Source organism: Zalophus californianus, chromosome 8 (assembly GCF_009762305.2).
Source record: "Zalophus californianus isolate mZalCal1 chromosome 8, mZalCal1.pri.v2, whole genome shotgun sequence".
NCBI classification, from domain to species: Eukaryota; Metazoa; Chordata; class Mammalia; order Carnivora; family Otariidae; genus Zalophus; species Zalophus californianus.
The window spans coordinates 46,647,494-47,800,926 of record NC_045602.1 but is presented as its reverse complement, the minus strand read 5'-3'; the positions used below and the strand labels follow the sequence as shown (position 1 = coordinate 47,800,926).

The 1,153,433-nt window shown below is 35.6% G+C and overlaps 1 protein-coding gene and 2 pseudogenes across 3 annotated transcripts; 1 reads left to right on the top strand and 2 right to left on the bottom strand.

Annotated features, from left to right (window-relative positions):
• Window positions 1–229,924: 229,924 nt before the first annotated feature.
• On the bottom strand, window positions 229,925–963,070 carry LRRTM4 (leucine rich repeat transmembrane neuronal 4). Of its 3 annotated transcripts, none has more exons than XM_027623668.2 (3): window positions 962,394–963,070; window positions 959,020–960,566; window positions 229,925–230,500 (listed from the first exon to the last, which is right to left on the bottom strand). In XM_027623668.2, the coding sequence occupies exons 1-3, from the start codon at window positions 962,395–962,397 to the stop codon at window positions 230,279–230,281; spliced, it is 1,773 nt and encodes a 590-aa protein (XP_027479469.1). In that variant the 5' UTR covers window positions 962,398–963,070; the 3' UTR covers window positions 229,925–230,278. The 3 variants fall into 3 exon arrangements, with proteins under 3 accessions (XP_027479469.1, XP_027479468.1, XP_027479470.1); XM_027623667.1 differs by having other exon boundaries at window positions 962,824–963,070; XM_027623669.1 differs by lacking the exon at window positions 962,394–963,070 and having other exon boundaries at window positions 230,388–230,500; window positions 958,971–960,597.
• LOC113937423 lies at window positions 358,309–377,111 on the bottom strand (annotated as a pseudogene).
• Window positions 683,734–684,869, top strand: LOC113937422 (annotated as a pseudogene).
• Window positions 963,071–1,153,433: the final 190,363 nt, after the last annotated feature.

Genomic DNA, 1,153,433 nt, shown 5'->3' with positions numbered 1-1,153,433 from the left:
AAGAACAGGATTGGTCATCTACAGAATGCCCTTACACTTTACCTACACCTTAGTTACAGAATACTCTTATATTATAAATATAATATAAACATTATAAATGTTTATAATGAAACTATAGGTCACCCTGGGGCAGAGGTTGAAGAGAAGAGCCCATGTTCTGCTCCTATGGCTCTCAGTTTGTCAGCTCTGGGGTGTTGGAAGCCATAAGGCCAAGATGTTAAAGGTCACAAAGTCAGAATGTTGTTCCTCAGTTTCTAATGTGTCACCTATTTATCACCTCCTTTGCCTCCAGTTCATGTCTAACTAACTGTCTATTCTATCAGTCCCAAACATACCAGGTTTGGTTACTTGCTGTTGACAAAATCCAAAGGCAGAGAGACTAGTGGTGGTGAAACTAGAAAGTTATTTATTTCAGTAAGGCCAACATCAGGAAGACAGTGGACTAATGTCTCAAAGATTAGCTCCAAAGTGCTGAAAATACTTAGTTTTATTTTTTTAAAGATTTTTTATTTATTTGAAAGAGAAAGCACAAGCAGCGGGGGTGAGAGGGAGAAGCAGGCTCCCTGCTGATGTGGGGCTCTATTCCAAGACCCTGGGATCATGACCTGAGCCAAAGGCAGACGTTTAACTGACTGAGCCACCCAGGCACCCCAACACTTCTAGTTTTATATAAGGAAAATGTGGGACAAAGGTCAGTGGGTACATGCAGGTGGGCAGTAAAGGTCAGGTTGATCACTGTCTTGGGGTCAGTCACTTAGAGTCTTGCTGGTGTGAAGGGAGTCCTTATTGCTAGAGGATGTAGTTCCATCATGGGATGTTTTGTCTGGTAGGTCTTTTGCCTGAGTTAAGAGATAAGCTGGAAAGAACTTAATCCAAAAGTACAGACTGAGATCAAAATGGACGTAGTTGAAGTCCTCTTTTGTCTCCAATTAGTGTCAACATTGAGTTGAATGGTAGGACACCCAGTAGACATCAGAGAATTGCTTGACTGTATGGAGAAATCCCCCTGCCCCTCCAGCACATCAGAATTGGTGACAGAATCATTAAACAATAAGAGAACAAAGAAGAACTCTTAGAAATTAAAAATGATTATAAAATAAATATTCAGATAAGAAGATAAAGTTGAAGAAATTTTTTCATACAATACAGCAAAAAAAGAGGGGGAAGGAAATATGAGAGACAAAGCGATGAACTTGAGATCAAGCCACAAGCTCTAACTTTACACTAAAGAGTTGCAGAAAGAATTGAATAGAGGTAACACTGAGGAGGGAAATTATAAAAACTAAAATACAAGAAATTTCTTAGAGTTGAAGGACATAGTTCTAAGATTCAAAAGAGGCCACTGAGTATTTAGCCTAATAAATGAAAAAGACAAACAACTGGACACATCACTGTGAGTATTAGAGACAGAAAAGACAAATCTAAAAGAGAAAATAATTTTGAAAAAAGTGAGGCAAAAACCAAACACTTTGCCACAAGAGACTAAAATTATACAGGGATTGTTATTTTTCTTACCAAGAGTGCGATGTACACTAGTGGAATTGGAATCAAACCTTCAAGTCTTAAGAGAAAGTTATTTCAAAATACCAGGCCAATGCATTTTAAAAATATTCAGGAAGGCAAGAATTGAGGAAAAATACCTTCTAAGTACTTCATAGGAAGTTTCTTAAGCATGTGCTTTAGTGAAACGAAGGAGAAAAATAAGAAAGAGGATAGATGTGATTCAAGAAATATGGCGCCCATCTTGGAGCACAAAGGACAGTCAACCTGGAGAATGTTCCACCCACATTAGGGTGTGCAACATTCTCTTTGTGTTTAGACTGTCAGGTAGAATTCAAGCAGGGAGAGATTTGTGTTTAGACTCAACTCTTTGTGTTTAGACTCTGTCAGGTAGAATTCAAGCAGGGAGAGATTTGTCTGGTACTACCAAACCACATTCCATGTAGGAAAGATGATAGATATCTTTCTTTTGTTGCTTTTATTGTGCCAAGTTCTATATACAATCGAGAGCCCTGTCTGTCTCATATCCAACCACCTCACTGCCTCCATATCCTGCCCTTTCCCATAAGCCTGAAGGATGTCTTGCTGGGGATTCTGCCCACTAATTTCCCAGAAAATCTTTTGGTTTCTTTACTCCTGTAGTCTTTCCTTTCCTCAATCTGGTCTCATGAAGTTTCTTACAGAAAACCCTCAGCTTGGCGATGCCAGCTTTTCCTGATTTCCAGTGTTGTTATAGACATTTTTCTCACCCATTTCCTTAGTAAATTTAATGAAAAATGGAGAGGAAGGGCATTTAAACAAATGAACTCAAATCATCAACTTAAATGAAGAAATTAGTGTTGGGGAAACATTTAAAGTGACGAAGTTAATTTATAAACGTGTGCTTTGGTTGTTAGTTAATTTTCTTGAGCTCTTTTACTCATGGATTAGTTGTCTTCTCATAACAATAAATAGATGACAGAGAAAAAAGATTCATCTGTTTTATGGTGACCTCAGTACTTTGAATAGAATATGTGAACTGATAACTTTACACAGTGGTGCTGAAAAATACCATCAGTTCATTCTTACTCAGAGAAGATGCTGGTGTATCATGTATATGTCATTTTCATTTAAAATTTGTTCTCTTTGTTTGGGCCAAGTTCTTCATTCTTAGTTTCCATTGGTTATTATAATTCTTATTTTGTTACAGTCAGACATGTAAAATACAATTCTTCTTTTTTTTTTAAAGATTTTTTTTTTTAAGGCAGACGCTTACCTGACTGAGCCACCCAGGCACCCCTCCATTCATATGTATATATATATTTTTTAAAGATTTTACTTATTTATTTGACAGAGAGAGACACAGCAAGAGAGGGAACACAAGCGGGGGAGTGAGAAAAGGAGAAGCAGGCTTCTCGCTGAGCAGGGAGCCCGGTGTGGGGCTCGATCCCAGGACCCTGGGACCACAACCTGAGCCGAAGGCAGACGCTTAAAGACTAAGCCACCCAGGCACCCCTACAATTCTTATTTTTAAAGGGAAAGCATATAAGCCCAGATGGCAAGGACCAAAATCTAAGGGAAAAACTAGTTTGAATTAAGCACACATTCCAGTATAATGAACCATATAATTAATCTAAGAACAAAGTGATAAAGTCCCTAATCATACATATATTCAACTGGTTCCTTGTCGATTTGGTTACTAACTCAACTGTTTCATTTAATACTCTGAGTTAATGAGGGATCTCATATTCTAACAAGATGAACATTATAGGATTTTTGCCTTAAGTCCAAGGTTCTCATAAGCCTCGAGGGAGAGTACAAGTAGTGATGAGAGAAATTATGTGTGTTTGTGTGTGTCATGAGATGTGTGTGCATATATGTTTATGTATACATACACATATGTACACGTATACAATGGCCATTTGTACATTTATATAAAAGTCTACTACATAAAGATTATAAAAATACTATTAAGGGCAAAAATTGACATGCTAATTCTGTCCTCAGAGTGACAAAAAACAACTTACATAATTGAGTAAAATACAAAACAGCTAAGATAAGTGCGGGAGTGCAATAAAACCATTAGAGAAATATTGAAAGATTGCTTAAGGAAGGGGTCTTATAAGTAGGGTTTTCAGAGGTAAAGGTTATGGTTAGAATATTCTTTATAGAAGGTATGGCAAAAAAGCAAAGGTATAATGATACCATCAGAGGATAATGCATGATAGTGAATGTAACAGCTTGCCTAGGTTTATGGAATAGTGAGATATAAAGCACAAATTTAAATGTAAACCAGGGTCATAGTTTTATTCATTCTAAATCTGAAATGATGAGGCAGTCATCTGAGAGTCACTGAAAGATTTTTAGCAGAGGAAGGTCGCAATCAAGGCAGTACTTGAGGTCTCAGGGTGCCAGATAGAGCGGGCAAGAGACTGGTGATAGGGAAGTCATTGGCAATATTACAATAGTCTAGCTAGTCACAAATGAGAGCTTAAATTTGAAATATGTTGGCAGCTAGGAATATGGAGCAAGGATGTTTGTGGGAGATTGAAAAAGAAAAACTGACAAAAATTGATGATATGTTTGTCATGGGACATGAAGAAGAAATAGGATCAGTGATATTACTAGGCTTCAACACTGGGTGAAGGGGAGAGTGGCAGATTATTAAGAAAATATAGAAACCAGAAATAGCAGCTGGATTTGTTCAGGATGGAAAAGGGAAAAGAAAGAGAGGAATGATGAATTGGAAAACTAAATTATTATGTCATAATTTCAGGGAGATTTTATTCAAAATTATTCACTTTCCTGCACTTATTTCTTGAATCCAGAAGTTGTACAAAATTACTCTACCATTGTTTCCAATACCTAAATATCAAGGAAAATGCTTATAAGTAAGGAATGAATCGGAGTGGAATGATATTGACAGCTGTCTCTGTAGCTGTAGCCTGTTATTATTTGACAATGTTCTACAATTTCATTAGTTCAATTGAGTAGATATTTGGAAATGAAGTGATTTAATGGTTCAGCTGAATATATAGCAATACATTTGCATAAATTATGCAAAATCCATTTATGTAACAGAGTACTGGAAATGGTATAATAGTGTCACTGTTAATTTATCTGTATGAGTACGAACAAATTGTATTCTTGTGTCATGAATCATGAAAGGAATCAGTTTGAAAATAGTGTGGTTTATTTTATTATTTTATTTTCTCTTTGGGATACACTTCATTCCTAAGTATCTTCTGACACACCCAGAAGACAACAAGGGGCGTTCTGAATTGGTTTCAGAGGGGAGAATCTGGTCTGCAACATCACATAAGTAGATTGCTTTTCCACTTTGTAAAGGGGACAGCTATGGCACATAGATAGGTGTATCACCGCCGTCCATCTTTGTCACCTCCATGGTGACAACAAGAAATCAATAAGCACAAGAACAAAATGGTGGGAAATGCTTTCCCTCTTAGAAAGCAATATTATTGGGATGATGTCCTATAATTTGTGCTAATATATTTATATAATATTATAAGTATGTATATGATAGAGACCACTCTGATTTTGCCTAGTGTATTCCTGTAGCAAATGGAAAGCATTATTTTTTATTATTTGTCTTGTATTTTATTTTCTAAAACATCAAACTAAATCAATGAGTTTGACATGTTTAAATCATGCCCCATTTATGAAATAACTCATTTGCATATCATTTGGAATTTCAGTTTAAATTCATATTATGGGAAGATCGTCAGGCTCATTATATATGCATAAATAGCAGTGTAAGCTAATATATTTTATTATGGAAGAAAAAAAGACAAATGACTAATATTCTTTTGTTTCCTTAAAACTACAAGTGACACACAAAACTATCATTTATAAACTATTCAGGAAAAAAAATAACAGTTTGAAACAGCCATTCTTTTCCTTAGAATCACCTATATGTTAGGTGGGAAATGTCCCTGTAGAGTTCCTTTAAACTATTCTCTATATGGCTATTAATATAGCTCAGAAGATACTTTTAATTCCTACAACTGAATTATATTTATACTTAATGTGTTGCTTCAGAAATTCCCAAAAAAGTACAGAAAATAAAGGGGAATTAAGTTTTCTTGAACACATGCAATGAAGTGTGCTGACTAATTTAAACAAGAAAGTTCATCTAATCCTCCCCAAATCTGGGAGCTATTTTTTTTTTTTTTTTCATTATCATCTAGTTGGTGAGAGAAACATAAATAACTATGAGGACCAGAACTGAGATTCAACTGCAGGTAAACTACGTTGTAATGAGAGTAGCATTTGCTCAACATGTTGAGCCCCGTATATAAACTTAACTCTTATCTTCTCCCACTCTTGATGATCACGACATGGTGAAGAAACGTAACTCTCCAGTACCTGTGGGCAATGGCACCAAAATTCCCTTTCTCTCTATTCATATGAAAGTGTGTATCTTAACTAGATTGTTCTTTTTCAAATACTGCTTTCTCCAAAGATTATTTATTAGGACATTGGATTCATTTTTCATCACCCATCTGTTTCACACTGTAGTAACTGGGCCCAGTGTCCACAAAAGTGACCAGGCACATGATATATATAGGACTCTAACTCATTTAACAAAAAGGATTCCGTGGTATCTCAGAAATGAGGGACATGCATAAATCTGTTTCTTGGTTTTTACAGTGACAAGTTCTCATTGTCCTTAGAAATTAAATAAAACAATATCGCTGAAGAGAAAATCCTATTGATTTACTACACAAAACATAACATGTACAATATTTAAGAGATATTTCTTTCTAACAGAGTATTTATTTAGAAAAGCACATATGAGCAGAGGACCAATACTATATTTTTAGGTAGGTTAAGAGGAAATATTTAAGAGGAATTTTGTCTCTTTTATTGCATCCTGAATGCCTTCTGGCTGGTTGGAGAGAGATAAAAAAAAAAAAAAAATTCAACAGCTTTCCAGGCAATGACTGTTATCATTAACACATATCAGGAATAGCTCATAAGAAGAAAGTTAGGAGATAATATAATACATGCAGTATTATTAATATTAATCTATGCTTTAGTCAGCATCTCGCCAAGGAAATGCTCAATAATCATGGAATTTATAAGAGAGGCCGTGATTAGACATACACATTTGTAGGCATCCACATGTAGTTAATCATGAAAGAATCAGAGAATATAAGGTGAGAGAGAGGAGAAAACCTGGAGTAAAATTCCTAATCTGATCATTTCAACTCCAGTTGCATTTAAAATAAAGGTTAATGTCCAAACCTCTTTGCATGATAGGGAGGGTCTCTCATATCTGCTTGTCTTCATCTTAATCTGTTGTTGCTCTTCCCCTCCTTAAAAAATTTACATTCTAGTCAGAGAATTGTTCCTTGTTCCCTAAGGAGGTATATCTTTGCATATGATACTCCCTTTACCTTTAGAAGCTATTTATTTATTTATATTTGCAATTGCTTCTCTTTCAAAATGCAAATCAAGCAACATCCTTCCTGAAAATTCTTCCTTGACTCATTAGTTAGAAGTCATCTTTTCTACCTTTTGTCTTAATGTCTTATTTCTAACACTTTCATAGAAAAGATACTGTATTGTAAATACTTAACATTTACACAATATTTTATGCAATTAAAACACGAACCTCCTCAGGATTAATATTGTTCAAGGGCTTTATAACTAAAATGAGAGATGGCAATTAATGGAATATTAATCTATCCAATAGACGAGAACAATTTCCTTAGTTTATGTCACCTTTGAACTATGACCTAGCTTCCTGGGTTTGGGCAAGTCACTTCACCTCTTTGGTTTGCAGTTAATCCAATTCTGAAATAAAAGGATTGGGACAAATGTTACTTAATGTTCTTTAATATTAAAAATTCCAAAATTCCAGTGATGGTTTTTCTCTTGGGTAATGTCTGGTCCACAGACAGACAACAGTCATTTCATAACCAGAAGCAATAGAAAAGGCAAGGAATTGTTAGAATTCTTTCTTTTGTAAGATAGGATCTTGGAAAATTTGACCTATGTTGTTGAAAACATAGTTTATAATAAAAGTATCAAAATGAGATAAACATGTCTAGCACATCTTAGAAGTCCAGCTAGGCAGAAATTGTCATCTTGTCAAACATAGAGTTGGCATTGTAAAAGAGAAATTACATGAAGCAATAGTCTCATAATTTTGCCCTAAACAAAAGGAATGTGTACTGAATCTTATAAATCTAGAGAAATGTCATAAAAATCACTTTTTTATCTCCTCTCCGCAACTGAGGGCTAATATTAATGTTTACTCTTCTAGGTCTAAACACAGGCCTTGAAAAAGGCAAGGAAAGGATTGAAGCAGAGGGGGAAATTCTGACTAGACTAAAGCAGAAAATGATCTCTGATAAATACTGGAATGATAAAATTTTCAGTCTGATTCTCTCCCTAAAGAAGTGTATATATAAGAAAAAAATATCAATGGAAGTTTAATATGAACAGGAAGTCAATCACTTGTGTTTTCATCAATTACAGTGTTAGAGGGGATGAAAATGCTTTGACGATTTTTTAGAAGTATTATGTTGAAGAAAAACTTGTTTACCTTCACCCTAAAAAAAATAAAAATAAAAACCAAAACCACTGGAATATCTTTTTTTAAAATTTTATTATATTATGTTAATCACCATACATTACATCATCAGTCTTTGATGTAGTGTTCCATGATTCATTGTTTGCGCATAACACCCAGTGCTCCATTCAATACATGCCCTCTTTAATACCCATCACCAGGCTAACACATCCCCCCACCCCCCTCCCCTCTAGAACCCTCAGTTTGTTTCTCAGAGTCCATAGTCTCTCATGGCTCATCTCCCCCTCTGATTCCCCCCCTTCATTTTTCCCTTCCTACTATCTTCTTCTTTTTTTTTAAACATACAATGTATTATTTGTTTCAGAGGTACAGGTCTATGATTCAACAGTCTTACACAATTCACAGCACTCACCATAGCACATACCTTCCCCAGTGTCTATCACCCAGCCACCCCATGCTTCCCACCCCCACCACTCCAGCAACCCTCAGATTGTTTCCTGAGATTAAGAATTCCTCATATGAGTGAGATCATATGATACATGTCTTTCTCTGATTGACTTATTTTGCTCAGCGTAATACCCTCCGGTTCCATCCATGTCATTGCAAATGGCAAGATTTCATTCCTTTTGATGGCTGCATAATATTCCTGTGTGTGTGTGTGTGTGTGTGTGTGTGTGTGTGTGTGTGTGTGTGTGTACACACACATATATACAGCACATCTTCTTTATCCATTCATCTGTCGATGGACATCTTGGCTCTTTCCATAGTTTGCCTATTGTGGACATAGCTGCTATAAACATCAGGGTGCACATACCCCTTCGGATCACTACATTTGTATCTTTGGGGTAAATACCCAGTGGTGCAATTGCTGGGTCATATGGTAGCTCTATTTTCAACTTTTTGAGGAACCTCCATACTGTTTTCCAGAGTGGCTGCACCAGCTTGCATTCCCACCAACAATAACTGGAGTATCTTGGTGGGGAAACAGTTTTCTGGAAGATCATAATATTGTTTTCAACACATTTCTCTACAGTCTCTATAATTACATTTATTATTTGAAGTTTTACACAAAAAAGCACACATATAGAGACCTGATTTTGATAGTAATAGTTTTGAGACCCTCGAAATTTCTATTATTTTATGTTCATAAAAAATTATCAATTAATAAATTTTAAAATATTAACCTTTAAACATATTTCCTGATTATTTAAAAAATTAATACATTTCACAATTTTAGTCATATTCAAAACAATCCTCTTCTGTCATGACTAAAAAGGTGTAATGTGTTGGATTTGAATCAGGTGAATTGATCACTAGTCAGTGGATATAAACAATATTCCTGACACACTTTCTTTCAAAGCCTCCTCTTCTTTATTGGAAGGGCCCCTGAGGGGAGGGAGGACTTCCAATCAGTAAGAAAATAGCAGAAATTTCACAGCATAATTTTCAGTGTTCCATATAGGCTTAGTTGGCTTCCCACCACATTTGAATAAAGTGATTCTGTTCTCTGGAGTTTCCTCAGTTAGAAAAGAAAAGGAGGGAAGCAATAACTGACATAAGTCAGTTAATTAATACAAAAATTAATGTAAATCTCTTAGCACAATAACTAGCAATAGTAAGCCCTTGATACATTATAATGATTATTACTGTCATTACACAACCCAAGCATGAGTTTAGTCATTGTCATTTACTCAGTGCTAAAGGTAAGCTTACCTAGTTTTTCTAAACTCAGGTATTTTGATCTGTCAAGTGGAGGTGACAATTTTTGCCATATCTACTTCACAAAATTGTTGTCATCAACTGAGAAAATTTAGAAGCCACTTAGAAGCCGTTATGAAACTGAGGCAGAATTAAGGTAATGTGGACAGCTCTAAGATTTTAGACATTCTAAAATAGTGACACCAAAAAATCTTCCTGAAACTCCTAAAGATAATCTGTCCCATTCTATTGAATCAGAATCAGAGTTGTCCAAGGTTAAAAGGCGGGCATGTAAAATTTGGAAAATCTCCACAGGTATTTCTGAAGCCCATGAAAGGTGCAGGACTGATGCTTTTGTGCAGCGATTCTGAACAGTGGCCGCTCATTGGAATCACCTGGGGAGCTTTACAAACTATGGATGCCTAGAATCTAGCTCAGAGCAGTTTAATAAAAATCTTTGGCAGCAGAGCTGAGAGAATCAGTAGTTATAAAAGTTCACTAGGTGGCATGTTCAAGGAGAGAGAGTTAATACACAGTAAAGCAGTCATTTCCCTCTCAGCTCCAAAGCCCATACTTTGTCACATTGTTTCTCCATGGGCTCTGAAGTGCCTGTCTAGCATTTGTAAAGGGCATATAGTTTAAAAAGGTAAAATAACAGTTGCTCTTGAAATACATGCTTACTTTACATTTGTTGTCCCTAGTATTTTTAAGAACTAAATGGAAATGGTTTTAGGGTTTAAAACTAATCTGTAATCATAAAAAACTCAAGCCCATTCCGATACAGTTGCTATCCCTGTATTCGAAAGAGAAACACAAGTTTTGAAGAAGCCACTAAAGAAAAGTCTTCAAAACTTAAGCCCTTTAGGAATTTTGAGAACTAACAGCTTTGAAATCAGTAGATTCTCATCAGATATTTGACAATGCACATAAAATGGTTACTTCTCGGGAACCAGATTAAGGAATTTAGAAAGTGAATGATAAACCACTGTATTACCTTAGGGAAAAGAAAGTAAATTTTTTGACTTAATGGTTTTCCAAAGGGAACTCTGTATCTGATGATATTTCAAAAGGCACCACTACTTGAATGTCTTAAAAAAGTAAAAGAAATTCTTATAAATGTTTAACAATAGATTCCTGCAATTTTTAAAACATGAATAAAAATACCCAGTGGGAATGAGGGTGGGGTAGAAGAGGAAGTCAGTTCTGAAAACCTGAGTAAAAGTTCACACTGTGAGGAGTTACAGAAAGTTTCACATACATTTTGCCTTCTTTTTTTTTTTTAAACCAGGGGGTTCAAACTTCACATTAACACAGCTGCAATACTAACGGCATGTCTATTAATACTGTCTGCTGACCTCAAAGACTGCAGTTGCCAGCTTGAGCTGATACCTATAATGCAGGAAAATTGAAATCATAGAATTCACACATTAAATTTCTGGGAAGGCAGTTTCCTAAGCAAAGTGTTGGAGGTCAGCGTCATTTCAACTCTCTCCATATGTGGATAACTACTTGGTGGTGTAGGCCAGGAGATATTTTCTGACTCATGGTCAGAACATTTAATGAAAAACATATCTCTTTCAGAAAAAAAAAAAGATTGAAGGGAGAGTAACATGGAAAAATTTCAAACTATTGGCCTATATTTGAGATACAATTAGAAATAAAATATCATAGAGCTTATTTATAAAAAGCAATGAGGTGTAGCTTAGTCTATGATTCCAGTATTGACCATTAACATATCAATGCTTAGAATAATGCTTGCCAATTGTTATTTTATCGTGGTAAATATTGCTAACATATCCATTTAGTTCATAAGGAAATTAAGAATGAATGTGTTATATATAATTATTTTGTCATGTGTGGCTGCCATGATGATTTTTAGTTTTATTTTATTTTGTGTCCAGTAAGAAGATTTATTGAAAATTTCATATGAGCAAGGATATGATGCAAATCAATGGATCTCCTAAGCGAAATAAGTCAGTCAGAGAAAGACATGTATCATATGTTCTCACTGATATGAGGAATTCTAACCTCAGGAAACAAACTGAGGGTTGCTGGAGTGTTGGAGGGTGGGAGGGATGGGGTGGCTGGGTGATAGACATTGGGGAGGGTGTGTGCTGTGGTGAGCACTGTGAATTGTGTAAGACTGTTGAATCACAGACCTGTACCTCTGAAACAAATAATACATTATATGTTAAAAAAAAAAAAAGAAGATAGTAGGAAGGGTAAAGTGAAGGGGGGGTTATCGGAGAGGGAGACGAACCATGAGAGACTATGGACTCGGAGAAACAAAGAGGGTTCTAAAGGGGAGGGGGTGGGGGTTGGGTTAGCCTGGTGATGGGTATTAAAAAGGGCACGTACTGAATGGAGCACTGGGTGTTATGCACAAACAATGAATCATGGAACACTGCATCAAAAACTAATGATGTAATGCATGGTGATTAACATAACATAACATAATAAAAAAAACCCAATGATGTAATGTATGGTGATTAACATAACATAATAAAATTTAAAAAAATCAATGGATCTCAAACTTGGGCATGCATCAGAAATATTTAGAAAGCTTCTTTTAAGCCATGGATGGCTGGGCTCTACCTCTATAATTTCTAATTCAGTAAGTCCAGGTGGGGACCAGAGAATGCACATTCCTAACAAACTCCCAGTTGCTGCTAGTATTGTTGGTCCAGGGTCCACACTTTGAATAGCATTGCTGTAAATAAAGGGGCATTTGAAGGAAAACAAATAACACTGGTAAAAATAATAGCTCTCACTTGTTGGACACTTATGCATCTGGCCTGGATCTCATTTAAACTTCACAGCTGAGGAAACTGAAACCCAGAAGGATTAAAAGACTTTTTCTAAGTGAGATCAATAATAGAAGGTCAAGACAGGATTTGAATCCAGTTTGTCCAATTGTAAAACCTTGGAATTTAGCAGAAGACCTATAACAGTTATTGTTCTATGCTCTGCACTAGCTTATTAGTACAGATTTCTTTTCCTTTTCAAAAGCAGATTTGCTAACCACTGAAAGTACCTAACATCACATGTGTATAACATATCAAACACTATTTCATTGTGTATTTAATATTAATCAGTTCTCAGAACTATAGAGTGCTGGCTCAAAATCACATACAGTAAATAGACTTTAATGTGATTTCACTCATATTCTTGCTACAACACCAAAAGAGGTTATGGAGGAAATAGGAAGTGAAGAAACCTAACACTAAAAGCAAGTCTCATAAACTAAGTCTGATTAATGATTCAATAATGATATCTGCATGGAAGTGATATGAATAAGGTAGAGCTGGATAAGAAATAATAAGTGGAGTAATCTGGGTTCCGGTCATATCATAGTCCAGGCTAACTTCAAGAAATAGGGGACTGGAAAGAGGAAGGTAGCAAGTTCCTTTATAATTCCCCTACGTTCTTTCCCTTGACTCATGGACACAGGAAGACTAACTTGAAAACTGCTCATTCTTCAGCCTCTTAGTACCATCCGTGAAGGAAACAGGTTTTATTTTGTTTGGTTTGGTTTTTTCCTTGACACTTTCCAGGACAATCTTGAGGACAACACACCCTAGATGTTTTAGTTTTCCTAAAATACATGTGCTTCAAGCATCAGAAGATCAGTAAATTAGGATGAAGGCTTTTAGATCCTGAAATTTTGGGTGGGTATTGTGCACATTTATTTGCTGGATATCTGAGAAAATTACCCAGTTGCCACAGAGGTAGAAAGTGATCCACACCAAAGACTCCCTCATCTCCCATACCTGTTAAAAAAAATTTTGAGCATGCCCACATGTTGCCTCATTCTAGGGTGAGGAAAGATATGCACACACACATACAAGATACAACTGAAATGGAATGGAAAAGAATAAGTGCCAACTCCCCCCATATTTATGTTTACAATATGCTTGGCAGTTGAAATCAATATGTAAAATCTGTCATTTCATAAATAGTTTGGGGACCATTTGGCTAAAAATTTGGAAAAAAATTAAGGCAAATCCTTGCTCATATGTCTACTAAGTTAGATTGTAGATTAATTAGATTCTAGAATATTGATAAATAAAAAATACTATAAGAAAATAAAAGTGGCTACTTATATAATTTGGTGATAGACACACTTTAAAACATGATACTAATGGAGATAAAATATAGGAACAATATGAGAGATTTTGTTTCTCTACAACATAACTTTTAGATCAATAAATCAACAAAGCCAACAAAAATATTAAAAATAAATTTGGAAAAATATTAAAAAAAACAAAAAAATAAAGTTTGATACCTTCCCTGTGTTTGAAATCAATTAGAAATATGAGAAAAAGTCAATAGAAATATGGACAAAGAGTGTGGACAGATAATTCAAGTTCAACAAAAGTGACAAATGATTAATAAAAATATAAAATTAACTTCAATCTGTGCAGTCATTAAAGATATGCAAATTAAACAATGATAAACTCTATTTAATTACTATCTATTGGCCCATCTTGAAAATAATAAAACCCAGAGAATGTATTCACCACTCCTACTAGTCTTTAGGAATGCCGAGCAGAATGTTCTAACCTCCACAATTCACACTAAAGCAAAGACCTTCAGGCATCAAGTCTTTCTAAAGTACTGCCTTGGTCACTTGTCTAACCTCTCATTCTTAGATGCAAATGGACAAACTAGTAAGAAACAATAAGAAAAAAAGAAATAATTAGACATTTGAGAAAAGCTTAGAATGTGAAAAAGAAAAAAAAGCCACAACAAGATGAGGAAATTAAAAGTAGATTCTTGAGTATGTAAGAAAATTCAGACAACAGAAGAAAACTTTTAAAACTTCTAGTCAGTATTTTCAGAAAAAATTCAAGAAGATATTTCACCCATCTAACAGTATCAAGATGAATTAAAAAGGAACAACATAGGAAAAAAAAAGATCTCTAAGATATCTATGCATATGTAGCTAGCTATCTACATCCTAGAGATCATTATTTTATTAAATTATATATGTAATTCTTTTATTAAATTATGTATAAATTATGTAATTAAATGATCTCATATATGTTACATGTATTTTAATATATATTACATATTTACATTTACAATTTAATATACTAAATTTTACATATAAATATTTATAATTTGATATATATCATATACATGTATAATTTATTTATTTATTTTTAAAAGATTTTATTTATTTATTTGACAGAGAGAGAGAGACACAGCGAGAGAAGGAACACAAGCAGGGAGAGTGGGAGAGGGAGAAGCAGGCTTCCCGCGGAGCAGGGAGCCGGGCGGGGCTTGGTTCCAGGACCCCGGGATCATGACTTGAGCCGAAGGCAGACGGTTAATGGCTGAGCCACCCAGGTGCCCCTACATGTATAATTTAAAGGGAAAACAAAAGAAAACATTGTTTGGATTTGGTTTTCACAAACACAGTCCCAAGGCTAATAAGAATCTCTCACAGCTGTCATAGAAGTATTTGGTTCTCTCTGTGACTCCTCAGGTCAAAACTGGAGGCCCTGAGCTGATCAATTTTAACACCAAGTCTCCGATATAATCAAAAGTTGCCAGCCCAATCCATAGTCCATGTACTTTGTATTTTTATTCTGTAACAGCTAGAAAGTCTTGTAAAGATTTGCCTTTTACACTTGATTTGATATAGAGAAAGGGGGGATTTAAATTATAGGGAACAAAAGTGTAGTCATTAAAATGACTTTTTCTGCAGTGAATAATAATTATAGAGTATGGTGGCACTGTTGATTGATTACTGAAATCTATTCTCCCTTCTTCCATAGTAATAGAGTTGTGACTGAATACAGGACTGCTCTGACTGGTTCAAAAATATATTTCCCAGCTTTCCCTGCAACTAAGTATAGCCACATGCCTCAGTTCTCACTAATGGACTGAGAGGAAGTGTTGTCATTTCAGACCTGGGCCTTAAGTCACTGGATGAACACCTCTCCGGATCCCCTGCTAGAGTTTGTTGTTAATGGTTGAATTTTTTTTCTCCTGGTTGAATTTTTCTCTCTCCTATAAAATTCTTTTGAATTTTATAGAATGCCCTTATGTTTTCTGGCACAAAGATGGAAACTATCACCAGCTTTCTGTGATAATATAGGTTTTTCTCCATTATCCTTGACTATTTCAATAGGAAAATAGAGGAGAGAATTCTTGAAAAGCATGGACTTAATATATTTTAATTACAGTTTATTTTTAGGGCTGTATCTCAAGGACCAAATGGGAGATATGGCCCATATAAATTGAAAATATACTAAGAGTTCAATTATAAGAGCTATTTATACATGTGTATCACATGATTTATTAAATTAATTTAAATTATGTTAGAAATGATACACAGTGTTGTATATGTATATGTTATACATATACATGTATGTGATATGTACATGTGTATACATAACTGAAGGAAAGAACATAAAATTCATAATACATAAAAACAATTATAGGTAATTTTTATTTCTTTTGTATGCTTATATCCATTTTCCAAGGTGTTTTCAATTAATTTGTATTTATGTGAACTAAAAAAAAATTTTAAGTAATTTAGACTTTATTAGGCTACCTGTGGCAGTTGACAATGTTTTTTGGTGAGGCATCAATATCCATAGATTTGCTTTTCATTCAAAGAATCTAGTTTTAGCAAAGGATAAAATAAAAACCAATTTAAATTAATTAACTCAGACTAACAGTTTGATTAACCTCTTTTTGAAAATTAAAACTCTTCTTAAATAAAGGCATTTTTATGGGTAAAACAAAAACAAATAAAAAAAACTCAGAGGGAGGGGTAAAACAATGTTTTGCAAAGCCACAGTTGGAACACTATCCATTTTATTGGACTTAAACTCATAAATTACTAGTTATTATTTGAATTATGTCTAGATTCTTTTTATTCATTAGTCTCCAGACTCTTACAGACATTATTAATTTGCTTTTCTTCTTTAACAGTTCATATTTGGGAAGTGTAGTCTTGTCTGTTTTAGGTAAACTTGGCCAACCAAGCAAAGTCACTAAACCCTGAAGAGCAAATTACAATCAACAATGCAGTAGTCGGGAGTAATGATTGAGTCACACACCTTGCGCTGTGAAAGGAGTCAATTAAAATATCTAAATATAGCAACCAGAATATAAAAGCCAGATGCAAGTAGCCCATGTAATGACGGACACATGACCTAAAAAAAGATGAAGATGCTCAGGAAGAAAACAGGAAACAACTTCGGAAAGCTATATTATTCAACCAATATTTATTTGGAGCTTTTTAAAATACACAACTTCTGTGTATTTCGAAAATGCAAACATATTTGTTTCTTATAACAATTCCATGTGATACCATGTAAGTTTTCTGGCAAAATTCCCTAATACACATTAGAAAGGTAAGGAATGTGTTCCTTAGTGTAGTCCTATCACCTCTTTAAACCTTACCTCAGCCCAAAAGTCCCCTTTGCCCACAGACAACCTCACTTCTCTTCACTGTCCTGTTCTGGATCCACATTTATAGCCAGGCTGAAATATTAGCAGCTGCCCTTCTCACAAATATCTGAGCTGGAAACCAGCTTATTCATAATTGCCTTGGTCTGATATTTGACTATGAATTCATGGAACATGATATGAGTTTAGCAATAGTGTAATTTGCCTCCTATCTACATTCTTTCATACATGGCCAATAGGTTTAGCTAGCCATGCTGAACAGGTGCATAAAAGATGAATAAAGGTGGATAAAGACATGAGACTTCTTCACTTATTCCCTATCAGATCCTATTTCCATGGGCTCTATCTGTCACCTAAGCTCATGGACCTGTCCTAAATACATGATGGAATATCTAAAAGCCCATCCTCGGGTAAGTGTTTATTTTAACGCTTCAGTTTTTAGCTAGCTAGTACTTTTGGTTTATTTTTTCTAGATTTTCTGAATATATGTAATTTGGATATCACACATGCCTTTGTTTTGTGACCGTCCACCTTCTGATGATGAACCACCTATAAATACTGAACAATTTTCACTTGGCCTCTCATCCATGCTTTGAAAATTACTTTCAAGACAATCTCATGTGATTTTTCTGTTTTAAATACTGTCCCCAAGTAGTGGTGGTAATTCAAATTCCAAGTTTTTTGACTCTTCTGAGATTCACAGAGTAATGAGATCTTTGTCTTCATATACTCTTAAATCCCATCTCCCTTTTCAACTCTTCTGTATGTAAGATAAGCTCTTTTTGACTTCTAGCCAAAATCTGCCTTCATTTTACCTAAATATGAGAGATGAAGAAACAGTGTTTTGAGTTGGGAAGGACATGTAATTGTTTTAAGGCATGATGAGAACTATATCTCCTCCCTTGAATGGACTTTGACAGCTTCAAACAATAGATTATGCAGAAATGATACTCTGTGACTTCCAATGCTGATCATAAAAGTCCATGAAGTTTCTGCCCTATTCATTGGGGCATTTACTGTTGGAGCCCAGAGCTGCCATGTTAGAAGTTAGACTGTCCTCGGGTCACTAAGATGGAGAGGCCCCATAGCTGCCATGGTTGATAGCACAGCTGTCTGTCTTTCTGCCATCCTAGCCTAGGCTCCAGACTTATTAGTAAATAAACTTTCTTGGTAGTGACTCCTCTGGCTTACCAGTATTCTATTTTTTTTAAGATTTTATTTATTAATTCATGAGAGACTGAGGGGGAGAGAGAGAGAGAGAGAAGCAGAGGGAGAAGGCTCCCAAGGAGCAGGGAGCCCAATGCGGGACTCGATCCCAGGACCTGGGATCATGACCCGAGCTGAAGGCAGACGCTTAACCATCTGAGCCACCCAGGCACCCCTGGCTTACCAGTATTCTAACAGTCAAGCACTTGAGGCATGCAAAGCTATGTCTAGTCATCTTTGGGGGGTAATTTAGTCAGGAGAGTGGAACCCTCACAAATGGGATTAGTGTATCCTCATAAGACGCCAGAGAGCTGGTTCTGCTTTTGGCCATGGAAGATACAAGAAGTCAGATGTCCACAACCCCAAAAGAGAGTTCTCACAAGAACTCAACCAGTCACCCCGATTTCAGACTTCCAGCCTCCAGAGCTGTGAGAAATGAATTTCTGTTGTTGATAAGCCACCCAGTCTATGGCATTTTGTTACAACAGCTTGGACAAAAACTAAGACGTCATTTCAGCTGACATTATGGAGAAGAGAAGGGTATTCCTGCTGTGCTTTTTCTAAAGCTTGACCTACAGAATCCAAGAGCATAATTAAATGTTTGTTGTCAGACACAACTAAGTTTGGGGTGACTTGTTATGCTACAATAGGTAACTGGAACAGGAGAGTGAAGCATATCTTATTCCTCCATCTCATTTTACTGACGATAAAATTAATATCTGTCTTAAGCTTCCACAATTCTTTGACTATCTCTTCTATGATATTTCATTACCAAACCAGTCTTTGTACAAATTCTCCTTCTTCCTCTACATGGATGATCTCTGATGACTGACAAATACACTGGTGGACTGTTACCTTTTTTGCTCTGGACCCTTCACCCCCATTGATGCAGATTAGAATTGAATTTCCTTTATAAGCAGTTATATTGTTATTCAGTGAGCTGAGGAGTCAACTAAAAGTCCCTAGACCTCTTATAAGACCTGTCAGCTCTACTTTTTACCCTATTAAATTATTTCCAAATCACTATTTAAGTTTGTTGAAATATTTTTGAATTCTATAGAGTTCTAAATATATATATATATATATAGAGAGAGAGAGAGAGAGACAGAGTGTGTATTCATTCCATAATCTATAAACTTAGTGTTACCTCCACATTAAAAAATAATATCATGAGGTTTTCCATCTCTTCATTTTAGTGGCTGTCTATATGCTCTTCACAGTTAGTCTTGAATTTTACATCTTATTTATATAAGAAAAAAATCTTTGAGCACAAGCATAAGCACCAACTGAACGGGCATATAATTGGACACATCTGTATTTGAAACTTCCTCCTACATTATTTCCTTTCGTCTTTACAGCAGCATGATGAGTATTATTAAAGGTATTACAGATAGAGAAATTGAAGCTCATGGAGATTAAGTAAATGTGACAAGGTTGGGATTTAAACACAGTCGTGTCTCCCTGCCATATTTCTGCCCTCTCCTCTGTACCACAACTCTAGAAAAAAAGGACACTCAGAAGATAGCAGTGATGACTTACGCACAGCACCTCAGTCACCAAATCAAGACCCACCAAAGGTAATTGACTGGTACGCTCTCTGGAATTTGGTTGCACATTTTCTCAGGGAAATTGCTAAGAAGGTTGAGAACAAGTTATTTCTGTCATGGCAACGAAGTTAAACACATTTTACATAAATAACTCAGAAGGACTTGCTCCAGGAAAATATATTTGGCAAGGAAAATAACTCAACCTAAAAGAATAACGTACTACTTAGTTAATTATGAAAGAATGACTTTGAAAAGAGGTAAGGATAAGAAGTTAATGCAAAAACTACTTAAGTCCTGTTGGTGATATGCTGTAGTGTGTGGAGAAGCAGAATTGTTACTCAACCCATGAATACTAGCATAGTTCTAGAAATAAGACATAAAACCATTAAGTGTTAAAAGTCATTATCCCTGTTCTCCAAACTTGCTTCTTTCTTTGCATTCCTGATACTGATTAATTACTTCTCTACTCACAATCACCTGGAAAGAAACATAGGCATATACATCAATCTCTCCCTCTCCTGTCTTTACTTTTTTAACTAGTTACCAGACAATTTTAATTCTTTTTTTTTTTTTTTTTTTTTTTTTTTAAGATTTTTTATTTATTTATTCATGAGAGACAGAAGGGGGAGAGAGAGAGAGAGAGAGAGAGAGAGAGAAGCAGAGGGAGAAGCAGGCTCCCAAGGAGCAGGGAGCCCGATGTGGGACTCGATCCCAGGACCCCAGGACCATGACCTGAGCCGAAGGCAGACGCTTAACCATCTGAGCCACCCAGGCGCCCGACAATTTTAATTCTATTTCCCCTCCTCAACAGTAATAATCCCAGTCATTCTTCCTCTTCCAATATCTGCCCTCTTCAGTCCAGGTTCCATGATAATGGCAAAACCCCAATCATTCATTCTAACATTTATTAAGACTTCATAGTGTGGCTTGTACCATGCCATGTGCTGATATAAAAGTGGACAAGACCTAGTTCCCACCCTCAAAAAGCTAACAGTCTAGGGCTATTCAGAGGAGTATGGCCTTGCAACATAAAAGTTAATAATGGAGAGACAAGTATCAGATAACCTGAAAGCACATCAGAGTAAAATAGGATATACTCTTGGGAGAGTTTCTCTTGTTTAAGTTCTAAATGATGCCCTTACACCAACTTTCACCTACAGAATACAGTCCAGATTCCTTAACAGCATTTGCATTTATTTTCTTAGGTAAGTTATAGCCTGTCAAAGCTGTTTTGAGATCTAGTTCAAGTCAATAAAAAAAGTGCTTTTTTTTTTCTGTATTTTCTGTATATTCTGTATATTCTGTATATTATTTCTGTATATTCTTCCACCGGCAGTGATTTAAAAACTAATGGCATCAATTCCACTAGAAGCAACATCAGACTATTTCATTTAATTTTTTAACTTCTCAATTCTGATTGCTAGAGGTGAAGTCTTACGTTGGTCCCACAGTTTTTTGAAAGTGACAGCTTAGAGTTTGCACATTGCTTGACTCATTCTCCCAAGGTGAATAATCTGAGTGTGGTTCAATTTATTGTAGGTGGCATTTCTAGACAAGACCTTAAATGTCCCCAAGACAAGGAAGTGCCTCTATTTGTAAAGGTTCTATGCCATTCCTTTTCATTCTGAATTTTCCCATAGGTCTTCTTTAATCCATTTCCACATTAGCATTGTCCTTCTGCTCCTTTTGACAATTTTCTCATAAAGGACATCTCTTCTCTTATTTAAAAAAAACAAAAACATCATAGAAGAGGTCTTTGGGAAGAAAGATTGTTTCTAGTCCATCCCCAACTCAACTAATGAACATAGTATCAGTGCAAAATACACATGGACTGTTGATGTAGAAAGGTTCCTTGCCTCTATTTGCTAGCCTGGCAAGCACCATGCTTTCTACTTGTCTTAAACTTCTGTTTCCTCATCTGGAAAATGGGAATAATAATGTAGATTGGCCCTGACAGTCATGGAGTTAAAGCACAGATGCTCTAGAACATAGGTTCTCCAACATAAAGTGGTATAAAACATAAAAAAAAACACACATAAAAGAACTACCTCCTTATCACATATATCCTTTCCCATATATGTTTCTATACATAAGGGCCCAATTTTTGGTCCCTATTTAATTTTTGTTAAAGCCACTTTCAAACGGAAGTAATGTTTGTTTTGTTTCCTTCAAATTGGGTTTGTTACCACTTGATATGAGCTCAAACGAAGAAGAGAGGAGAATAATAGTGAGGGTAAAATGCCAATCAGCTGAAGAAATCCTTGTATTATGGATACTGACCTCAAGGCATACTTGAATCAGAATATGTCATAGCAAAATTAAGCATTTTTGTAACTCTTGGGGATTTCTTGAAGATGGTTACATCTTCTAAGAAGTAGACTAGTTAATGATAAGGGACTGAAGCTGTATCTGATAGGATGGTTGTAAAAATTGAGGAAGACCCCAAATGTGAACCTTCTAATATAGCATCTTGCCCGAGATAGGCATCCAATGAAGGTTTGCTTTTGCAAAAAAAAAAAAAAAATAAAAAAAAATGGTATTTGTCTTTTTATCAATAACTTTGTCCCATGCCAATATAGACTGTTTCAGACACCATTAGAATCTATTTGGAGTTCAAAGGTATATTCACATATGCAATACTTACACAACTTACTTCAGTTTTATAAAAACAAACTTGCTCATATTTTCCTCATATGTTTGGTGTGTGTGTATGCATGCGTGTGTGATTGTTTTGCCTCAGGCTGGCCCTGGGCTTCTGTCCAACATAGATTTAATTCCCACATGGCCATTATATACATAGCTTCAGCATTTTGCTAAAATGTGAATAGCTGTTCTTCCACAAACACAGCATGCAGTATGCTAGAGTGTTCTATTAACAGGATTATACAGATAACATAGTCTTGGTTTACATAGTAGGTCCACAGATGTTTGCTGAATAAATGCTGGAACGAATGAATTAAATAACAAATACTGAAATTTTCATATATGTGTAAATAAATGGAGATAGAGAGAGGAGGCTGATATTGTGGTTGTCAGTCTGTGCCTCTTCAAGTTGCCCATAGTGAAGAACTTCTTTAGATTAAACCTTTAATAGACCAATGAGAGTAAAAGATGGAGGCACACAACGCTCATGGTCAATGCGCATCAGGGCTGCTTACATGCCGAGGCCACACCTGGGAGTGCCCAGGCAGCAGAATCCCCTACAATCCTTCTCTATAACATTCCATTAGACCCAACTCATCCTTCTGTCTGTTCTCCCTCTAGTTTTCATTTGGGATTATATATATAATCCCAGTCATTATACTGGAAGAATGGTCTCTTGTCTAGATCTTTCGGCTCTATTTCCTGCTTTATCAGTCCCTGACTGGTTACTAGACATCTTTTGACATCTTCCTTTCTTGTTTGTTTTAATACCCTACTCCCTCAAATTAGGCCTGATCCCTTTGTTTCACACTGCACATTAGTGTGGATTCAATCTAGGTTTCTGACCTTAGTTTCCATGTTTCTGATTTTAGCTTCATTGTCTTGATCAATTTTTCCTAGGTCTATCCTGCTTACTCTAAATTTGTTCTCATCTCACTAGTGGGAGCCCCAAGTGCTCTGTGAAGCACAGTTGCCCCAGTTCTGGCAGTTTTGGATTATTCTTATATCAAGATATTCTATGAAAAATCAGAATGGTGAAGCAATCCAAAAATATTGGCAAATTGTGCATATAGCAATCTAGCTGATAAATTATGTCCAATTATGCTTGTTTTAAATACAAATATGAATGCTCATATTTGTTGTCCATCTACTTGACAATTATGCACCATCATTTCAGGAAAATTTTGATGTTGTTGTCTCTTATTGTTTGAAATTTGTATCCTTGCTTGCATTTATGTCCACCAAGTAATCTGTCCAACACTCAACATTCAAACATTATTGGCTGTCTACAATGTGCCTAGCATTGTTCTTTGTACTATTCTTTGAGGCTCATGGCCCAAAGAATAAGTTCTGTGGATTTTATTTCTATTTTATTTTTATTTATTTGCTTATTAGATTGTCTTCTCTCACTACTTATTTAAGGGCAACAATCTTGCTTGTATTATTCACTGAAATATCCTCAAGTCCTAGAACAGTGGCATGAATATAATAGGTGTTCACAAAAATACTACTATTTGGTGAATGAGTATGTTATATAGACTGAACATGGAGTTCAGAGAAAGGAGGGGAGTCACCAGCTGTAAGTTAATTAAAATCTACATCTAAGTAATTTGATCCCATATCTAAAAACTTCCAAATGGTTTAGTGAAAGGTCTAAAATTTCAGACGCACTAAAGGGCTTGGAAGGAAGGTTTTCCAGATCTGCCTCCAGACATTCTCAGTAATACTGCATTGAGGGCATCTTTATGAGGTTCAGGAAGGATACTGGGATTCTGTGGGTTCAAGAGAGGAGGAAATCATAAAAACTAAGCCTATTCTCATGGAGACTGGGAAGCCAGTTAAGCTCCCAGTTAAAACTGCTTAGTCTATGAGGGAAGATACAAATCTTCCTTGTAGACTCACAAATAATATATGGAGGTACCACCTCTACCAACAACCTTCTTGAGTGTGGGATACACTTAGTAACTCACTTCCAAAGAGTAGAGTAAAGAAAGAGAAAAATAACAATGTACAGTGGAGAAGTCTGGAAATCATTACTTTAACCAAGTGCTTGACTTTGATATCATGTACCCTTTGATATAATGTGATGAGAAGAAGGTTACTTCATGTCCTTTGTATTCTTCCCCAAATTTTAAAACTTAATTCTAATCATGATGGAAAAATCAGACAAACTGAAGCTGGGGAACATTCTGCAAAATACTAGCCAGTACTCCTTAAAATTATGAAGGTCATGAAAAATAAGGAAAATCTAAGACATTGTCAGAATTTTTTATTTTTTCATTTCATAGCTATGGACTACTAATTTAAAATATTTTCATTATTGAGTACTTCCAATATGCTGAACAGAAACTTCAAATGCATGAGTTGTTTCTCTAATAGTCTGGTGGGGTAAAGATGAATATAATAGCCCCAGTGGCATATTTTCTGCCAGGAAGACCTGTGAGTTGGCAACTCTTAAAGGCTGTTGAATTTAATACAATTACATGAAATTGAGAGATAGCCATCTTTCCTTCTATTCAATGAAGACTTTCTTAGGAATATTAAAAAGAATAAGAAATTTCTTAGGAACTTTACAGTAACCCCTTTCCACTAAATATTTGAATTCATTATAATTTTAAAAAGTGGGGATCAAAAAAAATCTTTATTTTTGTCCTAGATTGTTTCAAAAGGTTTTATATAATATTTTCCCTCAAACTTACAGAGTTCCACATCCCTTGTGCACAAAAATAGTTTAGGGCATACTTGAGAGTGAAAAGTCTATTTTCTGTGTGCCCTAAAGAAATGAGCCTGCTGGGGAGGAAAAACAGCAGCTATATGGTGAAGTGTTAAGCAGACTTTCTTCCACCTTGTTAAGAGCAGTGGAAGGTTACCATTGCCATGGCTTCATTAGTGAGCAAACTCACCTTGTTGACTGTGTATTATCTTTTGATTCCCTCTGTGTATCCTTTCTACACTTTATTTTCTTCCATATGACATCTGCTGTTGAAGCTAAGAGAGAACAAAAAAGATGAGGGTTTAGCTCTTTGGGTTTATCTATCTGCTGCTTAGTGACATGATACCATAAAGCTCAGCCCAACATGCAACTAGCTTAGACTCCCAAGAGCCAAAACAAGTGCAGAGAAATATTCCTCCATAATGCAACAAAAAGTGGTGCTAGTGAAATGTAAGCAAAATATGACCTTTTATATTACCTTTTATTATCTCTTTCAGTGTAAAAGCTGGTCCTTCAGATGGCCTCTGGCTCCCTAATGCCTCTGTGAACTCTGCTCCTTCTACTCTCTCCCATCCTTATTTTACTCCCACCGTATTGACCTCCTTGTGCTTTGAATTCATCAGGAAAACATCTGCCTTAGATCTTTGCCTTTGGTGTTCCTTCCTCCTGGAATATACTCACCCAATATCCAACTGGTTTATGGTCTTACCTTATTGAGGTCTCTGCCCTGGTGTCATCTCCATGAAGACTTCAGTGACTACATGCTTGAAATTCACCTCCTCTGGGACACACTAACTCTCCTTCCCCGCTTCATTTTTCAGCCCAACCAAGAGGATGTGGGGCAGGGCATAAGAAGTGACTAGCACAGTCTCTCACCTCATCTTCAACCATGATCTAACAGTGATTTTTAGTATTCTCTAGATGTGTCAAGCTTATCCATGCCTCCAAGCCTCTGCGTTTGCTCTTCTTCGTGCTTCACCTCCTTTTCCACTGCCCTTCATTGGTCAGTTCTTTGCTCAAATGTTCCTCCCTCAGAGATATATATATTTTTTTTCTATCTGAATAAGGCCACTTTATCTAGCATTGCTCCACCATCATTCCTGGCCATTGTACCCTTGTCTATTACCTTCACAGTTCTTAACATGACTTGAAATTACATGATCATTTTTTCACTTCTCTATGGTCCTTCTCTTCTCTTAGAAAGTAAGCTCTATGATGTCTTGTTCAAAATTGTATCCCCATCATAGGACAGTGCCTGACATATAATAGATGTTTAAAATATATTTGTTTTATGTTTTCCTGAATGAATATTTATAGAAAGAAACAAGGGAAAAAACAATGAAAAGAATTATGGTAATATAATTTCCCTGAGATTAAAAAGACTTGCATTTTAGCTGTAAGCAAAATAGACCCAACTCTAGTCATTTAAAACAGTGAGAGGTTTATTTTCTACTGTGACAGGAAGTCCAGAAGCAGACAACCACAAGTTGATGTAGCTTGTTCCAAGATAGCTTTTACACCACCATATATTATGTCTGTATTCCAGGCAGGAAGAATGAGGAGCCCCAGAGTGAAGAGCATATGCAAGATGATTCTTTTCTTGGAAGAAAACAATATTCCTGTAAGTCCTACTCAGTACACATTTGTTAATCTCTTATTTGTCATAACTCTATCACTCTGTTACAGGGTCACCACTATTTTCAAGAGAACTTTTGAAATTGCCTTTTTAACTTGGGTTTATCATGGCCTCAAATAAAATCTGGGTTCTATTAGTAGTAAAGAAGAGGAGGTTGGATATTGGGTAGATGGCTAGCAGTGTTTAGTAAGTTAGGACTTACTCTATTTCAAAATAACCCCAAGTTTCAGGATGAAGGTAATGCCAGAGGTTCCATTAAATGAAGACATAAGTGAGTATATTTTAAAGTCTAAGGTTCAAGGAATCTGACTTCTGATCTAAATTCTAGCAATCATTTGCTCTGAGAGCAATCACCTAACATTTCTGAGTCTCGACAGTTTTATCTGCCAAATGGTGATGATATATTTTTTACGCCTTACTGAGTTTACAGATTTGTTTTGAAAATCAACTGATTTACTAAGTACAAAGGCACTTTGAAATTGTATTAGGTAAATCATAACTGTAACACATTTTATTTTCTCTTCTCATTTGGAATGAATACAATTTTTTTCCAGGTGTTACACTGTCAATGGGGCAAGTGCCAGAATTATTATATAAGTGAAAGTTGGCTATAAACTGTCCTTTTTACTTTAATAATGACCTCTTTGGGGATCCAAAAATGCTCTAACTTTATATTAAATCCCATTCAATATAGCAGGGCATTTCAGTCTAACTAGCATATATCAAATAAGCTAGCATCTTAAAACTCTTAGCTTATACTCTAATGATCCTCAGTTTTATATATGTCAAACAAAATTCCTAATTATGTAGCAGAATGAGGCAAAAGATCTTCATCAGCTGCTATGCAGTGATTGACTGTATTCTGGTATCATCAGTGGTAGGATTAATGTATTTTGCCTAATTAAGATAAGAATGTGGCTTCATTGCAGATTTTACTAATAGAAGACTCACTGATGCTGCATCAGAAATCTATGTCATCCAGCCTGTGCCAAAACTTGAAAGGCTCATAAATAAAAACAGATCTGTGAGCTCTGACTTTGTGCTCAAATAATAGTGCTTTGTCCCCCAAAAGCAGAATATCCTTCAGGTTATGCTTCTTACAATAAAATAATTGCTCCCTGACTGCATTTGTGCTTATGTTTCAGTGATAATTCTTCTTAAAATCATTCCAAATGTGTTTTCTTCATCACATTAAGGTTCTTTTACGGAAGAGCTCACTCTCCATAGGATATTACTTAGCATTTGAAATTGTACAATTTTTATTACTCTAAGTTTTCTTTTGATTTAGTCATATCTCCACAGCCGTTTTCTGTGCATCCTAAGAGAAGAGACTGCCAGTCTGTGATTGATATTTATTCTCAGTATAAGTTTTGGCATGAATTTATATATCTCTTCCCCATCATAAAGCATGCACTGCCCGCGCATGCGTAGGCATCATAAAGTATATGTTTGTTCATAGGACTGTAAAAAGTGCTTCATGACTATTTTTTTTTACTTTCTACATGATTTTTTTTTTTCTGGCAAGTCCTACAAGTGGGTACAAGATGTCAGTTTGACTGTTTTAACAGAGATCGGATAACAGTAGCCTAAACAAGATAAAGTATTTATTTAGGATTTACATATCTGTAACTAAAAGGCTAAGCACCTTCATTTTTCAGTCTAGAGTCTTCTCAATTAGGACATTGGGGCATCCAGATTCCCTCTCTCTTACTGCTCTGCCATTTCTGAGGGTATTCTCCTTGCCTGTATGGAAGAATCTGGCAGCCTAGCATCCCAGTCTGTGATGAGAAAGAGTAAAAATGAAAGGCAAACTATTTCCCTTTAAGGATGTGGTCTAGAAGTTGCACACATCATTTCATGTCTTTGGCCCAAACTTGGTGACAACACCATACTTTACCACAAGGGAGGCTGATAAATATTATCCATATGTGAAAAGCCACAGATCCAGCTAAACTTGGAGGTCCTGTTACCAGAAGGACATAGGGGACATAGTTATTAGGGGATGGTTAGTGGTCTCAGCCACAGCAGGATTGCTCACAACTCAGAATCAGCACTTTGACTATAAACGTTAGTTTGATTTCAGGTACCTCTATTTAAAAAGGCTCTTTCTTTTGAAGGCTTTATAAAGGTCAGAAAATGATGAATTGAAAGTAAAGTAACACCATATAATCAACTATACCATTTATAAAAACAACCCTAGGAAAAGTTTACCACAGTTTACTGATAACATATGGGTCTAATTATTGTGTAGTCCAGATGTTAACTATCAATTTCTCCCCACAATCTTCTCATTTAGACAGGAAAGGGTAAGAGAAATCTATCTGTCCTTGTTTCTCGATCATCAAGCTTTCTTAGCTCGTGCATCCTCGAGTTCCAGCGATGTGGCTACTTCCCTAGCTCATGGTGGTATATATGTTACTACTTCAAATCAGACTTCTACTTCCTTAAATCAGGGGTCGATATATCATCAAAAAGCATTTCACTCATTCTGTCTTTATTACTGAAAGCCCATTTTTGGAATACAGAATGTTTGTTAAATGCAGTTTTACATTTACCGTTACTTTTCTCCAAATAGTTAACAGAGATACGCATCCAAAGTCAAGGACTTCCAGAAATATAGTTTTCTATTACTGCATACTACAATGGGTTGCTTCAGAAAATTCCCTTCTGTCTGTGCTTTTTCAGGCAAATACATTTTTGACAAATTTGGAAGGATGAAACAACGTTGGGCCTGGGAGATATTTGGTAATTTGTCTCTGTTACATTGAGATCCTTTCATTTGATATTTCTTGTATCTTGCAGCAGGGTGGAAAATATTTATTTCATACTTAACATGCTTATAATGACTAATGTGTGTTATATTCTGAAAGAATTCATTGCAGAAGTGTGATGATTTTAGATAAAAGTGAAACACACATACATTATACATCACAGCATTGCCACAGCTTAAAGAAGAAGAAATGATGTGCATACAATATTTAGAAAATCTGAGATGAAATAAAATGTATTCCCTGTTTTCTAAGTTTCTGTGAAGATTTTAGAAAATTGGAAGTATTTTGAGAATTCCTTCATTATAAAGAACTATTCAGTAAGGTATATATACAAGGGCTAGCCCCTGGGAAAGTTTTCAGTAATTGTCTTCCATCTTTTCAGACACTGTATTGGATACCTCTCAGCACTTTAGATCATTCCTGGAAAATACAAAATCCCCCACCTAAAGAAAATAGCAATTAAGAGATGGAGCCTACAAAGAAGGTAGCACTGTTGGTCACATTGTTAAAATTCAAAAGGAGCTTTAACTCTTTAATGTAAAGATTTTTTTTTTTTTATTTTATTTGACAGAGACACAGCAAGAGAGGGAACAGGAACAGGGGGAGTGGGAGAGGGAGGAGCAGGCTTCCCACTGAGTGGGGAACCCGATACGGGGCTTGATCCCAGGACCCTGAGATCATGACCTGAGCCGAAGGCAGATGCTTAACGACTGAGCCACCCAGTCTTTAATGTAGTAGAAACAATGGCAAGAACATAAGTAGAACTCCTAGCAGACCTATAGGGTGTCCATGGAAATACTGTGTAGCATAGCAGAGTTTGTATCAAATTCCTCACAAGGCCACTATGCTCAAACAATTAGCAAGTATGAGTTTCAGAAATGCGCTCATTTGAAACATTATTTGGGTTACATCTCATCAGGTCATCGTGGGTTATACCCTCTCAAAAGTCAGCATGTTCGGGCAGAACAGGTTATGGTATCTCGGAGAACAGCACTCTCACATTTAATCCATTTTCTATTTACTATAGCCACTGATTATCTTCTCTAGATCTAGAAAAACAGCTGTGAGACTTTTCTTGACAAACAAGATTAAAATTCCCTGAGGTCTTTACCATTTCGATTGACTTCTGTTCTTTCAAATTGGCTTATTTGTCACATCAACTGAAACTCCCTGCCATTTGTGAAACTTTGAGTTACTATTTCATTGTTCCAATTATTTTTAAATGAAAATGTTCTCACTTCCTACAGATTATACACTCCCATGCTTCATATTCATTGCAGCACATTTCTTTATAAAGTTGATAAACAGTTTTGAACTCCAAATTATGCCTTGCATGTCACAAAGCTGCAGCTTACAGCTGCAGCATTAAAATATGAGCTGAGAGTCTTCATCAGAACAAACAAGGTCATCATCGAATAACTGCTAAGATTAGGTTCATTTTTATCACTTGCTAATTGCTATATCTGTTGGGTGAAGGGAAAATCCAAGGAGCCATTTTTAGAGAGATTCACAGCCAATGCAGTATTATAGCTAGTGGGTCTCTACTGCTTTCTATAGGAAATGAAGGCAGATTTATCTATTCATTCTATGTGTGTTAAGCCCCTATGACTTATATGCTAGACATTGTTCTATGCCTTAGGAATATAGACAAGAATAAACCAACAATCTCTGCTTGCAAAGGTTTTACAGTTCACTTGGGGAAATAGACAAGTAATATACAAGTGTTTGAGTGAATGAAAGTGCGTTTGTAAATATCAAGTCTTACAAAGGGAAGGAAATATGTAATCATTTTTGGTTGTTATTGTTTATCTATAATATTAAGAAATCTTCCAAAGACATCACCAAAGAAGACTGCATTGTATGTTAATCTGTAATACTGACTAAGGAGTTAGGAAGCAAAAAAGAATAAAATGTTTGTTGCAAGAAAAATTTTAAATGTGCATATTGGACACTTGACTTCCACCATTAGGATGAATTTCCTAATTAATTGAAATGAATTTCCTTCCCCTTTCCCTTAATAGATTTTATAGAATCTTTCTGAGTCCTGACATTCACTGAGAAGCTAGGAAAAAAGAGAGAAAATGTTTTTCACAGACTCTGTAATATGTGTATATAAAGCATGTGAGAACCTCAGTTACCTCCAGAGTTTCCTTTCTCCTCCCATTATAGCTACTTTTACAAAAGCTTTGATTTACATAATAAAGCAATAGAAATCAGACTGCATTAAAACTGACACATATAATGTGTCACATATAATGAACTTAGTGACACTTAAGTCAAACAATACTTGATTCAACAAATTTTCATTTGGAAAGTCTTCTGGTGTCCATATAATGGGATTTTTGAATTATAAATGAGAAATATCATTTAATTATTCTTTCACTTCTGATTTCCCTTTAGGTCTTTTCTTAATGTGGATAATATACTACATTGTTCTCTGTCGATATTTCTGGGCAAATACTTTGGTAAAGTAGCAAAATACTTTTTGTTGGAGTGTGGGGAGGTAATATGATCCCCCTTATTAAATGTCCAATGGGAAACTCTAGTAGGTCTCAACTGACCAGCACTGTTCACCAGAAGGCTTGGTGTTGGCCAACATAGCCGGAGAAATAGAGCTTTGACTGCTGAACTCTGTGTTATCTTCCATATGAAAGTTGTGATAAAGGAGAAGGCAATTCCATTGAAGATAGTTCTTCACTAAGAATGGCAACTTGCTAGTGTTGCTGTATTGATCACTTAACTGCAAATGCATAAAATGACATTTAACCAAAAGGATTCTGATAATTTTTTTTACTTAAATGAAATTAAGTGCCTACTCTAAATCATTATTATCCAATGGACTGGTTTCTAAATGATATGCATGAATACTTAGAATATAAGTCAAATGTGTTAATATTCCAAGTATGTAGCATAATACTCTGCTCATCAGCCAATTTTTAGTATTTTAAGGCTATGACACTGGATCTCACACATTATTTAACTCATTTGCTTAATCACAACTACATGTATGTTCTGTTTGTTTATCCATAATCTTAAATTCAGTAAAATAATTTGATCCCTGTTTCAAGTACCAAGGGGATAAGAATGCTTTCCAGTTTTTCCTATTGTCTCTGGAGATGGTGGAGTTTCTAAGGAAGAAGAAACCAGATGAAAAAGGCTATAATTTCACATAGTCTTCCCTCTGTCATGTAATTATTATTATAGTAATTATCAAGGAAGACTACATTGGCCTTGGGGTGGGGGGGTCATTTTAAGAGAAGGGAGAGAGATCTTCACCTCCACGGAACTAACTACAGCCAATCACCTAGTCCTGCATATTTTTCTCCTCCTATATTTCTTGACTCCATCCCTCTTCCATTCCCACCTTCTTTCAGGCTGCAAGATTAAATTCTTCATCAGAGTAACTAAGCCTAAAACTCACCTTTTTCTCATCTCCATTTAATCCTTCTCCCTTCTCCCAAATATTTTTCTTTTAAAGATTTTATTTATTTATTTGACTGAGAGACACAGCCAGAGAGCGAACACAAGCAGGGGGAGTGGGAGAGGCAGAAGCAGGCTTCCTGCTGAGCAGGGAGCCCGATGGAGGGCTCCATCCCAGGACCCTGGGATCGTGACCTGAGGCAAAGGCAGACACTTAATGACTGAGTCACCCAGGTGCCCCGCAAATATTTCTTTTCCAACTTAATTTAATTTTGCTAGATTCCTATTATTATCAATTTTAGTAAAAATCTCTTCCAGTGGCTTTGAGGACCTTCACAAAATGCTTGAGCAAACCCTATCACTCATTAGATCTTATGGACTCCCAAACTAGAAACACAGACTGGTTCCCAGATACCAGATTATTTGCCCATGATTGTGGCTCATTTCTTTTCTTTCCACCCCCTCAAATACCAGCATAAAATGCCCATTGCACCTCTTAAAAATCTCAACTACCTCTTTTTGTATTTTCTGATTGTCCTTGACTAACTCGATGCTATCTTTCACTTATCTAAACCTTTCTAGCAATTTCTACTGCTTTCATGATTATGAGCTTTAGCTTGTACCAACAGCTTTATACTCTTTACTTTTGTTTTACCATGAAAATGTATACTATTTGCTCAATAAATTATTACTGTTTTATGGAGGAGATAATCTCATTATTAGAATATGAAAAGATAGGCTATTTTTGTTACTTTCATATTTTTTGAGTATAAAATCAGTCTGTTTTCTGTTCATAGGCTAAGGAAAAATGAAAGCGTGTCATGGGCTTGCTACATGTAAGCACAATGCTGAAGGTAGAAAGGGGAGGTATGAAAGCATATGAAGAATACACTACTCTCTAGAAAAGAACACTTTTGTTGTACAGTACATGTTTTGTTCAGAGCAAATTATGCTCAGAGACTGAGATTATCTTTGCTGATAATTTATTTAGCAAAGGAATTAAATCTATAACAGTTATTATAATAGACCAATAGCATACAGAATAATATCTCCTAATAAGGCAAAATAGAAATGACATACACCAAACTATGGATAGATTAAAGGTTATAGTTAATATTGTTGTAGGAAAATGGGAGATGAAAGAAACAAAGTCAAAATTTAGTTGAGGTGTGTCTTTCTGTGGGTTGGTTATTGTTATTGGGTTTGAAATCATAACAAGTCAGTACACGACAATACAACACCACTTTATTATGCTATATGCTTCAAGAGGGCAGAAAATCATGCTGGTAGCTGCTTCACTAGCACCTACCACAGCGCCAAGCACAATGGCTTTGTTTTGAGCATTGCTGTTGAATTAATGAATTATTCATCCCTTACATATAGTAATTATGACACTCTCATTACTAAAAAATAAACATCAGGTGTGTATGTAAGAGGTGAATTAATTCAGTTGGAAAAGAAAAGGTATCATAAGGCAATCTAGAATTCAAGTACACAATCAAATAGTCATCAAATCATTGTTTTGGTTTTTTTGCTAACATCAGATTTTCTGAAGTTATTGCTGTGGTAATGAGACAAGGAATTCCCTAGCAATACATGAAATATGTCTGTGACTAGAAGCAATTATTCAGTGAATTTTAATTTTAATAATCGCATTTATAATATGGTGGGTATCTATTTTCAATTTATTGAACCATTAGAACTGTGGCGGCACTCTTCATTTATTTAACCTCTGGCCATGAGGTACCAGACAGATGCCATGTATCAGACAGGCAAAATCAGGAAGCTATAGGTATTGGGGGTGGTCACTGAGAGGACGTGACCATAGGTTGACTTGAAAGCTAAATCCAGGCAATCAGAGGCTCCCCCACCTCCCCTCCCCTGTCCTTGGAATGTCCGTCCCACCCACCACTACCACACTAGGAGCTGTTTTAAGAAAATAGCCTTGAAAGAGTAAGGTGTTGTTGAGACCATCTGGACTGAACACATGACTGAACCCAGTTAAGTCCTCTATATAAACATTTCTGATTCCGATGGGTTTGTGTGGAGATCTACTTGTCTTGCAGCCTCCCAAGACAAGCCTTGTATGTAAGTTCTCTTGCTCATTAAACCTGCGACCTACCAACCTAGAGTGGCCAACTCTTTCTTCAGTCTCTCCGTGCTCTTTGTGTGTGGGGAATGGGGCGGGGTGTCAGTTTCAGATTTCACCTGGGGAAGCTCCCAAGGTTTTAAATCAATAATTGGTGAGCCAGCCAGGAGACCAAAGAAATAGGTCTTGGGAAAGGGCAGTCCCTAATTGGCCACTGATCTCTGTGTGGGGAGGGGGTGGCTTATACTTTAGAAACTTGTGAACTGCTGCATGAGTATGGGGACACCCTGAAAACGCCCACTGGCTTAATCAGTTTGTTTAAGGAATTTCACAGAGTACATTGTGGCAGAGGGGAGAAACAAACAGTTATCATGGTGGGCTAGCCTCTCTTGTGGACAGCACAGCTGGTGACCCATGCCCAACTAGAGGCTGAAGTTCAAGTTAGAGAGTTGGAAGAAAAGCTGAGGTTAGAGAAGGATATACATTGTCCACTCCTCTGCTAGCTTCAGGGCTGGCAGACAGGTGGGAGAGCAGGATAAGTTGAAGAATTTAGCATGCCATTTTGCAAAGCCAGGAGGGTATAGGCTACCTTGGATTAAGGCCCAAACACTGTAACAAAGCCTGATTGGAACACCAAGAGGTGAAATCCCTGGGAATGTGAGGACAGTGAAGGGAAGGATGTTGTGTTGATTGACAGCAAAACAGATGAAATGCTCCATGCTGTCCACCCCTAATACAAGGGAAGGCAAAGGCTCAGCAACAGCAGCCCCAGCCAGTGGGACAGCCCCCAATCTAGGAAATGTTTATGATAAAAGAATATACTCTCGGTGAGCCTACTGATATAGCTGCCAAGTTCCAGCAAAATGCCAGGGAAAGTATCCAGGAATGGCATTTCTCTGGCTGGGCAGGAGGCAGAGAAAATGAACATCACCATGCTTGTGTCTTCCAGCAGCCCCTGCATGATGTTTGGGGGATCAAAGTACTCACTCCCTTATAAATTGGATTATTCTAACCTGCAAGGAGACTTAGGCCAATGAGGGGGACCTCCCTGGAGACATGGACCCTGTCAGTGAGAGGAGGTACAATAAATTCTTAGGGAGTTGGAATTAGACAATCCACTCCCTTATCTCTGAAGGTCCTAATTGGGTCACATTCACTGCAAGAATGAAAGCAGACTCCAGTCTGCCCCCAGCATCTGGTATGGGACACTGATACACATGTTGAACCAAGGTGTGGGACAAGACACTTATGATGTTGGGCAATCCATTGCTGATCTGGGGGAAATTGACTAATCGTAGGAGCAGGCGTGGGCTGTGGTAAAGACTCAAGATAAAGAGGAAGCTCCAAAAGATTATCCCAGTCAGCTATAAAGGGTCCAGTACAAGTTATCTGGAAGCACATGTGGTTTGACCTTATCGATGTTGGACCCCACCTGAAAAGATAGACCAGCAACCCAACACTGTATTGCTCAGATCTGCTTCTTTCTTTGATATCTCCTTGCCTTCTCTGTATGGGGGCCAGTTTCAGATTTCACCCAGGAAGCTCCAAGTTTTTGAATCAACAATGGGCAAGTCTTGTGAATCTATCTAGACAAATAATAATGCTAAGAGAGTTCAGCTAAAGCAGGCTCCATATTTTTGGGCCAGCTGGCTGGTTCAGGGTCCATTGTCCTGTGATGGCAGATCAAGAATAACATGGTGTGAGCAGAACTTCTTGGAATTCAGGCTTGGGGACTAGGGGCAGGGTAAGGAAACAGGTCTGGGCAACGAGAAGCAGAATCAACCCAGGCTCTGAACAAGGATAAAGTTCCAAGAGCAGTTATGGAATTTGAGAGAAGAGATTTTTATTTCATTCTCCGTTGCACTGCTGAATAATCTAAACTCCCAGAGCCTTTGACTACTGATGGGGTGGGGAAGTCGGGCAGTAGCCGACTCTCCTACACAAGGGCAGCCCTTCAAAGTCCTCTGTGACTTCTGAGATCCAGGACTAGGAAGACTACTGAGTCACCAGTTTCATTCTCCATACCAAGATTTTTTTTTTTTTAATTTTGATAATCTCTGCCTTCATCTTTGGTTTGTATTTCCATAACTGGATTTGTATTCCAAAACTTTCCTGATCATATTTCTTTCAGTTTCCCTTTAAATTCAGACTTACTCTTTGCTTTTAGGCACAAAGGTCTAAAAAATATCCAATTAGCATTTGAGTGGCAGGTACCTCTGGGAAAAGATCTAGTCTGACTCACAGCTGGTGGCCCAGCGTGCACTTGGCTGAGATGATGAAGAGAGATCACGTATGACTGTACCTTCCCTCCACGTAAGGTAGCAGGTGTCTATCCAAAAGGAAGGCTGACTGCTGAGACCTGAAACACAAGCCATACATGTGGAACTAACAAAACAACATTTCATCAAGAAACACCTGTGTCTTCTACTCTTTGGATCATGCCAAGGAGATTATTTTCTTTCTCTAAAGCCAAAACATGCCCAACAAAGTAAAAAGAAACAATGTGGTCTGGTCTTGTTCTTTTCAGAAATAGCATGTACATTAAATTCAGCCTAATACACCATCATGATAATGATATCAAAACAGCTCAAAGCAGGTAGGTCATAAAGACCAGTGGTCACAGGCATAGAAGCAAAGTGTAGTGATGGATGAGTAAAAACTTTATACTCAGTATGCCACTTTCACAATGCATAGACTAAGGAGGATTGATCAATAAATTTATAGTTTTCTGTGGAAGAAAGTATATATGGCATAGTCATATGAAACCATACATTATTGACAATGTGAATATTTCATAATGTCATCATTATCTGTAACTATAGTTAATCTGTGTGGACAATGATCTATTTTATGCACACAATATTCACTAAAAAAATATCTAATATTGGGATGCCTGGGTGGCTCAGTCAGTTAAGCGTCTGCCTTTGGCTCAGGTCATGATCCCAGAGTCCCCAGATCCAGCCCTGAATTGGGCTTCCCCTGCTCATGCTCTCTCTCTTTCACTCTCTCTCTCAAATAAATAAATAAAATCTTTAAAAAATCTAATATTAAAAGTAGCATTAGGCAAGGAGAGAAAAAAAACACATAACAGCCACCAATACATACAGATTATATCCATTGTATTGGTAATTTTTTGAGTGACTTATAACCTGTGTTCCAAAAATCCCCTTAAAGTAAAGAAAAATTTAATATTACTTTGGAACCTAACCATTATAAATGTTTCTGTTTTTTTTTTTTTTTTTTTTAGATTTTATTTATTTATTTGAGAGACAGAATGAGAGATAGAGAGCACGAGAGGGAAGAGGGTCAGAGGGAGAAGCAGACTCCCTGCTGAGCAGGGAGCCCGATATGGGACTTGATCCCGGGACCCCAGGATCATGACCTGAGCCGAAGGCAGCTGCTTAACCAACTGAGCCACCCAGGTGCCCATATAAATGTTTCTGTTTTAAGAGTCTACACATTTCTGCTCTAGTGAATGGGTCAATTAATTGAAGCCTTGCTTTCTTGTGCTAAAGTTTAAAAAAATTATCCCCTTCATGTGTAGATTTCTTAACATTGCTTCACCTATGTATCAAATAGTAGACATTACTTGTGCAACTTTATAGGATAAACCTGATGCTTTTGAAATATATTCATGGGGATTTTCATTTCTTTGAGTATAATCCATAGGCCACCATTTTCATTTATTTAAGCATGCGTATCGCACATAATTCATCTTTTATTAGCATAATAATTTCTCATGCATAAGCCCCTTTGTCCCTCATCACATAATTAAATTTTGCAATAGTTGTTGAATATATACGATATTTACTCATCAGTAGGAGAGAGAAGGCCGAGCTATAGAGGTAATTACATGTAATCTCATTCTCCTGAGTCATCAATGGATAGCGCTCAAGTACAAAATGTGCTTTAACTTTCTGTAGTGAAGTCTGAGACTATAGCTGAATGTATCTGCCCAACAGATGCTAAACTATTGGGTTACAAAACACAGAAATCTGCATACCCATATGTGAAAACTAAAACAATATATTTATAATGCATATTTAAGCATTAAGTTTTTTAATTTTTGACAAGACTTTATTTTCAAAATTATTACTTCTAATATATCAGATATGGCGTTCTTTTTTATTGAGGTATAATTAGCATATGAGGTTATATAAATATTTTTAAACTCGTGTTTTTTAACCTGTATATTATAATTAAGTCAGCCTCCTAAGGATTGTTGATCTTTGTGAAGAACAATGAAGGGTCTGAGATTTTACCCCATTTTCAAGCTAACAAGTTGGGCTGTCACAGTTTCTGCTGGCAGAAATCACAAGACTCCTGGGTCAGAGAATAAGAACTTTAATACATATGGCACAGCAGGCAGCAGGAGCTTCCTGTTTGCATCAGTGTTCTGTGCTCCCCTAGTCCCGTGGCAATCCTGCAGTAGAGTGGTCTAGGTGGAATTATTCAGTGGATATGTACTGCAGTGGGGACCCTCAGACTGGGAAACCCTGATCTTTTTTAATGGGCTGTAAGGGAACCTGCCAGGTCTTTGTCCTAAAGGGACGCATTATCTTTAATACCCTGATAAAGAAACAAATCTGCTTTCTACCTGGGAGGAGACACTATCTCTGTCTTCCAAGGTTATTTGCTGTACAAACATCCTTATAAAAATACTGGGGAACAAAAGCTAATATTAACATGTGTAGAAGTGGCAGAGACCCATGGAAAATTGCTTACAACAGTATATTTTGTGTTAAAATTTTGCTCTGAAAACCCTGGAAGATACATATACAACCTTTAAATGTAAAGGAGAGTTTATACTATAATACTGGAGTAACAAAAGGTGTAACTGTGAAGGTAGAACCTAAAAGAAAAGAGGTAAAGTAATCAGGTAGTTTTGTTGGAAGAGCTGAAGCTACGAAGCTGCTCATAAACAACGTTCCCACCATTCCTGCACACAGACTCATGCCATCCATCCATCCATATCAATGTTTGCTTATGATGTTTTCACAAATATACATAAGAGATTTAGTTTTATAATTTTGGAAGGAGATTAAGATGTCATGGGGAGGTTAGGAAAGGGGACGAGAGAATAAGAGATGGATGATGGGGTGATAAACTAATTCCCAAGCCCCCTGAATTCAGATTAAAGTCTGTTCATAGTCAGAGATGCTTCAGGGTTGAAGTGGCAAAGATAGGACTGAACAGGGGTGGAGGATGTTCTCCCACTGCACAGAACCCAACTCTGCTCTGGCAGCCCATCGATTGGAACCCATGGGTTCACTGGCAGGCAGCATCATCGGGTGAATATCATTTCCCATAATGAACATTCAAGTGGTAAGTCTTCTTCACCTCACTTCACAGTAGCAACCAGAACAGAAGACAGAAGAGCAAAAAGAAGACAGACGCTGCATGTTTTGTTGTGTGTGTATGTGGTATGTGTGTACCTGTGCAGACATGCACACATGCATGTGTGTGTGTGTGTATGTGAAACAGAGAGAGATTTAATAACTAAAATGGACTGAATGCTTTCTTTGTGCCGGCACTGTTCTAATCAATTCACATGTCATATTTTAGCCATTATCTAGGAAGTCAGTATTATTACCCGTACTTTACAGATAGGGAAAAGTAGGCAGAGCAAGGTTAAACGGGTAGTCTCAGGCTCATAATTTTGAGAAGTAAAATACTTGTGTTACAATGGAGAGAAGGGGCTAAGGGCTATTGGGTTAGCAGACAATTGAGTTAGAGAAATATAAATGAGTGATCTAAGGCACCATAGTTCAGAAAATGGTTAGATGATCCAAGAGATAGTGGTCACTGAAGACTGATTAAATAGGCATTTTACAAACAAATTGTAAAATGATGGAAGGAATGGTCTGAGCAAAGGCACAAAGGTGAAAAAGTTCATGGCTTCTGTGGAGAGAACAGTGACCAGGTTAATGTGACTACGGTGGAGGGTTCATGCATTTATTCAACTATTTTTGGTTATTGTGAGGCAGCTATTATGTGTAAACAACTAAGAAATAAAATGATACTGAATGGGCAGGTCGGGGTCAGATCAAGGAAACCTTCCTGATGTAAAACAAGCCATGTCATATTATGTTTATTAATACTTTTATTATGCTTGTTTTTTTTCCAAGAACTTTTCAAGGCTATTTTTATCTCTCACTTCTAACATTTGTAATGCTAGTACTTTGCCTTAAAAATTAAAGCTTTTTCAAAATCCTGATTAAAAAAAGATAATAAGGCCAGGAAAATATTTTCTCTCCTCAATAACTACAAATCATATTTTGTGTCATAACATCTTTCTTGCAACTGTTATATCTAAAAGAGGTGACTTTTTAAGGTACTTGGACTTCACATACTGTTTCTATGTCCTCTTATACTAAATTTCTTTGTTTGAGAGAGAAAGAGAGTATGCACGAGTGGGAGAGGCAGAGGGAGAGATGGAGGGAGAGAATCCTTTTTTTTTTAAAGACATTTTATTTATTTATTTGACAGAGAGAGAGAGAGAGAGCACAAGCAGGGGGAGTAGGGGAGGGAGAAGCAGGTTCCCTGCTGAGTAGGGAGCCCAATGCAGGGCTCGATCTGATCCCAGGACTTTGGGATCATGACCTGAGCTGAAGCAGAGGCTTAACCAACTGAGCCACCCAGGCGCCCCAGAGGGAGAGAATCATTAAGCAGACTCCATGCTGAGCTGGGAGCCGGTCATGGGGCTCGATCTCACAACCCTGAGATCAGGATCTGAGGCAAAACCAAGAGTCAGACGTTTAAGGACTGCGCCACCCGGGTTCCCCCTAAATTTTAATTTCAAAAAAATATTGCAATTTTGATTTGAAATTATTAAATACTTAGGTTGTGCTCATAATACACTTTATGTTGAAGTCTCTGTTTTCCATTTTCTTGGTCCCGCAGCCAGAGATGTAGCTAGAAGAGGCCAAGTCCTTTGGGGGAAAGTTTCTGAAGACCTCTGATGCTCCTGTAAGGGCAAGACAGCCTCACCTTTCAACCTGCCCACTTTGAGCCTGTCAGGCAAGGCTATCTGGCATTTGCTCATGACCCTCTGGAGGCTGGGTGCAACTTAAACCATTCCCATTCTAGACCTTTCCCACTCTGTCTCCAAGTACCCCCAGTCCCTGTTACCCAAGTTCTCAACTCTGTAGACTCTGAGGCAGCTCAGGTGAGGCCAGACCCCACTGGTGGAATATCCCTATGGTGGTTCGTGGATTTGGTTCTCATCTATCCAGAAGCCCAAAGCTTTATCTTCTCACGAACACTCTGGGTTTTCTTTCTGAAGCCAATTGGAAATAAATATTAATTACTCCTTCTTCCATATTCATGAAGGAAGAAAATACCGGAAAGACTATCACCTTTAAATTAATAACATTAGATGCCTGCAGGAGGAGTTTAAATGACCTAAAAACAAAATACTGAGTTTTTTTGTTTTGTTTTATGTAACACATTCTAAAAGTTTTCTTTCAGTAGATTTAGTAAAAATTGAATTGGAAAGGAGAGAACTGGCAACCCTTTGGAAAGCTTGGGAAGTGGGCTGGTTGTATCGGTGGGGACAATTTTTTTAAAACGGGGAAGACTCAAGAGACAATAGTGCAAAGAATCACTTGGACTTGGAAACAGATTGCTTGCGACACCTGAGTGGCTCAGTTGGTTAAGCGACTGCCTTCACCTCAGGTGATGATCCTGGAGTCCGGGATCCAGTCCAGCGTCAGGCTCCCTGCTCAACAGGGAGTCTGCTTCTCCCGCTGACCCTCCCCCCTCTCATGCTTTCTCTCTCTGTCAAATAAATAAATAAAATCTTTTTTAAAAAAAAATGATGGCTTAAGGGATAGGAGGCAGAGGAAGAAAGAGGAAGGGGAGAAGTTTTGTCTTTAAAATTTTCAGACACAAAACAGTAAAACTGAGTGTTCTAGGATTTTGATGGGCAGCCAGGAGAGGACTGACAAACCAACTCTTTGCCTGCAAGTTTGGAACACATGATTTCTTGATAGAAGCTGCTAATTGTGTTACTGAACTTGGCTCTTGTACTGAATTACTGGTAGAGAATATACATTAAGATACTCTTTCTTATCTCACATTGGATTTAAATAAAGCTTATCTTAAGGGACAAAAGGCTCACAGTACATTGCTTTGGGATTGAAATAATTATAATTAATTATCTGGACTTTGTGCCAACTTAAACAATTTTCCTCTGCAAAACCCCATTAGAGATATAGAAAATTGCAGAACTGTGCACATATTTGCAAATATATCGATAATTAAATCATCTTTAAATGCATTTTATTGTATAATAACTGAATATATTTCAATATGCTTCAAGTTTAAATGATCCAATATGTTCCCAATAGAACAGCGTCTATTTTTCCTTTTGCTGCTTTGGTAAAACAATCACATTCTTAGATCTATTGGACAGAAACACATTTTTAGTTAAATAGTTGTAGCTATAAATGCTAATTGTATTCATATGCATGGGTTACAAAAAGATGGACATGGCTTTGCAGTTGTAAGGAGCTGAGTGTAAAACTGGGTGGTAGTTAAAAGTATCAATATAAAAACTGGGTTAGACATTCACACGTGGGTGAAGAAACAAGTCCTAAAAGAGTGAAGCAAATTTGTTAAAATTATATGGTTATATTTTTGCGTGTACTAGGATGAAAGCTCCCTTATAATGGGGCCTATGTGTTTGTTTCCTCAGTGCCTAGAGCAGAGACTGACAAAAAATTATCAGGAGGATATGTAATTTAAATATATATATATATTATACATATGTATGTGTGTGTGTGTATCCTCAAGCATAGATCAATAATAAGCATATATATATATATACATACATACACACACGTGCTCACAGAAAAATAACTTACAAGTGTTTATCATTGGATTTAAGATTATGGATGATTGAAATTTTTATATACTTTTCTCAAGTTTCCAAATTTTCTACAATAAGCAATTATTAATTTTGAATTGGATAAAAATAGCAATGCTATTAAGAAAAATATATACATTAGGAAAGTCATATGCATAATCAAAAATGAAAAATGTCATGTTTTCTTCAACATCTATAAAATACTTCAATCATTTAGAAAATATCTATAATTAAAATTCATTGGTATTCTTTTCTGGGTGATGTGAAAACTGCATGGACCATTATCTAGTTTAATAGCCATTTCATAATTTCTCCAAGATTTTCCAGGGGGGATTAATTTATGAATAACTGCTTAAAGGCTATTTTGTTGCCCATTTTCCTATGTCTGGTGTCATTTGAGAGCTAGTGAGCTTTTAGATTGGCAATAAGGTCCTAATTTTTGATTGAGACAATCAGTGATCTTGTGACCTCTACAGCCATTATAAACTAGAGAAAGAACGACCTAGAAAAGTCACATTACAGACAGAAACCTCATTACCTTTTTTTAGAAAAAATTCAAAAGGAATGAGGAGTCAATCCACAGTTGTTTTGCTTTTAACCTATCTAATAATAGCTAAAATCTACTTAGTACTTGTGGTATATCAGGCATTGTTCTAAGCACATTAAATGTAAAAATTTCACTTAATTCTCACAGTTTCCAAAGAAGTGTGAATTATTTTACAAATTAGAAAAATGGGGTACGGATGCATGAGATATGTTACCTGCTATTACCTAGCTGGTGAATGTTCAAATTGGGATTCCAAACCAGGCAACTTGACTCCTGAGTTCACATCGGTCTTGACCAAAATGATGAACTGCCTGCCAAACCTTCAAATCGGGAGATTCACCATGGTCTAGTAGAATGAGGACTGCTCAGGGAAACAAGATGGCAGAGTTATAAATTTCTGTTTATATTCACCTCCATAACCTTTGGCAAAAACTCTTCATCTTCGATCATTGATGAGTTTATGTGCAAAATGTGGAAAAATTTTATTTGTCTTTCCTGGAAGCATCATGGTGTCCTTTGTGATCTTGGGTAGGCCCTTCTAGTCTACAATTATGTGAGCACTCTATTATCCAATATATTGGAAAATCTTGAGAGTGTGAAATACCAGAAGAGTACATTTGCTAAAATAATTTTATTAATGTTTAAAAAGCCTGGTGAGGCCTTTATATCAAAAATAAATAAATAAATAAATAAATAAATAAATAAATAAATAAATAAATTAAGAATGAGGTTTGAACAAAAATACTGCTAAAAACTATGCTAGCTTGTTAGTGGACATATGACCACAACCACACAAATGTTCCAAAAGAGGACTGCTAAACCAAGCCCTTCTCAAATTCTAGATGTGACTCCAAAATTGTAGTTAAAATGTTCAATATAAGTGGCTAAGTCTTGGGTTAATTTGTTATGCACAATAATAATTGGAGGGTTTTTTTAAAGATTTTATTTATTTATTTGAGAGAGAGAGAGAGAGAGCAGGAGTGGGGAGAGGGGCACAGAGAGAGGGAGAAGGAGAGGCAGACTCCCTGCTGAACAGGGAGCCCCAGGGCAGGGCTCCATCCCAGGACCCTGGGATCCTGACCTGAGCTGAAGCAGACACTTAACCGACTGAGCCACCCAGGCTCCCTGGAGCAGTTGTTTTTGATAAAGAATATAAGGATAGCATAATAACCTTTGAATATTTTCTATGCCTCTTGGTGCCCTGAAATTTTTACTTCATTGCTTTATTCTAAAATAACAACAGATTAACCTTAGCTTAAGAGACTCTAGATTTTTTTTTTGCTAAACATCTAAAATGATTGATTTTAAAATTTAACATGTTGTTGCACATAATAACATATCTCTTAAAATTTTCTATCTTCATATCTGTAGTTTAATCACATTTTCTCATATCTGCTATGTGTTTATCATTCTCATCCTTTATACTTGATTAGATAGTCTAGTGGTTCTCTTTTTTGTGAATTTTTCAAAGATAAAGTACTTGGATTTATTACGAACTAAATTATTTCATTTCTGGCTCACTACATTTTGCTTTCATAACATTAACATAATTTACATATATTAATATACGTATTCTGCTTTGTTTTGCTTTGTTGTCATTTATGTATCTTTTTCAGTAGAATGCATAAACAATTACTTATTTTTTAATAAGAGCAATGTCTATGAATTTGCCTATTAATGGATAAAGTTTAAGTTCATTTTTAAAAAGATTTATTTATTTATTTGAGAGAGAGAAAGAGAAGGCGAGCAGGGGGAGAGGCAGAGAAAGAGGGAGAGAGGAAGCCAACTCCCCACTGAGCATGGAGCCGGACTCCATCTCACCACCCTGAATCATGATCTTAGCGGAAATCAAGAGTTGGAAGCTTAACTGACTGAGCCACCTGTGTGCCCCAATAAAGGTTAAGCTCTACTAAAAATGGTAATTATAAATTTGCTTCTTTCTTGACTCCAAGAAAATTATTGTTGTTGTTTTTCTGATACAACATTATTTTTTCAAAAATTAGTATTTATTTTTTAGAATGGCTTAAGGTTTACAGAAATATGGAGCAGACAGTAGAGAGTTCCTTTTTCCTCATAATAATTAGCATCTTGTATTAGTATTATAAGTTTGTTACAATTGATTTTAATCTACTATTGAATTTAATTAGCTAATATTCTGTTGAGGATTTTTGCATCTATGTTTAGGGATCATCAGGGATATTGGCCTGTAATTTTCTTTGCTTGTAGTGTCTGGCTTTGGTATCAGAATAATGCTGGCCTCATAAATGAGTTTGGGAGTGTTCTTTTCCAGGGAGAAACTGGAAGATGAGTGTCTTTGCCTGTTCCCTTTGCAATGAACCCAGGGGGCATAGCTACAGAAGTGGTGTGCGCCTGTTTGAAAACTTTTTATTTAATATGGTCCTGTAAACTCATGAAGTCCAAGTCTGTTTGCTTTAAGAGCTGGGTGATTTGAGAGTCCGTCCCTTAGATGGTACCCACAAAAGTGGAGATGCTAAATGTATGGATAAGCTCTTTCCAAGGAGCAGCTGGACACCTGGTTTTACTCTTGGAGCTGGACAGATGGAGAATTCGAGGGAAGTGCCTACCAGCTCTTTAGGGCTTGCAGTAGGATCTCAAGTCACCACCTATATGCAGGCTGATGAGAAGCCAGACCCTCAGATAGAAGTTGGGAAAGTATGTAGTCAAACCCCTTCCAGGGAGAAACTGGGAAATGAGTGTTTTTTCCTGCTCCCTCTGCACTGAGCCTGGGAATATGTCCATGGAGAGTGCTCAGGTACCTGTTGAAAAGTTGCTACTTTGTTCACAATAGTCCTTTGAGACTCATAAATACAAGCCCTATTGACTATGAGAGCTGGGTGATTTGGGGGCTGTCTCTCGTATAACAACCATGAAAGTTGGGTTGCTAGTCATATGAACAAGCTCCTTCCAGAGAGATGCTGGGAACTTGGCTTTATTGTTGGAACAAACTGGAGGGAGAAGGCTGAGAATTATCCACTGGCTCTTCTGGGCTGCAGAAGAGATCCCAGTCAATCAGATGCAGACTGTTTTACTGTGAATGGTATAAAAGTATTTTGAGATCTTGCATATCTGAAAATGACTTGATTCTACATTCACATGTAATTGTCATTTTAGTTCATGCAGACAGCTAGATTGGGTATGATTTTCCCTTGGTACTGTCGGTTTTCCCACTTCAAAAACTTCTAGTTAACTCTATTTTTGGTATTTTGAAATTTTCACTATTACATTCTTCAGGTAGGGTCTTTTTTTTTTTTTTTATTCAGTGTGTAGGTCACAGGTGAACCCTTCAGTTTAGAAACTTGTGTTCTTACATTTCTAGCAAAATTTCTAGCAGTGTTTTTTTTGATAATTTCTTCCCTCCATCTTCTCTGTTCTCTCTTGGAACAACAACTAATCAAATATTGATCATCCAGGATTGTCATCTGACTTTCTTATGTTATGTTTCTTTGTCCTTTGTCCTTCTTTATGAAAGAGTTATTGGTTTGTGGAGTTTTCTTCAGTCATCATATCTCTTTCCCCCTGTTTTAACTGGATATGCTGAGTCCTTGTTTTGTTTTAATTTTTATTTATTTTGTTGTAATTTTTCATTTGTATGTTTTGGGGAATTTTAATCCATTTCACTTATTGTGATAATTAGAATAATATTTAAAATACTTAACAATCAGTACAAGAAAGACATCAACACCTTAGAATGGACCTTGGGGTTTATTGTACCATGAATACTGGCTAAATATCAGTTATGGGATTTTATGTTATCTTATTGGTACCTAGCTTTATGTTTCTTACTCTTTTTTTTCTACCTTTGAAAACGTACACTTGCCAATTATTATTTTTATTTTAATTGTGATGGTTATAAGCTTCTACATTTAAAATTAATTGAAGTTACATTTTTGAAGTTATTAATGTCCATATAAAATAGTATTTATTGACTTGCCTTTATTTAATGTAAAGGAATGAGCTCGATTTAAATTTTCCAATGCCTTTTTTAGACTTCTGAGTTTTGTTGGTATGATACTGTATAAAAAGGGTGATTTTGTTTTCCAGTTTTTATGTGATTAATTTAAAGAATCTTTAATATTTCAAAAAATTAAGTAGGTACATTGATGTATACACATATTTTCAATAATTTTTTAGGCTTCGTTTTAATTTCTGTGTGGAATTAAAGTGAATAGAATCTGAAATATGTTTGTTCCTGCAATAATTTGTTTTCAAAATTGTGTTCTTCTTCTACCTCATAAGAATTATATTTATTTATCTTTATGTCATAAATCTTGCTTATGTGTATTTTTCCCTTCTTGGAACTATCAGAGTCTTTTCTACACTCTTCATTTATTTCCAAAATTTAGATATTACATTGCGTAGGTGACTCCACTTTGATGTTATTAAAACCATTGAATCTTAAGATGTATAGTTGATAGAGGCTCAGTGACCCAGATGTCTAAAGTAATTGATGAGCAAAGTGTCCAGGAAGACTTAAACAAGTCAGTTTTGATATCATTCTCTGTATGGTTCCTTTTCTATTCTTGATGATACCATCTTTCTTTACACAACTGTGTGCTGAGCAAAAATAAGTGTAACAATTTATCTAACTTCCCATTTTTTGGAGAGTATCCTTCCTTAGTAATTGTGCACTCCAGGTCACATTTTCTGTGTATAAAGAAAGTCATTAACAAATAAGCACAGAATCCAGAGAGTCTTTATTTTAAAGACAAAATAATCACATTTCTATTTTTTCTCTCATAAAGTTATATTGCTAAATTAAAAGATCCTATTACTTACTCAGAGCACCAAAGATTATAGAACATGTCTAACTGGCCACTTAATGGTAAGCTCACTTTGAAGATGAGCAAGGGGAAACCATGAAAAGAAACTCCCAGCAGGAGTACTTAACTTTAGGCTAAGATTCAAGTTGCTTTAATAAAATTAAAGTTTAGTGGGAAATTCACCAAAGTATATTTGAGACTATCATTTCTTTTAAAATTACTATTAATTAGTTAACTTAATAAGATAATTATGTGCTTTCTAAGAGGAAAACAAGATACAAATCTAAATAATTTGTTTCATTAAAAAATGCTAGGTTATTTTTTAAAAAGGTTATAAATATTTTTAATAAACTTGTAAAAAAGTGTTTATTTCCATCTTAAATTACCTATGATTGAAGCTTTACTGTTCAGACTATGGCTGTGTCCACTGCTATAATGTAGAGGCAGCATGCATAAATGGTTGCTAATCATTTGTGTTTTGTTATTTGATAGATAGAAGCACAACTTTTGGTAAATTGGAACAAGAGATCCAAGTCAATGAAAAGAGGGCAATATTAAAAAAAACAAAAACAAAAACAAAAAAGCAAACAACTAACCAGTCATTTCCAGGGGCAGTCCTGGAAGTCTATGTAAATTTTCAAATTTCAGCATGTGCACCCATATTTCACAATGCCACCCGAAGTAGCTGGGAAGAACCACTGGATCCTATCTGAAAAGTTGTTGATATTTCTGTCCCAGTGAATTTGCAGAATTATTTAGAGTTTTAGTAGACTCCATTAGATTCCAGATCAAGCATGCATAGATGATAGATGCCATAGTTAATATCTTAAATTTACTGCATAGAAACATTAATCTAGTATAGACATTATTCTAATATATAGGTTAATATAAATTATTTTAACAGAATTTAAGAACATGGGATTTATAATCAGGTAGATGTGGGGGTGTTTTTAAAGCCTAGCAATTTATCCTCAATTATATTCTAATTTTAATAGAGGTTCCACTTCATTCAACCTCACTTTCCTTATCAATAAAACTAAGATAATACAGATTTACAGATTGATATAGATTTAAATGTCACACACATACACAAATATAAATATTTCTCTTTCAATATCTACATCTTTACTAAATGTATATTATAGCTACAGCTATTTCTTATTACTCCATCTCTTGTTCTTTTTCTCTATGTCTGAGTCAAGTACTCTGTCACATAGGAAAGGGGTGGTATCTCAAAAGGAATATGACTGTAGAAGGCAGAAAAGAGAGGAGTCTGTTTCTACTTTTTGTGTTTCAGAGGACTAAACAGAGTGGAGTAGAGAGAACTCATGGCAGACTACATTGGGGATGAGGGAAGCAAAAATGCCATCACCGACTACCTTTGACCACCCTCAAAATAGAAGATGATTCTCAAGGCTGTGGAGAGAAACAACATCAGAGATGTGAGGAGAGTTTGGGTCCTTCAAAGGCATCCTTTAACCCTGCCTCCTTGGGCAAGCCCTGTGGAGATGGCAGAGATAAGTTTGTGAAAATGAAACACAGTGGGAATCTGGGCTTCTATCTCAGGTTGATGACCAAAAAGTGTCCTAGTCAGTTTGGGCTGCCTAAGAAAACACTATAGACTGACTGGCTTAAACAAAAGATGTCTATTTCCTTATAGTCTGAACACTGGAAATCGGGCTGCCTGATGGTTGGCTTTTTGATAAGAGCTTTCTTCCTTGCTCAAAGATGGTTGCCTCAACTGAGGTCCTCAACTGATGGACAGAGAGCAAACTCTCTGGGGTCTCTTTTTATAAGGGCATGGATCCCATCATGAGGGCCCTACCTTCATGACTCCATCTAAACCTATTTCCTACCAAAGCCCCCATCTCTAAATAATCACATTAGGAGTTAGAGCTTCAATATATGAATGGGGGGGCACAAGTAAATCTATAGCAGAATAAAGTTCCCAGAAAATACATTATTGAATCAGGTATTTCGAGAAGAAGGGGTCTTAGAGAGATTCACAAGTTTCCTTTAACACTACATCATGCAGGAGCAGCAGAATGATTGTGTCTAATAGCAGTACAGGATTTACAATCACTGTAATCACTGTACCTGAAGTGGTACTGGAGACTAGAATATGGAAAATCCATGTTTGACCTATGTGTATGTGTATGTTGTATGGGGGGGGGAGGGCAGCAGATATGACATATCAACAGATGCCACATGGAAAGTGACATCAATAATCAGATGTCCCCATCCTCGCTAGCTTGACCTTACCCCAGAACATCAATTCATGGACATTATATAAGTTCTCCTAGAAATTTGACATAATGTGCTGGGCACACAGGAACCCCTTCTTACACATAAAGGGGCATACAGGAACGCGTTCAATCAAACTTGATAAAGTCTTTGTCATCACTTAAGAATGAATACTTGAAATTAGGTTCAATTTTCAATAAATGAGCAAACAAAAATAAAATAAAAATCCCTGCATATCTAGGTTTGTAACTGCTTTAATTAAAAGTTTCTTTAAGGGTTGCTCATAAGATGCTGTGTTGAACCAGTCCTGATTGTCATCACTTTCAATACCTTTGGCCTCTCTTTTTTAGTATTTTTTTCACTGCATTCTCCCATCAATCCCTTTACCAGTTACAAACAAAAAGGAAAGCATGCCACATTTTATAATCACTATATTTTTAAACTACCTTCAAAAAAGGAGTGGTTATATATGCTTCAAAGGCAGCTTTCCTCCCTCTTTTTTATTATATCAGTATCATTTTTTTTATTGACCATTTCATAGAGGAGTCCTATTGTAGCAGACACTCCTACTTGTCAGTTAGCACTATCAGAGGAGTTGTAGGAGGAGGGTAATTACCAAATAGTTCTAACCTGGTGGAGTGGGTAATGAGAAGTGCAGTGAACATGGGTTTCAAGTGTGTGTGCATGTGCATGCTTGTGTGTTTGTGGATCAACATTTCAATTCTTTTGTCATTTCTATGCTTCACAAATGAGCTTATGCTTTTTAACAGTAGTGCAGAGAAAAGCTCTGACTTTAACTAAGTAGGGAGGGAGTTCCTGCCTGAACTTAAGAATGTGAGCGCCTCTCAAAATAAGTCCAAGGCAGACACTGAGTCACGTAGTTGTTAAATAGTTTTTAAAAATCAGTTTTGCCAAGCACCCACCAGATAGTCAGTGTTTTTACACATGGTAAAGGCATTGGATTTCAATTGTTTGCATCCCAACAGTGAGTTCAAATTCTATAAGAAGTACCTGATCCTATATTCTACTCACTTATTTGAGTAGAACAACTTCCTTTTGTCTGTTATCAATTCACACCTTTCAGCCAAAGAAATAAAGGGAAAAAAACATGGAATATTGGTAAACTGAATGACATCAATAACATGTGTTACCTTGTCTTCTTTGGATTCTTTACAAGTTCTAAGAGTTTCACAAAATTGAAAGCTGAAATATTTCCAAAGGATTTGAGTGACCCTCTTCATACTATTCTGCCTTATTGATAATGGTCTCTAAACGCTTAGCTTATTTCCAATAATTAAGCTTTATTACACATAGGAAGGTGAAATTATTGAAGAGTTTACCCGATCAGTGGCCTATGCCTCCCCTTCTCAATTCTCAATTCTGAGTTAGAAATCATATTTGACAGAAAACTAAAATGCTGGTCAGTGTTACTTAGGAGAAGCAGGAGTGAGTAGAATGCTCTTCCCACCACACACCCAGGTGTGCGTTTTTCCAAGATGGGAAATATGTGTCCAGGGTGCCTCTAGTCACGTTGGCTTGATACCTGCTGGTAAAGATCACATCTCTTAAGCAACATCCCTTGGTGGCTGAGCTTCTCATGCCCGATGTCTTTTTATACAGTCTAGACACACGTCTCCAATCTGGTGATTGGAAGCCTTTACAAATCACAGCAGGATGTTCACAATATTGATGTCAGTAACTAGCAATACTGCCAACATGCTTTGCTAATTTTCTTTTAGATCTATTAACTATTATCTAAGAAGTTTGGAATTGTATTTTACTATCAAATTTAAGGATTTCAAATAACTCCTCTTCAGTGTACATTATGTTGATAAATTTTATGTACACATATTTCTTGTGGGTGTAAGTACAGAGAGAGGGTAAAGGGAAATTTGATGAAGCCAAATAGATAATAAAGTAAAAGAACTATACCAGAAGAAGGAGGAAATGATCAGCAGTGGCAAAGCAGCAGAAAAGACCAACGATATTTTGCAAAAATAAGTTAATTAAGGGTCCCCCAAAGAGATCTAAATCCCAGAGTTCACTTGAATTTCTCCAGGGAGATAGAACCTGTGATGGACCCTTGAACTGTAATTAAATCACAATAAAACATAATGAACTAAATAGTAAATTGAGGTAGCACAAGCTACAACCAAGACTTTAGAATAAACATGATTAAGAATGAGTTAATACCTTGTGCTGAACATAATTCCAAGGTCTTCATGTGGATCAACTCAAAAAAACCTTACACCAACCTTCAGACGGTTGCCTCAAGATCTTTATTTCACAGATGATGTAACCAAGTCAGAGAAAGGTTGTCCAAAGTTACATAACAAGTAAGGGGTGAAGAAGGGATCTGAATCCAGGCAATCTATTCCCAGAGCCTACCAGCTCCACCCCAGACAGAGTAAAAGTTGTAACGTCTGTGTGACTGTAACCTGGTAAGATACCAGGTAAACCCTGTACTTTGAGCTGACAGGTGAACCCCATACTTTGAGCTGACAGGTGAACCACAGTCTCAGAGTTGAATGTGATTTGGTACTTGTCCACTGGGGACTTTGTAGAGGACACAAATCACCAACCCCGGCTGAAAATCAGGAGCAAGTCAACAGACATCCTGTATTCAGTAGGAAACCAAACTCAAAAAGAACTATATAAATAGTGAACATCTTAGACAATCTCTATTTTAAGAATGGAGGAAGATGATGGTTACATTTTCAATTACTGTGTTTTATAAGGGGGGAAATGATAAAAAAAAATTAGCCTAAAAGATGAGCATATTGATTTATATGAGCCCCATGAGTACTTGTGATTCTGCATCTCCACTTTCCAATCCAGGTGCTCATCATGAGGTAGCCCTTCAGCTGGCTACTGTTCTTTACCCACTAAAAAGACTCTAGTGGACATTATTTTGACGTTATATATTTCAGGATTTTTTCCTCCATCTGGGAACCTATCCTATTTATTCCCCCAGGACACTCTCTTGTTAGAATCAGCATGGGCTCATTCAAGAGAATGCACGCACACATACACACACACAGTAGAGGGATAGGAATGGGAATGTTTTTCTGCTTAGTTTCCAACATACTGGAAATTGAAGCAAGGACTACTGCCCAATGCTCCAGTTATCAGAGGTCTTATAACACTAGATAGTCTGACAATTTTGGTTCTTCATATTTTTTGAGTGTTTGTCTGTTTATGGATTAGACTGATTTAAAGCAATTTATCAGACTCAAGTTTGAGCCAGAATATCACTTTGTCTTCACAATCTCTCTACCCCTTTAACTTCTCAGAGGCCAAAATAAAGAAAAAAGAAAAAAAGATTTACCCTCAAGTTAATGAAGCTTAAGCCTCAAGTTCCTCACTTGCATGGGCTCCTTCCAGAGTCCTTGCTGGCAAGCCTAAAATTTGTTCACTTGGTCATTTCAAAATAAGGTATTTTAACTGTAATTCAACTAAGACCGCTGTCCCTTTTCTCCCTTTTTCTACATAACACCCCCTCTCCTATCATATAGTATGGAATGGCTGTATGCAATTTTGGGATCTTCTTAATAGAAAGTTCGCCTGAGATACGTGTCTAATGGGGAAGTTTACAATGGGTTTATTGGGACACATTTTTATGGTTTGCACATACATTATGTGCATATTATGTTATCGCTATCGCTAACAATTATGTTATCGCTCACTGTCTTGGTGCAAGAATGGCTTGCAGGAATATTCCTACCAGCTTCAGGACCATTTGTTCCCCAATGTATGATGTGAGGACAGCAGTGACAAATTGGTAATGAGTGTAATCACTTCAAAGAGTGTTTAGGTTGACTCACTGCCCAAGAAACCTCTGAAACCTCTTAGAGCTCACACATAAAAGAACCCTGATAGAAGTTTTTCTAAATTTGACAGCAATTCTAAAAATTTACATTATGTTAACATAATGAGAGTGAGGTTGAAATAAACATTTTTATGCTATTGGGTTTTGATCAATCATGTTAGAGGAAAGACTAATTTATCTTTCTGTTGTCTTCATTAAAAATGTAAAGTGGACCTGGGTGGCTCAGTCATTTGATTTCGGCTCAGGTCATGATCTCAGGGTCATGAGATTGAGCCCCTCATCAGGCTCTGCGCTGGGCATGGAGCCTCTTAAGATTCTCTCTAGCTCTGCTCCTCTCTTCCCCTCCCCCTGTGCTTGCTGGCTCTCTCTCCTTATCTCTCTCAAAACAAACAAAGGAAAAACAATGTAAAACCATCATCGTATGAACAGGCAAGTGATCATAGACTAAGCAGCCAAAAATGTAGGCAAAATTATTATAAAGATGAAATAATCTTAATTTTTCCTGGATTTGGTGAAAATGGTTGAGTTTGTCACCTTTTTACAAATTTGTCATGTTTCTTTTTTCCCTATTCCACATAAGTAGCCACATAAGCACATAATATTGTGTCCATATACTTATATATAGCATGTTTGTTTTTTTCCTTAAAAGATTTGCCCCCAACCCCCACCCCCCACCTCCCACACACACAAATTGAAAAAGTTCTGGCCATACAAAGCCTGGAAACATTCCTGCACCATTCAGCATATGTCCAAAGCAAATTCAGAAAAAAATAAAATAATAAAATTAACAATACATCAAGATATTAAAAAAATGCACCCAAACTTCAAAGCTGTGCTTTGTCAAATGATAATGGAATACAAGGCAAATATGAGTAGTCTTATTTCTATATTGATTTATTCTAAGCTAAAATGAATCGTACTTTTATTTATCATCATTTCTGTTGGTTTTATCTTTCCTTCTCACTGCAAAATCTGAATGTCAATAATTTAATTGAAATAATCAGCTGTAGGTATCCCACTGCTTGGAAAACAGATGCAATGTTATCCAGAACTAAGAGTCGACCATTCTCTAACACCATACACAAAGATAAACTCAAAATGGATGAAAAACCTCAATGTGAGACAGGAATCCATCAAAATCCTAGAGGAGAACATAGGCAATAACCTCTTTGACATCGGCCACAGCAACTTCTTTCAAGATACATCTCCAAAAGCTAGTGAAACAAAAGCAAAAATGAACTTTTGGGACTTCATCAAGATAAAAAGCTTCTGCACAGCAAAGGAAACAATCAACAAAACAAAGAGGCAACCCACAGAATGGGAGAAAATATTTGCAAATGACACTACCGATAAAGGGCTGGTATCCAAGATCTATAAAGAACTTCTCAAACTCAACACCCAAAAAACAAATAATCAAGTCAAAAAATGGGCAGAAGACGTGAACAGACACTTCTCTGAAGATGAGATACAAATGGCTAACAAACACATGAAAAAATGCTCATCATCATTAACCATCAGGGAAATTCAAATCAAAACCACATTGAGATACCACCTTATACCAGTTAGAATGGCAAAAATGGACAGGGCAAGAAACAGCAAATGTTGGAGAGGTTGTGGAGAAAGGGGAACCCTCTTACACTGTTGGTGGGAATGCAAGTTGGTACAGCCACTTTGGAAAACAGTGTGGAGGTGCCTCAAAAAATTAAAAATAGAGCTTCCCTATGACCCAGCAATTACACTCCTGGGTATTTACCCCAAAGACACAGATGTAGTGAAAAGAAGGGCCATATGCACCCCGATGTTCATAGCAGCAATGTCTGCAATAGCCAAACTGTGGAAAGAGCCAAGATGCCCTTCAACAGATGAATGGATAAAGAAGATGTGGTCCATATCTACAATGGAATATTACTCAGCCATCAGAAAGGATGAATACCCAACTTTTGCATCAACATGGATGGGACTGGAGGAAATTATGCTAAGTGAAATAAGTCAAGCAGAGAAAGCCAATTATCATATGGTTTCACTTACTTGTGGAACATAAGGAACAGCCTGGAGGACACTAGGAGAAGGAAGGGAAAAATGAAGGGGGGGAAATCGGAGGGAGAGATGAACCATGAGAGACTACGGACTCTGAGAAACAAACTGAGGGTTTTGGGAGGGTGGGGGGATGGGTTAGCCTGGTGATGGGTATTAAGGAGGGCACGTACTGCATGGAGCACTGGGTGTTACACCAAAACAATGAATCGTGGATCACCACATCAAAAACGAATGATGTATTGTATGGTGACTAACGTAACATAATAAAATTAAATTAAAAAAAAAAGAACTAAAAGAGTGTATTAAACACAAAAGGAATTTATCAGATTAGGTTTCCAGGCAAGGTAAAATAAGGTGTCTTGCTTCAAGTAAAAAAGATAATTTTGTCTCCTCTTGTCCTATTTTTAAACAGCACTGTTTTATGTGGTGAATCAGATAATGTTGTACCTATTATAGCTTTTATTTTTATCAGGTCATTAGAATAAAACAAAAGCCTCAAGCAGCAAAGATTCTATTTTCATGCAAATCTTCTTAGTAATAAAAGATGAGCAAAGAGAAATTAATGAAAATATCTGTGAGGAGTGGCCTCCAAATTAAATAGCATTTAAACAATTCTCATCAACTCTGAAGTCTCTTTTGCATTTGTTCTTAATTGTTCAAAACAAGAAATTTTCTGAAATATATGTGGGTGCTCTTTCTTTCAGCTGTTTTCTCTTTTTGGGTCTTATTTCATATTTGAAGTCAAAGAATATATTAAAATTGCGAACAAAGTTGGTTTTTAATTAGAATGTTGGCAATTAGCTCACTCATTTATATCTCATTTCTTATCTTCACTGGGTTTAAGCTGTGTATGTCTGCAAATGACCTTTTTAAGCAAAAAATTGCATCCGTTCCTACTCCCTTATACTATTGTCTCTCACGTAATTATGTTAGTACAGTGGAATAATTTTCATTATAATTTAAAAGAAATCTTAGTCATATGCCAGAAGGAGAATTCAATTTTTAGTTGTGAAGATCACTGAATAAACCATCACCAATGACTGATTTATGTGCTTGATTGGCAAAAATTAATATTTACTTCTGGTCTTATTTGTCAACGTAGTAGAACTTCTTATGGGTTGCCTGAACCTCCTTTTGTAAGAAAAGTAGGAGAGAGTAACTTGATGATCTAAAAAGAAAGATAAAAATTATAGAATACAGAAAGTAAAATTATACTCCTGAAAAGAAACATCTTTTCTAGTTCTTTCACCAAGCAGCCCAGCAATAGCCCACCTGTAGCAGCATGTCATGTGCTCACTGGGAGCTCTGGTAGCTCTCCTGGGCCCTGGCTGCTGGCCTCTGAAATAGTCTCCCCATGGAGAGTAGCTGACTTCATGTCCTTCCACTGGAGAGCATAAGACTGGACTTGGACTCTCCTGATGATGTCAGAAATAAGAATGAGTGCAAGATTTGAGGGGGTGGGAGGTGGGCAATGCTAAAGAACAAAGGATCAGCGTGGGAGCAGCCCCATGGCCATGTGTTGATAATTTTAGCAACGGATTAGTCTTGAAAATGGGAGCGAATAATTTAAGTCTCTGAAAGGCTTTAATGATACTCCAAAAAGAAGAGTTAAAATGAAGTACGCAAAATAATAAGTTATATTTCTGGGGCATTCCCCACCCACGCTCTCATCAAGTATTCCTTCTAAACATGTACAATGTTCAACCACAAAGGTGTCTGTTTTAGGTTTTGTTTTTTCCTCCTGATCACATTTCCAATGATATTTTGGTTCCTTGGACACATTTCAACATGTCTTATAGAAAGGCTGCCCAGACAACTGTCTTGCTGGCTCTCTCTTGCATTGTGCTCTGCTTCTCAAATCATATCTTACATTAAATAAATATTATTAAATGAAACTTATATTGAGCCATCACCATAAGACTTGCACCTTAAGCTTACACGTAATAACCGTGAGTTGCTACCCACATCATCACATGGGGTAGAACACAAAAATGCCCCTTGACTTCATCATTTCCATAACATAGTTTACAAAACACTTCTATTCTATATGCATTATAGGATCTGACTTCGCAACAATCTGGAAAAGGGGTTGGAAATGATAGTCTAATTATACCTATATATAGCTAAGTTAAAAAAGAATCAAAAGAGTTTAAACACTAAATCTTGGGATGTTATAGAACTAAGGAATGTTAGATTAGAGATTTAAATTCAGGTATGTTGGTGCCAGAACACTGTTTCCACTACACAAATGCAAAATACTAAGTGATTTTCCAACAAATACTTTTTTTTTTTTTTTTTTTGAGTCAGTGAGGGGTCTGGGGTAAAAAAAATAAATTAAAAAATTAAAAAAATTAGATTCCTCAATCCTGAAGAAATTGCCAGCATGTTTCCCTAAATACCAACCTGGTGCCAAATTACTGAGAGACCTTGAGTGAATCCATTTACCTCTCTGTGTTTGCCTCTCCTGGCCTATCACACGAGTGCACCTGATCACATGAATGTGAATATTTCATTCAGCTCTAAAACAAAAGCTATCTTTTGGAGTAGTTTGTACACCAGGCCAGTGGTTCTCAATGTCATTCATTCTCTGATGCCTTCTAGAGCAATGCTGAGATCAGCTAGGGAAATGGAACAAGGAAGTCCATAAAATGAGGGCAGTTGTGGATTTGCAGATATTTCAATAGGCCCTAAATATAAGCAAGCGGATCTTAACAAGGACTCCCTGCTTCCTCTCACCTCTGTGGTCTACTACCACATAACCATTATCTCTAAGCTAATCCCTGCCCTATATCTGGAACTAATATTTGTCATCAGGGATTTAAGGAGCCTTAAGTTAACACTGTGGAATTTTGTATTTAAATTTAAGTCCTATTTTATAATCATGCAGATATAGGACTCTTATTCCGGGCTTGAATTCTATCAACCTGGCTCTGCTTTTAGCCACAGCTGAGTGGACACAACCACATGGGTTTCCACTCTCTGATGACCTCCTATTGACGTCTTCTGGTCTCTCTTTTTCCCCTGACTTTTCCAGTGTACAGAAATTGGCCAGAGAGTTACTGTTAAGCAAACATGCAAACCTAGAATGTGGAGATCTTGAAGCTGATTGGCATGGTAGGGGAAGCAATTCTAAAATAAGAAATGGATCCAAGGTAGAAAATACTTTTCCTGGTCCATCCTTGGAGAAATAATTCTGAGAGACTCACTGTATGCTCTTCAAAAAGGGGTTATGCCCCAATTGCCTTGTACTTCTAAAAATGTACCTTATATTGGCTTTTCTCCTTTTCATAATTTCACATGTCCTATGCTCCTTTTCCTTTGAACTGTTCTCAATTAAATTGCCTTCTTGCATATCCTGGACTCAGACTCTCATTTTGGAGATACCTTGGGCTAAGTCACTCTGGCCTTGACTTTGTAGACTAGCTGTGAAAACTTGGACTTTGATCCTGTTGGTAAGACCACGGTTAGTATAACATTATGAAATAGAAGTCCTCATCTTACTCCCTATAACCAATCTCCTATGAATCGGCAAACTCTTTATATTCCAGTCTCCCTAGGGTTGGTTTTGCTCTAATTATCCATCTTCCAAAGCATAGATGCTTTACTGTAAACTCTAGCTTTTTGACTGCAGTCCTGCTGGCTACTGCCTTTAGGTCATTGTTGTTTTTGGAATTTAGTCTACTTCTGGATTTCCTGTCACTGTGGCCATTTGGGGCATATCTACCCTTTCAGATTAGGCTGTTTGTCTCCGACTGCTGTTTAGGTCAAATTACTGCTGTAGGTCAAATGGCCGCCCAACTTGAAGTTTCTCTGCGTACCTTTAACCGAGTTTCTTGGGCCTTCTCTGACATAGAATGTATGTGTAGTTCCAAGTTCTGGTCTCTCCTTATACATCCCATCACAGTGGAGCTACAGGGAAAATACAGCCCCACCTGGTTGGATCCCACGTTTGGATATATTAGAGATGAATAATTCCCAAGACAGCTGTAAAAATGCTACCTCAGAATCCATCCTTTAGGGAGAGGACATTTTTTGAACTTCTTTAGACAGGTAAGTACAGGATATGTGTTCTGTAGTATTGGAAAATCCTTTTGGGAGCATGGCTTTTATTGACTTATCAGACTATTGGCATCCTGCCCAGTATTGTACCTTCACTGGACAAATTATGTTTCAAGTCCTTTAAAAAGGCCTGTAATTTCTTAGATTAGGGGTCATTTCTGATGTTGGGGCTAGAACATAAATAGATAATATCAAAGTCTGCTCCATTTCTTTATCCAGAAGGCTAAATAAGGTACCATTTTAAAGCATGGAAATGAATATTTCCTACTGTACTGACCAAAGGACATATGGCCACCAATGATCTCAGATTATATTCCCTACCCTACCTGCTTCTGAAGAATAATAACTTCTCCTTCTCTTAGGAATGCCTGTCCTCACAAGGATTACCCAAACCTGGAACCACAAGGTTAACAGGCTTCTAGGATATGTAGTATTAGACTTCTACCCTGTGATTTAGAAGAAAATGAAAGTGAGGGACAGGAGCAATACTGAGTTGAAAACAAACAATCTTGCATACATGGATTTTTGGAGGCATCTAGAAATTTTCTTTTAGGCCTACCTGAATCAGTCCCATCTTCCCTCCTCCGAAATTTGATCTTCCCTTACTAATTTGGTCATGGTTGTGATTTCATTTTTCTTTTTTTCTGGTGGGCTTGGCTGCAAATACTATATAAGGCTTTGCTCCTATAAAAAAAAAAATCTGATGACACGGGGAGTTGTAGGAATCTTCTCTGACATTGTAGGGACGCAGAAGCCATATTGTTCATCTTTAATACATCACTCTTTTTCCCTTATTTATCAGAAAGGACACTTCCACTCTCTTTTAGTTGTCTAACTGCTTCTTGGCTCTCTGATTTGCTCTATAGTGTATAAAACAGACTTGTACGTTTAATAAGACATGATCATATAAAACACATTGCAGTAATACTTTCACAAAATAAAAGCTCTTCAAACCTATTTTGAACATATATCACCAACTTTATGAGAAATACTCTAATCCAAAATTATTCATTCTCTGATGAATCCAGTTAAAAGAGGATTCCTGTAGAATTAAATTCTTTACAGAAGGAATAGTTAAGAATTCAATGGATATGTGGCCCATATTTATACAGTTTCTTTGTGTGTGTAATGAGAGTGAGGAATTAAATAACACCCAAGGAAACTGTCTACAATTCAAAGCCTTATGAGTCCAATAAACACAACACTATATTCTTGTTTCTTACGTTAAAATAAAAATAAAGGATATTGGCACATGTCCACATCCCATTTATTAAGTACTTACTCTTTGCTAGCACTGAGCTATTTTCCTCACACCCTGACAGTTATATATTATATCCATTTTATACTTGAGGTGTCTAAGGCTAAGGGAACCTAAGGAAATCACTCTGGGTCCACAGTTAGCAAACTGCTAATAAACTCAAACCTGGGTCTGAGTCTATATCCATGCTTTCTGCTACACTAATTTTTGCCTGCAGGGGGAGTCAAAGCATTCTTTCATCTCCCCTATTCACCTTCATTTTGCTGGGATAGAGCCAGTTCAAAGGTAAGTAATGGACATTTATGATTTCCTTTTCATTGTGCGCCTGCAAAGGTGCTATGGCACGGATGGATGGAGGGACCCCATCTGCTTGGGCACCACTTTTCCATGGGAAGACTAAGTGGGTGCTTCAGTCCACCTGTGCTCTGAGCTTTGCGAGGGATTTTCTTTTTACTTGTTGCTTCTAGATTTACCTTTTCTTAATGTCAGTGACAACAGCCGGAACTGTGTTGCCCAATACAGTAGCCACTAGCCACATGTGGCTACTAAGCACTTTTAGTGTGGCTACTCCAAACTGATATGTCCTTTAACTGTAAAATGCACACCAGATTGTAACGATTTAGAAAAGAAGAAAAAAAATACACAAGAGTTTAAGGTATCTTCTTAATTGTCTATGAAATATATTGGATGTATTGGGTTATACAAAATATAATTTCACCTATTACTTTTTGCTTCTTTAGTGTGACTGTAAGGAAATTTTAAATTATATATGAGATTAGCATTATATTTCTATCATACAGATCTAACCTAGAGGCCTGATATTAGGGTACCATCCTCAGAGAAAAGAGACAGGGTGCTGTTAAAACTGCTATTATTTTTGGCAGTAGTTCCACTAGTGGCCTATAAAATGAATCAACATTCTATAGCATACCAGCTTATCTAAACAGAAGACTAACTTAGGGTTGTGGAATCAAATCTTAGGACAATAAAAGACTACACGGTCTTGGTGAACCCCCTCAATAAGCAATAGAAAATCTAAACAGATTCTATAACTTTTTCAGGAAGGTAAAGTCCTGTGTAGATTGTAAGAAGCCTCGGGTACTTCCTTCTTAAACTTCTGATCTAATAAAATGTATTTTATAGAAAGAATATTAGAAACAAATATTGGAAAAGATAGAGGTTCATTTCAGTAACTTGGGACACTTCATAGGAAACCACAAACTGCTGGTGGGGCAGCAGATTTTCACAGGCAGTCTGAAGAGCTGAAGAACTCTTCTCCAGATTAGCACCTTGGGAAGGGTGTCCATCAGGTCTGGCAGAGTGCCAATGTGTTGGGTATTTTGGCTCTTGGTATAAATTCTTTTTCTCTTTATCCTGCATTGTATATAAGGCTGTAAGATTGGCAAAGGTCCGCATATTTATAATAGCCATGAATTTGGAAAATGTAGAACATTGTTTTAACTAAAGTGAGTTTGTGAACAGAAAGGTAAAAAGGAACAAGACCACTTCTTTCTTGTAATGGGAGTTAAGGAAGTAGGTAAGAGGTGTGTTCTCTTCTTGGATTGCTTAGGAAAGAGATCTCCCTGGAAGTGCAGCAATCAAAGACTAAGAAAGAAACTTTTGAACATTTGGAAATGTCAGGTTTTAGAAATTGTGGACAGTGTGGGTAAGAAACAGAGAAACAATTACAATGAAAGAAGTTAAAAGGGCTTCACAAATAGGCATGTTATTACAATTTTTCCTTTGGCTTTGAACATCAGAAACTCAAAGATAAGTAGGGTTGGATGAAAATGGATTCTTTCTTTTCTTTTTAAGATTTTATTTATTTATTTGAGAAAGAGAGAGAACACAGAGGGAGAGTGAGAGGGAGAAGCAGATTCCCCGTTGAGCAGAGATCCCAATGCAGGGCTCGATCCCAGGACCCTAGATAATAACCTGAGCTGAACCACCTGAGCAGCCAGGTGCCCCTGAAAATGGATTCTGATGCTGAAATTCAAACAAGATTTATGAGAAATAGAAAGGGAAAGAGAGGAAACAATTAGATTGAGCAAAGTGAATACCTACATATGGTAGAAAAGGAATGGGATCAATTTGAAGTAGCTTGAAAGGAATTAGGAGGCATTAAAGAGAAATGGAAATGGGCCTCAGAGAAATGAGAGACAGAAAGAGGGGGACGTTTATGGCCTCAGGAATTTAAAAAGTTGTCAAAAGATGCAGTTTGGGAAAAGAGCACATGGTACCTGCTGCAGCACTTCTTAATAGCCCCTCAAGGATGGCACCTCCAGTCGTACCAACAGTTCCTGGCTGGTTATCTATTGAGAGAAATTTTCTAACAGGATAACTGAGAGACCAGGGCAACAATCTGCCCAGAAGCAGGATGCTCAGGCTGAAGGAATACAAAAGAAGAAAGCAGAAACAGTAGCCTTCCAGGCAGAAACATGGTAGCACAGAGCTCAGAAAGCCTTAGGATATTTCCAGGGATCGAAAACATCCAGATGAGGGCAGAAGACAGAGACAGTGGAACATTTACTATCATGACACGTTCTTGGAGAACTGCCTGGGACTAGCATGGGGAACCCCGTATGTATAGAGATTGGATATTGTCTCTCTGGTCAAGGCTCATTATTAATCATTCAGTTATAAAGAAACACAGGGATCAACTGAAACTTTAAAAGGAAATGGAAGTTTTAAATGTTTGGTACACACACTGAAAGGAAGGAGGTAATGTCCATAAAGGTTGAGAGGATGGGCAATAAAGCCATTTTAATTTCTAAATTTTACAATTTTTTAAAAGCAGGTGTGTTTGCGGTGCCTCGGTGGCTCAGGTAGTTAAGCATCTGACTTTTGATTTCAGCTCAGGTCATGATCTCAGGGTCCTGGGACAGAGCCCCGCAATAGGCTCTGTGTTCAGCCGGGAGTCTGCTTGAGATTCTCTCTCCCTCTGCCTCTGCCCCTCCCTCCACTCATGCTCTCTCTCTCTCTCTCTCAAATAAATAAATAAATAAATCTTTTTTTTTAAAAAAGCAAATGTGCTTGATATGCTCTCTTAAAGAGAAAAGATATTTTATTTTTTATTTTTATTTTTTAAAGATTTTATTTATTTATTTGAGAGAGAGATTGAGAGAGAGAGAGCGCATGAGAGGGGATAGGGTCAGAGGGAGAAGCAGACTCCTCGCCAAGCAGGGAGCCCGATGCGGGACTCGATCCTGGGACTCCAGGATCATGACCTGAGCCAAAGGCAGTCGCTTAACCAACTGAGCCACCCAGGCACCCGGGAAAAAAGATATTTTAAGTAGTGGATTTTTCCCCCTTAGGATTTTGGAAGCAGAGTGTCAAATTGTCTTTTGATAGAAGACTTCTCCCAATTGAGTATAAAGATCACAAGTATCAATTTCTGGCTAAACCAGCATGGATTTATTTACCACTGGTGAAGATAAAATTTTTTTTTAAAAGGCTTTTTTTCTTCATGTTTTCTCTGTATACCATTTTTGTCCCAAATAACGCTATCTGCTCTAATCTGGTAATATGAGTGTACCTCCAGGTCCCATGGGATTGGATGTTGGGAGCATAAACGTGTCAAGGGAAATGGTGTTTAAGACCTGGATGTTTGGAATGTTTCCTGTTATTACTCTGGAATTATAGAAAACTGGAGTGCTTCTTAAAGGCATACATTAGTTGCTGAAGAAGGCATCCCTGGAGAGCAATTCACATCCTCTCTGTGATTCGTGTGAGATCTCTTTAAGTGGGACTAAGTCTAATTAGAAAATGATGAAGGAGATGGCATGCTTTGTCAATACTGTGTTCCTAAATTTACCTCTGGGGAGAAAGGAAAGTAATTAATTTTGTTTTAGATTTAATGCAACTGCAGGAACTGAGTGGATTTGCTGATGGGGGAACTGACATATCAGAACTTTATAGGGTGCAGGGAAATTAGAGGCATTGTATACTTTCAGCACATTAGTTATGATCAAGATCTTCACTCTCATCTGGTGCACTTGACTGGACGTCAGGACTGTCATAATCTAGACAGGGGATCTCTCTACGGAGTAGACTATGTGCTTTGAGATACACTTAATAACCCATCTGGAGACATATAGATAGATTTGGGTGTAAAAGAAGAAAGATCTTCATGCTTGAAGGATTTGAGGGTTTGTACCCCTTTTCCTGGGTTCTCAGAGCAACTGAGAGTGGGCACAAAGATTTAACAGAACTTTTCTTATCCTTGGCCAGTGTTCTCCCTTGATGGGAAGATTCACACCACTGAGTGACCAATAGAGTCTATACTTCTGCTTCTTTGTTTTCAAGGGGAGTTCAATGGTTCCTTTCCTCATCCATCATTCTTACAAGTGTGTCTGGGTAGAGGATGAGTATGTGTATTTGGCCAAAATGCTGGAGAGTGATTTTTTGGGATTCATTTCCTTTTTGTTTATTTCCTCCTCTTCTTCTTGGCAGTTCATTTCCTTATATGTGTTCATACTTCCTTCTTACTTAGGAGGCAAGGCCTACAATGAATAACCTCACTTGGCTTTGCCCTATGGATTTGATAGACTTAACTAATAAAAATACAGGACATAGATGGAGTGGGTATACTTTTCCTTGTTCCTCCACTAAGGGTAACTAAAAATCCTGGGAAATATGTATTAAACAAACAAGAATATTCTGAAAGGTGAAGAGATGAAGCAATTTTGGGAACCAAGGAATGGAGTGGTGTTGAATTCCCTGATTTTTTTTTTTTTTTTTGCTTGTTTCATATATCTCAGACTTAGAACTGAAGAAGTTAGCAAACTAGAAATGCCAATGAGTGCAAAACACACACACACACACACACACACACACACACACACCCACACACACCCCAACCCCAACAAAGCCTGTTATCTGTAGCTGAAAGACCAGGAAAAAGACAACTAGTAAAATAGGAAACTTAGATTATAATCATTCTACTCCAGTCAAACACCACAGCAAAAACTGTGCCTCACACCAGCAAAGACTGAGTGGAGAACCTAGACTTCCATCCTCATGCGATTGCAACAAAACACCCTGATATTTCTGCTAGGGTAGTGTAGAGAAGGCCAAGTAAGGAGTCAGGATTTAAGGAAGCTCTCCAATCTTGTGGTTTCGGTGAAGATCACATGGGGACCCTAGACTTCAATCCTCACATCATGGTAACAAGGTGTCTCATTTTCTCTGTTAGTGTGGATCATATGGCAGCTTTATTTCTTAATTTTTGAGGAACCTCCATTCTCTTTTCCATAGTGGTTGCACCAGTTTCCCACCAATAGTGCACAAAGGTTCCCTTTTCTCCACATCTTCACCAGTATTTATTATCTCTTGTCTTTTTGATAATACACATCTTAGCAGGTATGAGGTGATATCCCATTGTGGTTTTGATTTGCATATCCCTGATGATAAATGATGTTGAGCATCTTTTCATATACCTATTGGACATTTGAATATCGTCTTGGGAAAAAAAATGTCTATTCAAGTCCTTTGCCCATTTTTAAATTAGATTGTTTTAGTTGTTTTTTTTTATACTATTTCTATCAAGTTGTATAAGTTCTTTATATACTAGTGTGTTAATCTCTTATCAGATATATGATTTGCAATTATTTTCTCCCATTCCATAGGTTGATTTCACATTTTGTTGATAGTTTCTTTTGCTGTGCAGAAGCTTTTATCATATGATCCATAAGTTCCACTTCTGGGCATATATATGAAGGAAATAACATTACTATGTTGAAGAGATATCTGCACTCCCATGTTCACTTTGGCTTTACTTACAGTAGTCAAGACAAGAAAACAACCTAGGTGTCCATCAACAGATGAATAGATAAATAAAATGTGATACACACACACACACACACACACACACACACCATGGAATACTATTCAGTCATAAAAAGGAAGGGAATCCTGCTATTTACAACAACATGGATGGACCTTGAGAGCATTATGCTAAGTGAAATCAGCAGACAGAGAAAGACAAATATTTTATGATCCCACTTCCAGGTAGAATTTTTTAAAAGAACAAACTCATAGAAAACTATGGCTACCAGAGGTGGAGGCTGGGGGCTGGGGACTGGGGGAAGTGAATGAAGGTGGTCAAAAGCTATAAACTTCTAGTTATAAATAAGTACTGGAGATGTAATGTACAACATCATGACTACAATTAACACTGCTGTATGGTATATTTGAAAGTTGCAATGAGAGTAAATCCTGAAAGTACTCATCACAAGAAAAAAAAACATTTTTTGGTATCTATATGAGATGATGGGCATTAACTAAACTTGTAATTATTTCACATTATATGTATGTCATCATTATGCCATACACCTGAAACTTGTACAGTTCTATCTGTCAATTATATCCCAATAATACCCCCCATAATGGGAAAAATTACAAACATTCAAAAAAAAAAAAAAAAGAAATACTTAGATGTGAGTCCATCAAAATATTTATAGGGTTTTTATATTGAAAACTATAAAATGTTGATGAAAGAGTTTAAAAATCTAGATAAATGGAGAAATGTATTTTATTCATGTGTCAGATGACCTAACATAGTAAAGATACCAATTCTTCCACGGTTACTATCCATGTTCAATGCAACTCATAATCTCATAACCTGCCAAGCAAACATTTTTTACAGATATAAATAAAATTATTCTAAAATTTATATGTAAGTATAAATAAACTGCAATAGGAAGAGAGATAGACTCATCAATGGAATGGAATAGATAACCCATAAAAAGACCAACACAAATAAGCCCAAGTACTTTTTTGACCAGAAATTCAATGGAAGAAAGATAGTTTGTCAACAACAATTGGTGCTTGAATAATTGAACATCTATAGGCAAAAAAGAAAAAAAAAAGACAGAAAAAAAGAAAGGAAAAGAAAAAAGAACCTCAACCTAAGTCTCACAAGTTACATAAAAATTATTTCAAAATGGATCATGAACTTAAATGTAAAATGCTAACTTCTAAAATTTTTAGAAAGAAATAGAATTTCCAGGACTGGGAAAAGATTCTTTACAACTGACGTGAAAGGCATAGCCCTAAAAGGAAAACTGATAATTTGGCCTTTTCAAAGTTAAAACCTTTTGCACTGTGTATGATCCTGTTAAAACAATGAAAAGATAATGAGTGGAAGAACTATCAAAATTCAGCAGTAAAAATTTCAGTTGAAACATGGACAAAAGAAATTAAGAGATATATTCACTGTCCTAATTATTATTATATTTTTTTAGTTGTGGAGTTCTTATTCTAAAAGTTTTATAATTTTTTTTCTTGTTTGGCCCTAGTATGTTTCATGGATGGAACACATTCCCAAAATAGAAGTGATTACTCAGGATTTTTTTTTGTTTTTCTAACTCTGGAGTGTGAGGCATCATCCTTTGTTACTGATTATAAAAATCTATTTGTATATGTGTTTGTGTGTGTGTTGGAGCTTGTGGAGTGCTCAGTGTATATGTATGCATGTGTCTGTATTGTGTGGGTTGACTCCAAGATTCTAATTACCCTGGGAAATGTATCACATTTTGAATTTGAGAAAAACTAATCTGGAAGGAAATATTTACAGGGCAGCCTTTAATAAAGGAGTCAAGCAGACCTCTCTCTCCCTGGTTTTATTCTAGGTCTTTATGGTCTAGTGTAGATAACCAGAAAACTATTTTGTGGCTATAGCATACATCCTCAGTGGCTAGAGCATACATTCTCATTCTCCATACATCACTCAGTGGGAGTGATATCACCTCCAAGGAAGCAAAACTTGGTTTTTTAGGGTAAAAAAAATTCGTATCTCTTTTATGTATAAAGTAGAGTTATATATTCAGTACATAAGAAGATATTCAATATATCTGTGGTAAAAAATGTAATGGGGATGACATTGGGAGGAAAAAGCTTCTTGAGGTGTATGATAAAAAGTTTGAGAACACCGTTCTGTAGTAATAAACAAAAGGAATTGATTCCTTTACGGATCTTCCTTTGAATCTGTTTTGGCAATAGGTGGTTGCTTAAGGATTTGTGAATGTAATATGCAAACCTAATAAAATTTCATGTAATCTTAGCTCCAACTGGCCTAATATTTGAAAATCGTACGGTGAATGATGACTAACATAAGACCAAATAACTTTTACAAAATCCATGATAATCGTGATTAACCTCATGATTAAAATGGGAGGTCTTATGTTTTAAATGAGAAGTGGGAAGGGAAGGAGGGAGAAAGATAATGAGAGAAAGGGGGACATGGAGGAAAGAAGGGGGTGGGATGGGGAGGGAGGGAGAGAAGAGGAAAAATCTGTATTGTTTTTCTGGATTTAGAAATTTAGTATTTAGAGAGATAACAAAACTATAAAGGAAACCCTTGGTGTTTAACAACACCTAATCAATCATCAAAAAGACTATCCTACTACTCTTTTTAAAGCGTATATACAGGAACTGGAAGCCAAAGATCTTTGTGACTGGAGTGTAGAAAGGCAGACAACCAGTGCAACAAATTATTTGGGGGTGAGCTGAGGGAGGAAATGATAGCATGTAATTTTCGTTAATGTTCTATTTTTTCCCTCCACCACACGTTTGATCATGGTCCTTTCCCAGAAAGCGCTGCTGTTTTTGTTTGCTTTCCTTGTTCTTATTCTGTTACTGCAATTCTCTCTTAATGGAGAATTCCAGTCTGATAAGAGGAGTGTGAGATAATAATTCTGTGGCAAGCTCAGCAGAATGGCACAGTCTTTAATGACAGGAACAAGCTAACAATATTGAGTAGATGCGAGCACTGTGCTTTATACAGGTAAGGTATCTGGCTCAGAGTGGACATCCTTCCCTAATGACTGATGTTATGGGATCCTGCTACTTTTTGCTTCTTGGCAAGCCCATAAGGAATACTATGTGTAACTCATTAACTTAGAATAATGACTTCACAGAATTTAATTACTTTAAATACTCATAAAAAAGAAGGTGAAAGAGGGCTAGTCTCAATACAATTGGGCATTAATGTTCTAGAATGCAAATGATTGCCTTCTCACGTAAGTAACACTAGGTATGCCATCTAAGTGATCTGTAACTCATTGCAAATGGCAGCATATTTCACACAGAAGGTATTTATACACCAGGCTAATAGGCAATCAAGACTTTGAGAAAAATAGGTATCAATGTGTGGTGGGACAAATTCAAGGAACCCTAATTACATTTACATTAAACAATCAAGTAAAACAAATCCCAGCAGAGATGCAAAAACACAGGGACAGCCTTACATGCAGACTAGATGAACACTAAAATTATTTCAAAATTTAAGGAAGATTCTTCTCCAAAATAATCTCTGATGGTGTTTATGATATTATAATTTATAATAAGAAGTATATATTTGTCTTTGTCCCCTTCCTGGCACAGAACTCCTAAAACGGTTGGAATTTCCTAAATAATGAAACCAATAAAGGTGTCATTTGTTGTTCATTATAAGCCTTTTCAACCATACCTGAGTTTATGTTAATGGAGTGATTTTTAGAAAGCTCCTATATAGCCTCAGGATGGGGGCTGGTTGTAGGGACCAAAGATGTAATTAGAATGTTAGTACTTTCAGCTCCAACTTTCAGGGGTGGAGGTTGACTTAATCACCAATAGCCAATGATTTAATCAATTATGCCTACATAATGAAGTTCCATAAAAATCCCTAAAGCACAAGGTTTGGAGAGCTTCCTGGTAGGTCAACATGTGGAGGTGCTGGGAGGGTGGCACACCCAGAGGGGGCATGGGGCTCCACACCCCTTCCTCCAGACCTTGTGCTATGCAACTCTTCCTTCTGGCTGTTTCTGAGTTAATAGCCTTATATAATAAATCAGTATTCTAGTAAGTAAACTTGGCCTGAGTTTTGTGAGCCATTCTAGCAAATGATGGAACCCAAAGAGGAGATCACAGGGACCTTGGACTTATAGCCAATCGATCAGAAGTCCAGGTGAGAATGTCAGAGAATTGCTTGATGTGGAAAATTCTTCCACAGACCTGGTATCAAAAGTGAAGAATTAAGAGTAGAACAGTTTTTCCTTTCAATGTTGAATTTTATTATTTTTTTAAAAGATTTTATGTATTTATTTGTCAGAGAGAAAGATAGTGAGAGCAGGAACACAAGCAGGGGGAGTGGGAGAGGGAGAAGCAGGCTTCCCGCGGAGCAGGGAACCTGATGCCAGGCTCGACCCCGACCTGAGCTGAGGGCAGATGCTTAATGACTGAGCCACCCAGGCGCCGCTCAATGTTGAATTTTAAATGCAAATTGAGGGCACCTGGGTGGCTCAGATGGTTAAGAGTCTGCCTTCAGCTCAGGTCATGATCCCAGGGTCCTGGGATCGAGTCCCGCATCGGGCTCCCTGCTCCTTGGGAGCCTGCTTCTCTCTCTCTCTCTCCCTCTCTCTCTCATGAATAAATAAATAAAATCTTTAAAAAAAAGACTGCAAATTGTGCAGCCTTTTTAGAAGGCAATATGCAGATAACAAAACATGGTATATTAGTCATTGGGGAATAGTCATAATCTAGCTTTCAGAAGTGGAATGGAAAGGTCACTAGATCAGCAGGAAAGACACTGTGATGTAAAAATCACTGAATGTTCAACCAGAGTTTAGTTTAACAAACTTTTGTGGTCGCTAGAATCTAGGAACTTATTCTATAAACAGTAAAAAAAAAAAAAATTGAAACATACACATAATGCCAATGTAATAAGAGAAGAGGTAAGAAAGAAAGTTTGGGTTAATGATCAAGGACTTGCGCCTTATAGTCAAAATGACCTGTGAAAGTCCAGCGTGATTTCTTACAAGCTTTGTGGTCTAAGGTAGGGTAAGCAAATTTTTACTGTAATGGACCAGAAAGTAAATATTTCAGGCTTTGTGGATCACATATGGTCTCTGATACAAACTCTTTGTGTCTGTGTGTGTGTTCACTACCTTTTAAATTCACTAACTGCATAAAAATAGGGTGTATGGCATATTGGGTCTGTGGGTCATCGTTTGCCAATTCCTGGTCAAGGACAAGTTACTTAGTGTGCCTCAGTTGCCTTGCCTTATAATGGGTATAATAATTCTCTTGCAAAGCTGCATTAAATATTAAATAAGGTAATGCTTGCAAAGCATTTAAAATATGGTATCTGTTCAATAAATGGTAGTAGCTGGAGTCATTATGGTAGTTGTCATAGGTGAGTAGTTTAGTATTTACATAATTAGTGTTATAAAATCACTATCACTTTTATTTTATTTTATTAAAACATTTATTATAAAATTGCTATCATTTTATTCCCCAGTGTTGTGGTTGTTCCACTGAATAAAACTATGTCCATTTTGAGGGAGAAGAAAAGGGGTCCGCTATGTCTAGTAGGTGTAGTAAATAGATACACAAAGAGTAGAAAATGGACGAGGATGAGAAAAAGTATCAGGCAATTTTTTTAAAGATTTTATTCATTTATTTATTTGAGAGAGCGAGAATGAGATAGAGAGAGCATGAGAGGGGGGAGGGTCAGAGGGAGAAGCAGACTCCCTGCTGAGCAGGGAGCCCGATGCGGGACTCGATCCCGAGACTCCAGGATCATGACCTGAGCCGAAGGCAGTCGCTTAACCAGCTGAGCCACCCAGGTGCCCCGTATCAGGCAATTTAATTGAGAGCTGAGCATGGCACTTCTAGCATATACATTCAGTGTGGGATTATATCTAATGTGGCATTTTAAGTCATACATTCAGAGTCTTTCTTGATCAAACTTTCGTCAGGCTCCTCTCAATTCTCTTCCCAACTAGGCCTTGCTTTTTGTACTTCCATGTCCTAAACTTTAAATTGCCTAATTTTAGCAAGAATCCTGCTAAGTTGGTGTAGGCAGAATTCCCCACCCTCCATATCTGATCATCCTCAATGATACCTAATCAGGTTCCCCATCCTCCACCATCCCTCAGGTGATGTCTTATCACCTTGGTCTACCTTCAGCAAGAATCCTATTAGGTTAGTTTAGCCAGAATCCCTCCTTAGCCCAAAGTTTCTTCTTAGTAATTTTCCATCCACTGAGCCCCCAACCCCCCATCCCACAGGCTGCTTCTTAGCTATAAATTCCGACTTTTCCTTGTTGTATTCAGAGTTGAGCTTAATCTCCCTCCCCTACTGCAAAACCCCATTCTAGCTGTCCTCCTGAGTAAAGTCTGCCGTTCTGTGATATAACTAGTGTCATGAATACTTTTTTCTTTAGTGTCATATGTAGGGTGAGGTAGGGCTAGATCACAGAGCACTTCTTCAACAGTAGAGCAGTGAGTGTTTTCCTCTAGGAAAGGATTAAATAACATTGGACAAGGGATTTGAAGTATGGAAGTCAGAAGGGCCTGACCATTCTGATATTAGGCAAATAATGGACAGATCACTTGATCAAGAGAAAAAGGTCACTCTGGCTGGAAAGCAGAGAATGGGTTAAACATGGAGGAGATAGCATCGTGGGCACAATCTTAAAATAATTTCAAGAAATAGTGCTGGATTTTTATCTAGTGCATGCTAGAGAGATATGCAGGAAGGGTCCAGAGTTTCTGACGCAGGTGGTACTTGGATATAAGCACATTGATAGGGATTATGAAGACAGGAGCAGTGACATATTGGGCTGAGAAGATGCACTCAGTTTTGGACATGTTGAGTTTGATGTCTACCATGGTCATTTAACTATACATATCTAGCAGGTGATTGCATATTCAGGTCGCATATATTCAGTCCTGAATATTGCAACTGAATATGTTAATATATATATATATATATATATAGTCATTTTACCTAAGTAGAAGTGGGTGAATTTGACCGGGAAATAGGTAGAACAAAAAGAAATATGGGCAGAAAAATATGCCCTACCCCCTGATAAAGTTTTCTGTTAAAACCTAAAGGAAGGACTAGTTTTGCAGTTGTGGTTAACAGAAATCATGCTAGGAGGAAAAGAATGATGCAGCGATAAGGAATCATGCAGAAATTGGCAGATTAACCTGTCCCTGAAAATATTGCAAATCTTAAGAATCAGTATATGTTGGCTAACTAAACTTAAAAAAAAAGAATCAGTATATTGCAGAATTTCCCAAAATGCAATTTCAACATGCACTAAAGTTAATTCAGTACAAGTCTTGCAATTATAACCCAAATCAAAACATGACCCAAGAAGAAATTAGGCAGGTGGATATGGCAGGTGCAATTTCTATTCTATGAAGAGTTAAGTGAGGCTATCCTTTCTTTATCTACTTACTATCCCACATTGTTTAAAAACAATTAGGCAAATTAAATTCAGACCTTTCTGCTAAAGCAAACAAGAAAAAAAAAAGTACTGTCTTTTTTACTGACACCTGATTTTATTGGTCTTTAAACTGGCATGGGAAAAAAGAGGCAGTTGGTTATGTTTGCCAAGATCAACATCAATTACGTCAAAATCAAAAGGATTGTATTTGCCATCAGAAATTGTTCCTTCTTAAATAATTCTCCATAGCAGGACAATACACTCAGCAATGATGATATCCTATAAAATAGAGGCAGATTTTCAATATATTCAGCAGGCTGCTGGAATCTTTCCTAAATATTTTGCAGACCAAAAACACTCATATGGCACAAACACTTGGGGTCACATGTGATAAATATTGAGAACAAGCTGGCAAAGATAATATGCCTCTTTTTTGTCTCAAATGTTCTAAGTTACAGTAGTCAGACAATACTAGGTGGGATGCCAGCTACTTCAAAATAGTACCTGCATACCTTCTCTGATGCTTGGTGACTTTCATTCCATTTGGTATAAGTGATCCTGGCTAAGAAAAGCATCATCTTCATTACTACAAGCACATATAAAAATTTAGTTATGGCAAATAGTTTTCTCCAATCTTCACAAGAATTTACTCGTTTAATTCTCACAACAGCCTTACAGTTTAGATGAGATTATTATCACCCTTTCTGAAGATAAGCATCTATAGAAAGTATAATTTGCCCAAGTATTTGTCTAATATTGAATAGCTAGTAAATAGCAAAGGAGAGTTTTATACATAAAGTGGCTTGTTTCCACAGTCTCAGCCTTTAACCACTGGATCTCACCTCACTGTAAAGATTTCCTAAAGAAATAAAGTCAGGGACATGGTACACCAGAATTCAGATATGCCAGAGGCAGAACTATTTGTTAGATCAGTGAGGATTAGGTTAGAACATTACAAGATTTTTATCTACTTGAGGAAAGGAATTAGCTTCTTCCTTTTTGGGAGCATCCATTATCATGAAAATGGAGACAGTTCATTTAATGAGGAGAGTCTTTAATGAAGAGGCAAAATTCAGTGGAATAATGGCATTTCAACCATGGCCACTTCAAAAGTCTGTGAATAATGCTAATGGACACTGGGGCAATGTGAGCTTAGCAATTAGATATCTCAGAGCCATAAGTAAGAGCATGTAGTCTTCAAGTAATGATACTTCCGGTTTTCCATGACTTTTTCTAGGCTAGAAACAAGTATTATAACTCTCCAATTTATCTACAGACAAGGAATATAGGGATTATTTATGCAGAGGTGGAAATAAATGAAATCCACCTAAAAGAGTACCATCAGAGGCTATTCAGGGTTTTCTATAACAAGGGAGTTAGCCACCATCACTTGCATTTGGCAGAGATTCAGAGGCAGACTGAGGAGTGGGGAAGCTTCGGAGTGAAAAGAGGGGAAGCCATCATGTGTTATGGTTATGCTCTATTGGACATTGTTGGCATGGGGAAATTGGCATCAGGCTAACTAAAAGTAGTGTTTCATATGATTCATTCTTTCTCTGGTTGGTCTTGAGTTGGGAACAGTGGTGAAAAATGAGGAAGCTGGCAGTCTTAGCTAAGTTCTGAATGTTCTGGGCTGACTGCTTCAGAGGTTGTAGGTCAGAGTTCTACTAATATATTTGATCTGGCCATGGTTTCTTTATATATTCAGGCTCAGATAAATTTTAAGTAGAGAATAAGACAGTCTTCAGATCTGTGTAGAAAAATTCTTCAGCAGTAAGAATGGCTACAATGAAGGTGTAACAAGGAAAAGGCCAAGAGCTAATTATTTAGGAGCACACAGCTAGAGGTCACAAGGTCTGTTCTAACTCTTTGGGCATGTTTTTCTGCGTGGAGGTCAGACCCTGCTTGGAGCTGCTGTGTCAGCGGCTGCCACCAAATCTCCCATCATGGGACAGTGATAGTGTAGCCCCAGGTGCTGATTGTTCTCTGGGGGACTACTTTCTCCCCTTTCCATGTGAGGTGAGTCCTGGATATGAGTGTATTCTGGGAAAGACATCAAGGATAAGAGAGTGGTTCTTAACAAGAATTTCCATGAAACCAAAGAGTACATAGAGGCTGACAAAGTTGAAGGCACACTGATTAGTATGAGAGAAGGATGTTAAGCAAACAAAAGTGGAGTTGGGTAAGTTTGTGGGGGATGGTAGTGTGCTCAAGAGTTAGGGTGTCAGAGAGCTAAGATGAGCTAAGTAGATAGATGGTGGATAGTAAAAACATCTGAAGGAACTGGCTAGAGCTCCCATTAGATCTTTAAGAACCCAGAGATTCCTCTTGCATATAAATGAAGACGGCACTTAAGGGTGGGAAAACAGCATAAACAGCCATATTTGGCAGCACAGCGCATGTTGAAAAGTTCAAAGGTGTTGTTGCAATTGTTTTCGATAGACATTTATTAAATACCCAGGCAGAGAGCCATATAGATACTATCTCTCTCTCCTGAGAAGCTGGGGAGCTGTACACCAGCACTTAAGGAATGTACAAATCAGTAACAGGAACACTGATCATTCACTCAGTCATTTGCTACTCATCTGCAAAGCAGGATACTAATAATTCCTACCTCATAGTGTTGTTGTTACCATTCAATGAATTAATAATGCAAATTTCTGAGAATAGTGCCTAACACAGAGAAAATGTTATAAATGCACCAGCTATTATTATTATTATTACTATTACTGTTTAATAAGTTTTGAGAACTGTACGAAAGACCAAAGATACAAAGACAAATAAGACATAGGCTTAACCAAAGAAGTTCATGTTTGAGAAAGGAAATAAGGGTGTGATCAAATCATTATAGTACAATTTAAGTGCCGTGATTAGGGTTATACACATGCGCCATGGGAACATAGAGGAGAAAGTCACAACTGGAATACTAACCCTGGACTGGGATACCCTATTGGTGCAATTCCATTATCATAAAAATCACAAGGTTGCTTTCTGTTATAGACATCCCAGATGGCCACTGATTAAACTTGACCGGAGTGAACTTTCAAAAGGATTAATTCTGATATAAGAGATGAGTGAAGAGTTTGCTTTTTAAATTTCTAATTTAGAAGCTCTTTAATTTCACACTAATTTAAGTCAAACTACTTTAAATTGAGACATGTCTCAGTAGGGCTGGTTTGTACTAATTGAGTATTTGCATATGCAATTCCTATTTGCTGCCAAGATTTTAAAGTTATTTATCTCAGTTATTGCTCTTGGAGATGAAGTTAAGGAAAGACAAAAGGTTAATACTGTTTATGAAACACAAATATATCATTTTATCGTCAAAATATTTTATCATAAAGGTATAGCTAAGTCCATTTAATAAAAGAAGAAGTTTTATATAAAGAGGTTGAGTAACTTCCCCAAAATATTTGTCAGTAATTCATTTAAACCTGGGTATATCTAACTCCGAAGATGAAACTGTAGCACTGTTTTTTTAAATCCATGCTACTTCTGATAACATAATCATCAATAATTATTGTCTAAATTAATACAACTAAATAATGAAATAATAATAGGGCTCCTACATGCAGTATGTAATCATAGTATTATGATACAGATATATATATAAAATACCCAAGCTAACAAAAATTAAAAAAAATTGTTTTTGTCAAAATCATAATCAACAATATTAAATTATTGGTCTGGAATAAAAAAAACATTATGTGGCCTTAAATGGATTAAAGCTACTTGTTTGGGGGCACCTGGGTGGCTCAGTTGGTTAAGCGACTGCCTTGGGTCATGATCCTGGAGTCCCGGGATCGAGTCCCGCATCTGGCTCCCTGCTCAGCGAGGAGTCTGCTTCTCCCTCTGACCTTCCCCCCTCTCATGTGCTCTCTCTCTCTCAAATAAATAAAATCTTTAAAAAAATAAAAATAAATAAATAAAAATAAAGTTACTTGTTTGCAAGCATCTTTGAAGTTTTTTTTTTTTTTTTTTTCCTATTTAAATGGCTAAAATGTATCATCTCATGGTTCTGGAGGCTAAAAGTTTGAGGTCAAGGTGTCAGGACCCTCCACCTGAGGGCCCTGAGGGAAGGAACTCTTTCAAGCCCCTCTTCTTGGCTTAAGATGGCCTTCTTTTCCCTGTGTCTTCACATTATCTTCCCTATGTACCTATCTGTGTCCAAATTTCCTGTCCTTGGTTTTTTTTTTTCCCCACATTTAAAAACGTGTCATGTTTAAAGAGATGGGAAGTGGAGCATTAATGAGAGGCAGATACATGTGTATCAAATTGAAAAAGGTAAAATCATTTCCCATGTGCTTGCCAACATTGAGAATTATTTTTCTTTTTCACCTTTGACACATTGATATACAAAAACTAGTCCTTAGGAATTGCTTTAACTTATATTTTCTTGGTTATTAGTGAAAATGAAACTGTTTTTCATGTTTATTAGCTGCTGTTCTTTACTCTGCTATGAATTATTCATTCATGCCCCTTATCCATTTTTCTACTGATTTTTTTCTCATTGATCATAAAAGATACATCTCTTCTCTGACTTTTTTTTAAACAAAGTATTGGCAAAGCAAATATACTATTGGATTAAAAATACAATATATCATGACTACATTGAGTGAATGCAAGGGAGGGGAGTGATATCAGAAATCCACATATCAAAGAAGAAAAGCAAAATCAATCATCTTAATGATGTAAAAAAATGCTTCTTCATAAAACAAAATATCAATTCTTGATAAAAAAATGTAAGTACCTAGGGAAAGAACAGAACTTCCTTTGCCTGATATAATATATTTACCAAAATCTATAGCAAAAATATATTTAATAAAAATATTAGAAGCATTTTTTTTATAATAAAAAAAGAAGACCAGAAGACTAAGTACTATCATCATTGTGTCTAACAAACATTTACCTGGAGATCCAGAAGTTAACCTACTCCTTACTGTGACAAAATTAAAAAAAAAAAAAATTAAACCATGGTAAGGAATAAGATGTCACCTCTATTGTAATTGTATTGGCTTTCCTCAAATTAAAATATTAAGTCAATGCAATTCCTTCAAAATTCCAACAAAATTTTTCATGGAACTTGACAAGCTAGTTCTCAATTAATGTTTATAGACAAGGGGTGCCTGGGTGGCTCAGTCCTTTAAGCATCTGCCTTTGACTCAGGTCATGTTCCCAGGGTCCTGGGATCGAGCCCCACATTAGGTTCTCTGCTCAGCTGGGAGTCTGCTTCTCCCTCTCCATCTGCCCCTCCCCTCCTGTTCCTGTTCCTCTCTCTTTCTCTTTCTCTTAAAATAAATAAATAAAATCTTAAAAAAAATTGGATGGACAAAACTAATACGAATTTTGATGGAGGAAATATAGACCTCCACAGACTAGAGGAACAGAATCAAGAGCCCAGAAACTTATCTATGTGTGTTTGAAAGCATGATATGTAATAGAAGTAGTGATCTATGACACTGGAAAAGATATTTAGAATGATCCCTCACATAAAATATAATAATTCCAGATAGAACTGAGAAAATATTTTTAAAAAGGAAAATCTTACAAATTTTAAATGAGACATAAAAAGCACAAATCTTAAAGGAAAAGGAGCTAATTTCAGAACCAAAATTTTCTTAAATGTCAAAAAATACCTTAAAAATTTGAAAATATAAATCTCAATCTAGGGCAAGAAAGATGAGACCCATATAACTGAAGAATTAATATCCATAGTGTGTATGTGTATGTATACATATAAAAAGCCATTTTCTTTAAAAAGGTATACACATATATACATATATGTATATGTACAATATGTATATGTACATATATATACACATATATATGTATACCTGTAATTTTAAAAAATTTTTCTTAAAAAAAGAGAAAAGCAATGAACAAAGGAAATGAAATGAAAATGAGCAAAAGACAGCAATAGACCTTTCACAGATGAAGACATAGGCCAATAACAATGAAACTACATGAGACATTAATGTTCAGGAAATCCATACTAAGCCATACTGAGATCCCATTTAATGGAAACCAGACTGGGAAAAATTAGAAGGTCATCAAGTTGTATAGAGGGCATAGATTAGGAATGAGAATTCCTGTCTCCTGTCAGAGGATGTATAAGGTTTTATAACACCTTTGGAAAACAGGCATTAGTTAGTAAAGATGAAGTTGTGAATGTCTTAAACTCCCAACATTGCCCTTCTAAGAATGTAGCCCAGAGGGTCTGTCATATGGACACTAGGAAGCATACATATGAGTGAAAACTGAAGCAAGGCTCAAGTAGCTAAACACTGGAAACAAGACAAATATATATCAACCAGGAGAATGGATAAGCAATTGTATTTTTCAATAGAATACTGTGCAATGAAATAACACCACATTCATAAACTTTAATGAACCTCAGTAATATGATGGCATGTAAAAGAAGGAAGTCACAGAAGAATATGTATGTTATAATTTCATTTATATAAAGTCAAAACATCAATGTAGTTTTAAGAATGATACATACATATTGATGCAAAAAAGCCAGGAAATATAAACATAAACTTCAGGGGAGTCTGGTTCCCCTTCTGGAGGAGAGGGGTATGCATCATGAAATATGGAACCAGAGAGGGAGACTCAGGATTTCAATTACTGATAGTATTCAATTTCTTATGCTGTGTGGTAGGTCTTAGGTATTCCTTTTATTAAGCTTTGTACTTTATATATGTCATATTGTTTTTCTTTTTAGGTATTAAATATTTTATAATAAATGAAGAAACTTTTCAAGTATTTATAAGAAATAAGAAATAATGTCTGAGATATATTGTTAAATGCAAAAATAAGAAGACCAAAAAAAAAAAAAAAAACAAAAAGGACAAGTTCAGGCCTGGGTATATAAAATGCTACCATTTTTATAACATGTGGAAAAATACTATAGAGCATATTTCCTCACATATTCAAATAAATTACCTCTAGAAGTAATAGGCCAAAATGTATTCCTATGTCTCTTGAGATCAGCCAGCAGATGAATGAGAGATTTAGAAACAGAAAGGTTAAAATAAAAACAAAAAACTTTCTCAAAGTCACAAAATAGGGGCACCTGGGTGGCTCAGTCAAACATCTGACTGAGTTTCAGCTTGGGTCATAATGTCAGGGTCATGGGATCGAGGTCTGTGTCAGGCTCCACACTCAGCACAGAGTCAGCTTGAGATTCTCTCTCTCCCTTTCCCTCTGCCCCTCACCCTACTCTCTCTCTCTCAAATAAATAAATAAATAAATAAATAAATAAATAAATAAATCTTTTTAAAACGTCACAAAATAGTGGCACAGCCAGACCCAAATTCAGTTTTTTTTTTTTTTTTAGATTTTATTTATTTATTTGACAGAGAGAGACACAGCGAGAGAGGGAACACAAGCAGGGGGAGTGGGAGAGGGAGAAGCAGGCTTCCTGCTGAGCAGGCAGCTCGACGCGGGGCTCGATCCCAGGACCCTGGGATCACCACCTGAGCTGAAAGCAGACGCTTAACGACTGAGCCACCCATGCACCCCCAAGTTCACTTTTTCCTTTAGCAAATATTTGTTGAACACCAGCCATGTGACAAGAACTGGTCAGGCATTTTGGATGTGTCAGAGAAAAAAATGAAGAACACTGCCCTCATATAATTAAATTCTCTCTGGAGGAAATGGGAATAAAAAATAAACATGATAATATGTCATGTTAAAATGTGATAAATGCCCAGGATATGACGACGGGATAGAACAGGGTTAGGGAGGTATGAGGCTTGAGATGGGGGGAGGACTAGGGTGCAGTTTTGTTCCATAGAGCAGTCAGCAGGCCTCATTAAGAGGGTGGGGGTTGAGAAAAGGCTTGAAGAAGGTGAGTGAACTGACTAGGTATCTAGAGAAAGAACATTCTAGGCAACTACAGCAGGCCCTAAGGAGCGGGCACAGCATCCAGGCTGGCAAAGTAAAATCTGCTGATTTGAAGTTTCATTACTGCCATTATTATGCTCCACTGATTACCCTGAGGGTTTTGCTATTTCTCACCCTGGCAGGAATTGTTAGGCCAAACTGTGTGAATACAAATTTTTCCTTCAAGAAATATCAGCTAATTTGTAATTTAATATTTTGTATCAGTTGAATTGGGTCCTAAAATGGGAATATATTGGGAACCCCAGAAATATCATGCAAGACATGAGCAATTATGATGTGCAGAGGCTTGAAGACTTTCTCATCTTTCCTATCATCCACATCTTGAATGTGGCCTAAGTTCATGGGGCACATGTGAGACTCCCTTGCTTTTAAAGATTGAATGCATTTGTTTCAGAATAAGGAAAATAGAAAAAGCAATAAAGCCTAAGCCCAGCACACTTTTCCCCTAGCATATTTTTAAAACAATGGTGGGAGGCTTTCTCTAAAACCCTCTCTTTCAAAAAAAGTTGCTCAAAGAAAAGTGTGTTTTCTGGTTAAAAAAAAAGTATCAGGGTGGCTCACTGGCTCAATTAGTAGAGCATGTGACTCTTGATCTTGGGGTTGTAAGTTCGAGCCCCACGTTGGGTATAGATATTACTTAAAAATAAAAATCTTTTTTTTAAAAAGTATCAGCATATAAAGAAGAAATAAAACAGTCGATATTAAAGATATAAGTTGGTGTTAAAGGAGAAGAAAAATCTGTCCACATTCTACCTGGGGGATTTGCAGAGGAAAAAGGAAAGAGAACAAGAGTTGCAACTTTTATCCTCGCAAAATATGCTGCTGTAAGGACTTAAGTTGTTTTAATCTTCTCTCTACATACCACTGGTTTTCTTGACCTTGAAAAAGTCATTTGGTATCTGTTCATATATCTGTGAAAACAAGGGCAATGATCTCTTCTCTCTGTGGATCCTTTGGGATAATTTAGTAACTTTAATATCTTATACCAATGACTATTCTGTCCATTGCCTTTGTTCTCAAAACTCACACGACTGACCTAATAATGGACAAAACGACAGCCATGTCTATAGCCACTTGCAACAAAAGACTCTCCATAGCCTCATATTGCAGTATAATAAAGAGAAATTATAAGTGGGTAGAGAGCAGCTACCCAGAGAGAATCTGAGGATGGAATGAAAGGAACAGTCTCAATGATGTCCTTATAAATGTGCCACCAGCCTAACAGGAGAGAAAGCATGCTTCCTAGTTAATTTTCCATATTAGTGTAATGAGAAGAAATAGACAAACTGCCGGCGGGTTCATTTGGCTAATGTTTCAGCCAGCAGACACGGCACAGCTCCCACTAAAAGGGGTTAAAGGTGGACAAAAATATATATTATTCTAAGCTGCTTCTTTTGGCCTTAAAAATAATAGGGTAGAGCCGCTATGGAGAGTGGTTTGGGGATGCCACCAATCATTAAAGTTCATTTCTCCTACCAGATTCTGACTTTTTGCAAAATATTTCATTTTAATAAACCTCGGCTGGCTGAATTATACCTAGCGCATCAAGCGTACCTTATACTTTCCATTGCTATGAATAGCCCCCCGAGACATCAAATAAATATCATTTTTGTGGATGCTTATTCTGCCCGTGTTCAAAATGTAATAGTGAGTACTCATTATTCAAACTAAATAGCAGCTATTCAACCTAAAGCCCAACTTCTCAGAATTTTGACAAGGAACAAATGAACATAATAAAAATATGTAGTAAATACTTGTCTTTGCATATAGACTGGAAAAACCACTGACTTCTAGCAAAAATGCCCCATATTGTAGCCATAGAATGACTGGTTAAAGGATTGTACTTATTAGGTCTCAACATTACAGAGCCATTGGGAATAGAAGATTGGCCATAAAGTATTTATATGGCATATTTTTCTAAAATGCTCTATAATCATTAGTTACTCCTGACAACAGCTCTATGAGAATCATAGGTGGGTTACTATCTGATCAGTGCTACTTTGAGGAGTCAGGTATGGATAATCTCTGCCTGAAAATTATCCAGGGTGATACCAACTCATGGCAAGAGTTGGGCTGAGATAAAGATACACTGTTACTAGAGCCACAATCAACTCATTGACCAAGTTCCTCTTGGTCATTTATTGTTCCTTGCTCATTTTGTTTCTTTAAACAACTGAAATCCCAAGATTGTTTCAGGAAACTCTCTTTTCATAATAATTATAAGAATTTAAAGATATTGATGATCTATAAATAGATTACCTTTTACTGATTATCCACCATGACCATGAGCAATCAGCCTGGCACAATGGAAAGAAGACATGACTTGGAATCAAGTCTGGCTCTGTCATTAATAAGGAAGTAACTTCATTTCTTTTTGTTCATCTGAAAGAAAAGAGATTTTGAACAACTGATTTCTAAGGTTCTTTCTGGCATTAAAAGCCAGTAATTTTATATCCTTCATGTTCATATAATGGTAAAGTCAACAATTACATCATTTTCCCCTTGATTATCTTCTGGAAAAAAAATCTGAGACTACCTAATACTTAGACCTATATTTCACTGACTGCTTTTTGGCAAATGATGGTGTGGGCTGACAAAGTCCCTGGTGTTAATTGACACTGGGTTAATGTGACAAACTCTATCAATTGGAGAGAATGTGGTGGAGATACAGGTAGTTGACAAGGAACTGGGTATAAATACATGATCCATTGTGCATGTTAATGAAACCTATCAAATTTATCCTCAGTGGAAGATAACTGGAGAAATACTTGTGTGCTAATTATATTTCAAAATTATTTGTAAATAGCCCAAAATTGTTTGTAGCTCCCTTCATTTAGCATAAACAATTGGAATGTGGTCATACTTAAACATCACATTTCCTTAAATGTCCAACAACCCTGAAGCCATTCACACTAATTTGATGCTGTGGGCTGTTGCTAAGATTTCAGATATGTTGGGTAAAATGCTGACATCTTTGAGCGAAGTATTAGAAGTTTTAAATTGGTCATTAACACTTGAGTAAGAGTTCATTTCTGTGGTTTACTAATCTTAATGTAAAGAAATGGGACATAAACATGTGACAGTGTGGTGGACAATACAGTAAGAGGTTTACAACTAAGAGTCTCATTTAAGGAGAGCAAGTATTGTTAACAAGCAAGAGTGGGTGTTGTTGCTGGAGAAGTGGTTCCAAATCCTAGGATTGATGCCAACAGAATAAAGGAGCATAGAACGATAGAAAAACTTTCAATGAGTGTTGTGTATTTTTCCACATTACCTCTAGTTGATCTTGGCTTCATCAGACCTGTGAGAAATTTAATTACCGTACCAATTCTTTACCCTCCTGCTTGAAAATTCAGCATCCACACCCTTGCCACATCATCATGGTGAAATTTCACATACTTTTACTTTGGGCTTGGCTATGTGACTTGCTTTGGTCAATGGGATGTTAGTGGATGTGATGCTAACAGGGGCTTAAATTATAGTTGCTCATTTTGACTTGCATTTAACACTTGACAATTTGTCATAAGAAAAATATGCACCAGATAGCCATTGACCAAAGGAGAATTAGAGGCATATAGACCAAGGCTGTAGCTTGCAGTCAAGGCCGGTTGACCTGTAGCCTGAAGCAGTGCCATCAAACTGCACAACTGAACCCAGGCTTCTTCTTTTTTTTTTTTTTAATTTTTTATTGTTATGTTAATCACCATACATTACATCATTAGTTTTTGATGTGGTGTTCCATGACTCGTTGTTTGTGTATAACACCCACTGCTCCATGCAGTACGTGCCTTCTTTAATACCCATCACCAGGCTAACCCATTCTCCACCCTCTCCCCTCTAGAACCCTCAGTTTGTTTTTCAGAGTCCATTGTCTCTCATGTGAACCCAGGCTTTTATCAGCAGTTGGCCTGCAAACCCACAGGAAGAAAATGCTAACGGTTGCAAAACACTGAATTTGGAGGTCTTTTGTTACATAGCCTTACGATATTGAACAACAGTAGTAAACAATGTAGTGCCTTCTCACATTTTCAGAGAAGTTTTTTTGGCTTGATTTTTGAGCAGCAAAATAATACATATTTATTGAAAAAAATTTAGAAGGTAATTTTGTATATTCTGTTTTACTGAGTCTATGTACATATTTAAGCTTATAGCTATTTTAGCTTGAATGTCTACAGAGAGCAAAGGAAATGGACATTTATGTCTATAAAAGTAGTCCATATTAAATAATTTTACTTTCAGGAATAATTACATTTGAATTGTAGAGATGCGCAGAGAGATACCAGAGTTGAAGTCAGGCTTGAGCAGGAAGAAGAATTCCTTGAATGTGGATTAATTTCAAACAAGTTGTGTTCTGAACTTATTTGTTGTAGAGTTTTTAATTAAAGTAAATAATCAGGTTGCTTAAGGAAGGTTGAGCTAAATACTACATGAATCTATGTATATCTGGAAATAGAAGCCTGTGGAAAACTTCTGGCAGATAGATTTGTTAAACTCCCTCAAAAGTAGACCCAATAGTTATACATAATTTTCTTAGTAATTGTGTTTAAAATTGTAATTCGTATTGAATGGAGCACTGGGTGTTATATGCAAACAATGAATCATGGAACACTACGTCAAAAACTAATGATGTAATGCACGGTGATTAACATAACATAATAAAATAAAATTTTAAAAAATAAAATAAAATAAAATTGTAATTCCAATTAATTCTTTACTCCATTTTAATTTTGCTTAGATACAAGGAGACCTTATTTTAAATTTATAAATTTAATCTGAGCTATTATTTGTAGTATATTTGTGTTGATTTTTTTCCACTCTTTGAGTTTGCCAAGCCATATAAAATCAAACCATCTCACATCAGGTGGTCAGTGAATGAAGTGTGAAGAATATGCCATACAATATCTAGAAACAAAATTACATGCTTCAAAACCTCCAACTTATACACTAATGGAAATCACCTTAATTATAAAAAGCACCATTTGTTGAAGTGTTGTTTCTATGCCAAGCTCTGTGATAAGCATTCTACCTGGATTATTTTGTTTAATTATTATAGCAACACTTTGAACAGGCCCTAGTAATATTCTCACTTTATAGCTGAAGACATTAAGGAAATTAATTCTCCCATTTTTCTTAAATTCGTAAGTCCATATTGAAGCAAAAAGGTTCTGGTGTCTGCTATCAACATAAGGAAAATCCAACTTTTGAAAACAACTGATTTATGTAAATGACTGCTGCTTCATATTAGAACAGCATGGAATAGTGTAGGGATTTGGTGTGACCCCATCTCCCACTCCTGCCACCATTGACGTTACGTCAAAGATTTTCCAAATATCTGCCAACCCATCTAATAAGGAGAGACTCAGCCACATTTTTCCTTGTTTGTTAATGATTGATGGTGTTAAATGGAACAGCATTGAAAATCTTGTTAACATCAAGATGTATTTAATCTGTTACTTCTTCTTGATCTCCTAAGTCACTCTGACATATAAGGAAATTAGATTAATCTGACATGATTCATTCTTTATACAGCCTTGTTTATTACTCCCCAGTATGAGGTAGCTGGTGTTCATCTAGCTGTTGCCAATTGATTTTTGATGATAAATTCTTTTTTTTTTTTTTGCATTGAAATTTAGCTAAAATGTATCATTACTTTGTGACCCCTATTGCGAGTTGGGAAAAGGATATAAATATATTTAATTGTATTGGTCTGTTTTAGTAAGAATTCCTCAAATTTAATGTCTAGGTTCTCTTAGCTTAGAAATTTCTTTAATTTGGAAATATAAGTTTAGAAATACATATCAGAACTCAATTAATGGCTTCATTATCAGAGGTTGTTGGACACTAGGAAAAAAAGATGGATCACATAAGATTCAGTTGTAATTTTTTTTTAAAGATTTTATTTATTTATTTGAGAGAGAGAGAGAGAATGAGAGATAGAGAGCATGAGAGGGAAGAAGGTCAGAGGGAGAAGCAGACTCCCCGCTAAGCAGGGAGCCTGATGCGAGACTCGATCCCGGGACTCCAGGATCATGACCTGAGCCGAAGGCAGTCGCTTAACCAACTGAGCCACCCAGGCGCCCTCAGTTGTATTTTTTAACACACTTAAATTTACTTCTTCCCACTCTGGCTCAAGTATAGCTTTGCTTTTCTTCTTTCCTTTTTTTCTTTTTTTTTTTTTTTTTTCAGATTACCATAGTGGACTTTTAAAATAAAATTGAAGACAAAAATAATACTAAAAGCTTTGCTGTTTGAATGTTCTGTGTGTGGATCCTTCAAATGTGATAATTTAGCCAAACGACTATTTAAGAATTATCTTTGAGAATCCACCGCACTGATTCTTTGCCCTATAGGCATTGTGATAAAAAACAAGAAGATGTAACTGCATTTTCTCTGTTGGTAGAGAGCTTACAAAATTATTAGCCAAAATAGGTCTGAAAACCTTGATGGAAAGCTCAGTCCCCTTGGTGCCCCACACTCTTGTTTTCTTATCTGATAGAGAAGGGATACACATTGTTCTAGGGAGAAATGGAATAGCTGTTGCATTCTTACCATCATTTTAAGTCTTGCTCACTCAAAAAACCCAAATAAAACAAAGAATGTTGTTTCTCAGGGTAAGGGCCCAGCCCTGGCCCTATAATCCATTAATGGACCAGATTTTTGGCCACTTGGTCAACAACGTACGTCACCCTTTCCATGAAGCCACTCTCTGGATATCACTTATATTTGATGGAAGAAGTCTCCTAGCTAGCCCTTTGGGATGCCAAAAGATCAAAGGTCAGCACTACTGGAAAGAAGAAAAATTATCTAAGATAATAGTAAATAATGCTTAGATATTCAAAAACAAGAAAGCAGAATGGAGGAGGGCGATTGTGTAGTGAGTACAGGTGTGGGGACAAGGTTATGAGGATGAACAAAGAACTCTGTAAAGTTTCCGCCCTCATTCTTGCTCCCTTCCAGAAACATGCACGTGGGATCTTGTTTTAATCTTCTCTGGCAGCTTCATCTTGTCTGTCAGTACTCTCAGTTAAACTTCTCCCAATGTGGGAGCACATTAAAAAATGTATTAAATCAAATTAAATAATGTAAGCTGAAAGTGTTTGGCACAGCATTTGTAGAAGGTAAATATAGTATTCTTTATTATATTTCTAAAAATTCTCTTTTTCCTTGTTTATCATTTCTGATTGTATCCTAATGTAGGATTTTTTTCACTGTTCTTTCATCTTTTTAGGAAAAAGACCTTTTGTGTCTGTTTGGTTTTATACTTCCTACCTTTCCTTCCTAGCTTGGTGTAAGGGCTGGAATGTTTTCTCATCCAGCTATCAAAAGTTTTTAAATGCTTGTCCCAGAATCTTTTGATACTTCTACTACATTTGCATGGGTCATCTCCTGCGATGCTCATTGAGGCCTGTGAAATTCACTTTCTACCACAGCATACTGAACATTTCTAATAGTCTGAAAAGTGCACAGAATGACATCAACGTGAAGCAGCGGAGAGAGGAGCACGACAACAAAAAATCCAGCTCGGAGAGTTCAAAGCCCCTTTATGCATTCAGCTGACTATTCATAGAGATCCTTTCTTCTACTAGGGGTTGGAAGCAGCTTCTGAAGACTGTGCAGAGGTAGTCTCATTATATCTAGCAGAAGGAGCTAGGCATATTGAAAACACACACACACAAGTGGTTTTATCAATACATGTTACATTTTGTGTCCAGTATTAACCATGGAAGAAAACATATCACTTTATCAAACTCTTTGAGGTCAGTGAAATCTTGGTGGTTAAAGATGTGAGATAAATAAAACTAGACATGTTTCTTGAATATTATCTTTTCATTGTCACTCTAAAGGTAGCTTAGAAATATTAGATTTATTTTCTAACACTGAAAAATGGGGGCATTTCAAAAAAATACCACTGATATGGACACTGTTTAAGAAAGAAGAGAGAAAATGGTCATTTTTATCCTATTCTTTTTTCTAGATCTTACCACTATAATTATTTGCTATTTAAACTTGTTTCTGATACCTTTTGTAATGTTCCTCAGTTTATTAATTTATACTTCCTCTTTGTTGGAATGATTACAGTTTTAACCAATTTTGTTTTATTTTCCTGGATTCCTTAGTAATAAATGAGGAATTGAACTTGCTTGAAATATCAAGTTGGAGCCCAGTAAGATCTAACAAACCTATTACTAAATTTTATCACATCTTGTCTTAACCATTTAATGTTTTTAAGCATGGTATTCAAATAAGATATAAATGTGGCAAAAATAATAATAGAAATAAATAAGGCTATGGTTTCACAGTTGGCAGATTTAAGAATGGTCAAAAATATGAAGGGTAACTATAAACCATAAATAGGAATTATTAACATTTGTTTAACAGCATTCCAGATATTTCTATTAATAGACAGTAAGACGGGGAACCTGGGTGATGCAGTTGAGCACTGGACTCTTGGTTTCGCTCGGGTCATGATCTCAGGGTCATGAGATCGAGCCCCATGACAGGCTCCATGCTCAGCACAGAGTCTGCTTGAGACTCTCTCTTCCTCTGCTCCTCCCCACCACTCCTGTCCCCGCTCTCTTTCTGTAAAATAAATAAATAAGTTTAAAAAAAAAAAAGACAGTAAGACTGTTGACATATGGGTGGATGGATAAAACATTTGCTGCCATTTTTGGTATTTTTAGTTAAATGCATTAACTTTTACAGGATACAAGAAGAGATAACGGATGTGAAATGAAAAGGGAAATATTGTGGAACTTTAAGGCCACAAGGTTTTTCCCAGATACTAGTTGCTTAAAAATAATCCCTCTGAAGCAAATGGGGGCAAAGGAGTCCTGAAACACCTCAAAGATTAGAGTCCCCGTAGTTTGCCTTTTAACCAAACATGCTCAACATTTCCAACATTTCCAATATTTTAATATTTTCAATATTAACTTCCTGCCACAGAAGAACAAAAACTGGTGTGTCGGTACTTTGACTTCCCTTTTTTCAAAACTATAATTTTATCTGTGTATTATTCTTTACACGTTTAAGTTTCTTGAATCATAACTTCCACAGTTCTAGGGTTTTCCTTGGTCATTTAAGTAATTCATTTTCATGCCCTCTTTCTTCCACTGCAGCCTTCATAATTTTGACATTTGTGAATCTGTCACACACAAAATTGCTCCAGAAGTACTTCTTTTCCCTTTACCTTCCCACCAGCAATATAAAGTGATTTGCTCCATTACAGATCAGCTTTCTTTCCCTGTTTTGTTGTTGTTGTTGTTTGTTTGTTTGTTTTGTTTTTGTTTTTTTATTTTAAGCTAACCTTTATTCTTCCAGTGATTTCTCAGAGTCTATAGATTAGAAAGACTGTTGTAGGCATTTGTATCTATCCGAATATATTGTGGTAAATTGTTAGAATTCTTTCTTCTCTGTGTCATGTATAAGATTTGCATACACAACAAAAGCACAAATCATTACTATTTATTTGTTGCTCATATAAAATGCATTCCAAAGGGAGGGGGGAGAAAATCTAAATTGAGATGATTTAAAAGAGAGTTCACTTCCCAGGCAACATACCAAGAAGATTATTTCTCTGTAGCATAAAAATGACTGATGACCTTACAGGAATATATGCTCTAAACTATTTTCATCTTTGCAAGGTCCATATTAATATGATTAGTAAACATTTGGAATTTATATTATGCTTAATAAACTAAAGCATCATAAAAATAAAGCACATAGCTGATCTTCATTTTAGAAATGAATAAAAGTAATAAAATAATGAAATATAGAGGCTTCTAGATGACATATTTTTACATAGTTTGGAATAATTTTATTTTAGAGCAATACTTTTGCAGGAGGAATTTCATCTTCACTGAAGTGACACCTTTTTTGATAATTATTATGCCTCTCAGCTATAATTTTGGTAACATTGATAACAGGAAAGGCTAGCAACATATATTTCTATTGTTTCTATCTTCCAGAAGTGCACAGACTTTTAATAATTGTGATTTTACCCAGTGTGGTGTTTTCATCTTTGCAGTAACCACGCAAAGCAAATAAGTAGTAGGAGTTAAAATCAAAATGAGCACAGTTTAAAAATTTTTAAAAGGCCAAATAAGAAGTTCCAGAATCATTTGTGACATAAGCTAAGATTTTTATTTCCAAGTTAGAGATGCAGAAGTCTAGGGAAGAAACAAGGTAGAAACAAAATCCATAGAAAAAGGGAAGATACACACACATGCACATTCAAGGACAGTTTTAGGTTTTCATCTAGAACTAAAAAATATAATTTATATATTTTTCTAGCATTTATTATGTTAAACATCTCCAATATGATAATATTTGTAACAAATCAAGTAAATCACTATGCATTTTACATGTTTATCAAAGAGTCTTAGACCTATAGACACCATTATAATAGCATTACTCATAAAATTTCTTAAGTGCTCATTCTTGGAAAATTTTAGTTACATTTGATGCTTATTCCTATGAATGTCTTTTTCTGAAACCTTCCTTTGTGAGATTTACACTATTTTACCTAGTCACACACCACCATTTGTTTTATTAAATAACTTACATTTATTGTACATTTGTGAAATGAAAAAGTCATCATATACATTTCAGAAATAATTTATAGCTAAATATTAATCCCTATCAGATAAGTCAATGAAAAATATTTTTAAAATTCTGATTATCATTCTCTTTCTTTGCGTTGAAAATCTGAAAGCCTTTATTCTGGATATTTTTTAAAACAAATATGACTTTCTGCCTTTTAAAATCAAATAATATAATGACATGTTTGTGGTTCACATGTTAAACCAGTGTAAAATATAATCTTTAAGAAAATTTTGTGCTGGTGAGCTGAATCTTAATATTGAAATCTTTGAATTTCTCATATGGCCAAAACTTGCCTCCCTAAATTTAAGTCATTGAGCCAAGCCCCTCTCTACTCTGCCTGGATATAGAAGGAAATAAGTTATCAAAGAAAAGAACTCCACTTTTAATGTGAAGGCCCTGAGTCAAAACCACGTAGAGAGCTGGCCCTGCTCTGAAGGACAACAGTGTTGGGAGTCTGGTGAAGCCACTCTCCATCCGTCAAGGGCTGGTGTTGCTGCAGAGCACTCCGCCCTCTGTCCAAGACGGTATGTGAGCCATCAAGAATCCCTGTCATTTTCCCCATAAAAATAAGCCAAGTAACAAACAATGGAAGCCCAGCATAGCCAAGGCCCATGGAGGTGTCACTAATATTTGTGACTGAGAAGAAAACACCCCGTCTATGAGACTCTTCTATTGTGGGATTTTGTGTGAGGATTACAAGAAATAGTACTTGGTGCCATTTCTATTATTTCATTTTCCCCTTATTTCATTTTATTCTCACCTTCAAATTTTATTGTTTTAGCTCATAATTTGTTCAGATTAAGGGAATAACCCAAATGAATTGATCTCAGAGATTACAGTCTGTTAGCTTGTCTTCTGTTTTAAATCAGCCTCCGCAGCTGTTTACTGCTTCAACAAGACAGTATAACTAAGGTGATCCCTTACTGTTTTACACCTTGCAAGTGAAAGCTGGGAACGACCACCAAAGCTTTAAAAAGCGAAGCATGTCCTTCAAGGCAAAACCTGGGTCTAATTGTGAGATCCTTCCGATGTGCGCACAACACTGCAGCAAGACGAGGTTCGGTTGGTGCTACGACGCCCTGCAGGGGAGGGGCAGAAAGTAGGAGCGGGAGGGTGCGCGGAAGCAGATAGAGGCATTTGCGAGCGGTCAGGTAAGCCGCCTCACTGTCTCTACAGGCCTATTTGTTTGTAAGTTTGGAATGCATCCACAGTGTAAACTGCTTGGTGTTTTAAAAATAATGGTAAGCAGATTGGACTATGGGGTGAATGTTTATAAATTAAACTCTAGAAACCATTCTGGAATCGAGATCATATATAGGATTCATCACTGCAAATAACATGTATCATTTTGACTGGGCAGCAGTCCTTCCTGGGAAACATAAAATGTGTGAAATGCAAATGCACCCGAAAAACTCCAAAAGCACTTTTATCAACCAAGGCGTTTGTAAGTGCCGACAACAAAGTTAGTCTTGATATTACAGTTATAAGCAGTTTGACATTACTTGCTGCAAATATAAACTTATTTTTTATCTCTGGCCATCAAATACAGACTTAATAAAGGGCCTCGAAGTGTTTACCTGTTGAGAAAGATCTCGAGGACAGTTTTTCTTATTTCATACCCTTTTACTTATCCCAACGCTCCTGATTTTGCTACATTTTAACCTACAGCGAGCTAATCTGACAGGTAGAAAAACCTGGTGAGACTCATGGGGTTTCCGTCTCTATCCCCATGTTTCCACAGCATTTTATCAAACACTATGCCTTTCATTTCTCAGAGTCTTTCCATTTACTCTAACGCCCAATTTGACATCCTTGGCGCAGTTCCTGGAGGTCCAGTTTTCTTTATTTGTTTTTTCTTATTCATTGTCAGATGAATCCCAGAAGCTGGCTCAGTACATAGCTAACACTGTCTCCCAAACATATTTGAAGAATAGATACATTAATTAGTCTAGCAAGATCCTGAAATATCTAACTCATACTCAAGGCACGTACGTTCTCAGCACGTTAGGCTGACAAGCAGAGAAACTTACGGAATTAATTAAGGAGGTATGGGGCATAGGCCTAATTTATGTACCTCCAGTGATTTTCTTCAGCAATAGTTACAAAAATCATTTTCTGTGTCATTTTGCTGAGATTCCATCAAATATAAATCTCTAAAATAGAAGAATAGGAGTAAAGATGAAGCAGCCAGATGAACATTTGTTAGAACCGCAAACTAGTAAACATGTCCGCTGGTAAGTAATGCATCCACTTTACATTTCCTCTCAGTGGCCTCTCCAAAACCCTCACCTCCAAGTTTTGTTTTGCCTCTTTATGAGTATCTTCTAAAGGGAGAGGATCCTATCTTATGTTTGCACTTTTTCTCTTAACGTAATAAAGTTCCATCTTAGTATGGACATTTCATTTTCCTCAGGGTGAATGAAAATGGTAAAAGCAGGCAGGATCAGGAAGCAGGTGCATTTCTTACAGTGTTCCGCACTGTTCTGTCCATCAGTCCGAGTTTTTGAGTTCAAACTGATGGGAATTAAATATGCTTTATTTCCTGTGAGGAATAAAGTTCTCCTGACAATCACTTCTGAGCAGAGGAGGGAACACACTGTGAGAACGAAAGTCAGGATTTTTTTACTTTGCTTCCCCTGGAAAGCTTGTCTCCCCAAGGGCAAAAACCTATTTCTGAGGAAACATGAAGAAAAATGATGTTTTACTTGGTGCCACGAACTCTAAGTAGATGGATGTTGATCTTCAGTATTTGTTTACACAAATTGTCTTTAAATAGAATCAGAAGTATAAAGTCTCTCTATTCTAAAATATGTCACTGCATGCCAAGAGGAAATTTACTCAGATTTATTGCTGCAGAAAGAAAGTTGAATATTTTCAAGAGGTTGTTATTTTGATTTGGCATCTGACTTTTTCTGTCTGTGAAATGGGTAGATAATACCTTCTTTATAAAATGTTTGTAATGACTTCATGAGGAAGTAAATATCCGTTGAATGTGAAGTGTAGATTAAAAGTGCCTAGATGCTCTTCCAAATGAGAAATTGCCCCACAAATATGAATCTCATTATTCTAGCTTTTTCATTTTTAATTTATTCATTTTCATTTTTTTAAAGATTTTATTTATTTGACAGAGAGCACACGAGAACACAAGCAGGGGGAGTGGCAGGCAGACAGAGAGGTAGGCAGAAGGAGAAAGAGAGGGAGAAGCAGACTCCCCACTGGGCGGGGAGCCCAATGCGGGGCTCAATCTCAGGACCCTGAGATCATGATCTGAGCCGAAGGCAGATGCTAAACCTCTTAACTGACCGAGTCAGCCAGGGGCCTCTCATTTTCATTTTTGATTTCTATTTCATTTTTAACTTTTTGTTTTTTCCTCTATTCCTTGGGAAACCGAAAAAAAATTAGAGATGGTGCTCAACTGTAAATCTGAAAGTTGGAGAAAAGAACCCCTTATCAATGTTGAGCTGCCAGGAGAGGAGGTGGTCGGTTAGGACAATGAGCCAAACTGACCATAACAATCAAGCCTTTCTTCACTTATTGTGATAGGCAAAAATAGGCACCAGCTCCCTTGTGTTTCCTTTTCCTGATGGAACCACACTTGTCAAGGTGACATACAGTATAGGCAGAGGAAATGATCCCATGGCCCAGATGCACTAAAGAAAAGCCTCCGGTTTTGTGTTTTGTAGACCCAGGGCAAGAGTCGGTGGAAGGAGAAGAAGGGGAGTGGGGTGGGAGTGGGAAAGGAGTCAGAGTGGACTGTGGGGGCTGGGTACTGAGTTCTTAACTGAGTCCAGAAGATGTTAATACACTGGCTCTGTCCCAAGTTCGGTGTGGGGAGAGCAGGTTTCCGCAGTGAGATCCGCCAGGCAAAACCTTATCATTGCCTGTGGTCAGGCCTGAAGAATCACACAAGAGATTTTTGCCTGAAGGCAGACTCCTCAGTTACCTTTGTGAATGTAAAATCGGAAGACAACTCACCTGTATTAGAGAGAAAATTATGTACTAGAGAAAAGTTCTTTGCAATCCTAAATCACAAAGTAGACACATAACCTCAGGGCAAAATGAATGTCCAGTATTGGGGCAATAGCCAAGTAGACTGTGGTACATCTGCATGATGATATATTAAGTAGCAGCAATCAATGGGGTTTTCAAGAAATATGTCGTGGTGTGAGAAAATATTTGCAGTATAATAAGAAGTAAAGAATGTAGAGTACCGCATTTAATATAGAGCGAGATACTCCAATTTGTCAATATATCTGTGTGTGTGCATGTGCCTGTGTGTGTGTGTAACCTTGAGAAAGCATATGTAATGTTAAGAATAGTATTTCTAGGCAACTTGATTATGAAAAGAGAAACCTCTGTAACTTAATGGGATTGGACGAATTCTCAATAGTGAGCATGTATAACGTTTATGATTATTAAATATATAATTATGCAGACAAGAAAAAAATACTTGAAAGATTTGGTGTCTGAGCAAAAAGAAACATTGCTGTGAGGAGTCTCCCTCAGGAGCACTGGTCACTACCCTCAGCAAAGGTGACAGTGTGGGTGAAAAGAAAAGCCATCCACAGGTGGAAAGGAGAAGTCATTGGAACCTGCCTCCCTGAGAAACTTAAACTTGCTTCTTTGTTAGGCTTTTAGTTTGCCCCCCTTTTTTTCCCCTGTGAAAATACTATGCATGCAAATAATACTTGAGTAAATCTAATGTTAATTAATTGATGCCAAATGAGCAGTGATGTTTGTAAGGACATCACTGGGGGTGGGGGGAGACACCTTTTGAGCTAAGAAGTGGGATTATAACCAGTAGTGATGAACCAGGCACTTCTTTACTCCCTGCTCATTTTCTGCTGGGTCTTTCCACCGCCTTCATCTTTTGTCACGTGTGCCCAGCTGAGTAGCCTCCTAAGAGACTTGCCCACAATGTCTCCCTGCAAATGTCACCTCTGTCATTTCAGTTGTGATACATGCTATTGACAAGCAAGGGGATTGGAGAACATCGCTACACTTTTTCTATTTTACATCATCTTGACAACTTAAAACCTCCCCAAACAGCACAATCCTTTCAGGATTCTATGTTACTTTTTGATTTTATAAGGATTTGTTTTAGAGGATTAAGGATGCTTCACCTTGGCCTCATCTCTTCCTAATCACTGGTCTTGATCCTGACATTCAAACTTTATTTTCCTCAAGAAATTCAAAGGCTGAATTACTGCCATTTAGCGAAGCAAGAGGAGCAGATCCTAAAATAATGGAGGAGGACAAAGCAGATTTTTCCTGAAATATTGATGTAGTACTGCTGCCATCAATTCTTGTGTTTCTTTCCAGAATGATTCTTTGTTTACAGGCTGTTTCCTTCCTACTCAAAATAATCCAAAGCAGAACCAAGTAAGTTTGGGATTTACTGGAAAGCTCAGCTTGTAATTACTGAGCAAGTTAATCAACAGAGCACTTTTATAACAATATGAATATAAACTTTTAACAAATTCTATGTGTAATGAGTATAGACAACAAGGTGCTCATTGACAAAGGCCAGAAAGTTGGATAGTTCCTTTTCTTTTTTTAAAAAAAAATTGCCTTTAATCTTACTAGCCACTGTTTTTTCATCCTGATCAATACACAATAATGGAACTTTTAATATTTTAATAGCTTTGATTACATATCACATTTCGATCAACCAGCGGGAGAAACTGGTGCCCACCTCCAAGGTATTTTAAAGGAGCAGCCCATCTCATAGATAGAAAGATAAAATGGAGTCCCAGGCTATAAAAATAAGTGGGGTATCATATTTTCAGTAAAAGAAATAAAGGACTTATATATCCGGACATGAAGCAAGCAGCCTGTATTCTTTGGTTTCTCTCTTTGATTTATCTAAAATCCCATTATCTCCTGTGGACTCTGGTAGGTCATATTTGGAGCAACCCTCTACTATGGTTGAGGCATCTCTGCTTTTGGAAAATCACACAGGACCAAGCAAGGCTGGAGACTGACAGAGATAAGAATCTTCCTGCCCATCGGTCCTGACTCCGCTCTATGCAGAGGGAAGACTACTTCTTAGATCCTTTGGTGTGTCACCAAGCCAGTTTTCTTAAAGAGAAGATGAGCACTAGAATTTAGAAGGCAAAGGCCACCTATCTATTGATCAATTTATTATCTCTCTAATTTATTTTACCTGGAAGATGAGTGAGTTCAAATTCTGACTCTGCCCCTTGTTAGTAATGTGATATGGGCAAGCTTTTAACAATTCTGTTCATTGAGCGGTTCATCTATAAAATGAGCTACTCCTTAATACTTCCCACATGCCGTTGTTGAGATATTAGATGGGCCCACCCATGCAAAGCAGACCACCGATACATACTGAGCCCTGGATATGTGTTTCTCTTCTATCACTCCTTTGGCCTCTTTAGCGTATTGAATAATCTGGGTCCTGACCATTTCTTGACTTGGAGAAACAATTAACAATTTTAAAATGTCAAGCAAATTGTCTCATCTAAGTCACTGCTATTTTACATTGAACTTGGATCTAGTCTTTAGCTAATAGAAACAACATGGTCCCACGGACATACTATGGATTTATCAAAATTCAGAGCAATTGGTTCTCTGAGCTCCCACAGACCAAATTTAAAACAATTAAGTGAGCATTACAGAAGATTGGCTGGTTTGAAAAATTTTATTATTCGAGTTTTCATCCCATTAGTGTTACTTTTATTATTTTTAATAACGTTATTGTTTTGTCATCGTTTATCTCAGACACACAGTTGCTTAGTTCAAACGGTGCGCTGGTAGCCTTGGTCTGCATAGGACTTACCCCTCATTTTATTATTATTTCAGCCTCCATTTCCTAGCTCCTTTGTTTCCCTCTTCTGTAAAGGCCCTAGATGAGTCTCAGATCCAGTGCCCTTCCCCTCCCTGGTCTGCTTTCTAACACGAGGAACTCACCCCATGTGAAATACATGTCCAGGCTCCCTTACCAGCTCATGTCCGGTGAGGCTGGGTCCATGAGAAGCACTGAGGGAAGAACACCAGAAAGGAGGGGAGGGAAGAGCAGGGTGATTGTACTCCTGTCTCTCTGCTCTCGGCAATGTTGGCTGTGACCCCAGTTTTTGCTGGGCAGCGGCCCTTGCCTGATTTTAGTTCCCACCATGTTCCCTGCCTCCCCAGACGTCCAGCTGGGGCCAGTTTTATGGGCCTTGCACACGGAAGGACCCCACACCTGGTTTAATGCTCTGCTGCCACGATCTTGGAATTCTTATATCTTAAGAATTCTTAATAATATTAATAATAAAAATAAAAAATAAAAATAATAAAAATAATAATAATTATTATTATTATTTTAAACGTGAGGTCACGCATTTCCATTTTGCACTAAGCCCTGCAAATTACAGAGCTGATCTGTTCTGGCACCGCTGGGGGAACCCCCTTCACATTTCCAGTTGCCATCTCCACAGGCTCCATGAGAATACCTCTGAGTGCCTTTTCTTCTAAGGTTCCAGCTGCCCTATGTGGCCTGGCTCTTTGCCTCTGCACCTCCATCCTAATGTGCAGTAGTTTCTGCAATTATTGCATTTTCTCCAGTTTTCAGTGCTTGCCTCTGACAATTACGCTACCAGTTCTCTGAGTTGTATTTCCTATGTTAAACTACCTGACATGGATTCCATTTGCTTGACTGGACTCTGGCTCTATAGTCAACAAACCTACTGTAGTGATGCATGCATTTTTGAAAAGGATATTCTTATATTTGTGGGTTTTCCAAATTCATATTTAGTAGTGTTGTGCTGTAGGTCTTTGTCAGTTGCTGACTTTAAACTTGCTACTCTTCTTCACTTTTGACTTGCTTTCTAGTATTCCATCTTTTCCCAAGACAAAATTTCTATTATCCTTTTCCCCCTAATAAGCAACATCTAAGCTTTCTTCAGCTCCCAACTACACATCGTGAATGCAGGGAATTCCCTATTTCTCATCCTAAGGTAATGCATCAGAAGTTTTGCTACTGTCAGTCAGGGTTAGGCTTTTGCTTTTTCAAAATAGGCATGCTCCCTTTTACTCCTTATTTTTTTGGTGTTTTATATCAGAGATTAGGATAGAACCTTATCAAGTACTTTTACTGTGTCAATTAAAATGATCATGCCATTCTTCTCCTTTAGCCCATTAACAGGATGATTTACATAGATGGATTTTCTATTCATAGATAAAACCTACACAATGATGTAATATGTCTTAAACTTTGTGTCTTATTAGGTACTTTTACAGTTGATTAATGAAAGTTCTCCCTACTGGGCAAATCTGTTCTGCTCCGGACTTTAGATAGCAAAGATTCCAAGTGAATCTTGATTTCTACTCTTACCCTTATTGGTCATTCTTTATTATTTCTAACCTCCTTGTTTCTTGGCATTTACTTTGTTGCTCTGCTCATAGCTTCTTAAATTGCACAGATATTTTCCTCAAAGCCTTAGCTGTAGGCCACGATGGTTACTTTAAATTACTTCATTTATTCATTATTTCAATAAGTATTTCTTCTTCAGTGAAGAATTATTTAACAGAATTTTTTAATGTGTGAAATTTTGTAGCTGTAATATATTTCCTTTACATTTGTTGATTTCTAATATTATTGCACTATAGTAATGTGTGTGTGTGTGTGTGTATGTAAACTATATGTGGTATATTTTGTGACCCTGAGCAGATTCAGTTTTTGAAAATGTTCCCTCTTGCTTTTGTATCTTATACAGTTTGCTCAATTTTTATATTTTTGGTATATTAGCTTCCAAGTACTGAGAGAATATTAAAATCTCTTAATTCTAACAGATTGATTTATTTATAATTTTATTGCTAGGTTTACATACATTCAGATTTTTTTGATAACCTCTTTCTTGTTATTCCTTTAACTAGTATAGCACTCCCTGTATTTTCTCTTTTTATGTTTATTACTTAAAATTATATTTTTCCTAATATTGAAAATGCTGTCTTGGCTGACCTGTGTATGGTTTATATAATCAGAGAGGCTTTATCTTCTTATTTTGTAGTCTAGCCCTTTTACATTTATTATAATGACTATGACAGTAGGACTTGCTTCTGCTTTTGTATATCAAGTTTTCTCTATCACGTATATATTTTGGACTCTCTAGTTACTATGTGTTCATTCTTCTTTCCAAACTGCATTAAATAATTCAAATTTTCTTTCTCTGGTTTGAAAGTTTGTTCATTTGATTTTTCTCTTGGTGACTCACACACATGTATAGCTTTTGCATACATATGTGTATTTCTTCCCATCTTTTTCTTAAGGACGTCAATATCCATTTTCTTCTTCTCTCTGCTTTCTATCTGCTAAACCCCCAACCTTACCAACTCTCTTTTCTGCTCTTTTCTTAATTTGGGGACACTGTTTATTTAGACCACTACAAAGCTTTGTTGACCTACTTATTCAATGTTATCTCCTAAATCTTATTTCTTCCTGAATCCATTTATATTCATTTGAATACTTCCTCTAAGAGTGTTTTCAGAGAAAATTTTGTGTAGTAAATTTTATGAAGTCTTATATGCCTGAGAATAATATTTTGCCCTCACACTTAAATTATAGCTTTACTGGATAAAAATGTATGTTCAAATTTCTTTTCCATCAACACATAAATATTATTCCATTACCATCTGGCATGCAGCGTAGCCATTGAGAAATCTGATTTTAATCTGATGCTTGTACTTTTGTAAGCTATCTGCATTTTTCTCTCTAGAAGCTTTTAAAATGTCTTCTGTACTAGATTATCTCAATTATTATAACAATAGATACAAGTGTGGGCTTTTACCTTTCTGTTTAATACTATATATGTATTTTTCATCTTTTAAACTGAAGACTTTTTAAACCATTCTTTCAAATATTTATTTCTTCCTATTTACTTTTTTCTGTTCTGGTATATATATATCCTATGGCTAATGACACTTCAATTTTTATAATCCTTATCTCTAGGCTTATCCCTTATTTTGCCATTCTTTCTATCTTTATGTATGCCTTTTTTAAAGTATTTCTTGACTTTATCCTCCAGTTACTAATTTTTTTTCTTTATTCTAGCCTAATTTCTCTATGTCATATTTTATGTTACTTATACCAGTATCTCCAAACAGTTCTTCTTATTATACAGCTTATGTGTCTGCTACGTGATTTTATGCCTTATCTGTAAAAATATATATTCTGTGCTTAGTTTAAGTTCAAAATTTTCATGATTCATTATTACTTACTTTCTCTCTTTTTTTTCTTTTAAAGACTTATTTATTTATTTGGGGGTTGGGCAGAGGGAGAGAGAAACTCAAGCAGACTCTGTCCGTGCTGAGCACAGAGCCAGATTCAGGCTTGATTTTATGCCCTGAGATCACAACCTGAGCAGAAACCAAGAGTCAGTCACTTAACCTACTGGGCCACCCAGCTGCCCCCCTTTTTCTTTTTTTGATAAAGTCTTCCCTAGATCTTGAGCTCACAAATATCTTGTCATTTTCCCCTGTGATTTATTATTCTCTTGGGATGTCAGCCCTCTTGGCTTTATTTCTGGAGAAACAGTGGAAGCTACAGTCCTACACTACGCCTGTCAAAGTGAGTTTAAAAGCATCTTTGGGACAAGAATTCAGGTCCAAGAACTGGTACTTCCATTGGGTCTCAACTCCACTTCTGACAGGTGGCCTTGCCCATCAGAGAACCAGCAGTACCCACGCTCCAATTTTCCAAATGCTCCTTCCCTAGGTTGACAGTATGTGGTTCCTGGGGTTGGGCTTGGGGGAGGCAGGACCAAGCTGGCCACCTGTTCTTTCTCCCTAGCTGGACTGCATTTGTGGATGCTGCCATCTCCTCTTTATGTTCACTTGCCCTCGATGCCTTCCAGGAAAGCAAAGATCCACCCCACTTGCATAAAGAGAGAGTTGAACACACCAGAAAGCTCTTCCACAGCCTAGTCTCTCATTTGGCTCTTGGCCCCCCTCCACCTTGGGTCCCCATTTTCTTCCTTCACAACGACCTGACCAGCTTCCAATTCCCCAAAGGTCTTTCACAATTTTGTCTTCAGTTCTGGGTTCCCCCCAGCTCTTTCTAACTTCTGCTGTGGGCTTACGGTTAGATTCATTAGCAGCTTAAACAAAGCCATGATCTTGTTTCCTATTTTATTTATTTATTTATTTATTTATTTATTTAAAGATTTTATTTATTTATTTGAGAGAGCGAGAATGAGAGAGAGAGAGAGCACATGAGAGGGGGGAGGGTCAGAGGGCGAAGCAGACTCCCTGCTGAGCAGGGAGCCCGATGTGGGACTCGATCCCGGGACTCCAGGATCATGACCTGAGTCAAAAGCAATCGCTTAACCAACTGAGCCACCCAGGCGCCCCTCCTATTTTATTTAAAAGTCAAGAAATTGTGTCTCTGATATATATTGATAATATCTGGAATTGTGCCACGTTCATTCCCTAGCAAGCTGGACATTAATGCAGACCAGAGCCCTGAAATTGAAGTGATTCATTTTTATATGAGGTACAGATTTATATCTCAAGTTGAATGATTCTGTGATATCATTCAATATTTTCATTTTCTCCCTTTTTTTACGTTCTTAGTGTTTTATAATTTGGAAGTTATTCAGGTGAAACTTCAGAGCTGTGTTGAAGTGTTGTTGGTAATTTATTGATAATAACTCAGTGGCTGTGCCTGGTAGCAGAGGAGAGTATACTAAGATATGCTGACATTCTAAAAATAACTAATATTTGTTTAGCATTTTGCAAAGCATAATCTTAGTGACTGATAAAACAAAACTGTAAAACAAGCTTTATTGTAATTCGCACTTTATGGAAGACTCTTTGACTTTTTCAGTATCACTCAGCCAAGAATGAAAATCAGGTAATTGGCATAAAGAAAATCACAGAACTTGGGATGCCCCAAATGCAGAAATAAGTAGGAACAAATACCAAACAAATATGCCTGCAATAAGCCCCACCACCAAAAGGGGGCAAATGCGAGGAAAAGATACCTGCTTATGGATGCAAAACCTGAAAGAACTAGGGTGGTCTGGCTGCTAGGTTAGTCCTCTCTATACCTCTGTTAAATAAAAGAAAAAGAACTAGAAAATGTAAGACAAAGAACATATGTCTAGTTTAAAATTGTCTTAGCAGGGGGGAAGCAGTGGGTGGGAGGGTGGGGGCAGTGAGAGAGGGGAGCAACTCAGGTGCTTTCTTTACAAATTTCTAGAGAGGAAAATATTTTGGTTACTCTACTTATTTAAAAATTATATCAAACTAAGGGCAGTTCCCATCTGTCCACACTAGCCTGGAGCCTGTTTCTCTGTCTCTCTCTTTTCTTGACTGTTTCTTTCTCTGTCATTTCTTCCCTTCTACTTCCCCACTTCTCTATCCCAGAAATTTCTATGGAGAGTTGTCTCTCCTTTTGCCTCTACTTGTCTCTCATCATTTTCTACCCGCCCCCCACCCCCATTCTCCCTCTCTTTTTCTCCCTAATACTGTATCTCAATCATAATTATTACACAATGATATATCAGGATCACCAACACTGTGACATTCATTTCTAAAAAAAGGGAAGCTTCTCAGTGTTTGGATATTTTAGTTGATTTGATATTTTTGTGTTTGTCTTTCCTGTCTTTAGATATTTTATTACTTTCCAAACATGATTGCATTATCTGAGAGGTTCTGAATGAAAGTCATATAGAGACATCTTTATCTCCCCCCTCAGTTTAAAGATTTATTTATTTATTTGAGAGAGCGAGAATGAGAGAGAGAGAGAGTACATGAGAGGGGGGAGGGTTAGAGGGAGAAGCAGGCTCCTCGCTGAGCAGGGAGCCCGATATGGGACTTGATCCCGGGACTCCAGGATCATGACCTGAGCCGAAGGCAGTCGCTTAACCAACTGAGCCACCCAGGCGCCCTCCCCCCTCAGTTTAACAAAAATGGCATATATTGGTTGTTCTGGGTTTGTTATAAATATCTAAGGCTTAGAAATAGCCCTCCTATCCTTAGCTTAATAAGTCTTTTGAATTTTATTTAACTTTTAAGTCAGAAACAGGCGTTTTTAAAATTCTTTATCTTCTACTAAGATAATCATATTTTTAAAAGATTTAATCTTGAGCATAGGAACTCATGTAAATGTTTCATTCTTGAGAAAAAGCCTCCTGGTTAAAAGTTCAGGTTCTAGGTTTATAATTTTGATTGATCTATGGATTTTCCTTTCTGTGAGCTATTCATTTGGATTTGATTTCAAGTTTGCTTTAGCATTATGGAATGAGTTGAGTATTTTTTTTTAATTTCTGTTTTTCCAACATTTCTAACATTGAGACTATCTGTTTGTTGACGTTTTGGTAAAACTCATTTACAAACTGTCTAAAACTGATATCCATGTTAGAGGTAAGTTGTTTTGTTGAACTTTTTTTCAAATTCTATGATGATTTGTTTATTTAGGTATATTAATTCTCATTGCATTTAATAAGTCCTGGTTAATGTATTTTGTATCAAAAATATTAATTTAATTGAAATTTAGTGACACAAATTTGCCTGTAGCATTTTCTTGTTTTTTATAACTATTCTGTATTTGTATTTATGTCTGTTTCCTCATTTCCAGTTTGTTGTTTGTTTGTTTGCTTTGGTCTTCCATTTTTCTTTGTCAGATTTCCTCATAGCTTGTCCATTTTATTAATCTTATAAAATAAGCTTGTTTAGATTAACCAAGTCTACATTTTTTCTATATTATTTCACATATTTGTAATTATTATGTTATTTCTATTTTATTTTATTTTTATTTTTTTAAAGAGTTTATTTATTTGCCAGAGAGAGAGAGAGAGAGAGAGAGAGAGCACAAGCAGGGGGAGCAGCACGCAGAGGGAGAAGCAGACTCCCCGCTGAGCAAGGAGCCCCATGTGAGACTTGATCCCAGGACCCTGGGATCATAACCTGGGCCGAAGGCAGACACTTAACTGACTGAGCACCCAGGCATCCCTGTTATTTCTATTTTAAAGTTTATTTTGTTTTTTTCTAACTTCTTAAATTGAAATCTTAGTTGTTATATTTTCAGTCTTTCTTATTTTCTATTACATACATTGAAGGCTGTACATTTCCTCTGAATGCCATCCTGGACACTGATGGTTTAAATATATAGTGATCTCATTGCCATCACTTTAAAACACTTTCTGATTTTCATTTCATTTCTTCTTTAGCCCAAGAAAAATTTAGTAGCATGTTTCTTATTTTCCAGATACATAAAATTGGAGGGAGGGGCAGGGAAGAAATACTACTCTTTTGGTGCAAATTTCCAATTTTTCTCATAATGTTCAGAAAAATGGCCTACGTGTTTTCTGCTTTGAGAAAATTGTTGAGTTTCTTTAATGCCCAATATGTGATCTGCTTTATTGAATGGCCTAAATTTACTTGAATACAAATTTATTTCTAGCATTCTGAAATGAATGGTCTTCTTGCATTTTTCTTTATCAGATTTCCTCATAGCTTGTCCATTTTATTAATCTTATAAAATAAGATTGTTTATATTAACCAAGTCTACATTTTTTCTATATTATTTCATATATTTGTAATTATGTTATTTCTATTTCATTTTATTTTTTATTTTTATTTTTTTTAAGATTTTATTTATTTGCCAGAGAGAGAGAGAGAGAGAGAGCATTTCATTCTGAAATACACAATTATATTTATCTATGACCCTAAGCTGGTTAATTGCTTTATTACAATCCACTCTATAATTTTTTAAAAATGTATTTTCTCTGTTTCAGGGGGAGATGAATTAAAAGGACCTCATTATCATAATGGATTTGTCAATTAATTTTTATAACTATCAAAAAACTTTTAATGTATTGCAACAATATTTTGTTAGGCCCACAGAGCATTTATCATTACTATGTGTCTTAATAAATTAAACCTTTGATGCCCCCTGAATAATATCTAACATTTACTGAGCTCCCTAAACAACAGGCAGTGTTTAAGTACTTTTTAACTCTAGTAGATCAATAGTATTATGTGTCATTATTATTCCAGTTTTATGGAGGAGATACCTGATATAAAGAGTGAATATCTGGGGGTGCCTGGGTGGCTCAGTGGCTCATTGGGTTAAGCGTCTGCCTTCAGCTCAGGTCATGATCCCAAGGTCCTGGGATAGAGTCCCACATCGGGCTCCCTGCTCAGCCAAGAGGTGGGTTCTCCCTCTGCCTCTGTAGATCCCCTGCTTGGTGCTCTCTCGCTCTCCTTCTGTCAAATAAATAAATAAAATCTTAAAAAAAAAAAAGCGAATATCCAGTTACTCTTAGCTTGCAAGCAAAGAGCCACCCTGGACCCAAACCCACACAGGCTGGTTCCAGAATGATGCTCATTAACTACCATACCATGTAACTCATCCTCAACACCATTCACAATTTTGTTTTCTCCTTGAATTCCATTTTCTTTCCTTTATGTAGTGTTTGTCTGGCCTTTATTTTCACGTTCTTTTGTTTTCAACCACTCAGCCCATGTGTTTTTAGGTCCAATACTTGTTAACATCATACAGCTGGATTTGTAAAACCTTCTTTTAAGAAACAATGTAATTCCCCCCTCACCCACACATACACACACATTTTAATTATGACTGTTTATATTTATATTTACATTATTTTCTTATTTATCATATTCTTACTAATTCTTTAATTTATCTTTTTTTCTCCAAGTTTTCTTTACTAATTCTCTATTATTCCTTCACTTATCTTAATATTCTTCATGCTTCTATTTTCTTTTTTTTTTAAGATTATTTATTTATTTATTCATGAGAGACAGAGAGAGAGAGAGAGAGAGAGAGAGAGAGGCAGAGGGAGAAGCAGGCTCCCAAGGAGCAGGGAGCCCAATGCGGGACTTGATCCCAGGACCCTGGGATCATGACCTGAGCCAAAGGCAGATGCTTAACCATCTGAGCCACCCAGGCGCCCCATGCTTCTATTTTCTTGGGAGTCATGCACTCTCTTCCCAGTTGTCTAATGGCTAACTTTAACGTTTTATCATGTGTTTCTCTGAAAAGCCTAAGAGAAAATGAGCTTTCGTTTCTTCCTCTAGAATATAAGACAAGAAATTTAAAATGTCTATCCCTACTATCAGACACTAAGGGAATTTCATGCCAGAGTTATAACTTTTTTAAAAAAATTGAATATTGTCAATAATTTCTACATCTTTTAAAATATTACTTTCTTCTCACCAAGATTTCTTGTATGTCAATTTTATTTTTTTAGTTTTGTTTCTGTGGTACTAATTTAAAAATGTGAGCAATTTCTGTGCGGCAGAATTTCTCACCTTTTAACTATGAAGTTCGCTTATTTTGCTGACTATAATTGTTAGATAATATTTTTACATAAAGTTTTAAACTTTCACAAGCTTATGTTACTATATCTCTCTGATAATTCGATATAAGACTAGAATGTTCAAGGATAATAAACAAAATAGATTTTTTTGTCATTTCTTTGATTACTCCTTCTCTTCTGTCTGCCGTGTTCTAGTCTGGGATTTCTATTATATAATACCAAATTTGTTATATTTGTTCTTCAACTCTGTCATATTAAGGGCAGCATTTTCTTATCTTTATTACGTTCTTTTTAATTTCAGGGAAAGAATACTGAACTGATCATATAATATCTACATTTCCAAATTGTTGCTCAGTTTCTCCATGGAATTTTAAATTTTTGTCTTTAATCTCCAAGCAATTCTGTTGTTCCTCCATGACTTCTGACTCTAGGTCATAAATAAATCTTTTTTATGTTAGAGACTTTCCAAATTTTATTTATTCCTTTGAGTAAGTCTTATTTGTAAGGGAATCATTCTTCCAATTGACCTCTCTGACTTAGCATATCTTTTTGTATGTCCAGTGTTACTTTTGTGTGATTTCTTTCATTTTATATAATATATGCATAATATGTATATATGATTTCACTGTCATGAAGACTGAGCTGACTCTTTGCCTAGATAATGTGAGCCTTTGGTTCTTTCATGTCCAGATCACACACACGTTCTGAAAAAGTGAGATCCTTTGTTGATGACTCAGGATGTGAATGAGAGAATGTGAGAGAGAGAAGCAGGAAAGAGGTCTGAAGTCCTCTGCATGTAATGAGGAGGGACTATTTTGCATCTCCGGGGAATTATGGTAATGTTTAGGGACATTTTGCTTGTCACAACTGTAGGGAGCTACTAGTATCTAGTGGACAGAGGCCAGGATGCTGTTAAGCCACCTACAATCCACTCAACAGTTCTCCATGACAAAGATTTAACCAGTCGAAGATGTCAGTGGTGTGGAACGTGGGAAACTCTGGTTCTAGAAATGCAAAGGAACTCATGGTTTAGGAAAATCAAGCAACAAAGTGGTCAAAGAAGGGTCAGTAGGAAAGAACAGAGATAAGACCATTGTCACAGGAAGACTAAGTGTTGGAACTGACATGTACAGGCAATTTTAAAGTTCTCCAATACAGTGAAATATGATCCTCTTTTTCAATTCCCCAAGAACATTTAGCAAAAATCTATATTGCTCAACTTATTTAAGTATTGCACTTCTGATATTTGTCTATTTGACTTTTCAACAAAATGCTAAGAATGGCTCCTCAGCAGGTGAAGCAGAAACTACCAAGGAGTCCCTGTAACGTTGTTACATCTAGAATTGTTGTCTTACTCAGCCATATCACGAGTTTCCTTGTCTGTGAGAAACAGCTGGAAAGCAACACCTAGATGATATGGCAAATAAACTACATTTCCATGTCTCAATGCAAAAATGAATGAATTTCTACTTAGAACTAGTCAGGTGTTACTGGTCAACAAGAGGCTTTCCTTCCATGACAATTTAAAGACTTGGGATCAATTTATTTTTGGATGGACCATAACAGAGTCTTCTGCATCTAGCCAGCAGATAAAAGAGTAAAGAGTAAAGAAGGAACATATCCTTTTTAAATACCTACACCCAGTGTTGAGATATCTTACATTTTTCCACATTTCACTGGAGAGCACCAGTCACATGACCTAGATACAATAAAAAGTGTGGGGAATATAATTCTTGGCTGGGCAGCCACTTACCAGCAATAACTCTATATTGCTATATATTAAACAAGAAGCATGCATTTTGGGGAACAGTTTGCTGTCTTTGATACACATCACAAGACGATTTTTCATGTCTTTGAATTTATTTTTTTATATTAGCTGATAGCTGGACACTTAAGTAGGAAAATTTGTTATTCTCTTATGGACATACTTCTGGCCTTGTTAGGAGCAAAGCATGTCAATATTTTTTCTTTACTTAACATGCTCTGTTCCTGTCAATAACAGCATGGTCTACCTAGATACTGAAAAGGACTGTCTCCTTTATGAAGCCTGTGTTGCCAAATTCCCATTCAAGTGGAGGATGTATAAGAATTTCTACTTCCAGAGTTTTTTTTCTAATTCATTATGCAAGTATGCAATACATTTATGTGTATGAGTTGTGAGATTTTTGATCCTGGCCTCGATCTTATCTTGCTTACATTATAATCTGCAGAAACTCAAACATATTTGGAATATATTCATTGTAGCTTTCCCTAGTTTCTATGAAATATAAACTTAAAAAAATTCTTATATTATTTCAATAACATTTTAGAAGAAAATGGCATAAATGAATGTACCCAAAGAATGTACTGATCACTGAAAGCACTGCTTCCTCCAATATCTGGCTTTTATTAGCCCCAAGTATGAAATCAAAGTGTCAGCCATTATTGTATGTGTAATATAGGGATTCTGAAATAAACCCAGGAAAGTTGCTGATCACATTAAGATATTTGTTGATTTCCTCAGTGTCTGCTGGAAGTGAAGTGAATTTAGTTATAATATTTATGAAAGGACACATTCTAGTTGTGAGCATCATTTTTAAGTTGTGAGAAGACCAGCAGCAGTGGTTTGTAATGAGCAAGATATTTAATGTAGTCTGATGTTTTTTTTTTTTTGGTAATTTCTCTTGTATGCATTCCAAAAGTATTTTGAATAGAAAGTGTATGGAAAAAATAAGCATGTACCTGACACTCTCACAAAGAGGAAATATCTGAAGCAAATAGCTATTGCCTACCTTTTTAGACATGCAGAATATTCCTTTGAATTAAAAGCACATTACTTAAGGATCATTAAATCATACAAAAAAGAGTATAAGAAAAGTACTTCAAGTTTCCTCAACTGAAGACACAGAGTATTTGCACATCAAACTCATGAGGTACAAAGGGCATAGGGCTGGCCAGGCCTAGAAGTCCAGCTAAGCACAGTTCTGGGACTTTACTGGTCTTAACAAATACAGGTTAGGTTTAGGGTAAGTAAGAGAAACAAAGGAATAGGCAGAAGTATAATCTTAGAGAGAAGGTTATAGGGCAGGTCTTAGAGATCACAAAATTAGAAAATGGCTTTATCAAGCAGAGTTGATCCATTTTAATAGAGTGAGGTTTCCTCTGGGTTATATTCTCTTTGGCATTGACTTCTTTGTGCTTGGAGTTAATAATTGCAACCAAACAGAATTTAGGGTACTCCTATTCAAGATTGAATAAGGGAAAGAAAGATATGCCAATTTGATTTCACATGAATGAATCTTAATGAGGCCCTAAGATTTACTGACAAACTTTAGATCTCAATTCTATGCCTGGAAAATACATTTATTCAGCACCTATTATGGTCAAGACTGTGGAAAGGAAACAACAATCTGCAAGCATATGCAAACTTCCAGAAACTTCCAAACTAGAGCAGAATAGATACGGGATCTATACCAATAACTACACTCTAAGGTAGAAAGTAACAACTGCCGTAAGATATGTGAAGATGAAATTATTTCAGAAACTCAGAAGACAGGGATGCCACTTGCATATGGTGGAAGCATCAAAAGCATCATGGAAAAGGGTGTGTTTGTAGAGAGTTTAAGACAACAGTAGGATTTGGACATGTAATGGTTATATAAGAACATTTTAGGTTTTCTTTTTTTTTGGATATGACAATTGGAAAGTATATGGATCTACTTGTTTATGGCAGAAGTGAAGGAGAAACAAGTTTGGGAACTGTATTCAGGTGTGTTAGCAGAGACTCTCAGACGTTGGGTTAAAGAGCTGAGGCTCTGTGTAGTGCCCGGCTGATACCTGTTCCCGATCTGAGAAGAGGGAGAAGGGTGGCCTGTTTGCGGGAGGTGCACTTAGCAACACTGTACTTGTCATTAGAGGAAGGGAGGAGATGTACTAACAGAAGGCTGTTAGTAAGTTATTGGGGGATGATGGTGGTGAATGTCTGGCTACAGTGGCTGCAGTAGAATGGTAAAGAAAAGTGAGCAGCATGGATGTAATGGGGACACTCTGCTGGAGGGGATCATCACTGTGGGTGAACATCAGAGAATGGTCCCACGGATGATTCAAATCTGGATATCTAGGAGGACAGGAATATTCTTAGTTTGAATAAGGAATATACAAAGAAAATACAGTTAGGAGTAGAAGTAAGTTTAAATACTAAATTAGCACTGTAGATATTAAGCAGTTACTTTGATATTTTAATATATAAAAAAATAAATGTGTAACACCCCTTTCTAAAGATTAAAATAATATAGCAATGACCAAAGGCATATCTTAGAGGAAAGTGAAGACTAATTGATAAAACTTCCAATTCCATCCATTATGTCTTTCAGCACCTGATAATGTTTGAATTAATCATCTCATTGCTGTATTCTGCCTTTTACTTGATTGAGAAGGTTTATCCTTAGGAAGGCCAAAGGACTCTAGTTATGTGAATATTAATGGCCAAGTTGGCTTGTTAAGTTATTTTTGTGAAGTCACCTTTGGCTTTTAATAACCATTAACAGTAAAAACAATGATCATGCACTTTGCAGATATATAGTGTTTTCTGTGACCTTCTCCTGGGGAATAAGAATAAAACAGACGGAGGGGAAACAAGCATACCTGATTAGAACTTTGGAGTGCAAAGGAAAACAATCATGCTGTCTACATAAGTTTGAGAACCCAAACTTTTCAGACAAAGAATCCTCAATAACAGAGAAGTGTTAAACAGACTGGAGGAACTAGAAATTGGGAGCTAATAGGGAACTGTTGCAAGAAATACAGAGACCCTGGAGTGAATTTTCTTGTCAAAGTAATACAGAGACTCTGAAGTGAATTTTCAAAATATGAAAAGCACACACGCACAAATAATCTCTCCACAATTAGCATTTCAGTGCACATCATTCCAATCTTTTCTAAGTACATATACTCAGATATTTAAGTCATTCATACATTATAAAGATCTAACTGTTCAGTTTACTAATCAAGATCAGTGGGCTGTCAAATAGAGGCAATTTTGCCCCCCAGAGGACATTTGGCGTCATCTGGAACTATTTTTGATTGTCATAGTTTAGGGTAGAAATGCTATTGCCATCTAGTCAGTAAGAGGCCAGGGATGCTGCTGAACATCCTATAATACAGAACAGCTTCCCACATCAAAGAATTATTGAGCCCCAAATTTCAGTAGTGCTGAGGATGAAAAACTCGAATCTTGATTCTAGGGATTCGGTTGTTTATAAAACGAAACCCTCACTTTCATGGACAAATAAATGCATAAGATGTAAACAAAATAACTCATGAAAGGTATTAGAGAGTGATGGTAAGGGGTTATCATTTTTTTAGAGTGGTCATGGAAATTTCCCTAAAATAGGTTGTCATCTGAGCAGACATATGTGATGTGAGGGAGCTAATCATATGGGTATCTTGGCAGAGTCCACTGGGCAGAGGGTCAGTAGGCACAAATATCCTGAGAAGGAAATAGGTCTAGAAGTCCAAATCAGCAGAGTTCAAGGTTGCCAGGATGGGAGCAAAAATTTTGCAAGTGTGTTACTGAGTACATTAGTGGAAGGAGCCATGCCATTCTATGACCCATTTATTCCTGGATTCATGTATTCTGGCTATATAAGGGAAAGTGCTATATAATGTATCTGATTCAAATCATATACATTCCACTGTGTAAGCCCATCTTTTCAGCATGTTTTCTCCCGTCTGGAACCGTAACTGAATCATTGGTAAGCTATTCCACCTTTCATTAGTCTAGCTGCTTCCTGGTGGTAGGGAAGGTGGCAATCCAGTTAATTCTATGGCTATGAACCCAGTGTTGTACTTCCTTTGTCGTAAGATGAGTTCTTGTTAGAAGCGCCGTGATGGGGAATGTTCTTCGAGTCCACGGATGGTGGTGCTGGCAGGAGCATGGGAGCAGTGAAGGCAAATCTCTTTCCAGAATCTATTCTGGAAAGTCTATTCCAGTGAGGTTTCCTCTCTACTTCTACTTAGAAGTGTGACAGCCAGGTCATCCTTGGTGAGGAGAAGACCATGTTGTTGAACCCAATGCATAGGTTCTAACCTTGTCACCATGGCCACAAGGTGTGTGTGTGTGTGTGTGTGTGTGTGTGTGTGTATAAAATGTCATTTTGTCCACTTGATTAGTAAGAGTCTCCCATGTAGTGGATGCCCTTTGAGGACACAAATATCTTCACAGTTGTGCCCATTCTAAGTGGTCCACCCACATACTTCTTCACCAGATTTCACTGGAACACAGTGGCATTTGAGGCCTTTTGGTGGGTATGAGCATCAAATCAGAATCAGTAATCTCTGAAAAGTCTGGATATTTCTTTTTCTCCAATGTATAGTCATTCTAGTAAATGGGCTTCTTGGAAAAAGGCTTGGAGGAAGATTTATTATGGTGGGTACTTTTGGCAATAGTGCAAGTACCTTCCTCAGAGACTCAGTCTTCAATATAGGGTCTGTGAATTGACTTAGGACAGGAAACTGGATGAGAGGCTGTCACTCTCCATGGTGATTATTCAAGTCAGATTTTTGGCTACCAGACTTAGGGTTTCCTGTTACATTGATCAAACAATACTCCAGTGGGTTGCCCAACTATTATATTATTAGAGACTTCATGATCAAATATCCATTGCCAAATAACTCTGTAGGCCAAGGCTTTCTGATTATTTGTGTGCCCTGGCTGCCTTTGTCAGTAGATGTGTTCTTCCTGTCTTTGGTTCAGCACCACCAGTGGCTTCAGCTACTCCCAGATTTCATCATCCTCTTTGAAATGAGGAAGCCCATCTCAATGGTGGGACCTATGATCATAACCTGATCTGCTGGAAATCCACACTTTGAGGTGCCCATTGGCCACTGGGCGCTGCTAGCTACAGTGTATTGCAAGAGCCTGTCCAGAGAAGTAAACTAGAACCAGAAATCTTCTTCCTCATCTGGGGGCCTCTATTGACTAAATTAACCTTGTGTTGACTGACAAAGAAGAAATATTTACAAGGTCCAAATCCATTATCATAGAAGGGTGATTTGAATCTGAGGGTCAGTCCATTGATAACCAACACAATCTCTATTGTAAAAGTCCATGCATACAAATCTGGGGGCTTATCTGAAAGCTCCACAGCAGTGGGGAACCAGAATCCATCTACCTTTTTGCTCTGCCCTTCACTTGGTTTAAGATGTTTTAAGACCACATCCAAATGCTAAGAAGCAAAATGGAAGAAGAAAGAGAAACGTGCCATCTTCCTTCAGAGCAGTGACTTGGAATTTGTGCATATCACATCCACATGCACACCATATGTCACAGGGATACACCTAATTACAAGGGAAGCTGGATTATGCCATCTTTAGCTGGTAAACCTGTGACCAGCTAAAATTTAGAAGTTCAATCCCTGTAGGCAAAAAAGGAGAATGGATATTGGGTCTCAGTTCATTTACTGCCTCAGTTACATCAAATTTGGAATGGCTATTAGATATTCAAATATCTGTCTCATGTACCATCCCTGAACTGAAATGACACAATACCTGTTTCATAATCTAATTTTTCCACTTAAAATGTATGATTCTATTTCCATAGTGATAAGCACATCTTACTGCAATCTGAGATTTACTGTTGCATCATGCTTTGTGTTATTAAAAATCCTGTAATGTATTTGATCTGTCCCTTATTCCCAGACATTTTTGCTGTTTTGAATTCCCAGTAGTAAAAATAAAGCTTCATGAAGATATGACTGCACACATGCTTGATTTTTTTTACATTCTAAAAAACTGTATTATCCAGTCAATCAGTACATGATGTTTTTAATTTTATGTGTTGACAAATTACTCTTTAGAATGATATAAACAATCTAAAATAGGGTGTGAGGGTATCCATTTCATCACACCCTCACCACACAATTTTTACTTTGTGTTTATTCCATCCATTTGTTTCAATGATTTGCAATTTTTCTTGCCTATATCTTCTTAAAGTACTTAATAAAATGTATTGTAATTATCTTGATCAGAGATTTAGACATATAAGTATGGTATGTCTCCATTATATTTTTGAATGGGACATGCTTGTTATATGGGAAATATTGATTTTTATGTATTCACTTATTTTTTTCTGGACAAATTACTCTCCCCTTTATGATTCTCCTTGGTTAAAACTCATATCATCTAAAAATAATAATCAGACTGCCATCACTGTAATACTTTAAATTTCTTTTTCTCTTCTATTTCCTCAGCTAAAACTTCTAAAACACTATTAAATAAAAGGGGTGATTCCAGTTGGCCTTGTCTGGTTTCCCAATATAATTAGAATGTCCATACTATTTCACCACTAAAGATGATAATGTTATCGATTAAACTATTACTGTTTCATAGTCATTGAGAAACATCTTTCAATTACCAGCCTGTCATGATTCCACTGGCCAAATTCTCATGTAGTTTCCCCTAATCAGAGCAGCATTCCAGCTAAGATCAGGCTGTGTACAGAGTACTTTATAAAGTTGTGGTGATGGTGGGGTGGGTTAGCAAAGCTTACTGGGGCGTGGAGGAATTATAGATAACTCATACTGGTTATTTGGGCTTTTAAATTTGGAAGCACTGACTTGACACAGGCATACCTAAACTGATAGGGGCTTTGAGGAGAATGAAGGTCAAGTCAAGTCAAAAGAAAGCCAATCTCAACCACATGAACAATTCAAGAAACTACTTTCCATTACCCTTATATATGTCTTATACATCTTTTCTTAAGTCTAATATCTAAGTGAGAGTTTGCACATAATAGGCACGCAATACACATAGCTGATTGAATGTGGAGATTATATTTTTAGGAATGTTCTATAATGTACAGCACAAAATTCATTTGTAATATTTATTAGGGAGAGAGTTGAGGGAAAGGGTTGTTGTTAGATTAAGCATGGTCAGAAAAGAAGATTAGGTTTTCCTGTCTTCAGAGCTAACACAGAATAGAAGGAAACAGTAAAATACTCAAGAAGACTCAAGGGAACACTCTAGAGCCCATACATTTCTTTTTCTGTACACAGAGGCAGGCCATGTTCCAAATATGGCTTATGACATGGTTGTTTGACCCTTTAATTAATATTTGTGTGATGACTAAATCTTTTTTGAATGCTCTTTTATGCCCTAATTTCATGTTTTAACATATTAGAGTGTATTCTCTTCAGCAGTTTTGGAGAAAGTAAAATTCATAACTCTTTATAAATGTCTCTGAAACATGAGTGCTGTTTTCTATTTCAAAGCCTTAAGTGCTCACACATACAACTAAGTGACCTGTTCCACTTCAGGGCAGTAATTCAGATATAATGTCAAAGAAATATATTGTCCACCTTGAAGCTTTCAGCAGTCACCCTGCCTGCCAAAGCAAGGCTCCTTTGAGAGACAGCCTTTTTGAGCATAGAGTCAAAAAGTTCTACACATCACAAGCATTTTGCTATCCCCACCATCTGTGACTAGAGATAAAGTCCATGCCCTTTCCCCTAATAATCTTCTGACACTGATAACTATAGCTAAAGAGAAATGACTTCACATGTAATCCACATCTTAATAGAGCTTAAATTAGCTGAACTAAATTTAGACACTTTAACATATACCTGATGGTCAGAGTAAGAGATAATAAGTGGCTTCTGTGGTGCTAGTTGGGTAGATAAACCTTGATGTCTGAACTACACTTGTATAAGTTCCAGATACTATAAAAGTGTAAATGATTTCAACTGTGATCACGGTCCAGGCCACAGCATGGGAGCAATCCAGAGGACATTAGCACTGATATAAATATAATATTCAGCAAGAGACCCATTTCTGGCATATTTGTGAACTATTTCTTTTATAAAAATATGTATATAAAATGTTGTTATATTACTACTAGTCTCAAATTAAAATATGTATAATTATATTTTACTTGAATAGTGAGTTTCAATATGAATGGTAAAAGAAAGAAATAATAAGTCAGGAAAAAATGATTAACAATATTTGTGGAAGATAGTGAATTAATATTCTTGCTATATAGTATAGATTTTCAAATCAAAAACTTAAAAATGAACATGCCAATAGAAAAATAATATAAGGCCTTTTTTAACACACAAAAAAGGAATAGTAGAAGAAATAGAAGACAAACATTTTTTTAAATACCATTTTTCTCAACTTTTATAATAGCAGAGCTTTAAAAAATAACCATTTTCAATGAGCTGAGAACTCTCATACAATGCAGATAACTGGAATAACATTATGGAAGGCAATTACAAAATATCTCAATTAATATGTATTTTGCATAGTAATTTCATTTCTAAAATTAACAATAAGTTATTAGTATTGATTTATATAAAACTAGAGAGATAATAGAAGTTTTGAATCATCCTTAAATTGAAAATAATTTCAATGTGCAATAATAGGGAAATAGTTCATCCATTCACTTGCTAGACATTTGACAATATGTCCGGACATGTATTAAAGGTTCCAAGAAGGAATAATTTTTTAGTTATTACTTTACATCATATGTGCTACAAGAGTTATATATATGTTTATATTTTTCTTTTCTTCCTTAATTCTCATGGATGATATGTGTTAGCTACTACTGTTTCAATTTTACTTATGAGAAAAAACTGAGATATAAGAATTTAAGTAATTTGACCAAAAATTTATAGCAAGTATATGAAGAATCTGAAAGTGAGTCTAAAAGCTCAAGTCTATGTATTTAAGCAACAAACTTTCATAATTATAACAAAGTTACTACACACTGGCTATATGCCAACATTGTTCTGAGGTCTTCACATATATCATTTCATTTATGGTGATAGCTCCATAAGATAGGTACTAGTATATGTTAGTTTCTCAAGTAAGGAAATCATGGTGCAGAATGATAAAATAATTCACCCAACTTCTTCATCTAGAAAGTGCAATCTGGGATTAAAAATAGGCAGTCTGATTCTGAAGAATAAACTCTTGACTTTTAAGTACAGGGCAAACACTTAATTAAAATCCCATTATTGATGTGCCTGGCTGGCTCAGTCAGTGGAGCATTCAACTCTTGATCTTGGGATTGTGAGTTCGATCCCCATATTGGGTGTAGAGATTACTTAAAAATAAAATCTTAAAAAAAATCTCATTATTGAAAATGATTTAAGATTTTATTCAATTATTTCTCATTGATGAATTGTATTACTCAAAGTATAAAATTGATAATATAATATAGCTCTTTTTTTCATCAAAATACAGACCACCAAATCATTACACAAACTATTATAAAAATACAGAAATTTATAAAACTGAAATCCAGCAAATACAAAAAGAAATAATAAAATAAATCTATTAGAAGAAAACTTTCTTGGACAGATGAGTGTTTTCAACTTAAAATTGCTCCTCAAATACCTAATGAAATGAATTAAAAGACACACTGACCTACATGAAATATAATTTTATTTCTAAATTTCAGAAATAAAGACAAGGATATTTTAATTTGTTCAGATAGAAAAACATAGGTGAAATGCAAATGCAAAATGACATACAAATAGAAAATGTGCATTTAATTAAGTCTAACTTTCCCAAATATTAAATGCTGAAAGACAATGGAACAATATCTTAAAATTTAGTATAAATTTATACTCAGCCAAACTATAGTGCATTTGTGAACTTTACAGAAAGATAGTATGGGCTAACTGTTGAATCAAACAGTTGACCACAAAACATACTACCTTTTCTGGAAATGAATAGTTTTGATGAATACTTTTCTGGAAAGTACATTTTTGACAAAGTACTGCACCCAATTAAGAAATTAAAACACACATGCACAAATCAAAAGGAAAAAAAGACATGATATAAAATTAAAAGCTGAGACTAGTGAAAATAATAAAATGAACATTTACATATAAAGAATTACTGATGGTGTTTTATTAAACAATGAAATATACAATGAAATTTTTGAAAGAAAATACATCATGCTGTATAAAACAATTAATTAAAAGTTGGGTCTAAAATCACAAAGTATTTCAATAGGTTTGGAGCTCAGGATTGTTGAAGGCTTGCTAAATTTCTTAACCTACTCAGATCTTTTAGAACCTTTATATATTTCATATTAATGGAGAAATGACTTACAACCAATAGAAAAAAGTAAAATAAATTCATAAAGATAAAAAAGCAGAAATATTTTAAAAGAAAGCAGCAAGAACTTGTAAGAGAAATTAAAAACAAATGAATAGGGAGACACATTGCACATATAAACAATAGGAAATGAGGGAGTGAAGATAATGTTAGACAAAATGTACTTTAAAACAAAGAATATGTAATTAAGAATAAAAGTCTTTATATTTCATGTATATGTTATATAAGTTACATATGTTATACAACATGTTTATATGTCATATTTATATTTATTGTCATATATTTTATGTATTCACATATTTATAAATATATAAATATAAATATATTTATAAATATATTTTATATTAAATATATAATGTTTATAGATAAGTATATTTATATCACAAAATATAAAATTCAGAAGTTATAAAACTTCTGGATATATATACATGCACACAGAAGAGCATTAAAATAAAACAAAACGGCTACAATGCAAAAGATCATTTGACATACAATAACATCAGTGGTGGACATGAACATAGTGAAGCCTTTGACCACCCATGCAAATACACACACACACACACACACACACACACACACACACACAGATTCAGAGTGATTAGACAGATAAATAATCGACTGATGGAAAATTCGTTTCAGATAACCAAAAGATTTAATGACATTCACATATAATATACAATTATATATACCTATATCACAAAAAAGCCTACTTATAGCCAACATTTCCCCTATAAATAATGAATATACTTTTGCTTTACATATATTCTTGAAGAAGATAAACTTTGATAATGTACTAGGCACTAAAAAAATTGCAGGATATTCTCAATTTAAAAATTCTATCAACCGTATTCTTCAACTTCAATCAGTAGAAGTATACCTTCACTGTGACCATTATTTGTTGAGCATATATTATCTTCAAAGCAATGCAATTACTCAGAAACCAGTAGACTTTTTGAATAAACAATAATGAAGAGAATCTAACCACTTTGAAGTTAATAAAATATGTCTCCTTGAATTAATGAATTAATCAAAACTGCAAATTGCATTTCAAAGAAATTACAAGTTATTATCAATGAGGATGACATTTACAAAACTAACAAGAAATTGGCAAAGCTGTACTGACAAGAATATCTAATAGGCTTTTTTAACATTTTTAAACAACCAAAAATAAGCAAGTAAGATAAGTGGAATAAATGTAGTAAAAAGTAATTAATAACGATGGTAAAGATAAAATCAGCATGTAGTTTATTAAATAACATAAAAAAAGAATTGACAAAATGAAGACCTAATTTTGTTAAATAATATCAGTAAAATAGACAAACTTGGATAAGATCACCATGACACAGAATGAGGGCAAAATCTCAATATAATTGTGGGTGTGAGAAAAGGAATATATCAACATTGATATGGCAGTGATTTTTAAAATATAATTCTAAAATGCTAATTTGAAAATTACTACAATGACGCAGACTTCTTTGAAGAAATTTATAATTTTAAAATATTGTTCAAGAACGGGTAGAATACTTTAATAACTAATAATAATTGCTGATAATAATGTACGAAACTGAAATAGTTGTCAAAGAACTAAAGAAGAAAAGTGCTATCTCATGCAAATAGTTTTAATGCTCAATTTCATGAAGATTCATTTATATTCTAACTGCTCAGGGCATTTAAACAAACTTATGAAAAAGAACAAACATTCACAAAAAGAAATTATGGACGATGTCAGTTATGCATATGGATTTAAAAATCTTAAATATATTATCAAACAAAACAAACTATATAATCATGTGAGATGTATTCTGGGGATGGAAAGAGGGTTGAATATTAGGAAATATGTTAATAGAAATTCTTCTATAAATTAGATTGTATAGGAGAAGAGAGACCTTGTTTGTTTTTGTAATCTGCTTTATCCCCAATGACTATAACGATAACTATTTTATATTAATTGCTCAATAAATATTATCTGAATGACTCCTTATCATCAATAAACAAAGGAAAATACAAACGTATGCTAACACTAGCTAGTATTTTATTGATTGCTTTTTTTTTAAAAGATTTTATTTATTTATTTGACAGAGAGAGACACAGCGAGAGAGGGAACACAAGCAGGGGGAGTGGGAGAGGGAGAAGCAGGCTCCCCACTGAGCAGGGAGCCCGATGCGGGACTCGATCCCAGGATCCTGAGATCATGACCTGAGCGGAAGGCAGACGCTTAACGACTGAGCCACCCAGGCGCCCCTGATTGCTTATTTTTTACCAGGTGCTGTTCTAAGTGTTTTGTCTACTTTACCTTGTTAAATTCCACACCTACGTGCGAAGTGGGTGCAAAAAATACATGAGCAGAGGGAGGTATAGAACAAGTAAGTTACAAAGTCTACTGGGGGAGCTGGGATTCAAAGAAGATAGTCTGGCTCTAGGGTCCCAGAAACTATACTGTATGGCTTATATGGTTAACATACCAGAAGGGCTTTTGATGGAATTCAATATTCACTATCGTTTAAAAACAAAAATCTTTAAAAACCTATTGGTTTGTATAATACTGTAAGAAGGATTTTTCTTAAGAAAAAAATAGATTATAGATAGATGATGATAGATAGATAGATAGATAGATAGATAGATGATAGATAGATAGAACAGCATTATACCAAACCCTCACACTGACCATGAAACATCAGAAGCATCCTTTTTAAAATTAGGAAATAATACAAAATTAACTGCAACATTACTTAGAACTATATTGTAGTTTTCAATGTATCAATAATTAAGAAATCAAACATTATAAAGCTAGTCGGTATTCTTGCTATTTGCAAATAATCTTATTTGGTTTTTATTTTAAAATTTTATTTACAAAATATACAAAACATACAGATAAGAGTATGATATCATCATATCCACTACCAAAATAAAATAGATGTGAAAATTTTGCAAGCTATTTATTTGATCTCTTTCCTGTTAAAAAAAAATTGAATGGAATATTACAAATAAAACTAAGGCTCTACTTCTGAAATACACTAGACACTGCCCCTGCCCCATTTCCAAGTCTGTAGTACCATCTTGAAACTGAACATGAACATTTCCCACACATGCTTTTAGTATTTTCCTATGTAAATTTGTATCTTATCAATAATGCATAATATGATTTACATGTGTTATAACTTACATAGGTGAATGTGTTGTTTTCTTATGTAAAGTCTCTTTCATAGCAATATATTTTGGAGAATTTAGGGTCTTAATTCATTCATTTTAAATGTTAAAACTGTATTTTCCCATGTGATTACATCGCAAATGATTTACGATTTTATTACAAAGGGACATGGAAGTTAATCGTAGTTGCATGGGTCTCCTTGTGCACATACTCAAGAATTTCTCTAGAGTTTCCACTTGAAAGTGAAATGTCAGACTTTGATAATATGTACAACTAGAGCAAGTTTCATAGAGTGTGAGATGAAGCAACGTGGATTGGCTAGGGGGTGGGGGATTTCCTCATAATGCTAGAGGGTCGTCTTTTCTAGGGTAAGGTAAGCTAGCTAAGCTGAACTGCAGGATTGTGATTGGTGTTTAAGGGTCCTTGACAGGTGTTTGTCCTAAACACAGGCTGACTTGGGTTTAGGTTTGTGATGTGGGCTGGGCCACTGGGGCAATGTCCATTTCTGGGTCCCCATAGATGAATTAACTTTATTACATCTCAATTGTCTTCTTTAATCATTTTTAACAGCTGGTATAATTCACAGACAGCAAAATGTATTCATTTTGAACATACCATTTAATGATTTTTGACAATCAAGGTACACAAATGTCCATCATGCCATAAAGTTTCCTGTTATCCCTTTCCACTGCATCTCTCCCTTTTCCTCAACTCCAGGCTTTCTGTCTCTATAGATTAGATTTGTAGCCAACCAACGATTTTTTGGTCTTTGTAGGTAATTCCTTTTTTCTCTACTTGCCTTTACAATTGTGCTTGCTTCTGTAGGTTCACTGTTATGTATCTAAGTTTGGATATATTTTAAATTATTCTGCTTACAAATTATTCTTCTTAAAACTTTCACCATCTTGGAGAATTCTCAGCCATCATCAATTGTATTGTTTTCTTTTCCCCAATTTCTTTATTATTTTTTTCTCTAAATCCTAATACTCACATGTAGTATTTTCTCACTTTATCCTTAAATCTCATGTTTTATTGTATTTTTGTTGCTTTATTCTTCATAATCTCCTCAGCTCTAACTGGAAATTGATGAGTTCTGTCCCTAGACTTGTCCAACCTATTGTACAAGCCATGCCCAGCGTTTTAAAATTCATTTATGTATTTAAATTTTTTAGACATTTTGTTTAGCTCTTTTTCAAATCCAACTATCTCTTTTTTAGCTGTGATTCAATAATTTCTGTCCTTATTCACTGTAAAAAAAATCCATATTCTGTTTGTGATATTTTTCTCATTATCTGAAATTCATGTTTTCTATTATTGCTATTATTTCTTATCATTGTTAATGTTTATTGTGTTTATTCTTGCCCTGTGTATTTTGTAATTTCCGATGGTTAGTTCACATTTGCCTTCTATTTCTTTCTTTCTGAATTCCTTTTGCCAAAGAGTCTTTCCAGGGTGATTTTGATTGGCTTCTGCCAGGAACAAAATGCACAAAACGCACAAAATGTTCAATGTCACTATCCATATTAATTTCTCAGGTTGAAAATTCCAGGATCACTCAATAGCATATACTGAAGGACAAAGACTAAATTTCCAGTAAATTGTATACTACTGGCTTTAAATCCTCAGGGCACACTTTTCCATACTCAGAGTTCAAGCAAAGAGACACACATTTTAGTCATCTCTGATATTTTTAATGTTTATTAATTTGTTTATAAAAGTGAATGGAGGGGCACCTGGGTGGCTCAGCTGGTTAAGCGTCTGCTTTGGCTCAGGTCATGATCTCAGGGTCCTGGGATCAAGCCCTGCCTTGGGTTCCTTGCTCAGCGGAGAGTCCGCTTCTCCCTCTCCCTCTGCTCCTCCCTCCTGCTTGTGCTCTCCTCTCTCTCTCCCTCAAATAAATAAATAAAATCTTTGAAAAAAAAAGTGAATGGAATTTCTGGATCGAAGCAGATTATCATTATTACACATGACAACATCAGCTCTGTTTTTCTCCAATTCTTCCCTCTTCTGATGTTATGCAAATAGAATCAGGAACTTGAAGTAGGAATTTTATAGACAGCCCCTAACAGGACACTCCTCCTCTCCAGGAAAGGGAAAGAAAACTTTGTGTTCAGTGTCAACAGTGTCAACAAATCCTTTGTAATGTTAATGATAGCTCCAGGCAAAATCTCCTTTTGAAATGTAAACAAGTACTTTCTAGGGAGGTAAATCTCTGCTCCATAGAGATCTAAGTCATATTTTTAATTTCTGTCTTTTAATCCAGATTTCAAATTTCTTTGTTTAGAAACCCCTACCATGCAGAAACATCAAAATATTTTCTCAACAGTCCCACAGTTTCCCACTGTGGATAAGTGAATTTTTTGAATATTTTCTTTTCATGAAGGCTGTATGCAGGCTTTTGAATAGTCCCAACCAAGTACCAGGCCTTCTTTCCAAGCCCACAACTCACTCAGTATGAGGCATCATTTGTTTGACCTACACTGGTATTAAAACTCAGGCCTTATTACATTGCCGGAGTGAATACTAGGCTAATGTAATTCTGCTTTAATGCAATTACAGTAATTTTCAGTTCTTTTTTTTTCTGGCCCCTGCGGATTTTCCTTTGTTTTTCTTCAGTTCTTCCATGCATGATTTATTGATTTATTTATTCATTTTGAAGACTCTCAGTCAGTACTTTTAAGTGTTTGTATCCGAAAGACATCCAGGTCCTGTGTGTCACATTGTTGGAAACAAGCAACCGATGGTTGGATTTTGCCATTGTAGTAACAGGTCAGTCAGGTGCCCGTATAAAACATAAATTCAGCGGAAGTTCTATATGCTAGGGATAATCAGAGAAACAATAGTGATGGAATCTCATTCAGAATCATAGCAAACATGCACTCAAGTTTATTCAGTGTTTTATAGAAAAAAGTAGGGAAATAGGCATTTCTGACTGGAGAGCAAATTTGGTACTGCTATGTAGCAATTTGCTGATGGTCCTTAAATAGCCTGGCAATATTTATACTTTCTGCCTTACTAATGCATACTCTAGAAATGTATTCAAAGAAAGTTATGAAGGATGTGTGTGAAGGTGTTTCTAAAAAGATGTTCCTAAAAGTGTTTTATAGAGATAAGTAGATATGATTGATAAAATGGAAAAAATTTAAAATGCTCAACAATAGAGTATCAGGGAAATTTTGGTATGCAGAGTTAAATAGCATGCAGAATTTAAAATTACATTGCAAAAGAATATTAATATGAGAAATACTCATAACAATTCATGAAAAAGCCAGGCACTGAAGTGTATATAGACTTCAGCATGATTTTTGACAAAATTTATGAGAACGCTTAGCAAATTTACTGAAAAGATATACAAAAACTTGAAACAGTATTTCTCTTTGAGTGATGGTTATCTACTGAACATTTTACATGTATAAATATTCTTGTTTCTTTTGTTCACTATCAGTGGTAGGTGATTTTTATAGTTAAAATTTTATTTTACTGGAGTGCCTGGGTGGCTCAGTCCATTAAGCATCTGACTCTAGATTTCTGCTCAGGTCTTGATCTCATGGGGCCTGAGATGAAGCCCTGGTGGGCCCGTGCTCAGTCTGCTTCTCTTCCTCTCCCTCTGCCCCTCCCCTACCCCACACATACATGCTCTCTCTCTCCCTCTCTCTCAAATAAATAAATAAATCTTTAAATAAATAATAAAATATTTCTTTTACTGGCCTAATAGTTCCACTTTAAAGAATACATCCAAACATACTTGTAATAGTGAGTCATCAGCAAATACCTAAATGTCCAGCTTTATCATATGATTAAATGAATTATCTCTCCATGTAAAGAAATAATATGCAACCAAAACCTTTTTAAAGAATATGTAAGGGCTGAGAAAAATCAAACAGTGTAAGCTTACATTAAAAAAATACACAGTTGAAGACCATAATATAATCTTAATTTGTGTCCATTTTCTTAGATAAAACTTCGTAACTGTTCTTCAAGATATAAATAATAGCTTGGGTTATTGTGAAATATGCTCTTTTTTGTATAACTTATCTATGTTCTGTGAGATGTCATAGGACTCTAATATCGATAGAAGCAGTCAGTGTGCTTTTAGTTCTTTAGAAGATATTTTGTCTGCTTGATAGAACATACCCTTGTAAGTCTTTGAAATTTAATCACTTAGTCAACCTCATAGCTTGTGCTGTGCCATATTGTTGCCACTAGCCACATATGGCTATTTAAGTTTAAATTAATAAAATTAAATAAAATTAAAACTTATGTTCCTTAGTCACACTAACCACATTTCAAGTGGTCAATAGCCACATGTGACGGGTGGTTACCATAACAGCAGTTTGCATAATAGCATATATGACGTTTAGAATATTTCTATTACCATGGAAAGATTGACTGGAGAGTGCTACATAGACTTTTCAAAATAATTCTCCAATTTCTGAGGAAATATAAAATTAAAGAGAAAACAATTAGTGCTTCACACTTAAGACAACAAAATTGTATTTTTTTTCTACAATACTGGTTATATGCTGACTCGGAAGTTAGTAAGGAAAACACAAACCACCCTACATATTTTAACAAGAAGAGATTTTATACAGGAAATTAGCACATAGATGTTAAAAGTTTGAATGAACACTACCCTATGATCCCACAATTGCACTAATGGGCATTCACCCAAAGAATACAAAAACACTAATTTTGAAGGGATCTATTCACCTCTATGTTTATTGCAGCATTATTTACAATAGCCAAACTATGGAAGCAGCCTAAGTATCCATCAATAGATGAATGGATAAGGAAGAGATGTCATTTACATACAATGGAATATTATTCAGCCATAAAAAAGAATGAAATATTGCCATTTGCAACAACAAGGATGGATCTAGAAAGTATAATGCCAAGCAAAATCAGTCAGAGAAAGACTGGGGCCAGAAATACCAAAAGAACAGAGAGGATAGCATTGCTACTGTCATCTAAAAGCCAAAGCGATATTAACATGAACTGTAAACTGAAGAGCATGTCTGCTCTCTGCTCATCCTTTCCTGTCTTTCTGTAATAGAGCTAAAAAGACATCAGCTGGTAAAAGGATCGGAAAATTATAGTCTGCAGATCTCTGTGAGCATCCCAGAGCCAAGTATAGAGGAGAGGATTTGGAGCTAAGAGATAATAGGTGAATTGCCTGTACAGACTTACACAAAAAGAAAAAAAAATCCTAAAATCATCTCATTAGGCATGGTCCTCCAGAGGGAATAACCACGTTTAAATAAAACATAGATATCTACATGTATTGATCTATAAAATATATATAAATATCTATACACAGGCATATATATATACTATTTTAATTAAAGCATATTTCATGTAGTAGCTTTTTTATAATTTCTATTGATAATGTTTATGATTTTGTATTTAATATTGATGTTAAACATTAATTATTTATTAATTATTAATAGCACTACCTATGTGTCAGGTACTTTTCACATGTATTGTCTTATTTACTTATAACAAAATCCTATAAAGTATTATTTTACCCATTTAATACATGTGAGAACTAGAGATTGGGAACATACCCAAGGATGTACACTCCAGGAAGAAGGTTGATAGAAGAATTGAGAAATTAGCCTCCATGGCCACCTGGCCATAAGGGAATAATCTGTGGCTGTATGTTCCTGTCACTCTTTTAATATGTGATATTTTGACTAATTATTACTTAAGAAATGAGACAAAAATCATAATGATAAAGTAGTAACACAGTAGTAGGTCCTTAACAAAGATTCATGTAACTGCATACTAATTTTGATTTTTCTGAAAGCCTTGGAACATTTTAGGGCACTCTGCAGTCAATCTATGAATATTGCATTTAAAGCAGTTTTCCCTGTCATTTTTACTTCCTATAACTTATCCATTTACCTATGATATTAGAATCATTCTCCCATAAACCATCCAGGTAAATCATCATTTTGGAAATCATTACAGCTGATTTTTATTATTATTTTTATTCTGGCTAGAGATTATGCATGTGTCAACAAGGACAAAGGCAAATCTATTGAAAGGTAAAAACAAGTTCCCAAGTACCAAACTATTGCACCTAGAAACACACATATTTTTAGGACCATGAGTTTTTGTATAGAACTGAGGTTGAGAATCTGGAAGAGAGAAGAAGAGGAAAATGAAAGGGAATTACATTTTACTGCATTGCTGTTTACCAGCAGGTGTTCTGAATATGTGTTTTCAGTTAATCACCAAAGTAAGCCTTTGAGGAAAACATTATTTTGCCTTTGACAGGTGAGAAAACTAAGGCTCAGAGGGTGGAGTGGGTCCTTCTGGCAAAGCCAGAACTAGGAATTCAGGCCAGCTTGACCTCATGAGCAGTATGCTCTCCTTAAAATAGGTAGGATTCTGGCTACTCATTTGGTTCGGGGTTCAGTCCCCGTTTACTGATTGAACTCAATTTTAAGAACCTAATATATTGCTAGGCACTCTCTTGGTAACTAGAAATGCTGAAGGCAATAAGACAATGTCACCACCACCAACAACAAAAAAGCTCTGAGCCAATAGGCAGAGACTGGACATGTAATCAGACAATTGCATTTACGTGAGATCATTACTGCTGAGGATGTTTCAAAGTCCTGAAGAGCAGATAGAGGAAGCCCACCTTTGCTTTGCATTTGGGAAAGCATTCTTAAGGAGGTGGGTAGAAATTTAAAGCATAGCAGAGAGTTGTCTATTAATAAATGTGGAAGGCTTCCTGCCTAGGAGGCTCCTAATGGTAGTCGCAAGTTCTGACTACACTCCTCTGCACCAGGCCCTTTTTAAAGCATGCAGGAATTCCCACATGGGGATAATGCAAATTTAAAGTAATGTATGTATTTGACTTTCAGAATATCATATTTCCCTTGGAGATTTCACAATTACCATTATCCCTGGCAATATCAAAGATTTAAAGAAATATAAAATACATCTTATGTTTCCTCTCCCACTCCTGATCTGATACAAAACCCTATTAATAAAACTCCCTTTTCGCCCTGATTCTTCTTTTCAACACTCAAAAAATTAAAACCTAGATAAGCCCTGATATAAAAATATATATAACACCGTTTCCAATTAGATGAAGAAGTAAAGAGAAAATCTCACAAATGTCCTTTTATTTTTTTTTTTACATTATTTATTTATTTATTTTTACAAATGTCTTTTTAGACGTTATCCCAGGATAAGCTAGTTTATAGCATAGTCAACTATATGTTAGTTAACCTCAAATCTGTTTCCCAATAAGACCTATCTTTTTACATCCAAATTTACACGTGAACAAAACCAAATTCCACATCATGTCTCCTTTTGTACTTCAAAACCTGGCTTTTTGCAGCAGTGGTTGCTGAAGACAAAAGAATGGAGGAATGCTAGACACCTTCTTTAGCTGTACTCAATGGATCACCTTGTCCAATCAATTGTATTTCTTTCTCTGCATTTCCATAACAAATTACCATCTTGTGAGTCCTCATCATTTATTTTATATCTGCTCACTAATGGGTCAATAAGATAGATTAATCCTACCTATCAGTACTTTAGCTCTAATCCTCATCATTTCCCAACTGAATTTTTATAATCACTCCTTAATTAGACTCCATGTTTAAGACTCCACCTTGTTACCAATGCAAATCTAGTCTTGTGATTTATCTACTAAAACAGTCCTATATATAGCTCTTATTTATGAAATTAGTTTTATGTGACTTAATCTCTCCCATTTGTAGTCTTTCCCATTACATTTGCCACTTATGAACATCACCCTCATGCTTCCAAACTCCAACCCATATTGAAATTTCTGCATTTTGGAATGAGCCCTCCCCTCTTGGGTCTCTACAGCTTTTCCTTTTTGTACCAACTCTCTCTCTGCTTTTTTTTTTTTTTTTTTCTCTTCCCATTTCTCAGCTCTTTAGCACTTCAGATGTTACCTTCAGTGATTTCTTCTCTGGTGAAGCCCTTCTAATTCCCCAGGTAAAGTCGGGTATTTCTTGTTCTTTGTGTGAGGTTTTGGGCTGTATTTGTTTGCAGGGGTCCTGCTTAATTTTTTTCCCAACAGCTCAGCATTTTAAACAAGGCCACACTAACAACACCTACTAACTTTCTTTTTTTATTTTCAACTTCTGTTTTAGGAACTCCATCTTATTGCTGACCTTTCATTACTCTGCTTGTCCTCGGTTATATCACATCTGCCTTGACAAATAAGACTGTTCAGCTAAAATGTAGTTAAAAATTACAAACTCCTATGACCTGTGTGATTTATTGAGGTTGATAGCACAGGCAAAACTATTGTCAGTCCTCCTTCTACTTTTACACAGCTGGTCCTGCTGTTTTTCACTTCAGCTTAGTACCCCTCAGGTTCCAAGCAAATCTTTACTCAAGTGGCCAGCATAAAACACATGCAAGAGAGCTCAAAAAAAAAGCTCTCCAACCAGATGGGGATTTGGTTTCCTAGCATGAATGTCAAGCTTGTGCATTGTTCCCAAGAGTTTCTTTGCTTTATAGTTAAACTTTGGATGCTGTGTACCCAGGAAAATCTTTATGCCCATGCTCATTAAACAACATCCGTGCACACCAACTGTGTGTCCACAAGTTGTAGGTCTCCTTTTCCTGATTTCAATTTTTATATACACAGAGAAGCCAGATAACTGTTAAAAGACAAATTATGGATATATCAGTCTGGTCGGAGTGAGCAGTGTATTTTACATCAGTAAGATTAGCGTCACTTTTCTGATTTCTCATCCAGGGCCGACTTGGCTGATTCCCAGTTTTGATCTTCCCCTTGTCTCCTGTCGCCAGTTCTCTCTATACCCACATTTATGTCATCTCCCATTAACTTCAGGATAATCCAACAAAACTCTTCAACTCTCCGGTTTTGGAAACTGCTAGATGTTATCAAAGTCAATGGTGACAAAACCCCCAATGTATCATAAAAAATTAACTTTTAGTTTGTTTTTATTAGTTTTTTTAGTTTATATTACAAAACTAACTTTTACATATTCATTTCATTTAAAAAAAATCCTTTGGTGCCCCATATAATTAAGAACTCTGTAAGTCTAAACACAGTTTAGAAAGTATCTCTCTACTTCTTCCTGTAGAGTCAGAGGTTTGGCTGTAATGAGGTAAGATTGGGACAGATGATCTATAAGCTGTCTATTGTTTTACAATGTCAAACATGTCTGCCACTAATAATAGTCTACTTAGGACTTCCTTTGCAGCATTTTCCTGTCTCTAAGTTTCTTGTAATTTGGAACATAGACAGAAGGCTGAGAGTGAAAATTGAAGGAAGATCATTAAGGTCAGTATCAGCTAACAATGAGATGATGATGGGTTCAGTCTGATGAGAGAAATAGAGGTTGAATGGTCCCCGAAGTTGGATTATCCTGAAGTTAATGGGAGATGCCATGAATTTAGGTGTAGTATTTATATATATTACCATATATAATGTTTCATGTTTGCAGTCACGATAATTAACCCTAGATCCAAAATATATATGGAGCTTGAACTCTACATGCAGAGAAATCTCTTAAATTTGATCACCCATCATTACTCCCAGATCGTTTCTCTTCTAAGCCTTCAAGTTGACCTTCAGATCCTAGGGATATCTCCAGTGGCCTCAGGAGAATTTGAAATACTACTGAACACACTAGCCTATCTTTTGGAACAGCATGGGTTGAGCTGTTTTCTTTCCTTTAGAAGAGCTCTAGATATAAATTGCCAGCAAAAGGCAAACCATTTGTCCTAATACTAAATATTCCCTTTAGCACAGGTTTCTTTCTTTCTTGAACCAGTCTCCAGAAAGAGATTTTTACTTTAACAGTGAACTACAGCATCTAAAGCAGAGCCAGAAAAAATGTTTCACATAGTTATTGCTTTTGCTACTTGGCTCTCTTGTCAGCTACTCATTTTAAAGTATGGGGATTTTATTAGCCAACTTCCCAGTCTTTATCTATTTATCAAGTTGTGCTTGGTAAGATGTGGGAGAAGTTGCCAGTTGATAGGATTTCCATGATGCATTCCATGCCTAATAGTTACATTAAATTAAAAATAACTATTGGATAGCTTAAGAAACATCTGATAAAGTACAAATAGGTTACTTTGATTTTACTAACATGTGATCTTTAATCCAGTTTCTGAGGTTACTTATGTAATAACACTTATTTTAGATTTTCTAGAGATCTGCAAAATTCATGTCAATTTTTGACTCTGGGGCATCAAACCAAAGCTATTTGGATTTTCACACTATGTTACATTTTATAGGACAAAGAAACATGATCATATCAAAAGGTTATGATTTAATTGTTTCTCAGACCCAATAAAGGCTCAAATATTGCCTTTCAAAGTGTTAGTAGAGCAGAGAATGCAGAAAAGGGTATCTTCATTTGCTTATTTTTCCCTTTACTTCCAGGTGGAAACTTGTCACATGCAGGCACACTAATCAGTCAGCTAATTACTTATTTGGGGCTTATTTCAAAATTATTGCTCAAAATTGTTGATTGAGAGAAAGTATAACACATGTTCTCAATGAGCTCAAAATCTAAACAGAGATAGAAACCAGGTCTTGAAAAATTAATAAATAGTAGAATCAAAGGACTAAATTAGGTGCAAAGATGTTGGTGAGCAAAAATTATAGGAGATTGGAGAAAGGTAATAGATCAAGTAAAGTGTTCTTGAAAAAGAGAGCTATGAAGCCCAAATGAAAAGGAGATCCCATTCAATGGCAGCAGAGTAGGTGATTTCTATTCTCAAAGTCAAAGGCCCTTAGAACCTCTCAAGACCTTGTGAAATTATTATGTCAGTCCAATGCACTGTGCTAGATACTCAGCTAAGAGAGAACTGAACTCTTATTATTGCTTGAATATATACTTTTAATAGTTTTAATAATGTAAATGAAAGAATTTGTTTTTGTTTTTATACATTTCTTTCTATCACACACACACACACACACACACACACATTTAGTTTTTAAAAATACATACACTTTTTTAAAATAACATCTTTTGAAAAAGTGTGTGTGTGAGGGGTGCTTCTGGCTCCTGGCTGGCTCAGTTGGTGGGTCAGTGGAGTGGGCAACTCTTGATCTTGGGGTTGTGGTTTCAAGCCCAACACTGGGTATAGAGATTACTTAAAAATAGAGTCTTTATACACACACACACACACACACACACACACACACACACACACTTTTTTCCCCTTTGTTTTCTGTCATTTGCTATTCAGCTTTCATTTCTTTTGTTATTCTCTCAAGTTATTTGATTAGGGAGACCCCGGGAGTGATCTGGTTACAGAAGTGTTTTCTTGGTCCATTGATGTTTTTAGATACTGGATTTAATCCCTTTATAGAGAACATCCACTCTCCAGCTATAGAAGTCCCCAGCAGATCCTATTGTTTTCCCGCAGCCACTCTGTCTGCTGAAGGAAGCTTTATTCTCCTGCTATATGTGTCTTTGAATTCTAATGGGAGTTAATTTTAAGAGTCTGAAAATATTATGAGTCATATATTTTCCTAATTTTAAAATTAAAGATGAAATATCATTTAGCAAATAACTCCTCCGATAAACGACTAAACGAAATTTCTTCATTTCATTACCCCAATCTCTACCTGTAGCCTGTTTTATTTTTAAATAACCTGGGATTTTTGGCCTAATTTGTTATTTTCTGACATAAAGATATTGTCATGCAAAAATTACTTATGCATTCTTTTATAGCCATATTTGGAAATGTTTTAGTGTATACTATGTAATTTAGTGCCTGATGTTTCCATTAATGTGTCATTTATTTTTATTTATCCATCAGTCCATGGATAGTACTTATTTAAGCATGTGTACAGTTGTTTGCTTCTGTTCCTGTTGCCCTTGTCTCTTCTCAAGAATCGCCATCATCAATCTATTTGATGTCCATTGTCTGCCACCCTTGTCTATTGTATTTTGATGGTCTTTTTCCCTTTTTCTTATTTTCCTCTATTCTCTCCCAGAATGTCTATAATTTGTTCTCCCTGTTCTTGATTCCATTCTTTTCTTTGTTCATTACTATTTGCTACTTCAAATAAAATGTTTGCTTTTGTTAGCTTCAGTTCACTTGAAATCTTTCTTTACTCCATACAGCTCTTTCCTCTAATTATTTTTCATAATTCTATACAGTTTTCTTGGTTAGGGATTTGTAAGTCAACCTTCATATTTCTTCATTATCACTACACTAGATCTCATCAAAACTACTCTGTTTTGAGCCATTCAATTGTTATTACCCTTTCTGAGTTTTCATTGCTTAAGAAGCCCATACTATCAACACAGACTATATCTATCTATCTATATATGGACTTTTATGAGCACATATAGATACACATATACACACATATACATATATAGGTACACACACATATGTCTACATACTTCCATGAATTTCAGTTGTGTGACGGAAAGTAGGATTTATGTCAGGGTAAACACCTGTGCTCAAGTTAGCATCTTTTCTAGGTAATGTCAAGTCTTTTCCACCGCATTAAGTAGCTGACTGGGAGTTTCCAGAGTACCTTGAGAAGAGTCGTCATACAGAAGAGGAACTCCTAATATGGCAGCATTTACCAGAGGACAGCCTAGTCCCATTAGGTCATGACTTTGGGAAAACCATGGAGTGATGCACATTTTGAGTCGTGACACCTTTGCCAAGATATAGGACAAAGTACCGTCAAGCAGATTTACTCCTTGAGTCATCTAAGGGCACTCATGCACAGCCAACATGGCACGCCTATTTGGTAAAAATTGTGATAAATGCTGGCATGGAAGAGGGGTTTTTTAGGTGAGTTGTGTTTTTTTTCACTGATAGGGAGGAAGTATTGCACAGAGTCAAGTAGATTTAAATAATAATTTTGCATACAAAACAAGAAAAGATTTGCCTGGGATGTGGTGGTAACCAGTATGTTCAAACCAAAGCATAAAGGAAGAATCACACAGACTCTGGAGGTAAGCCTGCAAATGCATTTATTACCATACTCTCCCAAGAGGATCAAAACTAACATAACAGGTTGCAAACAGATTCTTGTCATCTGGTGTGAACACAGGCCATAATCATAAATGGTGTAACATGTTTTCAAACAGGTTGGAGTAATACTTAACAGACATTCGTTAGCAGCTCAAGTTCCTAAACACTGAAAAAAGAGAATTATGGGCAAAGACTGGCAGTTGAACACTTGAGTCCATGTTATGATATTTACTGGGCTGCTCTTGAAGGTGTTAGCTGTGCACATTTGGTTGATTACATAAATAGTTGCTGCTATTCTGACTCTAACCAGACTTGATGTTTATAAGGCTTTATTAAATATGATAGTCATCTGGTCTGGCTGAGCAATAGGTGGTAGCTATGGTTCCAGTGCTTACTGGCCCACCAGAATGAAAGAAGGTTAGGTTTTACAATGAAATAGATATTCTTACTAATTTTTTGAATCAAGTAATTAAGACAAGGAATTTGCTAGAAATAGAAAATACATTAGTCCGAGAGAGAAGTTCTAAACTCCACTTCTACCTCTACCTAAGAGACTCTTGTTCCCATTCATAAGTAAGAAGTTGCACTATATAACCTGTTAAAAACATTTTAATCTTGATATCTCATCAAAAATTTTTGGCAAGCTTTTCATAAAACTAGGGATACTTAGTTCCCATCTAGACCAATGGGTACAGACTGTTCAGCCAGGAATTGATCCGCTCATGTACATATTGCTTTGGGTTTTTTTCTCATTGACTTTCATTCTTTTTCCTTTTGTTATTCTGTTATTCTGCCTAACCAACATTGAGAACCCCGTCTAAAAACATCTTCTAAGTCCTAAATGGATTGTGACCAGCAAGGCATTAGTATCCACCAGAGTTTCCTAGCCATATGGTACACCTCAGGAGAATAAGGACTAAGCCTACATAGAATTTAAAGCAACTACTCAGGGCAAAGATGATGACAAAGAGCAACAGTGAAAGCCTAAGTAGGAAAAAGGGTATGAAAAATTTAAGGCAATTTTAAATGCACAAAAGTGGTTTTGATTGGAGAAACCAGGATTGGGGTGTATTTTAGAGTATGGAAATTAGGAGTCTTCAAGGTATGATGCAGTCCAGGGGATTAGTCAAGATCATCAATTTATATAAGGGAAGTCAATGGAAAGTGTACAACCCTGGGATAGGGCTGGAAAGTCCTAAAACAATAGGACAGGTGTTAATTAGGTGGCTGGTGGACCCGACTTGACATCCCTGGAGGGTAGGTAGTAAGTCTCCATTAGAGTTTCCCCACGTTGAAACCACTGTAGTCAGGAAGCTGTGGGGGTGAGGAGGAGGAGGAAGTGTTAGATATAGGAAAACATTTTCTAAATTAGTTCTAAAGTGCCAGAGGGAGGACCTTAATTAGGTTTTGGTGTTATAGCCCTAGAGCAAGAAAGTTTCTAAACTCTATTATTTAACACAACAACAATTTATTTCTTTCCAACCTCTCACATCGTGAAATCTAGTTAAATATTTTTCAATTATCTCCCCTCATCTAAATCCTCACTTGCTTGCCCTAGTTCAGAGCCTTATTATTTCTAACATGAATTAGTGCCCCAGCTTTCTCATTGGGTCTGCTCTGTTCACTCTCTCCCTCTTGCAGCCCAATTCATCCTCCATATTCAATAGGGCATTTTTTAATGCAAATATGAGATGTGGCTTAAAACTTTCAGTTGCTGCCTGTCACTGACAAGACAAATACTCTTTGCAGTATGTGGCTGGTCCTTTACCATCTGCCTCCTTCTCAGGACTTTTTGCCTGCACCCTCTATAAGTGCTCAATTCCAATCAGGCACATTCACTTGACTATTTCCTCTTAGTAATCCATGTTGACATGGCGAGTGGAGGCTGAGAATGATGATCCCCATAACTGGAATGGGAAAACCAAGGCTTTTAGGGATTAAGAATAGGGACGCCAGATGTAACTGAGTCATCCCTTTCCTTCTATCACAGCAGAAGGCCCTCCCCAGTCATCTACAAGCCCCTTATGGCCGGGGAGGCCGAGTGCCCTTCAGACCCCTGTGAGGCTGGGTTTTAGTGACTAAGTTACAGTACTTCTGACTCAGTCTGTCTCTTTTACAGGATAAGAAGAGGGGGTATTGTTGAGTTCCCCAAGTCTAGTAGGGATGAGCCTACCTGCAATCCAGGACAGATTCCCAAGTTCTCTCCTAAAGAGAAAATTCTTTTTCCAAACTTCCACTTCATAAAAGATTATCTGCATTGAATCAATAGGAAAGATAGGATTCTCTGAATTACTGAAGAGGTCAATCTCTATTGATACTAACTCATAAAGAGAACACAAAGAATTTTACTTCCTTACAGGAGGAGGCATTAAGTGTCAGCCATACTGCCTCAGGACAAAGTGATGATTTGAGATGCAGAGACATGGAGTTGTAGAGAGATGTGGGAAAATAGGCAATGAAAAAATTTTATATTAATGCCCACTTAACTTTATGCGTGTGGTTTTCTTTTTCTTTGTGGTCTTATTGGGCAAATAGAAATTGACAAATATGTCAATCACCTTCTTTTTCCTTCAGTGTACTGCTCTATAATATTTGTATCACCATCTATTTGACCCCATTCAATAGTTCTTATTGAATCAAAACTTAGAAGTGGGGACAAAATTACAATTTATTGGTTTTCCAAATTCAGACATCTGAGGAAAACTTATAAAACATATCAGAGGGGTGCTTGGGTGGCTCAGTCAGTTAAGCCTCTGACTCTTTTTTTTTTTTTTTTTCTTAAGACAGAGAGAGAGAGAGAGAGGCAGAGGGAGAAGCAGGCTCCCAAGGAGCAGGGAGCCCGATGCGGGACTCGATCCCAGGACCCCGGGATCATGACCTGAGCCGAAGGCAGACGCTTAACCATCTGAGCCACCCAGGCGCCCAAGCCTCTGACTCTTGATTTCGGCTCAGGTCATGTTCTCAGGGTCCTGGGATTGAGCCCTGCCTCAAGCCCCACATCAAGCTCCCCCATCAAGCCCCATGTGCATTGAGCCTCCCCCCATTAAGCCCCCCATGGAGTGCCCTCCCCCCGTGGAGCCCTCTCCATCTCCCTCTCCCCCTGCTTGTGTTCTCTTTCTCGCTCTCTCTCTCTCTCTAAAATAAATAAGTAAAATCTTTAAAGTGTATCAGAATTTGTACATTTATAATATATTTTGTTTCTAAATAGAAAAAGAACACTTCCTTCTGATTATGTCACCTTTCCTTTCACCCTGACTGGGAGACTCTTTATGTATTATTCAATAGTTTCAGTAGGAAATTAAACTGGCACTCTGGTTGCACACATTATTTTATGTGTTAATCTGGTTATACCCCAACCTCTACTGTGACCATCTTTCAGACTGCCCCTCAGATTGACTTATATTTTGAATAGTTTTAAGAGAATATAATAGTAATAAAGATGAAAACTAAATTCACATGCATTATTCACTCTAAGAGATACACTGCTTAAGTGCTATACTCCTCCTATTATTTAGATAAGAAAGTTTTACTTTCCAATGATAATTGTTTATATATGTGTAGCACTCCTGCATGGATTCCTAATTTTGATGCTCAAAAAGATGTTATGAAAGTAGCAAAGCAGATGTCAGTTCCATTTTACAGGCAAGCAAACTAAGACATAGATGGGTTTGAAGATTTGCCTAAAGTCACTGTAAATAGCAAAAGCCAGTGAAAACCCAGTCTTACAAGGCCAAGGTTAAACCATCAGAGTACGTGGGTGTATTAGTTAGGACTTTTGGTTTGCAAGTTCTTAAGAGGGTTTTCTGGGCAGTCGACATGACTTAGACATTTACTATGAATGAGCTGGGGAACTATCATGGGTCTCTGATGGGAGAACTTACAGGAATTTTGCATTTTGAAAGGATCCTTCTGGCTGTTTTCATGAGAATAGCCTGTAGAGAGTGAATGATGGAAGCAAGGAGATCTGCTGGACAGAAAACGGGAGCTTGGATCAGGGAAGTAAGCAGTAAAGATGGTGGGAAGTGATCTGACTGAATGAATTTTAAAAAGTCAGTAGGATTTGCTGATAATCGCAGAACATGAGATAAAAGAGGAGCAAAAGATAATTCAGTTTTTGTGTGTGAGATGCACAAAGCATGTAGTTACATTAAGTGAAATGGGATAATGCAGGTGGAGAAAACTTGAAAGGAAAGATTAGCATTTCAGGCTTAGAAATGTTATGTTAGAAACATTTTTGGATCTCTTAAGTCAGGATGTTAGGTAGACAGCTGTCTGTGTAATCCTGGAGTTCAAGGGAGAGGTCCAAGTGGAAATATAAGTTTAGGAGTCACATCTGCTGTGTTCTTCTCTCTCTACAAAACTTTCTGTGCTCTTCAGTTCACAGAAGGAACCATGTACTTTTTTCATTTATTAGGCAGCATAGACAAAGTAAAATTATTTGGTGCCAGTTCCAACTTATTGAAGAGAAAACCTGATTGGCTCAACAATATTCAGGGGTCTATACCTTGACAAATTAGCTCTAACCAGGAAGAGGGATTGTGAGGCAGACACATGGTCTAACCCTATAGGAGTGGTGAGTGGTTCCTGGACGAGTTAAAAAGACCACAGTACACAATACACAACTAAGAGCTTTTTGTTTGTTTGTTTTGAGAGAGAGAGCAAGCAGTGGGCAGGGGCAGAGAGAGAATCTTAAGCAAGGGGGCTCATCTCACGAACTTGAAATCATGACCTGAGCTGAAACCAAGAGTCAGAGAGTTAGATGCTTGACTGACTGAGCTACCCAGGTGTCCACTAAGAACTTTTAATAGGTGAGAGAACTTAACATATTTCTGAGGTATAAGAAAACTGAATGCAACCAACTTTGATAGGATAGAGAGAAATATCTGTTAAAGGACTGTAACAGAGTATAAACATGTATATTAACTCTTGATTTGAAACAAATCAAGTAATTCAAGAAAAATTGCAGAGACAAAAATCCAATCAACTGTCACTAATATCAAAACAGGCAAAACAGTATTCTGATTGAGAAGATGCTCAATCAGATATTGATTATATTCAAATTTGATAGCTAAACTCAAATTCACATTTGATCTGGTAATAATACTGAGACTCATTAATGGCTGCTATATTCAAATTTGATATTTATTTATTTATTTATAAAGATTTTATTTATTTGACAGAGAAAGAGAGCACAGAGAGAGAGGGAGAAAGAGACTCTCAACTCAGCAGAGAGCCCTACACGGGGCTCAATCCCAGGACCCGGAGATCATGACCTTAGCCAAAGGCAGACGCTTAACCTTTCTGAGCCACCCAGGTGCTCCCCACCCCCAATTTGATATTTAAATACTAAATCTCAATATTTCACCATATCACTAAATTTTCACTACATTTTACTTAAAATCAACTTCAGGGATACTTATTATAATAAATTATAAAATTTCTTTCTTTTTTCTCCTATACCTCTTTTTTTCTTGATTTTATTTGTGATTTATGTAAAAGATGCATTTAATATTTATAAAAAATAAAATGATAAATTATTGTATATAGAGAATTAATGATTAAAATTTCTCATTTCATTGTGTTAAGGGCCTAAATACTTAATTATTCCATATTAATATTGGATGACCAAAGCTGATTTTTATCCCTGACAAGAACCCAAAAACTATTTTGTAGGGCAAATGATCAGAGAGGTGGTACCATAATTGATTAATAAAACCACCTGATGGTGTTGGTAATCATCAGAGATCTATGGGGATAATGATAAGATTTGTGTTAAAGTTGCTATAAAAAAAAGAGAGTGCGCTTTATTAGAACAAACATTGTCTTGTTAATACCCTCTGTCCCTTCCCAAAGATAAACATAAAGATTTTATTTTTTTAAGATCTTATTTATTTATTTATCTGAGAGAGAGTCAAGGGAGGACCAGAGCAGGGAGGGAGAAGGAGGGGCAAAGAGTCTCAAGTAGACTCCACGCTGAGTAGGGAGCCAGATGCAGGTCTCCATCTTATGACCCTAAGATCATGACCTGAGCTGACACCAGAGTCAGATGCCCAGCCAGCTGAGCCACCCAGGCACCCAGAAAGGTTTCTTTATAACATCTCTTCTCATAGTGTGGACCTGATAATGCACTTGTGCTCAAAGTGCACAGATCTCTGATGTGAGACCTAGTGGGAAATTTGTTTTTAACAAGCTCCCCAAGGTAACTCTTCCATGTACTATAGTTTAAAAAAACATTTGCTGAGGGTCAATAGCACTGAATTTATTTATATATTTCATATAAGCAACAACAACAACAACAAAACAGCTAAACAGGGAATCCTATGACAGGTTGTTTCATAACCTTAAATTTTATGAAAAACAAACTGAGGGTTCTAGAGGGGAGGAGGGAAGGGGGATGGGTTAGCCTGGTGATGGATATTAAAGAGGGCACATTCTGCATGGAGCACTGGATGTTATGCACAAACAATGAATCATGGAACACTACATCAAAAACTAATGATGTAATATATGGTGATTGACATAACAATAAAAAAATTAAAAAAAAGTTAACCATTGAGCAAATGCATGAAAAAAAATTTTTAGTAGGGAAAGAAGGGCATGCATTCTGATTGGAGTGGGCAAAAAGCCAAGATCATTAAAATTCTGACTGGATCCCTGCCTGATTTCTCAGTGACCTGGTCATATTTTAAGTAGTTCATCAATCAAGAATAAATATTTAGTGAGAATGTATGACATGCTTAAGGTGTGGTGTGATTTCTTCTGGTCTCTGGACATATGGACATATGTTATATTTGCATGATTGATTGTGCATGGTGTCTCAATATTTCTCCCCCACATTGGCAGAATATAACCACTACTATATCCAAATTGCCCTCAACAGGCTACTTACGCAGGAGAGGAAAAAAAAAAAACCCAAACTAAATAAAAGAGTCAGGTGTAGATATTAGGCAAATCCAGTAGGACCATGCTGACTGCGGCTGAGGTTTCAAATCAGTTCTGTGATGAATACAGATAGCCTGAGCTTTGACAGCATTCTCTGAGGTTTTATCACAGTGATTAAACCATCTATTTTAAATTATACTGATTTTTAAAAACATTTACTGTATAGACTAATTGACGTTTAAAAAGCAAGGGATTTGGAATCCAATAAGTTCAAGTTCGACTGAGCTTCTCTTACATGTCACATTTAAAATGTGGATAATTATGGGTTCCTTAGAGGACTGCCTGGACAATGAGAAGAAAATGCATTATTATGTCAAGTGGTGAGAGGATCTTGATGCTGTGAAGGGCTATACAAATATTATTTAAAACAATCAACTACTCATTTCGGGTAGACCCATGACAAGACTAAAGTTTAAAACTTGTCCCTTACACTAAGATTTTGATAACACATCTTGTAAACACCATAGGAAGTCAGAAATTGGCAGGATTTTTGGCTCAACATGTAGGGGTTTTCTGAGGAGAGGCACAGGGCTAAGATCCAATTAGGGTTGAAAATACTCAGCAAAAAACAGGCGAGTGTGAAGCTAGAAATATCTTGTGGTGTTTCACCACCCTAAGCTACAATATGTCTATGGTCATTAATTATAGTGATTTCATCCATCATTCTTGGTGTATTCTCTTGAATTCTCTATATTTATCCTATTTAGTTGCTACTAGGTACTGTTTTGAGAAATTCCCCTGCATTAGCTTATTTAGTCTTCACAGCATCAATCTGAGAAACACATTACACTGGCCCCATTTTATGAAGAAAGTAAACTCCAAAACAAGAAGAAACTTGTCCATGGTTTTACAGAAAGGAAAAGATGGAATCTGAATTTAAAACAAGACCATCTTTACTCCAGAACTCTCACTGTGAAGTGCCTCATTATAATTCCTCCTGGGGTTTTTAATTATTTTGAGTGACATATTAAAAGACATGTTAATTATGTTCTTTGTTTTCATTTTCATAAGTTTTATGTATTTTAACATTTTCTATTGAAATATTTTTAACAATTCTAATTGGATTCCTTATACATTGGGTTCTAAGCTCTAGAATTGGTTCTCAGAAATAATTCATCCTGCCTTTAATATAGAAGAAATGCATGATACATTTTACATTTTACAATGTATTTTTTAACACTTAAAACATTTTTCAATAATATGTCTGCATCTGCTTTCAGGGTTAAAGATGCCAGAGATTAACCCTCCCTGTGAGCCTTAATCCTATCCCCCAAAATAGCTATATAGGGCATAGGGAATATAATCAATGGTATTTTAATAATGTTGTATGGTGACAGATTGTAGCTACACTTGTGGTGAGCATAGCATTAACATTTAGAGAAGTTGAATCACTACATTGTAGACCTGAAACTAAGGTAACATTGCATGGCAACTACATTGAAATTAAAAAAATATTAGAAAAAAGGCCATATAGAAAGGGAAAAAATTGTGAGACATTTGCTTATCTGACAGGTCAAGAGAAATCAGTGATCCAAGATGGGGTAAAGGCCAGGCAAAGAAGAACAAGGAAACCAATGGGGGTGAGCTCCGCTTGTCATAACATTATAGACTCCAAGGATTAGTACCCCGGAGGTAGCCCAGCCTCTTGAAATTAAATATGCATGTCTAGCCTATAGAGTCTCAGTCACTCCCTTACAGCCAGTGGGTAGGATGGATAAATAGGCTCCAGTGTGCTGGGAAGAAAATGAGGTAATTGTCTAAATACATCACAGAATATATTCTAACTATTCTTTTTACAATATGACTATTAACTTGAGTCCTGGTTCTGACATTTACTTGGTGAATGATCTTAAAAAAAGATATTTATTGTCTATACCTAAGTTTCCTCATGAGTAAAAGGGGGCTTATAATAATATGTACTTCTTTAGGTTATTGAGACGGGCAAATGAGTTAGTGCATGCCAAAATAAATATATGTAAATAAAGAGAAAGATGCCTGCCCCATTATAAGCACTCAGTAATTGCTAGCTATTGTATTTATCACCTATTTTTGTCTATTCTAGGTCAGACCATACTGCATGGAAAGATAAACCTAACATGATACTTGGCACAGATGGTGCTCAGTAAATATCATTGAATTAAATAACACATTTAAACTTTCCTCCATGAAATTACTTAACTACTCATAAAATAGTAAATTCTCTCTATCTACAATAGAATTGTAAGATACCCCATGCAGTTAAAAAGAATTCATATATAATCCTATTCTTATGTTGGAAATATTTCCTTTGTTAAAGTCAAAGCTAACACTGACTATTATATATTTTCAGGAAAATACCACATCTGATGGTCTTCCAAGATATATGAATCTTTAGGTTTCTAATAAAAGAGCTCTGATCAGAAGTAGAGATTTGGCTCTGGGCTGCTCTCTTCTGAAGGAATTCTGAGCTACTTGCTTGACAAATCATTACTAACGGAAGTGCTTGGTTAAGACATGATTTGTTGTCAGTAATAGGACAGTCTTTCAAAGCAGGTCTCATAGATTTTTAAGCCACCAAATCATGCTCAAGAAAAACTGTGTTTAATTGCATTCTCCCCACCTTCCCCAAACCCCACTCTCTCTCTCATAAATTGTATCCTACATTGCTATACTAGAGGGATTCAAAATAAAATCTCTAAGAACTAAGAGTACATGCAAGCTTGGTCTCATAATATCCAATCCAATTTTCCAGAAGTTTAGGCAAAAATGATACATTTGGAGTCATCTGTACCTCATACTCCAAATCTTGAGAAATGCACCCAGCACTTCTCTTTGTTATGTAAATATCATCCCCCTCTACCTGAAAGAGACAGCTTGAGTTTACTTGAATTCACCAGCTCTCCTCTAAGTGATAAGGAACAGTGCAAGGCTTGCATATGCTCAGTACCATTCCCTGGAGCTGCGAACGCTGACAGGCTCCTAGCCCCCTCCCTGCCCCTGGTTGCCAGCAGAGTTGCTACTGCCAGTGTGTGTTGCTGTTTCACAAGCCTTCCTTCTGTTCCTTCTTTTTCCAGAAAGGCATTGTATTCTGTGAAAGAAGCCTGGTCTGGCAGCCAGGGACAAGAAAGGAGAAGGAGAACATAACAGTGTTCCAGCTTATTAGAAATAAACTAATAAGAACAGAGTTGCACTCGTGGTAGTGGAAAGCATCCTCTAGCCCAGGACTGAGCTATGCAACTTCCGCTGCTATCAGAGTTACAGTGCCTCGTGCCAAGCCAAGACCTCGTCTATTAAGATATTAGATTACGTGAATCCTTAAGTCTTTTCTCATTGAAAAATAACACTAATATGGAAATTAAATCAAACATTAGAGTTTTCGGGGAGAAAAGGAGTTTGCTGTGTCCAGAGTGCTATGTGGAATTTAGAAGATAGACCAACATATGAAAAATTTAGTTAAAATAACTTCATTTTATAAAGAATAAAACTCAAATCCAGAAGGTTAAGTGGGATAGATTAAGGATTTGAACTAAGAGTAGCTAACTTCCAATCTCATGTTCTTTCGATAAAACCTCATCAAAACTTCCAGTGGAATATTTCCAGGCATCATCTAGTAGCTTGTGGAAGGAGTAATTTAAGAATTAAAAATAAATAAATAAATAAAAGAGAGAGAGAGAGAGAGAGATTTTTCAGAAGTCACAGAAATCAGCTTGCATTGTTTGTGTAACTCATCCTGTATTCAGGTCTTAAAACGTCCAAACCAGTAAGTGTAGGCTTTTGTAGGGCTGGTTTATTTCACTCTAAATGGGAATGCTTATAAGGGAGGGGCTATAGGGGCGCTGGGGTGGCTCAGTCGGTTAAGCTTCTGCTTTAGCTCAGGTCATGATCCTGGAGTCCTGGGATCAAGACCCATGTAGGGCTCCGTGCTCAATGGGGAGGCTGCTTTTCCCTCTGCCCCTCCCCCCACTTGTGCTTGCTCTCTTTCTCTCTCTCAATAAATAAATAAATAAAATCTTAAAAAAAAGAGAGGGGATAGAGTAGATATGTCCAATCCAACAGGTTATAAGTATAATATATGCCTCTTAAGATAAAGTCTGGATAAATTTTACCCCTGGATAGTATTTTAAGTAAAGCCGATGATTACATTTTGAAACAGATTTCCTGTTCTTTGCCTCCAAATTTTAAGAATTTATTTGAGACAGTCATTCTACATGATTTTATCCCACAGTTTATTCACTTTAACATTTTAACTCTCAGAGGTTTTTTTCCTAGTGCTTCAAATTTAGGAAATCTAGAATGACACTTTCCTACCAAACTTCTATCTTAGGCATCGGCATAGAACTAAAATCCCCAGTTTAAATGGAACCACTGGAGATAATAACTGTGTCCTTCCATGGAGGTCAAGATATCCTTCTCCAAGCTTCCCTATGTGTAGGTCATGAAGTCCAGACAAGAAGCCAGTATTTATGAATTGCACCCAGTTTAGAGCTGTAGATCATTAATAGGTAGGTTACTTTATCTTTAGCTGTACATATATAATGAATGTGGCATAAACACATAATTGAAATGGACCTGGTCAAGAGTAATGAGGTATCAGGAAAAAGGAGACAAGGCCAAATAAATGAAGAAATTATCAAATAAAGGGTAATACTCAAACTTATTTTTATTCTCTCAGCATGGGGTAAACCATTTCCTGGTAGATGAACTATATCTGTCAGTTTAGGCTCTGCTGTAGCAGACAACGCTAAAATCTCAGTGACTCACAACAAAGTTGTATTTCTCTCTGAAGTTATATGTCTATCATAAATTGTCTCTGACTCTGTTTCATGTTGTCTTACTCCAGTATTCAGGTTTACAGAGGAGCCCAATTTAGAACATTACCAATCTCATGTAGAAAATGTAAGTCGGATTAATACAGAAAGAATTTGTGGAAAATGAGTGTCAATATTTTCTCTTAAACCTCACTAATAATTGATTGGCCAAAATAAGTTATGTGTTCAGGCTTGAGACCAAGAGAAATGAGATTATACTCCAAAGAGAGGACCACTACAAAGAACAATGCTCACAAAGGGGCAACGAGTATGTTGAACCATGATGAAACTCACTACATTGTCCTATATGCCAGAGAAGTGGTGACTTGGAGTTGAATATAACATGCAGCCTCATATCACTTCCCAATAAAAATAATTATGAAAGTACATACCTCTCCTCAAGAAAAACAAAAAAAAGAAAAAAATTGAGAGTGACTGCCAACCAAATGCCAGACTCTTGATTGATGGAGCTATACTGAGGAGTAAACCAAGGAGATAACCAAGTGTATGTAGTGTGACCATCTGTTGCAGTTTTCCAGAGACAATATCCTTTTAGTTTCAAAAGTGTCCTGAGGTGGTATGTTTAAACATTTTTATAATGAAATATTAAAAGTCTCTCAGATTGATGTTCAGCTATGTTGTCATTCATAAGGATATGTGATACCTCTCTCTACATGTTTATGTCTCAGAGATACAGGTCCTAAAACTATCAGGCAATAGAAAACCACCTGTTTATTCTGAGATGATGTGCATAACAGTCTGGAAAAGCTCTTTACCCACGCATCCATGCTTCAGTAACTTTCTGCATTTGGGTAGAAACAACTAAACAAAATTGAATTGTCACTATTAAACCAAGCAGAAGTAAGGAGAAGTGGTCTAAAATGGCATGTAAGTCCAAGTGAAAAAAGAAGGAATCTGTGGAAATTGCCATTTGTTATGACCTTCCTCTAGTGTGAGTACAACAGAGCCAGGTGGTAGGCTGGTAAAAGAGCGAAAAATAAGACCTTTTCACAAAAGATGAGTAAAGTGGCACAACTTCTTTTAAAGCACAATTTGTTGATATTAATTCAAATGCTAAACAATGTACATGTTACTTATTTCAGCAGTTTTTCTTCTAGAAACTCATGCTAAGAAATAATCATAGCTATAAGCAAAGAAGTATTGAGGCAATTATTTTCTATACCATTTTTAGAACACTTACAATGCACTAAGCACAGAACTAAGCGCTTTGCATGCATTTTTTATTTAATACTGACAAAAATGGAAAGAAGTCTGAATGATCATCCCCTTTCTCCAGGAAATAGAACTGTGATCTAAAGATTTTTAAAGAAACTTATCCCATAAGCAGAAGTGGAAGAATAAACATTTGAATCCAGTTATGTCAATTTGGATAGGTTAGAAGAGCTTCCCATGCTTTTCTCAAAAAATTAGAAACTATTTAAATAAGGAGAAATTAACCACCTGTTACTTAAATTGTAGTTCAGATATTCATTGAAGAGATAATTGCAGTTATCAAAAAGAATATTTTGGATTAGGACATCAGCAAAACTGGCACAGTGGGTAAGCTCCAAAGGTCCAACCATCCATAGGAACATTGAAAAATCAAGCAAAAACTGTCACAATCAACTGTGTCAGAACTGCGGAAAATAGTCAAGGGCTTACAGCAATCGAGTCAACACTGACTCAAGAAAAGTTAAACTTAGAAACAGTAAGAAGTTGTGCTGTTTTTGCTTACATTTATGCCATCCCCTCCTTGGGGGTAGCAGTCTTGAAGATGGCAGCCTACTCTCCAGCATGGAATCCTTGTCTGTGGTTCCACAGTGGGCAGACGTACCTTATTCTCAAAGAATTGTGTTTACGTGTTCTAACGTGTCTGGGGGCTACCTGAAGACTGACATAAAGTGCATGACTTTATTTTGCCTAACGTAGAGCTCACACAATGTGGGAAAGTGGTAGACATTCCACAAAAACATTGTAATGCAAATGAACAACTTGCTGTGGCCTGTGGCTAAAGATTATAGTTACGGTAAATAATAAAACATCTAAATCCCGGGAGTAAAAGCTGGGGAGAGAGGTTTTATTTTGTTTTGTTTTTAAATTCCAAAGTACCCATGTATACTAGAGAATTTTAAAAGCATGTATATTCTAGGGCAAAACACATGCTCTTAAAATACCTGAGAAGACCCTAACCTTTCACTACAAAACATTGCTGAAAGAAATTAAAGAAGACATAAATAAATAGGAACATATCTCATGTTCATGGATTAGAAGATTAATATTGTTAAAATGTTGATACTAGGGGCAGCTGGGTGGCTCAGTGGGTTAAGCGTCTCCCTTTTGCTCAGGTCTTGATTCCAGGGCCCTGGGATTGAGCCCCGAGAGGGGCTCCCTTGCCCAGAGGGGTTCTGCTTTGCCCTCACCCTCTCTCTCTGCCCCTCCTCACCTCTCATGCTCACTCCCTCTCTCTAAAATAAATAAATAAAATCTTTTTTAAAAATGTTGATAGTACACAAAGAGATTTACAGAATCAGTGCAATCCCTATCTAAATCCAATGATCTATTTTTTTTTTTTTTTTTGGCAGAAATAGAAAAACCCACCCTAAAATTTATATGAAACCTCAATGGACCTTGAATAGCCAAAATAATCTTGAAAGGGAAGACCAAAGTTGGAAGACTCATATTTCCTGATTTTAACACTTACTACAAAGCCACAGTAATAAAAACAATATGGTACTGGCATAAAGACAAACATACAGAAAAACAATAGAGTAGGAAGCCTAGAAATAAATTCTTGCATATATGGTCAAATGGTATATTTGACAAGGGCATGAAGACCATTCAGTGGGAAAAAGGACAGTTTCTTTAACAAATGGTAGTATGAAAACTGGATATCCATAAGCAAAAGAATGAAGTTGGAACCTCTCCCAACATCATATACAAAAATTAATTTAAAATGAATCAAAGGTCTAAATCCAAGAACTAAAACTATAAAATATTTAGAAGAAAACTAGGGCAAAAAGCTTCATAATACTGGATTTAGCAATAATATTTGGATATGGCACCAAAGGCACAGGCAACAAAAAAGAAAAATTGACAAATTGGGAATTCATGGAAATTTAAAAATTTTTAAAAATTTGTTATTGTTATGTTAATCACTATACATTACATCATTAGTTTTTGATGTAGTGTTCCATCATTCATTGTTTGTGCATAACACCCAGTGCTCCATGCAGAATGTGCCCTTTAATACCCATCACCAGGCTAACCCATCCTCCCACCCCCTCCCATCTAGAACCCTCAGTTTGGTTTTCAGACTCCATCATCTCTCATGGTTTGTCTCCCCCTACGATTTCCCCCCTGCTTCACTCTTGCCCTCCTGCTACATTCTTCTTTTTTCCTAACATATATTGCATTATTTGTTTCAGAGGTACAGATCTGTGATTCAACAGTCTTGCACAATTAACAACGCTCACCATAGCACATACCCTCCTCATGGTCTATCACCCAGCCACCCCATCCCACCCACCCGCCCCCCCCCAATTCCAGCAACCCTCAGTTTGTTCCCTGAGATTAAGAATTCCTCATATCACTGAGGTCATATGATCCATGTCTTTCTCTGATTGACTTATTTCGCTCAGCATAACACCTTCCAGTTCCATCCACGCCATTGCAAATGGCAAGATCTCATTCCTTTTGATGGCTCCATAATATTCCATTGTATGTATATACCAAATCTTCTTTATCCATTCATCTGTCGTTGGACATCTTGGCTCTTTCCACAGTTTGGCTATTGTGGACATTGCTGCTATAAACATTGGGGTGCATGTACCCCTTCGGATCCCTACATTTGTATCTTTGGGGTAAATACCCAGTAGTGCAATTGCTGGATCGTATGGTAGCTCTATTTTCACCTTTTTGAGGAACCTCCATACTGTTTTCCAGAGTGGTTGCACCAGCTTGCATTCCCACCAACAGTGTAGGAGGGTTCCCCTTTCTCCGCATCCCCGCCAACATCTGTCGTTACCCGACTTGTTAATTTTAGCCATTCTGACTGGTGTGAGGTGGTATCTCATTGAGGTTTTGATCTGGATTTCCTTAATGCTAAGTGATGTTGAGCACTTTTTCATGTGTCTGTTAACCAGTTGGATGTCATCTTTGAAAAAATGTCTGTTCATGTCTTCTGCCCATTTCTTGATTAGATTATTTGTTCTTTGGGTGTTGAGTTTAAGAAGTTCTTTATAGATTTTGGATACTAGCCCTTTATCTGATATGTCATTTGCAAATATCTTCTCCCATTCTGTCGGTTGTCTTTTGGTTTTGTTGACTATTTCTTTTACTGTGCAAAAACTTTTTATCTTGATGAAGTCCCAATAGTTCCTTTTTGCCCTTGCTTCCCTTGTCTTTGGCGATGTTTCTAGGAAGAAGTTGCTGCGGCTGAGGTCGAAGAGGTTGCTGCCTGTGTTCTCCTTTAGGATGTTGATGGATTCCTGTCTCACATTAAGGTCTTTCAACCATTTTGAATCTATTTTTGTGTATGGAGTAAGGAAATGGTCCAGTTTCATTCTTCTGCATGTGGCTGTCCAATTTTCCCAACACCATTTGTTGAAGAGACTATCTTTTTCCATTGGACATTCTTTCCCGCTTTGTCAAAGATTAGTTGACCATAGAATTGAGGGTCCATTTCTGGGCTCTCTGTTCTGTTCCATTGATCTATGTGTCTGTTTTTATGCCAGTACCATACTGTCTTGATGATGACAGCTTTGTAATAGAGCTGGAAGTCCAGAATTGTGATGCCGCCAGCTTTGCTTTTCTTTTTCAACATTCTTCTGGCTATTCGGGGTCTTTTCTGGTTCCATACAAATTTTAGGATTATTTGTTCCATGTCTTTGAAAAAAGTGGATGGTATTTTGATGGGGCTTTCATTGAATGTGTAGATTGCTCTAGGTAGCATTGACATCTTCACAATGTTTGTTCTTCCAATCCATGAGCATGGAACGTTTTTCCATTTCTTTGTGTCTTCGTCAATTTCTTTCATGAGTATTTTATAGTTTTCTGAGTACAGATTCTTTGCCTCTTTGATTAGATTTATTCCTAGGTATCATATGGTTTTGGGTGCAGTTGTAAATGGCATTGCCTCCTTAATTTCTCTTTCTTCTGTCTTGTTGGTGTATAGGAATGCCACTGATTTCTGTGCATTGATTTTATATCCTGCCACTTGACTGAATTCCTGTATGAGTTCTAGCAGTTTTGGGGTGGAGTCTTTTGGACTTTCCACATAAAGTATCATATCATCTGCAAAGAGTGAGAGTTTGACTTCTTCTTTGCTGATTTGGATGCCTTTTATTTCTTTTTGTTCTCTGATTGCTGTGGCTAGGACTTCTAATACTATGTTGAATTTCCAGTGGTGATAGTGGATATCCCTGCCACGTTCCTGACCTTAGGGGGAAAGCTTTCAGTTTTTCCCCATTGAGAATGATATTTGCTCTAGGTTTTTCATAGATGGCTCTTATGATATTGAGGTATGTACCCTCTATCCCTATACTCTGAAGAGTTGTGATCAAGAAAGGATGCTGTACTTTGTCAAATGCTTTTTCTGCATCTATTGAGAGGATCATATGGTTCTTGTTCTTTCTTTTATTAAGGTATTATATCACATTGATTGATAGGCAGATGTTGAACCAACCTTGCAGCCCAGGGATGAATCCCATTTGGTCGTGGTGAATAATCCTTTTAATGTACTGTTGGATCCTATTGGCTAGTATTTTGGTGAGAATTTTTGCATCCATGTTCATCAAAGATATTGGTCTGTAATTCTCTTTCCTGAGGGGTCTTTGTCTGGTTTGGGGATCAAGGTAATGGTGGCCTCATAAACTGAGTTTGGAAGTTTTCCTTCCATTTCTATTTTTTGGAACGGTCGCAGAAGAATAGGTATTAATTCTTCTTTAAATGTCTGATAGAATTCCCCTGGGAAGCCATCTGGCCCTGGGCTTTTGTTTGTTGGGAGATTTTTGATGACTGCTTCAATTTCCTTAGTTGTTATAGGTCTGTTCAGGTTTTCTATTTCTTCCTGGTTCAGTTTTGGTAGTTGATACATCTCTAGGAATGCATCCATTTCTTCCAGGTTATCTCATTTGCTGGCATAGAGTTGCTCCTAATATGTTCTTATAATTGTTTGTATTTCTTTGGTGTTGGTTGTGATCTCTCCTCTTTCATTCACGATTTTGTTGATTTGGGTCATTTCTATCTCTTTTTTTTTTTTTTTTTTGATAAGTCTGGCCAGGGGTTTATCAATCTTGTTAATTCTTTCAAAGAACCAGCTCCTAGTTTTGTTGATCTGTTCTACTGTTATTTTGGTTTCTATTTCTTGATTTCTGCTCTGATATTTATTATTTCTCTTCTCCTGCTGGGTTTAGGCTTTATTTGCTGTTTTTTGTCTAGCTCCTTTAGGTGTAGGGTTAGGTTGTGTATTTGAGACCTTTCTTGTTTCTTGAGAAAGGCTTGTATTGCTATATACTTTCCTCTTAGGACTGCCTTTGCTGCATCCCAAAGATTTTGGACAGTTGTGTTTTCATTTTCACTGGTTTCTATGAATTTTTTTAATTCTTCTTTAATTTCCTGGTTGACCCATTCATTCTTTAGTAGGATGCTCTTTAGCCTCCATGTATTTGAGTTCTTTCTGACTTTCCTCTTGTGACTGAGTTCTAGTTTCAAAGCATTGTGGTCTGAAAATATGCAGGGAATAATCCCAGTCTTTTGGTACTGGTTGAAACCTGATTAGTGACCTAGGATGTGATCTATTCTGGAGAATGTTCCATGGGCACTAGAGAAGAATGTGTATTCCGTTGCATTGGGATGGAATGTTCTGAATATGTCTGTGAAGTACATTTGGTCCAGTGTGTCATTTAAAGTCTTTATTTCCTTGTTGATCTTTTGCTTAGATGATCTGTCCATTTCAGTCAGGGGGGTGTTAAAGTCCCCCACTATTATTGTATTGTTGTAGATGTGTTTCTTTGCTTTTGTTATTAATTGCCTTATATAATTGGCTGCTCCCATGTTAGGGGCATAGATATTTACAATTGTTAGATCTTCTTGTTGGTTAGACCCTTTAAGTAGGATATAGTATCCTTCCTCATCTCTTATTACAGTCTTTGTCTTAAAATCTAATTTGTCTGATATAAGGATTGCCACCCCAGCTTTCTTTTGGTGTCCATTAGCATGGTAAATGGTTTTCCACTCCCTCACTTTCAATCTGGGGGTGTCTTTGGATCTAAAATGAGTCTCTTGCAGACCACATATCGATGGGTCTTGTTTTTTTATCCAATCTGATAGCCTGTGTCTTTTGATTGGAGCATTGAGCCCATTTACATTCAGGGTAACTATTGAAAGATATGAATTTAGTGCCATGGTATTGCCTGTAAGGTGACTGTTACTGTATATTGTCTGTGTTCCTTTCTGGTCTATGTTGCTTTTAGGCTCTCTCTTTGCTTACAGGACCCCTTTCAATATTTCTTGTAGGGCTGGTTTCGTGTTTGCAAATTTCTTTAGTTTCTGTTTGTCCTGGAAGCTTTTTATCTCTCCTTCTATTTTCAATGACAGCCTAGCCGATATAGTATTCTTGGCTGCATATTTTTCTCATTTAGTGCTCTGAAGATATCATGCCAGTCCTTTCTGGCCTGTCGATAAGTGTTGCCAATCTAATGTTTCTACCATTGTAGGTTACATATCTCTTCTCCCAAGCTGCTTTCAGGATTTTCTCTTTGTCTCTGAGACTTGTAAGTTTTACTATTAGATGTTGGGGTGTTGACCTATTTTTATTGATTTTAAGATGGGTTCTCTGTGCCTCCTGGATTTTGATGCCTGTTTCCTTCCCCAGATTAGGGAAGTTCTCTGCTATAATTTGCTCCAATAGGGGCTTCTGCCCCTCTCTCTCTTTCTTCTTCTTCTGGGATCCCTATTATTCTAATGTTGCTTCATCTTATCATATTGCTTATCCCTCGAATTCTGCCCTCATGATCCAGTAGTTGTTTATCTCTGTTTTTCTCAGCTTCTTTATTTTCCATCCTTTGGTCTTATATGTCACTCATTCTCTCTTCTGCCTCATTTATCCTAGCAGTTAGTGCCCCTATTTTTGATTGCACCTCATTAATAGCCTTTTTGATTTCGACTTGGTGAGATTTTAGTTCTTTTATCTCTCCAGAAAGGGTTTCCCTAATAACTTCCATGCTTTTTTCAAGCCCAGTCAGTATATTTAAAATCATGATTCTGAACTCTAGGTCTGAAATCGTACTAATGTCCATATTGAGTAGGTCCCTGGCAGTCGGTACTACCTCTTGTTCTTTTTACTGAGGTGATTTTTTTCGTCTTGTCATTTTGTCCAGAGGAGAATAGATGAATGAGAGAACAAAATGCTAACAGGGTAACAACATCCCCAGAAAATATACTTTAAACAAATCACAAAAGTCCTGAAACAGGGGGAAAAGAAAGGGAAAGAAAGAAAAGAGAAAAAGAAAAGAAAAAGAAAAAAAAACAAACAAAAACAGAACAAACCAAAAAAAACAGAATATGATCAAATATGATCAGGCTGGTGCATAGATCAGTGCCACCCACTAGATTTTGGGTGTATTTTGGTGTGTTAGAAGAAAGTGCCTCCCAAATTTTAAAGAAAGAAAAACTTATTTATGTACAAAAATAAGGGTTGATATGATGAAGGGATAGAATATGACTGTAAGGATGAAAATTATAAAAAATTTTATAAAAGGAATTGATAAGAAGTTGTTTGAAAAAAGAAAGAAGAGGATTAATAAAAAAAGAAAAAAAAGGGAGAGAATGTGATCAGGCAGGAGACTAGAACAAAGCCATACACTAGAGATTTAGGGTATATTTTGATCTGTTAGAAGAAACTGTATCTCAAAATTTTAAAGAGAGAACAACTTATATATATATATATATATGTATATATATATATACCAAAAATAAGGGTAACTACTATGAAGGGATAGAATATGACTCTAAAAATAAAAAATAAAAATGTTTTTTATAAAAGGGATTAATAAGATGTTGGTTGAAAAAGGGAAAAGAAAAATTCAAAAAAAAAAGCCATTAAAATAATTAACTTTGAAAGACTAAAGAATCATGGTAAAAAAGCCATGGTTTCTATGTTCAGCATTCCCCTAGCTCTGGAGTTCTGCCGTTCTCATTGAATGGTAAACTTGGTCTTGGCTGGCTGTTCTTGCTGATCTTCTGGGGGAGGGGCCTCTTGCAGTGGTTCCCAATTGTCTTTGCGGGAGGTGGAATTGCCCCGCCCTTGCCGGTCCGGGCTAAGTAATCTGCTCGGGTTTGCTCTCCGGAGCTTTTGTTTCCTGTGAGCTTTCCGTACAGCTTTGGAGGATGAGAGTGAAAATGGCGGCCTCCCAATCTCCACCCTAGAGGAGCCGAGAACCTGGGGCCCCACTCCTCAGTGCGCTCCCAGAGAAAAGCAGTCAGTCACTCCCGTCTCCCCGATCTCCAGCCACACTCCATGCTCACCCAGCCTCTGACTGAGCATTTCTATCTCTGGCACCCGACTCGGTGTGGAGTCTCCAAACCCAGCAGATCCCTGCGGTGCACTCCCACGCCGCTTCTCCCAGGGGAGGAAGGGGAGTCTCCCCGGTTCTGCTGCTTGTTGGGTCCCTGCTGGAAGAACAGTGGCCCGACTGTGCCGCGGATCACGGTTTATGGCAACACTGAGCTGAAAGCCTGCTCCTCAGCTCCGTCTCTGTAGCCGGCTTCCCCAGTCCCATACCTGGGAGCTCTGCCGCACTCAGGCACCCCCGGTCTTCCTGTGACCTCGGGGGTCCTGAGACCACACTGTCCCGTGAGGGTTCCACCCCCCACTTAGCCATTCGAGCCACACCCCTCAGCGGAGCAGACTTCTAAAAGTTCTGATTTTGTGTTCCGCGGCTCTATCGCTTGCCAGAAGCGGCCGATGGAGGCCCCCTCCCCCGCCCTCTTTCCTCCTGAATATCACCTTGGATTCACTTCTCTACACATCCTACCTTCCAGAAAGTGGTCGCTTTTCTGTTCAGAGAGTTGTTGATATTCTTTTCTTCGATCTCTTGTTGAGTTCGTAGGTGTTCAGAATGGTTTGATCCCTATCCAGCTGAATTCCTGAGACCAGACAAAATCCAGGTCTCCTACTCCTCAGCCATCTTGCTCGGCCCCCAAAATTTTTTGCATCAAAAGACTATATCAAAGAGTTAAAAGGCAACCCCAAGAATGTGAGAAAATATCTGCAAATTATATATCTGATAAGGGATTAATACCCATAATATAGTGAGAACTCCTAAAACTCAACAATAAAACCACCCAATTAAAAAATGAGCAAAGAAGATAGACAAAAGTCCAATAAGCACATGAAAAGATGCTCAACATCACTAATTATTAGAGAAATGCAAATCAAAGGGAAATGCAAACTGAAACTACAATGAAATACTACTTCATGCCCATTGTGAAGACTACTATCAAAAAAAGTGATAAAATAAAATGACAAGTGTTGGCAAGGATATGGAGAAATTGGAATCCTTGGTACAGTTGGCAGGAATGTAAAGTGACATAGCCACTGTAGAAAACAGTATGACAGTTTCTTCAAAAATTAAAAATAGAATTAACATATGATATAGCAATTACATTCTGGGTATATACCCAAAAGAATTAAAAGCAGGGTCTTGAGTAGATATTTGTACACACATGTTTACAACGTGGAGGCAAATCAAACATCCATTGATGGGTGAATGGATAAGCAAAATGTGGTATATACATACAATATGATATTATTTGGCCTGGGAAAGGAAGAAAACGCTGACATGATACACCATGGATGAACCTTGAGGACATTATGCTAAGTGAAATAAGCTAATCACAAAAAGACAAACACCATATGATTCCACTTATACTTAGAGTACCCATAATCATAGACAACTAATGGAATGGTGGTTGAGAGCGGCTATGAGAAGATCATGGGGAGTTATTTTTTAAAGGGTATAGAGTTTCAGTTCAATAAGATAGATGGGTGTTGGTGATTATTGTACAACATGAATGTGCTTAATACCACTGAACTCTACACTTAAAAATGGTTAAGATGGTAAATTTTATGTTATATGTATTTTACTATTATAAAACATTGTTTAAAAAAGAACCACACAGAAATTCTGAAACTAAAAGCTACAGTAACTGAAATGAAAAACTCACTATGTGGTTTTAATAGCAATTAATTGAGCAAATAAAAGAAAGAGTCAACAAACCTGAAGGTAGGTCAATTGAAAAGATCTAGTCTGAGGAGCAGGAAAAAAAAAAAAAAGAATAAAGAAAAATGAACAGAGCCTAAGGAGACCTTTGGAACATAATTAGTCATTTATATATGTAATGTAGTCCCAGAAAGAGAGGGGGGGGAGAGAAAGGTCAGAGAGAATATATGAAGAAATAATGGCTAAAAACTCTCTATATTTGGTAAACCTCACATCAAAGAAGCTCAACAAATTCCAAAAAGAATAAACTAAAAAAGATCTACACCAAAACACATCAAAATCAGATTGTCAAAAACCAAAGATAAAATGAGAATCCTGAAAACAGCAGGAGAGGAGTGACTCATCATGTACAAGTGGTCCTCAATAAGATTAACAGAAGAAAGTGAGAAGGCAGTTTTAAATTGCTGAAAGAATAAACTGTCAGCCAAGATTTCTATATCCAGCAAAATTCCCCTTCAAAAAAATGAAGAGGAGAGTAAGACTTTACAAGATCAGTAAGAATGAAGTTGGATTCCTACTTTATATCCTATACAAAAAATTCTCTCAAAATGAGTCAAATACCCAAATATAAGAAATAAAACTATAAAACTCTTAGAAGAGAACAGAGGGGTAAATCTTCATGTCCTTAGATTTGGCAATGGATTCTTAGATATGACACCAAAGACTGGGCAATAAAAGAAAAAAATAAATTGGACTTTATCAAAATTAAAAATTTTTATGCATCAAATGACATCATCAAGAAAGTGGAAAAACAACCTACAGAATGGGAGGAAAAATTTGCAAAGCACATATCTGATAAAGGTCTAGTATCTAGAATACAAAATGAACCCTTATAACTCAATAACAGAAGAGACAACTCAGAGAATGGGCAAAAGACTTAAATAGACATTTCTCCAAAGAAGATCTACAATAGCCCATAGCACATGAAAACATGTTCAGTATTAGCAGTCAATAGGGGAATGCAAATCAAATCACAATGAGATATCACTTCACACTCACGAGGATAACTACAGTTTTTTAAAATTGAGACTAACAAGTATTCACAAGGTTATAGAGAGATCAAAACGTTTGAACATTGCTGGTGGGTGTATAAAATAGTGCAGCCACCAGCAAAACAGTTTGGTAGTTCCCCAAAAAGTTAAATATAGAATTACTATATGACCCAGCAATTCTAATCCTAGATATATGTCTCTAAAAATAAGTACTCATTTACTTGCACACAAATATTCATAGCAGCATTATTTGCAGTAACTAAAAAGTGGGAACAACCCAAAAGTTCATTACCTATTGAATAGATGAACAAAGTGTGATATATACATACAATGGAATGTTTTCAGCACAAAAAAATGAAGTAATGTTACGTGTTAATACATGGATATACCTCAAAAGCATTATGCTAGTTGGAAGAAAAAGAAGTCAGACACAAAAGTAACATACTGTGTAATTACATCATATGAAATATTAAGAATATTCAGAAATATCAAGACCAAAAACAGCTAAGTGTTTTCCAGGGGGGAAGGGGTGGGGAATAGGAAGTGACTGCTTGATTGATAGGAGGTTCTCCTTTTGAGGTGATAAAAATATTTTGGACAAGACAGAGGTGGTGGTTGCACAGTATTGTGAATGTATCAAGTGCCACTGAATTGTATGCTCTTAAAAGGTTGATTTTTCAGTTACATATATTTCACTTTAATTTTAGAAACACATTTTAAATATTTTATGACATAAAAATTCTGAACATGCATTTTGTTAACAGAATATGTATTAGGATGTTGTGTGTGTATGAGTGTGTGTGTGTGTGTGTATTTGTGTATGTTTCTCAAATAGATTCTATATCCTATTAAGGACAGAGTTTTTTAAAAATCTGTTTTATTCACTACTGTATTGCCAGGACTTGAACCTAGCATTAGTATGCACTCAAAAAACATTTGTTGAATGAATGAATAAGTCTATGATTAGGTAAAGGGTAGAGAGAGAACAAAATGTTACTTCTCACTATCACTCACGGAATTGTGGATGATTTTTATTTTCTTCAATTTGCTTCTTTGCATTTTTCTAAGATTTAGTTCTTTTAAATAAATATGTGTAATTTTGTAACAAAAACTAACAACAACAACAAAAGTCTTTTAAAAAAATGGGATGATTTTTAAATTAGATTATCCTCAGAATTGACCCCCTTCCTATTCCAGTTTAAAAAAAACAGACTTATTCTAGGTAAATATTTCATCAGAGCATGATACAAGCCAGCCACTAAATCCTCAGGAAAAGACATTGAAAATAGTTTTCTTAGGACACTACAAAAAATGTCTTAGTGCTCCAAATAAGAAGCCAACATTTCTTTTTAGAAAAATGGAAAAAAAAATCTAGTGATGAATAACAAATATTTTTCCAGTAAAGAGATCTCTGATATTAAGAAAACAATAACAGAATTTGATGACCGTGTCATCATTGTGGGTGCAAATTGCTGAAAATATACACAGGAAAAGCAAGGTCAACAGATATTAACATACAATTTTTCAGAGCCCCAAGCAAGCAGATTAATGTGCTACTTAATAAAGTGCAAGCTTTTCAGAGGTGACTGTTTAATGAACAATTATAGCACCCCAGATGTTAGAGAAAGAATTGAAGACAGCATAGCATTTTGGAACTCATAATGAGTCTGGATATAATGAAATCTACTTCAGTAATGAGATGACAATAGACCTAAAACATGGATCCCTGAAGCAGTGATGAGTTAACCTTTAAAAATCATTGTGAAATCTAGTTAAGAGAAAGAGGTGAAAGCTCAGATTCTTTAATCTCATTAATTGGAAACTTCCACTGCACACACTAAAAAATCAGTTTCATTATAACTGAAAGCCTCAACTATATAAGAAGAAAAATTGTTTTCACCAGGATATTATTTGAAACTAAACTAGGGAATTTAAATTAAGAGGGAAAGAGCCTTAAATATTTATGGTCACTGGGAAAAAACAGAATAAAGCAACAGTCTGGACTGGTTTCATCTTATCAGAATTGACTTTTCAATTTGAGCTAGAGACTGTCATATTTCTAAGAGAATTCATTAATGATGTATTTGGAATTCCAATAAAAATTCAAAGTGAGAAAATAACAGGAGCTCCCTGTCCATGATGAAAATCAGAGCCAATGTGTTTTAATATGACATCATCTTGCCACATCTATACTAAAATGACCAACTACAATAGGAAAATCCAACATATCATCCAGAGTTTTTAATTGAAGGCAATAGAAAAAAAACTGGAATTTAATGAAAGGATATTAAGTCACCCACAGAATGACCAAGCATCCTTGAGATCACACTTGGGAAGCAGTTGGAATCAAGGGCGACTATATACCATGAGGTCTACCCACCGCCATTATCAAGGAATGCTGGATGTTCTAGTTTGCTCCGTTGATACCGATGTACAGAATATAGGATACCACCATGTGCACCTGTTGCATCTGGAAAACTGATATTGCTGCCAACACCACCTTCACCAAAACGGAGTCTAGAGTGTTTCCATTTCTATGAATTGCAAACTCCCATTTCAAGGTCTGCGTGTCTGGGCTCAAACGTTAGGGCTTACATCCTTTATCTGCCCTTTTGCTGCAAGGGAAGCTGACTTCTCACTTTCTATAGGAAACAGAGGATTCTGGTTCCTCTCAAGACAAACACAAAGGAAGTTCCCAAACATGTGATGGTATTCCAATAATGGATTCGTAAAAATAATTAATATTACCTACGATCTCAAAATTTGGTTCAATATTAATATATATGTTTCTTGCATTTCAAAACAAAGGTCTTGCCTACCATAATACAACTATCATGTATTGCAAGCAAAACATCTCACTTCATAACCTTGTAAGGAGACATCCAAAGTTGTGATGTACCACGTCACATGATCTACTGATAATCGTGTTTTCTTACTTCTGCCTGAATACCATCTGTATACAGGCAGACTATTAAGTCATAGTGGTAGCCAAACCCATTGTATACAACAGTGGGTAAAATGAGGGAAACTGAAATATTTTCTCTGTCTCTCAACACAGACACATACACACATCCGTACACATACGTGGGTAGCCAGAGAACACATACATATGGTACACTAATTCTGTGACTTAATTCTGAACCTAGCTATGAAATGGATGTATTATTTCCCTTCTCTAGTAGCAGCTGAAGGTTACTTTTATTCTCACCCAGCACCTCATGTGGTCAGCAATCTGCCTACAGTGGGATGGCACACAACCCAGCTCTACCAGATCTGAACCTCAGTTCCAACAGGTTCTGCCTGTGCAGGGTTGCAGTGGTCTTATGTTACTCATTACTCTTGAACCTAGCAGTAAAAACATGTACCTTAGGGAATCCCCAGGGTGTCATTGGTACTCCTCCTTGACCGCAGCATAACAGCATAACAGCCACTCAATTATCCCTTGATATTTAAGATCTATTACCTGGACAACATCATAACACTTTTTTTAAAATATATTTATTAACTGACATGAAAAGAACAAAAATGGCCTGGTAATAGTCTTACTCAGCTTTTAATTCAGGGGAAATATTGTCGTGTCCTTAGTAGAAATATTTCTCCAGTAAACATTAAAATCTCTAAATAGAGCTCAGAATGGAAGCAAATATTTTACCAATAGACCTTCTGGGCTAACCATGAAATGTTTTACCCTATAGGTATCAGCCTTCCCCAGAAAGTCCTTCCCACATCCAGTAGATTTCAGGCTGGTGGACTATTTTGATTCTTCCTTTTCTCTCAGATGAAAAAGGATATATGCATGCACCACAGGTACCCACATAATTTCTAATACTAGAGAAACGCAAAACCATGGTTGATAATGCAAGTGTTCAGATCAAACAGTCCTGGGTTAATTTTAGCCAAGCCAGTACTGGCAATGTGTTCTCGGGCAAGTCACTTAATATCTTTTAAGTTTCAGTTTTTCCATCTGTAAAATGGGGATAACACCAACTACACAGGGATGTTGTTTTTTTTTTTCTTACCATAAGATAATATATGGTTAAAGTGCTTAGCACATTGCCTACTAATGCGAGTGAGTGTTTGATGCAGGGGCATATTTATATAAGTATTTCATAATCAGCACATCATAGCCACCAGTCATTCAGAACAGATTCAGACTTTGAGGCTAGAGCAGGATCTTGGGGGCCTGGCACTGGCCTTCATGAAGGTGGATACTGAGGAAGGTCAGCAGAGGGGTTGGGGCATCGGGAGCCATGTGGGGAGCTCCAGGGAAGCTGCGTGTTAGCAAACGATGCAGGAGCATTTCAGCAGTATGACTACTGGTACAGCCAGTGTGTGGGCCTGCCCCAGAAATGAATAGTAGTCATGGAGGTGGTGAGGGCAATGGTGGTAGTTGTGATGAAACATTCCCTTAGTAAGCGTAAGTGCTCAGGTCATGATCCCGGGGTCCTGGGATGGAGCCCCTCATCGGGCTCCCTGCTTAGCGGGGAGCCTGCTTCTCCCTCTCTCTCTGCCGCTCCCTCTGCTCATGCTCTCTCTCACTCTCTCTCTCAAATAATTAAAATCTTTAAAAAAGAGAGAGATAAATTATCTAACACATAAAAAGACTCAGATTATGAGAAGAAAAAAAAAAAACAAAAAAACCCAAAAAACCACACCCCATCTGTAATGGGAGTATGGTAAAAAAGAGCAAAGTCATAAATTGAATGCAAATGATGTTCTTGAAATTTCAAAACACTACAGTTGTTCAGTAGCTTTTAAGAGAATAAAAATGTGACTCATTATTCTTGGAAATAAGAACACTCTGTAATGTTTAGGTTTTTCTTTATGAAACAATTAATTTTTAAAGGAAATTTAATTTTGTCAGGATTTTCTCCTAGCCAAATGGAAAACCCTTATCGAGAGTTTATTCTATTTCATTTTCTAGAATTTGTGGGAAAAGAAAAGAGGAAAAAAATCAGCTTCTGAGACATATATTTTCCTGTACAGGAGAAAACAACACTCATAAGTGACTTTCAGTTTTACTTTTCTGCGTTTATATTTTAAAACAATAGCTATAATTAAAGGTATAGTCTCCTTTTGAGAAACTGTATTATTTCAAGTCACAACTTACTGAGCATCTACCATTTACTAGGTAGGCAACAGGATACTGTGATTGATAGAGCATGATCTTTGTGAGGGAAACCAATATTTAAGTTCAATGCCATCCTACACAATAGACAAGGCTCCAGGCTAGCTCTGTGATCTCCTGTCAATTTCCTCCCATTCCCGGTGCTCCAGAAAGACAAGTTTCTTTTCCAGTCCCTAGAGGAGGCCAAGCTTAGTTCTGCCTTCAGTTCTCTGCATTTCCTCTCTCCTCTCTCTGTCCACCTTTTCAGAGAGGCCTCATATGACAATATTAGGTAAAGTAGCAACACCCCATGGATCACTCTCTAACCTCATTGCCCTGTTTTATTATTTTTGAGATACTTATTATCCAAAATAGGTGTTTATGTACTTAATATCTACCCTCCAAATATAAATGCAACTAGGCCAATATTTTGGTGCAGTCACCACAGTAGCTTTAGTAATATCAACAATTTGTGGAATGTAAACAGGACCCAAAAACAATTATTTAAGAAAAGTAATAGTATAAAATAAAATCAAATCACTTGATTTTCAAAAAGTAGGAATACAAAGCAAAATTGAGTCACTTGATTTTCAACTATACAGATTTTGGAATTGCTAGAACTTTACACTACCTTTGAAAAAGGCTGTCATACACTATGTACTTGAGGAAATAAACATAAAGCTATTTGGGGATGGTATATAAGCCTATTCCATGTGGGTTTTTGGCTATACTACTCTATCTTAGTAATAGATGAAGCTGGAGCTTGTATTAAAACAATTAAATTTAAGCCTGAAATAATGTATCTTAAAATGTTCAACATTTTGTAGACCTGTTCTTAAGGCCCTGAACTAATTTGCACTCATCTATTAAATATGGTGCCTCTTATCCAGTCCCACACTGTGAGGTTGTGCTAATAATGGTTTATCTAATTTTTAAATCCAATGTTCAAAGGGAAACAGATTTTTTTCTCTGGCTCCTTGTAGAAAGATAAAATGGCTTTAGGAATGAAAGAACATTGGATCAAATATGAAACCACACATCTAAAGCCAGAGGAAAAGAGCAGAAAAGGAGATGGCCAGATACCAATTTTTAAGGGAAAAGATGTTTATATTGGAGAAAGATAAAAGAAAGAGAAGGAGGAGAAAGGGTCTTACTATATGAACTTTCCCACAGCTCAGAAAAACATGAAAAGTTCCTCATTTCAATGTTTACCAGGCATATCATTATCATTTAACTGCTGACAAATAATTTTAAAAGATCGTGCACCCAATAACAACAGATATTTACACAATAGATACCTGATAGAAAATAAATATTCCAAACACAATTACAAGAAATGTAAAATACATAAGAAAATCACAATAAATGTATGAGATATATATATATAGAAAGAATTACAATACTTCACTGATTTCAATAAATAGGGATATTATATGTATCCTTAAGGATACCCAATTTTGTATGAACTTAGTGCTGAATAGAAATATTGAGTAATACAAATATGAAATACAAAATAATTCCTAAATTAGTTGAGTTTAACTTAATTCAAGTCAAAGTCCTAATTATGCATTTTTTATAAACTTTTACAAAATTATTCTAAAATTCCTCCAGATTCAATGTAAAAAATATGATAATTCTCTCTCAAATAATATTATATAATTTATTCATTTCAGGGAAAAATATTCATGTTTGAATTTGAAAAAAATAATGGAAAGGAAATGTAAAGATTACATGAGGCTAATATTAAAGAATATAAAATTATCTCTACTTTCAAAGTAATTTAAATAATATGATACTCGCCACTGATTGGACAAGCAGATAAGTATACCAAACAGGAAACCTAGAAATAAACCAGATCCTGTAACTAGTTTATAAATGGGGTGGTGTTTTAAGTTAGCTTTAAATATTCAAATTTCTCCATAAATGGTGTTGAAACCAAAAATATAAATAGAATACAATTATTAATACAGTATTTTTTCTGGAGAAGGTCTTTCTATACATGACATCAAAGGTAAAATTTATAAAGGATAATTTGGTCAATTAAAATCTTCCATCATCAAAAACGCAACTAAAAGACAAAAAACAAAAACATTAGGAAAAAAAATATTCAGTTCAAAATTACCTAACATTTATTCCTTTGTAGAACTCAAAAGGCTTACAGTAAAATATTAACACTTAAGCAAAGTACAAAGAGCAAAAGAAAAATGACTCCTAAGCTCTTCTGCATAGATTACTACATAACTAGCATTTTAGTGAATTTCCTTCCAAATATGATTTTCTCTGCATTGATACACATAAAATTGCAAGAATATGTTTTTACGTTTTATATATGTTGCTCTGATAACCTGCTTTTCTCCAAACAATATGTTCTGGAAATATAGGTATATGTCATCATATTAAATAACTATCTATTATTCCATTACTTATACTAAAATTCAATTACTTTGTCTCTTTTTTCCTTTCATTATTGATATAAGAATATGTGTAGTTATTTATTAACATTTCTTCTCCCTTGCAACATAAGGAGTGCCCTGACAGTGGAGATGTTCTCCGCCATTTTTCCTGCTGTAGTCCCAGGGCCCAGCATGGGATCCAGCTAATGTTAGGTTCTCTAAAAGTAGGTCTTGGGTAAATGATAGAGGTGTACTAGATCCTTAAGTATACCCAATTTTGAAAACAAAATGTATATGGTCTGTGGGGGCCAGCAGCAGGATTTGAAACCCAAATTTGTTAAGAATTTGAGTGGTAAAGATAATGGGTGATACAGAAATTATGGGACCCGATTCTCATTAAACCATGTGACCATGACCCTGACATCATTTTATCTTGATGAAACTAAGGGTCAAAGATGTGAATTAATTTATATCTATTATTAATAAGAGAAATTACGTATTGTTTCTTCAGCTGGGGTCAACCACATAGGTAAGGGAGCTTATACACAAGAACTCCACAGTTTCTACAAAATCATCTCCTGCTTTGAGTTCCCCCAGAATGGACCTAAGTAAGAAGTGGCTCACACTGGAGTCCCTGACCGACCCATTAACATCTCTCTACAGAAATTTCAAGGTACCCAAACATTAATGTACAAAGTTTGTAGAACAGAGTTACAATAGAAAAATGATGGATAAAGCCTACATGAACAACAATAAAGGAATGGTTAAATCAAGTCTGTCATTAGCAATGTCCAGTTATGAGAAGGTGAGGAAGTGGTGACCAGTAGTCCATCTCTAGGGCAGGCGCTCTTCAAATGATCTGTGGTGTAGAGATTTTGTTTTTCAATCTCCAATCTATTTCAGCCTGACATTTTACAAAATACAATAGAAAATTTTCAGCAATATCAAATTGCTGTAAATTTTCTCAGCACTTCCCCTAATTCTCCGTACTTATCTGTCTGTGGACCAATTAAAAACCGTTCAGAAACTGGCATCAGCCCATGGACCATACTTTGTGTAGCAGAGTTTTACACAACTTTGGTAAACATGCTCATTAATTCAAAATTGAAATTTTTTTTTAATTTGAATCCCAAATATGCTAAATATATAAATGGGCTTACTTGGAATGTTTTCCACTCGGGTATTATTCATCTCAAAGTAAAATATCCATGTGTACTACTGACTACACTTCAGAATATGTGAATTATTTGTCACCAACTGGTTTTGTGCCACGAATATCGAAGCTGGGGACTCTTGTTATTCTAGCTTTTGTACAGCAAACATTAAGCTGATATTTAGACTATTTGATAATATACTGACTCCTCTACTATAAACAAAATCCCTTGATCTTTACCTTTATCTGTCTATTTTCCCTCTATAAATAAGATTATCATTCAAGTCCGTTCTTAGGAAAATATTAGCTAACGTCCATGAACATCAGGAAACAAATAACTAAAATAATCCTGGCCAGGAATCTTTCCAAAGAGCTAATTAACTTCAAGTATTTGAAGCCAACAGGATTGCCCACCCTCACCCCAAGAGAGGGCAAATAGGCCTTATTTCCCTGTAATATACTCACAGGCTCTGTTAATAGTTCAAGTCCGGCAGTCAAAACCCAGAGGTTGAGTTCTTAGTGCTGTTCGCTTATCCCAGAGCAGCATCAGTTTCTGGCAGCGATAATGCATGCAATGGCTTTCCGGCAGGACGCGGCCACAGGGTTCCTGGCAAAGCCACTGAGCAAGGCTTTTGTAAGCAGATCCGTATCATTTTTGACAGGACTAACATATGGCTTCGAGTTTCTGGCCAAAGCCTCCTTCATGGTTCCTATCAGAAGAGACCCTCCATGCTCTCTGGCAACACTGCCATGCGATGTAAAGGATTTAATTCCTGGAAGTATATTGCTACAGTGATTTGCTACAGAACAAATTTCAAAGTTGGTTTCCTGCCAACACAAAATTCTATAGGTCATGTCAAGGCCAACACAACAGGGAGTTTTCAGCAAGAAGATATCGGGCTGATCTTTTAATAGCCCTCATACTCACACTTTGCTGTATTCTTAAATGTTTCCCTGTATACTGAGCTTAAATGAAATATTTGCTACATGAAAGCATATTGCAGTCATGTAATGTGTTTTGTGCATGTGCATCTATGAGCGTTCTCCAGCACCTCTCACTTGTCCATCTCATGGAGTGAATTGCAGTTATTTTGAAATTTCACTCTAACTTACTAAAGCCAATGCATGTTCCTGCTAACGGGGAGGATGGAAAGAACAATAATGTCCCACAGTGCAAAGTATAATTCAATTCTTTCATCCTTTCATTCTTACCACAGACTAATTCAGCAGCTTAATTGACTGCAAATATCTGAAGGTAAGAAGCCCTGGCCTTTGAAAGGTGATTAAAGTTCAAGATATAGGACAGAAAGTAGCAATATAGCCTTCAATGGGTATGATGCATTATTATATTTTCCTAAAATAGTATGACACACAATGCATGTATTTAAAATGCTCTTCTAGGGCGCCTGGGTGGCTCAGTTCGTTAAGCGTTAAGCCTTCAGCTCAAGTCATGATCCTGGAGTCCCTGGATCGAGTTCCACATCGGGCTCCCTGCTCGACAGGGAGTCTGTTTCTCCCTCTGACCCTCCCCCGCCATGCTCTCTCTATCTCATTCTCTCTCAAATAAATAAATAAAATCTTAAAAAATAAAATAAAATAAAATGCTCTTCTAATCCTGCTCTCATGACACTGAAATTGACAGTGTCATATCACATTTTCCTAATACTTTCAGCACAACTGAGCATTACAACTGCTCATGGTTAAACTCAGTAAGTACAGATTCAGGTAAGAACTTTCTCAAAGAAAAGGTTATGGAATCACTATGTTTTAGTTGGTTTATATAAAACGTTAAACACATTGACAAGAGAAAAGCGAGGCTTCCACAGCTTAAAATAAAACAAAATGCTTTTTAAAAGTGGTTATTATTCAACAAAAGCAAACAAATTTTTCTAGGTCACTTCCTTTATGTTTTATGTTGCCTCTGGGGTCTTAATGATAACAATTAAGTCAGTGTAGTTCTTAAAATTGGTTTATTTTCATCCTTAGAAAAACACTGTCCCAAACCAAGCTTATTCACACTTGAGTCACCATTATGATACAAGCAGATGAACTCTAAACCGATGTGGGGGAGAATGTCTAGGTGAAGCACGAAGGTACAAAACTTATTGGCAAGTGTAGATTGTATATGTGAGACTTGTTTCTCCATTGTTCATTTTGGTATGCCTAAGAGATAGAAAGCAAAGTAAAAGTTAGAAAAAATCAGGAAGAACATTTTCTGAGTGCCCTTTGGGACCAGAGCACTGTATTGATGGATGTGCTATAGTTGTAATTCCAAATCAGGTCTTGTCCCTTCACCAAAGCCTGAACAAGAGCCCTGAAGTTGACTTCTGTCCTTTCTCTTTCACAGGGGCAAAGGCATCCTCAAGTAGGTGGAACTCTGGTTGTTCTTCCATAATCATTCTAATACTTTTGGAACTGTCTTACTATATCTGATGCAAAGTGTAGAACATGATCGTCACAGATGTTCAATATTTCATTCATTTACTTGTTCAGTCAGTAAATAGTAATTGAGTAGAAAATATGTGCCAGGTACTTAGATGCAGTCTTTGGATGTGGAGTGTCCTTATGGGGTTCAAAACTCTGAACCTCATCCTTGAACCATAATAAGGGAAGCCTTGTCGATTATAATTAATATTTGCCTTGCCACAAGAAATAGGTCAAAGGAGAGGGATGGAGAGAAGACTTACAGTGCCATGAAGTTAAGACCTCAAAATTTTCCAGTGAACCATGGTTGAATTTGGAAAACAGCATGTCATACTACTCTACTAAGTACAAGTATAACATAATTTAGTGCAAAGAAGATTTAGGAATGTGGCACCAGGAAAAAACAATAACATAAATATGACTAAGCAACAGTTTGTTTTGCAATGGTGTGTTAATGCAGGACCATTTCACACTAACTCACTAAGTGCCGATGTTTCCAGCCAAAGAGTTTAAAGATCATTGACTTGTCTGGTTTAGATAACCAATGGCTCAAACCCAAGAGACAGCTGAAACACAGAGGAGAAAAAAAATCTGGCTTGAAGAATCACCGAGAATGACATTAACTCTCAGATGATAGGAAAAGGCTTAGTCTTTGGCCTTTCTTTGACTTTCTCTGTTGTGACTTGGGAGGCGTGGGTTTCTTGGTTGGTAATTACAGCCGAAGTAGGTCAATATGGTGCAGGTTTCTACTGAGATATCAACAGAGGAGTCAGACTCTGTCCCAACAGGAAGGAATCACCAGGTAAATTGATCCCAGTTAGGTGAACTTCTCCAAAAGCAATGGGTATGTTTGTAAGCAAGAATAATGACAGAACTTTTGGGGTCTCACATGGAGATATGCCCCCTTTTCCCCTGAGAAAGGGCAGTTACTACAATTTCCAGAGTACTTACTAGGCACTAAAGACAGTTTTCGGATAATATTGTTATACTATTTTAAGGATGAGGAAAGGATCCTTCGGAGTTAAATAAATAACACAAGAATGAAGAGCCAGCACCTGGCAGAGGCAAAGCTGGAGTGCAGGCTGACATCCCTTCCAGTCAACTGCCTACCCCTCACCCCTAGGATACTCTCCCTGAGCCTATAGTTCCTTCTTACCAGTGGGAGGGGGGGAGGGGAATGACAAAGGCATCATTTTTCCAGTTATTTTAGAGCACAGATTTTGCTAACTACATTTCTCATTTCTATCTTCACAAAACACCCATGGTGCCTTTAGATGGGATCAGGAATGTTAGATTTCTATATGAAATTCTAAATTCTTAAACCCATGATGTTTTTTCTCCCTTTTTTCATTATTAAAAAAAAAAGTCAAAAATAGTGACAAAGTCACTAATTAGGACATTTTTTTCTCCCAAGGAAAACAATTTTAGATCAACTGTTCAGCCTTCATTAAAGCCATTACCACTCTATGGAACAGAAAATATGTTAGAGCTTCCTACTGCTGTGTGTACAGATGGATTGTCTTCTATTCCACATTTTATCAAACTGTGGTATAATCAAGGTACAGGTTAAGGTAACACATTATTAGGCTTCCCAAGAGAAGTGTAAATGAACTCTGACTTGTATATTGGCTAATTATTTTGTGTGCTGTATCATTAGCTATAGAGTCTTTACACTTAGATATATTAATGACAGGAAAATTCGAGTCTATCATTTTTAAAGGGCACAATAGCATTATCCAAGGACATGTTATAGCTGAGCCATGAAAGAGGGATTTCTTCAATTCTCCTCATTTTATAACCATTTCCTGACTGTAAATGTTACAATTGTTTGTTGTAGAAAATGTAGGAAGATACTGAAAATCACAAAGAAAAATATAAAAGTTGCTTGAATCTCACAACCCAGAGATAACTAACATTAACTTATTCAGTCTCTAAATATATATAAAATATGCAAATATACTTATAAGTTCACAAAATTGGGACAGTGGTATATTACTTGTTTATAAATTAATATTTTTCATTTAATAAAACAGGAACACATCTCTAGTTATTAAAATATTTTATATAAGGTTATATTTATGGATATAAAATTCATATGTCAACGTTTACTTATTCAATACTCTATTATCATTTATTTTGTTTGTTTCAAGTTTTTAAACTATTATTAACAATCCCAGCAGGAATATACTTAGAGGAAAAAAATGGTATCAATCCCTATAATGGTTTCCTAAGAATAAATTAATGGAGTCAAAGAATATGTATTATTAAATTCTTTTTTCTAAAATGTTATACCAATTTAATGCCTAGCAGCAGTGAGAAAACATTGTTTATGACTCCATAATTGCTGAGAGTGGCTATTATCAAGACTTTCAAACACTTATCAATTAATAGATTAAAGATTTTATCTCATTTTTATTTAACAGAAGGTCTTTTTGATCATTACTGCTTATTAAAGCGAAAATTTTTTCAATATAGTTATTGGTCATTTGTAATCAATTATATTTTACTTTTTATTGTATTCATTTCATTCGTTCATTCATTCATTTGTTCGTTCATTCACCAATGTGTATCCGTTCATTTGGTAAGTGCCTAGTGTGCTGTAGGCAGCATCATTCCAGCCACTGCAAACACGGTGGTGGACATGACAAACTCCTGCTCTCACAAGTACACATGCTCCTGAAGGGAGACAGATAAACAGAACTTCAAAAATAAACAAATTAACTTCAGCCCATGTGTAATAGTTTCCTAGGGCTGCTGTAACAAATTACCACAAACTGGGCAGCTCAAAGAACAGAAATTTATTCCCGGTTCTGAAGCCTAACCATTTGAAATCAAGGTGTCAGCAGGGCTTTGCTTCCTCTGCGGCTCTAGGGGAGTCAACTTCCTTGCCTTCTTCCAGTGCCTAGTGGCCCCGGGCGTTTCTTGATTTGTGTCCTCAACATGCCAATCTCTGCCTCCATCTTTCCTCTGTTTCCTCTATGTCTCTCTCTCCAATATTTCTCTCCTTTCTCTTAGAAAGACATCTGCCATTGCAATGAGAGCCCACCCTAAACAGTATGACCTCATCTGAACTTAATGATATCTGCAAAGACTGTGTTTCCAAACAAGGTTACATTCACAAGTGTTGGGGTTTAGGACTTGAACATAGCTTCGAGAGGGTCACAGTTCAACCCGCCACACTGTGCCAAATACAAGAAGGTGCAAAGACAGTGTGAATTTCAATTTCCAAGATAGAGAGTGGTCAGGGATGGGTTGGGAGGCCTCCTTTAGGTGCAGTGGCCAGAGAAGACCTCTCTGGGAAAGGCACCACTGAGCTCAGACCTGGATGATGAACAGGAGCCAGCCATACAGAGATCTCCAAGCAGCAAACAATAGCTCGTGCAGCGTACGCAAGGGCTGGTGAGATAGGAAGGGGCTGGATCATATTAAGACTTTATGGACCATGGTAAAGAGATTATAATTAATCAGGATATAAAATAATCTTTTAAAATAACTATTACTGGTTACTATGTGCCAGACAATACTGAAACTAGTTTTATATACCTTAACTTGCCTCATACATACAGAAAAAATAGTTTTATCACCTTCTTCTAAAAATAAGAAAATAAAGGCTTTGAAATTCTAAATTATTTTTTATGGTTATAAAGATAATTAGGAGCATTTCTAGTTGTTTTATAGGTGCTTCTTATATTAAGTATGTTAACCTATAATTTTTCCAGTTTGTACTTTCTTTTTAAACTAGTCTCTGGGCTTCTTAACCAATAGGTACTACCTATTAATTAAGTGTAGTTAATTATCTATTTATCTATGTACCTATGTATCTATATTTTATTTTATGGATTCCATCTTGCCTGGTGTGATTAGAAAAAACAAGAAAAGAAAAAGAAACTTCATAATCAGGGATTACAATAAATGGTGGCCTCTATTTTGTTCTAATAGTCTTATGCTTTCTTTTCTTTCCTGATCTCTGTGTGTGTGTGTGTGTGTGTGTGTGTGTGTGTTCATTTATTTTACGTGTACTTTTATCATCCATCTGGAGGATGTTTTTGTACTAGAACTCAGAACTTTGGTTCTTCTGACCATTACAACAGAAAAAAACTGGTGTCAACGATGAAGGTCTTCACTCTGGTACAACATTTGCCCTAAGCCCCTATACACAACTACAACCCCAAACCTAAATCCATCGTGGCAAAAATCATTTTCTGTGCCAGGACATGGTATGATCTTGTCTTCATCTGTTCAGGCTGCTAGTACAAAAATACCATAAATTGGGTGGCTTAAACAAACATTACTCACAATTCTAGACGTTGGGATATCCTAGTTAAGGTGCCAGGACAGCTGGTGTGTGTTGATAGTCCTTTTCCTGGTTTGAAGGTAGCTATCTCCTCTCTGTCCCCTCATATCGCAGAAACTAGAGAGGGGACCTCTGGTGTTTCTTCTCCTTTTTTATAAAAGCACAGATTCCATCATGAGGGCTTCACCCTCCTGACCTCATCTAAAACTAATTATTTCCTAAAGGCTCTCTCCCTAAATGTCATCAAATGAGGAATGAGGGTTTCAACATAGGAATGGTGGGAGCGGGGGGAGGGGACACATTCAGTCCATCACGGATCTCTAACTCGACTTTTCAAATTACAGAGCATTGATGTGGCTTTGTAATAATCTTTTCTACTGGCTTCTTGCAATGGCACATTTCCCTCAGAGAGGGAAAGTTGTTGTGAGTCTGTGTTTGGTATTCTCTTTTGTTTGTTTTTATTCCGTCCCCAGGCTATCCTCTATATCAGATTTACTCAAAAAATATTTACCTTTTACCTGGATTCCAAAAGTGATTCAGCAGCCCCCCCTTTTCCTTTGGCCATTTCAAAAAGGTTCAAGGAAAGGATGGGGGAAGTGGTGTCCTTCTGCTGATTTTATTAGATGCTTAAAATTAGAACTATTTCTATATTCAGACATATATAAAAACATAGTTACTAATGAATTTCTGACTTCTCATCAAAATGAATTTTTCCATCAGTATCACTCAATTTCCAGAGTTAAACTTTCATCATGGATGCCACTGGCTTCAGTGAAGTGTCTGTTGTTTTCCAAGTCAATCATAGACTACATTTCCAAGAATGTCAGATCTCCTAGTTGTTGGTTCTTGGTCAGATTGCTAGGCTAACAGAGTCTAATATCACATAATATCAGGAAGAAGGGCCAGTGGTATTGAAGTAGCTTAATTGGTTTAGTGACTGAGTTGGCAAAAAAATGTGAAAAATTGGAATGCTATAAATTATCTAAAAATATCTGACGATATGTAAACTGTTCACATAAAGTAGTTAAATATATGAGAGTGGGTCAATAAGAACATCAAGAAGCACAGATCTTTAAAACCAAAAACGGCATGTTCTCAGATAACTGATTCTCATGCACTTCTACGTGACAAAGAAGCCATATCTCAGTTTGGTAGATTTCAAGCACTCTATCAACTCCAGCCCCAAAAGAAAAAAGGGTGATTATTGGTATGAAACTCAAAACAGAAATCATACAGAGAAACAAGAAACTCCTACCAATTTTCTCACATAGAAGTAACTCTGTTTAGGCAGATACATCAGATCCATTTATATAATTGTAAAATATAGATGGTTCACTTTAAGTTAGAGATTCTGAAAACCGTGCTAAGAATTTTATGGGAGCTCAATTATTTATTTATTCTGCTTTCATTCTATTTTCCCCTTAAATAGTGACTATACACACAAATTCCTCAAAACATGATAAATAAAATTAAAATCACCCTATTATATCCACCAACGAAAACAAGGAGGTTAAATGATTTATTTTTGTATGGGTTATCCTTATTCTTTTTCCTGATTAGAACAGTTTAGGAGATGGAACCTTTTTTTTTTTTTTTTCCCTTTCCCCCCTTCTTTTTCTCTGCCATCTGGGTAGGCAAACCCAATTAGCACATGTTGAAAGCTAGCAACACCTTTTCCAACATTTCAAAGTTTTGGCAAGCTTTAAAAGTTACTGTGTCACATAAAAGCTCATTTGGCACACTACAGGGTTTGCAGTATGAATTTATCATATGGAATGATCATTTTCCAAGTGCATCGAGAACATACAGCACAATTGGATTTGGAAAGATCAGTTGAAATAAACTTCATCATTGTGGTTCTAGGATCAATCCACTCAATCTCTTTAATGGAGTTCTTCACCTTCTTTCCTTATACAAAAGAGAAAAGAGTTATGGTCCAGAAAAGCCCTGGCCTTGGTCTGAGACAGCCTCAGTTCTGGCACTCTATCAATTCACTAAGGGAATCTTGGAAAGGATGGAGATGAAGCCTCCAAGTTTACACCACGGGTTTTATAAAATTCTCCAATTCTTATGTCTTTTTCATTATGCTAATGGTTTCCAAGGCTGCTCAGAGCTCAGCAATCATTGCTCTCCTCAATGATTATATACCTGGAGCCGGCTGCCAATTGCCCACCAGTTTCTCCCTTCTACTTCGGTAACACGCGTTAGAGGAGTTCTCTGGGGCATTATGCTTGTCTGTTGTGGTGGATATGCTATACTGCCTTGTTTGCCATCTGTTCCAAACTCCTTTAAGGGTGCCTTCCTTTACTGAAGAGGCTGTACTACAAAATATTACATTTCCCAGACTCCCTTGCACCCAGAGTTCCAGATGTTATTTAGGACCCACATTTAGATACACTTGCCTGAGCGTTGAATCTGTAATTAAGTTAAGTAGGGAGACAGGCAATAACCCTTGAAACATCCATTTCGCTGTTTCATATCAAGCAGCCATAACAGGGCTTGGGGGTCAACAGTTCTGACGGTAGCTCCCTATCCCTGGATCAGTACTCAAACAGCTGAGTCAGCAGCTACCCCATTTTTTTTTTTTTTTTTTTCAAGATTCTGGATTGTGGGCGAATTGGTACTTCTTTTGGTAGGCCAGTTCTATGGATTTTCTGTGCTGGGTCCTTCTGTGAGTTTCAGCCCAGACCCTGCTCTGCCAACCTTTCCAACAATAAGTGTGAGCCTCTTCTTCCCAGGATTACATAGCTTCAGGTTTAAAAATCCAGTTTTCATTTGTACTGAATTCTGACTCATACCGCTGTATTGTACTACAATGGGATTACTATGTCCTTGATCTCAAACTACACTTATGAAATGATTTAAGCTGTACTACATGTTGTCTTTTATCTCCTTCTTGCTCACACAGAGAGGAGAACATGAAGAATTATTTTGGAATTAAAAATATCTCAGTAGTTCAAGAAGACAGTTTATTCTAAAACCCTTGGCATCAGAGCCGATCAATCTACAACTGTTTTTTTGTGTGTTCCTATCCGTATAAAGAACTATACTGAAAGTATGCATCACATACCTCCATACATCATACCCACATTTTAATTGCCCAATGCATACATCTGTTTGGATGCTCCATTGTAAACCAGGCTCCTCCCCTTAACCTAAATCCAAAAGCATGCTAAAAACAAGAGCAAAACTGACACTGGAACTAATACTGCCATTTCTCTCTTTATGGTTATATGTTATTCTTACTTTTAAATCACCCCTAATATCTAAACAGACTCTGTCTTATTAATCCTTCTATCTCAACCATACTTAATCAAGGGAAACAAGATAGAGGGGGCCAAATAGGTCCACTCTGCTACATTCTAGCTCACTGTGAGTAACATCCTCTCATTGTCCTTGGTCTGAACAATGAGCACAGTAATTCTAAGCTATAATGTTGGGAGGCAGCTAAATGAGAACATTCATGCATCAGTGGTGACTGGCCTAGTACCTGCTCAATAAAGAGTTGCTTCCTGCCTGCTGTCATCATTCTCATTCCAGTCATATCATACCTGTGGTTTTAATAACCTCTGAATATTTCTGGCTGGGGCAGAAAGTATTTAGATGGAGAGATCATTATATAAGAGGCCTTTAAGGGGGTGCCTGGGTGGCCCAGTTATTTGAGGGTTGGACTCTTGGTTTTGGCTCAGGTCATAATCTCAGGGTTGTGAGATCGAGCCCTGCCTCAGGCTCCACACTCAGCACAGAGTCCGCTTGTCCCTCTTCCTTCCTCCCGCTCTGCCCCTCCCCTGACTTGTGCTCTCTCTCTCTCTCTCTCAAATGGATAAATAAGTAAAATCTTTAAAATAAAAAAGAGGCCTTTAGGTAAAAAGAGCAAGGGACCTTATGCATGTAATGTTAGGTTTTCACCACAAATTCCTCCTATAATGCCATCGAATCAGTTTTAAGCCTTTACTGATAATGCAGAGGTTAATCAGTAACATTTCAATGTTTGTAATCTTTAACTCTTAGGTAAATTTCTACAGTTTTTACATATTTGTTTTCCTACTTACATTATAAACTGAACTCAGGACTTATGCTTCATCCCTTGCTGCATACCCACTATAGGTTTCTTAAAAGGTTTGATTGACCTGACCTGACATGTAGTTTTAGAATAAGCCATATTCTTGAATCACTGTAATATTTTAAAATTCCAAAATAATTCCTCATGCCCATATCTTTGTCTCTCTTTTATTTATTTTCCTTTTTGGTGTACTCCTAAAACACAACTTTAATTTTTTATTTTTTAAAATTTTACTAATAGGTAACTTGTTAGAACTTTTGCGACAAGAATTAAAATCTGTCCAGTCTTACAATGATAGCTATTTCTGAAATTATACTCAATCCCCCAAATTCTGATGTACTTGTGCTAAAAAGCCACTCTTTGAATTATCATCTTGTCACTGGTGACTAAAGGAAATACTGAATGGGATCAGCTTATTATGATCATACATCAGACTACCCTAAAGTGATCTTTTAGTGGCTGACACATCTCAAGTGTCTTAATTTAAAAAAAAAAATTAAATAAATGAGATGAAGATCCTTAAAAGCACAGTGCTTGCAATAGAAAAAATTTTGTATTGTTCTTTAAAAACAGATTAGAATCAATGATGGTTCAACATGTTTTTTAAGATTCTATTTATTTATTTGAGAAAGAGGGAGTGAGTGGGGGGGAGGGGAGGAGCAGAGGGAGAGGGACAAGCCGACTCCACACTGAGTTCAGAGACGCTACGCTCATGAGGCTCAATCCCAGAACCCCAAGACCATAACCTGAGCTGAAATCAAGAATCGGACACTCAACCGCCTCAGCCACCCAGGCACCCTGATGGTTCAATATTTTTTAAGCAAATATCATTTCTCATAATGTTTAGTGTATTGTTTTATAAGGTTATTTATAAATATTATTTACTATTAGAGCTTAACAAAATACTTCAGTGTCTACATTGCTTTGAAGAGGCACATATGTAGACAACTTTGCTATGTAACAGTAGCCTAAATGTTTGGCTGGAATTAGGCAGTTGTTGGACGAAATGATGATTTACCAATTCCATCAGTGGCTTCAGTGGTTAAACGTGTCAACACGCCTATTGCCTTGCAAAGAGTCCCTGTTTTCTTACACATCTTGAAAATACTTATGTAATGTGGAGCCTGTTCAAAAGGCTCATTCCTACAAGGAAAAGAAGAAAGCCAAAATCTGAGTTCCCAAAATGAATGAAAATGTGTTCATTCCTCCCACTTCAGGAAGGTGTCAAAAAAGACTGTCAGTTTCATAATTATGCCTCTTGAGCAGATGGGCGGTAAGACATTCTATGACATTTGAGAAGAAAATAATTTTAAAACCCTAAAAATAATAATAAAGGAACTTCTAAATAAAGTGCAGGCTCCAACACAGAAGTAAAATATCTTAAAGTAGAAATGGGTTTTTTAGAACAACTAGAGACCCATTTGTTAGCTAGACCTTTCTATGTTTACAGTACACACACCATCAGGTTTTACAGCAGGTCATAACAAAAGACAACCCTGCAGAATGTTCTGGAATAGCTACATAAGTTTGGAGCCGATGAATTTATGTAGTATGAATCTACAGTTTGCTCCAGCTTTGAATCAACCACAGGAAATAGCTGATGCAGAGAACAAGGTTAAAATTACAATATGAAGTAGGGGTTGGGAGAAGGGTGGTTAATTTTCAGCTTTTGTTTCATTCACTCAAAAAGAACAAGGAAAACGTAATACAAGGAGGAAACACACAGCTCAAATTTCTATCACAACCTGAAGGCTACCTAGCTCTCTGAACTGCCAAATCTACTGATAGACGGTAAAGATTTCCATTCCCTAAATCATCACACCCTTTCCGAACCCTGTATTTTCCTGTCAGTGTTTCTTTGGGTCCACTGGGTAGATAAACACTGCAGCTTTAGGTGTGAAGTCTATGTGAAGAGGCATAAAAAAGGATATTGACAAGTCATTTGTTCCTTCTGTCTTTTGTGTCAGATTCAGAAAACCAAGGGGAGAGCAAAAGAAAAACCAAAAAGATTTCAAAGCCTACATCAAATTTTGGTTGATTTAGCAACCTGACTCCTGCAACTACCAGGACTGTTCTAATAAACAGATGGCCCTCACTTTTCAAATATAATATGTGTTTAAATTACACAAGTAATATATGCCTATTATAGAACAAGACAGAAAATAAAGATAAGTAAAAAAAAAAAGAAGAAGAAAGAAAGAAAGAAAGAAAGAAAGAAAGAAAGAAAGAAAGAAAGAAAGAAGAAAGAAAGAAAGAAAGAAAGAAAATAAATAAATACTGTCCACAATTCCACCACCTAGTGATCAGGACTATAAACATTTGGTGCTAGTTCTTCCTGGCGTTTTTCTATATACAAGTGACTGTATTTGCAAAAATAAGATCATTTTATACTTACGCTTTTGTGGGCTACGGTTCCATGTACACTTTTTTTTCAAGATTTCTTTTAATTTATTTGAGAGAGAGAGCACGAGCGGGGAGGAGTGGAAGAAGCGGGTTCCCCACTCAGGGCTCGATCCCAGGACCCTGGGATCATGACCTGAGCCAAAGGCAGATGCTTAACCGACTGAGCCCACCCAGGTGCCCCTCCATGTACATTTCTTGACATCTTTCATTGTCATTAGATTCTTACCATTTTTAATGACTGTATACTGTTTATATGCACATATAGTATAGAGTAATATAATATAGGTATAGATATATAGTTCCTACTACATTATATATGCTGTTGAGAGATAAACTGAGGCACATTATAAAGTTTAAGAGTTTATTTGAGCATTTATCTATTTGAATAGGGCAAACTGGAAGTGGTTAGCAATACTCCGCTGCCAGGAGCTGGGGGAAAGACTTACACAGAGAAGTGTGGACACAAAGAAAGGAAACTATCTGACTGTCTATAGCTTAAAGCCTAGTTGGTTGTTTGAGATTGGTTGTCCTTAGTGTTTTGATTCTGTAACATTCATGGTTTTACAGGCTTTGATTTTGGTTTGCTTGCATAGGCCACCATGGCATTACAGCCACCCCAACCTAATGGCCTCCTTGTTTAATTGAATTAACGATGCGAACAATGTATGTGCTACTATGTTCCGGACAGTGTTAATATTTCGCTTGGGCTATTTCTAATGTTTTGATTTAAATACTGCTGTGATGAATTTTCTCATATATACAATGTTTCAAGTACATTTTCTAAATAATTGAAATAGTTTCCTTAAAATCCTTGTAAGTAGAGTTGCTTGGTTGAAGAGAATGTAGATGCACACTTTTAAAATTTTTTATTCCCAAGTTTTCTTCCAGAAAAGTTTCCTCTAATTTATGCTATTTGGTTACTAGTGAAGCCGAACAACTATTAATAATTTTGTTGGCAATTTTTATTTTTTATTCCGTGAATCCTTATTTGTGGCTATCTTAGGATTTAGCTGCACATAACACACACCACTACAACTCTTTCAAGTAAGTGGAATATAATACAGGGAATTATATGCTCATAAAATAATTGGAAGACCTGGAAACACAAATGGTAGGCTGAACAGGCACAATAGAGTAGGTGCTGCTCGAGACCCACCAGATTCCCCTCAGCAGTCAAGGCACCATGCCCCAGCTTCTCTGAGAATTGGTCACAGCTCTCCACTCCTCCGCAGAATTTTCTCTGGCTGAATGGGAATTGTCTCTCCCTGGAGGTTAGGTCACTCTCCTCCCCAGAAGAAGCCAGCAGCCAATAACTGATTGACATGAGGTATAAAAGGCCAGATCCCTTGCCTTAAGGTGGTACAGTTGATGCCCCAAAGTTCCCTTCAAAGCTACAGCTCCCCACAGGTACTGGCTACTTAGTCTGTCCATTCTCCTTCCCTAACTCCCCTTTCCCTAAGAGCATTCCATCCATTCTCCTTCCCTAACTCCCCTTTCCCTAAGAGCATTCCATCAACAAATCACTCACCGAAAAATCCGCATTTTGGCTCTGCTTCTAAGGATCCTGACTGAACATAATAACCATGAGGATAATATCGCAAAGCTGGCCAGCCGTGAAGGCTGGTGGGCCCACTGAAAAGCTTCGGAGTCAGGAAGGCTGCTTTCCCAGTGCTGCTCAAGTTCCAATCTATATATGAGCAAAGCAGACACACCCTGGATGTTGTATGTTGGTATCTATAGAGCTATGGAGTGTCCGCTGGTGCCATGACTATTGTTGCTGTCACAAAACTAATCACCTGCCAAATGAAATTGCCTGCAGAAGCAGCAAGACAGCAAAAGCATGCCTTCCATCTCACAGGTCTCTTTTACATTTTTGTACTATGTACAAAAAGAAGTACTCTGTACTTCTTCTTTGCAGAAGCTTGGACCCCAAGCCCTATAGAAGTCTGATGAACATTGTCTTCAGCTTTCTAGCCCCCCACCAAGCTTTTAAGATTTTAAGGTTAGTTGCAGGGTTTGGAAAGGATTTGAGTGGTCACTGTGCCATATTTACCACTAGGACTTTTACTCATTTTCTATGATGGATTCCTTCCCCTCCCTCCCCCATCCTATGATTCTCAGCTCATCATTTTTGTCTTAATATTATTTATGAAGATTTTTGACCTTCAGAATACATTTTTTAAAAATCTGCCCTTTTCCTTATAGTTTCTCTTTGCTGTCACCCTTAGAATGGCTTGCCCTATGAAGGTTAAAAACAAAAATATTTCCTATGTTCTATTCTAGTCCTTTCATGGTTCTATGATATACATTTCACTGTTTTAAATTAGATTGGCATATGCAGCGAGGTAAAGACTCTAATATTTTTTCCAAGGTAAGCAGCTAAATATATAAGCAAAGATTATTGAATAATTAATTCTTTAGAGTCAAACTTGAATGTAATTCTTTTTGATATTTTAAGATTTGTACTCACCTTCATTGCTCACCTGTCTGACATGAGCTGCTATTTTACATATTGCAATAGCGGGCAGAAGAAAGCAAACTCTGTCACTCTTTTTTAAAGTTTACTACAGTATTTCTCAAGAATCACTTTGTCAAGTCCTAGAACAAATCATTTGAGCATTGTAAGTGCAATTGCATTAAATTTACAAATTAAAAAAAAGTAGTACTTATGATGTTGGATCATATTATTCAAGATGATTGGAATTTTTTTTTTTTTTTAGTATGGTGGTTAACTTTTAACATTTTCTTCGCATAGGTGTCACAACTCTTGTTATAAATTTTATATGAATAAATTACTTTTCTGTGATTCTTTAGGCTGGAATATTTATTTCTCCATTTATTTTAGTAAATGGATATTCTAAGAATAGAGAAGAGCTTTCAATGTTTACATAACCGTACCTTTATCATGTTTTTCATCCTGTCAAGGATATAGAGAGCTCTGTTTAGGTCTTCTACTTTCTGTCCATTTTTTCCTATGTGGTTATTGAAGGCAAGTTTTTTTCTTTTTAAATAAACTTAATGACAGTTCTAGCTGTAAATCTCATAAAACAATTTGGGTTTTATATTTCAAATATTGATTTTAAATTTAAATTCTATTTTTTTTTTTAATATTGTGCCTTCTGCTTTGACTTTGCTTACACATGTCTTTTGTATTTTACTTGGGACTTTTCTTTTTTAAAATCATTTTATTTAGCGGCACTAGGTGGCTCAGTTGGTTAAATGCCTGACTTCAGCCTCAGATCATGATCTCAGAGTCCTGGGATTAAGCCTTACCTCGCATCAGGCTCCCCATTCAGCAGGGAGTTTGCCTCTCCCTCTCCCTCTGCCCCTCACCCTGCTTGTGCTCTCTTGCTCTCTCTCTCAAATAAATAAATAAAATCTTTTTAAAAATAAAATAAAACCATTTTATTTAAGTATGATTGACATACAAAAAGTTGTATAAACTTAATGTGTACAACTTGATGTGTTCGCAGATAAATTGATATCCATGAAATCATCACGATGATCTGTGCCATAAATATATTCATCACCTCTAAAAGTTCTGTATTTTTGTACAAACTTTCATTTCTTGATTTTTTAATGTTGGTCTGTTAGTTTATTTAAAATGGTAGTGTATAGTGAGGATTTTTTTTTTTTTAATAGTGTGTAGATGTGTAGAAAAAAGCTAACATACTCACATAACCTGAACAAACCAAAAAGGAGGGAGGAAAATGGAGGTACCAGTTTGACAGCTGGGGGTGGGGTTGGGGGTAAAATCATTTTCCACAGGAGGAAGCCCGTGACGGATCATGAAAAAAGTTAGAACATCAAGCAACAACAGCTTGGAATCACATTATCTAGAAATTCAGGAATAGATTGCCAGAAACTCTGGATAAAATATTGTAAAGATTTTAAAGTGAGCAGTTCTGAGGACAAGAAAGGTAGCATACTGCTGTTTTTTATTTTAAGCCTTGTAAGTAATTTGACTTAAAATATGTAAATGCTTACTTTGATAAAATAAATTTAAAATAGACAAAAGAAAAATAAATTGATTGATACAAGGAAAATAAAAATATCACATCATTTAAGATAATGGTAACCTCTTGAAGACTGAAGGACAAAATCTTGTAACAGTGTTAGCCTCTGAGGAAAGGCAATAGGAGAGGGGTAGAAAAATGTATATTTTACAACTCCCTGTAATATTTGATTTCTTTACACCATGCACGTGCCTTTCTCCCATACTAAAGATGTTATATATTTTTAATTTTTAAAAAAGGAAATATAGGAAATTGTTTTAAATAGAAACAAAGGAATTTTGTTGAACTAGAGCAAATACACTAAGTAGAGAGTTGTACCTCATTTTACGTTGCAGACATATGACAGAAATTTGTGTATGAGTTGAATTACTTTAAACAAATTAAGGGATCTGAGTACTTATATATATAAGAAAAAACCTCCTGTGGTAAAACCAAACAAGAAATACATATCTCCCTATTTGTGTGTTACACTGCAACTAAAAATTATAAATAACGGGTGCATTAGCTTCATATACACACACACCAGATAATATACTTATCTTTATAATATATACATACATAATACTTAACTTAGTGTAAATAGATCTAAATCTTACCTTAATTCTAATTGGAATACTATTTCTCTATCCTTGGGATCTTGGGATTTTCTTCTATAGTGATGTCTAGTTTAGCTATTATGCTTCTTCAAATAATGTAGGAAAAAGGTCACATAGTGGAAAATTTCTGATGGTGATCATATTTGAAAAGGGTTTTGTTACCTTTCTATTCATGTAAAATCTTGGGCTTCAGAAACTGTCCCCTCAGCACTCTCCGGAGAGGAAGGGAAGTGAAGATGGGACTGGTTTCTAGTTGCCAGATCTGTTCGCCCTTTGGGAATGATGGGGAGTGGAGAAGGTCATCTCAACAAGCCCACCTCATTGCTGGGAGATTTAGTTTCTGTATTTACAACAATCATTGTGAGTGCCATCTTTTCTGGTGTTAAAACAGACCTACATTCTCAGGAAGCACCTCTGTGGTTCCCACCTCCCACCCATTTCTTTAGCCATAAATATAAGAATTGGAAGGTTCCAGCTGCCTCAACTTCCTCAAGCCCAGTGGGCAAAGGTAGGTTTCCCTTAACATAGGTCACACTTCTTGTCTGCAGTCTTTGATTGTCTAAGCGAGGAGAAAAAAAATCAACCCCCTCCATTTTCTGTTGAATTCTGCTACATCGTGATTCATTTTGGCAATGGCAATAGTTCACGTTCACTGAGAGTTCTCTTCATAAGCTGTCCCATCTCTACTACATTTGGCAGAAATTGTTAGTGTTAGGCATGTACATAAAACTAATTCAAACACCAATGCAAAGCTTTGACTCTCTCTTTTTTTTAATGATTTATGTTAGAATTAATAGGATTAGATCTTTCCAGAAATGCCCTAGAAATATTTAAGAGCTACATTTGACACATCTGTGAGGGAATTTCTTCTGCAATCTCGTAAGTTAGAAGGAAATTTATTATATTTCACTGATTAGCTAGGAAAGCAGTCTTTTTCATTTGTTAGTTATCAGATGATTTTACTGTCGTATGGAAGGTTTTGTTTTGTTTTTTTTTTAATATAAGGACAAAACTTCCATACAGGAAGTGTAGATGAGCTTATGAGGTCATTGCAAAAGGACTCCTGGATGTGCTCATTGTGCATCTGAATATATGTTACCTAAATAATTGTCTAGAACATTGTATTAGCTGTTAAGCTATAATAAATTACCACAGATATAACATCTTAAATGACACAAACTTAATATCTTACAATTCTGTAGGTCAGAGGTCCACCACAGGTCTTACTGGATTAAAATCAAGGTGCTGTCAAGGTTAGGTTCCTTTTTGGAGACTCTATGCAAGATTATACTTCCTTGCCTTTTCCAGTTTCTAGAGGCTGCCTCCATTCCCTGGCTCATGGCCCCTTCCTCCAGCCTCAAAGCCAGCAGCAGTAGCCCCTCTCTGGTCCTGCCTTCATCCTTGCATCAACATCTCTGAGCACAGCTGGGAAGGATTCTTTAATTTTGAGGACCAACATGGAGAATTGTTTATGAAATGTTCTGGTCTCCTCAGTAGGAGAAGGCGGGGCCTTTGGTCACAGATAACATCTTGCCCAGGAAACCCATAGTAGTATTCTAGGGTCATTTTGTACATAACCCTGCTTCTTGACAGGGCCTCCCAAATTTGTTGATATTTAAAATGGTGCATTGTTCAATAGGAGAATCACTGGTGTTTAAAACCCCATATAAATATTTGTCTACCAGGCAACATAAGACCTCAGCCATGTTGTGTGGACTCTGATGGGGTTGAGCATCGACCTTCAGACAGACTTACTCCCTTAGGAAAACGAGGTCTTAGGAGCTTCTCCAGCTCTCCTGTTGGATGCAGTGGTTTCTAGACATATAATGATCAATGATCAACAGACTGTAGTCCACCTCCTGTTTTATTTGTTGTGCTTACATTTTCTACACAGGCACCTTTCTGGTAGCCAGATTAGGAGGAGTGTCGCCCTATCTCAAAGCCTCCCTGAATGATTAACCCTTCTTCAGTGCCTCTCTCCAAAGCTCAGGGGAAACCTGAAGGACACAGGTGCCTTCCAAGCCCTTTCTTACTATGCCGTGTCTTGCTATGCTGCTCTCTTCCCACATCCTCACTGCACGTGCCCAACGTCAGGCAGATGCATGTTTTCTGCCTCCTGCTTATTTTCTCGAAGTGGTTTGCACAGCAGATGTTCCAGTAAATGTTTCCTCCTTCATCTCTTCACAATTTTGCTACAAAATAGGAACTGTATACGTGCTATTGCCCCTCAGATTTTTAAAGAGAAGACTCTTCACAGCTCCCTTTCCACCTCATTGGAAACTGCCCTCCCTTTCCTCCTGGGCACAGGTGTAACCTATTAGAAGAGTGTGTCCCATTATGCTTCTTTCATCAGCTCCTTTCTCCACTGCTAGGTACGTTTCTCTACAGCCTGATTGTTGTATAATTCTTTTCTAATTTCAGATTTTTCTGTTTCTTATGACCCAGCAGCATGGCCAGCAGAACAGTTTGCATACTTGTCTTTTTTCATCCCAGAACTATTCTTAGTCCTGAAACTTTATCACCCAGCTTTGGAAAATGGCATTACAAGGTCAGGTATCATCAAAAAAGAAAAGCTCATTACATTAAGTGAGCATCTCTATTAATTTTATTATAATAATATCTGTAATAATGATTATCTGATCATATATATGCATTTTATAAATCTAATATTTTAATAATGTCAAATCCATTAAGTGTTAAGTTATTGAAATGCATTTACTTGTTCATTCTACCAATATTTCTTGGGCACCTAGTACATGCTGACTTTGTGCTAGGCCCAGAGGGCAGAGACCACCAAGTCATATTCATCTTGTGTTCACAGAGCCTAATGCCCTGCTCAGCATACAAACAACATCCATTAAATGTGTGGAATATCCTTAGAGCACCAAAGCAGCAGCTAAATAAAATAGCTCTTCCTTTGTCATCGAAGGACAATATACTACCACAGTGTACATTACCACTCAGATTCAGACAAACCCAAGACCACATTCAGCCTCTGACGTGCAATGGCTGCATGCCCATGAAGGAAATGATCATTTCTAAATCTCAGGTTTTTCACCTATTAGTTTTTTTGTAAGATCAAATGAGGCAAGTCTGCAAAATCATTCCACCCGTGCTGGGCATAGAGTGTGTGCGGTGCACATTCTAGTTCTTGAGCTCCCAGTTTTGTTATCACTCCTATGGCAGGCGCGAGGTTAGAGCACCGAGGGTGGGCGGAGGAGCAGAGAGGGAATAATTCCCACAAGCTTCCCAAAGTGAAGATTCAGAAAATGATCCCCTGAAAATTCAGAAAACATCCTTCCTTATGAAGAGTGGGTGAAGTTATAAAGTTAAAGAGCTGAAGAAGTTTGAGGGTGTAATGTTCATGCCCAGTATGGCTCCCGTGAGACAGAGAAGTGTTAGGTAAGACACGGAGGGTAAACCAACCAGTTAGTTAAACGGAGCCTTTGCTCATGCAGCTGTTCTGGGCAGTGCAACCTGGCCTTTGCTGAGATGGTTTATGGAAAGAAGCCTCTGTGACTGCAGCTGGGTCATCTTGTTCAGGGTCAGGGCCAGCATGGATACTGGGTTTCAAATGCACTTTAATTAAATGACTCATCAAGTATTAAGCAGAGAAAATCAGTAACTGCTTTTACCCTAATGCTGATGGCAGCTCCTTTACTCAATGGACACATCAGATCCTCTTCCAAAAATGTTCTGTTTTCATACATGAGGGTGGGATTGTCTGATAAAATTTAAGATTCCCAGGTAAATTTGAATTTCATCTAAACAATGAAAAATATTTTAGTAGTCTCAAATTTATCTCAACTATTGCACCGGAGATACTTATTTATTCTTTCTCTGAAGTTTAAATTTAACTGGGCATCCAATTTTTTTGTTTTTGCTCTGTTTTTTGCTACATCTGGCAACCTAAATGAGGTAGATTCTCCTTAGGCCATTCGCTTCTTACCATTACAATGGTATTAATGAAACCCCTTTCAAAAAAAGAAACCACACTCACTAACAGAAAACAAGGATCCATGTGGCCTTAAAAATGCCTCATGAAAACCGTTTAGTTCATCAGCAAGTTTTTTTTTCCATCAGCAAATTTTAAAAAAGAAAGTTCCAGAAGTGATTCTTGTGCACAAAAACTTTGGAAAACTCTCTAGCATGTGATTAAATGAGTTAATATTTTAAGGCATATTATTTCCAATAACTTTTATAAAAACCCTATATGATCACTACAATTGTTATTCTCACTTTACAGATCAGAACACTGAGGCACCAATACTTTAAATCCGTTGATTTCCCTGGAGTTGGGATTCAAGCCTAGGTTTTAACAATTGGAGTGTGTACTCATAAACACCATGCTATTCTGTCTTCAATTAATGTAACTTAAGACATAATATCCCAAATTATATGCAAAGATAAGAAATCACACCACTTTCTGCCATCTCAAAAAATGCTGGGCTAAATTATGTAAGCTTATCAACCAATAAAAGTCAGATGACATGATGTCCCAAATATTATAATAAATACACTAGAAAATATGCTCCAAATTGGCTCCTACTTTATCAAGCAAATCTTTTGTTTCCACAAGTAAACTAAACTGTAATAATGTCCAAATTAAGCCTCTACTCTTGGGTGCCTGGGTGGCTCAGTTGGTTAAGCGACTGCCTTCAGCTCAGGTCATGATCCTGGAGTCCCAGGATCGAGTCCCACATCGGGCTCCCTGCTCGGCGGGGAGTCTGCTTCTCCCTCTGACCCTCTTCCCTCTCGTGCTCTCTATCTCTCATTCTCTCTCTCTCAAATAAATAAATAAAATCTTTAAAAAAAAAAAAACAAATTAAGCCTCTACTCTCAATTGTTTTTACATTATCAATTCCCCTGCCTATGCTCAATCTTTTTTGGGCCCTGCTCAGTGGAACCAGTAATGAGTGATCATTCTAACACCAAATTACTCATGTCTTCCACATTGCTGGTGTTCCAGTGAATCAGCATGACACATATCATATACAAATATCAACGCATCAGCCCGGTGCTCACCAGAATTCTAAAATATGATCAAATCTCAGACTAGTTTCCTAACAGCTCTCTTGAGGATATATCATTCATTATTCTGTTCATCTCTCTTATTTAAAGGCTTTTATTTCCCCTTTGGCTTCTGTCTTTCCGGCATTTCAGTGCTAGATTGATGTGGACTCCGTATAAAGGAAACCATCTTAATTCTTTTATTGTCAGAGATCCCCAGAATTTGAATAGGCAACCTCCCTGCTCCAATATTCTTGAGAACTTGGAAAAGTCCCCAGACTTTTGTATCCTAGGGCTGTTTCTGATGGTTCTTCCTCAAGCTGAGACCTTTCATCAAGTGCTCTTCTGAAAACCAGGCCTATCCTTGACTTTGGAAATTTGCTACTATGAAGACAGTAGGACATATTATTCCAATCTCATTTTTCTCCTGTAGCATACCCTTCTATTTTTTCTTAGTTACCATGTCAGACACTCATCCCAAGAGGAAAAGAAAACTTTGAATTCTCACACAATGCTGCCCACTGCTTGGGCCCACTAAGCTAGATTGTTCCACTGAAGTTCTGGGGGTCAGCTTCCCTGTTCCTGGAAATAAAGCTGTAGCTCTATCAAGGCTTTCTCTCCATGTAGGACTGGGCCTGAATAGGTTCAGCTGCCTTGCAATCTGAGTCTGCCCCAAATCCCAAAATGAAATCTTCCTGCCCAGACAAGATTCTAGCTTCGAATTTTTTCCACTCCACGGAAGATGATGTCTGCAAGAAATGCAGTTAGTTGAAATGGCAGTTTGAATTCTAGGAGAAATTTTCCAGCCTCAAAGCCAGTATCTCATCCTCATCAAAGCAAGATCCTTTTAGAGACATGTAGGATACAACTCAAGGAAAAATGTTATGTCAGCTGATCGAAATGTTATTATCCGTTATTCAGGTGGGATTTAACCCTCCGAGGTCCCAGTTCATTGCATATTTTCTTAATCTGCTGAGCCAGGCAAGACCGTGTTTGGTTGGGGAGATAATTGTATTACAACTCAAGCTGAAAATAATATTATGGCCTATTATATTTAACACTATTAGTATTCCATTATGGAATTGGAGCTTTATGAAAATTATTTCAGAATTACAAAAAAAATCACTGATACTTGTTCGTAAAAATGATAGATGAAACACTCATGTTGACTTTGAATCCCTTCTGAATCCCCATAGATATCAATAAAGGATGTTTAAGGCATAATCTCGTAAAGGAAAAGGAAAGGAATTAACAACAATATTTTAGAAGCTAACCATGGAAGGATGAGTGGTACCTGACTTGTCATAAGAACCAAAGTTCAGAAAGCTAGAAATCACCAAAAAGCCTCAGAAATTGTTAGCAATGGGTCCTCTGGAAGTCAGAGTGAAGATGAGACTAAAAACAGAAGGATCCCAATCTGGAGCAAAACTGCAAGTAAGAGAAGATATGATGGCAGGTAATGGAAGTTCGCTACTGTAAATAGGGGCTACTCTAAATAAAAGATAAATAAGATTGCCAGCCCAACTCTGTGAGGCTGCCGGACTGCCCCTCTCTCGTCCTGGCAGAAGAGGGGAAACTGAGCACCAGTATACAAGGCCCAGTTGGCAGTAGGCATATGTACACAACAAAAGAAAGGAATTATGTGAATATACATCAAATGATGAGCCGAGCAATCCTCTCCCTGCTCTCATATCCCTGGTATTCTCCTATTCTCCACCAGGTCAGCGCCCTCCCAGCAGGATATTAGGTCCTCCTGAGGAATTTGACTAGCCCCAGAAGAAAGAACTAAGGATCCTGCTCGCAGATAGGCTTCAACAAAACAGCCCAGAGAGATGATCTTTCAGAGAAACTCCTATCTCAGTCCATACTTACTCAGTGAGCTTTCTAGATAGAAACAAAACAACCAAGGATCATCCGAGGAAATAGCATACGAGGAAAACTTCTAACACGAAATTTGGAGGTTCAAAGAGGAAACAGAAAATTGGAGGAAACGATGAAGGGAGAAAATTTTCAAAATGTATTCTAGGGGCGCCTGGGTGGCTCAGTTGGTTAAGCGACTGCCTTCGGCTCAGGTCATGATCCTGGAGTCCCGGGATCGAGTCCCGCATCGGGCTCCCCGCTCGGCGGGGAGTCTGCTTCTCCCTCTGACCCTCCCCCCTCTCATGCTCTCTCTCAAATAAATAAATAAAATCTTTAAAAAAATTTATTCTAATATAAATATAATATATATTTTATATCAATATAAATATATTTATAATATATCGCTATGCCTATATATTTTATCTAGCATAAATCTATAAAACTAAGCATACAGAATGTTTTTATAAAAGAAAAAAAAGACTGACAGATGGAAAATCATCATGCAAAATGGGCGTAGGGCACTCAATTTCAGAGCTAAAGAGTGTTACCTGGCCTTTGAGCAACCATGCACTTCAACTGCCTCCTTCCCTTAATCATTGTTTGAGATTGGGAGAGTTCATTTCTTCCTTTGGGTCCCTCCTTTGTAACATAGGGGTAATGGACTTCACCTCTTATCATTGTTCTGTGGATTAAACCAGAAATGAATATAAAAGTCTGGGGAAAGTGCTAACAGATAAGGTCACATATGAAATACCAGTTTTTAATAGCTATTCTTATCATTACTACTAGTTTGTTATGCACAACAAAAGCAAAATTAATCAACCTATCATTACCGGTGTAAAAATCTCTGCTGTCTCCACATATGAGTGCATCTCTGACCACAGATGAGAAATGATAGACTCCCCTAGAAGAAGGGGGGTGCGTGCATTCTGAGACCAGGAGAGGTCCTACTCACTGCCATCCTCACCCTCAGTGAGTGGTGGTGCACCGAGTTCACAAGTACTTGCCAGAGCAGGCAAGACTGGAGAACATAGAGAATATACGGACAAGTTCTAAAGCACAGATAGAGACTGTAGGAGAACCCCATTCACTGCAGAGAGCTTCGGTTTGTCCTCACTGACCCCGCTTTGGCTCTACACTCAGCTTCAGAGCGTCGTGCAAGTGTGTGTTCACAGGACATTCAGCTCCTCACGGGAGTCTTCTCTTCCACCAGTCCCTCCTCAGCTGCTCAGCCGCACAGTCGTAGGTAAACGGAATGAGATGATCAGAGGAAGCACAACAGAGCTGATTAGTATAGTATTTAGGATCAAAACAAAACACACCAAAAAACAAAACTCAAAGGAAATGTCCCAGTGCAGCAGAATCTGAAATTCCTACAGCCGCAGCTACAGCCAAATGAATTCTCCTTGACTGGAGGTGATTTTTTTCCCCCTGCTGGCCCTGTTACTGGGTTTGGCTGACCCTGCGCTTATCCCACGCTGTTTTGGTGCATTAGCCCGCTGCTCTGGCTCCTACACACCAGAGGTGGCAGCCTTGGAGAAGTAAAACTACTTGACGCAATTTGATAAAACAAAGCACACTGTTCCCTTTCTCAACGTTTCAGGACGTGAAACCAGGCAGGTTTAAACAGGCTGAGCTGTTCTCCTATGTGTTCTTTTTCCTACTCTTCCTGTTCATAGTGTAAAAGATTGATGTATATATTACTCATAAACATCTCTGTAAGTATATTCTTATCAATAACATATATATATTTATGTCCATTCAAACACAAGAAAGCATCTCTGTTACAGAATACAGTTGAAATAGCTGCAAATTCTGTGGCAAAGAAACAGAATTAGTATGTGGGTGCTTAACATTTCAAAGAGGTTCCCTCCAACCTCAGTAGATATATCCACACTAAGACTTGCTATTTTTGTTAAATAATAAGCTTTTCACCACTACAGGTAAAGACAGTGATATTATGGGGGGAAATGGTGCCTTAGAAGAGCGTTTAGACCTTATATATGTTTTTCCGTTCTAAGAGTTCCCTGTTGTGTCAGACACCAGTTTGAGAAATAAAAGGTACGTTGTAATTTCAAATGTGATTGATACTCAAGTAAGGACACCATCCTCAGTACTTTATTATTTGTTTTCAAGGTGAATTATATTTTAAGCTTATACAGTTCCATTTCCCACTGCTTTGTATAACAAATGTAATGTTATATTTCCTGAATTCCAAAAAAGGAAAAAAACCCTCTATTCCCTCTAGATTGCCAGCTCATTCTTCCCAAGGCCCTGATTTAATCCTTTTACTTCCCCAAATTAAAGCAATAATCCCAAACCCCTTAGCCACAGGGACTTCTCACCACCTAATTGTATCTTCTTATCCAACCACACACGCCCATCACCCCCCACTCCCCCTCCATGGTCCTCTACCCTGTTTGGCCTCTGTGTGTTTTTACTACTGAGCTAGGTATTTTATATAGATTATCACAATACAAAGTCTTCAAAGTACACATTTTAGTCTTAAATTTCAAGTCCCATTTCTCCAAAGTTTTGTCTGTACTATACTATAGTCTCTCTCATTCTTCTTATAAGGTATCCTGGGAATTTTAGATTTTTTCACTTTTATGTTGTTAGCACATAGGGTGGGGATATTAAAAGTAAAGGAAGCATTATTATAGAAAATCACAATTATTGTAGTTATTGGCAAACATTTAATATAATCGATGTTCATTCAGAAATGAAGAAGAGAAGCCACAGAACATTTTAAGGGCTATTAGTAATCTGGTCCCAAATGACATCACCTGCAGCCACATGGCAGCACCTAATGATAAAAACTTTTAAAAGCTCTCTGGTAGACATTTACGTGTAGCACAACAACCCAGAACCAAGACAGTCAAGGTTTTATATTAACGGACAAGTGCAATTCAGCGTTAAGATAAAAGTTCAAACCGTTGAGGCTAATGGAGTATTTTCAGGAATAAAACTGCAAAAGCCTGGGTCGTACATCTTCGCATTGCTCCAGGGTCCACACAGAGAGATAGAAAAACAAGCAGGCCCCAGGCCCAGACGCATTTTACAGTCGTGCCCATTAACTCTTGGAGAGAATGCAGACACACCACCTAATGACAGCAATTTCCAGTCAATCTAGCAAAAGACATGACCTGTTCTGGGTTTCCTGGAGGTTATAAGGACACTGCCTAATTTATTGAGCCAATATAATAAGATAACCAGATGGAGAAGCTAATGGGCTGAGACACCGACAGTTAAGCATTATTTGCTAACTCTGGTAGAGTGGAGACTAGAGTATTTTATAGGCCAGTACTTACCTTTTAATTAAAATAATACTGTTTTCAGCATTATTTTAACATAGCAGTTAGGCAACATGGATTCAGACTACCAGCCTTCTTACTTTTTAAAACTTTTTCCTCTTAGCTTCTTTGGGGAGGACTGCTCGAGCCAAGTCCGATAACCCAAATAGTACAGTATTTTGATCCAGCTGTTTAAAACCTATTTAATTGCTTGCTATGTAATTGCTTGTTTGACCCTCCCAAGTTAATATTTAAAAGACAGAGAAGCAGTATCGCAATAGGCACAAAAATAAGAAAACTTAGAACTGAAAATAAAATCTTTAAAGATTATTCGCTACAACCTCAACATCCCATCTCTGATACCTTCTAACAGTTATTCTGTAAATCATGGAAATTTAAAATATCACCCTTCAGGTTTCTGTTTTTAAGTACTCCTCAGTTGTTTATATAAGGAGACATGAAGATCTTGCCTTAAGCACATTCATTTCAGCAGCCCAATACCCTTCTACACCCCGTTGTGTGATGAATATTACAAACAATCTTGAAAAAGCGTTCTTATCATCTTACACCCAGAGTCCCACCACTGACCACACGTGTCTTTGGGATTCTCTTGTACATCAAAGCCTTGAAGGTATCCTCTTATCTCCCTCCCTCTGTAGAGTTTTTCTCTCTTCTTTATCTATGATTTTGTTTGAAACTTTTAATTTGGACAAATGAAACACATGTTATCCCAATTTCCCCTTTGTCAACTTACTCCATCCACCATTATTTCTCCTCTGGGGGCTCCATTCACAACTATTTTTAACTCATTCTGTCTCTCTGCCCCTACTTTCACTGCTCTCCCCTTCCCTGCCCCTCAGTGATCTCTTCATTTCTTTCTTGTCCCATCTTTCTCTCTTCTTTTCATCTTTATTTTCTTCCTTCAGTCTTTTGAATTTACTGTTCGGTCACTCTTATTTCAATACATTTACATGTTTGGAGTCATGTGTTGATTTCAATTCCATTTTTCTGGCTTTAAACTTCAGAAGACATACACGCACTAGTAAAATCAGTGACAGCATATACCCATGTCCACACATACACACAAATAAAAAACCTTTATTCCTTCCTCTTTCCCTCCTTCTTCACAGAAATAGAAAGTTGGGAATAGCCAGTCTGATTTAACTAAAAGTTTGGTCCACTAAATATTATTTGTAAGAATAAAATTGTATTTGGAGAAAAGTACTTTTAGAGACTTTTTTTATTTTTATTTTTATTTTTTATTTTATTTTAATTTTATTTTATTTATTTATTCATGAGAGAGAGAGAGAGAGAGAGAGGCAGAGGGAGAAGCAGGCTCCCAAGGAGCAGGGAGCCCGATGTGGGCCTCGATCCCAGGACCCTGGGATCATGACCCAAGCCGAAGGCAGACGCTTAACCATCTGAGCCACCCAGGCGCCCTAGAGACTTTTTTTTAAATGGACTATTTTCTTTGTTAACCTATTCAGTGTGGGAGATAATATTCCACGACAGGTACTTTAAATAACAAAACCATATTACCTCTTGGGTGTGGTCTAGGCTGCCACTACTGTACTGTTTTGCCCTGCACAAATTCTCTGTAAGGAATCTGTAAAATACGTTCTTCTGAAGGTTCTGGACCATTAACTCTCCTTAAGGAAACTGTAATCTACCAACCTCCAAGTCATTTTGCACCCACTAAAAATTTTTAAGCCTGACATGAAGTCTTCATTTCCACGCTCAGTTCCACTGGCCATTTGTTAACTCCAACATAGGAGAAGATGCTAATCCTCTCTACGACTCAGTTTGTTCATGGGAAAATGGAGGAAAAAAAAGAGTACTTACTTCAGAATCTTATTGAATAAGATAATGGCAGAATAGGTAATTTGGACCAAAATTTCTGATGAGGACGACTATAAAGGCTATACAAAATATTTTTTAAAATGTACATGAGGGCATCAAAAAACGAACAAATTGGGGAATTGTTGAAACAAGATCTAGTAGTGGTAGACAGAGGCTTAGGGAATTGATCCTGTTAGGGCAGCTCTTCACTTTGGAGACATTTGCTGATATCAGGGGAAATGGTTGAGAGTTGGCAGCTTATAAACACTTTTGAGAACGTCATGTGGCAAGGGAGGAATTGGAATTTTGAGTTCACCTATATGGGAATGTGGTCCTGGAGAATGCCCCTCTATTTAGGTTGAGGATTTGCAGGGGCTCACACCAGGTGTAAGGATGAACTAGAAATTAAAATTCCATGCAGGGTACTCCAGTTCAAAATTGTCTGTCTCAATACATGAAATTGGGTTAAGGTGATCACATAGTGATAATGCCCCCAGGTGTTCGGCAGAAGATCATCAGACATAGACAGACACATAGGTTTAGGTCATAGACATGATCTCAAAGATTTCAAATGTGGGATTTTACAGGTAATAGCTGCCAGGATAATAACTAAATGGTCTCAAAAGAAGATTAGGTTATTTTCCCTCTTTCCTTCTTTTCCTTTTCTTCTTTTTAAAATGGGAGATTAGGGGAGTCTGGGTGGCTCAGTCAGTTAAATGTCTGCCTTTGGCTCAGGTCATGGTCCTGGGGTTGTGGGATCGAGCCCCACATCGGGCTCCCTGCTCAGTGGGGAGCCTGCTTCTCCCTCTCCTCCCCACTCGTGCTCTCTGTCTCTATCTCTGTCTCTCTCAAATAAATAAATAAAATCTTTAAAATAAAATAAAGTGGAAGGTTATAAAACAATTGTGAAGGAGCTGCAGAGAGAGGATGAGCATGTGCTTTCTCCTTTCCCATGTCCCTGAGCTAGAGGGAAAAAAGACAGTTTAGCTAGAGAAGTTAGTGAGACCATCCCAACCAAATTCCATTGACAGAAAGTTCAGGAATAATCTCAGGTGAAAGAAATGTCTGCCCACCTGCTCATCATGACCAGTACCTTGTTAATTTTAGAATGTATTATCTGCCACAGATGAATAGGTTGTTTTCTCTAGCCCAGCATTTGGCTCAGAGTCAGATTTCAGGGAATGTTTTTGAATATAATGCTGATTTGTAGATATTTCATTTGTGTAATGAGGAACCTATTCGCACAGTAAAGGAGATATCTATAAACGCATCAGCACAGCGGTCAATCCTGAGGATACCTGTGGTAATTTAGACAAAATTTGGAGTTGAATGCCACTGTGCTTCCCATTTTCAAAATGTTGTTACTGAATCTTGATAGACTTTGTTTTCCAAATCAAAAATCAAGTTAATTTTATTAATATTTGACTTAACTACCTTATCATCACAGCCATGTTTTATATGGAACTTATTAAAATAGTTTCCAGATTTGTCTTGTCTATTAATTGGCATAATGTTTGAACATAGGAAGTGTCAAGGTTAAGTATCTTACCTAGATATAGAAATAGAATGACAAAGTGTGACAGCGGGAATTGTATATGATATGCCCTCCTACTCAATCATGTGTAGCATGTCACTTCTCGTCCAACTTATCATGAAAGCCATTGAATGTATCTGACAGGACATATATTTGACTCCTGGAATGATGGACGTCTCTGAATGTGTAGACCTGGTTTGATGGGAGAAGATTATGAATGTGTGGCATTGAGGGCAGGTTCCCAGCAGTGAAAACGGAATTTCTACCTGATGCCGCACCAGGGTTCCGGGATATTTGCCCTGTCTGATGGCTGACAGTTTGCATGTGTTTTAACTCTGGCAATCAGTCAACCTGCTCTTGATAGGTAATTGCCAGTGGGGACCTAATTTTTCCACATCAATTGTCACACATGTCTCTAATATTTTTATTCACCATTAACTAGATTGACGATGTTGTTTCAAACAATAGGAAAAGGAAGGAAAGGTTTCACTTTCTTCCTCAAAAGACACAGCATTTCGGCTAAATTATGTAAGTAAAAAGCTAACAAATCTTTGGAGCAGATACTTGAGATGAAACTAAATGACAATGTCCAATGTCACATTCATGCATTGATCAGTATGATATTGCTAATAATATATTATGTTGATGTATGTGAAGCAAGTTATTTTAACTCCTGGAAGCAGGGAGCCATGAATGCATTTTAAAAGTAGGAGCTTTTGGGGGGGCGCCTGGGTGGCTCAGTCGTTAAGTGTCTGCCTTCAGTTCAGGTCATGATCCTGGGGTACCGGGATCAAGTCCCGCATTGGGGTCCCTGCTCAGCGGGAAGCCTGCCTCTCCCTCTCCCACTCCCCCTGCCTGTGTTCCCTCCCTCACTGGGTCTCTGTCAAATAAATAAATAAAATCCTAAAAAAGAAAAAAGTAGGAGCTTTTAGTAACCACTTGATGTGGCTATTTGTCTTTTTAGTCTCCTTATGGTATATATTTTAAGCTAAAATAAATTACTTATTTTTCCAATTACAAAAATAATACATATGTTATTTATGTAAGACAGTCTGGAAACAAGATGATTGATATAATGAAGAAATATAAATTACTAATAATTCTATCATCAAATAAGTTTTGATATATGTATTTTCAGATATATAGAAACACACACACATACATACTATTACACATAATCACTCTAATGGCTATTTAGTATTCATTTCACCAATTCTGTATTAATGTACTTTTGGGTTTTTTGTAGTTTCAAACTTATAAATTACACTTTAAATTATAACTTTGAGATTACATGTATGAAGATACCTTTATTATTTTGTTATGAAAAATGACAAAAAAGGAATTACTGGAATGAGGGATATATAATTTTAGACTTTTTTGTATTTAATGTTTAACTTCTCAGAATTTAGACTTCTAAGAGTAAGAATTTCCACTCTCTCACCCCAAAGAGTATTTTTTTCTTTGACAACGTAATAAATTAAGAAAAAACAAGATTACCTTTGCTGTTTGCTTTAGACTTGATTTGGTTACTGATGGATAAAACATGTGTTTATTGGGCGTTTTTATTTCGTGTGTGTGTACTTACATGTGAATGTGCGTGTGAAATGGTTGTTTAAAAAAGCGTGATCATTGTTCTTATATTTTTCTATGTATTCACTTTTTTTATTTTCAAAAGATTTTATTTATTTGACAGAGAGAGACAGAGCGAGAGAGGGAACACGCGAGAAGGAACACAAGCGGGGGGGGGGGGGTGGGAGAGAGAGAAGCAGGGAGCCTGCAGGGGAGCTAGATCCCAGGACGCTGGGATCATGACTTGAGACGAAGGCAGATGCTTAACGACTGAGCCACCCAGGCGCCCCTCTCTGTATTTACTTTTTAAAGTTTTTATTTTGAGGTAATTATAGATTCATGAGAAGTTGCAAAAATAACAAGAGTTCTTATGTAAACTTCACTATGTTTTCCAAATATTTACATCGTACATAACAATAACCAGTATCAAAACCAGGAAATTGACATTGGTACAATGTGTGTTTATAGTTATGGGGCACTTTTAACATTCTGTGTACCCACTGTTACAATCAGGGTACAGAACCATTTTATCACCACAAGGATTTCTCTCATGCCATCCCTTTGTTATCACACCCACCCCTCTCTCCTCAACATCCCTTTCCCCTAAATACCACTAATCTGTGCTCCGTCTCTATAATTTTGCCATCTCAATAATGTTACATAAATAAAATCACTAACTTATCCTTTTAGGACTCTTTGTATATTAAAGTTATACACTTGCAATTATTTCTTTATGTTGCACGTTCTTTTAAAGGACTGTTTTAAATTTTGAGATAGTCCTTTTACAGTGTTGTATTTATTAAACAGATCATTTTATGGTGCCTGACTTCAGAGTTTCGTAATATCAATCGTTTATATGATTCTTGTGCACTTAATGTATATATTTTTACATTTGTTAAATCATTTAAAATTTCACATTTAAATATCTTCACTTTGGTTTTATTTTGATGCATGTTGTAAAGGAGAAACTCTAACTTTATTTTGTTGTTATTGATGTAATTTTCCCCATATAAGTAGTTGAATGTCCCAGATACTTCTCCAATTTGAAAAAGACAACTTTATAGAATATTGAATTATACATACCCATGCATATACATATATACATTTGCATAATGACTTATACACACTTACAGTATTCTGTCAGGTCTGTTTCCGGGATTTTCAAGTTTTGGTAACCGCCAATGCTTCTCTTTTTATTGGAGTCTCCTGTACTGCAAGATATGTGTAGACCAGCGTTCATGCGAGGCTCACATCATTTATCATGAGGTAAATTCCTAGGTATTTTTTAAGTGGCATCCTCTCATCTAGCTCTGATAGTCTCCTGCCAGTTAGTACCTTTGGAAGGACCCCTAATCGCTTGCACCAAATCAAATCTGAGGCGAAGCAGTGTTTCCTACTTACCCTGGTGGGCACCAAACAGCCTTCCACAGACAATAGGTATTAGAGGAATTCAGCAGACTTGTCGTCTGCCTCCCCAGAGTTCTTGCCTGAGCGGGGGAAGGGGGGGAAAGTTTACCACTTAGCAGGCACAGATGGCCTTACAGCAAAGACAATGGCCCAGTGGGGAGTCTGGCTGGCACACAGCACAGGCTTGCTGTCTTCTGCTTCTCTTGTCACCACCCAGCAATTGGGTGGTGTTTCTCTAGAGAGCCCTCCATCCAAACTAAACTCTTCACAGTAGCTACTTACAACCTCCACCTTTATTCTCAAACTTCCCATTCTGGATTTCTCTCACTCTCAGCAGATGACCTGTTAACCTTCTTCACAAAGGAAAGATAAGCTCTCTTAACTCTTAATTCCCTTAACTTCTTACCATGTCACCTATCAAATTACCTGCATCTGCAACCACCTACCTTTCATTTATAATAAAAGAAAAGAAACCACCTTTTCTTTCATTTATAATAAAAGAGTTGTCCCTCCTTTTTATAGCTTATTTCTCAGCCTATGCTCTTGTTTTCTTGGAGACCTTGCCCGGTTGATTTCCCCTCTTGTATTTCTTTAATAAACTTCTGTCCTTTGCTTCTTTCCCTCAAAATTTTTTCCAGCTTCTCCTGTCTTAAAAAAAAAATCTGATTCTCACACGTCATGTCAACTTGCTGTTCTCTGCGGTTATATAACATTTCTAATTATTCATCCTGTTTATTGGTGTTTTCTGACTAGCCCTGTCAGAATACTCTCCATTATATTGATCATTTCAAATAACCAGTGCCAGAATTTCTTCGACTCTTAAATTTTTGTTTTCCAATGTATTCATTGTATTATTATTACTCTTTCTATTTTTAAAGATTTTTCCTCTATATTTTTAGTTATAGTCTTTTGGAATCTAGATCTTGTTTTTCTTCTTATTTATTTAATTAAATGCGGAATTTATTAGTGCTTCTTGTTTCATAATGAAAGTATTTGTTGCTACTATTTTTCATCTGATTTTACCCTGAGTTGCATCTCATGTGGTTTGATATATGGTCTTGTCATCTTCCTTTTTTCTTTAAAGCCTGTAATTGGAGTTTTGATTTTTCTTTGAATCAGAAGTTATTAAGAATAATGCTTTTGATTTCCAAGTAGTTTGATAATTTCAGTTTATTTCATTATTACTTTCTGGAATCATCTAGTGAAAGTCAGACAATGTGATCTCCGTAAGATATTCTTTGTTACCTCACTATTTAAAAACATTCATGGGCATTTAAAAACAGTATATATTCTCTGTAGGACATAGCATTTGATATGAAACTCTTAAAACAGCATTTACATTAAAGATAATATTCCATCCTTGGTTTTTCAAATTTTCTTTTTCTATTTTGAATTTGTCAAGTCTAATAGAGCTAAGTTAAAGTTTTCCACTAAAATTAGTGTTTGGGCAATAACTTCTTGCTTTTGAATGCTATATATCTAATTGTATAAATGCCTATGACAAAACATCTTCACTCTGGAGTGAAATTTTAATCAAAATAATATAATCCTCTTTATCTAATTTCTTCACCTGGTTTACTAACTTGCCCATTAATATTGATTTGGTAATATGGTTTGCCTGATATGGTTTTCCTAATCCATTAATAGTTATTTTTGGTTGGATTGTCTCATAATTACCATATAGATTCATTTTGTGTTTTGACCCCTTTTTTCAGAATTATATTTTAATAAAAATTTACTTACACATATATTTATTAAATAGCTAACCCTTCTGGAATATTGTGAAATTCAAAAGGTACACATTGGTGAAAAACTAAATAAATCTGTGTCTCTCTCCTATCTCCCGGGTACCCATTTACTACTCTCAGAGGTGACATTATTACTTCATAATCATAACAAACTTACATACATTTGTACATGGTTTTTTGTCAAACAAATTATAGCATATTTTTCAGCTTTTTTGCCCCTGTTGTATTTTACTTAGCCTAATGACTATACATAATATCTATCTATTCATATACAACTATGCTATGCTTTTCAGTGACTACAGAATATGTCATTGTTTTCCTGTATCATAATTTCTGCCAACCTTCTTTCTTTCTTTCAATTCACATGTCTAGCTTTCGCCAAGATTTTTCTTTTTTACTGTATATGAATTCTGGTATAATTGATAAATCTGGAAATAATAATTAACATTAGTTAAAACTAACACATGCACAGGAATAGTCCAAATCCATTTTTAAATTGACACTGTTGTACTGAGCTACATAATTGTATAATCAAATTACTCTTATATTATACCCATTGACTGTATTGACTTATTGATCAATGGGCATAGAGATTTCTCACAGCAACAGTTATTTCTTCAGGCTCTTTTGCTACATTGGTGGAACCCTAGCCTTTGCCAGGTCAAGATGCATGAGAGAGAGAATCTAACACCATTTGCATATAAACATTTGCATCTCCACACTCACTATTTGTGTTATTGCTACAGAATTGTGCCCTATAGATAAAAATAATTGCAATCAATTTTATTTGGTTAATTCCCATACAAAAGAAATAGAAGTATATCTCTAATTATAGATAATGCATTTTCAGACAGAATCAAAATTCTGTTTAAATTAGGCTCCATGAGACCTCAATTCTGAGCAACACAGTTTTACAAATCTGATGATTAGAAGAATTTGCACAGATTAGCATCTGCCTCCAGATCAACTATCCACACATTTCTAAGGCCAAGTGCTATAAGATATGTTCACTCTGTGATTTGATTGCTGGCCCTATACCTTCATCTATAAGTCAGCAGAATGGGTAGCAGGAGTATTCTTGGAAGCCATTCCTACTCTTGGGCAGAGAGCTATAACTTATGTGACTGTGAAACACACAACTATATCCATCTCAACACAAACTATGTATATTCACTACAAAATTTCCTCTTTGCCTAAGTACTCTTAATCTTTTTGGTACCATAGACCTCTTTGGCAATCTGAAGCCTATGGACTTTTCAGAATAAGTGCATAAAATAATATAATATTACAAAGTAAATCAGGTATATTGAAATGCATATATAAAATAATAAAATAGAAATATATTGATATATTGTGTCTTCATTATTATGTTAATAAGACCTACCCCTGTGGTTTCAAATAGTGATAAACAATTGATATGCTGAGTTAGCTATTACAACTCTATGGTGATATAAAATATATGTAATGTCAGGGAAAAATAATCACAGATATTGCCAATTTACTGTGGTTTAATGCTTCAATTAATAAGTAAGGGAAATGCTAAGTCAGTGAACATAAAAATGTACTTTTCCACCCCAATTCACTTGTACATCCTGAGTTCAACTTACTTATCTGTATGTTAAGACCTCATGACAGATCCAAATCATCCATGGCCACTCCAGAGGCACTAAAAGGAGAGGAAGGATAATGGACAGGAAGTTGTAATGGAACAATATAGTGATTTAATCAATTACAGTTAAAATATCTTTCTTTTGTAAATGTTACAGAATGCAATGGCCATGTGGGCACACTGTTAGAAGTCCTCTCTAGAAAAGATCCGTGAAAATGTGGAACCTTGAATCTTAAGGTCGAGTTCACTTCTTGGTAAATGTATTTCCGTCTGTGCATTATATGTATATTTGATTTCCAGAGACTTTTCTCTCTTACCTTTCAACTTCGTACTTTCACATTTCATAGTGGGAAATGGCCTTAATTCCTTAAATTCTTCCATTTATTTGAACCTAATGGCATTTTATGTTTGTTCATTCTCACTGAGGTGTGTATATGCCTGTCCTATAGGAAGCTGAAGTAAACCAAAAGATGTGTTAGTTAAATTTTGTCCCCTTTATTACTGAATAAGGAACATGAGAATGGTACAGAATCTTTGCAATTTTATTTCACCAATGAAAAGTTAGCAGTGTGTGCAAACTTAATGGGAACTCCAGGCAAAAATTGTCGAGGGAAGGAGTATACTTTTTCCATTAACTAAAAGCTTACCCATATTTGTTGGGTTAGCCACAATGAGATAGGGCTAAGCATCCTTTACTAACTCATACAATTGACAACATAAATGGCCCCTTGTGATAAACTGAATTACTGCTCATCCATAATTGGTGCCTCTCAATGCAATGCCTTTCCTAAGGGGAAGATTATACATCCTCATACTGTTGAATCAGGTCTTACCATGTGACTTGCATTAGGCCAGTGGTCCTCAAATAGGAGCAATTTTGCCACCAATGGACATTTATCAGTAGCCGGAGACATTTTTGGTTGTCACAACTAGGGGAAGGATTGTTATTGGTATTGAGTGGATAGAGGCCAGGAATACTATTAATACATTCTATGATGCACAGCACTACTCTCCACAACAGAGAATTATCTAGCTCAAAATGTCAATAGTGTCAATGTCAAGAAACCCTGCTTTATGCAATAAAATGTGAAAATGAATGATGTTTTTCCTTCTAGGCAGAAGACTTAAGAGTAATTTCATTAGTTATTATGTTCTCTGATAATATTCCAGAGGGAGGTTGCCCCATCAACCTGTTCTAGAGTAAAATAACATGGAACAATAAACATTTGTGAAGCATCTGAGATCTTACCCTCCTTGCAAGCTAACAATCCTAGCCTCCCACTGTTTTAGAATGGAAGGCACAAAACTCTTGAGTCGGAGAAAAAAAAAAATCATTACTCACACCACAGGCAAGCAGCATGAACATCATGTTTCATGTCGGTTCATCTTGTCTCCCAATTACCATGGGAGTGACATGGAGGCGGTCAGGTCCAAGAGCACATGGAAGGGAACACTGAGCTAGGGAACTCAAAGCTTTTATAATGGATTGAAACAAACCTGCATGACCTTTGCCCCGGAGGGAAAAGTTAACTTTATTAAACTGGACAGTAGACAAGTACTCCCTTTCCTTCAGAGGGAGACACTATCTCTATCTTTCAAGGCTGGTCACTCACTATACAAACTACTCAGAAAAGATAATCCAGAGCCAAGTCCAGCAGTGCCTCTGCTCATAAGAAATGCATAAATGTGAGAGAACCATGGGATTATCTACCCAAAGGAAGAAAATGCCAGCAAAGCTACACTGAACCTATAGCATGGGTTAAAAATAAATTTGTGAGGGCGCCTGGGTGGCTCAGTTTGTTAAAGCTTTGACTCTTGATTTTGGTTCAGGTCATGATCTCAGGGTTGTGAAATCAAGCTCCATGTCAGGCTCCTCGCTCAGTGGGGAATCTGCTTAAGATTCTCTCCCTCTCCCTCTGCCCCTCCCCTCACTCACAATCTCCCACCCCTCGCTAAAATAAATAAATTTTAAAATAAATACATAAATAAATTTGTGATATAAACCACTGTGATTTGGCCACTCACTCCCTTTATTGGAAATCATCTGACTTCCCACTCTTGGCCCATTTACCAAATGGTGACCAGCTAACTAATTCCCACAAATTAATGATCCTTTTATAGCCAGAATTTATAATAATTGTGCTCAGTCTGCAACATGAAAATGAAGGAAGAAGATCCACAAAGGGTTTCCCCTAATACTCTCTTCAGGTGTATTTGTATGGAGCCATAAAGCCTCATCTGCCTGGCTAACAACTAATTTGTAAATCACTTACCAATTACTTGAAGTAATGAATAGACTAATATTAGTGCAACTGATACACTGTAAATATTTTACAAGGAATTTATTTGTTACCCATCATAATTTTATGTATTCTGTTACACGATAAATCATTTCAAAAGGTTAGTGTGCCTTCTGAATAGTTTATAAATATTTGCAAACAATTTATCTCATATAATGGCCCATAAATAATTTGTGATTTATACATTACCATATACTTATGAACTTTTGTTTACCATAAATATTTGAATTCTTGGAAATTCACTTAAAGCTACTGAGTCCCAAAGTGATCTACTGTGGTTTTCAGTGGCTGGGAAGAACAGCAATAGGGCTTTGTGGAATTTTCTTTGTTTGTTTTCATTTTAGTAATTCCACATATATTTATTCCTCTATGTATTTAGATGATGTGATCATCAATGGTGAGATTGCTATGTTTTAACAATAATGAATAATTTATAAAATTAAATGAATATCAATTTTCCAAAGTAAGTACATAATCAAGAAATGTCCCTGTTTCAAAATTCACTTCTGGAACCTTCTTTTGGAGTTGTCTTCTTCATAAACTTGAATTTATTCTGGATTTAGTTTATAAACCTACAGAGTTCTTTTAAAACCCAGATTCTTTTAAAACTCCCAGATTTCTCTAGTTTTCCCCTCCATGTGCTGTCTCCTTCACTTTCAAACAACTTACTTTCCTTTTACAACATTCACTCTTGAACCCACTAAGACCCGTGTTCCTCATCAGTCTTCCATAAGAAACAGCTTTCTTAAATGATAGCAAGATTTATCATGTGTATGTAAGTGTGTGTGTGTTTTTTCTGATTAGAAGAATAACACAAATCATTATAGAACTTTTGAGCAGTGTGGAAAAATAGATGTTGCAATCAGAAACATGTACCTTTGTTATTTGGATGGATATCTCACATTCTTGTAGTCTTTCTGTTTTTTCTAAGTATAAATATATATTCTTACACAAATTTGCTGATGGCACCAAATTTAATTTTACTTGCAGGCTATGAAGACTAGGTCTTTGAGGACAAGTATTAAATCATAAGCCAGGATTGCTGAGGAAACTGGCAAATCCCAAATAGTGTTTTTTGAGCTTTTTTAGCTTTGATCCATATTAAGAAATATATTTTCCATTGTGGTCAATTTTACACACGAATTTTTTTAAAAATCTCATAAAACATTTCCCTTCATAATGACATCACTTTTAATATCTTCTACTCTTTTTTCCTCTTCTGTTTCATTTTTTTAAATGTGGCAAGTGGTTTCATTAGTGGTCATAGACAATGAATCAAAGGCTGAAATTTGGAAAACAATGATCTATGAGTGCCTTTATTGCCAGATCTGAGAGCAGACCCCTAAGCACTAATTCACTTATCTCTGGGAACTCATGGCTTCCTTTAGCTTATTTGCTATAGGAGTTGCCAGACCTCTGTGGCCACCTGGAGTGAATTACTACTGATTCAATCTCTGTCCCAGAGCAGAGCTTCCCAGTATTGGTTTCAGTTCTAATTCGTTTCTATATTGACCTCACTAATCCATAGGTGTTTGATCAAATCAGAGCACCATCTATCAAAGTTTCTCAACAGTGGCACCACTGACATTTTGGGCTGAATAATTCTTTGTTATGAAGGGCTGTCTAGTTTATAAAATGTTTAGCAGCATCATTGACCTCTACCCACCAGATGCCAGCAATAACCTTCCACATACATCATTTATGACAATCAAAAATGTCCACAGACATTATCAAATATTTCCTGGTGGGGTGGGGGGCAAAATCATTTCAAGTTGACAACCATGACTCTATATGATTGGGTATATAATCAGTAAGAACTCATAGGGAGACAAAAAATGAAATTCCAAGTGAGTCCCAAAGTAATTCATTCTGTCATCATCCCACCCACTATAACCTCATTCCCCTACCAACTTTTGCTCAGTTCACCAATGCCAGGAAACGATGTGTTCACCATGGGTCTATACCATGTAATTCTGGTGTGGAAGACAATAATATTAATAATAAGCAGTTATTATGTAGTAGGTACTGTTCTAAGTGCTTTAGATAACACCACCACCCATGGCTTTGAAAGGCTGAGGGCATTTAAATGTCCGGCTTGGTAAAGCCGAAAGGCCTGTTAAGGGATGGAGTCAAGATCTGAACCCAGATAGTGTGGCTGCAGAGTTCACACATTTATCCACTCTACCACAGTTGATCTCAATAACTATAAATTGGTTTATAACAGATTGGTTTCCAGACATCTGTGCTCTCAAAGCCTTAATAGCTACAGAAGAGGATTCCTGCAAAAGGGAGACACAATTCTTCCACTCTCATCTGGCTAAACATCAGATTGTCCCTTCAGCACAATTCTTAATTAAGACCATAGGGAGTAATTAATTCAGTGCACTCTGCTTATATTTTACTAAGGCTTTGCCTTCAGCGGGTCTGGTGTCTAAAGAATATGTACAATATTAAATAAGCTCCAGGGGTGGTGGAATCCACTGTGTTTGTCAGCCTCATTCAGCCAGCCCTTCACCCCAGCATGTATAACCTCATAGTTCACACACAAACCACTGATTGTCATCTTAAGAGAAATGTCAGATGGATTCTTCACTAATAAGTAGACTTGTTGATCTTGGGGGTGGAGGATGGAATGGTGTAAAAGAATTCAAACAAACTGTGAGGCATCCTCTCCATTGTCTCTAAGTAGGGCAATTATATTGAAAGAACTGGAGTTGGTCAGAAAACTGATTGTCAGGGGTGCCTGGGGGGCTCAGTTGGTTAAGTGTCTTCTTTTTGCTCAGGTCATGATCCCAGGGTCTTGGGATCGAGCCCCGCATTGGGCTCCCTGCTCAGTGGGGAGTCTGCTTCTCCCTCTGCCCCTCACCCTGCTAGTGCTCTCTCTCTCTCTCTCACTCTCTCGCTCTCAAATAAATAAATAAAATCTTCAAAAAAAAACCAAAAACCAATGATTTTCATGTGCAATTCAGACATCTATGCCTTTGCCCGAGTATCTGCATCTCTAGGTTTCCTTCTGAATTACATTAAGATCCAGTGTCTTGGATCTAACATAATTTTTATAGTCTTGGAGAAAACCATAGTTTGTCTAGAAGGCAAGAATCATGTTTGAGCATCCATGCTGTGATCCATTTCCTAACACTAGACCATGTTCACCTTTATAGGTGTATGTCTTACCTACTGGACTGAATCTTTTTTCCCAAGTAGGATGAGTATACAATTATATTTTAGAGTCTTCTGTTTTATGAGTCTTCCTATCTTAACACAGTCTCTGAAATGCCATTTTTCCTTAATATTTTATCCAGACAAGAGACCCAAAAGATAATTGCACATGATATTTGGTAAATTTGGACCAGAAACATAGTGGAATATTTGGAATATTTGTGAGTGTATGTGTGTGTGTGTGTGTATATTTGGATTTCTTAATCACTAGCAGAAAGTATCAGATAATGTTCAAAGTGTTATATATAATACGACATACTTTTATTATGGATCAGTGGGTTCTACATCATATTAGAAGCTGATGCCAAATGGATCTGAGGCTGCTAAAGATTCAATGGATGGCCAGATCTTGGCCATTTTATCTATATTGGCAGGGATGATCTAAAGCCCACTAGTAACTAATTCTTATAGTAGCATGTCTACAAATGTACATGCTGCAAAATTGAAAGTTTGGCTAAATGTGAATTTCAGCACCAAAAGCAGTAAATTTGCCATAATACTTCTTTTTAAGAGTCATGATGCTACTCTGATGAATCTGTGATAAACAAGCCTTGGAAGCATAATACTATATTGGGTTTTTGCAGACAATTATACATGTCTAACAGAAGGTTGCTTTGAACAATACTCCAAGTAGAAAGGCAAGCACATTATTTTCCCTCAGAGCTCTACCCACATGTAGAGTTGCTGCTTCGTATTTATGACTTTCTTGATTTCCTTCTCTTCTAGGGAGTTACTGAGGTTTTGGGGTTTTAGCTCTGCAAAACAACCAGAGATGGTGGCTGATCCATCATTCTGGATCTCTTAGTACCTAATTATTAGCAAACCCTTCTGCCAGCCCTCAGTGACCATGTAACATGAACAAGAAAAAAACTGTGCTCTATTAAGCCACTGAGATTTGAGGATTTTTTGGTAATGCAACATAACCTAGTCTCTCCTAAGAATATACAAAGTAGTTTTATCATTAACATGAAGGTGAATGAATAAACAAGTAGAAAATAGCCAAAATAAGCAGAAAAATAGACTAGAACAGTGATTCTCATACTTAAAAGTGCATCAGGATCACCTGGAAGACTTGTCAAAACACAGGTTGCTAGGCTTCATTCCCAGAATTTCTATTTCAGCAGGTTTGGTAGGTGGGACCCAAGAATTTGCATTTCCAACACATTTCCAGGTGATGCTGATGCTGCTGATATGGGAACTACACTTTGAGACCCTCTGGCCTGAAATGTATTTCAAAAAAATATTAATGATGATGAGAATGCACACATATATCTTACAATAAAGCTACAATGATTCAAATGGGCTGGTTTTTCGATACCAATGAAGACATAACTTAATGAAATTGACTAGAAAGTCCAGGACCAAATATAATAATATATGTGTATGTTTTATCTTTGTGGTTTAAACATGAAATGATTTTATTTTCCCAACCTGCTAACAATTGAAAGCACTTTTCCTCTTGAGCAATTGACCCTGTTAGTGATATTTTGGCCCAATTGCATAATTATACCTATGGTTGTTAAAAGAAAGCCCAGTCCATTAAAAATTCAATTGCACATATAATTAAAAGTTTAACCTCCTCCCCCAACACACACTATTTTCTCATCCCAAATTTTAGGCTGACTGTGTAGAGGGGAAACCAGGGAGTTGTGTGTCATCTCCACATTGGTAGTCACCAACCTGCTTCTTGGTGTCTGCTTCTTGCTTGTTTGTAATTGTTGTGATGTGAATAATCCCACATGAATGGTGGCGGTGAACCTGATCAAGATGGTTATCTGTAAGGCATTACGTTTTGAGTATTGGTGGAGTCCTCATGAGAGGTCATTATTGATGGAACTTAATTCCCTGTTGCTCAACTGGTATTTGCGGCCCTCCGTAGGACTCAGCCATTTCTACATATTTTTACTATACACAGCCACAGTTAAAATCTAAGTGTTTGGTTAAAGATAAATTTCTAGTCATTTCTAGAGAGGAAAAAAGAAAGATCTTAGTAAGCAAAAAACAGGATTTTAAAGTCTTCTCTGTTACTTAGAAGGCAATCAATAAAGTTTATTTCAATCTCAAAAATAAAAATTTGTGAGGCTGTCCTTTCTAAATGCTAATCAGCCAGTCAATTACTATGAACTTTGTAGCAGGGAAAGCACAACTTTGTCACATTACCATGGAAAATTATCTTTCTCTCATTAAGACATTTGTCATTTCACCAGCCAACTGAGAGCTGATAGACCATTGCAGGTTACTGAATCCCCCTGTTATTAGACTCTGTGAAGCAAACAATGTGAGATGAGATAACCTGCTGCCCACTGTGGCCAGGTCTCCTGGATTAATTCCTATCTCTTAGCCATTTTGGCCTCCTTCTTCACTGACAAAAATTTTTATAACCCACTCAATGACTTGATGCTTAAATGTTTAGATATTCTTTGTATCATTAAAACAAGGAATAGCTGTAATTGCTGCCACCATTGCTTGCCTTGGTCCAACAAATTCTAATATTTTAGCTAACATTCTTGACATTACAACCTAATCATGATCATTATGTACATGGGCTTGTGGGTATGTACATTCTGGGTTCTCCATACATTCTGGGTGCAAGAATCTATATATAGGCTTATAGAACTATATAAAAAAGGGGGTGGGTTACTAGTTATATATTTCATGAAACAGTTTTTAGGGACATTTTGCTATATAACAGGTTTTATATGGTATAAAGATCCTGTTCTCTAAGAGTTTAAACTTTAGGTAGAGAATCAAGAGTAACGAATAATACTGCATAAAAATATAGAATTAATACAAATCTAAGACAGTAATAAAAGAGGTCTATAAACTGGTATCTGATTAAGTACCAAATAATACAAACAAATAGCAGGTAGAGGAATAAAAGAGAGCATTCAATGGGAATCTATTTTAGCAGAATCTCAATTTAAATAAAGTATAACCCTGATCAACAGAAAGACTATCACTGATTTGCGATTCAATCTAAAAAGGTATAGAAGTCATATCTTTAAAAATTGCTTCCACATTTGCAATACCCAAATGTATGTGTCTCAACAAACACCACAATTTACAAAGCATCCGTAATTCTAGCTTTGGAAAGCAACTCTTTAGAACCAAATTAAAGACGATTTAAGTAGTTGCCATATAACTAAGCAGAGCATTATATTTTATTATTTGCTTTTCCACACCTTTAAGAAATCACATTAATATTTGGGCTGATGTTTCAAATTTTTATGTATTTGTACTGCTCTCTGTTAAAAAGGGATTGAAATTGAAGGGTTATACAAGCTGGACAATATATTTTCACAAAAAACATACACTTGAAAAGGAAGATTACTTCATCCATGCAGTAGCTAGTCAATAATTCCCAAATTTCTGCATAGAGAGTAAGACAAAGCCACACTTAGCCAGTAAGAGTACTTCAAATCCTGAGGGATCCAGCAACACTGATTGTAAAGAAGTTATGATTTCAAATAGCTAGTTCATTAGCATACATGCAGGCAATTTACCTTGCTCTTTGAAATAAGTAATAAGATCTTGAAAATAGGCACATACAAATTAAAGACATACTCCAGGCAAAGTAATTTATCTTACTTTCAAGGATACATTATTAAACAAGTTCTGTGATTGCTCTGGGGACAATTTCTAATGCCACGGCAAGGGTACCTATGTCCTGCTTCCTTTGATGTACTCATATTAGGAAGGTAGATTCTAAAAGGCAAGGTATTCTTTGAAAAGGTAACATGGAAGATAGATTTAAAAAGACAAAGAGCTTAAAAAAAAAAAAACCTGGAAAATTGAGGAAAAAAGTATGACCACAGGATGCGTAAGAGATTTTCTACCCTCAAAATCAAGAGGTTTTTGAGGGTAGAAAAAAAAAAGAATTGTTATAAAAAAGAACATTTAAAAATACTACATTGGTGGATGCAAATATTTAGGATTTGTCTCATTTGATACTAAAGTAATCTGTTAAAGACATTTCAGGGTCATAGAGAGCTCCTTGTATTTACCTGATAAAGTAATTATTGTTTATGGACATTCAGGTACTGGTATTAGCCATAGTAAGCTAAGCTTTGTAGTAGTCACAGAATCTTGACATTTCAGTGGCTTTGCACAAGATTCGAGTTACCAGCATTGTTGGGTGTGTTCTGCAGGCTCTATTTGGAACCTTTGCCTTAATGGTAACTCAGCAAGTCAGGATCTTTCCACCAGTTATATGGACAGGAAAGAAAGAAAATGAAGAATTCCCACCTTTTCTTAACTGCCTTAGGCTCCAAGTAACAGATCACTTCCACACACTTTTATACTGACAAGAACCCAATCATTGTATCAGATCTAACCACAGTAGTCTTTCAGTGCTCTACAAGAGAGGAAAATTATATGGTGAACACATAGCATCATCTCTACCACAGTACTCTGGGGAACATATGAGAGGTAGGTGAGTCATCAAGGACTATAAAAAATATATACTTGAAAAGGAAAATTACTTTATCCATAAAGCAGCTAGTCAACATTTGCTATATTTCTATACAGAGAGTAGAATATTTTGTTTGGTTAGTTGATAGATTGTTGCAAATTTGCAAAGGCAAGCTTCCCTGGTCCATGTATATGTCCATTCATTTGTTTACCTGCCAAGAAAAGGAAGATTTAAATATATTAGTTCAGACATATAAGTTTACCAATGAGGAATAAAGGAGGGAGACAGATGAGAATCATCCTTATGAAGGGAGAAAAATATTGATTATGTAATATACTGTATAAAAAAGCATGACCATTACTAAGTGCTGTTGTTATAGGAATTTGTATTAAATATTAGTCAGATAATTTCTGGGTCCTAGGAAGGGTCCAGAAGTCTTCATAACCTACAGACAACGCTCATTCTGTTTCGGTTTTTGCTTCAGTTTGGATGTTAAAACTGATGGTACCTCACAGGCACCAAGAGGGTAGAAAAGGTTCGTTACTCATGTATATGAGGGTCCAAAGGGCAGGCTCCCAGATTCAAAATGGTCTTGAGAGGGGCACCTGTATGGCTCAGTCGGTTAAGGGTCTACCTTTCGCTCAGGTCATGATCCCAGGGTCCTGGGATGGAGCCCCGTGTTGGGCTCCCTGCTCAGCCGGGAGTCTGCTTCTCCCTCTGCCCTCTGTCCCTCCCCCTGCTTCTGCTCTCTAGCTTTCTCTCAAATAAATAAAAATCTTTTTAAAAAAAAATGGTCTTGAGAGAGCAGGGAAAGGAGACTAGCTTGGGATTTATGGTAGCTAGAGGGTGGGGCTGGGTGTGAGTTTCTGTGTATAGGCTGGGGCTTGCATAGTTTGAACTTCTCATTGACTCCAAGGAAGGAAGTGCTCAGGCTTTCTTACCAGCTTGCCCTGGTGCGGGGCAGAAGGGAAAAGGGGAGGCTGGAACTTCAAAGCTATTAGCATTTAAATATCAAAATGGAGTTCATCTTTCTGATAGTTTTTCTGGACCTAATCTAGTTTGTTTCACCCTTGTTATATAAACAACACAGCTCATCTTAACTCTTTATCAACATTTTAAAGTGTGTGTGGGGGGCGGGTTGTGAATATTAATGACAAATTGGACACTTTAATTTTTTTGACCTAAGAAGATTCTTTTAGAACTCGTTACACACATAAATATCTCTTAAAAGGTAGAAATCACGAGGCTACTCAATCATTCTCTTTCTGTTAGGCAAAGTCTTGGATTGTCCTTGGATTGTTCTTGGAGTAAAAACTTTCCATGGAATAAATATTGGAATGTATTCTGCAGCTAGAAAATTAGTAAGATGTATATTCAGAAATAGTATCTTCACACTAATTTCAAACATGAGAATTATATCATGGATTTATTTTATTTATTTATTTGAGAGAGAGAGGGAGAGTGAGTGCTTGTCTGTGCATGATGGGCAGAGGGGATGAGGGAGACAGAATCTCCAGCAGACTTTCTGCTGAGTGCAGAGCCATGCTCCTGCTCACTCCATCCCAGGACCCTGAGATCATGACCTGAGCCAAAACCAAGAATCAGATGCTTAACCAACTGAGCCACCCAGGCGCCCCTTACTCATTCATTTTCTAAGAAACATTTGTTGGTTGCCTACTATATATAAGGCTCCAGAATCTTGGAGAGTTTGAAAACACTTGAGTAGTTCATTGGCAATTAGAAATTAGTACAATAGAAATTCCCTAGTTCAATATTTTAATTTAGAGACTGGGAAGTTTGACAAATAATATGTGTTTTATTATATCTACCCTTTCTACCATAACTGCATACCAAATTAGAGATTGGTAGAAATTGAAACTGAAAAGACGAACTAAAGATATATTTTTCATCTCAAGTTTTGAAAGTCATCACACAGTTTGGGGTTCTGGGAATTTATATCATTTTACCTCTAATGGAAAATGGACAGAATCATAAGATCTTAGAGGTAGAAGGAATCAAGGTGTTATCCAGTCCGCACTCCTAACTGACAGAAACCATTTTGTACACTAATTCTGCAGTTGGACATCAGGCATCCATGCTGATACTTCTGGTAACAAGTTTTCACTACTTGCCAAGACAGGCTTTTTGGTTATTTGCCAACATTGGAAAATTCTCTCTTTCCTTGGCTTAAATAAAATCTATAATTCCTCTTACCTGGATATTTTTCTGGATAATCTTTTTGATTCTCCTTTCATGGTCTCTGGCTACCTCTCCAATTCGCTGTGTACTACTTCTTTCCTTGCTCACTGTAATCCGGTTTCATTCATATCCTTCTCACTTTGGGTTGACTGTTGAGCTCCTTGGAATATTCTTCCCATCTTACCAACATTTGATGTGGTATTATGTCCCTCTAGGATGGGTTTCAATTATACCTAGTTCTTCATTATTATAGCATTTTTGTCATAGAATATAATAGCTAATTTTCTTGTCTGTAAAATATCCTTAGAGATACTATAATCTCTAATAGCACAAGAGGAGTGGCTGGTATATAATAATGCTGGCATATTATAAATACTTATTGAATGAATGCATGCATTTAAATAAAAGCTGCCATCCTATACTATCCATCCTGATTTTTTAGCATCTGAAAAAAAAAGCAAGCACACTCCCAATTATGCTCCAATCATCTCAATCAGTGAAGACAGGAAAGTTTTGTCCTACCTGAATCTCTTCTTTATTCTAAAGTTCTCTGGTTTATTCCACCATTCTGTTATGATTTCCAAGATCTCAATACTCTATAGACTCATCATACTTTAGGTGAATTTCAAAATGTAAGCAAACACAAACACAGTATCTCAGTTTTGTTCAAACTATGATAAAATATTGAGAACTAAGATACTCTGCTTATGTACAGATTGGCGCTCTATGAATTGTTTTGCATAATATACTCTGATCAGAAGTTCTAAATATTTATTTTTGATGAAAAATTAAATACTTCTTTCTTAGAGTGGAAGATATTCCAGAAAGTTACATTTGTAGGTATTAGAAATCCCTACTGACACTGAATGTTCCTATTTCTCCTCCCTAGGTGAACTCTACATCAGATAGCCCTTCATTAAACATACAATGTGTTCCTAAATGTATTCTACAGAAAACCAGCCCTATAGGTTCTCAATAGCTGGTATTTCAGTGGAGACTACTCCACAATCCAATAATATTGGGAAATGCTGAATTCAAATAGCTTCTTTACTACAGGAATTCTGAAAGCTTTTAATATATTAATGAGCACTGAGACTATCTGAGAGGTTGGGTTAAAAAAATGCCCATTTCCTTTAGGGTTACTTGACCTTGGAACCCTTTTATGCAAAGCACATCATGGGACTAGCATAAAACCAGTTTGGTAAATGTTTTCTTCTAAGTAATAGATCTCCTTAAAAACACTAAAATTCTGTATAAAACTTAGTTAATTAACTTCCTTGATGACCTTATTAAGAGAGATTTTAATTCTCCATGTGACTCAAAGAAAGTAAACCATATAATCTCTCCTTATAAATATATTTAGAGTTCAGGCCCATTCAGAATCCCAACTAACCTGCCTTTCCCTCAAGCATTCTCCTGCTAGAATAAACTGGCTCTTTATATATTTTTTTTTTCTATATAAATTCATTTGGATTATTCTAGTAAGCATCCTGCAGCTGGTTTTGTTTGTTTGTTTGGTTTGTTGGTTGGTTTCCTGTCTGCTATGAACTGAATTGTGCTCCCCCAAATTCACATGCTGAACCCTTAACCCATAATGCAATGGTATTTGAGATAGGGGCTAGAAGGAGGTAATTAAGGCTAAATGAGGTCATAAATGTGGGGCCCTGATCTAATAGGATTAGTGTCTTTACAAGAGGAGACAATAGTGTACACTTTCTCTTCCTGCTGTGTGACGATACTGTGAGAAGGCGGCCATCTACAAACCAGGAAGAGAGGTCTCATGAGAAACCAAACTGTTGGAATCTTGATCTTGGACTTTCCAGTCTCCAGAACTGTGAGAAAATAAGTTTCTCATTTTGTTATGGCAGCCTGAGCAGAATAACAGTTTCCTGACAAAGTACCACCTCAGTCATGGTCCATCCGATTCCCTCCATTCTCTGAAATCAAGTGGAAGTCTCCCTAAAATGGTACAATCAAGCTCAAGAATTTGAATAATATGAATATTTTTGATTCCAGGGAAGTCAGTATATAATTCATCCATTATTTCTATTAGGGTAGGTCTCTTAATGCATACAAAATCTGAGCTCATGTCTGACCTTATTTTTATGCATTTTTATTCTTACATCATTTTGAAAAACAAACAATAATGCATATTGGAAGTCTAAAATCCATTTTAACACATTTTAATCAATTGCCTGGCTCTTGTAAGGAAATGACTTGGAGAGGATGACCCAAAGTCTATGTTTGGTTCTCTCATCTCTCCTTCCTACCTGCATTCTCACTCCCTGTCTGAGGGGAGCCTCTGGCCAAAGCACAGATGAACGAATGACATCACCTGAGGCCTGTGACTGATCAGACACTTGTCAGCTCGGATAATAAAGACTACCCACATTGCTGTGCACTCTTTGGTGATTTATTATGATTTTACAATGTCACATACAGCAGAAACAATGGGCCTAATCTCCGAGGGAAGAGGAATGTCATATATGAAGAGATCTATTTTCTATTCATGATGCCAGGTTCTTATCATTTTAATTACTCACATTTAATTCAGTTGATTTGACATTTGCTTTCTCGGAGAGATTTAAATATATTAGGTCCTTGATTAAAACAAAAGTCACTGTGCATCTCAGAAGCAAGGGTACATTATGTCATTTGTAAACATAGAGATAGATAGCTATTTGCTCAGGTACATGCTTTTGTTGATGGACAAAGGAAGAGCATTCTTTAAATCAACATTTCTCAAGTCAGTTCCTAGAGAATATTAGTTCTGCAGAATTTTGTTATTAGAAAATTGAAGAAGGGTATTGTGTTTGAATATGTTTAGAAAACCCAGGGTTAAACAAAGTGGATTTCTTGACTACAGTATTTCTGATATCCTTTACATGTTAAAAGGCCTTGTGAATTTCCAAAGGAAGCCTTTGTCATATGTAACATCTTTTGATTTTGATCATGGAAACCTCTTTTCTTGTTGTGGTTGTTGCTGCTGTTCATTTTTTGCTTCTTTGCTTTCACAGATCTTCTGTTAGTGTTACACAGCCCATTTTAGAAAATGCTCTTCACAAAAAGTCCTGGGCTTCTCATATTGTGTGCTTGTATAATGCCTCAACTTGTTTTTAATCAATTCTACAGTCTGGGTCATCAACCTATAGAGATGTAAATCTCTCTGCTTTACGGCAATGGTTGCCAAAATGTGGTCCACAGAGCAGCAACATCACCATGACCTGGAGACTTAATAGAAGGGAAATTCTCAGACCCAGAACCTGAGAACCACTGATCTTGCATATTAGAATCAGAATGGAGACTCAGATCTCAATCAAGTAGAATGGACACTTTTTTTTGGAAACTGGATTGTACCCCTGGAGTAGTGCAAGCTCCACAACAGAGGAGGGGAAGTTGAGTAGTTAGCAGGCAGAGTAACATACCAAGAGGATAGAGAACCCTACCAGGAGGGACTACAAGTAGAAACCAAGGCTGGCCTAGCAGGTACATTGGGTGTTTGAGTGATAGAGGTCCTTTAGAGGTCTGCAAAGCAGGCTTCGGAACAAATGACTGGGATTCAGAGGCAGAAATCAGGTGCCTAGTAATAGAGGCAAGAGAAACACAGTGCTCAGCCTCAAAGGACCGGGATCCTAGAGATGTATCAGGGCAGGAGGAACTCTGAATTCCAGGGAACAAACTAGGAGGCAGTAACGGAATTGTGTTACATAACAATGCTGAGGCCATGTCAGTACAGGTTTGTACTTGGACTGAATGAAACTAAAACTTAGACTCACTGCTAGATAACCGAGTTTCTGAACTTGGACTGGTTATGAACTTCTGAATTAAAAGCAGTTAAAGGGGGGGCACCTGGGTGGCTCAGTCCTTGGGCGTCTGCCTTTGGCTTAAGTCATGATCCCAGGGTCCTGAGATTGAGCCCTGCATCGGGCTCCCTGCTCAGCAGGAAGCCTGCTTCTCCCTCTCCCACCCCCCCTGCTTGTATTCCCTTCTTGCTGTGTCTCTCTCTGTCAAATAAATAAATAAAATCTTTTAAAAAAATAAAAATAAAAGCAATTAAAGGTTATATAACATGGGGGGCATGGCAAATATGCCTGCATGAGAGTCCATGTGGCTTCAGAGATAAGGAAGGTGCAGAGGTGGAGACAAGGACCCAGACAAGTTATTGCCACAAGAGTCTTAGATTCCTCAGTTAAAAAAATCGATTACCAGCAATACTGTGTGGCTGTCATTGGGCCTGTAGAGCAGAGTGGATCTGCTTCTCTTTGCTTCTCCTTACTGCTTGATGATCTGTAATGCTTTATTACCTTTACTAAATGAATGGTCCTGCTTTCAATTCTTCATATGCTATGGATTGCATAACTTTAACTTTAAATATCCTGGTTGCTACACTTGTAGGTGTCCCCTTGAAGATGTGACATTGATACTAAATTCCAGGTGTGGTTTGACCAGTTGAGCTTAGATTTCAAACAATAACATTCCTTATTTGGGACATTTCTATGATGTGTTTTTCTTTGGCAGTCTCATTACACGGAGTAATGTTAAACTATGTGTTGACCAAAATTCCCAAATTTAACCCACATGCACTGATTACTCATAAAATGTAAAGGTTTACAGTTGGGATACTACACTTTCTCCCCTTTCTCAGTTTCATGGCATGGATCACTTTGTAGTGTAGATCTGCCATATCTGATAAAAGTATAGCAGGCAGGCCAGTGAAAATTTAATGTATACGTATAAGGTACACATACATATATCAGTCAAGCTTCTGAGTCTAGGCATTTCCCTATTGCATGATACAATAAGTAAAAGCAAACTCAGCATTACTAAAAATGTTTATGAAAAAAAGTTAATCAGAATTTTTGAATAAATGATTCTTCTAATCTGCATGTGTCACATTCCCCATTCTTTTTAGACACTGTTTTAATGTCCTTCCTCTATAAATACTCCATGATACTCCTCAACCTGCAAATTTTTTGGAGGTTCAATAAAAATTATAGTCTAAAATCAAATTAATAATTAGGCCAGTCTTGAAATAAAGCATAACTTTCTTTGAGAGATGTCTTTAATATTTCAACATGAAAAATGAGTAGAGTCAAAATAATTCCTGACTTTTAGAAGACAGTGAAAAATCTTAGTATTAGTTAGACCCAGATTAACCAGAATTTCAAAAGGCCTGTAGATGTGTGATATATTTCTTCCCCTGCACATTAGGAGGATACCATGTGTGCTATTGGACTCACTGGGTGGTACCTTCTAATAAGGTCACAATTTAAACTCTTCAATGTTGAGGGAGAAGGGGGATTCTTTGCATAGCAAAGCACTTGAATAAACCAGAAATGATGATAGAAGTGACCTGCATAGACAAATTTGCAGCCTCTGGTTAAGGGGCCCAGATAATAACCTGAATTGTGACTAGCTTAAGCTTTGTATCCTCTTTGGTTATAACAGATTTTCAGCACAGACATGATTGACTTTTGCATTCTAAGGCTTAATAATCTAATATTTGATTCTAAGCCCTCTCTGGAAATATCACTATGTTTTTTTCAATGTTGTTTTCTCTGAAAACTGAGGCGACCCCTCATATAATATAAAGCCTGAATTTTCTTTTTTCTTTCTTTTTTTTGGCTTTTTTTTATTATTTTATGTTAATTACCATACATCATTAGTTTTTGATGTAGTGTTCCATGATTCATTAGTTGCGTATAACATCCAGTGCTCCACGCAGAACGTGCCCTCTTTAATACCCATCACCAGGCTAACCCATCCCCCCAACCCCCTCCCCTCTAGAACCCTCAGTTTGTTTCTCAGAGTCCATCGTCTCTCATGGTTCATCTCACCCTCCGATTTGCCCCCCTTCATTCTTCCCCTCCTGCTATCTTCTTCTTCTTCTTCTTTTTTAACATATAATGTATTATTTGTTTCAGAGGTACAGATCTGTGATTCAACAGTCTTACACAATTCACAGCACTCACCATAGCACATACCCAACCCAATGTCTATCACCCAGCCGCCCCATCCCTCCCACCCCCCACCACTCCACCAACCTTCAGTTTGTTTCCTGAGATTAAGAATTCCTCATATCAGTGAGGTCATATGATACATGTCTTTCTCTGATTGACTTATTTCGCTCAGCATAACACTCTCCAGTTCCATCCACATCATTGCAAATGGCAAGATTTCATTCCTTTTGATGGTTGCATAATATTCCATTGAATATATATATCACATCTTCTTTACCCATTCATCTGTCGATGGACATCTTAAGCCTGAATTTTCAGCTAGTGACTTTTCTAAGCCTACTCAAGCTTTTTTTGTTTGTTTTCATTTGTTTGTTTTGTTTTTGCCCATCATCAAAAGATTTCCAAAGCTCCATGTAAACTTTTTCTAGCATATGTAAGTGAAAGTTTTCACATTCAGAGGGTGTAGCATCTTCTTAATGCTACCTGTTTCATTAGCAGTTCACTTACCTAATTCATGTGAGACTTGATGCAACTGTTGGCCAAATATGACAGTTTTACATAACATGAAGACGGATATACATTTAGGACATTTTTTGGGGGGGGCTATAAGAAACAGAAGCAAACAGAAAACAGTTGATTTAAGCCAACTTTGACAAAAATTTTTCAGGTATGACCTTCAGTAAATCACCTAAGATGGGGTGGGGTGGTAGATGGGATACATGACTGACGTTAGATACATGGAGAAGGTAAGAGAGGTTAGAGAATCCTCATAATTTGGGCAGACACTCCAAACTGTTCTGCTACAATCTGTTAAATAATTCTGAAGAGAAAAATCACAATGCCAAAGAATTATCTTTAACTTTGAAACTTGTAGTCAATTCATTCTACTTGAATGGTTCAGGAACATATCTAGATATAATCCAGATTATAAGTGTTAACAGGGAAGTTACCAGAATCTGACAGCAAAAGTCCTGAGTTCCAATATGGAAAAACTTCCTTTGGTTGAATTTTCTTTAATATGACAATTATTTTTATCAATTAAGATAGAATTTAACTTCAAGCATAATTTAAAATGGTACTAAAACAGAATTACTTTGAGAAGATACTCCATGCTAGTTTTTCTTTGATATAGAAGTATTCACAGGGCTCTTTAATTATTACTTTAGTAGAATTTATAATTAAATGAATGGTGGTTATCAACTTAGTTCTTCTGAAATCCCACTAGTACCACTGTATATTAGCACTTTTCAGAATGCAAAACCTGACCTAATAAAGATGACAAAAATTTTGTAATTTCATTTTAAGTATAGGACTAGGCAAATCAGACCTCTAGCTAGGTTGGGATAATGTCCATTGTGAATCAGAAAAAGTTGCTGACATATAGCATCACAGCACTAAGGAAGTCAAGTGAAAATCGTTCAACTGATATTTGCATAGTTATCACCTTTGTTTAAAAAGTGGGTGATCATTATGCTTCTTTCAGATTGCAATAATTTCCACACAGTTCTTTTTCTCCTAAAAGATCATATAACCTCTAACCATTCCATGGATTCTTATTTTTTTCCTCATGTTGTTATATAATTTTTGAGTTATATCATGTTTCCAAAAAAATGTGTGTAACGAGTTAGTGCATATGTCACCTCCCATTCTTCTTTTCTACACCTTGAAGGGTTTCCCCACCTAATCACAGAACACACAGAAGGCATTTGGTAGATACCAACTGACACAGGCTAGAAGGATTTCACAATAAAGAGATAAAGTACTCAATAGCAAGTGGGCTGTGGTATACCAACCACAAAATAATATATTTATTTTTCCAACATTTTCCTTTATTGATAAAAACTACACAAAAGCTAATTGATAATTTAAAAAGCAATGTTACACATTATCTTGTACTTAGAAATTTGTCAGCTTGGCAGTTTCATTCATTGACCACATGACCATTGTTCTTCATATGCCTGTGTCCAGATGAGAAGATTTCTGCTGGTCTTTCCAACTGGAGGTCTGTACAGATCCCATTCAGAATTCTTACACAGTGAAAACTCACGTGAGGACTGCCAGTAGGAAAAAAAAGTCAAAACTCTTCATACTGTGTACATCGTGTGTCTTGAAGGACCATTCACCCAGATTTTACTGGATTTTCATTCCAATAGTTTTGCCAAACTTTGTGGTCAGCTTTGTTTCTCTGTGGTCTGTAGTAAAGCAAATTTTCTTTTGGTACACCATAAGCTTTAATGCCCATGTTTAGAATTGGAAACAGAATCACTGACCAGGAAAAAAAAAAAAGAAAAGAAAACAAACCAAATAGGAACAAACAGCATTTTAGAGGGAAAATTAAATAAAGCAATTGAAATCAAGTCTGCGAGAGTTACACACCTAACAAGGAAAACTGTCTTGTTTCCCCAACTCCCCACCCCACCACCCCAGGTCCCCCCCAACCCCCTGTGGTTCTCCAGCCCAGGAACCATGCAGTGTAGAAAAAGCAAATATACAAACAAACCTATATGTAGCTAGGGTGAAATCTATTTTTATAAGAACTCGACACTTTCACTATTTACATCCAGGACCATTTTTGTTTTATGTTTTGAAGCAAAGAAAGTTCTATAGTTCTCCTGGTTTATGCGGCAGGTGCATCCGCTGCCCTCTCTCAGCAGTTTCGTTTTTCCTTTCCTCTACGTCCTAAGTGTTTTAGCAGGAACGACCAGCCAGCTTGCTTGCACAACTGTGGACACCCATTCTCCTTTAAGATGAAGCCCTCCCTCCCCACCCCGTCGAGGTTCCCCACGAGGAGTTGGCTTTCCCATTAGTTTGTTATTCTCTCCAGATAAATGGCCGGCGCCGCCGACCTGGCGATGGTGGCGATGAAGCTGTGGTCACGCCCGAGCTCCAGGCTGGGGGTTTCGTCCTGCTCCGGAGACACTGCCTCATAGCCCTTGTGGACGCGGAGTGGCTGGTGAGCCTGGCAGTAGCCAATCACAGGCGGCTCGTAGCTGTAATAGGGCAAGGACTTCACGTGGTGCGGGATCTGGTGTGAGAAAGAGAAAGACTGATCACGAAAATGCGGCGCTGGAAGGGTAACAAAAGGACACTCCTAGGATTGTACTTTGAACTCGTTCATGCTGTTTTAAGGCATCAACTGCTCTTAATAAACAAAACAAAATAAGGATTGCTAGTATTTAACTCGATATTGTTTTGTCCAGATAGATAAACCTTATATATGATTTTATGTACAAAGTGTGTGTTTATATACCTTGTATATGCATCTTATATATAGTTGTGTGTGTATATATATATACACACTTTATAAAAAAGTGTGTATATACTTTTTTTACATATACTTTTATATAAAGTGTGTGTGTATATATGTATATACACACATATATACACATATACACATACATTCATTCATACACACTTTGTATATAAAATCATAAAGATTTTTCTAGGCTCAGTCCAGTCATCTATCTATCTATTGCCATTGAGAGTTAAAAACAACCTAAATTCCCATCAACAGGGAATTTTAAAATGTATTAAGTAAATTCACACACTTGTAGACAGATAATACAAAGATTTGGGAGGGCCCATCTGTTATAGTATGGCAAGATAGGATATTAAGAGAAAATTAATGTGAAAAGAATATACAGTGTGATCTGTTTTGTGTAAATACAAATGTAAACATATGTAGAGTTTTTACTTTTAAAATATCTTTATATATAATTGAAATCTTTATTGTGGGCATGTTTTACTTAAAATTTAAAAAAAAATCACAATGTCCTATAGATTATTTCTAACAATTCTATAAATTCTGAACAAAAGAACTCTAGAATCATGAAAGTGGACACATCCTTGTGTTCATAATATATAATGCTATTGATTTCAAGCTAACAAGCCAGATATGTGTCTAATGTTAGAATAATATACCTAAATAATAATCTATAGAAATCCCTTTAATAGGAAAAGCTAAAAATATTTAAATTAGAGTTTTGGGGTTTTTTGGTTTTGGGTTTTTTTTTTTGTTTGTTTTTTTTTTGGTAGAGAGAGTGAGAGTGAGGGAGGAGGGGCAGAGGGAGAGAGAGAATCTTAAGCAGGCTCCAAGCCCAGCATGGAGCCCAACATGGGCTCGATTATGACCTGAGCCAAAATCAAGAGTCAAATGCTTAACCAACTGAGTCACCCAGGTGCCCCAAATTACAGTACTTTTGATGCTGTGCAGCTTTTTATTAAACGACAAATTTCCGATAAAGCAAAATGTGTCATAAGCTTAGAGAAAGGAAAATGAGGATTGCTTAATTCTTTATATCACGCTAGAGCATTTCTCATAACCCACTAGATCTGATCTGACACTCTTGTTCAACAGTCCACAGATGATAAAATTGCAAACACTTCACTCTCCTGTCAGGCAAGAATCGGAGCAATTTTAAACTTTTGTCTCTCTGCTCCAAAGCACTGCTGTACTTGGCTTTATGACACCAGGCTAGGGCTCTGCAGACCACATTGCCACTTGACCTGCTGCTCCCTGTTAGACTTGAACAGTGGGCCCACTGGAAGGAGATGGCAAGACTAGAGGAGATGGAGGGAACTGCTCTGTGGTGGGCTTCCTCTCTGATTCTTCCTGCTCCAGGGAGCTACCCCAACGAGGCCCCATCATACAGGCTGTGGCAGCGTCTTCCCACAGTAGCCGGCCATCCCCATCAGACAGGCTGTGGCAGTGCCTTCCCACAGTAGCCGGCCACTTCCCTCAACATGTCCCCTCCAAGTCTCCAGCACCAAAGAAATGTGAGGTGTGTCTCCACAAAGCTCCTCCTCCAAGCTTGTAATTTTCCAATTCCAGACCTCTCTGTTTAGTCCTTTAGTCCCACAGGGGGTAGGGGTGGCAGTTACTACCTGAAGTTGCTGTCTCTGTTACAATATGGCACTTTTAGCTTTTGCATGAACTTAGCTAATAACTCTGCATCATTTTTTTTTTTAAGATTTTATTTATTGAGAGAGAGAGAGAGTGTGCCGTGCATGTGCAAGAGGGGAAAAGGGGTAGAGTAAAGGGGCAGAGACAGAGGGAGAGGGAATCTCAAGCAGACTCCCCACTGAGCGGGTAGCCTACCTGGGGGCTCGATCCCAGGACCCTGAGATCATGCCCAGAGTGGACATTAAGAGTTGGATGCTCAACTGACTGAGCCACCCAGGTGCCCCAATAACTCTGTATTTAATTAGCAATTCACGTAACATGCTTTGTTAAAATAACTGATAGGTTGCCGGTCTCCTGACTAGACTATATAAGACTCTTTCTCTAGGTTAAACCGCAGAAATTATTGTTATAATTTTATAATTTCGTAGTGAAATTAACCCCCAAAGGTCTTATGGGTTAATTGTTCTGTAGGAAGTTAACCAATCTTATGTCTAACTTGGCCACCTTACTTTAAGAATCCATTCCTCCTATAAAACTGTATAAATCCCTCAAATGTTCTTCAAACTAGGTCTTATGTTTTCTTCCTGGTATCCCCATTAGTGTGTTAAGCAAAATTTTGACACAAATTCATTATCTGTTTACATGAGAATTGTGTTTTAAACACCTCTATGCTTATTAAGATAAAAGTCACCGCCTCACATTTTTAAAAATATAGATTAAAGCAATGTTTTTTTTGTGGAAGATCACAACTCATTAGTAGGTTATAAAATCAATTTAATGAATCCAGATAAACATTTTAAAAATGGAATTAACTAGAACAGAAAGTATTAGAGTGTATCATGAGCAAGGGTAAGTTGCTTCATAACAGTTTTGTTTCAAATTTGTGTGTGTTCATGAGTGTGTGTCTACCGAGTCACCCTGTGATTTTTTTTTAAAACTGGGAATCACAATAAAAGATGCTTCTAAAAATACTCAAAGCACATAGTCAGATTGCAGTTTATTTTAATGTGATCAGCAAAAGCTGGATAAATTCCCATCCTTCATTTACTATTCTCTTTTTTTTCTAACTCACATAATGCAGTTTTTCTCAGTGAGTGAGAAAATTAAGCAAATATATATTTCTTATTTTCTGGATGAGACACCTTGATTTCTAATGGAAGGCAAACACTATTTTCAGCAAGTGTTAAGAAATAGTAGAGGAAAGATCATTTCTCATCAAACAAGATGTTGATATAATCTGGAATATATAATTCTGCCCTCAAAAAATCTGAACAAAAATACATGGTAGGTCAAATCAGTGATTGATATAGAGATGTTTTAGACATTGCACATTAACTTCTGTGCTGGCAGTGAGAACAAGGAACAAATTATAGGGCAATATGGTTGGATTACTAGATAATAAAGTTAGATCTCTGAATTTTTTTTTTCTTTTTTTCTCACTCATATAGACTTCTCCCTATAAATCAGTTCAGGTCCAGACATGAAATGTTTGTCAGCAAGTTCTATTTTAGGTCACCTCATAGGATTTTGCCGTGTGTCAGATAGGTAGAGATATCTGTGATTAGTGTCAAGGGTCACCAAAACTCTGAAAAAGCATAGAAATGAAGCCACTTTGTTGTGACATTTCAGCAGAAATAATTTTATGAAGACCTTAGGAGTTACATAGTCCATTCTTGCTTTTATATTGTTAATAGGTGGAATAATTCAACTCTAAACCATTAAAAAAACAAATCAAATTATTTCCAATGGCAGTAACATTCATTGGGCATAGAATCTTTGTTGCACACTTTCATTTGAAGGAAGGACTCGTCTCCAAATTAGCCAAATTGCCTAAAACACATCAAAATAAAGATTATGCATGGATTCTGGTTTTGTCTGCTCCTCTGGTCACTGCAATAAGAAGATGGTTGAACTACAAACACAGATGACCCATAAATGCAAAGTGAGACAGGGTCCCACAGACCCTACTAAAACCAAATTAATCTACAGATGGAAACCATTAGCTTTTATGTGAACATTGTTGAATTTTCAGTGTGAAGTCCCAAAAGTTGAACTGAAGTGGGAAAGAAGAATTTTTATCTAAGAAACTATGGCATTTATCTTCAAATAAAGTTGATTCAAACGTCAAGGGACCTGTTATTAACAGCAGCACATCCAGTTTATATATTCCATCATCTGTGAACTCAGAAAATTTGTTTTGCTATGACAGTTGGACCAGTTTATTTTTTGCTTCAATGAACAAGGGCTCCTGCCATTTTCTCTATTGTATTTGAGACAGGCCTAGAACCTCCAGCAGGATAAAAAAACATTATAAAGCGCCCTCCTGCACAACAGCCCAATAGCACAAATTCAAAAGCCATGTGAATTGGCAAGCTCTAAAAGGATATCTGAGATGTTTGCTCATTTACTCTTAAAGTCTATTCTGCGGGGCACTATGTAATCAACTGATTTTGTGGTTTCTGAGGAGCTGAGAGACTGAGGTCTTGTACTTCATAGTAATAATGTACAGTACATTAACCACCTGGGTCCCTGTGTGTATCACTGTTTCCTTTCCAGCAGTCAAAACAAAGTATCCTTAAGTTCCCCTTAATGTGTATTTGATATTTTTGTAAATGTGTTCTTAGAGCTTTTCCAAATGGTCCCTGTGTTCTGTCAGCTCTCTGACGGACCTCATTCTGGGGCACAGCACAACAACACTACTTAAAGATGGCCTCATTCGTATGCTTGACTGCTCATTGATTGCTTTGGAAGCTGCACTTTATTTACAGATAATAGGTGTGGTACATGGAATGAAGGAGTCTCATCGGGGAAATATACTACACTGAAATTCTGTCATTTGCTTCTCTCAAGAATATGAACACTTGAACTCAAATTGAATTTAAACTTTTATAGGGGCACATAAACTTCCATAGAGGCATTTTTCATAACTAAATCTGAGGTAGGTTACAAAAGGAAAAAAATCATTATTATCACTAATTATAAGTCACTTTAATCCCACTGAGTTTCCAGCAAATCCTCTGAAAGTGGGGATAATAATGACATCTCATTTACCTCTATAAATCTCAGATAACTCTGAAAGTACTCCCTGTTTTTCAAGAAAGAAGGAATACCCTAAAAAGACATATCCCACTCTAGTTTTACTCAACACTGACAGTGTCTTTCCTGGAAATGTTCCCTGTCTTTTGTCTTAGAGTTTCCATTTGAGAGATGCAAGGACACAAAGGGTCACAGAGTGGCTCATTAACCGAGGCTCTCAGTGCTAATTTGTGCACTCAGAAGCTTAGACACCTCAGCGGATGTTCTGGTTTTCTGGCAATGTTCTTTACCCTTTGCCTAGAATATGGTTTTCTTCCAATGTGCTGGGGAGAGTATAAAAGGACATACTCCTCTCAATTACAGTGGCTCACAGAGTGAATGATTCAAAGAGGGAAGTGAAGGAAAGAGAATGTTTAAATCTTGGGAGGAAGGGCAAAAGTATAGTGGGATAGGCAGAGCTTCAAAAGTCTATAAATTGATTCAGATCCCATAATTTTATATCCATAATAATTATATTTAAAATGAGAAATGAATGTGTCTGTGTAGTTAATGTGAGAGTAATGTGAAACGGACTCTTGATATATGTGATCATGAAAGTCTTTTGAAGTTCAGTTTTGTTATAAGCATGAAATTCCAATATCGTTACCCTCTTTTCTCAAAGGTATTAGCACTAGTTATAAGTAGTTTAATAGCCTGATCATTTTAAAATTACCATGCACTATCGTTAGTCTTATTTATTAACTTTTCATGAACATTGTTCACATTTCAGTATGAGTTCTTTCAATTGAAGTCATAAAAAGTTGATTTTCAATTTCCTAAATGACATTTGGTCTCTAATTTTCGGAATTAAAGGGTAGTGCCCGACTACTCAGACCATTTAAAAAGTACCATCCTACAAATCCAGATGAGGAATTCAATATAGTTCAATTGCTTAATGGAGATGGACACTTGGTTTATTGGAAATAAAATAGATTAAAAATGAAGGGCAATAGCTAAATGAGTATATAACTTAGCCTTTATTCTACTCGCTATATTAGTCTGTGACAAGAATTGACAGGGACCAAGAAAATGTAAACAAATTTGGCTAGAGTTTTTTTCAGGAATTTTGATCAAAGCTGACAGAACCTCATCCCATTTAAGTTGGTTGGGTAAAAGGGAGACTTAATTGACTCATGACACAAGAAAGGATCTAGCAGCTAAGCAGAAGAGCAAGGGTACCACTGGGTCTCAAGAACAACTGACACCAAGAACACAGATATCACCAGGAACCTCTCAGTCAATCCTGCCGGATGATCTCTACACGTTATCTTCACATCCTGATTGCCAAATGGCTTCCTTCATCTGATTGAACATGTGGCAGCAACAGCTCTAGAAGTCTGCACGTATCCAGCGATAGCAGATTGCACAAATGATCATAGTTCTTCCAGCTCCTCTCATCAAAATGTAGTATCTATTTCTCCTTGCCTTAAACACTGTCTGGTCTTGTGATTTTCTTTGCCCAGTAGAACACAGCAGCAGTAATGCTGCTTGCGTCCCAAGGTTCCTATGATCCTGGCCAGGTTAGCCACCACCATGTGAACAAGCCCAGGCCAGACCACTGGAGAATGGAAGGCCCTGTGGAGCCACAGAGTCATCTTAGACTAGCCAGTGTCCCTTGAGGTCCACAGAAGTTCATCACAGGCACATAAGCCCAGGAGCAAAAACCCCCAGCTGGCCCAGAGGAGCAGAATTGCTCAGCCACTTCCCCTCATTCCGGAAAAGCATCCGAGAAATTGTACTGAGCTGTGACGTTGACTGTTCCTACAAACCTGATTTCATCCCTCACTTCTCGATTGAGAGACTTAAAATAACAATCGCCCTTTCATAAATTTTGCCTCTTTAGGTTTTGAATATCTGAAGGTACTTATAACATAAAAAGGAGACACAAGAAAAGTAATGAGTCTGAAGCAATTCATCAAATTACATTATTTAATCCTCTTCTGCAATGAGACATGCTCGTTCATTGTTTTTATTTTATTTTTTTTTTCAAAGATTTTATTTGCTTTTTTAAAAGATTTTATTTATTTATTTGAGAGAGAGCACGAGGACAAGTGGGGTGAGGGGCAGAGGGAGAAGCAGACTCCCCACTGAGCAGGGAGCCCCATGTAGGGCTCAATCCCAGGACCCTGGGATCATGACCTAAGCAGATGCTTAACTGACTGAGCCACCCTGGCGCCCCATTTATTCACTTGAAAGAGAGAGAGAATGAGAGAGAGAGAGAGAGCCTTCAGAAGCCCATGAGCAGAGAGAGAGGCAGAGGGGAAGGGATAGGGAAAGGAAGAGAATCCCAGGCAGACTCTGTGCTGACCCCAGGCTGGATCCCACAATCCTGAGATCCTGACCTGAGCCAAAGCCAAGAGTCAGAAGCTCAACTGACTGAGCCACCCGGCACCCCTCTTATTGTTTTTAAATGCAGGCTTGCTTCGTAATTAGAAAATACCAATTATCTAAGTATTAGTTTCTATTCATCAAAAAGTAAAACTGTCAACATCACCTGACATTACTTATAAAACATTTGCTAAAAAGCTTATTTTAAAGCACAATTTTGAAAAATATCTTGAACTCAAAGTCAAGATGGAAATTTGAGCCTTGATTGCTATCTTTCCAAGTTAGCACTCAAATGGACAAAGTTTTTTATTTAACAGATGTTTGTTCATTTGTTTTTCCATCATGAAATCAAAAACTCCTAGAAATTCCTATAACATAGACGAGAGAGGAGAATGAATTAAAATAAAAATTTACTGGGGCGCCTGGGTGGCTCAGTCGTTAAGCGTCTGCCTTCGGCTCAGGTCATGGTCCCAGGGTCCTGGGATCGAGCCCCGCATCGGGCTCCCTGCTCAGAGGGAAGCCTGCTTCTCCCTCTCCCACTCCCCCTGCTTGTGTTCCCTCTCTCGCTGTCTCTCTGTCAAATAAATAAATAAAATCTTAAAAAAAAAAATTTACTAGCATATAGTTCAATGCAACTGGAGGAAAAGCTGGTTTAGACTGGGGGAAAGGTCCTTTGCAGAACTATGATATACTCACCAGCTTTGAGTGTCCAGGATTGGTGAGGTAGGAAGAAAAGGCAAGGTTCTGGGCAATCCCTGGTCGTAAGTAAAAGCTGGAGAACATCAGAGGTTGAAAAGGGGGATAATGAGCCTTACTTTCAGGATCCCATACTGTGGAACACTAAGTAAATAAGGGGATGCCTGTACCAAAAATCTCACCTTCTATTTAAGGAAATGGTGAGTTCTTCAACTGACAAAAGTAAAACAGAACTTCTCTGTCTGCTATTTTATTTCTTGTTGTTCAGCTGCCTTCACCAGCAGCCACTCTCTCTCCCACCACCCCCACCTTCAACTGGTACACTAATTAAACAAAGCCTATCTCCTTTAAAAGGAGGCCCATGCAATCTCTGACATCCTAACACTATATACACACAAAGACTTTTCTCCCTAAGTAGTAACTATAATAGAGAACAATCTCCAGAAGTAAGATTCAAGAATTCAAGAGGAGATGATAAATGGAAGTGACGAGTGAAAAAGTCAAGATTTCCTAAAAATGAATGAAACTAGAAACAGTTGAAAATGCATTCTCATTGAACTTCATCATCTTGACGACATTGCTTGGTTGCATAATAGATATTCACGTTATTTGTTTAATGAAAGAACAATAACAGTCTTATCTTTCTCACATTTTGTTTTGAAGATCAAATAAGTAATACATGTGACAAAATCTAAAATAATCTGTCACACTCATTACATTTATTGATCTTTGTTTTTGAAAATCTCTAAAGAGAAACAAGAAGATAATGGTACAAATTGCTAACTGTCCTACTTCCATTTTGTTTATGGGCTGAAGTGTGTACCAAGTTGCTCTGGCGCAAAATACACGAAACTAAACACACTGTATTTGGCTTTTTATCTTGACGGGACTCTTCAGACCATTTTAAACTTAAGTTCTGACAAAAGTTGTACACGAGCATTTCCTTTATTGTTCTGTTCGTATTTAAAGACAGGAATGTGTACTATTTGTGCACTCATGGTTGTCCAAATTTTAACTTTTAAGTCAGTCATGGGATAACGGAACAGAACATCCACTTACATCTTTATTGCTCTCCTACCAGGCTGCCTTGTCTGTAAGGTGTCCAGAGAGTTGATTAAGTTAATGAATGAGGTACTAGCTGTTCTTTGAAGTTAGCTTTGACTCCATTAACTGGAAAGCTTATTACATTACCAGCACTCTCAGTGTTCAGTGAGGTTTTGGGCTAATGAGCTGGATTAATTAGCTAGTATTAACTTCTAAAGGCTTTCCTTCTGTTGCTCTGGCCTCTGAATTCAAAAGAGTAAGGACTCCCTAATAGTGCAGGACAAGCAAACATCTTATTGAAGTGAAATCTACATCAATACTTCGATAAAAAATAGAGACAACAAAATTTTAAAACCCACATCTTTCCCCTCTGGGAAAAAACAAAACAAAACTGCGCAAGTGTCAGTGATATACAATGATGCACAGAAGACAAGTCTTGCCTAAAACAGAAGAAGACAGTGATCACTACTTGAGCCCAAATCTACTGCTGGAAACTTAAAAACGAAACCAAACAAAAGAAAACAAACAAAAACAAAACTTATCAGAAAATGTAACAAACAGATTCAATGTAAGATTTACTTTGCAATCCCTCCTCAGAAATTTGGAAAGGGAAATAAACCAAAAGCCAACACCAGGGAAGGTGCAAGCAAGCAAGCATTAGAGACGTTTTCCTTCTAGGTTCAGTTTCAGCTTCTCCACAATGTTCAGAGTAGCTTATTTCTAGTTTCCGTATGAGTTTTTGTAGTATTCTGTACAGTTTTGTGTTAAATTCTTAATTGTGTCCTTAACTTGTTTTATGCAAGAGCATGTATCCTGTCTAATCCAAATGTGACTGATTTGTTCAGCTTTTGAAGATATACTACCTTTGTGATCTTCCCCAGACATGCAATTTGATAGTGTGGCGGGTATTCAGTAAAAGCTAGAAATGTTTTAAAAATGTAAAAATAAAATGAAATGAAAATCTTGTATAAGGAAGGAGACTGACTTTCTTGCATTTGTGCATCTTTTCATCCCACGGTAAAAGTTTAAAACCAAATGACAATTACAGAAGGAAGAAAACCCCAGAAGGACATACACCTTGATTGGATGAGTAACCCGATTCTAATAGAGTTTAAATAGAACTTCTTGGGGGACTGACTGATCCTAATGAAAAGAGGCATGGTAATGTATATTTAATTACAAAAATAGGAGAAGCCCATTTGGAAAATGCAATTAAAGTTGTTACTCTGATTGAATATATTTTAGAACAGCATGGCAGAGTGATGCATAAATAATATCGGTCTCATATTTTTAATAAAATGTGTTAGGCTCTAGGTTACTGCCTGGATCTCTGCCATGGAGTATATACTATTAAGGAGTAATTATATAAAGTGAATTTGCCATAATAGTATACTTATTTATGTATCCATTCATTCACACAGCAAATATTTATCACTAAGATTGGCTAACTTTTTCTGGAAAGGGCCAGTAGTAAATATTTTAGGCTTGCAACCCATACAATCTCTGTCACAACTAGGAAACAACTCTACTGTTGTAGCAGGAGAGTAGCCTTAGACAAAACGTAAACAAGTGAGTGTGGCTCTGTTTCAGTAACAATTGATTTATGAACACAGCAATTTGAATTTCATGTAATTTTCAGGTGCCAGAAAACATCTTCTTTTGATTTTTTTTTCAACCATTAAAAAAATAAAAACTATTCAGCGTGGGGCTAACTTACTAAGCTAGGCATTGTGGTAGGTGCCGGGGGTAGGAAGAAGAATAAAATAAAGGTGCTACTGAAAGAACCTCTTCAGAACTGATAGAAGAAGATCCACCTGATTCTAATGCCCTTCGTTTGAAACTGCATCATCCAAATCAGTGAAGAGAGGGAGAAAAGCACTCCCCTCCAGTGGGCACAGCGGGTTTTCTTGTGAAGATCCAGGTCTTCCACTCTGGAATAAAGCTCTCTGTGGATCCCAGACAAAGAGCTGGACCCACACAACCTTGGTACTTAGAAGTCCGACTTGAACCTCCAGGTGGGAGTTCTGAAGTCACCATTTAGATCATTTAGATCAAACATGCTCAGGCAGAATAAACGCCCAGTGACCTTTCAGCGAAGATCTTAAGCAACCCTCAAGCCCATGAACCTGCCCCTGGGTATATGACAGCTTATAAGGCGGGGCCTGAGGGAATTTGCGTGCTTTTGACAAAGAGGGTAAGTTCACGGGTCATAGAACCATAAACAGGTTTTGTTTTGTGGAGAAGGTTAAAAAGACTTCTATTTCTCAATCTCAACAAGCCTTTTCCCATCTCTGGGCCTTGTACTCGCCCTTCATTTTGTCTGGGATATTCTTCTTCCAACTCTTTTCGTAGGATTATGCTGATCTTTTGAGTCCCTGCTTGAATGTCACGTTTCTAGAAGGACCTTCCCTCACCACCTTGTCTTAAAATGCCACTCTGTCCCTACTCACACATAGAAGCCAGCCCCTGACTCAGTTCCCTGTTTATTTTCTTCACAGCATTTATCAAAATGTTAAATATCTGTGACCGTGTATATCTCTGCTCTTTTACTGACTGTTTCCTCCCAGTGTAAGCTCCATGCTGTCACAGAATGCTTCTGGTTGGTTTGGTACTACTGCCTGGCTAGAATATTTCAATAAATGTGTGCTCAAAGAATTATGAATTTATTAGAGAGATTTGTTAGGGAATTTGGTTTTATTTGGAAGAAATTTGCCTCCAAAACTGTGAACTTCCTTTCCTTTGTCTTTTTCCACTGTCCTTTACCTATTCTCTGCTTTGCATTTAAACAGGGACCTTGGATGACACACAAATACTTTCTATCTACACATCTCTGCATACCTGGCCCTGTGTTGAGAGCTAAAGGTATTAGGATGATGAAAGTGTCCATGACCTTAAGGAACCCATAACCTAATGTGGAAGACAAAAGAGAGCAGAATTTTACAATGTGACCTCATTTATGGTCCAAAGCAATAGTAGAGGCATACGAAAAATGACAAGGGAGGAAAGAAGAGGGAGTAAGATGCTTATCAGGTGGTTGCTGATCCAAAGAATGGATGCTTATGAAGTCACCAGTAGACAGCCCGGTGCCGCGTGTGGCTTCTATATACGGTCAGCATATCTGCTACTATTACTATGGCACGTGGTTTCCTGTGTGCCACGGGGAGCCCACTGCCCAGGCTAGCCTGTTTTAAATCTTAACAGTCTACCCGACTTACCCACAACTTGCCCTCGTAGGGAATGGATTCCACATCCTCAGTCTCTTCTGCCACTATTTCTACCTCTCAGCCCAACACCACCTTAGTCTCTTACAGCTGAAGCATCCCTAAATTGTGATGAGCAGCTGAGACTGACCATAGCTTTGGGGCAGGACATGGAGACAAAGCAATCAACCCTTGCCACTCTTAATAAAAGCCGAGAAATGGAGATCCTCACCTTCCTTTCCACGTGCCATTTGGGATTTCATCAACCATACAAACTGCCCTTAAAACAGTGGTTCTCAGGGCTGGCTGCAGCTTTGACACCTCTGTGGTGACTGTAAAAATGCTTAAGTTTGGTCCTTATCCCAGATCAATTAAATCAGAATTTCTGGGGTATGGCTCGGGCCACCCTATTTTTAAAAAGCACCCACTCAAATGTGGAACCAAGGTTGAAAACACTACTTCTTGTTAAATTTAGATTGCTTTCCTTTAAAGATGTAGGCCCAGCAAGGAGTACACAGTATGATTTACCTAATTCCCCACACCTGCCTGGAGATTTCCACAGCAGATTACTTCCCAATCTGAAGTCACCAAACATGGCATACATATGTGTGCTTTTTACTCTCCAATTAAATTTTCTTTTTCTTAAGTTCAATTCATTACTGCTAATTATTCTGTCTCACCCATTGAGTTTCTTCACTTGGCCCTATTCATATTCTTGTAGGTGATTATTCTGCGGGGCTTTTAGTTATTATCAATTTGGTTATGTATATATCCTACTTGTTTGTCTAAAGTTAGGTGTAATTCAGTTGGGTAAGTGTAACAACTACCATTATACACGTGTTTTTTAAATAGCTACGTGTAGGTGAATTTACCTTGCCTTGATGGCAAAGTGCCCATCAATGTTCAGTCAGCTGGAGAATTCCTTTGGCTAAACATTTTCACAATCTATTTCTTTTATTTTTTTTTTAAGTAATTTAATTTACTGGGATGGTAGTAATAGCCCATTCCACTTTGCACTATGGGGAAGAAAGGATATTTTTATCTACTTAAAAGCTAATGAAGACTCCCACTGTTGAAAAATATTCAAACCCCCCAATTATTTCCATCACGCCATAAATTTAAAAGAAAAGAAAAAGAATTAAAACCCAAAAGTGGTAGCAAGTAAGCAATAATGACTAGGAGAAACTTAGGGAAGGATCATTAAATTCATCTTTGCTTTAAAGCAACCTGATACTCATATGCAGAGGTGCCTATAGAAGGGTGTCTTCTGCCACTAGAAATAATGAGTTGACATATAACTGATGAAATTCACCATCCATGGTAGTAAATCATAGAAGGAAATGATCTATCTGTATGTGTGAGGCCACAGAGAATATAGCTTGAAGGAGCTGTTCTCCAACTCTCCACCCACCACCCCAACTCCAGCTGCTGCCCACCCAAAGATCACAGGACCTATTTATCTGCCTGCTAGTATCATGCTTCCCCATGAATCACCATAGTCATATGCTTATAGTTCTCCAGCGTTACAGGGTATTAATTTTGCAGACTACCTCCATGGGTCCCTTTTGCAGAATGAAGTTGTAGCTGAATTTTTCGACATACTCCAGAGGAGTTGGGTAAATCCATTATGTTGCACTTCTTTGTTTTCCTTGGCCAACCCCAAAGTGGTATCTATTTCCCCTCTATACCATTCCTATAATTCACTTTTCTTCCCTGCCCAAATTTCTTTTCTCTTTTTCCTACCAAACCATTTCAATGAATGCAGGTAAACCATAGCCTTTTATCAAGAAGGCTCACACTCACAGCTCAAGGAATAACTCATTTTTATAGTGCCACTGAATTGTGGTTTTCTGGTTTATTATTCAATAATAGCACACATTTATTATAAATAATTTTATTTATACATTAATATTATAAGTTATTAAAAATAAATGATTATTTCATCACAAACTTAGACCCTCAGGGAAGTCCTACATTCTCAGAACCAAGTTTAGCATTGAGAGTTTGATAGAAAAAGAGCTCACAATATTCTTAGACAGATTTAACTTTATGTGGATTCTATATGGCAACCCAAAGCACCATTTTCCAGGATAGCAAATAATTTCTATTTATCTAAGGGAAAACATGGAAAGGCCCCATTATCTTTTTAGCTAAACATGTAATAAAACTTCATTGATTCAGTCTAAGAGATGATCACTCAGGGAGAATTATAAGTCATATAGCATTTTAGAAAGTTGTAGTTTACTTCATTGGGTTTAAACTAAGGTCAACAAGCTACTAGTGTGTGTAGATAATACACTTTTCCACTTCTAGCTCCTTGATGGGTAGGGCATTTATGTCATACGGACTGGTGGTAGACAGACAACTTGTACAAGTGGGCACTGGGAAGATGGGGGAGAATGAAAGAGATTATGGAACAATGTCCCCAACCTGATCAGCAGGTTGATGAGAAGGTCCATGAAGGATTTTGTGACACACGGAGTACTAAAGGTGGCATACACTTGTAAAAGATCCCTTTCTCTATGGAAGAACAGCACTCTTGCATCTCTTGTCTCATCAGTGTTCTCATAGTGGGGTCCTGTGATTGAAGCCCTAACCCCCAGTGTAGCTGCATTTGGAGATGGGGCCTCTAAGGCCGTAATTAAGATTAAATGGGGTTATAAAGGTGAGATCTTGACTCCACAGGATTAGTGTCTTTATAAGAAGAGACCAGAGAGTTTGTTCTTTCCATGTGCATATAAAGGTCATGTGAGCGCACTGTATTCTATTGGCCAAGAAAAGGGATCTCAGAATGAAACCCACCTCACCAGCACTTTGATATTAGACTTCCCAGCCTCTAGAACTGTTTTAAACAAATCATCCAGCCTATGACGTTTTGTTATGGCAGCCTGAGCTGACTAATACAGAGACCATCACCATGAAGTGGTGAGGCTTTGCATAAAGATGGGTGGATGTTGTCACAGTGATGGAAGGAATATGGCTAAAGCTGATGAACCATTTTGTGAGAAAGCATTGTGACTTCTTCTGCATACCTCCAGAAATGATTTCTTGAGAGAGATGAGTGAAATCCTACAATATAATATCAGAGTATATGGGCTTCAGTGGTATTTATCTGATTTATCGATGCTGAATCACAAAGATGAATATATAGGCTGTCACAAGATGCTGAGATTTCCCCCCTGGGAAAATATCTCTTAGTTTAGGGCAGAGGTAACAGGAGCATGATGATTTACATTCTTCTTTTTGAACATCTTCCCCATCCTCCAGTATATGATGTTTATCTTTATCCTATTTAAATTAGGCTGGATCTGAGAGGTGGTTAGGCATGAGGGGATTCTTTCCTTCCTTGTACCTTATTTTTAATGCTCACTTGGAATTCAAGCTTGAGGCATTTATATTCTTCTAGGCTGTCATTCTCATAGTGTCCAGCTGGGGACCAGGACACCCACACATTTTCCTAAGATCCTACAAGCTGTGGTGCTCCTTGTCTTCTTACATAAGTAGTCTAACTCATGCCTACTGAAAAGGGATCAAGGTAACTCTAAAGTACTGCATATCTTAAGCCTGCATTTTGGTTATTCTCCTCTTATCCCCACACTTTCCCCCTTCCAGCCTTGCCTTGTGCCTAAGGAGGCTCATCCTATGACCCAAAGTGCCTTGTTACCTGGTTTTGATTAGTCTCGGTGAGGAGAAGCATCCAATGGTAGTAGGAAAAGGGAGGTCAGAGCATTTATTCTTTGCCACTCATTCTGGCCATGCTACTGTTCTGGAGTAGCTGGTTTCTTCTACAGCAGCCGTTCATAAGCTAGAGTGATCTCACTTCCCCAGATTTGGCAAAATCTGGAGGTATTTCTATTGTCAAGGTTAAGGTTGTCAAGACAAGAAGTTGTCAAAACTGAGGTATTACTGGCAGCTGGTGAGTAGAAGCCAGGCTGCTACTAAACATCTTACGATGCACAAGATAAAAACATACCTGCCAACAACAATAACAACAAAGAATTACCTGATCTAAATGTCAAAGTGCCACTGTCAAGCTACCTTTTTACTATAGTCCCAGATCCTTTTAGGTGGACCCTCAAGATGACACAGCTTTCACTTGGATCCGATAACAAAGTATCTTCCCTTTGCCCCATCTGGCCAACCAGCGGGAATGGGTAGCAGCTTCCTGCTGTTTCTATTAGAATTTTTCTCCATGCTCTGTTGATCTCCCTTTAACACTGCTCTACTTTTTTCATAAAATTCTCTTCATTAAACTCTCTTTTTTAAAGTTTATTTATTTATTCTCTATGCCCAATATGCGGCTAGAACTCAGGACCCTGAGATCAAGGGTTGCATGCTCTTCCGACTAAGCCAGGCAGGTGCCCTTTGCCCTTAAACTCTCTTTGGTTAAAACTTGAGTGCGCAGTGTTTCTTTGTGGCGTGGAGTTTTAGGCTTACATGCATGAGCATTTAACATCATGTTTTATTTTTCTTAAATTCGAGGTGGAATGGCAAATTTTCACCAGTACTAGTTGCAAACATTTATTGAGTGATGTCTCTGTGCAAGATTCCTGGTAAAATTATAGAACGTGGGTGAAATGACTTGCCCAAGGTCACATACCGAAAATGGCTCTTGAGCCTGGGTGCTTAATACTACCTCAAGGAGGCATTTTGTCTTCAGAAATAAACTGTTCTATAATATCTGCAACACAGAAAGCCATAGTTGGCTCTAGTGAATCATTTAGATGTGAATCACAAAGACATTTTCAGAGTGGCATCCAAGGCAACTCTTGATGGCATTCTATCCTTTCTCTTTCTTTTACTTCTCTGTCCTTACCTTCTTCTTGCCTCTTCTAGTTCCTCTCTTTTTCCTTTTGTTTCTCTTTCCCCTTTATTCTTGCATGCCTCTTTGCTTCCACTCTTTCCCCTCTTTGCCTTGCCTATTTTTGCAAAACTTCGGCCTGTCTATGGCACCTAAATGTTTAAATTGAACTAGGTTTAATTTTTAGTCATGATGGCATTCAAACCATCAGGAACAGAAAGAATGTATAAAATATTTAAAAAAGCCTATTGCCAGGATTTAATGAAATGTAAGCATAAAATCACTTAAACGTTAGTTTTCTAAGTGCCAGGGTCTTAAAACAATATAGTCAATTTCATAAAAAATTGTGATGTATACTCAGTTGAATCTTGAAGCCTATATTCAAGGAACACAGAAAAAGCAGGTTTTAATTTATATTCATACTATATAGAGATATGAAATTGTGTAAAAAGACAAAGTTTATTTATGTAAGCGCTTGGGTTTGGAAATATGAAATGGTGATATTTGAAAGTAATAGCTTCTCTGAAAATACCTTTCAAAAGTCGGCAAATTGATTCATTCTCTAAGGAATTATGACAGTAAGCATAAAAGTATAGCTGCCGCTTTGCGTGCAACAATACTAAGGATAGTAACCTATTCCACCCATTTTTCACTACAAATATGTACAGCACTTAATATCAAAAGCTGAGTTATCCTGACACTTTGATAAATGGATGCATTGGTGGATGAGTGAAATAAGATTTTGTCTTAGAGGAAATATTGGCTTTTCATTAGGTCAACTAAGAATTTATAGCATACAAAAGAAGTAGGAACTTATGGTTTCTTTAGAGAGGTTTAAATACTCTTTCTAAAGATATACAAGTTATCTTTTTCTAGGGAAAAATTATTTCCAATTTCTATGACTAATTGAGAACAATACACAACATATTTGTCCTAAACTTGTATATGGGAAGAGTGACGACTGAAAGTTTATGCTGGCCAATTCAAAATGTTCTGCTTTGTCCTCTTCTGGGCAAAATAAGTCTTCAAAAAAACAAACATTTCTATGGACAATTTTCTCTGTAAATATCCCCTCTCACAGGGCAAAAACAAAGGCATTCTCTTGGCATTTCAGAAATTTTACTGAAATCAGGATTATTCCTCCTGCCTAAAACCATTCAGGATAACTGAAGGATTGGGAAAGATTAAATTGCCTTGTTCATTCTTTATAAGGAGTGGAATGTGTTGGGGACACCTACCATATTGAAATTCACATGAAACTGACACACAGAAATGTCTTCTTTTGATGTGTACATCACTCTACTTAGTGTTATGAAGAGGTCTGAACAAAGATATCGAATGAAGCATCTTGTGACACTGCCTAAGAAATGATTCATATTTCTTTGAGGGCCTGCTCATCGTCACCAACTAGTTTCAGGAATATTGGGTCTATAAAATATGTATTTCATTTCATGGCCATAAAAAGAGGCAGGTGAAGATCGTTAACATCTCCATAGGACTAGAAGGATCATTTTGCTACCTTGGTTTCATAAAATGGCTGCTGCCACTTAAGGAAGTCCTCTTTTAATAATTTAAGATTTTATTTGTTTATTTGAGAGAGAGAAAGCACGCATGAGCAAGGGGAGGGGCAGAGAGAGAAGCAGACTCCCCGCTGAGCAGGGAGCTCAGGCAGGGCTTGATCCCAGGACCCTGAGATCAGGACTTGAGCTGAAGGTAGACACTTAACCAACTGAGCCACCCAGGCACCCCCGGAACTCCTCTTAATTTAGACTAAATCTTCTCTAAAAAACACAAAAGGAGAGGTCTCAAATGATTACACCATGTTCTTATTTCTAATCAGATGTGGGGCCAGAAAAATGTCCTGATAAGTAAAACGAAAGGATTAATTTGGAAGATATTTAAGGTCCCCTTTGCCTTATCCTGTGTATTCTGTGAATACAAAACAGTCTTTTCTGTTGGGAATAGTTGACAGTGATAATGTAACCGAAGCTGTAAGAGTAATTAGATGAATTTGGGATGTGAGATGTCCCTAAAAAGAAGTTCATTTGCAAGCAAAAAACACCATTATGGTTGTTACAGTGCTGCCTCCAAAGTCCTTTAGTGAGTGGCTCCCCCTGTGGTAGTCCACACTACTTAAGGGCTGGTTAGAAAGGCAAAATCTCAGCTCTCACCTCAGACCTACTGAATCTGAATCAGCATTTTAACAAGGCCTCTGGATGATTCATACGCATATTAGTTTGTGATGCACAGTTTTATAAGAGATCAATTGTTTCAGAGGTATCATCTACCAGAATGGCAATGGTGCAGCTCTGTATTTCCAACGTGCCCAGATCAAAAATGCATTAAAATAAAAAATAATAATACTCGTAGAACTCAGAGAAGTGGTCTTCCAGACCAGCGGTAGCAGCATGACCTTGTTAGAAATGTAAATCATCACACTCCACTGCGGACCTACGGAATCAAACCTCTGGGTTTAGGGCCCAGGCACCTATGTTTGAGCAGCCCTACAGGTGATTCTGATGCTAACTGGGACTCGTAGAGTAGGAAATGAAGAGTCGCCAGATTTAGAGAATGAGGGTGAAAGGCAATTGACTAGAGTTAGAAAATGAAAGTCCCCAAAAGGGGCTTGCAGGGAAAATGGACACATTTCCATAAATGGTGCTGTGTTTTAAAGGATTAGTAATGTATGTGGAATAATCATGCTTGTTATTTTTTCTCCAACTCCATAAATCACCCTTCACAATTCATATAAAATACCAGCTCCTTCAGGGAACCTATTTCTTTCAAAAAAGTAACTTTTTGCTGTTCTAAACTCCCATCCCCATTATCTATATTCACCATGTGGTGGTTGTCACTTCCCAGTAATTGTCACCAGGAGACCACTAGGGAACTACATTATGTATAAAGTTTCCAGAGGGCAGAGATTCTGTCTTGTATCTGTGTAGACCCCAGGCATTTAGCACTATATCTGGGATACAGTTGAGGTCTAATATGTTTCCTATTTGTTTGTTAGTTCTTTGGTTTGGGGAAGAAAGGGCCTATTTATTTTCCTGTAGGTCATTTTTTTAAAAGGATGAACAACTACCTGCAAAATATGTTGAGTTTCTCTGATTAAAAGTAAGCTATGTTAAGAATATCTCGTTTTATACATTAAGCATTAAAAAAATCTACCAGCAAAGTCACAGAAGGTCTTTACCCCCCAGTAGTACAATTGAAACATTTGACGTAACATAAAATATGTCTCCATTTTCATGCATTTAAATTTCTAATTGTTTCTCGGTTCCCTTGGAGAGTTTTCTAGGTCAAGGAAGTACTCACACTGTGCTACACATTCCAAGAGTCCAAGTTAGTCTCATCTCTTATCCTCAAAAATAGAATGCTAGCAAATGCTCCTCATTTATACAATAGTTAGAGGAGATCAAAAGAAAAATTTGACTCTGTCAAATGCAAGTTCTTGCAGCTTTTAGATTTCTGGTTAACAATGTTATTCCTAGCTCCTCACTATCCCCCGCCCCCCTTCTTTCAGGTTAGCTTCTAACCAGGCTTAATCCTGAAAAACAAAACAAAACCACCACCACCCAAAAAAAACCCAACAACACCAAAAACAATAACAGAAAAACCAAGTGACAAAGAATTGTTGAAAATACAGTGATGTGATCACAGATTCCTAACCCTCATCTCATTTTGTTTGACTCAAGAAATGAGTAAAAGACAAAAATGACGGTGTGTGTGTGGAGCGCAAGTGGTGGGGGCACACAGGGCTTGGAACTGCTGAATCAGCTATTTGGAAACAGTATAAAGTACCATCCATTTGCCATGACCTTAGAGGATCTATGTGGGATTTAATGCAGCAGGAACCAGACAGAGGAAAGAAAATAATGGCTGACTCAGAACTACTCAATCTGATTTAGATGAGATTCAGGCAAAATCCCACTAAAGTGACCTTATTTGTAGGAATGAGAAATGGAGGTGAGATGGGGCCACAGCAACGGCTCCATTGTGGAATGTCTTTAACCACTGCGCTTTCACAGGATTAACTCATGGGAGATCTGAGGTCCAGCACTGTGACTTCAAATGGCTTTGGCTAGCACCAATTCCCTGAAGCATCATGAAGGTTCTGTGTTGTCCCTCAAATCATTGTCAGGTGAACTGAAAAGCAGTTTGGTTTAAGATCGACCTTCAGTACACTTCATGACCAAAGCAGAGGGGAGCCCAAACCAGCACAGAGAGGATTTTTCTCTTGACAGACCCCAGGGACTGATTTCTACCTTTGCTCTAATGCTGTAGAATCTTGAATTCTGAGTCTGTTTTCATTAACAGCCTCTTTGACCTGGTATCCAGGAGGACTCCAATGCTCTCCATTTGAGCAATGAGGAATCCAGGAAAAACCCACCCAGGGGATTTTGAGGGAAGTTACAGGCCAGGATTTCCCTCATCTCCTCAAAGAAAGAGAAGAAATAACAAAATCAACATCAACACTTAGGGGCCAGGTGTGAGACAAATGCAAAATTTTGCAGGAAATGATTTAAAGGCAAGAAGGAGTTGTGGGCAAAGACAACAGGAAACTTAGCAATGTCTAAACAAATGTTGAAGGTAAATATTAAAATAACGGGAGAAAGTTATCAAAAGAGACAAATACGTGAAGGAAATAATAAACTAGCGATAAAACTGACCAAGATAGCCTTTGCCTTCCCCTTAGTTGGACTAAACTTTAGACAAGTTTCTCTGTGACCATAAACCTCTGACTTCCCTTCATGTAGAGAATCTACTTTAGAAAACTTGGAATTGTAAATCCTTCTCTGACCTGTGAGTCAGAAGGTCTTCTCCCAGCCTCCGGACAGCCTACAATTCAGGAATGCCTTTCTCAAAGACCTGGGGGCCATCGCTGTGAAAGGTAAGCATCAAAACAGAGAACAGCCCTACCTGTTAGTCTCTGTGGGATGGTAGGAGCCAACTTCAGTAAGTAGGAAATTAGCAAACACATATTGCCTAATCATACTGATCAACTGCCCCCCCCCCCCCCCGCCCCAGAGTCCTCCAGGTCACTCTCCACTAGCTAACCTGAGGTTCTAAAAACTGCCCAGCCCTTTGCTTCAGCCAATTCAGTTCAATCTCTCTGTTACTGCAACAGCCTTGGAGGAAGTCTTTCTTGCCTATTTAACTGTGTTCAGTGCAACTTTGCTTTGACAAAATCTACATCGCAGCAATAAAAACTGGTATATAGTATAAAATATATGTGGGCTAGGTAAAATGATAAATTTCTCATCATTTCATACAGGTACGTAAATGCATTCTGGAAGATCAATTGAAAGAAAAAATTGTTAATTCCAGACAAAATAGTCGAAGCAAAGAAACAACTAAAAATAAAAGAAAGATAAAACTTTAAATTAAATTAAATTTATATTCCCAAAGATGTGACCTTTATACAGAATAACACATCAAAGTAATATATAAAACCGAAACTATTTTAGGGGAAAAAACCCTTCAAAAACCCACAGATGAATTAAGCAATTTTCTTTCAGTTGTTGACAGACAATGTGGACAGAATTAATAAATAAGGATACAGGAAGTTTAATCTTGGAATCAATGGGGTTTTTTTTATTAGGTATAATGTATTTTCAGAATTCTTAAATTCCATTAATGCCAAATCTATCTAAAATTTGAGTTAATTATAACTATCTGTAAGAAAAAAATTAGCAATATAATAAATACAACTATATTACATTGATTTTAAATTACTTACTGTTTTCAGAAACTTTGTTGCTGGAGAAACAATTTAAATTGTGAGGGGAGTGTGTCTTAGAATTAAGGATATACCAAATACATGGCAATTGCTTAAGGCTTAGTCAAAGAGTATAGATTCCTTTAAAATGCCCTTTAACCCTATTCTTTCTTATTCTTAAAAAAAATAAATAAAATAATATATATATACACACACCTTAGAGTATGTAGATCTATATATAGAAATATATATAATCTGATCTCCATTTCTCATTTGACCATATATAGACCAGATATACAGTATATAGATCAGAATATATATATCATATATATACCTATATATATATAGGTATATATCAGAAATAGGTATATATACCTTATATGTATCTTTTATATATATATATATATATATATATATATATATATATATATACACATACATACATACACACACACACCTTAGAGATATGCATGTTTAGGTGCAGGAAGTTACACATACAAGAATGATCTGAGAAGCACTATTTACAAAATGGCCAGTGTTAATTACTATTGGGACCAATTCAAATCCCAGCAACATAGAAATAATAAATACATTGCATTATTTTCATTTGGATGAAAATGTAGAATTTTTTTGTATATATAAAAAGAATGCAAGTAAGTGAAGCAAACATTTGCTTCAAGAAACTAAAACAAATCTAAAAAGACAATGAAATAAAGCTGTAGGGAGAAGGATGTCTCAAGAAGGGATTTAACAAATTATTGAATAAAATAAAAGGAAAAAAAATCAGTCATATTTTAAATCACTTAAACTTTTCTCTCAAAATAGCTATAAAATATGCCAAATAGGCTTTCCTTCTGTTAAGTCATATATTTTATTTTTTTTTCCTTTAGGGACCACGTATTACTTAACAAATATTTAATTGTACCTGCCACTAAGTCAGGCCCTGGAGGATAAATACACAGTAGACCAAATGGACAGGGTCCCTGTCTTAGGTAGCTCATGGTCTGTTAGAGAAAAGAAACAAAACAATACTAAGGTAGGGAGTCATAGAGGTGTGGAAGGCAGACAGAATACTCCTTAATCTAGAACTGTGATGTTACATGCCTACAGGATAAGGTTCAGTTGGGAAGATGACATTTCTGGCAGAGCAAAAAACGGGTGCAAAGGTGTGAGGCAAGAGAACAGAACAGCATTTTTAAAAGAAATCCAAGGTGACAGGGTGTGTGTGTGTGTGTGTGTGTGTGTGTGTGTGTGTGTGTGTGTGTGTGTGTATTTTAACTGCAATGTTCAATTATGAGCATTTGAGAATGAGATAGGAAAAGGGTGTGTGTGAGCTTACACTATGAAGGACTCATAACAAAAATGCTTAGGAATATCTAAATTATTCATTAGGAAAAATGCAGAACTAGAGGGCTAACCAAATGAATTTTAAACAGAGTTTTTTCTTGTAGTTCCTTTATTTTATTGTGAAAGTCAGAAAATGTAAATAATTATCTTTGAAATTAATCCCAAATAAACTTCTATATTTGGAGTTAAAATAGCCCCAAAGTTCATGATGCATTTGCATTTATCTGACTTAATATTCAGTCCTGGCTATATATGTATTGCACCCCCCCAAAAAAAGATGCATTTGTACACTAGATTAATGTTTTTGAAAAAGAATTCCAGTTTCTTCAGTTAAATACTTTATTCAGATAAAAACATACTACATTAATTCTTGCATTATAAACCTATGCAGATTTTGAAAATTATTACGGAAAACATTTTTAATGTCATTTAAAAACTTCCATATATATGATCAAATGAGAAATGTAGATCAGAAATTTTTGTGCTTCCATTAAAATAAATCTAACATATGCATATGCATAGATATATGAGTGCTGTGTTTTTCACTGGGTGATAAAATTAAGCTGATTTTTGTGTTCTTTTATAGTCACATAATATGAATAAATGCTGTATTTTCAAAATTAGGTATTCTATGTAATTTCATTCATTCAAGTTGTATCATTATTGGGCATCACTGATTTTGAAATGATGAATGTAATGTTCTCTTTATTTCATGCATGGATAGCTTTCTATGATCTTATTAATATCGTTATTCCACATCTGAACAGCTTTTTAAAATACCAGTAGTTGTGATGGCCAGTAATTTTGTCAAGACTGGATTTCTTTCTGTTTGATTTTTTTTATTCACTTATTTTTACAAAAATGAAATACTAAGACAGATAAGTAAATACGCCTTAAAGACAACTGCTTGTTCAGCCCAGCATGTAGGGAAATGCTTTAATTGTGAAATCAATTATTTTGCACAAAACTAATTCAATTCAAATGGAGATTTACAATAACTGAGTGGCAGATTGCACTCTAGGATGCACTGCAGCAATTTGGGACTCTTCATTTTATTCTATACTATCCTGATTCCCTATAGGCAATGTTCCCTAGTTGTTATTCCTATAATATGGTTTTAACAACATTCAATTTATTCTTCAGTAGGAAATAAACTATTTAGATGTCAGTCCTCCAAAGATATCCGGCTACATGCATTCTCAAAGAAGGAAGTATAAACAACTAATTGAAAATTCTGATCTTGTGTTTACATTGGCATCTGCATTTTTGAATAGTCTGCATAAAATTTATAATGAGAACTTCTTTAATAATTGATTTGCAGTATTGGTAATGAGAGGAATCTTTTCTCAAATATGAGGCTACAATTTTCTGTCTGATGTTAAGCATGGAGAACAAGTAATCTGATAAAATTAATAATTAGAAGGATAAAGCAAAATAGGGCATCAATTTATAATGATGTGCTTTATAATATCAATAGTATATTTATTGGAGTGGCTCAGGAGAACTTCCAATAAAGGCATATTTCCTGAGAGTGAATTTTGGTTGGGAAACCAATAGTTCATATCATATTTTAGAGGCAGATCGTCACTAATCACCTTTTGCATGAATCTGGGAAGGATCTTCTTCTATTAAATTTAGAATTTGTTTCTAGTGTTTACATTTTCTACCAATAACTTAATTTGAACATATATTAGTAATAGCCTTCTTCGTAAGAGACCTTAAGTAGAGTAAATGGTTATGTGGTATATGTTGAGATATGAAAGTAAAAAATATTATTTTACCCTTCTCATATTTATAGAACTGAAATGTTGCAAATATCTGGTGGAAATAAAACTGATTTTGATGTACAAGAAGCTTAACAGATCCATATTTAAACTGAGAGCATGGCTTGAATCCATCATGTTCTTGAATTAACTTATAATGATGCGTTTTAAAAGACAAAGGCCAGCCAGATAGAATCTACAGAGTCACCTGAGGAAGAAAAAGCCTTGCCTGGGGGTCAACTAAAAACAAAATGAACCATGAGTAGAAATGTTTGCAGCAAAAGTTAATCAGTGATAGTGCACTTGACTGATTTCTGAACAATATGCACTTTAGCTGAATGATACCTCGTTGCTCCTATCTTTTTAATAGTTTGTGAGGTCAGAAAACATAAGCTATATGAGTATCTTGGCAAGCTACATCTTCAACCCTCACCTTAAATTCAACTTCATCTGGGAAACCTGCCATAATTGATTGGAAAAGAAGTACAAATTCTTTCCTATTCATAAAGCAATAAAGAAAGTTTCTAGCCTCTCTTCCCAAATGAACCAGGAACCATTAGAAATAAGCCACACTTAAAACAATCTTTTCCAACTGATCAATTTTTCTTAGATTATGAGTTTGAAAATGGCAGAGATCGTACTGAACGAGAATATTGACAATGTATGAAAAAAAGTCAAGAAAATACAAATGATAAATACATAAATAGATTGGTTCGTCAACATTTCTAACTCTTGTTTAGTGGTATTTGTATAATATTTTCAATTCTGCCATGGCTTTCATTGTCATAATATTCTAAAAAGTAATTATTCGGTTTTATGAAAACTTTGAATATTTGTCACGCAGCTCTTTTAATCCTAAAGGGAGTTGTCTGATTGAATTTTCCTTTACCTTTCTCCACTTTAACCTTCAGAGGAGCAAAATAATAAGGGAGATAAATGCAGGGAGGTAATTTGGATTTAAAAATATCTGAGGGAGGTGCCGATGTTTTCAGACAGTTTCCCCCCCTTCTTTGATTCCTGCTAAGTGGCCCCTCTTTCAATTTCTTTATCTTGTGTCAACAGGCTATAAGATTTTTGCCAAGGAATACATCATTTTCTTGGTTGACAAACTAAAAATAGTTGACTTAAAAAATGCAGAAGGAACAAAATTTTCCTATTACTCCCCTACCTGTTTCTTTTCTTCATGCTGATAGCATCAAAGCCAAAGCCATTCCAGTCAGCAAGCTCCTGACACCCTGATTGGCTGAACACAATGAACACTTGCTGGAGGGCAATTTTAACTGTCCCAGTTTTTCTGTTTCCATCCATAACGAGGTAACAGGTGGCGGGGTGGCGGGGGGGGGGGGGGGACCCAAAGGTATCTAAGGAAAGTACAAAGGGAGCACTCTGGGGAAAATTCACACCTCATAAGACGCAGCTGGAGAAAGACAATATGTGGCAAGGGACGCGGGAGGGCATGATCCATGCTTTCAAGGCAGCAAGTTATCTGTCAGACAGCAAAAGAGATCGCTAATAGAAAAGAGAGAGGGATGTGGAAAAGAAAAAAAAAAATGATTTGGGAGACATTGCCTGGGTGGCAGAAGATGACTCGAGAGATAAAGAGTCCATAATTGGCATGAGGAGATTCGAATCTGCACTGGAAATAGATAGCTTGCCATTATCAGCAACTTTAAGTCCATAGTGAGCTCTTCTCTTCTTTTTTCCTGCCTGTTCTACATAATCTTACATATTATGTTCCATCCTTTTATACATTTCCAGAGTTCAAGATTAACAGGTAAGAAGCCCATTGTCTACTGAGTCAATGCAAAATATTTAATGGTTAGATATTGAACTAAAATGGGGAGTGGGGGGTAGAACAGGAAAAAGGCATCAAATATGTAGTTAACAGTGCAATTTAGTGCTTTGGTTAAATTTAATGAATATTGCCTATTTTGTGAGGATTAAGAGTTAGAGGGAAAACTGTGCTTCTGAAAACTGAAAAACTATACATTTCTTAGAGTATATTTTTCCAGATTATCTGATTCTGATTCATGGGAGTTATTTTATATCTGTGTAAAATATTTCTTATCTATAGACAACAAATACATTCTGTTAGATGGAGGTTCAGTGGGTTGCCCTTCCTGGCCATGCGGAAAAAAGTTTCTATCTGTAACTTCATTTCACCATTTCTTTATGTAAATTTGTGCTTCTTCGACTTCTTCTTTGAATGAGTTCCAACATCTATCTGGTGACTTCATTATGAGTTAAGTAAAATCTTTAATATGTTCATTTATATTTGGATGGGAGTCATGATTTTACCTTTAAAAATATTCTTTAACAAAATTCATACGTGTGAAACAATTAAAACCTGGCATAAGGACAGATGAATAAAAGTCGTAGTTGCTATTTTTGTTATGAGCCTGCATTCATGCTTCTTACATGCTGGGACACAGTCATGATTGAAACTGAAGAAGGTCAGAGTGTAGTGGGAAAATCAAGTAAATAGATAGTTCCAGTATAATGTGTTAAGAAATGTAATTCAGGTAAGTACAAGGTCCTATAGTAATGTGGATAGAACAGCAATTGACTCTGCCTCAGGGTCAAGAGAAAAATGGTCAAGAGAAAAAAGTGTGTGTGTGTGTGTGTGTGTGTGTGTGTGTGTGTGTGTGTGTGTGTGTGTGGTGGGGGACAGCATTTAAGAGTTAGATTAGAAAACGGAGTTAGCCAATCACACTATTGTCCCTAGCTATCACTGATGAGTAACTATAATCAGGCATTGTAATATTAAACACAGAACCAGGACAAAGGCAATGAGTGAATAAGCTCTCTTTTACTCAATCAGAACTAAAATGAGCTTGAACACAAGGTCCCATTTACTAATACTAGGAAATCAGCAAAGATACAAAGTGTAATGTTCTCTATTTAACCTGTGTAGACTTGGCAGGGGCTGAGATTAATGATAGCTAAGGAAAAATAAAAGATATAATTTCAAAATAAGTACAAGAAAGCTTATAAAGCAAGATTAAGTTTAAATAAAAATTTAATGCCAAACTTTTTTTTTAAGGTAATCACTTAAGAGGGAAATCACATAAGAAGGAAAAGTAAAAGTACAAACTCGAAGCACTGGGTCTCTCTGTTCAATGTCCTTTTATACCTATTGTATCATTGTAACCCCAGGCAAGAGTCCCTGTGAATTCAACTGAGGAAGGGAATTCTAACGCCGTTTTATAGTTAAGGACTCTTAAACACAGAGAGGTTTTTATATTAAGATCTGTGATAATAATGATAAATGCTCTTATGTCTATGGAGTTTATAGTTTCAAAAATAACTTCTATCTACAGTATTTCCTTTAATTCTCTAACCACTAGGGAAAAGGGCGTTTTATTTTTCATATTTTACAAATGAGAAAGCTGAGTCTTAGAGAAATAAATTTTCTTATGCCAAGTTAAACAGCTGATATGTGGCTCCCTGCTTTTCTGGTCCTGCATTCTGTGCTTTTTCTACTATAAGTCGCTTCTCAACAAAAATGGAACTTTATGCTTTGGAGATACTAGGGGTCACAGAGTTTGAGGTTGAGGACCCATTAGGGCTAGTGATAGAGTTTGAGATTAGAGTCAGGTGCTAGCGCTTTGTCTCTCATCCCCAGTTTCTTTAAATGCTAAAAGAATGGGAGGGGGAGGGGGAGGGAGGTGGCAGAGGAGCCAGATAGGCCATCCTTCCTTCCTGTCCTACCCTCATACCATGATACCTGGACAGAATAAAGAAGAATTACCTGCTATCATAGATTATCCATTACATCTGAAAGAAATGCATTTTGCTTCTTAAAAAAAAAGAAAACAAACACAGGATTTTTATTTAGTTTACAGAAAGCATGTACAGATCAAGGAAAGTTCTTACAACCCCCATACAACCATATTAGTTTCAATAATATTAAAGGAAGAAAACCATGTAGGATAAGCATAGATCTTTCTTGTTTATCTTCATTGCATAGGACCTAGAATTCCAATTTGTTCTTGAGTTCAGTTTGGGCCATTGTTAAATGCTGCATACCCAGGGGATTGACTAGTTTATTAATAACCTGCAGAACAGCTACCTAGGGGTTTTTAGGTTTTGCCCTTCAGAGGTTGCCCAGCCAAACCAATGAGCCCATGTTCCACCACACGCCCTTCCTCAAGGGGAGGACATGAGGTTGGACTGCAATCACCTGGAGGGGGTACACACACACACACACACTCTCTCTCTCCCTCTCTCTCTTTTTTAAATTATACCAAGTCACTGTATATGCTAACAGAGGCAGTGAGGCAAGGGAATACAAACAGCAGGGAGGACACTGGAAGAAAGTGGTCAAGCAGGTGAGGTTCTTTTAGAAACCCCCATTTCTGATTTCTATCCCCCTTCTGTTGTCTCAGCAACCTCTTGTCCTCATTACTTACCTCCATTCCAGTGCCCTCTCCCTCTTCCAAGAAAATTCATCTTCAAGGGGTAACTCGAATAGCATGAGTCATATAATGGGCCTTCTTCAGGAGACCTTCTGCCTTGCAAAATGGATTATGAAAAGAACATGAAAAAAAGAGTTGCCTGGTTGGCAGTTAACTGGGACTCTTTTGCTTTAGAATAAGCCCAAACTGTCTTCTTTTTATCTCTAGCTTTCCATCCATTTCACTTACAGATGGTTTGGTTCTTCCTTGTGGCCACCAGGACCAAAGGCTGCTTCCTTGGATGAGTAGCCTGAGGTATGTGACCTACGACAGCTCAGCTGGGAAGAACTGTATAAATGCTCTCTCTTGTTTATTCATTCTTATAGACTGCCTTCATCTTATCATCCTGCATGAGATCTGTCCCTGCATCAGACACCCTGGTTTACTCTTAGAAGCACCAAGGTAGTTATTCCAAAACAATAGTGATTTTGCTTCCTTCAGATATAAACCCAGAACTGGAATTGCTGGATCATATGGTAACTCTGTTTTTAATTTTTTGAGAAATCTGCATACTGTTTTCCGTAGTAGTTTTACCAATTTACCGTTCAACCGTGCATAAGTGTGCTCTTTTCTCCATATCCTCCAAGCACTTGTTTTGTTTTTTTGATGATGGCCATTCTAACAGATGTGAATGATATCTCATTGTGCTTTTAATTTGCATTTCCCTAATTATCAGTGATGGTGAACACCTCTTCATGTACTTGTTTCCCATTTTTAAATTGGATTAGGTGTTGTTTCACTATTGAGTTGTATGAATTCTTTACATATTTTGGGTATTAAACCCTATATGTGTGTTTTGCAAATATTTTCTCCCACTCTGTAGTTTGCCTTTCCACTTTGTTGATCATTCGTTTTCTGTGTGCAAGTTTTTAGTTTGATATAGTCCAATTTGTTTATTTTTTATTTTGTTGTTTGTACCTTAGGTGTCATATTCAAAAAGTCATCACTATTCTAAAGAGATAATCTGCACACCCATATTCATTGCAGCAGCATTATTTACAATAGACAAGCCATGAAAACAATCTCAATGCCCACCGATGGATGAGTGGATAAAGAAAATATGGTGTATATATATATATATATATATATATATATATATATATATATATATGATACACGCACACACATACACTCTCTCACAATGGAATACTATTCAGCCATTTAAAAGAAGGAAATCTTGTCATTTGTGATAGCAGGATGGACATTATGCTAACTGAACTAGGTCAGACAGAGAAACACAAATACTGTATGATCTCACTTGCATAGAGAATCTCAGACTAAACAAACTTATAGAAACAGAGATCAGATTGGTGGTTGCCAGGGGCAGGGGGTGGGTGGGGGAGGAATTGGGTGAAGGTGATCAGATGGTACAACTTCCGGCAACAGGATAAAAATATTCTGGGGCTGTTAGGTGCAGCCTGGTGACTATGGTTAACAATACTGTATTGTATATTTGACAGTTGCTAAGAAAGCAGATCTTAAAAGGTCATATCACAAGGAAAAAAACTGTAACTATGTGAGGTGATAGATGTTAACTAAACTTATTGTGGTGATCATTTCACAATGTATACATGCATCAAATCATGAAGTTGTACCCCCCTAAACTTATGCAGTGTTATTTGCTGATTATATCTCAAGAAGATTGGAAAGAAATAAAGTGCAAACTAATAATAAGGCAGTCATTGGCCCTGCTTTGGCAGTCACTGTGTCGTTTACATTCCTCCTCTGCAGGGAGATGATGTTGCAAGACTTTCTAGGATGCATATTTTTTTATTCTGAACAAAGAAACATATTAGGAGTTATCCCTTCAGTAGACAGATCCTGATTAAGAGATGCTTCCCTGGACTCCTATTGTCTGGGTTCAAATCTCAGCTTTACACCTTGCTAGCCATATAATCTTGAGAGCCAGCCTCCATTTCTTCCTATTTACAATGAGGAAAGTGAACACTATTTCATATGTACTATGGAGTTTAAATAAAATACATGTAAGACCTAACATAGTGCCTGACAAACAGTAACACACCCAATAAGCGTTAGCTATTAATAAAATAATTCTCATTACCAATTCTCATGAACAGAATTAGACCTTCTGAATTTAGGGAACAATATATTTAAGAGTTGATTGATTGGATAGACTCCCTGTCCCCTGCAAAATCTAATAGGCAAGATGTCAGTATCTTCTTGTTGATATAAATATACTCTGGTACAACTGGATATGATTCTACTGTTGCTGCCATAGATACAGTCTAATGTTAGACTTAATGTGCTTCACTACTCGGACACCTGTTTCAGGCAATCATGCTGTCTGATTGGACCCTGAGAGGGTTGTATTAATCAATAAATACTGAGCTGCTACAGTGGCAGGTCATGTTTCTCTATTTTACTCTAAATATGGAATAACACACTCCACGAGTCTTTTCTCAGCTGCTTGATAAGCCAGTTTGATGTTACAATGACAAAGAGATAATTTACTGAGGACATAACCTATTGGCTGTTACTCTGATGGCCTCAGAGGATCCCGAATCGATATTCTCTTGCATCCTCCAGGTTCCCTGACATGATGCAGGCTACTTCTTCTCAAGTCAAAATTGGAATTAGAGAATGATAGAAACAGAGTCTGGGAGCTGCAAATGATCTAGGGAATATCTTGCCAAAACTCTGACACCACTAAGAGATGTGGAGAGGGCTTCACAGAACCCTTTGTAACCTCTACTGTGATCATTTCCACAGTTCTGGAGCCAATGCTGGGAGGCATCATCTATTTGAAGAAACAAAGTCTCCTGCCCAAGTCTACCTACTTACGTTCATTAGTGGGTTTGAAACTCAACAGAAGCCATTTGACTACAAAATTGGAATGTGAGTCTCATAGCTAGTTATCACATGATTTATCCGACAATAGAGAAAAAAGTAAACGAGAATATCATAAGGACACCGAGATAGCATAAGGAAGACAGAGGGCTCAGGAACTGAGGGTCTCTACTTCAGCATGAATATTCATAGAGCAGGAAATCCTATCCTGCCAGCTACATAGGAAAACACAACAGAACAAGAGAACAACACAGTGGATGCTTCTGGATTGTATACAAAACTTCCTTAAGCTGTGAGAATCTGCTAAAGACACAATTTCAGTGCCTATTATGTTCTCATATGGAGAAATGTCATAATGCAAATGGGTGAAAGAATCCACTATGTGGAGCTGCACATTCCAGATATACAGCAGCAGATAGGCACTACGGGTTTCAGAGCTATATATATTTATTTTGCCAACAATATTTGTCATAGGAAATCAAGTCAAAACATTGTAATAAGCTAGTTTCCAATATGAAATAGACTTTCAAACCCCAGAGAATTCTTGGGGAAAAGCAAAAAACAAAACCAAAGAAAAATTCTTAACTAGCTTAGCCTATCACCCACTCATGTTTCTGTATCAGATCTGGGTCATAAATTTCATTACATTTCAGTTTTCTCCACTATATTGTTCTATTTCAGAAAGAGAGTCAGCTTTTGTTTATCTAAGCACACAAACCTGGAGGCAGGCAGAATACTTAAAATACAAATGCCCATATTTAGAGAAATTGAATTTTTCTAGTAAAAAAAAGGAGCGTACAGAGTAAGGAAAGAAGATCATATCCATGGCTTTTGGTATCATACTCCACCTAGAGTATCACTATGTTCCAGCATCTTAAAAAATGTATATGAAATCAGCTTAGAACAAATAATCATAATAACAACACCCTCTCATTGTACAAGAAAGAAGTCAGGGACAGTCACTTTACATACTAAAATAAATACTAACCCCCCAAAAATCAAGAGTATATAGAAATTGGGACAAATGGTTATGGAATGCTAACGTCCAACTCCAGGAAACATTTGTTTGGCATATACTCTGCAAAACATTCTGGTAGGAACCTTGGATGATCCAAGGGTAGAATGACATACATCCATTCTTTTTAAGAGCTTACAGCATACTAGGAAAGACGTGTGTGTGTATTCAATCATATACCTGTGTCACAAGCTAAGCTATGCTATGTTTCCTAGTAGCTATCAGAGAGCACAACATTCATTGCAGGCAAGAGAAACTGCTGTATGAGTAGTCATGTTGCTACAGCTAATGATTACTCCCTTGCTGAATTCTTGATGGGTCCCTCTGCAGACTTCCAGGATTCTCTCTTTGTGCAACTCTCCCCTCTTTAGTACCTTTTCGGTTAAAATGCTAGCTAAGGACTCTCAGCTCGGCTCCTCAACTCATGGAGTCAGCTGGGGTCTGCCTGGGTTCCCGCTCCCAGCCTCCCTCCTGAAAACACATTCAAGTCAGTAAGCTGGAGGAAGCATAGGGTTCACCTTATTTGTTTTCTGTCCCTTACGGATCACTGTCCTGCATTGTTTGATGTCCAGTGTCTCAAATACATTGTCTTGTATATTTTGTTTGGGTCTTTGTTTGTTATGTGTGGGAGGGTGAGACCTATCTCTGCAAACTCCCATCTTGATAGAACAGAAAAGTCTTCATTGATTCTTTACTACTCTTAGAAGAAATTACCCATTCGCCAGTGAAGAAACCAAGGCTTTAGTGGTATTAAATAACTTCTTGAATTTCACATAGACCCTGGAAGTATGAGTTAGTATTCATACCCATGCTTTTAGGCAAGTAGGGTCTAGTGACTCCTGGAATGAGGTGAATGGCTTATACCATTTATTCTAGGTTTCAGGGACATCACTTGCTTATCTTGCCTTGACCCTTCCCATCATCAGAGTCTTTGGGTACAAATAGTATGTTTTCTCCTGACCACCTGCTTTCTTTCTGGAGTCTGGAGTTTCGGTATGTGTTAGGCAAAAGCACCTACCTACATGACCGGTCCCCAGTAAAAAGCCTAAGTATTGAGTTTCATTAGCTTTCCTCCTAGACAACATTTCACACATTTGTCCCAATTCATTGCTTGAGGAATTAAGCAAGCCCTGCCTTACTCCACTGGGAGAAGATTCTTGGAAGTTTGCACTTTGTTTCCTTGGACATTGCTTCCTGGGTCTTTCCCTTTCCTGATCTTACTTTGTATCATTTGTTGTAATAAATTAGAGTTGGGAGTAAAACTACATGCTGAGTCCCCCCAGTGAACCTGGAGGTGTTCTTGAGCATTCCTGATACAGGGTGATAATACCTTTTGTTGATGATATTATGAAGAGCTAGGCACCCTGTTTTGAGAGTTTGAATTGCTTCATTATTTCTGGAGAATCATTTGGAAATATGTACCAAAATCTATTATGTGTATACCCTTTGATTTAGTGTTTGCATTATTTGAAATTTTACTTAAGAAAAAAAAAAGGAAAGAAAAAGAACAGAACATACACACACACTCATCACCTTTATAACTTTTCAATATTTTTCATAAATTTGAAAACCTGGAGAGAGTATTTATGAATATAGAACTAGTTAATTAAGTTATGACATGACTCTCTTCTAATATATAAGGAACCTATTCTGATTGGTCAGTGCCCTTTTTGATGCCTTGTTAAAATATTTGATTGTTTCCACTGGATATATTTATACAAAACACTATGAATACTATGCCATACTGCAATGAAAAATTTTTAGATAAGCACTTCCCAGATTGCTTGTAATTTGGTGAGTTAGAACAGATTTTTAAGTTGTCATCAGATAATCTAAGCAAATACATCATTAAGGAGAACCTTAATAGTTTCCTAAATATTTGAATGACCTGTCATTTAGGCAAACAAAAGTGAATAGGCTGCTATCGTCATAGGGAAAGGGCTTACCATGATCATTTTTTGGCCTGAAGAAGGCTATCCTTCTTAAAACCTCTCAAAAGAGCTAGGTAAAATTTTAAAGACGATAAGGAATTAAAGCCCCAATCCCTTCCTTCTCCCACTCCCCCTGCTTATGTTCCCTCTCTCGCTGTGTCTCTCTGTCAAATAAATAAAATATTTTTTTAAAAAAGTCAATGGTTTTGTTCCATTATCTTTTGTTCTTCCTGGTTGTGGCAGAGAAATTAAAGCCACCACAATTTTGGTCCATCATAATTAAATTTGTCTTCACCCTATTCCTCTTCCTCTGGATGTTTGCAGGCATTTTTCATTATATTTGCAGCTCAAAAACTGATTTCAGGATCTAAACAAAGGAAGATTATATCTATCAATTTTACATAAAGTATAATGAGCTCTATCAAAGTTAGCATGCAGGTCTTTTTCAATTCAGGAATGTTTCCTACTATTATATTTTGAATACATGTCCTATTTCTTTATTCTGGTTCTTACTTCAGTTATGTTGATGATCCATATGGATATTCCCAGTTCTCTACATCTATCATTGTTTTCGTGTATTCATAGTTCACCATCTACAACACTGAGTTTATTTCTATAGTGTCAATTTTTTATTGCCTCCAAATAAATTAATTTTGGGAAATAGAAACTTGGTTAGTAAAAATCTCAAAATTCAAACTAGCTACTTCTGTGGTTACAGCGTTCTTCCTTTCTGCTAGTTTCCAAAGTAAAAACAACAAAACAAAACAACAACAACAAAAACTTGTCTAAACCAAAAGTGACTCTTTGACCTGTTTCTATGTGTAATATCAATAGAAATTATTTAAAAATATTGGAATAAATTCAGCAAGTAACTATCACCCAAACCTATGAGAAAAGAAAAGTGCAATTTCAACCGAGTACTTGAAATAACACTTGTATAAAATGGAAATTCCCGAACAGGAAAACATATTTTAATATTCCCATGATCCCCATTAATTAATAGAGTAGTCCAAATATTTATACAGCTTATGAAAAATACTAGGAGCACCTTTTGTTAGAATATGATAAATTATTACCAGCCTTTTCTAGAAAAATATATCAATCAGTGTTGGCCATAGAATTGACCTTCAACAGTTATAGAATGAGTAAGAATGGTTATGAAAATTTAGCAAAACATGTCCCAAATGAGTCTTGGATTGTTGGAAAATAAGTTTTATAAAAATGCTTTACTGTTAGTTTCCTGTGTCTACCGTAACAAGTTACCAAAGATTTGGCTTAACGCAACAGAAATGTATCTTTTCACAGTTCTGGAGGCCAGAAGCTCAAAATCAGCCTCAGTGGGCTCAGATCAAGGTGTTCCCAGGACCATGCTCTTCTGGACACTCTAAGGGACAATGTGCTCTTCGCTTCCTTCAGCTTTTGATGGCTGCCAGCATTTCTTGCTTTATAGCCATGTAGCTCCAGTTGCCTAGGCCAGCATCTTCAAATCTCTCTCTGCTCTGCCTTCACATGACCTGCTCTATCTCTGTTGATGAATCTTCCTTTGCTTCTCTCATAGGGACACTTGTGGCCGCATATTAAGTTCCACCCAGAAAATCCAGGATGATCTCTTCATCTCAATACCCTTAATCACATACGCAAGGGCTATTTTTCCATATAAGATAACACCTACAGGTTCCAAGGACTGGGACCTGATATCTCTGGGAGCCATTTTTCAGCCTACTACGGCAAAAAATAAACAAAGCTGAGATGCTGGTACAGGACAAGGGAGACTACTAGAGGCAGGATACAAAGTCTAGAAATAAGTTTAAGCACATCTAAGCATCTAGCATTCAATGTTGATATTTTGAGTGAGTGGGAAAAGTCATCATTTGACCACTGGTTGGGCATGTGGAGACAAAGAAAAGTAGAAATTACCTTAAATCATAAAAGACAAAGACCTCACGTTAAGTTTCTTGAGTTAAATGCATATGTGAAAAAGAAAACCATATTAGAAAACATGATTGAATATTCACATAAACTTAGTGTTAAGAGGAACTTCCTGAAGTGACTGACAGAATTAGAAAGAAAATAGAATATGTGAATAAAACTTAATATCTAAACTTCTGGATGATGATAAAATACTATAACAATTCAAAGGAAGGGAATTACTTATCAACCTATCAACATACTTCTGTTATTATGACACATAACATATTGGTATCTCTAATACATAATGGTTTTAGGAAAGATAAACATTTCAATAGATAAATGGGCAAAGAAACGAATAATGGATGTCATAAATTAAGAAATACAAACGGCTTATATCCATGAGACCATACACATTCACTAGTAAACACAAAAATGTAAAGTTAAAAATATACTGAGACTTCAAAAAACTATTGATGGAGAAAAATTTAGAGCATGGTAATAAAATGCACTGTAGGTGCATATATATGGGCAAATGGATTGCTTCCACACTCATAGTGTGTAAATTATAAACCCTGCAGTAAGAAACCAAAGATTCTTTCTACTTAGGTCATTTAGCAGCTCCACTTCAAAGAACTGACCCAAAGGAAATAATCAGCACTCTTGGCTATGGAAATGCTCACCAAAATGCTCTTTATTACAATGAACAACAAATTTTCAACTATAAGGACAAGTTAAATGAGCTACTGTATACCTTCCTTGGTTAACACTGTGCAAACACTGAACATTTTAGAGTTAAGGAATAGATAATTATGGGTAAATATGTTCCCAGGATATGTGTTATGAACCTTCAGAGAGGCCTATATATGCAAAACTCTATAATAAAATCTTGATCATGGTGGATTTCTTCTATGTGTCATAATCTTCGTTTTCCATTTGTATTTTTATGGTTTCTTACTGATTCCTGTATTTTCTTCTATCTTTACTTTTCTGAATTTTCAATGATGCTCATTTATTGCTTTTTCATAATAAAATATTTTATGACTATATAAATAATATATGTACATTATTGAAATATTGAAAAATTATTTACATTGTTTATGAATACATAAACTCGTAGAGAGAAGAATCACCTAAAATCCAATCACCCTAAAACAAACACCATCACCATACTGGGGGTTGTCTTTTCCTTTACCTCTTGATGCATACTTGTACTTTATGCTATTTTCTTTTTTTTTTTTAAGATTTTATTTATTTATTAGAGAGAGAATGAGAGATAGCACGAGAGGGAAGAGGGTCAGAGGGAGAAGCAGACTCCCTGCTGAGCAGGGAGCCCGATGTGGGACTCGATCCCGGGACTCCAGGATCATGACCCGAGCCGAAGGCAGTCGCCCAACCAACTGAGCCACCTATGCTATTTTCCAACTTGCAAAACTAGATGACATTATTTTTCATTTTCCTGAAAGTAAAAACTGGTATTCTGAAGGCCACCTCCAAGTTCCTAGAATTGGTACAGAATGATCTGGGAATATGCCATTATGGGCCCCAGTGGTGTAGAAAGTTGCATGGCCAGTGCCCTTTCCTGCAACACATTTAGTCAGAAAACTCAAAAACGCTATGGATTGCTTAGAATTATCTGCTGGGATTTTTTTTTTTTTTTTTTTTTTTTAGTTCACGTAGGAAATAGATGGCAATCTTCTTATTTTAAAAGAATGTTTTCCTCCATTTCTTTCCCATTTTAGCAAAGACAGTAAAGAACTCAAATTATATAATATCTCTGTCTTCCATACCAGCTGTGTTTTGTGTTGTCAGATGCTTGCCATGATTTTCAAGCAGCTGGGCTTTCTCAACCATATTTTACCCCAATTATCTTTCTCCATGATCTTCAAAGCTATTTCCAATGATACTCCTCCCCTGATTCAATACACATGTTTACAGTAAAAAAAAATTGGAAAATAGAGAATGAAATGATGGAGAAAATCAGTCAGCTATAACCGTGCTAACCAGCAATAAATAATGGTAACTTTTTTTATCACTAGTCATTTTTCTATCCGTACCCATATATGATCCTATTGTACTTACACTTTTGTACCCTTTATACCTCATAGCTTTAATACTTACTATGTTATTGATTCCTCTTCTAATGTATGAACATTAATGTTTGCAATTCACTGCTACTATCTCACCACCACCTGCCTCTCGGTGTCCCCCTATCAACTCTACCAACTCCATTGCTCAATTACTCAGGCCTAAACCATGGATTCTTCCATGACTCTTTTCTTTCCCAACCCACATCCTGTCATCAACTAATTCTAGTAAACTTACCAAAAAAAAAAAAAAGAAAAGGAAAAAAAAATCCATAATCTACAGACTGCCCACCCTTCCACAGCTAACCCCTCAGCCAGGCAATCATTATTTCTTTTCTCATCTACAACAGAAGCTTCCCTTCTTCCACTCTGCTACCCTACCCCTGCAATTAATTAAATATAAGTCAGACCATGTACTCCTCTGCTTAGAATCCACCCACGCCCTCCCACCACACTGAAAATAAAAACCTAACTATGTGCCTTGGCCTAGAAGAACCTGGACTCCTGGCCTGTAGCCGCTTCTTTGATCTGTTCCTTCTCCTTCTTCTCCTCTCTCCCACTTGGCTCCAGCCACGGTTTTTCTTCTCTCATGATCCCTGAACAGGCCAAACTTGCTTCTGAGGGTCTTTGCACTCTGTGTGCTCTGGCTGTAAGACCTCTCCCCAGACACTGTCATGGTTCCTCCTCTCACTTCATGTAGTTCCTATTCAAATGTCACCACCTCAGAGACTTCTGCTCTGACCAACCTATCAAAAATATCATCACCAATGACTTGCTCTTCTACATTTTGCCTTGTATTTCTTCATCGCAATTATCCCCAGCTCATATTATGTTATATGTGTATGTATTCATAGTACTTATTTTCTATCTCCCCCACTAGAATGAAAGCTGAACAAAGATCAGGACATCGTCAGTTTTTGTTAATCCTTATATTCCCAACACCTTCAGAGTGAGTGACGCACAACAGTCACTCATTAATTAATTTGACCACTTTTTCTTTACACAGCTTCTATTTTCTCTTATAAACAATAATTGTCATCCTTAATTATCACATAAGGGTAATTTCTGAAAGTAAATTATATAATTTAAAAGGTGTGAACATTCTGCAAAATGATTCTCAATAACAAGTTTTCTTAATTTATGCTTCCACTAATAGGGTACCCAAATACCTATTTTTGTATACTCTTATGAACACTGAGTTTTGCCATTTTTTTCTCTTTAAATTTTCCATTTACTTATGAGGTAAGATGCTTCTTTTCACAGTTTCGATGTTACTAATAAAATTGTTTTGAGATCACTTATGTAAGCGGCCTGTTACATAGTGAGCTATCAATACAGGTTAGTGATTTTTAAAAAATTGTTAATGTGTTGTTTTTCTAAGAAGTCTTAAAATCTATAGAAATTGTATTCCAAATACAAAAGAGTGGTTTTCAGCCTGTTGTAACAACTTGATTACCAGTTTCTCATTTTTTTCCATTAAAATATTAAAGTCCCTGCTTCGGTAGGATTATTGACCCCTTAATGAAAATAGTGCTTTGAGATCAATGGGTAAACCACATTATAAAAGCATGTTGATTAGATGTGAATGTGTTTTCTCAAGGAAAATTCAGGAGGTTTTATTCTAGTTATTATTAATATTACAAACTCCCTCTTACCATTCTCATGTACTTTGGGTTATTTTGATAATTTAATATTTAAATAATAGTGTGGTAATATTGTAATCATTGCTCAAAACTATAGATCCACTGAAAAAGAATCAGGACATATTTAGAGGTAACTCAAAAGAAGTAAATATGGAAAGTCCTCCTTATTTGGACTAAGTCCTCCAACCACCCCATCCCCACCTTAGCCCCAACCTTCCCTTGATGTACCCGCCATAGGCCTTGAGAGTTTCACCATTAGAGGCATTTCTTTCTGTTAAGGCTCTGATCCAGAAGGCTATTGTCAATATGTAAACTACAGAGTTCCTAACACTTTGTACTCACCTCCCCATTTTGGGGGTGGGGATATTCATGTTAAAGTTACCAAAGAAAGATAAACATTAGCACCTTACCGCCCCTTAGCCTATGCATTTTATCAAATTTTTTAGTTGTTAGAAAGCAGCTCACAGAAGCTTGAAAGCCTAATGACATTCTGAAGCATGAAAGGCAGGCAAGGACAAAACAAGGTTGTGGGCTCTTGGGCATCCGCAAGGCAGCAAATGAACACTGTCTGGTTGAAGGGGGGTGGGCAGCAGGCCCCCTGATTGCTGAGGGAGCAGCCACACCATCAACTCTCTCTTACATTGTGAGTTTACCTCAGGCCTTCCAGCTGAAGGGAAAACCTGCTCTTATTTGGCTATCATTTTAATTAGTCACCTGCCTTTGTTTCTGCAATGTTTCTCTCCAGTAGATGAATGTGTTTACTGTGTGTGTTTATGCAAGAGGGAACTGGAGAAAACGGAGTTCTGACACAGCTGACTTCATTCATGTCTGACCTGGGCTCTCTGCCCTTAGAAGGACCCCACACTTGCCCTTCTAAATAATCTCTGAACAAAGCCCTCACATTTTCAGTGTAATAATTCTCAACACCGCAGAGGTAGTCGATTAGAATCCGATTTCTCAGTGGTTGAAAGTAAGCCTTCATCTGATTTGGGAGGTAGGAAGTTGCAGAAATACAGAATGGGAAGAACTTATAAAACCACATGTCTTTCTTTCTTGGTCTCATTCATTGTTTTTATTCTACAATAAGTTTACTCATTTACTTTTCTTATGTTAATCCCCCATTTCCTTACTCCCCTTATACTAAATATGTTTCATAAGAATTATATTTCAAACACCAAGCTTTTTTTCCTCCCTGTAGCAATAAAACATGAACATAACTTATACTCCTTTTGATGAATGGAGTTATTTGAACTTCATAAAGCACTGAGAAAAAATTTATAGTGTAACTGAATAATAAACACAGCTAGTGGAAGTCTTTGAGGTCTGGAAGGAGGAATGAAACAATGTATGCTTCCTCCCAACTCATATATCTGATCCAATTTCCAGATCTCGGATCCATTCTAGTCACTTACACACCACATAAACTTCCCTGACATTTAATTATATTATGTATATGCTGGAGACTATAGAAGGACCAACAGCATGAAAACTTCATTGAGTGTTTTCCTGGCTGCTAACCAATGAAATGTTCTGTGAGAAGGGACTGTGGTTAACAAATGTTTGGCCAGGCAATAAATTCTCCAGTCCTATGAGACTGTTAGACAGGCCTGAGAGTGGAAGCTTGCTAAACTGGGGTTTGAACTGACTGGGGATACTTGTTAGCATTGAAATGGGTTTTAATCGGCTCAGCAGGAGCTTGATAAGAGCCTGTATCACCAAGAGACTTAATTCAGCGTAATTATTGGCTTTCAGTGATAGATGGGTGGCCTTGGCCCCAATGCATGCTTGTGAAGGAGACTTAGGGAGAGGCTGTTTTGCAGGAAGGCAGCCTTTTTGTGCCTAGGCTGAAGATGAGATAAATATCTAATCTGAACTAGTGCCCTCACTGAATTTCTGCATTAAAATAGGCTTTTTACAAGTTCAGGTTTAGAGAAAGTTTCCATGTTCCTGCTAAAAAAAAAAAGTTCCTAGACCCACTAAAGGAAGAATATATTTCCATATTTCATCTGGAAAGGTGTGCACAGGAAATATCCCCACTGGGGAATTGTTTATAGGGACTATTTTTCTTTACTTAAATCATCATGAGTGGTATAATCTTGCTTCTGTCAGACAAGGACCATCTCTCATCAGATGTTTAATCAGATGTCTTTCATCAACCCTGGGCTTTGCTTGGCTTCGCCTTGTGTCAGAGAAATAGCAAAGCTCTGGCTCTTCACCATCTCCAGACATGAAATCCCCAAGCCACAGACTATGAAATATCTATTGCTACTTTGTTCTTTATAATTTCTCACATTTTTTCCATTTTTAAACTATATATAGTTCAGGTATTCTTTTTAAATTTTTTATTATTTATTTTTTAAAGATTTTTATTTATTTGTCAGAGAGACAGAGACAGAGGCAGGCAGAGGGAGAAGCAGGCTCCCCACTGAGCAAGGAGCCCAATGTGGGACTCAATCCCAGGACCCTGGGATCATGACCTGAGCCTAAGGCAGCAGGTGTCCCTAATTCATGTATTTTAGATGGAAGCTACTCACTGATGTGAGTGGTAAAAGAAATAATCCCAGGCAGCAAAAAATAATTAAGTAGTCCGGGTCAACTTTTGGTACATTTCTCCCCTTTTGAATTTCAGATTAAGGCTGTTGGACAGGCTTTTGGTTTTATTACCTCTGCAGCAGTGGGATGGGGCAGATGCGGAAGACAGAGGGGGTGCTGTTTTTTTTTTTTTTAACTTTTTTGAAGAATAGTTTTCGATTTACAAAAAATTTTAGAAGAGTTTTTACCAAAAAGATAGTACAGGGTGTTCCCATATACTGCCCCCTCAGTTTCCCATCTTCTCAACATCGTACATAAGTAGTGCATTGGGATTCCATTGTCACCATCAATGCAACACATGGGCGCACCGTTAACCAAAGTCTGTTCAGATTGCCTTAGTCCTTACCTAATGGCCTTTTCCTGCTCCAAGATCCTAATTACATTTAGTCTTCATCTCCTTTGCCTCCTCTGGGCTGAAACAATGTCTCAGTGTTTCCTTATTTTTGATGACCTTGATTGAAGGTCAGTTGTTGAAGAGTACTGGTCAGGTAAATTTGTAGCATGCCCTAAACTGGAATTTGTCTGATGTTTTTGTAGTGATTAGGATGGGATTATGGGCTTTGGGGAGGAAGATTACAGAGGGAAAATGCCATTGTCATCAAATTTATCAAGGGTACACACTATCAGCTAACTTATCACATTTGTATGAGGAGATTCCTTTGAGGATCACAAAAAGTTGAGAATCCATGGTGGGATTGGGCAAAATCATAGACTGCTTGTTGAGGCAAGCATTAGGAGTTGCAGGGAAAACTGATTTTGCAGATAGCCATAAAGTAACTGTATCAGTGATGAATGGAATGAAATAGAATGATGTGTAATAGAACAGAATAGAATATTAATAGAGAGGCATGAACTCCCATGTTTCAGATCTTTTACTAACAACCGGTAGAGCTGGTCTGCAAACTATTACATTCCTTCCACTATTTTTCTACTCTACTTTGTCCACTAATTTATTTTTCAGGGTTATTTGGCTTCTTTATTATGATAATCATTATTTTTTTTATGAATTTTGAGATGAGGGGGTTAGAATTCCTTAGACCTGTCTCTGTTTAATCCTCCCAGAATAATAGATACAACATAAAGCTCAAGGTCACAAATCTGCACTGTTTCCTCCCTGCTTTCCTCTGTCTGGAGAAGGTAACCTTGCTGGTCTCAGATAGAATCTGATACAAAATAGATTGTTTCGTATTCAAAGAAGTTAATGGAAAAGACGTGGTGACCCGAGCTGCTGTAGCATGGATCATTAGCAGGACTTCTCCCACTGGGTGCAGAGTGCTTTCAGAACTACAGTCACCAAGTTTGTACTGGCTGCTTTGATTATGGATCCCACAGGGATTAGCAGTGCCATGACTGACTGCTCTCCAGAACACAATGTTCTCAAGCTGGCTGCTCATCAAAAGTATCCAAGGATTGTCAAAGAAAACAAATACATAGGTCTGTCTTGATGAACCCTCATCTGCAGGAGGGGAACCCAATAATCTGTATTTTTAAAAAGATTCCAATGTAATTTTAATGATCAGCCATAGTTGTATACTTTCCTAATTAGCTCCTGGCTAGCTTCATGTTTCATAACCTAGACCAACACTCTTGAGTCTCCTAAATTTTAGCTGGTGACACACGTCAGAAAGATCTCTAAATCCCCCTTTTTAACTTCCTTTCCTATGCCTTTCTTGTGACTTGCCTCAGATCTGTCAATGGATTATCTGAATACCACTTGCTTTTACTTGAGGTACAGTTAGCTGGTGCTTGAAGACATTAATGCTTTTTCTTACAGAAGCCAAATAAGAAATAGAAATGGCTTTCTATATTTGGGAAAAGTACACCCACAGGAAACTGTAGTCCAGAGAAGCAAAGACACAGTTGGGTAATTTCCTTGTGTGCTCAGTTTAAACTAGATTGTTCCCCTAAATCCTGAATTTGTGATGTTAACAATAGATGCATTTATAGGGGTCAGAGGAAATCTTAAGAATGACGTGGGCCTTGCTCTCTGATGAATGCATGAATTCAAACTCACAGAGAAGAGAAAGGAAGAGAATTGGGAGAGAGCAAACAGTCTGAAAGCAATGGGGAGTTCCAGGAGAGGGCATAGTTGTTTCTAGTATCAATGAGTAAGTGGTCTCAATAGCTTGATAGTTCATTCCATTGTATAGAAGCCAATGATATTTCATAGTTAATATAGGATCAGATTAGAAATTGAGTTTAGGCTGTTGCTTTAAGTTGGAGGTTTCATTGGTATACTAGATGGCATGCCTCTTAAAGAAGTAAAAGACATAAGCATTGAGGTTGTGCAGAGTGAAGCTGGGATCAGGATGGAGATGACAGCAATGAATTAACATCTGTCAAATGATGATGCTGGGAACAGAATAAGCAGTGCCTTGTTTAATCTTCACAATGATACTAGTTAAATTTAAAAGACAAATAATGGCCTTGGAAAGTTTAAATAATTTATCCAAGGTTACATAGCGGAGAAGTTGATAAGATCACATTCTATTATTCCATTCTGGGGCACTAGAAGATCTGGGTAACAGTCACAATTGCAGCCAGAGATAAGGCTATGCCCATAACATATCTATTTAAGTTCTCTGCAACTGCTTTGGAAAACCTCCTTCAGTATGATTTTGAAATGAAAAGTACTTTACAATATGCTTAAATGCTCTTTGAACAAGAGAGATTTTTAATGGTCCTATCAAATTTGTATTAATGAATCTGGGCTGCAGAGTGCCATCATCTTGCTTCAGATATGCCAGGCTTATTCCTTTCAGATGAAAGAATTGGTTTTCCTCTCCAGGGAAGAAGAGTTGTGGTATTTAGCATAGAACATATCATCATTCATAAAACATAATCATGTTGGACATAATACTAAGGGATTTCATGCTCTCCTAAACTCTGAATGAAGGAAAATCCAGAGCAAGTTCTTTAAAAGGCTAATGAGAATACAGAGAGGAATAGAAGTATGGAAGTTGTGGTTTGCAGCCTTTGGTCAAGGAAAGGGAAAAAAGCTACAGGGCATTATTCTTTGTAATATACATTTAAGCTGGCGATACATTTCTTCTCCCCTAAGATAATTTTTCATTTTAAAAATAATAAGACAAAGAGTAAATTAGACATTTTTATCTTAAATATTTTCTTGAAACTCCTTTTTAAAACAGTGTTTTATTGACTTGTTGTGTTCCTTTAGTGGGTGAATAATAGAGTAGAAGTTACTTACTAGGACATAATCTCTTATAATATCGAATGTCTACTTTAAAGAAATCAGGAAAAAATAATAAAATCTGTGAAAACCTTGCCTTCCTCACAGCCACATTCATCACATTCCTGAACATGATGTCTGAACTAAAGTGGTATCTTAAACCGTTCAGCTGCAGTGAGCAAGTGCTAAGATGAAAAAGTATTATAAAGTGAAAAGACTGTGGCAACTAGTCTTTCCTTTCTCAGTTCCTCACCAATTAAATACTGATGCTTTCCAGATTCCCAGCCCATGCATCCAATCCAGTTAGTATTTAAGGTCATGAAGGAGAGAGCCTCAAACATTAAAGCTTACCCCTACATCACCATACCCACACCTGCAGATACCCAAATACACAGACATAGGATTGTCCACATTTGTTTCCTGAGAATATTTTTTTTTAAAAAAACTGGCTAATCCTAAAAAAAACAGAGAAAAGTAAAAAAAAAAATCACATACATTACTTAAAAAGTGAGAAGTTGTGGTATATTAAATATTAGTAAAATGAGTACCAATAATGTTGTCCTAAATAACTGTTGGCATGGTTATGAAATAAAGCAAATACTAGAACAATTCCTGAAATACAAATGAGGAATGTTCTGTGTCTAAGACCCCATATCATTTTACCAAAAATTGATAAAATAAAATAATAGACTTAAAAAAAACTAAGCATATTACTCTATAATTTGGAAATAAGGTAAATAATCATCATCACAGCCAGTATTTATTGCTATCTTATACCATATATACATTACATCATTTAATCTTTCAAAAAAACCTACCAGAGGTAGATATTGGTATTTCCTTTATTATACAAAAGAAGAAACAGAGCCACAAAAAGGTTACCTTATTTGCTCAATGTCATAAAAATGGTATGTATACTTCCCAAATCAAAATACATAAAGAGCAAATCAAATATCATCAGTGTAGAAAAACACAGCAATATAAACTAGTTAAGGACAAAGAAGCATTCTATATTTAACACAAAGACTGACCAATTGAGCCTGAAAAACAAACCAACAAATAAACTGTATGTTAACATTCTGTTGGTAGGTGAGCTACTTAAACTGGATAGACTTCACTTCACAACATTAAAAAAAAATTATTCCGGGGCACCTGGGTGGCTCAGTCGTTAAGCATCTGCCTTCGGCTCAGGTCATGATCCCAGGGTCCTGCGATCGAGCCCCGCATCAGGCTTCCTGTTCCACAGGGAGTCTGCTTCTCCCTCTCCCACTCCCCCTGCTTGTGTTCCCTCTCTCGCTGTGTCTCTCTCTGTGAAATAAATAAAATCTTTAAAAAAATAAATAAATAAAAAATTATTTCAAGGAAATCATGAATAAACTTGGAAATCAAAGATTTTGCCACACTTGAGTGCTGCTTTCATACTTTTGTCACTCTTAAAACTGTGATTCATCTTCTAGATTGTTACTTGCAACCTACCACTGTGATTGATCCTTCAGTTGAGTAAATAATATCATGTGGAATTTGCTCAAATTCTAGCTATCAAACCTAAAATTTGACTTCCATATGCAACCATCCTTCCTTCCTCCCTCCAATTTTAACACCCTTTCTGTGAAAGGCCAACCCATCTACTTTTTGCTTTTTCAGGAATTCTAATCCTTCAGTATACCCTCTCTGTGACCTGACTCTTCAACCTCAGTATCTCCTTGGCATGCTGCCATGTCCTATTTAGTGTCCATTGGAGCAACAGTGGCAACAACAACAAGAGAACTTTTGGATCCCACATGGCTTTCCAGATACCCAGCTCACAGTTCTCTTACTCTTTAGTAAAACTTTTTAAGGAAAAAAAAGGAGGGGGCGGTACTAAACACATCTTATTTCTTTAGCTCTCATTCTATTTAACACAGGCTTTTATTCATGCTACAATGAAAGCTATTTAGTTGTTATTAAATTTAACTGATGCTTTTCTCATCTAGCATGGCCTCTCTCTCAGTATCTTTTGGATAGTCCACATTCCTACCTGGCCTCTTTGTTCATACTGGCATTCTTTAAGTCTCCGCCTTGGGACTTCCTTTCTTCTCCTTTAACATTCTGTCCTTGAGCTCTCTACTTCCTGCTACCTCAAATTGGAAAAGATAACAATGAAGGCCAGATTCAAGTCAGGGTTCTAGCAATGTCAGTGGGACTGGAGAAGAATGGAGAGTTTAAAATTTCTCAAGGCCCCCATGGGAGTGGGAGTGATGGCAAAACAGGAGTCTAGGACAAGTTGTGGTTTTGTTTTAGCCTTGATCCCTGGGAGGTAGAATCACTAGAAGAAATCTGTCATAAAAATAGACTTTGTTTTAGATATGTTAATCCAAGAAATTAGAGAGCTATCACTACCCAACTACATATGATTATTTTTTAGTGGTTTTTGCCTACACATAATTATTAAAATACATTATCAGTTATCATAAAAATTGAGACTGAAACTCTCTTTCTATTAAAAATAATACGAAAAGTAATCTTAAGCATCAGGATGATAATACTGATGATGTGTATTTATAATTTAATACTATATAAAACTGAATGCTGTTATTGCACTAATAAAATTGAAAATCACTGAGGCAAAAAAAGGAGCTGGAAGCAGTTGCAATATCTGAATTATCCATTATTTCCTTTCTCTGTAGACTGTGAATATTAGGGCAAACTGGTAGGACATCATCTGACCTGACATCTATTTTTTGAACTAAAAATAAAGTTATTAGATACATGTTTTGATGTAAAATCGTAGGTTATGTCAGCATATTGAGTGGGACATTATATTCCACGGACCCTATGAATATAAAAAAATAAATGAGAGATGTTGATGAATATAAAAAATAAATGGGAGACTGATTTTGAGCAGTCTGTGAGCAGGGTAAGGAAAAATGAGTTGATCCTACGGCACAATGAATCATATAATTGTACTATAAAACAAGGCGAAACTTTTATGAAGCACACATTTAGGAAGGGATGATTGTGCTTTGTTTAAATATATCCCCAAACTGAGGTTCAACACTGAGCACATCATAAAAAGTGAGCAAGATAATTCAGATATCTGGCCTCCACTGCTCCAGGTAGATTTAATTAAAATAGAAGAAAGATTGGGTGCCTCCCTGTTTTATGTACAACTGAAGATAGATGTCTGTCTCCACTCTTCCCTGAGTTCTAATATAATTGCTATCAATATTTTTGTTTTTAAAGAAAAGCCTTCATAATTCCTGAAACATCTCAGAAAATTTAAAGATATTCTTCCAGGTACAAAACTTACAGAACCAGAAAGAAGACTCAGAGACCAAATCTACTTCAGTGTAAATCAGTAATCAAGTGAAATAAAAACAAATAATGATATTGACATCATTTGGCATGGATCATTGCTGTTGACTTCCCAGGCCTTGGATATTAACTGCTTTGAAAAGGGGTAAAGTAGGACATAAAGTGCTATTACAAGTAGCCAGTGCCCAATCAGCATAGGCAGTGGAGAGGTGGGCTCTTCCCTGGAATGGGAAATGCCATGCCAAATGATGTCAATATCATTATTTGTTTTTATTTCATATTATTTATTTATTAAATTAAAATTATTTCATAATTTTATTTCATATTAATGTGGGCTATGAAGAAACGAAAAAAATTTTACCAAACGTGAGGGCCAAAGGATCTGTACCAGTGTATTTATTCTTTGGTTCTCCTCATAGCATACTGCCCAGTGTGTACTAGAACAGAATCAAATATCTTTTTTTGTTGTTGTTGTTTAGAGAATCCAAAGCAAATTAACCTATCTTGGTTTTGGAAAATAGATCTCAATAAATCCTTGCAATTGAATCAATGAAAATAGAAAACCAAATTTTGCCCATGAAAATATTCACTAAAATTTTAATAGTAAGAAAATATGATATGCCACAGTTAAATAAAAATAATATTTCTAGAAAAAAAGTTTGCTCTAGAGAATATATTCATTTTTTAAACAGCATGTGCCTTGTGTTCTCAAAAACAACTGCAATAAAACATGGACTTTATGAAATCAGAGCTGAAAATAAGAGTTGCTAAGACCTGAAAATGATAGGGAGAATGAGTTGACCGAGATAAAGGTGGAAATAAAGAGAGCTGGATATTCTAATAAAGGAACATAAGTAAACTCTAATGTTAGTGTAGAATTAAAAGTGACATTAGGATAGTAAAAATAGAAATTAACATGACGGAAAACCTAATGAATAATTTATTCGCTACTAAAAAGAGAAGGAATTAAAAATAAAATTGTTTCCTAAAGAAGAAACTAGTAACATTATAATAGATTATAATAAAAAAATAGGAAAAAAAAAACAAGAGATAAACTTTATTTAGATGAAGAAAACTCTGAACCTTTAGAGGCAAAGAGTTCATTATATTCCAATTTAAAACCAACATGTAAAGAAATAACTATCACCCCAATGAATGAAAAATAAAATAAAACTAACCATAACTGGCTTTGTAAATACAGCAAATCAAGGATAAGGGAGAAATTAGTCCATACTTTGCAGAAGACACAAACAAGTCACTCTGAAGTAAGAAACAAATAATAGCTATTAAGTGATAAAGAGGGGATGTGCCCCTAAGTCTGACTAAACTCAGAAGTTTTAACCAATATACATCTGCCTATTGGCCTAAGGAGGTTTGAAATAAAATGTTCAGTACCAATGACTTTTTCTCCAGCCAAGATTTCACTCATATGAAAATAAAATTTTCAGTTATCTATGAGGCAGTGAAAAACAACACCCATAAAATATTCTAAAGTATTGGAAAGATAGCATATTTTATTTATTTATTTATTTATTTATTTATTTATTTATTTATTTATGAGAGTGGGGGGCAGAGGGAAAAGGAGAGAGAGAATCTCAAGCAGGCTCCATGCATAGTGCAGAACCTGACACAGGGCTTGATCCCAAAATCCTGAGATCATGACCTGAGCTGAAATCAAGAGTCGGACACTTAACCGACTGAGCCACCCAGGCACCCCAAGATAGCATACTTTAAAAAATAATGTTTAGAAATAATAAGTTGTGTCAAAAAGCTACAAGTAAAATTAACAATACAGGGGAAGTAAGAAAAGAATAAATGGGACAATATACAAAAAATTAATTTCATCACTTTACATTGAACAGATTGAAAAGTTCATATATCAATAATAATTCAATGATTACAAAATGAAGCAACCAGGTAAAAAAGTAAAAGTTACCATGGTAGAATTAAAAGTTGGGCATACAATGTACAGATCACAAATGGAAATTAAGGAAGCATACTTTGTCCCTATAGCAAAAGACTGCAGAAAAATACATCCAGGTAGAAGAGAATAGCGAAATGAATAAACCAGAAAGAATTAAGATGAAAAAATAAGACCAAACAAAACATCTTTTTTTAAAGATTTTATTTATTTATTTATTTGAGAGAGCGAGAATGAGAGAGAGAGAGAGAGAGAGAGCACATGCGAGGGGGGAGGGTCAGAGGGAGAAGCAGACTCCCTGCTGAGCAGGGAGCCCGATGCAGACCCGATTCTGGGACTCCAGGATCATGACCCGAGCCGAAGGCAGTCGCTTAACCAACTGAGCCACCCAGGCACCCCCAAACAAAACATCTTTAATTAAATTTGCTAAAAACTTCACTCAAAATCTAACCTCAGTAAATGTGGTTTTAAAATCTATTCACAGATTTCCTGACACTTCTCTCTTCAAGGGGTGAAGCCAAATTCCTCTCCTTATGAGTTGCCTGAACTTAATAACTCACTTCTAACCAACAGGATCAAGCAGGAGCAATAGTATGTCACTTCAAAGACTGGATCATAAAAGGTACTGCCCCTTCTTATTCACACTCTCTTGGATTGCTTGCTCTAGAGGAAGCTGACTGCTTTGATAGAATACCAAAGCCATCTTGGAGAGGCTCACAAAGCAAAGAACTCAGGTCTCCTGTCAATAGCCATGTGAATGAGGCATTCTGGAAGTGGGTCCTCCAGTTTCAGCTTCTGATAGCTCCCACCCCTGATGACTCCCTGATTGCAACCAGAGAAGAAACCTTGAGCCAGAAACATCCAGTTGAGCTACTATGGGATTTCTGACCCAGAGAAACTAGGAGGTAATGAATGTTTGTGGTTTTAAGGCACAAAATCTTGGAAGTCATTAGTTATGCAGCAGTATGTAACAAATGCAGTAAAACATACATACCTATGTTCTCAATTAACTATATTCTATTTTCAATAATCAATCCTAATACAAAGGAACAGGTTGAAATTTAATATAAGAACTTAGGCAAATGCAAACATATGGACATATTCCTATCGAGTATGAGTTATATCTCAACTTATATTTTGCACAAAAATGTAAGACTACTTTCTTACTGTACAAAAAATAATAAAAGAATCAATAAAGGTATATCCTTGTATTATTTTAAATTATTCTTAAAAGTGAATTTGTATAAGAAATAAACAGCTATGAATACATAATCTAATAGAAATCATGAAAAATGCAATGAGACAAAATTTTGCTGTTCATTATACATACACAGCTCACACAAATACACAAATATAAATACACCCACACACTCTAAAATAGTGAGCTATTTCTGCAAGTATGTAAACAATGTTGCATTTTTATTAATGTAGCAAAGATGAAGGAAGTAAAATGGTGGAGAGTGTGTGGGTAACTATCAAGAAAATATATAATTAGACCAAGTGAATCACAGCATTGTAGATAATAAAAAGTTTAACAAACTAAAAGAAAACATTTGTTAAATGCTCTTTTGTTCATTGGGAATGGGAGTCAAGTACCTCAAAAACATAAGAAAACATAAAAGCATAAGGAGATGGTTTAATCGATTTAATTCCGTAAAAATTAAAACTTCTAGGGACGCCTGGTTGGCTCAGTCGGTTAAGCGTCTGCCTTCAGCTCAGGTCATGATCCCAGGGTCCTGGGATCAAGTCCTGCATCGGGCTCCTTGCGCAGCAGGGTCCTCCTTCTCCCTCTGCCTGCCGCTGCCCCCTGCTTGTGCTCTCTCTCTCTCTGACAAGTAAATAAAATCTTAAAAAAACATTAAAACTTCTAGACATCAAAAACAAACAAAATTAAGGAGCAAAGAGAATATTGGAGAACATTTGTAATATATGTTCAGAAACATGTTAAATTTGTATAAAACTGTTTCTTAGAAAAATAAAGGTATATGAACATGCATGTTTTACTTCCTAGTTATAATGCAATACATGATGCATTTCTTGTTGCTTTAAAAAACATGTTATAAACCATTCACTTTCAGTCCACTTAACCTCTACAGAAAGACCTGAGTTGAATGACTTAGAGAAAAATGTGTGCTCCTATGGAAAACTATGCATTATCTATAGGACATCCATCTGGGTTATCTAATCCTCATCTTTTCTTGTCTTTGAGCTATTTTGTAACTATGAGTTGTTTCATCTATGGATGGACATGCAAATTCTGTCTTGTTTGTTAGAGATTCAATTGACTTCTCAACCACCCCTTCCAATGGAAAACCAGTTTTCCCTCCATTTGCACAATCTTTCAATATTCTTGATCTAAAAATGTGCCTGTTCTTTGCGTTCTCTTTTGACCAGTTATAACATCTCCCTTCTTCCTTCACAAATTAATGAGTAGAAAAAAAAATGTTAGGATATATTTATTTTATATCTGCATTATTGTCCTAATTTTATCTTTTTTGAGAAAAGATTTTCTAATAACAACATGTTTGTTTTAGGAAAACAATCTGTTTACCTTCAGCTGTTACTCATAGATTATACATAAATATAATGTTTTCAGGGTCTCCTTGGGGTGTCTTCATGTTCAACCAACAAATTATAAGCCATTTGATAAATTCTTATTCTGAGTGGTAACAATACACTCATTTTTTAAATTAATCATAAGGCTGCCTTATTTTGAATATTGCTTAAGTTTGTAACACTAATGCCAAAGTAGATAGACAAAAATAAGACATAATCCTTGCCCTAGGGGAAGTTAGAAACTAATGAGAGACCCAGCAATTAATTACTATCTGTACATATTAGATAAATTTTCAATATTTGTTGAATGAGTGAATAAGTGACCAGTTAGTAATGATTAAAAAAAAAAAAAGTATTAACATTGTTTCCTGGAATTTCAGAGGCAGACAAAGGTGATTGGTCACAGGAATTTTCTAATGGCAGTGTTGGCTTTTGAATTTGGATTTGTTGGACCATCAAGAATGGATAGGGTTTTGATGGACATTGGGGAGTGTGTGTGCTATGGTGAGCGCTGTGAATTGTGTAAGACTGATGAATCACAGACCTGTACCCCTGAAACAAATAATACATTATATTTTAACAATAATTTAAAAAAAGAATGGATAGGGTTTGAATGAATATGGAGGATGATGAAGTGTTTTCCAAACAGGGAAACAATGTTAACACAGAAATCAGGGCAGATTTTACAGAATATATCTAGGGAACATCAAGTGACACTTAAAACAGAGCCAGTCCCTCCATTTGGGGTACTGCTGATTCATTTATTTCTTTACTTTATATAGACATACTTGCTAAGCATTTACAATGTTTTAGGCCACTTTTCCAGGAAAGGAGGACATAATGATGTGAACTAGATAAGCAGTTCCCAGCTCTCATAGTTTAAGTTCTAGTGGCACAAAGAGTAAATTTAAAAAAGTAAACGCATTAGATACTTTTAGAATTGTATGAGCTATATAGTAATGAAAAATAGAGTAATAGAGAAGAGAATCACTAGAGTTAAAGGCTATTTTAGATGTCTAGGGAGTTTCAGACAGTTGAGGAAGCATTATTAAGGAATAATTAAGGAAGCATCTTCCTTAAAGAGGAAGCATTTCACCTGAGATCGGTGATGAGGAGTAACCAAGAGTGACTGGCAACTGAAAAGGGCAGAGACATGACGGGGGATGAGTGTGACCAGGATATAAATAAAGGAGTGTGGCTAGTACACGTTGAGCAACATAAAGGGGTGCAAATTTGAGTGGAAGGGGAAGGCAGGCTGAATAACGGCCCGCAAAGATATCCATGTCCTGATCGCTAGAACCTGTGAATGTTACCTTATATAGCCAATGTGATTAAACTACGGATCGTGAGATGTGGAGATTATCCCGGATTATATGCATGGGCCCAATATAATCACAAGTGTTCTTGTAAGAGGCAGGTAAGAGGTCAGACAGGATTCCACAACTTAGAATCTTTTAGACAAGGGTAAAACATTTGTATTTAATACTAAATGTGACAAAAGAGAGAATGGAAGGCAATAAGGATTAAAGAAGGAAAAAACATGATCGGCTTTACATTTTAAATAGTCATTCCAGATACAGGTGGAGAAGATTGAAGGGGGCTAAGTGTTGAAGCACAGAGAATAGATAGGAGTCTACTGCAGCAGCCTAAGCTAGAAATAAGGGCTGGCTGAACTATCCTGACAGCGGGAAAGATGTAGAGAAGGGAGTGGGTAGTAGTGGAAATGATCTGATTCAGGATAGATTCTGAATATAGAGTTGATATCCTGACGGATTGGAAGTAATGGAGAGAGAAAGGTATTACTGAAGACTTCTAGCTATTTGACTGGAGCAACTGTGTGGATGGTGATGCCACTTAGTGAAATAGACATGACCAAGGGAGACACAGGAGTGAGGGTGTGGGGTGATGGCTATGGAAGCAAGTTAAAAAGTCCACTTTGTGTGTATTAAGTAAAAGATGATGACAGATCTCTGGCTATTGAATACACTGTCTGGGGTTCTGGGAGAAGGCAGAGCTAGAAATACAAATGTGCACATATAAGTGGTATATAAATTCATGAGACAGAATAAGGTTACCTAGAGATGGAGTGTAAAGGTTGAGATGAAAGCCTAGAACTGAGCCTGGAGCATTAAAACATTAAGAGGTTAAGTCAAAGGGAAAATGCTAGAAAAGGAGAATGGGATAGGAAGAAAACCAAGAGCCTACGGAGTTGTAGTGTTCAAGAACAGAAATTATTTTATGGAATAAGTATTTATATTATATATTAAATGTTAAAACCAAGTATACTATCAATAAATTAAAATTAAAATATATAAAATATTAAATATATTAAAACAAATCATAGAAGTGGATACTGAATTTGTTAACATAGAGTAATTAATGACCTTGATCAAAGTAAGTCTCACTGGAGTTGAGTGGATGCAAGTTCACATAGACAACTGAGGAGACAATGAGAAAGAAGGAAGAGGTGGTTACATATGAACAAATGTTATTCAGAGGTTTTGCTGTGAGGAGGACCAAAGAAATGCCATAGTATCTGTACAGAAACATTTTTTCTTAATATTGAAGATACTAGGTCATTATCAAATGCAATTGTTAGGGACACAAAGAACTTAGCAAAACTAATGGAAATAGATCATAGGAAAACCTTCAAATATTTTAATATAGTGGTGAAGAATTTAGGATTAGGAGTGAGGAACAGCTGGTTTTGAACCTAAGTATCGTTGCACACCAGATGTGTAATCTTAAACAAGTTACATAAACCCTTTTAGCATAATCTAATCATTCATAAAAGGGAAATAATAAGGTTGACAATGTTAAGGACTACACTGATGTCATTGCTAAGAATTTGGAAAGTAGGAAAATGGATTGCCTTTGAAACATAAATTGCTACCTAGAACTAACTAAATAAAAGTATTTGTGTATTATATATGTAATTTATATATTATATAAATAATGGAATATATATATATCTATAATGGATTTTGAAATTCACCTGTAGGAGATAAAATAGTTACAAAGTTAGAAGGATTTAGCAGTCCTTTAAATGAACTGCATTAAACTACTTAAAAAATCTTGTGTCATTCAGAAGAAAGATTTGGTCAGCCCTAAAAGCAGAGATAAAAGGAAAGTCATGAGGGAAGATATTCATCACACCGATTCAAGTACTACGCAGTAACAAGTGTACATTAACTCGTCTCAAAACACCTCTGCCTCCTATGAGAAGTCCATCTGTGGAGTAGAAATAACTGCAAAATTCTGCAGGCAAGGGGATGTGTATTTTCATTCTTGAAGGGAAACTCATCACAATCATGAGAGAGGCTTCCAGCTTCCCCAGGCAGGCACATTAAGCTTTGATTCACCCAGTTGCCTTGTTTTGTTTCGATGCTCACCAAGCCACCCTCAGATTCTGTGCACATCCATTCTATGAAGAAAAGGTGCTGATGTGCTGGACTTGTGAGAATTTCTCTTTTCTGTACCATTAGTTCTTGTGGTAAATCAATAGAGTGGTTTCTGATTTTGCTTTGGCTTACCATAGTGTTGGATGGTAGAGGAGGAAACGGGCTGATCACACCAACTTTAAATATTTCAAGACCCTATGACATTATTTTCCATTTTAAAATAAACCAGAAAATTGGTCTATGTTTCAAGCCTCTAGGTATTTTAGATAGCAAGGGTTAGTCTCAGAACCTAATCATTCCTGAGTACTTGAAGAGAAAGTTTTGGGTCTTAAACAAGAAGCACCAAATTCCACAGGTCTGCCCTTATGACTCCCCTGCTCTAATGTGTACCAGTTATGAGTTCCCATTAAAACAAAAGCACATAGTGCTTCTCTGTTTCCCCTGCATGCTGCTCAGATTTCAGCTCAGGATCATGGTGATGCTAGAAACTACATGCTGTGATGGTTCTATCTTGATGGATGGATGTATTTCACAGCATTGAGAAACTCACTGGATTCTAAAAATGAGTTATTTAAATCGACCAACTTCCCGACCCATGTACAAAAAGTTGTATATGAGGATAAAGAAATCAGCCAACTTCTTTTTTTCATAGATTGTGTAGTTAAGATCAATATATTGAGTCCTGATAAGATTACAAACATGTTGCTCTAGTTTGAGGCAATTCCCAATATCTACCAGGATACCAGGTGCTTACAGTTGTTTTTCTCTCCTCTCATGTCTGACATTAAAGCCATCTCTCCATGGGAATTAGGTAGTATAATGATATTACTGTATTCTTGCTTTTTCTCAGGAATCAGAATTTCCATTTTCCACAGTTACTGATTCTAAATATAACAGACTAGTGTGGGAACACAATAGAACAAATGAAATGTTATTTTCAGAATACACAGGAAAATGTCATTTGCTTTTACTCTTGGGAAATAGTGAGAGAATAAGAGATTGGTTGCCTATGTTAGAAAAGTCTTGCTTAAGTGTTAACACACTGATTTTGGATTTAATAGAAAGAAGAAACATTTCTTTCATCATTTCCTTATTACTACCAATTTTTTGGAATAGAATAATCTGCTATGAGTTTCTCTTTAACGTTGAATGATGTGATGGCAAGTGATTGCCTGATTGCCTGAGCATGTCATTTAGGACACTACCACATTCTCTAAAGAGTTGCTACTCCTTCCCAAACTGCAGGAAAGGAGGAAAGCTCTTAAAACCTCAAGAGGCAGAGGCTGCCTTCATTTCATCTCCTTCATAATTGCATCTTATTTGGGCCCAAATGCTATGTGTGTAGTGTCTAAAAATGGAGCAATAATATGAAGTGGAAATGATATCATTGTAATGCACATTTCAAAGAGACTTAGTGCCAGTTCTCTTGACTTCCTATGCTTTGAAGTGTTCAGAGTATGAAACGATGACACTTACAAAGAATCAGAAAAATTCCTTCTCAAGTGTTAGTGTAATGCTGCCCTTGGAGAGAAGAGTGTGCAGATCCATTAGGGAGTTAACAATTTCTTACTACAGCTATTGCATTGAGGGTGACATGAATGCTAGGTACCACTGGATTTCCCTTTGTGTTTTCAAAAACAGACCTTTGCTTCACTGCTTGCAAAGACACTTTAAGCCCATATGAGCATGGTGCCTATTGCCTCCTCATAGAAACTGAAGGCAAGTTCATCCTCTAGCTCTCAGCTTCTTTTCACTTTGGAGCTGTAGAAGAATGGGACAAATTTAACATGTCCAGCACTAAACCAATCTATTACGCCAATCCACCTTTGCAGTCTTCCTTACTCATGCCCCCAACGGCAACCTAACTCTTGCTTCATAACCTCAAATTGGCTGTAAATTTCTCTTTGGTCCCTCATCTGTAATGTTCATTCAGTCATTAGGCTTTGGGGTTCTTTTCCTATAATCTCTTACCACACAATATACTTACCATATTCTGCCCTAGACCATCTGCTTTGAAGAGCCTAGCTCTGTCTTTGTTTCAGCTGTGACCATCTCCACTCCCCACCCCTGTGTGACTGGGGTCTATGAGACCAACAGAACAAGCCCATTCAAAGCTTATGCTGTTCATCAAGTTCACAGTCTTAAATCCCAGATCTTGAATTCCCTTCTCAAACAACCCTAAACTCCCACTGCAGATTGGACACAAAGACAGCCAAGCCAAGGAGCAACTGTTGGCCAGGTATTAAAGAGAGTTATAGGCAGAACTTTAATCTGAGGTTGACGGAGTCCATATGCATGTGTATGAGGCTCCTTGAGGGCAAGAAGAACTAGAGGCAGGAAAAGAGGAGGATCAGGATAAAACCTCGATATGTCCATTTGTACTTTTCTCCCATCCCACAAATACTAGGGTCTTTTCCTGCCTAAAGGATTCTGTTTAATCCTATCATCACCTATCTTTATTGTTCATTTCATTTAATAGAGAAACTGCTCACCTATGACCACACAGCACATAGGATCTGTACCACCATCTGGTCCTTAATCATAGACTGTCATGTAATTGCTTTTTGATTGGTTAAGGCTTTCCCTCACCCATTGTCGTAACATGTAAACTGGATTTTTTTTTTATTGCTTAACATACTTCTATGCATAAACTAATTAGTCAGTTCATCTTTGTTATATAAATCCATGTGGAGAACAAGAGTTATATTTCAATTTTTCTGATTTTCTCTTTCATTTTCTGTGGGTTGTTGATTTTATCAATGTGCCCTAAAAAAGTAAAAGCAAGGTATTCTAGTATTTTAGCAGTTTCTTGCTCTTGACACTCAGAGTATTGGACCTTTGCCTTACGTTTTAATTCAAGACTGTAGACTTCATAGGATTTTCATTTATACATCTTAAATTTATTTTTAAAACAGTAGAATTATGGAGAATGAAGAAACATGAATGGTCATTTAGTTTAATTCACCTTTTGTGGGAATCCACAGCAGCCTTGACAGATGCCCAAAGACTAATTGTCCATCCAGTTAGCCTTAGATTACCAAAAGCATGTATTTCAGGACTCTGATCAGCTTGAACTTGAACAATGTATAATAAAAACCTTCCAGAAGAAAAATAAATCTCTATCATTTTACATGTCAGAAGTAACAGTAATTTGATTACTAGGGCTATTATTCTTTCGTGCAGGAATCTTAGAGACTCCAAATTCTTCCACAGCCAGTGTGCAAGACGGTACAGTGTCCTTACCATCATCAAAGTAGTCACATTTCTATAAAACTATGTTATCTTATATTTAAGTCAGCTATGTCTACTCTATTTTTAATCTTAATAGCTGTACGCTTTTTAAAAAAAATCTGAAGCTTTTCATTTCAATTATTAACGTCAACCATTTTTTAAACTTTTCGCTTCCTCCTTCTGGAATTTTATTTTTTATTCTTGCAAGGTAAATGAAAAGGAATAAGTAAGACTGTAAAGAGATTTTAGTCCTGCCTGCCTCTTGTTATTTCTGTGTTTTATTTTATTTTTTTAAAGATTTTATTTATTTATTTGACAGAGAGACACAGCAAGAGAGGGAACACAAGCAGGGGGAGTGGGAGAGGGAGAAGCAGGCTTCCCGCTGAGCAGCGAGCTCCATGAGGGGCTTGATCCCAGGGCCCTGGGATCATGACCTGAGCCGAAGGCAGACACTTAATGACTGAGCCACCCAGGCCCCCTGTTTCTGTGTTTTAAAGTAAGTTGTCGGCATGTGGCTGTGTGTGTCTTTAAGAAAGAGAGATAGACTTGTGGGTGCTGTGTACAAGTGCTCCAGAGACCATAAAATGGAATGGAAAGCAGAATGTTTGTATCTTTTGAATTCTTAAATCGTGTGTTTTAAGATTCTGTGTTTATATTAACATTAGAAACTTTGTCTCAGAATTTAACATTAGAGGCACCTGGGTCGCTCAGTCAGTTAAGCGTCTGCCTTCAGCTCAGCTCGTGATCCCAGGGTCCTGGGCCCAAGCCCCATGGCTGAGCAGGGAGCCTGCTTCTCCCTCTCCCTCTGCCCCTCCCCCTGCTTGTACTCAGTCTCTGTCTCTCTCTCAAATAAATAAGGAAAATCTTTTAAAAAGTTTAAAATTACTCTTTACATTATCAGCATGTCTTAAAAATAATGTTTTTATGAACTAACATTGCAACAATAAGAAATAGACTGTGCTTATTTAAAAGTAGGTAAAAAGTTTTATGTTAAATAATTTATATTTAAGGTAAGGCAAGTGCAACACATTTGGTGAATGTACCCAGTGTTAATTCTAGTTTGATTTTTAGAATACAAATATAGCTGTTACTATTTATGTCTGATCCAGTAAAAATATATAAATATATGAATGATGATGTCATAGTTCTAATTATGTCATCTTTAAAAATAGAGTTTTATGCAGTTACAATTTAGTACAATTGGATTTGCAGTACTAGCCAGTTACTTACTTTTAAGAAGATTTTCGTTTGCTTTTATAAAGTTAGCAATGTTCCACATCCCATCTTGTTAAAAGGTGATATTATTGGTGGAGATACTTTTTCTTTAATTCTATCTTGTAATTGCAAAACACTAAGTCATGGTTAATAATAAAATAAATTGTGTATATAATGAATATATAATGACCCCATATACAGACACATACAATGAACATATATTAAAAATTTCAGGTGGTTTGTAACTACTGAATGTTATTTCCAAATTTGGCATTTCTGTCTATGTACTTTCATTGCTTTGTGTTTCTGTGTGTGTGCGCATGTGTGTATGCTTATATGTAAATGCTTTAAAATAACCTTTTCGTGGTCTCTGCATCTCTGCTTCTCTATTCTACACACACCTAGGAATACTTTATTCCGTGGCAACCACTTACATGACTCTCCCTAATGTGTTTCCTGTTACAATAGCTTTGCTGTTTGACCTTCATCGATTTAATTCCTTCTATAGCATATATAATCCCAAATACACAATTCAGTAGCTAATAAGAAGGTGTATCCCTTAATATCTGGTTATGGAATATTTCAAATTTTGCTCTACTTACAAAATGATTACCTCAAATCCGTGATTTGTAACACTACTTTAACAAACATATTCATATATCAGGAAAATGTTGACATCTGAGAGAAGGATGCCAGAAAGCTGCATCTCCGTTCAATTGCTTTCCTGAGATCCCACTGGTGTCACTAACCACTACCCCTTCCTTCCTAAGAATGAGGCCTTCAGGGGCTCCAGTGTTACCATTTACCAAGCACCTCTTGGCACTATCACCTGGGTGCGATTCAGGTTCCATCTTTAGTATCTTTACTGTTCCTCTCCTTCTTCCATGCTCCTTCCTCTTTTTCTCCTCCTCCTCCTCCTTCTTCCTCTTCTTCTTTTCTTCTTTTTCTCCCCCTTCTCCTTTTTCTTCTTCTCTTCCTCCTCCTCCTTCCTCTTTTTAGAATTTGTATGGTCATTCATGTTTGTTGCAGTGCAGAAAGGAAATGTAATCTATATCTGACACAGTATAGTATCTTTGTATTCTACATACCAACATATCCTTTGGGTTCAATAGAGATTAAATAATTTGATAATTGATACCTTAAAAACATTCTATTCTGCAGAAATCCTCAATGGATTGTTCTTTTAGTAGTTAAAATATTTTAGTGATTTGCAAGAAGATGTTTGGGGATTTGGATACATTGGGATCCCAATATTTTGCCCTTCTTAAAAATAATGTAACATAGGCTCCCACTTCCTGAAAATTTGTTCTAGAACACACTGGCAGACACAAATTAGGTTTTGACACTTAGAGATGTCTGTGTTCCATTTTATCTTAATTGTTTTTGTTTAGCATGTCTGAATTTCCTATCACCAATTTGATTGTAAACCATTAGGAAATTTGTCTTAAGCTTCTTTGCATCCTTATTGAGCCTAGAATATGTGGAATGTGAAGCAGGTACTTTACACACACATTCAGGTTGATTTAAAGCTTTACACACACACACACACACACACACACACACACACACGTGCTGTCTCTGTGACCACCACCTGGATTGCACTTCTCCTGATTTCCTGTGGTCCATTTTCTAATACATTGTTTTCGTGTATCCTTAAGTGATTCTTTTCTCTGTCCTGCTTACTAGGGTAGAGGAGGCTAAGAATCTCTTAGGGCTTGGATAAAAATTTGTTGAAATATGATTGAATATTTTTACCTTTTCTCTTTAGGTTTGAATTTTCTCAACGTATATCCAGTTTATGATAACAACGATGTGTTCGAGTGGGTGCTTTTTGATACATACAGACTGAATTTAAGTAACAACATTCTAGTTCCCAAGTTGCCATTTTAAATTAACTATAGCTCCTGGATGAGGCAGTGGCTTGATTAAAAGTCAGCGATAACATCTCTCTGTACTTTGTCCGAGACAAAGACAACTGCAGGTCTCTAGCTAGGACATGTTGAAGGTAGCTTCGAGAGCATGTGGCTGCAGTAGAAAGCTGCGAAGGATCAAGAAAAAAAAGTCAACAGAACACGCTGATTGATCTAACCCAGTGGCTAAAGGGCCTGGAGGAATTCAGCCACTACCAAGCTGTAAATGTTGAGAGAAGGGGGAGGGCATGGAACACTAGACATATTTTGATACTATTAGCAAAACTGGAAAGTTAGAAAATAGAACATGTTTATTGGATGGGGAGAGTTATGGTGGGTTGTTTTGAGTTTGCAGTGATTGTTGGATATCTAAGTGGAACTGGGTATGAAATATGAATCCGGAACTTGGGTGAGTGATTATAGTTGGAAATACAGATTTGGGAGTTGTTTGACACAGAAATAATGGTTGAAACAATAAAAGTAAATGAACTCTGCAAGGGAGTGATCATAAAGGGTGAGGAGTTTTATTTTAAAGCTCTTATTTTCCTTTAAAAGAATCCTCTGTGACTTACCCATCCACATCCACGCAGCAAACTGATTGTAAATTTGCCATTTGTTCCTCAACTTTGTATGGATGTTCTAAGTGGGCCAGAGTAGTTGAATCCATAAATTAATCTCTACCCAAAATATTTTATCTCAGCACTGGAGAGGGTAAATAAAAAAAAATAAAACTTAAAAATACCTCAGCTGTCCTCACATTCAACGCACCTTTCAAATATATGATAGTCTGATCATGATAAAAACTAGCAGAGGAAGGCTGATGATTGATTTTCTCAGTTTAACTATGTATTGAAATATCTACTTATAATTCATATTAGCAAATACATATTATCTAATAAATATAATGTGTATCATTATAAAATATGATGCTATTAATAAAGATATAATAAAGTTTTAATTGTATTATTACTTAAAGTTATTAACTCATCAAAATGATTTCCTAAAGTAAACCTCATGATTACAAAATGGTTAACATGCTCATCATAAAGCATTTTGAAAACAGAGGCAATTTTAAATTATAAAATTTAAAAGACTTCTTTTTTAGGGAAAATATAAAAATAATATTTTGATATGTCTTTGCCTTAAATATATGCTGCTCCTTTTAATTAAATAACAAAAACATTTTTGGCATTTTTCTGCCTTTCCTTTTACTCTTTACTCCAGTGCCATTAAATACCCTTTCTAAAAGTAATTTTTAAAGGATGTGTAATACCCCATTGAATAGATAGCATGATTTAGTTAAACAAACCCTTATTTTTGGACTTAAAGTCAATTTACAAATATCCGTTACTTTAAATAATTCTTCAATGAGAATCTTAGCACATAAAATTTGGTCAGTTTTCTCTTTGCATATGTTCCTAGAGTTAGAATAGTGAATCATGCCTTGCAAGTATACTTGGACTCCTGGTCCACATTATTGCAATCATGTAAGATAATTCCAGGGTCTAGGAATTTTTATATAGTTGCTACAAGTGACTTTTTTCCTCATGCCCTCAAAGATCAGACTTCTTTGACGGTTGCAAAAAGTAGATTTAAGATTAGAGTACACTTAAGAACATTTCATCCCATTTCCACTTTCTGCTTGCTTTTTTTTTAAGTTTTTGAGCAATACAAATGTATTATCCCATCATGATCATATTCCATCATATCACGTCTTGTAGATAATATGTCATTTGAGATAAGTATGCTTTCTCCATCTTTAGTTGCTCAAACTCCTAAAGATTGTTTTTTAAGTCTGAGCTAGGATTTGTGGGAACATCAAAATATTTACTTAGTTATCTTATATGCTACTTCTGTAGATGATACATACATAAGATGTTAGATGATACATACATAAAATGTACAGATCTCTTTGGAAAGATGATCCATATATAAAATTCATTAAATAGGAAAAGAAGAAACTACATACAATGTTACACAGCAGTACTTGAATAAACTCCGAATGGGTGATTTCAAAAAAGGCTGATGTCACTGTGCTGGTAGACCATGACTAATAAAACTCCTTTTTGGAAGACCATAAAGGTCTGATCTTCCCCTCATAGGTAGAAAATTTAATAATAGGAAGAAGACACATCAGTTAAAAGACTAAATGCGATATTGTGATTTATAAGAAATATATATTTGGTCATCTGAATGACCAATATATATTTTTCATACAAATTTGTTCATTTTCCATGGTTCCTGGCTCACAGCTCCCAAAATCCTTAGAATTTCCTGAGCAATAAGAGCAATGGGAGCATTTTTTGTCATGATATTTAGTCTCTTGTACTCAGTTCTTGAAATTGCTTCAGAGCCATAAAGGTAAAATGGAGGTCTTGTTATTCATAATAAGTCTCTTTCCACCACAACTGGGTTTATGGTAATGAGGTGACTTTTGGAAAGTACCTAAGAATTGGGGCTTGTTGCCAGGGGACCAATCCTCAATAGAAGGTTAGAACTTTTTGATCCCACCCCCTGATCTCCTGGGAAGGGAGGGGAGGGGAGAATGAGTTCAATGGCAAATGAGTGAGAAACACTATATTTCTGTTAAAAAAAAAGAAAAATAAATAGTACCCTGGATTATCTTATATTCCTTTTTTTAAAAGATTTTATTTATTTATCTGAGAGAAAGAGAGAGAGACAGAGAGCACAAGTTGGGGAGGGGCAAGGGCAGAGGAAGAAGCAGACCGCCTTCTAAGCAGGGAGCCTGATAGGACAACAGGCTTGATCCAAGGACCCCCGGATCATGACCTGAGCTGAAGGCAGATGCTTAGCCAACTGAGCCACCCAGGCTCCCCAGAGTATCGTAAATTCTAAAGTCAATGGTAAATAGAATCATACACAAAGAATATGACTCAAATTGTGAGGATCTCTAATTCCTCTTTGAATTCAGGAAAAGAACTTTCTGAATGAAAAGTGCCATTTATTTTGGTTTAGGCTCATAATAATATTATTAAGCATTAATCATTTGAGGCAATAAATGCTCCAAATATTTTAACGAAAACATCAGGAGTGTCCCCAAATTATGGGAGTATTTTCTGGAAAAAAAAACACAATGAAAAAAGCAATAGCAAACTTGTCCAGTCACTTGACAATTTTCACACTTATTTAGGTATGTGTTTGCTTGTACATCTAACCATCTATGGTAAGATTTCATTTTTTAAAAAAGATTTATCTATTCATTTGAGAGAGAGTGAGCAAGCATGAGTGGAGGGGCAGAGGGACAGGAAGAGAATCTCAAGCAGACTCCCTGTGGGCTTGACCTCATGACCCTGAGATCATGACCCGAGCCAAAACCAAGAATCAGACACTTAAATGACTGAGCCACCCGGGAGCCGCTATGATTTCTTGAAGAGGGTACCCCAGGGAACCAGCATCCTATGTATAACTATAAGCTAAGCCATGACTAGAAAAACTAAGTTTCAGTAAGAGCCATCAGGAAATAGATAATGATTATGGGTAAGAAAACAGTTGAAAACATTTTGGATGATTAATTATGTAATCTGAAATCTGCAAAATCAAATTTAAGTGAATATTGTAGTTAGCAATGTTTTTGACTTTCCAGAGTATGAGAGAACCTCTTAAATCCCAGAAGAAATTCCTTGTTCTCTCTTTGTCCTGAAGAGAAGGGGAGATGACATAAAGTTGAGGAGAAGCTGAAAGATTCATCAAAGGGCCCAAGTACTCTAAGAATTAGTTTTAAATGGGAAAAGAGGAAAATTATTAGAGGAATAAAGTTATTAAATGGTGTATTTGGAGGTAGTTTTTCTAGCCTTGAGATATAATGAATGATACGTGAAAAAATGAAAAGAAAACCATGAAAAATGAAGTAAAATATTTGAGTATTAATTCCTCCTGGTCAGTAGTATATTCATCATGTGACTTTGGTCTAACTGCACAACTTTTCTAAGCCTGTTTCATTATAAGCTGAAAGACATTATAATACTTATTATGCAAGTTTGAAATGGGTAACAAGTTTGTTTCAAAGGCTCTGGAATATTGTAATTGCTCAACAAATATTAGCCTCTTTCTTTGTGCGTGTGCCTACACCAGGACATTCTCCATGCCTTCCCATCTTCCTGCTCACCTTTATTTTATTCCACACATTCTTCTAACAGCTCTCTTTTGTCTTGCCCTTTTGTTTCATCTTTAGTTCTAAAGACAACAGTGCTGATACTATTGATGATTAACAGTTAATGAACAATTAATATACACTAGAGACTATGTTGAATGCCTTATGTACATGTCACTTAATTCTGATAACAATCCATATGGCAAGATCTACTGTTATCTAAGCTTATATGTGAGAGAATAAAGATTCAGAGATGTTAATATATTCTCCAAGATCACACAGCTATTAAATAGCAGAGCTAGGATTTAAATCTATGAGTTCACAATCCACGATATTGCCCGATTCAGTATAGAATGTCTTTTCCAAAGTCGAAAGAGGCAGAGAGAAGAACGTAACAGGGCTAAGGTTTATGTTTGGTCATGGGTTATTAAGGTTGGTCTGATAAAAATTGTTTTGTTTCTTCCTTTCTGTTCCAAGAAAATTTTAATAAAAGTTCTATTACTATAGTAAATCAATTTTCAATATCATGAAATCAGAGGACTTCCCTCATGTCATATGCAAGTTGGGGAAATGTTAAGATGGGATCATTCTGTCACCTTCAGAGGTTAAGCATCTGTAAGAATTGAGGCAGAAACAAAACTTGGGGATGTTCAAGCCATTTTGGAACTATTTAAATTTAATATCTCTAAGTGTCATAAAAGTTACTAATTAATATACAAGAGATGCCTAATTACATTTACTGTTCAATTTATGTTACTGTAAGAAATGATTTTGGCTGAATTATCCAAAGTAAATACTTATTTTCAACTTGTTTATTCTGTACAATATTTATAGTAGTTGTTTCCCTACTTCTAAGCCTGTAATTAGTTTATATAAGAAGGCTTTCCACAATGTTTAATGTATATCCCTAAATCAAGAAGGATAACTTATTGAGTAGGAACAAATAATATAACAATCCCAGGTCCTATCTTACTATTCTTCATGACAGTGTAAAAATTTTCAGCTTGTAGAAACTAATCCTAATTTTGTTACTTGAAGTATGTTTGCAAATTAGATTTGGAATACATTTCCCAACCCCCCCCAACCCAATCTCTATTCCCTCCCTAGAGAAGCAAAATGCCACTCTCTTCTTGAAGTTGCTATGAACATTTACTGATTTCTGAAAGGTTGCAGTCATTTTCTTCTCTGCATTACACCTGGAATAACATCTAGAAATATATAGAAATGCATTTTTAAGTAATTGATGTTATTTGAATGAAATGAGGTTCTTGAATTTGACAGTGAAATGGGAGGTATTAATAAGACCTCATTGATGGACCTACAGGGCTAGATAAACCAAATGTCACTTTTGAAGTTAATCTGGGGAAATTTCAGCAGTTTATTCTGAATTTAATAATCGGTTATTTCAGGATGCCAACTTTTTGTTCAGAAACCAAACCCACCCATCCAGTTTGTTTTAGTTTACATAATTATGTTCTATTTACTAACAACAATACCAGCAATGAAATGCATAACATTCATTCCTCAATAAAAAGAAAGGGAGTTTGGGTACCATTATGGGAGTCAGATTACCTCAAGTCCTCTGTAATGTAAATATTCTGCACTGAAATATTTTTATAGCATTTTTCCCAAGGATATTTACCACAATATAGTGTTAATTATGAAACTGTTAAAAAGAGAAAAAGAAATTAAGAGACAGCTTGAGGAAAATAAGAAATGTTCTCAAATGATTGTTGACAACAGATGGGGAGTCAATGAGGTAGAGAGATACAGACATTTTATCCTCAAATGACAACAATTTCTGAAAGGAAAGTTCTCAAAGCACGAACACAAGGTTGCATTAACAGTTCTAGTCAGGTGTCAGAGAAGCCAAGACTCACAAAAGAAAGGAAAAAATGCTCAATTAACTTTTTTATAATTGAAAACAGTTTACTGCCCCTAAATCCTCAAATGGTTATCTTAAATTAATAAGTAATTAGTGGACTATTTTTACTATGCAATCACTTGACAATTAAAAACAATAGACATTTTCCCTATAATTAAATAATTAATTATATTTTCTAATCTATTAAGCCTCAATTGCATATCAAATTATCCTGCTAGATAATTTTGATCCTGTCCTTTCCAATTAATTATGCCTGTTTGTTAAAGTTGGTTATCCTAGAAAACTGTCAAGAAATATTATTATTCTAACACATTTTCCACATAGTGGAAGAGATTGTCTTATTTGGAGGCACACACACACACACACACACACACGTATACATATATATATCATATAACTGATTCCTTTTGATTATCAAATAATAGCTCACTTATAAACATCTGTGAATAATTTGGGTAATTTCTAAATACCATTTTATTTTTTAAATGCTGAATCTTGTAAACCTGCACAAAGGAGGTATTTGTTCCTTGTATATGAGGAATATCCTCAAAGTCAGTCATACATTAGTAAATTCTGGCTTTCTCAAATGATTCTGAATTCTGAATTCCTTTAATGCATTTATTTAATAAAAATCATCAAGTGTCTACTATATGCCAGGCACCGAGCCTGGCCCTAAGGAAACAACGATAAATAAAGTAGACACATGAGCTGTCCAAACATTGCTTCTACTCCAGAAGGACCTTCTTTTAATTTTGTTTTTTTGGGGAGGGCAGTTTGATGATGGTATTCCTTAGAATATTTTCAATAATGACAAAGCATTGTTTCCTCTTTGAAGATGAATTTGCCAGTAAGGGACTAGGGGGTAAAGATGAGGTGGATTAATAGCCATTTGTTATTTTAAATTAAGGTTAGTAAAATACATAATGATCAAATTGGCATTAATTTTTTTAAAAAAAATTATAGTTTAAGTAAGATACAACAGTAGTGCAAGCAGGTTCTGAAGGAAATTGCAGAAGTAACTTCAAAACTGTTTAGGCAAAGGCATCCTCTCAGATGCTGTCTTCCCCAAATCCAGCCTTTTGAGGGTATTAACAGAGCCATTCCTTCCCTTTTCTTGTGTCTCCCAGAACACAGTTCTGGGCACCCAGGCAATGCTTACATGTATTTGATGGACTATTTACCATCACCCGACAAGGTTGTATAGGGATATTAGTAAATAACAAAGTTCTATATGTTGGACCTCACACACGGAAGACAAGATGATAACCAAAACCCCAAAACCAAACCAAAACAAACCAAACCAAAAACAACCCCAGACTGATTTGACTTTCACAGATGCCTGACTAGATACTGTTTTCTATTTCCTATAACAACAAGTAAAAAACAAACAAACAAACAAACAAAAGGAGAGGATGAAGTTAGTATTGCATCTGGACTCTTGTTTCTGATTGTAAATTTGCCATCTCTCTGACCATACCTCCAGGAAAATGTCACTTTCAACTTATCATCTTTGAAAGGTCTTTGTAACACTGCAGTGGGCTGGGAATTCATTAACTATGAAATACTTTAAAACCCTCAACTTTTAAATGCCATGTGGTTATTGGTATTCAAGACACACAATGCCAATCAAAAATACAGGCGCTTCAGAGTCAGTTTGGCGACCTGGACAAAAGGGAGCTGAAAACTACTATGTACACATGATAAAGACATTCAATATAAAAAGGCAATGTTCAAAAAAAAAATGTAAGAAGCATGTAAACGTGCATAAAAGACATACAATAATAGGCAATAAAATATCAAATAGGGACACCTGGGTGGCTCAGTCGGTTGGGCGTATGCCTTCGGTTCAGATCATGATCCCAGGGTCTTGGGATCAAGGCCCACATCAGGCTCCTTGTTCAGGAGGGAGCCTGCTTCTCCCTCTGCCTGCCACTCCCCCTGCTTGTGTTCTCTCTCTCTGTCTCTGTCTCTCTGACAAATAAATGAAATTTTAAAATAAAATAAAATATCAAATATTCAACCATACTTTAAACCAAAGAAGTGTAACTTCAAACAAAGAGATAGTATTTTCACATATCAAATGAGCACAAATTAAAAATAAAAATGGAGGTGAGACTGTGGGAAAATGGGCTCACACATACACTGTTCATAGAAGGCAAAATTTAGATAGTCCTTATTAGCAATAAAGCATTATTTATCATTAAAAATTTATTTGGACTTTAGCTTCAATGGGGTAATTTATTCTAATACATTTAATACCTCTCCTTGCCATACTTCATTTGAAATGATATCGAAAGAAGGAAAATTTTATAACGGGGACTGACCTATCTACATTAGGGGAGACTACTTAGTTTTATAAACATATAGTTGGAATGGGCTTTTCCTTCTGTGGATTCAGATGCAGAGAAATTTCTGCTTAAAAATTGCCCCATAGTCTCAAAGTTATGCTCTGAAATAAATAAGTTTATGCGTTGCCACTCTGTTTTTCCTCGTGTGGTTTTGTTTGTTATCATTTCTAAGTGACAACAGGTGCTAGCCATTTTCTTTTGGACCCAAATAGATACATTTAAGTGAGGAAGAGGCAAAGCAAGGTCAATGGGTCTGGGCATTCTTGGGGCTCCACATAAGTAAAAACACAATCTAGAAACCACATTATAGAAGTCAGAGAAAGGAGAAGAGAAGAAACAAAGGTAGAATTGGAAGATGGTCAGTGTGATTTGCAGTTTTCCCAGACTCAAGTTTCTTATATTTGGCCTTGAAAGCTTTTGGATGGCTTAGTTTTCTGTTTGTTTGTTTTTAAAGATTTTATTTATTTATTTGAGAGAGCACAGGGGGAGAGGGAGCACAGGGGGAGAGGGAGCACAGCGGCAGAGGGAGCACAGGGGGAGAGGGAGCACAGAGGGAGAGGGAGGATAGAGGCAGAGGGAGCACAGGGGGAGAGGGAGCACAGAGGCAGAGGGAGCACAGGGGGGAGAGGGAACACAAAGGCAGAGGGAGCACAGAGGGAGAGGGAGCACAGAGGCAGAGGGAGCACAGGGGGAGAGGGAGCACAGAGGCAGAGGGAGCACAGAGGGAGAGGGAGCACAGGGGGAGAGGGAGCACAGAGGCAGAGGGAGCACAGGGGGAGAGGGAGCACAAAGGCAGAGGGAGCACAGAGGGAGAGGGAGCACAGAGGGAGAGGGAGCACAGAGGCAGAGGGAGCATAGGGGGAGAGGGAGCACAGAGGGAGAGGGAGCACAGAGGCAGAGGGAGCACAGGGGGAGAGGGAGCACAGAGGCAGAGGGAGCACAGAGGCAGAGGGAGCACAGAGGGAGAGGGAGCACAGGGGGAGAGGGAGCACAGAGGCAGAGGGAGCACAGGGGGAGAGGGAGCACAAAGGCAGAGGGAGCACAGAGGGAGAGGGAGCACAGAGGGAAAGGGAGCACAGAGGCAGAGGGAGCATAGGGGGAGAGGGAGCACAGAGGGAGAGGGAGCACAGAGGCAGAGGGAGCATAGGGGGAGAGGGAGCACAGAGGCAGAGGGAGCACAGTGGCAGAGGGAGCACAGAGGCAGAGGGAGCACAGGGGGAGAGGGAGCACAGAGGCAGAGGGAGCACAGAGGGAGAGGGAGCACAGGGGGAGAGGGAGCACAGAGGCAGAGGGAGCACAGGGGGGAGAGGGAGCACAGAAGCAGAGGGAGCACAGTGGCAGAGGGAGCACAGAGGCAGAGGGAGCACAGAGGGAGAGGGAGCACAGAGGCAGAGGGAGCACAGCGGGAGAGGGAGCACAGAGGCAGAGGGTGAAGCAGATTCACTGCTGAGCAGAGAGCCCGATATGGGGTTCGATACCAGGACCCCGGGAACACAACCTGAGCTGAAGGCAGACGCTTAACTGACTGAGCCACACAGGTGCCCCATTGGATGGCTTAGTTTTAATGTGAATTCCAAAAGTATCTAAAATGCATTATAAAAAATTATACGTATATATGCATTTTGTAAGTGAGTGAGTTGTCAGTCTTACACTTTCTCAGGGATGTGTATCTGTATCTGTATCTATATCTATGTGACTCACCTTATTTAATCCTCGGGACATACTTTTCGGGGGAGGCTTTTAACTTCATTTTACAGAAATGGAGAGCAAGGCCATACAGAAATAGCTGGAAAAGTGGAGTCCAAGGGCCAGTTCTTATTAATGAACAATTGGAAATTTCAATGACGACTGGATATTTGATGATAATAATAATTTATAAATTTTACATCTGACAATAATATTTTGATTATGTAAATAAAATGAGTTTCCCACTTTGGAATTACATACTGAAATATTAACACAAAATGATATGATTTCTGAGATTCATTCAAAAAAATCTGGAGGAGAAAGGTGGGTTGAGGGCATGGCTGGGTCAGGACTAGCCAGGATTGATAGCAGCCGCATTCAGGTGGTAGGTACAAGGAAATTTCACCACACAAAACGACTCTTGCACATGTTCAAAATTCTCCATTACGAAAACTTAAAGCAGTATTAATACTAAATCTTTCTGCCCCAAAGCCCCTGTTCTAAAATACTCACAATGGTTTCTTTATTGATATATTCTTGAAAAAAAAATCACCACTTACGTTTTTGGGGGAACTAAATAATCTCTCCTCATTTTTTTTGTTCCCATATCTAAGTCAGCAAAAGTTAAACTATTTTCTTTATCTACTACTGTTTAATTTAGTTTTTAACTGAAGTTTAACCAACAAAGAAACAATGTATCATTTCCAGTAATGTGGGTTAAAATCGAGTCCCACCCTAAAAGTATGTTGCATCATCACTGTTTGACAAGGAGGGTTAAATTGTCTTAGGGGAAAAAAAGACTACTAGGTTATAATATCTCCTGATCTCCACTTCCAAAGTCATTGAGCATCTTACTCAGTGATGGATCATTGTTGCATAGAGGTTTAAATGAAGAAAAATGGTAAAATGCTACCAAGTGTAGTTGGCTTTCAGCTTAGAGGTTAGTGAGTCATTTTTAAAAAAAAAACAGAATATGCTCACTTCATTTTGAGAAAGGACAATGGGATTCTTTTGTGGCCCGTCAGGAGGCGGTAATCAGACGGAAGGGAAGGCATGCTAGCAGTGTTTGCCTTAGGCACAGGTATATGGTGGGGTTGCAAATGTGAATTCATTTTGGTGATGCAAGTGAGAATCGTGCCTCCTAAATCTATCGCTTTCTTTATCCTGTTTCAGTCTCCTTTGATGTCAGAGAATTAATGTTTTGTGATTTATAAAAGACATCTGAATGTAAAGAAACTTGACTGGAAAGAAACTAAACTACAATCATAGTAGTAAAACCAATGCATATAACACAATTGGAAAACAACAATAAATAAGAAAGTAAAAGTGTATGGAACAAACTAGAAACAGGGCAGGGTCTGATGCAGACAGCAACGTGGCAGCTCCCCACAGACATCTGAGGAAGATTCCTCCCAGGAGGCAGGCCTTAACTGCAGGCTGTAGATGGACAGTGGGATCAGGTCGTGTAAGCAGATGCAGGAGATGGAGGGAACACTGAAGACACTAAAAATACATTCCTTATTATTCAGGCATTTTTCTGTAAAATGCAAGTACTACCTGGAGAGCTAACATCAATTTTTTTTTCATCTTTTTTATCTCAAAAATGAAATGGCTATTTATAAAATTGTCTATGTGACAGTGTTCTCCCCATGAATGGGGCAGAAACTACTGGAGATATGATATGGAAATAGGAGAGAGAGAGGCTCCTAAACACGATTGAGGTTTAGTGCTCTAGTGAGAAAGGGCATCTCAGAAGCTAGGCATCGTGGGAAGGCACTGGAAGTCTGGAAGAAAGCTGATACAACAGGGAGATAATTCCAAGAAGGGCTATTGCAGAGACCAGGGTGTTGTGAGTGAGGCACTAGGGGACAAAATTCAAAGAGGCACTTATTCTCAGGGGCTGACCCCACACTTGCACCAACCTGATGAGGATTTCCTTACAATTTGAGCTTTAGGTGTCTTACTCCCTTCTGTTTGTCCTGGTCCTGGTACCATGAAAAAACAAAACAAAACAAAACAAAACAACCAACCCAAAGCAAAAAATAACCTCAATATTTTGCTGTAAACTAATAATATGTATTCTGGATAATTACAAATGGACAGATTTCATCAGGTTGATATTTGTCTCTCTCTGTATGTATATGTACGTATGTATCTATCAACCATCAGAAAAGCCATTCAGTAATGCTATACTAATTCAGCACAGAAAAAAAGAGAAACACCTCTTTAATTACAAATATTTCTGATAATTAAAATATTTGTTTGGTTTACCTTTTTTTATACCATTAGATACAAATGTTAGTAAACATTCACACTTTTCCCCCAACTATGTATGAAGAGTATCTTTGTATTTTGGAGATACAAAATCAGATCTATCTGGAAACTTTGCTGAGTATAACCCACTGTCTGGTAGAGGAAAGATAAAAATGTGCATAATTAACTGTAAGCAAAATAAAAAACTAAAAAGTTTCACATGATAAATACAAATAAAGAGTTATTAGAGTTGAGACAAAATTTTTTAACAATTCTTACAACTAAGGGGTTCGGAGAATATTGTGTGAAGAAAGTGAAATTTGAGCTAGATTTTGAAAGATGAACAGGCAACTACGTACTAGATTGGTCCTCTCCACATAGACCAGATAGCAAAACTAACTAGGAACATTCCATGTTAAGTGGAGTCTTTCAAAAAGTATAAAGAAATGAATATTTACTTTTATGGCAGGTGTGTGAGGGCAAGATTGTAAGTTTTGTGAAATAATGTTTTGGTTCTCCATCCTTCTCTCTCTTCACTCGCTCTTCTTGCATCCCCTTGCCCTACAGAACCAGGTTGTACTGAACGTTCTACTGAACTTAATACAATTTACTTGGAATCAGCTGTCCAACAAAAAAGATGGTTTTTGTAACAATAGCCACTAATATAATATTAGGAATATTTTAAAAAAGTTTTTAAAATTCTAAAACAAATCCTGTTTGCATTTTTTAATTTTCCCATGGGCAAGTAACTTTCCTGTTTTTCATCTCTTCACCATGCCTCTTCCTTTTTTGATACAGATTTTTCTCCCAAGAGGTTACCAAAGTAAGTTTCTGTGTTTATGAAAGGCATACAGCCAGCAGGAAATTCTGGATTCCTTTAAACACTTATTTTAATTTTACTTAGTTTCTAAGTTACTTTCATAAAAGAAAAATTCTATTTGAAAAAAAGAAAAGAAAATGTCATTTGCTTGATTACAAAGGAGAGTAAACATTCTCAAGTGTTTTGACATTCTGTTACTAATTTGTAAACATGCAACATTTGCCTAATTTTTGTTTACCTTTACTAGCCACTTTATAAAATGTTATTGATTATGTATATTCACCTTTTGTCAAGTTTCAGAACAGATAGATGCTCTTTAGGTTTTTAGTGGAATTTCATAAAGAGTTTGAATTAATTAATTTTAACATGACATCTTCATTTTATATATTTCAGTACAAGTAAAACTTCTATTAGAGTTCTTAAGATGTTCACTCATCCAGTTGCCCATTTATTCAATAAACATGCTCCCTATGGAGCACTCAAAGCAAGGCCATGGGGTCCAGTGATTTAAATAAGAGTTGGTCACCATCCTCAGACAGCAGAAACAGACATGTAAACAAGTAATAAAAATAAATAATGTCTGACTAGTACATTATGGATGTGTAGCAGGTCTATGGTCCTGGATCTGAAGAAGAGGTGCTATTTGATTGGGTTGTGAGAGAGTTTATGTAGTAGAATATAACTGAGCTTGTGAGCTGGGCTGATTCTTGGGGGTTGGGGTCAGAAGTGAACCCAGCGTGTGATGAACTGTGTAAAGGACATCTGTTGCTACATGAAAAAGACATGAAATCGTATGTAACATTCAAGGATTTGGTTAGAGGTTATGATACACATACACTATTCTAGATGAGGAGGTTAGAAGGGAAATAACAACTAATTTATAAAGGATATTTTATGGAATGTTTGAGGAATATAGCGGTTGCTCTAGTCAGACATGGAAGATCTACTGACCAGTGAAAGGAGGTAACAAAGATCAAGGCAGGGCTGAGTCTTAAGTGTATCTTGGAAAAAATTCAATTTTGGCAGTTTTCCGAAGAGCTCATTCATATTGTTTCCCAAGATTTTTCCTTTTTGATTTTTTTTCTTTTTTCAGGAAAGTACATGTGTGACTTTCTCCTACTATATTTTGACTTCATATTAATGTATATTGATGTTGTATGAGAACAATACTCATTTATACCTTTTTATCTTTGAATTTGTTACCATACTGGATTCTGCTATTAATTCTAATCATTTTTCCCAGTTGATTCCCTTAAATTATATAAAGACAAGAATAATGTCTAGAAACAACAGCTTTACCATTTATGAACAATGTCATCTTCCTTTTCTTCCTTCCTCCCTCCCTCCCACCTTCCTTCCTTCCTTCCTTTCTTTCTTTCTTTCTTTCTTTCTTTCTTTCTTTCTTTCTTTCTTTCTTTCTTTCTTTCTTTCTTTCTTTCTTTCTTCCTTCCTTCCTTCCTTCCTTTCTTTCTTTTTCTTTCTTGCATTATATATTCCTCACAAATCTTAAGTCATTTATCCACGAACCTTTCTAAACCAATTGCGTTTCAACAGACTCTTTTGATAATTAATTTTTAGAATCTCACTTGGTTGGTGGTATGTTCAGATTTTAAATTTCACTTTAAGCCAATTTTAGTTATGAATTTTCTTAGTAAAATCTTCAGTTCATCATTATTTTAAAGTCGATTTCCATTGCCATTTTATTCTCTTTGAAACACATGAATTATCTATGTACAATTTATGCCGAAGATTTCTAAGCTGTGTTCTAACATGTGAATATTAATAAGCAATGTCAGAAAATGGGGGAAAAAACTTTACCTGGTCAACAAATGTTTGAGGAACATGTGCTTATACCAAGTGCAAATGTTTATTTCTGGTAGAATATTTGGAGCGATAGAGAATTTACATATTAATAAACATTATTTTTATTTCAGAGGCAGAAAAAGTAGGCAGGATGCTGGACATTTATTTCATGACAATACCTTCCTTGGTAGACTTGCTTTATGCCAAACATCTTGAGGAATCCTAGTTACCAACTACCCCCTGGTAATAGATCACACAAACCAGAGCTATATTCTACCACACCAGACCTCATTATACTTTCTCAGGTACTATTCTTAAAGTGTCCCTTGAAACAGAATGGAAATAAAGGCTTTTTCTGTTTTTTGTTTGTTTGTTTGTTTGTTTTTCTGGTTAAATGTTAATAGGGTCTTAATGAGGGCTGATAGTTTTCCCTGCTTTGAGAATGGTGTAGGGATGGTAGTACAAAGGAGAGAGAACAGGTTGAATCAATGAAAGGCGATCAGGTGGAGGATCATATCTCTTCTAACAGACTTCTTATGTTTGTGTTCAAGACATGGACACCACCCTTCTTTGGGACAGCATGATTTCTTTTCTTGGAAAAATGGAAATTTCTCTGCTATGATGAATATCCTTGAGCAAATGAAGGAGGCTGAAAACACGGAGCTGAAATATTTCCCCGCTGTTTTTTTTTTTGTTTTTTTTTTTTGTGGAGTGGGGGAAACATATCTATATGTAGTCACACAGAACAAATTGTCCAAACTAAATTCTATGCATTTCTAAGAATAACGATGGTAGAAAAGACTTCATAAAATAAATACATTGCTAATTACCCTTCTATAGCAGGTGACTTTTAAAAAGGAAGCATTTGTTCAAAGAAAAATAATCATCCTGATCAGTAATCCCTATCAAATTCCTCCTTAGCAAATAAGTTAAAAAACTTTCTTAATTTTTATATCAGAACAAAATACCTTATTAACAAATGCTTGCAACTCAGTTAAAATCTCCTTATATTTGAGACTGTATCTTAGAATTTTGGTTGCTTCACAGTATTTAAAATAACGATCAGCAATGCCTTAGAAGTTCAAAATAATATTCCAAAAGGGGAAAAAAAGAAATGCTAATGATATATTCCTTTCACACAAAGAACTGATTTATAAATCTGTTTTCCCTTCTTATCCACATGAGAAGGAAAGTGATTGGTGGAGGGCAGTGGCAGGAGTTGATCCCTGGAGCCCAGCTATGGATGATGGTGAGAGCTATGTCTTTATGCCCACGGGGATGATCGCTTGGTAGTAATGGATAATTATTAGTCCTTGAATTTTGAATTCTCTACTGTTTTAGAGCCTTCTCAATCTAATTTCAACATTCCAACTTTCTGTCTTAGGGGTCTTTAAGTTAAACACACTATTCTAGCCAAATGAGTTTTTTTTTTTTTTTTTTTTTTTTGGTGCTACCCAAAGTCTTTTTGCGCATCTGCACTTTCATACTGTATCCCTTTTCCTCCTATCCTATCTACCTTTCCAAGACCTACTTAATGTTCCATATGCCCTAGAAAGAGATGTCTTTATTAGAAACTCAGTGAAAAGCAAGGATTTGTGCACTGGACAGATTAGAACATGACAACAGAGAAAGACCATAGATTAGTATCTAAGAAAAGAAGATTCAAATACTGGTTGCATTAATAATTCAGTAATGTTAAGCAAACTAGTGAATAGCTCTAATCCTCAATTTTGCCATTTGATAGTTGAGGATGACAATACCTAGGATCCACAATTACTACAAGAATCAAATGCCATTGTTTGTGTGTTGGTCTGTTTGTTGATCATTTGGATCATGATTTTATTTTTATCTCATTTTATTTTAATTTTTAAATTTGCATATATTGACACATAACGTTACATTAGTTTTTGGTGTACAACAGTGATTCAACATCTATATACATCATGCTAGGCTCACCAGAGAGTAGGAAATGGAAGTTATACATATTTATCCACTATATGCTCAATATTCTGCACATGAATGTGCACATTTCATGGCACCTGCTCCAGTATTATATACATAGTTTTCTCAATAAAGATTCTGTTAATGTTTAATTCCTTCCAAAATTTAAATCTGTCAATCCCTAAAAATGATAGGGGAAATGGAAAAACCAGAGAAATCTAGAAATGGATCAAATATCACAACTAAGATTTATGGCATGTCAATTTATTTTTCTACTTCTTACTGGGGGCTCTCTTTGGACATCTAAAAGATTGACATTATTTATATATATATTTAATCCCCAAAGCTCCAATTGATTTTGACAAAATAGAAGCAGCCAGTTTGGGTAAGTCTGGAGCCCCACTTGGGCTGAGGGCCCAGTTTTGCTAACAGTGCACATTCAGGGAACACTGTGAGCAACTCTATTTATCTAAGAGTTCAGCCTCTGCTTAGGCTTGCAGGTGCAGCTGTAAATTTCAGGTGATTTACAGAGTGGGAAGCACACCAAATCTGAAATTATAATGGAGCTCAAGGCTCACAGCATCTTTTGTGAGATGCTCTGGTTTTATGATTTTGGGTGGGTGCCACCACATTTTTCTTCCAAGTGCAATAAAAAAAAATGATGCCATTCAAGCTGAAAAGCTTAACAACCACTTTACCTTTATTGAATCTGTAGCTAATGTACTGAAATAGCAGGGGTTTTGCTGCAAATGTAATTTGAGTTTTTGTCTAGGCATCTCTTCATGCCTTAAAAATGGGTTTGCGCTGAGCACAAGTGGGTTACCTAAAAGATCTAAAGACAAAGATACAGGGCTTGATCTTACTATTGCTGACAGTTGCCCACCTGGAGCCAGTGAGAAGGAAGTACTGATTTAGAGATTATGGAGATTGAGAAGCCATGTTCTAGAAGCCATTCTGCTAAACTAACTAATTGCAGCTTTAGGTTGCTGCTTCGTCTCCCCAAGGCTCAGTTTTCTGATCAATTTGGCAGAGTTGGAGTTGATGACCTTCAGCCTCCTTCAAAGTCCAGAAGTGTACTCTTCGTCTGAGGAAATTTGCATGCTTTGTTTGTTTGACACTGCATGATTTCTTAAGAGCATTTCCCCAAAGTGATGCTATCCCCCTGGGATGTGATCCTGAGTTACACTACAGTTTTGACCCTATTTGCTAATCACTTAGGAAATAATCTCTATGATTGCAAGCAACTGGAAGAAGAAAAAGCACTACTTGTATGACTGTGGAATTTTAACATAGCTCACTTTTACTTAAGGTTGAATCATATTGCATGTGCATGAGAGTTCCAAGGAAGCTTCATTTCTTCTAACTCTTATTCACATTAAACTAATAATTTTGAACATTTACTGTCTACTACCCATTCTGCTAGAGAATCTCATCTGCATTTTGAATGTTATCATCACAACAACTTACTGAAAGTCACACACGCGTAAGTAGTTACTGGATTCCAACTCCAATCACCTGGAGGCACCATTCAACATAAGCTCCTACTACATCACCGGTTCGTTCCATCCTCAAAGTCATCTCCCCTTTTTGGCATTGTTTATTGTCCTTTTGTCCTAGACTACACAAACGTTACACTTATGTTCAGATCCGAACGATGTCCCCATCCTCATCAAGAACTCTTACTAATGATCACCTCAGATTTTATTTACTTCCTTTTATGAATATTTTAAGTGAATTTTGTCTGCATCATTTTAAGAAATGAATGTTATTATTTATTAAGTTAGTGTTTGCTTACAAGCTCCCTTTTGGGGAAAAAAAGGCATCTTTCTGGTAGAATGGAAGATTTGTAATAAATATTATTTAATCCATTTATCCAATAAGAATTTCAGCTTTCAGGGCGCCTGGGTGGTGCAGTCGGTTAAGCGTCCGCCTTCAGCTCAGGTCATGACCCCCAGGGTCTTGGGATAGCATCGGGCTCCCTGCTCAGCGGAGAGCCTGCTTCTCCCTCTGCCTCTCCCACTCCCCCTCGCTGTCTCTCTCTCTGTCAAATAAAATAAATAAAATCTTAAAAAAAAAGAATTTCAACTTTATTTGCCCTGAAACATGCAAATATGATAAGATACTCTTAACACTTTGGTGCAAAACATCAGAGTTGAGATGGGAGATATAGACACCCAAACAAATAAACTAAAATACTATACAATACAATTCATGACTAAACTTGCCTTAAATGTTATTTTAAGGATAGAGGTGGAGGGTAGTGTTGTGGAAGGGATGGTAGGTTTAAGAACATATGAATGAGGAGGCTGGAAATTAATTAAAAAGAGAACTTTTCTTCAGACAGGAAGTTTTTTATTTTAGAAGAAATAATATATGCAAAAACAAGCAGAAAAGGATGGAATTCTGTGTCCTAGAGCAAGTTGAATAGTAAGAGATGACACAGGATTCATAACTTGGTACCTGTCTGTTGAAAGCTTTATGCTATGTTGAAAATTCTAGGCTTTATCTTGGGAAAGACTAAAGATTTTCAGTTTTGTTTTGTCTATAACAGAACTTGGATGTGATAAAATTTGGTGTTCGAGAGATAAGGTTGGATAGAGTGTGGAGGATTTGTTGGGGAGAAGCTGTTGTCACTAATATAGTTGTGGTGAAGAAGGAGAGGTAAAAAATTGATTCAAGAGATGTTCAAGAAATATAATCAACAGAACTGATTGAATTGAGATAGGCTTTCGGTCCCCTAGATTGTTTTTTTTTAATACAAGTCTGCCTTTATTTCAACATCCAAATTGTTGAGAGCACCTGTCACCATCTAAATAGAAATCAATTACTTTCTTGCTGATTTTTTTCTAGGACAAACCAAACACTGGTCCTTGCCCTTTGGATGTTAAAGCTGTCTTTGAATGGGAACACTATTCGGTTGTGGATGGTTTGTCTAAGAAATGCTACCCAGAACATATACTTAAAAGTGACCTCTCCACAGTAATATTTTAAAGTAGGGTAAATGGCAAATATTTGTTCACAGAAAAAAAAAATGTGTTAATTCTAAAAAAGAAAGATCTTGGAAGTAATACTTTAAACTCTTTTAAAATTTAGGCATATGATACATCAAAAAAAATGTTAAGATAAATCCCAGATGAAGTCCTTTTCCAGAGGGCAAAGAAAACAACAAACACACGGTACTGTTGGTATTCTGCAAGGACAAATGCAATTGCAGTATTACAGCTGATCCTACACGCTGCTAACCTACCATGCATGGCACCTAAGGGAATGTGTTTTCTCAATGCCACAAAATCCAGCTGCCTTTCCTCCCCAGTTGTGAATATTGTTGAAAAGTTTTATCCATCTGCCTCTCCTCAAACTTTCACATGCTCATTTGTCTTTCTCTTAAAGTTTTCAATACTTAAGAAAATGTTTCATCACAGTCCACCTATCGTAGTGACCACTCTGAGTTGGCAACGTTTCAGGCTTCAATACTCCACTTCTTTCCTAGCAACTAATTCTTGATTATGTTCAGGGATGCAATTACATTCTCAGGAGATGAGTTATGATCATACTAAGGCAATAGTGGTAGAATATTTCCCATTGTGGACATCTATTTTCTCTGTCTCCTATGTAAGTAACAGATGATCCTCTGACAAATACGGGCCAATGAAAGGTTAGCACTAATTTTTTTTAGGAAGCTTCTGAGAGAGCTTTGGCTGTCTGATAAAAGAGCCAGTCATGCTGAGAGTTTGCTTTTACTTTCCCTCAACAAACAAATCTTTAAAATGAGTCATGATACTGCCGAAGTGGCAGTCACCTTTCAATCATGAAGTAGCAAGCACAATGACCAGAATCCCAATCAATGAGCATGGCAGAACCACAGGAATGGAAAACCTGGGTCCAGATCTATGCTGGTAACCCACTCTCCGAGGGGGGAAAAAAAGTCCTCATTTGAATTCTTGGCCAATTTTTAATGGTGTAAATATTCTCACCATGGCTGAGTTGAAACTACAAATCACTAAATATCCAACACACCATTGCTTGGGTACCTGATGACAGAAACTGAGCAACTGAGCCTGCTCTAGACTACCTACCTTAAGATGTCTCTATTTTAAAAAAATATTTACTGAGCACATACTATATGCCAGGAGCTAGTCAAAGTATATGAGACACACCAGTTTGCAAAACAGAGAAAAAGTTCCCTGCCCTCATGGGGGTGAGATTCTATAAGAAAGTGAAAGGTAATCAACAATAAACATAACAAATGAGTTATGTACCATTTTAAAAGTTGGTGAGTACTACAGAAAAAAGAAACAATAGATTAGAGTAAGGAAGTCTAGTGGTCAGAGGAGGCAAATTGCAGTGATAAATAAGATCGTCTAGATAGGATGCATTGAGATGGTGACATTTGACCAAGATTTGAAACAGAGGCAAGATTTAACCAAGTAGCTATCTGGAAGCAGAGCACTCTGGGCAGAGGGAATTATTGGAGCAAAGCCTTTTGATCAGAAGCCTGAGAGGCCTGATGGAGGCGTCATCGGAAACAAAGTGAACAAAGGGAGAGGAGGACCAGAGGTAACGGGCACAAGATCAGGGAGCCCACATAGGTCATCCGTTGTTAAAGCCGTTGAACATCATTGCTGAAATAGCTGGACAGTTACTGATACATGTCTAGGACAAAGATTGGTATTTATGAAATGCCCTGCCTCATGCTCTGTGACAGTCCTTTAATGCTAATTCCTGCTCTTTGAGATCAATTTCCCCTCAGGACTTAAAACTATTCCACAAGAACACATTTTTCCCCCCTTAAGTGACAGAGCCAAAGCTATTAAAATTTTATAGATTTTCTACCTTACTCTAAAAGGAAATATTTACTCTAAAATTTTCCCTTATTTGACAAAAATGAGGATCATATCAAATACTTTATAAAGTTTCCGTTAAAACCAAACAGAATTACAAACCCTTTCTGGGAACAGGTTATTGCTGGAAAAAAATGACCTTCACTTACACCGGCCTCTTCTTTTGGCCTCTGCACTGTGTTTAATGAACCCACCAAAAGCACATGAAAAAGTCAGATAATTTTTAATTAAAATTATTAACATTAAAATAAATACTGGCAAATAATGACATCAACATGCTAAAATGTAAAAAACATTTTCTGAAAACATAATACAGATGAGTCTAGAAATTAGATCTGAGAACATTAATTTGGAGGATGAGAAATCATCCTCCTGTCACACATTTGGGTGCTGTGTGGGGCTAGGGAAGATTGATAACAGGGCCCGCAACTGGGATGGGGAGCTTCAAGACAAAGCACAAGTCATCCTGCTGTTGAAGGATATGAAGCAATGGTATAATTTATTCAGATAAAGCCTATTCTGGAATATTTTAAAGTGGGAAAGTGAAATAAACAATTCATAGGACTACAAATGGTAACCACTCAGTCACTCTGGTAATCAAAGAAACAAATTAAGAAAAAAATGAGGTTTTAAAAAATTAACTTATACATTTTTCAATTAATATTATGTTGGAGATAATATCCATATAATATGGATATAACAATAATATAATATCCATGTGGCATATAATATTTCACTGAGCTGGTTAAGAAGTCTTTTATACACATAAATGTAAATATTTAAGTAGGGCACATCTATTACTAAGAAATATTAGGCCCCATATATCAAAAGCATTATCGATATACCTAGAGTTTACGTTGGAAATTTGATTTCTAGAAATTTCTATTTTAGGATTAATTTTGCTTTGTGAAATTTGTCTACAAGTGTCCTCTTAATAGAAAAAACAAAGCAGGAAACAACCTAAATGTTTAATATAAATTAATACTTAAAATAAATTACTACTTATTTATCAATAAAATATTTATTGTCACTAAAAACAATATATATAAAATTATTGGAAATATCCCTATACATCATTAAGCTAAATGTGTTGTAAGTCAGTTTAGTATTTTTATAAAATATAAACAAAATATATAAAATAAAAATATTATATAATATATACATATATGCATATATAGGGCTGAAATAAAATATATGCTCTAATAAATATGTTAGAATTGGTCATTACATGATTTTTGCTTATTTGCTTTCTTGCTTTTTCTCTTTCCACTTTCAAGTTCTCAAAAATAAACATGCATTATAAAAAATAAAAATTATAAAAATATTAAAGCAAAAGAAACATTTATAGCGAAAATTTTTCATCTTGTTAAAAAATAAATTTCTTAATGTCATAGTATATAAATATTTTTGCCACCCCTTTTGTTTTAAATATTATTTATAAACATTATTAATTATATTTATATACTATTATATAAAATATATACCATATATTCATATATCATATTAATATAAGAAAATATTTGTATCCAGTGAGCAGTTTCTGGGAGTTTGAAAACTCTAAGAAAGTTTAGAATTATCAATTTACAAAGGCAGAAAATATGGCATATATGATGGTCCATATCATCCATCTCATGTAACTTTTTATTGTCTATATATTTTGCACTTAATCATACACTGTCATATATTAGGGAAATGCTAAGGATATAGCATATTGGCAGAGGAGTTGGAAGAGAGTGAGTTCTAAGTCCAGCTTTGTCACTAACCACATCTCTTGGCTTTTTGCACATCATTTGAATGTCTCTGTGACTCATTTTCTCCCTGGCAATACTTTAATATAAATAACAATTACTATTTATTGAGTGTCTATTATGTATTGGGCTACATTCAGTGTGTTTACAGGTATTGCTCAAAACAACCCTATGAGTTGGTGCTCCATTATTTCTATTTTATAGCTGGAGAACTGAGGAAAGAGAGAGCAAATCAGTTAAAGAAACAGTAAGTGACAGAACTGAGATTCAGGTTCAGTCTTTTTTTTTTTTTTTTTTTTAAGATTTTACTTATTTGAGAGAGAGCACGAGTCAGGGTGGGCAGAGGGAGAGGGCGAAGCCGGCTCCCCACTGAGCAGGGACTCGACTGGGGCTTAATTCCAGGACCCTAAGATCATGTCCTGAGCCAAAGGCAGATGCTTAAACAAACTGAGCCACCCAGGCACTCCTAGGCTCAGTCCTTCTGACTCCGATGTCCTTGCATTCAACCCTTACCCTTACTTCCTCACTAAGTTAAAGATAATACTTTTCAGCCCTTCATGCTTTATGTTTTTTTTATGGAGTACAATTAAGATGATAATATAAAAAATTGCTTTGAAAATTATATATATAGCTATGTTTTAAATGTAAGTTCAATAGCAGTCTTTCATGTGCTGAGTTTGAAGAACCTTACAATATGGTCTTTTGCTAGAGAAGAGCTTCAAACTGGCTTTTAAGACACCCATACGAAGAAAACCAGAGTTTTGAAGTTCTGAAAACTTGAACTATTACATATCCCAGGGATTCGGGGACTTAAAATTATTGGCTCATGTAAATTAAATCAGCAAGAAACCAAGGTCTAAACAACTCAAGAAATATTTATAGAACTGCAACAATGAAAAGAATCTTCCAGGTGATAGACATCTGCATCTTCTGACTGGCACAATTTCCCTGTAATTTGAAATTTGCAGTGGAAGATCAGTTTTAGTTTACAGAGCAAAATGTTGATACATTACTCAATACTTGCCACTGAAGGAATAGTCTTGCTATAAGGACCAAGCTATCTTACCTACTGAAGGGAAAAAAAGAACCTGTCAGAGATGTATGGATAGCAATTGCCGTTTTCTTTTTTTATTCAGATGAGTCATTATTAATAGCCTTTCAGTAGTTATGTAAAAATTACACTTGATAAAAATTTAGGACATGCTAATAATGCCAAGTATTATCTGAGACTGCACTCTGATACCTTGCTGAAGGCATCTTCCTAATTGCTCATTGACATTTTGTCTTTTCACAATTTTATCCTCAAAAGTCACATGCTTCGTTATTGTTGGAATATTTGTTGGTCTGTTCTTATGATGCCTAAAATATATGCTTACTTACCTATTAGAGATCAATGTAATATGATTGAATTAAAATAAATAGAAGTAAAAGAAATCAGAAAAGGTGCTTAAAAGGGCATACTTTCATAAAAGCTAAGAAATAGGTACATGGCTAATGCAAAGTTTTGTTACGGACAGTAACAGCACACCTGTTCATACAATGCAGAACATATAAATATGTGAAAGTCAGACCATTACAGACATGTGTCTCATAGGTTTTAGTGGGATCCCTTTTTTCATAAAACAAAACAAAACAAAAACAAAAACAAACAAAAAACAAAGCTTGTTTTTCAAGCTTATCTGCTGATTTTGACCTGAACTTCTTTGGTCTCTGTGGGCATGAATATTATAGTTTTATATATATAGTGTTTATCTCTGAATATAAATTAATACACAGCTTCCTCATTTATAAATTGGCTTGCAAGTGTAAATTGTTAGAGCTATTCAATCCTATAACCAAATCATAGACCCTAGGATGTGTGTGTGGCGTAAGAGGTGTTATATCTTTCCACAGTGATTTATCCCTTATTGTCCTTAGAGGTCTTTCCACTTAGACAGAAAAGCCTGGGAATTCATTTCAACACAATGCCTTAAGACACACATAACAAAAAGGAGTATGTCTAAGAGTTGAAAAGTATTTGCTAAATTTATATTCTAATGATATCACAAAGATACAATGCTCTGAGACTTAGTTTAAAATAGTCAGTTGGCCTAAAATATCATATCGCTACAGATTTTATGACTTAGGGCAGGCTACAAAGACATGTTCCTTAAACTAGCTCCTGGAAGATATTTAGAGTTTGGTTGAACGACAAGGAATAGACAGAATATCCAACTTATTTACTTGATATCAAATGATATCAAAGGGTCACCAGTGAACACAAATTTGTGTGTTCACATATGGAACAGATCCACATGGTTGGAAGCAAAGACCAAATATTAACAAAACTTACTGAAGATTCTTTCAGAAAATAACCCTCTGGGCTACCTATAGACACTGTAATATTCCACCCTTTGTACCATGGGTTAGAGAAAAGTTTGCACTTAATTTAAAGAACATTTTTGTGTGTATGCATATGTGTGTATGTGGGTAAGCCTATAGTATTGCTTAGAAAACCCCTTTGAGAATAGAACTTAGCCACAGTTTTCTGTATTCAATTCTATTTTATTTATTCTTACTAATTTTTGTAGAAAAAGCAGAAGAGAACCAGGCCATATTGATAAAAGGGTGATTTAAATGGTGACTTAAAACTTCTTTTTATAAGATCCAGAAATATATTTCCCTAGGTTTAAAACATTGTGATAAAAAAAAGAAGAATTAGGAACCAGAAGCAGAGAGACACCAAGTTGGTAATGAATGCAGACTAAGTATAGAATTTATATAAGATGTAATAAGAATAAGATAAAAGGTCTTATTATAATACCACATAGTACAGAAATACTAAGAATGAGTAAAAGGGAAACAAGTCACTTTCTTTTTGAAAGTGGTTGACCCAGTTTTTATAGAGGAAATGGTTTTTTGAGGGTCAAAATAGGAAGATCTATTTCAGTGGTAAGTAGTTTTTCACAAATCATTTTGCCTCTTTAGGTAGTGATTTCCATACGTCTAAATTCAGACAAGTTGTATTCTTGGGAGAATAAGGTCATTTTCAACCGTTCCATCATTAATAATTCAATGATTTCATTAAATTTATGTTATGTATTTGTCATATTGTAAAATTCCAAAATGCAGGAAACTATGTAGTAATGAAGCATTAGCATAAGACTTAACTTTTAAAAAATATTTTAGAATCACCAAAAATCTTTTTGCACATTACCAAATGATTTGCTTGCTCTTCTCGTACCTACACTACATGACACTTACCTCCAAGAAACATGGAGTTATATTCCACTTCTCCATTAAAACGGTCTGGTTTATTCAGTTTCAATTTCTTCCTGATAGTCTGTCGGGTGTAGTACTTTGCTTTCTCAGCTCAAGTGTCAACGTAATCTTTTCAATAGCCACAGTCTCTGCCCTTTCCTGGGAAATTTGTATTGATCTTCACTTCTCCTTAATCTTGACATAGGCATTGGAATCTGCCAGGCTGATACAGTACTCACTTGCTTATTTGAGAAAATTTTTTCCTTACTTTCACTTTCACCCCCCCTTTTTTAAGGAATCATAATACAATAATCCAGATTAACCAATGGTAATAAAGGCATTGAGCATATATAATTTCAAATAAGAGCATGGGATGAGGATTAAAGACTTATGCTGGCTTTGAATTTCCTATGACTTAAAAGAAAGTCTGTTCTATCCTTAAACATATGATGACATGTATCTGAAGTAACACAGACACGTATGAAATACATCAGTAAATCTTGTGGGCTTGCTTTGGTCAGTCCCAAAGCAACTAAAGCTATGTGTGTCAAATGAGGTATTCTTGGGCTGCACTATTTCTTGTGAGGATTCCCAGGCTGTTTCTATGCTTACAAGTCCATGTGTATTCATATTGAGCCACAGGTACAGACACTTGCTTACTTGGGCATTTAGGGCTTTTTATTTTCACATTGCTATAAACAATGACATTTCCTGGCCCATTATTTCAACTAAATTAAGACCAAGAAAAATGGGACTTCTGTCTCCTAATCCCTGCATGTTTGGGCCATTTGGTGCCTCTTGTGCAGTGAGTAAGGCGTGGTGGCGGTGGGTGTTTGTGCTCCTGGAACATAGCCCCTCTCAGGTGACAGTGTGTCCTTGGGAGGTAAGGGAGCTTGAATTAAATAGCAATTCACAGTAGCGCTCAGAAAATGCTTTCTTGGGGATCTAGCAATCACTTGTTATTTGTTGCTTCTACCTACAATTGCTGTGAACTTTGTTCTTTATTCAGGGAAGTGCATGGAAACAGTGATAAAGCTGGCTGCCCCTTCTCAGGTGAGAAACAAATGCTGAGAAATGCTATTGTCCTGAAAAGACCATCCTGAAGGTCATTGCTCTGGACCAGACACGGTAACAATGAATAGTAGCAGCATGACCTCCCTGACTAAAAGAAAAAGAAGGTTGTACCTGAGGAGAAGAAGGGGAAAATATTATATATGTCTATAGATACATACAGAGATGTTTTATATAAATTACATGTAAATATTATATATAATATTTTATATATACATATTATATATAATAAAGCAATGATAACCTTAGAGAATGTTCTATAAATATAATTTCTCTGTTAAACTGAAGTCTGTTGACTCATGTTTGAACAGTCTAAGAGCTGAAAATGAGGATCTTAAATTCTGCCAGGGTAGAATTTAAAGTCATATACCACCACACCAGTATTCGAAATTGGAAGCATTTAGCTGGTGACTTAAACACATCCCACTCTGGACACTTTTATGTCCCACCTACCCAGCACTTTCTTTCAAATTCTCCTATGATATGTGGACTTGTCCATCTTCTCCAGGATAAACTTCTGGGAAGAGAGAAAATATAGCTGCTAAGAGCCAGGTACTTACATATAATAATTCAGTCCTCACAATGTCTTGGTAAGACAGATTTGATCGGATGTGTGTATTCCCATGCCAGAAAATCAACATTCAGAGGTTAGCGGTATCTTTCAGGTCAGAAGTAGATTTGGTATATGAATCCTGAATGGCCTGACACTAAATTTAACATTGGTTTCACTATACTTTGCAGGTAGAAGAGTTTTATATTTATTTATCTTTGATTCCGTCCTTCCCTTGCCTCAAGTCCACAGTTTTTCAAATAATAATGTTCAACAGATACTAGTTATACACAAGCAACTAAAACATACCCTGCCCAGAAATTAATAGAAAACAGAGAGGAATAAAAAGTAATTTTTCCCTACATATTTATTACCAATGTGCTATTTAACAATTCTAATGATTTAGAAGTTAAGCTAATCATACTGTACAGATCACTAGCGTTCGGGAACCTAAGATACACTAGGTGTCTGAATGAGATCCAAAAGTTTTCACCTAGTTGGAATATCAGGTACTACCTAATAAGATGAAATTTAATAAGAACAAATGTTAAATCCTGCACTCTGATTAAAAAAAATCTACAAGAGGGGTGCCTGGGTGGCTCAGTCGGTTAAGTGACTGCCTTCGGCTCGGGTCATGATCCTGGGGTCCTGGGATCGAGCCCCGCATCAGGCTCCTTGCCCTGCGGGGAGCCTGCTTCTCCCTCTCCTCCCCACTTGTGCTCTCTCTCACTATCTCTGTCTCTCTCAAATAAATAAATAAAAAAAAAAAAAAAAAAAAAAAAAAAAAAAAAAAAAAAATCTACAAGATTTAAAAAGTCTTAGTCACACCTACCCGAAACTAACTCACCGCATTTTAGTACAAGAAACCAAACAAATTATATCCCACTTAGACGATGATGATTAGGGTTACTAAGTAAATTGGGACTATTACAACAAAGGACTTTTGCTAAAAGGATAAGAATCTTGGGGAAATTCTGACAGCCTTCTCACAGTATTTTAATAAGTTCATTTGGAACAAAAATTAAACAGATTCTATTTGTTTTTAAAGTGGTGGGATTCAGATCAAAAGGCAGAATATGGAGTAGAGAAATTTCCTCTCACTACATAACCAAGTTGGCCAAAGACAGAATGAAATACCTGGGAAATAGACAATTCCTCACTCCTAGAATTGTTTACATAGAGATTTAAAAATCATTTGTTGGGATTTTTAAGAGATGACTTCAGTATCAGATGAAGCTTATAGCCATCTATCTCTTGATTCTTATGTTCTTCATATTCTTGGGGGCGAAAATTGTTACTGGGATCCTGACACATTCTCCACCCTCATTCCTCGTTAGGTTAAGTTGCCCTACCACACTTTCCCATAGCACAAGCAATAATTATGTAGCACTTTGCAGGTATGTTGTTTTAAGAAGTTATTTAGCAGTATGTGTTCAAATCATTTCTTTGCCTTTAGATTATAAGTTCTATGAGGGCAGGGACAATGTCCATCTTGACATTCACTACCTACCCACCTTCCTAGAGGAAGGAGTCAATAAATATTAATTGACTGACTAATTATATACAGTGCCCTCTTTGCAGGATCCACTTTGGATATTCTCCCGTAGTAAAAAAAAAAAAAAAAAAAAAAAAGAGTCAAAGACCCATATAGCATTGATGCCAACAGGCCCATAAGACCTAGGGGATGGGCATGGCCTACCTAGCTCAATGGGTATTTTGAATACAATTTATTTAGAATTAAAGAAATTAAAGAAAGTCTTTTCCAATGTAACATTTTACATTCCATCCCCAGTTTTTGTCCATACTCATTACTTTATCACAGAAGGTATTAACATTTATCAAAATTATTATTAATTTGATGACATTTGTTTTCTGAGTTTTTTGATAAACTTTTCAAGTATCTGGACTCACATGATTTTGAGCTCCCTCCCATAACTGCTAAAAGTTAAGATTTAAGTATTTTAGAATCAAGAGGATCATTTAGACATTTCCCTAATTCAAAGGAGTAAGTTAGGCAGAAATATACATGCTTAAAACATAGATATTGACTAAATATGAGGCAAAGACTATCCATTTAAACAAAAGGGAGTAAGCTGTTATCTGATGACTCTCTTTGATATATAAAAGATGTATCAAGACTGTCACACTGGGGCACTTGGGTGGCTGAGTTGGTTAGGCCTCTGATTCTTGATCTCAGCTCAGGTTTAAAAACAAAACAAAACAAAACAAAAAGACTGTCACATTGCATATTCCTAGATAGTAAGAAACTAAAGCAAATTTATCTGTAGACCTCTGAAGATCGGAGAGTCCAGACTACTACTCCCTGTTCTATACATGTTTTATATAACAAAATTCCATGTTGAGATAATTTAAATTATTTTGAAGAATAACAGAGTGATCAATGAAAACTCTACATCAGAATTCACTTAGTAGCTGGAGTGACAGGAGCAGGTGGGAAAGGGTCTTGATACCATTCCAAACCCATCCCTGAATGGAAACAAACCAGAATAACTTGGTACTATTCCTTCCAGAGCAGGATGATGCTAGTGCCAAAGAATCCGAATTACCTACCGCCCTGCAAGATCTATCCTAAGTTAAGGAATTAAATTCCCTTTGAGGCCACAGAACATTTCAGAAGTTAATTTAAATTTATCTGTATGCATTTTCATTGAGGAACAATCTCAGTTTCCCACTGTCCTGTTTGAAGTCCTGACGAGCTGGCCAGCATGAAATGATTATGATGCAGGGATCTCATTTTGAACATTTTCCTCAGGGTTTTCATCAGCTCTGCTGGTTACCTTTCTTTCCTTAGAGCAATTTCAATTTCCTTATGACTCAGCAAGCAGCATTTGGATCGATACTGTATTTTTTCCTCTTTCAGTTTTGGATTGGCCCTTCATCTTTTTATTTATTTATTTTTTCCTAAGGCAAATTTAAAAGCTTTCCCTTCCAAAGGCAAAACTTCTTTAAAACTCTGCACTGTATCTTTTCCCCAACAATTCTTGACTGATGTGTCATGTTGTGTCCTATCACTTTAGGTAACTCTCGCTTCTTTGCGTTGTACCCCTCCACAGGCAAGCAAGAATCATGGACTCCGCTGACCACGGAGCACCAGGATACAGCGTGATGTTTATCAGACAGGTTTCTTTGAGGCTTTACAACACATTTTTCCGATGAATACAAATATGAAGGCCTTCCAATTGTGTTTGCAAACCAAACGGGACATAAATTACTCCAAGTATAAAAGATTTAAACATAAAATACCTGGGATGTGGCCAAAATCCTGGATACACCTCTGCTGTTGATTTCCTCTGGATATATTTAGTATAAATGCTAGGTGTGTTTGGTTTAATCTTTTGTTTCTTTCCTCTTATGAATGTCAGAAGTTAGCTGCTATAATAAATCCTTCAGGGATTTTTCAGTTGAAGAGATATTTGCCATTAGCCTCATGTGCCACTGATGCTACAGGACTCCTGAAACCACAAATAACACACTCCTACCACTGCTCATAGATTTCCCCTATTTGATGATGCCACTTTCATATGTAAAGCACTGGCTTCACTTTGTGAAATAGGTTGCTTTTGTCAATTTACAGGTTTTAGCCCTATGAGGCATATGTTGTCTGGAATAGAATATATTTCTCATCAGATATATCTCTCCCCTGCAATATACCGTGCACACATACATGCATATTCTTTCTCATTCCATTTAGGAAAAGAAATTCCACCTAAGGCCCAGGATACATAGGATTGAGGTTTTATTGGCTTAAATAGCCTTTGGAATTTTCTAGAGAGATCATCTCTGTAAGAACTTCTCATTGATTCTTACTGCCAAGCTAACCAAAAATGCCCTACTGAATCAATTCAGTTGTGGAGACACTTCCGGTTGATGCAGATGTTCTGTGCTACACAGGGTATTAGGATGTGAATATCATAGGCTAATGTGAATATCATAGGCTGAGGCCGGGAAAAGAATATAAAGTCATCTGAAATATAAAAGATATAAAGATTTTTTTTTCAACTGAACTCAATCTATAGTAAGATTTAAGATTCTCTCCCAAAATCTCAAAACAAAACTAGATTTTTCTGATATTATTATTTTTTGCTTGGTTAAGTTCGGGGCTCCTGAAGATATCATATTGAACCCAGACGATACTCCTACATGAGTATGAATCACATTTATTAAAGTTTCAATATCTTCTATCTATAGACATACACCACGGTCAGTTTTCAACAAATTTTTTTTTGAGTGTGAACAGAATAAGAAAAAATATCTCTCATTTATATAGCACCTTTCAGTCAGAATGTTCTTTGTACACTGTACATGGTTAATTTTTCCCCTCAAATACATGCGTTAAACTCCCACAGATCTATCAGCAATTTTGCGGGGCTATTTTAAGATTATGTTAGAGAAAGGCTTTAACAGAATAAAAAAGCCTGGTGTAGCCTTCACTCAACTTAAGGAAGTTCAACCTATTTTTATATTGTCTAGTTCTATGTGGAAATATTACTAAGAACATAAAAAATACCCAGTGGATTTGCAATAGGTGATATGTAGGAGGGAGCCTGGCCACTTAAATAAAGTGAAGCATAAAAACTTAAACTGAGTCAGACCCATATGAAAGAGGATGAAGATCTCTGATCATTCTGGGGATTTTTCTGGGCAGTCTTTTTTTACCTCATTAAGTCACCTTTTGTCCCTTCCCTATTCTCAAGTACCCGTCCGTATTCTCATTATAGCTTCCCTGGCCACCCTGTTAAAATTGCTTTCAGAAAAGGATGGGGAATTTACTTAAACCTATAGCGTGTCCAGTTGTAATGGTTTTAGTTGACCTCACTGGGGTTTTGTATTTTAAAAGCTAATTAATCCTTAAGGTAAGGAAGACAATTTCAAACAGCAGGTTGAAGAGACTGAATCTTCTCTTTGCCTTTCAAATTGTATAACAGACTGGCCACCAGTTTCATATATTTCTTATATTAAGCTTGTCTTCAACTTATAAATGCAGACTGGCAAAGCTAAGAAATCTCATGGGATACTGTTTGGCTTATCCTGAGGCTGATTTGAAAAATGAATGGGAAGTGGGAAAGGGTAGATGAATGATTTTTTTAAAAAGGTCAGACCTTTTGGGGGAACTTTAAAAAATGTCTGCCAACTCCAGATATATACTTAAAAACATGGCCATTATTATGTGCGATATAAATAAACTTATATTATTAAATTGGAAATACAATATAACTAAAGACAAAATGAATGTATCTGACTTAAGAAATGGGATTGAGCATTATAAGATTACAAGAGAATTTGAAAGAAAGCCATAAACTAAAATAATGCCCAAGAAAAACAAAATACTCTAGGAGAAAACTATATATAATTAACAATAGTAGTGATCAAGATAATAGTATTATGAACTTGCACATTATTTGACATTTTACACAAATTTACATTTGCTTTCTTATAACATGCCCTTCCAGGTGAGTGAAACTGTAATCCATTTAGGACAGAAAGTGAGACATTTTCAGTATAAATGGAAAGGAAAAAGAGATTTAGGAAGGCAGAAAACAATTACCTAAATTGGAATATTGCCAGAACACATAGATTAACAGTCCCATCCTGGGAGAAGTATCCTGAGATCTTTAATGCTCACTAGCAGCCAGGATCCTTCTTTTATTTCTCACCAGAAAGACATATGATCTTTTATCCTCCTGGAGTCCTCCAGTATTTCCTGCTTGCTCAGCACTTTTGTATACCAATGCCTTTTACTGCCTTCTCCAGGAAGAATATATAGTTTGCACTTGGATCTGTGGACTTGCTGAGTAGTCTGACAACATCTTTTCAAAAGGGTTATATGCTGTGTCTCACAATAAGAGATATTATAACCCTCCCTGGCATCTCTCACCAAGTCCTGTATTGTTGAATAATGATTACCTGAGTAGAGTCAGAACACCCCTAAATCCATGCTCAGGGTTTCCCAAAAGAAAAAAAAAACAGAAATCTTTTGGACAAAACATTTTTCTTTGGCAAAAAAAAAAAAAAAAAAGCTGTTGAGAAATGTTATATAGCAAGTGCAGGCATGCAGCAGGTGAATGAACTTTCCAGCATCTCTGATTCTACTGTTAAACAGAGTAGCAGCTCTATTCATTTCCTATTACTTTAGAGCTTCCATTTTTCTCCATTTGTTCACATGTCAAACTTATGAAAGTTGAACCTCTCCCCTTCCCAAGTGATTTTCTTCAGTAGGAAAGATCAAGAAAATTTACTGGGAACAGAGTCGGTCAACATGTCTGTAATGCCATGGAAATTGCATGTCTATGGCACAATTGTGTTTATCACCATGCACAAGGATTCCATGAATGCTGATCATCCAATGGTAAGATGTTAGGAAGCCACACACAAAAATGCCTATATACACAATTTAAACAATAATACACAATTTAATCATCCTACTTTGGTAGTAAACTTTGTTCTCTGAATGCATCCAGGGACACTACTGGTTATTCTTGCAGGGTTCTACATTTTACAGACTACACTATTAGGTGGTAACACAATACAACATAGATCATAAAATCTTGAAAAAAATCAATACAGCATAAGCATGGTCACCTGTATTTTAAAATGGTATATTTTGTGCTATAGATAACACATTTTGTCCCAAGTGTCATAGCATGTGGAGCTGCTAAGGTAGAAGAAAATGATCTTCTACTTAAAAGAACTGAATAACCCTTTACCCAAACTTGCTTTCAAGCTTCAAATTACTGGGTATGATGTACAGCAATAAAATATGAACATTAACATGCTTTGTAGTCCAATCTCGATACTACAGATAATGGAAGTGGGCATAAGTGGAGGTGAGGATTTGGCTAACATTGTATAATAGTTAGTAGAGCATCTTGAGTTTAGACTATAGTCTACATTTAACCAGAAACTAGCATTGCAATCTAGTCTTACACATCTTCTAGTCAAGAATATCTGAAGTAATCACATTTATTGAATTAAAAATCTTGTGTTTTTTCCATAACTTATGCATCCCACTTAAGCATATAAAATATGTAAATTTGCATGTTAGACAGACTCTGAGATGACCTGCAATGATTTCTGCCTCTTGGTACTCATGCCCTTGTACAATCCCCTCCGATTAAGTGGGCAGGAACTGTGACTTGCTTCTAACTAATAGAATACAGCAGTTGATGAGATAACACTTCTTTGATAATATTACATATATTTATAAATTTTGTTTTGCTAACAGACAATCTCCCTTCTTGGCTTCGATGAAGTGAACTTTCATGCTATGAACTGCCCTATGGAGAGGCCTGGGTGGCAGGGAACTGAAGGTTACCTCCAACAGCCAGCATGGAATTCAGTCTGCCAGTTACATAAGAAATTCAATCCTGTCAACAACTATACAGGTGAGCTTGCAAGAGTATTCTTCGCTAGTCAAGTCTTCGGATGAGACCCCAGCCAGATCAAAACCTTGACTGAAGCCCTGTGAGAAACAATGAAGAAGAGGACCCAACCAAGAAATGCGTGATCTCCTGACTCACAGAAAGTTTGAGGTAATAATTATGTGTTGTTTTAAGCTGTTAAGGTTGAGGTAATTTGTTAGATGGCAATAGACAACTAATACAATTTTGCTTCTGAGTAAAATAGCAATAAATACTTAGAAGAAATAAATCTTGTCCACAATTAGGGTAATGTAACTGCACTATAGGAAACTTAAAAATTTTTTTTGATCTTCGGGATAGATTAGAATCAGATTTGTGTGACCTCTATTAAAATGATAATAATGAATCATTGAAGACTACATCAAAAACTAATGGTGTACTATATGTTGGCTAACTGAACATAATAAAAAAAGAGCTTACTCCAACTTTTGAAATTAAAAAAATGATAATAAAAGAATTATGCAATTATGAAGAATAATTATAAAAATGGAATTAATAATAGAAGCAAATTACAATTACTTTCCAAAATGTCTTTTTTCACAACAAAGTGTTTTCTAAATGTCACTCTACTTGTCTATATTTCCCCTTCTTGAAGTACTCAAATGACACCTCCCAGAAACTACCTCTGACTTTCAGGTCCCATATATAGTTTTGGCTTCATTTGCCCTCCCTAAGGACTTACTGTTTGTGTCACTTACACGGCACTTAAAATATATCAGTGATACTGCTGGTGGGTGAACAGGTATATCTTGTCTCCTTGATATGCCCTTCTAATGAGGAAAACTTCCGAAGGGTAGGAATGATGTCTTTTATTCCTCTAACACCAGCAAAATACATAGTAACTTACGACACAGAAGATGCCCAAAAATCTGTCTTTGTAGATGATGGTACTGTGTTGACAATAGAAATAATTTGTGTCTTTTCTATTTAAGGAGAAAATTCAAATAACAAAAGATTTCAAGACATGAGGAAATCTATTTGCATCATACTGGGAGAAAATTGGGTAGTTTCGTTAATACTTTCAGATGCAGAGCCATTCTAGGCACAGGTGCATTCTCCATCACCTTGTCAGTCACCTATATATACACAGCTTAGTTGTAAAAGCACCTCTGGAAAAAAAGCCAATCCCTCTGAGCAATTATTGATTTTTCTTGTGGCCTTCAAGTAGGTAATTAGACTAACATTTCGCCCCGTCTTTAAATTCTGTGATAGCCTTGTGACCCTGGCATGTGTGAGATAAACGTGTGCTGCTGGGTAACATTTTACCATATGACCTTATTGTTAATCATCAAGGTATGCTGCTTTAAGTCACAAATTTTAATAGGTGAAGCATGTGAAACAGGTTGATAGATTGATATCCTGATCCTGATGCTAATGTATTTAAACACAGGAGAATTCATGAACAGTGTACAGAATAAATTTAAGTATTGATTAATTCTTTTGAAGGTCAGTCTCCTCTGATCATTTGAATGTCCTGAAAACTTATAAGGTTAATTCTTCTTCTTCTTCTTCTTCTTCTTCTTCTTCTTTTAAAGATTTATTTATTTATTTGAGAGAGCGAGAATGAGAGAGAGAGAGTACATGAGACGGGGGAGGGTCAGAGGGAGAAGCAGGTGCCCCGCTGAGCAGGTAGCCCAATGTGGGACTCGATCCCGGGACTCCGGGATCATGACCTGAGCGGAAGGCAGTCGCTTAACCAACTGAGCCACCCAGGCGCCCCAAGGTTAATTCTTCTTAATTGAATAGCAAATCATATTTATTGTGAATAAGATTTGTTCAAAATTTTAAAATTTAGGGGAAAATACTGATATCAAACAAAAATCCTCCCTTCCAGAGAGAATCATTTTTAGTATGTTAGAGTACTTTACATAAAATTCAAATCATACTGTATAGGAAATGTCTGGATTTTTTTTCCTTTGGACAGTAGAATATAATTTTTCCTCCATCTAGAACATTCTTCCAAATGTTCTTTGTCTGCCTAATTCCTACTCATTTTTCTTGTCTCAACTTAGACAACATTTGAGGAAGTCTTGACAAGTGAAAGTTGATTGTGATTCAACAAGCTTTACTTTCCCAAATTTTTGTTGTGTTCTCCTAGTACCTTGCTCTTCTATCTTAACATGTATACACACAGTATCACATTCAAATTGCTTGATTCTTCAATCCCATAGCTAAACTATAATTCTTATGAAGGCAAGGACAATGTCTTACACACTATCGTACTTCCAAATAGGCACAGAGCTAGCCACATAGTAAAATAAAAATGCACATTTAGTAAATGAATGACTGGGTGAATGAATGGCCTGATTGAATACATAAATTAAATTATGAGTATATTTTATGATGGTTAAATATTGAGAATAAACTTTTAAATAACTGTAATATTCCATCACATGAATGAGCAATAATTTACTTAGCAAGTTCTTTTTTTTGTTGTTGTTGTTGGTAATTGATGTTATTTCTTATGCTTTGCTATTTTACACAATTCAGTGATCAACCTTGTAATGGAATCTTAATTGCTATTTCTGATGATTCTCTCAGAATAAATTCTTAGAAGTAGAATATTTTTAAGGCTTTTGATACTACTGCCAGATTACTTTTTTCAAAAGATTAATGATTAATAATGTTAACAGTGGATATAGTTTATTTCTTTATTTATAGTTTATTTCTTACTTTTAGGTGACAGTGTCAGCTCTCATAGTTATGTGATGAAGGTCAAATATTCTGTTCATATGCTTATCATATATATATTATAATAAATTACATCTTTCTTTTTTTAAAGATTTTATTTATTTGAGAGAGAGAGAGAGTGAGAGAGAGAGAGCACTAGCAGGGAGGAGGGGCAGAGGGAGAGGGAAAAGCAGACTTCCTGCTGAGCTGGGAGCCCGATGTGGGGCTCAATCCCAGGACCCTGGCTGGGATCCTGACCTGAGCTGAAGGCAGATGCTTAACTGACTGAGCCACTCAGACGCCCCAGTAATTTATTCTCTTAATTTGATGCAATTATTTGCGCTTTTTATCTATAGATTGTCAGCTAGTATCCTTCGTTCATGTTTCTGTTGGAGTGGCATTTGATTTGAGTAATTATTTTTATGTCCTTATATTCTGCTGCACAATGACAGAAATGGGAGGCTTCTACATAAGTCAAGTAGAAACAGATAAAAATAGCCATATGCTCACTAAAGGATACAGTTATTTTTTAAATGATTCACACATGATGGGTATGCATTTGCCTTAAAGAAGGTAGATAACTATTCCTATGGTAAACTTAAGAGACAGTAAAAGATATGTCTGCTGCAGTCATTAGCCAATTCCTACCAAATTTTGACCCTTCAAGGACCTTTAAGAGAAATAGTGCTCCCTCTTTAATACTTCTCATACTTTCTCTTTCTTTAATCCTTCTCCATATTTTTTTTAAAGATTTATTTATTTATTTTAGAGAGAGAACAAGAGGGGGGAGGGATAGAGGAAGAGGTAGAGAGAGAATCTCAAGAAAACTCCCTGCTGAGTGCGGAGTCCAGTGTGGGGCTCAATCCCAGGACCCTGAGATCATGACCTGAGCTGAAACCAAGAGTTGGTTGCTCAACCGACTGAGCCACCCAATCGCCCCACTACTTCTCCATAATTTACATGAACTTCTCATAGGCACAGATCATATTTCCTTTAGACTACACATGGATTTATTTTTAGTCCTTAAATTGCCAGGAGGTCATGTCTAGCACATACCTGACATATTTTGTTGGAATACATTGTTGAAAAATGAGTGAATTAAAAGTGAATGATCGAGTGAATGAATCCGGTAGTAAGCTGTATTTCCATTCATTTTATCATTAAAAATCATGGAGCTGTAAGGGAATAAGAGGTGAATTTTGATGACTAGCAAATGTTAGGGGAAAAAAACTGATTCTAGCCTTTGCCTGTTTTTTTAAAATATTTTCTAAAACTACCCTTTATCCTAAGTAACCACTGTTATCAATGACTTACCATATGGAAACATTTGATGTGTTTATAAAGGCTGAGATTTTTTTTCTTCCCTTGACCTGACAGATACTGCTGGTCACTTTATATCCTCAATGGAAACTATTCTTCCAAGGACAGGAATACATTTTGAGACAGTGTATGGTGGGACTATAGGCAATTGCCACACAGAAACTCTTACTTCAGCTGAATTTTGTCATAACGTGTGGATAAAAAAATGTGTATTTCATTAGAGGGGTGCCTACATGGGAACACACATTCAGTAGAATATTTACAGACTTAGAATGCCAGTTATAAGAAAAAAACCATCTTTCAACTTGTTGCCATCTTTACAATAATTGAATTTAATGAGCTTTTCTCCAGCTGTCCCCAAGGAATCTACTCTCTAATCAAGTCTAATTGGTGTTTTCCCTTGAGGTGAGAATTACACACACACACACACACACACACACACACACACACACACACAGTAAAGAACACAGTATGCCTAAAGATTTTAAAGGAAAGGAAGGTTTTTCTCTTGTTTCCAAGAAATAAGCAAGATTTAGATTGATTTCTGTTAAATCCTGATATACTTATAAGTTATTTTAAAGTAAGGTTCATTTACAATACCTGTTAACTCAAAAGATGTTTATAAAAGCTAACGAAGGACCAGACGTAATGCTGGGTTCCAGAGGCACAGAACTGCCTAGTGCACTAAGATTAGAAAATTGTTACATAATTTAAGCAAGCTTAAAGCCTGGCAAATATATTGGAATGAATATTGTTTTTGCTGAAGTATCTCTATTAGGCATTACATTATAAGACAATTTCCATTCTCCTTAGATAAAAATACCAAAAAAAATGCAAAGTGTAATGAATATCCATCTATCTGATACTCAAAATTAACATATAATCTCTCTAATTTTTCATATTTGCCTCAGATAGGTTTTAGACAATACTTATGCCCAAAATTGAACATCACTCCCCATGCTCTTTCTCTTTCTCCCTGCCTCCCACCCTGCTTCCCCTCCTTCATAACAGGCAGCCAACTATATCATAAGTTTTTGACATATCTAATCCATGTTTTTATATATTAAATGCTTACTCTGACTCTAAAAACAGTATGTAGTGTTTTTATTTACCTATTTTTACTTTTAACTCTGGCTGAAATAAGGGTGTTTGTTGTTTCTAGTGTTGTTCTTGTTTAGAAATAGAAAAATCACTCTGGAACTTGGTAAAATATTAACAGATGGGTGGTTTTCAGAGATGGGGGCTTGTGGGTAGGTGAAGGTTGTCAAAAGGTGCAAACACCCAGTTACAAAATAAGTAAGTCCTAAGGATGTAGTGTACAGAATATAGTGACTATAGTTAACAATACTGTATTATACATTTTAAAAATTGCTGAGAGAGTAGATCTTAAAAGTTCTCATCACAAGAAAAAAATTGAAACTGTGTGGTGATGGGTGTTAATGAGATTTATTGTGGTGATCATTTCACAGTGTTCTTTAGAAAAGTGTTTTGGGGCACCTGGGTGGCTCAGTGGGTTAAGTTTCTGACTTAGTTTCTGCTGAGGTCATGATCTCAGGGTGGTGGAGCCCCTGCGCCCGGTTCAGGGCTTAGCACAGAGTCTGCTTGAGATTCTTTCTCCCTCCTTCACTCTCCCCCTCTGCTCCTCCCACCACTAGCACACATGCTCTCTCTCGTGTGTGCTCTCTCTCTCTCTAAAATAAATACATAAAAATCTTAAAAAAAGTGTTTTGATTATTTCATTTATTTCCTTCAATTTTAAGTGAATACTCTATAAAAAGCTTGTTAGAAAATGATGTTTTCTTAGTTAACATATTCATCATTTTTGTGTAAATTTAAATTATTTTATTTATTTTACTTTTTGAGAGAGAAAGAGAGCATGAGCAAGAGGAGTGGCAAAGGGAGAAGAGGGAATCTCAAGGTGGCTCCATGCTCAGTGCCAAGCCTGACACAGGGCTTGATCTCAGGACCCTGAGATCATGACCCAAGCCAAGATCAAGAGTCCGGCACTTAACCTACTGAGCTACCCAGGTGCCCCGTTCATGAAACTTTAAAAAGGAAGAGTTTATACATTTTTGAAAGAGCTAGTCCACTTTTAAATTATTTTGTTGCTTAAATTTCTAAAAAAAATTTTCAGGAATTAGTGACTATTTTAGCTTTATGAACAATGATTACTCAACTAAAGAATCAGCACTTCATAATTACATGGTATTTATTGTACTTAGGGTGAAATGTAAAATAATACCTATGATTATTAGAATTTTAAATCAAAGTTAAGAAGTCAAATTAAAAATGTCTTAACTGTGTGTTTTACAATCTAATATTAAATTAAAATTTAGTTATTTCTGTTTATTTCAGATATAAAACCAAAAATTTCCTTATTCTTTAATTCCTTTTAGAAACTTTAGTTTTTCATGATTAAAACTTCATCAAAGTCACTTAAGTGTAAACTAACATACCAAGGAGACTCAGCCCTGGAAGGTCATTTTAGTAGCAACCCTACACATTTATTTAAAAGGAAGGAACAGGGTGCACCTGGGTGGCTCAGCCGTTAAGTGTCTGCCTTTGCCTTCAGCTCAGGTCACGATCCCAGGGTCCTGGGATCCAGCCCTGCATCAGGTTCCCTGCTCCACAGGAAGCCAGCTTTTCCCTCGCCCCCTCCCCCTGCTTGTGTTCCCTCTCTCGCTGTGTCTCTTGCTGTCAAATAAATAAATAAAATTAAAAAATAAAAGGAAGGAACAGAGTGCTAAATTTACAAGAGGATTTTTATAGCCAGACCAAGCTACAGTCTGAAAGCCAAATTCACAGGAACCCAATCAAAGAGTTAAACAAACCCAGTGGGATATGCATGACTGGGGTAGGGGGACTGGGAGAAAAGGAGATCCCTATTAGCAAACAAAAAAGTCAAAAACTTCTTACTCTACCCACAATTCCCCTCATCCCACTTTTTCTCACAAATCTGTACCTCAGGAATTGGAGAACTTGGAGTAGTCACAATCTCTGAAAATTTCCCTAAAAATTACTTCGTAAGCCATCTCAGCCTCAGTGAGTGAGGGAACTAACATTGAACACAGCATACCAGCTCTAAATCAGTGTGAGTTTGCTGGAAGAAGGGTCTTTTTATATGATTGTAACCTAACAAAGATGTAGGCATCTTATTGGTACTTAATTTGAACTAAGCAAGCCAACTAAGGAAAATATAATTTGAAAGAAATGCCTTTGAATTCTATATTGGTTGAGAACTTGATTTTGTAACAGGCACTGTGCCAGACTCATGGTTATCTTTTTCATCAAATTCTCATAACAACCTTATGAAGGGAAAAAGAAAGAAGCTTAAAGAAGTGTAGTAACTTGTCCAAGTCATGAAGCTTGTTAGAAGCGAGCAGGGAATTAAAAGTCAGCTTTCAAAAACCAAATCATAACCACAATAAGTCTGCCTTAATACATGAGAATTACATTATGTGTAATGTAATTATATGTAATGCTGAATATTGCAAAAAGACTGAATTTCAGTGAAAGACAAATGTTTAAGTAAACTGTAACTATATCCAAAGATTACATATGCCTATTAATAGGTTTATACATAGTACATGATAATATGCAAGAAATGTTTTTTTAAGCCAAAGTTGCAGAATGTAAAATTGTATACAGAGTCTAATTACAGTTAAATATATATATTTGATTAAAACAACAACAACAACAACAACAAAAACTTGGGCATGAGGGAGAAAAAGGAACAAGAACCAACATAGACTTTCTGTTCTTCGGCAATATGTACCAAAAGCTTTTAAAACGTTGAGACTTTTAACCCAGTAATTCTATTTCTTACAGTCCGTTTTAAAGAACTAATATAAGAAGTGAATAAGAACTTGTGAATGAAGATGTTCATGAAAGTGCAAATTGTAAATAACATATCCAAGGGGGCGCTTTTAAGAAAATTATTGTGCACACATAGGAGGTAATTTATACAGTCATTATACCTTCAAAACCTTTTTAATGGCAAAGAGAAATGCTTGCAATATAATGGCAAACAGAATTGCAGTATACAAAAGTCTATGTACGGTAGGATCCTAAAATATGAGCACAGATAAAAGACATGTTAAAATGTTAATAGTGGTTTTCTCTGGGATAGTAGGATCATGATTGATTTCCCTTTATATAACTTTCTGCATTCTACAACTTTTCCACAATCATCACAAAATATTATTTTTATTTCAAATAAAAAAGTCACTCCAACGATGGACTCTGAAAAACAAACTGAGGGTTCTAGAGGGGAGGGGGGTGGGGGGATGGGTTAGTCTGGTGATGGGTATTAAAGAGGGCACGTTCTGCGTGGAGCACCGGGTGTTACGCACAAACAATGAATCATGGAACACTACATCAAAAACTAATGATGTAATGTATGGTGATTAACATAATAATAAAAAATTATTAAAAAAAAGTCACTCCATCTTTCAAACTTTCTCTACTCTGCTTGATTGTTGAGAAATAAAGAAACACATTGAAAGCAGCTGCCTTCGGCTCAGGTCATAGTCTCAGGGTCCTGGGACTGAGCCCTGCATTGAGCTCCCTGTTTAGTGGGGAGTCTCCTTCTCCCTCTCCCACTGCCCCTGCTTGTGTTCCCTCTCTCGCTGTGTCTCTCTCTGTCAAATAAATAAATAAAATCTTTAAAAAATAAAAATAAATAAAAATATATTGAATGGTAATTTGTAAAGTAAGATTCCCCACCCCCCCCCCGTAAACTAAAGTGTAAAAAGGCAGCAATAACACATTACTTATATGTATATTCCCTTTGTTCACCACTCTGCTCAATAAATGCTAACGTAATCAACAACAACAAAAGACACAAAGGATTTGAGCCGACTGATAAACAGGAAAGGACTTTTGACACCCCACTCCTCTCCCAAAAAATGTCTAGAAAATATCACATATCTGTGGGAGTTTTGTGGAAATTATACATGAACTTTCAACTAATAAATAATAATTTTGTATATAAACTTTTCCAGATCACAAAGCAGAAATCTTTTCAACTCATTGGAGAAGTTAGCAACAGCTCAGATAAAGAAATTGACAAAAACAGCACCTTCCTAAAAACTAAAAAATGGAGTAGTACACTATAACAAATATGACCCATTTCTAAATCCTAAAAACTGTTCAACATAATTTATCAGACCAAAGGTTAAACAGAAAGACATTCGAGAAAACTCAATATACTGAATAAATAATCAAAGCAAAGCGACAAAAAACCTAAGAAAAATTAAGAGAAAAAAAGAGTATTAGGAAATGAAAAAAATTATAATACTTATTCCTTCCTGTGATAAGGGATACTTAGCTTAAAGAAATGGCAACATTTTATTTAATATTTAATGAGCAAAAGTCTTAACCATTAGAGTCACAAACACTACTAAGACTTCATCATGAATTATAAACAGTCCAGAACTTTCACAAACATACTTTTTAATGTAATTTCTGGGGGGTACATGAATTAGCTTCAATGTCCATTGAATTTGGGTTAAACGTCTCAGTTTTAGAGGTGTTTCTTTTATTTCTTTTATTTCTTTTTTAGAGGTATTCCTTTTAGAGTCAAGTATAAGTAAGGATTCCCATGATCAGCAATGTTATGAAATTTTGTTGTATCTCATGCAATAAAGCAAAAAATGAGATATTATGAGTGAATATGGAGAAAAAAAGGAGACATAACTTTAACTCAAGATGATATATTTTATTATCTGAAAATTCATGGGGAAAAAAATGAAAAATCAATAAATTTAATAAGAGTGTAAACATGGCTGGCTCCAAAAATAAAAACACAGAAAAGTTTCCTAGACACTAAAAAGAGCCACTTACAAAATGGAGATTGGCAAAGAAAAAAAAAAAACACCTTGTAAAAATGTTAAAACTACTGTATAGGATCTTTTCAAGCAAAACTGTCTTATTCCTGATAGATTTAAAATAATAAATAAAGATCTCTTATTACTATAAGTCACTATCTCTAACTAGAAGATTCAACACAAGAAGGGCATCGATTCCATCAAAACTGATCTATAGTTTAAATGAAAAATTTTGAACTTAATTTGTCTGTATGACTAAATGTGTATTTCAGAATATTTCAAATGCTAATAGTAAGAGAGGACTTCCATTGTATTATTATTTCATCAAAAGTATTTATTTTTAAGACTGTAATGCTAACACTAGAATATATAAAGAGATACAGGAAATGAAATATAAATCAAAGGAAGATAGGCATGCAAATACCTTCCTGTATAGAAAGTATAATAATTCAAAATGGTTTTGAATTAACTGTTTAACTCCATAAACAGGAAAGAAAATGATTATCTAGTATCTATTGTACAACAAAATAAATTCAGGAGGGTAGACATGTAATGTGAAAGTAAATGTATCAAATAATCAAAACTTGTGATCTTTAATGTGGTATTTTCTGTATACATACAGGGGAAGATTTTTTCTAAGCCTCACAGCAATGGCAATAATCATAGGAAAAACAGGATAGATGTAAATATATGACAAATAGCACCATCAATCAAAATAGCACCATCAATCCAAAATAGTAATGGAGTGACAAATATTCAATACCCTTTGTTTATATATACATATACACACATCATAAATACATATGCATTATATACATTTACCTATTATGATTTTGTATAAGTGTATGTGTGTTTGTATATATAATATCTATCAATGAAATATAATAGGAGATAAAATTAGAAAATGTTTACATTATTGAAATTTAAGAAATTCAAATGGCTGAGGAAAACATGAAAAAATAATTAAATTTCCTAGTCAATGGAATGTGACCTAAAATAATGATGTACTACATTTTGACTGTCAAATTGCCAAGACCAATAAAGAGAAAAGATACTGCCTAAGTTATCAAGTGGAAGCCATAATATTCTCCTGTGTATGTGTGTATATATATATATATATATATATATAGTACTAGTGTCTGTATTTTGTGTAGATACATATAGATATATAACATATATATAATTTTAAAGAAGAAATACTTCAGCTGCAAGTGTATTTTTGGAATAATAGTCTTGAAGTTCAATATCAGAGACTGTATTATTTATATTATTTGTATCATAATTTCTATAATGACATACTAATAGGTAATTAAATTATATTATAGAAGTATATTTATTGGCATAAAATAATTATACATATATGCATATATGCAAATTGTATAATGTGTAATATATAAAGTTAATATATATCTTGTTCCCACACATAAATATACACATATATCTGAAATGCCATATTCTAAAATTTAAGAATTATACCCATGGATGGGAAGATTTATTTTCTTAATATGCATGCATATCTTTCAGTATTAACAAAATATATTTAGGATTTAAAAATAGCTTAGCTTATATCAAGTAAGGAAATTAAGAAAGAAAGGTATTCTGATTTGTTGAGATGATAGATGCTTTGTAATTATCTTCGTCAATCGGAATTATCACCTCAATTTTAAATTCTATTCAAATGTCAAAGTTCATTTTAATTATCCAATAGTTTTTTCTCTATTTTAGTTGGGACCACTGCTTCCTTTCCTTTTATGTTTTTCTTTTATAATACTGATCTTGTTCAGCACTTTTCTCTTGCTACTCTGGAGAAATAATGTTCATTTTCTTGCATCTAACACTTGGTTGCCATGTCCAAGGAATGATTTTTCTTTTTATGGTTTGTTGATTAAATCAAGTTAGTACTTATGAAATATTTGATGCTTACTTTATTTAACACATTCTGCTTTCTCCTTTTAAAGGGAAAGAATGTGAGACTAAATTCTCAGTTAAGGCATGTCAGGAAGCTAATATCCCAACAATGTATTTTTTTTTTCTTTAGGAAGCCTATCTACTTAAATAACCCTTAGTAATACTTTCATTTTAACTCTGAGTTAGAATGATAATATCACACAAGCAAAAAAAAAAAAAAAAAACCCACAGAAAACAAAGAACCACCACAACAAAAACCCTTTCACCAAAAATTGAATTTGAAATATAATATTTATCTGTCTATCCATCTATCTGCCTTTTCATGGAGGAGAGGTAGGAACCTTTGGTCTTTGCTTTGGTTAGATTAACTGAAACGGACTTAAAATTAATAAGGTTATTTTAATCACCATTTTACTCTCCTATTTAAAACTAAGTTTCTGATTTTAGTCTTAAAAATATTTCACCACAAACCTCTAAGCTAGAGGCAGCTTAGTTTAAGAAACCAGATATTGATTTTGGGGAATAAAAATTTTTATATAGCATAAACATATTGCTTTTTGTGTGCACACTCTTATAGAAAAAAATGAGAAAGTCTTATAGAAAAGAAATGAAAAGAGCCTTTGCTTGAAATATGTCTTTCATTTTCAGTGGGACTAAAGTGAAAAGTAAACTATCACTTTCAATATTTTCATGATTCTTAACAATTATTAGCATTTACTATTTGATTTATGTGAATTTAAGAAACGAAGGTGATGAAGATAGACTGGAAACCTAGCAACAAATACATAAAAATAATTTGACTCCAAAGATCCAAGGACACTGATTGAAGCAAATGGAAGGTCAAGTTAACTGATGATCCAATTAGCAAGGTGGCAGGCAGGCCAAAGGATTGTACTTTAATCTGAGCAGTGGCCCCCTGCCACATTCTCAGTGGATGTTTAACATAGCAGAAAAATTATACTTGCTTCTATCTTCCTTTGTGTTTCTTTCATATATGAGAGGAAAAGAGACAAATAAAAGGGTTTGGGGAGAGAGAAAGGAGAGAGCGAGATTTAGATAGAGTGACTGCAATAGGGAGCAAACAAGAATTTGCAAGCAGTTATCAAACCACTGTTCACCTCAGGCATTCTGTTCTCCAACCTGCTCTTAGGTGGATGACTACAGGGATATTCAGGGAGTTCTGTCATTCTGTCAAGAGATAAAAGATCTGAGGTCATTTGTCAGTGAATGTCCCATCCAGGATCAATGAAAAGAAATAACTGTAGCACACACACTATTGAAAGCAAGATAGAATCTTGGACTCTTGGAGTTGGATTTCATCATCCCACCACACCAGCCCAAAGATGCTATGCTGAGAAGGCCAAGGTTCACAATATGAAGGCCACATAACTAGCTGCCTAGCCCTGAGTGGTTATTAGAATCCAAGTCTCAGGGCGCCTGGGTGGCTCAGTCTGTTAAACGTCTGACTCTTGATTTCAGCTCAGGTCATGATTTAGAGATCCAGCCCCATGTCGGGCTCCGCGCTCAGAGCAAAGTCTACTTGTCCCTCTCCCTCTGCTCCTTCTCCTGCCCATGCTTTCTCTCTCTCCCTCTCTCTCTCTCTCTGAAGTAAATAAACAAATACAATCTTAAAAACAAAAGAATCCAGGTCTCATGGTTCTGAATCCAATAGTTCATTTAATTCATAGATTATTACTCCCACAATTAAAATTTTAGAGGAGGCTGAGCCAAAGCCTCACAAGTAAAGTGAGAACAAAAGATACTATGTCCTGACCAGCTTACTATTCAACTCTACAATTTCTAACATCATGGTTAAGCATGATTTATGTAGTTATCAAAAGTTGTTTCAGAGGCCAAAGGTGGACACAGATCTTGTCAATGTTGATTATATTTACTTTAGAATGTTTCATGTCCTTATTTCCTCAGACTCAGTTAGTACTTCTTAATATGTTGACGCACACTGAAAATTTTACCTTGACAAAGTAAGCATTGGAAGGAAATAGAGAAAAGTTTTAAATTATGTACATATGAAAACAACTCTATGAACAATAGCAGAGAATGTCCATGTTTCCATGCAGCAATGGCAGCCAACTAAACTTTCCAGAAACCATGCAAATTAACAAAAATAGCATATACAACTGACCATAATCCATACCAAAATGTAATTGGTAGGAAGATAATGCTACAAAGTCAAATTTATATAGAAATACGACAATAAATACTGTAAGCAGAGCCAACTCTGACTTGTATTCCGGAAAAAAGGGTCAGGCAGAGACAGGGTCAGGAGAAGAGGCCTGCAAGTCCTAACGAGGGCAGAACACAGGTGAAATCACTCCCAGGGAGGACGCACCCTGGTGGGGTAGGATTCAGGACAGGTCGGAGACAGTCGTGTCAGAGGAATGAGTACTGAGAATAAAATCAAGTGAACAAAAATGGCGGTCTTAAGGAACCGCTTGAAGGGAAGAGGAATAATGAAGTGAAAGGAGGAGGCATCATTTGAAGGGTTGTTGGTGAAGGGGATAAAAGAAATTAAAGATTCTACAGGAACAAAAAAGGATGATAAAGTCAGAAAACATGCCAATCCCTTTCCAACAACTCCCTGCCAAGACGTTTGCTGAATAAAACAAAACAAAACAAAACAAAACAAAACAAGACAACTACTTAAATAATAATAGGACAGGCTCTCAAAAATATAGTTAATCAACTCAACCACTCAGTCCTGCCTAAAAAGAATCACCTATTATTGCTTGTCCAGAAAATTACAAGGAATTCCAAAATGAACAAAGGAGTGGATGACATCCTTACAAAATTACATGAACAACAACAAAAAGAATCAAAGAATTTCAGCTGTTGGAATAGAGAAAATTCTCACAGAACTATTCCATGCAAACAATTTCCAGTCTCAGAGAGTTTTACAAGGAAACTCAACCAAATTTTCAGAAACCATTATCACAATGTTATTTTACATTTTCCCAGAGCATAAAAAGTAGGATAATGTCTAGATTCTTTATATGAAGCAAAGTCAACATTAACACCTAAACATATACACACACATATACTCACATACACAAAATTACCAATCTCACTTATGCATATTGATGCAAATTCCTAAATAGATTATTAGCAACACACACGCACACACACACACATACACACACACTAAAGTATCATGGTCAATTGGGATTTATCCTAAGAATATAAGAACAGGTGTTTTTTTTTTTTTTGAAGATTTTATTTATTTTTATTTATTTGACACAGAGACAGAGATAGTGAGAGAGAGAGCATGAGGAGGGGGAATGGCCGGCAGAGGGAGAGGGAGAAGCAGGCTCTCTGCTGAGCAAGGAGCCCGATGCAGGGCTGGATCCCAGGACCCTGAGATCATGACCTGAGCAGAAGACAGCCACTTAACTGACTGAGCCACCCAGGCACCCCAAGAATGTAAGAAGAGTTTAACATTTGGAAATCCTTGAAATAATTTGCTACATTAATAGATCTAAACAGAAAAATCATGATTATCTCTTTGGATGCTGCAAAGATCTTTTATAAAATTCAGTATCTATCTCTGATTAAAACACTTAATAGGAATTGATAAATACTTGCTTTGCATAGTAAAAGGTTTATACCTCAATTCTAAAGCCAGGATTTTACTTATTGGAGAACACTAGAGGCATTCCTATTGAGGATATACAAAAGGCAAGGATGCCCAGTATCTCTAATATTTAATACTACATTGGAGGTGTGAATGAACACATTCATACAAAAAAAACAAAACAAAACAAAATGAACATACACGACAAAACAAAAACTGTTAGAGCTGTAGTAACTGGGCAAAAAAATAAAAACATCTTCCAGACAGTATAATACTATTATTGGCAATCCTAGAGTAGGGGTCAGAAACTATAATTCATGGGCTTGCCATCTGTTTCTGTAATATAAAGTTTTTTGTAAATAAAATTTTATTCCCATACAGCCATGTTTATTGACTCGTGTATTTATGTAGCTGCTTTTGTATTTCAGCAATTGAGTTAACTAGTTGTGACAGGAAGTTCATTGCCAATAAGGCCTAAAATATTTATTATCTTCTTAAGAAGTTTGCTGACCCTTGCTCTAGAGAATCAGTGATAAGATTAACACAAAAAATAACATTCCATTAAAGTGGCAGAATACAAAATGAATAGGCATTATATATGAACAAGATCTAGTTAGACTATTGGAAGAGTAAATCTGATTGATTGATTGATTGATTGGATTGATTGCGAGGGACAGAGAGGGGGTTGCAGAGGGAAAGAGAGAGAGAGAATCTTAAGCAGGCTCCACGCCCAGCGTGGAGACCAACACAGAGCTCAATTTCACAACACTGAGATCACCATCTGAGCCAAAATCAAGAGTTGGACACTTAACATACTGAGCCACCCAGGTGTCCCAAAACCCAATTTATAATAGCAACTCAAAAAACAAAAACAAAAACAAAAATCTTTCTTTTTTTATTTTTTTGAAGATTTCATTTATTTATTTGATAGAGAGAGACACAGTGAGAGAGGGAACACAAGCAGGGGGAGCAGGAGAGGGAGAAGCAGGCTTCCCACTGAGCAGGGAGCCCGATGCAGGACTCAATCCCAGGACCCTGGAATCATGACCTGAGCTGAAGGCAGACCCTTAACAACTAAGCCACCCAGATGCCCCAATAAAATACTTGAATAAAATTGATATGAGGAAAAATTGATATGAAGAAAAATAAATCCACATACAAATGGATATTTAATGTATGATAAAAGTGGCATTTCAAATCACTGGGGAAAATACGGGACTTCTACACAGGAGGTGGTCAGTAATTAGAGAGCCATGTGGAAAAAGATGAAGTAGGTTATAACCTCACATAAGAATAAACTCCAAATGAATAAGATACCTAAATATGACAAATGAAAGACACACAATTAATAGAAGAAAACATAGATTAGTTAATTCATAAACTGATAATCGGTAAAGCCTTTCTAATTATGACTCAAAATCTGAACACAAAACTGGAAAGTATTGATTAATTTGACAAAAAATTTCACCAAAATCAAATAAAGACAAAATACAAAAAATAATCAAGGAGAAAATATTTGCAGCATATATCACAGATGAAAAACTAATCTCTTTAAAAATATAATGAACTAAAATATGAGAAAGAGAAATTTAAAAAAATAAAAATTAATGCAGAATAGCCTCTATTTGGTATACTGTGTAGAAAATAAGTAATTTAATAGGGCTATTATAATACTGAAATTACCCTAAGACATTATGGTGAAAGGTAGGAAAATTAAAAGAAACTTAAATTTGGTCTCAGTTGTATGAAGAATTCACGTAATAATCTCCAAAAATGGAAATGCTTTAAAACTTTTCTAGGACAGTTACAACTGAAATTACAACTGAAACCTCTCTCTGGTCAATTTCCAATAGTAGGAAGCTGTATCCAAAAAATAGGAAAGTTTTTGCAAGATACTTGGCTATTTGGGAAAGAACTTACATGTCCTTAAAGTCTTGTAATACTGATAATATAAATAACAATAATAATTGCTATTATTTTAGAAAGCCTAATATGTGCCTGACACTCTTTTATACGCTTTTCATGTATTATTTCCTCTAAGGTAGTAAGAACCCGCGAAGTCATTACCTCCATTTTATACATAAGGAAACAGAAGCAGAGAAGTTGAGTCACTTCACCAATTTGCACACCTGCCAGTGGGAGTGTTGGGACTCATCCTGGCTGCAGAATTATACTTGATGTCCAGACCCACACAAAAACAGGTTTCTACCAGAACATTTGCAGCTCCTGATATATCTCTTAATACCCTTCAACAGAGACAGAAGACAGACTGTGGAGTCATCAGACAATAAAGTCAGTCTTGCACTCACTGATCCAAACCCACAGTCCACTCTCTAGCTAACCTTTCCATCCTGGGAAACTGTTCACTGGCTTACCTTTCTCAATCTCATTTGTTCTTTCTGATACAAAATTATTAACTGGCTTTATAGTTTGCTTGCCAAATACATATTTTGATTATTTTGTCTTCCATTTTTAGACCTTGAACAATAGTCCTTAGTTTTCTAGTTTTGGCATGCCAAAAGCTCTAGCTGTTTCATTCTGCTACCAAAGTTGCTGCCAGGTCCATGATGTCAATGTTACAAAGCTCATACTGTTTTTATTGCTTCTAGAGTAGATTCTAGGAAGTTAGGAAGACTTAATAGGCCCATAAGGCATAGTTTTTCCCATTTTACGCCATTTGAAACTGATTTAAGAGTAAATTGCAATTTTTTTGGCAAACCTAAAAACAGTGATGTATATCAGGAATTCCCAAAACATGTTCCAAGGAACCATAGAACATCAATAGGTTTAATTTTAAGGGGGGGGAAAAAACAATTTAGTGGAGGAAGTGGGAGATTCAAAGTGAAATACATTTAGGAAAAGCTGAGTGATTTTGCATATTTTAAACTCAGAAATTCATAGCATTTTAAATATTCATTATGGCCCTACAAGAGGGAAATGAAATATGCTGCATTTATCAAATATATTTTTTCTCCAAGCCATCTTTCAAGGAGCTTCTTAAAGGACTTGTGTTCCTCAAAAATGTTTTTTGGGAAATATTGACTTGGAAGGAAATGTGCTAAGAAATGTTGAAAACAGCATTTCAGTGGCATGCTTTGGAGATTATTAAGAATCTTTCCTACTGATACAAAGTTGTCCCCAAAGTGTGAAAAGATGTTAGAAATCATAATCAGAGGACTATTATTTAATTTGAACCTCAGAGAAAAAGGCATAATATTATCATCAGAAAACAAGCAAAAAAAGAAAATCAATGTACAAAAAATTAAAGGATAACTGACCACAGAGTTGAATTTGTAAATCAACCATCAAATGAGATTAAAGAAATGAAATCATTCTATTATTTGGTTATGAAACATTAATTAGTTACATTTTGTATTAAAAGAAAAAGTTTCACACTTAACCTTTAAAATAAATTCAAATACATGTTGTTCACAAGACATATAAGAAATTATATTTCTTAAAAGTCATATCCAAATAAAAAGGGGTAATTTTCCAAGAAAGGGAGTTTTGGGAAAAAATCCATTGCTGACTTGAGTAGAGATGAAAAATCTCTAATATCCTAATAATCTCTGGTAACTTCTGATAATATTAATCTAAAAATTTTAAAGAAATAATTAAATGCCTCTGAATACAGATAATTCTTGGTAAATTATTTCAAATCTTCAAGGAGCAGAAAATCCCTAGATTATTTGGCTTATTTTACCTTTAAAATAAATTCAAATATATGTTGTTCACAAGACATATAAGAAATTATATTTCTTAAAAGTCATATCCAAATAAAAAGGGGTAATTTTCCAAGAAAGGGAGCTTTTGGGAAAAAATCCATTGCTGACTTGAGTAGAGATGAAAAATCTCTAATATCCTAATAATCTCTGATAACTTGAAGATAATATTAATCTAAAAATTTTAAAGAAATAATTAAATCCTTCTGAATACAGATAATTTTTGGTAAATTATTTCAAATCTTCAAAGAGCAGATAACCTCTAGATTATCTGGCTTATTTCAAGACGAGAAAAATATGTAAACAATTTCAAAGTATCCTTCCCATGAAGGTGAACAACATACAGCCTAGAAAAGCAATACAAACAGGTAAATTCCAGGTTAATTTATGATGTGTGTTAATTGTATACTTGTTGTTGGCATCAAAATGGTACTGATTAATATATGCATACACAGAGAAATTTTGGTGGAATTCCATAGGGATCTTGACTCACTGTCATCCTATTTTGGCATGTGCGGGTACGTGTGTACCTATGTAGGGCATCAACTTTAGTCTAAACTGAGTCTTTGCTCCAGTTAAAGCATGGATCCTCCAGGAGTCTCAGTTGTTTGAAACACTTAGAAATTACTGAAAGAGAACTCATCCTAAGGACATGGGCATATTTCCTAAAGGCATGACCCAATAATTAAATCTCAGAGTCAGAGATAGAGAAGATTCTAGTGTATCAATGCATTCTGTCCTTATTTCTTCCATTTACAAAATCACAGACTCAGTCTCTGGGTCTTAAGGATTAAAAAAGCCCTAAAGTTCTAAAAGAGCTGTTTTGCTCAAAATTCCATACATATGTAGGATGCATGGTATTTGCACATGTCTCATCTGTTTAATGCTAGACTGGAAGAAAGGCACTTTTCATTATTTAGTCATGAACCACTGTGCAGCAAACAACTTTCCTCCTTCCAATATGAGTAGATTTACCATGTGAGGAGAAGCAGATTTTAAATGGCCCAAATTCAAATAAGTTTAGAGCATAGCTGGTTCAATCAACTATAAGTAACTCTCTCAATCAGATAAATTCAAATGTGCATATTATACTAAATAAAATTAGTTAATTAATTATATGTAGGCATGGTCTTTATCAACGTCTGTTGTGAAAGATAAAGATGACCAGTGGGATGGAATTTACAGAGATATACTTGGGCTACTCAAAGCTGCTATTCTCTAAATTTAAATGGTATTTACAATGAAAAAAGTTTCCTCAGAAGGCAGTAGGCATTCATCCATGTGCTAGAAAACGATGTTAGAAATAATAATGCATTAGCAAGAATTCAAGCACTGGTGGGTAACTGGACTATATGGTGTATAAGGTCTAATTGGACCTGGGATTCTAGGATACTATGATTCTTGTTTGTACAAAATACTGAGTCATCTGATCCCCTATATCTAGAGGCCTTGTCTACTTGTGGTTTCTAAACTGACCACTTTTGAGAAGAATATGTTATTCATCTTATTAATTAATCTGTTTGTAATTGATTGGAATGTTTCGACTATCAAATTGCTGCAACAGCTAAAAAGAGCAGGGGATCAGCTGATTTTCAAAGTGGTGCTTGTAATCAAATGGCATTTTGCTGGCAAGTTATGTTAATGTTCCTGTTTTCAAAATGGGCCAAGCATTAACTCTTTGAAAGGCTCTGAATTCTATCTGGTGAAGGTATTAAAAAATCACTATTACAAATCTTTTGCAAGTAGATTGAGTGACATTTTTTATTCTTTTAATAAACTGACTATTCAACTCAACCAACAGTTTTAACCACTTGACTATAAGCTTGCTTATCAGATATCTGTCTGTAAATGGGTGTGTGCGTGAGAGACATACACACATATATTACATATGTGTGTATATATGTTTATATATGTATGTGTATAGAGGTTTATATACACATATAGGCTTATATATACACATATTTATTCAGGTGTATGCGTGCACAAATATACATAGCTATACTAGATAGTTAAAAATAATACAATAACAATTAGATTTATGCCTTATAATATTATCTCTTAAGAATACGTTCTAGTCTTACAGCTTTCACCTCTTTAGAAAATTAACTTACCAAATATCAAAGAATGACATTTTATTTTAAAGTGAGACAAGGAAAAATACTTTGTAACAAAGCAGTTGTTTAAAAAAAAGAGAGAGAGAGAGAGCCAGACTTAATAGCACAAGCCCAGGTAGATATTTTCCCATTATAAAATTTTAGCACTTCATTTGCATTTCTATTTGTAACTTATCTGCTTTTTATAGCATTCTGTGTTAATTTCCAACTCTATATAAAACTTGTGGAAGATGGTAGACTGATTTGCTATGGATAAAAATACCTTGCATTCAGATAAGCTTTATAAAATAGATTACTTATACATTCTTATTAGTGAATCTATTCTCAAATTGCTGTGTCATTTATCCATCAATGAAAAAGACTGGTCATAATAAAAACAATGCCTTATTTAGTACTTGTGTAGCCTGTACAATTTATAATCAAGGTCACAAATATTACCTCATTTTGATCAGATTCTCAGAACAAAGGCAGACTTGGTGACATACGAAGCTAAAATTATTCATTCTTTGAGCCAATGGGCATAGAATGGAAAATACTAGAATGTTCTTCCCTTCCAGAATAGGAAGAGCAAAAAAATTATTAGAGATTTAAGTGTGTATCTACTTTTATCTTGAACCCTGGGTCTGTCCACAATGTGTCCATAAATCTAATATACGCTTCATTCAGGTTGTACAATTAAGACAACAATCTGTGCCTTCATCACTCCGTCCGAATGGAACGTGAAGAGCCACAAGGGTAAACACACTGCCAAAAATATATTGGTGGTATTAAGCCCAATTTTGTTTTTTTTATAAATAATTAAGAAAGTGGCTAACTTCCATGCAGACTAGGGTGGGTGGCAACATAACCCCAATTACTTGCATTGACAAATGAATTCATCTTCTTCTTTTCTTTTTCTCTTTTTAATAACATATGGGCTTCACTCAGCTGTGGATTATGGTGGAACCTCACTGGGATCACATCTGTCAGGTTTACAGGGTGAATGAAAGCACTCAGCGGGTTTGTGTGCTACTGTGTGTGTGAAGGCAGGGGCAAATTAGTGCCAAGTCTATGTCCTTGTCTTGTCCCTAAGATGTTAGAGATCATTATCTATTACATAGATGAACCCCATGCAATATTCTGCATGGGAAATATGTAAAAAGAAAAATGTAGGTATCTAAATGCCTCACACGAAGAGTTTCTCTGTAGCTCACACACACACACACACACACACAAGTTTAGACTCTTGGTTACATTTGATGGCCACAATGTGCCATCAAAAAATCATTTGAACAACAATTTCAATAATAAACACCATAACCTCTGCAGTCAGGTTTAATAAAAATGAAACAGAGTAAAAAAAATTCATTGCTTTGGCTACAAAAATGACCGTTTTCATCAGATATGGACATATTTTAATTTCTACCTAACCCTGGCCAGGCTACTACAAATTATATTTTGTTCTGTGAAAAGAAAATCATCAAGCTTGAACAATCCATGTAGCTTATCTCAGGTGTGATTTTTCATGAGATGGCCAAAATTCAAAAAAATTAAATATACTTTAATTGGCAAAAATTTATGTGGTTCAAAATTTACAGGCCACATAGTAATTGCTTAGAGAGTCTTCCCAGAAGGGAATCACTTTATTTAAAACTATGATCCCTTTATATTTTCACTTAGTTAATGAAAGTGTCATTTCATCAAATCTTTAAGAGTCAGTCTGAGTTTCAAATCTTTTCAAGTTAGCTAGCATTTATTGGACACATTCTGAGAGGGACTCTCTTAGGGATCGCGATTGCTGGACAAGATTTACATGCTATGTTTCTTGTACCAGGAGCACAGTATTTGGCAATACTAGCTGTACGCAAAAGAGTTGAATAATTAAATAAAGCAACTGAAATTGTACAAAAAGTATGCATTATACATTGTGAAACAGGGATATTAGAAGAAAGCTAGAATCTACTTTGGCTTGTTTTGGATTTGCGGAAGGGAAATATTCTGATGAGGGTGCCCAGTGCATTTCACTAAGATGGACATTCTCAGGTTATTTCAATTTCAGAGAGAAGGTGGTTGTTTCGACAACTCTACTGTCATTGCTTCAGTGAGTCAGAAAGAGCCCAAGTTCCTTGAAAACTCGAGTTGAGGAGGTAAGCTCAAAGCTGAATTTTAGCTGTTTATTCAGTGCAGAGTAGGGGGCTGACTGATAATGCAATCACCTTCCATCCTGCATTTAGAGAAAATTTAGCTCTCTGAAATTTAAACTCATGAGTAGATAAAGGAAAGAAATGCAGTCATATGACAACTGTAACATCTCAGATTTCATCCCCATATCTAAAATAAAAGTAAGACCTTGCAGGATAATTTATGTTTATTCCTGTATCTATTGGGCATAAATAAAACTTAAATGAATCAATTTCAGTTTTCTGAACTTTTTCACAGATTTGTAAAATTATGGTATTCTCTATAGAGTACATAACATTATGACAAAACTGCCTATTATTAATCTCTCGTAGCTAGGCATATATTAGATGTGATGAATGGAAAGAGAAGAAGAATACGATAGAGTCTTCAATTCTTACATACATCTTAGTCTATTCAGGAAACCATCATAGTTGTTGCTCTACCTGTATCATAATTTTTACCTGCAATTAATACAACTAGGAGGAAATATACTTAGGGCACACCCTATTTTCTTTTTTTTCTTTCTTTCTTTCTTTCTTTCCTTTTTTTTTATTTGACAGAGAGAGACAGCGAGAGAGGGAACACAAGCAGGGGGAGTGGGAGAGGCAGAAGCAGGCTTCCCGACAGAGCAGTGAGCCTGATGCCGAGGCTCCATCCCAGGACCCTGGGATCATGACCTGAACCAAGGCAAAGGCAGACGCTTAAGGACTCAGCCACCCAGGCGCCCCAGGACACACACTATTTTCTTAAACACAAGCGAGGTTATGTGATTAGCCCAGGTAGCCCCCTCCCAGGTGCTGTTTCCTTCAGTGACCTGGGCGTGTTCTGTGTTAGTTCCCACTGCACAGGTTTAGGCTAATCATCTGTTCTGTGGACGCTTGTCTTTGAGCCCCACTTCTATTCCTGCAGGGACAACTAGTAACAGTAATGGCATTCAATCTGTAAAGAAAGGAACAACAATATGGCCTTTTTTTATCAGTAGAATTGAGCCATCAAAAGGGAAGACAATCAAAACAGGGAAGACTTTATAAAGAAAAAAAATATTTTATTCTCTTCATTTTTCCAAATGTCAACTCCAACCCCTAACAAGATGGTCCAGATTTGTTCCTTTGTCCAGTCCTCTTTCAGACTTTTTCTTTAGAAATGGAATGAAGAAGGGGAGGTCACAAGTGAATGAGTAAACTCCCTCCATTGCCAGAAAATTTAGCCAAAAGAAATGTGATAGCTTCATACAGGTCTCTTCTCTTATAAATGAATTTTCCTGTGTATTCTAAAGAATGTATCCTGAGACTCGACATGCATCACATTATACTCTTAGTTGTTTCTGCTTAATGATGTATAAATATAGAATACATACTTATTAGACAGTGACTGTGAGTTTAATTTTAAATATATAGGAATGCCTCAGCAAAATTGTTTTCTTTTCTTAATATCCTAACAATTAGACATTTTATTTCTTATTTTTTGGGGGGAGGGGCAGAGGGAACGAGAGAGAATCTTAAGCAGGCTTCACGCCCAGCATGGAGCCCAACCCGAGGCTCGATCTTACAATTCTGAGATCATGACTGGAGACGAAATTAAGAGTCAGATGCTTAACCAACTGAGCCACCCAGGCACTCCTAGACATTTTAAATGGAGTGTGTTGACTAACAAATTTTTGTAAATCAGTAGATTATATAGCTATATTTGACATAATATGACAGTCATTGAAATAATTTCCCCTTGCATGTGGCAAGTCAAATTTTTACTACTATAGAAAAGGGCGATTTCCAAACATTCATAAATATCAGTACAGTACTGGGTGGTGGTACAAAATAATTTCATAAATGTCCCCTATTGAAATCTGTGCTAGTTTTTATTTTTCACAGCCAGGTAGAGTTTTCTGGGCAAATAGTTCTGGAGATATGGAATTTTATGGAAGATGTCTACTAGATCTAAAAAGAACTACTATGTATTATAAGAGGTACCATATATATATAATATTACTTGTAATTTTTGCACATACCGTAGACCAATTATTAATTTTTACTTTCAGCTTAATCCTTCATTTAGCATTTGAAATATTTTGAAAAATTGATTTTCCCAGAAACAGACCTAGTTCATATAAGGATGTACTCTTTGGCTAAGTTGCATTTATAAACCAGTAGGGAAAGGAAGGTTTCTGAACAAATGGTGTTGAAAAATTGGTTAACTCCACATCTGAAGAAATATGAGACTCTTGGGGCACCTGGGTGGGCTCATTGGTTAAGCAACTGCCTTCGGCTCAGGTCATGAGGGATCAAGCCCCGCATCTGGCTCCCTGCTCAGCGGGAAGCCTGCTTCTCCCTCTCCCACTCCCCCTGCTTGTGTTCCCTCTCTCGCTGTCTCTCTCTCTCTCTCTCTCTGTGTGTCAATTAAATAAATAAATAAAATCTTAAAAAAAAAAAAAGAAATATGAACTCTTAACTAACTCTACACCAAAAGGAGTAACTAAAAATTAAAATGAAATGTAGGTGAATTTTTACACACCTCAAGAGAGGAAAGAACTTTAATAATATTCAACAAATATATAGAGAAATGCTGGGGATACAGAGGTGAAGAAAACTCAGAAATACCTGCCCTCACGGAGCTAGCTTACACTCCAGGGAAGGGGAGAAAGACAAGTAAACAACAAATCTACATACACTATATTTTATAATGGTAGATGATGAGTACTATTGAGAAGCACAGAATTGTAAATAGACTGGCCATGTAAGTCTTAGGAAGGTGATATTTGAACAAAGACTTGAGGTAAATGAGGAATCAACCCTAAAGATTCCTGGCAAAAGATTTTTCCACAAGAAGGAAATAGCTAAGGCAAAGCACCTAGGATGAGTTCATGCCTGGCAGGCTGAAGAAAAAAGGAAGGCAGGGTAGGTAGAAGGGAAGGAAGGAAGAAAAGAGTAATAGGAAAATTGTTAAAACTATAAATGGAGTTACCAAAAATATGAACAGATTTCATTACATATGCATTTGAAACTTGTAAACATTAAAGACAATTATGAATAAATTAAGAGGCAAAAGACAAACTGGGGTAAAATAATAGCAACAATATAATATAAGGTAATCCACTAGATAGCAAGATATACAGAAACTAGAACATTTCTTTATTCACTTCTGAGTCCCCAGCACTTAGAACAATGTGTTTGTATGATGTCCACACTAAATAGATCGTGAATGCTGCTTCATAACTTGATATATGCCAGTAGAAGTGTGGAGTGTGGAAAACTCACATATATTTTTTATAGATGTCAAAATGGATTCCTTTCAAGTATTAGGTAGTTAGAAATACATATCAGAAGTCTCAAAACTTCCGCCATCACCTTTATCTCTTCATCTTGTTTAATTATTTTTAAAGCAATAGTCATTCCTAATATTATATTTTATATTCTTTTTGTTATAATGTATCCACTAGGGCAATGGTTTGGTTTTATTCTTTCCTGTATGCCAAATCATAGAATAGCTCCTGGTACATCACAGCTTTCTACAAATATTTTAACTAAAACAGTTGACAATTTTATTTTCATATTTCACAATACAAATGAAAATTGCTCTTTTTTTTGTTTTTGTCCTACCGCTCCCCGGCAAAAACTATTCTCGCTTTGATAGGAAGGGGGAGCAAGTCTTTCTTGTCCTGCTGTGAGAAAACACCCAGAGTCACAGCACCATGATCTCTTGGTAAAGTAGAACAAGTAACATAAAATGAATATAAAGAGGTTCCTGTCTCTTCTTATCTGTCCGGTCGAGTCATTCCTGGCGAGTGGGCACCATCATGGGATGGGCAGGAGGTCTCATCATTGGGGGCCCAGGCACCATTGGCATGTGGCTTCCCATAGGTGGCCTCATTCCAGGAGCAGGTCCCACTGGCATCATCCCAGGAGGAGGAGGGCCCATCATTGGCATCATGGGAGGGCCCCCCATATGGGGCGCTGGCATCATGCCAGGGCGAGGAGGACCCGGGAGACTGGGGGGAGGTGGGATCATTGCCCCTGCAGGAGGAGGAGCAGAGAATGGAGTAGGAGGTATCTTTCCTTGTTGAAATGCAGTGGTTGTTTTGTCAATCAGGCTCTGAGCCTGCTTTTCCATCCATTTCTGACAGTAGTCTTTCACACTCTCTTTGTGTTTCCTACCACTGCAGTGTGTCTTTCTCACAGATGGAGTGTCATGGGTGAGGTACGCGTTGTAGTAGTCACAATAAAACTTAGGTATGTTGCTCTGCAGACCGTTGGCCACTCCGTCCCCCAAATATTTCTTGAATAAATGAATAAGTGCACTTCTAGCAAATTATGCAATTGAAATAAGGAGTGCTAGTCAAAGATTTATGTACAAGGATGTTTATTTCAGCATAATTTAAAATAATGAAAAACTGGAATATTTTGTATTTACAAAATCAAGGTAATGATTAAAAATTGTGGCATCTCCATTGATAGGATATCATATAGGAATTAATCTTCTTTACAAAGCACATTTAATATCACGGAAGTGTTCACATGTTAAATAAAAACAGCGCAATACTAAATCCCATGACATTCAATTAACACTATTGAATTGAAACATATATTAGCAGAAGTTAATTAGAACTGAATTTCAGAATTGTGAGAGACCTAAAAATACAACTAATCCAGGCATTTTCTAACTTTTTTTTCCTTCCCCTTTCCTTTCCCTTTCCCTTTCCCCTTTCCTTTCCTTTCCTTTCCTTCCCTTCCCTTTTTCTAGGAGTGGCACCATATATATAGGAAGAGTACCTTCTGTGGAATCAAATAATTCTTTTTTATTGCTGTGGTAACAAATTACCACAAATTTGGTGGTTTAAAACAACACAAATCTATTCTTAACTGTTTTGTAGTTCAAAAGTCTGGCATGGGTCTTAGCTAAAATCTAGATGTAAGCAAGGCTGGGTTCCTTCTTGGAAGCTCTAGGGTAGACTGAATTTCCTTGCCTTCTCCAGGCTCTAGAAGCCGCTCACATTCCTTGCATTCCCTGGCTCATGATTCCCTTTCCCAACATTCAAAGTCAGTAACATTACATCTCTTCATTTCTCGACACTCACATCGCCCTCTTACTTTTTTCTTCTTCCTTCTTCTGCTTCTAAGGAGCATTTTGATCTTATTGGGTCCATCTGGATAATCCAGAATAATCTCTCCATTTTCAGGTCCGATAATTAGCAACCTGAATTCCAAATGTAACCTTAATTCCCCTCTGTCATGTAGCCTAAATATTCATAGTCTCCAGGAATTAGGACATAGACTTCTTTGGGGAACCATTAGTATGCCTACTGAAAAGAACAGTTAAAGAAAAATTCCCCAGACTGTCTGCCTTCTTTTTCATACCTGACACATACATGTGTGCATGTGCACGTGCTCATCCGTGCACACACATGGTCTCTTCTGTAATGTGAAGAATTTTTAGATTTTCTTTTGGTCAAAGCACATAGAAAAGCTGTAAAAGTGTGACTTTTATCTAAAGGAAAGTAACATTATGGAAACTAACTTAATTGTCCTCTATTTAACATACAAAAATATGGTCAATCTCCAAATCTTTTAAAAAATATGCAGTCCATTTTCTACAGCAACCTGATCACTGGGGCTACACCCAACTACTCCTGTCTCTACCTGCCAGGAGTTATTTATGTTCCTCCTTTTTTAATCAACCTTTCTTAAAATTAAATAACTACTTTTTTTTTTTAATTGGCCAGTCTCTATCCAGTCGGATTTGAGGCAGCATAATGTATTTTTAGCAACTATTCATAGTAATGCTTTAATAAGAATTTGTGTATCATATCACCTCTCATTAACCAGAGCTCTGGGAGAAAAGAACCTGAGGCATGTGGATTGCGATGACCTAGGGGAATATGGAAAGTTTAGAATTTGGGGATAGAGATGGAAGATGATAGCCATGAAGGAGGCCTCATAAGACCAGTGGCTATAGTAGGGGCCCTAGGGATAACACTAGGAGACAGTTCCTGGATGAGATTTGGGTCCATTAGTGAACTTTTCCTATTTTAAGTTTCATCTGGCCTTGCACTCTAAGTTTCATTATGCACAACCATTTTATTTTTCATTGAATACTTATCTAGAATCAAATTGCCCTAGTTTTAAAATATTATATTAAGTTATACATCAACTAGCCCCAAATTGGTAGATTTCCCTGGTGCATTTGGAAAGAGTTTCTGAAATTTTAGCATGTCCATTTGAATTCTTACTATTTCTTGGTGTCTCTTAATTAGGTCTATTTCCAGGGACTAGGAGTGACTTTTTCTATAATAAACTAATAAATTTGATGGGTCAAGGTTAATGTAATTTTAATCTGTCAATCAAATTCCACAGCTTCTCAGCTCATTAATATATGTTGAATTATTTCATTTACCTTTCAACCAAATTTCATTAAAACTATAAAAGATTATTTTATCTAAGCTTGGTAATGTTTGTTGATGACATTGTTGTCCAGAGAAATTAGGATTCTGAATAGCAGTCAAACATGGCATTTTTTGCAACTGAGATAAATCAAAAGGTGAAACATCCATAAAGTATTTTTATTACACATAAATGATAGATTTGGTATTTTCCTGGGTTTCAAATATTTATAATCCCACCACTGATAGACTATCATACAAAAATTGCATCCAGGAAAGGTGATAGGCTGCTTTTCTCAATTATATAATATTATTTTATCATAATGGGAGCTCTTATTGGATAGAGTATTTTATCCATTCACTAATTCGCTAATGATTCAAATGTTTTAAGATTTAAAGGAAATCCATCAAATGTTTCAGCATCATGTGGCCATTCTCTAAATGTAGGAATCCAATTTAATGAAAATGTGAAAGCCAGGAGTTCTTACGTTCAACATCTTATTTAATCTTGACAGCAGTACTGAGTGACAGGTCTTATTTCCACCTACTTATAAGGAACTGAAATGGAGAGAAGTGAAGTTACTTCCCGGGTTTGCATGGCATGGTAGAATTGCCATTCAGACAACACACTCTCAGTTCAGTGCTTAGCCCACCCCAATTACACCTGGGGCAGAGCAGCATGTGATTCAACTTCATGGGATGTCTCTTATTGTGTGATGAGAGTATGCTTAGCAGATCTTCTTATCTTCTTTTAAGCTGTATCAGCAAATTGCCTAATGGAGTTTTACAAATTTACTGAGAACAAAAATAGTCTTCTTAGAGAAACCATCTTGGGCAAGAATGTTAGAGAGAAGAAGTATGTGCTTATTTGGAAGACTGAATGTATGTTTTTTTAATGAAAAAGGAAAGAACAAACAGAAAAATAGCAAAACTTGGATTGATTTGGGATATCTAGCAGGCTATCTTTATTAAAAGAGAGAAAGGGAAGAGAGGAAATTAGTTTTTACTTTAAACCAACAAATGCCAAGCATTTTCATGTGTTTTATATCCTCATGATTACACTATAATGTTGTTTTTATAATCCTCATATCACATATGGAAACAAAATAAGGCTCCTGGTTTAAAATGCTAGGCTAAATTCATTAGATAAGAACAAATAAAATTGAGACAAACACGGGTATATCTGTTTCTAAGATCATACACAGTCAACTGCTTAACATGTAGCAACTTGTCAAAGAATATTCTGGTATGGGTTATCAAATGGAAATAAAACAAAGTATTGTTCTCTCTTAAAATCATAGTGATGATGTTGCTATAATGGAACATTAAATAAATATGTTTATAACTTTCTAAAACTTAAAGTAAAAACATATACCTAAGGCTCAGAGTGTTAACAATAATAATAATGTGGCTAATGGAAACATTTGATGATAGAATTAATTCATACATCTCTTTCCTTTAGATAGATCTTTATACAAGGTTAATGAAAATATGCAGTTAAGATCTTATTAAAAATAACTTTACTCTGTAAAAAGAAGACTAAGATAGTAGTGAGTTACCCTTAGCAGATCTGGCTCAAATATAATAATAAAGTTGGAGATTCAAAAGATACCCAAAAAAGTGTCCTCAGAGACTTAAAGTCCTACTGTATGAGGTATGTCTTAAGCTCTAGGTTGAATTTATAAGGAGGTATTTTTTTTTTTTCCAGCTCAGTAGTAGGCAGAAATATCAGCAATAAATGCTATACATAACTGGAATGAGCTACCTAATGAAATCAATGAGTTAATCATTGCTGGAAGTTTTAATAGCAGGTCTAGGTAGGGATTTGTTTGGGATTTTGTACACAGGATTCAAGCAGGCAAAGAAAGAACTGACTTGATGCTTCTAAGTTTCTTCCCACTCTGTTTATGGTTTTATTTCACTACAGGGAATATCAACGTGGAAATACTTACTTAAAAATTATGTGACAAAGATCAGTACCTCTTTTGCCATATACATTCTATATTTTTACCTCTTTCTGTAGGCCAAGGTGGAAGGAGTCATGAAGTTTCTGTTACATAGTTAGCTAACTTAAAAGGATATAACCTTATTCTCTGAATAGCCATATATTTTTTAAGAAGATAAAACCTACAACCCTACTGATCATACCAGATTTGAATCAGAGATTGTTGTTCAAGGAAGAAAATCATCACAGATAAAGTAGACATACAACTGTCCCAGTCCCATAGGGTTTATGCATACACTTGATATTTGCCTTATGTTTTACACTTACATGTATCATTGCAGTAATATTTTCATAATGGAAAATAATCTGTGTTGTTGGCATGCAAGCTTGAGAATATGACCAGGTAGAACTTTAGACATCTCTCAACAGTGTTTATGTAAGTCTTTGAGAGAGTATAGATGATACAAACTGCCAATAAATGACCCATGTTCATATATTTGAGTAAAAAGGACTTGATGCCAGTGTCTTAGAAGGCTGCTGGCTCAGGGCAAAAAACATTGACTTGGAATTAGAAAACACATACTCAAACTTCATCTGCTATTAGCAAGTTTTCAGTGACCTGAAACAACATCAAATGTTACATATTTTTTTTTAAAAAAAGGGTATAATGTATAAAACTATTCACCATGAAGTGTTAGAATAAAAATAATATGAGCCACACACTTGTCAAAAGTGTTATGAAGATGATTCATTCTTAAAGGCCTATTATTAAGCATATACATTTTTCAGTTTCTCATTATTCATGGATTGATGGAATTCCTTACAAAGAGTATGTGTGCACCCAAGGATAGAGCTTGTGTCAAGTTCTTTACTTATCACTCTAAATAGTAACTTTGTGTTTCTGAAGAGGCCTTTGCAATGAAATGGCTACAAAGATGCTAGAAGGTCATTCAATTCACAGAAACACTCTGTTATATGAAAACAACTGTGGTGTGAAATGTTAATTGATCTCATATCATTGTCTCTTTCCAGCTTATTTCATTTTTCTCCAACATAGAAATATATCTCATTCTTCCCCTAGACATTATCTGTCTTTTTTGACCATTCTCATGCATTTTGCACAATGTCTGGACTAAATAACAAGATAGGATGTTGATAAGCTTGATGGAATTGAGTAATAAATTCATCTACATAAAATGTCTTTACTCAGTGAAACAATCTAAAGTAGCAAATCTTTGCAGAAAATATGAAATTCATATTTGATCCATAATATGTGTACATTTTACTCAGGAAATAAGATGAAAAAGAAATGTCTAAGAAAGTGTCCTTTAGTTAACAATGATTCATTTGGAAAGAAACATTTTTCCTGAAGGCTGAGAATAAGACTCAATCAGTATTGAGTTTGTAAAGGAAACCTTCAGGGAGTAAGATAATAGATGGACGTACAGCCTAGCCACTGTAATAAAAGAGATGATCGTTTTGTCAAAGCATTTGTTAATACAATAATCATTATGAGCATTTTCACAATTATTTGTTTTAAGTCCATTAAGGATTTCTTGAAAATAAAAATGAAAATGTTGTCCTTGACAGCCAAGAACAAATGCTGGAACAGGACATATTCCTTGTCAAGAAACGAGTATACACCCAAAAGGGTATAAATCTTTCAATTTGAAGTAATTCTATCAAGCATTTCAAAAATCTGAAATCTAGTACTTGAGAGTTACAGCTTTCTCCTAGGGTTTGTGGTTAATGAATTATAGCTTTTTCCTATGGTTAATGGCAGTGGGAGGCAAGCCATGGCATCACAGAGTGGGTCATTATGGAATTCTGATATGCTCATTCAAGAGGAGAAACTGAAAATAGGGAAAGAGGAAAGAATGCAGCAGAGATAGGAGGACTCATGGGGAAGACAGGGAAATAGAGGGAGAGAAAGGGAGACAGAAAAATGGCAATTGAAATAGAATAGGATAATGACATGTAATATACACACTCAAGAGGAACTGAAAAAAGTGAAAACATTGATAGGCAACATTGTGTAAATTTAAGGGATACAAGTCTTGACACATTTCTGTAGTAAAATGTGAAAAAAAGAAAATTGTTATTATTATTTTTTTAAGATTTTATTTATTTGAGAGAGAGAGAATGAGAGATAGAGAGCACGAGAGGGAAGAGGGTCAGAGGGAGAAGCAGACTCCCTGCTGAGCAGGGAGCCCGATGTGGGACTCGATCCCGGGACTCCAGGATCATGACCTGAGCCAAAGGCAGTTGCTTAACCAACTGAAGAAAATTAATGATACATCACTTTGATAGAATTACACACAACAATTAAGTCACAATTTCCAATTTAAAAAAATGAAAACTTCATTATTTGGGTGTTTGTGTGTAGAGTCACAAATGTGTAGTTTGAAACTGTCCATAACCCCACCACCATATACTAAAAACAGTGAGTTATGATAGGTATCCTTTTAATTAGGTATTTGTATATAATAAAATATAACACATTATACCCAATATTTTATAAACATTTTTCATTTATTGTATCACAATGATTATTTTATATCAATAAATATACTTCTGCAAAAATGGTATAATATTGCATGTCAGGTATATGTCTTAGTTTGATACTTATTTCAATTAGATTTCTTCTGATATTTCAGCAATTATAGTGTTATGATGAATCTCTTGTGAGTATAATTTTATCCACCCTTAATTATTTTCTTAGGATAAAATCTTAGAGGTAAAACAGGAAATAGGTACATAAAATTCCAAAACCATTGTAAAATGTTTAGAGATAATGTCATTCAGAAATATCATACTAACTTAGATTTACCAAGTAAAAATCTCTGATATCACAGGGCCCAATTTCCTTACCATAGAAGACACAGGTTATCATCATATAGTTTTTAACCTTTGCCAATCAAAAATATTTTCATTTATTTTGTAGCATTATTGATATTGCACATCTTTGTGTTTTTTTTTTTAAAGGTTTTATTTATTTATTTGAGAGAGAGAGAATGAGAGATAGAGAGCACGAGAGGGAAGAGGGTCAGAGGGAGAAGCAGACTCCCTGCCGAGCAGGGAGCCCTATGTGGGACTCGATCCTGGGACTCCAGGATCATGACCTGAGCCGAAGGCAGTCGCTTAACCAACTGAGCCACCCAGGCGCCCATATCTTTGTGTTTTTTTAAGATTTTATTTATTTAACAGAGAGAGAGCCCAAACGGGGGGAGCAACAGGCAGAAAGAGAAGCAGAGTACCCACTGAGCAAGGAGCCCAGTGCAGGACCTGATCCCAGGACCCTGAGATCATGACCTGAGCTGAAGGCAGATGCTTAACCAACTGAGCCACCCAGGCGCCTCTGAACACGTCTTTATATCTATTTCTTCTGCTTTGCTTATTTAAGACCTTGACCCATTTTCCTTGGGAATAGTTGTTATATTTATTGATTTGTAAGAGATTTATATATGTTGGAAACGTGAATTTAGCAATATGTGTTTCCTATCTTGCATGTTTCATGATAAGCTTTTGCCAGATACGTTGTATTTTTTCTAATGTAAATGGTATATATTTCTCTTATGATTATTTTTCAGATTATTTTGATAAAGGACAATTAATGTCTGTTTACTTATTTAATTATATTACTGAATTTCCTTGTTAATTTGGGATTTTTAAGTTGAAAGTAAGTTTTTCAAGTAAATAATTTTAACACCTGCAAATAAGGATAAATTTTGTCATTTATTTCCCAATATTCATAGTTCCTATTTCAACCATTTGTTCTTTATATATTGATTAGAAGTATTAGAAAATATGTAAAAGAATAATGGTGATAGATAGAAGACTTCTTTATTTTAGAGCACATTTTAGACTTTTGCCACTGTTTAAATATTATTAAAAATAGAGTTTTTTAATATTAAAAAGGTGTACTTCTATTCACAGTTCTTTAAGGATTTTCATGATTGTGTGGTTTTTGTTTTTTATCTTATTTATGTTAATATATTGAATACTTTTGAATCATTTATTCATCCACAGAATAAAACACTTAGTCATGGCACTTTATTCTCTAACCACATAGTTGAAACTGTTGCATTCACGTTTTTGTTTATTAGGTTCTTTTTAAAATCTATACCCACAACTGAGGAATATTCTGTAGTGTCTGTAGTTTTAATTTTAGTATACTATTTTTGGAATGTTTTGGAATAAGGTTATGATAGAGTTTTATGAAAAAATATGAAGTTTCCAGGTTTTACTTCTGGTCAGTAATACTTTACAGAGTAAAGGTGGAATATATTTATTCATAAAACTACCTTTCGGTGGTTGCATTCTTAGGTACCAGTAAATCCTTTCTTTTTTTTCAAGTTTCTACTCTAGTCATGTTTTCTATTTTGTTTTTGTTGTTTATCTTAGTTAATATTTCCCTAAAACACCATCTATTATATTTTTTATGTTAACTTTTTTTAGTATTTTTTTATTATGCTATGTTAATCACCATACATTACATCATTAGTTTTTGATGTAGTGTTCCATGATTCATTGTTTGCATATAACACCCAGTGCTCCGTGCAGAACATGCCCTCTTTAATACCCATCACCAGGCTAACTCATCCCCCCAGCCCCCTCCCCTCTAGAACCCTCAGTTTTTTTCTCAGAGTCCATAGTCTCTTATGGTTCGTCTCCTCCTCCGATTTCCTCCCCTTCATTCTTCCCTTCCTGCCATCTTTTTTTTTAACGTCTAATATATTATTTGTTTCAGAGGTACAGGTCTGTGATTCAACAGTCTTATGCAATTCACAGTGCTCACCATAGCACCTACCCTCTCCAATGTCTATCACCGTAAAATTGAATTTACAATTATTTAATTTCCTTCATATCTGTGGCTATGTCATTTTTTGATTTAAAGTTAGTTAACATATAGTGTATTATTAGGTTCAGGGTAGAGTTTAGTGATTCATCAATACCATGTGACTATGTCATTTTTAAAATTCATTTCATATGCAAGAGTTTTGATTTCTTTTTCTTTAGTCTATTCTCTGATTTGCATTGTGAATAACAAATATATACTGTATTCCCTCTACTTTTTTCTTTATATGTGGAAATATTTCAGTTATACTTCATGACGTGGAGTATAATTGTTTTTCTAAAGCTTCAGTGATCATTTGAACTAGTGGGTATTCTCTGTTCATACAGTAAATTTAAATAGAATGCCAATTAAATCATGATTATTAAATATATTATTAAAGATCTTATTTCACATTCTTGTCCACTTGAAAAAATGTGCAGTGTGTTTGAATAAAAAGTCATTCATTCTCTCTGTTCTGACCCAACAAAGTTCTATTTATTTTGTTTTTGTTTTTTGAATGACTTTTTATAAGGAATACATATCAAGTAAATATTAAGAAGATTTAATAAAAAAATCATCAGGATAAATAGCAAGGTTTTATATCCAATTGAATAATATGAGGTTAAAAATTACATACAGCTCAGCAGGTATTACTAAATATTTCGATGGAAGATATTATTTGTGTTCTAGGCATTCCTGCACAACCTTCTCAAAGTGTTTTATTTCATTTGGTTTTCAACACAACCATTTGAGGTTGGCTTCAATATTCCAATTTTAAAGATGAAGAAACAACTTCATCAAGGTTAAAGGAGTTACCCAAATTGAGTGATAGATTCAGAATTCAAATTCAAGCCCACAAGAAAGCCCACACTGTGTTCAGTGCTTGGAGCTATTTCTCTGTGATCATGTGTTTAACCATGTTATTACCCTTCATGAGGAAATGATCTGACAGGTGGGTTAGAGTTTGGCATTTCTTCCAAATATCTTAAAGAGATTAATTAGAAAAACCGCTGAAGTGATTGTGGGACAATTAGAGTTAAGTACTTTTTAATCTTATCCTCAGGCAACAAAGGCATTTTATCCTTTTAATTTTATTTTCTACCCCTCTGTCTGACATTATTACCTGGTTAACACTATTGGGTGTTACGTGGAGGATGGGTTATGAGTTTAGATAGACTTAAATTCCCATGCCACCATTTTTCATAGTGGTATTTCTTTTTTTAATTTAATTTTATTATGTTATGTTAATCACCATACATTACATCATTAGTTTTTGATGTAGTGTTCCAGTTCTATTTATTTTTAAAACAACCTTAAATTGAAATTTTAAATTAGTATGTTTCATTTTATTTAATTCTATTTCTATAATTTTTAACAAACTTTTATTTGTTTAATACCAAAACTTAGATTAATTTCCAAGATTAACTAATTTTGTTGCTCACCATCACAATTCTTTGTTAAATTCTGGCTATAGTTACATATTAATTAACAACAAAGATTATAAATCACAGACTAACTTCAGTTTACTAGACATAGAAAGGAAATTTCAGGTATCTTATGCAGATGAAATAAAAATTAAAGGATGCCTTTTTTCATTGATGTTAAAAGCCTCTGTTCACCTGGGCTTAATACTGAAGCTGAAGAAATCCATTTTCCAAATACCCAATAAAATGTATCAAGAAAAAAGAACTGACGCTGGATCTAGGAAAGAGTATTATCCAAATATCAAAAAATTTTATAAATCTCTCAAAAAATTCAAAATTAGACCAAAAGGAAGTTGAAAAGACAATCAGTTGGTGATTTACCATACACAAGAAAATACTTGCTTTGGGAATAGGAGGTAGGTGAAGATATCCTGACTGGAGGAAGAGTCACCAGAGGGAAGAACAGGTAGGTGATGGGTTAGAGTCTTCACGGATAGTCCATCAAGTAAATGAAATGATCTCAAAGTGGGATTCAGCCCTAACAATTAAGGCAGACTTCTGCCTTGAAGATTGTTCTGGTTAGAGTTGTGTTTCTGTTAACAGGGGACAGTGCCCCAGATAAATTGGCAAGATCTATTTTTAATAGAGAGGCAAAGATCATTTCCTCCCTCTGTCTCAAGCTGTGCTACCTTTCTCTTGCTCTGAAAGCTTAGACCTCTGACATTTTACTGGAGGTGAAAGTTAAAATGAAGGTAGTTGGATACATTTACCTCCTTCACTCAAGTAAATCTGATTCATATATTTTTGATTCTTCTATATTCAGAACACAAAGAAGTCACCAAAGCAACTCATGTCATGCCTGACTGAAACTATCCCAGCCAACTCTACCCATTTAAGATATAGATTAGAAAAATGTTCTCCTTGAGGGATTAAGTAAAAGGAATATATATATATTTTTTTCATATATATATGAAAAATTTCAAGGAACTACCATATTTGTCATTGTATTTAAAAAGTTATAAAAACTGAAGAAAAATGTAAAATATCTCAAGATATAATAACACACTATTTCTATGAAATAGAGCAATTATTAAACAATGAGAAATAAATCTTACTGAGAAAATGTTTATTGGAAAATAGAAAGGTAATCCTTGAATTTTTAAAGGTAATCTGGTTGTAAGTCACAGATTTGTAGCTGGAAAAAACAGAACCAGTGCATTTGAGGACAGAGAAATTTTCTCAGCAATCAGAAGTTAAGAATAAAGAGATGGAAGTGATAAAAAGAAAAAAAGTCACATGTAGAACAGATGCTGAAGATAAAATACATGTAGGCTATAAATTCCAGAGGAGAGAATAAAATAGAAGAATTATGATAATTAACCAGAGAAATGGTAGAGTAATATGATTGCAGGTTAAAAAAATACTCATGGTTAGTCAAAATTAATGAAAAATTACTAGCATCTAGTTGTATCCAAGTTTAAAAAATATACATAAGTTCTCGTTGATATCTGAGATACACCTGAAAGGTACTAGTGTCCAATTGAAGTGTTAAAGTCTCTATGTCCCCCACCAATTTCTTTTAAAGATTTATTTATTTATGAGAGAGAGAGAGCAGGGGGTGGGGCAGAAGGAGAGGGAGAGTAAAACTCAAGCAGTCTGTTCTGAGCATGGAGCTTGATGCAGGTCTTGATCTCACAACTCTGTGAAGCCCCATGAGAGCCAAAACTAAGAGTCAGATGCTTAACTGACTGCTCCACGTAAGTGCCCCACTCCCACTAATTTTAGATCCATGGTATTTTGACGTAAAATATCATGACCTGCTATTCTAGGCCCTCAAAACTCAGATGTGCAAAAATGCAACTATGTTTCTAGAATTGAGTTTAATATCTGACTTGGAACCCTAGCTTGCTTCTTAGCAAGCTAGGTAAATTAAATGCAGATAATCCCAGCTAAGATAACATTTATAAACCTATCACATTTCAAATAAAAGACCCATATTCACATTCCCTTGTTTTCTTCCCTGGGTTGACTATAACTCTACAGCAAGATATTTATAGTATATGGAAGACTGTGCCCATGTTGTTTATTGGGTTGTATAATACACAGGTGCCCTTTGTTAATATATCCTTTTTGGTGTCAACCAGAGGTTGGACTATTTCTATAAAAGGTCAGGGAATAAATATTTTAAAACCCATGGGTCATATAATTTTTGTTGCAACAACTCAACTCTGTCACTGTAACATTAAAGTAGCCACAGACAATATTTAAATATATGAACATGGCTACATTCCATTAAATCTTTATTTACAAAACCAGGAGCAATTTTGATTTTGTGCAAGGGCCATCCATAGTCTGCTGATCCTTCGTACATTAAATTCCCAGAACGCTTTCCAAAATCCTTTCAATTCAAATATGTTTTTCATTTTATTCACTGGGTTTCATAGCACTGTCATTTTTGAAAAACAGTGTCTGTGTTTCTAACCAGAGTTACATGCATTATGTATCACTGTTGGATGTACTAACTCCTTCTCTCAGCTCTGTGTTTCTCTCGGTGTCACCCAAAACTGTTGGATCTTTTTCCAGGCCATTTCCCTCCATGGAAAACTCAGCGAGATGTCTGGAGTTCTTACTGTGCATATATCAACATGTGCCCTTCTCTGCAAGCCTGCTGAGTACCATATATCAAGATAATAAAATTGAGCCCCAAATTTACTCTCCTTCCAGTTTATGTCAATCCCAGTCAAATCCCTAATGGTCCCTCCCATTCTTCATTCTCATCTCCAGATCATACTCTGCCTCTGGCTGGCAGAGTAGCGGGAAGTTACACACTGATTCTCATTTCCTCTTTCTATTTTTACTCTTCTCTACCTGTATCATCTTGACTAGCGCCTCCTACTCCCTTCATTTTTGTATTGGTAAAGGTGTACTCAGAGGGAAAATGTGCTTCTGTATCTCTTAGCCTGCAATCTTGATGATAATAGGAAGAACAGAATCTTTTTACTTTGGGGGCAGAGAAGAGGGCTGAACACACCATTTGATATTTTAAGGTATTAGCTGGTTTTCCAGGATTAATACTTCATGTACCATCTTTTCACCAAACAATAACAAACAATGGTATGTTAACAAAACAAGAATACCTAAACACTGTAATAACACACCAATGTATAAGAAATATACTTTCCTGAAAAATGTCTGTCCTCCTTTTATGAAAGTTTTGCAAGTGCTGTATTAACCATTAAAATCACAAAAGAGTAACAAACTTGCAGCAAATAAATACTATGTTTTGAAATTTCATTTAATGCTAAAGTTTTTTTTACTTGAGGTGCAGTCAAATGATAATATTGTAGTTTCTTTCTGTCAGTTCAGATTTAGACTAAATCTCCTGTGTACAGCTATGTACCAACTTGGGTTAAATTTCTTAACATAATTCATAAATTCACCTTTATGTCTCATGTGTCCATCAGTTTAAATTTTCTTCTAGGAATATATTTGGCCTATCATATAAACCATGCAAGTATAGGATGTGTAGGCTTATCCCCATCCAAAAGTGTAAGTGGAATAAATGAGATTGGCCATAAAAAGAGAAGGGGAGGACATAAAAACATAGAGGAAACAGAAATCCTCTGTCACCACTCTTGGTGGTCTGGTTCACAGCCATTTCCTTGTCCCATTTTCCTTAATAACAGCCTACCTTACAGACAGGGGCTAAAACTACCATGCACTTAATTTAGCCTTAGTTGCTGCTAGGAAAGGCCCTATGCCCTGGTTCTCACCAGTGAAAATTAAGAAGTGTTCAGGGGGAATTCTGGAAAAGCTTTCCCTCTGTGATAATAAGAGACATGAATGACAATAGTGCCCTCCTTGCCTCCCACTCCTGACATTAACGTTGCTGGGGGGCGCTAAGACCATCCTCAGGCTCAGTCATTCACTGAAAGGACTCCCAGGACTCAGAAAAGCTGTTATCCTCAGGGCAATGGTTTATTACAGCAAAAGGATATAGATTAAAATCAGCAAAGAGGAAGGTGCTTATGGTGAAATTCAGGAGAAAACAGTTCTAAGCTTCGAGGTGTCCTTTCCCAGTGGAGTCACACTGATATGCTGAACTCTTCCAGCAACAATGGATGGCACACATAAAAAGTGCTGCCAATGAGGGCAGCTCACCGGAGCTTTCATGTCCATGTTTCTTTTCGATGGGGGGCTGGGGGGTGATCCGTCACATAAGCACATATGCATGCATCAGACTCCAACCTCCCAGAGCAAAAACAATTATTCACCATGAACCACATTACTAGCATAAACCATCCGATCAAAGTTAACAAGTCAGGAAACGACAGTTGGCGGGGATGTGGAGAAAAGGGAACTCTCCTACACTGTTGGTGGGAATGCAAGCTGGTGCAGCCACTCTGGAAAAAAGTATGGAGGTTCCTCAAAAAGTTGAAAATAGAGCTACCCTATAACCCAGCAATTGCACTACTGGGTATTTACCCCAAAGATACAAATGTAGGGATCCGAAGGGGTACGTGCACCCCAATGTTTATAGCAGCAATGTCCACAATAGCCAAACTGTGGAAAGAGCCTAGATGTCCATCAACAGATGAATGGATAAAGAAGACGTGGTACATATACACAATGGAATATTATGCAGCCATCAAAAGGAATGAGATCTTGCCATTTGCAACAATGTGGATGGAACTGGAGGGTATTATGCTGAGTGAAATAAGTCAATCAGAGAAAGACATGTATCATATGACCTCACTGATATGAGGAATTCTTAATCTCAGGAAACAAACTGAGGGTTGCTGGAGTGGTGGGGGGTGGGAGGGATGGGGTGGCTGGGTGATAGACATTGGAGAGGGTATGTGCTATGGTGTTATACGCAAACAATGAATCATAGAACACTACATCAAAAACTAATGTATGGTGATTAACATAACAAAAAAAAAAAGAAAAGAAAAGTGATAACCTCACAGCCCAAGGACCCGGCATACAAAACAAAACACAAAATATTTTTTTAAATCAGCCAGAATATTCCAAGAGCTCAGAGTTCATCTCCCAAGAACTGGCCAAAGGCCAGTCCTGAAGACAAACATTTCTTGATAACATGCAGGGTTTGAGCACTGGTACCTCCTGAGTTAATCCTTTGAACTTTGAACATGGCTGGGTGAAGGCATATGTTTGGAGCTACAGTCTCCATCCTATGACTCTAAAGGGACTGCTGAGAAAATTGTAGATGCTGATAAGGACCTGACATTTTTGAATTTCCAATTTCCCACCTCTGAACCACCTTCTTGTGAATGCCTTGCTATGTGAAATATATTATGAAATCATTTTAAAGTTATTTTATTTGGCTATTCTCTTTGGTCCCACTAAATGGATCTTAAGTGAGTCAGTATCCAGAGCACACCATGGCATGTAAGTGAAATGTAAGTGAAGTGAATATATATATATATATGTATATATATATATATTAGCCTTCAAACTTCAGACTGAAAAGACTTCAGTCTTAGACTGAATATCAATATGACAGAAAGTCTGTTTCTTATCCTGTCTTTTCCCAGCCTTCTGTCCAGTTCTAAGTAATGCAATAACTACAATATCTTTGTTGCTACAATTCTAAAAATTCTCATCTTTTACTTCTTTATATTTTTTTGAAATATTATTTATTTCCACTAACCTAACCCAGTGTCTTGCATAATGAACTCTCTATAAATACACTGAATGTTCAATTTGGATTCCAATTAGATATTTTTCCAGTGAGATTTTGCCCCATAGTTCTTTCAAAAGAACAATGCAGGATCCTTTTCTGGCACCTACAGATAATAAAAATCACTTTGCAGGAGACATTTACAACATTGTAGTCTTGATGGAAATGGTTAATATGCAGCCATTCCACATTTTCCTCTCTTCTCTTCCTTTTCTATAGAAATAAAATATTTTTCCTCAAAAGGATAAACTTTGATGCAACCTTCTGTTAGTCTCAGATAAGGGGCTTTAAATACAAGCTTTCCAGAAGTTCCTTCCACAACACTTTGAGTTCTTCAGCACAGTTTTAGACTATAGACACCCATTTTATAATCTTCAGGCATGAATACTTGGTTTTGAAATAATGGTTTAGTTTCCTATAGATTTCTGGAGGTTTTGCACTTGTGTAAAAGAATGACATTGAGGTTTTAGTAATTTACTTCAGAACCTGGAGAAGACTTCATTTTCATAGCTGTCACACTAGGTGATATGTAAACCCTAATGACATTCAAAAGTTGTCAAGGTGATTTATTTGTAATTTGGGAGACTCGGCTAGTAACTGTTTGGAGCCGTTGTTGTTTTAAAGGTGTTTTCTTGTGTGTCTAAATATAGAATAATGAAAAAGCAACAAATAAAATATGGTACATAAGGGCGCCTGGATGGCTCAGTCGTTAAGCATCTGCCTTTGGCTCAGGTCATGATCCCAGCGTCCTGGGATCGAGCCCCATATCGGGCTCCCTGCTCAGCGGGAAGCCTGTTACTCCCTCTCCCACTCCCGTTTGTGCTCCTGCTCTCACTATCTCTCTCTGCCAAATAAATAAAACTTAAAAAAATATATATGCTACATAAAATGAAGCATCTAGCATAGCCTCTAGCCCATAGCAGATTCTCAGCAAATTGTCTTTGCATTCCACTTCATTTGCCAAAGTACCATTATTCTAGTCCCTGTCTCTACCACATTTTAATTAATTTATATAACTGAAACACTTTTTCCTGGTTTCTCCATAGTTGCATGTTTTTTGCTTTTGTTTTGTTTTGTTTTGACTTTAGAATGGCTTTAGATTTACAGAAGAGTTCGAAGATAGTACAGACTTCCCAAATACTCTTCATCTTGTGTTCCCCATTTTTACCATCTTACATTTATCAAAACTAAAAAGCCAGCCTTCATATATTATTATTAACTAAACTCCATATTATATTCAGATTTCACTAATTTTCACCTAATGTCCTTTTTCTGTTCCAGGATCCCACATGGTGACATTAAATTTTGTCACCATGTCCTTTAGCTTTTTCTTGGCTATGACAGTTTCTCAGATCTTGCTTATTTTTGGTGATTTGGCAGTTTTGAGAATCACCAGTCAGGTATTTTGTGGAATGTTGCTCAGTTCGGATTTGTGTGACCATTTATTTATGGTTACACTGGGACCTTGGGTTTCGGTAAGAAGACCACAAAGGCGAAGTGCTTCTCATCACATCATATCTGGTGTGTACACACTATTAAGATGACTTACCACAGATGATGCTAAATCTTGGTCACCTGGCAGAGGTAACGTTTGCCATCTTTCTCTACTATTGTTACTGCCCCCACCCTCAGTCCCCTTTTTTGTGCTCTATTCTGTAAAAGCAAGTCATTGAGTACAGTCCACACTCAAGGGTTAGGGAATTAAGCTCCATCTCCTGGAGCAGTGAGCATCTACAAATGATTTGGAATTCTTCTGTACAGGAGACTTGTCTCTTTCCCCATTTATTTATCTACCTGATCTTTTGTGTATATCATGTGGACTCATGGCCATTAATTTTATACTGTAGGTTGTATTATTTATTTTGTTGCCCCAATTGTGCCAGTTTTGGCAATTAGTTTCTTTCCTGTTGGCTCCTATCCATTTGACATGTCCCTTTGTTTTGGCTTTTGAGCTCTTCTTTACTTTCTGGCACTACAAGAGGCTCCATGGTTATCATGTATATTCCTGCTCCAGCCTGAGAATTAGCCATTTCTTCAAAGAGATCTGGGTATGTTTATCAAGAACAGCATTAGACTCTAAGATCTGGGTGCTGGTTGTGCTCATTGCTACTGGACTCATTTTTATATTTGTCAGGGAAGAATGAAAACACATACATAAGTGGAAAAAAGTAGAATCTCTCAAAGACTTTCACTCAATTATCAACACAGGCAAACTTCTTCATCTACTCCTCTACCTACCTCTCCCACTGGTTCCCCATGCCCTACTGTCATTGTGTCGACAGAGTCTCTAAAAGACCTTAAAAAAAGGTTTTTAACATAACTACAATGCCATTATCAACTTAAAGGAAATTCATTGTGTACCGTCATTTGAATTCCAGTTAGCAAATTTCATTGATTGTCTTGTATTTTTAAAGTTGATTGATTCCCCCCCTGCTAAGCTTATTTAAAGTTTTTAAAAATCCAGGAATTTTATAGTAGCCTTAGTCATGAGTGGGCAGAGGATTTTACTACCAGTCAGGTAATCTATTCAACCCCAAGTTTACCTCTTCAGTGATTGTCAAATGAAATTTGTAATTTCTAGATCAATGCATTTAACGAAGATTACACATATCTCTAATTTTAGTTGCTTCTTCTGGAGAGCAGGGGAGTGCTTATGGTATAACTCCATGACTAGTATAGCAGAAATGTTGGATGCCTAGGATTATTTAGGAAGTCAGAGATGATAACACTTGACCACCTGATCACTAGACAAGATCAGGTTGAGGGGAAGGTAGGACCACAAAGTATTTTGTCCAGACCTAATAGATGAGACACTCTGCCCTGCTCCTGACTATAGTAGGCACTACATAAATATTTGTTGAATGAATCATAAATGCTTTTCACCAGAATTGCACTGTCAAATACTACCTAAGATTGCCCCCTTTTTTTTCCTGTTTGTATTTATCTATCGTACATTTATCCACCTGTATTATTATTATTCAATGGCATTTTCTTTTAGATGTGTTTCTCACAAATGGCATTTAGTTATTTGTTTTGAAACCAATTTGGGAGTCACTGACTTTCATAAAAAATCTTCAAACAAAATTCACCTTTATTTCAATAACTAATAAATACAACCTTATTTTCATGTTTATTCTTACAGTTCTTGGTCAGTTCTTAGTCACTATATTTATTTTATTTTCCTACTTTTTTTTCCTAATTGACACAAAACTTTTCTTCTCAATGCCACATATAACCCATATATTGAGGAAAGCTTTTTCTGTTGCATTTATTATAGTTTAACACTTCCTTTGGTTAAAGCCCACTGCACACATTTCTTACATTTGTGTTGTTTTTATGCTATTTCCTTTCTGTATCTTATAACTAAGAATATTCTTATTTTGCATATCTTTAGTTATTTCCGTGGTAATTCAGGGGCTAACTTGAATTAAGTATGGTCACCCATCATTTATCTTCAAAGAGAATTGTTTCCTTATTGCTTTCTCTACATTCCTGAAAGATTTCCATAAGATTATCTACACATGAGGCAATCCCTAATATTGCCATTGCACAGATGTCAAATATTTTCGATGCAGCTTGGCTGTTTTCACTTAGGTTCCTGGTCATCTCTCTGACGAGGAAGTTCTACTGGGGAGCTGTGCTGGAATTTCTTAAATATAGTGTGGAGCCTTAATCACCTGAGCAGCATTTTACAAAGAGCCCAAGTAAGAAATAGAGGCAAGCCTACTTTCTGAAAGTGTCTGTTACAGAAACTCATTTTCTTTCAGAAAAATCACTTTGTCCCAAACACATATTTTAAAACCAAGACAAAATACATGTAACGGAGATCATAATGGTAACCTTCAAATTAGAACTCAGGTATCCAAACTATACCATACTGCCTTTACAATATCCTTTCCTGAAACTCTCCTCTTTTGTTCTCTGTGGGTTCTACATGATTTGTAGATAGATCATATATTCAGCCCACTTCTCTTTCTCTATGGCTCTTTGGAACCATGAACACAACTCAGCAAGGACTTGATGGATTGAAATAGAGCCCATTCATGAATCTCTCTCAAATTCCAGAGTCTATTTCAATTCTATTCAATTTAAACATATTATAAAACTTCCATTATATGCCAACATTATTTTAAGTACTGAAGGTGATAGAAAGACAAATATGTATAGTTCATTCTGCTATAATGCTTGTTTTAAAAATGCACATTAGTCCCAGCACAACTGATATATTAAGGAACAATTTGAGTGTAATACAAATTTGTGTTTGCTTATGCATGATTTCATCTGTGAGAAATGCTAGCTGAATGCCAAAAAGTACACCCAGCTGAACAGAGCCACCATGTAGGAATATACAAAACACATACATATGCACATCTCAAACATCTACCAGCTGCCTCAGTTCACTCATGTGTTATGAGCCCCACTGGTCCACATCTTGTGTTAAAACTTTCCATCCAATTTCAATTAGCCCTACTTCTACCACATTGCAATAACTTACAAACTGCAACTGTTCTGTCTTAGCCAGAATTCAAAGATGACCTCCAATGACTCATGTCCTCATATTATCCCTTGCTCTTGGGTGGGAGGGACTTATAACTTGCAGAGGTGATAGGTGATAGGTTATCTCTCCTATGATTATGATGTATTATATAGTAAGGGTGAAGATAATTTACAGATATAATTAAGTTCTCTAATCAACATAATTAATCCCTAAGTTAACTTTCACTGATTTAAGGTAGATTATTCTGGGCGAGCCGTAATACCTAATCATGTGAGCCCTTAAAAACAGAATCTTAAGGTCAAAGATGAGAGAAGTTAGAAATGCTGTCCTGTTGTCTATGATGAAGAACACAGCTACATTGGAGGGAGCTGAGGCCTCCATCCTGCCACCCCCACATCCATTCTGCTAACAACCTGAATGAGCTCAGAAGAGAACCAGAGCTTTAACAGAGATTGCAGGCAGGCTTGGGGGCAGCCTTGATGTTACCTGTGAGATCCTGAGCCAAGGATCCAGTTGAGCTATGCCAAGACTTCTGGCCTTTAAAACCACACAATATAATATGGGTGCTGTTTCAAGCCACCAAGTTTGTGGTGATTTGTTAATAGAAAACTAATATAGTTTCTGATGCTTATATCCACAAACAAATTTGCAGCCACTCTCAAGGTAAAGTGCCATTTTAGGGCAATATTCACATGTTTCCTAACCATTTACTACGTGTGAAAGTGTGCTGCTTCCTTCTATTGGGTTCTTATCTTTTCGTAAATGTGGCACTAACAAAGTTCTTAAGTGTTGTGACCCAATCCCATTTTCCTTATATGCCTTGTGACTTTTACTGTGCAATTTTACACAGCACAGTGATTTGGGGGAATACATACATCATCTTATATTAGAATGGGCTGTGCTCAGAATATATTTGAAAGAAACCCTTTCTCACATATTTGTAATGCAAGCATCCAACAAAGACTAAAACCTTTTCCAATAGCATTCAATGTAGTTGTTATATTTGCCCGTAAACTATCTTTTTAAGGTAATAAATATGTGAGGCCTAAGAAATAAAATCAAGTTATTACAAGGTTATATTTTCCAACTGCTATCCTTGAAACAATAGGTAAGTCTGAGACTTCATTTAGGAATTATTACTATAAGTGAATTTTTTTCTAAGTTCCACTTTTCATAAACTGAGGAATCTAATTGTTTCCTCCTTTGGGGTTCTAAATTTCTCCCTTCAATGAGTGTATAGAGGATTTAGTAAGATACGAAATGTATTTAAGAGTACTTTTATGAAAAATTAACCAAGATCTTAAAAATATTCATTTTTTAAAAAATAAATAAAACTACTTAGTAGTCTTACAAAGAAAAACTCTTTAAACAAGGCTGTGCCAGGGCGCCTGGGTGGCTCAGTTGGTTAAGCGACTGCCTTCGGCTCAGGTCATGATCCTGGAGTCCCGGGATCGAGTCCCACATCGGGCTCCCTGCTCAGCAGGGAGTCTGCTTCTCCCTCTGACCCTCTTCCCTCTTGTGCTCTCTATCTCTCATTCTCTCTCTGTCAAATAAATAAAAAAAATCTTAAAAAAAAAATAAATAAAATAAACAAGGCTGTGCCATTGCCAATCAATAATACTACAGATTCACTCTACATTAGATCCCCCAAAATTTGTACATACCATATGCATTCTCTGGTTCACTCCTTCTAATGAAGCCCATTACTGTCTGTTATTGAAGAGCAAATTGATGAAGTAAAGGAGAACTGAGTTACAGCTGACATTTTCATGAATTGTAACTAAGATGGTAATGTCACTTTCATCAAGAAAAGAAATTATCTCTCAATGCACCCACACACTGTTCCTTATCCTAAAATTCCCAAAAACCTACATCAGAAAAATTCATGTCAACATGAAACTCCCTCCTAGTCTCACTGGAACCAAAGAGAAGGCATATGAAAATGTGTCAAGATGATGAATGGAGACATAATATATTACATCTCCTTAATTTATTTCTCCATTCAAATTGTAAATCAGCAACTATTTTACATTTGCATTTACGGTTATTAGCATTTGCAATATTTACATTTCATATGTTTGTAGTGGATCTCTATAGAGGTCTTTGTCAGTGGTTATCTTATACTTTTCCTGAAAGCCCTCTTTTGTTATATCTGCATGACCACCTGAGGCACTACCATATACATATATATATATATATATATGCATATATATATATGCATATATATATATATGCATATATATATATATGCATATATATATATATATATATAGTTGATTTGCTTTGAAATGTGAATGTCTAAAACTGAGCCAATCAAATTCTTTCCCTGGGATTTTAAGAACTTGAGGGGATTAAGAAATTAAAAATTTCTCTCCATTATAAAAAGTACAAGATATAAAACTTTTTTCTTCTTGATAGCCACGATTTCTACAGATCAAGCATGAGTGATAATGAAGCATATGCCATAGATAAACGAGACAAAAGATAAAATAGAAAAGTCCAGATGGCAGAGCTAGATTCTCAGAGCTACCACCTTTCCTGTAGTTTGGTTTTCAATAGTAATGTATTTCAAGAGTCAATATATTTCTCTGCTCTCTCTCCACTAATTTACTTCGGTTTCCACCCATTGCAACCAATGAAATCCTAATTAATACACTGAGAGAGGCAGCAAATAAATAAACATATGTCATTTAGCTTCCTGTTTGTGCCTTAGGCTTTCTCAGTTTACTAATTCAGTCTAATGTTTTAGTCTCTTTCTCAAGAATGTTTCAGCTTCAAAGCACTGACATCTCTCTGTAGGATTCTCAACAGTTGGGACAGTGGGGCTCAGTGGGTAAAACAAGGTAACTCCTCTAAGTAATATGATTTATTTTCTTGTATGATTTATTACTTCAGAGGTCTTGTCCTTGAAAAATAATTATACTGAAATGATTCAAATGAATTGACTAATTTTACAAAACACATACCCTGGGACACCTACGTGGCTCAGTCACTTGAGCATCTGCCTTCAGCTCAGCTCTTAATCCCAGGGTCCTGGGATCGAGTATTGCATTGGGCTTCTTGCTCAGTGGGGAGTCTGTTTCTCCCTCTGCCTGCCACTCCCCCTGCTTGTGCTCTCTCTCTCTCTCTGACAAATAAATAAAATCTTAAAAAAAACTTTATGAAAAATAAAAATAAAATAAAAAATAAATAAGATAAATAAAAACACATACCCTAACTGCCTTTCTAAATTTCATGCTCTTAGAAGGCAGAGAATATGCCTTTCCAGTTTTATATGGCTTGATATCAGACATATAATAGTCACATAATAAATGTTTGTTGAATCAAATAGAAGGACAGGAGCCATGTGGATGTGGAAGTTTGGGTTTGTGACTAAAGTCACACTTTAGAATCACACCTCATATCTGATGCTTAAAATCCTTTAAAATATTGATAAAATAAAAATTCAGTGTTAATTGGAATTCTCTATTTTGACTGTCAGTTCTCTCATTTAAAACATTAAAAGTGGTATCATGTATAATTTACTGAATAACAGCAAAAGCCATTCTGAAGTGTTATGAATATGTTTAAACAAGTGCACGAGTGGGGGATGAAATGTAGTCTTTCAATTGTGCGATTTCAAGAACAAATTCTACAGTGCGTCTGTGGGCCTGACCACTATTCACGGAGGAGTTTTGAGGATTTTTGATGATGTAGAACAATCAGTGGTGAAAGATCAAAGACTGAAACATTGAGGGCTATATGGGTTCATGAATTTTAAAGGCAGTCATGCCTTAATTTCAGGGCATACAATGAAGCTGTTGGTACTGATGAGATGGTTAGTCAGGAAGCCAACTTACCCTCTCTTTAGGTGAATAGGAAAAGAAAACTATAGCCCAGAATACTGAATGATTCTCAGTTTTTGCAAGCTAACTGAATGACCTTTAATCAGTTCAAGGAATAAAAAATGCTTTTCAAGGTTGGTACTTAATTCATGATAATTTTCCCTTCACCTCTTGACTTATGCCATGAAAAACTTAAGCAAGGACTATCAAAAATTTAGAATGTGGTGAAGTCATCTTTAATATAAAATCATATTAAATATATTTCTTGGGAATGATTCTATGTTACTGTATTTAATTTTACATAAAATTCAAAGCTAAAGCTACAGCCTACAAACTCAGCCTCTTAGTAGTTTTGAATGCTTCAAGGAAATAAAAACAAATTAAGCCATAGAGTTAGGGTCAGAGATAACAATGAAAGGAAAAATGGTCCTTTACTTTGTTTTCTTTGTGGAGTGCTCTCATTTGTTAATAGTCCCTCCCTTGCTTTTCTTGCAGTTTCTTCAGGAGAGAGGGAGAGATGGCCTGGAGCCCCCTTGTGCCAAGATGAGCAGCCCACTTATTAAAGACCTAGATGGTGGGCAAAAATAGGCTCCACAGACCACGTCCAGTCTGTTCCACAACAAATATGTCTGTGCCCATTTGTTTTCAAATTGTCTATGAATGCTTTCATGCTGCAGAAGTAAAGTTGAAAAGTTGCAAAAGAGGTCTTACAGCCCACAAAGCTGAATTTGCATTAACTATCTGAACATCTACAGAAAATATTTGTGGATCTACCAGAGTTGGGTTCAGAAGGAAGAAACATAAACTGAGAATTTCAGCCCCGCTCTGCTCTAGTTTTTAGCTTTTTCTACTTTGGGTTTTCCTTTGAGATTTCCTTTGTCATTAGAGTGAAATAGTCTAAATGTCCTAGTACAGACTTAAGGAAAAGTGAGAGAGTAGGTATGCTTCTAGCCTTGACCGTAAGTTAAACAAGCTATTTGAGGTCTTAGGCTACACGTGTGGTCCAGCATAATTCACCAGGGGGCAAAACCCTTCTTTCATCATAATAGAGTCAACATTTGCCTGACATTCCTTCCATGTAAATCCATCACGGATCTAGTCCAAGACAGGACTGAAGAGTCCAGCCACATGCGTCAGTGACCTGACTAGAAAAACACCACTTCAAAGTGAAAATCAAAGGAAACTCACATCTTTTTAGCTTGTTTTCAGAATGGAAAAAAAAAAAAATAGGTGAACGTACTTTGTAATAGAGCTCTAAAAATATGGTAATTGCAATTAAAGTTGTTTTTATTTTTTTAACTGATTTATAGCATATTTTCTTAGAATGGAATCCTGTTTAAGTTGGAGTGTGGGGCTTGGGGGATTTTAATTTTTTTCCCATTTTTTATCTCTCTGTAGAGATGGGAGATCAGTACTATTTCGGCTTCAGGCTCTGTGTACTAATGGTGTAATTTCTAACAGCCAATCCGCAACAAACCCATAAAACTTGTCTTAATGGGATTTTGCCTTGAGCACCATCTGTAATTAGGTAGGGGGTTACCACTGCAACTCCATTACTGTGATTTCTAGGTGATCCCTTGGGGCCCCTTTGGCCTCTGGGCTTCCAAGCTTTACAACATTCACTGAGCATTAGGTAAGCCTCTGTTAATGCTCAGGCACGGACACACACACACACAAATACACCCAACACCACACCACACCATACATACCACATAGTATGGTTAATATCCACCAACAGTTCTGTAATTAGTAAATGTGCCTGTGCTGAAAGTTTTGTTCTTATTTTATTATTATTTTCTTTCTTTCTGCACATATTGGCTCTTTTGATGTAAGTACAATCCAATCTAGAGGCACAGAAGTAACCACAGATGCCACACCAGAAGTGTGCTGATGACACCATCTGCTTTCTGCAATTCTCTCTTGGTCATTGATTTCTCTGGGAGATTTTCTTCAAAATAGTTGGACAATCTTATGCCATGTTGTGTGACATATGGAGTGCTTTTTCACTAGTGACTTCAGCATGCTGTAGTAGAGAGAGCGAGGGATATGGAATCAGAGGGCCAGATTTAGAAGTCTGGATTGGTTTCCATACTGGACAAAGTCATGTGTGTCTCCTGTCCTTAATGTCCTAGTCTATAAAATAATGATTTATGTTATATAGCTGTCTAAGAAGTGTTAAGATGAATAAATGAGAAAACATTAAAATTGCTTGGTAAATTATAAAGTGCTATTTAAAAATAAATCATAATTTTATTTTTCTTAAAATTTTCTTTTTTTTAAAGATTTTATTTATTTATTCATGAGAGACAGAGGGGGAGAGAGAGGGAGAGAGAGAGAGAGAGAGAGAGAGAAGCAGAGGGAGAAGCAGGCTCCCAAGGAGCAGGGAGCCCGATGCGGGACTTGATCCCAGGATCCTGGGATCATGACCTGAGCCAAAGGCAGACGATTAACCATCTGAGCCACCCAGGCGCCCTTCTTAAAATTTTCTTAATGGTAGTCAAATTAGTTCTGATATCAAAGAAATCGTTTCACCCCAGCCCTAGTGATATTTATACCACTTCGGTCAGCATTGTTTGACACTCATAGACCTGTTTGATTTTGAGGTATTAGACTTTTGCTTAAAGGATTTGCACAACTTTGTTTTATGGCAATATCCTCTCTATGTAAGCAGAGGTTATGGGATTATGTAATAAAAGTAATGCGACAGAAAGAGAGAGGGTTGGGAGAAGGAAAAGACAAAAAGAGAACTGAAAGACAAAAGACTCTTTGGAAATAAAAATTAAGTGAAATATATATTCATCTTCTTTATCAAATTGGTGATACTACAACATCCACCAAATAAATAAGGAAATTATTAAACAGAAGTGCTTATTTACATTCTGGACATTTTTAGGAGAAATGTAAGCATGATATAATTGATAATATGAGCGACAGTATCAACATCATGTCAAAATCATCTACTGTAATAAAATGAAGAAACACAGGGTAGGGAAAACCATTTCCTTACTCTCCCTACAATTCCTTGTGTGGCCTTGTGTTGTACTTCTTGCTGTCTTTGATATTCTCCTTGATAGTCCCCTTCACAATGCCTTTTTTGATTCAAGAGTATGGGATAAATTTCCCTGATGTGTGCCCATAATTTGCCCTCATGCTTTCTCCTTCTCTCTGTCTCTGTCTCCTTCTCTCTCTCTGTCTCTCCCTCTCTTTCTTCTCTCTCTTTCATTCCCTTACTCTCTGGTTCTCTCTCTCCAGCACCCCTGTCATCCAATGCCTCCCAGCTGTCCTATTGATCAGGACAATTCCTCCCTGCCTTCTGAGTTGGATGGACAAAATCCACCTGGCTGACTAGGTATATATGTTATCTAAAGATCTAGCTGTCTCTGCAGATGGATCATAAGGGCTTGATTTAAAGGAGGAAAGTATAAAAACCTCATTTGGACCTCAGGTTCAATGCACATTCTTCAGGCTAAGTTTACTAGTCACAGTTATAAAACTGGTATTTTGATACTTATATCTTACTTATCTCACTCAAATGAATCAGAACTATTGAGTGAGAGTTGTGATTAATTAGTTCATTCAAAATTTCAACAGATAATTTCAATATCAAGGTAGTTTTTATTAGGTTGAGAGAAAGAACAATAAACAGAGAGACTAGTTAACTAAAGAATAAGGTCTTAAGTCTCAAAAAAATATGCCTCAATAAGGTATTTGGCTTCAGTTTTTTTAACCTGAAAATTGATCACAACAATGACAGCAACTTCTGTATCATCCCTATTTTCCCCTCATTCAAAGTGAATTTTATTGTGCTTATACTGTTTCTCTTTCATACTATATATTGGCTGAGGCAGAGACAGGTATCAAAGCCATGACTCAAAGTCATGGGATATCACATCTAAATGTGAGCACATCCCAAGTAGCTGGACTTTTAGCTGAACACATGAATTGACTGTAACCTTGAAGCTATTTTCCTTAGCAAGGGGCAAGTCCATTCATATATAAGAAAAGGGTTCCTACCATTATTTGGCTAGTCAAAGTACTAGCTGTTGAGAGATAGGCATTGTCTCTCAGTGATAACCCTAACCCCCTGCTTTTTTTCCCACTAGCAATAGAATTTCCAACCTGTACCTGAACACAGTGCCATCCACAATAAGGATATTCCCCTGTCTTCATCACAGCCAGGTTAATCACTGTACTAAACTGTGGCAAAGGAATGTGAGTGGAAGTAACCAGTGCGAGAGATATCCTTAAAAGGAAGAGGGGCCACAGTCTTCTTTTGTATTCAGTCTGTACTTGGATCTCAGTTGTCTCATTTGTAAATAGAAAGCTGTCTTCTGGATTCTCATCAAAGTTCACTACCAGGTCTGAGAAGACTATCATTTTCTGACAGCCCTCTAAAGTCTATATCAGACAGATACAACCAGAACTTGCCATTGGCAAACTCTAAAGTAGATGAAGCTTGTTTTCAGTCCAACAACTTTCCTCTTCTGGCTTTCTTCTTCCTGTAAAGTGTCGCTTCTCCTATCAGAGAGGAAAGCTGTAAGTTATTTCTGAGAGTGGTGGTGTTAGAGAAAGTTAATTCATACTAATGTGTCAGCGACTCACTGAATTAGTCCCCTGGAGTGTTTGCCTTTTGAGGAAAAGAAATACACACACACACACACACACATACACACACACACATAAAGATGGGAAAATGTTTACCTTAAATAAATTAATTTCAAATGATAGAACATCACAAATTCAGTTAAAGTCTGTATAGAAAAATAATTTGAGATACCTGCATATTTTTCAGTTCCTCAAATCAAATTTTTGGGGTATGAGCCTTAGGCAACAAGATAAATAACATCGAATGCAACAGTAAGTCAACTTATGATAAGAGAAAAAAGTATATCTAAGAAGTACATTTTTTAAGATTTCTTTATTTTGAGAGAGAGAGAGAGAGAGAGCATGAGCAGGGAGAGGGACAGATGGAGAGGGAGAAGATCTCAAGCAGACTCCCCACTGAGCATGGAGCCATCCACGGGGCTCAATCTCACAACCCTGAGATCATGATCTGAGCGGAAATCAACAGTCAGATGCTTAATCAAGTGAACCACCCAGGTGCCCCTAAAAAGCACATTTTTAAAATCTATGAATTACCATCAATTCTTTTCATCTGAATCTTATATCAAAGTAATTAGTGAATTATCAGAGAGATGCTTTCTCAAACAATAGACTTATATGTTATCCCATTCTACTATTGTACATATTGCCAATACCTACATTTTAAAACTGTTTTCCTGTGTCTGAAAATAGGTATTCTTTTTATCCTTACACTATCACACAAATAGATACTCACCTAAAGACGCTGAGAAATTTTCTAGTGCTGTAGAAAGAATCAAATTTTGCATATTAACTACCTGGAGTAATTAAAAGAAGATAAATAGGATTGAGTTATATAAAAGAGGAATGCTTATTAATTTTTTTAGAATTTATTACTAAAACTAGTCTCTGGTATTAGTAATTGCATTCCTTCTAGGATATCATGCTTTGAAATAATGACATGCAGGATTTGATCCATTGGTGTACTGGCAGTATCCATTATATTGATTGAAAGGTGCCAGATAAATTCATCTTCATTTATATGATGTTGACTGGGTCAGAGACTGATGATCTAAATAAATAAAGAGGAAGAGATTTCTGAGCACAGCATTAGTGTCAGAATCAATGAATTATCCCTGCTGGGTATTTATTAGTGCACCAAGAAATACTAGTTTTAGAGGCAGCCATGCCATTTCTGGAAAAGTTGATGAAAAATTTAGCTCTTCATTCCAAATTAACATGCTTTCATTCCCAGCTCTACTCCAATATTAAAGGTAGAAATCTGAACTATTTTGGTAATAATCTGTCCTACACAGGTACTCCTGTGTTGAGAAATAACATCTTCAAGTCAGTGGCCGAGATGTCAGTAACATTCACATTGATTTACCAGTGTTCACTTTACATCAGGAATCCAGTTCTCAAAGCAAGATTCTACATTAAATGGAAATAGAGAGCTCTAATTTGCAGAAAAATCTCAAGATAATTTAAATAAATCTGGTCCTTGTCACTGAGGATTCCTTTGGGAATGTCACTAAGATTTAATTATGTTAAATATAATAACGCAGAGTGTATACAGGTGCACGCACACACCTGTATAACTTTATCACAGAGATAAATATTGGAATTAATTTTTTAGTAATACAAAGTAGCTACTGTGATGAAGAGTGAAAAAGTACTTGAGCTAGACTCTGAAGACTTGCTTTTTGATCTGATTGTATACATGATGTTGGATGAGCCAACTAATACTTTTGAAACTTAGATGTCTTATCTGTAAAATTTATATTAGTGTACTTTTCTCATAGTTATTTCAAGACATCTCATATAGTTATTGCAAGTTGTGTGTTGGTAAATATTTAACAACCACTCCTCCATGCAAAAACAGCCCTGATTTATAGCAGTTTTCAAATTATGAAGTGCAAATATTCCAACCACAGCCAATTTCAAGGTATCAATATGAGTCACTGAATATGGTATCGGAAAGAGATATCTGGAATCAGGTCCCATAGGTGGGTGCTAGCTGGTTTCAGCACACACTGCTCACCGGAAAATACAGGTGAGATGTAGTGGGTCTCACAGAAAGCATATGCTTGCTAACTCTGTTGATTGAATGTTTGCATGAAAGAATCCTATGGTCACTTCTTCATATGGGAAAAACGAAGGATGCATTAAGCTGTTGATTAGCCTAATTTTACAATCCTATATAAAGCTACATTTAGAACCAAAATAAAATTCTGGAAAGTAGCTGGGGATTTCTCCTTCTCAATTCCATATTCTCAAGAGTTAAAAAAAATATGGCTCTAGTCGACTGGTCTCAGGAATTCAGCTGAATAGGGATCAAACCATTCTGAAAACCTACGAACTCAACAGGAGATCAAAGAAGAGAGTAGCAACAACTCTTTGAACAGAGAAGCGACCACTTACTGGAAGGTAGGATGTGCGGAGAAGTGAATCCGAGGCGATATTTGGGAGGAGAGACGGCGGGGGACAGGGCCTCTGTCAGCCGCTTCTGGCAAGTGCTAGAGCCGCAGAGCACAAAATCGGAACTTATAGAAGTCGGCTCCGCGGAGGGACGTCGCTCCAGTGGCTAAGCAGGGGGTGGAATCCTCGTGGGACAGTGTGGTCTCAGGACCCTCGGGGTCACAGAAAGACTGGGGGTGCCTGAGTGCGGCAGAGCTCCTGGGTATCGGAGCGGGGAGGCCGGCTGCAGAGACGGAGTCAAGGTGTGGGCTCTCAGCTTGGGGTTGCCATAAACTGATCCGCGGCCCAGTCAGGCCACTGCTCCTCCAGCAGGGACCCAACAAGCGGCAGAGCCGGGGAGACTCCCCTTCCTCCCCCGGGAGGAGCGGCGCGGGAGTGCACCCAGGGATCTGCTGGGTTTAGAGACTCAACACGGGTCGGGTGCCAGAGATAGAAATGCTCGGTCACAGGCCGGGTGAGCACGAGTGAGGCCGGAGACCGGGGACACAGGAGTGACTGCTTTTCTCTGGGGAAGCACTGAGGAGCAGGGCCGCGAGTTCTCAGCTCCTCCGGGTGGAGATTGGGAGGCCACCATTTTCACCCTGGTCCTCCAAAGCTGTACCAAGAGTTTGCAGGGAACAGAAGCTCCTGAGAGCAAACCCAAGCAGATTGCTTAGCCCGGACTCACAAGGGCTGGGCAATTCCGCCTCTGGCAAATACATTTGGGAACCACGGCAACAGGCCCCTCCCCCAGAAGATCAGCACGAACAGCCAGCAAGCCAAGACCAAGTTTACCGATCAATGAGAACGGGAGAACTCCAGCGCTAGGGGAATACTGCACATAGAATTCACGGCTTTTTTACCATGATTCATTAGTTTTTCAAAGTTAATTTTTTTAACTGTTTTTTTTTGAATTTTTCTTTTTCCCTTTTTCAACCAACATCTTATCAATCCCTTTTTTTTAAAAAAAAATTTTTATTTTTCATTTTTAGAGTCATATTTTATCCCTTCAGAGTAGTTACCCTTATTTTTGGCATATATATATAAGTTGTTCTCTCTTTAAAATTTTGAGATACAGTTTCTTCTAACAGATCAGAATATACTCCAAATCACTAGTGTATGGCTTTGTTCTAGTCTCCTGCCTGATCACATTCTCTCCCTTTTTTTTCTTTTCTTTTTTTTTTTTTAATCTTCTGCTTTCTTTTTTCAAACAACTTATCTTATCAATTCCTTTTATAAAATCTTTTATAATTTTCATCCTTACGGTCATCTTCCATCCCTTCATTGTATCAACCCTTATATTGTACATATTTAAGTCTTTCTTCCTCTAAAATTTTAGGAGGCACTTTCTTCTAACAGACCAAAATACGCCCAAAATCTAGTGTGTGGCACTGATCTATGCACTAGCCTGATCATGTTTGATCATATTCTGTTTTTTTTTTGTTTTGTTCTGTTTTTGTTTGTTTTTATCTTTTTCTTTTTCCTTTTTTTTTCTCTCTTTCTTTTTTCTTTCTTTCCCTTTCTTGTCCCCTGGTTTCAGGTCTTTTCTGATTTGTGTACAGTATATTTGCTGGGGACGTTGTTAACCTGTTAGCATTCTGTTCTCTCATTCATCTATTCTCCTCTGGAAAAAATGACAAGACAAAAAAAACACCTCAGCAAAAAGAACAAGAGGTAGTACTGTCTGCCAGGGACCTACTCAATACACACATTAGAACGCTGTCGGACCTAGAGTTCAGAATCATGACTTTAAAGATACTAGCTGGGCTTGAAAAAAGCGTGGAAGTTATTAGAGAAACCCTTTCTGGAGAAATAAAAGAACTAAAATCTAACCAACTCGAAATCAAAAATGTTATAAATGAGGTGCAATCAAAAACGGGGGCACTAACTGCTAAGATAAATGAGGCAGAAGAGAGAATCAGTGATATAGAAGACTGAATGATGGAAAATAAAGAGACTGAGAAAAAGAGAGATAAACAACTACAGGATCACGAGGGCAGATTTCGAGAGATAAGAAATATGATAAGATGAAACAACATTAGAATAATTGGGATCCCAGAAGAAGAAGAGAGAGAGAGAGGGGCAGAAGGTATATTGGAGCAAATTATAGCAGAGAACTTCCCTAATCTGGGGAAGGAAACAGGCATCAAAATCCAGGAGGCACAGAGAATCCCTCTCTAAATCAATAAAAATAGGTCAACATCTCAACATCTAATAGTAAAACTTACGAGTCTCAGAGACAAAGAGAAAATCCTGAAAGCAGCTCAGGAGAAGAGATATGTAACTTATAATGGCAGAAACATTAGATTGGCAACAGACCTATCCACAGAGACCTGGCAGGCCAGCAAGGACTGGCATGATATCTTCAGAGCACTAAACGAGAAAAATATGCAGCCAAGAATACTATATCCAGCTAGGCTGTCATTGAAGATAGCAGAAGGGGAAGAATGAAGGGGAGTAAGTCGGAGGGGGAGACGAACCATGAGAGACGATGGACTCTGAAAAACAAACTGAGGGTTCTAGAGGGGAGGGGGTGGGGTGATGGGCTAGCCTGGTGATGGGTATTAAAGAGGACACATTCTGCGTGGAGCACTGGGTGTTATGCACAAACAATGAATCCTGGAACACTACATCAAAAACTAATGATGTAATGTATGGTGATTAACATAACAATAAAAAAATATTTTAAAAAAATAAGGAGAGATAAAAATTTTCCAGGACAAACAAAAACTAAAGGAATTTGCAAACACGAAACCAGCCCTCCAAGAAATGTTGAAAGGGGTCCTCTAAGCAAAGAGAGAGCCTAAAAGCAGCATAGATCAGAAAGGAACACAAACAATATACAGTAACAGTCACCTTACAGGCAATACCATGGCACTAAATTCATACCTTTCAATAGTTACCCTGAATGTAAATGGGCTCAATGCCCCAATCAAAAGACACAAGCTATCAGATCAGATTAAAAAACAAGACCCATCAATATGCTGTCTGCAAGAGACTCATTTTAGACCCAATGACACCCCCACATTGAAAGTGAGGGGGTGGAAAACCATTTACCATGCTAATGGACACCAAAAGAAAGCTGGGGTGGCAATCCTTATATCAGACAAATTAGATTTTAAAACAAAGACTGTAATAAGAGATGAAGAAGGACACTATATCCTACTTAAAGGGTCTATCCAACAAGAAGATCTAACAATTGTAAATATCTATGCCCCTAACATGGGAGCAGCCAATTATATAAGGCAATTAATAACAAAAGCAAAGAAACACATTGACAACAATACAATAATAGTGGGGGACTTTACACCCCCCTGACTGAAATGGACAGATCATCTAAGCAAAAGATCAACAAGGAAATAAAGACTTTAAATGAAACACTGGACCAAATGGACTTTGCAGACATATTCAGAACATTCCATCCCAAAGCAACAGAATACACATTTTTCTCTAGTGCCCATGGAACATTCTCCAGAATTGATCACATCCTAGGTCACAAATCAGGTCTCAACCGGTACCAAAAGATTGGGATTATTCCCTGCCTCTTTTCAGACCACAATGCTTTGAAACCAGAACTCAATCACAAGAGGAAAGTCAGAAGGAACTCAAATACATGGAGGCTAAAGAGCATCATACTAAAGAATGAATGGGTCAACCAGGAAATTAAAGAAGAATAAAAAAATTCATGGAAACCAATGAAAATGAAAACACAACTGTTCAAAATCTTTGGGATACAGCAAAGGCAGTCCTGAGAGGAAAGTATATAGCAATACAAGCCTTTCTCAAGAAACAAGAAAGGTCTCAAATACACAACCTAACCCTACACCTAAAGGAGCTAGAGAAAAAAACAGCAAATAAAGCCTCAACCCAGCAGGAGAAGAGAAATCATAAAGATCAGAGCAGAAATCAATGAAATAGAAACCAAAAGAACAGTAGAACAGATCAACAAAACTAGGAGCTGATTCTTTGAAAGGATTAACAGGATTGATAAACCCCTGGCCAGACTTATCAAAAGGAAAAATGACCCAAATCAACAAAATCATGAATGAAAGAGGAGAGATCACAACCAACACCAAAGAAATACAAACAATTCTGGGAACATATTATGAGCAACTCTATGACAGCAAATTAGATAACCTGGAGGAAATGGGTACATTCCTAGAGATGTTTGAACTACCAAGATTGAACCAGGAAGAAATAGAAAACCTGAACAGACCTATGACCACTAAGGAGATTGCAGCAGTCATCAAAAATCTCCCAACAAACAAAAGCCCAGGGCCAGGTGGTTTCCCAGGGGGAATTCTGCCAAACATTTGGAGAGGAATTAATACCTATTCTGAAACTGTTCCAAGGAATGGAGGTGGAGGGAGAGCTTCCAGACTTGTTTTGTGAGGCCACCATTACCTTGATCCCAAAACCAGACAAAGACCCCATCAAAAAGGATAATTACAGACCAATATCCTTGATGCACATGGATGCAAAAATTCTCATCAAAATACCAGCCAATAGGACCCAACAGTATATTAAAAGGATTATTCACCATGACCAAGTGGGATTTATCCCTGGGCTGCAAGGTTGGTTCAACATCTGCAAATCAATCAACGTGATACAATACATTAACAAAAGAAAGAACAAGAATCATATGATCCTCTCAATAGATGCAGAAAAAGCATTTGGCAAAGTAAGCATCCTTTCTTGATCAAAACTCTTCAGAGTATAGGGATAGAGGGCACGTACCTCAATATCATAAAAGCCATCTATGAAAAACCTACAGCGAATATCATTCTCAATGGGGAAAAGCTGAGAGCTTTCCCCCTAAAGTCAGGAACGTGGCAGGGATGTCCACTATCACCACTGCTATTCAACATAATATTAGAAGTCCTACCCACAGCAATCAGACAACAAAAAGAAATCAAAGCATCCAAATTGGCAAAGAGGAAGTCAAACTCTCACTCTTTGCAGATGATATGATACTTTATGTGGAAAACCCAAAAGACTCCACCCCAAAACTTGTAGAACTCATACAGGAATTCAGTAAAGTAGCAGGATATAAAATCAATGCACAGAAATCAGTGGCATTCCTATACACCAACAACAAGACAGAAGAGAGACAAATCAAGGAGTTGATCCCATTTACAATGGCACCCAAAACCATAAGATACCTAGGAATAAATTTAACAAAAGAGGCAAAGGATCTGTACTCAGAAAACTATAAAATACTCATGAAAGAAATTGAAGAAGACACAAAGAAATGGAAAAATGTTCCATGCTCATGGATTGGAAGAACAAACATTGTGAAGATGTCAATGCTACCTAGAGCAATCTACACATTCAATGCAATCCCCATCAAAATACCATCCACTTTTTTCAAAAAAATGGAATAATCCTAAAATTTGTATGGAACCAGAAGAGATCCCGAATAGCCAGAGGAATATTGAAAAGGAAAAGCAAAGCTGGCGGCATCACAATTCCAGACTTCCAGCTCTATTACAAAGCTGTCATCAACAAGACAGTATGGTACTGGCACAAAAACAGACACATCGATCAATGGAACAGAATCGAGAGCCCAGAAATGGACCCTCAATTCTATGGTCAACTAATCTTTGACAAAGCAGGAAAGAATGTCCAGTGGAAAAAAGACAGTCTCTTCAACAAATGGTGTTGGGAACATTGGACAGCCACATGCAGAAGAATGAAACTGGACCATTTCCTTACACCACACACAAAAATAGACTCCAAATGGTTGAAAGACCTAAACGTGAGACAGGAGTCCATCCAAATCCTAAAGGAGAACACAGGCAGCAACCTCTTCGACCTCAGCCTCAGCAACTTCTTCCTAGAAACATCGCCAAAGGCAAGGGAAGCAAGGGCAAAAATGAACTATTGGGATTTCATCAAGATAAAAAGCTTTTGCACAGTAAAAGAAACAGTCCACAAAACCAAAAGACAACCGACAGAATGGGAGAAAATATTTGCAAATGACATATCAGATAAAGGGCTAGTATCCAAAATCTATAAAGAACTTATCAAACTCAACACCCAAAGAACAAATAATCCAATCAAGCAATGGGCAGAAGACATGGACAGACATTTTTCCAAGGAAGACATCCAAATGGCCAACAGGCACATGAAAAAGTGCTCAACATCACTCGGCATCAGGGAAATCCAAATCAAAACCTCAATGAGATACCACCTCACACCAGTCAGAATGGCTAAAATTAACAAGTCGGGTAACGACAGATGTTGGTGGGGATGCGGAGAAAGGGGAATCCTCCTACACTGTTGGTGGGAATGAAAGCTGGTGCAGCCACTCTGGAAAACAGTATGGAGATTCCTCAAACAGTTGAAAATAGAGCTACCATACGATCCAGCAATTGCACTACTGGGTATTTACCACAAAGATACAAATGTAGGGATCTGAAGGTATACGTGTACCCCAATGTTTATAGCAGCAATGTCCACCATAGCCAAACTGTGGAAAGAGCCAAGATGTCCATCGACAGATAATGGATAAAGAAGATGTGGTATATATACACAATGGAATATTATGCAGCCATCAAAAGGAATGAGATCTTGCCATTTGCAACGACGTGGATGGAACTGGAGGGTGTTATGCTGAGTGAAATAAGTCAATCAGAGAAATACATGTATCATATGACCTCACTGATATGAGGAATTCTTAATCTCAGGAAACAAACTGAGGGTTGCTGGAGTGGTGGGGGATGGGAGGGATTGGGTGCCTGGGTGATAGACATTGGGGAGGGTATGTGCTATGGTGAGCGCTGTGAACTGTACAAGACTGTTGAATCACAGATCTGTACTTTTGAAACAAATAGTGCAATATATGTTAGGAAAAACAAAAGAAGAAGATTGCAGGAGGGGAAGAACAAAGGGGAGTAAGCCGGAGGGGTTGGGGGGATGGGTTAGCCTGGTGATGGGTATTAAAGAGGGCACATTCTGCATGGAGCACTGGGTGTTATGCACAAACAATGAATCATGGAACACTACATCAAAAAATAATGATGTAATGTATGGTGATTAACATAACAATAAAAAATTAAAAAAAAAGACCGTGAATACAATAAAGCAGGTAATACTTGAAAAAAAATATGGCTCTAGATATAAATTTTACTTAAATATGTTGATTAGCAAATTTTCTGAATTTAATATTCTTTCATGAAAAGCAGAAAAGAATATGAGAGTAAAAATATTATAGTAAGAATAGTATAGTAATAATAGTAAGAATAATATAGCCGTGTGTATATAATAATATACACACTTATTAGCATTCAAGACCAGGAAAGACAAAAGACAAAAGTTAAAAATGGCACTGAGTAACTAGCAACCTGAACTTAAGTAATGGGAAATTACTTTTTTTGGGTCAAGCTGCACTCTGTGTATGAAACAAATCTGTGGTCACAGCACCATTCTCACTGTTAAATTTCCCATTCAAAGATGCAATTAAGTACATATGAAAACAACCATCTTATCAGTAGATCTATGGTGTCAATGACAGACAAAGTCACAGAAGGATTTTAAGAAGCATAATCTCAGGGTTGAACAACGATTTATAGAAACACAATGCTTGGTATAGTCATTGCATTGCTCAACTCCAAGAGGAAAATTCCACACTGCATGCAATGTGAATGATGCTCCTTGTTTATGGACCAAAGCTAACTTAAAAATCCTTAGCTATAACTATAATACACAAAGCAAAAATTAGTCGTGAAAGTGATCAACTGATACAAATCAAAATCTCAGTCTTTTAGTTATAAGACAAGGGGAGGCAAAATGGAATTTCTAGGAAGTTTTAGTGAAAGACGCTAAGAGCAACGCTTTGATAACTGCTTTCTTTATGTTGATATGATGGAAAAAGTGGTAACAGAATCAGTGTGGTGGTTGCATTTCTGGTCTTTGGATGGAACTCTCATTTTTTAAAATTTGATTTTGCTTATGTATCAAATAATTCTTATTTTAATTTAGGCATTATGCAAGATGAAAGGAGGATTTTATTTTTATCAAATGACTACATTTTTTTCACTATATATTTTTTTTGAAATACACAACTCTAATACCACTTGTATAGTAAATCACTAACTCAAAGTGTCACTTATAAACAATAAAGGATAGGGGAAACATTGATTTTGTTTAACATTTGGGAACTTTTAACTGGCTTTAATTAATATTCTCGTGAGTACTTTTAAAAGAGCCAATAATGAGCCCTTCCTCCCAATTTGTATTATTTTATAAAATAATTTCTGGTAAAGAAAATTTCTATTGACTTTGTGGCTGCATGTCATCAGTTCATTTCAACAGCTTTGATTTTTTTTTTTCCCTAACATTCCTCAGTTCTGAGACCATCTAATTGGAAATCCAGAGAGAGTACAAGGATTAGTCTTGATGTTTTAGCCTAATCAAAAATCCTTCATTTGGCAGTAACTGTCTGGCAAAGTTAAGCAGCTGGCAAAGACTATCATACTGATTTAAAAAAAATTATGATAAAACTATTATGACATTTCTTAATTTCAAAGATAAAAGAATATAAATTATTATAAAAATTCTATCTCAAGTTATAATTTGTTTAGAACAATTTTACTGATTATGGATCACACAATTTCATTAGAAAGAGCTTCTTCATAACTGCTTTTTATTGTTTGTTGTTACATTTTGGGAGATGTGATTTGACACATATGTGAATTAATGAGCTAGAGTATGATTAGCTCCACTGAACAAAATGAGATACTACATATTGAGTGACCTAGAATTTTTCTCTAACATTTTCCCTCTTAAACAAATTGTTTGAACAAGTTTAGATTTAAAAGCTATGTGATTTTTTTTCAGTAAAAATCTTAGAATGCTGTTCTGTAATTGACCCTAGGTATACACAAGCAGGAATACTATTTATAAATGGAAACATTTGTGAAAGACATTCGTCTTGTTTATAATGTTGAATCTGAAACTACACGTAACAGAGAAAGCAAATAGAAAATGTTAAATTTTCACATTTTATCAATCTGTATAACAATTCTTATTTTTATCATGTGTTTTTATTTTTTAAAGTCTATATTTACAGCCCCAACTAGTCTTACAATATTGAGAATCCAGCCTATATCACAGAGACTCCCAGTAAGGAAATGCCTGGGGAAGGAAAAGGAGCAACAGTGGATTTAACATTCTCTATAGATCCTTCTGTGTTTTGAAGTAGGTTTGGGGGTTCTGTTTGCATAAACTGTTGTTTAAACATACCTTTGGCATTTTTGCTCTATAAAACCATTTGGACAACAACCACTATGAGGGTAACACATTTTTATTATGCTAATAGTAGAAAGAACAGATTATCATCCAAGAAATTATATACAAGAAAACTTGGAATTGACCCAAATGTCCTTTAACAAGGGAAGAGATAAATAACATTTCTGTTTTCCATTTCCATTGCCACTTTTCTATCCTCAGTCCTAGTAGGAATGGAGTCTTTGAGCAAAATAATGCGTTAAAACTAAGCCATATGAACCATGTCGATATGAGAAATATATATATTTCTTTGTCCTAGATATATGTTTAAGCTAAAGAATGCACTGTCATGATGAAGTGAGACTTGCAGTTTGGAGGGATCAAGGTTTGAGCCAGAACTTGAGAGCTGAGCAGTGACTGTTATGAAATAGAAGGAGATTGACGGGGGGGACGAAAGGGTGAAGCCAAGTGGAGGGGACAAGACATGCTGAACAAAGACAGGGAGGAGGGAATTTAAGTGCCCATGTTAAGCTATGTCAGCTTAAGGAGCAGTCACAGTGGAATAGTGAAGAAATCTTTGTATCATCTCTTGGATGCCAAGTATATTGTTAATAGTCCAGGATTATCATAGGGTTCTTTCTGATGAAGACTGTCATCTGGTCTGTTAAGTATTTTGGGGACATCAATATAATAGCTGCCTATATCAGTATAGAACTGACATATACATTTTGAGGTGAAGGAATTTCCAAGCCTTTTCCAAGTGAAAAAAATAAAATTAAATTAAGGAAAAATTACAAATTAAATTTGCTTAATTATAATATTAATGAAGATATGTTATGTTTTATTTTTACAAAAACAAATACGCCTGAAACTATACTTTCAATATTACAAAAATGATATTTAGCTGCAATAGATCATTCAAATAACAGATGATTTACCTTTCACTTGTTGTCTTTGAGTAGTTAGGTTATATAACAATCTATTTTGTATTTATGTGTGCTCAAAGGAACATTTGACTAGGAATATGGAAATCTGGTGTCTTCTCATGTATTCATGACATTGTGAATACATCGAACTTCTTCTTTTCAGTTTATTTATTTATAAATTATGAACTACACAATATGTAAGGTCATTTCCAGATATGCCTTAATGGATTCCCTAGAGGTCCACTTATGAATATATTTCACCTTGCATTAACATTGACTTCAAATAAATCATTATTCAATAATAATTTACATTCTCTCTGTTTACTTTAGATTTATATAGGATAAGCTATTAAAATAAAATGTATGTATGTGAATGTGTCTATCCAAATGTATTCATATGTTTACATATAGAAAATTAAGCACTTATACAGAGAAGGTAATATTTTTATATATGTTTTGTTAAGGCTTTTGGCATCCTCATCATTCAGGCATGAACCCAGAGGAAATGTAAGGTGTGAAAATAACCTAAATAGAGGCACCCGGGTGGCTCAGTCAGTTAAGCCACCAACTCTTGATTTCGGCTCAGGTCATGATCTCAGGGTCATGATCTCAGGGTCAGGATCCCACATTGGTCCCTGCACTGGGCGTGGAGTCTGCTTAAGATTCTCTCTCTCCCTGTGCCTACTGCTCACACACATGCTCTCTCTCTCTCTCTCAAAAAAATAAACAAATAAGCAAACAAAAAACCCCCACAAAAACGTTATAAATAATAGAGTTTAAAACACTCACAGATTCATATATTTTAGGCATTGGGCAGATAACACATCTGGCCTCAGTTTGCACATGTGGTTCCCTGGAAATTATTTATCTGCAACCTTAAGTATAGTGTCCAGTGCACAGAGAGCACCAATGTATGCACAATATTATTATTATTACCATTGATCCTTAATAATTATAATTACAGTAATAATAATAATGCTATTATTTTATCATTATCATCTGATACCTGCTGACTTCTGTGAAAAGCTCAAGGCTTTTAAATCCTCATCATTTCATTCCCTGACCCCCCTCTACTCTACCATAGAAATACTGTAACACTGGGTCATGAGCAAGGACAGTGCCTATAATCCAATTCTAGCTGGAGAGCTTTTAATTTTGAAATCTAATACAAACCTAGCATATTTAAACTCTTTGCATCATGGTCATTTTCTCTCTCCTAGCTGGAAATAGGGATAATCGAAGGGCCTGAGTCTGCCTGCATTCTGGGATATGCCTCTTCCTTAAGGCTGGTGACAGATGACGTAGGTCAACTCTGAATTAAACACTAAAGAAAGTATGCATTCTCCTCTCCTTTTTTCCTTAGATTTTTTCTTGCCGGCAAAAATAGTAAAGTAGTTTTATAAGTAAAATGTAGAAGAAAAGAGAATCCACTAAATCTACCAGTGTATAGATCTCAGGTCTGGCTTCTCAACATAAAAAAGATTTTGTGTATCTATGGAATTCAGCTGAGTTTACTAGGGTCCAAGACTTAGGCCTGCATGAAAACAAGGAATAAAATGTTCTTTCCTTGGTGTGCTCTGTACCTGTACCTCAATGAAGATACTTGAACTGCGAGAGTTGTATTAGGGCAGATTTCAGGAATAGTGGTTATGGGCCTTCTCTGATAACTTTTCCATCAGGCCCATGGATTATAGAACTTAATAGAAAACTTACATACCTTTGTCTATTTCAACCCATTAATGAGGAAGCTATTTGGTAGCTAATCAAGAGGAGATCAGGGACAAACGAACGAACAAGAACAAATATCAGACACTGTGACAACAGAGGAGTGACATGCCACTAATAAAGAACAGCAAGCTGAATCAGAATATGCTACTTGGTCTATGAAGAGTTATTTCTGAAGTCAGTGGCAGAATATGAACATTCTAGAGAATCTAGACACTCCCCATATATCCCACTTTCCAGATGAATATTCATACTCCCAAAATTTCTATATTTACTGGAACTGGGGATATATTTTAACAACTCTTTAAACTGATAACTTGTTATTAGAAAAAATACTAGTGATTGTACTTTAAGGGTAATGTTTGCAGATGTAACAAACCTTGAATGTTAGGTGACAACACAATAGAAAAATTCTCTCTCGGATAACATTTTAGTGCAGGTTTTCCTGGAGACTTTCCACCGCATGAAGATTCGGGAGCCCAGATTGCTTTCATGTTGCAGCTCTAGTATTTCCCGTGGCCCTGGACTCCACTATATCTAACATTAAATGAGGGGAAGACAGTGAAGACATATCTGTACCTTAAGAATTGGAAAATTTCACGCATCACTTCTCACATCTCATTGGTGAAAGATAGTCACATAGTCTTGCCGGAATGAGAGGGAAGCCTAGCTGGCCCTAATGGATAGCTCCTTTCCCAGTGATAGATTCATGTTATGGAAAGTAAAATACATTTTAGGTAGATATCTAGTGGCCTTGTCTTATTATTCAAACAATAAAACTAATATTTCACCCCTGTTCTGATAGATGTAGTATTCCTCTTCTGACGATATTAAGCAATACATTTTCTTCTCACCCCAAAACTGTGGAACAAAATTTTATCAAAATTGTTACAGGTATTTCAGACAGTTCTAGATAGTCTGGTTTTTAAGTGATATCCTTTTAGTAAATCAGTATTCAGTGGCTTCTAACTGGCCAGAGATCATCCATAGTTCTCTGTATTTCTCAGCAAATTTAGGGGGAAAATACCTTGGGGAAATTTCCCAGATATACTTGATTGATACCATTGATTGCTACATTCAGATGAACATATTAGTGGCAACAATGTATTATTTCAAGGCCAAGATGGGGCTGGCCCTTCAAATCTTTCGTTTGTGTGTTCCTGTTTTAGATGTACAGATCCCAGATTACATTTGCTATGCAGAATTGAGGAAGAGAGTTGCAGAAGATTAGGTTTCTACTTACCCCCATTGGTCACCCTTCTTATGCCCAGAAGTAAACCTAATACCCTGGTTCTGGCAAAAGTCACCCTCTTAGATCCTTTTTTCTTTCTCTCTTCTCCTGCAGGTCTAGCAAGTCAAGCTTCACACAGCATTTTGGTACCTAATTAGTTTTGTTTTTTTTTTAGGATTGAGGTTGATTCTCATACCTGCTTTCAGCAATTCAAATTGTTTTTATTTTTCTCATTCTTCTGGTTTAAATTTTGTCTTTCAATGTGATATAAGAAAGAAATAAAAAATAAGGTAGGATACAATATAAGCAAAGATAAAATGTATAGGAAATATATTTCAGAAATAAGACCCAAAAATCAGAAAAAAAAGAAAAGAAAAAGTTGTATTATGGGCAGCATTCACTAGCAGGATGCGCATACACTATAATATCTTTCATGCTTGAATCGTATTAATTTTCAGGCAAAACAAATGGCTGTTTATATTAAACACATTGTAAATGCATTCAAATAAGAGTCAAATGATAGGGTATTAAGATTTAGAGATAATTGATGTTTTGCCCCCTGAGGAGAACAGATAAAAGAGTATATTTCTGATCCTTAAACTTCTGTGCTAAATCTTCTTTGCAATAAAAACATTCTCAAACAGAGAGATTCAGCCAGATAAAGAAGGAAATGTACAAATTTGTGTCGCAAAATTATATGCCCCATTGATTCAACCTCAACTTTTATGAACACTGGGTCTACCTGTTAGTATATTTACAATGAAACCTTGGGTAGGTGAGCAACCTCTAGGATCCAGATATTTTTATTTCATCCTCACAGAATAGAGGTTTTTAATTTGTTTACTACATGACATAAGTTATTCTTAATAAAAATGTGAGACATACTAGGTACTAAATATATATTAATTTCTGTCTCATGGTTTCTAGTTCCAAGATGAATGTATCCATGAAATGATATTTTCTAAAGGTAGGTAATTAATATTGCCAGTGATTAAGGTTACAAACAATAAGTAGTTGTAAATCATATATTATTTTGTCAGAAAGCCTATGTTTACTGGCCCTTTTACTTTCACTGTGAAAGAAGACAGCAATACAGTTTCAAAAATTATAAATACACCATAACATGATAATCAGTAGATCAATTCTACAATCAGTAATTCTTAGCCCTGTCTTTACATGAGAATTCCTGGAAAGCTGTTACAACATACCAATCCGTAGATTCTCAAATCCTCAAATCCTCAAATTCTGATTTAATTTTGCTGTGATGAGGCCAGAACATCAGTATTTTTAAAAGCCCCATTGATGATTAATATGCAGCCAGGTTTGAACAACACTTAATCAAAAAATTCACTGGAATCTATTAATTATGTCAAAAAGAGGTGTTTACATTTATGGTTTATATACCTTCTTGTTACGATTTATTCCTCTATCTATAGCAATTGGGTTCTGCTTTTTCACTCTTATGAGCTCCAGACATCTATATCCTACTGCCTTCTGGACGACTTCAATTGTATGCACTGCAGGAACTGAATCCTCAAAACACTACAAAACGAATTTATTACCTTTGTCTCAAATCTACTCCTCCTCCTATCTTTATGTATTTCAATGAATGGCACTGAAATCCATTCATTCTTTTAAGCCAAAAGCAGGAGCATCAACCTTACTGTCTTGCTTGTCTTCTTCCTTCACACACAACCTCACACACCAAAAGGCCAATAGCTTCTCTTATACATCTCCTGTATCTATCCATGTTTTTTTCATACTCAGGGCCCTTACCCCAGTGCTATAACCCTATTTTCCCTGAACTATTCCTACCACTTCACCATTGGTCTCCTTAATTTTAGTCTGGCCCATCATCAATTCAAATTCTATTCTGAGCCATCACAAGAACATGTGATCCCATCACTGTCCAACCTAAAATGTTAGTGTGGCCTCTGGTGCCCTTCATGATTGCCCCCTGCTTGCCTCTCAGGTTTTACTTCTCTTCACCCCATATGTTCCAGTTACAATAGCCTCCATTCTGTTTCATGCATGTTCTCACTTACCTCTTTGAATATGCTATCACTGCTTTTTTGGAGTCATAGTTTCCTGATTCTTCTCCCTCCCACTCCTGACTCATACTTTTCTTTACACTTCCTCCACGCAGCCTTTTTTGACATTCAAATCTGGATGAAATTTTTTCTTAGGCATTCTTATAGTACAAGACTTCCCTCTTTATAGTATTTACAACATTGAACTTAATTCACTATCTACTTATTTGTTCAAAAATATGAAAGCACTCTGATTGACAACAGCTGCTTTGTTCCTAGCTATGCCTGCATTGATTTTCCCAGTGCCCAAGAAGTAGTAATCACCCAGCAAATACCTGATGAATTCAGGAGCAGAAGCAAGTACATTGTTTATGAGATAAAAGAAGATAACTTATCATGAAGAAAGTATGAATATTTTCACTTACAGGTAGGGAATTAGAGGGAGGCAAAAGAAGATGACAGAAGCTCAATGCTACTGTCTTTAATTTTGTCCTAAAAGTATAGTCATATTTATCTGCTAAGAATATGGTTATAATTATAGGGTATTCAGTTAGTAAACTGAGAAGTACTCTTAAAGCTGTTCCCAGAGTTTTAGAAGAATGGGGAGGAAATTTACCAAAGGCAAGGAAAAAGATCTTGAAAATGAGTGAAGAGACAATCAAAATCATGTATTGGTAAAGGAGTAGGTCTGTATTACTTGGGGACATTTATGAGTGTTCTTGGACTCAGGTATAAGAAAGGAAATGAAAGATTACGGGGTTTCTACGGAGCTTACATAGGAGGTTGTTAACCGCTAAAAAGGCACACAGTTTGTAGAATGTAGAAATCACCCTGGAGGGGCTCGACCTACAGTTAAAGATTTGAAAACTTAATTTAGATTTAAGACAGGTGTGTGTTTTGTCCAAGGTCATGGGTACAGTAAATAGCAGGATATTATTATGTATTGATTATTATAAGCAAACTACAATAGTCCCCCCTTACCTGCAGGGGATATGTTCCAACATGACCAGTAGATGCCTACAACTGCTGAGAGTACCAAACATTATGTATACTATGTTTTTATCCCTATACATCCCAAAGATAAAGCTTAATCAATAAATTAGGCACAGTAAGAGATGAACAATAACTAATAATAAAATAGAATACTTATGACAATACACTGCAATAGAAGTTATTGTGAATGTGGTCTCTTTCTCAAAGTCTTACTGTACTGTACTCACTCTTCTTTTTCTGGTGATAATGTGAGGTGGTAAGATGCCTACATGATCAGATGAAGTAAGGTGAGGATGTAGGCATTGTGACACAGTCTTAGGCTCCTGCTGACCTTCTGATGTATGTCAGAAAGGGGATCGCCTGCTTCTGGACCATGGTCGACCACGGTAACTGAAAAGCAAAACTACAGAGAAGAGGGGCATTGGGGGCCACCATAAAATTAACTAAAGAGAATCCTACCCAATGTAATCCCCTCACAGTTTTCTTTTTAGCTTTGTAAAAAGAAGATTGAATATGCACATAACTTTAACTCTAAGGAAATTGTTCATAAGATGAAGCAACTAGTCTACCTAAATGACACTTTCTATATTTTCCTGAGGAGAGTAAGATTCACTTTAATGTATATTTATTGGTCTCGGAGTAACAACTTTTCCAGGGTAGAAATATTTGTTGTGAAAACACCAACAGCATAAAATGTATCATGTTTTATTTAAGCAGACTGAAAATGGCCCTGTAAGGCATGGGGCAATATTGGCAAAGATGAAGAGCAAACTGTGGTGGCAAATGTGTGGGGTGTGGTTGAAGGCAGAGGATTTATGCTGTAATACACAATACACAGAATAACTTTCCACGGAATAAGAAGCAGCATGTTGATTACAAAGACTTTTTTTTATTTTTATTTTTTAAAGTTTTTATTTATTTATTTGTCAGAGAGCACGCACAAGCAGGGGCAGTGGCAGGCAGAGGGAGAGGGAGAAGCGGGCTCCCTGCTGAGCAGGGGTCCCGACGTGGGACTCGATCCCAGGACCCTGGGATCATGACCTGAGTTGAAGGCAGCCGCTTAACCAACTGAGCCACCCAGGCGTCCCGATTACAAAGACTTTTTAACCTAAATATCTATTAGGTCCTGAAAAAAAGACCTGCATATCTCTAATGCGACCTTTTTTTAAAAAAGTCTTATAATGAAATTTGAGAATGAAGAGAACAAGAAAACAATAAAAAACTGACTAGTGTAAGTGGAAAACAATTTGGGGTAAAAAATAAAATATGTCCGTCATACTTTGAGTTATGGAGAATGGTGTACATTTTGTTTTTCAAAAAAGCATTATAGGAGAGTGGATTTTTAAAATCACAACATTAAACCTGCTTTTTGACTTTGAATTCATTCAAGTATGCAATCATAATTATATCCACAACTGAGAAATTATGCTAAGAAATCCATGTACACCTTCTCATGCTTGATGTCCACCTAATTTCTTTTTGAAAAATAAGGGTTTCTCTTAAAAATAATAACAATATATTATCTGTTTAAACTTCTTGAAATCTCAATGCAATGTCATTGAAGTATGGCATTTTGTTGTATTTCATAAATGTAGGTACATTGCATCTTGTCTCCATGGGTAATGAATTCCTTAGGACTCTTTTTTCCCCCAGCACTTAAATACTTTCCTGAAAGATGGTAGAAAATCTTGTATAGAATAGATATTCTAAGGAAATAACACTCCTAATCATTCTAAATGGGACTGATGTAAGCATATGTTCATAAATTAACACACTTAAAAAAAAACTTCTGCATTACCTTTATAACTTGTTACAGACTGAAGGTTTGTGTCCCCCTAAAATTCATAGTTAAAAACCCCCAATGTGGTGGCATCTGGAGGTAGGGCCTTTAAGTAGATAATTAGATCATGAGTGTGGGGTCCTCATGGATGGGAATAGTACCCTCATAAAAAAGACCCCAGAAAACTCCCTCCCTTTCTACCATGTAAGGACATGTTGAAAAGAGGGCAGTCTATAGATCAGGAAGTGGGTCTCATCAGTCATCAAATCTACCAGCACCTTTATCTTGGACCTCACAGCTTCTAGAACTGTGAGAAATAAATTTCGATTACTTATATTAAGCCACCAATCTATATTATTTTTTTCTTAGTCAAACAGACTAAGACAAACTATACAGGGAAATTAAAATCACAATAAATAGATGAGAAATATAAAAACTATTCCTGCTTGTTTGTTAAGAAGACATCTTGCATGTATTCAAAAATAAGGCTATAGACAGAGACAAAGGCAAAGGTGAGACTTTAGTGTTGGGAGAAACCTTAGCAGTTGGATGTGATTAAACATGCACTAAAAAGAGTCGTCCATACTGAGCAACTCTCACTTCCTAATATTGAATGAACAGACCCAGTTATCTCTGAACCTCAACTTTTTCATCTTTAAAATTGGGATAATAGGGCGCCTGGGTGGCTCAGTTGGTTGGGCGACTGCCTTCGGCTCAGGTCATGATCCTGGAGTCCCAGGATCGAGTCCCACATCGGGCTCCCTGCTCGGCGAGGAGCCTGCTTCTCCCTCTGACCCTCTCCCCTCTCATGTACTCTCTCTCTCTCATTCTTACTCTCTCAAATAAATAAATCTTTAAAAAATAAATAAATAAATAAAATTGGGATAATAATCTCTGCATTGCTGGATTCATTGAAGGAATAAATACAATAGTAGACATAAAGCCTGGCTACTTACGGCAACACAGTAGGCATGTAACAAAAGTTAAATGCTTTGCTAACTCATACTTACAGTAAGAATTTGGTCTATAAGCTTCAAAATTATACAACACAAAAAGGAGAGGTTTTTTTTTTTTCCTGTAAAGTTTTATTGGAATTTTAAAATGCCATTTGAAGCATCGTTCAATATCCATGAATTTACATATGCTCCATTATTTAAAATATGTCCTTTCTGACAAATGAGGTACATTTGTCATACCCAGGTTGGGGGGGGAGAACAAAAGACCAAATTTCTTCCTTTGGAAAGATTACAGTATGGCTAGGAAGGCTTGAGAGGAGAGAATAATTATAGATTTGCAAATCAAGAAGTCTAAAATAGTTAGAATGATGAAATTTAATTCATAAGTATGATGGAATCACTGATATTGGATGAAGGGAGAAGGGATTTTGAACTCCCAGTTCCCGATCTGGGAATGTCAAGGAAATGCTGAGGTTTGAGATAGGAAAAAAAAAAAACACTTAAAAGGCTAAATGTGCTTTCCAACTGAAAATCAATCAGAATAAGACAGTGAGAAGTTGATAATAATAAGTAGCAGCAGAATTAGAACTAATATTTATTGATTGCATTCAAGGATCCTGAGGCTACACTAAGATGAAATATGACTTCTCCTATTTAAACCTCATAATATCTAATGTTACTAATATTTCCCCATTACAGAGAGGAGAAAGTCTAGAACAACATTAGATAGGATGCATAACTTGCCTAGAATAACAAATCCAGTAAATTAACATGCCTGGATTTGAAGCGAGATTATTCTAAGGAATAAACATTATAAACTAAACACAATAATGTGGGATTAATGACATTTAATATATATCAACACCATATCAAAAATATTCAAGCCCTACTTAGTTCCTAACCCCACCTTATCTAATTGTTTGTATGTTCAAAAAAATCTATTTACAGATAAACTGAGAAATGAGACTTCTTTACACAGACACATAGACAAATGGAAAGATGTTTGTACACATCATGCATGAACACACATACAAGCAGCATTCTAATTATGACAACCTACTGTAGAGGGGGCTGCCTATTAGAAAGGAGTAGCAGTAAAATTAATCCAGTATATTCACTAATAACTGTCATTTATGCCTGACTTTGAAAATGTGTTTTTTACTCGTAGATTTGAAAGAATAGGCACAATTACACTAGATTCTTAGCAAAGACCAAACAAAAGAAAGAAAGTGACTCATCAAATAAAAAATTATGAGCTGCCCAGATACCTGGGTCTTCCTCCCTCATGTCCTGGACTAGAGCATCTTTTAAAATTAAACACTACGAGCTGGCTTTTGCAGTTTTCTCTTTTAGCAGATCCTCAGTCTATTTTATTCACAACAGAATTGAGAGGAAAGAAAATCTGACTTAGGACCGAGATCCCCAAATACTGTTGTGGGGCAATAGCAAGTAACCAACCTCACAAAGTGGAAAATCCATTCAGTGACAAGAGGGACAGAACTGTCTTTTGTCTCTTCCTGCCCTCATTACTTGCTGCTTTTGTGAGCAGGAAACTTTACAGAAAGAGGTGCTGACAAATACACCTTGGGCCTATGGTCCTATTGTACCCATAAATCCTTTCCACCATTTAATTAGATTAGAGAGGTGTATAACCTACATGACTGAACTCTCTTGGGTTTTGTCAGGTGAAGACAAATGTCTTTGCATTTTAATCTTTTCTCATTAAAGTCTATTGGACCTAATTGCAAAGGAAATTTAATAATCTATACTATTTAGAAATACTTTATTTTAGGATATCTCATCTTTTTTCATTTATCTGATTTCCATTTCCACTAGAACTGGTCATAGTAATTTCATTTGGAATCAATTCCTTGGTCTGATTATGATTCGGCAGGTGTTATATAGTAACTTAATAATAGTTCTCAGGCAGTTATGTCACTGGAGCTAATTTATAGTAGAAATCCATATGGAATAATATATTACTGCTCCACTGAATTTTAGAGGAATTCATTATGATTAATATTATTACAGTAGCAATTGGAGGAAGTAATAACGCTTTGCCACAAGTTATAAGGACTCATTGAATAGTTTTAATCTTACTATATTTAAACATTGAACTGCAAGTAAGTTCGGCAATACTCAGTAATGAGATTTGGGACTCATAATAATGCCATTAATCATAACTAGATTTTATACATTTTATGGTAAAGAATACATGATATTTGGTGGATTTGATTTAAAATGTTTTTTACTGATTTTAAATTAAGCTATCTGTGTGAAATTTGAAGACTGTGGTGATTAAGTCTTTACAAGAGCCATATTTGTTTTACATGATTGATGGGTTTAATTCTCTCTAGTGAATATTCCATATTTACACTCAAATCCAACCATTTCATACAATTAAGAGAAATAGAGTGATTTGGAGGAAGATAAACAGTGCTTTAGCTAATAAAAATATACCAACCCCACTTCTCCTGTTTCTTAGCCATCTTCAGCTATTGGAGGCCAACACTGAATCTGAGACAATTTTTCAAAAACGAGTTCAAGTAAATGAATAGTTATTAAGTTTCTGTCTCTTTGTTAAACACTTGGGATGCAATATAAAGGAGTCAGCCTGATCACTCTCATGCAGAGCAATATACAACTAAATATAATATAATGTAAAATCTGCTCAATGAGGGGTTAGAACAAAGTAACCCGAGGAAAGAACAATTCTTTCTGCTTGAATAGTTCACAGAACACTTCACAGAAGATATAACATTTTCAGCCAGAGTTGATGGATGAAAGGAATTTCAGCTGTTGGGGGTGGCATGGAAAACGTGCCAAAAATATTAGCAGAGAAATGGTGATTGATGCTCAGTGACCACAGGATGTGGAAAGATCTGACTCTTTCCTTATATGCAGTCTCTTTGTGTTTCAGTTGATCTATCTGTAAAATGTGTTACTTCCGTGTTATTGTGATAATTTGCTCATATCTAACAGAATTTTGTCACCACTGAACACAGTGAAATAGTTGAAATCACCTTGGGCTTTTGTACACGTTATTTATTTTGATATAAAATACTTACGATGATACTATTAGAAAAATGTAGAAAAAATGCAATAACTTTTAACAGAAAGGAGGTAAGCAGCATTATTATTGACTGGTCAAGATCATAGACTAAGTCCCATTTTAACCAAAATTAAGAGCCACGGGAAAAGTATGTAGGAAAAATAAGAGATAAGACAGAAAAAAATGTAAAATGGGTAGACAGTAAGAAGTCAGCAGTAAGAGGCAGAAGCTTGACAAGAATGAGTGAGAGTAGGTCCATGGTATAAGCAAAGAGAAGTGGATCCTCAAATGATGAAAAGAGTAGTAACAATGGCAAACCATGAGAAAGAGTTAAGAAAGCCCTCTGAGATATCTGAGCATATCCCTGAGAGCTCAGTAATCCTTAAACAGCTTTGCCAAGAAAAAAGCTGGAGCAACTCATAGTTCCAAAGAATAGTCTAGAAGCACATCATAACAGGTCACCTCAGAGGCCTCCATGGTATCACCACATTTCAGCTCATGTCTACCTAAAGGCATATGCACCAAGGCCCTCCAGGTATTGGGATGGAATCTGTTGCAAATACAACATAACCTCACACTTGAGCAGCTCAATTTAACCAAGCATATGGCAAAAAATCATCCCTGCTTACAGTTCCAAACTCCATCCAATGCAAAGTAAAGGGAGTTATTTTTAAAAATTCTATTAACCTTCAAAACTGAGAACATGAATATTGTACCTGAATTGAAAAGGTTAGAGAAGAAAGTGAATCCTTTGGTAGATCAAGGCAATACAGACTCATTTGCTTAATATAACACCACTTGGACCAAAACAGATTGCTGTCCAAACCTTCAGATAATAGCTTTTACAAATAGTTAAAAACAAACAAAAAATCACTGTGTTCTGCATATAGTTTAACTTGTGCCCCTATATGAGCATTTTTAATGTAAAAAATGGGGAATGTTGAATCTGGCCCAATTCTTATTAAAAAAATTAAATTCTAAAGAGCAGTTGCAGTTGAAAGTGCTTTCTAGAAGGGGCTCTGCCATATTTAGATTTTAACTACATGAAGTCAGGAACTTTATTTTGCTATTCTTTTACTTAGTGCGAATAAATGGTGCCGGCTGAATAAATAGAAATGTAGATACAACATTATGAGAATAATTATACATGAAAAAGTAACCTTCAGAATATGTGTGCAACTATTTCAAAGAAATAAATTTCTGAACATTATTCTTTCCTTTCAAAAATGCCAACAAAACTCTTTCTATTCCAGTATTCCTAAGTTTGACCATAATTGGTGCCTGAGAATTGTATTGAAGCAAATATAAGACAAGCTGATGATTTTAAATGTGCCAATGCTGCAGTTTCTCATAAAATATACCTTCAGTGATAAAACATGATATTTCCACACCACTGAAAGCTATAGAACATTAATTTATTGCTTCCAGAGTTTATGTTTATGTTTGAATGAAAAATGACAAATGACAAAACAAATTAACTGGTTGAGTCATATGTTTGTATCTTTACTAACATATTCAGAATGTCGTTTGGCTCTTCTAATTCTGAATAATTATAAAGCTTATCACAAGGACAAGCAATAAAAGTCTCCTGAAAATATAAGATTTGGATTATTTAATAATAATGTCTTCTGAATTGTTAATGGTTTATTGATTGGGAATTAATGAAATGCTATCTGGAAGTACATTAGTCTATTTGAACGGAAGCAGTTCATTAGTCTATTTGAATGGAAGCAGTTCAGACTCAAGCAATTACTAGGGTGAGCACACTTAGTGGCATATTCTCTTGCCTTCCTGGAAAGAGCTTTGTTATCACCATTAATACATAGTGTAATTGAGTTATTCAGAGGCTGTTTTGCCTGATATCTAAATGTACATCATTAATGAAGCTAAAATGAAGTTGAGTTGCCCAGATGTCAGGAAAACCTCATTGTTTTCCTGACAATGTCTCTCCAAATAGACCAGACAGATGCATTCACGTGCAGTCTGTTCTAGTTCATTTCAACACTTTGGAGGAGGAATACATCAATGTGATTTAAGAATAGATCTGCATATTAGCATTTTTCTATATTAAGGAAAAAATAAAATATAATAAGTGTGACACATGTAATTTAATGATAATTTCAGCACTAGCGGATTTATACAAGAGTCAACTGATAGATCAGCTGTTCTCTGAATAATAGTTGGAAAAAATTACTAAGTGAAAATGCACATAAATAAATTTTTTTCACTCGTCCCAAATTTTAAAAGTAGTCTTACAAGCATCAAGAATTAACAAAACTAGAGTGGAGTGATGGAAGTTAACTAGACTTACATGGTGATCATTTCACTGTACAAAGATGAAATCATTATGTTGTACACCTGAAACTAATATAATGTATGTCAATTATACCTCAATACTGAACAAACATACAAATAAATAAGTAAACAAATAAATCTGGAGTGATTAACAACTAGAAGTGTTTGTCGCATGATTCTGCTGATCAACATGCAATTTAAAGGGTAAATGGGAGAGTGAAGTTGATTTGAGTATTAACTTCTGCTAAAAATGGCCTCTTTTCCATTCACTTTTTAAGACTTCCCACTCTATCCACAAGCACAATTTCTTTTCAGCTCTACTTTCCATAATGAGAAGATATTTTCTCAGTTAATTACAGGAAAACAGATCACTGGACTACATCTTCTTTCTATTCCAAATAATTTTTTCTGGGCTTTTCTTTCACAGCAGGGGAGGCATAATTTAAGAATGTCAAGGTAAGAAATACTGTTTTACTGCTTTACTTTCTAAAATAACAAGAAAATGTATTAGCTTTAATGCAGATTCTGTACAAATTTTAAATCTAACTAAAAATTTCAAGAAGATTATTTTCAATGCATTAATTTACCCTTTAATCTATGGCAAATTTGGATGATCATATTTGGCTTCCTTTTCTTGAAAGTTTTAAACTGATTTTTTTTTAAGATTTTATTTATGTATTTGACAGAGAGAGAGAGCACAAGCAGGGGGAGCAGCAGAGGCAGAGGGAGAAGCAGACTCCCCGCTGAACAGAGAGCCAGATGTGGGGTTCCATCCCAGGACCCTGGGATCATGACCTGAGCCAAAGGCAGATGTTTAACTGACTGGGCCACCCAAGCACCCCAAAACTGATTTAATAGTATTTCAGGGTCCACTGCTGGAAAGTGAATTCACCAAGAAAATGACTATAAATTCACTCCAGTTTGTATTAACAGGATGAGAAGGCTTGAATATGAGAAATAATAATCCAAGTTTTTCACAATGGCACATAGTCATATGGTTTTCAAAACATAGATCCTTATGATATGACTTTCCCAATTCAGCCAGTTAGCTCAGTTTTCCCTTGAGAAGATATATGCTTTTATTTTAATTGGCCTCAAATCTTCTGTTGTCATTGGTTCCAATTTCAGCTATTCTCAGCTGTAAGCCTTGAGCATCTCTGAGAAAATAATCAGCTTTAACACTTGATATGACTCACAAGGTGGCAAAGACATGTCTTATTAAGTACAAAATTCCATGGGATGAAACATTTCCCCACGCTTTCCCTTAATATGACATCAAATATTTACAGAGAAACTAACCACATGCATCCAGGGCTGAGGCAGAAGGCCTGTGCCATAACTATAGTGCCAAAATTCTTGTGACAATCTCTTTGTAAGAATGTAGAATGCAAACCAGAAAACAATTGTTATAGAATCTCTTGAGTGACGAAAGTTACAAGGCTGACTCTGTAGCTCTCTGGCATTGAGTGTTGATAGATTTTCCAACTCAAAGGTGGACACTGAGCCTTATAATCATCTGACAGGACAAACCTTGTAACCCATCCACCCTTACCCAGAGGAGGAAATCTTATAATGAGAAATTGAATGTTTGAATTAGAACATTTCATCCTTCTACCTCAGCCAGTTTCATAGTTGTTTAAATACTAAATACCATTAGAAATAAACTTAGCATCCATTTCCATGCAAGATACAATGAGCCTCTGCAGGCTCCACACGACCCCTGATCCCAACCTCCAGAACCCATGAACCTCACCTATGTTCTTGGCTTTATTTGAATTAAGCAAACAGATCTTGGATACCTTTCAAGTTTCAATGAATGTAAGATAAAACTGTTCCTCTAAACTGATACTACACCTAGAACAAAATGATACTAGACCAGGGATTGGTAAGACTTATCTGTGAAGGGCCAGATAGTAAATATTTTAGGTTTCACTGGCCAGATGGCTTCTGTTGAAACAACTGTGCCATTGTAGCATGGAAGCAGCCATGAGCAATAAGTAAATGAAAGGGCATGGCTATGTTCCAAAAAAAATTATATACAAAAACAGACGGTGAGCTAGATTTGGCCTGTGGACATAGTTTTCTGACTAAGATGCAAACTGAAACCTCAAAGGCCTGATGTTATTTTCTTGATTGGCTAATGGGATCTGAGGAAATCTTTCCACCCGACCAGCTGTTACAGTCCTCTTTGCTTTTCCTTTCTGGGATGCAGAACTCAAAACTTGAGTCTATGAGGGTCTCAGGATCTCTTTCTTACCAAGTCTCTATAACCGTCAGTTTTTCAACTAAACCAAAGCTTCTGGATCAGAAAGTTCATGTCCATGAAGCAGGAGGGGATGGCAGTGTGACAAGATTCCACTCAGGTGGAGAACCTCAAGACATATCTAAGGATTCAGTTAAAAAATAAACACTATTTAGTAATTTGGATCAGTGGTTCTGCAGCCTTAGCAAGTATAAGAATTAACTGAGATGCTGCTAAAACTGCAGTCATCATATTCTCACTCTCCAGACACTGCAATTCATTATGTTAAGAAAAAAAAAAAAACAAACACCTGAATTTTTATTGAGCCACCTAAGCATTTTGGATATAAAAGATCCACAGGTTATGCTTTGGGATTTATTGCCTAGTCACCAAAACTGACTGAAAAGGTAGAAACTCTGTAAGAACTTATGCCACATGCTTTGGAAACACACAGAGATTATAAGTTCTAAAGGATTATCCTGTCATCAAAGACAGGTAAAGATGGATATTTCCATCCATAAGGACTAATGTCAAGTTAGGTATACCTTAGTGAGGGAATTCTTAATTTTTTTTTTTTATTATTTCAGACAGAGAGAGAATGAGAGATAGAAAGCACGAGAGGGAAGAGGGCCAGAGGGAGAAGCAGACTCCCCGCCAAGCAGGGAGCCCGATGTGGGACTCGATCCCGGGACTCCAGGATTATGACCTGAGCCAAAGGCGGTAGCCCAACCAACTGAGCTACCCAGGCGCCCCTTAGTGAGGGAATTCTTACACTGCTTCAGATAGCCTAGAAAATAAAGAATGGCAAGTGATTTGGAGGTTGCACCCTGTACAATCACTTCCCTTAACTTCCCTTTTACTGAATCCTGGAGGGAAAGTATCCATATGCTACCTTCTGGTAAACATGACTAAAGCCTGATCTAAAGCTAAATATACAACCCATGCCTTCCAGTTGTTGAGCAGAATTTTTGAAGGTGTGTTCTAAGGAACACTAGACCTATAGGATATTAACAGGTACTAAATGAAAGAAGAATTATATGGTTAAATAGGAAGGTAGAATACGCAGTTTTCCTCAGACTTTTTATACGTGAAATCTCCTCATCTACCTACTGCCCCAGTAAGTATCTTGCTGGACTAGTTTTTAAGGCTTATTGCTAGGAAAATGATCCTGTAGAGGGTGAAGAACCCAAGGTGGACTGTCCTTGGTGCTGAAAAGGAAACTTAGAGGTAGTGGTCACATTTAGTGATTTTTCAACTGCCTCTTCTCTAGAATATTGAACTGTTTTCTGACTACATCATGGTCATCACACCTCTAAGTGTAGAGTGTCCCTTTGGCTAATTATGATTTGTTACCTGGTGCTAAAATTTGAAATTTCAAACCTTCCCCTAATTTCCACTCAATGTATTCTATTAAAATATTCTTTTGGATACTCTTGGTACGTTCTCAAATTTTAAAATTATATCATGTGTTGGTCACAATATGAAATTAAAAATAAACATCATAGTGCATATAACTGCAATTTGAACATAGGTATCTAGCAATATTTTTCCTCCTAGAAAAATATTAAAATGAAGTCACCATAAATACAGAAAAGAAAACTCCACATTAGTATTAGAGGTGGGGCATAAAGGCTGCTATCTAAGCTCTAATATCACAAATACCAAAACATTGCTGGTAAAAGGAGAAGATAGAAGATGTAGGAGACATTATGTACCTCTTAAAAATAAGTTTTGTTCCTTTAAAAGTGCACATGAGAAAACTAGGAAGAACAAAGCTACATCCCTTAATTTAAGTAGGGAAGATATAGAGGAGAAGGTAGTACATGAAACAGACAAAACATATGCCTACTGGAAAAAAAAATGAAACAATATGTGTGAACATCATACACAATAAGCTGTCCTAAGTATTTCATGTTGGCTACACAGAATTTAAGACAGTGTGTGATGCAGCTCTTCTGTTATCTTGGTAGCCTTTGGAGTATGACTATAATGGTAAGGTGCAGTGGTATAATCAAAAAGTGTAGGGTGCCTGGGTGGCTCAGTGGGCTAAGCAACTGCCTTTGGCTCAGGTCATGATCCCGGAGTCCTGGGATTGAGTCCTGCATTGGGCTCCCTGCTCAGTGGGGAGTCTGCTTCTCCCTCTGACCCTCCCCCGTCTCGTGCACGCTCTCTTTCTCAAATAAATAAAATCTAAAAAAAAAAAAAAAGTGTATGTGTGTGTGTGGGGGGGTCCACATCCAGGCAGGGAAGACTATTTTATGACTTAAATTGTTTTAAATGTTAGTGAATGATGATTTGAAAAAGACAAAATTTATTATTATTATTTTAAAAATCTCTACAAATGATGTATCCCATTATTGCCTGCACTTGGGGCAGACCAATTCCATTGTTATCACCTTCATCACCAGTGGTTTACTGTGTATTAGAAATGAAAATATGGCCAAACAGAAAACTATCTATTGGAAATTGCCTGATACCACATTGACTTCTCTAGACTACAAGTAATAAGAACCCAAAAGTCAAGTTATTTCACTAGGACTGCCCATACTACATCTTCCTCTCATCCTTCTAATTACCAGACAGTAAGAAACTAATCCAATTGTAACATATTCAAAGAGGGAATCATATATCATATTAAAAATTATAGATTATTTCATATTATGGATAAATGTTCCAAATATATTCATTCAGTAAAACAATGTTACAATAGAGAATTCACAGTATGATCATCAATTTGTTAAAAAAATACAAATTGATCACCATACTGTAAATTATCCATTGTATATAAAAAGCTATATATAATATTTATTATACAATATTATATATTATCTGTGCAGGAACAGTGGAATTAAATGAGATTTTAATTTTTCTATTTTATGACTTTCTATTTTTGAACTTTATAAAAAATAAACATTATTATTATTAGAAAAAGTTGAGATTTTAGATGTATAAGTTGTTCCATCTAAAAGAACACTAAAGCAGTATGGACTTGCACAATCTCTTTAGTGATGATTTCTAGTGTCAAAAATTATGTCATAAAAATATGACCAGCTATATATGGCATTTTCATCATAAATTCTCACATTATTACTCCTTTCTCTCTCTCTCTCTTTCTGATGCACACACACACACACACACACACACACACACACACACGAATACCTGATATCCTTTTCAGGATCAGTTACTTAACAGTCATTTCCTGAGGGTCAAGATACTGTAAAGGTTAAGAGAACTCTAGAACTACGTAAGTTTTAAACCTGACTGCATTTCCTGGATGTGTAACCCTATGCAAGATTTTTTTTCTTTTAAAATAAAATCTCTGTAAGTTTATAATCAAATCTCTTAAAATATCTGAACTTATATCATTCTTATGAGGTTTAAATTGACAAATATATGTAAAGTGCTTAGTAGAATGTTTGGCATGTTGTAAACAATAAATGCACACCATTTTTACTGAATAATGACTATGCATAATATATTGTGCTGGGACTGTGGGGAAAATTAAAGTAATACAACAAGATGATTTATTTTTCCAAGGGATTTTAGAATCAATATTTGTGAAAGATTAGAGAGAATGCAAAATCCTATTTTCAATTTGCCTATCAGTACCCATGGTGCAAATATATTAACTCATTACATATTTTCATTTTTATATTGTAATATAGTAGAATAAAAACATTTCCCCTTATTGGATGGTATAATTTATATTGACTTTTCTGATCATCTAAGATTAATAGGCAGTGGCATTTATTTTCAGGTGGCATGTGTGAATAAATATTTATTTAATATAATTGGAAATCTTTGGGCAGCAAGAAGATGCCACTGAAACATAAAAGATTTGTCCACATCATCGCTTTTGAATCTTGAAATTCCCAACAGCTGAAATTCCCAACAGCTGTAATTCTAATATTGTTGCAATATTAGAGGTGAACTTCACAAATATGTTAGCTTGCCAACATTTTATACATCAAGAAAATAACCTATTGTAATTCTAGATCTGTCTCTGCCCATGTGAGAAATAAATCAAGGAATGGCTATCTTAAGTGACTTTTCAGAATCTAATTACTTATTTTCCTTTTGAGAGAGGTGTGTAGTTGAGTGGTCATCAGGAAATGGGCCTTGGCCATCTGCATAGTTCAGGCACTTGGACAGTCTTGTTCTTTTCCAGAGCGTGGAAAGGGGGTGGAAAAGGAGTTGGGTGGTTATGGTTGAAGTGATGAAACAATGCATTCCCATGTAATTCTGTTCTTTGTTGATGCATCTCTCCTACGTCTTGATGACTGTCACAAAACATTAACAACTATTTGCGGAAAGTAGATCAATTATGTTTTTGAAGACTGGGGCAATTCAGACAAAGATTAAAGAGTGGCTAGATAGTTGGATAGATATTCAGTGACAGTTTGTCCTCTGATTTGAAAGATTAAGGTTATAAAATAAAGTTCTACTTTTGCCTCTGCTACATGAAATTTATGAGATCCTATAGATTTTCTTGATTTCTTCTCTTTTAAATAACATTTTAGTTTCCTACCATGGGAAATAGTTTGAACAGCTATAATTATCCTGAAATCTGCTCAAATAGTTTGAGCAGTTTCAGAGGCCAGTTTGAGCTGACCACAATTACTTTTTAAAACTCTTGGCAAAGTAATCATCCTTACAACTCTCCAATTCTCCACCACCTCTCAATAAAGAAATTTTTTCATCTAGAAATCCTCAAGTGTGAATTAATAGCTCTGAATTGCAGAGAAGTAAATAGACTATGCCAAAACATGTTTATAAAACCAGAACTAAATATAGAAGTGTGGATCAAAATACTTCCTAATGTTTTGCCATATAGACTTTTAATTAACAATTATAGTGATCTTCATTCCATAACAGCTTGAAACAATGAACCATATTAGCAAACCTTGAGGGATATGAAATTGACATTGTGTCCCCCTGGAAAGAAATACCTCCCAGTCTTATTGCATTATTATTAAAAGTAGCAATTTTTAGGTACGCCTAAATGTCATTTAGTTGGTGAATTATCCAACTACTTAAGTTATATTCTACTGAAATTAAAGAATCAATGTTCCTATAAACACAGTATAATATATTCTACATTTTTTATAGAAATAATTCCCATTAATTACCATTTACTGTTACTTGTATCCATGAGGCGAATTGAAAAATAATTAAAGATTTTTTGTTTGGTATTCTAGGAAACACTCTGAGCTTTTTAAATCCAAAGTGGAATTACTACTATAAAATCCTGACATTTTTAAGTTTAGATACTTAAAATACTTTCTTTTATGTGTGAAATTGTTCTTACTAAATTGACCTTATATTTGTTGAAAAATAACCATGCTCACATTATAAATGTGCTGCTGATTCAGAAATAAACATTAAACACTTGAAGACATTACCTCCAACAGAAATTCTTTGTTAAATGTAGGAAATGGAAGAAACAGAAATCTAAGGAAAGGATTTGTTTAATGGGAAAAATGCAACAATTTTACACGTTTTTCTCCAAGATTTGCAATAATTATCAGGCCCTCATCCAGTTTGTGCAAAAGTAACAAAGAATGTTAGTTTTTCAATTCAGGGACAAAATATCATAACCATGCCTTTTGCAATTAACAGAAATGGATTCTGCATAAGAGCAGAGAGAAAACTTTTGCCTACATCCCTGGTTCCACCTTTTGGTAATTTTATAATTCACTGGCTCAGCAAGATTGAGTTGGCTGAATGGAAAAATCACAATTTCCAGTTGAAGCTAGTGACCTCCGTGTACAGACGATCCCAGTCTGGCTTGTGACTCTTCCCTTTTTTTTAGCAGTGCCATTTTGCCAGAGAAAGGTCTCCTTGTTACTTCCTAAGAGTCCTCCTAAAATCTTCAAAAAATAGGCAAAGCAGCACTGTGGGAGTGAGGTAGTTAGGGGAGAGATGCAAGTCCCTTTCCTGAAGTTCACCATGTTCTAGGCCCAACATACCTTTCCACAGGTTAATAAGAGGACAGGAGCCTTTGCACCCTACTAACCCTCTGTCTGAGTCTTCCTCAATACAACTTATTTTAGGCCAAATCTGTATTTTCCAGTGTATGTGTGCATGGAAGCGTAAGGGCGGTGCCTATATTCCTTGCACATCAGTGTGACTACCAGTTTAGACATTAAAATCCCTAAGGTGTTATCACGTCTAGAAATAGTAAGACTGATACATGCCGATAAAGAGGATTATTTTAGAACAATAAAAAATGGTTTATGAGAGATTTATACATTTGTAGTATTTTGTTTTCCAGTTAACATTCACCTTTTAAAATGTGAAACATTTTGCTACTTATTTTCCACAAGTTTTTAACATGTTCCTGCATTACTCTAAACACATTCTAAGGGACATGGTTATTTGATCACCAGGGGCCAGGATTCATTGCCATCACTAAAAAACATCAATGTAATGTATTTTCTTCATTTTACCTTTAACCAGAATAGTTAGGGAAAGAAGCATCCTGGGTAACCTACACAGTCGAACACAAGAGACCTATAAGAAATGGGATGTATATTGGATCAACACTCTAAGAAGCAATTTTATATTAGTGGGATCACTTCAGATTCCTGAGCATCAGTTTTTTCACTTCTAAAATGAGGGTTTATAACCACTTAAGGACAAAAGTCTATTTTGGATCTCAGACTCTGGGTGATACATAATACAAATATATGCATATCCGATTTTCAAAAAATTTTAGTTAATAATATAATTTTAAACTTTGCTTAAGGCAGTTTAATCTTTGATAAATTAGCAGGTATATTAGGATGTGACATAACCTTAGGATCATTACTATGAAATTACTTTTATTTATTTATGTTATTATTGCAACAGGATTATGAGTATAGACATTGTGGGAAATGGACCAAATTTATGTCATAATTGTAAATATTCTGAACCTCTTTTGCATAGTACATGATTCCTAGTCAATTCTACAGATCAAATATCCACATGGCAGTTTCTTTCACCATATTACCTTGATTTTCTCTAAATTCTGCTTTTGCACTCTTTTACTTTTCTTCATCAATCCTCAAAATGTTGTTAACTATTAAGGTTGCAAAGTAAAATAACTGTAGTTCTTATCTGAACTTGGATTATCTTTGTAATTACCTATTTCTTCAGTGAAGTCCTTCCAATCTACTGGTATAATTTTTTTTGGTTTTCTGGTATTTTTCTCCCTCATGTAGCTCATATACATTAGAGATAACCATACTATGCTAAATGCATGTATATATGTTGACTTTAAGCCCAATCATAGCCTTATGGAGTCCCTACTATAACTTCATTTCACAGATGATTGACTTGAGACTTAGACTGGTAAAGAATTTGGGTAAGGAAGGACATACTTCAAAACCGAGAGGTTAAATTTCATTTTGACATCACTACCAATCACTAGTGATTTGAGAGAGAATAACCAAATGAAAATATTTGAGAGGACAGTTTTGTAAAAGTTTCTACAAGATCAGATATATACCAAGATTATAATATAAAATAGTAATATATTGTCTGATAAATGGATGGTGGCAGTTATAAATGCTGTACATTTAGGATCTTGTATAATCATATGATCTCCTTTCCCCCATCTCTTAATTTTTGTTGGTTATATAATAATATGCTGCCTAGATCAATAAAATCAGATGTGAAAAGAAGTATAATGAAAAGATTTAGAATTATGCCAATAACCAACAAAAGAGTATTTTTCCCTCTTGAAAGAGGGACTGGATATAAAGTGTTGAACTTGAGAGCTGAAGTAACATTTACTCTTCACATTTTTTAACCTGTGAATGTATTAACTTTTTAAATCAAATGAAATAAAATAAGTCTACAAACAAACTCATAGTATATTAGAGTAATATAATCGAAATTTTTGTTGAAATGGATTATTTTCTAGTGTAATATGAAATAAAATATTACCAAAATGGGCAGAAAATCTAAAAAAAAAAAAAGAAAGACAATATAATAGAAGAAATGCCAGAAGATATTACAGGTTAGATCATTCAATACATCAAGGCATGGATAATTGCAATGCTACTTAAATATTATCAGAGTATTTTTTTAAAAGATTTTATTTATTTATTTGACACAGAGAGACACAGCAAGGGAGGGAACATGAGCAAGGAGAGTGGGAGAGGGAGAAGCAGGCTTCCTGTGGAGCAGGGAGCCTGATCCGATGTGGGGCTGGATCCCAGGACTCTGGGATCATGACCTGAGCCCTGGGATCATGACCTGAGCCCAAGGCAGACGCTTAATGACTGAGCCACCCAGGCGCCCCTATCAGAGCATTTTAAAAAATGTCAAACTTCCCAATATATTTTTAAATACCATCACGACTCTGAAACCAAAAGTGAATTAAAAATTAGTGTATATATATATATATATATATTTACACACACACATACACTCACCCTCAGATCAGTCCCAATCACAGAAGAAAATGGAAAATCCAATTTAGAATTCTAACAAGATTTTAGCAGTATATTAAAATATAAAACACATAATCAATTTCTCTTTCTTTAAAGAATGTCAAAACACTTCTGTATAAATATTATTTAATAGATCAAAAAATGAAAATTTTAGTTACTATCTTACTCAATGTAAAAAAAAGTATTTAAAAATTCAATTATTGGGGCGGAGCAAGATGGCGGAGGAGTAGGAGACCTGGGTTTCATCTGGTCTCAGGAATTCAGCTGAATAGGGATCAAACCATTCTGAACACCTACGAACTCAACAGGAGATTGAAGAGGAGAGTAGCAACAACTCTCTGAACAGAAAAGCAACCACTTACTGGAAGGTAGGACGTGCGGAGAAGTGAATCCGAGGCGATATTCAGGAGGAGAGACGGCGGGGGGGGGAGGGGGCCACCCTCGGCCGCTTCTGGCAAGTGATAGAGCCGCGGAGCACAAAATTGGAACTTTTAGAAGTCGGCTCCGCTGAGGGACGTCACTCCAGTGGCTAAGCGGGGGGTGGAACCCTCGTGGGACAGTGTGGTCTCAGGACCCTCGGGGTCACAGAAAGACTGGGGGTGCCTGAGTGCGGCAGAGCTCCCAGGTATCGGAGCGGGGAAGCCGGCTGCAGAGACGGAGCCGAGGCGTGGGCTCTCAGCTCGGGGTTGCCATAAAATGTGATCGCGGCCCAGTCGGGCCACTGCTCCTCCAGCAGGGACCCAACAAGCGGCAGAGCCGGGGAGACTCCCCTTCCTTCCCTGGGAGGAGCGGCGCGGGAGCACACCGCAGGGATCTGCTGGGTTTGGAGACTCCACACGGGGTCGGGTGCCAGAGAAAGAAACGCTTGGTCACAGGCCAGGTGAGCACGGAGTGCGGCTGGAGGCCAGGGACACAGGAGTGATTGCTTTTCTCTGGGGGCACACTGAGGAGCGGGGCCCCGAGTTCTCAGCTCCTCCGGGTGGAGATTAGGAGGCCACCATTTTCACCCTGGTCCTCCAAAGCTGTACCGAGAGCTTGCAGGGAACAAAAGCACCTGAGAGCAAACCCGAGCAGATTGCTTAGCCCGGACTCACAAGGGCGGGGCAATTCCGCCTCCAGCTAAGACATCTGGGAACCATGGCAACAGGCCCCTCCCCCAGAAGGTCCGCACGAACAGCCAGCAAGCCAAGACCAAGTTTACCGATCAAGGAGAACTGGAGAACTCCAGTGCTAGGGGAATACTGCACATAGAATTCATGGCTTTTTTACCATGATTCATTAGTCTTTCAAAGTTAATTTTTTTAACTGTTTTTTTTTCTTTTTTTGAATTTTTATTTTTCCCTTTTTCAACCAACATCTTATCAATCCCTTTTTAAAAAAATTTTTTTATTTTTCATTTTTAGAGTCATATTTTATCCCTTCATAGTAATTACCCTTATTTTTGGCATATATATATAAGTTGTTCTCTCTTTAAAATTTTGAGATACAGTTTCTTCTAACAGATCAGAATATACCCCAAATCACTAGTGTATGGCTTTGTTCTAGTCTCCTGCCTGATCACATTCTCTCCCCTTTTTTTTCTTTTCTTTTTTTTAATCTTCTTCTTTTTTTCAAACAACTTATCTTATCAATTCCTTTTATAAAATCTTTTATAATTTTCATCTTTACATTCATCTTCCATCCCTTCACTGTATCAACCCTTATTTTGTACATATATAAGTCTTTCTTCCTTTAAAATTTTAGGAGGTACTTTCTTCTAACAGACCAAAATATGCCCAAAATCTAGTGTGTGGCACTGATCTATACACTAGTTTGATCATATTCTGTTTTTTTTTGTTTTTTCTGTTTTTGTTTGTTTTTATCCTTTTCTTTTTCTTTTTTTTTTCCTCTTTCTTTTTTCTTTCTTTCCCTTTCTTTTCCCCTGGTTTCAGGTCTTTTCTGATTTGTATAGAGTATATTTGCTGGGGACGTTGTTACCCTGGTAGCATTCTGTTCTCTCATTCATCTATCCTCCTCTGGACAAAATGACAAGACAAAAAAAATCACCTCAGCAAAAGGAACAAGAGGTAGTACCGTCTCCCAGGGACCTACTCAACACGGATATTAGTACGATGTCAGACCTAGAGTTCAGAATCATGACTTTAAAGATACTAGCTGGGCTTGGAAAAGCTTGGAAGTTATTAGAGAAACCCTTTCTGGAGAAATAAAAGAACTAAAATCTAACCAAGTCGAAATCAAAAAGGCTATTAATGAGATGCAATAAAAAATGGGGGCACTAAATGCTAGAATAAATGAGGCAGAAGAGAGAATCAGTGATATAGAAGACCGAATGATGGAAAATAAAGAGGCTGAGAAAAAGAGAGATAAACAACTACAGGATCACGAGGGCAGAATTCGAGAGATAAGCGATACCATGAGACAAAACAACATTAGAATAATTGGGATCACAGGAAAGAAGAAAGAGAGAGAGGGGCAGAAGGTATATTGGAGCAAATTATAGCAGAGAACTTCCCTAATCTGGGGAAGGAAACAGGCATCAAAATCCAGGAGGCACAGAGAACCCCTCTCAAAATTAATAAAAATAGGTCAACACTCCGACATCTAATAGTAAAACTTACGAGTCTCAGAGACAAAGAGAAAATCCTGAAAGCAGCTCGGGAGAAGAGATACGTAACTTACAATGGTAGAAACATTAGATTGGCAACATACCTATCCACAGAGACCTGGCAGGCCAGAAAGGACTGGCATGATATCTTCAGAGCACTAAACGAGAAAAATAATGCAGCCAAGAATACTATATCCAGCTAGGCTATCATTGAAAAGAGAAGGAGAGATAAAAAGCTTCCAGGACAAACAAAAACTAAAGGAATTTGCAAACACAAAACCAGCCCTCCAAGAAATATTGAAAGGGGTCCTCTAAGCAAAGAGAGAGCCTAAAAGCAGCATAGATCAGAAAGGAACACAGACAATATACAGTAACAGTCACCTTACAGGCAATACCATGGCACTAAATTCATACCTTTCAAAGGTTACCCTGAATGTAAATGGGCTCAATGCCCCAATCAAAAGACACAGGCTATCAGATCAGATTAAAAAACAAGACCCATCAATATGCTGTCTGCAAGAGACTCATTTTAGACCCAATGACACCCCCACATTGAAAGTGAGGGGGTGGAAAACCATTTACCATGCTAATGGACACCAAAAGAAAGCTGGGGTGGCAATCCTTATATCAGACAAATTAGATTTTAAAACAAAGACTGTAATAAGAGATGAAGAAGGACACTATATCCTACTTAAAGGGTCTATCCAACAAGAGGATCTAACAATTGTAAATATCTATGCCCTTAACATGGGAGCAGCCAATTATATAAGGCAATTAATAACAAAAGCAAAGAAACACATTGACAACAATACAATAATAGTGGGGGACTTTACACCCCCCTGACTGAAATGGACAGATCATCTAAGCAAAAGATCAACAAGGAAATAAAGACTTTAAATGAAACACTGGACCAAATGGACTTTGCAGACATATTCAGAACATTTCATCCCAAAGCAACGGAATACACATTCTTCTCTAGTGCCCATGGAACATTCTCCAGAGTTGATCACATCCTGGGTCATGAATCGGGTCTCAACCAGTACTAAAAGATTGGGATTGTTCCCTGCATCTTTTCAGACCACGGTACTTTGAGGCTGGAGCTCAATCACAAGAGGAAAGTCGGAAAGAACTCAAATACATGGAAGCTGGAGAGCATCCTGCTGGGGAATGGGTGGGTCAACCAGGAAATTAAAGAAGAATTAAGAAGGTTCATGGAAGCCAGTGGAAATGAGGGCACAACTGTTCAAAATCTTTGGGATACAGAAAGGGCAGTCCTGGGGGGAAAGTATATAGCAATACAAGCCTTTCTTAAGAAACAAGAAAGGTCTCAAATACACAACCTAACCCTATACCTGGAGGAGCTGGAGAGGGAACAGCAAATGAAGCCTGGACCCAGCAGGAAGAGAAATAATAAAGATCAGAGCAGAGATCAATGAGATAGAAACCAGAACAGTGGAACAGATCGACGAGGCTGGGAGCTGGTTCTTTGAAAGGATTAATAGGATTGATAAACCCCTGGCCAGACTTATCAAAAAGAAAAATGACCCAAATCAACAAAATCATGAATGAAAGAGGAGAGATCACAACCAACACCAAAGAAATACAAACAATTCTGGGAACATATTATGAGCAACTCTATGACAGCAAATTAGATAACCTGGAGGAAATGGGTACATTCCTAGAGATGTTTGAACTACCAAGATTGAACCAGGAAGAAATAGAAAACCTGAACAACCTATGACCACTAAGGAGATTGCAGCAGTCATCAAAAATCTCCCAACAAACAAAAGCCCAGGGCCGGGTGGTTTCCAGGGGAATTCTGCCAAACATTTGGAGAGGAATTAATACCTATTCTGAAACTGTTCCAAGGAATGGAGGTGGAGGGAGAGCTTCCAGACTCATTTTGTGAGGCCACCATTGCCTTGATCCCAAAACCAGACAAAGACCCCATCAAAGGGGAGAACTGCAGACCAATATCCTTGATGAGCATGGATGCAAGAGTTCTCACCAAGTTACTGGCCAGTAGGATCCAACAGTACATTAAAAGGATTATTCACCATGACCAAGTGGGATTTATCCCTGGGCTGCAAGTTTGATTCAACGTCCACAAATCAGTCAACGTGATACAATATATTAACAAAAGAAAGAACAAGAATCATATGATCCTCTGAATGGATGCAGAGGGAGCATTTGACAAAGTACAGCATCCTTTCTTGATCGAAACTCTTCAGAGTGTGGGGATGGAGGGTACATACCTCAATATCATAAAAGCCATCTATAAAAAACCTACAGCTAATATCATTCTCAATGGGGAAAAGCTGGGAGCTTTTCCCCTAAGGTCAGGAACGTGGCAGGGATGTCCACTATCACCACTGCTATTCAACATAGTATTAGAGGTCCTAGCCACAGCAATCAGAAAATGAAAAGAAATCAAAGGCATCCAAATCAGCAAAGAGGAAGTCAAACTCTCACTCTTTGCAGATGATATGATACTGTATGTGGAAAACCCAAAAGACTCCACCCCAAAACTTGTAGAACTCATACAGGAATTCAGTAAAGTAGCAGGATATAAAATCAATGCACAGAAATCAGTGGCATTCCTATACACCAACAACAAGACAGAAGAGAGACAAATCAAGGAGTTGATCCCATTTACAATGGCACCCCAAACCATAAGATACCTAGGAATAAATTTAACGAAAGAGGCAAAGGATCTGTACTCAGAAAACTATAAAATACTCATGAGGGAAATTGAAGAAGACACAAAGAAATGGAAAAACGTTCCATGCTAATGGATTGGAAGAACAAACATTGTGAAGATGTCAATGCTGCCTAGAGCAATCTACACATTCAATGCAATCCCCATCAAAATACCATCCACTTTTTTCAAAGAAATGGAACAGATAACCCTAAGATTTGTATGGAGCCAGGGGAGACCCCGAATAGCCAGAGGAATATTGAAAAGGAAAAGCAAAGCTGCTGGCATCACAATTCCAGACTTCCAGCTCTATTACAAAGCTGTCATTGTCAAGACGGTATGGTACTGGCGCAGGGGCAGACACATGGATCAATGGAACAGAGTACAGAGCCCAGAGATGGACCCTCAATCTATGGTCAACTAATCTTTGACAGGGCAGGAGGGAGTATCCAACGGAGAAAGGGCAGTCTCTTTAGCATGTGGTGTTGGGAAAATTGGACAGCCACATGCGGAGGAGTTAAGCTGGGCCATTTCCTTACACCACACACAAAAATAGACTCCAAATGGTTGAAAGACCTAAACCTGAGACGGGAGTCCATCAAAATCCTGGGGGAGAACACAGGTAGCGACCTCTTCGACCTCAGCTGCAGCAACTTCTTCCTAGAAACATCTCCAAAGGCAAGGGAAACAAGGGCAAAAATGAATTATTGGGATTTCATCAAGATAAAAAGCTTTTGCACAGCAAAAGAAACAGTCCATAAAACCAAAGGACAACTGACAGAATGGGAGAAAATATTTGCAGGTGGCATGTCAGATGAAGGGCTGGTATCCAGGGTCTATGGAGAACTTGTCAAACTCAACACCCAGGGAAGTGATCCAGTCAAGGAATGGGCAGAGGACATGAACGGACATTTTTCCGAGGAAGACATCCAGGTGGCCAACAGACACATGAGAAGGTGCTCAGCATCGCTCGGGATCAGGGAAATCCAAATCAAAACCTCAATGAGATACTACCTCACACCAGTCAGAATGGCTAAGATTAACAAGTCAGGAAACGATGGATGTTGGTGGGGATGTGGAGAAAGGGGAACCCTCCTACACTGTTGGTGGGAATGCAAGCTGGTGCAGCCACTCTGGAAAACAGTATGGAGGTTCCTCAAACAGTTGAAAATAGAGCTACCATATGATCCAGCAATTGCACTACGGGTATTTACCACAAAGATACAAATGTAGGGATCCAAAGGGGTACGTGCACCCCAGTGTTTATAGCAGCAATGTCCACAGTGGCCGGGCTGTGAAAGAGCCGAGATATCCATCAACAGATGAATGGATAAAGAAGATGTGGTGTATATACACAATGGAATATTATGCAGCCATCAAAAGGAATGAGATCTTCCCATTTGCAACAACATGGATGGAACTGGAGTGTGTTGTGCTGGGTGAAATAAGTCAATCAGAGAAAGACATGTATCATATGACCTCATTGATAAGAGGAATTCTTAATCTCAGGAAACAAACTGAGGGTTGCTGGAGTGGTGGGGGGTGGGAGGGATGGGGAGGCTGGGTGATAGACATTGGGGAGAGTATGTGCTATGGTGAGCGTTGTGAATTGTGCAAGACTGTTGAATCACAGATCTGTACTTCTGAAACAAATAATGCAATATATGTTAAGAAAAAAAAAAGAAGAAGAATATAGCAGGAGGGGAAGAATGAAGGGGAGTAAGTTGGAGGGGGAGATGAACCATGAGAGATGATGGACTCTGAAAAACAAACTGAGGGTTCTAGAGGGGAGGAGGGGTGTGGGGATGAGTTAGCCTGGTGATGGGTATTAAGGAGGGCACATTCTGCCTGGAGCACTGGGTGTTATGCACAAACAATGAATCATGGAACACTACATCAAAAACTAATGATGTAATGTATGGTGATTAACATATTAATAAAAAAATTTATTTTTTATTTTAGAGAAAGAGAAAGAGAGAGAGCACATGTTTGGGGGCATGCAGAGGGAGAGAGAGAATCCCAAGCAGATTCCTCAGTGGGTGCAGAGGCCGACTCAGGGCTGGGTTCCACGACCTGAGCTGAAATCAAGAGTCGGATGCTTAACTGACTGAGCCACCCAGACACCTCCTGCCCCCTGCCATTCTTAATAAAGCTTGATGCTGAGAAATAAAAAAAAAAAAAATTAATTATCATTCTTGAAAGAATAATTATTACTAAAAGTGGATTTTAAAAATATAATTAAAAGAACAATTGTGTATGTTACAAACCAAGGGTCAACATTAAATTAAATAGTAAAACCCCACATGTTTTCCTAAGACTTAAGTCAAGGGTATGGTGATCTTTAGTTTTATTATTCACTGCTCTGGAAATCATGGCCAATGAAAATCACACTGACAAAGATGGAAGTAAAAATTTTGGAAAGGAAGGAAAAAAATACACCCACACATCCATACCCACAACTGTACCCACCCAGAAAAAGGGGGAGAAATCTGAAAAAAGATTTATTCATAAAGTAATTAATTAAAATACATCCCTCATTAGAAAATAGGCAAATAACATGATCAGGCAACAAAGAAAATAAACACACATAGCCAATAACACTTTGATAAAACATTTTGATTCAGAAATAACTGAAGAAATTCAAATAAACAATGAATTTCATTTTTTCCATAAAATTAGAATGCATGTTTTAAGTGTTGACTAAGCTCTAAAGTAAAATTCACATTTCTAGAAAAAGCATCATTTTTTTTTTTTGAGGAGGAAGGAAAAGGAGAAAGTGAGATGGCGAAATTTCATTTTATGTTTCTAAAGCCTTAGGATTTTGCATAACTAGTTGATATAGCTTTTCCATATTTCAGACATATCACAAGGAAGTACCCATAATATTGGCAAAATCCAATAGCATTTTGGATAAGAGAAATAATGTTAGATCAAATTTCGTGGAAATAGAATTAATCTGGAATTAACAAATAAACCCTATAAGCTAAACAACATGAATGATTAGAGCTGTGAACAGAAAATTCAATTTATTTGGAGGTAGAGTGGGGATAACAACATTTTAAGCAAGAAACAATCCCGTTAGGCATATATTTATGATTTATTAGTGTTTCCTTGACACATATAAAATGAGATATTTAAAGGAAATAATTTTATGATGAATTCCAGGTTTACTACAATATAATAATTGATAATACCCAAAGTCAGAAGATTTGAAATTTTCCTCTGATATTTTTATACCATCCTCCAACAGGAGTGTTGAAATTTAACAATTTTTTCTTCCCTGTGCCTAAGTCCCAAACTCAGTAATGCTACAGGCATCTGTACTACCCTTCATGTATTAAAATTGTTTGATATATTGAAAATTAAAATAACAGTATGCTTTTAGAATGGTCTGAGTAATGCAAATATTGGGAAAAAAGAAAGACATCAAATTGACAAACCGTATTTCTAACCTAGGACATTCAAGAAAGAGGAGTAATTTAAACTTAAATTGAGCAAAAGAAAATAATAAAAATTAGGACAGAAATTCATGAAATTGAAAACAGGAAAACAACAGAGAAAATCAATGAAGCCAAAAGCTAGGTCTTTGAGCAGATCCATAGAATTGATACACCTCTAGCCAGGCTACCCAAGAAAAGGAGAGAAGACACATATTACCAGGGCCGTGAAATGAAAAAGGGATCCTCACTTGTCATCCCATGGACATTCAAAGAATAGTAAAGAAATACTCTGAACAACTTTATACCCACAAATTTGATAATTTAGGTTAAGTGAACCAATTCCTTGAGAGATACAAACAAATAAAATTCAAACAAGGAGAATAGGCTTATAGCCACAAAAGAAACTGATTCAATAATTAATAACCTTCCATTAGGCCCAGATGGTTTCATCAATGAATCCTACAAATATTTAAGGAAAAAATGATACCAACTCTCCAAAATCTATTTCAGAAAATAGAAGCAGAGGGACCACTTCCTAATGCATTTTATGAGGCCAATATTACCCTGATGCTAAAATGAAATTAAGATATTATAAAAAAGGAAAAGAAAATTACAGACCAATATCTCTCATAAACATAGAGGCAAAAAATACTCAATAAAATATCAGCAAATTAAATTCAGTAGTGTATAAAAAGAACTATACCCCCTGACCAAGGGGGATGAATTTCAGCTATGCTGGGCTGGTTCAACATTCAAAAACTCAATTAGTGTAATCTAGCACATCAAGAAGATAAAGAAAAAATCATATGATCATATCAATTGATGTATGGTCTGAGTATAAATATCTTTAATTTCTAAGCTACTTAATGAAAACTGTTTTTGTGTTTTAGGACCTGAAGTAAATGCATATTTGCATAATTAACTTTTAGAATTATCAGTTTGCAAATCAAAAATCATTATTCACAACTGACTTGGCTTTCTTGTATTTGAGTTTACATTTGAGTAATGTTTGACCCTACCACTTGAATATTTCGTTAAGCATTTCAAATAAATACTATAACTGTAATATATATAACATTTGAAAACAAATTTGTGTAAGCAAACTACTTGATAAAATGTCATTATTACATGAATTATTCTTGTTCATTTAGGACAATAACAAACTATGCAAATAAAGGCACTAAGTATCATCTGGCTATGTACATCAATAAAATAGAAACAGTATCTAAAACTGCTTTTGTGCAGGATGCCTGGGTGGCTCAGTCATTAAGCATCTGCCTCAGGCTCAGGTCATGATCCCAGAGTCCTGGGATCGAGCCCGCAGCTGAAAGCCTACTTCTCCCTCTCCCACTCCCCCTGCTTATGTTTCCTCTCTCTCTGTGTCTCTCTTTGTCAAATAAATAAAATCTTTTAAAAAATAAATAAATAAAATTGCTTTTGTGCAAGTCCACCATACCATGTTCTTAGGGATGGCTGGAGTCAGATACCCACAGCCCAGCTTTAAAATCAAATTGTAAAGTGGTTTCCCAAAAGCAATTCAAGTGGTAAGAGTAGACCCTAAATTGTCAGGGCTATGCACATGAAATAGAAGGAGACGGAGGAGAACTTGGGGGAGGGGAGGAAGCGGGGGAGGAGTTAGGGGGAAGAGGGAAAAGAGAAGAAAGGCAACAGAAGAGGTTGGATTGTAAGTAATTGTAAGTATCTTTGTGTTTCTTTTGTATTTTGAGATTCTGCCCTCATATTTGTGGTTCACTGGGTAATACAAGGGAAAATCATTCTCTCCTTTTCAGAAGCTTCCAAACTTGCATAAGCCTCCTCCACATCTAAAAAACAAGCAAAGAATTCCTTTGTTGCAAGCACATTGCAACAAGAAAATCCCTTAACTTTGTATCTTCCTTTTGAAACTGTTTCTCTTTCTTTCTCTCTCTCTCTCTCTCTCTCTCCTTCCTTTGTAACTAATTTTCGTGGAAATACTGCCATTATCTCATCTTCCATTTGCTTCTCTATCTCACAAGAATCGTTTCCCATCAAGTTTGCTCTATAGAAAATAGCAGTGTCATGCTTTCAATGACAATCTAATTACCGTTTCCAATATAATTTTTTTCACTTCTTATACAACATTTTATAGGGTTTGACACTGTTGATTAATCTTCTTTAGGGATGCTTAATAACATGCTCTGCTGGTTTTCCTCCCATTTATCTGATGACTTTTCAAGTTGCCTTCATTGGCTTCTTTTTTACCTGGGTCTTTAAATATCCCCACAGTATACCTACCCAGCCTTCTCAATTTTTTTTCTAACATATTTCCTCCATAATAACATACATATTTTTGGGTTTTACATCTACCAACTCACCTATTTATCAAACAAATGAATTTATAAATGAAATAACTGGCTCTCAAATCTCTATTTCTATCTCATATCATCTGTGAATCTCCTAATTCACATGTTTTACTGTTTTCTACATATCCCTACCTATTTTACCCTAATATGTCTCTCTCCTGTTAGAATAAGTGCCTCTTCTTGCATTTCTTTTTATTCTCAGGAGAAGCACAACTATGCATCTGTTCAACCAAATCAGAAACAGGGAGCTTATTTCCGACATTTTCCTCCAAATCATGCTCCAACTTCAATTAGGCATAAAGTTTTCCAGATTTTATCCCTCACATATGTCTCTGATCTATTCCTCTCTAGTTGCAACATCTCTGTCAATTCAGATTCTAACAACTTTGTATACCGTTCCACCAACCAATCCGTTCTATATAACTTAATTGATTTGACTTTTCAATGTGGCAGTTTTGATCATGTCACTTCCAACATAAGGCCATTGAAGAGCTCCTCAGTGTCTGTAGAACACATTTTGTTCTCCTTGACATTGTTGGGATGTGGGCCTGGGCCCTTTTTGACCTGCTGCACACTTTCTGTTTTAATCCTCTCACATAACCTTTCTATCACAAAGTCTATGTTTCACCACACAAAATAATTTGTAATTCCTAAAAATAGCCATGGTTACAATAACTTGTGCCTTTGCCCATGATAATTTCTCTTTTTAGAATATTCTACCTACATATATACTTTTGTCAAATTCCTACTAATTGTTAAGGCTTACATTACATTTCCTTTGGGAAGCAGATCCCCATCAGGGTATTTTCCTTTAATAACACATTATAAATATTGATAATATAACACTCATTAAATTCACCCTCAGAATACTGGACTCTAAGGGAACAGTCACTATGTCTTATTTTTATCTCTATTTCTAGTACCTAGCTCAGTGCCTGATGCATAATAGTTATATAACAAATATGAAGACAAATGAATGTTGACTGAGGACTGACACATCATGGTCATTTATTTATTTGCTTAAAAAGGCAGTGAGGGATGATTAAAAGATTAAAGATGTAAGTAAGCAAAATGAAAAAAGTTAAATGTCAGTTACACCATTCATCCATCACTAATATTTTGGTGCATATTCAGGCATTCATTTCTGCAAACCTTACATAAGAAAGAGATGCAGCTCATATGGCATGTGTAAAAACTGTCCAATTCACTACTGGCAATCAAATAAGTATAAATTAAAATAGCATTGGGAACTCTTTTCAAAAGGAAAACCAAATCTGGCAATGAATTTAAAATCTAATAATATATGGGGTTGATAAAATGTAAATATAAAAGTAGATAAAGTACAAAAATCAAATTGGCAAAGTCATAAAATCAAATTAATCAATCTTTCTCTTTTATGTGCCCTTTCTGCTCCTTTCCATGTCTGTCTGTCTGTCTGTCTACCTATCATCATCATCTTCTTCTCTCACTTGATATGTATATCTCCAGGTTAAACTTTCAGAAGTAATTACTTTTCCACAGCCAGCCTAGTCTTCCTCAATAGTTTTCTTTTAATCCTTAGCCCATTTTGCCTTAGCTCATTCTTCTCTCTTGAGTTGGGCAGAAGAGGAGAAGGAGATTATGTACGGTGGAGGGAAAAGAACAGGCAAAGAGGAAAATATAAATGACATGCACACTGTGCCTGGTAAATCCACACTACCAAGTAAGGATCCTCACCCTGTGAACTACCCATCTCTCAGCCCAGGCTCCCAGCCAGTCTTTCAGAGTTCAAAGGCTTCTACTCAGCAAAACACTTAAGGTAAATCCCCTACTCATCCATTTGTGGCTTAAAAAAAAAAGACCTTGCAATTCAAGAGTTTTGTTGTCAATATATTAAATCAAAACCTGTCTCTTGGCAATGCTTAGGAAGCTGACAATTACCTTACGGTCATTTAGCCTTTGCTAATTGCAAAATAAAGAGAATGCTACCCTTATTGCTCTCCCAAAGGGCTTTCTTCTCATCTATATAGTAAATACAAGAATTTGCTATTGAAGGAATAGTTGAAGGAATCTGATTTTTTAGAACTTAGAAACATGTTTAAGGAAAAGCTTTTGGTCCTCTTTAAAGATAACCTTCTCGATATTAGCAGTCTACTAAACATCTAATTAGTCTCTTATGAGGTAGGTCAGGGGTCAAAGAAGTAGTACCATAGACCTTGTTTCTTACCCAGTCACTCTGTAATTAACCCTTCTTCTATCATGAAGAAGTTCTGGTATCTTTTTAATCTTTCTCATCATTATTATTTTTTTTTAATTTTCTGCTCTTCCCCGTTCCCCCCAGTTTCCAGCTAGTACCAGATATGGAGATGCAAAAATGTAGAAAAAAGATGCTTTTAGTATTTGCCTCAATTCCGAACAGATATCTTAGAATTCCCTCAAGAAAGACAACTCTAGAAAAGCTCCAAGTACAGCTCTTAATACTAAAGAGAAATTTTAAGCCATTCAGGTACACATGCAGATAACCAAAAACAGAACACTGCCACACTAAGCTTTGCATTTTCCATAGAGTAACAAAATTTTCTAACAGTAATGAAATGTCTTAACAACAAAATAATAAACATTATACTGGTAACAATATAATAATGATGACATTGGTAATGGTGTCTGAGTACTTACTGCATTCTCAAACTGTATTATGGACCATTTGCTACTTATTTTTAGCTATGTTGTCTTTGTCAAACTTCACAATTACTGTAAGAGTTGAAGTGCCATCTCTGTTTTATTTTTTTAAAGATAAGAAATTGAGAATTAGAGAAAATTAGTAGTTGACCCAAATTCTCAAATCTAATTCTCCTGGTCTGTGTCTTCCTCAAAATATCTCTATCCTGCTAAGACTTTTGATAACTTTCATGTAACTTCAAATCAGAAACAATTTTAGGGATCATGCAGTCCTACTCACTCATTTTAGGGGGAGGAAAATGAAACTCACAGTAAAGTGATGTGCCCATGGTTACCTAACCGGAATTTCAAAGAAGGCTTCAAAATTTAATCTCCTAATACACAGTATAATCTTCCTTCCATGACATCTAAAATGGCTCCAAAAATTAGTACTCATAAGTTCATAATTGTGAATAAGTGTACAGGGTAAAATTTATAGAGTATTTAAAATCTCTGAGAAGTCAATGTACACATTCAACAAATACATCATGCTGCCTATTTAGTTCACAAACAGAAGTGATGTATTTCACATTGTTCAATTCTGAAAGTCTTTTCTCCTCGTGGCACTCATAACAACTAAGAGTGTTGTAAATAATGAGAAAATAATTTTCATTCCATTGCGAATTCCCAAATGCCCCTTTGTTGGTTTCTTTCCTATTAAAATGATAAGGACATTGGTTTGGGTCCTTACTCTGTACATATACTATAGATTCATGAAAAGTTACATGAACTTAGCAATATTCATGGCATACATATGAATATTATAAATATTATAGACTATTATCCTTAGCTCAATAACTCCTAAAAATAATTGGTTTGCATTACGAAACCTGTAATTTCTCATAAAAGGAAAATACCCTAAAGCAATTTCACACCATCTTCACATATGTTCTGCCAAAAGTTATATAAAGCCAAACCTCACAACCTAGAGCTGTAGCAATGTAATTAGATTTCTATTTTATAACTGAATATGCTGATTTCATTGGAAGGTGTTTAATGATATATTTTGCTTATTATGCCAAAATGTCATGGACAGAGGTTGAGAAGTTGAGTCATAATTAATTACACAGTTTCAGGGAATGACTGAGACAAGAGGAGTATGGAGTTCCCATTGAGATGTAAAAGAGGCCCACTTAAGTCTCAAGATCATTGATTTATTTGCTCTTTAGAACCATTGCCTCTACACAAAGTATCTCCAGGGCTTACAGAACAGAAAAAGTACAAGGCAGCAAGTGAGGGCGGGAAGGTAATTTGGTGGTTCAAACATTCCAAGATTCTTGAGATGAAGACAAGAGCAATACTCTTTGAGGTAGGGCTAATGCTAGAGTAGAGAAGAGCGTATGTGGGGAGCAGTCTTCCTGGACAGATAAAACAGACTCTCAAAGCAACGTTCTTAGCCTGTTGTGAGGATCATCTGTGTCTGCACAGCTTGTGTGTTAAAATTGCACGTTGTCAGCCCAACCTACCCAAATCAGAATGGGTCAGTTGGAGCCCCGGAATGTGTACCTCTGATAAGCTCTGAGGCAATTCTTAATGTATGCTGAAATTTGACAACCACTGATCCCTTAAATTTGATGACTGGCATTTGGTGAGAGGCAAGCTGATGACTAACAGGCACTATATCCCATAAGGAGTATCAGTTGATGCCATTGCGAAGGTCAATCACTGCATCTGAAGAACTAGGAGAGATTCAGACAGGTAACTGGAATTAGAGGTGTCTGTCAGAGAGAACAGTCGCAGGGCTCCAGTCTCAGGTTTGGGTAAGAGTTCTGATCTCAAGGAAGAAATAGTTATCAGTGTGGCCCCTTGTTTGAGAAATACTGGTACAAGCCTGGCTAGTAAAGAGGAAATAAGTAATCAACTTGGAGTTGAGAACATAGGGCCAGAGTTTAACTGTATTAACTGTATTTAAATGTATTTACAAATGCATTCCATCACTCACTGGTGGATTTTGTTCAAAGTTGCATTAACACACAAGAAAAAAGCAGAAAATACCACCCCCCTCCAGAAATGCATGGATAAAATAGACACCAAAAAGTCAATAAGATTTAAATTTTAATGGAAACTTTTTAATAGTTGTTTACTTTTCTATAAAATGAGGACTGATGATCATAGTGACGTTATATTTCATCCCACAAATCTGCTGTTTCATCGACCTACAGGGGAACAGAAGCCTTTATTGTGGGGGCAACTATCATTCCTTTATGGCCTCCATTTAAAATGCAGCACAGAACTGGGTTGTTATACCACCACTTTCCCAGAAGTCAGTCACTCCAGTAAAAACTCAACCATTCTCAACTTAACGTTTCCCCAGAAGAGTTTGTTTTAGTGAGAAAGAGGGACCCGATAGAACTTTCCTGAAAATCCTGGTCAAATCTGCTCATCCAATTAGATGCCAGAGGACTAAAGAGGATGAGGAGATTAGAGAAAGAAATGGGGTGACTCAGTATGGCTGATGCCCACTGTGAACCTCTCAGCAGAGACAAAGTCTCTTCCTTCTCCTGACATATGCAAGCTCCTAATTAGTAGCAATTTAAAGTCACATGCCACTCTCTGTCTTGTATATATTATAGGTAATTCATTCATTCACTGAACACTTTTTTTTTTTTTACCTCCTTTTGTGTGCCATATGGTAGTCTAGGCACATCCATAAATAAGACTGCTGATGTCCCTAACCTCATGGCATTTGGAACCCTGATGGCAAGGTTTGTGTCTGATATATCATGTCACTTCTCATGAAAAATATTTGCCATATGAAATCCTGGAATAAGTAGAATGAAAAAGTTTGCTTGGGTTAACTCTATTTCCTTTTCCTGCATTCTCTTTCAAAAGAAGGCTAGCATATTGTATAAAGACTTTTTTTTCCTCCCAATGTTTGACAGGTATGTACTGTTTTAACCACAGCAAAATGGGAATGTTTTCTATTATACTAAAACAATGAAATCCCCCTGTTTTGTTTTAAAGATTTTATTTATTTGAAAGAGAGACACAGCGAGAGAGGGAACACAAGCAGGGGGAGTGGGAGAGGGAGAAGAAGGCTTCCTGCTGAGCAGGGAGCCCTATGTGGGGCTTGATCCCAGGACCCTGGGATAATGACCTGAGCTGAAGGCAGACGCCTAACAACTGAGCCACCCAGGTGCCCCTGAAATCTGGTTTTGACCTCCTGAGATGGATGGGAAACATATCTGGTGAGATACTGCATAAAAGGAGTTGAAAAGAAACTCTGACAGCTGACAAAGATCAGTGGTATTGAATTAGGATGTGATTTTTATAATCTTAAAATCATAAATTAAATGATTAAATGTCTTGAAAATACTAATCACAAAGTGTCCCACGTCGTGCTACAATTTTCTTCATTTTATCAGGTTTTTATAATAGGGAGTGCTAGTTTTTTCCTGCTTCTGATTAAAATAAATTGCTGAGTATTCGTTAATTTTTAAAATATTCTTCAGTGGAAAAAATTCCTCAGAAATTTTAGCTCTCTAGTGCAGCACATTATACAGAAAATATGTATCACATTTCACATGCATACTCTCCTGAAGGTAGACATGCTATTTACTTTTTCCATTGTCTAAAGTTTTCAGAAGAAAATAACTCTTCATTGGTATTTGGAACACTCTGCCTAAGAAAATCCTGCCTTTCGTGTGAGACAAGGGGTACTGCAGACCATATCCCTTCTGATGAGCTCTACTATATACTTTTGATGGTAATGCTCATTTCTATTCTATCAGTACTAATACAACCGAATAAGCCATTTATGCAATTTTCCATCCTTCTACAAGATGGATGAGTAAGCTTAATGTATAAAGGATGACAAAATGAAATATAGAAATCTAGACAGAACAGAATAACCAGGGTAGCACATACAATTACTAGCATCTGTCAATCCTTCTCCATCATTTGTCATTCATTCTGTTACTAATTCTTACAGTTGAAATTATGTGTCATGTGATAAATGTGATGGAAAGTTACTTTTCAGCTTTTCTTAAGGATCAATGAAACATATTCAGAAAAAAATGCAGCTGGCCTTACTTGTCATTTTCATGTTTTCAAGATGGAGGGAAATGTACTCTCTCTTTTTCAAGAAAAAAGTAACCCTGTTAAGAACACAGCACATAAGGAGAATAATTTCCAGTTCCTTAGAAAAAGGTTTTGCCATCCATTCAGATAAATGCGCAGTTTTTAATGCTGAATCATGATTATTAATACATTTGTTCCTATATATATATATATATATATATATATATATATACACACACATACTCCTTATTCTGACATACAAAAGCATTAACAAAGATTTAACAGATTTGTAAACATATTTTGAGGTTGTGACACCTGAACTTCCTTTTTTAAAAGAGGGTTTTTGAACTAATAACATTTATCTTGAGAACTCTAGAAAAGTTTGAAAATACCAAGAGATTGCATTAGTATTGTATCGAATGGTGTGTTTTACAATATTAACTAAACCCTCACTATGTCTATAAACTTGAAATAAATAAAACAAGGTGGGATTACTGTTGTAATACACATAGGCATACGAACAGATGAAGAAAAAACCTCCAGAATGATTCAGGTATATATGTATACTCTAGTTTCTAATAAAAGTAGAATTTCAAATGAGTACAAAGGATAGATTTTTTTTAAGTAAATTGTACTAGGATTTGATAGGAAATGTGGTTTTATTTTAGAGAATAAAGTTAAATATTCTGATATACTAATATTAGAAATTTAATTTTCTAAAAATATTTCTGGAGAATATTCAACAATGTTAATATGAAAGTTCTAAAATTTTACATTCTTTTACTCTTTTTAAACCATGACACCCCCTTTTTTTAAAAATCTAAGGAAGTCATGAGGGGCATGCAGAAATAGTTATGTACAGTAATCATCATGTTGTGCTTCTAAAATACTTTTTAAATTATATATTTCTGTATTTTCCACATTTCTAGGCATTCAAAATTGAGAACTTAAGTGGCTCTTTGGAGAATGTCTAGTCATTTACAAATACTCAGATCCATGTGCAATGGTATGCTGATAAATAGCAACACAAACAAACAAACCAAAGATCCAAATTGGTGGCATTGGAAGATTACTGTGGTGTAAATACTCTCACTATGCTGGGTTACAAGTTACCAGCATGACATCATTGAAAGTGGGATGGGAAGAGATGTGCACAGTTGGCCTTATCTGTGAGCTGGTTCCAGCACACCACTGGACACATTTTTGAAAAAATAATATATAACAGGTTAGGGAACTCATGATTTATTTATGCTAACCAAGTGTTTCTTCCTCATAGTGACTTCCTAAGTAGGGCCCCTCTTTGTCATGCACATGGTGAGAAACAGGCCCCTTTGCTGCTTCCTGCCTAGTTTAGGTCCAGAGGATCCAGCCTCCCTTGGGAGGGATTTAAGGATGTAAGCTAATAAGAATTTTAAAAGTACATTTTTCTAGTCTAATCTGCTGTGATTTTTCAGGAAAATCTGGGAGTAGAAGGAAGTGGTTTTTCAGAAAGGACTAAGCATGTCCCTGCCATACCCTTTTTACCCCTAATATATTCCTTATGACTCTAGGCATTTTATTTAACATCACTGCATTGCAAATGTTCATTTCTCAAAATTAAAAGAAAACAAATGTAACTCCACTAACAATCAAAGATAACCATGAGGCGAATGTTAGGAGTTAATTGTGGAAATACTCTGCTAAGCAGAAGACATTAGACAAACATGAAAAAGATTTATTATCGAACCATTTTTGGCAAAGTCCTTTATAAAATGCCCTGAGGTATCTTTGTGATGCCACAATAACCAAGCTCATAAGAAGCAATGAGTCAAATCAATGTCTTTTTCTCTCTTATATATCTATTTTGTAGCTAATCAAATAATTGTTAAGTGATTTAGAAACAAACATGAATTCTGAAGATATAAAATAAGTTCTAAGAAATTTTTGAGAAGAAGCAACTTCCTCTTTCTTTTTTTCCTAATGAAAGACATTGCTTTCTTGATCATTCATGCCATGTATATGGATTTTCTTCCTTTCTTGCCTCTAATTCTTTGGGGAAGTAATGTTTCTTTCCATTGAATTACAACTCTCCTTGTAATAAATATGGTCCTTCTATTTAAAATTGGTTCATGTGCATTTTATATTAAAGGGTTTCAAACTTTTTGCAGACATATGCTACAAATCTTTTGACTTTAAATGCATAAAAGAAGTTCTAGAATTTTTCCCTTTGCTTACTTATCACAGCATTAGCCAAAAGAACCCTTCAATAATAGCAGAATATGTTTGTATCAAAACACATTTTAAATAATAATATCAAGAGAACAAATAAAGATCAAATTATGTCCTAATTAGACCCAGCATCCATGGAAAGAAAAACACTGGGCTTGGTATAAAGAAACCCCTGTTTAAATGATGACTCCTTTGGTTAATGGAACCATTTAATTAGGGGGGAAAAAACTAAAACATATAAATAATAAGGTTGGCTAAGCTAATCTTTCAATATGAAACAGACAGTTACATTGCATATCAGTAGTTATTTACTTTCTTGGTTCCTATATAACTCACTAGTCTCTTGCTTGGTTCCTATAGAATTTACTAGTCTGTGCCTTCTCTGCTAGTCCTCTGAATGTTGGTGTGGCCCAGGCTCAGACAGAATTTTTGCTGTACGCATATACATCATTGTCTGGTCTCATCCATTTCTATGGCATTAAAAGGCATCGATATGCTAATTATGTTATGTGTGTTTATGTGTGTGTACACATGCAGTACATGCGTGAATGTGTGTGCATCTGTGGACAGTTCTCACTCTCAGTGGAAACTTTTCCTTTGAGCTGAGCTACCAATTTGATCCTTCCCCTTGGATGTTCATTAATTAATCTCACCTCCGTATTCATAAATCCAAAATGGAACTCTTGATTCCATGTCCCCTGGCATTTGTAATGACACTGACAAATATCTTTTTTATACAAAACACCTGAATATTATACTCCTTTTTTGTACCTACCCCCCAATTTTGTTTTTACATATTTGGGATCTTTTGCTAAGGTCTTCTCTTGGGAATAACATGTGATCCTTAATTTTTGATCAAATGAAGCCCAAACACCCATAAACTTACCTGCCTGGTGGCAGTCACATTTTCCTGCATAGAGTATGCACAGTGTGAAGACATTTATTACAGGCTAACTTTGAAAGATTGCAAGTATTGGCTTATTCTAAATATGAAACTAAAATTTCAGAAGGCGGGTAGGGTTTTAACAATACTACAGTCATTCACACTTGAACCAGCAGCCTGTTGATTTCCAAAATACCTACGGTCGCCTCTCAATGCCCAAGGCATAAATGCAATAACCATCACAAAATGTTATTGGATTCCTAGGTCCTCACAGATATAACTCACTATAAAGGTTTATTTATTTTGGAATATTGATAATGTTGAAACCAGGAAAATGTGACATTTCATTCTTCTTTGTATAATGGTTGTCAATTGGTGATTCTTTATTATATTTCAGTCATGAAAGAGCAATATAGAGCATAGGAAATGTGTTTTCTCTTTCAAAAACCTATTAGAAGAAAACAAATAAGGATTAGGTTATAAACTTTTTTTTTTCATCCAAATGTAGTGAAAACAGTGGGATGCCATTTTATGCTAACTCTGTCTAGGAAAGAATTGAAAGGCTTGCTGAGCCAGAAACATAAATGGCTTTGATAGCACTGGAGTTGAAAACCTTTATTTACATTCACTCAGTGTGAATGTGAGCTTCCATATGGTCAAACCCATGGCTTACGAGTCTATGGGGAAGGTTAATATGTTATCTGGCTCTTCTCACACAAATTATATTCTGATGGCAACCATTAGCCCTCTCATAGTTTTCTTTCTTTTATGAGCCTTCCCAAACTCTTTTCCCCTTTGGCCTACAAACAGCTTCCCTTCTCCACCAGGCTGGTTCAGCATGATTGACTCTGAAGGCAACGTCCTTTCTTTTTCTACTACAGAAAAGTAATGCTTTGGTAAGGCACTTCCTTCAGAATCATTTAGCTGTTTGAAATTTAGAAATGGGAAAAAAAGAATCAAGGCACATGCTTGGCTTAAGTTAGAGGATTTTATTGCTCAGTTATGTTGGTGATGATGAATGGTAATGGTTGTAGTCATTTTTTCTTATATAACATGAATATATATATATATATGTATGTATATATATATTTCAATGTTCTGCTTTCACATTTATTTTCTGCAATCCAAATGCTCACTCACTCATACAGCCTCTAGCTTAAGACGTGAATTCTAAGCAATGGATGAGAAAGACAGAATAAAAATAAAACTGGTAAAATACCACAGTGCACTTAATCATTCCTTCATTAACTCTGTTACTTTTTCAATCAACACATATTTACAGAGGTTATACCTAAAAGGTGTACTACCTTCGGCAGAAAATGAAACATACACACACATGAGAAGAAAATAAAGCTTAAGTTTGTCTGGGAGTGTCTGGTGAACTGGTAAACAGATCTTCAATTATTTGCTGTGCCTGGAAACTTGTTTATTTCTGTAGAAGGTAAGGGAGGAGGTTTTTTAGGTGCTGACACCTGGCGGCTACAACTACGATGGGGTGGTGCAGAACAATGCTGAGCCTCTCCCTTACCTTGCAGCATGAACTGGGTCTGAGGTCTAAGGAGGCAGAGATAAAGGGGAAGCTGCAGGAGCAATTTTCATGTAGCCTGTTATGTGACACCTAGAGACAGCCTGAAATCCTTATGTCTCCAGACAATTTAAAAATTGCACAGGGTGGAAGAGAGGGGTTTTGTCCTTTCTTCCACATACAATATGGTATTAAGGTTGTTGTATCACGTGGACATTCATGGTGATTCTCAGTGATCAGAAAAGAGACACAGATACCAGGAGCTCAGTTGTCAATGAGGATTCCTGGCTCCCACTTAGTACTCAGCAGTGGCTCACCTAAGTAATAGTAAATCTCAGTTTTATCAGACATACTTCTGATCACATATCAGACATCCCTTGGAGACTCCTAGAAATGCTTGGAGGGTACATTCAGGTCACCGAGATCCTGCATGAGCAGGCGTGGCAAGAACGAGTCGAGTTTTCTATTACTACAGTTAATTTAACCTCACATCTACCTGGAGATTGCTGAAGCCTAGGAAAGACAAGTCTCACTTTCTTAGGAGCAATTTAGATCTTAGTTACTGAGCATAGAAAGAAGGTACCTGGATAACATGAGGCCAAGATGCTCATATACTAGTGGGGGAGATGGATACATAAAGTAACAGTAAGTACAACATGGTGGGAGATGCTGTGATAACTCAGAGAGAGAGAGGGATGTGGGAGTACAGAGGATGAGTATACAATCCAAACTGGAAAGGTGAAGTTTTGAAAAATACAGAGAAAAAAAAATAGAGGAAGCATAAAAGGCACTGCAGCAAAGGGATTAGAGATTCTAAGGTATATTCATGGACTTGTGAGAGTTTGGTTGTGTTTGAAGCACAGGTTTCAATTATGGAATAAGCAATAGATGATGATAGATGGATAGATGATAGAGAGATAGTAAGACAGAGACATACACAGGCACATAGATATGAGTTTAGAAGACAAGTTGGGCCCATGTCATGAAATACTGTGAGTCCTTCCCTAGTGTCAGGTCTTACAAGGCCAGGGACAACATCTCTCCTACTCACTGCTATCTTTCCAAGGGACTGTAAGCAGCAGAAACTCAATAAATCATGTCTGATTGGATAGATGAATGCATATCAATGCGGTCCAAGTTTATCCTATACCCAGTGGAAGTCACTAGACAACAGCAGGTAGAGAAGTCTTATGAGGGGAAGAAAATATATAGAATCGTGGTTAAAGGAAGACATAAGTTTGGCTCTCACCGTTTCCTTTTGAAGGTGATAGAATTGAGCATATTTATATGATGGAGAGAAAAAGTCAATGAGGAGAGAGAGGAAGAATATTCAAGAGAGGAGACAAGTGCTAGAATAATTGCCTTAAAAGGAATGGATAAACAGATCCTAAGTAATAGGTGGAAGAATTTGCATTGGACAGATGACAGGATAGCCACCTCCACTGAGAAGGAAAGGAAGAAGATGGAAGTAAACAGGGAGGTTGATCATATGATTGGAGAGAAAAATTGGGGGAGGAGAAGAGGCTGAGAAAGAATCCTCCTCATATCCTCTAGTTTCTTTATGAAAAAGAAGATGAAATTAACTTCTCAGAAGCATAGGAAATGACTATGTATATATAATCTTCATGTAGTCAGAAGATCAATCCAATCAGAATCAGCTTGCTGGATGGGGAGAAGGTACTGAACATCTTGGCTAAAGCTGGAATAGGATCAGTGCCGACAAGTATCTGTACATATTACCTCTATTCCATCAGTTCTATTCATAAAGGAGTAAATGAAAATTACATGGGTCATTGTATAGGAAGCATACATAAGAAGCAGAACCAGAGTTTTATTCAGAGATTGTGTTGTATGTAGGTTTATACAAGACAGGAGAAGTTCTAATAGTATGAAGAAATATCTCTCATGATATTGTACATGAGTGTGGATTTTACTTCCCCACATTAAGTTCTTTGAAAGAAAGTGCTGTAAATTTATTTAGATTGTAAATATCATTGCATCTAGTCTGCTACTTCACTATTTTGGAGATATATCCATCTTAGTTTCCAATCTCTTAATAAAGGAAGAACTGTGTTGCAATAAATGATATTTAAGATCTCTTTTGGGTTTAATAATATTCTCAGGGAGCTTTTCTTCTCTTCCTATTTTAGTAGAGTGTTTAAAATTGATGATGATGATGATATTATAAGGCATTAAAACATGTCTTATAGTACCTACTATACCTTTGTACCAAACGCTGTCAAGGTAGCCATATTTTGTATCACATGATACTGTCACCAGCCAATTGGATGAGAATCAGGCACTAAAGCCAAGAGGCCACTCAGCAATCCTTGACTTATTACTTGGCTCCAAATTATGAGCAAGACCATCCATATTCTAAACCTCATCTCTTATAAGCCAGGACTACTTATAAAAAGGGGAAGTTAGGTTTGGGAACTGATGCTTAAAAGATTCCTTAAGAAAAGTTGTGAAGTATTGCTGGTTTTGTGATGAGCCAAGCACAAATTGAACAAATAAGAGAGAAGAAAATATGAGTAAGCAGAAAAATCCAAGCAGAAGATAAAACAGGATGAGATACTAGTTTGAACCACAGAAAATGTGAGCAAGATTACATGCTGTGTAAGGGAAATATGAAGCAAGTCTCCAGAATATGTCCCTACTAGCATCTTATTTCCATTGCATTTATTAATATCATAAGGGTTAAAGGTAGAGCTGTGGAAATAAACTTCTCAGATTTAAATCAAAGCTCTGCTCTTCACCATCCTTGTGATCACTGAAAAGCTAAAACTTTCTGGCCTCAATATCATCACCCATAAATTGGGGATAATAATAGTGATAAAAATTAAATTAGTTAATAGAAAATGCTCTTCAGAATGTCCCTCAGCACAAAGCTCTTGCTCTTATTATTTAAATATTCCTTACAGGGGCACCTGCGTGGCTTGGTCAGTTAAGAGGTTAAGTTGTCTGCCTCTGGCTCAGGTCATGATCCCAGGGTCCTGGGATTGAGCCCACATTGCATCAGGCTCCCTGCTTCTCCCTCTCCCACTCCCCTTGCTTGTGTTCCCTCTCTCACTGTCTCTCTCTCTGTCAAATAAATAAATAAAATCTTTAAAAAATAAAAAATAAATATTCCTTATAATTAGATGTGTCTATAATCAAAACTTCCGGGCTGCCTGGGTGGCTCAGTCCGTTGAGCACCAGCTCTTGATTTTGGCTCAGGTCATGATCTCAGGGTTGTGAGATGGAGCCCCATGTCAGACTCTACTCTCAACAGGGAGTCTGCTTGAGATTCTCTCTCTCTCTCTCTTTGCTCCTTCCCCTGCTCATGCTCTCTCTCTCTAAAATAAATAAGTCTTAAAAAATATATATATAATCAAAGCTTCCATTCCCCACCTCACCAATTGTTCTACTGAACCGTGTCATGATTTTAAGACACCAAAAAAATTTAACTGTATTTGTATGTTCAAAATGTCCTTGAGACTTATAGACAGAAGACAGTGAGAAGTCCTAGAAGATGTAACTCTTTAAAGATATTTATGCTTATGACAATACAGGAAAATACTGGATTAACTGGAGCACAGTCTAGATTCCTATCTTACTATTTACCCACTATTTTACTTATTATGGCAACTTTCCCTTTTCACCCCTTCTGCTGGGCATAACCTCTCTCATCACACACTGTAGCCAGGTGTTTATTTTCAGAGCCTAGACACAGATGATGGTCTATATTTGGCAGAGGATGTGGTGGGAGGGACCCTGACTCAAGCTTAGACAATCATTCCCTTCTGTGAATTTTAGATGATAGAGAGTTAAATTAGACTTTCTTAGGCAACTGTAATATATAAACTCAGATAGTATAGGTAACCATGTGTTGCCATGCAGACAGATGAGCATAGAAAGCCAGTCTTCAGCAAGACAAAAGAATATCACAGATTCCCAGAGAGATGCAACAGTGAGAAGGAAGACAATGTGCTGATGATGACTGAGCTCCTGGGCTGGAGCTGCTATTGAAGTCCGGGCATCTTTATCCTCAGTTTCCAAGAGCATCCCTGGCATCCTTTAAGTGCTACGGTCTGAATGTTTGTGCCCCCCCAAAATTGACAAGTTGTAATTCTAATGCCCATTGTGATGGTAGTATGCAGTGGGGCCTTTGAGAGGTGATTAGGTCATGAAGGTGGAACCCTCCTGGATGGGATTAGTGTTCTTAGAGATCCTACAGAGCTGCATAGCCCGACCTCACCTACCATGCTGGCACTCTGATCTACTTCCAGCCTCCGTAGGTATGAGAAAAACATTTCTGTTGCTTATAAGCTACCGAGTCTGTGGTATTTTATTATAGTAATCCAAACGGACTAAGACAACAAGTTATACATTTGTTCAAACCAGTTTGTGTTTAGTTTCGTATACTTACCAAACAGGGGAAAATGGCTCTGAACACTAAATCTAGGTTGTTTAAAATTTTTCAAGCATATGAATTTTTAAAAGAAAATTAAAAGTGGTGGGAAAGACATATGCAATATCTCTGAGATTCTATGTACCTCTTGCAGAATGGTTCAAGAAAAGAGAAGCCAGATAACAATGGAAAGAAGCCCTCTCCTAGAAGATATGTTCTTGGCACCAGATTTTTAAGAGAAATAAACTCTAGCCTTGTATGCAAGCAAACTGATGAAAAGCAGGAGGCACTTTTTAAGCCAATAACTAATTGGGATGAGGTGGGGATTTTTATTCCAGTGCTTTAAGTTTGAGAGTAATGTCTCCTGAAATGAGCATAGCCAATATTTGATGACCATGAGAAAAGATTCCAAGTGTTTAAACTTAGATCTCAAGGGAAGCCAGAAATAGTGATTGAGCAGAAAGTACCATTAAAGGATTAAGGGGAATGGAGGGACTATCACCTTATATTTTTATATGACATTTTATTTCTTATGAATTTTTAAAATGTTCATAAAAATCAAAGAATTAAGTCTCTTTGGTCACACCCTGATATTTCAATATTCTTATCCGCACAGTTAACCCAGTAGGCTTGTTCTTTAATACTGGACTTTAATTTCTGGGCGGGGGAGGCAAAATTACAATGAGATGATTAATGTAGTTATCAGATTCTGTTTTGCTCAACCACAAGTGCTCGCCACCATAGTAAATGCTATAAAAATATTTATAGTCAGTAAATAAGTATAATTGTCATTTATCTTGTTACGTGAAAAAAGTGATAGTGTTCATTCATTCCCTACTCAACATGTACTGACCTTGTTTTAGGCAACACATACTGGTTATGTGTGGGAAACACAGAGATATGGCTATGAATATCAGTCTCTGCCTTAGAAGAGAAACTGAAACCCTAGTAAAACAAAGAAAAGAAATTATCTTTCAGTTATCCCTAACTCAAAAATTCACAGCTGGGAACAGTAACTAGGCACCATCAACCGAAATCTCCATTCACCTCAGGACATTTACTCCTACTGCACACATTCTGCCAAGGCAGAGACAGCTGGGCTTTGCAAATCCAAACCCGTCTTAAACACAGAAATTTAACATTAGCACTATTTGGAAACATATTCTCAGCATAACTTTAAAAATATGTATTGAGAGAGTCTAGCCTTCTGTGTATACTAATGGAATACATAATGTGAGTTTTGTCATAAACACTGAGCAGAAGGTAAATATAAAAATTGGGTAGTTTGAAGAGTTTCAGTTTCCTTAACTTGATCATTCTTTGGGAAACTGAAATGAACCTGCCTTGAGGAGGCTTACTGAGCCTTTGATAGAAGAGCAATTCTTAAAAAAACAAACAAACAAACAAAAACACTTTGAAGCATATTTACTAACAAAAGGATTGTGTTCAGTGAGTTTCTATTTTCCTATGCCATCAATCCTTGGCCATACTGCACTATATGGTCATGAATATTGTTATGATCTGCCATTTGCCATATTTCCTCTATTTCTCTAGTTATTTGACCTTTGAAAGAAAGTCTATCAGCCTCTGTTGATTCACTCAAAGTCTTCTTGCATTTGAATAAAAAGAAGTAAGAAACCCTACTGAGTAGCAAAATCATCAACATAATATGAATTCCCAGAATATGTCTAACATTTATATAATTTCACTCTGAAAATCCCAGTGATGCAAAATGGAAAGTATTTCTTAGCCATGCAGAGATTTTATGTTCAAGCAATCAGGCCCTTTCTTTGGGTTTAAACTAAATGGAAAGGAGACAAGAATTTGAGCCATTGCCTTCATTTTAAAGATGGTAATAAAAAGGTAAGTTTGTATAATTCTTTATAATTTTTCAAGCACCTTGGTACCTTATGGGTGATATGGGGTGATGGAGGGGTTTGTGACCAGCGGGGGAAATCAGGCTGAGTGATGGGATGTGAACTATTCCAGATGTTGCAATGTGTGGGAATCAAGAGTAGATCTGGAGAGACAGAGGGACCTGGGTGAAATCCAGAGTTGCAGAAATAGAGTGTGAAAGTCTGAGATGGAAGAGAATCAGGTGTAAACCAAACACCAGAGTAAATTACAGAAGCCAGTGTTTGACTAGATTTGCAAACAAAGGATACACTTGGAAATTAAGTGAAATGAGGGGTGGAAAGTTGGAAGTTTTATTTATTTTTAAATCATATTCCTATAGCTAGGTTCTTTTGCTACAAATTAAAAAGTATGCTTAAATAATTTTTCTTATACCCAAAATGAAGATAAGTAAATTGAAGTTCCAGCAGGTAATGATTCACTCAAGGTCATACATAAAACTAAATAAAGACTCATATTTAAGTCCTCTGATTATAAATACTGCACTCTTGATACCATCATACTGTTACAGTCAAAAAGATTTTAAGTAGTTCATTTAATTCCAGTATAACGTTAAAATGGCAAAGACTACTCTTTTCTGTCAGTAGAGAAAAGTTGCTGTATATTTCAGGAATGTTTTAATAAATCTACATATCCAAGATAATGATATAGTTAGAATGGAGCAGAAGTGTCCAAGTTGGCCTTAAGTGTCCAAGTTGGCCCTTTTTCTAGACTCTAAGTCATCTATTATTAAACAAGTAGTATATTTCTTAGTTTGACCCATGTGCTTATATTGCATTCTTCAAAATCTTGCCCAAGATTGGAAAGGAAACAATCTGGGGATCGTTTCTAATCATTTTAACATAATCCAACTCTACAAATTATTTCATCAAGATGAGGAAAGATCAGGCCATAAAATATTTCAAAATTCATCTGCCTTCATAATGACCTAGTTTTTAGACAAAAATCTAATCAAAACAGGGACACGGGGGCCACAAGAAAGTTGTACTCTCAGAGTGTATGTGCCTATTTCTTTGTATACTTTTTAGATAGGCATTATCAAACACTAAACAAACACCCATTTGAAAATAAGCAGGCAATTCTCAGTGGGACTACATGACACCTATTGTTTGGGATCATGATCTATATTAAGATTCACCACGTGGTATTATGAAGTATTTACAGTATTAATGAAATTTACCACATTACTCTGTTAATAAACTCACTTTAGAAAAATGGACACATATAACGTAAAGGAATCATCTGACTCAGAATTAATATACTGTGATTCATGTAAGACATGTTCTCTTAGCTCAGAGCCGCCTTATCAATTTAGTCACAGCTGGTTTTTGAGTATAAAATATATTTAATCTTAGTTATTTCTGAAAGTTATTTCTCAGATTCAGGAATGTTTCAGTATAAAACTGTGGAGGATTTTTCCTCATCGAATTAAGGAACAATGACGTATCTGGTGGCTTTTACGCGCATATCTTGAAGAAAAGAGGCAACAGAGAGACTTGCAGCAGACACTGTTGCATAGTTTTAGCTGTTCTACACCCTCATCTCTTTTTTCTGCAATGACATAGATATATGTTGTCCCTGCGATATCATTTTGGCCTATGAGACTTAAGGGAAAGTCTTCTGGCTGGGACTTACTCAGGCAGAAGGACTCTGCACCACCTTCTTCTTCCTGCCCTAAACCGTAAGGTGATGCTGAAGCTGCAGCTGGCTTCTTGCAACCTGAGGCCAAGATCCAACACACTAAAGGATCACAGAAACAGCAGAAGCTTGAGACACTGGGGATAGCACGGATGAACCACCGAATCAGGACTAAATTGCTCTCAGAATTCTTTATAGAGGAGGGTAAATTCCTATTTGTTTAAGCTTGTGTTATTTGGATTTGCTACCACTTGCAGCCCCAAACATTCCTAACTATACTGTTCACTCTCAAGTTAACACGATTTCCAAAAGGAAATGGGGCATAGCATATTGAGATTTGCATAACTAGATAATGAAATGGAGGTTTGACAAGATAAGAATTATTAAGTTTAAAAACAAGGTAAGGACTTTCTTCCTGGATTTTGGAGGTAGTTAGAGGATAAAAGTTTCAATACTATCACACTGTAGACATTCAAAGTAAAATATTTTAAATTTAGAATGAATTTTGTGTGATTGGGTCTTTCAAACTTCCCTGATTCCAAGCAGTTCCTCTTATACTTCTTTTTCCAAAAAATAATTCTTTACCTCCTATCAAAATGTGGATACTCTTCAGGAAACACTTTAAACTCTTGTTTAAAATCACCCTGTACAAAATAAAAAGGATACGTTCCCAGTTGGAAAATTTGGTGATAGGGTTTGTGTTAGAAACATGTAAAAGTTGTGTATATTTAAACAAGTTCCCAGCTGTGAATTAATCGGGGGGATAATGTTTTCTTAAGAGTAAATTAAGAAATTGCTTCCTCTGTATTAGAAAGACTGATTCCCAGAGAGATTTGCTTTCAGCTTAGAGCCCCAGTGGGATAGCATTTCCTTTCTTTTTCCTACCAATGCCATAGAAAAGGAACAGAAGACCAAGAAGGAATAAGGATGCCCCTTCCAGGGGCCTTGAGTGACAGTAAGGCAAACAAGGGTCATCGCTTTAATTAGCTTTAATAACCCAAAGCAGGGTGAGAGACTCCCTCCTGAGACAAAAATTTCTAGCTGCCGAAAGGATGTTAGTGAAAATGCTGTTATGTCAAAAGTCTTGCCGCATGATTTGAAGTTTTTATTAAGGAGTGCAGGAAGTTAGAGGCTTCTGAGTAACATGTGAGAGGAAATCAAAAAGGAGATGAAATCTAATGCCTTTTTTTTTTCCAGCTTAAAACTGGCTTCGTTTAATGACATAGTCTTAGTATATTATGATAGTTTTATGATTGTACCATATACTCATTACTTTTTTTAAAGATTTATTTATTTATTTTGAGAGAGTGAGAAAGAGAGAGAGAGAGAGAGAGAGAGAACATGAGAGGGGGGAGGGTCAGAGGGAGAAGCAGACTCCCTGCTGAGCAGGGAGCCCGATGCGGGACTCGATCCCGGGACTCCAGGATCATGACCTGAGCCAAAGGCAGTAGCCCAACCAACTGAGCCACCCAGGCGCCCTACTCATTACTTTTTTAATATTTTTATTACTTTCATGATAAAAGAGAATATTGAAAGGGTATATGAATCATTAATGAATGCCCACCTCACCCCACTCACACACTTGCTTAGAGGTTTCAAAGAGCTGAAACAAATAATTTACCCTCTGAACTCTAAGCTCTCAATTCAAAATCTTTCACTCGGCTAGTTCTAGTAAAGGGTGGAATCCTTGACCCTCCGTTCATGTTTTAACTTTGAACTTTATCATCTGCTCTAAGATCCAGAAATATGACTGATTAACCTAGTTAGATTTTAAGTGATGTGAACTCTAGATTTTCACTAGACTCTGGTCCTTTGCATTTTAGCAGTGCTACATGTTTTAAGTTGTCCTGTCTACATATTAACTTGAATTTTCACTGTTTGATTTGAACTTTTAAGGAGTGTACATTTAAAAATCTGGGTTTGTTGTGTTGTGGGTTTGTTGTTATATTGGTTTGAGCTTTTGTTTTTTGTTTTGTTTTGTTTTGTTTTGTTTTTGTAAAGCTAAGCATGATCATCCTCTTTTCTGGCACTAATTAACAAATAGATTGGGCTGCAGGGCATTTAGCTTTGCAGCAGTTCTCATAGTCTTCAACCAGAATATAGAGGAGGGATGCCTTAAGGAAATACGATGGGCACATGGATGGCAAAGCTTAGATCAGAGGTTCAGAGATCCTCCTTGTAAAAGGCAGATTCTATTTCTAGGTTACTTGTGTCTTTTCCTTTTGGAAGCTTCCCAACATCTGCCCTTCTGCTAGGAAGCCAATCATTTGTTTGTGCTTCTAGTTCATAGGAATAGGCACATAATCCAGTGTAGCCAGTTTGAATATTTTTGGTAGATAGTAACATGGAAGGTATCTCTTGCTACTAAAACCTCAGGAATTGAAAACAATGGAAGCCCAGAATAACCTGGCACAGCTATTCTGGCACATGGAGTAGATCTGCTTGAGAATGAAATCAATAGACAGAAAAACTGAGCCAAGAGATGGAGGAAAAGAGGTAGGTCTCTAATTATTTTTTGCCCTCCTGGATCCATCCATGTCTGGAGCAAGTTTTACTCCTTGGGACTTTGTAGTTATATGGGCCAATACATTTCTTCTTTTGCTTTAGCTAATTAGACTTTGGTTTCTCTGATATGCAGCCACACTAAAATACATTGCCTCATCCCCGGTTTGTAAAGTAATCGGCAGAGAAAATTTCAAACTAGGTTACATGAACTATTTTGATGCCATATTTATCTGAAAGTCAATAACCAGTGGTGGAAAGAAACTGACTCCAATAAATTATTTCTTTGTTGATTCAGTACAAAGCCACAGAAAAAGAACTAGTTTATATTTGAGAAGAGTATATGGGATAGTAACGCTGAATCTGATTTTATTTATTGTGGTCATCCTTTCTTTGCAAATTCTATGTAAGAATTGGATTTAAATACACAGTTCATTATTAATTCTTATATTTTCCTCCTATTAAAAAGCAATGTTTCTTTTCATAACCAAGGGATGTGTAACATTTGGTTGTAGTCAGAAGTTTTGAGTTTATTACATGTGAGGCAGGTACTCACACTACGCCTGGTGTGACAAAGTACAAACTCTTTTGTATTAAGTAATATGACAATACACTTACTCTTTAACAATTAGGACTCTAAAGAAGTTTCACAATGGACCTTGAATGTCTATTTATTCTCTTGGTTTCATTGGATGATTTCTAAAGCAGTGATTTCCAATGGAGAGCCAATATATCTCAGGGAATGTTCAGAATTATTCAGTGGGGTACAGAAAGAAAATATGCAGGTCTTTATAATTATTTTTATATTCATAGTTTTTAAGTTATCTAAGTCATAATGCAATAACTCCAAAATCTCAATGGCTTAACATCATTAAATATTTCTATCTCTCATGATCTATGTCCAGAATAGGTTGGCTGAGGGCTTTGTTCCACAGCTACTAAGACACCCAGGATGACATTCTCCATTATCCGTAGATGCACTAATGCGAAGACATGGATTCCATTACTGTAGCGTCCTGGAAAGGGACGGAGGAGAATGCTGTTGGGCTTTTCACTGCTTCATTGACTAGCTCTATGAGGGCCAGAACATATAGCTGCCCATATGGCCTCCAAAAGAAAGGAAAGCTGAATATTGGTGGGCTCTACTAGTGCTTGCTACAGAGTATATTTATTATATATATGATATATTTGCAGAATAATATGAGACTATAATTTTTGAATAATAAATATATAGGATTATGCTCAAAAAACTTTTACTAGAATTACACATGGTAAAAATTATTTTGAGAACATTATGCCACTTTTAGATTTTTTTCTTAGGACTCGACATTTTGGTTCTTTTTTCTTTTGCCAGTTTTCATTTGCCTTGATGATTGCTCCCAATGATTAGTGGTTTTTCTGTTTTCTACAGCCAACCTAGTTTCTCCTAATCCTTCTTCTTCCCACCTTCTGCCTAAGTACAAGGCAAGAATGGGATAAAATTAATATTTCCCATGTCCACCCTATGTCAGCAATCTATCAAAACATAGTCAAGATACTATTAAAATCTAGATCAGGGACACTGAGGTGATTGATGATAATATGTCCTTGACACAAATATAAATTCAAAGAAATGTATTCTCCATTAATTTATGCCAATGGAATGACCAATTCACATGTGAGTTTGGTTATATTTATTGTACCACAGGTATCACCCGACTCTATCCTATGACTACTGATATCATGTTTCAATAGTCAACTCTTCAGATTCTTCAAAGGAAAAAACAAAAATGTTTAAGAGCCAAACATATTCTACTAAATATTTTTAAGAAGATATAAATATAATAAATACATTGTCCATGTCATAGTGAAATAATGTTAAAAATTCTCATTAAGAGGGCACGTATTGAATGGAGCACTGGGTGTTATACACAATCAATCATGGAACACTACATCAAAAACTAATGATGTAATGTATGGTGATTAACATAACATAATAATAAAAAAATTCTCATTAAATATTTCTATTCTTCAAGCCCTCTCCTCACTTCGAGAAATTTTCTCCCAGTTTCCCTTTCCTCCATCAAAAAACAAGTCTTGCCAGCAACTATTATCTGCCTACCAAAATTATCACCAGAAAATTTCAAATTTTTTTCTAGAAAAAAAAAAGCAAAACAAAGAACAATTCAACTTATCAAGTGAATAAGAATACATGCCACTGAATATAAGAAAATATTTGCCAAAAAATGCATCTGATAAAGGGCTGTCATCTAAAATACACAAGAAACTCTTAAAACTGAACATTAAGAAAACAAATCTGATTTAAGATAGGCCAAAGACCTTAAAAGACACCTCATCAAAGAAGATATAAAAATGGCAAATAAGCCTATTAATAGATGTTCCATATCACATGCCATCAGGGAAATGTAAACAATAATGAGATACCATTATACACCTAAAAAAATAGCCAAAATTCAGAACACTGATAGCACCAAATGGTGGAAAGGATGTGGGGCAACAGGAAATCACATTCATTGCTGGTGGGAATGCAAAATACCACAGCCACATTGGAAGACAGTTTGCCAGTTTCTCACAAAACTAAATATATTCTTACCGTATGATCCAGCAATCATGGTTTCTGGTATTTACTCAAAGGAGTGGAAAATGTATGTTCACACAAAAACCTACACACAGATGTTTATAGCAGTTTGATTCATAATTGACAAAACCTGGAAACCAAGATGCATTTCAGATGAATGGATAAATAACCTCTGATACGTCCAAACTGTGGAATATTATTCAGTGCTAAAAAGAAATGAACTATCAAGTGATGAAAAGACAGCCTTAAACACATATTACTAAGTTAAAGAAGGCAATCTTAAAAGGCTATATACTATATTATTCCAACAATAAGACATTGTGGAAAAGCAAAACTATGGAGACAGTAACAAGTGGTCTCCAGGAGTTGAGGTGAGGAGGAATGAATAGAAGAAGCACAGAGGACGTTTAGGGCAATGAAAATACCCTGTACACTCTAATGGTGGACATATGCCATTATACATTTGTTCTGGCCCATAGAATGTACAATACCAAGAGTGAACCCTAGTGTAATCTATGGACTCTGGGTTGATTATGATGTGTCAATGCAGGTTCATCAATCGTAATAAATGAACCACTCTGGTAGCGGATGTTGGTAATAGGGGAGGCTGATGTATGCGTGGAATTTTGAGGTATATCAGAAATGTCCATACCCTCCCCTTAATTTTGCTGCGAACTGAAAACTGCTCTAAGGGGGAAAAAAGACAAATAAAATAAAATACTTGGCACCTGGTAGCTCAGTCGGTTAAGCAATGGACACTTGATTTCGTCTCAGGTCATGATCTTGGGGGTGTGAGATGGAACCCCATGTCAGGCTCTGCGCTCAGAGTGAGTCTGCTTAAGATTCTCTCTCCCCAGAGAGGGGCAGAAGGTATATTGGAGCAAATTATAGCAGAGAACTTCCCTAATCTGGGGAAGGAAACAGGCATCAAAATCCAGGAGGCACAGAGAACCCCTCTCAAAATCCATAAAAATAGGTCAACACCCCGACATCTAATAGTAAAACTTACGAGTCTCAGAGACAAAGAGAAAATCCTGAAAGCAGCTCGGGAGAAGAGATATGTAACTTACAATGGTAGAAATATTAGATTGGCAACAGACCTATCCACAGAGACCTGGCAGGCCAGAAAGGACTGGCATGATATCTTCAGAGCACTAAACGAGAAAAATATGCAGCCAAGGATACTATATCCAGCTAGGCTCTCATTGAAAATAGAAGGAGAGATAAAAAGTTTCCAGGACAAACAAAAACTAAAGGAATTTGCAAACACGAAACCAGCCCTACAAGAAATATTGAAAGGGGTCCTCTAAGCAAAGAGAGAGCCTAAAAGCAGCATAGATCAGAAAGGAACACAGACAATATACAGTAACAGTCACCTTACAGGCAATACCATGGCACTAAATTCATACCTTTCAAAGGTTACCCTGAATGTAAATAGGCTCAATGCCCCAATCAAAAGACATAGGCTATCAGATCGGATTAAAAAACAAGACCCATCCATATGCTGTCTGCAAGAGACTCATTTTAGACCCAACGACACCCCCACATTGAAAGTGAGGGGGTGGAAAACCATTTACCATGCTAATGGACACCAAAAGAAAGCTGGGGTGGCAATCCTTATATCAGACAAATTAGATTTTAAAACAAAGACTGTAATAAGAGATGAAGAAGGACACTATATCCTACTTAAAGGGTCTATCCAACAAGAGGATCTAAAAACTGTAAATATCTATGCCCCTAACATGGGAGCAGCCAATTATATAAGGCAATTAATAACAAAAGCAAAGAAACACATTGACAACAATACAATAATAGTGGGGGACTTTACACCCCCCTGACTGAAATGGACAGATCATCTAAGCAAAAGATCAAATGACACACTGGACCAAATGGACTTCACAGACATATTCAGGACATTCCATCCCAAAGCAATGGAATACACATTCTTCTCTAGTGCCCATGAAACATTCTCCAGAATTGATCACATCCTAGGTCACAAATCAGGTCTCAACCGGTACCAAAAGATTGGGATCATTCCCTGCATATTTTCAGACCACAATGCTTTGAAACTAGAACTCAATCACAAGAGGAAAGTTGGGAAGAACTCAAATACATGGAGGCCAAAGAGCATCCTACTAAAGAATGAATGGGTCAACCAGGAAATTAAAGAAGAATAAAAAAATTCATGGAAACCAATGAAAATGAGGACACAACTGTCCAAAATCTTTGGGATGCAGCAAAGGCAGTCCTAAGAGGAAAGTATGTAGCAATACAAGCCTTTCTCAAGAAATAAGAAAGGTCTCAAATACACAACCTAACCCTACACCTAAAGGAGCTAGAGAAAAAAACAGCAAATAAAGCCAAAACCCAGCAGGAGAAGAGAAATAATAAAGATCAGAGAAGAACACAATAAAATAGAAACCAAAAGAACAGTAGAATAGATCAACGAAACTAGGAGCTGGTTCTTTGAAAGAATTAACAAGATTGATAAACCCCTGGCCAGACTTATCAAAAAGAAAAGAGAAATGACCCAAATCAACAAAATCATGAATGAAAGAGGAGAGATCACAACCAACACCAAAGAAATACGAACAATTATAAGAACATATTATGAGTAACTCTATGCCAGCAAATGAGATAATCTGGAAGAAATGGATGCATTCCTAGAGATGTATCAACTACCAAAACTGAAGCAGGAAGAAATAGAAAACTTGAACAGACCTATAACCACTAAGGAAATTGAAGCAGTCATCAAAAATCTCCCAACAAACAAAAGCCCAGGCCAGATGGCTTCCCAGGGGAATTCTATCAAACATTTAAAGAAGAAATAATACCTATTCTTCTGAAACTGTTCCAAAAAATAGATGGAAGGAAAACTTCCAAACTCATTTTATGAGGCCACCATTACCTTGATCCCCAAACCAGACAAAGACCCCATCAAAAAGGAGAATTACAGACCAATATCCGTGATGAACATGGATACAAAAATTTTCACCAAAATACTAGCCAATAGGATCCAACAGTGCATTAAAAGGATTATGCACCACGACCAAGTGGGATTTATCCCTGGGCTGCAAGTCTGGTTCAACATCCGCAAATCAATCAACGTGATACAATACATTAACAAAAGAAAGAACAAGAACCATATGATCCTCTCAATAGATGCAGAAAAAGCATTTGACAAAGTACAGCATCCTTTCTTGATCAAAACTCTTCAGAGTATAGGCATACAGGGTACATACCTCAATATCATAAAAGCCATCTATGAAAAACCTACAGTGAATATCATTCTCAATGGGGAAAAACTGAGAGCTTTCTCCCTAAGGTCAGGAACGTGGCAGGGATGTCCACGATCACCACTGCTGTTCAACATAGTATTAGACGTCCTAGCCACAGCAATCAGACAACAAAAAGAAATCAAAGGCATCAAATCAGCAAAGAAGAAGTCAAACTCTCACTGTTTGCAGATGATATGATACTTTATGTGGAAAACCCAAAAGACTCCACCCCAAAACTGCTAGAACTCATACAGGAATTCAATAAAGTGGCAGGATATAAAATCAATGCACAGAAATCAGTGGCATTCCTATACACCAACAAGACAGAAGAGAGACAAATTAAGGAGTTGATCCCATTTACAAGGGCACCCAAAACCATAAGATACCTAAGAATAAATCTAACCAAAGAGGCAAAGGATCTGTAATCAGAAAACTATAAAGTACTCATGAAAGAAACTGAGGAAGAAATGGAAAAACGTTCCATGCTCATGGATTGGAAGAACAAACATTGTGGAGATATCAATGCTACCTACAGCAATCTACACATTCAATGCAATCCCCATCAAAATACCATCTACTTTTTTCAAAGAAATGGAACAAATAATCCTAAAGTTTGTATGGAACCAGAAAAGACTGAATAGCCAGAGGAATGTTGAAAAAGAAAAGCAAAGCTGGCGGCATTACAATTCCGGTAATAGAGCTCTTCAAGCTCTATTACAAAGCTGTCATCATCAAGACAGTATGGTACTAGCACAAAAACAGACACATAGGTCAATGGAACAGAATAGAGAGCCCAGAAATGGACCCTCAACTCTATGGTCAACTAATCTTTGACAAAGAATGTCCAGTGGAAAAAAGACAGTCTCTTCAACAAATGGTGTTGCAAAAACTGGACAGCCACATGCAGAAGAATGAGACTGGACCATTTCTTTACACCACACACAAAAATAGACTCCAAAATGGTTGAAGGACCTAGATGTGAGACAGGAGTCCATCAAGGTCCTAAAAGAGAACACAGGCAGCAGCCTCTTCGACCTCAGCCGCAGCAACTTCTTCCTAGAAACATTGCCAAAGGCAAGGGAAGTAAGGGCAAAAATGAACTATTGGGATTTCATCAAGATAAAAAGCTTTTGCACAGCAAAAGAAAACAGTCCACAAAACCAAAAGACAACCGACAGAATAGGAGAAAATATTTGCAAATGACATATCAGATAAAGGGCTAGTATCCAAAATCTATAAAGAACTTATCAAACTCAACACCCAAGGAACAAATAATCCAATCAAGAAATGGGCAGAAGACATGAACAGACATTTTTGCAAAGAAGACAGCCAAATGGCCAACAGACACATGAAAAAGTGCTCAACATCACTGGGCATCAGGGAAATCCAAATCAAAACCTCAATGAGATACCACCTCACACCAGTCAGAATGGCTAAAATGAACAAGTCAGGAAACAACAGATGTTGGCAGGGATGCAGAGAAAGGGGAACCCTCCTACACTGTTGGTGGGAATGCAAGCTGGTGCAACCACTCTGGAAAACAGTATGGAGGTTCCTCAAAAAGGTGAAAATAGAGCTACCATATGATCCAACAATTGCACTACTGGGTATTTACCACAAAGATACAAATGTAGGGATCTGAAGGGGTACGTGCACCCCAATGTTTATAGCAGCAATGTCCACAATAGCCAAACTGTGGAAAGAGCCAAGATTTCCATCAACAGATGAATGGATAAAGAAGAAGTGGTATATATATACAATGGAATATTATGCAGCCATCAAAAGGAATGCAATCTTGCCATTTGCAATGACGTGGATGGAACTGGAGGGTGTTACGCTGAGTGAAATAAGTCAATCAGAGAAAGACATGTATCATATGACCTCACTGATATGAGGAATTCTTAATCTCAGGAAACAAACTGAGGGTTGCAGGAGTGGGGGTGGGGTGGGAGGGATGGGGGGCTGGGTGATAGACATTGGGGAGGGTATGTGCTATGGTGAGCACTGTGAATTGTGCAAGACTGTTGAATCACAGATCTGTACCTCTGAAACAAATAATGCAATATATGTTAAGAAAAAAAACAAGATAGCAGGAGGGGAAGAATGAAGGGGGGAAACTGGAGAGGGAGACAAACCATGAGAGACGATGGACTCTGGAAAACACACTGATGGTTCTAGAGGGGAGGGGGGTGGGGGGATGGGTTAGCCTGGTGATGGGTATTAAAGAGGGCACGTTCTACATGGAGCACTGGGTGTCATGCACAAACAATGAATCATGGAACACTGAAAAAAAAAAAAAAAAAGATTCTCTCTCCCCTGCCTCTGCTTCCCCGCTCAATAAAATCTTAAAATAATAATAATAATAATAATAAAACAATTCAGCTACTAGCCTTAAATTGGTAATACCTAAATTGATATATCCTGTCATATTGTTCAACAAACTAAATGACCTCCCAGGCATACCTAATTAGAAAATAGTAAGCCTTGTCAGTTGTTATGAAAACAAATGAGTCTTTGTTCTTGACTCCCACTTCAAGCATTTATCAAAACATATTTTACCCAACAATTTCAGTTCTCCCACAATAAGTATTCTAGGGAATGCAATTGCTATATATTGTTATATATATTCTCTCTCTCTCTCTCTCTCTATATATATATATAATATAAAATAGATATATGTATGTATATCATGTATATCATATATATCATAATATAGGGAGAACATATACATATATGAATCTGACTTATGATGTTTTGACTTGATTTTTCACCTTGATGATGATGTGAAAGCCTTACACGTTCAGTAGAAACCATGCTTGGATTTTAAATTTGGATCTCTTCCTGGGCTAGTGATCTGCAGTATGATACTCTCCTGTGATGCCAGGCCGCAGCAGCAAGTCACGGCTCACAGTTACCACACAATCACTAGGGTAAACAACTGATACACTTACAACCATACTGTACCCATACAACTATGCTTTTTTCCACTTTCAGTACAGTATGCAATAAATTATATAAGATATTCAACACTTTATTACGAATAGGCTTTGTGTCAGATGATTTTGTCCAACTATAGGCTGATGTCAGTGTTCTGAGCATGTTTAAGGTAGGTTAGGCTGAGCTATGATATTCAGTAGGTTAGGTGTAATAAATGCATTTTTGACTTAGGATATTTTCAATTTACAATGGGTTTATCAGGATGTAATCCCTCTCTAAGTTGAGGAAGATCCGTATTGTTGAGTTTTCATTCTGGTATCTCCCTTTATTTCTGGAATGCTTTAAATATCCTCAGACTTGATCACAGACCTCTTTCCCCCCTGGAAAAAAGTGATTGAGTGGCAAAGTAAAAGACCAGATTTGAAATGTAATTACTTAATATGCTCCCACAGTGTTCCGTCCAGCTTCCATTTTTTTTTCCACATTGCTAATAGTTTACCACAAGAGCAAGCACTGGTAGTTTGTAATGGACCTTAGAATGAAGATTTTTTTAATTAATGATCTCAGGTTTTGAAGAGAGTAGTTCATTTGTGCTCCGGTATAAAGAAATTAATTTAAAATGAATCTGCAACTGGACGAAAATAACATAAACAAAGGTTACATGTGTTGGGTATAGGAGGAGAAACGGGCACTTTTGTTACTATGAAGCTATAATCATTTATTGAGAAGTAAGATAATAAATGGATTAAGGATTTACATTCTAGAGCTATCCTTGTTCTGGCCCTTACAATTATTCCTGGCCTGGGCAACTTACTTAACCTCCCTAAATTCCAGTATCCTGAGCTAGAAAATGGGAATAATGAAACTCAGTGTTTATTATTGTGAGGATTTGATTTTAAAAGTCATATCTAGCATATAAAAAATTATGATAACTGTAGGTGTTCTATCATTATTTTATAAAAATAATTCCTACATTATCTCTAACCTTCCTTTGTTTCCTGTCTATACTGATCTTACTTAGACAAGTGACTTAAAATATTTAAGACTTGGTTTCTTCATTTCAAACATGGAGTGATTAAAAATACAGTGGGGGAAATAACATAACCTATAGAGATAAAGTAGGTAAAGCACCAGCAGGATAGTTAATAACTATTGGCTATTCTTTCTTATTGTTAATAATGCTATTCTTTATGTATCTAAAAAGGTTATACAATAGCTCTTTATTTGATTCAGAGAGAGGCAATCTTCCATGAACCCTGAGCTTCCCTGCAAGTTCTTACTGGGAAAGCCAAGAAAGAACACTAATCATTCTTTACCAGGCCATTTCTCAGGGTTATGTTCACAAGGCAAACCTGGAAAGATTAGGTAACACCTCTCCCTCCCTTTCTTACACCTCCCCTTCCCATTTGTCCCCACCCAGAAAAAGAACAGGTATATTTCTGCTTTTTTATCAAAATGGTGAATCCCTCAAACTCAGTAATCCTGTTCTGTAACATAACCAGTTTCATGTGCAAGCATTTGGGTTAGGCCCTTTGCATTTCTTCAGCAGGATCTGAGGGCCACAGAGAACTGATGAAAATCAGTGTGAAGCTCTACCTAAGGTTATTGCCATAAGTAATAAAATCCTTTGTCTCCGGGCCAGGGGACTCAACATTCTTGAATTTGTGGCAAACGAACATATTAGCTTGTAAGTAGGCTAAAATTTCAGATGCTGCATGGTTCTTGACATAAGGTTACCTCCAAAACATATTATGAAACAGTTTCCCAAGGAACATAAAAATGGAATTATTTAAAAAGCTTATAACTGATACACTGAAAACATAATTCATTATTATATGAACACAGCATTTAGAGTAAAGGGAAATTGACTAAAAACACTACATAATAGTGTATTTTCTGTTATTAGTTGATGAACATGTAAAATTGATTTCCCAAAACCATCAATAGCAAGGCACAAAAAGTTCTGTTAAGAAAAAGTTGGGAGCCCCCCATCCGGCTCTCTGCTCAGCGGGGAGCCTGCATCTCCCTCTCCCTCTCACTCTGCCTACTTGTGCTCTCTCTTTCTCTCTCTGTCAAATAAATAAATAAAATCTTTTTTTTAAAAGAAAAAGAAAAATTTAGGAAATTCTAATATATGGTATTCCATCCAAGTTAAATAGTTACACCACCTAACTAGGAAAATGAAATTTTTGCTCAAAACCCCTCCTGACATTTTGATCTAAATCAAGAGGAAAGTTCTAAGAGCTAGTCTAAATTCTAAGCTAGTTCTAAGAAGAAAGTTAGAGCTCAGTTGAATCTGATAACTGACAAGTCTGCCTTATTATAACGCTTGAGATTATAAGGAGAAATACGTCCTGAGAAACTGAGCTTCTAAATTTTAGATTTTTTTATATAGATATAAAGTTCAGAAAATGCATAAAATAGATAGAAGATAAGGAACAATTTTGAATTGAAAGAGCTATCTATGTAATTCTATATAATTCCTTGTTTTAATGGTTTTCTGTGAGTTTACACATATTTGAAAGGCAGTACATTCAAGAGCAATGTATTGATTTTTTTTTTTTTTGCCACTGAATTTACGTTCAAACAAAATGTGAATGCAGAATGTTTATCTTTGTAAATTCTGGTCAAGATATTGCTGTGCTTTCATCTGGGATCCTCCCTACCTTGATTTTAAATATGTAAAAATGGTAAAGTATTTTTATATCATATAGATATCCTTATGAAACAAAAACAGAGCTGAAATCCATAAGAATAAGTGAAGCCTGGGCTACAATTCTATGAAGTTCCTAGATCAAAAACTGAAAGAGGCATCTGGGGCATTGACTCTATCAGAATAAGTTCAGGAGGAAGATAAATATTGTAAATAATCTTAGATTTTGACAAAAAGGTATAAATTTACACATGTATAAGGAGACATTGAGTGGGATTTATTCACTTTTCTAGTACATATCTATTTAGGGCTCAGAATGTGCCAGGCAGGGTACATAGGAACTCCAGCCAATACCCTTAGCTGAGGAAAAACTGTGGAGTGTCCAATATTCTGAAGATAGTCAGTAGCTGCAGAAGGACAGCACCAGCCATTAAAGCTTGCCCCTGTAAGTGTTGCTGTGAGGGCATTCACAGTCCAAAGGGAAAAAAGGGAGTGCTTGATACATACTTCTGAGGCTTGGGTTACACTGGAACATGGAGACTGGTAACCAGTTCTAGTAAAGAAATGTCTACAGAGATATTTAGAATTTTAAAAGGACGAAGGAACCATGGTGCAACATACCTACGAAGAAGATGGGGCATTTCTTGGCAGAACCTTTTCTTAGCTCCACAAAGAGAAAAAGGCCATGAGACTGGCAGGAAGACACTTAGAAAACATAAATCTTATTTATCTTCTAAGATATAATCATGCTCATTTGTAAAATTATGGTTGCTTTATTTTCATTTCTATGAAGATCCCTCTTAATATAATATGGTATAGATTGCGTTGTATAAATGTATGAATTATTCTCATAAAGGTGAATTGACTGGTGAGTTGTATAACTAGCATCATGCTACCAAATTTGGATCAGGTTGACTCACCATGAATAGTCTTTGGGTTGTGAGGTTGAAGAAAGGCCATGTGCTGAGTACAGGAATTTCACAATTAGGTGAAGATATGTTATGAAAGAGATGATATGTGAACATTGCCACTTTACTCAAAGTTGACTCAGTGTCTTCTGATTAACTGCACATTAAAAGCCTTTCAGTGCATTCCTCATTGTTTCCAACAGAATGCAGCTCAAGGAGCTGAGCTTTGTCTCAATATCTGAATTCTATATTATCCTCCATATCATCAAAGGACAACAACAAAAAAGAACTTAGATCAATTTTGAGGGTTTAGATAAACATAGTTTAGAAAGGTCATGGAGTTAAGCCAAACCTTTTTTGAGCAATCCCTAAAAAAACAACACTATGAAAAGACACTCAACATCACTAATCATCAGAGAAATGCAAATCAAAACCACAATGATATATCACCTCACACCTGTTAGAACAGCTATCATCAAAAATACAAAAAGATAACAAGTGTCAGCGAAGATGTAAGAAAAGGGAACACATGTGCTCTGTTGGTGGGAATGCACAGGTGCAGCCACTATGAGAAACAACATGGAAGTTCCTCAAAAAATTAAAAATAGAACTACCACCTGATCTAGCAATCCCACTTCTGGATATATATTTAAAAGGAATGAAAACAAGATATTGAAGAGATATCTGCATCCCATGTTCACTGCAGCATTATTCACAGTAGCCAAGATATGGAAACAACCTAAGTGTCCATCAACAGACAAATGGCTAAAGAAGATGTGGTGTGTATACGCACCTATATACAGTGGAATATTATTCAGCAATGGGAAAGAAAGAAATCCTGCCATTTGCAACAACATGGATGGACCTTGAGAGCGTTATGCTAAGCAAAATAATCCAGATGGAGAAAGAAAAATACTGCATGATCTCATTTATGCGTGGAAACTGAAAAAAAAAAAAGTTAAATGCACAGAAACAGAGAGTAGAAAAGTGGTTGCCAGGGTTGGATAAAGTCTGAGACTTTACTGTAAATCATGATGACTATAGTTGATAACACTGTATTGTATAATTACAATTTGCTGCGAGAATAGAATTTAAATATTCTCACACACACTCCCTCCCCACAAAAGAAAGATAAATATGTGAGATGATAGATGTGTTAGCTGACTAGATGGAGGAAATCCTTTTACACAAGGTATACCTATTTCAAATCACCATGATGTACATTTTAAATATCTTACACTTTTGTCAGTTATACCCCAATAAAGCTGAAATTTAAAAAAAATTAACAGAATTAAATTAAAAAAGAAATGAGATGAGAATTATGAGATTCCTGGTTTCCTATTAATGAAAAACTGTGCCAGCTTGTATAATAGTGTTGTGTAAAATATTCTTTTTGCAGGATACCAAACAAAGAAAGAATCTTTCAGAGAAAAAAAAAATGATGTGGAGCTACTTCTTTGAACTGTGGGGAGAAGTCAACTCTTAATGATTGTATAAGGTAAAATAAAATGTTGCTTAATAACACATATCACTAAAAATTAGCAGGAAAAAACAAGGATGATGATAAAGCTATATTAATTCCTAAGTACAATCCTAATATAAATGATCTCTTGCCTGAACAATGTGGAAAAACCTCATAAGTACATGCAACTGGGGTGGACGTTCAGGGGGATTAAATCTGTTAATATTCTTTAGGAGAAAATGTACAAGGATGCTAATGATTGATGAAAAATTTCCTGACAGTCTGCTGAGGTGAACTGTAAAAATAAAATTAAGTGTAGTTACAGAAAACAAAAGATTTTTTGCATAACTGAGTTATATTGGCCTAAGATTCATACATGATACAATCTTTTCTTAGAGATTTATTCCTCCAGGTGCTTTGCAAGAACTTGTCAATAGTTTAATATTCCCAGAAAGCAATCAAGAGCACATATCAAGCCTGGCAAATTGCATAGTCTAAGAGGGAAATGACGGTGCTGGTCAAGGAAGAAGAAGCCAAAGCCATAGGACAAAGTATTGTCAGGTTATTTTGAGTATTTATGCAGAACTAGACTTTTCTAATGGATTTCTCAGAATGTCTTATTTCAAAGCCAGTGAAATTTTAATTAACTTAATTTCCCTTTTTCTGATTCCATGCTCCCCAAGCAACCGTCAACTTATGAAACTCAATCAAAAGGACTTAAAATATTTATGATTTCTCTGACAGTGATTTCTAGAAGTAAATTATTACTCTCAGACCTGCTTTTTTTTTTTTTTTGGTTCCTATGCAGTTTGAACATCCTGACAGAGTTTATAAATATGCTGGTTGTGTAGCTGTCAGTGTATAGGTTTTATTTTTCACTAGGAGTTTGGTGATCTAGCAATTTCTAGTTTACATTGGTTTTTTTGGATATTGTATTTAGCATGGCTCAGTCTTCTGGCTCAGGCCTCAACACCCATGGATATTGATAAAATAAGTATTTGAGACCCTAAAATGTTACTGAATTGAGGTACTATCTCATGAGACCCAGCAGAGCCCAAAACAGGCTTCCTTGAGACATTCTTGCTTCCACTTCCTGACTCACTCTGGTGGTTTATACAATTCCTGCTTTACAAAGGAAAAGCCCATGGAGTCACAGTTAAGGATATGTCTTTGGTAACAGAGCTAGAGGAAGTAGAACTAATGTTTTATGGAGGATTTACTATATTCCATACACTGTGCCCAATATCTTATGCAGATTGTTCTTTTTCATTCTCACTGTTTCCCTACACAGGTTTAGAGGGTTCCACCATTGGTTCCACCAGATAACAGAGGCACCTGCTTACACACAGCTGGCTTGGTGTCTTCCCAGGGCACCTATGAATGGGGTTAATATTAGTGTGTGTTCACTCCGCTATCTATATCAGAATCAATTTGAGTGCCCATTAAACATACAGATTCATGACACTCCCCTTGCTGCCCCCAAATCAACAACAGCAACAACAAAACTGAAAGTCAGAATCTCCAGGCTGAAACTCTGGAATCCGCGTGATTAACAAGCAACCCCATGTGATCTTTGGAGTCTGACATCCACTGCTATAATCAGTTCTCTCTTGGAAGAAAGAACCAACGTGAAAAAAAGAAAGTCATTGCCAAGATCCTCAGTTTTATTTTCCTCCTTTTTCTTTTCCCCTTCTTTTTTCTTATCATGAGGCATAAGTTAAAATTTCTTTTAGTCCGTCCTGACTTATAGTCCCTTTGTGGTTATGACTCATCCCAAACACTTTCAAATTGAACTGCAGCAATATCAGTAAATCAATGTAATTAAATCACAATCATAAAGAATATTACTCAACAGTATAAGAACTGTACCTACTTGCCCTAACATGTGTTTGTTTTCATTTCCTATCCTGGGAGTAGATACAATTCTCAAGTGAACAGTTGCAGAAAATATCTTGATAGAATCTCAAGATGTACTTAAGCAACTGGTACACAGTCGTGATGTCTATGACTTAAGGCTCTCTTGGGGCCAATCATCGGGCCATAAGAAATGCTTAAATCCAGGAAAGAAAACACAAAAGGAAATAAAAAAAGTGCTGGTGAGGAGTCTGCAAATAAAGGTACATGAACAGTTTCTCTCAATTTTATAAAATCAATGTATATTTAGCCTACATACATCAAAACAGAGCTGACTCATTTTAAATCATGAGAGTCACAGAAGGGCATTTGAAGTTTCCCTACCTTTTCTTGACTTTCAGACTTTTAAAACTTGAATTACTTAAGCTGCTAATACAGTGCAAACAATCAGCATATATCTGGTGCATTGAATTTTCTTCACCAGCTAATACCGAATTCAATTTTGTCTTCCACAGCACACCATTTAGAGGTTCCATAGCTGGATCCATTTTTCATTTGTCTCAGGGTCTCAAACAAGAAAGCACTTTGAACAATTATATAATATAGATTCCAAACTTTTATAAAACTGCTTCAAAATGCCATTTTCAGATGGTTTCTATTGTACCTTAAAACTAAGTTGTTACAGTTTAAAAGTGTACAAGGGCAGTCTGACAGTTCTATATACTATGGAAAGAACTCAATGGGCAATGATAATGGCTTCTTTCGGCCAGGAAACTGTACAATAGATCGTTCTTCTTTACACATTACTGAAGGTAGACTGAAAAATATAGCCTACGTGATTTTTTTTTTGGTTTCTGAGCCTCATTTAACTTGATGAATTGACAAAAGCCACAGACAGTAGCTGAGACGGAGAAAAGACTGGGAAAGTGTGTCCATAGGTGGAAAAACATGACCCTGAATCAAACTGTGAACGAGCTTGTGGGGGCAGTGGAGGCACAGGAGAATTCGGGAGCAATTTCCTCTTTAGGACTGAGCATACATTCTATCTTCTTCTCAGGCTTAAGGGATTTCTAGGAGAAATAAAGTGTAAGGAATTGTATTTTTTTTTTCCATAACACAGAGGCTAACATTTCAAATTTCAAGGGCTATCTTAAATGATATGTTGGGAGAGAATGTGACAAGGTTAGTATGCAGAGCCACTAACGGAAGGGGTGAGCATGATTACGTTCTCAGTCTTGCTGCTTGAATCTATGGCTTGTGAGGGGTGGAGGGATCAGTGGAGCAACGTGTAACTTCACATTGTCTCTGGGGTCAGAAGGCTGCAAAAGGGCAGCACTGCCTGTTTATAGAATGAGAGAAAGTGGGAGGTATCACTTTCCTGTCCCACCATTGTGTTAGAGGTGCTTATCTTGGTGTCCTGGAAACTTGCTAATCTTAATAGTAATGGAATAGCAAGATTTATCTGGCCATTCCTTTATCTTCTTTTTGTTTTCATCCATAGCCATTATTTGGGTTCTGTTCTCCATCTCAGGAAGCTTCCAATTTTTCATTCCTGAAAATAGTCCATGCCCCTCCATGGTGGGCAGTGGAGGGAAGTTTTATATGGGAACCCCCTTATTCTTGTTCCCTGGGAATCCTTTTGTCCTTGAGAAGGCACTGTCTCCCTTTATACTTTGTTCTAAGAGCAGCCATCTTCTGCCTCTGCTTCAGCAGAGAATAGATTGAGACATTTAAACAATGATAACAACAACATTTGAGCCACAGAAACAAAATACTATTCCTAAACCCAGGGGATTAAAAAATATATATGTGTGGACTCTAAAAAACAAACTGAGGGCTCTAGAGGGGAGGGGGGTAGGGGGACGGGTCAGCCTGGTGATGGGTATTAAAGAGGGCACATTCTGCGTGGAGCACTGGGTGTTGTGCACAAACAATGAATCATGGAACACTGCACCAAAAACTAATGATGACTGGTTCGTATGGTGATTAACATAACATAATAAAAAATATATATGTGTGTGCCATATATTCAAGCTAACTAATACTTATTATCCTGCCTTGTTCTCTGAGGCTGTAGACCCAACCCCATTGGAGTGATGACTTATTGGGGAATGGTAGGTATTGCCTCAGTGACCTTCAGGGAAGCCTATACTCACCCTCCTTGAAATCTGCATTTAAAGGAGTAAGGCCAGAGAGAGAAGACACCTCCTTACCAGTCTGCCGTGGACCTACTTTGTGGCTTCCTATTTTTCTGTTTTTGGATCACACTTTTTCCTTGAATAATTGGCAGGGGATCTGGAATGATTCAAATATGCACTGGAGAGTCAAAGTCCCTACTCCCAGTAATGTGATATACCTTGTGGCCTCAGTAGGATAACCTTATCAGAATGCAGTACAAAAAACATTCCTAAGCTAAGCATGTATATGTGATAGGGGGTTTAGTGGGTGTGGAGTATCACTGGATCAAACATTCCCTTCCTCTGCATGAGACAATTTCTCATTAATACTTCTTTGGGGACAAGAGGTAAGAATGGAATCAATAATAGCCAAAACATGGCCTCATTCTTGAGCTCTCTCCTTTCCTTTCCTCCCTCTCATGGCCACTTTTCTCCAACTCTACTAACTACAAAATCAGCTCCTCCATATACAACAGATGTCATGTAATGTGCTCGAAAAATTAAAACTCAGCGTAAGAGAGATTGAAGGATTGAGCATTTTCTATAGTGCCTCGTATGCCATTGTCCTGGCAACTAGTTCTCCTACGACCTCTCGTATATGACCTCTGCTCCTAATGGCTCCCTCCCACTCTTGACAAATCCCCAAATCCATACTGAATAAACAATCATGATCTGCACAAATAATTCCTTTTTTTAAGAAAGGTAGACTACCACATGCAGTGCCTCATGTGGATGTGTCTGGAGTCCGAAGGGGACACCTACTTAACCAGCCAGATCAGCTGAATCAACCCTGGCAATCAGTGGAGTGATAGATGTTGCAGCCAGATTGTCCACACATCTTAATTTCTTTCTTTTCAAGAACTGCTCTTAATGAACTATTCCTGAAATCAACCAAACTGCCACTCACCCTGTCTACTTAACCCTCTTTAAATCTCTCTACCCTCCTGCACCAGGTTAGAGTGTTCCTTCAGAAACTTCTCATGCCTGGTATGTTCAAATCAAGATTTATGTTAATGATGTTTGATTGACTTTTCTTCCATACAACGTATAAAATACATGCTTAATATTTTACTCCCTTAGAATCAAATCACTACGCTTTTGTAGATCTTCAGTGTCCGACTCTGTGTTCTTCTGAGGTAATTATTGTGACTCACCTTCTTTCCAAGTGTATATCTGGCCTCTTTCCAAACGTATATCTTAGCTTGCTTTTTCAAATAACCTTTTAAAGTCTCTTTGCTGGAAATTCCAGAGGAACTCTGGGAAAGAGTGGAAATTGGGGTTCTACCCGTGTATAAAACAAAGGCTGTAAAAATGGTGTGTGGCTGAGAGGCGTATGTTAGATGTCCAATTCCTGGCTGGAGGAACTCATTTTATCCTGCATGGAGATCCTCAGCAAACACCAAAAGCCGTATTTCAAAACTCCTAGTATGTGAATCTTTTTGCCCATAATCACCACTGCTGCCTTTGTCCCAGGTGAAACCACCATTCATTTGAACCATAACTATTGCCCCCTAAGTGATCTCCCTGATTTCATACTAGCCCCCTGCAATCTATTCATTTCATAGCAGTTAGATTTTTCTACTTGAACACATACAACAAAACTGTCACTCCTCTGCTTAAACCCCTAAGGCTTCATGCCACAGGGCCCTTTGTGTTTCCTGGAAACAAAGAGCTCATTTTTTCTCTGCCTTGATGCACCCTTGGTGTCTTAGCTGTCATATCCTCCCACAGCTGGCTTCTCTTCATTCAGGTCTCTACTTAAAAGTCCCCTTGTGGGGGTGTCCCTGGGAATACCAAATGTAAATTCTACCTCTACCACATTAATTTAACTTATTTGGTTACTTTATTTTTTGAAGTAGGTGTCAATGTTTTAGTTTATTTTATTCATTTTTATTTGTTCAATTATCTATCTCACTCACACTAAGAATTTATACTATGTAGAATCAAAAATTTGTTTTGTCTCAGTGCCTAGAACAGACTTTGACATATAGTGGATACTCGGTTGAATGTTTATTTATTTTTAATGTTTTATGTCTAATCTTTACTTTTGCAGTAAGAATATATCCAATTTCTCTTCTCTCAGAGTCCCTTAGGCTGCAACCTAAGCTGTCTATGTGCTATTTATGTCATTTATTTTCCTATTGATAGAATTTTCTCTGTGTATGTGTTTACAACTAAACTTTTAATTCATGGTAACTGTTAAGATTCCAGTTTATTTTTATTTATTATTTTTATCGGCATTATCATTATTAACTACTTATATAGAACTTATACTGTGTGAGGAATTATTCTGTTTTTTTTTAGAGAGAGATTGTGTGCAAGCAGGGGGGAGGGGCAAAGGGAGAGGGAGAGAGAGAATCTTTTTTTATTTTAAAGATTTATCTATCCATTCGAGGGGTAGGGCAGGGGCAGAGAGAGAGCAAGACTCTCAAGCAGACTCCCAGCTGAGCATGGAGCCCATAGTGGGGCTTGATATCATGACCCGAGCCAAAACTAAGAATCAGATGATTAACCAACTGAACCACCCAGGTGCCCTGGAAGAGAGAGAATCTTAAGCAGGCACCACGCCTGGACTGAAGAGCCAGGAATTAAACCCAAATCCATGCAGTTTGTCTCCAGAGTCCAAGCTTTAAAATGAATAAATAGATAAAAAACCCAAAGATGACATATATTTAAAATATTTCCACATATATTCATTTCTTTTCAATCATGCTCTTCTGAGAATTTCTAGCTCTTAAACAAAAGGAATCCATTCCTTTAGGGGAAGAAAAATACAGCCTGGAATAAAAGAGTTACTGATCATTTTTGAATTTCCAACCTAACACTTTGGGAATACCAGTAATTACAATAATTTTAAACCTAGGCCCTGCTGAGAAAAGATTTTTTTTTCTAAATTCTCAAAGCTCATTTTGACTCAGATCAGATATCAAAGAGATGTGCAGTGAGTGACAGCAAAAAAAAAAAAAAGTAAAAAAAGAAAATGGTTGAGGACTATTACCTATGACTATCCCTTTCCAAAAGTAAAGCCTCTAGAAAATTTTATTTTGAGAGATGGGGGTAGAGGAAAGCGATGAAAAGCTTAACATTAAGATTAAGGGCTATTGACCTTAGCAAAGTCCTATATCTACATGTCATTCTGAGGTATAGAAACGCAAGCATTACGGGAGGTGTCTAGGTTGCTGGGCTGGAGAGCAGCACCTCAGAGTCTGCAGATACCAACATGATGCAGACAGATGAGCCTAGATATCCTGGACTTTTGAGTCCATGGTATACCTGAAGACAACTGGTGATTAGAAAGGTCTGGGATCAGAATACAGGGGCAGCAAAGATGGACTCCTTGACAGGGGTTTCTGACATGTGCCGACAAGACACCCATAAGAAATGGGCAGCCCACCTTCAATGGATACCAGACCCTGAAAGGGACTGAAGAGGGCCCGGGCAGACCTAGACTCTGAGGACCAGTTGAAGACCAAATGACAGCAGTTGGAGCAAATATCTCTAGTCAAACACATACAAACTTTCTCTTATATACAGATTCAAGGAGGGAAAAGGGTAAGTTTTATAGGGAGAAAAATACCCCAATATGATTTTAAACATTGATTGTTTTTACCTTCCAAAGAGCTTTTATTAGGAAGAGTTTGAGTTAGTATGAAAGACCCAGTTTCTTTTTTTTTTTTTTTTAAAGATTTTATTTATTTATTTGACAGAGAGAGACACAGCGAGAGAGGGAACACAAGCAGGGGGAGTGGGAGAGGGAGAAGCAGGCTTCCCGTGGAGCAGGGAGCCCGATGTGGGGCTCGATCCCAGGACTCTGGGGTCATGACCTGAGCCGAAGGCAGACGCTTAACAACTGAGCCACCCAGGCACCCCTTGAAAGACCCAGTTTCAACTTGGGAGACCTGGGAGAACTTGGGAGCAAAATGGAAACTCAGGAGAATTAGAACTTTTTTCTGACACGAAATAAAGAGAAACAGGCTTTTTGTGCCCGCAAGATGTAGGATATGTACATTTGCAATTCTGTTATCTAAGGGAAGTAAGACTAAGAACTCACAGAGGTAATGTGAGTGAAAAGAAGAGATGAACATCAAGGCTCCCTTGTGCATTATAATAAAAGAAACACTGAGTGCTTTTAGACACAGTGCAAAGTATTACAGCAATTTAAAAAGATCAATATGAAGATAGCAGTCGTGCATGTAAAATCTGCTGAGATATATTGGCTATATGATCAAATTCCATTGCCATGTGAAAGAATATATTTGGAAAGCAATGAAAGTCCATAAATAGAAATAGTCATTTCCAAGTACAGGAGGGCCAAGGAAACATTGATACAAAGGTTTGAGAAAGCATTGATCTGCCACAGTCCTTTCCCTATCTAATAAAATGGCAACATGAATATGCTCATAAATTGTACATTTGGCTGGCATATTAGTGAATATTTTTACAACTAAATCTCACCATTCAGGTCTCTCTTAAGGGGACAGGATAGTGCAAGGTATTTCCAGTGTTCTTGCAATGGGTCAGTGGAAAAGAAAGGCTGCACATCTTTTATTCTGCTTCAGAGAGAGTTCTGTGAATAGCAAATTGGCTCTTTTCCTAATTACTCTCCTGGAATCAGCGGCAGAGTGCAACTCCATAACCTACACCATCCTACAAAAGACACAGCAGAGGTTAAGCGATTTTGTATGGCATCCAAGACAGCTTTCATAGAGTTTCATTGTTCCTTCAATGAATTGAGTCATTCACTGAAAATACATACTTTTCCTATGTCTCAGATAGATTATCTAAGGTATTAATCTCCACTGCACCAAATTGAAATATGGATGGAAAATGTAAACCACACCAGTGTGAACAATCGTAGAATTTGGTTATTTGGCCAACCACGTATATGTGGTAGAGAAGAGAACGAAAAAAGAACATAAATGAATACCTCAGATGTGGTATGGTAATAATGTAAATTAATGTCTGGATGGCATTCTTTGCATTTAAGTCAAACTGACTAACAAAAGCCACTTGAATTGGTGGTACAGTTATGTTTATCTCAGCATCCTAAGTGAAAGCTGATCTATAACACCTCTCATCTTGTTGTACCTTATAATCCAATCTAATCTGTGTTCTATTTTTCTTGAACTCAATCATTCCTAAAAGCAGAATCATGGAGATATCATAGAATATAGGGGTCAGATTCTTCAACATAATGTAGCTTCATTCAGAAGTTAGCATAACTGTTGAACTCACTACCGAAGTGATACTGGTTAAGCTTTTTGAAGAAGGTTGCTGTTGTTATCACTATGTAAAACAATGTAGGCGCTGGGGGATTACATTCACTAAATGTTGGCAATGCAGAGCCTAACAGCTGTGTATTTGAATAACATCTGGGTACCAGACTAAACTCTTGTTTTTCTTGTTGAGGTGTGCTTGCCATATAGCTCATGTTTATATCAGTAGTCAAATCATGTACATTAACTCAGTCAATTTATTGCCTCTGCCTGGGACAGAGTGATTTCCAAGTGTACCATTTTTATAATTGTTTTCTAGGCCTGAAGGCATGGCAAGGCGTCGGCAATGCCTTTCTGGTAGCTTATTGCTTTCTCCTTGTAGGATTCACTGTTTCTGACTGGGTTAGCACTTTCTGTCTAACACTTTACTATGTTATACAGTATGCCAGGTCTCAAGCCACGTTGGAGCCAAGAAAGAAAAAAAAAATGATGAAATGCAGCTAAACAGTTTTGTTGACATCTTCTTGTCTCATTTCATTCACAGAGTGTGAACCCCTGGAGTTTTACAACCATTTGAAATTCAAAGGCAAATGCTGAGAGCACACCATCATGAGAATTGGCACCAATGAAAAAGTTTGTCAGAACTGCTTTGGCACTGAACCACTGAATGTTTTCGGCACAAGTGGAAAGCCGACACCGTTCATAGACAACTCATGGGCCAACACAAAAGAAAGATGTCAGATCTACTGAATTTCTTTCCTTACAATTACTGTATGATTTCAACACTGAAGTCTATTTTTCTCTGAAATGTGTTCTGTGGCATTGTTTTCTTTTCCATCAGAGGTTTGTCCTTTCCTATCTTCCTTAGAACTTGAACATGCATTTTGGAAACCTGCTGGTGATTTTAAATTTCAAAACAGATAACAAACATGATTCATGTACTATGACTCATCCCTCATAAATGTTCTAATTGTATAAACTACATCCTTCAAAGCATCCTACAGACACATTAAATATTAATAAACACATTTATAAGTGTCAAGAGGTAGATTCCTTTGTGCTCGCTGACCAAACTGTAACTGATCCTCTATTTTATGTCTGCAATTCAAAATAAAGTTAGGAAGCTGGTAAGCCTTGAATTTTTAACATCGAACTTGAACACACCAGCTCTAAAATCCCAGTAGCCATACATGGAATATCAATGGCAGTCAACTTCTATTTCCATATTCATGATTTTCTAGAATTTCTCCCATTGTTGCTTCAAATAAATAAAATTGAAATTATTTATTGTATTTTTGTACACTTTTTTAATGAATAAAGTCATTCCTTTTAACACAATGTAAGCTGCCATTCTGTAATAATTTGAGAAAGAAATTATCATTGCTCAAACCATCTAAAGGAAACAAGTCTAGTCTCTATCCGTCACCTTACTTCTTATTTTCCTCAAGATCCACTTCGAACTCTCCAGTCATCCTTTTGGTTAGTTTCTCATCTGTTTCCCTTCTTTAAACTCTAAGTTCCATCAGCACAAGACCTTATTGTAAGATATTCAAATCTGGATCCTTTGTCCCTTAGGACCTAGAAAAGTAACTGATACTTAGGTGCTATTTAAAGAATATTTGTTCTAATTGAACATAATAATAATAATAATAATAATAATAAAAAGAAAGTAATTCTCAGGAGAAAAAATAAAGAGTATTTGTTGAATGAATGAATAAATGAACACACTGTTTAGAGTGAAGTTGGTCAACTGAAGTCTTGTCCACAGGTGATTTTCTAAGTTGAGATTGTGTTTTGGGGATGGAAGATAAAGCCACTTCACCCTTCTCACCACGTAAAAGCAATGTTCAAACAGAATTGATCAGCTGAACATCAAATATTATTTGAGGGATTTTTCTAATAACATCACTAATCCATACAGGGGCCTGGGGATATTAAAATTAATGAATTAGTCAGTTTTCTATGTCTGCATCAGATGTGTATGAGTAATCTAGAGTATTACTATCTAATAAAAATATAATGTGACTCACACATTAATTTAAAATTATCTAGCAGCCACACTAAAAAAAGTAAAAAAATGTTATGGATTGAATGTATCCCTCACCAAAATTTGTATGTTGAAACCCTAACCTCCAATATATAGTATTGGGAGTTGGGGCAATGGGAGATAATTATATTTAGATGAGGTCACTAGGGTGGAATCTCCAGATGGGATTAGTGTCTTTTTTAAGAAAAGGAAGAGACTAGAGCTCTCTGTCTCTCCTCAATATAAGTATACAGCAAGAAGGTGGCCCATCTGAGAACCAGGAAGAGGACCCTCACCATGCACTGAATCTGCCAACACCTTGATCTTGAGCTTCCTAGCCTCCAGAAATGTGAGAAATAAATGTATGTTGTTTAAGCCAACCAGTCTGTAGTGTTTTGTTATAGCAGATGGAATCGACTAAGACAGTAATGATGGGATTAATTTTAACATATTTTACCCAATGAGGTATTTTCAAAATATGATTATAACATGTAATTATATAAAAATATTATCAATGAGATTACTTACATTCTTTTTTGTTTACATTAAGTCTTCAAAATCTAGTGTGTATTTTATACTCATCACACACCTCAATTGAGATTAGTTACACTTAAATGTTCAAGAGCTCCATCATATGGGACAGAATAGGGTTAGAATAAAAGATTTACTATTGGGGTTAGACCCTATCTAATTGTGGGAATCGATGAAGGAGTCTGTAAGATTAACTTCTGTGTTAAATGTCAAGGGTTTATTTTTAAAAAGAATTTATTTATTTATATGAGACAGAGAGAGAGAGAGAGAGAGAGAGAGAGAGCACGAGCAGGGGGAGAGGGAGAAGCAGGCTCCTCACTGAGCAGGGAGCCAGACGTGGGGCTCGATCCCGGGACGCTGGAATCATGACCTGATATGGAGGCAGACGCCCAACTGACTGAGCCACCCAGGCGTCCCTAATATCAAGTCTGATGTCTCCAAAAGTCAGCCTGACTGGCAAACAGAGAGGAAACTTTTTTGGGTGGACAAGAATGAAGAAAAAGTAGGACACAAGGGAAAAAAAAAAAAAAGGATAACATATGTATGTTTCTCACCACCTCCAACCTAGATGACATAGGTGATTTGGAGGATAGACTGGTGCCTTTTACCATGGATCCACCCACTCATATGATCCAAAACTCAGAGTTGCCAAAGGAAGAGAACGGGTGGGAGGTGGAGAATCTACATGTTCAGACAATGCCCCACACTTAGGAGGTGAGATAATAGATCAGTGATGTGTGCCAACTGCCATATTGTTTGAAGCACTGCAGCAAACTTAAAGCATAAAAATATGGCTACTGCTTTACCACTGTCTTTCAAATCTCATGCAAAATGTCTTTTGTGGTCAGTGTAAACCCCAAACCGTAGAGGGAAGGAATTCTGGGAAATGTAGCTCCAGCTGAACTAAACTGATAGGGTATAAATGTACCACAGGCAGGAAGGAAAGCTTACTCCAGTGTTTTCAAGTCCTACCAAAATTAAAATTCTTCTTTGGAAATATCATCTCAATAGTATTACAACACAGGGGTTTAAAACAGATGTTCTACCGAAACCTTCCACAGTGCAGAAAGTTTTTACACTGAGAAATTAACGCCTACAGAGTTTGTGTTGGTATATTTTTCCTTTCCTCTGCTGCTTCCTCTTCTTTTTTTTTTTAATTTGAAACCGTAGACATTGACACAAAATCATTTAACTGCAGAAATCCTAAAGAGTACAAAGAATCACCTACAGAACCCAGGCAGGATTGATTAGTGCTAACTGAACTTAAAGTCAAAGTTCTAATGTAATTTTTAAAGTAGAAGTGTCATAGGCTTTTAGAATTAGAAATGGTTTTTCAAAATATCAGATTGAATTTCTAGATGAGGAACTGAGACCCAGAAACATAAATTGAGTAAACCTCAAATCATTTGATTATGTAGCAATTCAGCGAAAAGTAGGACCCTGTTTTCTAGAAATCTAATATACTATAACTGAAATAAAATGAGAAAAGCAAATAAAGCTATTCAATCAAAGAAGGATTGCTTTCCTGGTTAAGTCTAACTCACCAAAAATACATAATACCTATCTATAATTACTACCCATGGTACTGCTAATGACTTACCTGTATAAAGGATGCAGGATACTATTATAAGTGGTGAGCTCAAGGCACTTCTCATCAAGGGAAAAGACAAAAACAAAAAAAACGTACTCAAGAGGTATACTTTTAATTGCAATGGAATTAAATAGAATATAGCATATACAATTAAGGTTAGATAGCCTCCCCACTTTTCATCATTCTCATTTTTTTTTCTTTTTACCTTCTTTTTTCTCTCAGCTTCCCCATGGAAAGAGGTCATCACACAGGGGGAAGAGGTAGAACTATTCAGAGCACTTGAGATAGAAACAGAGAGTGGGAGAAGGCAAGTGCCTTGATTCTATTTCATTCTTTCTGCTCCTATGAGTTGGCTGCAGAGAGGTAGACATGGTCTTGTGACATGTTTTGGCAAAGGCAGAGTCTGAGGAAAGTGCCTTCCGCTCTCCCCCAGCTCCCAGGCTTTTACAGAGGGGGGTCTTCCTGTTAAGCAAGCTTGCCTGTGATGTCAGCACTGAGGAAAAAGTGGACCTAAAGCAAACACCACAGGGCAAACTGGAAGTCAAGTAGAAGTCCCAGCCAGGCCTGAGAGGATCTAGTAACAAGTGAAGTGAGCAAGAATATCAGTATCCATGGAGACATAGACTGGCTCTTCCAGAACAATTGCCTGGCGAGCTTGTGCTAAGAGAACAGAATATGAGTTACGGGAGCCTCTGGCCTCTCATCAGAGGTAACAGTAGGGGCTGAGGTCAATGCCACCCCAAAGCCAAGAGTGACAACAATATTCCCAGTAAATTTACATACTGCCTTGGACAGAAGAAGGGGAAGAAAAACTCTGTATGATGAGAGAAATAACTCAGGTAGGGATTCTGAATTTTGAAATAGTTCTATATTTACTCCAATGAGATCATGTTAATAATGAAGAGGCTGTTTTAAACTGGGAAGGTCTGCTGCCTTCAACTGAGTGGGTTACTTAACTTCTCAGTGACTTGATTTCCTCTGAGTAAAACGAGGATCATTATACCTAATTTCTAGGGAGTTTGATGGTAAGATGGCATTTAGTTATGGAAAATACACTTAAGTTTTCCCCCATGTGGGAATCAAAGTGCATAAATTCTAAAACTTGTGCTATGAGTATGATGAGGGAATATAATGAATATGATCAAGTTTGATGATGAATGTGAATATGAATAGTTTTGTTGCTCTCCCTACAGGCTTGATAGAGAGAAGAGATAGAGGTGTGTGAGGGCTAATGGTTGAGGAAGCCAAATTTGGAAGAAACAAAGAAAACTGGGAAAAAGCAGATGGTCAAGGCATAGCCCATGTGAACACAAGTATGTTTAGAATGCAGCACAGTATGGGTACTTATTCTACTTAAAATTAAATATTAACTTATTAGAAAAATAACTTTCCATTATTCTACTTAAAATTAAATATTAACTTATTAGAAAAATAACTTTCCACTTACACATTTCAAAATTACAGAATACCAACAAGACAGTCCCATCCTATAATATGAATCATTCCCTACCCCTCTTCACTAGAACTTTTTACAGTTAATAAACACTATTTATATGATCATTATCCCTTTTCTTGATAACATTGCAGAAGAATTTATGCCATCTCATAAAACTTTTTATAAACATTACCTTTAATGACTATACAAAAATGACTACATAGTATTTGATGAGATAGTTGTACTATAATTGACTTTTATTTCTTTCCAAGATCTTCATTATTTGGAGACTGTGACAGTCCTTTGATGTGTCAACCTGGCTAAGCTACCATCTCCAGTTACTCATCACACACCAACCTAGCATTGCTGTGAACGTATTTTATAGATGTGGTTAAAGTCCATAATCAGTTGACAGGGAGACTATCCTGTCTGATCAGGGTGGGCCTGATATAATCAGTTGAAAGGTCTTAAGAACCGAGCTGAAGCTTCCCCTGTGTGACAGCAACTTTGCCTGTGCCCAGAGTTCCTGACAATCTGCCCTACAGACCTCACCTCAGACTTGCCTAGGCAGCCCCTGCTCTTGTAGAAGCCAGCTCCTTGCACTATCTCTTAATAGGTATATCCTACTGATTCTACGTTTTTGGCTGAACCTGATACAGGAAGGAAGTTCTATGTTTTAGAAACAATATTGCCACAGAATGTATTCAAAAGTAGAAAATAAATGCTACTAAGAGAAGCTCATGCGCCTAGTGAATGCATGCAGCACACAGGAAAACAGCAACAAAAAACTGGAAATTTGAAATGTCAGAAATATCTATAAGTATTAGATCTGAAATGTCAAAGAAACAGAAGTGCCAAGGTGATTGCTAACCATGCAAACCTAGCTTTGTTTTGTTAAATGATGAGGGAAGAGTGAGAAACCAGGGGAAAAGCAAACAAGTTCTAATTGGTGGTTATAAACAAACCCTTCAAATTCAGTGTCAGGGTAACCAAGAGCTGAGATTTTCCTCCTGGCACCAGAAAGCCTGAACAGCATTATGCCACGCTGATGTGCAAACTCAGCCGGGACAGTTCACACCCATCTGCAACTGGACCACATGGATTGCCTCTCTCCTCTCATGCTCCATTCCTATTTCTGATGAAAGACAGAACATTTTGCCCCTGAAAATGCAAATAAACTTAACCCCACAGAGGCACCTGCTCACAAGTGATAAATGGAGGCCTTGAAGTGTTTCCTCTGGTGAATTACATATTAGAATTACACTTTCTATTTCTGGGAGCTTCGCATTCTCACCTATTGCCTTGTTCAACATTTGCTGCCTCTGGATGCAGAAACTGATTAGGAAGCAAGGCCAATTGGAGATTTGCAATGATACTGTAGTGACTTTTTTTTTTTTTTTTAAATAAGGGAGACATAGCCAGCAGAGAAATGTGTAGTAGCACTCTCTATTTGATTGTAGTTGGGGTCATATCTTGTTTTCTCTGTTTCATAGTAGTAAACCATGAATACTCCAGGCTTCCTTCTCAATTGCATCCAGCTAAAATACATTGGGTGTTACTCATTTTAAAAAAGCCTCAGGGAAAAAAAACAACACTAGGCTGTAGGGACTTTGCCCCTTGTTTGATATCCCTTAAATACCATCAAGAAGAATTCTCCGGGAGAGGTATTGTTATAGATGAGGACAGAGTCTGTAGAAATTAAATGTAATATTTAAGGCAGAAACAGGATTTTATCTGAGGTCTGCTCTCTTTTTGTTCTGCTGTGCTGCCTCTGTAAATAATACATGTATTCCCTAAAAGTCACATTGAAATTAAATCCCATTTTAGTAAATACACTTGTGAACGATCTACTAAAAATAATTATCTACTAGAAACGTCTTTTGTAGAACAAATATACTTATTGGCCTTACCTATCCCCCTTTTCATTTTCTTTTCTTTTTAAAATTGGGGAAGATATAAAAGAATCTTTTTTTTTAAAGATTTTATTTGTTTATTGGTCAGAGAGAGAGAGAGAGTGAGCACAAGCAAGTGGAGAGTAGGCAGAGGGAGAAGCAGGCTCCCTGCTGAACAGGGAGCCGATACGGGACTTGATCCCAGGACCCTGAGATCATGACCTGAGCCAAAGGCAGATGCTTAACCAACTGAGCCACCCAGGTGTCCCAGAGAATTTTTTCTTCCTAGCTGTACCTCCTAGGATTTGACAAATACAGGTAAAGAGACCATTTGCTGATGCTAAGTGAAAGTAGTGCCCACAGCTCTCAGGTGCTTGAGTACCATCTTACAGGGAAGCAGCTTTCTACCAGTAAGGATAGTTTGGTTGACCTACAACACAGTCATAGCCTACTTATACTAAATACATTGTCTATGTAAATAACTCCTCTCTTTCTGCTCCTCCTCCCTCAACCCCAGGTAAAAGTAAAAACATCTAACAAAAAAAAAAAAAAATGATGAGTGTAAAAGACAATTTTAGACATGACTCTATGAACAGTCTTCTAATCTCATTATTTGATTAACAGTTAACAGTTCGCAGAATAGGGGAATCCTCTACTTATACTCAGCAAGTTTGCATAATGATCAAAAGACTACATATCAGGAAATGTCTTTATTTAAAAAAGAAGTGTTAGCTCAATAGAGATAAGATGTAAACAGATAATCACAATGAAATGTTGATATGTAAATATATTTTGCATATAATTAATGCAAGTTTAAATATCTAGCTCATCTACATGTATGTTAAATTTAATATGTACCTGACTTTTACTTACAGATATGATATACAAATTGTTTAGTGTAAGAAACCACTGGAAGAACTATTTTGCATTTTGATGTTTTTGAAATCTAGTTTCTATTTTAAACATTTAATTTCTGTTATATGATGAAAAATAGCTCCCCAGCAGAAAAATGCTTTTGTTTTCTTTGTTCAAAAGTGTATTTCACTTAGCCGTAGAGTTCTGAGCTCTCAATTGCTTTTGTTTTTTGTTTTGACTTTTTTTCTGACTGTGAGCAGATGAAAAGAGAACAGGAGGGGTGTAAAGCCATCTTTGATACCTGAAGGATTCCTGAGGGTTCTTTTATTTGTTGATAGCTGGGATTTTCTCATTACATCATTTCAGAGAACAAACCATGTAGCTGCCGTATCATATCTTTGTCTGGATAACCTTTTGTGCTAGACTGCTGTGTATGGATTAACTCATGATGGTTATTGACTCAGACTTCTTACAGCATTCCTCGGAGCAGAAGGCAAAAATCAGACTCTTCCATTCCTTATACAAATGGCAAGCCAAGCATCCAGGCCAATTTCTAGAATCAAAACCAATTTCTTGGTTTTGATTATGTTAAGAAATACATGCATTTTCTTTCCTGAAGTTAAGTTCTGAATTGTTAATAGTTCAGAAGAAGTTAGGCTGAACGTACACCTTAACTCAGATAGCTTTCTAACTAAAGAGGAAAATACAATTATTAGGAGAAGATTTAAAGCCCTTTAAAAGGTTTAAGACTTCTGATACAGTGCAAAAATTATAATTTGCATATAAACAATTGGTATGATAATTATAATTTTTTTTCCATTCAAAAAAGCAAATTAAGGACTCCCAAAGAGTAGCAATGTTTTAGTCTAATTTTAACACTCGTTTGTGTTTGATTGTGGTAAAGCATAATTTCTTTAAGTATTTTTAATTCTGATCTTTTTCACTCAGTGTATCGTCCCCCACCCCCACCCCACCCTGCTCCATCTGAGTGTCTAAATGAAAAAAGAGGAAAACCTTGTCACAGAATTGTAGTGAATTTGCAGCTCCAGTCTTGAATCTCACACCTTGGAAGGCCCCAATCTGCTGTTCATTTCACAGTGCTATGTGAAAAACTTCTTGAATGAAATATGGAAACTGAATTTTTAGACATGTTATAGTCAGAACATAGCTCCACTAACAAACGGATGGTATTGAGTTTTATAAAATAGTATTTATTCAAGAACATACGACTGTATACTAAGCTTGTCCCTTTCACAAATAAAGAAGACATAGGGTACTGACCCTGATTATAGTTATCCCTTATCATTATTAAGCCCCCAAAGATCTTAATGAAATATGCAAACAGAGTACTGTTTCTGCTGTCAGAATAATAAGGTTTGAATCCTAAGTTTATTACTTTCTATTTGACATCGAGAAGGATACATACCTTTCCTAAACCTTAGCTACCCTACCAGTGAAATGATACTATGGGTCTCATTGAAGGAACTATTCTGAAGATACAATGAGAAAATGGATTTATATCTTTGGCACAATGCCTGGCACGCTATAATTATTTAAAAGGGTTAGCATGTATTTATACTGCTAACCTAGTGATAAGAATTAAATCAGTTGCAGATAAAGCCAATTTCTTGTTTCTAATACGTGCAAATCAAGCTTAAGAGAGACAAACTCGGTTACAATTATCAATGATTACATTAATGGTACTCATTATGCAGCAATAGAAAACTGACCAGAAAATTTTATCAGAAGTGAGTCTCTAATGTAATAGAAATTTAAAAAGATATAGTACGGGCTTTGGTACTAGGTAGTGAGTGGGCAAAAGCTAGATAGTTGTCAAGGAGGCTGTTGGTGAAGGTTGGGAGAATGGCAGACAAAATGGCGGCAGCTGGAAAAAAAGGGAAGGACTTGCTACTGGAGACTGAAAAAAATGGTGGATCTGTGTTTTCAGTAGTGAAACAATTGGGGAAGCCATATCCTGTGGTTACTTGGAAAACATAAAATGTGCTTAATGAACTTGTGATTCTAAGACCTCCAGGCTCGATATTGTAAAACTTTTTAGCTGCATGTATTCAAGTACAAGGAAAGAAAGCTGAACTAAGGTAGACACTTTCAACTTCTATGTGGTATTAAGAGTAAAAATAGAGGGCACAGGGCTCAAATTATTCAAAAAGAAAACTGTATTTCCTGCAGTCTCTCCCACCAGTAAGATTCACAAAATGGACTCACGGTAAAGGTTAAGTCTAGTGTGGCTTTATGATCCTCTGTTAATACTGTAGAAAGACTATGGAGGTACCATTAACTAGACAAAATAGTTTCTAGGAATCTCAAAGGCTTTATCATCTCAACACTCTACCCAAAATAGAGAGGTTTATTTCAGAAATAATTGTAGATACGGCTTTTGAGGCATGGTATAAACAACAGTCACAAGAAACCTATGAAGTACACATTTTTAAGGGAGTAGTATCAGATTGAATTAAAAGGGGCAGAAGCAGTTCAAAATGAAAAAAAAAAAAAACTCTATCCCCACAGTTTTCTATGACCATGAAGCAGCAGCCTGAGAAGATACTCAGCTTCAAACAAGGCTAGTTTCTTATGGTAAAGGAGGCATCTCTCACAGGGTGGAGCCAAGAGTCACCACGAGTAAAAGGATTTGAGAATCACACTATCGTGGCCACAGGGATATCAACATGCATGACATGATAAATGATTACATAACTGGGCTTGCCAGTTGTCACCATGTGAAAAAAAGATAACATTTTTTACCCTGTGAGTAAAAAGATCACATGGAGAAAGATCCCCAATTATTCCAGCCATCCCAACTAAGCCAGCCTTTAACCAAACTTGCCAGATGAATGCAGCTGCATGAGTAAAGCCAGGTGAGATCAGCAGAAAAAACTTTCCTAACCTACAAAGTGAAGAAAAATATTTTTTTTGGTTTAATCCTCTAAAGGATAAGAGTGGTTATGCAGTATAGATGACCAGTGCACTTGCTAATGCTATAAATTCTAATACCAGTGACCTCTCACACAGATTCATGTCATTGGCTGCAAAGATTTTAGAATAAAAAGAACAAAATCCAAGTTCTTAAGAGAAAAAAGAAAAATAAATCAAAAAGAAAGAAAAAGGAAAAAACACATGTATTTGTTACTAGTTTGATTATTGCAAGTAACCCATGTAGCCTCTTCTCTTTTTGTTTTAGATCATTTTTCTCACCCTGGGAGTAATAAGACGTGTTTTACTAATTTAACATTTTTCTCATTTGAGGATTAAATGAGCTAGTATAGATGAGCCACTCCAAAAATTATAAAACCCCCAGATTTCAGATGTTTGTAAATGTAGATAGCAGGAATTCCATTAATGGGGACATATTTTGAGCACTTAGTCTAGCACATTGTTCCCTAAGAATGTTCAGAAAGCCAGATAGAATATATCTTGTTTGAAATGTAATGAGCTTTTTTACTGATAATGCAAGCAGATAATATTTTTTTGAATCTTTGCCAGAAGTAATCAATTTGAAAAATTATACCTTTACATTTCAAATAGAATGGAAAAGAATACTGACCCATATTTTTGAAATTCTAAGGCTTACAACAACTTAAGGCATGAATATCTTCACATTTTGAATTGTGATAAGGAAATCAGTCCATCCATAATCAGTAGAAATTTATGTCACGTTCTAAAAGTTAAAAATCTCGACCAACCAAAAGATCTGTAATGCTTTGTTTCCCTGGCAAAATTCATGACCCCTTAATAGATCACAACTATTTTCCTAGAAAAATACTATGAGTTCTTTCAAATGTTTGTTATCAGTAATACCTTTCAAATAATCTCTTGAATAGATTTATTGATAACTATAAGATCCAATTCCCCTCTACAGCTGTTTATCACAATATTGAATCTTTCCTACTTTAATATCACTAGACCCTTCAACCTCTAATGAGCATAGGAAAAATCTTGGAGGAGGTTCGGTGCATGTGTGTGGGTATAAGAGAAACCCAGTCCCCACTCACAGAGTGGTGACCGTTAATCTCTTTCTTCTTTCTTGCAATATAGTTCTTAGAAATGGCAACGATTTTCACCCTCCCCCTTATTTTTTTTCTCTGTCCCTCTGTTTAGCCTTCTCCCCTCCTCTTCCCACTCATTCTCCTCTTCTTCCTCCTTCTTATTTTTCATATTCTGAATCTGTGTTCCTTTTTTCCCCCTGGACAATCAGGATGCAAATAAATTCCAGCAATATTTCAACAGATCCTATGTTTCAGAACTTGAGCAATATTGGGTGCCGAAAAGACTGAAATTGTTCTCTCCTCTCCACTGTATAAGAGCTTTGTGAATGACTAAAGGCAAAGGGCCAGGGTGAATGAGATTATGGTACAAAGTACATATAAAGCCACGGAAGAATGTTGGTTTAGGGATAATATAATATTACAGAGACTTAACCACCTCCACTGCATACCACTGCATATACATGGTGATCTTCCTTTCTTATTTTAAATGTTGTTTCATCAACAAGTATTCTACACATACTTGGCAGGAGACCCTATTTAGACCGGCTTCCCAAAGATTGAAGTCACTTCTCACAAATATTGATAAATCATCTTGCTAAATAAGCAAGCTATGACCGTTCATGCCCCCTACTTATGTCAAAATAGAGGCTATATAATGGGGAACAACAAATGCCCAGCTCTAAAACTTAAGCCATGCGTTAGAAACATTGCCTAAAACAAAATTTTATTTTCTTTGCCATGGATAAGTAATGCCACTAGGGATTAAATGATGTTAGTGCATGCTCTGTGGAATGCTCTTTAGTAATTAGCACTACAAAAGAAAGAATTTTTTGATTTACTATGAGAATAATAATAGCTAACATTTATGTGCTAGTGGCTATTTGAAGCACTTCACATGCATCATCCTTTCCAATCCCCACGAGCACCCTATGAGGTAGATAATATGTTTTCCTTATTTTACAGATAAGTGAAATGAAGCTCAGAGAGACTGAAAATTTTGTGCAACTTGGAAAGTGAAGCTGAAAATCAACTACTTGTATGTTAGACTCTAAATGCTTGATTTTTTAAAAAAGATTTTATTTATTTATTTGTCAGAGAGAGAGAAAGCACAAGCAGGGGGAGGGGCAGAGGGAGAAGCAGTCTCCCCACTGAGCAAGGAGCCGGATGTGGGACTCGATCCCAGGACCCTGGGATCATGACCTGAGTTGAAGGCAGACACTTAACCCACTGAGCCACCCAGGCATTCCTAAATGCTTGATTTTAACCATATCAATGATGATGAGAGTAGTTGCTATACAACAAATGCATTTGAAAAAAACCTAAATTATTATAATGCTTTATAGCAAGTGAGTTTTGCCATCTTTTAAATTATATTGTAAAATTACAACCAAAGTAATACTAAGTGCCTAACCTAATTTAAAAAAAAAATTGGTATCAAACTCGACTTTAATTATTATGCCACATAATGTAAATTCTTCTACAAAACCCGAAAAGCAGTTTATCATATAAAAAATTAAAATTTTGAATGGATAAAGTTCTCTTTGCATTTTTGTTTGTGTATTATACACACATGTACACATACACACATATTAACCCAAGTATTGTTTTAAAAATTTTTGTTGGAACTAAAATTATGTTTTAGGGGCAATTCACAATATAATATTGAACTGTAGGGACATATAAGTATTCAAAAGGAGATTTTAATATTTATAAATATAATGAAAATAAATATTAGATACACCTGTGAATATTTAGCAAATGTTCCAGGAAATGTTAATTTGAAGGAAAATATATAGTTTAACGTAATGAAAGATAAGCAAAGGGACAAAAGTCTCTCTCTGTTAAAATTCTAACCACCTTGATCTTCTGATATCTGTCACATTACTTGGAACTAGAAAAATGATAGTAATGACTATAATGCCCATATCTCACACCTCCTCCCCCATGGCCCTCCTCCCTTGCCTTCTCCCCTGCATTATTTATGGACTGTTTACACCACTAGATGTAAAGCTCCCTTTCTGACACAGACAATGTAAGGTCAATTCTTTTTATTCCCATGCTTCTTCATAGTGAAGAAAATGCTATGTAAGAGCAAGATTCAATTTTTAATGGGGGATACATGCTTTAATCTGAGGCTTTTTAAAAAGATATTAAAATTAGAGAGGATGAATTGAATATCAAAAGCATATAATAAATGCTCTTAAAAATAGCTTATGTAATAGACTGAATAGTGACAGCGTGCCAAAATTAATTTGCAATACACGCATGCATCAGTGATTAAAAAGTTTTAGAAGCACTGAAGTGCTCCTAATCTCAATAGCCAGGTGGCAGAAGCAGAATGGGTGGGTAGCCACTCAGGAAGCTCATGGTAAAAGCTATTTACCAACTAGGATAGAGGCAGTTTAATATTTTAACAAATGGCATGACTGTATCAATCCTAGCCGTGAATATCAGCTCTGAGTACATAATGTGCTTTCTGAATCACTAAGAGCCTTCTAAATGATTATAGTTAGAAGTAAATTGTCTAAAGGATCATTCCATCTAGCTTGATCTTTTATCGACTGTTTTTTAAAATGACATGTAAAAGAAACATTACAAATATCAAGACATTTGAATTGCAAAGTGCACTGCATTAATTTTAGCATGTTTCCCAATTCATATCATGTGGAGTTTTTTTAAAGATTTTTATTTATTTATTTGAGAGAGAGAGAATGAGAGATAGCACGAGAGGGAAGTGGGTCAGAGGGAGAAGCAGACTCCCTGCTGAGCAGGGAGCCCGATGTGGGACTCGATCCCGGGACTCCAGGATCATGACCCGAGCCAAAGGCAGTCGCTTAACCAACTGAGCCACCCAGGCGCCCTATCATATGGATTTTAACATAATCTATTTCCAATATCCAAAGGATAGTTCACTGAAGTTCCATTTGAGAAACAGCATTACTGCTCATAAACAGAATAAAAATTATCAATAGAATTAATGGCAAATTAGTTTTTCAGCTATTTCCTATATTTTTCTTCTTTTTAGTAACTGTTACACAGCTTTATAGAACATAAACATGCAATAATGTAAAAATATATAAAATAAACTCTTGTTCACTTCACAACCATATCAGCTTTGAGGAGAATCTACTCAAACTAAATAGCAATTATTTATGGTGTTACCTATATTAAGCTCTGCATGAATAATAGGGGTGGTGGCTCAAAGAGTTTAGCATTCAGCTAGGAAAAGGAAAGGCAAACACACTTAAATCTGAAGTCCAAAGCAAACTTAAGGAAAGAAGAGATATCAGAAGGTAACATATGACTCATTGAGAAATGAAAAGGACATAGATTAAGAAAGTTGGCGAGTGTTCAATGATACAGAAGTAGAACATCAGAAGCCAAAAGTATGAATGGAAATCAAACATCAGAAATCACTTAAAAACATTAATCAGAGGATTTCCAGGAAAAAAAAATGTAAGTTGAGATCAACTTTCTAACCTTCCCCCAATCTATTAAAGGTCTTCTGAAAAAACCCAAGGGAATGTAAGATAAAAAGGAATCATTCACGTGACTAAATCTTCCAGAATTTTGCTTGGATATTAGATTCTACAAGACGAGATTGAAAGAAGATACGAGAAACTCCCTCTCAAGTCATCCTCTCTGTAATTTCAATGATAATGAGAAAATATAAATTAAGAAAACAAGAGGAAAATATCAAAAATGGAAAACAATGACCATAATGTTGATCAAAAGAAAGCAGACTCAAAAAGGAACATAATAATACCTGGTTGCTGATTTAGGGAAAGATTAAAACATAAGAAAGCCACAGAGAAATAAAATATTCATAATCAATAAAATCAGAGCATTCACGCAGACAGTAGAATATGTGATTTAGTGTACAAATTTGATGATCCTACTGGTCAGAGATGAAAATTCTAAGAGATTTTATTTGATAAGGAAGACAAAAAAGAGAAGTCTAATCTAAGGTGATTAGACTTCCTGAAGAAGAGAACAAATAAATTATAGACAAGTGATAACAAAAATATGATAACATGAAACATTCTAGAGTGGAAGAAAGATTTGTTTCATCATCTACATTCAAACATTAGAAAAGGAGGCCAACGGTAATGAAGCAAAGTCCATAAGATAGAGCAGGTTCCAGTGGTGACCAAGAACCCTAGAGACTCAAGGGTATGTGGATGGACAGTGGAGGCAGGACACATTAAACAAAATGAGATTAAAATGAACTCAAGAGTTGTAAAATTACAGTACAAATGTCTAATAAAGACTGTTGTAATAATTGGCACCTAGAATTTAGTATGTGAAATGCATTCATAAAACAATCCTAAATTCAAATTTCATTTTTGTTAAAAAATTAATTTCATTTCATTAAAAAAATGTAATGTGAAACAATGAACACTCATATTCAGTCAAACATCATAGATTTGACAAAGCAATAAAATAAATACTTGCTGAAAAGAGTTTTTATTATAATGTTTAGAAGTTAATTTTAAATTTATAAAATCTTAAATATGATAAATATAAGTATTTAAAACAGGATGTACAGTTTTCAATTGATAAGAGGATGAAAAAAAGACAGATGAGTCCACATATCAAAACATTTTTTAAAAAGCAAACAATAACCAAAAAATGAATCCTTGATAATGAACAATTTGATGTTATGAAAATAAAATTAGATCAGTCAAATGCTGCCTTAAAAAAAATAACATTATTCACTCGCAATAAAGTCCCAAAAGATGTTTTCTGGGCCACCGATTGTCAGCAATCTTTAAAAATTTTGATCAGTAATACCAAATTATCTATCAGAAAACTTGTACCAATATACATTCCCATTAGCAATTTTATAAACTCTTCTTGTTATCCTGTCAAAGCTCAGACACCATCCAGATTCTTCTATTATTGCCACTTTCTTATGTGACATCTCTCTCAATTTGCAATTTGGTGGTAACTATCGATGTAAATATTTTGAGAGGTTTATTAGACCATGCTATTCATTTCTTCCTTTATAAATAAACTATTAATGTTCTTTACCCATATTTCTATTGGGGTATTTGTTTTTTTCTCCAGAGTGAGTGTAATTTATAATGTATAATATAGAACATATAATATAAAATACTATTTTTCTGATATTTGAATTACAAAGTATTTATTTCTAAGTTTGCCATTTACTTTCAATTTTATGATATTCATTGACATGCCAGTTTTTTTCCATTTTTATGTATCTAAATCTACTCTGCCATTTTCTTTCTTTTTTTTTTAAAGATTTATTTATTTATTTGAGAGAGCGAGAATGAGAGAGAGAGTACATGAGAGGGGGAGGGTCAGAGGGAGAAGCAGTCTCCCTGCTCAGCAAGGAGCCTGATGTGGGACTCAATCCTGGGACTCCGGGATCATGACCTGAGCCGAAGGCAGACGCTTAACCGACTGAGCCACCCAGTCGCCCTACTCTGCCATTTTCTTAGAGCTGTCCTATGGTCTTATATCTTTAATTATTTAGTCTACACAAAATTTATTTTGCTATAATATCTGAGGTAGGTACTTAACTTCCTTTTCCAAGTAGATCATGATTATCCTAGGCCCATTTATTAGTTTACACTCTAATTTTTCCCACATGGTTAGCACGAGAAATTGTTATAGCAAAAGACATTGGGTAGATGATGATTTACTATAGATCATGGATTACTCAGGGGGCAGGACATATTGTACAACCCGAAGGTTTATTCTTCAGACCTCTTTTTAATGCATGTTTGTACCTGTAATCACATGTAGTCTCATGGTTTTAAATACCATATGTCTGATGATCCCCAAATGAATGTCTGCAGACAATACCAGACTCATTCCTAATTCTCTTTCCCCTTACATGTGTGTGAATATATTTATTAATAAAAAATTAATTTAGAGCTATTTTTATCTGCCTCCATGTCATCTCTACTGGAACATCTATCTCCTTCTATTCGTCCATATCAATTGTATGTCTTTACTTCCTGTTGCTCAGGCCCCAAACCTTAGCATGATTATCAACTTAGCATGAAAATCAACAATTTTTCTACACCCCACATCTCATACCTCAGCAAATCAAAATACTTTTTAAGGATCTCAAGAATCTGGTTTCTTTCTACTTTCTCTAAAAGCAACTGCCTGAGTGCAAACAACCATTACTTTAGGCCTAGAATATTGCCTTTGGCTCCTAAACCCAGACTCTCTACTTCCACCATTGTATTTTCTCCCCAGTCTGCAGTACTTCTCCTCCTAAAGCCAGAGTGAAAGTTTTAAAACAAGTCAGACTGATATTGTATCTTCTCTTCCAAAATCTCTAACAGTTTTCCATCTTAATGAGTGAAGTCCAACTTGCAGAGCATGACCCAGCATGATTGAGATCTGTCCCTCCCTTGCTTCATCAGCCATTAATCCACTGGCCTCACTATCCCTCGAAGACTGCAGGGCCTTAGTTATCATTTCCTCTTCCTGAAGCTTTTCCCTCAAACCATGTACCTAACGCCAACATTTACTTTATTTTTTACTTTACATTTATTTACATTACTCAATTTTCACCATATCAGAGAATTTGGCCTAATCATCCTATACAAAATAGCACCCCCAATCCTGTCTTATTTCTCTGTTAGTTTTGCCTTAGTTTCTTTCATAGTACTTACAACTGGGCTATTACATGTCCATTTCATTGCTCATTTCCTTTTCCTCCCACTAGATTGTAAGGTCCATGAAAACACAGGCTCAGTTTTGTTCATGTATGCTACAGTAGACACTGACACAAAGAAGTTCAATACATTTATTGAATGAATAAATAAATGATTGAATAAATGAAAGAAAACGTGACTCACTAAGATCTCTCTGTATTTTTTCCCATTTCTTTTCTAAGAGGTGTTCATTTTTGAAGAAAGTTGATTATTAATATATGCTGTATAGTTACATACTCAAGTGTTATTCCTTATGTGTTAAAGGGCTGCATTAGAACCATCTTAAGTCTTATCTGTTTAATTATTTTAAAATTTTTCTAATTTAGAGGGTGGCGGGAGGGGAAAATTTTTTTCCCCTGATTTATGGATAGTATTTGTTTACAGTAATTATATAGCAATAATGATACATTTGAAAATACTCATTCATTTTTCCACCAGTTTTGTCATATTGATTTTCTGGGAATTTATAGTATACAAGGTTTCTTTTTTGCTGGGTTCTAATTGCCTATTATGCCATAGAACACGTTTCTACCAATTATACTAAGAGGTATCCACCTAACACATTTTATGCTTAATAATATGTTCAAACTCCCAATGGAACAGCACACAGATGAAAAGGAAGAAATATCTTTTGAGACGATCACAATGTATGGTTAACTGGTGTTTTTAAGTTGAAAAGTAACTGAAAGCTGTAACAGAAATAATGTCTCTTGGAAAGAAGGGCTTTAAATTTCAGCTACAATGAAAGAACAGTAATTCCAAGGAACCAATATAGGTTGTAATCTATTCAGTATTTAAAACTCATATTTTCTAAATAAGATCAGTGTCACATGCGTTTATTATTTTAAATGGGCTCTCTCAAGAAAGCATTGAATTTATATTTATGAAGACATTTATTGCACACTAAATGCCAAGTAAAGATTATAAAAAAATATCTTTATTGAAGTCTAACAGCAATGAAAGACATTTTCCATTAGTAGTATAATTAGCTCATAATTATGCAAGCAATAAATGCATAATTAGTTTTATTCTTTTAATATTGTATACAATATTGGCCATGAAGATGTAAATAATATTGACAAATTAAATCACCATCTCTCTGTATACTGAATGTCAATTTAATTGAGTGAACAGATATTTTTAAAACATGGAAAACTTTAATTCTTCTACTACAAATCTTCAAGGAGCTCTTCTCCTTATGAATCTGAAGATACATTATACTTTCCCATATTTGAGTAGGTGGGTGTGGAGGATAATTATCTAGGCTATGTAGATCAACATTAGAGATAGGACTTAGCATCCTTTTCATTTGCTCCTCAGTTCATTTCAAATATTAACAGGGCTCTTTACTTGTATACTATAAAGCTGGCTTATTGGTTGTCTCTTAAAATGTAATCATGTCTCATTAAATGGATAAATAACCCCACAAAATAACCAACTTATAAAGTGTGAGATGGATTTCTTAAATGTTATATAAAGACTTATACTACAAATATTCAGATCATTACAGTTTTATATTTTCCTTACTTTGGGGGCAATAAGCAAAGGACCAGCATGCCTGAGGTTGAAACTGCACACAATATTTCAAGATTATTTTAAAATATAAAGTATGCTTACTGTACTTTTGTTAGTGATAATAAAAACTGGAAAGAATGAAAATTCCTAATATAGCAAATAGTTATATATAAATATTGCATATCATATAATGGTATATTATAAAACTTAAAAAAAATTTTATTTATTTGAGAGAGAGAGCAAGCACAAGAGCATGCACATGAGTTGGGAAGGGGCAGAGGGGGAGAGTCTTCAGGTAGACTCCCTGCTGAGCACCGAGCCAGACATGGGCTTGATCCTACCACCCATGAGATCATGACCTGGGCCCAAACCAAGATTCAGACTGAGCCACCCAGGCGCCCCTGTTGTAAAACTTTTATTATTTATTTATTTAAAAGATTTTATGTATTTGAGAGAGAATGAGATAGAGAGAGAGAGCATGAGAGGGCGGAAGGTCAGAGGGAGAAGCAGACCCCCTGCTGAGCAGGGAGCCCGATGCAGGACTCGATCCCGGGACTCCAGGATCATGACCTGAGCCGAAGGCAGTTGCTTAACCAACTGAGCCACCCAGGCACCCTGTGAAACTTTTAAAATAAGGATTTCAAAGCTTTTTTACATTTGGGAAAATGTTTAATATGAAATCCTTTCCTAATTAAAAAAAAATAAACCACAGAAAATATATGCAAAGCTTAATGAAATATTATAAAGTGAACATCCTTGTAATGGTAACCCAAGTCAAGAAACAGAACTTTGTCAGTCCCCAGAAGTCTTGTGCAAGAGTTCCAATTTTGTCACAACTCCCTCTTTCCCTGCAAAATTGAGTGCTCTCTTGACATTCATAGCAATTGCTTTCTTGTGAGTTTTTCTAGTTTTAATATCAAAGTATACTGTCTTAGATACTATAATCTTGTTCAGTTTTTAAAAATGTAATGTCTTTTTTTTTTAGAGGTGGGGAGGGGCTGGGGGAGAGGAAGGGAGAGAACCTCAAGCAGGCTCCATGCCCCGTGCGCAACCTGAAACGGGGTACTATCCCACAACCCTGATATGACCTGAGCCGAAATCAAGAGTCTGGCACTTAACCAACAGAGCCACCCAGGCGCCCCTTAAAATGTGATGTGTCTTTTAAATCACCATTCAGATCTGCAGATTCTCACTTCATCTTTTATTTTTCTCACTATTGATCGGTATAAGATTCTGGGGCATTTGGGTCTCTCACAATCTGGATTTTGCTGGTTTCATAATCATGGTGCCATTCAACATGTGTCTCTGTTTTTCCTGAGAATGGACAGCTGAATCCAGAGGCTTGATTAGACTTATTTTTTAATCACTGTCAAGGCTACAGATGATGTTTTCTTTCTTCAGGAAGTATATTATGCCTGCTTGCTTGATGATGTTCACAAGGGCTGATATTCAATGCCTGGAATCATTAATTTTTTGAGGGTTGCAAAATGGTGATATTCTAACTTTCTTTGTGAGTTGGAATAATTCTATAAAGAAAACTTTTACTCTTCTACTATGAGGGTACTCAGCTGTAGTTCATATAGGAAAGGCAGGATAAAGGTAGGATTTTTTCCCCCATTATTATTTTTCACAGGAAAAAAAAATCAGTTCTCTGTTCTCCTCCAAAGGTGACTAGCCTTTTTCTTTCTTTCTTTCTTTCTTTTTTTATTTTGAGATAATTGTAGATTCACATGCAGTTTTAAGAAATAATACAAACAAGTCCCATGTATGCTTACCCAGTTTCTTCCAAGGGTATCATCTTGCAAAACTATAGTGCAATATTACAACCAGGTCATTGATACCCATAGGGTCAAGATACAAAATGTCCATCACTACAAGAGTCCTTCTTGTTTCACTTTTAAAGTCCCAGTCACTTCTTTTACACTCCCAGCCTCTCCATAAACTCAATGACCAATCTGTTCATCATTTCTATAATTTTGTGATTTCGAGAATTTCATAAAAATGGAATTATACAGTTAGTAACCTTTTGGAACTGACTTTTTTTCATTCAGCATAATTCTCTGGATATATAGGTTGCTGAATGTATCAATAGTCCATTTCATTTTATTTCTGAGTAGTATTCCATATTTTGGATGTATAATTTAACACTTCACCTATTGAAAAACATCTGAGTTGATTCCAATTTTTACGTGTTACAAAAGTTGTTACTTAAAAAAAAAAAATGTTCCCCAACTACTAAATATACATAAGCCAGTTTTATAAATCAAAGTGCATTTTTATTAACTTTTATATCATTTTAGAATTTTGATGAGTATTAGGTATTAAAAATCATATGCGGTTGGTGAAAAAAACCCAGCATACTATGAGTATTTTTTTATATTAAACTTATTTTGAGCTAATTGCAGATTCACATGCAGTTGTAACAAATAATACAGAGATCTAGTGTATTATTTTTCCAGCTCCCCCCAGTGGTATATATGAATAGGACATGAAAAGAATGTTCACAGGTTTTAGGTAAACATACATGTTTATTTTTCTGGATAAATCCGTAGGAATACAACTGGTGGGTTGTATGGTAGTTGCATGTATAGGTTTTTGAGAAACTGCCAAACTGTTTTCCAGCATGGGAGTACCATTTTACATTATCATCAGGAATGTGAGAGATCCGGTTTCTCCATATTCTCACCAGCAGTTGGCATTGTCACTAATTTTAATTTTAGTCATTCTCATAGATATGAAGTAATATTTCATTGGGATTTTAGTTTGCATTTCCCTAATAGCTAATGATATTGAATGTCTCTTCATTTGCTTATTTGTAATCTGTGTGTCTTTTGTGGTGAAATGCCTCCTAATGTTTTACTCATCATCTAATGGGGTTGTTTGCTTTTTTACTGTTGAGTTTTAAGAGTTCTTCATATATTCTTGATACTAGTCCTTTGCCAGATATATGGTATGAATATTTTCTCCCCTACTTTGTAGCTTGTTCTTTCATATCCTTAATAAGGCACTTCACAAGGCCAAGTTTTTAATTTTAATGAAGTCTAACTTGTTAATTTTTTTCCTTTTATAGATTATGTTTTTGTATCAAGTCTAAGAACTTTTTATCTGGAGTTCTTTTCAAAGGACTCCTTGTTTCATTAAGCTGTTTCATTGTTTTTTCTGTCTTCAATTTTATTGACCTGCTTCTATTATTTTCTTTTTTGTTGTTTCATTTTGGCATAAAGGGGCACAATTTATTGCACAGAAATTATTCTTCAAGAAGATAAAATTCAAAAGGAGTCACTCAACTTCTACCTCTTTTTTTTTTCAACTTCTACCTCTTGATTTTTGTCTATAAAGGAAAGAATGACACTTATTGCAGTTTCAAAATGTATACTAGTTCTTTCAAGATATGACTCCAACATTTTTCTGTTGTCTCTGTACAACAACTAAATCTTTAGAAGGCCATTGCATTGTTCCATCAGGAAAGTTGAGACCATAGGCATGAGTCCAATGTTGCCCTTCTTTCAGTATGAAATGCATTCCTTAAAAAAAAAAAAAATGTTACAATTGGTGAATTTACACATTACATTGACAAACAGTAATCACCTAAAGTCCATACTTTACATTAAGATTTACTCTTGGTGTTGTATATTCTATGAGTTTGAATAAATGTATAACCTATCCATCGTTATAGTATCATATAGAGTATTTTTACTGTCCTAAAAATCCTGTGTTCTATTTGTCACTTCCCCCAAACTCTTGCAGCAACTACTAATCTTTTTACTGTCTCCATAGTTTTGCCTTTTCCAGAATGTCTTTTCCAAAATGTTGGAATCATACCGTATGTAGCCTTTTAAGACTGATCTCTTTCACTTACTAGTATTCATTTAAGATTCCTCCATGTCTTTTCATGGTTAGATAACTCATTTCTTTTTGGCACTGAATAATATTTCACAGTCTATATATACCAAAGTTTATTTACCCATTCACCTACTAAAGGACATATTGGTTACTTCCAAGTTTTGTCATTTATAAATCAAGCTGCTATAAACTTTCATTTGCAGGTTTCTGTATGGACATAAGTTTTCAAATCCTTTGAGTAAATACTGAAAAGCACAATTGCTGGACCATATGGTAAGAGTATTTTAGTTTTGTAAGAAACTGGTAAACTATCTTCCAAAGTGCCTATTGTATTTTGCATTCCCACCAGAAACGAATGAGTTACCATTGCTCCACATCCTCTTCAGCATTTAGTGTTGCCAGTGTTCTGGATTTTGTCCATTCTAATAGATGTGTGATGGTATCTTTTAATTTACATTTCCCTGATGACATGTGATGTGAAGCATATTTTCATATGCTTATTTATGTCTGTATATCTTCTTTGGTGAGGTGTCTATTAAAGTTTCTGTCCCGTTCTTAAAGCAGGTTCTTCTTTCTTATTGTTGAATTTTAAGTGTTCTTTGTATACTCTGGAAGAGTTCTTTATCATATGTATCCTTTGCAAATATTTTCTTCTGTCTATGGTTTATCTTCTTATTCTCTTGACATTGTCTTTTACGAAGTTTTTTAAATTTTAATAACGTACAATCTTATCAATTATTTCTTTCATAGATTATGTCATTGGTGTTATATCTAAAAAGTCATCACCTTAAAAAAATAAAAATAAAGTCATCATCTTATCCAAGGTCGTCAAGGTTTCCTTCAATGTTATCCTCCAGGAGTTTTATAATTTTGATTTTACATTTAGTTCTATGACCCATTTTGAATTATTTTTTTCTTGTGTATGTGAAGGGTTTAAGGTCTGTGTCTACATTTATTTTTTAAGTGGATGTCCAGTTGTTCCAACACCACTTGCTGAATAGATTATCTTTGCCCCATTGTATTGCTTTTCCTCCTCATCTCAGATGGGTGTAGAAGTCTAGGTACCCTTACTGGTCTCCACTGACATCTAAGAAGGGGGTGGCTCCTGATTACTGATGGATGGAAATGAAAGTTCTAGATCCCTATGTGGTCTCTATTGAATCATGGTGGGTGAAAGTTTCAGATCCCCCATGTGATCTCTACTGACACCTAGTCAGTACCAGTGTGGTGGTGAAAGTCCTACCTCTCCACTGGTTTCCTCTGATACCATGTCAGCAGGGAAGGAGAAGGGGACCTAATTATTGTTGGGTAAGAGTGTAAGTCCACGTTTACCTACATGGTCTCCACTGCCACTGTGGTGTAGAGGGTCTTGTTATCTACTGACAGTGAAGTTCTGGTTCCATACTTTACTTTCTTTGACATAACCCTGCTGGGGGTGTTGAGGTGCCTCATTACAGGTATGAGAGGATAAAAGTCTAAGCTCCCCACTCAGCTGTTGCTGGAGTGGGTGGGAGTCGGGCCCTGTTTTATTCCGTGGTTGTACGCTAAAGAGCATTTATCTTGTAAAGGTTTTCTGTCTTGCTAGATTGTTCCTTTCCTGGTCCCATGGCTAGAAAGAGCTGATTTTACAAGGGCATTTTCTTTTTTTTTTTTTTTTTTTTTCTGTGCATATTGGCATTTCTTGGTTACCAGCTTCTTCACCTTCAAGTTTGGGGTATAAGAGACAAAAAGAAACCCAAGAAACTCATCACCATGTTCCTTGAATCCAAGATCCCTCACTGGTGTGCCTTTTTCTTTCCAGTTTCCAAAGTCTTCTTACATTTGTTTTATAGATAATGTCCATGGTTTTAGTTGTAATTAGTGGAAAGAATAGGGCAAAATAGAACTATTCCATTTTCTTGGAAGAAATCTCTTTTTAAAAACTATATTATGATTCATTTAACCATATTTAATGGATTTCAATCAATTGCATTTTTTATCCTTAATAAAATTCAAATGGTTTCCGTTTCAATTATTAGGAGACTTATAAGCGTATGCTGACTTTTTTGACATGACTTTAAAAGTGTGCTATATCTGTGTCATTTGGTGTAATTATCCTCTCTCCCTCTTTTAGTCTTAAAACAGTAAACAACTACATTTCATGTTCACCACCAGTTTTATGTCAATTTTTCTCTAATAATTTGGTCATCTGATGCATGTCCTCTATTGGATTTTTCAGAAGGTCTCATTGGAACAATATTTTCTGGGTTTTTGCATGCTGGGTAAAATTTGACTATGTTCTTTATAGTTGAATATCAAGACAGGTAAATATAAAACTCTTACTTCACATTTTCTTCTCTTTATCATCTTAAATATATATAGTTTTTCTCATAGACTATACCATTGCTTTTGAAATTTTTTATGATAATCTATTTTTCCCTTCAGTTCACTTTCTTTTTTCTGTCTGCATTCACAAGTGATTTTCTTCTTTTATCCTTTAAAGCCTAGTAATTTTAGGGGCACCTGGGTAGCTCAGTTGGCTGAGTGGCTGCCTTCTGCTCAGGTCATGCAGGGTCCTGGAATCGAGCCCCTGCATCGGGCTCCCTGCTCAGTGGAGAGCCTGCTTCTCGCTCTCTGCCTGCCACTCCCCTTGCTTGTGCTTGCTCTCTGTCAAATAAATAAAATCTTTAAAATAAAGTCTAGTAATTTTACTATAATTCTCTTGGTGTTTGTTATTTTGGATTATTACCCTCAGCTACATGATGTGTTTTTAAATTGTGTGCTGTTATTTATATATCGGATTTATCTTTTTCTCTCTTCAGTATTTGTCTCTTTATGTTAAATATTTTAGCTTTTTCTTCATCTTCTCTTGAAATTTTAAACTTTTTAATTTCTTTTTATCTTGCATTTCTGTCAAGACATTATCTATTGGGTTTATTGCCTTTGTGTCCCTCCTAGTTTCATCTATGTTTCTGAAGTGATTTTTTTGGTTGTTTGTTTTGAACTCTAATGCTTTTCAGAGCATTGTCTAATTTCTTTAGGTTTTTCTAACTGTTTTATGTTGTTATTTCATGTTGTGGGTGTGTGTGTGTATGTCAAATTTATATCTTTTATTTATTTATTTTTGAGTCAAGTGGACGCATGATGTTATATTAGTTTCGGGTATACAACATAATAATAACAACTCTATACATTAAGCTATGCTCACCATATTTGTAGCTACCATCTATTGCCATGCAGTGCTATTATAATACAATTGACTATTTTCTCTAACTTTTATTCCTGTGACTTATTCGTTCTATAACTGGAAGCCTACATCTCCCACTCTTGTCATATATTTTGACCTTAATGTTTTGAGGTCATTTTGAATAGGAGGTTATAGTATATGGTTTTGTGGGCTGATTTGTTATGTGGAGATTTGGGAAGATGCCTCAACTTTTAGGAGGAAAGAGTGGTCAGCATATTTTTTCTGACTTATCACTATTCTCTCCTCTGTGATTTTTCAGTAGAATTCAAGAATATGGCAGCTCACTTTCTGAGCTTTCCTGGCTCTCCTCTTCCCTCACTTTTATCTGGAAGCCTTTTCCTTCATTTCTATTTTCCTTGCCCTACTTAATTATCCCTCTCTCACATAACCAATTTCACGAAGGGGAAAAGAAAAAATAAGACTAGTGTAGGGATCATTCCCATCCTGACAGGTCTTTTCCTGAAAGAGGACTTATCTGTGAGATGAGGGTGAATGAAGGTTTCAGTGAGTGTGAAAGAGATGGTGGTTTCCTTTTTAACAAAATATGGAAAAATCCAGCATTATCAGAATTAGTATGTTACCCTATACATTTGTGGAAATAAAAAATAATCTTGGAATACGAATATTTCAAAAATAATTTAAATATATTTTAATACATCAAAATTCAAAGCTGTAGGAATAAACAAAAACAAAAACAAAAACAAAAAACACTGATGAATGAACCAAGAAGGGAGAATGAGACTGCATGGACTCTCTCTCAGGCTAGCTGCAGAAAGAGAATTTCAATTTCTTCAACATTTCACAATGGAAGTGAACAACACTGCATATATTATGTACAGTTCAGGGCTATAATAAATAGAAGGAAAGGGGCTTTTGTCTAAGAGCAAGACAGTAAAGGTTAGGAGCTGCTACATGGTGAATGCGAGGTGACATTAACAGAAAGCAGAGACTGGTCTAAAAAAAATCAACTCCAAATTTGCCTGTGTGTTTTCCAGAATGGAAAATTGTTTGCAGTTTTGAAAGGTCAAAAGCATCAAACTAAAAAGGAATTCATAGCTTGACATATGAAGGGGTAGGAAGTTGGCACCTAAAAACTTTGTGAGTTAAATAATTTTGTATATATTCCGTAATTTTAAAGGAATTTGTTGATTAAAAAAAAATCCTTCCCAGAAATTTTAAAGTAGGTTAAATATTAGAAAACTGGAGATAAAAATATATATTTGAACAATTAAAAAGTATAAATTCTGGAATCCAGCAGAATATCTAGCTCTAGCAGAAGTTTAAATTGAGTTATAAAACTGAGCATCTGTCACCTTAATAAAAAAGTGCAAAGATTGAAAAAGTGGGAATACATTTGGTTAAAATAACACATGTAAATCTAAATAATTTACTTTTTTTAAAAAGATTTTATTAATTTATTTGAGAGAAAGAGAACGCATGAGAGGGGGGAGGGTCAGAGGGAGAAGCAGATTTCCTGCTGAGCAGGGAGCCCGATGCGGGACTCGATCCCGGACTCCATCCCGGGACTCTGGGATCATGACCTGAGCCGAAGGCAGTTGGTTAACCAACTGAGCCACCCAGGCACCCTAAATAATTTACTTTTTTGATGAGATTACTGGATTGACAGACCCTACCAAAAATGCCAAGTACACGGTGTTTTGATTTTATCCAAGTATGACAATGTCTGATACTAATTTTGTGAAAATAGATTTATACCTTTGGAAATGATAGTAAGATTATGTAGAGTCATGGCTGGTTCAATAATTATATCTAGATGGAGTTGATTAATAACTTTGTAGCACTTTAGAAGGAGTGTTACTGTCTCTTTATTAGAGATTTCAAAGAAATTATGGAAGCAAAGCTTACCAGATTTTCAGATGATAGAAGGTAAACTAATAGGATAGTTCACAAAATGAACATTAATAAATGTTAGCTTACTAATGTGCTCTTTCCTAAACAGGGAAATAAAAATTAATAGTATAAACATTAAAGTTCAAAACAGCACAAATGGGGAATAGGAGAGATCTAGCAGCCGCCAGAAGTTTTAGTTGAGCAAGAACTTGATAAAAATCAATATTATGATCCAGATTTTAAAACTGATGATTGATAGTGTCCAGTAATGGGAGAGAGGCATCACCATAGACTCCACTGGCTAGATACATTCTGGAATATTATATTTAGATTAGGAGTATGTCTAAAAAGGGACTACAAACGCTAATATATACCCAAAGGAAAACAACCAAAATAGCGAGGTTCTGAATACCATGCAATATAAGAAATGGTTGGCAGGAATACCTTGGTGCTGTTCAACACATCTGTATAAAACAGCTGGTACAGGCCATGGTCTGGAACAGAGGTTGGCAAACACACTCATGGGTTCAATCCAACTGTTCTGTAAAGTTTTCTTGAAATACATCACACCTATTTGTTTATGTCTTTTCTATGGCTGCATAGTTCATAGTTCAGTTACTAAGGGACACAGAGCCTAAAACATGTACTTTCTGGTCCTTCACAGAAAATTATTTGCCAACTCTTTGGCTAGGAAAAAAATGTATAATGGGATACATGATTGTTATATTCAAATATGTGTGTTTGAGGACCATCCTTATACGTTCTTACATATATGCATATTTATGTATATATATTTATATTTATATGTATTCATTTACTTCAAAATCCCTACAAACTAGATATATTTGCTAGGTATCAGAAACAGTGACCAATTCTGTGATTCGTCTGAGGTCTCTATGGGAGAGAGGGCCTGTTTGCTTCTCTTTGTGCCTGGAAGATTATTTTGCACATAGCAGAAGCTCAGTGACTATTTGCTCTGTGAATAAAAGATGAATGAGTCAATGAGTCAGGTAGAGACTTTGCTTTCATGGAGTTAACATTCTGACAGGGACACCTGTTATTAAATATTTACATAACCAAGCACAATTTTAGTAAGTTATATGAAGGAAAAATATTTAGTACTAAAACAAGCACATTTCACTTATTAAAAAGATACCTTCTTCCCTTATATTTGTAACATCTCTGAAATAGAAATACATGTTTCGATGATGTCACCCTATAAAATGGTACATAATTAGGGGAGTTGTAGATTGGTTGGAAAATGATAACTGGGAAGTTTTTCTGTAAAATTCGTATTTAAGATGAACAAATAAGATTTTCATTATCCAGGAGGCCAAACTAGGATGACAGTAGATTTAGGTAGAGTTAGAATTAGCTGAGGAATTGTATCAAAATTATGATGAATAATGGTAGTTGATTTATATTTGCCTCTTCATCTTGTCTTGACACACTCAGGGGAAAGATTCATGGCAGCGATGCCTAAGACTATTGACTTTGTATTCTACAGGACCAAACTCTAGTAAAAATTACAATTATGCATAAAAAGGATGTTATCAATTGTCAGAGTTAAATTAATGTTAGCAATTAATTTTTGAATAGATAGTTTTTGGATAGAAGATGGTTTATCTCAAAAAAATAAAGAACTCAAACAATGGAATATTAATGATATTTAACCCTTACAGAGCGGGTACTATGTCAAGAACTGTTACAAGTGCTTAAGAGATAAGCTTTTTAGCGGGCTTGCTCATGATCACTTGAGGTAAGTGGTAGGACTGAATTGTAAACCTAGGTTGTCTGACTTCTTCAGTGTTCTGTTGTACTGCCTCTTAAACAGGAATTATTCACAGGTAAAATGAGCTAGTCCCAGATCCCATCACTGTCAATAATTAAGCACAGCATGAGCTTTATCTTCCAGTTACTATAGACAAGATCTGTTCATCGAGGAGTTTGATTTTATGAGCACGGTGACCAACTCTAAGACGATGTCATTATATAAGGGATAGGTCTTTTTCATTGTCACAAATTGCAAACTGTGACTAGTAAACATAGCCTCCTATTTGTTACAGCTGCATTTCTATTCTTTCTCTGATGTGCTGTAGTGTCTTCTTTTTGGTTTTGTCTTAAATCACCCTGTTCTATTTTTAAAGCAAACAGATTCTACATAGTGACCAGCCCAAGTTTTCATGCTGTGATCTATTAATTAGCATGAAGAGGGATAAGATATTTTATGGGTTCCATTAACTGTCATTTTTACTTTTAATTGTTTGCTTAGCATTTAGTGGTTCTGCCAAATTTTAAAATTATATCAGGGTTCCTGGACAACTTTTTTTTATATTTGAGAGTTTGAGTACCCAGGTCTCTGATCTAGTGAAAAGATAACATGAGATATGCAAAACATATTAAGCATTTACCTTTCCTAAGAATATGGTATTAATTACTAGAGAGCAAGAAACCAAGGATATATACATACCTCAGGAACTTTTCCAAAGATTACTGCATTCGTATATAGTTGTATGTGTGTGCGTGCGCGTGCGTGCGTGTGCGTGTGCGTGTGTGTGTGTGTGTGTGTGTGTGTGTGTGTTTGTGTCTCTTCCCATTGAGAGGAGGGGAGAAAGAGTGGGAGTTCTATTCACTTTACCAGTGCTGTAAATTCTAGGGATATCAGTATTTTTCACATCCTACCATAAGTCCAAGGGCACTTCTCAAAATTAATTTTGGAGTTATTTATCTTTAAAAAAAACTCATATGTCACTACTCCTTTTCATTATTATGGATAATTGAGAGTTGACTGTATTAGAAAAGGGCCATGTGCTTTGAGTTCATTCTTCTATTAAGACTGAAGCAGTGCTCTCTTAATAGTCTGAATGAGTCTGAAAGTAAATGATCACTAAGGGGTTTTAGTATTGAGTTTCTATATCATTGTGCTCATATACATTTTCTTAGGCTGCTCATACCTTGCAATATTTGCTTATTATGCTATTGTTTTTTAAAACCTGTCTATTTTAAAGTTTTAAGCACAATGTTGACTCTTCTGTAATTTCCTAAAATTATATTCTGTTTTCTTACAGACAGCTCAGCTTTCCTTTATGTATAATACTTGAGGAAAATACTACCTTGTAAAATAAACATGATTTTTTCCTTTTGTGCCAGCAAAAAACCAAAAACACATAGTTATATGTGCAAACATGTTAGTCCTCATCTTGTCCCTTTCATAAGCCCCAGAATCATACTGAAATGTTAAACCGAATATTAAACTAACAAAATGCACCACAAAACCGACCATCTCTTACTCAAAAGGTATGAATATTTTAAAGTGTTCTATAATACTCATGAAGGTAATAACAGATAGAACTGGTGCATTAGGTTAGCAATGTCAGAAATATCTTTTCATTTGTAATTAAAAACAGTAACAACATATACTAATAAAATTAACACCAGAATATATCTTCTAAATTACAAAAAGAAAAAGAAAAAAGAAAGAAAAATAGTGCCCCCCCAAAAGATCCAGGACATATAAATAGTATATTCTCAAGATGTAATACAAAGTATAAATTAAAAATCACTTTGACAAAACCATCTACTAACCTGAGAAGATGTTCTTGATTCATTTTTAGCTAATTAAAGTAGATTATTAAGCAGTATATATAGTATGAAACCTGAATATTTAATAAGAAAAATAAATATGAACATAGAGGAGAAACATTCAGATAACATATATAAATCATCAGGGAAATTTTCTAAATTTTTAACTTATTCTTTGTGCCTTTGTGTCTTTCCACATTTTGTGTGTGTACCCATATTCATATATATCTGAGATGAATGAAAGATCATATGTATATATTCTGTATAAGCTCTAATCACCACATTTTCGGGAAGCATGAATGGTGTTATTAGTATTTTATCCTGACGGCTTTTCTTTAAATGCAAATGTTGAAATTTAACTATTTTTTCAATAGTTATTTTGAAAGAAAACTAACCCTATTTGAACAACAGTAAATAATATTAGAACAGCAGCTAATGAAAAGGTCTGATTATAATATACAAGATGTTCTTAGAGGCTTTTCATAGAACATTAGACTTATTTGTTATCTTGTCCATCATCTGATTAGATGACAAACACTAATCAGGTTTATATCTTCACTGCATCAGTCAATGGAGATTCACTCCCTCATGAAAAATACCCTTTGAATATATTTACATTGTATGTCACATTGAGGGCAAAATCTGGTCTGTTTCATTTACTGTTTTATTTCCAAAATCCTGTCCTATGCATGGCATGTACAAGGCTTTCAATAAATATGTATTTAATTAAATAAATTAGTAAGAGGTTTCAAGTAATTAAGAGATTAAGCATATGATCAAGGCATAACTGATATGTTAATAAATTACCTGATATTTCAAAACTAGATTGAATAAAAATTTATACAGGTTAGAAGGAGAAAAACAGGACAAATCCTGAGAACACTTTCCTCCCCCAAAATTCGAGGTCAATAAAGAGCAGAAGTGATAGCAAAAGAAACTGAGAATTGATTTCTAGGACACAAGAGGAAATCCAGGAGATTGTGGAGTCCTGGATTCAACCGAATATTTCAAGAGGGAGAGGATGTCAGCTCTGAGGAAGGCTCTGAGAAGTAGGGTTAAATCAGGACAGAGGAATGTCAATTGGATTTAGCCACATGGACATTATTGATGACCTTGGAAAGGGCAAATTCTGTGAGATGGCGGGGATTATTTTAAATTTATTTTACTAGTGGTAAAGCTCATTTTGTCCTCTGATATGGTGGCCTCATATTTTTAGATGCCAGAATTGGAATAGGTTAAAGAGTGATTAAGAGATTGGAAATTGTTAAATTTATACTTTTTAAATTACCTAACAGACACTAATCCTCAAAAGACCAGATATCTTTTTTTTCTCATAAGCTGGACACCTGTCATACAGCATAGCACAAAAGAGACAAAATTCGGCTTTTCTGGTCCACAGCCTTGTGGGGTTTTTTTGTTTTTTGTTTTTTGTTTTACAACAAAATACAATATTCTCTGAAATACATCTTAACTATAAGATGACATAAGTATTTAATACTTTACAAGACTGTGAACTACTGTTATCTGTTGAACAAATCTAATCAAAACTGGCATCTTCTACCTATTATCAGGGGCTTTTTCAAAAGTCCTTAGACTTTGATTAGATTAAGCTCTGTGGCACAGCCTATGTGGAACAGCTTAATGTTTTGAGATTCCATACTTCAACTGTACCACCCTAGGGTGTTAGAGTATCTTACTCTCAAAGAATTAGTTTGGACTTTTAATTAATGAAGACATATTATTCTCACATCAGTGTAGGTGTTGCCACACAAAAGCTAAAGAATACAAATTGATAGTTTATTCATAGGCAGGAGTAAAAATGGGTCACCAGCTTAAAGAATTAATGAAAACCATAATAGAAACATCAGAGGAAAGCACTATGTTGACATGAGAAACCAAAGTGAGAGAAGAGATTGAAGAAAAAATTGCAGGTATGGGAGAAGATAGAAAAATAAAATGATTGCAAAATAAAATTTATTTGGTTGGAGGTAGTATTTCTGGCTTTAAGCATAATTCTATATAGAGATTTCATAATTTTATAGACTAAAGTGTTATTTTCCTAGTATAAATTCCTTTGTTTAGGCTAATTTTCAACTGTTTGAACAGGATTTTTTCAGGAAACAAAAATCTGTCTCTTAAAAATTCTACTTTAAGGATCCTGCTCAGATATCTCATTCTCATCCCTAATGTGGATCTCTACCAATGCTTAGGTTCCTGTAATTCTTACCTTCCACTGACTTCTTGGCATTCTCTAAATGTTACAATTTTCTTTTCACACTGATTATCTTATCTCTTAAAAATATCATGTATACTATGGAACACTGATGTTATTTCTTTATAAATTCCTAAGGACTCAGTACAGAGACTGTCAAAAACTGTATATACTGGACCCGATGACTCTGGCTTTTAACTAATAAGCATTGATATTGCTAAATCTCTAGAAGAAAGTAGTCTTTTTCCAGTTGACCCAATGATAATGACAGAAGCAGGAAGATAGTAAGAGATATTTTATCTAGGCCACTCCTACCTCAACTAGGGATTTCTTAAATAAATCTTCAGTCAATCCATGGAAGACATGGAAGCTTTCTACTAGCCTAAGACTGTGCGGGGAATGACCTAAAAGTTTCTAGACATGATTAAGCCCTACTTGTCCTGCAGAAATTGTTGGTTACTCAGATGCTTAGACTGAGTTAGGTTCTAGGGACACCCCTACGAATCACTTGGCATTTCCCTAGGTGGCCTCTCAATGGGACAGAATTGTGAAATTCAATTTCACTCACTTCCTTCTCCCCCAGAATCAGGTCATGGGGGCAGTGGGATGGGATTCCAGTGCTAGGCTGTAATCGTCAAAGAGGCTGGGAACATAAATGTGTTTATATTTTTATATTTATATAAAATATTTTATTATTTACATAAAATATATTTTTATGTTTATATGAAATACATTTTGTAAAATATATTTATATTTATATTTTCTTCAGTATAGAAAGAGACCCAACAAAGGTCTTCATCCAATTCAAAGAATGTTAGTAATTTGTACAAACTGTGTTACTGAAAACGTTCTTAAAGTCATCATATGGTCTCTTGTTATCTTTTTATGAGTCCTGAATTTCTAGGGACTTCAGTCACTGAAATCTCCAGAGGTCATGATATTTCTCTCTATACCCATTGTTTAATCCTGACTTGCAGGCAATTTCAAGCATTGCACAGCTCCTAAATGTTGTTTGTCTTTCAGTGCTTGAAGCATTACTTGCAAATATAACCTTGTCAATAACTTCTCTCATGGCTGTTTTCTTTATTCCTAAGCTAATCAAAGAAAAACCTCTCATTCATTTAACACATGGTGGCTTACACAAACAGGAAACACAAATCTCCATTTAAAAAATGTGAAGGCTCAAATCATGAGAAGGAATATTTTAATTGTGTTTTAAGCATTCCATTTGGATATCTGTATACTCCCCAGTAGACATATTTTGTTTGTTTGTTTTCCTTTCACAGCATCTACAACTGGAGTTGACTTTTGCTCACAGTTAAATTGTTACAGATTCCAAGTTCTCTCTCAATTTTAATTTCACAATTTAAATTGGTTTCATATTAATGCACTTCGTGGGGAGTACACATTTATCTGGTCCACTCTCCTAAGGACTTTAGGAATGAAGTACACCTAGAGGAGGCCCGTGGCCAGTGAAATAGTCAGAATTCACAGGCTCACATTATTACTGAAATCCAGCTGAGACTAGTGATCTTCCAAGTATCCATATAATTAGAGTAAGCAGATTTTCTCTGAGGTATCCATCTGTTTCTTTTTTGGACCACTTATATTTTCTTCCTGAATATTTATTGATAAGTCTACACCATATTTCCAAGGAAAATCTCTATGGATTTTTGAGTAGAAAAATTGCAAGGACTAATTCAATATTGTTACTATGGCTTTCAATTACTCCTTACAAATCCTTTAAAAAGAGGCAAATGAAGACCGTGGTTTAATTACCATATTGTATTAAAAATCCATCATTTGAAATTTTCCTAATAGGTTATTATTTGCCATGCACAGTAAGGCATAGCTTTGCTCTTAGAATTCACTTGACCTCAGGCATGTTAATTGGAATCCTAAAATAGCATCTATTTTGTTTTGTTTGGGTTTGGTTTGTTTTTTATAAGTTATGAATTTATACTGGCTAAAGTTCTGTTCAAAAATTAGAAAGTATTTTTTAGATTCTATGAAGTCATGTTTCAGCATATTTATGTCACATGCCAAATGCTGAAGTGATGCAAAACAGTCTATAAGATTTATGCTATTGGTAGAACTGAGCTGTTAGCAAAGCAATTCCACCCTCAGCCACTCCCAGTTTTACTGGCCTTCCACCTTTTGCATACTCAGTCCTCAAGAAATCATCCTGATAATACAATTAATTAAGGGTTTTCTTGATGACTCAAGTTATCATTCAACACAATGTTAATAGGGGAGTCTGCTGGTCAATTTCTCTCTCCTTTGCCCTGCTGTTCATAGTACTAACCATTTCATATTGAATTTTATTTCTTTGCACACCTGACACCCATATCAGATTAAAAAATAATTGAGTTTAGGGACTATATTATAAGTAGCATTGCTCCTATTACATAGTGAGTGGTTTAAAAACCTGTAAAATAAGTAATATAGTATCTGCAGTACTAGAAGTCTAACAGAGGTCAACAGATTTCTAAAACCCATTCAGTTCACAGGAAATTTGAATTAGACTGTATATTTCCAGTATAACAACAAATATAACAATGAATGCAATTAATGACAAAAAAATCAAAATCTTTCTCTGCTCAAATAGAACAAGAGAAGTAATTAATTTATAAAATGGTAAGGTAAACAAAGATACAAATTATTTAAGATTTAACAGATCTGGCATCCTAGAACAAGAGCATCACAAAACAGCTTCTGAGGGTAAAGAAAAAAATAGCAGCTAGGTGTTCTTTGTAATAGAGGCTTTAAGGCCAAGCTGGGGACATATGGTGAGGTGAGTCAAAAATATTTTTCAACCAATTTTTTAAAAAATTATAATAATTATTACTTTTTTTATGAAGCAAAGTCACAGGATAATATGAACTGAGGTCCAGGTGTACTTGTTTTAATTGAGCTCTGTGTTTTCATCATTAGTGTCAGTTTCTTCAGTAACAATGTGTATTTTTCCTCACATTCTGTTGTCTCACATATTTCATTCACTTTCAGAGGATGCATTTAGGACTAGCAGCCAGGGCAATTTTGAGGTTAAATTATATTTGGTTTCTATAAAAAAAAAATACAGCACCCCCCCAACACACACACACACACACACAAATCTGTCCTCTTTTTTTTTTAAGGAAATCATACTATTTTTTAATAATAAAAAGAAGTCTGCTTTTTATACTGTATCAAATACTATTAATTTAATGCCATCTTGTGTTTACATACATACACAGACTGTATTCTAGCATTAGAATATTCTTTTTCAGATTATTCATTTCCAAGAAATATTGTTTGATGGTTTTATATTTGCCTTAGTCTTTCTGTGAAGTCAAAACTGTTGCAAAACCCAGTAGAACAACACGGAGCTCACAAAAGGGAAGACTATCTTTAAATTATTGTAATAGAATCATTTTACAGAAGAAACAAAATTCAACCTGGTAATTTTCTCATTAGATAATATTAATGAATTATTTTTTAATAATTTTCTTAGTAGTTAATTACTTGAAATTACAATAAACTATTTTTTAATAATTATTTTCTTAGTTGTTAATTCCTTGAAATTACAACAAACTCTCTTTATAAGCAAGAGTAAATGGATTTTTGTTGTGTCTTATTGGCTAAATCAAGTTACCTTGATGTTTAACTTGATATTATTGGACTGGTAGGCAGGGCAGCAGAAAACATAAAATAGAGTGGTCTGACTGATGTCATCATAGATGTCATTGTGGTCCAAACCCATGAAAATTTATAAAACTATAGAGATTTTTCCATGCTTTTTTTTTATTTGGTATAATACAAATTAAAATATAATTTCTCTTCCCTTAAACAAGACATATATCTTGAATCTTCCTTATGTTCTATATGTTTTATATGATCATTATGTATCCAAACTACTACTTTGTTTATTAAATGATTTTGACAAATGCTATACGTGTAATAGCTAAAAATAAATGTCTTGTTTAATCTACTGAAACTCTAAATGAAGCTTGAATAAGGTTGTATCATTTGAAGCCAAAAGAGAATGTCAAATTGATAAATTTCAAGTAAGCCTCAGTAAATTCAGTAAAAAGTTAAAAAAAAAAAAAGGAGAAAAGTCATCAAGTTCATGATTCAGTAGCCCTACTTAGAAGCACTATTAAATGTGTTTCTCAGCGGACTGAAACACTCTGTAATCCTGGCATATGGCAATTGCAGAGGTTAAGCACTCAAATCCAAAATCCTATGCTCTCTTCAAGGCAGGAGAGATTCATGGTATATTGGACTGATAATGAAGTTAAGAAACCAAAGACATAGGTATTTGGATACTGATGTGGGAAACAAAGGCAGAAGGGAAGTAGATAAAATTAAATCTCCATATAACCTGCAGCCCACCAACAAATCCTTGAGATAGGCAGATTATAACCTTCCTCCAGGATCCTGGGAGTCTTCTTTAACAAATGAAAGTCCTTTTGGAACTTCCCTTATCTTTACTTCTCCCAACCCTAAGGTATAAAATCACTTGCTCCTGATAATCCTGGGGCAGCAGCAGCTGAAGCTCTTTCTTGCCCACGAGTCCTGTGCCGGTGCTTTAATATAACGATCATTTTGCACCCAAGGCATCTCAAGATTTCTTTCTTGGCCGTCAGCTCTGGACCCCACCAATCCTCACCTATATTCAAAAACCACATCAGATACCAACCTAGTCATTTATTACTTTTGTAGTCCTAGAGAAGATAAACTGTGAGTTCACTTTCTTTGTCTCTGTAGTGAGACTGAGGAAAGTTCCAAATTAAAAAGAGACCAAAGAGACATATTAACTGAATGCAATGTGTGATCCAGGATTTTTTCTTTTTTCTATGAGGACATTATTAGAAGAATTGGTAAATCCTGAATAAAGTCTGTGGTTTTGATAATAGTATTGAATTACTCTGAATTTCCTGATTTTGACAGTTATACTATATATATATATATATATGAGAATATCCTTGTTTTATAGGAAATAACTGAAGTATTTGGCGATACTCATTATGTCTGCTATTTACTCTCAAATAGTTTAGAAAAAATAGAGGGAAAATGACAAAGCAACTATGGCAAATGGTTAATATTTGGGGAATAAGGGTGAGGAGTGTATGGGAATTCTTTGTTCAGTGTACTTTTCTAGAAATCTCAAATTATAGCAAAATAAAAAATTAAAGTTAAAAAAATGTTATGAACAAGAATATCTTTCCCTATAATGAAATTTAATTTGATGTATGAAACATAGTAGTTACTTAATATCTGTTATTATGGGTACTCAGCCAAATCAGAATTACAGCAACACTGTAATTTATGTGTGAGATAATTTAGAAAAACTTATGTGGTCTTCTATGATACAGGAAATATTTTTTAAAATAAAATCTAATTTTATATAATCCTTATGATCACATGGAAATGATTTATTTGCACATTGTGTAATTTAATGTTACTAATGGTGTGTTTATAAACTTAGATTCATCAAGAGCACTGGGCAAGGGGCATTTGTAGCCTGAGGGGCATTTGTAGCCAGAAGGGCTTTCGACTCCTGCTGTAAACCCTTGGCCCCTCCCACTCTCCTTGAGCAAAGCCCACCCCCCCGCCCCTCCTTGAGCAAAGCCTTCGGAATGGACTGCAGGGGTGAAAGATAGGGCTCCCTCTGTGCCAAGCAAAGGGATCAAAGCTCAGTTCAGTGTTGTGGTCAGGGGGTCTTCTTTGGGCTCGCTCTTCTATCAAGATAGAAGGCTTAGGAAATAAGCCTTGCTTTCCCATTCCTTGCTTCTTTACTTCTTGTACTCACCTCTCACTGATATTGGTGTGTAAGTGGGTGTGTTTCTGGGAGAAAAAGAGGGCACTTTGTCTATTTTGGTTGTAGGTCAAAGGTTGCCTCTAGTGTATGTAGGCTTTCAGATTTACGGTTAATGTTCCTACTAACAACCGACCTTCTTCATGTTTAAATTTTCTCAGTATCTGTCGGAAGAGTTTTCTATAAGAGGATAGAAAATGAGGATTGAGAAATTGTGCCTTCCCAACACGTATTATCTTCCAGTTCTAACACAACACACAACACTGCAACAGGAAGCACTTCTGAGAAGTTTCTAATTCCCTGAAGGGTCTTCCCGTAATATGTGCACAAGGGTATTTAAGATGCCTAAATTAATGCTGCTATATTCAATTTATGTAGTCTACTGAAATCAAATTTAAGCCATAATCAACAGTGACATTGTGAGAGAGAAGAGAGAGAAAGAGTTAAGCAAGTGCTGTCTCATTCAAAAGGGATGATATGGGAACATTTAATCATAACTGGAATATTATCATATAAATGTGCAGATTACAGCCAAACTTTATGAAGGATGATGAATCAGGACCAGTCTAATGATCCTGTAATCTGGCAGAATTCCTCTTGCAAACATTCTTCATCTTAAAATGATGAAGGATTTCCACTGGAATAATAACTAATAGATGTTAAGCTCTATATGTCAGGTAAAAAAGAAATCTATTATAATTTATTTGCAATTAAAATAGCAAAACAGTCAATTCTGCCTCCTACAAACAGGCAAAAACAACTTTCAGCCCACATCCTGGGCAGAAGATTAGTGAGCATCCCAACCAAGAAGATGCCTGCACATTGATTCTAGGAGGCATAATGCTTCAGTTGGGAGGATTTCCTCATTTCCTCCTTCATTTCTGTTTGCTTTCTTCCACATCTTCTTCCCAGATAATAATAATAATAAAGGAGACAGAAATCATAAATGCATTAAACCTTCTAGGTAAGTTCCTGTAGATATTTTAATGACTACTGTAGGAATTATAATATCCTTGCTCAGTCCTCACAATATGGGAATACATACCTAAAGGACATATTGTCCTTTATGCTTGAGTTCCTTGAACCTATTTGAATATAAAGTGCATGAAATTTGTAAAGGCAATGTTATTTTACTGAAATTAAACATACATTACTTAAATAAAATGGTTCAAAGATTATCTGTAAAATATGGTGCTTAGAATGTTTATTTGAAACTCAGCCAATTACATCAAACAGTCCAAATATTACTTTGTATGGAAAGCTCAAAAATGCTAGCCCTCATCCTGCTCTCTTTGAGAAGAGAAATATTTTACAAGGGAAAATTCATATAGATCTTAAAGTTGACATTAAAAATGTTTCTTGTGATAATGTATTTTCTAAACAAATGCAGGTTTTAATTAAGGGTCTGTGTGTGTGTGTGTGAGAGAGAGAGAGAGAGTGAGAGAGAGGGAGGGAGAAGATGGAAAGGAAGAGAGAGAGATTTGGGAGTGAAAATTTTATTTGATGTCCTCTCCATGATTAATACTATTTTGGCATCTCTCTCTCTCTCTCTCTCTCTCTCTCTCTCTCTCACACACACACACACACACACACACACACACACACACACACAAACACAGAGAGAGAGAGAAAGGCTGGCACAGCTGACACATATACCTGCAAGAATATTTCAGTAGTGAAAATCTGTGAATATAATAATCAGTTAGCAAGCAGTAAATATGTTATATACCTACATTCTGAATATGCTATAAATAAACTGCCTTTATATGAAAAGGTAACATGGCATTTTTAAAACAGAACATGAGAATATGGTTAGAAAAGTTAGTAAGTTAACACTGCACAAAGCTAGTAAGTCTGAAGGATAGGGTAAAATTTTCACCCAGAAGTGCGGGCATCTAAAATTGGTATTCTTTTTTATTTAAAGTTGGTATTCTTACTTTTTGCGTTTGTTCAAAATTTTTAAAAATGTCACCAAAAAGTAGAGAAAATCTCACAAATGAACTCCAATGTGCCATCACTCAGTTTTAACAAGTATCCAGATTTCTGCCTCATTTGTTCCATCTATCATTTGTTTTTATTTTTATTTCTTCTTTTTGCTAAACTATTACAAAGCTAATACCAGGCATCATGTCATTTCATGGGTAAATTGCATCTGCACTCCTCTTTTTCAAAAACATGGACATATTTTACATAAGTCCATTTTTATACCTCACACAAAATTGGCAATTATTTTTTGTATCACCAAATGTCCAGTTCATACTGAAATTTCCCTGATAGCTTCAGAAATACTTTTTAGTTGGTTTGAATCAAGATCCATTCTATATACATTGCCTTGTTTGCTATGTCTCTTAAGTTTATTTAATACCGTTTGACCCCTCCCTTATTGTCTCGTGCTATTAACTTGTTTGGGAAACACAATTAGCTGTCCCCTAAAATGCCCCACATTCTGGATTTGTTTGGTTCCTTTTTGTGTCATTTAAATTGTTTCTATATTCTCTCAGATTAGCTGTAAATCCAGCTAAGTCCAGAGTTTTGATTTGATGGTAGTCCAACTATTTAGGCAAAAATACTTCATAGGTGGTCCTATTAGCTTTATATTGCATAGAGCCAGCCCTACCAGACTAGAAAGAAAGAGTATTTGAATATAAAATGATGTGTTTTCCAATGCAACACATTATCTTACTTTATACTAGTCTATGAATTTTATTCCTGGGGTCAATTGTTAACCTAAAAGGCCAACCAAAGTCTGAGATGTGCAATGGACAGATATTCCCCCCCTAGGAAAATAGTAAATGGAAGCTTAGTGCCAACCTATATATTCTCTCATTCCACCCAATAGTATACTGAGAAATAATCTGATATTCAATTGCCACAGAGCCCTGGCAGACAGTCAATGATGAAGTCCCTAGTGGAACCTTTGCCAGAATGACTAGGCTAGATACCACTCAGCGGGGAGACATGGATGTGTCTGACACATGCACCCTTGAGGTTGCAATACAAAATTATCCATTTTATTCCCAGGAAGCATTTGCCTCATTCACACTGTGAAAAATGGTTGGAGATTTTTTTAAAGAAATTAATCATAGGGAACAAAGCAGAAGATCAGCTCCCCAGTTAGACACACACACACACACACACACACACACACACACACACACACACACACACACACACACACACGCAAAGAGTTTTTGTCATCTAGGAAAAGGCAAGATGACTTTGAACAGAGTTTGAAGTATTTGCATCGGCGTTATCCTCAATCTAAATGAGGTGACTCCAGCTGGATGAATGAAAGGGAAATAGAAGTGTGATATTTAGAAATGCACTCACAAGACTGAGAGAGATTTGTATAAAGAGGGCCTGAGGTCCCTCCTTGAGTTGTTTATTTTGATTGCTAACTTACTCTTCAGAAAGATGTCCTGCTCCTATCTCAGAACAACCATCCAACAAATAAGATACATTTTGTTACAATTCAGGAGTTAAAATGTATTTAGTGGTTCAGAAATATGTTACATCTCAGCCTGGGAGAAAACTTTACAGAAAAAAGCCTTATTCTTGGCATACCCACTGCATTTTGGCTCACCTTCAGCGAAATATTTATCTCTGTTTGGTCTCATACATAACATTGATTTTAGTTAGGTGAGTGCCTTGCTAAGTGGGCTAAGCCTTAGTCATTGAAGGCACAGCTTATTGTTGTTACTATTATTTATTTTTAGAAATAGGCAATAAAATTATTAAGGCTCCTTAACATAACCCCTGAAAACTAGAAATTCAACTGGAGAATTTCTGTATGTATATGATTAAAACTGTGCTTCAAAAGACTGATCTAAATAATTTCCACTGATTTGAAAGGAAAAAAATTCCCTTGTTCTTTGTACATTTGCTTTTGAAGTCTTTTTAAAGGGTATCTCTTAGTAAATTTTTATGATGTGCATATGATATTCTTTGCTTGCCTTGAAAAGGTGCAAAGAAAGAAGAAATGTAGGTATTGTTTGGCAAATAGTCCCATTATCTCTTACCCAAATTACTCTCTGACAAGGAATATAACAAAGTTAGATTAGTTGGGCAAATCTTAACTCTTCAGGTTTCTTTTCTGTAAAATAAGCATAATATCCTCTAAGTTGGCAAAATTATTCATAAAAACTTAACAGGGGGCACCTGGGAGCCTTGGTTCTGCCTTTGGCTCAGGTCATGGTCCTGGGGTCCTGGGATCAAGTCCTATGTTGGGCTCCCTCCTCAGCAGGGAGTCTGCTTCTCCCTCTGCCTCTGCCCCCCCCCACTCCTGTGCTCTATCGAATAAATAAAATCTTAAAAAAAAAATTTAACGAGATAACAGGTTTTTAGAAGTGTTTGGTAGACTCGTGTTTCTTCTAGAAATGATCAAAATAGCAGTGAAATGACTGAAGTTTAGTAATTGAATAGATATTAAAGCAATATTCCTTTTCTCCCCCCTAGTGATGAAGAATGGATCCCATGGGTATGCTCTAACTTAAAGACATTTATTTGGAGCAAAGTTCAAAAACAGTGCCCAAAGGACTACTTGTCCACAACTGTATTTTGACCAAACACGTTCCCTTTTCTCTTTATTAAATTCATTACAAGCAATAAAATCAGGAAATTTCATTTAAAAACTGGGGAGATTTCTGCTTTTCTTGAGTAATCAGCAGCTCTGGGATCCCTGACCTTGCATTCTTGGATGGCCGCCATCAGGTGGAGCTCAGCAGCTATAGCCCCTTTGTCTGGGTACATGGCTTCAGTAGGCCACTGGCTTCACCATGGACAGTTTTCTCCACTGTGGCCTAATGCTAGATGCTATTTATGTTTGTGTTTGTTCATTTTAGCCCAATCCCATCAATTTTACAATCCTATCGATAGCATATGGGTTTACCATCTCCACTTAAAACTCAAATCTACGGAAGGAAACCAACTAAGTTTAAAGAAACAGGTGTCAGAATACTTCTATAAAGAATAGGACAAGAAATAGAAGGCATCGTTATTAAAGGCCAAGAACCTGAACCTACAAGAACCTGTCACAGATTCAACAAGTTATTGCCACGAATTTCTTGGCGCTGTTAGAAACAAACTAGGTCTCTGATCTATACTGACATCTTGAATATTGCAAAATGCATCTCTCACCTACTTCTTTTGGTTAGCTATATGATCTTGGCATTATTTAAGCCCTCCAAACTTCACTTTCCACTTCTATAAAATGGAAAAAGTAATTGTATTTATTTCATAAGCTTAGGTGAGTATTTAAAAAGTCAATACATGTTACCTGCTTAAAATTATGTTTGCTAGAGCAATCCCTCATTAAATGTTATCTATTGTTATTTTCACTACAAGTATTTTGATAACCCACTCACCCATTCTCTAAATAATCATCATGTCAATGTCTTATATTTTCAAATGACTCAAACAAATGGGAAATTTCCTTGTGCATATCTAGGTCAACCAGACTATGAAAAACTAGACAATATTAAATATCAGAGCAAATATTAAATATTAACATAACTACTACTGATATTAAATGTCTAATATTAAATATTAGACCAAAAATTGAAAACATTAAATATTAGAACAATGGTTCCCAACTCTGGGTGATTTTGTTCCCCATGAGACATTTGGTCATGTCTGTAGATGTTTTTGATGATCAAGACTGGGGTGTATGCTATTGTCTTCTAGTGCATAGAAGATAAGGATGCTGCCAAAAACATCCTTTAGTGCACAGTCCTGTTCCCTACAACAAAAAGATTATCTGGTCCAAAATGTTAGTATTGTGGGATTTGAGAAACCCTGCACTAGAGACATTTACTAACATAAACTAAAGAATTACTGTTATAAAAGTGAGAAAAAAGATAATCAGGGAAGGAGAGTATGTCAAGAGAAAGGACAAATAAGAGTCACAGAATTGTTTCCATTTGCACCATATACTCGTCAAAGAAGTTTTCATTGTCAGATGAATCAAATGCTTTTCTCTGAACTATAGAAGTTTGACTTCCAAAAGAAAGCTTTTAGCATCAGGATAAATCTATCATCTTAATGCCCAGGACTAAGCTATTGAAGCCAAAACAAATGAATTCCCCCAGTGGATCACTAGCCATGTGTGTGAGTCTGCTCCTAAAATTAATACATGTAATGTCATGGCTTGAAACTACTTCCCATGCTTTTTCTCTGGGATAGATAATATAACAAACTTTTAAAGGTCCCTAGACATCTATAAAACCAGTTTTTGTATAGGGCTGTCATCTGTTAGCATTAACTATTTACATAAAGAGTAAATTGACTGTCAAATTTGCAATATGAGCACCTGGATAAAGACTTCATCCCTCCCCCCAACTCTTTGTCTCACCTTGTCAAATAGTAAACTAAAAAGCAGTGGATGGTTTTCATGACAGTGGAAGCATCTATGAAAACCAACCATCCATTTCCCTCCAGTATGCTACTGTTTTTAGAAAATGTAATTGTTCCATGGGTCTTATGCTTTTATTCCCATTTTTCCTCGAGGAACAGCAGTGATGTATATGTAACTTAAAAAAAAAAAGGTATTCTATTTGTAGATGGGAGGTAGGTATTTTATTTGTAGATGGGAGGTAGGTTATGTTTGGAGACATTCTTAACATTTGACCACAAGTGACATTGATAAAAGAAAAGCAACGGTCTTCACAATCTGGGGGAAAAATATAAAACGAAATATGGTTACATCTTTTTTACAAAAGAGAGAATCATACACTTATAAGGGATCATTTATGGCCATATTACTTATCTAGTAAGTTACAAAGTTCCTCCTGTCTTCTACTTTATATTTTTACTGAACTGAAGGAAGAAGCCATATACTACCATGTTTTATAATGATAACTGTGTCCAGAATGTACACAATAGACTCTATTCTAACATTTTTGTAAGTATTGCATTTATTTCTCTATAATAGGGAAGAGTGTGTGTGTGTGTTTGGGTGCATGTGTGTGTAAATATTCTTATGAAAGGGTCTATTAATTTTCTATTTTAATTATTTTCTTAGAATACCAAGGATGCTGACACAGGAATTTAAAACCAAAGTGAAAAATGTGCTTGATGTAAAGCTTAGCCCCACTGATTTTCTTCAGGGCATATACAATAGAATAGCTTTCCATTTGAATTCACCAATATAACAAAGTTTCAGGCCCCATTCAGTAATTTTTGAAAAGGAGTTAGGAATCCCAGGATTAAAGGTAAAAAAAAGAAAAATCAAATGAAACCAAGGGATATTTTACTATATAATTTAGGAGAAACAGAAAGCTTGTTTTGAAGGATATGAAGAAGAGTATCCTTGATGATTATGTTTATAACCTCACTAGTTCAAAAAAACCGTAACTAGAAGACAAAACACAAATCTATCATTAAGACAGAATTCAGATACTGCAGATATACTATGTTACAGGAAATTCTACTTTCATTTGTAAATTTCCATGACTGACCACTGTAAATGCTTGAATCCTAATAAGATATCCATATTTAAAAATGAAAAGTAAATGAACAAAATTTAATAGTTCAATAAGACAGAAAAACAGGGATAATGAATAAAAAAAAAAGCAGACAGGAGAATTAAGGTTCAACAGGAAGCTTAGTGGGCTGAAGTATTAAAAAATCAATACACATTAGGGGCGCCTGGGTGGCTCAGCTGGCTAAGCGACTGCCTTCGGCTCAGGTCATGATCCTGGAGTCCCGGGATCGAGTCCCGCATGGGGCTCCCTGCTCAGCGGGGAGTCTGCTTCTCCCTCTGACCCTCCCCCCTCTCATGCACGCTCTCTCTCTCTCTCTCTCTCTCATTCTCTCTCTCAAATAAATAAATAAAATCTTTTAAAAAAATAAAAATCAATATATATTATCAGGAGCCAATGATAACAGATCTGTGGAAATGGATAAGAGAAAAACAATCATGGTCATATGACTTTCAATTTATAAATAATACACTTAAAGTTTGCTTTGTGTTTTCTGTAGATTTATCCCAGGCCTAAAATGATTGCTTACAGCTGACAGCTTGCTAGTCTCCTAGTGATTTCAATAATTATCTCTATTGAGTTAGGGTATTGATCTGTAGTTGCTAGCCATTTCAAAATTCCCCCTTTTATCCTGCTAGAGGTAATAGAATTAATGAGTGTCTTTGCCAAACATAGCAGGAACACTGGGTACACAATTAGGTCATGATATGAAACTGAAAAAACATAAAGAAAAATCAAATGGAAATTTTGACCTAAAATAAATTTATATAAGATAATTTTTCTGTTTAATTTGTTTGTTAAATATGAACCTGACACTAAAACAATAGCCAAAGAAAATTAAACAAATTGACTAGTGCATCTTCAAACCATCCTGTGCTAATAGGAGTGGTAGAACAGTTAGCTCAAATATAATGATTTTGGATTAGAAATTTACTGAGTGACTTTTTTTCTCTTTTCCTCATTCTTCTGTGGCAGCTCTTGTGTGTTCAGGTTCAGAGTCCCAACCCTGAGTCACCATGCCCGAAATGGAACTGGGCTTCGCCCACTTTCTACCTGTGAGATTTGCCTCATTTTCTTTGTCTGTAGAAAGGGAACTGGACAGCACCTACTTCAGGAGGTGCCTCTGACAGGTCAGCAGGAGGGCAGCCATGGGGAAGGTGGACCTTGGGGGAGAGGGCCTCCGTCATTTCTACAAGTTCCCATCCAAATGGACACATGGTTAGAAGCCACAAGGAATGTTTCCAAGTGAACCCTCGAAGATCGAAGATCGGTTGAAAAGATATATTGCACATTGTTCAACAGGACAAATGATTAGAATTTGAATATTCCAATCACTGATTTTGAAACAGTGTTTCAGAGTCACCCACTTTAACTTTGCAAATGTAGGCAAACCAGGGGATACAGACTACCTGATGTAATGATCAGTGAAGAGGATGGTAGACAAATATTTTTCACAATAAAAAACTTTGTATTTATTTGCTTCACCGGGCATTTTTTTTTAAATAAGATTTGATCAAAGGTATGTAATAATAAAAGAACTAAAAACTCTACAGGATAAATGGAGTAACCATGGCTAAACAGTTAAAGTACGTACTCTTCAGGGAAAAATTCCCAAACTAGACAGTTCTCATTAATTTGGCATTCCTGGTAAGCATTAATATTGTTATAACCTTTTTCTTAAATGCACTCACTTACAGTTAGAGCTATACACTTAATTTGAGGAATCATGATTTGTACGAGAAGAGAGATTACCACGGGCTGGCCACTGTTTTTAAAAGCAGAAACAATCAGACTGCTATTTCTTTAGTTTGAGTAATTGCTGTTTTTAAAAGTAAAGCAGGCATCAGTGACTGGAAAAATTGCAAAACCAGTGACTGGAAAAATTCATTTTTGACCAATTTATCATTTCAACAAGTTTGTTTTTGACTTATTCATTTGCAACCGTTTTTCCCAATTTGTCCACACTAGATCACCTGAGTTCCACATGGTAAGAACAGAACAGTTACATTTATTCCTGCCACAATGGCAAGGCCCGGCCAAGAGCAGAGGCCCTGTGGTAGCTGGCTCCCCACAAAGGACTGTGTTGACAAAAAAGGAGGACACGGACCCCTCTAGCTCTGAGTGCCTACAGCAAACACAGGAAAGGAACTACCCAGCCCAGAGGTGATCTCCCTGCCTCGACTGCCTCCTTCTCTGCTTCCCCTGTACTACCTCCCCTTGGGGGCTAGATACCTGAGGAAGCAAAATAAAATGACACAGCACCTAAACTGCTCCTTTTCTTTGTGACCAGGCCTGAGATCCTCAAGGAAGAACATGGCCAACTGAGGACACACATCAGTAATGCTCTTTCTTCTGGGCACACATCTCGTTATTTGTAAAACCAACATGAAAAAGGAAGGAAAAGATGTCCTCCTGTGAAATCGACTTGCTTTAAGAAATGAGAAAGTTTTTTGAAAAAAAGTCTTAAATTTGTATTTTACACTAGATTCAAATTATAGCACCTTTATACATCAAGAACTAGTAGCAATGAAATGATCATAATCCAATGTCAAGGACAACTATAGGAAGAAGACTAACATAAATTTAAAATACAAACTAGGCAGTAGAGGGCAAACTATAACAGAAAATAGAATGAATGACTTAAACAAAGGCTCATGATCAATAGAAAATGATAAAAAGAGTAAAGAACAGATAAAAAAATTTTAGAGAAGACTGTCATTGATAATTACACATAAAATAAGAATACAGTAGCAGATGAAAAAAAATTTCACATTACTATGTACCAGGCTAAATTGTATATACTGGAGTATATTATTGGCTAAGTTTTTGAACCTAAAAGGAAAAAAAAATCAGATTGTCCTCCCCCCAAAAATGGTTGCTTATTTTGGAGAAAAAATTCTGTTTGTTATCTAATTTCCTTTCACAGCCTAAATATTAATTAATTTATTTTTAAAGACTTTATTTATTTATTTGACAGAGAGGGACACACAGAGAGAGGGAACACAAGCAGGGGAGTGGGAGAGGGAGAAGCAGGCTCCCTACTGAGCAGGGAGTCTGATGCAGGGCTTGATCCCAACACCCTGGGATCACGAGCTGAGCCGAAGGCAGACGCTTAACCGACTGAGCCACCCAGGTGCCCCATCACACCCTAAATATTTAAAGACAAGGTCCAACACATATACACTTTTGAAAGATAATTATTGTAGCACAAGAACTCTTTACAGTGCCAAACTATAGTTCTTCCAGTACAGAGTTTTGTGCAATATTGGGCCCACAACCTGTTTTAGTAAAGTTTTACTGCAACACAGTCACATCCATTGGTTAATATGCAACAGGACTGTATGGTCTGCAAAGGCAAATATTTACCATCTGGCATTTTACAGAAAATCTCTACTGACCCTTCATACGAAATTTGCTAGCCCCTGATAAAAATAAATAAATAAAAATAATTCAGAAAGATCACCACACATTTATGCTTCCCATAAAGGTATTATATAAAATAAATTTTGTGAAAAAAATCTGTAAAATATGGAATAAAGTGTAGGTAACTGTGATGTTATGATGAAACCTATGTATATGTAAAATGTTGAAGAACAGGGGAGGCTAACAGTATAATATATGCTTACTGTTGAAAGCAATTGGGATAATGTATGTGAAAATGCTTTGAAACCAGGAACAAGCTAAACAAATTAATTGGATTATCATTAGCCACAAGAAGACCATTAATTAGAGGAATAACTAGTTCATAGTAGAGTACCACATAATTTAGTTGTTAAATCATAGTACAGCAGTGGTTAATTTTACCTTTCCTTACTATTAATAACATGAATTTTAGTCTGGCTGTTCTGATTTCAAGCAACTGAGAAGCAACCAAGCTAATCCAGTGGTTCTCAACCTGACTGTACATTAAAGTTACCTGGAAGCTTTCAAACAAAATACCAGTGCCCTTCTCATACGCCAGACCCATTAAATCAGGACCTCCTGGCAATCTTTAAAAGCCCCCCCAGATGCTTTTAATGTACAGCCAGGTTCAAGAATTATGAGCAAACAAATAAGATAAATAAAATAAAATAAAATAAAATAAAAAATAAAAGCAACCTATAATTTGAGTGGATATAGAGTAGGGAGGTGAATTTCATCGGAAGCTAGGAATAAGATTCACGTTAGCTGAGAGATTCATGGAAACTGGAACTAAAAGAGTTCCCACAGAGTATATATGCACATAAATGTGACTCAGTCCCATTTCCCGTGTCAGCTTCTCATAGCCTGCTACCAACTGGCTTCTGCAAGCTTCTGTTCCTCCACAAATTTTTGGTCAATGGTTTAGATTTTTCAAAGGCCCCTGGCAGCAATTCCTCCCTATGATAACATTTCACAGTACAATTTTTTATTTTCCCATCCTTAATTCCTTCAGTTATCTTACTAAAACTAACCAACGAAACATCTCAAGGAAAGATAATCTATTTGAATCTGTTCATATTTCATAGTAGATTGTTGGTCACAGACCAGAGTTTGTTACTTACTGGGCATTGTTTTTAATTATCTGTCTTTGGTCAGGTAACAAGTGTTTCTGGCTGATGGGGAATAAATCAAATAGTGCTCGGGCCAGCCAACAGGTACGTGAAAAGGTGTTTGACACCACTAATCACCAGGGAAATGCAAATCAAAACCACAATGAGATATCACCTCAGTCCTGTTAGAATAGCTATTGTCAAAAATACAAGAAATAATAAGTGTATATATATATATGTATATATATACACACACAAGTATATAGATATACAGACACAATGGAATATTATTCAGCCTTAAAAAATAGAAACCTTGCCATTTGCAACATGGATGCACCTTGAGGGCATTATGTTCAGTGAAATAAGTCAGACAATGAAAGATAAATACAAATATGATCTCACTTACATGTAGATTCCAAACAAAACAAAACTCATAGATACAGGGAAGGGATTAGTGGTTGCCAGAGGCAGGGAGTGAGGGTGGGTGAAATGTGTGAAGGGAGTCAAAAGGTATAAACTTCCAGTTATAAAATAAATAAGTTCTGGGAATTTAATATACAGCATGGTGACTACAGTTAATGATATTGTATTTTATATTTTAAAGTTGCTAGAAGAGTAAATCTTAAACGTTCTTATCACAAGAAAAACGTTGTAATTATGTGTGGTGATGGGTATTAACTAAACTTAGTTAAAATGGTGATCATTCTGCAAAATATACAAATACTGAATCACTATGTTGTACACCTGAAACTGACATTATATTAGTTCTTCTCTCCTTGTTTTTCCTGTGATCTGTCTTTCCTTACTTCTTTCCTGGTTCCTTCCTTCCTCATTTAATATTTCCTTTCCCCTTTTATCCCTTCTTCCTCTTCCATTTATTCTTTTGTTCTCCCTAAACAAACAAACAAACAAAAACCACTCTAACTATCCTTATATTTCTACCACATTTTGAGTGGAATTAGAATACTTAGTTTTCTTTATGAAAACACACAATAATATAAGAAAAAATTTTGGGCGCCTGGGTGGCTCAGTTGGTTAAGCGACTGCCTTCGGCTCAGGTCATGATCCTGGAGTCCCAGGATCGAGTCCCACATCGGGCTCCCTGCTCAGCGGGGAGTCTGCTTCTCCCTCTGACCCTCTTCCCTCTCGTGCTCTCTATCTCTCATTCTCTCTCTCTCTCAAATAAAGTCTTTAAAAATATATGTATAAGAAAAAATTTTAAATAGCTAAAATATACTAGACATAATGAAAATTAATATCCAATTTCTAATAAAACTAGTTTTTTTGTTTTGCTGTTGTTTTGTTTGATTCTCCACATGAGGCATATGACCCAATCTTGTTTAGGTAATTATTTTAAGTAGGATTCTTGTATCAATTTAAAATAGGTAATATTGCACAGTTAGTTCCTTTGAACTTTATAATGGTAAGTCCTGATAGTTACTACTTGATTTTCTTTTCACTGAATGCCTACAATGTATTTAAGAATGAAAATTTTCTGATTCTGTTGAAATAACCATTTTCTAAGCAACTTTTGTGAGTTTCTTCATTACTTAGACCAGTCAAAAAGTTGTCATTTTGAAAACAAAATCCTTTTCTTCTCCCACTAAACTTTGTCAATCCTTTTTTTTTTAATCTGTTAAACTTGGCAATGGTTTTCCAGATCTGCAGCTAAATTTATTCTTTTATACATGGTTATTTAGCATACTTGAATCAAGGGAACTAGACTATCATCCTAAAACAATGTACTTCAAAATAAATATATTGTGTTTGTCTCAATTTTTTGTTTCCTGACAAATGTTTTGGGATTTGGAAGGATATTGTCTTGCTATAATAAACCATTATCTTGTCACAGTGGATAATTTCTTCCATAGAGTTGTCTAAATATTTCCAAGTCTTTTTTCTCTACTTTTTTTTTTTCCACTTGGGTAGCTTTGGCACTTAGATATTAAAATGAAATAGCAAGAAACTAAACATAATGGCTCATGTTTTGGCCTAGAATCAACACAAGCTCTGCAAGTGAGGAGCCAGTTCCTTCTTAATCATCATTTGGAACACATTCCATATGCCTGACCAGAATAATTTGTTTAAAATCAAGTCACTGGCAAGAGACTCAATAATTTTGCTTCCTTTTCAAATGAGTTACAGGGGATTTCTTAGACCTGAACAACACTTGTCTTTTATGGGCATGGTCTCTACCAAGCGATTAACCCATACAGAATAGCATTACAGCAGGCAATCATAAAGGGCAATAAATTTTTGCTCAGTGATCTATACCTGTCCCCTTTTGGGAGAAGTGAAAGATAAAGCAAAGATATTTTGCCCATTCCTTAAAGTCACTTCATATATTAATCGCATCTTCTTATGCCTCATATAATTCTGCTATATTCAGATCATATCTCCAATTCTTCCCAAGAGCCCCAGACTTGATATCTCCAATTGATTGTCAAACAGACATCTCAAAGAGTAACGCAGTCAAAATAAACCTCTTTGTTTTGTTTGTTTCGTTTTGAGAGGCAGGGTAAAGTGAGAGTCAAGAGCAGAGGTTAGCAGACTCTGGCCCATAGGCCCAATATTGCCCTCTGTGTAGGATACTTGAGCTAAGAGTGTTTTCTACAGATAAATATTTGCAGTCCATTTGATGATAGGGAATATTGGAATCAGTTTGTCTGAATTACATCTTAGTTTGACCATATGACCTAAGACCTATCATGTAATCTCTCTCAATGTCTGAACTTCCTCAACGCATGCGTGCTTAGAAAAAAATGTCTATAAAGGCATATGCCTAAACGTTAATTATAATGTCTGGTGGAAAACTTACTGATGACTTTTTCTTTTTTCCATGTGATTTTTTGGGGGAAGAGGGGCATTTTCAAAAAGTTTCTGTGGTAAAGATGCAATATTTTATAGCATAAAGATGCTACTGAAATTATTAAGCAGTAAATGAAGGGTTTACAGAATAAACGTCCTTGGAGAAAGTGGATTAGCAACTTGGCAAAAGTGGTTTATATAAATATGTAAATATTACTTGAAGAAAACTTAGTTGTATATTTTATTTGTATCAAAAATGATGCAAATTTTTTGGGGAAACCATGCATGAAAACATGTGATTATGGTAGATAATTTAACAATTATTTTCAATTCATGGTAAAATATAGGAAGTCCAATATTAAGAAAAGAGACTATCTATATGTGGTATATATGCTATTATAAATGCTAAATAGTTGTACATCTGGAGTTTGTAATTCAAATCTGGCTTCTGCCATTTAATAGCTCTTATCTTAAAAAACTACAACTTATCTAAGATTCAGTTTACTTCTTTTTTTCCCCCAAATCAGGGAAAATACAGTATTTTCTTAATAGGGGTGTTCTGAAGCCAAGTGAGGTAATTCCTGGAGAGATTTTAGCACAATGCCTGGCACATTAATGTTTAATTATCACTCAATAATTTATGTAAATTTATTCTATGTGTGTGTCTTTTTTTTCCAATGTAAGTGCAAAACAATAGCAAATCATAAAATTACATTGAGCAGCAATTATTTACTAGAAAATTATAAGGACCATGTCACTTAGAGTCGAAACTATCAACTCAAGTCCCAGTTTCGCACTTTCTTGATTTATAACTTTAGAGACATCATTAGATTTCTTTTAATCTTAATTTCATTAAATCTATAAAATGAGTGCATATTAGTTGTTCTTCTTAAATCACGTCAGAGAAGCAAATTAGATAATGCAATATCATTTAGATTATAAATAGTAGTAGCAATTTTAATTATGATTATACTTGGCAAATTTTAAAAGCAAGTTCATATAGCTAATGTCAGTAATCCAAATGTTAAATCCAAGGTCTTAAGGTTGCCTTCATCTGTTCTTTAATTTAGTCTACTAGAATCTGAAAAAAGTGGTCTTCAAAATCAAAATAAGAAAACTGCTGAGATTACGAGAGCCAACACATTAATTGCTTTTTCACTCAATGTTATGCAGAAGCTTTCAGAGTGAGATCAATTCTGCTTTAGGCTGGTCTACTGCATCAGTCTGAGGATTTATGACAAACATTCTAATCCCTCCAGGAAAAGAGTTCAGCGTGGGGGCCAGATGGGCATGATTAACCCTGCTTTGTTTGCAGCATTGCTAATTCTCAGATTAGTATAAAATATTATGTTCTTTTATATACCAAACCAACTCCCAAATATGATTTTCCATTATCTACCATTCAAATAATCTACCACACAACTCCTATCCATTAAATTCTATGAAACTATGATTTATTAGTGTGAACAATCATGAATTAATTGAACTAGTTTTTTCACTCTTCGTATATATCCAAACTGGTCACTTTGTGTTATCATCATTGCCTGATGAATAAATTGAACGCAAGTTGACTTTCAAAGTCATCTACACAGTACTTAATAGTTGATAACTGTTAATGAAACAATTAAACAAAGTATTTTATGCAGGCTCCTTGAGAATGTGTAAAGCACAAGTGACCTTATAAAGCATGGTAAATGAAAATAGCTAGTGTTCCAGGATATGCCTGTGAACGATGTGTGAGGGGAACAAAGAGATGAGAGGGGGTCCAATATGTTTGTGTCATTGGTCATCCTTGGCTTGAATTAACCCTTGAAGAAGACACACTTATTTTTTCCTGCATAACATTCTGCATATTTACATTGTTGGCCATACCTCCAAATCTGGTAATTTCCTGTTTGCATTAGGCAATAACTCCAAGATCTAAACCAAATGGAAACAACAGTATTTGAGTTTATTTTACCTTCTAAACTAGATTAATCAAAAAGCACATGGCAGGTAGAAAAGTAGATAAGAATTTCTCCATTTAAAATGCTTGAGACCTACATAGCAAAAAGTTGTTCTCTGCAATGATAAAACTCAAGATTTGAGGAAAGGAACTTGCAACTTAATGCAATCAATTTAGAGCTAATAATAATTTTAATCAGCATTTAAACTGACTGAGTAACCTGATCTGGTAATTATTATAAGTTTTCCAACTCAATGAAGCCCTATCTGGAAAATGACCTGGTCCTTCTGCCTACTCAATGAGTGTAGTGTTTATGCTGACACTTTAAAAATGAGGGGTAGAGACAGGGATTCAGATTGTAACTCAGTTACTCTCTTTTTCTCTCTCTTGTCTCTTTGTTCCCCTTTCTCTGTCTCTCTTTCTCTCCTCTCCCTAACACAGACTAGTCTTGGATATTTCATGATGTCTTGTTGTCTCCAATAAAGTGCAGCTGGGGCAGGTGGCTTCTAGATCTCCAAAGCTTAATCACTCTTCAGCACTCTGTGATGTTGGCACAAGATACAACATTCTGCAGCACAGATGCAGGAAGGGAGAGGTGGGCCTTAATTGTCACTGTGCATTCTAGGCCTCTGACATTCTGACAATTTTTCTTCTGTGTTTAGTTCTTCTTGTCCTTTTTATGGTAGCATAACCTGCTGGCCATCGTGTTCACAATTTAAATCATGGTAAGATCTCCAAAGACTTGTTTTACATCTGTTGAGTTCATTCTATTTAGAATAACATAATGGTTCCTCTTTAGCCTTGTGTATTTGCTAGCCATGGGGCCATTATATCATATGCTTCTATATTTCTACCAAATTATATGTACAATTACTGTTCTGGGAAAAAAATATAAAACAAGAAATATAGTGTCTTCTTTTTTTTGGTAATTGCTTTGTCAGTAGAAGATCCGTGTGTATTCTTTTCCAAATTATATTTTCTTCTCCAGAAGTCTTTGGAAGATGCAACTGAACATAAAGGGCAAATGTCATTCAAGTTCAAAACCAAAGCAACCCATTTTATAGCATACCAAAGTCTAATAACATTAAAATTTGTCCATTATTTTTGGTCAAAATTAAATTGAGCAGAGTTTGGAAACATTCCATTTCAAATACTGCCCCTTAATGTCAAATGCTTGCTATAATAAACCAAAAATGCTGAATTTAAAACATGTTTATTCCTTCCTCATTGTTCTCCCCAATTCAATCAACTCCATTCTATGGTTACCGGAAATCTAGCATATGTCCCTAAAATAAAGATTATTGATGGCCTGGATTATTTTTCTGAAGGAGACTAAAGCTATTTGGAGGAAAATGGTTCAAAAGTAATACTGAGAGCAACATTAGGCTGTGTGTGTGTGTGTGTGCACCCATACTTAAAGCATGCCTTTTAAGGAAGATTATAAGTTGTTCCTTTCTTTAATGTACTCATGAAATGTGGAAATGTAATTCAAAAGAAATACATTAGGAAAACAGTTAACATTTTTCATCTCAAAATCGATTCAGCTTTGGCTTAGAAAAAAGTTTGGGGAACTCTAATTTTATTCCATAAGTACTCCCACCCTAGAAAATATTGCATAATCTTAAGAAAGAGATAACTGTAAAATAATGTGTTGCAACAGTATGATTATGTATTATTTAAAATAGGCCTTCAGTGGGCAGCCTTATAATTGGCCCTTTTGCTGCAGTACATACAGTAGAAATAAATCATTCAGGGCTACAGAGGAGGTTAAGAAAGAGTATCTTAATAACTTATTTTTTTAAAAGATTTTATTTATTTATTTGAGAGATAGAGAGCACGAGAGGGAAGAGGGTCAGAGGGAGAAGCAGACTCCCTGCTGAGCAGGGAGCCCGACGCGGGACTGGAGCCCGACGCGGGACTGGAGCCCGACGCGGGACTCGAGCCCGACGCGGGACTCGAGCCCGACGCGGGACTCGAGCCCGGGACTCCAGGATCATGCCCTGAGCCGAAGGCAGTCGCTTAATCAACTGAGCCACCCAGGCACCCTTAATAACTTAATTTAAAAGTAGATTCAAAGTTGACATTTTCTCCCTCACTGAGAGTTTCAGGCAAATTGTGACAGAAGACACAGATATAAATCCTTCGAAAGTCACCTGCCAAAATAATTTCAGAGAGCAAAGCTATCAGCCACATTTTAAAGTATGCAGTATGTGCATACTTTAGAGAGGGGACCATCTTCTCTTCAAACAAGGTTGCACTTGGTTACTCGAGCCAGAAGTGTATTGTTCAGCACAGTTCTCCCACAAGATGAATGGCATCTTAGATTTGCTTGATGCCTTTTCTTCATAATTCTCGAAGGAGTATATGCCCATAAAATTATCCAGCCCTTTGGGGAAAAAACTGTCATAGACAGAGGAAACTTTTGAATATTCTATCTGGGCTATATTTTCTTGGTACTTCCCACTGCCTTTTCATTTTGGCAGATTTAACCCATTCTTGGAGACCTACCTATATGTCACCTACATTCTGAAACCATTCAAGCACAAACAGTTGCAAAATATTCTATGATCTGATAAAACTTTATAATTAATGTTGATTAATATTATAATACCCATTGCATGTTCATTTAACACATATCAACACCTACAATAATAATTCATAATATTAATTTTTTTTTAAGATTTATTTATTTGAGAGAGAGCGAGAGAGCACAGGGTTGCAGGGCAGAAGGAGAGGGAGAGAGAATCTCAAACAGATTATACTCTGAGCACAGAGCCCCACATGGGGCTCGATGCCATGACCCTGAGATCATGACCTGAGCCAAAATCAAGAGGCGGATGCTTAACCAACTGAGCCACCCAGGCGCCCCCCCCCCCCATAATATTAATATTGTGTTGAAAAACTCTGTGAACAGTATTACAGTGGGCAATTTGTAAGCATTATTTCGTTTAATTCTCATCAAGATCCTTTCAAGTGTTACTACTCTTATTCAACAGGGAACTTAACTATTATTTACTGACTCCTAACTAGGTGGCAGAACTGCTTTTCTACACAGATCTGCTGGAATTGGAGCCATAAATTTTTTTTCCATCTTTTCATTAATTCCCAGTGATGGAAGCAGAAGTCACAAAGACACAGTCCTTGTCCCCAGAGAATTCACATGATAAGAATGGAGGTTAATTATGAAAAGTATATTTTAAAATACAATGTAAAATTAATGCATGTCCTGCTCTTTGTTGACCTTTTTTTATTATTATTGGATTTTACAATCTTCAGCATCTCATCTTTCCCATAGAGGATGCTAAATACATGTTTGTTGAATGAGTGAATAAATACTACTATATGCTACTAAATCATATTTTGTAACAACATAGTCTGACAGAATAACATTCTGGATTACATGAAATGAAACCGCATATAATACTGGGAAAAGCCTGGGGCTTTGATTCAGGTGAAGCAGACTCAGTAGCAAGGGGGTGGGGTGTAACACAGGAACAAACATCTGGCTAAAGCTCAGTAAATTCCCGGTCCAAAGCCAAGAGACTCTGTTAATCTTATCATCTGATCCTCTTCCCATTTGATAACAGAATGGAATTTATTCCTAACTCACCTATCAACCATTTCCATGGTTGACATAAACCCTGAGCCTCTATTTTATATTAGTAAAAAGAAAAATGATGCCAGCCTTATGTAATTCATATAAATTAAATCATAAGTATAAGATATTAACTATAGCTCCAGGCACATAGTTAGTGCTTAATAAATGTTTGTTTATGTGAAAGGAGATCTAATAGATCCTTCCTATACAGTCTGACCATCTCTATAAAGTAAATCGCAGGTGTTACGAAAGAAGATAAAGCTTTTCAAAGCCGGAGAAAAAGGGTGTAGTGAAGCTTTCTCTCTTGGATTCCACAATGCAAACAGTAACAACATGCACTAGTGAAAGGCAGAAGAGCACGCTGGTTAAGAGCTCAGATGCTGAGTTAACTTGCTTTTCTCAAACCCTGACTCTATCAATTACTATTTCGTAACATTCAATCTGTTACTTAAATTTTTATGTCTCAGTTCTTCCATCTGTAAAAGCGGGTTAATAGTGTAGTGCTGGACCTGCCAGTTTTGTTGTATGAAATGAATAAAACAAGGCAAGGGCTTAGAACAACACTGGCATGTAGTAAACACCTTAAAAACAGGAGACTAATGGGCACCATCTTTTTGGGGACAGCCACCTGTAGCCATAGATTCATGCTCTGAAGTTCAAGTTCTTTCACTTGATTCATTTTAAAGTTCAAGCTGTGACAAGAGTCACTAAGGCACAAAGGAAGTATATTAATGGATGGGAATCAGGATCTTAATGTGAAAGCTTGGCACTAACCCTTTATTGGAGCATCTACTGTGATTCAATACTAACATGAAAAAAACTGGAAGGCTCTCCTTCTCATGCAGGCACTTGATATGCAGACAAATACAAAAGTAAATATAAAAGGAACGTATGAAATATTAAAATAACATAAACCACTGAAGATGGGCACTTTATAACAAAAGAATTAAAGAAGATGTGCTATTTAGGTTGCAACTTGAGGAATTACTAAGGGTTTTCTCAAACAAGGATGACTTGTAATACTCTGAGTGTATATTGTGTCCATTACAAATGTCTGGCTCACAGGGTGAATGGAGGCTGAATTCCAGCCCATGATCTGATTTAATCACAAACATATGAGCCTTGCCTGAGTTCTCCTGAGAAGAGTGCGAAATTCCAAATTTACTCAAAGGCAATCAATATATTGGGGTGAGAGTGGGTGCATTGCTGAAATTGCTGGGTAATCTGATAACTATGTTCAACATTTTGAGGACATGCCAAAACATTTCCCACAGTGGCTCTGCCATTGTGCATTCCCGCTAGCAATGCATAAAGGTTCCAATTGCCCTGCATCTCCATATAGTCAACACCTAAAATTTCCCATTTTTTATTGTAGCTATTGTAGTGGGTGTGAAGTGGTGTTCCTTTGTGGTGTTAATTTGCATTTCTCTAATAATGATGTTGAAGCATATTTTCATGTGTTTTTTGGCCATGTATAAGTCTTCTTTGGATGTCTATTTGATTCCTTTGCCCACTTTTCATTTGGGTTGCTTTTTTTTATCATTGTATTATAATAGTTTTTGATACATTCTGGATTACATGCATCAAATATATGATTCCATTATAATTGGAATTTGGCATCAATAGGACTGGAAACATTACCATTCTGGGTGTTTTTCACTGCCTATTGCAACACAATCCTGAGAAATAAGCAAAGTGAATGTCTGTTGGGAGATAATCTGAATTTAACACCATTTTTCCCTAATTCTTATTAATAACATAGGAGGAAGAAAATAATAGAGAACATATAAATCTCTCACAGAGCTTAAGGAAAAAATCCTGAAAATGAGAGGAACTTCTAAAAGATAAAATGCAGGAAAGAAAGGATAGAAGGCCTCACTGTTTATTGAGTAAAGAAAGGGATACTCAATTGAAAAAATTACCCCTAGATAATAAGCCAACAACTTCTGATTAGGATCACTGGCACCAACAAAAAAATAAGGGCTTTAATAAAGGGTGATGGGGAGGTGGGGTGAGGAGTTATGTACTGATACAACTAAAATTTTTTTTTTTTTTTTAGAGAGAGAGTGTACTAGTGGCGGGGTGGGGAGGAGGTGTGGGGTGGGCAGACGGAGACAGAGAGAGAATCTTAAGCAGACCCCACACTCAGCACAGAGCCCTGACATGGGGCTCCATTTCGTAACCCTGAGATCATGACCTGAGCTGAAATCAAGAGTCGGGCACTTAACCGACTGAGCCACCCAGGTGCCGCATGGTACAACTAACTAAAGTTTTAAAGCATCTCTTAAAGATCAGATGAAATATTGTAGGGAAAAAGGTCTATGAATTAGAAGACTCTTCATTGCGGATGTATAGAAAAACAATGGATTTTTGTATCTTGATCTTATATTCCACAAACTTGCTTAATTCACTATTTTACCTAAGAGGGTGTGTGTGTGTGTGTGTGTGTGTGTGTGTGTGTGTGTGTGTGTGTGTGTGTGTGTGTGTGTATCTTTTGGGTTTTCTATACGTAAATTATGTTATCTGCAAATGGAGATAGTTTTATTTCTTCCACTCCAAATTGTATTTTATTTTTTTTCCTGATTGCCTTGATGAGAACCTCCAATACAAATTACAAGTGAGGAAAACAGACATCTTTATTTTTTCCTGATCTTAGGGGAAAAGCATCCAGTCTTTCATCATTAAGTATATCAGCTGTGTGTTTTTTGTACAAGTATTTTATCAGGTTGTTGGGTGTTCATGAATAAAACTTGAGTAGAGAGGATATTGGATTTTGTCAAATAGTTTTCCCACATCTATTATAATGATCACATGGTTTTTGTCCTTTAGGCTATTGACATGGTAGATTACATTGATTAAATTTCAGTTTGTTGAATAAACCTTGCAACCTTGGGATAAATCACACTTGATCATACTACATGAAATTTTAGATATTGCTGGATTTGGTTTGCTAGTATTTTGCTGGCGACTTCTGCATCTAAGGGATATTGAGTTGTTTTTTGTTTGTGTGTTTATGTCTTTGGTTTTAGTAATACTGGTCTCATAGAATGAGTTAGAAAGCATTCCCTTTTATTGTTTGGAAGAGTTTGAGAAGTATTGGTATCAATTCTTTAAACATTTGGTAGAATTCACTGGTGAAACCATCTGGTTCTGGGCTTTTCATTTTGGGAAGTTTGATTTCATACTCAATCTCTTTACTTGTAAATCTATTCAGATTTTCTATTACTTTATGGGACTGGTTTTGGTACTTTGTATCTTTAAAGAGATTTGTCTGTTTCTCTCTGTTGCTTAATTTGTTGATGTTTAAGTATTCACAGTATTCTTTATAATCCTTTTTATTTCTCTAAGTTTGGTAGTTTTATCTTGTATTCCCTGCCTGATTTTCATAATTTGAGTCTTCTCTCTCTCTCTCTTTTTTGTCAATCTAGCTAAACATTTGTGAATTTGGTTGATCTTCTCAAAGAACCAACTACTGGTTTTATTGATTTCACCACTGTTTTTCTATTATCATTTGTTTTGGTTTGTTTTTTTTTGCTCTAATCCTTATTAGTTCTTTCCTACTATTTACTGTGAGTTTTACTTACTACCCTTTTTCTAATTTCTTAAAATTAGGCAAAATTAGGTTATTGATTTGGGATCTTTTTTAATGTAGGAGTTTACAGCTGTACATTTCTTTCTGAATACTGCTTTTGCTACATAATTTTTATGTTTTTTTCATTTTCATTCATTTTAAAGTATTTTCCAATTTTACTTGCAATTTATTTTTTGATCATTCATTACTCAGCGGTTTGTGTTTAATTTTCAGGTAATTGTGATTTTCCCAAATTTCTTTATGTTATTTCTGATTTTATTCCACTGTGGTGCCAGAACATCTTTGTATGGTTTCAATCTTTTAAAATTTATTGAGACTTGTATTTTTGGTGTACAGTATTGTCTATCCTGGAACGTCCATGTCCATTAAAAAATAACATGTATTCTGCTGTTGTTGGGTAAAGTGTTCTATATATGCATTTTAGGTGTAGTTGGTTCATAGTTTTCTATTTTCTTGTTGATCTTCTCTTAATTGTTGAAAGTGGTCTAGTGAAGACTCCAACTATTATTGTTTATTTTTCACTTCAACCTGTTTTTGCCTCAAACATTTTGAGGGCTTGGGCTAGGTGAACACGGATTTATAGCTGCTATATATTTTTGATCTAACAGTTTGCTGTTGCTGCTGCTTGCTGAAGTTGTTTATTTAGTGACTTTTCTGCATTAATTCTGTAAAGTCTATTTTTTGTTTTGTCAGAAGTGGCCACTGTTGTTTCTAAATGTATTAGTTGGCTAATCAATAGACAGATTTTCTTAAATACCTGCAACCAATAAACTTCCCAGGCTTTGCCAATGGTCTCTCTGTGCTTGTTGAAGTTTGCCTTTAATAATCAACCAGCTAGTTCACAACTCTGGTTCAGCCTTCACTTCCTGGTTGTGCAAAGCCTCATCGTCAGTGGGCAATGCAACCTTAGGGTCTTCTTAAATCTTTCCTGAGCATGTTCACAGTTCTATACATATGGCTGGTTTCTAGATTCCCAGGAATATGTAGTAGTTTTTCAAGCTTCTTGGTTATTCTCTGCTTTGTCCCAACAATATGCCAGGCAGTTGCAAAGTTTAAAAGAATTGCCTGTAAAAGTTTTTGGACACACCCCTTGGGAAAAGCTTTTAGTCTTGGCAAGCTGGGGTGAGGTTATATAAAGACAATCTTTTTGAGTAGAGACTCCTAGATAACCACCAGACAGATCGGATAACAATTCTTAGGGAATGAGGCTTTGAAAGAACTCAGGTTCTTTTCTGCTCCCTCTATTTCCTAGAACGCATGCTGTTTTATTTTTATAAAGACTACTGTTGAGCTTGAGAACAGGGGATGGGGCTAGGGTGAGATAAAATAGGGCAAAACTCACTGTAATTATTAACAGTTTGCCATTTTTTTTCTTGAATAAATGCTCCATGAGTTGAGGCAAGCCTTTGGTTAATTTCAAGAGTCTTAAAAACATTGCTTTGAAAAAAAATGTTGCTTTGAATAATTTTTGCCTTGAGTTTTTTTACATTTTATTTCATTTTATTTATTTATTTGAGAGAGAGAGAGCGAGCGAGCACAAGTGGTGGGGGGCAGAGGGACAAGCAGATTCCCCACTGAGCAGGGAGCCTGACAGCATCTTGATCCCAGGACCCTGAAATCATGACCTGAGCCTAAGTCAGCTTAATTGACTGAGCCACCCTGGCACCCCTGCATTGAGTTTCTGAGTTGATTTTCTAAAGGGACAAATATTCAGAGGTACTTACTCTGCCATTTTCACTGATGTCACTCTATAAAGAATATTTTAAAGATAAACTACAAATGACCAAACTACATATTAAAAATATTCAATCTATTATGCAAAAAGCAAATTAAAAGAATACTATTAATTTATCACGAAAATTTTTTTTATTTACTCATTTTACTGTTTTATTTTTTTAAATTGTATAACTGCATCTTTAAAAAATATTAGTAAAAAATACATTTTTTAAAGGACAGTTTTAACATGCAATGATTGTATTTCTTCAGAATCTAGTAGCTTTAATACTCTCCAGAGTCTAGGGATTACTTTCTGTGCATGTCTAATATTTTATTCTTCTTTTTTACTCTAGAGGTCACATTTACTATAGGAATAGTGTACATAGGTAAATACAGGTGTATAAAGAATTTTTCACAAAAAGTCTTGAGGAGATCTATGCCTTCAAGAGCAACAAACCTTAACAAATGATATAAAAATGACATATGCAATCCCACTGTGAACTTTATAATCTACATAATTGCATAACTTGAGCTTTGATTTTCTTGTGATCAGAATGCTCCAACAACAAAAATTTCTCCAATCTAAACTGTTATTGATATATTTATATATTGCACTGGTTTTTAGAAATGCTTATTACACTTTTTATCTATGTTATTTTAGTGTAATTCAATGAAGTTGAAAATTCATTAATGATATAAAAACAGCTTTCTAGTATTTCAAATATTCATTTAACTATTATGCCCCACCCTAAGTATTAAATGTAATAGGGTTTACTGTATTAGAATATTTCTCCTGAATTCTCCTCAAGACAAGGAAGATGAGAAATATGGAATCAGTTATAACTACGGCTCTTATAGTGGCAAGAAAAGAGAAGCAGAGATTTATTCCTACAACATGAATTAGGCCTGAATCAGACTTTGTTAAATATCTCAAGTTCTAACCATATAAAAATAAAAAACAGGTGAAACAAATCCAAAAGTAGTTGTTTATGACATTTATAACCATTTACTGAAGAATTTGTCCCCATTCATGAGAATAATAGAATTCAAGAATATCATATAGTATTTCTTGCTGATAAAGAAAAAAACCTTCAAATGGGTCCAAAATCTAACATTTGTTTGTTTGTTTGTTTTTTAAAGATTTTTTAATTTATTTTTTAACAGAGAGAGAGACAGCGAGAGAGGGAACACAAGCAGGGAGAGTGGGAGAGGGAGAAGCAGGCTTCCTGCCGAGCAGAGAGCCCAATGCGGGGCTCGATCCCAGGACCCTGGGATCATGACCTGAGCTGAAGGCAGATGCCCAACGACTGAGCTACCCAGGCGCCCCCAAAATCTAACATTTGTAAAACAAAGTGGAAGAGGCTGGTGTCTAAACTTTGTGTATGTGCCTCCGATACTATATCCCAGGCAGCACTGGGCTGGGTTGGTGATTCAGAGTCTGAGAACTGACAGGCATTTGAAATTTTAACTTGGTATTACTTTTTCATTTTAGTTCATATCACTGACCTATGTGATTGCTTTTCTCCTCTAGCTAACCCCTCAAAAATTGTCACTTCATTTTGCCTTCTCTGGAAAACTTAGAGTTGTAAAAATGTTTTAAAGATTCAAAACTTTCTATTCCATGCCATCAGTTTAAAAACATCAGATTAGGACCGAACGGCTCCTGTCAACAGAATAACAATAGAAAAAATTAAATCAACTAATTACAATACAAACTATATTTAAAAATTATAGGTTAATATCTTCCCACTGAGTGGACTTTAGCTGAATACCCAGCTGACTTATGTTGCCATAGTTATAAACCAATTATTCAGTAAGTTTTTCCTCATAATTGAGGCATTATTTCCCTGAAAACAACTAATGGCCTAAACACATTAATATATTTGATTTCAAAATAGATGAATCCAAAGATTTGGAGCATATGATTTTTAAGATTACAAATCCCTTGTGGTTTACCAAAGACTGCTTTACCAACCCCTTCCACAGTCTCCAAAGTTTATGATTTTCTAAGTCACCCTGCTACTTGTGTTTGTCAGGTCATAACAGAAGATTTTGGAAAACGATGGTTTGTTAGGACAGAAACAACCACTACTGGTCTGCACTAAAGATTCTAAGGGAGGGCAAAGAAAATGGATCACAAATATTCTGGTTTAAATTTCATTATGTAATCATTTTTTATAATGAACTTAAATATAAATTTAATATATAAAATTTTATTTATTACTGAAAAGTTTTATAACACAGAATAGCGTAAAGAATCAGGAATATTATCCTTAAGTATATAAGCCCTTGCTTCCTGCAGTGTGGTGCTCAGAATAGCAGCATCAGCATCTCCTGGGAAATTGTTAGGCATGCATATCAGTCTACATCCCGAACTAGCAAAATCGCAATCTGTTTTTAAACAAGATCCCCAGTGATTAATGTGCACATTATGGCTTGCAAAACACTGACTTAGAAGCAACTACTATTAAAATTTTGGTGGGTATCTCAAGTGGTTTTTCCCACCAATACATTATAGTTTACGTATTCATACAATTTTATGATATTATGTTATAAATATTTCATGCCATTAACAATCAATATTATTTAATTTTATTATGAAATATGACATAGTTATTGCAAAACAATTTAGTAAAATAAGCCATAAATTGAAAACTACCCAATTCTTTTCACCTAGTGTAAAATTTTGGTGCATAGTCTTCTAGTCATATAGTCTTTTTAATATATTTTTATAAATTGTACATAGAATATAACATTATAGAGAATGTAAAGTTGTTTAACATGGTCATTTTATTAGCACTCTCCTTGCCCTTATGTACTTCATTTCTATGCTATAATACATTCTATGAACATGTTTCCAATATTATGTCCCATAATCATTAGCATTTCTTATTCTTCCCTGGAGACTGAATCCCAGTATATGAGTATCAGTCTTTTTACACTAAAAATTGATTTTTAGTTTTGATTTCCTTTTCTCATTGAACTTTAAATCCATTGTAAAAGGACAGTATGAAGGAATAAATGTGTAATATTGTGGGAAAATACTGATTCTAGTTTCATGTTATAAAATTGTTTTTTTAATATATCATTTGTCTCTTTCTGCCTGTATTTATATGTTTTTTTTTCTTTTTACAATAACTAAAAATTAGCCATGGCTAAATATGTGACCTTCAGCAAAGAATTTTTTTCTAGGAATCTCATGAACCATTTTTTTGTAATTCTTGTCTTTTTTTTCAGCCAGGAGCATTTTGTTCAATATAAATGATCTTACCATTCATATTTGTGAGAAATATGTTCTTAACTAGCTCTACATTATTTTTCTTATGGATATCTTACCATGTGTACATCAGTACTTCTCTTCCAATATGAAAACCTCTATAAAACCTTTGCCATTCATATCAATAGCTCAATATTGTGTCTATTTTATCTTTCATTATCTCCAATGCAATTTTTTAGAAAAACATTTTTTATTTATTTGACAGAGAGAGATAGAGTGCACAAGCAGGAGGAGCAGCAGGGAGAGGGAGAAGCAGGCTCCCCGCTGAGCAGGGAGCCCGATGCGGGGCTCCATCCCAGGACCCTGGGATCATGACCTGAGGAGAAAGCAGACGTTTAACCAACTGAGTCACCCAGGCGTCACCTTCAATGCAATTTTAAATGTTCTTTTTTTTCGATAAGTGTTCTAATGCATATTTTAGTTTCCCCAAATTCACCTTTATCTGATTCTCCTTTCATTTTGTCTTGTTGTCTTATCATCTCAACATTTACACTGTATTCAAACATAGATGATCCATTTCTAACCAACCTTTGTTAACACTGTTGGTGTGTGATTTGCATTTGTTCATACAATCTGTGTCCTTGGGCCTGGTTCAAATTTGCTGCTGGAAAGTGTATTTTTGTTCACAGTTCCTTGAATACTTCCCACTGTTGAAATTGACTTTATCATGTGGGAATTAGCAGTAATAAAACGGCATGCCCTCTTTCCCTACTGCTTGGAATTACAGAAACTCAAGGCTAAATATTCTTCATTCCTGGACTTATTATTGCTGTTTTTAAGCCAATAGTACTTTATTTCTGGTGATTAAATTTCCAAGATTGCACTTACCTCAATTTGTCCTATCCAGTTGATATCTACCTATGTATCTACTTACCTACCTATCCATCCACCCATCCACCCATCCACCCATTCATCCATCCATCCATCCATCCATCCATCCATCCATCCATCCATCCATGACTGGATTATATCATCAAGTGGAAGTGGAAAGAGAAGTCCTGACTTGGAACAGAGGGAAGGAGGGCTGCCGTAAAAATTAGCCCTAAACTTTAGAATGATAGCAGGTCAATTGTTACAGATGGGGACTTTCTAAACTAAGAGGTGGAAAAGCTGAGAATGGATCTTCCTATAATTCCTAGTTGGCACTGAAAAAGTGAGCCAGCATTTGAGTTAATCAAATAAGTTCCATCAAGTTACAGTTTAAAGCAAAACCAAATACACCAGCAGAAGTTTGACTTAAGTTTGGCTTTTTTTCAGAACCTAATGAGATTTTGCTGTTTTCTACATTTCAGTATTTCAGTGAAAGTATGTGTGATGACATATCTAGACTGCTAGCTAGTTATCAGTTTAAAGCAGAAACTATGGAAACCAAATCAACATTCTTGCATCAAAATTAAGGATTTATTTTATTATATCGTATTACTATTAGTGAGCTTTCCTACAGAGTAGGGAATAGGTGAGATGCCCCTGCCGATACATGGTAAATCTGAAATTGAAACAAACTAACATGATAAAGTATAGATAGCTTATCCTTCCCAAACTTTACCAGAGACTGAGTTTTAAAAGAATAGTGTTTGACAGAAAAGTTAGGCTTAATTACAAATAAGCTAGATTCTCTGTCAGTTTATCAGACTTGATAAGGAAATCAGCTTTTAATTTTTTTAAAATTTCTTCAGATTAAATACAGCCTGGGGCTTATATTTAGTTTTTATTTCACAAAAATTCATGACATGTTTCACAGTGACTAAGAGGATATGGCTAAGGTGGCAAGAACACAAAATACTACTTACGATACCATTATAAACTTGTCATAAAAAGCGTTGTATGTTGTTCTCTCATATATGCAGATAGGATTCAAACATGATAAGAGTCACAATTTGAAACTAATTTTCAACTTTGTTTTCAATGCAGTGGGATGAGAAGTTAAGGTGGTCTCTCAGAGGGTCATTCTCAAGTCTGATACAGATTCCTTTCCAAGAACTGTTCCCATATATTTCAGAAAGTTTTTCTAGCACTATGTTGATCAGTGAGGCTTCTGACATTTACATAAAGCAGAAAGGTATTTTCATTCTCACAGAGCCATTCCTCAAAGAGAAAGATGCTGCAGTGAGGGGAAACATTAATTAGAAGCACATCTAACATAAATGGCTTGTCACCGAGTTACAATACTTACCAGAACTCACACTGTCCTTGGAAGATAGAAAAATTCCTTCAGTGCTTGGGTTTAATTTGAGAAGTTAACTACTTTAATTTATAGTGATACATATTATGCACAGGCTGCAATGTATTTGTATATTTTAAATAGTTTAAAGAATATTTCATCAAATGAATTCCTAATGGAATGTAATTTAATTCACAAGTTGAAAAATGGGATAACAGTTTCAGCCCCCGTCACTCTCCTAATGCTTGAAGTGTAGCTGGAGAATAAAACAAGCAGTGCATAAAGAACAGATATTATAGTAACAACTGTCATGATAATGAGAAGGATACACTGTAGTGTTTTTGCTTATTTATAACAAATGAGCATGAATATTTTTTTGTTTCTTGGGGGGATAGTATTAATTCTTTTTGCTACATTGAAACGAAGCATGGGTAATGTCATTGAATGTGTGTCTAAATGACCTTAAAATGTTACATTAGTAGAAATGATAGGATAAAAATCACACAAATGAACATAATATTTATATTGCCCATGTTTGCTAGTTTTAAGTTGTATGAAATTGAGATAACTCTATCATTGTCTAAATTATTCATGAATGGCTACTTTATCTGTAAAAGGAGGCTTTAAGAAAATAGACTGTGTTTTCTTATTAGATCTATGACAGATTTGAAAGTACCAAAATTTCCATCAGTTTATCTCTTGACTCAAGAAACAGGTTTTCTGGGGTGCCTGGGTGGCTCAGTTGGTTAAGTGGCTGCCTTCAGCTCAGGTCATGATCCCAGAGTCCTGGGATCGAGTCCCATGTCTGGCTCCCTGCTCAGCGAGGAGCCTGCTTCTCCCTCTCCCTCTGTCTCCCAGCTTGTGCTCTCACTCTCTCTCTGTCAAGTAAATAAATAAAATTAAAAAAAAAAAAGAAACAGGTTTTCTCCCCTCGATGAAGAGAGAAATAAACGACAATGAGGTTGGGCAACAACAAAATGCAGCAACTCTAAGGCCCTGCTACTACTGCAATCACTTCTCTTCCCCAATAGATTATTTGTTGACTAGTACCCAGATGGTCTGAAAAGTATAATGTATTTTCCTGTGCGTTGGTATGTATCCCGAATGTATCACAGTATGAAAAACATTTATAGAAATAGAAAAGAGCATAATGCTATATGGATTTATGTGCATAATATAAGGACTTCTTTTCAAACATGTAGCAAGTGACCTTATCACACTTATAATAGAAGCATCAATAAACTATGCGGTAGAGTCCACTGTGACATAAAGCCATATGCTTCTTGTTTTTAAAGATTTTTTATTTTTTTAAATTTATTTTATTTATTTATTTAGAGAGAGCGAGAGCACACGTGGGAGGGGCAAAAGGAAGGAGAGAGAATCTCTGCACTGAGTACAGAGCCCAAAACTGGGCTCAATCTCACGACCCTGAGAATATGACCCGACCTGAAACCAAGAGTCAGACGCTTAACTGAGTACACCACCCAGGTGCCTCCATACACTTCTTAAATAACTATAATCAACCTCAAAATGTGAGATGAGGAAATGTGGCCAGTACTAGCTTATTTCCAGTGTAGGAATATGATAAGTCTTACTACTACATCCTAAGAGATGCCACAGATGAAACATATCAGGGATGTTTTCCAGTTCTTCCAGGAACCATGGAATTAGGTCAGAAACTTTGGAAAATTCTGATATAACATGAGACATAGATATTAGATATTTCTAACTCTCCAGAACTGCCTGTGGGCCAGAGTGGAAAACTCAAACTACAAAAGATCCTTCTCGCCTGTATACCCCAGGCACAGGCCACGATCTTGGAACTTTCTGAGACCACTCCAATGTACAAGATCCAGAAGGACTACGAGTAGCATAAACATGGCTTCTGTGAGATTATAAAGACTGGGCGTGATGGGTGATCACCCTAATAAAAATCCAGAGTATGGTTTTGGGGAGTAAAAAACAAGTTTCTTTGCGTGCCTTTATATGTGTAGAATGTACTCAGTAGCCTCTAAAACAATACATTGACCAAGATCGAAAGACCTTGCATTTTGATTAATGAGAAAGTTACATGGAGCACATTTGTAGTACTTAGTACATGTCAAATAATTAATCTTCACAGCCCTCTGTAACAAAGGAAGCACTGAATTTTTAAGTGAAGACAGAGAAACACAAATAAGTAAAATGATTTGCTTCTTTCCATTTTCGTCAGGAGGCTTTCTCATCCCATTTTCCCAATCCTTATAGTTCATGAACTACAGATTTCACTTCCTTTTTGAAACAGTTGAGCTAATCTTTTGATTGTCTAAAATCAAGGTTTTCTTTGTGATTTTACATGTTTACCTTTTGTTATAAGGCAGTGAGTGAGTAACCCTGAGATTAACAGTTTTTGTTGTTGCTATATATACCCAAGAACCATCTGAGATTTCTTTAAGAATTCTTTCATTTAATATCTCTGTATCTGCTGCAAACCGATCCAACAGGAACTGGCAATGTTGAATTAGTTCTAAGTATTAGCTTCTTATGTCATTATTTTCTTTTCATATCCAGGTGCTTTTATTTATTTTTTAAAATATTTTCATTTATTTTTTCCAACAGAGAGATAGAGACAGCGAGAGAGGGAACACAAGCAGGGGGAGTGAGAGAGGGAGAAGCAGGCTCCCTGCTCCGCAGGGAGCCCAATGTGGGACTCGATCCCAGGACCCTGGGATCATGACCTGAGCTGAAGGCAGACACTTAACGACTGAGCCACCCAAGAGCCTGATCCAGGTGCTTTTAAAACAAGAACAAGGAAAAAGAATTTTCTTATGAGAGACGATATATATGTATTTTTTATATAGTATGTATATGTTATACATAATATTTTATGTATATATTCTTATACATATTGTGAAAATAAATAAAGGAAGCCTCACATAAAATGGAGTTGGGGAACCCTGAAGGGGGGGCTCTTGTACCAGTAAGAAGCATACCTGGCATTCCCCAACAGGAAGAGAAGCTTTTTTTACTTACTCCAGGAGGAGGGAAGAACTTCTCCTTGCCTAGCAACAGCCCAGCCAGTGAAAAGCTGCCTCCACCCTGAAATTGGCAGAAACAGCCCCTCTCAGCTTCCCCTTTCCCCCAATAAAAAGCAAGCCCCTTTCCTGTGTTCTCTGAATTTGCCTATGGTTCACCATATTTTGCGAGTCCCAAGTTGCAATTCGTCTGCTATTCCAGAATAAATCCATTTTGCTGGTAAAATAGCTGGCTCTTCTTTTATTTTTTTTTTTTTATTTTTATTTTTTTTTTTGGCTCTTCTTTTAAAGTCAACAATATTCCTATCTATCTACTATCTATCTATCTATCTATCTATCTATCTATCTATCTATCTATCCATCCATCCATCTGCATCATCTATATCTCCCAGTGCACTCCTCTGTGGTCCTGTAAATGTCAAATGACAGAGGAACTAGTAACAAAGCAGAATAGTGTAACAATGTTGCCTGAGCTGGCCTTGTTCGTCATTTATAATAAACTATTTTTTCTAATCAATATTTTATTAACTTAGCAAGTCAGAAAGTCTTTCATATGGATGAGCTGTCATGATATATGGTAAAACAATTGCCATTAATTTAGAGAGCTACTTATCTTTAGAGACTTTGGAAAAAATCTGATGATCTGATATCTGTAGAGTTCAGTGGTAAACCTTGTATAACAAGCTAAAAGGCTAGGAAAACATGTACAGACTTCTGTTAAAGTTGCCTCTAACTAGAGAAATTTTTAACTGCTTTGTTCAAGTATGATTGACATACAAAAAGCTGTGCATATTTAATGTATACAACTCCTTGTGTTTAGAGATAAATATATACCTGTGAAACCAATATCACTATCAATGCTATAAACTTACCCATTACCTCTAAAAGTCCCTGCTCCCTTTTTTTCTTTTGTGGTAAGAGTACTTAATATGAGATTTATACTCTCAGCAATTTTTTAAGTATACAATATAGTATTGGTAATTATAGGCCTTATGTTATACAGATTTCCAAAATTTATTTATTTTACGTAACTGAAACTTTGTACCCTCGACCAGCACCTCCTCACTTTCCCCTCACCCAAGTCCCTGACAAACACCTTTCTCTGTTTCTATGTGCTTGACTCTTTTAGATTCCATATATAAATGAGACCATGCAGTATATTTCTCTTTGTGTCTGGCTTATTTCACTCAGCATAATGTCCTCCAGTTCCATCCATGTCATTGTAGATGGCAGAACTCCTTTCTTAAGGCTGAAGAATACTTCTGTTTACCAATAAAACGTATTTTCCTTATCCATTCATCTGTGGATGGACAGTTAGATTGCTTCCGTATCTTGGCTATTGCAAATAATGCCACGATGCAAATGGGAGTGTAGATATCTCTTTGAAATCAGATTTTAATTCCTTTGGATATATACCCAAAAGAGGGGTTGCTGGTTCAAATGGTAATTCTCTCTTTAATTTTTTAAACAACCTCTACGTTATTTTCAATAGTGGCTTCTCCAGTTTACATTCCCACCAACATTCTCATCATTCTTTGTTGTCCAGGGAAATGCTTTAAAATATGTTATAAATATAGAGAAACACATTGATGAAAGGAAAACCATCTTTTCTGTCAGTAATGGATTTGAACTTTACAAATATCAAACATTTCAAATTTTTGTTTGTTTGTTTGTTTGTTTGTTTATGGAGTTAAAGCTAGGGGCCGGAATCTTAAATGCCATGACCATCTTGCACAGGGACTAGCAAACTATGCCCTGCAGGCTCAGTAGGGCTCAATGCCTGTTTTGGTAAACATAGTTTTATTAGAACACAGCTTTGCTTATTCGTTTGCATATTCTTTGTGGCTGCTTTCGCCACTGCAGAATTGAGTAGTTGGGGCAGACTGCATGACCTGCCAGCTTAAAATAATTAGGATAATCATTTTTACAGACAAAAGAATTCTGACATCTGGTCTTGCTGTCCCTTGAAGCTTGATAATATTTTTTTAAAGATTTTATTTATTTATTTTGACACAGAGAGAGAGAGAGAGCGCAAGCACAAGCCGGGGGTGGGGGGGGCAGAGTAGAGGGAGAAGCAGGCTCCCTGCTAAGCAAGGAGCCCAATGCGGGACTCGATTCCAGGACCCTGGGATCATGACCTGAGCCAAAGGCAGATGCTTAACTGACTGAGCCACCTAGGTGTCCAGAAGCTTTATAATTATTAACCAAAAGTTACAAAAGTACTATTTATGGAGTGCTAGAATAATGATGGTCTCAATTTCTATTCTTTTACTTTCTTCTTTCTAGTTTTCTGTATGTCCCAAATTTTTTGAAATATTTCCATATAATTCCTACATCAGAAACAATTTTAAGTTTATCTTCAATATGCATTTTACATACAAATATATTTTCAAATGCACTTTAAAAATATTATATTTCTTTCCTCTCTTTTTCAATAAATTTCTTCAAAAGAGTTATTTATATTCACTTCAATTTTTTAGTTACCAATCTTTCTAAACCCATTCCCATTAGGATTTCGCCCACAAGTCTCTAAAATTGCCCCCGTCAAAGTCTTTGACAGTGGCCCTACATTGCTAAATTCAATATTGACCTCTCACTTCGATTTTTTACTTGACCAATTAGCACCATTTGAAAGGGTTGATCACCCTCTTTTACTTGAAATGTGGTCTGCAATTGACTTCTATAATTCTGTCTTCAAACTGGCTGCTTGTTTCAATCTTTTGCCCACTCCCTGTCTTCCCTAACCTCTTCTTTATCATGGATTGCCCTAGCGCTCAGTCCTGATCCCCTTTTCTCAGTCTACACTCCCACCTTTGTACCTATCCCATCTCTAGCTTTAAGTCCCTTCCATATGCTAAAGAATCTATAGTGGGTTTCCTCAGGTCATTCTGGAACAGCAGAAGCCTGTATCCTAAAATCTTGACATCTCTACTTGGCAATATGACGTCACAAGTTTGACCTCTGTGAAACTGAACTCTGACCACCGCTCTACTCTAACTTGAATTAACCAGCATCCATTCCATCTCAGTTAATGGAAACTATGTTTCCAATGGTTCAAGACAAAAACTTTGAAATTATCCTTTCTTTCTTTGACAGCCCATTATATGGAATCATGTTAGCTCCACCTTCAATTTATGTTAAAGCTCAAGCCTCACGCCTTTTACCACCAACACCGTTAACACCAGGGTCTGAGTTATCATCATTTCTTGTCTGCAAGGTAATCACAATGCCTATAAGGCCTCTATGGTCAGTTCCCTGTTAACATTCCTCTACTATTACTTTGCTCCTGTTTCATTTCTATCAAATTGCCTCTTAAAGTTCTACAGCTAAATGGAGCATTCTCCAGCCTCTGGGCTTTTGTGTTTGCCGTTCTCTCTGCCCACAACCCCAGCTATAAGCCTGGTAATGTTCTCAGTTCCTTTAAGTATTGTTTTAATAGAAACTTCTCACGCTACCCATATAAAAAAAAATCTTTACCCTGCTCTACTTTTTGCTTTTATTCGCTACATTTGTTATCTTCTGTCATAGTCTATAATTTATTTTATGATTATGTTTATTTTTTTATTTTTTTAAAGATTTTATTTATTTATTTAACAGAGAGAGAGAGACACAGCGAGAGCAGGAACACAAGCAGGGGGAGTGGGAGAGGGAGAAGCAGGCTTCCCGCGGAGCAGGGAGCCCGATGCAGGGCTCAATCCCAGGACCCTGGGATCATGACCTGAGCCGAAGGCAGACGCTTAACGATTGAGCCGCCCAGGTGCTCTATTTATTTTTATCTTTTAAAAAGATTTTATTTATTTATTCGACAGAGAGAGAGCACAAGCAGGGGAAAGGGCAGAGGGAGAAGCAGCTTCCCTGCCGAGCAGAGAGCCTGACATGGGGCTTGATCAGAGGGTAGACGCTTAACCAACTGAGCCACCCAGGGCCCCTATAATTATGTTTATTTTTTATTATCTGTCTCTCCTATTGACGAGAAGTCACCTGAAGACAGTAGTCCTTGTTTTCTTCCCTGATGCATTCCTAGCACTTAAAATAGCAATCTCTATCTCTATCTATCTATCTATCTATCTATCTATCTATCTATCTATCTATCTATCTATGTATATTGCCCAAATTTAGGAGAAATTAAGACCCATATGTGTGCACATAGAGACAAACATTTACCTGCTGTTCCTACCAGAATTTAGACTTCCATTACTTTCAAATGTTTCACTGTAGAGAAGTGACTCTTCCAATAAAGGTCAGGTATAATTTGAAGTTTGGGATTCTATATATTTTTCTGAAATCTTACATTTCAGTAGCAGCTTATCAGTTTGGAAATGCATTCTGGATAGGTTTTAAAAAATATTCTAGACCTAATTTTCTGATAATACTGCACTCTGAAAAACTTTAACTTTCTTGCCATGGGCGACTGCTGAGTCAACTAAACATCTTCCTAGACCGATCAGATATACTCATCCCTGGAAGCAATACTTGAGTAGTGACAGCCACTAAATCCATTAGAAAATTTATGAAGATATATTTAGTCAGCCTTTTGGGTTCTGTTTTCAAATAATCAAATAAATGAAAACTATTATCCAAATCCCATCCTAATGGGATTACTAATGTTTTACAATCCCTACATACTTTTAAGGTTCACAACCTTAGTTATACCTATGCTTTACCTTTGTTTTGTATTTTTCTTTTGTTTTTATTTACTCCTTCCTATCTTTCAAAAGAGAAGTAGGGCCCAGAAGACTTCTTCTTTTACAGGCATTTTCTCATTGACTTTTCTGTCCTAATTTCTACTTATCTTTAAGCTTCATAGAGCATTCCAGGAATATTGATGTGCCCTTTTGGGTATAGTTTATTCTTGTTTTTCCCAGTTACTTCTGCTAATTTGAGTGTTTTTTACTATAATTTTATTTATTGACCACCTACAATATGACTAATTTTAGACTACATGCTTAGAGGGGTCCAGATCGCAAAACTCAAAGACCTTTTTATTTAGCTTTATTTCCCCATTTTTTATGAGTTTTAGCATAGAAAGTTATTAATTTCAAATACATTTAAAAACTCAATGTTTATAGGGAATGTTTACAGCTTCTAGTGTTGACAAGAAGTTATAACTTTACTTAAAGACAATTTTACTTAAGAAATCTACGCAAAAGGGCATCAGTCATACATAGCACATAGGTTGGTGCAGAAAATTGCTATTGGTTTACTAAATTGAGGACTGTCAAAGATAAACCAGGTGTGAACACACACACTTGCACATATTTGTATTTCTCAACTTATATAAAAAAATCTATATAAAGTGGAGAAATATAAAATTACGCCCACTTCTTTGGTTCTGACATTAATATCAGAGAAAAATATCTTTCTATTTTGAACATGTTTGCCCTTTTCTTATAAGAACTTCATTATTCCTGAAAATATGTTGCACATTTGCCCTTTCACAAATACTATATATCCAATACAAGCAGTATTTCAACCTTAATTTATTTTTTTATATTCTACTGTTTTAGGAGACCAGCTTGTTATACATCTTACATTTGAAATAATTCCAAGCCTTTATACATCCTCAAGAAGGGAAAAATAACTCAGTGATGTGTTGATCCTGTGAAGGTTATTGTTTTATTAATTTATAACTTTTTAAAACTATTCCAAAACACCCATCTTACTGATGTAAAAATGCTTTATTTACGCATATGTGCTTTTAGTAAATATGTCCAGATTTGTTCATTATTTCCTTTATGAGCAGAATGGAAAATTCCAAGACCTTTAATTTTCCCCAAAATGAAAGTTAGCACGGCAGAAATTTCACAGTGCACAAAATGTAGTAGGGATACGACATGGTTCAGCACCCCAGATGCCCAATTAGTCACCCTATGGGGCACAGGATCTACACAAACTGAGACGGTGGGACAGTCTATCTGCTAGAGGTCTAGAGAAGTGCTTGTGCTTCCTTGAGATCCCAAGTCCTAAAGTAACTCTGAAGGGCTTGCCCACATAGGCACCAAAATAACCTAAGATGTGCCATAGAGTTGAGTCAAAAGTTGTAGCTAATAGAAAATCTACCATACATTTCACCAAGCATTTATTTCAATAGTGATAGCCGGTAAAACATGCCAGAATAAGATGAAATCAGCCACACAGCATGGGAAGCCCGTCCTGGCAAATATTAGATAGTCAAGCAACATACATTCCTATTCTCTTTTTACTTCTTAATGAATATTCAGTAAAGAACAATGACTATAATGCTCCTTCTTACCCACTCTGGTGTTGAGTGTTGAATGCACCTGATTATCTTTCATAGTAATAGAATGTCCCACTTTTTAACCAGACATAAGGATTTATTTATTTGGTAAACAAAAAATGTGACTAGTCTCTCATCAATGATATATAAATACAAGAGTGCTGAGAGGATGTCCAACAAATATTACTTAAAAAAAAATGACTTTGTCTTTTGCCCATCTCCAACTAGTTTTACATTCTGATGGCTGTAATTTTGTAAGCAGACTTAGGGGTCTCCAGAAAAAGAAAGACAAGGCATAGTTTTCACAACACAAGAGAAGTCATTTTAGGCCCCCAGCTATTCTTTGTTATCCACGCCCTACTTGCCCAAACACACTTCTTGCAGAAATCCCTAAGAGGTGTCAGAATTACAGAGAAATGCAAAAAGTTCAGTAGTTAAAATTTTTAAGGGAACAAAGGGAATACAAAAGCCAGCAGTCTCTACCAGGCCAGGAAATAGCCTAACCATACCAGAGACAATAAATCAGTGGTTAAAAACTCCCAGTGCTGTTTCAAAAGTATGCAAGACCCTGCATTTCTTACCTGAAATAGGAGCCCAAGACCCCTTCTAGTTTATACTGGTTCTGGGAACATGTCCATAGCCCCTTACCCTAGTCAGGCAGTTACCTCTGCTTCTTTATAATGTTAAAGTCTTGAGGAACACAAGTTTCATTAACATAATATAGGATGCACATAGAGCATGTTTTCTAAGTTCACCTGTGCAACCTTATGCTCACCTTTATAAGTGATGATAGAGCTCCCCTTCTGAATATGCATCCTAAACCATAAGTAAAAAGAATCCCCTCACCCCTGCTTGGAGACTCATGGCTTTGGAAGTTATTCCCTGTGATCTTATTTGCTGCAAATAGTTTTCTTTGTGTGACAACTCTACCTGGTGTAGTTTCTATCTGTAACTAACTCATGTTAGTCCCATTACAATATATATTGTAATGGCTAGACTACCAACAACCATTATGAACCCTGAAGACAAAGAAGGACTGAAGGGTGGAGAGCCAAAATTCTCCTAGGTCCTAAGGACTTTGTGAACACAATTTCCATTGTAGCCTCCAGAATTTTATATGAGAAACAATTACGTCTCTTGTTTAATAATGTTTAACTGAATTCTCTCTCATGGCAGACCTAATTCTTACTATCACACTCTCTATTTCTGAATTTACTCTAATTTTATTTATGGGAGAATTAACTTATTTATTTTTTAACTTCCTGGGTAATTTACCAATGATGTGTCTACATCATCAATCATATCTGGAAGTAATGGTTAAGAGTATATGCTCTGGAGCTTGACTAACTTTGATTTGCCATTTACTAGATGTGTATTTAACCTCTGTAAGCCTCAGCTGGCTTAATCACAAATAGGTATAATGATAGTTACCTACCACATAATGTCATGAGAAATAATTTTGATACTGAATATAAAGGCTTATCTCAGTTGGGAGCATATGTTAAGTGCTCCAGATTTCTACTACAGATACATATGCATGTATAAAATTAAAGAATTAAAGTTATATATATTTTTGAATTATAAGCTACAGGCCAAGCACCAGACCATTAATGTAGGCTGGAGTTTAATACCTAATAATGGTGGTGATAATTTTATACATACGCACATTTGTACACACATACACAATAAATTTTAAATTCCAAAATATCTATTGTAAAAGTCAAAGTTGTTGTCTTTTCTATGAGAAAAATTTTGCAATGCCTATAATATAGCAATGGATGCCTATATACAGCTAAAGTTGAGATGATTTTAGTAATTTCAAAAGCAAGCCTTTCTCTCTATTGCTAGAAAAGAAATATTTTTGTATGTTAGATGAGCTAGATTTAAGATTTTTAATACTTAAGTTTATGAAGAAATATTTCATGCGACTACTTTTCTTTAATATTTTATTATTTTAAATATATATTTATATACAGTTAATAAATCACAAAGTTTTTTCAGTGATACATAAAAATACTTTCATAGTCAGCTTTTTATTTTTATACATTCTTTACCAACAAGTAAGGCACACTAACAATGGCTTAAGAACCATTGCTTGGAAAGTTGAAAGAAAAAGCACCCTCCTACCCAACACATTCTTTTATTCTGCTTTAAGGATATTACTGGTAAATTTTTGGAGGCTTTGAGTCTGTCCTGATTCAGTAAAAAATAGATTAACTTAAACTAAAAATTATTAAAGAATTATATAATTTCTTATTCTCTTGAGACCCCAAATTATGTATTAAAGAATAGTAGTCTACCTTTGTATTCTAGGGTAAAACTAATTGCCAATGTGCCATTTATTCATTTTCAGCAAATACTATATGTAACACAATTTTCTGCCTGACAAAATTCCTTTAATTCTTACCAAGAAAAATGTGTTCAACTAAAGAGAACAATCAAATCATTTTCTATTTCAAATTGATATCATATTCTCTTTGTCTATTTCCAGCACTTTGTATATCATATAATGATTTTCTGCTTGTTTAAATATTGTTTCTTATCACAAACTGATTAGCCAATGTAAAATATATGAGGCTAAAATGGTTTCTAAATGTTCTCAGTTCCTAAATCTTTTAAATATTTCCAGTTTGCATGAATATTCCTATCCTCACAAAACCTATATGGATAATAAAAAGCCAAAATGAACAAACTCTTTTATGCTATTGTTGTTGCACTATATGTGAACCAATTTTTGGAAAGGGGAGAAAGCATGTGAATTAAATTCAGGTTAAAAAAAATCCTGTGAAAGACTTTCTTGCTCATATTGATTAAGTAATTCAGAATTGCACGGAAGACAGACAGTAAGAAGCAATAATAATAATAGAAAGTATTCATGGTGCATTTTAATATGCCAGGCACTGTTCTATACACTTTTCCTATACTCATTCATTTAATCAGTACAATCATCCAAAGAAGTAGACACCATTATTTGCAGTCCATTTTATAGATGCAAAAGGTGTCAAGGAGAATAGCAACTGGCCCAAGGTCTAACATTATAGAAGAGATGGAGCCAGATGTCAAGCTCATAAACTAAAATTTATGATTTTCACCAACATACTTTATTGCCTCTTAAATGTTGCACTTCTAATTTTTAAAGCATTTTTCTTCATATTTGTTTTAAGAAGTTAAGATTAGAGGTCATACATAATAATTTAAAAAACCACTTGGTTCAAGGCTGTTCAACCCTAGCACAGTAAATTAACACTACGATTCAATGTCAGGATAGACTTCTGTTTCTAGCAGCTCTGTTATCCCAATAATCAGAAGAAACAAGGGACAAATAGATGTTCTGGGTAAAATATAAAAATATACCTTTTAAACATTATAGCTGACTGAGCTCACAATAGAGTAATGTAAATTACTGGAGGCCCAGAAGGAGAGGGCATTAGATATAAGAATAATAAGTTAATACGAAAACTAAAGCAGCCAATGTAGGGCTGCTGATCTTGTTAAGCAAAAAGCTTATTTGCTGGCAGTTTGGGTTTTAATAAAGGTTCTCTAGACAGGAAACAAGACCGTAAGCTGCACAGCATCGAGGGGGGTACACACACACACACAAACACACACACACAGTTTAAGTAGGACTCTCAAGGGCTCACGTCCAAGTGAATTGGTGGACTAGAAAAATCGTTCCTGCTGGCAAAGGCAAAACTACAAGTTCATTTGCCTATTTTGGCCTAGGATCTGGTGGGGAAAAAACCTCTCCCATAAAAATTCCCAATCACAGTCCACTCTCAGCAGTAAGGAATTTGACTTTACCATTTCCACATGGTCTGGAGAAAAACATGCCAGTCAATAAGTTCACTTAAAATTTTCCCCAGTTGATAGTAACCTAGAATGCCTGGTTAAATGAAGCCCGAATGTTCTCCTGATGTATAGACCCTCCACCAATCTTCACAGAAGTCAGACTCACAAACTAAATCTTGAGAAACCTGAGCTCACCCTTTAAAATGATCAAATACATGAAGACACAAGCCACAGTGAGCAAGAACCATCAGGAACATTAAGAAAAGAACTCCAACACCAACAGCATTGAGTAATGGCAACAGAAATAATCAGATGAAGAATATAAAATGAGTACATTTAAAGATAGAATTGAGGACAATAGAAAGGCACATAGTACTGTCAAAAGAGAATGGGCAGCTATAAAAACAAATCTACAAAAGAAAATACAATCATTTAATTAAAAAAAACTCAATAGATGTGCTAAATTAAATAACCAAGGAGAGAGAACTAATAAATACACTGATAGACATATACGCAGAAAATAAATAATAGAAATTTGACAATATGTAAATATACATCTTTGCACAGGTTCTCCTTTTCCTGAAGCAAAATATCAGACGCTAACACCTGATGGGGGACTACAGTCCCAGGGAAGTATAAGTGAATGGAAAAGGGAAGCTAAGCAGAGAAGCAGATTAGTCTTTAGACTATGTCAAGACTACTTACAAATCAATAAAATAAAGACAAATATGTGGGAAAATGAGCAAAATATATGAAGCAGCAATTCACAGTGAAAAACTGGAAGAGCCAATAAAAAGGGTAACATTAAACTCCACTAAGAGACAGAGAAATTAATATTAAAACCAGGATGAGATACCATTCACATCAGGATGACAATAGTATAAAAAATTTGGTGATGTCAAATGATGGAGAGTAGGTGTGGTGGTAAATTGATTGAGAGCATTTTAGAGAGCAATTTGGAATTTTCTAGTAAATAATATCAACTCCTAGGTATAATCTAGAGAAACTTTTGTACAAGGAGACATTCATAAGAATGTTCATAATAACAGTATTATTTCTCACAGCTGGATAATTATATACAAAATACTGTCCCTCTATAGGAGAATGGAAAAATAAACTGTGATGTTTTCATGATTGACTATTGTACAGCACTGAAAACAAATGCATTAGACCTATACATGTCAAAATGAATGCATCTCACCAAAAAACCCCCACAAAAAATCCCCAAATATATCGTTATGCCAAAAATTTGCAGAATAATACATATATTCTGATTTCATTTATATGAATATTAAAACTTGTGTATCAGTATTGTACATGGTTTAAAGATACATATATACATCCTTAAATATCCATACATCTCCTTATCCATGTCTGTCTCTCTCTCAATCTCTCAATCCACTTATCTATCTCTCTACCTATCTATCTACCCATCTAGCTACTAGGAAAGAGAATGGGATGCAATTGGGAGGGGTGCCCAGAACACTCCAATAGAATTTATAATGTTTTATTTTATTAGGTGTATACTGGTCACATGAATGTTGTTCTCCGCATTGTTTGTGTGCTAGAAATAATTTATAATGGATGTTAGGTAATAGAACAATCAGGCTATCGCGTAAATGTCTGCTTAAGTCAAAAAGTTGGAAAACAGTAGTTGGTGTTGATAATCATAATTAACTGAAACCTATGGACCCTGGGGACTAATATTCAAAGCATTTGAATGTAATGAAATTCATTTAAATTTAACATTCATCTGAAGATAATTTTTAAATGAACAAAATAATATTATTCATTGTCATTTATGGTTTTTTTTATGAATGTAGAACGCAAAAGCAATATTTCTAAATATGCCATGTGTACTATACCCCACATACAAACATCACATTTAGCCTATTAAAATCTTAAGGTAAAAATAGCTAAATATGGTTTGTGCTATTTACTATTGTTTGGAAGCCCAGAGCCCATCTTTATTTTAGCATCTCCTTTTTAATGTGAGTCTGCAAACTACATTTCTCACCTTCCCTGAGTGAGCTGGCATTCTGTTAGAGAATGCTAATGGCAGGAACTAAGTGGAGACTGTAGCACGAACAAAGGGACTTGCTTCCCACTTTCCAGTTACTATACTGTTCTTCTAGCAGCAGACAACTTGCTCCAGCCCGCTGTTTCCTTTTGCACTCACATCCCAGGTTCTCCATGCCTTCTTAGAGTACCAGGCACATTGCAGACTCCCATCCTCTGGTCGTGCATACCCTGAGGGTCCAAGTACTAGTGCCCATTCTTTCCTCAGAAGCCAGAGCACTTCTTAAGCTTCGCTCTCCCCGCCTCCACCTCCAACATCAAAGCACTGTATTAATGGATCTGCATCTTGCTGCTCCTGGCTTTAGTTAATTCCATCGTTTCTTTTCTTTCTTCTTCTTTCTTTCTTTTTCTTTCTTTCTTTCTTTCTTTCTTTCTTTCTTTCTTTCTTTCTTTCTTTCTTTCTTTCTTTCTTTCTTTCTTTCTTCCTTCCTTCCTTCCTTCCTTCCTTCCTTCCTTCCTTCCTTCCTTCCTTCCTTCCTTCCTTTCCTTCCTTTCCTTCCTTTCCTTCTTTCCTTCCTTCCTTCCCTCCTTCCTTCCTTCCTTCCTTCCTTCCTTCCTTCCTTCCTTCCTTCCTTTCTTTCTTTCTTTCTCTCTTTCTCTCTTTCTTTCTCTCTCTCTCTCTCTCTCTCTCTCTCTTTCTTTCCTTTTTTTTTTTTTTTTTTTTTTTTTACCAGCTCTAGAGGCAATTGCTGCTTTCTGCAATTATAAACGTCAGGTTACTTTGGAGTTTGTCTTCTGCTCTTTGAAAATTCCAGTATCAGGGTAAACATATACTCTTTGTTTGAAACATTTAATAGGCTTTCCTAACTAGACCCAAATGAAACACATTCCAAGATGGGCATCTTAGCATATATTTAAATCTTCCATTTTATCCAATTATTTTTCAAATGGTCAAAGGAATGCAAACCTGAGATACAGTGAGTGGCAAATACTGTTTGCCTCAAATCAAGGAAATTTTCTCTAAGACTGTGAGTGCCTAAAAAAAGACTGAAGGAAGGGCTAAAAATAATGTGAAAATCTGGAGTTCTTGGGCTGACTCAGGAAAGTCAATGTGTAGGAAATGCTTTCCAGTGGAATTCCTGTAATATCACATAGTAGAGGTCAGTAAATTATGGCTGGTGTGACAAATGTATCCTGCTGACTGCTTTTGTAAATAAAATTGCATTGAAACATAGTTGCACTTATTCATTTATGTATGGTCAGTGGCTACTTTTGCACTATAAAGGTAGAGGTGAATAATTATGACAGACATATGGCATGAAAACCTAAAATATTTACTATTTAGCCCTTTACAGAAAATATGGTCACTATCAGATCCAAGGGAAAATATATCATTTGTATTGAACAAAATTTAACCTCAACATTAATTCCAAATTTTAGACCAGGTGTAAGAATTTACACAGATAAGACACTGCATTATTTCATTCACTATGGGTTTCATTAAAGGCCAAGAGACAGCAGGTTGAACATCAAAAGTAGAAGCCACTGTCATAAGTTGGTTCAAAGAGAAAAGTCATGATATTTGGAAAAGGAAGATATCACTAAATAAAACAAATTTAAAAAATAATAAAACTGGGTGACCATAAAATAAAAGACACATTTTAGCCTCCAGAGATACCACAGATATGAGAGAGTACATAGACAATTAAAGATTTAAATTGGCAAATTGAATCTAAACTATTTCCATCTTGCTGGTGATGAAAGATTTAAACAACTCAATGCAATCTCCAAGAGAATTCCCAACCATGTGAAGAGTAGCCATCCATCTGTAAGAATAAGAAAACATTTGTTCACTGGGCATATGAATAGATTTAGCAGTTGAGAAAAGGGGACCCATTTTAGAACTCTATGCTAATACTTCTTAGAAATAGACCTGCAATGTAAAAGGCTAAAACCAAATGGTGTTTTTAGTTGGCGTTCTCAGTGTAATTCAGAGGGTATTTATATATTACAACAATATGCAGTAATGAAAAGGTAATACTCTGGGTGAGGGAAAATTGATTCAGAGGGAAAGGCTGCTCATTTAAAAATATAGTGGGGACAGTAAACCCAGATCACAATATCAGGAAACTCAATTAATTAATTAATTAAAGGAATTCTCCTAGAATTTAGATAGAAAGGATTCAAAGACAAGAAAGGGAAAAGATAAATCGGATGGGTCTCTGTCCTTAACTAAGCCTCGAATTCCAGACTCAAACATTCATCTGCTTATTTGACAATTACACTTGAATATCGAACAGGCATCTCAAATTTAACAAGATCAAAACAAAATTCTGTATTTCTGTTGCTCTCAAACCTTCTCCTCTTAGTTAATATCACCATCCTACAGTTGCTCCAGGCCAAAATCTAGAAGTCATTGATTCCTGTCTTCCCTGAAACCCCACAAGGAATCCATCAGCCCATTTTGCCTAAACTTATCTCTAAATCATGACGACCTTCTGTACCTTCCTTCCACCTCTGCCTTGCTGGTCCAGGTCCACATTATCTCTCATCTGAACTGATATAAAAGTCTCTTTTCAGGGCTCCCTGCTTCCAATCCTGTCAGCCATCAATCCATTCTCCACAGGGCAGTCAGTGATCTTTTAAAAGTGTAAATCAGATCGTGACACTTTCCCACCAGAATCCGCAAATTGCTTCTCTTTGTAAGAATAAACAGCAGGAATCTAAAGACAGTCATGGGATAGATTTTAATTTTCATAGGTACTCCCTTAAAAACAGATGGGACAACTAGAAGAGCAGAACCTCAAATCCACATATATATATCTACAACAAAAGTAAATGATAACATATTCCCACAAACCTCAAAATATAATCAGGTGGTGAGAAACCACGAATAGCGGAAGACCAGGGTTTATCAGCATTTGTGCAGAAGGCAGCATGGGATCAAACAAACATGAAAAGAGAAGAATCCCCAAATAGTCAAGAACTCCTCACTGGAAAAGTTGGTGAGGCCAATTTGATGACAGCAGCTAAAATGGAGATGGTTTTCACCCAGACTAATTCAGAGGTGAGTGCCAGGGTCCCAGTGTAAAGGTCTCAACCAGCCATTGTTCCCTTCTGATAATCAGAACATCAGATAAAGAATGTAAACTAATATGTATAAAATTGTTAAAGACAAGAAAGAAGACTCAAAACATGAGAGCACAAAAACGGCCAGGGGAATGTGAAAATTAAAATAATAGAACTTCTTGAGTTGAAAAATAAAATTTTAAATATTTTAAAGAACTAAAGACAGAATTAGTAAATGACAAGATAGATGTGAAGAAATGACCCACAGTGCAGCACAGTTCTAAAGAGATAAGAATTATATGTAAAATTATATATGATATATGTATCCAATAGCAGTTTCAGAAATGAAGGACAGAGAACATGAGGGAGAAATAAATGCAAAGTGAGATGGCTTTTTCATATTTTTCATATTTTCATTATTTCATATTTACCTTTTTCATAACTGAATAAAGATATGAATAATTAGGTGCAGACATCACAAGACCTAAATGAGCTAAAGGAAGTGAGCTCCACATCTAATCACATGGGAGTCAATCTGAATACAAAAACAATGAGTAACATTGATCAGTGAGAAACAACTAAGTACCAATTAAAAAAAGTCAACTGGACTATTTATTTTTAATTTTTTAAAAATATTTATTTATTTATTTTAGAGAGAGAGAAAGAGAGGGAGAGAGCATGAGCAGGAGGGGCAGAGGGGGAGAGAGAGAATCTCAAGCAGACTCTGAGATGAGCACAGAACTTGCTGTGGGCTTGATCCCAGGACCCTGAGATCAGGACCTGAGCCAAAACCAAGAGTCAGATGCTTAACCAACTGTGCCACCCAGGCACCCCTGGACTGACTCTTTAAAATACTGAGGGAAAACAGCTTCAACTTAAAACTTATACTCAGCAAAACTATCATCAAATAACCAATCAAATAACCAAATAGGTAAAATAAAAAAAAAAAAATCTTCAGACAAATCAAGATCAAAATTTACCAACAGAGTTTTGCTGAAGTATCTCCTACAAGATATTATTTACGGAGACTAAAATTTAATCCAGTAAGGATTGTTAATGAAAGTTTAAATTGATACAAACATAAATTGTTATTATACATTAAATTTTTAAAAAGTATCTGTGCTCTTTGCATAGGAATTCTTATCTATAAGTTTTATCCTAATAATTTTGCTATGCATATGTGCAAATATTTCCCCCAAGAACCTTTCAAATTTTTTCATTATATTGAAATCAGAAACACTTTTGACCTTTAACAAGAAGAGACTTGTGAAATATTGAAATACTATGCTATCATTAATCACATTTTTATAAAAAAATCTGTCTGAAAGCATGGATAGGTGGTCTCAGGGATATTATTTTCAAAAGCAGCTTATACTCTTGTACAGTTTGTTGAAATATTACTAGAGACATAACCTCTAAAATATTTAGATTAGTTATCTCTGGTAATGGAATTGTGAGTACTTTCAAATTGCTTTTTTGTGCCTGAAAATATTTTAAAATTATTTCTACACTAAACTTTTCCTTTTGTACTCAGAAAAAAATTATTAAAAATAAATGCTATCTGTGGGTATGAATATGCCCTCAGCTTTTGAAAGTTTGAGGATAGCGAATTTGAACAAGGCATGTTCGAGCATGAAATACCTGCTCTGATTAGCTTGTGAATGAAAGGAAGTATTCAGAGTTTTTCTATAATATCCCAGTACCTCTAGTTTCACATGTTTAATTCAGAAAATGTGTGAGGCAAGAGGAGAAATAATGGAGGTGAAAAGTACCCATGGGAATCCAAGGCTGTTTCTAAGGCAACCAGGTACATTCTAACTAATCTCAAAATATGATCACTTATCGTGGTGTCTATAATGTAAGCATATAAAAACTAACTTTTAGTAAATGTTATGTTTGGTGATTATTTCTGTTTATTTCTATTCGTTTAAGCTTTTCTTGCAAATAGAACTTGTAACTTGACTATTTTTTTTTGAATGACCAAGAAAAAAAATAAGCTTCCAGTTTTCACTAAGACTATAAGTAGATTATAAAGTGGAAAAATATGTGTTTTATATATATATATCTATTATTCCCATATTTATTTTAAATGACTCTACATAATTAATACAACTCTAGGCATGAATATCATAAAGAAAAGCCATTCTTAAAGTTAAAACGATATTTTCCCTCTCATATGGCTTATGCAGTTAATAACTCTATGACAGTTTTTCAATGTTATACAAAACATTCTATTGATTTTTAAGTGCAACATTCAAGAATCACTGATGAAGGGTTTAAACAGGTGGGGATTCATTCTTATAGAAATGGTATGTAACAAGCTGTTCCTGAGGTTAATATCTATTGGACAGAGATGAAGAGGGCATGGATCTGAGGACTCTGAATTTATCTCATTAATCCTACTAAAGCATGCCATGAAAAAGGAAACCACAAGTTCTAAGTAGAACACAGTGAGATTTGGCAACAATATGATTTATTAGGCAGATCAGAAGAGGTCACTTAATTGTTTTAAAATGCAGCGTAACACAGTCAATCCACAACACTGATGTTATCCTCTAATATCTCTAAAACAGAAATGTAAGAATAAGCTCCAATTTAATACTAAAGCAGTCCATGTAGAGAAACATAAAAGAAAAAAGAACCTAAATATTACTAAGTGTGTAATTATTGCATATATATATTATTACTGCATTTCAGGTAGGGCTAATCATAAAAGCTTGAAGGTTATTTTTAGTAAATTAATGTTTTAAATTTAGCATGATTATCTACTTACTTTCTAGCCATGAGGAAAATAGTCAACTATGCTTCATTTTCTTTTATCTATATGTGGCACAGCATAACACGCTAACTTCTGGAGTATCAGGAGAATTTCAATGGCTGATAATATAGTTCTCTGAAGTCTGACAAGATTGAGCATTCTATTTTTTATATAGTCAAGACTTCCATTTTTTTGTTTTATATAAAATATAAGGTGTGAATTTCTGCTCCCAACTACTCAACCTCCCTTTCTGTTTTCAAAAGTAACCAAAGTTTTCATGTATTACTCATTCACCCATTTCAAGTAAAAAGTATAAAATTCAATGATGTTTTACTAACTGTGCCATGTTGTTTAACCATCACTATAAATCACTTTTAGCAGATTTTCATCACCCCAATGAGATCACTCATGCACATATACTGTTTACACACACATGAACACCTGCCCCAGGCAACCACTTTCTCCATAGATTTCCCTTTCTGGACATAGCATATGTAATTAATAATATGTGGTCAGTTATGTATGCCTTTTTCCAGAGTATAGTGTTTCCAAGGTTCATCCATGTTTTATCATGCATCCATAGTTTACTTCTTTTAATTGGCGAATAGTATTCTATTGTACGGATGTGGCTCTTTTTATCTCTTCATTCATCAGCTGATGAACGAGGAGGGTTTGTTTTTTTCCTATTATGAATAATGCTGCTATGAACATCCACATACAGTCTTTGTCTGGACATAATGTTTTTAAATATCTGCGTAATTTTAAGGAATCAAAACTAAGATGAAAAATGTACAGTGTTAGAATGACTCAATAGAGGGCAGAAAATGTCACATTCTTTTCATTGTAAAACTTGAAAAAGCTGTTTAAATATTATCTTACATATTTTAATAATATATGCATGAATTTTTCTTCATGAGATTTGAGGATACACTTTACACACTATATCTAATAATTATAAATTCCCACATCAGTTTTTCCTAAAGTGATATCCTTCCTTTTTTTTTTTTTTTTTTTTTTTTACTGTATTTTACCATATACCATACCATGCTCCATATGGGGATGGCAAACAGATGAGAAGTAACTTTTTCTCTATATTAGCAATGACCAAATAAATAATAACATTGCCAATTAAAACTTATTTATACAGTTAAATTGGGGGAACAAAATACAATCAACTGATCCAGTTTTAAAAAGTTTTAGTCCTATCCAAAATGCACAAATAGCATGGGCATGCACATAAATACACATTTTTGTTACACATTTTTGACAGTCTACATAGTGGTTTAATTTATTCAAACATGCTAAAGCCTAAACCTGTTCTAGGTGCTGGAGCTTACTTCACATTCAGAATTCAAGAGTTAATCAGCTCTAAGTGTCTGTGTGCTGTTTAAAAAGATGTGATTGCAGATTATAGAACTTATTCTCCATCTGCAAAACTTCTCCATTATGAAGTACAAAACTTCTGCATGGGACCCAGAGAATTTGTTGTCATCAAAATATAGTTTGTTTCACAACTAAATTACTATTCCCCACATTCATTGAATTTAGAAATTCATATTATAACAAAAAGTAAATTTGTTGCCTTCAGAAAATGTTCCTCCTCATCACAGTAACCTCATTTATTTATATAAAGCCAGAACTTTGATCAAATGTTGTCACTGCTAAAACCTGGTAAATTTGTTAGCAATACTGCCACTGGGAGCGAGGCCCATTTCATGTCACTTTGGTTAGGGGAAAAATAAAAACTGATAAAATATCCTTACAAAATAAAGTGATCACCTTATTTCCAAATATTACTAAATTATAGCTTGGCCTAGGAACATTGAGTGCTAATATTGATGTAATATCTAGAAAAAAATGACAACCTCAAACCCAGAAGAACATCTACTTTCTTCATGAAGGAAAGTTATTTACTCATTAGTAACCTCAGTGCAGCTGGTAAGTCACTGACTAAACTCCATTTTTATTATTTGCTGGGGTTTATGAGTTGGCAGAGATACATAATTTCTTTCAATCCTGGTTGTTCGTTATTAATGTTCAAAATCTTTCAGTGATAGATAGAGCATGCAACAATGCTGAGGCATCGTTACACCCATTTATTCCTGAGACACTTCAGCTTTTGATAAAGTATAATTTTAGAATCTAGTAAAATTGAATCAGGCAAGGTGAATGTTCATTGCTGAAGGCAATAGATATGTTCCTAGAAAGCAGAGGTGGTAAGGCTTAGCGGTGCATTATGGAGCCATACTATTCAATTTGCTATTTATTAGTCATGTGAGAGCTAATGACAAGTTACGCAGATTTTTAGACCTCCATTTTCTCACCTCTCAAATGGGGATAATAATGGCATAGAAATTCCTCGAAGATCAAATGGGAAAATCCCATAAGGCTACATGGATCATACAAATTTTCATTTTAATCAGGACACGTTGAGAAGGAGAGCTATTTTTATTTTTTGAGAAGAAAAGCTATTAATAATATGCTGGAATGACACTCATAAAACAAGATTTCCTGAACAAGCTGGGCATTTGATTACTCTATGTATTGCACACTTAGCACACTGCTTGGCACTTAGTGTTTAATTAATGCAAGTAAAGATTAGTGTTATTTTCATTTTTATCTATTCACCTGATATTTGAAGATCAAATCTCTTTTCAAAATATTTTGATTTAAGAGCAACTAAGATCTATATTCAACCCAACCATTGTCCTAGGGACTTTACTCATAGCCCTAGTTATCAAGTAAACACTCATTCATGTAAGTCATGTTTAGTTTGTCTACTCTACTCGATACTGGGGTAAATACTGTAGACAGAACAATGAAGAGATAGTTCCTGTCCCTTGGAGCTTACTTCCTAAAAAATACACTCAGGGGACAACAAATTTCAAAAAGAAGGCAGCCAATGCATTGTAGTAGAGTTTCAAAGTGAAAGAAGGTTCTCTTGCAAATAAGTTTCCACAGAAAAACATCAGAAATGTTATTGTAGATCCAGGGATTCATAAGGGTTATAAAGATTTCTTCCTTGAGAGTTTATTTTATTCCAGTTTAACTATTAACTAACCACTTTCCTTGACTTCGATCTCTAGAATTTTAAATGTCACTGTTCTGGGTAACTTATTCCTCTCTTCTGTGCTTTTTTTCTACTCTTCAGATCAAGACTGGAACTGAAGTCTGAGGATATTCTGGGGTACCTGGTCTAGGACCTACTAGGATTCACTTATATTACTAGGGACAGCCTACATTTATGCATAACCTCCCAAATCTTAATGCTTTAACAAATAAATGTCTACATTTTGGTCATGGAAATTTTGCTACTGGCTGAACATTTCTCCAGAACAGCTTCCAAATGGTGACTCAGTAATACAAGATATTTCTATCTTGAGAATATACCATCTCTACACTGGCTTCCATAGTCATTTCCAAAAAGGAAGGGAGATGCTAGAAGGTTGAAAAGTGGCTTTAGTCCAGATTGGTTTCATGTCATTTGTGTTCATATTCCACTGGCCCTGAGTAGTTGCAAGAGGGCTGGAAAATGTGTGTGTGTGTGTGTTGGGGGGGTGCATAGAGATATTCCACCAGCAGCAAATACATCATCCACATGATTCTACAAATTTCTAAAATGACTTCGTATGAGATTTAAGAAATTATCACGTGGAGTGTAGGCTAACAGGAGACACACTGTAGTTAAATTCAGTCTAGGCCTTGAGTAGAAATTGAGGTGAAGGGTGGTAGTGATAATATCAAAAGATGTGCTTTATTAATGAGTGAAGAAATGTTTCAGAAAGAAAGTTCTGAAAACTATGTAAAGCAGAGCTCTTTCCCAATATTAGCTCAATAATATAAAATGGAATATTAAAATGGGTCATTTTTAAAGGATTCAGAAACTTGAGGTACATAAGGTTTTCAAATACTTCACTAATTTTCTAGGTCAATAATGTAATTTCATGCTTCTGAGACTCATTTTCAAAACTAGATTGAAGCATCTCTCTTTCTTCGTAAGCTAACTTTCTTAGACTCCAGTAAATTGAGAAATATGCCTTGACGGTGCCAGATATATATATATATATATATATATATATATATATATATATATATATATAGTATAAAGGACAATATTTATCTTAGTAGGAAAACAAAATCTGCACAAAGAATGTCTTGGCATCTCTGATAGAGCCAGACATTGCATTCGCTTCACTGATGCGTGATATTTGTGTCAATGGAGGAAAACTTTTTTTCTATCAACCGTTCTTGTTCTTTGACAATCTGAGAACATATAATTTAATTTGGCTTTGTAACAGCAGTCTACAGCTCTTCAATGCAGAAACTCAAGTGTTCAGAATGATTTTGAAGCAAATCTTGAAAAAGGAAACACAGGAGATGTGTGTGTGTGTGTGTGTGTGTGTCTGTGTGTGTGTGCCCGCGCGCGTGCGTGTTGGGGTTATGTGTGTGTAGGTGTACTGTTTGGAAGATAATGACAAGAGAGATAAACAAAACAAGAGACAGAGTTTTAGTGTCAAACCTTCATGTCTAGGTGAAAGATTTGGTTTTCTGGAAATGAGAGGAAAAAGAATGTGAAAAGACAAATTAGGAACTCGCCGTTTCATTTCATGCTGCCAACAGCTGTACCATGCTATATTCTGTTTTACATAAGAGTAAATATCTAAATTTTAAAGACCAAACTATATGTAATGATTGTATTATCAGTTCCTCATATTAATATCAATATGAACATCTTTTTAAATGAAACTGAACTGCACTTAAATGAGAACGCAGCACAATAAATTACCTCTCCTCTCCCAGACAGAGGTGAAATGGTGCTGTCCCGCCTCAATTTAAGGCAGAAACAAAGTGTTAAGAAAATATATATTTATTTTTGTGCTTCACTTCAGAAAAAAACCCCACATATCTAAAACTTTAAAACCAAGATGCCTGCTTTGGAAAATTCTGCAAAGTTTGAATTTACAAGGTGGGCAAGAATTATTTTAAAGTAAAGAAGATTTTTATGCCATAGAAATAAAGAAAAATAATAAAGTCATTCAGAAAATGATAGAAGGTTCTAGTGCAAATAAATTTCCACCAAAAATGTTTTTATACAACAAAGGATTCATAAAAATTATAAAATTTTCTTCTTTAATTTGAGAGTTTATATTAGTCCCATTTCAACCACTTTCTACCATTTGCTATAACTGAGATGATGTTTAGGGTTACTATTTTTGGGGAGAAGATAGAAGGTTGGAAAGATCTAGGCCCCCTGTGATGACCTCCCACTACAACAGAGACTCCTCAGAGGTAATAAAACCATAAATCTGATTAAAATGTACATTTTGGAATAATATAGAAGGCTGATGATTACTGTGCAATTTTGAGAAAATCTGCAACATAATTATCAGTAATTAATATGCTAACACTGTTTATTTTTATTTTAGAAGGTATAGACATATACAATATTCACATTTATGCATAAATATATATCTAGAAGTATATATTATTTTATAAACAATTAAATATAAAATGTATTTGTTTTAACAAGTTTCATATTAACACTAGAAATCTTAAAGAACTATTTCATAAAAGGCACCTGCACAAACATTCTCTGAGAGAAATAATTGAGTTCGATGAAAACTATTTACATCCGGTAATATACATGGGTCAAATTAAGAATCTTAGTGCAATACCAAGTATATTAAAAATATTTTGTAGTATAAAAATAGGTGTAGTAAGTGCTAATAGTAAACTTTTGTCTTCAGTTTCCATTTTAAGTATCTTACTTCACAGAAAGATTTCATGAATTAGGATCTTCTCTCTCTCCTTCTATTTTGCACAAGCATACATCATTCTTGCAATTTGCATATGCATAGCTCACAAAGTCTGATATTGGGCAACTGGATGTTAATATTCTATCTTAAAGCTCTGCCATCCACCATCCACAAATGTACTTTTCCCCATGAGATTCTGCTCACTGACTTAACTGAACAAATGATAGAAGATCATCCAGGTAAAAAGCTTCTGTCGAGTAAGAGGGGACAACAAGCTCAAGGAGAGGCAAAACTCAGAAAATTCAGCAATCTGTAATGAGTGAGAAATAATTAATTTTGAAAATATTATTTATGTGATTTTATCACTCCAAGTGATTCAGCAATCCCTTGGATTTCCTAAAGACTTTTATTTATTTAGGGCATGTCAAGTTTTATACATATCCACTCTATGAATCAGAAAATACTCTGAGACTCTATAATAAAAATCACTGGCACGGTTCAATGTGTTAAGAACAACAAACTCAATGGATTAGAATCAATCCAAATATGTTAAAAATGTTTCCTTTTTTCTAACAGTGAATATCCAAATGGATTTGCATGTGGGGAACCAGTCATGGAAGCAAATGGATTGACTGAGGAGAAAAACTACATAAACAAACAACACCACAAACTTTCCCCCTTATATACAAGCCCAGTCCCATGTGGTGAAAGAAAGACAGAGGGAGGGAGAGAGGGAGAGAGGAATGTAATTCATAATTCAGTCTGTTTACTTGCTGTTTTGGCATACTTCTCATATTCCCACACTAAAGTAAATTAACTTTCCTGTTGAACTCCATTTAATTAAATAGTATTTTTTTCCCCTTTCTTTCCTGCTTTCTGGCTTACAGGCTCAAGTAAATAAAAAGAGAAGGAAACCCCAACTGAACTATGTACAAACCTAAATGGTACTGCTGTAATATTTCTGTCATGTTCATTAGTTTCTATATCTTTTGTTTGGGGCTGGGCCTTTGCAAAGAGCAGTGATATTAAGAAACACATATGGGCAGAAATATTCATAATGGCATAAGTTCATGAATCTGATATGCAATTTTTGACCTTAAATATTATATTCAATACAGAGATAAATAAAGAAAAAACATTTTGGAGTGAAATTTGGGATGAGAAGTTATTTTTTCTCTCTACTTTAGAAATTCCCAATTTTATCTCATTTTATTCCTTTGCCTTCTAAAGAAACAATGATGAAAACCATTCCCTACTGGCAGGTAACGTAGTGATGTACTCAGTTGTCTAGATGTAACCTGAGGGATGTCTGACATCAGGAGAATGAAGCCACAGGAGTGGGAGCCCAGGGGCAGAACTTTAATTACAAGAGAAATGGAGAAGTTTGAATCATAGTCCTATATCATCTGGAGGAACTGGGGTCAAAGATAAAGAGAACCCAGGGGCGCCAGGGTGGCTCAGTCATTAAGCATCTGCCTTTGGCTTGGGTCATGATCTCAGGGCCCCAGGATCAAGCCCCACATTGGGCTCCCTGCTTGGGGGGAAAGCTGCTTCTCCCTCTTCCACTCCCCCTGCTTGTGTTCCCTCTCTCGCTGTGTCTCTCTCTGCCAAATAAATAAAATCTTAAAAAAAAAAAAGATAAAGAGAACCCAAACATGCAGACAAGAAAGAAGAAAGGGCAAAGAGTGATGGACTGTGGAAGGAGCCTGGGGCTTGTTTGGAGCAACAAGAGGAGGAACCAGGTTAAAGACATTCAAGGACAATGTCAAAGCAGAATCAGATGGACATAATTCTCCCTATGCTGTGACATTAAAGACATTGAAAGAGTAATATTTTAAATCCCCCTACTTTAAGACAAAATTGGTCATAAATTTTGGCATAGAACAGTACCAGTTTAGAAGTTTGACTAAACACTGAGTGTGAATGAGCAAAGTTTTGTGCTTGAAGAAAGCTTCCAACAAGGTAGGATGTAGATCTCTTTCCTACCCAAGTCACAGACTTCACCAGACAATCCATGCTATCTCTGTAATTCGATGTTGAACTTTGATTAAATTGACAACATTGGAGTCACTCCCCCTGTTTCCAGTTCTCCGAAGGGAGTGCTAATATTTTTTATTCAGTTTTGTACTCCTCTAGCCCGCAGCATGGATTTGTGTCGCCTGATTTCCAGACAATGGAACATGGCAGCAAGATATTCTGCCGACTATTCTGTTTTTTTGTTGTGACGCAGTTCATGACATCCATCTTCTTCAGGTCAACACATAACCTGTCCTGACTTTTCAAAAACATTTCTATGTCAGACATGTCTTGCAGATGTGTCTTCAGAGACCAGGAATTAGCAAGCAGAACTGTGTAGCTTTCAGAGCATTTTGGGCCTGGTTGAGCAGGCTATGTTTAAAATAAAAAGTAAGTGTGTCAGTTGGTCCTTTCCTCATTTTCCTACTCAGAACTCCTCAAAATCCACAAATGACTGTTGTGATTGAAATGGGAATCTGATTGAACAGGATCCAGAATGACTACTAATGCCATCATGGAGAGACCTTAGTGGAATTTCCTTCAAACATTTTTGGCCATATGTGTAGAGAATCTGCTGTAGTCCTGTTTTAGTACAAGTTTTTGCCCTCACAATAGAAAGTCATATTTTGGCTATCAATGTGAAACAGTTGCCCTTGGTCCTAAGATGACATCCAAAGATTCTGTAAAGATGTTTTCTATAATTTTATATGACACCTGGTATGAAGATGAGTAATATAGTCCAGAAAGGCTTTCATCAGAGAGAGAGGAGTATGTGAATGCAGTCCCCACCGCAACCAGGTTTTCTCCTTTAGCATCGGGGCATGTAAAGACTGGCACAGATTTGAAAGACCAGGCTTTGCTTTAAGTCTTCTACTGTTTTCCATCTTAAAAGCCCCACTCAAGTCAAACCTCCTTTATCATTAGGTTTGAGGTTATTGATAAAATTGAGACAAAGAGGTAAACTAGGACTGTCCTGCACTAGTGAGTTTACCATATTTAGGATGATTCCCTCAATGTTCTTCCTTTGATATTTAATAGTATTTATTATCTACATAGCAGTAAAATGGAAGTATATGCATTTTTGCATGTCTTTAATGTGTGTGTGTAAGTGTATGTATCTATAATTGAGAAGGATACGAAGATATGGGCATTTTAAATCTCAACACTGAAAAATATAAAACATCATTATCTCTAGTTCACATAATTTGAAAAATCTTTGTGCATAATAGAAATTTTACTTTAAGCTAGTTAACTCCAGGGACTCAAACAAGTAAGGGACTGTACAAACACGTTTGTATTTTTTTCAAAACACTATACACCCATACTGTAAAGCTATCTTGCCTTGCTTATTTCAAAGGGACATAACCTAAAAAAAGAATATATTAATAAATAGTTTTCCTAGAGATCAACCAAAAACAGGAGAGACAAAAGATTTTATTAGGCAATAACAACTTAGTGAGAGAATAAATCTAGGAATTTCCTACTGGGGCCATGGGATATACAATGAAGAGAAGCAGAGAAATGCTTTGGGAGGCAGAGGTAAGTTTGGGAAATTCTAAGTTTCTGTATCATTTATTGTGTCTTCTTTCCTTTAGTGTGGTATATTTCTCCTTGTGCCATGAAAGGAAAAGGTTCTGTATCCCAGTATCCCAAAGGTAAGTAAAATGGTGATTCCATTATAAGAGAGGCTATTTATGTAAGAAAGATGGATTCCCTTCATGGGAAATCAATTCTCTCAACTCGCTTTATATGGATTTCTTGCATCCTATAAGTAAAATGTGGGATGTAGAGGGAAATGTGAAAAGACATAGGGGTCTTGTCAGGTCACTCCTGGAAAGGTTTGGAACTATTAATGTGATCTACTGGGGGCTGACTTAGTAACACCTAAAAATGGAAGAACAAAGTAGATGGTTATCAGGATGATGGAAGGAAAATCAGGTATTTAATCCTTACAAGGTGTTTGCATCACTGCTTTTTTTTTTTTTTTTTTTTCCCCAGAAGAGGGCTGCATTTCTTTGAGTTCAAGATTACCCACCATTTTTTTTTTTTTTCTATTTCTGAGAGGGTACTTGAGAACTATAACATGCAGGGGCTAAGGGTTAGTGAGAGGTTCTAGAATTTATTTTTGATTCTGTTACTGGATTTCTGAAGGTTTCTATACTTCCTTTATGTACAAATCCATCTTTCTTCCCTTCCCACCCTTAATCTTTTATTATCCTCTATATATGTTGAAAAACTTAAAAATGATCTGCCATGGTTTCCTACCTCAACATCTTTATTTGACTCCTCTCCTCCTCAGCTCAGATGCCCCTTACTCAGACGTCTATCTTCCCTGGCCACCCCAGCCATAATGCTCTGAAAGAATCCTGAGTCCTGGTCAGCTCTAGCTTGTCTTATCTGCTTTTTAAAATCTCCTGTTACATGGCTGTCTTACAAGTTCCTTATGGCTCATCATACGCACTTAAGAAATATTCAGTGACTAAGCCAATCAAAATTACTCATTTAAATTTAATTGCATAAACCATATGAATCAATAAACTAATACATTATATTGTAGCTAATCCCCAAGATGGCCCACAATGATCCTTGGCTTTTGATATTTACCTTGTGTGTACTCCCTTCCATATTATTCCAGAATTGGTCCACGGGACCAATAGAATATTGCAAAAATGATGCCAGGTCATGTTTGAGATTAGGTTGTAAGTGAAGGCAGCTTCCACTGATCATTCTCTCTCTTTCTCTCTCTCTCTCTCTCTCTCTCTCTCTCTTATCATTTGTTCTGGGGAAGTAATGTTAAAGGCAACCTTACAGAAAGGCCCATGTGGTGAGATCTGAAGTCTCTTGGAAAAAAGCGCATGAGTGACCTTGGTGCCAATCCTCCAACTCCAGTTAAGTCCTCACAGATGCCAAAGCCCTGATGGAGAGTTTGACTACAGTCTCAACAAAGACTCTGATACAGAACCATGCAGTTAAGAGACCTCCAGATTTCTTAGCCTCAGAAACTATGTGAGACAATAAATGTTTATTTTTTAAGCTGCCAAGTTTTGGCCTAATACAAATAGGTTACGTTGGGGGAAATGAGACAGAAATCAAAAAAGTTTATGCATGTAATAAATGTCACTTCTAAGCAATTAGTAAGGTTTGGCAGTTTCCCTCACTAGAAGTTTGAAATCTGGGTTTAGAGGTATAAGACCACCAGAAAATAGCCCAAAATAAGAAATTCTGCAAGTTATAACATGTTAAGAAGTTTGTCTTCAAATTTAAGACTAAATCTTTTCCTACTGATGTACTTGGGCCCATGTATCTGTGACAGACTCAGACACAATAAGCAATAGTACCTCAGCATATTAATCACCCTAAAACGTCCCATCTAGTAACACCATATGAAACCTATGCAACCTTATGCTTTCCTCTCAGAGTCAAAAGAAAGATTCTGCTGTGCATTATAATGAGAAAGGATAATTGTGCTGACATTTTTATACTTGAAAATTGTACTGAAATTTATGCTTTCCATATTTTTATTCATATCGTGTTTGATTTTATACTCTGTCCTTGCAAACAGGTGTTCCCAATCAGAGAAAACATATTTCTGTCTCTGAATCTCCTCTGTGTTCTTGGGCTTCTCATTCCCAAGGTACGTTTTCAGGTCGCCAGCTCCATAGCCATGGCCTGAAAACACTGACTTAATCCAGGGGATAAAGCATGTAGTGAAAAAAAAAGAGCGGTTCACTCTCCTCCATAGACCACATGACTAACTGATCTCTTGATTCTCCCATGGTCTCACATAATGAAGAAACAAGACTTGCTCTGAACGCTGATACCAAGCACTTTTATGGGTTAGGATGAGGGAAGTGCAGCACTGCCATCCCCTCTGTACAAACACATGCTTGTAATGCAAAGGTGGGTATCCTCAATGACTAGAAGAAGAAACCAGTTAATGAAATCTGGGATGGAACAAATTTTGAATTACGTGGCGCACAAGCACAAAAGGCCCCTCTGAACGCGGGAACCCAAGTCCTCTGTTGCTTTACTTAACATCAATCTTGTTTGTTTTTCCAGCTGGTTCTCTCACACTTTTACTATGTTAGATAAAAGTTTTTTTGCTTCAAAGCCTGCTTGGCCTAACTTGGATTTCTGGCTGCACCGAAAAGCCTCAATAAAGTGCTGCGTACACTCCTCTGTGGTGAGAAGCAAGCCTTCCCTAACATGATCTTAAGTAAAGAAAAGGATAAAGTGTCCTCCACAGATCTTGATCCTAGTTACACAAAGCTTCCAAGGAAACTCTGTATAAAGCTAGTCAGCGGCTCTGCAGCACCTTGTATATGTCAAGTAAGTGGCTGCCGACAAGGTATGCCCACAGATCTTTCACAGAATTGTCCTTCTCTGCTCTTAACTGAAACTCAGTGGTTTCTCCTTTGGGGTGAGGCATTGCTTAAGGACAGCAACTAGTCACAACCCAGAGTGGTCATCGATGATTTCAAGCTTCCTGAAACATTAAGGTTAGAATTCAAATCACAACTGCATAACTAGTCAGAAAGATACTTATCACATAGTCTTCCTCCAAAAATTTCTAATATCACATTTTGGATGCTCTTATTTATTAGGGTATGTCTTGCTTTATAATTTTTCCATAAGTTCTTTGAATCTACTAATCACCTTGTCTTCAGAAAAGTTAGTTACCAGAATCTTTATAATATTCCCCATCATATCCTCATCAGTGGTTTTAAGTGCCACATATTGTATATGTGAGAAAACGCACGGTATTTTCTAGTTTAAATAAGATATTTGCCTTTAGTTAACAAATGAGAATAAGGATGGTAAGAAACAAAGCTCCAATGCTTTGATGTAGAAGGCTTCCATCTGTGTTTGTTCCGGAAACAAGTTGAGATGATTTTCCACTCACCCTATTTTCAAACCCACATGGTGTATTCACAATTAAATTCTCCTTAAAACACTCTCTGGTTCCTCCATATATGTGCACCATAATATTCTTTCATCTGGTTCTCTACCATGAAAGGTATAACTTTGAGAGTATCATAAAAAAAGGTAAGAAAGAGGGACCTTTGCTTCTTCATATTCAGGAGTGTATATGTATGTGCGTATAAGAATGAGAGAGAGAGAGAGAGAGGCCTAAAATTACAAATAAAAACAAATTTTTTTTTTGTCTTTAGTAAGTTACATTCTGTGCCTGAAAATACTGCTCAATGCACTTTCAGTTAACTAGAGTTAATCCATGTTTACTATCCAAAGACTATGGAAAGGAACACAGAAGTCTGAATGGTGGCTTAGGGCCAAGAACATGAATTATTTGTCAGAGCTGTTTTTATGTGTGCTTTGTAATGGATTTATTACTGGGAAAATTAGTTAGAGGGAAAGACTTATTGAATTTCACAAAAACATGAGTATAATTGAATGTATTATTCAGTTGGTGTAAATCCAACTTTATTAACAAGTGGGCATTATTCAATTGTTCAGGCTTTCCAGAGGTCAATATCCTTTCCTCAAGGCTAGTAAAAAGTTATTAGACTTCCGTGTCATTATTTGGATTATTTAAGGCTGTGATGGACTGAGAGTTTTATTTTCTTTTTGGTCATTATTTGTAAAATATGTAAAGTGTCGAAGAGACTTCCAGAGTAAAAAATAATAAAAATTATTATTGTGGTTGTCTGGTATAATATATAATTATTTATGTTTAATTTTTCTTTTGTCATTTTATTTCCTTATGTATGCACAAAGGAGGGGACCCTGATAGGTGAATGTGTCCTAAACAAAGCTGCACTCAAATGTGTCCCATTTTACTAACAAAGAAATTGAAATTCCGAGAGGTTGAACTAAACAGGGTCACTTGTGCTGTTAGTGTCAAAGCTGGGATGAAACATCAGTTCTTCTGAGATACTAACTCTCTTAGCACCAGTGTTTTCACCACTGACTAATTGGCCATGATAATCTGGTATGTTAAATATATAAAACTGAACCAATAGAGTTAGCTTATCTTTTGCCTAGTAATAGAACTACCTAGGTTTGGCATCTTTACCGAACCAAAGCTGTAGTTCATAATATGTTATATAGGAAGGTGGTAAAAGACCAAACACAAATTCCTCTCTTAGTTCATTTTGTCAAAGATCAGCCTAAGTTGGGCTGTACATTATGGAGAGAACATGGGTGGTGAGGACACCAGGGAGATATTTAGAATAGTGTTCTCAAAGATGGGGTCTAATTCCCTTCTCCCCTTCAATAAACTTTCTGTGAATATACCTGACTTGTAAATACTTAGGAGGAAACATCCCTGAAAAATTTAGAAGCAGAATTAAAAAAAAAAAAAAAAAAGGAGACCGGAAGGGAAAGGGAAAGAGGAGGAAGGAGAAAGTGAAGGACATGGAGGAGACTGAGGAGGAGGAGGAAGAGGGATAAAATGCATATGACAATTAGACATTAAGTCACTATTACCTGGCATTTATTTGCCTGGAGCAATCTAGCAACTTCACAGAGAATCTACTTCAAGTTATTGAGCATAGCCAAAGGCTATAATAAGCATTTTGAGTATAAATTATGTCTTTGTTGGCTTTTATTTGTTTAGAAAAGGAGCTAAGCTAGTGTTGGCAGCTTTGCAAATATCTAAGAGACTGGCCAGCTCAGCAGTAACTGAGATAAATATCAAGAACACTTACTGTGATATGACACAGCTTAGGCATCTCTTTCTTAATCATGTTTTTCTCAGTTTACTCTATTTTCTTTCCTTCTTTTTTCCTGGAAAAATATTTAATGTCTTTGCTGCCTATGCCTAAATCTGCTAGGAACATCCTCAGATCTGGGTTTACACTTGCCCAAAGCAATACAGGACAAAATTTTGTCCAGTTGAATTAAGGAAACAGAAATGAGCACCTTTAAGGGTCAGTTCCATATCAAGGTGAATTAACTTCTATGAAGGGATAATTGGAGAAGATGCCATTTAGACTTCATCAACTAATAGGCTAATGACCCAAGGATTTTTTTGTTCTTAATGTCACAGACTTTAGTTCTGCCATCTAGTGAAGGCATACTAATTTGTATTTAGATATCAATGACATAAACTCTATCTCTGCATGGATGTGCATGCAACCTGGTCCTGTCAGTGCCAGGAAAAAAAAAGAGCACAATGTTAATTGCCTCCTCACTATATTGCCACTATGCCATTAAATGTCACTCTGCCTCCTGAGACATGGTTACCATAGTCATTTGAGATAAAAGCAAATGGTTGTACTTTCATTTTGTTTTCCATATGCATATTTGAGGAATTGTAAGCCACTCATTATTTGAAACAATAAGAATAGATTTAAAGAATGAGTTATGTTTGCCAAGTCTAAAAATCAATATGGTGTACTTTGTCCTGGTAGCTAACACTGAAAACAGCAAATATTTAGAAGCACTAGAAAAACAATTACATATAAATATAAAATATATCCATATCTATCAACTTATCACATATATGTACGTATTTATATACACATATATAGCTTTTGAGGAAAAATTTATAAGTATCCAGGAGCAAGAGATTAATAAAGATGGAAATTAACATTTTTTGTTTTAAATTAAGGTGCTAGCACTTCAAAATTGACTGAATTAAATTTATATGAAATTTAGACCTTAAAACGTCATGGCTTGTTCATTATAAAGATATGCTAAGGAGGTGGCTTATAAACTAGGGCACATTGCCCAGCTGGAGCTGATTGTTTTTAGACTGATGACTATTTAATATTTTCATACATATATTTTTTCACTAGGGAAATAATTTTCATTAGCTATATGTTTAACACAAGAGGTTCAAGTTTCAGAAGACATTGCTATTTAAAAATAAGTTGTTTGCACTATTTATGGATTTTGTTCTCCTATTAAGGGACACTAAAAAATTGGACTTAAGGCTTCAATTTTCATATGGCTAAAGATATCAAATTTTTGTAGCTCACAAGTATAGAGATTTTTTTCCTTTCATTTTCAGTTTGTTTTTTTTTTTACAGTTTTAGTCCTTATATTCCTATCTATTATCTTTCTAGACTTGAAAATAACATTCTCAAAGGAAAAAATCTGCCAAATCTTATCACAGCAGGGTCCTAATAACATGTCAAGTGTTATAGGTCTTTTAGGTGAGGAAAACTCTTGAGAATTTCTTTTTAATCATGTAAGTAATCAATCACAAAGTGAATTAAACGGCATAAGTTCTTTACTGCATCTATGCTCAGGTTACAATGTAAAGGGGGAATATGCCATTTGAAGACCAGACAGTAAATGACAAGTTTAGTTCTACAGAAAAGAAATGAGACCCTTAAGGGCATTTAATTTTCAGAGGAACCAAAAATATTTATTTGAAAGATACTACAAATAGAAATCCTGAAATTACTCTGACTGAAAATTATAGCTGGAACAACAACAACAATGAATAAAAATGGACTGGTAATAACCTTCAACCCAAATTTTGAAGACCCTGGATAAGCAGGCTCCCACCTCCTATACAATACTGGCAGAGACTGGCCAACATGTGGGGCTTACATTGCTGGCCATAGTCTTAATACTGTTAAAAGACTCTAGAGGTCTCTCTACTCACGTCCCTTTTCAGAGAGATAGAGTGTTCCTCCTTAAAGGGACATTCATTATGTCCAATGACACATGCCTTCTCACTTCTGTCCTCATGGTAGCCAGGGTATGCAGTCTTGAGTGAGGAGTTCTCCACTATATTGAGAACAAATCCTTTCGAGAGTTACTTAGAGTCTTCTGGGATTACAAAACCCCCTGCAATGTATGGCATTGACGTCAACATAGTCAGGGACAGAGCCACATATATACAATAAAATGGGTTATAGGAGAACTTGATCTAGAAAATACATGCTACATTTCCTTATTACAACAACACATTCTGATTTCCCTGCATCATTTCATTTTACGAACATCTTATAAATCTGCCACAAGGGAGAAAGTTATGGATAGCTTCTGAAAATTCTCCATAAACAATTTATATTCTTTGATTTTTTGCAGCACTACTTTTGAAGACTATATGTATATAATATGAGAACTATAGAAAACTAGGAAATAAAGAGTAACTCAATGAAAAAATTAAGATAGCAAAATGAGGGGCGCCTGGGTGGCTCAGTTGGTTAAGCGGCTGCCTTCAGCTCAGGTCATGATTCCAGAGTCCTGGGATCGAGCCCTGCATCGGGCTCCTTGCTCTGCGGGGAGCCTGCTTCTCCCTCTCCCTCTGCCTGCTGCTCCCCCTGTTTATGATCTCTCTCTCTGTCAAATAATAAAATCTTAAAAAAAAGGTAGCAAAATGAGTAAATAAAATGTTATTTTCTAAAGTGGATTGCCAAACTCACTCAACATTTGTTAGTGGCTCCTAATATTGTTATTATTATTTTTTTTGACTATTATATACTTATCCAATGGTTTCTATTAAGACACAAACAGCCCTAAGGATTTAAGTATCTCCAATCAATAGTGGGGGAAAGTCGGAGAAATGACACTGCAGAAGTAACAGCGAAAGGATACAAGCCCAGGGCTTCAAATCCAAAGCCTCTTATCTTAATCACAATTCTCTTCTTTGCTCATTACATTCATCTCTAGAATTCATTTTTACTCTCTGTGCTAGAGCCAGAGCTGAAATAAACTGAAAAATCTGCTGTTAGCAAGAGAGACCGAATTGTACACAAAGCACAAGAAAATAAGTGTATCTCCCTCTAAAGGCTGTAGGTTTCATAATTTGGCCATTGGCTTGACAGTTCTAGAAAATGATTTCTAGAAGTTTTCCTCAATGATTTCAGCATTTAGAATTAATATGCTTGAAAATGTTTGAGGACATTTACGACATCCAATTGTTTTGTATTTTGTTCACCACAAACTTTTGAGAAGACTTTTTAGCAGGCTGGAAATCCTCTATTGTACCCTGTGACTGAGTTCTTGTTCTTGTTTCCATGGTTTCCTGGGATGTTTAGTCCAAGGGCTAGACTAGATCGAAAACCTAATGAGCCATTCTCCCTTTTGTTGCTGCTTGTCACCATCTACAAACACACACACACACACACACACACACACACACATTCTGTCTCTCTCAAAGCACTAATTAAAGAAAAAGTTGGTAGCTTTATTGATAAATATATAAAGTGATATTCATTTTTAATTTACTAGCCCAGATATATTAATAATGAATTCTTAAATTCAAAGGTTACTACCATATTCTAGATGTTTGTCCTCAATAAATAGGTTAGGCTTATCAGTTTTGGTACAGTAATAAGACTATCCTTGGCCCCTGAACCCCATGGTGAGAACCTTCTACAAACTTTAGGAAAGGACATTGATAAAGATGGGTTGAAGAAGAGAATGATGGTGATGACGTCTTTTATGTTTATGATACTAAAATGTTTTCAAGACAGTTTTATATATATCCTCTGATTCTCAAGCACATAGTAATATACTAGTGATATACTGAATGTTGTAATAAATCAGTTTTTTAAATTTGCACTTACAGATAAGTGATAAACTGGTGATAGCAATGTGAACAAAATTTTACAAGCTCCCACTTATTTGTGACAAAGCCACAGTATGAATCCAAAATTCCAGTCCAGGGAATCATGTCACATCAAGTAAATTTTTTTGTATTTGAATTCTCTGTCCTCACACTCAAACAAAATTAATACCAACACCAATATTACTAAAAATAATGAGGAGGCAAATATTATGAAAGATCCAGGATTCAAATCCAGATTGGATGATTTTTAAATCTATCCTAATTCCAGCTATAACCTCAATAAGAAAAATTTTGGCTGTTCTTCTCTTATTTGAACAAAAAGATCTTTATAATCAAAGTGATTTTAAGATAATAATTATATCTTAATTTTGCCTTCAAATATCATTAGTGTGATACGTGTTCACTTTTGTTTTAATGAATTTTAGTGGTCTGTTTCATTTTCCTTGTGGAGGTAAAAGAAATGTTAATTTTGATATCAAAAATATGTTAGGGACATTTGCCTTGAGATAGTGATCTGAGCTCATGTTTATAGATTTTCCCTTCTCTTCAAAACATCAGTGAAAATAATCAATGATGTATAAAAACAGAAAAAGCAAACAATAAAAGTGTGAGAATCTAGGACAACAGTATCATTCACAAGCCAGAAGCTTTTCAGAATTTCTATAAGACATAAAAGCTGGATTGAGGAAAGAGCCAATCAATTCATTGTTTACAATATGCAAAGTAAGTGCTCAGAGAGAAAAAAGGGGAGCAAAACCACTAAAGGATTTTCAATGCCATCTGCTAGCTTAAAGGCAAGGGGTGGAGTCAAAAGGGAGAGTTGGGACAGTCAGTTGAGCCTAGATCTAGACAGTGCAGGTGCCTTTAAAAAAAAAAAAATTGAGAGAGAGAGAACATGAATGAGAGGAGGTGCAAAGGGAGAGGGAGAAGCAGACTCCCCTGCTGAGCAGGGAGCCCCAATGCGGAGCTTGATCCCAAGACCTGAGGTCATGACCTGAGCCAAAAGCAGACACTTAACAGACTGAGCCACCCAGGTGCCCCCGTAGGTGCCTTTTGTAAATTCACTAAATTAATGAATTTATACATAACCAAAATACTATCCACTATATATATAACTTACTGTCACAGTTGGGTTCCCTTGGAAGCAGAGTCAGGGACAGAGCTTAACACTGTGGAAATTTATTATTTATTTAAAAATGCCTTGGAGAGAACATCTGTGGAAGGGAGGAAAATGACAACAGAGAGAATAGGGAGAAGCTGAAGAAAATTTTTTTTAATTTTCTATTTATTTATTTGACAGAGAGAGACGCAGCGAGAGAGGGAACACTGTGATAAAGGTCCAATTATAAGTTTGGCCAACCCCATCGGAAGCCCTGGAGTTATAGTGTTCTTCTGAGGTGTCCTGAGATGAGCCAAGATGGCCAGGACTCTATGACCCCACATCAGCCAGTCCCTGCTTATGGATCTTCCTGGGAAGGGTCATGGTCTTGGATGAAGTGGTTTTTGGTAATTAAAGCAATTCCTGAAGAAGAGGATGCCTGAAGGCTGTTTGCCCACAGGATTCCTAACAAGTAGGTTATATAGGTCCTTCATCGAAGGGAGACTTGGGAACACATCAAAATGTTCATCACTCTTACTCAGGAAATGACAAGATTACTATGTTAAGTGGAAACAAAAATAACACCATTTCCTGATGACAATAGTCATACTGGGTAGAGAAGGGAACAGAGCCAGTTAGGAGTTAGAGAAGAGAAACTCATCTGCAGAGAAGGCTGTCTGCCACAGGTGCCCTACTTGACTCTGCTGAAGGAAGCAACAGGACCTCAGAGCTAGAAAAATAAAACTTCACAAGGACTCAGTTTTTCCCTCCTCTTTTTATGTGACTATAAAATTGGAATAGTTACAAATATGATAGAATTCCCCTTCGCTCCCAAACTATATGATAGTCTATAGATTCATATGGAAAGATGATCAAAGACAAAAAAATAGCACAAGTCATAGAAAAGAGATGTGGCAATTCTAAAGAAGAGAAAATATCTGAGGGATAAGAGTAGACACACTGTGGTGCAACAGCGTTGCTGGGAGGACCACTAGAAAACTGTTACTCTCAAGGGCATTTGAGAGAACTTTGAATTTCTGAACTGGGGAAAGAGATTGCAAACGTATACTCCAATATGAAAGCATGGTTAGAGAAATTTTAAAAATAGTATAAATAATATACAGCAAAAAAACATGTAGGAAACCAATGTAGACTTGAAAAGGAAGTCTAAAGCTATTCATTTTAGGAGGAAAGAAGAGCAACATGAATAGGAAGAGATAATAATAGGCATAGAGTAAAAAGCTGGGAAAGATACCATATTCATGGAATAAAAATTCCCAAAGTAAAGAGCAGAGTCATTGACAAAGAAACATTAAGTGAAAAAAGAGTAAAATAAAAAAAACTCCAAAGTTCTTGAACACAAGAAAGTCTTATTATCTTTTCCTGTTTCTTTTCTCTTATCTATATTTTGTAATTTGGTACAGTTTACTTGTGTTAATTTCATGACAAAAGCAGTGAATGATATAAACAAGAGTATTTCAAAGAATTGAAATCTTAGTTGTCATCAGAGTTCTCATAAAATTTGCATGTGTGCTTGGAAAGAGAAGGCAACAGCCTGAGAGCATTGCTTTTACAGCCTTAGTATTGTGTTTCAAATATTATCCTCCTGCCAAGAAAATCTAAGATCAAAGATTTTGAAATTCCATCACTGCTGCAGCCCATTCAATATGTCACCTTTAATCTACAGTCGGCCATCTGCTTGAAGTTGTGTAAACAATGTTAAAAATGTGGTCTTTAAAAACCTATATTCAGACTTTCTCTGTTGACAGTATATAATTAACCTCCTCTTTCAGTGTATATTTATTTTTCCCTTAAACCCTACTTTTAGAATTAACCTTCAAACACTATACCATTGTTCACTTTTATCCCTAGAGATATAACAGCCTGTTGTCCATATTAATCTGTGATGATTAAGAATCTAAAGACTGGGAACAGCATTATAATAGTAAAGGGTTTCATGTCTGATTTTGATGAGGATATTTATAAAAACTCTTCTAATACTTTGTATTTTCAACAAGCCTGGTTTCGACTCAAAGCTTAGAAACATTTTCAAGGTCAAGATTATTCTGCTCACCTTTGGTTATGTGGGGAGCATAGCAGAGATGCTAGAGATACCATGCTAGGGGCATTCAACTTGTTTTAAGAACTGAAAAGTCAAACCAAGCCAAGACCTGAATTAGAGGGAAACCTGTGAAACAGAGGGCCCTGTTCCAACTGAGGGTCTTTGGAAATTAGGAAAGGAAGGTTCTGAAGTTTTAGGCTAGAGTAACTAGAATTACAACTTTCTTTTTCCATTGCTACAAGTCCCCCTTTAGCTCCTTTTTTTTTTTTTTAATTTTCTATTTATTTATTTGACAGAGAGAGACGCAGCGAGAGAGGGAACACAAGCAGGGGGAGTGGGAAGAGGGAGAGGCAGGCTTCCCGTGGAGCAGGGAGCCTGATGTGGGGCTCGATCCCAGGACCCTGGGATCATGACCTGAGCTGAAGGCAGACGCTTAAGGACTGAGCCACCCAGTTGCCCCCCCCCCCCCGCCTTAGTTCCTTTAAAAGCCAGAGATTTCTATAAGGTAGAACCCAGAGATATCAGAAAATAAAACAAGTGTTTCACCAATATTTTGTTATTTCACCCTAATGGAGACATTCTATTTTAGAGTGTTAGAGCCAATTCAAATTTCCTCATAGTTGAGTCTTAAATAATTTCCTGTACCCAGTTAAGTAACATTGATTCAGACAGCATAAGGAATTTAAATTCTTCCCTCTTTCCTTCATTCTCCTTCTTTTTTCCAATGATGAACTCAAGCAATATCTTACTCTATACAGAAAAAGAATTCAGAGGGAGCCAATTTCTCTGACAAACCAATTTAAATTAATTTAATAATGAAAGCAGTAGTCATTCACTGACAGTATCTGATTACATTATAATTACTAAAATTTTCCATTTGAAAAACTATAAAATTTTCCCAGAGAAAAATAAGAATACTGCATCAACATAAGAATGGGTGGACTTAAACTAATTTTTTCCCTACACATCTATTTCTTTTCCACGAAATCTATAAGCATATTCAAAGGAATGGTTTCAACGTTGTTGGTTCTCATATTTATACCTGCTGTTTATTGCCAATACAATATGATACTCAAATACTCTCTGCTCAGGGAAGACACTGATACAGATAAAGTCTCCAAGAGGGATTTCCTATCCCAGATGACAAGTCACAAATATATCAAATCTAATGGCACAGCTCAGACAATAAAACATATGTTCCAGGAGCACATTTAATTAGGACAGGAACTGTTAGTGTGCAAGAGAGCAGAGCAGAATTAATGGCACAGTGTTTCTCTGTGGACTCTGAGGGGTTTGTTTTCATGTGATTAGAAAAGATTTGTCATGTACATTATGCCATCCCCTTTCTATCCTGTTACCCAGACTCTATTAATTTGGGTTTGCATTCTTACTCAGACAAGTTTTTCTCCCCTGACTTCAGTACTTTCCCACCTACCCTTGGATTCTTCCCCCGCCCCCCAAATTCCATTGTACTGCTGCAAATGTTAATTAGAAGAAAAGTGATTTGCAAGCATTGACAGATTCAGTTAAAGCTCTCCCTTGGACTCAATTAAGAAATTTCAAAAATATAAATACAAATTTTAAAAAGAGCACTGCTACAAATTGGGGTGATTTGTAAATATCATACACTGGAAACTTTGCCAAATGTGTAAGCAAAATGGAAGGATTAATCTATTTATGAACAGAATAGTTTTTTAACTTTACTTTTTTTAAACATTGAGAGCTTCTAAATATTTATTCAAATGGAGTTCATATCATGAAGTTTTAGTGCTGGGAAAATTGCAAAAATTTATTATTCTTAAGAGAAAAGAATTGCAATTCTTGGGATGGAAGATTTCCCCTTAATTTATGTAATCTGAGCATCCTTTGCACTCAGTAGAAGTGATTTTCGTTAGTCATTTTCTTGGCCACTTGGCAATCAACTCCATGGCTCCATTTTTTGGTATGTAACTACTTAACTTTATAGAATCTGCCTTTCTAACTTGTAGCTCATGAACACGTGTAATTAGCTATTCTTTGGATTGCTACTGACTTTGACCTGGCAAATGCATTTTAAAAGGATTTATTTATTTACCTGAGAGAGAGAGAGAGAGAAAGAGCAAGCATGGGGGAGAGGGACTGGGGGAAGAGGTGCAGGGGGAAAGGGAGAGAAAGTCTCAAGCAGAGTCCATGCTGAGCGTGGAGCCTAATGTAGGGCTCAATCTCACAACCCAAGATCACGACCTGAGCTAAATGAAGAGTCACACACTTAATCGACTGTGCCATCCAGGCGTCCCAGCAAACACATTCTGAGAAGGGCGTGGACATCTGGCAAAATAAAAATTCCGGCACACCTTGAAATACTGGTAAAAAATGAAAAAGATATATGAGAACTATGTGAAAACTCAGTTGGTTTGGGGATTTTAATTAAGCTGCTATGCTAAGAATTAGAGTAATTTAACCTCCCCACCCTTCATCCTTTTTTTTTTTTTCTCTTTTTCTAAAAGCTAGATCTATAACTAGTTGGCATTGCACAGAACAGAGCTCCTCACATTAGTGAACTTCTTTTTGTAAATGGCAATTGTGTTGCATTTGAATAATGGAAATGAAGCAAAGCCTCAATTAGCTGTATCTGCTGTAACATAGGAATCAGGCAGCACAGAAAGACAAACATAACAGGAGAGGAGAGAAGGACTAGGGTTCAATTAGAAAAAAAAGTGGACAACAAAACATCTGCAATTAATGGCTCAGGAAACAGCTTTGTTTGGGTAGTTACAATCCACAAGCTATTAGTGAACTCCTATCAAGGATTTTCTATAGCCATAATTCAATGAGGAAACAAAAAGTAGGAAGTAAAGGGTAGCAATCTTACAGCAGAGATCCCTAATACTGTCTGCCTTTAGTTTTTATATGGCTGTGTATACTTGGGTAGAATTTTACCCTATGCCTTCTTAAGGACATTTCTTCAATTCCTGACAGAAATATCTTTTAAAAAGAACAAGTAATTATGCAAAAATGAAATCTTAATTTGGGGGTCCAAGAACCATGTGAAATTTAATGCAAAATTGAGTTCTTATTTACTCACGCCATATTTGTCTGAGCCTAGAATCAAGGCTAGTGTTAGTAAATACTGCAGCCTCTAGGCACATATGGCTAGTGAGCCCCTGAAATATACAGTCTGAATCGAAATGTGTTATAAGTGAAAAAAAATATGTTAGAGTTCAAAAATGTAATATGAAAAAAATGTAAAATAACTTAATGATCCTTTTACTGATTGCATACTGAAACATATTTTAGGTATATTGGGTTAGGCAAAATATATTTGTAATTTTTATAGTTTTTTTCAAATTCTTTTCTTTTTTTTTAAAGATTTTACTTATTTATTTGACAGAGAGAGACACAGCAAGAGAGGGAACACAAGCACGGGGTAGTGGGAGAGCTCCGGAGAAGCAGGTTCCCCACTAAACAGGGAGCCTGATGTGGGGCTCGATCCCAAGACCTGGGATCTTGACCTGAGCTGAAGGCAGACGCTTAACGACTGAGCCACCGAGGCAACCCTAATTTTTATCTTTTTAAAAAAATTTTGCTCAATGTGGCTATTAGAACATTTAAAATTCCACATGTGGCTCACATGCATGTCTCCCATTATATTTCTAATGAACATAATTTCACAGCTTCCTGGGTCTATTAAAAGAACAGAAAACTCACAGGGTCTCTTTATGCAAAGAATGTGTCAGGGTGTGTGGATGCTGAATCAATACTTGCTAAATGTATCTAATCTATAAAAAAATGTGGAAATCACTTTGTCAGGGAGCATTAAAAATCTGAGTTTTCATTAAGGAGTTTGGTTTCTGACATATCAGGCTCTTCTTTAAAGTACTGAGGGAAAATTCTCTGTGTGAAGGAAGAATCATGTGAGAACCTCTGACTGTGACTTGGTGCAGACTCACGTTCATTAGGGGCTGCACGCCTCATTGGTGAGCACTGAGTGTCTACCTGTCAGCATGTCACACCTCACTGAACGTGGACTCCCAGGCGGCCACCTCCATCATTTCCTGCCTCACTTACCCTCCTGCCTTGATGGAGCTCTCCCTAGAGTTTGCCCAGGAGTCCATATAGCCTCACTTACGTACGTTATTGGCATGATGAACACAATCAATGTGGTCCTCAGGGGCTATCATTTTCTCTAAGCAAGGCTGAAAATTTGTATTTATTTCTGGTTAATTTGTACATTAATACTTTTCCTAGCTGCTTTTTGGATGTCATCTATTTAGTGGAGAAAAAAAAATAAAGAGCAACTATTTTGTCACAGAATTTTAACCCTAAGTTATGGAGCTGAGCTCAGTTGTTAGGCAAGCCTGTGCAAAACTGGAAAGAAAAATTCTCCCAATAGTTTATTAGGCAAGGTAATAGGGATAATAGGATACCCGAATTCTCTTTTCTTTTTGCATTTTTCTCTGTCCTTCAAAATAGAGTATAAAAGGTTCAGCCTACCACAATGCCACCAGGCAAACTTGGATATAGCTCCACTTTTTTATTCATTCCTCTTTTCTCCCATTTTCCTTTTTTTTCTTTTTTAAAATAAGAAATGTTTCCTAACAAAATGAAGATTTCAACCTCCTCCCAATAAAACGCTGCATTTGCAATCCTGTAAGCCTGCTACATAGTGGGAACTCAATCACAAAAAGATTGATTGATTGACAGTATTATAAGAATGATCCAGAAGCCTCCACTCATTTTAAATTCTCCTTTTCAGTGAACAATGCTAGTTTCTAGTGGCATTTACATAATCACACACACACATATGTAGACACATTATATCCTATTATATTGTATATTGTTATAGACATATACATACATATATACGGACACATAGATATACATATATCTTTATACATATATATATATATATATATATACGTATCCTTTTAAAGATAATGTTTTTCCTCTATAATTTAAGAAGAATATTCAAGAAACTGTATGATAGCTGTCTGTTAAAAGAACAGCCTGAGTGGCTCAGGAACAGAGGCACTTGGATATCATTTTCCCTTTTTAAATTGTACACCATATGCTTATATAATTTAAAAACAAATAATGCTATATCCTCTTCCATTGTCCCAGTCTTCCTTTATTGGAGATTTTCTCCATCACTGTCTTAAAATTCATTTTCTCCTTGTCTCACCTTCTATTTATTCAACAAGTTGAATACATCTATACACATCTAAAAACTTCATGTAAGGGAAAGCAGATTGGCATTCACTTAGGTATTGTGTGTAAATTTAGGAACAGTAATGTTCCTAATAAAACAAAAATTTTATTTTTGACTATAATCCAGATTAAATATTTTTTTTAAAAGGCTCTCTATCCCACTCACTACTTTCTTATATTCAGGTTCATTAGCTTAATATTTTTAAATAGGACGATGTTTATTGCAGTGATGCTTTTCATAAAATTGTGCTTAATTTTGTATCTTAAAAGGATAAACATGTAGACAAGATGGATGGGGGAATTTATCCATTTGGAACATGCAAAGAAGAAAATCTGAAATTAGATATAACTTAGGTTTCTATGCTTAAATTCTTTAATTGATGTCCTGGCTTCATGCCACCTCATTCACCTAGCTCCTTATGGGAATTTACAAAGGGTGTCTAATTTGGGCTTATAAAGAAGCCTAACTGATGTCCTCATGGAAATCATGTGGGACTGTCATTTGATCCCACCAGAGGCCAGAGAGCATCGTATTAAGAGTGCTTACTCTGGAGCCTCATGGCCAAGGTTCACAATACACTTGATGTGGAACCTCGGACATATGTCTTCACTCTTTGTCTTAGCTTATTCATTCATAATATAGAGAAAGCAATTACACTTCAAGGACTTGCTGTGTAAACAAAGTAAGCTAAAACATGAGAAGCACAAATAGTAATCAGTGAGTAACCACTTGATAGGTGCCAATTATTCATTATTTTTCTTCTATTCAACCTCCATCCTTCTTTTTTGGTATTTAAGATTTCCCCTGCTTTCAAATTTGCACTGAGGTGACTTGTAACAACGGCTAATGCTCACAGAGGACCCCGTCTCCATTAGAAGCAGTATTGAGCCTCCTGGAAAAAGTGGTACAGAGGAGTCTCAGATCCGTGTGGTGCCCTTTAGTCTTCAATATGCTGTAACTGTGTTGTCTGAAGATGTGGGGAGAATGCCTCCCTGCCCACATTTTCTGTAATAGTTTGTCACCTGCTTGAAAGTAGGGCTGTCTTGCTTCCCAAGTACATAGTCTTCAGTGAAGTTAACTTGACAATTTTGCATAGCTCCCAAGTTTAAAAATCCAAGAAATACTAACTCATGTAAATTTGATGCAAAAAATAAAGTGACTCACTTTCTCCCTCTTTACAATCCAAGATACATTCAGTTTTTACCATGAAAAGGGATGCTGATTTATTTTATTATGTCTAAAATTAAAGAGCCACATGCCTTATTTGAAAAGATAAATTCTCATTTCATGATGAGACATATTTTTGTATTAGTTTCCCAGGTGGCTTTGAGCAAAAGGGCATTTTTAGGGTTAATGGGATCTGTTCTCATTAATAGTAAAACTTATGAATGCCTTTAGGTTTCACCTAAGGGAAAACATAGCAAATGCAAACTGTCAACTCATATAGATGCATCCTAAAATCTCAATCAAGCACAGTGAAGTCGTGTCAGGAAAAATTATTATCCTCTTGATTTAAAGAGTGCATTTTTCTCTCCCTGGTGACAAAGGAAGCATTTAATTATTAAAAGCTTATAGTGGTCCAAGTTGACAACTAATTTATTTCATCACACCAAATATGTTGTAAGACACTAAGTTTAAGATGTATCTTAGAACTTTCAGAATTGTTTCACAGGAGGTTAGGATAAATTACCATTGTTCTCAGTATTTTTCAATTACCAACTTTTCAATTACAAAAGCGTGATCAACATCAATCAACACCATATGCAAAGGAGTTGTAGGATAGTGGGAAGTGTCCTGAATTGGCTTTGTGAACATTTGGGTTTCATTCCTGGCACTCCCAGGAAAGTTGTGATATTAGCAAAGCCGTTTAGGTTCTCTTTTTAGTTTGCATGTCTATCAACTATAGACTTTGGCTAAATATGCTTTATAGTCCACTTCTAAAGGTAAACTATTAGGAGTGTTATTTCTTTCCCTAGTCAACCCATCAATAAAAAGTTTATAAATTGCAACTGAACAAGTGAAGTAATGGTCAATCTAACCAATAATGAAAAAAACTTTAATAAAAAGTGCATTTCATAATTTCTGGGTTTTGACAATGTAATTGGTGACTGGCAAAGAGAAACAGTCTGATCATAACTCATATTGGCATGAACATAGAAAGAGGCACTTTCTTAAACTGCTGAAGCAAATGTATATATTAGTAAAAATTTTATGGATGGTAATATGCCAAAATGCATTAAAAGCAGTAAAAATGGCCATTTAATCCAACATTCCTGCTTCTAAGAATTTATACTGAGACAAAGGGTATATTTACAAAGGTGGTTTACATTTATACTTAAGAACAGTTAACATATAATTATTTACAATAGAAAAAACAAAATATGAAATAAAAACTTAAATATTAAAGAATAGGAGATTAGTTACATGAATGTCAATGAGACTCTGCACAGGGTAATATCAGGGACATGGGCTTTGGAATCAGAGGGCCTGTTACACTTCAGGACTGTGAAATTACCTACTAATATTTTCTTGTGAAAGTTCCTAATCACAATAAAACTCGGTCTCTGCCCCTTTAAAATGAGAGTGATCATGGTATTTTCATCAGATGATTGTTGTGAGAACTAAATAAGATATGAATTTGTACTGGGTTTTATACTATTAACTCTCAACATTAGTATAAATCTACATGATGGACACTCGTAGGTATCCATTAGCACTGTGGGTAAAAAGCTGTCAACTGACATGGGAGGTATTTTTTTTAAAGATTTATTTATTTGAGAGACAGACAGAGATCACAGGGGAGAGGGGCAGAGGGAGATAGAAAGAGAAAATGTCAAGCAGACTCCCTGCTGAGCACAGAGCCCCATGTGGGGCTCCATCCTACTACCCATGAGATCATGACCTGAGGGGAAACCAAGAGTCAGATGCTTAACTGACTGAGCCACCCAGGCACCTTGACATGGGAGGCAATTTTTAATTATGTGATGACTTTAAAAAAATAAGAAGTTCCATGGCAGAATAGTATTAAAGTGAAATCCTATTTTTAGTATAAATAGGGAAAGAGAATGAAAAAGCCTGCATATAAATTCTTTGTTCATTTATATATTCTAGCTTTTCTATAAGATTCACCATTACTGTTTAATTTTTATGAAAAAAATTATTTATGCTAAGTTTATATAAGTCAGAGCAAAACAGAGTAAAACACTAATATTCATTGAGATTTAAAGAAAAACAGAATTTCTAATTATACTTAATCAAAATGAAATACTAAAAGATAAAGTATATCCTTCCTAATCTGAATTGAATTTATAGTTTGAGAAATCACCAGTAGAATCAAACTAATAATAAAATATTTTTAAAATTTTAAGAGAATATGGGGATTGTAATAAATTAAAGTTATTCCAAATTTGCCTATGAAATCATGAAAATTTTATATACTATTATACATATATATCTTTTAATACATAGCTGACCTATGGAGGGGTGGGTAGGTGCCAGAAATGAAGAAAGAACGCAAAGGAAGCACAAACGTGGGATCTGAAACCAAGATGTTGTGTTTGCATATAAACCCCATGGGCTATACTGACGACTTCCACATGGAACTTATCTCCATGTTTGCCAGATGTTGGAGCTGGAATGGAGCTACTTGTGTAAAGCACAAAGTTTTGAAGGGCTAATCCAATTTTGAAAGAAAGGACTAGGAAAGAATTCTATTAGGAAACTCAGTTTCTAAAACAAATAGAATACCAGGCTCTTTCTGTAGTGCATGGAGGGCTCCCACAAGTATATGTGTATGTGTGCACACGTGTGTACGTGGGCATACACATATAAGAGGGGAGGGCTACATTAAAGATGAGCACTCACGTAAAAAAAAATATAATTTACCAACAACATAAACTGAAGTTCCATGAAGCAGGGTTAGCAAATAAGAAACACAACTAGGACACAGTAAAATCCTATTTTATTTATTTAATCCAACCTTAAAAATTATTTAGGGAATTCAGGTAGCCATAACAAAGTATAAAGAAAGGGCACTAAAGAGAAAAAGAAAAAGAAGCAGGCAGATTTGAAAAAGATAATTCCTAGAAATAAAACAAAAAATGAAGTCTTTGAAACTACTGTCCATTATAGGAGAATGGTTTGAAAAAGTATAGTATATTCAAACAGTGGAAATTTGGACAGAAGTAAAAAATGAATCAATTCAAGCTTTATGCATTAAAAGGGACATTGGGTTAAAAAAATGATACAGAGGATATATCCAATTTGGTGTCAACAACATAAAATTTAAAACATTCAAAACAATGCCATGTATTATTTAGAAATACATGCTTAGCGGGGCCCCTGGGTGGCTCAATTGGTTAAGCATCTGACTCTTGACTTTGGCTCAGGTCATGATCTCAGGGTAATGGGATTGAGCCCCAGGTCTGGCTCTGTACTCAGCGGTGAGTCTGCTTGATATTCTTTCCTTCTCCCTCTCCCTCTGCCCCTCCCCAGGCTAGCACATGCACTCTCTCTCTCAAATAAATAAATCTTAAAAAAAAAAATACATGCTTAGTATCATTGTCAACAAATGCATATAAACATGAAATTCAGGGTCATGTATGAATATGGAAACTGGAAAGGGACACAATGAGGCCTTCAACTGCTTACTCTTTTTTTTTTTTTCCCCTCTCCAGGTCATCAGTGAACGTATTGTTCTTTATATATTTTGTATTTATGAAATATTTTATAATAATCTCTCTTAAATTGTTGTACAGAATTCAAAAAAAATCAAAGACTGTAAAACAATAATTCATCCACTAACCAAGAGCAGGTTGTTTGACACTAGAAAAATATAAATATTGTATTGTTTACTGATATATAATAAAGTCTAAGCTATAGTATGGTATTTATACATATTTATGTAAGGAAGAGAGAAAAAAAAGAAGGTCATAATGTGGGGTGGGGTGTGGTCTATCAACAAGATGTCAAGAACTGTGTGAAGGGCTCTATTAGTTAATATAGTTAATAAAAACTATGCGAGTTAATATTAGCTAATATAGTTAGTATTAGTTAATATAGTTAATAATAACCTCAACAGAATATGTATATTACCAAAAGGTCAAGAAGATAACCTTTTGAAACTAAAACCATGTTAATGTTTTTAGTAAAAAATTTACATGTAAAAAAACATGTAAATTTGATGTTTTAAAAATCATGATAGTTTGTCTTGTTCTTGACTTTAAAATTAATATTTCCATTTGGTCATTGTATGTGATACTTGATTTAAAAAAGGTAATCCTTTCCCAAATGTAAGAGTGTAGTTATTTTTTTGATACTGATATTTAACCTGAAACATTTGTGATCAGAGTGGAGCAGCATTCTACATCTAGAGAGAAGCCTGTGATGTGAAATTCCTGTCATCTTACTGAAGTTTTATCTACCTCTATCTATTATTAAGAGATTGATGTTTGAATCTCAAGTTAGGATAGTGGATTTTTCAATTTCTCTTCACAGATGTATCAAATTTTACATTATGTATTTTTAAATTATGTTATTATGTGCATACCAGTTTGAAAAATTCCAGGAAGCCACAGCTACAAATGGATGATTCACAGGTGCTCATGCAGCAGCCACAGTGAAACTTGAGAGTATCAGATAGTGCCACTGCTACTAACCTCAGCTGGTAATTTTCAAAAACTTGATGTCTTCCTAGGTATCTGCCTGCAACTGTTACTAGAATAAAACTGCTTTCCCTTCTCTTACACTTTTGAAATTTTATAGGGATACTCTTCACTGATAAAGTCTCATCTAGACCCATAAATATAAGGGAATCCAGGAATATGTAGTTCCAGACTTCCATAAAAGATTGCATGTTGAGGTGGCATTGATGCAATGTTTACCATGGATAATTCAGCACAATATATTCCTTTGTTTACTCAGCATCCATAGATATCCTTCTACCTTCACTTAACTCTCTAAACTGCAATGTACAAACAATAGCATTCTTTCACCTAACTTGATGTAACTGCCCATTAATAAAAATTTGCCTACCCTCTCCTCAAAAACATGTGGACAAAATTCTCAGAAGTTACCTCTGTGTGATAAATATGTGTGTGATATTTATCCTTACTCTAGCTCCGTCATGATCTTCCTGTGATATATCAGTGAGGATAGATGGGGGTACAGTTCAGTAACGAATAAACCCCAAATATCAGTAACTTAAAAATAATTTATTTCTAAATCATGGTGCATTTCCATGTTTTTTTTTTTAAAGATTTTACTTATTTATTTGAGAGAGAGAAAGAAAGTGCAAGCATGAGAGAGAGAGAGAATGCTCACGACTGGAGGAAGGGGTAGAGAGAGAGGGAGCAGACTCCCCTCTGAGCAGGGAGCCCCAATGTGGGGCTCAATCCCAGGACCCTGGGATCATGACTTGAGCTGAAGGCAGATGCTTAACTGACTGAGCCACCTAGGCAACCTGATTTCCATGTTTATTAATGAGGTTTTCTGTCCCATGTTTTCCTCACTTTGGGAGTCAGGCTAACAGAAGTTACCTCATCTAGAATATTGATAGTCAAGACAGCAAGGGGAAAAGAAAATGGAGAATGTGTGACAATTATAAACACTCAATTCAACAAGTTACTTCTGTCCATGTTTTATTGGTCAGATCAAGTTTCATGGCCATGCCCAAGGTTAAGGGAGGAGGAGTCTGGTTTTCCTATATTCCCAAGTGTAAATGGTAATAATGTCAAACCCAGTAATCTGTGATAGAAAACAGGATTTTTCAAGGGATAATAATCAGAGAGGTAAAACAGAAAATACCTTAGATACCACCCAAAACATTTTATTACCAAATGTTGTTTCAAAATTTTTTAGCATATTTATTTTCAACTATTATTTATCCTATTCAGTCAAGATTAGACATTTTGTTATGAAAGAATGTTACAATATGGTTAGCTTTTTCAACTCCGCTTCTGCTTATTCAATGTTCAATTTTTTTTCCATTTCAGTCTATCCAACACTATTAAGCAGAACTAAAGACATTACTACTCCAGCTATGTCAACAAGCTATTGTGCAAGTAATGTCTTAAGATATTTTCTATTCCTCAAAGAAAATACTCAAGAAATAAGACTAACTGTTCATTTATTCAATTTCATATTGACCTCTTATAAGACTTTAGCTGAGCTCAGTGAATTAATAAATGTCCAGTTTTATAAAAAAATTTGGTAAGAACATTACAAAACTTTGAGGATATATTTGAACATTTAAATGAATATTTTAAGCCAAAAAACAATAAAATAAGTAAAAAGTAGCAAAACAATGAAAGAAGATTTGACAATTGTTGTCTGGAGTCAAGAACTGGTATAGGGATATTCAACATGTATTCCACAATGCTCGTGTGTGTGTGTGTGTGTGTGTGTGTGTGTGTGTGTGTGTGTGTGTGTGTGCGCAGAATATAAGGATTTGAAGAGCCATGAGAATATTCTTGAAGAAAAATAATGCTATCATAGTGTTTGTTTTTCAGCAACATAGCAATGTTCTTCAGAAAATGGAGGTGTCTTCTAAAACTCTGCCTTCCTTCATGGTTCATGTTTTCCACTATTTCAATTTCTTTTACCTCATTCCCACCTTCCCCTTCCTTCTTTTTTCATTATGCAACATATATCTCCAACTATCTAAGAAAAGAAAGAAAAACATCTTTCACATATTGGGACAAGAACCATGAACATAATTTATCTATGAATGTATCATATATCTTGCTTACTAAGAGAACTATAGAAACAGACATTGTAGACCTTTGAAGAGAAAGAGGAATTAAAATATATAACAAATTGATCTTTTTTTGACTTTGCATTTCTTAAAGTGTAAACTCAGTCAATATGCCTTTTAGTGAAAGGAACAGAAAGCAATATTATAGGTAGACACAGTAGGGGGATCAAATAGAACACTGTCTATTCTATGTGAAGAGAGGTGAACATTTTGAAGGCAGAGAGAAACATTCCATAGGCAGAGATACTTCAAATAGAAGAAATTAGTGCAATTTTTGGTCAAACTTTTTGTAGGTATTTAGTTAGGCGTGAAAAGAAGAAATGCCAGCTTGAAAGAGGGCAATCACTTTCTCTTCTAAAATGGAAAGAAATGCTGAGAAGATAAAGAGGAAATATGTATGTTGAAATAAAAAGAGCAACAAATATGGGAATTCTTCTTAGATCCTAAAAGCCTCTGTAAAGCAAGAAATGATAATGATCTTCTGGGAATGATAGGCAAGTTGTTCAATAAAGGCCAGTACCTGAAAAAGGAAGATATGATCCTAATTAGCTAGAGTGAAGAGTTTGCCATGGAAATAAGCATAAATAAACCCAGGGATCAAGAGGCAACAGCACAGTCTCAACCGAACTTACCAGATATAAAACTGAATTTGGTTATGATTTCATTTCCTTTTGCCAGATCATAAAGAGTTTATATTCTTCTTCTTCAAGGAATAAAATGTAAGTAAAGTGCCATCCAAGAAAATAGTCAGTTTAATTTGGAAGGAAGAAAATGCTTCCATTTTGCTTTCCTTTCCCTGATCTCCTCATAGAATTACAGAATGTACAGAGTTAGGGAGGATCTTGGGATCTAAGTCTCAGTTCGGGTATCTTCTACACAACTCCCCTGACATGTACTTAATCTGTGCTTAGGAATTTCACTTGCATTATAGGAAGCTGTCTACCTGAGCTCTGAAGCTGAGGGTAGTCGGTGGGAGGCAGACTGGGGAGTCCAAATGGTCTTTATTATTTTAAGCCGAAAATCTAGCTCACTGTCCTTTCACTGAGTTCTCTGCTGTAGTGACAGATTGGTTTCTTCCTCTTTGATATGAAATTTCCTCAGATGTTTAAAGTCAGTCATCAGGTTAATGTTTCTAGACTTGTGAGACTACCTTCCAGTTTGTCAATGCCTCTTCACATTTGTCACCATCGCTCTGGATATAATTTTCCATCTGTGTGAAGGTACTTTTACAGAGCATACAATAAGGATGATCAAAAGTCCTGCTGTGCCTGAGACTAAGGGGGCTTCCACAATTCCTGACTTTCAGTACTAAAGTTAAGCAGATTGGAATGATTTGGTCACCTCTCAAGGTATACATTGCTTTCATCATCCACAGGAAAACAAATACTTCTTTATCTGGTTTCAATCTCTTTCTCTTTTCCTGATAATTCTTCTGGAAAAGATGCTGATGACCAAATCAATCGTCAGGCAGCAGGAGGATGATGGCATGGGGAATAAACAATTTAAATCATTTACAGTTGGATTGTCAGGACCAAGGTGATAAAAAGTAATGTACTCCTTTATATACTGTGCTATGAATTGATCAGGAGACTCATTTCATATACTGGTTTTATGATATTTCAGGCATTTTACTGTTCCAGCCACCCCCAACCTACAGTCATCTGCATTACATTAATGATACACAACAGACAGTAACCAATTATTTACATCATGTCTCTTGGAATCATCTCTTAGAATATTTAAAAAGCAAAAGTCTTTTCTTTATTCCAAAATGTGAAGAGGGAATCCATGAAAATACTTCACAAACTGCTTTCTTATCTTCACATTATGTCCTAAAGTGCCTCTACCTTCAAGTACCTCAAAGTTTTGTCCAATTTTTTAAAATTTCTTAGGGTACAGACATCTATATCTTTCAACAAAAGTGTTTTTATTCTGATGTCTGCCCAATGCTACAAAGTGCAGATTCTTGAAGATAAACTTACCAACTCAAATGTTTTCTTGCGGCTTCCACTGTCCAAAGAACTTCCATGATTTAGGTCTACATTTGCAAATAAGCAAAAGAAGACCAGGCCAGAGGCGAGTGGAAGTGGATTATTTCTCAAGGACTTGATTCTTGCCAGTTAAAATTACAGCTGCAACCTGCATGCATCCCCTCCCTCTACAGGAAGTCAGCTAACTCCACTGACACTCCTGACCCCTCTCAGTCTGGTGCTTTCATTTCATTCCCTTCCAGTCAAATGTCTCCAAAACTCAGGAGAAGATTTAGAGTCAGTTATAAGTAAAAAATTATTTTTAGGAGACTTTTACTACTATGAGAAACTCAAAAGAGACAGATTCTTGTATAGACTTAGCAATATCAATGACAATCATATTCATACTAAATGAATTAATACCTTACTTAGAAGAGTGCCTGGTACATAGCAAGTGCTCAAAAAAAAAAAGTCAGCTATTATTAACTGCTATTTTTAATACAATATAGTATATATAATGAATATTTTATTAATATATAATGGTTCAAGCACATTAAAAATGTGGAAATTGCATGTAGGACAATACAGAAATTACCTAGAATTAATATGCTCAGAATTATTCTGCTCGGAGATAATATTTGTATATTTGAAATTATACTGTGCATAAATTTTAAAGCTTTTTCTTACAGTTTCACTATTTTGTATATTCATTTAATGACTACATAGTTTTCTATCATGTAGCAGTAAAACTGTATAATTAACAAATTCTTTAATACTGAATATCAACTTTTCCTAAAGTTTTATTTTTCTGAACAAATTTGAGTATTAATATCATATCTCCTAAAATTTTCAGCAAATTATTATTCCCTTAAGATCACATTCTAGGGCACCTGGGTGGCTCAGTCGTTAAGCGACTGCCTTCGGCTCAGGTCATGATCTCAGGGTCCTGGGATGGAGCACCACATCAGGCTCCCTGCTCAGCGGGGAGCCTGCTTCTCCCTCTCCCACTCCCCTTGCTTGTGTTCCTTCTCTCACTGTCTCTCTCTGTCAAATAAATAAATAAAATCTTTTTTTTAAAAAAAAGATCACATTCTAGAGAAGAATCTTTGGACCAAAGGCTACAATTTTAAAACATGTGATTCGTATCGTAAATTGTTCTCAAAGGAAGTGTGACTAATTTTCATTTACATGAGTAGTACCAAATTGCTACATCCCCTCTATTTCTAATAAATGAATGCATATATGTGTGTATATGTCTGTATATGGATCTATCTATACACACACATATATATATATACACACACATATATATGTAGATTTAGATCTATTAATTTAATCTTTGTCAATAATTGTTATTTTAGCTTTTATAATCAGTATTTTTTTAAGAACATTTTGCATAACTCAAAATATCTTTAAATCTGTGATGAAGATAGGACCTTAATACTGAAGTCACAGAAGTGCTGTGGCAATGTTATGGATAAACAACCCAGTTGGTAAGTGGTAAAGAAGCAAAACTTAAGCCTTTGAATGCCAAGTCTATAATTCTTTCCATTTTAGCAAGCAGAACATGTCAGTAAGCAAATTTCTCTTTCTTTCTTTCTTTTTTATTATGTTATGTTAATCACCATACATTACATCATTAGTTTTCGATGTAGTGTTCCATGATTCATTGTTTGCATATAACATCCAGTGCTCCATGCAGTAAGCAAATTTCTTGATATGTGCTGGTAGCCACTAGGATCATTCACTCTATTTTAGGAAATCTAATTTGGCATTGTACCTAAAGTAAGTCAAAGAAGTCAATGAACAAAGCAGAATAAATGTACTTACAGATGTCCTGAGTCAGTGGTCTTTGAAATATTTAACTTTTCCCCCTGTGGTATGCTTGTGGTTTTGCTGAATAATATGGTGTGAGACTTAGTAATTGTTTGTTCAGTTGACTGACAAGCATTACATTGAGTAAGTAATTATTTGTCATTCGTCAGTATTTCAAGAAGACTGTGTGGTTAAGTTGAGAGTAAGTCACTTAAGGTTTAGGGGTTTAATGTTCGATTTTCCATTGATTTATGTCAGGTTTTACTCTATTAAAAAAATTAGACCATAAAACTGTCCTAATAAGGATGACTCGGGCTTCAGCTGTAGGGAAAAAAAAATGAGAATAAGAGCCAACTCATTTTATTACTAAGACAAGACTGATTTCTTATCAGCATATTCACCTTATGCCCAGGATGCAGGTCTCAAAGTAGTCAAAATTGAAAAGTGTTGTGGCCATAGACATAGAAAACCAATTCTTTTAAATCACTAATTTCTCTGATTTGGGATAAAAATGGGAAAAATTAATCAACAAAAAGAATTGTTGATTAGAAATATCTAAATGTGCTATGTAAAGTTAACAATTACTTTTTTTAAAGAACTGAAGACTTATGTTCAAGAGCTGAATTGAAACTATCATGAGAATGTATGAGAAATTATAAGAAATTATTATAAGATAGTAAAAAGTGACAACTTATTAGATTGCTTATAAAAGTAAATCTAGTCTTGGATAGCAAAGTCTAAGAAGTATCTGAAAACACATCAGAAGTAGTATAAGAACACAGAAGAGTTTGCTGAGAATCTTGCAGAATTATTATAGTCTCTACATACAACAGAGATTACAACTTTAACAGCACCAGGAAGAAATGACAGTACCCTGATTTTGTCTGATTCTGTCTGAGTATGTTCCGTTCCTCTGAGATAGTCTATCTTTAAAAAAATTAAGAAAACTAGGTCATGGCAAAATGGGACCCTAAGTTATGCCTACTGGCTGCCTAATCTCTCTTGTCTCTCTTTCCTATTTATATTTATATTTTGTATGCACATAAGCAATTATGACATTATTAATATATTAAAGAACATAGCTATGGAATCTAATGGTATAGATTTAAATCCTGGCTCTTACTAATTAGTTGTGTGACCTGTATTAGTAGTTAAAACTCTCTTTGCTTCAATTTTACCCTAAATAAAATAAAGATTTAGTTCTTCTTATCTCATGTACTTGTAGAAAAATTCATGTAAAAAACTCATTCCACTAAAATATAAGCTTTCATTTTTTTTCCAGAAAGTTTGTGAAAAATCATGAAAATTATTTTTTAATGTCATGATGTTGAACACATGCCAATTTCATTTTCATTTGTATATGGAAGAGAATTCTGATTGTCTCATTTATGCTATTGTACTATAAATTGATGATATCCATTTGTCATAAAAGCTAAGTCAAAAGGATATCACAAAAACCAGCTGGGAAAAAACAAAACAAAACAGTGAATTCAGAAGGTTATGGAACACTCTGTTCCAATCTCATCAGACATATTGTACATACTCTCAGAATCAGGCATGAATAATAAACACTGAATTATGCGAAGTTTCAGTATACTTACACTTACTATAGAAAGTCTACTCTCTACAGCTTTGTGTTTGACTCTGATAAAGATCTTAAATATTTTTTTCTTTAAAAGGTTCATAAGAATGAACAGATATGAGGAATGGAGACTATGGTTTGAGCCCATGTATTAATCTGTCCATTCTAATCCCAAAAGATTTAAACAAAGAAATATAAAAATGAGAAGACATTGATTCTAGCACAGGATGGCATAAGTTAGATAGGTATTTTCAGAAATGTCTATAAACTACACTGCAGGTTAAACGGAGTTGAGGGCAGGACCTGTGATTTACTGCTTGAAGGAAAATCCCACATGCGTATAATGGGAAGTGTGTCCCAAAAATCCCTGGACAAAGCTAGGTTGAACCAGCAATATGACGTCTGACACCAGAACAGATGAGAAAAGAGGACTAGAAAAGAGTTGGACTCAAGACTTAGAGAAGTGGCCCAGATACCAGAAGAAGTACAGTGCCAAGGATTTGCATTTGACTGAATGGCTGGTGGTAAATAACCGACAATGGCTAAAAATGAATTCAAGAGAAAGACAATGGTACCAGACAGGAAATAATTAACTACTATTTTGCTGACACACACAAAACAGGAACACAAACTTCTAGGTACAAAAGCAAAACTTCCTATGAAAATAGCGAACAACAACAACAAAAAAGAGAAATTACCTAGGTACATATTTTTCAAAAAATGAGCCAGAGGTAAGAATGCTAATTTAAATACTCCCAAATAACACAGAGTAAGATGGACAATTAGCTAATAATGTTAGATGTTAATTCTACTTATATTAACGAATACATTTAATGTGCCAATAAAAAAAAAGCAACAGGATTTTTTTTTTTGGCGGGGGGAAGTAGTAGATTAGTAAGATTATTTCAAAGTACACACAGAAAAAGTAATCAAAGGATATCTAGCAAAATTCAGAAAAATAACAACACGAAGCACCAGCCTTACTACATAATACAATGAAAAATCTCAGCAATTAGAGGGTAGTGCCAGTACAGAAATAGACAAAAACACCTACCAATAAACATTAGCAAATAAGGAACATCACAAAGGTCATAGGGGAAAATGTATCCGTTTGATACTGAATTATAAAAAATGTGATATAAAAAAAGATAACAAGCAATAAAACCAGTCATATCCACATTTAATATCTAAATAATTACTGGTGGTATGGCTATAAAGTACAATCAGTGAAAACACACTGAAGTAAGACATCCTTCGTTTAAAAGAACTTTATCATCTAGAGCTAAAAATCCATGGTTCTTCAGCAAACTGTGTGATATTTAAATAGGGGGGAAAGTATAATGAGCAAGGAAGTACAAATATGCCAGAAGTTTTCATTTAACATAGGAAGAGCAAATGATTCAGTGTTACCTATGATTTCAGTAGAAATAATTAGGTTTGGCATTTTGTTTTTTACTGAAACATAACAAGTATTCTAATGATTTTCGGATGTATATCTTCCAAATCACTAGAAGAGACAAAAAAAAAAAAAAAGAGAGAGAACAAAAAATCACTGTTTAACTCCACAATTCTGATAGCGGTCCAGTATTAGGAAATGTAATAGGGGCTCCTGGGTAGCTCAGTCGTTAAGCATCTGCCTTCGGCTCAGGTCATGGTCCCAGGGTCCTGGGATCTAGCCCCGCATTGGGCTCCCTGCTCTGCGGGAAGCCTGCTTCTCCCTCTCCCACTCCCCCTGCTTGTGTTCCCTCTCTCGCTGTGTCTCTCTCTGTCAAATAAATAAAATCTTTAAAAAAAAAGGAAATGTGATAATAAAAATTCATCACATTATGAGATTTAAAGTGAAAAATGCATGTAATCTGGAACAATGCTCCCCAAAAGAATTTGAGACACTGTAACATATACTGATAGTTTTTAACAGAATACAATACTTTCACTAATTGGAAATTGAAGAAGTTAATAACATGATAAAGCATGATTATCTATCACAAAGAATGGTCAAAATCCTACATAATGGAGGCCTTCCCATTAAAATTAAGAAAAGACAAAGACATCTGACTTCTCCACTTTTATGAAAGGACTATCCAAGGTAATTGGATAAAAAAGAGTTTCTAAAAAGGAGTAAAAACATTGGAATAAAAAGTTAAAGTAATAATGATAGCTTGCTTAAAATCACAGAGGAAACAATTGCAGAAAGATTTGAATTATTTTTAGTATGAGTTACCAAAAATATAGATGGCTACCTAAACAAAGATTACAGAATTAATCTTATTTTTCTTTTCTCACTTTATGCATCTACTTTTTATTTTTCTTTCCTCAAAAAATATTGTATTAAAAATTGTAATAGAAGTTATGATGAAACAATATTAAAATAAACTATCTAAATAAGAAATTAGAGTCACTTCTATAACATGCAGACTAATGAAGCACTAAAATTATATTAATGGCCAAACCCTTCAATATTTTCCTTGAACGTTTACAAGTATTAATATATTGTACCTCATTCCACTTAACTTACTTATATTAGAAAAGTAGTTTGCTTTTCCTTGGAGCTTGAAAACCATGACCTGGAATTCTTCAACATGAGGGAGTTTATGAGAAATTAACCTTATTCAAATTCATGTTATTCATATCTTTCCTCTCTTTCCTCCGTCCTCCACATAACACACACACACAGACACACACAAACACATGCAACTGAGCTTTATATTCATTACTTTACTTAATATCACAATGTCTTTTCAAAATATGAATTATCATCTTCTTTTTAACTAATTAATTCTTTAATCAATAATTTTAGGTGGGGGCGCCTGGGTGGCTCAGTTGGTTAAGAGACTGCCTTCGGCTCAGGTCATGATCCTGGCTTCCTGGGATCGAGTCCTACATCGGGGTCCCTGCTCAGCGGGGAGTCTGCTTCTCCCTCTGACCCTCCCCCCACTCATGTGCTCTCTCTCTCTCTAATAAATAAATAAATACAAATCTAAAAAATAATAGTAATAATAATTTGAGGTGGGGGGAAGGGGCAAAGGGAGAGGGAGAGAGAGAGAGAGAGAGAATCTTAAGCAGGCTCCATGCCCAGCATGGAGCCTGAGACAGGGCTCGATCACACAATGCTGAGATCATGACCCAAGCTGAAATCAAGAGTCAGGGATGCTTAACTGACTGAGCCACCTAGGCGCCCCATCATCTTTTCTTTTTTTCTTTTTTTTTAAATGGGAAAACACAGCCACAAAAAAAGATAATCTTGCCCTACCCTAGGATTCATGGGGAAAGAAGGGGCAGCACTGGGACCCATGCCCATTACTTACCTCTCACAGAGTCTCCACAAAGAGAGATAATTGAAAACTAATGTGTTATTCTCTATAAAAATTATATTCTGGTAAGAGTATCTTTGAAGAATTGATTTATATATTACAAAAAAAACAATGTAAAGGAAGTTGAATTATTGTTCTTGCCCTGCCCCCCAGACGTCACTAGTATCCTTAGGAAATACCAACAATAATGTTCAGACTGTTAGAATTATATATAAAACCTTTCCCAAAGAAGTTCCATTTAAAAACTTGCCCTTGGAATGCTCTGGGTTATCTTCCCCTTCACTCTAGTTCCCTCTTACCTTGGCCATAAATAAAATAAAGGGAACTGGGAGATACGGATTTCCACATACATATTAAATGTGTACCTCCTTATGCACAAGCGGAAATCATTATTCTCATGGAGATATATTTTAATATTTGCTTCTTTACTAATAAAATTAAAACCCAGAAAGATGCCATGTAATTTTACATCCTTTAGGTCAACATATTTGGGAAATAAGATAGCCCTGGTTTGGGGGGAATTCATGCCCCACAATCTTTATTTTTCATGTGGAGGAGTTACTGGTGTCTGAGACTCACACTAGATTAAAGAAACTCTTTATTGATCAGTTCTACATGCACATAGTACAGCAAGGGATGAAAACCACTGACCTAAACTAAACTTCTGGCCTTTATCTCCCCACCTCCCCACTTGTCACTCATTTTCTCCTGTGGGAAGAGAAATGAATCATAGATTCATTAATCTCTGGAAAAGGAATTGAGCATGCTTGACTCAGCTGTGGCATCCTTAGAAGCCAACCTGTCCTCAGATCCACGTGTTTTAGTCTGTTTCCAGTCTTGTGGTGAGGGGGCCACTCCTGGTGAGGAAAAATGTATCGTCGTCCAGGACTGATGGGATGAATTATTAGTATGCCCACTTGTCCACAGATCTACAGCAATTTTCTAAAAGGCTATATCGGTCATAAAGGTCATATTTTGATCTATTAGTTTCATGTATTTATTACTCTCTGGATTTGGAAAAGGATGCATAGGAGGGCTGTTGTTTATATACCACTTGCCTCCCACAAAACTTCAAAAGTATAGTTTCCATTTTACAACTAAAAGCTAAGAAAGCAAAGTGAATAAAATCACACAGCCAGTGTGGGATGTGTGCATGTGTGGGGTGATCATGGATGTAGGGGTGGAAGAATCAAACTATATATACAATATATACAAAAATACAAACAAGAAACAAACTTTAAATTATACACTGAGATTGTCTCTCATTCAAGATTAGGTAGGTATTCACAAGCCACAACATCTTTTAAAACTAACCTTTACTCTGAGAGTTAAACAGGATAGGGTATAATGGCAGAGAAACTGAGTCAGACAGGCCTAGTTTCCATTCCTATTCAGCCCTTTCCAAGTGGTGTGACTTCAGGCAAGTTACTGAAACTCTCCAAACTTTAGTTGGCGAAAATGAGAGCCCACCTTCTGAGCTTCGCATGAAGATTATATGAGATAATGCGTAACACAGTTAACACAGTGTTTGGCATATAGTAATCAGTAGATATTAGCTGTTACATCATTACTTTGTAAATGAAGACCTGACAGGCAGAGAAAAATAGGCAATGTGTTTAATATCACAGGCTTCAAGGTGACAGTATGAAGCTAGTATCCACTGTTTTTAACATTCTTCAACATCATACCCAGCTTCATTCCCACAAACTTCATTCTCATGAACTTGTTCCTAGGAACTTAAATTGAGATTTGGTGCCTTGCTTCCTTAACATATTCTTTTCTGTGCTTGAGATATCTACATCTGGTCTCTCTGTTCTGCAGTGCTATTTACCAGTTCTAATGTTATAAGACGTTACCTCTTCCATGACGCTTTCCAAGATCATGAGGAGGTGCTTGTTCTTTTATTAAAAAATATAGCCTGTGCCTCTCATGTGGTACTAATCAGAAATTTCCTTGGGTTGTAATGAATTATAAATAGCTCTCAGTTACCTTGCTAGATTTTATGCTCCTGGGGAGTAGGGTTTGTCTTATTTCTTTGTTTGGTATATTACCTTATATAGAATAAGCATTTAATAAGCATTTGCCAAATAAAAAATAAATGAGAGAACCTATCAACATTCACTTAGTACTGAATTTCTAAAAAAAAAATTGAAATAATGAGATTGTAGAAACAATGACAAAGTTAAATCCAATTAAAATGCCATAGGTTTCATATAAGAAAGAAATAATTCTCTAGGATGAAAATTAATTGGCATGAAATAACTTCACACCCAAGTGGTGCTTCTATTATATTTGGGTTTCAATTATATGATCCTTCCAACTGTTTTTAGAGAAATTTACATTGGGCAATTAATACTTGATGTCGAACGATGAATCAAGGGAAACTTGGTTTTCCCATATAATCGCTAACTCCCACAACAAAAAACCCAAAGGCTACTAGTAAGTTTTGGAGTCATCACAGGAGCTACTTTTAAAAGGTATTACATTGTGGGACGCCTGGGTGGCTCAGTTGGTTAAGTGTCTGCCTTCAGCTCAGGTCATGATCCCAGGGTCCTGGGATCGAGTCCCACATCGGGCTCCTTGCTTGGCAAGGAGTCTGCTTCTCCCTCTGCCTCTGCTGCTCCCCCTGCTTGTGCTCTCTCTCTCTCTCTCTCTATCTCTGACAAATAAATAAAATCTTTAAAAAAAGGTATTACATTGTGATGAAGACAGAGAATAGAATAATATATAGATCTATTGGCAACACGTTGATAGATTTGTCTTTAAAAAACTATTACATTCCTTACTCCCTATACTGCTTCCTAAATAATATCAAATCAGTACTGGTTTAATATAACTTTTAGTCTAAGTCTTTTTTTTTTTTGATCCAAACTTATAGTTAGATTCATGGTACATATATTTAATTCATACTGACAAGGACATCACTATAAATAGTAAGATACTAAATTCATTAAATGAATAAATGAATGAAGGAATGAAACACTGCTATCGTTAGCACTACATCAAGTTCTAGAATGCTTAGAGAAGATACTTGATTCACACTTCATTGCAAGGATGCCTCCATCACAGGATCTATACAATATTTTCATGTTTTTAAAAAATTTCTAGTCTAAGATCTAAATTTGATGCTATTATTTTGCATGAAGGATGGCTACTTACTAATCTCCTGAGATAACACTAATGTAAGGCGAATGAGGTACTCATATCAAATCCATATTTTCAGAAGTGACAAAAAACATGGTGATCAAGAGAAATCCTAAGTTAATGCAATATTTAAAAAAAAATCACATCAGCCAACTATGACCCATAAATTGGCTGCCTATTTTGTGAGTGAGGTTTTATTAGAAGTAGCAACACTAGGTAAGTGTATGCTCCATCACTGAGGTTTAGGCAAAAAAAACCCTTGCTGGTACTAATTAAATCAAGTCCTAATAGAAGTCAACACTTAATCCAATCTGTTATTTTGCTCAAGTGGTGTCTAGGAATACAGAATGAATCAAGGTTTTTAGAAAACAGAAAAACAATAGTGGGTATTATAGAGATTATCATCTTTGAACACAGTTCTCTTCCTCCAACAAACAAAACATGCCGGTGACTATGCTCTCACTTGGACAAACTCTTCTAGTTTTATTTAGACTACTTTAACTGCTTTTACTTATATGGGCCTCTGGAGACCCATATTCAATAATTCAAGAAGACAAGAGATGTAAACCCCTCTAATTAGATGAAAAACTAAAAATGGTCTTAGCAACATACTATATTCAAGGCAAACTGATAGCTTTAAATGGTGAGATTCTTTTCCTGAGCCACAGAAAAAAGATTATATAAAAGATAACATATATATTATTTATTTTAGTACAATCATTTACTGATGGCTGTACCAAGAGTTTTATCAGATAAAGACTATGAATATGATTTAGGAATTATCATTCACATTTTATAGATTAAAAAATAAGACCTGATGTAAGCTCATTACTGGTGGACAACTATTCCAACAGATTTCTCACTCAAAAGTCCTCGGTCTTTTTACTAACACACATTGCTGAAAATAACCTGAGAAGTTATTTAAGTCAACTGCCTTTTTCATATGAAGAAAATGATTCTTGTCCCAATTAAAAACAGAATGAGATCTATGTACTAATTCTTCTGATGCCCCAGGACAGGGTTTTTCCATTACCCACACCCAGACCCGTTTATTCCTTGCACCCATCTATGGCTGCTAACGTGCTCAGAGCTGTATTTTTTCCGCATCAGGAGCCATCACACTCAGAAATGCTGGGGTAGGAAATTGAGGCCTGTAGCCAATGACTGACTGATACAAGGGTACTAAGTACCCAGCCTCCTTGCCTTGAGGTGGGACAGCTGAGGTGCCATTGATATCCCAGAGTTCTCTGAGATCATGGTGAACCTTGACTTAATCTGAACCATCCCTTTCCTTGGCTTCTTTCCATCTTATCCTGTGCCCCCACTGGATCACAGGTTTTTCTCTTTAGATCACTCCTGCAAAACACATCTACAACAATTACCTTCTCGGAGCCTGCCTATATAAAAGTCACACTAACTATCTGTGTCAACTCTTTTAGATATTTCCTTATTTTTATTTTATATTTTAAAAATTCTCCATCCTTTCACAAGCAAAAGCTGTGGTTCTTTTTAGTTTTATCACTGAACTGGGTAAAAACAAAATGAAAAATATGTCCTCCATACTTAATTAAAAGCTTTTGAAGAAAATCAACAGGGGGGAGAATATATCAGTCTAACACTTTTTCTTCAAACTACATCACAATCCATACCTCTTGTGAAAATATATAACTACATAAAATTAATTTTAAAGTGCAAATACTCTCTTTCACTGAATATAATGTATTTTCTTTGTCTTTTTATACTTTCTATTTGGTTTAAATTGTACTACAGACCAAATATTATATCCAGCTATTATTTCTTACAAATGTTGGCCTGATGACTTTGACTATATTGACAGTTTACCCCCTGAAACTTGAAACCTGCTTGTATCAGCACTTTCCATGTTTCTTTTCTGGGAAAAGGAGGAAGGGCACCCTCTCCTGTCAAAGGCAACAAATGTCTCTACATGGCCTCTGAGACTCATTCTTTCTTATCTTTAGAGGGGCTACATTCAACCATTTCTTTTTCTGCTGCATCTTCAGTCTCTAATGACTATTCCCCATTTATTTAAAAAAAAGTGATACCAAAAAACCCTCCCTAGTCCTAAGCTTCCCTAGTTACCCCTCTGTCTCTCTACTCATCTCATTTGATCCAGTCAGTTCCTCCTTCAAAAACTTGCTTTCTGCTCTTAGTCTCTTGGACATAACATGTTCTTGATTTTTCCACTACATATTCGGTCACTTTTTAAAAGAATCATTTTGGTTCTTCTTCCTGTTTCCACCTAAATATATATTTCTAGCACAACCTGCTTTCCAGGCAGTAGATTCAAATATTCAGCCCCTTATTGGCATCTCCTAGATTTTTCACACTCATTTCATATATGATGTACCTACACTGAAATCTCTGCCTGTCATCTGCAGCTCAGGGACATATGCTAGACACTGTACTAAGTCTCTACAAACATACCATGTAGGTACACACAATACATAATCAACATACAAAACTTAACAAACACATCGATAAAAATAAGGTCTTTGGACTCATTGAGATTATAACTTAATATGGAAAAATAATACTATACATGGTTACCATTCAGTCTAAAATGTGCTTTGTAAGATGAACTGTGAGAGACGATGGACTCTGAAAAACAAACTGAGGGTTCTAGAGGGGAGGGGGGTGGGGGGATGGGTTAGCCTGGTGATGGGTATTAAAGAGGGCACATTCTGCGTGGAGCAGTGGGTGTTATGCACAAACAATGAATCATGGAACACTACATCAAAAACTAATGATGTAATATATGGTGATTAACATAAAAATAAAAAATTATTTAAAAAAACTAATGATGTAATGTATGGTGATTAACATAACATAATAATAATAAAAAAGATAAAAACAACATTGGATTTACAACAAAGCTATAGTGATAAAAAATTGTGCTTTGTAGAGGAATTAGAAAATTCTAAGTACTGTGGTAGTGTGTAGTAGTTACCTAAACTAATCTGGGGTCACATATTTACGGAATGCTTTCCAGAGGAAGCTCTATTTAAACATATTTATACTATTGAATTTAATTAATATGTAAACTTCATAGAGATATATCAAACTCTGGACCTAGAAAATGGAAGCTACAGCATTTATAGCATTATGGATTTTTAAACATGATTATTTAAAAGGCAACAAATAAAATCTCAGGAAGTTTCCAAATGTACACATAGGACATATTTTTTGAACACCATGAACTAAATAAAATAGAAATGAGTAATACAAGTTTAAATCCATCATAAAAAGAATCAAACTACTCAGATCATTTTCTTTCAAAAAACATTTCTAGATAACTTCTCAAACAATGAGGAAATAAATTTAAAATAAAGCCAATAATAAAACAAGAACAACAAGAATGTGGCATATGGAAATTTATAAAAATCATCAATGTTCTATTCTGATAAATATTTATATGTAAATGAGATTATTATATCAAGAAAAAATTAGTCCGAATATTCATCTTACAAACATTAAAAAAAACCCAACCTATATAAGGTAGAGGGCAAAATAAAGATATCTGAAATTAATTAAATGCCAGAACAAATACATGATTAAAAACATATTCAGTAAACCACTGAAATATATCATTATTTTCACAAATTTCATTTGGAAAAAAAGCCATTAATGCCAGTGGAAATTTATAATTAAAACTCTAATGATAAATATTAAGGAGATTAAAATTACAAGAAACACTATATATATGCTAGAAATCTGAAAAATATGTATAAAATGGGCAATTTTTCTTGGTAAAATGCAATTTGACTTAACTCAAGAAGTAGAAAACTTGCATAAATAATCATGTGGACCATCTGTTGAAAAAATTCTGAGAAAGGTTAATTTATTTTTTTTACAGTAGTTAAAATTTTTTTTTCTACATTTCTATCACCTGCAACTACAATCACAACCTTGGGAATATTAGGGGCAGGCTCACCCATTACTTACAGTACAGGGACAGTAGGTATAAGCCAAGTCCTACCTACTAACTATATGTTTAAATATTTAAAAGGTAAAAGTAAAGATATTCAGCTGGAAAATAAGATATGGTATACCTCCTACCCACAATAGATAAACTTTCCAAGTATATGTACATGAAACTAGAATTTCATATAACTGAAAATTGGTAAAATAGCAAAAACAATTTAATTGGTGGGATGTTTGTAAGAAAAATAAAGGCATTTAAAAAAACTGTATGGTTTTATTCCATACATTTTTGATTCTTCCTACATTTCAGCAAAATCACTAGTTAGGAGGTTTAAGTCAAGATTTTGACACAACAATGTTGCAGGTCTTTCTTATTTTTAAAATTTCATCATAAATTGTTATTATATTACTTAAATTTCTGCTTTCTCATGGAATTGAAACTATGGTACTTAATTGTCTTTTTTGTCAAACTTTTCAATGTGGCATAGTACCAAAAAAAGAAAAATTCTTAAAACAGCATGTTTTTTAGCTGACTAAAATCACTCTCTTTTGAAGTTTAGAAAAATCATTTTTTCTAAAAGATTTTTAAATAAGTTTAATATTTTCCAAAGGAAAATAGCCAAACTTAAGTCAGATTTGTTTTTTGTTTTGTTTTGTTTTGTTTTTTTCTGTAAACCATGCCAAATAACTGTAGATAGCACAAGTTGAAAATTAATTTGATTTTTTGCCAAAGACCACAATTTGTCTTAGTGTATCTCACATCTTATGTTTATTCAATAAAATTGTTTTTTGCTGGATTTGGATGGAATTATCATTGTGTGTCCATGAAGAGATTTAAGGTCAAATTTTATGTGTGCTTCACATGACATTTCATCTTTGGGCAGATTGAGAAAGCTTCATGTATAATACCCACATTTTTCAAAGAATATCACTGCCATCAACTTAGTAACACATGTATGTGGGAAAAAAAAGAAAGCTTTTGATTTTCAGTCAAAATTCTAGTGTGTGCATTTTCCCCTTGTTCTTGACAATATTTACATTATTCAAGTGAAGCTAAAATTTTAATTTTGAAACTAAATTAAATGTTACATATTTTATGAAATAAAATAACTCATAATTCTTGTATTTAAGAATCCATACAGTTGCTTATGAAATAAAATAACTCATAATTCTTGTATTTAAGAATCCATATAGTTGCCAGTGTAAAAATCGGCAGCATGGCTACTCATGTGACTTGCAGAACTAGTTATATTACAAATCTGAGAGAAATTTGTGTTTTTAATACCACAGAATATTTTTCAGTACCATATGCAACTGTTGCACACCATCAGGACTCACATATATGAGGAACACATAGAGAAGCAAGAAAACGAAAACTCATCCCTTCTGGGAAGTGAGGATGCCAGCATCCATGAGACTTATGCTCTCTAAAAGAAAGGATTTAGCAAGTTGATTTATTTTCTTTCACATAAGCACTTCTGTTGCTTAAAATTTTACTGTTCTGAAATTGACCGTGGCACAACTCACACACCTTGCAGGCATTTGGCTATAGTTCCTTTTTGTTCTGAGGATGAGGGTGAGAGATGTAGAGAAATGTTTCTCTGATGCAGAGTGATGGGTGTTCACAGGACCTCTTCTGCCCTGGTCTTGAAATACTAATGAGGAGCGGAGCCAGTCTAAGACAAAATGCCAATGATTTGGAGGATGGCACTGAAAGAAGTAGAGAGAACTGGGTCTCTGACAATATCATTGGGCCCCTGAAATAATCACCCCTAGAACAAGCCTACCTCTACATTTCTTACGTGACAAAATAAAAGTCCATTAACGTAGGGCACTTTTACTGGTGTATCAGTTAGGATTTGAAGAGTACAGCAGAAACTACTTCATGTATTTCTGGTATGAAGAATTTAATGTAGGGATTAAGAAAGCATTTTAATATGCGGAAAAATGGAAGTCAAGGGAGCCGTCACTGAACATTTCAATCTGAAAAGCTGAAATGTGAGGTTCTGGGCATTCACGTGGAAGCTGTCACAATTCTAAAGAATCTGTAGAATTTCCATCAAGTACCCAAAGACCATCAACTGATACATCAGGATGTTCTCAAGAGCTTACTGGTAAATTACTGTAAATATCCTCTCTACCAATTCACCTGGCTACCACCGCCTCCAGAGAACAAGGGTCTATCTTTCCCTTCAGTCTTCTAAATCTTGCACAGTGACCTCTCTTTAGAAGAGTCTGGTCCTTACCCCACAGGGAAAGGGACCCTAGGTAGCATGTACTGAACGTTGCTCTTTGACCTCCACAGAAAAGAGGGTGGATGGGACCTATTATGATGCCAAGTTGACTACAGACAATTCAACATGTTTGGGTTTTCTTTCATTTACTAAAATATCCACATCAGAGCACTATAACCATTCAAATTAAAAAAAAGAGAGACTATTTTTTTAAAACTATCATGTTACAATATTAAAATTCAAATTTTATAGTGTTTTCTTTATATATGATATGCTGAAGCAATCAAAATGTTTAACAATCCATGATACATAAGATGCCTTGATATATCATTAATTAAATTCAATAATACTCCATTTTGTTTTTATATGTTTACTACATCTTCATCTGTATTTTTAAAATTATTTAAAATAGGCATGTACTATATTTTAAGAAATTTATTGGGTGGGAGGAATTAATTTTTTATCCTACCTGCCTTTCCTATAATGACATGCCTCTGAAAATATATTAGGATTAATTTACAACTTGGAAATTCTTAATAAATTATTAACATTATTAATATTTATAAATATTTCCCTTGGCACTGTTCTATAAAAATATACAACAGGTTAATACTGAAGAGATGAGTTATGAAGAATTTAAAAAGCTAGGCATTTACTGCTTAAGTAAATAAGACAATTATACACATACTTAATATAACCTTTAATAACAACAAATAGGAAAACTTAGCACTTACTGTAAGGAACTATATCTAAAACTAAGATCATTCATTTATTCAAAATTTATCACATAGCTTCTTTCAATGTACTGTATGCAAGTAAATTTGTAAATACAGATAATGTCAAATTTCTGTCTTTAAATTAATATGATATAGATTATACATAGCATATATAATACATTATACATATTATACATATATGATGAAATTATGACAAACCAAATTCTGAATTTAATAAATTCCCAAATATATGCATTAATAATATGATACAATAATAAAAATATTCATTTCAATTCTAATTTTCGAATTTCTAGGATAGGTGGGTGACCATATAATTCACCATCCAAACAGACATGAAAACTCTGCTAAGAGAGCACAAGAGAACATGAGTTCTGCTAATTATGGTGAGTCCCCAGGTTCAAAGAAGAATATATGGTCATTGTATGGATAGGAAATGGCTTCATAAAAGAGGTGCTATCTAAAATAGATCTAGAAGATTGAATCCTATAAGAAAATTTCCATATTATGTGTAGAAAAGTCATTAACCTTGCAGGACAGGAGGAAATCAGTCCTTCTTATTATGGTTCTTGAATATTCATATTAAAACCCAAATATATTAACTCAGAGAATATGTATTTATTAATACATAAATAATAAATGGGGTATTTGTTTAGCTATTGTCATTTTCAAAATGTTGATGGCAATGAAGAGAAATTTATATTTTTAATAAGGGGATAACAGTGGCCAGAATTAATCAGAGATCTTGGTTAAGGGGCAACATGAGAAATCTGTAACATACAGGAGATCAAAATAGGACAGGAGAGGAGATAAAAGACAAATTGCTATTTAATAACTTTAAGTTGAACCGAAGATTTATGAGTTTGAATTTAAAAGAAAATATACATGAATACTTAGCATAAGAACAATAAAAATGTGAGAAGCAAACCATTTTAAAAAGAATTGGTTGAAATTTTAGAATAACTTAAGAACTCCAGCAAAATAGATTCCTTTATTCCTTTGTTAAAAGATTTATTTATTTGAGAGAGAGAAAGAGAGAACAAGGGAGCAAGTGTGAGTGGGGAGAGGGGCAGAGGGAGAGAGAGAGAAAAAAAAAAGAATCCTTAAGCAAATTCCCCACTGAGCACTGAGCCCTATGCGGGCCATCCCAGGACTCTGAGATCATGACCACAGATGAAATCAAGAGCCAGCTGCTTAACTGACTGAGCCACCCAGGCACCCCAGATTCCTTTATTCTAGTTTTGAGTGTATACCAATTTTTTTTTTCATTCTGTAATCTTCTTGGTCTCCTCCCAATGGCTGGATGAATTATAATTACTAAATCTGTTGGTCAGTTTGGCAATTTTTTCTCTTTTGCTATCATTATGCCTACCTTTTTTTAATTAAGACAGCCTAGATTTCTATCTCTAGGAGAGTGTTGAATAGGAGTGGGAATAGTGGCCATTCTTGCCTTCCTCATAATCTTACTGGAAATCTCTTTATAGTTTTCCCATTAAGTAATGGGAATAAATTAAGACATCCCAAAATAAGTATGTTCCAAAGAAATTACTTTTGAGAATATTGAGATTATGTAAGAAATTAGGTAAGTAAGCCTGATGCATTGTTTATTCTTTATAATCTATACCTACCACAGAGTAGGACAAAATAGTAAAATTGTCATTAGTTTTTCCATGTATTCGTATTATGTGAAATGAGGAACATTATCCATTACTATTATTTCAGATTGCTGATTTTGGAAATTATTAGACTTAATAACATAAGGACAAGTTATATAGGAGAACTTCCTAGTCAAACACATTAATATAACTCATATAATGTTATTATTCGAAATAATTGAGGTCAATCTATTATATCTCCAAAATACTGTTCTGTTCTTTATACCATAAATCACATATTGGAACTGTAAATGAGTTGGGAAGTAGCACACTGGAATGGGGCCTCAGTGAGGCATATTTTTTTATTTTCCATCTATTTTTTATGAGACCTTGGGAAATTAACTCATTTTAGCTGAACTTCAATTATTCTCTCTGTACAGCAAGTATCTCTTGTGCCATGATTATTCTTCCCATCCATTTACTTAATATATCATTATGATAGGGAATTATACTAGATTAATTATTTTTCTTTCATTTATTGAAAACCTGATGTCTTCCAAAGGCAGAGAAAGTTCTAGTTCTTTTTCCTTCCATGCCTTATGTCAGCCAGGGGAAATATTGTGTTAAATTCTATTTTCACTTAACTTTTCCTTTTTCTCTTAAAAGAAATGCACACACAAATAAACATGATTTTATGTTGATAGATATGAAATTCAGATTGGTTAAACTAGATCATGTAGTACAGTAAATTCTCAAAAACCTCAACAGTTTACACAATAAACTTTTATTTCTTCCTCATGTACCATGTAACTTATGCAGCGAGGGTTGCTTTGTTTATTGCACATTCTCTAGGACCAAGGGCAACCTGGACTTTATCTTGACAGCCTCCTACTCACTGCCTCAGTGGGATAGCACTCACTGAGTGCTAAGTCAGTAAATATTATTAAATATTCCTTATAGGGAAACTATATAAATTATCTCCTGAAGACACTTGGCTAGAAATTAAAGACTTGAATCTTAATAATGATAATAATAATAATAAGAAGAACAATTACTTGTCCAGCACTGGCTATACACCAGAGAGTAAAGCTATACATATTTTAGCTTACTTGGCCCCAAATAACCACCCTTTGAGGCAGGTACTATTAGTATGCTCATTTTATAGATGAGGCAATTGGAAAAAAAAAAAAAAAACACAAAATGTAAGTAATTGGCCCAAGATCCAATGCCAGTAAGTGGGAAAGCCTGGATTTGACCTCCGACAATCTGGTTCCAGAGCCTGTGCTCACTCACTAAGCTACAATGCCCCCCTTTATGGAGGATTCCACCTTCAGGAAAGTTTCTAACTTTGGAGTAGTCATTTTCCTTGTTTTGTTTTGCTTTGTTTTTCCCTGCTGTAGAAAAGGAAAAAAAAAATAAAAAAGATTGAGACCAAATGATACCCAGATCGCACTTTCCATTTCATGAATCTATGAGTAAGGTAAGGAAAATGGTTTTATTTTTATTTTTATTTTTTTAAAAGAATTTATTTATTTATTTGACAGAGAGAGACACAGCGAGAGAGGGAACACAAGCAGGGGGAGTGGGAGAGGGAGAAGCAGGCACCCCACTGAGCAGGGAGCCTGATGCAGGGTTGATCCCAGCACCCTGGGATCATGACCTGAGCTGAAGGCAGACGCTTAACGACTGAGCCACCCAGGCTCCCCAGGAAAATGGTTTTAAATGGCAAACCTTTAGATACAAGAATCTTCAGTTTCCATTCAGATATAACTGACAGAAATGACATAAATCTCACCTGTAGGATCCGACACTGTCATGTTGTTGTACTTCAAAGACAAGGAACAATTAGAGCTTTTCAATAAGGGAGGTTTACTCATTATAATTAATTAATAGCAAACATAAATCAGTTTCAAGAATGCCAGGCCCAAGGCAAGTAGGAGCATCATGTTATAACCAAGAGAAAGGGTCAAAGGCATTTGAAACAACCACTGATTAAATACATCACAAATTTCTCTGAAAAGTTCAGAACTTCTAACTTTTTTTTAGCACTTCAATGTCTCCAAGAAGCAGCTACAGAATCTTAATTTCATAGTCAAACATATGTGAGAAATGCTAGATTAAGCAAAATTAAGCAAATTTCTTAGAACCTTTACTATGATGATAGAATCACATACTTAGAAAGAACAGCCATTCCCAACTTACTTAGCTGTGAAACTCCTATTTCTCTCATGAAGCATCTTGTGTGAATAATGGTCCCTGAAATATTCTTTATGAAATACTGATATCAGAGGTAAGGAAACATGAAATAGAAAATAGTGAGTTTATTTTAAATCCCTGGGAACTTGAAAGAAAAACTATAATTTTAGCTCTCTTAATAATGTAACTTTCTGATCACAAGTTCAATTTCTCTGTGGCTTGATATATACGTGTGTGTGTGTGTGTGTGTGTGTGTGTGTGTATACAAAAATTATTAAATCTGTATGTGTATATATACATATATTATTTTATCTCTCACATATATATGTGTATATATGCTCCTTATACACATTATATATTCACATACAAACCCTTGTCAGTTGAGTTCTGCACAAAGTCATCAACTTTCTAAAATGCTTATTAACAACATGGATATCCATACTAGAACTCTATTATATGTATCCATGTTCTCAGAAGAACATTGCACAGGGGTGGGAGTTGGTAAGAATCACCTTAGCTAGGGTAAAAATGTCCAGTGAAATATAATCTTCATTCATTTTTTCCCCAAGCTACAACTCAACTGCTACAAAAGTCCGCAGTTATAGTCCTCAGCGGATTCTTAGAATGTAGAATGAGGGAATTTGAAATGATTTGTCTGTCACCTGTTCCCAGAAAAACTGACATAATTTAATATGATGACTGTTCTCCATTAAACTGGTAAAGGAGAGCTGGATAGAATCCTAAGTAATTTATGGCTTACTACTTATAAAATATGAGTTTGGGATTTTAAACTCTACTTGGCTCCCACCCCCTAGCCAAAAACATCTGTATGCATATAATAGAAAACCTGGAGTAAAATCCCTTCTAAGTCAGCCAAGGCAGTGTAAATAAGCATATCACCATGTAAATATACAACAGCATCTATGGCTTTTAGCAAAACAATGATTTGAGGAGAGTTATCCTTTATACCACCATGGCTTAGAATCAGTGGGTTACAGAAAAAAGGAAGGAAAAGAAGAAACATTCCAAGTAAAAACAACAAATAAGAAAAAAGAAATTAAAAACCCTTCAAACAGTACTCCGGTATTGTGGTTGATAGCCTGGTTAGAGGTTAACTACACAGGTATTAAGAGGGGTCTGCAAAGTTTATTTTTCAAAAGTAGAGTTTCTGAAACCAAAAGAAGAGTCATCTATCACAGGAGTGCCCAAGAAGAACAAACTGTTATATTTCCTCACTATTGACTAGAATTAGTCTAAACCTACATGCTAACTTTTGTTTTACAGTGTTGATCTCTGGACATGGCAAGTTATATATATATATATATATATATATATATATATATATATATATATATATGTTTAACTGAAGTTTTGGAAAAATAAATAATTGTCCCTAAAAAGAATAGTTTGGTTGATCAAACTTTTTCAGAAGCTGTGACAAATGGAGAGGTTTATTATACATTATTCGTATATATAGGATAGTATAATTCAACTTCAGAAACAGAATGCCAAGAAAGAAGTGGCAATTTTTCAAACAGATAGACTGTAATCAAAACAAAAAGTGTTTGTGTCCTTCCAATCTCCCTAGTGGAATAAATGAAATAAGCATAAAAGCAAATACTAATATATTTCAAAAAGGAGCAACATTCCACAGCATTTCTGATAAACCTCCCTGTAATATTCAAAGTCACAGCTTGCTAGGACTTTATTAAAGATAAACTGAATAGAATATAAATAGTTGGCCATAAACCTAAACTTTTTCGATTTGTAGAGTACTTACCAAATTTCTAAATATGATTTTTCATTATGCTTCTTTTCAGAGGTACTACCAGGGAAGAATGTCATGAATGCTATTTCAGATCTGTCATACATAATCTTCTAATCTGCCAACTTTTTGCAACTAAAGATGAGCTCATGTACAAGCTGACAAGAGGTGGTGATGAGTCTAGGCTTTCTTGAAGGTTGTTAAAAGTTTAAGTCCCCCCATTGTGCAGATACGCTCTGAATTGGCTTGGTAATTTTTATAATGACAGCGGCTGTCAGGTGAGAGGGTAAATTATTCAGCTCAACTGGGAGTGTTGTCAGGAACAGTAAAAAGGTGCTAGAAATAGAAGTGGTCCCAGAGAGTGGAGAGAGTGACTTGTGTAAGCTTATCAAATCTCTCTGGGAATCCTGGATGTTTCATTTTCCCCTAGGTATGCTTTCAAATCATTGCTCTTGCTGATGATTACACTTTCTTTCCACAGAAAGTGAAATGGAAAACTTAATCAGATTAGCTGAAATAGGAAAAAAACTCAGATATGTCAAAAAAAATCTGGAGATTTTGGCCTTGACATCCCCAAGTCTGATGACTCCTTACAAATGACATTACTACCAATTACTATTATTGGTAGCGGTAGCACCAATACTACAAGTGTACTACATACTTTAACGTATATCCATAAATGTCTACAACTTTCAATTATCTCTCTGGAAGTCGTCAACCAAAATAGGTTACCACTTTATATTGACATTTGGATAATTATTTTCTCTAGGCAAGATATAGTCTAAGACATAATAAGATAAATTCCTAAAGATCTTATATGACTGTGGTACCCTAGGGTACCTGTGGTACCAGGACTGGAATTATGTCATCCTTTGGTGTAAACTGAGCTACAGGGCAGTTTCAGAGAGTTATTGGAGTTATTGGAGTTGTTTTTTTCTATTTTATTTGTTTCATTTTATTTTTTGTCTTCTTAGTATTTTTTAAATTTCTGAGTTAAACTTTATAAAACTGGAGATTTCACATAAATATACAAATTCTTATCTTCTAAGGAAAACCAGAATATAAGGAACAATAAGGATCATGTTCAAACATGGTAAGAGTGGGCTCTGATAGAATAGCTGCAGTTTCCTGGAAATGCCCAGAGGTCGCCATAGTGTCCACCTGGCTGGCATTTAGGTTATCTCTCTGGTCTTTGTAAACATTTGAGACTCAGAATTTTTCAGTAGACAATAAAAAGATCCAAGTAGCAAAAGGTTCTTACAGATGACTAGAAAAAATACAGGCAATATTTAACTGATAGAGGAAATTACTCGAAAGTTACTTGAGATCTGAGAGTTCTTACAATAGGCAGCCAGACCTTTTGGCCATGATTTTTACCCAGTTGCCTTTGATGTCTCTGGATTGTGGCTGACAAGACCAAATCATGTGTCCCATCATCCAGAGAGAAAGGAACAAGTTACCGAAAAACAACAATGACAAAGTTCCAGGCAAATGATAGGTAAGTTATAGAACTTAGGGGTCCTGGAGATGATCAATGATTGGGTAAACAGAAATTATTTCAAGAACTAGGTCACACTGTTATTGTTGAAAGATCAGCACATATAACTTGAAACTGAGTCCCAGTAGATAGGGTTTATTTACTATCTACTGTCTTAGGTCAAAATTGGTATCTGCCAACAGATCACAGGTAGGGTCCAGCAACCCACTGCAGCTGTGAGGATGAGAATGGCCCAGAGACTCAAGTCTGAGCCATAATAATTGTGCATTTCTATAATGAAGCTCCAGAGTGTTGGCTTAGCCAACACAAGTGATGACTTTATCCTGATGGAAAAGCTTTTTAAGCTGTGGGGATATAGAAGAAGGAGTCAAATACAGAAGTTTCATTTAGGGGTCACAGATATTCTTCACAGGAGATGCACATTTTTGGTGTAGCCAGTGTATGGTAACTTCCTTCTTCCAGGAATGTCATGCTTAAAATATTCTACTTTAAGGCAAAATTAAAGAAACATGCTATTCCACAAAGATATCTTAAAAAGACTTAAAACTCAAGGCAGCACTGATCGTTTGTCTAGTAACCTGAGGTAGAGGACATTAACCCACTCTTTAAGCCATAGAGTAAGTCACTATGGCAACTCTGGACCTGAACTGAAACTACTTGGTGTCTGATACCATTATCTGAAATTCACAAGATCAGTATCAGATATAGAGACCTGGGCATTAAACAATGTGCTTTGTTTACACTGACACGTGACTGATGTTATTAGCCAAAAAGGGTTTCTTTCTAGCAAACTGAGTCTAAGGCAGACATTACAGGACATAGAATAGAAGAGACCACATGGTATTGACCAGCTGGATGAGCTGGGGTCAAATATTAGGAACTTTACTCCTTCATATGTAAAATAAATATAATATTAGTATCTTGCCAGAATTGTTATAAAGATTACTTGAACAAAACATATAAAGTGTTTATTTACTTATTTTTTCATATAAAGTGTTTAGAAGTAACTCTTCCCAAATTAAGATTGATGATGTTAATATTGAAGGGGCAACAAGGTAGACTACATTTAAAAGAAAACCAAATTCAATACTGCCTAAAATAGAATGAAGCATTTTGGGTAATGGATTCTAGCAATTACTGCAGTTGGTAGATGAGGCCAGGTGGATACAAGGCTTCCACTGACTAACTCCTATTTATTCTTCTAGTCTCAGGTTTGTTGCCACTTCTTCTGGGAAACTTTCTCTGACAGGCTAACTTGAGTCAAGGGCTTCAGCTTTGTGTGCTCATACCATTCTGTCATTCCCTTATCATAGGATTGCTTGTGATTCATTGTGAGGAACTGTTTAATTGTTGGGTCTCTCTCAGTAAGCCATAAACTCCATGGGGTCATTCATTCCAATTTATACTATATACTTAGCACAGCACTAAGCAGATAGGAGGTATTCAATAAATATTTGCTAAATAAATGCATAAATTAATCTATCGATTGCCAGAGTATATCTACCCACTCAACCCCCAACATGGGTAAGAGTGCTAGAAGTAAGATCATCAGATATACAACCAGCAGCATCCAGAACTGGTGTGATGATTCCCAACTTAGGTCTAATGTGAAATCATTATGACATGAAAGTATAAGGTTGTTGGTCTTACATAAGTCCAGAACTAATTGAGAGATTTATAATTCCCCATGTTTGGAATCAAATGGTGATTACTTATTCCTCGGAAAGCTATGAATATTTTCCAGTCCTGGAAAAAGGCAATTTTTAAATGCTGTACATTATAACACTCAATTATTCATTCACACAGCAACTATTTGAGCTGCTCTTATCCTAGATTTGAGGGATGCAAAAGTGAACATGATAAATATGTTTTTTTTTTGTTGTTTTCATGAGGATTACATTCAGGAGAGGACTACAGAAAACAAAGAAACAAGAAACCAGGCAAATGAGATAATATCCAATATTGAAAGGTGTCATGGAAGAAAGTAATATTGGTTAATGGGATTCAGAGGGCTGGGAGGTAATGAATAGGGCTATTTTAGATTAGACAGTCATGACTTTTTATTTCAGAGATGAACAATGAGAAGTTACTAGTACTGAAAAGATCTGGGGGATTCTATTCCAAACAAAAGAAAGAACACAGAAAAAGGCTTTCAGGGTATATGTGACATGAGCAAAGGACCGGGAGAGCAAAGGAAGCTAGAGCATAAAGAGGAAGAGGGAGAATGAAGTGAAATAAGATAAGGCAGTTGTGTGTGTGTGGGGGGGGTAGGATCCTTTAGGCTTTGTGCATCATGGCAATTTGAATGTTATTCTGATTCCAATGGATAACCATGGGTTTTTTTGTTTTTCAGCATCATTTAAGTTATTAAAAACCATCATCATGACTATTATAAGGAAAATGTACACACTCTGTTATGAATGCTGAATGAACACATTATATATAAACTTCAGACATCGTTAATAATGATGTTTCTAGATATTTTGCTTCTTTTTCAATGCTGCATAATGATTTCAAAATCTGTCTGGCTGAATACTGCAGTCCAATTGTTCTCTATTTTCCAACATCCCCAAAATGATTTTGTTGACAGATCAATAAAAACAGCCTTGATTAAGGCAGCGCAGGTCACATTTCACATCAAAGACAGCTGATATTAATTGGAACCAAAAATGACCAAACTACAGAAAAGTCTCCTACAGTCTATGTAGCACCACCACTGAAATCATCTGTTTGATGTTTTTCCTGATTTCATTTTGTTTTCTCACCAGAAAACGTTTGGGACACAATTGGACGTTGCCTTCTAGTCTCCTTGCAGCGTGTCACCAGGGTGAGGTTATAATTGATGCTGACTCTCAAGCTGGCTGTGACTTATTGTCCACAGCAGAGTTGAGCTCACAGCATTTGGCCATTTGTTATAAATTCACACTAAGTTTCACAAGTAGGTCTCCTTGATATGTTATTATGCTATTACCTTTAAATGCCTATAACAATCACTGACAATTCTGAGTGATATGTAGATCTTAGCAGGTCTCTAGGTTCTCCTTAATATTTTTGGTTCATAAAGAGACTAGGTATTATATGTTCCATTAGTTATTTTAAAACAAATCATGTTCTATTTTTTCTCTCTGGATGGGAGTGTTCTTGCATACTCTGTTCCATGCTAGGTACTGGTTAGTGAAAGTCAAATAAGGCAATGATTACTTTTTTTTTTTTTTTAAGGAGTACAGAGAATATTTGTTTAACCAACAATTACATGTTACATCTGAGAACTAGGTCCTATAGCCTCCTCCATTTCTCCCTCCTCCATGTAGCAGTAGAATCTAAATCATTGGATGCCTCCTCTCCTGAGGTGAATCTTCAGTAAAACTCTGAAGGATAAACTATATTAATTCTATGAAGAAGGAATTCTTTGCATACCTGAGTGGGGCAGGAAGGACTGGGGATCCGGAGTAAATGTGAAGACTGTAGGAGGAAGGCAGCTTCCTCTCACTGAGTCAGAAGGGAAAAAGAAGAGATTTAGGTAGAGATACCTGTCAACTGTTAGAGAAGGAGTTGGGGCGGCCATAATTATCTCAGAAAGTATGAGGTTGGGGCACCTGGGTTCCTCCCTCAGTTAAGCGTCTGCCTTTGGCTCAGGTCATGACCCTGGAGTCCTGGGATCCAGCCCCACATCCGGCTCCCTGCTCGGTGGGGAGTTTGCTTCTCCCTCTGCCCCTTACCCTGCTTATGCTCTCTCTCGTTCTCTCAATAAATAAATAAAATCTTAAAAAAAAAAAGAAAGTATGAGGTTGGGTTATCTATGTAGGGAGAGGGAATGGAGCTGGGGTTTTGTAGAGATGGTGGACTACTTGTGACTGCCAGTGTGGGAAATAAGAAGAAGGAAGTTAAGACTGGAAAATGCAACTGTGTGCAAGTTAGTAGTTTGTAAGAAATTCTAATGTTAGGAGCCTGGGAAGTTTTGATGGAAAAATAGTTGTACTTCTATTACATATTAACATAATTATTTGGGGGATGAATTAACACAGTTGGCTATTTGTACTACACAAATAAAATGGTGTGCACAAAATATTTGTACTATGCAAATAAAATAGAATTATTTAAAAACATTCCAAGGATGTCAGTGATTCTATGGTTCAAGCTTACAACTTGCAATTTCACTTACAAACCTGGGATTTCTTCCCATGAGATCTCACTCCTGATATTCTCAATTCTAATTTCTCCCTCGATTCAGCCCTTCCCACCCTACCTATGTCTAGACAGCCAATCTGCCAGATCACCAGCTCTTTGTCCTCATATGGCTCCCTCCATTCCAATTTCCTATAAAACTTAAGACTTTGGTCATCAACTTATCATATTATAAATTCATGATAGGAGAGAAATCTTTACATTTTTTTTCCCTTTTTTTTCTTCTACAGGAGAATTCCCAACCAAGCTGCACATTGAAACATAACTGTTGCTTCATCTCCAAACCTAACCACTAAATCAGAATTCCCTGGAAGTAGGGCCTGGGCATTGGTGTTTGGGGTAAGTTCTCCAGGTGATTTTAAGGTGCAGCTGTATCAACCACAGTGTTAGGACCTAGGTGGCACCCAGAGAAAAGTAATGTTTGTACGTAAGAAGAAAACTAGACGATTGAATATCAAACTGCAAAAGCACAAACATCATACTTGTTACTCCTCTTGTAATAGCAAGGTCAATGTACTTTAAATCACGGATGATGTTTCAGAGCTAGGTATTATCAACAACAGTGCAATTTAAATAAAGTTCATTTGTTGGAATACTCAAACATGCTGTCAATCTGACCATTCACCTACGACTAATTTACTTAGGGGGAAAAAAGGCAAGGGTTCTACTGAACTGTAATCTTCTTATGCCATTTTCTAAGAGGAATAAAAGGCAACAAAAAACAATTACATTGAAACAATGCTCTGACCTCAATAATCACACATTGAAAATACTTTTATCTGGAAAAAGCCATTAGAAGAAACTATGAACAAGGTGAAAATAGCTTTTGTGTGTTTTGGATAATAGTAACTCAGCAGGACCACAAAAGTAAAGCCCTATTAAATCTACTTCACATTCTACAATTCTAGCTTCTTCCCAGAGTAACTCTTTGACTCCTAGTTTCAAAACTTTCTGTTCTTAACCCAGAATAAAGTTAATATAGCCATCTACCCAGCTTTCACAAGCATTACACTTTTCACTAGGATGTGGCAGGTGTGATATGAATAGATTTGAAATATATACTAAGATGTATTTTATTTATAGAAATAATAATTCATTTTGTTGCCGATTATTTGTAACATTCCAAGGGACTAACAAGGCATTTGAAGGAGAGGCCAAGAGCAAAATTACTTTAGCCTGCCCCTTATCATTTCTGAGCCACATGCTGCCCTTTTTTAATTTTTTTACCCCATTACTAATAGCATCTCTGCTTCTTATCTCATGATAACACAAAACTCATCCAGTCCTGCCTTTTCTAGAAAACTGTGATTCTGGAAGTCTCCCTTTTCCTATATTCCCTTTTCCTATATTCTCTCCCCTTATAAAACTTTCCTTTAGCCGGATAACATTTGGAGAAAATAAAATTCTTTAAAAGAAACTAAAATTCTTAGAAAAAGTTACAAAATAACATTAAAAATTATTTAGAAAATGAAAACGATTTTGTATAAATTTACTACTCTGATAAAGCATGAATCATCATTTTGTTTTGTGTCTTTGTGTCATATTCATGAATAATTTTACATATCTTTTCAATTGAGTCTCCTCTCCGCACAATCTTTATCTGTCTCTCTCCCCATAACTGTAGGTCAGACAGCTGGTTAATGGTGAAAATAAAACTCTAATCAAGTTCAATCTGACTTCTAATCTGCCATTTTCCCCCTGCATTTGCAGTATCCGGTTATGTCTTTGAAGTTACAACAGAAATTGAGAACTTGTTTGGAGGTTCGACCTGAGGACATTCAGCGAATAATTTCCCTATATTGAAGAATTATCTCTTCTATCAGGCAAGTTCATCCTATTCCCCAAATCTGTAGCTGCAAGAGGGATACATATGGAACATGGAGAGAAGCCAACTGCATTGTTTCTACTGTCTGTAAGTACAGGAAACGGCTGAGCAATGAAGTAACAGATGTGGTAGCTTACCCATTGCTGGGGAAGTGCAACGTGTGCAAAAGTGTAGTCACCCTACACTAAGGACTCTATCAGAAAAAAGTCCCTCTGAATCACTCTGAACACTCAGGATCCATTCAGGATCAGAGAGCCCAGATAATTCCATTAAATAATTTCAAATACAGATGTATGAAAAAAGCTGACCATTGAGCAAGGTGGAGCAATCCAAAGAGAAAGAAGTATAGAAAGTACCCTCATCTCTAAAGCTGGAAATTCAAAGGAAGCATACTGCTACTGGAAACTAAGTACAGGGACCACAATCAGGAGCCAGAAAGATAGCAAATGGGGCACCCAGTAGGTAGTAGACATGAAAGAGAAAACAGATACTGCTCAAGTCAGTATCAAAGCAGGGGAGAGAATGAGAAGTAATCAGGCTTCTCCTATTTTCCTACCCTCAATCTCTTGCCAATGCCTACATTTGTAGACAGTAATAGGAAACTGTTGTTGGGTGAGGGAACAGAAAGGGAAGAGGATTTGAGAACAAATGATACACCCAACCTCCAATGCACTTACTACTTGATTCTGAAGATAAAGTATTTAAAGAAAATCAGGGGCATCTGTGTGGCTCAGTCAGTTAAGCATCTGACTTTGGCTCAGGTCATGATCTCAGAGTCCTGGGATCCAGCCCTGCATTGGGCTCCCTGCTCAGCAGGGAGTCTGAATGTCCCTCTGCCCCTCCCCCTGCCCATGCTCTCTCACTCTCTCTCTTTCAAATAAATAAATATATATATATATTTAGATTTTTATTTATTTATTTGAGAGAGAAAGAGAGCACAAGCAGGAGGAGGGGCAGAGGAAGAGGGAGAAGCAGATTCCACGCTGAGTGGGGAGCCCCACACGGGGCTTGATCCCAGGACTCCAAGATAATGACCTGAGCCAAAAGTCAGACGCCCAACCAATTGAGCCACCCAGGCACCCCCACCTAAATAAAATCTTTTAAAAATAAAGAAAATCAAATATTACCTGTATTCAGTAATATCCAAATGTATATATTTCTTGCTGATTCCAATAATTATCATCATCACAATCATTCTGACTCTACCACTAATCTTTTCAGCAAAGTACAGCGGGTAAATGAATTCATTCTAACACTCAATTTAATGCCAGTGGGGCCATAAGAAAGACTCTATTCACATAGCCGTGTCTGTTGATACTCTAAAATCTACTAAGAAGACATATATGTTAAATCTTCCTTAGGTGTTACTTAGATAATTCAAATCTTTCACCAGTCTTTGTCTTATACTAAATGTAGTATGAATAAAATTTAATCTTTACATCATTATATGCAGCAACTTTCCCTTGCAACAATTACAATATTATTGAGTGCTATCATCATGAACATTTTTAGCAAAATTTTCTTCCCAACTTAGTAATAAGCTCTTTGTGGACAGAAACAATGAATTGATATGTCTGTTACTACCAATAGCACCGGATCCAGTATTATGCATATAGTGATGAATATCAGGGCTAATGAAATATACCTCCTTCTTTCCTTTTCACACAAATAAATAAAAATGTATAGGGTGTATGGGAGATGACCTAGGTGTACAGGAAAAAAATAAAAAGATACTATAAAGCATTACTGAAATAACAAAATGATATTATTAGGTTAAAAATGTTTAGAGCAGGAGTGACATCACCAAGATAGTGACAGGTTCTTGACATCGCCCCCTCACAAGAAAAACAACTAACAAGTATTCAAGAACAAAATGTCACTGTGAGAATCCTAGAATGTGGGTTTTAAGTACTGCCCCCTCTCTTACACTACAGAAACCAAGAGAGACTGCATTAGAACAAAAGAGAAGCAGCTACACTTTGACTGCACTGCCCCTTCCCCAGGCCAGGCCAGCACCAAGAGACACCTTCCTAAGCCTCCAGTTCCTCCAGTTGGAAAAGGCAGCCCCTGGGAGACAACCAGCACCACCCCTAGTACTGTGTGTCACTTCACGAAAGCCTCTACTCTGATCTCACACCATGGATTGCTGGGGAATGTGTGGGGCTCAACCACTGAGAATCTGTGATGGAGAAATGCAGAGGGGCTTGCAACAACTAGCACATGTATCTTGGCAGACAGAGTTCATACCTGCAGTGCCCAAGTAGTAATCCCAACTAGAGGTTTTGCTCATCTGCAGAACAAAGTCAGGGGCATACTCTGACCAGGGAACTCTGGGTACAGATCTACCTGATTCAAATACAGGAGTTTGCTGGCATAGAGCCTGGTTTGTCTATGCCCAGGTAAGGAGTTGAAACATAGCACCATCCACTGTGGAGAATGCTTTCCAGCCCCATCTGACCAGAAGGGCTAAAGATAATTCCAGGAAGTAGTACAGTCCAAAGCTGATTGCCCCCAGAACAAAGCCAGTATCAAGTATGGATGTTCCTATGCTACACACAGGCAGGGGGATTAATACAGAACCAACACTGAGGTGGCTTCCAGTCTCCTCCAACCAAAGAGACTATTTGGTAAATTGGAAATAACCTGGAGTGGCCCCTTCCCCTCCCACCCAGGCAAGGGAGCTGAGACACAGCCCCACCTGCTGTGGAAAGTATCTTCCAGCCCCATCTGACCAGAAGGGCTGGAGACAATACTTGGAAACTATAGAGGTTTCACTCAACCCCAGGAGACAGCAAGGTAAAGCCAGTAGTTTGCCAAACAAAGTCAACGGTCTTATTTAGTCATGGAACTTGGGGTGTGGGTTGGCTTGAGTTAAGACAACAAAGAGTTTTACTGGCTTTAGAGCTGCATCTTCCACTGTGCCTGGGCAGGGAATCTATGTCATAGTCCCATTCATTGCTGAATACAGCCTTCAGCTTATCTGACCAGGGAACTTAACCAAAGCACATTGGAAGCAACACAGCCCATTCAAAAGCTCCGTACATAGTAGCACTTGAACAGAGCACAGACCATGGCTTCCCCCATCTGCAGAGCAAAACTGGAGGTTTCACCTGATTAGGGAATTCAGTGTACACTCTGGCCTGATTCAGGTTCCCAAAAAACCAACTATTTAGGTCCTGATTTCTGTCCTGAGGTCCTGCCAGGACAGGGAAGTTAATTCATAGCCCTATGTGGTACTGAATATAGTACCCAGTCCTGATCATGTAGTAAGCCTGACCAGAAAATCCAAACAAACACTCTATAGTTTCACTTGGGTAGGGAACAAAGCCAGCAGTCTTATCCAACTGTTCTCAGGCAGTGTTACAACCCCCCATCCCTGTCCTCATATTTTGAACAACAGCTTCACCCCAAAATAGACCATAGTAGCAGGACCTACCTGGCCAAGGACATTACCAGCGGACATATCCAGAAACCCAAACTGAGCATCTGGTGAAGAACTGTCTCTTCTAAAGCAAACCTGTAGAAGAGGAGTTCCTTTACTCAAATGCACAAATACCAATGTAATGAATCAAGAATCATGAAAAATGAGGTAAATATGACACCATCGAAGAAAACTAATAAAGCACTAATAATTGACCCTAAAGAAATGGAAATGTGTGAGCTGTCAAAAATTTCAGAATAATCCTCTTATGGAAGTTTAGTGAACTATAAGAAAACATAGACAACTAAACCAAATTAGAACAACAATGCATGATCAAAATAAGTTTGACAATGAAATAGCAACCATCAATCAAAACATACATAAGAAAACAGAAATCCTAGAGTTGAAAAATATAATAATTGAAATGAAGAATATAATAGAGAGTTTAAAAAGGATGTGACCATGCAGAAGAAAGAATTTGGAAGACCAGGACATTGGAAATTACCTAGTCAGAGGAGGAAAAAGACAAAAAAGAAAAAAAGAAAAAGAATGGAAAAGAATGAAGAAAGCCTGTCTATGGGAATTGTGGAACACAATAAAAAGAAAATTCTTTGAGTGGAAGTAAAATAATGCTAATTAACATCACAAAAACGTAAAAAAAGGTAGTGTAAATCTCACTGAGAATGGTGAATATATAGTCATAGATTCTGCAATATGGTAATAGTGGTGCATAATGCACTTACTGCTCTACTTTAAAGGGTAAAAAAAAGAATACAATAAAAATAACCATAATAATATTAGTTACTCAGTAAAAAATAAACAAAAAACACTTATAAAGCGTAACGGCAATAACCTAAAATGTGAGGGAGAGGAAAAGTAAAAGTAACACTTACAAATTCTACTGAAGTTAAGTTGTTATCAATTTAAAATCAGGTATTATAAATTTAAGATATTTTATGTAAGCCTCCTGGTGACCACAGGGAAATCCTGTGTTAATTACTCAAAAAACACAATAAAGAAGTTAAAGCATACTAATACCAAAAGACATCAAAACAAACAAACAAACAAAAGACAGTAGGATAAGAAACAAGGAACAATGGATCTACAAAACAACCAGGAAACAACTGACAAAATGGCAATAGTAAGTCTTTACCTATTTTGTGTAAGTGGATTTAAATGCAAGTTTAAATGTAAGTGGATTAAATTCTCCAGTTAAAAGACATATAATGTCTTAATGGATTTTTAAAAATCGAACAATATGCTGTCTACAAGAAACTCACTTTAACCTTAAAGACACACACAGACTGAAAATGAAGGGATGGAAAAAGACATTTCAAGCAAATGATAACCAAAACAAAAAATAAAACATATAAACACAAAAACCCAGGAGTAATTATACTTAATAAGGCAAAATACTTTAAATTAAAGATGGTTAAGAGACAAAGAAAGTCATTAAATAATGATAAAGAAGCCAGAGCCCCAAGAAGATATAACAATTACAAAAATGTATGCACCCAACATTAACAAACCTAAATATATAAAGTAAAAACAGAGCTAAAAAGAGAAATCAATAGTGATACAATAATAGTTGGGGAATTTAACACCCCATTATTAACAATGAATAGATTATCCAGACAGAGCACCAATAAGGAAACAGTGGATTTGAACAACACTATAGACTAAATGGACCTAACAGACATATGCAGAACATTTTACCCAACAATAGCAGAATACACATTTTCAAGTGCACATAGAAGACTGTATAGGATAAACCATACAATAGGCCACAAAACAAGTCTTAGCAAATTCAAGAAGACCAAAATCATACCAAGCATCTTCTCTGACCACAATGACATGAAACTAGAAATCAATAACAAGAGGAAAACTGGAAAATTCATGAGTGCACGTAAATTAAACAACACTCTACTAAACAACCAATGGGTCAAAAAGAAATGAAAGGGGAAATAAAGTTTCTTGAGACAAACAAAAAAGAAAATACAACATACCAGAACTTATGGGGTGAGCAAAAGCAACACAGAGAGAACAGAAAAATAATAGAAAAGATTAACTAAACTAACAGTTGATTCTTTGAAAAGGGAAATAAAATTTACAAATCCTCAGCTATTCTGACCAAAGGAAAAAGAGAAAGGACCCAAATGAAAGGATCATAATATCATAAGAGGCTACTATGAACAACTATATGCCAACAAACTGGACAACCTAGAAGAAATGGAAAAATTCTTAGAAACATAAAACTTAGCAAGACTGAATAAAAAAAATAAAGTCTACATAGACCAATAACTGTTAGTAATTATAATCAATAATCAAAAATCTCTCACTAAAAAGAAGAAAAGCCCCAGACCAAATGGCTTCTTGGGCAAATTTTACCAACTATTTAAAAAAGATTTAACATCAAGGCACCTGGGTAGCTCAGTAACTTAAGCGTCCAACTCTTGATTTCAGTTCAGGTCATGATCTCAGGGTCATGAGATCGAGCTCCATGTCAGGCTTCACCCTGGGCATGGACTCTGCTTAAGATTCTCTCTCTCCCTCTCCCTCTGTCCACCCTTTCCCACCCCCATGCACAAGTACTCTTTCTCTCTCCCTCTCAAGAAAAAAAAAAAAAAAGACTTAACATCAATCTTTCTCCAACTCTTCCAAAAAACCAAAGAGGAAAGAACATTCCCAAGCTCATTTTACAAGACCATCACTATTCTGATACCAATACCAGAAAAGGTACAGGCCAATATCCCTGATGAATATAGATGCGAAAATTCTCAATGAAATACTAGCAAAAGGAACTCAACAGCACATTAGAAGGATCATACACCATGATCAAGTGGGATTTATCCCTGGGATGCAAGGATGGTTTGACCTATGCAAAACAACCATTGTGATAGATCACACTAACAGAATGAAAGAAAAACAAAATCATGATTATCTCAATAGATGCAGAAAAAGCATTTGACAAAATTTAACATTCATGATAAAAAACAAAAAAACCCCAAAAATCTCTTAATTAGCAGGCACAGAAGAAACATATATAACCATTCTAAAGGCCATATATAATAAGCCAAGAGCTAACATCATACTCAGTGGTGAAAGGTTGAAATCTTTTCCTCTAAGTTCAGGAACAAGACAAGGGTTTCCACTCTCACACTCCTACCCAACATAGTACTAGAGGTCCTAACTAGAGCAATGAGGCAAGAAAAGCAAGAAACGGTATCAGAACTGGAAAGGAAGAAGTAAAATTGTCTCTATTTACAGATGACATGATTTTACATACATAAAATCCTAACAACTCAACAAAATCTATTAGATCTAATCAATTAATTCAGTAAAGTTGCAGGATACAAAATTAACATACAAAATTCATAGTTTTTATATACTAGCAATGAATTTTCTGAAAAAGAAATAGAATATTTAGAGAACAACATTATTCTAGGTTGTTGTTTTAACAAAATACTAATATTATAAATATAATTTATATATTTTTATATTTCACAGAAGAGTTTCTGTGAAAATATAAATCCATTTTGGAATTTATAGAACTATTACCAAATTAATACTAAGAGGTTTATATTAACTTTATGTAATCCTTATAATTAACTCATATAATAAGTATGTGTATTCCTATTGTACAGATGAAAAAAAGCAAACCTCCTTACTTCAAATAACTGATAAATTATAGCATTATAGAAAGTCCCTGACTTATGATGTTTCAACTTACAGTTTTTAAGATTTATGATGGCGTGAAAGTAGTATGTGTCCAGCAGAAACAGTACTTTGAATTTTGATCTTTTCCTGGACTACCGATATGTGATATGATACTCTCTCAAGATGCTGGGAATGGAGAGCAAGCCCTAGATCCCAGTCACCAAAGCAATCATGAGGGTAAACAACTGATACACTTACAGTCATTCTGTACCCATATGACCATTCTGTTTTTTCACTTTCAGTACAATAGTCAATAAATTACATGAGATATTCAACACTTGGTTATAAAACCAGTTTTGTGTGAGATGATTTTGCCCTCCTATAGCTAATTTTAAGTGTTCTGAGCATGTTTAGGGTAGGCTACACTAAACTATGATGTTTGGTAGGTTAGATGTATTAAGTTCATTTTCAACTAATGATATTCTCAACTTAAAATGGATTTATCAGAACATAACCCAAACCATAAATCAAAGAAGATCTGTACTTTGAGAACCGCAATCTGTTACTTTGAGAGCATCTGCTCCTTACTATACCATGCTGTGCCTAATAACAAAAACTCTAAAGTGGTTGGTAATTTACTTCTAGTACAACTGTTTATACAATCTTTTCCTTGGTTAAAAAAAAAAAAGTGTATTTATCTTGTGCACATAGTCTTTGAGAATAAAGAGAAATAAAACATTTTAGTAATGCACTATAGTTTCCATGCAAGCAACTTATTTCTTTGTACCCACTGATCACATAATGAACTTCACTGTACTTCATTAAAAATGCAGAATATATACTATTTGAAGATTTTTATCTGTCAAAATTTATTTCAGGGTTGCAAATTGATCTACTAATCAAAGCTAATTGTTCTGAATTAGCAGCATAGCAACTCTCATCAACACCAGTTAAGACCTGCAAATGATACCAGGAAATAAAAGACAGTGGTAAGTAATTCTGTCAAAAATGACATTCTTAAATATAATTTTCACTTTGTTTTAAATACTGTCAACATCAACTTTAACTTGCAAATTAGGGACATGCTCTTTTCTCAAACACCTGAAGAACACTGCCAACCTGACATCTAAGACCTGGGGTTGTTATTAAGAATGGGATGGATTAATACATACAGATTTTATATATATATATCACATAGAGGAGTGCCTGGCACCTAGTACACTTTCAATAATATGAGCTGCTATTATTATACGTACCAGAATTTGAAAGCAGGCCCTAGATTATTCTCTTACAGAAAAAGGAAAGAAAGACTTCTTTATGAGCTGTTCTTTACCAGTGGGTACTGAAGTCTGTAACACCCAATCTCAGGACTCTTAGAACCTATGAGGGATCCTAGTGGGACAGGTTGACCGTATCCTCGTCTCTTACCTGCCAGCTAGCTTCAGTTCAGATATGCAAGAGAGATTTGAGGATTGCTGGAAAGTTGTAATAGATCCTTTGTTTCATGGAACTCCATCAGAGAGAAAAGTATTTTACTTCATCTATCCTAGTGGTAGGGCAGATGAGGAAGAGGTATGAAATGACTATGGAACCAAAATGTCAATCAGCCATTCAGCTCCTGCAATAAAAGGCTATGTACTGAGTTTTAGAGGAAACTGAAATGTAAGAACTCAGTACAATATCATGCCTATAGTTGACAACACTGTATTGTGCACTTAAAAACTGTTAAAGAGGGTAGATATCCTGTTAAGTGTTCTTACCACACATGCACACAAGAATCCTCCTGTGGGATGACCAAGGTTTTTCACTGAGCTTACACACTGAGTCAAAGTGAAAGTTTTTCCAGCAAAAGAATCCTTAAATGTTGCCTTTACTTAAGAGTTAATGATCTAAAAAAAAAAAAAAAGTTAATGATCTGATGTGGAGGCAATATCACAACATAGTAATGTGTGGGTAACATAATGAAAACAGGGACCCATAAAAATGCATGGGACAAAGTGGTAGCTTGGAAAGAAAGAGACCTGTGTTTGTGTCCTAACTATGCTTATTATTTACTGGTTTCTTTGGTCGACATTTAGATTCTCTTTATTTTTACAGTAGGGATGATAACATTTCTTTGCATAAGTGTTATTACATGATATACTGTATGTATTGCCCAGTTCCATGCCAGATGCACAGCAGGTTAATAAATGAGGTTATTGTTTCTTTATTATTTTATGTCTTCAGTGCAATGATAATTATTTTGTACAACAGTAGAACTTAACTGAGGCTTCTCTAAATTGGCTCCAAAATGGCAAATTACTTTGCCATTTTCAATAGAAAAATATCTCTGAGAAGATTTAACTTACAGAGTTCATGGTTATTCATACCACATGCAATGCTTGTATTATTAAAACCTCCCTTAAGTACAATATGAAAAAGAGGTAAGTGGCAAAATTACTCATATTTTATGGAAGTCTTTTTTTTTTTTAACCATTGCTAACTCACTGATACAGACAATCTCTCCAGCCATCTGTTACTCTATTCTCTGCAAAAAGTATTTATTTATAATTCTAACAGAATATACTCCTTTTTTGAATTAAGCAGATGTGTGGTGTTTGTCATCCTAAAGAAGCAGTCTCTCATGTTTATTCCAGCGTGACAGTTTTCTGTGAGGTATCCTCATAATCTTTTACTAAATAATCCAGAGTCTGCTTTTTTTGGATTAAATAAAATCAAAGTTCCTATATAATTTAATTGGCTTATGTTATACTGAGTAACTTTCCAAAAGTCTCTTTTTAGTAAGCTGATAAGGACTATCTATATATTCCAGATGGGGATTAAAGTAATCAATTATGCATGGCTATTACTTTATCAATGAACATAAGCAAACTTTATGTGATAACAGTAAGATTCCTTCATTTTAAGAGTATGAGCTTTAGAACCTTAACCGCTATTAGTTATATACTAAAAGGCATATTTTAAGTAGGAAAATGCTAGGAAAGAAGAAAGAAAGAAACGGTGATTGCAAAGGAGTTTCTGAAGGAAATTAGTTCGGGGAAAAGCAGTCACCCTTCAAACCTGTGGCCTTAAGAAGTAGAAAGATGTTTTAGATGCTTCATTAATGAGAAGAGTAGCTTGGCCCAAAATACACTTCAAAGTTATGTGTTACAATTGGACACTTCTATGCCCAGATGCCTCACTTGCCTTTAAGAAAATGTCATGGGCTAATTAGGAGGTAGTCTAACACTATATCTTTACAGGATAGAATTATGACCTATTTTTTTTTTAACTATTCTTGGTATCTCCTCATTAAACACAAATTGGCTTATTCTATCATATTTAGAGCACAAATGAATCGAAGCCTTACTTTGGGGGTAAAACTGATGCTTTGTGCTTATCATTTTCATTGAAGCAGCTATGAGGCATTTTTTGTTCATCATTGTAGAGAACTGTTTCAGAACTGGCTAAACATCCAGACTTTCCCTTCTTTTAAAGTTAATTGAACTTTGGCCTGTCAAGTTTCTTCGGGATGACTAATTTTAATTGCCACTGTTGAACAATGTAAATTAGAGAAAAACCTCATAGATTTTAACTGCTCATGCAGTCTTAATTAGTGAAAAGTTTAAAATAATGGATATATCTTTATAAATGCCCTTTTTTCTTAGCATTATTAATGCTAATGGCAACATCAGCAAATGACTGTTCAACTCCCCATGCATTGTTTGATCCCTGTGCCTAATTCCTCCTATGCTGCATGTGGACTGCTGAAGCTGGTCTACAAATAAAGTTGGAGAGCTCCTCCTACTCCTTGTAGAAAAGCTGAGGAATGTGATGCTTTGAAAAGCCTTCCCCCAGCAATACAACAAGGTCTTGGATAGACAAGAAAGCATGATTTGTAAAGCATCTCTGGGATTTCAAATTGGTAATGGAAATCTTGGTGGACAAATGGTGAGGTGAAATATGCTGGACACCATTTTCCAGAATATGAAAGGGAAAACTATGGTGGACCTGGTTTGCAAAGGAATCCCAGATATTTTAAAATAAGAGAGAGTTTATAATTTTTCGTGCATAGAGTAACTCAAAGGCAAGGTTAATAAAGTGTTCCTTAGAAGAAATAATAATGGGCTCACTTTAGGAAATATATGAGGTATTTGTAAATAGCATTTACTTAAAATTTGTGTTTTCTTTTTTTTTTTTAATTTTCTATTTGAGGAGCGAAGATGTGACATAAGCCTCGTTAAGGCAGGCATGTTTCAGAGGTTTTCAAACTTATGTGTGCATCAGGATCACTGATGACTTTTTGAAAAACCAGGAGGGAGCATCCTAGGCCAAGGAATCAGGATTTCCAGGGACAGTTCAGGACTGGTACCCAGGCATGATTGCTCTCTTTTTAAAAAATTCTTCAAGTGGCTTTGATGTACAACTATTGTTACCAACCATTTTATCTTTCTGTTGAGAGTTTTGTTTACCTAATCTGCTTATTTTAGCCACCAGAATTTTGAGAATAACCTATTAGACACATTGTTTAATAACATCTGGTTTGTGCATCATCAGCATTTATATTAATTGAGAATGACTTGAGCTACTCCTAGAATGAACTACAAATATTTATTAAGCCATTAATTTGAAGATAATTTGTAGATAATATAAATTGTGTTTCTAGAATTGAGTTCAAATCACTCCTCACTTAAACTAGAGCTAGAAGTGTCAAGGCAAACATGACTGTATGATTTTTGGGTCCTGTTGGTTCTGCTCCCTTTACTGCTCTGTTATAGTGTCTCATGTCCCATCATACCTATTTTGAGACTGTTTCTTTCCTTTCTGAGTGCTTTTATGACTGTTACAGATAAATTATAAGGCTTTCTATTGGCAGCAACCAAAAATTGATAATTTTAGCATAGTCTTCACAAATCCCATTTTCATATAGTAATCTGTTTTACTCTTGATTATTAATGATGGCTTGAAACATACATATCTCATATACCTTAATTCCCAAATAAATACAGTGAGAGTATCATTACGTTAGAGACTGTGTCTCCCCTGTTGGCTACTATACCCACTACACAGCACCCAACATATGACAGCAGCTAAATAAATGTTAATTAAACAAAATCAACTCTACTTTTCCTAAAAACCATTGCTCAGAGTTGAGTTAGTTTGGGTATGTATTCACATCTTTTATTTCAATATGACCTTTCTCTAAGGAAAGGACGAAAAGAGTAGGGGAAAAATGACTCTCTCTTACTCCAGAAATTACATCTCTCTTAATTTTCTATATCTCTACTCCATGTTCTTCTTTATTTATTTATTTTTATTGGCTCTGTGATATTGGAAGTGGTTTTAAGTTCTGTTCAATATTTAATGAAGGGCAAATGATTTCCAAGGTGAAAAAGTCTTGGAGATATTTTAGCTATTTCCCCAAAATATCTGAAACCATTGGATCCATGATCTTTTGTTGGTGGAGTTATCAAACATTTCTTCTAGCTGTAACTACGTAGGCATTTTGAGCAACAATTTCAGTAAGATTGGATAAGGTGCCTTTTGCAATTTGTGTAAAATTTGTGATGCCTTCATTGAATAAACAGCACTAGGTACTGGGCAAAACATTACTGATATTGAGATTAAAAGACCAAAAAAAAAAAAAAAAAAAAAAAAAAGACTAGACCCCTGCCCTCAAGGGAGTCAAAACAAAACAAAGTATGGAAGATGAGAAGGTACAGAAACAAAATATAATGCATCATGGTAAGTGCTGGGCATTGCCAGAGTACCAGAGAATGGCTGGGTGTTGAAATTCCTATGAATAACGTTAAAGTCAGATTTTTTAGCCCAGAATTCTTTCTTGATAAGTAATTAGGCATGGGGAAAATTGATTCCTCCCAGCTGAAATGTCATAAAAGAGGCAAGAAGAATCTTATAATTTTTCACCAGGCACTTCACTGAATTCTTTGGATATGGAAGAACATCAGCTGTATTTCTCTCAATGTATATGGATATGGGACACCAGATTTTGTGATAAGAGCAACTGAAGAACCATACTTACATCATCAGGTCCTCTTTGTATTTATTTTGCATACATAATGGGTCTGTACTGGTTGCCATTTGGAATTACTGGTCAAAGAGCATAACCTGTCAAGTCTACTAGAATGAAAGATACCAGGAGGCCTTAAGTCCCTTCCCCTAGATATCTGAATTCATAGAGCACTCTCTCCCAGTCAGGAAGTCCATAGGAAAAAAAATAAAACCATGATTTAACAAGTGGGTACATTTGGTAAACAAACATACAGTATCCTTGTTTACAGGAATGATAACTTCTAATATTTCTTATCTCTAATAAAAGCATTGGAAAGATCCTCAATACAGTGTAAGTATTCCTTAACATTTAATCATCTCAGGTTTGGGTATGATGGAAATGAAGTTTGGCAGAAAATAATAGGAGAATATGAGTTACACCTTTGCCACTTGGCAGCTGTGCAACTTTAGAGAAGTCACTTTAATGCCAATAACAACAGCTAATATTTCTAAATTCTCTGTGCTGTGCCTGTCACTCCTCTAACTGTGTGCACATATTTTCCCTTATTTTTCTTCCTCAATGAATATTTTTTGAGTACTTGCTGGGTAAGTAGTAGGGAACTTGCTTTCTGTGGGGTTAGTCTCACAGTTCTCCATAATGTTTATTGAGTTAATTAATTAGTAATGGTTATACACATTTTAATTATACACTGTATGTAAATAAGTAATTACTATTTGCCTAGACCTATATATGCTATAGTGAAAACAGATGAAATATATAATATGGCCATGACCTTGAAACTTACATTTATCTAGGGAGAAAAATAATAATGTACCTGAAATTGACTTGAGTTGCCCAAACCATTTTGTCTTTGCTTTTGGTACAAACAAGCACATTAAGATATAATATTTTACAGAGAAAACAGAGATATATATTCCTATTTATGTACAGAGATGACATCAAACAGCTATAGCTGGAAATTGATAGTAAGTGTCTATTACATTTCATAAATATTTCACTCCTACTGCATGGCCATAAAAATGAAGAATGCGAAAAATGTCTACATGTTTTATTTAATATTTTTAAAATGCATAAATTTACATATTTTATAATAACTTATTATTTATATTTTCAAATATTTTTCTCTTCTAAAGGGATCCATATTTGTTTACTCCAGATAATTTAGATGACTCAAAATCATAAAGAACAAAATTTAAAGACCGACTACAATTCTTATATACAATTTCATTTAAAATGATTTGAACAAGACAATGCCTTAAACCTGTAACTGTCAGTGAATTTTTTCTTTCTACTTCTCCTACCCTGGGTAAAATCAGGATTAGAGATCACAAAGCAAAAATTAAAATTAGGAATGATCAGACATAACTTCTATTTTTAATTTTTATGTTAATAGTCCAGTATACTTACCCCTAGAGCATAGAAATCTATAAAAGCCCATTTATGTTCATATCCCAAATTAAAATGCATAAGCACACAGTTCTATCATTAGTATTTGTTTTCTATCATCTAATATTTCTGAAGTTTATTACAGATAGGATGATAATAGTTACTTAAGAAAAGTTTGTGAAATGTTACAAAACACTCGTTCTCAAATACAGATTTTCTTCTCCAGGCAAACATACATTCTATAAACCTGTCCTATGACATACTTTGAATCTCCAAGTAGGAACATAGTTGGGTAGAATATTATTCTGGAAATAGAATTGCTTACAGAGGCACAGGGGAGAATGTACTAATACCTGAGTATTTTAGAAGGATGATGGATTTTAGAGGCTGTACATTATGCCTTTAAGATCCTAACTAAATCCTCCTATTCAACGTCAGTCCCTCTTACCCTATGCTCCAGCTCATATTTTCAGGGTGTGTCTATACTTTACTGGCTGGAAAGTTAAGGAATCATATTCTCCATTGACAGCTATTCCCAGCCACATCTAGGGCCAGGCTGAGGGTGGGTTAATAGCCCTGCCACCTGATTTTCTAGTTCTTGCTGGTTGTTATCTGCCTTCCTAGGTAATGCCAGCATCACTTTTCCTGCCCCGGTCCCCAGTTTTATGAGAGTTAGCAGCAATCTGCTTTATGAATTTAATGTACAGCCTCCAAGAAACAAAAGAAAAGAAAATTGCACTTTTATGAATTTCCAAATTGCCATAGCTCACACTCAATGTTTATTTTATTTTAATATTATTGCCAAGAGGTTTTTGCCAAGTGGAATAAATTTAGCACTAATGAGTGTATTTTGAAAGTTTAAAAACATTATTTAATAAATGATTCAATGTAATTTCTACAAAAAAGGACCCTAAGAGGCCAAGGAGTCATTGAGCAAGATGGAAACTATGAGGAAACAATGGAACAAAAAATAAACAGGTGAAAGCAATTGTGATTTTTACATTAGCAATTAATCAAGTAGTCCTGTTTTTTTCTCACAAGGACAGTGTTGTACAATGATAAAAGTCAATTTAATTATAAAAATGCTCCAGAGTAGTTTCCTGATGAGATCAATCTGACAGGGCCTGACACACAGTAGGGCTTACACATGTTTGTTCCTTTCAAATCTGTATTTCCCACTTGTTTTATTTGAATGAAAGATTATATAGTATGGGCTGGCAACTCATTTTTACAAATTTATGAATTAGTTACCAAATAATTGTTGTCTTTTAAAATAAAATTATTATTTCACAGTAAGGATTATTTAAAGGAACATATTTTCTAGGCTTTAAAATATGGTTGTCCTTTCTGGTCTTTGTCTTATGCATATGCCTACATTATTACTTTTTCTTACAAATTGATATATCACAGGGGCACCTGGGTGCCTCAGTCATTAAGCGTCTGCCTTCAGCTCAGGTCATGGTCCCAGGGTCCTGGGATGGAGCCCCACATCGGGCTCCCTGCTCAGTGGGAAGCCTGCTTCTCCCTCTCCCACTCCCCCTGCTTGTGTTCCCTCTCTTGCTGTGTCTCTCTCTGTCAAATAAATAAAATCTTTAAAAAAAAAACAAACAAACTGATATCACAGGATTATTTTGTGTCTTCTTAATATTACTATTTAAGTAGTAATTATTTTATCAGCATCATGTAGGACTTTTCAGGCAAAATAAAATATAGGGGTCATAGAGATACTATTATTATTATTATTATTAAATCTAATATTAACTTGGTTTTGAAAGAGCCCATGCTTATAAATTCTTATAGCACAATGCAAAGCTGGTCAGAGAAAATCTGAGAAAATTAAGAATCAAAGAGATTCAATTTTTTGTTCATGTTCCACAATAGGTCTAAGATTTTAACAATAGTGGATATTGTCCAAATCCATGATCTTTCCACCAAACTTCATTCTTTCCACATAATAATTTTATATTTACATTAAGTGCTATCTATACTTTTTAACTGCACTTCCTGTCCTCCCTTTCTCCCATTCCAATTTGTTTTCGTCCCATATTGAGAGAGGAGTAAACCTATCCCAGACTGATCTCCTGCAGACTGGTCACTCAGAAAAAAAAGGTAGGCTTTCTGCAAGACTCCATGGAAACTGAATAGAACTCAGTGAATAAGGCATTCAATTCTGGACAACCACAAAACTGAGATTCAGCTCACCTGATCATACCACAGGAGGATCTGATGATTTTCTGCCTGAGCATTCTTACATGGGCAATCTTGCTGACAGCTTTTTACATCATGGCTACAAGCTCAAGGCTTGGACTCTAGGCCACTATTCACCCAAGGGAAAGGGCTGGTGTCACTCCCAGTAATTAAAGCCAAGTTACAGGAAGGGGATACAGCCAAGTTCCGCCAAAATGTATTCTTGTTGTGTCCTGCCCTTGGTCATATCAGGAGAAGACCTAGTGCTTCCTTAAAGAAGCATAAAATTCCCAAAGCCATGAGTCAGGCTCCCTCGCTTGTAATCTGATGTCCTTTCCTGCTAGATACCTGGGAGTTACTTTAGAATGAATGTGCATCAAAGGATTCATCTGTCTGCTATATCTCCTCTCTCCATGAGTTTTCTGCCACTGAACCAAGAGGACTAGTGAGAGTAGTCTTTGATTACCTAAACCTTACTTAACCCTTCCCCCTCCCCACCATTTTTAGAGGGGGTGATAGAGCACAAGAGCAGGGTGAGGGGCAGAGGAAGAAAATCCTTTTTTTAAAAGATTTTATTTATTTATTTATTTATTTATTTATTTATTTATTTATTTATTTATTCAGAGCGTAAGCAGGGGGAGGGGCAATGGAAGAGAGAGAGAGAGAATTTCAAGCAGCCTCAGGGCTGAGCATGGGGAGCCAGATCTGGGCTGGATCCCAGGACCCTGAGATCATGACCTGAGCTGAAGGCAGACTCTTCTGTCTGATCCACCCAGGCACCCTAACCCTTTCTCCCTTTTATTTTTATTTTGTTTTATTTATGATTTTCTTTATTTATTTGAGAGAGAGAGAGAGAGAGCACGCAAGCACAAGAGTGGGGTGAGGGGCAGAGGGAGAAGCAGACTCCCTGCTAAGCAGGGAGCCCGATGCGGGACTCGATCCCAGGAATCCGGGATCATGACCTGAGCTGAAGGCAGATGCTTGACTGACTGAGCCACCCAGGCACCCTACCTTTCCCCCTTTTAATGTAAATCCCCAATTAACCAGCAAAACTTCTTACCCACCTCCATGCTTCCAGTCAACTAATCACTCCTCTAACCTTATATTATTCATCCTAGCAGCATAACTGGATAGCACAGATCATGCCCCCTCCCTTCTGTGAAACCCTTTCTTAACTAGTTTCTGGAATACCACATTCTTAGTTCTTTTCCTACCATCCTAGTGACTCTTCATTTTCCTTTGCTGGATTATACTTGGATTCATAAACTGTAAAATTATATTGTCCTAGTATTTGATCCTTCTATACACTTCTCTATACTCATTCTTCAGATGATTTCATACTGTTCCATGACTTCGAATTTCACTTGTAATCAATGGATACCTTTATATTTCCAGTCTCAACCACTTCTCCAAACTACATATTCCTTTAACTGACTGACTTCTCAACTTTGTAAGAGAATCATAAGCAAAGTAATTCTGTCTTTGTTCTATAAGAAAATCTCTACCCAGATTACTAATCAGTACTTCAAAATTTAAAAGTCCAAATTTGCCCAACTCTAAATTTGTTTCTTCCTCAGTTTTCTCACCATTGAACAGTAATCACATTTTTCTAGATAACTAGACCAATTCACTTAGCATCTTTCTTGACACCTCTCTTTCTCTAATACTCCCCAAACCATTGGTGAATTATGTTGACAATTTTTCTGAAATATATCCAGAATCCAACTTCTGTTCCTCACCTCCACTGCTACCTTCACAGTCCAATGCACCATCATCTCCTGCCTAGACTTAAAAATAGTTTCCTAGCTATTCTCCATGTTTTCACTCTTGCTCTGCTATGGAATATTCTTCAAACAACAGCAGCAGAGCGAGAGTTTTGAGTAGTGGATTGATGTCACCTTGTTGCCTTACTGTCATTAGTCTCATGGCTCTCTGCTGAATACCCCAAGTACACACATCTGCTCAAGGTTTTTGCACTAGATTTTCTTTCTGCCTGGAATGCTATTTTCCTAAATAGCTGAGTGGTACTTTATTTTCTTCAAATCTCTGCTCACATATCACCTTATCAGCATTGCCTTTTTAAAAATTTCTTATATAAAATATCACATCCCCTGCAGTAACTTTTTATCCACTCATTTTGCTTTATATTTCTTCATTGTATTTACCACCACTATTAATATTATATCTGTCTGTCTTCCCCAGAAAAATATACACTACAGAAGAGCAGGGCTACTTTATTCTTGTTGTCCCTCTAAGTTTTCTAAGTGCCGAGGTCCCTGTTTGGTAGCTCACAAAAATCACTCCCTTTGGAGTTTTCAATATATTGCTGTAAATTTAGTTTCAAACCAGGAAATTTTAATATAAAAAAAATCACACTCTTTGTATTCATTCAACAAATACACTAGGCAATCACATCATTAATTATTAATCTATCACTATTAATTATTCAACATTAATAAATTATTCACCAAATATACTTTTAAACTCACATAAATATAAAAGACTGTGCTAAATACTGTTGGGAATACACATATAAATAAGACACCATTGTTCTTTTTAAAAACTATATAAATCAGTAAGTATCATCAGAGAAGAAAAATGATATAAAGAGAACAGTCTAGAAATGTTCCAAAGAGGGCAATAATCTCTAGGTGGGCAAGATAGAGTTATATATGCTCTTCCCCATAGCTAGCAATTGGACTAAGTCTTAATATAATTTAAATCTAAAAAATTTGAGAAAAAAATAGCTATTCCATCACTTGCTAATCATATGACATTTGACATTTTTTCCCTTAAACTTTTATTGATGTTTTGTTTTTAACTCTCTAATATTTAACTCTCTGATGAGTTTCCTCATCTATATAATGGAGTGTTTTGCACATATTAAATGAGGAAAATGTAAAGCATATTACCTAGTACTTGGCACTTAATAAGTCCTCAATTATTATTATAATAGTAAGGATAATATAGACTAAATGAATAGCGGGAATGATGTAGTCATAGAATGACAGGACTTGTCTTTAATATCTTTTTTTAAGGAAATAGCTATTACTTTAATAATAAGGAAAAATAACACAAGTTATTATTAAAAAGCAGATAAGATAGTTTCTATTTTGTAGTGGTCATTTTTTTTATATGACCAACATACTTCATAGTTTTTCCACTGTCCTTCAAAAGATCTCCAATTAACACAGAGTTGCCAGATTTAGCAAATACAAAACATAAGGTTCCCAATTAAATTTGAATTTCAGATGAGCAGAAAATGATTTTCTATGTAAGTGTGTGTCAAATATTACATGAAACATGCTTATACTTAAATTTTGTTTCTATTAACTGAACTTCAGATTTAACTGAGATCACTAAATATATCTCTGGTTTTATTTTTTTTAACTCAAACACTGGGATGCTGATAAACAGGCTCATCACACACGCACACACACACACACACACACACACACACACACACACACATCTTAAATGCTGTTTGCCAAGTTCATCTATTGAGCTGATAGTGGCCAGCTCTGATATACCACTGAAAGGAACTCAGAAAACTAGAAGGAGTTTTAGAAATCAAATTAGAATCCATTTAATATAGAGAACAGGGATTTGCAAACTATGGCCTATGGGCTAAATCTTGTCCACAGCGTTTTTGGGCACAACCCTCAGGTTAAAAATGGTTTTTATATTTTTTTATTTTATATTTTAACTTATAAACAAAGAATGATATGTAAAGAGAACTTCTATAGCCCACAAAGCTTAAAATATTTGTTATCTGGCCCTCATATAAGAAAAAGTTTGTCAACCCATGAATAGAGAAGAAACTCATGACTCATTCATTCAGTGAATAATTATAAGTGAGTCAACTAGATTGCAGAAACTTTGCTAGGTGCCTTAATCGAGTTAATAGTGTAATATGAAAAAAAAGAAAGATACTCAATTGAATAAGGATAAATCTATAATCACTAAAATAAATCTATGTGGAAGTACAGAGCATTATACAAACAATTTATGATTCTAAAGCTAAGTATTTTTTACTTTTTTAATGCATTCTAATAATTTAGCCCTGCCAACTATGGAAACCTATTTTCTGATATTTATTTATGTTTAGTAAGCTGGTATTTTATTTATTTTTTAAATTTTTTAAAGATTTACTTATTTATTTTAGAAGGGGGAGGGGCAGAGGGAGAGTGATTTGGAATCTCAAGCAGACTCCTTGCTGAGCATGGAGCTCAATGCAGGGCTCCATCTCCTGACCCTGAGATCATAACCTGAGCCGAAATCAAGAGTTGGACACTCAACTGACTGAGCAACCCAGGCGCCCCGTAAGCTGGCATTTTAAATACTTAATTCAAAAATTTACTTTTCATATATCTTTACATTTCTTCTAGATTATTCCCTGTTCAGAATTTTCAAAGAAATTTTAGTAGGGCAATGTTATTACATATATATTACCCACAGAATGATCTTTATGATCATCCAGTTCAACTTCTTTTGTCTAACATGCATCTTCCAGCAGGACACATACTGAGTGGTGAAACATTAATGGGAAAACAAAACAAAACAAAACACAATACTCAGCCAGCCAGAACCATCAAATCTACTGTGCTTACGAATGTGATTTTAGATATCATTGCACAATGCATTTCATATCTAACCTCTGTCTTTACTCAAACCTACACATTTTCCCAAGTTATGTACTTCTTTTATTTTTTACATTTTAAATTGAAATTAAAGAATTTGTTACTTATATAACATTAGTATTTCTGCCTATGAACAGAATTTGAGTCCTTAAATTATACTTAATACATGTCTTTCCATGTCTGTCATGAAAGATATGCTCTCACAGAGCAACTCTAGAGATTTCAGAGATTGATTCCAAATATTACCCTGTTTGGCTGGAGTGACCTTCTTATGAGCCTCATGTTCTTCTTTTGCATCTTTAGGACAAAGTCTGAGTCCTCTTCGCCAGGCAACTAAGCCTATAATTGTGTAGCCATAAGATCTTACGTCTGCTTTCATCTGACCTCTTACTCTATGTACATGAATTGAACATAACAGAGGAAATCTTTGAACTCTCATTATTTTACCAATGGCAGGTGAGGCATAATCTTAGTTTTATAAAAGGCAACATGAATATGCTGTCACAAACATTCAATAACTACATGTTAAGGCCTTTTTCACTGCTATCTTGGAAATTTAATAGAAAAAATAAAATGTACTTAATGTAAATGGTTCTTCAAGGCATGAAACCCACTTACATTTTAAAATCATATTACTTCTCATGTTTGCAGTTGAATGAAAAATTTTTTAAGTTCTGAGGTGATTGTCAGATGAATATGATGAACTCAATTATTTGACTCTAGAAAGTGTGGCAAAACTATAACAAAAAAAATTATTTTCTTTTCCAAAGATTTTATTTATTTGAGAGAGAGAGAGAGAGAGGAGAGAGAGCACACACAAGAGCAGGGGGAGGGGCTGAAGTAGAAGTAGACTCCCCACTGAGCAGGGAGCCTGATGCAGCGCTTGATCCCCTCGCTACAGGATCATGACCTAAGCCGAAGGCAGTTGCTTAAATGACTGGGCCACTTCCTTAGAAAATTAAATATGTGCAAGATAGATAGATAAAAAAAATTGTATTGCTTCAGAGTGTTGAATTTTCTAGGGTGAATTATGAGTAGGAAGTTTACCTTTTGGTGGTCACAAATCTTATAACATATTAGTATCTTAAACTTACACCTCTTGTAGAAATAAAATAGTGTTTGGGAAGTATTTGTGAGCTTAGGCCTTGCTAAAAATGTTTTAAAAGGTTATAAACCCAGCAATATGCTTTCCTTTCTGCCCAGTCTTAATCTTCCTTGGCATAGTTCTAATTGGCAGACTAGTTTTACAGCTGCTTTTTGAAACAACCTATAACTGGGCCTCAGGGGGCCTCCTCACCCCCAGCTGGGTTATAACAGAAAAGTTAAAATACTGAACTCTATTAAAATCAGAGTTGACATTCCTTAATTTTTTTCTTTAATAGTATAAATCCTGCAGTATATTGGAATGACACTTGTACCTATGCTTACTAATTATTTTGATGTTTCTTTATATTTTTAATGTAATATTTTGGTCCTTTATGTTAAAAATCCTATATTTTCAAGTTTTCTGTATCTAAAATTCTCTATACTTTGTAAAATTTCAATTTTTGCTCACTAATACATTTGATTGCTGAATAATCAAGAATATTTTATTAATAGTGTTCTTTTGTAAATCAAAACCTCAGAGAAGAATTCCTAAAACCTGCCTGGTAACTATTTGATTTATTTAATTATCTTCTGAGGAGCAAGTATGTGTCAAATATAAAGTACGTGATGTATCTGACAGTATAATAGCCACGTCTATTGAAATGGGTCATGAAAAACCAGACCATATAACAAACATATATGTCCTTGTGGTTTCCATATTTCTAACATTTTGTGCAGACTCTTCAGAGGAACCTCAGCTGATGGCCTATCCAACCATGATATTAGAAGACCATAAAGGGGCTAATTTTACTCCTTGGAAAAGACACCTCTCTCCTTAGCTCACAAAACCAAATCACTGTAATGACCTCACATGATCTGTAACTGCAGTTTGGATGTGGCCTCAGGTAGAATATGTTTCTCTGAGTGTAAAAAAAGTGACCTTGGTTGCTTTCTTTTAGGAGGTAGGATTAAAAAGTATGTATCTTAAAAGGAATTTGTGATTATAATAGATTTAAGAATATCATGGTTCATATGCTGTAATATCTTACTTCACACACTTACAGTACCAGTTAGACTGATAGAACAGTGATACTAACCTTAGCTATAAATCAGAATTTACAAGGTAGATTTTAATCAATATCCATGACTGAAGCTCTGCTGAGACCAATTAATCCAGAATCTCTGGAGGCTAGAATTTGGGCATCAATATTCTTAAAAGTCCCCTAGAGATTCTCATCAGTACTCAGGATCAAAACCACAGCATTAGGGGCCATGCAAGGTGCTCAAGTTTCTGGGGTTCTCAGCTGTAGTTGTATATTGGAAGTACCTAGGAAACTTTTGTTGTTCTTGCTATTTAGTACTAATCCAGGAGTTCTGCTTCCACCAAAGATAACATAAATTTGTTAAAACCCTAGCTCCCAACATAACAATAAGAAAAACCAAAAGGACTACAAAAAATAAAACTTTCTGAAACCCAGATTACTGAGGTCACAAGGTCACAACACAGATGGAAACCCAAGAACCTCTGTACCACGATCCAATGGAAATGGTTTGCAAACACTGGCTAAGTTAATGCAGAGGAAAAGACAGAGAATGTCCTCCAAGCAAGTAAGAAGAACTGACTTCCCAATTTTAATGAACTTCTGAAGGTTGCCTGTGAGCCACAATGAGAGTATAGAATCACTGGGAGCAATAGACACAGGGGTTTACACCTGCTCGGGGCTCTTCTCCATGAACCTCTACTCAGTTCTCATGAATAAGATTGGGAACAGAATGGGAGACTGGAGAGAGCCTCATCTGGTGGGGTGAACCTGGAGGAGGAGACCACCATTATGACAGGAGGGTACAGAGCTCCACCAAGAGCCTTCTCTTCTGCTATACAAAAGTTCTATGCTGCCTGGGCAGAGGCAGAAAACCCCACAGCCTCAGGCCACAGATAAATACCATTGTGACCTAGTGAAAAGCAAAAGAAAAAATAACCCTATCACTGGAGGTGGGGCAATTTGGGTTCAGAAATCACATCAATACCATGGGCAGTCTCCTAACTTTGGAGGAAAGCAGGACATTCTCCTCCCTCAAAAGAACCAAAGAAATAAGACAGTGTTTGTCTGCTACCTGGAGGAAACATGGCAAAGGAAAGCACCACTTCAAAGACAAAGGCCGAGAGTACCTGCCTAACACTGAAGCTGGATCATGAAAACGGATCTGCCCTTGTTCCCCTGTGTCTCCCCACAAAACCATGCTAGCAATTACCAAGTAACAAGCAATAGCAATCTACTGCTGGAAGAGGGTAAACAGTATGCAGACAGATACAAGCAGAATAAATATCGAAAACAAAACAAAAATAAAACACTACTAGACACACTATATTCAAACTGCTTAAAACCAAAGATAAAGAGTTAATCTTATAGGCAGTCATTAAAAATAAAAAAAGAAAGAAATATATACTGATTGAAAATCAACGGCAAGAATTAGAGCAGACTTCTGATCAGAAACTATGCAAACCAGAAGGCAAACACTGACATCGTTAATGTAATGACCCAAACAAAAAGTCAAACCAGAACATTCTATCTAGATAAATAAATTTTTTAAATTAAATATTTTTAGACAAACCAGTCCTAAGAAAATTCATTACCAGCATATCTTCACTATAAAAAAAGTTAAAAAAATTCTTCAGACCGAAGGAATATAGTATCAGAGAGAAATCTGAAATAAAGAGCTCCAGAAATGGTCTCAATAATGATGGAGAAGATATTTTTATTCTTATTTTGAATCACTCTAAATATGATTGTCCAAGCAAAAACTTTTTTTTAAGTTTTTATTTAAATTCTAGTTAGTTAACATATAGTGTAATATTGGTTTCAGGAATAGAATTTAGTGACTCATCACTTACATATCCAAGCAATATTAATGGCAATGCATTGTAGATTTATTGCACATGTAAAAATAAAACACATGACAACAATACCATAGAGGAGAGGAAATGTAAATATACGCTGTGTATACTTGTGTATATGAAATTGTATAATATTATTTGAATGTAGACTGTGATAAAGAAATAAATAAAGAGCCAATATTAAAATGGAAGAATAAAATATATATCCAATAATTCTAAAAGCAGGCAGTGAAAGAAGGAAATTAGAACAGAGAACATATGGAACAAACAGAAAACTATTAGCAATCTGCTAGATTTTTTTTTGATCTGCCAGATTTTAAACCAACCATATCAATAGTTTGAAATGCAAATGGTCTAAACATAGTAATTAAGAGATTATCAGAAAAAAGCAAGACCCAACTATATGCTGCCCATAGAAAAACAACTTTAAATATAAAATCATAGATTAAAGGTAAAAGAATGGGAAAATAAAACAAAAGAAAAAAAAGAAAGGGAAAAAAGTGAAGGGGATTAAGAACTAAAATCTTCAGTTATAAAATAAATAAGTCATGGGATGTAATGTATGGCATAGGAAATATGATCAATAATATTGTAATAATTTTGTATGATGACAGATGGTAACTAGACTTATTGTGGGAATCATTTCATAATGTATGAAAATATCAATCACTACAATGTACACTTGAAACTAATGGGATATTGTAAGTCAATTACAAATTTAAAAAAAACTGAGTATCAAAAGCAAAAAAAAGGAATATACTTCACAAATATTAATCTAAATGAAAGCTTGAGTAGCTATATTAATAATATAGGCATATCATCAGGGATAATGAAGGTTATTCCAGAATGATAAAGAGGTCAATCTATCCAGAAGATATAATAATCTTAAACATAAGCAAAAACTAATAAAACTGAAAGCAGATAAAAATAATCCACAAGTTTGGTTGGAGACTTCAATTCTTCTCTCTGTTATATATAAATACAAATATATGAAATATGATATATATATAGTTTTACATATATGTGATAGTTATTTTTATGTGTCAACTTGACTGGGCTGAGGGATGCCCAGATGGCTGGTAAAATATTATTTCTTATTTTTGGGTGTTTCTGTGAGCAGCTGTCCTGAAAAGATTAGTATTTGAATCAGTAGACTAAGTAAACAAGTTTGTCTTCACTAATATAGGTGGACAACATCCAATCGGTTAAAGGCCTAAACAAAAAAGCAAAAGAAGGGTGAATTTGCTCTCTCTGCTTGAGCTGAGACATTTATTTTCCTTTGCCCTTGGCTATAAGCACCCCTGGTTCACAGGATTTCATATTCAGACCGAGACTTACACCATTGGCCCCCGATTTACCATACATACAAAAGTTTAACTGGGGGCTCTCTATCCTATTCATTGGTCTACAATATGTCTATATTTGTACCAGTACCACACTGTTTTGATCACTGTAGCTATATAACAAGTTTGGAAATCTGGGAGTGTGTCACCTCCAAATCTGTTCTTTTTCAAGATTATTTTGGCTATTTAGGGTCCCTGAAATTCCATATGAATTTTAGGAGGGATTAACCTATTTCTGTGAAAAAAACTCATTGGGATTTCAGTGGAGATTGCACTGAACCTGCAGATTGCTTTGGACAGTATTGATATCAACAATATTAAGTGACAATGAGTTTCTGGATATGACAACGGAAACACGGGCAACAAAAGCAAATACTGGTAATTTGGGCTACATAAAAATCAAATACTTGGTACATCAAAGGACAATCAGCAAAGTGAAAAGGCAGTTAATCTAGGGAGTAAGAGAACATATTTACAAATCACCTATCTCATAAGAGATTAATTTCCCGAATATACAAAGAATTACAAGTCAAGGACAAAAAAAAATCTGATTAAAAATAGGCAAAGGACTTGAATAGATATTTCTCTGAAGAAGATATACAAATGGCCAATAAGCACATGAAAAGATGCTCAGCATCCCTAATCATTAGGAAAACACAAATCAAAACCATAATGAGATACCACCTCATACCCATTAGGATGGCTACAAGCCAAATAAAAGCAAAAAGAGAAAATAGAAGTGTTGGTGAGGATATGGAGAAATTGCAACCCTTGTGCACTGCTTATGAGAATATCAAATGATGCGGCTACTGTGGAAAACAATATGGTGGTTCCTTAAAAAATTAAAAATTGAATTATCATATAATCTAACAAGACCCACTTCTGGGTATACACTCCAAATATTTGAAAGCAAGGTCTTAAAAATGTAGTTCCACACCCATGTTTATAGCAGCATTATTCACAATAACCAAAAGCTGAAAGCGATCCAAGTGCCTATCAATGGATGCAAGGATAAAAAATATGGTATATACATACATTGGAATATATTCAGCTTTTAAAAAGGAAGGAAATTCTGGCACATGCTACAACTTGGATGAATCTTAAGGACATTTTGCTAGGTGAAATAAGCCAGTCGCAGTAAGACAAACAGATTCATTTACGTGAGGTAGTTAGAAGAGTAAAAATCAAAAAATAGAAAACAGAATTGTGGTTGCCACACTATTGGGGAGGAGGAATAGGGAATAACCCACTGTTATTCAGTGGGTATAGAGTGAGAGTTTTGTAAGATGAAAATTGTTCTAAAAATTGGTTGTGCAACATGAATGTACTTAACCCTACTGACATATAGGCTTAAAATTAGTTAAATGGTACTTTTTATGTATATTTTACTACAATTAAAATCTTATTTTAAAAAAAATACCAATTGTTATATCCTTTGAAATAAAGTATTTACATCTCTTTTCAGTTTTAATTGTACTTTAATGTTATCACCAATAACAAACACTTCTATGCTTTAAAACAAATTTGCAGGACGAAAATGGGAACAAATATATAAGGAGATAGATACCTAAAAATAGAGACTATGGCAAACAGTTTCTGAAACGACTCCAATCATGCCCTCTATCGTGATATTCGTGCCTTCATGTCCTCCCCTCTCCTTGAGTGTGGGCTGGACCCAGAGGCTCAGAGTAACAGCTTACGGACAAAGTGATAGGATGGCATTCGTAAGATTAGGTCACAAAATTCTGTAACTCTCCTCCTATTTTCTCTTACAGACACTCTCTCACAAACTCTCTCCCTGCCTCTTCTCACTTCCTCACTCTGATGGAGCAAGTTGCAATGTTTTTAATTGCTCTATGAAGAGGCCCACAGGCAAAGACTTGTGGGCCAGTAATGAGCAAAGAATTCAAGTTCTCAGCCTAAAGTTCACAAAGAAATAAATCCTGTCAGCATCTACATGAATACCCTTGGAGATGAATCCTTTTCTCAGTAAAGCCTTGATATGGCTCCTACCTTGACTGAGCTCTTGAGAGATCCCAAGACCTAGAGGACCTAGCCAAGCCAATCCAGATTCCTGACCCACCTACATTGCAAAAGTATAGTTTTTTAAACCACTAAATTTGGGGATGTTTTGCTACATCAAAATAGGAAATTACTATATGGCAAATGCCATTGAGTGAGACAAAAAAAGGCGGGGGAGGGGGGGACGCTAAGGGATTATGAGACATTTCAAAGAAAGCGACAATCTCCAAGGGTAAGGAGACAGGCAGAAATAATCCCTAAAAGGTAGAACTCAGCATGTTCCTAAAGTTAGAAATTACTGATGTTCAGAATATTTTGGGGAGGAAAACAAAAAACCAACTATATTTATTTTAAGCACATTTTTGTCATAGCTTCGAGCATCACCATGGGCCAGTCTACACTCTTTCTTCCTCAGAGCAAACTAGCTCTCAATTTAGCTGATGAGATTATTTTTAAATCTACATAAGATATGTGTATTTGGGGCTTTGAAGCTGTGGAATGAGAAGGAATGGAAAAATCAAAGCAGCTTTCTTAATCATTAGTAGAGATATCTGTTTATAGTTTCTGAATGAATGCTCGGGCTGTGAAGCAGCATTTGGACTGCATGAATACTATCCCTGGAATCTCACGAGAGAAAATCCAGTCCTTAACTAATTCCCAGAAATCTACATTGGTCAACCACAAAACACGATCGGCCAGTTCCATTAATCTTAAATGCCCCCAAATTCTCTGTAAATCTTTAGCTGAATTATTTATCTTCTTTGGGTTTTGCCAATGCCTGGTTTGACCAGCTAACTTTAGTGATGAGTAGGCAAAGCTTCCTTCAGTTTGAAATGTGTGTGATTTTAGACACAAACATTTTCAAATGACAAAATAAATTATTTCATTAGGTTCAGTGGCTGATCAACAGTTTATATTCTTCTACAACTGAATTGCTTAGCAATTAGAAGACATGTCCATCTAAATGTGCTTTCTAATCTTTGCTTCCCCATAAATTGGGAAATAGGCAAGGTGCTTCACTAGCTCCATAATATGTTCAGCATCACAGAAGGACTCAGAAGGTACAAGTCCAAATCTAGCCCCATTTCTCACATACACATACACCGCAAAGGTAAATAAGTAAAACACTTTATAAATGGACAATATTGTGAGGCTGTGTTATTCAAATTGCCACATGTGACTAATAACATTAAAACTAAAATTAAATTAGGGGCATCTGGGTGGCACGGTCAGTTGAGGCCAACTCTTGGTTTTGGCTCACGTCATGATTTTAGGGTTGTGAGAGAAAGCCCTGTGTCAGGCTCTGCGCTCAGCATAGAGTCCGCTTGAGATCTCTTTCCTCTGCCCCTCCCCTGTGCTCTCTCTCTTAAATAAATAAATCTTTAAAAATTAAATTAAACATTTCACTCCTCAGTAACACTAAACGTTTTAAGTGTTCAATAGCCATATGAGTCTTGTAGCTACCGAACTGGGCTGCACAAGAGTAGACCTTCCATCATAGAAAGCTGTGTTGTACAAAGCTTCCTTAAACATCACCCCTTTTTCGTTTTCTTACTTCAAAAATGAAGATCAGGGGGCGGAGCAAGATGGCGGAGGAGTAGGAGACCTAGATTTCGTCTGGTCTCAGGAATTCAGCTGAATAGGGATCAAACCATTCTGAACACCTACAAACTCAACAGAAGATCAAAGAGGAGAGTAGCAACAACTCTCTGAACAGAGAAGTGACCACTTACTGGAAGGTAGGACGTGCGGACAAGTGAATCCGAGACGATATTCGGGAGGATAGATGGCGGGGGAGGGGGCCTCCGTTGGCCGCTTCTGGCAAGTGATAGAGCCGCGGAGCACAAAATCGGACCTTTTAGAAGTTGGCTCCGCTGAGGGATGTCGCTCCAGTGGCTAAGCGGGGGTGGAACCCTCACGGGACAGTGTGGTCTCAGGACCCTTGGGGTCACAGAAACACCAGGGCAGCCTGAGTGCGCCAGAGCTCCCAGGTATCAGAGCGGGGAAGCCAGCTGCAGAGACGGAGCTGGGACACGGGCTCTCAGCTTGGGGTTGCCATAAACTGTGATCCGCGGCCCAGTTGGGCCACTGCTCCTGCAGCAGGGACCCAACAGGCGGCAGATCAGGGGAGACTCGCCTTCCTTCCCGGGGAGGAGAGGCGCGGGAACGCACCACAGGGATCTGCTGGATTTGGAGACTCCACACGGGGTTGGGTGCCAGAGATACAAACGCTCGGTCACAGGCCAGGTGAGCACGGAGTGCGGCTGGAGACCAGGGACAAGGGAGTGACTGCTTTTCTCTGGGGGCGCACTGAGGAGCGGGGCCCCGAGTTCTCAGGTCCTCCAGGTGGAGATTGGGAGGCCATCATTTTTGCCCTGGTCCTCCAAGGCTGTACGGAGAGCTTGCAGGGAACAAAAGCTCCTGAGAGCAAACCGGAGCAGCTTCCTTAGCCCGGACCGACAAGGGCGGGGCAATTCAGCCTCCGGCAAAGACATTTGGAAACCACAGCAACAGGCCCCTCCCCCAGAAGATCAGCACGAACAGCCAGCAAGCCAAGACCAAGTTTACCGATCAAGGAGAATGGGAGAACTCCAGCGCTAGGGGAATACTGCACATAGAATTCATGGCTTTTTTTTACCATGATTCATTAGTTCATCAAAGTTAATTTTTGTTAACTGTTTTTTTTTCTTTTTCTTTTTCCCTTTTTCAACCAACATCTTATCAATCTCTTTTAAAAAAAAAAAAAAACATTTTTTATTTTTCATTTTTAGAGTCATATTTTATCCCTTCATAGTAGTTACCCTTATTTTTGGCATATATATATAAGTTGTTCTCTCTTTAAAATTTTGAGATACAGTTTCTTCTAACAGATAAAAATATACCCTAAATCACTAGTGTATGGTTCTGTTCTAGTCTCCTGCCTGATCACATTCTCTCCCTTTTTTCTTTTTTTTTTTTTTAATCTTCTTTCTTTTTTCAAACAACTTCTTATCTTATCAAGTCCTTTTATAAAATCTTTTATAATTTTCATCTTTACAGTCATCTTCTATCCCTTCATTGTATCAACCCTTATTTTGTACATATATGTCTTTCTTCCTTTAAAATTTTAGGAGGCACTTTTTTCTAACAGACCAAAATACGCCCAAAATCTAGTGTGTGGCACTGATCTATGCACTAGCCTGATCATATTTGATCACATTCTGCTTTTTTTGTATTGTTCTGTTTTTGTTTTTATCTTTTTTTATCTTTTTTTTTTTCTCTTTCTTTTTTCTTTCTTTCCCTTTCTTTTCCCCTGGTTTCAGGTCTTTTCTGATTTGTATACAGTATATTTGCTGGGGACGTTGTAAACCTGTTAGCATTTTGTTCTCTCATTCACCTATTCTCCTCTGGACAAAATGACAAGACGAAAAAAATCACCTCAGCAAAAAGAACAAGAGGTAGTACCGTCAGCCAGGGACCTACTCAATACGGACATTAGTATGATGTCGGACCTAGAGTTCAGAATCATGACTTTAAAGATACTAGCTGGGCTTGAAAAAAGCGTGGAAGTTATTAGAGAAACCCTTTCTGGAGAAATAAAAGAACTAAAATCTAACCAAGTCGAAATCAAAAAGGCTATTGATGAGGTGCAATCAAAAATGGGGGCACTAACTGCTAGGATAAATGAGGCAGAAGAGAGAATCAGTGATATAGAAGACCAAATGATGGAAAGTAAAGAGGCTGAGAAAAAGAGGGAGAAACAACTACAGGATCACGAGGGCAGAATTTGAGAGATAAGTGATTCGATAAGATGAAACAACATTAGAATAATTGGGATCCCAGAAGAAGAAGAAAGAGAGAGAGGGGCAGAAGGTATATTGGAGCAAATAATAGCAGAGAACTTCCCTAATGTGAGGAAGGAAACAGGCATCAAAATCCAGGAGGCACAGAGAACCCCTCTCAAAATCAATAAAAATAGGTCAACACCCCGACATCTAATAGTAAAACTTACGAGTCTCAGAGATAAAGAGAAAATCCTGAAAGCAGCTCGGGAGAAGAGATATGTAACCTAGAATGGTAAAAATATTAGATTGGCAACAGACCTATCCACAGAGACCTGGCAGGCCAGAAAGGACTGGCAAGATATCTTCAGAGCACTAAACGAGAAAAATATGCAGCCAAGAATACTATATCCAGCTAGGCTGTCATTGAAAATAGAAGGAGAGATAAAAAGCTTCCAGAACAAACAAAAACTAAAGGAATTTGCAAATATGAAACCAGCCCTACAAGAAATATTGAAAGGGGTCCTCTAAGCAAAGAGAGAGCCTAAAAGCAGCAAAGATCAGAAAGGAACACAGACAACATACAGTAACAGTCACCTTACAGGCAATACAATGGCACTAAATTCATACCTTTCAATAGTTACCCTGAATGTAAATGGGCTCAACGCCCCAATCAAAAGACACAGGCTATCAGATTGGATTAAAAAACAAGACCCATCCATATGCTGTCTGCAAGAGACTCATTTTAGACCCAAAGACACCCCCAGATTGAAAGTGAGGGGGTGGAAAACTATTTACCATGCTAATGGACACCAAAAGAAAGCTGGGGTGGCAATCCTTATATCAGACAAACTAGATTTTAAAACAAAGACTGTAATAAGAGATGAGGAAGGACACTATATCCTACTTAAAGGGTCTATCCAACAAGAAGATCTAACAATTGTAAATATCTATGCCCCGAACATGGGGGCAGCCAATTATATAAGACAATTAATAACAAAAGCAAAGAAACACACTGACAACAATACAATAATAGTGGGGGACTTTAACACCCCCCTGACTGAAATGGACAGATCATCTAAGCAAAAGATCAACAAGGAAATAAAGACTTTAAATGACACACTGGACCAAATGGACTTCACAGACATATTCAGAACATTCCATCCCAAAGCAATGGAATACACATTCTTCTCTAGTGCCGATGGAACATTCTCCAGAATTGATCGCATCCTAGGTCACAAATCAGGTCTCAACCGGTACCAAAAGATTGGGATCATTCCCTGCATATTTTCAGACCACAATGCTTTGAAACTAGAACTCAGTCCCAAGAGGAAAGTCGGAAAGAACTCAAATACATGGAGGCTAAAGAGCATCCTACTAAAGAATGAATGGGTCAACCTAGAAATTAAAGAAGAATTTAAAAAATTCATGGAAACCAATGAAAATGAAAACACAACTGTCCAAAATCTTTGGGATACAGCAAAGGCAGGCCTGAGAGGAAAGTATATAGCAATACAAGCCTTTCTCAAGAAACAACAAAGGTCTCAAAAACACAATCTAACCCTACACCTAAAGGAGCTGGAGAAAGAACAGCAAGTAAAGCCAAAACCCAGCAGGAGAAGAGAAATAATAAAGATCAGAGCAGAAATCAATGAAATAGAAACCAAAAGAACAGTAGAACAGATCAACGAAACTAGGAGCTGGTTCTTTGAAAGAATTAACAAGATTGATAAACCCCTGGCCAGACTGATCAAAAAGAAAAGAGAAATGACCCAAATCAACAAAATCATGAATGAAAGAGGAGAGATCACAACCAACACCAAAGAAATACAATTATAAGAACATATTATGAGCAACTCTATGCCAGCAAATTAGATAACCTGGAAGAAATGGGTGCATTCCTAGAGATGTATCAACTACCAAAACTGAACCAGGAAGAAATAGAAAACCTGAACAGACCTATAACCACTAAGGAAATTGAAGCAGTCATCAAAAATCTCCCAACAAACAAAAGCCCAGGGCCAGATGGCTTCCCAGGGGAATTCTATCAGACATTTAAAGAAGAATTAATACCTATTCTCCTGAAACTGTTCCAAAAAATAGAAATGGAAGGAAAACTTCCAAATTCATTTTATGAGGCCACCATTACCTTGATCCCAAAACCAGGCAAAGATCCCATCATAAAGGAGAATTACAGACCAATATCTTTGATGAACATGGATGCAAAAATTCTCACCAAAATACTAGCCAATAAGATCCAACAGTACATTAAAAGGATTATTCACCATGACCAAGTGGGATTTATCCCTGGGCTGCAAGGCTGGTTCAACATCCGCAAATCAATCAACGTGATACAATACATTAACAAAAGAAAGAACAAGAATCATATGATCCTCTCAATAGATGCAGAAAAAGCATTTGACAAAGTACATCATCATTTCTTGATCAAAACTCTTCAGAGTATAGGGATAGAGGGTACATACCTCAATATCATAAAAGCCATCTACGAAAAACCTACAGCGAATATCATTCTCAATGAGGAAAAGCTGAGATCTTTTCCCCTAAGGTCAGGAACGCGGCAGGGATAGCCACTCTCACCACTGCTATTCAACATAGTATTAGAAGTCCTAGCCACAGCAATCAGACAACAAAAAGAAATCAAAGGCATCCAAATCGGCAAAGAGGAAGTCAAACTCTCACTCTTTGCAGATGATATGATACTTTATGTGGAAAACCCAAAAGACTCCACCCCAAAACTGCTAGAACTCACACGGCAATTCCGTCAGGTAGCAGGCTATAAAATCAATGCACAGAAATCAGTGGCATTCCTATACACCAACAACAAGACCCAAGAGAGACAAATCAAGGAGTCGATCCCATTCACAATTGCACCCAAAACCATAAGATCCCTAGGAATAAATTTAACCAAAGAGGCAAAGGATCTGTACTCAGAAAACTATAAAATACTCAGGAAAGAAATTGAAGAAGACACAAAGAAATGGCAAAACGTTCCATGCTCATGGATTGGAAGAACCAACATTGTGAAGATGTCAATGCTACCTAGAGCAATCTACACATTCAATGCAATCCCCATCAAAATACCATCCACTTTTTTCAAAGAAATGGAACAAATAATCCTAAAATTTGTATGGAACCAGAAGAGACCCCGAATAGCCAGAGGAATATTGAAAAAGAAAAGCAAAGCTGGCGGCATCACAATTCCAGACTTCCAGCTCTATTACAAAGCTGTCATCATCAAGACAGTATGGTACTGGCACAAAAACAGACACATCGATCAATGGAACAGAATCGAGAGCCCAGAAATGGACCCTCAACTCTATGGTCAACTTATCTTTGACAAAGCAGGAAAGAATGTCCAGTGGAAAAAAGACAGTCTCTTCAACAAATGGTGTTGGGAAAATTGGACAGCCACATGCAGAAGAATGAAACTGGACCATTTCCTTACACCACACACAAAAATAGACTCCGAATGGTTGAAAGACCTAAACGTGAGACAGGAGTCCATCCAAATCCTAAAGGAGAACACAGGTAGCAATCTCTTCGACCTCAGCCGCAGCAACTTCTTCCTAGAAACATCACCAAAGGCACAGGAAGCCAGGGCAAAAATGAACTATTGGGATTTCATCAAGATAAAAAGCTTTTGCACAGCAAAAGAAACAGTCCACAAAACCAAAAGACAACCGACAGAATGGGAGAAAATATTTGCAAATGGCATATCAGATAAAGGGTTAGTATCCAAAATCTATAAAGAACTTATCAAACTCAACACCCAAAGAACAAATAATCCAATCAAGAAATGGGCAGAAGACATGAACAGACATTTTTCCAAAGAAGACATCCAAATGGCCAACAGGCACATGAAAAATTGCTCAACATCGCTCGGCGTCAGGGAAATCCAAATCAAAACCTCAATGAGATACCACCTCACACCCGTCAGAATGGCTAAAATTAACAAGTCAGGGAACGACAGATGTTGGCGGGGATGTGGAGAAAGGGGAACCCTCCTACACTGTTGGTGGGAATGCAAGCTGGTGCAACCCCTCTGGAAAACAGTATGGAGGTTCCTCAAATAGTTGAAATTAGAGCTACCATTCGATCCAGCAATTGCACTACTGGGTATTTACCCCAAAGATACAAATGTAGGGACCCGAAGGGGTATGTGCACCCCAATGTTTATAGCAGGAATGTCCACAATAGCCAAACTGTGGAAAGAGCCAAGATGTCCATCGACAGATGAATGGATAAAGAAGAGGTGGTATATATACACAATGGAATATTATGCAGCCATCAAAAGGAATGAGATCTTGCCATTTGCAACGACGTGGATGGAACTGGAGGGTGTTATGCTGAGTGAAATAAGTCAATCAGAGAAAGACATGTATCATATGACCTCACTGACATGAGGAATTCTTAATCTCAGGAACAAACTGAGGGTTGCTGGAGTGGTCGGGGGTGGGAGGGATGGGGTGGCTGGGTGATGGACATTGGGGAAGATATGTGCTACGGTGAGCGCTGTGAATTGTGTAAGACTGTTGAATCACAGATCTGTACTTCTGAAACAAATAATGCAACATATTTTAAGAAAAAAGAAAAAGAAGAAGATAGCAGGAGAGGAAGAATGAAGGGGAGTAAGTCAGTGGGGGAGACGAACCAGGAGAGATGATGGACTCTGAAAAACAAACTGAGGTTTCTGGAGGGGAGGAGGGTAGGGGATGGGTTAGCCTGGTGATGGGTATTGAGGAGGGCACATTCTGCATGGAGCACTGGGTGTTATGAACAAACAATGAATCATGGAACACTACACCAAAACAAATTATGTAATATATGGTGATTAACATAACAATAAAAAAATTTAAAAAAAGGTAAAAAAAATTAAAAAAATAAAAAGAAAAGTTCAAAACATGCAAACTCAAACACTATATCACTTGTCCATGTAGGAAAATTATAATAAAGAGCAAGGAAATAAACACAGACAAACAAAAAAAAAATGAAGATCAAAATCCCTGCCTGCCTTACAATATAGATAGGATGATCAAGTGTGATAATTTTTATAAAAGTTCCTTACATATATACAGCATATTATTATCATTGTTTCCATTGCTTTGATTTTTTATCAATAAAAATATGACACCTCTGGATGAACTGACAGGACTATTCTCAGAGGCAAAAATGCCAGTTTATACAGAAGTACTAGCAAAATGTGATGTTTTATACTTATATTCATAAATTACTATTTTAAAAGTGTTTTTCCCAAGTTTTCATTTAAATTCCAGTTAGTTAACACACAGTGTAATATTAGTTTCAGAAGTAGAATTTAGTAATTCATCACTTCCATACAAAAGCTAGTGCTCATCACAATGAGTGCCCTCCTTAATCCCTATTCCCTGTTTAGCCCATCCTTTCACCTACTTTCCTTCTGGTAATCATTAGTTTGTTCTCTCTAGTTAAAAGTCTGTTTCTCGGTTTGCCTCTGTCTCTGTTTTTTTCACCCTTTGCTTGTTTGTTTTGTTCCTTAAATTCCACATGAGTGAAATCTTATGGTATTTGTCTTTGTCTCTGACTGACTTACTTCACTTAGCATAATACTCCCTAGCTCCACCCACATCATTGCAAATGGCAAGATTTTATTCTTTTTATGGCTGAGTAATATTCCAAAAACAAATAATCCAGTTAAAAATGGGGAGAAGACATGAATAGACATTTTTCCAGAGAAGAAATACAGATGGCTAACAGACACATCACTCATCATCAGGGAAATACAAATGAAAACCACAATGAGAGATCACCTCACACTTTTTAGAATGGCTAAAATTAACAACACAGGAAACAACAGGTGTTGGCAAGGAGGCAGAGAAAGGGGAACCCTGTTACTCAGTATGGAGGTTCCTCAAAAAGTTAAAATATCCAGCAACTGCACTACTAGGTATTGACCCAAAGATACAAAAATACTCATTCAAAGGGATACATGTACCCCAATGTTTATAGCAACATTATTGACAATAGCCAAATTATGGAAAGAGCCCAAGTGTCCATGGACTGATGAATGGATAAAGAAGATGCAGTATATACACACAATGGAATATTACTCAGACAGCAAAGTATTTTCAAAATTACTTTTTCACCATTTTAATCAATGCAATTTTTACTGCATTTTCTAAATAAACAAACTTCTAATAGGGTGAGATTTTTAAAAATGATACTGATTGGTGTGCACATCACATTTTGATTAGCGGAAGTGTAGAAGTGTGTCAAATATTGTTTTTATGGTATAATAATCACTTGAAAATACATTTCAAATTAATAAATCATTAAAACAAAATATAACTTAATGAGTGGGAAATATGCAATGTACAAAATTGAGTACCTGCAACTTTTATTCACTTGAAATTTGATGTAGGTGAGTTGAATGATCACAAAATCACACCAGTATATGACCTGTTGAAACACTTCCTCTTTTTGTTTAGAAACCAGAAAAACCTTTCTTCTGTTTTCTAGTTTCTAGCAATGGTATCTTTTAGGCAGGTATTTTAAGAATAATAGATTTACTTGTTCTTCATATATAGCACTCAGAATAGAATTACTTTGCAGCATCCTTTACTGTTTTGATGATACTGTGCCTGATAGTTACAAACCACCTAATAAATCTAAGCAGGCTTTGAGCTTTCATAACTTAGGTGCTCACCACATCTCCCAGTGCTCTTGTTACTCTGCCAACATTTTGTGATGGTTAAGAAGTTAAAAAATTTTGAACAACACAAAAGTGTCAGAATAAGGTATTCTTCCAATAATATATGCATGGGTAATACTAAACAAAAACTATTAGGTTTACATCTGTAATTAAGAATGTTACCCACAATGCTTAGTTGGCTCAGTTGGTTAAGTGTCCAACTCCTGATTTCGGCTCAAGTCATGATCTCAGGGTCTTGAGATTGAGCCCCACACTGGGCTCTGCACTGGGAGTGGAGCCTGCTTAAGATTCTCTCTCTCCCTCTGCCTCTACCCCTCCCCTGTGCTCTCTAAAAACAAACAAACAAAAATTGAGATTAATTAATATTTTGAAATTGTGCTTTTGGGGCACCTGCGTGGCTCAGTCAGTTAAGCATCTGCCCTCAGCTCAGGTCATGATCCCGGGTTCCTGAGATCGAGCTCTGCGTCGGGCTCCCTGCTCAGTGGGGAGCCTGCTTCTCCTTCTCCCTCTGCCTGGCGCTCTGCCTACTTGTGCTCTCTGTATCTCTATTAAATAAATAAATAAAATCTTTAAAAAAAAGAAATTGTGCTTTTACATTTAGTACTTCCTATAAAAGCAGTTGGTCATTTTAATAGGATAGTTTTTATATTAATTATAAATTAACACTTTATAATTTACATTAATCATTAATATACTTTATAATTTATATCAATTGAATGGCTACACTGATATAGGCATTTTATTAATAAAAAATAACATATCAATTAATATAAATTAATATAACACTATGATATATTAATTGTATTACTTATATCAATATGTTAAATTATTTTAACTTTGGAGATTTTTCCTTTGAAATTTGGCTATTCTAGGGCACCAAAAACAAGTATAATTAGATATTGAAATATAATTTTTGAAAATTGCTGAAACATTTTATATATACATTATGTAAATATACTATTTATATATAAATTTATACATACTTTTCTTTATATATTTATTTATGTTTTATTTATATTTCTTAAATTATGTATATATGTTAAAATTTTTTTTATTTGAATATAGCTGACACACAAAATTACATTACTACCAGATCTACAGCATATTGATCCAACTTTGCTATACAATGTGTTATGCTCACAAGTGTAGCTACCATTTGTCACCATACAATGCTATTATAATATCAGTGACTAAATTCCCTATAGTGTCCCTTTTATTCCCATGACTTATTCATTCCATAAGTGTTTTTATAAATATATAAAATATACATGTATGCATTCATTTGTAAAATAAAACCATGAACACAAAAAAGAGTGTTATGTATAGATATATACTTATATACATTCATTGCAAATTAAAATATGGGCACAAAATCAGATTTTTATAGTTGTAAAGCATGGACATGAAATATTGATACCAAATAAAGATAATTATTTTAGACCCCTATCCAACTGGAATAAAAATGATTTTTACTTTCTATGTCATCAAAACCATACTTCCTAGAAAATCAATTCTAAGTACCATTTGAGCCTGAAATCCATGAAGTAAGCTCAAATGTCAAACTTTATATAACTATAATAATATAAGCACTATTAATAGAAAATCACAAGTAATAAAAAATCATAATATGAAATTATAGACACATTTAACAGTGAATGAATAAACCCAAAGTGAAAAGCTTGATGTACGTTTTTTAGTTTTGTATAAGTAGATTATATACTTTGTCTATTTCCATATAGGTGGCACCCAAAGGGATATGCCCCCTTTTCAATTCTGTATTACTATAATTTTATTAATATTATCTTAATGCATATATAGTAAAAACAATTTCTCTGTAATTCTGAAGAAATCATAAATTCTGTAGGACACCAGCTAGCAGAAAATAGATTTAAAAAAACCCCCCAAAACCCTGAAATCTTTTCACAAAGAAAAACGCTTAAACAAATAGCTTTCAAATTCTAGTGCTCTCCAACATTCCCACTGAAATGATCAAAGGCTTGGATCATGTGTGGCAGGATAATATTTACATGTTGTCTGTGTATGTGCCCTTCTTCCATATCCAGAAAGTAGCTGGGCTTTGTTTTTTTTGCCACAGATTTTGGATGACCAGATAAAAGTTAAAAGTGCTTCTTCTCCTTTTGTGCAATTTTAAGCTTAGCAAAGAGGATTCCTAGGATTTTGAGGGAAATGGAGGGGAAAGGAGAATTTAGAAAGAAGCAACTAGATGGGAAGGACTGAAATTGAGAAGGGGGCTAACTAATCTATGTCCTTGGGAAACCGTAGTACCCCACGGAGAAGGCAAGACCTCAAGGGAACACAATATCAAACGCACGTCTAGAGCTTGCTGTGTGCGAGGCATTGTTTGGAGAACTTCACCTGCATTTATTCATTTAATCCTCAATAAAATATTCTGAGATCACATACAAGAATTTACATTTTACAGATAAAAAAAACTGAGGCAAAGAGAAGTTATATAATACACAATGCGGCCCAACTACTAGTAGAGACAATATTTGACTTGTAACTGTTTGGTTCCACTGTGTGCATTCATCCCCTGGCCTCTTCCACTGCTAAAGGCTGTTATGGGTACATGGTATCTTGTTGGCAAAACCTTCACTGTTATAGCCCTAAATAAAGTCCAGGAAGAGCTTGTCTCTCTGAAGGTGATATTAGGGTACATGGTAATTGTTAGAATATAAGAATTTCTGAGATTAAATTTTCCACCAGCCTGGAAAAATGGGGGCTTAGAGGCATAATTAAGTTAATTTAAAACAAAATTTTTAAAAATGTCAATAGTCCCACACACTTTGTGACAGATAATAATATGCAAGAAACTTTGAGGCTTTTAGGCAAGATATACTACAGAAACAACTAGACCAGGTGATAAGCCAATGACCCACCATTCACCAATTCAAGACAACTATTGCCCTCAAGTATGTGAAGCAGATTCCAATAGATATGCACTCTTATTTTAGAATCTCTGGGATCAGGGATGAGAAGTCGCTGGAAAAGATAGGAGGTATAAATCTTGATTCAACTATGGCCTTGGGGAAGGTCACAGATGCCTGAAATGACACAGAGTAAGGACCCTGTGTTGGCAATATTCCTCCTTGCTTATACTTAGGGCAGCTGGACTTGTTTGGCAAAGAGGTTTGGGTTTTTATTTGTTTCTCTAGTAAGTGGGGTTAAATGAGCCTCTGAGAGAATAGGAGCAGTGTCCTAACCAAATTCTAATGGTACAATCAAAATGGAGACAGAACAATGCCATGCTTGCTGCTATCACTCCATGATTGTCTAGCTCCCTAAGTTAAGACTCTTCAGATTAGAGGGTCTCTGAACTGGAAAAGAAAACTAGAGTGAATATAAACATTTTGCTTCCTTTTGGGTATAACTGATTAAAACCAAAACAAACCAATCTCTGAGATGACCTTTCTGAAGTTTCAGTGAAGCACAAGTGCAGTGAGTTAGCAAGAAAAAAAAAAAAATGTATATAGGGGCGCCTGGGTGGCTCAGTCATTAAGCATCTGCCTTCGGCTCAGGTCATGATCCCAGGGTCCTGGGATCGAGCCCCACATCGGGCTCCCTGCTCCTCAGGAAGGCTGCTTCTCCCTCTCCCACTCCCTCTGCTTGTATTCCCTCTCTCCCTGTGTCTCTCTCTGTCAAATAAATAAGTAAAATCTTTAAAAAAAATATACGTATATATACATATACATATACACACAATACACACACACACACACACACACACACACACATATTGATGGCAGAGTTTTCTTCTGCATCAGAGAGCTAAACTGTTAAAGATGTAATCCAGATGACTTAGAAATTAATCACTTAAAACTTTGGTAGCAAAATTAAAAGGAATAAGAAAAGACTTCTCTTTCCTAAAAAATAAAGAAGTAATCCTCTACTCTTTCCACTAATTACATTAAAAAATACTGGAGAGAAGAAGGCAGACTGGCAAGGGACCTTGGCATCCAGGAAATAACAGTGCTGAGTCTGTGGGTTTTCTTTTATCTTTATATATTGCAGACTTGGTGTTACAAAAGCCAGTAACTTGTAAATGTCAATGGGCACAGACAATAAAAGCCCTGACAAAAGTTTGCTCCTGTTTGGTTTTAAAAGGATCATAAAAGGGACAGTCTAGCATGACTTAAACAAAAAAACAAACAAAAACTTTTAGAAAACAGCTACTTTACTCTATCCAAAAAGCACAGAAAAAATTGTAGTCCCACCTCTACTCACACCAGCAAATGCCTAGGATGTAACCTAGACTTCCACTCTCCACTAGTTATAAAAATTTGCCCTTCCTCTCTTCAGGCATCCTCATGAAAGTGACACTGTCTTTAAACCCTGCATGGCAATCCCTGATGCACCACCATAATGCCTAGGGAAGATAGGGTGACCCAGAAGTCCAAACACTTCCTTGAGATCTTCCAACTTTATTAATTTTTTTTTTGAGATTAAGAGCAGGAGTGACAGGGAGAGTGAGAGGGAGAAGCAGACTCTCCACTGAGCAGGGAGCCCGATGCCAGGCTCAATCCCAGGACACTGAGATCATGACCTGAGCCAAAGGCAGATGCTCAACCGACTGAGCCACCAAGATGCTCCGAGATCATCCAACTTTTAGATGAATAGCCAAAATGCTTTATTGTGGGAGCAGGCAACATGGATTCCAAGCAGATGCAGCAGATCCACATGTCCCTCCATGGGAAGGCTGTGGGACTGATGGGCAAGAACACCATGATACACAAGGTCATCTGAAGGCATCTGGAGAACAACCCTGCTGTGCAGAAACTATGACCTCACATTAGGGGGAATGTGGGCTTTGTGTTCACCAAGGAGGACCTCACTGAGATCAGGGACATACTGCTGGCCAATAAGGTGTCAGCTGCTACCTGTACTGGTGGCATAGCCCCACGTAAAGTCTCTGTGTCAGCCCAGAACACTGGTCTGGGGCCTGAGAAGACCTTGTACTTCCAGGATTTAGGCATCACCACTAAAATCTCCAGGGACACCACTGAAATCCTGAGTGATGTGCAAATGTTTAACACTGGAGACAAAGTGGGAACCAGCGAAGCCATACTGCTAACCATGCTGAACATCTCCCCCTTCTCCTTTGGGACGACCATCCAGTAGGTGTTTGACAATGGTAGCATCTACAACCCTGAAGTGCTTGACATCACAGAGGAAACTCTGCATTCTCGCTTCATGGCAAGTGTCCCCAGTGTTGCCAGTGTATGTCTGCAGATAGGTTACCTGACCATTGCATCAGTGCCCCATTCTACCATCAAAGGATACAAGCAGGTCCTGACTTTGTCTGTGGTGACTGACTACACCTTCCCACTTGCTGAAAAGATCAAGACCATCTTGGCTGATCCATCTGCATTTGTTGCTACTGCCCCTGTGGCCACCACCACCACTGCTGCACCTGCTGCTGCTGCAGCCCCAGCCAAGGCTGAAGCAAAGAAGAGTCACAGGAGTCAGACAAGGAGAGGGGATTTGGTCTCTTGCACTAAGCACTGAAAAGCAACTGATTCAGCCAACTTTATTTGTGAAACAAGGAAATAAAGGCTTACTTCTCTTAAAAAAAAAAAAAATTGCCTAACCCTGCTGTCGATTACGATGGATCAGATAAGTCTGAGTGGTGAGCCAGGACTTTTATCCTTGCAAGAATGAGTGGCATCTAGGCTGTCTTTATTTTTCTCCTTTGACATCGGTGGAGACCATGTGGGAATCCTGTACTTCTATATCCACCTGAAGGTAACAGGGTACCCCTCCTTATTCTTGACTGAGGTGATGTTAGTAGATAGTCAGGACTTCATCACTACTCAGTAGCAAAAAGAAGTTACCTCCTCTACAGTCAAAGGAGGCTGAGTAGAGAATCAGGACTTTCACTGTACCTGGCAGTACTGAGCGGTACTCTCCCTTCCCCTGCCAGACTAGTGTCAAAGAAGGCTAGCCAAACCAAGACTTAAATGAGATCCAAAGTTTCATACATAGTCCCCCAAATATCTAGGACTTAATTCAAAGATCTCTTGACATGCAAAGAGCCAGGAAGATCTCAACTTAAATGAGAAAAGGTAATCAACAGATTGCCAACACTTAAGTGATTAAGTGATATAAATGTTAGAAATATCTGACAAGAATTTTAAATCATTCATCATAAAAATGCCTCTATGAACAATTATGAACATATGTGATATATTTTTTAAAACAGAAATCCTTAGCAAAGAAATAGAAAATATAAATAAGAACCCTGGAGGGAGAACAATAGAAATTATGCAATTTGAACAGAAAGAATATAATTTGGAAAATAATGCAAAAATAGGGATTCAGGGATCTGTGGGACTATTACAAAGGATCTAACATACACGTTATCAGAGTTCTGGAGAAGGAGAAAAGGGCAGAGTTGGGAAAAGTATTCAAAGAAATAGAAGTTGAAAACTTCCCCAAATTAGACATACATTAAACTGAGAAAATCCCAAACAAGATAGACCAAAGAAATTCATGCCCAGACTTAACAGTAAACTTTTGAAAATTAAAGGAAAAGAAAAATTTTGAAAGCAAACAGAGAGAAACAACACCCTACCTATAGGGGAAAATTTTCTAATGACAGTGAATTCCTGATAAGAATTCATGGAGGCCAAAAGGAAGTAGCATTTTTTTTTCGTCAGAGAGAGAGAAAGAGAGAACAAGCAGAGAGAGCATCAGGCAGAGAGAGAAGTAGGATCCCCGCTGAGCAAGGAGCCCAATGAGCCCAAAGGGGGACTAGATCCCAGGCCCCTGGGATCGTGACCTGAGCCAAAGGCAGACGTTTAACCAACTGAGCCACCCAAGCATCCCAGAAGTAGTATGTTTTAAAGTGCTGAAATAAAAGAACTTCATTCCAGAACACACACCCAAGAATAATAAACTTCAGAAATAAAGAGGAATTCAAGAGTGTCTCAGATGAGGGAAAATAAAATAAAATAAACAAAACAGAAACAAAAATTGAACAAGAATTGTTGCCAGAAGATTTACCCTAAAATAATGGCTTAAGGAAGTTATCTAAACAGAAAAGAAATGATAAAGGAACAAATTTTGAAACATCAAAAAAGAAGAAAAAAACAACAGAAAGCAAAATTATGGGCAAATACAATAGACTTCCCTTCTCCTATTAAGTTTTCTAAATTATACCTGATGTTTGAAGCAAAAATTATAAAACTGCCTACTTTAGCGCTCAGTGAATTTTTGAAGCAAAAATTATAAAACTAGCTCTCAGGAAATATTTAAGATAATTATAATTGAGGTAAGGTAGAATAATGTAAGGGTAGAAAAAGTTTGCATACTTTACTCCAACTAATCATATGTTGACACCAGTAGACTGTTATAAGTTATGTAGATACAATATAAATCCTAAAGCAAATAATTAAAAATTCTGAACAAAGAGATACACTTACAGACATCACAGATAAATTAAAATGGAATTCTAAACAATGTTCAAGTAACCTATAGGAAGAGAAGAAAAAGAAAACACAGAACTGAAAAACAAATAGATCAGAAAACAAAAAATAAAATGATAGTCATAAGCTCTTGACATATCAGTAATTGCATTATATGTAAATAATCTAATTACAACAATTAAAAAATAAAGATTGCAAGAGTATATTTAAAATTATGATGCAACTGTATGCTATACAAGAACCTCACTTAAAATACAGGTTTCCCTCACTAAGTAGAGTGCTCTTATGTAACCTTCCATAAGCCACAACATGGCATAAAGTGAAGAAGCAATTATCATTAATTTATATGGAAAATTTTTTCTAGCATTCCCAGATCCCAAAAATAACCTCTCTTAGGCTTTTCTGATTCCTGAGGACACATCTTGCTAATGGATGCACAAAATAAATCAAGATAAAAAACAGATGCTCATAGACATATTTCAAAGCTAGGGAGGCTTAATGCTGAGAAGCTGAGCATCCTTCCTGGGGAAGGAGCTTGGTGGAGCACCTCTTGCTTCTATTGGTTGGCGCTACCTCTATAACGGCTCATTGCAAAAGAAACACTGAACGCTCTTTTTGCCTTTTTTCATTAAAGTGAAAATCCTCTTAGGATTTCTTTAGGTTAATGGAAACAGGTACTAATGTAGATCTTTCATAAAAGTGAAGCGGCATAACGCAAACTTTCAAAAAGTGGGGAATACCTGTATAATGACATATGGAGGTTGAAAGTCTAAGTATTTATAAAGAATATGCAAATAACCAAAGGAAAACAGGAGTGGCTGTATTAATATATCAGACGAGGATGACTTCCCAGCAAAGGAAATTATCAGGAACAGAGTGGGGCATTACATAGTGAGAAGGGCCAATCCACCAATAAGACAACAATAGTAAATGCGTATAAACCAAACAGCAAAGCTGTAAAATATGTGAAATTAAACTGGTAGAGTGAAAGAATAGGCCAATCCACAATTATAGTTAACCTTCCCACACTCATCCCTAAGCAGTGATAGACAACTAGACATAAGTCAGCAAAAATATAAAAGAAGTCAACATTGTTATTAACCAACAGGATCTAATACACATTTATAGGCTGTAACACCTAATAACCATAGATTACACATTTTGTCCACAGAACGTTTACCAAAAGAGACCATATCTTAACCATAAAACAAACTCAAAATTTTAAAAAGAATTTAATTCATATGTAGTGTATTCTCTGACCGCAATAGCATCAGAGTAGAAAATCAATATTAGAGCAATAACAGGGCAACCTCCAAATGCTTGGAAATTAAACACTCTATTTCTTTTTTTTAAAGATTTTGTTTACTTATTTGACAGAAATACAAAGCAAGAGAGAGAACACAAGCAGGGGGGAGTGGAAAAGGGAGAAGCAGGCTTCCCGCAGAGCGGGGAGCCCAATGTGGGGCTCGATCCCAGGACCCTGGGATCATGACCTGAGCTGAAGGCAGAGGCTTAATGACTGAGCCACCCAGGTGCCACTAAACACTCAATTTCTAAGTGATCCAGAAATCAAAGAGGAAATATTAAAGGAAGTAGAAAAAGAATAAACTTAACAGAATGAAATTAACACATCAATATAAGTGGGATGCAGCTAAAGTAGTGATAAAGGGAAATGCATATCACTAGATGCCTGTTAGCAAAAGAGAAAAATCTCAAATCAATAATCTAAGCTTTCACATCAAGAAACTAGACAAAGAAGAACAATAATAAACCCAAAGCATGCAGAAGGAAGGAAATAATAACCAAAGAAACAAAACTAGCAGAAATTAATGAAGTGAGGAAACAGAAATAATGAAGAAAAACTATATAAAATTATCGGGTTTTTGGAAAAGATCAGTAAAACTGACAAATCTCTGGTGTAACAGATTAGAAAAAGAGAGAGAAGACATCAATGTCATGAATGATATAGGAGATATCTCTATAGCCTCTACTGGTATCAAAGGGATAATAACGGAACAATACAAATAACTCTACACAAATTAATTTGACAACACAGATGAAATGGACCAATTCTTGAAAGCACAAATTAGCACTACTCAGCCAACATGAAATAGATAATGTAAACAGCTCCATAACTCTTAAGAAATTAAATTGTTTATTCAACGAAATTCTGAAAAAGAAATCTCCAGGCTCAAATAGTTTCATTAGAAAAGCATACTAAACATTTTTAAAAGAACTAACAAAAAAATCAAGAACTAATTTTAAGCAAGCTCATATAAAAAAAATAGAAGAGTAAAGAATTTCCAACTCATTTGATACAACTAATAATTACCCTAATACAAATCCAGATGACAAAAATGGTAGAAAGAGAGAAAGAGAGAGAGAAAAGGAAGGAAGAAGGAAGGGAGGAAAGAAGGAAGGAAGAAGTAAAGGAGTGAGGGAGGGAAGAAACAACAGATCAATATTCCTCATATATATAGATAAAAAAATTCTGAACAAAACATTAGCAAATAGAATTCAGAAAAACATAAGAAACTAGTACATCATAACTAAATGAGTTTATTCTCGGGATGCAAGACTAAATCAATATTCCAAATCCAAGAAATATAACCTTCTATATTAAGAGAGTAAGAAAGAAAAATTACATGAAAAATTACATGATCCTACCAATTGATGCAGAAAAAGCATTTGGCAAATTTCAACACCCACTCATGGTAATAATTCTTAGAAAACTAGGAATAGACTTGCTATTAGACTCTCTAACTTGCTTTAAAAAAAAAAGAAAACTACAAATAATCTACAGCTAGTGGTAAAAGACTGAATGCTTTTTCTCTAAGTTTCGGAATAAGACAAGTTTATCCAGTCTCACCACTACTATTGGAAATTATAGCCAAAAGGATACAGTTAAGTAAAGGAAATAAAGGCACTCAGATTGGAAAATAAATAATTTCTATTTGCAGATGACCTGATTGTTTATGTAGAAAATTCCAAAAATCTACAAAACAATTCTATAATTTATATTTGAGTTCAGAAATGTCACATAGTACAACATAAACACTAAAAAAAGTCAATTGCATTTTTATATACTAGCAATGAACACATCAAGATCAAAATTAAAAATACAATACCAGTTCCAAACCCTCCAAAAAGGGTAATACCTACATATACATCTAATAAAATATGTACAACACTGATATGTTGTAAATTATAAAATGCTGATGAAATCAAAGAAGATATAAATACATGGAAACATATAACATGGTCATGAATTAGAAGACTCAACATAGGAAAGACATCAATTTTCTGTAAATTGTCATACATATACAACACAATTCCTATCAAATCTTAGCAAGACATTTTGTAGGTATATAGAAGATTATTCTAAAGCTTACACGGAAAGGCTAAAGAAGTAAAATATCTGTAACATTTCTGAAAAATATAATAAAGTGGTAGGAATTACCAGTCCATGTGATTTGAAGACTTACTATAAGCTAAAATATCAGGACTATGGTATCGGCAAAGGTCAAAAGAATAGGAGAGAGAGGGCTCCTGGGTGGCTCAGATGGTTAAGCGTCTGCCTTCGGCTCAGGTCATGATCCCAGGGTCCTGGGATCGAGTCCCGCATCGGGCTCCCTGCTCCTTGGGAGCCTGCTTCTCCCTCTGCCATTCTCTCTCTCTCTCTCTCTCTGTCTCTCATGAATAAATAAATAAAATTTAAAAAAAAAAGAATAGGAGAGAGAATACAGAAACACACAAAAGTACAGCCAACTGATTTTTCGACAAAGGTAAAAAGCAATTCAATGGAGGAAGAATAACCTTTTCAACAAATTGTGCTGAAACAATATGATACCCATAGGCAGAAAAATGAATTTCGACCTAAACCTCACAAATTACACAAAACTTAATTCAAAATAGATGATAGATTTAAATAAAAATGTAAAACTATAACACTTCTTGAAAACATAGGAGAAAATCTTTTGGACTTCAGACTTGGTGAAGAGTTTTTAAACATGACACCAAAAAAAGTCCATAAAAGAAAGAAAGAAAAAAAAGATGAACTTTCCCTGAAGAAGATACCTGAATATCAGATACCCTGAAGAAGGGTGGCATATAAGCATGTAAGATGTTTCACATCAACAGCCATTAGAGAAATGCTAATTAAGACCACAATGAGACATCACTACACACCTACTGGAAGAACTAGAATTAAAAATAGTGACAACACCAAATGCTAGTGAAACTATAAAGAAATTCAATCCCAGGTGCCTGGGTGGCTCAGTCAGTTAAGAGCCCAACTCTTGATTTCTGCTTAGGTTGTGATCTCAGGGTCTTGAGATTGATCCTCCTTGCCTTTTGGGCAGTGGGGTGGGGGCAGTCCGTACTCAGCAGGGAGTCTGTTTGGGATTCTCTCTTTCCCTCTCCCTATGCCCCTCCCCTGATCCTGCTCTAATATAAATAAATAAATAAAAACTTTTTTTTAACCTAATGATTTTTTTTTATTATTATGTTATGTTAATCACCACACATTACATCATTAGTTTTTGATGTAGTGTTCCATGATTCATTGTTTGCATATAACACCCAGTGCTCCATGCAGTACGTGTCCTCTTTAATACCCATCACCAGGCTAACCCATCCCCCCACGCCACTCCCCTCTAGAACCCTGTCTGTTTTTCAGAGTCCATAGTCTCTCATGGTTCGTCTCCCCCTCTGATTCCCCCCCTTCATTCTTCCCTTCCTGCTATCTTCTTCTTTTTTTTTTTTTTGCAACATATAATGTATTATTTGATTCAGAGGTACAGGTCTGTGATTCAACAGTCTTACACAACTCAGCGCTCACCATAGCACATACCCTCCCCAATGTCTATCACCCAGCCACCCCATCCCTCCCACCCCCCACCATTCCAGCAGCCCTCAGTTTGTTTCCTGAGATTAAGAATTCCTCATATCAGTGAGGTCATATGATACATGTCTTTCTCTGATTGACTTATTTCGTTCAGCATAATACCCTCCAGTTCCATCCATGTTGTTGCAAATAGCAAGATTTCATTCCTCTTGATGGCTGTATAATATTCCACTCTGTGTGTGTGTGTGTGTGTGTGTGTGTGTGTGTGTGTGTGCGTGTGTGTGTGTGTGTGTGTGTATCACATCTTCTTTATCCATTCATCTGTCGATGGACATCTTGGCTCTTTCCATAGTTTGGCTATTGTGGACATTGCTGCTATAAACATCGGGGTGCACGTACCCCTTCGGATGCCTACATTTGTATCTTTGGGGTAAATACCCAGTAGTGCAATTGCTGGATCGTATGGTAGCTCTATCTTCAACTTTTTGAGGAAACTCCATACTGTTTTCCAGAGTGGCTTTTTAAACAACAACAACAACAACAACAACAACAACAACTTGATCCCTCATACACTGCTGGTAGAAATGTAAAATGGCTGAGTTGCTATGAAAAATAGGTTGGCAGTTTCTTAAAAACATAAACTATACATTACCATACAACAGATCAATTGCACTTCTGGGCATTTATCCCAGAAAAATAAAACTTATATCCACACAAAAACCTGTACACAATTTTTTATAGCAACTTTCTTTGTAACAGCCCCAAACTGAAAGCAACAAAAATGTTACTTAACGCTTCTATGGAAAAACAAAATGTTGTATCTACATATCATGGAATACTATTAATCAATAAAAAGGAACAAACTATCAATATATGCAGCAATTTGGATCATTCTCAAGAGCACTTTCCTGGGTGGAAAAAAAAAAAGCCAGTCTCTAAGGGTCACATACTATATAAACCCATTTATATAACATTCTCAAAACAAAGTTATAGTGAGGTAGAACTGACTAATGGTTGCCAGAGTTTAAGGAACAGAGCAATAAGGGGTCAGGGATTTGGGTATGGCCATAAAGGGGTAGCAAAATGGAAATCTTGATGGTGATAAAGTAGTTCTCTATGTTGTGTATTGAGGTAGTGGTTTTATGAACACACACTTGTGATAAAATGTCATACAACTATACTCACATTTTATTGTGTTAACAGTTTCTTGGTATGCTATTGTAGTATAGCCACGTAAGATGTAATCTATGGGAGAAACTGGGTGAATGGTACCTGAAAATTCTGTGTGGTCTTTGCAACTTCCTGGGAATCCATAATTACTTCAAAATAAGAAGCTACCAACAAAAAAAGAGACCAAAAATAACTAAATAAAAAAAACCACAGGGCATTGAGACAGTAAACCGTAATCTTTTGGTATTACTATTAAATCATCGTTTATACTGTATTAAGGAATATTATCAAAAACTTAATATAAGGCAAGTGGATGGTTGCATGTACCACTATCCTCACTTTTTAAAATATAAATTCCACAATTCAAATAAAAAGCTCAGTGGGACTTTCACTGAAATATCAATCTCTGATAAGGTCTACCTAGAAAAATAATATGGGCAGTATTTGCAAAAAGATATGGGGCAGAAATTTAAAAAACAAAAAACAATAAAGATGTGGAACATTAGGAAGTCGAAGAAGGAGCCCTGGAAGAGCAGGGAAGATGGATTTTACTAGATGACAGCAAAATATATAATAAAATGGCTGTAACTAAATTTGTACATGATTGGACAGAAATTAGCACAGAGATATTTGGCACTAATTAGAAAGTCTAAGAACAAACAAAACCTTACAAATAATTTAGTATCCTCTAAAGCACTAATAGCAGTGACAGAATATGCCAAGAGTCAAGAATATGGTTTAGGAGTCAAGTAAGCTTAGATGTGAATCCTGTCTCTTACATTAACTGACAAGGTGACATTCATTCGATAGCAATTTCTTGAGGGCTACCTATGTTTCAATGATTATGTATCACATTGATGAAGCAATAATAATCAAAATAGAATTATTCCATCTTGTAAGGGAAACCTAAGAAGGATATGGACAAATTATGCAGTGATACACTCTTCAACAGTAAGTTATGAGGAGTATGGAGGTCAACAGATAAGAGACCAGGTCAGAATTAAAAAGTGAGAGCACCAGAGTGGAGTCTGCTTCAGATTCTCTCTGCCTCTCCCTCTGCCCCTCCTGCTCATGCTCTCTCTCTCTGTCTCAAATAAATAAGTAAATCTAAAAAAAAAAAAAAAAAAAATTTAAAAAGAAGTGAGAGCACCCTTTCTGAAGAAAGTGATTCCTGAAGTTATATATGAAGGATGAGCAAGAGCGGTCTAGGTGAAGACCCAGGAATGGAAAAAAGTGGATTGAGATTATAAACGTGATTCAATACAGATGGCACAACATTTGCAAGACCAAGAGGAAGTAATTTATTCAAAGTTGCTATAATCAGCTTACTTTCCATCCTTTCCATGTATAACACCTATATGTTTGATGAACAAAGAGGTTCAATAGAACAGCCCACATTAAGAGCCTTGTAGGTCAAAATAGATTCATAACTCTACAATTATTGTGAATGTAAAGTGAAACACAGAGATTGCAGAAGTAAAGAATATGCTCATCTGAAATTTCCTAAATAAGAGGCTGAAGAGATTGAAAACATGAACAAAGCATAAGTGTATATGAAAGTCCTCTCCAGGTTTCCTACATCAGATTTTCCTTACCGTTTGACCTATAATTGAAAGGGTTAAAACGGGGGCATCTGGTTGGCTCAGTAGGTAGAGCATGTGATTCTTGATCTTGGGGTCTTGAGTTCAGGCCCCACATTAGGTGTAGAGATAATTCAAGTACATAAATAAATAAATAAAAATAAAGATAAAGAGATTGGAACTTCCAAGAAATCGTATACGTATGTTTGTGTGTGTGTTTGGTTAGCTGAATGGTTGCTTTCAGTACAGAATGATGTATAATCTGTATATCAGGGATCAGAATATATCCTATGAAACTGAGTTTTAACGATTAGTTGTGATTCATAACACAACACTACACAAATGGGTAGCTGTATTTAGATATTAAACCACTTCTTGTCAAAATTTGCCAATATGTTTTTCTAATAGTCATTAACTACCACATCATGAAAGAGATTCTAATTTATCATCATTTCATTTTTGATGTTATTAAGAAAGGTAAATATAAACAGAGCTTGTACCAAGAAGCAAAAGCTAATTCAACTATACTCATAGGCACAGATGCAATAAGTGCATGTCAAAACATAGCATTTTCATAGGCGACTGGGCATTTACATTTCTGAGTGGGTTTTTAGAATTGTAATTATCCAATTTACAAGGCAAGAGGGCAATTTCCTTATGAAAATAAAGCCTCACCAAGCCTGATCAAAATGCAGTTGGGAACCTTATACTAATTGATGACACTGGAATTGGAGACAATCTTAAAGTAATGATTCCAGGAGATGAACCATAGAGTAACTTGTACTTTTCCCCATCACTAGGCAATAACTTTAAATTAATAATTTTCTATATTCACATAGAGTTATTTCATATTTCTTCTTATTACTTCTAGTAAGTCTTAGGAAGGCATAAATTGGAGGAAGCATAAATATTGTGTTTAGTCCATAGGAGATGGTGGAAAATTCAAATCTGTATTGGGTTTCACAGTTCCTCTAGAGAAGGGATTGAGAATATTTTGAGTATGAAAGATCAAGTAGTGTTTATAAAAACAGTATTCTCAAATCTTCGGGGAGTAGTAATAAAAAATAGATAAAAGTAAGCCAAGGAATAGTTAAAAAATCAGGAAATACGAATCAATGGTAAATTTACTGCTCACCAAATATTCTGTTTTTTTCCCTACATTTTCTAGTCTTCTTGTAGCTGGCAATTGTTATATGACAAATTCTAGTCAATGGGTGATGAGGAAAAGTAACATGCGTCATTTCTAGATGAAAGCAGTGGAATTCTGTGTGAAATTATCCAGGATATCTTTTCTTGTTCTGGTGAAACTGGAAATTTGTTTAAGTTCATATTGTTATATGAAGCTCCCATTAGCCTTGGACCCTGAGTGAGCAGATCCCCTTGGTGTCCCAAACTGGAAATGAAATGTAAGAATGAAATAAAACTGGATTACTCTAAGCCACTTAAAAAAAGCCTAATCCACATGGTACCTGGGAATAGGAACCTAAGATGCAACATGGATAGGAGTCTATGCAGGATTCCCAACAGCATTAGGACTCCTACTGCTCTTTGGAGAAAGGGGGCTCTCTGGTCTATGGGTCTTGTTGACGAAACTTGTTGACTAAAAACAAATAAAAATATAGCATCCCTTGCATATACAATTTAAAAATAAACTTGATTTCCAAGTACTTTCAGATTTATTGAGAAGTTATAGTACTGTGCAGAGTTCTCATATACCCCTTGCCCAGCTTCCCCTATTGTTAACATCTTACATTAGTGTAGTACATTTGTCTTAACTAATGAATCATCACTGATACATTATCATTCACTGAAGTTCATACTTTATTTGCATTTCTTTAATTTTTACCTAATATCCTTTCACCTATTCCAGGATCCCATCTAGAATCCCATATCATTTATTTTTCTTGTCTCCTTAGACACTAGAAACTGTGACTATTCCGCCGACTTTCCTTGTTTTTGATGACCTTTGCAGTTTCGAGGAGTACTGGTCAGGCTTTCTGTAGGCTAGATTTAAATTTGGGTTTGTCTGATAGTTTTCTCATAGTTAAACTATGATTATGGGTTTTGGGCAGGAAAATCACATCATACGGAGAGTACATACTATTGAGATGACTCATCACTGAGGATGTTATCCTTAATGACCTAGCTGAGGTAGTGTTCTTAGGTTCCCTCCCACCCCAGAAAGTTACTCTTCACCCTAACTTTTCACACTGTACTCTACAGAAGAAAGTCACTTGCATACATATTTTTATATCTAGATAATTCGACCTGAATCCCATTCTCCACTTGTAAAATGTTCTAATATTTCTTGGTACCTTGTCCTAATGGTATCTATACAATGAAGACACTTCAGGTAATGAAGGTTCAAACTTGTGGAAAGATATGTTAAGCTCATGGTTCTTTAATATTTGTCTTTGCAGCTGCATCCAACATTTACACATCTACTCTCACAGTAACTCAGAATATTAGCATTTCAGAACTGTACATAAGAAAATGCATTACTAGCTCAAGCTGCCATAAAAATACCACAGACTGAGTGGCGTATACAATAGAAAATCATTTTCTCACAGTTCTGGAGGCTGGAAGTTTGAGATCAGGGTACAGTATGGTTGGTTTTCGGTGAAGACTCTTCCTGGCTTGCAGTTTACAGCATTCTCTATTGTATGTGGCCTCCATGGCCTTACTTGGGCTCATGAACGTGGAGGAGAGCAAGTGAGGTCTCTGGTGTTTCTTCTTTTAAGGACATTATCTTATCAGATCAGGGCCCCACCCTTATGACTTCATTTAACCTTCATTACTTCCTTAAAGGCCCATCTCCAAATATAACAACGCTGGGGATTAGGGTTTCGATATAATGAACTTTTAGGAGACACAAACATTCAGTCCATTACTGAAGGTAAAGAAATAAAAGAAAAGCCAAGTAATGAATAGAAGATGATATGTGAAATCGAATTTCTCTTCCACCCAATTCAAATAAAAGAAAAGCAAATTACTGGGAAAAAAATATTTTTATTTATTTTATTCTATTGTTTTATTTACTATTTGTTTTTGGAAAAGCAGTAATATTTACCTTTCAAATGTGCACTAGGTGTCAAGACATGATTAGATATAAATCTATTCAAACCAACCCTAAAATAAGGCCCCTTATATAAACACACAGCACAATTAGAATGAAACGGTCATCTCAATATTACGCTACTAATGAGAATTGCCTCTATGAAATGACTATATTCATTTAATTAAAAAGCCCATTATGGATCTCATTTAAAATGCTGTTCACTGAGCTCTTCAGAATAAATCTAATCTGTTTTAGTGGAGTGTTTAGAAGTGTCATTTTTATTTGTTTTCGAAGATGGTAAAACAACAGGGTCTTGGAAAATATAATGAGCCATTCACCAAAAGAAGCCACAGTGAATGGCTTTTATAAGTTGAGAAAGCCTTAAAATTAAAAGGGAGTCATGTCATCATAATATGCTAAGAAAAGGACAAAAGGAGAGGTTCTGCTCAATACACGAGAGAAAAAAATGGAACAATGATATAAAATGCAAAGCTTTCTTCTACTTTCTACTTGTTCAGCATATTTATAAAGTTTTATTTTTAACTACTCTAACTATTGGTACTTGAGAAGGAAACAGTACAGTAATATCTACTGTGTTAGTAGCATGTTCAAAGTAACGTGTTACATAGATTTACATATAATTTCATTTGTTTAATACATACGAAACCTTGAGAAAAAGATTTTCAAACCCAAGGAAGTGTATAAAGTCCTTAGTCTTTAAAAAAAAGTAGGATCATTAATTGCTGAGAAAATATTAGATAATTAAATATATTGCACTAGAACAACTGCTTATTTTAGCAGGAAAAAAATGAAGGTTTTTACCTAGTTATATTGCAAAGTAAATTTCAAGTGGAACAAATTTTAAATGTAAAAATGTTAAGTAGACATATGGAACAAAATAATATTTCCACTGATTTCTGGAAAACAAAGAAGACAAAAGAGTTGTAAATGATTTAGCAGAGTGGAGGAATTTACATTCCAAGGGTCTACAGAGAAGATTCTGATAGGAAAAGGGCCTATTTATCTCACCAATCTCCTGAGACGGTCCAGCAGGAATGATAGTGGACTGTCAGAGACTGGTGCTAAAATCATTTGAAAGGCCTAGTCCTTCTGAATGTAGGAAACAGAGGGACAATTCTGCAGGTGGACAGAGCTGCGGAGGCTCTGGATGTAGAAGAGGTAAGACCCACTGGCGTGCAGGGAGGCAAGGCATCAGACTGAATCTGGGGCAAGTGCAAGCTGACATGGGCCAAACTCAGAGACCTCTCTCTTCTCCCCCAATCTCTCCCTGAAAATAGACCAAACACTGGAAGATGGCTGAATAAATTGTATTATCTAGAGGAAACAAACAAAAATACTGAGATACTGATATTTGGTAGGGGAAAAGTTGCCCCCACCAAAAAGTCATGCCTTGCTATCTTCCTGATCTCTGTCCAGTAAAGCCATAGGAATCAAATGTCCCCCAATAAATCTTCTAATAAGCTTTTTAGCGTTTCAACACTTATTGAAGAAATCTCCCAGAAAGTAGAAAATGAAGCAACTAAAATAAGTGAAAATATAGTAGAAAATTTAAAACACTGATCTAGAAGATCCACTCTATAATGTAGAGAGACCATTTATTCCAGTTTGTACTGGTAGGTCTTGTTTAGAACTGTTTTTCCAGCAGATTTATTGATAATGCCACTTTCAAGTTAAAAAGTATCCTGCTGTGGACTATGAATTATAAGATCATATTATTAGAAAAGAATTTCCATAAAGAGAATTTAAAAGATTAGAAAAAGTTTCAGTAGATGTTCATAAAACATCAGAGCACTGATGTTAACTAAAGGATCTTAAACATTCAGAAGTGGGAAAATAATACTAAATAAAAGTCCATTTGAAAATGATTAGACATCTCACAGCAATGTATTATTTTTTCCACCTACATTTCTATTATTCTGTTTCCTTTATCAGCTCATATTCTTTGCTGTCTAGTTTTGTTTCCTTAAACTCTTTCTAAGCCTTTTTGTAATTTCATTCTATATTTAAATCTTTGATGACTTGATCCATATACAAAACTCCAAATTCCATCAATAGGTCAACGACTTTAAAATTTTTATTCTTGGTACCTACTTTTCATCTCAGCTCCAAGTCTGAATCCAAGTATATCCAAATGAGCATTTGGCATTTCCACTAAAAAACGAAACAAAACAAACCCCCCCAAAACAAAAGCCCCCAAACAAAACAAAACAAAACCCTTAATTTCCTAAATCTGCATTATAATTCCCTTTTCATCACCCCCACTTTCAATCTGTCCGTCTTTTAAGAATCTTCTTCCCTGGATAGTACCACACACTACAATCTAGAAAGCAGGAAATAGAATTCTTGGAGTCATTCTTCACTCTTCCCTCTCCAATACTTTTTTTTTTTTTAAGGTTTTATTTATTTATTTGACAGAGAGAGACACAGCGAGAGAGGGAACACAAGCAGGGGGAGTGGGAGAGGGAGATGCAGGCTCCCTGTTGAGCAGGGAGCCCAATGCGGGGCTCCATCCCAGGACCCTGGGATCATGACCTGAGTTGAAGGCAGACGCTTAATAACTGAGCCACCCAGGCGCCCCCTCTCCAATACTCTTACACTGAAATTATTACCAAGCCTTACTGACTTTTTTCCCTACTGATTATCCCTTGTATCTCTCAATCTTTGCACTGCCATCTCTATCACCCTGCCACTGCTCTCCTCTGAACTCCTGGAATAATCTCCTAACAGGCTCTTCTTCCACCACACATTCTTCTTACTTCCCTCAACTCATTCTGCACATCATATACCCAGGATTTTTTTTTTTTTTTTTTTTTTAAGACAGATGTCATCACATCAGTTCCTGGCTTAAAATCCACTAAAGTCATTCCAATTGCTCTTAAAACTATGAAAACATCTTTTAAGGACTTAATTAATCTGTCTTCTCTCTACATTTCTGTCTCCTCAATCACTTGTTCCATAGTTAACTATGGACTCACCATAATGACCTTTCTTCAATTCTCTAAGCCAGTGGTTAGAACCAGTGGTTCTCAAAGTATTTTCTCCAGCCCAGCAAGAGCTGTGTCACCTGAAAACGTTGCAAATGCAATATGTGCAAATTTGTGGACCCTGACTCAGGCCTGCTGAAACATAAGCTTTAGGGTGGGGCTCAGAAATGTATGTTTTAACAAGCCCTCCAGGTGAGAACCACTGAACTTTTGTATACACTGATTCCTTCACTTCCAACTGTTCCTTTCTCTCCTCTCTTTTCTTACTTTCTACTTGTTTTCTATATTCCAGCTCAAATTTTATTTCTTCTGGGGCATTTTTCCTGATGCTTCATTTTTTCCATTGTCTACTTTAGATTTTCTTATTATAAATTCTTCATGGCTTCCAGCATTTTTCACTCAAACCAACTATTACAAGGTGTGATTATATATATTTGTATGATTAGTTAATTAAATGTCCATCTCCCTAACTAGACTTTGCAAAACAGGACACCACTGACCTGGTTAGATAGACCCATAATTTAGTAAGAATGGTAGCACATAGAGACGCCTGGGTGGCTCAGTCAGTTAAGTGTCCAACTCTTGATTTTGGCTCAGGTCATGATTTCAGGGTTGTGAGATCGAGCGCCGGGTCAGGCTCCGTGCTGGGTGTAGAGCCTGTTCGAGATTCTCTCTCTCCCTCTCCCTCAGCTCCTCCCCAACCTCTCTCAAAGAAAAAAAAAAAAAAAAGTTAAAAAAATAAAAGAACGGTAGCACGTAAAAAGAGGCTCAGTAAATATGACTAGGTTACTGGCAATATGCTGAACAGAGAGATAAAATGATAGTGAAAAGACAAAGTAAAGGAAGGCAATTAGCACACTATATTGTTAATGACAAGCATTCACTGATTTAAGGAAGACAATAGATTATATGTCATTACATGAAACTTACTGAATCAGAGTGTCTGCTAGACATTCTAAGCAGGTGCCATTAACAAATATAAATGAAACTCGAATATACCAATTGCTGATAGTCATTGATGACTTTAAGGAAAGGAAAAAAAAGTGCTTAGTTATACAGAGCATGATTATACAGAGCTCACTTGTAAACAAGGACTTTTGTCAAGTTCTTTTCTTTCCTAATTTCTTTTTCTTTCAGAGCACAAAGAGCTTTTTTCAATCTGTGCTTGCCTTGCATATGTTTTATATGAAAAATATTTACAGCATTCAACAAAAATCAAATAATAAAAGAGACTGACTAGTTAAATGTTTTATCTTTGGGAGCAGCACTTTATTAGAAAGAGCTTAGACTAAACTCCTGGAGCCTTGGTTCCTTAAATTCTGAATTATGCTTCCTGGTTACTAAGCAACCTGGGTGCTTCATGGAGGACCATGCTTTCCACACTGATTCAGCTGTGTCTTTCCTACTTGCGAGTGCTGAGAGACACAGAAGTTAAGGTCATCTGGCCACAGTCACGCACTAAAGTAGAAAGATGATGACTTAAGATCTGAACTGTGGCAAATGTCTGGATTGACAGATAAGGCAGCACCTATTCATCTGCATCTCTCTGCAGAGGCTTGGGCAAAAGGAAACACCACTACCTTAATAAGTTATGTATTTGGGTCACTGGTTTTAAGAAAGAAAGGGACAGCTTAGAAAAGTGACCTAGAAAATTGAAAAGTTAGGGCTTAATTGGAAAAAAAAAAAATGGTAATAGGCCTTGTTCCCAGATTGCCAAGAAAGGTTGTGAAACTGCACCCGCTTGCCCTTCCTTTATGTCCACTAAAAGGAGATTATTTAAACATAGGTCTCTCCATGATGTCTGGTGTGAAAATAAGGTCACCCTTGCTTGGTTCTCCTCCAAATGCCCTTTTCTGTGAAGAAGATAATTCTAATTTTGTGTAGTAATAAACGTATAATAGAAGACCCTGTGGAATTAAAATTTATTAGGATGTTTTCTGAAAGAAATGTCTGCTCCTTTTCAGGAACCTGACTCTCAAGGATCCTCATTTTACAGTCCATGTTACTCTTCTTCCGCATTATTTGACCACTTACATTTCTGATACTATCTCCTTTTCTTAGTTCATGCCTCATTAGCTATAGAGTCTAGACCATGAAATAGCCTCCTAAAAGATCTTCCTGACTTCTGCTGACCCTCCTCTAATTCATTTGCCAGGCTACCACTCAGCCCGAAGTTTCTTTAGTATCAATCTGATTATGTTGTTTGTCCATCCTTCTCTGCTTTGCTACCATTTATTATATATTGCTTGGTGGTCAAACGTTTTTGTACAGGATTAAAGGTGCTCTATGACCCAGTAACAGATTACTTTTTCATTCTTATCTCCCACCAAAACATGTCTCCACCATCAAGCTCTATGTGTATTTACTCTATAAGCACAAGTAATTAAAACATAAGATACTATTTAAATTTCTTTGACTACATCATGTCATTTAACACTTCCAAACCATTGTACTTGGTGTGTTCATTGCCCAGAATATTCAATTCCTTCTCCAGAGTTTTCTACCTGGTTAATTCTTAGGCCTCCTTCAAGAAGGCTCATGTTCCAACTCCTCTGTGAAACCTATCCCAACCATTCCTCCCCTCTTCTCAGTAACCATAGTTACCATTACCTCTGTAACACTTATTTTCTCTGTGCATTTATCAAAACATGACATATTATACATATTCTGTGGGGTTTTACAATTATTTTTGTCTTTTCCCACTAGATAGCTCCTTAAAGACAGTAATGTTTTTTGACATCTTTAGCCAGTGCCCTGTATAGGGAAGGCCCTCAGTAAGCATATTATAAATGAATAATTGAAAATGTATTACCATGTGATAATTTACACTTATAGTTCATTAATTACACTAGACTGAATTGGGACTCTCTCATATTTATCTTTATATGTTCAGTGCCTACACAAAGCCAATCAGATTATAAGTGTTCAATAAAAGTTTTATTAGATGAATCAGTGGATAAAAAAAAGTTATAAAGTTAAATTGCCAAACTAGACATACACAATATCATAAAGGAGGATAATTTGTCGGGGCGCTTGGGTGGCTCAGTCGGTTGAGCACCTGACTCTTGATTTAGGCTAAGGTCATGATCTCAGGGTCATGGGATCAAGCCCCGTGTCGGGCTCTACACTCAGCACAGAGTCTGCTTGAGATTCTTCCTCTCCTTCTGCCCCGCTCCACATATGCACACATGCTTTCTCTTTCTCTCTCTCAAGTAAATAAATAAATAAATAAAATCTTAAAAAAAAGTTAGTTTGTCTTGGGTTCCCACTCACCTTCCCTTTCATCCTGTTAAGTCACCTTTTCCCTGCTCTGTACTGTGCCCATTTGCATGGGTCCTTGCTTCTCCTTCTTCACCCTAGGTGGATAATCCTTGCCACCTGTGACTTTTATTGAGCTGTTTGTTTGTTGATGACTCAGGCATATTAGCACTTCAATAGGAGTGTCTTGAGAAATAAAAAGATTTTGATGTCCAAAAGAATGAATCATTAAAAAAGAATTTCAAGCGATCTGATGAACATGGTAATAGATATTTGTGAAGGTGTAGGATACAGAGAGAGGAGAAAGTGGGAACAGAAAGGAACGGCAATTTACCCATGTCTGAGCTGGGACAGTACTTCCATGAAATGAGGCCATTAAACAAGTGAATTGGTCACCATTTCCAATTCTTTGATCATCAAAACAAAGTGAATCTTGTAAATATCAAGGTTTTCTTTGCAAGACACAGGTTTATTCAGAGTTGTAGAAAGACATTTTTATATAAGATTCTATGATTTGACAGCTTTTAAAGTCATGTATTTTAAAGTACAAAGAGCTTTCATTGGCACTATTTTTTAGTGAATTCCGTCTTAATATTTTCATTCTATGTGGCATAACAAATTATAATGGGACCACTTTTAATCAACTTGTTTTTTCATCCTGTTAATTTTCATGTCTATTTGGGACATCCATTAAAGTCAATATCCTTAATTTAATGGAAGATTTCCTTTTGAAGTTGCTACATTTTTTCTGCCTAAATTAACACTGAGGATATGTAATGGATGTGTTAAATAGATAATGGTATTAATGGGAAAACTGCATAAATTAAATACAAGCCTGATAATTTTCAGAGCATCTGTTTTATTTTCAACAGTTCAGATTCTCTTATGCAGTGAACAAGCACCCTGAAGAAAACAGATCTCTGCCCTGTATTGTCTATTACCCTATATTTATAATCACTGTGGTAAAATTTTAGTCACTAAACCCTATTTTCATTTTGATAACAATTTAGCATAAGAAAGACAATAAGCTAATATTTAATCTCATCTGGACAACACTTTCACATACACACAAAAATAACCCAAAGGTTTGGGTAAACTTTAGGTGGGAGTCATTCTTTAAAAAATCCTGTAAGTTGAATAGTGAATTAAGAAATTTCAGGGAATTAGATTTAAGATTTTTAAAATGTTTGAGGATAAAAATCACAATGCTCTGTTCTTATATTTCCTCTTTAGAAACAAAATAACAAGACCAATACATAAAAGATGCAATAAAAATATTTGAAGTTTTCTTTTGCAGTTTTCTGTTTTGCTTGTCATATCCAAAGGCATTTAGAAATAGATCAACTTATGAGATTCTTAAACTGTTAATTACATATTTATTATGTATTGCTTTTACAAAACGCATGGCCGGTTATGTAGTCTAATGTTCTGTAACCAGCATCTTTTTTCCCTATTGGTAAATGCAAGATGCCTATTTCTTTCTTATTTCAGTAATAAGAAAATTCTTAGGAAATGATCCCACAAAATATTTTTTTCAGTCTCTCTTAAAAAATAGAGGCTAACAATGCTTGGGATTCATTAATTTGATTACTCTGGCAGCATTTATGTTCACTCTGGGGAAATAATATTAAATTTCATATTTCCATAGTCCTTGTACTCTTGTTCCCTTTTGCTTTCTCTTTCATATGTGGATACACATACACATATCCACACACGCACATACTCACACACACACACACACAGACATAACACGATGTTAAGTTTTTTGGCAATAAAGCAGGAGATTTTTCTGTTACCCACACTATATATTAAGAGATCACAAAAAGGTTAATGAGCATCTAGATGAGATGGAACCCAAGGGTTTTAGTGTTCATTCAGTGATTTTAAATGTGGCTTTGGCTTTCTGCTATATCTGTACCTATGGAAAAATATCTCAAATTGCAGAGGAGCATGGTGAAACCACAAGCGCAATAAAGGTCATGGTGTTTAATGGATGATAAATTTGCTCACCTGACCATATTTTTTTATGGTTGGAATTTTTTTTTTAAGAATCAACAAAAATGCTTCCAGTTTGGTGTTGGGGAATACTTTATATCTCCATGGCTTTTTTTTTTTTTCTCTAGTGTATACAAAGGCTAAAATTTAGGTACTTAATCAGTGATTTCCAAGTGACATTAATAAACCTAAGTTACAATGTGTCAGAAGGTTTTGACCAAAAACAAAACAAAACAAAAAAATATGCCTATTATTTCTATTACATTAAATGCATGATCTTAGGGATTTTTTGGCTATATTACTATCATTAAAACAGCTTTTGGATTTTTAATATTATGACCCATTCACAACATCTACTATAGGCTTGGGTATCTAGTTGTTCAAATGAATATAAAGGGAGCCACAGACAAGTTAACTAAAAATAACTATCATTAGGTCCCTCCTTCTTTCCTAAAACTTCAAAACCCAGATAGCTTGACAGAGTATATGGCTGAAAGCAAGTGAAGAATAATGAGGATTTGGTGGCTCTCACTGTGCATGGGTAGCGGTGCACGTGTCAGGCTCTAGGAGGGCCTCTAAAGGACACAAAGATGAGCATTAATATGCAAGAAGACTAGACTCCTAACAGTGATGGAAATCATATACTATCCAAAAGTCATAATGTAAATCTTAAAAGCAAAAGAAAGGAGGAGCGGAAGGGAAGGGAAGGGAAGGGAAGAAGAGAAAATAAAGAAAATGGTTGCTAGGGACCTTTTAAAGCCATCCTGACATATCCATAAGCCACTTTGGCTGCCTATAAATAATCTCCTGACTTAAAAATTACACAGCTCTTCTCTGTGCCACATACTTAGTACCCACCTACACCGAGTTGCATTGTTATTTGTTCCTGCAGGGATTTCTTTATAACTTTCAAGCTAGATTATAAAATCCTGTAAGATGAAGGTGGTATTCTATGTTTTGATTCTCCTTTGTCTCCAAGGCACTGATCAGTCTCTTCCATAATTGGTGCTAAATTAATTGTTGTTGAATTTTTTATAGAACCAAAACTAGCCTGATGCAATCAATAGAAGCTCAGTTAATGTTCTTGAATATAAAAATATAACTGATAATCAGAATTATTCTGTATGCTATGTTATTGTGCAAAAATGCCCCAGAAAATAAAATTGGGACCATACAAATAAATTCAAAGGGCTTACTACTATATAAATAGTAGTAGGGCTTTCAAAACTATCTTAGCTCTTGCGTGGTTACCAAAAGATCTATAGGAGATGAGCCTCTAGGCATCTACAAATGCATTCTTCCCTATACTGGACCTCATCTGTGTTCACCTTTACTCAGACTGAGTGACAATGCCTGTCTTGCAAACTGCTATTAACTGCAAGCATTAGAAGGTTCATGGACCCTCAAGGTTAATGTGACGCCAAATCAAATCGAATCATAACGAGAGATTTTCTTTTCCTTTTTCTTTTTTAAAATTTTGTTTATTTATTTGAGAGAGAGAGAGAGAGCACAAGCAGGGGGAGTGGCAGGCAGAGGGACAAGCAGGCTCCCCACTGAGCAGGGAGCCCAATGCAGGGTTCAATCCCAGGGCACTGGGATCATGACCTGAGCCAAAGGCGGATGCTTAACTGACTGAGCCACCCAAGTGACCAAATGAGAGATTTTTCTTAAAGGTTTTGTCTAGGGGAAAGAAAAATCCTGTTTACATGTATTCAGCTTTTAGGATGAGTTTCACTGGACTTCCCCACACTTAAGATGACAATCCTCAGTGTGCCTGGATTCCCATGTCAGGCTCCCTGTTCATGGAGGAGTCTGCTTCTCCCTCTCCCTCTGCCCCTTCCCTGGCTCGTGCTCTCTCTCTCAAATAAATAAATACAATCTTTAAAAACAAAATAAAATAAATCTATCTTCAGCTACTGCTCCTAGAGTTAAGTCTACTTAAAGAGCTCCATATTGTCCTCTCCACTTACCATGAAATTATAATTCTACTCATTAAAATAAGCTGGTTGTTTTTATTTTATTTTTTTTGACTTGCCTAAAAGTTTCCAAATTGACTATTTTGAAGTGTCAGGCAAGCATTACATATAAAAATATATAATACGTTAAAAGCTATAAAGAAAAAATAGAAACAACAGAGGCAGGGAAGGAGGAAGGAAGGAATCTTGTCAGAGGAAGTATATGTAGACATGTAACTACTATAAAATTTATATATATATATAGTTGTTTTTTTTTTTTTATAAAGACATGTTTATCTCCAACCCTACCTGCTGGAGTAATATGGAAGGAAAAAGTATAGCATCAAGGAAGTACGTGGGAGATTGAAACAACCAATATCTTCTAGCAGTAAGGACATAGGAGAGCTCTCTCTGATAAGGATGGGACGGGGTGCTCAACAATGCCAAAGACAAACAATGCAGAGAAGCAGCAGCCAAACTTAGAGTCCAGGGAAAGAGGGCAAGCTCAGGGACTTAGAACTACAGCACACATGTCAGAGCAGAAGGAATAATCCAAAATGTGCATTGTAAAATAGTTTTCTATAATGTGGCACATACCTCATTGTTCTCTACTTTCACTTTTTGGAAACAGTTATATTCAAAACCAATTACAGACAGCAACAATGGCACACAGAGCCTATTTTCTGGGAAAATAAATTTTACTATTTTCAGCTTTTAGTACCTCTGTCTGTATAGCAATGAAGAATACTTTGTTGTACTTCAGCGTAAGTTTTAACCTTTCTCTCTCTGATCCGGTCAATCACATTACAAAGAAAATCACTGTTTGGCTAACTGCATATTATCTCCCAGAAAATTAGAACTTGTATATTATGAAAATTTATAGGATAGAGACATAAAATAGTGAAGCTAAACAGAAGATATATCCATCTGTCTTTTATTCAGATATCCTCGCAAACACACAAAAAATATTAAAACATATACTTCAGATGTTCTATTACTTTTCTCTACCAGCATGTGTCAAGAGAAGAGTGAATGGAGAATATCCTCGTGGTTAGAATATTTGAACCCAAACCACTGGGGAGTAGTCAAGAGAAGAGTGAATGGAGAATAACCTCGTGGTTAGACTATTTGAACCCAAACCACTGGGGAGTAGTAATTTGGGCATTTTCTGGCTTGGACTGAGTTTGATTCACTGTTAAATTCCTCCTTTCATATGTTCAAGCAGATGATCTCATTTTCTTAAGTGACAAATGGATCCTGTGCAATATAGCTCATTCCTAGTGAACTTTACAAATGACTCACACCATATATGATTTGTGCAATTACATTTACATTTGCTTGTCATATTTACTCTAAAATGTCACTGAGTACTTTTAAAAGTAGCTCTATATAGCACATTCAAGATGAGAAAACTGTAGCTATTCATTTCAGATTAATTCTAACCCTGATTAGGTTCACAAGAAAAATAATCAAATTCAATTGCTAGGGTTAACTGGAGTATTTCATTTCATTTGGGATTTTTCTCTTCTTCTCCCCCTACCCTCTCTCTCTCTCTCTCTCTCTCTCTCCTTCTCCCTGGGAAGAATCACTGCCTCAAAGTCACACTGAAAGCTAATTATCATGCTGGAAAGATGTGGCATTTTACTTGGAAAGGTCACATGGCACAGTGAAAAGAGCAAAAGAGCAGTGAACTTAAAATTAGAAGTCCAAGGTTCAAAGCCCGATTCTCCTCCTGTCCGGCGGGAAGACTATGGGATAGTAGTAGTACCTCTAAAGCTCTGACTTTTGACCCAGCAATGTGACCTTGGGCAAAGACAGTTGGATCTCCTCAGTTTCCTTATGACACTTTTCCTTTTTCAGCACTTGTAACAATCAAAAGATATTATACCTGTGAAACATTTATAAAAATATTAAATTTATGTACAAATGAGGAGTTTAAGCATCAATTATTAAATCACAAATATCTTCTTTGCATGTAATACTGTCCTATGACAGCCGGACAGAGCTTAAAAACTCACCATATGCATAGACATGCATGCTTGATGGGCACCCCTGAAATATGTTTTTCATTCATCAAGTATCTCATAGCAAGAGCTAAGAGACTGCGATTGCCGGAAAAAATCAGGGTGGTAGAGCACTAAATGTCACTTGAGAAAAGATTTTCCCAAAACTACATAAAGGTGTATAGGAAGAGTTGGCAAGAAAAGCAAAAAGCCAAAAATATGAATTTCAGGGTATATTTAAAGGGAGTGAAGGGGAAGTTATCCCAATATAGCTGGAGAGAAAAGACCCAGATATGTGTGGGGGATATAAATACCCTATCCACAATATCTTATTTCACCAGTTTGTAGAAGTCAGGTTAGGAAGCAGTGTATGCCATATGGACTCTACCACTTTCTGGATCCATATCACTTGGCAAGTATTGTTTTTTAACTCCCACAATCACTCTTATGGGCTTAGTATTTCAGTACCTGAAGCATTACATCCCACTGTCCTTAGTAAGATGCACAAGTGCCCTTTGCAAGTTGGCTCAAAGCAATGAGATTTCTCTAAATCTTTTGGTGTGATTATAGTAAGCAATGATGATTCTGTAAAATTGAAAAAAACTAGAATGTGATACATGTTTTTGGAGGTTATTGCTAATTAAAAGGGTAAAATTTATCCATCACCTCATTTTAAGCCTAGGTTAGAAGAAACTACAAACATTTGAAATCCAACAAAGAAACTTTTGCTTAGATCCAATCCATGGGGTCATTCAACCCATTGTCTTTCATGATGGCTCTTTTATCTTTGGGTAACTTAAACTATCATAGACACCAAAAACTCTTTTCTTTTTTCTTTTCCTTTCCTTTCCTTTCCTTTTCTTTTCTTTCTTTCTCTCTTTCTCTCTCTCTTCCTCTTTTCCTTCCTTCCTTCCTTCCTTCCTCCCTCCCTCCCTTTTTTTTTTTTTTCCTAGAGAGATAAAGCATGGTGGGGAGGGGCAGAGGAAGAGGGAGGAGGAGAATCTTAAGCAGGCTCCACACCCAGCCAGGAGCCCAACGTGGAGCTTGATCTCAGGACTTTTGAGATCATGATCTTAGCTGAAATCAAAGTTGGACACTTAAACAATTGAGCCACCCAGGTGTACCACCAAAAACTCTATTTATCTCCTAAATATCTGTTTTATCAGGAACCAGGGAAAATAAACTTACTTTTTTTTTCTATGATGGTTCTTTAAATACTTGATAATACTCCAGCTTTTTTTCCAAGCTAAATATTACTCCCTCGACCAGTTTATGTAGATTGTTATTCATTGATCATTTTAACCACTCTCCTAGAATTATGTACTAGTTTGTCTACATTTCTTTCCATTGTAGCACTCAAAAGTGGATATCATAAATCAATTGTTGTTTAACCATTATAACACTGTAGATCACCTGCTCTTTTGGTCTATATATTACAATTCTATTATCTTCATACATATTGCACTAGCTTTTAGATTATTCTCATGATATGGCTAACTATTATAGAGTCTAATAACACCTCTGAGTCTATTTTTAATCTTTATTACTGAAAAACTTAAATACATACAAAAGTAGACTAATATAATAAATACCCTATAGATCCATCATCCAGCTTCAACAATTTTCAAATTTCATAGGTCTTATGAAAGTTGTTTGAATATTATAAAGAGGAATACAAATTTTTAAGCAGGACATATTAAACTAGAAATTGCACTAGCAAGCTCATGCATATTTTTATGGCAGAAAAAAAAAACAATGCTTACCAAATGACAAAACCACGTTTTGTTCTTGTTATAAAACAGAGAACTAATTATAAGGAGTACAGTAGACAAAATAATGGCCCACCCAAAGATGCTGACAGCCTAATCCCCAGAATTTATGACTATGCCAGGTTACAAAGAAAATTAGATTTGCAGATGGAATTCAGGTTTTTAACCAGCTGACCTTAAAATAGGGAGAATATCCTAGATTATTTGGGGGAACTCAATATAATAATCCCGAATGTAGAGTACAGAAATAGAAGAGAGTCAAGAGACGATGTAACTGTGGACTCAAGGCACTGAGAGATGCAACATTACTGGTTTTGGAGCTGTAATGGGGCCATGGCCAAGGAACGCAGGTGGTCTACAGAAGCTGGAAAAAGCAAGAAAACAAATTCTCCACGACAGCCTACAGAAGGCATGTAGCCTTGTTGACACCTTCCTCTTTGCCCAATAAGACCTGTGTTGGACTGCAAGCCTTCTAAACTATAAGATAATAAATTTATGTTGTTTTAAGCCACCAAGCTTGTGGGAATTTGTTACAGTAGCCAGGGAAAACTAACTCAAAGACACAAACTCTAATGCTTATTATATCATCCAGAATATTTCCTATTACTTCAGATGCAGATTATGCCCAAACTGATGAATGTATCTTTTATATTCTCATTGCTATAATGAAGCATATTGCATCAAAGTAAGAACAAGTCATGTGGTATATCACATAGCGGTTAAGGATATGGTTTTGAAGTTATATGCACTGGGTTAAAATTGTGGCTTTGCCAAATACTATCCACATGACTTAGTATATACTAAGTAATTAATCTTCCTTTGCCTCAGTTATCTAACTTGAAGATTGTGTACAATATTTCATAGATTATGAGGATTGAGAATGTTAGAGCACGTATATAAAGGACATAGCAATGGCTTGCACATAAAAAGTTGTAATTATTTTTAGTTTAATATTTTAAAATTATTCACGTTACCATAACTTTTGTTCAAGTAGAAGTTGTTCATAAATCCAGCTCTTTTCAATTATCTTATCAACAAGGAAAACATCAGAAGACTTGTCAAATGCCTGGCTGAAATCCAGAACTTGTCTACAGTGTCTCTAATATCCCCTGATCTATTAAGCTACTAACCCTATTAAAAGAAGAAATTTAATTAGTCTGACATGACTTAGTTTGTGTGAACCCATATTGAAACTGAGTGGTATGTGTTCCTTCTTTCAGGTACTCACTAATAATTTCCTTTATAATTGGTCAAAGAATTTCATCTGAAATCAATGTCAATCTCATTTGGCTAATGTTTGCACAATGTCTCACTCCTCTCTGTATTGTTTCACTCCAGAAACCCAGGCTCAGAGCTTCTTGTGATGTAAGATATTGTGAAAGTCTATAAGCAGCTCACAGCAAGGTCATCCTCAGGATTCCAGAACCTTATATTATTCATAATTTCTGGAGATCATAACAGTCTTTCCAGAGTTTATACTTTCAAGGCCTTTTAAGGGCTTAATTATTTTACTAAGAAGGATTTTCAGTGACAAGGTTAGCAACTAGCCAAGCTTCTGTGTCAAGGGTCTCCTATTTTTCTAGTCTTTTCTTCACCTTCCCAAATTTCCAAAGGTATGGAATTGTTCTGAAACACCTCATAAGTAACTTCTTTTACTTCTCAGAGATTTTTTTTTTATTACTGTGGTAAAAACACCGAACATGAAACATGAAATCTATCCTATCAATTTCTTAAGTGGACAGTAAAATATCGTCAATTAAGTCGACAAAATTATACAGAGGATCTCTAGAACGTTTACATCTTGAATGTCTGGAGCTCTATACCCACCAAACAGCAGCTCCACCATCCCTCTACCAGTCCCTGGTAACGACTATTCCACTTTCTGCTTCAAAAGTTTTGACTACTTTAAATACTTCAATAAGTAGAATCATGCAATACTTAACTTTCTATAACTGGCTTATTTAACTTAGCATAATATCCTCAACTTTCAGCCATGGTGAAGTATATGTCAGAATTTTCTATCTTACGCTAATATTTCATTTTATATATACACCATTTTTTTTAAATTTTCCCCTCTCTTGAGACATAATTGAAGTATAACATTGTGTAAAGATTAAGGTGTACAATGTAATGATCTGATGTACATATGTACTGCAAAATGATTACCACAATGAGATTAGTTAACATATCCTTCACCTCACATAATTACCAATTTAGTTTGTTACTGTTGTTATGGTTAAGAACATTTAAAATCCACTCTTTTAGTAACCTTTAAGTATACAATTCAATACTGTGAACTACAATCACCATGTTGTCTTTTAGATAGCCCAAAGTTATTCCTCTTATAATCTCTTATATCCCCAGAACATATTCCTCTTAAAAAGTTTGTACCCTTGAACCCAGATTTTCCTATTTTCCCCAACCCTCAGCCCCTGGCAACCACCAATCTATTCTCTGTTTCTATGAGTTCAGCCTTAGTAGATTCTACATATAAGTGAGATCATATAGTTCTTATTTTTCCCTAAGTTATTTCACTTAGAATAAAGCCCTCGAAGTTCATCTTTGTTGTCACAAATGGCAGGATTTACTTTCTTTTTCTTGGCTGATTAGTACTCCATTGCATATATGCCAGATTTTCTTTTTCAATTAATCCCATGGGCATACAATTATCTATTCAAGATCCTGCTTCTAGTTCTTTAGAATAAATACCCAGAGGTGGAACTGCTAGATCATAGGGTAGTTCTATTTTTAATTTTTGAAGAATCTCCACATTGTTCTTCATCATGACTGCAACACTTTGCATTCTAGATTTTTTTTTTTTTGAAGATTTTATTTATTTGAGAGAGAGAGAGAGAGTGCATGAGCAGGGCTGGGGGGGGCAGAGAGAGAGAGGGATAAGCATATTCCCCACTGAGCAGGGTACATGAAGCGATGCAGGGCTCGATCCCAGGACCCCTGGATCAAGACCTTAGCCAAAGGCAAACACTTAACCGACAGCCACCCAGGCACCCTTGTATTCTAGATTTCTTATCTTAAGCTTCCATTGATCACAATTTGGGTAATACTAGTGTTTCTCATGCTTGCTATCTTCAAACATCTACTGAAGAACTATGAGCCACTATGACTAAAATATTGATTCATTTATTAAACAAATGATAAAGGTAAATTTAAAATTAGTAGGGGTGAAATAGGAAATTTCACGTATCAACCTCTTATGTGGTTCAGTTTTGACCATAAAAGGACTGATCTGATTTGTGATTTAGGTAATAGGGTTTTCTTTTCTTCCTTCCTTTCCTTTCCTTTCCCTCCCTTCCTTCCTTCCTTCCTTCCTTCCTTCCTTCCTTCCTTCCTTCCTTCCTTCCTTCCTTTCCTTTCTTTTTCTTTCTTTTTGCAACTATTCCCAACTGTTAAATTCTCATTGGGGAAAAAAAAGCAAGACAGAAATGATATGTATTATGTTCAAACAGCTTTAGCCTTTCAATTGTGAACAGGTGCATGCCAATGAGTGAGACAGAACCCCTGACTTAGGTAAATTTGTAAAGGAAAACATGCAAACGAAGTGACAAAAACGGCCAAACAGAGAGTTCATGAAGAGAAATCTTGACTGCTTAGACTATGGCAGTTCACTGGCTTCTGTCATGCTCCATAAAATAGTTAAAAATAAAATGCAGGTGAGTTATTAAACAACTTTCATTCATACTGTTTTGTTTTGTTTTGTTTTTTAACAGAAGATCTGTCCCTGTGTTGTCTCCTATATATGTAAAAACAGTACCTTGCAACTACTTAGGTGGATTCTGAAATTGTATTACTGTGTTCCTTTCTTTGTCCAACAAGCAAAACTCACTCTTTATTTAGGAGTTTATAGATAACAGCTACTTATTGTCCAACTTGTTCCTTGGGATGGGTGTCACACAGGAAGGATATATACCTACAGTAGTGGATATATCAAAGGTGCACAAAATGGCCTATTAATAATTCTCACAGTGTACTCATTGTCTCCGGGAATAATATTCTATTAATATTAGTTAAATCAGATGATTACACATCCTAGAAATCCAAACTTATCTAAACTGGTGAATAATTATGTTTTATTTCAAATGTAAAATGTTTTTCTCTTTCAATCTAATGTCATTTCCTTATGTATAGAAAGTACTTTAAAATGAAAAAGACAACTGTATTTAAAATTCCATGTGGACAGGTGACATATTTGTTCTTCTAAAGTGTCAGCAAATCACCGAAAATATGATTAGGTACATAGTAAGCATTAAATACATTCTTGAATCATCCCAATATTCCAAGCCAGATGGTCTGGTGCTGTCACTCCATTCTGCAGGTGTTTAAGTACTTTTTCTGAAGATCCTATTCAAAGTTAATGATGAAGTCAGGAATGGAATTTGTTTCCTAAATCCTTCTGTGTTCCTTCTACCTTAACATGGTGCCTGCTTACACGATTTCACAGTGGTGAGGAAGAGATGAATTTTAAGGAAATTAGAAAATGAAGAAATCAAAGGAAACTGAATGTTGATAATCTCAACAGTCCTTGAAGTCTGCTTATCTACCACTAAACAGGCAATTCACTCAGAAGCTGGGGAAACCTTAATACACTCATCAAAGTCCTCTTTACAATTACAGAGGTATTAAAGAAAGTGTCCAACAGTGAGAGGTGAATCTTAAGTAGTTTAAAGATTGCATTTAGATGATGAAGATAGCAGCAATAATACTTAATGCTACTATAGAGCCTTTATTCCTGGAGGCTCAGAGTATTTAACTAAAGGTCAAATGATATAAACCCCTGATAGCTACAAAACTGGGCTGAAAAACTTTATCTATTCTAATAATGTTTTGTGTTTTTTTTCTGCCCTTTTATTTTCCTGCAGTTGGTATTTCCAATACCTATCTGTGAGCATTCTAGCACAAATTTTCTTTAAAAAAAACAAAAACAATGGGGGTATTTTCAACTTGCAGGAAAAGGAAATGCCTTAGTGCATTAACGTTAAACAATTGTTGAGAATAATTAAATATATGTAAATTTCATTCTACCCCAACACAAAATTTTAAAAAATTCTATTTAGCCAGTAGAAATATAAAAATATAGAAGCATGAGTAATTGCAAGCAAGCATTACAGAAATCCTGTAAGAAGGAGAAATATTAAAGAGATTCTGGGGGCGCCTGGGTGGCTCAGTTGGTTAAGCGACTGCCTTTGGCTCAGGTCATGATCCTGGAGTCCCAGGATCGAGTCCTGAATCGGGCTCCCTGCTCAGAGGGGAGTCTGCTTCTCCCTCTGACCCTCTTTCCTCTCGTGCTCTCTATCTCTCATTCTCTCTCTCTCTCTCAAATAAATAAATAAAATCTTAAAAAAAAAAAGAGAGAGAGATTCTGATAGTCTAAAATACAAGCGGACAAGCAACACAAAACTTTAGGTATTCTAAGCCTGCAATTTTTGCCAATTACATATATCTCCATCTTCACAATGTAGGATAAAACAAGCCCTACTGGATGGCAACACTATAAAATGAATGTAAATCTAAGCTTAAAGAAGTAATAGAGAAGTCTGCACTGCCAGACGAAATAACACAAAATATTTTCCTTAAATACAAATAACCATTTTCTTACATGAATTATAGATGTCTAACTATATTTCATGGCATGTTAAACTGCACTGGATGTGGCTGATGGGAAGATTATAACTTAATGAACTTTGGAAAGATTATGTAATCTCGTACACGGCAAACTTGTATGTTTCCTGCTATTTACAGAGCTGAAAGAATACTGTGGATCCACTGAATTGAGGAATTGCTTCAGTCTTGTAAATTCAGCTGGGGTATGCAAATTAAAACCTAGATTTCTGAAGAGGTTAAGAATCTATTCTTCATACTGAATAATTCAGTAAAATGGAAGTGTTTTTAAATACATAAAATACAAGGTAGTCGAAGTTTCTATTAATAAATCATTCTAAGCCACATTTATGAATTGATTTTAAAGAGATATTAAGAATTTTAACTATTAATCATTACTCTTTTTATCTAATTCAAAAAATTACTTAAAACCATAGTAATATCATAAAACTAACCTAGTTGATTAAAAACATACTAAATATCAACTAATATTTTGGTCTTCAAGCATCTGCTACTTTAACATTATATAAAATGCAAATGACTTTTTTCTCTCTACTGGCAGTTTTCCTTCACTATAAATCACCATCAAAAAAAATATATACATGTTTATGAATAAAACCTCTAGCAAGAAAGTTATACTGCAGAAACTACACGGTGATATAAAGACAAATTGTTAAGAAGAAAGCTTCTATTTTAAATTGGTATTCAATAAGAATCCCTAATATAGCCTAGACAAGATTTCATAAAAATACACATTAATGGAAAAAATTATAGCCAAAGAAATATCTCAGAATTGTCATATTTTTAGAAGTAAAAATGACATTAACTGAAGCTTATAGCCTACGTAAAGGAAAACCTATTCAAAATTAATCTTTTTAATTTTTCCTGCCCAGTCCTATCTTCGACTCTCCATCTTTGCACAAGTGGGGAAAGTAGACAGAGAAAATCAATTATAATATTGTGTTCACAACTGCAATCCCCCAACAAGGCCCCCCTGGAGTACTGAGTGAACCAGAGCTAGTTATGCAATACAGCACCCATACACAGCTAAAACCTGCATAGGTTACCCAGGAGACAAGAAAAGGGAAAATATTATGGAAATTCAGGAAGGGAACTATAGTTTGTTTTTGATTTGTTTGTTTTACACACTGTTTCAGAATACAGAGAACCAAGCAGTACACAAAAAATAATGATACTGCCACAGAATAACATCTTCTACATTGAAATTACATATACACCTGTATGTAAAATTTACCCAAAACACAAGTGTACATAAAGGGGTAATCCAGGGGCGCCTGGGTGGCTCAGTGGGTTAAGCATCTGCCTTAGGCTCAGGTCATGATCCCAAGGTTCTAGGATCGAGGCCCGTGTTGGGCTCCCTGCTGAGCAGGGAGCCTGCTTCTCCCTCTCCCTCTGCCTGCTGCTCCCCCTGCTTGTGCTCTTTCTCTGACAAATGAATAAATAAAATCTTTTAAAAAAAGGGTAATCCATTCATATTTGAGCACTGGACAAATCTGTTGTCTGGACATTCTTTAAGAATGGGTAAAAACAAAGGAAAGCAAGCTATAAAAACACTCGTCCTAATGGTTAGGAAAAGAGGAAAATAAAAGCTTCTTTATGATTTGGGGGACAGCTTACCTTTGAATATGACTCAACAGAAGCTTCAAAAGGAAAACACAGAGAACTGACATACCAAGTAGATGATAACAGAGCATGGTCCCCATGAATCAGAAGCAGAGCATAAAGCACAAAGGATAGACAGTTTAAAAAATGGGTAAAGTACTAAATTTAAAAGAGAAACACAAAAAGGAGAAAAAAAGTTTAAAAAATACAGTGGAATTACAACATAATTCAGAGACAAATAACAAACATAATGTAAAAAATGATAGAGAAAAATGTTTTAAAAAGGTAAAAATAAATTATATCAATGAGAGGGAGTACAGTAGATATGCTAAAGAGAACGGTATATGACAAGTTGATGTTTCCAAAGGAAAGACAAAAAATAAAAGGAATAGAAGTGAAAAAGCAATGCCTTATTAGAAGAGAATATTCATAAACTATGAAAAATATTATACATAGTAGTTTTAAGATTCATTATTTTCTAGGGTAATATGTCCAATACATCAACATACCATTGCAATGTTTTTGATCTATAAAACACACAAAGAAAAAAATACATAAAAGGAATAAAAATGTCTTCAAAACTTTACACTGCAATTTTTGTGGGTAGAACCACAAAAATTAAGTTACAAGGTATTACCACATTATTTTAACTTTGGGGAAAAAAACAATAAAGAGATAATGGATCAATAAATTTACTGCTCCCCCATGATAGTAGAAAGTTGTTTTCCATTTAAAATATTTTTTAAGATCTACTTATTTAGAGAGAGAGAGAGAGAGAAAGGGAAAGTGTAGGTGTAGGGGCAGAGGAAGAGTAAGGGAGAGAATCTCAAGCAGACTCCCCACAGAGCACAGAGCCCCATGCAGCTGATCTCACTACCCATGAGATCATGACTTTAGCCAAAACCAAGAGCTGGACACTCAAGGGATTGAGCCACTCGGACACGCCTGCCATTTAAAATATTTTAAAATGAATAGTTGTTTTCTGATACACAAATACCTTCACAATATAGTGTCAGAGATTTCTTCTTTCTTTTTAAGGTACAACCCTTATGTATAGTTATAGTTATATCCTTTCATTAAAAACAATACTACAGATAGTCTCCGACTTAACGATGGTTTGACTTATGATTTTTTTACTTTACAAAGGTACAAAAGCAGTAGACATTCAGTAGAAACTGTACTTCAAATTTTGAATTTGGATCTTGGCCCAGTCTAGTAATAGGCGGTGTGAGTGACATTCTCTCTTGCACTGCTGGCCCTCAGTGGTGAGCAAGCGCTCCCATTCAGCCATACCATCGCAAGAGTCAACAACCTGTATAGTTACAACCATTCTGTACCCATTCAGCCATTCTGTTTTTCACTTTCAGTACAATATTCAATAAATTATAGGAGATATGCAATGCTTTATTATAAAATAGGCTTAATGTTTTATAATTTTGCCCAACTGTAGGTAAATGTAAGTGTTCTGGGCATGGTTAAGGTAGGCAAGACTTAGCTCTGATGTGCAGTCGTTTAAGTGTATTAAAAATGCATTTTTGACTTATGATATTTTACATTTATGTCAGATTTATCAGACATAACCCCATTGTAAGTCAAGGAAGATCTGTATATGCATGAACTGGATCTTGTCCAGCATCACCAAGATGTGAGAGGGTTTTTCACAGAGTGGTAGCAGGATTGTGCATTTTTTTTTTCTTCAGTTCTTTTTTTCCCCTGCTACAATAACATGTCTTAGTTCAGGCACTAATACAAAATAGGTGTTTTATTTTCAAAAGGAAAATTTGAAAGATAATGAATTTATAGCCCTGACATTTCTAAGCTGTGAGTATAAAAACAGTTTAAGTGATTGTACTCTTCATTAACTACATATTTACACTTGAATTGAAACATTTATGCTTGCGTTATATGCTACGCAATTACCATAATCCCTGGAGCTAATATCATAACCCTGATTAACATTTATATTAACCATGGGCTTCATAATGCACAGTTGACAAAGAAACCTGTTTTGTTTTAATCTCATGCCAACAATAACACTCGCAGGATCAAGAAGGTACGTTTGCAGTTTTAGGGATTGTTGTTTAGTGGGCAATCTTGGTTACTATTGACAACTTGGACTCTGGGGCTTATTATATTCAGACTGGCCTTTTTCTGTCTAGAGTGGGCATGCTGATTGAATTTCACATTGAATGAATACACAGTAAGATTTTTTTCCTATTACATTCTGTTTGAAATAAAAGCATTCCAAAGTTTAAAAATTCTGAGGTAAATCTTTATTTACTATGAAGAACCACTCATAATCTCTTTTGCCCTTTTCCATATTTCTCGAAATAGTGTTCCTTCATGCTTTCTCTTGGCCACTCGTTTCCAGGTAATCTATCTCTTAATCTCGCAGGGAAAACTCATGGAAAACATCGAGGAGGAAATCCTGTCTGATGGTAATATTAAGAAGGGTTTTATTTCTTCTTTATCAGTTGACTTTATTTTTTTAATGCTTTGTAAGCAACCTTAAATATTTTGCGAACTAAAACAGTGTGAAAATTAATGAAAACATATACCACGCTGAAAGGGGAATCTTAAACTGTATGATTCATTAGACATAATGCAGCAGTTTAAAATCCCAGTCCACACAAATGTGGATGCACTTACCAATCACAGTAATTATTAGGTGATACAATTCCCAGTCGTCATACGCTATGCTCAAGAGAGGTTAACATCTTCTTGGCAATTTTCCTTGGATGCTTGAATTCATCCCCAATGGTGTCCCATTGCTTTCAAAGTCCAAGCTCCAGAATTAGCACCTAAGTCCCTTTATAATATAGCCCTACCTATAATTTTTGCTTCCTTATCTTCTTGCCTTCCCTACAGTTTCAGGATTTTTTAAGTGCTCCTGCCACACTCAACTACTTACAATTCTTAGAATGTGTGTTCCATACTGCATTTGCTCCCCAAAATGTCTATGACTCCTGAGTTGCCAGTCATGAGGCAGCTCAGGCATCCTTCTATCTCAGTTCAACACAAACTTCATACAGGAAGGCATTACTGCTTGGCTACATGCCCCTTTTCTGCTCTCATGGCCCAGGGATAACTCCACATCTATCCAACTGAAAAGGTAAGGACAGCGCCCTATTCAATAGTGTGTTCCCAGCAGATAGAATTTAATAGCTGCCATAAATTTTCTTAATACTAAGAAAATTATTTGACATTTTATTACACAGGTGGGATATGGAAATAAAACTGTAGTTGTGTTAGTAGGGATAGGACTTTATCATACCTCCCTGTTAAGCATACTACGGTTAACTAAAATTGTGGCACAACCCAAATTTCAGTGTAAAATGTGGAGTTTTGTGAGTTAAAAACAAAGAGTGTTGTAAAATAAATAATGTTAAAAGCATTAGAAAATGGAAAGTCAACAAAAATCTTTGTACTAATTTATACTCTTTGTTCCTCAAATTATACTTTGTCTATTTTTGGTATATACTCTCTCTCTTTTTATTTAGCACATTGTTCTTTTTTTTTAGGATTTTATTTATTTATTTGACAAAGAGAGCACACAAGCTGGAGGAGCAGAAGGCAGAGGGAGAGGGAGCAAGGAGCCTGATGCGGGGCTTGATCCCAAGACCCTGGGATCATGATCTGAGCCAAAGGCAGACAGATGCTTAACTGACTGAGTTATCCAGGCGCCCCTGTTTTTGGCATATCTTTCATTCAAAAATACAGTTCAGCTTAAGAATCCATAAAATGATAATCTCATTCATATTTACATGGGTGTATTTTATTTACTTCCAATGATATCAACTTAAATGATTGTCAGTAAAGATCAAAAGCCTAAAAGAAGCATAATATGATTCACATATAAATATCTAGCAGAGTTTCTGTGTGCTTCAGAATTTCAGATAAGAGTAAAATTGGGAAAAGGAAGAAAATGAACAAACCTGGATCAAGTGACCATTATATTTTAGCACGTGGCCCATATTTTTCTATTTAATAAGCCTTAAACTGTTGTTATTCCCTTTTTTGGAATGGTGAAATAAAAATTCAACTCCATTACATTATTTCTCTAAAACACATCACTACTTAGTAAGAGAATTGGAAACTAAATCCAGATCACATGACTTTAAGTCCAGTATGTTTTTTAAATATACTATATTGTGTCAAGAGAAAATTTTTAGTTTTGTATCGAGACACTGCATTGAGCTTGTATGCTTGATTCCTTTCCTTTTCAAATTCTCATGGGTATCTTAGGAAAATATGACACACTGCAGAAGTAGAACCAAAATGTAGAATCAGAAGGAAAAAAAAAAAAGTCACCAAATAAGAAATTGAGGAATTTTCACAAGGTATAGTAAAAATGGGATCCAAGTGAGAAAAGTGGCAATTATGACCAAAGGTAATGAGCTAACATTTCTTGAGAACTTTGTGTGTGCCAAATGAAAACATACACAAGGCAGAAAGAAAAATATTAAACTATAGTTCATTAGACACATATGTGCCAAACACCGTGACTATTACATGGATTAACTCATTAAAAGAAAAAGCAGAGAAGGGGATAAGTGGAAAGAGTGGAGCATTTTTCCAGAAATCCATATAACAGAAAATTAGGGATCCACAAAAATGATGATATAAGTATCTGTTTATTAAAATGAAAATATTAATACTATTATTGACACACTCTGATCAAGATATAAATAAGCTAAAGGTTAAGTTTACTACCTGTATCATATGGAATTTTGAGAGTCATAAACAAGAAAGAATCAGAGATGGAAGAAAAGAGTGAATATTTGTGCAGAAGAGCATTGTGGTTGATCTTTCTAGTGCTTACTCACAGACATTTATCCTCTTTTCGGACATATGTGAGGAAAACACTTCTCCATCACCTCCGTCACTTAGTCAGTGTCACGTGACTAACTGTGACTCATGAACGATGGCCAAAGAATTCAAATGCTGACACGGATCCCTGCAACACTACCCTCTCATCTCCTGTGATAGTGAAACCTGATACCTCATGATGAGAAGGTGAGGCTTCTGCCAGCCTAGGGTCCCTGAGTGACTAAGGGAAGCAGACCTTTCCACTGAAAAGTGTGGAGTGTAAGTATAAGGGAGAAATAAACCTTTGTTGTTTCAACCCACTAAAATTTTGTTATGTTATTGCATCATAGCCTAGACTAGCCACGTAATATGTGCTTATGCCACATACCGGTATATCAGACATGTGTACATATGTCTGTATTTGTACATATGTGTGTGCATCAAAAATATTAAATTTTTACTAATATTTCTGGATGCCAGAAATATCATCATTCTTTGTTTTCTGTTTTTTGGGGTTTTTTTTTCTACTTCAGATGTCATGTGCTACATGTGGAATAACTTAATTATTCAATTAGTAAACAGTGGCTGATTTTTGGAGAAAAAATAAGGTGGGAAATGGCTCTTAAATATTTACTTTCAATTTAGATCAAGAGCCATAATTAAAATATATTGAGTATAGAATATCCTTGGTTCCCTGTTACAATAAAGATGAGAATATAACTAATTTTCAGAGATATTAAGAATGCATGCATTTGGCCAAACATGTTCACTTATAAACTAAACGTTTTAACTTTGCATGTGGAAGGATGACAGTAACTAAGATTAGTAAAGAGAAGGGTTAATAAACACAACCTTTTTCTGTTTGACAAGATGTTGGAGTAACAAAAGCAGATATAAAGCTTAAAGACAGTCTTATATGTGTCTTCAAAATCTAACTACATGGAATTTATCTTTTGAGTGGGCAGGAGAGCGCACATTAATGTATACCAGTGAGATACTTTTCTTGCCCTACTTGTAACAAGACTCCAGTGTGACCTAAATGGCTCCCTAGTGCTTGGATTTATATTCTTCTCAGAGGCATTGGATATTGTATTTCACTACAAAGAGCTAAAAACATTGCAATCATTATTTATAAATCTTTTAGAAAAATGCATTTTCTGAGCAGCAACTATGGCAACAGGGAACTGGAAATGACACTGGAAAAGAATGGAGCTCAGTTGCAATGGGTAATGCACGCAGGATTTATATTCTACCACCATCTATATTTTAAAACTGGAAAAATCAAAACAAACATCTGCTATATATAATTATTTTCTATATTTAATCCATGTATTCCACTTAACTTTTAAATGTTGTAATATGAAATACATTTACTTAATCTTCATGAAAAATTGATAGACATAAAATGACTCCAGGGGATTGAAACCATCTTAGTTCTAAGGTACAGTCAAGTTTACATATTTGTAATAATATTAGCATTTCTTTTTTTTTCTGTTTTAAAGATTTATTTATTTGAGAGAGAGAGAGAGAGTGACCACATGTGGGAGGTGCAGAGGGAGAAGGAGAGAGAGAATCTCAAGCAGAGTCCCCGCTGAGTATGGAGCCTAAGGCGGGGCTCGATCCCATGACCCTGAGATCATGACCCAAGCTGAAATCAAGAGTCCCATTCTCAACCAACTGAGCCACCCATGCAGCCCTTAAGAATACTAGCATCTCTAGACATACTGCTTATATTATTGTCACTCATTATAGATTTAATAAACTATTTCTAGAATTGAAGATATGGTCTTTCCTTATAAGTGTTTAATTGAAGCAAATGTGATTTCTTTTTTTATCTTTTACATATTACTTTAAGCACATACCCACAGTATCCTCTTATATTACATTAGACACAGAAGCAGTTTATTTCTCAGCAATTGTTTTTCCCTATATTAAGATCCCTTTTTTAATCAGAAAAGTTTTTGCTACTTGTGATTTTTCTAAGATACCTATTTTTTCTTAAAATTTAAAGCCTACATCATTTAAGGAGTGAGATGGGAATTCTTATGTGGATAAGCACTGTTAGGCCCACGTTAGCAGGTTCAGGCAAATTCCTCCTCCAGGAATCATACACACAAATTAATATAACCAATTATACGAGTTTACCATGATTGTATTCATTTGCTAGGGCTACCATAGAGAGTAGCACTTACTGGGTTTAAACCACAGAAATTTATTTTCTCACAGTTCTGGAGGCTAGAAGTCCAAGATCAAGGTGTTTTTCGGCAGGGCTAGTTCCTCCTGAGAGTTAGAGAATCTGTTCCAGGCCTCTGATAAAGTGACCCCTGGAGGGGCGCCTGGGTGGCTTGGCTGCTTAAGCGTCTGCCTTCGGCTCAGGTGCTGATCCCAGGGTCCTGGGACTGAGCCTCATGTCGGGCTCCCTGCTTTGCGGGGAACCTGCTTCTCCCTCTCCCTTTGCCTCTCCCCTTGCTTATGCTCTCTCTTGCTCTCTGTCACTATCTGTCTCTATCAAATAAATAAATAAATAAATAAATAAATAAATAAATAAATAAATAAAATCTTTAAAAAAAATGTAAAAAAAGTGACCCCTGGAATCAGCACAGATGAGAGGGTTCTCCACCCTCCACACGTTATCACAGCTCTACTAGGGAATGGAAATTCCTCTAGTATTCTGGCATTCTGGCATTAGTAAATCTTGGGGGGGCGGGAGGGAGTTGGTTGGTTAGTTGTGCTACATATTTCCTTTGGTCTATATGGAGATTTTCCTCAAATATTTCAGATGTCATAAAGGGGCTGCAGAAATCCTTTCCTACTTTTTATTCTTAAAAAAATTATTTTTGTATGAGTCTTACATCATAGTAAATAAAAAGAACAAACAGTTTGACCTACGTAAGTCTATAAAAAGTTTGCTAAAATGTAATGAGACTGGTTACTTGATGTGCAGAAATCATGCTAGTTATTCTATAGTTACCACATTTTGTTTCACATCTGGTAAGGTTAGTGCCTTCCACTTAGGGGTATCATAAAGTGAGAGGGGAAAGAGAAAATCATGGACAGACTTTAGAAGGTTGATCTTAGGGACCTTCCTCATACATGGACTAGCCAGTGTTTTCTTTTCTTCTTTCTATACCTTGGACCCAGAGATTAGGTAAGCCTGGCTTGTTCTTTGATCTATATCTATGGGTTCTTCTCCTAACAAGCTTAGCTATCGTCTTTTCAGAAGCCCCAAGATGCTGTCCCTGAAGACAGTCATACCAAGGATTCTTAATTTTTTTTGCCTTCATGACAGAGTAAAGAGAACAGAACTCTAAAATAAATTAATAATAATATAATGAGGGAAGTTTTCCACTTGAGTGTTACCCCTGCTCTTAGCTGATTAATTTTATGTTCTCCCAATTATCCAAACTAGCAATACCTTGTGATTATAGTTCTACCTTAGGAATGACACAAGATCACGTGGTCAAAAGCTTACATACTTAAAAAGAAAATAAGCTTCTTTTTTTTCTATTTAAAAAAAATCTTTTATCATTCCCCAAAGAAGGTGATATGATTTAATTTTTTTGTCTCAAGTTTTTATTTAAATTCTAGTTAGTTAACATAGAGTGTAATATTGGTTTCAGGAGTAGAATTTAGTGATTCACCACTTACATATAACACCCAATGCTCAACACAAGTGCCCTTCTTAATACCCATCACCTATTTAACCCATCCCCTGCTCACCTCCCCTCCAGCAACCCTCGGTTTGTTCTATATAGTTAGGAGTCTTTTACAGTTTGCCTCCCTGCCCCCCTCTCTTTTTTTTTCTAAGTATACACAGAACCCTATGGAATTAAGTATGATGGATAAGCATGTGATCCGTACCAAAAGAAGAGAGCACATTTTGCCTTTCAATAAATAATCCAAGATCAAGAGACAAGTGCATTAATTGGTCATTGGGAGTAACATCACCTAGAGTTCTACATGGATATATTATCAAATGAAGACAATCTAGTTAAGATGGGCAAGTGATTCTAAAAATTATTTTATATGAGAACCACTAAGAAAATGTTTAAATCATTTCCCAGATCTCGCTCCAAAATATCCAAGGATGGATATTTTCTGGAAATTCTGGAGATAATTTTTATGCAAAGCCACAATTGAAAATCACTGTGATAGTTAATAAATCAAAATCATGAACTAAGAATGCACTGGCCAGTTCTCTCCACAGTTTAATCTCACGAAGTTTACAATTGACTAATCTTTCATTCATCAAAGGGTCCTTTTACTATCATTATGGAAGAAAAATAATTTGAATAAAAACAATGCCATTTTTGTATTCATTTTTTCCAATAAAAATGGAATTTTCTTGGCACTTTCAAATTATTATCTAGCCTTTCTATTAATTGTAACTCTAACCTAATAGTGCTAAACATTTATTATTGGTTAAGGTCTATGAGCAGCACCTAACATGATTTCTAAAATGTTCAGAAGATGACATATAAAAATGTTGAGATAGGGACGCCTAGGTGGCTTAGTTAAGCATCTGACTCTTAGTTTCAGCTCAGGTCATGATCTCAGGGTCCTGGGATCAAGCCCCGCATAGGTCTCTGTGCTCAGTGTGAAGTCTGCTTCTCCTCTCCCTCTTCTCCTCCCCTTGTGCATTCTATTTCTAAAATAAATAAATAAAATCTTTAAAAAAGTGTTTATATAAAACATTTTACAAAAATGTCATACAATGTATAAAAATGTTCTTTTAATCAAATATAGGGAGATTTCCAATGTGGCTAAAGTACAACTTAAGAAAACAAATATAGGGATAACAATTAAGTTTTTAATATGACACTCCACATGATTGTTTACAACAATGCAAACCAGCTTTGTTGAGAAGAGAAATGCACAATGGTTCTTCCTACTTGTCATTATATACATACATATATGTCATTATATATATACATACACACACACACACACACACACACACACATATATATACACACCCAGATCACAGTTTTCTTCATTACCACATAATGAGTGATGAAAGATAATTTCAATTTCATAACAATTCACAGAAGATTCCTAAACTAAATGATAAACTTCAAAATTCAGTCTTATGACTGGAAGACCCGGAACATTGTTTCATTTTCATGTGGTAGCAGAATATTTGCTACTTTCAGTCATCTATTTCTAAAATCATGAGCACAAAAAATAAAAGCCTGACAGTAAAATGCTCCCACCATCCATTGTAAGATACAATGAGAACTCTAAAAGGTGGGCAAGAAATCTAGAAAAGTTTATTCATGATAACTTATTGAAAAGAAACACTTCTAATCTTTCAAAGAAAACATGTTGACAGATATATGGAAACATAACAACACACTGTCACCAAATGTGAGGATATAATGTCAGATACTGTTGATTTTTTAAAGTTTTTTTTGAAGTACATGTAGTCTATTAGACTACATGAAAGTGATGTCTTCTAGAAAACATGGGGTTGCTTTATATCTTATTTGTAGAAATGATTATTCACAAGCCTTTTTCTTTAATCAGAGCTGTTATAACTAGAACACCTGTACTAATTTTTGGTGCTACTATTAGATGGAAATAGAAATACTTTGAACTTGGGTCAGATTTCTGAAGTATCCTTATATAAAAGGCAGGGGATAAAATAATAAGTGTTAAGACAACATAGCTTTACATCCTAGAATTGTGGCTGAGGTCTATCAAAGATTAGATGGGTAATTTGGGGCTAATTTACTAAACATGTGGCTCAATTCTTCATTTGTAATATAGAATTTATAATAAATAGCATACAGGGTTGTAGTGAAGAATAAATTATAAACAATGCATACCATTTAATATAGCATCTAGCACAAATAAAGCTCTCAGTTATTGGTAGCTACTGCTGTTGTATGTAAATCAGATACATACAACGTGCATGCATATCATCATTTATGGTTGATTACTATTTCTTATAGAAGGATTTGAAGCATATATTTAATGTGTACATTCATGTGTTCATTTTGTGCTTATTAATTATCTTCATCTACTTGATAAGGACATCAACTTGCATTCTAATAGCATCCTGGGCTTTCTGTGTCTTTATAGTTAAATTAAAAGGAAGATGTAAATCATAATGAAAATCCAATCGGAACAAATGGAAAAGGACTTTGACTCTACATAGATGGACTTGTTCATTATTTTTAAAAACAGGACATAAGGCCATACAATTGTTTCTTTTAAAGCTACTTGGACTTTTTTGGTTTGTCTAGGGTTAACAGTACAAATATAAACCTATCATAAAAAACACACTACACATTTTCAATATACTCTGAAGTGGATAATTCATGAAATTTTTAAGATTACTTATTCTGTTTAATTTCACATATGTAAACTCGTTTGTAGGAAAATGGATAACATTTATGCTGCTTAATTTTAAAACCCTGAATGTTGAGAACTTCTAATTTTGAGTTTATATGATAAAGTAATTAAATTTGAAAAACATAATACCATTACTAAAGAAATAAATTATTGCTAAGGAGCACATAAGTAGGCACAACTAGCATAAAATATTATCAGAAAATATTTAATAACAAAGAATGATGTTCCATGAGGTTTTACTCTGGAATGGTGTACATCCCAGAAAGATTCTTTTATGTCATTATGTCACATAGACTATATTAAGTACTAACAACTACTAACAAAATGTAATACTGCACTAATTGCCAGAGCCATCCTTTTCATTAACACAACCTTATGAAAAATAAGAAAACTCTGGCTAAAACTATCACAGTAATATCCTTCTGAGATTTGAACTATAATTGCAGTCACTTTTATTTTGTACCAGGAGACACAAGAGGAATGCAAGAGACAGGTGGCAATCCACTCATGTAATTATATTTTTCCCTATGTTTGAATTGTTAGGCAGGATTTTTGCTAATGGAACTGAAAATGAATCATAGTAAACTCGGTTATTCTTAGGCCACAGAGAGATTCAAACACAGGGTAAAAATGGCATATTGTGTGTCTGTGGCCTCTACTCAAAACTTATTTGTAACATGCAGAAGCTAAAGAATCATAAAAAATAAATATAAGTTAAGACATTGCCTAGCAACACCTCAAAAAATGAAAGCTATGGACAACTCACCAGAAATGAGAACAGGTGAAATCATTTAAAAACTATTTTAGACATAGTTTCTCAGTTTTTAAGTCATCTAGGTAGGAAAAGAGAGCTAAGCAGAAATAGGCTCATTTTCCATGCATCAGAGGAGTGACTGAGGAATAGATAAAAATAAAGACATACTTTTCTAGCCATCACTGCAAACTCACATCAGGGCAGTAAAATTTCCATCAGAAGTAATCAGAAATGAATTCCACATTTAAAGCAATAAAATATATATCTAATACAAAAATTAAGAATTTGTCTCACAATACTATTCGGTTCTGATTCGATGTGGCATCATGAGATCACCTATCGTTTTATTTCAAGAAATAGTAGATAAATCTAAACTTTATTTTAAAATTTAAATAGTTTTGTTATATATATATTTATATTTTTAAGATTATTTATTTATTTATTTTAGAGAAAGAGAGAGAGAGAGCATGAGCAGAAGGGGCAGAGGGAGTGAGAATTTCAAGCAGACTCTGCACTGAGCAGGGGGCCTGACGCAGGGCTGGATCTCATGACTCTGAGATCATGACCTGAACCGAAACCAAGAGTCTGGTGCTCACCAACTGAGTCACCCAGGTGCCCCATAAAGTATATATTTATTTTTAATAACTGAACCTGATCATTCAGATGTTTATTTCTTTGCAAATGGATCTCAAAATCATTAATAGCGGGACCCCAAGATTTCCTCTGAGGCAGTTTTGATGTAATGAAAAAAAATGGGGTTTGAAGTCACGATACAGTATCGGTATTATTGTGAGGATTAAACGAAACAAGTCAATCCTAGTATCTAGCACTTTATGGGGAAGGGGGGTATTCTCAATAAATATTTGTTCATTTGTACCCTGATTTGTAATCTCCCATGGGGACTCATTTAGTAGCAGAGGGGGACCTGTGTTTGCAATAGTATGTGGAGCACTGCAAACTACTCCAACACCCTTGATGAGGTTTCTGCGGGAGTTCTGAGTAAAATGTCTATACACACACCCCTTCTTAGGTCTGTGGAATGAGTTTGGGGGAATTACTATCAAAGAGATAATAGCGAAGGGATGGGACATGACCACTTTGTGTGGAAATGATGGTAGGGTAATACAGTCTGTCTTTTTTTTTTAAGATTTTATTTTATTTATTTATTTGAGAGAGAGAGAATGAGAGAGAGAGAGCACGAGAGGGGGGAGGGTCAGAGGGAGAAGCAGACTCCCTGCTGAGCAGGGAGCCCGATGCGGGACTCAATCCCTGGACTCCAGGATCATGACCTGAGCCGAAGGCAGTCGCTTAACCATCTGAGCCACCCAGGCGCCCAATACAGTCTGTCTTAATATAATCTAGCCTTTGGCTGAAAAGCCATTATGTCTGGCAGGGGTGGGAGGATAAAAGGGAGGAACAACTCACAGAAGCTTCTAGATCCTGAGTAGGGTAGGGTATATATGCTAGGCTCTGTCACTCTTCAGGCCCTGTTTTCCTGGATGACTGCAATGCTATCTATCTGCCCTGCCCCTTTCATAACATTACCAGGGAAAAGATAAGCCTGAAAGTTTCAGTCACCTTCTCAAAACCCTCATGTATTTTCTTCTTCTTTAGAATAAAGTAAAATTGTCACGGGTTGGTAGGTATGTATTTTAAAGTGGATTTGACTGAAGTCACCAAATTTTAGCAGAGAAGGCAGTTGTAATTCATATTTCCAAGAAGACAAAAGCTTCTATATGCTTCTTTTGATAGAAAAGAAAGACAAGTGATGAATAAGAATAAGTGTGCCCACGGTAAGCGCTGGGATCCTGGTACAGTCTGATTGTGGCTCAGACTTTCTCACACTCAGGTTAGTGTCCAGAAGTCCATACCTCTCTAACCTTAGGACTTCCTGCCACAGGGCTGATCTTGTGGTAAACCTTCAACAAAAATTTGCTGAATGAGTGAAATGAGGTCCATAGGAAGTGAGTTCCAAGTTCCTGAATCCAGAGGGAAGAAGTGTAGAGTTGAATGGCAAATGGTCCATCATCGAGGCTACTTTAATGGAGCTACTTTTATCCATGAAATGAGTGAGCGTGAATGGGGGAAAAGTAGTCAAATGATGTACCTGAAAAATTCTTGAGAGTTAGTATGAATAGAAGTTAGAAAAACTAGGGGGTGACAGCTTTTGCCTCTCTGGTTTATTACAATGGCTACCAGACTGTATGGACTAATGCCCCAATAACTAATAATTGTGTTAATGTACTAAGTGCCAAACACTGAGCAAACAGCATGTCATTGGGTATTATACTCAGTGTTTTCCCAACATAATCTCATTTACTCTTTAAAGTAACCTTGTAGAAATGGTATTATTTTGTCCTTTTCACATATACACAAACTGAGGCTCAGAGTGATCGTCTTATCTTGGATCACACAGTACACAGTATAGCCAGGATGCAAAGCATGGCTTTCTGACTCCAAATCTTCTTAATGGTATGCTAAATTTTGTTAAAACACTGTCTTTTAAGTTCCTTTTATAATATACCAAGAATTATGTAGTCGAAATTAACCTTCCTTTTATTCATTCATTATGGATTAATCCTTCATATCAGGAACGTCATGTCATGTACATATATGAAAGAAAGGAACATTTATAATGCACATTGTTCTCTGAGTCCACTGAACCATATAAACTAAGGTTGAAAAGATATGTGTAAAAAACTCAATTATTTGAGACGGTTTAATGCTGATTACCTCTTATCAAATTTCTTTTATTTTTTATGTTATAAATGCAAATCCTGTATACTAAATAAAAGTTGAATTGTAAATGCCTTTGAAATTGTTTAAAAGTGTTCTTGAACTTAATTTAAATTCTCAAATCCTTCAAATACTAATCTGATAACTTCTTTCTAACTTCACCCATCTTAGTGACAATGTTTCAATACAGGTAGTAGCTAAAACACTTTATTGTAAAACCAAATATTTTATAGTAAACTTCCTTCTCTGTCTTGCTCTTCATTTATTAAAACGAGTGCCTGAAAATGGTTTGAAAGTTTATATACATTATGCTGAATGAAGTGCTTTAGGCATTAGCAATTTCAGGTGTTTAATATTCAACAGGCATCGTCTTAAAGGTCAAAGCATGTTTCAGAATTTTCATTGCATAGCCATGTGTTATTGCCAAGCTCTTAAAATCATTGCTTTGTTATGCTACTAAAAGTTGGCAAGATGACTCTTTCCTATGATACCTTCCATTTAAAGTAAAAAAAAAAAAAAAAAAAAAAAGGTGGATGTTGTGTTTTCTGAAAATTGTGCAAATTGATATGCTTAAATAGTATGACCAGACTGATCTCCTTCATGCTCCCATTTAAGCCTGTACATTCTAAGCTTCTAAAAAACATATCTATAAAGTCATTACCACTGATTGAGTATAGATTATTCTGAAAGTACAGATGAGTTAAAATAATAGCATGTGGATATATTTGTGTGTGGAAAATGGATCACATCATTTGAAATCTCTATTTCCCTTAAACTTAACCATATGTGATGACCATGTGTCCACATCCACATCTTCTTAATGGCTGCATATGACCCATTGCAGAGATGCATCATAATTTATTTATTCAGTCCCAGATATTGGGATATAGGTTCAATTATTCATATTGTCATTGTCAATTCTGTAATTTTTGATTATACATAAGATACATTATTTGAAGTGAAACTGCCAGGTGAAATGCCAGGTGTGATTTTTTAGGAGAATTTTAGTATGCATTGCCTTTGTGATATATTAACTAACAACAGAGATGTAATTTTGTGCCCTTTTGCATCCTGCAGCATCTGACAGGTCACTTAACAACAACAGCTTGCAGGGACAATGGCTCACATCAGGATGGTCTGTAGCCCCCTTGCAACAGCTCTACTGCGATTTACCATGGCTTTCAGATATTGCTGATCAGCCTTGTGTTGCAAAATCTTAAACTTGACAGTTTCCATTAAGTCACACCTGAGGCATTGGGAACAGACATATCCCAAAATGGTATGCAAATGTGACACCACTAGTATTCAAATGACTATTCAGCTTTGCAGCTGATAAATCCCTAATATCTCTCTCTTCTTCTCCTCCCCAAAGCAGTTAACCTGAGGCCAATTAGGGATAAATGTAATGCAGTTTTCTGTGATGTGGTTACCTTTCTAAGTTTGAGGATATGAGAAACAACTATATTTGGAGAAGAGTTCAATACATGTGACCCTGATCTTCAAATAAAGTCTTTTCTGTTGTTGTTGTTCCTCAATCAGGTTATAAAGTAATGAAATAGAAAAAAAAGTTAAACGCCAAGCAGTGAACTGCAATTGATCAGATGAAATCCCTAATTTTCTTAATCATTTTTTAAAGTAAAATTAAATACTGTCATTTTGTTAGAGTAGGTTCTAACAGGTTGCCTGAAGGCCCACAAAGAGGAAGTCGTGGCCAGCTACCTGGAAAGTCAGCAACCTGTCCTGGCAGCTCTCCAAAGAGGCCAGATCAAACCAGACAGGTCCATGATGGTGGGTGCCAAAACAGGAAACCCTTGACCAAATAAGGAAGAAAAAGCGGGAAACCATGCTTCCAAGAAATGCCCACCTTAAGTAATGATTATTTCACCCCCTTGTTAACAACTGTTGATAAAAGACACCTGAACCCTGGGGTTGCAGCATTCGATCTCTCCCCGCTTCTCCTCTCTTTCTTTCACCTGATCTCTCACATGTCAAGAGTGTATTTTCACCCTAATAACTTCCCTGCTTGTGTTGCTCAGCAGTATTGTGTCTATCCTTGAATTCTTTCTCATGACTAGACCAAGGGCTTTCGGTGACATCTTTAGGACTGGCTGGGTTGAGGCCTCAGGGCCCCAGGGTCTCCCCAGTTCATCTGGCAACAATTTCATAGTTCTCTAAATAGTAGCTACATTCTGCTTTCATATATTTTGTAGTCTACTTTGGATACTAAAATTCTACAGAATATAAATGGGTAGCAGACCAATCTGAAATTTTCTCTGAAATACGAATTACTAATTACTTTTTGCTTCTCATCTATACTTATTATATTTATCCATCCAGTATCCCAGATTTCATTTATTAACATATGTGAGATAGACTTTTTTCTGTATATGATGTAATGTTTATGACTTGTGCTTGTTTTTAAAATTTAATAAATATCTTATATATACATACACACACACGCTTCCATTACACATACACAGACAGATGTGTGTGATAATATGATTTGGGCATTTTATTTGCTTCTGTATAGAGAAGAGATTAAAAAGAAAGAATAATTATAATAAAATATTTGATGTTAAATAGGACATTTTCTTTATTATTAATAAAATGCAATACAAATCCATGTTAAAAAGATACGAATGGTAAAGAAAAATACTATATGAAAATTGAAAGACACTAATATGTCCCTTTCTCATTTTTAGTTCTAGCCCTAAGAGGACCATTTCAACTCTATTTTGATTATATTGATTACTGCTATAATTCTCAATAATAGGCTGACCTCAACTTCTTGATTTTTAACTTCAAATAATGTGCCTTACTAGCCCCTTTTAATTTGAGGAATTTAGCATATTCACATGCTAATCACTTTCTTCTTGTGAGTTTTTTAGGTAGGTATTTCTTTATCTCTTTTTTTGTGTCATGTGGAATAAAATTTTATTTTTCATTCCTATTATATTTTTTAATTGATGTATAATTAGCATACAGTGTTATATTAGTTTCAGTTGTACAACATACTGATTCAACAATTCTATATATTACTCAGTGCTCACCACAATAAGTGTAGTCACCATCTGTCACCATATAACATTATTAAATATTATTGACTATATTCCCTTTGCTGTACTTTTCATCTCCATAACATATTTATTTTGTAACTGGAAGTTTGTAACTCTTACTCCCTTTTATATCTTTCACCCATCTCTCTACCCGCCTCTTTATCATTTTAGGTAATATACATAAACCCCTTTTGTTCTGTCACTTAGGACACTGTCTCTTAATCCAGTCTATTTAAGAGTAAATAAATGCCGTTACATTTTCCCAGCTTTCTTCCATCATCCCCACTTCCTGACCTCTATCAAACCACACTAACACATGTACTTTGAGAAAGTTTGATGCGAGACAAACCCATTCTCTTAAGCCAAACTGTTTTCTAGCAGTATCTATCAAATTATGCTATATTTGGGTGTTGGGTAAGTACATCCTAAATCTCTATAGAATGCACCAATTTTGACTCAAAAAAACCCTACTAACATAAACTCAAAATCACAAAAGAATCTAATTTCAAATTCAGAATTGCAAAAACAAAAATGTACATAAAAGGGAGGGAAACAAAGCCCAAACATTTCTATTCACTAACAAATTCAAGAAAAAAGAATAATGAAATGAGAGGGCAAAAATAAAATTGCTTAATGATGATTCTCTGTTCACCCTTTCCAATGCAGAAAGGCAGGAGCTGGAGTACAGTTCAAACAATGCACTTTTAAATGATATTAGAATAGCCACAGGTCCTGAAAAATTAGATGAACAGGTCTAGCAGGAAGGGCAGAATGACAAACATTGGACTCTCTCTCTTTTCTTTCTTAGGACTTAGGAAATATGAAAATATGAGAAATAAACTTCACTGATCTCCCAAACTATGTGAAGGAACCATCCTAATGCTGAAGATTTTGCAGAACTTCTCTAGAACGAGGTACAGCTATGAACATAGTAAAACAACACGCTCATCAAAGGCTGCCATTTAACCTCACTGTAAAAATGGGGCACACTTGAGACAACGTATAGTGGAGGAAATCTAGACCACAGAAGCTCTCTGGCAGGGAAGGAGAAAGCCTGAAAGTCCAATCAGGCTGGGAGAGTTAGTAATTAATGGGAAAACTAGCCCCTTGGGGACATTGACCATGGTCCTGAGAGGACCAATGCAGTGGAATCCTTGGCAGTGCAGGTTTTTCAATAACAAAAGGCTGAAAACACACAGAATCCCCCTTGGGAGCAAAGCACTTAAGTATACCATACCCATATCATGGAAGTTTATTTCAGTATGAAACTAATAGTGTGGGTCACGGATGGGCAATTAGGACCCACAGGTTAATCTGGTACACTTACTGCTTTTGTCAATAAAGTTTCATCGGAACACAGCCACACCCATTTATTTAACTCCTGCCTACAGCAGCAGTTAAGCTGCAATGACGGAGTTGATTAGTTGTGACTGAGACCATCTGTCCAGGAAAGCCTAAAATATTTGTTATCTTGCCCTTTACAGAAAAGGTTTTCTAACTCTTGGTAAAAAAGAGGCATTTTTAATGACATGGAGACATTTTTATGAAATAATATAGAGGGAAAGAGGAAATTATAAAACTACATCTATTTTTGTGTATCTAAAAATGTATGTGTGTGTGTGTGTGTGTGTGCATGCATGCATTTGTGAATGTAGGAAAGGGTAAACACCATAATGTTAGCAATGGTTATCTCTATTAGATAGGATTATTGGTGACTTCCATTTTGTCACTATTAATGATTTTTAAAGTTTATCCATAAGAAACCATATTGCCTACATAACAACAAAAAAGATATTTTAAAATAGAAAATGAGCGAAATCATTGAGGCAGCTTTTATCATTGTTTTCGTAATCGTTGGTCCTAACAGCTGAATTCTCAGAAAAGGAATTTGGCCCCTTCTTGTGTTTTAGTAGTAGGGAGCTCACCAGCCTCAAGGACTATGGGGGCCTCATTCTAGGGCAGGACAGGCAGCAAATTATTTCAAGGTTCTATGAGTTTGATAGCAGTTGTCAGGAAGGGGGGACAACTGCTCATTTTCAACTGTTACTTTCATCTGTGCTCCTTCAATCAAACATGGAACATCTGTCACCAGACTACTGTCTGATGTGGCAGCAAAGGCTGCTCTTGATATAAGAGCCCCCCGGCTGCTACAGGAAAGGAGATCAGACAACTGCAACCAGTACATCAATATCTATACCAGACCATGATAATTAATTGTTTTAATAACGTTAAGCATTGCAGCCATTGGGAATAACAAACATGGCCATCTATCTATCTATCTATCTATCTATCTATCTATCTATCTATATATATAGTGTATGTGTGTGTGTTTGTATTACGTATATATGTATATACATGCATTTGTGGTTAGCGTGTCATTTGACCTAAAATAGATTCCTATTCTTAAAGGAAGAATGTGATAATATATTTGAAATGTTTAAATCTCTCTCATAATTCATGAGTTTCATTTTCAGTATGAATTTAAGCCTTGGACTACAAAGTTTACTTTTCTTTTTTTTAGGTAAAGTTTACTTTTTATTGTTAAGTAGGGATTTCCAATATTGCCATAAAATATCCTCAAATTACTTGAGGGTACTGAGGTTTTTTGTTCGATTGTTTGCTTGTTTTTGTAAAAATTGAATTGAATTCAAATGCAAGTATAAAACAGTGTTCAACATTAACAAATTAGATTATAAAGCAGAAATCTGACAAACTCTAGATGCTTGGCCTTTTCTAAAAAATGTCTTCTGCATATCATTTTTGCATTTACCAAAACTGTCCCATTTCCTAAAGACTACGAAGAATAATATAAGTGAAATGTGGAGTTCACAAGGAATTACTCTACTTAGGGCATCTAAGGGGTAAGTACTGATGTGGAAACAAACAAGAGTATTTGGGGTAAAAGCATACTCTCTGGAGTCAGAAAATTTGGGATTGAGTTCTGCTTACTGGTTATATGGGAAATCAGGCGAGTTTCAAGTCCTCAGTTTGCTCAAAGCGCAGGCAACTATATTACTACCTGTCTCCCTCATAAGGTAAGGTTGTTTTGACGATCAAACAGGTTAATAATTGTAAAGTGGATGGCATCTATTAAAGACTGCATGTATTATATATTGGTTAAGTAAATGGTGACAAGTGTGAAGCTTATTTGAAAGGCCACAGTGGGCTACCAACATAGTCACTAAGAAGAGTGAGCAGGAAAGCAACAGCACTCAGGAAGGGAAGACAAGGTTGCTTGTAAGCTAAGGCATAAGCCAGACACAAACCTTAAAGAAAAATTCCAAAACACACAAGGTGGTTGAAAATTCTAGCCTTGGTAAAAAAAAAAAAAAGAAGATAGATTAAAAATTAGAAGAGAGTCTCACAAAATACTGAGTTGACAGTAGAAACATAAGTAAACTTTGTTTTACATTTACTCTGGCCATTCTAAATGGATATGAGGCAATCTAAGTAGGGGACACTGGATTCCACTTTTTTTTTCCCTCTTTATTATTCTACAGATAACTACCAGGCACAATATGTTTTGCCTTTTTATCATCCTGTAATCTCTGCTTGTACCCCAAATCCACACCTTGGACACCCAAATTATTGAAACATGTGATGCTTCTTTTAAAAGTTGTCTGACTTCAATCCATTTTCACTGCCCACATATCTCTGTCATTAATATGAATTTCTCCCATTTATTTCTCAATATTGTATTCTATTCTACAAAAGTATGTAATTCCTCAGTGTTAATTAGATGTCACTTAAATCCTCCTAATGATGTACAATCGGCCTGCTTCTTCATGGTGCATTTCAGCCTCTTCTGGACTGTGATTGTTTCAATCAGTGAAAAATGCTATTATTAAATCCCATTCAGTTACATCAACAAGGTATCAAACCAATTATGTAAATGTGATTTTATTTTGGTGACATTACTAGATTTCAGTTCAGTACACAGAGCTTCAATTATCCACTTTGAACCTCACTTTAAAAATCTAGTTTGAAGACAAAAATCATTCTCAATTTAAGTATTTGTTAGATAATATATAAATAACCTCTTGTTTCCCTAAGATTTATAAATCCTATATTTCAATTATTTCAGCTCTGCATAATTACTATGTGGTTCTTAAAACACACACACACATACACATACACACAAACATGCTTCCATAATGTGCCTTAAACCTTAAGTCCTTCCCAAAATTTTATCTAAATAAAAGGAAATTCATCATCTAATCCTGACCTACTCTGAAAAAAAAAAAAAAAGAAAAAGAAAAACAAATACCAATTCATATAACTCTAAAACCAAAATAAAGTTTTGATATGGCCCTTCTATAATCATACAGTTTTAAGGGAGAGTATTAACTGGATGTTGAAGTCAATGAATAAGGTTAAATGAGTTAGGACCAACAACTCTTCTTTGATAAGAGTGCCTGCAAATGAAGAAGAAAGCTCTTGGGAATGACAATGCTACATGCCTAAAATTAGGGTAAATAAATTTATATAAAAAGTAGGCCTCTCTTTAAGTTGTTTTATTTCCTCCCATCATTAGGAAAATCTAACTCATATCATAGAGATAGATTTGTCAGACTGTTTATATCAAACCTGCCTTCAGTGACAAAACAGCCACATGGGAACTGTTGCTATGTTACCCTTCTCTACCTTTCCCTTCATCCTGGCATCCACAAGCATCCTTCCTACCCCATATTCTTTTTCATCTTCTTTAAAGACTAACACAGAATATCCTTCTTGTTTATCTGTTACTATCCTGCTCATTTGTGTGTTATTCTTGCCTCCAATCTCTCCTCCACTTTGGCTCATCCCATATACTGTTGACAGTGTTCCTCCTGAAATTATGCCAATGCTCTTCTTTTCGAATACAAAAAAAAAAAAAAAAAAATACACCTAAATGTCAATGATTCCTCATAGGCTACCCAGTACCATCCAAATTCCTTGGGAAACCATACTCCATTCAAAATCAAAATATTTTAATGCATTATTACATCCCCTCTGAACAGAAATCTGTTATTTATTGTTTTATTACAAAAGTCTATAGTAAAATGAAAAACAAAAACAAAAACATTGTAGTAGGGATTGCTGCCCTTGATTCTGAACCAGAGTTCCATTGCTATCTCTAAATTGTTGATAATATAATTTATAATATACTCTGTGGCCAAAGAGGTATGTTTTAGAGGATGTCTATATTTCATGTGGTTGTAGTAAACAAATTGTCACACATGTTTAAATCAATCTTATTTGTAATATTCAAAGCACTAGATTTTTATTTCATTTTCTTAAATGTTCAAATACCATAGAAAGTATAATAGAGGGTCTCTATAATTATAGCATTTCTCATCTAGGTACATTTTGTTAGATTGTTTTATATTTTACTGTACTTTAATGTTCAGTAAACAAAGTTTTATCTATCATACCTTTTTAAAATAAATATTTATATATTATAAATGCAATCCATGCTCAAATATTAACAAAAATAATATAAAATCTAATAGAGGTAAGTATACTGTTCAGATCTTGATTTATAGTCTTTTATGTATTTTATACATATATCTGTGCTAGTTTTCTAAGAATAGGATCATAACATATTTACTGCTTTTCAATCAGTTTTTCTTCACTTAACATTATATACTCTATGCTTGACAGGTTTACTAATTAAAAGCTATTCTGTAAGATCATTTACTAGTTGTGTGACCCTAAGGGAATAACTTACATCACCATGATCAAGTTTTCTTATCTGAAATATACAGAGGAAATATAGAGAAAATAGTACCTTCCTCTTAGGACTCTTGAGAGGATTAAATGCAAAGAACCTAAAAAATATTCTGTACTATAAAATAACAATAATAACAACATATGTGAACATAAACCATTTTTTCTGGAATAGTATATGGCATGTGCACATTTTCATTAGGTTGAAACAATCTACGTGAAATGGGGGATTTGTTTGAATTATAAAAAACTGATGAAGTGTCAGAAGTTTAGGATATAGAATGTCATTATTTACAAAAAAACAATGTTTAAAATACACTGTTCAGTGGAAGCAGTAGGCAACTCATTTGCATAACATGGAAATAACTAGTCTAAATAAAGGTTTCCTACATTGTTTTTGCATTTTTCTATAACAAATAGAGATTGCTAGTACCATAAAATTTACTAAATTGTAAAGTGAGCAGAGCTAATTTCTTTGAATATCAAAGGTTATTTTAAGTCACCAAGAAGGCTTTGAAGCTCCCTGCAGTTTGACTAAATTTTAGACAGGCTGCATTCTGACTCTAGGCCCCTAACTTCCTTTTTCTTAGAGCAATTTAATTGCAAGAGCAATGGAAATGTGAATTTTTTCTCTACCCGAAGTCTCCTGCCAGCTTTATAAACCAGAACTGTCCTTCTCAAGACCCTGAGAACTAGTTCTTTGTAATGTAATCATCAATGAAGATAGCACCCCACCCAATATGCTAGTTTCTGTGTGAGGGTAGAAGCCTAATTTTGCCAAGAGACTTAATCCAAATTGTAAAATGCTTTTCCTTTAGGTAAGGCCAATTAGCAAACAGAGATGACCTATGATCCTCCTCAATCCAAGCTGTTAAAACCTCTCCAAACTTTTGTTTCAGCAGAACTGGTTTATCTATACTTGGATCTGTTCCATCTCCCGGCAATCTTATCAGAATAAAATCAACTTGTGCGCTTGTCTTGTCCTGTGAGTTCTCTCCCTCTCTTTCTCTTTTTTAACAAAGGCACAGTGGTTCTGGATTCTTACAGCTTGTTTTTTAATTTGGAGCAAGCTGGGCGCCTGGGTGGCTCAGTTGGTTAAGTGACTGCCTTCGGCTCAGGTCGTGACCCTGGAGTCCCGGGATCCAGTCCTGAATCGGGCTCCTTGCTGAGCAGGGAGTCTGCTTCTCCCTCTGACCCTCTTCCCTCTTGTGCTTTCTCTCATTCTCTCTCTCTCTCTCTCTCTCTCTCTCTCTCAAATAAATATATTTAAAAAATAAATAAATAAAAAATAAATAAAAAAATAATTTGGAGCAAGTTATGTGGTTAAATTTCAATTTCTGATTTGTAAATAGGAATTTACAGCATCTCCCAAGCAGAGTGGTGAGTGGTTGTCAGAAACAAAGAAGATAATGCATAGGAAGTGCTCAGTAAAGGTTAGAATAAGAGAGTCTAAGGTTTGAATAGGCAATTACAAAAATAATCTGCCAGTTAAAAGTTGAAAAAATGTTCCATGTCAATTGTAAATTTTTTAAAATGCAAGTTGAAACAGTGAAGTGTTAGTTTTCAGCATCAAAATGGCATAAATTTTTTTTTTAATGTTTCTACAGAGTTGGCAAGTGTTTGGTAAAGCAAATATTCTCACATACCTGGGGTAGAAATATAAATTGCTATTATCTTTCTAGAGGGCAATATGACAAGTATCAAGAATCTCAAAATTGTGCCTACTTAGCACTCCTGCTTTTAGGGCTAAGAAATAGTTTCACATTGGTAAATATTAGTCAAAACCAATGTTGATCCCAGCTCTATTTCTAATATTGAAAAATAAAACCAACCTAAGAAATCAAATTACAGGAGATAGCTTAAATAAATCACTGTGCCTAGACACAAGGGAATATATTATATACACATTTAGAATCACATTTAAGAACCTTTTATAGTTTAGAAAAATTTCAAGATAAAATGTGAAGCAAAAACAAAGTAAAACAATTTATAGGGGCGCTGGGGTGGCTCAGCAGCTTAAGCGTCTATCTTTGGCTCAGGTCATGATCTCAGGGTCCTGAGATCAAGGCCCGCATCAGGCTCCCTGCTCAGTGGGGAGCCTGCTTCTCCCTCTCTTTCTGCGCTCCCCCTGCTTGTGCTCTCTCACTCTCTCTCTCTCAAATAAATAAAATCTTAAAAAATGAAACAAAATAATTTATACATTGTAATCCATATGTTCCATACCAAGGGAGCTAGCTAGTGGCCTAAAATATATAATATAAAACATTAACAATGGTGATCATCAGGGCGCCTGGGTGGCTCAGTCGTTAAAGCATCTGCCTTCGGCTCAGGTCATGATCCGAGGATCCTGGGATTGAGCCCCGCATCGGGCTCCCTGCTCGGCGGGAAGCCTGCTTCTCCCTCTCCCACTCCCCCTGCTTGTGTTCCCTCTCTCGCTGTCTCTCTCTCTCTCTCTCTCTCTCTCTCTCTGTCAAATAAATAAATAAAAATCTTAACAACAACAACAAAAATCCTTTAAAAAAAAAAAAACAATGGTGATCATCTTTGCAGTTTTCTACCATTTCATAACTAATCACAAAATATGCAAAAATGATCAGTTTTGGCATTTATCCTTTACTTAAAAAGCAGTATTTCTTTCAGGCCATTATTTTTCTAATAAGCATTAAAATAAATATTTCTTTTTTTTAAAAGATTTTTTATTTATTTATTTGACAGGCAGGGACACAGTGAGAGAGAGAATACAAGCAGGGGGAGCCAGAGAGGAAGAAGCAGGCTCCCCACTGAGCAGGGAGCCTAATGCGGGGCTTGATCCCAGGACCCTAGGATCATGACCTGAGCTGAAGGCAGACACTTAGCAACTGAGCCACCCAGGCACATATTTCTATATTGTTCAACATCTTTTTAGGCATTCTTTACTGCTCTTTTAGCTTTTTCTTACTTTATTCCTATAAACACTCACCAACTCCTTTACATAGGTCTATAGTAAATTATGTTATCTCCCAATTAATATAATATTTCTCACTATATTTTATATTTGTAAGACACACTTTAAATATGCATTTTCCTTATGCATTTTCTTCATTTAGGTGTCAAATAATATTCCTAAAATTAGATAATGCTATTTAACGTTCCCACAGAATCAGTAAACCACCAGTCAATTCACCCAGTACACTGCTGAGGTGGGGGCTAGCGGGAACCTGGAAGACAAATTTTTTTGTTTGACTCTTTTAATAAATGTATTTGACTTATCGGTTTATTTCTAGTCTCCACATAGATAAAACTTAAAACCATTGACTGCATACTGCCTACTGAAAAAGCAAAAACAAAATCAGAAAATCTCTCATCAAAGAACTATCAAAATAACATGGACTCATCATAGGTTGGTGATGCTGTTAATAAAGACTCATATGGTGGACTTTATTGCTCAGAAGATATAAAATTAGTGTATCATTGCTTTCCTCTTCAAATTAGCATTTTCCTTTAAATTCCTAATACTCAGTTTTATCTGAAGCATGTTGATATGGTTAAGTTAGTTGGCATAAATGGCATATGGTTAAATGCTACATGAAACTAATTTGGAGACACACAGGAAACTTTAAACATTGATAAACTTATAAGGACCATGGGAAAGCAAACTCAGACCCAAAATTTCCACAGAAGTGCTGCAGATCACATTGCCCTTTGGCTGAAAATTAAAATGACACCTGGAAAATATAACTACCCTTTTGAAGGGATAGAGCCCAAATCTAATAATCTCCTTACTTAATATCATTTTGGCTTGAATTAGGATAGTTTATCTAATTTGCATAAAGAAACAGGGTGTACCAATTCATTTATGTAGCATGTATCCTATTTTCTTTAATACTATAGTGATAGTTATAATTTTAGAATGGATTTCTTAAGGATGACAAGGCTTTTTTCCCCCACCAAAGGCTCTCATTTGAAGCTAGACTGATCTAAAGATTTCTAAGAATAAACACTTGAAAGCTAAGGTAAATCTGACGGAATTCTGTAAAATTCTGAGTGTTATGGGTTATTTAGATACCTACCTGCTCATTTTTTATTTTGAAATGTGAGATTTATAGAACAATTGCAAAAATAGTACAATGTTCCCTTATACTTTCACCCAGATTCCCCTATTGTTAACAGCTTATAAAACCATAGAACAATGATAGAAATTAGAAAATTACATTGCTAAAATATTTTAAACTTACTTAACAGACACTATTTGAATTTTGCCAGTTTTCCTACTAATATACTTTTCAGGTCTAGAATCCAAATCAGCATCCGATGTTGCATTTAGTTGTCATATCTCATCAGGCTCCTCCAATCTATAACAATTCCTCAGGCTTCCTTCTTCTATCATGACTTTGACAATTTTGATGAATACTGGTCAGTTATTTTATAGAATGTCCTTCAGTTTGGGTTTACCTGATATTTTCTTATGACTAGATTGAAGTTATGGATTTTTTGGTAAGAACAGCACAGAAGTGATATCGAGCCATTCTCAAGGCATCCCATCACAAGGTACATATTATTCTGACTTATTGTATCCTTGCTTCTCAGGGTAGGTATGTCCTTGGAAACATCACAGAGGTAATTGTTGGCAAGTGACTATTGCTAAATGTTGTCCAGACACAATAATTTTTATTTATGCCTATGAAGCCTGATCAGAAATTATTAGTAAGAAAAAAATATCCATGTTTTTGGAAATTAACTCCTCATTTTTCAAATGTCAATCTACAGATACCAACACCTGTCTATGAAGCTGAAAGTGAGGCTAATATAGAGTACAAATAAACAACAACTAGAAATGCTGCATCACATTAGAGAAATCTCTGTGTTGATATTTGGGACTTTAGGGGAGGGGGAAACTACTAGGAGATATATATATTTCTTTTTACCAAGAATTGTGTGAATTTAAAGTTATAGGGAAATTAATGTGACTGGTGTTTTTATATTCATTCATAGCAACTCCTAGAACTATATTCATAATTATACAGATTTAAGTCAAAGATCTAATATTGAATTTGGAAAAGATGTCTAATTTGGTTAAGTGAGTAGGGTATAAAAGAACCTATTTTCAAAAGCATTTCTCCAAATCTCAAATGAAATATAAAGAACAGTGTAAATTATGGTAAACTGAAATGTTTCTAGTATTTTATATTTTACTATCACTCTTACTATTGAAAGCACCCATCCCCCATTACCCAACCCAAGAACCAGATTCCCTTGTATAGTTGAGTGCATTTTATTTCTTTAAAATGGAGGTAGCCCAGTATTAATAGACACAGCTTATGTTCTATAAGTAGAGAAAATGAATGTAGAGTTTGGTGCACTCACAAATTCCTGTTTTGCTGTGGAACAGTCCCAAGTCCAGATAAGAGACAAATAACTTAGCTAAAACCCAACTTCTACTTGATTCCAACCAACCTTCTCTCATTCTGCCCTTTGGAACTGTGGTGAGTCCTGCTGGCGAGGATGGGTCAGTGACCCAGTGACCAACAAGAGTTCTTGAACGCTTTCAACTTGTCCTTATGTCTCCTGCTCCTGTGTCTTGTAGGAGCAACGCCAATTGGGATTTTGGATTCCAGAAGATTAAACCTGTCTGATTTTGTAGTGGGAAGCCCTCAAATATGAGTGTAAACTATCCAAGTGCAACACTTTCAGCACAGTTCACAATAAGCACAACTACTTCTTGGGTTTCAAACTAAGGACATCTACATTTTGAGTGAACTATAATATACAGATTTTGATTATACTAAAATCAAGACTTGTTATCCATGGAAGATGTGCTATTAACCTCCCCAAAATGAAAATTCATTTATGCTTTTAAGTGAGGAATTCAAATCCAGGCTTATACAATTTGTTGACTTTTATAAAAATCATCACAGAGCATCCATTCTAGCACTGCCCACTTAGAAGATATATTTCTGTTTTCTGTTTTTTTTTTAACTTTTAATGAAAAGGAAAAGGAAATAATATAATGTTCTCACTGTGCATTCTTTCAGGGGAGAATGTCCCAGTAGCTTCAGTCTCCCCATTTACCTTCCATTACTCTTACTGGGCTATCTTCTGAGCTTTCCCAGACACTGTGTAACCCTAGTGCCTCTCCCCTCCCTTTTCTTTATTAATGTCAGATCAACTAAGTCTATTCATGCTCATGTCAAAAATGAGAGATAAAATGACCACTACACATGGGCAAAGGCACTTTAATAAGGAACTAAAGGGCAAAAACAATAATAAAAATAACTGTGTTTTCCCATATTTCAGCTGGTAAAAGAGACTTGTAAGGTGGTCTCACTAACACTCTTAATTTCCCATCTAATAGACACTGGCCATGGAAGGAGAAAGAAAATTTTCATGCTATTATGCTATTAGAAAAGAGATTTAGTCTTCCCATTGTGATGACCTCAAATGTGATCTGCACGATTCTACCACAAAAATCAAATTAATGTGATTTTCCTTTATCTCATTGAACAACATATTTGAAGTTAATACTATCTTATTAAACATTATATTCTATCTAGTGTTATATAACTATTTAAAATTGATTTCCAATTAAAAAGGATTTGAGGTGGCCAACTTGAAGAACATAATACAATGAAGTTGATATAAAAGAGATGAAGTCCAGAGCCAAAGAAAGAGACCAAATAAAACATGCCAAGAGCAAATGCTAATGTAGTTGTAGTTATTAGAGATCAAGAATCTCACCTTCATGGTAATTTTACCTAAGTCATCTAAAATTTTTAAGTATTTAAAAATATACACACACAAAAATGTGTTACCAAATCAACATGAGTTAAAACAATCCATAATTTTTTAAGATTTATTTATTTATTTGAGAGAGAGAGGGCACAGGGAGGGGTAGAGGGAGAAGGAGAGAGAAACTTTAGCAGACTCCCTGCCGAGCTCAGAGCCTGATGCAGGACTTGATCTCAAGACCCTGAGATCAAGACCTGAACTGAAACCGAGTCAGCTGCTTAACTGACTACATCATCCAGGGGCCCTTTGTGAGTTTATTTGTAATTGGTGTTATGATGGCAGTTAAATTACTCCAGCTATAAAAGCATATAGCATTTAAATAAACCACTGGGATATAATACTTAAATTAACTTCAGCTTCTTTGATATTTCATCTCTCTTATTATTTGACTGATACCTGACAGGGAAATTGGAAAAACTGTGCTGAGCTTTTTAAGTACACATGTTAATAATTCCATAAAAGAAGCTTCATGTCATGGCAAAATATTACCTTGCCTCATTTTTTGTTAGTTTTATTAAAAAAATATAGAAAGGATAGTCAAGTAACCTCTTATAAATTTATTACTAAAAGCACCATCTGCTGGTTACTAGCATTTCAATCTGTGTTAAGATTTGTTGATAAAAGAATAGAAAAACATTTTTCTCTTGCATGCCTGTACAGATTCCCCTCTGCATATTGAAGTTACAAGCCTAGAGAAACAGGAGGTAGATTTTATTGGTAAAATGTTTTAGTCTATGTGTGTGTGCCTGCAATGGAAATCAATTTTACAGCTTGCCTTTTATTGGAAAGCTTAGGTATATAAATGAGAGTATTTTCTCTTCTAAATCAGTCTTACATAACCAAAAGGCAATTGTTAGTTCAGTAAGTGCAGAGGCCTCCCCCACAGGAGACATTACAAAATCACAAAATCTAAATTGAAGTGTTTTAACTAGCCCAGCCTATAGCCTGATTCTAGCCCACAGTAGGTTCTAAATTAGTGTTGGCTGAATGAAGAAAGGGAAAATAAATTCGTGACTATGACTTGATGTGAGATAAGACCAAACTGGGGGTGGGGTGGGGTGGGATAAAGCCCTCATATTTTATATTCATTAGATAGATATTTTTAACTATGCCAAAATTTGATGTGTGAATTTAACATTAGCAAGGGAGGAGTGATGCTTTTTATTTTTAAAGAAAAATCGTCATGCAAAGAATAAATTTAGAATTTTTTGAGATTTCAAAAAAATGGTATTAATTCTGGGAAGTATAAGAGACTTTTAATATGAGCATTTCACCTAATGGATTGTAAACACAGAACAAAGAAATCTGTTGCTACAGAGTTTTTTTTTGTAAATTCAATAGAACTCAGTTTCTACATTCTCTTGAGAGGACTGAATTTGATTATTTCAAATTAAAATTTAAGATATGAAATTCTGAGCTGTAGGAGGGAAAAGTGTTTTTTTTTTCTTTTTTTAAATTAATGTCTCCCCATTACAGACAGAGAAATTGAGTTTCAAGGGTAATCAAGGTAAAGCGAAGTCACACAGGCAGAATTGATAGAGTCAACATTTGAATTTAGGCTCTTAATTTACAAAACCATTGTTTTTCAAATTTACAAAGAAGGTTCTCAAATATACCAGTATATTTTTCTGAGAGGTGGGAGGTGATGGGTAGGTGAGGGTAAATACAACTTCCCCTATACTATATATGAGTAACCTCCTAAGCTTCACTATGGTGGTACCTTATCACTTCTTTTACATGATCCAAATATGCCTCTTTAAGTAAAATCAATTGACATTAAGAACATTTACTAAGCATCGGGTTCCTCTAACCACTTTAGAATACACTCACAGCATTTCAAGATGTGATCCCGTATCATAGTTGAACTAAAAATGATTCTGCTTTGATTACATGATAGGGCAAGTTTAACAATGGATTCCACAGGTACTTTCCCAAATGTTGGAATATTTCTGAATTCAATGGGAAGAAAAAAATGCATTCATACAAATTCTGTAGTATATGACAAAAAATAAGTGTTTGGCATGGCTTTAGGGGGAAACTGCCTCTGCCATGAATGTATATCTAGTTCTAGGGTAAAAATAACCTTCACAAATCCTAATATCAGTAAGATATCTTCATCAAACAAGTGTCAAAATTATTTTAAGAAGCAACATATCTAGAGTCTATACACAATTTTTAAAATCCATCTGATTTTGGTATTAATAACAAAACATTATAATAGTAATAATTTTGGTTGTCCATCCAATTTTGGATGTCATTGGTTGTCCATCCAACATCATTGTCTCTCAATAGCATCTGGAAGTTCCTTGAGAGAACCACCCATTTTCCACGTGCTCAAGTCACAAGGTTTGGGTGGCACTGGCTTCTGGGGAGAGCTCTGACTTTCACACACCATCCTCTGTTCTACTTCTCTTGGCCCAGTGAGCAGTAGCCCAGTTCTCTGCAATTGTCTCATGGCAACCTCCTATCCACTTTGCTTTCTGACCAAAGTTATTCTGAACAGAGTCAATGCCAGAACTCCCTTCCCCAGAAAGTGTTTGATGGCTGGAAGAGAAACATTCTCACTCTAAACCAGAAATAGGTCAGTCCCCTCATTATTGTCTGTACCTTGGTGAGATCACGATGGGATCTAGGTTTTACATTAAACTGCTACTGCAGAAGAAGAGAGAGTAGATTAAGTCTGAAGTCCTGGGCCACACTGCTTTAACCCTTGCCTGAAGGCCTCTCAGTTGCATGAGCCAACCATTTCTCTTTATTGCTTATGACAGTTTAATTGAAGTTTTCTGTTGCTTGCAAACAGACACATAATCACAGTGGCAATGACAATAGTTACCATTATTTAAGTATTTCCTAATTGAAAGGCATTGTTTCTCCAAATGCTGCCCTGGGAGGCAGATGCTTAATTATTACCTCCATTCCAGTGATAAAGAAACAGTTTTGGGGAGGTTAAACGACCTGCTTAAGATCACACATCTCATAAATTATCAGAACTACAATTCAAATGGCATCTTTCTGATTATAAAGTCCATATTCTTTTAAAGCTAACACTTTGGGTGTCCCAAATGAGAGCATGATTCTCAGGAAAAGCCATCCTGGGCTTGAATATTGGCTTCACCATTATTAACTGGGAGACCTTGGGCAAGTTGTTTAACCTCACTGGGTCTTAATTTCTTCAAACATGAATTTGGGAAAATAATAGTTCCTAATTTATATGAGAATTAAAGAAAATATATATGAGGTGCTTAGAAAAGTATGTGTATGATAGTAATCACTCAAAAATATTAGTGCTTACTATAATTACTAGTGATAAAGTTAATTTGTATATTGGGGCCCACAAATGGAGACCACCCCAGTGGCCCAGCCCATATTATAAATCTATACTTAAGTTAGCCTGCATTTATGGGAGACACTGGTTAAGGAAATCTAATTAATTACTCACAGTCCTAATGACAATCCTGTAACTGAGTGTTAGTTAGCTTACCTTACCTGAGAAAATAAGACCTGCTGGCCTTATACAGAAATCCCCAGCCTCCTAGCCAATCATGGCCAGTTTCTGGGTTGCCTCTTCTAAGGCTCTATAAACTCACTCTTGTCCAAAATCCCTCAGGAAGAGGACTCCACTGTGATTGAGGCACTGTGCTCCCCCCAATCCAGGGATTGTCTTCCCTTGAATAAAGGGCATCAGACTTATTATCAAATTGTTTTAATTCTGCCATTTGACACCAGGCTTACATCTCTCAGTTTCCTGAAAATGCCTTCAGGTTAGGTTTCCTAACCAACAGAAGACAGATTTTTTTTAGGCATATCATCACTGCCTAAAACCAGCTCTAAACATGTTTCAGCTGGAGACAGGTTTTTCACAGAGCTCACATAAGAATGATTGCAATCTTTCTGGTTTTGTCTTTTTATCTTACATGAATTTGACTTCACTGATTTTTCCCTGAACATATATTTATTGAAAGTGTTAAGGAGTTTTGGAGCAGGAGGATAGAGTAGCAAACATAAAGCAGATAAGGTTTTTAATTTTCAAGGAGCTTAACGGACTTGCAGGGTATAGGAGACAGACACATAAATACGTAAGCTCACACGCAATACACATATTTTGGACAAAAGTGCTACAAAAAGTGTCAACAATACTGTGATACTGTGCAGATAAATGGAAGCTCACGTCTAGTCCAGGAAGAAAGGGGAGGGTCCGCTGAGAATGAGACTTTTATCTAGAGCTAGCTTCATTTGGAGAAAAGTGTTTAGGACAGGGACCACAGAATGCCCAACAGCCATGAAGCAGAAAGCAACTTTATGCTTTCAGAGAACTCAAACATCCTCCTGTAGCTAAAGTAGAGTGAAGTAGGAAATATACAGTCAGGGAATTAGCTGGAGAGGTTGACACAGAACAGATCATACTGCATTTTGTAAGTCATTTTATAGATTTGTGAATTCATCCCAGGTGTCTTAAGACAGAGGTGTGATTTCATTTTGTTTTTTTAAAGAAGTCATTGCTTTATAGAGGATAGATAGGAGAGGCATACAAGTAAATTTGTGAATAATAATTAGGAAGATGTATTTGTGGTCTTGAGAGCAGATTACTGCCTTGAAGAGGGTGATAGTAGAATGATGGAAGAAAGTAGCTGAATCAATAATCATTTAAGAATTTGAATTGGGGGGGAGGAGCAAGATGGCAGAGGAGTAGGAAACCTAAATTATATCTGGTCCCAGGAATTCAGCTAGATAGGGATCAAACCATTCTGAACACCTACGAACTCAACAGGAGATCAAAGAAAAGAAGAGCAGCAACTTTCTGAGCAGAAAAGCGACCACTTTCTGGAAGGTAAGGTGTGCGGAGAAGTGAATGATGATATTTGGGAAGATAGACAGCGGGGGAGGGGGCCTCCATCAGTTACTTCTGGCAAGTGATAGAACAGCAGAGCACAAAATCGGAACTTGTAGAAGTCTGCTCCGCTGAGGGACGTCACTCCAGGGGCTAAGCAGGAGGTGGAACCCTCGCCGGGACAGTGTCGTCTCAGGACCCTCAGATCTGAGGGATCTCAGCTTGGGGTTGCCATAAACCATAAGACATGGCACAGTCGGGCCACTGCTCTTCCAGCAGGGACCCAACAATCGGCAGATCCAGAGAGATCCCCCTTCCTGCCCTAGGAGGAGTGGCGCAGGAGCGCACTGCAGGGATCTGCTGGGTTTGGAGACTCCACACGGGGGCATGTGCCAGAGACAGAAATGCTCGGTCACAGGCCGGGTGAGCATGGAGTGCAGTCGGAGACTAAGGAGACGGGAGTGATTGACTCCTTTTCTCTGGGGGCTCACAGAGGAGTGGGGCCCTGAGTTCTTGGCTCCTCTGGAGTGGAGATTGGGAGGCCACCATTTTCACTGTCGTCCTCCAAAGCTGTATGGAAAACTTGCAGGGAACAAAAGCTCCTGAGAACAAACCAGAACAGATTACTTAGCCCAGCCCCTGGCAAGGGTGGGGCAATTCCACCTCCCTTAAAGCCATTTGAGAACCATTGCGACAGGCCCCTCCCCCAGAAGATCAGCAAGAATCACCAGCTAAGACCAAGTTCACTGATCAATGAGAACAGAACGGCAGAACTCCAGCACTAGGAGAATACAGCACATAGAATTCATGACTTTTGGGCACCTGGGTGGCTCAGTCGTTAAGCATCTGCCTTCAGCTCTGGTCATGATCCCAGGGTCCTGGGATCAAGTCCCACATAGGGCTCCCTACTCGGCGGGAAGCCTGCTCTCCCTCTCCCACTCCCACTGCTTGTGTTCCTGCTCTCGCTATCTCTCCCTCTGTCAAATAAATAAATGAAATCTTAAAAAAAAAAAAAAAAAAGAATTCAGGACTTTTTTCCCCCTGATTCTTAAGTCTTTCATAGTTAATTTTTTTTAATTTTCCTTTTTTCTTTTTCCCTTTTTCAACCAACATCTTACCAATGCCTCTTTTAAAAATCTTTTTTATTTTTCATTTTTAAAGTCATATTCTATCCCTTCTTAGTAGTTAACCTTATTTTTGGTATATATACATAAGTTGTTCTCTCTTTAAAATTTTGGGATACAGTTTCTTCTAACAGACCAAAATATACCCTAAATCTCTAGTGTATGGCTTTGCTCTAGTCTCCTGCCTGATCACATTCTCTCCCCCCATTTTTTTTAATTCCTCTTCTTTCTTTATTCAACCAACTTCTTATCAATTTCTTTTATAAAATCTTTTATAATTTTCATCTTTACAGTCATATTCAATCCCTTCATCGTATTTACCCTTATTTTTGTACATATATAAGTTTTTCTTTCTTTAAAATTGTGGGATGCACTTTCTTCTAACAGACCAAAATACACCCAAAATCTAGTGTGTGGCACTTATCTATGCACTAGCCTGATCATATTTGATCATACTCTTTTTTTCTTTATCTTTTAATTTTTCTCTTTTTTTCTTTTTTCTTTCTTTTCCTTTCTTTTCCCCCAGTTTCAGGTCTTTTCTGATTTGCTTAGTGTATATTTTCTGGGGACAATGTTACCCTGTTAGCATTTTGTTCTCTCATTCATCTATTGTCCTCTGGACAAAATGACAAGATGGAAAAAATTCACCTCAAAAAAAAGAACAGGAGACAGTACCGACTGCCAGGAACCTAATCAATACGGACATTAGTACGATGTCAGAACTAGAGTTCAGAATGACGATTCTAAAGATACTAGCTGGGCTTGAAAAAAGCATGGAAGATATTACAGAAACCCAAGTCGAAATCAAAAAGACTATTAATGAGGTGGAGGCTCTAACTGCTAGGATAAATGAGGCAGAAGAGAGAATTAGTGATATAGAAGACCAAATGATAGAAAATAAAGAGCAGGGAAAAAGAGATAAACAACCACTGGATCATGAGGGCAGAATTCGAGAGGTAAGTGATACCATAAGATGAAACAGTATTAGAATAATTGATATCCCAGAAGAAGAAGAAAGAGGGAGAGGGGCTGAAGGTATATTGGAGCAAATTATAGCAGAGAATTTCCCGAATTTGGGGAAGGAAACAGGCATCAAAATCCAGGAGGCACAGAGAACACCCCCTCAAAATCAATAAAAATAGGTCATCACCCCGACATCTAATAGTAAAACTTACGAGTCTCAGAGACAAAGAAAAAACCCTGAAAGCAGCTCGGGACAAGAGATCTGTAACCTACAATGGTAGAAACATTAGATTGGCAACAGACCTATCCACAGAGACATGACAGGCCAGAAAGGACTGGCATGATATATTCAGAGCACTAAATGAGAAAAATATGCAGCCAAGAATATCTCCAACTAGGCTGTCACGGAAAATAGAAGGAGAGATAAAAAGCTTCCAGGACAAACAAAAACTAAAGGAATTTGCAAACACGAAACCAGCCCTACAAGAAATATTCAAAGGGGTCCTCTAAGCAAAAGAGAGCCTAAAAGTAACATAGACCAGAAAGGAACACAGACAATATACAGTAACAGTCACCTTACAGGCAATACAATGGCACTAAATTCATACCTTTCAATAGTTACCCTGAATGTAAATGGGCTAAATGCCCCAATCAAAAGACACAGGCTATCAGATTGGATAAAAAAACAAGACCCATCGATATGCTGTTGGCGAGAGACCCATTTTAGACCCAAAGACACCTCCAGATTGAAAGTGAGGGGGTGGAAAACCATTTACCATGCTAATGGACACCAAATAAGCTGGGGTGGCAATCCTTATATCAGACAAATTAGATTTTAAAACAAAGAATGTAATAAGAGATGAGGAAGGACACTATATCATACATAAAGGGTCTATCGAACAAAAAAATCTAACAACTGTAAATATCTATGCCCCTAACATGGGAATAGCCAACTACATAAGCCAATTAATAACAAAAGCAAAGAAACACATCGACAACAATATAATAATAGTAGGGGACTTTAACACCCCTCTCACTGAAATGGACAGATCATCTAAGCAAAAGATCAACAAAGAAATAAAGACTTTAAATGACACAATGGACCAAATGGACTTCACAGATATATTCAGAACATTCCATCCCAAAGCAACGGAATACACATTCTTCTCTAGTGCCCATGGAACATTCTCCAGAATAGATCACATCCTAGGTCACAAATCAGGTCTCAACTGGTACCAAAAGATTGGGATCATTCCCTGCATATTTTCAGACCACAATGCTTTGAAACTAGAACTCAATCACAAGAGGAAATCAGAAGGAACTCAAATACATGGAGGCTAAGGAGCATTCTACTAAAGGATGATTGGGTTAACCAGGAAATTAAAGAAGAATTTAAAAAATTCATGGAAACCAATGAAAATGAAAACACAACTGTTCAAAATCTTTGGGATGCAGCAAAGGCAGTCCTAAGAGGAAAGTAGATCGAAATACAAGCCTTTCTCAAGAAACAAGGAAGGTCTCAAATACACAACCTAACCCTACACCTAAAGGAGCTGGAGAAAGAAGAGCCAATAAAGCCTAAACCCAGCAGGAAAAGAGAAATAATAAAGATCAGAGCAGAAATCAATGAAAGAGAAACAAAAGAACAGTAGAACAGATCAACAAAACTAGGAGCTGGTTCTCTGAAAGAATTAATAAGATTGATAAACCCCTGGCCAGACTTATCAAAAAGAAAAGAGAAATGACCCAAATCAACAAAATCATGAATGAAAGAGGAGAGATCACAACCAACACCAAAGAAATACAAACAATTATAAGAACATATTATGAGCAACTCTATGCCAGCAAATTAGATAATTTGGAAGAAATGGATGCATTCCTAGTTGTGTATAAACTACCAAAACTGAACCAGAAGGAAAGAGAAAACCTGAACAGACCTATAACCGCGAAGGAAATTGAAGCAGTCATCAAAAATCTCCCAACAAACCAAAGCCCAGGGCCAGATGGCTTCCCAGGGGATTTCTACCAAACATTTCAAGATGAATTAATACCTATTCTTCTGAAACTGTTCCAAAAAATAGAAATGGAAGGAAAACTTCCAAACTCGTTTTATGTGGCCACCCTTACCTTGATCCCAAAACCAGACAAAGACCTCATCAAAAAGGAGAATTACAGACCAATATCCTTGATGAACACGGATGCAAAAATTCTCACCAAACTACTAGCCAATAGGATCCAACAGTACATTAAAAGGATTATTCACCACGACCAAGTGGGACTTATCCCTAGGCTGCAAGGTTGGTTCAATATCCACAAATCAATCAGTGTGATACAATACATTAATAAAAGAAAGAACAAGAACCATATGATCCTCTCAATAGATGCAGAAATGGCATTTGACAAAGTACAGCATCCTTTCTTGATCAAAACTCTTCAGAGTATAGGGATACAGGGTACATACCTCAATATCATAAAAGCCATCTATGAAAAACCTACAGTGAATATCATTCTCAATGGGGAAAAACTGAGAGCTTTCCCCCAAAGGTGAGGCACATGACAGGGATGTCCACTATCACCACTGCTATTCAACACAGTATTAGAAGTCCTAGCCACAGCAATCAGACAAGAAATAGAAATAATAGCCATCCGAATTGGCAAAGAAGTCAAACTCTCACTCTTGCAGATGATATGATATTTTACCACCCCAAAACTGCTAGAACTCATAACAGGAATTCAGTAAAGTGGCAGGATATAAAATCAATGCACAGAAATCAGTGTCATTCCTATACACCACCAACAAGACAGAAGAAAGAGAAATTAAAGAGTAAATCCCATTTACAATTGCACCCAAAACCATAAGATACCTAGGAATAAATCTAACCAAAGAGGCAAAGGATCTGTACTTAGAAAACTATAAAATACTCATGAAAGAAATTGAGGAAGACACAAAGAAATGGATAAACGTTCCATGCTCATGGATTGGAAGAACAAATATTGTGAAGATGTCAAACCTACTTGGAGCAATCTACATGTTTAATGCAATCCCTATCAAAAAACCATCCACCTTTTTTCAAAGAAATGGAGCAAATAATTCTAAAATTTGTATGGAACCAAAAAAGACCCCGAATAGCCAGAGGAAATGTTGAAAAAGAAGAGTAAAGCTGGTATCACAATTCCGGACTTCAAGCTCTATTACAAAGCTGTCATCATCAAGACAGTAGGGTACAGGCACAAAAACAAACACATAGATCAATGGAACAGAATAGAGAGCCCAGAAATGGACCCTCAACTCTATGGGCAACTAATCTTTGACAAAGCAGGAAAGAATGTCCAATGGAAAAAAGACAGTCTCTTCAACAAAAGGTGCTGGGAAAATTGGACAGCCACATGCAGAAGAATGAAACTGGACCATTTCCTTATACCACACACAAAATAGATGCAAAATGGTTGAAAGACCTAAATGTGAGATAGGAGTCCATCAAAATCCTAAAGGAGAACACAGGCAGCAACCTCTTCGACCTCAGCCACAGCAACTTCTTCCTACACACATCGCCAAAGGCAAGGGAAGCAAGGGCAAAAAGGAACTATTGGGATTTCATCAAGATAAAAAGCTTTTGCACAGCAAAGGAAACAGTCCACAAAACCAAAAGACAACTGACAAATGGGAGAAGATATTTGCAAATGACATATCAGATAAAGGGCTAGTATCCAAAATCTATAAAGAACTTATCAAACTCAACACCCAAAGAAAAACTAATCCAATCAAGAAATGGTTAGAAGACATGAACAGTCATTTTTCCAAAGAAGACATCCAAATGGCCAATAGACACATGAAAAAAGTGCTCAACATCACTCAGCATCAGGGAAATCCAAATCAAAACCTCAATGAGATATCACCTCACACCAGTCAGAATGGCTAAAATTAACAAGTCAGGAAATGACAGATGTTGGCGGGTATGTGGAGAAAGGGGAACCCTCCTACACTGTTGGTGGGAATGCAAGCTGGTGCAGCCACTCTGGAAAACGGTATGGAGGTTCCTCAAAAGGTTGAAAATAGAGCTGACCTATGACCCAGCAATTGCACTACTGGGTATTTACCCAAAAGATACAAATGTAGGGATCCGAATGGGTACATGCACCCCAATGTTTATAGCAGCAATGTCCACAATAGCCAAACTATGGAAAGAGCCAAGATGTCCATCAACAGACGAATGGATAAAGAAGATGTGGTAAATATATACAATGGAATATTATTCAGCCATCAAAAGGAATGAAATCTTGCCTTTTGTAACGACGTGGATGGAACTGGAGGGTATTATGTTGAGCAAAATAAGTCAATCAGAGAAAGACATGTATCATATGATCTCACTGATATGAGGAATTCTTAATCTCAGGAAACAAACTGAGGGTTGCTGGAGTGGTGGGGTTTGGGAGGGATGGGGTGGCTGGGTGATAGACATTGGGGAGGGTATGTGCTATGGTGAGCACTGTGAATTGTGTAAGACTGTTGAATCACAGACCTGTACCTCTGAAACAAATAATACATTATATATTAGAAAAAAAAGATAGTAGGAAGGGGAAAATGAAGGAGGGGCAATCGGAGGTGGAGACGAACCATGAGAGACTATGGACTCTGAGAAACAAACTGAGGGTTCTGGAGGGGAGTGGGGTGGGGGGATGTGTTAGCCTGGTGATGGGTATTAAAGAGGGCATGTTCTGCATGGAGCACTGGGTGTTATACACAAACAATGAATCATGGAACACTACATCAAAAACTAATGATGCAATGTATGGTGATTAATATAACATAATAAAATAAAAAAAAGAATTTGAATTAATAAGATATGGCAATAAACTAGATAAAACTGGTGGAATAGAGGTTATGGTGCCCGCTCCAATCCCCTTGACAGGACCAGCTGCTGTTTAAATTGGCTGCTAGTCTGACAGCTAATCCCTTCTACAGAGAAATTAGAAAAGCTGCTTGGAAGTTAGATATTACTCCTTGTTTCTCAGATCCATACCCCAAGCCAGTGACACTCTCCAAAGGACTGTCCCCCTAGACACAGAGTATCTTGTACATCCAAATCCCTGTCTCAGTCTCTGCTACTAGGGAACGTGAAATAAGATAGATGGGCAGTTGGCAAAGGACAAAATAATTTCAGAGTGATTCTCATTCTTCTGGCCAAAGCCAAATTTTACTTTACTTGCACTAGAGGTAGAGCTGCAGATGATAGATGTGGTTATGGAGATTATAGATGTGAATTCAGATTGGGACGTTGGGTTTGAGACCCATATGAGCCAACCAAGTAGAGATGTCAAGTTGTTGCTTAGCCATAGAAGGCTCTGGACCTCAGAAAGGAAAAGAAATAAAATCAGATTGTATGGATGTCATAAAACATAATGCAGCAAGGGAACTGGGAGAGAAAGAATAGCATGAAAACAGGGTCAAGTCTCCCCTCAAAGATTTGAAATGATCAGTGAGCCATTTGCTAACAGAATTCTCTCCACTTTTCTGAGGGCCCTTTTCATGTGGAGGTTTGGGAAATGTACTCTGTTTTGGTGAGTGCACTCTTTCTGAAGTGATACCCACTATTTTTGCAGCTTTCAGCTTTTTGTATTTTGTATTGGTAAAAATTGTGTGAAAGGTTTTTTTAAAAAAACTTTTTTTTCCCTAAGTAGTGTATCAGCTTTATCTGGGGTTGAGCCTAATAGTAGAAATATTAGAGGTCATGTTTAAACCACTCATAGTTTACCTTTTTGTTATCAAAGTACTCCTCTCCCCATCTCTACTTTGAATAGGATCTATAGAATGTAACCTTATTTCCAGCCTTATTAAGATGAAAGATACGGCATTTTGTCCTATTGGACTAGTTTCCCTTTCTCTGATGCCATCTTGTCACAAAAAATGTCATGGATACCTCATGCAGGTTTGAGACTATCATCTGACAATTTTGTTTTCACTAATTTAGCTAATGAGCTTCCATTTCCCCCTCATGCCTGTTTTAATTTCAGAATGTAAAATGTTTCCTAAACCCTGGGCCTGAGCTGTCTCTGCTGCAAGACACATCCTATGCAAAAGAAAGATTTTTGTTGTTTTGTTTTATGTTTGAATCTATAGTTCTTTCTTCGAAGGTGCATACAGTAAAGGAGTAGGGGAAGGATATTCTTCCTAAATTAAATATAGAGAACATCTCAACACCTGGATGCAAAGTAGCAATCAGGCTAAGTCTATTATACTATTTCTACATACTACAGAACCAGGGGGTAACACTGTGTAAATCAAATAACTCATGGGCCTAATCACACTGTACACAATATAAGAAGTTATAAAAGACTATAAAAAAATAGAATAACCTTAGAATAGGATACAAAGATCTATTTACATAGATCTTCAAGACTTCTAGCTCCTAGAGCTCCCCAATATCACACAGGTCTTGGGTGGGTGTAGAACCCTTTTTTCCAAGATAATTAGTAACATATCAATAACAATGAAGAGCTATTTGGCTATATATAATAAAGACTGTTATGTAAAACTGTTCCTTAGTCATGGAACATTTTATATTTGAAAAAATAATTTAAATTCTTTATAGGGAACAGAGAAAAAGGCAAAACAATTGGTTATAAGTCAGGTGGGCAAGGATAAAGAAGAGAGTTGTTGAGGCGTCCCTTATCCTTTATGTAATTGCAACGTTTGGACTGATGTCATTCATCATTTGTCTTCTATTTTCCCTTTGTTTAATTACAGGCAGGCCTATCTTCTCTGGCAGTATGTGTTTTGGGAGACAGGAAGCCCAGTAACATTCTCTATCAGCCTTTTATCAAAACGCATGGGTTAAGAGACATGGCATTGCATTTCTTACTACATACTGTGCTACACCCATGGTGACCTCTTATTTCTGGTAATAAAAGTTATAATTTCAGCAAATGGGTTTTATCCATTAACTCCATAGCCTGCTTGATATAACCTGAGATTAAGTGACATTTAAAGTCCAAGTGCACTCAAAGGTGTAGGTGAAGCTTGTTGCTCTTAGGTCTACCTGAATAATAGCTCTCTGCAAAACCCCAGCCACATAAAACCCTGGATCCACAGTTGGAGCAACCCCATTGGCTTCAGATGGGACGGCGGCCAGAGAGTTCACTGGTTTTTCCATGGAAGCTCCTGAAGCTTGCTGTTTGGGCTGACATTTGTACAACTGTGTATTTGAAAAAGGACATTTCTATAATGGGGGGTAAAGTCATCTTTCTTTGTCCTCTGCCTCCCTTCTTCCTTTCCTTTCTTCTCCCTCATTCTTTTTCTTTCATTTTTACCACTATTCCACCAGAACATGATCAGGCCACAGTTTGAGGCTATAAGGATTAGAACTTTACTATGACAGTTTCTAGAACTATAACTTCCCAAATGTATTATACATTCATAAGCAAAATGTGAAGCCCTGGGGGAGAGTGCACTGAGTCATGATCTATGGTTTACAAGTGCTGTCGCTGGGGGAAGTTACACAGGACTCTTCACATAACTCGGCAGGTGATTTATTCCTATTTAGGGATTTCAGGCTGCACCATAGGCACATAAATTGAAATAAGCTGACAAACGGCTTTATACTTCAGCCCTGATATCTCAAATGGCACTGTGCATGCTCTAGATATAGAATTCCATTCGAGCAGAAATCTCTGGAGAGCTAGGTGGGAACTAACACGCCAAATGGTCCAACAGCTACCCGGGAACCTTCACCTGGTACCTTCAGTATTTCCAGACTGAGTTTTCTCACTTGGAAAATGTAGAGAATAGCCAGAATTTGATGAATCTCAGATGAGATGGCTACAAAACGTTCACATCAGCAGAGTGTCTTCTCCCAAGTTTAGGGCAGCGAAGTAGTTTGTTTCAGGATAAGAGCAGTGCTTAGGGACCCCCCACTCATCACAGAAGTATCATGCTGTCCTACTGACTTGTTATAAGACATTTGGCTCTGTGTAACTTCACAGACTTCAGCCCAACTTATCAGAAAATTGCTCATGTAAGATTGTGCCTTTACTTCTGTGTCCTCTAGCTTTCAGTTTTCATTCGATAGGTGTTTGAGCGAGCACCTCATATGTGCTGGACTGGGAATTCTTCTAGGTGAGGAATACTGGCATGAACACAATAGAAACAAAATCATACCCTCAGGGAGTTTACATTCTAGAAGGAATGACTGGTATTAAAAAAAAAAAAAGATGTACTAGTAAAAATTATACATGTTTAACAATGCTAAGTACTCAGGAAAAAAGCCAGGGAGGGCTCTCTGAACTGTATTTGCATTGATGCTCTAAAGCTGCACAAGCCATGGTCCCTGGCCTGAAATGAAGGTGCTCTGGTTAGTTAGGGTGTCAGGCATGCCAACAAATATGTTGCATGGGTCATAGATGTCTTCATAGAAGGATGCACAGGAGCTGATGGGAGGCAACTGAGAAGATATTTACCCCTGACTGTGATGTGCATGAAGTAGAGAAGAAAATAAGAAAAAGTTTCACAGAAGGGGTGGGTGTCTGTTTGGGAGGAATGTACAGAATGTGCCCAGATGGCCTATTTAGCCAAGGTGAAAAATTACAGGGGCAAATAATAGCCGCATGATTATAAGAATAAACTAAATATTCCTATTCCAGCAGAAGTTGTGAAGGTATTTAGGCCAGGAACAGTAAGGGACCTGAAAGAACAGAGCCTGGTCTGGGCTTGACTGGATTGTGGGAGGACAGGCATGAAGAGCAAGGAAAGCAAGATCAGACCACACCAGCTCTTCTTCCCCCCAAAGCAACAGACTTGATTTGGTTGGGCCCTTAGGTGATTGAGTGACTGGTTCAGATTTGTCTTTTAGAAATGTCACTTGGTAAATGTCACTTAGAGGGGGCTGATCTGGAGGGGCAGGACTGTAGGTGGAAAGACCACTTGCTGAGTTTCAGCACAAGTTTGGGAATTGTATTGTTATTTAATTGTTTGCTTCCCTAAACTTGGTTACTTACAATGTGCCCACATGCTTCAAATGACTTGCTAACTACCCACAGAATAAGCTGACATGTATCCAATTAATAGTGCTTTATTCAGTAGTGCTGATTGCAATCAAAATAATATTTAAAATATTACTAATTGTTTATATTTTGTTGAGTGGGGAGAGAATTGACCCTCCAAAGAATTTCATCCCACACTAAATGAAGAAAAATAAGCTGATAACCTGCTAAGACTCTTAATAAAGAATTTTAATGATGTAAGTAAATTTCTATGACATGTGAAATAAAACAAACATTTTAAATTATTTACAATCTGCTTTCTCTATTTTATATATATGTCTGTGTATTATATGTCTATGAATTTATATATATGTCTGTGTATTATATATATATATATATGAATAAATGTGATGACATTTAATAGTGGCTATCCTTAGGTAAAATGATAATGGGTGGTTTTGGCTTTTTGTTTTCTTTTACACTCATCTATGTGGTTAACAAAATCTGCTCTAAACTATCAGTAAAACTACTTATTTGAAAAATTAAAATATATGAAGTTCCATGTATTTTATTGTTCTCAATGGTGGGATCAATTTCAAAGCCCAGCATATCGTAATGCTTTTCACGTTATGGGGAAAAAATGATTAAGTTGTCAAAATATCAAAATGGTACTTTATCCATTATAGAAATAAAGCAGTCTGACTCACGTCAGGATTCCTCTATGTGTTTTTGTTCATCAGGACTCTTTAGAAAGTGGCAATGGCCCCCTTTTTAAACAATGGCTTATGTAATTTGAAGGAGAAAGGGTGCAACTGGTGTATGGGTCTAAAGATGCAAAGAAAGCACAACTTCAAGGGATCTCACTCCCAACTCACACACTATTTGTGTATTGTTTTCTCTTATTCTTTTCCTCTATGGTTCTTTTGTTCAGTTTGCTTTCTTCTTCATGCTGAGAGTATTCTCTTCATGATTCTTTCAATGATATAGGTTTAGCGGTAGGGCGGGAAAAAAAATCTATCTCCCAGGATTTATATATCAATTCCAGGAAAGATTCATTGGCCCCGTTTGGTTTACATGCTCTTCATTGGGCCAGTCATTATTACTATGGCAGTGGGATGGGGGCAAATGATTGTCCAGGACTATACTTAAAGTTTGGAGAAGGGAAGATGCTATACTAAAGAGTATATAGTAAATCACAAAGTAGCAGATCTGCAATCCATTCTTTCCTTGTATTGGATGCTGTCTCTGGGAGGGAAAGGGCACGGGGGTTATTAACCTAAGTGAAAATGGAGAGGTTGTATGATAAAATCAACCACTTTTCCTCTAAGTTAAGTGATTACACACAGTTATTAGGAACTTACTATGTTAATTTGGGCCTAGATGTGGCAAGAGCGGATGTGGGGAACGGTTTTGAAGTCCCAGACTTTTCCCTGTTTTGACTCTACCTTAGAGTTGCTTGTCCTAATTTTAATAAAGTTGATCCTGGGCAAGATGTCTCATTTTTGCAAGTACAATTGACAACCCAATTCTTTGTGTTAAGCCCTGCCAAAACAATACGGAATGGAAGTGGGATAGTTCCGTCAAGAAATAAATGTACATATACAACTACATTATTTTTATGAAAATTCTCTGAGTACCAGGTATGTACCAAAAAACTTATATAGAAGAACAGTAAATTTATTTTTCATTAAGATCAACTTTAATAATAGAGCAAAGTAACAGATATTGTCATAAATAATAAAAATGCCAATATGTTTCCTAGGAAAACCTTGTACTCCTAGTTTTCCAGGAAAACCTGTTTCCTATTATAAACTGGCTAATTTGTGGGATTGTATTTCTTCAAACTGCAAGAGCTATCCTACACATTGCAATCTGGTAAAAACAAAACAAAACAACCCAAATATAAAAATATGCATATTTTTGGATTTACTTGCATTCATTCCTCTAATAGGACTTGGACAGTTGGAATTTTGACTTATAAATAAGCTAAACAATAAATATGGCATGTCACAAAGGGCAATGGGGTGGATATTTGGGAACTTCTGCTGAGAGGCAAAAGAAGTGAGGAACCAGGAGTCCTGTAATTAATAAATCATAGCCCTGATTATTAGTAAACATTTTAGAATAGTTCTTCCCCACAATTATAAAGTTGATTTTGCTCTAATGTAAAAAAAAAATTATCAGTGGTCTAGCAAAGGGGTGCATGTGTACATAGTGATGATACAAAAATTGGTTATGAGGATTTCTTCCCTCAGTGAAACCACATATCAAATTTTACCTGACTTCTGTCTTTAAATAGTCTTCAAGGAATCGTTGTTAATCCTATTTGTTCTTAGAGAACAACCACAGAAATGTCAGATTATAGTCAGAATACATTTTCCTCAGTAACAATATTAAAATGCCCTAACATCCCTAAATTGATTTTACATTGTTTTTATGTTTACTTGGATTTATACTCGCTTGCATATAATAGTTCCTAGATTTTGTAACGCATGGTAACTTATACCTACATTATATAATTCTAATTATTCTAATAATTCTAATTCTAATTCTAATTATTCACAATTCTAGTTATTCATGTTTTAACTTTTGTAGTCCTAACCTTTGGTTGAGTATAGTTATAACCCTCCATAGTATATTTGTCTTTATCCTTTGGTTTCTGTCCATCTTTCTTGTAGGATGGTGCTTTGTTAGAGATAAAACTATGTTTAATCAAGGATAGGATAACAGTCTTTCTCTGTTAATAATAACTCTCTTGTATGTGAGTTTTGACCAATAGTATATCTAAAATACTAGTACAGGGCCTGGCATATAACAGATATTTAGGAAATGTTAGTTTGTAATTCTAATCCTCTCCCATTTATACTGTCTTATTAGCTCTTTTTTAGCTTGCTTCTTTTACTCTCCCATCTTAATGGCTCTATGTTCTTACAGATACTGGTAATATTTTTTTTCTTAATAGCTTATATTAACTAGGATATTGTATAGTACCCTCTCGGCTATAGAATCTACCAATTGATCCACCATGGAACTGGGACTTCTGATGTATTTTTCCAGGCTTAATCTGCTTAAAATACTTGACCAAAACATCCAAATCACTTCCCACAATCAGTGTCTTGGAACAGGTACAAGACACTGAACAATCTGGTCCCTGTATTGATTCTATGACCCCCACTCTACCTACCCTGCCCCTTGTTCAGTTAGCTTCAGTCAGGCTGGGTTTTTCTAGGTGATCCTCTAGGCTCCTGCCTCAGAGCCTTTGCACTGGCTTTTCTATATGTTTGCAATGCTCATACACCACATTTCCCCATAGCCACACACTCATCTTCTTCAGGTATTTGCTCAAATTACACCTGCTCAGGAAGGCCCATCTTCATCACTCTGTTTAAATTTTCACCTTGCCCCATATCTTCACTTTCCTATATTTTTTTAAAATTTGTTCCTGTATCCAACGCAAATCATTTACTTATTCCATTTATTACTTATAAATAATATAGAATTTATTTATATATAGAATTATGATAATTATAATGAAATAATATAGAATTATTTATCATAATTATTATTCCTGAAGTTTAAGCTCTATGGGGACAGGAGTTTATGTCTGTTTTGAGCACAATTAAATTCCTGCTAGCCAGGTCATAGCAGGTACTCAATAATCATATTTTGAATGAATGAATAAATTAACCCAAATTAGTCTTATTCTCACAATTTTTATAATTTAAGCTTTAATTAAATCAAGCTTTTGAGTTGTCATATGTCTCTAGTGTTAATAAGGTTGAAATTGCTCTTGGTGTTACTCAAATAGCTCAGCATTCCTTCAAAAGATGTTTCAGTAGAAACTCCTTCCCACCTTATGTGTTCCCACAACATTTAACGTTAATAATTCGAATAACTGTATCTCATTTTTCATCCCTGACATAGGTAAACATACTAGCTATTTTGTGGTAGGTATCTACTTTTAGTAAGGTTGAATATGCTTATATGTGAGTCTATTCATGCATTTAATTACATAATTTTTAAAAATAATGGACAAAAATATATTTCATTAAAGAAAATATTGTTTTAGTATATAAAGAACATGGACTTTGAGGTCCAGCAAACTTGGATATTTACACAAATTTTGACATTTACTAGTTATTTGGTCTTAAATGTTCTAAACTCCAGTTTTCTCATCTTAAAATAGGAATAAAACAGTACTTTGGCCATGTGATTTTGTGAGGTTGAGCGAGGTATTGCAATAGAACACTCCATGTGTTCTACACTGTAATGCTTAGTACATTTCATTCGCAGGCATAAAAAGGCACTTACTGACCTAGGTTGGCAGAATGGAATGAACACGTCCATATCCCCTTTGGCATACCCATCAAAACCAAATTTGTCATCTCTACTCAGTCAGGAGTGTTCAGATAGAAGTCATTTAGGAGCGGGGCGCCTGGGTGGCTCAGTTGGTTAAGCGACTGCCTTCAGCTCAGGTCATGATCTCAGGGTCCTGGGATCGAGCCCCGCATCGGGCTCCCTGCTCCGCGGGAAGCCTGCTTCTCCCTCTGACCCTCCCCCTGCTTGTGTTCCCTCTCTCGCTGTCTCTCTCTCTCTCTCTCTGTCAATTAAATAAATAAATAAATAAATAAAAAGAAGTCATTTAGGAGCTTCTTACAAAATATCCCTTCTTAATTTGTCATGTCTAATAGTCCTTGCCCTCAACAGGTTAGGGTTTAGTGCAAGATCAGCAAACTTTTTCCATATTGGAGCAGTCAGCAAATATTTTAGGCTTTGTGAACAATACAGTCTCTGTTATAACTGCTCAACCCTACTGGTATAGCACAATAGCAGCTTTAGACAATATGTACATGGATATGTGTGACTGAGTTCCAATAAAATTCCACTTACAGAAACAGGCAGTGTGCCGGATTTGGTCTGTGGGTTGTAATTTGTTGACGCCTACTCTAGTGATTTTACTGCTCTTCAGTGAAATTATTTAAAAAAAAAAAAAAAGAAAAAAAAGATACTCCCTCACCATGTCTCATAAGAGCTTTGAACCTTCAACAGTTAGTTTATAAATGAATTTTTGATCAAAACTGTAACTTTTTCTTGGGGTGCCTGAGTGGCTCAGTCGGTTAAGCTTTGGACTCTTGATTTCGGCTCAGGTCATGATCTCGGGGTTGTGAGATCGAGCCCCCATATCCAGCTCCGGGCTCAGCAGGCAATCTGCTTGAGATCCCTTCTCTTTCTCCTCTGCTCTACTCCCCACCTCTCTCTCTCTCCTTAAAATAAAAAATAAATAAATCTTTAAAAAGTATTTAACTTTTTCCTACAATTCCTTTAAGATAGATTAAAATACTCTGAAATTTTTTCAAATTACTTTCCACAAAATATTTTAAATGTTATCTTTATGTATTTATCTTTCCTAAAATTAACAGCTTAAAAACATATCTGTATATATTTTCTGTATATTAGAGGTCCTGGAGGTCACTGATTCTTGTGCAGTGGTATGGCCAAGGCTTTCTCGTAATCAGTCCCTGCTTGCAGTTGTAACAAAGGCTAGTACATCTACCTTCTTTGCTATAAAATTTAAGAGAGTTTTAAAGCTATTGGACTAGACCAAATAAATCCTCTTACAGAAATTTAACTTTACGTCCAGGTCAAAGAAGAATGCTATGTATCATTATGGTCACAATTGAAGTTCATATTATTTAAGCATGGTCTTATTTTTTAGTCACCAATCTTCTTAAGGGAAAGACATAGAAAGCTTCTGTGACTGCCAGGACATTTCACATATCCATTTACATTCCTTTCAAGATGTAGCCACATAAGAAATAGTTGAACTATATCTAATAAGATATGGTCTTGAAATGGCTTTGTGAAACAGTTTGTCATGCCAAAATTTAACTGTGGCATCAACTTCTAAGTGCCCAGTCATTCACACAACCAAAGAAATAACATATAAACACCACAACTATTTACAAGTATCAGGAGCACTGTATGAGCTAGAAGTTTCTGATAGGCATTGTTTATCCCATCACAGTTCTCTGTCTTACCTACCTCATTATTCCAAGATTGGTCAGGTTCCCTCTTCTGATACCCACACTCTGGATAAATTTGAAGAAACTTAAAATAGCAAACTCAAATATTAACACAGCACTTCACCATTCAGAAAGCTGTGGTTTGCTTCATTACTTCACATATACCTCATTCAAATGCCAACTTCTCAGGAAGCTTTTCCCTTTCAGTCCTATATAAAGTGTCCTCTCCTGCTTCCCCATTACTCCTCATACTCTTTTTTTCCCTGTTTTACCTAAAGTAATTATCTCTATGCGATAGTACATTATGTGTTTATTTACTTGTTTAGTATCTGTCTTCCCCACGTAATTCCATAAGAGCAGCATAGTCATGTAGCAAGTGTTCAATAAATATTTGTTAAATGAATAACTAGATAAACCTTGTCTATTAGCAGTGCATGCATCATCCAAATCAGAAATAAGGAAAGTGAAGGGCGCCTGGGTGGCTCTGTTAGTTAAGCGACCCATTCTTGGTTTAGGCTCAGGGCTTGATCTCAGGTTTGTGAGATCCCGCTCTGCTTTGGGCTCCTGCTCAGTGTGGAGTCTCCTTGAGATTTTGTCTCCCTCCCCTTATCCCCCTCCCTGGCTTCCATGTGCAGGCCCCCTCGCCTGTCTCTCTCAAATAAATAAATAAAATCTTTAAAAAAAAAAAAAGAAATAAGGAAAGTGAGACTTCGAAGTATAAGTGAAGTGGTCAAGACCATGTAACTCATTACTAACGTTTTCAGACTTATACTTCTTAAAAACTCCCACTGTATTATGTTGTTTTCTCTTTCCCAATGTAGGATGGGTCAGAGTCAGATATATGGAGATTAGATGGTAGGTAAGAGAATGTTAGAGCCATGACTCCTCTCTCAGAGGCCAGGGACTGTGTGATGGGTAAAGGAGAAAAACAGGCTCATCTCCTGAGCAAAACTTCCTGTCACCAAAAGCTTGTGTATTCTTAACCCTCACACTTGATTTTATTCTTTTCAATGAATGTTGCTTCATTTCCTAACTAAAATGATACACATTGATAACTGTGACCAAAGAAGTGGGCAAACACTTAAATGCCATAAATCTATATTCTGAATATAAGTTTGTGCAGATTTAAAGGAATGTTAGCGTAAAACAAATTCCCTAAGAAATGCAATGCACCACATTTTGATAGATTTTAAAAAAATTTCAGGAGGAAAGAGGTCATGAAGTAAACTTTATTCTTGTTATGTAACCTAGTATGCATCTGTCTGGTTTCACCAAAATCTGTATTTTAAATATAGACCCTTGGCCATACCTTGTTACAGGTGCTAGTACAGAAGGTGTAGGTCCACAATTCACAAGCTCACAGATACTGGGGAGAAAGAACCATTCTACGTTGGTGTCTTCAAGTATAAAATTGGGATAATAAAGAATCTACCATGTAAGACTGCTGTGAAGATAACACACCTTCACATATCTAATAAATATGGTATATGGCATATCCAAAGTCCTTACTAAAGGTTAGATATTCATATCCAAGGAAATCAAATATACACTTAAATGTTGAAATAACACTAAATTAACCACAATAAAACTCTACACAGATTGTTGATCTTTTAAACACTTTCATTGTCACCTGGGAAAAATGAGTGCTTATATTTGGGGAAGAATTGGTAGGGATGGAATTATGAGCCAGGAATTCAAATTAATGTAGAAATAAAAGAATTTATATTGCCACTATGTTCGTATTCTCTTGATTTATCATATATTGAGCATCAGAAATGATTTTAATTTGGCCTCCATAACTCATGATTTCAATATTCTTTTCAGGCATTTGACACTACAAGTTGCTTAATAGAATAAAAATATGGACCTTACCCAGGGAGCATGATCTACATTTCAAAGTAAAAGAAGATAAAAAAAAAAAAAAAGTTACTTGGTAAGAGTATAGGGAGGGAATTTAACAGTGCATATCACACAACCTCATAAAATACCTCTGAGTCAGAGAACATTCAGGCAGTGTTAAACTCTGATATAAAGCATTTTGCAATTCCAATTTCAGATGTTCTGCCAGTGAAATGAAATCCTCCATGGGCCCAGTGATGTACAGTGCATACCTCTTACTATCCTTGGTCTATCAGGAATATAAGGGTCCATTTACTCAAAAACACTTCTTGACAAACCTAAGTCAGGCCCTCTGCTAGCCACAAGGGCAGGCCTGAAGACTAGGACACAGTCTTTTATATATAGTTGAACATACTAGGTGGAGAAAATGTATCTTCATGTATAGTAGATTTCTCTTTTCATGCTCAAAATCTATGATCAAGTCCTCTCAGGACTTTTTGTTGTTTTTTCAATTCCATGAATGATATATGTTGTCTTTTGCCTCTGAGTCTTTGTTCATGTTTTTGTTCTGCCTGGAATGCTCTTCTCCATCTCTACTGATTTTGTTTTTCTGGTGGATCCCGCTTAGCTTTGAGGTTTATGATGAAATATCACTCCATCATGTGAGCCTTTCCCTACCTTATCATAGGTTATTTCAGTTGCTATGATTATAGAACAGCCCATACTTCCTCTAGAACAATGCTTATCACATTTTTATTGATAATTACATGTTTTTATCTCCCCTAGTAGCTTCTATTCCCCATGAGGACAAGAACTGGATATGCTGTCATTCAGCACAAGGCAATGCACTTAATACGTATCTATTGAATGAATGAAAAAATGATTGCCACCTGACAATTTGGGTTAAATGCTGAAAGACCACTAAGATAAAATAGTTTATTTTGGGGGAAGACTCCAGTAATTAATTTTTGGAGTTCATATTGAGTACTGACACTTTCACATGGGTCTTTTAGGAATGAATAGGAGTTTACCAGGCAAGGTAAAGAAAAGGTTATTTATGAATAGAAAGAAAGCATTCGTAAGGACTAAAGGATCTTTTCCAAGTTTGAGTTGGAAACGTTCCTTGTAGAGAATAACAATTTGTGAAGACAGATTATAAAGGGCTTAACAGAATATGCAAAGTCATTGAATCAAGATGGATGAAGCATCATATTATCACAGAAGTTCTATGTTAGTTAATGCGTGATTCAAAAAGAAGACAACATTTAAGTTAAATAAAATTTGGACATGTTTCATTACTGCAGGATTTCTTAGAGCTATTTGCTATATCAATATACTACACAACGTAATTTACCATGAAGTTATAACATAGAGAGAGCCCTTCTAATATGTTTGTTTATAGAGCACTCTTCTTTTCCATGGAGCATTATGAAGGATTTGTATACACAGAACACATGTTGAAAATCAGTAGTGTAGTGCAATGGTTCTCAACTGGGGTTGTATTTTTTACCTCAGAGGATATTTGGCAATGTCTGGAGATGTTCTGAGTTGTCATAACTCCATAGGTCAGAAGTTGCTACTGATTTCTAGTGGGTAGAGGTCAGACATGCTGCTAAACATCCTACAATGCTCAAGACAGCCCCCACAACAAAGAATTACCCAGCCCAAAGTATCAGTAGTCCCAAGTTGAGAAAACTTAATGAAGTAGAAAGGGAAACAGTGGCACTTGAAATCTCCATTTTGCTGCTTAATAACTGTTGGATCTTAAGCAAATTTTTTAAACTGACTAGGCCTCATATTTTTCACTGAGAAAATAGAAGTGAAATTATTTAATCTGGAGAGTAAAGGTTATTTTAAGAAAGATACTGTATATGAAATTATATGGTAGAATATCTGCCTCAGACCAGTCACTGCTTCTGTTAACAAACTCTACTCCATGGACACACCAGCGGGAATGTGCCTCATACAGTTCAAACTTAGGAACCTATGCCAATAGCCACAATTAGAATCTTAAGAAGGGCAGATGACCCAAACTGGGTCATTAGTGCTCTTCCTAAGGATTCCAAACTTGGTAGAAAATAACATTCTTGTTCCCTTATCAAGAGACTACGACACAGTTGTATTTTTTTTCTTTAATTTTTTTTATTGTTGTTTGACATGTCTACAGCTCTTTTACAGTAAGAGAACTTGAAGCTGGCACTGAGAGAAAAGCATGGAAAGCTTGAAGCTGGCATTGAGAGATGTGGATGGAAAGAATGAATTTAAGCCCTGAATCCAATCATCTCAGACGCCAGTCATTTGAAGTGACAAAAGCCAATATATCTTCTATTTTCTTTAGCTAGCTCATTGAGTTTTGTCACTTGCAAGCAAAAGAGTCCTAACTAACACAGATACAATTATTGTTTATTCTGTAGGAAATGGAAAGCTCTTATGTTTTCTAACATACATTATAATAATATTATTCTAAGTAACTGTCTTGATCCCATAATAAAATAGATTGCTCAAGAAAAAAATATTAAAATGTTTCACAGAAAATAATGCAAATCATATTATTGAGTTAAAACACTAGGCTTCCCAAACCCCAATTTAGTTGTTGAATTTCATCCAATGTATATTAATTTTTGAAGACTAGTTGACCTCAAATTTGTAGTAATAAAATATTTTATTCTGTATTCTATTTTAAAAATTTAGATTACAGTTTTACTTACTTATGGTCACTAGTACTTGGGTAACTTATACTGACTGCCCCCCAAAAAATCTTGAAAAGCAAAAAAAAAATCACATAAACAATTGAAAATATGACTTTCATTAAAATTGAAATATACTCTGCAGATTGAGTAATGAAATAATTTTAAGCTATATTTAGCAAATACTTGTTAGGTATGTGCCCACTATGTGCCAGTTACTATGGTGAAAACCTAGTATGTTTATATTAATGGTAAAAACAAATACTTGGTAAGATAAATATCTTTGTATTTCATGCTATGAGGTAATAAGAAATTGTGATACAAATATAAGTATGATTGGTCAGGGAATGCTTCTCTGAAGAAGGAATATTTAAGTTGATACCTGAAACTAGAGAAGAAGTTAGGCAGGTAGGATTGCTGGAAGAGTATTCCATAAAGTTTGAATATTTGATTTAAAGGTCTTTAAGGAATTAGTTTGTTGCAGTGGAGAAATAAAAAAAAAAAAGGATAGATAGAAAAATATATGTAAGATTTGGATAAAAAATAGATAAAATTTAAAAATTGGTGCCAGTCTCACCATTGAGTGGTATTCACAAAACCTACCTAAAAGAGGAAAAATAAGAAAGCAAGCAAAAAATCAGCATTCTCAAAATGATGTAAATAGGACCTACTGTTCCAGAACATAGTAATCAAAATATCCAGAATACAAATCAAAATTACTCTATATACAAAAGATATATATCATAATATATATTAAATATGTCATATCACATTGATATATCATAATAAAAAAGAGAACAGAAACCAATTAATTCTTAGATGTTCAAATGTTGGAACTAGGTGACAAAGACTCTAAACAGCCATAATAATGAAGCCCCAGGAAGTAAGATAAACACTTTTCAAATGAATTGAGCAATACCAAATCTTGGCACAGAAACAGAAATAAAGAAGTAAATGGCAGTTTTTGAACCAAAAATAATGGATTGGGCTTCATAGAAGTATCAGAATTACACAGGAAAATGTGAGTGAACTTGAAGATTTAGCAGTAGAAACTATGCAATCTGAAAAATAGGGAGGAAAAATATTGAGGAAAAGAATGAGCATAGAGACTTACGGAGCAAAACCAAAAGTTTAATATTTGTGTTACTGTAGCATCAGAAGAAAAGAAAAGTGTGGTACAAAACAAAAATATTTAAACGTAATGGCTGAACACTTCCAAACTTTGTGAGAGTGATGAATTCACAAATTCCAGAACCTCAGAGAATTTCAAATAGGGTTAACTCAAAGAAATCCATGCTAGGATATATTTCAATCAAAACACTGAAAACTAAAAACAGAACACTCTTAGAACTACTAAAAATAACATACCAAAAGTAAAACCCTCAATAAAAACTGAAGGAAATAATAAAAATATACAGATAATTCAAAGAAGGAAGGAAATAAAAGAGAATTGCAAAATAAATAAAACAAAAAGTAAACTCCCAACATATCAATAACCATAGCAAATGTATATTTTGCAATCATACCAATTAAAAAAAAACAGACTGCTGGGGTGTCTGGGTGGCTCACTCAGTTAAGTATCCGACTTGTGACTTCGACTTAGATCATGATCTCATGTGTTGTGAGACTGAGCCCTGTGTCAGGCTCTACACTCAGTGTGTGGATTCTCTGCCTCTCTCTTTCCCTCTGCCCATCCCCTCACTTGTGCACATGTGCTTTCTCTCTCTTTCTCTCTCAAATGAACAATTAAAATCTTAAAAAAACCCACCAGACTGCCAAAATACATTTTTAAAATTGTAAATTGACCTTTATTAAAGTTAATTTTTTTCTCTAAAACATGCAGTGGTAAGAGAAGGAAAAGGCAAGCCACAGGTTTGGGAATTTATTTTCAAATCATAGATTTGTATCTAAAATTGATAAAAAGGACTTGTACCTAAAATATATTAAAAACTAAAAGCTGGGGCGCCTGGGTGGCTCAGTCGTTAAGCATCTGCCTTCGGCTCAGGTCGTGATCCTAGGGTCCTGGGATCGAGCCCCATGTTGGGCTCCCTGCTCCGTGGGAAGCCTGCTTCTCCCTCTCCTGCTCCCCCTGCTTGTGTTCCCTCTCTCGCTGTGTCTCTGTCAAAGAAATAAATAAAATCTTTAAAAAAAAACTCTAAAAGCTGGAAGTTTCTTTTATATTATATATATATATATATATATATATATATATATATTTGCTGATGAATTTGTGATCTCATTCCTAGATATTTACCCTAGAGAAATGAAAATTTACATTCACACAAAACTTGAACTTATGTTTAGAGCAGATATAGTTATAATCAAACATAATAATAAATAATAAATAATTAATTATAACAGTAAAAAAAAAAACCCAAAATGAATTCAATTGTCCACCAAATGAAGGGATAAACAAACTGTGGTACTTTTACATATGGATGAAATACTACTCACCAATAAAAAGGAATGAACTATAGTTAAACATATCAACTTGTATGACTCTCAAGGGTATTATGCTAAGAGAAGACATTCTCAAAAATTGCATTAGGTACGATTCCTTTATATGACATTCTGAAAATGCCAAACTGTAGGGTCAGAGAACAGATCAATGGTTGCTATGGGTTAGGCATAGGGGAGAATACTATTACAAAGTAGTACCAGGTAAGGTGAATATGAAACTATTCTATATACCAGCCATGGTGGTAATTACATGGATCTAACTATGTGTTAAAACTCATGGAGTGGTAAGCAAACAAAAAAGTTAGTCTTGCTGAAAACAAATGAAAAAAATTTAAAGAATATGAAAAAAATTGTTCATTATGTTTGTTGGAAGATCATACAGAGGCAGAAATTGCATTAGAAAATATTAATTTAAAAGAAAATTGAAGTATTTTGTGATGAATGCAAAAAAAGTGAAAGCAGATTATATACTTCAGGGGTAATTTTACAATGCACATGACTATAAAAGGTTTTAATTAACCTGATTTTATGAAGAGCTCTTGCTGATTTTTTTTAAAAAACTGATACCATATAAAGATGTGTAAAGACATTTAAGGCAATTCATAGGAAAATGAAATACAAATAGCTAATATGATATGAAAAATGTTACATTTTGCTAGTGAATACAAATTTAAGAAGCATGAGAAAGTACATATGTTTAAAAAATGAGAGCGAGAGAGAGGCAGATGTGTGCAAGTGCACATATCACGTGCGTGTGTGTGGAGGAACCTGCACTTACATGTGGACATGGGCAACTGGGCTACAGAAAAACAGACATTCAGATATGCTGCTAGTGAACATTTTTAATTGTTACAATATTCCTTGGAATGATTATGATTAGCCTTAAAATTTTTCCAAGAAGTAGAGGAATTCTACTTCAGGAAATCAAATGAAAAATATCATCATGGATGTAGATAAAAATACAGCGATAGGGTTTTCAATTGTAGCATTACATATAATACTGAATAATTCAATAAAAATGTAAATAACCAATAACAGAGGTTTGATTAAACAATACGTACACAGCCATTGAAATGATGTTAAGATGTATATTTACTTAAAAAGAAGATGCCCCAACAGATTTTTAAAATATGAGTTACAGATGGGTGCCTGGGTGGCTCAGTTGGTTAAGTGACTGCCTTAGGCCCAGGTCATGATCCTGGAGTGCTGGGATCTAGTCCCACATGGGGCTCCCTGCTGAGCAGGGAGTCGGCTTCTCCCTCTGACCCTCCCCCCTCTCATGCTCTATCTCATTCTCACTCTCAAATAAATATTTTAAAAAATGAGTTACAGAATATAAGAACAGTTTGATAATATTTTCTAAACAATATTAACTTATTTTTTAATCTGTGCACTACCTCAAATAGTACAGATCATATACTATACAGATATCCTGCACCCTCCTCTACAGATACTTTCTCTACCCTCTTCTTCCTGCTCTGGGACTACCTGGATGGGCTCCTTCGCACTCTGGCTCTAGTTGGTTTGGGCCATGTGATGCATAGACATAACTGGAAGGGCAGAAGGGTACTGAAAGCACTATTGCTCAGCTATTTCCTTGCAGACTGTGACCTAATAGTGGTTATATGCCTTGACCATAGGCCATATCTCCCATCAAACAGTTAAACCCTAAAGCTAGAGTTTCCACTGACCTTCAGTAACAATTGCCTCCTCTACAAAGGAGGGGGAGATAGGATGATTTCACCTTGGTCCACGCCCAGGAGTTTTTCAGCATTCTTTGTCATTATAATTTCATGCCTTTGTAAGTAGTACTTTTGTTAAATTCTCTCTTTAATTGCCACATTTTAATTACCAGGCATTTCCTGCTGGCGTCCTCAACAATAATTACACCAAAATATTAGAGGTTATTCCTTGCTATGGAATACTATTTATATATCTATGTTGGTTTATGTGAATTTACTTTTATGTATGCATTTTGTGTATCATTTACCTTTTATGTGGATTTTGTAATTTCAAAAGAAAAAACAGGAAATTTATTAAAATAATATTTCTCAAACTATGGTGAAAGATTAGTTGTGTTTTTTTTTCAGTCATGCATATACAGTTTTATAAAATATAATGGAAATGAATTGTGAAAATTAAATTAAAATACATATGAAGCCTACAATTCTTACATTTCAATTCAGCAGGCATAAAATACTCTGTTAAATTGGGGCACCTGAGTGGCTCAGTCAGTTAAGTGGCTGCCTTTGGCTCAGGTCATGATCCCAGGGTCCTGGGATTGAGCCTAGCATTGAGCTCCTTACTCAGTAGGGAGCCTGCTTCTCCCTCTTCCTCTGCTGCTACTCCTGCTTGAGTTCTCTGTCAAATAAATAAAATCTAAAAAAAAAAAAAAAACTCTTATAGTTGCTATAAAGTTCTTAAATGTTTAATCTCAATTAATGTAGTGTTTATAAACCTGCATCTGTTTGCAGAACACACTTTTGGAGTCATTGGTCTAAAATATGATCAAGTGAATCAACAAATAAAAGGATATATATTTCCTTACAATTGTATCTACTTACATGTACCCTCTATCTATACCTATGTTTAGTTAATGATGCCTGAACAAATTAAAAAAAAACAAAAACAAAAACAGTTAACAAAATGCAGAATACACACAAACATACATGCAATCTTTTTGATTACTAGACTTTCAGAGAATAGGACTCTCTCATATACTATCTGGGGGTTGAAGATAGGCAAAACCAATAAATAAATAAATAAATGTTTAAATAAGCATATTTTTTGGTCTGATTATTAAGTTCTATAGTACTATTCACAAGTCAAGAAAAATTGAAAAAATCAAATAAATGTCCAACCAAAAGGAAATGTTTAAACTGCGTTCATAGGGGCGTCTGGATGGCTCAGAAAGTTAAGCGTCTGCCTTTGGCTCAGGTCATGAACCAAGGGTCCTGGGACAAAGCCCAGCATCAGGCTCCCTGCTCAGCAGGGAGTCTGCTTCTCCCCCTCCCCTGCCTTCCCCCTGTTTGTGTTCTCTCTCTCAAATAAATAAATTTAAAAAAAAATAAAATGCTTTCATAAAATCATGATGGAACACAATGCAGACCCTAAAATAAAATCATAGAGGGGTGCCTGGGTGGCTCAGTTGGTTAAGTGTCTGCCTTTGGCTCAGGTCATCATCCTAGGGTCCTTGGATTGAGTCCCCCATTGGGCTCCCTGCTCAGCAGGGAGCCTGCCTCTCCCTTTCCGCTCGCCCTGCTAGTCAAAGAAAGTTTTATTTTTTTGGCAAGAGAAATATGACATACAAGTATACAGAGTAGAATGTCAAATTTTAAGTATATATATATAAAATTGACATATCTCTATATATGGAAAAATATAAAAACAATGTTAAAAGTTGTGATTTCTGTTAGAGAGATGATGATATTTATTTAATTTATCCTTTTGCTTATATACCATCTTGAAATTTCACTGAGCCTATATTTTGAAATAAGCACAGAGATAAAACTATAGAACAAATGTTACTTATGAACAGTTATCAAAAATGCACAAAATAAGAGTGAATAAAAGACTCTTTAAAAGATTGTGTTTAAAAAGAATTTATTATATGAATGCAGAGGTGGTTAGATTAAAAAAAATACTACCAAGATCATTTTACGTTCACAAATTGAGAAAATTGAATGAAAAGGCATTTGATAAAGTACAGCAGCCACTTAAAATAAAAACTCCAAAGAAAACAAAAAAAGATGACCATTAAAACTGAGAGCAAATATGATTATAAATGTCAAATCACTAAAAGCATTTCCAGTAATATGTGGAGGTGGACAGGGATACTGGCTAGCTCCATTTTCTTAAATCAACGATGTTTTGGAGGATCTCATGAATGCAATAAGAAAATGAAATAACATCAGAAAAGGAGAGATAATACCCTATTTATATTAATGATAGTAGAAACTACTGAAAAGCAGTTAAAACTGATTCACTTTCATACTTTGGCTGCATACAAGGTAAATACATTAAAAAATAAAACCTTACCTCTTTTCTAGTCTAGCAATAGTTACTGGAAAAGCAGATGGAAATTTAAAAAAAGAAATCTCCTATCCATAACTATAAAAAAAACCTAGATAATGCTTATGGATGAATTTTGTAAGAATGGTCCAGCAGAAATGGTAAAGAAAATTCTAATCATAGTTTTGAAGAACACAAATAAGATTTAAACAGATGGAAAGTAATACTATGCACTTAATCAGAGATTTAATTCCCCCAAATTTACTATACATTTAAAATAATTATGAAAGCAACCGCTGGTTACGTATTTGTTGTTGATGCCCTTGTTTGTTGTTGTTGGGGTGGGGGGATGGAGATAAGAAGACTTCAAAGTTTATGAGAATGAATAAGTGCATTAAAAAAACAAAGACAGATTTGCTGAAGAACAATGGAAAGAGGAGACAAACTTCACCAGGTATTAGAAAGCTTACACATTTACAACAATAAAATATATATGGAAATTGTAAAAAAAATACCCAATGGAGTGGCATAGGAAATTCATAAAAATAAAATTCCAGTGTATATGAGAACATAAGTTAGGAAAGTTGTGTTATCCCAACTCAGTAGATAATTAATGGATTATAAATTACTTATTGTCATTGAGAAATCTAGGTAGCTATCTAGGAGGTTATAGATCTATCCTACACCACGTATAACAATAAATTCCAATTATCCCTCTAGTACTAGGTGTAGACTCTTCAATGATAGAGACCTTAACCACAGGAACTTCAACTCCTCCCTTCATAAATATTCCTACAGAGAGCCTAATAATGCTGAGGTGTCAGAGAATGAATTTAGAAGAATTTTAGAAATGGTAATAAATGAATATTGACAGGTTTCTTTATAAATTTTTAAAACTTCTCTGAAAGTATACATAAAATCTATCATTAAGGGATAACCAAGACTTGAAACCCAAAACTATGGGGAAAAAATGGAGATATATCTGATTATAGAGATCGTTTAAAACAGTTTGTAGAAAAACCATAAATAAAGGTACAAATAATAGAGGTGGAGAAATTTATTTGCACCAGCAAGCAGAGAAGTAATAACTACAAAATATTCAAAAATACATGAAAAGTTGTTTAGACTCACAAGCACTCAGGAATATGCTGTGTGAAATAAAATTATTTCACTGTAGTGATACATCATTTTAAGTTTATCATTAAAGAAAAAATTAAAGGCTAACAACCAACAAAACCTTTACTGGTGAAAATATAGATTGATATAGTGCAAAACAAAATCAAGTGGTCAAAACCCATAAAATTCAGAAATACATATCTTTTTTGATATGATATTCCCAAACTAAGTATTCTATTTCTTAGAAATAACTATATTTAATGATGTAAGTGGAATGATGTTCATTGCAGTATTTATTACAGTATAATGGTAAAAGATTTGAAACAAATTGAATTCCCATCAGTAATAGGATAGCTAATGACCTTATGGTACATCTGTACCATGGAATATTAAAAGATAAACAGAAGTAAATCAAAGGATTTAGAAATATTTCCATGAGATATATTTGAATAATAAAAGCAAGGTGCAAAAAATAATATGCTTTTGTGAAAGACAAACCTTTATATATATGTATTTATGTGCATGAGTGTGTACATACAAACACACACACACACAGAAAAATATAGAATTAAGGGCGCCTGGGTGGCTCAGTCGTTTAGCGTCTGCCTTAGGCTCAGGTCATGATCCCAGGGTCCTGGGATGGAGCCCCGCATCCGGCTCCCTGCTCTGCGGGAAGCCTGCTTCTCCCTCTCCCACTCCCCCTGCTTGTGTTCCCTCTCTCGCTGTCTCTCTCTGTCAAATAAATAAAATCTTTAAAAAATAAATAAATAAATAAATAAATAATTTCTTTAAAAAAAGAAAAATATAGAATTATTCATATTAAGTCATTAACTCAGACTACATGGTGGTCACCATGTGCAATGAGGAAGGCAGGAAATAAGAACATTAGAAACAAAAAGAAGATCGCAGTAACAAAAAACAGCAACAGGAAGAAAAAATATGAAAAATATGTATATAGGACAATAGAATTCCTTCATGAATATGTGTGTATTTCATAAAAATATATTTAAAATGAAATAATGATTACTATGAAATACACTTAGGAACAGTGGATATTTTTGTCTATATTTCTCTGAATATCCTCCTTGCTTCATTTTGTGCAATTAATGAGCTCACCTTTATTACGTGTGAAATATGTGACAGTGTAAATTAAAATGAGAAATGAAGGATCAAGGTACATAAGCATGTTCTAATTCCTAGTCAATCACATGAACTTCAATCAATAATGAGAGAAGATTCTATTATTACAGGACAACTTTCTTTTCCTCTGTTCAGAATTCATGAGAAGCTGTTCACTCTCCTCTTGATGTTGAGCCTGACCTTCCATTTTATGGAATAACAGTTTAAAGCTATTTGTTTAGTTCCCCTTACTAATGTTTGAATAACAATTAGATTTTAGGAGTGAAGTCATATTACTGATTTGATGTACAACTCACCAGATGGCCAGAGGAAAATGTGTTAGTTTCCTATATTTGATTGCAATGAAGAGTAAATTCTAGTCTCCCTCAGTGACCTAACACACTGAAGACACATTACTCTGGCAATTATTAAGTGATCTGCAGTATCCATGGATCATTTTGTGAACTCCAGGAATTGCAATTAATTTTATGCATGACCCACCTTATTTAAAATACTTGCTATCCCAGGGATTGCTTGTAACTGAGTTGTAATGAGAAGTTCTCATTGTAATTAAATGATTGAATGAATGAATGAATAGAAGTTCTCATTGTTGTAGATGTTTACATTAGAAGAGAGACCAGGTTTGTCCTTGCTTGATAGAGCTTAGTTTAACATGGTCTAAATATGACAAAACGGGGATCCCTTAAGCCTCACAATAATTCCATCTTCCAAACCAAGATTTTATTGAAATCAGGATTCGAAACGACAAGGGATTAGGGAGAATAAGAAAGAAGAGTGATTTTTGTTGCGCCTTAGTGCATACTATTACAAGTGTCTTTTCAGAGTAAGTTGATTGACAGGGAAACAAAGAACATAAACACTAGGAGCCTAATTTCAAGAATTTGAGGAAGGAGGGGCACCTGGGTGGCTCAGTAGTTAGGCGGCTGCCTTTGGCTCAGGTCATGATCCCAGGCTCCTGGGATCGAGCACCACATGGGGCTCCCTGTTTGGCAGGAAGCCTGCTTCTCCCTCTCCCACTCCCCCTGCTTGTGTTCCCTCTCTTGCTGTGTCTCTCTCTGTCAAATAAATAAATAAAATCTTGAAGAAAAAAAAAAAAGAATTCCAGTAAGGAGCCTAATTTTTAATATTAAACAAATCAAAACAAGTAGACAGAGTTAATTTTACACATATTTCCTTATTATTTTCAATAATTAAAATTCATGACTAATTTTATTCTATGAGTTTGAATTGTACCACATGTAAGTTAAGCATTATAAAATGCCGATTTATAACTTTTAAGTACTGGTTGAACACACATGTAAAAAATGAAATTCAAAATATTTTCTTTTAAAAATGCTTTTATTTATATCACAACATATAGTTTAGACATAGTAACACTAGGAAATGTGAAAAATGAAACAGAAGGACCTAAATATGAAAGTAGGAAACACTACAATTTTGGTGTCTTTGTTAATGGATGTTAACCTCTTTTATTTTAAGATTTATTTATTTATTTATTTGAGAGAGAAAAAGCAAGGACGCATGGAGTGGGGAGGGGCAGACGGAGAGAGAGAGTCTTAAGGAGACTCTGCACTGAGTGTGGAGCCCCCAGGGGGCTTGATCTCATGACCCTGAGATCACAACCTGAGCCGAACACAAGAGCCGTACATTCAACTGACTGTGCCACCCAGGTGCTCCAAGAGATGTTAATTTTTGATGTATATTTTTCAAAGCTTTATTCTTTTTTCTCTGGAAAAAAAAAGTATATTTTTGCTCACGGTATATTTTAAACATTTTTTTCATGTTTAAAAACTCTACAATGCCATACTTAAAGATTAAATAGTTTACTGTTGTATGGCTAAATCATAACATAGAAAGCTCATTCCTTGGTTTTAGATATTCAGATGGTTTCAACTTTTTCCTTATTTTATATAAACTATAATGGACCATCTTTATACATATATCTTTTCTGAATGATATACACAGAGATGACACCATGTTGAAATACATATATATATATAAATGTGTATTTTCATCTAGGCATTTTTTAAATTTTATCATTTCTTATTACCTTTTGAAGTGTATTTTGGTGTAAGAACACAGCTTAACTTTTAAACCAAATTGTTATCTACATATCTCAGTATAACTTATTGAACAATTCACTTTTACTGCTTTGAAGTGTGGCTTTATCACATGTTATGAATTTGTGTATATACTTTAATATTTATATTTGTGCATGTATAGTTACATATTCAGGCAATACATATATGTAAACGTGTTGATACACACGCACATATGTATATACACATGCCATTGACTAATCCAACCACTTTAGTGTTTGTTCTGGTTCCATTTTGATTTTTTTTTTTTTAACTTTTAGACTTGGAGTTTATTGGGTATCAGACAGAGTAAGTCATTCTTCATTCTTATTTTTTAGATTGATATAATCTTATATTTAAGATTCTTCCCTATTTATTCTGCCAAATGCTGTCTAAACTCACTTTTCCTAGTTTTAAAAAATCTCCTTGGAGGTTTAAGTTCTTTAAAACTATAAATGAATTTTTAAAGAATACACAAGTTGGCCATGTCTGAAGTTTTCTTTCTAATCTAGAGGCCAGTATAAATTTGCATAAAACTAAACAATTTGGGAAATTTACTTAATCTCCCCTAATTTGGGTATCCTCTCTTGTAAATGAGTATGATAATAGTTCTTTTGTCAAGGTTGCTATAAGGACTGAGATAATTCCTATGATAAAACACAGCACCCAGCACAAAGTTCTCAAGATATTGTACCTATTGTACATAAATGCCAAATAACTAAATAAGACCAATCTAAAACTGGGGCAGCTGGGTGGCTCAGTTGGTTTAGTGTCAGACTTCAGCTCAGGTCATGATCTCAGGGTCTTGGGATTTAGCCCTGTGTAGGGTGCCAGGCTCAGCGGGGAGTCTGCTTGTCCCTCTACCTCTGCCCCTCTCCTCTGCTTGTGCTCTCTCTCTCTCTCTCAAATAAATAAAATTTTAAAAAATAATAATAAAGAGCAATCTAAAACTAATTACCAGTCACTTAAATCATTCATCGGTGAAATATTTTTCATAAAATTGTTACAACAAAGTAAGTTTAGAAGGTAACTTCATTTCTTACTATATCTCATTTGAATTGTTTTCTTTTTTTTTAATTGTTTTGATTCTTAAAGAAAAAAAAACAGAAACAGAGAATAACTAGTAAGCAAAAGCCACTTATGATCTTAACTGCTCATCATTTGTTTAGGAGTACAGGGCTGAGAAGTCTGATTATTCTTCCTTCCCTGCAAGGTGGCAAGAAAAGTCCTGAGGTTATAGACAAGCCTGTAACATGAGTAGAGAAAAAGCCAAATAAATGAAGATACTTTTATTTATTTGTCTTGCTAGCAAGATGATGGTAAATGATAACTGAAAATCATCTAATACACAAAAAGAATCTTTAGCTTAGTTGGTTAGAAATGAGAACAAGGATCAATTTTGTTTTGAGAAATCCTATTAAAAGGAATCAGTAACACAAGATGTCCACTGGTTTGCGGTGTCTTGACATTATGTTAACACTTTACAACACACAGTCACATAAACATTTATAATGACCACAGGGCTAACAAACCACCTAGGTACAAATTTCCACTTGAAATCATGATAAAACCAAAAACTTGAAATCCGATTTTAACACTAGGACTGATTGTGGGGTTTTTCAGTTATCATTCCACCTTTTCATGTGTCATCTTTTCTACCTGCAAAAAGAGGGTATGCGCTATAGTCTAGGTATTATAATGTTTATGAAGGTCAAATTAATTAACACATTTGAATTTTTGAAAGAGTATAATGTGCCATTCAATTTTCATAATTATGAAACACTGATCCCTCATAATTTACCATGTTTTTCTCCTCTCAGTTTGTAGAGGTTAAGCATCCTTAATTTTTAGGGACTTAAAATAATATTTAGATGTTGTGCTTTATAAGGTGTTACATGGTTATGAACTAGAATTACATTGTGTTTTGCCTGAGATATTATATGTAGGTAGGCTTACATTCATATTCTTTCTAACTTCAAAATGTTTAGGTTGATTTTTCTTTTGTTTAGATAGTGGAAGTGAAGGCTAATTTCAAGTTTTTAAAGAATAAATGAAAACTAAGAGCATCCCTTTACAAAAAAAAGTGTCGTAGTGTAGCAAAATGAGCAAATATGATACTGACCTTTATATTATAAATTAGAACAGCTGGAATATTCTATAGAAAAATCAAGAATCATGGCATATTCAATTCCACATTGGTATTTTAATCATTGCTTAGGAAAATCCTTCCACAATATTCCTGATCCTCCTGAATACTAAATAAATGGAAAGTATCTAGTTAGGCTAAATGTCTGCTTCAAATCTTCCCCAGAGTTATGCATATAAATATGAACTTCATTCATTTGCCAAACCAAATTTGATCGTTTGCTCTATTCCTGGAGATGCGTTAGGTGTTAAGAAGACAAAAGACAATTAAAAGACAGCATGTCGCCACAGCAAACTTAGAAACTTGACTAAAATTTATATAATTTAAGATAAAGAAGATGTATGATTTATTGCATTAGACATTATCTTTAAAAATTTAATTTGTAATGAGTATAACACAGATGTATACCTCATTTTAAAAGTAGTGAATATTTATTATGAGGACTTAAGAAAAACAGGGGTGAATAATAAATGAAAATAACTCATCACTCAGACTTTTAATTTACTGCCTATGTTTTTTCTACATTTATGAGTAGTATGTTGGAATATATAATATTTTAGGCAAAAACAGGATCATACTTTATATACTGCTTTAGAATCAGATTTTTTTCCCCATTTAACATAAACTGAAATCATTTCCTTAACCTTTCCCCTAAAAGATGATGTTTCATGTCAGGGAAAAAAATCTACTCTGTGGTTATTTTCAGTTTTTAAAAGTATTCCTTTCCATACATAATTGTTCCACATCTCTGAATATTTTCCAATGAGATAATTACTAGATGTTGAATTACTATGTTAAAGAATATGAAACTTTAGTGTAAATTGATAAATTTCCTTCCTGAGATTTTTCTACTATCTCTATCTAATGGTGATACATGAGATTGTCCATTGCCTCATGGCTTTGTTAACATTTATTACCAACTTTGTAATTTTTGTCAATTTAATTTAAAAATGTCTTTCATTACTAACAGGGTACAAACATTTAATATACCGTTGACCCTTAAACACTGCAAGGGTTAGGGGCACAGACCCCTACACAGTTGAATCTGTATATAACTTTTGATTCCCCCCAAATTTACTTCTAACAGCTTTGTTGAAGCCTTATCAATAAATAGTTGACTAACATATTTTGTATGTTATATGTATTATATACTGCATGCTTACAATAAAGTAAGCTAGAGAAAAAGAAATGTTATTAGGAAAATAAGAGAAAATTCATTTATAATACTGAACTGTATTTATTGAAAAAAATCTGTATATAAGTGGACCTATGAAGTTCAAACCCATTTTGTTCAAGGGTCAATCATATACTGTGGTTAATAAATCATCTTTTTGAGTATGTGTGAATTACCTCTCTGAATACTTTGTCCCTTTCCCTACTAGGTTGTTCAAATTTTTCTTACTGATTGATGAAAGCATTTCATATTTTAATTATACTAGTCCTTTATTTTCATTTAATTCCAATATTTAAGTAGTTTATTACCTTAAGTTTTTGATGCTCTTGTTAAATCTCATATAATAAACGTATCACATTTTTCTTTATTTTATATTTAGATTTAATCATAAAATTTTGAAACCTAAAATCAGGTAACTATAACCCTGGTTTGTAATTATATTATATTCTTGGTTTTCAACTTTAACCTTTCAATCTAAATGAAATTCATTTTTGTTGTTTGTTATAAGTCTGGGGACTTTTAGTCCCCCCTGACTGCTCTAATTGAATTATTTAAATGAGATTTTTTTATATAATCATCTGTTTTCTCATATAAAGTGTCATATATAAAAATTCTTGCAAATTTTGGGGTCGCTTGAGTTTTTCATTCTATTTTAATCAGTGCTACATTAGGTTAACTACTATAGTTTAAAAAAAAATTAACACCTCATATGCCCCCAGTCCCCCTCTTTCATTGTCTCAATGTTCTGACTGAGCATTTTTTTTCTTTTCTTTTTTAAAGATTTTATTTATTTATTTGACAGAGAGAGACACAGCAAGAGAGGGAACACAAGCAGGGGGAGTGGGAGAGGGAGAAGCAGGCTTCCCGCTGAGCAGGGAGCCCGATGCGGGGCTCGATCCCAGGACCCTGGGACCATGACCTGAGCCGAAGGCAGACGCTTAACGACTGAGCCACCCAGGCGCCCCTGAGCATTTTTCTAATTAGAGAAAAATGTGAAGGTTTTTATAACATAGTATGCTTAGGTCTTATAAAACATACTGCTGTAAATTGTATTATCATTAGGAAGACTGTTGAATCTCTTTGCAAACTAAGAGCAATGTAGTAGTGGGGATGGCTGAGATTTTGAGTCACACATCTTTCGTAGACTAAGGCTTGAATCCTGGATCTGCCACTATCTACAATTGCATTGTTTTCCATTTTTTCAACTATAAAATGGGACAGTCATAATTCCCTCAAATTATGGTTGTGCAAATTAAAGGAGAAAGATAAGATATGTAAAGTATCTGGCACATAATGTTTGCTTTATATATTCCCTTGTACTTCTATTCAACAAGGTACATTAACTTGAAATATACTGTGTCCAATTTAAAGGAAAAATTACTGATGTGAAATTTTTTATAAGCTCCAACCTAGTTACTATAATAGAATATGAATTCTTCTGCTCTGTATTCTTTAAAAAAACCCAAGATATATATTTACATATCTAGGAAATGGAAATGGATTGCTTTATAAATGTGTTATAATAACTCATATCAATTTTATCCTTAAACTCCAATGATTCTATTTACTACTTTATTCACTTGGTATGAACTGAATGCCTACCAAAACATAAATTGTGCTATAATTTGCAGATATATTAGCCTAGCAAAGTTAAGTGACTTGCATAACATCCCCTTGTTAGACAACAGCAGAGCAGAACTGGGACTTTGAATTCCAGACTCTTCAATAGTACAAGGCACTGTGATGTAACCAAATAGACTGAATGAAATTCAATAAATAAATTGGGCATGTTAACATTTATTAACACACATTGATCCCTTCAGCATACTTTCATTCTATTATCTATTTTTTAGAAGTTATATTATACTTCCTACACTAATATCCCCAATCCATTAATTATTTTCCCTCAGTATTTCACTCAGAATCCATCCCACGTGCCACCATTTTCATCATTATCTCATCCATGGACTTAACTTTCTTGTTCAGTTAGCTTCCTTTTGTCCCAGGCTGGGATGAATCCAACCATTTAGTTTCTCTGTTTCCAGTCTTGAAGAGTTGACAGTACATAAGAAAAATCTCCCAGTCTTGTTATAGCCTCAAGAAATATCCAAATTCATCCAGATCTCAAACTCTGCCAGATCCTCCTCAATATGTTCCTAGTAAGTTCTCTATGAACTCTTTCAGGAATTTTTTCTAAATATTGACTTCCTTCCTCCAGTGCCATATGCCTCATCCCCTCCCTCCTCTCAGCAAATGATCTTTCCTCCTTCATTGGAGAAAAAGGGGTGGGAGGTAATCAGGCAAGAACTTTCTAAACTTCCTCTTTTTGCCACTGTCAAATGAACCAAACTGTGCTTTCATCCATTCTTCCCTCCCATTTTAGTGGAAGAAGTTTTCTGTCTATGAATTGTGTAAGACTGTTGAATCACAGACCTGTACATCTGAAACAAATAATACATTATATGTTTAAAAAAAAAAGAAGAAGAAGATAGCAGGAAGGGAAAAATGAAGGGGGGAATCGGAGGGGGAGACGAACCATGAGAGACTATGGACTCTGAGAAGCAAACTGAGGGTTCTAGAGGGGAGGAGGCTGGGGGGGATGGGTTAGCCCAGTGATGGGTATTAAGGAGGGCACGTCCTGAATGGAGCACTGTGTGTTATACGCAAACAATGAATCATGGAACACTACATCAAAAACTAATGATGTAATGTATGGTGATCAACATAATAAAAAATAAATAAACTAAAATTTATCCCTTTATCCTGCTTTCTGTTCCTGTTACTTTTTGAGACATTGTGCTATTTCAATCATTTGCATTCTTTCTACCCTCATTTTTTTTTTTGGCTTATTATCTTAGGTAAATGATAATCCTTAATTTTATTTCATCTTAAAAGAAAATGCTTCCTCAAATCCACATCTTCTGCTAACTATGGTTCTATATATTCCCTTCAAAGCTAAAGAATTTGAAAGAATAATCTAGAAGACATACCGTTTACCTTTTCAGTGGACTGATTATGGCTGATATACCTTCAAACTATCCATTAAACTAACTATAAAAGACAAACACAAACACACAAAAAACTGGCAACAATTTGTAAACTTAAGATTTGTGACATAAGTCTAAGTTTGGATGTCATATGGGACCATTCCTTCCCAACATCACATTTTTTTACCTCTTTATTTCTTGAATCCATCCTTCTTTCTTCATTTCTATCACTACAGCCATTGATATTTCACAGGTAAGAAAACTGAGCCATAGAAGTTTAGTTAAATTGCCAAAAGTAGCATTTCCTGGATTTCATTCCAGGCAGGCTGTCTTCAGAGTTCGTACCTCAAAACCCTATCCCCCTTCTTCCCCATGAACAGTATCGTGGGGACAGATGTGATTCAGCAGTTATCCCAGAAGAGCCCATTTTATGAAAAGTAAAATCTGACCAGTTGTGAGAAGGATAATATGACTGGTTCTGCCTTGGTATCAGGATCCTAAGATAGGAGATTATGACTACTTTTTTTTTTCCCTTTGTCCATAACAACCAAATAACTGAATCTTTTAGGTGTCTGATTTAGAGATTTCTTAAGACAAAACAGATCAGTAGGATTAAAACTGCCTGAAAACAAAAGCTGGTCCAGAGTCAATATTAGCATATTTCTCAATTTAAAAAAGTATGAAAATTTTAACAACTCTTTAGTGTATCTAACAAAGGATCTTCATAAGAATCCATATGAACACTATTACTGCCCTTCATTTTACAAATGAGAGTATTGAGGCAATAAGAGGTTAAGTAACTTCTCTAAGGTCAATAAGTAGGAAGAGGCAAAGAGGGGATTTGAATCCATGTAGTTTGTCTCCAGAATCCATCTTCTTAAACACAGTGCTATTTTGTCCCTTTAGAATTTATACTATGTCCACAGTTAAAATCCACAGTAAATTTTACCTTGGTTCCTAATAAAAATGATACTATGCCTCCAAATTTCATCTTGTGTAGTTGTCACGGGCTATCCACATACTTTTAGGGCTTGGAATAGTGAAAAGAAAAAAATAAGTGGGAGGTAAGGAAGAAAAACAATGAAACTGAAAAGTAAAGGGAAGTAAAAGCAAAAGCAAAATGTACTCCTAAGAATATACTGTATCATCCTGAACCGACACAGACTCCAGCACTGTCCCTAATGACAGCAGTGAGATGGAATCTAACAAAGCCGCGTATTATTACTGTCATTTCACTGAATAGGAGTAGTGGTGGTAATTTCCCTTATGTCCTTTAAGGAATCAGGGCCATGCACAATTTCATGAATTCTGTGTCTTGTCATCCTGATATGGTTTATTGAGCTTTGCATCCAACCCGAAATTCCATTCTGACTCAAAACTGTGACATAAATAGTAAATGACTAATTTGAATGTACTCTTCAAAATGCTGTCTCATTAACATCAGGTCCTCAATAAAAAGGGGAGAATGTACCATAAATAATTGCATCCCCTATGTGTAGACTACAGCTGAAACTGAAACATAAAGTGCATATATGAGATTCATCTCCTCATTTTCAAAAAGGTATTAGGAGGAATGCTTCAGGAATTTTAACTAAACATATTACATAACTCTCTTGAATTCTCAAATGAAAAGAAACTCTTTAAAATAATTGAACTAGAGTAACTTCTCGGTATAATGGAAAGCTTCAATTACAAGTGATATATAATTCCACATATGATTGACACATTGACCACAGTGACAAAATCACTAAAGATAAACAAGCTGCATGTGTTCCCTCTAAACATACCTGAATTTGAACCTCAAAGGGAAGCTTTTATTGGTGAAGGCTCTCTTATAAACCATACACTTAGAGGCAGAGAATGCCATGGATGGCTAGGGGAAGAGAAGTTTCTGTTTACCTGTCTGTGTTTGCATGAACGTTCATTTGCATTCAGCATCAGCACACCTGCCACATTGTAGTAGGATGAGTGGCTTCTGAGTACAAGAATGTTTACCTTCTGCTCTTCAGTGCACGTTTGTTTAGAATTCATCTACAAATTAGGTCTTCAAACTAACTGCTATATATAGGGGCTGTATTTAGAGAAAGCTACAAAACTGATTCCTTTTTAAAGGACTAAAAGAATTATAGGAAATTGTGGATTCAAGTCCAAACAAGAAAGGAAGAATTGCCAGCAGAGGACTAAATGTTAACTCCTAGACAAAACCTTTACCTGGATATATTTTTAAAGGGACAACTCTCTAACAGCTTAACAGCCATAATAAATTTAGAGACACCGCTTTCTGAATTTATAGTCATCTGAATTCCTATGGCTCCTTCTGTAATTCCCATCGCGCCCTTGCACTCCCTCCTTTTGCTACAGCCCCATCTCCTGGCAGCTGGCCACCCTCAGTGAGTCAAGAGCCTCTAGTGCAGCCTCTATCCCCGGATGGAAGAGAGCAGAATAACTAAATCCATCCCAACTAAATAGCTGTCTTTACAGTAAGGGAGGCATATAAAATGAGCCTCAAAATCATAGAATCACCATGATAACCAGAACCACCTCTATTACTTTTGTTATTATCATTGTTGTAGTAATTTCTGTGTGGGAAAATCACTGCTTTTAGATTCACCAGAGTAGAACAAATCCCCAATAATCACATAATCCTACCTCTTAGCAGATAAACAAACAACATTTATTTAAATCAAACTTTTAAACTGACACTGATCCTTCCGGTGAGAAGGATTTCACTTTTATGGATTCTATCAAGTCATTCAGGGTCCAAACCTCTGCCTCTACTTTCAGGGGGAAGTTGAACACTGAGGAGATGTACGAACTAATAATCTTTAAAGAAAAAGAAAGAGTAACATATTCTCTTTTCACCAGTAGGCTAGAGCTCTATTTTGACTCATATTTAAAAATAGCCTTAAGTGGAATGAAATTTGCCAAGAACAGGTTTACAGAATATTGATGGTCTCAGAGAAATGCTACACAGTCAATGAAAACAGTCTTGTTATCACCTACTTTCCAAATATCACAAAGTTCAGGCATAATTCCAGAATATAATTCTTAATTACCTCCTATAAGTCTGTGTTCTGCTCTGTGAAACAGTATTTTTTTTTTAACTACATGAGAAAACTATGAATAAACTAAGGAGTCATTTAATAATCAAGCAATCAGAAAAGCTGTCATGATTTTTCTCTTGACACAGGTTCTTTCATAAAGGTAAGTAATTTAAGTTTTGGCATGTCTCTAAAGTAAGTTGTTAGACCTCCACCTAAATAGATGGAAGGTAAGTAATGAGTATTTGCTTGAGTTACTTTTATTAATATAGTTGACCCCTGAACAACATAGGTTTGAACCGTGTAGTCCACTTATGGGTGATTTTTTTCCATAAATACAGTATAGTACTTGTAAATGTATCTTCTCTTCCTTATGTTTTCTTAATAACATTATCTTTAGCCTACTTTATAAAGAATATAGTATATAATGCTTATACAAAATATGTGTTACTTGACTGTTTATGTTATTAGTAAGTCTTCCAGTCAACAGTAGTAGGCTATGAGTAGTTAAGTTTTGGGGGAGTTAAAAGTTATATGTAGATTTTCAATTGTGCAGAAGTTAGCACCCCAAACCCCTGCATTATTCAATTATTCAATGGTCAAGTGTACTATAAATATCGCCTTTTAATACACGCAAATAAAATGTGTTAGAGTGGTGGGATTGTGGACATTTTTATTTGCATCTTCATTTTCTCTATGTATTTTTAATATAAACAATAAATCCCTACTCGATGGAACAATATGACTACACACACACATACACACACATAGAGAAATAACGATTTCATATAGATAGATATGCCAGGGTGATGTATCTCTTTGAAAGTTAAGTAAAAAATATAGTGGATTTCCTCTTCATGGCTAACTTTGTTAAAACATCGTTCATAATTTCTACTGGTATTGTTTTTACCTCCCCGCAAACATTCATCCAGACCAATCTGGCTTCATATACTGTCTCCTTCACAATAGCTCTCACCAAGGTCCCTAGATCATTTCACAGTACCAAACTTACTTAAATTCCTAGTTGGATTTACCTCAATTGATCATTCCCTCTTCTTGGAAACATGCTTTTTTCCCCTGGCTTCCAAGACATATCTTCTCACTTCACTTTCCCTAGTTACTTCTTCTCTGCCTTTGCGCCATATTACCTGTATTAAACTTCTACCCTTTCATAAACTCTTCATATCTTTCAAGACTTATCCCTAGGTGGCTTCCCATACTTCCTTTATATTCTCACCCTGGATTTTCTCCTATCTACCCCAAGCTTTGTTTGTCCCTAAATAAGCAGACGACTCAGAAATTTATATCTCTAGTCCTGACTACTCCTAAGAGCTCCAGGCAATTATATCAACTTTCTATCTGGTATCTCTACTTGCGTGTCTCAAAGGCCAAGCTCATAAAAAATTAATCACTGATCCCTCTTACTTCTCTCAAACTTTGTCCATTTCCAGTGTCCCTTATCTTAATGAAAAGTACCGCCATCCATGCACAGAAGAGTCATCAATGTTGTTTATCTCATACTTATCTACAATATCCAATACCCTTTCCAGTCTCAAGAACTGTACTTACTATTATCATTCTTCTATGCATCAATGTCCATCTCCATCAACATCCTAGGTCAAGTTACCATCTCTCTCCCAGATACTGCATTAGCCACTTAACTTCTCCCCCTCCCATCTGTCTAGCCAAATAACAAAGTGACCTTTTAAAAATCACAAATCTAGTCACATGTCTATTTCTTGCTCTTCTTCCTCCCCATTATTAATGAATACCAATCACTCTTACATGAAGATAAAATCCTTTGCTTCTCTCAGCTAAAAAGTTACTTCCACAGAGAAGCCTTCCAGTCCTTCCAAAATAGGTCAGTGTCCCTCCCCGTTCACACAAAGGTTTCCATGGCACTTGCACTCGTTGGTGTCATTCTTTCATTATTTTGTGTCTGTCACTTACTAGACAACAAGCCATGTGAAAGTAGGAGCTGTCTGTTTTTGTTCATGATCGCAACTCTATCTACTACTATGAGAATGGGTACATGAGACAATGACTAATTTTGAGTGCGTAGCTCATTTCCTACCTGAGGATGTAACCTGTTTGGAATTGAATGACTTGTCTAAAGGACTTCTGAACAGGATACATCTCATGTGAAATTGTGCAGCAGGTGATCATTAATGCATCTGCTTTTTTCCTACTTTCCTACTCCCCCATTCAACTTTTGGCAATTCCTTCACCTGTAGAAGCTCAGTGACTTCCAGTGCACACTCCAGCTTGGTCTACGCTCTCAGAACAATGCTAACACACCTTTCCCAGGATACTTCTCCTTAGAGGTATCTCAAGAACAGGAGAAATTAGAGAAAATATAAAAACTGCAGAACTGAATAGTAAGAGATGACAGGTAAGTGTGCCTTCCAGATCTAGACTGGTCTAGATTGGAAGAGATTCATTCATACATCCATTAAATAATTGTAGATTACCTCATACTAACAGCTTCTAGTTGTTGATTGCAAGATTCTGTAGCGCACTGTCCAGTAGAGTAGTCACCAGCCATTCAGGGCTATGTAAATTTAAATTAATTAAAATATTATTTCTTTGCTTGCAATAGCTATACTTTAGGTGATCTTTTCCATCATCATACAAGCTTCATCAGACAATATTGTTCTATAATCTGTTTTATTTTTTTTATTTTTTTTAAGATTTTATTTATTTATTTGACAGAGAGAGAGACAGCGAGAGAGGGAACACAAGCAGGGGGAGTGGGAGAGGGAGAAGCAGGCTTCCCGCCGAGCAGGGAGCCCGATGTGGGGCTCGATCCCAGGACCTTGAGATCATGACCTGAGCCGAAGTCAGACGCTTAACGACTGAGCCACCCAGGCGCCCTATAATCTGTTTTAATTCATAAACTCTGTATTTGGAAAATACTGCTTTCTCTGCCTTAATTTAGACTGTCCCCTGATTCATATGCTCCCAATGATGGCTTTAAAAAAACAGCTTTCTATTGTATGACTCTGCCAATATTCACTAACTCCTCTCACCCAGGAACAGGTGTGGGCAAATGCCCAAGCTAGGGCAACATGTCTTTTCCCAAATTATTTGGACCTGAAGGAGGGAAAGATTCTTTTTTCTCACCCCCCAGGTGATTCACCTATCTATCATGTGTTTTAGAGAGGAAAAGGAATTGGATTCAAGAAATAAAGAAGATAGCAGATGTGCCAACAACCAGTTATGGGAAGGAAAATGAAATTCATGGTAGCATTCGCATACACTCTTGTTCTAAGTCCTTTCTTTATCCTTGCTCTTGGGGTACTATGAACTACCCTTGAATACTTAAACATAAGCTACCTTTTAAAAAATATAAGCTAGCTTAAACAGCTTTTATTTAATCTTCATAATAAATCATGAGGTATATTTTAATATTTCTATTTACAGATGAGGAGACAATGGTTCAATGAGTTCAATAAATGTAACAGAGCCAAATTAAAATCTATATGATTTATGTGAATTGAAAATATGTCATATTTCTATTATGCTATAATATTTGCAAGGTGAAAGTCTCTGTACTAAAAGCTGAGGATAGGGACACCTGGGTGGCTCAGTCGGTTAAGCATCTGCCTTCAGCTCAGGTCATGACCCCAGGGTCCTGGGATTGAACCCTGCATCGGGCTCCCTGCTTAGTGGGGAGTCTGCTTCTCCCTCTCCCTCTGCCTGCTGTTCCCCCTGCTTGTGCTCTCTTGCTCTCTCTCTTTCTCTCTGGCAAATAAATAAATAAAATCTTTAAAAGCTGAGGATAAAGAGTAAATAAGGTATTATGCTTGGCTAATTTTATTTTTAATCTACTATGGGTCAAGCGCCAGGAAAGGAACAGAAATTAAGGATGTTGAGGCAGGGCCGTGTGCACAATATAGGGGAATTCCAGGAAAAGACTGAAACTGAGGTCATCTCCAAATTTTTCTGATCAATGCAAGCAAGTTACCAGGAACAGCTGAACAGACTGGATCTGGGGGACCCACAGACACTGTGGATCAGATATAAGGTCCAACAATTATTTACAAATAGGTAGTGTACATGGCATTTCAAGACCAATCTGCTCCCCACTAAGGCTAATCCAAACTTAGGCCTGGAAATAAGCAGGGAAAGATGCTGGATTTGGCTTGAGAAAGCAGAAGAGAGGGATCAAAATATGGGAAACAATCCTGATGTAAGACTTTAGATACATAGCCCATCAAGTTTCCAAGTCAAAGTATAACTACTGTCCCTAGCAATGTTACTTCCTAAAGCCTCAACCTTAGCATAAGGTTGATTTGAGAGTAATTTTTAGGTTTCTAATTTGGGGACATAGAAAGCATTGTTTCATTACTTAGGGGCTCCATTCATATTCAAACTGTAAATGAGAGAATTTTTCCATAGTTGCTGAACAAAAATGAAAAATAAAAAGAGGTTTGATTTGTTTTTGAAGCTTAGAAATATGTCTGTGAATGACTAGCCGAAGATGGCAGAATTTAGATAATGATGAGATGGATTGATGCAGCTATCTGCCAAACAGCATGATTAAAACCATTCAGACCCTGAAAATGGAGCAGAGAACATTGGCTTTATTTCTGTAAACTAAAATGTCACCATCAGACTTAAGTGCTCTTGTCTTGTCAGAGGATTTATTATTATTAAGAATTTCTCTGACATGCATTTGCCAAGTGCTTCATTGAAGTTCCCCATCACTCACAGTTCTCTGGTGACATGGTATGACTAGACCTCGATAGTAAAAAGAACTAAGACATCCATGCAAATTACCTCTAGTTGCATGCACAAGGCCCCTCATTAATACATGATTTCATGACAATGTGGATTTAATCCATAATATGATTAGTTGGATGGGGAGGACTGTATCATGTAGTAAAGAGATATTAGAACATGTATGTTAGTTTCAACTTTTACTGGAGAATCAAAAGGTCAGTCCTCTTTTGAAGGGACATTACTCATCCATCATCCCAATGGTCAGCTATATCTCTGGATGTAAAATTAGCTAAGACTTGGGATAGGCATGTAACTTTAAGGTTCACCACAAGATAATTATGGATTGATAATAATTATGGATAATATTATGGATAATTATCCATCCCAAGATGGATATTATTCTGTGTCTGAGACTATTATGTCATGGTGTGTATTAAAAACTGTACAGATTTTTATTTTCTGAACTCAGATGGGCCTTCAGTACCACCTATTGATGCCATTACCTGTCTTTATTCAGGTACTTTTCCCATTCTCTTACTAAGACAATTTCAGAACTATCCCTTTTTCTCAAACTTTATACACAATTCCCACTCCACTCCTCAGCAGATAGCCTAACTACTTAGAAAATTGTGGCCACCAGGCTTGATTTCCCTCAATTTTCCACCTCTTTATTAAACTTTCTACTGCTATCCCTTCTTTCTTTTCTCCAATCACATGGGATGAACTGGCCTTCCAGTTGCTCTAAATCACACTTTACTTTTGTGCCTTTGAGGTTCTCCTGTTAATGCTTTAAGACCTAATACATCAGTTATGTTTCCTATACATACCTTGAGCCACTCTTTTCCACTGGCTCCTCACTCTGAGGTTAATCCTCCAAATTCTATAGACCTTCATTTTGCTTCACAGTCTCCCTAGCTACTCACAAGGTCATCCTGTGCTCCATGCTAAATGGTTATGTCAACAACCTTGAAGGGAAGGAGATTTTACTCCATTTAAAGGCTAACAAGTTAGTCTGCCACAGTTTCATACATACTGATAGGAGCAAAACTCATGGGTAAGAGACACAGGACATTATTATTTATGGTACAGCAAGAAGTGTGGGCTTTATATTTGCTTTGATCCCTTGTGTCCCCAAGTCCTACAGAAGTGATGCATATGGCCAAGAGGATATTGTGCACACAGTGGGCTTATGTTATAGTTAAGGAACCAACCACACTTAGAAAAACCCCAATATTATATTAGGCTGCGGGCAGATTTGTCCAACTTTGTGCAGGGAGAAGACAATATCTTTGTTATTCTGGTCAGGAATAAATATGCCCTCTGTCCTAGAAGGAAAATCTCTATTTTCCAAGGCATTCTATTATACAAACATCCTTGAAAGTATAATCTGGCACAAAAGCTGTCCCAATACATGTACAAATGCCATAGAGAATTGCTCCTTAACAGGTTGCCTTTTATTTATATTCTTATTAATAAAAAAAAGTCTGCTGAATGTTCTCTATATCCTAGCCATTTTACTCAGTGGGAAGTTACAAAGATGTAGTGCACAGTACCATATTTGAAGAATCCTATTGTATTCTTAATAGACACAGTGAACCTCACTGCATATTTTAGGAATAATGGTGATTTTTAAAGGCCCTTAATTATAAGTCATAAATCACACATAGTCATTTCATTACAAACTGCTGAAAGATTACTAAGCATTGAGGTCTGGTAAAACATCTCCACATACATCAGTATTGATCCAATAAAGAAGAATAAATTGCAAATAATATTTCAGCATTAACAGTGCTTTCTTCACTCCATAAGGCACAAAAATGGTACTTCTTGGAAAATGTACTATTAAAGTTGCCGTAATCCTCCATTTTGTTTTAAACCAACAGTTGAAATCACATTATATTAGATAACTGTGTGCTTGGTCTTTTGGGGTAGAGATGAAGAAACATATTTTGCCAAGTTTAACATTGTGAGTTCAGAGTTCAGAAGCAAATCCAATTCTTTCTGGAAATGAGTGCAATAGAACAGCTGGTCAAATACAATTTACTTGCTGACAAAAATAAACTTAATGATTTCTGGGAGAAGAAAAAAGCCTTACTAAAAAGGGTCATAAGGAATATCAACCAGATTGGGGACACTTTTTGCTTAAAATGGTATCTTCTTATAGACCCTTATGCAACTCTCCCTAGTCCTCAAATACAAATAAGTAAATAAAACAAAATGAAATGAAATTTAAAAATGAAAAACAAACAAAACTACATAGAGAATAAAAAATAAAGAGTCATTTAAAATGGCTAAAACTTAGGCTGATGGACAACTTATAATGAGGCTCTTTGGAGATATTTCATTAACTTTAAGAGTAATAGAGATTGTAGAAGAAGAAAACAAATAATCTTTGAATATTTGCATTAGACAACCAGGATTTGCTCCCTGAAATAAAACTCACTTGGGAAAAAAAAAAAACAAAACAACTGTTAGAAAAGGATATATTTTCAATTTCTGTCTGTCTCCAGACTCAGATATCCAAAGCTTGTACAAAACACAAACTGGAACTGCTATCTTTCTACAACATTGGTACTGTGTCTTGAGGTCTATGGGTCGCTCACTGCTTCACATCTCCACCCCTCATTTTTTTAGTTTTTATTTTGAAAAATATCAGATTCATAGGAGGGTGTACAAGTAGCATGGAGAGTTCCCAGGTACCTGCAGGTATCCTCCTTCAATCTAAGCACAGAGCATCAAAATCAGGAATTGAACTTGGTACCATACTACTAACTAAACTATAGACTTCATTTGTATTTCATTACTTTTATTGCCCTTCCCTTCATTTTTAAAGCTATATTCAGATATACAGCTCACAGAAAATAACTGTTCAGGGACCATAGTGGGAATGCAGTGGGAATGGAGGTGGAGGGGTGCCCTATGCAAGGGACACTGCTCTTCACATAGCTCCCGAGAAGTGCAGGCAGCCTGAGTCACTGCACAATGTAAAGTCTACTTTGTTTGTTTGTTGTTTGTTGAATATGCCCACTAGTTGACAGGACCACAGAACTGTCTAGTGGAAAATGGAGGTGAACCTGGTCAGTTATAGAGTCAAACAAGGCAAAGCCTTGCTAGAATCGAGGAACTGGACAGGAAGTTTTCAACACATACTCTTCCACATGCTGAGACCTGAAGCTAAAAGACAAGCTCATGTCCACATCCTGCCTACCCACAGTCTCTGCTGCCGAATAAAATATAAAATGTTAGGAAGGTTGGCACACTCAGAAGATTACATGAAGATGTGACGCTGGAGGAAATTGCCACAGGAAAGAAAAGACTGAGGAGTTGTGATGAAATGTGAGATCAAGGGGCTAAGAAAGAATTTCAAAGCAAATGGAAATACATTGTGCACAGAAGAGGGGACTGACTTGCAGGGAATTAGGCAGGAACTTCCTCTTTCCATAATTTACAAAGATGTTAAATAAGAAAAATCCAAGCACTAAAACCTACTACCCATTTCCCTGTAGTTTCCATATTAAATAGACATGGTTTCTTCAAACAATTAAACAAACAAACCCCCCACACACTATTTCTTTTCTCAAAAGTATTTGTTTAAATGTGAGTGAAACCAACATCTTTGTACAGATTTTATCATCTTTTCTAATATGGAAGAGAAGTGATCAGATGATATTTGTAGGGGTTATAGTGGGAGTTTTCTTTGGGATGAGTCAATTTACTCCCTGGGCTGGGATGGTCCTAACAGAGTGACTACTCTCAATGGCTATTTTTATTATGAAACTTTAATGCCAATCTTAATTGCATTCAAAACTCCTTATTAGACCATCTGGTCCCAAAGATTTATCTATATCTAGTTTATAAATGCAGTATCAAACATTCTGTGGTTGTAGCACTACTTGATCTAGTTGCTATAAATTTTAAGTTTCAAAGTCATTTTGGAGAGAAAAACTTTCTAGTTTCCTTTAGAGAAAGGGCAGAAAAGTATTAATTTTCTTTTTCTATTATGAATTTTTAATTTTGAGAACTTCTTCCAGAGATTATTGCATGATCCAACTAATCTCTCAGTTTCCTCAGTTTATTCTAAAACTTTTAAGCTTTCTAGGTTCCTTATTTCCCAATTTTCTTCTAAACCTTAGTCCAAGCCCCTTTTTTTTTAAACAAATTTTATATGTCATGCATCCATTCACTCTTCCTTCCACCCCGTGTTTTCTCTCTGTACAAACCTCACCACTCAATGAGAGTTCAAATTGTACAAATTCCAAATTGCCACCTTTCAAACTCAAGAGCAATCTTTTAATTTTTAAAAAATAAATGTAGATGTTACAGCAAACAGAATTTATGTTTTGCTACAGCTGCCTTCAGTTCTCACTGGAAGAAAGGACACAACAATATTAGTAAAGAAAAAAAAAAGAGGCAAAAAGCACATTGTATTTACAGCTAAACCTCTAGCCTCCAGGCCTTTTCCCTTTGCCTAACCCCATATATAGCCACTATCCTAAAGTCTGTTGTGATCATTCAATCAATGCTTACAAATGTATGAACACTAGAGGGAGACAGCTTGAGTCAGTATGTATGCTCCACTGTTTACTAGCTCTGTGATCCTGGGCAAGTAACCGACCCTGTGCCTTGGTTCTTCTCTCTGTAAAATGGGAAAACATGGTTATTGTTTTATGGAGTATTTGTGAGAGGGGAGAAAATTGAAACAAGTCCTTAGAAAATTGTCTGACAATGATAAATGCTCTATACATGGTAAATACTGTTATCATTATTATAAACTTTTTCTATAAAGGGACAAATAGTAAATATTCTAAACTTTGTGGGCCCTACTATAGATCCTTTCCGCCTTCATTCTTCCTTCCTCCCTGTTTCTATCCCCCATCCCTCCTTCTCCCCCCGCTCCTCTCCTAATCCTTAAAAAAACAAAAAACACACACAAACTCAACCAACCTCTAGCTTATGGGACAGTACAGAAAACAGGCCATAGGCTGGATTTGACCTGTTGGTCAGAGTTTTATGACCCTTCATATAAATTAATTTAGGGATAGTTAAAATTTTATAATATTGACTTGTCTTGTCCATCAAAATAATAAACATCACCATTATTCAAGTTTTCTGTGGCTCAACAATTTTTTTTGTGTGTAGCAGTTATGCTTCTTTTGTTAGATTTCCTCCTAGGTATCTTGTATATTAGGGATCTTTTTCTGAGCAATTTCCTCCTTTAACAAATTATTTAAATAATCTCATTTTGTAGTAGAATAGTTTTAGATTTATAGAAAAGTGATGAAGATATTACCAACAGTTCCCCTATACCCCTCATGTCATTTCTCCTACTGATATCTTCTACAGGTGTCACAAGAAAACAACATTGCTACGTTCTAATAACTGAACACTACAGTTTCTTCATACTTCACCAGTTTTTCTCTAATGTCCTTTTCTTGTTCATGATTCCATCCTGAATACCACATTCCATTTTGTCTTCACGTTTCTTTAGCTTCATTCGGTCTTTGACAGTTTCTCAGATTTTCCTTTTGATGACCTTGGCAGTTCTGAGAATTGGTCAGTTGTTTTCTTGAACGAAACTTTAGCTTACATTTTTCTCATGGAAGACCACAGAAATAAAATGCTATCCTCATGGTTATCAACTATTATGATTTATCATGCTATCAACATGATTTATCACTGGTGATGTTAGCCTCAGTTGCCTGCTTGAGGTAAAGTTTGTGAAGTCTCTCCACTGCCAAGTTACTTTTTCTCCCCTTCCGGTACTTCCCGCTTTGGAAGTAGGTCACTAAGGACATCTCATACTCCAGGAGTGAGGAACTAAACTTCTTTTCCTTGGTGTGGGGGGTGGGGGGGAATGTCTCCAATAAATATTTGGAATTCTTCTGTATGGGAGATTTGTCTCTTCTACCATACATTTATATTTATTGTATCCATTATTTATATCAGTTTAGATTTATTTTACACTTTGGGTTATGATTTAATATGTTATTTATCTGGTTGTTAAAACTGTTACAGCTTTGTCCACTGAAAATTCTTTCAGATTGAGTCCTGTGTCCCATTGAGATGTTTCAGCATCATTGTTTTGTATTTTGAGCACTTCCTTACTTTCTGGCATTAAAAGATCCTCCAGGCTTATTTTGTATATTTCCTTCCCCAGCCCTAGCATCAGCTATTTCCCCAAGGATCTCTGATTCCTGTTTTTTGGAGAATGGTATTAGTAACCAAGATCTGGGCACAGGTTGGGGAATTTTTTTTTAATTATAATTTCTGATTATTTACGGCACACAAGATCAATATTGATCTTGCAACTATCAATATTAGATGTAAACTGTTATGTGTAATGTTATTCTGCAGATAATAGTTGATTTTCTATATGAATAATATTATTTTGACAATTTTAACCCTTCCTTCCAATTCTTACATCTTTTACTTTTTCTAAGTTTTGCTGTTTTGAATAGTATCTTCAGGACAATGTTAAGTGGTATTCTAAGTTTTGCTGTTTTAGATAGTACCTCCAGGACAATGTTAAGTGGTAGCATCTTTGTCATATATCTGACTTTAAACGAATGTTCTGCCGCTTCCTATAAAGTGCTATGCTTTCTGCAAGTTTTTGATAATGCTACTTCTCAGGTCAAAGAGAAAACTTTCTATCCCCAGACTGCTAAGAAAAGCACATAAATCTTACAGGCATACTGAACAGTTTCACATGCTTTTCTAAATGTATGGAGAAGATCACATGGATTTTATAATCAGTTTATGGGATAAATTACATAAATTGATTTTTAAATACTAACACATCCTTGCCTGTCTGAGATACACCTTTTTGGTCAGGATATATTTATTTTTTGATTGCTTCACAGAACATGCTAACACTTTATTTTGTATTTTTGCATCTCTTTTCTTAAAGTAAAAATCAACCTACTAACATTTTTTTTTGAAGATTTTATTTATTTATTTGAGAGAGAGTGAGAGCACAGGAGAAGGGGTGAGGAGAAGAGGGAGAAGCAGACTCCCTGCTGAGCAGGGAGCCCAAAGTGGGGCTCAATCCCAGGACCCTGGAATCATGACCTGAGCTGAAGGCAGCCTCTCAACCAACTGAGCCACACAGGCACCCCAACCTACTAACCTTTTAAAACTTCTGAATAAAAAAAAAAATCTGATCTCTTAATGTCTGTATTCCTATCAGAATTTTACAACTTTTTTTTTTTTTTTTTTTTACAGATTTTATTTATTTATTTATTTTACAGAGAGAAGAGGCAGCGAGAGAGGGAACACAAGCAGGGGGAGTGGGAGAGGGAGAAGTAGGCTTCCTGCTGAGCAGGGAACCCGATGTGGGGCTCGATCCCAGGACCCCGGAGATCATGACCTGAGCCAAAGACAGACGCTTAACCACTGAGGCACCCAGACGCCCCAGAATTTTACATCTTTTAAAAATATTTTGATAATTTAGAATATTCTATAGAAGTCCACTTTGCCAGTTTTCAAATTTACCAGTTTATAATTATGCACAATACCCATTTATAATTTTAAAAACTATTTGTAATTGTATTACCTACTTCACTGAAATGTTATTTTGTTGAAATTTCAATCTTATTTTTCTCCCTTTGTAATTCTGCCATATATTTTTCTATTTCATTTTTCAAATAATTTTTGAGGGCATTAATTATTCTCTATTACAATTCATTTTCTGCTTTATTAAATATACTTTTATCATTTTCTTCCTACTTTGGGGGTATCTCTCTTTGCAATAAATAAAATGAATGTTTTTCTATCTTTAATATATTTATGGTTACAAATTTTATTTGAAAACCTGCTTTAAATTCATTCCACATCTGTAAATAAGTTAAATAAGTGTAAAACAATATATTTTATTGTTTCAATATATATTATTTCTATTATGATTTCTTCTTACAGCAATTTTTATCTAAAGTGTGTATGTATGTTTGTCTTTAAAAAATTTTTCCATATGTATGTTTTGGGAGCTATCATATCTTTTTCTGGATAATTGGGTGCATCCAGAACATGCTTTCTATGTTTTAAACTATTGAGTATTTTGAATATTTCTTTGTACCCTGGGACCTGATCAGGTGTTAAAAGTTCCACAGATGCTTGTATTCAGTCTTCATTCTTTCAGATGTTGAGATAAAAGTTTCTTCCTGTAGTTGTGGTAGCTTCTTTGTATGTTCTGCACCAGCCTGGGCTTTGCAACCAGACTTACTAGGTACATATTCGGATTCAAGCATGGCTGTATGTGTGAGCTCAGACTGAGCACTTAAACTTTCACCCACCTCAGTGTCCTCCTGTGTACAACGAACCTTCCTATCTGGTTTTAATTAGTACTGAGTGAGTCAATGTTTGTGAAGTACCTATGGCTTGTCTGGAATATATCAAGAGACATAGTGTTTGCCATTACACATTTCAAGGGCTCAGAAATATATTCTTCCTTTTCTCATTATGCATCATGATGTTGTCACTACAAAATGCTTTTTTCCTCATAGTGTCTAATGTTGCTCTCATTTATATGTAACTGCTTCCTATATTTTCCCATTTTTTGGCTTTTAATCTATTTTAATTTTATATTGTTCAGAGGGGTCTTTTTAAAAGATATATATATATATATACATATACACATTTCCATTAAGTATGTATTTTTATCCTTTAAGAGATTTTATTTGCCCTATTTTGAATATTAATATTTTCAGATTTATTTTTGCTCTATTCTGTGCTTCTATTATCAGTGCCTACTCATTTTCCCCCTTTTCTTTCTGGATGAGTACTCATTGATGGAATTTTCTTTATTAAGTTTTATTCCCTTTCTTCTCACTAGTTTGCAAGCAACACCTTATGTGATTTTAAAGTTTATGTGTATATTTTTAACATGAATATTTGGCATGGTGATATCTAGGAGAATACATAACTCCGTTCTCCCTTCTGGTAACATCTGGCATTTAGATTAGTTTAACCCCAGTGGCTCTTCTCACTCACGGCATGTTATTGCTGTCCTTCATTTTACCTCCACCCTGAATTTAATCTCTTCCACTAGTTCCTGCTATTAATATTGATATATATGGTTAATTATAGATAGATTTCCCTACATGACTATCAATTCCTTTGCTCATAATTGTTATTTTCCCGTTTTCTGATGAGTTTTTTTTTTTTCTTCTTGAATTATACCTTTGTGAGAGTTCTTTGGAAAAGTGATAAACTCTACCTTGTTTATCTTTTATTTCAATGGTGTTCATCTGGCTGGCAGTTATTTTTCTCAGCAAGTTAAAAGTATAATGTCACTGTTTCCTGACCTTCATGCTGAAGGTGGGAAGTCTGCTCTCAGTCTCATTGTTATAAATTTGTAGTGGATATATCTTTTATTTCTAGTGACTTTGAACATTTTCATTTCATGTCTGATAGTCTAGAGTTTCATAATAGTGTGTTTATATGCAGATAGCAAGAAACAAAAGGGCCAATGTGACCCTTATTTCATTAGGTAATATTTTTTTAAGCCAGCACACTAAGAAGTTATGATTCTTAGCAATCATCTTTAAACTTATGGCTAATTAAATAATATGCTTAAGACATAACAAGGGCAAATATGCCATGGAAACGCTAAAAAACATCCTTTGTATATTAAATTTTCTAAGATTTTTATTGTTATAGATTGACTTTAAAAAACACTATCAAATGTTGGCAAGGTTAAATGTAAAACCTCATGCATAACTGAGGAGATAACAGTCATTAAAACATCTCTTTAGGGCAATTTGGTAACATATGGAAAAAGCTGAAAATAAATTCATATAAATTAACCCAGGAATTCAACTTCTAATAATTTTTCATAATGATAATTTTATTCAGAGGACTATGAAAAAATATATACAATACAATTTCAAATAAAATACCAAACTTAAACTGGAATTAGTATGCTTAAAACTTAATGGCATGTCTATATAATGGGGTGCTTATATGACTATTAAAGTAATGTTTCCAAGGAACTTCAAGTGAGAGGAGATATGTCCTAATTAAAAAGTTAGTTTATAAGACAATATATAATGAGGTAAAAATATAGTCAAACTGATTAAACATATGAAGTGAATAAAATACAGGGCAACTGGGTGGCTCAGTCAGTTAAGCGCCTGCCTTAGGCTCAGGTCATGATCCCGGGGTCCTGGGATCGAGCCCTGCATCAGGCCACCTGCTCAGCGGGAAGCCTGCTTCTCCCTCTGGCCCTCCTCCACCACCATGGCATGTGCTATCCCTGGCTCTCATGCTCTCTCTCTCAAATAAATAAATAAAATCTTACAAAAAAATAAATGAATAAAATACACTAACTAGTGGCAGATTTAGTATTTGGATAATATCATGAATATTTTTTAAAATTTTTTTCTGAAATTTCTAAGTGTTTTACATGAATTACCCTTACGATCAGGTAAAGCATCATTTTGAATGGGAGGAACACAAGAATTACAGTAAAAGTAGATGTAAACTAGATATTTGTAGTATAGAGTATAAATCATTAGTATTAATTTCTGAGAACACCAAAGAAATAGACATTTCTAATTTAGACATTTCAGCCTTAGAAAAGTGTAAGATTTTCTAAGCATTGTACATACACCAAAGGCAGAAAAGAAAATATTGATAAATTTGATTACATAAAATTTTAAATCTCTTAGATTATATATGTTTATATATATAATTCTATATTTATAATTCTATTTATAATTTACATATTACATATAATTCTATATTTATAATTATATTTATAATTTATATATATTATATATATAATAATTATATTATCTCTTAGATAATATAATTAACCAAGCTGAAGGACTATTAACCAGAAAAAAATTGACAACCATATGACAGCAAGAGGGCAAATTGTTTTAACATAAAACATCTCTTAGATATAGAGAAAACCAGACCAGTAGAAGAATTGGCATATGCAAATAGCCAATAAGCATACAAATCTGCAATACCACTCATCAGGAAATAAATGCAAATGATAATAAACACATACCATTTCACTCCATATGGCAAGTAAAAATGAAAAAGTTTGTTAATAAGTTAATGTGGTTAGGAATTTAGAAGAAGAGTTGATTCTTTCAATGTTTTGATGAGAGTGCAATTTGTCATAAACTTTAGGTAGATGGTTTGGTGGCATTCTCAAAAAATATTCAATAAACTCCTAGATATTTACTCGATAGTCATGCCTACATATTTCTGCACAGAAGAAGAATGTTTAAGATCATTCTTACTTTCTTATGACAGGATGATGGACTTTTTGAAAAAAAGCAATGTACATAATAATATAATGTACAACATATAATATATAATAACAATATAAGGCATTTCACTTTCTCAACTGGAATAATAAACTATAGGATATATAGATACCACATGGTATTGTTACCATGTGATATGAATATTTAGATATTTTCAGAGTAAGAATATTTATGTGAGGAGAACATTTTTTTTTAAAGATTTATTTATTTGACAGAGAGAGACACAGCGAGAGAGGGAACACAAGCAGGGGGAGTGGGAGAGGGAGAAGCAGGCTTCCCGCTGAGCAGGGAGCCCAATGCGGGGCTCCATCCAAGGACCCTGGGATCATAACCTGAGCCGAAGGCCGATGCTTAATGACTGAGCCACCCAGGCGCCCCGAGGAGAACATTTTTCTAGACATTTTCTGCTGTCTTTTTTAAAGATTTATTTGAGAGAGAGAAAGAGGGAGCACACAAGGGGGGGGGAGTGGGTCAGAGGGGAGGGACAATCAGACTCCCTGCTAAGCAGGGAGCCAGATACGGGGCTGGATCCCAGGACCTGAGATCATGATCTGAGCCAAAGTCAGACGCTTAACTGACCAAGCCACCCAGGTGCCTCTCTACTGTCTTTTAAGTCATGGTAAAGACTCAAGTATCAGGTTTATTATATACTCTGAAGATTTTTCTGTGTTGAATCTGTAGCATACATGAAAATATGGCAGCATTTTTCAAGCTTAATATAAAATATTTATTAAAATATGCTTTGTTCTCTCAGCAGATATTTTATCACCGATCAGCATGCTTAATTTATCTCCATGCTTTCTATCCTAAAGGAAGAAAATGTAATTTATTTTTAACCATGTAAATTCTCCCAGGAAGCTCGCCCTTGTCAGCATCAGCTAGCTATGGGCTCAGGAGAAAGTGCCTGGAGTATCTTAAAACAACTGATTCATGAGTCAACTCCCAGAGATTACGAGTCAGTGGTCCTGGAAGATGTAGAGAGACCTAAATATTTCCCAAACATCCTGTGTGATTCTGGGGCAGGCACCCCCAGACTATACTCTGAAAAACACTGGCAGGAATATTTGTCCTTTATATAAGTTCTGGCAATGTTAATCTGTTTTTATTACCCCATCATCTGCCTCATGAGGTATGCAAAAATAATCAGGAACATATTCTCACAACAGTGGTCACAGAATGACCTTTTACCTAAAACTGTTTAAGTTGGAAATCATGCCACTGTATATTCTCCTTATATCATTGTAGATTAGAATAAAGTGATCTTATTAAAAACAGAAAGGAATGTTTCATTTAAATTGAAATCTAAGTATACAACAGATCTAACCTCAAAATGGGCTGACTGGTAAAGTACTAGCAATACCAAAACCCATATCCATTGTAACTTTAGACATTATCTTATTACGGGGTTGCTTTTGCTGTGGAAGAAACTGATTTGAATAGAACCGTGGTACAATACATCCTCTGCTAAAAAAAGAAAAAAAAAAGCAGATTCTCCATTTGGAAATATTAACTGAAATTCCCTCAGTTTCTAATTTTACTGCTTTCATGTTCATAAGGAATAGGGAGAACATTTGAGATATTTCTGTACTTCAAATTAATTTTTGGATATTATACCAATTTCATGTTCCCTAACCTAACGTCAAATGACAGAAAACTACAGAACTTTTTAACTACACACAAAGCAGTGATAGTTTTTTTAATTATTTTTTAAAAGATTTATTTATTTATTTATTTTTAGAGTGAGAAAGGGTGTGAGTGGGAGAAGGGGGAGAGGGAGAGGGAGGGAGGGAGGGGGGGGAGGGAGGGAGGGAGAGAGAGAGAGAGAGAGAGAGAGAAGCAGACTCCCCGCTGAGCATGGAGCCTGATGCAGGGCTCCCTCCCAGGATCCTGAGATCACAACCTGAGTTGAAATCACCAGTCAGATGCTTAACCGACTGCGCTACCCACGCACCCCAAAGCAGTTATAGTTTTAAAAACCTTTAGCTTAGATTTCGTACATTTCAGATTCGGGCTCATATTTATTAAAAATTAGCTGACTTTCTGACCTCTACCCTGTCCCTTTTTAAATCATCTTGCTTTCTCCTTCTCCCAGATACTTTTACCCTATGAGGCTCTCTGTATTCTTTGTACCACTGTTTGGATTTTCCACTAAGGCCTTTTCTCATGCCTCATTCTTTTTTTGTCTGCTATTCTGAGAATCACAGCTCAGAGTCTACTTCTCAATGCTTTGCTTTTTATATTATACACAAAGGGCAGTCTAAGGGCTGGTAATCTAGATGTTGGCAACTTTTTAATTCTAGTTACTATAAGAAATAAATATGGTCAATAATTATTGAGCCTTATTATATATATGTGCCAACCACTGTTCTAAGCAATTTATATATGCTAGCTCATTTAACCAACACAAAAACTCTGATATTCCCTTGGCATAGATAAAGAAATTGAGGTCCAGAGATACTAATCACTTGCTCAATTTCACACAGCATGTAAGTTATAGAGTTGGGGTTTTAGTTCTGCCACTCTTGATTCTGGAATCACTAATAGTGATTTCTCAAAGAGTGGTTCCTGGAAGACCAGCATCAACATCACCTTCAAATTTGTTAGAAATGTAAATGAGCAGATCTACCTCAGATCTTTTGAATCAGAAACTCTGTGTAGACTTCATTCTGTGCTTTGACAAGCCCTCCAAAAGATCCTGATGCAAGCTCAAATATGAGGACCACTACATTCAGCTGCACTGTTGCAGGGCTTAATTTAACAAGAGATGGATGTAAATGAATGACAGATATGCTAGAATAAATATGCTACTGTTGGTTATTTTACTGTTACTCTTAATATTTGTATTTTGTTAAACATGTTTTATAATTCACTACATCAGCTGTTCAACTAAGGACTTAATATTCATTAAGGCTTTTCAGTGTACAAGAAATTAGGCTGTATGAAGGAGCAAGAAATGAGTAAAACGTTGTCATTTACCTAAAGATCTGGTGATAATGATTAGGGAGATAAAAATGTTAAAAAACAGGAATCACTAAAAACACTATATATACCTTGATGGCTTAGTTTAGAATGTGATGTCTTGAATTAGAAAAACTAGGTTTGAATCCCTATTCCAACACTGATTAGCTGTGTGACTTTATCCAAATTATTTGACTGTTCCAAAACCGTTTCTCAATTTTCCTTGAAAGAACTTAACAAATTAAGTCACTATGAGAAAGTGTTTTTTTACAATGACGAACAGATATTAAACTCACAATAAATGTTAATTATCACTACTTCTCCGGCTACTAATTGAAGTTGACCAGATGTGAAGATCACTGAGGACTGGTGTGTTCAAGTAGAAGTTAAAGAAAAGATGGAACCTAAGTTCAGCCACATCTGTCTTTATCTCCCTTTGGTGAAAAGGAAAAGAAGTTGGTAAAAAGAGGAATTTTTAAAGAATAGTTCTAGGAAAGTGAATAAACTAGTTTTGATGAGGCAACAGTTTGGTGAAGGGAATTAGGTGAAGATGGAACCAGCTCAGATTTCAGGTTAATATATGGGGGCTTTATCTTGCTATAAAGTAATATTCATCTCCACTAAGGACAAATTTCACATGCTAGAGCAAAACTACAAAATTATAACTCTCCAGTTGTAGGCATTGACAAAGATCTAATAATCCCCAATTATACTGGACTTCTTTCAATCCTCTATGTGCCATACCCAGTGAAAAGTGCTCCTAGAAAGGAAGCATTAAGTGAAAAATGAAAACACTGTAAGGTAAAAAACAAAACAAAACAAAAAACAACACATTGTTGGGCAATGCGTTTTAAGAGGTAACACTCACAGTAGGATCTCAGTAGGCTAAAATTTGAGCCTGAGAAACAGATCAAGAGATAATAGAAAACAGATTTCTTCAAAAGGGATTAGAGTGGATTGCACTCTAATGACCCATCAGATTTTATAAATTCCATTAATAATACTAACTGTACATTTCTCAACCTTTTATCCTTAGGGCTTAGCCAAAATTAAGTTAACTAACAACAACATTAACAATAGGCAAGGGAGTAGAACTGTGTTTACTGTGGTTCCAAAGAGATTTCTGAAGTAGATTCACTGGTAAAGAACAAATCCTCTTAGCTATTGTTGGCTTTGAAAATGTTTGTGTAGTGTAATTCTTTGCTCCTCGATTAACCCTCTGACTACTTGGGCAGTTGTCCTACGGCAATCATAAGCTTTGGAATAGTAGTTTCCTAACAAAAAAACTTCAGGTTGAATAAGCATGATTTATGATATTCTTAAAATGATCAGAAAGATTACTTTAAAACATACTTTGGAAATGTATGAACCTCAAACTCTCTCACTCCACTGATAATGCCAGATGTACCAAGCTAATCAGTAAACTCCAATCTTAAAAATAAATATCTAGAATATATTTAAAATGTTACATATTAAAATTTTATAAGTTCTGATGTAGAAAATAGATTATTTCAAGAGAAAATATTTGAAGATATGCTACTGAACCTAACTCCTCATCAAGTTGTCCTAAAACTAAAAAACAAAAAGAGAGGAAATAGTGTTGTTGGAGAGGTTATTTCAATACGTTATCAGACATGAGTAAGAGTGACTAATTTCATAAATCTTAAATCTGGTCTTAATTTAGCACATTTATATAGTGGACATTACTGCCTCTTAACAAGGTGATTATGTAAATTTAGCGCATCTAATAAGTCAATAGAACAAAGAAATTTTGTTATCAGAAGGTGGTTATTACTTCCATTCAATTTTAAGGCTTCATATGTATTATTTCTCAGTGTGTTATACTGGATTTAAACCCCAGTGCTGCTATGGAATGGTTTTATGACCAAGAAGCAGGTGATATTCCTGTATGAACATTAAATTTCCTTACCTATGCAATTGAGGATAGTACATCCTCATAGAGATGCTTTAGGAATTAGAGCAAAAAATACATATGAAAATGCCTGGAATATAATAAGCATTTAATAGATGTTAGATATGACTAGATTTGGTTGATTATGTCATCTTTCTGCTTTTTCCTTAAGAAAGAGGAAATATACTAATTTTTATAATCATGTTGATTTATATACAAAGGCGAATTTTATAAGTTTTCTTGTTCTAATTTTGGTTTATGAGGATTTCTGGCGGAGAATTCTCCATGAATCCCACATGTTTCTGCCTGTCCTCTAAGCAAAGCACAGGTTTCTTTGCTGTCTAAGATGTCTCCATTTTGGGCAAAGTTGTACAGGTTTGCAAGTTAGCCCTCTTTAAAAGATTGGAGCTTGGGATGCTTGGGTGGCTCAGTCGGTCATGTGTCTGCCTTTGGCTCAGGTCATGATCGCAGGGTCCTAGGATCAAGTCCTGCATGAGGCTCCTTACTCAGTGGGGATCCTGCTTCTGCCTCTGCCTGCCTCTCTCTCTCTCTCTGACAAATAAATAAAATCTTAAAGAAATAAAATAAAATAAATAAAAGATTGGAGCTTCCTAAGCTTGTTTCTTAGCTGTCACACAAATTGATCGCTTACTCATCACCAAGCTGGACAACTCCATATTACCCCAGGGGTATCAGGGGCAAAAGAAGCATATGAACATGAAGCTTATGCTGTGTGCAGTGCCTTGGGTCCTCATGCACCTTCCGCCACCTCCCATGAAGGCATGGTAGGCTAACCTGTTAGCTTGCAAGCAAGGTAACAAACATCTCAGGCCTTTCACAGTGCTAGCTTACCTAAAGGGAAGGCATTCTACCTGATGAGATAAATTATGTAAAAACTAGGGACGTGGTAATGAGTTGGAAAGCATAAGGCTGATAGTTAATAAAATGACTTCACCGTGTTATGTTTTTGAATAGAGATCATCATATCAAAATGTCCTCAAACTTGTATTACATAGCACTTCACTTGACAGTGAAACAAAAATATGATACAGGATATTTGCAATGGTTCTCTACTTGGTATTTTCACAGGACCTGGGGTAAGATCAGGTCCTTGTTCTTTTTCTGCTCAAATTACCCCTTTGCTGCAGCCGTTTTATTCCTGACTAGATGAAGGCCTTTGTTGTAGCTGTGTGGTAAATTGATTTACCTGACGGTGTAATGGAAGACTAAGGGACATGCCCATCTTCAGGAAAGGAAAAGTCAGATTAGTAACTGCAGTCTTCAAAAAAAAAAAAAAAAAAAAAAGTAAGGGTTTCTGAAAGTGAACAGTCATTCAGGTCCTGTGTGTAGAGAAGTGACTGAAATGAAACTTCACAGAAAAGATTAAATTAGATACAGAATGTTAAAGCTGGATCAGACCATATATATAATCTAGTCCAAGTCTAGAGAGATTCGGTCACTTGGCCAAAGTCACACTGTGCAATTGGTGGCACACAGATCTCATAACTACAAGGCCAGGATGTTATTTCTCTACACCAGACTTGCAAAACTTTAACAGCAATACAGATGGAGTTTGCAGCCCCTGGTCTGGGGAAAATAAATCTGAGAGAGTTTCTCTTTCTCATTCAGTCTCTTCCTTTCATTTTTGTGGGGCCGTTATTATTCCTTCATGCAGTTGTGTTACAGGCTCATGGAATGTAAGCATTTTGAGATTTATAAACACTGTTTCTCACTAATTTATAGAGTTTCTATTTCTATTACAATTATTTACATATCAAAAATTTTTTAGTGGATATTAAAGAGTAGTAGTTACAAAATAGTAGGAATTAGTTTGGTGTCAATTGTATTTCAAATTTGTAACTTAGTTGGATGTTTTCTCTTTTTGTCAACATTTCCCAAGGCGGGCATTTTAGTGAATGTTTTTTATGTCACTAATTCATTATGCCATTAATTCATTTCAGTGGATTATATAAAAAATGCATAAATGAATATGAAAAACAGCAAATATTTATATGTGCTATTTTATATAAATATACTTCGTTGCATAGATTTTTAGTTTAAAATTCCATATATAAATAAAAGGGTTTTATAAACAGTCATTTAGGTGATATAAATACCAATAAATATAATAGAACCATTTCATTAGAAGTTAGAACATATTGCAAAATTCCAAGGTTATAATAGATTTTACAGTTAGGTTCTGAACTATGGAGGATTTCCCACAATGCCCAACAATATACTGATGTACTCACAAGTATCCTAAAATTTATTAAAATTTAAGTGTAATTGAGCATAAAAAAATACCATGTAAAAATTTCACAATCTTTTAAAGTATCAGTGTTTAAATAGGTGTCAATCATGCTGGCATTCCAAACCAAATTAATTCCATTTTTAAAAGATTTTATTTATTTGAGAGAGAGAGAGAGTGAGTGTGCACAAATGGGGAGACAGGTAGATGGAGAGGGAGCAGCAGACTCCCCACTAAGCAGGAAGCCCAATGCGGGCTGGATCCCAGGACCCCGAGATCATGACCTAAGCCTAAAGTAGATGCTTAAGGGACTGAGTCACCCAGGTGCCCCTAAATTAATTACATTTTTATCGTAACTATATTTTAACATACTTACAGAAGAAGAGAGTTAAGAATTCAAAGCTGAAAACTGCTTGGTTTTATTCCAAAAAGAAATTTGGAAAATCTAAGGGACTGGATTATTTATCAAACTCTACCTGCAGGAAAGGTACTGAAGATCTTCCTAAAGCCAGGAGCAAAAAAAAAAAAAAAAAGTGAACAGAGTTGTGATAAGGTAGAACCATTCAACTGTGTTAAGAAGCCAAAAGTAACTAGTAGGTGGGTAATTTCAAACAGGTGATTATCAGGTGATTATTTACTCCTCACCTCTGTTTAGATAGAGAACCAAAACACAAAAGCAATTTCAAAGGCCTTGATATTTGTGAATCCTTAAATGCTATCTGATTAGCCAAATCAATTGGTACTTCAAATCTATTCCTGGTGAACATCTTTTAAAGACTGATACTTTCTTATATTCAAACTATCTACCACCAAAAGAAACTGAAAACTTCTATTTCAAGATGATACTGCTGAACAAGCTAACAAATCCCCACTTGTCCCATCACCCCAAGAGAAGAAACCCTTCTCTGCCTGAACAAAATACAAAGAAGAGCCCCCTTTCCTTCCTTCTTTTCCCTACCTTCCTTCTTTCCTTTCCTTAACTCCATCCCTCCCTTCCTCCCTTCCCTCCTTCCTGTGCTAGGTTTTGTGAATTCAGTGGGGAGCCTTTATGGAAATCATCATTAGGAAAGGCAGACAGTTCAATAACTATATTGGTGCTACTGGGTCAGAGGGGTCCCTGCTCCGAGTCTTGGGCTTTAGAGGGCTCAGCATCTCTCACACACATGTCCTAAAGAACACAGCTGCCTTGTCACTCAGAATCTAGCATTCAGGTCCAGCATAGGAAAACTCTTAATTCTAAACATCCACTTTCATAATAATACTGTTTAGACCCCAGGAAACATCTCTTCACATTTTAGCCCTATTCCTTCTAAACATGAAACAACTTTAACCGAGTGCTATAGAAATTTGTGTGTTGTATGGCAGTGGAAGATGGATGTTTTGGACACTGTTGAGAGAAGTGAGCAGTGGATGGGCTCAGCTAAGAGAATAAACATGTATTTACTTCTAACGTTAACTTGAAGGCAACAGCTTCTTGCATAGTGAACTATTTCCCAGGAAGGCGGAGCATCCATTTTTTTTTTCTTATTATTTCATATTGTGTTTCCAGTGTTCCTCACACATCACTGCCATTTTCATACAAGCTGTACATAGCAGTTGGGAATAATTTTTCAGTACAATTCATATCATTGGTAAATTAGTGTATATGAAGGTTCATACATAATATGTGTGAAGCGTGATCCCTGTTCTTAACCATTGGCAACCAGAATGTTCTTTACATTCTAGAAAGCTAAAATTGGAAATAGTTTTATTATAAAAACGTTATAAATTTAAGTTCTCAAAGAGCTAAATAAAATGATCTAGATATAAACATCATTTACAATTTTGATTTATAGTAATTAAGAGACAAAACAAATTATAAAATATAATTTTTAATAATGTAGAAGAAAATGTCATTGTTTTAAGAATATTTTGATTTATTGACATTTTTATTCTTGTTAAAATATATCCAATACTGTATACTTTGTAAACACATCCTATTTTAATTTTTAATCCTTTTGGGCATTGAAAATGAGTACAAAGACTGTTAAAGAAATAGGAAGTTCAAAAATGTAATACTGAGAATAAAAAAAACTGAAAACAAAAGGAAATATATAATTTCAGAGAGGCTGCCTGTTTAAATTTTTAAAAACTTGAGACAGTGAAATGGAGCTTATTTTTGTGGAACACGACCCACTTAAAATTGCAATCAGGACATTACAAATTCTTTATTAATGAATATTTAATTACTTAATTAACTGATCGAAACAGTGATACCGAGCAAAAAAAAAAAATTATTCTCATGAAATCCACTGCTTGAATAGGTCAGGTGATAGCTTTATAACTTTATATTCTTTACTGAAGATTTAATTACCCATAGAAACAATAGAAATGTATGTGTGCTTCTATTTGCATATATTTGCTTGTGTATGCATAAAATTTCTCTGGAAGGGCACATGGGGAAACTCTGACAATGGTTATCTTGGGAAGGGATGTAGGTGATTGGGTGGATGAAGCAGACGCTTTCTATACTTTTTGAATATTGTGTATAAGTTACCTATTAAAAAAATCAATTGTCTTTAAATCAAAAAAAATTTTTTAAAGGCCTTGGTTAAAAGTAAGGAAATTCTTCCTCAGGTCATGTTAGTTCACTTCTGTCTTCAATGGAAAAAAAAAAAGATTATAGCCTATAATCCTATACACTATTTAAACAAGTAATTGGATGTCACTTACCTAGCATGTTAAGAACTGTGCTGCCTATGAATAATCAAAGGTGGGCAAAACACAAAGGGTGACTAAGAGCCTTACTTTAGTTTTGCTGTTACAGCTTTTTCAAAAACACCGAACTGCTGCCTTGATATATTATTATACTAAAGAGCTCTGTCTTCATTCAACATACTTTAAAAATGTGTCAAATGGTGTGTATTAAAGTTAAAAAAGACAGTCCCTTTTCCCAAAGCACAGAGTCAACCAGGGGTACTAAAGGGGGAAAAGGCAGTTGCAGTATTATTTGATAATTGTTAGAAAGTGCTAAAACTGGAACACTATGAGATAACATTAAGAGAAAAGACACATAACTCAGACTGGCGAGCAGGAGCTAACCCAAGGAGGAAGGGAAGTTTGGGGAAGATCTCAGTCAGAGGACTCAAGACAGAATGAGGTTCACTGTAGGTGGAGTTTAATTTACAATGAATAAACTGGAGAGGAAAGCAGGTCCTAGATCACCTAAGGCTTTCCTGTGCATTATTTACTAAGGAGTTTAAATTTTATCCAGAGGGCTCTGGGGAACCATTGACAAGTTTTTAGCAGGCAAGTCACTGTGGTCAGATTTGTGTTTTAGAACAATCACTTTTGCTACGGGATAAAGAATAGACTGGCCAGAGAAAATTAGGAGACTTTTGGAATTATTATAGTCGAAATGATTACGGTCTAAAGGAAGAAGGTTGCAGCAGAGCCTGAGATGAATGTACAGAATTACTTGTTGATTGACCTGTTTTAGGGTTGACACACTGGGGATTAGTGGGCTTCCAACAGTTCAGGTTGCCAGATTTATCAAATAAAAATACAGGATGCCCATTAACTGTGAATTTTAGATAAACAGACAATTAACATAACATGTCTCATGTAACTTTGGGACATTATGCTTAAAAAGTATTCACTTTTTTAAATCTGAAATTAAAATTTAACCAGGACTCCCATATTTAATCTGGCAACCACCCTGCAATGAAGGGTTGGATATAGTACCTCCATTTTTACAACATTCAGGAATCCCCTCTTATCTTCTATCATGGATATAGGTTTATGTTTCATTAAACATAATTCATAATTTTAAATTAAGAATACCAGAAAAATCAAATCTAGGGCAAGAAAAGAGGAGGAGGGCGCCTGGGTGGCTCAGTTGGTTAAGCGATTGCCTTCAGCTCAGGTCATGATCCTGGAGTCCTGGGATCGAGTCCCGCATTGGGCTCCCTGCTCAGTGGGGAGTCTGCTTATCCATCTGACCCTCTCCCCTCTCATGCTCTCTATCTCATTCTCTCTCTCAAATAAAATAAAATTAAATTAAAAAAAAGAGGAAAGTTAAATTGTGTAAAAATAAAATCAATTTGAATAAAAAATTCAAAGAACTTAATCTTTATTCTCATGCAGATTCTCATGTAGGAAAGTCAAGAATTATCATGATATTGTGACAATCAATTTCCCCATATCAGTGTTTTTCTCTATATCTTCCTTACTGTCAGTTTTTCTCATTTGCTTTGGAGGGAAGAGTTTTTGAGAATTAATATCTGAGAAAACACTAGTCTTAAACTTTACATATATAAACTCATTTAATTATTAAAGCAATGCTTGAGGTAGGTATTAATATTATCCTAGCTTTAATATATCTACTCTGGAAATTTCTAATAAGTCTCAGAAAGGTTAAAAATTTGCCTGAAATCACATAGCTAGATCCCAAAGTAGCCAGTATTGAATTTAGATCATGTTGACTAAGCTACAATACCAATCCCCATGAAAAGACCACCTCATCTACAACTTCTCTCAAGGCTCTTTGGTTAACTTACAGGATTTTATAGGTTGACAATTATTAGTAAGTTGCTCAGATGCGTCCTCCATATTTAGGTTTCTCTCTCTGAAAATCCATTAAATATAACATAAACTTGTGTTGATATAATTAAAATGTATTTGCTCCATGTGTATGCACAGAGACAAATAAGACTACCTGGCCAGTGCTGTTTGCAAAACTTCTATGCTTTAAGTCCACTGGGCTGAGACCTTATTTCAAATTATTTAAAGCACTCACAAAATGTGTGGATGCTTTAGCATCCACTTAATATCCACTTCGGTATTATATCAGTTGTTCTTAAGGTTTTTTCTCTCTTAAATGATTGGTTTTCCTCCTAATATTTGCCACTTTAAAATAATTAGATATAAATGGGTATGTTTCTATGATATTTGCTAAGAGACGAGAAGTTAATTTTGCTCATTATTGATCATTTCATATGTTTCATGTCTTGTAATTGATATTTGTACTGAAACATTTCTTTGAACTTTATTAAAATCAAGGTCATGTTTTGAATCATTTAGATTCTATCATTAGGACCTGCGTAATTGTGTTGGTTTATATATGAAAGCCACCAAAATGATTTATCATGTTAACGACTGGTTAACATTTTAAAGGCTGACACATAAAAAAGCCTCACAAACATTTATAAGTATGTGTGTGTGTACACATACATGCATCTATGCATATGTATTCCACATTTACCTTCAGCAGGAAAGTAATCTCTACAGCTACTGAACTCAATAGACTTTGTTTATGCTCTCCTTATGACATTCATCATTTTTTGAGCTTGTATTCAAGCTATTTATGCATATTTCTCATCTCCCCTAAGAGGTTTACAGGTAGAAACTGTGTTTAATTTATTTTTATATCTCCCACAGTGCCTACGCACAGTTTTGCATACTGTTGGTACTTGTTAAACGTTTGTTAAATGAATGACAAAAATAAATAAACTTCTTTTACTTGACCCCCCAGTTTAGAAGTATTTTTTATGAAAATTCAGTAAAGCCAGTCCCCATAAAAGCTTTTTTCCCCAGACCTTTTATTTCTTACTGATGTACTTCTTAGACCTTAAGTTATTTCTTTAATCGATAAAGTACTATCTCCTACCGCAGATGTGAGGTTAAAAAGGGATTTAAGATGAAAATAGAAAATACTTGAGATTTATTATCTTGCCTTCTGATTATACGATCCTTCTGTATTGTCCAGTGAAGCATAACAATATCAGTTCCTGATAGAGTAACTTAACTGAATAATCTAAGGATGCCAAAGATCAAAAGCTTACTCTATAGAATGTCATCAGAGACTAGTGATAGCTTCACAATAGGCAACTAAAACTCTCTTCCTTTGATGTTAGAAGTTGACTGAAATGAACAAAGGTTTATAAAAGTAGAGACAACTTTCATCAGCACTGCATAGAGAAGGAAGATATCCACTTTTGAAATCTTCAAGGGATCTCTGCTTAATTCAATTGAAATGGAACCAAATTGAAGGGCAGTCACTTGCTTTCTGAAAAAAAGCCAGAAGAATCTGATAAATGTGGGTTAATTTTATAATTTTTTTCTATTTTAAAGATTTATCTGGGGGAGAGAGAGAGAGAAAGAGAGAGGGCATGAGTTGGGGGGAAATGCAGAAGGAGAGGGAGAAACAGACTCCCTGCTGAGCAGGGAGCCCAAGGCATTCTAGATCCCAGGTTCCTGAGATCCTGACCTGAGCCTAAGGCAGATGCTTAACTGACTGAGCCACCCAAGTGTCCCGATGTGCCTTAATTTTAGAAAGGTGAGAACTGGAGGGAAAGAATGAAACTAATCCTCTAGGAACCTCTTTGGCCATCCTAGATAAGGAAAAGAAAATATTTCCAAGTCAGCTGAACTGGTAGGCTCAAGTGTAAATGTGGCCACACTAAACTGAAATCAATTGTTTCTGTTTGCTAAGAGTTTCTCCTGATGCTACAGACCCCCGTCTTAATGGTGCTACCAGTGACAGAGAAGGTGGCAGGGCACATCACTCATTTGTGGAATACAGATAAGTAGAACAGAAAAGCTAGTCCCTGAAGGATAGAGAAGAAAGTCAAGTTTCAAAGTATCCCCACTGGGATTGCCATGGCAATCCAACTCTTTGGTTTCTGGATCATTGACACACCAAATAAAGTTCCATCAGTCAATTGTTAAACTCCAAAAAGAATATCTTAGCAATAGATGTGCTAAGAGTGAAGAGATCTGACTAGTTCATTTACACTATTTGGAAGTGAAAATAAAAACATAAATATGGGCCATTTTCCTCCTTCAATAATAAATAAAGCAAATGGAATCATGCATTTCCTTCAACAGAAAAGAAAATCAACATTCATGAAATAAAATAGTACAAAATATAAAAACATACTATGCAGATAATTATTTGTACAGGCTTGACTTCCATTAAAACTATTGAAAAATACGATCTGTATGCATAGAAGGAAAAGAAAGTTTTGCAAACATACTTATGACATGCAAAAGTACAGATTTATTTTGTTTCTGGAAGGAAAAAGCCCAGAATGTTTTATTCTTTGATTTTTTTAAGATTTTATTCATTTATTTGACAGAGAGCTAGAGAGAGCCAGAGAGTACAAGCAGGGGGAGTGGCAGAGGGAGAAGGAGAAAAAGGCTCCCGGCTGAGCAGGGAGCCTGATGTGTGGGGCTCAATCCCAGGACCCTGGGACCATGACCTGAACCGAAGGCAGACGCTGAATGACTGAACCACCCAGGCACCCGATTTTCTTAATCTTTTATTAACGACCTTGGTGAAATTATACCTGTGTCATTAAATATGGAAATCACAAGATTATGCTTTCTCCTTAGATAGACTATAGCATGATTACTGTCAAAAGTTATAGGAATTATGGTCACAGGATTAGAAGGTTGAGATCAACCTTGACCAAAATAGCCTTTTAATACGTGGGTGCTCAAAACTGTTAAGGCATAGTTTGTGACTGCAAGGGAGAAAGCCACTTTGCTGTCCTGGGCAAAAATTTCCTTGGATACAGATTTAAGACATTATTCCTTAAGGAGAAATTATGAAAGAGAGAAAGGCCCCTTTCTTGACAGTGAGAACAGCGAGAATGTGAAAGTGCTATCTTCTGATGTCCTTTGAATATTATTAAAAAGACACAGAAGCTCCCTCCACTGGATTATCTGTGTGATAAACTCAATTTTTCGAAACATTCAAAAGCAACTGAGTTAGTTGTTTATTTAAATTAAGTATTTGTTATTTTTCCAATTTCTCTAAAAGATATGATAAATAGCAAATGACTACCAAAATGGGTGTTGCCCCCACAAACAACTACTCTCATTTCTAGAAACCAAGGCACTTCAAGCCCAATTTTAGCATGTAGATACACGGGAAAATTAAAAACACTTCAAAGTGTTCTCCATTAAAAAGCACTTGTCCTCCTCAAAGCTGGCCTGGGGATATAGTCTCTTGGGTTAGCTAAACTCTTTTCTTTTAAGCCACTTAATCATATTAAAATATAATAATATCAATTCAATTCCTATACAAATAATTTTCTGCTTTTCTTGTAACTAACTGTCCCTAGCAAGGATGGGGCAATGTTGGAGAATGTAGATAAAACTGATCATTACAGATGAAAAATGTGTTCTAAGTTTTGAATCTACCGACAGTTTGCCTGTAGATCATCTTCTGAATAGCAAGAAAATGACTTTGGGGCTGCATATATGTAAGTTTCTGGGCTAGGTAACAGCTTCCCCTTTCTTCTGGATCATAGTCAATTGACTGGAGTTTAGATCCTGACTTTCATTGCCTACCAATTGGGATCTTGAGCAAGTTACTAAAGCTGTCTCAGCTTTCTCTTCTGTAAAACAAGCTTATTTATAGCACCTACTAGATAAATTTTAAATATTAAAGAAATAATGCAAAGTCTTAATTATATCATTCGTTTTGCCATTGTGTTTATCACCTTGTGCTGAATGCCATAGTTTTCTTTCCTTCAAGTTTACCTATCCATGCAAATGAGGGAATACAAAATATTTTGTAAGTCGACAGAAATAAGAAATAAAATAGCATTTATTGAGCAACTATTATACACTGAGGTCTTTACATGTATTATCCGATTTTAACTGGTAGTTTTATATTTGGTCTTTTTATTTTTTATTTTTAAAGATTTTTATTTATTTGACAGAGAGAGACACAGTGAGAGAGGGAACACAAGCTCGGAGAGTGAGAGCGGGAGAAGCAGGCTTCCTGCTGAGCAGGGAGCCCGATATGGGGCTCGAACCCTGACCTGAGCGAAGGCAGACGCTTAACGACTGAGCCACGCAGGCGCCCCTATTTGGTCTTTTTAAACATCAACTTCCTTTTTAACACTTCTTCCCCTCAGTGTTCACCTCAACCACTGCATAACGGAACTAATGCTTCAGAGGTCCTCACTTACTCAGTATTCACTCAACTGGAAAGAGAGATTGTTATGAAGTATCTATAGTGATCTCTAGAAGTATTGCAGATGACGAAGCACACCAAGTCCACATTCACCCCTGGTTCCTCACTTCCTGCAGAAGGAAGATACAGATGACCACAGTTGTTGCCATTCACCCTTATTTTCAGTTGACAGTGGAAGTACTCAAAAGAGCATACAAAGGCAAGATTCTTTATTTAGAAGATAATTCTCAATATTTCTCAGAGATGCACACTGTATGTCTCTCCTTTGCCTACTGTAGCATGTCTGAATTTCTGAGTCTAATCGTCCAGGCCCCACAAAATATAATCAAAATAACATAATATAAAGTAAAATAAATGAAGAAAGGAGAAAAGACACACAGAAAGGGAGAGGATTGGAAAAGGAGGGAGGGGAAAAGAGGGGAAAAGAGAAAGAGAGAACCAAAAACTGAGGTGACAGCTATCTCTAGGGTCCGCATTTTGTCAAAGTTCTTCTGAATAGATCGCAGAGGGTACACACACAATATGGTCTTTCATAAGAAACAACTTCAAATCCCCTTAAAGTGCAAGATAGATGAGATTTCTTTTTTCTTCATGATAGAGCAAACTAATGCATCCTAGATTGTGAGAGTTTAAGGAAAAACAGTGTCAGAGGTTTATGTTTCAGTGACACAGCTGACAGGGAGTAGTTATTTACTAGTGAGACCAACCTGCACACCAGGTGTTTGCAGAACAGATAGAACAGTTAAGTGATCAAGCAGCATTGTTGTTGCTAGAGTGCTGAGCAACAAGGTCAACTGAAATCAATGACTGAATATGTGTTTCTTAAGAGAAGGCTATTTACATAGAAGACAGTACATTGCTACAATCTTAATGCTATTTTTCACTTTACTAAAAGTAAAGTTATGCACAACAGGAACCTCCAACCTGTGGCTCCCAGTACAGCAAAAAAAAGATTGATAGGTGGATTGACTCTTTGATTTGCTTATCCATTCAATGAATGTTAGCTGAATATAGAGTGTGTGCAATATATTCCAGGAGCTAAACAAATGTAATTTGTACAGATTTTCATATTTCTCAAGTTTCTTTTTTCATGCACTGTCTAGTCGATTATCAAAAAAGTATGTGAGGCCATACTAAAATATTTCCATTTGCATAATTAATGTGTATCAGGTGCAGTAAGAACTGTCATCCTAGAATAAGTTTCCAAATCAACACTGGAACTCAAATCCTCCGATTCCACACTTCATGGCCACTGTTCATATTTTCAGTCCTTCCTTATTATAATGTGCTAACCCTCAGGATCTTAGAAACAGGAGGTGGAGGGAAGACCTCTAAGGCTGGTTTTTGCTAATTAAACACAGACATCAGCAGACAATGAATCAGGGAAAAGGTAAGAAATGGCATTTTAAAAAGACTTGATGGCTCACAGGCCAGCACGATGTGATTATAACTTGATCAAATTATTTATCATCTCTAAAAAAGAATCCACTCTCTAAATGGGTGTGACAGTTTGTAGGGCATAGAATACAAAGAGCCTCACATAGAAGAATCTCTGCAATGCTCATTCCAGAGCTGTGCTGAGCTGTGAGGTGCTGCTGGCCCTAGGCTTTGCCTCTTTTATCTCTACTAAGATGCTCTGTATGAAACTATCCAGAGTTTATCTCATGCACATGCCACTAAACATTTAAACTCAGATTATCCCCCTTTCTTTTATCCTGATTCTATGCAAAATACACAGAGCTACGCGTGTTATTGTCCTCGCATGTGCCGAACCGAATGTGCCAGCCCCTTATCAGTAAATTTTTAAACTGACACCTTGAGTATAATTTGGGTTTCTACATTCCTTGCCTATAGGGAGACTGCACCAAGTATATTTGATTCCATTGTCAGTGATGGTTCCCTCTGGAAAGCACCAGTCTGGCATTATAGTTTACACCCGAGTCTCATGAACCTTATTTAGGTGAGTCAAACCCCAGGTGACACATCTATTCTGGAGGGAAAGCTGACAGATTTCTCAAGCAACAAGGCTTAAGGCTAGACAAAGGAATGGAGCAAATTCCTGTATAGCATGCAACTCATCAGGCTTTGAGAGCGCCAACTAGCTGGCCTGACCCAGAAACAGCTTCCACTTCATTGTGCCCTACTTTACACTTCCAATTCTTCTATTTCTGCATAAATGCTCCAAAGAGTTCTACCAATGTAAATCATGTTCTTCTACCTGTGTTAGGGCTTAAAAAAAAATCTTGCAAAGGAACTAGTCATTTCACGTCATCACATCAATTCACATGTCCTGGTAAAGGATAATGAATAATGATACAAAAACAGGTCTAGAAAACATTCACTGGCTATGGAGCCATATTTGTTTAGAATTCAGAAAATTTCAGAGTTTTAGAAAAGTAATTAAGCACATATTCTAAATATTGCATATTATATCTCAGAGAGGTCCTAGCTACACCCTATAATCAAATGCATTAATATTTTTTAGACAAATATATGAACATCTACAGTAAATGGAACAAATAAAGGGTAAAAAAGTCCCATGTAGATTCAGGTCAAGTTTTAATGTCAAGTGAATTACCAAAACAGCTCTAGGATTTCAGAATTATGGACCTTTAATTATAACCAATGAGCATTTAGTGAGTTCTCATTATATTTTCACAATAATCTTATAAGTAATTAAGTGGTTCCTTACTGTCTGCATATAAATAAGGATGAATCAAACACTTGAAAATATTTCAGTAATTTGTCCAAGACTTAAAGGAAGTTGCTGAGAACATAATAGAAATCAGGGAACTTGCCCTTAAATATGACTTCACTAACTCCAAAAGAGAAATTGGGAAAGGTGTTCCGGTTAAATCACTTACCTTCCCCCCTCACTGTGTCCACTTAGAAGTGGCTGAAAGTACAGACCATAAAGTCGGACAACTTAGACTGAAGGCTATCTCAGAAAATTTAGGTGAAGGCACTTCAAACTTGTTAATGCTAATTTATGAGGTGGCAGACTAATGATCCTTGTAGTAGCGTTAAGATAACTCAGGAGAGGGCACGTGAATTGGTACAGTGTGTTCACAAATGACCTTCAGCTGCCTAGGCACTGCCCTTGTAGGATTTATGAAGCCCACAAGACTCGGTCCTACACCTCATCACTGACCCCAAAAAACTGGATGTAAAGCCACAAAACTCTTCTTTCTCCTGGTCAGACCACCACTCTTCCCCAATATTTCAATATCATCATCTACAACACCACCCAGTCTCACAAAAATGCATCAGTTTGAACTGGGACACATATCTCCATTATGGATTGCACACAGCCTCATTTGAGCCCCTTCCCAGACCTTTCTTCCAGCTCTGAAAATATGTCCTTATCAACAGACTCCCCCAATTTTTTCTCTGAATATCTCCTTCATGAAACCAGGCTGCCCTTGCATAAAATGGATTCCCGAGAAACCCTTTCAAGAAGCAGCTGTCTTTATTTTCTACCACTTAATTTGCACGATACTTGGAGAAATGTAGATTTTCCTTGTCACTTCCAGACCACAAAAAAACAGAAGTTTACAGAAAAGAACACGTACACCCTATCCCCACCTTTGCTATATCTGCACCCGCATGTTACTCTCTCTTCTCCTATTTCTAAGATGGCAACCCTCCAAACAGTAAGAAGCCATCCCTTCTAACAAACTCAACAACCTAAATCAGCAATTTCTCTCACTCCCTTCCCCTTCAACACATTTTTCCCTTTTTAATGCACAGCAGCATATAGACATACCATGATATCCCCAATCTTCACCCGAAGCGGCAGTGGGCAGGGGCACCAATTCTTCCTACACCTTTCCAGCCACTACACCATTCTCTGTTCCCTGTGTCAGCAAAACTCTTCTAGAACAACCCTGTAAACACTGTATCTATTTCTTTCCTCCCATCCTTTCTTGAATCACATCTACAATTTCACAGTTTAGTGCTGTAGAAACTGTCAATGTCATACCTGTGCCAGTTCTCCATCTTCATCTTTACCTTACCTCCCAGTGTCTGAACATGTTGACCCCATTCTTCTTGACACACTTTCTTTGTATTCTTTGTCTTTTCTCTCCCTGGCATGACGCTGTGTTCTTGGTTTGTTTCCTCCATCATGACTTTTCACGTTTTTTTTGGTCTATTGCCTACAGCTGAGTAATTGACCCCACAATTTGCTCTGATGCCTACAGCAGAGGAATGGCCCTACAATTCACCTGGCTTCCAGACTGAAATGTTTAGAACTATCAAACTTCTTTATTCCTCTTTCACCCACAGCTCATCCATCAGCATGTGTAGGTGGTTCGTAGTTCCAAAAAGCTTTTCTAGGGGCACCTGGGTGGCTCAGTCAGTTAAGCGTCCGACTCGATTTTGGCTCGAGTCCTGATCTCAGGGTCATAAGACTGAGCCCTGTGTGGCATGCTGGGCACGGAGCCTGTGTAAGATTCTCTCTCCCTCTCCCCCACTCCCCCTGCTCCCCCTCATGCCCCATTCAAACATATGCTCTCTCTCTTAAAAAAAAAAAAAGAAAAAAAGCTTTTCTACTACCTGTATACCACTGCCCGAGTTGAAGCCCAAAGTATTCCCCTGGATAATTAAGGGAAATTCCTGATAATTCTCCCTGCTTTATTTCTTGCTCCATTTTTTCTCACCACTTTGTCTCATGTTTATGTAGAGCAGCTACAGAGGAACTTCAAAAATGTATCAAATCATGCCATTTCCCTGCTGAAAATCCCCACAAATTATTTACTTATGAGAATAGAATCTGTGATGGGCCTATACAACCTTTCATGGATGCCTATACATATTTATTGACTATCTACCATCTTCGGGATTCTGTATTACGATGGTAGATAAGAAAATTTCTGTCGTTTCACTTATGAAAAGCGTTCAGAGTTTTCTGCTTTCTACTAGTAACTACCCTAATTGCAGTCAACATTATTACTTCTTAGATTCCTATAAGAATGTTTTCATGTTTCACTACCTTTAAGCCATTCCCCACACTGAGACATAAAAGTAATTCTAAAGTACAAATTTCATTATACCACTTTTGTGCTGAAACCCATCTAACGCTGACTCCCTGTTAACCTCAGGTAAAGTTTAAAGTCCCTAACCTGATCAGGAAAAACTCAAAGTAGTCCGTTTGCCTTTCTATCCTAAACTTTTAATATGATTTCTCCTTGGCCCATCCCCTTCCCCACCTAAAACAAAAACTAAAAACAACTTTCCACTTTCATCTTGGTTCTAAGGCTCTATTCCTACTGAATAGGTATTTCAGCCCTCTGATTATTATCTATGATTTTATAGATACATATTGATAATTGCAGCTCGCTCGCTCTCTGCAAAATCTCTTTTGCCCCCTTTTTAGCTTTTTTATCCCAACCCCTATCTTGAAGTCTCTTGTCAGAATTGTATAGCAGCAGAAAGCTGATTGAGTTGACTGGTTAACCATACCCCAAGCATATGCCCGAAATCACTTATTGCTACTCACTGGCTTGTCATTGCCATATGATTGCAGTTTCCTTGAGACCAGGAGCTATGTGTTGTTTTAGCTGAATATCGAATACTTAGTAAAGTAACTCCTTAGAGTAGAGGGGGTATTTAATATTTATATAAAAGAAGGGATGAATAAATGAATGATGAATAAGAAATAGAGATTGGGAAGATTTCATATATATATAACGTCATATACATATATAATATAAATGTATTTATATATTATTTAAAAAGTAAGTTCACCATCCAAAACATTGACCTTTTATTTCTTCTTTATCCTTTTGCTCTCCTTGATAAGTATTTAATAAATGATTTCCAACTATTCGGTAGTGGGTTTGGGACTTGGTGGGTCCCAGATAATTCTAAGGTAATTGTCAGGTCTTAGATAATTGGTCTTCGATAATTCCTCCCTTCAAATCTTTGTTCTCTGTCTGCTCTCAGATATATGTGTCACATTTTACCATCACTATCTTGAAACTTAATCCTACCCTAACCCTGACTTGATCATGCAGTGGCCAACACTAAATGTAACTAATTCTTGTTGATTTAATAGGTCACTGTCTTTTTTCCCTGATTTATATGAGAAACAGACACATATTTTAGGAAAGGAAATTGGTTGATGGATTTTCTTTTTTTCCTCACTAAGAAGAACAAAAATATTTATTACACTTACTTTATAAAATATCTTGCAGATAAATATAACACAAGGCAATGTATTGTTATCATTTTAAAGGCTCCATCCTGGAATTCAACACAAACCAGCTGGAATCATAAGTTGTCTTGCCTGGATAAATAAGACAATACCACTTCTATTCTAATCTATTGTTTTATATAGCAGAATAGTCCTTAGATCAGCTCTTATTATGAGATTGCTCCCTGATGGTATTCTGGTTTCTGATTTCGCAGGTCACTCTACTTTAAAATATGGTCACATAACCAATTTAGAGAAATGAAAAACAAATTTGAAATTGTTGTAATTGTGTGCTAGGGAAAAAGCATGCTCTTCAGTCGTCACTATCTCTAATTTCCCCATTATCTTTTTTCAGATGGCTGCTACTTAATACAGGCAAAGAGTTTTATTCAATTCGATGTGTCAGCACTTTACAATAGTAATATTGTGAATAATTTTTTTTAATATTAGGACTTTCTCTACATTTCAGAAAACTACATTTCAGAAAGTGACACATTTAAATCCTCTAAGAGCAAGCAAAGCATTTGCCTTTAAGCAAACTTAAAGAGACAAATGAGGACTTTAAGAGTGAGAGAAGATACTGGGAGGATATAGTAGCTGAACACACTGTTAACATATATGTCACGATAATAGTTTGACCTCTGATTGTCTCAGCTTGGTGAATTATCAAATGGACTGGAGACATATGGGGTTTTCTTTCAACACCATCAAAACTGTCAAATTTCTATAAAAAATAGTTCAGCCATAGTCAGATTCATCTAACCCAACATATTATGCAACCTGCCTGTCTCACAGGAGTGGTGGGAAAGCTAATTAAAATGGCCACAGGAAACTTCTAAATAGGTAGCTGCATGGAATAATAGTAAAAAAATAGCATTTTTAGTTAAGCAATGGGAATCACTGGGTGTCTTGAATTTAATGTCTCTAATGTTTTCCATGAACCCCCACTCCCTCCTCCTTTTTAAATCACTGAACTTTCACGTTATTGGTAAATGTGATGTCACTTTTAAGGTAAATTTATAAACTTATTAAACCCTCTGCAATCAGCGTTACTAAATAGCAGGTGTAAACTATGATTTAAATTACTCTTATAATGTAATTTTAAAAGTCTAATATAAAAACTCAGCTTCCACAGATGTTTGAGTTGAAAGCTTCCACTTATCAGTCTCACTCTAATTGCAACCAAATTAATACAATTTACTTTGATTTATTGGCAAAATGCTAATTTTGACTTGGCTGCCCTCCTGGGAATTACATAAAGCCCAGCGATACTTTCACTTTTTCACCATTGAAAACTGGGGTGGGGGTGGGGACTCCTGAATATGGCACAGACCTAAAGACCGGTGAGATCTATGAAGTGTGCCACCTCTTAACACCCTAATCCTAAAGCCTTGTTTCTGTTCTACAGAACAACATGCATTTACTTGAATGTGATAGATCCCTTGGACTTTGAGCATAATTTCATTTCGGTATGGAGCATCACCTCAGTCCATCACTATACCACTCCTTTTCACCAACGTCTCTTCCTTCACTCCCCTTCAGACTTCACCGGGCTAATACCTATTTTGTGTTTGCTATTTGATTCAAAGATATGACCTTCCAGGAATTCTCTTCTAATTAACTGAAATTAATTTAGCCACAGAGCTACTCCTGAAACAAAAGAGGTGTTGGCAGCTATCATTGGTTAAGTGGCCTTGAAGGAGAAAGGGAATATTTGAACTAAGAATTAGGACTTCAAATCCAGCCAACCTGCATTTACCCCGTGTCTTCTCGAATTATCTCTGTTTGGATTACCTGTTTCCTCATACTCAGTCTCATAAGTCTCCAGGACAAATCTCTCTCTCCTATCTTTGTGTGTTCGCATGTCTGACTCCTACACTAGAAAATGAGCTTCTTAAGAGCAGAGCTAGCTTCCTTTTCTTTATCTCTGTAACAAAGCCCAACAGTACAGAAACAGTAGATATTGGATAAATAAACGAAAGAATAAATTATAAACAACAGCAAATCAGCAGCAACACCATGCACATTTTAATAGATATTTGCCATAATGATCCTTCTTCTTTCAGTGGTTGGAGGATAGGGATTAAAGAGAGAAGTTGAATTAAAAAAAGGGGGGGGATGGGAATAATACCTAGAAACTGCTCCCTAGAGTTTGGACTGAAAACTCAAATTGAGACAATTTATTAATCAATGGTTAAACTAAGTAACCAATTAATTATATTGGGTTTTGTAATAGGGACTTTTATACTCATCATCTCTTTTGCTAATATTAGTTTAGATTAATAGTAAGAAAATGATTTTTATATTAAAGCAATAATATAGTTGCTACTATGAAAAGTGATGGTCATCACTTAGTACAATGCATAGATTAAACTCAAATATCTTCCATCAGTATGAAAAGAGACTATTTCCATTTCATACAAAGAAAAACAGTTGAAAATGTTTCTTGCTCTAACTCCACAAATAACAAGGAAATACCAGAATACAGCAATTTTATACCTTAAAAATATGACTATCAAAAACAGATCTTTGCATTTTAATGGGAAATAACTAGGAAAATATACTGCCCAATGCTCAGGGAGAAATAAATTCTCTTTCAGCAAGCAGCTGATGCATATCCTATGAAGTTAACCATTATAAAGTTGGTCAATAAAGCCAATCTTTTAAATAGATAATTTCTAATTGTAGAGGAAGAATTTATTCCTTAGACCTGGATTATTGAGCTCACTTGTAATTAAAAGCAAATCTTACCAAGAAACTCTCACAAAGAATGGGTATCTGCTTATTTGTTTTGTGGTATTCATCAGGGCAAAGAAATTTGTACACGCATGTCAATCTTCCATGCCCTTATTTGAGACAAACTGAGACAGGGACAAGGAAAATAATATTTGGTTAAGAGAAAAAAAGACTTTACATGAACCAAGTAAATTTACCTTTATATTATGTTTAAAATGTGCCCCCAAATGTTGTTTTATATGTAAAAGATGTAATCCTTGCATGAAAATCTCGAGAGCTGACTCTAATCACTATGTGTTGATTTCAGACTAATAAATACTCTGCAGAATGAAGCCTTAGTTTTAGACAAAAGCACATCTATTTTTGAGTATGTGTTTAAATTTATTGTTAGTTTATGTTTCTGGTTGTTTTGGCAGTTAAAGTTCATTGGTAAATCTTGACAACAGGAGCCACGGTCAAAATCATATATATGCATTTGAAGGATTGCAAGTAGCTTCACCTACCACTCTCAGGGCTATTTCAATGCCTCCATAATCACCTTTAAACACTAGTGCAGGCCCTTTTCCAAATCACGTTTGAATTATTTCTCTTTGATCTGGGTGTAGGTTTTGAAGACATAGTGATCCTCAAATAACATGGCAACAGGAAAAAAAAATCACAAATGTCTAACGATTGTTCCTTTGGTCCAAACCCATAGCCTGTCCTCTTACCCTGGGTAATTTTCAGGAGGGAATTCCTACATCAAAATCTGTAGGCACACACCTAAGAATACTCTGTTTTGACAAACATTCAAAAAAATTTACCAGCCCTTGTTAGAAAATATATTCTCTATTCACATTTTCCATTTTTAAAATCTGTTTTCTGAATTGATGCATTCTATCCCTATCATTTAATCTCATCTAAAAAGAATGATTTTTTTTTCTTGTCTACATTTGTTTATTAAGAGTATGGGCTCTGCCATGCACATGTTATCCCTTCATGATGTTTTTTAATCCTATGGAATTAGGCTATTTGCTCTTGTATCTGCTCCTGAAATTTATCTTCCAATTTGGTGATTCTTTGTTAACAGCTCAATATTTATCATGGTTTGAAATATTTTTCCAGACATAATTTTTTATATCAGGTCATAAATCTCAATTTGAATTAGTCATTAAGAGATGTTGCTACTAATTAGGATTTTCATCTATCTGTTAAGCTTAGAATTTAAGTCCCTAAGAAATATAATATAAAATCAATATTCAATTTGCTGCAATACTATTCACAAATAATTCCCATTGTGTGTTTTCTCATGAAAATAAGTGATTGTAGTGACTGGGCCACTGACTGCTACATTCTTCCAAATTGCCAGTGAGCTCTGCGTATCTCCAATCCTCTTGTACACGTTAGATGTTCCTCCTTTGTCAAAGCCTTATTCCCCATGGTGGCCCTTATGGTTCTATATTATAATTGCTTTTTTACTTCTCTGACTCTCCCAGTAGACTGAAGCTCTTCAAAAGAAGAAATTATGCCCATGTTAAATCCCTAGTGTCTAATACAGATGTTATAGTCTCCGTTTAATAAATACGTTTCCATGAAAAATGAATATCAATTAAACAGCCAATTAAGAAAATATGCAATGAATCATATGTGTGTTTTCTACTCTCTACTGGTATTAATGATTTTTGTACTTTTTGAGAAAAATATTATAATTGAGTGAACATCTATCAGAAAAAATATAGCTGTTTTTATCTAATCAGACAAGTAACATTCTTCCACTGAAAGCATTTTGTTTGTTTTTCAATAAACACTGCATCCTGCTATGTGGGAACTTCATCAAGATAATTAATGGCAGGAAAAAAGAAGACAATATTTTTGCCCTGCAGGATTAGTATACAAATTAAGTGTAATAGATGTATAAATGATACACAGTATCATTAACTAATTAACTGATTAATTAATTTAAGTGTATAGTTTATGTTTTTACTTCCTTCAGAAGAAATTAAAAAAAAAAAACTGGCAAAGTTTCTTTAATAAGAAATACCACTTCTTCAGTTTTTCTCTTTTAAAAAAATTAATTTTTTTTTAAGGAGAAGAATCCCATCTTTAGTTGTACCTTATCTACCTTAAGCTGCTACTGAAGTTGACTGAAAAAGTTTAAGGAATACTGGTAATCAAACCCAGAATAGGAAAGGAGAGGCATTTGTAACCTCCTAGTGCAGCCCTTCTCCTCTGGTAGCCATCCTACCCCTCTTTGCTCCACTTAACATCATAAAGAACAAAGTAGAAAATGTTTCCCAACAAGAAAAACTTGACTTGGCTCCTGAAAGGAAACACCTTAAAGGAATCAACCTGTCACTGCTAACCTTGTCCCACAAGTCATGATTTCTTGGATTCTGAAGAAATATCTTGTTTTGTTTTTCATATATATATATATATATATATATATATATATATATATATGTATGTATGTGTTTCTGAAGTAACCATACACACATATCATAGGTTCTTAAAAATATTATACAAAGGACAGTTGACAAATAAATGTTTGCTAAGATCAGGATTTTACAGTGCAATAGAAGAGTAATCGCCGGAAACTTTTTCATGTCAGGTATAACTGGTAATTCTGATATCTGGGGACATGAGGCCATCCACATGAACAGGGAGTCAGTTTTGTTGTGATTTTTAAGGTTTATTTTAAAGACCTTCCCACCCTGAAATAGCTCCCACACTGGTACTTGAAACCCCTATTAGATCTTAAACCCTGAAGATTTTGGTCTTCCCATTTCCCTATTAAATTGAAATTGCTTTACAGGATGTAACACCATAGGAAGCATCAGCTAACACCTGATCAGGGATTGCTTTCCAATCTGGCAGACAGCTAATTAAGTGAGATAGTTCCTATGGGAAAGTACACTGAGGATGGGGTGCCCATAAGGAGGAGAGGAATACTGACTGAGAAAGATGATGCTGAAGAAAATTTGGTCAAATTGAAATTTATCCTAGGGATGCATGTATTGGAGATCAACACCCTTTCCCACTCACTAAAGTAGTGATTATAAACCAGGGATGTATATGAGAATCATCTGAGGGGATTATTAAAACCATGTTCTAAGCTCCAAAATTGATTGAATGCATCAGAATCTCTGGTGGATAGACCAGGTCTGCATATTTACAATGTCCCCAGATAATTGTTACAGACACCAATGCCATAAAAAGCTAGTAAGTTAACTATAGTGGGCTCAGTTCTGTTCAACAAACCTTCATTGCAAATTAACTATGTAGAAGGAACAACATTGAGGTAATGTGAGTGGACTAGACACGAATCTCATTTTCAAGGAGATTATAATCTACTGGGAATAATAAATTGTGAGCATTAGAAATACAAGGAATAATCTAAGTAGTATAAAAATGCTACAAATAAAGGTAGAGGAATAGATTACTTTTGAAAAGAACTGTCAGGAAAGGTTTCCTGGAGCATATGTTCAGGCTTTCTTCATTTTCCCTGACTTCCCCTTGTCCCTCACAAAGGACTCTGTGGGGTGGTTATCCGACAGCCTTAGCTTCCTTTGTTTCCTTAAACTATGTTAGGCTCAAGACCAAAAGTTAGCCTCAGCAAAATATGCAGGGGAGCAGGATTGCAGTTATTTTCCCTTACACCTTGCCCCAGGATTGGGTACCCAGGCACTTGACCCCCAAGACCTGGGGTTTCCACTACATCATTCTCCCTACCACCACACCAATGTATTTATTTAGGCAATCAACAGAAGGCTCACTGCCATGTAAAGCAGTATGCAAGGCTCTGAAAAACAGGAATGGATAAAACCCTTATCCTTGAGAAATACATGAACTACTTACTGATAATGGGATGTTGGTGTCAGGCTCCTAAGCCATGCTGTCCCTTGCTTCTCTCACTTTGTTTTAGGAATGAGCTTCTGTGGTATCAGCCCAGTTACCTACCTCAATTTTAATCCTCCCATGGGCACAACTGTGGTAGTTACATGGGTCCTTGAAGGACTGACCAACTGTTCTTGAATTCCACAGGCTGAAATTCTGCCTCCCTTTAGCATTATTCGCAGGGACCTCCAAGTACTTCCCACATAAGTATCTCCTCAGTTCAAGGAAGGGCAGGTAGGTCAGAGGAGTGAGCAAGGAAACTAAGTCTAGGTAGAGAATCTGAAGTTTGCCATACAGCCAAGATTCTAGCAGGATACCATTTGAAAGAAATTAATTTATCTCTGAACAACGACTAGCAGACAGTGGGGGAAAAGTATCCTTTCTTAATATGTTCCACTCCTAAGTTTTCTCAAAATCTCTATAGCATACTACAATCGCATCTGTTCAGCCACCTAGCAAATATTCCGTATTTGCAAGCATTTTGCAAGCAGCTACCAGTGTTTAATCTTGGGATAATGCCTTCTTGATGTGCTAACCCCAAGGGTATTTTTGAACAGCCTAAATGTGAATTACTGGTTGTAAAAAAGAAATTTGGCTATTTCAAATCATGTCTGTCTAAAACAGAAGACATGACAACATTGAAACACAAGGTCATGTCTGTGCAATCAAAGCCCATTGGGATAACTTTGGCTGCTGGATTATCAAGGGAGCAGTGTATAATAATCAGAAATTGCCATCATTAATGAAATATAATTTTGAAAATTATTCTACATTTTACCAGCAGCACAGCATGGCAGAGATAAATTTGTATAGAAAGTTAAAATATCTTCATTTAACTTTCTACTATCTAGTTTTGGTACCCTAGTTTCATTATTAGTAAGTAGGAAAAATGGAGATATTATATTTATTTATTAATGTACTAGTTATAAAGTATTTTAATATGCATTGTCTCTATTGAGACAAACAGTATTTTGAAGTAGGCAGGAAAGTTCTTTTTTGTTTGTCTGTGTTTTTAGTTAGTTTTCAAACCACAAAGGTAACTTGCTACCAAGTGTGGTTGGTTAGTGGCAAGATTATTGACTCAAATGCGGGTGTTATAATTCCTAGTTCACCACTTGCATCATTAAGGATTCTTTCACTTGTGAGTGGAAGCATCTTGACCCAAAGTGTATTAAACTAAAAAGAAATAGATTGGTTCATAGACCCGAAAAGATTATGGGCAGGTCTGGCTTTACTTGCGGTTAAGGCTCAAACCAGGTCATGGTGATCCATATCTCAAGTCCCTTCCTCTGTCTCCTCATCAAGCGGCTCCCCTTCATGACAGCCAATTGACCTCAGCAACTCTAGTCTCTCAAACTCACACTAACATTCCAGACACAGTGAGAGGTTTTCCTTTTCAGAAGTTGCAGCAATTCTTCTTTTGATCCATTTGTTCTGAATATGCTACACAATTATTGTGCCGTGTGAAATGTATAGTCCAATTGGTTTAATCCAATACAGCCAGTGTTGGAGAAAATTCTACCCACACATGAGAATAAGAGGGATGATTTCTCAGAAGAAATTTGGGAAACTGTTTCCAGCAGGAGGGAAAATTGATATTGAGAAGCAAAACACAAATACCTATTCCAGGGATCTCCCTCACCTAACCATCCACCCCACTACCAACTCCTGGAATGAAATTACCTCTTTATATATGAACCCATGCTTCAGAAGCATAAAGCACCAGGCAAACATCATTAATATTTCTGTCTAGTTACATGCAGGGTTATAGTAATTCCCTCAGAGATATTCCCAACCGTGTAGATGGCTGGGGTCCTTGACTCTAACTTGGCAGGTGACTGTGTTCCCCTGTAGGACTTTCTTCTAAGAAGGGTTGATCACAAATCTGTTTACATATACCAGAAAAATGAGGAAATATTTGCAATACTCCTGACTGACAAGATGCTTGAGGGTTGAAAGATTAGACTGCTTCCTATAATAAAAAGTGCTCCTAATTCCACTTGATTATTCAGGTGGCTTTCTTTTACTTTCATTCCTTTCTTCCTATATCCCTCCCCCATCTTTTACTCCTTTCCTATCTTCCTTCCATCCAGTAAGTGTGAGGCACTATACTAAGAGCTGAGAAAATAAAGACAAAGCCAGATCCTGGTCTGTAAAGGAAATGGACAAGTACACAGATAATTATAATTTAGTCTGATAAATGCTGTGAAGAGAGATGTTGATTGAGTGTTATATGAATAGCTTATCTGCTAGTTTCATTGTCCTGCCCAAGGAAGCCTTCCCTTGCTCATTGCCCAAACCGCGTCTGATTAGTGACCTCCTTCTGTGTTCCCAAAGAGCCGTGTTCATACTTCTATTTATCTCAGTGTGTTTTAATTGTCTCTATTTCTTTGCCAACCATAGCCACTATCAGCATTAAAACCAATTAGAGACCATGAACTTCATAAGGACAGGTTCCTAAGTATAATTTGCTGTCAGTAAAAGATTTGCTTTTTTTCTATAATTTCTCATAGTGATTAGGGATTGTTCTGATCCAATCATGCTTTCTTGGGAAGCCAAAAGCTATTAGGAAAGGATCGGGAGGAAAGTGAGCAGTGTAGTGTCATACCAAGAAATATATGCTTATTGATCCATATGATCTATGAACAAGTCTCCTAGTCCTCCCTGTATACATTTTATACCCTTTCCCCCTCACATTTACACAGCACTAATAATTCATTTCCAATGCATGAGATACCTGGCTAGAAAGTCAAACATCAAAACATTAAGATAAAATCAGAGATGGACCATTTGCTAAGAGAGTAGATCTCTTGGGGCACCTGGGTGGCTCAGTCATTAAGCGTCTGCCTTCAGCTCAGGTCATGGTCCCAGGGTCCTGGGATCGAGCCCCACATTGGGCTCTCTGCTCAGTGGGAAGCCTGCTTCTTCCTCTCCCATTCCCCTGCTTGTGTTCCCTCTCTCACTGTCTGTCTCTCTGTCAGATAATAAAATCTTAAAAAAAAAAAAAGAGAGAGTAGATCTCTTACAGTAATTGTGTGAGGTGATGGATGTGGTAATGACCTTGAGTGTGGTAATCACTTCACAATATATACATTTATCAAAACATCACACTGTACACCTGAAATATATACAATTTTATTGGAAATAATAGAATTTGACTACTTCCAGTGGTGTTTTTCCCTATATAATATGAAGAAGGTAGATAAGATAATCTCTAAAGTCCTATTGAAATCCAATCATTCCATAACAGGTTTAGAAAGATTTAATGGTAATGATGTAGGAAGGAGGAAATATTGATTATGGTTCTAAATTGTACTGACATGCTTGCAATCCAGTGTATTGCAAATCAAATTCACCATAAAATCACCAAAGAAGACACAAATAAGTTTCCCCACTTTACCCAAATATTTGATACACATTTCCTTTCTAAGGGAGTACTTTTAGTAAAATCATATTCCTATACACAATCCTTATAATGGAAGAATGGCTCTCTCTTAACTATATGTCACAGACTTTGCTTAGAGAAATACATGTCTTCATGCTAATACTTATTCACTTTTACTATATTAAAGACTACTCTAATGTATCTGCCACTTGAAAACTGTTTTCTTTTTTATAAGGTGTGAGAACATATTAAATCCTCAAATTCATTCTTTCTCAGTTTTGTAGCCAACAAGATTTCTTGGTGAATTTGAGTTTTAACCACATGGCCTTAAGTTCCATGCCTCAGCCATTTTGACCTACATTTAAGTCTTGCCAGATACCATATTCTCTTGATTCTGTATGAGAACCTTTGTGCATGTGAGAACCTGTTTTGTTTGCATTGAACATTCTATTTCCTCACCCATTTGCCTGTTTAATTCCTTTTCAACATACAGCTTCATCTTAAGTCCTACAACTAAACAGTACTACCTTTTCTAGGAATCTCCTATAGAATCCCTTTTATGAATATCTTCTAGAAATTTACCGCAGCAGCTTGCTTTTCTCTCAACATCTGCATAGTGATTGCCTATTTATTTGTATGTACCCTACTAACCTTAATTTCAGGAGATCAAATACAGCTTCTGTATCACAGATTTTAGCACAGTGCTTGGTACATCATAAGTACTTCTTAGAGATCCATCACGTGTAAATAAATAAAGACAAATGTCATTCAGTAAATGCTAATTAACTAATCAAATTCAAAAGATTGATTCATTTCTGATTATTAGATTATGACCACAATCATCTATAGGATATCTATACAATTGACTAATATTTCTCTAAATTTATACTTACAAATCAAGTAGTATGACAATATACAAGTATTTTTGTCTCCATAGTCCATGTAACATCTTTTTTTTAAATAAAATATGGTTTGTATTTTTCTCTTTGTGTGGAGAGTCCACTTTCCCAACCTGCTTTGTTATAATTAGAATAATATTTACTTCATTTTGTCCTTTAAATTTTGAGGACTTTCAAATCATGACTGCAAAATTAATGATAACAACTAATAAGCATTCACCTCCACAAAAGCCTCCACAATGGGCCTACCAAATGAGCAAGCCAGATGCTATTATACTTTTTGGCCTTTAGTAACAGATAATATTCTGTGGCCACTTACAAATTATTCCCTTCATCTAGAACATTTTATGAATGAGTATATTTTATACATATAGTATATATAAATATATTGTATACACTAAAACATTTACTTGTAGTGGTTGTTACTGAATGCCTTAGGTTTGCTCATAAATACAGTTCACCTTTTACAAAGGCTTACACTTGTCAAACATCAAAATGATTACAAACCCATTCTCAAGGAAAAAAAATCTGCCTTTTCTGACCCTGCCTTCAAATAAATTCAGAAAATTACTATTTTAAAAGGTTTCTGTTACTATGGACATTTATTAATGGAATATTAGTAAAAGTAAAAGTATACCACTTCAGACAAAACTATAACCTAGAACTACACTTCCCATGTTTAGCAAAAAGGTCTCCTTTCTGACAGAAAAACTGAAGAAACTGCGTCAAGATAAAAACAAGAAAAGTAATATGTAACTGAAAAAATAAGTCTCTGAAATAAAGAGGTATCATTAAAATGCTATAACGTTTCATCTTTTATTAGGTGTAGTTATAAAAACTACTTTAAAAGCCTTCAAAAATATTAGTTCACCAGCCATTATAACTCTTTCCTTAAAAATGGAATAGTGAACACACATATATGATTATGGTACCCTCAGTCATTTGTTCAATCAACAAATACAGCTTGAGCACCTTCTCTGTGCCAAATATGGCTTTAGGTGCGAGAGGTAAGCAAAACAACTCATCTGCCACATTTCTTTCTTTCCTTAAGTACTGACTTTTTCAATCAAAGAACATTTTTGGTATATGGATTTTCTTATAATTTTTGCATTAAAATAGGCTTAAAAAAGGTGAGAAATCTATAATATTTCTTTTGCGAATAGCTAATACAATATAAATGCAATGAAAGTGGATTCTTGCTTATTTTCATGCGATGGTAATTTTTTGTGAAGACAAGTGGGGCAGTACACACTAAATTATTATATTTCTATTATCTTCACAACAGGGAGCAGAATTTTCAAGTAAGCATTGCAGTAGCTAACATCAGATATATTTTCTCTTGCTCTAATAAATTATATCAAATGTGTAAAAATAAAAGCTTCCCCCAAACATAAATGGTTTGCATTTCTTAAAAGACATAATCAAAAATCTTTTCTAAAATCAATACAAAGTAACTTTTAAATTTGTAGTATTTCAAAAAATTTTGCCTTTGCTTAGCAAAGTATTTATATTAAGTTTCATTTTGTAAATAGCCTGCTAGTATGCTTTAAGTCCCTAAAATGTCTTTATGAACAGATGTCTCTAAAACGGTAGGCAAGGAATTTAAAAACATAAGAAGTTAGCCATTTAAAAAAACAACTACATTGCAATAACTTAAACCTCTAAGAAGCATTTTTAATTTAATAACCTTTTTTCACTTTAAACATTTTAGTGCATAAACTATTACCCTGTTATTTGTTTGTTTAATGGAAAATAAACATTGCAAGATAATTTCTTAAATTGTCATTTTGAGCAAAACAATCAACCTGACACTTTGGAAAGTAAATAAGTAGCCCACATCCCAAATATAGCCTCTGTTAGACCTCAGTTTTAGAAATTTGCACTTCTATGGTTTATCCTTTTTGTATGATTTCACCATTTTATTAGGACAAGAAATGCTGAGAATTCACAAGTGTTTCTGAGTCAGTAGCAATGAGGATCATAAGAATGCAATCTTTCTTTATATTCGGTTCTTCCTCATCATGATTTACTGGAGAAAGGCATCAAGAGCTCACATATATCAGACCACACTAATTTCCATCAGGCATATGCTAAAACTCTTGATGGTCACTTTTTGCATCATTTCTCTATTTTAGAATAATTCCTATGAAGATTCTACGGTTCACTGCTAGGGAAATCCTTCCTCCCCAAGACTCATTCAGATTTTATCTGAGGTTGGGTCAGAAGAATGGGTATGAATTTCTTATTCTTGTAACATCTCTATGCAGACAACTGGTGAAATCAGAGAATAAGACATGGATATACTCTATTTTCCTATAATACAACTAATCATATTATAGAAACCTGGCAATTATCATTGAATCTAGATTGTTGCACATAGCTTGAAATGCACTGAGTTAAATGAAAATTGTGTTTACTAAATAAAAAAATACATGCTAAAGAAAATTTAAGGTTTGTTTTTTTTTAAGGCATATAAACGAAGCTATATCTGAACTTGGCTCACTTGAAAGTCTTCTAATCCTCATTGCACCTTCATTTATTCTCACAGTTGCTTTTTCTCCACATAGGCTAGGTAACAATTTCCACCCCCTCACATCTCTGACTTCCTTTAAAACTGCTTTAAGACATCTTCTTCAATACATCTCTTGGTGAACTCTAAATTCATTCTGACCGCCGCTATTTTGTATTTCCACAGGACTTTATATCAAAGTCAGAAGAGGTTATCCCAAGCTTATTTTAATTATCTCTGTTTATTTAATCATGTCTGAACTTCTAATTGTATAATAAACTCAGGAAGGTCAGGAAGTCTCTTTCTATTCCCTTATTTATCCAATTATACCTGGTACAGAATTGTATAAACACCAACAAGACAGCAAATGACTGCTAAGTGAACATTTGTTAAATGATTAAATTTGTTCTTTTTAAGAGACTAAAATAAGAACACAAGATATATAAAACAAAATTTTTTAAACTGAGGTGAACTCTGACCCCTGGAACAGAAGGAGGAAAGAAAAAATAAAGTCAAAGATGTGTTAAGGGCTCTGACTTGGGCAGAGCACAACAGACCTAGAAGGATGTGGTCTCTGCTATGTCCTGCTAGGCTGACTCAACTAAGACAAATAACAGACATTGATAGGAGGGATGGGGGAGGTAGGGAAGTGTGGTCTAATGGGATGCCACATACATAAATTCTTGGTACCGAGGCATCGTCGCATGTGCAAATGGTGGAGTGTACCTGTTGGGCACCAACTGACCCAAGGTGTCCTGCCAATATTAGGAGATGAATTGCTTTTGCCTACATGTTATGCTAACATATGGGGAAATATTGCTGACCTTACAGTCCTGGCTGCCTTTAGGGGCTCTACTCAAAAAGTAGAATTATTTTTCTTTCATGTAATGAGACCTACTCCTTCTTTTGTCAAAGACTGAGAAGCAGGACGCTCCCCTTGCTTCTCAAGAAGATTCAGCTCTGAAGCCCATTTACTTTCAGCCCACAGGGAAAGAATGACTTCTGTTCATTTGCTAATGAATGACTTCAGTAGTCCCCGCCAATAATAAAAACACTCATGTGAGGGTTGGTCTAGTGTAAATGGAATAGTATAAGTAGACAAAGGGAATTTACTCTTTGTTTAAGGAACTCAACTATTTGAAGAATAGAATCAAACCAACAAATTGCCACAGGTGATTTTCTCTGAAGAAAATTTAATAAGAGAAGTTTAGAGCCAAACGAAAAAATACAATATTTCAAACTCTTAACAGAAATCAAGAAACTATTACAAAGAAATGATCTGATATACATACACACATAAACAAGTATTTCACACATACACACACATTTATATACAAGATGCGATCCAGCAATTGCACTACTGGGTATTTACCACAAAGATACAAATGTAGGGACCCGAAGGGGTACGTGCACCCCAATGTTTATAGCAGCAATGTCCACAATAGCCAAACTGTGGAAAGAGCCAAGATGTCCATCGACAGATGAATGGATAAAGAAGAGGTGGTATATATACACAATGGAATATTATGCAGCCATCAAAAGGAATGAGATCTTGCCATTTGCAACGATGTGGATGGAACTGGAGGGTGTTATGCTGAGTGAAATAAGTCAATCAGAGAAAGACATGTATCCTATGACCTCACTGATATGAGGAATTCTTAATCTCAGGAAACAAACTGAGTGTTGCTGGAGTGGTGGGGGGTGGGAGGGATGGGGTGGCTGGGTGATAGACATTGGGGAGGGTATGTGCTACAGTGAGCACTGTGAACTGTGCAAGACTGTTGAATCACAGATCTGTACTTCTGAAACAAATAACGCAACATATTTTAAGAAAAAAGAAAAAGAAGAAGATAACAGGAGAGGAAGAATGAAGGGGAGTAAGTCAGAGGGGGAGACGAACCATGAGAGATGATGGACTCTGAAAAACAAACTGAGGGTTTTAGAGGGGAGGAGGGTAGGGGGATGGGTTAGCCTGGTGATGGGTATGAAGGAGGGCACATTCTGCATGGAGCACTGGGTGTTATGAACAAACAATGAATCATGGAACACTACATCAAAAACTAATGATGTAATATATGGTGATTAACATAACAATAAAAAAGAGAATGATAACAGAGCACATAAATACTGAAAAAAAAGTTATGCTCTAGGATACCAATAATTATTTAACAACCCTGCTGTGGACTGAATTGTGTTCCTCCCAAATTCATATGTTGATACCCTAATCTTCAATGTAACTATATTTGGAGAAAGGTCTTTTGGGAGATAATTAAGGTTAAATGAAGTCATAAGAGTAGAGTCCTAATCCAATTGGATTGGTGGCTTTACAAGAAGAATAAGAGAGAGAGCTCTTTCTCTCTCTCTCTCTCCACCATGTAAGGACATAGAAGTTGGCCAGAAACAAATTTCTCACCAGAAATAGAACCTGATGGAATTCAACCATGCTGGCACCCTGATTTTGGACATCTAGCCTCCAGAACTGTGACAATATAAATTGCTGTTGTTTAAGCCAGCCAGCCTATGGTTTCTTGTTACGGAGGCCTAACCTAAGACAAACACTAAACAAAATTTTTTTAAAAATGAAAAGTAAGAAGAAAAGCTCAAGAAACAAGAGAAATGTACCACTCTACTATTTGAATTACAGGAGTTCCAGAAGAAGAGAAAGGAGCAAATGGAGAACACAATCTTATTAATTAGATGACTAGTTCTTATGAATTAGTTTAATGGCACTGGATAATATCTGAAGGAAAAAAAATATGGACTTGTAGCAGGGAAGCCCTAAGGCATTAAGAAGAGGTACACAGCAACCCAAACAGCCATTTCTGTGCCAAAGAGTTCTTAGTTTAGGCTCTAACTAAATTTTTGGTATTTTTCTTAAAACACAAAAATGTGGGCTTATTGAGTTCTCCAAACTGACTCTGTGAGGTAGAGACAACAGCATTTCTGATTTAAACAGCAGTTAATGATTAAAAAGCAATAATATTATGTGACTTGATCTGGTTTATTGATATATTTTTGTTGATTTTGATCTTTTGATTTTGTACAACATTAAGCAAAAAAGCAACATGTTTAGATAGCAAAGTCACATGGAAATTTGAGATCAGGTTAGAAAATTTTTAGATGGTGCTCCAGCCCCTGAAAATTCCTTTCTGACCACTGTAGCATATACTCTTCACTTATTTTGAAATATAGTAGTTGAAGTAAAATTTTGTTATCCTATCATTACTAAGAATGATCTCTCAAACATTTCCAATGATTCTCAATAGTGTGCAAAGTACAAAGTCCCTCCCATGCTTATTTAGCTCTGCACAAGCCAGTGCCCCCCTCAACATCTCTTTGACTTTATCTTTTCATTCATTTTGTCCCAGCTACATAACCCTACACCATGGCAGGTATGTGCCTGCCATAGGCCTTTGAACTTGCTGTTTCCCAGGTTAAATGTTCTTCCCTAAGTCATATCCATGACTTTGCACACAGTCAGATTGTTAGAGAGTTCTTCACTATCCATCCCAGTTCAGTGTAAACACAACCTCATATATGTACTCCTTGTCTCTTGCCCTGCTTTGTTTATCTTCATACCATTTACTGGTTTCCAATGTACCATGCAATTTACTTACTGTGGCCAACAAACTCCTAAAGTGGTCTGTAGGATCCCTGTCTCTTGATGTTCACTTATTCATCATGTTTATTTTTTATCTCTTCCTACTAGATTAAAGTTACATGAGGGGATGACATGTTTTCTGTTTTTAGTCTACTTTTTTTTTCACTGATGTATCCTGAGTACTTAGCATAATATTTGGTATATAGGACACACAATAAATATTTGTTGCCTTATTGAATAAATTCTTCTTGAGTGCCCTATCGATGGACTTGTCTATTTGTTTGTTTTGTGATACTCTCTATGCTGTGATTACAAACATCTGAGCCAAAAATTAATCCTGGGGCTCATGTGCCTGGTTAAGGGAATGAATTGTTATGAAGAATTAATGCCCAGACAATAGAAAGTCCCATATTTTGACACGTATTATATTTTATTTGGGGTCTATAACTAATTTAAAAATTGCCATTTTCCCCCAGTGCCTACTAGGGGCCTTACAGAACAAATTTTGAAGGGGTTAAAAATAACAAGCATATAAGATTAAAAAATGGAATTTCAAAAAAGGCAAACAAAGATAAAGCATACCTGTCCAGGCTCCTTCCTCCCATACACTTCCAGGAACATAAGGGAAAAGAATAATTATCAATCATCAAAGGAATATGGTCAATAAATATATAATGCAATCATTCTAAAGGACAATTGGCAATATCTGGAAACATTTTTAGTTGTTATACCTAAGGGGAAGGTGTTACTGGCATCTAGTGGATAGAGACTAGGGATACTGATAAACATCTCTCAATGCAAAGATATATAGCAAATAATGATCTGGACTAAAATGTCTATAGAACCCAGATTGAGAAACCCAGGTAAAATAGAATAAAGGTAGTATCGTAGTTATAAGACTACAGCACACAGGAATTTTACAGCAAAGCCCAAATCAGCAATTTTTGAGTCAGGATTAAGTATCAACAAAGACTCTTTCAAATTAAAGGAACCATCTGGCACAAAAACGGACACATAGATCAATGGAACAGAATAGAGAGCCCAGAAATGGACCTTCAACTCCATGGTCAACTAATCTTCAACAAAGTAGGAAAGAATGTCCAATGGAAAAAAGACAGTCTCTTCAACAAATGGTGTTGGGAAAATTGGACAGCCACATGCAGAAGAATGAAACTGGACCATTTCCTTACACCACACACACAAATAGACTCAAAATGGATGAAAGACCTAATGTGAGACAGGAATCCATCAAAACCTAAAGGAAAACACAGGCAGCAACCTCTTTGACCTCAGCTGCAGCAACTTCTTCCTACATACATCACCAAAGGCAAGGGAAGGAAGGGCAAAAATGAACTATTGGGACTTCATCAAGATAAAAAGCTTTTGCACAGCAAAGGAAACAGTCAACAAAACCAAAAGACAACTGACAGAATGGGAGAAGATATTTGCAAATGACATATCAGATAAAGGGCTACTATCCAAAATCTATAAAGAACTTATCAAACTCAACACCCAAAGAAAAACTAATCCAATCAAGTAGTGGGCAGAAGACATGAACAGACATTTCTGCAAAGAAGACATCTAAATGGCCAACAGACACATGAAAAAAGTGCTCAACGTCACTCAGCATCAGGGAAATCCAAATCAAAACCTCAATGAGATAATACCTCACACCAATCAGAATGGCTAAAGTTAACAAGTCAGGAAATGACAGATGTTGGCGGGGATGCAGAGAAAGGGGAACCCTCCTACACTGTTGGTGGGAATGCAAGGTGGTGCAACCACTCTGGAAAACAGTATGGAGGTTCCTCAAAAAGTTGAAAATAGAGCTGCCCTATGACCCAGGAATTGCACTACTGGGTATTTATCCCAAAGATACAAATGTAGTGGTCCAAAGGGGTATGTGCACCCCAATATTTATAGCAGCAAAGTCCACAACAGCCAAACTATGGAAAGAGCCTAGATGTCCATCAACAGATGAATGGATAAAGAAGAGGTGGTATATATACACAATGGAATAGTATGCAGCCATCAAAAAAACACGAAATCTTGCCATTTGCAAAGACATGGATGGAACTAGAGGGTATTATGCTAAGTGAAATAAGTCAATCAGAGAAAGACAAGTATCATATGATCTCACTGATATGAGGATTTTTTTTAAAGATTTTATTCATTTATTTGACAGAGAGAGACACAGTGAGAGAGAGAACACAAGCTTGGGGAGTGGGGGAAGGAGAAGCGGGCCTCCCGCTGAGCAGGGAGCCCGATGTGGGACTCGATCCCAACCTGAGCTAAAGGCAGACGCTTAATTACTGAGCCACCCAGGCGCCCCTGATATAAGGAATTCTTAATCTCAGGAAACAAACTGAGGGTTGCTGGAGTGGTGGGGGTTGGGAGGGATGGGGTGGCTGGGTGAAAGACACTGGGGAGGGTATGTGCTATGGTGAGCACTGTGAATTGTGTAAGACTGTTGAATCACATACCTGTACCCCCGAAACAAATAATATATGTTAAAAAAAAAAAAGAAGAGAGTAGGAAGGGAAAAATGAAGAGGGGGGAAATTGGAGGGGGAGATGAACCGTGAGAGACTATGGACTCTGAGAAACAAACTGAGGGTTTTAGAGGGGAGGGGGTTGGGGAGATGGGTTAGCCCAGTGATGGGTATTAAGGAGGGCATGTATTGAATGGAACACTGGGTGTTATACACAAACGATGAATCATGGAACACTACATCAAAAACTAATGATGTAATGAATGGTGACTAACATAACATAATAAAATAAAATAAAATAAAAATAATTAAAGGGACCATCAAGGGAGAAAACATGGTGACATGAGGTGTATTTGGTAGCTACATATACACCTTCACTTGTGAGTTCCTTCTCAAGTTTGAGTTTCTGGCATTTCTCAGCAACTCTCTCTTTTTGGCTATAGACACAGCTGATCCCTTTTAAAGTATGCAGTCTTGAAAAAAGTTGTTCATCACAAGTTTGCTTTTACTCACTGTCAACACCTAGAGTCAAGAGTTGGAATTTTTACCATGGACTTGAAAGTAGTGCTAGGGGTTGTCCAGAGATATGCTCAGCATTTAAAGATTTCTAAAATATGCCATTGTTCTTTCACTTTCATTTTATGAAAATGCACAGACAATGACACATGACCTCCTGGGTTTCTCTTTTCTTTTTAAAGAACATATCCTTTCCATATAAATTGAATAATAACTAACCAGGTACATCAGGCATCTAAGACTTTCACCTTTGAATGTGTCCTCTAACATTCATATTTAAGTAGAATGAGAGCCTGAGAGCCGATTAATTTGAGTTGTAAGCAATTCATGTGAGAAAGCCCCATCCTGTTTTCTATCAAAAATCTACTCTTAATACAGCCAAACTTTGAGACTCCCTTGACCTGGACCCCAGATCTAGTGATTCTGCTGGTTTCTGCTCTTATAAGATCACTATTAATACTTCAGTATTTTGCAAGTTCAGTGGTTTTATTTGTAAATACATTGCAGTGGCAAAATAAAATATAGTAAAACTAATAAATAAAAAACTGCTGCTTTGAAAATAATAATAAAAATATTATTAGTCACTTGTTGGCCTAATGAAGGGGAAAAAAAGACAGTGAGCTGTAGTTTGGGGGAAGACTCAAATAGAGAATGTTTAAAAACATAAAATTGACAAGGGTAAAGTAACTACTGAATCAGATAATTTTTTAAAAAAGATACTACTTTAAAAATCTAGATGAAATGTATAATTTTTTTAGAAAAATACAGCTTAACAAAATGTCCCCATAAATAAGTCTAAAAAGGCCATTTACCAGAAAAGAAATAAAGTTGATACACAGCACCAAATGAAATCAAACAAAAACTTAAGTCTGACTGGTTCTATAGCAGAATTTTCTTCATAGATAAAAACTGGTGGATACCTAATACCAAAAACTACAACTTTCTCAATGGGGGATTTATAGAGGCTTTCTTGTTAGTGCTGCAAATAAAACAAAGATACACATTATCTATGCTATTACTTAGATTTTATTGGAGGTATTATCCAATCCAATTAGAAAAGAGAAAACAAATAGAGGCATAAGAATTGAAAAAAAAGATGTAAACCTTTTTTTTCAGATAACACTACTATAGATCTAGAAAACCAAGAGTCAATGGGAAATGTATGTTAAACAACAAGATAATTGAACAAAGTAGAAAATTATAAAATCAAAACCAAAATCAATAGCCTTCATAATAAAAACAACTTGTTATAAGATGTAATGGAATAGAAAGCTACATTTAGAATACTTCATAACACAGAAGTTGAGAAGACTCAAAAAAAAAAAAATCCTAAAACATATACTTCAAAGAGACATAAAACCAGACTTGGAACAGGCCTAGGTCAAGACCCAGTACAAACAGAAAGGTGTATCTCATTCTTGGGTATAACAAGTTTATATAATAATGAATGTCCTCTTCACTTCATATATATATCAGGTGATTTCAATTAAACTACCATTTTTCAAAACTGAAATTAAAACAAATGAGCAAGAATAGCCAGGAAATACCTTACTGAAGGGTGGGTCTAAACTTTCAAACATTAAAAGATATGCTTTCTATAATTACATTATTGTGGTTTAGACACATAGACAAACCAAAATTAAACAATAGAAAATCCAGGGAAACAGTTTGGAAGTGTCTTTGAAAGTTAAACATAAATTTGCCATATGATTCAGCAATCCCACTCCTAGGTATATACCCAAGAGGAATAAAATATGTATTGTACACAGCAATACATGTGAGTGAATGTTCATAGGAGCATTATTCATAGTAGCCAAAAAGTGGAAACAATCCAAATGCCCATAAACTGATAAATACAAAATGTAGTATATCCACACAATGGAATTGTGACAATATTTGACAATAAAAGGGAATGAAGCATACTACAAAATGGATGAACCTGAAAAATAGTATGCTTTGTAAAAGAAGCCAGACACAAAAATACCAAATATAATATGCACCACTTACATAAAATTTCCAGAAGTGGCAAATCCATAAAGACAGAAAGTTGATGAGTGGGTCCTGGGTCTGGATATAGGAATAGACAGTGATGGCAAAAGGGAACAGATCTTTCCAAAGTAATTGTATTTTGGTGGTGGTTGTAAACTTTGTAAATTTAGTAAAAGTCATTTAATTTTACCCTTAAAATAAATAAATTTCAAAGCATGTAAGTTATACCTTAATAAAGAATAAAAAAATCCAGATAGACTCAATACATTTGGAAATGTATTATAAATGTATCATCTCATTTCATTAAGGAAAAGATGGAGTTTTAAAATTATCAGTGTTGGGATAACTAGGTAGGTACACTGAAAAAGATAAAATTGAAATTGTTCCTCTTATGAGGTACAACAGAATAAATGCAAAATTATTCAGAAACTATACAATTACTAGGGAGAACCATGATTGAATTCCTGTCTATTTGGGGTGTTGAGAGAATTTCTAACTATTGAAATTTCTAATTTCAAAATCCAGATGCAACACAGAAAAAATATTGATTTTTTAAAAGAAGAATCTAAAAATTTTTGCATTGTAAACAAGTAAAAACACAAATCATAACTGGAAAAACATTTTCTACTTATATTAGAAATGGTTAATATACCTAATATATAAAGATCTCCTAAAAGAAAAAGAGAACAAGACAACCGATAATAAATAGGCAACAGATATGAACAGACAGTTCACAGAAAAAAATGACAATGAACATAAATGTCTGAAAAGTTGCTGAAACTTGCTGCTTATAATAAGAGAAACACAAGTGAAATTACACTGAGATGTCCTTTCTCCCTATCAGATTGGTGCTAATCCTAACCTTCAACAGCAAACTGTATGTGAGGCCAGAGGAAATATTTTTACATATTGATGATAGGAAAGAAAAACAGTTGGAACCCTAAGGGGTGAGGGAATAATTTGCCATTATATTGCAAGGTTACATATGCATTTATGCTTTGATGTAGCAATCTTACTATTGGGAATCTACTCCAATGATACACCGGCAAAAATATAAAAAAGATAAAAGCACAAGATGTAATAGCAAAATTCCAGAAAAGACCAAAATGTCTATCAATAAAGGACTGGTCAGAAAAGCTATGGTATATGCACACAAATGAATATTGTGCAGCTGTAAGAAAATTAAAAGGAACATATTATATTTATAGCTAAGACAGTGGTTCTCAAAGGGATTGATATTGTTCCCCAGAGGATCTTTGGCAATGTTTAAAGACACGTTGGGCTGTCACAACTGTGCAGAGAGGTGCTACTGGAATCTATTGGGTAGGGAGGGAGGAAACTGCTAAATATCCTATGATACAGGATAGTCCCTCACAACAAAGATTTCAGCCAAAATTTCAATAGTGCCAAAAACTGAGAAATCCTGAAACATATAATACTGGCAAATGAGCAAAAACAAGGGGAAAAACTATGTATATAATGTATATAGTTTGCTACCATTTGCCTTATATCCCTATGAGAGGCTATAAATATATAAACATATTTGATTATAGTTTCTCAAAAACATAAAGTTACCCATGAAAGGTTTGATAATATGATGGAGGGAACAGGATTGGGAAATAGGATTTTCTGAATATTCTTGCTTGTGGATTTAACCTTAGAACTATGAAAATATATTCATAATTATAAAACAAAACAAAATTTATACTAAAGAAGAGCAAAATAAAACAATGAACCTAATTTTGTATTTTGGTATTGAGCTAGTGGTATAATCGCACAGATAAGAATTATATTAAATGAGTTTAAAACAATAACTTAACTGTCTATCTCTAGTAGTTTATATACTGTGGACAAAAATAAATGACCAGGAAACTTTTAACTATTTTGAATATATTTTAAATATTCAAATTGTTGGTGGCAAGGATACATATATACACACATACCTTTTGAGACTAGGTTGCATGTGCTGTATTAAAATCTGTTTCCTAGCTCACTCACGTAGTTGTTGGCAGGATTTAATTCCTCCTTGCCTTTTGTAATGAGGGCCTCTGTTTCTCTCAGGCTGTTAGTGGGAGGTCTTCCTCATTTCTTGCCATGTGATTCTTACCATAGGGCAGCTAATAATAGAGCAGATGGATTCTCTCAGAGCAAACCAGCAAGAAAACTAGAGAAAGCCAAGAAGACAGAAGTCATACTCTTTGTAACCTAATCTTGGAAGTGACATCACATCACTTTTTCTGAATTCTATTCACTAGCAGTGACTCACTTGGTTCAGCCCACATTCAAGAGGATGGGATGACACTAGGGCATGACTACCAGGAGGTGAAGATTAAAGGAAAACATTAGAATTTGTCCTACTATGGGTATAAAGCAAATAAGTGATTATGTGGATATCATTGGTTATTGGGATTTCCAGCAGTAGAGAAAAGAGATACAAGTATAAGATTAAAAATTAAGTAAAAATCCTGTAGTTCCTGAATTTGAATTGGAAATATGAATCCAAGTATACACAGCACACACACACACACACACACACACACACACACACACACACAAATATAAGTGTAGGTGTATATATTTCCTATTTTTGTCCACTGAAAAGGCCTAAAAACTAATGAGCACCTCAAGCACACAGACTTCACTCTAAATTCTATTTTGTACTAAAAGAAATAAGGCTCCTTGGAGAAATAATGGATGCCAGGCCTTGAATGGAAGTGGACAAAATTAGCTTGGATGAACTTGTTATAGGAGAAAGCAATGCCACTGGATATGTCAAATGAATTTAGGAAACAACTTAAGAAAATCAGACCAAAAACAAACAAACAAAAAATTAAGCATAAATTGAAATAATAACTACACTGATTTCAAAGATATAAATCACACTTAAAATAATGAGCTCATAATGATATTAGAAAACATCTCATCTATCTTCTCTAAGGAAAGCTCAAACTATCTTTTTGAAAGCTGACAAATACAGGAAAAGAATCAAGTATATATCCTGTATTTCATGCATGAACTTTAGGATAAAACAGTGGTTCTCAAGGGGGTAGGAGGCAATTTTGCCTACAGGGGTCATTTGACAATGTCTGCAGACAGCTTTAGTTCTCATGACTGAGGAAAGGTACTACTAATATCTAGTAGGAAGAGGTTAGGGATATTGCTAAACATGCAAAATGCAGAGAACAACCCCTTAAAGCAAAGAATTACCCAGTCTAAAATTATCAATAGTACCTAAGTTGAGAAATCCTCAGATGACCAAATAGTTAAAGAGATGAAATTTTTCTTCTTAGATGTACTCCAGTTAATAAACAATTTAGAAATGCTTAAAGTAAAATATCACCTTTGTGCAATTTATTAAAAGGCAGATTTTACCACTGATCACAAATGGCTGTTAATATCACATAAACTGAAACCATCCATACAATATTATTGTCAATAAACTGAATCCACATCTGATAGAGGAACATAATAAGTGGCACCAGCTAGATGCAATTTGCTAAATGCAAACTTTAAAAAATTCTACTGGACAGATATCTCAGTTTCTTCAATAAGTTAACTGCAAAAAAAAAAAAAAGAGAGAGAGAGGAGACACATCAACCAATTGCAATACATGGAGCATATTTGTATTCTAATTAATACAAATAAGCAGAAAACAAGTTATAAAACCATCAGAGAAATTTGGAAAGAAACTGAACATCTGACTATGATATTAAGAAGTTATTTAAATCATTTTGGGTGTGACAATAATATTGTGGTCATATTTTTAAAAAGCATTCTTATCTTGGTGTTAGGAAAACTGGACAGAAACAAGCAAAATAATAAAATTGGAACAATTTCTTATACCATACATAAAAATAAATTCAAAATGGATGAAAGACCTAAGTGTGAGAAATAAAACCATAAAAATCCTAAAGATATCACAGGCAGTAACCTCTTTGACATAGGCAGCAGCAACATTTTGCTAGATATGTCTCCTGAAGCAAAAATAAAATATTGGGACTACAACAAAATAAAAAGCTTCTGCACAGCAAAGGAAACAATCAACAAAGCCAAAAGGCAACCTATCGAATGGGAGAAGATACTTGCAAATGACCTATCCAATAAAGGATTAGTATCCAAAATACAAAAAGAACTTATAAAACTCAGCACCCAAATAATCCAATTAAAAAATGGGCAGAAGATATGAACAGAAATTTCTCCAAGGAAGACATACAGATGGTCAACAGACACATGAAAAGATGTTCATCATCACCATCACGGAAATGCAAATCAAAATTACAATGAGCTATCACCTCACATTTGTCAGAATGGCTAAAATCAACAACACAAGAAACAACAGGTGTTGGTGAAGATGTGGAGAAAAAGGAACCCTCAGGCACTGTTGATGGGAATGCAAACTGGTGCAGAAACTGTGGAAAACAGTATGGCACTTCCTCAAAAAGTTAAAAATAGAACTACCCTATGATCCAGCAATCGCACTACTGGATATTTACCCAAATACAAAAACAAACAAACAAACAAAAAACTAATTCAAAGGGTTATAAGGACCTCTATGTTTATAGCAGCATTATTTACAAGCTATGAATTTATGATACCACTCTCTCTTTTGTGTGTTTTTGAAATTTTGCATAAAAGTTTTAAAAGTTTACAAGTTCCATTTATTCATTACTATAGTCATTTTAAGGGAAAAACCGATGCTAAAATAGCAATAAAATATTCCATAATGTATACCAACTTGAAACAAAACTTAGCATTGTATTTACTTTAATATAGCATTTTAATCATACTGTATATAATTTTGAGCATTAATTTTTAACTTTCTATTTATATTAAAATAAATTTTAGCATTACTGGTTTTCAAGAGTCATGTTATTGATAGATAATGGTCCATTAAATAAATATCACTTGTTTAATTTATTTTTCAACCCCTACTTACCATTTTATTTTTTCTACTTTTCAATATTATAAATAGTGCTGAAATAAATATTTTTGCATATAATATAATTTCTTATCCAAACTCATTCATTTTAGGGCACATAGGCCTGGTATAAATCCATCTCTTTGGAATAATTCCCAGAATTTAAATAACTGAGTATGAAGTCTCATCATTCTGAAGATTATTGAGACATAAAGACCAATCACTCTCTGCAGAGATTAACAAAGCACTTGGGTGCAAAAAATTGAGCATCCTATAACAGTTACTTAAACAAGAAGCATTTTGTCTGTCTCACAAAATAAAAAGTTCAGTGTTAGTATAGTGGTGCCATGATGTTGTCAGTAACAAATTCTTTCTCTTCTTCTGTTCTGCCGTCTTCAGTGCAGTTTCACTGTCACAATCCCTATGCTATAGCACCGTATCTAGGGACAGACTGGAACCAGGGTAGAGGGAACAAAACCTTTCAAGGCTTCTACATATGGGAGCAATTCCTTGTAGACTTCTTTTGACCTCATTCGTAAGAAATGGGCTTCAAGTTCATGCCTGACTAGAAGCTGTGTTGGAAAATAGGGTGTTTAGTTTTCTAGCATAAAAGAGATAAGGTAGTTAGGAATGGACGCTGAGTGAGCCAAGTCATGGTACATGAGCCCCACATTTCGAGAATACCAAAGTGCTAAATGACAAACAATTTTTGGTACAACCGTCCCCATTTCATTTAATAATTATATATAAGATGCTATATTGATTTAAAATTGCTTTATATTCTTTGCCATTATCTAAATAAGAAACTATATGTTTAATTAAGCAATTTATATAAACAACTTTGGGATAGACAGATATTATAGTGATTGGGAGGGTTAAGAAGCCAGAATCTGAAGTTAAATAGCCTAGTTTAGTGTGATGCCCTAGCCTTTAGCATTCACAACAAACTTGGCCCACTGCCGGGCACATAAGAAGCATTCTATATGTTTTGGTTTGTTGTTTTCAATAAAATAAGCAATCACTGTAAAGTTGAATTTGAGGAAAAAATAATCTTTGAAGTGATGTTCTTCCATCTATCCTCTAAAGATGGTGCTGTAGCTCAAGACCTTTTGTTCTACTCCTTGACCTTTAAAAGTTCTCATGATATGTCTCATTATGTAATGAGCTGATATAAGCTTACTGTCAGTTGGGATAGGATTAGATAAACTCTTCAATACCAAAGCATTAAAAGTAGACATGAGGTAGTTCATTATTCTCTGATAGAATATTTTTATTTTAACCAAAATCAGTTCCCTATCCCAATGAAATGCATATTTTACAATGTGTGATTCTCTGTTAGCAATTTTCAGATGGGTGCAATACTTCAGTAAAGGAAAAATTTCAGATTCCATTAAACAATGCCTTAGAGATGACTGTATAAATTGCCCTCTCTATTGATATGAATATCATGAGATTATTCAACTGAAAATGCATCAGAACAAACAAATGTTTGGGGCATTTGCTATAAACTTGAGGAAATTTCTGCCTTAATTACATACACAATATTGGTGGAAGTCGTACTATATTTGCCTATAGACCCAGGGATGACTATAGATGGCAGAGGCAAATGTTAATGAGTCCATTATTAGTGTTAGTTGTTCTTATTAAAACATCTCAAAGCTCCAGGAAGTGAACTAATATATTCTTTTTTATTTTAGATGCTTGATATTTTAAATGGAATATAAAACATGTTTGAATCACAGTGGCAGATTCTTGAGGATGATTAAGCATGGTGTCTATTAAAAACCTATGCAAATTACAAAAAGACCTGTGCTAAATAAAACTGCACTCATACAGTGAGAATTTTAGCATTTAGTAATCTTCAAATATTTTCATTTACATTTCTTAGGTTTTTCTTTTTCTTGTTTATATTTGTTTAGCATAACACAATGTCTGAAAAGTAAGGATTAAGTTAGAGATCTTCTAGTCTCATAGTTAAACTTCTTGTAAAAGCTGTCTATATTCACTCTCTTCATTTTCTGGCCTTTTATACGATTTTCAGCTTAGTCATAAGTTTAGTCCATCACACTACTTTAAAATTGTTGATGATGGTCACCAATCAAACCTATTTTTCTAAATCCATCAGCTATTTTCCAACCATCATATTATTGGCTTCTAAATAGCATTCACTTTTGTTAACATATTTTCCCTTGCCTTCCTGGTCATTCCTCTTTTCTGTTTCTTGTCTTATGTTAGGCTATCTATTCTATGCCTTCTTTGAGGTCTTACCTTCTCTACTAATGTGAATTCCTTAAGACTTGGTCTAAAGATCTGTCTTCTTTTCACAATATGCTATTCCCCTAGATAATCACAATAATCACATACATACCAATTGACATATAAGCAGAGACTCAACAAATTCATATCTCTAGGCCAAATCTCACTCTTAACTCTAGACATCTATATCCACTGCTTCCTTGACAAATTCACTTGGATATTCCAAAGGCATATGATCTCTACATGGTCCATGTATGTCTCCTTTCAAACCTTGTTTTCTCATGGATTGGAAACCCTCAACATCTAATTACTCAAGTCAGTAGTTAAGAGTTAACCATTATATCCATCTTCTTATTTTTTCTATCCAATTCATCAAAAATCTTCTCAAATATACCTGTTAAATGTTATTCAAGCTCATTTACTTCTGAACATTTCTATTGCTAACACTATTTTTAGTCCAATCTGCCATTATCTCTGTCCTTAATATCTACAATAGAGACCTAATCATTTACTCACATACATACCTCTGGCTTCCCTACAGTCTACTCTTTACATTCAACCAGAGCAGTTTTTTTGTTTTTTGTTTTGGATTTTATTTATCTATTTGAGAGAGAGAGCATGAGTGTGTGTGTGTGGCGGGGGGGGGGGGGGGGGGGGGGCAGAGGAAGAGGGAGAGATCTTTACTGAGCAGGAAGCCAGGTGCAGGGCTCAATCTTAGGACCCTGGGATCATGACCTGAGCCGAAGGCAGACGCTTAGCTAACTGAGCCACCCAGGTGCCCCAATCAGAGCAGTATTTTTATCACATTAATCTGATAATGATATTCAAGTAAAACACTGGTAGACTTCCCTTTTCTCCTAGAAACATTGAGTTACCCCTAGCAACATTTCATTGTGGCCATCAACTGGCCTTTCACATTAGTCTGTTTCTCTTCAGTCTTGTTTTATTAATTATTACTTATTCTTCAGATTTGCTCCAGAGATCTCTCTATCTCTATCAAGAGAGAGAGAAAGATGTGGCTTTAGCTACATATATAGATAGATATCTTCTTTTCTCTTTTCAAAGTTATAAAAATTTATTTCCTATTGATAAATGCCTGTGTCTCCCATTCCTTGTTAAGTTCCATAAGAGCAGAGACCACATCTTGTTTTATTTATTCCTAGTATCTAGCAAAGTGCTTGGGACCTTGTTAGTATCTAAGAGATATTTGTTTAAAAAAATAAAATAAATGTTTTCAAGTCATATATCCCTACCTTAATACTATATGTATACTCTCTTTTTCTTAACTAATGTATTTATCAAATTAAATTATTTTTCCCTTGGAAACCTCTTTGCTAAGGTGAAAAGAGGTGCACATTTCCATGTACACATAAATGCATGCAACAATGCAACAATGATCTACCAGCATAGAATACAGAGAAAATCTTCCTTTATTGGTAGTTGGAAGTTAAAATTCTTAGAGCAGTATGAGATAGTTAAGCTCTGTTTTGAAAATGAATCTTCCATGTGAAGCAGTTATGTAGTTGAACTGTTGATTTAACATATATTTTTACCTTAGATTATATGATATGGCTGTCAGTCTGCCATGGGGAAAGAAGAGTAGGGAGAACGCTCTGTAGTTTTTGGATATATATAGTTTTTGCTTAGATCCTGAAATGAAAGCTCAGCTGCATAGATGAAAGTCTTTGCCTATTGGCATATAAATCAATGTTACTAATGTTTAGAAAATTACAAATCATATAATGTTTAAAAAAAGAAGGGAAGACAAGCGTGAATTTGCCAACTTCTTCACTTGCCAACTAAGGATATTCAAAATGGCTACATTTCTTCTTCAATAACCACATCATCAGCAAAGGAGGGCTATAGTAACACAAAAAAATCAGAAAGACATAAGGATAGGCTTTTTAATTATAAAAATGTTACTACTTGTCATCCTTATTTTTTATCATTCACTTTGGTCTGTTAAAATCGCCGTCAAGAGACCGGCCTTGGTACATAATTTCACATTTGAGAATCACTCCTATAACATAGGTGAGAAGGACTCAACCCACAGTAAAATATTTCCTATTCCCATTTTAGGAATAATTCTAAGAAATTTCTACATTTTTCAAAAATAGGTTCCAAATAATTTCAGTATTGACTGGATAAGTGTTTAAAACTGAGAAGAAAATTGAAGTCGGCCTGTGTATTATTAATTGGAAACACAGAGTCTTTCATTAATGGAAGAGTCAGAACAGAAAACGGTGGACATAACTAATCCATGCTCTTAAGCAAAGTTTCATTGAAACTGTTAAAAAAGCAAATAAAGTTTAATTGCCTTGTGATTAAGTAGAATCTCTTTAATGTCTTCAAGCTCATTAGTATGCCCCCAAGCCCTGGTGTCCTTTTAAGCACATAGTGTGCTGCTTAACAAATACATATCGATTCCTGTGGATAAGGAGTAGACATAATTAGGAGAAAAAGAACAGAGCTAAATTAATTCACTACTGGGTGGTAAAGTTTAACAATGTCATTCCCCAGGTTTGACAGTAATTTTATTTAAAGATTTTTATAAATAACCTAAAAGTGGGAGTACACAGTAAGTTACCCAAGCTCTTCTAAGCAAAGGAATGCTGAGTCAGTGGGAGTAAAGTGCAGAGAGAACTCATGAAGCTGTGTGGGGTAAGACAAATGGCAACTGAGCTTCAATGTGGGCAAGTGTGAAGTAAAGCATTTAAAGAACAATTCCAGATATGGCATAAAAGATTATGAGATACCACTTTTGATCCAGGAAAATGATCTAAGATTTACAATATGCTCTTTCATTCAAAAAGTCTTTCCCAAAACTTCACTCACTGTGGACCTGATAAATGTTGGCAATTCCTTAGAAGACCATATGACTAAAGCTTTTTTTCCTATACATTATTCAAGGTAATCTGCTTCCAAACTTATAGCTTTAATTGCCATATGTAATATTTCTTATGTTTTCTTTCCTTTAATGTTCTTATTTTCCCATGGCCAGCATTCCATTCCCTTTCTTTGGTAACGTATCCCAATTTTCCTTGGGGGAACCACCACCATCTCTGCTTTTAGCCCAAGTGTTTCCAGATAAATATGATGCTGCATGTAGCTTCAGTGAGGCAAAATTAGCCTGCAGCAATCAAGCAAATCATGTACCCTGCCCATGGCTATCAGTTCAGGAAAGAACAAGTAGCAGAAGAAAGATGATGTGAGATGTTTGGTGGAGCTTTTGGAAAGAAAGCTTTCTATCTTTCTTGGGTTCTGTTGACATGAAAATATGGGGTCTAGATAGTAGTCATGATTTGAGAGAAGCCTGAATGAAGCTGATGGCAACCTTCAAATGTTTCCCGAAGATGAAGCCAACTCAGAGGGAACAAAGAAACACAGCATCTTGGATGCCCAATTAATTTGTACCTAAAAGTAGCCCCATAGAGTATATGAGTGAAAAATTATTTTTTCTACATTAATTTGAATTGGATTCCTGTCACTTACAATAGAAATAAATGCTGACTAATATAATACATTGTTGTACTGATCTACTGGTGTACACTGGTGAGCTATTTGAAGTGAAAACCTCCCTTCTGAAATCCAGCCATATTTCCAATTGAATGATTATGTCCATCTGGGTATTCCTTAGTAATGTCATAAATTATGCATTCAAAACTGTGCTCACTGCTTTGTCTCCCAAAGCGTGTCATTTTTTTAATGTTCTGTATTTTAGGAAGTAACATTAACATAGTCTCATACAAAATCCCCAATGCTTTAGGAGTCATTTTAGCTTTCTCCTCACTTAATTCTACTTTTACTGAATTATTAAATTGGAAGACTTTATTTTCGTAGTCTCAACTTGTATGTTTTATCTCTTCCCATTGTCACTACTCTAGTTCAGCTATTATTACTTCTTACCTCTCCCAACTGTCCTTTCTTTCCATAAATGTAGATCTGTCCTTCTCCAGACTATTATATTGATTTTGACAAAATAAAAATACAATATTACCACTTCCTTACTTGAAATATTTCAATGCCTTTCCAGGATTTTTAAAATTAATTTTTCTTGCTTTGCCTAACACTTTGGGAACTTTATCCTCTCCCTCTCCCTACTTCCGTCCAAGTCCTGTGCCATACCCCTACTTCTTGGGCACACTACACTGTTAGGGTTTCTAAAAACAAATAAAACCTTCTTATACAATGTACTTCTGCATTTAGAATTTTTGTTTTGTCTACCTGGAATGTGTCCCAATATTTCCACTTCTGGCAAACACCTCTTCATCAAGCAGAACTCAGTTTCAATGAATGCTTAACCATGGACTCCTCTGGATTTCTGATGCCATCAGATGCTCCTCTTTTGGGGCTCTATAATATTTTGTAAACCACTCTGTACTTCTAGGATGCTGAAGTATAATGATTGAGTTCCTTGTATAATTTCAACAATACATGTACTGTGTCTCATTTCATTTTTAACGTACACCACCATAGAGTGGGTGCTCACTGGTACTGGATAAAGCCAACACACATGGATGAATGAATCGCTAAATGGGCCTTGCCTTTTCCAGCTAATTTTGTTACTATATGTATATAAAACACCTGAACTAAACATTTTATTTTAATTCAAAATACAGGATCACATGGAAAAACAAATGCCCCAATTCTGGGTCCAGAAACTTTGCTTTTTCTGCTATATATGCCTTCCTTTGAAAATAGGAGTAATGTAGACAAATGAAGCCTTGTAGAAAAATATCAAGTTTCCTAGAATCAGGAAGGAAATATTATTAAATATTCATTAAATTTGTATTTGGTACAGATAAGGAAACAATTTGGTTTATTAAGAAACAAATGTACTTACTAATTTATACCTAGGATTCAAAGCAGTTCCAATGTTTTGAAATATTTGGTTAATGTTTCGTTTTTTCCTAGTTCATAGTCTCCATTTATTATCTCTCTCCATCTATCTCTATCTTTCTGTCTGCAATTTCAAACCACACATTATGTAGGAGTTATATTTGAAAGTTTAAGATTTAATTAGTAATACAAAATATTCATTTCTATTAAAAAATATTCTGCCAGATGGGGTGCCTGGTTCTCCCTCTCCTTCTCTCCCTCTATCCCTCTCCCCCTTCATGCTCTTGCTATCTCTCTCTCTCTCACACACAAATAAATAAAATCTTAAAAAAATATATTCTGCTACATATTGTCTGTCCTTCATACACATTTCTCCAAATGATCACTGCAAGATTTAGGTGAAGATGAACTTTGCAGTTTGCACATGAAAATTCCAAAAATACTAAATAACGCTAAGTCAATTCAGGGAGAGATACTTTGATTGTTGTTATATGATGGGATCAACTTGCAGTTGGTCACTTACATAAAGAATGGCTTGCAGGAAGCTACTGTAACCACTTAATATTTCCAGTTTATTCTAGTGATATTTTAGAACTCTCTAAAGCATTGGCCTTCAAAAATTTGAGTCATATGATCCACATAAGGCTTTGAAAACTAGGTAATCTCTTGTACTTTTTAAGTTGACATCTAAAATTATTTTATGTTCAAGATGTATTTTTTTTAGGCAAATTGTATATGGCATATCCTTTAAATTCATTTTTTATTAAACTTTCAAGGGGCAAACTTATCTCATTCAACTTAGAGAAACCAACTATACTGGTAAAAGCTGGTCCTCATTGTCAAATCATTCAGTCAAATTAGATAACTTTTTCTCAGAAAAAAGCAAGACTATTTTTTTAATGAAAATCAGCATATGGCTTATATCTTTATGACAACCTTCTTACTGTGAATTCTAATTCTTATTCAGGTAAAGATACAGAGAGATTAAGAGATACATGTACCCCTATATTTATTGAAGCATTATGTACAATTGCCAAGATATGGAAGCAACCCAACTATGCACTGATAGATGAATGGGTAAAGACGTGGAAATGTGGTGTTTACACACACACACACACACACACACACACACACACAATGTAATATTCCTATGCATTGATAGATGAATGGATAAAGATGTGGAGATGTGGTGTTTACACACACACACACACACACACACACGCACGCACACACACAATGTAATATGACTCAGACATAAAAAGGAATGAGAGCATGCCATTTGCAACACCATGGACGGACCTAGGAGGTATTATACTAAATAAAATAAGTTAGAGAAAGACAAGTACCATATGATTTCACTTATATATGGAATCTAAAAACAAAACAAAGCAAACAAATAAAAAAGAGACAGTTAAATGCAGAAAACAACCTGGGGATTGCCAAAGGAGATGTGGGTGGGAGGTTGAGCAAAAGAGATAAAGGGGATTGAGAGATATAAACTCTCAGTTAGAAATAATCCAGGGAGATGAAAAGTATAGTGTAGGGAATATAATCAGTAATGTTGTAATAGTGTTGTTGGTGACTACACTTACCATGGTGAGCATTGGTTAATTTATAGAATTGTCAAATCAATATATTATACACCTGAGCTAATACAACATTGTATGTTAATTATACTTCAATAAAAAAATTAAAAAGAGATAAATACATATTTGGCACATATATACCCCAAAACTGCTGGTAAGCAGTACTGAAAGAAGCAAAGTCTTATTTCATCCTAGATATAAGCAAGAAGCATGTGTCTAGGATGAAATAAGACTCTGTCCCTTCCAGTACTTATTAACACTTTCTGTGCTTTGCTATTGGAACTGTCCTTCAGAAGTAAAACATTCTTCAACTGCTCCTTTTTTGTGCCACCAATTTTTTTTCATGGCTTTTGTCAGCGGAAAGACAGCAGCTGAGTAAAAGTTGCATCTTTCTTCGGTAAAATGAGGGACAATTGTGAGAAAGGAGGTGAGTGAAAAAAAGCTGCAGCCAGAAGATAATTCTCAGGTATGTCAGTTTTAAGAAATAGTATTAACTGGGAATTAAATCTCTTAAATCTATTCATGCCCTGGGAACTTCTGAGCCTTCTTCCTGCACCACTAGGAAAGGCATTCAATGAAAGACTCAGGAAAGCCTCCCCCATTTATTTCCTGAAGTATGGGATAGGAGAGAATAGAAGAACAGAAAGTTATACACGCAATATGAGAAAAATAGGATGTGTAGAAAGCTATAATATTATATTTTGAGGAACCAAGAACTGAAAAAGATCAAACAGAATCAGCAATGCCATCCTGAAATCAAATCAAGTTGCTGAGCCAAAAGGAAGATTACCTTCCATCTCAAACTTGCACCAGTGTTAATGAATCTAAGAATGCCTAAACTTCTAAAAGTCAAGCACTATACCTATAAAGAATTCTCATTATGAAGTGGATTGTCTACATAATAAAAGGAAATTATATACTGATTATATAAGACTTTAATAACGTTACCTATGCATTTTTAATTCTCCATAATAAGAGTATTTTTAATTCTCCATATTACCATCAATTAAGGGAAGCCATTAAAAAGCAAAAAGGGAACTCCTTGGCTTCTGGATTTTCAAAAGCTGAAGTGCTAACACAAACAACAGGATGGGAAGGAAACTTCTAAGGCACTGTAAAGCTACAGAATGAGTAGATAAACCTCTTTCTACCTACCTTTGAACTGAGACATGGCAAGCACCAACGAGAAGAACAAAAGAATTAAGTCAACTTTGGAAAAGCTCCTCAAGAAATGGCCTTTTACCTTGTGTTTCTAACCTTGCCTGAGCTTCATGGGAAGGAGAACAGTAAAATCCCCAGATGAGTTTTGGTAGAATCCCTCCAGAGCAGAAGGTACCTTACTCTGGTTTCATGAGTCTGCATGAACATGAGGTTCCAGAGTTTCCTGTACGTGAGTATGTTGTCAGAACAATAAAGTTACCATAGCTGTCTATTGCGTCTAGATGAGCTTCTGGACCCATCCCACTGGGCTTCCCACAGAGACAGAGTGGTAGAGCAAAAGCATAACATTCAGAAGTTCCCTATAGAAGACTCATGCTGCAGAGAGTTGCATCCAGGTCAGGATATCGAACAGGCAGAGTAAGGTATGTGGATGCTGTATCAAAGCCCATTTTAGAAACAGTGTCTTCCAAATGCCAGAGGGATATAGCTCTTGCCAAACAGAAATAAGGGAAGTAAAGATACTGCAAAATAAGCCAAAATAACCAAGAACCGAAGCTTTAATGTGAGTCAGAAACTTATATGCAACTTTAGCAATAAAGGGAGAACACAATCACCCTTATTCTGTTAAGAAACTAATGAGTTATTTGAGTCTATCAAAAAATTGAATAATTTTCTTTCACCACCAGGCTAAAAAGAGCTGGTGGAAGAAATGAATTAGAGTTATTTTTTAAAAGTTAAATATTTTGTACAAGACAATTGATATATCTTCAAAGCCACAGGTGCACAAAATTAACACAGTAGCTGCCACGTATTGAGCACTCACTGTCCAAGTTAGGTGTTCAGTGCATTGCTTGTTATTATTTTACCTTCAAAACAACTCCACAACTTAGAAATTGTTAGTACAGCATTCCCATTTTAAAGGTTAATAAGGTTTATAACTTGCCCAAAGTTAGTATAGTTAGTGGTAGAATCAGGAATTAAACCAAAGTATACTCATAACAATTCCACTTCAAAATACCACACCATATATTGATGAGCAGAAGGAAGGACAGGGATACTGGTGAATTAATGTATACGCTGAAGCTGAATTGGAGGTTTTGTGTCCACCCCCTACCTCAAGGGACCTGAACCTCCAGTTAAGGGATTCTTAGCCTTGGCACTATGAAATTTTGAACCAAATAATTATTTGTTGTTATGAGATGTCCTGTACATTGTAGGATGTTTAGCAGCATCCCTGGCTTTTACCAACCAGATGCAAATGAGCCTCCACCCTACATTGTAACAATCAAAAATATTTTCAGACATTGTCAAATGTCCCCTGGGAGGCAAAATGGCCCCTAGTTAAGAACCACTGATTTACATTTAAAGTGGCTGACGAGGCACTCACATGATCTTTACCAGCTGTCCTGATTCTAGTTCTTATGACCTTATAGTTGATGTTGAAAACTTGGATCTAAGTAATTAGAAGGGTTGAAGACATTTCTACAATTCATGGAAAGAAACTGCATCATAAGACATGTTTTCAAGTTTTATTATTCAACCATTCCTTAATTGAGTTGCTTTATTGCTCGGCTAAAAAATTTTAGACAGGTCAATTACCCTATCTATGCATAGTCTCTTATTTCTAAAATACAGATCGTGATATCCACTTTATAATGTGAGTAGATGGGTAAAATAAAACAATAAAAACAAAAGTTGTTTAATTGTAAAACTAGGAGACTAAAACCATGTTTACCTTGACCATAACCACAAGGGGAAAAAAAAATCAAGGACCAGTGGAACTATCAGAGAGATATTTGATCAAGCCCTTACATTATGAATTCCTTTATTTCCGCCACATGAACATCCCTCCCCGCTAGTTTTGACTCTCCATTTATGTGAAAATATATGTAATTAAGAGAGACATTGATAATTTCAAACAAGATAGAGTGTTGAAGGAAAGATACTAAAAGCAATAGTAAAATGATCAAATTGTCTTTCAAAGTGATGAAAACATGCTCTGTATTTTAATGAACTACTACAAGAAAGAATGCCAACAACAGGAACTAAAATCATTCACAGGCTACACATTATTTACTAAGTCAAATATGTTGCAAAGTGGTAAGAAACACAATATTTACCATGACACATATCCTGGCCTCCAGGCAATGTCATCTGTCTTTAGGAAATAGGAAAATCAACTGTATTTAAAGATCAATGCTGAGGTTGTTAGATAATTATATAAGATCAATTATATCGGGTATATAATATCACTTGGTGTAATTGATTTTATATAATTATATACTGCCATAAAAAGTGAAACAAAAACTAGGAGTCACATATTGATGTTAGGAAGAAGCAAATTTAAGACCAATGGAAGAAAGCTTAGTTTATCCCAGAGATCATTACCTCCAGAAATGACATGCACAAGAACGAACAAACAAAAGTATTCTAGAAAACTTCAGATGGATTAAATGTGTATGTCATAATATACAACCTATAGTTGATGAAATATAGTGAAAGAGAAAAGTAAAAACATTATGCCTTCAATTTTACCAAGGCTTCATTTTCGGTTATTAGTCCTCTGATGATAATATTCAACTATTTTCTGTATGTAACATATTAGCTATGAAAGTTGTATTTTATTTGTATAGACAAATCATTCTGTCAACTCTCTAATCTCTTAAAATAGCAAGCAAAGTTTAAGGACACAAATTTAACGTAACTTGTAATCAGTTCTTGGTACAGTACAACAAAGAGGTTTGTCTTTTTTATCAGCTGAGAATCCACACATAGTGTAGCAACTTGAATATTAATATAAACAACCTACACTAATAACTCATACATCTGGTTTTATAGGGTTAGAAAAAGAAAATAATGATTATCTGTTTTGACACTGATCCGATTAGAAAGAACCCAGGGTATAACAATTTTGCTAAGAGGATCCCTCTTAATTGAGATGACCTTTCAATAATACCGGCATGTTACATTTCCAGTTGACTAAATGTGATGATTTTTATAAATTTTTGACCCAGCAAGATGTTTAGGATAGTTAAAGAAATCAACAATTATCAATGGTATTTTTGAACATGAAAAGCCAAGCTTATTAAATATGCCCTTCTGAGCAGGCAAGCATGTGAAATTTGAAATATGCTTTGCTTTTCACAACAGTTTCATGTTATATGGAGATTCAACCCTTTAATGAACTCTATTTGTTGACTCATGCAAGAAAACAAGGTAATTGTATTATCTCAACTCCAATGACTTTTTAAACCATGGTGTTAGAGCTATTACACTCAATATTTGGAAAGAAATATATTAAAAAATAACCAAGTTGCTTTGAGGAAATTGGGGTATAACCTTTTCATATAAAAGAATGAAAATTCACTGAATTGGAAAAAAGTATACTTCTAGTAGGGACATTTAACTCACTAGATAAATGTAAAACATTAACATTGCTCTTGTAAAGTTATCAAAGTGATTAAAAAGAACATTAAAAAGTACATGCCAAAAATTAATTGAATCGTGTTTGATAGAAAACATAAGGCCAGAATATTTAATGAATACCTACTTCAGATTTTTTTTGTGTCTATGGACCATTTAATATTATCTCAATACCTTTTAAAATATTTTTCTCCCCTGAATAGTGAAATATATGAGCACATATTTACTGAGCACTTATAATATACCATTTTCCTTTTACTTTCCTCCAAGTGGAATTGATGGAGAAACTATGCTGGAATTATTTTTTTAATTATAAATAGTTCACATTATATTATAAGTATAGCTCCTCTATATGCTTAGCAAGATTATTACCAAGTTGTTATGGAGACTTAAACTCATGTAACTGATGTCACAATTATTATATAAATGACATGTTTTACTAAATCTCTGAAAATTCAACAAAGCTAGATCACCAGATTGTAGTGAATATATTCTTATTTCTGAGACTGTGAAATGTTGTTCACACAGTGTATCTACAATATATACAAACTATACTGCCAAAATACAAAATAAACAAAATTTATGTATTTTGGTAGAGTGAAATATTGTTATAGAACTGAATAAAAATGTTCTAGAATGATCTTGACATGGATTATAAAATAAAGAAATTAATAGAGTGGTAATATAAATTTAAAACTCAGCATTTTAAAAAATGCTTACTTTGTGGGAAGGGTAGAAATAAATGTACAGTGAAACCTAAAAGCTACTTTCTCTATCTTGATGATAATTAGAAAAATAGAAATTAAAGAAATCTCAGAAACTAAGGGCTGTTATTAGCACAGGTATAAATAAATACATATCAAACTGTGAACCCTTTGAACAGAAAACTTCTTCATTCTAGGAAGCCTGGAATATTTTATAAAAGAAGGTTTCATTTGTAACAAGGATACAGTCTCAAAACTTTCTGAAAAGCATGAAACGTATAGACCCTGTTGCATGGGCCTAATGCAATAGAACCAGAACTTAATAATGGAAATAGACCAAGTGATCCCGTCAAGTAGAAGTTAAGGAAGTCCTGAAAGTTACTGTGGCAAAAAACTCAAAATGCACTTCCAGGCTCTTCAGAATGTAAGGAGGTAAGACAGAGTAGTGTTAAGTTAATGATCTTCAGACTCAGGCTAAAGTGGTATGAAACTGAAAAGGTTATTTGACCCATTTAAACCTAAGATGCTGAACCTATAAAAGGGCATTAGAACCAGGACTGCACCCAGGATGTTGAAAAAATTAGAGATAATTCACAACTTAAAGCTACTAGCAGTCCTATTATAAAAAGAATTACAACGCTAAGCTCTTACTTTTCTTCTTTCTCTCCTTCTCCTTCCTTTCTCCCTCCTCCTCTTCTTCCTTCTTCTACTATATTTGCATGTTGTGGAATAAAGCCAAATATGGCCAAATAAAGCCAAATATGGACATAATTATGGCTTTTTTTATTATTCTGTTGTCTAACAAGAAAAACTAAAAATCTTCATTCAGTTCAGGAGCTAAGGGGAAAAATAACCATCCATGAGGAAGAAACTAATAAAAAAGAAATAAAATCTATTTATATGAGAAGACATGTTATTCTAAGGATTACTCTTTTCCAAAGTTAATCTCTAAATTCAATGCAACAGCAATCAGAACCCAAACAGGATTACATGTGGAAGTTAACAGTATTGGTGTGTCAAGGAAGATACAGACTTTCTTCAAATAGCAAAAGTAATGATGATAATACCAATAGTGACACTTCCATACTACATGGTATCTAAAGACCAGTGACATGCTATTTTACATGTATTAAATCATTTAATCCTAAGAACAAAACTGCATGGAAGACAACATCATTATTTCCATTTTATTGATAAAGCAAATGAAATAGGGAAAATTTGAGTATTATTTTGAATGTCATAGCTAGTACAAAACAAACCAAGCTGGCAGATCCCCAGGGGTTGTGCTCTTAAAAAAATTATACTATACATCTAAATATAAAAGTGATATCTTCCATATCAAATAAAAAGTTATTCTGCAGTACAGTAATTTAAGTAATGCAGCACTGGCAAAGGAGAGAAGGATGAGATTGGGTCTTCTATAAACAGGCCTGAGAATGGATTGAAAATCATGTGTGAGATAGCACCACAAGGGACTGCAGAGTCCAACGGGACAAAAATCAAGAATAAATTTATCTTCCAGAGTTTATCGAGGAATTAAATGCTTGCTATGAAAATAATTTTATTTGGGGCATTGATTGCTCAGAATGTTAATGTCAAATAATATAAAACTTAGCAGTTCCTGTCTTTAAGCTTTCAAATCAGTACCAATTCAGCAGTTATCAATTAATTAACCAATTCTGAGTTAATTCCTTCAAAAGCAGTACAAATATAATTTATTTCTAATGGATATACTGTCTTTTGTTACATATTATTTTCAAAACACCAAACTTGCTCAGGAAAAAAAGTCTTATAGATAAGTATAGTTTCAATGCCCTAGGAAAATTTAGATGTGTTTTCCTTCCTTAGTCACATAGATTTGGATTTGTAGGAATGAATGTAATATTTTAATGGAACAGTCTGATTGGCCATTTCATATATAACTTAAGAGGTGCTCTCCCAAACTCAGTGAAGAGGTTGTGTTGACTTTGTTAACAAATTTTCATACTTTAATAAATGTGTGTAAAGTCTATTTAATACCTAAACATACCTATCTCACCTTGAACTGAAGGGGGTCTGTTATAATTTATTTAAATCAAGGCCTTGGAATTAAAAAGGTAAATCTTTATTAATGATCCACTAGAATAAATGCTCAAGAGAGCAAAGACTGGATTTTTTCCAATGATTTTATTTTTTAATTATACCCATGTCTTGAGTAGTAACTTGCCACATGCAGATGCTCAAAAAATAGTTGCCGAATAAATGAATGAAACAAATAGTTAATATGCATTGGGTACTTACTATTTCCCAGGTATTGTGCTAAGTACTAGTCTCATTTAATGCTCACAATCACTTAATTAGTTAACATTTTTACTAATCCAGCTTTACAAATGAGTTTAAATGTCAGATTTTTACTAGGTATTTTATTTTGGCCAAGTCATCAAATTTCTTTCTCCCTCAGAGCCTGTCTCTCCTCACCTGTAAAATGGACATAATAAGCTTATCTGGTTTGAGTTGTGAGAAATAATGACTAAAAAATAAATATTTATTATGGTGCTAGACACATAGCTGATCATATGTAATCACTAAATATATTTCATAAGCCTTCAAAGCAAAAAATTTTTACATCTTATAATGACAGTCAACTAAGTGGAAGCTAGACATAGTTCTCGTTGCTTGAATAAGTTATTTCTGGTTGCTTAACTAGACAACTGCAATTGCTCAATGTTTTAGTCAATAAACCATTGAAGGACTATTTAAGGTAGGGATATGAGTCCTGACTGTCGTCTAGAAGTTTTCTTTCTACTAAAAACAAGAAAGTATCATCAAGAAAATTTCAGAATAGAAATTATCAGCTTGAAGAAACAAAACAAAATCATAAAACAAGCAAGCAAAACAGAGACAATTGTGAAGTATTATTTTCAGAAACTCTTCACTACCAGCATTCTCAGTGTCCTAGAGAGCAATGTAATATGGAAAAACATGGATACACAGGGTTTAAATCTGATACAGAAGAACAGGGCATTAAATGTGAAGAGGTTTTAGAAATAACATAAACAATTTGGGGGCACCTGGGTGGCTCAGTCGGCTGAGTATCTGCCTTTGGCTCAGGTCATGATCTCTATGTCCTGGGATTGAGCCCAGTGTCAGGCTCCCTGCTCAGCAGAGAGTCTGCTTCTCCCTCTCCCTCTGCCCCCCCCCCCACCTGCTCATGCCCTCTCTCTCAAATAAATAAATAAAATCTTAAAAAAAGAAATAACATAACCAATTTATTTCACATATATTTTCCTTTTATCAATGTACATATCATTGTCTGAATAGTCTAAAAGTATTATTTAAATAAGTAAAATATACAAGTCTAACTGACATGAAAGCATCATGCTGTATTTTCGTTCTCTTTGTAAGAAGTATATAAAATAATGGTGAGTCTATCATTGATATAATTTCAGACTTCCTAAAGCTCAGTATAAGTTCATGTATTTGGACGGAAGCAAGAAGAAATTTTACATATCGCAACTCAAAACTGTTCATCTCCCAGAAACAAAAATTTGTGACTGATACCACCTACCAAGTAGCATGGTGATTACATTAGTGCTTTCTATAAAACCTCCCTTAAAGCTGCATGTGTGTCAAACTCTTCTGTTATCAATGCTGCCTGCAGACATTAAAATGTTTGAGTAATGTGTTAAGGTACTTTAAACTCTGCTATCAAGTATACATTAGTAATAGAGCAAATACTTGTTGATAGTATCTGTGTTCCAGGCCCTCCGAGAAACTCAGAATTCAATGGTGAGCAGCACTGTATTTGGCACTCAATGCTATGTGAACACTGTATTTCAAGGTATATGTTAGGTAGATTTAGCCAGGTCAAAGAGGTCAAAGACGATATTCCTGGAAAAGTGATATTTGTGTGGAGGTCTGTCTGAGCCAAAAGGTTTTGACTCCATGGAGAGGGAATGAGGGTTCATTAGTTGTTCATGTTAATAGAGTCTCACTCTTATGGTCATTGTGAGGATTAAGTTATGTGATACACGGATACTGCTTTGGTCAGCTCCTGGAACATAGCAAGAGCTCACTCAGTATATGTTAGCGGCTTGTAGCCTCCTCCTTCTCTTCCTCTTCCTTCTCCTCTATCTTCTTCTTTCACTGCTGCCCCTTCTTCTTCCACCTCTTCTGTTTTTTCTTCTTCTTCTTTTCCTCCTCCTCTACCTCTTCTATCTTCTTCTTCCTCCTCCTTCACGCCCTCCTCCTCATTCTTCCACCTCTCCTGCCTCCTCCTCCTTCTTCCTCTTGTTATTATTTTTATTATTATTATTATCATCAGCATCAGAAATAATAACATGCTCAAAAGCCCTGTGTCATGAGAGATGGTGTCTAATAAAAGGTCTCAGAGAAAGGCAGTGTGGCTCCAATGGAAAGAAAAATTGGAAAACTGCAGAACATATAACATGGAATGAAAATGTAGTAGAGCCGGGTTAACTGTTTCCTAAGCCTCAACAAAGCACATTTGGAAATAACCTTAGTGTACTCAGGATATCAATGTATAGTTTTATAACCCCAACAAAATACCATTGGGCACAGTTACAATAAGTCTGTGGTCCCTTAGTTTTAAGATTTATAAAAATGTCTTCATAAAGCATCTCCATTCCCCATTTCCTGGTTCTACTACTGCAAGCTGTATAACTCAGGTATTTAACCTCTGTTTCTTCACAAGTAAACGAGCAAAAAAAAAAAAAAATTGAATTTATCCCATGGACCACTCTGAAAATCAAATGAAATAAAACATGCATATTATTCAAAACAGTGTCTGGTAAACAATTGGTAAAAATAATCATTTCTATCAATAGTATTACTATTAATTTTATTTTGCCAAATGAGATGTTGTTATCACCAAGCAGAAGAGATGTGATATGTTCTGAATTCCTCTGGGACTGATATGCAGCACAATATAAGCACTTTCAAAACAATACAGCATCATCATCATAGAATATTTACAGGGAGCGTGTGATAATCTGTTTGTTTATTTAAGTAAATAAAATGTTATGTTTCCTCCACTCATGTTTTTTTTCAATCTTAGCACTACTGATACATATAACCTTAGTGCCCAGGATCAAATTCTTTTTTCTGTGGGAGGCTGGTCCTGTGCATTGCAGGCTGTTTAGTAGCATCCCCAGTGTCCTCCCCATAGATACTAGCTGCACATCCCATTCCTCAGTCGGGACAATGTCTCCAGACATTGCCAAATAGCCCCGAACAGATTGCCAAAAAGGATCCCTGGACGAGAAACATTGCTCTACAACTGATCTGCAGCGATACAGTATTAGTTGGTCATCTTCAACAATAAAACATACATCTTACATTGAAAATTGAGAGAATAAGATAGTTTGGTTATTCTTACTAATATATTAGTATCATTAGCAAACTGTAATAATTAGCCCTTCGTGGGGGCCGAATTTGGTCTAGTTCCAATGGAAACTCACACCTTTTTTGCTTCATTAAGATTTAACATCAACCATACTGTTTTTCTCATTTTATTGATGTAAACAAGAATCAGAGTTTGGACTTTAGCCACAACAAGACAGCACTTTAAATATGAATACTGTAAAATCATGATGCCCTTGTTACATGAACTTTCCCCCCAAAATGCAGTTTTTCTGTGTAAAAAGTACTCTGGCAATCTCTGTGACCCAAATTTGGCAAAAAGTGCCACACCCCTCTACTGGTATAGAAAAGCAGTGGAAATAATAATTCAGGCTTTGGGGATTCACAAAGGTACCCAAATTTATAAGACCATATTTGGGAATAAGCTTAAAATTTCTTTGCTGAAGGAAGCATTTGTCATTTGAGAGTTTACAGTTTCCAAAGTATGAATAAAACTGGTACAAAACAAAGCTGAAAGATACAAAATTTGTGATGCAAAAGAACTTGTAAAACATGGCACCAGAGGTAGAAATCCTAAGAAATGGGAGTCTTACTGCATATACAATGTGCATTAATGTTTGTATGCCTTTGTGCATATTTATGGGAGAAGATTCACATCTTTAGTCAGACTCTCCAATACTTTAATAACTCCAAATACTTCTACTATACCGTATTGCTTTTTTTCCAAATGCAGTTTTACCATGACAATTGCTTTGAAAATGTAAATTTGTTTCAAGGCAATTGATATGCATATATGTACATATGTATGTTTTATATATATGATGTAAGCAAATATATAAGGACAGGTGTATTTGTATTTGTATCTAGATATAAATAAAAATTTGTATGTTCAACTGTGTCTGCAAGAACACGAGAATGCAGAAAACTGCACCCAGCTGAACAGAGCCAGGTAGGAAATAAATTCACGTCAAATGTCCACCCAGTTACCTCAATTCATTGCGCTATTAACCGTGTCTGTCCACGTCTAGTGTCTTATTTCAATCACCCTCCTTCTATCATTGTATAATACCATAAGCTCCAATCATTCAAAGGTCCCAATAGCAAACTTTAAGTATTTTTCAAGTTTATCTGCCATATTTATTATGGTATTTGTACATTTTTTTTGAAGATTTATTTATTGATTTATTTGACAGAGAGAGACACAGCGAGAGAGGGAACCCAAGCAGGGGGAGTGGGAGAGGGAGAAGCAGGTTTCCTGCTGACCAGGGAGCTCAATGAGGGGCTCGATCCCAGGACCCTGGGATCAGGACCTGAGCCAAAGGCAGATGCTTAACGACTAAGCCACCCAGGCGCCCCAGTATTTGTACATTTCTTAACCATTCAATATGTATACAACTGTGCTGCACTTTAGGTCACTGTGATTATTTTTAAAAATATGTCACTGACGAGTGTTGTTCCCCTAACTCCATCTTTCCACAAGCCCTGTGGATTTCACTGCACAATTTTGCATGTCATAGTGGTTTTTAGGTACACATATGTCACGCTATAGCAGACCCAACAATAGTTTCATAATGTTGGCAATAGTCCTATTGTTGTTGGACTTAGCTATTTCCATACAAAAGTTTTGGCAACTAACGCTGAATGTGGGAATGTTAGCATTGTATTAGGACAATTTATTTCTTAAACACTTTCCTTTTTACGTAAGAAGTAGAGGAGGCATTGTTTATTCAAAGAGCAGATTAGATAAGTGAACCATCAGGGAAACAGGAGAACGGTACAAAAGAGAGAAAACAAATTATGAAAAAGTTCCCTTTCCTTAATCATTCTATAATTAATTTCTCATGCACTCTCAAGGGACTAAAAAGTAGGACGTGTGCCATATTACACAGAAGGTGGCATTAGCTCCTTTGTCACTGTCAGTAAGATTTTGCATGAGAATTAGCTGTTGTGATGTGGATGGCTCAGCATGTTCTGACCTCCAGTCTTGCACTGTGGTTCAACTACAGACACCCCCAGCTGATTGGCAAGGACTGAGCATACCTGGCTTCTGGTAGAGGTCAGCCCCTTATTTCAATGATGAAATTATTACTCATAATCCACATAATACCTTCCCTAGCCTTTTTAAATTATTCATTGGCCTACAACAAAAATAACTAGATCCCTAGGAAGAAATAGTTTATAATTTTGCATCTGTACCATTCTAATTTTGTTATCAAGAAAATCAAATTTTTTTTTCAAGTAACTTTGTTCATCTCTGCAGCTTGAATTTTAAAGTTATCATTCCTTGATGCTCTCTAATGGGAAAAGGACTGGAGAAGGTGTCCACATTTATGATTCTTATTCTCACTCTCCTCCTTATTCCTTTAGGTCCTTTTTCTCCTCAAAATAAATGAGAATAAAATATTGTCTTATAGACACACATACACACATATATATAGATATACATATATATGTAATGTGATCAATTGGATATGTTATTCCTAACTGCACTTCCTTGTATTTTTTTGTAAAGATTTTATTTATTTATTTGACAGAGAGAGACACAGCAAGAGAGGGAACACAAGCAGGGGGAGTGGGAGAGGGAGAAGCAGGCTTCCCGTGGAGCAGGGAGCCCGATGCGGGGCTCGATCCCAGGACCCTGGGATCATGACCTGAGCCGAAGGCAGACGCTTAACGACTGAGCCACCCAGGTGCCCCTGCACTTCCTTGTATTAACAATAGAAAATAATGGGGCTCAAAATCAATGATGTGATAGCTGTGGAGGGAAAGCTTCCACTCTTTTCCAAACCTGGGCCCACTTCCTCCTTCTTCCTCGTTTTCTCTCACGAAGGGCAGAAAAAGTACGGTATTTGTTACTCTGATTGTTTAGAGAATTATACTAGCAAACACTTAAAATATGCTCAGCATTGTTCTAAGAACCTCACATGTATTAGGTCATTATATCCTCCCTGCAGTATTATTCTTGTTACAGGTGGGAGAGCAGAAGCACAGAGTGGTTAAGTGACTTGCTAAATAGACTATCTTCTTACCATTTGTTATGATGCCATTCTGAGTTACGTAAATGTGGAGTGATGCCACGTTTCTTGCGATCATACTGGGAACTTTGATTTTGGGAACATTGTATAAGAGAGGAAAAGGAGAATTCTTGTCTAGAATTTAATATCTCTTCTGGGTTTATTGAACTTTGCAGAACTCCATAGAGCTCAACTATAATGCCTGCTTCATTGTAATCTGGATCATGTTCTCATTTGGGCTCACAGTATGATCTCTAGAGAGCCAGATTGGACAGCTGTGACTGCGCACGATTTGAGATGGGAAATACAACCATGGGGAATTTCTGACCTGGGGGATTTGAGGGCATAGGTCTGTCTTTCTCAGAGATTTCAGAAGATTGTAAAGAAACTTAAGTATTTGAATAATAACCTCATATGGAAGAAAGCCAGACTCCCCCTATAGCTTTCTTCTCCTCCTTTGAAGGGGAGAGTCTCATTTCTCTTGCCTATAGCCTTAAACACTGAGTCCAAAGAGTAAAGAGAAAATGAAAATTGGGGGAGGAAGAAGAAACAGGGTATGTAGGGTTAGGAGAACTTACGAGTGCCTTTTCCTATTCCGTGGCCATTTCCACCTATCTCCTTTCTATATTCCTCATTTAGGGAGGAGAAGATGTTAATCAGATAGTTTAAAATATCAGACAATGATTGAGCTATGATTACTACTGAGTGTCTTAAATACAAAAAGCCATTCTCTCTCTTTGTTTCCACTCATCTTTCCTGCTCCCATTCCCACCTTGCAACATGGTACCCTCTAATCCTCTCTGTCCATCTCTGAATTTACATGGCTGAGATGATATAGATATAACTTGAATCGGCCTCCTCCACAAAACCAAACCATACCCCTCAAAAATGGTCACTTCCCTCTCTTCACAGTTCCATGTTGCTAAAAGAATAACTTGGGACATGGCCATCTCTGAATCTCTACAGACACAAATGACCCCAGGTATTCTAAAATTCGAAACAGAGGACCAAGATACCTACATAAGCCTAAGTCTAAATGGCCTGCTCCAACACAGTCTTTTTCTAGATCTTGGCATCTTAGCCAACACTTGTCAAGGTTTTCTCTGACTTCCTTCCACTCTATTGCATCTTGTGTGTGTTATGTGTCTACTCAGTAATCCAATTGGAAGGAGGCATGAGAACAGGATATCATTCATGTCTACTAGCCTGAGTCTTCTGTAACAGGATTAAAACCACATCCTTGATAATTAGGAAGAGTTTTACTCTTTCTTATGTCAAACTTTCCATTTTTCACCACTATGAACTATCTTGGGTTTTAGTTATAAAATTGTACTATAGCATTACAAAAATTAAATACTTTTGGGGGATAGAAGACAGGGAAAAATAAGCAGGAGGAATCTGAAATGTGTAGTTCATTTTTCAATTGACACTCACAAATAGTTTCATTTCACTTCCTAATTTTCTAAAGGATTCTGAGGAAATAAATTTGATATAATAGCACTAAGAAGAGATTGACACAGATCCCATACCCATGTAACCGAAGTGCTCGCAGTTAATTCAAAACTATTTAAATGAGGTCCTGCACAAAACCAATCACACATGTGATACTTTCTTGGCACTTAATAACTTAAAATCAATTCAAGAAGCCTTAGTCAAGGAAGCTCTTTAACTGGTTAGGTTTCATTTTTCAGTGCTTTGCATGTAATCTATTCTTTAAGAAGCTGTCAACATTACCTTTGTAATTATAGCTAGGCTTCTCTCCAGGTGGAGCTTCTTCAACATACTTTATTGAGTTCTGGATCTATTGATTTTTAAGTCTAGTATTTAGATTGATAAAAATGTTATTATCAAGAAAATACATGTGGGATGAAGCAAATGGCAAAACTATGATTAGACTAAGTTGAACACACAATTAAATAAGTTGAAGAGTACATCTAAAGAGGCTGGAACAGACATATTCATTCAACAAATAATCATTTATGACAGTGGTTCTTCAATTTCAATGGGTATAAAAGTAACCTGATATGTTTGTTTAAAATATGAAGAATTCAGAGCCCTGCCTCCAGAGATTTTTGTGAAGTAGGTTCAGTATAGAGACAAATGCCCAGTGATTTCAGTGCAGTTGGCTTACTGACCTCTTGGTGGGCAGGGTGGGGGATGTTTTAGGAGACAGTTGTGTCTAACTCTACTAAAGACTAAGAAGACATAGTCTTTGCAATGGAGTATTTCATGAATGGAAAGAAGATGTTGAAATAATTAGCCTAATAAACTAGTCTGGCAATGATTCATGCGGTTGAAGAATGCACACAGTACTCAAACACCAGAGAGGAGGAAGACCTAATTCTGCAGCAGAGGCTTCAAGTTAAAGACAGGAACTGAACAATGCAATCCCTTTAAGAATTAACTGGGGGAAGACAGAAGTAAGGGTGGTACAGCTAGAGGGAATAAGCAGCATATACAAGGACCCCAAAGGAAGAGATCCTCCCAAGATCAGGAACTCTACATAGTTTTCTGACCCCGGAAGGAGGTTGAATGTGGGCTAATGAGGTGGCAGAAGCAGTCTGGAATCAGATAGTACCCACAATCGGTGTCCCTGTCCTTCTGTCTGCCTGTCCCTCTGTCTGTGCCGTGATCTAAGATTTGTCCTAAATCCAATAAAGAGCACTTTTTAAAATTGTTGTGTTGCAATCACATTTGATTGGAACAAGGAGAAACTATAAGCAAAAAAAAATTGATGGGATCTGTTGCTGTAATGCAGACAAGTGACAATGCTCTAGGAATGAGGAGGACATTAGATTAGAAAGGTTCTCAGGAGATAAAGTTGACAACATACAGTGAATGGTTGGAGTGGTGGAGGGGTCTGTGACTTCAGGCTTGGGGAGGAATATCCACATCAAGTTGAAACCATCCATAGAGAGGTGCAAAATGCCAGATATCCTGATATTTAAGTGAAGAACTTAAATTTTTAAATGTTGACAACTAATTCAAAGCATTTTAAAACACTAGAGCCAACCACATTAAACATAGTTGTCAAGTATATATGGCTCATACTCTGCAGTATGCACCCTCTGATTCAGTTGGAGGAAAAAAAAAACTGAGTGATAAAGCAAACTGTTCAAAACAATGCAGCTAATTAGTGGCAGAGCTAAGACAAGAATGCCAATTTCCTTTCTTTTCTACTAATGATAGTTAACACTTGGAAAAAATTAATCTGAAAATATTTGTATGTGTAGAAATTGTATGTGGCTCTATGTTCACTGTTGGATTATTGCTTTAGGAAGAGGAAAAGTAGTTGTGTTGAAGAGATGGAAATAGCACTATCTCTGTGGGTACATCCAGTGTTGATTCAATAGTGTGGTGAGTTTTGCAGGGAAAGGGGACTGCAATTAATTTATTGTGCATTTAGAAGTCGATGTTTTTTGTTTGTTTTTGTTTGTTTTGTCAGCACCATCATGCTTGGGGGATCCTGGTTAACATAATAATGTAAAAGTAGAGTTAATTATCTTGTGTCCAAATTCCTTTGGTTGGTTGTGCTGTATAGTTGGCTTGTTTGTTTTAATTAAATGATCATACTCAGTGTTTATATTAAATCAGTTGAAACTAGCACTCTAAATCTTTTCTGAATCTAACAAGTAAATCACGTCTAAGTGGAACCATATGATGAATATGAAGAATCATGCCAGGATTGTTAGTTATGGGCCTGCTAATAAAACATTCTTGGGAACAAATTAAGATCACTTCATCCTGGGGCGCCTGGGTGGCTCAGATGGTTAAGCGTCTGCCTTTGGCTCAGGTCATGATCTCAGGTCCTGGGATCCAGTACCACATCGGGCTCCCAAGAATCCTGCTTCTCCCTCTGCCTGCCACTCCCCCTGCTTGTGCTCTCCCTCTCTCTCTCTCTGGCAAATAAATAAATAAAATCTTAAAAAAAAAAATCACTTCCTTCTAATTGGTCAAAAAATTTATAATATACATTGTTCCCAGAAATAATTGTCATTAAAATAAGCTGTTTCTCATTGTTAAAAGCCTATGAATATCGAATTATGAATGTAATAATTATGATTTCAATTAATAATAACACATTGCTAATAAATGTCCAGATACGTGTTCTACCTGAATTAACCTATTCCTCCTTATAATCTAAAATAAAGAGAAAGACATAAATAAAAGTTCTATGGGAGATGAAGAAAGAAAGATCAGAAATAAGCAATGCTGTTGACAGCTTACTGACTCCATACAGCACACTGAAAAGAAGTGAGTATCTCGGGAAACAGGAAGTGAGGTAAAACCCTTTGGATATTGCATTTCCTTTAGGGACAGAAAAAGAAGGTAGAAAGGATGGCTATAGAAAGGGAAGAGTTGTACAGAACTCAAATTTCTTCCCAGCGACCTAGCATAGAATTAGCTCTGTTTGCATTCATGGCCTCCAAAGGACTCCAACAAAAGTAGTCACCTAAAATCAAGGGTGGTTAAAATTGTAAATTCTGGCTTTAAGTAACATATATATGTTACAAATCTCTGTCTTTTCTTTCTTAAATGTGATTGTATTATATAACTGTGCATAAAACTTATATATATTGTATAAAATAATAATAAGGAAAAAAAAAGCTCCGGAGATTAAAAAATTCAACATTGCCAGTACTTTTAGAGACCCCCCCATGTACCAATTTCTGATCGTATCTTCTCTCTACTTCCTAAGACAGCACTGCACTTACTCTTGTATAAATCTTGCCCTTGTTTTACTTCTAATCCCACCATTAAGGCTATATTACAAAATAAAATATATTATTATATCATTTTATTATTCATTTTATAACATAACTAAGTTTTTTTCTGCTTTTAAACTTCATATAAATTGAATCATACTATATATATGTAAATATATATACATATATTTTGTGGCTTACTGCTTTCACTTGGTATTATGCTTTGAGATTCTTTCATTTTGATATATGAGGCTATAATTAATCTATTTGCATTTCTGTATAGTATTCTATGGTATAGAGAAAAATCTATTTTCAATTCTCCTAAACAGATATTTGTACCATTTCCAGTTTGGGCTACTATGAACAATATTACTATAAATACTGTGTAAGCATGAGCAAGAGTCTCCTGGAGTAGTTCTAGAAGTAAAAATACCCAGCTATATAGTGATCTCTTCTGTAATATCTTACTTTTTCACATGTATGCTCTTTGCCAAGAATCAAAAGAGTATATTACTTCTGAGTGTACCTAACAAAGTTAAGAATGTATTTTTTATTTTTATTCCATGTTTTCAGCTTTGACCATATCAACAGGCAATGCTCCTTATACAATATTCATGGAAAGTGGCAGGTTCAAGTCATTTTAATATATGTGCAAATGACATTGGAATATTTGAAATTCGATGAACTTGAACATAGATAAACTAAAAGCATTTGACAATTCCTTCTGTATGACATACATTATGAGTCTTAATATAAGGAAGAGTCTCAAACCATAAATTATTTTTTAAGTTTATATATCCCTTTTCTGTCATTGGTTATAAATTTTAAATTAATAAGGGATATAAAATCTTTTGGAACCTGACTATTTCAACCAAGACGAATATATATTAATATAATATTTTATTGTACAGTAAAATATCCCAAAAGTATGTAGATCCAGGAAAGTTGTGTAGCTCAGGGTCTTTGGCAATAGGTTTTAGAATCTTATAGGACTCGGTTAAAATGTGGGCTTTTTGATGTAGTAATTAGAATTTCTGCATGTCAGTTATCTCATGTTTTAAATAATTATAATAATACCAGAGATGTAGTAGATCTTAAATTAGATAATTTACAGGGAGTGGATATTTGTCATTTTTGTTTCTTGTTTGTTTGCCTTTCCAGAATTTTGCACCAGCTTCCTTTAATTAGGAAATACCCCACCTCATGAGGCACAGCACTCCTGCATCTGGAAAAGCTCAAAGTATCAGGCTCATTTCCCAGCCTCCCTTATCACTAGAGTACAGTCATGTGACCTACACTCTGCCAATTATCTGTACCCTCCACTGATACAAAGCAGCACGTACTACACAGAATCCACTGTGGAAAGAGGTGGCCACTGGCAACAGCTACATCTAATTCCCAGAAGCAGCAGTTCTATGGTCCAGTGTGCCGCGTTGCTGGGGTCAGTGTTGGTAACTGCAGCTTTTGGTGCCTAGTATGACCGCAATGTAACTTCAATGGATCATTTCCTTTGGCAGAAATTTGGACAGTGCTACTGGCTGTGTCATCTCGAATCCTGTTTTCAAGCTCCACCGTTAATGAATTCTGCTCAAACTTAAATCAAACACTTTCTATTGCTGTTGACAATAAACCTTGACTGACACAGTATGTTAGATATTCAAGCAGCACCAGGTCCACAATAATAATGAATATAAGCTCCAAGAGGTCAGGAACAATGTTTGATTTGTTCAATATCACATGTCCAGCACTTAACTCAGGTTAGCGGATAGTAGGCACTGAATAAATATTTATTAGATGAATTCTTGCTATTACCATCTCAGATGGTAATAATAAAATAATAAAAATTATCTGGTTTCATTCTCAAAAAATATACATCCCAAAGTCTATCAGCCTAGAGCTTAAATCTGAATTTTAACTTAAACCAATAATATAGGATGGTATATAATATCTTTGATTCTACATATTTTCTGGTAATAAAGCAAAATTATTTTTTTAAATAAAGATGATAGACAAGTGTATTTATTTTTCACCAAAGTGCCAATAATCAGCAATGTGATTGAACTACACTTTAAGAAACTGAGAAAAAGGGGCATCTGGGTGGCTCAGTCGTTAAGCATCTGCCTTTGGCTCAGGTCATGATCCCAGGGTCCTGGGATCGAGCCCCTCATCGGGCTCCCTGCTCAGCGGGAAGCCTGCTTCTCTCCCTCTCCCACTCCCCCTGCTTGAGTTCCCTCTCTCGCTGTGTCTCTTTCTATAAAATAAATAAAATCTTAAAAAAAAAAGAAACTGAGAAAAAGAAAAGGAAAGAAAAATATCTATGCAAGCAGCAATCAACTTTTCATAGGTGTCTCTATCTATTATTCTTGCCTCTCTTCACCTCCGTATCACAGAGTTGAAACAATATCCGAGAATTTGATTCTTCTTTTCCTCAGAGTAACTACATCTGGTCACATACTAAAGGCTTGCTATTTTTATTTCCCCAGTTCAATGTTCCACTGTAGACATTCTAGCTGAAGCACCTATCATCTTATATCTAGATTATAATATTGCAACTTTTATTCCCAGCTCCAAGTTCCTGCTAGTCCAATCTAACTGTATAAATTTCTATAGATTAAATCCTAACATACTACTTCCCCAATATTACTCCATTGCCAAAAAGGCATTATGAATCATCATTGCTTACAAATTAATTTTTAAATGCACTTGGTGTTCAAGGATCTCCACAATCTAACTAAACATAACTTTCTAATTTATCATCCACAGATTCTTATGTAAACTTTTGCAATAACAAAAATAGTTCACATACTGTCTCATAAAATTCTTTTGGAGAGGATCATCTCCACATCTGCAGGTCTTGTTCTCCACTCCCAGTCCAGTCCGTCTTAAACAAACCTGTTCTGAAGATTACCTCTTCCTGAAGTCATCCCAGGTTGTCCCAACCCCAATCTGTTCTATGAATTAGCTTTTTTAATATATCCCATGCATTGCAGTGTTAGAATCCAGGCCCCTCTAACATGTAATACAAACATTGTATGTTGTATTTTTTTAATTTCTCACATCATTTAATCCTGCTCAATGCCTATAAGAAGCAATCAATGAATATCTGTTGATCGATTTTTAGACACAATCTGAGCATCAGTGATATTCTTCCTAATGAGTTAGAAAATGAAACATGGAGGTTCAGGGGACTTGATTAGAGATGAGACTCAGAATACAAAATCAAGTATGGTGCACTTTTGTCTTATTTTGGATGCAGGAAAAACACTTCTGTAGGACTGCTCAATCTTTTATTATTAGTTCTAATTTTCCTACAGAACTTAGAGACAATTTCCACTTGTAATTATTCAATTAAAATCTTTTGAACTATTTCTAAATTCTAGGTACTACTCCAAGCACTGACAATATAGCAAGATCAAGACACTCTTTTCATAGATCTTTCTTCACAGTAGGTGAAAACAAAACCAACTAACTAACTAATTAAATAAATAAGGTGATTTTAGATGGCAATAATTACTTTGAATATAATCCACAAGGTGCTGGGTAATAGAGGAGAGGTCACTTCAGGTTGGAATATCTTGGATGCAACAGCTGAATTAGACATGAATGATAAGAAAGAGCAGGTCTTGAGCTGTGAAAAGCTCTCTAGACTAAAAATCTGTAAAAGTTCAAAGGCCTTTAGTTACCAGTGAGTGTGGCATGTTTAAGGGTAAAATTCTTATTTCTGATAAACTTCTATTTATAAGATACAGGAAGGGGTAGGCAGGCTGGGAACTGAAGAGCTAAGCAAGAAAAGATAATGTGTGTTATCCTTGTAGACCAATGTTAGGAGTCCAGATTTCATTTTACATGCAGTTGAAAGCCACCAGGAGGTTTTAATCTTTAGAAGGGTTTTATGATTTAATTTATGGCTTTAAAAGTTACTTTCAGTTGTTAGGGAAATGGCTTACTAAAGATAGTAACAGATAAAAGGAGGGCATCAGGCTAGCTCAGTTGGTTGAGCATCCGACTTTTGATTTTGGCTCAGGTCCTGATCTCAGGGTAGTGAGATTGAGGCCTGCATTGCACTCCGTGCTGGGCGTGCAGCCTGCTTGTGATTCTCTCTCTTCCTCTGCCCCTCCCCACCTCTGTAAACTAACAAACAAAAACAGATAAAAGGAGACCATTTAGAAAGTTACTATAGTGGTCCATGTAGCATGGAGTAAGATGACAGCAGTGCAGTTGTGGAGAAGTTGACAAATTCAGGGTATACATGGGTGGTAGAACCTATAGGAATGGCTGATGTGATGTATGTGGTGAGTGAAGGGAAAAACTGACATCAAGAAAAGCAGAGGTCCGATTCCTTAGTAAGAACTTTGAATTTTATTCCAAGAGACATAAAAACTTTTTCAGGGTTTTGAAAATGAATGTGTCATGAACTCATTTTAATGATCTTCCTAATAAAAAGATTCTGTATATGCAATGGAAGGTATGAAATAGCATGGGCTCAACTGCAGCAGTAAAAATAGGGTAAAATCATTTTAATGGATCACGTGAGCAGGCAGGGGGATGTGCTATCAAGAGAGACCAGATGTGCAACCTGTGCAGTGACACAGGGTCCCCGAGCTCAGGAGGGCTCTGGATTTGGTTTAATGTTCTGCTGTCATTGTCTTCAAATTCTTAATAATTTTTTAACAAGGGGTCCTGCATTTTTTCATTTTGCACCAAGTCCTGCAAATCATGTAGTTGGTCCTGATAGTCATATTCAAGAATAGAAAGTGATAATGGGGATGAGTTAACTGTAGCTAAAACCATGGCTTTTTCAGCCAAGATTTTAGGACTTAGATTCAGTATACCATGGGTCACCAGAAGAAGTAAGATTTATATTTTCACCTTCCAAGTCTTTATTCAATGCACTTTTTCATAAGATAACTGCTCCCTATTGGCTCACCCAATCTGTCGATGGTTTCTATGTAATATTGTAAATGACCTTTTATACATATTTGGAAAAAAATTCTGATAATAAAGGAGAACTTTTGATATACAACTATCAATCCAAAGTTATTATTAATATTTTTAAGTCAAACATCCCTATTTTTGTGATTTTTTTTATATACCAGGTATACATACATATGTTAATATATTCCACTATTATTTTTATTTTATCACTTTCTTCTTGAAGTTTTATATTCTTTGCAAATGTTCATTCTTTTTTTTTCTGGCAATAAGCCATTAATTTTTTTTTAAGATTTTATTTATTTATTTGTCAGGGAAATAGACAGAGCAGGCAGAGGGAGAAGCAGGCTCCCTGCTGAGCAAGGAGCCCGATGCAGGACTCGATCCCAGGACGCTGGGATCATGACCTGAGCCGAAGACCGACGCTTAACCGACTGAGCCACCCAGGCGCCCCTGCAAATGTTAATTCTAAAATACTGACTTATAAAGATTCGTCTGTGGTCTGCCCTAACTGTAGATTACACTTTTGATCCTTGTAAAACAATGATCAATACTATCTGATAATTGCTTTTAGCCAGGAATTTACTTTTCTGGATATTAATATTCTGATCTATATTAATATCATTTTTGGCATTTGTCTTATCGATATTTCTTTATCTTTTTGTTTGCAATGTTTCTGTGGAGTTTTGTTTTTGGTATATATATATATATATATATCTTGCGAAGGCATACTGTTGAATTCCTTTCCTATATATTCTTTCATCCATTCACAATTTTGTGATAACCTTTCATTTAGACTTTTATGATTTTACTTACCATTTGTTTTTCCTTGTTTTCTTCTCAGGCCTTCTTCCTATATTCTTCCATACTGACCAAATTTTCCCAACATTTCTACTTTCCAGAGTAATTTTCCCTTGGTTAATCTAGTTAGCATCTGCTCATCCGTCAGACACAACTCCAAGTTTCTTTAAATACTCCACGTAACAGATACCCTTCTCCATTAGCTCTGCTCTTAACACTTCATACTCTTTTTCTATTTTTTAAGATTTATTTATCTGAGAGACAGAGACAGAGAGAGTGTGTGCACATGCGAGTGGGAGGGATGGGCAGAGAGAGAGGGGGAAAGATAAACTTAAGCAGACTCTGTGCTGAGCACAGCCTACTATGTGGCACTTGATCTCACCACCCTGAGATCATGACCTGAGCTAAAACCAAGAGTTTTAGCTGACTCTGCCACCCAGGTGTCCCAACACTTCACACTCTTTAAAAAAAAAACTCTATCAGGGCGCCTGGGTGGTTGAGTCAGTTAAACATCTGACTCTTGGTTTTGGCTGAGGTCATGATCTCATGGATCCTGGAATCGAGCGCTGAGTGAGGATCCAAGCTCAGTGCAGAGTCTGTTTAAAAGATTCTCTCCCTCTGAAGAAATCAGTGAGGGAGATAAACCATGAGAGACACTGGACTCCAGGAAACAAACTGAGGGTTACAGAAGGGAGGGGGTGGAGGGATGGGGTAGCCGGGGGATGGATACTAAGGAGGGCACATGTTGTGATGAGCACTGGGTGTTACATGCAACTAATGAATTGTTGAACACTACATCAAAAACTAATGATGTACTATATGTTGGCTAACTGAACATTAAAAAAAAAAAAAAGATTCTCTCCCTCTGTCCCTCCCCCAACTCATGCACTCTCTCTGAAATAAATAAATAAATCTTTTTTTTAAAGCTCTACCGTAGTTTACAATTACATATTTGTGTGACTATAATAGGAGACTGGGAATCATCATTGGTGAATTTTTCTAAAATGTCTATGAAAGCACAAATGTATAAAAGAATTAAACCTAAAACTTATAAACGTAGTTTCACTTATCTTCTGATGGAAGTCCATTTTTTTTTATTTTTTTAAAAGCAGAACAAGAATTTATATACACTAGCCAGGGAATCTATCTGAAAGCAGAATTTGCTTTTTTATTACTTTTTCCCAATCACTTAGGGTTGTATCCCCCACACTTAATTCTGCATAGTAATTGCTTCCAGTGATTTTCTCTTACCACGTTTCTGAAATCATTCAAGTTAAATTTCATAGAATAAACAGCTCTCAGAGTTTATCTAACATTTCATTAAATTGCACCATCACAAAACAAGCACAACGTAGAAATAAATTTAGGAACAAACACAACAGACCCTGGTTAAGCATAAAATCCAATTGGTTGCAACAGAAATTCTCAGTGTATCCTGAAAAGAAGCTAACTGCAACTATTCAGAATGCTATGGACACCATCCAGTTAATGTCACAGAGAGAAGAGACTTCTGTTTTTGTTTTTCAATCTTGCTGATTATTTAAATTCAAAAAGGTTAGGAGAGCTAGGCTAGTAATTGAGTCAAGTCAGAAAGCATGTCTGTTTTGCTCGATAATGTATTGCCAGCACCTACATTAGTATCAGACACATAGATGATGCTTCATAAATATTTGTTGAGCGACTGACAAGTTTTCTTCTTTCTGTTTTATCCTGAAAGCTCCATGACTTTTTTTAAATAATTTAAAATTTTAGGCAATCCTGAGTAAAGAAACCACAGAGATTATCATATTTTATTTTCAAAAGATTGCTGTTAGTATTTGAGAATTTTTATATGCATATATTTTCTCCTATGAGTAATTTTTATGTTAATTTTTAAGTACCTCAATGTCTATTTCAGATTTAAAATAATGAGGAAATAGAACTCAGGGTCTACCATCAGCAAATTTTCTTATGGTGTATTCAATCTTTTCCTCTATGTTAATCTGTTGCCCCCCCGAAATGTGACTGGCCCCAGATGACACTATTTACATTGCAGACTTCTCTAAAAGGGGCTTTCCTCCAACACATCACACATGTCCAGCTTGAAGGTGAAGTGCATATACCTCTCATTCCCCATGTCCCTTCCATACTCTTTTTTCTCCCCACCTCTTAGTTCCAAGATATCTTACACCCCAATACTCTTTTTACCATCTCACATTAGCTAGCCACACACGTAACAATTTTTTTTATCAGAAATTGCATCTCCAATAAATTCTCTGTTACAAACAGCCACTGAAAAATGTCACTTTCCACCACTCCAGGACACGCACTCTTATGGTCTCACTCCAATATTCCTTAGTCTGCAATCCACTGATTTTTGTGAATTTTCCTCATCCATAACTTCCTCATGACCTCACTTCCCTCCTTACCTAAATTAGTGTACACTTCCTTAAACTAGTTTACACTACTTGTCAACATGCTTCAATCCCTTTACTTTCCCCACCTTGAACTTTTTGTAAAAATATCAAAACTAGTGATACTAATATCCAGTAAGCTCAACATTGTTACAGAAAATCATGAATCCCTACTGACTGAATTTGCTTTACACTTGTGCTCACAAATTTCAAGTGGGCACTTGGTTAATCCAGAAAATCACAGTGCACTCTATTACTTACTATTTACTATGCCACCCTAAAACTTCTCTGAACTCTCCAATATCTTCCTCCAAATCATACTCTCAGCTACTCATATTACCTGATACTTAAAGAGAAAAATGGTTAAAATAAGAAACTATTTTATTTTCTTCTTACCAAATAAAATAGAAAAAATATGTATCTCCTTCCTTCCACAAATGCTCTGCATTTTCAGACTAACATTAACTATCCAGGCTCATTAAGCAAGGTCAATTTGTCCTTTTGTAATCTAGGTTTCTATCCCTTTTTATTCACCCTTTGATTTCATTCCTGAAATTATCCCCTTTCACTCCAACATACTCAATCTCCTTCTATCAGTTTATTCCATCCACCCACAAACATGCACTGTAAGTTATATCAAATAAAACACCTCCCGGGCGCCTGGGTGGCTCAGTCGTTAAGCGTCTGCCTTCAGCTCAGGTCATGATCCAGGGTCCTGGGATCGAGCCCCGCATCAGGCTCCCTGCTCTGAGGGGAGCCTGCTTCTCCCTCTCCCACTTCCCCTGCTTGTGTTCCCTCTCTCGCTGTGTCTCTCTCTGTCAAATAAATAAATAAAATTTTTAAAAACAAAACAAAACAAAAAAACAAATAAACACCTCCCTTACCCGTATGTCCTATATCTGCAACAACCTCCTTTTCCTAGCTTCCTATATTGAAGTTTATACCCCTTCACTCTTGAAAAGGTTCTTATTAAGGTCATCAGTGACCTCCATCTGTCAGATCTGTGGTATATATCCTTATCTTATTCTCCTCTCTTAATATTTATCACAGTTATTTAAAGCCTCCTATTAAAATACTACTTCCAGGGCACCTAGGTGGAAGTCAGTTAAATGTTCAACTCTTGGTTCTGTCTCAGATCATGATCTCAGGGTGGTGGCATCAAGCCCCACATCAGGCTCAGTATGGAATCTGCTTAAGACTCTCTCTCCCTCTCCCTTTGCCCCTACTCCAACCCCCCCAAAATAAAATAAATCTTTAAAGATAAATAAATAAATAAATAAATAAAAATTACTACTTCCTTCTCTAAGTTTCTGTAACACCATCCTTTATTTCCTCTCCTCATTCCCCAAACCCACTCATCTTTGCTGACTCTTTGTTCTCTGAGAGACTCTAATTTCCACCCCCCTGGGACATTTTGGCAAGACTTCTTCGCTATTCTTCCTTTGATGATTTCTTTTTGTCTGGTGGTTTTTAAATACTATCTATATGCTAATTAATTTTTAAATTATATCCCCAACTTGAATCATTCCCCAGAGTTGGATATTGAAATATCCAACTATCTACTGCTATCTTAAACTTAAAGCCAGGTAAGTGCACTTTATTCCCTACTCTCTCACCACAAAATCTGTTTCTCCTTCAGGTTTTTTTTTTTATCTCAGTAAGTGAAGTTGAGGAGGCTAAAATCCATTCTTGATTTTTTTTCTTTCCCCAATTACCCCCATCTCTCAACACACAATCTAAAAACTCTTCAAGTTCTGTTTTATCTCAGCACAGAATCCATCTCTGTATCTACACCTCTAATCTAATTACATTCACTTCTCAGCTGGACTACATACAGCAAGAGCTTCCACAGCAACCTCCCTGTCTTGGTTCATTTTCTATACAGAAGCCAGGATAATATTTTAAAATATAAATCATACATGCTATCTCTTCTACTTAAAAACACTTAAAAAGCTTTTCATTTCCCTTAAAAATTTCCTACTGCTGCATCACGTACTGCAAGACCTCATGTGTTCTTCCTACTGTCCATTTCCTAATGCCCCCTTCACCTTTCATCTTTCTCCTCTTCCATCAGGGCACTGAAGCCATCCAAGCTGTTTTTGTCTCTCCACAAAGCCTATTTCATTCCTGAATTAATGCCTTGACCTTTTGGTCTCTGTCTAGAACAGTCTCCCCAAATATCATCACCCGGCCCCTTCTTCTCTTCATCATGTCTCAGCTCAAAGGTCACTTCTAAGGGATGCATTCTTGGATCACCCTGTATTCTTGACACGGTTTTTCTTTCAGAGATCACTCTGGCTGCAGGGCAGACATGGGTTGACAGAAAGGAAGTCAGGCTAAAAGCAGGGAGCCCAACTGGATGATAGTTAAAATTATCCAGGTGAGAGAAATGCCAAATCTGTCTCATAAGTAGCATTGGTTTGATCCTTAGATTAACTCTCTTTCTAAAACCTAGTCCTTGCATATGTCCCAATATATTTTTCCACTGCTACAGAGTGCAGATAGTCAATAATTCTCTTCCAGATTTGGGATTTGAGATGGGATCTATCAGAGATTATGTTGATCTCTGTTCAAATATTTCCAGACCAAAGGAAAAAGGGGAAGTTTTAGAGTTGCTCTATTTTCACTTGTCAGCATGGAGTAGCAAGGGAGCTATAGCAAGAAAGAGCAGAGATAGTGCTTCACCTTTCTGCCAATCATTTCTTTTTGTATTTCCAGAGCAGAGGGCATTAGCTGGGTCAGTGGCACTCTTTAGAGCTGGCACCACTCCCTAGATTTGGAGCCAGCTCTAGTACTGCCCTGCTTTACTTAAAAAGCCATACATGCCAAATATAATCTAGGAGGCAGCACCACTGCAGGGTTGTCCCACAGAATGGACTCACTATTTCGTAGAAATCTGGGGGGGAGGGGGGATAATGAGATCAATTTGTACTTCCCATCAACTGCCCAAGGCTACCCTTGGCTCCAGCTTCTGCTGGTGCAAACAAGAGTGTTATTGGGATTTCATGGTGCCACCCCCACCCTTTATATCCAGGTAGGGTTTTCCATCCTTGCAGAGACTCGCTGAATGGCCGGTGACTGGATGCTCTGTCCTAGTATGATGTTCGTTGCTACAATTTATTTCACAGAAATTTCTGAATACTTTCCATATTTGAGTGGCTTTCTACATTTCAATGTTGATGGGAATTTTTGTTTTTATTGCATTATTTTGTCATTTCAGTGGAAATTCAAAACGAAGCAAGTTTAAATGTATGAGCTCTGTTTGCTATCTTAAATATATATTGGTCTGACCAGTAAAAGTTGCAATACTGTATCTATGGGTTCATGACTTCATGCCCTTTGGTTCTTTTTCTATTCTGGTATTACATCATCTACATGGATTTTTTTTTTAAGTTTATAATGCAAACTGTATAGAAATTCTTTATTTTTAAAAATCTGGGTTATATCACAACTTGTTATTTATATTTGTTCAAAAATTTCAGCTATTTGCTTCTTATCTAAAATAACAATAAATAACTAGAACGATAAATTCTCCATTTTATATAATGCCTGAAGAAACCATTATTTATCTCTAAAAAAATTGACTTCATCTTCACCTTATTTCTGAGAGAGACATGCTGGGTTTTTACTTAACTTTTGTTACATTACTATTAATCTATGGATCATTTCAAGAGAATAAATAAAAGTGAAGCATATTTGACCCTTTGGATGACACAATTAAGGTGATTATTTCATATGTACCTAAAACTCAGCATGTTAAAATTAGAATTGTTTTCTATGTTTAAATAAATAGATATACATGTACAGCTATTAAGAGTGGAGGTCTTCCCATGAAATGCATTTTAAAAGCCTTTCTCAATGAAATACAAATTCAGATAAAAAACAACAACAACAACAACTAGGAGTCAGCCCTTGACTATAGCACCTCCATAGCTCCCCCTTAGAGTAATTCAGTAAAATATTGGCCCCTTGCAAAATATCATATGAAGGCATCCATGACATTTATAAAAACAGCTATTATTAAATATATATACTGTCCAGCCTAGCTGAGGCTTCAGTAAATAGATTTCAATAATATATTTCAGTAAAACAAGGGACAGAGATGTGAATTCTTTTTCCATGACACACTTAAAAAGCTTTACACCCTTAGTGTATAAATTTGTCTTGGTTAAGGAAAAAAAAAGTTTACCGCCAAACTGTGTGGCTCTCGAATAATCATTTATGTGATGGCATCTCAGATGCTCATGAGCTAATCTTGCCTTTTAGCAATGGGTTTCTGCCTTGTATTATGATTAGACATATAATTTCTTCTTATTACAATGACCATCTCATCAAGTCCCAATCTATCCTACAATTATGATGAAAAATGATAATCTTCAAATTGCATTTCTCTTTCCAATTGAGTGAACTAATTGAAAGAATTCCATTCTGCATTTACATGGATACACAGAAGAATACACGAAAACATAAGGAGAACTGACTGAATACCTAAATACCTGTGGAGCTGCTAAACAACATTAGATACCTTTTCTATGCTTTTAATAATGCTGACTCCCTGATGCTTGCCCTCCCCATAATCAGGCTAATGAGGCTGCTGCTTATATCAGAGGCAGGTTTTATTATCCTTTCTCAAAAATATATTATTAACCAAATTTAAATCTATGTAAGAGAAACAGTGTGACTGCTTTGATAGTGGTATGACTTTGGGTAAGTTACTTAACTTCTTTGAGGTTCTGTTATAAGAGAAAAGCCGTAACAGCCGCTAGTCTGTAGATAATGATGACAAATCTCTTTTGCATGTCCATTTGTACCAGGCAAGAAAAAAATTTCCCCAGGTGGTTTATTTTCTTGAGGTCATTTGAGTAAGTCCTGACGACAATAAAAAGTAAATTTAAAATGATTTATATAGTTCATTGACCAAAATAATTATTCACACATAATAAGATAATTATCACTGAAAGAACTTTTCTTTTGAAATTATGTAGACACCTAGCTCAGATGTAGGCCAGTTGGAAAGGCAAAAATATTTTAAGTCTTGACTTGGTGGTTAGAGAATGCATTTTGTATTTCTTAAGGAATTGGTTCTCTGTACCTAAGTTGAGAGCACCAGGAAAGAGCTCCACTATAAAAGCCCCCAGGAATGCAGCTCCTTTGGCCCCCACTCTAGTTGGGGCAGTAACTTCCAATAAAGCAACTGCATTCTAGTAATATGTTGTGACACTGGGATTTGCAGCCCAGTTCCTCTATCCTCTACCAAGCCTGACATTTTTTAAAGTAAGCTTTGTCCCCACTGAATATCACAAATGGAATATAACTAATTTTAAAGAATTTGAAAATTATAGTGTAATTGAGAGAAAAAAAATTCTTCAACCCAGAGTCAATCATTCTTAATTAACACTTTGGCATATTTCAAAATTTTCTCTTTTTTAAAACGTCAATGTATTTTCACATACATACACACGTGCAGACGCCAGGGTTGTATAGGCTCATTTTGAATGTATTTCTTACTTAAAATAGATACTTATTTCATAAAACATGAAAATACATAAAAATACATTATAAGTCACCTAGAGGTAACCTCTGTTACCATGGATTTTATTTTCTGGTTACTGTACATATCCTCAAATGTGGAGAAATTTATTCAGACTCAAAACTTGCCAGCAAGCACCGCTTGGTGTTTGGGATTTCCTAGGCTCTGCTCATTTGAGTGTTGATTAAGTGTCTTTTCAGATTTGTAACTGAATGTGCATACCTTCTTACCATAGTGGAATTAAGAACTTCTGAGGCCATATGGTCTGAAAATGTCAAAATATCCCATTCCCTACTTCTAATTATCTCTGCAATGAAAAATAAGTATAGCACAAAACTGTAAAACAACCATAAGGAGTATCATTTTACTAATGAGGAGTACTTTTATGATTATTTTGAAATAACAAATATCAATTTTTAAAAATGCATGCACGTTATTCTTTCTCTGGGGATCTAATCAACTTCTTCCCAGTTGATCCACTTCATTCTGAGAATCTGGGAACATTACAACCTTTTCACTCAGTGTTCCTGCTCTGTGGCTAATTTGGTCTCTTACCCTGGGAAGTACTGAATTATACCGAGCAACCAGTAGAATGATTTTTTCAGTCAATTGCCTCAAATGGCTCACTGAACTGCTGTTTCTTTCACCAATGATTTGTTTTGTTTACTTGCCTTTAGTAAAAACTTACTGGTTGGTTTTATCTTTCTGTAATAACCCTCGAACATTTAAATAAAATGGGATCTTGAATTTACTTCTCTCTGAGAACAAATGGGGAGCATCTAAGAGCATCCTTTCTCTTTTTCCCCCTAGTTATCTACTCACTTAACCAGCAGCTCAACTGACACTGGGAAGTCTGATTTGAAGGCCCTACCTACTCTGTTCCCACAATATCCCATGCATACCTCTTCCAAAGCACTTAATTATGCCTTATTGCAAAGGCCAGTGTGCTTGTTGTCTTCCTCATGGTGCTATAAAAGCCACAATGTGAGCTCTGGAGTATCCACCACTGCATCCCCAGTATAGAGCAAAATATTTGACAGAGAGAAGTCATTATCAAAACAAACAAAATCTCTCAAAGCAATGACTAATTGCAGAAGGAAGGTAATCAGTCCAGGCATCTGGAAAGTCTTCCTTCACCCAGGAATTGTTGTGGTGTAGCATTCTTCCCTGGTATAGATCTGAATAAGCTCAGTGGAGAACAGTGGCAAGGGTTATTTAGAGTCCAGCCTCCTCCTCACACTTCCTGACCCAGCCCTACCCTCACTCCTGACCACTGGCCATCAGTTAATAAAACGCCTGCCTTGACATAAGGAAACCTTACAAGGAAATGTGTTAGCATATGGAAATGCACTACCAGCTTACCAGGAAAAAAATTAAAAAATAAAAACAGGTGGCAGGAAGAGCTACCAACAGCTTTCTCTTTGATATTCATGCTGTTGCTGGGTTCACAAATGATTAAATACTCACCAGCAAAGCTTTTTAAATGGAAACAAAGCAGATCTTGCATCTACCTTAATTAGCAATCAGCATAAGGAAAAATAAAATCACAAATCATCTACCTGTGCAGAAATCATTGCACAAACGATTTTTAAGATTTTGAGACTACAGAAACACTTCTTATTTTAAGAGAGCCATCTAGGAGTGTCTGTGCATGTGTGTGCATGTGTGTGTGTGTGTGTGTGTGTGTGTGTGTGTGTGTGTGTGTGTGTGCGCGCGCGCTGGGGTTGAGGAACAAAGGCAACCTGATTTAACAGAGGGGGATCTAGGCAAAGACTACGAAAATCCCAAAGAAGAAATGACTATGGAATCAGAGAGGACAATTATTTTGATTGTTAATGCTGTATTTAATTATTATTTGATTATATCATCTTAGTAAATAAGCAACAAACCACTGTTTTCTTCTATGGTAAGGTATTTTCATGAATAACCTGTACATTGCAAATCTCAAATATTATGCATGAATACAACTATTCTCTTTAATCAATAAATCAAACTCACATGTTCATAATTACTAAATTCATATTAGCTTTAGATACCTATTTTGCAACACAATACTGGAAAATGTTTATAGTTTCTAAGTACATATTTATGACTGTAATTATCCTCCAAGAAAACCCACCAGAGAAGAGCAACTATATTTTGTATGAATGAAAGGTCACTATATATTTTACAGTTCTGACATGATTCTAAGATTATATTTTTCTCATTCACAGACTGATGACCTTCCTCCTAGTCCAATCTGTTTTTTACAAATGGAATAATGAGTAATGAAGTAAATGTACATATTTTATCATAGCTGCACTGCAGCCCCATCTCTGGTGATGTATTTTATAATCATAGTGGAGCCAGTGATTGCACATCTCCTCTGTAAGCCACATGATTGGTTGCTCTCCATTACATAATGAAGGAGATATTACCATTGCCCCATTTCAATTATTTTCTGAGCGAATCAATGAATTGAAAAATTCAGAGTTACACAATAAATGTGGGCAGTAAAAGGGAATGTTTCTTAGGGAAGATGGGATTTGAACTGGGCTTGATGGATCATATTACAGTCGAGATGGATTCTTATTTGGAAGGACGGACAAAGCAAACAGCCTGGACCCAGGCTGGCTCAGAACATAGCAAGTAAAGGGAGCACCAAGTCCGGTGTGTCTAATGCCTCTGGTGAGACTAGGAAAATATCAGAAAGTGCCACAGTAACATGACCCTGGGAAGCAAGTTTAAGACAACAGTACAGTCGTTTCCATAGAGTTTTAAATAAACAAGAGCTCATAATTGGTCTAAGTCTAATAGAACTACAATGTGAACCATATATATAAATTTAAATTTTCTAGCAGCCACAATAAAACTTTTTTAAAAGGTAAAATTAATTTGATAATATATATTATTTAACCCAATATATCAAATATACCATCATTTCAGCCTGCAATCAATACAAAAATTATTAGTGAGCTATGTTACATTCTTTTTTTTTTTTTTACTGAGTCTTCAAAATCTAGTGTGGGTTTTGCATTTTCAGTGCATCTCAACTTGGGCCATACACATTTCAAGGGCTCAAGAGTCATCTGTATTGAACAAAGTAGCTCTAAGGTGTGAATTGGTCTTAAGGCATTTTCATTCTTCAGAACACTTATTGGTAGGGCCTGATATCAAGGTGATATGTTAATTATCCATTCTTCGGGGTGATTGCTTCTCAAAAGATGGTCATGGACCACCTGCATCAGATGTTTATTAAAACAGTCGTCTACCAAGTTTTATTAAATTAGAACCTTTGGGTTAGGCAATAAGAATCAGCATTTTTTAAACAACCTAACCAAGTATTTCTTATGTAGATGAATAACTGAAAACACAGCTTTTAAAAAATACTTTCCTGATAAACAAATGACATAAGGAGAGATACTACATGAAGCCATTAATATTTAAGATCCAAACCAATTCTAATAACCTTTATCTTGAGAGAAAGCATGGTAGAGAAAATAAAACTATGAAACACATAATTGTCATATTCTCAGAAACTCAAATCCTTAATTTTTCATCATAGCATTTACCACTGCCCTGCACTGTAATATAGCTTGGTGATTGTCTTTCTGCCACAACTAGCATATAATCTTCCTGATGTTTGGGACTGATGTACAGTATCTATATAATATATAGCTTTTATTTATTAAAATAGTACCTAGCAAAATAGCAGCTGTCCAACAGATATTTGATTAATGAATGAAATCTTTACTTCCTTTAACCAGTTACTTAACTACATGAACTAACATTTTGTCCATCCAGAAATGGAAGATAGTATGTACCTTGAAGGATCTCATGAAATGAAAAAAATATTATATACACAAGGTCTCCACTTAATATATGCTTTCCCCACTGTTTGTCTATTTTTCCTGTGAGAGGGAAGAGTGAATTCATAAAAGTGCAGTTATTAATAACTTGTATTCCCTCTTCCAAGGACATTTGCATTTTAAAAGCAAATGTCTAGTGAGATCCTCTTCAGTCCCATAAGGAGTTGCTCTAACAGTTGTTATTCTGTCTTGTGACCACAGTGGGAAACAAGGGAAGTTCTCTATTATTTTATCATAGAGGGAAGCACCTAAAATTCTCCTACCCTCCTTAAGCCTGGTTCAACCCAAAGATTATAAGTAGAAAACACATTTGTTTCTGCCAAAGATTTTACCTCCTGGTTGTCCCAGAAAGCATTTTCTTTTAGAATGCAACTGTTCCAATTTCTGTTTGTGATTTATTGTTTTTGGCAAAATTTCTCTGGTTTTCACAGATATTGTGTCCCTTCTCTCTGCCCCGATTAGACTAGTCTCACAGAACAGTACATATGAGCAGCTGATACCTAAGGTAATGATAAAAATGCAGCCTTCTCAAATGTAATATAGACTATTTTTCCTTTGTGCCTCTATTTTGCTTAGCGATTATGATCCATTCACAGAACATAAAACTTGTCTAACTCAGGCCCTAAGCGACCATGACTCTTTTTATGTAAGGAGGAGGTCTTTTTTTTAGAGAAAAACAGGACTTTAACTATGGGATACATTTCTTAGAAACAATAGAATTAAATTCAGATCAGCTCTCCACAGAGTTTCAATTCTGAACAAATTTTATCAGAAAGGGGCATATGGGGACAGTAAAGGCTTGTGAATTTAATTGGATGGAAGTGAAAAGAACCTTGCTTCTGCAAAATTCTGATTTTTTAAAAGACCCCAAATTAATTACTTCAGAGGAGTCGGAATTAAATTGGTCTTGGTTACCACTGAGCAGGAAAAAAAATAATAATGAGAATATCTGGCAGATAAGTTAAAGTATTTTGAGTTTTATAACCTCAGAGGTAAGGTTAATGGTCTGGGAGAGATGCCTTAATGCAAGGAAGTGAAGGCTGCTGATGGAATGCACTAGATTCACTAACGAAACAATCCAATCCATCAGCTATTTCAGGTTGTAAAGCATCTCTCCACTTATAATTATTATTATTAATAGTTAAGTGATAATATCATGCTTCTTAATCACTGTTTCTCTTTGTCAATAATCAACAAAATCAGATCTGTAAAACACCAACACAACTAAGTTCCTTTTCCAATCTTTCATTTCTGGAATAATCTGTCTTCAATAAAATATTTGATGCTGTGATAAAAGCTTCCATACTATAGCAACTTTCACTTTCTGTGTGTTAATTTATTGTCATAACTGAAACTAAGCATCATATTTTACATGGTAACATTTTTTATATAAAACAAGGCTGTTTTACTTTTTTTTGTTCTGGGTTTTTTTGTTGTTTCTTGGGGGGAGGATAAGGAGAGGAAGTGGGGTTTGTGTGGCTGGATGATGTATCTTTTTTTTCCTCAAAGATTTTATTTATTTATTTGACAGAGAGAGAGAGAGAGGGAGCTTGAGTAGGGGGGAGGGGCAGAGGGAGAAGCAGACTCCCAGCTGAACAGGGAGCCTGACTCAGGGCTCCATCCCAGGATCTTGGGATCATGACCCGAGCTCAACGCAGACCCTAAACCAACTGAGCCACCCTGGCATTCCAGCTGAAAAATGTATCTTGCAGACAGCTCTGAGTTCTGAGTTTTTCACAGGACCTGGTGGTCAGCACATTAAGTTTCTTTACTCATGTATCCTCAGTTTGGAATGGCCATCCTGACACATAACAGCAAGACTTCGTCCCCTCCACGGACATTTCCACAATGATCTCTCCATCTCGTGGGTATCCAAGAAAAACAAAAGCCATGCTCCTGCTGTTCCAGATTCTTATCTACCAGGGACTGCGCTAAAGCCACCTAGTCATTTTGCATATACCTGTAAGGAGGCTGGATGCCTGGATAAAACTCTACTTCAGATGGCCCAAGAATGTATACACATTCATTTACACATTCACGACTGCATGGGTGAATGTGTAGACTTGCACTTGCATTCTTTTTTTTTTTAAAGATTTTATTTATTTATTTATTTGAGAGAGAGAATGAGAGAGAGAGAGCATGAGAGGTGGGAGGGTCAGAGGGAGAAGCAGACTCCCCGCCGAGCAGGGAGCCCGATATGGGACTCCATCCCGGGACTCCAGGATCATGAACTGAGCCGAAGGCAGTCGCCCAACCAACTGAGCCACCCAGGCGCCCTGCACTTGCATTCTTAACCACCAACATACAGAAGGGAATCCTTTGAACATATTTTAAGAATGATGCACGTCAAAGAAATTGGGCCAAACACGGTAATTTGGTTATTAGTTATTCTGAGATTGAGTATATAAAGTAACAGTGACTTTAGACACAACTTAAATTGACATTTTATTCTGAAAACCACATATTTTAATAAAAAGGTAATAAAGTGATCTTAAGTTTGGATAGTAGGGAAAATGACAAGACCTTTAGAAAAGAAACACATTTTGTGTGCTATAAAATCAATGGGTGTCAACCCTGAAAAAATATTTTGAATAAATGTCAGAGGTTATTTATTGATTTGTCTTTTTTCCCCCCATTACTGTTTACTTTTGAGTTGCAATCAGAGGCACTTATATAGTATTTGATGTCAGTCAAGTGATAAAAAATTCATGTCATACGGTTTCTATTTATTATTTTTGTGTTTTGTTTTTATTTCATTAGCTTTTCCCTTTTTTTCTTCAACATATCTAGGATACTCTAAATATCCATCATGGAATACCTTGCCCATGACTCTAGTATTTGTTGTATAACTCTCCTCTACTTCCTCTCCAGAGAATAAAACCCAAAGATCAGAGAGTACCAAGGGAAAAAACGTTCATCAAAACCACATTATCTAACTACACATTTGGGTATCACTGACTTTTTCAGTTCTTCTATTTGTGTCCTCATCTGACAAGTTTTAACTCTGAGTACAGTACTATGTTATGCTCTTGGGAAACATATGAGCTAAGAATCATTTACTGAGGATGCAAATATGCTTAATACACATTCCTTGTCCACAGGAAGCCCACAGTCAGGCAAACTATTCATTCTGTTACAATATGCTACGAAATCAAGGCATGCTTAAAACATTTTTGGAACAAACTGTATCTATTCTTCTAACACAGAAAAGCTGTTATATTCTGGGGTACCAAGTCCTCATTGGGCTTAGAGTCTACATTGCCATGCAGTGTGGTGAATGTCAGAACAGGGCTCTCTGCAGAGAGCTCTGGGGATATCATCAGCACTATTTACCCAGACTTGGGGCTGTAAATTCTGACTGGAGGAATCTGGAAGTCCTTACATACTCCCTGGCTCTCTTCCTGCTCTTATCCTGATGCTGGGTCCTGTGTTCCCACACATGTCTGCCTGTGCATCCTCCTGTGACGTGATGTCTACGCACACACAGACCACGCTCCTAAGATCCAAATCCAAATAGATCCTGACCCTCTCTCTAGGAGAGAGGAGAGGGGAGAGGGGGAAGGGGAGTGGGGGAGGGGGAGGGGGGCAGAGGGCAGCACAAGAGCCCTACTTTCTGTCACTGAGGACACGACTGAAAACATCTGCTAAATGCCACCCCCCCCCAAGTTTTCAATGCTTTCAGAAGTACCTAGTAGGTTGCATGGTTTTGCACATGTGTACTGAAATTGAAAACGAATGCAGACCTTCACTTAGGAGGGTCGGATTGTGCCCTGTGCATGCAGATGGTGCGGCCCTTCTGGAACACAGAAACTGTCCTTCAGTGCTCAACTTCAGCTGCTTTCTTAACAGGAAGGACAGAGAAAGGGGCAAGGAGAAAATAATAGGGAACAAGGTTAGCTTGATTCCTACCTAAGCATTTACATTTGAGCAAAGCAGTTTGACTGCAGTGGTGGTCTCTAAAATCCACAGAATCGGCCTGGGCAAAGGAAACAGCGAGGGTTTGCCTCTGAAAGCAGGGGCAGTGGGGGAACCACAGCCCACACAGAAGCATCTTTATTTCACAGAAGGCCACTAATCAACTCCTCAAACAGAAGCCTGTTTGATGGAGAGAGAGAGAGAATGTGTCAGGGAGCAGGAAAAAAATCCTACAAAGAATTCAAACTGAATTTTAGTAATAGAGTGCTAATGTACTGAAAAAATAAGCTTGCTGCTAACAGTGAAGACACTGCCAAGAAATAGATGGAAATTAGTGCCAGGTTAACACATAAATCAAAATTTTGCAATTATGCAAATGAGAAAGCCAGAAACTTTATTTCATTTCCATCTGATTCCAGAATAAAGACCCTAATTTTGATGAATATATAAAAAGATTTTAAGAAAGTGAGATGATGAATTGCAGCAAACTAAAGATATGAATCTCACTCTGGAAAAGGAAGATGATTAAATTTTTTAATGTATGTATATCCCATATATTTAAAACATACATATGAATCCATATATTGCTATAAATACATTCAGTGTTATAATTTATACACATTCAAGGACAACTTTTTTTTCTATTGCACTTTATATGCTTTCTGACATTTTCACACAACTCTTAAGGGTGGATAAGGCTGATATAATTATCTCCATTTCAAAGTGATGATTAGTTTAATACCATAATTGAGTAAAGTTTTCTTATTTATAAAAGTACAGCCAATCACAATAAATGTATATTCCTAGAAACGTAAGATTACACCATTTGCAAGGCAGGGGTGGGTCAGATAGGGTAAGAAGCCAGTCATTCGGGATCAATGTCTTTAGCCCAGTTAGGTACAGTTCCTTAGGACCGACAGAACTGCTACAAAAACACAGACATAGGTTGAAGCACAGGCAAACACATTTTAAAATGCGTAACATTAGGCATACAAGGTGTATGTATCATTTGTGATCACATATCATATAGCTAGGTAGAATATTTCATTCCAAGGAGTCCAACTATTCCCTTAAGAACTAAGGATTAAGAGCTATTTATCTTGGTTTTTGGCATATGGACAAGCAGATGGATGGACGTGAGAATTTTGGAAGGCACACCAAGTTGATGCCAAATATATTGAAAATTACATAAAACACAGACCAAATGACACAAAGCAAGTGTTTGAAAGCATGAAATCCTTTTGAAAAGGAAGGCATGATAATGTATTTTTAGAATAACACCAAGAGGCATTTGGTTCACTATTTAATGAAGCTATAAAGCAGAAAGGTGAGTCCGTTGAACAAGCATTAGGTAGATCCAAAGACTGTTACATCAGGTAAGGTAAGAATATATATGATGTAGTTCACAACCTTTCATTATTGACAGTCCTTAAAAATGCACCCCAGCATCCTAGGGTGACTCTTGGTCAGAATCAACATTTCACTGGGTGTTTTATGATAGGTTTGTCTTAAGGTTTTGCTTTTGCAATTATAGAACAAAAAATTCACTCTGGAGCCATTAAGATAGAACCTGGTATTTTTTAATGTACAACTTTTCTTTTCCATTTACGTTATATAGACAAGGCTATAAGATCATGTCAATTGTTTCAGAAATCATGAGAAATTCTGTAGGACTCAATTACTACCAATAAAGTGGGCATAAAACTTATTAAGACCACAATGACCTAGTAATTTAATGAGCAGGGCTCAGTCTTAGCACCTCTTTTCTGTGTTCTTCTTGCTCAGTGGTCCTCTGCAGTCTCTTGGCTTTAAATACCCTCCATGTGTTGCTGACTCCTGATATACATCTCTAGTCCACACTCTTCCCCTAAACTCTAAATTCACACAACAGCTCTGGACTTGACATTCCCACTTGCATTTTAAATCTCCATCTGAAACTCAGCATGCACAAAACCAGGTTCCTGGTTGTCCCTTCCTCACAAGCCACCTTCATACATTCCTCCCACCCTCTTGTTGAAAGCAACTCCGTTCTTCCAGTTGCTCAGAGTCATCATGGAATTACAATAAACTCTTTTCCTATAGCTTATGTGCAATCAGCAAATCCTATCAAATCTATTTTCCAAATATAACCAAAATCTGGTCACTCCCGACCATTCTGATTCAAACTACTATCATCTCTAGCCAAACTACTGTAACAAGTTCTGGAATGTATTACCATTACTATTACCATTACCATCTCCTAAATGGATCCTTGATTCCCTCCCAACTCTTCCCCACAAAAGCCAGAGTGATCCACTTTAAATATGTCAGATTGTGTCACTCATCTTTCTTAAATACCTCCTGACTTCCCACAGCTCTCTCTCATGCCTCATGTACGCTGTCTCCTTGCAATTTCTCTGACCCTGTCCCCTCCACAGGCTCATCTGACTTCAGCTCCCAGGACTTCTTGCTTATCTTTAAACAAATCGATTATGATATTGCCTCAAGCCATTTGCACTTGCTGTTCTTTGGCTGGAAGATATTTCCGATACATACCCACATGGCCTCTTCCCTAACTTTAAGATCTTTGTTCAAAAGCCAATTCATCAGAGAGGTCTTTGCTGACTACCTAGACACACAACACACACTCACCACCATCAACAGCAGTATTCTCTAGCCCCTGTACCTTGACTTATTTTTCTCCACAATATTTCTTTTACCACCTGGTATGTCTTAGACAGACAGACACACACACACACACACACACACACACACGAGCCTTTCTTCCTTATTCACAAATTCTCTATTCACAAATTTGCCCTATCACTAAAGTTTATTTGTAACCTCAAACTTAACACTTGCTGTGTTTTCAGGGTCATTCGAGGCACGTGCACAGCTGTGAAAAATTTGTCACCCAGGGAGTACGTTCTCCTCTGAGGTTGAACTCTCTGCCTTCTTGTTTCAGCTATCATAGTACAAACAAGTATCTTTTCTGCAGTCTATTTTGTGCCACATTTTTCACATTTTTTGTGCCTTTTGTTGGTGATTTTTCTGTTTAAAATGGTCCCAAGTGTACTGCTGAAGTACTGTCTAGTGGTCCTAAGTGCAAGAAAGCTATGATGCACCGTACAGAGAAAATGTGTGTGTTAGATGAGCTTTGTTCAGGAATGAGTTATAGTGCTGTTGGCACCTGATGGCAGTGAGTTCAGTGTCAGTGAATCAACAGCATATATTAAATAAGGTGTCTTTACCCAGAAACACACGTAAAACAAGTTTATGTATTGATCAGCTGACAGAAACTGTTATGACCAGAACCCACCCTGTGTTTCCCCTAGGAGCAGCAGTTTAGTGTGTGCTAATTCAGAATTCACAGTGACGTTAGAAAACATAACTATTGTGAATAATGAGATTTGACTGTATTTGCTCTTTTTTTATTTTCATATTCTTCCCAAACATAGACTATTCTGTAAAACCATGGCCCGATTTATTTTCCTCACTAATTTATTTCCTGCACTTAACCTATGCCTGCAATATAGCAGGTACTCAATAATGATAATATATTTGTACATCATTTAATCCTCTCAACTATTTAGTATTGTAGGGACTCCTGCACCCACTTTACATATAAGAAAGCTTATAACAAGGAGTCAATCACTTGCTTAATTTTCTCAGTGGTAATTGTCAGGGCCAAGATATGAAACCAGGAAGAGTGTGTGGGTTCCTATCCACCTCAGTATTGTTCAAGATGAAGTTGGTGGATAACCAAATGGTTGATGAAGAAATAAAGGAAGGAATAAATGAGCTAATTAAACAACAGGTGAGTTTCAGGTATATCTAATTCTAAACTGAATAAATCATCTTTTGGTGACAGTCAAGCCCACAGCCATTGTTATTAAACTAATTGTGATAAGAAGATTTATTATTATTCCTAAATTAAAATGTTAAATAGATAAAGGCAGTGATTAAACCAGAAAGAAGCCTGGAGGGATAATAGACTGAGGATTTAGAGTCGGAAAATGTGGACTCTATTCCTGTATCAGGCTATACACACACACACACACACACACACACACAAACACACACACACACACACACAGAGTCCATCCTCATTATCAAGTCACTAAGGCTTTGAAACTCAGATTTTGAGACTATTATATACATATAAGCATATCTCCCCTTCCCACTTTTTGGATTGTTGGGGGAATCAAGGTGGATAATAAATGTAAAAGCAACTTGAAAATGGCTAAATGTTATATTATTAAAATAATGAATAAACATTATGTAATAAATATTAATCACTCTTCTAAGTATTTGAAACAAGTATTTATCAAATAATTCATAAGGAGGTAGCTTTAGAATAAATACGATTATTGTTATAATAATAGAGCATGTAAAATCAAAGACATACACACAAATTAATGTCACTCAGACACAGGAGTTTTGCTTTGCCTTCAGGCTAATGGGATTGATTTTATGCACAGTGCTCACCTGATAGCCTTATTAGCCCCCCTTTTTTTTCTTTCTAGAAATGAGTGGGACTGATGTACAAGTAAAATCAAATAAAGAAAGGACCATTGACCCAATGGCAGCTTGACAACTGTGACACAGAACACCTTCCACTCACAGACCTTGAGCTTTGGTTTTCACCTCATGAGGCTTTCTGAGCTGTCACTTTAACTTAATTGTCTCTTTGGGGAGTAAGAACTGATAGTTGACCATGATTTGTGTTGATTTTCAATAAAGTTAATGCCAGGGGTATTTAAGCTGAAACATCTGCCTGACAGCTTTATTGGCACCAGTGTATGTGACACTAATAAAGAAATGAAAAAGAGATTTTCTTCTATTGTGCATTTTCCCCACTTTCTTTGGCAGGTGGAATTCTAAACACTGCAACAGTCAAGCCAAGACTGCTTGTACGTCATTCTCACCAGTAACCATTTATTCAATTAGTCCTGGCAATTTAGAAAGTGGTCACAGTCACCTCTGTTCACTTAGATCATGAGCCAGGTGGATTTGTCTGCTTTGTCCTTGTTTTGTTATCATCTCTCATTGGTATTACACTGAAACACAAACATGACTTTTTGTTATTTCTGGGTCAGTGATGCAGAAAAAAATATCAACTACAGGATTCACATTTAAAGTGTTCATGTGTATGTGTTTTAATTTTCAGAGAAAATATTCAAAAAAAATTACTTTAAAAATTAGTATGTGGAGGGATAGGCTAATAGAGGAAGATGAGAGCAAAGGAAAGAGATAGCAGCTGAAAAAACAGAGAAGAAAAAGACCCTGAATAGATTTGGAGGTATATGTTTGGGGCTGCAGCTATTTGTATACATAGGTAAGACTTTTTATAAATTGTCAATCTTATTTCTTCTTTTGTTGACTTAACCTTATCTGTGGTTTTCTGAGAGAGGCAAACTGCCAATATGTATATGATTCATTATATATATAAAATAGTCATGGAAATCTATTTCATTGGAAACTTCTCAACAGGGGTGGCTCCAACAATGTCAGGAAGGTTGCAACAGAATCAATATGATAGTTTTGGTTTAGACCAAAAACTATCAAAATTAAACCAAGATTATAAAATATTCAAAAGTCAAATAAATGTTACAGGAATTCTAGTACCAAAGTATTAAAGGAAAATTATAAACCCCTAGTTATCCTTCAGTTTTCTTCATTTTGCTTTGTAATTGACCCACATTGGCCTATTTAAATCCAATATGTTTGAGGGTCAAAATTAGTTGTTTTCTACAGATGTAGCAAGGATCACCTTTGACTCAACTATGTTATGTCTAGCAATCAGCAATTCTTTCAAATTGCACTCCTTATAAAACAACAAAGGCACAAGATGATGAAATTTTCAAATAATCAACACCTTCCTTTGTGATATGAACATAGTTAAGGCTTTTACAACATAATTGTTGACTGCCAGGCAGTGTCACAGCATAACATAAATCTTTGTTCATCCAGCTGATACCTGGAAGTCCGAACTCCATTTTGTGAAGTTGAAAGTTGGGGAAAGGGAAGGTTAAGTACATTGCAAACAACCGATTGTGTGAAACGCAGACATATGAACAACAAGAAAAATTTGCGACCAAGAAAGAGGATGTGCTTTGATGGGAAAACGTTTTCTTCTAAATATGTAATAGAAAGGAAAATTGTTCTTTCTCTAATACCACCAACTGTGCATTGCAGAGGAAGCAACTCTAATTCACACCTACAAAGGAGCACAGGTGGTGTTGGCTTTACAACTCAGTTCATTCACAAGCAATTGATTTAGCTTAATTTGGGGAGCACATTAATCTTACCAGAAAAAGAAAAAAAACAACTTCAAACCTTCAGTCATACAGATAGCCTGCATCATTTTGCTACCCAGCTATTTATTGCTAGGTATCACAGGTTACTATCACAATGAGCAATGCTCAAACTATTTTTCACAAATATATCATTTATTATGAATGGACACATAGTATTTAAGAAATATACAGTTATCTCATATAGAATTGTTTTCCTCTCTTTGTAGAATTTTTTCTGCATACAAGGCAAAAATAAACTAATGTCTTTTCTTTAGTCCAGTTTCTCAGTGTTTTTGAGATTAAATGATATGCATGTTGTAAAGTCTTTTAACACATACTTCATAATTGTCTTCTGGAAAAGTTTACCCATTCTCTGGCAACACTAGAGTTAATAATTTTTAAAATATTTACTAATCTGACAAGGAAAAAAGGTAACTGATTTTTAGTGTAATTTGCATGTGTTTTATTTATGTGTGAATTTGGCATTTCTTCATAATTGGCACTTTATATTTCCTTCTCAGATTGCCTTTCATATTCTTTGCCTTTTTTTATTCAAAGTATATGACACTTTATTTTTGATTGATTTGTTTACATTTCCTATTTAATAAAATAATTATTTTTCATCAGAGCAGCCTACATATTATCTCTTTTCTTATGATTTTACAGTCTTATCACACACACAAAATAAACTTTATATTTCCCTATTGATCAGTACCGACCTTTTCTAACACAGACACATTGGAAAATTTAATAAAAGAATTAGTCTCAGGGGGAAAAAATTCAATGGAATATTTTCTCAGGGGAAAAAGATGCCCAGAATGCTTTGCTTATAGATGTAAAAAGAAGTCTCAATAACTACCTGAACTCGTTCATGGAGTCTGCATGCAAAAGAATTCCTTTCCTTTTTGTTGTTCAGTCTGTCCTAAGCCCCCAGTGCCCTTCTCCCAGTTAGCATAAACATACACTTTTATATTCTCTGATTCTTAAGTAATCTCATTTATTAAGTAATCTTCATCAAGTAATATGTTCATTTATTTGGAATATGATTACTATTGTTATATGAGAATAAAGTACCTCTTTCCATCTAAAATAGTTATCTCAGCTCCATTAAGCTAATATTCCATTTTCTCTCTGAGAAGAAACACTGGATGGATATGTGTGAGCCTCACAAATTTATTACCTTTAATATAAGTTAATTTTCCCACTTTTGGGGAAACAAAATTGTAGTATGTCTAATTCCCAGACATATTAAACTTGTAGAAACAAAGATGATCAAGAAATGGGGTAATGTAATTATGAGGCTTTATTTTAGAAATATGAATTGACATATTTACAATACAAAGGATGTACCTTTCTTGTGTGCTCAGAGAATATTTCTAAAAGGTGATTATATTCTAAGTGAAATTTAAAAATTCAAAACGAGTAAATATATAGGTCAAATTCCCTGAGCATATTGCAACAAGTCACAAATTAACTTTAGTAGTAAAACAAGCAACAAAAAACCCCAAAACTTAGAAATTTAAAAGCAGGCAAAGATATTTTCTTTAATAACTCTTACATCAAAAAAGAAAAAAAAAATTATCATCTAAAAAAATTTTAGAAGACAATGAAAAGAGCAGAAAGTATGAATTGTAAAACAAAGCTGAATTCATTTTGAAAAATCTTTGTACTAGTAAATAATGCAATCTAAAAATAATGTTGCAATAGAATATTAAATGGCATGGAACAATTGCTATGCTAAAGCCAGTTACAAACATTATTTACAGTAATAGTCCAAGCTTTTGAAAATGAATATTTTAAGTGAAAATTTTACTGTAGGATCTTTTACCATAAAAATAAGTGAACGGTGGTTTCCTTTAAGGGGTAAGATTACAGATGATTCTCTTTCTCTTGCCTTAAGAGTATGTTATTAATTTCTCTTCCAAAAATGCTACTTCAAAAAGTAACAATAAATGCAGGTATGTGTGGAATAATTAATTCTGAAGCGATAGGTATATGTGTGTATGTGTTTCTGTGCATGTGTATATGGTTTTTATCACATAAATGTGATAAAAGCCTGAGAAATGTTAACTTCCATCGGAGCTTTCCAATGTCCTTCTCTAGAGAATTGTAAAATGATGGAGGGACAGGAGCAAGAGAACAAAAGACAGAGAGACAGAGAAGGAGGTAGAGGGTAGACCATATTAGTGTAGACCACATGGTGAAATCATTGGCATTATGTACATTTCAAGAAGAAGATCCACTGAGGACCCAGGAAAGCAGTCTTTAAAAAATCTATAGCCACCACAGAAAATAAAGTATTTCCTGAGATATATCAAATATTTTGGGTGAATACTGGATAACATTACCATGGCAAAAACAATGAATTTCTGAATAAGGATTGCTCTCATCCTGACTAAAGAAGTCCTAAGAGGGGATTTGGTAGGGTAATGGCCCTATTCTCTAGTGTTGAACCTTTATTTTAAATTCTTCCATAAGTACAAAAGAAAATATTATGTTCCCTTTATCTTACTTTTTAAAAATTGATTTATTTTGAGATGGATATCTGTGTCACACAGCACTGGAAATGTATTTATGCTTTCAACAGTCACATGAGGCAGGTATTGTTAATTATATCTTAAGAATGAGGGAACTGGGCTCAAAGATGTTCAGTATCTTCTTCCAGGTAGCACAGATTCTAAATTGCAAGATGAATTAAGCTAAAATCCAGTGTTGGCAGTCGTAAAAATCACTGCTCTTCCTGCTATGGCTTGCTGCCTCCTAAATATTTGTCTTGGCTTCTATTTTCTTTTCTATCTCACATAGTATCAAAATTGATCATGACTTTCATGGAGATAATGGAAACACACAAGTTCAGACTTAACTCATGGAAAGTCATCTTTTTTTCTTTCATTGCTAATACAAAATGTAACTTGACATAAAAAATGTTATTTTAAGTGCAAATTTATCTTTACATCTATGCAAATACGATTTATCATTCAAGACAGCTCAGCTTTCAAAATTTCCAGGATGAACTATGATAACCAATATAGGTGCCTTACTCTTTCATCTCTTTAAATTATTAGGGTTCTAGAGGCACCTGGGTGGTTCAATCAGTTAAGTGTCCAACTTTTGATTTTGGCTCAGGTCATGATCTCAGGGTCCTGAAATAGAGCCCTGTGTTGAGCCCCGCATTGGGCTCCGTGCTGGGTGTGGAACCTGCTTAGCACTGCATTGGGCTCCGTGCTGGGTGTGGAACCTGCTTAGCCTCGCATTGGGCTCCGTGCTGGGTGTGGAACCTGCTTAGCCCCGCATTGGGCTCCGTGCTGGGTGTGGAACCTGCTTAGCCCCGCATTGGGCTCTCCGTGCTGGGTGTGGAACCTGCTTAGCCCCGCATTGGGCTCCGTGCTGGGTGTGGAACCTGCTTAGCACTGCATTGGGCTCCGTGCTGGGTGTGGAACCTGCTTAGCACTCTCTCTCTCCCTCTCCTCCTGTCCCCCCTCACAGGAGCTCTCTCTCTCTAAAAAAGATTATTAGGGTTCTTAAGGGTTATTTACAAAACTTTAGGTATCTAAACATAGATTCTATGTGTTCTATATCTGCAGTTACTATTTTAAACATTTTCTTTTCTTTTCTGGTTTCCTTAAGGAAAGAAACTGCTTCTGCAAGCACTTAGTTCAGTCATGAGCAACTTTCACACTTTCAACTAAAGCCCATTGACTGAGAGGTATTTGTCTCTACACATACACTGGTATATACACACTAATTCCTTTCCTAGAAAACAATCTGGGTTTCCAAGATGTTCGATCAGAGAAAATGAACTTCTGTTTGTTCATGTCATTTCAGAGGCATTTACTTCTAAAGACCTGTAAGTAGTCTCTGATGTGAAGATAATTTCTGCTATAATTGCCACATATGAGTTCAATTTGTATCTTTTCTAGAAAAAAAAAAGCTAGTCTTGGTCACTCTCCTTAGTGAAATATTTATATGCAATTCCATATTTATTTTTATATGAGGATTATTCTGTCTCTTAAGCAGTGGAGTTTCCTTGTTGACCTTTTCATTAATGTCAATATATGTTATTTATATATAATATATATATATATATATATATATATATATATGAAAGTGATTGTGAGAATCTTTTAATGGGCTCTCTAATACCCATCATAAAAAAGTGTAAGAAGTGAGATACTCCAGAAATGAATATTTTTCTGTTAACAACATATATCTGACAAAAAAAAAAAAAGATCAAATAGGCAGTACACTTTGTAAAAGCTCTGGAGGTTTCAAAAAGCAAGTCTTCAGAGTTTACTGGAGAATGTGCACCTTAGCAGGGTACTAATCTCTGCAGACTTCTAAACAAAGCTAAGTAACAGGAGGTGACTTTGACTGTGAACGTGGCCTGACCTGCAGGAAGTACACTGTGTATTATTGCCCTGTGAGTCATCCTGAGCCACAATGGGTCTCAGGGTTAGAGGAGGATTCCTGCCATGCCTTCCTGCGATTTCCTGCTCTCTCTCTCTCTCTCTCTCTCTCTCTCTCATGCCCATGGATCCTCAGATCCCTTCAGAATGATTGCACACTTCATCTTCTCACAAGGCTGTAAACCACCTGTAAATTGAAAATAAAGAACTCAGAAAAGACTAAATGTCTAGGGAACAAAACAAATATATTTTAAATAATACTTAACAAATGACATAGGTTTTCTCACCTAGGATCTCATTTCACCCTTATTCCTGGCTTAATTTGGCATATGATGGTGAAGATGAGGAAAATGAACTTCCCAGAACTAGAGTGCTTGATCAGCGCTGACAACATTGGAATTTGGAGTAAGGGAGAGACGGGGTCTGCTTCAGCCTATGTGATTTTCTTTCAACTACATTGCCTCTGATTATCAACCTCAGCAAATCCTGCCTAATCAGTAAAGTTAATGTTTGTTTTCTGCTTTAAAGAGGAAACTGTCAAGTATGAGGAACCACAGAAGAGAACAGAGACCGTGCTCTTGCAGAACACGTCCAACACCACTGCCTGGTAGCAGATTATTTTCAGATGATTCAGAAGGTGTTCACTCTTCTAGAGAGATGCTTTGTGCTAATTCTTGTCCTATTTTCCAAACAAAATAGTTTATTCCTTCAATTTTTATATGTTAGTAAATGCAAAAGAGAGAGAGCGCACGTGCATGTACACAGCCCATGAAAAATTAGCAGCCACCTCACCCAGGGTTAATGTCTGGCTACTCACTGGACACTCATTCAATTCACCATTGTGAAGGCAAAGAGTCTCAAGAAAATCAAGTAATGTATCATTTCAATTCCTAGATAGATCGCTTTCTGTCTACATCATACTGCCACTATTAATAAAGCTGGCAAATTAAGCACTGACAGCAGCGGGGGGTAAAAAAAAAATGTGCAGGCATAAATGCTCACACTTTACAAAAAGAGTGATGCATATGAGCCATTTAGCATCACTCCCCAACATCCTGATGCTCAAAATTTGCTATATATGGCTGTTTTAGAAGCATTTGCATGTGTGTGAGTGTGTGTGCATGTGTGTGAGAGAGAGAGGGCACAAGCAAGCACCAGAGTGACAAAGTCAGAAAGACAGACTGCAGTAGTTCTTATGCAGGTTTTTCTCTTCTTTTCTCTTCACAGTTGAACTCTGCATCCAGATGCCAATGATTCACCTAACACATCCAAAACTGCCACATCTGATACGGACTTGAATCGATGTAAGATTTTTCAGATACAACGTAAATGGAAATACAGTATCTGACACCCCTCTATCTACTTCCTGCCTAGAGAATCCCAGTTCTCCCACCAAAAGTCCTCATTCATCCCCTACTTACTGACACTTTTCAGAAAAAAAGCAACATGAATATTAGCTAAAATTATTGAGCACATTCGCTCTGACAAGCTCTGCTCTAAACTGATATGTTAGCTCATTTAATTGTCTCCATAATTCTGTAAGGCATGGGTATAGTATTTCCATTTTACAAAAGAGAAAATTTAGGCTCAAAGAAGTAAGGTAACCTTCCTGGGATCACAAATCTAGAATAAGGCAGAGCTGAGATATAAATGCAACAATCTGGTTCCAGAACCTGCTTTCTTAACCATGAGCACTATCTGGCTTAAGCAAGGCAATCCAATAGTTTCCCCCTCCTGTTTGCACATCAAAGAACTAAGCAGAATAGAGTAGATGAACTCTGCCTTTGCCTATGTACCCAAATACAAAGGCTTGATAAAATTAAAATATTGCAAGAAAAGTTCTGTAGCTGTCGGAGCCTGCTCATCCTCTAGGTTAAGATTCTACCATCCCAGGTCTACTCATGCACTAAGAGGTCCCCTGTTTCTCCGTCCATGTTCTTTGCTTTTTTTTTTTTTTTTTTTTTTTTTTTTTACGATTTATTTATTTGAGAAAGCGAGAGAGAGGGAGAGCACGGGGGCTCTGAGCACAGAGCCCAACACAGGGCTTGCTCCATCTCATGACCCTGAGATCACGACCTGAGCAGAAACGTAGAGTCAGACACATAACCAACTAAGAAGCCACCCAGGCGCCCCCATTCTTCACTTTTTAATTTAAGATTGTGAAAAAAAAATTTTTTAAGTGTGTGGTATTTGTCTCAGACATCCCTTGTCAGTTCTCTTTGGGGATACATAAAATGGAAAACCCCTATTCAAAAAAGTATGTTTATCCAAAGCATGAGGGCAGTTATCCAATTTAACTTATTTTAGGATACTACAGATTAGTAAAGGAAGAGGGTAGATAGAGGTTGTTTTCTCCTTCTACTTATTTTGGGAACTGACAACAAACATGAGATGTACCAGTTCTCTTAGCAGTCCTGGATTGCTTTAAACTTTGGTTGTAATTTTTATGACCTAAAACTAGTGTACATCTGTAATTTCTAATCAGCTGTATGAAGATAATGAAAAATGTTCTAAAATTTCAAATCAAATGTTTTATATTTTCAGGTCAATGGATAGCTACACTTTTCCTGAGTTTGAATTAGTGATTTCAATAAAAAGAAGGTAATGGATGGGGGGAGCATGTTATGAACAGCCATAAATGATTCTCACCAATGTGAAGTCACTAGTGCTTTTTTCCAATATGATTTGGCAAATCTTTATTCCAACTGTGACAGAATAAGAAGAACCTTTATTTCTCATTTGATTTCCTACAAGGCATTGGCTTATAAATGGAATGCCCTACGTGAGAGTTTTGAGATTTTAGGAAGTAAATAAAAAAGCAAAGAAAGAAAAAATGTAATATAAATTATTGTAAAAAACAATGAATTTTTGAACACAAAAACATCCATAGAAATATTTTTTAAAAGACACATTAGGACATGTGATTAACTTTCCATTCTACTTGAATGCATTAGAAAATAAAACTTGACACAGATTCCAGAGAGGTCTTGATCCAGAAAGGAACAGAACGATTACATGACAAATTTAAAAGGAGTTTAAAATCATTATATGATATACTGACTGGTACATTTTTAGACATAAAACAACATGGCAAAATGCATTTTATCCTACTGTAATTTTAATACAAATAACTATGATATGTATCACTTTACAAATCAGGTTTTAAAATTTTATTCTCCCATTTATTTGCTTAGAATGTACTTTACTTAATAGACTAATTAATATTAACTGACCAATAATAAAACTTGTTTTTCCATCACCCCTAAATATTTTTCTATCTAATCTATAATTTCAAGTTATTGGGTTTAAATGTCATGAGTTTCTAAGTTACAATGCATATATATTGTCTAACAATTTATGTGTAATAAGTGAGTTTCTTCCTACTAGATGAAAATCTAAAAGACTGCATAGGACATTTTTAAATTTATGTGGAAGACAGACAAGTATAGAACAGAGTTTGACAACATCCTAAGAAGAACACTTTGAATGGAGTTTGCTCTTTGGGGAGAAGTTCTAGGCATTGAGAAAATAAAAATACACTTGAGTGCAGATTGAAATCTGAATGAATGTGGACTAAGAAGACCTTGGGGGTTTGGTATGAAAAAAACTAAGTTTATTCACCTAATAAATTTTATTAACACTATTTCGGTTAATATAACAATCTTTAATAATAGATTGAATGTATTGATTGTTTAATATATGCCAGTGATTCTTTTAATTTAAATATTTCAAAGTAGGTGCTTTGTTTTTACATCATTGCTAACTCAGTCTTAGAACATTTGTCTAATACAAATCATATGTGTTGCTGTATTACCATTAGACCATAGTATACTAAAGTAAAAGTTCAGCTGCATTTATTTGACTGGTTTGAGTCTTACTGAAGGGTCAGACTATGTCTAAACACACACAGGTTAAGAAACAAATTCTGTCATTCATATGCAGGAAGTGGATAATTTTTGAGACATTAAGTCAGGGTTTTGGGCCACTGCAGAACCAAGCACCTCAGTTAGTAATAGGTAATTTCTTGGGCAGTTTACTTGAATTGTTTTTACAGTTCAATGCTAATATTTCTGGTAATTTCAATAATTCTTTTTTCTTCTCTAACACACTTAGGTGGCCTGCCCCTTTGAGGAGGCTTGTACAATATTAGATCATGAAATCATTCATATACATCTGCAAGGTTAGTTATCTGTATCTGAAGGGATGTCTCTGTCTTAGAGCCAAACAAAGGGGTGCCCGTGGATTCAAGATTGGTCTAGAGTTTGAGGACTTTCTTAAAAAATATATATATTTATGGAGAGAGAGAGAGAAAGAGAGGGAGGGAGAGAGAAATATATATATGCATAGTTTACCTTTTAAGAATCTTTTTCTCTTTTTCAAGGTCAAGAACGTTGCCGAAAACCAGAGCATTAGTAATTATGATCACATTTGCTGAAATTTATAATTGCTAGTATATTAAATAGAAACATGTGTTTTAGACATCCACAAAATGATTTTGACACTAATAAGTATAACTCTAATTTTGAAATTATTTTTATTTGATTAAATACAAATGCTTGAAAGTTAACAAATTTTCAGGGATTTTTTCTCTGTGCTGATAAACTCACTTTCCCTTTATTGTTTTTAACAGTTAATAAAGAACAATCTTGCAATCACTGAATTTAATTACTATAACCCAAGCTCACCCAAGCACAAACAGAAGTTAATGACATGTTTATTAATAGAGTATCTAGGCATAGAATCTTTGCAGACAGACTAAGAAAACACAGGTTAAAAACAAAAATGCTCAATGAATCAGGATGTCAAGTAGAATTATAATAAGATCCAGAATTGCTTTCTGTTCAATGGGTTATTTGCAATATTTAATGTGTTCTTCAAACCACCTTTACTTTTACAATTTATTTTTGAGAAACTTCTATGTGTCAGACAATTTACTAGACTCCTAAATATAAAAGATAAATGTTTTTACTCCAAGGAATTCAAATTCAAATGTGGACAATAGTAATGTAAACAAAAAAATATTTTTAAAGAGGGTCATGTAGTACAAATGAGAAAGACAGAGTGTGCAAACCTTGGGAATACATAAGAAGGCACCATGAAATTGGAGAATTGAAGATGAAGTTTGAACGTATCTTAAATGAGGGTGATTTCTAGGTAGAGGAAATAAGGCAAAGTAGAGTCTGCATAGACAGGAAATGATGAACAAAGACCCAGTGAGTAAAGAAAAACGTGATGTTCCCGTACAGTTGTGGACCAAGGGGATCTTGCTCAAAAAAAAGAAAGAAAGAAAAGAAAAGAGAAAAGTATAATGGGGATTAACAGGATTTTCATCCAGAGAGAAGGTCTGAAATGAGATCATAAAGAGGTTAGGAATTTGACTGTTTTCAGATAGGGAAAGGAAATCAAAGAGGTTTTCAAATCAGGACTGTAACATAAGAGAGGCACTGCAAAAATAAAGACTGTCAGCTGCATCCACATTCTTCCTCAAAGGAGGGGCTGCATTTTTTAAAAAATAAATTTAAAATCTCTATCATGTCTTTTAGGGTCATGATAAATACTCAGTGATTATCACATATCTATGCTACTACAATTAAGTTGGAAGACTATTTTAATTAGTTATTGCTTCACATTGATTGGGATATCCATTTCCTTCCAACTCAATAGAGCAGTTGCATCAGAAACAGACAGATGGCAGCTATTCTTATGGAAGTTAACAGTATATTAATTAATAGGGTTTTTAAAAATATTTGTTAGGATACGAATTGTTACTTTAAAGATTTTTATTTATTTATTTGACAGAGAGAGAGACAGCAAGAGAGGGAACACAAGCAGGGGGAGTGGGAGAGGGAGAAGCAGTCTTCCCGAGGAGCAGGGAGCCCGATGCCGGGCTCGATCCCTGGACCCTAGGATCATGACCTGAGCCGAAGGCAGACACTTAACGACTGAGCCACCCAGGCGCCCTTAATTAGTACGTTTTGGAATTTTGGAAATAAATTTTAAAAAACTGACTCTGCTGTCCTTTGCCTGTTCAAAAAAAAAAAAAAAAAGAGGGAGGAGAAATAAAATCCTTTCTTCATTCATTCTGTCAAGTAGGATTTGTGTAAGAAATTATAATGTACTTACTTTTGTGTCTACCCTAAGGAAAGGCATGGTAATTTATAGATTGCAAGACTAAATACCCTATAATGGCATATTTCTGATGAAAAAAGAAATATTATTAAGCAAATTAAAAACTTTTTTTTCAACTTTACACATAAGGCCCGATTGATCAGGGGCCTATGTACACTTGCAAATAAATGCACTGAAATGAAAAAAAATGAATTAATGAACAAAGAGATATGCCGTTTGGTGTTTCACAAGAATGATAATGTTCATTTCCAACTCTTATGACAAACATCTAAAAATGACAGATCTATATTAGGAATGTTTTCCTTTCATCTGAATGAAAGAACACCATCAGAGATAACATAGTATGAAGAAAGCATACAAAATTAAATAGTTAAAAAATTCTAGTAGCACAAATAATTTACAGAAGACTGAAGGATCATGTTTTATTTGTACTTAAATATCAGTTAGATAATGAAAATTTTAAAATTAAATAGAAAGAGCAACATGTTGAAGCTTTAATGGAATCTTAAAGTGACATATTTGCAGATCAATCAAGCAAAATAACAAGCTGTTCTTTAGTACAAGTACAAACAAATATGAACTAATTTCCAATACTATGATCTAATCAATTGCAGAATTTAATAAACTGATTCACATCCTCTATTCTTATCCGCTCTACTTATAATCTTTGCCATGTTTGAACCTGGTACCAGAATGAACCTTACACAAGGCACTGAACTATATGGTATGGGGCAACGGGCTTTAATAATCTGTATCTAACTGTGACCTCATAAAATATTATAAACCATTACCCATCATCTACTATTCTATCTAATAGGTATGTATTAGTAAAACATCCAAGGATGATCAGATGGTCTCTATACATATTCATTTTGCAATACTATTCTAATGATGTTTATGTCTGATCTCCCCAAATTGCCTATTGCCCAGAAGACTATAATCTGGGCTGAACCTGGGCAAATATTACCCTTTGTAGGGGATAGCACATGAGTTATAGCCACAGGTGGTCCTTCAGGTTTTCATTTACAGAGAACTGCAATTACCTACCATTTATTGGTCTTTCTTAGAAGTCTGCTTTTAGTATTTGGAGAAGTGGGGACTGATACTCAAAATAGTTAAACAACCATGTCTAACATAGACTCTGATTTATAGTTGCACAAATCAACAAAGCAAAGAAACAAAAATAGCTTGTTCACAAAATTAAATTATTTTAAAGAATTCTGCTAAAGGAATCATAGTCAACATTTAGAATAACACGCATCTTTAAGAGTTTTATTTAAAAAACACGGACTTCAGTGCCTAAGGAATAATTATCATAGTTAGCCTTGAAGCATGCCTAAAAAATTAGCATTTAAAAAACAAATAATGTGGGCACCTGGGCGGCTCAGTTGTTAAGTAATCGTCTGCCTTCAGCTCAGGTCATGGTCCCAGGGTCCTGGGATCGAGCCCCACATCGGGCTCCCTGCTCTGTGGGGAGCCTGCTTCTCCCTCTCCCACTCCCCCTGCTTGTGTTCCCTCTCTGACTGTGTCTCTCTCTGTCAAATAAATAAATCAAATCTTAAAAAAAATAAAAAGCAAATAATGTCCTCTCACAACATACAAGAATTGTAACTAGATGAGCTAAGATGACAAAACCTATACTCCTAGATTTCTAAATTCTAACGACCTTCATGTACTCTTCCCAGCCTTTATCTTCCTTTGTATTCTCTCTATGATATATAAAGAAGATTTAATGTGATATGGAATTTAATTGTGTATAATAATTATTCCCCTGCTAGAGAATATGATGTCTCTCTTGAGTTTTAAGATGTGTTCATATTTTGTAAAATGAGATTGAAATTATTCAGCAGCTATCTAAAGATAAAGACATTATATTATAAAAGATGTTATAACTATTATAGCAGATCTGTTCAATCAATTTATTTTAAAATCGAGAATGTCAGCCCCACCCAATTTAAGGGAACTGATAACAGCCAATTATGATATTTATAGATATAAAAATCATATGCATGGGGTTTTGTAAATATAAAATGGCATATAGCTAGCAGACTCTGATACATATTCCCCCAATTCATCATTAAATCATATACAAATAAAAAAGGATGAAAATTTAAAATAGGATTGAAAACTAAGAGAGACAATATTTTCAGATATCAGATGACCCTCCAACACCATTAGATAAATAAATCCTGACCGAGACAGTCTTACACGGAATAAAGAGGCATAGTATCATAAAACAGTGGTTCCTGAAAATAGTCAGGCAAACATTTAAACCCTCCTCTCCTTTCCAACATTGTTTCAAGGACCTAGGAACTATACCACCAAGAAAACTGGCCAGCCACCTTTCACTGATGGTTCTCAAACATGGTATGCAGGATCACAGAATTAATATAAGATTTTATAGAACTTAGGTGAAAACTATTTTTCTGGACAAAAAGTATCAATATATATTTCTAATTGCTACTACTCCCAAGTGACATAAAAATTTCTAACACTTCATGTGTGAAATAAGCAACAATGCATATACACAAACCTACTCATACTAAAGATGGAAGGGATCAAGATGTAAGAATCCACTATGAAATTAAGGATTGAGGTATAGAAAACTATGAAATTAATACATAACTCTTGGTTTTGAGAGACTGATAAGCAGAAGGCAAGCAAGAAATTATACAACTCAAATACTACCTTTAAGAGTGTTAATATATTGAAAGTTATGCCTTAGAAAAATAATATCTTTTTATTTATACAAGGCCCACAACACTTAAAGATTTTTGTGCATTGGTCAACATAAGAAAATCCCAGTTTGTCTCACAAAGTAAAAGAAAGTAATACAATGAAATCAGAAATTAATTAGAATTGTTTTTAAGTCTTACAAATCAACAATACAAAAACAAAACAAGCATTCTCTGTAATAAATCCAAGGCTAAATAGGAAATAAAACAGCATATTAAAGTCTATTTGGAAATTATGGGCCATCAGAACTGTACCCATTAGAACTCATGGAATGTAACCAAAGCTATACTCTGAAGAAATTCCAAAGACTTAACTTCTTTTATTATGAACCAAGAAAAAATGGTAAAAAACTAAACTTCATACTTAGTAATAAAAATGGCATAAGAATATATATTTAAGAGAAGATATAAATTAATAAAAATGAAACAGGAAAAAATGAAGGAGTAGTAAGAAATCAGGAGACAAAAGTGGTATGTTCAATAATAATTCTTAAACCATTTTTAACAATAAATATATGAAAACTTATATCTGTATGTATATATACAGATACAGATACAAAATACTTAATATTATATAGTCAGTTTACTTCAGCGATATGTTACCTTGATATTCCATGATAAAGGAGTTTCTAGTAGTAAAGCAATGAAGGTTGAAAATTACAAAACCTTATAAAATAAGTCTACTTGATTAATGAGTTAATACAAATCATCTCCATAGATAGAGCATCCTAGATGATAAACTTCAATACGCATTTCTTATAAACTAATCATAAACTGGAAGAGGTAGAGTACTTTAACATGGTAAAGGATTTGTGACTAAGAACAAGTGCTGTTCTTGTCAATAATGATGGACTATAGAAAACTTGCCAAACTTTGCCTAAGAGTACAGGGAATCTAAAAAAGGAAAATAAATTCTAAAAATTTATAGACAGAAATGCTTTTAACAACCTCATTTGTTTGGATCTTATAGGACGTTTCTATTGAAGTATAATTATTGGAATGATCCAGGGGTGGAGCAAGATGGCAGAGGAGTAGGAGACCTTGATTTCATCTGGTCTCAGGAATTCAGCTGGATAAGGATCAAACCATTCTGACACCTACGAATCAACAGGAGATCAAAGAAAAGAATAGCAACAACTCTGAACAGAAAAGCGACCACTTTCTGGAAGGTAGGACATGCGGAGAAGTGAATCTGAGGCGATATTCGGGAAGAATAGACGGCGGGGGGAGGGAGCCCTCCGTCCACCGCTTCTGGCAAGTGCTAGAGCGTGGAGCCCAAAATCAGAAATTTTAGAAGTTGGCTCTGCTGAGGGGACATCGCTCCAGTGGCTACGCAGGGGGTGGAAACCCTCACTGGGGGACACTGGTTTCAGGACCTTTGGGTCACAGAAGCCCCGGGTGCCTGAGTGCGGCAGAGTTCCCAGGTATCGGAGCAGGAAAGCTGCTGCAGAGACCAGAGCCGAGGGTGGGCTCTCAGCTCGGGGTTGCCATAAACTGTGATCCGTGGGCACAGTGGGGCACTGTTCCTCCAGCAGGGACCCAACAAGCGGCATATCCGGGCAGACTTCCCCCTTCTTCCCCCGGGAGGAGCGGCACGGGAGTGCACCACAGGGATCTGCTGGGTTTGGAGGACTCCACATGGGGTGGGTGCCAGAGATAGAAACACTCGGTCACAGGCCCGGGGTGAGCACGAAGTGCGGCCAGACACCAGGGAGACAGGAGTGATTGCCTGCTTTTCTCTGGGCGTGCACTGAGGAGCGGGGCCCGACTTCTCAGCTCCTACGGGGCGAAGAATTGGGAGGCTGCCATTTTCAATCTCATCCTCCAAAGCTGTATGGAAAGCTTGCAGGGAACAACAGCTCCCGAGAGCAAACCCGAGCAGATTACTTAGCCTGACGGGCAAGGGCGGGGCAGTTCTGCCTCTGGCTAAGACATTTTGGAACCACAGCAACAGGCCCCTCCCACAGAAGATCAGCAAGAACAGCCAGCCAAGACTAAGTTTATGGATCCAATGAGAACGGCAGAACTCCAGAGCTAGGGGAATACTGCACATAGAATCCATGGTTTTTTACCATGATTCTTTAGCCTTTCAAAGTTAATTTTTTTTAACTTTTTTTTTTGAATTTTTCTTTTTCCCTTTTTCAACCAACATCTTATCAATCCCTTTTTAAAAAGATTTTTATTTTTCAGTTTTAGAGTCATATTCTATCCCTTCATAGAAGTTACCCTTATTTTAGGCATATATATATATATAAGTTGTTCTTTCTTTAAAATTTTGAGATACAGTTTCTTCTAACAAATCAAAATATACCCTAAATCTCTAGTGTATGGCTTTGTTCTAGTCTCCTGCCTGATCACATTCTCTCCCTGCTTTTTTTTCTTTTTTTTTAAATCCTCTTCTTTCTTTTTTCAAACAACTTCTTAATTCCTTTTATACAATTTTTATAATTTTAATCTTCACAGTCATATTCCATCCCTTCATCATATCAACCCTTATTTTTGAACATATATAAGTTTTTCTATCTTAAAATTTGGGAGGCACTTTCTTCTAACAACACAAAAATCTAGTGTGTGGCACTGATCTATGCACCAGCCTGATCATAATATGATCATATTCTGTTTTTTTTGTTTTTGTTTTGTTTGTCTTCTGTTTTTATCTTTTTCTTTTTCTTTTTTCTATCCCTTTCTTTCCCCCAGGTTCAGGTCCTTTCTGATTTGTTTAGAGTATATTTTCTGGGGATGTTGTTACCCTGTTAGCATTTTGTTCTCTCATTCATCTATTCTCCTCTGGACAAAATGTCAACAACAGAAAAAATCATCTCAACAAAAAGAACAAGAGGTAGTACCAGCTGCCAGGGACCTACTCAATACGGACATCAGTATGATGTCAGACCTAGAATTCAAATCATGATTTTAAGGATATTACCTGGGCTTGAAACAAGCATGAAGTTATTAGAGAAACACTTTCTGGAGAAATAAAAGTACTAAAATCTACCCAAGTTGAAATCAAAAAGGCTATTAATGAGGTGCAATCAAAAATGGGGTGTTACTGCTAGGATAAATGAGGCAAAAGAGAGAATCAGTGATATAGAAGACCAAATGATGGAAAATAAAGAGCAGGGGAAAAGAGAGATACACAAATACTGATCACGAGGCAGAATTGAAAGGTAGTGAATACCATAAGAGGAAACAACATTAGAATAATTGGGATCCAGAAGAAGAAGAAAGAGAGAGGGGGGCAGAAGGTATATGGAGCAAATTATAGCAGAGAAACTTCCCCTATTTGGGGAAGGAAACAGGCATCAAAATCCAGGAGGCACAGAGAACCCCTTTCAAAATCAATAAAAAGAGGTCAACAGCCTGACATTTAATAGTAAAACTTACGAGCCTCAGAGACAAAGAGAAAATCCTGAAAGCAGCTCAGGAGAAGAGATAGGTAACCTACAATGGTAGAACCATTAGACTGGCAACAGACCAATCCACAGAGACCTGGCAGGCCAGAAAGGACTGGCATGATATATTCAGAGCACTAAACGAGAAAATATGCAGCAAGAATACCATATCCAACTAGGCTGTCATTGAAAGTAGAAGGAGAGATAAAAGCCTTCCAGGACAAACCAAAAACTAAAGGAATTTGCAAACACAAAACCAGCCTTACAAGAAATATTGAAAGGGGTCCTGTAAGCAAAGAGAGAGCCTAAAGGCAACATAGACCAGAAGGAACAGAGACAATATACAATAACAGTCACCTTACAGGCAATACAATGGCACTAAATTCATATTTTTCAATAGTTACCCTGAATGGAAATGGGCTAAGTGCCCAATCAAAAGACATAAACTATCAGATTGGATTAAAAACAAGACCCATCGATATGCTGTCTGCAAGAGACTCATTTTAGACCCAAAGACACCCCCAGATTGAAAGCGAGGGGGTGGAAAACCATTTACCATGCTAATGGACACCAAAAGAAAGCTGGGTGGCAATCCTATATCAGACAAACTAGATTTTAAACCAAAGAGTATAATAAGAGATGAGGAAGGACACTATATCCTACTTAAAGGGTCTATCCAACAAGAAGATCTAACACTTGTAAATATCTATGCCCCTAACATGGAGGCAGCCAATTATATAAGGCAATTAATAACAGAAGCCAAAGAAACATGTCAACACAAAACAGTAATAGTGGGGGACTTTAACACCCCCCTCACCGAAATGAACAGATCATCTAAGCAAAAGACCAACAAGGAAATAAAGACTTTAAATGACACACTGGACCAAATGGACTTCACAGATATATTCAGAACATTCCATCCCAAAGCAACGGAATACACATTCTTCTCTAGTGCCCATGGAACATTCTCCAGAATAGATCACATCCTAGGTCACAAATTAGGTCTCAACTGGTACCAAAAGACTGGGATCATTCCCTGCATATTTTCAGACCACAATGCTTTGAAACTAGAACTCAATCACAAGAGGAAATCAGAAGGAACTCAAATACATGGAGGCTAAGGAGCATTCTACTAAAGGATGATTGGGTTAACCAGGAAATTAAAGAAGAATTTAAAAAATTCATGGAAACCAATGAAAATGAAAACACAAACTGTTTCAAAATCTTTGGATGCAGCAAAGGCAGTCCTAAGAGGAAAGTAGATCGAAATACAAGCCTTTCTCAAGAAACAAGGAAGGTCTCAAGTACAAAACCTAACCCTACACCTAAAGGAGCTGGAGAAAGAAGAGCCAATAAGCCTAAACCCAGCAGGAAAAGAGAAATAATAAAGATCAGAGCAGAAATCAATGAAATAGAAAGCAAAAGAACAGTAGAACAATCAATGAAACTAAGAGCTGGTTCTTTGAAAGAATTAATAAGATTGATAAACCCCTGGCCAGACTGATCAAAAAGAAAAGAGAAATGACCCAAATCAACAAAATCATGAATGAAAGAGGAGAGATCACAACCAACACCAAAGAAATACAAACAATTATAAGAATATATTATGAGCAACTCTATGCCAGCAAATTAGAAAACCTGGAAGAAATGTATGCATTCCTAGAGATGTATCAACTACTAAAACTGAACCAGGAAGAAATAGGAAACCTGAACAGACCTATAACCACTAAGGAAATTGAAGCAGTCATCAAAAATCTCCCAACAAACCAAAGCCCAGGGCCAGACGGCTTCCCAGGGGAATTCTACCAAACAGTTAAAGAAGAATTAATACCTATTCTCCTGAAACTGTTCCAAAAAATAGAAATGGAAGGAAAACTTCCAAACTCATTTTATGAGGCCACTATTACCTTGATCCCAAAACGAGACAAACACCCCATCAAAAAGGAGAATTACAGACCAATATCCTTGATGAACATGGATGCAAAAATTCTCACCAAAATACTAGCCAATAGGATCCAACAGTACATTAAAAGGATTATTCACCACGACCAAGTGGGACTTATCCCTAGGCTGCAAGGTTGGTTCAACATCTGCAAATCAATCAATGTGATACAAAACATTAACAAAAGAAAGAACAAGAATCATATGATCCTCTCAATAGATACAGAAAAAGCATTTGACAAAGTACAGCATCCTTTCTTGATCAAAACTCTTCAGAGTATAGGGATACAGGGTACATACCTCAATATCATAAAAGCCAACTATGAAAAACCTACAGCGAATATCATTCTCAATGGGAAAAAACTGAGACCTTTCCCCCTAAGGTCAGGAATGCAGCAGGGATGTCCACTATCACCACTGCTGTTCAACATAGTATTAGACGTCCTAGCCACAGCAATCAGACAACAAAAAGAATTAAAGACATCTGAATCGGCAAAGAAGAAGTCAAACTCTCACTCTTTGTAGATGATATGATACTTTATGTGGAAAACCCAAAAGACTCCACCTCAAAACTGCTAGAACTCATACAGGAATTCAGTCAAGTGGCAGGATATGAAATCAGTGCACAGAAATCGGTGGCATTCCTATACACCAACAACAAGACAGAAGAAAGAGATATTAAGGAGTAAATCCCATTTACAATTGCACCCAAAACCATAAGATACCTAGAACAAATCTAACCAAAGAGGCAAAGGATCTGTACTCAGAAAACTATAAAATACTCATGAAAGAAATTGAGGAAGACACAAAGAAATGGAAAAACGTTCCATGCTCATGGATTGGAAGAACAAATATTATGAAGATGTCAATGCTACCTAGAGCAATCTACACATTCAATTCAATCCCCATCAAAATACTACCCACTTTTTTCAAAGAAAGGGAACAAAGAATCCTAAAATTTGTATGGAACCAGAAAAGACCCCAAATAGCCAGAGGAATGTTGAAAAAGAAAAGCAAAAGCTGGGGGCATCACAATTCTGGACTTCCAGCTCTATGACAAAGCTGTCATCATCAAGACAGTATGGTACTGGCACAAAACAGACACATGGATCCAGGGAACAGAATCGAGAGCCCAGAAATGGACCCTCAACTCTATGGTCAACTAATCTTCAACAAAGCAGGAAAGAATGTCCAATGGAAAAAAGACAGTCTCTTCAACAAATGGTGTTGGGAAAATTGGACAGCCACATGCAGAAGAATGAAACTGGACCATTTCCTTACACCACACAGAAAATAGACTCCAAATGGTTGAAAGACCTAAATGTGAGACAGGAGTCCATCAAAATCCTAGAGGAGAACACAAGCAGCAACCTCTTCGACCTCAGCTGCAGCAACTTCTTCCTAGAATCATCACCAAAGGCAAGGGAAGCAAGGGCAAAAAGGAACTATTGGGACCTTAAAAAGCTTTTGCACAGCAAAAGAAACAGTCCACAAAACCAAAAGACAACCGACAGAATGGGAGAAAATATTTGCAAATGACATATCAGATAAAGGGCTCGTATCCAAAATGTATAAAGAACTTACCAAACTCAACATCCAAAGAACAATTAATCTAATCAAGAAATGGGCAGAAGACGTGAACAGACATTTTTCCAAAGAAGACATCCAAATGGCCAAGAGACACATGAAAAAGTGCTCAACATAGCTCGGCATCAGGGAAATGCAAATCAAAACCTCAATGAGATACCACCTCACGCCAGTCAGAATGGCTAAGATTAACAAGTCAGGGAACGACAGATATTGGTGGGGATGCCGAGAAAGGGGAACCCTCCTACGCTGCTGGTGCGAATGCAAGCTGGTGCAACCATTCTGGAAAACAGTATGGAGGTTGCTCAAAAAGTTGAAAATAGAGCTACCCTACGACCCAGAAATTGCACTACTGGATATTTACCCCAAAGATACAAACGTAGGGACTCGAAGGGGTATGTGCACCCTGATGTTTATAGCAGCAATGTCCACAATAGCCAAACTGTGGAAAGAGCCAAGATGTCCATCGACAGATGAATGGATAAAGATGTGGTATATTTACAATGGAATAATATGCAGCCATCAAAAGGAAGGAGCTCTTGCCATTTGCAACGATATGGATGGAACGGGAAGGTGTTATGCTGAGGGAAATAAGTCAATCAGAGAAAGACATGTATCATATGACCTCACTGATATGAGGAATTCTTAATCTCAGGAAACAAACTGAGGGTTGCTGGAGTGGTGGGGTGTGGGAGGCATGGGGTGGCTGGGTGATAGACATTGGGGAGGGTATGTGCTATGGTGAGCACTGTGAATTGTGCAAGACTGTTGAATCACAGGTCTGTACCTCTGAAACAAATAATGCAATATATGTTTAAGAAAAAAAAAAGAAGAAGAAGATAGGAGGAGGCGAGAAATGAAGGCAGGAAATCGGAGGGGGAAACGAACCATGAGAGACAATGGACTCTGAAAAACAAACTGAGGGTTCTAGAGGGAGGGGGTTGGAGGATGGGTTATCCTGGTGATGGGTATTGGGGAGGGCACGTTCTGCACGGAGCACTGGGTGTTATGCACAAACAATGAATCATGAAACACTACATCAAAAACTAATGATGTAATGTATGGTGACTAACATAACAATAAAAATTTTAAAAAATTATTGGAATGATCCATCATTTCCATTTTAGCTGTTCTCTCTATCTGTGGTTTGTATTTTTATTCCCTTAAAAGTGCCTTTCCAAGAGCAGAAGTTTTAATTATGATTATGTCTAATTTATCATTTTGTTCCTTTATAGATCATGCTTTTGTTATCATATGTAAGAAAATATTTTATCCTATATTTCACTCTAGAATTTTTATAGTTTTAAGTTGCAGATTTAGGTCTGTGATCATAGTTAAACTGGTATCAGGTGTGAAGTGTTATTTTGTTTGTTTGTTTATTTGTTTATTTTTTGCATTTGGATATCAAGCAATAATTGTTGGAAAGGCTATGTATCCTCCCCTGAACTGCCTTTGCACTTTTGTTAAAGATCAATTGTCCATATATATAGGGTTTATTTCTGGATTCTCTATTCTGATTCATTGTTCTATTTTTCTACCTTCCTGATTAATTCCACACTGTATTAAATACCAAAGCTTTATAAGTCCTGAAGGGAATTTGCTTTTCAAATTTTTCTTCCTTTACACATTTGTTTTGAGTTATATTAAGTCCTTTGCATTTCAGTACCAACTTTAGTATTTCAATGTCAAAGTGTCATTTTCCACCAAAAAAAAAAAAAAAAAATCCCTGCTGTGATCTTGGTTGGGATTGTTGTTATATCTATAGATCAATCTAGGGAGAACTGACATCATAACAATACTGAGTCTTCCAATTTATAATCATATTACTTACGCCTTCTTTAATTTCTCTCAGCAATATTTTGTAGCTTCAGGTTTTAAGCATTCATGTCAGATTTATTCCTAAGCAACTTATATTTTTTAATGTTATCATAAATAGCACTCGTTTTTATTTAATTTTTTAATTGTTAATGCAGTAATACAATTGATTTTTTGTGTAATAATGTACGCTGTAACCTTGCTAAACTCACTTATTCTGGGAACATTTTGTTGTTATTGTTTTTGTAGATGTCATTAAATTATCTTTATAGATAATCATGCCATCTACAAATAAAAGTAGTTTTTATTCTTATTTCTGATATGGATATCTTTTATTTCTTATTCTTACCTTACTACACTGGCTAGAACTTTCACATTATTTTGAATAGATGGTGAGAACAGACACATTTGTCTTGTTCCTGATTTTAGGGGAAAAAAAAGCATTGATTTGGCACTATTATATGTGATTGTTACTAGTTGATTTTTCATAGATGTCCTTTATCAGGTTGAAGAAGTTCCCTTTTACTCCTGTTTGCTGATTTTCTTTTTTACTAGAAATGTATATTGAATATACTCAAATGCTTTATCTGCATGTGCTGAGACAATTATATGTTAATTATATCATATAATAAATTACATTGATTGATACACAGATATTTATACCAACCATACATTCCTGGAATAAACCTTACTTGGTCATAATTATGTATTTTTTGGGTATGATTTACTAAAACGATTATAAAATTTTGCACATTTTTATTTGGTGTATTTGCCTGCAGTTTTCTTCTTGTAATGTAATTTGTCTGCTTTTGGTGTTGGTGTAGTGATGGCCTAATTGAATGAGTGGAAGTGTTTCTTCCTTCTTCTCTGATTTTCTCTTTAATCTTCTTCAATTTTGTGTAGAATTTGTATTATTTCTTTCTTCAATGTATGATAGAGTTTATAGTGATACCACTTATACTTGGAGTTTCACTGTGGGAAGGATTTTAAGTACATATTTAATTTATTTAATTTAATTAATTAATTTAATAGACACAGGGATATTCAGGTTCTTTTTATCTTCTTGAGTAAACTTAGGTAGTTTTGTGTCTCTCGAGGTTATGTCGAGACATAAGTTATGTCTACGTTACCAAAAAGATGTCTATAATATTCCTTTAATATGTTTTTAGTATCTTTAGAATCTGGAGAAATTTCTCATTTTTGACATTGGTATGTGTGTGTTTGTACTTTATTGTTGTAGATCAGTCTGACTAGAGTTTAATCAATTGCATTCCTTTACTCAGAGAATAACCTTTAGTTTCATTAATTACATTATTTTGCCATTTTTTGATTGATTTTGACATCTATAATAATTATGTTCTCCTGCTTAGTCTGGGTTGATTTGCTCTTCTTTTTTCTATTTTTTTTAAAGATTTTATTTATTTATTTGAGAGAGAGAGAGGGAACACAAGCAAGAGGAGTGGCAGAGGGAGAAGCAGGCCTCCCGCAGAACAGGGAGCCTGATGCACGGCTTGATCCCAGGAGCCAGGGATCATGACCTGAGCTGAAGGCAGATGCTTAACCATCTGAGCCACCCAGGCGTTCCTCTTTTTTCTATTTTTTTTTTTTTTTTTTTTTTAGGTAGAAGTTGAGGTCATTGATATGAAGCCTTTCTCCTTTTGTAATATAGGCATTTATTCCCTGTAAATAATGGCTGCAGTTTTGCATTTTTTTTCCAGAGCCTTCTTCCATATCTCCTTATGTCACAAGAAGTCAAGAAGACAAGTATTTTAAGTCTACATCCACATTCACAACACACACACACGCACACACACATACACTCACACAAACACTAGATAGATGATAGGTAGATAGATAGATAGATAGATAGATTGATAGATAGATGATAGATAGGCAGACTGATTTATATGGAACTTTATGTATATAAAGAATAATTATAATTATATCTTATATAATGGTGTATTCCAAAATAATACCACATGTTCTGTTCTATGCTTAAATCACTGGTAATTTAACAGACATCACTGAAGATTAGTGATATCTGGGTAAAGAGGTAGGATATTACAAGCATAATAACAATACCACAGCAATAGCTAGCATTTGTTAAGAGCACTCAGTGTGTGCCAGAGACTATGTTATGTCTTTTACTACATGATGGCTGTATTAAAACCCTGTAACATAGACATAGTAGCATTATTTTATAAGTAAGAAAACAGGCTGACATAGGCTAAACTAATCTGCCCATAATTCCAGAGCTAAACATGGCAGGGCTAGTGTTTTGGCTCAAATCTTTTTGACTCCAAAGTGTTTCTAAGGGGAAAAAAAATCATTTTATTTTTAATTTAAGCCTTTCCATGGTACCAGTCAGTCTATGGCATTTGTTCAATTTTCATTACTGTATGTGAGCCTAAAACTCAATTGGAAGAAATCTTTCATCACGAGTTTAACCATATCTCTCCCATATAATAGGAGAAAATTCTACCATCCGTGAAAATTGCTTCCTCCAATAGAGCAAGTCATCTGAGAAACCATCTTCTTAGAGATTGCAGAAAATTACAGAAAAGTCTCTGTCAGTCCCCAGGTCCTTCCTGAGGCTAGTTTCTTCCTATATATTTTGAATTGGTGTATTAAAAACCTATTATTTGCTTTTCAGTTTCCCCTTGATTCTTGCTTTGCAGGTCTTCCACATTGAAATGAGTGTAGGAACCCTCTTATTAAGGTTTTTCTCCTTTCTGTACATAGACAAACAAACATAGTCATAGCTTTAAATTCACTGAGACTGACAAACATTAAATATTCTTAGGCCTGAGGGGTGCTATTTGTGCCCTAAACCCAATTACTCAGAAACCTTGTGGGAAGATATGTTTCTTCATGCAAAATTCTCTAGGTCTGCAGTACTATTATGGTGGTAATAAAATCATCTTTTTCTTTCTTTCTCTTTTTTTCTTTCTTTCTTTCTTTTTTCTCTTTCTTTCTTTCTTTTTCTTTTTCTTTCTTTCTTTCTTTCTTTCTTTCTTTCTTTCTTTCTTTCTTTCTTTCTTTCTTTCTTTCTTTCTTTCTTTCTTTTCTTTCTTCCTTCCTTCCTTCCTTCCTTCCTTCCTTCCTTCCTTCCTTCCTTCCTTCTTTCTCTTTCTTTCTTTCTCTCTCTCTCTCCCCTCCCTCCTTCCCTTCTGTCTTTCTTTCCTAGCATATTTTTATCTATAGAAATTTGTCAGTACTTTAACCTTGGCTAAGAGTCACAGTGAAGCAAAGCATGCTATTCTTATCATCAGCAAAATCCTGACACCACTTTATTAAAACCCTAGACACAGAAATGCCCTCAATTTTGAAGTGAGCCTGAGTTTACTACCAGTCTCTGCATAGATTTCCCCCCACTCCCTACATTTGACATCAAACTCTTTAAGTTTTAGGATCACTAGTGAACCTTCCTAGGCTACAGAAATGTATCCCTTACCTCTTCAAGAGCAGATTCTTCCTACTATATTAGTGGTTCTCAATAATGGTTGATTTTGCCCACTCCCCCAGAGAGTTACTTGGCAATATCCAGACACATTGTCAGTTGTCACAACTGGAAGAAGGGGATTGCCGCTGTTACCTAATAGAGACAAGCCAGTCATGTTTCCTACAAAGCTCAGGTCAGACTCCATCTCCCCCACCACCAGTTACCTGGCCTCAAATGTCAACAGTACTAAGATTGATAAACCCTGTACTAGATCACTTCCTACATTAGGAGTTTCAATCTTTGTATGGAAATGTGTCCATGGGGAAGTAGAGTTGCCTCAGAATTTACAAGACACTGAGGAAAATTTTACTGGTTCTAGTTCTCTACATACTTACCAGAGTCTGCCCAGCTATGCTAAATGTTAATTGTGTCTCTGGGATGCAAAGACGTAAAGACGTGATGAGAACAAAGAATTCAAAAAAAACTTCATCAGTTGCCTAATTCCACCATGGTTTTAGTTCTTAATCCCAGCTTTGGTAAACTGGTAAATCACAAAGACTGCTTTCAGCCCTTTAAAGCTCAGAATCAATCACTCTTAACTAGGTAACCAAAAGAGAACTTTGGATCAAATCTATTTTATCTGTCTAGAAGTGTTAAAACGCTGAATGCCTCCATAGATACTCTGCAAACTGTAGGTGTCCATAGTCCTATTAACTCCTAATGCTTGTTTATTTAGACATGCTGCTTCATATAACTACCTAGGTTACTTGCCTCTCTTGCTCTTGAAGGCATATGAGTCGGCCTAGGCTTCATTAAATACAACTCACAGAAAAATTTTAACAAACTCACATGCTATTTTGGCTTCCTTGTTCTCTCTAATCAAAAAATAATAAGTGCTAGAGGGAACCTAATTTAAAAAAATACTAAAGAAGAAAATGATACCAAGAGCACCTTGTCTAAGTCTACTTCCCACCCATTGGAGAACTGCTGCCAGGCTATATTATTGCATTCTCTTCCCCCAGAAGAGCCTGATTGTCAACTATAAATACTTCTCAATCACTTTGAACATTCCTCGATGTGGCCTCAAGTCATCCACAGTAATGCTTTCCTCCTCAAAACTATTGTGGAGGTGAGTGAAGAGAGTTGCTGACCACCCTCAGGGCTTCCTAATTAGTCAAAAATTTGACTAATAAAATAAAGAATGTGAAGCTTAACAACTGGCAAGGTTGAGAGATAATGGATAAAAATGTCCTATTTATTAAACCAAAGAAAATATACTGAAACACAACTGGAATTAATATTTGGAATATTACTGTTTCTGATTACAATAGGCACATTAAAAAATATACCCCCGACCCAAAAATACACACAAGTCTGCATTAGATGGGTCATAGCAAAAAACAGATAGAAGAAAATATTGAAATATAAAAATTCATTATATTGCTATTAGGAACAAAAATAAAACAATTATTATAGAGAGAGAAATAAATGTTCTCCTTTATGCAGAATACTTCAGTATTTTACAGTACACTTAACTCACAAATAGAAATTAGAGTTTTATCATATCCCAAGGTTAAAGATTTAGAACTTAACAGATATTAATGCACTCCAGATTATTCTTTAAAAATAACACAATTCCAATAAATGTATCAAAGAAATTTTATTAGAGTACTGACATAATAATTCTAAAGTTCATCTCCATAACCTCAAACATCTCACTTGTCTACCACTAGAGAATCATTTTGATAAATTAAAAACAAAGAGGTAGATTTTTATTTGCTGTCATGGGGAAATGTCCAAGATATATTACATGAAACAAATAAATCCAAAAGCATACAAACAGAACTTAAATCAGTACAGCTAGTATAATATTATTTGAGAAGAAAAATGTATTCATTTATATATGCACAGAAAATATCCAGAATAATACAAAGTGTTAACAAGGATTTATTTCTAGAATATGGTTCTGGAGAGGGTAAGAGGCAATAGAAAACAAGATAGTGGGAAAGAACCACTTTTATATACGTATATACATAGTGACTTTTTAATTCAATATAGAAACTGTGTAAAAATGATAGCCAGAAACATTTTTAAAACATGAATAATGAAACATAATTTAATCTATTATATTAATTAAGCAGTATGATAAAAGGATTAGGAAAATAAAAAGTTTAATAGAAGAGCATGTGTATTCATATATATTTGTATATATATGGAAACATATGTGAATACATAATCCATGCACATAACACACAAATATACATGCATAAAAATATGTATCTATAAGTATTCAATGCTTTTTAAGTTCACAAAAACAACATTTCATAGCTGTGAGTAAATGATAAATGAGTTTGGGAAAGTGGGTAACATTTTTGATAACAAAAGTTATCATAAAGTTATAATAAAAATTATTATTTATTTAATATCTTCTGGAGATAACATTTGTACCATACAAAGAGTCAGAAACAATAAAATAAAATATAGAATTTAAATATATGAAATTAATTTTCTAATTACACAGTCAAAATCCCACCTAAAATAATTAAAAGACAAATGACAAGCTCTGAAAAAACCATCTGTGATGTTTATAGAAGCGAAAGGATTAATCAACTAATTTAAAATCAATCAATAAAACTATGAATTGGCAAAGAACATGAACATAAAATACAGAAAGTAAAATATACAAAGGCCAAAGAAATATAAGAAATTATATATAGTTAGTAAATGATGAACATTAAAAAAAAATAACAAAATAACTTTTGATCTCAATTGGAAAAGATCACTGCCCAAATTTAAAATATCATTACAAACTTTTAATCATTAAGTATATTTAGAAAGACATAGTGCAAGAGTGGCCATCTTAAGTTTCTTTATTCCCACAATGTCGAAACAACCACTAAAACCAAACTGGAACCTGTGTGCAGTAAAGTCATAGACAATATTATCCACTAAAATTATGTGGTAGGTGAATACTTGTTGATGTATAAATACGCTCACAATAAAGTAAAAATTACAGATTATAAACATTTTGCAAATTTATGTAACAAAATTACAGAAATATGCTAGGAAAATGGCAAAAAAAGCTATATTAAGTATTTTTTTTCTCATTTTTGCCCTTATGTTTTATCATGTTGAATGTGAATTGTATAACAAAATGGCATATTAATGAAAAAAGTCAGTGAGGAAAATGTGTATTACAAAATGGGGTACTTCAAAATCTATACCCTAAAGGTAATCCATAGTTTTAAACTTCCAATAATGAAACAAGCTTACTAATTTTTCAGATAAAAATTTATGAAGAAACTTTTCAAAGAAGAGAATCTAATTATTTTTAAAAGTTAGAAAATAACGAAGAGATGTAAAATTTGGAATGCAATCGTTTATTCATTCAGTAAATATTCTTTCAATAAACATATAATACATGGAATGAGGCAGTGGAAATCAAAGTCAAGCAAAAACAGTCAGGTATTATCTGCCCTTGAGTACACAGAATTGGAAGATATTAATCAAACCATTATTTTAAAAAAAGTGGTGGTAAGCAAGAATAAAATACTGTGGCTTGACAACACAAGGATTTCAGCAATGGCTTCTTGAGGAGTTAATGAATGGAAATTAACTAAGTGGAGTGAGTAGTACCTAGGGCTGGGCTTATACAACGACGTCGTCAAAGGCGAGAACACAAGAAATAAGCGGGAAAGGAAAGGGCGTCAGGATAGAGTGTGGAGGCCTCCTGGGAGGGAGATTTGAGAGCAAGGGGAGTGAGATGTGAGAAGAATCCGTAAAGGCAGGACCAGGTTAGTCAGAGTTTTTAAGGTCACGTTAAGTGTTTTCATTTTTATTCTCGGAACAGGACTCCACTAAATTGCTTTAGATTAAGGAGGAGAATGAAGCGATCAGCTTTCATTTCCAAAGATGCACCTGTGCGCAAAGTAGAGCATAAATCCAATGGAGCAAGAGATCAGTCAGGGAGACTAAGCAGGACCAAAAGGGGCTCTATGAAGACAGAATGGATGGATTTAAGAGATACTCAAAAGGTAAAATCAACAGGACTTCAGGATGGATTTTTTATGGAGTGTAAGGATGAGGATGGGGTCAAGGATGACTCCTTTGATTCTGACTTACAGAAATGGATAGTTTCACTCACAAGACAAGGATCGCTGGAAGAAAAAACAGGCTTGGGAGAAAAGACCACGGTTTGGTTTGGAAATGGGTTACAGTATCAGATCTTTGATCAGATGCCAAGTAGCAAATTGTTATACATGTGGTGGAACTCAGAGAAGAGGTCAAGCAATTAAGGAATAACTTTATTAGTAGTAAAAAAAAAATGGTATACTGTCTATGTCTCTCTCATTCAGAAAGAGAAAAAGAGAGTAAAGGAGGGAGAGGGAGAGAATGAATGAATACAGGGGTATAGAGAAAGTGCAAGGATGAAGCCATAAGGAAAACATAATATTTAATTTACAAAGGATATGAAAAAGGAATATGATAAAATGGAAAAAGAATGGCCCCTATATAGAATTGCAAGGAGAACGTTTGAAGAAGAAAGGAAAGTGTTGAATGTTAAGCTATCAAAAAAGTGTTGAATGTTAAGCTATCAAAGGTAAAGCAAAGAATAAAAAAAGTCATCAAATTTAGAGCTAATGAAGTCGGTGGCAAACTTAGCAAGAGCTGTTTTGATGGCTTTCGGCGCTGATGACAGACTGTAGTGGGTTGAAGAACTAAATGATTGATGAGGAAAGGTAGACTTCAGTAGAATCTTTTAGAAAGATTTTCCATGAAGGGGAGGAACAAAAAAGGGCTAGAACAGAGGAAGATTTTAGGTTAGGAGACAATTCTATGCAGTTTATTTTGAGGCGTAAGACTCCAGTGCCTTTAAAGGCCTATGACAATGATCTAGATTAGGAGTCAGCAAACTATAAAATATTGAGGCAGCATGTTGCCTGTTTTTGTAAATAATGTTTTTCTGGAATGCAGATGTGACCTTCCTTTACATATTTTCTATGGTTCCTTTCATGCTACAATGGCAGAGTTAAGTAGCTGTGACAGAATGCATATGGCCCACAAAGTCTAAAATATTTACTATCTGGTCCTTCACGGAAATATTTTGGTGACCCTGATCAGAGTAAAGAAACAATTTGGCTTTATAAGAAAGTAAAAGGTAAGGTAAGAATGATAAGGTACAACTAGTTAGAACATCAGAGCTTACTGGTGGAGGGATTCATTCAGACACAGGTGATGTTAGTACCTTGCGGAAAAGAACACTGATGTAATTGGAAGGTCTCCTCCTATTCTTTTTAAAATATCAGTAAACCTGAAAATCCTTAGCAATTATGAACAAAATAAACAGAACTCAAATATAAAACAAAAATCAGACTAAAGAAATTTTACATCTCTAAGGAATTTACATTCTTTTTTTTTTTTTTTTTTTTTTTTTTTTTTTTAAAGATTTTATTTATTTATTTGAGAGAGAGAGAATGAGAGACAGAGAGCACGAGAGGGAAGAGGGTCAGAGGGAGAAGCAGACTCCCTGCTGAGCAGGGAGCCCGATGTGGGACTCGATCCCAGGACTCCAGGATCATGACCTGAGCCGAAGGCAGTCGCTTAACCAACTGAGCCACCCAGGCACCCAGGAATTTACATTCTTAAGGAAAAAGTGCATCTGGTATCTAATGATCTAAGGGTTTTATTCTGGATTTTAGAGGAGTATGAATCAAAGAAACTCACCTGCCTCATTTACAGTTTCTAGTACAGTGGTCCATAGAGACTGAAAGAACAAATATATGACTAGAGAAGATGCTTAAGAATAAGTAATTATTACATAAAATAAAAATCATTACATATGTTACATTTTCAATGATATTGGTATTTTTCTAGGAAACCGTAATTCAACATTCTGATTCAAGGACAGCAAAAGGCAAACAAATCTGAATAAAATCTATGTTTTCTCAGTATTATAATCCCCAAAGGGACAATACAAAGGGAGTTTTCAGTGGTTGTTTAACAAATTTCAAGGAAAAGATAATGTCTATATTATTTTAAACATCTCAGAGCTAGAAAAAGAGATATTACTAAATATAACTCAACTGATAAAGAAAGAATAATATTGACCATTCTCCATTTTTAAGAGAAATTTTAAGATTGCAAGCAAAATAAAACTAAATCCAATGAGAGCTGATTTAAGAAAGTATATTATGAAAGAAATGCCGTAATTCCAGAAATGCAAATAACATTTTAAAATAGGAAATAAAATATGTAATTCACAAAGCCAAAAACTAAAAACTGGGAGGGAAAGATATGCCTCACAAAAAGAAAAAAAACAGAATTCCAAAAGTCATTTAGTGAAACTTAATGTCCATCCTGATAAATGAGTATTTTATAAATGAGACTATAGGTATAATGATAAATGTGATAAATAATTGTTACCTAAAACAAAGTATTGTATCTGCTATTGTATACACAAGCACTGAGCCTAGCACTAATATCTATTAATGAAGGTAAACAATACATTTTTGTGTAATAGATAAATTAATGAATAAATAGAATGATAAAATGGACAAAAATACAAAAGATAGTCCCATTAAAATTAGGAACAAAAATATTGCTTAAAATCACTGTAATTGTTTGATATTCTAGGTTTAGTCAATACAAATAGAAAACTAAGAAAAGTTAACTATTAGAAAGTTAACGCATTTTGTATTTTACAAAATTATTTTTGAACTAGAAATTTCAAAAAAATTAGTCTCCTAAAATTAATGGATTTGGTCAAAATGTTGATAATAATTTTATAGGCATCTATACACTTATGATCTTATATATGCATTAGAATTTTAAAAATAAGGCAAATCAACTCATCTTTATTGGGGACACAAAAAATAGGTAATGCAAATTGAACTCTATGCCATTTCTATGTCATCCATACATTTCCCTTTGACAACAGTAGAGATATCAATGATTTCCAAATTGATTTATAGATCCACATAATCCCAGTTGTGTGTGTGTGTGTGTGTGCATGTGTGTGTGTGTGCGTGTGTGTGTATGTGTTCAGGAAAGAAAAGGTTAGAGAGAGAGGGAGGAAGAGAGACATGCAAAATTTTATTTCAAATAAAAATAGCAAAAGATAACCAAGACAGTTTTTAAAAATATAAGTGGAATTTAGCAGAAGACTCCTTTATAAAAATTAAAATATATCTTAAAACCATATTAGTGTAAAAATATGTTTCTGATACAAGAATAGAGAGTGAATCCATGGTAAAAATATAGAAATGACAAAAATGACATGGATATATGAAAATTTTACATTAATATTAGGTAAAACACACTGACGAAATTGTAATTCTTTAGTGAGGAAAAAAGTTAGGTCTATATTTCACATTATATACTAAAGGATATTTTAAGTAGTTTAAAGAATGAAATATAAAAATAAACCTATAGAGGAAATGATCAAAACACAGTGAATGTTTACTTACATACAGGATGTGAAATGCCTTTCTAAAAATAAAAGCAATGCAAGAGAACATAACGAAAATTACTGTTGACCTCGTGGACTGTTCATATATCGTATTTCAAAATAAGAAATCCAACAACACAGAATATTGCACACAAAAACTCCTAATGCACTAAGGTTAAAGATGTAAATATTAAACACTAAAAAATAATGTGTCAACTTATTTAGTAAAATACAATAAATAATGGTGTATATATGGGGAAATGTTAAATCATATAATGCATGTGTTAATACACATAGATACATATTTTTGAGGGGGTAATGTAGCAATATGGCTTGAGAAGTTTAAAATTTTCATTCTTTTGGCTATATATATTCTCTTTGAGACATCTATCTACATGAAGAGGTCACTGTAGACCTACTCTAACAGCGAAATAACTCAGCATAAATGTCCAACAAAAAAGAAAACTTAAGTAAAAGACGGCACATTTTAGGAATGTAGTTTCAACATACAGTATTTTAAGAAGTTATTCTGTTCATCACAAAATGTGAACTTTAAAGTAACAATATATAAATCCATACATACAGTTTTCAATGCCAAATTATTTTCATAAACACCCACAATACACTACCTGTGCATATACTAGAAGTAAAATAGAATTTTAAAAGTATTATCACTGCATAGTGAAAATTTTTGATAATTATTTTGTTTTATTTTTATAAATAACCTCACATTTTCAACATTTTCGAAAGAAGCATTCATTTATAACTAGAAAATATTGCAAAATAAATAAGATACATCAGGTTAATGCACAAAATTGTACCTCATATTTCAGAGTAATATTTATTTAATTGTTTAGTATCTATAAAATAGAGATATTCTGACAACACTGATAAAATAATATATTTGCATATGTAGTTAATAACTATGTTCCAATAAATTTTCAATAAGAAACGCAATGAGAAAGAGAATGGATACTATTGTCTTTATAGGTCAATGATCTTTGCCAATCTTCATGTTTTGGTGGAGATTGTATATACATTTTCAAGGAAGATGCTATGCCAAAATTAAAGGAGCATAAATTTGGAATATTGATTTAAAGTCATCTCTTATCATCCAGTCATTTGAGGAAATACAGAGAGCCAAAGAGATTATGATTTGCAAAAGGTTAAAATGTTATATTTATAAATAACATTCTTTTATCTTTCAAGTCTCAAGATTAGAATCTAAGCAGTGAATCTCAAAAATTAAAAAAAAAAAGATTCTGGTTAGAGTTCTGCAGACCATATCCCAAGAGTATGAAATGGATTGACTATCTGACAACTGGGGAAGGGAAAGAGTTTGAGCATACTAAGGTCAGGGCTTATGACTCTGGTCACTCTTTGCTGCGCACGTCAGAAATCACAGTGAGAATGGGTACCACTGAACTGGCAGTCCTACTTCAAAAGGAAAAACGAGATCCCCAGGTGGCATGGGCCTAGTGTCAGCACTTAATTGCCAAAGACAAGATAGGCCCAGTTACCGTAAGAGACGGTAAAGTCAAAGCAGTAATCAAAATAATTTGACTCAAGAGACCCATGGTGGTGTCTATTTGATCATGGGTATCCCTAGGAAAAAAGTACCTAAGTACTAATTCCTACTTGATCAGTGTAAGTAGGTCAGATCTAGGTCAAGTGAACAGAGCATAACTTGAATCACGAAAACAGTGTCATGGCCCCATAATCAATTCCCAGACTTGAGGCAGTTTACAGATCCAGAAACATTTAAATGAAAGTCAGATCCCCCTGAGGAAAGACGAAGCTACACCGTCAAAATGTATACTCTTAATCTCTCTTCTAGCCTTTCCCAAAGAGACAAACAGCTATTTACCAAGGTGACTAGGCACTGGGGAAAGTGGCGTAATTAGTTTTGGGGGCTTACTAGAAATTGACTTGGAAGGGACACTAATTCCTGCAGATCCAAAACATCACTGTGGTCCCAGAGTTAGATTATGGGCTCACGGTGCCTGATGGAGTTTTAGCTCAGGTCCATTTCACAGTGGGTCTAGTGGGTCTAGTGGGTCCAGTGGGTCCATGGCCCCATCCTGTAGTTACGTCCCTAGTTCCAGAATACATAATTGGAAGAGACATATTCAATGACTGGAAGAATCCTCATTTTGGAATAATTCTGCCTTTCCAAACACAAGAAAATAACTTACTGTCTTTTCCAGAAAAGATAAAATTTTGTCTTTTGTTTGTGGGGTATTTGTTTTGTTAAGGACCTGCTCTAGTGATGCCCTTTACTTCAAAGCACACATTGGTATCACTGGAGGTATTATTCCATGGGGAAACATAAAAAGAGATGTATTTCACATTAAAATACATTACAAATATGGGGACAAAAATAGGAATTATATAATAATCTATTTATGCAAAAATAAGAGCTCACATATTCAACAAAAATAAATACTTATATACATCAAATCATTAAATAGTATATATTTTTGCTAGAGAAATATCAGGTCTTCTTAAAAATACATATTAACTTCTTGTTATGCATAAACACTTTGGGGAAATTAAAACTGCCTCCACTTGTTAAGAAAATGAACTGAAGGGCAATACTTGGTCAGAATGGAAATTATTAAGTTGTTTCTATAACCCATTTCTTCCTTAGAGTTAATACTACTAAAAGAACTGTATATGCTACCTTCTTTGAAATATGAATAAAATGTTCAGCCAAGGGAGTATTTTACAAATCCTGAGGTATTATTTATATATTAGTGTGTCTGGTACCCAAACTAAATTACAGCTCAGACAAGGGACTGAAAGGTCAGGTTTATTATTCACTTTAGTAAAAATGGAACCACAACACTTGTTTCTACATCAGGGAGTATTATAACCGTCATTATAACTAATAATAACAATGAAAATAATACAGCCACAATGTATTTTGCATTTTTCAGTAGACAGTAGGGCTTATGGCTAATAATCATTTATATTTACACTGAAGCTTTTTATGGAGGAGTTCAGAGTGGTTTTCGAATAGTAGCTCATTAATCATTTCAACAAGTTAGTTGGAAAGTTATTATCCCAGTTCAATAGATGGAAAAATTATATCACAGAAAGGTCAGATACATATTTACTTGTCCAATATTACAGAAGTCAAGTGAGTCAGTTTCAAATCTCTCAGACCTTTTATTCACTCCTTGATCTAACCACTGGACCAATGAAATTTTGGCCCATACTATGGTTTGACCAACAACCTAAAGTACTTTAAGGCTGACCTCTCTGCTATTACTTTTACAGACCTATAAACACAGAAGAAAATCACAATTTTTCATCTGTGGAGATCATACTAAAAAAGACTCAGACACAATTCATTTCTACTTCTTTTTTAAGTCTTACTAGAAATATTTAACAATGTTGGTGTCAATTTAAAATTTTAAATATCAAAACCTTAAGAGTGAAATGAATCATAATTAAATTTATGCTGAAACAAACAAGCAATATTTTCAGGGCTTCGTTTGAACATAAACACATTTAATAGGAGTTACTTAAAGGAAACAAGAAATCAACTTTTAATAATTCCTACCCTCGCAAATAATTAGATCACTAAGAAAAAATGAAAGAACCAATGTTTCAATAAATATGACCTGAGAGAGGAGGGAGGAGGAATTAAAAACAAGCACAGAATTTAAACTCAGACTGTTTCTTGTTTTTTTAAAAAATCAGTGTAATTTCCATGCTTTATCCGATGATACCTAATCTTAAAAGAAGACAGAGAAACAAAATTGTTATCCTTTAAAATGAAAATATATCATGAATGTGAATGAAATAGAACTGACTTTCTAAAATAAAATAATTTCAAGTATTTTTCCTCTTTGTTTATATCATTTACTACTCCAAAATTACCATCTATATAGTTTTGCACTAATCTTGAAAATGACCCAAAAGTGAAATCAGTTTATAACCCTACACATTCCTATTTGGAAGTACATAGTTGCTCATGAGATCCTAAAAAAGAGTGAGTTTTCTTAAATAAATCCATCTATTATTCACTGTAGCTTGTCTGCTTTGAATATTTAAATATGCTGTAAAAATTTTTTTAGTTTTTAAACTCAATGGGATTTGAAGATTTCAACCACTGAAATAGTAAATAAAAATGACAATTATAAATTTATACAGGAAATTGTTTTAATATTATAGTTACTTTCTTTACCTTAAATTTTTCTTTTAAAACCAATGTGATAAAAATGTGTAATGTAACATTCTTCTACTAGAAGAATTTACATTTAAAAAAAAACAAAAGAAAAAGATGACACTTCTTGCTAGGTTTAATGATTATATCTTTACCCTTCTGAGGTCTGAGAATTCAGTAAATATATAAAAGACTAAAGTGAAGGAGGAAATAGAACTTTCCAAGAGATGGTGATATGGACATCCAAAAATTCAGAAAACAATCATGATAAATGACAGAAGAAACAAAATTTTGTTGATGTCTTTACATTATTTTTAATGTTGCCGCAAATATTTACTTTTGAGGCAATTCATGCGAATTGGACAAGTGGTAAAGAACAGTGTATTGAAAAGTATAATATATATTACTTTAATATTTGTGTGCAACATACATCTTAGCATTTTAGGAATATTTATGTGGGATATATGGGTGTTTATTTGCACATGGTTGTTTAAATACAATTATATTTCAAAGTTACTTTTGTATATATTTAATAACACCATATAAAAATCTCATTGCCTTGTACAAATAATAATGCTAAATATCATAATCTTATTTAGTTATGCATGGGTTTACTACTTATCTGGTATCCAGGCATCAGTCTTTGTTGAATGTTTTCCTTTTTGTCAAACTTATTAAGAATTTTTGGACAAGATTTTTTTTTCTGATTTTTAAAAAATATCCTCACCATTACTTGAACCATTCATTAATGCATATCAGTTTTATTGTCCTTTCACTCCCAAACTTTAGGTTTACAAGTATTATAAGATTTGACTTAAAGTCAAACATCTGACTCTTAAAAAACTATTTTCCCACATCTGTGTTTGTTTAAACCTCAATTTCTCTTGACAATGAAAGCATTATTTTTTGAACTATTTAGCAGGAGTATGAGTCATAGCATTTGCATATATTGAGGAATTTTAAGCATATTAAAGCAGTTTATTAAAAAGCTAGTGATTTTGATACCACAGGAAAGTGTGCTTTTTCTCAACTTTCTTTAATTGACAGCTAAATTTTTAATGGCTTATGGAATGCCTAAGAAAAATACTCTCATAATTTCTCTTTCATTTTAACAATACTGAGATTTTATTAAATTGACCTGATAAATGATACTTCTTTTGGTACTATAAAAAGCAATTTTAATTTTTAATGTTTTAATTTTTAAAACATATTTAACATGACTTTCATGCTTTTCACTGATCCAAAGACATAATATTTCAAAACTCCCAGTCTGGTGATACACAGGTTGCCAGTGTTTCACTTTGATTCAGTGATTCATGAAACTCTAGAAACATGAAAATTCTGATGAGTCACCAAGTCCCCAATGCTAATATTACTGAGCAACTTCCAATGCATAAAGCTATCTATAAATGTAATTCCTGAGAACTAGGATGAGTAGATTTTATTCAATACAGAAAAGTCTCAAGAAGAAAAATTCTGAAATTATATGAAGATTACTGGGGTGTGTCAAAAGCTGTACATTCCTAAGAACATAACAGAGTCAGACTTTTCAATTTGGAATCTTACTAAAATTTTGCCCATGACATGCTAAAGCAAACTTATTCTAAAAACAGCAATTGAACCCCTTATCATCAGTTTAAAATCTTTCCTAAATTAACCATGTCAGGCTTTCTTGGAAAGCCTCTTCACTCTTCACCACTACCATTTGCAGATTCTAATGAAAACTCTATTCACAAATAGATTTTGATTGAATCAAATTCAGACAATAGATTAAAAAAAAGTCATATTTTAAATGCTTTCAAAATAACTAGCTACCTGACAGAATTTAAAAGATACATAAATTTGTGTGTGTGCTTGCATGTATGCAGTTGTGCGCATGCATGTGTATTATGTATTTTCCCCTCAAGCATAAAGAAATTATAGTGTTCCTCATCTGAGCCTGCCAATTTTTATTAACTCAAGAAGTTCTTTCTTTTCTCACTGATAATGAATATAAATAACTCAGTTTTTCCTCCATATCCCATCTTGCCCTTTTAGTCCTGGGACTGTCCGCAGACAGTTTACAAAGTGTACTACTCTAAGGAATGCTTTGAGTTGGGATATATTGTGCTAGTTGCATATACTCATTTAGTGATGGGTCACAGAGAAATGAAATGACTAGCCCATAATCACACCAGAAATGGCAAGGTGTAGTTTAAATTCTGGTTTTTGAAAAAGAAGAACATTAAGACTATCTAAACATGAAATACTAATAATTTTAGAGAGGTTTAAACATTTAAGAAGTATGTTCCCTGACTAACAAATTCTGATAATTATAACCCAAGATTCCTTCACAAATATTTCAAATGTCCAAAATAGACAGGAACTTTAATGGAAATATATTTCTCTCTGTGTGCATATGAACACATACGCATACATACAAACACACACATATACACACACATAAATCTACTTTATGTGACTGTGCAGAGTAGAGTTTCAGTTATAACATTTTGACATAAAAGCAGTAGTAAGCCATCAAAATGACATTTATTTTCTATAGTTTTGTATTGGAAAATATGAGTTAAACTCAAGGATACTGGGCCCCCTTCACTTAGAAATCCTCTTTGAACACATCACACTTTTTACTTCTTGGAAATTCATTTAGTATAGTTTAAAATGCCAATTTCTAAAGTGTAAAAAGTTAATAATCCCTCTTAAATCAATAGTTAGGATCTGACATAATATATTCAATAAGTATAAACTGTTAGAAACGGTTTATACTACCCACTGCACAGCAGTGAAAGAAATAATGTAAGCTCAATTACAGGCATTATATTTATATTTTACTTGATTTTGAAGAATTGTTAACTAAAATATCAAATATTTGGAAAATATATATCTAATGTCACTGATACTCCCATTCTCCTAATGGCAGCCCTCTTAGCATTATGGGATCATTAAACTTTATATTTCAATTAGTTAACTTCTAAAATAATTTGGATGGAGGATTTCTTTAGAGCCCACTTTCATTTATTCATTCATTTTAAGGTTTTACCAATTCTACTTTTTTTTAATTCACAAGACAAACTTGAAGTGTTCTCTCCTCTCCTATATTCACAATGACTAGTTTTATAAAGGTCCTTGCTATTTTCAATTGATACAACATATCCTAGAAAAAACAGGTATTCAAAATTTTGTTCTGTATAACTTTTAAGTAATGATTTGGTAGGCAGAATAAAGTAACTTCGTAATTCTTGTTAATATTTTTAGTGAGATAAACCTAGGCAAAATTTCACAAACTATTTTCAAAAGTACGTATTGCAATTTTCTCTCTCTCTCTCTTTTGCAATTTTCTCTTTTAATAACACTTTACTAAGCTTTAGGCAAAGCTGTTTCCTTTTGGCTTTAAGTTCTTTCTGAGCACATATTGAGGACAAATTAAATGATTCAGTTCAACCAAGCACACTGTTCCACTCAAGGTATGATGATTGAGATGTAAATATCTATTAGAATTGTGCCATATATCATATTAATTATTCATGACTATCTATTCTTCTTTTATAGATATGAGATTTTTATTGCCTAAGGTATTATAACATTCTCCTTCAAAGTATTAGCATAGAATGAGCACGTGGCCAAAGTTATTCACTTACTGAATGCTGTATTTGTGTGTTAGCTCACAGACACCATTCTAATTAGGGGTCTTAATATTTCTATTTTCTTCTTAAAAGAAATAGACAAAATGAATATTTTGACTATATTTAGATCATGATAACTAAATGTATCAGTTGTATAAGTGGAATTTTCAATTTAATGCAGTTTTTTTTTCAAGGCACTCTTAGAAAATTAGCATTTAGTGCTAAGTTTTCTAGTTAAATATTTATGGCTTTATTGGGTAGAGTTTGGTGTTTTGAATTTAAAAAAAGCCTACCTCACAAAATTGTATTATAAATATATTAATGATTCTTTATTTTTTTAAGCTACTGATATGTGAGGTTTATAAAAACAACAGGCTAAAACTCAGCATACCTCTATAGTCTTAAAAAATCATAAACTTGGACAAATCACTCCTCTCTCGGCTTCATTTTGTACAGAAATTTTCTCAACAGGAGAAATTTTACTCCATGGTGACAAAGACATAGGGGAAGTTATGGTTGTCATTACAATTTCTAATAATTTGCTTTTTCTCATTTCTTATGTCCACCTATAATAGATAGAACATCCCCTCAAAAAGAGGGAGTGGTTGCTGCAATGTTCTTATGTATTTGTGTTTCAAAACAAGTTAACATTCATTCAAATGTAGCTTTATTGGACCCCTTCAGTTACTGGTCTTAAATGTATAGACTACCATTTTCCACATTTTAGGTCATGGAGAGTTTGATCTACTTCAGCAAGGCTGCCATTTCAACTCTCTTCATTACAATATTTAATTAAATTCTTCATTATTTAATGTCTTAACACCACATTCATCTCTAACAATGCCACTGCAATTTCATGACCATAAACTCCCCTCTATATAACGTATAGTATCAAAATGTGTTTTGACACATGTTTTTATAGAATAAAACATGTTTTTATTTTGTTCCTATCATGGTAAAGCCTAGGGTCTTTGAAAGAATAATCTCTGGAACTGAAGAACCCTGGAAGTTTTAGAACCACTATACTCAAGTCCTAGTTCTTTAAGAATCTTTCTTCTTTCTTGGTGATTATTATAAATAAAAATCACCTTTCTACTATAAAAGTCAAGAGAAAATGAATGAATGGACCTGGATTTTCCTTTTCTTTTTATATTATTAGCCTTTAAGAGGATCTCAAAATATAAAGAGAACTTAGAATAAAACAAGATGAACTTGTTTTACTATATTCATGTATATTATATAAATATCAACCTGCAATAAAAGCATCAAGCCTTGTTAAGGCTTTCATATAAAATCTTTTATTCTCTTTAATTTTTAAGATCAATTGCTCGTACAGGTTTATTTTAAGGATTTATTATTTGGGATTACTTTTCTTATTTTTAATTGTACACAAAAAGGAGAAAATGAACTCTGTGAAGAATATCTCAGTATTCCAAATTCTACTAGGTTTGAGAATATTTCAAACTCAGTGCCTTGTCCAAAACCATTTTCATTAGCATCTGCCTTTAGGACTACAGAAAGACTGGGAATATATATTAACAAAGAGCAAATTATTTTTTCCAACAGTTGTAACTAGTAATAAAAGGAAAAATTCTCATTCAATACTCATGAAAACTTTCCTTTGAAAAACTAATCATCTAAAATCAGATATTAAGACAACATACTGCCAGAACTGTCTCTCTCCATTACTTTATTCAGCAACAAGGCCTTGGCAGTCAGTCTTTGTACTTTTTGATCAACTTTACCAAGCAAAGAACAATTTGCATCCAGTACTACTTATCAACAGGTTGGAAATATATGACTATTTCCTACTCCTAAGCATGTTACTATAAGTGATATTTAAAATGAAATAATCAGAAATTGGATCCAAATATATCCTCATGAAAATGAAAATAATGTAACATGGAATGCCTTAATTTGAAGCTAATGTTACAGAAAGGGAAAATACCCAGAACTCAAATCTCTCCCTTTATTTATAAATATTTGCATCACTTAGTTTTGGATAAGTTTAACAAGAATACACATTATTTCTTTTGGGGATGACAGCAAAATTGACAAACAGTCCCTGTTATGCCTGTCATTATGTTATTGCTAAATCATCCACAATATCATGACCTGATTTTAGTTACCAGGGTCATGGCGAAACATGGAATTTAAGTATCTTTCTGATTACATACAAATAGCCAGCACTTAAGAAAACCTATGAAAAGTGATCTATGTTCAGTAATTAAAAAAAAGAAAAAAAATGGAAGGAAGGAACCAAGGGAGGAAGGAAGGAAAGAAGGAAGGAAGGAAAGAAGGCAGAAAGACATCTTTAAAAGCCTAACACAATTACACAGTAGGCCTCTGACATTCTCTATGCTGGTATAATAACTAAATGGCAAGTAACACGGAAACAGTTATCCTTGTGAGATCCCTGTTGCATGCTTTAATTATAACTAAAAATTTACAACAAAATCAACCCTTGGGTAAATTGCTCTTTGGTTTAAATCTTCATTACCTCCTGGAATTTTGGTAAAATCACTTTGTTTCTAAATTAAGCCGGTCCCTCCTTCTTTACTCCATTACAGAAGTCAAACAATAAGAACCAGACATTAATTTTAGAATGAAGAGTTTTGTGTATATGTGTAAGTCCAACCCCCGTATACAAACTGTTAAAAAACAGATGTTTTAACATAGTGCTTTATTCCAACTTAATCTCATCCTTGAATGAACTTCCTTCAAGTTTCAACCATTAAAAACAAACAAACAAAAAAAATCAGTCAATTTCCTGGTGGTTGTAATTTAATTAAGTAACCTTTCACACTGAGCAAAAACCCAAAAGCAAAAGGGTCATTAATCTTTCTAGTGATTAGAGACACCTCTAGAGCTTCAAACATTTACCTCTCCTTCCCCGCAGTAGAAATGCTTTTAGGAGGATCATGGTTCATACCTCGCATTCCCTGGAGCCAGAGATGGTATATGTGCAGGGCCCAGATCCATTAACGGATATATCCATGGTCTCAGAGTTTGTAGGCTTGTAGTCCACATAATACTCCTGTAAAGGGGAATTCATTTGTCTTTCAGACTCTCTGGTCTTTTTCCGCCGCCTCTTCATAAGAGAGTGTTGCTGAAGTTGTTTCATGCTGGCTGGGTAGCGTTTCCAAGACACATAGATTACCAAGAGGATCATGGCCACTGAGAGGAACAGAGCCACACTCCCTGCAATAATTTTGTGAAATGAAACATGCTCATACTCTTGCTCTGTGCCAGGAATCTGAAACCCTGGGGAAGGGCTTGGTGTTTCAAGGGTGGGCTGGGTGGGGTCAGATTTGGAAAATGTAGGTTTAGGGATAATCAGAGGCTTCTGGGGTGTTTGGGGTACCAGGTGTGATTTTTCTGTGTTGACCACCTGAACTTCAGAGCAGATATTATATGTTTCCACTGCATCACTAACCTTTTCACCCTGGATATGCTTAGGTCCTGCACATATCATGGTGCTTTCCTTATTTCCTTTGAAATTCTTAAGCCAATAAAATAGAGGACAAATGCTCCGACTGCATTCCCACATATTTCCAGACAAAGTGATGGATATTAATGATATCCATGCATTGACAGTTTCCTGTGAGATGTTGGTAAGCTTGTTGGAATCCAAATTCAATTTTTGCAAATTGGGTAGACATTTAAATGTGCCTGGCTCAATTCCTTGGATGTCATTCCCTGATAAATCCAAGTTGTGTAAGGAACTCCAAGTCCATGTCAAGCCTTGGCTAATGGAACGAATCCTGTTCCACTGTAAGTAAATTGAGCGGAGATTGAAGAGACGTGGAAAATGAGCAAAATTGATCTTGGAAAACTGATTGTGCTCCAAGTGGAGCTCCTTCAACTTCAAGAGGCCAGCAAAAGCATTTCGGGACAAGCTTCGAAGACGATTGTAACCCAAATCCAGAAAGTCAAGATTTCGACAGTCTTGAAAAACTCTTATCGGCACAGTCTTTAATGAGTTAGATCTCAGGTGCAAAATGATGAGTTTCCGAAGACCTTTAAATTGTTCTGATTGCAATGTCTGAAGTTTATTGTAGGAGAGATCCAGATTGCGGAGATTGGGAACTGGGTGAAATGTTTTATTGTGCAGATAGGTAATTTTGTTGGAGCTTAGAATTAATTCTTTCAGTCTACGGATCCCTTGAAATGCATCTTCATCCACTGAGCTAATGTAATTATGGTCAAGATAAAGCCATATAAGCTGGTTAAGGCCGGCAAACTGATTGGATTTGAGTTTCTGAATGCTGTTGAACCTTAATGATAAGCCTTGTGACCCTCCAGAAATGTTCTCAGGGATATCTGCGAAAGCATGAGACTCACAGTATACAATTTTGCCATCACATCTGCAGTTCTTTGGGCAAGCTCTCTGAGCCCCCGTGAGCATAACAAGCAGAAGTGTAGGAAGGAGCACTAGCACCACACGCATGCCTCTCAGCTGCGTAATTAAACGGAAACCTACAATATTAAAAAGAAGACAAATGCACATTGTAAAGCTATTAATATAAATCACCACCAGCTTACCCGCTATCAGGGGCATTTCATCTAGTGTAGTAATGGGACAGTTGATATAAGAACAATGTATTTAACATATGAAGTCTTATTTTCTTCAGTGTTGCATGTTTGCTATAATGAGGTTTCCTTCTTTCTTCCTTGATTTTCAAATCACCACAGTGCCGTGGAGCTAAAGAAAAGCCTTCCCGAGTTTCATGAGTTCATATGTTCATCAACACTGAAAAGCACGCAGCTTGTCTTATCACTTAATGCCAACACTGTAATAACAACAATATTTGGCTAGTCACTCTGTTGAACATCAGTATCAGAAGGAAGAGTACCAAGTCTTCTGGTAAGGGCAAAAATGACTTAGAAAACCCCATACTTGAACATCTTTCCTAGTTGAGCAAACAGGCTTTGATTTGACAAAAGAGCTTCAGTAAGCTGTCAAGGTAACCCAAGTTTGCCCTGCCTGAAATTGTATCCTTATTGCATAATGGAATAACAATGCATGAGCTCTGAAAAAATGGCATCGGGACTAGTATGGGCAGCCAATGAAGCGTAGTATGAAGACTAATAACAGTGCAAGGTACTCTCAATGTGTTAATAAGCGTATGTTCTTGGCATTCAGGAAGATCTGCCTACTATGCCTCCAGGGATACACCAGCTCAGAACCCTAACTACTGATAACGCAGAACAGTCCAAAGTTAAAATTGTCAAATTCTTATTAAATATTTGCATAAAATTCAAAATAATCTTGTGTAGTATTAGTTTTGCTGTTATTTTTAACATAGTTGCTGTTGCAAATTTGGGGGATAAACAAGGAGTGAAGCAGTAGACTACTACCCCCACTCTCCTCCATCCGGACCTGCACAAATTTCTCACTGACTTTTTTTTCTTTCTCCCCTACCTCTATTAACTTCAGAAAACCTGCAAAGTTGCAATGTATTGGCACTTGTGCTGCATTTCCAAGTCACAGCATGGTAAGGGACTTCTTTCCTCTGTCAACAGTGGATTTATTATTATTTCTTAGCAGTAGGGGGGGAAAAATAACCTGTGTGCTGTAGTTTATTTCTCTTAAATATTCATATTTTAACCAAGGGGCAATCAGCCAAACCTTTAATCAAAAAACTCTCCTTTTTTTACTTGACCAGTATTTTTTGTTTTGTTTTGTTTTGAATTTGAAACCCGATCTTGCTCTCTATCCTCTTGCCAGCTACAATCTCACTGAAATACATTCTAGCTCTTCCAGACAGGAGAAAGGGGGGAAAAAAGCCAGTCACACTTGAAAAAATAAGACTGGCAAATGACTGCTGGAAATTTGGAAGCTGTGTTCAGGATACAGCTTCACAGATAAAACAAACCCTTGTGCGACCTCCGATAAAGTAACGACCCCACCCCTACACACATGCAGTAAAGTGTTAACAATCTTCCTGACAGCGACCAGAAACACAAGCATGGTTAATATTATCAAGAAATAGAAGCAAACACAATATTTATCTCATGCTCAATTCCCAAGCTGTAGAAACACATACAGAAGAGACAGTCTTAAAGATATTTCTCTTGAGTCTGTTTAAGTCCGTGTTATGCATTTACGGATTAAAAAAAAAAAAACTACTAAAAGGAAAATGATCTAAAAATATAATAGCAACTATACTGAATCAACTGGCAAACTCAGAGGCTGCTGCTTTTTGCCTGTTTCCCCGTCTTTTATCAGCTAATGCCACGACTGAGAATAGGAAGCCAAGAGGATCAGCTTTGCTAAGAAGGAAACAACAAAAGTTCACTTACCCATCCTTTGTCATCCAAAAACGGATCCCCCCTCTCTCAGCTTTCTTCTTATTTGGTCTCTCGTGCTGAAACCACCACCACCTTCATGACACAGTGCGGCTGTCATTCACACCATTCCGATCCCGCATGTGAGCTAGTAGCCCCATACAAACTTCCCCGGAGAGGACAGGCAAAAAATATATATACATATATGAAAAAAAATCAGCATGGGGTGGGATGGGGGGGCAGGGAGAAGGAAGCCGTTGGGGGGGGGGGAGGGGGAGGACCTCTAAGCTCTGAGGACCATTGTGTAATTCACCAGAGACCCATCAGCAGTAATTGGCAATCTGTGCAAAAAAGCTACAGCCCATTTCGAAGGTAACCAACTTCTCTGTAAAAAGAGAGGTTAAAAAAAAAAAGAAAAGAAAAGAAAAGAAAATCTTCAGAATACCTGGCATTCCTTATTGTGCTGGCTTTTGCCATTCCCAGATAAAGCAATTCATCCTCTGGATTTTCAGTTCTCGAAGCAAGTAGGCCTCCTGTGCTGCATGAGACCCCAGTTTAAAAGCTATGCAGGCTAGGTTTATCCATTTAGCTGGTCAGGTTTAAAGTGTTTTGTAGCTATGCTGAGAGGCAGCCCTTGTCTAATTCAGAAGGCTTTCCAGAGACTGATGATGCTCAGAGCTTGTTGGTGCTAATGCTTGAGTTTGTGATACACTGAGTGCCCTCCGCTGGAGAAAACAGATTGCACATTAAAGACGGGAACAAGTGAGCCTGTCAGTGGTGTGCAGCCTTCCCTCTCTCAGAAAGGGAAATTAAAGGCACAGAATCACTTTTTTTTTCTCTCCAATAATATATATATTATGAAAGCCTTATGACAAGGAGTTCCATTCACTGATATCAAATATTAAGTAAAATACTGCCTCTCTATTATCCAATTAGCAGTTTTTAAAAGTTGCCTTGGCTTTTTTTTTTTCTGCACATATCACAGATTTATTATCTTTTTTTTAACAGAAACAATTTGAGTTTCATTTTTGTTGCTGTCTATTTATTTATATATATATTGTAAGCAAACCACAGAGAGAAACGATTGTACTCAAGGGAAAAATGTAATTAGGTCACTTTTGAAGGTAGTCATTTTTAAAATTTTAGGTCTAATTTTTAAATTCCCAGCTTTTGATAATTAAATACATTCTGTAATTTTGCACATCTTATTGAACAGTCTAGATCATTACTTTCTAAAAGTGTACTTTTTTAGTCTTAAAGTAGTTGTTTTTAATTTTAATACTATATTAACCAATGTGCAGGTATCTAAGAGAGACTAAATGTTACTTCGATAAAAGTATTATTCCAGAGTATAACTGACTTCCTTAGGGCAGTCACTATATTTTAAAATAGTCTACATTAATAATGCACACTTTTCTTATGCAAGTTACTTATAATGTGCAATTCCGAAAAACAAAAGCATGTGAGTTCTATATCGCTATTGTATTTATCTAAAATTTGCAAAATATCCTCAGAGTTAGGAAGGATGAAATGATGAGACACCTGAAATATGTATTTTAAAAAGCCTATACCTTCCTTCAACTTGCATTGGACTTAAAAAAAAAATAATGATGCATCACCTTCCATTTCGTTTCTCTTCATTACTTATTTCATAATCCTCTGGCAGAGAATTTTTGGAACAATCCAAAAGAATGAACCAATGTAATACAGAGACAGTATGCTAGATAAGATTACTAACCTAACTTAGCAGGTGTGAGAAGTTTAAATAAATTTTACATAAGAGTCTAGAATTGCTATGGATCAGTGAAAATGAATATTTTTAGAAATATTTCTTGGTTTTAGAATAACTGCCAATATACTAATAAGGAGGGCTTATCATAGAAATAACACAAATAATTTGACTCAGATTTATGAGTAGGCAGAAACAGGCAATTATCTAATTACTAAGATTTTTTAAGGAACAGAAAGAGATAATATAGTCCCCAAATATATCCCTTTCCCATTAACTGATACCTGAATTCTATTTTAGAAATGTATACTTTTGGCTTAAGGCTTAAAACCTATTGAAATGCAAATGAACACCCAAAGAGGCAATATTATTTGGTTAATGAAAGAGGTGTACCTTTCTAAGGAAACAAAAATAAATGATACACATATAATTTGTTCATAGTAGTGTAGTTTACACAGAAACAAAAATCCCACCCAAATATTCAATGATGGAGGATCGGTTCAGGAAATATAAATATATTCATGATTAGAATACATGCTGCCATTAAAATAAAATCGCTTGTATTTGCTGACAGGGAATGATGACCACAATGTGTAAAGAGAGTAGAGGCAGAGAACAGAGGTCCTAGAGGATGATTAAGGCAGTCTATTTCTGTGCATAGTCTTACTTGCGTGGGGGCAAAATAAAATGTACAAAGCAAATTTTCCTGGGAGATGAATTTTGGATGGATTTCATTTCATCTTTTATGATTTTTTGTCTATTTATATTTTCTAACTTTTTAAAATAAGATGAATATGTGGTACATGTGACATATGTATGTGTGTATATATATGTATTTTTGTGCATGTATGTATAAATTTTCCTTTGTTGGAATATAAGCCATGAGAACAGCTTTTGATAGTGGATTGGAAAAAATCTCATGATGTTACCCACATTTATGGTGTAATAACCAATGAAAATGCAAGTTTTCTTTTAAGTACTAAGATCTAATAGATGCTGTATTCCAAAGCAGATACTAAATCATATGCAAATTTTACAAAGGATGTTGTCAAAAATCAATTCTTTACTGTGTCCCTTGAACACATTGTGAGGGCATAAAAGGGCCAAGAGAGTTAAGAGTGACAAAAGATGTTGTGTGGAGGACTTTACTGGAAAGAGTTGTCCTGGCATTACCTACAAGTGTACATAGACACACACACCCCTCACCCAAGGGAATGGCAGGGTATGTCCATACCTCAGCTTCATTATAGTATGTTAAAAATTTTATTTTTTAATTTTTTTTATTTTTTTAAGATTTTATTTATTTATTTGACAGAGAGAGACACAGCGAGAGCAGGAACACAAGCAGGGGGAGTGGGAGAGGGAGAAGCAGGTTTCCCATTGAGCAGGGAGCCTGATGTGGGACTCGATCCCAGGACCCTGGGATCATGACCTGAGCCAAAGGCAGACGCTTAATGACTGAGCCACCCAGGCACCGAATGTGTTAAAAATTTTAAGACAAAAGGTCCAAAATGGAGCCACTTATGCTAAGCCTCATTTCTCCAAACCACAAGTTAACTTAATTACAGTTTTGGACACTCCCAGAATGGAATCTTAAACCAGTCAATAAGGGATCACCTGGTCAGCACTAATAAGGTAATCTGCCTGATAGATCCCCATCATCCCCTGAAGGAAAGTGATCTTGTCACAATCAATCTGCCTTTTTCTAATATAATTTCTTAGTCTGCTCCCTTTGGTCTATAAGAGTCTTTCATTTTTACAGTTTCTCAGAGCCCCTTTCTATCTGCTAGATGGAATGCTGCCCAATTCATGAATCATTGAATAAAGGCAATAAGATCTTTAGAATTAACTGAGTTGAATTTTGTTTTGTTTTGTTTTTTAACAGTTTTGGTGTCAGTGACAGGATCCAAACGAAATGTGTGTGTGTTGGGGGATAACAAGAAACACAGGCACTGTTACTCACGAATCCTTTGAATTCTTGGTTCTTCTTGCCATTTCCTAGGGCCAAGAGATAAGTTCCTCTCAGTTCTGAGTTCTGCTTTCTTTGCATTGAGCTCCTGATCCAACTGGCTTTCTAGTCCAGGGCAGGTCAGCTTAAGGTAACAGATAGTTCCACCAGAACCTAAGCCCCTAGCTCTTGGTTCAGTACCCAGATGCCATATTGAAAACAGCGGGTGGTTCAGTCTGCAGTTTTTCATTTGATTGGAATCCCAGTCTGCAGTCCCCATTTGTTGGGTCCTTTCCCCAGTCCTCAGTTCTACATTGGAAATTGCTGGTGGGGCACACAATGCCATCTCTTGTCCAGGTTACTGTTGGTTTCTGTTAATGGGAACATGAAGTAAAGCCTATTGTTAATGGGAATCTTGAAAGCCAAAACAACAAAATTGGTGGACATGTGTCAAGCACTTAAAAGCTGTTAGGGCACTTGCCACCTAACTCTAAGACTCTCATGTTAGGATTAGGTGGCCATGGGATGGAGTTAGATTGGCACTGGGTTATGGTACTGGGTTATGGCACTGGCCATGGGATGGAGTTAGATCGCCAACTTTAAGAAAATTTCCATGTAAAATGTCACACAATCCCCAAGCCAGTGACACATCCCTGTTAGGTATTACTAACTTTGCTCTGAGAGACCCAAGGCTTACCTACAAGAAATGGGATCCTTACATTCCAAAGATTTGAGAGTGCCACCTTCTGGTACACCTGCTTATTTTATGTCTAAGAAATGTGGGTCTCAGAACCCCTAGATATCTACAAAAATGGAAAAATCTTACTAATGACAACCTAGAATTACAATGGTCATTATGGGGAATGTTCCAATTAGACAAGATTGTTCATTTAAGAAGTACACTTGAAAATAAGAATTCCCAAAACAAAAAAGTAGAATGGGATATCAATTTTAATTGGCATGCAGAAGCCTCCAGAAGTTTTCAAAATTCCAAAATAGCTTCAGTGAAATATTTGCTACAAAAGCCTAATGATAAATTAAAGATATAAAAAAACAGGACTAACAGACTGAGGTAACTCCTACAGCTCCCCTCTGTCCTCCTTTACCCAAGTACTCAGTCTACTAATCCTCTGTCTGAAGACAACAGGGCCATAAACAAAAGTCCACCAAGTTAGTGGCCTTACAGACACCCCCAAAAATATTCTTGAAGGAGGGCCCCCATATGGGCCCCTGTCAGGGTTAATAGAAACAAGAGGGATTTTCTGGTAAACTGCTACATTATTTCCTTAAACAGCCAAAAAGAAATGTCTCTTTCTTTTGCTTATCTTTGGGAGTGGCTCTGGATCTTGGGAGGTAGTATCTTCTCCATCTTCTTTGAGAATGCCTCTTGGGTTTATGTGTCCTTCAATACTGCCAGGAATATTTATTGTTTGCCCTGGGCAGAAACAGATGTGCTTTTTTGTTTGTTTGTTTGTTTGTTGACTTTTCTGGCAAGATATTTCAAAGGATTTTTTAAGTATCCCAGTGGTCAGAAGTCAGCCAAATTGAAAACTGATATTCAGAGCCTGACAGAAATTTTTTTAGACCTCCTCCCCTAAGCTAAATGTACACAAAGGGAAAGAAAAAGATTTGAAAGAGAAAGCTCTAAATCTAGAACACAGGAATCTTTCAATTCCATTTTAGTTGAAGAACTTCTCCCTGGTATAAAGAAGCAAACTGAGGATAATTTAGTTGGATGGGCAGTTCAACCTCTAGATGTCATTCAAGCCAATTCTTTGATGAATTAAAACCAACTCTTCTTATCTTACAAATGTTTACAAAACCAGAAACACAGCTCTAGAAATAATTCAAAGTCCACCTATCATTTTAACCAATCCCAAAACCTCACCTATTCATCTCAAACTGAAAGCTTATATTGAAAAATTCTGGCCTTAAAAAACAGAAGTGCTTCTTGAAGGAACTGGCATTCTTTCTCTGTGCCTTTGAGATGTAAATATTCTACCCAGTCTTCTCTGGAAATTCTCATCTAAAACATCTCTGTGAAATGCAAACTTGAGGGGACAACTCATTAAGAAAGAGGCTATTTGGATATTTGAAATTAGGTAAATGAAAAACCATGTCTTCTCCAAAAATATTAATAAAAAGCGTTAGCCATCTGAGCAGATAACCTTAACCTATTCCATCTGCCAGAAACATGATTTATATGTAACTGGTTTTCTATAAACTAGTGAATTAAAACAGGGTTGGGAGTGGCTTTCACTTTCAGAGTTTGTCTGGATAAAATATATACATGTGTTTTCTACACAAGAAAGAAGGACTATATGAAAGAGAAAGTGTCAGCTTGAAGCCATTTTAAATCCTGGTGGTACCCCCAACAGGAAGTTTTTATAAGACCAGTGCGCAAACAAAGAGACAAATAAACAAAAAACAAACAGAAATCCATCAAGTTTGGGCAAGTACTAGATAAATGAAGAAAAAAAATGTGTCATTCTTGTCAGGGGAAATCTGGTCCCTTATTCCTAAGGGGGCTATTAAAGATCTATCAATGTGTCCATGAAAAAGAGAAATATCTTTTAACATCTGCTAGGCCTAGAGATCAAATAAACCTTTTTAAAATTGTTAGGTCAACCAAGAAGTTTCTTGGAAAGGTCTGAAATAGTACTAAGGGTGGGAGGAGGTAAGAGAGAATGAGAGAAATTGACCATACCTTTTTTATTCCTAGGTAGTAGACAGCCCATCTGTAACTGGTCCTACACTGGAACAGGATGACAATGTTTAAATGTGAGCTTATATGAAATATGACATATTGATTAATATGGTGGATTTAATATTTCCATTTACTTATTTGAGACTTTATGAACTAAGGATATAACAGGAATTTTTGAATTTTAATTTTTGTAATAACAGCATTTGTTTACACTCAAAGAGCATTCAGTGACCTCACCTTGATAATTTGAAACTGACCATGGAAGGAGTATTCACACCAAGGAAATCATCAAAAAGCTAAAGTTTAAAATATGACTTATTATTTTGTTGAGTATCGACACTTAAGAAAGTGATGTTGAAAATATTAGTAATACATATTAAACTTAAAAGTGTAATGTTTGTAGCCATTTAATTATAAATATGTTTTATGTAATTATAAATAGCTATTAAATAATAGAAATTATAACATAGATATAATTTCAAATATGTAATATTTGAAAACCATGACCTGATTGGGCAAATAAATTACCATGTCACTGACAAACAAGCAAAATTCCAACATATGTCTACATTGTTTCACTTCTGTGTTACTCATTAATGTAAGCAAAAATATCAGACAGCGTTCATGTTGGAATAATGCTTGGAGAGCCAATTGTTAAACATTTATCAGCAAACCACTGTGCCTACAGTTCTACATCTGTATTGCTCCAACAGTGAACTAGTTTGAACACATAAATGCTAGTGATGACCTGGTTTTAATAAATAAATCAAAAGTTCAATCAATTATTATCATCATAATCAATGTCACTTTCAATATCATCAATATCTTCTTTCTTTCCTAAAATATTATTTGTTCTCTCCAATAAAAAAGTAAAGGAAATTTAAAATTGTCAATTAAGAAATTAAGAAATTTAAAATTGTCAATTAAGAAATTTAAAATTATAAGGAAAGAAATCTCAACTCAAACTCAATAAAAATAAAATGGAAAATTATTTTAGTTTGTGTAAATCAAAATTTCGTAGTCAGAGCTGGATGCAAAAATTCAAAGTATCACTGGTAACCAGTTTCCTTTGGTTCATTTCTCAGGCCTAATACAATGAATTATTTCCATTGTAATTCTGGTTTCAAAACAGCTCTCTTAGTCCTGGCTCCATGTATAGTAAGATTCAAGAACTAATAAATGTTTCATTGCATGAAGTCACTCTAGTGGAGTCTTTTTTTTTCCTACTACTTCTGAATAATTTTCTGTGATGAAGATTGGGCATCCCTGGGTAGTTTACATAAAGGTCATGTATTCTACCACTGGTGCTGGTGGGAATAGCTTCTTAAAAAAAAAAAAAATGTACTAGGGATGCATGGCTGGCTCAGTAGGTAGAGCATGCGACTATCTCAGGGTTGCAAGTTCAAGCCCCACATTGGGCCTACAGCTTACTTAAAAACAAAACAAAACAAAACAAACAACAACAACAACAAAAACACATGCTGACATGCTGGAAGGGGGAGGAAAATGATGTGTGCATCTCTTGCAAGTCATCACTAAAAAGGGGCTGCCCTGCCGGGGCACACCTTGAATCTAGGTGGGGACCATGTAAATATTCTTCACCAAGGACTATAAGCAGAATTGATGTGGAGCACTTCCAGGTCAAGATGGTCAAAGAAAAAGGGTCCCTTTCTTCTTCATCTAACTAGAACCCAGGGTTCTAAAACCCTGTTAAAGCTACTGGACTACAGGGGATTATTTATGTCGCAGTATAAATGGGATAAGGGGGTAATGATGGATATTGGGAGACAAAAATATACACCATGCAAATAAATACACAAACCATATAAACAAAAAATAAAAAACAAAAATAAACCAAATAACAAAACATAACAACATCCCAGTAATCTTTTGCTCTTGCTCTACCCTGCCGTTAGGATGTGGTGGTAACTATGCTTTCTTTATTCTCAATATGTAAAGCTCTTCATACACTGATTTACCGAATATTCCTAAACATCCTCCTAACTTCACTCTCAAATGGTAAAAAAGTAAAATTAATATATTGTGTCTGCTTTCTTCTACACATACATGCACGCACATGCACACACACACTCAAAACCACACCATACACGTACGTGCTTAAAAATAATTTATTTATCAAGATACATTTTAATTAGGTACATAATTGAATTTTAACATGAAGAGGAAACTTGAATCCCTTTTTCAAAATGAATGACTTTTTCTCCCTTTTCAATTTACTTACCATGATTTAACAGTACTTCATTTCTGATAGTAGTGATAATTAGTCACTTCTTAAAAATTTAAAGAAAAATAACATTTTATTATATCTGCTCAGCTGAATTTAGGAATCTCAATGTCCATACTCAAAACCTTTAATCCCAATGTGTATTTTAAGGTAACATTCATGTTATTAAGAGTCACAGCAAAAGTTGTATTGAAATATAGACATAAAAATGAACTCTGTGTCTCATTTTATTACCCAATGAATTTATAAAATTAAAAAAAATTGGTGACGTATTATAGGATATTAATGAGTAGATAATGATAATGTAAAAGAAAAAAATGGGGGTTGGGGCAGATGGAAATTGATCATTAAACCAATAAAATGAAAAAATATGATTCATAGATTATTATAAATTTTAATAAATGAAAAAAGAAGTTATGAAACAACAGTGGGAGATAATTTATTTTGGAGAATGGGGAAAGGAATCTTTAAAAATAGTATTTCAATGGGTTTTCAAGTAAAATGCTCTTATATATTTGTGGAATGGATAAATTACCAAGGTTTAGAAGGCTAAAGGAATGAGTAGGAGCGAACTAGGCAAACATGAAGGAGAAAGGGAGAAGAATACATCAGAGAAAAAACAAAATAATAGTATGGAAAGAGGTGAATGCTTGGCTTGTTTGGATAAATAATAGTAAAAAACAAATAATACAAACAGATTCTCAGATGATTCAACATTAGACTTACCAGACACATACTTAAAGATAATTGTGGCTACTATCTTTAAAAAAATATATCACAAATTAGGGATTCCAGCAGATAAATGGAGTTTGTAAATAAGAATCAAATCAAAATTATAAACGTAAAAACAGAATAACTGAAAATAACAGAAATTAACTATATATTTAAGTGGAAATTAGGCAGAGCTGAATGGAAGATTATGTAGTGAACTAGATAAAACAACAGAACATGAAATTTAGTTCAGGGGCTTTCATTTTATATATGTATTTATATTTTATTTTTACTATAACACATAGAAAAGAATATATTTTACTAAACTGAAAATATTTTTCATAAAGCAATACTATTATGAATTTTTTTTTTACTTTATTGAATTTTGCTTAATAATATTCTGACAGTATATTTAATTGATGTCTCGGTGTATACTGTTTAAACAATACTAATATGAACATACAGATATAGAACCTAAAATTAAGCTTAATAGCCTTTTCAAAATCCCACAAATGTTAATATTACAGCTATGGATAGAACTCAATGCATGTACAATGACATCATATTGTTTACATAATATGAGCACTTTGTCTGTTATAGTCAACAATGGTAACATCAATTCAAAATCCTATTCCCTAGAAGTAACTCTTGGCTCAGTCATTTATAATCACTTGTTTGTCTCCAATGTCTGTCATTTTCACAAACTTTGAGGTGATATAAGAAATCACACAAAGAAGGGACAAAATCTTGTATTAAATGCACAACTTCACTTCAGTGAAAATTTTAAAAAGAAAGTGATAGCAATAGATCAAGGCTTGGTATCCATATGATATTTTAAAATGTTTACAATACTAATGGGGTAATAAGCTATCAAAAATTCAGAAAGTCAGACTGGAAAAAATATAAAATATATATCCCTAACTAGGAAAAAAAAGTTAAACCACATACTAACTGTATTATCAGATATTATATTTTAAAAAATATTACAAATGTCTTTGCTGTCAAATCTACATCTATAGTGGAAATATAAATTAAATTATAATTATTCTGTCATGTACTAGGCAGTATGTTATCAAGATCCATACAAACAAGCCTAGTCTTTAACCTAGTGTATCCATTCTAAAATATCTTAAAATAAAAGAATACATATTCAGACATATGCAGTGCTGTGTTATTAGAAAGATAAGGAAAAATAAGTCACAAAATAAACTTCAAAAAAACTAAATTTTACTGAAACATGACATATTAATCCATAAAATATTTGTACCCACTAAAATATGAAAATAATTATGACAAAGTAAAATGGTATTCATTTTATTAATTACAACCATATAAAAATCTATATTCATACAGAAAAAAGGAGTGAAAGTAACACAGAAAAAAATTGGCTTAATAAATTTATAATTTTTTGGTAATTACTCTATGGTTATAATTCACTTTCTGCAATACATATGAATCAGAAGGCTAGAAGATGATACCGGAAGAGTGTTGCTTTCACCCTCAATTATGACAAATAAATTTCAGGTATCAGTCAATCTTCTGACTTTATTATAGAATAATCTGGAATAGTCTGTAAATGATTTTAAACTAAATGTATTTCCTGGCTACATAAAAATTGGACATCTATTACAGGAGGCTAATTGGTTAGAGTAGGTATTTTACATCCTATTCTCCTTTTTGTGTCTGAGCCATGCTGATAAATCTCTTTATCTTTTATATTTTATGTTTATCATAAGAAAGGAGATGGTAAAACAAAATTTTGTAGAGGAGATATTTTTAGGGTTAAGCAAATAATGATTGCAAAACAGGAAAAGACTGATAAAATGCTTAGTTCTAGTATAATATCGCCAGTAGGATTCAGGATTGTAAACTGGTAAAAAATACATTTAGTAAGTATTAGTGTTTATTTTTTTCTGCATATTGTCCTGACATATCTAGCAATTATATTTTGGGTACTGTCATCACATTGCTGTTGTTGACTGGTTTTGGCCTTTCACAAAGTGAGGCTTGTATCTTTCATAAACAAAAGTTTTATAATTATTCACTAGACAGTTACATTCCTTGCCATCGTATGAATAGCATCTATTTGTGTACGGTCTTCTGTGAAGTACTATACAGAACAATTTTAATTGAAATAGCTCAACAAGGTATTCTGTATCAAATAATGCTTAAATGATACCATCAATCAATATTCTCTCTGTTTCTGCCATATAGGTACATATTTTTCAAATGAAAGTAAAACAGTATTTGAAAAAGTACATGAATACGGAAGTAAAAAGGATATAGATTTACATTCTATTGAAGCATTATTAATTGTTTCTCCATTTAAAAAACACTTACTGAGTATGCATTGTATCAGTGGGCAAAAAAATCTGTCTTTAAGTAACTAGATACAAAAAATCTAAGTTAACCAGTCCTTACTCAACTTCTTATCTATAAAATGAAAATAATAGGATAATAGTATATAATTTCTAAGGGTGTTTTGAGTATTAAGTGTGTATCCCTCCATATCAATATCCACATATTGATAAGTATAGCAATATATTTGTGTTTAATTAATGCATGTTCAGTGTTTTCCCTGATAGATTTAATAATATTCAAGTGAGCCTGTCTGTACATATTTTTGTATTTTTTACTATCAAGTTTTTTCTTGAAGGAGAGAATAGTCTTTATACTTCCTTTTTTATTGACCGTCACTGCCAGTACATTACCAGGCCTGTTCAAGTTTTCAGTCAAACATGTCTTATTGCACTGGTACTCTCCAAGCTCAACCACAAGCCAGAAATATTACCTTAGTAATAACACAATTTCACTAAACATTTTCCTATCATCTGTAAATGAAAGCATCAAATTGCTTTAAATGCTAAATAGTATCTGATTAATTCACAATAACTGAATTACAGCAAACAAACAATAGGTTATAAATATGAAGGAAATACAAGAGAATATTTAGTTATCTTGCTTCCTTAGAAGCCCTGACAAAATTAGGTCTACCATGGGCTATTTTACCAGACATTAAAAATTCCTCCATCTATTTCATATATAAAATAAAAATGTCTAAAAATAACTTTTTGGTGAATTAGATAAGAAGACATTAAACGGCCACCTGCCTAAAGTCTTATATAAGTCCATTCATGACTTCACAAATTAGCCCTTTATTTCTAAACAAACAAACAAAAAGAGCCTTCCAACTGAAAAAATTATCTTAAATATTTCCCAATATAAACTCCTTATTTGTAGCCATATAAAGCCCAATTGGGGGAGAAAAAAAAAAAAAAGTTGAGCTTCTACGTAACAGGTTGTAGCACCTTCAGAGTTCATTTTGCATTTATTCAGAGAAGTGAGATACATGTTTTTGTTGTAAGGTCCCCAAATGACCCTGAGTCACTCTCATCTAAAGCAGACAGCATAAAGTTAATAGTGAGTGACAATGGCAAATGAACAAAATGAACATGCTTCTGCAGCATAGAGTAGATTTCATTCCATTCAGCAGGAGTATAAGTAACAAGGCAATAGGAACTTAGATGCTTATCACTGCAATTCCTACACCCTCTAGGTTTAATGATTAACACATAATTAGAATGTAAATAAGAACTATCTAGCTATTACCTTGAAATGAATGTCCCATCACAGAACACTTCTATACTAAAATTACTGATTTCTCATATATATGTTTCTATTTATACACACAAACACCTGCCTCCCCCACATAAATATATGTGACTGATTTATACATTTTGCTACTCGCTGTAAATTACTGCCCATGAAAATATAGCTGTATATAAAACATTTTTTCCAATAGAAAATTTTCACATCCTATTTATAATTGGCCATTGCAGTAATAATAATAATTAAAAAAAACTCCAAAGAAACCTCAATGTAACTAGCAATTAATAGAGGAATTTGAAAGGAAATGAACAGGGACATTGAGAGGAAACTGGTAAGATTCTAGGGTTCTTTTTTTTTTTTAAGATTTTATTTATTTATTTGACAGAGAGAGACAGTGAGAGCAGGAACACAAGCAGGGGGAGTTGGAGAGGGAGAAGCAGGCTTCCCGCTTAGCAGGGAGCCTGATGTGGAACTCGATCCCAGGACCCTGGGATCATGACTGAGCCGAAGGCAGACGCTTAACGACTGAGCCACCCAGGCGCCCGGATTCTAGGGTTCTAATGCTATCTAGATACTAGTTATGAGTACGAGTTTGGCCCCTTTATTTAAAAATTTAGAACACTGCTTTTCACATCTGTATACAGTCTTATAAAATTTAATATATTTAATAAAGGTAATAGTGAAAATGAACAGGTATTAATAGGTTGAAACACGTAGACACAGAAACTATACAAGCTAACTAAAACATATTTCTCGGAAAACATAACTGAATTTAAATTTAGAGGAAGGCAGTAACACAAGCCGTGTAATAGTCCCAAGAGTAATTACCCTTCAGAGCAGCCCACTTTGCTTGCCAACACCGGTGCTATCACCCACTAGCTGTGTGCCCCAGCAGGGAGATACCTAAGTAACTATTCCATTGTATAGCTATGCCACATCTTTATACATTCATCTATCAAATGACACACTTAGGCTGTTGATACCAGCAGCTGATACCAAGCTTCTAATTGGAAGGACCGACTGTACCAAGGACCAACTTATAGAAAGGAATACTTCAACTAAATCTGGATTTTATTTCTTTCCTCTCCTCTTTGCCTGAAACAACAGTGTAATTAATCTATCACTGTTTGGAGTATGTTATTTCTTTATTGGCTTATTAAGAGACATTATCCTGTAAGCTACTGGCTTGTAAAATATTACTATTATAAATTATATTTCCTACAGTAAACCTGTATTAAACAAATTTTTGGCAAAGACTTTTAAAATTCACAGAACTAGAAAAATAATTCTAAAATTTGTATGGAACCACAAAAGATGTGGATGGCCAAAGCAACCTTGAGAAAGAAGAACAAAGCTAGAGATTTCACACTCCCTGACTTCAAACTTGCTAAAAAGCTAGTAATCAAAACACTATGGTATTGGTACAAAAACAGACATAGAGATCAGTGGAACAGAGCTGAGAGCCCAGAAATAAATCATACATATATTTATAATTAATCTACATCAAAGGAGCCAAGAACATACAATGGAGAAAGGACAGTCTCTTCGATAAATGGTGTTTGGAAAACTGGACAGTAAATGCAAAAGAATAAAAATAGACTACTATCTTACACCATACACAAAAATTAACTCAAAGAGCTGAATGTAAGACCTGAACTCATAAAATTCCTTGAAGGAAACATAAGCAGTAAACTACTTGACATCAGTCTTGGCAAATTCTTTGTGGATTTGACTTCAAAGTCAAGGGAAACAAAAGCAAAAATAAACAAATGGAACTGTATCAAACTATAAAGCTTCTGCATGGCAAAGGAAACCATCATCAAAATGAAAAGGCAACCTACTGAATGGGGGAAGATATTTGCAAGCTATATATCTGGTATGGGTTAATATCCAAAATACACAAAGAACTCATACAACTCAACAACAACAAAAAAAAATCCCAACTAAAAAATGGGCAGAAGACATGAACAGACATTTCTCTGAAGAAAACACAGCAATGCTAATAGGCACATGAAAAGATGCTCAATAACATTCATTAGGTAAATTCAAATCAAAACCACAATGAGATATCACTTAACACCTGTTAGAATGGCTATTATAAGGAAGACAGAAAATAATCAGTGCTGGAGAAAATGTGGAGAAAAGGGCACCCTGGTACACTGTTGGTGGGATTGTGAACTGGTGCAGCCACTACGGAAAACAATATGGAGATTCCTCAAGAAATTAAGAATAGAACTACCATATGAACCAGCTATTCCATTTTTGAGTATTTATTTAGGAATTCAAAAACACTAATTTGAAAAGACATATGCATCCCTGTGTTCACTGCAGCATTATTTATAAAAGCCAAGACATGGAAACAGCCTAAGTGTGTCATTTGATAGATGAATGTATAAAGATGTGGCATAGCTATACAATGGAATAGTTACTCAGCCATAGAAACAAATTAAATCTCTCTATCTATTACAACAGGGATGGAACTTGAGGGTGTTATGTCAAGCGACATGTCGGATGGAGAAAGATGAAGACCATATAATTTCACTCATATTTAGAATCTAACAAAACAAAACAAATGAAAAACAAAGTTAAACAAATTCATAGATACAGAGAACCGACTAGTGGTTACCAGAAGGAAGGAGGGTGGAGAGTGGGCAAAAGGGGTAAAGGAGACAGATGGTAACAAGACTTGTAGCCGTGATCACTTTGTAGTGTATACAGATGTAGAAGGTGCTGTACATCTGAAACTTAGATAATTAAAAACAAGAAAGAGAAGAAGAAGCTTCAGAAATTTCAGGAGGTTGTGTTCCCCAATTAGAAGAGAAATGAAATAGACTTCCCACTCTTATTAGGCAAGTGCCTCATTTCAGCAACAGGGACATGAGAGTTTTTGCCAGAGGACGAATGGACTGGGAAGTGCAAAAGCTAAAACAAAGATGATTTGTTCCATCCATTTAGATGGGCAACTCTAGGTTTCATCTGAAGTACAGCTGGCAGAGAAGGGGTATAGAAGGTCAGCTCTCCGTTGCCTGTGATAGGCTACATAAGCACAAATCAGAATTGATAACAACCACCAAAATGAAAACAATTAACATCTATTTAATGTTTGCTTTACTCCAGTCACTGCTCTAAACAGTCTAATTTTTTTTTGTTCCAACATATGGTATAGTTACTGTTAGTATTTCATTTTACAGATGAAGAAACAGAGCCAGGGGTTTTTAAATAAATTTCTCAAGATTGTACAGCTAATACAAGACAAAGCCATTATTAGAACCCATGTTGTTGGGACTCCAACACCCATGCCCTTAGCCTCTAGGCTGGCCCACTGCAAGCTCCTCAAGACCAGTTGCTCCTGATAGTGTGGGGAAACACAAGCAGGAGCCATAAGGCCTCATGGTCCTGGAGATAGATTCATTCTGACCAGGTTTGACTTTTACACTAAACTAAAGTTATATGGGCAATGACTAATCTGCTGAGCTAAATTAATCAATGAACTCAACTCCTGAGTCAAAGAAAGTGTGGGAACTGTAACCTCTGGGCATCTCTCCTCTGACAATGGGTTTGGGAAGGCTGAGAACTCCAGCAAAGGGTCAGTGGAGAATACTGAACTGCTTCCAAGAAGGACTGAGCACATTTCTAGTTCCTGCAGAGGATGGTATCATTCACACAAAAACTGAACTGAATATTGGGACATCACATGATGGAAGGCTGGTGGGCTGAGGTCCACCAGACTTTTGAACATACATTTTTAATCAAGCAATTGACCTAAAGGCAAAATTAGAACACTTAGAAGAAATTTCTGTTTTTGTTCTCAAATTCCATTCTTGTTCCAGCCACATATTTTACAAATGCAATTTACTGACTAAAAAAATGGATTAGGAAAGGTAAGACTATGTTATTCTATGATATACCATTTACTATTACTTGTTTAGCATGTTAGAAATGGGAGTATGAATAAATATGATACATATCCAATTTCAAAGTATTTTCTCTTTCTAAAGGAAATAATGCACATATTTTAAAAGACAGATTAAAATAATATTTAAAAACTTGAAATAGTTAATTAAACAAGAAGGCCATTAGACTGAGACGGCTCTAATGCCTTAGCAGCCTATGTAAGCAAACCGAAATTCAAGCCAGAATCAATGCATTCTAATCCATAAATATGAAACTTAAGAACAACCAATCACAAATAGTCAACCAGGCTTTCCCAAATAAGGCATCCTTAAGCTATAACCAAACAAATAATTTCCTTGTTTTGCTTCCATTATCATCTTTATAAAATCTCTCCCCTGGCTCTTGTCCATGGAGTACTCTTAACTAACCAATTTTGGTTTGGTGTAAATTGATTTAAACTGATGTATGCTCAAAGGAACTTTTAAAATTTTTAATATGCCTCAGTTTATTTTTTAACACAATGCATGATAAAGGAGTATCATAAAACTAAGTACTGTAAGTGTAGAATATGAATGTGGTGGATTACTCCTGTGGCCTGTGCAGCTTTGACAGAGAACAAATTTGTGAGGCCAGAAGCCATTTGTCTGTTAAGAGAAGTGTCAGCAAAATTCTTGTAATTCAAGTCTTACTAGGCTGTATAACAATTTAATTATATCATCATTTTAGGTAAAACTGTGACTTAATCATGATACAGAGAATATATCTGAGCTCTAATTTGTTAAATTCTTATATAAATATTTGCATCACATTATTTGCATATCAATATAGACACATAATTAGGTGACTAGCTATTGCATGATGTATATAGAGATGTATATTATTATAACTACAAAAAAGTGAATATTATTTAAATAACTCAAATTATGCATTGAATGCTATTTTCAAAATCCATGGTAATGAGAAGATTGCTGAATTAAGCAATTATTTAGTGCCTTAATTATATACCCATTTTTAGTGGACATTACTGATGTGTAAAACCTATGCATAAATTTCAGGGTAGAGTTCTTGAATAACAAAGAAATACTATGTTCAATATTTCTATTATGTAATAAAATCACATATTATCAGTATTCAGTTTTTACTTTTTAATACATGCATTATTTCTACTTGTATGATCTAGCAAACTGTTCCTTGGAGAAAATGTTAAAACTAATGAAGCTTATTTTATTATTGATTGTGACTTGCGGTTGATTGACTTGTTAATAAGTGACTTTACTAAATACAACACTTAAACACCCTTCCTGGAAACAGACTTCACCAATGATGTCAAAGCTGCTGGAGCTCCTTTCAAAGGAAATGCTGCTCTCAGTGTTTAACGCTTTGTTTTTCATGTGGAGACTAATACTCTAGTGCAGTTTTCTCAAGGTCAGCACTTCTGGCATTTTGGACTGGATAATTCTTTTTCTGAGGGCTGTTTTGTGCATTATAGGATATTCAGCAGCATCACTGGTCTCTAACCATTAGATACCATTAACAACTTCCCATCTTAGTTGTGATGATCTAATATGTTGTCAGGTATTAACAGGACACACTCCCTCCTCCACTGAGAACCAATTTTCAGCAGAAGAGGAAGGTAGAGGACATTCAGAGATCACGAATCAAGAGCAGAACCCAAGCACAGGAACTTTCTAGAAAAGTCTTGAGGCACAGAAAACAATACTTAATATAAACTAAGTTGAAGAATTAAAGTCAATAGGTTTCATTATGTTAAATTATTAAAGATGAATGATTCTTTTTTTAAAGATTTTATTTTATTTGAGAGAAAGAATGAGAGAGAGAGAGAGAGAGCACATGAGGGGGGAGGGTCAGAGGGAGAAGCAGACTCCCTGCTGAGCAGGGAGCCCGATGCGGGACTCGATCCCAAAACTTCAGGATCATGACCTGAGCCGAAGGCAGTCACTTAACCAACTGAGCCACCCAGGCGCCTGTAAGATGAATGATTCTTAATACATATATATTTTTAAAGATTTTATTTATTTATTTGACAGAGAGAGATACAGCGAGGAAGAGAACATGAGCAGGGGGAGTGGCGGGGCTCGATCCCAGGACCCTGGGATCATAACCTGAGCCAAAGGCAGACGCTTAACCACTGAGCCACTCAGGCGCCCCTTAATATACATATTTTTAAAAGCCAATCAGCTTTAAAACCAAAATAATTTGGTAGCCATACAATTTAAGGTAATCTGAATTTCCAATTAAAAAAATGTAATATGTGAAGATACTGCTATTCTTGACATTTTTTTTTTTAGTCTGAAAATATTAGGCCCTAAAAGTGTGTTCTAGAATTTTCAAAATGGAAGAGTAGAATAATTTTGTTTCTGCAAATGACTGACATTTTCAGAATGAGGTATTTCTCACATCATCTTACCAATGATGGCATACTTCAATTACTAATCTTTTTAAATTTAAGGCTAATTGAGAAAAAATGTATCTTAAGTAAGAAAGACATTTATTTGGTTATCTCAAAACACATATGGATATTATTTAAAAGATGGGTGAACACTAAATTAGTTGTTAGAATGATCACTTTTTTGAAACTCAGAAAACACAATTATGAGAAAGAAATTAAAAACATAGTTTTATTAATATAACTTTTAATTAAGATTATCCTTAAATAAAAAGCATATTAAAGAAGACCTGCATTTACTAGCACCAGCTCCAAATCTTTCCTTAGACAGTAAAAAGTATCATTTATATTAAAGATCAGCCTAGACTTAGTTAATTGTGGCTAGAGTACTATACAAATAATTCAAACTTGGCAATTCTTAATAAATTTAAACTCTATAATTTGTGTCAGCCTCAGAACAATTCAACAGACTAAGAAGTCACTTGTCCTTATTCTTAATGTTATTAAGAAGGAAACATATGAGATATGCACTATTCAATTACTACATTAACATGTGCTCGTTTATACTTTGGAGTAGAAAATTAAACTTCTGGCATTTCTGCAAGCCAAGATGTGTCAATTCTTAAGACAAGATTTACTAAACATGTCTGTAATGTATCAAAAACCCTCTTACAACTTTCACACTGTTCTACCATGGTGCCTTATTTCTATAAATAGAACTGCTTTGAAAAACAACAGAATATTACAACCACATCAAGAAATTCAAGGGATTTCACGGACAAAATATCCACATACTGCCAGTGAGTTTTCCTGCCTGTGGGTAACTGACAAATGTCTTACAGCATGTCACTCACCACGTGAAGCTAACTCCAAGGCTGCCTGTATACACATACTCAAGTTGAAATTGGCAAGTAGGGAAATCATAAATATATTAGATGGGCTAGATTTCTATAGGAAAACATTGTTTGATAAAACTTTTTATTTTCACTGGCTTTTAAGTTTTTGAAAGCTTTGTTCTAGGCTTTTATGTAAAAGTAAAATTAACTTAAAGACCAGGTGTCTCTCAAAAAATGGGAAACTTCTGAATGCCTAACTGGTACTCTTATTGAGGCCGTATCACACACTTCATGAAAGCTATGGCTGGAGTTATGGCTCTAATGTCTGCATATAACGTTTCATTCACCAATATTGGATTTTGCTTGCATTACTTCTGAAAACTGTTCTTTGTTTTGAGATCTGTGTCCAGGGGTTAACCAAGGGGATCTGATCCAAAGCCTGGGGGAGAGGAGGAAGAATATCTTGATTACACACTGCAGAAAATCCTTAAAGGGAAGAGGCTGAGAGAGGTAAAGACCAACTGGGATCCTTTTGCTGACATGCAATTTCAGACTAAGTAAATGTTTGACCTAAACTGGTTGGGATTGTTATATTCTGACATACTATCCTGAGGGTTTCAGGCCTAAGGCCATCAGAATCCCAATGGAATCAACATCCATTGTAGAGATTAGAATAAAAACAAGAAAATTTTAGGGAGTAGATGGCTGGACTCAGAGAGTGGACAACTGATAGTGGTGAAAGTCATTCTCAGTTGCTGAGGTGAGCTTGTCTCTGTATGGTGGCGACTCTGTGGAGCAGGAAGAGAACAGAGACCACACATGTAGCAGCCACATCTGGGTACAATTCCTTTTTGTTTTTCACAGTCCCTCAGTATAATTTGTCTAAGGTAGAGATTAGTTACTGCTATCACTGTTAAAAATTAGGGCAACGTCTGTCTTTTGGATAAGTGGAGCCAACTGAGGGAGGTGGCACAAAACCACCAAGACAGACTTATTAATTTGTGGATTATCAGTGGAACATAAGGCACACTCTCTGAAAATTTTTGTAAAATTTCTATTTTTTTAAGTAATCTCTACGTCGAACATGGGGCTCCAACTCACAACCCTGAGATCACATGCTCCACCGACTGAGCCAACCAAGCACCCCTGAAATTTCTTAATAATACTTGGGGAGGAGAAACTTGTTTGAAAAAAAAAGTAAGATAATGAGAAAAAAGAAAGAAGGAGAAAGTGAGAAAGAAGAAAGATGTGAAATTTGTAAAATTCAGAGCGATTATCAAAAGATTATAAATTTGAGTAAAATAGCAAATCATGTCATAAACTTCCAGGATTCCGCATGCAAAAGGAACCCATGGAATTAAAATGTTCTATGATACACTTCTCCTTTTAACAACAGCTGCTGAGGCAAAGTTCCCAGTAAATAAAATATAATTCTTTATTTAAAAGCTCATGTACTGAGTTTTATCAATATCATATATTAAATCAGGCACCTTTCTCCACATTGATTATCAATTCTCTTTCTTTCCTAAAATAACACTATATTTCACATTTTCATAGCATTTAGTTTTTCCTTTGAAGTAATAAATATCAATAGGTATAAATTGAAAATTTTAAAAATATATATTTTGTATAATAATACTCTCCCCTAAAGATACTCACTATTAGTGTCTTCAGTAGGAACTTCAAATTGTATTATGATTAAACATAAGCAAACACATGCCTATATAATTTACAGAAATACTAAATTGTAAGTCTTTATGAATGGCATATTTTTACTAAAAAATACATATATATTCATATCAACAGGTATTTTCCTGCAATGTTTTTTTAGTAGAATATACCCAAGGCTATTTAAATGATTCTCTGTTTTTAAATTTTTAAGTGATTCTTTAGGAAAACATCCTGCTTTCCAATAGTGCTATTCTACTTTTGTTTTTTTTTCATTTTAATAATAAAAAAATACAGAAAAATGATTAACAACTATGAGAGAGCATTCAAAAACTGCCTTTATGCCTCTGCATTAAGTTCAGTGTTGGTTAGCTTTAATGTATATTGTTTAGTGATTATAACTATTTATACATTGTTAAGAAATTTCCAAATACTGGTGTGGAATTTTTTAAATTATCTTTTGCTTCAATAGAGATATCAAATGATTTTTTTTTAGATTTTTTATTGTTATGTTAATCACCATATATTACATAATTTGTTTTGGTGTACTTTTCCATGATTCATTGTTTTTTCTTACATGAACTCTTGATAGGGTAAATTATATTTATAGGCATCAAATATTAAACCATACTTGCACTAGCAGAATGAACCCTATATTTGAATGCTGTCTTGTTGTCTTAATATATTCATGAAATCTATTTTGGCATATATTATTTGTAATTTCTTATCTGTAATTTCCTCTTTTGCACTTTGTTGGGCTTTCTTATCTATGTTATTCCTGTTTATTTAATTAGGAAACATTCCATTATCTTCTAAACTCGAAACAAACTGAAATTGTTTTTAATTCTAAAAAATATTTATTGATAAAATAAATATTTATAGATCTCTTTTCTCCTGTCAGTATTTCCCATTGTTTTATCAGGGTATTTTCAAATAAACATGCTTAGATTTATTATAGAGCATTTGTTATTTTGTTGAAAAAAATCATTACACTGACTCCACCCATTAGATTTCTTATTGTTGCTGTTTATATTCTAAATTTTAAGTAAATGTTTTTTCCATTTCTTAAAAAAAATAAAACTTTAAGAGAATCATTTTTTCTCATAACCAAGTCTTAAAATACCCTAAATATTTTAAATAAAATAATTTCTATTTTTAATTTTCAGTTATATCATTAAGGTTTTAATTATTTCCTTGCTAAGGCATTGTGAAATTTAAATTTTCCCAAGAGATATGTTTTCTTTATTATAACTTTTCATAAATTATGATAAAAAACTGTCCACTCTTTTAACTTGAGGGAAGATGTTAAAAGGTTTCTTTAGAGTTTATATATAAAATATAAGACTGCATATATGTATCACATTAACATTTTACAATACTTTGTCTTTTATCATACATAAAGAAATATAGCAACATTAATATTTTTAATGGTTTACTAATTTTTTACTTTAGTTGTCAAAAATGATAGTGGTATTTTAATAGTCTCTCACTATTCTTTTTTTTTTTTAAGATTTTATTTATTTATTTGAGAGAGAGAATGAGAGATAGAGAGCACGAGAGGGAAGAGGGTCAGAGGGAGAAGCAGACTCCCCGCTGAGCAGGGAGCCCGATGTGGGACTCGACCCCAGGACTCCGGGACCATGACCTGAGCCGAAGGCAGTCGCTTAACCAACTGAGACACCCAGGCACCCAGTCTCTCACTATTCTTATTTTAACTTACCCTAATATTTATAATTTTTTGTTTTTTCATAAAATAATAATGCTAATAATACTTGCAAGTTTACCTTAAATTATACAACATTACATAAACTTTGAGATGAAGAAAAGCAACTCTTAATTTTTCTGATTATGAGGTTTTGACTATCTTCCTTTATTTTTCCTTTGTTTTTCATATATCTTTTTTTTTCTTCCTCTCAAGCACACATTTCAAATCTTCTTCACTTGGGCTCAAATGATTTAGAAGTTAGACATTCTTTTTTCAACCTGCCAGTCTTGAAGACAGGAGGTAACTTGTGTAACCTACACTTAAATAGATATTTCTAAATATGTTTCATAATAATATGATTTACTTCAGGTTCAGAATGCTTTCTACAAAATATTTCATCTCTAATAATTTTAATTTTTTGCTGCACCCTAATCTGTAGTTAGACAATACCAGGCTTTACTAGCACCAATGCTTATTGTCCTTTTTTTATCACTGTTATCCTTTTAATTATTATTTAATTTGACATTCATATGCAATATTTCCAGAATTGGTGTGTGGGTGGCATACTGAATGAGTCTTTGCCTGTCAGATAATGTGAGGTGCTTGTAGAAGAATGATGATTTAGCTGATTTAAATATCTTTAGTCACAATCTTTTAACCTCAAATTTTGCACTCATCTTTTATTGCCTTCCTGCATGGACAGAAATTTGGGTCTGACCAGATTTTTTTTTTTAATTTTTTTTTTTTATTTATTTGAGACAGAGAGAATGAGAGAGAGAGAGAGAGAGTACATGAGAGGGGGGAGGGTCAGAGGGAGAAGCAGACTTTCTGCTGAGCAGGGAGCCCGATGCGGGACTCGATCCAGGGACTCCTGGATCATGACCTGAGCCGGAGGCAGTTGCTTAACCAACTGAGCCACCCAGGTGCCCTAGATTTTTTTTTCCATTCTTAAGAGATAATATATCTTTTCAGCATGGGTCCTTGTGTGATTTTTTTTCATAATTAGTGTTCATGATTATTCCTCAAAAGAACAGTTTAAGCACATGTTCCATATCCTGAACATATAGAAACACTTACAATGTAATAAAAGTACATATTTTATAGCTATACACATACTAACAGAAAAAAGGGAAAAAAAACATAGCCAGTGGAGAAAGTTTAAAAAGTTTGATGTTAATATCCATCCAATGATGAGTTTATAAAAAATAAACTTACATCCTAATAGTGTAATTATTTCAGAATATCTGGAAATATGTATAAACATGGATTTTTTTCACCCAGAAATTCAAAATTCTAGGTACTTATTCCAAGGAAATAGTTGAACAAATGCAATGAAGTTACAGAGACTATGGTTCTTAAAGTTTTAATCATAATTATCAAGAAATTATACCATATATACCTAGAGAAATTATTCTACATAGACCAATAGAATAAAATAGAGAGTACAGAAATAAAACTTCATACATATGGTCAAATATTTTCAAAAGGGGTACCAAGATTATTCCCTGGGGAAAGGACAGGGCAGTTTTCAACAAATTGTGTTGGGAAATTGAATATCCGCATGCAAAAGAATGAATTTGGAGTCTTACCTTACATCATATACAAAAATTAGCTCAAAATGGATGAAAGATCTAAACATAAGACCTAAAATAATAAAACTTTTAAAAGAAAACAGGAGAATCGCTTGATAACATTGGATTTGGCGAAGACTAGAAATAGAACAAAAAAATCCCAGATTTTATAGGAACCACCAAAGACCCTAAATAACCAAAGCAATCTTGAAAAAGAACAAAGCAGAGGCACCACACGTCCTGATTGCAAACTATACTACAAACCTGGAGTAATCAAAATAGTACAGTACTGGCATAAAAACAGGCACATAGAAAAGGGGAATAGAATAAGGAACCCAGAAGTAAAACTATACATATAAGGTTAACTAATTTTTGACAAAGGCATCAAGAATACATAATGGGGAAAGGATAGTCTCTTCAATAAACTGAGTTGGGAAACTGAATATCTATTTGCAAAAGAATGGAATTTGACCTCTATCTTATATAAAAATTAACTCAAAATCTATTAAAGACTTGAACATAAAACCTGAAATCATAAAACTAGGAGAAAGCATAGAGGAAAAGCTCCCTGACATTAATCTTGTAATGATTTCTTAGATAAGATACCTGAGCAACAGGGAACAAAAGCTAAAATAAACACATGAGGTTAACATCAAATTGGAGAGATTTGCAGAGCAAAGGAAACAATCAATAAATTGGAGGCAACATACAGAATGGGAGAAAATATTTGCAAACCATGTATCTGATAAGGGGGATAACATGCAAAATATAAAAAAAACTCATACAGCTCATTTAGCAAAAAAGCAAATAATCCAATTGAAAATGGGCAAAAGAACCTAAGCAGACATTTTTTCCAAAGAAGATATACAAGTAGCCAACAGATACATGAAAAGTACTCAACATCACTAATCATCAGGGAAATGCAAATCAAAACCACAATAAGATAATCATCTCATACCTATTAGGATGACCACTATCAAGAAGACAAGAGGTAAGTATTGATGAGGATGTAGAGTAAAGGGAACCATTATAAATGTTGGTGGGAGTATAAATTGGTACAGCCATTATGTAAAACAGCATTGCGGTTCCACAAAAAATTAAAAATAGAACTTTTAATTAATAGACAATAGGATTATCTTCGCACACATAAAAACTGAAAAACACACAAAAAAAGATCTGCTTACCTATTAAGCCAAATACAGGTCCTGATTTGTATACCAGTGGTTCTTAGGCTCTCAAACTTGAGTGTGTATCAAAATCCCTCAAGTGTTTGTGGAACACAGATTGCTAGGTCTCCTACCAGAGTTTCAAAATCAGTAGGTTTAGGGTGGCATCCAAGATTTTGTATTTCTAACAATTCCCATAAGATGCTGATGCTGCTGGTCCTGGCTTCACATTGGGAAACCACCAATGTATACTGACTTCACTATGCATGCTGTCTCCATTGTCACTTTCAGAAGGAAAAGGCCTAATTCAAACTCTGCCACAGTCTGCTGACCCAAAACCAATGTAGCAGCCTCTTGGTATCCTACTTATGATAGATTGCATCAGCGACAGCCATGAAATGTGATCCCCTCTGTGATGAAATGGGTCAGCAAAAGCTGCTGCAAGTTATTTTTTTCAAGAGAGGATTACAAATTTTTCTTCTCAGCTTTGTCATTTCCATGTTCTAAAATTATATACAGGTTTTCATTGGTTAGATGAATTCCAAAAAAATTTGTTTATGCATAGTTCATATCATCAACATTAAATTCCAGATGGATATAAAAGCAAAAGTAAACATTCAAATTATAGAAAAGTTGCCCAACAGGAAGCTTATCAGGGCACCTGGGTGCTCAGTCGGTTAAGCACTGGCCTTCAGCCCAGGTCAGGATCCCAGGGCCGTGACACTGAGTCCCACATCAGACTCCCTGTTCAGCGGCGAGTCTGCGTCTCCCTCTACTTCTGCCTCTTTCCCTACTTATGTGCACGCTCTCTCTCTCTAAAATGAATAAAAATTAAATCTTTTTTTTTATTTTTTATTGTTATGTTAATCACCATATATTACATCATTAGTTTTTGGTGCAGTGTTCCATGATTCATTGTTTGTTCATAACACCCAGTGCTCCATGCAGAATGTGCCCTCCTCAATACCCATCACCAGGCTAACCCATCCCCCTACCCCCTCCCCAAAAATTAAATCTTTTTAAAGAAAGTTTATCAGATTGCTAGAGAAACAAATCATCAGATGTGAAGACAAAAGGAAAAATAAAAAAATAATGGCTCAATTGACTACATAAGATTAAAAGTGCCTTCTCTATATCAAAAATATAATTTAAAAGGAAGGAAGTCCCAGAAAAGATTAAAAGCAATTCTGAATGGTACTGGAGCACTGGGTGTTATGCGCAAACAGTGAATCATGGAACACTACCTCAAAAACTAATGATGTAATGTATGGTGATTAACATAACATAATTTAAAAAAAAGGAAAAAAAATAAAAGCAATTCTGAGAGACCAATTATAAGTAGGCTTTATGAAAAAAAATTTGTAAATATTGATAAAAATATATCAATAATCAATTAGATATAAAAGCAGTGGATGTGAAAATGCAATTCGTACGTGTCAAATGAACTCTGGAATTCTGAAAATGGTAATGTACCTTTTTGTGGTAAAATAAATTCAAATTAAAACAAAAAGGAGACAGCAGTGCATTTAAGAAGTACTAAAAACATAATAAATTTTAATATGTCTACGTAGAATAATTGTTTCTGGTGGGATACATATATTAGCATAATAACTTAGCAATCATTTTAGAAATTTATCAATAACCATATATATATATATATATGTCATCATCATGATTTAGCACCTTTTCTTGTCAAAACTGATCCTACGGCAAAAAACTTCAAAAAATTGAAGCTATTCATTATAGCATATCTATTTTAAAATTGGAACTAACAATCTAATTATTGTTATATCTGTGCTTAAGTAAATTGCTTCTATCAATTTAATAATACATTAGATGACATTTAACTGGCATTTAATGATACTCTGCAGCAATAAGGGAAACATAATTTCAGGTAAGTAAAGAACAAGCCAAATCTGTATGTATATCCATTATGTGGTAATAACTCTATAAAATTATATCGACAGTAGATGGAAGAAAAGATAGTCACTTAAGAAGGATAGAGATTATAAATATCTTTCCTGTCTTATTATTTTTTAAATTGCATATAAACATTTTAAACAAGACACACACACCTCCCTTCTATTTATGAGAGGAATAGCAACTAGGTTTTTGCTCCTTCTTTTACCAAAAAAGGGCTGTTACTATACTTTGTTTGGCAAAACCTGGCCGTTGGGCCAAGTTCAGCCAACGGCCTGCTTTTTGTTTGATCTGTGAGCTAAGAAAGGTTTTCAGATTTTTGAATAATAATTTCCCTTACTGTTATTTTTGAATATAATAGGAAACACCAAAGTACTGGAATAACTGCCATTATTTGTGAAATAATAAAAAAGAAGAGTTCAATGAGAGGATCAGCCAACATGATAAATGTTTTCATTTCTGTATTTTAGTTTCTTTGTACTATAGAAAGATACTTAAATCATTCCCTGCTTAAAAAATCCATATCCTCCTATTACATTTTTACTTTATGATGGCATAATTAGAAATATGAAATGCCGTGTTCCCTTCCCTCTCTACTACTAAATTATTAAATTGTAAAAACAATGTCCTGTACATTTTAGGGTCATCTTGACTTGGCTACAGCCTTTCTGGGTATGTAAAAAACTAAGAGGGCTCCCCTACCTGAGGAGACCAACATAGGCTCTGTCATGATTCACTGCCTTGAAATGAATCTACCCACACTCAACACCAGGATGTGCTGTGCTGAAAGTCTAAGGAAACGTACAGTGAAGTGGATCCACCTAAACATAAAGAAAGAGATGAGGGTGCTGAATCTTGCAGGCCCTCTTGCAGAAAACATCTTGGTTTCTTTTAAATTTGCAGGTAGTACTTTATGCAATGCTGCAGTGAAAACAACAAAACAACAAGAAAAATCGTTTTCTACTGCCATTTTTACTTATGAAATATGGAAACAAGTATGCAATTCAAACATGGCATTTTTGTATGGAAACTGTCTTCTGTACTACTAAAAATAAAGTGGTACATGCAGCAAGAGAAGAATTAAGGAGTACAATAATTGTAAAATAAAAAACAAAACAAAAATCGAAGTCTCCTTTTACTCTGACACCTACTCCCTCTCTTTCTAGGGTAAGTTTTGCTCAGTTTTTAACTTTTATTTTCTGTTCTTTTTTTAAAAACAAATATATATTGGAACCTGTATATGTGCATGTCATCTCCCATATAAACACAAAATTGTATTCTCTCCATTTTTTCCCTTTGCTCTTATGAATTTAATGTATTTGGAAACTCTGTTCATAATACTTTTAAAAATTGTCATTCTCTCTAATGCCTGTGTGGTTCACCAGAAATTGCAAGAATCTATACCATAAAATAAATCATATTCCCCTGATTGAGCTCTCAATTCCCCTTGATTGAGCTTTCAATGGTCCCTATAATTTCTAGATTGATCAAATCTTTTGAACAACCAAATGAGTTTTACTAATAATTAGTGTAACTTTGGATAATCAAATATTTATATAACTGTCATGTAAAAACTTATTAGCATGAGATGAGATTCACTTATTCTCTCAGGACTCATCTTTGACAGTGCCACGTGCCAGTCACTGAGGTAGAACACACCTGAGGAAGGTAAAAGTCACTCAGACATATGCAAGCAAATGCAGAGAGTTGTTCTGCCCTCTGTATGGATGGAGGTCTTTGTTGGGTTCAGAATTTGGAGCTAATAAAGGCTCTGCTACAGATATGAGTTGCTCCTTCTCTGTATCTTTCAAACTCAGGTGAAATTGAAACAGGAATCATTTATATTTATTGCCTTATCCTTTATCCATTTAGATACACAGAATAAAGATTCACACAACGAAAAAAGAATCTGACACAGCTTAACAGATGTTGATCATACAGGCTGGTTTTGGAAGAAAGAAAGCAAATAAAAAAGAGGGGTATGGGTTTCTATGCAGTTCAATCTTTTGTTAGTACAAACATTTCTTGGGAAATCAGAAATCAAATTTGCTTTGAGTAAAGCCTATGGTATAAATTATTCCCTAAAGACATTATTTTATGTTTATTTGCTTTAAAAAGTATTAAAATTTAGGGAGAAGAGAAAACATAATTATTTCAGTGGGTATACACTGGTGTTTGTTTATTTAGCTTTAGATTAGAGACTTAAAAACATGTTTAGAGTTGTGCATTTTCTGAAGCCAAAAACTTGCAAATTAAAATGTTAAGCTTTGAAACGGCAATCTAATTACCACATAAACAAAAGTAAAAGGGGAACGACAAGATGGGACAGTACTGGCAAAATATACTAAAGTGGAAGAGTTAATTTCCTTAGAAGACATGTAAGGATCACAAGTCAAAGGCATCATAAAAAAAGAAAAACACCTAAACAGGAAGAAAAGTAAAGATAAAAACCCATGTACACATAGACATTCAAATAACAAATGCAAACAAAATGAAACAAAACAAGTTCACTCTGATAAATAATAAATGAAAATTAGATAAAAAAAGGGTAACTCCCTTCTACCTCTACCACAGGCCCAATCCATCAACAATTCTTATAGTTACTTTCAAGATAAAGTGAGGCTTTGTCCCTTGTGACCTCCTTAATCTAAGGCACTGTCATTACTGACCTGAACTATTACAAGAAAACTCTGCAATTCCACTCTTGCTTTTCTCAAATCTTATCCTACACTGAACACCCAGGATTATATTTTAAAAATATAAATAAACCATGCCATTACTGTGCTCAATGCTCTGCTCCGGGTTGCTGCTTCTAGAAAGGGCAGGGCAAGATATACACCCAGGGCAGATGAGGAAGGCCACTAATCAATATGCTCACAGGTTTCTACTTCTTAACCATCTGCAAATGTGCAGTGAGTTGGGCCACTTGGTTGCTTTTCAAAGGAATATACCTTAACTTATTAGACATTTGTGGAAGGGGTATATTATGTTACTAAGAATGCAGACCCAGGGGCACCTGGGTGGCTCAGTCATTAAGCGTCTGCCTTCGGCTCAGGTCATGGTCCCAGGGTCCTGGGATGGAGCCCCACATCGGGCTCCCTGCTCACCAGGGAGTCTCCTTCTCCCTCTCCCACTCCCCCTGCTTGTGTTCCCTCTCTTGCTGTCTCTCTGTCAAATAAATAAATGAAATCTTAAAAAAAAAAAAAAAGAATGCAGACCCAAACTAAGCAAGTTGGAAATTGCTTTGTGTCTTGTGCCAACACTGAATGTATATTCGGGAATAGCCAGTAGGGTTAAAATGTGCCTCTCTCAAACTCCAGCACAAGCATCCCTTCCCCATTGTCCCCTCATTGTAACTTCTGTCTGCTACTCTAATGTAGTCTGCATCAGGACCATTCTTCTCGGGGCCCCTTTCCTTTATAAGTAAATCCTTGGCTTAATATGCCTCTCCTTCAACCAGCCTACAGTATATGTTAAAATTTCTCAAAGCATTCTTCAAGCAGATGGCATTTGTTTAAAGTTAGCACTGCTGCGTAACAAATTAATCAAAATTTAGCAGCTCCAAACACCGAATTTTTATGCTCACTGTTTCTGGGGACAGGAGTTTGGACAAGACACAGCAGGGATGGCTTTTTTCTACTCCACAGTGTCTGGGGCTTCAGCTGAGAAGATTCAAAGGATGGTAATATCCCTGAATGTTTGTTCACTCCCATGTCTGGCACCTGAGCTACAATGACTCGAGCATAGGGCTGAGAGTTATGTGTGACTTCTCTGTGCTTCCTTGCAGCATGGCAGACTCAGGGTAGTCTTAACTTAATGGTTCAGGGCTTTAACCATGAGTGTTACAACCAAACAAGGCAGAAACTACATCACCTTTTATGACTCAGCCTCGGGAGTCACAAAACTGGTTGAAATCCAAGTAGACATAAGCCTGACCAGATTTCAATGAGATTGCCAAAAGGAAGGGAGTGTGTCAGAGAAATGGGGGATCATGTTTTAAAACTTTCTCTGCACTGATCCTTGTACTGATACAGTTATCTTTCCTCACCTTTATACTTTTTTTGTCATTGTTGTGGAATTTAAGAGATTAGGGTGTTGCAGAAAGAAGTAGAAATGAACATGGGTATTTGAAAACAAATCTGATCGCCCTGCTGATTAGAGTCCTGTTGATGATGAAAGTGATGTTGATGTTTTACTTATTAAAGTTCTTGGACATTTCAAACTTACTTGGAATTCATGAATATGGCAAGTCATTATAAAATCAAAGATAACACACAGAACTTGGAAACAAAAATCAGGCAACAATTAATGAAAAAATTGAAAACAACAGGAAAGATGAGTTTCTTTGCATATTTTTTTTGGTATTACAGGAAGTAGCAATAAAATGTACATGTGTTAAATATATATGGGTGTGTATATATAATTTTTGTTGGATGTTAAGTAATTTTACTAAAAGGTACTACAGAGAAAGGAAGGTAGTACAGAAGATATGGGAAGACAGCAGAGGCTTTAAATATAAGCAGAAATAACATCCTGCAACTAATTTTTTTAAAGGAAAGTGTGTGTGTGTGTGTGTGTGTGTGTGTGCGTGTGTGTGTGTGTATGTAGTCAAATGTACTTATATTTCAAGTAAATTTATGAAGCTAGGTCTTCCCTTTAAGGAAATAGTTTTGATATGCATGGTATGCAATATATTTGGTATATTTTTGTTTAAATATTTATAACTAGATATAGATAGTAATTTAAATTGTGCTAAATATATTTTAATGCTTTTTATTTTCACAGTATCTTAAAACATGTTCATTTAAGGACTATAAGAGTTATAATTTCAACCATTAGCTCTTTAAAAGGTAGGCTTTTAGAAATATCAGTCCAGAGAGAATTCTGGGTAATTAACTAATGGGTATTTAGGACTTTGCTCTATATACCTTTCTTAAAATTAAGATATTTTTATAGTAGGAATACTCTGCTGCTAACACACAAATGTCCTTTAAAAACAGATGGAATTTTTATACTCAAGGGTCCAATTAGTGCTTCTTAGTGAATTCTTATCCTAGTTTCTGTTTGGGGATTGGGGAATATTATCCCTTAAAGAAACATATTTGTAAAATATTATTGATGCAAATGTCTCTTAGCCTCAAGTGGAAATGCTAAAAATGATCATGCAACATTATTAAACATTATAACCATGTCATATCCTTTCTTTCCTCAGAGGAGCTCTTTTAATTTTTAAGTTCTTATCTCTTAAATTTCCCTGAATTTCATAATTTATTTTATTATTTCAATCATAAGCAAATAAAAAATAATATATTGTATAGGGCCCAGTGCTATATTAAAAAAATGATAAAAATAAATGTACATTCTATAAAGTATCATACACTAATAGTGTCAGGTAAAACATTAGTCTTTATCATAGATCCCAACTTCCCTTTTTGGTAGCAAAGGGGGTAGAAATAAAGATAGATATATAAATTAAATTTTCTGTATATACTCCTGATAGTTTTTAATCAAAAATTATCACAAGTCATCCATTCTCTAATAATTTAGAATCATTTCATACAACAGAAAAATTAATTTTCATCAAAATGACCAAAGGAAGAGAAAACTAAACCAGGTTTGAGTTTTCTGAATACACAGAGATATAATTCCACAGCCTGAAGAACCCCAGTGTCCTAAATTTTCACAGAAATTAGCAAAGAAATTCAAGAATAAAAAAACATATGCTTTCATGGTAAAAGCCAAATAAAATATGCCTCACATCTCAGAAACTTTCAGAATTTTTTTTCAAGGGTACATATTGAGAGAATGTCTGACAAACCTGATTATGAAGAATGACCATTCCATTCTTGTTTCTGGTGATAAGGGTAGTGAAAATAAATGCCTACCACTAAAGAGCTGAATTTGCAGCAATTGGACCTAAATATAGGTAGGACACAATTGTTGTGGGGGCAGATATTGATCCTTGGCAACTGACTCTCCTTTGACAGATACTGATGTAGATTGAATTTACATCTTTGAAAACAATAAAGAGAATAATCAATAAATCAACAGCAAACAGCAAATTCAATCAAAGCTGCAGAAGAAATTCTTGTAAAATCTTTTGGGTTGCCAAAAAAAGAAAACAAACAAACAAACAAGAAACCCAGATGTGATTTAAGAAATATCTTAAAATTATCTTAAGCATTGTCTGAAAAGATTATGCAAAAAAAAATTTAATATACTTAAGACTATACACATATTCTGTGAAATGCATATATATGTATATATATATGCTGATCATGAATAGTACTATCACCGATAAAATATTTTTAAAATATAAATATGGCCTAAAATGCCATATTATACCAACTAAAACAGAAAAATGAAGGAAGATAAAATTTGAAAAGCTAAAATGAGCTGTCTTATATTCCATAAAAAAGGGTAGAGATAATTTTGTTTTATGTAGTTTAAAAAATCTGATTAATTTTATTTAAAAAATTTATTTGCATTTAGGGGTGTCTAGGTGGCTCAATCAAGACAGCATCTGACTCTTGATCTCAAAAAGGTCTTCATCTCAGGGTTGTGAGTTCAAGCCCCATGCTAGGCTCCACACTGGGCATTAAGCCTACTTAAAAAAATAAAATTGATTTACATCTAAAATTGATTTCTACACAGAATGAATTTAAGTGAGTTTTGAAAAATGTAAGGTAACCAACAAATAAACTTAACGAAGTTTGTCTTGTTTTTTCTAATTGCTAATGAAATTTTGAAAAAGAAAAAAATAAACATTGCAAAAATCATAGCTGAAACTAGAAAAAAAATGAAGAAACCCTGAAAATAACAGCCTGAAAGGCTATGTAATTTATGATTCCCTTTATACAACATTCTGGAAAAGGTAAAACTATAGAGATGATAAACAAATCAGTGGCTGACAGAGATTCAAGGAAGGGAAAGCACTGAATAGGTAAAACACATGGGCATGAAACTATTGTCTAATAGTGTAATGGTTTGATACATGACATCATGCAGTTGTCCAAACATACAGAACGCAGAGTGAGCCTCAATGTGTACAAATTTAAAAAAAAAAAAAACACTTATGATATCATGGGATCCCAGAATGGAATACAGCCTGTGACAAAAGAATCTCATTGTGTTACAAATGTATGAAACAGTGTCACAGTGTCTGTAGGAGAGGAGAGAAAAGGTGCTGACCTAAATTACTTTGGAAATTAGATGAAACTATAATTCTAAACACAAAGGAAATGTACAGAAGCATTACACTGTAGTTGATAAAGATATTTTCCCCCCATGGGGATACAGGTTAATAGTTTCAAAACCATTATACATGTATACCAGAATTTTAAAAACTAAATAAATGGATAATGGATGGTGGGAACCAAGTCTCTCACTATTGGAGGTGACAGGCAAGCAAGAGAAGAAGGCTAGAATGATAAATGTGGTAATGGATTAGAGTTGGAGACATCAGTATGAACTCTGAGCTTAATATTGATATAGATGGATAAGTATACAGATATCTGCATATACACAGGTTAGTATACACACGTTTCCATGCTCTGTCACCTAAGATGACATTGAATACTGATACCCTAGGAGTAACAAAGAAATCTAACACCTATATATTGGTTGTTGATACTGTTTTCCAAAAAAAATAGAACCATGGCTTTTTGGAATAATGGCCAATTCTAGGGTTGGGGTAAAAATACACAAATAAAACTTGAGCATTTTTCATGCTAGAAATTAAGGACGTACTTAAAATACTAACAACAACATAATGATGGGGATATGTGAAAGTGACACAGGATCCAACTGAAACAGCTCCTAATAGCTAAAGCTGAACAATCTGAGCAATGGAATAAATAACATATTGAATTATAACCCAAAGTATAAGATAAATATCCACGAGTTCATACTGACACAAATAACAGAATAATAAGTAAAATGGGGGAGAAAAGACAAGTTTCCCATCCAGAACAATTCCAAATGATTTATGTATATACACCACGCTCAAAAAGGGGATAGCACAACTCTCTGCTTTTTAAGTGCAGGCTGCACATAGTGACTTCCTTCATAAAAGTGCAATATGAAATGGGAGAAAAGAATAATTCTACAGGAGAACTACTGCACAAACACTACCTATAGTCAGATGATCAAGGTTAGTATTATCAGCGATCAGTTATAATGATCCTCTGTACTCCTGATATTATGTAATGAAAAAGGCAGATAACCTCTCTTAGTTTCCTCTTCAGAACAAATAACTCTATCATAAGAAAAATAGGAAAAATCCTAATTACAGTATATTTTACAAAATATTTGGCTAATATTCCTCAAAGCTATCAAGATCATCAAAAAACAAGGAAAGTCTGAAGAACTCACAGTTAAGATGATCCTAAGGAGACACGACTTCTAAATGCAATGTGTCCTGGAACAGGAAAAAAACATTAAAAGTAAGGAAATCTGAATAATGTATGAACTTTAGTTAATAATAACATTAATACTGGTTCATTAATTATGACAAATCTACCATATTAACATAACATGTTAATAGTAGGAGAAACTGGGTGTGGGATGTATGGGGTCCCTTTGCATTATCTTCACAACTATCTTATAAACCAAAACCTTTTCTAAAATGAAAAGCTTATTTTTAGTCATGTGAAGTAATATCACCTAGAGCTGATCATCTAAAAATAGTTTGGACATTTCAAAAAGAAAAAGAAAAAGAAAAACAGCAGGTAACATAATAAGATAAAACATCTGGGTATAAATGCAAGTAATTGTCAAAAACATAGAGACTCTCAGATTTGGTTACCCACATCTAAAAAGGCAACAACTCAGAAGTGGTGAAAAATAAATGATGCATTAGGAATAGAAACAGCAGACATATTGAAGCAAAAATACAGCCTGTGCCCAATAGTGTTATTGTAATATGCAAAGCTAAATAAGATTAAGAATGTGTTTTTGTTTTTGTTTTAATTAGGAAATAAGGTCCTTTAATAATGTCACAAAAAGAGCATTCAATATCCCATGTGGCCATCTCATCCAGAAATTCAGAACACTTCCCCAAAGTTTCCCTCAGCTGGTATTTCTAAGCATCCCATCTTGTTTACCATTAAATAATGAAAATAAATATCAAAGAGACTTTTTTGAAGCTGGAGAATACCATCAACACTTATGAAGATGATTGTTATGAAACAAGTTCTACTCCTACTGCTACTGTCCAACTCTGAGCACTAGGGGTCCTCCCTGACAGTGGCCAACCCAAGCACAGTGTCTATTCTTTGTCATAGCTGATTCTGTATGCTCTCTTCATTCTCTGCCCCTTTCCCTACCCCTGCCCTTACACATCCATTTTAAAGCCATTGTCAATAAGTCCTATAAACATTTCACAGAAATGTCATTGAAAACATGCAAAAAATTATTGAGTGATTGCTTTGAATGTGTATTTTTATGATGACCAGAAATACCATTAAATTGAAAGTAAAATAAAAAACCTGGAGGTATATAAAAATATAAGAAAGAGATGTCACAAAATAATAAGAAAATTATTAAAAGTCCTAGTGGAGAGTATGTAAAACTGAATATGATGCATTTAAATGTTAATAAATGAATGAGAACATATTCAGTTTTACTCACAATCAAAACTTTTGGTTGTAAATTTGTCAGTGATTTAAAAATAGCCAAATAAGAGTGAAGTTGGAGTGAAACGGGCATTCTCAAATATATCTGGAAGACTGTACATTGTCACCTTTTGTAAAGTTCTACTTTGGGAATCATGTTAATTTATCACACAAATTAAACAAGGATAGGGAAATAAAACATAAAATGGAATATAGGAGCAGAACTATATTTCACATGAATTACCTACCTACAATGAAAGGGGAGAAACACCTAAGCAACTTTTGAACTCCGTATTTTGACTATATGCCTCAAGGCTAAAGACAAAAAGAACTGTAAACAAATATCAAATATTAAACTCTAGTTAGTAGGCTTGTTTTTCACAGAGGCATAGGTTAGCTATACTGGAAGTCCTTTCTGTGTATTCTAGGATTAAGCAAAAAAAAAAAAAAAGGAAAAAAAAGAAAACCCAAAAACTCTCAGGAGGAATTCATGTTGATATACTGAATAGATGCACAGATGTTGGTATGATAATCTGCCTTGCCAGCATGTTTATAATCAGGAGAATTTGGATTCTGCATAAACTTAAAAAGTTAGCTAGATAATCCAGGAATTTATACAATGGAAAACTATTTAGTCATTTGATTTACTTCATAGATAATATATAATGACATAGAACAGTTTATAATATTTATACAAATAAATATTCATAATATTTTTTACAAGTAGTATATAGGTATGATATCACTTTTAAACATTTCTGTATGGATATCGAACCTCTAGAAGAATATTCAACACAAAGATAATGATATTTACCTGTGGTGGAACACTATGATTATTATCGACTTTGTGTATGACAACTGCTTTTAGAGAAATGAATATGTATTAATAAACAGTTAATGCTATTATACTTCATGAACTGATTGCTATGAAATAAAAAATACACAATTTCTTCAAATTTTGCCCCTAAAATATGAGATCATAAACCAAATTAGGTAGGAAAAAGGAATGAGAAAGTGTGGTTGGGAGACCAATGTTCCATAATTCTGAGTCTTCTATGCATTGTCCACCAAGAAGATGTGGGCAGCTTCTGTTACCGAACAATGCTGTCCTTGCAGCTTAATCCCCTTTTGTTACTGTTTAGACAGGAATTCTGCTCCTCTGTTTTAAACTTGCTTAGGGTCTTGTGCTCAAAGATGCTCAAATGGGTGCAACCATCACCAAGGATGGGTAAATATTGACTTAATAATAATTATTTTTTGAACTGAGAATATGACTTTGTCATTTAACAGATGTAAAATAAAATCATTTATTTAATTATGAAGTTTGGCAGTCCTAAAACATAGACTACTATCTGATTTTCATGTGGCCTTTTACAAAGCATGGCATGAACACACTGACTCAGTTCTGACATTAAAACTTATTACATGTTGACAAAATATTGATGATATTCTAATAGACAGCATTTCAATAATAATGCTTGAAGCTTTTTTAAAAAGATTTATTTATATATTTAAGAATGAGAGCACAAGTGGGAGGGGCAGAGGGGGAGAGAGAGAGAATCTCAAGCAGTCTCCCTGCTGAGTGCAGAGCCCGATGCAGGGCTCGATCCCACAACCCATGAGACCATGGCCTGAGCCGAAATCAAGAGTGGGATGCTTAACTAACTGAGCCACTCAGGTACACCTGCTTGAAACTTCTATGGATGAGTTTTCTTAAAAACATTAGGTTACTAACTAGTCATCATCCACATCTTTCTATTTAGTTTATCTTAGTGTTAAGAAACAGACAAAAGTTTTTCAACTTGTGCTTTTCAGTCCATTTTTCTCCCCATTCCTTATTATATGGATATAAGGAGATCTTTGTTTGTTCATACTTTGTATGGTGGTAGAACTAATGTGAGACATAGTTAAGAATTAATACTAATTAATACAAATAGAGACATCCACTCACCAATATTCTTTTTTTTTAGAATTTGTATTTTTTTTTAAATTCCAGTATAATTAACATAGTGTTATATTAGTTTCAGGTGTACAATACAGTGATTCAACAATTCTATACATTACCAATGCAGATCATGATAAGTATACTCTTAATTCCCTTCATCTCTTTCACCTATCCCCCTCTTCCACCTCTCCTATGGCAAGCAATTGTTCTCTATATTTAAGAGTCTAAATAAGTCAGTCAAAGACAAATACCATACAATTTTATTCATATGTGGAATTTAAGAAACAAATGAACAAGGAAAAAATGAGACAATAAAACCCAATGCATTATTAAAACAATTATTTCCCAAGCCTAAGTCTCATCACTTGTTTGCAGACAATGGTCTCCTAAGCTTTCTTGTCATTAGGACTTCTTTTTTTTTTTTTTTTTTTTGCACCAGCTTACTCCAAACTTGAAGAAAAGTAATATGTATCTCTTTAGATCAAGAGATATTTCATATTGGCCATTTCATAAAGTGATGATTAATAATTCATTAACAGATTATTCATTTCACTGGAGTTGCCGGTATATAATTTTTACCTTCACGATCTCCTACCAGCCAAATTAAACTAACCTTCTTTAAGTCACATATGATTTTTCCCCTCTTTAAGCAATATCAATAATTAAAATCATAGTTAACATTTATTGAGTGTTTACAATGTGTCATGCATAATTCTAGAGGTTTTAAATGAATTAAGTTAATGTTCGTAGTAAGTCAAGAAGATAATAAGTTAGGGTGGTTTCCCCAGAAGCAGGACCCAAGAAGTAGATATAGGAGTCTGTGAGTTATTGAGGCAGTGCTCTCTGAGTAACCTGTAAAAGCATGAGAAATCAGGACACAGGACAGAAGAAACAGTTATTCATATGAAAGAAGGTGGATTCAGTAGAGGCCTAACAACCTCAACTCAAGGGAACTCAGGAGGGTTAATTGGTCCAAAGACCCCATTCTATTTTGGGTCAAAGGAGTAGAGTGTTGATTTCCATCTAGTAATTGCCTATGGCCCCAGAGGAGGGAGTTTTCAGGTAGGAGAAAGAGAAGGGGAGGCTAGGTATAATGCCCAGATATCTCAAGTGAGGTAGCCTCAATTTCCTGAGGATATTCCATAGTTTCCTAATGTTCTTTAATGTTCAAGTGTATACTACTTAGGAAAGTACCCAAGCATCACATCAGTGGGAGACAGGCATACCCACAAAACTGATAAATGCACTCCAGTAGAACGAGGCAGGGCATATCATGGACATTTGAATCAATAGATCTACCATTTTCCTCAGTTTAGAACTTAGGACAGAGGCCAGAAAAATTATGTGATTTACCCAAGGACACACAGGCTGGAGAATTACAGAGTTTGGATGCAAGACTTATCAGTCTGGCTGTAGAATCAGAATTCCTACCACCACATATTAAATTGACTCAGGTTTTCAAATTAGCAATGCATTTGTAGATCTATCATCTATCTATCTATCTATCTATCTATCTATCTATTTTAAAGATTTATTTATTTTAGAGAGAGAGAGAGTGCAAACAATTGAGGGGAGGGGCAGAGGGAGAGAGAAACTTCAGCAGACTCCTTGCTGAGCTTGGAGCCTGACACAGGGCTCAATCTCAAGACCCTAAGACCATGACCAGAGCTGAAACCAAGAGTCAGACATTCAACTGACTGAGCCACCCAGGAGCCCCTATAGATCTGTATTTTTTAACCTGTTCTGTCAATCACTTATGAATTCATATACCACCTGAGACATTAAATGAAATCAAAAGTACTACAGATATTAGGAAACTCATAAGAAAATTTTCTTAATAACTCAGCACATTATTTTTTATCAGCTTATTTTTTAAACATTAATTTCTAGCATAATTGCTTCACATTTCTTTCTCCACAGAGATTCATTTAAGTTAATTTTGCCTTCTCAAGGTGTGGTTCATATTTTGTTTTATAATTTGAGTAATTTTTCAGAGATCAAAATTAATCGGTATAGATTAGGTTTTCCCATTCCAAAACCAAAAGTTTTCCCAGAAAACTTGTTTAAAAAGGAATCCAAAATCAATATGTAATCAATGACACTCACATGCAAGACTAAATAGAAACTATACAATGGAAATAAGCACTTTAAGTTGTATGATACGTGGACCTGTCAACAGCAAATAGGATGTGACATGCTGCAGACCCAGATATTACACTGACTACAATAATAAACGTTCAAGAATATAGTAAAATGAGCACACAATTATGAGTTTTAATAAGGATATGCTAGAGCTAGATTTGGAAATACTTTTGGGGGTAATGGACCTACATAATTTAAAGATAGGCAGTAAACTGCAGGCAGTAAAATTCAATTACACTGACTGTAAGATGCATTCAAACATGCTCCCATGAAGCATACAATTCCCAGCATCATTTTGCTGATAATGTTTCCTACAGATATGGCTGGCCACACTTTTATTCTGATCACTTAATTTATGAACAGAATAGAGGAACTGAATGGCTAGTTTGGGATTAGAAAAAAAATCTTATAGTTTATCATAGTGATAAACTGTATCGCCCCAAAAGCATATGTGGACTTTGCAAAACAATCACAGTTTAACTAAAGTGGGTAGTTGTAAACTAGGATCCCAAATCTATTAGGAGATGGAAAAAGACGATTTATCAGTGGGAGAAGTAACGCTTATGGTAGGAAGATAAAAGAAAAACATTAGGATGGACAATGCCAGTTACCATGTCATTCTGAGAATGATAAGCAATTTGGATGGGACTATTCATTTTCAGGGTCATCAGATGAATTCAAGAGGGAGGGAAAAAATTCCTTCAAGCATTTTCTCCAAGGAGTAGATAGCAACTTAATGGAATTCTGATTTCATCACTTCAATAAGTGTATATATGTTTCTTAGAAAGAATCATTGCTTGCTATATGATGGTTTTTAAACTCCTATATTACCAAATGCTCCTATAGCATATCTTTTACAAACAGAGTAATTGTGTTTAAGAGTACTTCTGCAAGGAAAACAAAATTGTCCACAATATATGCAAATTGCATTGAAACTGTTGATCTGAATGAAATGTTCATACCCTTAACTGACAGATTATTAGATACTAAGAAGAGAATATATGGCATTGCATATAGCAAATTTGCAGGCCGTAAAAGGAAAGCATGCATTAAAGCTGTTTATATCACAACATAGCAGGCTATTGAAAAGTTACATATTAAGTTAACTACTTAATTTTGTCAGCAAATGCTATACAACTGAGTATGAATATTTTCCAATTGTGTACTACTGTCTATGTGCTAATTTTTAAAATTTAGTCATTATATAGAAAATGAAGCAAAATGTTAATCCTACATTTTTCTTTATTATACCCTCTACCCCTGCTCACTAAAATGATAAAGTCATATAAATATCTTTGTTAGAATCATCTATTCTTAGTAGCAGTGACTTCTGTTATAGAAAATGGTAGAAAAGTCAAAGATAAAGCTTTCATAATCTTGGAAAAGGTACAGAGCTGTTGTCATTTTACTCAGATTTTCTTGTTACTTTCAAGACAAAGATGAAGTTAAATGTAAACAAAAAGATCAGGTAAGGAGACTTTGCCTTAGGGCCATAAAGGCTCTTTGGAAGTCCTACTTCATTATTTTCTCATCTCTTGGATAGTCTTAAATATGCATTTTTTTCAAGTTTTAACAGACTCATTTTTAGAAAAGTTTTAGGTTTAGCAAAAAATTATTAAGAAAATATTGAAGGGGAGGAAATCAGAGAGGGAAACAAACCATGAGAGACTCTGGACTCCTGGAAACAAATTGAGGGTTACAGAAGGGAGGGGGGTAGGGGGATGGGGTAGCCAGTTGATGGGTATTAAGGAGGGCACCTGTTGTGATGAGCACTGGGTGTTATATGCAACTAATGAATCACTGAACATTATATCAAAAACTAATGGTGTACTATATGTTGGCTAACGGAACATAACAAAAAACAAACATACAAAAAAAAAAAAACAAAACCAGGTATCCTTACTCAATACTATATGTTGTAAAACATTAATTTATAAAAATAAATAGGGAAATGTAAAAAAAAAAGAAAATACAGCAAGTTCCCATATACTCCTACTTCATACCCAACTCAGTTTCCCTTATTAACATCTTGCATTACTGTGGTACATTTTTTACAATTGATGAAACAATATTGATGCATTTATATTAATTTAAGTCCACAGTTTATACATTAGAGTTCAATCTTTAGGTTCTGCAGTTCTATGAATTGTTGACAAACGCAAAATGTCATGTAACCACCATTATAAGAAATAGAGAAGGGGCGCCTGGGTGGCTCAGCCCTTAAACTCTGTCTTTGGCTCAGGTCATGATCACAGGATCCTGGGATTGAGCCCTGCATCAGGCTCCCTGCGGAGAGTCTGCTTCTCCCTCTGCCTCTCTTCCTGGCTTGTGCTCTCTTGCTCACTCTGTATTTCTCTCAAATATATATATATATATATATATATATATATATATATATATATACATACACATATATAATATATAAAATATATATATAAATATATAAATTAATAAATATATAAAAAAAATATATATATAATATATAAAGAACAATTTCACTACCCTGTCTCCTATGCTCCACATATTCACTCCTCTGTTCCACCACATCTGCAAATATCTGGCAGGCATTCAATGACGTTTTTACTGTCCTATAATTTTTCCTTTTTCAGAATGTCATATACTTGGGATCATACAGTCTGTAGACTTTTCAGATTGTCTTCTTTATCAACTGCATTTAATGTTCTTCCGTATCTTTTTTTTTAGTGCTAAATTTTTATTAGTAGTGGTAAAGCATATACACATTAGATTTCTGAATGAGAAATTAATGAGTAATATTAAAATTTAAAGAAACTTCAGGAGCAACTTTTGAAGGCTGTGTTCTAACTGCTTTCCTCATTATGTTTTCCCCCATATTTAGTGAGGTATAATTGACAAAAATTGTACATATTTAAGGTGCAAAATATGATGGTTTGATATACGTATACATTGCAAAATGATTGCCATAATCAAGCTAATTAACACAACCATCACCTCACTTAGTTATGACTTTGTATGTGTGTGTGGTGAGAACACTTAAGATTTACTCTGAGCAAATTTCAAGTATACAATATTACTGAGTTCAGTTTTAACCTTATTCATCTTGTAATGAAAGTCTGTACCCTTTGACCAATATCTCCCTATTTTTCCTACCCAGTAGTCTGGGGCAACCACCATTCTATTCTCTACTTTTGTGAACTCAACTTTTTTAAGATCATATAGTATTTGTCTCTCTGTGTCTAATTTAATTTACTAGAGTAATATCCTCCAGGTTCATCTATGCTCTCACAAATGACAGAATTTCCTTTATTTTTTTTTTAATTAAGTAAGCCCTCCACCCAGTGTGGGGCTTGAACTCATGACCTTGAGGTCAAGTGTTGCATGTTCTACTGCTTGAGCCAGCCAAGCATTAGATACTAATTTCCTTCATTTTTAATATTCCTGTGTGTGTGTGTGTGTGTGTGTGAGAGAGAGAGAGAAAGAGAGAGAAAGAAAGACAGAGACACAGAGAGAAAGAGAAAGAGGGAGGGAGAAAGAATGTATATAAAACATTTTCTTGATCCACTCATTCACTAACAGACACTTATGAACATAGAAGTACAGATGTGTCTTTGAGATATCCAATTTGATTTCCTTTGGCTATGGACCCAGAATGAGATTAGTGGATCACAGGGTAGTTCTGTTTAATTTGGGGGGGATAGTTAGTGTTCAATAACTAATGTACCAATTTACATTCTCATCAACAGTGTACAAAGGTTCTTTTCACATCCTTACCAAAATTTGCTATCCCTTGTCTTTTCAATTATAGCCATCTTAACAGGTGTGAGGTGATATTTTACCATGGTTTTGATTTGCATTTCCGTGAGTGATGCTGAGCATCTTTTTATGTACCTGTTTGCCATCTGTATGTCTTCTTTGGAAAAATGTCTATTCAGATCTTTTGTCCATTTTTTAATCTGATTGGTTTTTGCTATTGCGTTATACAAGTTTCTTATGTATTTATTTTATTTTATTTTATTTATTTGAGAGAGAGAAGAAGAGAGATAGAGAGAGAGCACACAAACAGGGGGAGTGGCAGGCAGAGGGAGAGGGAGAAACAGACTCCCTGCTGAGCAGGGAGCCCGACGTGGGGATCAATCCCAAGACCCTGGGATCATAACCTGAGCCGAAGGTAGACGCCTAACTGACTGAGCCACCCAGGCACCCCTCTTATGTGTTTTTGATATTAATCTCATCAATATATGGTTTGCAATTATTTTCTCCCATTCCATAGGCTGACTTTTCATTTTATTGATTGTTCCCTTTGCTGTGCAGAGACTTTAGTTTGATGTAGTCCCACATGTATATTTCTGCTTTTGTTGCCTCTGCTTTTAGTGTTATGTCCAAAAAAATCATTGCTAAGACCAATATCAAGGAGTTTTCCCCTATTTTTTCTAGGAGTTCTATGGTTTCAGGTCTTACATTTAAATCTTTAATCCATTTCAAGTTGATTTTTGTGTATAGTGTAGGAAAAGAATGTAATTTCATTCTTTTGCATGTGGCTGTCCAGTTTTTCCACCCATTTAATGAAAAGACTATCCCTTTCCCATTGTGTATTCATGGCATTCTTGTCAAAAATTAGGTAATTATATATGTATAGGATTACATACGTGCTCTCTATTCTGTTCCACTGTTCTACGTGTCTGTCTTAATGCCAGTATCACACTATTATGATTAATATAGGTTTGTAATATAGTTTGAAATCAGAAAGTGTAATTCCTCTATCTTTTTTCTTCTTTTTAAAGATCGTTTTGGCTATTCAGGATCTTCTGTAGTTCCACACAAATTTTAGGATTGTTTTTTCTACTTCTGTGAAAAGTACCATTGGAATTTTGATAAGGATTGTATTAATCTGTAGATCATTTTGGGTAGTATGGACATTTTAAAAATAGCAATTCTTCCAATCCATGAACATGCAATATTTTCCCATTTAATTATGACTTCTTCAATTACTTTCATCAGTGTCTTATAGTTTTAGTGTACAGATATTTCACCTCCTTGGATAACTTTATTCCTAAGAACTTTATTTTTTTTAATTTTATTGAGGTATAATTGACAAATAAAATAGTAAGATATTTAAATTGCACAAGATGATGATTTGATATACATATATACTGTTAAAGGATTCCTCCTATCTGATAAATTTACATATTCATCTCAAGTATAATTTTTTTAGAACATTTAAGTTCTACTTGCTTACTTGCTCAGAAAATTTCAGTTATACAATACAGTGCTATCAATTATAATCACCATGTTATATATCGGATCCTCAAACCTTTTTATGTTGTAGCTGAAAAGTGTGTACCCTTTACAAACCTCTCCCTATTCCCTCCACTCCCAGGCCCTGGCAACCACTCTTCTACTTTCTGTGTCTATGAGTTTGACTTTTTTTTTTTTTTTTTAAGATTCCACATATAAGTGATATCCTGCAGTATTTGCCTTTCTTTGTCTGGCTTATCATACTTAGCATAATGCCTTTAAGGTCCACCCATGTTGTAGTAAAAAGTATTTCTTTCTTTCTCAAGGCTGAATAATATTCATATATACACACCCACCCCCCCCACACTGTATCTTCTTCAGCCATTCAACCATTGATAAGACACTTAGCTTATTTCCATATCTTAACTATTGTGAATGAACCTGCAATGAGCATGAGAATACAGTTATCTCTTCAATATCCTGTTTTCATTTCCTTTGGATATATATCCAGAAGGAAGACTGCTGGATCTTCTGGTAGTTGGGGCCTTATCCCTAGAAAACCTGGTGAAAATTATTTTAAAAACATTTTAAAATCTGGAAATATCCCAAAGACATAATGTAAATAAAAAGCATTTATTCAAGGGGTGCCTGGGTGGCTCAGTCAGTTAAGCATCTGCCTTTGGCTCAGGTCATGATCTCAGGGTCCTGGGATCAAGTCCTGCATTAGGCTACCTGCTCAGTGGGGATCTGCTTATCCCTCTCCCACTCCCTCTCCCTCTGTGATCTCTCTTGCTCTCTCTCAAATAAATAAATAAAATCTTAAAAACAGTATTTATTCAAGAAAATCTATAAAATTTAGTAAGAACTATGACAGTATATGGTATTTGACTGAGATCTGCTTTCTCCTTATCCTCTCCAACTTAATGAGATGGAAATTACACTCTAGACTAGTTTAGCCAAGAACACAGGCCTCCATTTGCCCCCAGATCCCAGTTGGAGGGCTATCTTACCAAGAAGGACAGTGTGTCAATATTTTTTCATCTCCCAAACTACCTGTTGCTCAGTTCTGAGAATAATGTGGCTCCAATCACTCTTGCCCAAGCACATGAGTCACTGGTTCCATTATAGGAGAGAGAAGTCAAGAAGACCTGAAACTACAATCCCACTCTATCAGAAACATAGATCCTAAAGTAGAGGTATCACTCAGAGACAAGTACGCCATTAGCTCCAAGCCAGCTCCAGAGCAATGGTTCATAAATTTTTACCTTGTGGAGAAAAGTAGGTGTTAAACAGATAGCTTTCAGGGGCGCCTGGGTGGCTCAGTCGTTAAGCGTCTGCCTTCAGCTCAGGTCATGATCCCAGGGTCCTGGGATCGAGCCCCACATCCAGCTCCCTGCTCAGCGGGAAGCCTGCTTCTCCCTCTCCCACTCCCCCTGCTTGTGTTCCCTCTCTCACTATCTCTCTCTCTGTCAAATAAATTGATAAAATCTAAAAAAACAAAACAAAACAAAACAAAAAACAGATAGCTTTCAAAGTCTCCCAAAGGAACTGACTTCATTCCAAAGTATGGACAAATTCAAGTGTATGGCACTTTCAAAAACAGTGGAAGTTGTAGCAAAAAATAATTTGGAAGAGATTGGTGGGTTTCTTATACATGAAGTCTAAATTACAAGCTGGTTTGTTTTCCCTAGACACTCAGAGAAGGGGAAAAGTAAGAAAAACCTGCTTGTGGTCAAAATAACTCAAAAACTAACATTAGAACTATCACTTCAAAGGAGCCCAAATTCCATTGCTTAAGTCTATGTAATAATTTATACTGCAGGGCTTTGTTGAAACCAATAGATTAGCATATAATGCAAATACCGCAAGGAGAAGAGGAAAAAAAGGAGCAAAAAAAATAGTCAAAGAAATTATTACTGAAACTTAGCACATTTTTGAAAAATAGTAACTTCATATCCAGGAAGCTCAACAAATAGGATAAATGCAAAAAGATCCACAAGCAGATACATCATAGTAAAAATACTGAAACAAAAGACAAGAAAAATCTTGAAAGCAGAATGATAAAAAGGACTTATCATTTACAAGGGAACTACAATAAAGTAAAAAGCTGACCTAAGGAAAACAATGAAATCCAGACGTGGTGGAAGAACATATTCAAAGTGTTCAAGGGAAAAAAAATCCGGTAAAAAGAATTCTATATCCAGTAAAGCTATCTTTTTAAAAGGGCTAAAAAAATAATGATCCCAGAAAAACAAAAAACTGAGATAATCTGTCACTAACAGACCTGTCTTATAAATATTAAAGAAAATTCTTTAGGCTAAAAGCAAGAGACCAGAAAATAATTAAATAATAATTAAAATAAATAATTATTAATTATTAATTATTAATTATTTTATTTTTATTATATTATAATTATAAATTATATATATTTATATATTTATAAATTATAAAATATATATTTTATTAAATAATTAAAATGAACATGAATAAGCAAATAACTATTATAATGGTAATAATGTGATTATAAAGGACAGTATAAATGCATATTTTTCATCTTCTTCAATTGGAAACATCGACAAATTTAAAAGATGAAATAATACTAATTGTTCTGACCCAAATGAAATAAAATTAGGAAAAATATTTGGGAAATTCACAAATACATGGATATTAAACAATATGCTCCTAAATAACCATTTAATAAAGAAATCAAAAAGAATATGAGTAAATACTCTAAGATGAATGGAAATGAAGACAAAAACATGCTAAAACTAATGGGATCTAGATGAATGGAAATGAAGACAAAACCATGCTAAAACTAATGGGATCCAGTACACAGTGATAAATGTATAGCTGTTTATTTATACATTCAAAAAGAAGAAAGACCTTATTCAAATCAGTAATCTAACTTTCCACTGTAAGAAACTGGAAAACAACAAATTAACCTCAAGCAAGCAAAAAAAAAAAAAAGACAAAGAAAAAAGAAAGGAAATCAAATAAATAGAGAAGAGTAAAACAATGGAGAATATCAATAAAAACAAAACTGGTTCTTTGAAAGATCAATGAAGTTGACAAACCTTTAGTGAGACTGACAATGAAACAACAAAAACAAAACAAAAAGAGAGAGAGACAAACAGAGACGGAGAGAGAAGACTCAAATTATTAGACTCTGAAATGAACAAATTAGACAACTTCAATAGAATGGAAAATTTCCTAGATAGACACAACTAACCAAAAGCAACATAAGAAGTGGATAATCTGAATAGACCTATAATAAGTAAAGAGATCAGTCATCGAAAAGCTAACTATAAAGAACAGCACTCCCCAGTCGCTTCACTGCTTTTACCAAATATTTATAGAATGAACTCCAATTATTCACAAACTCTTTCACAAAATAGAAGAGGAGGGAAATGCCCAAATCATTTTATGAGGCCAGTCATACCCTGACACCAAAACCAAAGATATTATGACAAAAGAAAGCTATACCAATATCTCTTACCAATATGGATGCAAAAATCCCCAATACTAGATAACCAAATCCAGCAACATATAAAAAATTATACTTAAAAGATAAAAGGAAACTATCTTTTTCTATTTATAGATAACATGATTTTGCACATAAAAACAAAAAAAATTTTAAATTAAAAATAAATTTCAGAAATAAAACCATTTGTGTATAGTCAACTGACTTTTAACAAGGGTGCCAAGATGAAAAGAATAGTCTTTCAATAATTCTGGAACAACTGGATAGTCACATGCATAAAAATGAAGTTTGACCCTTGTCTCACACCACTTGTAAAAATTAACTCAAAAATAGACCAATGACTTAACTGTAAGTGCTAAAGCTGTAAAACTCTTAGAAGAAAACATAGAAGCAAATCATAATCTTGGATTTGGCAATGGATTCTCGGATAGGACACCAAAAGCACAGGCCAAAAAAGAAAAAAAATACCGTGAACTTTATCAAAATTAAAAACTTTTGTGCTTCAAAGGATACTGTCAAGAAAATGCAAAAACAATTCAGAATGGAAGAAGATATTTACAAATCATATGTATGATATAGTGACTTGCACCAAGAATTATTACAACTCAATTTTTTAATGGTCAAAAGATATGAATAGACATCTCTTCAGGGACTATATAGAAATGCCCAATAAGCACATAAAGAAATGTTTAACATCAACATCAAAGAAACATGCAAATCAAAACCATAATGAGATAACACTATCATACCCACTAGGATGGCTAGATCTTAAAGTCAGAGAATAATAAGTGTTGATGAGGATGAGGAGAAACTGCCACCTTACACATTGGCAGTGGCAACGTAAAGCGGTGCAACTGCTTTGAAAACAAAGTTTCTCAAATAAACAAACATAGAGTTACCATATGACCCACCAATTCTAATTCTAGGTACTTAGTCCAAAGAAATAAAAACACATCCATGCAAAAACTTGTACACAAATATTTATAATAGCATTGTCCATGTATTATTAATTGTGCTAAAAGGTGTAAACAACCCAAATATCCATCAACTGATGAAAGGATAGTCAAAATGCAGTGTGTGTGTGTGTGTGTGTGTGTGCACGTGCATGTGTAATACTTATATTATATATATGGGATATTATTGGAATGGTTTATTGAATATAATGGAATACTATAATAATGGAATATCATGTGTTTGCATATGTATAATATATATTATATTATATCACTATATATATAATGAGATATTACTGGAATGGAATATTGAATATAATGGAATATTACTATTATGGAATATTATTCAACCACAAAAACCAATGAAATATTAATGCATACAACATAAATAAATTGTGAAAAAAATTGTGCTAAGTGAAAGACACCAGGCAGAAGACAGTCACAGAAGACCACATACTATATTATTCCATCTATATGAAATGTCTAGATTGGTCATTTAGGTCTATAGAGGCAGAAAAAACAGTGGTTGCTTAGAGCTGGAAGAGGGATGGGAGAAAGTGGAGGGATGGCTTATGGGCATAATGGACACAGGATTTCTTTTGAAATGATGCAAATGTTCTAAATTTGATTGTGGTTATGGTATCAAATATATTTGAATACACTAAAGTCCATCGAATCGTATACTTTACATGGGTGAATTGTGTGATATGTGAATTATATTCTGATACAGCAATTTAAAAAATGAAGAGATGAAGAAAAATAACAGCACATCTTTGCAATTTGAAAAGGTATACTTATATCTAAGTTTGGTAGGAGCACTATAAAGACATAAAATAAATTCTAGTTGAATTAGTCAACTAAACCATTGCATGGGAATTACCATTAGCACTCATGAAAGGAGAAGATATTTCGAGACAGTACACTCAAAACTAAGTAGCATCAGAACTCAACACCAAAAAAGTGACCAAAGATTTTAAGTGGAATGATTATTCAGAATTATACTGTGCAGTAAAAAGGATGTTTAGAGTCAGAAGAGCTAGATTGTGTTAGAGGCTCCCCCAAAAGGTCATCTTGTTCAAGCTACTTTTCTAAGCCACAATTCCTATTCTGTAAAAGCTGACAATTTTAAACTGCAAAGCAGTATATAGAAATGTGAAAGATGTATTAAATGTATAGAATAGGGTTGAATTCTAATGTCAAGAACATATTTCAACAAATATTCATCCTGTACAATTACTAACTTTACTTGTCTTTTCTAAATCTCTCCACAGGGTTGCTTCATCTTTAAAATATTTAGTAACCATGCCAATAATTGTCCACAGAGCCAATTTTACACAACATCCTTTTATCTCTTTTCCTTAGTGGGAGAAGCATGCAACTATGGTAGTATTAACTTGTGGCATGCCTGAATTTCAAACAGAATAGTAAACTGAACTTCACTGTTACCGTTCTATTTATACTCACTCTTCATCACCCACAGGTGACCTTTTACCCTCATAACTTCCTGGGCATCACATTTTTACTGCATAAGATTAATGTCTTCTTCTACTATTACTTTCAAATTGTGAGTAGTAATTAAACATGTAAAATAATCATCAAAGAACGAATCATTACTGAATAAATAGAAGGACAGATTGACCAGAGCACTTAGGATTACGTGGTAATGAATTAGGGCATGTGCATATTATAGTGGAGCCCTTCAGAGATGCTATTATGAGAATAAGACCATTGCCAAGCTAGGCTAACTATAATGAAATTGTAGGTTATTATAATTAAAACATTCAAGTGGAATAGTTATTTTTCTATTACAATTTAATTTTTCACCAGAACATAAAAGCAGTCCATAATACACCAAAATTTATTCCCTATATCTTAAGAACTAGTTTCATTTTCAAACTCCTATTACCTATTAAAATTTTAAGTCTATCTTGATTCTGTCTTAAAATTAAGTCATACCAAAATGGTTTTGCATAATAATTTCCACAAATTTAGAAAAAGTTTAACCAAAGGCCATGTATACTTTGCAGTGCATAAATTGTTTGTGGAACAAGGACCTTGAACAGACTTGTTATTAATTGGCTTTTTAAAAATTTTTTTAAAGATTTCATTTATTTATTTGAGAGAGGGAGAGAAAGTGAACACAAGCAATGGGGAAGGGCAGAGGGAGAGGGAGAAGCAGACTCCCCACTGAGCAGGGAGCCTGATGTGGCGCTCCATCCCAGGACCCTGAGATCATGACCCTGAGATCATGACCTGAGCAGAAGGCAGATGTTTAACCAACTGAACCACCCAGGCACCCTATTTATTGGCTTTTCAAGCTTTGTGACTGAGACTCAGAAAACTTTAGCAAGGATACACAAAATTAGACAAGCAATATAGTAATAAACTCTGTCTATGACCTAAATCTGAGAGATTTAAAAAATGGTTAAACACATATAATATTCCAAGTTATTTCCTTTATGCTTGTGAGTGACACAGAGATTTCATTGCATGAGTTTTTATATTTATGTAAGTTGATGCTAAGAGTATATTGAGATATTCATATACATATTAACTTTTATGATAAATACCCTATTATTTATAAAAAAAAGACTACTCAAAGTTATACAGTAAAGTAGAATATAAATTTCAAGTAATTCCATTTAATTCTTCCTTCTCTGTCAAAAACGCTATTTGAAAATGTATAAGAAAAATGTATTTCGGTCCCTTCTACTCTCACATTGTCTCTGGGACTGAAATAGCATCAAAATCTAAAAAAAATAATAATAATAAATTTAGTGCTGTTGATAATCGGATATTCTCTATCATCAATTTTTAGGCATTGAGGAATTTATTTAGCTTACATCATTAGTTAATATATTGACAAAACTTTCCTCAATTGCTTCCACTCTCAGAAAATATGGACTGGACACTATTATACCATGTTCTTGGCGGTTTTCCATTTTTTAGATCAGCTCTCATGATTCTATTAAATACAGATACACTAGAACTTTGCCCTCAGCAAAAATTCAGAAGCAAGAAAGGCCCCTCCTTTATGGATAAATAAGAACTTATATTAATGCACACTACAACATTTTTTAAATGTTGCCAATATTCACTAAAATCAATTTATCCTCACAATAATAGAGATTCTTATTAACTTATGGCATAGATTGAGAGACAGAGAGTTTATATATGACCTTGTATGACATGACAAAGTGAATTTTAAGAGCAATGGGAGTTACTTTCAGGTTTTAAGTAGGAGAGTGATATGGTATGATGTACATTTAAATAATAGTATGACAGTGGGAAAAGAGTAGAGCTAACAGAATTAGAAATACGGGCATTGTAACAGACTAGGTAAATGGTGGCAGTGGCCTGGAGTAGAGTCTGGTGAAATGCACAGAGATAGAATAAGTCTAAATTTCTATTTGGAGGCAGAACCACGGGACTTGATGATGGATTAATATGAAAGGAAAGAGAAAAAATATATCTTAGTGTTGGGGCTTAAGCAAATGAGAGAATCACCACATTTTATAGTCAGGAGGAACCGAGAAAAATCAAACCTACAGGGAAAAAGTCAAGAGCTCTGTTGTTTTTATGTTTCAAATGATTAGATGTATGTTGTCTGACACTAACTTCATGTAGCTACTGAGCACTCAAAATGTGAAGAGTCAAAATTAAGATAATAGTAGTGAAAAATATACAATGGATTATGAAAACATAATGTAAAAATAAAGTAAAATATCTCATTAATAATTTGTATATTGAATCCAATTTTAAGTGGTATTATGGGTATATACATCATATAAATATTAAAATGAGTAACTAGAAATTTTAAATGACTCTGGGGTTCACATATTTCTATTGGAAAGAACTTGATTAGCCTATGAGCTAAAAATAATGGACAGCTAAAAAAATTAGTCAAATTCATGTTTTAATTTTATTAAACTTACCTATAACCTCCTTGCATCTTTTCATATGTCTACACACGCTTAAAAAGACTAAGTGAGGAGATCCACCCATTAGGCCTATAAATCTATTTCTTGTAGAAAATATTTTTCTAAGTTACAAAATATGTGTTAGCATTTTTGAAGAGTGAATATTTGTCACAGGAAAACCAAGAGCATGGCGATATCTTCTCATTCAAAAAAATTGATAAGGTAAAACTTCTCCATGAACTTACTTCTAAAAATAATGATTTTGCTAAACATGACTTTGTCTTTATTTTTAATAGATATATTTATTTTTTCTAATTTCCCTTACTTTGGCTATGAAAAAAAGACAAAATTTTTAGTATTTAGAGTTTAATGTGGACGGTAAAATTGTAAATGTTATGTAATTGTGCACTTAAAAATACTACTTGAAATATGGAAATATGTGCACATGCACATACATGGTAAGAAACATCTAAGGAGGGCGCCTGGGTGGCTCAGTTGGTTAAGTGACTGCCTTCGGCCCAGGTCATGATCCTGGAGTCCCGGGATCAAGTCCCACATCGGGCTCCCTGTTCGGCAGGGAGTCTGCTTCTCCCTCTGACCCTCTTCCCTCTCATGCTCTCTATCTCTCATTCTCTCTCTCTCAAATAAATAAATAAAATCTTTAAAAGAAAAAAAAAAGAAACATCTAAGGAAACAAGTCAGCAGTCTGGTAGAAGAAAATATTTGTGTTTGATATTCAAGATAATATTTGTGCATAGGGACTGTCAAACTTGTATGCTGGTGACATGTTTAAACAGCAAAATTCATATCTGATATTTTGCAGGAAACACATCTAGAAATAAAGGAAGACCAGCTTGAGTGAAATTTGAAGGAGACTGAGTTTGGAGACCTCGATTCTAACCCTGGTTCAGTCACGACAAGCCCAAGAAACATTAGGTGAATCACTTTAGCCTCTTATTTGTCTCTCCTAGAAAATAAGATACTGGTATGAATAGTTTCTAAGCTTCCTTCTCACTACCTTCCTATTTGGAAATTACGGGTTTCATTGTAAAACAGTTCTACAGAGTAACAATCTACATGTCCACAACTACAGTTAGCACCTGGTAAGACTGCAACACTTCCAGGTTAAGCTATTATAATTCTAAAATATTTTCACTAATGAAAACGGCTATTTGATCTTTGCCTTCTTATTCTCTATTCTAAGATAATGTGTATGCAAACTATGTTTTTGATTGGTAAGACATTTATCATTTCTGAAACATAATGAATTTAGTGGCTATACAGGAAACAAAAATATTTGCTTTTCTCCTCTGGTTTGATTTTTTCCTATTTTATCACTTGGAGGAAAAATGTAGGACACAGGATTGATCATGTTTCACATGCAGACTCTGTCACCAAGTTTACTGCTTCCTTTGATCTGTAGTGGTTTTTAAACTTTCTAAAGGTAGAGCAGATATATAATTCACAGCAAAGGAAGAAACATAGGTATAAGTCTTCAACAAAAAAATTATTTTCTAATTATCTGAGCTTCATAAAGTAATTTGAAAGTGGAGACAGAAAATATTTGCTTATATTTGCTTTATCAAAACATATAATCATGCTCATAAGACTGAAAAGCTGGAAAATTCAAGTCCCTGTGGACACACATGTACAAACCGAATCCTTGGAAAACAATTCTCAAAAAATCAGCACTGTCTTACAAATACAGAGCTATAAGTAGAAACAAATGAACTAGAGGGGCCTAGAGTATTACTTCAAATCAAGAGCACAGTTATTTTTAATGCACTGGATTTGAAGTATTGAGCAAGTTTTCTCAAAAAAAAAAAAAAAGAGAGAGAGAGAGAAGGGAAATTCCACCTTCTTAATACCCCCTTGGCTATGGAACACCATTCCCCATCACACTGCCTCCTACCTGAGCTCTTGTCTTTTCAGCATTCTTTCTTTAATCCCTCTTGTACATCTCTGTCAAATTAAACTGTAGGAAACATTACTTTCAATGCTTTACCACCCTAATCATAAAAGCCTCAATAAACTCCTTTGGTTACACATATCTGGGTAATCAAGGTCTTCTACAATCAGCCCTTGCCTTCTTTTCTATACCAATATATCAAGAAAGAAGCAATTATTGATTCATTTTATTTTTTGTTTTGTTTTTCCCCACACTCCCTTCTTTAAAGGCATAAACATGGAGATAGGAGAAGTGATTCTAGGGAAGGACAGGCTTCAAATCGTGGAGCCAAAATTAGCCCATGAAACAAAATACAGGATTGAAAGGGAAACCAAGTTCACACAGAGCATATGTTCAAGCCATAAAGATGAAGAGACATATCTCAAGGTTGAGGGCCAGCTCTAGCAAGAGGGTCAAGAAGAGATGTGATGAAACAGAGTCTAGAGAGGTTCCTTGAGCCACCAGAACATGGCAGGTACATTTCACAGGGTTTTTCCAGGTAGAATGTATATGGAGAATTTTTTGGAAAGTTGCCAAGGGGATCTAAGCCTTTAGTTGTGATAAGTGAAGAACAACAACTATAACAAAGAATGAAAGAGACAGAAGAAGAGAGGGAGAGAGAGAGAGGGAAGGGAATGATGGAGAGAGAGAGAAAAAAAGGAGGAAAGGAAGGAAGGAGGGAAGAGAAGGAGGGAGGAAGGAAGGGAGGGAAAGTAGAAGAAAAAAAGACTAGAATTTCCAAGTCCCTCTTGCCCAGAACAGAGTATTTCTGTCTCAAAGATGGCTATGATGCAGATTCCAGGCTTAAGCATTTAAATACACTTTTTAAATGCTTGGTTCTTCAGAACCGTAAGAACATTACAGCTGGAAGAAAGATAATTTTTCATCATCTTCTTAGATGTCAAATTCCTTTGAGCAATTTGGAACATTCAAGAAGTATATTGACAGATCAGCAAAAATGAAAGGGCATTTTCATCACCTTGAGAAATGTGATCAAAGGAAATGTGCCAACCAATTAAAACATGATCAATGCCTCTATTTCCTTTCTTTTCTGTCATAAACTGTGGCTAAAAAGAATTAAGTTATTATTTTTTCGAAGTCTGCTTCATCTTGATAATGTCATATAAAAAAGCAATTTGAATCACAAGGGTTTAAATATACCATGTGGTAAATTACATTGATACAATTTTATGAAGGCAATATTAATCATATTTGAAATACATGACAGTCTATTAGTTGTTTTAGTTTAATGCAAAGCAACTGGCATTGGTAGGCTTAAAATGCTTTTATGCTTTTGTAGAGAGATATATAAAAACAAAATTAGTATGAGTTACCAGTCTAAGAAATCACAGTTTTTATCTTCTTATTTTAAAGTCAGCTATGATAAAATCTATTTTCTTCTACAGTGTACCCACTTCCTTATCTCAGGAGAAGACCTGTGTTTTGCAGCTGGCTTGGTAACTTGGATATATAAAAATGGGAGTATATTTTACCTATATGCTACACAGCATGTATACATTTAGAATTTTGATTTGTAGCTTCCAGATAGCTTGGGAAGACACATAAAGGTCTGGCACACACCCAACTGTCAAAATATTAGGAGCCTGGACACATCCACAACTTCTACAGTTCCATGGCCATTGATTAAAAACTGTCAAAACCTCACTGAGAAGATAAAGATCCAAATGAGACTCCCAAGGACAAATGTTTTAAAGTTACAGTCTGTGTACATGCTTGCTTCTTTCAGCTCACTCTAGAGGCATCTGCTCTTCTCTTCCCATTTGCAGTGACTCCTCAATCCTTCTTGGATCCTCTCTGAACTACAAACCCGGTAGCTCTTACCATGCTTTACTCACACAACTGAAACTCCAAGGTGAGCTATGCCCTCCTATTGAGTATGCCCTGAGATAGTACCAAAGTCAGTCCCTTAACAAACAAGCTAGCATACTTGAAGTAAACCATGTCTCACCTGTAACCCATATCCCAACGTTAAAGGACAAGGCAGAGGATTCAGGAGGTAGAAAGACCTTTGCAGGAGTCCATGTGATGGATGGGTCAACGTGAAGGGAAGAATTTGATTTCTCTTATCCTGGCTTCAATTATGTTTCAAGCAAAACAGAAAGCAAGGACCCATCAACAAGATGAAGTTGGAAGATGAGATATTGGACTTGAAAAATAGATAAAAAGGGTGAGAAACAGCTGGCTAAAGAGGAACAAAGCATAAAAGTTTGAGTGGCCTATGGACACAACAATGTAGCTACCTGGAAGCATTAAGGAAACTTGGTTCATGATCATAAACTTGAATACAGTTTAATCATTGTGTTTGTTGAGTTTTCTCTCAGTCATTTCAGCAGCAGAGGATTAAATTATTTATAGTCAGAAAAACAGTGTATGTGGGTGTGAGTGTGTTTTTCATGAGGAGGAGGATGGGTAAAATAAAATAGACAATTTAAAATTACTATCTACCTTTTTTTTATTATACTGCTACAGTTTTCCTCCAGCATTAACAATTTATTCCCTTCATCTAAGCCATACATTTTATAATTATTTGTTTTGTAGTCAGCTAATTTATGTGCTTTTATAACTAAAGTAGTAATTATATAAGTTATTTGGAAGGCATCTCTGCTCTAAAAATTCATTATTTAAAAATAAAGTCAAAAATTCAGAAAGCATGAAAATTGGCCTAAAAACATATAAAAAGATATTAACAGTGCTACATAGTTATGATCTTAGCAATGAATCTTTGTTAAAAAATATTCAGAAATATGCTTGAGAAAAAACTAAGAAATGCCGAGAGCACTGTAAAGAAAGATTTACCTACAAACAAATTCCCTAGTAGTTACATTGTTAGAGTGATAAAGACATCCTTGGATTGACTCCGTATGTTTTACCTTCTAAAACAGACTAGCACACTGGGCCCCAAAGAAGGAAAGGCCTGTAGTTTCCTAAACACAAAGTAGCAGAATGGATGGGCAGCCATGGCTGCAGAGATGCCCAAGAGGGAGATCCCCATAAGCGAAAGCAAAGACATAAAGACAAATTACCCAACTAAAGTGTCACAAAAGGAAAGTCTATCTCATCTTAAAGAGTATAACAAAAACACCAAATGTTATAACAAGTTTACTATATTTCGAAAATGAATAAAGCAGTATATTCAAGGATAATACATTGTATGCAGTTTAACACAAATGGCTCTTCACGTATCATTGTGGTTGCTCCTATTATTGCTGAGAAATCTATAAACACAAGTCATTATATAAATATGTAAAAAAAAAACCTGAAAAATGTATCTTAAAATGTGAAATAGGTATTTAATTCAATAAAAAACAAGTACTAGTATTTTTGTGGAAAAGTAACATAGAGGAATTTTATCATAATTATCTATGTTTAAAATGGTCACTAACACCCAAAGGATAAAACTTTATAAGTTTTCATCTATTAAAAAGAATGTCTACACTACATCAAAAACTAATGATGGGGTGGGAGGAGCAAGATGGCGGAGGAGTAGGAGACCTGGATTTCATCTGGTCCCAGGAATTCAGCTGGACAGGGATCAAACCATTCTGAACACCTACGAACTCAACAGGAGATTGAAGAAAAGAATAGTAACAACTCTCTGAACAGAAAAGTGACCACTTTCTGGGAGGTAGGATGTGCAGAGAAGTGAATCCAAGGCAATATTCCCGAAGATAGACCATGGAGGGAGCCTCCATCAGCCACTACCGGCAAGTGATAGAGCAGCAGAGTACAAAATCAGAACTTTTAGAAGTCTGCTCCACTGAGGGACGTCGCTCCAGTGGCTAAGTGGGGGGTGGAACCCTCGCGGGACAGTGTGGTCTCAGGACCCCAGGGTCACAGGAAGACCGGGGGTGAGTGCAGCAGAGCTCCCAGGTATCAGAGTGGGAGAGCCAGCTGCAAAGATGGAGCCAAGGAGTGGGCTCTCAGCTCGGGGTTGCCATAACTGCAATCCATGGCACAGTCGGGCCACTGCTCTTCCAACAGGGACCCAACAAGCGGCAGATCCGGGGAGACACCCTTTCCTCCCCCAAGAGGAGCGGTGCGGGAGTGCACCGCAGGGATCTGCTGGGTTTGGAGACCCCAAATGGGGTCGTGTACCAGAGATAGAAGCACTCAGTCACAGGCCAGGTGAGCATGCAGTGCAGCCAGAGACCAGGGAGACAGGAGGGATTGACTGCTTTTCTCTGGGGGCTCACTGAGGAGTGGGGCCCCAAGTTCTCGGCTCCTCCACGGTGGAGATTGGGAGGCTGCCATTTTCACTCTCATCCTCCAAAGCTGTACAGAAAGCTTGAAGGGAACAAAAGCTCCCAAGAGCAAACCCGAGCAGATTACTTAGCCCAGCCCCCAGCAAGGGTGGAGCAATTCCACCTGGGGCAAAAACATTTGAGAACCACTGCAACAGGCCCCTCCCCCAGAAGATCAGCAAGAACAGCCAGCCAAGACCAAGTTTGCCGATCAATGAGAATGGCAGAACTCCAGCACTAGGGGAATACAGCACAAAGAATTCATGGCTTTTTTCCCCATGATTCCTTAGTCTTTCAAAGTTAATTTTTTTAATTTTGTTTTTTTCTTTTTCTATTTTTTTGAGTTTTTCTTTTTCCCCTTTTCAACTAACATCTTATCAATCCCTTTTTAAAAAATCTTACTTATTTTTCATTTTTAGAGTCATATTCTAAAACTTTATTGTAGTTAAACTTATTTTTGGTATATATATAAGTTGTTCTCTCTTTAAAATTTTGGGATACAGTTTCTTCTAACACACCAAAATATACCCTAAATCTCTAGTGTATGGCTTTGTTCTAATCTCCTGCCTGAATACATTCACTCCCCCACCTTTTTTTTTTTTAATTTCTCCTCTTTCTGTTTTCAACCAACTTCTTACCAATTCCTTTTATAAAATCTTTTATAATTTTCATCTTTACAGTCATATTCCATCACTTCATCATATTTACCCTTATTTTTGTACATATATAAGTTTTCCTTTCTATAAAATTTTGGGAAGCAGATTCTTCTCACAGACCAAAATATGCCCAAAATCTAGTGTGTGGCACTGATCTATTCATCAGCCTGATCATATTTGACCATATTCCTTTTTTTCTTTTTTCTATCTTTATCTCTCTTTTCCCCCAGTTTCAGGTGTCTTCTGATTTCTTTAGTGTACATTTTTCTGGGGGCGTTGTTACCCTGTTAGCATTTTGTTCTCTTATTTATCTATTCTCCTCTGGAGAAAATGACAAGCTGGAAGAACACTCCTCAAAAACAAGAACAAGAAGCAGTACTGACTCCCAGAGATCTAATCAACTGGACATTTGTAAGATGCTGGAAATAGAGTTCAGAGTGACGATTATAAAGATACTAGCTGGGCTTGAAAAAGGCATGGAAGATACAAGAGAAACCTTTTCTGGAGAAATAAAAGATCTAAAATCAAGTCAAAACCAAAGAGGCTATTAATGAGGTGCAATCAAAAATGGAGGCTTAAACTCCTAGGATAAATGAAGCAGAAGAGAGAATTAGTGATATAGAAGACCAAATGATGGAGAATAAAGATGCTGAGAAAAAGAGATAAACTAATGGATCACGATGGCAGAATTTGAGAGATAAGTGATACCATAAGACAAAACAATATTAGAATAATTGGGATCCCAGAAGAAGAAGAAAGAGAGAGAGGGGCAGAAGGTATATTGGAGCAAATTATAGCAGAGACATTCCCTAATTTGGGGAAGGAAACAGGCATCAAATTCCAGGAGGCACAGAGAACCCCCCTCAAAATTAAGAAAAATAGGTCAACACCCCGACACCTAATGGTAAAACTTACAAGTCTCAGAGACAAAGAGAAAATCCTGAAAGCATCTCGGGACAAGAGATCTGTAACCTACAATGGTAGAAATATTAGACTGGCAACAGACCTATCCACAGAGACCTAGCAGGCCAGAAAGGACTGGCATGATATATTCAGAGCATTAACGAGAAAAATATGCAGCCAAGAATACCATATCCAGCTAGGCTGTTAACTGAAAATAGAGGAGAGATAAAAAACTTCCAGGACAAACAAAAACTAAAAGAATTTGCAAACACCAAACCAACCCTACAACCAGCCCTTTGCTTAGAGGACCCCCCTAGGGGAGGTCCTCTAAACAAAGAGAGAGCCTGAAAGTAACATAGACCAGAAAGGAACACAGACAATATACAGTAACAGTAACCTTACAGGCTATCTTTCAATAGTTACCATGAATGTAAATGGGCTAAATGCCCCAATCAAAAGACACAGGGTATCAGGTTGGATTAAAAAAACAAGACCCATTGATATGCTGTCTGCAAGAGACTCATTTTAGATGCAAAGATACTTCCAGATTGAAAGTGAGGGGGTGGAAAACCATTTACTATGATAATGGACATCAAAAGAAAGCTTGGGTGGCAATCCTTATGTCAGACAAATTAGATTTTAGAGCGAAGACTATAATAAGAGATGAGGAAGGACGCTATATCATACTTAAAGGGTCTATCCAACAAAAAGATCTAACAATTGTAAATATCTATGCCCCTAACATGGGAGCAGCCAATTATATAAACCAATTAATAACAAAAGCAAAGAAACGCATCAACAACAATACATTAATAGTAGGGGACTTTAACACCCCCCCCTCACTGAAAAGGACAGATCATCTAAGCGAAAGATCAACAAGTAAATAAAGACTTTAAATGACACACTGGACCAAATGGACTTCACAGATATATTCAGAACATTCCATCCCAAGGCAATGTAATACACATTCTTCTCTAGTGCCCATGGAACATTCTCCAGAATAGATCAAATCCTAGGTTACAAATCAGTCTCAACTGGTACCAAATGATTGGGATCATTCCCTGCATATTTTCAGACCACAGTGCTTTGAAACTAGAACTCAATCACAAGAGGAAAGTTGGAAAAAACCTCAAATACATGGAGGCTAAAGAGCATCCTACTAAAGAATGAATGGGTCAACCAGGAAATTAAAGAAGAATTAAAAATTTCATGGAAACCAATGAAAATGAAAACACAACTGTTCAAAATCTTTGGGATGCAGCAAAGGCGGTCCTACGAGGAAAGTATATAGAAATACAAGCCTTTCCCGAGAAACAAGAAAGGTCTCAAATACACAACCTAACCCCACACCTAAAAGAGCTGGAGGAAGAAGAGCAAATAAAGCCTAAACCCAGCAGGAGAAGAGAAATAGTCAAGATCAGAGCAGAAATCAATGAAATAGAAACCAAAAGAACAGGAGAACGGATCAACGAAACTAGGAGCTGGTTATGAAAGAATTAATAAGATTGATAAACCCCTGGCCAGATTAATCAAAAAGAAAAGAGAAATGACCCAAATAAATAAAATAATAAATGAAAGAGGAGAGATCACAACCAACACCAAAGATACACAATTTTAAGAACATATTATGAGCAACTATATGCCAGCAAATTAGATAATCTGGAAGAAATGGATGCATTCCTAGGAATGTATAAACTACCAAAACTGAACCAGGAAGAAATAGAAAACCTAAACAGACCCATCCACTAAGGATATTGAAGCAGTAATCAAAAACCTCACAACAAACAAGACCCCAGGTCATGGCTTCCCAGGGGAATTCTACCAAACATTTCAAGAAGAATTAATACCTATTCTTCTGAAACTGTCCCAAAAAATAGAAATGGAAGGAAAACTTCCAAACTCATTTTATGAGGCCAGCATTACCTTGATCCCAAAATCAGACAAAGACCCCATCAAAAAGGAGAATTACAGACCAATATCCCTGATGAACATGGATGCAAAATTTCTCACCAAAATACTAGCCAATAGGATCCAACAGTACATTAAAAGGATTATTCACCATGACCAAGTGGGATTTATTCCTGGGAGGCAAGGTTGATTATACATCCACAAATCAATCAGTGTGATACAATACATTAATAAAAGAAAGGACAAGAACCATATGATCCTCTCAATAGATGCAGAGAAAGCATTTGACAAAGTACAGCATCCTTTCTTGATCAAAACTCTTCAGAGTGTAGGGATAGAGGGTACATACCTCAATATCATAAAAGCCATCTATGAAAAACCCACAGAGAATTTCATTCTCAATGGGGAAAAACTGACAGCTTTCCCCCTAAGGTCAGGAACACAGCAGGGATGTCCACTATCAACACTGCTATTCAACACAGTACCAGAAGTCCTAGCCACAGCAATCAGACAACAAAAAGAAATCAAAGACATCTGAATCGGCAAAGAAGTCAAACTCTCACTCTTTGCAGATGATATGATACTTTATGTGGAAAACCCAGAAGACTCCACCTCAAAACTGCTAGAACTCATACAGGAATTCAGTCAAGTGGCAGGATATAAAATCAATGCACAGAAATCAGTGGCATTCCTATACACCAAGAACAAGACAGAAGAGAGAGAAATCAAGGAGTTGATCCCATTTACAATTGCACCCAAAACCATAAGATACCTAGGAATAAATCTAACCAAAGAGGCAAAGGATCTGTACTCAGAAAACTATAAAATACTCATAAAAGAAATTGAGGAAGACACAAAGAAATGGAAAAACGTTCCATGCTCATGGATTGGAAGAACAAATATTGTGAAGATGTCAATGCTACCTAGAGCAATCTACACATTTAATGCAATCCCTATCAAAATACCATCCACTTTTTTCAAAGAAATGGAACAAGTAATCCTAAAATTTGTATGGAACCAGAAAAGACCCTGAATAGCCAGAGGAATGTTGAAAAAGAAAAGCAAAGCTGGTAGCATCACAATTCCAGACTTCAAGTTCTATTATGAAGCTGTAATAATCAAGACAGTATAGTACTGGCACAAAAACAGACACATAGTTCAATGGAACAGAGTAGAGAGCCCAGAAATCTATCGTCAGCTAATCTTCGACAAAGCAGGAAAGAATGTCCAACGGAAAAAAGACAGTCTCTTCAACAAATGGTGTTGGGAAAATTGGACAGCCACATGCAGAAGAATGAAACCGCACCATTTCCTTACACCACCACAAAAATAGATTCAAAATGGATGAAAGACCTAAATGTGAGACAGAAGTCCATCAAAATCCTAGAGGAGAACACAGGCAGCAACCTCTTCAACCTCAGCCATAGCAACTTCTTCCTAGAAACATTGCCAAAGGCAAGGGAAGCAAGGGCAAAAAGGAACTATTGGGACCTCATCAAGATAAAAAGTTTTTGCACAGGAAAAGAAACAGTCAACAAAACCAAAAACAGCCAACAGAATGGGAGAAGATATTTGCAAATGACATATCAGATAAAGGGCTAGTATCCAAAATGTATAAAGAACTTAGCAAACTCAACACCCAAAGAACAACTAATTCAATCAAGAAATGGGCAGAAGACATGAACAGACATTTTTCCAAAGAAGACATCCAAATGGCCGACAGACACGTGAAAAAGTACTCAACATCACTCGGCATCAGGGAAATGCAAATCAAAACCTCAATGAGATATCCCCTCACACCACTCAGAATGGCTAAAATTAACAAGTCAGGAAACGACAGATGTTGGCAGGGATGTGGAGAAAGGGGAACCCTCCTACACTGTTGGTGGGAATGCAAGTTGGTGCCGCCACTCTGGAAAACAGTATGGAGGTTCCTCAAAAAGTTGAAAATAGAGCTACTGTACGACTAGCAATTGCACTACTGGGAATTTACCCCAAAGATACAAATGTAGGGATCCGAAGGGGTACGTGCTCCCCGATGCATAGCAGCAATGTCCACAATAGCCAAACTACGGAAGGAGCCAAGATGTCCATTGACAGATGAATGGATAAAGAAGAAGTGGTATATATATACAATGGAATATTGTGCAGCCATCAAAAGGAATGAAATCTTGCCATTTATAATGACGTGGATGGAACTGGAGGGTATTATGCTGAGCGAAATAAGTCAATCAGAGAAAGACATGTATCATATGATCTCACTGATATGAGGAATTCTTAATCTCAGGAAACAAACTGAGGGTTGCTGGAGTGGTGGGGAGTGGGAGGGATGGGGTGGCTGGGTGATAGACATTGGGGAGGGTATGCGCTATGGTGAGCACTGTGAATTGTGTAAGACTGATGAATCACATACCTGTACCTCTGAAACAAATAATCCATTATATGTTTAAAAAAAAAAAGAGGATAGTAGGAAGGGAAGAATGAAGGGGGGGAAATCAGAGGGGGAGACAAACCATGAGAGACTATGGAGTCTGAGAAACAAACTGAGGGTTCTGGAGGGGAGTGGCATGGGGGGATGGGTTAGCCTGGTGATGGGTATTAACGAGATCACGTATTAAATGGAGCACTGGGTGTTACACACAAACAATGAATCATGGAACACTACATCAAAATCTAATGATGTAATGTATGGTGAATAACATAACAATAAAATTAAACAAAAAAACTAATAATGTATTGTGTGGTGACTAACATAACCTAACAAAATAAAATTTAAAAAAAAGAATATCTATATTATTTTTTTTTAAAGATTTTATTTATTTATTAGACAGAGAGATAGCACAAGTAGGCAGAGTGGCAGGCAGAGGGAGAGGGAGAAGCAGGCTCTCTGCTGAGCAGGGAGCCTGACATGGGGCTCGATCCCAGGACCCTGGGATCATGACCTGAGCCGAAGGCAGCCGCTTAACCGACTGAGCCACCCAGGCGCCCCAAGAATATCTATATTACTGCTATATTATTCTACAAGGTCTAGTCCACCCAATGAGAAAGAAAAAAAGAGCATTACTATTAAAACTGATAGGCCAAAGGGCCAATAAGGATATTCAGATGAGATATACATATATCTCATAAAAACCATAGTTACTCAGAAATTTTAATAAATTTAGTTAAGTTTGAATAAAGCAAAATGTTGTTTTGGGTTTGTTTTTGCTATGCTTCTATTTTGGATCTAGAGTAACACTGAAAAGGGTTTCTCATACTAAGACAAACTTTTACTCCATGTATTAGATTCTACTTAGTCTTACATTACTGATATTCTGAAATGCTGTTCAATTCTCTTTACTTGTACTTAATATTTTTTGCATATTGATTTATAAGAATTATTCTTCACTAGCTTTTATTGTAGCTATCTTTTGTTATATGCATAATTATGGTTCAAAATATGCCCTAGGTTGTGCTGTATAAATTTTAAGTAGTTTGTGCATTTTGAAATAATCTGTTTTCTAAAAGTCTGCGTGAAATAAGTGAAACCATCTAACTCTGGAGTTTCATTAATGGATAATGTCTTTATAACTGTCTTCAATTCCTTCCATCCTTACTTAAAATTTTCTATTTCATACCATTTATTTATATTCCAGTTCATAAAGTTTCTGCAATACACTGCAGAGATTTTGGAAAATATATAAAAGCAAAAACAAACTTTTAAAAAATCACTGTAACTGCATGAAGAACAAGTAGCCACTGTGAACATTTTGGTGTCTATAAAACCTCCCGTGTCTCATCATTCTCCATTTGCACAACATCCCTTTGTCTTGGTAGTTTATCTTTCTTCCTTTCCATTTCACCCTTTCCCCCGGCTGGCTTTCCTAACAACCTTTATGGAGCTGGTCTCACTTTGCAGTGAGAGAGTCTATCAATTATACTGGAGTTTTCTTCTGGAAATCGAAATGGATCATTTAAAACTCTTTGTTCTAAGTCTTTTTGATACTGATATGCTCCCCTCTTCAATTTCTATAGTACTTTAATACACCACCACCCAATGTCTGTATTTTCTCATACCTGAACAAGGCAAAATAAATGTAGGTCAAGGACGGCCAAAAAAGGTACATGACTTAAACTTTGACTTCTCTCTGTCCATATGAGTAAGAGCTTTGCTATTGTCACAGACATCTTCTATTGTGAAAACAAAGTAATTTGTAAAAATCAGTTCCCTGATTTTGCAGAATGACAAAATTACCAAATCACTGATTCATTAACAACTTGCTTCTATTACCTATTATGGAATTCATAAAATTTTGTCTTTGGGAAAATGAAATATTTTAACTAGATTTCCTCCATGTTAAAATCCAGATAGTTCCCCCTTTCACACTTCTGCTAAGCCAGACTTGCTATCTCCAGAGGTCAATAATGAGGTTTTGGCAGAGCACTGGGGATCTGGTTGGGGGGAAGTTTCATTCCCTTGTTATATACCAATCCATGCATATAAAAATTATTTATCACAGGCTACAAAGAAATAAGGTTGCATCTGTGGCCCTAATAAGGGCTATTTAGCCTTTAGGAAGAGACCATCTTATTTTTATTCCTTTCTTTAGCATATGCAAAATTGTATTTCCACATGGTCAAGTCTTTCTCACTAGAAAACTTCATTAGGCCTAAAGTTCAAAGTTGCCTGATTACATATTCCATCGTTTACTACTGTCTCCTGTGTGTGTCTTTTCCTCAGATATCTGAAGGGGAAAGGTAGCTGAATGAGAACATAAAAACATATCAAGATATCTTAGTCCAAACTGTACTATTATTTCTATATAAATCCCTCTTTTCACATGACTTGCATTTCCAAAGATTTTGATATACATTCAGGCAAAGATAAATGTACAAAGATAATTATCAGCCACTGTAATATAAGAAATTTTATCAAATAACCAATTTAACCTGATATTTGTTAAAATTTGCAAAAGAATGCTGTGTGGCTATTAAAACTGATTTTTATTTCTTGACTTACGTTTCAGGTGTTACTAAGTTACTCAGAGGAATAAAGATGAGGAAAACGGCTGTTCATATTTTTTCTAGTAGGTGTGAAAGGCTGGTGGAATTAACGTATCTTCATTCCCAGGTTCAAAAGGCACATGGCTTTTTATTAAGATTGTCATGGACCTACAGATAAATAATGCCACAAACTGCCCCATTTTTCCTCATTCTTTACCCTCAAGAATGTAAGGTAAAAAAATTATCTTAACTTTTTGTATTGCACACATTACATCTTGATCACATATATTGAAATCATAATATTTTGACTTCACTGCACTGAAAAAATGTATTATTAAAATTTATTTTATCTGTTTCTTCTAGTTCTGAATGTGGTCACCAGGAAATTTAAATTGCATATATGCCTTTGACTTATGACTCACAGTGTATTTCTATTGGATAGCTCTGTCCCAGATATGTATATGATAGAGTAATATTTAGAGATTTATCCATATAGATATATGAAATACATATTTATGTACATTTATCACTATATTCATTTTTCCATAGTATATTTTAATATCCTCTGACTTAGACTTCAATAGAATTAATACCATTCTCCTCATTCTGAGCTTGATTTGTGAAGTTTCTCATTTTCCTTAGATACCCTGACTTCCATTCCAGGCCTTGCTGCATAACAGGAAATCTTAACTTCTGATACCAGGTTTGGTGTTATCTTTTAAAGGTATTTAGATTGTGAGGGAAACTGAATCTGTGAGAGACTCAGAATCCTAACTCGTAAGTAAGAGTTAAATCTTAGAATACACAAAAATTTACTTTCAGAGAAAATGCATTTTAATAACAGTATATATCACTATTTTATAGACAAAATTCCTGGGCACCTGGATGAAACATTTCCTCTCCAATAATTAAGATTATATAATAAATGTGAAATATGTTTTCTTCATAATACCTGGGCTCTCCTTCATAAAAATGTTTTACTTATTACCTTATAAATATTCTCTCTGTATCACAGAGGCCTTAGTTCTCTTAGCAATATTAAGATATTGACTCTGGAATCAGTCAGGGAATGAAAAATGAAGTTATGCATATTTAATCTACTCAGTGAATATTTGGGGCTGCCTCTGAGAATAAGAGAGAAAATTAATAACTCCCCACCCTCCTTCACAAGGATATTTATGAGAACAAAATTATATCAAAACATATGGGAAAGCATTTAGGAAGCATAACAGGATATAAAATGTAGGGCATTTTATGATTGTTTTTATGAGAGATAATTATTTAAAACTTTAGAAGAAACATTCATTGACTTTTGTGAGTTTAACACTTCTTTTAAGCCCTAAGGGCCAATTCCCTTTTCCCTTCAAATAAAAAAATCTATTTTACATCAATAATAGAATATATATTTTCTAACTTTTTTTAAAATTTCAAGAATTCTACTTCATGTAGACCAGTGTTTAGCCTTAACCACCTTTTCTGAACAGTCTGTGCCAGTGGGACTCTTACATGGTATTCCTCCCAGCAAAATAATGTATAGAATACAGTTTCTTTCAGAGCAGTACAAGAAAAGAGCAGATAAGGCAGAAAGAGAGAAAAAGAGGGAGTTTTTTTTTTTTTCATTTTCCTTATTGTTGGTGTATATATAATCATTTAAAATATTAGTTTTATATTCATTATTTTATTTATCCCCGAAGTCCTTAAAACAATTCTTATTTTTCAAACTAAGCTGTACATGAAAGAAAGAAAGAAAGAAAAGAAAAAGAAAGAAAGAAAGAAGAACGAATTCAATCAAGGAGATGGGGAGGCTGGGAGGAAAAGCGGGATAGAAGGCAGTTAGGAAGGAAGGGAGACAAGGAGGGAGGGGAAATTAGGCCCTGGATGGAAGTAGTACCTAGCAAGGACTAAACTTTTAACTGTATTTTCAGCTGTAAAATTGACTACATTAGTACTGAAAGAGTTTCTAGTTTCTAATTTGGAGACTGAAACTCACTTTGGGGAAACATTCTCACTTTGTTCTGGGATAGACAATGGTAGTAGGATAGACCATTTAAGCATGAGGACTTATAATTATGAGACCTACCCATCTTTGTCCTTGTTGCAGCTGTGAAGTGAGGTAAACTAAGACAAGCACCTTAGGCTATAATGCTACCTTTATTTCTAATAAGAAAATTTTATAATTGGGTATAGTACTGTGCTCCCTGAGAATATATTTTTCCCCATCAGTTGGTCACATGGGTAAGAATCATTGTTTCTTTTGTGCTGTTGTTGTTAGGTGAGATGTTAAGGATTTAAAGTGGTTGAGGAAGAGATGATGAGCTCAGACTAGAGCTCGCTTCTCCTAATGAAACTACCTCCAAAGATTATGGCCACCTCCAATGACTTTATTGAATTTCTTTTCATGCAGTGACTTCAGTAAGACCTTAAGACCTTAGTGGGGTTATGGTGTTTTCGTTTTTGTTGTTTTTTGTCACCAGACCACAGCATTAGTGCCCAGTTGAGTGATAACAGCACAACGGCCAGAAAAGAAAGGTCTAAATAGCCAGTTCTGTAGCATATATATATATATATATATATATATATATATATATATATATATATAACATGGTCATTCATTTGCCCTCACAATAGTCAAATGTGCAAAAGAAATGTGTGCAAAAGAAAATTGAAAACTTTTTTTTGTCATTTCTCTATCATTCTTCTGAGCTCCACCCTGTTTAGTAACAAACATACCTAAACTTGCCAATGAACAGTATCTCATTTACTCCTAATCAGTCTTATTTCCGCTTAAATATTAATTCCACCCAAGTCCATCTCTTCATGACTGTTAAATAGTCCTTTCTGATGACTTTGATCTAGATGTTTTTCAGAATTAAGTTCTCCCCTCCAACTGAGCACCCACCTCTCCAGAGGTTCTCCTATTTTGAATGGTGGCTCTATGGGTGAGGATCTTTTGGTAATGGTAATGGTAAATTGTAATGGTAAAAAGTGATGATAGTAGGCTGGGACTGAATACTCCCTGCACATGCCAGCTTGTCTCTTCAGTGGGGAGCAGACGGTTTCTTGGACTAGTGAGGATTTTAGCACAGCTGATTTATTTGGCCATTGAGCATAAAGTTCTGGCACTGGACACTGGAATTTATTCTGTCATATTATGACTTATGGAAGGCCCAACAACTAGACCTAAATGGGATAGAAATATCCCAGCAGTGTCTAGTATGTTTTTTACTCAATCCAGTCTGTTTTATTTGATACGGAATGGCTTAAATTTATTTATTTGCTTAAGAATAACTGGGTATGTTAGCTGCTAAATGGAAAAAAGCGCTTGGGGTAAATATTCCCAGAGCATACCCTTTGTTTGGGTACTTATTTATATTGTATTTGTTTAACTGCTGCCATCTGCTTCTTTCCAGATCTATTCCCTCCTTACCTTAAACACACACACACACCTCTGTGGTATCAGGGACTTATTTTATTCATGGCTGTATTTCTACACTTAGAAAATTGCCCGATACATAGTGAAGTCAATAAATATTTGTTACATGTGTGTATGCATGCATGCATGAACTTTCATTTATACAAGCCAAAAAACTCAGTGAGAAATGTTCTAATTGATTAATAAACATTTATGGCTTTCATACCCAAAGTACAGCCTGTGGACTAGCAGCATCCACCTCAGTTGATAAGTTGTTAAAAATGCAGCATCTTGTGTTCCACCCCAGATCTTAAGAAAATGGAATCTGCATTTCATCAAGTTGCCAAGGTGCTTCATATTATACAGGACAGTTTGAAACACCCAGTCTCTTGTTCAGGAGTCATACATATCGCCAAACCCTCACCTGCACCTAAGGCAGCAATCATTAATTAATCAAGGTAACCTTTTCCACTGAATCTCACTCAATCGAAAGTCAAAACCATTTTCACTGTCCAACTCTGCCTAGCTTTGATTGATCAATAAAAGTTGACATATGGAGAGTTATAGATTTGTGTTTATTTCATAAAGTTAGTTTCTTCCTTATCTTTTTAATTTGAGGAATTAGTAAAACTATGGCAGTTGAAAAACGTGGAGGCAACTATCAATTAATGAAGGAGTATTTATGTAATGTTAAATAAATGATTAGCTCTAAATTAAGCCTTTTAGAAGATAAAAACTTAGTAAGCGATCTCTTAATGAATTTACAATTTTATACATAAGCTAAAATGGAAAAATAAACATAAATGCAAGGCTTAGAAACTAAATAATTCTGCAATACTGATCAAATTAATAACTATAGAAACTAATATTTTTAAGTCCTAAAATATAATTGGGATCTTAGGATTTTTTTTAATATAAATACATACAGGAACTTACCAAAAATAATACTCTAATTTTAAAAATAATAAAATTAATGCTCAAAGAGCATAAAATACTTAGCCAAGAAGCTAAGGGATAAAATGGTGATTTGGACAATTTGTGACTCATCTCCAAATAAAGGTCAATAAAAGTATGCACATAAATAGAAAAGTAAGAATGACTGGCACCATCCAAGGAAGAGGGGTTATCATCTCTTGTGTTTGCTACTCATCATCCCTTCCTTCAAGGAACTGTGTTTATGAGATCCCAGATCCCACTCCTCCCCTTCTTTTTTCCTTGGCACTTACTCCAGGAAACAAGGGGTGAAACTGTAGGCCAAAGTAAGGTCAATCAGATCCTCTTATCTGCACATTTGAAACCATCTGAATCTCGAGGCAGGGCTCAGGCACTGAAGGCTGTTGGAACTGAGTCGTCTGTTGGCAGCCCTGATGAAGTTTCATGAATTCGTTTCTGAGATCTCCAGATGGGTCTGAGCACAGTGTGAAATTTTAACTTGTCCTTTGATGACAGTGAGACACTCAGTGTACTTTCAGTAGCATACTTTATTTTTCCTCAGTTAACTAGATTTGGGTTTTGTGGCTTACAAAGGAAGAAATCTATTCGATAAGGAAACTGATAAAGAAAGAGGTATTTAAGCAAAAGACTGCAGGTGAATTATGGGAGAATTTGTAATTAACTGCTAGAAAGAAATGGGGTGAAATACAGCAAGATTTGTATATATATTCTGTGTGGGATAGCATTATGTGGGATGTATTAGAGAACCAGATATTCAAGGAACCACCAACATGCTCACTGACAATGAAGACCAGGAGTAATGATGGGTCAATATGGGGATAGGTCAATTTAAAGAAGACCAGTAATGTCAATTGTGATAGACTAGTTTTTGCTCCCCTTTCTCCATTTTGCTGTTATTCCTTTAGAATAAGAACTGCAATATTTTTCTGGTATATGGTCACCAAAGACTACATATGCCTGCTTAGCTGCAGCTAGGTATGACCCTGTGCCTAAGGTCCAGCCCATGGGATTTAAGCAAAAGTATTTGTGAAATGTCTGGATCATGCCATTAAAGCAAAGAGGCAAGTTCTTTTGCCAACCTTTCCACTGACTAGAAAACAGACTTGGTGAATGGAGCAGCGATTTTAGGCCACAATATGGACTCCATGGGTTTAGGATGTCAGAGCTGCACTGAGAAATATTCATAGCAACCTGGGCTACATATATTTGGACTGCACTGTGAGAGAACATTATAATTCTATCTTGTTCAGGAACTGCTATTTTGGCTTTTGTTACGAAACTTGATCATTATCCTTCCTATTACATGAATGGAGGTTGTTCATAGCAACATTGAAAGTGAGAAAGTGACAAGCACAGACTTGAAATTCTTGCCTCAAGGTATGGAATAAAACACTGGATTTTAAGCACCAAGGTTTAGTGCTTAAACTTGTATAGAGCATTTTACTAAATATTAAACTCAGCAACTGATTTCACACAATTGGGGATATACGACAGCAGTTAAATACGTTATCTTTTAAGGTGTTTTTTTGAGAAACCTATGATATTAACAGTGAAAGATCAGGATCTTAACAATAACAGTGATATCCCTGAGAACTCAGAGATACCAAATAATCTTAAACCTCCAAAACTTATAGAAAAATTCTCCTCGTGAAATCTCCTTTGCCCGAGAAAGCTTTCAAAACAAACAAACAAAAAACCAAACCACACACACGACCAAAAACTAGAAAAAGAATAGTTTCCTATGTACTCTCATTATTTTCTTGTTTAAAAAGGGATTTTTGAATTCAACATGCACTAGTTGTAAAATGCAAAGATGAGCCAAAGGAAATAGTATACCTTAAAGTTTCTCAAATAAATTAAGAAGAAACTATATTAGAAAATATCTGGAATCATTTGTGAGAATGGAAAGAGAATGGGCATGACAAAAGATGTATTAAAGTTGTTACATATAGCTCAATTTCTTGGCATGAACACACCTTACCAGAGAAGCGGAATTCAACATTGTATAGACCACTTAGTATTTCCGACTACCTAACTACTCATTCTGATTTGGATGTATAATAGGCTTTGTAAACTAAAAAGTTCAAAACAAAATTATTCATTTCCATATGCACCCCTTTAACCACAAATTCCTTCCCCAGGCTCCCCCATTTCTCGAATCGGTACCAGTTTTCATTAAGTTTCTGATGCATAAAACCATACAGTCATCATTTATTTCTGTGCTCTCCTTATATCCACATTCAATCCTTAATCAAATCAACTGGATCTTCCAAATACGTTCAGAGTCTGACCACATATTACAACTTCTACCTTGACTTCTCTAATCCAAGTCACTTTCATTGCTTACCTGGAAAATCACATTCTCTGAACAGCTCTATGATCTCTATAGACTGTAAATCAGGCTCTTTCACCCTCCTACTTTTAGTTGTATTTGATCACAGAGAGGCATTAGCATGAGATTAGATGGTAATAGAGGAGAGAATAGAGAACAGAGGTTTCTTTGGTTTGGGACTTTTTTATTTGCTAGTATAAACTTTTTTATTTGCTTTTTTATTTTATTGTTTGCTATTAATTTCCCTCTAAACACTGCTTTATCCATAGCCCATACATCTGTATCTGTTGTTTTTCAGTTTTAATTCAAATCAAAATATTTTAAAATTTCACGGACTTCCTATTGGACCCATGAGAGCTGAAGAAAATTACCCTTTAGAAATATTTAAAACTGAGGAAAATAGTAGTTACATCCAGAAATGGGCATGCCTCTCCTGTCATGTTTTTAGTATAGCAGTTGAGCTACTCTAATCAGGGGATGAGTTGGGTCTGAATTTTGTTTTTCCTATAGTTAACCTAATTTGTACCACAATATTAAAATGTGTCTAATGATATCTTATTGTTATGATGAGAACTGAGATGTTGCAGGGTTTTCCTCTAGCTAATCACTTAGCTTTTAGTACCCCCTCCGGACCTGACAAGTGTGTTGGTTGCTACTTGGTGTTTGCTTATGTGAAGGTAGAGAGCAGGAGGTGATCTCTATTACCCTGGTCCAGCCTCAGCTTTAAGTAAAGCCATGTGCTCCTGGGCCTCAGGCATGGGGTTTTGTCATTATTCCCGCTCCTCTTCTCCGAGGCAGACAAATTCTACCTTGATCCAGGCAGGTCTTGCATGGGAGGGAGGTTCATGCTCCTGACTAGAAGTAGAAGGTTCTAATACTATTAGGCCCAGAAATGTTTTCTGATTATCTTATAGGAATGAAATGTGTTTTGTTTTTTTGTTGTTGTTTTTTTAACCTATGCTTTCCTCAGAAACAAATAACTTATTCTTACCTCCCTGCTACTTGGCAGGATTTGCAAGTAGCTTAAAGGAATTTCTCTGTCCAAAAGAAATGCACAGAGTGGCAGGAATTTCTGTCTTTTCTGCAATGGTATCTGATACCTACCATCCTTACACTACTGAGAAATGCTCTCTCTCCCTGTCCTCTATCCATAAAAAATTGTCCATGATTAAGTGAGGGCCTTTCTTTTGTCTATAGTTACAGCAGTTCTTCAGTAACTCATGAAACTAAATTCATTTTTTTCTCACTTTTTCGGCAGCCACTTCTTCCTGTGCTGTCCCTATCTTCATTTCTTGTGCCTCCTCATCAATCCTTACATATTCGACTACTAGTTGTTTAATGATCTCAGTTCTCTGTTGGGTTCAAAAAGTTATCACTTTATAATTTATGCATATTACTTATCATTATAATATAAGAGGGACATACTTTCTCAACTCACCAAATCCTAGTCATAAGGAGAAATCTTAAGTTTTAAAATGGATTGTGCTAGATGATTTGTATAGTTTGTAGAAGAATGTTGTTGAAAACTAAAGACCAAACATAAGGTTCTTGTAGTAGTTCAGGAGAAAAAGAATGATTGTGTGGCTAGAGTGGTAGTAGTGTAAATGGTCTGAGATAAATTAATTTTAAGATGTCAAAATTCTGAGTGGTGATGTTGAATAGACAGTCTATGAATCATCTTCAAGGAGACAGATTATTTTAAAAATTGCATTATGCTTGAAATCCACTGCCTTTTGTTCTTAAGGAAACTATGTATGCAATTCCAATACAAAAACACCTATAGAGCACCTACTATGTACACAGTAGGCATAACAATGAATATGATAAGGTACCTGTTGTCCAGGAGCTCATTATCTAGCGGGGGAAAAAAAGCATACACATACAGGGAAGCTCAAATAAAAATAAATAATCAGCTTCTTTTCTTATCCTTTTTCATTAAGTGCCAATGAAATATATGCCTTCTGATTTCAGCCACAGTTTTAATCAAATATGAGTCAAAGGGTGTGGAGATTATGATAATTTATTACTACATGAATAAGTAAAGAAATTGTGTCAGTAAAGTATTAAAACTGGAGGGATAAGAATTGAAGACTAATGATTGGGATTTAAATCATCATTTTTATTGATGAAAAAGCACATTGTCATTTAAGAATGGGTGGCTGAATTGGAGAAGAAAATATATTTCTTAGAAACGACAAAAAATAAGTGGTCATATGTATGACTGTATGATTTAACATATTAGAATCACCAAGAAAAATACATTCAGCAGTACGTTTAGACAGGGATAAAATATTAAATGAAGCAGTGGGAAAGAGCTAGTTTGAAAGACAATAAACCACAGAGAATCAAGTATAGTATAGGCAATGGTATATGCAACAAAGGTATACATACACATATACATATTTACATATATGTAAATATGTATTACTTCATTGCACACATATATATGTGCATTTACAGAAGTGCATAAATATATTTATGTACTAAAATAAATATAAGTAATAAATTAGATATATATATCTTTTTTTTCTAGGAGTAATAGTTTAGAATAAGCAAATAGAAGCCTTTTTTTTCTCAAATATAATGGATATGAGAGAGAAGAGAATTCCAGGATTTCCATAGGGATACTTCCCAAGATTATGTTTCCTGTTCCATATCCATATCAGTTAAAATAAGACATAAAGTGCATAATCAAATATTTAAACTGAATCTATCTCCTGAGGGAAAAAATTCCCAAAGTCAAAAAGGAAACAGTATCTATCAGAATGACTAAATTCCAGAATACTGACAATCAACTGCTGGTGGAGATGTGAAACAATAAGGATTCTCACTCGTTGGTGGGAATATAAAATGGTACAGCCACTGTGGAAGACAGTCTGGTACTGTCTTAGAAAACTAAATATACTCTTACCATATGATCCAGCAATTGCACTCCTTGGTGTTCACCCAAAAGATTTGAAAACTTATGTCCACACAAAACCTGCACATGTACGTTTATAGCAGCTTTATTCATAATTGCCCAAACTTGGAAACAACCTTTGGTATATGAATGGTTAAACTATAGTATATCCAGATGATGGAATATTACCTATGACTAAAAAGAAATGTGCTATGGGGCGCCTGGGTGGCTCAGTCGGTTAAGTGTCTGCCTTTAGTGCAGGTCATGATCCCAGGGTCCTGGGATTGAGCCCTGCTCCCCAGCCCCTCCCCACCCCCCCTCCCTGCTCAGTGGGGAGTCTGCTTCTCTCTCTCCCTCTGCCCCTCCTCCTCCAACTTGTTCTTGCGTGTTTTCTCTCTCTCTCTCTCAAATAAATAAATACGTTTTTTTAAAATGTGCTATAAAGCCATTAAAAGACATGAGAAAACTTAAATGCATATTACTAAGTGAAAGAAACCAATCAGAAAAAGTTACATACTGTATGATTCTTTTTTTTTAAGATTTTATTTATTTATTTGACAGAGAGAGAAAGACAGCGAGAGAGGGAACACAAGCAGGGGGAGTGGGAGAGGGAGAAGCAGGCTTCCCGCGGAGCAGGGAGCCTGATGCGGGGGGGGGGGTGGGGGGGGGGGCTCGATCCCAGGACCCTGGGATCATGACCTGAGCCGAAGGCAGACGCTTAACGACTGAGCCACCCAGGCGCCCCATACTGTATGATTCTAACTATATGACATTCTGAAAAAAAAAAAGAACTACAGGACAGTAAAAAGATCATGGTTGCTAGAGTTTAAGGGGGAGGGAGGGATAAAGAGGTAAAGAACAGAGAATTTTGAGAGCTGTGAAACTACTATGTATAATATTAAAAGTGGATATATACCATTGTACATTAGTCTAAACCCACAGAATTCAAATGCCAAGAGTGAACCCGAATGTAAACTATGGACTTTGGGTGATTAAGATGTGTCAGTATAAGCTCACCAGGTTTAACAAATTCACCACTCTGGTCAGGATATGGATAATGGGGGAGCCTATGCATGAGTTGGGGCAGGGAGTATATAGGAAATCTCTGTCCCTTCCACACAGTTTGCTGATTTCATACAAACAAAAGAAACTCCACATTTTTAGGTAGGAGGCAGAAATACAGCCCTTTAACAAATAATACATAAAGCAAGAATAAAATAAACAATTATATTGGCTTTAAAAGAAGGAAATAAAAACCGCTAGTACAAAAAGACAAGTGACTTTTTCTGTTGAACATTTAATTATGCATCAGAAACTCTTCAAAGGAATTTACATATATTAACTCATTCACTCTACACACAAAAACTTATAAGTGTACTTATATTATTTCCTGATTATTTTTTTTTAATTTCCTGATTATTTAGATCAGGTAACTGAGTCCCATAAAATTTAAGCAATTTCCCTGATATCATATATCTCAAGATAAGTAGATTCCAGGTTCAAATATAAGTTTTACAGTTCTTGAGTTATTAATACTCTCTCTACATTATTATTCATATAGTTAGCACTTGAATCTTCCTGATGATAGCATTATGACTCTAGATGATCATCTAAACAAATAGAATAGAGTGAAAACCACATATCAAACCTCATTTCTTTGTCTAAGCGAGGTAATGTTGGAAACCATTCAGAAAGACTTATTTCTTTCACCCTAACAGATAAGAGTGAATGCCCTCTTGTTCCCATCAGGTTATAAACTGGATGATATGAGAGAAGTGATTATGTGCCACGAAGGTTATATGAGAGGTTTCAGCACTTTCATTTATAAGGAGAGGAAACCTGCTAACACTTTTTGTTTTCATGATAGGCTCCTTGAGTTGGTACTTAAAAAAAAAAAAAGATAAAGATACTTATTTCTTAATTCTAAACTATACTACATAGAAAACAGTATCCTATGGGATATTAAAGATGGCTAGTTGAATCTACTTGGAACAACTCCTGATAGGCAAGGTTAAATAAGTGACTGACTTTCCCCCTAACATTTAACCTACGGACAATGGGGAGCAAAGTATGAAGTATTTCCCAAACTTAACACATAACTTAAAAGCTCTTAGTACCTATTTAGGATTACTGTTTAAATTTTTGCTGCCCTTGAAAATGCGTATGCTGTAGTTGTAGTTATACCTATAATAACTTTCCTCCAATGAGAAAGCATGGTAGTAAAATTTTCAGTGAAATAAAGACAACTGTTGATATTTCAGTGCGGTTATGTGGATTAATTTAAGCTCCACTGTATGGTGTAAATGACATTATCCATCAGCACCTGAGACTAAAAGTATAAACTGACTCAAATTACAAATCCTTATTTTTGCCCAAGACAATGATGCTTTTTTTTTCATTTATAGAAACTAAAAACAGATCCATCAGCTATAAGAATTAGTAGGGAATAGTATTTGACATAAATGAGGAAAAAATGGAATATCCAACACACTACAAGTAGTATAAGGGAATTTCTTGGGGAAAAAAAGAAGAAACTTTACCTTATACTACCTTAAAGAATATATTCTAAACGGCTTAAGGAAGTATTTTATAGTACCAAAGAAATGATTTTTCTTTGTGAATTTATATATAATCTTAAATATGTGGAAGGCCACATTAAGAAACTCAGAAACCAAGAAGCCAAAAACAATGATCATAATAAATACCATAAATAGTGAGCAATTACTCTTTGTCAGACACTAACTACATTCTTTATTTAAATTATCAGTCCCCGCGATGCCTGGGTGGCTCAGTTGGTTGAGCGGCCGCTGCCTTTGGCCAGGGTCCTGGGATCCAGTCCCACATGGGGCTCCTTGCTCAGCGGGGAGCCTGCTTCTCCCTCTGCCTGCCACTCCCCCTGCTTGTGTTCTCTCTCTCTCTCTCCCTCTCTGACAAATAAATAAAATATTTAAAAAATAAATAAACAAATAATCAGTTCCCACAATCACCTTAGGACCAGTTTCTATTATTTCTCCCTCTTTAGACATGAATTAACCTAGCCAAGAGAGGTTTTGACTAATATTCAAATTGCCGAATACTACAGTTAATAAGTGGTGGAGTCAGGACGTAAACCAATTTAATCTGGCTTCAGAACTACAACAAAAAAACGATAACATTTTCAGATTGTCATAAACTTCTTTTAAAAACTTTACACTGGGGGCACCTGGGTGGCTCTTTTGGTTGAGCCTCTGCCTTCGGCTCAGGTAATGATCCCAGGATCCCTGGGATCAAGCTGCATTGGGCTCCTTGCTCAGTGGGGAGTCTGTTTCTGCCTCTCCCTCTGCCTGCTGCTTCCCCTGCTTGTGCACTGTCTCCCTCCCTCCCTCTCTCTCCCTCTCTGTGTCAAGTAAATAAATAAATCTTTAAAAAATAATAAAAAATTAAAATTAAAAAATCTTATATTGTTCAGTAATATAAAAGATGGAAAGATTATTATCATATAATGTTGAAGCTACTACAGTTGGACACATAGTTTTTGAGGACAATTTGGCACTAAAATTTAAATTTAAAATATGCTTACCCTTTGATTCAGCCTTTGCACTTCTAGGTATTTATCTCATTTATCCCTTGCTAGAATTTTTTTTTCTTTTTTGCACTAAACATGAAAGAAATGTTATTGCAATTTTTGGGAAAATACTAAGTTTCTAATTGGGCTTTTAGAAAACAAAATTTAACAAATATAAAACATAGGCTGAAATTAAATGTAGGTGTTGTCTAGCCTATCCTTTTATTTGAGGATTGAAAATTGAGATCTGACAAGGTTAAATATTTATTTCTAATCATACAGCCAATTTTATGGAGATAGGAGTAGAGTATCATATTCTGTTGGCTATTCCAATAATGCAGCTTTCTATCCCACAGACATTTTGTTATCTGCATTATTCTGTAGACATTATTTGTGTTATTCTGCAGACATTATTCATTTTATTCTGTAGATGTTTTATTATTCATGCACTATAATCATGCAATTTGTACCACAGTTTAAGAAATCTTAGGTTCTCTCAAAATTTTAGCTCCTCAGAATACATACATGCGAAGTCATTCTATTGTAAGGAACATGATGAAGAGATAAAGACTTTACCTCAGGCAGCTAAACAGATTATATGTGGATTTATTGTTTTAGAATTATTTATAGAAACATTAAATAAATATCCCTCATAACTCCTGCTAGTGCATATTAAAACTCAAAATAAACTATGTAATAGTCCACTGATAGTACAATCCACAAAAGGAAGAGGTTTATTGTTTTTATTTTTACTACTTATGAAAATATTATAATTGTTGTTAAAATGTTCAAATACTATCGTTTAGAGATTCCAAAGTTGAACTGCACCCACAAGCTCCCCAACCAGTAGCATGACTCACCTCAGAGAGCACTATTCAATTTCACAAGGTATCCTCCTAGATATTCTGTGTACCACATACTTACATATTTTTGCATTTTCATTTTACATAAATGAAATTATGTTTTGAAAACCTTTCCATGTTTGAAAAATAGACCTATCATTTTCCTTTTAAGTAAGCAGAATATTGTCTAAAATGTTCCCTAATAATGGACATTACTCTGTTCCAAATTTTCTCTATTATATAAAATGTAGCAATGGATGTCCTTGAACACATAATTTTGTATTCTGGTGCCAATATTTATGATAAGTAGAAAAATATAATTGGCAGATCAAATGGTATGCATTTTTTATTTGTTCAACAAATCATCCAAAAGAGCTATTCCAGTTAAATTTCCAATAGTTTGGCATGGAATGAGTGCTTTCCCATAATCATGCCAATTATCAATTATATATTTTTTAATTCAACTTATCTTAATGGTATTCCACAAAATTTTTAATTTGAATTGTACAGATTATTTAAGATATTTAATACCTTTAATGTGCTCATTTATTTTACCGGTCATTTGTTTTACTTATGTTAACCAACTCATGTCTATAGTTAATGACAGTTCAGAAACTTTGCCCCTTTCTTGCTATGAGGCTGATTCCTTAATTATTGCTTTGAAAGAACTATTTATATGATTATATTCTAACCTATAAACTATGATATATATTGCAAATAAATGTTTCCAGTCTTCTTTCTTATTTTTCAGAATGTCATATTTTTCAGAATGTCCAAATTGTCTTTGCCACCTAAAAACTGATCTAATTTTCATATGGCCAAATCTCTCAATCTTTTCTTTAATGGTTTCTTGATGACTTGTCCTTTTGCTTACCAAGGCCAAAAAAATATTATTCAGATATCTATAACTGTATTTATTCTTTACCTATAAATGTATATATCTATAGATTTATATATGTGTGTCTTTATGTGTGTGTTGTACTCTTCTGTCAAGATCTTTCACTCACCTGAGATATTTCTGTGTGTATGAGGAAACAAATAAAAACTATTTTTTCCCAAATCAATGATCATTTCTAAATCATTTTAAATATTTTTCAATAATTATCCATAATATATATAAATCATCGTATGTACATGGAATTTCTACTCAGTTTACTTCTTGGCTTATTCCATGACATGAACTGAAAGCAAGACACTATAATAAAAGCTTCCACCCAAAAGCTTCCTACTGGCTTAAATTTTGGAGGGTCAGAGTATAGGCTGCTTTATCAAAACTATTCTTAGGCCAAGATTATAGATTCTCTCATAGTAAATTTTCTGCTAAAACTTAGAAGGCATCCAGTTGATTTGCTTTCAGTTAGTTCCACTGGAAAATAAGCACAGCTTAAAATATCTCATTATAATGTTTAAACCTGAATTCTCATTATTTAAAAGGCCCTATTGGCCTTTTTCCCCCTCTCTGCTTGAGCCTACTGAAACTATAAGCTTAAAAGAAAAAGTGAAATAAAACTTGGAAAAAACCATGAAATGATACAAAAGCATTATTTGGTCTTTGTCTCTTTGCCTGCATCCATTATATGGCCAAGAATACTTCCCTGGAGGTTCTTTTTTTTTTCTTTTTTTTTTTTATGTTATGTTAATCACCATACATTACATCATTAGTCCCTAGAGGTTCTTACAAAAGGCTATAAGAGCGAATCCTACCTATTCTTTCTTCTTCTTTGTTTTAATCAATTGCCTTTTCCAAAATTTATATGTAAATTTAATGTATATAACCTAACAACTGGATATATAGCCCACTTGAAAAGAAAGTTTCCCTTTGCAGAACTGTATTCCTTTCCATTTTTCTGCAACTGGCTAATTCTTTGATATTCTGTCTCGAAAAGCACCAGGATGTAGCTACCACATCATTTTGTTTGGTTAGATAACCTCATAAAGCTATCAAGTGTCACTTAGTCTGACTTTAAATCATAGCAGATTTTGCCAAAGCATGAGTAGAGCCTTTATGTTTTAGCATGCATTACTTTTTCTTTCACAGTCTTATAGTTAACTGGACACTCACTGTGTTGGGAATGCTTTTAAAATTAATAGTTCTATAAAATAACACTGTAAAAACAACCTCGTCATTTTATTAGAACAAGAAGGTAAACAAGCATACATTATTATCCAACATTGCTATGTATGCATGGAAATAATTATATCATTTAGAAAGATAACACGCAACATCTTTGCTGGATAACAAAACCACATAGTTTTAGACTTATAAAGCCCCTTAAGACATTGTCTCTAAACCCCTTATTTTACATACGTGAATCTGAGACCTTGAGATATTAGCCAGTAAATCCTAAATTCATGTAGTGATCATGGCAAAACTGCCCTAATACCAGGAATTTGTATCCTTAAGGAAGGTGATGCTTCACATTATGTTTTCTGCCTTACACTTTCAAATTAATTTCATATGGACAGGTAGTTTGAGTTCTGAGAATTGATATTTTCTTTTCAGCCCAAAGACAGAAGCAAAACTCAAGATGAACCCTAGATCCCCAAATAATATGTAGAAAATATAAAGTGCTGTTTATAAGGAAGCGAACTATTCCCATGCCAAGAAGTGAGATCTCTCAGGTGGCTATGTTCTTTTTTAGAAGAGAAAATGTTGATTTTTGATGGACAGAATTACTCAACTTTGTTGTCCACATCCACTCCAACACCTAAAACCACTTCATGTTAAATCAGTTTATAAAAAGATTAAATGCCACAAAGAAAAAAAAAAGAGTACACTTCTGCAAAGGAATGGGAAAAAAATAAAGGTACAGCTGCATTTGAGAAGTATTTTGAAGTTGCTTTTCAAAAAGAAGATTACCCACAGAATTGTGCAATCTGCAGCATAAAGTCTTTGGTATCACACATCTAACTTATTTTTTTTCCTTTGCAATCCACATTGGATTACACCCTGTCACAGTGCTCTTTTGAAAGATTTAAAAAGGATTTGTATAACGGAAAAAAAGGTTTTAATTACTATCTCTCACATGAGAGATTTCTACTCTGTTCAGATAATTTTGGGTCAAAATACATAATATAGCTTGTTTTAGTTCTATTCCTATAAATAGTATCATTCCAGTATTTCACAGAATTATCCATGGATAAAATTTCTTCCTTTTTTAATTAGCGTCAGCTACCACAGAGGTAAAGGACAAAGGAGGAACAGACAAACGAACAAAAAAACAGAGAGAAAGAGGGAGCAAGAACAAACGAGCAACAGGAGATCATTTACTATTTTCAAATGCAAGTGTTTTACATCCTCTCAATGGAAAATCAAAATTAGAGTATCTCCTCGACATTAGCAGTAACCGGCTTACTTACAGCTTTAATACCATAATCAATTACAAAACAAACTTAAAATCTATTATGTGGATATTTTTCTTAATATTACTAACTAAAAAATCAGAATGCAAATTAAAACAGAAAAATCATTTTATGTTTTAGCAAGCAAAAATGTAAAGAAGTAGTTAAAAGGTGTGTTCATAAATGTTGCAATAAGCATTCCCTACCATCAAACTTCTACTCGCTGAATGCATTTTCAATGACTTAAGTAATGAACTCAATACTAAAATATTTGACTGGCTTTTCAGCCCAGTGATTTTCAGGCCTTAAAGAATTATAGCTGAAATTGTAGTATTTAGATCTGGTTGTGTAAGGTTCAGGAAATATTCATAGCTTTATAGAAATCCAGTGCACTTCAAACACCACCAGCATGGTTCACATGTCAATCAACTGGAGTCAGAGATAAAGGGGGAATTTATAAAGGCCCCATTGAACTCTGCTGGCAGCCACAAACACATAACTAAAAAGAGCATTAGAAACCGTTCTGTTTACAGCAATTAACTGGACCCAAAGCCCTGTCAGCAGTTCCGATAGTGTGGTCCTTCTTTGTGTCTGTTCTTTAATATTCAAAACTTGTTCAAATAGTGTGAAAAATTGAATACATCCCTCTGCTGCAACTGACTGATACATATGATAAACTCAGGAGCTAAAGCTGCAATGATGCATCTGAATGTATCCAGAGGCTATCACCAAATGGAATGTGTGACAGAAAGCAGTGGCTTTGTGGAGATTTTGTGCTAGCAGATATTTTTTCCCCAGGTTGAAACACAGAAACTTTAAAAAAAAAAAAAATCCTCAAATCAGCAACTAACTGGCCATCCATGGGGCAGCATAACAGAGCTGAATTCATTCACTTATTAACACAAAGGACACTGGCTCAAAGCTTTAACTTTAAAACAGTCATGTGACTGAGTACACACATTTTATTTTTTAAAACTAAGTGACAACGCAGGGGAGCAAGGCAGGCATTATATATGTGCTTTGTAATTGGCAGAGCACTCTAGTGCTACCTCTGTGGAGTGTGAATTAGTAGATGTCTGTCCTCATGTTCTTTGGCCACTTTAGTAAGAGAACTAGAAAAATAAATATATGCGAACTGTCTTCCAAATTAAGATATTATAATTCTAAGCTCTACTTTATTATGAATTTTTATGAACTGTTAAGGCTCGTTTTACTCAATTGGCATTTCAGAATACAAACTCTGATAATAATCCTGAAGAAAATCATGGAAAATGAACTTACAAATCATTAAACTATCAAGACAGTACATTAAACTATCAAGACAAACTATATAAAAATTGAGTTTTCTATATGTCAAAGTAATTCCATAAATAAATATTATAGAAAAAGCCCCATTCATTTAAGAAGCTTATGCAAAGAGACTCCTCTGAGGCACAGCACAAAGAAAAGACCTAAAACTCAGAAAAGAACAGGTATTGTTCTGCTAAACCAGCCCTCTCCTACACAAAAGGTATCCCTCCAGGAATTTGATGACTCTTGCACAGTGTACACAAATAGTGCCACAGTAAACTACATGCTTGCTCAGGTCTTCTCCTGTCTCCCGGCTGTATTGTGCTGTTACTTTTTATCTGCGGGTTCTTAACTTGGTGGTGGTGTGTGGTTTTTGCTATTCTGATTAAGGATAAGCCTTAGACAAGGTATTCTCCCTGGGTGCCAATGAGTGTGGACATGCCATTTATTTCCTGCCTCTATCTAGAGCTCCAGATTGAGCAATTACTCCTGCCCACTTTCCCCGCCCTGTTCTCTTCTCCCAGCTCCCATATGTGTTTCCTAATACATTCCAGTAGTTCCTTTGGTCCACTTTTTTCCCACCTGCCCAGATGGACATAAATTAAGCACATTTGCACTGTCTCCTTACCCACTTCTAAAACTATGTATAGTAAAAGTTTTGTATCCTTAAAATAGGGGAAAGAGAGAGAGAAAAGCAGTGATTGTTGCCTTTCCCACCACAGATTAAAACTTTTGTTTGTTGGGGAGGACAAACCCCTACCCTTCAAGGTTCTTCTGGCTGGTCTGAGAAACAAATTGACATGACACAGATTAGCAAATGAGGTATAGATGTCATTCTGAACTAAGGAGAAGGAGGGGTAGGGATTTAGGGCTACAAAAGGAAGGACAACAATTCATGGGAGAATGGAAAGAGTAAATGTTTGGTAAACCAATGTTTGCTGAGCCATCCAGAAAACAATGGGAGATAGGACTTTGATTGAATAGGCCTTGCTAGGTTCCTTCCTGTCTATCACACCTAGTCCTATTAAACTATAGCTATTTATAGTGTTGACTCCCTTCCTGAAACAAGTCTTCTACCTAAATACTTTTAGGCAGTTAGAGAGAGGGTCAAACATTCTGCCTGAGCCTTCTGTTTCTTAAACATAATCAGTCTAAAATAATCCACCTGCCAAAGAGGTACATTTCGCAGTGGCAAATTTTGCTCTCCTACATGTTCTGCAGGAGATAGAAGAGAGAAAGATCCAGGTGGAGTTTCTTGCTCCTGCATAGCTGCTATTTTCCTCTCCAGTTCTGTTCCTGATGGACACTTCTTAGGGCTCTACTACAATCTTTTACAAATAATGCTGCATTAATAGCCTTGCACATACACAATATTAGATGGATAGATGGCTGGATAGACAGAAAAATAGAAAATTTGTTAGTATACACTTTAGATTCTAGAAGGGAACAGATCTTGTTATATAAATTTGATTTTAGAAAGAATTAAATATTTATATAAGAAAAACTAAAATTAATCACAAAGAAAACATTTATTTCCTAATATATAAATACTAATTGAAACATATGGACCTAACTGTATATCAAGGTTAACACACACACATATACGTACACATACACATACATATCTATTCATTAGCTCCCTCTTTAACAATGAAAATATATTTATGTAGGGAACAGCCAGGAAGATTGTGAAGTAGATGAGTCATGAGGGAACATGTGTTCTTTAAGTTATTTAAATATGTTATTAAGCTTTAATAATTAGAACTTTCTGTTACTCAGACTAAAAGTGAATTTTATGAAAGAGAAAAATTTCAAGAATAGAGAGCCAAGAAATCATCCAAATGCAGATTGTGATTATGTTAAAGTTTTAAAATAGGTGGTAAATGTTAGCTTATTCAGTAACTGGCATTGCTTCAACTGTCTAACCATTAACAAAAATGGTTGCTTCACACCTTGCAAAAACATAATTTCAAAATGGATGAAATGCAAAGATGGAAAATAAAAAATGAGATCTAATTGCTTAATGATGCCTTTCTGGGTATTTTTTAAGTTATATTTTTATTTCCTAAATTTTCAATGAAAACTTAAGTTACTGTCAAAATGATTTTTAAAAAAATTAATAGTAGCTTTTGGCTTTTGGCTCAGAGGAGGGAAAGGTGCAACTGTCTTGATGACAGTTGTCCAAATACAAGTTCATGTGAACACCAGACACCTCCACCAGGCCACCTAAATTCAGCCCCAAGCAGATCAAAATTGAATACCTGAGGTGCACCTCAGTGGGGAAGTCAGTGCTTCCTCTGTCCTGGCTCCAAAGATCAACCTACTGGGTCGATCTTCAAAAAAGGTTGTTGATGATATCGCTAAGGCAACAGCAATTGGAAGGGTCTGAGGATGACAGTGAAACTGACCATTCAGAACAGACAAATCCAGATTGAAGTGCTACCTTCTGCCTCTGCCCTGGTTATCAAAGCACTCAATGAACCACCAAAAGACAGAAAGAAGCAGAAAAACATTAAGTACAGTGGAAATACCACTTTTGATGAGATTGTCAAAATCAGCCCCAATATTTAGTCATTTTTAGCCAGAAAACTCTCTGGAACCATTAAAGAGATCCTGAGGACTGCCCGATCTGTGGGGCCTGTAACGTTGATTGCAGCCACCCTCATGACATCATTGATAATATCAACTGTGGTGCAGTGGAATGCTCAGCTAGTTCAGAACTACAAAGGAAAATAATTTAATAAAGGATTTGACAACCAAAACAAAATTTAATAGTAATAAACTTCATAAATATAGGAATAATGGAAAAGTTTGGTGTTGATTCTGTTGGAGTTGCACTTAAGAACAATCAAGTTGTCCATCCAAATAAGATAAATTAAATGTAGTGAGATAATTAATGTGTAAGCATTTTAAATACTATAAGACCCCATACAACTATTGTCTTTAGTTGCACTGGAATATTAAGGAATTAGGTGGGAAAGAATAGAAAAAACTAGTGTAGTTTGTTATTAGAGCAATCTAGGTAAGTACAAGACATATCTGAGATAGAATGGCTTCAATAGCACCGTGAAATATCAGGGAGATTTGTTTATTATATTTCGGCCAGATGCATAAAGCCAAGAAAAGTAACACTGAGTGATCCATCCAGTACTGTATTCCTATCTTTTCCCTTACACTCTTATCTCCCCTGGCTCACTCACTTCCAATACAACCAAAGTTTGGTGTTTGGTGTGCCTGTGTTACACCTGGATTTTTAGATTGCCTGAGCGAGAATAATCGATTTATATGGTAGACCTTGGAGTTCTGGATGTTAACGTAGACTCAAAGAAATCATCATCATCATCATCATCATTATCATTATCAGTGGTAGGCATATTTTTAAGCACTTCATAGGTCTTAATTCACTTCTTCCTTACAAGTTTCGTATAGTATTTTCCTCCATCGTAGAGATAATAGGAATAAAATAAAGAGGAATCATGTAAATTACTCAAAAAAAAAAAAAAACAACCAACCAAACAAAAAAAACAGCAATTGCCTTACAGGGTCAGGCAGGCGGGCTCCTAGAGTCAGACTATGACTGGGCTATTGTTCCTGAGGAGGTTGACACACATACTGTACGAGGCATACTTTTTTTCTGACACCTCTCAGATTGGCTGAGCCAATACTCAGTTATCTTCCAAATTGCATTTAACTTAGACTTAATGATTTCTGTGCTTCCCTTCTTTCCTCATTTCTCCCTACCCTATAATCCAACTTAACACTATTCTTAAATGTTGAACACTGACATTTGGAATTGTTCCTGTCTATGTGAGCTAATACATGATTCCTCAAAAACGTGTTTCATTTTGTTTTTTTTTTTTTTCTGTCTCAAACACTCAGAAGGCTTAAGACAAAAAACATGACTGTAGCATCCTTGGAGCAGCAAAGACAAGATTAGCTGGATTAAGTCTCTTATGATCCAAAATTAACTACTATAATATTTAATGGAAAATCTATTGTGAATTTGGAAAGATCACCTCAGTCCAGACCACTGTTTGGTATTACAAAAGCACCTTATCATTTCTCCATTAAATAACATGACTTAGAGCAAAAGGAAACATTTGGCTATTGTCCCTATTGACTTGAAATCTTGTAGATGTGATATCTAGTCACCCATAACAAATGTGTTCTGCTTCAAGGCAACAGAGGAAGATAACTATATCAGGCAGTGATAATAGTTTGTAAGAAAGGTCAATAAATAAGTGAATAGATATTTAAAGCATAAGACATTTTGGCAAGTTTATATTTAGGTTGATTTCAATGCTAATATTACTCAACTTGAAATAGATTGGCCAAGAGATAGGAAGACACAGGAAAAATGGGGAGGAAAATTAGTAGATGGGGTACATAATACTACTTTTTCACAACTGATAAAACTTTGCCTAAGGGCCTATGTCATTAATGTATAATATATCTTCTCTTGAACTCACTGTTCACATGATTTTAGTTTTATGTCTTTTTTAATTAGTAATTTAATAAATTATTTTATTACCAACATCTATAAAATTATCATTAAATGTGGACACTTTATGAATTGTAAACCATTTGAAGAGGGTATGTAAATCTCCTCTATAGATTTTAATACGAAGATTACAGAAATGAGCTTTCACAATGTAGGGCAAGGAGGCTCTAAACTAAAATTAGACAATTATCAAAAAGTAAGGTACAAAAAAATTCATTTAGAAAACCAAAACAAAAATAAAAGCCTGTATTATAAACATTTTAAATTTTAAATACAATTTTAATTAATTTATAATACATATCGTTAATTTAATTATGTTAAAGTTTAAACATTACATAATGGGATGAGGTTTCCAATATTTAAACAGATGCACATGAAGAACATACTAATGTAATCTTTTAAGAAAAAATTTATAATTTTGTCACTGATATTTTTGGTAATGATGCTGATGATGCTGATAATATTTCAGTTTGATAATCAAAACCAATCTCCAGATTTAAACATGGATATATATATTTTGTGTGAATTGTTAATGCTCTTTTTTATGAAGAGAAGTCTCTATTTTACATCTTGAATTTTCTTTTCTATTTAGTTTGTTTTAGCACACAGCTAATAAAATCACTTCACACGAGATCATGTGAAAGCAAAGTACTATGGAAATGAAAGTACTCTGTTAAAGCCACAATTCATCTTCTCTACAAACAAAAATAATTTTTCCATACAGTGAATCATGAAAAAAACTTGTCAAAAAGCCAAGAAATAAACATTAGTAATTTTTTAAATTCATAAGAAGAGCAGATGAGTTGACTTTTCCTGAGCCAGAACCGACTCTAATCACCTCTCTTTATAATTACTTTATGCCTATCATGTTTAGAAGAGAAACCTGCATTCTTACTGACATTGAAAAATATGGTTAATTGGCTAATTTCTTAATTGTAAAATTAACATCTTACTTGATGAAAATAATTCATTTTAAAGTAAAGTAATTCATTCAAGGACAAAAATTACCCATGGAAAAGCTCAGAGGAACAACTGATATATGGTATTTTATTTCCATTTGCACATGCCTCCATGTATGAAAGCAATTCTTAAGGAAATCTTGGTTCAAAGGAATCTATCAATATGAAGAGTTTAGACAAGAACTATGTTGTTGGTTTTAGGGGAGTGGGAGGAGTCCCAGCATATTCTGACTATCTTTTCTCTACTTTTTTCAGTGGATTATTTTTATAAGGCTTTCTCATATATTTTTTTATTCATAGCTGACAATAATTATTCCAACATACTACTTTAAAAAATACACTATCAAATGTGCTCACAGCATATGATCACTCCATGTGATATCCATCTAGTTAATCCTATGCTTTGGATTCAGCATTTCTAAGTCCCTCTCCTTCACCATTCCTATAAATTCATAAAGAAGCTTTTCAAACTTTATCTGCAAGTACCTTTTCAGTCAGCATGCTTCCCTGCAGAGTCATCATCCTAACCCAAGTGCAAATCACCACCATCTCTTGACTAGGTTACTCCAATAATTTTTCTAAATGCCCCATCTTCATGTACTCTTCCCCACCCCTCCTCCAATCTTTCATTCAAATTGCAACCTAAACAATATTTACAAAATGCAAAACTGATGTCATCCTTCTCTTTTCCATATGTTACACTTAAACAACTGCCAAGCATGGTGGCTACACTTCTCAAAAGATCAATTCTTTTTTACCACTGACACTGCTCTGAACCCAAGCCTTAAAAATGCATGGGGATGAACATTTAGTCGGCCCTATCTAGGGAAGATGGACTCATACTGACAGAAATTTTAAAAATAGAAAGTAATTGTTCAAAATGGACTCAAATCACATGTCTTTCCTGGAGTCCAAAACTTGATTATCTCACACAAAATACTTCATTTTCCAAAAATAAGCCTCCAAACACCACCACTTCCACCAACATCAACAATATCCCTTCCAGCATATTGTTACTATCCTTCATACAAATGATAATTCTCTCACTGCCTTTGGAAAATGGTGCAACTGGAGGTCTCAACAGTTACTGCATCCATCTCAAAGTCCTGAATCACTTGAGTGTTGCTCACTCCTTTATGACTATATTTACTTGAAATTTTGTAATTTAAGAAGTAATTGTAATTTTAACTATGACCTACAATGCTTAAATAAAATTACAGAAAAATAAGAGGAAAAGATCTAAATGCATATTTATAATACATATTTATAATATAAATATGAAACCATGTTTAATATGTATATGTATATAAAGTATGGTGTATATGTATATACACATATACATACACATATATATTTATTTATTCACTATACACATGATAGAGAAAGGAAAATCAGGGAGGTAAATTCTTCAGTCCGTTTTTCTGCAATTATTCGTGGAGCCATTATTGGGCTTTATGATTTCCTTCCTCTCCTACCCACTTTATATTTCCTTCTCATTCAGGGAATTTTTTCACTGGGATTTCTTATCTAGTGAGGGTAATTGAATCTTCATTCTTAAAAGATCTGAATACTTGGTGATGCTATTTTACTATAGACTTCCAATAACTTTTACTACTAGATATGATAATATTAGGAGGAATCTCAAGGATTCACAGGGTCTCACCAATAGTCCTCTCTGCCCTCTTTGTGAAAGAGTTATACTTTTTGCCCTTAATAGTGAGAATCAGATACCCCAGGCAGCACAGGGCCCCCCTTTGTTGTCTGTTCTAGCAGCTGCATGAGATTAAAGTGACCAAAGACAGATTCAACTTCCAATTTAGTGGAAGTGATATAATATTCATGGTGGAATCAGAATCTACCAACATTTTTGTTTGTTTCATTTACATTAACATGGTTTTAGTTGATCCATCTTCCTATAGGTTTCCTATGTTCTACTACTCTCCATTCTTCTGTAAAAATAAATATTTCAAAGAAGAATAAAAATATTTAACATTCATTAGCACTGACTATGTGTTAGGCACTTTTCTAAGCATTAAATATTAACTCATTTTATACTCCAAATGATTCTGTAAGATAGGTATTAATACGACCCCAATTTTAAAATGAGCAAACAGAAGCATACAGAGGTTTCTTGCCATAAATTAATAAATCTTAGTGGCATGGCTGAGATTGGAATCGAGGTAGAACCAAAATGCCATTTTTTTAATTTAATCATAATACCTCCAATTTGAACTGTTCAATGATGCCCTATCTCTTTCTGAATAACATCCAAACACCTTAACATGACTTACAAAGATGCTTCTCCGTAATATACCTCAGCATCATTCACATACTACACTACATACTGAAATATTTTTATTTTCATGAAGGTTCGAAGAGTCTTGGTTGATTCTGAGTGTTTACATAGCTACTTCTTTTTTCCTATGAAACATAAAGTATAAAATCAATAGACATTAATTGAACAGATCAATGAACAAATGGGTATATGGATAAATAGAATTTATCAAATTTAATTACTATTATACATAAAATACTATATACTAGATACAAAGTATATTATATATGATTATATATAATATATAACCTATATAAATTATATTCTATATATTTTTATATTTTTGCAGATGTATAAAAATATACACCATAAATGACATTTGTAAATGTGACTTGTTTACAGCTATAAATATATCAAAAGTTATAAAGTAAGCCAAACTCAGGGGTGATATAGTAAATGCAAAATCGTATTTCTAAATGCTACTAACATATGTTTTGGTATTTTGTTTGCATTTTACGAGCCTTGTATATATATATATAGAACTGTGGTAGGTGTCATGATGGATTGAAAGTACAAATCACAGTCTTTTTTTTTTTAGGTTTGCCTGGGAAGCTATGATTCGATGAAAATACAAAATATAGGGTAGCATGAATTGCATCTAATAAGGGTTGCAGAAGATAAATGCAAGTAAACTTCTGAGAACTGAAGGAAAGACCTGCAATGAACAGGAAAGCCTTCAGAGAGATAAATTTGTCTGGAACTGGGGAGTGGTAAGAATGTATTATGTAATGTAGAAGCAGTAATACAAGCAAGTATGGGAAACATGTAGTCTATCAAGGCTTGTAAATATTCTGCAGGAAATGGAATATTTTTAGACTAGGAAAGAACACAGGTACACATGACATAGACAGGCAGAAAAAAGGAAGTGCAGTCTGTGTGGTGATGGTGTCATGCAGCGGATACTCAAAAGCACAAAGAACACTGTAGCATCCCCCAATAAACTGGACCAATCAAATTATTTCACCTTGCATCATATTTATCATTATTAATTAGTAACAGCCACAAAGTCAAGGGAAAGAGTCAGCTAAAATAATGTCTTTTCTTTACAAATTTATCAGTACAAGAGGGTTCAGTGATACAATTTTTCCAAAGCTTTGTGATATCAATGCATTAAAATAAATGAGTATTATGTCCATAAATAAATAAATTTTATAAGACATCATTTAACCTATGTCAATTTTAATGTACATGACAATTAATTATCATTTCTAACTTAGGAAGATCCAGAGGACTTCTGCACTAGAATCCCAACTTTGACTAACTGCATTGTTCTGGTAAACTCTAGAGTCTTTCTTTTCATGGGCTTGTAAAATAGAACAATGATGAACTGTCTGGAGGCTTTTAGTGAGAGAGATCTGTTTTTACATCCTATGTAAGCACTGACCAGCTAATTATTTTTAAGCTCTCTCTTCTTCAGACTCTCCTTTTCCAAAACTGTTTAAATTCCTGAAACAAGGGGAAGAAGTTGAGACATCTGTTTAAGTGAAACTATTATTTTTCCCCTTAAGTAAATAATAGATGTTTATTAAGACTCTTTGAGATAAGTAAAGTTAAAGTGATATACAATTATAGAATTAAAACTAAAAATATATGTGATCTTTTGGTCAATTACTAGGTAATTGGTAATAGGTAATTTTCTAGGTAAATTTTTACCTTTACTGGAAAAATACATTCTGATTTTTATCATCATTCTTGATAACATTTGCTAGAGAGAATAATTTCAAATCAGATTCTTTATTAGCTTTTGTATGCATCTCAAAATCACATGATTTGAATCAAAACAAGTAAAAGAAATTCTATGCAAAACACTTTATATTCTTTATATAGTAACTAATCATGATCCTGCTTGCAGCTCCAAACATATATACCCAGACAAAATTTGACTTAAGTGAATTTGTTGGCCTTACTTTCCTACCAAAATGATTCCTGTGGCTGGATTCCTAATGCAAAATGCAAATTAAACACACTTAGTAGCTTTTAATTCAAGATGGGGAACTAAACTCATGCCTTGACTCCTTTTGATGAACACATTTAATTTTCTGTAAAGAAATACAAAGGGAAATAACTTGAAGGAGCAGCAAGAAGCAGTGGAGATGAGCAATTATGGACAGTGCACTTCTAGGAAAGAAGAGGTAGAAGAAAGGATGTTAATTAATGGCACAGAGTAGAGGAAGCTCCAGGCCGCAGGTGAGATGGAAACTCCGTAATACAGGAAGAATCCAAGAAGCAAATTACTAAGTTTAGTGAGAGGGGGCGCCTGGGTGGCTCAGTCGTTAACCGTCGGCCTTCAGCTCAGGTCATGATCCCAGGCCCTGGGATCGAGCCCCCATCGGGCTCCCTGCTCGGCGGGAAGCCTGCTTCTCCCTCTCCCACTCCCCCTGTTTGTGTTCCCTCTCTCGTTGTGTCTCTCTCTGTCAAATAAATAAATAAAATCTTTAAAAAAATAATAAAAATAGTAAGTTTAGCGAGAGGCAGAAAACAAGCTATATAGATGGATGGGAAACTCAATATTATCATCACAAACATTTCCTTATTTTCATTTATAAAGGTAAAAATATCTCATTAGCCCCAATCTGATCACCTTTAGAATTTGACTACATGAGAACCATGCAAGGCTAACTATAACATTTTTTATTGAGAAAAATAATAATGGTGAATTTGCATTGGCCAATATGAAACCACTCTAAAGTTATAATATTTAAATCAGCTTGATACGGTCTCAAAAATGGTCAGATTAATATTGGAATAAAAGGAAACAAGAATCGGTCTTAAGTAAGCAAAGTACAGTAATATATGCTAAATATATGCTAAATACATTATTTCATTGCCAGATTCAATCACAAAACTCTAAATACATCTAAATAAGTCCAGATATGCTTACACCTCTCATAACTTCTATAGGTCTTCTGACTTCGTTTTGTTGACTTGATCTACCTATTTCAGAATGGGGTTTGTTAAATATGCCCATTGAAATTACTCATTGTCCTTTTATATTTAATAGTTTTATCATTATAGTTTAGGGTGCATAGAAGTTTCTATAGTTAATCTTGTCAGATTGTATCTTTAATCTCAGTAAAATACAATTACAATTTTAGTTTGATATTATGTGCAATTTTTAAATATTAATATCATAGATCCTGTTTTTGCCTAAAATATCCTTGTTTACTGCTTTTATTAAAATTCCCTTAACTGTTTTTCTTTCCTCTGTTTATATATTTTAGGGGGAAAAAAGAGAAAATTCATTCATTCAAACATTATGATTCCTCTATTTTTGGAATTCTTATTAACATTTGCTTTAAATTTTCCAGCTGAATCATATGCATTTATTTAGTATTTAAACATAATTACATGTTTTTGTACTTACTTGGATTCTCACGTTCTTTTATTCATGTCTTCTCTTTTCTTAGATTTAAGTACTTTTTTTTCAGAGAAGATACATGGTATATGTATTCTATAACTCCCCACTTGTCAAGAATATATTTATTTTGCCTAACTTTTGATCAAAGTTTGCCCAACTATAGGATGCTAAATTAAAATATTTATTCCTGGAATTTGAAGGTAGTGATTCACTGCTTTCAGTATCGTGTATCTCAAATAAATAGTCTGAAAACAACCACAACATAATTCCTTTGTAAATATGTTCCCCTTTTGTCAAGTTTATGACAATTAGTACTTCTATCTATCTTTGAGTTCAATATTTATTTGCACATATTAATGTGCTTGTATCACATTAATGATAATTTTCAAAGACACTTTGGTCCCTTTCCATGATTTTTTTCTTAAGTGTTAGCATATTTTCTTCAATTATGCTTCTGTATTTGTGCATGTGTGTTGTCTCTTCTCTCTCCCTTTGGATTTACTAATAACTAATAAATGTATATGGATATTAAAAAACATTGAGTCAATTGTTGGCCTCAAATTTTCTTTCATAAATTTTATTTCTTTTGTATTGGACTATTTTATGGGAGAACGCCTCAGCTTTTTCATATGATTAACATGGTAACTATATTTTCACTCTTTATTTCTCTATCCCTATCCTAAATACTATTTAACATTTATCTAATGAGCCTACTGTTTCAAAGAAAGGTCTCCTCTTTCTCTCTCCCTGTCGCTGTCTCTCTCTATTGGTTCTTTTGTTTCAAATACACAGAATCCCTTGTTTTTTCTTCCTAAGGCTAATAATTCAAAGCTGATTTTCTTTTTTTTTTTTAAGATGCTATTTATTTATTTGAGAGAGAGCAAGAAAGATCACAGAGGGAGAGAGAGAAGCAGACTCCTGCTAAGCAGGGAGCCCAAAGCTAGGTTAGATCCCAGGACCCTGAGATCATGACCTGAGCCAAAGGCAGACGCTTAACCGACTGAGCCACCCTGGTGCCCCTTTTCTTTTCCTTTTAAAAATATTATTTTTCTCTTGCTTTTGGCCTTCATGATAGTTCTTTTTCAGTTAGCAGTCCCAATTCTGTTGATGATCATTAAAAGCTTTGTAAATCCGTGGCGCCTAGGTGGCTCAGTCGTCTGCCTTTGGCTAAGGTCATGGTCCCAGGGTCTTCGGATCGAGCCCTGCATCGGGCTCTCTGCTCAGCGGGAAGCCTGCTTCTCCCTCTCCCCTCTGCTTGTGTTCCCTCTCTCGCTGTGTGTCTCTCTGTGTCAAATAAATAAAATCATTAAAAAAAAAAAGGCTTTGTATTCCTTATTTCTTGGGTATACATATACACACAGACATGTAACTGGGTCATGATTTTTCATGAGTAAAATTAAAGTCACAGATCGCTGATGCTAATTATGGAAGCCCTGGCTATCATAACGAGTAAGTATGTGAAGTCAGGCCATTTTAAAAACCTGTGCGGGGCGGGGGGGGGGGGGGGGGGGGACCGGCTTTTTTTTTTTTAATATTTAAAAATCTTTGTGTTTCTAATATAAAGTAAGACACCCAAACAAAAAAATGCACAAACCAAACAGCACAGCTCTATGAATTACTACAATGTGAATATTTATTAGTCACTCTTCAGGTTAGAAAGAAAACTGACAAGTGCTCCTCAGGCTTTCTCTAAAACTCATTCCACTCTATCCAATCCAAAGTAATTACTATCTCGACATTAAATTCCTATATATATAATATATAGGAATATATATTAACATATTCATTTTAAAGAACAAACCTTAACGACGGCCCAAAGGATAGCAGTATCCAGGATGGGGAGCCCACAACGGAACGGCGTGTTTGAGGTGCTGCAACCTTGGACCTCGGACCTTGGCAAGGGTAGAAAGGCGGCCCAGGGTTTCCCCTTAGAAGCCGGCGAAGCCTCCTCGAGGCGGCTAGTATCAGGCTCCCACGCTGTAAATTGGGCCCGCGCATGCACAGTTCACACCCTCAGTCTGGCTTCCGGAGGTCCCACAGATGCGTGGCGTTTGGGCCAGAATGCATTCAGGCACCTAGCAGGGAGTCTTGCTAGAGACACTTTCTGCCCTAGGGTTCATATTGGGGAAGAATGGGTTTGCGATTCCAGGAGCACTGAGTATTGCATCACAGATGGTGTGAACAGAGCTCCTTAAGAAGGAGTCTGGGAGGAAGGTCCTTTGGCGCCCACGTGGTTTCTCATTCCAAATTTAAAAAAAGAAAAGAAAAAGGCATCCCTAAACACCTAAATACCACCGTTTAGGTTTGTTCTTTGAAACTGATGTAAATGAAATCATGTAGGTGCGTGACTGTAAGTCTGCCATCTTTCACCGAATGTTTCCAATATTCATTCATGTTATTCCATGTTGCATCATTTAGTTTATTTACATTGCTGCATAATAATCCATTTTATGAGTGTATCATCATGTATTTATCCATTAATTCCCTGTTCATGGGCATTTAGGTTATTTCCAGTTTGGAGCAGTAATAAACTGTGCTGATATAAACACTCCTGCGTATGTCTCAGGGAAAGCTTTAATTTGCATCCATTCACGAAGCTGGAAATCACCTATTGGTTTTCATGTGTTTTTCTCTCATCTGTATGGCCAACGGTGGAATTTCGTAATGTTTTATCCTCATTATAAAAACAGAAAATTTTCTGGATTTTATCTGAGATCAAAAGTCGCAAGCTTAAAAGGAGGAGGCAATTTTCCCAAACTGTGTAATTAATTACCCTGCTGGCTGCTCCATGGCCTTCCCTCACTCTCTTTCTTCTGAAGCAGATAAACTGAAATTGGCTATTATGTTGGGAAAACTCACTGTAAAGTGTATGCTGTATGGGATTGCAGTTTTATCAGCTGTTAACTTAATGGCATTTCTTTTACATCAAGAAATTTCTCAAATGTCCTTATTCTTCAATAGCATCCTTCCAAGTGCTTCAGTGAGGCTTTGGGTTTACTGTGTCTCAGTAATCATTTATTAGGCAATAGATGAGGTAAATAAGTTGACTCACAGTTATTCTGAAGCAGAATTAAGGTATTTAACGAATGGAGAGGCAAGGGAAGGAAAGCAGCCGTCACAACAATGGTAATAGAAATCTTCTAGAGCTGCTAAATGATCTATATGCTCAGATCTATAAGGCCCCCTGAGTTGAGGTAAAAATTAATGCTATCCTAGGCCCACCTAGAAATATCCAGAATGAGGTGTATAGTTGAATGGGTCAGCATCTGCTCCAGCCTCCTCCCAGTGTCCATCTGTCCTAAAGAGGCAAGGCAGCTAAAAATCCATTTTTTTTTTTCCAGACAATCTTACAGCTAGGATTTTGGGTGTGATTTAAAGAGGAGGTTTGCCGTGTCTGCTTCTGATGTTTCTCTTCTCCAGCATAGTTGAAGAATTACTGGGTAACAAAAGTCAGACACTAATATCCTCCTTGGATCTAAATGGTGGTGCATCCTCTTATGATAGTAGCAGATTTCTGATGTCTAGATCACAGATAAAATTGTGCGTTCTGGGGCCAATATTTCCAGAAGTAGCTTCCTTATTTCTCATCTTTGTAATTGTACAGAGGTGACACCATCTTTATTAAGCCAGATTGACAATGTTAATCTAAAAGTCATTCCTAGCAATTCCATTTACAGAGTATTTCTCCAGCTCTTCTGAAGATTGTATAAAAACTAATGTTCTGTATTAATCATTTCCTGACTTAAAAACACTAGGGTTGTTTCTGCTTTCTCCAAGTTAGCCTTGACTTAAAAAGTATTTAATACAAGAAATGGTCACAGACAAAAAAAAAAAAAAAACCCTCAAGAATGAAAATCTATGGGGGCGCCTGGGTGGCTCAGTCAGTTAAGCGTTTGTCTTTGGCTCAGGTCATGATCCCGGAATCCTGGGATCGAGCCCCTCATCAGGCTCCCTGCTCCTCAGGGAGCCTGCTTTTCCCTCTTCTGCTCTCCCTGCTTGTGCTCTCTCTCTCTCTCTCTCTCTGTCAAATAAATAAATAAATAAATAAAATCTTTAAAAAAATAAAAATCCATAATTAGCTGTCTCATCTGATAGGGTTTGTAGGCAGTGAGAATTTTTCCAATAAGTAAATAAGGTAACTATAAAAAATATATATATATATTTTTTGTATATAAATACAAAGATTTGGGAATACATAAATGCTAAAATGTATTTAATTTATGTGATTCACTCACTCAACAGTATGTGAAGCCGTACACAATAGATTACACACTAGATGATAACATTTATATGAATTTTCTAGAAAAAGCAAGTATATATAGAAAACACAGACCAGTGGTTGCCTGATGCTGGGGGTCAGAGGAAAAGATGACTGCCAAGAGTCATGAGGGAAATTTTTGGATGATGCAAATGTTCTAAAGCTAGATTGTGTTTATCGTTGTAAAATTCCATGAAGTTACTGGAAACCAGTTCAACGCTTATAATGGGTGAATTTTATGGTATTTAAAGCTGTTTTAAATGTTTTTTAAGGCTATTTCTTTTAAAATACTGATAAGCTACAACTCTTTAAATGTCTAATCCAAAAAAATGGAATGCACATAGCATAAACATTCAGAAAAGACATATACTAGAATAATTATTTTATATTAAAATCAGAGACTATTTTTTTTTCAAATTAAACTGAGAAAACTCAACTGGACAGTTCTCTAGGAAAATAGAGTCTAACTTAATGTACAAAAATATTGATAAGGCCATAACTTCAAAAGAAATTTTTAAAAATATATTTAAAGAGAGTTTCTTTTTCCAAAATACCAAGGCTTAGACATGTAGGAACTTCTTGCATTCAAATATTTTAGTATTAGCTAATTTCTGATATTTATATTTCTTAGAACATATAATGTCTTATTTCATTTTAATTACCTTTTATTCTATAATATGATGGTACAGAAAGCAACAACATTATGAGAAAAAAAATGGGGTACTGTACATATGCATCTAGACCAGTGAATTAGTTTTACATTAAGTTTTTAATTAACTCTTCTTAAGATGGATTTATTTTATGAACATTTCAATTTGTAGAAAATTTAATTCAGTTAATGCTGTGAATAGTATAGAGAGAAATTTTAATTATTTTTTTGGTCATAATTTAAAAGCATTTGATAAAATTTATACAAACATTTGTATAAACATATGCATGCATCACATAGGCATTGAATTCACTTAATGGTGAGACATTCTTATTAATATTTAAATTAGGATCACAATTCTTGCAAGCATAAACATGGTTTAACATTGTTTTCTGGAAATTCTAGCAGCTTCAATTAGACAAGAAAATGAAGATAAGTATTATGGTTATTGAAAGAAGAGAAACATTTCTATTTATTGGTTAGTAAATATATAATGTAATAGGAGAATTATTAAAACATTAGAATGCAATATGTGAAGATGTATAGAAATTTTGGCTAGAGAAAAGCTATCTAATGATACAGAGGTGATGACAATTAAGGGACATATTTAAATAAGTAGCAATTATTTAAAAAGTAAGAAAGAATTTCAGAAATACTTGCAATATACATGACAGATAAAAGGTCAGTATTACTATTTCATTAGAAGCTCTTATAAATCAATAAAATATTAACTAGTAGAAAAATGGAATAAGCACACTTAATTTATAAAAGAAATCTTTTAAATGACTAGTAAGCATTTAAAGAGTGTTGCACTTTGGTAAGTTGTCAATTTAATGGAATTTTAAAAATAACTAGATGTCATATTTTTCTGTTTAATAAAGCTAAAAATAGGTTGCAATATTCATTGCTTACTAAAACTGACATGGACACTGTCATATATGTTTAAATGGAATAAAAACTGATAATCCTTTCAGATGTCTACTTTTAGAAATAGTGGGGTTTTTTTCCTTTTTGTTTTTAAGATTATTTATTTATTTGAGAGAGAGAGCATGAGCAAGGGGAGGGGGAAGGGCAGAGGCAGACTCCCCACTGAGCAGGGAACAGTTTGTATCTTAAGGCTGGATCCCAGGACCTCACAGTGGGGCTCAATCTGAGGACCCTGGGATCATGACCTGAGCCAAAGGCAGATGCTTAACCAACTGAGCTACTGAGGAGCCCCTAGAAATAGTGTTTTAAAAGTATATTTCTTGAAGGGGTGCCTGGCTGGCTCAGTCCATAGAGCATGCAGCTCTTGATCTTGAGGTCGTGAGTTCAAGCCCCACGTTGGGCACAGAACTTACTTAATTAAAAAAAAAAAACTATTTAAAAGTATTTCTAGACTAAATGATTCCTTTTCAATGAATTTATTCTAATAAATAATAAAAATGTGACAGAATATCCATAGAACCTCTGTTCACAAAAGCAAAAATTGGAAACATATTAGATGTTAACCTACATTTAAAGTCATATTGCTGGGCACCTGGGTGCCTCAGTTGTTAAGGGTCTGCCTTTGGCTCAGGTCATGATCCCGGGGTCCTGGGTCATGATCCCGGGGTCCTGGGATTGAGCCCCGCATCAGGCTCCCTGCTCAGCGGGAAGCCTGCTTCTCCCTCTCCCTATGCCCTTGCTTGTGTTCCCTCTCTTGCTGTGTCTCTCTGTCAAATAAATAAATAAAATCTTTAAAAAAATAAATAGATAAAGTCATATTGCTTCCAGGCACCTGGATGGCTCAGTCAGTTAAGCATCTGACTCTTGATTTTGGCTCAGATCATGATCTCAGGGACCTGAGAGGGAACCCCACATCCAACCCCCAGTGAGTTCCAGCTCTGAGCACGAAGTCTGCTTAAAGATTCTCTGCTCCTCCCCTCTCCACTTGCACTCTCTCTCTCTCTCATATGCTAAAATATACATAAAAAAATTTAATTTAAAGTCACATTACTTCCATACTGTGGAGAACTATGAGACCATTAAAGTGTGATGGAATATGTCATGTTCACTAATACACATGGAAGTGTAAAAATAGGTAGCAAATCAGGAAAGTGTTTTCCCATTGTGTGTGTGTGTATGTGTGTGTGTGTGTGTGTGTGTGTGTGTGTGTGTGTGTGCGGGTTTCTGTGAGTGTATATGTGAACATTGATATCTCATACTAATATGAAAAATCTGGAGGATATTAACAAAAGATTAATTGTGGCTTTATCTGACTGATGGCATTGAGTTTGTTTTTATTTTCTTCTTTTTGTTTGTTACAATGAACCTTGTATAATAGGAAAGGAAAAAACTGTATGTTAAAACTAAAATATCTACAAAATACAAGAAATATGGATTAAGGAAAACTCTTAAGAATGCAATCCTGATTCTTATAAAGAATACTGGTAATAATATCCATTGCCACAAAAATTGAAGAATGTTTTTCTTTTGACCAATTTCTCACTCTGCTTTTTTTTCTTCTTCTTTTGAAAAACATGCCTTTAATTTTGTTGGATTAACCTAGATAAAGATAAGGGCTCCTTTATCCTTTATCTGTCTCATTTGAATCCTGCTATCCCTAGTACATAGTTTAATATTAAGCTTTTCTTTCTCTTTGTTAATTAGGTAACTAATACTATGTACCAAATATTAAATATATAATCCATGACAATAATTAGAGAATAATTTTCTAAAGATACAAGAAAGTCTAAAATACAATTCCTCCCCTCAGTGAGTTTACATTTGAATAGAGTATAAGTTTATGTTACCCTAGCTATGTTCTCATTTGAGTCCTTATTATCTGAATCATCTTCATTTGTTTTGAGAGACTGCTAAGAACCTGGTTATGGGCAATAACTGAACTAAGTAATTTTAATATGCAAAAAAGTTACGTTAGTCCTTGACCATCAATTATTTTTGTATCGTTACACAAATGTATGCCAAAATTCTTTTCTAATACACTCTCTCATGATTTTTTGATAACAATAACTTAACTCTAATTATTTGTGATATTTAGTAAAATAATTACTTATTTAAATGTTGATGACAATATTGACTTAAAACTCTTCAAGTGTTTTCATTGAGGAATTTCTAAAGTCAAACAAACATGAACGTGTCTTGGCATTGTCTGGGGGAAAAAGGCAAAGTAGCAAGCAGCGAGTATGAAATGTATTGGAAAATTAATATTTAATTCTGTAACCTGCATACCGTTTCATCTTCCACAAAATATGTTGTTTCTTGTAATGATGTTTGTGACTTTCCACTGGTTGCATAAAGATACATCAAACATTTATTTGGATTTTCCTGACTCTAAAAAAAACTTAGCTAAATTTAACTGGCATTTCTTGACCACCCCTCAGTTAACAAATAAAGTTCAAAATAGGTAATGCATATGAACTCAAACTGTACTCTTATGAATCACTATTTTTAAAATCACTTATTTTTATGACGTTGCTTGATTGTAGATTTGAATCACTTGAGATCTCTCTTGCCTCAGAAAGTGCTATTACAATTCACTTTAAATGAAAGTGTCACTCACAGTCTTGACAATTAACCTAGTTAAGCTGCTGTGTGAAAAAGTTAACATCAGCCTTAACCTCATATACTGAACTGTTTCTCATCATGTCAGAAGTGCATTTCATTTCTGAGAAAGACATATTTTTGTTCCCTTTGCATTAGGATTTCTAATTAATTACACAACATGGAGATGGTGTAAGCACTTAAATGACAAACATCGAAAGTAGGATGTATAAGACCTAGGATTCACAATGTAAAAATCAAACCATGTAACAAATAGTTCTATCCCCTGGTTAAAAAAGCTGCAGTAGTTCCTGACAAACTAATGCAAAAGTCCCTGGATTCATTATATAACAGTGAGATTTCTTGTATCTTATCTCTTCTTTAAACCAACTTTCATTTCCTCTTCTTGTGGGAAGCCTTCCTGCACATCTCAGAGTTGTTATATTATTATAATTTTTATCCCTTCTCCAGAGGGGAAAAATTCCCTTCCCTTCCAAATGCCCATCATGCTAATTTTATGTCTTTTTTATTATACTAAAATTTTGAAATCTTAGTCATTATAATTGCTTTTGGTCTTATCTTCCCTGTGAATATTCTATGAGATGTAACGATATTATTCCTGATAGCCCACATATTGAGAATCACAATGTTTTGCACACGGTTAGTACTCAATCCACATATTTAAAGAATGGAAAATGCATGATTGAATTATCTTGTACTATTATTATTGCAGCATTTATTCTTTGTACTGTTAATAAAATTGTCCCATGAGTACTAAAATATGATCTAATTTTTTTTAAAGAAAGAGAACTAATAATACGTTGGCTTTGTGTTTAATACTACCTCTAATTGTTGTTATTCTTTTTTCTCATACAGAAAATAATAATCGTGCCAATTGGTTTTTGCCACTCTTTGTTCAGTGGGAATCACACAAATCAATCAATGGCATCAAATTATGCCATTAAACTGTAAATTATGTTAGAATAATCTAAAAGTTCATGGAAGGAAGATTAAGAGACTAAAAGAAATGATGATATATAGCAGCACACATGATATTTGACAGAAGAGGTCTGGGTTTGAGATCTATAAAAGATATTAAATGCATGACCCTATAAAATAGGAAAATTACACATCTGTAAAATAAGAATAAATCTTAAACCATGTACCTTTTGTATAACCTATATGAAATTGTGGAAACTCATGACTACAAATAACTTCTAGTAACTTGATAGTTCTGTTCAATTAATGAGGTTTGCTTTATAGAAGTTATTTAAAAATGATAAACCCTTTTTAAATGCTCAAATCAATTACTGTTGTGTAAGTTGTGCAAATCAAGGTAAAATATCCTTAGACGTGTCACTTACAGAAAATACTGAACACAGTAATAACTAAATTTTAATATTCACTAAGTACTATTGTTACTTTTATTTTCTATCAATTATGTATTTTGTTAGCTTCTGAAAATATTATGTTTAAGAAAACCACATTTGTGAAAACTTAAACTGACTTTTATGCAGTGCATTAAGCATTACCTTGATTTATTGTTTCATTATTTTTCTATTGGCAAGCATAACTAAGTTATTGACATTGGAAGACATGAACTCCAACAAAAAAAAGGAATTTTTTTTTCCTCTCAGGGCTTACAATGCCATTTCTTCCACAGAAATATTGATAGATTGAGTTTTTTATTCATATTAAAATGGAAGGCTGAATTAACTCATAATGCTTTGAAGTAATTATTATCTTTTATTAACTAGTGGAAAAAATAACATTTTCTATACTCAGCACAGAAAAATATATATATAAACATGTTAAAATTATTGTGATATTTTACACAAAACTTTCAAGGAATTATAAACTTGAATTTGAGATTTATTTTAAAAATAACCTTTTATAGGATCTATCTATAATGACATATTTGTTTTTAATCATTTATTGGACAATAAAGTAAAAAGTGAAAAATAATCATCCACATTTTCACCAGAGTTTGACACTTGCCTTAATTTGATTTGTTTTCTTCCAGATGGAAGTTATGTCAACAATACTAATCTACACTTTCACAGTCAGTTATTTCTGCATATGAATGCACAATACTTGATTTATCGGTCTGAGATAACTGGAGATACACTTTGTTTAGAATTTTTCCTATTGTAAAAAACATGGTATGGACATGATTTTTGTTTTTGTATTGTTTTGTTTTTAAAGATTTTATTTATTTATTTGTCGGAGAGAGAGAGCACAAGCAGAAGGAGCAGCAGTCTCCCTGTGGAGCAAGGAGCTGGATATGGGGCTGGATCCCAGGACCCTGGAATCATGACCTGAGCCAAAGGCAGACACTTACCCGACGAAGCCACTCAGATGTCCCAGTGATGGACATTGTTAAAGATGGCTTTAAGTCAATAAAGACTAAAAGGAAATGTTCTCTAATTTAGAGTGTGTAAGACTCAATCAAGACCTAGGCAATTTATGCCATTACCAAGAGCCTATGGAGATTATTTAGGAACATTGAAAGAATTCATGAAACCTTCTTGCCCGCAAGATTATTTACATACCAGATCCAATAACTCCTGATATTGGTATTTTTAAGGTTATGGATGCAATGGGATTACACTACAGTCATTTGCTTGAAATTAGATTCAAGATATATAAAAATCTCTCCTTAGATGCCATCCAAAGTAACTCAAGATCTAGCAAGATTCCTTATGGAATCTCAAACTATCAATGTGAGCTGATAAATTAAGCATTCTTAGTATCAAGCCCAGTAGAATAAGATTTGGGGGGGGGGCGCCTGGGTGGCTCAGTCGTTAAGCATCTGTCTGCCTTCGGCCCAGGTCATGATTCCAGAGTCCTGGGATCAAGCCCCACATTTGGCTCTCTTGCTCAGCGGGAAAGCCTGCTTCTCCCCCTCCCACTCCCCTTGCTTGTGTTCCCTCTCTCGCTGTGTCTTTCTCTGTCAAATAAATAAATAAAATCTTTAAAAAAAAGATTTTTTTGGTAGTATGGGTGAAAAAATTCCTAATATCTATAACAAGATTTTTTCTTTTTTAAAAATTTTTATTTAAATTCTAGTGAGTTAACACGTAGTGCAATGTTGGTTTCAGGAGAATGCAGTGATTCATCACTTATGTAATAATTTTAATTAACTTTTCTATGGTGGCTCAGATTCTTGATGTTCAAAATGAATTTGCATCTAATGTATTGATTTAGAGAATTAAGAAGGGCAGAGGTTTCACACATTACAAATTTAGATACTAATGGATTTGAATGAACACATTTTTTCTTTATCGAGTTTTTGTTTAAATTCCAGTCAATTGGGGCGCCTGGGTGACTCAGTCGGTTAAGCATCTGCCTTCAGCTCAGGGCATGATCCCAGGGGCCTGGATCCAGCCCTGTGTCCAGCTCCTTGCTCGGCAGGAAGCCTGCTTCTCCTTCTGACTGCCACTCCCCTGCTAGTGCTCTCTCTATCAAATAAATAAATAAAATCTTTAAAATAAATCAATCAATCAATCAATCAATTCCAGCCAGTTAACATATAATATAACATTAGTTTCAGGTGTAGAGTCTAGTGATTCATCACTTACATACAACACCCAGTGCTCATCACAAGTGCCCTCCTCAATCCCATCACCCATTTAACCTGTCCCCCCATGTCTCCTCCAGTAACCCTCAGTTTGTTCTCTACAGTTAAGAGTCTGTTTTCTGGTTTGCCTCTCTTTTTTTCCCCCTATGTTCATCTGTTTTGTTTCTTAAATTCCACATATGAGTGAAATCATATGGTATTTATCTTTCTCTGACTATTTTGCTTAGTATAATAGTCTCTAGCTCCATCCACATCATTGCAAATGACAAGATTTCAATTTTTTTGATGGCTGAGTAATATTCTGTTATATAAATATATATATGTATATATATACACACATACCACCTCTTCTTTATCCATTCATCAGTCGATGGACATTTGGGTTCTGTCATAATTTGGCTATTGTTGATAATGCTGCTATAAATATTGGGGTGCATGTATCCCTTCAAATCACTATTTTTGTATCCTTTGGGTAAATACCTAGTAATGCAATTGTTGGGTCATAAGGTAGTTCTATTTTTAACTTGCTGAGGAACCTCCATACTCTTCTAGAGTGGTTGCACCAGTTTGCATTCCCGCTAACAGTGTGAGAGAGGGTTCCCCTTTCTCTTCATCCTCACCAACATCTTTTGTTTCCTGTATTGTTAATTTTAGCCATTCTGACAGTATCTCTTTCTCTAATAATTTTTGGCTTATAAATTATAAGGACTGGTTCATATATCTTGGGAAAATTCATGTTGAATGCACAAATATCTATTAACTAATATATGCCAGCTAATTTTACCTATAAATTCGTCTAATTTTCCCAAGATATATGAACCAGTCCTTATAACTTATAAACAACAACAACAACAAAAAAAAACGAGAGAGAGAGAGAGAGAGAGATGCCTAGGTAGCATTAGGACTATAATACAAATAAAATCTGATCCTCAAAGACATGGATCTTTTCTATTTTTACAAATAGCTCCATAATAGCATTACATACAGCATATACTACATGTATAGTTCCTTACAAGGTTATAGTCATATAAGAAAGAACCATGAGGCACCTGGGTGGCTCAGTTGGTTAAGTGTCTGACTTTGCCTCAGGTCATGATCTCAGGGTCCTGGGATCCAGCCCCATGTCTGGCCCCCACTCAGCGGGGAGTTTTTTGTCCCTCTGCCCCTCCCCCACCCTTGTACTCTCTCAAATAAATAAATAAAAATCTTAAAAAAAAGAACCAAATAATGTAACATAAATCATATTCATCTAAAATAGTTGATTTATAAACTAACTTGACATATTTGATGTTAAAACAAGTAAAAAGGACTTATCTGTTAAGATGTCAATGAGAATGGATTAAAATGCTGCTTCTCCAACTTCCTATATGTATTTCATGGGCATCTTATTAAAATGCAGATTTTGCTTTATTAGGTCCGGAGTGGAGCCTAAGGAGCTACATTTCTAACAAGTGTAGGTGATAGGATGGTACACACCTATGGACTACATTTTGAGTAACCATGAATTCTAAGACTAATTATTTACAATTCAAAAACTTAAGCTTCTTTTTTAATGAGGAGCTACCAAAATGGAGACAGAAATCTACACAAATGTTTTTAAACCATATTAAAAATGGCAAGTACTATAACATTTTTTTCTGTCTGATTTTTTTTAAGATTTTATTTATTTATTTGAGAGAGAGAGAGAATGAGAGATAGAAAGCACGAGAGGGAAGAGGGTCAAAGGGAGAAGCAGACTTCCTGCTCAGCAAGAAGCCCGACGTGGGACTCGATCCCAGGACTCCAGGATCATGACCTGAGCCGAAGGCAGTCGCTTAACCAACTGAGCCACCCAGGCGCCTCTGTATAATTTTTTAATCTTCATTGATTAGATTGGCTAACATTGATACAAAGTCCACAGTGCTTCTTGTACCCATATATCCACCTAAAATGTTCAGCTTCTCTCATCTCAGCAGGTAAGGTCTCATTAGCACCTGTGATTTAAAAAGCCTGAGTTTCTCCCAGCAAGATGTGGTTTTATTAATACATGTTATATTTATATATCTCTCATTTTATGGTGTTATTATGTGCAACCAAATGTATAGTTATTGCTGTAGGACCTGTTTACTTCATAAATACTGACAGCTGAAGGTGTGAATCTTTCTAGGGTCCTTTGCATAACTATATGAGAGTAAACATTAAACAAAAATGACTTAAGAATAAATGAAAATAATAACTTGTCTTAAATGGCCAAGAAAATGAAAAGAATAAGAAAATAAAAGTCGAGGAAAGAATATGCTTGCTAGCTGCTAATAAATATGAATGTTATTTTTGAAGAAATAAATATATAGACTTCTAATTATCTCTTTCAGGAGAATTATGACTTGTTCACTAAATATATTGTCTAAAATATCTTTATTTGGTTTTTCTTAGCACTGTGGTATGATCGTAAATGTTTAACAACTAGCTTTCTGTAATAAAAAAGCCAGATTTGCAGCATTTTCAGATATCCACAGTGTAAACATTCACTATGGTCAATTTCAAGCAACCAACATGACATTTGTGAGCATCGAGTTAGAGAAAGGTGCACAAATGGGGTCTTGCAGGCCAGTAGAAGTCATTTCCAACACACCACTCACTTAGTAAGCTTGAACACCATTTTGCTTTAACAATGTTGTATCATAAGAGTCAATGAACATTCTTTGTACAATGTACTATATGTTTTCAATTTTAAAATGTGGAAAATGCAAGCAATATGAAGACAAAATTAGTTATAAATCTAACATCCAAGGAATGATCATTATATATTTGTGTAAAACTTTGAGAAATTTTTTATCATTTTAGTTTTTGAGAATTTTTATTAAAATATCTACATGTATATTTATTATAAAATTGAAAATTATTTATTTCATTTTTGTATTCTACCCATTCAAAAGATAACATAGTAAAATACTTATTCCTTAAAAATGCATGCTGCCTTGAAGTATATTCTATCGATATAATAAATTAAATCTATTCTCTATACTTGAATAATATCTGTATTTAAAGTGGTTTCAAAATTATAATATAGTAGGTTAAGGAACATTCTCATGCAGAAATCCTTGTGTTCATTAACTCTGCTTCTTCAGGGTAAATTCATAAAAGGGAAATTATTGAGTATAAATAGGTGATTATAACAGCATCAGTAAAAGATGTGGAAAAATAAATAAATAAATAAATAAATATGTGATTACTTTTAAGATTTCTGATATCTCTTTAAATGTGTAAAATGTTTAAACCCCTATAAGGGAGTGTCTGGGAGGCCCTCTTTCATCAGACTCACACAACCTTACTTAGAAAAAAGAGAAAAAAAAAAACGAACATTTCTGAAGTTTAATTAAACCACACAATATCTCATTCAATTTTTAAATCTTTAACTTTATTGGCCATTTTCAGTTTTCATTTTTGAATTTCCTGTTAACATAGCTGATAAGCTTTGTTTTGTTGCTATTAATCTAAGTAGCATTATTTATTTAGTAATAACATTAACCATTTTTTCATATCTGTCCAATTTAGCTCTTACTTTATAATTCCTCTTCATAATTTGGTTTATAATATTTTTCATATGAATACGAATAAATTTTAAATTCTTGTTAGTGATAATACTATATGGTATATTGTGCATAATTATAAATATTATGTCAAAGTTACAAAGTTCTCCTATCGATCCCCAATTCTTTCTTCCTGATAATAATTAGTCATTTTGACTAAAAACTGTTACTGTTATAAATCCTTTAGGGGGAATAAAATAAATCAGAAGAATAAAAAACAAACAAAAGCACAACAGTGTGACTATATGCGTTATACAAGAACATCCACAATTTTCAAATGTATTTAATTTACATTTAACTTAAATTTATTGTTTTACTATGCATTTTCCATTCTTTTCCCAGATTCAATTTTATTATTCCACTTTCCTCTGTTGGCAGAAAGTTTCTATTTTCCTGTTTGCTTTTATAGTTACTCTAAAATTAAAATCATGCATTTTTTACCTCTTAAACTATAATATTAATTGATATTTTCTGCTTACTGATAAAAAGGAAGGACTTTCAAAAATCAGAATCTATTTATCCTACCATCCAACTTCTATTTTTCTAATAATTTTAATATATACTCTGCCCAAAATATTATTATTATTGTTTTATACAGTAGACACTCATTTTAACTTACCCATACATACATACTATTTTGTTATTCCTCATTATTTCATTAACCTCCAAAATATCTCCTCGTATCATTTTAGTTCTGCTTAAAAAATAACCTTGACTGTGGTTTCTGTATTGGTGAGTTACTTCAATTTCAATAGTGTGAGTAGGTCTTTACATCACCTTTGTTTGTGAAAAAAACTCCACTGCATATGAGATTATAGATCAGAAATTATTTCCTTTTAGTACAATGAAGATATTTCACTGTCTTCTGGCTGCCACTCTTGCTTTCAGAAGTTAGCTCAAATCTAAAGACTTCTTCTTTGAAAGGTGCTATGTTTATTCTCCTGACTGTTCTTAAAATTTCTCTCGTTGACTCTGGGTATCTACAATTCTTCTCTGTGTTGTTCGGTTATGAATTGCTTTCTGTTTTTTATGCTTTGGGTTCATTGTTGTCTTGCAATTGGATAATTTAATGCCCAGCGGAAACATACCATCCCTGTTCTTGCTCTCCTTTCTTGATCCCCTAATTATGTAGGTAAGGCTTTTCATGGTCTCCTACCCTCTCTAGTATAATTTCTATATTTTAATGTGACCATGCTTGATTATGTATATTTTATTCTGACCTATCTGTGGGTTTAATTCTTTCTTCAGCTGTGTCTATTCTCAAATCTTTCCACTATGTCTTCTGTTTATCTTTCACACAGGAAATGTCAATTTAAAATTCAAAGTATTCAATGATATATTTATGTTTTTATTTTTATCTCCACAGTAATTTTCATGTCTAGAATAATTCTGCTAGCTGAATTAACTCTAGGTCTGTTCTTTTGTTTGTTGTTTGTACTCATTTTCATTCATGTCGTTTTGTCTCTCGTGCTTGGTTATCTTTGATTTCATGCTGGATGTTATACTTGAAAAACCATCCTGTTCATTGGCAACACCCATGATGGGGTGACACAAACTGACATTATTTTACATTTTTTCAATTTCTTTAATGCCTACTTAATGTAAGACAGATGGATTCTCATATCTACTTTTGCTTTCAATGTGTTGTGATATCACATATTGCGTAGCCTCTAAAAAACTCTACTTACTTTATACCTAATAGGGCAGAGAGAGAAAACAGATAGAGTGGGAGGGAGGAGAAAGCGAGAGAAAGAATAGTAAAGTGAAATAATGTCTTCATATTATCTATTAACTCTGTACCACACATAGAGAACCACTGATTTAAACAAATTACAATAATAGAAACTAAGTGGCCTAACGATATACCATAGTGGTTATTATTAATTTTCCCATACAGATGCCACCTCCAACTTTCATGTCTCTTCTTTCCACTAGAAGATGACCTCTTTTGACTACCTTACTTAGGCTCTGTTGCCATTGAAAGGCACCTGCGGACATGTGGAGGGAATGAGGTCTGATTTGGGCCATGGGTGTTCTTTCAACCTAACTTAACAAATTCCTCCTGTCCCACATCTACCACTTTCCCTTGGTTGTCATATCACTGTTTCATCCCTTTGCCTCTTTAGAGATGAGGTATAAATGGCTTTATATTTTTCCTGATTCTTGCTGCTTCACCATCCTTTGTTGGTTCCCTTAAGCTTGTCCAAACCATTGAAAATAGTTGAGACCTCACTGACACAACCATTGACACTGATGCCTCCTTTTGTAATGTTGTGAATGCTAGCCTGAAAAGTACAATGTTAAAGAAATATCATTTTCTTCTTTCTTTTAAATCATGTGGGTCTAAAATCTTCCATCCTTATCGACAAGTAGAAATGTCCATCCTGGTTGCTATTTTGCTAGTAAAGTGCCTGGGAAATGCTAAAAGTACTCCACGGTAGGTACCCTCTAAGATAGCCCCTGATGATCTCCAGATCCTATTATTCATACCTTTAGGTAATCCCTCCTTCCCCATAAGTGTGGACTAGCCTTGACTTGCTTCTAAAGAATTCTAAAGAAATATTTCACTTTCAAAATTGTTATGAAAAGATGGTAGTTACTATCTTGGGTAATCTCTCTCACACACTCACTATTTTTAATGGCTCATTCTGGGGGAAGCCAGCTTCATGATGTGAAGTAGTCCTGTGGAGTGATCCACAGGGTGATGATACCAAGGCTTACCAAAACCCACATGAGGGAGCTTAGAAGAAGTTCCCTCCATCATCTGTTTGAGACAAGCTTTCAGATATGACCACAGCCCCATCTAACAACTTCACTAAAATTTCAGGAGAGATCTTAAGCCATAAGTCACTCAGCTAAGCCGTGCCTACATTCTTGACCCACAGAAACTGTGACGTAATAAATGCTTATTGCTTTAAGATGCCAACATTTCGGATAATTTGTCAAGCAGTAGTAGATAACTAATACAGATTTTTCTTTCTTGGTTAGGTTTTTCTCTTGCACTCTCTTTGCTCAAGCCCAAGTCCCCACTTGACCTCTTGTCCATCTCTTCTATCTTTCCCGAGGCAACTTCCTAACTGTATACACCTCCCTAGACACACAAATCACCCATCCCTCCTGATGTCTTCCCACCTTTCAGGGGCATTGCTAGTAAATAGGGTGAATGTCCTCACAACACACTTTGTTCTTAAGTCCCACTGATATATCTGCCCTTTCCAAACAAAGGAACTATCCTTTCCTTAAATTATTAAAAATTTCTACCTGGCTTTTGTGCTTTGGGACACGTCACATGATCTCAATGTGCCTAAAGGTTCATAAAAGCCTCATTACCTCCAATTGTCAACTTTTTCAACTCTACTATAGCGTAGGAGGAAAAGAGTCACAGAAGCTGCCTTTCAGTTTTATATTGCTTAAAAGGGAAATTACACACACACACATGCACACACACACACACACACACACATACATTAATAATTTCACTTTTGCCTCAGAGCTATTTTTTTATGCCAAACTCACTGGAACTCTATAATCACAAACTTCTTTTTAGGAAATGGCTTTGAATTTCTACTCAAAGCCCTCTCGGGGTAAGATCAAACTTAATAATTTGTTATTAAAAAGCTTCAGTGTTGTGACTTTCCCCTTAATGAGTTATTCCTTATGATCCATCTCCAAGTGGAATATATCTTTCTTTGTCATTGTTTGTACATATTTATTACAGTTTTATTTTATAATTTAGAAAGAGATCATATTTTTTCTGTGACTTAGCATGTCTGAGAAAAGTTTTAAAAACCTTTACACTTGAATCACAATATAGCAACTATCAAATACTTTGTTCTTATGATCAAATGTATCTTTCTCTATAGAACTCCATTGTCTTATAGCTTTTAATATTTTAAAAGTGATGTCTGAGGAGAATCAAATTTTCTTTTATACATAAACATCATCAGGGACTCAAGGAAAAAAACTTGTTTCAGTCAACCTGAAATTTTGGTATCTCCAAAAATCTTTCCACTGGGCTTGGTATTGGCCTTGTAGCTTAGTCCTTCCATTATATATACAAAACCTTCACCATGGTTGTTTTCATATGCCAACAATCCATCCGTGTAAAAGTGAGCTAATTTTTATATCTTTTATAGTCAATTGTTATCTCTCAGGCTCACACTGCTGTGTTTTCTACATACTTCTAACTAGTCTTTTCTGTGGTCTCAGGAAGATGCATTACAATATAATCTGTGTTTTCCCTTTCATTCTGGTCCTGCAGGCCTTGATTTATGCTAATTACTCTTTAGAAGGGTGAGGATAAATCATATTTTTGCAAGTTGTTATTTAATGACACATTGTCTTTGTCCATTCAGGCTGCTATAACAGATTACTATACACTGTGTGGGTTATAAACAACAGAAATTTATTTCTCACAGTTCTGGAGGCCAGAAAAACAAAGACCAAGGAGCTGACAGATTTGGTGTCTGGTAAGAGCCCTCTTCCTGGTTCATAGACAGCCATGTTCTTTCTCTGTCCTCACATGGCAGAAGGAATAAGGGAACTCTTCATAGTCTCTTTTATAAAGGCACTAATCCCATTCATGGGGGCCCCACTCTCATGACCTAATCACCTACTAAAGTCCATATCACCACATTGAGGATTAGGTTTCAACATATGAATTTGCAAGGGACATAAATATTCAGGCACTGCATGCCTACACTGCAGACTTCTTCCATTCTTTCTTCCTTCATACAATACTTTAATATACTTCATACTTTAATATAATTAAATTTTAGAAACATGTATTTATTAAGATAATAGTGGAGAAACTTTAAGTTCTTTCAATGATGAGAATTGAATTTGAGTCATTCAAATAACTAGTGAGAAAAAGTTTTGTTCAAAAAATACCTAATCATTAGGTGGCTAAGGAACTCCTTGAAGCCTGGATATAGAGGTAAGGGTGGAGATTATTGCCTGGGAGTAACTGAAAATATTCCTCCCACTGAGATTAAATCTCTCTACAGTAGGTTTTCATTGCTGCATCTACCTTGTAATTAACATAAATATAGTTGTAAAAAATTACTGCTTCATCATTTGAAAACCAGAGGCTATTTGATCAAATTAATGGCAAATAATTTAGAACCAATAAAATATTTAATATAAAAAGTTCTTAGGGACATTTCAGTGGCTCAGTCAGTTAAGCAGCCAACTCTTGATTTCAGCTCAGGTCATGATTTCAGGGTTGTGAGATTGAGCCCCACGTCAGGCTCCAGGCTTTAAGTAGATCCTGCTTAAGATTCTCTCTTTCTTCCTTCCTCTTTGCCCCCCACTTCTCTAAAACAAAACAAAACAAAACAAAACAAAACAAAAACCTCTTAGAATCTGTTGCCACGAGAATCCCATACACGAACTATTTTCATTTGGTTGACTTTCAATCACCTAAAATGTATTCACAAGAAGCTATCTAGATTTCCACAGGCCTTAAGAACTAAGTGATCAGTAATGGGATGAGCTTTATCTACAGGCCAACAAAAAACACACCCTTGAAACTCTGATGAGAAATTTAGGACTCAAGCTCCATATGCACTTATAAGTAAATTTTAAACATTATTTTAGGAATGTGTTTTTGATATATGTGACATGATCCACTGGTTTTGCAACATGTTTTTTTTTTTTTATTTGTTCATTCATTCACTCATTGATTCAATAATACATCTGTCCACCCAGAATGGTAATTATGGTAAATGGCCTCTAAGTGGTCCCCAAATAAGCCTCACATCTTAGAATTCATGCCACTGTGAGATCCCCTCCTGGAGTATGGATTAGACCAAGTGACTCACTTCTAATGAATAGAATATAGCAAAAGTGATGTCACTTCAGAGAGTAACAGAAAAGAATTGTGACCCCTTCCAATAGACTCTGTCTCACTCTTTCTCTTTCTCTTGGAGCCCCTTATTCTGGGAGAAACAGGATGATAGCATGTTATTATTAGCCCTATGGTGAGTCTTAGGTGACAAGGAGCTGACGTTTCCGGCCAAATGCCAGTGACAGTCTGAAAGTAACCAACAGCCAAATGAATGACCCTGGAAGTCAATCTTCTCCCCTGGAGCCATGAGATAATCACAATACTGGCCAAAACCTTGACTGTAGCCTCATGAGTGATCCTGAATCACAGGCATCTCTATGGGGTGTCTGGATTCCTGACTCAGAGAAACTGTGAAATAATAAGCTGCTAAATTTTAGTTTAATCTGTTGCACAACAATAGATAAATAACACAGGTAAGTACATGAACTCCGAAGTCAAATGACCTGTGATAATTCCTGGTTCCATAATTCTTGGTTTCTTTACATTAGGCAATTTATAAACTCCATCAGTGTCCTTGCTTTTGAAACAAAGTTAATAATAATAGTACTTTCTCACATCAAGTTATTTCCAGTAAAAAAAACTGAAATATGCATACAAGGAGCTTAGAGCAGTGCCTGATCAAAGTAGACAATAAGTGTTATTTATTAATGCTCATTCATTTGGACAATGACATAAAGGAAATAAAATCCTACCAATTAAATCTGTGAAACTGAACATGTGACATAATAAACTTGGGTCTCAGTATTCTTTCATTCATTCAAGAAATATTAGCTAAGTACCAATTCTGCATCAGCCAATGTCCTTGCCTCTGCAGTGAACAAAAAAGAAAAAAAAATACCTACATTCAAGAATATCACTTTCAAGGAAAAGAGACAATGAGAAAATAAACACAATAAATACAATTGATACATTAAATGGTGATAAGTACATAGAAGGAATATGTACCATATTTTAATGTGACAATTTAATATCTCACTCAGTTTGAAATATTTTCTAAATGTCCTTGTCATTTTCTTTGATTAATGAGTTGTTTAAAACTAAGCTGCTTAATTTCCAAACTGTTTAGAATTTTTACACATTTTTTTTACTGATTTTGATTTTTTTAAATTCATTTTTATTTTTAATTTTTTTTTTTTTTTTGGTTAACATACAGTGTAATATTACCTTCAGGTGTACAATTTAGTGATTCAATACTTCCATACAATACCCATTGCTCGTCACAACAAGTGCCCTCCTTAATCCACTCACCCACCTCTCATCTGGTAACCATCAGTTTGTTCTCTATAGTTAAGAGTCTGTTTCTTGGTTTGCCTCTCTCTCTTTTTTTTCCAATGCTTGTTTTGTTTCTTAAATTTCACATATGAGTGAAATCATATGGCATTTATCTTTCTCTGACTTAATGATTTTAATTTAAATTCCTTGTAATCAGAGACCATACTTTGTATAATTTCAAATCTTTGAAATTTATTGATACTTTTTTATCAAACCATATGGTCCATATTACTGAATAATCTATGTATGCTTTAAAAAATGTTTATGTCATCCTTTTTTGAGTATATGTTTTATAAATATCTCCTAGATTATATTGGCTTATAATGTTTAAATCTGTTATGTCTGAGAAATGGATGTTAAAACCTCTAAATATGTTCATGAATTTGTCAGTTTCTGCATCATATATTTAGAATATAATTAGTTTCATCCATATTGGCCTTGTTATTCCATTTTAATGAATTTACTAAATGGAGCATAACATTTTATCTTTGGTAGTACTTGTTGTCTTAAATTCTATTTTGCTTGGTATTAATTTAGACACATTAGGTTTCCATAAATGGTCCCATCATTTTACTTTTAACAATATTTAAAGTTCATCTCTTGTGAACAGTATATAATTGAGTATTGCTTTTTTTATACTAATAATTTCTCACTTTATTTGGAATGTTTGGTCCATTTATATTTGGTGTAATTTTTTAATATGTTTGAGATTATACCTACCATCTTGCTATTTGCTTTCCACTCTTTTATGGTCTGTATTGTTTCTAATATGAGGTCAGTAGTAATTCAAAATACTGTTGCTTTTTTTCAGGTGTGAATTGAATGTATAAATTTATGTATTTCAGCACATTTGAAAAGTTTTGCTCATTAATTCTTCAAATACCTTGTCATCCCCAGAATGTCTCTCTTACCCCCGTAGGGCTTTAGTTACATTGTAGTAGACCGTTTGATACTGTTCCACAGGTACAAAAGTCTCTGTTATATTTTTCCTTAATTTGTTACATGCTTTTCAGGTTGGATAATTTCTACAAATCTATCTTTAAGTTTGTTGACTTTTTTCTCCCTGTCATCTCTAATCTGCTGCTAGGTTCATCTAGTATTTGTTTTTAATTTCAGGATTTTCAATTTCTGTGTAGAATTTCCTCTTGGTTCATTTTTTAAATTATCTATTTTCTACTGAGATACTTTATTTGTTCATTTACTATAAACATGTTATGTCTTCCATCATAACTATTTCTGTTAATCTAAAATTTAATTCATTCCAAGGTCTATCAAAATTGACTGCCCTGGGGAGCCTGGGGGGCACTTCAGTTAAGCGTCTGACTCTTGATTTCTGCTCTGGTCATGATCTCAAGGTAGTAGGAACGAGACCTGTGTAGGGCTCCACACTCAGCGTGAAGTCTGCCTGAGATTCTCTCTCTTCCTCTGTTCCTTCCCACCATGCTCCCTCCCTCTCTCTCTAAAATAAATAAATAAATAAATAAATAAATAAATAAATAAATAAATAAATAAATAGCTGCCCTTTCTTTTTTCTGAGTCATATATTTTCTCCCCCTCCCCCAATACATCTAATAACTTTAGATTGTATCTTGGACATTGTGAATGATTCATTGTGAAGACTCTGGATACTGTTGTGCTCTTTTATGTGTCTTTTTTTTTGTTTGTGTGCTTACTTATTTAATGCCCATATAACTGTGCCTAGACTTGAAATAAAATATATGTCTCTTTTCTGGTAGGTAGCAGCAGAAATCCTTCTTCAGTTCTTACAGACTTGACCATGCTGCTTGGAATTTTCCTTGGGCATGAGCATTTCACAGATTAGACCAATATTTTACCCAAGTTCATAGGTAACAAACGGTAGTCTTCTATTGCTCTCTTCTTTAAGAAATTTCCTTCCTCACTTTCCATCTGTAATGGTTTTACATTCAAGTCAGTTCTACAGTGAGTTTCTATGAGATTTAGCCACCTCTTCTGAAACCAGCTGTGGCCTTTCCTTAGTCAAAAATTCATATAAATGGGAAAGTTATCCAATGTTTCTTTATTTTCCTGCTTTTGTATTAGTAGCTGATTATGTTATCTATTTTATCTCATTTTGCCTTTTTACATATTTCACTATTTTTTGGTTGTTCTTAGTTTTTTATATACATACTTAACTTATTACTATCTATAATAAAATAATATCATATCATTCCACACATAATGCAGGGGCCTTACAAAATATACTTCATTTAGCCCGGTCCCATACTCTGAGATATTATTGTCATAGATCTTATTTCCATAAGCATTTTGTATCTCACAATGTATTTTTGTTGTTTTGTTGTTTTCAACACTCAATTATCCTTTAAAGAAATTATGTACTATAATTATGATTATTAATGTTACTAAAATTATTATTGAACACATTTGTCATTTCTAGTATTCTCAATTATTTCATGCACATCTTAGTCTCCATCTAGTATCATTTTCTTTTTGCCTGATGAACTTCTTTGTACAGTTCTGGATTATGTGCAGTGAATTTTTCTGACAGAATAAAGGTTATATCTCCTAGATTACCTTTCATCCAAGTGTGGACATATAAGCAAGATCTAGCTAATATGCAATTTCTGGTTGTGCCTTCAATGTGATGTGTCATGACCAACACTTTTTTTCCTCTTCCTAACTCATTGTAATGGTGGCAAAGACTGGAGTTATTATCACAGTCCATGAAATGGAAGCCATGTGTTGAGTATAGAAAAGTAACAAGTTAGAGGGAAATAGGATCATATTGAATTCTAACATGGAAATCCAACATAAAAACTTCAACGTTTATATGAAAATGATATAAATGTCTAATTTATTTATATCATTGTTAATTTTAACTCTTTGCATTACCAAGTGAAATGATATCTTAACCAATATAGAATTTAGTACCTAGAAATGGAATGCCGAAATAGCAAAACCTAAGATATGTAGCGTAGCTTAGCAGCTGAACACTGAGCATCAGGACACAGTCTGGAAAGTGATTGCTGAGGAGCCTGTAATACCTACTAAGGTAAACCATGTGCAAATAGAGACTATAATTCTAGAGGGAAATGATTGGTAAAAATTAAGAATGTTTATGCATGTGGCTGCTTTTTTTCTCTGTTTTTACAAAAATCTCATACAACAGAGATGGATTTTATCTAAATCTAGGCATTATGCAAGATACTATGCAATGAACTTTGGCAAGGATGCCTTTGTGTCTATAGCTTAAACTCCAGTATGACCAAAGTCTATAAGGATGGGAAAAAAACTTAGCCCCAACTGAAGCTAATATAAGAGATGGTTCTCAAGAAATAAGATTGTGCCCTTAAGCCTTTCTGAAGCATCTTCCAGTAATTGTTTTCTCCCAGGTATTGGGAGCCAGCCAAGCAGCATACCTGAAATAAAGATCTTTTCCTTTCCACTCAAACCTATTGTTTCAGATGGTCCCAAGTTATATGTGATTAAGTTGAGAGTGACTCTGATGGGCAGAGCAAGTCTAGTAAATGAAAGATCAGAGATTTTAGACGCTGAATGATTTCTAAATATCATTGCCCCAGAATTTCCCAGATTCCAACAGACAGGAACCTAATAAAGTTTTGAAGAAATTACCAAAAATACCACCAGTTTTTCTGGAGAAAGCCTGTGATTGTTAGACCCCTAAAATAACCTCAAAGAGAACCCTAAAACAGACTCATAGAAAATAAGTTAATAAAACTGATCCCAGGTAGGTCATCCTCTTTTATACCCACTTCAGAGGATCCAGAGAAGATAATGGACAACGAACAATCTCACAATAGGTTAAGTTAGAAACCACAGAAGAAAATGGTTGAGGACTTATTGCTCAGAGAGCATAATTAGTGGTAGCCAGATGGACTAAGCAAGAAACTTATTTTCCTTCTGGAGTATGGGAGGTCTTAGCAATTTGTCCATTACAGGAATTGATCATTTCATTCAATGGTGAGATTTATGTGTTTCTCATTCTCTTAGTGGAAGTTTGAATTACAAATGTTCTATTCCTACTTACCCATTGTATTTGGGGTATGCTTTTAATTTATACACACTTCCAACAGAAGGGCATCACATATGGACCTGAAAACTGCATATAAGTTAGAGGTCCAAGACATTGGATTATAAGTAATAAGTTTTTCATACTTTGAGATTATCTACTTTAGGGTAGGATTGAATGTATTCTATGCAAGGGAACAAATATGTGCAAAAATACTTCACTGTCCAGATGTGCTGGCTGTGGGAGTTCTCATTTTATAAAGAAATAGAAATTTACCTGGGTAATAGCCACCAAGAAAAAAAGCTGTATTTCCTAACACCCTTTTTTATCAGTGTTGCCATGTAACCAATTTATTGAGAGACAATATACAAACAGACAATACCAGATCAACATGGCAATGGAACTCTGACTCACAAAATCTGCAGCAACCATCTTGGGAAGCCAAACCACAAAGTCTGTGGCAATTGGCCCAGAATAGTCAGGACTTAGTCAAGAATTGCTGGGTTTTCTGCCTTGCTTCCCCAGCATGCAGCTCAGGACCAACCACACAAAACCAAATATGTACTCCAAACCGATCATATAACATGATCACTGCTAGCTGGCGTGCCTCAACTTCTCCAGGCCAAAAGATCCAATCATACATGAATCTTTCCTTTGTTTCATGATAAAGCTTTTTCATCCACTGCCTATCTTTGAGTCTCTCCCAAATGCAAGTGTTGATGGCTGCCTCCCTAGTAAGAATAAATTCTCCCTGTTTTTTTCTCATTTAGTTTATCTTGTTTATTTTCATCTTCTGGTCAATGGGAAATGCCAAGTACAATTCTGATTGGTTCCTCAAAAGAATTTTTTTTTTCTTTCTTATCCTTTCTCCTTTGCTACTGGTTGAACTGAGGCATGATACAGCATGACTGCAGTAGTTAGAGCAGTCTTATGCAATCACAAGATGTTGAAGGTGGCAGATGGGACTGCCTTTGCTGCATTTTTGGAGTAGAGACATTATACCAACTCAGTCTTTATAGGAAACAAGATAAACCCCAAAGATACAAATGTAGGGACCCGAAGGGGTACGTGCACCCCAATGTTTATAGCAGCAATGTCCACAATAGCCAAACTGTGGAAAGAGCCAAGATGTCCATCGACAGATGAATGGATAAAGAAGATGTGGTATATATACACAATGGAATATTATGCAGCCATCAAAAGGAATGAGATCTTGCCATTTGCAACGACGTGGATGGAACTGGAGGGTGTTATGCTGAGTGAAATAAGTCAATCAGAGAAAGACATGTATCATATGACCTCACTGCTATGAGGAATTCTTAATCTCAGGAACAAACTGAGGGTTGCTGGAGTGGTCGGGGGTGGGAGGGATGGGGTGGCTGGGTGATAGACATTGGGGAGGGTATCTGCTACGGTGAGCGCTGTGAATTGTGCAAGACTGTTGAATCACAGATTTGTACTTCTAAAACAAATAACGCAACGTATATTAAGAAAAAAGAAAAAGAAGAAGATAGCAGGAGAGGAAGAATGAAGGGGAGTAAGTCAGAGGGGGAGACGAACCAGGAGAGATGATGGACTCTGAAAAACAAACTGAGGTTTCTAGAGGGGAGGAGGGTAGGGGGATGGGTTAGCCTGGTGATGGGTATTAAAGAGGGCACATTCTGCATGGAAAAAAAAAATAAAATACATTTGTTAAAGCAGAAAAAAAAAGAAAAAAGAAAAAGAAGAAGAAGATAGCAGGAGGGGAAGAATGAAGGGGAGTAAGTCGGAGGGGGAGATGAACCAGGAGAGACGATGGACTCTGAAAAACAAACTGAAGATTCTAGAGGGGAGGGGGGTGGGGGGATGGGTTGGCCTGGTGATGGGTATTAAAGAGGGCAGGTCCTGCATGGAGCACTGGGTGTTATACACAATGAATCATGGAACACTACATCAAAAACTAATGATGTAATGTATGGTGATTAACATAACAATAAAAATTAAAAAAAATAAACTCCTATTTTGTTTAAGTTATTAAAAACTTGGAAATCTTCCTTACATTATCTGAATGGACACAATAAATACTTAAATATAATTAACATATAATATAGGTAATCTTGTTTAATGATACCATTCAATGAAAATTGACCTATGTGTACAGTTTTATAACCATTGCAAAAATCAAAACACACATTTGAATTCATCCCAAATATTTCTGCCATGGCTTTTTGCAGTTAATTACCTCCCAGCCAGTGTCAAGTGTCAATCTATTTTCTGGCCCTTGTATTGTTTTACCTTTCCTGAAATGTCATACAAATGGAGTTATGAAATATTTGGTCTTTTGTTCATTTACTTAGGATATTTTTGAGACTCATTCATGTTATTGTATGTGAAAATGTAAAAACAAAAGGAAGGTTATGGATATCAGTAAATAGCGGATCTATCTCCAGCAACAAGTGAATATGAGTTCTTTGGTTACAGTTGCTCTGTAGACCATAGAAGTCCCTGGGAGGGAGGCTCCAAGGCACAAAGAGGTCATTTGGCATTTGATAGAGTAAATTATACAAATCCTCACATTATATATCATAGGTAATGAATAAAGATGGCACTTTAAGAAATATCATTATAAACTATCATTTAGAGACATGGGTAGCAATAAAATTACAAATATTTGTGAGTATATGTCTCTGTAGAGGAGGACTGACATGGCAGAACTTGGATCATGGAACTACTATTTTTCATGATAATCCTCTGTGCACGTATTTCACGCTGATGAAGGCAATAGATGTTATTAATTAGAAAAAGAATTTTGGCAAAGGATCATAGAGGATATTCTGATTGATAAGCTGAGAAAATGAAGAAATAGAGAGTAAAAGTTCAGGAAATTGGAAGAGAGTACATGATGATGTTGTCTCGATTCAGATCTAAGCTTGGCACAAGGGAGACTAATGAATGAATTCAAAGAAATGGCTAGAGTTGAATAAAGGTAAAGCAGAAAAAATCCAGGCCTTTTGTCTTAGATTTAGGCCACTAGTTCTTCAGTCCTTAACAGGTCTTAATACTGTCTCTGTCAGAAAAGGGCATAAATCTGAACTGCTAGTACTAAAAAGAAAAACAAAATCTCCTCAGCATGTCAGTTACTTATTTCCTCAGATGGAGTCACCCTGCTCTGGAATTAGGGACACTGAGAAGAGGCTTTATTAACTGAAATGTAAGGGGAGGAAAAAGGCATTTCTAGCAGTAGGTCGATATGCAGATGGCCAGTAGTAGACCAATTCCATGGCAGGATGGACATTGAGAGTCACAAAGAATGAATTAGGCTCATGGCTTAGGTTCAAAGCAGAGGACAGTAATGAAGGTGGGTATTTCTTTCAGGTCAGGTATTGGGAAACTGCTTGATGTTAAACAGAAAAGTATTGATTGTAAGGACTCAAGGGAGAAATTGTAGAAGAGGAAATAGATTTTTGTGATCGAGTCTAACTTATTGATCCAGTTGGACTTGTTGATCCCAAACTTGTTAATCAAGTCTTGATTCTTTTCTCGCTAGCTGAACAATCTTGGGCAAATCACTTCTTTCCGTGCTTTAGTTTCCTTTTAGGTTGCCTGAATGACAGTAACAATATTAGCAAAACTAACAAAAATAATAATATCTAAAGATATATATACATTGACTCTGTGCTAAGAGCTTTTCATATTTATTTTATTTAAAAAGTTAGGCAGTTTTAAGAGGCTTACAACTCTGATTAATTCTGATTTTATGAAGTAGAACTGGAGATTTGAAAAGTGGTGATATCAAGGGGTAACTTTGGGCATTTATCCATTTTGAGACAAGTATCCTAGCTTAACCCTTATTCAATTGTCACAATTAAGTCCTTCCTATATAGATATACTATGTTTGCCAGATTCAAGTGCTTTCAGGATCCAAGGAAATAATAAAAATTTGTGAGGTGAATGCATATAAGACTACAGGGATTTAGGAAGTAATGTCTGGTCATTCCTAGTCTGACAAGCATTCTTATTCAAATAAATTTAAATCAATATAGTAATTAGGAAAAAATAAATCTACACACCAAAGCATCAAGTTTTTTATTTGATATAAATCTGCTTATTTATTATTTATCTAAGTCTATTAGTTAATTTCCTTGTAAATCTTTGTAATGGATTCTTTTGGTGACCCATTCAGACCCCTTTTACATTGATACCATCAATGTAACATAACAGACCTTATTAGTGTGAACTACTAAAGGCTTATGCTAGCTTCCTGTTCCAAAGAATGTCCTCAGGCAAACAGGAGTTATGGTGCAGAGCCAAAGACTGAATGATTAACAAAAGACTGACTCGTTTTGGCTCAAAGAGAGGAATAACTCTGAAAGCCTAAGTCATGTTCCAGAGCTTCCCCACATGATCGAGATGAAGCAAGTCTCCACCTGAGCACTACATACTTGCTCAGCTTTTTACCACCTTACACTGGTCCCATTACTCCCCTTCTCTGGGCAACATCCCTTTGGAAACTTGAACAGAATCCACATCTCAGGCTCTTGTATATTATCTAACTGAAGACAACATCATATTTTCCTCAGAGAATATACCTTCTTTCTATTATGGAGACTAAGCACATAAATAAAATACCTCTAAAATTAAAACAAACAAAGCCAAAACAAATTATCTGCATACTCAGTAAAAAAACAAACTTTAGGGGTTAAAAAGAAGTTAATCATAATAGGTTATGCTAAAACTGGAGGGATAACCCCACCTTCCCTTCCTACTTCGAAAATAAGTGATGGGATTGTGAAATGTTATCTTGGTCTAAACTTGAAATTGAGATTCTTACAAAAATTCAGTGTTCAGTTATTCATTCTACAAAATGGAATAATGCATAAAATACATCAATAATCATAAGAGAAATTGTGGAGGAACAAAATGCACATAAATGTTAGGGTAAAGAAAATAACAAAAGAAGTTTAGAGAAAATTATGTTCATAAAGCCAATGAATCTCATAATTGATAAACAAAGACTTCTAGCCCACCTGTAATTCCCTCCAGAGTGTTTCAAACTACATTAATTCTTAATAAACATAAATAACTATACCAAAAATTCTTACTTCTAAGGCATGAACTAGAATACCTGTCACATTTTGAATAATGTTTTATTGTTATAATGTAAAGAGACAAGATTAGGTGGTAAATCAATTTCTCACTGTACTTACTGAAATTTTAAATTCTTTTCTACTTATATATCCCACAAGAGAGTGACCAAAATAATCTGGCTTTATAGCGATAGAAGTCTAAAAAGCATTTGATGTATACTGTCTTTAGAAGGAATCTCTAATTTGTTACTTATATATATAATAGGACAACTTTGTGGTCAATTAATGTAGGAGGAAAACACTAATGCCTGTAAATTTTAATATTTAGTTGTACGTAATTTGTTTTCCATAAATACTGCCTTGTTGAAAACATAGGAAAAAAAACACATCACATGAAATTTGATGCCATCTCTTTTCAAGCATAGTGACATGTCACTTCATACAGCATGCTTTGGAGTTACTAGGCATGAATTTGGTAAACTTATCATGCTAACATAGTACATCATTCATAATAAAAATATGCTTGCAAAAGAATTAATTTCCTGGATTAAAAAAAAGTGGGATTATGCTTTTAAAAAATTGAATAACATAAAATGGAAAGGCGAGTGTAGAATCTCCATATACAGATATTTTGCAAGTTAATTTTATATTAATTCAGCTTATTGTTGATTTGATTTTGTCAAAAGTAGAGTCAGATACTTAGCTAAAGGATTTAAAACAAAATATTTAACCTGAGGGTCAAAAATATCTAAGTACCTGTCTTAACTTTCTAATAGGAAAGAAACCTGTATTGAACTAAATAAGAAGAAAGTATAAATTTTACCTCCTAAATTTAAAAAAAATTGGGGTGTGGATTTGGAAATGTCAAGAAAAATGATAAAAGCTGAAATGGGACCAGTTGTCATAAGTTTAACTTTACTGTTTTTTTTTTTGCGGGTTTAGAGAAAGTAAATTCCAGTGTGAATTGATTAGTTTCCCCCATAAGTATAGAGTTTATTAGGCAGTGATTATCACTTATTCTCCATTTCCATGGAGAAGCTTTAAATGAACATGAAAGACATTTACATTGGGTACATTTATGAAGTTCTTAATGCCTGCCTTTACAGCAGAAATGTCATGATAGCATCTTCAGAAAGAGAATAGACTATACACTTTACTAGAAAAAAATGCCTACCAGCATAGAGCAGTTGAACAAGATGGATTCTCAAATCTCTTTTACCTCAAGATTTTATATATGTGTTTTTATCCCCCCAGAAATTAGAGCAGAATGAACTGCATTAAGAGCTGTACCCACAGAGGACACAAGCAGGCAGTTTGCCACAGGCTCTTACTTTCACAGCTCTAACAATCATTTTCTTTCTTGACCTGTTTGGAAAAAAAGAAAAAAAACTAAACTTTTTACTATAACTTTGTATACACAGTTTTTGTACCATCTCAGTAGACCGGAAACCCTTATATATGAATTCCCTTTTAATGCAGGAGTAGCTCGCCATAAAAATCAATGTGTTCTGTATTTGGTTATGAAGCTGTCAATAGAAGCCTTTGTTGATTCATGATCTTTTTTTTTTTCTTTTACTTCATTATAGGTTGGTCTTGTTATTAAAATTCAGCATTAAGACAAAGTTATTGTTTGTAGTGAAAGTCTGCAGTGAAGAGTGGAGGAGTGAAAGGAAAGACATTTTCATAAATCATCAATGATCCAGGGGCAATCTTATGGAAATCTCCCTCCCACAACATGTTGATTTGAGTCTCTGATGAAATTGTGCAGGAGTAAATTATTCAACTTGAGAAAAACAAGTTTATTCTGATAAAAGAAAAAAATAGTAAAATGGAAAGGAAATAATTTTATAGATTACTATATGTGGCAAAAATATTTTCTTCTAATTGCCTCTAAATAAAAAAGTTTTATATTAATTGCCTCAAGAGTTATTCATGATGTCTCTTGTCTGTTGGATTATTCTTGTCTTATGTAAAAGTATAGCATTTATTTCGGTGTTTCTCAGACAGTGGAATGGAATGGGTGCATATAATGGGGGACCTTCAGCCATCCTAGAACACTAGTCTTCTGATCTAGCCTCTAAAGGGGCTAGAGTCCCCTGATCTAACAGAGGATGGGTTGGGTAGCATAATAATGAAATTGAAATAGTTAGAAATTCCTAGTCTGGAGCCTCCTAGACAAATGTGGGCCACCAATGTTTTTGAAATCTATTGACAAAATCTGTTAGTATGATGGCAATTATAAAACAACAGACTCTTAAAAAAAAGGAAAAAAGAAAAGCCCTGATTTATAGTAGTGTCTGCAATTTTCTGTGGTGTAAATATTCTAAACAATGTTGATTCCAGACTAATGGTATATCACTGAACACCAGGGGAAAATGTATAGTAGCATACTATTGTACTTTATTTATGGCATACTGAAACTACAGAATATATAACCTTAAGAGTATAGATAAAAGTATATTCTGAGTTTGTGTTTTTTAACTATTTGCCTCTTTAAAAATAATTAAAATGTACATCTATGCAATTTGAATAGTTTTTTTTTCAGTTTGAAAATTCCTGAAAAAATAAAAAATAAAAAATTGGTTCTTATGAGCCAGGATGAATTGGCTCCAGCAGACTATTAAATACAGTCACATTCTCATATATGTGCACACACATACACACACACACGTATGTCTAATTCGAGCTGCTATATTATAGACAAATTGTAGTAGTTAGCCCTACATCTAAAGTCTACAATGTCAACTACTTTAAGGATAATCTGGCGACGGGATGCCTGGGTGGCTCAGTCCGTTAAGCAGCTGCCTTCGGCCCAGGTCATGATCCCAGGGTCCTGGGATCAAGTCCCACATCGGGCTCCTTGCTCAGCAGGGAACCTGCTTCTCCCCCTCTCTCCCTCTGTTTGTGCTCTCTGTGTCAAATAAATTAAAAAAAATTTAAAAAAAGGATAATCTGGTGACCAAGATTAAAAAAAAAAAATCGGTCAATACAAAATAGTATTTGCTTTGGGAGCCTTTCTTGAGAGCTTAGGGAATTGTCCATAAGACACTTACCAAGACACAGAGAACTAAAGTTCCAAATCTTCAGTGCTTGTGGCCATCTGATACTAAATTTAGGAGAACTGAGTATACATGACATAAATAATACTCCTAATTCTTAGATGATCCTTCTGTCCCAAATTCCCAGTGAGGGTTCTATCTTGGTGTACTGTAATAAAACTCCTGGCAAGTGTCCTTTTAACCCAATCAATTTTTTTTTCTATGAAACAAAATCATCCTTGTTTGTTCTCTTTCCACTTGGCCTTCTTCTGCCTTGAAATGCCCATGGGAAGAAGAGGATTTCCTAAGTAGATTGCAGACCATCCCCAGTAAGAGATGGCATAACTTTACATAGCAAGCAGAAGGAAGAAATTTTGACTCTATTTTCTTTTTTAAAATTTTTTTTCAAAGATTATTTATTTATTTATTTGACAGAGAGAGACACAGCGAGAGAGGGAACACAAGCAGGGGGAGTGGGAGAGGGAGAAGCAGGCTTCCCGCAGAGCAGGGAGCCGGATGCGGGGCTCGATCCCAGGACCCTGGGATCATGACCTGAGCCAAAGGCAGACGCTTAATGACAGAGCCCCCCAGGCGCCCCTTTTTCTTTTCTTTTTTTTTAATGAAGATTCCATCCCAAAGTACAATGGCTCCAGTGTGCCACTGATGAAGTTAAATTTAAGGAAGGAAAATGGCATAAAAATAAACTTTTAGTTTTTTCTTCATTATATATGTATAGCAAGGCAAGGATCAGAAAAGTGAAGTAATTAGTCCAAGAGTAAATAAAATATAATAAATGCCAATGTGTGAACCCAGGGATGCCTGGCTTTAAAGCTCATCCTCCCACCAGCTCCTCTTAAACTTAGTTCTATATTAAATCTCAAAATTAAATGAACACTGAGGGTTTTAAGTGTACTAGTTTGAAATATTAGTCCCCAAATACTCCTCTATTTCAAAGAGTCTCAGTGAAATCTCAAACAAAAAAACTGCAGTTAGCTTTCAAGGGAGAAACATTATGAGAAAAGACCGATGATACGAAGTGATGATAATGGTAAATAAAATAATTAAAATTAATTCATTGACCAAAAAATCAGGCAATTTAACACTTGTTCATAAGAATATTTCCATTATTCCATTATCTAATTCAATCAAAATTGTGCAAATTAGACGTAGAGACATGGTCTAAGATAGTGTTTTCAGAAGTTTTAGAACATGGTTCAGAGTGGGTAAAAAAAAGAAAACAAAGCAACTTTATGTCATGACAGAGCACATATACACAACACTAAAAGCAAGCAAGCAAGCAAACAGAAGCGTTACAAAGCGATGCTTATTCTTGTTAGGTAAAACTTCCCCTGTTTGACCTATTCTATGTAATTCACTGACAATACTGCTCTGACCCACTAAACTGGCTTCATGCCTACTACTAGATTACAAACCACAGTTTGAAAATTATTTATATAAGGTATACAACACTTCCTAGCTTCGCTAAAATTTTTTACCCTATCTTTTAATCTTACATCGTTTCACTAAATCACAGAAGAAAAGATGAAGAAATTATATAAATGACCTAGTGTCAGTTCTGTTTTTTCATTCACATCTAAATATAATATTTTTTGTTTATATTCCTCCTAAGCAACCACTAAATTCATTCTAATTTTTGGTAGCTTTTATTGATATGCTTTCTTTGTTTTATTGGGTAGAAATACTACTTTGAAACTTTCACTCTCTCATCCTTGATCTGGATTCTGGGGTCCCATACAACTCTTCTTTCCCTTTCCTGCAGGACACCTTAAATACTTGAAGAAGTCTTTCCTTTGTCACCTTATTTATTTATTCAAGAATATAAATACCCAGTTATTTAATATCCTCATATGACACAGTCTTGAGTATCTGCATTCTCCTGGCCACTCCTCCTGGAGTTTACTCCAACTCATTTACACTCTGGTTAAAGCACTTTGCACAGAACTGAGCACCATTCTGAAGGGTTGTCTCTCACTAACTCCCTTTAACTTTAACTCTCCTAAAATCCAAAACATTTATTCATATATTCCTTTCATATCCTCTTCATCTACTTCCTTTTCTACGTGTGAAAAATTTATTATGGGACATAAAATGCAGACTTCAACTATGAATATAGAATTGATCTTCAAAGTTATTTTCAAATACTGCATGCAAAAAGAATTCCTAGCTCGCAGTTGTTAGATCATGTCAGCCAACATCCAATCTTTCTCCAAAACACATGACTCAATAGGATCTGTTTATTACAGACCTGCTTAGATTGCCTTTGGTATTTTTTGTGTTGAAAGATAAAACTAGTAAGGAATCATCTTCAGTTAATTGAACTTTTTGTTGTAGCTGAAAATCTAGTGTAGTGACCTCCAATTTTCTTCTCTCCTTAAAAAAAAATTCAGAAACTCTCATCTACTTAATGACTTTAGTTTTGGGTTAAAAAGAATTTGGACAAAATGGATCTATAGAGGTAGAATGGTGCTGTGGGGGAAATTGAATCGATAGATAATTAAAAGAATTTAAAAAATTAAGATGATATTAGCTTAGAAAGACTAATCAAACTTTAGTGAGTGAAAAGTAGATCTGAATTGTCTCACATTTTTCCCATTCATTTAACACCTATTTTTTGAGTACTTAGTTGTGTGCTTTTTGTTGTTGTTTTTTTCATTTCAGCCAAACTCTTTTTTGTATTAGAACTTGCTTACTATTGGAGGACTAAAGGATATCACCACTCTCAGATAACTTTCTCCTATTTTGAAGCCTTTATTTTATTAATCCACAATTGTCTGAGGTTACCATTATGTTATTCTTTTTCTAGGAAGTGAATTTTAACTCAAAATACCTTGAAACAGTTTCTTCTTTCTACTAGCCAAAATTAGCTACAAGATTGCACCATCCCAATGCCTTTTCCAAACTCATTTTTTTTTTCCAACTGTCAGTTTCACATGCCATAATTTAAATGTCAGGAATTATTGGGTCCAAAGAGAACAATTAATGGTTACTTTCATTTATGTCTTTCCTGATGGGAGAATAGAAGTGCCCCGTGATTAATCAAAGTTATTAAAACAACTTCAGATGTAGTCTTTCAATTTAAATTCCACGTCTCTTCTCCTGTCATCCCTTCCTTTCTAAAATTCCCAAAACCCCTATATCATGGTCTTATTCTGATAGTACTCTACCAGATTTTGAGCTTTGAAAATTTTTTCCTTTTTTTAAGTTTATTTATTTATTTGAGAGAGAGAGTGAGAGGGCAAGTGAGAGCACAAGCAGAGGGGTAAGGCAGAAGCAGACTCCCCACTGTGCAGGAAGCCAGATGTGGGGCTCGATCCCAGGACCCTGGGACCATGACCTGAGCTGAAAGCAGATGCTTAACCAACTGAGCCACCCAGGCACCCTATTTCTTTTCCTTTTTAATAGGTCAGCACATCATAATCATAGTCTGCAGTATTATTTATTCCCTCTCTTTGTCTCTCTCTCCCTCTCATTGATATTGGTCATAGTTTTTTAGGAAGATGGCTGAAGAATGAACCAGAGGTTATAACTTATTGGTCTCCTATCCTGAAACTACCCATCATCCACTAATTGACCAAACCACACTTTAGCTCTATGGCTATCCCCCAAGAATACAGTGACTCTGGGATAGAGCATAAAATATTCTCTCTGCCTATTTGAAGTATGTAAAAGTAATTCAAACAACAAAATTGATAGACTACTCAAAACACTATTTTAAAGAATTCCTACACATAAAATTTAAATTCTAGCCAGTGAATACTTATTAAACAAAGGACCATGGTTCTTAGGTTTTACACGGGGAAACTGGGTGACTCAGTTTGTTGAGCACCTCTCTCTTGATTTTGGCTCAGGTCATGATCTCAGGGTTGTGGGAGTAAGGCTCATGTCGGGTTCTGTGCTCAGCACAGAGAATACCTGAGATTCTCTCTCTCCCTCTCGCTCTGCCCCTCTTCCCTCTTGCAGTCTTCCCTCTTGCTCTCTCCTTCAAATAAATAAATAAAATCTTTAAAAAATTATATATAATAATCCACCTTTTTATGTGCCTATTTGATCTCATATCCATTTAATGCACTTCCCCTATTCTGCACCATATATTCTGCCCTGCAAACTACATTTGCCTGGTACCTTTGTGTATTCTCTTTTAAAGTAGATTTGATAAATGAGAGGCACTAGCAAGAGACTGGAAGATAGGAATTCCATGCCCTCACTCTCTCTCTTTTGGGCTGAATCTCTCACATTGTCTACATTTTCAATGTGGTTTAAATCCCCCATGAACAGCCCTCCCTTTCATGGACACGGCTCCTATTGGAAGTCCCCACTGTTGTTTCAACTCCTTCCTAGCCAAGACTTCAGGTTCTAGTAATACTTTTTTTTTTTTTTCTTGCTCTTCTATGTCTGGAAAGGTAAGAGCTAATATTGTTAATCTTGAATCACTTTCCCACCTTTTTGGGATATTGATCTTATAAGATTTGTAGTTATTAGTTTCATTTATTCCAGATATTGAACTAATTGGAATGGGATTTATTTTCCTGACCTGACTGAGACTAATACATTTTGAAGGGGTTCTGTATACCTGAGTGAATCTATGTGAGCTGCTGGGTTTCAACTTCAGTTAGATTCCTTGGTAAAGCACTTTGGAGTGATAGGAAGGAGGATCTTTCTCCACTTTATTTCCATTCCCCTAGCTGGAACCATACAAATTTCCATTAATCTAAATAAGCCTATCACATTTTATCACAGACCTTATACCAAAATCTATTATGTTAACAGCTAAATGCACACTCTTAAAATAACAATCAGAGGAAGAGATCATTGGGTACTATCCTTGACTAAAATGGGTCTGACTTTATGAATGATATATCTGTAGCCTAGCATTGTGATATTAAGGAAAGAGTTTGTCCTCACTGCCTATTTTCTTGCCTATGACATCAGGAAGATGTCTACTAAAAGACTTTTGAATGTAATTAATTGATGTGTATTTGTACTTAGAAAGTAATAAAGTATTAAAGCAATTTAAGACATATATGATTAGATGTCCACAAGAAAATAAAGTTCTAAAAAAAAAAAAAGTTCTTGGGATGCCTGGGTGTCTTAGTCAAACGTCTGCCTTCAGCTCAGATCATGATCTAGGGTCCTGGGATGCAGTCCTGCATTGGGCTCCTTGCTCAGCCGGGAGCTTGCTTCTCCCTCTGCCCGCCATTCTCCCATGCTTGTGTTCTCTCTCTCTCTCTCTGACAAATAAATAAAAATAAAATCTTAAAAAAAAATACTTGACCTGAAAATTATTCCTATTCTGATTAGTCCTTCTAAAGAAAAAAATATAAGCAATCTTATGTCTACACAATTTTTTTCACACCATATTATTAAAAAGATATCTTTGGCAAGTCTCATTTTGTAATGTGTCTTTCTGCATGATGATTTTTAATTTTCTTAAAATTTATATCTGTATTATTCAATGCTAGTTTTCAAGCTCTATCAAAATTCAAGTGAGTCATTCATTAATTTTTTTAAATGCAAATAATTAAACACTCAAAGTTCTGCCTTTCAGACCAAAGCAGGTTTAAAATACATAAACCCATTAAGGGGAATTCAATTCTTCCCTAAGAATAATTTCATTTACCAGTGCACCAAAAGTTTTCATCAGAATTTAAGTATGTGAAGTAATCTAGTATGCTTTACTTAGCATGGTACTTGCTAATTGATAGATATCTTAACTAAATTTTATAAACATTTTACCCAAATTAATAATTCAGAAGATATGTATATAAACCTCTGATGCAATGTCCTAATCCTTATACCAGCTGAGTAGGCACATATATTAAAGAATGTAGACCTTTTAAATGTCCTCAATTACATCAACTTCTACAAAGATGCTCCTAAGTATGTCCTGGTCAATGCAAACGTATTACAGTGAAATCAGCTGAAGTCCCTCTGCTCCTGATGTGGGAAATCTTTGATCATGTTGCTGTAACTCTGGGCCAAGTTGGCATTTCTGGACTGGTTTTGTCTACCTTAGTGCTCTATATTGGTAAATAAGGAAACAGTTTGGGAGTGGAAAGTAGAAAGTTGAATCAAGGACACCAATGAGTTTTGTTTTTGTTGTTGTTGTTGTTGTTGTTGTTTCCTGGCTGGAACCAGCCTTGTCTACTCTGGGCTGCAGCAGGCCTGACTGACCACAGGTCCAGTCTCCAGAGTCTCCCAAGGACACTGATGACTTTTGAGGCTTATAAGAACCTTCATTTTATTTCCTGCTTTTGACTTTAATATCCCACATTGCCAAATAGCTAAAGAAATGCATGTAAAGTTTCTTATCCTAGCTAACATCCATTTCATAGAGACCATTAGCTTCTAGTGACCCTTATTTCTTGACTCTTATAAACCCCTCTGTTCTGACACTTGTACACCATGACACCATATCACTACCAAACTGTCTTGATGTTGGTGCCATCCTATGCAAAGCAGTTTGTCCTGGAAGCAACAATCTGCACTATGCTCCATCAACTTTTCCAGCCATTGTCTAGTTTTGCTATCATTAAGACAGTATAAATTATAACTGAAATATACTAAGCCTTTAAGTGAAATTTAAGCCTTTACTTAAAATTTATTAAGTAAAATCATGCAAACTAAAATTTACATTATTATTACCAAATAGATGAAATACAAAGCCTAACTGTAACCAACATCCACAACTGTTGATCTTGCTTTAAAAAGCAATTCTTACTTAAAAAATTAAATTGGCTACCGTTTCCAAGCAGCAGATGAGTAGGTTTGGATCTAATTTTCTGCTACTGCTGAGTTTAATCTCACGATGTCCTAATTTACCTCTTCACTCTCTCCTTCCATTGTGTCTTTCAGATTCACCATGACAACTGCTTTTCTATTCACTTCTTCTATAGTTTCTTTTATCTTATAATTTAGAATCCCCTTTGCTCCGCCTAATCATGTTCTCATCCTCAGAGGAAAAGTTATGTATTTAACCTTATATATCCCTTTAATTCTTAGAAGTACCATGAGGACTTCATTTTCCAGAAAATGTCAATGATTTTTAATTTTAGTTCCTGAATGTTAAAACAAAAATCTGTGTGTTCCCATCTCTAAGATGCCTTAGAGAGGAACCAAGATAAGGAATCAAACACAGCTGTGGTAGATTAAATATGACCTCAAATTCATTGCCATTCCTCCAACCTAGAGAGAGTCTAGTTTCTTTGCTTTGAATCTGGGTTGATCTTAGAGACTTTCTTGACCATATACTATAGCAGGAATGTTACTCTGAGACTTCTAAGTCTGAATCATAAAAAGCCTAACAGATCCTGCCTAGGTTTCTGAGAACACTTGTTCTTGGAGCCCTCAGCCACCATGTATGAAGTCTAGCTACCCTGTTGTAGAGAACAAACAGCAGGAGATTACATGGAGAAAAAAAAGTTGTGCTGGTCTTCAAGTCATCTCTGCTAAAGTGCCAGACATATGAATGAAGCCATCTTAGACCATCCAGACCACAAGCTGAGTACCATTGAGCGACTCCTGTCAATACTATGCTGGAGAGAAAAGATCCCCCTGCAGAACGTTCCCTGTTGTTACAAAGTCACAACATAATAAGATGTATTAAATGACTGTTGTTTTAGACCACTAGTTTTTTGTTTGTTTTTTGGTTTTTTTTTTAAGATTTTATTTATTTATTTGAGAGAGATCATGAGCAGGGTTGAGGGTAGAGGGAGAAGGAGACTCCCCACTAAGCAGGGAGCCTGATGCAGGACTCAATCCCAGGACCCTGGGATCATGACCTGAGCCGAAGGCAGATGCTTAACGACTGAGCCACACAGGCACCCCTAGGCCACTAGTTTTGAAGCTAGTTTGTTATGCAGCCATAGATAAGTCGAACACAATTCAACTTCAAATATATTTGCTGAGCTCATTGGTCAGATGACCAATGATAATAAGATTTCTGTGAGACCACTTATTACCCACAACCATGATGCAGGTTATATTTGGTATTTAATAATTCAAAATGTTGTGGAATCTGGGACAAATTATCTTGAGGTATTCAAATTACTAAACATTTAAGTTGTGATGCACCTTATATTAATGTCATTTTATTTTATAAGCATTATGATTTTAAGAGTCTTTTTGGAAATCAACAAGTAGTAGATTAGGAATAGGGAACAACTATGTTTAGAGTGAAAGTAACTTTATTCAAAAACTCCAACTTCCATTCAAAATCTCCCCAAGGAACAAATGTGGTGTGTGTGTGTGTGTATGTGTGATCTACATCAACATTATTTATGGATTGATTTTGTTGATTAGTGGGCTACATTAAAGCCAAGACACAATCTCAATTTCACTAGGTCTTAGGTTATATGGAAATATAAAGGTTTTCACATCCTGTCATTCTTAATTTTTATGACTGTATCTGCCAATTTAACAGCTTCTGCTGGCATAAACTGTGAATGTCTGTGAAGCAGTACAAAGGATAACAGGACAGCCATTAGTGCTTAGGTAACCCTCTCACGTCCTGAGGACATTACTGATGCTTCTTTTTGTTTTTGTTTTGTTTTGAATACATACACACCTGCAGAAATATAGGGCTGTCATTGTAGACTACTGCTAAGAAAGGCTTAATTCAATAGTTAGAACTTTCATAGAGGTAGGAAAAGAAAAACAAAGAAAGCTTATTTACGCTAAATGTGTTTGGTATAAGTCAAAATTGAATTGTAAATGGGGTTCCCAGCAACCTAACAAAGAAGCATAAGGCTTTTTCCTTCCATCACCTATGTCTTTATTCTACTTTTCTAACCACTGTCACCACCTAACTCTTGAAAATAACAAACCACCAACCAAACAGCATTTTGTAGGTAAGCACTGTGGTCCTAATTTTACCTTTACTCTATAAGAAAGAAATTGAAATAAGCAAAATATGAAACTTTATATTATTTTACCACCAGCATTTAAGAATTTCTCAGATCTGTACCTCTGAAACAAATAATACATTATATGTTAAAAAAAAAAGAAGAAGAAGAAGAAGATAATAGGAAGGGAAAAATGAAGGGGGGTGGAATTGAAGGGGGAGACGAACCATGAGAGATGATGGACTCTGAGAAACAAACTGAGGGTTCTGGGGGGGGATGGGTTAGTCTAGTGATGGGTATTAAAGAGGGCACGTCCTGCATGGAGCACTGGGTGTTATGCACAAACAATGAATCATGGAACACTACATCAAAAACTAATGATGTAATGTATGGTGATTAACATAACATAATAAAATAAAATAAAAGAATTTCTGACCATAATTTTTGTGAAATTAGCAAACGTCTTTGATATCTACATGCCCTGCTAAAATGTGTTTAGTTCTTTTATGTTATTTTTTTTTTCAGATCAATCTGGTTGGCTTCTCAATGTGAGAAATATATGAGCTTTTAAAACACAGACATTAAAATGTTTTAAATACTATTAAAATAGAATGACCTTTAAAAGATACAAGTTGATGGGGCGCCTCAGTGGCTCAGGAGTTTAAGTGTCTGCCTTCGGCTCAGGTCATGATCCCAGGGTCTGAGGATCGAACCCCGCATCGGGCTCCTTGCTCCGCGGGGAGCCTGCTTCTCCCTCTCCCCCTGCTTGTGCTCTCTCAATCTCTGTCTCTGTCTCTCTCTCTCTCTCTCTGGTTCTCACTCTCTCCCTCTGTCAAATAAATAAATAAAATCTTTAAAAATAAATAAATAAATGATACAAGTTGAAATTAAAAAAAAAAAAAAAGAAAGCCTATAGATTCTAATCCCTGGATGAAGCAACTGGATTCTAATGAAAAGATCAGGTATATCTGCACAAAAACATAAAATCTTGACTTCTGTAAAAGGGGAACTTGAATAGTTGTCCCTGGTGGAGGCTTTCTAAAATTCCACTGAAAATACCCATGAAGATACTAGAAATACAAAATAACCTTCCCTACAACTCATAAAATATAACAACTCCTCAACCAAATGACAAATTTGATAGCAAGATCATGAATAAATTCCATACTCACAATATGGTAATTAGGAAAAAGTTGTTCAGTTCCATCCTATTAAACAGATCACTTATAAAAGTAACAAGGGTTACTTGTATCTCCCATGTTGCCTATACTCACATTGAAGATTCCAGGGAGCCTGTCATGGCACTATCAAAAAACTGAATTTCTATGTCTCTTGAATAAGGAGTCAGAATTTGGTTTCCTTCTGCCTGTTTCATGCCCAACCCCCTTTATCCCTCTTAGAATATGGTCTCTTATTTTAAGAAATAGTGCTGCCCTCAAAACTACCAATACAAAGGACCCTAAAGTAGTTTTGGAAACTCCTTGGGAAGAGCAAAGAGTGGATGGTTTTGATGATTTTTTAAATTTTTTATATTAAAACAAAAATAAAAACAACAACAAAATCAGGACATGGAGATGAGAGAGGTTTCCATTTCTGGAGAATGGAGGATCACTAGGAGGAAACCATTTAAAACTGAGAAATTAACCCAAGGGTTGTAATCATCAGTTTGCTGCTTTGTAATTAGAGACCAAGATAACAATGGAAGAAGAACTTAAAGAATTAAAATAATAACCATAAGTTTGAACCCAGAGCCCTGGGAATAAACACAGCAGAACCAGGAAAACTCTTCTGTGAAGATTCAAAATAATATGTCTCAGAAAATTATCTGCTGGAAGATACCATGTAAATTTCACAGAGACAATGAGATAATAGAAGAAAATTGCAAAAAGTCAAAATAATGGTTAACTAGAGAGTACTTCTTATAGTGAAGGACACATATTTCAAAAAAGGAGGATTAATCTAGATGATATGAAACCAGAGTGAGCCATTACTGAAGAAAATAATTTGTTGAAAAGAAAAGAAGAAAAAATATTTAAAAAGTAGTTCTTAAAGGAAATAACTCATTAGAGAAGAAAAAATGATAAATTGAACAAGAAATAAATAAGAGAAGAAAGTCTCCAGCATGACAAATTTAGGTCTTTAGATTAAAAAGTTTGAGTGTCAGATGAACTAACTTAAAAAAAAATCCACTTGTATCTTGGTGAAATTTATGAACTCATATGATAAAAAAATATATATAATCTGTACAGAGAGAAGAGTTGATGCATAAAAGAAAAAAAAACATTAGCATAGGAGTCAGCTTCTCACCCACGATACAAAAAACTAGACGTCAGTGGAATTTACAGACCTCAGAAAAATAGCTGACTATATATTCTGAAAACTTTTCCAGCTACAGAACACGGAAAAATGCTTGATAAAATACTGCAATCATTCTCTTTCCACATAAATACAAGCACACAGGTTTGGGTATTAAGAAAGTAAGGGAAAACCAGCCAGTGTAACCTCAGCATGAACTATGAGTTGCCCAGAAGATACTTGCTGACAAAAATCCTTGAGCCAACAAAAACCCGGTAAATGGGACTGACATTTTTGAGGACACTGCAATGCTTCCAGTACACCATGAGAAAGGTTAGAAAATAATTTCCCTCTTGCAGAATCATGTTTCTTGGCTGTACATTTGGATGGAAAATAAAGGGTCTCCCATAAGAATTTGTACACATAGACTTGCCCTATATATATTTAGGATATGAAGGTACTTTTTCTCTATGATCTGAAAACCATGAGCTCAGAAATCATTTTAAAGTGCTCCCTTCTTAGCAGTCCTCCAATCTACCAGGAAAAAATAACTAAAAATTGTCTCTGGAGTAACATAGCTTAAACCCAGACTTATGAGGTCACCCAAATGTGAAAACAGATTCCTGAATAAAGAAATGTACATGAACACATCAGAGAAGAAACATAAGTAAATATTTGAATTAGACCCATGAGTATTTCATATATAGATAAATATCTATGTAGATAAAGATATTGTCAGAAAGGAATATAAAATAAGTATATATGAAAGTTAATGAAATGAAAGGGGGACTAAAAAATGAGCAAATAATTAGAAACTAGAAAAATGGCAAGATAAATATGAATAAGTAGGTATAGATTTTAAAATATTTTTAAATTAAAAATTAATAGGCTAATTTAAGGGAAGATTAGAAATAACTGAATATAGAATTAGCAAATTAGAAACTAGATCTGAAGAAATTACCCATTTAAATATAAGAGAAACTAAGAGCTTTTGTGGTGAGGGTGGATTGGGGGTGTATATTATTTTTCAAGGCAGAGGTTTCTGCATCATATTCAAGCAACAAAGTGAGCACTAGCTTCTAACAGAGAGGTGTGGGCCTCATCTGATACACATATGACTGAGAGTAATCTGGAGATTGCAGCTATTTGAGAGAATTAAACCAAGTATCCCTGCTCCACCTTCCAAGGGCCTGGACCGTTGTGCAGCTGATAAGCCAGAATTGAGAATTCAACCTTCCCAGGAACTGTGCTATTCTTACATTTAATCCCTGCTTTATCCTTAGCTTTTTCTGCCTTAGTCTGCAGACAAACCCTGGCTTTCAAAATATGTCATCTTCAACTGGTGATTCATCACCTTCAGTTTTTCATTCAATGTACCTATAGCACCCAACAAGAGCTGTCCAATTCTATAATCCTTTTTAAAATATATATTTTTCCCCAAATCACCAGATACCTGAGATATTGGAGACACCATCGCACTCTGGTATCAGTACTCCATTAGTGCTTACCCTTGGAAAAGATTCAGTAATTATATTGAAACAGCATTCCAGGGATTATCAATTCTCTACCTACTTCCATTGCTGGGAATCCTCATTGTCAACCAGCCAATGAATAAAGACGATTTGTAGGACCACTTTTGAAAAATAAAGTTTGTTATTTAGAACAGTTTTATTTTTTTATTTTTATTTTTTTAAAGATTTTATTTATTTATTTGAGAGAGAGAGAATGAGAGAGAGAGAGCACGAGAGGGAAGAAGAGGGTCAGAGGGAGAAGCAGACTCCCTGCTGAGCAGGGAGCCTGATGCGGGACTCGATCCTGGGACTTGAGGATCATGACCTGAGCCGAAGGCAGTTGCCTAACCAACTGAGCCACCCAGGTGCCCTAGAAGAGTTTTAGACTTACAGAAACAATGAGAACATATAAAATTCCCATATACCCCAATACCCAATTTCCCCTATCAATAACATTTTGTATTAGTATTGTACACTTGCTATAAGTAATGAACCCATATTAATACATTATTATAACCTAAAGTCCATAATTTATTCAGATTTCCTTAGTTTTTACCTAATCTTATTTTTCTAAACCAGAATTCCATCCAGAATACCACACTGTACTTCACTGTTGTGTCTCTTTAGGTTCCTCTTGACTGTAATAATTTCTCAGTCTTTATTTTTTATGAAAATTTAGAGGAGCACTGGTCAGATATATTGTAGGATATTCCTCCATTGGAATTTGTCTGATGTCTTTATGATTAGACATGGGTTATGGGTTTTGGAGAGGAAAATCACTGTAGTAAAGTGCCATTTTCATCATGTATTATAAAGGGTATATGCCATCAACCTGATTTATCACTTTTGGTGATAGTCTTGATCATCTCGCTGAAGTAGTGGTTGTCAGGTTTCCTCACTGAAGAATGAGAGTTTTTTAAACCCCTCCTCTTCCTACTGTGCTATTTGGAATGAAATCACTATGAGAAAGCCACACATAATAACTGGAGAGTTACACTTTTTCTTTTTAAGGCAGACAGATAAATTATTTGGAATTCTTCTGTATAGATTTGTCTTTTCTCCCCCATTTATTAATCTACTCAATCATTTATTTGCATAAGTATGGACACATGAATATTTCTCAATACTTTGGGCTATAATCTAATAGAACATCATTTTTGCTCAAATTGTTCTAGCTTTGGCCATTGGCAAATTTCTCAGATGCTGCCTCAGATATGCCTTTCATTAATTTTTTTTCAGCAGGTCTTTCTTTTTGTCACTACAGGAAGCTCCAGGATCATAATGTATATTTCCTAAATAGGAAATCCAAAAATCATTCCAAGAATCAGCCAAGAGTAAGCCTTTTCTCAAAGAGCTCTGGTTCTACTTATTGAAGAATGGTGTTAGGAACCTAGAACTGAGTGTTAGGTAAACTCATTGCTACTGGGATACAATTTCTTTGGGGCCCTTTAAGCTAACAGAGCAAAGAAATGTATGTGCGTATATTAACCCTTACCTAGAAGTGTATATACCCACACCCATAATTATCTTTATTTGTAACCTTCTGTGTTATCTGAGCTAAACATGAGTTCATGCTGGTATCTCCAATTCTAATGCATTATCATGTAGATTATTTAGCTTCCTTAACTCGTTCATCTGTAAATTCTCACATACAACAATGACAAATCTGGCTTCCACCATGCGCAATAATTTGCTTGCTTCATTCCAGTGTACATATATAGCAATACACGAACCGATAACTACCCTGTAGGGGGGAAAAAAAAAAACTTTATCAACTAGAGTATAGGGCATATATATATATATATATATATATGCAGTTCCTTGTGCCTTTAGTCTTTAAAGAATTTTACTCATTTGCAAACTTGTCAGCATTCTTTCCTCCATCTCCTTCAATGAAATTGTTTCATGTTTGTAGTAGAGTTAGAGTATCTTGAAACAATTTACATTTCCTCCTGAGATCTCCCTATCTCCTAAATGATATTATTAAAATATCATATATTAAGGTTCATTTTCTATGTGCCATAAATTGTTATGGGTTTTGACAAATGCCTATGTCATGTATCCATGACTGGAGTAGCATACAGAATAGGTTTACTCTCCTCAATATATATCCCCAGCTTCACCTATTCATTCCTCTCCTCTTTTTTTTCCCTAATTCTGGCAACAATTGATCTTTTCACTCCTTTTATAGCTGTACCTTGTCCAGAATGTCCTAGTAGGGATCACATCATATGTATTCAGTTATATGAATGTACCACAGGGTTTTTGTTTTGTTTTGTTTGTTTTTTAATCCATTTACCTCTTCAAGTACATCTTGGTTGCTTCCAGTTTGGAGAGAATATGAATAAAGCTTCTATAAACATTCACATGCAGGCACTTGTTTACACATATGTTTTCATATTAATTTGGTTAATACCTAGGCATGGCACTGCTGGATGAGACAGTAACACTATATTTTGAGACTGTCGGCCCTCCGGTGTAATTCTGTGCCACTCTGCATTCCCACCAGCAATGAGTAGGGCTTCCTGTTGCTCTGTATCCTCAGCATTTGATACTGCTACATTTTGTTTTTATTTTAGCCATTCTTATTGGTATATAGTGGTATCTCATTGTTTAAATTTGCAATTATCTAATGACAAATTATATTGAACGTATTTTCATATATCCTGTCATCTGTACGTCTTCTTTGGTAAGATCTTTCAGGTCGTTGGCCTATTTTTAACTGACTTTTTCTTATTGAGTTATACTTGTTCCTTGCATATTTTGGATACAAGTCCTTTATCACATATGTATTTTGCAAGTGTTTCCTCCCATTCTGTGGCTTATCTTTTCATTCTCTTCACAGTATCTTTCACAGGACATTTTAATTTTACTGAAGTCGAAGTTGCCATTTTTTTCTCTTGTAGATCTTATTTTTGATGTTGTATTTGATGGCTCATTGCCAAACCAAAGTCACTTACATTTTCTGCTACCTTTTCTTATAAAGTTTTATAGTTTTCAGTTTCACATTTAGGTTAATTGTCCATTTTTACTTACCTTATGTGGGATAATACTCTATCTGGATTCATTTTCTTGCATATGGGCATCAAATAGTTCCAGAGCAATTGTTGAAAAGCCTATCCTTTTTCCAAAAATTGCCTTTACTCTGTTGTGAAAAATCAGGTAACTATATTTATAATATATTCTAAGCTATCACATCCATTTGTCAATGTGTCTACTTTTTTCTAAAACTGCACTCTTTCCATTTCCAGTTATTTTCATCCTTGTTCTTTTTCAGCATTGTGTTGACTATTTTGAGTCTTTCTCATTTTCATATAAACTTTAGTTAGCATCAGTTTGTTGATATCTGCAAAAAGCTTACTGGAATTATAGTTAGCATTGTGTAGAATCTATAAATCAAGTGGGGAAGAACTGACATATTAAAGGTCTTGATTATCCTGATCTAGGAACATGGACCATCTCTTCATTCATTTAGATCTTTGATTTCTTTCATCAGAGTTTTATAGTTTCTTACATATAGGTCTTATACATATTTGTTGTATTTACACATAAGTATTTCAATTTTGGGAACTATGTATTATAAATGGTATGTTTTTAATTTCAAATATCAATTGGAATAGCAGTTCTAGTTTCAATATGACAACAGTGAACTTCTGTACATTAATCTTGAGTCTTATAACTTGCTGTAGTTATTTATTAGATCTGGAGGATTCTTGTCAATTCTTTGACATTTGCTACATAGATTATCATCATGTTATCCATGGATTATAACTTATTTCCTTTATTCATCTTATTGTACCAATTGTGTCTACAACTGTGAGAACAAGACTGTTGATAGGGTACATCCTGCCCTGTTCCTGATTTTACGGGAAAAAAAATCCTGTTTTTACCATTAAGTATGATGACAATGGTATATTTTTTCACAGGTATTCTTAATAAAGTTGAGCAGGTTTCCTTCTGTTACTAGTTTGCTGAGTTTTTTTCTTTATATTATGAATGACTTCTTGGATTTTGTTAAATGCTAACTAGAGCTTCTAAATAACATTATTCACTAAATTATTTTTTAATTTTTTATTTAAATTCAACTTAATTAACAGATACTGTATTATTAGTTTCAGAGGTAGAATTTAGTGATTCATCAGTTACATATAACACCCAGTGCTCATTACCTCAAGTGCCCTCTTTAATGCCCATCACACAATTACCCTATCCTCCCACCAACCTCCCCTCCAGCAACCCTGTTTGTTTCCTATAGTTGAGTCTGTTATCGTTTGCCCTCCTTTCTGTTCTCATCTTATTTTATTGTTCCTTCCTTTCCCCTATGCTAATCTGTTGTGTTTCTTACGTATAAGCAAAATCATATGGTATTTGTCTTTCTCTGTGACTGACTTAGTTTAGCATAATACCCTCTAGTTTCACCCATGTTGTTGCAAATAACAAGATTTCATTCTTTTGATGGCTGAGTAATACTCCATTTTAAATATATACCACCTCTTCTTTATCCATTCACCTGTTGGTAAACATCTGGGATCTTTCCATATTTTGGCTAATATAGACATTGCTGCTATAAACATTGATTTTTGCATGAGCACCTTCAAATCACTGTGTATCCTTTGGATAAATACCTAGCAGTGCAATTGCTGGATCTTAGGAAAGTTCTATTTTTAACATTTTGAGGAACTTCCATACTGTTTTCCAGAGTGGCTACACCAGTTTGCATTCCAACCCACAGTGTAAGAGGGTTCTCCTTTCTCTGCATCCTTGTCAACATCTGTTTTTTCCTGAAGTGTTAATTTTAGCCATTCTAACTGGTGTAAGGTGGTATGTCATTGTGGTTTTGATTTGTATTTCCCTGATGCCAAATGATGATGAGCATTTTTTCACATGTCTACCAGCCATTTGAATGTCTTCTTTGGAGAAATGTCTGTTCATGACTTCTGCTCATTTCTTGACTGTACTTTTCGATTTTTGGGTGTTGAGTTTGATGTGTTCTTTATAGATTTTGGATGCTAGTCCTTTATCTGATAAGTTGTTTGTAAATATCTTCTCCCTTTCCATAGGTTGCCTTTTAGTTTTGTTGACTGTTTCCTTTGTTGTGCAAAAGCTTTTTATCTTGATGAAGTCTCAACAGTTCATTTTTGCTTTTGATTCCCTTGCCTTTGGAGACATGTCTAGCAAGAAGTTGCTGTGGCCAAGGCCAAAGAGGTTGTTGCCTGTGTTCTCCTCTAGGATTTTGATGGATTCCTGTCTCACATTTAGGTCTTTCATTCATTTTGAGTTTATTTTTGTGTGTGGCGTAAAAAGTGGTCCAGTTTCATTCTTCTGTATGTGGCTGTCCAATTTTCTCAACCCCATTTGTTGAAGAGACTGTCTTTTTTCCATTGGATATTCTTTCCTGCTTTGTCGAAGATTAGTTGACCATACAGTTGAGGGTCCATTTCTGGGTTCTTTATTCTGTTCCATTGATCTATGTGTCTGTTTTTGTGCCAGTACCATACTTTCTTGATTACAGCTTTGTAATACAGCTTGAAGTCCGGAACTGTGATGCCCCCAGCTTTGGTTTTCTTTTTCAACATTACCTTCGGCATTAGGGGTCTTTTGTGGTTCCATATAAATTTTAGGATTATTTGTTCCAGTTCTGTGAAAAATGCTGATGGTATTTTGGTAGGGTTGCAATGAATGTGTAGATTCCTTTGGGTAGCATAGACATTTTAACAATATTTGTTCTTCCAATCCATAAGCATGGAATGTTTTTCCACTTCTTTGTGTCTTCCTCAATTTCTTTCATAAGTGTTCTACAGTTTTCAGAGTATATATCCTTTACCTCTTTTTAGGTTTATTCCCAGGTATCTTATGGTTTGGGGTGCAATTGTAAATGAGATCAATTCCTTGATTTCTCTTCCTTCTGCCTCATTGTTAGTGTATAGAAATGCAACTGACTTCTGTGCATTGATTTTATATCCTGGATTCACTAAATTATTATATTTACTAAATGGTAGTTTACTGGAGTTATTATCCAGTGAACTAAGATATGAACAATAAATATATGCAAGGATTTAAAAGGGAATGGTGTCTCATTTATGTTATATAATATTATTGCCTGCATATACAAATGGAGACAAAATAAGAGTCAACATGAAATAATGAAGAAATCAAAATATAAAAAAATACTACAGAATAGGAGAAGAAAAGTTTAGTGACACCATGTGGGTAATAGATATCTCAGAAGGAAAGAAATGTAAATTAAAATTTGTAATATCAAAGATATAATGATGACACATTTCTGAGAATTAAGGCAGATAGAAAGCTTCAGATTGAATATGCTCATAGAATCATAAATAGGAAGGATACAGGAAAAGCTAACCTAGACATATTATAATGTCCTTAGAGATTGTGATTAATTTAATTTTAAGTTTAAAGAAAAAATATAGATTAACTACAGAAGACTAAAAATCCAGGTATAACAGAATTTTGAACACTATATTAGATACAAACAGATAATGAAATATTTTTAAGTATTCAAGGAAAAAATAAATTCTTGGTTCTATATTTAGTCAAATCACCATTCAAATGTGATGGTCTACCTAAAATGTCCAGAAGCATTTAGTCCTCAGAATATTTACAAAAGACTCACATTAAAAATATATGATAACTTGGGTGCCTGGGTGGCTCAGTTGGTTAAGCGACTGCCTTCGGCTCAGGTCATGATCCTGGAGTCCCAGGATCGAGTCCCGCATCGGGCTCCCTGCTCAGCAGGGAGTCTGCCTCTCCCTCTGACCTCCTTCCCTCTCATGCTCTCTCTCTACCATTCTCTCTCTCTCTAATAAATAAATAAAAAATCTTAAATAAAAAAATATATGATAACTTATTCAACCATTAAAAAGAAAGAATAATTAGTAGACTTTAAAAGATATGAGATGTAAAGCTGATCAAATAATTGGTTACTTATTTTTGTCAAAAGGAAAAAATAAAAATACACAAAGAAACACTATTTAAAAAAGAAAAAAAAGGAGAATGCAAATCCATAAAACCTAAAATTGAAATTTAGAAAGTAATAAAATAATGGGATGCTGTGATTTTGTTAGATTAACACTTGTTAAAGGAGAACCTGGGAGACACAGTCAGTTGAATATCTGACTTGGTTTCTGTTCAGGTGGTGATCTGCAAGCTGTGAAATTGAGCCCCATGTCAGACTCTGTGCTCAGCATGGAGTCAGCTTAGATTTTTCTCTCCCTCTGCCTCTCCCCTCTCTCTCTAAAATAAATAAATCTTAAAAAAAAAATCTGTGTAAATTAACATTTGTTAAGTGGAGCCCCAGGTAGAGTGTTGGATGTCAAGCCATGGTTCAACAAAGATCCAAGAGAAAATAAAATAGAAAAGTTTATTACTCAGAGGTCATGGAGGAGGTGCATGGGAAGCCTCAAGGGGTCACATGGGGAGATCAGAGAAGGGTGAAGGCAGAGTGCAAGCAGCAGGATAGGGCCCATGGGTAGAGTGATTCTGGTGTTCCAGAGTTAAGGTCAGATTGGTCAGTTCAAACCAAAAAGAGCTGGGGTTTTGATAAGCTCCACAGAGTTTTATCTAAGGAGTGTACTAGGGGAAGGATCTGGGAAGCAGGAGAGACTGTCACCAGAAGCACTGGGGAAGTCACATCAGGAACTTAAACTTATGACTCTGCTGACTGTTATTTAGGACATGGACTGATGACAGGGGCTAATGTCAATTCTAGGCCCCTGTAGGCCCTCAGTCACACAGAATGGATATGAAGGCAGCAATATTATGCAAGTGTTTAAAATCTTAACATGGGAATTTAGGGGAGGATTGGAATGGTGTTGAACAATTGCAATCTAATTGTAAGTTACTGGAAAGATTGTATCACATACAAGTCTAGGGATAGTCTATCCCTCATTGTTGCTGAGTCTTTCTCCTTAATTTCTTATTGACTTTAGTTTCTAGATCACTTCAAATCTTTCTAATATGACTCCTTATCCATCTAATGTGACTCTAATAAAACTCCTTATATATCTTAATTCTCCATGACTTTGATACACACATGGATGATTCTCCCAATATTCTGGCATCTCCTTTCCTTTAACTTTCCTTCAGTGGTCTTGTCCATCACCCAGTATCAACTGCACATTCCATGGCCATATTGTACAATTCTTCTTTGCCAGTAACTGCAATCCTTCCATAAATTTCATATGCTACATTTTCTCATGACCACAAACCCACATAGGTGATACATATCACCTTCTCACTACTTCAACTACCTGACTCCACAGTTCTTTGCACACTAACACATTCAACCTATTTATTCTTTCACCATCCTGACTCTTCCCTTTTTACCCATCTAAAATTCCATGATTATCAAATCACTTCCTTGCAAATATCCTCAGTTTCCCCGCCCTCAGATTGACTCTTGCATCATCATGCTCACTTGCTAAAATCACCCCTGATTAAATATAATTCAGCCTACTCCACACCCACACTCATGCAACTGAATGTGGCTGTAGAAAGGAAAAAGAGCTATATTGACAAGCCCTACTTTAATCATGACCATTATCATAAAGTGGTCTTTAAATGTTGTATAATGATTACACTGTATTTTTCTAACCATATATTCCACCATTTCCCTAGATAACTATGTGTAACCTAAAACCTATGACATATCTTCCCCTATACTTACTCTCAGCTAATGAACTTTTCCTATTTCACTGGAAAAAACAAAAAACAAAACAAAACAAAAAAAACCCTAAGCAATCAGAAGCAAACTTCCACAAACTCCCACAACTTCTTTTCCCAACCCTTCACCATCTGCACCCGTATTATCTACCTTCCCACCTGTTACTATAGTGAACCATCTGTGCTCTATATGAAGCCAATCTCTCCACTTGCATACTAGATATCATCCCCTCTCTGTTACTTAAGGAAGTGGCTCCAAGGATTTTTCCCTCTCCTGCTTTGTTAATGTTCCCTCTTCATCATTTCTTTTATTTGAAACATTGGCCACAGTTCATCCCTCTCTCCTTCTACACTTAATTTCTAATATACCACGATAACTTGGTTGTTTCTTACTTCACCGATTATTTTTTCTTAGTCAACTTTTCTCTCAAAACCCTTAACATTGAAATATCCCATGATTCAGTTCTTGGTTCTCTTCTCTGCTTTAATGACATTAATTCTCTTTGTGGTATCTTTAAAAACTGACCAAATTCTAGTGAGTCACAAATTTATATTCATAGCTCAGATTTATTTCCCTAAATCCAGAACCATATCCGACTCTCTTTTCAAAATCTCCACTTGGAGTTTTAATAAATATCAATATTTCATATCCAAACTGAACTTCTGTTTTTGCCTCTCAAACACATCTTATACATAATTTACTCCTTTGAGTTAATGATGATTCATAATCTGATTATTCAAACTTAGTATCTCACCATTTTTCTCTAAAACATCAAATATAATATTCTAGGAAATCCTGTTGGTCTACTATTACAAAATATCCAGAACCATATTACTTGTTAGAAACTCATAATTAAAATCTTGACACTTTCTAGCCATCATCATTTCTTAGGTAGTTTTTGTAATAAAGTCCTGTTTCCCTTCTTTCATCTGTATCTAAAAAAACACAGTGATCCTTTTAACATATAATACTTTTAATTTTTCTTGCCTTTAAAGCCATTTTGTTGGTCTGCATCTCACTCAAGGTAAAAGCCAAAATCCATATAATAACACAGAGACTTGTGCAAAAGTTCCCGTTGGGGTGCCCAGCTGGCTCAGTCAGTTAAGCATAGAACTCTTGGCTCAGGTCATGATCTCAGGGTTGAGATCAAGCCCCATGTGGGGCTCCACACTCAGCATGGAGTCTGCTTGAGATTCTCTCTCTCCCTCTTCCTGTCCTCCTCCTACCACTTTGACATGCTCTCTCACTCTCTCTCTCTCTCTCTCTTAAATAAATAAAATCTAAAAAAAAAAAAGTCCCATTATCTCTTTGAGCTCACATTTACTACTCTGTCCCTCATACACTCTGCCACCATCACTCTTTCCTCTTTGCTTCTCCTCAGACACGCTAGACATCCGCTTGCCTTTATACTTTTGTGCTGGATTATTCCTCTGGTACAATTTCACCCCAATATTTTCATGGAAAATTCCTTTATCTGCTTCAAATCTTTGCTAAAATTTCACCTTTCCAAAGAACATACCCTGACCAACCTGTTTGAAATAGTGATTCATGAACTCTATACTCCTTTGTTTTTTCCATAACTCTTATCACTTCCTAATATTTTATGATTTAATTATTAATGATTATTATTGCTTGTATCTGTTTTATTCACTCACATAGCCTAAACAAAATAATTATGCTTAGCATTTGGTAGACTCTTAACAAAGTACTTATTGAATTAATTGAAGAAGAGAATGCAAGATTGAAAATTAGGATGGAAAAAGTTATATAGCCACAAGAGAACAGGAGTTCAATCCAAGATTATTAACACAAAGAACAAAGAAGATTGTAAATTGGCAAGATAAAAAATAGAACAAGAGTATAAATCGTACACATTAATCTAATATAATTCTAATGACTATTATTTTGAGATGTAGATAATTTTTTGGCAGAAAATAATTATTCTGTTCCTATTTTATCAATGTTCTGTATATTAGAGGTAGATATTTCACTTTCTAAATGCTTTTCAGTATCTATCATGTTTTCTAAAATTTGAATTATCAATATTCATACTTTTTATTCTCACCAAATCTATTATTGTGAATAATTTCAATCACTCCTACTCCCTCTATATTTTATTTATTTATTTGATAGAAAGAGAGCTCGAGCATGAGCAAGGGGAGGGGCAGAGGGACGGAATCTTGGAGCAGACTCCCTGCTGAGCAGGGAGCCTGACACAGGGCTCAATCCCAGGACCCATGAGATCACAACCTGAGCCCAAGCCAGAAGCTTAACTGACTGAGCTACCCATACACCCCTCCCTATCTTTTTTTTTTTTTTAAGATTTTATTTATTTATTTGACAGAGAGAGACACAGCGAGAGAGGGAACACAAGCAGGGGGAGTGGGAGAGGGAGAAGCAGGCTTCCTGCTGAGCAGGGAGCCCAATGCGGGGCTCGATCCCAGGACCCCGGGATCATGACCTGAGCCAAAGGCAGACGCTTAACGACTGAGCCACCCAGGCGCCCCCCTCCCTCTATCTTTTAAAAGTACTTATCACCTTCTAGCTAGCTATACATTGTTTATTCTGCTTTATATCATTTTCTTTCTCTTAAAGTGTAGGTTTCATGAGGGGAAATAACTTTGTATTTGTTGTATTCCATGGTCATTTAGTTGTGCTTAGCACATAGATGCTCAGTAAGAATATGTTGAGGGCATCTGGTTGGGGTTCAGTCAGTTACGCATCCAACTCTTGATTTTGGCTCAGGTCATGATCTCAGGAAGGTGAGATCGAATACCCTGTCAGGCTCCACACTCAGTGGGGAGTCTGCTTGAGATTCTCTCTCCCTCTCCTTCTGCCCCTCCACCTCCCCGACATGTGAGCACACATGTGCTCACTCTCATCTCTCTCTCTCAAAAAAGAAAAAGATGCTGAATAAATGAATTATTATTTTTTCTATTATTGAACCAACCTTGAATTTCTAAGATATTTCATTCTTGGAACATATTATATTATTCTGTTACTACACTGCTAAACAGTTTACTTAAATGTATTAATATTTTAAAATCCATATTATAATAAATTATAGATCTATAGTGTCCTTTAATGCCCTGTCATTATCAAGATTTTGTATCATAAATAATAGCATTAGAAAGAATTTATTTTACATGCTCTGCTTCTGCTTCATTTTTAAGCCTGGAAACTTGGTTCTATAAATACAGCCCTTAGAGGTTTTATAACTTTAACTTAGTATATGTCATCACTAACATCTTAGTACTAATAAATTTGTCAATGGCCTTGCAACATGAAACCCAGGAAACACTACCCTCACTGGTATAATATGATGTAAACTTAATTATCACATTGGATTCAGCTGACTATCTGAATATAAAGTTCAAATATTTCTATGTTAACAAACACTATTTTTATAAGATAATGTAATAAGAAAGTGGATTAGGGATATAATACATTTTCCTACTTTCCAAATTATTTTTCTGTGAACTTCTTAATGACCTTTTTAATAAAGAAGAAACTAGACAGATAATTTTATTACAAAGAATTGCATGAAGAATTAAGGAGTTATTAAATCTAAAATGTTTATGTAAATTTATTTTTGTGTGTGTCAATATATGTAGCTATATTTGAAAATCATGAGGACATTTTTATAGTTCCTTTTATTCTAGCATTGAGATTAGATTAAAAGACAAAGTGTAAAGCCATCTGCTATATCACACATAATGAATTTAAGCCTGGTGATGGGAATGAGCTTAGCATGTTGAAAGAATATGTTGAAAGTCAGTGAGTCTGGTGCAGGGTGAGTTAATGCAAGAGTTACACAAGGTAAGATTTTACAAGTAGTTTGGAACCAGATCATACAGTACCTTGCAGACCATGGGAAAGGCTTTTGAGGTTTTTCTAAATGTTATTTAACATTTCAGTTACAAACGCTTTTTATTTATTTATTTATTTATTTATTTATTTATTTAAGATTTTATTTCTTTGTCAGAGAGAGAGAGAGAGCACAAGCAGGGGGAGCAGTAGGGACAGAGGCAGAGGGAGAAGCAGGCTCCCCACTGAGCAGGGAGCCCGATGCAGTGCTCGATCCCAGAACACTGGGACCATGACCTGAGCTGAAGGCAGACGCTTAACCGACCGATCCACCCAGGCGTCCCACATAAAGAACTGTATAGCAATACCTATTATTTGAAAGGGATGGACATTGTTAGTTTTACCTTGGAATTTCTTAGGTAAGTATAAGTACTCATTAAAATTACATAACATATTGACTTGTAATATATCTCTTACATCAAAGCAAAACAAAATAATTTTCTGCAACTTAATTTTATTCAAGTAGTAGGCTTACTTGGCCCACACCAAAAGAGGCAGTTATTTTAAGAAAGGGAATTATTTTTATTGGAAGATGGCTCAAAGTCAAAGTTAGTTTATATTCTGAAAATTCTACATATTTTACAATTTTATATAAGATATAAGCAACTAAATACTAGGTAATGTAGGAATTACAGCTATTCTTTGTCTCAATTTTCCTTACAGTAAACCACTGAGATATGAAAGTCAAATTTTGTAGTGTTACATATTTTGTGTTACTTAGTCCATTTCAAAATTTTCATTGCTGAAGAAAAAAAGCTTAGAAAAAATGGGGCAAGGGGGATAAAAATGAAATGTAGACACATCTATGATCCAGGAAGAACAATTACACATCACTGGTAAAGAATTCATTATTTACATGTATCAAATAATTTATCACTCCAGAAAATATAATTAATTAAGAAATTGAATTCAAATATGTGCCACTGAACATCTATTTGCCCTGGGTGAAGGTACAAAGTAAAAAATGTTTTGATGTTTTTACATTTTTAAAGCATGCAGAAAAACATATCTCACTTCTGGCATGATAAAGGCAGAGATTTATAATACCAGGAAGGTGAGGTCTAATTCAATTTCTTTCCCCCAAATATCTATAGACTAACATGGAGTCAAACAAAATAGAGAATTATAAAATAATATGTTGCTTTTTAAATTTATATATTTTAAAATTGAGTATCTTCAAGAAGCTACATTCTCTAAAAAATCAAAATAATGTCAATTTTAATGTTTTCCAAATGAACCATCTGTTTGTCCAGATACAGTTTTATTGGTTATGAAAGTATTTCTTTCTGCTTCAATGAAATTCTGCACATTGCCTCTTTTAATATTATACCAATTAAATATTCTTTTTGAGAACAACTGATATTTATTCCATTTCATGTATCTCAGAATTAAAAAAAAAAAAATACTGCCCCTGTATCTAGCAAAAAGAGAGAGAGAGAGAGAGAGAGAGAGAGATGAAAAACTAAATTGTTGTCTTTATAAGAAAACACATTGGATAAAAGTTGCAGTATCTTATAGTATATAATAAGTAACAAAGTTCAAGTGTATATGTGTTGCTCTTTTCTTTAAAATTTCTTTTTAGCTAAGATGTGATGATGCAGACACATCCATTAACTCCTTTTTAAAAATGAACAATGTCCTGAGGCAAAGGAGAATTTAATTTACTTTTAACAACAGTCAGAAATTCTGAATTATTTCACAGTCCCTATAACATTTTTGAATCAACCTTCATTGTTATATATTTAAAATCTAATTTAGTTCTATAGCTCCGTTTTCAAACAAGACATTGCCACTTGGATAGCTCATTAAATTGATAAAACTTGACATGTCAAAACATGAACACATTATCTTATTTCTCCCCCATCTCCAAGCTTGCTTATTCTCACTACTATGGAAAATAAGACCACAGACAGAGAATTCAGAATCTTTTACAGATAATTTTAAAGGTCTTAAAAAATATCTGAATTGCAGGCAGGAAGGAAAAAAATGCTTATAAGTTAGGGGCTAGGGCCACCAGAGCCGTGACACATCAAAATTCTGGGTGCTGTGTCCAGAGCACCACCTAAGACCCTTTCTGGGAAAGCTCTATGAGCATCAGGGAGGAAGGCTCCTTGAGACTCGGGATTGTGCGGGAGGTGAGATAAGATTCTCTGGCACTCAGGCAGAGGAGATGAGTGCGACACTCTATAGAGAAGATGACATTTTAGTAATAAATTAAGAAACTTCAAAAACGCTATTTGAAAGGCATGCTGATAACGAATATTTGGAAAGGGCTACAGTGTACCTACACAATAAAGACTTCAGAAAATACTTTTTCTCATAAAGTGGTTGATTTCTTCAACTCTACTGCCTTGTATCAGGAGCCTGGTGTAAACTTCTGCAGCCATTAATGAAAGTCACCTCCATTTGATGTCTCCCTTCATTTTCACTTTTCATAACCAAACTCCTGGTTTTGTCCTTAGTCACACCATATAGCAACAAAAACATGTTCACTCTTGCCCTTGTTTCTCCATTTTCTGGTCAACCAGGAATAAACTTCTAATAGCATCATTTTATCATGCTAAGTTTCTTTATACAGATATATGGACATATTAATCTATGAAAGGATAAAATCCAAATTAACAACGTCTTTTAATTCTGTATAAACAAAACTGCCAAATTCAAATCGAAATGTATGTGACATCTAATGTTTAATGCTTTGAGCATGTTAAATTAATATATTTGTGAGTTTTCTTCCTGTCAGTTGCTAAACAATTCAAATCTAAGTAAGGTGATTATATTGTTTATATTTGAGGCACGTAGTTCTCATCTAACCCCTCTCAGGCAACAACCCTCATAATCATCAACACACAACAAAACAATCATATGGGTTAAATATGCGTCAACCAATTATTTCCCTGTTTTGTTAGAGAGAGAAATTGAAGGGGGGAGGTAATATGGCTTTTTAAAAATAAAAAATAAAATAGTCAAATTATATTAAAAGTATTTTTCCTATATAGGTTTTTCAATACATCTTGAATATTTTACTTTATGTAAAATATTTCATGACTGCATATTATCTGTTCCATCATATGGCTGTATAATAATTGTGGATAGAGATTATTAATAGTTTTTGCTAATTTGCTGGTTCTTGTCCTGTTTGTTCTCTGAACCATTTTTACTATGATCTCCTTCATGTCTCAGGAGACAGACTCCTGCTCCTTGTGCCGGGGGTGCTCCCAGGTCAGCTGTTTTCTGGCTGGTTTGATCAATAGACTTCGGAAGGCAGGAGGAAGAGAGGGTGTACTTCTTTTTCTCTTTTGGGTGAAACTCTGGCATCAGCTTCACCTTCTATGAGGCTCCAGCACTGGAAACACTCACCATGGTCGTAGGGCTTACTAGGTGCTCTCAATCTCTGGGTTCTAATAATGTTCTTCCTTTGTCCCTCCAGCTTATAGTGGTGCGGACTTTCTGCTCTTGCCAACCTTATAATCCCTTGTTGGCATCTCAACTCTTCCATTAACCCATGTAGCCAGTTTTCTATGTTGAATTCCCTCTGTTTTGCTTACTGGGACTGACGGATAATTAAGAACATCCTTGTGTATACATCTTATCTTGATATTGTTTTGTGAATAAAGGCCTTTACGTTCATTGCTTAGTTGAAGGTTGTGCTTTTGATACACATTGCCAAAATATTATCCATAAGTTTTGGATTCAGTAATAGTTTTAAGAGTATGTTTTAAGAATTGCTACACACTTCCACCAATGCTGAAACTAGCATTAAAAAAATAAACACGGGGTGCCTGGGTGGCTCAGTCATTAAGCGTCTGCCTTCGGCTCAGGTCATGATCCCGGGGTTCTGGGATCGGGCCCCGCATCGGGCTCCCTGCTCCGTGGGAAGCCTGCTTCTCCCTCTCCCACTCCCCCTGCTTGTGTTCCCTCTCTCGCTGTGTCTCTCTCTGTCAAATAAGTAAATAAAACCTTAAAAAATAAATAAACAGCATTGTAATTTAATAGTTCAACACATTGTTTCATTGTTTTCTTAATTTCCGTTTCTTTGATTATGGTAGACGTTGCAAAAAAAAATCTGATATATTTTATTAGGTAATTTAGAGTTTTAAATAAGTCCCAACTGATAAATTAATCCTATATTAAAGGTGGAATATGTAGCATAATCATATCATGAACACTTTCTCTCATAATGAAGTTAATTACATCTCTCAAGTCTGCCCCTGTGATTTTAGCACACTACTACATTGTGGCAGCAAGGGTGCTTCAAACCTCTGATCAGCTCTGCTCTAAATTATAAATGGATGTTTGAAGAATAAAACCTCATAAAATAGAATACATTTAATTAAGGGAAGAAAAGGCAACAATGTGAGGTACTATTATAAGAACAGATTAAGATAAATGGCAATTTAAAATTATATTTCTTATTACAGAAGTAACACTTGACTATTTAAAACTCTTTAGAGAACACAGAGAAACAAACCAAATCAGCCATAATTGCCTAATAAATAGGAGAAACCCATTGCAAACATAGTTGTCATTTCAGCGTTGTGAGGTTATTTCCACTCTTTATATCAAAATAAGTTTAGATGAACTTGTGTGTGTCATCTATATACATTGAAAACATATACATAACAGATATTTATGATATGCATAAATATAATATACTATAATGCATAATACTATACAGGGAAATTTCTTTGACCAGTAGAATAAATAAATAATCTATTAATTTATTTTTACATAGTCTAACATTTACCCATGCCTCAAAGCTGGATAAAGCTGAGAGAACTGGGCTCCCATTCAGAACTTATTTTTATCATAAATAAACAGACAAGCAAACAAACAAACAGGCAAATAAAGGAACTGTCCTCTGTTGTGTGATATCATCAGCTTATAATGAATGAGTTGCTATAAAGTTCCTTTTCCTAGCTATTGCATGAATGGGATGGAGCAGGCTCTTGATAACTCTTCCCTCTTTATAAGGTTTCCTGAGGAAATTCTTGCCTGGCTTTGAAGTACAGCAGGATACTTGTGCCTCTTTTGGGCAATGGATCTCTGTTTAGCTCTTGAGCAATGAACTGTGCTACTGAGCAAACTTTCCGTTCCATGTTGTCCGTAAGAAAACTTAATCAACTATAAGAATTTTGTAGGCCATGAATAAAATATTGAACATTTTTCCTGATTCTATTTCATCTCTCCACTTTTGTTAGTTTGATCTATCTTTGGTATATTTCTCCGTGTTACATATCTTTATAGTCCCGTTGTTGAAAGAGAATGTGTTTGCATTGCTTAATCACATATTTTGTAACTGCACAATCAAATTATATACAAACTAAACAATAGTTCAACAACTTTCATCATAATGATGTGAATACAAGATATTAAGCTTCTGGGTTATTCATTTAATTTTATGTTATCTATAGACTTTTCTATTTTTGTACTTCAAAAAAAAACCAAGTAACTCAAATATGCATACAGTTTCTCTAGTTCTGGAATCCCATCTGTTTTTTATTCAGAAAAGTCTTCAGAAAAAGGCCAGAAATTGAAAGTATCATAACAGACAGACACAGAGCTTATTTAAGATTGAATTGTAATAAAAATATTTTTAACTAAATACAAATTACTGTTGAAATAGCATACTAAAATAGAGCAGGATTCAAAATTTTGCATCTGTTGATATATTCTTCCACCTGTGAATTTAAACTGGCTATATAACAACTTAATCCTAGGAAACATCCCTGTTCCTTGTAAAAAGTAAGATCATACTTTTAAGAAAGTGTTGGCCTATTAATTGTCCTCTGGGCTGTCTTACACAGGGCGAACTGAGAAAGAATTCATGATATAAAGCAGGGGTAGGCCGACTTTCTATAAAGAGCCAGATAATAAATATTTTAAATTTGCTGGCTATATGATCTTTTAAACAACTACTCAAATTTGCTGTTATAGTATGAAAGCAGCCATAGACGTAAGAGAGCAAATGGGCATAAATGGATATACCTATAATAGGTATACCTCTAATAAAACTTTATTAGAAAAATCATACACTGTGCATATATTCAACCTGTTATCCTTGTTTTTTCCTGTTAACGTGTTAATATTCAGGAAAGAGACTGCACCATATTTGTGTTTTGAAAATGCCCATCCTATGGTATTTTCATTTCCTCTCTTATCCAAGTTCTGTGATAGGTTCTTACAGAGTCCTGTACTCTACTTCTTTTTAATTATCATCATAACCATGATCAAATTGCTTACCAAAAAGTTTATGCTAATATACATTCCATACAACAGTTTATGAGTGTGGATTTTTAATAAGGTAACAAACTACCAATCAAGAGCTATTAGGGGGCCATCATAAACATAGTTACAAAACAATCTATCTCTGTAATTCTAGATTCTTAGAGGTATAAGACTAAAATTTATAATGCTCAGCTATTACCAAAAGGATAAATTTAGTGTTCTCAAGGACTTATACAGCTACTAGAAATATTTAAAATGCTAGTAATATTCCTTTTAGCTCAGCACTCTCTACAGAAGTTATAAAATGGCTACATATTAGTCATGAGGTTTTTATGTTTTTACTTGTCATCCATTCATCTATCTAGATAGGAAAGGAAGGAGGTGAGGGGACAGCATCTATGCTTTTCTCATGTACAAACACAGCCACATTCCCTGTTTCAAGGGGCCTGCAGAAATGGTGATTATTGGGCACTGATAATTGAAATACTCTTGAAGTTTAATGAAGGTACTATTTGTATGGATTTCCATGGAAGTAGTATTCAAGACTTGATAATTTTTTAAGATATATAAGCTAATTAGAGTGTTGTCAACAATAGTAAAATTAAACAGCAAATGCAAAGATGCAATTAAATCAGAGAGATAGCATTAAGTACCAGGAATTTAAAAAAGGTTTGAGGAGGTTCTGGAAGTTTCCTTGGAACTTTCCATTAGAAGGTAACATTGTATTTCACTGCCTCATCAGTATATGGGAAATACCTTCCACAACGCCCACTCGAAGGAAAATTACCTATATTGTTCTAACTGACAAAGAAAGTTAAAAACATTTTGGAAGGTAAAAGCACATATACAAACTAAAAACCCAACAACTTTCAATTTATAGATTTAAAATTGGTTAAATCGGGCGCCTGGGTGGCTCAGCTGGTTAAGCGACTGCCTTCGGCTCAGGTCATGATCCTGGAGTCCCGGGATCGAGTCCCACATCGGGCTCCCTGCTCAGCGAGGAGTCTGCTTCTCCCTCTGACTCTCCCCCCCTCATGCTCTCTCTCTCTCTCTTTCAAATAAATAAATAAAATCTTAAAAAAAATAAAAAATAAAATTGGTTAAATCATGGATGTCTGGAAGGAGGGAGCCACTGTGGCGAAAATATGGTCATGGAGAATAGAAGGAAATAAGACTATAATGAAAATGGTATTCTTACCATCTAAATTTCAGAATGGCCACATTTTAGTGGTAAAATCTTCTCACTCTGATATATCTAGAAAACACCTAATATCTTTTCTCTCTCGGACAGAAATTTTGCTCTAGTTCTAACGTAATCAATCTCACATTGATAAGTTAGTCTTAAGAGTTTCCTTGGTTGAGTTCTAAACTTCTTAATAGCCTTTCTAAAAGGTTCATTATAGTGTATTACTCTAAATCATTTCTCAATTTTATTCAGTTCAAAATGTTAATTGTTCCTGCTGTGGGCATGGTAAGCTTTGATGAGGATGTAGAAATATTTGAGCATAGAGCCTGCCCTCAGAGAACTTAAGAGAATGTTAAGGAAAGGGGAGATAGATAAAACCAGATTCCTAATGTGAGAGTGTGAGTAGTGCCATAAGAAAAACGCAAAGACCTAGGGAGGTGGGAGGAAGGAGATCACATTTGGCAAAGTGGATCAGGAATGAACATGACAGTGAAGATGGACATGGAGAACAGCATGGTGTTACCATGATGAAAGTTACCTTGAGCAAATTTACTGAGATAACTAAGTGTAGGCATTATTTGCAGCATATGAACATTTCAGTTTGACTGAAGCCAATTGACGCCCAGGATGTGCAAAAATGATTAGGGTAGAAATAATGTGGGAAGGTAGTCTGATCAGAGTGTTCAAGAACTGGAGAATAATTCGTTCCACTGCTTTTGAACCTGGGGCCAGCTTTCATACCCATTCCATCACGACTTTTAGTTCAGGTGAAAGTTTTTCTTTTATTTCCTTATAGATGTATAGAAAAATGAAATCATTGACAGAGTGGGATCCAGGATTGAGATAATAAGGAAAAATTTAAGAAATATCTGTGCTTATGAAAAACATCACATCACTATAAAAATGGGCATCAGATTTCATGATATAAACTCCTTCTATTTTTGTTTGTGCTTTAAGGAATACAAAGCACTTTTACAGACACATTTATATTTAGTTCCCAACTATACCCTAACGTAGAAAGAGGATACATAATTATGCTACAGATGAGGAAACCAAGCATCAGAATATGGGGGTGGGAGGTTGTCTGAGGGATAACACCATCTAAGTTTTCTAAAGCAGGATGAATAATAAAACAAAAGTATTGTTTGGTACTAAGAAGCACTTGATGATTGTCCTGGGTTGATGTGGTGAAGAGAAATTCTACTGAAACTTAGAGATGTTAAGAATCAAGAACAACAACAACAACAAAAATAATCAGGAACAAGGTTATTTGTTAGGAAGAAGTAAATCTTATTTCAGTTTGAATTAGGAAAAGTAGTTTAGTTGAAGGATCAGATGGAGTTAAGCAGTGAGGGTTAACACAAAGTTTATTCTGAACAGAAACAGAAAATAGAAACCAGTAAAAATCAAATCAATGCAAGCATTTGTAATGAAGGAAAAGCACACTGTGACCACACTCTTAATTTCCCTTGCGTAGCAAGTAAGAGATCTGTCCTGTAGGGTCATCCAGAGCATGTGACAAGTGCAAAGCAATTTAGCAAACTGACAGTGGTAGAAACCAACTAAACATTTAATAATAGTATACATTCATACTATCTGCCACCCCAATGTTGCCTTATGTGGAAGAATAATATTATACTAGACTCTTGACTGACCCTGCATTTGGTATGAAGACTGCACTGGTGGTACCAGAATGTTGTACATTTATTTAGAGAGGCTTCTGGGAAATAAAAGAGATAGGGATCCTTTAGATAGTCCTCATAGAGGCTCAAGGTTACCTTACAACTTTGACTTACATTTGTAATACCACTGGCATCCCAAAGCCAACTCTTACTAAAGGGGATCAAGTCAAACATCTGTTTAACTGATGCAATGTTTTGTTTTTTTTTTTTATTTCTCTCATAAAAATTAGCTTCATTGAGCTGATGGTTACCAGAGGGGAGGCGGGTGGTGGGTTAGATGGAGTAAGTGATGGAGATTAAGTAGTGCACTTGCGATGAGCACTGGGTATTGTATGGAAGTGTTGAATCACTGTATTGTACACCTGAAACTGATATTAGATATTACACTGTATGTTGACTAACTGGAATTTAAATAAAAACTTTAAAAAAATTAGCTTCATAGGCTGCTCTAATATTTTCATTTTATATTAGTGATTACTGAATATTGTTATAGACCAAACCATTCCTAATGTAGTCTGTATCATATAAATGCCACTAACTGCTCTCCTTCTTGAACCCGCCCATCCTCCTTAAAATCAGGGAGACTATTTTTAATCAACTACAGAGAATATGCATTGAAATGCCGTTTAGCAGTCTGGACCTCACTCCCACAATGTGTTTCTCAGGAAATTACTGAAGGTGTCTTCTGTATTCTTTTGGGTAACACTACTGGGTGGTTGTAACATGATAAATTATTTACAGCATTGTTTTGGCCTCTTTTTCTCTTAATTTTTAACATAATTGTTAGCTTTGTTGAGAGCAGCCACTAAAATATTTAATTGGAATTTGATACCTGTGTCAGTGGCAACAAAATTATTCTAGCCCAATGTAAAATTGTGTTTTTTATGCTCTCTAGTACAATTGCTCATATCTCCAAAAGTCTTGTCTTCAATGTGGACTTTATTCTAAGTGATGACCAAGTAATCGTCCTTTCTTATGTGCAAAAAACCAAAATCTAGTTCAGGTTAATTTAAGTTAAAAAATATATCATTTATCTATCTATTTATCTATATCTATCTATCTATCATCTATTATTACTCCATCATCTATTTTTTCTTAATGTTTGTGTGTATGTATATAAATACATATATATGAAAGACTATATATATGTTCATATATATACATATTCATATACATGTGTGTGTGTGTGTGTATATATATATATATATATATACAGGTACGTAGGAAATACAGTGAGTAGCTCAAATAAAAAAATATTTGAAATCTGGTAAAGGCAGGCATGAAGGGAACAAAGGCAAGCCACAATCTCATCATAGGAAGAACTGCTTAGGTTTTGTCCGGTGTCCAAGCTGTTAATACCCATTAACTGTCATGCTACTAGGCCCTCAAGTCTATCACATGTATAGCAAATGATTTCTGACTAGCATTCTCAGGAGGTAAAATCACATAAAATGTTACTCACAATGCATTTGACTTCGAGAGGCCAGACTCTATCACCTGCATTTTTTTTTTTTTTTTTTTTTGGTAAACTTTTCCTCCAATAGAGACCATTTGGAAAACCAAAAATGGCAAACATATACTTTATGTTTAATATCTTTCTAAGATATTTAGTAATTAGACTGCCCCCTTTCATCAAATATCATCAAAATTTGCTCTCACCAATATGGTAGCTATATGGCATAGACAGTGATAGGACAGTGAAAGTTGATGGTAGAGAAAGAAAGAAATTTACGGTGTGTGGGTTGTATTTCAATCTTATTAAAAACATGAGTTTTTGTGTCGGCAGGATTTTGATTCAAAAGCCAATTCCTCAACTGTGTGTGTGGTATTAAACAATAATTTATTTAATCACACTTAGCCTTAGTTTTCTTATCTGATCTAGCAAAGGTAACATATCTGCCACAATAGACTTAATTGGAGTTACTTCTTGGCTGAGTTTATAGTAATCCACTATTTCTTCTAAAAGCTATCTGTTTTCTATAGGGGTCATACCAGAGAATTAAATGGAGATGTGGTGGGGACTACAGTCCCTATATCCTTTTGGGTCTTTAAGGATGTTACTATTTTCTATCATCCCTCCCATATGTACTACTGATTCTGATTTACTTTCTTGGCTGGGAATGAGAGAGCATAATCATGTCAAAGGATTCTATTTGGCCTTCTCCCCTGCGATAGGTCACGTAAGTCAAGAACTCAATGTGGTCATTGTGTCAGCTACTAAGTATATCAATTCTAACTACAAAATTCAAGAGTGGGGAAATGATTCCTAGTGTGTCTGTGGACCCAGTGAGCCCACTGTTTATTATACCTTGGCCAGACCTCCATTTCTTACCTGTCTCATGTACGCCTACTTTATTAGGGAACAATAATGGTAATTTAGGTACCCAAATATCAACATCAACATATATCCTGTATTTAAAAGTTCTCAAAATCTGAATAGTCCCCTTTCCCTAGTGTATGGTTATCTGAGTAAGATTTTTTGAGGAAGAACTCAAGAAATCATTACTATATAGTCATGTGATAGTGCTACAGGGGAACCCCATTCCACTTTCTCATGGTGTCCTGGCCTTTACTTCAGTCACAGTTTTTGGGGTTTGAGATTTAGCTCAAAGACAGAGATGTTAATTTATTCTTAACTGTTGTGACTGATAGTCCTCAGCCTCTGGACTATCCATCCTTACTTTTTAACTGTGTAGACTGATGAACACTCTTGTTGGTTACCCGTCAAGAAAGCATGATTGGTCAAAGGAGAAGGTTGGATTGTGATGCAGTCACAACATAGGCCTCAGCCAGTTCCTGCTTGTGCTAGCCCTCTCTCTCTCTCTCAAATAAATAAATAAAATCGTAAAAAAAGAATCTTCCTTAAACTAATATAAGAAATCAACTTATATTCTAGGGCATACACTTACAGACGAATATCGATGCTTGAAGTCACAGTACCCCAGGCACTCTGCCCTTTTTCTCAGAATTTTGAATGCATGATTTCCTCTCAGTTTTAGGGCCTTCACACATGACATATAGAGCTTTTCATAATAAGCTTTCATACGGCATTTCTAGTTATAATCAATGTCTGGCCACACTAATTGAATCTCTGTGCCTTTAACATACCACACAACTTCTTAATTTCTGTCTTCAAAACTGTTACTCACTTTGCTTCAATTCATTTAGACTCTTCATTGGTGTGTTCGAGGAGTGTTTCATAATTTACACTAAATTTCTCTCAAATCCTTCTGCACATGAAAGGTTCTTCCAAGTATCCAATCACATTTTGTGCCTTGTTTATCACTCTTTACTGATAGGTAGACTTTTTTTTTGATTGGCCATGCTATATTAGATCACACGTCTTAAATGCACAGAACCTGACACACAGTGAATAGTAGTAGTCACCCTCTGTTTCTTATACCGTCCGTGTTTTAAGATACCTAAAAGAGTAGTTGTTCATGTCCAGGAAAGCCAGGGAGGACATTGCCTTGCCTTTCATCATTTATGCCATCCTATTCTACCTTCAATAGTTACAAATGAAAGGTGCTTCATTTTGATATATTTCCAAAGTGATAGCCTGCTGCAGGGTATGAGATTATCCTATAAAGCTCAATTTAATTTAACAATTAACTCCTGTTTAAGTTCATTACTATAACATTTAGGAAGGGAAGACTTCAGGAGATATTAAAAAGTCCATAATGGTTTGGGTCTACATGTTGCATACAAGTGCTTAGATATGATTTTACACATTTTTGTTTAGTCCTCCCTATTACACCCCCACATCCCCACACTTTGCTCTTACTACGTCATAGCACATTTACTTCTTTATACTTCTATCTTTGTTATCACACTTTTTGAATGAGAGGCTGTGCGTGGCTTGGCACCTACCCACAACCTACAGTGTGTGTTATATTAATATTAAAGGTCCTTTTAAATACACTGTGATTCAGACATTTGTCATTTTGTCAACAACAAATGTGTTGACATTTTTGGAAGTTGATCCACCACCAAAAGTGTGTGTTCATGCATGTGGGTGTATATATTTGTGAATTATGTACTTGTGCAATGAATCATAAGTTAAGAAGAGTGATCTGTGATTATCATCTAAATTAGAAATATGGAGAATTGGAAATAAAAGATCAGTGGTTTAAAAAGTTAACCACAATGGAGGAACAAAAAATAACCAGAGAGAGTGAAGGAAGAGTAGTGCCCCCACTACCTTTATAAGTTTTCTATTATAAAGATTCCAATTAGATGAAATGGTTAACTTTATATTACAAAATGAAGAAAGCTAGTATTGTGCCCTAAATGTTTCATCTGAAACACTGAAAAAGAACCTCTTATTTCCCCCCACTAAGAAAATCTCATGACAAACATGAGCTTCTTCTCTGCAAATTGGTGGGGGTCATGGTGGAGGCATTTGTAGATCTAGCTAAAGAACAGACTCTGGAAATTGTGTGTGGTTGACACAGCTACAAAGTGCAGAATGAGTTTACTTTTTTTTTGACTTACAGGGTGTTTGCAGAATGCAAGGCTATATTCACAGTTTTACTTAAATATCTGTTCCTGTGTTATCTGAGTTCCAGAGGTAGTTAATAATGAACTCTGGGATATATCATGCTTGTGTCGGCATGGGAAGTATAAATAAATACAGTCATCTTATAGGCATGGTTGTTAGGTTGGGATTTTAAGCAAATACCAATTTGGAAATAAACATGATGAATTTCAATGTGCAGTCACCCATTGGTGATAGAGTACCAAAATGCAATGATCAATATGCATTATTCTATGAATAAGTTGCAGATTTTACTGATTTGACTACTCTCTTGTCAAAGCATTTCAGGGCATAATTGATTAAAATGTTGCATAATTTCACAGATGCCCAATTTACTCAAAATTTTAGATTGCTGTACAACTCAAGAAACAAACTTTACTGATCCAGTTTAATTGTGTGTTTTTCCCAACTCACTGTACTTGATTGAGGTGCATGCTTCACTGATTGAGCCAAATATTTCATAGACGAAATTTTTAGTTTTTATCAATGGAGAAATATATTTTCATATCTTGATGTTTTTCAGTAGAGAAGTCAGATGAAAAATCAGAAAAATCCTCTTTGGAAGGCAAGCTTTGTTGTTTGTGGATTGTCATTTTTATTGCTATTATTTTTGTTATTTTGTTTAAGGTGGTTTCCAGGCTCATAAACATTCTCTGCAATGTAGTTCTTAAACAAAAAGACACAACAGAATTCACAACCTGCTGAGGTTAGGCCTCCCATTTAACTATAGGCAGTGTAGAATTAAAACGCTTGTCTTTTTGACAGTGTTGCTTCTTTTCACTGTACATGGGACAGATTGTTTCTGAAGCATACATTTTCTTAATTGGAATAATGCCTTAAAAAGTTTTTAAAAAGTAATAAAGAGTAAAATGATAATCATTTTCTTTAAATAAACACCAGCATTCTTGTGTTATACTCTTGTTTCTTTATTTTAAGATTTTTGGAACATCATAGCAGATCTTCAGATTGGTAGAAAGAGACCACAGATATATTTGGCAAGACTAATTTAAGTTCCTAATTTAAACGGCAAGGATATCAAAAATTAGCTGAAGCTCTTTGGCAAGATGGAGAAAGAGAAGCAAACCTAACATTTAATAAACTTTCTCTACTTTTACAAGTTTTAGATTTACAGAAGAGTCTCTAGATATCGATGCGGGTTCCCTTATATATACCCTGCACCCAGGATCTGCTATTGTTTACATCTCAGATCACCTCCAACTCAGAAAGAAACCTCACAATCAGTAAAAGATATAGGAACATGCAGTTCACAGAGAAAGAACCTCAAGTGATCAATGATCAAATAAATAAACTCTCAACCCTACTAGCGTTTTTTGCTGAGTAAATTAACAAGAAAACCAATGTCTAAAGTTTGGAAAACATATGGGGAAAGAGAAAATATATTTTGGAGATAGTAAAATTTGTAACTATATGGCAAAGATTTCCAAGCAAAGAAGAAAAGGCATGTAATTTACAACCCATCAATTCTACTTTGAAGTGTTAACCCCAGAGGATCCCTTATGTTTTCAAAAAAGACATATAAGAAAGTTCATTGTATCTCTATTCTTAAGGACTAAAAATGTGGAAATCTTAAATGTCACTCAAAGGTGAATAAATTAATTGTATTTTAGTTTATTCTAACACTGGAAGAGTATATAGTAATGGAAATGAACTCTATCTACATGTATCTCTGGATAAGTGTCAAAGACATAAGTTCAAGTTTAAAAAGCTAGTTGCCAAAGTATCAAACACAATGAAAATGGGGCAATTATAAAAATATTAAAGCATATTTATTTATTTACAAATTTATAAAAAGTGAAAAGGCAAAACTTGCATTGGAATGATTCACTCTCACATTAGGTGTTGCTTCCTAGAGGTAGAGTAGGGAAAATATGAGGTGAAGCAGAGACTTAGCAGTATCTTTTTTTCTTCTTTGTTTCTAGTTTTCTAAGTATTAACTTACTGCTGCAATGAACATGCATATGCATGTCTTTTGATAAAACATACATACATTTCTGTTGAATTTTACCTGGTGGTAGAACTACTAGGCCTTAAGGTACAGAAATATTTGATTCGATTATATTGCCATTTGCGAAGTTATTATACAAATTAATATTCCAACAGCAGTGTTTAAAAATTCCAGCTGTAATATGTCCTGCCAACACTTGATATTGTCATTGTTTCTTGTCACTCAGTGATTATTAACTCATATTATGTATAGATATTCATTTGAGTACCTTCTTAAATTATGTAATAAATCACTATTTATTAGCTTTTATTGCATAATAAAATGCCTAAAATTTAGTAGATTAAAGCAACAATATTTTGCTCAGTCTGTGAATGAATAATTTGGATTGATTTCAGGTAAGCTCACTCATGCAACTGCAATCACTCTTCTGCTTAATGGTGTAGCTTTGTTTCTGGGATTGGCTTAGGTTAGATGATAGGGATGACTAAACCACATGTCCTTAATCATCCAACAGGCTAGCTTGAGCTTATTAACCTAACTGGCTGGGCAGGACCAAGAGCAAGAGCAAGACACATGAAAGACTTCTTGATGCCTAATCTTATATGTGCTACAACATTACTTCAGCCATGTTTCGTTGTCAGAGCAATTTGCAAGACTATCCCAAATTTAAGAGGTAGAGGATGTCTGTTCCTCTTGGTGGAAATAATTGAAAATCCATGTTTCAAATGGATACAAGAGTCAAATTTTGTGATCATTTTTCTACTCTATTACAAAGTATGAAACTTTAGCCATTTTGTTATTGTAAACATCTTCTACATTGTGGCTTTTTAATCACCTTTTTGGGGGGGATGAGTAGTATTTTAATAAGAAAAAGTTCCTAATATTAATGTGATTCAATTGATCAATTTGCCCCTGTGTGATTAGTGCTTTAGTTTTCTATGTAGTAAGACGTTTTCAGCTTCCGAGTGACATGTGTTTTCTCCTGTATTATCCCTTAAGTGCTATCCCATCTAGCTTTTTAAATTCAGATTTCATTTCTATTTGAGATTGATTTTTGTGTTGGGGGGGTCAAAACTTTTTTTTACACTTTGATAGTCATTATCTCAATACAATTTGTTAAAAAGACCATCGTTTCCTCTTTACTCTGAAGTGATGTCTTTGTAAGAGATTAATAAATTAATGAATTAAGTGTCCATATAGGTGTTGGTCAGGCTGTTTCTTGCTATTTTATTCTTTTGTTCTGTTTGTATGCCTTTGGACCAAACTTACTGCTGTAACTAATATAGCATTCCAATGTCTTTTTAACCTTTATAGTGAGTCTGCCATCTGCCCACTTTGTTTTTCTTCTGTAATAGTGCCTTGGCTATTCTGAGCCTTTTGGATTCACATATAGAAGAATCAGCATATAACTTTTCAAAGGAAAACTTTTTGGAAGATTGAAATTTTATTCATTCTACACACCTATTATTCCCAATGATATCTTCTTATACCAAGTCTTTCAATCCATTGTCTATGTAAATCCATAGCAATCCATCGGATTATCTTTATGAAAGTCTTGTTGCACATTGTTTGTCAGGTTTATTCCTAGGCTTTTAGAGTTTTTTCATGCTACTTTGAATGGTATCACTTCAAATTTTATATTCTGTATCTTTCGGATATAGAGTAATTAGAATAATTTTTATATCAATCTTTTTTTTTTTTAAGATTTTATTTATTTATTTGAGAGACAGAGAGAATGAGAGAGAAAGCACATGAGATGGGGGGAGGGTCAGAGGGAGAAGCAGACTCCCTGCTGAGCAGGGAGCCCGATGCGGGACTCGATCCAGGGACTCCAGGATCATGACCTGAGCCGAAGGCAGTCGCTTAACCAACTGAGCCACCCAGGCGCCCTTTTTATATCAATCTTGTAACCTGCAACTTTGCTTTAGAATTAGTAACATATTCATTCTAATTTAAATTTTTTAAAAAATTCTGTGAATCGGTCATACCATATGGGAATAATACTGTTTTATTTATTTCCAACCCTATAACATTCAATTTCTTTTTCTTGCCTTAATAAACTGGCTAGCTCTAGTAAACTGGTAAATAAAGGTAGTGATAGTGGATATGCTTGTTTAGCTACTTGTTTTAAATGGGAAAGCATTCAACACATCCTTAGGTATAATGTTTTCTTTTGAGTTTTTAAGGTTCCTTTCACTTCAAGTTCCTATTTTCCCAATTGTTCTAGAATTTTCTAAATTACATGGTAATTTTTAAATATTAGATAAATTTTAATATACAGAATAACATGGTTCATTCATTATATAAACATAAGGATAACTTTTGATAAAATTTTTAAAATAATTTTGTGAGGTTCATGTTTTAGACTATCATTTCCTTTACATACATGTTCCTCTTATGCTTGGATATAAGGTGGCCTTACAAAATAAGCTGGGGAGTTTCCACCTCCTTTATAAGCTCTAGAAGTTTTCAAGTTATATTAATGGCTATCTTCCTCTCCGATGGGTAAAATCTTACTGTCAGGGCCTGAGACAATCTTTGTGTGAAGATCTTTAAGTACAGATGTAATATCTCTTTTTAGGTATAAGACTATTCAGAGTTTTTATTCTTTATTGTGTCAGTATTGGTAAGTTTTATTTGTCTAGGATATTGCCATTCCATTTACATATTCAATTATATCAGCATAAAATATTTTCATGATATATTTTTTCATGTCTTTAAGTATGTAAGAACTGAGTACATATCCTTTATTTCAACTCCTTTCATGGATTATTTGTGTTTTTTTCTTTTTATCATCATTGTAGCTACTTATTTTATTAATATGTGGATCTTTTGGAAGTAATTTTAACTTTGTTGATCCTCTGTTGTGCCTTTTTTTATAGTTCATAAATGACATCTCCCACTATCTTTTTTTTCTTTCTTCAAACTTTTGAGGAGTTTTCTTGGTTATTCTTATTACGTTGTGAGGATATGGCATACATTTTCTTTAATCTTTAACTCTTAATAAAATTAAAATTTCTTTAATTTTGACCCAGTTTTATTTACAATTCATGTTTAAACTAGAAGCAATGCTGCAATGATAATCTTTGTAGCTTTTCAGAATCCTTAATTATCACATAAAATTTAGTGACAATAGTTTCTTTTTCTTAGGATGACACCCATGTTTTATCAGCTAGGCAATGTGCAGCAGCAGCACCGTTCTTTTTTGGTTTGTCTCTCCTGGCATGGAAACCATCCCTTTGAGTGAGTTGGGGTAAGAAGATAAATGCCCCTGAATTCTTGTGTAGAGGGAAGATATCCCAACATCTTGGTCATAGTCACCTGGAATTCAGTCTCTTAACATAAAGCTTGTGGAAATGAGAACTACTGGTGCTTTGTCCCCTCCAAGAATATACCGGAGTTCATGACTGGAAGCTAGGAGATGAAGGAGCCTAATCTTAACCATACCCATTCAGATTGGAGCTTTGGTCACATTGACCTGAGGGTAGGAAACAAGAAATGGATTATGGACAACTGCCATGAACTCTCACTTTTCTTACCAAGATTTACTAGAATTTTTTGACTAAATATTTCTCCATTTGATGTATGCCTTTATGATAATTTCCAAAATTTTTGCTTTATATATAACTTTTAGCAGTTATGGTTGTTGCACTGGGGAGCATATCCACTGAGCTCCTCACATTATCATTCATGAAGTTGCTGCCCTATTTTTTTCTTTCCTCTCATTTATACTTTTTTATTTTCATTGGTGCATCTCCTCCTCCCTCCCAAAAATATTCTTTTGAGCAGAGGTCATCACACTACAGCCTGTACACCAAATCTGTCCCACTGCCTGATTTTGCAAATGAAGTTTTATTGGAACACAGGCATTTTCACTTGTTTATGTATTGGCTATGCCCACCTTTGCTGCCTTTGTGTTACTATGGCAGAGAGGAGCAGTTACAACAATGACTACATGGCTGAATGACCACATCTGCTAGCCTGTTCTTTACAGAAAAACATGTGCCTGCTCTGTTTTAATGCATTCTTATTCTCCCTTGTTCACTCATTTTTTTAAACTACTGGGCATAGATGATATACTCTTAAAATTTTACTTCCAAAAATATATTAAAATTTCTTTACAATGTTACATTTAATATTTAAAAAAATAATTCTTTCCTATTTGCTCTCCTCATGTTACTTTAAAAAAAATATTTTTCAATGGGTTAGGACATTTTCTCAAATACTTCCCTCATATTATTGATGTGAATGCTACCTATTTTGAAACTTTGCATAATTATATTTTTCCCTGACAAGTAAATAGTATTTTATTTATTTTTAAAAATATTTCATTTATTTATTTGAGGGAGAGGAGAAGCAAATTCCCCTCTGAGCAAGGAGCCTGATGTGGGGCTGGATCCCAGGACCAAGGGATCAGACACTTAATCGACTGAGCCACCCAGGCGCCCCAAGTAAATAATATTTTAATTGGGAATAGGATTTTGTTCCTTTAAGATATTTGTCCTCAATTTATAAGACCATTCTTTTTAATCTTGGAATGCAAAAATTTCCCTAATGATAATTACTAATATTGATATTTCATTTTAATTTTTAATTATTTTTCATTCATCTTTCCTGGGTCTTATGTAAGCCTTCCAAGCTGCAGTCAATTCCTTATTTACATAATGAACATTTTTCTCTACTAATTGAGTCTACCTATATGTCTCTCTATATTTTTCTTTTTGGGAAGGCTTATATGTCCCATGTTATAGCTGATGTATATGTACACAGTCATCTATCTTTGCACTCAATTTTTCATCTCTTATTTTTGCTATGAATTTTAATATATTTATTCTACTTGAAATTCCAGAACATTTAGCTGGTTTTTAATAGTGACCATCTCACATCTACTCTGCCTATTAAATTTCCAGATTCAAAAATCCTTGATCAGAGTGCTTAAAAATCTTTTCTTAATTTATTCCCTTAGAAACTCTTACATTTTTCTGTGTATTTAAATTTCCCATGTGGATATTTTGTGAATTCTACTTCAATGGAAACTACCTATTCTTTAAATTCAGATTCACTTTCCACTCAGTAATCTGAGTCCACCTATGTTCCGCAGTACTCAACCTTGGCTGCACATTGCAGTGACCAGTGAAGCTCTTGAAATTGCTGTTTACTGGCTCCGCAGAGGTTCTAATTGAATTGTCCTAAGGAGGTCCCAGGTGATTTTAATGGGAAGTCAAGGTTGAGTTCTACTACTCGGTTGTTTTTGATTGATTATGGCTTGATGTACTCTTCTCCCCAACATCTGTTAGCTGAAAAACAATTATGAGAGTGGAAACTGGAGCAGGAATGTTGGATCAAATGTTAGAAGATTCACATTGAAAACTGCAGAGCCACAAATGGAAACAGCTAACACCCCAAAAACATTATTACTCCTGGGTCATATACCTGGAAAAATGGACTTTCAATAAAAAAATAAACTTCTGGGGCACCTAGATGGCTCAGTCAGTTGAGTGTCTGACTCTTCATCTAAGGTCATGTCTTGATCTCAGGGTTGTGAATTCAAGCCCCACATTGGAAAATATAAAAATAATAAACAAACAGACAAACTTGTAACTTATAAAGCCCATAATTTTTGGTCTCTTTTACAGCTGCTTTAACAATATCCTAAAGAATATAAGTACCTAAAAGATTCTAAGCGTTATGCCAACCAACAATGGGGGAATAAAAAGACAAATATAATTTTCTGGTCTCATATACCCTTCATATTTTCTTGGGCAAGCACTATTTTCCTTTACTACATGCTTTTTTTCTGTATAAATCATCATTTAGCATGATGCTAATTCTATCTTATTCATAAGTCTGAATATTTTCTAATGATTTGCTAATGATTTACTAATATTTGCTAATATTAATGATTTGCTAATATTTTGCTTAATAATTTGCTAATATTAATTTGCTAATATTAATTAAAATGATTAAAGTGATTTGCTAATATTAATTTCTCTCTTGGGTCTTTCTAGCCTGAATAACCCCTGCTTTAATATACTCTACAACTCTAGTTGGCTTATACAAATAGAATTCCTCTATTAATATGCATCATAAGTTCAATCACTTTCCTATTCTATCCAACTCTGAACTTTTGGCTCAATGAACTAAAACAAACCACTAATTTTGACAATTATTCACATACTTTCTTGTGTAATTATGTACTTTATATCTATGTTTCTTGTCTTGATAAGTTACATAAAGTTAGAATCTCCACTTTATTCTTCTTTATAACCCCTTTAATTCCTGGCATCATGCTAAGCAAATGGCATATATTCAATAAATATGACATAATTAATTTTTCATTATTAAACTACTTACATGCACATGTTGTAAGAAAATGGGAACATTATAGAAGCACAAAATTCAGAAAGCCTACTATATTCCCATTTTTTTCAAAGTAATCATCTATGAACTATTGAATATATTACTTTCCAGACAGTTTTCTGTTGGTATGCTATTATCCATCAAATTTATCAGTTACTCTTCAGAAATAAGGTCATTCCACAAATACTCTACAGCAATGTACTGTTTGCCTTAAGAAAATACCTTAGCTATATTTTTGATGTTAGCATATATTTTGTCTAATTTATTATAGGAGCTAAATAATTAAATTAATATTCCTGACCAAATGGAAATGCCTCCATATTATGAGGCTTAAGTGAGATTTATAGTTTTGTATGCAAAACTGAAGATTTTTAATGCCATATATTTAAAATAAAGATGAAAAATATTGAGAAAAGTGAAGGATCATTTTTTAGGGTTAAAGGGGGGCAAAGTACAAAGATCTCTTTCCTTTGAACACTTCTTTACTTTCTCCTCTTCCTTATAACCCTTCTTGTCTTCTCTTTTTGGATCTGAGCTGATAAAAGGGAGCTGAATTTGCCTTCTTTATTGCGATATGTCACTCCTGTGATACACAGCACTAAGTGGAGGACAAGGTGGTTCCTAGGGCAAGAATGCATGGAATATTATATATGTGCAGCTTGGATCTAGGATTAACAGTTGAAAGTAATTTTTTATATTTCTAGACTGATTAGCCTAGGTCTCTAGAAAATTAAAATAGATTTCAGTAATAAACATGGCAAAAAAATCAAGAGCTCAGGCATATACGCTATCATTTCTGCTATCACTCTAAAATTTAATTAGAAAGGATTTCCAAAAAAAAAAAAAAGAAAGAAAAGAAAGGGTTTCCATGAATTATTGGAGGTTGACTATCCACATATTTTCTCAGTCCAGTAATAAGGTAAAAGAGGCTATATTCCTGAGGACAAAGAGAACCAGAGAAAAGGCAACAGATTTGATATTTCAACAAAATTTGAAGACAAAAAGGAAAATGGAGAAGTGGTAACTGATTTGGAAGCCAAGTTATTACCTGGGTCTCTACAGTGTGGAATACCAATGAACTAAAGCCGCAGAACCCTTAATGCTCCACAGAACTCTTAAAGCCTCATTATGTGGAGGAAACAACTCAGTACTGCAGAAGTCTGGGACTGAAAAAAAGACTTGTCAAAATCTAAGTACAGAGCAGATGGAATCTCCAGGTTCCCTCTCCCATTGAGAGCCATCCAGCAACAATCCTTTTCTATACACACAGGGCATATAAGATTTATTCTTTGGGTAAATTGAATGTGAGATACTCCAGATGCGGGCGCATAAGCCACTTCAGAAGGCTGGAGTAAATTACAACCGTGCCAGTTAACATGTAGGTTTTTAATTAATTCTCCAGTTTGCAAAAGGTAATTTTCTTGTGCCCAGCTTCTGCAAAGCAAGTGGGTAGATTTATATCCTGTAAACAAAAGAGAGGCAAAAGGAATTCCCAGTTCATAACTGGGCACAAATCCAACAGTGCCAAGTTTAATTTGACGCTTGAGGATTGAGCACTGTAAGGAGATCTCCATGGATAAGTGGGGAGGATAATGGGGAAGATCGAACAGCTTGATGCTTTGTGGGTTTAACTTTGGCAAAAATTTTGATAGGTATATGACAGATCTATCTGAGCATTTGAAATAAAATAACAGTAGAAATATTGTTTAGAAAAACAATGAAAAGTAACTGCTAGAAGAAATGACTAAACAATATGGAGGGGTTAACTATGAGAATTGGGTATTAGGGTAGAAATAGGGGATGGGCATGTTGTTTTTCATTGTAAGTGTTTTTAGGCTTTATTATTATTTTTTAATACCATGGCTTATACTACTTTGATAAACAATAAAGGTAATTTGAAAATAAGTAACATCTAGGGATTCAGAGATATATTGTAGGGCAAAAAAGACAAACATTAGGTAATTTCCCAGTTGTTCCCTTCATTCATAGATGGTGTTTATTGATTGTCCATAAAACTACACATATTAAGAACACACATATGTATATTAGTGAGTTTATTCTTTGAATAAGACATATGTAATTGGGTAAATATTAAACATTTTATAGAGAATTTTGGATGATAGAAAAAAATCACAAGATAGTTGGAAGTGGGAAAAAAAGTATGAGTGCATAGGTAAAATAAGGTTGCATTTTAAATGTGGATGTTTGTTACGTAGCAGAGGCAGAATAAAGCAGAGCAAAGAAATGGAAAACTTTAAATCAAGCATGAATAATTTGAACTTATAGATTTTGAAATGAATTAAAATATGTGATGGGTGCTAAATAGCATAAATTTAAATTCATAACATTCAAAAGAGAAAACTAATAAGTGTTATTGAAAACATCTCCCTGGGAGCATCATTTTTCTTTTAGGTTATGGCAGAGACGGGCAGTGTATTCACCAAGATTGTATCTTCTTTCTCACAGAGACCTAGACTACATTCACCAGCCTACCATACAGATGTCAAGGAGGGGGCTCTATGAACAACAAAAGCTTTTATCTGTCCATAAAAGCATCCATATATTTTCCTTCAAACTCTTTCTAGTTTCACTCACTTATTCTAGTTTTACTCACTCACTTAAAAGCACCCTGTTGAAAATGGCAGAGCCCCAAGGTGGAGGAAGCATGGATACATCTATCACCATTTTTAGAAACATCAATCAGAAACATCTTTTGGACTCTACATGAACAAAAAATAAACTTCTATTACATATGAGACTTTATACAATTTTTGACCTGTGTGTTATAAAAACTAATACAGCCTAATACATCCCCTACATAAAATAGGTGAGATGAAGCATGAGGTAAGATAATGATGTCAAAATAGGCAAATAACCCTCTACAGTTGGGATCAACAAGACAGCATGCAAGAACACTGGAAAAGGAAGAAAAAGTGTTCTCAATTGCCAAAAATAATCCAATAAATCATTAAGAGAAATCAGTAGAAGGATGCTTTCTTGATTTCTTGATTACACACGATGTGTTTTTTTTCTAATACACAATTGCAAATAGTCCTCAAGAAATGTTGTAGCATGTAATAATCCTACCTGGAATTACAATGTTATGTTATTGGGCTTTACTCTCCTTAACTTTGCCAGTTCTTTCTCAGTTATTTCTCTTGTAGTACTTATCTTTTTCTCATTGCTACATAGATTATGGAGTAGAGAACTCTATTTATAAATTCTATGTACCTTATAGTTGTTATAAATATTATCCCTGGTGTGTTAATTGAACTTTAACTTTATTACTAATGGCTCTTTAATATTTCTACCAAAGCAGTACATATTCATTGAAGAAAATTTATAATGAATGATAATAAAATTATTCATTAAAATCACTTTCCACAAAGAAAGGCCAGGCCAACATGGCTTCATTGGTGAATTGTACCAAATAATTAATTAATTAATTAATAATTCAGTCTTTTCTCTTTTATTGAGATAAAATTGACATATAACATTGGGTAAGCTTAAGGTGCACAATGTGATGATTTGATACATTTATATATTGCAATAAGATTACCACCATAGCTTTAGCTAACACCTCTATATGGTCACATAATTATTATTTTTCATGCTGAGAACAGCTAAGATACAATCTCAGCATTTGAGGTATATAATACAGTATTAGTATGATCACTATGCTATAAGATCTCCAGAACTTATTCATCTTCTAATTGCAAGTTTGTACACTTTTAACATGTCCCCAGTTCTCCCACCATCCCGTAGCCCTTGGTAACCAGAAATCTACTTTGTTTCTACAAGTTCAGTTTTCTAGATTACACATATAACTCATATCACACAATATCCACCTTCCTCTACCTGTCTTATCCTGCTAAGCATAATGTCTTCAAGTTCCAACCATGCTGTCACAAATGACACGATTTCCTTCTTTCTCAGGGCTTAGTAATATTCCATTGTATGTCTATACCACACTTTTATCTATTCATTCATTAACAAACATTTAGGTTATTTCCATAGGTTAGCTATTGTGAATAATGCTGCAATAAAGAGAGGAGTACAGATATCTTTTCAGTACCCTGTTTTCATTTCCTTTGGATATCTACCCAGAACTAGGATTGCTGGATCATATGATAGTCCTATTTTTAATTTTTTGAGGAACTTCCATATCACTTTCCATACTGAATGCATCAGTTTAAATTTCCACCAACAGTGCACAAGGGTTCTTTTTTTTCCACCAACTTGCCAACATTTATCATCTTGTCTTCTTGATGATAACCATTGCAACAGTTATGAGGTGATATCTCATCGTGGTTTTGATTTGCATTTACCTGATGTTTAGAGACATTGAGCATCTTCTCATGTACCTGTTAGGCATTTGGATATCTTCTTTGGAAAAAAATATCTATTAAGTTCCTCCCCATTTTTAAATCAGATTGTTTTTACTGTTTTGATTAGTTCTTGCTCTTGCTACATACGGCAGTCTCAGGAAGTTCCATTCACATAGACACTAAAGCTTTGCTGTGTACAAACTGCACTGCTTCTCTGAGGCTCAGCTCTTTTCCTGGGTTACAAAAGTAACAGATGCCACACTCCAAGGTGAGCAGAGAAGCCACAATGTAGGGTTTACAAAGACTGTAATTGACCTAGTTACAAAACTCTAAAAACTTCACTCACGGGCGCCTGGGTGGCTCAGTTGGTTAAGCGACTGCCTTCGGCTCAGGTCATGATCCTGGAGTCCCGGGATCGAGTCCCACATCGGGCTTCCTGCTCAACAGGGAGTTTGTTTCTCCCTCTGACCCTCTTCCCTCTTGTGCTTTCTATCTCTCATTCTCTCTCTCTCTCAAATAAATAAATAAAATCTTTAAAAATAAATAAATAAAATAAAATCTTCACTCACAATAAAATTATAATGTGTTGGAAGCTGTTGGAGAGCAAACGGCGTATTTTAATATTTTCCGAGTTGATGGTATTTCCTCTTTAGCCTAAGTGAAAAAAAAAAGAGTTGTTGTAAGGACACATTCTCTCTCTTGGAAAACTTGATAAATGATATCTACAGTTTGGGGGAAGTAATGGACTGTGTGTGACTTCTGTCTAGAGAGTATAAAAAATGAGAGTTGGTCAGTCTGGCTGGTAACAATGGGTCCAAGGAGAGGTGGCCGTATTAGGATTGGCCAAAGCATTTTAAAACAAAAGGGAGTGACTCCCACAGACAAGATGTGGGTCACAAGTGGCAAGACGTGCAGGATGTCGCTGTCACCTGAAACGGGGGAAATATCTCAGCAAAATGAGGGGAGGCAACTCTGATGCCTGGGGGCTGAGAACAAAGGTGTAATCAACAACTACTCAATGGCATTCCTCCCTACATTTCACAGGAACTTCAGGTTTGAGACCTCCAAGTAAGGAGTTAGGTTTCTTTTAAGTTCCCGCAAAGGGACCCATAGAATTGAAATTGATTACTTCTTATATCTAAAAAAACATAAAGTTACTTCATAAGCATATTATCACATAGGGACTTCTCACCTGTCTCTCCATTGAGCATACTGGAATGGCTTAGAAATGAAATCTGGGTGGGAAATGTATGTGGTGATCATGCATCCCTCTATCAGGCTGAAGACCAACCTCTCAGTACAGGCAGCTACAACTATGAGTAAAGTCTAAATGTTTTATGATTATGCTATACTGAACTAGACATATTATTTATTAATTGACACTGTTATCTTTCCTGACAGTGACACAAAAAATCATGGAGCTCATCCTAATTTTCATTCACAAGCAGTAAAGCATCATTCACACAAAACAAATGTGGAGAGATAGTGATAGTAAAATATAAAACTCCTTCTGATTAGAGTCCTTGGGTCCTGTTTCATTTACATAACTATTATATTTATAGCTATTATGGATAAATAAAAATATCAATTTGTGCATATCTTTGATATATATTACAAATTATATCAGTATCTTAATACTTTTATATTAACAAATTAATATTTTTGCATAGTTCAAAAGCCCACTATAATTTGTTTCTTTTTTCCCAAATCTTGATCTGAAGTAGGAGTCAGTAAAGCATAGTTTGTAGGCAAAATCTAGGTCCCTCCCTGTTTTTGTAAATTAAGTTTTATTCGAACACAGCTTTACTTGTTTGTTGACACATTCTTTACAGCTACCTTTGGTTATAACAGCAGAATTGAGCAGTTGCAAGAGAGATTGTCTGGCCAGTAAAACCAAAATATTTACTGTACAGAAAATGTTTGTGAACTTCTGATCTAGAACACTATTCTATGCAACCTCCAGAGTCCGATGCAAGAGCAACTTCATCATATTAGGAGATTTTTCACTCAACAGCTGATTTTCAAATTGATAGTAACAGGTTGATTTTAAAGGAAAACAAAACATGTTAATGTGTTTATGTATATAGCATGCTCTCATGAAATCTTGAAAACTGCCAAAATATGCATCTTGCTTACAAATATTAATGTTAACTTCTCTCATTTGTTTGTTGCAAAGTTATGCCAGTATAGTTCCACTACTCAATTATACCCTTATTTAGATCAGAAGGGGGTGATGTATGAGGCTTAACATATTAATAAGCTTCAATCAAAATGATTTACAAGGGCCGCCTGGGTGGCTCAGTCCTTAAGCATCTGCCTTCAGCTCAGGTCATGATCTGAGATTGACCTGAGCCCCGCATTGGGCTGCCTGCTCAGCGGGAAGCCTGCTTCTCCCTCTCCCACGGCTTGTGTTCCCTCTCTCCCTGTCTCTCTCTTTCTCTGTCAAATAAATATTAAAATAAAATGATTTACAAGTAATGGACTTGACCTGGAAACATATATTTTTCAAAATTCACAATAATCCTTCTATAATATTGAGTGAAATGGATTTCAATTTGTGGCAAAGAGAAAAATGAAAATATAATAATGTAAATATTGTAAAGACATGAAATGAGACTGAGACAAATCTATTAACTGTTAATCTAATAACTGATATCATGACATATATTCGCCATGTAAAATAAAACAGCAACTTTAACCTTGCAACCATTCAGTGACACATCTACCAATATCTAACAAAAGCACAAAGTTTTAATGATATTGAAAATTCAGTATATTAAAAAAAAGAAAATTCAATATATTATATAACAAATTAGCTCTAGAAAAAAATGAGTGAGTAAAAATGAATAGATGGAGCATTTAAGATAGGAAGTCAGAATTAAGTCTGAATACATATGTTTTGTTTATTTTTGGAAAGTATTCACACATGAACATTGCCAAAACTAAAGGACACAGAAAGTCCTGAAGGAGAAAGATATGATGAGAGAGAAGGGAGGGGAATATAATAGAGGAAAGCAATCTACCATATTCTGCGACATGAAGTCATCTCATTACACATAGCCAGAACTGAATGTAAACTGGTCAGCTGCTCAGTTGTCTAGGACACTTAAATATAAAAGATGTTCAAACATAGTAGTTCCAAAATGGAATGATTTGGAAACATATGAATTGCTTCTGCTTTCATTTAGCATATTATCTGATAGAAGTCAAGCACACATACAATCTCTCTCTCTCTCTCAAATAAATAATAAAACTAACAAACAAAACTTATATCCAGTCATAGATCTATATTTCCCTATATTATGATAAGCACATAAAGTCATAAGTGAGCAGAAACTTGATAACCTCAGGCAAAGGAATTCTATGACAAAATCAATTATGATGTGCTATTTAGTAGAAATCAATGATGTCTTTTACTACCTAAACGATAAAACATTAACACGCCCCTGGAATGTTTTGGTTTGGCAAATGGCAAATGATTATTAAAGTAGACTACATATGGTTACAAAGGAAATGTTTCATAGGTTTTCTTTAGAACCCTGACCTGAGAAAATGAATTAGTATAGATATTGGCTTTAATTTGCAAATTTTAATTAATTAAAACTGGATGTTTCTACCCCTACAAAATCACATTTAACAAATATCAGACTGAAGCAAGGAAAATATATATTTTTCTATTTGTATATATTTTGAGCCAAAAAATCCTCGACAAATTTATCCTAAGGAAAATAGTAGAGCAGGAACATATAGATTTCTTCAAAAATGTTCCACTTAACATTTTTCATAATAATAAATATTTCTCAAAGTTCTATTTGTGACTAATTAAATCTAGGGTTTGGGATAAAATTGGAGTGGAACTGGAGCCTGTCATCCCCAGAATGGAAAATAAAAACTGAGTTATTGGAAGAGCATGATCCAGGTAGTTGTGGTAAGTTGCATCTATCGTGAAAAGACTAATATCCAAGCCTAGGACCTCTGTTCCTTGGGGAAGGAGAAGAAGGAGATAGGGATGGGGGAGGAGGAACTCGGGAGGGAAAGGAAGGGGAAAGAGGAGATATTAAAGCTGTTTCTTAAGATAGGATATCAGAACTAAAGTCGCTGCTAAAACCCAGGAGATAATATGAGGGGCTCCCATCTGAGAAGACTAGCTACATTAAACTTTTGTCAATCTGAAAGACTGGGATTTATCTTTATGTAGACTTTTGACTTAATTGGTTGGGATTTGTAGATGGAAGGACAAACACACTTTATTAACAGAAATGAGTCAAGACCCCTACTATTCTGTTTGGAATATGCAATATCCCCAGTGGGGATTTCCATAGGCACAGTACTCTAAGCCCTAGTAATAATCCATGGTTTGGATCACAGGCCCAGAGCACTAGGTAAAAGTAGCAGTAAAACTGGTGGACAGAATGTGAGTGCAGAGGGAGAGAAGAAAAAAAAAAAAGTATTACCATCATCACTGTCAACAAATAACAAAGAGAATGACATACAAAACTTCCAAAAAGCACAAGATATTCTTTTTTTTTAATTTTTTATTGTTATGTTAATCACCATACATTACATCATTAGTTTTTGATGTAGTGTTCCATGATTCATTGTTTGTTCATAACACCCAGTGCTCCATGCAGAATGTGCCCTCCTCAATACCCATCACCAGGCTAACCCATCCCCCTACCCTCCTCCCCTCCAGAAACCTCAGTTTGTTTTTCAGAATCCATCATCTCTCCTGGTTCATCTCCCCCTCTGACTTACTCCCCTTCATTCTTCCTCTCCTGCTATCTTCTTCTTTTTCTTTTTTCTTAAAATATGTTGCGTTATTTGTTTCAGAAGCACAAGATATTCTAATGTTAAAAAACTCAAGCAACAAAATAAACAATAAAATCAAGAGTTTTGTTTCATGGAGGTGCCTGGGTGGCTCAGT

Bases quoted from the DNA above. Each gene is read 5' to 3' on its own strand.
- LRRTM4 (XM_027623667.1), bottom strand. The intron at 230,501-959,019 runs GTATGAACCATG...TTCTCACACCAG, and splicing joins CTGGCTCCAGGGAATGCGAG to ATCCCGCACCACGTGAAGTC.